We start from the raw sequence: 1,153,433 nt of genomic DNA on the forward strand, positions 1-1,153,433 counted from the left end.
TCCTAGAGCCTGATCCCAATGCCTGGTCTACCCAAAGCTTTTCATGACTATACCATCCATTGTCATTGCTTCAGGTTGGGAAAGCTTATTAACATACACAATTAGCACCATGTCACCACTGGACTCTCATGGATTCTCTCAGATGAAAAGATGAGGAATTTCTTTTATTTCTCCAAACACAAAGGTCTTTAACAATATCTAAACCTAGAGATAAATACAGATTAGGTATCACACAGATACACAGAAAAGGAGTTTATGTTGAAACTTTGAACTTTTCCCTGTTCTTTACACCTTGCTCATGAAAGATGCAGCTTCTCCATCCTGCCCACCACCCTGTGCTTTTCTTCCCATAGGAGAGTTTGTGCTACTCATATGCTACAAATATCAAAAAATACATATATTTGTATGTATATTTATTTGTTTTTAATTTTAAGTAGTCCATTTGTTAGAACTAAAATTACATATAGATATGGACCCAGCTGCACTTATTTTGTGAAAATACATCATTTTTGTACATTTTTGTTATGTATAATTTATTTATAAATTAAAAAATACTTAATTGGAAAGTGAACTTACCTATAATGAACAAATTAAGAACTATACCTCAAGCATAGGTAAATAGAAATTATCAAGTTTACCTAAATTTTTTTTTGCAGCAAATTAACCAACAGGACCAAAAAATACTTAACTGAAACAGAGTGTCATAATAAAATTGAGAGAATTGTATAGATATTATCAAATAATTAGGACACCAATAGAGTTTTACAAAGATTTATTGAAGCAGAGACGCATTGGTCAAATACTTGTTGGAAAAAAGCAGTTTTAATGGTATTCAAAAATACTTTTTAAAAAGTATTCTAGCACAAGTTTTCTTCGTAAACTAGATTACGTTGTAAACTTTTTTCTAAATCTTGGGAGTGTTGGTTCTTAAGAACTAGAGCTTATTTCTATTCCAAATCTATCTTGCGCTCCTGAAAAACTGCAGAAAGGCACTTGAGAGCTGTTTCTTTAAGATATGGATTTCTTTTTTATTCTTGCTGGTAATATATTGCTGCACCAAGTGCGTGCAACTTTTATTCCAGATCATCATGATGCTGAGAAGTTTCATTGATGACCTGTTAAAAAAGAGGAAACTCAAATCAATTATAATACTACAACGCTAAAGATTAAATTACCCCGTTAAGCATGACAAAGAAAAACCCTACCAATTATATGTAATTTATGGGGTAAGTTGGAAGGTTATGTTGGTTCTGCACGACAAGGGTTACAACTGGGAAGGGGGGGGCAGATAATATGAAAGATGCTCTTCACTTTTAAGCAAAGTAAGCATCTAACGGAAAAAAGAACACTTCAAAAATAAAAACAAAACTATGAGAAAGAATGATAGAATAACTCTATGCAATCAAGTTTAAAAGCAATAAAACATTTTGTGTGCAAGGGAAGATTGCAATGAGGATCACAATAAATTTCTACCATTTCTTTCCTGACATAGCCAGGTAACAAACTACTTAATCATATGTCATGTACTTGTATTATGTAACAAGGCCTATGAGTGTTGAGGGACAGTGATATGTCCAGGATCAAGACATTAGTAGTCTAATGAAATAGTTCATAAAGTTAGTTTAGAAAATAACTTAAGGAAGCTGTACTTCCCTTTTCAATTAAGGACCATAGAGAAATCACTAACTTGGGACTGTTCGAGGCCTGCTCTCTCATCTTCGCATCTAGGAGCAGCCCTACTTAGCTGGCTCTGTGCAGTGCTCGAAGAAGAGGCCTATTCTCTTTCTAGTCGGCCCGAGAGAAACGAAACCTCCCAAATTAGCTGGCTGTATCTGAGCTAGACTTAATGACTGAAAAGGCTATCAGTGTCTATCTGAGATTACACCAGTTCTGATTTAAAGATACCAACCTGTCCGTCTCTAGTTTCAACTGTCTTAATCAGAAGTGTCCTTTTTGAGTGGGTGTCAATCAGAGGGAGTGAATCCAGATTGGTTTCTAAACAAGGAAAAAAGACCCAAGATGAATACAAATGGAATTTTAAAAAGAAAATAACCATTTTGTCCAAAGAATTATGACTTTTGTTCACAACTGTTTAAAGCACTACTCCCAAAATATTCTGAAGACTATTCTCTATTTTATTTTATTTTATTTATTATTTTTAGGTGAGAGGAGGGGAGATAGTGAGGCAGACTCCTGCATGCGCTCCACCCAGTATCCACACCGGAGTACTGAGCTATTTTTAGTGCCTGAGGCTGATGCACTTCAACAGAGCTATCTATAGTACCCAGGCTGTTGCTGGAACCAACTGAGCCACTGGCTGCAGGAGGAGAAGAGGGAGAGAAGGGAGAGAGAAGCAGATGAAAGCTTCTCATGGGTGACCTGACCAGGGATTGAACCTGGACATCCATACACCGGGCCGATGCTCTATCCACTGAGCCACTGGCCAGGGCCAACTATTATCTATTTTAAAATCCAGCGTGACACCACTGCAGGTAAACATGACATAAACCACTGCAGTGAGCGCTCCAGCAGGAGGAAGGCAAAGGGAGTTTGCAAAGGTCAGACAATAGTTGGGTTTGAAAAGTATGGATGTTTAATAGAACTTCCTCTTATATGACATTTTTCAAGTATCATTTTTAAAATGAGTGCATTATAAACAGAATGGTTTTAAAATTTTTTCATAAATGTCAATCAAATGCTTACCCCTCAGGTTCAGGGAAGAAAAGTTGGGAAGAGGCAGAGAAATCCTACAAATGATAAAAGAAAAACAGTAAAATGTTTAAAAAATAACTCAAATGACAAGGAACAAATTTATACACTTCTAGTTTTTATCAAATATGAAAATTTACTCTTGCATTTCTATAAGTGAGGGATTTACTTAAGGAGCATTTACTTCTGACTGATCACATTAGTACATTTAAACACTGTTTTGCTCCAAGCATTTTCTCCACAGGGGCATGGCAGGGGCGGGGGCGGCTGATAGAACGGGAAGAGCGTTGCCTTTCACAGAATCATAGATTCAAATTCCAGCTCTGCTATTAGCTGACTAGGGCAGGTTCCTCAATCTCTCTGAACCTAAGTTTCCTTATTTATAAAAAGTGGTAAGCAGCTACCTCTAAGAAATGCTCTAAAGATGAAATGAGATACAATAGTAAAGTGAGTGGCCTGATACAGAGCCTAATTTGTGCACAGAAGTTGTTCCATACCTGCTCTCCTCGCCTTCCAGCAGCTTCCTGTAGGTGGCAATCTCAATGTCAAGAGCCATCTTAACATTCAGCAGGTCTTGGTATTCACGAAGGTGGCGAGCCATCTCTTCCTTCATGTTCTGGATCTCGTCCTGCAGGCGGCCAATAGTGTCTTGGTAGTTAGCAGCTTCGACAGCAAAGTTCTCTTCCATTTCACGCATTTGGCGTTCCAGAGACTCATTCTGCAGGAGGTGAGAAAGGCTTCCAATGTTATATTTTCCCAGAAAAACCCAGCTATTCCCAGAACCATTTACAGACCATTTCCCTTAGTGGCAAATGGTAAACACCCCAGTTTTAGGTGAAGAATACAGACACCAAGTCCCTTCTTTATGGGAGCAATAGTTTAAGCTAAATCCATTTGATCACAAGTGCTTTTTTTGAATCTGTCTTGACTTTTTTTGGATAAAAATAGACATTTTTCTTCATTTGTTTTGTTCAGATGTTGCCATGAGCTTGGGCAACTGAAGGAATGCAAATAGGTTATTTCCCCTCTTTTATTGCTGCTGATACTCACGGTTCCTTTAAGGGCATCCACTTCGCAGGTGAGAGACTGCACCTGTCTCCGGTACTCGTTGGACTCCTGCTTGGCCTGGCGCAGGGCGTCATTGTTCCGGTTAGCAGCCTCAGAGAGGTCAGCAAACTGGCAGAAAGAAATCAGAAACAGAGGTCACCCAAGCAACTTGATTCTATCTAAGACTCTACCTGAGCAAATGAGAAAGCCTAAAGATCACAAAGGCATGAAAGAAACCAAATTTTATACTTTAAGTTCAAATCTCAGTGTCCGCCAAATTGTGTCTAAATTTTTGTTTTGAGAATCAGAGAAAAAGGAGTGGAATGCTGACACTGATAGTTTCAAGTAGAAATTCATCCTATTACATTCATTTTAAAAGGGTGGAGGTCAAGGGCATGGTGTTAGGGTTTATTCTGAAGTAGAATCAAGGAAGAGTAATGGGGAGGGAGTCTGCTGAGAGTGGTGGGGAGGCTGCAGCAACATATAAAACTTGAAGTTAAAGCCAGCTTTCTGACTGGAGCTAACAGGTATTTAGGAATCGCAGACCAGTACACTGTTTGCAGAACAAAATGTCATTTCTTTTGTTCTAGCCACACTGACTTGTTTCATACCTTGGACTTGTACCATTCCTCAGCCTCCTGAAGGTTCTTGGCAGCCACACTTTCATACTGCTGACGTACGTCACGCAGGGCAGCTGTGAGGTCAGGCTTGGAGACATCCACATCGATTTGGACATGCTGCTCCTGAATCTGGGCATGCAGCTCCTGGATTTCCTAAAAATAAAACAAAACAAAACAAAAAACTAGACAGGTGAGCCATGTTGAGTATGGGTACAGCTTCACCTCATTCATTTACTGAAAGCAACCCACTTACTTCATCATGGAGTTTCTTCAAAAAGGCAATTTCTTCTTGCAAGGATTCCACTTTACGCTCAAGGTCAAGACGTGCCAAAGAAGCATTGTCAACATCCTATTATGGAAAGAGAAAAGACGGAGCTGAAGGATGCTGAAGTTTGTAGCTTATTTCATTTTAAATTAACCATATGAGCTTATTGTCTTAAATCAGGGGTCTCAAACTCGCGGCCCGCTGAACAATTTTGTGCGGCCCGCAGACTAATCCACGAAGTTCAAAATATTTTGGATAAAATTAAGTAAGCCCGTGGATTAGTCTGCGGGCCGCACAAAATTTTTCAGAAGGCCGCATATGCGGCCCGCGAGTTTGAGACCCCTGTCTTAAATGATAAAAAGGGTATTGACAAATTTATGACCTTTGAATAAGTTAATAAATCACCCACTGCTCAATATAGTATGTTTTCTTCTCTTACTTAATAAATTTGAATGTGACCCAATGTTGTACTCAAGGTTGCTAGTAGAAAATTTTAAAAAATAAATAATCTAACAGAGTAAAATGCACTCAATGAATTATTACTGAATCTACATTATACCAGCAAAGCTTTATTTTTATTTTTCTGAAGTGAGAAGGGGGGGCAGACAACAGACTGCCACTTGTGCCACACCGGGATCCACCCTGCGTGCCCACCAGGGGGCAATGCTCAGCCCCTCTGGGGTGTTGTTCTGCTGCATTCTGAGCCATTCTAGCACCTGAGGCGGAGGCCATGGAGCGTCCTCAGTGCCCAAGCCAACTTTGCTCCAGTGGAGCCTTGGCTGCTGAAGGGAAAGAGAGAGATAGAGAGGAAGGAGAGGGGGAAGGGTGGAGAAGCAGATGGGCGCTTGTCCTGTGCGCCCTGGCCAGGAATTGAACCCAGGACTTCCACACGCCAGACCGATGCTCTACTGCTGAGCCAACCGGCCAGGGCTGCGAAGCTTTATTTTTAATCTAGAAAATTAATGCCATAGCATTTTAAGATTTTTTTTTTTTGTAATGTCAGAGAATACCGTGGTGATAGCAGTTGACCAGATCTCATAACTTCATAAATACATGAGTCCATGTAGAACAGAAACTTCTGTTTCAAAAGTTTCAGTGTATACCTAAGCTCTTTGTTTCTCTATTCAGATCATCTGAAACGTATCCTTATGATCCAAAGCAAACATGTTGTCATCCAACATTCAGGTTGCAAGGCTAGGTTTACACTCCAATTTAGGATGAGCACTGGCAGCAATTCAGGTCAGACAAATCAGGAAAAGAAACATAACTCTAAGTTGTATTTCCTTTGCTTTCTCTGGTGGATGTTTTCCCCCTGAAACTTCTGTCTCATCCTACAAGGGTGTGTCCTTCCTTTTCACTTAGCACTGTCTCTGTCAATTCAGTTGCTTACCTTGGTTTAGAATGACTAGTTAAAACGCTTACATATAAGGAAACTACCGTGTATGCAGAATTCTTGCTGCTTTGGCTCTCCTGCATTTCCACCATTTGTAAACTGCTACATTCCAAATCAGAATGTGTAATTTGGCAAACTCAGATTTTACTTCCCCTCAAAGGAATGTCATGAGGATTTTGATACTTCTTGTCTTATAAGCAACTATATCTGCTGTACAGGTTATAGCTTTAAAGTCTTAAAACAGTGACACACTTCCACCACCTTCTGGAAAAGTGAATGAGGAATGCATAATGATAAAAAAATAAGGATTAAAAAAATAAAGATAATTTACTAGCCTCTATAAAAAAAAGTTCAGTGTGATAGTCTACTTCACTAAAAATAATATGAAGAATATTACCTAATCCTTAAACAGACCTTCTTTTTACTAACATTGTTTTATATTACGCGCTATTTTGCAGAAGACATTACAGATATGATTATAAATGCTCAGTTACTAAAATGAACCACACATTGCTGTTTTTAAATTAATCTGGCAAATGTATTTCTGCTTCAAATGTTATTCTAGACTTTTCATGTGAGAGTGCTTTTATGGCCAATCCCACTAAATGTTCAGGAGAGTAAGATTATGCTGGAAACTCTTCTGCTTTTGGATTCCAATTTTAAATGAAAAGATCCTTTAAGTCCATCTAACTTCTGGAGAAAAAAGAAAACCCTTTAATTAAAATTCCATTCTTCAGCCTTAGGGTTATTCTTTATTCATAGAAAGGATATTAAATAATTCAAGGATCCAATAAAGGACTTTCCAAATGTGAGGTGTGACTGTAGCTTTAAGAACTTTTCACATCACATAATTCACAAGTCTCAGCCAGATATTAGATAAGGGATGTTAGCAAATACTTGTGTCCAATTAGAACTGTGCTTGCATCATTACATATTCAATAAAAATGTAGCCTGTTGCAAAGCTTCTCGAGGAACACAAAGACTCCTATTATTTCTGACCAGAGCCACCAAACTGGCCAGAATGTCTGTATCTACATTCCATAGTGAAGCCCAGAGAAACCATTAATACCTTTCAGCCAGAGGACAGATGGCTCCTTCTCACCCTTACAAGATCACAAAATAGTTTGTGCATAGCGATATTACCATCTAACTTTAGTGCCATAATGGAACTTGCCTAGAAGAAAAGATTTGCTGGCTTAATGCCAGTTAAACTAAGTTTCTTATGCTCCAACATGGTTTACTAACTACAGGGCAGAATTGCTCTTTTTGCAGCCTTGTAAAAGTTTGCTAACTTAGCAAACCGCAATCTAACTCAAGACTGTAATTGTTCTAAATCAGAATATCAATGTGTTGCAAAACTAAAATGAAAAAAAAAATAATTTGGAAGAAATCTGGAAACAAAGCAAAAAATTAAATTCTATGTCCTAAGGGGCGGTTTAAATCATCCAAAGGTTTTTCCTCGGAGAAGCCCCAGTGTGGGGCCTTTCTGCCACTAGGGGGCCTTGCGCACAGACCTGTAGTTTGGCACTATTTAGACTTGGGGTAACGGAGAACTTTTAGAATTGCCCCGTGGCAGTGAGTTGAATGGGTGGGTGGGGTCCGGTGGTTGCAGGTGGGAGTGGAGTTACAAACCTGTCTGAAGGACTGCAGGGTGCTCTCGGCTTCCTCTCTCTGAAGCATCTCTTCCTGCAACCTGAAACAGTTGCACGCACATTAACCAAGGGGGAACCGGGAAACCGCAAGAGGCGGAGCAGCCACACCCAACTACCACGTAGCCGTCGCTGCTCCTCGAGACAAAAGTTGGTGCGCCTCCTCTGCAGGCAGCCAGCTAGCGACTGCGGCTTTCGTAACTGTCGGCAGGTTTTATAGGTATTTGGGCCGCAGCGTGGAAAAGCCACCACGGTCGCGGCTCGGACCCGCAAAGAGAACGCCGCCAACCCCGCCTCCGAGAAGCCTGGCAATCCTTTGTCTCTCGGGCTGCACAGCCATCCTTTCCTCCCTCCTCCGCTCCAGGGCTGGCAGCCCGCCAGAAACAGCCAAGGAAACTTCTAAAACTTTGGAGAGCCATTCTCAAAGTTTGCAAGGGCCTTCTTTCTACTACAAAGTTGTAGTTTCAAGAAATCTGTAACTTTAAACGGGTGTTCTTGGGCAACAAGTGGGAGGAGAGGGGAAACGCTAACTGCAACTTCTGAGTTCCGGGCGGGGCTGCACCACTTCAGCCACAGCCCGACTCCCCCGCTTCCCTCCCCGCCCGCCGCAGCGACAGCCGACTGCATCCCCCAGGGCGTGGCAGCTCCTCCCGAGGTGGGGGGCGTCCCCTCCCCCTCCCTCCCTCCCTCCCCCCCCCCACGGCCCGCGCGCGTGCCGCCTTACTTCTCCCGAAGCCGCATTACGTCCTCCGCCAGGTTGTCGCGCTCCACCTCGACGCGGGCCTTGTCGTTGGTGAGCTGGTCCACCTGCCGGCGCAGCTCCCGCATCTCCTCCTCATAGAGGTCCCCGAGGCGCGACTTGCCCTGGCCCTTGAGCTGCTCGAGCTCGGCCAGCAAGATCTTGTTCTGCTGCTCTAGGAAGCGCACCTTGTCGATGTAGTTGGCGAAGCGGTCATTCAGCTCCTGCAGCTCCACCTTCTCATTGGTGCGGGTGTTTTTGAACTCGGTGTTGATGGCGTCGGCCAGCGAGAAGTCTACGGAGTCCTGCAGCAGCCGCACTCCAGGAACACTGCTCCGCAGGCGCACCGCCGAGGAGCGGGTGGCGTACACGCCGCCCGGGGACGAGGAGTAGACGCTGCGACTGACGCTGGGCCGCAGCGCGCTGCCCAGACTGTAGCTGCGGGTGGACGAAGTCACGTAGCTGCGGCTGGAACTCGGCCGGCTGGCTGTGCCGGGGCCGCCGAACATCCTGCGGTAGGAGGACGAGGACACAGACCTGGTGGACATGGCTGCGGAGGGTGGCGGTGGGCTGGGCGGCTGCGGCGGCGCGAACTGGCTCCCGGCGGAGAGGCGAGCAAGGGTGCGGTGGGTGTGGTCGGCGGGAGCGCTGCTGCGTCTCTGGCGCGGGAACTCCGGAGCAAGAGCGGCAGAGGACCAGACCCCGCGGAGGGCGCAGTTTTTATAACCTGTACTCTCCCTCCCACTACTATCTCAGCCAATGGGGACTCGGCGAGTAACGAGAAGGGTGGGCGGGGGGTTGGGGTAGGGGCGCCCTGGAGCTTTTCTCATCCCGACTTCTCGGCTCCTCGAGTCTGGGCACCATTCCCGTTACTTCTTGGCTGTACTGGGACTTTCGGGAGCTTTCCTTTTGATAGCCAAAGCTCTGCTCACCCCTGGGTGCTGGAAAGGGCGGGGTCGTACGGTGGTGGGGCAATGCGCCCAGCACTGGATCAAAGGGTCTTGAGCACCGTGCCAAAGAGGCGTGGGAGAAGGCCGCGGGTTTGTGGAGGGGGGCGCAACAGGGCTGTGGGTGGCCCGCGGGGAGCGAGTAGGTTGGAAGACCCGCGGGCAGAGGCGCAGGATGAGTGGGAGTAAGGTATCAAGCAGGTTCGAAGGCACCGAGAAAGAAACAAAGAGTGTCTGAGATTGGAGCGGGAGGTGGAGGGCGCACACCCGGGACGCAGGGCTCGGCCCCGTGCCTCACAGCGCGCTTGGAAAGGGGTTCCGCTTGTGGCCGCACTTATTTCACCCTCTTGTCTTGGGGTTCATGTTCAGGAACCTAACGGGCATGATTTGTCTTTGGAATTCTTGAGCTGCTGGGCAGCGGCCGAGGAAAGCCCGTGGGGATCGGGGTGGGGTCGCTGAGTCACTGGCGTGAGTCATCGTGCCCTCTGCCCGCTGAGATTGAGGGCTCCTAGCGGTTCTCGGGAACCGTTAGACGAGATTGACTGTTCTCCCTGGGCCCCGCCCGTAGTTTGTTCCAAGTTCTACCGAAGTTTAAGTTGGGCCTCCGCTTTCTTGTGTACGTTCGCCTATAAGAGAGACTACAGCGCCTTGAAGTCCTTAAGAATTCTCCAAAGCCTGATTTTATTCCAACAAGCAGAATTCTCCGCAGCAAAAAGCTTCTGCAGACCCTCAATGGGCGTCCCCGATGGGTTTTTCTTGCCAAGTTCCCTCCCATCCTTCCCTTCGGTCTCCTCTCATTCTACCTCCACCCCCACACCCCCTCCCGCGCGCGCGCGCGCGCGCACACACACACACACACACACACACAACACCCCATGAAACCACACCCGACTTTGAACACCATATGAAAGTTGTGGGTAAAAGAGGAAACTCAGAGTACGTAGTTTCAAAATCAAATTTAGTGATCACTGGTTTTTGTGCTACAGTGGAAGTCGTTAGTTATAATCTCCCAACTATGGAATTAATTAGGTGTTCCTTTAAAACTCCAGTTTAATTAATGAAAAGTAATTATATAACTCCAATATCAGAATGTTTTGGGGAAATATATTTATGTGTTTATTTTAGTTCAGTACACAATTTAGGATTCTGGTAACTTGATTGGCAAACATCACAGGTCATTTGGGCCTGTTCTTCAGAAATCGTGCAGGTAAAACTGCAGAGCAAAAAACTTTTGGTCCACCACACCAAGGCAGTGTTCTGATTCCACAAATCCCCGACCAAAACCTGTCCAGATAAATTATGCAAGGGCTATTGCAGTGTTAGAACTTTCAGAATAGAATAGTTATCTTTAAAGAGAAATGAAGACAGCAAAGGCAAGGCGATCTTTTTGTTATGTAAGTAGTAATTTAAAAATCACAGCCTTTTTTTTTTTTTTTTTTTTAATATTTAGAGGACTTAGGGAATACTGAAAAGATGAACTCCAAACTCTGTAAAGATAGAACCATTTTGATTCTACAGTGAATAAGTAGGGGAGAAAAGTAATTTCCTTTGGGTTTTTTTTTGGGGGGGGGCTACTGAAGGTTACCTGGCATTTAAGAAAAATAGTTCAGAATTAAATGGAGGGTTTATGCTAGCTTCTTTGTACAATCCTCTTTTAGGCACTATTTTGTTTACCTTATATCAGTTAGCTCTGGCCAGTGTGGCTGGCAGGGTCCGGCTGCAGGATCCTTTGCTTCACAGCTCTCTTGCCGTGGGATGTTTTGGGCTTTTTTGTTCACTCCATCACTGCAGACTGTGGGTCCCTCCCAAGGAGCCTTCGTGGGCTCTGTGCCCTGGCAGACTAGCTATGCTCCATGTTAACATCTTGCTCTCTGAAAACCCTTTATTCAAGCCATTGCTCAGCAAATGTCACCATTGTGAGTTTGCCTGGAACCTTTAGGATGAGAAAAAGCCATCTCAGTATGAAGACTTTACTCCCACCTAAAATGCTGATCCCGGGGCAACGCTATGAGGGGACGCCTGCTGACTGACTCACTGAGGAAAATGAAGGCAAGGCTCTGGTGTGGTGTGGCAGTGTGCCCTGTTGGTGACCACAGCAAATTCCTCAGGGCTCTGGTGACTTCCTCTGGGTTGACTCAGGCCCGCTTCATCATCTGGGGCGGGGGTGGGGGCCCCTTCTCCTTTCTAAACCGTCCCAATCTGTGTTTTCAAGACTGTGATATGTTCACTTGCTGTTGTAGCGCAGGCTGCTCTAACAAAATGCCCCAGACTGGGCGGCTTACACAGACATCCATATCTCACAGTCTGGAGGCAGGAAGTCCAAGATCAAGGTGCAGGCAGATTTGGTGTTTAATGAGAACCTGTTTCCTGGTTTGCAGACAGCTGCATTCTTGCTGTGTCCCCACATGGAGGTGAGAGCAAGCTCTGAGGGCACTAATGCCATCATGGGGCTCTGTTCTCCACATCCCCTCTAAACTTGATTAACTCTTAAGGGCCCCACCTCCAAATACCATCACAGTGGAGATTAGGCATTCAACATATGAATTTGGAAGGAGGAGGAGAGACACAAGCATTCAATCCATAGCACTTGCCACATAGTGCATGTGCGCACACACACCCCACCCCCACCCCGCGCCATGCACACAGATACACAGTGTTGGATGTATCTTTGCTATTAGAAATTGCCAAAGTTTGTGGTGGACTGTAGAGTGCAGAAAAGTGAAGGTTTCAAAAGTACTTTTACTCATTTGTGTAGAATGTATGAGGCTTTGGGAAAAAGTTAATTTCATTCTGGGGTAGATTATATAGTGCCTCAGCTGATGGCTGCTGTCATCACTGAGGGAAATCACTGTGTCTGAACTAATATCCCTAAGTATCGTAACTCATCCTGCTATGTATGCAGCCCAGGTCCTTCCCTTTTGGAAGTAAACAACATGTAGACATAGCCTTCTCGGTTTTCATAATTACTTTTATATTTCTGTGAAAACCTGTCTCCAGAGTATTTTTAAATGCTGGACTGTGGAGCTGCTTCAAACATTGTATGCTGCAAGTTATGTGTAAATAAGGACACAGTGGTACAATTTGTAAGCCAGACGTCAACATTACCAGGTCTAAAGTACTAACAGTGATTTTGGAATTTGCAAGCTGGGGTGATGTCAGTTGAATTGGGTGATTTGAGCTGACGGACCAGCCAGCCGTGCAGAGAGGAGCTTAGTGGCCTGTGGGAGCTTTTGTAGAGCTGGCTGGCAGGTGGCTACTCCAAGAGGACAGCTTCTAGTGGGACATCCTGGATGGAATGTAACAAATGAGAAGATGGCTTAAATGAGGTGGTGAAAGGCATGGCAAAACCTAAAAGGCATGGTAATAAAGATAATACTATGATAAATAAATGCTTTCATTTTTGTGCCTACTGGGCGATAGGAACTTTGCATACATTTAATTTAACTTACTTGCTCTCGAATCATACTGCATGATAGATCTGATCATTCATTTTACAGATGAGGAGTCTAAGATGCAGGCTAACAATTAGCTCATGGTCTTATAGATAGTAGGGCAGGGAGGAAGCAGGCAAGATTTTGAACTGAGGCTTTTCTGACTCCAAACACACTTTTCTCTTTGCCTTGATGATGGAATTTTGCTTACTAGCAACCAACTCAATTCGCAAATATAATTTAGGGCCCTACTGTATTCTAGGAACAAAAGACAGGATAATTGTCAGATTCTGTTGCAAAGGAGCAGATCCCTAGAGGAGTTTGGAAGCTACTTAGAATATCACGTTTTATATTATTCAGATCCTGTAACAGTGATAAGAAGGGAGTTTGAATAATGCTGCGATGAATGTGGGGCTGCATTTGTCTTCAATGTTTTTGAATTTCTGGGGTATTTATGGAAACAACCAAAGTATCCCTCAATAGAGGATTGGATAAAGAAGATGTAATATGTATATATAATGGAATACTACTCAGCCATAAGAAATGATGACAAAGTATCATTTATGACAACATGGATGAACTTTGATAACATTATTCTGAGTAAAATAAGTAAATCAGAAAAAGCTAAAAACTATATGATTTCACACTTAAGTAGGATACAAAATTGAGACTTATGGACATAGATAAGAGTATAGTGGTTACCGGAGAAGGGGGAGTAGGGGGTTGGGGGAAGGGTATAAAGAAGGACAAATATAAGGTGACAGAGGATGATTTGACTTTGGGTGATGGGTATATAACATAATCGACTGTTCAAATGATGTGGAGATGTTTATCTAAAAATCTATGTATTTTTGTTGATCAATGTCACCCTGTTAAATTTAATTTTCTAAATAAAATTTTTTTTAAAAGAAGGAAGGTTGGTGGGAATGTAAAGTAGTACAACCATTATGGAAGAAAGTATGGTGGTTCCTCAAAAAATTAAGAAGAGAACTACCATATGACCCAACAATCCCTCTACTGGGTATATACCCCCAAAGGTACATAAAGACACATGCAGCCCCATGTTCATTGCAGCATTGTTCACAGTGGCCAAGATGTGGAAACAACCAAAAAGCCCTTCAATAGAGGATTGGATAAAGAAGATGTGGTACATATATACTATGGAATACTACTCAGCCATAAGAAATGATGGTATCGGATCATTTACGACAAATGGATGGGGCTTACTAATATTATACTGAATGAAATAAATAAATCAGAAAAAACTAAGAACTATATGATTCCATACATAGGTGGGACATAAAATTGAGACTCATGGACATAGATAAAAGGGCAGTGGTTACCAGGAGAAGGGAGGAGAGGGAAGGGGTGGGGGGAAGGGGAGGGGCATAAGAAAACCAAATAAAAGGTGACGGAGGACAATTTGACTTTCGGTGATGGGTATACAACATAATCAAATGTCAAAATGATCTGGAGAGGTTTTCTCTGAATCTATGTACTCTAATTGATCAGTGTCACCCTGTTAAAATTAATTGTTTAAATAAAAAATTTTTAATTAAAAAAAAGGAAGTTTGGGCTTCACCTGCACTCAAAGCCTTAACTTCTAGAGTTAAACATTTTTATCTAGATTCCTTTCCATGTTTTCAGAGGTATCATATTCAAAATAGGGCAGAGCTCATCCCACACCCTAAAACCTACCAACCACAGCAACTTCCCTTCCTAACTTTCCTGTTTATTCAGGGCAACAAAGCAAACTAACAAGAGTGGAAACTTTCATCATCATTGCCACTTCCTTACTTGAATCACACAGATCCAATGGGTGTCCTATCCCATTGTTTCCTGTATCCAGTCCTGTTGTGTTGCAGTCAGTCACTCATCCCTGCAATACTATAACTGGCTTCCCTCCCTCCAGGCTCTCTTTACCCCCAACAATGTGTCTATCTTCAAGCCACAACCCCCCCCCTTTTTTTTTTTTTTTGTATTTTTCTGAAGTTGGAAACGGGGAGGCAGTCAGACAGACTCCCGCATGCGCCCAACCGGGATCCACCCGGCATGCCCACCAGGGGGCGATGCTTTGCCCATCTGGGGCCTTGCTCTGTTGCAACCAGAGCCATTCTAGCGCCTAGGGCAGAGGCCATAGAGTCATCCTCAGCGCCTGGGCCAACTTTGCTCCAATGGAGCCTCGGCTGTGGGAGGGGAAGAGAGAGACAGAGAGGAAGGAGAGGGGAAGGGGTGGAGAAGCAGATGGGCGCTTCTCCTGTGTGCCCTGGCTGAGAATCGAACCCAGGACTCCTGCACACCAAGCTGACGCTCTACCACTGAGCCAACCGGCCAGGGCCAACCCCTTTTTCTTAATAACTGAATTTGTACTACTCCGTGAAGATCCAAAGTGAACCAGTCATTCCCTCATCAGAATGGGAGCTCCATGAGGGCAGGGGTTTTTCTCTCAGTGCCTAAAGAGAAGCCTGATACATTTATTGAATGTATGAACTGATGCAGGAGTAGTTCAGAGAGGAAGGGAGGGAGGAAAAGAAGAAGGGAAGGAGGGAGTTGGCTAATATTTTCTAGTGCTTATTATGTTCAAGCCAGTTACTTTACATGTGACTGCATTTAATCTTTACAAGATACTATGATCCACAGATTTTATTTTTGAATTTGAAACATATTTATTAAATATTTACCATGTGCCAGGCACTGTGCTTGATACTGGGGAAAGTCAATGAGGCAGGTTTAATACACGCACTTGAGTCTGTGTGTGCATATGTGTGACTTGGAGAGACAATATTCAAGAAAAATAACAAAATACTTCCAATTTATAATAAATATGATGAAAGAACCAGATATTTTGCTGCAGAGGAGGTTGAAAAGCATAGCTCAACTGTGGCCTTTGAAAGCCATGCTAAATATGCACATCCATCCTCATTTCTCTGCTCCCCACCAGAAAGTAATTTCAGCGGGGCCGTAAGCTTCTCTCTGTTCCATGAATGTGCCACATTTTCCCCACACTCAGGTCCTTCCTCATATTCTATTTAACAGGTAGGTGTTACTCATTTTCTACACTGCCTGCAATGCTTCTTAGTACATTCAGGTAAGAAATTTTTCATGCCTCTAGGGAGCTCCTAGCCTTGGAATGATGAGGAACCTAATGAAGAGCTGTAACACACAGCAGAAATTGGTGATTGATCTGATGGAGACATGAATGAAATACTGTATGGTTTCAGTGGAGAAGCGATCATATTCATGTGAGGGAGATCAGAAAACGTAGTTAGGAAAGGTGATACTTAGGAATGGGTTTGATTTTTACAGCTTACCGTGGTATAGGATGGGTGTTTAAAACTGGTGAGACAGCCTGACCAGGCAGTGGCGCCGTGGATAGAGCATTGGACTGGGATGCAGAGGACCCAGGTTCAAGACCTCGAGGTCGCCAGATTGAGTGCGGGCTTATCTGGTTTGAGCAAAAAAAAAAAGCCCACCAACTTGAACCCAAGGTTGCTGGCTCCAGCAAGGGGTTACTCGGTCTGCTGAAGGCCCGCGGTTGAGGCACATATGAGAAAGCAATCAATGAACAACTAAGGTGTTGCAACGCGCAATGAAAAACTAATGATTGATGCTTCTCATCTCTCTCCGTTCCTGTCTGTCTGTCCCTGTCTATCCCTCTCTCTCTGAAAAAAAAAAAACAAAACAAAAAAACTGGTAAGACAGTATAAGCAAAGATTGCATAGATCAGGGGTTGGGAAGCTTTTTGGCTGAGAGAGCCATGAACGCCACATATTTTAAAATGTAATTCTGTGAGAGCCATACAATGACCCGTGTACGTTATGCATTCTCCAATAAAAATTTGGTGTTGTCCTGGAGGACAGCTGTGATTGGCTCCAGCCACCCGCAACCATGTACATGAGCGATAGGAAATGAATGAATTGTAATACATGAGAATGTTTTCTATTTTTAACGTTATTTTTATTAAAGATTTGTCTGTGAGCCAGATGCAGCCATCAAAAGAGCCACATCTGGCTCGTGAGCCGTAGGTTCTCGACCCCTGGCATAGATGATAGGGTTCTGGGAAGACTTAGGGAATTTCAAGACTCCCAGGCTGGCTGGATTATGGAGCAGTTGTCAGGGAGAAAGGATTGAAAGCTAACATGGGAACATGCATTGGAGGATGAAATGCCAGAGAGGAGTTTATAATTAATGTGGTGGGCAGTGGGAATTCACTACATTTTGTGACAAGAAGAAAGGCATTCTTGTAGCTGCAATTTCAGAAGATCATTCTGGAATGCTGTGGAGGATGAAGTGGGGAGACTAACTTGAGGGCTGTTGGCAGTAGATCAGGTGAATGGAAAAGGAGTCTGACATCGGGGGATACAGCGATGATCAAGGAGGGTGACTGTTAGATGCTGTGACATTAGAGGGAGGACAGGCAAGGCACAGGACCCAGCCTTCTAGACAGACTAACTGAGAGTGGATGTGTTAGATACAGAAAAAAATCTAGGTGAAAAATTAATTTGAAGATAACTCATTGAAATGTCTTTACCTGGAAGTGTCTTCCCTTCTGTAGTCCATGTAGGGTCAAACTTATGGGAAAGGTGGGGTATAAGCTGAATGGTCTCGTTTTACCTTTTACAGCAGCAGTTCTAGTCTGTTTGCATAAGTTCACATTGATTGCCTGACATGGTTCCTTATCCAATGTGAGTGTGTTGGTCTGGTCTCCACATTGGGTGAAAAATCAGAGACTTTGGTTTCCCCTAGAAGTTTTTTTAAAATTTATAGAAAAAGCAGCTTAAAGACAAACTCCTAGAAATCTCTTTGAACATTTTTTGGGGGGAAAGCAGATTATGGTTTTCTATAGAACTATGTGCAACTTATAATTTCATCAAAGTCTAAAGCACAGTTTATGACTAAGAAAAGAAAAGGTGGTAGATACATAGAAGGGACAAACGATGTTAAGTAGTAAATTCAGGGAAAACATAGTGCCAAAAAAAGAAAAAAAATCCACATCAATGTTAGACAAAGATATGAAGCTACATTGTCAGTCTTGGTTCACCTGATCCAAAACCCAAAACAAAACCAACCCAGCATAAAAATCAGACCCTATTTGAAGAAACCTAAACAATCCCATTACAGTTCAGTGAAACTACCACACAAAACAAAAACAATCATGCAGGTATCTGACCCTGGCCTACAGTGTTGTTTTGACCATTTTTCAGGGTGGAGAAGAAGGTCCTGTCACTGCAAGAAAGTTTGCCAAGTGTTTTGGTGTCCTAGAAACTTACTTTGAGGTCATCGAGTTCCCAAGTTTTGGAAGTTTTTTTCAGGATATATTTAGGTAATGGGTCTAATGATAGAAACTGTTTCTTTTATTTATTCATTTTTAGAGAGGAGAGAGAGGAGAGAGAGGAAGAGAGAGAGAGAAGGGAGGGAGGAGCTGGAAGCATCAACTCCCATATGTGCCTTGACCAGGCAAGCCCAGGGTTTTGAACCGGCAACCTCAGTGTTTCCAGGTTGACGCCTTATCCATTGAACCACCACAGGTCAGGCTAGTAACTGTTTCTTTTAAACTGTGTGATAGCACAGTTTCCTTTAAAGAACTGAAAAAATTTTAAAAAATAATTTCTAATTTATATTTATGGTAACTGTGAAGTTGGAAAGGAAATATTGTTTTTCTATAGCCAACATCTCTTTCCTTCATATTTGGGAAGAATGAAAGAAGTCTGTCCTACTTGTGTCAAAACTGATTAATGAGTTCACTGATCTTTTCAAAAATTTGGAGATGCTTTAGTTCTGGCATACTACATTCAGTTAGCCAGTGAAAAGACACTCTTCAGAATCTCAAATACTCAATTTGCTTTTGAATATGTTTGATAAAGTCACAGTTTAAAATATACTTCATCAAACTGTGGTCTCTATGTATGCTGACAGAGATCATTAAGATTTCTAGGTTATAAGTAACAAAAGACCAAATATACTGCTCACAAAACTTAGGGGATATTTTATAGCTTCATATTCATTTTGAAATATCCCCTAATTTTTTGAGCAGTATGTTAGTAAAATAAGCATGCCATGGCTGGATAGCTTGGTTGGTTAGAGCATCACTTCGATGTTCAGAGGTTGCTGGCTTGATCCTGGGTCAGGGCACATACAGAAACAGATTGATGCTTCTGTCTCTCCCTTTTTCCCTTCCTCTCTCTCTAAAATCAATAAATTAAAATAAAAATAAAAACAATAAACATATAAAGTAACACTCCATGATGTCATGTGGAAAATGGGAAGCCCATGGTAATGACAAAGTAAAGCTTTAAGTGTGAGTTTTCTAGATGTTGGATCTTTAATCTTTTCCTCATAGGCAGCCTTTTTTCTTTTCTTTTTTTGTTTTTGTTTTTTAAAGCGACCAACTTATATCACTTGAGACTAATTTATGTTATGGTTTTGGGAGGCAAAATGTGTTTAAAAATTCTGTTCACCTGAAGTTAAGAAAGTGTTCACTCTTAGCAGCTGTCAGATGCCCCAGGAGTCCCACACGTACTTACATAAACTGGTCTCAAGACAAATAAAATATGCACTGTTTGAATTATTATTTTTTTTGCATTGCTGGCATAACTTTTTAAATGTGAAAATTCAGATGCAGACATATGTGTACAAATATATACAATTCTGAGCTCATGCCCAGAAGGTCCCTGATGGCCTTGCGATAGTTTTGGAGGTAGGGACCTACATATAACTGGTACAGGGACTTGTAATTGGAATGTTAGTCTCCTGTGCTGGTGTGCTTATCTTGGTGGGTCCCAGATACTATTGCGATAATTATATAAGACGATAGAACTGTGCAAGGCAAAGTATAATTAAAATTTATTAAACTTACACGAAACAAGTTAAGAAAGACCATTCTGAGTAAACTGTAGGGAATAAAGCGATTGACAACCCTCTTCATAATCCTGTTGCAGTGGTTTCTAAAATATTCTGTAAGCTTTTGTATTTCTAATTAGCTAAGTACTGGACATATGCCCTCTAATGTGACTCTTATAGATATGTGGAATAACTGCAAAAACTATAATGGAAATTGACCTTAACAAAGATTCAACACATTTTCTTTATAGCATAAATTATGAAAATTTGTTCTGATACAATATTGTAATTTATTCATCTGTCATTTCTAGAACTGTAGGAGGTTGGATACGTGTGACCAGAATACAGTGCAGAGATATTTTTGTGTCTAGATAAGGGGTTTTCTTTTGCTATGTCTGGGTTGGTTTTCATAGTCCATGGTAACTATGCACACTGTTATTTCATTACTAGGATCAGAGTCTGGCCCAGATAAGCAAGCTAATGGTAATCATGATAGCTTGCATATACTGAGTTCCTATTGTATGCCAAGTGATACCTTATTTTCCATGTGTTAACTTTTTAAGTCTTCATAACAGCCCTATTAGACATATAAAGAAAATAAGTAACAGTCAGTTTATTTCTCTGAAGCACAGAAATGTTGATAGTAAGTAACTGACTTAAGCTCACATAGCTAGGAAGTGGCACACCTAGGATTTGAACCTAGGACTTCTGATTCTAAGCTCCTCACTAAACCATTCTAGGGTACCTCGCATGCCATGGTGTTTTTGTACTACTATTGATGACATCCTCAGACATCTTTGGCATTCTTATGGTGTCCGTCTGTCTCTTTGGAAATCTTTTTTTCTTTTTTTGTTTGTTGCAGCAATAGGATCCCTTGTGAATCATCAAGACATTTATGGAGTTTTAGGGGTTTTCTATGGAGATCTCATTTCTTAATTCTGACTCAACCCACAAGAATGATTAAATACATATGGCATATGACTCCTGCATACAATTAAATCAATAAAAAACCTTAACCACATTTGCTAGTGGAAAAGAAATAAATTGGTCACATTTTGGAACACATAACCCTAACTAACCCTTACTCTTTATTGGTGTGCATTTCAGAGAGATTTATTAACATCTGGGGTGCTGGTATTGTACAGTCCAAGAATCATGAGAGAGTTGTGTTAAATGAGGGGTTCGGTGAGTTACAGGACACTAAGATTCTCAAGGTCAAACTAAAGCAGCATTACTGAGAACACATGAGCTTACTACCAGATTTTAAAATGTCTTGCATCATTCTAGTCTTATTGCCATTGCGTATTAAGATTTTTTTCCAGGTAATGCTCATCAACACCAGCTCTATTTAAAATTAAAACATCTTTAGAGTAATTCACATGTGTACAAGGGCAAGAGCAACAAATATGACCATCCTTTGTAGAAGTCAGGGTAAAAGAATATGTGAAGGTGTTAAACAGCCCAATGAAATTTAACTTGGTAATGGTGCAATTACTTACCAGAGTGGATTATTCTGAAGAGAACCAGTGGCCACCTTCAGTCGATGCATTTTGAGTCCTACTGTACACCAGCCTCTCTGCTGAGTGCTAAAGACCCAGAAATGAATCTAGCACCTTCCTTGTGCTCAGGGACCATCTGTCTACTTCTCTCTTGTGTGTTAAATCATTTTGTCTCCAAGTCTTCCATGATCATTCTGCCATAGGGAGACCTAGTTTAACATAATTGGTCCCCTTTAAAGTGCAATAACCTTGACTTTTACTCTGAAATCCATGCAAATGTAAGGTTTCCTGTTTTGTTGTCCTTGATAAAATATAGCATAATAACTAGTTGCTGGGTTACTACATAAAACACAGGCCCCAAACTGCAGGGAGGAAGAACAGTTAGCAATTAAATAACGGAAATGACTAGTGGATTTGAAACTTAGCACAGGGCCAAGCACTTCTAAGCATCGTCAGACATCTTGGTTACTTAGGCAACTGTTATCACTAAGGAAGTAGTTTGGGTGACTCAGGCTCACTCAGAATGACTTCTTTAAAAATTGGTGTGTCGGTGACCTTACCATTATTCGTCTGTTTTCTTTTTCTTTGGAGTGGAAGAGAAAAAGTATATTTGGATGGCATAGGCTTATTACTTAGTAGCATATTATTTACTGGCTGGCCCATATTTTGAAATTTAATGGACTCATGATGATCAGAGTAAAAGGTCAGTAGTTTCTGCAAAATATTGCTCTATTAAATAAAAGTAGAATTAACAGTTTATTTTCTAAGCAGAAATGTTATATCTTATAATAATATTTGTCAGTTTCATTTTGTTATTTAAAGTAAGTGTTATTTAAAATATTAGTCACATTTTGATGAACCAGAATACTGAAGTACTTATATCATTACATAAGTGCCTTATTTTTTCAAAGAGATGAAAAATGGAATTAAAGTCTCCCCTGAGAGTTGTCTAGAGGTAGTAATTATAAAGACAAAGGAACTTGAAGGGAATTCCTTTGCCAGCTTCTGTCTTCAGATTTTCTCTCTACCTGCTCCGGGTCCCAACAATTAATTTTTTTTTTCTGTGTTAAACAATAGTAGAGAAGTTGTGGAAGAAGTTAGCTAGCCCAAAGAGTTATAGGTTGATGGCGTGTTTGGAGAACTCCATGGAAGAAGCTATTGTTGACAGTTAAAGAAAACAGGGAGCCAAGTGTCTGGCTGGCTTCTGGGGTTCGGGCCGGAGCTCTGGGTTTCCCGTCAGCCACGGTGGTACCAGCTTAGTGGGCTCAGCCTGTGGTGTATCTGAATTATTATTATTATTTCTTTGTCCCATCTCCAGAAGTCATAATTCTCTAAATGTATGCTGTAAATATGTCCTAAGTCTCTAAATTTATGCTGCAAATCTCAAAATTTAGACAGTGTTACATTAGCTGTTTTCATTTTGCCTTCAGTGTAGCCCTTGTCTGGTTTTAATTTTGTGGCTGGCAAGGCTTGAAAAGAGAGTGAGTCATGACAACCATTTCTTTTTCCTCCAGATAGAAGCCTTCAATGTGAGGCCAACGCACTGAGCACCATTCGTGCGATTCGTGAGCTTTAGCGGCTGAATGCTTTTCTGTGGGGACCCTTGAAGGGCACATGTGGGGGAAGTACTAGCCCCGTGGTGCCCCAGGCGTGGTACCCAGACTAGCAGCTTCAGCATCACCTGGAAATTTGTTAGAAATACCAACTCTTCTTCCCCACTCCAGACTGACTGAATCAGAGACTCTGGGGGTGGTGCCCAGCAATCTGTGCTTTAACAAGACTTCCAGATGATTCTGAGCAGTGCTGAAGTCTGAGAACCATTGAGCTAGTGAACTGTTAGTACTTATGGCCATGGAGAGTACAAAAAATACAGAGGTTGGAGAGTGGGCACATTGATGGCCTTGCTTATGAGGAAATGAAGAATAGATAGAAAAAGTATTTTATTTTTTGGAGTTCCAAAATGAAAAAAAGAAAAAGCCTGGAACTTGCTTGGCCTCTGGTGGTGCAATGGATAAAATGTCAGCCTGCAATGCTGGGGTCGCCCATTCAGGGCCCTGGGCTTGCCCAGTCAGGGCACATACCGGAAGCAGCTACGAGTTGATATTTCCCGCTTCTCTCCCACGCATTTCTCCCTTCCTCCCTCTCTCTCTCTCTCTCTCTCCCCACACACACACGCATTTCTCTCTCTTGCTTTCTCTCTCCCCTCTATCTAAAATCAACAAATAAAACCTTTTAAAAAAATCCTGGAACTTAGCAGAACTAATTGCTTGCATGAACCTTTGCTTTCTCAGAGAAAGGCAATCCAGATGATTAGGTAACTGTGAAATGTACTGGCATGGTTCTCAAATTCTAGAATAATATCTCTAGTGACAAAAGGCACGTCTTTCCATATTAAAACATACATTTGACTCAGGTTTTTAAAAGTCTTTAAGATTCTTGTATTCCATTGACTGGGCCAACTTGTTTGCTTCTCGAAGTCCCAGCCTCTACATCTAGAAGCCATATGCATTATTTATTACTCTCCATGGATTATCTCATTGGAATGAAGTGAGGGAGTCAGTATGTGTTAGAGGGTTTGTGAGGCATTTTGAGCATGGAAACATGCAAAGCATAGGGATCAAGAATGATTAAATATTGATGATAAAGAGGGGTTTAGAAATTTGATATAAAACTGGGCTGATGTTTCAACTTCCCTTTGACATCTGCCCTTTTTAGTTCTGACTCGTTCATGTATCAGTTGTTGATATTCAGTAAAACACAGTTTTAAAAAACCTTAATCTTATTTTTCTCTTCAAAAACATAGTACTGATAATACCCACTCAGAGGATTGTTGTGAGAATAAAATCAGATTAAAACATGAAAATGCTGTTTTTAAAGGTCAGACATTACAAATGTTAGATATTATTGTTATTTGATGTCTGGATCGAGGAGGCTTTGTGGTTATTGACATAGTGGCATCATCCAGGATGATGAGTTTGGAATAAGTGTGTATGTCAGCAGATTATGTGATTACGAAAAATAGCTATGTTTACTCTTCTACTAATTCTCCTTTGGTGGAATGTTTTCATTTTCTTATGAAATGGGGGAGATCTGCATATCTTTTATTAAAGAAAGCAAGCCTGATAGTTCTTATCCTTTGAACTAAGAGTCTACACTTCCCTCATTCTTTCATGGAAAGATGACAGACTCTGGAATCAGGCTACTTGGGTAAATTCCCAGATCCTCTACTTACTAATGGTGCAACCCTGGGTAAGCCTCAGTTCCATCATATGTAAAATGAGGACAGTAATATTGCAGAGTTGCATGAAGATGAATGAGAAATGTATATAAAATGTACGTAATAAAGTGCCCAGCACAGAGTAAGTACTCAGTAATGTGGGTTGTTGTTATTATTAAAATCTATCATGAAGAGAAGGCTAAAAATCTGTATCTGAAATTCAAGGACAGGGGAAGAAAAAAAGAAGAGGGAAGCTGATAAAATGGTCTGATCATTTTGCAAATGAAAATTCAAGGAGTTCCCATGACTTTTCTGGTCATTCTAACTAAAATCAAGCAATTCTCTGAGTACTTCTAGTTGAGAAAATTAACCACATGATTTATAAATCTGCATGTTCATGTGATAATAAAAAAATTAATCTTGCATTAAAGTTACATGTCTCCCCCCCCCCCCCCAGCTAGAGGGCTAGAAGCAAGGAACCATAGAAAATAGGAGTACTAGATTTCCCCTCCCCTCCTTCCCTCCTTCCCTCTCCCTTTCTCCCTCTATCCTCCTTCCCCATCTTGCTAACTAAGGGTTAGAGCTCATAGACAGAAGAGGTGGGGGAAATAAAAGTTCTTACTGTTGATGATCTAGTGTTTGTCTACACCTCTATTTCAGCGTGCATTTAAAATGGGCCCATTGGCCCTGGCCGGTTGGCTGAGCGGTAGAGCTTCGGCCTAGCGTGCGGAGGACCGGGGTTCGATTCCGGCCAGGGCACACAGGAGAAGTGCCCATTTGCTTCTCCACCCCTGTGCTGCACCTTCCTCTCTGTCTCTCTCTTCCCCTCCCACAGCCAAGGCTCCATTGGAGCAAAGATGGCCCGGGCGCTGGGGATGGCTCTGTGGCCTCTGCCCCAGGCGCTAGAGTAGCTCTGGTCGCAACATGGCGACGCCCAGGATGGGCAGAGCATCGGCCCCTGGTGGGCAGAGCGTCGCCCCCTGGTGGGCGTGCCGGGTGGATCCCAGTCAGGCGCATGCGGGAGTCTGTCTGACTGTCTCTCTGTTTCCAGCTTCAGGAAAAAAATAAAAATAAAAAAAATAAAATAAAATGGGCCCATTCTCTATCAGGTGCTTCTTGGAGACTTCTCATTATTGGGATGTCTCTCCCAAATCTTCCTTGAAATGCAGAAGTGCATTTTTATTTCGGCTTCCATAGTACCTAGGAGTTTTCTCCTGCTTCTTTTGCTCTGGTATCTTCTTTCCAGCAGGTGATATTTGAACAGCGTGTAAGACAGCTAGCTCTCTCTTCATGGTTTAGATCTGGTCCAAAGGAAATGCTTTACTTTCTAAAACTCAGAGGGTACACTATAAAGGGTATTATGCTAAGTGAAATAAGTCAGATAAAGAAAAGACAAATACCATATGATTTCACTTATATGCAAAATCTAAAGAACAATATAAACAAAACAAATACTCATAGATACAGAGAACAAACTGAGGGTTGCCAGATGAAAGGGGTGCTGGGGCATAGGTGAAAAAGATGAAGGGATTAAGAAGTACAAATTGTAGCCACAAAATAGTCATGGAGATGTAAAGTACAGCATAGGGAATATGCTGTAGTAACTATGTGTGGTGCCAGGTGGGTACTAGAATGATCGAGGACAGGGCTCACTTCATAATTCATATAGGTGTCTAACCACCATGCTGTACACCTGAAACTGATATAAAATAGTGTTGAATGCCAACTGTAATTGAAGAATAAAAGAAAAACCCTCTAGAGAGTAATATGGAAAAAAATCTTAAACTCCCGGGTGGTCCTCTCAAGCGCTTAGCCTGTGCTTGAGGTGAGTAGCAAAGGACCCCATAGAACTTCTGGGGAGAAGCATGCTGGCAACTTTCTCCAAAAACCTTCATCTTCAATAATCTCCAACTCTTTTCGCCTTCCACATGGGTAAACGATAGCAAGAGTTATGGAACTTTTTCTGAATCTTCCTTTTGAAATGTTGCATTATATTGTTGTATTTCACTTTGGAATTCATGTATAATGTTTGGTAATTTTAGTCAAAATTTGCACTTCAACTCCTATTAAGAGTAAAAAGTGAGAGGATCGCTTTGGAAATGCTCTATCGTCCCAGAGTGTCACCATCACCCTCACCTCCCAGCTGGGAACTGCGGGGGAGATGGTCACACAGGCCAGTGCAGTGATTGAGCCTCTCCCGAGTGTCCATGCTCATCACAAAGAAAAACTTTAAATGTGACGGGGGGGGGTATTATTTTTTTAATTTAATACTTTTAGCGAGAGAGAGAGACACACACAGAGAGAGAGAGACAGAGAGAGGGACAGACAGGGACAGACAGGCAGGAAGGGAGAGAGATGAGAAGCATCAGTTCTTTGTTGTGGCACCTTAGTTGTTCATTGATTGCTTTCTTATATGTGCCTTGACTGGAGCTACAGCAGAGCGAGTGGCCCCTTGCTCAAGCCAGTGACCTTGGGCTTCAAACCAGCGACCTTTGGGCTCAAGCCAGCAACCATGGGGTCATGTCTATGATCCCAGGCCCAAGCCAGCAACCCCACGCTCAAGCCGAATGAGCCCATGAGATTTTGGGTCCTCTGCATCCCAGGCCAATGCTCTATCCACTGCTCCACTGCCTGGTCAGGCTGAGGGAGGTTTTAGATGTTGATATTTAATGTTTTCTTCAAAGGTCACTTTTTTTTTTCTTGGAGACTGATACGTATATCACTTGAGACTAGGAGTTAATATCACTTGCTTTAGGAGTTAAAATGCATTTAAAAATTGTGTTCACATGAAGTTAAAAAAAACTGTTAACTTTTATCAGTTGTAAGATGATCCTATATTCTAACATGTATTCAACTAAACTCGTCTTGAAACAAATAAAACAAAACTTATTTTGTATTGTGCTTAAATTATTATTTTTTGCATTGTAGGCATACCTTTTTTTAATGTGAAAATTCAGATACAGAGATATGTGTACAGATATATGTAACTCTGAGCTTTTGAGAGTTTTGGAGGTGGGGACCTATGTATAATTTGTATGTGGACTTGTAATTGGAATGTCATGTAAGTCTCCTGCCTTGGTGTGCTTGTCCTTGTGGATAGATTCCAGATACTATCGTGACAATTACATTTCACAATTTCCTGGGAATTTGATAATTTTATATATTAGGTACATTTCTCGAATGATTCTTAATATCAATTTGGTTATTTTTTGAAATGTGCTTGGCCCCAGCTGGTTAGCTTGTCAAGCATCATCCTGTAATGACAAGGTTGCGGGTTCACTCCCTGGGCGGGCACATACAGGAAGTAACCAAAGAATACACGACTGACTGGAACAACAAATAAATGCTCCCCTTCCCCCTCCCCTCTCTCTCCCTTGCTCTCTCTGTCTCACTAAAAATAAAAAAAAAGGGAGAACAAAGAAACCCTGGTTGGATGCTCAGTTGGTGAGAGCGTCATCCTGGAGTGCAGAGGTTGCTGGTTTGATTCCTCTGCCAGGGCACATACAGAAACAGCTCGATGTTCCTGTCTCTCTTTCACTCAAAAAAAAAAGAGTGCTTGATTAGCATGACGGATTTAGGATAGTAAAACCCTTAGATAACAACTAAATATTTCTTATGCATCCATCCACCTAAGGGGCTTCTGAAATATTAGTACTTACTACTAAAATTGCCTATAATAAAAAATAAATGATAACCATAATAAAACATTGGCACTTTGAATTAACAAATATAGCAAAGTCTGTATTTTTGTTACTAATTATGAAAAACAAGGAAAAGGTTTAATTTGTATATATTGAAATACTTTCATTTTTATTACCTTGAATATTAATATGCAAAAAATGTTTGTTATACTATTCATGTAGTGAAAATCTTAAACCTCTTAAATGTTCATTACTGAGAGAATAGAACAACAAATTATGGTGGTTTATGTACTACAGAAACAAAGCAAGAAAAATATTCAGTAAACTGTTAAAAGTGGCTGCTTTGTAGAAGTAAGGATGGAATCAAATCCTTTTATAGAAGGATGTGCTTTTATCTTTTTTAATACTTTTGTAGTTTGTCTTACCCCTCTAAATTAGCATGTATTATTTCTAAAATTCAGGAGAAAATCAAGATAACACCTAAGAACTGTATACCTCTTTGCTATATTGATTGAAATTCAGAACTGCTAATGATAAAATATCAGGTGAAAAAAAGTCAGGGTAGAAAATATATATGCAAGAAGATTATGATTTTGGTAAAATATAGTTATAATTAGTGCAAAGACCAGAGGAAGGAACATCAAAATGTTAGCCATAGTTCTCTCTGTGGTTGTTAAATTTTCTTTTTTATGTAGTTATTTTCCAAATGATTAGAAAATAGAAAAAGAATGGGCAAAAGAGTCTTACAGTTAGTTGGGTTGGGCTTTCAGTATGCTGGCCATTTCTGATGTGTGTTTATTAAATTTTCACTTTTGGTAATAATCAAAAATCTTTTGTTCAGCCCTGGCTGGGTGGCTCAGTGGATAGAGCTTTATTCCAGCATGCCGAGGCTGTGGGTTCTATCACCAGTCAGGACACATAGGAGAGGCAATCAGTGAGTAGGAAACGAAACGAAACAACTGAGTAGAATGATGAGTTGCTGCTTTTCTCTCTCTTCCTCTTTTATTCTCTCTTAAATCAATAGAAAAAATTTAAAATCTGTTTTTCAAATAGTAATGTCCCATCTTTGTAGGGAACAAGTCATATAATGAAACTACCACCTGAAGCTTTTGGAATAGAAAATTGTGAACTCTACAGGATATATAAAGAATGGTCCTTGTTGCATTCTATTCCCACCCTCTTTGAGGATTTAGTCCTAAAATGAGGAGTAAAACAAGATAGACATGCAGATTCCTGACATTCTTTCCTAACCCAAATGATTTTTAACTCTTTGTGTGATATTTCCCCCTCAAAATATATACTTTCTTCTTTTATTTACTATTTGATACTTTCCAGACATAAAACAAAAAAAACCTGAATGCTTTCTTCCAATTTCTCTTTTTCAAAATGTGATTCTATGATTTGTAAATCTGTTAACCTGGAGAATATTGATTTATGTGATATTGAGCAAATCACATGTAGTTCTTTTTCCCCTCCTTTTTATTCTTTGTAAAAAACAATAATAGAAAAGTAATGCTGATAGATTTAAAATGAATAAGCATTTTAAACATTAATGAAGTTCCTTGAAACTTAGAGACCTAAATTATGATTTATTATTGATATTATTCAGTTATTAAAAATACTTTTGCCATCTTCTGAAACATAGTCAATTTTAGTCATTTTGTATTCTCTGAATGACCAAACATAGAACAAATCCCTTTGGGATTTGTACTATATTTTAACTTTGCTTCATTACCTTAGATGGAAATGAAAGACTGATAGTCTTGTGTTGCAGAAGTAAGTTTAACTCGGTTATTGGCCTCTGGTGCATTCCAAGTATGAAGTTGTACTGTGTATTATAATGTTTATATGAGCGACTTTGAAAGCTGATAAGGTACTTTTTAAATAATTTTAAGTGCATAACAAAATTGGTTTATTTTTTTTCTTACGTGGTAAATAAGTACAGTAAGGGCAGTACTATAGGAATGTTATTACATATCAATTAGTTTTATAACTATTGGATCAAATGGGAAAGATGCTAACTGATATTGTTGTGTATCTAAACTAGAACCTAACTAGCAGGGTGAAATGGAAATCGCTTACAGATTATTTTTCTCTGGATTTTGATTCGCCAGAACTGACAATTATAACAATTAATAAGAAAGACTATAAAGAAGAGTATGGGCTTTATGGAGTGTGTGTGTGTGTGTGTGTGTGTGTGTGTTTTCCTTTTTCTGGTCTTGCTGGATCTGGTTTATGGGATTTGGTTACCTCGAACAATTCTGAATGTTCCGATAAATTATTAGAGAAAAGGAGCAAAGTAATAACAGCTCTTGAGTTCATTACATTTTAATCTCCTCCATTTCCATCATGGGGCTTGTTTTTCCACCTGAAATAATGAAGGCTAGAATAGAAAACAATAAGGAAATCCATCTTGTTAGATAATATGCAAATCAGTCTCTTGGTAGTACACACTTTTTGAAAACATACTAAGAAAACAATTTTCTCTATGAAATTGTTAGAAGAAAATCATTATAACTTATATTAAGACAAAGTTGTTAAGAAAGTGGAAGGAAGCCAGTGTATTCAGTTAATAATTGAATACAGACAACCGCCTTGTTAACAAATACTACTTCTGTTTCGTAGATGAAGACAGTATCAGAAGCAGGATTCATTAATCCATCTGTTTTAAGAACTGTGTTTCCTGCACTGTTTTCTTTGCAGGAGTGACTGGGCAGAAACTCTATTGTAAATGTTTAGTATTGGGTTGGGGAATAAGTTCGTAGCATTTTTATATTTTCTTTTACAATGATTTGTTTGCTTTTTGGCAAAGGGTAAGTATTCATTCGATAAAACTCTTTCTGCTCTACAAAACTATGTTAATTGTATTTTTGAGTTATTTAATTTTTTATTAGTTTTGAGGCTTAGAAATGGAATACCCAGGAGGCAAAAATCAACATTTTCGACACCTGCTCTTCTTTGCTTTTCATCGAGGTCAAAAAGCTGCCGAAGCAGCCCGGGACATTTGCGACGTGTATGGAGAAGGTGTCATAGGCGAGTCTACAGCACGGAAATGGTTTGCAAAGTTCAAAAATGGCGACTTTGACGTCGATGACACGTGCCGCAGCGGAAGGCCTTCTGAATTCGATGAAGAACTGAGAAATGCTCGAAAAGAATGCCACGGTCAACAAGGAGCTCTACATTGCCCAGCTACACCGCGTGAATGAGGCTATTTGACTGAAAAGACCTGATCGACATGGTCAAACCATACTCCTTCACGACAACGCCAGGCCCCATGTTGCACAAGTCGTCAAAGCCGCACTCCAAGAGCTCAAATGGGAGGTCCTTCAGCATCCGCCGTATTCTCCGGACCTTGCACCACCGATTACCATCTTTTCCGCTCCCTGTCAAACCATATGAAGGGCGTTACCTTCGATAACAAAGAGGTCCTTAAAAACTGGCTCAACAACTTCTTTGACACCAGACCAGGCGATTTTTGGCGGACGGCATCAACAAATTGGTCGAGAGGTGGGAAGAGGTTGTAAACAGCAACGGCGAATATATAATTGATTAACTTATTGATATAATTATTGTTTTTTGTTTAAATAAAAGTCTTCAGTAAAAACGCTACGAACTTATTCCCCAACCCAATAATTAGTCTTTGAGGTTGTTCCTTTTTTGTGAAGCAGAGTGAACCTTTTTTGTCTGATCTGTGTAACATGCATTGCATTACCATGTCACTCCAGGTTTCCTCCGCTGAGCTCACAAGTGGCCTTCATTTCTCAGGGCAATCTGTTTGCTCTCAGGAAGCAATGTATTCTGCGAACTGGGACTGCTTTAGTTTGAACCGTTGGCTGGAACTCAGGACACAGCAGGCATGTATTCAGTGATAGTATTCTGGAAAGACCTTTGGAAGAAACCAGAGTTGGAATTCCCTTTTCTCCACCTACTTGTGTGCTGGGACACTTTACCTAACTAACCCTTCTGTATTTCCACACCTTCATTTCTAAAACTGAAGTTGATGAAATCAATGGTTTATATCCATGTCTCACAGGGTCACTTGGAGGCAGCTATGGGAGTCGATAGAGATAGATGATCTGGCACTGCCCTGGGCCCCTACATTCTGCGCTTCAACAACACACAGCTCTGTGTGCGCGTGTGGGTGTGCACCTGTGCTCACACTACCTCTCTGTGTCTGCCCTGATTCTAGCGGACATTTTGTTTGAACAAAGGGTTTTGTATCTAAAAATAGTTAGAAAAAACCACTAGAACCAATCCTTCTAGCTGGGGCTAAGGAAATAGGTTCCTTCCAGCTTTGATTTTCCATGAGCATATGAAAGCAGTTATAAAGATCTTTAATGAACTAAAATGTAATGTTTAAAATTTGCTGCACACAAGGTTTAAATCATATTTTTCAGAAATAACCTCAAAGGGAAAAATCAATGTCAGAATCTTTGAATACTTTGAAATGTCAAACTATAGGACAAACTTCATGCTGTTTCTGTTTTGCAGAAGAATATAATTATATTCCCCTTCATTCCAATTTTGAAAACATTTATCCTTTCTCTTCTTTAGAGGTAAGTGTGAGATTGTATTTCAAGCAAAAGTCACTAGACTACACATCACTTCAGAAAAGTCCTGCTTCTTTAAGACACCAAGAGTTCATCATTTTCCATCTGTTTCTTTTCTCTGGGAAGTTTATCATATCATTGAGAGAACATACCTGCTGTTTCCTGTTTCTTTTCCTTTGTGACAGTCTATGAATAAGGTGTCTAGACACCAGAGGAAGAAGATGAATGTTTGGCTATGAGGTCTGCTTTAATTTGAATTTCTTTCACTCTATATTTTTGGGACACTATTTTATGTTATTTTATTTTATTTTACTTTACTTTATTTACTTTCTTTTATTTTTTTCTTAGATGAGAAGAGGAGAGATAAAGAGGCAGGCTCCTGCATGCACCCTGACCAGAATCCACTTGGCAACCCCATCTGGGGAAGATGCTCAAGTACCAAGCTATTTTTAGTGCCTAGGGCTGATGCTTAGACAAACTGAGCTATCCTCAGTGCTGGAGCCACCACGCTTGCACCAATCAAGCCACTGGCTGTGGGACAGAAAGAGGGAGAGAAGGGGGAGAAGGAAGGAGAGAGAAGCAGATGGTCAATTCTCCTGTGTGTCCTCACCAGGAATTGAACCTGGGAAGTCCATACTCTGGTCTGAAGCTCTATGCACTGAGCCACCGGTACATTTATTTTAAATTAGGGTTCAATATGCAATGATTAAACAATTACTGCACCTTTCAACATAGTTTATGTAATGATGGACTACTCAGAAAGGCCATAACTTCACTAGCCTGTCACTCTAGCAGGTCTGTGCAGCAGAACTTTCCTGTGCATTGAACACTTGAAAGGTGCCACTGTAACTGATGAGCTAAATTTTGGGATTTAATTAAGTTAATTAAATTCAAATCACCAAATGTGACTATTGGCTACCCTACTGGACAGTATAGCTCTAGAAAATCACTGATATTTTTATTTATTTTTGTTTAAAAAAATTTTTAATAGTGCTATGGTTTTGGAGTAGAAGGTATTAAAGAGTTTATTATTGACTTCTTTATGGTCAGACATATACATTTTTATACTTTTAAAGTTGTTTTGATTAAAAATTTCTTCAGTGCCTGTCACATTAAAAAAGTCAATAAAATAATTGGATGGTATTAATAGGTTCTCCCTCATCTCCTCCCCAGGCCATACCAATTCATACATCCTGCTTTTAAAGTCACCTTAACAATTTTGCCCTAAGACCACCAGATCTGTAGAACCACCTTTCACAACTCTTCTGGTCCTTCTGGGAGTTAAGAGCTCAGTTGTGTCTCTCATACTATGTAGCTGTGGCTTCCAGACTTCCAGCCTTTCCTTCACTCTGCTCCAAGCTCTGGCTCCTCCTCCCACAGGCTCACCTTGGGCCTTCGACATCTGTAGCCACTGGGTCACTCTGTACCATGCCAATCTGACCTTGTTTAGGGCTCAGTGTTTGGTTATGGCTCCTAAAATGGGCACCAGCAAACCACAGTGTGATTGATTCCAAGGATGAGTCATGCCACATGATACATCTGAAGGGATTGCAAACACATCACTTAGAGAGTATTATTATATAGATACTATTTATAAAACATGCATGTACTGTATATTGTGCTAGGCACTGGGCCAAATACTTTTAATTCTCATTTAATCCCCGTGTCCTGTTTTTACAAAGTTCAGATGTTTCCTAGGCTCAGAGAGGTTAAGTGACTTTCCCAAAGTCACAAAATTAGGAAGCAGCAGTTCTCTGATTCCTATTTACACTCTTTGGTTCTGAAGCTGGCAGTCCTAACTAGGACATAATTCATTACAGAACACGGAGAGTTCTTTAAAATCTGTGCAGAGGGAAAATCTCAAAGAAACTGGATTTTAGGTGACTATAAAAAAAGGTTTTCTAATAATACAAGCTCTTTACCACCACCTCACTCTGACGTATGCTGTGCCTCTCATTATCATCTCTCAAACCAAGGCCTAATGCTGGCTGATCAGAAACACTGTAAAAGGCATTCTAGAGTAAGTGGCACTTACAAGGGGTAGATGAGCTTTCTGGGCCTTTCCAACTCAAGTTTCTTCTGAATATAATCTCCTCTCTTGAGGACATTTATTACAAATTTACTCCAATATGGCTACTTTTTTATTTTCTGTGCAATTCATAAAGATCATTCTTTTTCTTTGTACAACCAGGATGTAATTTATTCATTATTCAAATTGGCATAAGCAGGGTTTGCTCTTTCTGTAGGCCAGTCCATATAGGACTCTACCTCACATCTCACAGGGGAATACAGAACTGCCTGGGACATAGAGCCTCCAAGGTGATTACAAAAAGTATTTTAAGCATTTGGAAGACTTTGTTTAATTTTGTTAGATATTAATAATCAGAGAAATAACAGGCAGGAGTGGAAGAATAGATTACAAGTTATATAATTAGATTACAAGTTATATAATGACCCCTGTATGCTATTATCATTTTAATAAAATTCTTAGTTATATTGTGCCCTTAATTATTTCTGATATGCTTCACATGTGCTAGGTGGTAAGTAGCATTTTATTTTGCAAGTGTATTTTCTCTGTTTTGAGGGAAAAAATGCACTGAATATCCCAAAGTTCAAGTTTTAATATTTGTATTTTCAAAAAGTGTGCTGAGTTTCTCTGATGAGAATACAAGCTCTATTGGATATATCACTGAGGAAAATTTTATGGGAAACTATAACATTAGATATCTTTTGTTGGAGTACAAAATGTTTTTTATCTTGTGAGAACATTTGGAATTTCCTTTAAGAAGGAATAATCAAAATATATTTTCTTTTTAAAATTTATCTGCCACCCTACATTCCTCCTCAACTACTCCCGATGTGGTGCCCCTCCCACTCCCAACTCACCCAAAGCATGCCAGGGATTGGACGAGAATACACACAAAACCGAACAGGGCCTAACCTTTACAAATACTTCCACGGAGATAGTTGTAAATTATGATTCTGGAGAAAGTTTATATTCTTGAAATGATCATCAAATGCAATAGACTTTAAAGAAGAAATATTATGGAAGAAGAATGTGGCATATAGGAAGTCAGAACTGGGCTAGAGAGAAGTTGAAAGGAGTTAGTGATAGGAGCAGGTGAAATCTATAGCTCAGAGAGCTGTGATAGGGGTGAATCAATTAAGGAATTGAAATAAGCTGGGATATCTAGCCTGAGAGTCTGGAAGAAAGGTTTCACTTGAAGTATGAATCTTCTTCATCCAGGCAGGGTGAAGAATATAAGCAGGAAATGCTGCTTGGGGGGTGTTGAGCAGTCCGGTTTGCAGCCGAGTTCAAGAAGGGGGGCGGTGAGAAAGCAAAGTTAAATAAAGGTTTTATTGTGAGGACCCGTATGTATCAGAGTCAATAGTTGATAGTCAGCCTGTGTGGGAAGGGGATTCTACCTCTATACTCCCAGGAGTTTGGTATTTTTCATGAACTCGTCCACATAGTTCTGTACTGTCTCTCCCTTACAGGGTGAGATCCTTGCTCCTATTTATTTTGACTTATAGCACAAAAATGCTAAACAGATTCTAGGTTTAATTAATATATTGATTAATTTAATGGCCTGACGATATCTATCCTGCTAATATTATATAATACAGATTAGAAAAGTTTGCTTCATGCATTATATGTTAGTGTGTATATGATTTTTGTGAGTTGGATTAAGAGTACATTTACTTAAAGCAGATTTTTTAAATGTCTCCTTTCTAGATATAATTAACGTGTGGCCAAATCAGGACCTCTTTTTCAAGTACTCAGTCAGTCACAGAACCTTGGAACTACATGGCCCTCAGCAATAATTTCCCTTTCCTCCCCTTTATTTAACTGATGAGAAAACCAGGCTCAGTGCAAAGTCACATATAATCAGTTATTAGCAATATCAGGGCTAAACTAGGTTCTCTGCTATCTTTCTACCTCATGACCCTTCTTATGTGAAATAAATGACCAATAAATGCAAAACATTTAAGGGCTAATACACATTTACAATTTAAATAATGATAGGACACGTCAAAATAGATCAGCCCTGTAATTCAGATAACAGACTGTAGTCATCCTTTTATTTGTTTTATTAGCACACTTGCAAAGTTCCTGACAAATCAGTTAACTTATTAAAAGTAGTCCTCCTGATTTTTTTCCTAACAAGACCTGTGGCTTTAATGGGAACAATGGAAGGACACTTTACAGAGAGAACATTTCCTCTCCAGCATATGGCCATTTTTCTTTTTTTCTCGGTTTGTAATCTAAGAATTTAGTTATTGGACCATTTTGGAGAAGGAAGGCCTTAGTACTTGGAGGTCCATAAATATATAGTTCTGCATTATATTGACAACAGATCCTATATTGGGAAACTATATATTCCAAGCTAAAATATAATTAACCCAATTAAAAATTCAGTAATAACCAGGACTCTGCTGCACTTGTGCTTTTTCCAGGCTTGTAACCCTGAGACCTTCTCTGGGGAAGAGGCTGGTCTGATTTATCTCCATAACCCCAAGCACGTGTTAAGTGCTCAAGGCTAATGTAAGAAAGGTTAAGCAACTCAGGTAGGTGTTCGAAGGACTTTTGACAAAGCAGCACACCTGAAAAGTGAGTTTTCTGGCTTCTAATCTGTGTTAATTTGTTAAGGCAAAGGCAGAATCTGCCCCAATACTGAGCTCTGGAGAGCTGCTATTCACCTGGGAGTTCTCACTGGTATATGCCCTTTGTCCCGCTGCTGACCCCAGCCAGGACCCAGGACCCAGGCAGCCAAGTGAAGCTCTGAGCCGAAGGGGCGGAACTGAAAAGCTGCGGAACCCAAGCCCAGGGAGCGGCGCGGGCGGAGGGAGGAGAAGCTGGGGACCGGCAGGCCTAGTTGAGGAGCGGCAGCGGTGGCGGGATGGAATGCCTGCGGGTTCTGGAACTCTACAGCGGCATAGGGGGCATGCACCATTCGCTAAGAGGTGAGCGTGCACAGAAACCCCTTCCCCCTCCCCGCATTGGCGCAGGTCCTAGATGAAGCTCCAGGGAGGGGCGGAGCCGCGAAATGCTGGGGCGGACATGTGGGGGCGGAGCGGTGGGGAGAGAACTCCGTTGTCGTGGAAACCGCCCCAGCGGCCTCCCCCCGCCGCCTCCGCTGCTCCCAAGGGCCGTTGGGGCACTTTAGGGCTCAGTGTGTGAGTCCTAATCTGCAAGGCTAGCGTATAAAGTCAAACTAAAATGGCACCCACAGAGTGGGAGGGGTGAGCACCCCGCCTGGTGCCCACCCCCAATTCCAGCTGTGGCAGTTACCGACCTTGCCCCGGGAATCTCGGTGGGGGAGGGGAGGTCGCTGGGCAGGTCTGGTGACTCCTGGCTCTTCAGAGGGATAAGTGAGATTCAAGGTGGGAGTTAGTGAACTAACTATAGGGGAAGCATAAAGGAACTATCGGGTCGCTTCTTATCACTGAAAAAACATCCATGTCTTGGTACATCCTATCTAGACACTTTTAGGCTTGAGAAGAGTTGAGTTCACACTTAGTTGCAGTGTGACCTTGGGGCTCCTTAACATTTTTTAACCTGTTTCCTGGTTTTGAAGTGTGAATAGTAATTCTTTCAGAAATTTCTGAAAGGATTCTTATGAAATCCTTCAGAAATTCAGAAAGGATTATTATGAGGCGTGAAGACAAGGTGCTAGTGTTTAATAATACCTGATAAGTATAGCCACTCAAAATATTATACATTACTATTACCACTATTACTTTCATGCACCCCTTCCATTTTGACGTTTTAAATTTCTTTGGTGCTAAATTGGAATTGAAAAGTTGATTTTTGGTGATATTCACTCAGAAAGATGCATTGAGTGAGATCCTGTTTGAGCCAGGTACTGTGCTAGGCACTGGAGATAAAGTGGGACAGATAGACTTTAAATGTGCATGTTTATACTTAAGTTACTAAGACAACCACAAACCTGAAACTTCCTTGTTTCCTTTTTTAGTACCAATGGTAACAAGAGACTGATACTGTAAGATACAATGTGTGATGAATTGAGCATGTTAGTTTTCTGAGAATATACATTGAGTTTTGATTCTAGACTAGATTAGTTGTTAAATATTTATTACCAATTATTAGCTAGCTCTCTGTGTTCAGTTCTCATATCAAAACTTACCAGCATGAAAACAAAACTCTGGTACTATTTGCTTCTCAGTTGATTTTATAAGATTGTATAATATCAGCATTTTCCTATATCTTGAAATATGCTTTAAAATGTTGCTTAGTACTTTACCATGAGCTATAATTCAGCCGCTCCTTAAGTGTTGAATATTAGATAAGTCCCGTTTTTTGGTTTGTTTTGTTTTTAAAATATAAATGTGCTACAGTTACATCCTTGTGCATAAATCCTAATTTTCTCTTTAAGCGTGTTTTCTAAAAATTGTATAACTTATTCAACAATTAAAGACTACTGTGTGCTAGTTACTAAGTCAAAAATTACGAGAATTTTAAAAGGCTTTTGATAACATAGCAAATTGCTTTTCAGAGGTTTATGAGTGCCTCCCTCAACTGCATAGTCATTGAAATTTGTATTACCCATTTTTAATTTTTGCTAATTCAATAGGGGCAATTTTATAATATTAATTAAAATTTTTGGTTAATTAAACAGTTAAATATTTTCTCTTCTGTTAGCCAGTGCAAACTGTATTTGTAAGCATTTATTTCTAGTACTATTGCCACCATCCTGGATCTAAGCTATCTTTATTTAAATATTAAAACAGTTTCCTATTGCTCCCCTGCTTTCACTCTGCTTTCACACTCCATCCTTTTCTCCACACAACAGCAGAATTATCTTTTTGTGCAGTAAAGTAAACTGAATCATGTCACTTCCTTGCTAATTGGCTTCCATTTGAGGTTAGAATTACAGTCCCATCTTTTTTACTAGGCCTGTGAGAGCTGGCTTCTGTCTGACTCTTCAACCTTATACCCACTCTCCCCCTGGTTCTTTGCAGGCTAACTGGTGGTCTTCTTTCTCTGTATTCTTCAAACCCTCCATGTTCCTGCTGGCCTTTGCTATAGTCTCAACCCAGAGTGTTCTAACTCCAGACTTTTCCAAAGCAGATTCATTGCATTTTTCATTCATTGGTTCATATGTGACCCCTTCAGAGTAGCTTTCCTTGGCTCACCCTGTGATCCACAGAGACTTTCTACTGCCTCTCTACTGACTTAGAGTTATATAATATGAAGTTATTCAGTATGTACTTTTCATTGTCCATGAGGACAATATATTCTCATAGGGAAAATCCAAATAGGGGGTTGACTTTTATTCTAGTTGTCTTATATTTGGGCACATATATACTGTGTGTGTGTGTGTGTGTGTGTGTGTGTATCTGTAGGTAGATGAGTTTGGACTTAGAAAAAGGTTGAGAAGGATGCACAGTGTCCTGTTATCATTATTAGCTTGTGGGAAGTGGATTAGGGATGATGGTCTCCTTGCTACCTGTAAATGCATCCCTGCTTGTTTCAGGGCCATTGCACTGCTGTTCCCTCTGTCTGGAATGCTGTCCCCTAGATAGCCACATGACTATTCCCTTGTCTTTAATGTCATCTTCTTAGGGCTTTCCTGACCACCGTCAAAAATTGCAGCCTCTGCTCATTCTTTCTATTCCCCTTACTGTTTTATTTTCCTCTCAGCAGTTATTGCTGCCTGTCATACTATATATCAATATTTTACTTGTTTATGTTTTTAATTGACTGCCTCCCCTTCTAAAATATAAGCTTCATAAGGGTGAACATATTTTTGTATGGAATTTTCATTTGCTTTGTGTGGGGATTTGTTTCTTTTCTATTTTGTTCACTGCTGTATTCTTGGCACCTAGAACAGTGCTTGTTGCATAGTGGGTACTCAAATAATATTGGTGAATGAGTGAATAAGTTATAGAACATGAACACTTTAAAAGTTGATATTCTCAACTTACATTTTAAAAGGGTATATCCAATAAACTGTGACCATAAGTGTGCTAATACATTATTCAAAACTACATAATTTACTAGGTGAACATATTTTAATTTTTTTATTTCTGGTGAAGTTGAATATTTTAAAAAATACCATGTTATGTTTATATTCTTTTTGTTTTTAACTATGTGATACAGTTGTCTTAAGAATTGGGAAATATTGAAAACATGCATTTTTATTCATCCAGCACATAGTTACTGAGTGGTTTCTGGGTCAGTTACTGTGCTGTGTGATGGGGATACAGCACGAACAGGACAACCATGCTCTTTCCCTTCAGAGATTATGGTCTATGGGAAAATACTTGAGCTACACTGATGAAGAAGGAATTTAAAACTAAAAGTCATACATGATGCTCATGCGAGAAAGAAAAACATTTTAAATCTTTATTCTACACGTATCCATGAGTATTAAACTAAATTATACCTTTCTATTTTCATTTATATCTTGAATTTTTTTCTTGCCATTAAATATATTTCTAAACTTGGTTTTTTAATGGTGCTGTGATATTACATTTTGTGGAAGTTTCATACTTGTTCAAAGCAGTTACCTATTTTTGGACCTTTATTGCTTATAACTTTTCACTATGATAAATAAGATAGTATTTATCCTTAATATAGCCATTTTTCTCCACATCTCTATGATTGCTATATATATTAGTTTCCTATTGCTGCTGCAATGAATTACCACAAAATTAATGGCTTCTTAAAGCAACGCAAATGTATTATTTTACGGTTCTGGAGGTGATACCCGGGCCGTGTTACCTGTGGAGGGGGTGGAGAAATCTGTTTCCTTGACGTTCCTAGTTTCTAGAGGTAACCTGCATTTCTTAGCACGTGGCTCCTTCCTCCATATTCAAAGCCCTAAGTGTAGATCTGCCAGTCTTTCTGACCTCTCCTTCCTTCATTACATCTACTTCTCTGACTTTAACCCTCCTCTATTATTCTTGAGATTATAGTGTGCCGATCTGCGTAACCCAGGATAATCTCCTCTTTTTAACATAACATTTTCACAGGTTTCAGGAATTAGAATGTGGACATCTTTGAGGAGTGGTCATTATTCTGCCTACCACACTTTAGGATATGTGCCCAAACATAAAATTGATGTCCAAAAAATGCATTACTTTAATCTTCTCACAATTACCTCAGAATTACAACTAAAATACAGAACAGCCATTATTCAGAACCCTCTGAAATCCAATTGAATGGAAGTCGCACAACTAAGGACATAAAGAAGAAGCCACATCAAAACTGGTAGGAGAGGTAGAGACTCTGAACGAGCTGGTCCCTCACCCACATTCGGTGGATACAAATTGGGAGGAATATCTTGCCTGTGGAGGTTCCCCCAGCTGAGGTTTCCAGTACCAGGAAGAGAAGTCTCCATAACTTCTGACTGTAAAAACCAGCAAGAATTGTGACTGATTGACAGAGAGAAGGCAGCTGGAGTTCCAGGCAGTTCTTAAAGGGCCTGCAAACAGTTACTTGGACTCACTCCCTCTGAGCTCCAGTGCTGGGACAGCACCTTGGAAAGCATCAGGGTATACAGTGAGAAACTGAATTGTCTGGCATCAGGATGAAAGTTGGGGAAGGGGCAGCTTTCTACCCGACAAAAGTGCTGGCAAAGGCCATTGTTCCTTTAAAAAGACACCCCCCCACCCCACCCCCGCAAAGAGCTGGCAGGTGGGCACCATATCTGAACTCCATTAACTTGGTTCATACTGTTTGTCCTGCCCTGGTGATTCCCTGAGTTTCTGCCCCACTCAACTTGCAGACGTGCCCCAGCTTTTTCCAGTGGCTTTTCCACATGAATGGTCTGTCTTGGCTCATGATTTAGACGTTCCTAAAATCTCTGAAATAAGCAGCAGATGGCCTCAGCATGCCCTGTACCCCTTGATAAATGGTGCCAGACCAAGCACTAGTGGCAGTTGGCCTGGGTACCTCCAAGCCCTGCACAAGTAGCAAGTATGTGCAGATTGCTTGGTAGCTCATGTTGGGAGGCCCTGGGCAAAATACAGAAGTAGCTGACCTTGGCCTGTACCTCCCAGGAGGCCCCAGAGCCAGAACACCCAGTGGACAGCTTCAGACTATGTTGAAGCACCACCCAACCACCTTCGCAGGTAACATACTCAAGGAGTAGACTCAGAGGGCGTGAGAACCCTCCTGAAGTGAGTCCTGCTCTGTGGAGTGGGCCCCTGCACAGCTAATTCTCCATGGTGGTTGCTGGTCCCAGCCAGTCTTTAAAGCTGATCAACCTGTGGGTAAATCCCTCCCATTGAGGTTTCAACAGCAATCAAGGCTCAACTATAACAGGAGAGGGTACACAGCCTACACAGAATGGGGATCACATCTGGAGTACCCAGCTTGGGTGATTAGGGAAGCTGTCCCACTGGACCCTGTGGAACACCTGTAAGGTATTTTTCCCCGCCGAGAAGGAAGGAAGGGGCATAGCCACCAAGTGTGGAATAGAAGGCTTTATTCAGTACAGAGCGTTTCTCGGATGAGATTCACTGGCCCAGAAGAAGGAGGTCAGGAAAATCGCACATGGAGAGACCGCGTGGGCAAATTTAAAGGGGCCCTCTAGGGAAGTTGGGCTAATATGATGTAGTGAAATCTCACTGGCTGAAAGTCAGTTGCTTTTTCCCAAGGACTCCTGGGAAGTTTCTTTTGGTGCGCTTGGTTGTGGGTGGTACTAGCCAAAGTTCGCGGGTCTGGGTTCCCCACACGACCATCCCCCCATTATCCACCGACCTTACATTCCGATCTTTTTGTGTTAATAAGGGGCGCCGCTTATTTGTCTGGCTTCTTCCTGCTGAATAGGGGCATCATGGGGAGGGGGAGTTTGGAAGGTGGTGGTTTTGAGGGGTGTCAGGAGGAACATCTGTTTGGCCATGAATTGAGAAACTTCATTGGTGCGGTTCTGATGATTGAGGGTGATAGGGTATGTGGAGCTTCCAGGTGCTGTTGAGAGAGGTGGCAACCTGCTGGACTATTTGGGCAGTGAAGGCCGGGCCGTTGTCTGACTGGATGGTAGTCGGCAGTCCAAACTGCAGGGTGATGTTTTCAACGAGAATGGAGGCAACGGTGTCTGCTGTTTCTCGAGAAGTGGGAAAGGCTTCTATTCACCCTGAAAAGGTGTCAACAAAAGTTAAGAGATAACGGAGTTTTTTGTGAGGGGGCATATGAGTGAAGTCAATCTGCCAATCCTGGCCTGAGACGTGCCCCCTCAGCTGATGATTAGGGAAGGGGGTCGGAGTCCCCCTTGTGTGGAGGCTTTGGAACAGACAGCACATGCTGCGTGCACCTTTTCAATAGTCTGCTGGAGGCCTGGGAAGGAAAAGAGTGGTTGTAAGAACTGATAGAGAGCTTTTGGCCCTATATGTAAGGAACAGTGGATATCAGAAAGGAGAGTTTCAGCCTGTCTTTTTGGTAAGGCAATCCTATCTCCGAGAAATATCCATCCCTGGTTGCACACGTCTCCACCCTTTTTGAGAAGGGTCTGTTCTTCCTCAGGAGTGTAGGGAGGTTTCAAGGAGGTGGAGAGAAACATGAGAGGAGAAGGGGAGGCTCCCAGGGTGAGGTTTCGAGCCTTCTCTTCGGCCCGAGCATTTCCCAAGGCCACCGGGTCCTGAGAGGTTTAATGGCCCTTACAATGTACCACAGCCATCTCGCCATCTCAGCGGGAAGCTGTAATGCCTGCAAAAGTTTAGAAATGAGGGTAGCATTGATTATGGGGGAGCCCTTGGTAGTGAGGAAGCCCCTTTCCTTCCAGAGGGCAGAGTGGCTGTAGGTGATAAGAAATGCATATTTAGAGTCAGTTTATATAGTTACGCATTTTCCCTGGGTCAGAGTAGTGCCCGCGTGAGGGCAATCAGCTCTGCTTTCTGGGAGGTGGTGCCTCTGGCAGCAGCTAAGCTTCTAGGGTGGAGGAGGTGGTGACCACCGCGTAGGCTGCCTGTCGTCGTCCATTGGGTCCCTGTACAGAGCTCCCATCTACAAAGAGTATTAGATCTGGATCTTTTAAAGGAGAATCTGATAATCTATCTCGAGGCCTGTTGAGGAAATCTATTAGCTCTGTACAAGAGTGGGTGGGTTCTGGAAGTGTCATTGGAGCTGGCAGTAGAGTGGCTGGGTTGAGTCGGGGAGAGGGTAAAAGAGTGACTGAAGGGTTTTCGATGAACAGGAGGTGAAATTCTTGTAGGCGGGAAGGACTTAACAGAGAAAGAGATTTGTGTGAAAGGAAGTCGGTGAGCCTGTGGGAGGAGAAGACAGTGATGGGTGGGGAAAGGGTGAGCTTAGTAGCCTCGTTGGTGAGTTCAGCTGCTGCGCCCAGTGCTTGGAGGCAGGGCTGCCAACTTTTGATGGTGGTGTCCAATTGTTTAGAGAGATATGCCACTGGGCAGTATGTAGACCTCACTGGTTGAGTCAGTACTCCAATTGCATTACTGTGCTTTTCATCAGTGAAAAGGTGGAAGGGGTATTTGGAGTCAGGTAAAGCGAGAGGGGGAGAGGAGATGAGGGCATCTCAAAGGGTACAGAAAACCCTTTTGATGGTGTTGGGGGATGTGAGATTCTTGGAGGAAAGAACTGAGGCGGGGGGAGGCTGGAGGTGGGGAACTTACTGCACCGTGCGCCGAAGTGGGTGGAAAGTCAGAGATCCTGGTTCTTTCTCGGAGGGGATGGGGAGAGGAGCGGTCCTTGTAGACTTCAAACTCTTCCCGGGTTTCGGCACCAAAATGTAAGGTATTTTTCTCTGCCTAGAGGGAAGGAAGGGTCGTAGCCACCAAGTATGGAATAGTAAAGGCTTTATTCAGTACAGAGCGTTTCTCAGATGAGATTCACTGGTCCAGAAGATGGCGGTCACGAAAATCACACATGGAGAGACCGTGTGGGCAAATTTAAAGGGGTCCTCTGGGGAAGTCTGGCTGATATGACATAGCAAAATCTCACTGGCTGACAGTCAGTTGCTTTTTTCCCAAAGACTCCTGGGAAGTTTCTTTTGGCGCGCTTGGTTGTGGGTGGTCCTAGCCAAAGTTTACGGGTCTGGGTTCCCCATGTGACCATCCCCCATTATCCACCGACCTTACAACACCTACAGAAGACCACTCTACAGAGCCCAAGAATCACAGCAGCTCTACGTAATACATAGAAACAAACACAAGCCGCCAAAATGAGGGAACAAACAGGTCTCAAATGATAGGGCAGAACAAAACTCCAAAAAGAGAACTGAACAGAATGGAGACAGTCTATTAAATGAAGAGTTCCAAACTCTGGTTATAAGGATGCACAGTAAACTTATTGAGGACTTGAACAGCATAAAAATTACCAGTCAAAATGAAGGATACACTAACTGAAATGAGTAACTTACAGGGAATCAACAGTAGCATAGATGAAGCTGAGAGTCAAATCAGTGATGTAGAATATAAGAAAGCAAAAACCACCCACTTAAAACAGCAAAAAGAAAAAAGAATCCAAAAAAGTGAAGCTAGTGTAAGGAGCCTCTAGGACAATTTCAAGAATGCTAACATTTGCATCATGGGGGTGCCAGAAAGAGACAGGGAGCAAGAAATTGAAATCTTATTTGAAAAAATAATGACAGAATATTTCCCTAATCTGGTGAAGGAAATAGACATACTAGTCCAGGAATTGCAGAGTCCCAAACAGGATGAACCCAAAGAGCCCACAACAAGACACGTCACTATTAAAATGAAAATGTTTAAAGACAGAGAATATTAAAAGCAGCCAGAGGAAAGCAGGTAGTTACCTACAAGGGAGCTCCCATAAGACTGTCAGCTGATTTCTCAACAGAAACTTTGCAGGCCGAAGGGAGTGGCAAGAAATACTCAAAGTGATGAAAAACAAGGATCTACAGCTTAGATTACTCTACCCAGCAAAGTTATCATTTAGAATCTTAGGATATACAGAGCTTCCAAGACAAAAAGCTGAAGGAGTTGATGACCCCCCCCCCCCAAACCAGTATTACACGGAATGTTCAAGTGTCTTCTTGAAGAAGGAGGGAGAAGAAAAAAATATGAACAATAAAATGGCAATAAATAAATATCAACAATTGAATATAAAAATCAAAATATATGAACAAGGAGAACAGAAACAGATTCATAAGTACAGAGAACATTTTGATGTTTGCCTTTTGGGGGGATTAAGAAGTATAAATTGGTTGTTACAGAATAGTCATGGGGATATAATGTAAAGTACAACATAGGGAATATACACTGCTCACAAAAATTAGGGGATCAGGGAACGTGCAGATACTCCAGTACTTTCAGCCTTTTGTATAGTGCATTTTCACCAATGAAATAAAAATTGGTTTTGCATCTTATTTGCATAATCAAACAACTTTCTTTGACTTGTTTGCTTTTCTGATGTTCTTGTTTAATAAAAAAAATCAAATACTTCTTTTTATCACTTCATATTTATTTTGAAATATCTCCTAATTTTTGTGAGCAGTGTAGTTAATATTCTAATAAATATGTATGGTATCAGATGGATATAAGATTTATTGGGATGATCATTTAGTAAATTACATAATGTCTAATCACTGGGGTGTACACCTGAAACTAATATTATGTTGCATGTCAACTATATATGAAAAATTAAAAAAAAAAACATTAAAATTGATATGTCCAAAGTGATTTTTAAGGCTTAAGGTGCATCTTGCAAAACTACTCTATAAAACACTGTATCCTCAATTGATGTTCATGTCTATCTGCAATGAGAGTTTGCATCATACCTGGCATTTTCCTGGGCAACTAGGAAGATAGATGCTTGATCTTTCTTACTGAGTTTAACCTTGGGAGGATATAAATTCAGAGGCTACTACAGCCATCTTGATGCAACACAAAAAAGAGTGTATATAAAAATGCACTTGGCCTGACCTGTGGTGGCGCAGTGGATAAAGCATCAACCTGGAAACGCTGAGGTTGCCGGTTCAAAACCCTGGGCTTGCCTGGTCAAGGCACATATGGGAGTTGATGCTTCCTGCTCCTCCCCCCCTCCTCTCTCTCTCTCCCCTCTCTATAATGAATAAAAAAAAAATGCACTTAATCCCAAAGGAACAAGGCTAAGATGTATAGAGAAAGAAACAGTTTTCTGGTGACCTGAGTTGAGCCCTTTCTTAAAGCTCTTCCCCAAACCAAGCTTACATTTGGGTTTCATCATTAAATGAGTATTTACAACTTTTATGTTGAGCTTTCTGTAACTTGAAAATAATGGTTCTAATAAGCATTCAAAAGAACACACATTTAAATATCATTTGTCACTATGAGGAAATGCATTTCACATACAAATTTGGCAAGCAGAGTAATGTGAATGCTAAAAGCATTCTGAATGAGTAATTAACTCTATATCTACAAAACAGAAGCACTTTCTTTAAATGTCCTAAATTACAGCAATAGTAGGAGTACCAATTTGGGTAACCAGGACTTCATTATGGGGCCACCCAATTACCTAATCCCATATATGTGTTCTAAATAAAACAAATATGTAGAGAGGCAGTTGTAACCCGCTACCTCCAATGTCTTTAAAGGAGCTCATAATAGTTTCAGTTGTACAGTTTTATCCATTCTTATAAAATTTATGTTCTGAAAGTAAAAACAAAGTGGATCCTTAAATTACAGAGAACTCAAAAATAAAGAATTTTAAATTATTATTTTGTCTAATCTATAGTATTCCAGTTAGAATTCAGGCAGTATTTAGGAATTTTAATAATTATTGAGCATCTACTATATAGTAACTGTTTTACATATTTTGTTCATTTATTTTTTATAGCATCCCTTTGTGAGAACTACTTTATTTGTCCCTCTTTACTCCCCTCCCTGCCCTCTTCCCCCTGGTAACCACTTTACTTTTATTTATGTCCGTGAATCTCAGGGTTTTTTTTGTTTGTTTCCGCAGTTAGAAGTTGGAGGCAGTCAGATAGACTCCCACATGCACCCTACTGGGATCCACTTGGCATGCCCACCAGGGGGTGATGCTCTGCCCATCTGGGTTGCTGCTCTGTTGTGGCAGGAGCCATACTAGCACCTGAGGTGGAGGCCATGGAGCCATCCTCAGTGCCCGGGGCCAACTTTGCTCCAATGGAGCCTTGGCTACAGAAGGGGAAGAGAGAGAGAGGAAGGAGAGAGGGAAGGGTAGAGAAGCAGATGGGCACTTCTCCTGTGTGCCAGAAATCAAACCCAGGACTTCCACAGGCCAGGCTGATACTCTACCACTGAGCCACCTATGTGTAAAATCATATAGATCTAGCTTTTTCTGATTTACCATAGTTCCCATGTATAAAACAAACATTTTCAAAAAATTTGGGGTCTAAAAACTGGGTGTGTCTTATACAGTGGTTATAGATTTTTTTACTTGTATTTCCCACTTTTTTGCATTTGTTTTTATGCTCATTATGGAAGACACTGATTAGTCATCAGACACAGATGAGGACAAGCTAATGGATGGGAGTTTTGACAGTGATGAGGAGTTGTATGAATTATATAATGAATAAAACTTGAGTTCAATAATTTTATATAATAGATATTTTTTTTCCAAATTTTGGGCCCCAAAATTAAGGTGCATCTTATACATGGGATCATTTTATATATGGGGAAATATACAGTACTTATATCACTGAATATAAAAACATTAATTTTGCATCTCACTTCCCCAGCTCTGGTCTGTACACATATACCTCAAACAGTTCCATCCTCTTTCTGATTGATGGGCTCTTGTATTTAGTCAGATCTTAGTACAGTGGTACCTTGAGATACAAATTTAATTTGTTCTGTAACTGAGTCGTAAGTCAGTCAACTGTATATTAAACTGCTGATACTGGACCCGTGCGCCAACGGGCCAACTAGCGGCAGCTTCTTGAATCACAACTCATATCTCGGAATTTTGCTCGGATCTATAACAAAAATACGGACCAAGTCGCAGCTCGTATCTTAAAAAAGTTCGTATATTGGTCTGTTTGTATCTCAAGGTACCACTGTTCAATGATCTAAAGTATGTGTTAACCCAAAGTAAATTGCTAAATTAGTTTTGGTTAACTACTAACCAAATTTCTAAGGATTAAAGTCTTCTTTTTCAAACTTATTATTTTATTTAACAGAAATAATTTATTTGTAAATTTTGAAATGCAACAATCTTCTAAATGAAACAAGAAATATACTCTGCTAATAGTGATAAAATATTTGATAATTTTAAATTTACAGTCCTTGCAGGTCTATTTTGCTTAGTACTTTTATTCTTAATTAAGCTGTAATCACTTTAATTTTTTTTTTTTTTTTGTATTTCTCTGAAGCTGGAAACGGGGAGAGACAGTCAGACAGACTCCCGCATGCTCCCGACTGGGATCCACCCGGTACGCCCACCAGGGGGCGACGCTCTGCCCACCAGGGGGCGATGCTCTGCCCCTCCGGGGCATTGCTCTGTCACGACCAGAGCCACTCTAGCGCCTGGGGCAGAGGCCAAGGAGCCATCCCCAGCGCCTGGGCCATCTTTTCTCCAGTGGAGCCTCGGCTGCGGGAGGGGGAGAGAGAGACAGAGAGGAAGGAGAGGGGGAGGGGTGGAGAAGCAGATGGGCGCTTCTCCTGTGTGCCCTGGCCGGGAATCGAACCTGGGACTTCTGCACGCCAGGCCGACGCTCTACCACTGAGCCAACCGGCCAGGGCTGTAATCACTTTAAAGGAAAGGAAATAGACATTGGATGTAGTCAACTGATCTTCCATTTCACAACTAGATGTCAGTGTTAACATACCTGATTAGATGTCTCAGGTGTGATTTTAAGGAAGTAATTTAAATAACTACTCACCTGTATGAGAGTAGATGAGAAAATAAATGATAAAGAAGGAAAAGAAGAAATGTACCCTTTAACTACTACCGACCAGAGGCTCTTTCCCACAGCTTTTCTAGAAAGTGTGATAAGGAAAAGAACAAACAGTATTGGCATTCAAATGATATGTGTGTGTGTTTGGATGTTTGTGTGTTTGTATGGGTGATCCTTGCCTACTTTAATAAGAAACACATTTGAGAGCAGGAATTATGCATGTATTGTCAGTGACACTTCTGGCATCTCACCTAGGAGCCTCTCTTAATATAACTGAATCTGCTTTTTTTAGTTCAGTCCTCATAGAAGTGGGAGCATGATACTCCTAATCCTTTCCTTGCAGATCCAATCTGACAACTTTTTAAAAATCATTTATATTGCATATCTCTAACTAGAGTGTCTCATCTTTTATACGTGCTTCCTGCCAATAGGTACACAATCTGGAATAATAACTGAAATATACAATAAAATCCAAGTATAGCTATACATCAAAATGCTTTTCAGTATTCCCCTCATTCTACCTTCACCAAAAGATCCTGATGAGTCAGTCCCTTTCCGCCAGTTCTCTCTCCCGTTTGTGAATGACTACCTCTGGATCACCTAAGTGATGGCTCTTCCTTAGGCAAACTTCTATTGAATTGTTTTATTCACTTTGATGTGTTTAGTTAAACATTTTAAAATATGTGTTTGCAGTATAATAAAGATTTTTAGAGGCTACAAATTTAAATACAGTAGGAAATGTCGAGACAGTTGTTCTTTGGAGCTCAAGTTAATATTTTGACAGAATTGACAGTGTTTTTCTGTAAAATTGTTATTTAACATTTTCCTTAGCAACATACCCGTACACCCAAACAATTATGTTTTGAAAAGGCAGGTTAAGTTACTGTCAGTAATATCTTAGTACATCCATTTCTCATCATGGAAATACCTTTTTGGTTATGCAGTAGACACTAATTTTATAACAGTCAAAAACATGTGCATTGGTCAGTGCAAACAGTGCATTTGTTTATGGATGTTAAAAATCCATTGTTTCCTGAGAAAGAATTTTCAGTTCATCAGTTTTTGGATCACCACATAAAACAATCATTTGGCTATTGCTTTTTGTCAGTTTTTATGTCTTCTAGGCACAGAATAGAAGAACATAAAATCAATTATTGATTATAGTACAGATCTAGCACATCACTGGATTTTCAATCATCCTGAGAAAAAGAGAAGTCATATTAAGTAACTCCTAGCACCCTTAGTTTCCTACATATAATGTGGAAATGCAAGCAGGTTGCATCTTGCAAGTTACAATATATTTTATTTAGCAAAACAAATAGGTTGGTGAAGTTTACTTAATTTTGAGCTCTTACAATGGTTAGTACTAGTTTAGTCCTTGACCTGAATAGTAACAGGTTTGTGATGTGCAAAGTGATCTTTATATACTAATATTTTTTTCTTTAAAAGCTTTCTTGATTTATGTTTCAAGATCTTTCTGATGCTTTTAACAAAGATATAGCTTATAAGTCAAATTTATTTTATATCACGGCAAGTAACTAGTTACTAAATTTACACTCAGTTGGATGCAGCTAGCTATGATATTAGTAACTGGATCCCAGTGTTTCCAGTGACCTATACACAAGGCAGCTGGGTACCTAGGAGTACCTAGCCAAATACTTGGAACCTACTTGACATTTAGTAAATGTTTACTTAGAGACATACGAGCCCCTATTCTTCCTCTAGCATCATCTCACAGGCCTCAGTGTATGGTTGTGATTTCTGACTGTGTGTGAGCCTTCCCCCTAGCCCCATCTTTTGAGATCTGATTTTATAATCAAATGCCTGCTTCATGAATCCTAGATCCTCATATCCTGTTTCTTTTTATTTAAAAAATATTTGGGCTAGGTAAGCTACTATTAATAGCAAATGGATATTAAAGAAATAGCTATTTGGAGCTATTATGTACTTTTGTAATATTTTCTCTGATGGTTTTTCTAAAAAGTCTCAAATGCATTTATTTTTAAAAATTTCATTTTCTCTTGATTTGGGACAGGGTATACACATAGTTGGTTTTATGTGTATTTAGCAGCAGCTACGCGCTTACATAGTTCAAAGTTTGCTACATAGTTCAGATTTTCTGAATCTGAAAGAATTTTGAATGTGCTTTTCTTTGTTTTGTTTTGTTTTTTTAATTTTTCCATTGATTGGAGAGAGAGAGAAAAAGGGATGTGGAGAGAGAGGAGAGAGAGAGAGAAGCGTGGTGTCGTTGTTCCATTTAGTTGTGCACTCTGGTTGCTTTTCATATGTGCACTGACTGGGGATTGGACCCTTGACCTCTGTGCACTGAGATGATGCTCTATCCATTTAGGCCGGGGACTAAAAATGATTTTCTTTAGTAGCAAGACAGTGAAGGCATGCCCTTATAATTATTTTTCTTATTCTTTTCATAGTCTTTCCTGTTCTGTCTAGGTTTTTAATATCTAGTCTATGAAATTTTTACATTTGGACATCAATTAAATGTTCATCTCATTTAAAAACTTACTTAAACTGTAAACAGGTGAATTTTGTATTATGTGAGTGATATCTCAATCAGGCTGTTATTTAAAAAAAACCTTACCTAAAAGTATTTTCACTGGTATTGGAAAACAGCTTTGTATTAATGTTAGAAGGTGAGGAACAAATAGTAGTTACTTACCTAAGGTTCCAAGTCATATGGCTTTTAAGAATATACAGTACTTCTCTTTCTTATTTTTGGTTTAACTTAGGAAAACTTTCTATTTAACTCATAAGTGTATATCTTAATGGAGGGTGGTAAACAAATAAAAGAGATAATGACTAAGACATTTAAATCTTGGTTTTAGCATTGGAATGCAGTTAGAGAGATGAACCAGAAGTACTAAATATTCCACTTCGTGTCTGGCCTGGTCATCAATTGACAGTCTGAGATCCAACTGGGTCAGCAATTTTCAGTCTTTCCATCTCATGGCACACATAAACTAATCACTAAAATTCTGTGGCACACTGAAAAGTATATTTTTTGCTGATCTGACAAAAAAAATAGGTATAATTTTGATTCATTTACAGTAGATGGCTATTGTTGTGTGGGCTGTTGTCATTTTTTTATTTGACAATCTAAAGGAAAAGAGGTCAGTGACCCCTAACTAAATAGGCATTGCCTGTTTTAAAAATTCTTGTGGCACACTGGTTAAAAATACTGAACTAGATAATTGAGGAAGTGAGGAAATGTACTATGAAATTTGTTAGTTGACTTTTCTCTATAATGAATAAATCGATGATAGGATTTTACGTTTTAAGATACTCCTTTTCTCATTACAGAAAGCTGTATACCTGCACAGGTGGTGGCTGCCATTGATGTAAACAATGTTGCTAACCAAGTATACAAGTATAATTTTCCTCACACACTGTTACTGGCCAAGACAATTGAAGTGAGTAACTAGTATTATTGTTTTAATAAGTATATAGCAAGAAAAACATGATTGAAAAACACTGAAAGATACTAGTATCTTAATTCAAGGATAAGTCATATATAAATGGAAAAGTTTAGGAGAAGGGAATTAATGTTTTATAGTCTATCAAAAGATAACATGCTATTTTTTTTTGCCTTATTATTTTTTAAATTTTCAGCTTGTGAGAGAGAGACCAGTATTTTGGTTTCTAAAAAAAGAGATTGAAATGTAAGAAGATGCTTGACTTCTAAATGCTTGGTTCTGTAATTATATTAAACTTTGCTTGATTCTTTACTTTTAAATAATACTCTTGTGCCTGACCAGGCGGTGGTGCAGTGGATAGAGCATCGAACTGGGATGCGGAGGACCCAGGTTCGAGACCCCAAGGTCGCCAGCTTGAGCGCGGGCTCATCTGGTTTGAGCAAAAAGCTCACCAGCTTGAGCCCAAGGTCGCTAGCTCAAGCAGGGGGTTGCTCGGTCTGCTGTAGCCTCCGGTCAAGGCACATATGAGAGAGCAATCAATGAACAACTCAGGTGTTACAATGCGCAATGAAAAACTAATGATTGATGCTTCTCATCTCTTCATTCCTGTCTGTCTGTCCCTGTCTATCCCTCTCTCTGACTCTCTCTCTCTCTGTAAAAAAAAAAAAAAAAATAAATAAATAAATAATACTCTTGTACTATGTATATGTATAGTATAGCAGGAATGAAAATAAGAGAGGTAGTCACTGGTGTTTTTGAAAGGAAAAGCAGGGAGGACATCCAAAATTTACAGATAATATCATGGAAAATTACAGTGGTTTCTCAATAGATCAAACATTCACGAACGAGACATGATTAGCTTAACAGTGAGAAAGCCTCTGATGTAGTCTCTAACAATATCCAATGCACAGTATCAACAGGTACTATTATTGAGTTCACTCACAATTCCAGAAAGAAAGGCACCACTTGGCAAAAAGATTTTTGCTGTTACTTATTTTAGCAAGCCTGTCGAAATTAAAGGTACTACAGTATTCAGGTATGATAAGCTCAGCGGAAGTATTTAACACTGAAGTACTTTGTTATTTTTAATTTTTCTTTTAAGTGAGAGGAGGGAAGATAGACAGACTCCTGCTCCCCCCACCCCAGGATCTACCAGGCAACCCCCGTCTGAGGCTGATGTTCAGAACAACTAAACTATCTTCAGCACCTGAGGTCGATGCTTGGACCAACCAAGCTATCCTCAGGGCCTAGGGCCAACTCTTGAATCATTCAAGCCATTGGCTGTGAGAGCAAGAAGGGGGAGAGGAAGAGGAAGAGGAAGAGAAGCAGATGGTTGCTTCTCATGTGTGCCCTGATCGAGGATCGAACCCGGGACATCTGCATGCCAGGCTGATGCTCTATCCATTGAGCAGAACAGAACAGGCATTCAGCTTTTCAAGGGATGTCAGATATAACTTAGATACAGCCTTTGCCTTTAAGAACTTACTATTTAATGCAGAAGTTGGACTTGTAAACCATTTTCTTTGGGATTATGATTAAATGTGTCATAAAAAATATATTCTCCAAAACTTTATTCCTTTTCCTAATAGAAATAAGAAAAGGAGAGAAAAGAGGAGATGGAAATCATTATTAATTAAAATAGGATTTAGCCATAAGCCAAAACAAAAAACTATGAAAAATACTGTCAATGCAATGGAATTGGGAAAAATTGAATGAGGTTGGCAAACTTCTACATATTTTGTGCAGAATTAAAAATGAAAGAGTGGCAAGGCAGAAGACACTATACTCAGCAATTGTTTGTTCAAAGTCAGGAGAAGAGACATTTAAAAACTTAAATCACTAGGCTGAAAGAGTCTTTGCAACCTCTATAGGCTTTCTGCTTGCCCTGAATGTGAGAACGTGTCTTAAGGGCTGAGGAATGCTCTTAGGTTAGAGCACACTGTGAGTTCTTCCTAGGAACAGTGTGGTCACAAGTACCTGAATAGAGCTGCCATAGTTTCACCTTGTCTTTTACCAAACTCCTGTGGTTATGTAGCCTTCATTTAAAAATGAAATTAAAAAATGGTTATAAAAATTAATAATTGGAAAGGAACAAGCTTGAGGCTATATTAAGATAGTATTTTTTAAAAGAGGTAAGGAACATAAAAGCAGAATATACAGCAAAAATTATTAAAAAGCAAAAAATAATTTCAAGCACGTTTCTAGCAGCTTGAAGCATTAAAGTAAAACATGGTATCTTCAAAATAAGAACTAAAATAAATATAATGGCTCAAAAAGCAATAAGACAATAGTAGGGCTTGAAAAGTATCAGCCGTCTGGGAAAAATAACAAGAGAAAAATGAAATGATTATAGAAATAAAAGTCATATCAGAGTAACAAAAAATAAAATGGCTAGTGTCGCAAATAGGGTCATGAAAGATTGAGCTTGAGAAAAATGAAGCAAAAAAAAATGGAAAAGAATACAGATTAGAATGTTGCAGAATAAATAAGTGTTCCATAATAAACTAATCAGTGCCTCTGAAGAAAATGATAAAACAAATAGAATGAAAATATTAACAGAAATAGGTGAAAAAATTCCTAAAATAAAAACCTACAGCCACTCATGAATCACAGTTACAACCCTTTATTGAAAAAATTAATGACAATCAATCTAACTAAACAAGAGATGAATCAAAGTAGAAAACCCAGGAATGAAGTTGCCTTGTTAGGAAGGAAATTATGGTTAGAAAACGGGGTGAATATATAAACCTTTGCAGTGTTGAAATAATAATGTAACTGGAGTAGGAGAAGAAAAGGAGACTCAGAAAGTACGTTCATTCTTTGAAAGGTAAATGCAGCTATTGATTTTTAGGACAGTATTGTTATTGTAAGGAGCTCAGCAGAGTAGGGAAAGATCACTGAGCTGTCAGAGGTCAGAGTAGCTGGTTAAAAGAACAAGGCAAATGAAGAAGAGAAGCCTGTCACGTACGTACTGTGATGATAAAAGCAAGTCTATAAAGCAGAGAAAATGCAGACACCCTCTGTTTAATTTCCCCATGAGATAGCACACTGGTGGAGAGTTGGAGGATAGGCACAGATGTGGGGGTCAGCTCACTGGTAAGAGGCCGTTGGTGTTAAGGGAAAGTTGTGGGGGGCAAGGCTAGGTGTGGAAAGTGCTGTTAGTCAAAGGGGACAAAAGAATCTACAAGGTTTCTCGCTCCTCATGTAAAGAGCCCACGGCAGAAACAGATGATGCCTGAAGAGGACCTCTGGCCAAGTCCTCAGATAAAGAGACCTAGGGATGAGTGCACATATGTGAAGAGCATGACTAATCGCAGGACCTAAGACTTGGACTGCAGCTGCCCTCAGAGACTGAGATGCACTGGCCATGCGTGAGTTTTGCCTCCCCAGTGGAGCTTTTCCCTGCTGGCGGAGCCTTAGTAATTGCCTATAATCAGGCCTGAAGCATCACATGCAGGCTTTTAACCAGGAGCAAGACTCTTGAGTAATAAAGATAACTAACTAGTAATAAAACTAAAATCTGTAATGTATTTAGGTAGAAAATGAGAAATTACTAAGTTACTACTAAATATATAAACTTCTGTGAGTAGAAACCTTGCCTCTTTGTTAATTTTTGTATTCCCAGACCTAGCACAATGCCGGGCATAGAGTAGATACTGTGAAATATTAGTGGCAAATTAGTAAATTAATTTATGAACATTGTTCAATGAACAACATATTATATCTTAAAAAATGGGCAAATATCAAGCAAATGGCAACAGAGGATAGCAGGCATTTCAGAATTAATATTAGAAATATGGACTTAAAGGCAAAAAGCATTTGAGTCATAGAAAGTTACTTTATAATGATGGTTAGTGCAATCCTTAAAAGAGTTAATTCTCGTGAGTATTCATGTACAAAATAGCATCAGTGTTCATAGGGAAGCAACTAGTAAGAAATACCTATTCAGTGAGCTTTATTGAGTACCTACTATATGCCACAAGAGAGGCAAAACATTTTCTTATGAATATAAGCTTAGTAATTCTGAGTAAAATATGATTAAATAGATCAGAAGCACATTAAAAGAATAATATAGCATAAGCAAAATGGATTTTGTTTGGGAATACAAAAGTAGTTTTAGTACTTAGAAGTTCTATTCATATTGAACATGTTAATAACTGGAAAGAGCAAAGCTATATGTTAGAAACCATTTGACAAAATGAAATGTCTTTCTGATCATTTTTAATCTCTTAGTAAAATTAGAACAAATGACTATTATAACAAGATATATATGACACTTACTAGTTTTATGTATGTACATGCACATGTGTTTATATTTGTGTTTAAATACACATACATATCTCCAACTCCAGCAACATGTTAAATGGTATGTCTTTAAAAAAACATTCTCATTAAAATAATAACTAAGACAAGGGTGTGCACTATTTAATATTGTTGTGAAAATTAGCTAATGCACTTACACAAGAGAAATAGGAAGGTTATAAAATTAATTGCATATGCCTAGAAGACACAAAACATATTGTGCTAAAAATAGTATTAAGGACTTAGTATATTTAATAGTTGACTAAAAACAGTATGAAGAATAACTGGTACATTTGGTAAGGAGACTGGTTACAAAGATATGATTGATAGCCAGGAGCTTACTATATGCAAACAAAACACATTAGAAAATATAATGGAAGAAAATTCCTATTTATAAAATAAAAGTTATAAACAAAATAAAAATTATAAACACCAAGAAATAAACTTTACAAGAAATTTGCATGACCCACATGGTAGTAAACGAGATTTGAAAAATGGAAACAGAGAGTGACGTCACGGAAATGGCGCCGTGAGCAGCACGTCCGACAGCTCTCCCCTAAATCACAACAAATTTATCAACTAGAAACAGAAATATTTATCCTCGGAGCATTCCGGAGTTCCACACAAACTGATAGCGAAAGGACTGTTATCACTTGAATCTGAGAGACGAGGGTGTGGAGAAATCTACCACAGGGACGTTCTTTCAAACCGCAAGGAAGTGCGCCTGTGGTGAGTCAGCCCATATACTTGGGAACCGCGAGCCGCCGTGAGCAGCCACCGCGAGCCGCCACCGCGAGCCGCCGCAAGCCCCCGCGAGCCGCCGCCGCGAAGCGCCACCTCGGCCGCTCCGCGAGCCGCCGCGAGCAACCGCGCACGCGCCCGGCCCGGTTGAGCACCGCTGACGTTCCCAGCGGCCCGCACACTGCGAGTGGGGGTCGCCGGCCACCGGTGCCCGGAGCGCCCCATTCGCGCGCGTGCCTTGGGCATTCCACGCGCCCAGGGCATCCTGCTGGCCCGCACACACAGGGGGCTCCATTATCCTGTGCCTGGTGCGGTCCAGCCGCCAGCGGCAGGGCGAGCGGGAGAGGCTTGGGAGATTCTCTCCGTGGGCGGGGCACCTCACCCAGCCATTCAAGCTAACAATCAAGCATTGGGGGAGGGGCGCGCGCAGGCAGCCTAAAATACCTTCGGAAGCACAGCTGCGTCCCAATCACTGAAATTAGCTTAACCCATGAAATCTGCGCACCCTCAGTTCTATTTGATAAGATCTCTCTCAGTTCAGCGATCCAAGACAAGAGGCGTGATATTTTTTAGTGCCTCTCGCTAAAGGGGCGGGGGCAACTTCTGATTGATAGAGCCTCCATATTCAGGGATAAATGCTAACAAGAAGGACTTGGCAGATAATAAGGTCTATACTACACTAGTCGTAAGCAGAGACTAGTGCCTCTTCTTCCCTGCAAAAACAGGCTACAAAGTGTGGAAAGCCTGGGTTGAGAGGTCCAACTAAATGATAGGCGCTGAACAGTCTCCTTGACAACAATTGACTCCCACCCCCGCCTGATTACACTGGAGGCCCTGACTGTCAGAGCCTTTCCCAAAGCTTTGCACTGAGTGGGGATAGAGTGGGGATTTCCCAGCTCTTTGAGCCTCTTACTCCCCAGGCAGAAGCAGTTGCAGCCTTATAGCTGGATCACCAGGCTGCTAATTCAGAAAGGGGGGACTAGGAGAGAGAATCCAGGAAAGCAAACTCTCTCATCGTTGGATCCTGCAAACGCCAACAAGCCTTTACTTCCAGCAAGACTAAAGCCAATTATATGACATTGCCATAGAATCCCATCAACTGCAAATCCCTACCTAAAAGTGACACAGGGGCAGAGCCTGGGGTACAGAGTCACCGACCAGGAAGAGGGAGAGAAAAGAAAAAGGAAGAAGTGAACCTCTCAAAATCAAGAAAAACCCACAGACTTTACAACTTGATCCACTAATTTTTTGTTGTTGTTGTTGTTTGTTTCTTCTATCTTTTTGCCTTTATATCCTCCACCTCGGTCCTTCTATTCTCTGCCCATCTCATGCTTCCCCTTTCTTGAACTACACTAACCATGAGTGTTGCATTTTATTTTTCTTCTTCATCCTCACCCTCCTTTAAGGTTATACTCCAAAACACTTAACTCTCACTCTCTCCTCTTTTGTTTTTTTTTTTGTCTTGCTTTATTTTGTTTTTTTTTCTCTTCCTATTTTATTTCTTCCTTCGTTGTTCTCTTTTTCTTATTTTTTCCTTTCTATTCGTTTTTTCTTTTCTCATTTTACTTTCATCCCATATAATCCTCAATCACGAACAAATAAGTTAATTTGGGACTCAAGGCTTTTTTTTGGCTTTATTTCTCTTTTTTCCTTTTGTTTTTATTTTTTTTATTTTTTCTTGTTTGTTTATTTTTGTGGCATTTTGGGTCCTCCCAACCTAAGGTCTCCATTGTATTTAGTCTTCGCTCCACTTAATACAACAGATTTTTACTTATTATTTTTATTTTTTCTTCTTTATTATTCTTTTTTGGTCCTTTTTTCTGGTTCCCTCTTATCCCTCTCATTATATCTCTTAGTTGACTATCACTTACAAGCAAATCATCTTATGCTTGTCTAAGATTTTCTTCCTTTTTTTTTTTTTTGTTTTTTTTTTGTTTTTTTTTTGGATTTAGTAGGCCCCTACTTCCTTTTTTTTGCCCCTTGAACTCTTCACCACAAATCAAGCCCTCCATTATAGGCACGATATTTCCCTGAGGAGGGGAGAGGAGGGAGAGAGAAGAGAGAAAAAAAGGGGGAAATAATAAATTATTACTGGTTTTTTTTTGTGGGGTGTTTTACCTTTTTTTTTTTTTTTTTTTACTTTTTACTCTTTATTAAGTCTAATTAGTGCTATCAATAAGACCACCCTCAGATGCCGATAAGAAAGAGGAAATCGAATATTATGGATACAAAAGAAGGAGAGGTAACACAAATAGATGTGGAAAAACCTATGGAGAAAAGACTTAACATAATGGAAGCCTTGGAGCTAAATGACAGAGAATTTAAAATAGAAATCTTAAAAATACTCAGAGAGATACAAGAAAACACAGAAAGGCAATATAGGGAGATCAGAAAACAACTCAATGAACACAAAGAATATATTACCAAGGAAATTGAAACTATAAAAACAAATCAAACAGAAATGAAAAACTCAATTCACGAGCTGAAAAACGAGGTAACAAGCTTAGCTAACAGAACAGCCCAGATTGAAGATAGGATTAGTGAAATAGAAGACAAACAACTTGAGGCACAACAGAGAGAAGAAGAAAGAGACTCAAAAATAATAAAAAATGAGAAAGCCCTACAGGAATTGTCTGACTCCATCAGAAAGAATAACATAAGAATAATAGGTATATCAGAGGGAGAAGAGAAAGAAACTGGAATGGAGAATATACTCAAACAAATAATAGACGAGAACTTCCCAAGCCTGTGGAAGGAACTAAAGCCTCAAATTCAAGAAGCAAACAGAACACCAAGTTTTCTTAACCCCAACAAACCCACTCCAAGGCACATCATAATAAAGATGACACAAACCAATGACAAAGAAAAAATTCTCAAGGCAGCCAGGGAAAAGAAGAGTACAACATATAAAGGAAGGCCTATTAGATTATCATCAGATTTCTCAGCAGAAACCCTACAAGCTAGAAGAGAGTGGACCCCAATATTTAAAGCCCTTAAAGAGAGGAACTTTCAGCCAAGAATACTATACCCATCAAAGCTATCCTTCAAGTATGAAGGAGATATAAAAACATTCACAAATACAGAAAAGATGAGAGAATTTATCAACAGAAAGCCCCCACTCCAGGAAATACTAAAGGGGGTTTTCCAACCAGATTCAAAGAACAAAAGAAAACAACACCACAAGTAACAGCTCCACCAAGAACACAATAAAACCAAACTTAAACTGTGACAACAAAGGAAAAAAAAAGGGGGAGAGGATGGAGAATAACAGTAGCAAAGGATGATGAAGTGCAGAAATACTTATAAAATAGGGTACTACAATGAATATGGTAGGTACCCTTTTCATTACTTAATGGTAACCACCCTTAAAAAAACCACCACAAAAACACTTGACTTAAAAAAGGTAGCAACAGAGGAAAGAAGTATGGAACACAAACAAACAAAAACAAATGATAGAAAAACAAAAGAGAAGAATCAAACTAGATACAAAACTAACAGAAAGCAATTTATAAAATGGCAGTAGGGAACCCACAAGTGTCAATAATTACACTAAATGTAAATGGATTAAACTTACCAATAAAAAGACACAGAGTAGCAGAATGGATTAAAAAAGAAAATCCAACTATATGCTGCCTACAAGAAACACATCTAAGCAACAAGGATAAAAACAAATTCAAAGTGAAAGGCTGGAAAACAATACTCCAAGCAAACAACACCCAAAAAAAAGCAGGCGTAGCAATACTCATATCTAATAATGCTGACTACAAGACAGAAAAAGTACTCAGAGACAAAAATGGTCATTTCATAATGATTAAGGGGAAGTTGAATCAAGAAGACATAACAATCCTTAATATATATGCACCAAACCAAGGAGCACCAAAATATATAAGACAGCTACTTATTGACCTTAAAACAAAAACTAACAAAAATACAATCATACTTGGAGACCTCAATACACCGCTGACGGCTCTAGATCGGTCATCCAAACAGAGAATCAATAAAGATATAGTGGCCTTAAACGAAATACTAGAACACCTGGATATGATAGACATCTACAGGACACTTCATCCCAAAGCGACAGAGTATACATTTTTCTCTAGTGCACATGGAACATTCTCAAGAATTGACCATATGTTGGGCCACAAAGACAATATCAGCAAATTTAGAAAAATTGAAATTGTACCAAGCATATTTTCTGATCATAAAGCCTTGAAACTAGAATTCAACTGCAAAAAAGAGGGGGAAAAACCCACAAAAATGTGGAAACTAAACAACATATTGTACTTTTAAAAAATGAATGGGTCAAAGAAGAAATAAGCGCAGAAATCAAAAGATATATACAGACAAATGAAAATGAAAATACGACATATCAGAATCTCTGGGATGCAGCAAAAGCAGTAATAAGAGGAAAGTTCATATCACTTCAGGCCTATATGAACAAACAAGAGAGAGCCGAAGTAAACCACTTAACTTCATACCTTAAGGAACTAGAAAAAGAAGAACAAAGACAACCCAAAACCAGCCGAAGAAAGGAGATAATAAAAATCAGAGCAGAAATAAATGAAATAGAGAACAGAAAAACTATAGAAAAAATCAATAAAACAAGGAGCTGGTTCTTTGAAAAGATCAACAAAATTGACAAACCCTTGGCAAGACTCACCAAGGAAAAAAGACACAGGACTCAAATAAATAAAATCCAAAATGAAAGAGGAGAGATCACCACAGACATCATAGATATACAAAGAATTATTGTAGAGTACTATGAAAAATTATATACCACCAAATACAACAATCTAGAAGAAATGGATAAATTCCTAGAACAATACAACCTTCCTAGACTGAGTCATGAAGAAGCAGAAAGCCTAAACAGACCAATCAGCAGGGAGGAAATAGAAAAAACTATTAAAAATCTCCCCAAAAATAAAAGTCCAGGCCCAGACGGTTATACTAGTGAATTCTATCAAACATTCAAAGAAGACTTGGTTCCTATTCTACTCAAAGTCTTCCAAAAAATTGAAGAAGAAGCAATACTTCCAAACACATTTTATGAGGCCAACATAACCCTCATACCAAAACCAGGCAAGGATGGCACAAAGAAAGAAAACTACAGACCAATATCTCTAATGAATACAGATGCTAAAATACTAAACAAAATACTGGCAAACCGAATACAACACCATATTAAAAAAATAATACATCATGATCAAGTGGGATTCATCCCAGAATCTCAAGGATGGTTCAACATACGCAAAACAGTTAACGTAATACACCATATCAACAAAACAAAGAACAAAAACCACATGATCTTATCAATAGATGCAGAAAAGGCTTTTGATAAAATACAACACAATTTTATGTTTAAGACTCTCAACAAAATGGGTATAGAAGGAAAATATCTCAACATGATAAAGACCATATATGATAAACCATCAGCCAACATCCTATTAAACGGCATAAAACTGAGGACTTTCTACCTTAAATCAGGAACAAGACAGGGTTGTCCACTCTCTCCACTGTTATTCAACGTGGTGCTAGAAGTTCTGGCCAGAGCAATCAGACAAGACAAAGAAATAAAAGGCATCCATATCGGAAAAGAAGAAGTAAAGCTATCACTTTTTGCTGATGATATGATCCTATACATCGAAAATCCGAAGGACTCCACAAAAAGATTATTAGAAACAATAAACCAATACAGTAAGGTCGCAGGATACAAAATTAACATACAAAAGTCCATAGCCTTTCTATATGCCAACAATGAAATATTAGAAAACGAACTCAAAAAAATAATCCCCTTCACGATTGCAACAAAAAAAATAAAATACCTAGGAATAAACATAACAAAGAACGTAAAGGACCTATATAATGAAAATTACAAAGCATTGTTAAGGGAAATCGAAAAAGATACAATGAGATGGAAAAATATTCCTTGTTCTTGGATAGGAAGAATAAATATAATCAAAATGGCCATATTACCCAAAGCAATATACAAATTTAATGCAATTCCCATCAAAATCCCTATGAGATTTTTTAAAGAAATGGAACAAAAAATCATCAGATTTATATGGAACTATAAAAAACCCCGAATAGCTAAAACAATCCTAAGGAAAAAGAATGAAGCTGGGGGCATTACAATACCTGACTTTAAACTCTATTATAGGGCCACGATAATCAAAACAGCATGGTATTGGCAGAAAAATAGACACTCAGACCAATGGAACAGAATAGAAAGCCCAGAAATAAAACCACATATATATGGTCAAATAATCTTTGATAAAGGGGCCAACAACACACAATGGAGAAAAGAAAGCCTCTTCAACAAATGGTGTTGGGAAAACTGGAAAGCCACATGCAAAAGAATGAAACTCGACTACAGCCTGTCCCCGTGTACTAAAATTAATTCAAAATGGATCAAAGACCTAAATATAAGACCTGAAACAATAAAGTACATAGAAGAAGACATAGGTACTAAAATCATGGACCTGGGTTTTAAAGAACATTTTATGAACTTGACTCCAATGGCAAGAGAAGTGAAGGCAAAGATAAATGAATGGGACTACATCAGAATTAAAAGTTTTTGCTCAGCAAGAGAAACTGGTATCAAAATAAACAGACAGCCAACTATATGGGAACTGATATTTTCAAACAACAGCTCAGATAAGGGACTAATATCCAAAATTTACAAAGAACTCATAAAACTCAACAACAAACAAACAAACAATCCAATAAAAAAATGGGAAGGGGACATGAACAGACACTTCTCCCAGGAAGAGATACAAATGGCCAACAGATATATGAAAAGATGCTCAGCTTCATTAGTTATTAGAGAAATGCAAATCAAAACTACAATGAGATACCACCTCACTCCTGTTAGATTAGCTATTATCAACAAGACGGGTAATAGCAAATGTTGGAGAGGCTGTGGAGAAAAAGGAACCCTCATTCACTGTTGGTGGGACTGTAAAGTAGTACAACCATTATGGAGGAAAGTATGGTGGTTCCTCAAAAAACTGCAAATAGAACTACCTTATGACCCAGCAATCCCTCTACTGGGTATATACCCCAAAACCTCAGAAACATTGAGACGTGAAGACACATGTATCCCCATGTTCATTGCAGCACTGTTCACAGTGGCCAAGACATGGAAACAACCAAAAAGCCCTTCAATAGAAGACTGGATAAAGAAGATGTGGCACATATACACTATGGAATACTACTCAGCCATAAGAAATGATGACATCAGATCATTTACAGCAAAATGGTGGGATCTTGATAACATTATAAGGAGTGAAATAAGCAAATCAGAAAAAACCAAGAACTACATGATTCCATACATTGGTGGAACATAAAAATGAGACTAAGAGACATGGACAAGAGTGTGGTGGTTACCAAGGGTGGGGGGGGGGAGGGAGGACATGGGAGGGAGGGAGGGAGAGAGTTAGGGGGAGGGGAAGGGGCACAGAGAACTAGATAGAGGGTGACGGAGGACAATCTGACTTTGGGCGAGGGGTGTGCAACATAATTTGATGACAAAATAACCTAGACATGTTTTCTTTGAATATATGTACCCTGATTTATTAATGTCATCCCATTACCATTAATAAAAATTTATTAAAAAAAAAAAAAAAAAGGAAACAGTGGTATTGGACAGGATGACACTACTGTACAAATTTTAGTTCTCTTTTACATTCGCCAAAATTGTCAGTTGTTTTCTAATCTACAAAGTTCTTCCTAAAGTATAGATAAAAATTAAAGATTTTTAATTATTTAATTAATTATTAAAGATTTGTCTGCGAGCCAGATACAGCCATCAAAAGAGCCACATCTGGCTCGCGAGCCATAGGTTCCCAACCCCTGCCCTATGGTATTCCAGAGAAATATGTGCCTGTTGGGGACCAAAAATCCAACAGGGCTTTTGGGGTTTAGATTTTAGGGGGACAGAGGTGTGGGGAATTGGCTGTAAGCTGACAGTCTGCCCAACCCCCTACATCACTTGCCTGATTAGGTTGCGAAAAGCTGTTAAGCTGTGGTGCTGGATTGTTTACACTACCCCCATGTTCCCCGGAAAGACTGTAGACAAGTTTCTTCTATCCTTTGTTTGGTGTAGAGTTAAGATGATATATATGGTGGGGGTTTTCTGCACTCAACATGATTAAGAGTAAAAAGAGAGGAATTCTTCAGTGTATTGATGAGGAAATGAGAGTTTGCCTTTCAAATACATGCCCAAACATTGAAGAAATAGCTAGGCTCATGTTTCTCATAAATACAAGAATGAAAAAACACATTCATACCAGGACCTGCCGGATTTACTAAATCTTACTGAGAATGTATCTATATATATAGAAAGAAAACATTTTTGTTGTTTTTTTATTTTTTAACCCCTCTTTTTTACAAATTCTAAAAAGCATAACTCAAAAAATGTAACACAAAAATCTTTTCTAATGTCAGAATAAATTTAATTTTGTTGTACTTATTTAATTACTATAAAAGCACACTTGGACTTTGTAATTTTTTTCTTTAATATTTGACTTAATTATTATAACATATTTCTCAGAAATTTGTATATAGTGTGCCTACAATTATTTGTAGGATTTTAAATGCACCCCGACTTCAAAAATTTGAGAACCGCAGCTCTAGACTTTCCAGCCAAAAACAGGGTGGGGGAAAAACCCCTTCTCCAGCAAACAACAACAAACAACTGCCCCTCCCAAGCAAGAAGGCAACCATAATTTGCAATATGCTGCCCTGGGGGCAAGCACCCACAGCCTTTTACAGACCACAGTCTCATCGCTGCCCCTAAGTGCAAAATACAAGTGAGCAACCTAACTCACTCGTTTCACACTTGAAACACAGTGGTTTGCCCAACACCATGCTATGGAAAAAGAATAGATTTCCACTAGCTTTAAAATGTCAAATTACACTTCACTCTTGAACAACATGGAGTCAAGGCACTGACCCCCGTGCATCAAACATCCACATACAACTTTTATTTTTCTCCTGTAGTGACCCATTGAATCTTGGCTGCCACATTCAGACAGACAGAAAGCACAAGGGCCCTGTTTTCCTTGCATCTGCACTAGAATTGTAGCAGCAGACAGTAATGGCTCCAGTTCTGTCAAATTGATGCATCATATACAACTTTTTTTTTTTTTTCAGACACAGAGAGAGAGAGATATAGATAGGGACAGACAGACAGGAATGGAGAGAGATGAGAAGCATCAATCATCAGTTTTTTGTTGCAACACCTTAGTTGTTTATTGATTACTTTCTCATATGTGCCTTGACCATGGGCCTTCAGCAGACCGAGTGACCCCTTGCTCAAGCCAGCGACCTTGGGTCCAAGCTGGTGAGCCTTGCTCAAACCAGATGAGCCTGCGCTCAAGCTGGAGACCTCGGGGTCTCGAACCTGGGTTCTCCGCATCCCAGTCCAACGCTGTATCCACTGCACCACCGCCTGGTCAGGCCATATACAACTCATGACTCTCCACAAACTTAAGTTGACCTTCAGTATCTGTGATTAGTTCCAGGACCCTGCTATATATATCAAAATTTTCAGATTGTTGTAAGGTACCAAAAAGCTGAAAAATTAATATTGATATTCTAGGACGAAAGGTCAGGCTTTCCTGTCCCGTCCTTCCTTTGGGGAGGGGAGGGAGAAGAATGTAGAAGTTTCTAGCTTGCAAGAAACAATGGGTCATTTAGTTTTAAATCTAAAATAAAGGTTAACCGAGAAACTTCTCTTTCAATGGGAGACAGAATTTACATACCACCTTGCATTGATTGTAGTTCCTCCCCCTTCCTGGAATCTTGAGAGTAAAATACCTCTAGGCTAGTGAGGAAAGATGAACCCTAAAAGATTTGTAAACATCTTTGATTGTGTTACCTTGAAAGTCTTAATGTTTCTGTATATCCCCTAAACAAATGTTGTCAGCTTGTGCCATGATGTCATACTCTCCCCTACCCATGTGTGATCAAGGGTATATAAGCAGCCGCTGAACTATTTTTGGGACACACGATTTGGGTCTGCTGCAGGTATAAGCCATATGTGGCCAGCATATTTAATAAATCTCCTCCTTTAATAAAACTCTTCAAAATTCATCTGGATTGGGTGTCTCTACGTAAACCCTATGGAGTGAGGTACGGTGCCTTTCAGAATCTGGCGTATGGTACTTTATAACAAGATGTTCAAGTGATCTGTGCCCTAGGTAAAATGGCATAGATCAGCAATATTCAATAGGTATGCTGCAAGAATTTTTAAGACATACAATACCAGACAGGTCAGGGGCACTGATCTCTTTTCCCTTAGCTTGTCAAATACAAAAATGACAACAGCCAACACGATAGCCTTCCAGTGTGAATGATTCAAAATGATAACCGTTTTTTTATTAGTTCAGCAAAAAATATATTTTTTGGTGTGCCACAGAATTTTAGTAATTAATTTATGGGTGCCATGAGATGAAAACGGTTGAAAATTGCTGGTGTAAATCGCTGTGTATGGTCAGCCCTCTGCATCTGTGGACTGCCAACTGCAGTTTGAAAACAGTATAGGTATTTGTTTGTTTTGTTTTTTAAATTTAATTTTTTATTTTTTTTTTTTTACAGAGACAGAGAAAGAGAGAGTCAGAGAGAGGGATAGACAGGGACAGACAGACAGGAACAGAGAGAGATGAGAAGCATCAATCATTAGTTTTTTGCTGCACGTTGCAACACCTTAGTTGTTCATTGATTGTTTTCTCATATGTGCCTTGTCCGTGGGCCTTCAGCAGACCGAGTAACCCCTTGCTCGAGCCAGCGACCTTGGGCTCAAGCTGGTGAGCTTTTGCTCAAACCAGATGAGCCTGCATTCAAGCTGGCAACCTCGGGGTCTTGAACCTGGGTCTTCTGCATCCCAGGCCGATGCTCTATCCACTGCTGCGCCACCGCCTGGTCAGGCAGGTTTTTGTTTTAAAGAGATCTGTGGATAAGTGGACCGGTGCAGTTCATACCCATGTTATTCAAGGGTCAACTGTATTAAAGATAATTTGTGTATCTCTATAACTTGAACCCCAACACATTATTGACCTAGAATGCCAGGTTAATAAAATGCTGTGAATAGTGTGTGTGATTATTTTTTGCATAACTGCTCCATCATTTGGATTGCTCTATAAAAAAGTTACTATTTTCGAGAATCCTGGCCCTGGCCAGCTGGGTCAGTTGGTTAGAGCATCATTCCCATAAGCCAAGGTTGCAGGTCCAATCCCCCGGTCAGGGCACATACAAGAAACAACCAAATGAATAGATAAATAAATGAAACTGCTTTTCTTTCAAATCAGTGCTTGTCTCTGTGTCATTCACTCTTCTTCCCTTCCTCTCTCTTTCTAAAAATCAATAAATTTAAAAAATATTATAGAATTTTTTTAAATTGTAATTTTTCATATCTTAGCTGTATTAGAGACATTAACTCTATTCTAGACATAGGAAGCTGCTGATGTAAAAGAGTGTTGTTTTATTTTTACTTCAGTTTTAGGAATTGAACTTTAATCTACATTTCAGTTACAAAATCAATAAGTTGTTTATCACATGGCCCTGTGCTGACAGGCTATTTTACTGGAGTCTGATGTGCCTCATGTTTTCTGACAGACTGTTTGTTGTATGATTTTCAAATTGTTTTCTTTAGAACCCAAAGTTCAGAGATGCTTTGAGAACTTTTCAATATTTAATTATGATTTCATTTTACATATACATCTTGAATTACTTAAAAGCCTATGAGTTAAAAATGATAGTCATGTACATTTAAACTTTATAAAGTAGAGACAACTAATGTGTTCCCCAGGTTATCTCAGTCTCTACAAAACTCAGAATAAAGCTTTTCCAGCTTTGTTTATGTACTTAAATTTAGAAATGTGTCATAATCAGGAACACTGTGATTCTGGACTTGTTGCTTTAAATTTCTGTAAACTTAACAGCGTGCACGTGAAGAGTGCTTCCTGAGAACTGGCAAACCCAACTTGTGTTTGCCAGTATGTATTTTCTGATATATAAAACAGGAGCAAAATGGCACATTTCCCGACTGCTTAGCCCAGTGGGAATTATTTTGATTAATTTTATCTACACTCTTTTAAAGGTCTGACTGCACACAACTATACAATGGTATAATAATTGTGCAAACTGAGAAACAGGACTTTTTCTCATTTGGTGGCACATTAATAGAGACATACATGAAAGGGATGGTGACTGGTCAGTATATTACATTCCTAAATAAAATAATATATATTGATAGAGAGGTATTTAAAATTTTCTTAGACCCTAGGTTTAAAATCATTAGTTATAAAGTTCTCCATATTTGACTCTGGAAGACACAGCAGTGTTAGAATGAGGTACCATGGAAGCAAGAAATACTCAGGAACCCAGAACGGAGTGTTACAGCTCTGCTTTGCCTGGTTCTGGTACTTGGGGGAAGTCACTTAATTTTTTATAACTGTTTACACACAAGATTACTTTGGAAAGTTAGTTTAACTGAAATTGTTTTGAAAAGTATTGTGTTATATAAACTTTGAGATATTGTAAATAGAACTATTAACTGGTATAATTTCTGATATATTTAGATATATTAGTATTTTTACTCTTTTTTCATTCTATACCATGTTTTTACATTTTTCCTTTCAAATGTTTATTCCTTAGGGCATTACACTAGAAGAGTTTGACAGATTATCTTTCAATATGATTTTAATGAGCCCTCCCTGTCAGCCATTCACAAGGTATGTATAATAAATATTTCTTTGTTGAAAAAGAATACTTTTGAAGGACTCATTATATTAAATCATACCATAGTTTTGAGCATGGACACTTTGAAGTCCATCAGCTGCATTTTCATAGTTTTGAAATTTTTTATGAATAATCACTTTTATCTATTCATATTTATAATTCAGTGTTATAACACTGCTCTGAAATAATGATATAAAGTATAGTGCAGTAAGTACAGAAAGCATTATCATTATCAAGCATTCTGTACTGTGCTTTCATAGGTCTGGCAGTGCCGTAGGTTTGTTTATGTCAGTATCACCACAAACACGAATAATGCATCGCTGATGGCTACAGTGTCACTAGGCAATAGGGATTTCTCAGCTCCATTATATAGTCTGATGCTGATGGCAACAGAAACTAACTCTGTAGTGCTGCTACCTAGGGGTCTTCAAACTTTTATAAAAACCGCCCACTTTTGCAGTGCTGGTAAACCTGGTCCCTACCGTGCAACCAAACAGCGCTGCGATTGGCCCACCATGACACATGATATTAAGTAATTTATTTAAGACTATGAAGCTAGTCAGTCTCTGTTTCTACTTCTGGGGCCCAAGTCCAAGTCTTCCTTTCTGCTTGATAATTTGAATCTTTTGGAAAAAAAATTTTCAATTACAGTTTACATTCAATATTATTTTATATTAGTTTCAGGTATAGGTATACAGCATAGTGGTCAGACAGTTAATTATATTAAATCTTATTTATAAGAAATAACTGCTAGTCCAAACACTGCCTGTTTATGTGACCTGTTTTGACTTAATTAGTGTAATCAAGTCGCAACTGCTGCTTATAGAATTAAGCCTTCGGTTTAAGTCTCTCCTTTTTACATTGAACAAGATTATCTTAGTCTTACCTACTCCTCTGATCTACTTAGATGGTGATAAGTCATCAGTGCCATCAACTCCACATTGTCACCCTCCCCAACCAGCTCATTCACTGAACTTTTGTTGTCTCATCTGAGGCAGAGCAAATGGTGCCATCAGCAGTTCTGTGCGTGCGCGTTTGTGTGTTTATCTGTCTTTCCTAATCCAAGTAATGTTATTCTTTGTTGACTTCTTGTTTATCTTTGCCTTAATGTAAGTTTTTTAGCATATGGTATTGTAAAAATAAATTTTAAATGTGTTTATTAGATAGGTAGGGCTTTAAAAAAATGAATAATGCATTTTAGCAACAAAGATGATCATATTTTTTGTGAAGATCAACTAATTTAATTCATTCAGTTTTTAAAAGTGATTTGCTGTCTTGAGAAGATTCTTGATAAACTTATTTGTGCCCTTTCATTCCCCTTAGAATTGGTCTTCAAGGTGATGTGACTGATCCAAGAACGAGTAGCTTCTTACATATTCTAGATATCCTCCCAAGGTAAAACCTTAGATTCCTGTACAAGCTTACCTTAAAGTTAAACCTTTGCATCTGAAAAACAAACAAACAAACAAACAAACAAACAAAAAACTGTGCATCTGGAAGAATGTGATGTTGGTCATTTTATAGAGATTAGTGGATTACACATGCTGCCTGCAGATATTGTGCCTTTTATCTTCTGCCATGACCAACAGAATAACTGCAAATGTTTGCTGATTCCACAGTTGCCACTGCAGTTAGTGACAGCAAATTACAGCCTAAAAGCTAAATTCCATCACCTCTGCTCATAGTATTAATGCAGATGAAGCTTATGTGAGTGAATGCTGTTGCCCATGGCCTGGGATCGTGTGCTAACCCTTGGAGTCACCATTCTGTGCAAGTGCAGCCCTTTGAGTTGCAGTTCAGAGGCTCTGTGTGAACCCATGTTTTGAGATAAACTCAATGGAAATTAACATTACAAATGTTAACTTTATCAGGTATGCCATGAATATGGAGAAAAGTGAATAAAATATGAGTTGTCTTCATCCCTTATAAAATTCTTTTATTAAAAAAATAGAAGTTCAGAAAGTTTCTTGCCTCTTATTTCCCACAAGTAAGGATTTTCTTTATTTCTTCTTAGCAATGAGATTTTTGGAATTCCATTTGTTTTTGTTTTTGTATTTTTTTTTAGGTTACAAAAATTACCGAAGTATATTCTTTTAGAAAATGTTAAAGGTTTTGAAGTATCTTCTACAAGGTAAAAAATATATTTGTCCTGTGTTCTTCTTAGACATAGTATATTTTATAGTAGGAGCTATTGTGAAATAAATATCTTAAAAATGAACATGTACATCCTGACATTTTACATGTTATATATGTTATACATTATTATTGATTTTGACTAATAAATAATGTAAAGCAACACAAGGTTAACTGATTCTCTTCCACTCTGATGTTTGATTTTTCCAGAATGAGCACTCATTTTATTGAGAAGGATATTTCTCAATTTTAGCTTCTTATTATATTGGTGTCTGTTTCTTTAGAAGTAGAATTGTTTTTAGTAAGAATTGATCCTTCAGATCCATCCATGTTGTCACAAATGGCAGTATTTTATCTTTCCTTATGGCTGAGTAATGTCTGTTGTATATATGCACCACAGCTTTATCCAATCATCTATTGAAGAATCTTGAGAATATCATGCTAAACAAAATAAGTCAGACAGAAAAAGTTAAGAACCATATGATTTCACTTATATGTAGGATAAAAAACTGAAAGCAATAAATAAACAAACAAAAACTCATAGGCACAAACAACAGTCTGGTGGTTACCAGAAAGAAAGGGGAATATGGGGAGGTAGTAAAGGTAAAGGTGGTCAAATATATGGTGATGGAAGGAGATTTGCCCTTGGGTGGTGGGCTCACAATGCAGTCTGTGGATCCTGTATCATAGAAGTGTACACTTGAAGACTATATAATTTTATTAACCAATGTTGCTCCAATAAATTTTTTTTTAATTTAGTGAGAGGAAGGGAGGCAGAGATAGACTCCCGCATGCGCCCCTACCAGGATCCACCGGCAAACCCACTAGGGTGTGATGCTCTTCTCCAGTGGGGCCCTTTGCTCCTTTGCAGTTGGAGCCATTTTTTAGCGCCTGAGGCAGAGGCCATGGAAACATCCTCATTGCCTGGGGCCATCTCACCCTAATGGAGCCTTGGTTTCAGGGCGGGAGGAAAAGAGAGAGAGAGAGAGAGAGAGAGAGAGATGCGAGATGGGGAGGGGTGGAGTAGCAGATGGGGGGCCTCTCCTATGTGCCCTGACTGGGAATTGAACCTGAAGACATCCACACCCCTGGGCCGATGCTCTACCACTGAGCCAACTGGCTAGAGCCTCCAATAAATTTGATTAAAAAATAAACGTTGGTCCTGTGGACAGGCATTTTCTGTCACACAGTTAGATGAAAGAAGTAAGTCCTGTGTCAGGGCACTTTCAGATGGTAGCCCCACTGGAGAGAAAGCATCCAAGCTTTTGATTTAGCTGCTGCCTCCACCAGTGTTCCCCCATCTGATTTGCTACAGATAGTTCCCATTCCCATAGGAAATTTATCATCAATCAATTAGCAATTCTCTTACCATTTTGGATAAATTATCTGATAGCTATATTTATTTATAATAGAAATTATCTCTGTCTTTTTTGGAAAAATGTAATTTCTTACATACTGGATTTAATAAAGACCTAGGATTACTCTCTTTCTCAGCAACTTGAGTGGAGATACAGTTTCACTTAAAATTAAGTTTTATATATAATATTCTATATAAGAACCCCATTTCCAACTACAGGGTGAAAGCTTTTCTTTTCTTTATGTCTTTTCAGAGACCTGTTAATAAAAGCAATAGAAAATTGTGGCTTTCAATACCAAGAATTTCTATTATCACCAACCTCTGTAGGTACCACAGTTATAAACTCTTATATAAATTTTATCAAAGGGGCTTTGAATCAGTAAGAAGAATGAATCTATTTGGATAATGTTATAGGTAAATCTTAAAATTACTTCAGACATGGGTTTTAGTTTCTAAAGGACCTGGTACAGGCATATAGAGTCATTTATGCATATTTTATGAAAAAAGTATATAAGTTGAGGTTCATAGAGAATATATTTTTCTACACAGAAAAAAAGTGCATTTAAAAAATATATGATATATGGTATTTTTAAACTAAGTATGCTATAGTTTAGTAATGCTTAAAAATAATCCAAAATAGCCTAGCCTGTGGTGACGCAGTGGATAAAGTGTCAACCTGGAAATGCTGAGGTCGCCGGTTCGAAACCCTGGGCTTGCCTGGTCAGGGCACATATGGGAGTTGATGCTTCTAGCTCCTCCCCCCCCCCCCCCCCCCCGTCTCTCTCTCCTCTCTCTCTCTCTCTCTCTCTCTCTCTCTCCTCTCTAAAATGAATAAATAAAATAAAAATTAAAAAAAAAGATTTGAAAATAAAAAATAATCCAAAATAGAAAACAAAATAAACATATGATAATTTTCTGATTCCTTTTTTCTTGGAACATACCATTAAAATGCAAACATTAGGCAGTTACTGAGGACCTTGGAAGAGCAATGCAGGAGCAGGAGCGTCTCCTCCCCCCTTCTTTCCTCCTCCCCTCTCCCCTCCTTCCCCTCCCCTCTCCTATGCCTGTGTGCTGGGCTCCTGGAGCACTGTGGGGGGGCTGTGTGTCACCCACTCCTCCCAGGGATCCTGGGCCCTTGGTTCTGAGGACGCTGGGCGCTGGGAAGGGCTGAGAGGGCCGGTGGGCTGTGAGGGACCCCACAGGAGGGGGGTGGGCGACAAGTGTAAAGGGGGTGCTCCTGGAGGGAGGGGGCTGAGAGGGAGCAGGTAGGGAGGTGGAAGTGCAGGGAAGATCAGGCCACATGTTTGAGGCACTGTGACCTGTCCTGTGGGCGGATAGTGAAGCCCCCCAGAGCACGTGGGAGGCCTGGCACTGTAAACAGCTGTGCGACCCTTGTGATAAGGTGTGATAAGATGCTGAAGAATTGCAAAATATTGTTAACATTAGTATTTTAAAAGAAAGAGTCAGGCCCCTTTACCCCTCCTTTCTGAAAAGAAAATAACCCAGAGAAAGAGATTAAAGGGGCAAAAGTTAGTATCTGAAAACTTCCTCTTCCTGTTCAGTAAGATCCTTTAGGAGACAATGTTTACATATCCTACACTGATTCTAACTCTTCCCCCCCACAAAAAAAAGAAAAAATAAATAAAATGCAAACATTGCTACTATTTCATGGGTAAGAAATTAGGATAAAAACTTGGTGGATCTTTGATTTCATAAGTATCACTATTTTTTCTCTTTCTTTGTATTTGTTAGCCTATTAGAATCTTTCATCTATTTTATAATTCTTTGCCCTGAATTAAAAGGAAACCCATTTCAAAAATTAGATGTTCATATTTTTGTTTTCATTTTTGTTGTTTTTATTGAACTTAATTAAATGTATCCTAAGACTGCAAAGCAAGTACATTAAAAACAAAAAACAAATAAAAAAAAACCTTATTATCATTCACAATGAGTTCTCTATAGGATCAGAATTGTCTCACTTCTTATAGTCAACCCAATTTGCAGGGGGGAAGAATGCATTCTGTGTGTAATAACGTTTGTAACCTCCATCCATCTTCCTCTTTGCAGTCTGTTCCTTTACTCAACAAATCTTTATTGGATGAACACTTACTTCGCACATGGAACTGTCTTCAGTGGACTAAATATAAGCTAATGCTATACTTTAAACCTAAAAATAAATTAACACCAATAAAAAAATATAGATGTCCAGCTGTGGAATTGACAATATATCTGAGTGCCAATTTTATTTTGTATTTATTGCCTTTTAACTTTAAAGTTTAGGGAATCCTTTTTTAATAAAATGAGGCAATATACAGCCATGAATAGCTATATTTTATTATTGTTACTATATTATCAATAATCAATATAAAAATGTCTATATAACTTCTTACCTGGGAAATATAAAATGGTAGTGACTCATAGACATGATTTATCAGATTCATCCATATTTCTTTCAAAAGAAAGGTACAAAACAGTAAAATGTTTAGGAATTTGTGCAAAGAAGTCTTCCACAACTCAGTAACAAAGTATTTTTTTTAAGTGAGAGGAGGGGAAGTAGAGAGACAAACTCCCACATGTGCCCTGACTGGGATCCACCCGGCAACCCCCACCTGAGGCCCACGCTCAAATCTACCAAGCTATCCTCAGCACCCAGGGCCAACACTTAAACCAGTCGAGCCATTGGCTGCGAGAGCGGAAGAGGAAAAGAAGGGAGAGAGGGAGGGAGAGAGAAACAGATGCTTGAATCTCATGTGCAGGCCCTGTCCGGGAATTGAACCTGGGACATCCGCATGGCAGGTGACACTCTGTCCACTAAGCCAACCAGCCAGGACTGTAATAGACTTTTCTATGGCAGAGATTAAATGTTAACCTGTATGAGTTTCTTTACTAGGTACTAACAGTTGATACAAATCTCTTTAATTTCTAGCTTGGCATTCCGAATTCAAGGCTACGGTATTTCCTTATTGCAAAGCTTCAGTCAGAGCCGTTACCTTTTCAAGCCCCTGGTCAGGTATTATTATTGTTGTTATTATTATTATTATTTACCTATTATAGATATATTTCACTCTGCTAATTTATTTCAAGAACTCCTTTGTGGAGGTTTCTGTGTAGCTTACTGAGCCTGTAATATAAACCACATCCTAGGCCCATCCCTAGGTCATTTCCTCTCCTGATGCCTCTTTTATTGCTTTAAATAAAACAAAAACTTTTCTTTCATCATTTGAAAAAAATTGAGTAGAAAGTTAAAAAAATTTTAATTAGTGCCTGACCTGTGGTGGCGCAGTAGATAAAGCGTCAACCTGGGAACACTGAGGTTGCCGGTTCAAAACCCTGGGCTTGCCTGGTCAAGGCGCATATGGGAGTTGATGCTTCCTGCTCCTCCCCCTTCTCTCTCTCTCTCTCTCTCTCCTCTCTATAATGAATAAATAAAATCTAAAAAAAAAAAAAAAAATTGTAATTAGTGGTGTTACCCTCCTTTTCCCCAGATAATTTACCTTCTGACCATTGACTATTTTGCATTTATATTTCCCCCAACAAAATCCACTATTTTTGATAAAATTCAATTATACTATTAAAAAATAGCTTAAGAGTATTTTAACCCATTGATTGCATTTTTGTTGAAGTCAATGCTACTTGATTAAAATGTAATAATGATGACTACAAGTAGAAAAAAAATGCTCAGTTCCTATAGATAGGATATCTAATTCTGCAAGCAGTGGTACATGCTTCTAGCAGCAATTGGTCTCAGGTGTCGGGAACATATGGCTCGCAAGCCAGATGTGGCTCTTTTGATAGCTGCATCTGGCTCGCAAACAAATCTTTAATAAAAAAAGTAATAACGTTAAAAATATAAAATGTTCTCATGTATTACAGTCCATTTCCTACCGCTCATGTTCATGGTTGCGGGTGGCTGGAGCCAATCACAGCTGTCCTCCGGGACAACACCAAATTTTTACTGGATAATGCGTAACGTACACAGATCATTGTGTGACTCTCACGGAATTGCATTTTAAAATATGTGGTGTTCATGGCTTTTTCAGCCAAAAAGTTTCCCAAGCCCTGGTCTAAATAATAGAGTTTCTGTTATAGCTCTCTATAACCATCACTGGAAAGAATTTAAAAGTCATGTCCACTAGCAGGGTCAATAGTGTCATTTGAATCCGCGTAATATAAGATTGATACATCTCCCTTTCTGTAGTGGGCAGTTCCAAAAAGAATATATAAAGTACATTAACAAAGACTTCATCATTAAAGCTTTCTGGAACTTGTTTTCTTTCGTTTTACAAAGTAAGACTTTATACAGTGTTTTTCAACCATTGGCTAAAAATATATATGGTTACATGTTTTGCAGGAATAAGTTTTTCCTATGGAACTCAGGAATACAAATAAATTTTAAGGGTGAAAAGTGTTTTTGTTTTTTAATTACTAGTTTTTCTTGAGATCATGGGTATGTACCAGTTTTTCTTCTTTGATAAAGAGGTAAAGGCAAACTTTGATTCAAGGCACATTTTCTAGAAATGTTAGTGTAGCTCTCTAAACTTTTTTTCACAGATACAATGCTTTGTTTATTCAGCATACTCTGGTTACTTTGTTGAATGTGTTTATTAATAAATACAGAAAGCAATAACTCCATGAAATAAATCATCTGCAGCCTGATGACACTATGGTTGTATGAAGAATAACTTGTAATGTGAATGAATACAAGTAAACCACAGTTTTTATCTTTTTAATGAAAAATTCATAAAGGTTAAAAGATTTTTTGCATATTGTTGACTGTATGTTATTAATTTTACTTTTAATAAAGCTTTGCACAATTTCTGTATTTTTGCTTAATGCCAGGTACTGATGGAATTTCCCCAAATTGAATTTGAACATTCTCAAAAACATGCAGTAGATGCAGAAAATAAAAGTGAAGGAAAGAAAATTGAACCAAATGTTTGCTTTGATAGCAGCAGACAATGTTCTGGAAAAGAAGCCATTCTTTATAAGCTTGAAACTGCAGAAGAAATTGACCGGAAACATCAACAGGACAGTGATCTCTCTGTGCAAATGCTAAAAGATTTTCTTGAAGATGATATTGACATGAATCAGTACTTTTTACCACCAAAGTCATTGCTGCGATATGCTCTTTTGTTAGACATTGTTAAGCCCACTTGCAGAAGATCCATGTGTTTTACAAAAGGGTAGGTTTTAAAGAGACTCTATTCGTGGTATATCCAAATAACCAGGTTTTTATACTTAGTGTTTCTTTTAGTTTTCTCAAAACAAGGAGCATTTTATAAAATGTTTCTGCTAGAATGATTTTTTGGGGACCTTTAAGTCCCGGCTTGCATGTTCCAATAGAATGCATGAGTGAAAATTCCTTCTGGCGGAACACTATGCACAGCCCACGAAAGTGCTCATGAAAGATGGTGCCATTTGTTTGGTGACTCAAAGAGCTTAATTACCTGTGGTGGAAGCACGGTTTCTAGAGATGGTGAATTGCTAATTTTTTAGCACCTTTCTTTTTATGGCACATCACACCTCAAAAATTTACGTTCACTCTCATAGATCAATATACAGTGTGTCCATAAAGTCATGGTGCACTTTCGACCAGTCACAGGAAAGCAACAAAAGATGATAGAAATGTGAAATCTGCACCAAATAAAAGGAAAACCCTCCCAGTTTCTGTAGGATGATGTGGCAGCATGTGCGCATGCGCAGATGACGTAACACTGTGTATACAGCGGAGCAGCCCACGGCCATGCCAGTCGAGATGTGGACGGTACAGAGGAAAGTTCAGTGTGTTCTGTGGCTCGCTAAATTTGAATCCGTGACCAACGTGCAACATGAATATCGGCGCATTTATAACGAAGCGCCACCACATAGGAATAACATTACTCGGTGGGATAAGCAGTTGAAGGAAACCAGCAGTTTGGTGGAGAAATTCCGTTCTGGTAGCCATCAGTCAGTGACAGGTCTGTAGAGGCTATACGGGATAGCTACCTAAGGAGCCCTAAAAAATCTGTGCTTGAGCCCACATCGAACTACACTGAATAGGTATGAAACTGGGAGAGTTTTCCTTTTATTTAGTGCAGATTTCACATTTCTATCATCTTTTGTTGCTTTCCTGTGACTGGTCGAAAGTGCACCATGACTTTACGGACACACTGTATAAGAAGAAATTAAATTTCAGTACCAAAATATACAATTGAATCATCTGACACATGTTGGAGAACATTTTAAGTTTTACCCAGTTGTTTAAATAAGTAATATATTTTATGGTTGAAAACGCAAATGGTCCTACTATTATAAGACTCCATCCACTCTGTCTCTTGACCATTCAGTTTCCCTCTGTACAGCCAGCCAGTGATTTCAGTGTACTGTCTGATCTTTACAGAGGTATTATGTGTGACAGTGTATTTAAATATATATGTATATTTTTACTCTTCCTTTAAGTGGTGATACATTGTAGCCATTATTATGTATCTTTCTTATTTCACAATATAAATTAGGTATCATTGTATATAAGTACATAGAGAACTTTTCTATTCTTATGGTATGGGTATATTAGTTTCTTTTACCGGTTACTTTTGGGTTATTTCTTGAATGTTAATATATTTTTCATCAATTTTTTAAAACCTAGAAATAAGGGGGAAATTAGATCTTTACAGAAAGTTTTGTAAAAGATCTTTGACTTTGCTTTGTTCATGTCATTTGACTTCATTTGATAAGTTGTTGTATGGTTTGCAACTTCAAGCCTTCTCTTTTTACCTACTAGCTAGCTGGCTGTCTTGCATAAGACCCGATGCTCCTGATGTAATCATACCAGATTTATTCTGATTTTATCAAGCTTTGCCCCTGTACTTCCAGGATAACGGATTTATTGCTTTTCATTACCTTAAATGACTTCACTCAGCTGTTGTCTGTTTCCAAGTCCAATAGATTTGTTTGTATTTCAATAAAATAAGACATCAATTTTGTAATAAAAAAACAGTCTTGAAATGTTTTTGTAATTATAAAGATGATATAAAAGAAGCCTTACTGTAAAAGTCTATTTTAGTGTAGATAATATATATATACATGTATAATGACATAAGAGAAAACAATTTAAAAACAGTATTTCCCCAGTATGACTTTCTTTCTTTAATTTATATTTTAAATTGATCTATTAAGAAAAATAATAATAATAATATGTTGAATAACCAGCTTGGCAATGATCTAAAGGGAAGAAATATCATTAATACCTTGCAGTGGTCTCACTATTGTATGGAAAGAATAAAAATGTACTATGCTATAGTCACAGGCAAATGTATCAGTGGGCCCGTGTTTGTCATGGTACTGAAGAACAGGGTCTTGTGTTCATGAGAAGAAATGATGATTCTGGCGTTTTTAAAATAAGAGCAGCAATTTATATTCACCTACCTGGTTTAAAGTAGAAGGGATGCAAATATTGAATACTATTTGGGTATAAAGTTGTACCAAGTGCATACTTACTAGTGATGAACTTTTAAAAAGTGACAATATAAAGAAATGACAATTGATAATACATAATTCAAAATGGTATCTACACAACTCAAAAAATGACCCCAAGTTTAGTGTCTGAGAAGTTTAAATAAAATGATTTAATATTCGTCACCCAGTAATTTTTCAGTTACCAAGAATATTTATGTGATGCTATTCAGAATATTCAGAAGGATATAATTATGTAGATTGATCAATTTATTCAGGAACTACATGTATTTAAGACATTTTGCATTAGCAAATACATCAGATGCTATGTTTGTGTTAATTTTTCAGCTATGGAAGGTACATCGAAGGGACAGGATCTGTTTTACAGACTGCAGAGGATGTGCAGGTACTATGTATGCTTTACAACTAAATTACGTTTAATGCTTAAAATTTGAGAATGTCAAAATGATTTTACCTGTTCCATTGGGAATGAATATAGGAATTCTTTACTATAGAAAATTTTCTTGTTGCATAAGTTTATGTACAAAGAATATTTTATGTTTTTATTTCCTTTTAATTCTTTTGTATTTTTATTCCACAAATAGTAAATTGACATGCACTGTACAATTGTTAATTTCTCTAAAATTATGCACCAAATATCTTAATATTGGAGACTTCCTTTGGAGCACATGCTATAAAATTGATTTTTAGGGAAAGAAATCTATGTTTTAGCAACATTTTATTAATACTTCAATTATAAATTCTTTATGGTATCATAGTTGAATATAAGTTTGCTATATTGCAAGTTTTATAATTTGAATAAGTTTGAAATGAAGTCACATTATCTTCTTTTATACTGATTTTTTTTTTTTTTTTTTTTTTTTTGAGAGGAGAAGAGACAGTGAGACAAACTCTCACATGTGCACCGACTGGGATCCACCCAGCAACTCTCATCTGAGGCTGATGATTGAGTCAACCGAGCTTTTTTTTTTAGCACCTGAGGGCGATGCCCTGGGACCAACCCAGCCATCCTCAGTGCCTGGGCTGCTGCCCGACAATTGAGCCACTGGTGCGGGAGGGGAAGAGGAAGAGAAGAGGGAGAGAACGGGAACAGGAAGGGAGAGAGAAGCAGATGGTCACTTCTCCTGTGTGCTCTGACTGGGATTCAAACCCAGGACATCATATGCTGGGCCGATGCTCTATCTATTGAGATATCTGGCCAGGGCCTTTTATACTGATTTGAATTCTTACTATTAATAAAATTTACCCATGGTAAAAATCCTATCAGAGGCAAATGAAGGTCTGTATTTGAGTAATCATATTTACTAAATATATTTTATCATTTTAAGAAAAACATTTGATAAAATTGGTCATAAACAGTAAACATTTTAATGATATACTTGTTAAGCATTGTAAAATTTACTGTATTGCTAGATCATTTCTCTTGTATCTTTCCTTGTACTTCTTTTATGTTATATTGTCATTTATTGTTTATATTTTTATGATTTAATTTCTGAGGGATCAGAAAATGACAGATACACTGCAAGTATCCTGATCTATTGAATATTAAGCTTTTGTTCATTCTCAAACTACATCGCCACCAATGAGACAATTATATCGTTTATTGAAGAGACATTTGCCCTGTGTGGCCGTGTGACACAGCAGACTGTGCATTGGTTTTGAACTGTCTCATAATAGATGATCTGATCTTAAATCTAATTACATTCTACTTGATCAGTTACCTTGGATTTTTTTTTTTACAGATTGAGGATATCTACAAATCTCTTACCAATTTGTCACAAGAAGAAAAGATAACAAAATTGTTAATGCTTAAACTTCGATATTTCACACCTAAAGAAATAGCAAATCTCCTCGGATTTCCTCCAGAGTTTGGTATGTGGGATAAACACAGACCTCAGCTTTCACTTAGAAGGTCCCAAAATCCATTAGGGATTCATATGTGTATTTTATGAAGAAATCCTTGCTCAGACGGACGTAAGAAACGTTTTTTCTTTCCTAATTATACAATTATTGACATTTTTCTTCTGTTATTTTTTCACATGTATTTATAACCTGCCTCAGTCCAGTCCCTTCAGACATAATTCTCCCTCCCTTTACTGCAGAAGTGGTCCTGTGCGTTGTTCAGGGACAGAGGGCCAAAGCAGCACGTGCTCACCTCTCCCCACCGATGGATGTTAACAGAAAAGCTTTTCCCAGCTTATTTTGCTTCCAGAGATCCTGTTCTAATAACCCAACACTAGATTGTGTGGGTTGAATTGTCTTTTTTATGAAAAAACTTACCCATGCAAGTCCTAACTTTACTTGCAATTCAGGAATTCCAGGGGTGGTTGCTATTAGGAGATGGAACACATTGCCTGTGTTTCTTAGAGCAACCCTGCCCATTTCCTGATCCCACTTCCTTGGCTCCTGGGCTCTCCCCTGCGTGAATGATGCTCTGTGTTAAGCTGGGATAGGTGTGTTCCTAGTACCTGGCTTGTGAGAGGGGGAAGACACATCTCCTTAACATGCTTCCAGGGCTACACAAGGAGGGATGCGTTTTTGCTAACTGACTGGGGTTTGAAAGCAGAAAAGCCAAACTGCTAAATCCAATGTTGTTGTAATGGTAATACAGTACTGTTCTTGAAGCTCATAATGGACTAAATGGATCGTGTTTTAAATTCGAAATAATGGACTTACAGATAAAGTTTTAGACTACATCCTTTTTTACAGTGCGAACTGTTAATATAATTTAACTGTTGAGTAATTGGTCTCTGAGTGTGGTCATGGCAACCAAGTTTATTTTGTACTCTGTCTTTTTTCTTGGTGATCTTATTTGGTGAGAGATATCCTGGAGAGTGTTATTTAAGAAAAACACAGACTTTCCTTGTCTTAGTTTATGTCACAAAGTGAATGAGAACATCATAAAACAAACAAAGAACTGAGAATTAAACTCAAGAATTTAATTCCCAGTATGCTTTCCATATTGGGTTTTTTGTTTCTTTTCTTTAGAATGAGCAATTAGGTACTTTCAGTAGTACTAAAGAGAGAAAAGAGATTCACTATCTAATAACAACTAATTCCTAAGTTTTATTTGAGTGCTTTTTCAAATAGTAGTCATCACTTTCACAGTATTGAAACTTAGCATAGCACGGACCCTGGAGTCAGGTGGACTTGAGTTTGAATCCCAGCTCTACCTTACCCACTCTCTGTCTTAGTTTACACTTCTGTACAATGGGGATAATTGCAGCACCAAATTCATATGGTTGTGTGACAGTTAAGTAATTTAGTATATGTAGAATGTTTATATATCACGCTGACACGTAATATAAAATTTAAATGCCAGCTTTTATTTTGTAAACCGTAAATATGTCTTTGTTTTTATAGCCTTCATAATACCCTTTCTCATCTAAAATTTTCAGATGGGTAGAATAGGATTTTTTTATAGCTCTCTGAAAATATGTATAATACATATAAGAAAGCCTTTTTCATTGCTTCTTCTTCTTTTTTTTTTTTTAAACATCAACCTTTTTTTATATAGTTTTTTTTTTATTTTTATTTATTCATTTTAGAGAGGAGAGGGAGAGACAGAGAGAGAGAGAGAGGAGAGACAGAGAGAGAGAAGGGGGGAGGAGCTGGAAGCATCAACTCCCATATGTGCCTTGACCAGGCAAACCCAGGGTTTTGAACCGGCGACCTCAGCATTTCCAGGTCGACGCTTTATCCACTGCGCCACCACAGGTCAGGCGCTTATTCTTCTTTTAAAATATGTGACCTATTTGTATAGATCTTGCCCCAATGTCACTACTGAGCAGCGCTCTGACAGAATTGTCCTTCATGTATGCTTTTGACATTATTGACTCTAGGTCCAAATGGGTATTGTTTGGGCCTGTCCGCTGGCAATGATGGATGTGCATTGATTTTTCCGTCCATTTGTCCTGCTCCCTTTGCGACTAGTGGTGTGTGTTTGTGAGAGAGCAGGCTTTGGAAGAGAGGAGCACTAACCTATACCTAGTAAATGAAAGCTGCCATTTTACCTCATGAATTCTATGTATCTTTTTATGAGGATTATTATTATTTTTTGAAATGTACATAAGTTTTTTAAAAAGTCACCTTTAAAAAAATTATGTAATTTTTTCATAAGCTAGTTTAGATTTTAACATCCATGTTTACATATAAAATACACACATATATAATTTTGACATATTTCACTTATTTTCAAATGTTTTTTTCCTTCTGATATAATTTTAATATTGCAAAAGATCATCCTTACAATATTTTAGAAGTCTGTTTGTAGATATATTTATACCTGTGGCTACTTTGAACTTACTAATTTTTGAGATGACTAATATACTTGCTTAAGACATATTATCTTTATAATAGCAATTTTATGATTATGCTCAATTGCAGATATAGGTTTATTATGGCAATCACTTATTTTATTGTGGTAATTATAATGCCATGTGTCGATAAAGCAACTTTATCCTAAAATTTGCTATTCTTAATGATCTTAATTTCTTCATTTTATTATCTAACTTGTTTTTTTTTATATGATTGCTATACCAAAGGATACAAATGTGCATTTGTAACCTTGTAACTAACATTATGCTGTATACCCTGAGGCATGGACAGTCTTTTCTATTGATACTCACAGGCTTTGTTCCAGAATGTAGTATCTGTGGGACATTTTGTTTCATAAAAGAATGTAGCAAATAGAAGTCCACCATGTGAAAGTCAATTTGAGGAAGCAAAGTATAAAAAAATAAGTATGAGGAACTTGTATTCAGAATATATAAAGGACTCTTACAACTCAACAATAAAAGTAATCAAATTTAAAAGTGGGCAAAGGCACCTGACCCTTGGATAGAGCATCTACCTGGGACACTGAGGTCTCCAGGTTGAGCACAGGTTCTCCAGTTTGAGTGCAGGGTCACCAGCTTGAGCATGAGTTCAAACAATCACTGCTTTGAACCCAAGGTCACTGGCCTAAGCAAGGGGTCACTGGTTTGGCTAGAGCCCCCAGTCAAGGCATGTATGAGAAGCAATCATTGAACAACTAAAGTGAAGCAACTCAAGTTAATGCTTCTCATCTCTCTCCCTCTTTCTCAAAAAAAAAAAAAAATGTGTAAAGGATTTGAATAGATATTTTCCTGAAAAAAATAGACAAATGGCCAAAAAGCACATGAAAAGATGTTCAACATCATTAATTATGAGGAAAGTGTAAATCAAAACCACAATAGATACCATTTCACAAAAAGACAACAACAGTGTTGGAAAGATGAGAAATCAGAAGAAATCAGACCCCTTGTATATACTGCTTGTGGGAATATCAAATGGTACAGGTGCTTTGGAAATCAGTCTGGAAATTTCTCAGATGTTAGGCATAAAGTTTTTGTTGACCCAGCAGTTTCACCCCTAGGTGTATATTCAAGAGAATTAAATTCAAATGTCCATGCAAAAACTTATACATAATGTTCATAACATCATTATTCATAATACTCAAAAAATAGAAACAACCTAAACTATCAATGCATGAACGGAATAGAATATTATTTGGCCATAAAGAAGAATGAAGTGCCTGACCAGGTGGTGGCGCAGTGAATAGAGCGTCGGACTGGGATGCGGAAGGACCCAGGTTCGAGACCCCGAGGTCGCCAGCTTGAGCGCAGACTCATCTGGCTTGAGCAAAGAGCTCACCAGCTTGGACCCAAGGTCGCTGGCTCCAGCAGGGGGTTACTCGGTCTGCTGAAGGCCCACGGTCAAGGCACATGTGAGAAAGCAATCAATGAACAACTAAGTTGCAACGTGCAACGAGAAACTGATGATTGATGCTTCTCATCTCTCTCCATTCCTGTCTGTCTGTCCCTGTCTATCTCTGCCTCTGTAAAAAAAAAAAAAAAAAAAAAAAAAAAAGATTAAAAAAAAATTGTTTTAAGAAGAATGAAGTATTGGTACATTCTCTAACATAAATGAACCTTGAAAACATTATGCCAAGTGAAAGATGCCAGAAACAAAAGCAGCATATTGTATGGCTCCATTTATAAGAAATGTTCAGAATTAGATAATCCAGAGACAGAAAGTAGATTACTGGCTGAGGAACAGGGAGGGGAAATGGTGAGTGACTACTAATGGGTACTGGATTTTTAAAATTATTTATTGAATTTATTGGGCTGACAATACAGGTTTCAGGTACACAGTTCTACAATACATCATCTGTATTTTGTGTTGTGTGCTCACCACCCCAAGTCCAGTCTCCCTCCATCACCATCTATCTCTCTCTACCCTCCACCACCTCTCCCCACCCTCTTTCCCTACTGCCTTCTAAGGAAGTGAAGTGTAATTCAATGTTTTTCAACACCGAGTGTGCGGCCCCTCTGCCAGAAATCTAGTGCCGATCTGTGAAAGATTTTCCACCCTGATGTATGAAGATTTTAGACCCAGTGATCTTAGTCAAATATGCTTTTATGCTCAGGATGATTTCTGCCTTAGCAGAACCTGGAATAATTCTCCTATTTTCACTGGTCCCAAGTATAAAAAGGTTGAAAACTACTGGTATAATTGGCATATAATACTGTATCAGTTTCAGGTGTACAATAATGATTAGATAATGAAATGGTTACCACAATAAGTCTAGTTAATATCTGTCACCATACATAGTTACAGTCTTTTATTTCTGGTGATGAGGACATTTAAGATCTACCCTCTTAGCAACTTTCAAATATGGAGTACAGTATTGTTAACTATAATCATCATGTATAGTCATTACATCTTTTTTTTTTTTTTTTTTTTTTTTTTTTGTAACAGAGACAGAGAGAGGGACAGACAGATAGGAAGGGAGAGAGATGAGAAGCATCAGTTCTTCATTGTGGCACCTTAGTTGCTCATTGATTGCTTTCTCATATGTGCCTTGACTGAGGAGCTACAGCAGAGCGAGTGACCCTTGCTTAAGCCAGTCACATTGGGTTCAAGCTGGTAAACTGCTCAAACCACATAAGCCTGTGCTCAAGCCGGCAACCTCACGGTTTTGAACCTGGGTCCTCTGTGTCCCAATCCAGCGCTCTATCCACTGTGGCACCGCCTGGTCAGGCTCTATATTACATCTTCATAACTTATTTTATACCTGGAATTTTGTACCTTTTGACCACCTTCACCCATTTTGTCCCCCCGCCCCGTCATCTCCCCCCACACACCACCAATACCAGTCTGTTCTCTGTAGTTATGAGCTTTTTTTGTTTGTTTCTTGCTTGGTTTTTTTTTTTTAGATTCCAAGTAAGAGTAAGATGACATGGTATTTGTCTTTCTCTGTCTACTCAGTTCATCCCTCCCTCTCCATCCATGTTGTTGTAAATGGAAGAATTTCATTCTTTTTATGGTTCAGTATTATTCCATTGTATATACTGTATATATGACATTTTCTTTTTCATTCATTTATTGATGGACATGGGTTATTTCCATATCTTGGCTACCATAAAAATGCTTCAATAAACATATATGGCAGTGCATGTATCTTTTCTAATTAGTGTCTTTGTTTTTATAGGATAAACGCCCGGAAGTAAAGTTACTGGATCATATTGGTAGTTCTGTAATATATTTTAAGTTTTTTACTCTTTCCACAGTAGCTTAACCACTTTGCAATTCCATCAGCAGTGGACAAGAGTTCCCTTTTCAGCATCCTCACCAACACTTTCTGGTTTCCTTTTGATAGTAGCCATTCTAACAGGTGTGATATAATATCTCACTGTTGTGTTGATTTGTGTTTCCCTGATGCTTAGTGATGATGCTTGTTTTCATGAGCCTGTTAGCCATCTGTATGTCTTCTTTGGAAAGATGTTGATTCAGATTCTCTGCCAATTTTTTAATTGAATTTTTTTTTTTTTTTTTTGCTGTTGAGTTATATGAATTCTTTACATATTTTGGATAGTAATACTTCATCAGTTATCTGATTTATTTATTTATTTAATTTTTCTTTACAGGGACAGAGAGTCAGAGAGAGGGATAGATAGGGACAGACAGGAACGGAGAGAGATGAGAAGCATCAATCATCAGTTTTTCGTTGCAACACCTTAGTTGTTCATTGATTGCTTTCTCATATGTGCCTTGACCGTGGGCCCTCAGCAGACCGAGTAACCCCTTGCTCGAGCCAGCAACCTTGGGTCCAAGCTGGTGAGCATTTTTTAATTTTTTTATTTTGCTCAAGCCAGATGAGCCCGCGCTCAAGCTGGCAACCTCGGGGTCTCGAACCTGGGTCCTTGGCATCCCATTCCGACGCTCTATCCACTGCGCCACCACCTGGTCAGGCATCAGTTATCTGATTTAAAAATACTTTCTCCCATTCAGTAGGTTGTCTTTTTGTTTTGTTGATAATTTCCTTTGTTGTGCAGAGCTTTTTAGTTGTAGTCTTACTTGTTTATTTTTGCTTTTATTGCCTTTGCTTTTGGAGTCATATATAAAAAAATCATCTGCAAGACTGATGTCAGGGGGCTTACCACCTATGTTTTCTTCTAGGAGTTTTATGGTTTCAGGTCTTACGTTCAAGTCTTTAATCCATTTTCAGTTAGTTTTTGTGTACAATGTAAGATAATCTAATTTTATTCTTTTGCCTGTGGCTGTTTGGTTTTTCCAACAGCAGTAATTGAAAAAAAATCCTTTCCCTATTTTATATTCTTTTCTCCTTTGTCAAAAATTAATTGATTATATATGCATGGATTTATTTCTGGGTGCTCTGTTCTGTTCTGTTGGTTAACTAGTCTGTTTTTATACTGATACCATATGGTTTTCATTACTATAGGTTCCTAATATAGTTTGATATAAAGGAGCATGATGCTTCCAGTTTTGTTCTTCTTTCTTAAAATTGGTTTTGCTATTTGAGTCTTTTGTGGTTTCAAATGAATTTTAGGATTGTATGTTCTATTTCTCTGAAAATAGCAAGGGGAATTTCATTAGGTTTAGATTGCTTTGAGTAGTATGGTCATTTTAACAATATTCTTTCAATTTATGAGCAAAGAATATTTTTACATTTATTTCTGTCTTCAATTTCTTTCATCAATGTCTCATAATTTTTAATGTACAGATCTTTCACCTCCTTGGTTGAACTTCTAATATTTTATTCTTTTTGATGTAGTTGTAAATTGCATTTTTTTTTATTTTCATCTTTGATAGTTCATTATTAGTGTATAGAAACACAATAGAGTTGTGTATGTTGATTTTAAAACTGCAACTTTACTGAATTTGTTTATTCTAACCGTTTTTTGGTCAAGTAGTTAGGGTTTTATATATAGTATCACATCATTTACAGATAGTGGTAGCATTATTTCTTTTTTTCCAATTTGGGTGTCTTTTATTTCTTTTTCCTGCTTAATTGTTCTGGTGAGGACTTCTAATCCTATGTTGAATAAAAGTGGCCAGAAGCTCGTCTGGTTCCTGATCTTTTCAGCTTTTCACCCTTGGGTATGATGATAGCTAGCTGTGGGCTGGCTTTCTTTTTCAGGTGATTAAAATGTTTTGGAATTAAATTCTGGAGATATTTGCAAAACTTGTGACTATACCCAAACTACTGAATTGTACACTTTAAAAAGGGTGAATTTTATAAAATATTAATTGTATCTTCATAAACCTGTTACTAAATACAACAACTGTGAAATAACAGTAGCCACTGATTTTCTTAAAGTTCACTAATATACAGGTTTCCAGAAATTCTGTGGCTGTTATGTGTGTGTGTGTATATATATGCACTGCACATAATATGATATGTCATGTGATGTGACAGTACCCACTGTGTAGGCAACATACTGTTACATAATATTTTGACTCTAAATTCTTACTTGTTAAGTGAACTTCTTGGAGACCTTAGGGACTTATTTATGTAAAAGACCACTGTGCTCTTTCTAAAGGACATATCCTTTTATCTTTGGAAGTTATTATTACAAATGATTGTATTATAAATTTTTCTTTCTCTTTTCTAGGGTTTCCTGAGAATATAACAGTCAAACAACGTTATCGTCTACTTGGAAATAGTCTGAATGTGCAAGTAGTAGCTAAGCTAATCAAATTTCTAGTTGAATAATTTAAAAATGACTCTGAAAGATGGTCACAGCATTTCTTCATATCCAGGCGGTAATTCTGATATTCTAGTTTGAATTAATTTTGATGAAATTCAACTAAATTATCTTAGTCTCTCTTTAATAAGAAATTTGAATTTATCACAAAAATGCCAATTTTTTTTTTTTTTTGCACATTAAAACAACTTTTTTTATTGATTCATCTTTGAGAGACAGAGAGAGTAGAGAGAGGGAAGCATTCATTTGTTGTTCCACTTAGTTGTGCCCTCCCAATATGTGTGCTGACCGGGGATCAAACGTGCAACCTTGGTGTTTCCAGATGACAGTCTGACTGAGCCAGCTGGCCAGGGAGCAGATTTTAGTACATTTTATGATACCATTTTTTAAAAAGCCACCAGTGATCCCATCAGGAAAATCTCAAGTATTGAGAAAGCTGTCATAATATGACAGAAATAATTTTTCCAGAAACCTAATATGTGCTTGGAAACTTGAATTTTATCACCAACAACAAACATGTAGGTATTTTATTTAAAGCAGCAGAATTACTTTTTTGTTTTTGAGAAAATCTCTACCAAATACCCAACTTTGTTTTCCTTTTTTTTTTTTTTTTAAGATTTTATTTATTGATTTTACAAGGAGAGACTAGGGGAGAGTGGTATGTATAGTTGCTTCACTTGACTTGTTCATTGCTTGCTTGTTGCTTGTCGTATGTGCCTTGACTGGGCAAGCCCAGGGTTTCCAACCAGCGACCTCAGTGTTCCAGGTCAGTGTTCTATCCAATGTGCCACCACAGGCCACGCCCAACTTTCAGTATTCAGTTTGCCTTTTAGTTTTTATTTTATATAAGAATGACATTTGGGGGTGGGGTTCTGCTGGGTCAGCTTGTAAATCAAACTGTCAGCACAATTTCTTTGGGACAGCCCTCATGTAGTTCAGTGTACAGCCAGGGTTCTTATGTGAACTTCCTGTTTTGTCATATAGACTAGGAAAAAGAAATGTATGCAAGAGCCTGGATGTCATACAGATGTTCTTTTTCACATTTCATCAAGAAGATTCTTATGTGAAACTGATTTATTTTTATTGAGCTCAGAGTGGTGAGGCCGACAGTCATTGCCTGTACAGTTGGCACCACTTGTGTCACACAAAGGTGCCAGCAACTTCACACACCCTCGTTTATATAGCACTAGTCAAATGTTAGCACAGTGAAAATCACCAGTAAACTTTCAGCATGACTGTAAACATAGTTTTGATGTTGTGGGTGTCCTGAGAGTTCCTGGAGGAGCCCAGGTTCCATGGTTCTCTGTGAGACAGCTGGCTTCCAGCATCTCTCACCAGTGCAGTTGAGGGCTGGCTCACACTCCTGTCTCCCCTGAGGCTGCTGAACCAGATCTAACTTCTTCACCTACTTACTCCTAAAGCTATCTTCTTAGAAGCAGGAACTTGGTGTTTCTGCTATTGGCAACCTCATCAGCACTGAGATGTAGAAAGTCAGCTTGCGGTGGTACAGCAGTACAGGCTTGACTAAAGGGGCTGGTTTGGATAATTTTCTCAGCACATCGCCAACTCTCTCTCACCTATCCTCTGCTGCTTCAGTCAGTGACATCTGGAAGGCCCTCACGATCCCCAGCTGCACGTTCTGGTGGCCTTAAGTCAATGAGTACTGGCTCCAAGCTGCTGGAAGTGCTCCCTCTCCCAGACTGTTAAAAGTAGAAGCTCACTGCACTGTTGCACTGGACTCACTCAAAGTCTTCCTCCTCCACCTTTTCAGAAAACGAAATGGCATCCTTTTTCTCATATTGGGGTCCTTCAGGCTCTCATCATCCCAAGTGGAACTTCTGGAGCCAGAACTGCTACTCAGACTATTCCAGCTGCTCTCACGGGTCAGGTGATGACCACGAGCCTGCAGGTGGATGACCAGTCAAAGTCTATAACCATATAATTTTGGTTCTGGTGGATTATTGGTGTCCCCACAGAAACATTGGGCAATAACTTTATTTCAAATCCTAAAAAGTTTCTTTAAAAAATGGGTTGTCTCTTTGGCCTCCTCATTGACATCGTTGCTGAATGCTGAGATCTTAGAAACTTCATGGTGTTGATCAGAAGTCACCCAGCACTGGACTGCCAATTTGTTTCCTTAAATTTATGTTACTGTGTTTTGTAAAGTGAAATTATTGTTATGCATTGAGTGATTATATTTTCATATGAATTTGTTACATATATATGTGAAATATCTTTAAAAACAATATAAACAGATTTAGGGACATTACAATTTTAATGTCAACATCAATATTTTATAAAATGTCATAATAGGCATATTGTAATGAACCTGAGTTGTATATTTTTATGTCAATTAAAGAAGTTTCTTTAATCTTGTCTTTTTACTCTTTGGTTAGATGATTATTCCTAATTCTTTTTTTTTTTTATTGGTTTGATCAACAGAAATTTATTTTCTCAGATTTCCGGAGGCCTGAAGTCAAAAATGAAGGTGATGGCCGGGTTGTAGATGACTTGAATTGTAGATGACTGTGTTTTCCCCTTGGTCTTCACATGGTGTGTGTGTGTGTGTGTGTGTGTGTGTGTGTATCCTAATCGCTCCTTTTCTTTTTTCTTTTCTTAAAATTTCTTTTTTTATTAATTTTAACTGTGTGACATTGATAAATCAGGGTATATATGTTCAGAGAAAATATTGCCAAGTTATTTTGACATTTAATTATGTTGCATACCCATCACCCAAAATCAAATTGTCTTCCGTCACCTTCTATCTGGTTTTCTTTGTGCCTCTCCCTTCCCCCGCCCCCCCCACCTGTAGCCTCCACACTCTTGTCCATGTCTCTCAGTCTCATTTTTATGTCCCATCTATGTATGGAATCATATAGTTCTTAGTTTTCTCTGATTTACTTATTCCACTCAGTATAATGTTTTAAAGGTCCATTCATGTTGTTGTAAATGATCCGATATCATCATTTCTTATGACTGAGTAGTATTCCATAGTATATATGTACCAAAGCTTTTTAATCCACTCGTCCACTGACAGACATTTGGGCTGTTTCTAGATCTTCCCTATTGTGAACAATGCTGCCATAAACATGAGGGTGCATTTCTCCTTTTGGACCAGTGCTATGGTGTTCTTGGGGTATATTTCTAAAAGTGGGATAACTAGGTCTAAAGGCAGTTCGATTTTTAATTTTTATAGGAATCTCCATACTCTTTTCCACAGACGCTGCCCAAGACTGCATTCCACCAGCAGTGCAGGAGGGTTCTTTTTTCTTCACATCCTCACCAGAACTTATTCTGTGTTGTTTTGTTGATGAGCACCATTCTGACTGGTGTGCGGTGATATCTCATTGTGGTTTTAATTTGCATTTCTCAAATTAGTGATGTTGAGCATTTATTTCATATGCCTATTGGCCATCTGTATGTCCTCTGTGGAGAAGTGACTATTCATTTCTTTTGCCCATTTTTTGATTGGATTTTTTGTTTTCCTGGTGTTGAGTTTTACAAGTTCTTTATAAATTTGGTTATTAACCCCTTATTAGATGTATTGTCAAATATGTTCTCCAATCATATAGTTTGTCTTTTTATTCTGTTCTTACTGTCTTTAGCTGTGCAAAAGCTTTTTAGTTTGATATAGTCCCATTTGTTTATCCTGTCCTTTATTTCCTTTCGCATGGAGATAAATCGGCAAATATGTTGCTGCAGGAGATGTTGGAGAGCTTACTGCCTATGTTTTCTTCTAAGATGCTTATGGTTTCACAGCTTACATTTAAGTCTTTTATCTATTTTGAATTTATTTTTGTGAATGGTGTAAGTTGGTGGTCTCGTTTCATTTTTTTGCAGGTAGATGTCCAATTTTCCCAACACCATTTGTTAAAGAGGCTGTCTTTACTCCATACAGTGCTCTTACCTCCTTTGTCAAATATCAGTTGTCCATATAGGTGTGGGTTTACTTCCGTATTCTCTATTCTGTTCCATTGATCTGTATGCCTGTTCTTATGCCAGTACCAGACTGTTTTGAGTACAATGGCCTTGTACTATAACTTGATATCAGGAAGTGTGATACCTCCCGCTTTATTCTTCCTTTTCAAGATTGCTGTGACTATTCGTGTTCTCTTTTGGTTCCATATAAATTTTTGGAATACGTGTTCTATATCTTTAAAGTATGGCATTGGTATTTTAATTGGTATTGCATTGAATTTATAAATTGCTTTGGGTAATATAAACATTTTAATGATGTTTATTCTTTCTAACCGTGAGCATGGTATATGCTTCCACTTGTTTGTATCTTCCTTGGTTTCTTCTCTCAATGTTTTATAATTTTCCGAATACAAGCCTTTAATCTCCCTGGTTAAATTTACTCCTAGGTACTTTATTTTTTTTAGTTACAATAGTGAAGGGGATTGTTTCCTTAATTTCTCTTTCTGACACTTCATTGTTGGTGTATAAAAATTTCTCTGATTTCTGAATATTAATTATATATCCTGCCACCTTACTGAATTCATTTATCAGGTCCAGTAGTTTTTTGACTGAGACTTTAGGGTTTTCTATATACAATATCATATCATCTGCAAATAATGATAGTTTTACTTCTTCTTTTCCTATTTGGATGCCTTTTATTTTTTCTTGTCTGATTGCTGTGGCTAGGTCTCCCAGAACTATGATGAATAAGAGTGGTGAAAGAGGGCAACCTTGCCTTGTTCCTGATCTTAAGGGGATTGCTTTTAATTTTTGCCCATTGAGTATGATGTTGGCTGTGGATTTGTCATAGATGGCCTTTGTCATGTTGAGGTTTGTTCCCTGTATTCCCACCTTGCTGAGAGTTTTACTCATGAATGGGTGCTGAATTTTATCAAATGCTTTTTCTGCATCTATTGAAATTATCATGTGGTTTTTCTCCCTTTTTTTGTTTATGTGATGAATCACATTGATTGATTTGCAAATATTGTACCAGCCTTGCCTCCCAAGAATAAATCCCACTTGATCATGGTGTATGATTTTTTTCATATATTGCTGGATCCAGTTTGCTAATATTTTGTTGAGGATTTTTGTATCTAAATTCATCAGGGATATTGGCCTATAATTTTCTTTCTTTGTGTTGTCTTTGCCTGGTTTTGGAATCAGAATTATACTCATCTCATAAAAGGAGCTTGGAAGTCCTTCTTCTTTTTGAATTTTTTGAAATGGCTTGAGGAGGATAGGAGTTAGTTCTTCTTTGAATATTTGGTAGAATTCACTTGTGAAGCCATCAGGCCCAGGACTTTTCTTTTTTGGGAGTTTTTTGATAACTTTCAATCTCATTTGTTGTAATCGGTCTGTTTAGGTTTTCTGATTCTTTCAGATTGATTTTTGGAAGATTGTATGTTTCAAGGAATTTGTCCATTTCATCTAGGTTGTCTAGTTTTTTGGCATACAGTTCTTCATAGTATTTTCTTACAATATTTTGTATTTCTGTTGTGTCAGTTGTTATTTCTCCACTCTCATTTCTAATTTAATTTATTTGAGTCCTCTCTCTTTTTTTCTTGGTGAGACTAGTTAAAGGTTCATCAGTCTTGTTAACCTTTTCAAGGAATCAGTTCCTGGTTTCATTGATCCTCTGTATTGTTTCTTTAGCCTCTATGTCATTTATTTCTGCTCTGGTCTTTATTATTTCCTTCCTTCTACTACCTCTGGGCTTTACTTGCTGTTCTTTTTCTAGTTCTTTTAGATGCAGGGTCAAGTTGTTTATTTGAACTTTTTCTAGCTTCTTAAGTTATGCCTGTAATGCTATGAACTTCCCTCTCAGGACTGCTTTTGCTGTGTCCCATAAATTTTGAGTTGATGTATATTCATTATCATTCATTTCTAGGAATTTTTTTATTTCTTCTTTGATCTCATTGTTAAACCATTTATTATTTAATAACATGCTATTTAGTTTCCATGTGTTTGAATATTTTTGAGTTTTTCTGTTGTGGTTGATTTCTAGTTTCATGTCATTGTGATCAGAGAAAATGCTTGATATGATCTCAATCTTCTTAAATTTGTTGAGACTCCTTTTCTGCCCTAACATGTGGTACATCCTACAGAATGTACCATGAGCACTTGAAAAGAATGTATATTTTTCTGCTTTAGGGTGAAAGGTTCTGAAAATATCTATTAAATTGAGTTGATCTAGTGTGTCCTTTAAGTCTGCTCTTTCTTTGTTAATTTTCTTTTTTGAGGGTCTATCTAGTGATGTTAGTGGGGTATTGAAATTCCCTACTATTATAATATTGCTGTTAATCTCACCCTTTATATCCATCAAAGTCTGCTTTATATATTTAGGGGCTCTATATCAGGTGTGTAGATATTTATAACGGTTATATCTTCCTGTTGCATTGCTCCCTTTATCATTATGTAGTGACCTTCTTTATAGCCTTTGTTTTAAAGTCCATTTTGTCTGATATAAGTATTGCTACTCTAGCTTTTTTTTCATTTCCATTTGCATGAAATATTTTTTCCATCCTTTTACCTTCAGTCTATGTGCATCTTTTGTTTTAAGGTGTGTCTCTTGTAGACAGCATATGTATGGGTCCTGTTTTCTTATCCACGCAGCTACCCTGTTTTTGATCGGATCATTTAATTCAATTACATTTAAGGTTATTATTGATATGTAGGTATTTATTGCCATTTTATTCTTTAAAGCTGTATTCCTCTTTTGCTATATTCTTTTCCCCCTTTGATCTGTTTATAGCAGGCCCCTTAGCATTTCTTGCAGCATTGGTTTGGTTGTAGTGAATTCCTTGAGGTTTTTTTTTTGTCTGGGAAGCTTTTTATTTCCCCTTTGATGTTAAATGATAGCCTTGCTGGATAAAGTAGTCTTGGTTGTAGGTTCTTGTTCTGCATTACTTTAAATATTTCTTGCCATTCCCTTCTGGTCTCAAGTGTTTCTGTTGAGAATTCGGATGTCATCTTTATGGGGATTCCTTTGTAGATGATAGCATTTTTTTCTCTTGCAGCTTTTAGTATTTTCTCTTTATCATTTAGCTTTGGTACTTTAATTATTATGTGTCTTGGTGTAGATTTCTTTGGGGTTTTTTTAATGGAGTTCTCTGTGCCTCTTGAATGTGTGAGACGTTTTCCTGCCTCAATTTAGGGAAGTTTTCAGCTATAATTTGATTGAACAAAGTTTCTATCCCTTGTTCTTTCTCTTCTTCTTCAGGAACCCCTATGATGCAAATCTTATTTCTCTTCATGTTGTCACAGAACTCTCTTAGAGTTTCCTCAGACTTTTTGAGTCTCTTTTCTTTTTTCTGTTCTGCTCCCATGCCTTCATTTATCTTGTCCTCTAACTCGCTGATTCGATCCTTTGCTTCATCTCTCCTGCTTTTAATTCCTTCCATTGTGGTCTTCAATTCTGATATTGTGTTATTATTTCAATTTCCTTTTTTATATTTGCTATCTATTTAGGTTTTTGTATGACCATCTATTGTTATTCTAAGCTCTTTGAAAATCTTAGCAATCATTATTTTAAATTCTACATTCAGTAATTTGGTTATATCTGACTCGTTCAGGTCCTTCTCTGGGGATTTCTCTTCATTCATTTGGGTTGCATTTTTCTGCCTGCCCATTTTGTCTGTGTAAAAGAAAGGTTTGGCCACTGGATTCCAATGGGTGTTGCCTCTGTGTTCCCTAGGTGTGGTCTGTCTGCAGGCCCACCACCCCCTCTGCCAATGCCTAGGGCGTTCTGGCATGGGTGTTGCCAACACTGGTCTGCTGAGGCTGTTGCTGCGGTTTCCACCTCTCCTCCACAAGAGGGGCTGTGTTCATATACCCGGCTCTACAAGCCTCAGCTAGTCTCGGCCTTCGCCCCACCTCCGCGGTTGGAGTTGTGTGCTGCGCATGGGCCACAAGCCTCGGCACCAGGGGCAGGGGTGAGCACCTTTGCTCAGGTGCAGGTCTCTGCCTGTTCCTGGGCTTCTGCCCCAACTCCACAGTCAGAGCCAGCTTGCTTGTGGGGCCGCAAGCCTTGGCTCTGTAGGGCTGGGGGGGCTGTGGGCATGCGCTCAGCTGCAGATCTCTGCCTTTTCCCGTGCTTTTGCCCCGCCCCTACGAGTGGATTTGGCTTGCGCATAGGGCTGCAAACCTTGGCTCTGCAGGTCAGGTGAGGCTGCGCACCCTTGCTCAGTGGCGGATCTCTGCCCCTTCCAGGGCTCCCACCCTTCCCTTGCAGGTGGGGTTGCAGGCAAGCTTGCAGCCAGGCTGGACCGCTTTTACATGTCTGTTCACCCTCGCTGGGCTATACTGAGCTCACGCCCAGCCTCAGGAGTGGCCAGCCAGCTTCCGCCCCCGCTGATGGAACCATGCTTCCATGTCCCACCACCTCCCACCCTCTGGTGAGCCCTGAGCAGTGTAGGTGGGGACGCTGTAGTTCAGACTCTAACATTCAATATTGTAGTCCAAAAGCTCCCTCCTTCTAAGTGACTCTGCTCTGAGTGCCGTGGGAGAGCTTGTTTGGCTGGTGTCCTGCTTCCCTTTGCTGGTATTGCTGGTTCCAGGGGAAATATTTACTTCAGATTTGGGGAGTGACTCAGCCCAGGGATTAGGGTGGCTGTCCTTCAAAGTGTTTCTTTCTGTTTCTCCTAGCTTACACTCTCTTCCTGCTACTCTGGTCCTCTCCTCTCTTCCTGTCTCCCGGAGCCCTGGGTGGGTGGTTGCGAAAGAGGTTTTCTGTGTGGTCCTTTTAAGAAGAATCCTGGGGGCCCTGGCCAGTTGGCTCAGCGGTAGAGCATTGGCCTGGCGTGCGGGGGACCTGGGTTCAATTCCCGGCCAGGGCACATAGGAGAAGCACCCATTTGCTTCTCCACCCCCCCTTCCTTTCTGTCTCTCTCTTCCCCTCCCGCAGCCAAGGCTCCATTGGAGCAAAGATGGCCCGAGCGCTGGGGATGGCTCCTTGGCCTCTGCCCCAGGCGCTAGAGTGGCTCTGGTTGCAGCACAGCAATGCCCCGGAGGGGCAGAGCATTGCCCCCTGGTGGGCAGAGCGTCATCCCTGGTGGGCGTGCCAGGTGGATCCCGGTCGGGCACATGCGGGAGTCTGTCTGACTGTCTCTCCCCATGTCCAACTTCAGAAAAAAAAAAGAAGAAGAAGAATCCTGGGTCTGAGAAAACTGTCTCTGATAGATACATGAATTTACCAGGAATTCCAAACTGCCCTCTTCATGTTCCGCTTACCTGCCTGACCCCACTGTTAATTACAGGACAACCCCCCTGGGACAGAAGGGTTCCAGGAAGCTGGTCGATAGCCCTAAGGAAGAATATTCCAGAAAGCTGAACATACCAGCACACCCTTGCTTGAGGCTATTTCCAACCCTATAAAATTTTGCCTCAGTCTGTTTTTGGGAACCTTCTTTAAGAGAAGTGCCCCGGCAGGTCTTTCTCCTCTAATAAAGCCTGCACACCTGGAGTTCGAGTGCTGTCTCTTTCTCACAAACAGTATCCTGACTTGTTTCCAGCTAAATACTGCCCTTACGCCTCTTCTGGGCTCTGGGGCTGCAGGCTGGGGCTTTGTTCCTGGGATTCAGGACCCTCCCCTCTCCGCTAAACTCTCTTCCTGCCATGTGAGTCTCTCCAGGCGGCCGTTTGCTCCGGGGAGCTGGGCAGCCCTCTCCAGTTTCCGCTTTTTCTACCAGTCTCAGTGTGGCTTCTTCAGTGTTTCTTGGTTAAATAGTCCTCTTAGTTTAGTGCAAAGTTGGTTTCTCCAGATAATAGTTCTTAAAATTAAGTTGTAATCCACTTTGGTTCTGGGAGGTGGAAGTTGGTATGTCTGCCTACTCCATTGCCATCTTGCCACCTATTCCTAATTCTAAAATAATTCTAATTCTACCCTGTTTCAAATATTGAATGTTTTACTTAATTTTAATTCCTTAAATATTCCTTTATCTTACTTAAATGATTATAATATTTTTATTTTAATTTTTCACCTTATACAACAGTCTAAAAATTTCCGAAAAAAATGATTCTAAATTTTTTATTACTGCTTTGTCAGGAAGCCACAGACTCTGTAGGTGAATGTTATTTTTAATTCCAACTCCATCTGAAAGCCAAAACTTGTTCCTTCTTCATTTGTGCATATTTCCCTTTAGTATGCTGTTATCAGAGCTTGCTCTATCTTCTCAGTTTTTTAATTTTTATTTTATTTTAATTTTTTTTATTGAGACATGGGGAGGCAGAGACAGACTCCCACATGTGTCCCAACTGGGATCCATCCAGCAAGCTCCTAGCAGGTGATGCTCAGCCCAGCTGGGCCGTAGCTCCATTGCTCATCAACCAAGCTATTATAGCGCCTGATGCCGAGGCCATGGAGCCATCGTCAGGGCCCAGGGCTAACTTCGCTCAAACCGTTTGAGCCATGGCTGCACGAATAGAAGAGAGAGAGGTGGGTGGAGGGGTAGAGAAGCAGGTGGGTGCTTCTCCTGTGTGCCCTGAGCAGGAATTGAACCTGGGACATCCACACACTGGGCCGACACTCTACCACTGAGCCAACTGGCAGAGCCTTTTCTCAGCTTCTTGTTGTAAGCTGAATTTGCAATCATATTCTAAGGAATATAGTGTGACACTAAGATTTTAGGGAGGAAACTCTTCCCCCATTCCTCATGATTATTCTGTGAATAAACCTTTATAACTTTTTCTCTGTCTTTTTCAGACTTCTTGGCATTAGGGTTTCTAATCAGACTAAGTCTTGCATTAGAAATCCTGTGGTCTTGATTTCCATAGTTAAACCAAGTAACACACGGAAGATAAAATGAGATGTGAACAGAAATTGTATCACAAAATTTTAATTCATATTTTTATTCTTAAAACAGTAATTTGTTGTGGAGAAATTGGAATCCTGTGCATTGCTGGTGGGAATGTAAAATAGCACAGCCACTGTAGAGAATAAATAATGATTTCTTTATTAAAAAAATTAGAATTACAATATGGTCCAGCAATTTTCCTTCTGGTTTACCCAAAATGATTGAAAGTGGGGACTTGAACAGATATTTGTACAACGATATTCATAACAGCATTATTCACAATAACCAGAAGTGAAAACAACGAAAGTACCCATTGGCAGATGAATGGATAAAACATGGTATATGCCTATAATAGAATATTAGTCATGAATAGGAAATTCTGACACATGCTACAACATAGATAAAACCTGAAGACATTTTGCTCAGTGAAATAATCCAGACACAAAAGGACAAATTTTGTATGATTCAATTTAAATGAAATATGTAAATCAGTTCATAAAATAGAAAGTAGATTAGTCAGTATCAGGCTGTGGGGGACCTTGGGAATGGGTGTTGGCGTTTCATGGCGGCGGAGTTTCTGTTTGGTTTGTGAAAAAGGTGTGGAGATGGGTGATGGTGATAGTTGCACAACAATGTAAATATAATTAATGCCACTGAACTATGTACTTAAAAATCATTAAAATGGCACCAGTATTTTCAGAAGAACTCATAGAAAAATTATAGATGTAGGGCAACCATGGGCAAAGGTTGGTTTACAGTGTGAGTACACAAAACAGTGTATGCTTGTATTATAATACAGCTATTATAAGAATTACAATCTGCATATCTTTTTCCATATGAGCAACTATAAACCTACTTGTGCCCTGTATGTATCAACTATCACTGTCTACACTGTGTATATGTGTTTATAAGATATAACCTTATTACAAGTTTCATAAATTTTAGTATACAACAATCTGAAAGGTTCTCTTCGCTTCTGGAAGATTTTTACCAATAAAAAAGTTCAGAGTTTTACTAAGATTATGCTATAATTATAGGTTCCTGTGCTCCCTTGAGCAATGTTACACAAAGTAAGTGCTGAATTATAGTGCACTAACTATAAATACATGAAAGCTCTATAGAAACATTCATTCACATACAAGAAGAGAATATAATTTTGTGAGATATTTTAAATTATTGAAGTATATTCATGGGCAGATGGTGATTCTTGTTCTTAGTTCATAATTGAAAATATACAGTAGTGTAAGGCCAGGAGCCATGGCCAGAGCCACTATCACAGCAGCCCGGCCTATGCAGGTTCGCATTGGATTCGGACAGTCGGTAAAGAAACAACGGAGCCACAAACTGGTGGGCCATAGTCTTTAATTCTAGCTTTCACCCAGCGGGCAAGTAAAAACATACACTGGGCTCCAAAACCCAATCACATTCAGTGCTCACAAAGCCACTGACTTATCCGAGTTTCCTAGAATCAAAGGTTTCTAGCTCACCAGCCTTATTCTCCTCAGTGCCCCATCTCCTTCCTTATCCCAGATACAAACTCTACACAAACTGGCATCTCACTCAGCACTCCGCCATCTTGGCTGCTTCTCCTGGCCTCCTCCATGTGGCCTTTCTCTGCTCTCCTCTGCTCTCTCTTCTAATGATAATCTCAGGAACCAAGCGCCAGCTCCCGTTCCGTCCCCATTTTATAGTGTAGAAATCCAAACTCTTAATCCAATATACAAAATAGGGAAGTCTCTAATACAAAGTCACTTCTCTGAGGCATGTTTGGATTGTACCACCCCACATCAAAAAGGGTAGGAAAGGCTTAATCCCAAAACCAAGCCCCAGGCTACAAGGATTCTGCTAAAGAGCCCACCCCAACACACATTAATATCACCTGGGCGAGGGCCTCCTTGTGTTATCTTTAACAAAGTGAGCATAATACATTTTATCTGCCCAACAAGTAGCAAGCATAAAATTCACACCTTGATTTATATATATGCATAATTAATTTAGAAAAATCATTTTATTGAATGCCCACTATTTGCTATTGGTAATATAAACAAAATTTGCCCAGGAAATTTCTGATATTTGGATTCATTAAATATTTATTCAATATTTGAAAAATAAAGCCTCTTTTAAAAAGAATATGTAATTAAATCTATGTTATTTCTAACACGATTTTCATTCTCTTATTTGCATTACTTGTCTTCTTTTAAATGGCTTGCAAAATAAGTTTTAAGTTATTTATTAACCTGCCTTATTTTTAGCAGGTTTTTCAGACCCAAAAATAATGAATAAGAGTGTTGGGCAGATAAAATGTATTATGCTCACTTTGTTAAAAACGGCGCTGCCCACGTGAGGCCGTTGCCCAGGTGATATTAATGTGTGTTGAGAATCCTTGTAGCCTGGGGCTTGGTTTTGGGATTAAGCCTTTCCCACCCTTTTTGATGTGGGGTGGTACAATCCAATCATGCCTCAGAGAGGTGACTTTGTGTTAGGGACTTCCCTACTTTGTATATTGGATTAGAGGTTGTGAAGCTACAGTATAAAGTGGGGGCAAAACGGCAGTTTGCGGCTCTTGGCTCCTGAGATTATCATTAGAGGAGAGAGCAGAGAGGAGAGCAGAGAAAGGCCACGTGGAGGAGGCCAGGAGAGGCAGCCAAGATGGCAGAGTGCTGAGTGAGAAGCCAGTTAGTGCAGAGTTTGTGCAAGGAGAAGGAAGGAGATGGAGAACAGAGGTGAGTAAGGCTGGTGAGCTAGAAACCTTTGATTCTAGGAAACTCGGATAAATCAGTAGCTTTGTGAGCACTGAATGTGATTGGGTTTTGGAGCCCAGTGTGTATTATTTCTTGCCCGCCGGGTGCAAGCTAGGATTAAATATAATGGCCCACCAGTTTGTGGCTCTGTTGTTTCTTTACCGACTGTCCGAATCCAATGCGAACCTGCACGGGCCAGGCTGCTGTGATGGCGGCCCTGGCCTTGCCTCCTGGCTTTACAAAGAAATAATCAAATGAATTAATACAAACAAAATGAATCATATTAGAAAAAGATTTTGAAGAGGAGATTAGATAGTCATCACAGGAGGAAGAGCCAGAGTTTGATGATCTTTTATGAGGGGGTCTTATAGTATATATGTTTTTATTAATTTGTTTTGGGTCAGTATACTTTTACCTTTTCAGGAAACTTACATTATTGTTTCTTTCCCCTCCCTTTAAATATTCACACTCACCATCTCAATCATTCCTAGCATTTACTCTGTTCAAATCCTCCCATATTAAAAACAATGACAATAGGTAGAACCCTCCCTAGATCCTGTATTCATTTTATCTCTTCTCTCTCACAGCCAAATCTCTTAGCTTATCTATGCTTTATCTCTACTTCTGCATCTCTCCTCTGACTCTTCCACTGCTCCAACAGAACTTTGGCCTTCCTCAAACTACCAAAGAGCATTTACTGTCATGGTCGAAGATCTCTGAGTGCCTGAGGTTTTCGGTCCTTATCTTTCCTGACTTAACAGTCAGAACTCCCTTTCATGATACAGTTTCTTCCTTTGTCCTCAAAGCGTTGCACTTAAATATATATATATATATATATATATATATATATATATATATATATATATAGTTAAATATATATATATGTAGTTCACATTCAATATTATATCAGTTTTAAGTGTACAACATAGTGATTCAACATTTATATACCACATACTCACTTTGGCAGCACATATGCTAAAACATTTATATACCTTAATCCTTACTTTGGTAATAGAGCTGAACAACAGAGGGGAGGGTGGAAGTCACCCAGAGAGAGAGAGTTGTCTGCCTTCAGAGGATCCTGACCATTGTATTCTGGCTAACAGATCTGCACAGTGGGCACTGCCCATGCCTTAAAGAGAAAATATCTCTGTCAGTCAACTAACTTCCCTTCACAAAATAGAGCCTTTAAAAAAACAAAAGTAGTACTGACATTGTGAAAGTTGAGAGAGACTACCCAGCACTTAAAAAATAACAATAATGAGGGTAGTGAGTAGAATTCCTTAACAAAAATTACAGTCTGTCTTTTGCTCTAATTTCAATCTAATGCAGGTCAGAAGTTATTAAATTGGAGGTTTCTGAAGATAGAGAAATGAAGCTAAAGACAAGTGAAAGTGGTTTAATTCTAGCTATAACAGTACAGAATAGAGAACAGACTGACAGCTGTCAGAGGAGAGTGGGTGTTGGGCAGATAAAATGTATTATGCTCACTTTGTTAAAGAGGCCATTGCCCAGGTGATATTAATGTGTGTTGAGAATCGTTGTAGCCTGAGGTTTGGTTTTGGGATTAAGCCTTTCCCACCCTTTTTGCTGTGGGGCGGTACAATCCAATCATGCCTCAGAGAAGTGACTTTGTATTAGAGACTTCCCTATTTTGTATATTGGATTAGAGGTTGTGAAGCTACACTATAAAATAGGGGCAGACAGGAGGTTGTGGGCTCTTGGTTCCTGAGATTATCAGAGGAGAGAGCAGAGCAGAGAGCAGAAGGAGGCCACGTGGAGTAGGCCAGGAAAAGCAGCCAAGATGGCAGAGTGCTGAGTGAGATGCCAGTTTGTGTAGAGTTTGTATCTGGGATGAGGAAGGAGATGGGGAACTGAGGAGAATAAGGCTGGTGAGCTAGAAACCTTTGATTCTAGGAAACTCGGATAAGTCAGTGGCTTTGTGAGCACTGAATGTGATTGGGTTTTGGAGCCCAGTGTATGTTTTTACTTGCCCGCTGGGTGCAAGCTAGGATTAAAGACTATGGCCCACCAATTTGTGGCTCCGTTGTTTCTCTACCGACTGTCCGAATCCAATGCGAACCTGCAAGGGCTGGGCTGCTCTGATGGTGGCCCTGGCCCTGCCTGCTGGCTTTACAGTGGGGTTGGGGGGTTGTTAGTCAAATAAGTTTGTAAATATGATGTATATGTTTGCTCACTTAGAGTTTGCATTGGGTGTGGGAGACAGGCTGTATACTGGCAAGGTCCTTATAGCCTAAGCCTTTCCCACCCTTTTAATACTAAGATCTTTTCAACATCTTTCTAATACTAAGATCTTCTTAAAACTAAGCTTTTCTCCACACCCTTGACTATTGCATGATGTGGGGTAGTGTACTCTTATGAGGAATCCCATTTATGACTCAGATAAGTGGCTTTGAATCAGAGACTTCCTTATTTGTATATTGGCTTAAAAGCTTTAATTTCTACACTATAAAATAAGGCAGACGGGAGGGGGGGTACTCTCACTGAGATCCTGCCATCAGCCAATCGTGTACTGTTTGGTTGCTCCACCACCGCCCACCATGAAAGCTGGAATGCCCACTAGTGGGCGGGAGGGACCAGGTTGACTAGTACTGAAAAAGTGGGAAGTTTTTATAAAAAGGTTCGCCATCACGGCCCTAGGTAGTTCTCATTTCTCTGTTTGTACACTATGGTTTCATTGTTTACTTTAAGCATTTGCTCAGTATTTTATTTTGTTTGTATTTTTATATCTATTCATATCAGGGCAGATTTAAATTATAAGAGAGTAAATAGGGAACATGTTTATTTATTCAAGTCAGCTCTATAATCAGATGAGATCACAATCTAAATAGAAGAGAAAGAGAAGATTGCAGAGGTTTGGAGCTGAACTCTTTAACTATTTCTGAAGATTCAGTCCTCATGACTGCCCTCTCATTGTCCAGGCCATTTTTCTCAGAGATCTCACTCCTTCCTACCACTGCTACCATTTTGTCCATGACACCTAGATGAGTCCTGATCTGATATTTTTCCTAATTCCTGTTCTAAGTTATCTTTCATTATAAAATCAGTTCCACTTAGGACTAACTTTAATTTTTCTCTTTATGATACTGCTTTTCACCCAGTCTCCCGAGTTTAAGTCCCACCAGACAAGATCATCTTCACCTTCTTTCTCCTCTCATTCCATTTATAAGCTTCTGTTAATAATGTAGCTTTCCCAAGAAAACCTTTCCTGAATGATGATTTATTTTAGGAAAACAGAAAAATTCATTTACAAATCTCAAAACATACCTGTATTTTTGCGGTTAGATTTGTATTGATATAACTGGCTAAACATGTGACCATTTAATAGATTTCAGCTTTCTGGATTTAATTTAGCATGGATATCATTTTTACTAAATTAGTTATCTTGCTCACTTAGCTAGTTCCTTACACAAATACAGTAAGTAACACACACACACACACACACACACACACATAATTGAGAATACCTATTGGATTGTGATATTTCATGTATAGTAGACATAAGCTGACCGGGCTATCTGAGAGCTCATCCTATGGATGAATAGACAATAGCTGGATAGTTGCTATGAATCGAATTGGCTTTAAATAAAAAATATTTCCTGTTTTAGAGAAGGTGAACTTCCAGTAGGGCAGGGATTGAAATTACTTTTCAGTGCTGCTCTCCCAATGATTACAACAGTACCTGGCTCATAGTCAACACTCAGTAAGTATTTGTTAAATGAGTGAATATAGTTACCAGATGGATTGAAATAGAAGCTGCATAAAGTCATAAAATCACACTGTGGAGTTTAAACAGTGTCTTTAAATCACTCTTATGAGAATGATTGAATTTGTGTTACTGCCATTTTCTCCATACACAGAGGAATAGCCAAATTTGCTCAAGTTTGAAATGTGATTTTAAAAATAATCCTGGGATAGTACTTGAACTTTGACGTTAGGGAAAACTGTGCTGATTGAAAAAAATTTAGATATTGTATTCTGACTTCTTGTCTGGACAGGAGGACAGATGTATTTTGCCTTGTCCCTCTCTGATAAGTATAATTGCATCAGGCAGTTAGACATGAGCAGCGTAGGAACCATAGGCCAGGTGCAGTGTGCCACCAGGGCAGAGAGCATCGGGTACCTAGCCAACAGGAAAAACTACAAGCACTTGCAGGACCACTTCCTTAAGCATTAATTCCTGTAGAAAACATCTAGTCCTCAGCTGTGTTTCAGCTCCAGGCTCAGTGAAATCAGAGAGAGGGACACCATGGCTGACATCAGGCCCAGCATTGACTAATGACACCCTGGTGCCACCAATTAGTGAAGACCATGACCCTAAGGGGCACACCTGGAAAGCGATGAATATTCTGTTGATATCCTCTTCTGAGACCTCTAGATAAAAGCCCTTCTCTCTCTTTTTCTGGAGCACACCTGCTTTTCCTTCCTCTTTCATTTCTCAAGGATCTCTCTCTCTCTCTCTCTCTCTCTCTCTCTCTCTCTCTCTCTCTCTCCCCCCCCCCCCCCAAGCTCAAACGGCCCTTTTTTTGCTTCTGTAACTCATTTCCTGAGCCCATTTCTTCTCTGACTCACTTCTACCCCTGTGACTTTCTAAATAAACTTTCTCTTAGAGTTTGAAGCTTGGTTCTAAATTCTCTTATCCAGAACTCAAGTATGGAGGCTGCTGAACCGAGGTCTAACAGTTGAAACCATTTCACTAGCAACATAATGGCCAATTCTGGATAAGTATGACTATAAAATAATGCCAGAGGCATCAGAAAGGGAACACTAAAAGGTGGGACAAGAAAAACAACTAGCTAAGTCTCCCAAGACTCAAGAGGGAACATAGTTACAGGATGTCTTATGACCTCTCACCCAACAAAAGAAGGTAACCCAGCCTTGGTGTTTTCCAATCCCTAACCAGCAACATAAGGGAGCCCAGAATGGCTCATCTTTCTACCCCAGATGGAACTGATGTGCTGTTGACAAAACCAGGTGATCTGATGTCACCAGCAAGGGCAGTGTATAGGAATCCCCACTGACAAATTTCAAGAGGAAACATTCTACTTCTCTGCTGGGCCTGAGACTCCTCTTACTTGCTGAGAGAAACGGGCAGCCAGAGGGCACCAGCAAAGAGGATTCCACCACAAAAGTGCCTGATCCAGCAAGCCTTTTCATCACCATGGGCAGGAGGCTTCCTTACCCCAACCAAGAGGCACCAGGTGAATGGGCCTGGGGAAAACTTCCCCTAGAGAAGCACCATCAAGGACCATTGGGAGCCCAAGCAGCATCACGTAAACCAAGAAGACCAAAATAACATTGTAAAGGCTCTGAAAACTAACTGTTATTGGAATTACAGACCAGAAAGTAGACCTGAAACAGCATGCTAAACATAAATGCAGAGACTGCTGCTCAAATAAAAGATTAAAAGAGGACCTAGAGGCTTCTAATAGGCAAAATATCTAGGATACGATCCTAAAATCACCTGTCATAACAAGAACCAAAAAAATCACAACTCAGTTCTGGCTGGTTGGCTCAGTGTATAGAGCGTTGGCCTGGTGTGCAGATGTCCCAGGTTTGATCCCTGGTCAGGGCACACAGGAGAAGTGACCATCTGCTTCTCGCCTGCTCCTTCTCCCTCTCTGCCTTCTCTTCCTCTTCTCCTCCCACACCAATAGCTCAATTGGTTCTGTCGTCAGCCCTGGGCGCTGAGGATAGTTCGGTTGGTCCAAGCATCAGCCTAAGATGGGGGGGGGTGTGCTAGGTGGATCCCGGTCGGGTCAGGGGGCATGTGGGAGTTTGTCTCACTATCTCCCCTCCTCTTATTTAGAAAAAAGAAATCATAGCTCAAATAAGGAAAACGGTCAACTAATGACACTACCATGATGAATCAGATGTTAGAATTATCTGGCAAGGATTTAAAAGCAGTCATCATAAAAATGTCTAAACAAGCATTTATAAAATTTCTTGAAACAAAAAAATAGAAAGGCTCAACAAGAAATAGTTAACAATGGCCCTGGCCGGTTGGCTCAGTGGTAGAGCGTCGGCCTGGCGTGCGGAAGTCCCCGGTTCGATTCCCGGCCAGGGCACACAGGAGAAGCGCCCATCTGCTTTTCCACCCCTCCCCCTCTCCTTCCTCTCTGTCTCTTCCCCTCCCGCAGCTGAGGCTCCACTGGAGCAAAGATGGCCCGGGCGCTGGGGATGGCTCCTCGGCCTCTGCCCCAGGCGCTAGAGTGGCTCTGATTGCAACAGAGCGACGCCCCGGAGGGGCAGAGCATCGCCCCCTGGTGGGCGTGTCCGGTGGATCCCGGTCGGGCGCATGCGGGAGTCTCTCTGTCTCTCCCCGTTTCCAGCTTCAGAAAAATACAGGAAAAAAAAAAAAGAAAAAAAAAAAGAAATAGTTAACAAGTGCTTTTTAAAAAAGCTAAAAGGATCACCATGACACCATGATGGTATGTGCATTATATTCCATTATAAATAATGGCAATCATATAACTGAAAAATATAGTAACCAAAATACAAACTTGTTGTATAGGTCCAATACAGTAGAAATGACAGAGCTAGAATCAGTGAGCATAAACATAAATGAATAGATTGTATCCAATCTGGATCAGAAAGAGAAGAAAGACTGGAGAAAAAAGACACCCCAGTAACATGTGGGACAGTAACAAAGAAGCCAACACCCATAGGGTTCCAGTCTTAGAAGTAGAGCAGAAAAAAGAATCGAGCTGAAAGACCATGCAAAGAAATAATGGATAAGCATCTGAAATTTAGCAAAAGATATAAATGTGCAGGTTCAAGAAGCTGAGTGGACCCCAGCCAGGATAAACTGAAAGAAATCCATGCTAAGACACATCACAATTAACCATGTGAAAACGGAAAACAATGTGGGGAGGTTGGGGGTGGGGGGAGCAGCCAGAAAGAAGTGACACATTAGGAATACAGTTTGAAAGGCAGAAGATTTCTCAGCAGAAAACCTGGGGGCCAGAAGCAGGTGACACAACATTTTTCAAATGCTGAAGGAAGAGGAGTGTTAACCATAAATTTTGTATTAGTCCAAACTATCCTTCAGGAATAAAGAGGAAATAACAATACTTTCAAATGAAGCAAAACTGGAAGTCTTTGTTGTTAGCAACCCCGTCCACAAAGAATGGCTAATGGGAGTTCTTCAAACAGACACGAAATGATAAAAGAAAGCATCTTGGAGCATCAAGAAGGAAGAAAAAAAATAATGGAAAGAATATAAATATGGATATATACAATAAACGATGCTTCTTATGAATTTACTAGGTCATGTCTGGTGATTTAAACAAAAATTATATTATCTGATGCTCAAGACAATAATATTTAAAAATGGGGAAGGTAAGAGGACTTAAATGGCAGTGAGACTTCATTTTACTTGAAGTGGTAAAATGCTGAGACCAGGAGACTGAAATATAATGTATGTATACTGTGAAACTCAGAATAACCACTGCAAAAAATTTGCAAAGAAATGCACACAAACCACTACAAATAAATAAAAATGGAATCCTAACAGTGTTCACACTACCAATAAAAAGGCAAGAAAAGGGGAACAGAAGAATAAGAACAAAGGAAACAAACAGAAAACAAATGATTAGGTGGCACACAAGTTCTACCATATCAACAATTATCTTAGATATGATTGGTCAAAATACACTGATTAAAATACAGAGATTAGCAGAGTGAATTAAAAAATGACAATTATACATTATTTACAAGAAATTTCAAATAAAACGATATAGGTAGGTTGAAAGTAAAAGGATGGTAAAAGATAAGAAGTACAAAGGGAATCTGCCTTAATAATGTAACTAAAGATGACAAAAAGTTATAAAAATAAAGATAAAAACTGTAAGTAAATTAAATGTCCTACAATAAGACAATGGTGAAACCAATCAATAAGACATTATGCAATGATACAGTCACTTTGAAAAAACAGTTTGGCAGTTCTTCAAAAAGGTAAGTCACCATACTACCCAACAATTCTACTCCTGGGTACATCTACACACAAACTTGTACACAGATGTTCACAGCAACATTATTCATAATAGCCAAAATGTGGAAATGACTATTATGTTTATCAACTCATGAATACATAAACAAAATATGTACTACATCCATACAATGAATTCATCATAAAAAGGAAGGAAGCACTGATACCTGCTACAATGGGTGAACTTTGAATGCTAAATGAGAGAAGCCAGATACAAAAGAAAACATAATTTTATTTTCTATGAAATGTCCACAATAGGCAAGACAGATTAGTGATTTGCAGGGAGAAGGAAAGAGGGAAACTCAGAAAGCTACACAGGGAACATGCAGGAGCAGACTGGTATTCTTTTCTCTTCCCCTCTCTCCCTTCTTCCTCTAAAGTAAACATTTTTTAATAATACGGTAAAATAAAATAAACAGTTTTAAAAAATTCTGTCAAAAGGAAGGCACAGGATTTCTTTTTAGAGTGATAAAAAATATTCTGTAATTAGATTGTGGTGATGGTGGCACAACTCTGAATATACTAAGAAAACATTTAATTGTATATTTAAATAAGGTGAGCTTTATGGTATATAAATTGTATTGCTCTGCCTTTGTCTCTCTGTGTATCTTTCTCTTCATATATATAAATCCTTGTTCAACTATTCACAGTTATTGTTGGGGAGACCAGGTAGTGACATTGAATTAAGTTCATGTGAAATAAAGATAAGAGGAAGGGACACAATTTTATACATGTATGTTTTATTACTATAACTGTGAAATTACTCACCTGAAAAAATTTGGAATAAAATAATAGGTAAGAGTTATGTTAGCCTGACCAGGTGGTGGTGCAGTAGATAGAGCGTCGGACTGAGATGCGGAGGACCCAGGTTCGAGACCCCGAGGTCGCCAGTTTGAGTGCGGGCTCATCTGGTTTGAGCAAAGCTCACCAGCTTGGACTCAAGGTCACTGGCTTGAACAAGGGGTTACTCGGTCTGCTGAAGGCCCATGGTCAAGACAAGGCACATATGAGAAAGCAATCAATGAACAACTAAGGTGTCACAATGAAGAACTAATGATCGGTGCTTCTCATCTCTCTTCGTTCCTGTCTGTCTGTCCCTATCTATCCCTCTCTCTGACTCTCTCTCTGTCTCTGTAAAAAAAAAAAAAAGTTATGCTAGAGTAATTGAATTCTAAATTTTCCTGTTTATATTTTGAAAATTGAGTGTAATATATTGCTTTTATTACTTTTATAATAAAAACATTTTTTCATTCAAAACCAATACTCTACTCCAAGTCTCTACTGCAGAGTCTGGTCATTGTAAACTAGCTTTCAAGTTACTACTTCACATGCATTCTGATGGCTTGTAATACAGTCTCCTTCCCAGATGTTTTCCTCCAGGACAGAGACTATTTTACCCAGTTCTGTCTCGTCAGCACCTCCCTCAGATGATGACAAATGTGGGTATCTAATATATAATTGTCCACTTAATCTGGTTTGAATATATGAATTCTGAGTATTATAACAGAATCATTATGGTATTTCATGACTTGTTAGAATAATTCTATCAGTCAACCTAAGTGAGAATTGCACATTAGATGTTATAAGAAAAGTATTTAATATTAGAATTGTGTGTAACTCCTAGGGGATTGTTTATTTCTGCTCTAAACATAGCCTAGGAATTGTTGACAAAGCCTGATTTAGCAGTACTTGCATAATAAATATAGCCCAAGACACATACTATAAAAGAAAATTTACAAAGGGACAAAAGCTTTGGTTTTTGTAGATCTTAGAATAATAGCACTGAAAAGCTGAGAGGTGAGGTCATTGCATCCTTCTTCCTGCCCTTGATGACACCACCTTATATCTGCCTACAGATCTGTATGGCACTTCAATTAACAAATCCCCTGGGAGTGATGGCCCTTTGTAAAGCATCAGCCTTGTTAAAACACTCCTCCCATCATAAATCACATCAGTGAAGCAAAGCCTCCCATCACCAGATAAATTCACCTCTGTACTACATCCATTTATATCTTTCCAATTAGAAGTACAAGAGGCAGAGTTCTGTGGTGTGCCAAGTATCCCTAAACTCTTCTTCCTTCCTTCTCCCCCAGTACTGACACACTCACCCCACTTGCTCTCTTCCTCTCATCAAACACAAAACATTGTTATAAAAATTCTTTTCTCCCTTCTCAAAAGATCTGATTCAATGTAAATTGCAATTGTTTACTACCTGCGATTCTATAGTCACTCACTTTGAAATGTTAGTGCAATTGGCATTTTCCTTTTATTATGGGGCGAATGGTGTCTAAATCTTTCACTTTATTGCTTTGTTCAGGGAATTTTAGGAGTCACCAAGTAGAACACGTATTTTGTTCTTTTTAGGTTATCTTGGAAAGGGATGCCAGAAGCATTTACCCATGGTAAACTCAAGCTCGATTAATCCAGTGGAAGTGCTAAAATTCTAGTGACTAGAGTTGTTGGAGATAAAACGAGCTGTGTTTGTCTCCTCACTGGCTATTGGAGCCATTAATTCTAGCAATTTGTTTTCTCCACTATGTGCCCTAACCTTAGCCAGTCCTTGTCTCACAACACAAAACCTCACAGTACATATTTTATGTCTTCTAGAACTTGAGCACTGTTGGGCAGATAAAATATATTATGCTCACTTTGTTAAAGATGGCGCTGCCCACGTGGAAGCCTGTCACCCAGGTGATGATATTAGTTGCCCTTATGCTTGGAATGGCATAATTATATTAATGTGTATTGGGGGTGGGCTGCAGGCAGGCAGGATCCTTGTAGCCTGGGCCTTGGTTTTAGGACTAAGCCTTTCCCACTCTTTTTGATGGGGGTGGTGCACTCTCTTGAAATCCCATTATGCCTCAGATATATGACTTTGTATCAGAGACTTGCTTATTTGTATATTGGATTAAAGGTTTTGATTTCTACACTATAAAGTGGGGCAGACCGGGAGCTTGCTCTCTCGGTTCCTGAGATTAGCATTATAGGGGAGAGCAGAGAAAGGCCACATGGAGGAGGCCAGGAGAAGCAGCCAAGATGGTTGAGTGCTGAGGGAAAAGCCAGTTTGTGCAGAGTTTGTGCAGGGAGAAGGAAAGAGATGGGGAACAGAGGTGAATAAGTCTGGTGAGCTAGAAACCTTTGATTCTAGGAAACTCGGATAAGTCAATAACTTTATGAGCACTGAATGAGTGGGTTTTGGAGCTCAGAGTGTGTTTTTACTTGCCCACCAGATGCAAGCTAGGATTAAAGAGGATGGCCCACTAGTTCTTGGTTCCATTGTTTCATTACCGTCTGTTCGAATCTAATGCAAACCTGCATAGGCCAGGCGGCTGTGATGGTGGCCATGGATACTGGCTTTACAAGCACATATGCAGATTGTGTGTATGCATGTGTAACGTGCCATTAGCACGCCTGTGGTCGCTATCTAAAGACCTATTCCCCATTACATTTCTTCCTCTGGATATAAATTTTCTGATTATATTCTGTTTATTATTGTAATTCAGAAAAAAAAAGCAACAAAAAGGCAGAAAAGTCCTACAAATTCTCAATAATGTGTAACAATCTACCTTCTCAGGAAAATCTCTGCCAAAACTGAATCATTCAAATGGTAATGATGAACTCATAATTCTTTTTCATAATTCTCAAGGATAATTGCAATTATTGCAGTAATGAGCTTGGAGAACAAATGCCCAGATTGTTCTCAGACCACACTGCCTTAAAAAATATCAGTTCATCACAGTAGTGGATATGGTCATATGCTAGGAGGTAATGCATTTCCCAAGAAATGAGGAAATAAATAGTTTTGAGCTGACATGAATTCCCGTAATTATTTTATGTAATGCTCTATGGAAAATGAATAGAAAACCAGAGCGATATTGTATTGTCCAGAAATTTTATAGAAAAAACAAAACTGGCATATGTAAATTATAGTTTAAACAATGATATATCCCTAAAATAGAGAATGAGTTAAGTATCATAAAGGTTAAAAGAGAGTATTATATTCACAAATGTTTTTATTGACTAAAAACACAGATTAATTCTATAATGTTATGTTTCAAACTCATATGGGAATGATAAGAGACTAAAGAAAGCAGCAAAGCCAGACTGAAGCTGTGTATCAGTGGGAGCTGGATTAGAGGCTGTGAGATCTTGTCGTTCTTCCTCCAAAACATCTGTCCATTTCATCTCTCTCCTCATTCTCACAACTGTCACACTGACCCAGTCCCCCAGAGAAGTTCAGCTAGCCTACCAGAAATATCACATAAGGATTACTTCATTCTAGATATATGAGCAGCTCTCTATTGAATAAAAAAGATATAATAAAAATTCATCAACCTGCCACTTAAGGCCCGTAATAAATGCCCCCTACTTTACCAAATCATCTTTCTCCAAAACGACTTCCTGGATTTACAGAGACACTGTGTCTATAGACTGCCCAGACTGGGTTTAGTGTCTCATCTTCAGTTTGATACATGCTGTTTTCCTAAGAGCCTACTGTATGTATTGTATATTGTTTATCTAATACTGTCACATCGAGCTTTATAATACTGCTATATTAGAGCCTTCTAGATTTATATTGATGTCTTTTCAAAGAGACAGAGAATGTCATGACTTTTACTTCTTTTGCATTTCCCTTATTGTTGTGGATGTCATGTCTTCAAAAAAAATGCTTACTAGCACTATGAAATAAGCCTAACCTGCAGTGACGCAGTGGATAAAGTGTTGACTTGGAATGCTGAATTTGCCTGGTCAAGGCATACAAGAAGCAACTACTACGAGTAGATGTTTCCTGTCCCTCCCCTGCCTTTCTCTCTTTCTATTCTCTCTCTACAATAAATCAATATATTTTTTAAAGATGGAAACAATGGAATTTGGATGGATCTGGTAGGAATAAAAAACAAACTTTGGTATACATCGTAATAGTTACAGGAATTATATTCATGTAGTATTTGAGGTACTCTAAGAATGCAGAGAAAAGATGAAAAACAAAATGCTAAATAAATTTTACACACCTAGCAATAAAATTTTGAGCAAACTTTCCTCATCCAGATAGAAAACTGGAGGATTTTTATTTCTGAACAAAATGAATGTCCCGAGGGAAGAAAACACCTTCAAAAATTGACATTTGGGGTTCCCCAATGATATTGCCTGCTTGTCATTCAATCCCCCAATGATAAAGTCTACTAGTTATGAACATCATCCATGCACACAGAGCTTATTAACCATTCCTTAGTGTCTTATTCTTAAATGTAAATAGGCTCATAAGATTAAAAGGCATATGAGGAAAGCCTCCAACATGGAATAAAAAGACCTAAACAAGCAAAAAGGAAAAAAAAAACTTAGAAAAATCAGACACTGTGCTACAAACTGCAGAAAACTTTAAAAAGCAACTATAATATTTTTAGAGTAATAGGAAAAGATGTTACAATCATGAAAGAGAAAAAAAATGTTTTTAAAATTAAAAGTAAGAAAAGTTTTAAAAACTCAATATAAATTATAAATGATAAATACAAAGAATTTCTCAGAAAGTAGAACAAAAGAAGATAAAGATGTAGAAAACTGGATCTGGCTAGTTTGCTCAGTGGATAGAGCATCATCCCTGCATGTGGATGTCCCCAGTTTGATTCTCAGTCAAGGCACACCGGAGAAGTGACCATCTGCTTCTCTCCCCCTTTTCTCTCTCTTTCCCTCTCACAGACAGTGACTAGTTTGGTTCTAGAGTCAACCCTGGGTACTGAGGATGGCTTGGTTGACTTGAGCATCGGTCCCAGACTGGGTTGCTAGGTGGATCACAGTAGGGGCGCATGAGGAGTCTGTCTCACTATCTCCTGTTCTCTCACTTTTAAAAAGGAGAAAGAGGCCCTGGCCGGTTGGCTCAGTGGTAGAGAGTCGGCCTGGCGTGCAAGGGGTCCCGGGTTCGATTCCCGGCCAGGGCACACAGGAGAAGCACCCATCTGCTTCTCCACCCCTCCCCCTCTCCTTCCTCTCTGTCTCTCTCTTCCCCTCCCGCAGCCAAGGCTCCATTGGAGCAAAGATGGCCCGGGCGCTGGGGATGGCTCCTTGGCCTCTGCCCCAGGCGCTAGAGTGGCTCTGGTCGCAACAGAGCGACGCCCTGGTGGGCAGAGCATCGCCCCCTGGTGGGCGTGCCGGGTGGATCCCCGTCGGGCGCATGCGGAAGTCTGTCTGTCTCTCCCCGTTTCCAGCTTCGGAAAAATACAAAAAAATAAAAATAAAAAAATAAAAAATAAATAAAAAGGACAAAGAAAAAATAAATAAATAAAAGGTAAATAATCTCCCTTCTCTCCTCCCCCAAGGGAAACATTCTCTAGATCTGAAACCCTGTCCCTGATTAACTTTCTAAACCCTATTTCCTCTTCCCATTTTTTTATTGGATTGTTTGTTTGTTTGTTGTTGAGTTTTATGAGTTCTTTGTAAATTTTGGATATTAGGCCCTTATCTGAGCTGTCGTTTGAAAATATCAGTTCCCATATAGTTGGCTGTCTGTTTATTTTGATATCAGTTTCTCTTGCTGAGCAAAAACTTTTAATTCTGATGTAGTCCCATTCATTTATCTTTGCCTTCACTTCTCTTGCCATTGGAGTCAAGTTCATAAAATGTTCTTTAAAACCCAGGTCCATGATTTTAGTACCTATGTCTTCTTCTATGTACTTTATTGTTTCAGGTCTTATATTTAGGTCTTTGATCCATTTTGAATTAATTTTAGTACACGGGGACAGGCTGTAGTCGAGTTTCATTCTTTTGCATGTGGCTTTCCAGTTTTCCCAACACCATTTGTTGAAGAGGCTTTCTTTTCTCCATTGTGTGTTGTTGGCCCCTTTATCAAAGATTATTTGACCATATATATGTGGTTTTATTTCTGGGCTTTCTATTCTGTTCCATTGGTCTGAGTGTCTATTTTTTTGCCAATACCATGCTGTTTTGATTATCGTGGCCCTATAATATAGTTTAAAGTCAGGTATTGTAATGCCCCCAGCTTCATTCTTTTTCCCCAGGAAGAGATACAAATGGCCAACAGATATATGAAAAGATGCTCAGCTTCATTAGTTATTAGAGAAATGCAAATCAAAACTACAATGAGATACCACCTCACTCCTGTTAGATTAGCTATTATCAACAAGACGGGTAATAGCAAATGTTGGAGAGGCTGTGGAGAAAAAGGAACCCTCATTCACTGTTGGTGGGACTGTAAAGTAGTACAACCATTATGGAGGAAAGTATGGTGGTTCCTCAAAAAACTGCAAATAGAACTACCTTATGACCCAGCAATCCCTCTCCTGGGTATATACCCCAAAACCTCAGAAACATTGAGACGTGAAGACACATGTAGCCCCATGTTCATTGCAGCACTGTTCACAGTGGCCAAGACATGGAAACAACCAAAAAGCCCTTCAATAGAAGACTGGATAAAGAAGATGTGGCACATATACACTATGGAATACTACTCAGCCATAAGAAATGATGACATCAGATCATTTACAGCAAAATGGTGGGATCTTGATAACATTATAAGGAGTGAAATAAGCAAATCAGAAAAAAACAAGAACTACATGATTCCATACATTGGTGGAACATAAAAATGAGACTAAGAGACATGGACAAGAGTGTGGTGGTTACCAAGGGTGGGGGGGGGAGGGAGGACATGGGAGGGAGGGAGGGAGAGAGTTAGGGGGAGGGGGAGGGGCACAGAGAACTAGATAGAGGGTGACGGAGGACAATCTGACTTTGGGCGAGGGGTGTGCAACATAATTTGATGACAAAATAACCTAGACATGTTTTCTTTGAATATATGTACCCTGATTTATTAATGTCATCCCATTACCATTAATAAAAATTTATTTAAAAAAAAAACAAAAAAACAAAAACCCTATTTCCTCCCTAATCTAGAATGCATTCTACAAATATTCTGTATGTGTCCTCTATGTATTAGATATGCTACAAAATGACAGGAATACAAAGTGGAATACATTACCGATGTTTCCCACTAAAGTTATGTCTAGTTGAAGGGGTAAGATCTCGGGCTCTGCAGTTCATTCATCTGGTTCATCAGCTCCCTTCCTTTCTGACTGCGTGAGCCTGTTTCTCCACCAGCAGAGCGACTGTAACAGCACTGAAGGTGTACAAAATGTTGGAAAAGGTAAAAGAAGAAGAAGGAAGTTAAGTCTGATTTTTATAATTGCATTCTGATGGCTTTGTAAGAAGGGGAGGAGGGAGAGAAGGGAGCTGAGACTTTTATAAGAAGAGCTGTGGAACCAGGAGGAAGAGACGTAGAAAGGTAAGAGCGTGAGACAGGATTAGAGGCAGTTAATAGGTCATGAATTACTGATTAGCAATACACTGAACATACAAATGGAGAAACAGATAAAACTCTGATTCTAGACAACATGTGTAATATCTGCAACAAAGCAAAACACATTTGTATGCACCTTGTTGAAGACGCGAAGAGAGGAAAGGCTGGTCAGTAGAAATCAAGAGTACAACAGAACCCATTAAAAGCATAAGATGTATAAATGTCATTGATAATTTAGTATTCTGAATTAATAATTTTATTTTAAATGAATGCAAAAGTAAACAGTGTAGAAAAGCTTTCTTAGGCACCCTTTTACACTTGGTCCCCTCCCCCAATACTCACTAAAAGTTTGCTTGGTGCAGGGATTTAAAAAAAAAAAATCCTGAACATGGCTATGTTCAGAGATTAGAGAGTTAGAATTGCCCTGTGTTGGAAGATTCTAACCCATTCTCTTTTATCCTAAAGTTGACAAATAATTCACAATGTCAAGCTTTCCTCCCATGTCTAACCCAGGTTGTTAATCTTTTAAACAATCCTTTGATCAATACAACTTTAAAAAAGTATTTAACTTGAAATTCCATTTATTGTTGCCACACCCATTTCTTAAAACAATTGAGTAACAAAAAATTCATCACTTCACCCCAGTATCACCTCATATAAACAACAACTAGCCAGCTATTTTTGCTATTTTTGTGTTGAGGCTATTTTGTTGTTGAGAACAGGTGTAAAACAGTGTATATTTTTCTATAGTATTAAATTGTACCACCTTATTTAAAGGATTAATTTTATATAGATATTATCTAAAATTTTACATAGCACTTCAAAAATTTTCACAGGCTATTTTTTTAAAAATTTAAAACTAATGAGTCTACATGTAAAAGCATCCTTTTATTTCTTAAGAGAGTTTCTATAGTAACCAATTCCCATCCCCTATTCCTAACTTTATTTTCAATTTGTTAAAAATTATAACATAAATAATATAAAATTTTCCATTTTAATAATTTTTAAAATTTAGTGGCATTACATACATTCAGTGTTGTATAACCATTATCACTATCCATCTCTAGAACTTGCTTTTAACTTTCCAAAGTGAAATTCTGAACCCATTGCACAGTAACTCCCTGTTGTTCCTTCCCCAGCCATAGAAATCACCATTCTATTTTCTGTCTCAATGATTTTGACTAATTTAGGTTGTTCATATTAGTAGAATCATAGACTATTTGTCCCTTTGTATCTGGCTTATTTCATTTAGCAAAGTATCATCCATTTTCTAGCATGTTTCAGAATTTCCTTCCGTTTTAAGGCTGAATAATATTCCATTGTATGTATGTCACACATTTTGTTTACCCATTCATTACCTGTCAGTGGACACTTGGTTTGCTTCTACCTTTTGGCTGTGGTGAATAATGTTGCTGTGAACATGATTCTACAAAATATGTCTCTGAGTCTCTGTTTTCAATTCTTTTAGGTAGATGCCCCAAACTTGCTAGACTATATAGTGATTCTATGTTTAATTTTTTGAGGCACTGCCATACTGTTTTATCGTGGCTGCACCATTTTACATTCTCAGCAACAGAACACAAGTGCTCCAGTTTACATCCTCACTAACAACTGGTTCTTTTCTGTTTTTATTTGTTTGTTTGTTTGACAATGCCCATCCTAATTGGTATGAAATGGTATCTCATTGTGGTATTGATTTATATTTCTGTAATGATTAATGATGTTGAGCATTTTTAATATGTTTTTTGGACATTTGTATATCTTCATTGGATAAATGTCTATTTCCTTTGCCAATTTCTTAATTGGGTTATTTGTATTTGTTGTAGTTATTGTTTAGTTATAGGAGTTCTCTATATATTCTGAATATTAACATCTTATCATTTATATGATTTGCAAATATTTCCCATTCTCTGAGTTGCTTTTATACTCTGTTGATATACAAAAGTTGTTCATGTTGTAATAGTTCAATTTCTCTGTTTTTTGGTTGTTGCCTGTGTTTCTGGTGTCACATCTAAGAAATCTTTGTGAAAGCCAATGTCATACAACTTAGCCCTTATATTTTCTTCTAAGAGTGTTATAGTTTTAGCTTCTATATTTAGATATTTAATCCATTTTGAGTTCATCTTTATGTATGGTGTAATGTAAGGGTCCGACATTAATTTTGGGATGTGAATATCATGCAAAAGTTTTCCCAGCACCATTTGTTGAAAGTTAGCTACTTCTTAAGCAAGGATTGTTTTAGTGGGTGTTCCCAAGGCAGTCATTTCAAAGGTCAAACAGATAATGATTAAGTTCTACATCACTTAAAGGTTGAAGAGTACGGAAGATCTAAGATCATTTACATCCCTCAGGAAGAAAAAATATCTTAGCTTTCTGGGGCAAAGAAGAAAGATCTGAAAAGTTGCAGGACATTCCACAGGTCAAAGTACATCTGCCTGGTTTGCTCTCTCCAAACTCCCATACTCACTTGGAGTGGCCTCCCTCTTACCTGACAGCCTAGGAGAGTTGGTGAGGAACATGTCCTCACCTTTTATTTGGAGTGTGGTTATTTTATTGACATTTGCTGAATCAGATGGTGAAGATGGAAGACTTAGGTTGCAGAGACAGAAAAGGAGTACTGACCTCCAACAGTAAGTAGACACAGGGATTATATCTGCTGAGAAACTCTGGGGTAATTCCTCATCCATTTTCATAAATAGCCAGATAGGCAAAGGTGCAATATTTCTTGAAGAAAATAATGGTGTTAAAAAAAATAAGAAAAAACATTTGGACTGATGTGTGTAATTATCTTTTTATACACAAATCATTTATTTATCATTTTGCAAATAAGGCAAGCGTGCAAATACTAGGAGATATCTCCAGGAAATTTTCAGAGAAAGAAATGATAGATGAACAGGGAGAATTTGGTTGAGTTGATCACAAGTGAAGATGCATGTAGTATGTAGTTATTCAGTGAGAAACTTCATCCTTTGCATTTGAAAATTATATGTGTTAATTACTGATGCATTCTCTGATTTGAATTATATAGGCCTCGAATGACTACAGAGAGAGGAAATTTAGTGTTTCTTACTGGGTCTGCTCAAAACATTGAATTTAAAACTGGATCCCTGGGGAAAATTAAATTAAATGATGAAGACCTTGGTGAATGTATACATCAGGTAATACATGGGAAATATATTGAAATAATTTTGTACATTCACATATGGTCACTTAATTGAACAGGTCTATAATAATCTGTACCTTGACTTTTTAGCACAGGGAATATAACTGGAGGAGACACAGGTCCATCAAAAGAACAATGCCCTAGGGTTAATGTTGGGTAGAAAGCGTAATGCTAGTAATGAGCAGGCTTAGGTCTTCTGGTCCAGAGAAGGCACAGAGGGTAGTCTGAGCACTCCTTCACAGGGGGAGCAAGGAAGGATGAGGGGCCGGAGAAATGAGTAGAAGTGACTAGTTCACTTTCACCACAGAGCAGAATTGGCTGATTATTTTCTGCCTTATTAAGTGTTCTCTGTGTTCATTATGTGCTACATCATGCTGGTGTATCAGCCAAAGTGTAGAAGTTGGCATTAGAGCTCACTGTGGGCTATCCACTGCGCTCAGCACTTTCTGTGCATGATCTCATCTCACCCTCACAGCTACCCCATGAAGTTGGCTTGATTTTTACCCTTTTTATAGGGGAGGTGAAGGAACCTGCAGCAGCCCCGTCACATGTGCAAGGGCACACAAAAAATGGCTGAGTCAAGATTTAAAACCTGAACAGTATGATACTAAGCCAGGCCTTTTAGGAAGCACTCTAAACTCTTATTATGGGGGTGGGGAGAAAGCAAATGGAAATTACCTTGATAGATTGTTGCTGAAAAAGGTAAATGGAATTATGCCAGAGCTATTTTAATCTGATGTTTATTGTACATGGCACTGTTTTGGTTTTTATAACAATGGGCAAGATCTTAGTGCTTAAAATAAAATGGTACTCAAATTTTAAAAGTTTATTCCTGTATCACATTCATAAAAATTTTACTAACATTCTCTTCTTTTTCCTCTTCCCACTCCTCTCCTCCTCTGCCTTTTTCTTCTTTCTATTAAAAAAAAATAGATACAGAAAAACAAAGATGATATTACAGATTTAAAAAGGGGTGCAGTTGGTCTGCCTCAAAATATTTCTAGTCAAATCCATCAGCTTAATTCCAAGGTAAGTCTGACATCTATACCATTCAAGCAAATGGGCTGTCTTTCATTCAACTTCATAAGTAACCAATTTGTTGGAGATATACCATTTTGTGTCCTCTGTAGAAATTTAACATTGTAATTATAGACTTTCCGGTTAAATGTCACAGCTCTATAGAGGATGTGGATGTGGTGATGGGCAGAGTGTTGGAAATACTGTGGCAAGAATGTGTTGCATAAATAACCTTGCTCATATTCTGATAACAACCTTCTTATTGGAGAAATGGATGAGTGTCTGTCATTTATAAAAACTTCCAAAGTCACTGTGTGCTGATAAGCAATTAATCAACTTTAGCAGTGGGTTGTAGTTCTTTTTAAATATGTTTTGGAAAAATCTACATGGTGTAAGAGTACAGGAAAGAAGGGAAACTTGGAGGGGAGAGGAATAAGAAGGAGTATGGCAATAAAAGAAGTAAGAAACAGATAAAGTAAGTCCCCAAAAGAGTGTATTAAGAAAGTATGTCAAGGGGATAACATTTTATATAAAATGCCTTTAAACCAGCTAACTGATGTTCTTTCCTCCCCACTTCCAGTTTGTGGATCTTGAGAGGAAATTTCAAAGCTTACAGCAGGTGAGTCCTATAACTGCTATATATCTAACATCTTTTACTTAAAATACACTAGAATCATTTATGGATCTAGTTTTCTTAAGATAGATGGATGATTAATATCAAAGAATTTGATTTTTTTTCTCTAACTTAATTCTCATCAAAGTTTATGTTTCCCAGGATATAGATGAGGAACCTGAGTCTCAGAGAGATGAAGTGACCAACCCATGGTCACTGGGCATGTGAGCATGTGAGACCTTGTGACTCTGTGTCCAGCAGTCTGCATGCTCTTCCTCTTAAGCTGACACCCTTTAGGGTGTTATGGCAGGCTTCTGTGTGCTGTGTCTGGTCATCAGTGACCATCCAGCTTGCTGATTCTGGCATCAAGGACCAAGTTATGAAAGGCCACATGTCCTCCCTAACATTAAATTCAGAAGTCTGGAGTATATCACAAAAATATTCCAAATTTCCTTTAAAGTACATTTGCTGGTAATTACATTTGAACAATTTCTGAGATTATACCTTCCATTACTTTACTACATGCTTGTAAACTAGTCCTTGTAATTTTAGACTGTTTACCCCTTTTTCTAACTAAGTAGCTGACATTTTAAAAAAATTTTATTTAGAAAATTAAATTTAATGAGGTGACATTGATCAATAACAACAGTACATAGGTTTCAGGCAAACATTTCTCTAGCATTTGAACTATTGATTTTGTTGTGTGCCCATCACCCCAAATCAAATCATTTTCTGTCACTGTATATTTGCTCCTCTTTACTAACCCCCCACCCAGACTATTATGGAAACCATAACCTTCTACCCAAGGAAATGCACAAAATGTCCTATCTTTAAAATTTTAAATAAAAGTCAGAGGATTCCAAGTGAACAATCTCTGTCCTAATGTTCTTGACCTATTTTAGTTATGTGTCAAATGTTGTCTTCTACTTTGGTGTTTTAAATTTGACAAACAAATTCATGTATTTATTTTCCCGACTTTGATAATAAATTGCACTTAGCCTTGATCTTTTAAGGGAAAAGTTGAGTGGATGAAAATGAGCAAGGAATCACACCTGCAGAGCAAAATACAGAATCAGAGTTTTCAGTCTACTGGGGTGCTTTCTTATTCCTACCAAATGTTGAGAACCAGAGGCCATGATCAAAATTAGCTCAGAGTGTCCTTCTCTGCATCCTCCAGGACGATTTTTAATGATGTTTGAATGTAAGTGCCTTTACGCACTTTATGCCTTTACGTCTGCACAGGGCAGCCGCTCTTTGGGCACTAGTCTCCACTGTTCCCCATTGTCTTCCTCCTGACTGCTTACTGATCCCGTTTCCTGTTGGGCTCCCAGAGGCTTTTGTGTTTCCGTTCTTCAGACAAAGCTGCTTTTGTACACCAGAAGTACTTCTAATACAATTGTGGTTAACTCTCTAAATAGTGCCCTTTGATGAACAGGGTGATTGTGGTATTGGCACAAAGATAGACAGATAGAATAATGGATGAAAGCATAGTCCAGAAAGACACCCTCATGTACATGGTCACCAGACTTATGACAAAGGTGGAGAGAGAATGGGCTTTGCCATGAATGATGCAGAGACATTTAGTTGGCTACCCTCCGGCTCCCTGTTTCTTGTGTAGAATGAAAGGCACAGAATAGATTTTCTTTGTGAGTTGCTGAATATCTTTAAAAATGTGAATAATTTGCTCCTAGTTTAATTTTTAAAACATAGAATTAGACTGTGATTAGGTGAAATAAATAGAATAGCTTTTCTTGCTTAATCACTTATCCTCTCTAAAGAAGTTTTCTCTGCCTCCAAAACCATTACCAATCTTATGAAATTGGAACTGGGAGCAGACATATTCCCTGGCTATGTAAACAAAGGCGGTCTGTTTGTGACCCTAGACTGAAAGTAGTCATGTGAGCATGAGAGTGGAGAGTATATCCAAGCTGGTCACATTTCAAACAAAGGAACTTGGATAAAAAGAATCCAGTCATCTTAACCTTTGGAGGACAGGTGACAACAAAAGGTGATCATATTTCAAATGCTTATCTGTAGGTAACAAAGATAGCAATAACAGCAAAAGAATCAGAATTTCCATTTTATTTTCTTAGCACAATAGGAATGAACTCTATGATCCCCACACCTGAAATTGTTAAATTTGTCTACCAACATTTATTTCTCTGGTGAACAATGCTTTTCCAAAGAATAGAGTCAGAACCTTCTCACCTCATGCTTCATCCCATCCATGGATAACTGCATGTAAATAGTGGAGAAAGATGCCTAGGACCTATATGAAATATTGATTTGAAGAAGAATTTAAGTAACTGATTTAAAACCTGGAGGAGGACCCTCAGTGACTGGAGTAAGCTGCAGTGTTACATATTCACGTGCCCTGAAACACACCTTCTATCGCTGCCTACCGCGAGTACAGCTGTCCTGCTGACCGCCCTGTCTTTGTTTCAGGCAGTTGACAAAAAGGTTTGCAGCAGCAATCCCTGCCAGAACGGTGGGACCTGCCTCAATCTGCATGACTCCTTCTTCTGTATCTGCCCTTCACAGTGGAAGGTGAGTCACTTGATCTTTGGTAAAAAGTGATGGTGAGTCAGCATCTGCGGTTTCCTTGGAATCACTCAGACATATTTAATTTTCAAAGTTTCTAGGATTCTGTGGTTTTCTGAACTATGTATGTCATGATCCACACAATGGCAAACATGAATGTATAACCCACTAAATACTAAGCCATCTTAAGGAGAGGCTCAGCTGAGTGGATAACTGCAGGGACAGCATGATATTTCGGCCAACATTAATGTAATTGTGTAGCATCCAACGTACTGAGCAAACCTGACACAGCCATGTAAATTTTCTTGCTTTTTTCTATTAATGGTGAAAATGCTCCTGACGTGTGCATTAAAATATAATTGGTGAGTGTTCCCAGGTATCACACCATAGTGAAATGAGAATTCGTTTGTCAAGGATTCTTTCTTGTCTGACTGGTGTTTTTTCATAAGGAGCTCTTTGGCTCTGTTAGGTGAAGTCTGATTTCCAGAGGAAGGCTAACCAGAGATGAACATTGGTATTAGTATTCTTGTATTTGGCTTGACTGAGGAATTCTTTACTGTCTGTGTGTAAATCCTTAAACATCCCGTTTGAACATTGACCCCAGGTGCCTTTTAACCTATGGCTCCTGACTTTATTCTTTTCACTAACACAGGGTCCTCTGTGCTCAGTTGATGTTAATGAATGTGAGAGTTACTCAGGAACACCCTTCAGCTGCCAGAATGGAGCCACGTGTATAAATACAGCAGGGAGTTACAGGTAAGTTCTCCGTGTTTTCCTTTTGAAACAACAAGCACTTATTTTTCATTCTCGTGGGTCCGTGGACTGGCTACAGTGGCTCTGCTTCAGTTTAAGTGCGGTCTGCTCATCTCAGGCTTGGCCTGGGGCCTGAGGAACAGCAGCTCCCTGTGGAACGTCCTTCTCACGGCTGAGTTCTACAGCCCCAAGGCGTCTGAGCAGAAATATGTAATGTCTCTTAAAGGTTTGGTAAAAACTATCACTTTTGCCTATTTAAAAATATATATTAGGGAATGTGTTTGGAGGACTAAAACATCCTGTAGTTAAGAGCATCCGAGGTTAACCATCTGTGTTAGCAGCAAAACTAGGGACTCCATGGGGAAATCTGTAGGTCTTAATTAAAGTGCATGTGACTATTTACCAGAGGAGGAAAAGCTGTGCATCCTCAGCTCTCACCCCACAAAGAAATGCTTTCTCTAGAGACCCTGGGGAACCAGAAGAGGCTGCTGTGGCTGGGACAGAGAATAAGCAGGGCAGGTGCACGATGGGGCTGAGGGTTAGGAAGACTCAGCAATCAAAGGGACAGATGTTCCACAGCTTTAAATAGGAGAGGGTGTGGGTAAAAAGGGGTTCTAGGGGAAGTAACCTCTCAGGGTGATCTGATCATCAATTCCTAACTGGGCAGGTCATGGTGGGTATTCAGGCCTGTAACTTTTTTAGTGTAAGACTTACCTTTGCCCCAAGCAAGCCCTGTCCATTGTTTCTGTGCATCTTGGCTAACACACCTTTGAAGTGCCCCCGTTACGACCCCCCCTCCTAAAGGCTGACCACCCTCAAAACGGCACGTCACTCTAACTGACCTGCAATCTGGTTCTGGCCTTCCTTTCTCCCACCTTCATGTAATCTTCCTCATGTTCTCTCCTCAATCTCAAGTGCATAAGAGAAACTACAAACTGTTATTCTTACGAGCCCTTTTCTCACTCTGTTGAGATATTGCTTTCAGGCACTCCTGGGTTTGACTCAAATCGTTATAAAAGTTCTCCACAGGTTTGAACATTCTTACATCAATAGTCTACTCCACCTTCGCAGGGAGCCACTGCTGTGTTCATGCAGTGGAGTTAGTAAGGACATCGTCATTCAAGTGCTAAGTAAAACGTTGATGATAACAAGATCAGAGATTAACCTGAGGGTTTTTTTTTTCCCCCGCTAAGGGATTCTAATTCCTACTTTGAAAGATAAAGTATTATGCACATGCTAATTAATTGAAAGCCCCATTTCTTAAGAGATTTTCTGGTTAAAATTATTTTTTAGAGTAATGGAAGCAGAGCAAAGGAGACCATGGTCTGCTTCTACCTAGGAGGTCTGGTGACTCCAGGGCTGCCCTCCATTGCCTCAGTCAGCTCACAGATAGTGTTTTGCCACTTCCTTGGTGCTGATGTTACCTCTTTGTTCTGAAGAACTGATTTTTATTCTGCTTTCTTTGGGTTAAGACCACCCTGAGGTCCAAATCTGCCATGCATGGGTGTTGTATACTATATACTTCAGGCTTAGATTGAGAAGGCTTTGTAGGAAAAGAAATTTAATTTGTTGTTTGTTTGTTCTTACCCCAGGAACACAAGGGTGATTCGCATGTTTTATTTTATTTGTTTCCATTCTTATCACTGGTGGATTTTAAAACATGGAGAGCTTAAATCATGAAGATGGTCTGGGTTTAGCTCAGATGGTAGTTAGGTATTAAACTTATTACTTCTTTGAGTTAGTCAGCTATATTAATATTGAACCATGAACTCTAAAGCAAGTTAAACTATGACTAGGAAAGTATATTTGACCTCTTCCCATTGCCACATTCACTCACAGTGTTTTTGAACACTGAAAAACCTAGTTTTGTCTGGCTGGAACCAAATCAGCAACAGGTCATTAAGGTGACTTCTGCAGGGAGGTATAGAATTCATTACTCTTTTTCTTGAAAAGTCATTTCCAGATATGATGATAATATATTTTACATATATAAAGCCAGTAGCCAGGGCCACCATCACAGCTGCCCGGCCCATGCAGGTTCGCATTGGATTTGGACAGTCAGTAAAGAAACAACAGAGCCAAGAACTGATGGGCTGTCATCTTTAATCCTAGCTTGCACCCGGGGGGCAAGTAAAAACACACACTGGGCTCCAAAACCCACTCATTCAGTGCTCATAAAGTTATTGACTTATCCGAGTTTCCTAGAATCAAAGGTTTCTAGCTCACCAGACTTATTCACCTCTGTTCCCCATCTCCTTCCTTCTCCCTGCACAAACTCTGCACAAATGGCTTCTCACTCAGCACTCCGCCCTCTTGGCTGCTTCTCCTGGCCTCCTCCATGTGGCCTTTCTCTGCTTTCCTCTCTAATGCTAATCTCAGGAACCAAGAGAGCAAGCTCCTGGTCTGCCCCCATTTTATAGTGTAGAAATCAAAACTTTTAATCCAATATACAAATAAGGAAGTCTCTGATACAAAGTCACTTATCTGAGGCATAATGGGATTCCTCATGAGAGTGCACCACCCCACATCAAAAAGGGTGGGAAAGGCTTAGTCCTAAAACCAAGGCCCAGGCTACAAGGATCCTGCCTGCCCACAGCCCGCCCCAACACACATTAATATAATCGCACCCATTCCAAGCAAGAAGGGCAACTAATATCACCTGGGCGACGGGCTTCCATGTGGACAGCGCCATCTTTAACAAAGTGAGCATAATATATTTTATCTTCCCAACAACATATATACACTGTTATGTTAAAAGTAAAAAGACATAAAAAGGGATAGTCTTCAACTAACTTGACTTTTCTGAATGTGAGAATGTGACCTAGAAAAAACAACAGTGCAGTAGTAACAGACATAAATTTTAATTCATCTTTTGCAAATGAATTCTGTGACCTTGGGCAATGTGAGCTTTGCCAGTAAAATGGGTTAATACTGCTTGTCTTTGAGGATCACAGCAAGGAAGCTGATGTTGTACCTGGCTTCTTGCTTCCCACCTTTTTCTTCTTATCACATTATCTAATAAGCTTAAATGAAAGAAGTATACTTTGTAGCTATTTAGATAAGAGTATGGGATTAAAATGAATTCACCTCCAAGTGACAATAGCAAAAGAGAAGGAAGAGAGAGATAATGAAAAGGATTTAACTACAAGTCCATGAATGAGAACCTCCTCTCAAATCTTAAGTCATTTTCCAATAAAGCATTTAGTGATAAAATAAACACAATTTCCTGAGCACTCCTGGCAGGAAAATGCCTTTAGATTCCATGGTTAAAATACTGCTTATTATTGGAACTATTATTTTATAAGAAACAGAGGCAGAGGGAGTTTTTACATTGTCTGAGATGAACAGCTAATAGGTATGGTCAGAGTTTAAACCTGGCCAGGCGTGTGCAGAAGTCCAGAACACTCAGATCTCTCATGCATGATAGACTCAGAAAGCTAGCAATAGTCGGTTAAAGATTTAAAAAGTATTTTTGGCAGGTGGAGGTGGTGATGAACTTTCAGCAAGGGGGTCACATGAATGAAATGCTCAAATATGTGTATGAAATAGTCTGAAGTTCTCTAATCTCTAAGAATCTAACCACATTCTCTGAAAGAACAGTCTTTGTAAGGTGGGGCAGCACAGAGGAAAGGGAAGAGAATATGAGAGGGAGAGTGTGGAAAAGAGAGGAAAGGAAAGTAAGTAAGTAACTTTTGGTAGGGAGTAAAGAATTAAATTTCTAAGTTTACTTACCTATTGTTATTAACTATTACCTAATCTTAATGAGAAAGGCAACCTTGGAATGCTCCGAAATGTAATTATTTATTGGAACAGCTTTTATACAATTATATATTGGTATTGCAAGAGGTGTATATGTACCCAAAACGTATTCATTTATCTGAAATTCAAATTTTACTGGGCGTCCTGTAACTTTATTTGCTAGGGCTGGCAGTGCTTCCTGTGAGTGCCTGAATGCTGCTCACCCTATCTCTACTCTCCACCTCTGGCCACCTCCATTGGTATCTTCTTCCATAGAACCCACCCAAAGATACCACCCCAACAATTGTTTCTGGGCTCCTCCATGGGTACACCAAGTTCTGCACCCAGAATGTGACTTCTGAAACAGCCAAACCCGTTTCCCACACTGTCAGTCACGGTTTGTTTTCATCCATGGACATCAGCTGAACTCTTTGTTCCTCAATCAATGTGTGTTGTTTAAAGAGCTTCTTTACCTCGTAGTGTGACTCCTTTTCCAGAATACTCAGAAACAAGTTTGTGGTTCATGGCCATGCAACTCCTCCCAGTTCCTCACCTTTGACCCCAGCCCATGTGGTCAGTTTCCTCCATGAGGCCCAACATTCAGGTTAGGCAAACAGTGAGCTCTGGGCCTGGCTCTCTACTCCATTTACTATGCTCAGATATGTGAAAATAAGACTTGCTTGGTGACTTTTCTACCCTTCTGTGCCCCCAAATGCCTTTCTTATGCAGTGCGGGTATAAAACTATCTCAGTAATTTTTGAGAATTACACAGAGCTTAAAGAGAACTTAAAACAACTTGCTCATTAGGTTTTTTGTTTTTTTTTACAATTTTTTTTTATTTATTCATTTTAGAGAGGAGAGAGAGAGAGAGAGAAAGGAGAGAGAGACAGGGGGGAGGAGCTGGAAGCATCAACTTCCATATGTGCCTTGACCAGGCAAGCCCAGGGTTTTGAACCGGCGACCTCAGCATTTTGGGGTCAACGCTTTATCCACTGCGCCACCACAGGTCAGGCAGTTATTGTTGAGCTGAAACCTTCTTGTAACACAGCACCTATTGGTAGCTTAAGCTATTATGTAATGATTACATTTTGTGAGTTAAAATATGACCCTGAAAGAAGTGTTACTGTGTCAACTACATCTCATGGATATTAGAAGTACTGCCCTTTGTAATATATACTGCTCACAAAAATTAGGGAATATTTCAAAATGAATATGAAGCAATAAAAAAAAGAATCATTTTGATTTTTTTTATTAAAAACATCAGGAAAGCAAACAAGTCAAAGAAAATTGATTGATTTTGCAAATGAGGAGCAAAACCAACTTTTATTTCATTGGTATAAATGCACTGTACAAAAGGCTGTAAGACCTAGAGAATCTGCATGTTCCCTGATCCCCTAATTTTTGTGAGCAGTGTAATAATAATCATTGATGTGGAGATCACATTGCTTGCAGGGTTGTTCATTGCTAGAGAGCATGCAGGAATTTATCAGTTCAGTCAAGGTCATCTGTGCTTACCAGTGGGTCCATTTGAACAGACAATGAATGGACTTGTTGATCTCTCCCTTGATCATCTTGAACAAACTCTTACATTTATAGATGTCTGACCTTTGAAAGATTGAATGACATGATACCAGAAAAATTTATAGTGGCAATCTTTCCTAGATGGTAAGCCGTGCTACTCTCACACTGTATTTGATAAGATAACACGTTTACTCAATGCACTGTTTGAAGCAAAGCAGAGTGACTTGCTTCCAAGACTTCAGCCAGTGAATTTGGTGTTCTCGTTTATGATTCCATGTGAATGTCATTGACCTGCCATTGGAATTATTATTATTATTTTTATTGATGCTAAGGAACAGGCACTCACCCTGACACAAGCCCTGACATTGTGCTCTTGTGTAACCGACAGTTGTCACTGCTCACCTGAGACACATGGCCGCCAGTGTGCATCCAAATACGACGACTGTGAAGGAGGCTCCAAGGCGCTCTGTGTCCACGGCATCTGTGAGGATCTAGTTCGTGTACAGGTTGGACAGGTGGGTCCTTTCTGGACCGTGACTCTTTGCAGGGAGTCAGGTTATTGGTTGTCATCCTGTGAGACTGTATACAAGCACGGCTCTGGGAGGCTGCGAAGAGGAAGTCACTTCCTGCCCGTAAACAGGGCACAGTTGAGGAAGGGCTGAGAGTTGTCAGTAAATAAGCAGAAAACTGGACCCAGAAGTTAAGATTTCATTATATAAATTACTAACATTTTTATTATTCCTTCATGAATCTCTGTGAGGTATGACTTTCTCTAGGCCTTGTGAGTTTTAACAGTGACAAGATGTGGAAACACAAAAGGCACAAGGCACGCTCTTGTCAGCGACATGCAGTTTTAGGGAGGCTGGATTGTTTCTGGCCTGAGCATCCCTATTCTCTGGGTCCTGACAAACCTGACTCCTGACCCTCAAGGTTGCTCAGTCCCTGCCTCTCAGCCTTGCAGTGACCTTCAGGTCTTTATTTTTAGTTCTATTTTTTTTTTCTTTCTACTTACGTGATGGAAAATGGTTCCTGTCCAGTGATGGTGGATGGGAAGGAAAGGGGAGACTTACAAGAAAAAAAAAAAAAAAAAAAAAAAAACAGAATTGATTTTCCAAAGTCAGTGCCTACATGGGTGTTTTTTCCTCTAAAAACATAGCAGGCGGAGTTGATTGACTTTAATTATATTGACTCATAGTTCTTGATTGTTGCTGCTCTTTCCCTGGCATCTTTGGGGCAAATTACAGGTTTCCTTGACTCTGAAGTAAAGATGTTTCTCTTTTTGTGTGGTCTGGTCTAAATGCTTAATCATATGAGATGGAAAAGAGAAGCCACTCCACTGGCCTAATGGGAATGAACGTTAGGGGAGAAGCCGTGGGGGCTTGCTGAGACTTTCCAAGCTTTGTGTGCTCATTCCCTGATTGTCTCTATTCGCACTCTGTCGCCCTGGCAGCCCAAGTACAGCTGCATCTGTGAAGCGGGGTGGACGTCGCCACAGAACAGCTCCGCCTGCACGCTGGACAGAGACGAGTGCAGCGTCTGGCCTGCGCCCTGTTCAGCACTCGTGCAGTGTATCAATACTCCAGGCTCTTTCTATTGTGGGGCCTGTCCCACAGGTACGTGGCCATGTCGACGCCCAGACAGACGCACCATGCCGTGTTCTGCCTGCCAGCCTGGCAAGGTGCCGGGACCAATTTCTTTCCGCTGCCGAAGGTTGGACAGATCATGCGTCAGAGGCTTTCCAATCCAGTTTCATGTCCTACGTCACTGTCGCCCACTGCAGATCATTCTCCTGCTATAACAATTCAACAATAGAATTGGGAGGTTTGTTCCCAACACACTGTGCTAAGGTCGAACACAGGGGGCAGGGGTAGCCGTAGTTTGTGAAATCAAACATTCTATGTTGCCATCAACTGACTAGACTTGAGATCGAAAGATCCATGCTCTAGTTCCATCTTTTATACTAGCCAGATGTCTGTAAACTTGGGCCAGTTATTTGCCTCTTAGTGGCTCCACTAGAGTCCAGCAGTTCTCACCTGAGTGTGTCTTTAGAAGATCCTGTGGCCATGCTGTAAATGGGGATGCCTAGCTCCATCACAGACGTGCAGGGACCAAATCTCCAGGGGAAGTCAAATGTGGAGTCGTCAAAAACGTGGACTCTGGACTTAGAGACTGCCAGGGTTTGAGTCCAAGCTTCATCCTCTATTATATGGGATCGTTATCTTCCATTTAATGCATATTCATAGTTCACCTACTCTGAGCAAAGCACTGTGCTGGGTGCATTGGTAACAATTAACCAGACCTCAGAGAGTTTACAAGGCTCCTCTGCACTCCCTGGGAGATCTTAGATGGGGAGCACAAGAGAATATAACACTTGTAGCTATTCTTTTAGGGAAATGTTGTTAAGGGACTGTGCTAGGTAATTTTTATGTTTTCAACTATAACAAAACCAAGAAATGGTAGCAATTAGTATTATTTTAAAACATAGAAACTTGAGACTTAGAACAGGTAAACAACTGTGATTACATACATAGCTTGTAAGCAGCCAGCATTCAAACTCAGGTCTGCCTGGCTCTGGATCTGAGCTGTGCTGCTGCAGACTGTTCTTCTGATTCACCAAAGAACCCCACCCAACTTTTCCTTTATTAGTGACTTTTGGTTTAGTGATTTCATGTTATACATTTAGATTTTTTTTTAAATTGAGACATGGGGAGATAGTGAAACAGACTCCCGCATGTACACTGACCGGGATCCACCAGCAACCTGCGTCTGGGGCCGATGCTTGAACCAATCAAGCCACTGACTGCAGGAGGGGAGGAGAGAGAGAAGGGGGTGAGGGGGAGAAGCAGATGGTTGCTTGTCCTGCATGCCCTGACTGGGATGAAACTCTGGACATCCATATGCTAGCTGACACTTGATCCACTGTGCCAACTGGCTAGGTCCTATTTAGATTTTGTACAACTAGAAAGACATTGGAAAAAAAACATGTAAAAATTTTTTCCCCCTCTTAGTTCTCAGGGGCTAGCCAAATTTGCAAATGGTCACATTCTTGAAGATAATTTGGCAGTGACTGTGAGGTTGGTTGGCAATGGGGGAAGGTCACGTGAGGAACCAGACCCACGAACTTTGGCTAGAACCACCCACACCCATATGCGCCAAAAAAAACTTCCCAGGAGTCCTTTGGAAAAGAGCGACCATCTGTCAGCCAATGAAATTTTGCCACATCCTATTAGCTCCACCACCCTAAGGATGACCCTTTAGATTTCCCCCACACGGTTTCCTCCAGGAGACTTCTCTGGCCCCTGTCCCCTGGACCAGAGAACATCTTCCGGGAAGCTCTGTACTAGATAAAGCTTTTGTAATTCCACTCTTCGTGGCTACACCCTTCCTTCTTCCTCTGTGGGGAAAAATACCTTACAGTGACAATAATTAAAAATCAAAGATTAGAAAAATAAATTATTTAAATTATAAGATGGGCAGTGTGTTCTTACATTTCTTTTTTATTGTTGGAGAGAAAAAAGAGAAACAAAAACTTTTTGTTTTCCAATTAATCACCTTTTTTTTTTCCTAACTATCAAAGCGATATATGCTGCTTATAAAATATAAACTACAAAAATATGTGGAAAAACAGAATAAAAATACCCATAGTCTTATCCTTCAGAAAACACCATTAACATTTGGCAATATTTCCTTTCAGCTTTTTTCCTGTGCATTCATTTCTTCACCCACAAATATGATAATTTCTTAGGCGGATTTTTGGAAGGGCGCTCTGCTTATTGTAAAGAAAATAGATTTTTAAAAGATTTAAAAGGTTTGGAAAATTCTTATAGTTTTGATCATTTGACTTATAAGTAATGAAACTTGTAACACCTGAGTAAAACAACTGTTTAATGTAAAATGATATTCTGTCTTTTCAGTTTCAGTTTCCTTCTAATGAGACTACTGTTAGCTGTTTGTTCTTGCTCCTCTGCCAACTTTTCCTTAACTCATACAAACACATGGACACACATACAGGTTCAAAAAAATTCTTTTCCCAAATTGGGCTCACACTCTGCATATTATCCTAAAGCTTTATTTCTTTCTCTATATGTGTGCCAGTTATTAAAAATAGTTTGCGGTATTCAGTGGTACAGATGAGCATTATATAATCAACTATGCCGCTATTGACTATTGAAAGTTTCCCCCCAACTAAAACGATACTTCCGTAGACATCTGCTTGCCTATATCTTTATATACTGACAGTTTTATCCCCATAGAATAAATTTTAAGAAGAGGAGTTGGTAGTCAAAAGGTATGTATTTTAAGAAGTTTAACAAATACCGCTAGCTCTCTATCCAAATAGGTTTTATTAGTTTAACTTCTGACCACCAACATATAGGACTACTCCATTTGCCGACCTCTTTGCTGGAATTTGGTTCTAAAAATTTTAAACAATTTTTGCCAATCTGATTGGTAGATGGTATCTCATTTTAATCTATAGTTCTTTGTAGTTAAGCATGTTTTCTGACTGTTTTCTTTTTTGTTGACTCATTTATAGAGTTAAATTTTTCTTTCTTTTAAGCGAGAGGAGGGGAGATAGACTCCTGCATGTGCCCCAACTGGGATCCACCTGAAAACCCCTGTCTGGTGCTGGTAGCTTGAATCAACTGAGCTATTTTTAGCACTTGGGCTGAAGTGCTCAGACCAACCGAGCTATCCTCAGTGCCCCGGGGCCAACTCTTGAACCAGTTGAGCCACTGGCTGTGGGAGGGCAAGTTGGAAAGAAGGAGGAAGAGAGGGGAAGAGAAGCAGAGGGTCACTTCTCCTGTGTGCCCTGACTGGGAATCAAACCCAGGACATCTGTACACCAGGCTGGTGCTCTACCCACTGAGCAAACTGGCCAGGGCTAGAGATAACTTTTTAAACCTTCTTATTTTTCTAGGCTGGCAAGGAAATGGATATGATTGCCAAGATATCAATGAATGTGAGATAAATAATGGCGGTTGTTCTGTGGTTCCACCTGTTGAGTGTGTGAATACACCTGGATCTTACCACTGTCAGGCCTGTCCACCAGGTACTACACTAAATTTCCTGATTCCATCACAGGCAAATCATACATTTATAACAGGACCTTTTCCTTCATTTTAAATATGACTTCTGTCTAAGGAGATAAACTGAATGGTCTGGAAAGCTTTACTTCACTTATGGATTCAGAACACGTTAGCATAGTTGTAGCATAAGAAAGGAATTGAAAACTTTTGAATATTAAAACAAAACAACAAGCCTTTAAAAACTGAAGTAACCTACTGAGATAATGCAGAATTTGAAAAATTTTCTTCGTGAATCACAGACCTACAGCTCCATTGTTCCCACAAATAACTTATTAATATAATTTATATGTCAGGTGTTTTACATATAATGTTTACTAAATAACAAGCACAATAGTAAGCATGTAATACATATTTGTTCTCCCTCTGTTCTAGAAAGAAGTCTTTACTGCTATTCTCTAATCTAAATTGAGGAAGTTCAAGGAGTTCTAAGGGACTAACTGAAACACTATATGTTTCATTACCACAAAACAACAGTACTTTGGACTTCTGCAATAATTTAGCTCTAATATCATCAAGTCACTGTAATTAAAAAATGTCAACATTTTTAGTGTCAGCATTTTCTAAGTCTACCAGCAGTTTCATATATCCTTTTATTTTTACTGGTTATTTTTTGTAATTAGGAACAACTGAGAACACTGTTTCTGAAAGCAGGTTCCTAATTCTAGTTGTCCTTTTTCTTAATCATGAAATTTTGTTTATGACACTTTAAATTTACATTTTCTGTTTGATGATAGAGGATCTCTGATTAGTCCGGATCATAGTATCCGATTCTCAGATTTGGATTCTTCTTCCTGAATATCTTTAACGTTGTTTGTCACACCCCTGCTTCTGCCGTGATCAGGGTACCAGGGCGATGGAAGAGTGTGCACACTCATAGACGTCTGCTCGGTCAGCAACGGAGGCTGCCACCCACACGCGTCCTGCTCCCCGGGTCTAGGTAATGACTCATCTCTTCCTCTGATTTGGGGTATTTCAATATGACCTTATGAAACTAATCAACATTTTTAAACTAAAATTCTCTATCCTAAAAATTTTTATTTTGATCTTTAAGCCAAAAGTTAATCCATGTTAAAAATCTATACATTAAGATTGTTAAAAATGCAATAGACTATGCTCTTTTATGATCTGTTCTAAGATAGCAATTATTTTCCAAAGTAATTAAGTCTGCTAATTAATTCATACTTGTATTTCAGCAAGCAGGAAGGAGAAAAAGAGGAAGGTAGACATGTCCACTGCCTGTAAAGATACTTTATTTCTATGTCATTGGCCAGGACTAAGTCTGCTGGCTGACTTTGGCTATAAGGGAGGCTGGAATATGTAGTCTTTATTTCAGGAGCCCATATCTCCAATTAAAATAAAGAACAAGGAATGGAAAAATAGAGGTAGGCAGATAACCAACAGTATCTGCAATGCTGTGTAAAATGATCTCCAACTCCTATAATTTCTTTTTTTTTTTTTTTTTTGTATTTTTCTGAAGCTGGAAACAGGGAGAGACAGTCAGACAGACTCCCGCATGCACTCGACCGGGATCCACCCGGCATGCCCACCAGGGGGCGACGCTGTACCCACTAGGGGGCAATGCTCTGCCCCTCCAGGGCGTCACTCTGTTGTGACCAGAGCCACTCTAGCGCCTGGGGCAGAGGCCAAGGAGCCATCCCCAGCACCCGGGCCATCTTTGCTCCAATGGAGCCTTGGCTGCGGGAGGGGAAGAGAGAGACAGAGAGGAAGGAGAGGGGAAGGGGTGGAGAAGCAGATGGGCACTTCTCCTGTGTGCCCTGGCCGGGAATCAAACCCGGGACTTCTGCATGCCAGGCTGACGCTCTACCACTGAGCCAACCGGCCAGGGCCTCCAACTCCTATAATTTTTAATATATTGCTCAACTTTCTTTCAGAAATGTATCAATTTATAAATTCACCAACAAATATATGTTTACTCCACCCTTGACAATAATGAATACTAATGTTAGTTTTCATTTTAGTCAATCTTAAAGGCAAAATTTGCCTTCCTATTATTTTAATTTTGATTAAGTCAAAATTAAGTTTTTGATAATTAATGATTTTCATATATTTACTGGCCATTTTTTCCATTTGTTCATGTCCTCTGTTCATCTCCTTTCATATTAATTTGTAAAATTTCATTATGCATTGAGGGCATTATTTTATTATCTGTCTTATGTTTAAACATATTTTTCCTTATGTTTTTTTAAAGATTTTTTTAAATTGAATTTTAGAGAGAGAGAGAAAGGCAGAGGAGAGGAGTGGAAGCAACTCGCAGTTGTTTCTTCCATGCGCCTTGACCAAGACTTTAAACATGAAGATCTTGGATCTCTTTAGGATTTATTTTTATCTCTAGCATCAAATCAAGATCTAGCTTGATATTTTCATCCAAATGGCTGGCTGTCCCTAACTCCATTTATTTATTAATGTATTATATCTTTTACTAGTTTAAAATACTACTCTTATTTTTACTAACATGTCATATATATGCACACGCACACACACACATATAAGCATACTTGTGATTATTTAAATATTTATTTAATGCTAAAGTGGTTAGGGACATGAATCTGGAAAAAGACTTACTGGGATTTTGATTTTTCTCTTGGTTCCACCATTTAAATGTTGTCTTTATCTGTAAATGGGGATAATAATATTACCTCCTTGAGAGGATTAAGTTAGTCAATATATGTATGGTGCATGCAACAGATACGGTCATCATAAGAATACTGTTTTCTGCTGTGAGCCCCCCATGATGAGAACCCCCCTTTCCCTTACTGTACCTCACATTTGTGCATAACTCAGGATCATGACACACAGGTCAGTGTCAGTTCATGTATTAAATATTGCAGACATGTAATGCTTTTCTTATTTTTAAGGTAAAAATAGAAAAATAAAGATTCTAGTATATTCTCCTTATACCTTGTCTTGCCTGCCCCTAGGGATATACAGACTTGACTTGGACAATTTCTTGTCTAGAAAAGAGGCTGAGTTTTGTCACTGGATCTGAATTGAGGAGCCCTGTATTTACACTTTCACTTTTATTTCTGAACAGGTTCCTTACCACTCTGTACGTGTCTCCCGGGATATACTGGAAATGGTTTTGGCCCAAATGGATGTGTACAACTCAGTGATCTTTGCCTGAGTCGCCCCTGTTTAAATGGACAATGCATTGTGAGTCCTTTATTCTGCCTGAAGAGATAGAGTACTTGAGAATCAATTTTAGTTTCACATCTATGCAATATGTGTTCTATGATATATTAATTTTAAGGTAATGATTAAGCTTAAGATAAAGAACTGTCAATAACTTTCAGATAAAAGTTAGTGGTACATTTAATTTCCAGGTAAAACAAATGAATTCATTTTTTCTTTTAGTGATTTACAAAATAGTAAAACAAAGCCTACAGTTTGATTTAAATAGATCTAACTTATTATACTCAGCGATCATCATTTAAACATATTAATACAAATTAGACCACTGGAAGCTGCTTGTGACTCAACACGTGCTGCATACATCACATACTATCACTATTCTTTATTATTTAGGTTGATTGGAGTTTGTTGTCTATCTGTTTGTTTCATGGCATTGTTTTTTTCTTTCCTTAGGAAACAGTCTCTGGTTATCTTTGTAAGTGTGAGTCAGGTTGGGCTGGTATCAACTGCACAGAAAACATCAATGAGTGTCTGAGCAACCCCTGTTTGAACGGGGGGACATGTGTTGATGGCATTAATTCTTTCAGTTGTGAGTGCACACATTTCTGGACTGGATTTCTCTGTCAGATTCCACAGCAAGGTATGCTCAGCATTTCTTATACCACAGATGCTCACAGCTTAAGAAACTTATTATCATTTAATGATAATACATTCTACTACAGATTTTCTACTGAATCTACGTTCTTGTCTAGTTGCTCAAATGCTTACAACTAAGTATTCCCTTACATAAAGTATATAGAAGTCATGAGGTAAATGTATATATTCAATTTGAGCTAGAAGTACCTTTTCCTCAAAGAAAAAAAATTGTTTTCTTTTTTACCATTATTTATTTATTTACTTTTAAAATTCATTTTAGAGAGGAGAGGGAAAGACAGAGGGAGATAGAGGAGAGACAGAGAGAGAGAAGGGAGGAGGAGCTGGAAGCATCAACTCCCATATGTGCCTTGACCAGGCAAGCCCAGGGTTTCAAACCGGCGACCTCAGCATTTCCAGGTCGATGCTTTATCCACTGTGCCACCACAGGTCAGGCCTATTTATCGGGTTTTAGAAAGAGATGAAGGGAGCGAGAGAGAGAGAGATATTAATTTGTTGTTTCACTTCTTTATGCATTCATTGGTTGATTCTCGTATGTGCCCTGGATGGAGATTGAACCTGCAACTTTGGTATGTAGGGACAAAGCTCTAATCAACTGATATGCCCAGCCAGGGCTGCTGTTTTCATTACGTTCATTCTGAAAAGAAAATGTGCTAAGGTATTGTAATTTTCTAAGGGTGAGTTTCCTTTAGAGCAGCCATTTCTTCAGAACATTCCACTTAATCATGTTATTCTTCTGCTCTAGAATACACTGGGTTCCCCAGTGCCTGTTAAATAAAGACTGGGACAGTTTTCCAATTATCCTCTATAACCACACCTCATCTAATCCATCTAGGCTTATTTTATTAGTTCTTTAAAAAGACTCCCTTTCAAGCCAAACATCTTTCCTTTCTACCAGACCTCATGTACCACCATGAATATTCCTACTTGTTCTTTTATTCCGAGTAGTCTCCCCTCAAACCTCTCCAAATTTTTTCTTTGCTTCCCATCCACATGTATCTGTCCCTCATGTATATGTCACATTCAGCCTCTACCATAGAGCCTCTTATAACTTCTCCACCCCTCACTTATTGCCCCTAATTCTGAATCAGCACATTACTGAGACTTCACTATGTGTTCAGGGCTGTGATAGACCCTGTGGAGTAACACAAAAGTGTAAAATACTGTCTCCATATACTATCTGCTCATCTCTTGGGGAGACAAGACTAATACCAAATGGCAGAGAAGAGACAAGAACTAATGATAAGAACTAAACTGGCCTGACCAGGCGGTGGCGCAGTGGATAGAGCTTCAGAGTGAGATGCCGAGGACCCAGGTTCAAGACCCCGAGGTTGCCAGCTTGAGCGTGGGCTCATCTGGTTTGAGCAAAAAAAAAGCTCACCAGCTTGGACCTGAGGTCTCTGGCTCAAGCAAGGGATTACTCGGTCTGCTGGAGGCCCGCGGTCAGGGCACATATGAGAAAGCAATCAATGAACAACTAAGGTGTCGCAAGGAAAAACTGATGATTGATGCTTCTCATCTCTCTCCGTTCCTGTCTGTCTGTCCCTATCTATCCCTCTCTCTGACTCTCTTTCTGTGTAAAAAAAAAAAAAAAAGAACTCAACTATGTGGGGACAAGAATCACAGAGGTAGAGAGAATGGGAGGCAGAGACAACACGAAGAGGCAGGGAAGTTCATGGTGGGGATGGAGAGACATGAAGTTTGAACAAGAAGTGGGATTTGGGTGGATGATCAAGGAAAAGGGGGATGGGGAGACAAAAGAATGGCAGGACTTCTGTCTCTAGTGTTAATTACTTAGACTTCTTTAAGCAGTTCATTGGCAGGGTTGGAGCTGCCTTGCCTCTTCCTCTAGGAGCCTCTGAAAAACACAGTTGATTTTCTGTTCCTTCGCAGTTTGTGGAGGGTCCCTCTCAGGGGTGAATGGAAGCTTCAGCTATATGAGCCCTGATGTTGGTTATGTTCATGATGTTAACTGCTTCTGGGTTGTCCAAACTGAAGAGAGAAAGGTAACTATAGTGTCTCCCATCCAATGTAGGTTTCACTTATATATGCGACTATGTGACATGCATATGTATTATATAAAATACATATAGTGATAATTCATCTATCATACACTGAGGATTTACTAAATGTCAAGCTTTAGGCTAGGCAATTTAATACCTTTCTCTAACCTTACAGGAACTCTTTGAAATAAGGAATAGTGTTCTCATTTTATAGATGAGATAATGGAAACTAAGAGAAACTAACTATTTAAAAACACCCCTTAGCTAGTAATTGGACTAGTAGGATTTCAGTCAAGTTTGTTTCCAAAGTCCAAGCTTGGTCCAGTATGGACGATTCTCCACATGGAATGGCTAACTGCAAGTCAGTGATTTGTAAAGGCATGTTCTTACTGAGATAGTAGTGTTTGTAGATGATCACTCAAGAATGTTGATTACTGTGCAAAAATGAGAACCCTTATTCAGATGATTTTCTTACCAGTTTGCCTTCTCTGGGCTATCGCACGTGCCAATGTTCTATGCAAATTGTTCCATAGATTATGTCATTGTATTTTAACTCTCACAACCCTGAAAGATAGGAGTTATCTATGTGGGCTAATTTTATGTATAAGGAGATGAAACCTGGAGCAGCTGAGAAATTTGTGCAGGAACACATGGCATGCAGTCTCTCAAACCCAGGCAGTTCAACAACAGTGACTCTGAACCTCCATTGCTGCATGCACTGTCTTCAAATTACGATCTGAGCCTGAGGCTTTTAGTGCTTTTATCTCCAATATATATTATTCAACTTTTCCAAATATTTATTTTTCAACCTGCTCTTAAGCTCATTGAAATAAAGTTGTACTTATGAAAAGGTAAGGTTTCCCCTTGAAATCCTATTAACTATTTCCAGCGATATTACAGAGGTCATTGTACAAGGTCAGAAAACTTTTATATTTTTCCTCTTGAGGAGGAGGAAAGGCTCGTTGGGACCTGGTAGCCCACAATAGAATAAACTCCAAAACAAATTTCCCAGTGAGAACGTTATGTGAATTTCCTTCCTTCCATTTAGTTTTCATAAATTTTATTTCCTGACACTGAAAACAATTTTCTTTTAAAACAGTTTGTGAAAAAATTTGAAATTTTTATTATCAATTTATAAGAAAATATATGTTGTTTTCTTGATTGTTGTGATTCTATGTCTTTTTATCCCCAACACAATTTATATAACATTGTGGAAATTATATAAATCAAGATAGTTCAATCTATGAACTTTTATTTTATTTTTAATAAAATTGCTTCAAGGGCAAACATAATGTAATCTTGGGTAACAAATTTTAAAAATTCCCTAGCATAGAATTTCAAAAATATCCTGATATCTTTTTTCACTAGTTAAATGCTGTTGTGGTTTTAGGTCACAATTGAAATTAAATTGAACAGTCTTCTTTTGTTTGACTATTTTAAATAAGGATGTCAGTACAAAACCTTTTATATGTAATTAACTATTGTCCTATATTTTTCTATATATTCTTAACATGTCAACTTGGAGACAATTTGTGTTTGCTCTCTCCTCCTTGTCTGCTCAAATCTCTTCATATTACCTTCGCCTGTTCTCTCATTCCTCATCTCTTATGATACGCAACCACTGAAAACTTGCAGACTTTGTGCATGCCTACACCTGCCTACTCAGTCTGTACTCAATATGAGTTGAGCATCAGTACCTTGAAAGTTTCAGAGGTCCATAAAGAATCAGTATCTCTGGGGTCAGTGATGAACATCTGTGTGTGAGCAACAGGCTATTCAGGTGATCGAGGTATAAATTCTTGTGAATTGTAATATTAGTAAATTTTAATTCAAGGTAGATTTTCAAATGTCTATTGTATTTTACTGATTTGGAAGCATTTGTTTAGTGGACTTAACAGTTTAATGAAATCTAGGTAAATCTATTTTATTAATCTACTAAATAGCAATTCAAAGACTATAAAGTTTCAGTTATGCTAGATCAGGGGTAGTCAACCTTTTTATACCTACTGCCCACTTTAGTATCTCTGTTAGTAGTAAAATTTTCTTTTTTTTTTTTTACTTTTCTTTTTTATTTATTTTTATTTTTTATTTTATTTTTTTGTATTTTTCTGAAGCTGGAAACGGGGAGAGATAGTCAGACAGACTCCCGCATGCGCCCGACCCGGCACGCCTGCCAGGGGCGACGATCTGCCCACCAGGGGGCGATGCTCTGCCCCTCTGGGGTGTCGCTTTGCTGCAACCAGAGCCACTCTAGCGCCTGGGGCAGAGGCCAAGGAGCCATCCCCAGTGCCCGGGCCATCTTTGCTCCAATGGAGCCTCGGCTGCGGGAGGGGAAGAGAGAGACAGAGAGGAAGGAGGGGGTGGGGGTGGAGAAGCAAATGGGCGCTTCTCCTATGTGCCCTGGCCGGGAATCGAACCTGGGTCCCCTGCACGCCAGGCCGACGCTCTACCGCTGAGCCAACCGGCCAGGGCGTAAAATTTTCTAATCGCCCACCAGTTCCACAGTAATGGTGATTTATAAAGTAGGGAAGTAACTTTACTTTATAAAATTTATAAAGCAGAGTTACAGCAAGTTAAAGCATATAATAATAATTACTTACCAAGTACTTTATGTCAGATTTTTGCTAAGTTTGGCAGAATAAATCTTTATAAAACAACACTATAGTTAAATCTATCTTTTTATTTATACTTTGGTTGCTCCGCTACTGCCCACCATGAAAGCTGGAACACCCACGAGTGGGTGGTAGGGACCAGGTTGACTCCCACTGTGCTAGATGAACAAATACTAGAGATCTGCTATACAACATAGTGCCTACAGTTAACAATATGGTATTTTGTACTTTAAAACTTATTAAGAGGGTAGATTATATTCTTACTATATGAAGTTGATAGAGGGAGGGAGAGAGAGAGAAAGGAAAATAGAGAGGGAGAGAAGGAAACTCTGGGAGGTGTTGGACATGTCTATTACATTGATTGTTGTGATGTCATCACAGGTGTTTGCATATGTCCAAACTCATGAAATTTACACATTAAATATGTGCAGTTCTTTGTGTATTAATTATACCTTAATAAAGCTGTAAAATTTATTTAATTAACATATTTTTGGCAGAATTGGTTATGTATCTGAGAGAAAAATAGATGGAATCCTACCTTACATATTAGCTTTTTGTTTGTTTGTTTTCTACAGAGACAGACAGAGAGTCAGAGAGAGGGATAGATAGGGACAGACAGACAGGAACAGAGAGAGATGAGAAGCATCAATCATTAGTTTTTTGTTGCAACACCTTAGTTGTTTATTGATTGCTTTCTCATATGTGCCTTGACCGTAGGGCTACAGCAGATCAAGTAACCCCTTGCTCGAGCCAGAGACCTTGGGTTCAAGCTGGTGGGCTTTGCTCAAACCAGATGAGCCCATGCTCAAGCTGGCAACCTGGGGGTTTTGCACCTGGGTCCTCCGCATCCCAGTCTGACTCTCTATCCACTGTGCCACCACCTGGTCAGGCTAAGCTGTTTTTTAACACAAGACGTTGAACACGTAGAATTTCCATATGTATTTGTGGATAATTTGGAAATTTTAGATATAACTCTTAAAAGTGACTCACTGTAAATGCTTCCTAGTTATGTAGCAGGAATCAAGGGGGACAGGGACGCCGAGACAACTTGATGAAGGAAGTAGAATTTTAATAGCCAGTGGAGCAGCGTCATCCCAAAAGAGGCAATAAACCACGAGCTCTTCGAAGTTAGATATTTTATATTGTATATATCTTTTACAGAATACATATGTCCATGCAAGGGGCTTGTGATCCCTTTGTCTGGAATCATGCCTGTAGACAAAGGGATCACTCTTATGACTTCAGGAAGGGAGGGTAAGTTTTGATGGGGGAAAGGGTTTCTGAACCACTGGTCTCAGCTAGGTACCAGTCCTGTTCTTCTTGCTTTGTATTACAACCAGCTCCAGGCAACCTTTCAGAGAACTGAAATTAATCTTTAACTGGCTGACTCAGTTACCCCTCCATGTTCCTTTCCCTTGCATTCCTTTTTTTTCTTCCTTCTCAGGGAAGAGGGGGGCTGCCCCTCCTTCCTCAGTTAGTGGGAGACGTACTTCAGAATTAACATGGAAATGAGAACTAATACCTTGTGACCTTTATATTTTCAGGTGCTGCGTATCACTTTCACGTTTTTCCAGTTAGAATCGGTGGGCAGTTGCCCACACGAGTTTCTTCAGATTCATGATGGAGACTCCTCCGCAGCATTTCAGCTTGGAAGGTTCTGTGGCTCCAGCCCCCCTCCTGCACTCCTCAGTAGTGACAGTGCTCTCTATTTTCATTTCTATTCTGAACACTTAAGAAAGGAGAGGGGCTTCACAGTAAGATGGGAAACACGGCAACCAGGTAAGTATAAACACAGAAGAAAAAAAAAAAGCAAAATCTTGAGGTTATTACATTTTTTTATCAATATTAAACTTTTGGATATATTAGATGTTTAGGGATCCAGTGTTACATAATATTTTTATAATCATTTTTTTATCAAATAAATCTACAATGAGTTTGTATTTGATTTTGTGTTCAGAAATAATAAAATGTGAATGAAATGTCAGAAATTAAAAAACACAAGTCTTAAGGGTCCTTTATGAAATTACTGAACAGCATTTTCATAAGCTCAACTAGTAAATTACTGAAGTGATGTTGTTGAGGACACTGACCACTTCCTCCTGTAGTATTCCTTACCTTAATGACTATTTCATAATTTATTTTTGTTGTATTTTTCTGAAATGAGAAGCGGGGAGGCAGAGAGACAGACTCCCGCATGCGCCCAATAGGGATCCACCTGACAAGCTACTAGGGGGCGATGCTCTGCCCATCTAGGGCGTTGCTCTGTTGCAACCGGAGCTGTTCTAGCGCCTGAGGTGGAGGACATGGAGCCATGCTCAGCACCTGGGCCAACTTTGCTCCAGTGGAGCCTTGGCTGCAGGAGGAGAGGAGAAAGAGAGAAAGAGAGAGAGAGAGAAAGGAGAGGCGGAAGGGTGGAGAAGCAGACGGGCGCTTCTCCTGTGTGCCCTGGCCAGGAATCAAACCTGGGACTTCCACACGCCGGGCCAATGCTCTACCACTGAGCCAACAGGCCAGGGCTTGTATTTTTTGTTTTTGTTCATCTTTTTTTTTTCTTTTTTAATTTTACTATGAGATTGTTAAACATATATAAAATTGAAAACAGGCCCTGGCCAGTTGGCTCAGTGGTAGAGCATTGGCCTGGTGTGCAGGAGTCCTGGGTTCGATTCCCAGCCAGGGCACACAGGAGAAGTGCCCATCTGCTTCTCCACCCCTCCCCCTCTCCTTCCTCTCTGTCTCTCTCTTCCCCTCCTGCAGCCAAGGCTCCACTGGAGCGAAGTTGGCCCAGGTGCTGAGGATGGCTCCATGGCCTCTGCCCAGGTGCTAGAATGGCCCTGGTTGCAACAGAGCAATGCCCCAGATGGGCAGAGCATCGCCCCCTGGTGGGCATGCCAGGTGGATCCTGGTCGGGCACATGTGGGAGTCTGATTGCCTCCGCATTTCTAACTTCAGAAAAATACAAAAAAAAAAAAAATGAAAACAACAATAACAACAAGAACAAAACAGTATACCAGAACTGTAATTTATTTATCAATAATCTGTGCAACTATTTCTGGAATTTCTCATTTTTTTTTTTTTTACATTTTAAAAAATTATTTTTAATGGGGTGACATTGATAAATCAGGGTACATATGTTCAGAGAAAACATCTCCAGATTATTTTGACAATTGATTATGTTGCATACCCCTCACTCAAAGTCAAATTGTCTTCTGTCACCTTCCATCTGGTTTTCTTTGTGCCCCTCCCCTCCTCCCCTCCTCCAACCTCCCTCCCTAATTACCATCACATTCTTCTCCAGAATTTCTCATCTTTATATTGGTCTATTTATTCTCATGCCACTTTGGCTTGATTATAGAAGCTTGAATCTGGTTATGTAAATACTATAACTTCATTCTTTTAAAACATGTGGGTTCTTTACATTTCCATATAAATGTTAAACTCAATTTGTTAATTACCCACAATAATCTGCTGTGTTTTTCTTAGCATTGCATGCAATCTATAATCAACTTGGAAAAAAATTACTTCTTAAAAATTTTGACCCTATCAATTCATGAACTTGGACTATTTCTATATTTATTTAGGTCTTTTAAAATTTATCTTAGTAATGCTTTATGATTTCAGGGTTTATTTATTTCTTATCTTTTGTTATTTTTTTCTAGATAGTTGATATTTTATGTTATGATAAATGACATTTTTCTAAGATTTTATTCTCCATTTGTTGTTAATATATTTGTATTTTCCTTATTATAAAGTTGAGCATCTTTTCATATGTATTTTAAAAAGCATTAAATTTTTTCAGTGAACTCTTTATATCTCTCTTTTTGCAGAAGCTCTTCATATATTGGGAAATTAATTCTTTGTATTATGTATTGCATTGTTCTAAGTCTTACTAATGTAAGTCTTACCAATGTCTAAGTCTTACTAATTTGCTCAGGATATTTTCATTTTTTTACCATATGATAATTTTTTAAGTACAAAGTTTTGAAAAAGTGTCTTCCCCTGAGCAACTGAGATGTTTTCTCATTATAAACAGTGGGAATTACATTACTAATTTGTTTCATTTTCTTTTTACCTTGGCAACAAAATTTTTGTCCAAATAACCTGCATAACTATGTAAATCTCATATCTTGCCTATTGAAATGTCATCTTATTTTATTTATTTTTCTAATTTATATTTATGGCAGTCTAGATTTCTATTTAGTGTTTTATTTTTTTATTTGGCAGTAGCACTTCTCATGAGCCACCACAGATTTCCTGTTAAATAAATGTGGGTATTAATAAAGAAAAGAATCTTCCAGTCATTGATAAACAACTGATAGAGTGCAGTGGGGATGTTAGTGAAGTAGGTGTCAGAAAGCCTGGCCCAGTCCGTTAGTTACTCCCTCCCTGGGCAAGTGACTCAACCACTACAGACATTTGAATTCCTTCACTTGTAAAATCAATGCTTTGACTGTATCAGAAAGTGTTAAGAAATCTCAAATGAAAATTGTGTAGCACTTAACTATTCTAATGCATATAATGATCTGGTTTGTAGAAAGACATAGGGACTGACAGAATTTCTAGGATTTTTAAAGAGTTAATGTACAGAATGAACCTCAAAATGCAAAAACTGTATCTGTCTTCCTGTTATTCATTGCTCAGATGATTCAGCACTATGTTTTAACCTTACAACCATAGGATGGCTGACAAGTATAAAGCTTAACACATGGGTGATTCACTTATTTATCAATTGATTCTTCTAGATTTATAACTTTATCAAACTGAAAAACTGAAAGTCTCATTTAATTTATGAGGTTATCAAGACTACACGTAGTTATTTAAATGAAGCTGGGCTTCTCACAGAAATGGCTATGATAATGCTACATGAATTATAACTTGTACACAGATGTAAAGTTATTTTTTCTTCTTATTTTAGAGTGTGGAGGAATACTGACTGGTCCTTACGGTTCTATTAAGTCTCCGGGATATCCTGGGAACTATCCCTCAGGAAGAGATTGTGTCTGGAGAGTTTTAACCAGTCCTGGCCTTCTGATAACATTTACTTTTGGGACCTTGAGTCTGGAACATCATGATGACTGCAGCAAAGATTATCTTGAGGTAAACAACTGTATTTAGATAGAATTTATCATCATATGATTAGAACTCTGGTAATCATGGTTTGGTGATGCCCATGGATGACCACAATTTTTATTAGTAACAGTTGGATATATTCTTCAATAAGAAGCCAATGTCTAAGTCTTACTAATTCCTTATTCTTAATCATGCCAGATTGTTACTTCTGTTTCATTTGAATCTGAAAAAAAGATTGCCTTACTTGCTCCTGTCATTTCCTGGAAGCTCAGAGTCCACAGGAATAGCAGAATTACTGGGATAATCACTATAAAGGGTATCTTCTCCAATGCAGATTCAAATCTTCAGTTGTTTGGGGTAAACTACTAAGGTATTTCACAAATTGACCATAGTGTTCCATGAAGAAAAATAATAGCAATTGCACAGAAATGAATTCACAAAGGATGAGTTTTGCCAGACTATATTGAATAACTGCCATTAGGAGAAGCAGAGTCAGCCAGTGTCCCTTTTGCTTACTATTAGTAAAAGATTAAAATATGGAAAAAGAAAAGGCTGTCATATTCAGATACCATATGAATAGAGGTATATAAAAACATGTGCTCTCCACTGTAGACCAAAAGATCATCGAGAAGATTGAGTTCTTTACTTGTTTCTGTCTTATCACCATAAATCTCAGTATCCCCTGCAGTGGTGATAAAGGACAATATGCTTTTCCAAGACCATTAGAGGAGAATGTAATGCTACAAAATTATTCATAAAGGATAGGAGGGTGTGTCAAACCATGGTCTCCACAAGTTAAAATGACTAGTAATTTAGCAGCTGTAATAAATTCAAAACCTTTGGGAATGACTGGAAAATCTACCTCTCTCTGGAAATTTTCATCAAGATAATCTTCTGAATTTTGACATTAATGTGAAATTTCTTGAAATTAATTTTCAATAAATTCCATCAAATTAAAATCAGAAGCATTTTTTTTACTTCTACATATTAATTTGGATGCACATATAACAGAAAGTATCAATCACTCTGACAATATTTAAATGCCTCTCATTTCTCAACAAGCTATATTTCAAGGAATGAGTTAAATACAGGAATTAAGTAATGCTGCCTCATAACTTTGCAGACAATAGCAAAAGTAACTTGAATGGACAAAACTGGCCACATTAAAATATTTAGTCCTTTGCTGTCTTGGTGTTCTATGCAGTATCAAAATTTGTGATCACAACACAACTATAGAGGTTATTAACATGATTACTTAATAGATAAAAAAATCCACAATTAAAAAAGGTTTTGATTTCTAAGGGCACATCATTGTTGTGGTACTTTATTACAATTAAAGTTGCACTTTTTAAATTCCAGTCATCCTCTTTCTGTTGTGTCTAATCCGACTTTACTTCCTTTCCACCTCTGGTCCTTCCGGACACCTAGACCAAGCTGTCAATCAATGGACATTGCCGCCATTCCTTCTCCTACTGTTTTTGCATAAATTAATTTTCTTCTTCTAGATTACCAGGGACTTATAATCTCATAATTTCAAAACAAATAGCTGGGGAGAGAGCCTAGAAAAGAAAACATTGAGTTTAGAGATATCATGAGAAAAATTCCAGTGTATGTCCCTCCTCTGAACTGAAATTCAAACAGAAGATAAGATATGAGGTATGGGAAAGGAGATTGCCCTTTACGGAGCCCCAACCGAGTCTTAGATAGACACATGAATGAAAAACCTGCCAGAGGCCCTGGTTGGTTGGCTCAGTGTAGACCATTGATCTGTTGTGTGTATGTCCCGAGTTCAATTCCTGGTCAGGGCACACAGGAGAAGTGACCATCTGCTTCTTCACTCCCTCCCCTCCCCCTTCTCTCTCCCCCTCTCTCAATTCCTCTTCCTCAGCCAAGGCTCGATTGGTTCAAGCGCATCAGCCTGGGCACCAAGGATGGCTCTGTGGAGCCTCCACCTAAGGTACTAAAAATAGCTCAATTGAGAGGATGGCTCCAGATCAGCAGATCATCGGCCCCAGGTGGGGTGGCTGGGTGGATCCGGTCAGGGCACATAGAGGAGTTTGTTTATCTCCCTTCCGCTCACTTGGAAAAGAAGAAAAAAATCCTCAAAAAAACAAAACAAACAAACAAAAACACTGCCAGAGCCATTACTTTTAACTGATGAGTTTTCTGAAATAAATGTACAAAATCATTTGGTTTGTTAAAACCTGACCATTAGAGCTTACTGATTCATTTTTTGTTGTTGTTTTTGTTTTAGATTCGAGACGGTCCTTTGAATCAGGATCCTGTTCTTGGGAAATTCTGCAGCACTCTGTCTGTCCCTCCACTCCAGACAACAGGTCCCTTTGCCAGACTTCATTTTCATTCTGATAACCAGATTACTGACCAAGGCTTCCATATCACCTATTTAACATCGCCTTGTAAGTAACCTGACATTGGGAGTTTATTCTGAACGTGCAGGACAGTGCTAGGTGTGTAGCTGGTTTATTTTTTAGTGTGGTACTGCAAATGACTTACTTTCTGACTAACAACATGCATTTATAAAGATTTCCCTTACAGTTCCAGGTTTTTTCTTTATCTTTTCAATGTTCTATTATTAATGTTACAATATTCCTCTATTTTTAAATTGTGGGATCCATATTATGGTAACTATATGTGATGCACCTAAAGTGAAATGAGTTACGCTTCAGTTCCTTAGCTATTATTCAGTGTTTTTTGTGAGAGACATGGTTCATGAGAGAAATGCAGTCTATTTTGAAATATGTTAGGTTTTATAGCTAGCATGCTTTCATTTGCACTGACACCTTAAAACAGACCAACAAGCCAACACAAGACAAAGAAATGCTCTATGATATTTCCTTTAGGGCTGTAAAAGATTTTGTTCTTAACTTACATCATCATGCCTTGATGGGAACTCAAAGGAAAACATAACTTAGGTCACAGTATCAGGAAATTAATAATGAATTAATAATTTTTACTGGTGCCCTTCCTCTATTTCCCTTGGCTTCAGGCTGAATCTGCTGCTGACCTGTCACTTCGGTAGTCCACACCTGTGTTCTTTCCCCTGACCACTTCTGTCTATCTTGTATTCATTATTCCTTTAATCTGATTCATTTTTCTGGCTATATATTTTATGTTGTCACATGTATTTTATAAACTGCCTCAGATCTTTTTGGAATAAAGGAGAGTATAAATATATTTTTAAAAACAATTTATAGAAGACGGTGTTAGATGGGAATTTAGATTGCCCATCTCTACATCTGTTTCTTTAGGCACTAGATCAGTGGTAGTCAACCTGGTCCCTACCGCCCACTAGTGGGCATTCCAGCTTTCATGGTGGGTGGTAGTGGAGCAACCAAAGTATAAATAAAAAGAAAGATTTAACTATAGTAAGTTGTTTTATATTTATTCTGCCAAACTTAGCAAAAGTCCGACATAAAGTACTTGGTAAGTAATTATTATTATATGCTTTACGTTGCTGTAACTCTGCTTTATACATTTTATAAAGTAAAGAGTTACTTCCCTACTTTATAAATCACCATTACTGTGGAACCGGTGGGCGGTTAGGAAATTTTACTACTAACAGAGATACAAAAGTGGGCGGTAAGTATAAAAAGGTGGTTGTGTATCCCTGCACTAGATGGTTGTCTCACAAGCACATGTCCGACTGGAAATCTTATAATTAGACAAAGAATATAAATATATAAACCTGCCCAGGGTGAACGAAGGGGGTATATGACTGCTTGTGTATGTGTATACATTTTTGAAAATGTATCTAATGCCAGTGAACCAGAGGAATGGTCACCCACACAACCTTATCCTTCTTTGCCTTCTCTTTAGCGGACCCACTTTGTGGAGGGAACTACACAGATGCAGAGGGTCTCCTCTCTTCCGACTTGTCTGGACCTTTCACTCATGACACACAATGCATCTATATCATACAGCAGCCCTCGGGAGAACAAATACAAGTCAACTTCACCCACGTAGAGCTAGAAGGCCAGAGTGGCTGTTCTCAGAGCTACATTGAGGTAACTTTTACTACAAGTGTCCCTTCCATGATGCTTTTCAATGTTTTTATGTTCTGTAGAGCAGTAGTCTTCAAATGGCCATTGGGCCAACAGCATCTAGATCACCTGGATTACCTAAAAGTTAGAAAGAAATTCTATACCCTAGTTCAGACGGACTAGATCAGAACCTCTAGGGGTAGGCCAGTCATCTCTCTTTTAACAGACCCTCCAGGTAATTCTGATGCAGGCTAGAATGTGAAAACAACTGTTCTAGAGAATGTGAAAGAATTTGCCAAAAACAGATCTATGGATGGAGAAACAGGAGATCTGTGATGGAATGGCAAGGGACAAAAATGAAACCTGAGACTAGAAATTCATAAAAATGCTAAATTATAAGCTATACTGGAAGGGTCTCATCGGCTGTCTCTGAACTGGTAAGTTCAAGGCAAAAGTTGGAAATTTGGCCTGGGAAAACCCTGCATTTTTAAAGGTTCTTTTATCATTCATTTCCTTGATTTATCCTCTCAAAGCTCAGAAGAAAAGGTAGGACATCTTATAGAAGCAAGATCGGCAGCTTTCAGGTGAGGAGCTGTCCAAAGTTATAGATTATACAGTTGTCAAATGACTGAACCAAAATGAGAACATAGATGAATTAGCTCTAATCCCTTTATGGCAACAAAATACTCTTGTCAATATCTTTTACAAAGTTTAATATTTCATGTATTTTTTTTTTGGTCTGATAACTCTTCATAACAATTAAGAGTTCATGTAGCTCTTTAATGAAATTCAATTAAAGTGTAGTCATGAAGGATATATCATTTCAGATGCTTTGATGACTCCTTAAAGCCAGTAGAACCACCATAAAATACAGGTACTCGGATTTCCCTGAAAATTAAATTTTTTCCTGTCTGAGAAAAGCACTGTTCCTAGTCTCATGTTATAGTCTTGTGACCAGGGAGCCAGTTATGAAACTGGGAAATTCACAACGGCTTCATCCACAGGGAAGGTGAGCCACCTCCCACAGTCACAGCTACACTATTGCAGTCCTGTTCTTATCAGAGACAGCATAACCAGAACTGTTCCAAGAAATTCCAATTTTCAGGCCCACCATCCCAGACATGGAACCGTGAGCAAGTAACAACTTCTCTGAGCCTTCATTTCCTGTGATCAAATTTGGAATAATGGTTGTTGTGAGGATTTAATAAATAAATTCACATATATATGAATTAATAATAATATAAATTATATATAATATAAAATATATAATATATTATGTATATAATATATAATATGATATAATATATATCATACATTATATATTGCATGTATAATATATAATATATTATATATATTATGTATCTGTGTGAATATATATATAAGGTCTACTGGAAAGTTCTGTCTGTTTCTATCACAACAAGTTTTGACACGTAAGCACATGTTTATTTGGCGCATGTGTGCCTCTCTATTTTTATCACTTAATGTATACATACTGACGTAGCAAGTTAACTAAAACAAAGTTGATTCACGTTAGTCTTATGTGTGAAGCGATAGTGTACCATGGCTACTGATAAAATTCATTTACGCCACTGTATTTTTACAAATTTCAACAAGGAAGAAATGCTGCAGAAGCATGTAGAAATTTATTGAAAGTGTTTGGTGAAGGTACAGTTTCTGATAGGACATGCAGAAGATGGTTTGAAAAATTTGAAACAGGTGATTTCAACCTTTCTGATAAGCCACGTTCTGGGCGACCATCTTTGATCGATGACGATGTTGTTAAGACCATGTTGGAGCAAGATCCTTTTCTGACAACACCGGAGATTGCAGAAAGGCTTAATTCAGCTCAGCAAACCATTTTGGACCATATTCGGAAGATAGGATTGGTGTGGAAATATATTATTTAATAAAGTTTATTGACGGTAAGAAAAATTTGTATTTTGTTTTATTCCAAAAATGGACAGAACTTTCCGGTAGACCTTATATATATACATACATACACACACATGGATTAATTAATTCATTGGGCCCTGGCCAGTTGGCTCAGAGGATTAAAAAATATCATTCATTTATCTATTTATTCTCTAAATATTTGCCTAACAACTTAGCTACCAAGCACTGTGTTAGGGGGTAGCTGTGTAAAATAAACATATTAAACATGTAAACACACCTTTATGTAAAACTTAGCAAGTATTCTTGATTATAAAAAAAAAGTTTTAAAACAGATGGTAAAAAATAAGGCTATTGACAGAGGTGTTAGAAGGGGCACTGTTTCACAAGGCATAAAAAGCTTTATAATTTTAACTATGAAATCATGAAGCCCAATAAGAACAAGGAAGGACAATAACCTCAGGAAATCATTTTGGGTCCTTGTGTAGACTCTCATCTCTTCTCTCTACCTCTATTCTCTCAGTTCCAGTCGACCTACATTCCTTTGCCTGAGCGCCCGCATTAACCCAAGGCTAGTCTCCAGGCCATCTTCATTTTATCTAAGGAGCATTTCAATCTGAAGCTCCCTTCACAAGAAGTCCCAGGTAGACATTTCTGTATGGTAGAGTTCTGTCTTCAGCTCTTGGTTGGGTGAAGCCCAAGTATCAGCATATTTGGCGTTCTTTGAATGAAAACTTAATACTAAAGTAGATTTTTGAAATTGTTACGTTAAAAACAAATCTGGGTACACAGCAGATAAAAACAAGTGGACATATGCATTAAGATGTGGCTTTGGGACCTGATTCATTACAGATGTTAACACATACTACTAACTGGGTTCTAGATTTTACTTTGAAAATTTCAGATAAACTGTGGGTTTTGGCCCAGTGAATTTTAGCTCTTGCTACAGGCTAAAAATTGTGAGTTACAGGTTATATATTGGGTCCTTGGGCCTGAAACAATCAATGCTGCTGGATGAATAAGGCAGTCAATGAGAAATCTGGATCTGGTTCGCAGAATGCTAGAAAATTTAGTTGGTTCTTGTCATTTCTTTGTTATGTGATCACTCTAAAGCAGGCATCCCCAAACTACGGCTGGCGGGCCACAATGCGGCCCCCTGAGGCCATTTATCCAGCCCCCACTGCACTTTTGGAAGGGGCACCTCTTTCATTGGTGGTCAGTGAGAGGACCACTGTATTTGGCAGCCCTCTAATGGTCTGAGGGACAGTGAACTGGCCCCCTGTGTAAAAAGTTTGGAGACCCCTGCAGAGTCTAAAGAATGAATTTGGTGTGACACTTGCAAGTGACTATGGCATGGTTTCATCTGACTTCTTAAGAAAAACCATGTTCAAATATGATCATCTTTCTCCAGATTATGCTGCAATAACAAGTAGTCAATAACAATGCAACAAATCAAAAACAGTAACAAACAAAAAACTTCTGTGGCATACAGCAATGTACACTTATTCTTTGGTCATGTTAACATGTTGGTTTGGGGTCAGCAGCAGCTCTGTTTATCTGTTCCCTATCCCATGAGTCACTGGGACTCAGGCTCAGGCTCTTGGTCTTGTGAGAAGGGCAAGTAAGAGATTGTTGAATAATGCAATGATCTGCAAAGCTTCTACTCAGAAATTGCATATCACTTCTGCTCACACTCTGTTGAGCAAAGCAAGCCCTATGGCCAAACCCTCAGTCAGTGGGAAGAAGTCCTTATTCTCCATGGGGAGGCATTGCTAGTCGCATGGCAGTAAGCACAGGGAAATAATAACAGTCTATTCCAGTGTATAAGCACAAAGAAAAGGGATTTGGGGGGAGGAGGGTAGGGAAGACAAGGGGTCACAAATTCATAAATCCTAGAATATTGGATGCAAGATGTACTACAAAAGTGTTTGAGGTCACTTTAGAACATTTAGTCAATTGTTTTTGAATGTCTTTTTCAAAGAGGTTGTGGTTTAAGGTATTGCTATGTCTGGGGTCCAGAGAGAATACAGGCTTTCAGAATTAATGAGGTTTCATTTTCACACACAGAGAGAAACACAGCCAAAATCAATTGTGCCTCTAGGTTTAGGACCCTCGAGCCCTCTAAGTTCTTCTGCTAACATTTGGACTGCAGCTGCCTTTCTCCTTGCTAACGCCCTTGAATTTCATTAGCGAGGCCCAGGGGAATGGCCCACTTTAGCTGGCTCTGATGCTGTTGGGCTGTTTTTCTTCCTATTTCTCATCTTCTAATGGGCAGAAGAGAAAAGAGAGACCACAATTTCAGCAGAAGCAAATGGACCCCGGGAGAATTAGAAAGCAGGAAGGTATCTTACTCTGTGTTTCATGCTTTCTGGTTTCGAAGAATTGTCATATGTCTGCCTCTCTAACAAAATCGAACCATCATACTCTGCCTTAAAATTAATAAATCAACAAGTATTTGTTAGACACCTGTTTATAAAGTCCTGTGTTTAGGTGCTAAAGGAGATACAGAAATTTTGCTTCTTTCAGAAATTTTCTGTTTGATTAGAGAGGTATTTAGCATAATTTTATGACCCTAGGCAAAAATTTTGTGTTACAGCTCATAGGAAGGAACTGGTGTTGTGAGTCAGTGGAGAGGCATGTTGTTTTTAAGACTCTATCCTATGGTTGTATCATAATCTACTTAATTACCCTCCTATTATCAAGACGTAGAATATTTTCAATTCTCGTGATTATAGAACATACTTTGGTGTGAATCCCTGTGTGTCTTTCCTGCATTTTGGATGATTTCCTTATGGTAGTGTGTTAGAGTTCCAAAACGAGGAACATTTTGAAGACTCTTGATACATACTGTCAAATTATTTTCCAGAAATGTGGACCTCCATCAGTTACAGATGAGAATAACTGTGTTACCAGATCCCTACCAGCTTTGAGTATCATCCTTTCAAAATCTTCCCCTTAGTGCCTGTTCCCCAGGTCTGGATAATCCTCTAAATCTCCGTCTAAAGGTTATTTCCACAGAGAAGTATTCCATAATCCCTTGTTTGAGTTCAGTTTTTGGTTAAGTCAAGGTTCCCTATACTTTAAGACCTTTTTATATCAGTCTTTCACCATTCTGAAATGAAATCCATAGATGATATAACCTCAATATTCTCACTAATACAAAAAATTTAAAGTTATAAATATAAAATTCAGGAGAAATAAGTTAAAAATACACTTATTTTATAATAAGTTAGAAGCCTGGGCAAGGTGCACCTGAAGACAAAGTAAAAGTAGTAAAATGTTTGCCCCCTGAGTCGCTATGAACGCCATAGTACAAACACAGACTGACATGGCCAGACCAGGTAAATTGGTGGCAAATTTTCTGAAGTGGTTACTAAACTCTTGGCAGATGGCCAGGAAGGAAAAAAAAAGAACCTCTTTCAATTTACACAGGATTTATAATCCTGGAAAATTCAGTATGTATTACAATTGGGCAAAAATACATTGTGTTTAATATGTAAGATACAGCTAAATTTTATACTTAGTAACAGAACTGTCACTTATATGAATGTCACACAAGACCTAGGAGAATTCTTGTGTGTGGGAGTGTCTCTCACATTTCAGGGTATTTAGTATCTTTGATCTCCAGGAACTAAATGCCAATAGTGCTCACTACTCTTGTGTTAATAACTAAAACAAAACCGGCAGATACTTTCAAAGATTTCCAAAATGCCTAACCAAGAACCATTGTGAGGTAATACTGTAGCACCCTGCACTTTTCCAAACATGACATTCATACTTTAAAAAAAATGGGCTTGCTTGTCTTACGTTCCTTAGGGACACTCTTCACAGTGGTATCCCCGGAAGCAGGCACTGGTGTTTATTGATGCCTTGATCATCCTTTTTGAGGGAATAAGTTAACATTTAGATGGCTAGATCTTTTACAATAATTCTATATGGAGTATCATGTATATTTATGGAATAAGTTTTTTCTTGTTTTTTTTTTCTGAAGTTGGAAATGGGGAGGCAGTCAGACAGACTCCCACATGTGCCCGACCGGGATCCACCCAGCATGTCCACCAGGGGGCGATGCTATACCCCTCTGAAGCGTTGCTCTGTTGAGACCAGAGCCATTCTAGCACCTGAGGCAGAGGCTATGGAGCCATCCTTAGTGCCCAGGCCAACTTTGTTCCAATGGAGCCTTGGCTGCGGGAGGGGAAGAGAGAGACAGAGAGGAAGTGGGGGGTGGAGAAGCAGATGGGCACTTATCCTGTATGCCCTGGCCGGGAATCGAACCTGGGACTCCTGCATGCCAGGCCGACACTCTAACATTGAGCCAATAGTCCAGGGCCTGGAATAAGTTTTGATTTATAATAGTCCACATTTTCTATTAGTAGGAATTTTACTGTTGAATTTACATTTTGTTTTATCTATTTGCTTCAACAACTCCTTGATCTAAGCTTAGACTTGGTAACTTCTTCAAAGTTATTAAATGAGGAGTTTTATGACAGGGGTGGGACTTAACCCAGGCCTCCATGGATGGTGCACATGGCCACTACACTATAAGATATTGATTATTGATAAAAACAATTGGTCTTTATTATATGCAACATTTTTTCTTTTGCTCCTAATTTTCTGAAAATTTTGTTTCTAAGAAATAAGAATGTTAACATTTCTTGACATCTGTGTAGATATATGATTTATCTTTGAAACTGTTGATGAGCTTAATTTATAATTTGTCATTGCAGACAATCTTGCATTACATTTATTCTTACATTTGATTTGGTATGTAAGCCTAACAATGGAGTGAACTCCTTTTTTCTAAAACTGGGTTTAGGATTTTTATGTCTATGTTAATAGGTGAGATCAACCCATAGTTTTCATTTGTATTTATGGTGAGATTTAGGAAGATGGTTCTGAGAAAATTAGTGGGAAATTGTTCCATATTTGAGGGTGTTTTAGAATAAATTATATATGGAAATTATCTGTTCCTTAAAAGTTTAAAATAATTTAACAAGTAAGGCATCTTCTGTGATAGTGTTTGAAATTTTATCTATGGCTTGCTGTCTATTCCAATTTTATTTTCCTTCTCCTTGAGATAATTTTAGTTATTTATATTTTTTCTGGAAATAACCATTTTAAATATTCAACAACATATTGTAGAATTATACATAGATTATCTTACTAAACAAATTCTTCAGTTGTCTGTGCATTTATATCACCTTTGTCATTTTAAATTTTGTGTATTTGTGCTTATTTTCTTTACTTTCTTTTATTTTTATTGCCAAATATATGTCTTTTATATTCTCATATCTGAACCTTTTTTGAAAAACAGTTCTTGAATATATTCAGGAAATATTTTTTCTTTTGTATTTTATTTATTAGATTTTGATTTAAAATTTACTTTATTATTTCTCATTTCAATACTTTTTTAAATTTTTAAGTGGACTCCTTAGAGTCTCCTTCTCTTGTCTCATGTAATTCTCTGTTTTTCTTTCAGAAATGAAAGCAGTTTAATCTATAACTGACTTGATTACAGATGTGGCTAAAACTTACATATTTTGATATGCTGTGTCCTCATATTTTGTTGTTTTCTAAATAGTCCAAAGTTATACATTTGTTTTCTCTTTGATATTGTGAAAATTATTAGGAAAACATTTTTGCTTTTGAATATTTTTGGCTTAAGATTTTGTCATTAATTTTAGTGTTAATCTATTGTGCTGAAAAAAAAATTATCCACTACTTTCAAATATAAATATGTAACCCAAATTAGATTATAACTCATTTTAAATCTGCTATTTTCTCATCTCCAATGAATACCACCCTAGCCAAGGTAATTTTGCTGATTAGAATTATAGATCTATTTTATTTTTCTGTTTAGGTTTTAGATAATGATATGTTACTTGGAAAAGTCTGTGGCAATGAAACCCTCTCTCACATTAAATCCATTACCAACAGTATCTGGGTCAGGTTTATAGTGGATGCTTCTGTTGTAAGAGCTGCCTTCAGAGCAGTTTATCAAGTAGGTAAGAAAACTTATACCTTAATTTTTAAATGTATAATTTCCCTGATTGTAACATTTTAATTTCTTGAAATAATTTTGTCATTTTATGTCCTCAAGCGGCAAGAGAAAAAAAATCTAATAGTAATGTCACATCCCACTATATCCTTGCACTTAATTAGAATTTGCAATAAAATTGAGGGCAAGGATCATTTCTCTCTGGGCAAACACTACTCTCATTTGTATATTTACAGCTTGCGGAGGTGAATTAACTGGAGAAGGAGTCATTCGCTCGCCCTTCTATCCTAACGTGTATCCAGGAGAAAGGATCTGCAGGTGGGCTGTCCACCAGCCCCAGGGCCAAGTCGTTCTTCTCAGCTTCACTGGGTTTGAAATCGGAAGTTCTGCCCACTGTGATACAGATTATATTGAAGTAAGAGTAAAACATCTTTGAATATTTATATTTGATTGGATAGTGTTAAAATATTATGTTATTTTACCTTCAAATCAATTACATGAAACAAAACTAGTTTGTACAGACTGCTATTTCTTGTGAATATAGATGTAAAAATCCTCAGCAAAATACTAGCTAACTGAATCCAGCAGGATATAAAAGGATTATATGCCATGGCCAAGTGGGGTTTATCTCAAAAATGTAAAATGGGTATACATCCAAAAATCATTAATAGTAAAATGAAATAAACACATACCACACACACAGTTACCTCAACAGATGCTAAGAAGGGACTTGACAATTCAATACTTTTTCATGATAAAAACACTCAACAAATTAGGAATAGCAAGAGACTTCCTTAATCTGATAAAGGACATCTGTAAAAACAAACAAACAAACAAACAAATAAATACAAAACCCCCCACAGCTAACCTCATGTTTAATGATGGAACACCAAATGCTTTGCCCCTATAGCTAGTAAAAAGACAAAAGTTTCTTATTCTCACAACTTCTATTCAACATTATACTGAAAATTCTAGTGAGGGCCATTAAGCAAGGAAAGGAAATAAAATGCACCTAGAATAAAAAAGAAAGATTAAACTACCTCTATTCACAAATAACATAATCTTGTATATAGAAAAATCATAAGGAGTATATACACATACACAAGCTATCAGAACTAATAAATAAATTCAGCAAGTTGCAGCATATGGGGATCAAACTGAGAAAATAATTTACACTAACAATGAACACTTGGAAAATAAAATCAAAGAAACAATTCTATTTATAATAGCATAAAAAGAATAAACATTAAAGAATACATTTTTTTTTGTATTTTTTCTAAGTGAGAAGCGGAGTCAGGGGGTGTGGAGACAGACAGACTCTTGCATGCGCTCTACCAAGATCCAGCCAGCATGCTTACCTGGGGGGAGACGCTCGGCCCCTCTGGGGTGTTGCTCCACTGTAATTGGAGGCATTCTAGCGCATGAGGTGGAGGCCATGGAGTCATCCTCAGCGCCCGGGCTAACTTTGCTCTAATGGAGCCTTGGCTGCAGAAGAGGAAGAGAGAGAGAGAGAAAAAAGAGAGGGGAAGGGGTGGAGAAGCAGGTGGGCGCTTCTCCTGTATGCCCTGGCCGGGAATCGAACCTGGGACTTCCACACGCCAGGCCAACACTCTACTGCTGAGCAAACTGGCCAGGGCCTTGAAGAATACGTCTTTTAAAAGATGTGTAATACTTGTATTCTAAAAACTATAAACCATCATTGAAGAATATTAAAGACCTAAGTAAATGCAAAAACATTTCAATAAATGGAAAAACATCTCATTTTCATGGAATAGAAGACTTAAATGTTGTTAAGATGCCAATACCTCCCAAATTTCTCTAAAGATTCAATTCAATTCCTATCAAAATCCCAGCTGGCTCTTTTGCAAAAATTCACAAGCTGATTGCTGAATTCATAGGGAATGCAAGGGAACCAGAATAACCACAGCATTCTCGAAAAAGAACAAAGTTGGAAGACACACTTGCTGACTTCAAAACTTAGAGCAGAGCTACGGTAATCAAAATGTATATTGCTCGAGTAAGGATAAAAATACCAAAAAACAAAACAGAACTGAACATCCCAAAATAAATTTATACCTTCCTGGTCAATTGATTTTTGAAAAAAGTGCCAAAGCATTTTAATGAGAAAAAAATTTTTTTTTACACAAATGGTGCTGGATATCTACACACAAAGTTATAAAACTGAACCCCTTTCTACACTATTCACAAAAATTAACTCTAAATTAATCATAGAACTAAATATGTGAGCTAAAACCCTGAACTCCTAGAAGAAAACATAGAAGTAAGTATTTGTGACCTTGGGTTAGACAAAGCCTTCTTAGATATGATACAAAAAATACAAACAAAAGAAAAATGTAAAAAAGTCAGACTTCATTAAAATTAAAAATAATCTAATTTTTAAAATATGTAACAAATAAGAATAAATATTTCTTCAGAGAAAATATACAAATGGCTAATAAGTATATGAAAAGATGCTCAACATCACTGATCATAAGGGAAATGCAAGGCAAACCACAGTGAGGGAGTGCTTCACACCCACTGGGGTGGCTGTAATCAAGGAGTCAGATGACCACAAATGCTGACAGGACTTGGAGAAAGTGAAACACTTTTATACTTGTACACTGCTGGTGAGCATTTAAATGGTACAGCCCCTTTGGAAAAAGTTAGCAGTTCCTCAAAAAGTTAAACATAAAGTTATTTGATGGAGCAATTTCACTTCTAGGTATATACTCAAAGAAAATAAAATACGTATCTACACAAAAATTTGTGTAAGAGTGACTACAATAATTATTTATAGTAGCAAAATAGTATGATGATCTAATTGTTCATCAACTAATGAATGAATTAATGAAATATGCTTTATCTACACAATGGCATATTATATAGAATTAAAAATAATGAAGTGCCCTTGCTGGTTGGCTCAGTGGTAGAGTATAGGCCCAGTATGTGGATGTCCCAGGTTCAATTCCCAGTCAGGGCACACAGGAGAAGTGCACATGTGCTTCTCCACTCCTCCCCCTCTCACTTCTCTCTTTTTTCCTCCCTTCCTGCAGCCAAGGCTTGATTAGAGCAAGTTGGCCTCAGGCACTGAGGATAGCTCCATGGCCTCCACCTCAGGTGCAGGGGAAAAATGGCTCTGTTTGCAACAGAGCAAGAGCCCCAGATAGGACAGAGCATCGCCCCCTAGTGGGCTTGCTTGGTGGATCCCAGTCGGGCACATGCGGAGTCTGTCTCTACTTCCTCTTCCCTCACTCACTCACTCAAAAAAAAAAAAGGGAATGAAATAATGACATATAACTTTGAAAACATGCTAAGTGAAATAAGCTAGTCACAAAAGGCTATATAGTGTATAATTCCATTTATTTGAAATGAAGAATAGACAATTTGTAGAGATAGAAAATAAATTAGTGGCTGCCTAAAGCTGGGGTTTGAGGAGAATGATTGCTAATGGGCGTAAAGTTACTCAAGGGAGAAAAAATATTCTGAAATTGACTTTTACTATACTAATACAGGGGATCCTCGGGTTATGGACAGTCTCAACATACAGCGTTTTGAGTTTAGGATGCTCACTCCCTAAAAACTTTAAAAAATTGAAACGTGAGTGTTTCTGCGTAAGTTGTTAGCATCGTACTTATGGACCACATGGGCAAACTAGTTAGGTTGCATGCAGAGGAAAAATACGCAGTAATGTGGCATATGAGTGAGGGAGCTGGCATCCCCCAGTATGCTTACTTATCCCATTTTGGACTGTTAAAAGTGCAAGTGTTCCGTCTGTGTCAGGCTAGGGTGTGTTTCGACTTACACCAAAATTCGGATTACGTTACTGTCGTAGGAAAGGAACTGTGCCATAACCCAAGGACCCCCTGTAAAAACGTTTCAGAAATACTTATTCTTAAAGCAGTTTTTAAAAATAAGTATCTTATAATAAATTTGAATATATCTTTTTAATCTTAGATTGGTAGCAATTCCATTTTGGGATCTACTGAAAATAAAAAATATTGTGGCACAGACATACCTTCATTTATAACATCCGTGTACAATTTTCTTTATGTCATATTTGTGAAAAGTTCTTCTACTGAAAATCATGGTTTCATGGCTAAGTTCAGTACTGCAAACTTGGGTAAGTGATAGATTCTTCTGCTTTGCCTCTTGGACTTGATTCAGAATAAGTAAACAATGGAAATAAATTATTATAAAATTTTATCTATACTGTAGATGCCTACTCATCTATGCTGTAAAACTTTAAGCACACTCAAAGGCAAAATATGTATTTCTTAATCAGTGCATATCAATAGTTAATTGATATCTATTAATTAGAGAAAAACCAAGTTATCTGAAGTGGCAGATAAGAAAAACATTTTTTTTTTTTTTTTTTTTTTTTTTTTAGCTTTTAAGAGGTGATCATCAGATTATTTTATTTTGAATTTCAGGTAACTTGTTGGTTACTTGTTCCAACAATTATTTTTATTTCAACAGCATGTGGAAAAGTTCTTACAGAGCCAACAGGAATTATTCAAAGTCCTGGTCACCCAAATATCTACCCCCATGGTATCAACTGTACCTGGCATATATTAGTCCAACCTGGCTACCTGATCAATTTGATATTCAGGAGGTTTAATCTGGAGTTTCATTACAATTGCACAAATGACTATCTGGATGTTTATGACACAGGCTCTGGGACATCTCTTGGGAGGTGAGATTATTTCATTTTGTTTTGTTTTCACACAAAAATTTTCTTGCTTCAGTGAAGAATTAAAAATCCACCATGTTGTGTTATGAAAATGAGATGAGATTAACATGCTTCTCAACGACCATTTCTACATCACTACTCTGTAACCTTGGTCTTTCATAATTAAGTTCTGATATATGCGTATACCCATAAAGGCATCACTACATCAAGATACTGCGCATATCCATTATCCTCAGGCCCTTTTTCCTCCTTATCCCCAGGAGACCACTAGCCTGCTTTCTATCATTGTTTCAGTTTGCATATTCTGGAGTTGGAATCACACTGTATAACCTATTTTTTTAAACTGGCTTTTCCTAGTCAGCATAATGCTTTAATTGAGCTTCTCGGATCTGAGGGCTTATAATTTTATCAAATGTGAAACACTTTTGTTCATTAGCTCTTGAAATACTTGAAATTCTGTCTCCCTTTTCTTTTGAAGACTTGGATTACTTGTACTTTAGTCCATTTGATATTGTCCCACAACTTACTGATACTCTGTTTTTTTAAATTTTGCATCATTCTCTGTGTTTCATTTTGAAAAGTTTCTATTGTTATGTATTCAAGTGTTCTAATCTGTTCTTCTATAATGTCTGTTCTGCTGTTAACCCTACCATGTGTATTTTTCATGTTAGGTATTGTAGTTTTCATCTCTAGACCTTTAGTTTGGGCCATCTTTCGTTATCTTTCATGTTTCTACTTTGCACATTAATTTTTTCCTCTAGCTTCCTAAATTTGTGGGATTCAGTTATAACTATTTTAATGTGTGTGACTGCTAATTTAGTCATCTGTGCCATTTCTTACATGTTTTGGTTGGTCAGTCTTTCTTCCTGTTATGGGTTATACTTTCCTCTTTCTTTTAATGTCTGGCAATATTTAGTAGGATGCCAGACATTTTCAATTTTGTGTTTTTGTGCACTGGACATTAATGTATTCCTATAAGTATTCTTATGCTTTGTCTTGGGATGTAGCTAAGTTACTTGGAGACAATTTGATCACGTCCAGTTTTGCTTTTAAAGTCATTTGTTTACCTTTGCTGCTTGATATTTAGTGTCTTGAAAGCCATTGTTCTATATATTTTAATTGTTTCAGGTGGAAGTTTACATCCAGCCTGTTATTACATCTTTTAGAAATGGAAATCTCCTGATATTTTTTAAAATTACTTTTCTTGCATTTCATTTTTTCATCTATTTTTAAACATTTTCCTCTTATCCATTATTTTCCTTTTTCTTTTTTTTTTTTTTTAAATTTTAAGTGCAAGGAGGAGAAATAGAGTGATAGACTCCCACATGCGCCCCAGCTAGGATCTGCCTGGTAACTGGCTGATGCTCTGCCCATCTGGGGCCATGCTCGCAACCAAGCTATTTTTAGCATCTGAGGTGGAGGCTCCATGGAGCCATTCAGTGCCCAGGGCCAATGTACTCAAATCAATCAAGCCATGGCTGTGGCAGGAGAAGGGGGGAGAAGCCAACGGTTGCCTTTCCTGTGTGCTCTGACCAGGAATCGAACCCAGGACAGGACTCCCACATGTCAGGCTGACATTTTACCACTGAGTGAACTGGCCAGGCCCATTCCTTTCTTAAAGAAATGTATTTTCCCCCCTTTTAGTCTTCCTCTTTACCTTTTGCTCTTATTTCTCTTAATCTTTTATTTTTGAAACCATTTCTTTTTTTTTTTATGGTACTTGACTCTGTCATTGAAAAATATGTAGTTGTGAGTGCCATAAACTACTGTAATGACCTTGCCCAATTTGGCAGACATGGCATACAGAGACATTTAAAATATTAATTTTTCTGCCTTTATTTTGATTAAGATGTCAAATTGATTTAAATGCTGATTTGTGTTATACACCATTTTTTTCCTCCCTCAGAAATTAATTAATTCACTTCCCATATCCAACATTTTCTATTATTTTTGGTTTCTGTTGTTTTCCTCTGTCATTGCATTTGGTTAATTTTACCAAGTATACTTCGATTTGAGATTTCTATTTTCTAGTCACTTTTCCTTACTGGTGTTTCTTTAGAAAAATGCTTGTGGCATGTCATTTATCACACTCTACTTTTAGAATCATTAAAATAAATTTTCTGAATAAAGTTGCTTTTATTCAGCAAAAAAGTTAACATGGTTTAGTGATCAAAGTCTTACCTCTGCATAGACCAGCTATTTAAAGATTCTACCTGTATAGGGTTACTATTCCAGGCACTGTTCTAAGTCCTTTATATACAGTATATTAACTCATAAAATTCTCAAAACAGCTCTATGGAATAGGTACTATTCTCATCCCCAGTTCATAGATGGGATAACTGAGGCATAGAGATTGTGTGATCTGCTCAAAGTCACAGTGGCTCTAAATGATAGAGCTGACTCAAGTCTATGCTCCGTGCATTTATAATATATGGTTTCCCTTTGTTGTGAAAGTTTATTATATTTCTATAAATAAGTTCAATAATATGCTATATGGCAACCTAGCTATACGGCTTGTAATTTCTATTTTATTAAACTTGTACATGACAAGTCATAAAGGTAGGTACATATATAAAAGTGTTTCAGGGAAGTAATCATGAGTAAAAAGGTCTTTGCAATTTAGTAAATGTTTGTGCCTAAAAGGTATTTGTATTTTTAAGGGTAATAGGGGACATTATTTATTTTTTTACATGTCCTAGTTTTGGTATGTCATTTCAAATGTACTAAAAGATTTGAAGCCTGTTTTCTTTCTTGGTATCAAATAGATATTGTGGAAAATCGGTCCCACCCTCTCTTACCAGCAGTACCAATTCATTAAAGCTTGTGTTTGTGGCTGATTCTGACCTTGCATATGAAGGCTTTTTAATAAACTACGAAACAACGAATGCATCAGCAGGTAATAAGCAATATTTGCCTACTTGGTTTCCTTTACTCCATTACAAAATAGTACTATAAGAATACTTAATCCCCAAACTCTGTGGCACACGGTGAATGCTATATTTAGAACAAAGTGTTTGACTTTAGCGTCTTCCCTTTTGAAAAAAGAGTAATGATTACACAGTGTATTGCACCAACGTCAAATTTTCTATTTTTCATAATTGGCAGGTGGCTTTGTAAGAGAATGTTTTTGTTCTTGGGAACACTGATGTTTTCAGAGGTAAAGACATGCAGTGTCTTCAGACTGCTACAAGTGGTTCAGAGAAGAAGGGAGTGAGCAAGTCAAAGGAGGACAGAGAGAGTGAGGGAGGGGGAGAGGGAAAGCAATGGGGCAACGTGCAAAGACGTGGTGAATCTGGATAAAGGAATTCAGGAGCTATTTCTTAAATTTTTCCATGAATTTAAAATTTTACCAAAATTAAATTCTATCTCTTATACCAAAGAAACCAAATATGTATTTTAAAAGAGAGAGGCAGGAAGGGGGAAGGAGGGAGAAGCAGATGGTGCCTTCTCTTGTGTTCCCTGGCTATAAATCAAACCCAGGACATCCATACGCTAGTACAGGCCTGTGATGTGAGTCTCGGCTTTCCTTTTGTGTCATATTTAGAAAGAGATTTAATAGTCCAAAATGCTATCCAGTGTGTATCTACAGTAAATGCTGACGGAGCTTCCCCAGCACTTCCCAGCCCTCGAGTGGCCCCAGAGGCCTGGCACGACTAGCTGATCTCCCTTCAAGGAGCACTGGGAGCTCTTCCTGTGCTGGGCTGTGCTTCCTCTGACATAGGCATGCATCCAGATTTCCAGGTGCTTATCTTTTAAAACCTTCACCCCCATAAATAAATAAACAAATAAACAAATAAACAAATATTCTCCCACTCAGAATCCCTACCCAACTTTTCACCCATTTCTCCTCAGATGGCTAACCCGTTTTTATTTCAGGCAATACTACTGTTCTCAACAGTAATTCAAGTTCTCTGTTTTGGTAACATGGCTTTAGATCTCTTCAGAATGCTGACTGCGTGAGACTCATCATACACATTTCCCTCCTGTAGAAACCTGTCTAGGAAACAATTCATTATCCAGCTCAAGCACATTGGAAATTGAATCCCCCCATCCCCCGCGATTTAAACAGGTCGTGTTATACGATTGATATATTTGCCGGACTTCTTTTCTCCCGTGTTTAACACCCAATGACCAAAATTGACTTTTCAAGTAATTATAGTATGCACACAATTTCCCATACTTCTATAGTTTTTCTGCCTCATATATTTGACCCCAACTACACTGACTATTAGACTAAGACTTGGAACAAGTCACTTGAATTCTCTGGACCACATTTTCTCATCTGTAAAATTAAGGAATTGGAATTGATGATCTTTGAGACGTCTTCTGGCTTTAATTAACTACATGAACACAAGTTTAAGTTGCTGCATGACTAAACTAGCTGTATCTTAGATAACATATGATGCAGGCAGGGCCTCCTGCAAATGGACGGAAGTTTTTGTAACAATATGCAAAGTAAGACGTGTCTCGGTAATGACTAAAACAGCTCTGATAACAGCAGCCTGGCTGTCGGGCAAAGTCGAATGCAGTGAGAACCAAGAGCACTCGCCCTAGTCTGGCAGGGAGGGTAGGGAGGCTAAATCCCAATTAAATAACTTTTTTTTTTAGAAAGCTAAGATACAAGTAAAATAAAAGTAAGTCGAGAAAAAGGGAAGGAGCAAGCTTGGACACAGAAAAGGGAAGGTAAAGGAAAGGAACACAAGAAAGGATGAGTGATGAAAGGAGAGAGGGGCCGAGGCGGTGAGCTGGAGGGGCTCCCCAGCCAGCCTCCCACTCAGTCCAGACAGGGCTGAAAGCACAAACCAGGGAGTGTTCGCTCTCCACCCCCTGGCTGAGCCCGCCTGGTCACTGGGCAGCTGCTTTTCTGCTCAGGGAAAGACTGAACTGGGCTCAGGCATCTGCCTTGGAGGTTGGGCTGGTGACAGCCAGGCTGAGGGGGGCCCTCCTGGTAGCCTGAGTCCAAGTGAGTTCCCACCCGGAAACCAGGAGGTATTAGGACACTTTCTTTTCATCTTATTTTTTTGACTTGCTGCAGAATAAAACAACATCACAGAAAAACATTAGTGGAAGTTCAGTCTTTGACTCTCATTCTATTTCATTGGTCCAGCAGAAGTCATTTTCTGAGGGATGATGGCAGTTTTTGGCTCTTGATTTCTAGTTCCTCTGCACAACAGGTGTGAATTTCTCTGCTAAAGTCTTTCCTTGTCTTTATCTGATAAAGATGAAATTTCCTGACTTGAATCTAGTTACTTTTCCATCTGTAGTGCAGGCCATGGGCGATGATGTCAGCCCCTAAGTATGTGCTTGGGAGGAGAGAGACTGGCTTCTGGTCAGCCCCCTCTCTCCCGCCCTCCTCACTGGGTCTGCCCCGTCCAGATGTGTCTGGGAAAGTAGAAACAAAAAGCTAACAAGCAAACTGTTTGTGGGTTGTCTGTATTATGAAACTGATTATAAAACTAGGTTTAAGTGTTTGCTAATTGAAAATACGGAAAACTTGAATTCTGAGAGATTACTTAATTTACACATTTAATTTGTAAGTAATGTAGTATTCCCAAACTTGACTGTTCATAAGAAACTTGGGGTGGAATTTTCTTGTTACAAATGTAATAGACTAGTTCATTTCACTCATTTAATCTGTAATTTTATATTCTATTGGCATCTACTGCATATATTGTACATTAGTATCATATAATCCTACCAAGAGAGAATTTTTAAAAGTATAAGAAAGAATTGAGAAATGTGCCTGGTGCATTTTCTAATTTAAAATTCGATGAAAACCTATATAACATCTAATGTTTTCCAAACATTAAGACATTCATGACTCATTTGTAGGCCATGAAATTAACTTATGAGGTTACTACCTACATTTGTTAAAAGTATGGAACAGAATAGAAAGTATCAGAGTTTATCTTACCAAATTAGGTGTTGTTTCATGAAACTTGTTTGCAGTATCTGTGTGTGTGTGTGTGTGTGATTGATGTAAATGTATTTTTCTGAAGTGTCAGAAAGTTTGAGACACTAATCTAGCCTTTATTTTTTAAATGAGAAAATTTGAAGTCCAGACTGAATGTATCTTTTCAAGAACACACAGTTGGTTGGTTCAGAAGCCAACCCCAAACAATCCAGTCCCAACAGCCAATCTGTTTGCTTTACCAAGTCTAGATCAGCTTTTAGAAGTGCTCTATGAACTGCACGTTGTGTGACTGGTAACATTCAATTCACAGTGATGGTAGAACTGTGGTAGATTTTCCTATTTTTATGCAAAAAAGTGCTTTATAATTGTCTGGGGAAATGGCCAAATGGTCTGGGGAAGTATCAGAACCACATCGATATAGGATTGAAAGTGGGCCTTAGTGGTATTCCTAATTTCTTATTCCCAGCTAAGAGTTCTCAACAGCTCCCTCCCACCCACCCTGCCTCACCCTGTGCTTAGTGCTGTTTCTCATCAGTCATCTTGGAATGAGCCTCCAAGAGGCATCTAAGAGTTGGAAGTTAAGAAATGATTATCATAAGGGCAAAAAAATGTTTCTTTAAAGAAATGGATACACAAAGTTTTGATTCTGTTTTAAAAATTAAATCCAACAGAACACTATTTCCATACTCTATAAGAACCTTAGGGTAGGACTTTCTTGTCACAAGTTTAGGTGGCAGGGTCCCACCCAGAAATTCTAATTCAAATAAGCCATGCAATTCAAATGATTCTAATGGAACTGCAGTTGCTCAGACACTGTCAAGTCTTATCACATCAATTGCTACACAATGACAACTGAGATGTAATTGTGGCCTGCAATGCAACTGCTAATGACAGAAAGTACTTTGCATGCTAAAGTGAAAGAAGGTTGAAGTCAAGTCAGGAGTCTTGGTTCTAGTTCCAGTTTTGATACTAACTTGGAATGCGTTGGGCCAGTCAGAAGTCTCTCTAGTCCAGGAGTCCCCAAACTACGGCCCCGCAGGCCACATGCAGCCCCCTTATGCCAGTTATCTGGCCCCCGCTGCACTTCTGGAAGGGGCACCTCTTTCATTGGTGGTCAATGAAATGGTCATATGAGTGACGCAAAGCGCAGCATCACTCACGTACAGTACTACTTCCGGTGACGCGGGATGCACGCGTCACGGCTCCGGAAGCATGTCATATCACTTGTTATGGCTAGCAGTGACAAATATGGAACCGGACATTAACCATCTCATTAGCCAAAAGCAGGCCCATAGTTCCCATTGAAATACTGGTCAGTTTGTTGATTTAAATTTACTTGTTCTTTATTTTAAATATTGTATTTGTTCCCGTTTTGTTTTTTTACTTTAAAATAAGATATGTGCAGTATACATAGGGATTTGTTCATAGTTTTTTTTATAGTCCAGCCCTCCAACGGTCGGAGGGACAGTGAACTGGCCCCCTGTGTAAAAAGTTTGAGGACCCCTGCTCTAGTCCTTTCTATCCACCTCGAGTTCTGTCTTTTCTGCTATAAGATATTTAGATACTTTTCTCTCTGGAAAGGGTTTTTAAGTAAGTCTATTGTTACTTTTTGATTGGTCAGTATTTTCTCATACTTGGTATATATGGGTATCCCAGCACTTCCCAGTTCAGACTTATTTATTATTTAATTTCTTTAGTCTTTAGAATAGAAATGCTAAAGAAAACATCTAATTTCCTAGTGATGTTCCTAGTCTGCTACTCTCTCTCATTTCTGAATTGACATTTCCTGCACAGAGAAACCAGGGGTCATTCAAGAACACTGGGTTTGGAAAGGGAGGACTTGGGGTCACATTTTTTTCTTTGGCATGTCAGACAGAACTAAGTGATTTTAGAACTGAATCTCCAGGAGTCTCAGATCTTTTATCCATACCACTCTAAAAAGTGAAAGTTATGACGACTGGCTGTTTCTCATAGTTGGGAAGATAAAATGAGACATTCTATATGGGAATTATACAATGCCTGTATAACACGATGACTATGCCAGGTTTAAAAGAAAATGACTAACATCCAAGTACAATTTTACAATAGCTGCTTTAGTGAGGTAGCTCATATTCATATTCATTTGACTTGGTAATGTTAGAGGAAAAATAAAGAGCCATTTCTGTGACCACTGAGCAGTGAATTGTAGAGCAAAATGTCAGATTTTAGTTAGGGAAGCTTCTTATTTCCTAATGGAGAAATTGAACCTGTAATTTTGTCTTAAGGCTTCATTTTGAAGAATGTTAAACCAAACAGTATGCCAATAGAAGCTGATGATAGTTCCTGGTTTGACTATTATTCAATGTGTATCTAGAAACTCTGAGGTCATATGGATTTATGCTGATATAAAATGTCTCATAAATTATTTCAGAGAGCACCTCTTATGTAGATTAATCCCTAAGGCAGTGGCATAATTATGCTGTTGCATAAGGCAAAGAAGGGAGGTAGCCGAACAGTTATCCATGATCTAGGGTCTCCCGGAGCTACACAGTCTCAAACCTACAGGACCACTTTATCCTATTCCTTTACCCAAATCATATGAGACTGATATCCTCATTGCTTTGCAGGTTGGAGGGATTATCTGTGTTTTGGATTTTCCCCTTTCATAGTGAGTTGAATGCTGTTAATAAAACTTACTTGAAAATGTATAGAAGAGACAAAGATACATTGTGATTTTTTAAAAAGTATATATAGCTTTGTGATTTTTGTAACCATCCACAGAGGCAATTTGTGCATTTTCTTTTCATTCTTAAAGTTTTTTTTTTTTTTAGGTTGGTGAGAAATAAAGATGTGCAAGGCCTTTCAATAGTTGTCTTTGATCTCCAGAGCCGTGGTTTTCCATTAGCTAGCTCAGCTGAATAGAGTGGATGGAAAATATATATACTTTTCTTTTTCATCTCTGAGTAAATGTTGTTCAACTATTATACTTTTATGATACTTTTATCGAACTGCCACTGGATATGAGTTTTCCTTTGGTGATATGAGTTATGAACAAAAAGCATTTTTATATTTGCATTTTGTGTTGCTGTCATAAGAATTACGCCAGCACATGATTATGGGAATATATTCAATTTTAATTATTTGTGCTTATTGCAAAGCTTAAGAGGAAACCAAAACCTAACATTCATATTTCTCTGTATTAGTATTATTCTAAAAAGAGCCATTTATTCTGTCAAAGGAAGAAAACTGTATACAATGAACATTGTATACAGACTTCAGTGTTAGATAGGAGGAGTTACTAACCTTTCAAGAAATAGACCCATTAAATTCAGAGAACCATTGTTTTTCTCTGTATAAAATTAGATATGTGAAACTCATAAAAATACAATAAAATTTTTAATATTTAGTATCTATATTTAATATATATATTTTTATCTTTTATTCATTTTTAGAGAGACAGGAGAGAGAGGGAGGGAGGGAGGAAGGGAGAGAGGGAGGGAGGGAGGGAGAGAAAAGAGGGAGGAGCAGGAAGCATCAACTCCCATATGTGCCCTGACCAGGCAAGCCCAGGGTTTTGAACTGGCTACCTCAGCATTCCAGGTCAACGCTTTAGCCAGTGCACCACCAAAGGTGAGGCATATATTCAATATTTATATCAGCTGTAACCTTAAAAATATTTTGTATAGTTTTATTCATTATTTATTGGATATTTGAAGTATTTATTGGATTTTTTTTTGAGAGCTCAACCTGTTTTTGCACAAAACATTCAAACTTTAAACATAACAGATTTTTTTGTTGTTGTTGTTTTTTTACAGACACAGAGAGAGTCAAAGAGAGGGATAGATAGGGACAGACAGACAGGAACGAAGAGAGATGAGAAGCATCAATCATCAGTTTTTTGTTGTGACACCTTAGTTGTTCATTGATTGCTTTCTCATATGTGCCCTGACCGGGAGGCTACAGCAGACTGAGTAACCCCTTGCTCAAGCCAGCGACCTTGGGTCCTAGCTGGTGAGCTTTGCTCAAACCAGATGAGCCCACGCTCAAGCTGGTGACCTCGGGGTCTCGAACCTGGGTCCTCTGCATCCCAGTCCGATGTTCTATCCACTGCGCCACTGCCTGGTCAGGCCATAACAGATTTTTATTTTGTAATTTTATTAGGTAAAATTCAGCTGTAGTTTTAACAAATGTGTATATCCATGTAATCACTACTCCATTCAAAATATGTAACACTTTTATCATCCTAGAAAATATCTTAGTGCCTCCCTGGGAGTTCCCTCTCCGTGTTCCATCTCAACAACTGCAGACCCGATTGTTACACTAGTGATTAGTTCTGCCTGTTCCCAAAACAGATTATCAGTAGGAGCGCACAGTATGCACCCCTTTTATGTTTGACTTCTTCCATTTAACCTAATTCTTCTACAATTTATGTGGTTCTATTTATAAGTAGCTTTTTTTCTTCTTACTAATCAATAGCCTTTGATTGTATGGATATATCATAGCATGATTATTCAGATAGTTGGATTGTCTCCAGTTTTTAGTTATTATGAAACAAGCTACTATGAACATTTATATATCTTATGTTATCTTTTATCTTGGGGAAATCAACACCTAAGAGTAAAATTTCTGGGTCACATGCTACTGTTATGTTTAATTTTATGAGAACCTACGGGACAATTTTTTCCACAGTGTTTCTATCATTCTGCATTCATTTTCACCTGCAGTGAATGAGAATCCTCCTTTCTCCACATCTTTGCCAACCCTTGGTCTTGTCAGTCTTTTCATTGATAGGCTCTAGTAATTGTGTAGCAGCGTCCCAGTGTTTTAATTGGCATGTCTCTGGTGACTAATAGTGCTAAGTACCCTTTCACATGCTTATCGACCATGCGTATATCTTGTTTTTGTGAGGTGCACATTGAAATCGTTTTGTTCACTTTTGTTTGTGTTATTTGACCTGTCATTTTCATATATTATATATTCTGGATATAAGTATGTCTTTTGTCAGATAAATATATTGCAGGTATTTTCCCCCAGTGTGTAAAACTGACATAATTTTTCTTAGTGGTATCATTTGAACAGCAGAAGTCTAATGTCCTTTTTAGTTTTGGGTTTTTTTTTACATTTATGTTTATGACCCATTTTGAGTTAATGTTTCCACATTGTGTGAGTTATATATCCAAGTTCATTTGTTTGCTTCATAAATGGTGTTTAATTGTTGAAGCACTGTTTTTTTTTAAAGATTCTTATCTTGTTTCTTGTTAAACTCAGCTATTAGTTCTAGTATATTTTTAGTCGATCTCTAATGTATTCTACAGTTGATCACATCTGTGAATAAACAGAGTTTTATTTTTTTCTTTCCAGTATCTCTCTGTTTGTCTGTCTCTTTGTGCTTTATTGCAGTGACTAGTTCTTTCTGTACAATGTTGAATACAAAGGATGAGATTGGACATATTGGCCTTGTTCTTAATCTTGAGAGGAAAGTATTTAGTCCTTCACTATTGAAGGATGATGCTAAGTTTGGGTTTTCGTAGATGTCCTTCTTCATCTTTTGTTAGTGCTTTCCTGTCTTATTTTTGGAATTCCATTCCATGTCCTTCATTGGCTTTTTAATGATACCTCATTTTATTGTGTGTATTTGCTCAAAGGTTAACAATATACATTCTTAACCCATCAGTAAGTCTGCTTAGAGTTAATATGCTACTACTTCACACTTTACACTTTCTATTTCATACCTGATACTATATTTCATACAGTACTCTTCCCATTTCTCCAATATATAAAAAATAAAGAGAAAAAGAGCACATTGTATACAAGAAACCATGAGATAAATGACAGCTAGATTCGAATTAGAAACAATGGAGGTAAAAAAGAAAATGAAATGCATTATGAAAAGGTTGAGAGAAAAAACATTTAAATACCAGCAAAAAATATTTTCACAATGAAAGTGCAAAAAGGACATTTTTTAGACAAACAGAACCTGAGAAAATTTATTAGTAGAATACTTATACTTCATGAAATACTAACACTGTCCATAATTCCAAAGGGAAATGATACTAAAGAGAAATATACATCTACAAGAAGGAATGATTAATACCAGAATTGGTAAATAACTGGATATAGATAAAGATTGTCTTTTATTCCCATTATTTCTTTAAAAAATAGCTAATAATTCAAAACAAAAATGATAGGGTTTATAATATAAATAGAATTAAGTGATATAAATAAAATTATATAAAGAAGAGGGCAGCCGGATAGAATTACATTATTGTCACAGTTGCTGTGGAGAGGGACTAGTCTAGTGGCAGTTGTCATGGCTGGAAGCAGACATGTCTATAATTTAGAATTAATAGACATTACAAAATATTAAAGAATCCCATCCTACATGGGAGAGAGAATAGAAAGGAGAGGCAAAATGAGGTGAGAGAAATGGAGGGGTCATAGGGTAGGAGGAAAGTAGATAGTTGTCCCACCACCCTTAGTTTTTAATACATTATGTAATATCATTTTAATGAATATTTACTAGATGTGATCTGGGCCAGTAGTATAATAAGGAAAAGTTAATAATGGTCAATAAGGTTCTGTTCATATTTGAAGGCCTAGTAGAGGAAACATATTCACAAAAAACAATTGCGATGAAATATTTTTGGGACTCAGTTGCTATTAAAGTTTTATTGAGCAAAAGGAAATGAATTCTACTGTATTTGGTTAAGAAAGGCTTCACAGAGGAAGAGATATTTGAATTTGACCTTAATGACAGGTAACAGTTTCTTTGTTAGGGGTGTGCTGAGGCAGAGGTAGCACAACGGAAAATTATTTGGATGCACTGGGGCTGGGTTTACCTTGGTGCCAACAGCAGGGAAGATTGGTATGCAAATCAAATCAGCAGAGATTAACAAACAACCCCCATTTCACAGCAATACCTTGCATCTGGACAAGGTACAAGAAAGTTACTCATTATTCTCAAAAATAACATAAAATTAACTTTCTTTACATGGGAACTTGATTATACATCCCATCCCCCTGCAGACTTACTGCTCTAACATTAGAAATATTCAATACAATTGTCTTTCCCTTCTGGAAGTAGAGTGGGTAAGTGAGGAACATTCTCTAAGTCTCAATGACTTGGACAGATAATTATCTCTAGATATTTGATTTACTGGCTAAAGCTATCTGAATAGCTTTTGGGATGGTCAATGAGTTTCAGTTCTGCCAGCTCACAGAGACTTGGTCATAGCCTTCATTTAATATTCATGTGATCCATGAATTTTTATCTTAGTAATACTTATTACTGGGTCTGAAATACTTAATCTACCACCTCTAAGCCCACATTTCTCTCTCTGTACCTCTCGCTCCCTCCCCTGCCTTATCTCTGTCTTTCCCTCCCTCCCTCCCTCCCTCCCTCCCTCCCTCCCTCCCTCCCTCCCTTCCTCTCTCCCTTCCTTCCTTCCTTCCTTCCTTCCTTCCTTCCTTCCTTCCTTCCTTCCTTCCTTCTTTCCTCCTCCCCTTTAAAAAAGTATTATATCTAGCGTGCGGAGGACCCGGGTTCGATTCCGGCCAGGGCACACAGGAGAAGCGCCCATTTGCTTCTCCACCCCTCTGCCGCGCTTTCCTCTCTGTCTCTCTCCTCCCCTCCCGCAGCCGAGGCTCCATTGGAGCAAAGATGGCCCGGGCGCTGGGGATGGCTCTGTGGCCTCTGCCTCAGGCGCTAGAGTGGCTCTGGTCGCAACATGGCGACGCCCAGGATGGGCAGAGCATCGCCCCCTGGTGGGCAGAGCGTCGCCCCTGGTGGGCGTGCCGGGTGGATCCCGGTCGGGCGCATGCGGGAGTCTGTCTGACTGTCTCTCCCTGTTTCCAGCTTCAGAAAAATGAAAAAAAAAAAAAAAAAAGTATTATATCTTGGCAGACTATACAAAAAGAAAAGTATATGACATTCATCTTTGAGGTTAAATATCACTGTTGATTCCTTTAAAACAGTAAAGCCTTGCTTTCTTCTTGCTTAAAATAGAGTACACCAAATATTTGGTGAATGCCTGTTACTCTGAGACCTATATGTATGTAGTAGAACCTGTAATATTTTCTGTATATCTGTGCTCTCAATACCAGCGGTTCCTCTGTTCTTTTCTGTATGTGCTTACACAACAGCAACATGGGAGATGATAGCATACCTAAACCTCCTCATTTCCTTTATATAGTCATGATTAAGTAAAATAGCTTATTCTCCCTCAAAACCTTTCAACAGGAGATCTGTGTCTACTCTTGCAACCTAGATTTACATTACTACTGGGTTGAATTTAATGTGCATTAAAAATGCTCTGAAACCATTTTCTTTGGAAAATATCTCAGATTTGGAGAGCATAAGAGATTGAGTGGGTTGGTTAGTAAATGTGAAGTCTGAAGGACTGAATAGGTAAAGTTAAAATTCTTAAAGTAGAACAGTTAATATATATTTATTTAGGACATAAAATTGTCCAAGTACTAAGTGTTTTATGTGATCTAATTTATTCCTCATAATTTATGCTTTTTTTTTCTTTACATTTATCTGGTCTATCTTGAAACCTAATGATGATTACTACCATTTACTGAGTATATATCATGTGCCAATGTCTTTATTTGCATTGTCTCTAAGCCTTGCATGAATATTCTAAGATAGCACCATATCCATTTTATTTTATTTTTTTAATTTTTTTAAAAATTTTTTAATTTATTTACTTTTTTAGATTTTTTTATTTATTCATTTTTATTAGAGAGAGAGGAGAGAGATAGAGAGAGAACAGGGGGAGGAGCAGGAAGCATCAACTCCCATATGTGCCTTGACCAGGCAAGCCCAGGGTTTTGAACCAGCAACCTCAGCATTCCAGGTCGACGCTTTATCCACTGTGCCACCACAGGTCAGGCAACCATATCCATTTTAGACCTGAGGCTCAGAGAGGTGAAGAAACTTGTCCAAGTTTGCATAGCCTGTGAATGTTTGAGCTGCGCATTGATTCATAGTCACTCTGACCCTGAGTTTCATGTGCTGTTCTTCATTTCATGATTGAGATACTGGCTTTGCCATTCCTCATATATGCATGCCTTGGTGAAAACCATTTGAAAGTAAGCTTATAAGAAGCACTACAGAACTAATTATTTCCAGGCCCTTTTGTGATCTCTTTAGTCGAGCTTCATCTTTAATGTTCATGGTAATTTGCATGAATTAGAAAAAGTATAACATTTCCAAGAATATAAAAATTTTTTCACTTACAGCATATATGACAAATTTCTACTACTTAGCTTAGGTTTATTATTATTATTTTTATTATTTTTTTACAGAGACAGAGAGAGAGAGAGTCCGAGAGAGGGATAGATAGGGACAGACAGACAAGAATGGAGAGAGATGAGAAGCATCAATCATTAGTTTTTCGTTGCAACACCGTAGTTGTTCATTGATTGCTTTCTCATATGTGCCTTGACTGTGGGCCTTCAGCAGACCGAGTAACCCCTTGCTCAAGCCAGTGACCTTGGGTCCAAGCTGGTGAGCTTTGCTCAAACCAGATGAGCCCACGCTCAAGCTGACAACCTCAGGGTCTCAAACCTGGGTCGTCCACATCCCAGACTTGACACTCTATCCACTGCACCACCACCTGGTCAGGCAGCTTAGGTTTATTATTAAAAATTGTTTTTGTCCTTGAGATTTCAAAGACTTAATTTTGAAATGAAATTATTCTTTGAACATTCCAGGTGGCCTATTAAAAATCAAGTACCCAAAATTAAGTTTATATTACTGAATGTCTTACAAATATCGCATAATATTTTTTATTTTTCTCTCTTTCTTTTCTTTTTTTTTTTAAGTTTAAAATTAAGTTTTTAATTAATTTATTTAGTGAATAGAAATGTAAGAGCTGCAACAGAGATTGAAATCTATTTTGTTTTGTGATTCTCATTTCACGTTATGTTGGTTGCTAGAAGTTCTTATTCAGTAAGACTCTTTTGGAACCCAGAAATCTCTATTTGAAACATGATAGAACAGATTCTTTATAAAATTCTGACATAGCAAGTCTGTGTAATTGCTGTTCAAGAATGTCTTCCATTTTACATACAAGAAAGTGATATCCACCCCCAAAAATAAGAGATCTAAGTTTGAAAAATCTATTTTTAATTTTGTCCTGTTTCTTAAACATTTAGACCATGAGGTAATATTGAATACCAGTTACTTCCACATGCATGGCAGAGCACATTTCTAGTATTTTTTTTAAGTATGCTATATCTTTTCTTTATAATTTTGTGGCCTACTTCTCTTCTTTAATGTTAGTGCTATATTTATTATATATTTTTTTTATTGTATTTATTTTTAATGGGGTGACATCAGTAAATCAAGATACATATATTCAAAGATAATATGTCCAGGTTATCTTAAAGTTCAATTATGTTGCATACCCATCACCCAAAGTCAGATTGTCCTGTCACCCTCTATCTAGTTCTCTTTGTGCCCCTCCCCCTCCCCCTTCCCTCTCCCTCTCCCCCCTCCCCCAGTAACCACCACACTCTTATCAATGTCTCTTGGTCTCACTTTTATGTCCCATCTACGTATGGAAAAATGCAGTTCCTGGTATTTTCTGATTTACTTATTTTACTCCGTATAATGTTGTCAAGATCCCACCATTTTGCTATAAATGATCCGATGTCATCATTTCTTATGGCTGAGTAGTATTCCATAGTGTATATGTGCCACATCTTCTTTATCCAGTCATCTATTGATGGGCTTTGTGGTTGTTTCCATGTCCTGGCCACTGTGAACAATGCTGCAATGAACATGGGGCTGCATGTGTCTTTACAAGTCAATGTTTCTGAGTTTTTGGGGTATATATTCTGTAGAGGGATTGCTGGGTCATAAGGTAGTTCTATTTTCAGTTTTTTGAGGAACCACCATACTTTCTTCCATAATGGTTTTACTACTTTACAGTCCCACCAACAGTGGATGAGGGTTCCTTTTTCTCCATAACCTCTCCAACATTTGCTATTACCTGTCTTGTTAATAAAAGCTAGTCTAACAGGTGTGAGGTGATATCTCATTGCAGTTTTGATTGGCATTTTTCTAATAACTAAAGAAGATGAGCATCTTTTCATATATCTGTTGGCCATTTGTATTTCTTCCTGGGAGAAGTGTCTGTTCATATCCTCTTCCCATTTTTTTATTTGATTGTTTGTTTGTTTGTCATTGAGTTTTATGAGTTCTTTGTATATTTTGGATATTAGGCCCTTATCTGAGCAGGTGTTTAAAAATATCATTTCCCAATTAGTTGGCTGTCTGTTTATCTTGTTATCAATTTCTCTTGCTGAACAAAAACTTCTTAGTCTGATGTAGTCCCATTCATTAATTTTTGCTTTCACTTCTCTTGCCTGTGGAGTCAAATTCATAAAATGCTCTTTAAAGCCCAGGTCCATGAGTTTGGTACCTATGTCTTCTTCTATGTACTTTATTGTTTCAGGTCTTATGTTTAGATCTTTGATCCATTTTGAGTTAATTTTAGTACAGGGGGACAAACTGTAGTCCAGCTTCATTCTTTTGCATGTGGCTTTCCAGTTTTCCCAGCACCATTTGTTGAAGAGGCTTTCTTTTCTCCATTGAGTGTTGTTGGCCCCTTTATCAAAAATTATTTGACTATATATATGTGGTTTTATTTCTGGGCTTTCTATTCTGTTCCATTGGTCTGAGTGTCTATTTTTCTGCCAATACCATGTTGTTTTGATTGTCGTGGCCCTATAATAGAGTTTGAAATCAGGTATTGTAATGCCCCCAGCTTCATTCCTTTTCTTTAGGATTACTTTGGCTATTTGGGGCTTTTTATAGTTCCATATAAATCTGATTATTTTTTGCTCCATTTCTTTAAAAATTGTCATTGGAATTTTGATGGGAATTGCATTAAATTTGTATATAGCTTTGGGTAATATGGCCATCTTGATTATATTTATTCTACCTAACCAAGAACAAGGTATATTCTTCCATCTCATAATGTCTTTTTTGATTTCCCTTAACAATGGTTTATAGTTTTCATTGTATAAGTCCTTTACATTCTTTGTTATGTTTATTCCTAGGTATTTTATTTTTTTTGTTGCAATCGTGAAGGGGATTATTCTTTTGAGTTCCTTCTCAGTTGTTTCATTGTTGGCATATAGAAAGGCTATTGACTTCTGTATGTTAATTTTGTATCCTGTGACCTTACTGTATTGGCTTATTTTTTCTAGAAGTCTTTTTGTGGATTCTTTGGGGTTTTCGATGTATAGGATCATATCATCTGCAAAAAGTGATACCTTTACTTCTTCTTTTCCGATATGGATGCCTTTTATTTCTTTGTCTTGTCTGATTGCTGTGGCAAGAACCTCTAGTACCACATTAAATAAGAGTGGAGAGAGTGGACAACCCTGTCTTGTTCCTGATTTAAGGGGGAAAGCCTTCAGTTTTGTGCCATTTAGTATGATGTTAGCTGATGGTTTATCATATATGGCCTTTATCATGTTGAGATATTTTCCTTCTATACCCATTTTGTTGAGAGTCTTAAACATAAAATTGTGTTGTATTTTATCAAAAGCCTTTTCTGCATCTATTGATAAGATCATGTGGTTTTTGTTCTTTGTTTTGTTGATATGGTGTATTACGTTAACCGTTTTACGTATGTTGAACCATCCTTGAGATTCTGGGATTAATCCCACTTGATCATGATGTATTATTTTTTTAATATGTTGTTGTATTAGATTTGCTAGTATTTTGTTTAGTATTTTAGCATCTGTATTCATTAGAGATATTGGTCTGTAGTTTTCTTTTTTTGTGCCATCCTTGCCTGGTTTTGGTATAAGGGTTATGTTTGCCTCATAAAATGTGTTTGGAAGTATTGCTTCTTCTTCAATTTTTTGGAAGACTTTCTGTAGAATAGGAACCAATTCTTCTTTGAAGGTTTGATAAAATTCGCTGGTATAGCCATCTGGGCCTGGACTTTTATTTTTGGGGAGGTTTTTAATGTTTTTTTTCTATTTCTTTTCTACTAATAGGTCTGTTTAGGCTTTCTGCTTCTTCTTGACTCAGTCTAGGAAGGTTGTATTGTTCTAGGAATTTATCCATTTCTTCTAGGTTGTTGAATTTAGTGGCATAAAGTTTTTCATAGTATTCTACAATAATTCTTTGTATATCTACGATGTCCATGGTGATTTCTCCTCTTTCATTTTGGATTTTGTTTATATGAGTTCTTTCTCTTTTTTCCTTGGTAAGTCTTGCCAAGGGTTTGTCAATTTTGTTGATTTTTTCAAAGAACCAGCTCCTTGTTCTATTAATTTTTTCTATAGTTTTTCTGTTCTCTATTTCATTTATTTCTGCTCTGATTTTTATTATCTCCTTTCTTCGCCTGGTTTTGGGTTGTCTTTGTTATTCATTTTCTAGTTCCTTAAGGTGTGAAGTTAAGTGGTTCACTTGGGCTCTCTCTTGTTTGTTCATATATGCCTGAAGTGATATGAACTTCCCTCTTATCACTGCTTTTGCTGCATCCCATAGATTCTGATATGTCATATTATCATTTTCATTTGTCTGTATATATCTTTTGATCTCTGCACTTAATTCTTCTTTGACCCATTCATTCTTTAAAAGTATGTTGTTTAGTTTCCACATTTTTGTGGGATTTTTTCCCTCTTTTTTGCTGTTGAATTCTAGTTTCAAGGCTTTATGATCAGAAAATATGCTTGGTACAACTTCAGTTTTTCTGAATTTGCTGATGTTGTTTTTGTGGCCCAGCATATGGTCAATTCTTGAGAATGATCCATGTACACTGGAGAAAAATGTATACTCAGTCACTTTGGGATGAAATGTCCTGTAGATGTCTATCATATCCTGGTGCTCTAGTGTTTTGTTTAAGGCCACTATGTCTTTGTTGATTCTCTGTTTGGATGACCGATCTAGAGCTGTCAGCGGTGTATTGAGGTCTCCAAGTATGATTGTATTTTTGTCAGTTTTTGTTTTAAGGTCAATAAGTAGCTGTCTTATATATTTTGGTGCTCCTTGGTTTGGTGCATATATATTAAGAATTGTTATGTCTTCTTGATTCAGTGTCCCCTTAGCCATTATGAAATGGCCATTTTTGTCTCTGAGTACTTTTGCTGTCTTGTAGTCAGCATTATCCGATATGAGTATTGCTACACCTGCTTTTTTTTGGATGTTATTTGCTTGGAGTATTGTTTTCCAGCCTTTCACTTTGAATTTGTTTTTATCCTTATTACTTAGATGAGTTTCTTGTAGGCAGCATACAGTTGGATTTTCTTTTTTGATCCATTTGGCTACTCTGTGCCTTTTTATTGGTGAGTTTAATCCGTTTACATTTAGTGTAATTATTAACACTTGTGAGTTCCTCATTGCCATTTTATAGATTGCTTTCTGTTAGTTTTGTGCCTTGTTTGATTCTTCTCTTAAGTTTTTCTATCTTTTGTTTTTATTTGGTTGTGTTCCATACATCTTTCCTCTGTTGCTATCTTTTTTAAATCATGTGCTTCTGTGGTGGTTTTTTCAATGGTGGTTACCATTAAGTAATGAAAAGGATTCCTACCCTGTTCATTGTAGTGCACTATTTTGTGAGTACTTTTGCCCTCCATCGCCCTTTGCTACTGTTAATCTTCATCCTCTCCCCCCCTTTCTTATTGTTGTCACAGTTTAAAGTTGGTTTTGTTATGTTCTTCTTGGAGCTTTTACTTGTGGCTTTGTTGTTGTTGTTGTTTTGTTCTTTGTATCTGATTGGAGAACCCCCTTTAGTATTTCCTGGAGTGGGGGTTTTCTGGTGATAAATTCTCTCATCTTTTCTGTATCTGTGAATGTTTTTATTTCTCCTTCATATTTGAAGGTTAGCTTTTTTTTTTTTTTTTACAGAGGCAGAGATAGACAGGGACAGACAGACAGGAACAGAGAGAGAGATGAGAAGCATCAATCATCAGTTTCTTGTTGCGTGTTGCGATTTCTTAGTTGTTCATTGATTGCTTTCTCACATGTGCCTTGACTGTGGGCCTTCAGCAGACCGAGTAACCCCCTGCTGGAGCCAGCGACCTTGGGTCCAAGCTGGTGAGCTCTTTGCTCAAGCCAGATGAGCCCGCGCTCAAGCTGGCGACCTCGGGGTCTCGAACCTGGGTCCTTCCGCATCCCAGTCCGACGCTCTATCCACTGTGCCACCACCTGGTCAGGCAATATTTGAAGGTTAGCTTTGATGGGTATAGTATTCGTGGCTGAAAGTTCCTCTCTTTCAAGACTTTAAATATTGGGGTCTACTCTCTTCTAGCTTGTAGAGTTTCTGTTGAGAAATCTGATGATAATCTAATGGGCCTTCCTTTATATGTTGTATTCTTCTTTTCCCTGGCTGCCTTGAGAATTTTTTCTTTGCAGTTGGTTTGTGCCAATTTTATTATGATGTACCTTGAAGTAGGTTTGTTGGGGTTAAGAAAACTTGGAGTTCTGTTTGCTTCTAGAATTTGAGGTTTTAGTTCTTTCCAGAGGCTTGGGAAGTTCTCATCTATTATTTGTTTGAGTATGTTCTCCATTCCATTTTCTCTCTCTTCTCCCTCTGATATACCTATTATTCTTATGTTATTCTTTTTGATGGAGTCAGATAATTCCTGTAGGGCTATTTCATTTTTTTTTAAATTTTTGAATCTCTTTCTTCTTCTCTTTGTTGAGCCTCAAGTTGCTTGTCTTCTATTTCGCTGATCCTCTCTTCCATCTGGCCTGTTCTATTAGCTAAGCTTGTTACCTCATTTTTCAGCTCATGAATTGAGTTTTTCATCTCTGTTTGATTTGTTTTTATAGTTTCAATTTCCTTGGATATATACTCTTTGTGTTCATCGAGTTGTTTTCTGAGCTCCCTAAATTGCCTTTCTGTGTTTTCTTGTATATCTCTGAGTATTTTTAGAATTTCCATTTTAAATTCTCTGTCGTTTAACTCCAAGGTTTCCAATATCTTAAATTTTTTCTCCATATATTTTTCCTCATCTCTCTGTGTTACCTCTCTTTCTTTTGTATCCATGATATTCGATTTTCTCTTCTTTAATGGCATCTGAGGGTGGTTTTCTTGATAGTATTAATGAGATTTTATAAGGAATAAAAGGATAAAAAATAAAAAAAATTGCGTGTTTTTTTAAAATTAATCATTAAATAAAGAAAAATAAAATAAGATAAAAATTTGAGGAAAAAAAGGGAATAATTCCTTCCCTTTTTTTTCCCTCTCCTCTCCTCTCCCCTCTTTTTTGAGAAAATCTTGTGATGAACTGTGAATTATATTGTACTAAATAGAACAAACAATACCTGTAGTGGAGGGTCTGAATTGGGGAGAAGTAATATAGGGGTAAAGGAAAAAGAAAAAAAAGAGAAAAAAAATAAAAGACAAAAATATTTATATAGAAAAAAGGGGGGAGCAGTATAGACCCACAAAAAGCAAATTAGGAAAAAATTTGGGTCAAGAATAAAATCTTTTGCTTTTAGGTGTTGGCTGACTCAGAGTTATGATGAGAGGAATAAGAGGGAAACAGGAAAAAGGGGTGGAAAATTAAAAAATTACTATTGTATTTAGTGGAACAAGAAGTAGATAAAATGGAGAGCCAGGGATGGGAGCACTGCTAATGTGTTAAAAAGGTGAAGTAAAAACCCTCCAAAATGCCACAAACTTAAGTTTGAGTCCCAGATAAGATAATTTGTTCGTTATTGAAGTTTGAATGAGAGAAGACGTAAAGGAGAGAGGAAGAGACTAATATAGAGGGAGAAAAGAGAGAGAGAGAGAGAGAAAAGATGGAACCACTTAAAGAAGAAAAAAGAAAAAGGAGGAGAGAGAAAGAGAGAGTTAGGGGTTTTGGATTGCAACCCTCAAAGAGAGAAAGGAGGAGGAAAGAAAAGATAATGGGAGATGTAACACTTATGGGTAGTGTAGTTCAAAGAGAGGCGAGAGTAAGACTGAGAGAGAATTAAATGACCAAATTGGAGTAGAAAAAAAAATCAAGAATGAAGAAAAGAGACACAGACGAACAAATATAATAAAATGGGATAGGTTATAAAATCTGCAGATTATTCTTGATTTTGAGAGGTTGTCGTCTTGCTTTTTCTTTTCTGTCTTTCTGGTCGGTGACTTTGTACCCCGGGTTCTGCCCCTGTGGCACGCTCTGGAAGAGGTTTGCAGTTGATAATTCTCTATGGCAATGTCATGTATTGGGCTTCAGTCTCGTTAGCAGTCGAGGTTCATTAGTGTTTATAGCCTCCAACAGTGAGAGTATCTCTCACTGTGAGAGTGTTCCTGGAGCCTCTCTCCTAGTCTTTCCTTCCACAATTAGAAGCCTGATAATCTAGCTATGGGGTTGCTGCTGCCTCTGCCTGGATAGTAAGAGTCTCAAAGAGCTGGCAACTCCCCACTCTATTCCCACTCAGCACAGGGCTCTGAGTAAGGCTCAGTCAGTCAGACCTGCCAGCATAATCAGGCGTGGCTTCCTCTCACTCAAAGACCTCTGGCTCTGCCCCTCTGTGGGATAACTCGAGTGCCCACTCCTGAGGCGTTCGGAGGAATCTCTAGCCCACTCTCCGTGCGCACCCACCAGGATGTCAGACCAGACAGGTCACACTTCGAGTGAAATCCCTACCCACACGGAAAAGATCGAGCTTTGGAATTGGCTTTCGCTCTATCCTCCTGCGGCTTTCCCAAGGGGCTAGGGCTGCCTGAGATTCCGCTCCTGGCCTGCTCACAGACCTGCTCCTCTGTGGGAAAAACACGGGCGCCCACCTCTGAGGAGTTCGGAGGAATCTCCTGTCCACTCTTCCTGCGTGTGCACTGACCAGATTATGAGGCTCAGGCGGGACGCCTCTCACTCCAAGAAAGCCCTCTGCCCACACGGAAAAGTTACTGGGTTGGAATTGGCTTTCGCTCTGTCCCCGTGCTGCTTTCCCAGGGCGCTGGGGCTTCTGCTCCTGGCCCACTCACAGGCCTCTGACTCTGCTCCTCTGAGGGAAAACACGGGTGCCCACCCCTGAGGAGTTCGGAGGAATCTCCTGCCCACTCTGCATGCGTGTGCAAATACCAGATTATGAGGCTCAGGCGGGACGCCTCTCGCTCCGTGAAAGCCCTCCTCCCGCACAGAAAAGTTCCGCCGTTGGAGTTGGCTCCAGCTCCCTCCCCGTGCCCGGTCCCCTCAGGGTGCTGGGGCTCCTAGGAGATGCTGCTTTTTGCCCACACAGAGGCCTCTGACTTTGCTTCTCTGTGGGTTAGCACGGGCGGCGTCCACCCCTGAAGTGTTCGTAGGAATCTCTTGCCCACTAACCACGCCAACCAGGAGATGTGGAAAATGGCTGCCCCACTTGTCTTTCTTTGTCTGGGTTTGGCGCGCGCGTGTTAGCTTGAATTGCCCAGGTTTTTCCACGGCTTGGATCTCCGTGCCACAGCCTGGTTTGGCTGTTTGTACCGCAGCCTGGAACTATTCACTCCCTATGCCCGCCTTAATTTCTATATTCTCAGTTCTCAGTGAAAGCCATCCTGTTTGGATTAGAGAGGAAGGCGGAGCATTTCTTACTCCTTATTTCCCCCGGAGTTTGACCATATATTTAGCTAATCTTTTGCTCGATCCTACCTTTGAGTGTGTTGTGAAGCATCTGAAGACTCCAAGGATAGGTTTTTCTGTTTCTGGTTGAAGAACTTGTTGAGTTTATGGGGAGATTTTCGGTATCGCTTCCTACCGCGCCATCACTGTGACGTCATCCCTATTATCCTCTCTTTCTTTTCACAGTATGCTTGGAAGACTACACGGATGAATCTGGTACGTTCACTTCTCCAAACTTCCCCAATAATTACCCCAACAACTGGAAATGTGTTTATAGGATCACAGTGGCAACCAACCAACAGATTGCACTTCACTTCACGAACTTCTCCTTGGAGGAAGCCATTGGTGGAGAATGTATAGCAGACTTTGTGGAAATCAAGTAAGCACCTTTATTTTATAAGGACGTTTTTCACTATTTTCATTTGTGATCTTTCTTGGAAATGTTAAGGAAGAATTATAGAACTCCTTTCTAAAACTACTTGTAGTTCTCTTTCTTGTAAGACATAAAGTTTGTCATTTGAAGCCTGACTTACCAGAAGAAAAACAGAAAATTGCATACAATTCTGTGGTTATTTTGAAGTGATTCTTTTATTGCAAATATTTAAAAATAAACTCCAGATATTATTTGGGCAGAGTAAACAAATATACTACCACTCTGAAACCAGATACTTGCTATTGTTGAATATGTACTATATGTAAAGTCAGTTTAAATTTTAGGCTATTCATATCCATTTAGTCTAATAATACCAAAAAATAATGCCAAAATAGCAGCCTTATCTCAAGATTTTCACAAAGTATTTTTCTGTTTAAATAATAAAAGTTGAGGTTTGTCAATTTCAGTGCAAGACTTTTTAAAAAAAATTCTTTGCTACTTTAAAAGAATGTTAGAAATTTATATTTTCAATAAAGGTAAGTTAGCTTATATCTATTGATATCTCTTCAGATCATTAAATTGAGGTCCCAGAAAAAAAAGACAGCCATCTCTGAACCAGTAAGCAGTTCTTCACCAAAACCCAAATCTGCAGATGCCTCCATCTTAGACTTTCCAATATCCAGAGCTATGAGAAATAACTGCTTATTGTTTAGATCCCTCCAGACAGAGGACATGTTACATAAGTAGTATTCTGTAAAGTCTTAGTAGAAAAAAAACATAACAAAACAAAACTGGTGATGCATCCAGATAATGACTGATGTCTGGGAAGCTGAGGCCTAGAGTAGAAGATTCCAAGTCAGGAAATAGCTGACGTTGGAAGAAATGGTTTTTGTTCGGTTGAAGGCCTGCCTCTCAAAGACCCAACAATGATCTTGTCGACATAACCCTGTGGACCAAAGTAATTCCTTTATTGCCCCAAGTCAGTTCCTGTGGCTCCTGGAGATGTCACTTAGCATATCTGGATTCTGTAAATATAAATGATCTGGTCCTTGGATGGGGAACTACATCTTGGAAGAGGCTGCCAAAAACTGCTCCTCTTGCCAATGCTTGATCAGGTCAACCAGGCTAGACCAGGTACAGCGTATGGCAGCAGCAGCAGCCTCATCAGAAGACCCCCAAGAGCTCGCCCAGAAATCATGGGCCTTGAGACAGACCTGGACATCAGTTCAAGTGGGAAGCTGGCCCACCATCAAGAAGCCATCTCCATGCTTACCTAACTTTTATTATTGACTGTGCTCATGGAAAACAGTTCTCACTGCAGCACCCCTGGTGCTACCCCACACCCCCAGTTCCAACCTGGGACCCATCACCCTTCCAATAAAGACTTACATCTTGTTCTGTGGGTAGAACCAGCCCCATCTGACTCAGGAGCCCCCCCGGGGTAGGGGGTACCTTGCTCAGGCAGGGGCACCTGCCACCCTGCAGAGAAACTGTGGCCCCAACTTCCTCCCCAGTCAGCCTACTCTGCCTCCAGGAGGCTTCTGAAGACATGAGGAGCCCCTTGAAAGTGTGCCCAGTTGTAGTACTCCAGCCCGCTGGGAACTACCAGTGTCATGTGGAAAAAATCTACTCAAGACACAAACTGATGTCAAGAGGAAGAGGGGGAGGCCTGCCAAGGGAGCCAAAGAAGATCCCCTGAATTTCCTTCATTCTTAGCTTTTATTGATCAGGAGCAGAACAGAGGTAACAGGATTACAAGGAAGGAAGGCCAGATGATGAGGGGAAAGAATGACTAATGGCCATTTGCTGACATAGAGAAAGGGTTAATTTGGGTCAGTACATTCTTTTTCTTTTGCTGATTAACAAACACAAAGGAAGGGGCAATCCAGGACCTCTAGGCTAATTCTCTAAAGCCCCTTCACATGCATTCCTTTGTGTCTGCACATAGGTCACTCACTCACACAGCTTCTTGGTGTTTGCATCCAAGAGACTTTCACTCAGGGCTTTTAAAATTCCCCAATCCAAGTCATAGAGGGTTCCAGGTTAGATGGGTGATTCCCTATACCTGGTACTCACATGGTCTTCAGCTTGGGGAAGAGTCATGAGCTTGCTCAAACTTATCTCCTCCTGTGTCTGTGGGCAGGCGGGTTAACTGGAAGAGCCTGACAATAATAGGAGTGGGTTGGCGTGTCAGGCTCAAGTGTCCAGAGCCTCTTTGCCAGGATCTGCAAAATAACCCGGAAAGCACCCCAACTTTCTTGGAGCTTATATTCTTGGAGTTAGGGAAAGAAAGGTGAATCAACCAAATGAAGATGATTTTGGATAGTGAAAATAAAATTGAGTTAAATTTGGTTAATCAATTTGGTATGCATCTGTGCTAAATATTTTATTTGGCATTTCAAAATGCTAGAAACTTATGCTATTTTATAATAAGTTTTATTCTGTGATATAAAGTAAGATACCAAAAAAATAAGTCACAATTGTACCATATCATGCTAAAATAACACAATTGTCTTAATTTACAGGATTTAATTATTGGAATTTAATGTTGAGTGAATCCTTTTTTTTAAAAGCTACAGATTATAAACTAAAATTAAGACCTCAAAAGTTCTTGAGAAAAGAATTATTTAAAAAATTTTGCTATATGAGTCAAATATGCTATATTAAATTTTGAAAATATTCTTAGAAGAGAAGATTTTTTTTTTTTTTACAGAGACAGAGAGAGGGATAGATAAGGACAGACAGACAGGAACGGAGAGAGATGAGGTGCATCAATCATCAGTTTTTCGTTGCGACACCTTAGTTGTTCATTGATTGCTTTCTCATATGTGCCTTGACTGGGGGGCTACAGCAGACCAAGTAACCCCTTGCTCAAGCCAGTGGCCTTGGGTCCAAGCTGGTGAGCCTTGCTCAAACCAGATGATCCTGCGCTCAAGCTGGCTACCTTGAGGTCTTGAACCTGGGTCCTCCGCATCCCAGTCTGATGCTCTATCCACTAAGCCACCACCTGGTTAGGCAGAAGGAAAACTTTTTAGAAGAAAAACATTTAAGTTTTCTCTGTAAAATTAAGTAACATTTGTTTATACTGTTAATAATTATGGTTTCTTTATCTGGTGTTCTATGACAATTGCCAGACACTTTATTTGAGAAGGAGAGACTAAATACTTTGTCTCTGTTTGCAGATGGTTATATAAAATGCTATGCCAACAATAAGTGATGGTTATTCTTCATTAAATACTCAAGTACTGTGTAATAAATTGAAAACAAAATGATATTTAAAAATTTTTTTGAGGGACATTGATTGATATAAACTGATCTTTTTGCCATCTCAAAGTTCAAATAATGTTAAAGAGCTATACAGTAATATTTTCAATAACCTAATGAATGTTCACATCTGTATTGCGTTACAGAGATGGAGGCTATGAAACTTCACCACCCCTGGGAAAATATTGTGGCTCAAATCCACCTCCAAGAATCATCTCTCACAGTAACAAATTATGGTTACAATTTAAGAGTGATGTCTTTGAATCATGGTCTGGATTTTCTGCTTACTGGGATGGATCATTAACAGGTAAATAGCCAAGAGCTGTCTTTTGTTTTTGGTGAGTCCAATTGGGTTGGTTTCTTGGTTCTTGTATTGCCATACTTTTATCCATATTTTTCCATCTGTGTTTTGTGATTATTTGTCATAAACTTCAACATGGAAAATTTTTCTGCATTAACAGCAGCCTTTTGTTTCTGAAAGACAAAGTGAGGGAAAATGTTCTAGTTCCCTGGTATAGTTCATCAAGCTGGCCATCTTGGTTAAGAAAAAGGAAGTACATTGACGTGAATTAAAATTCTAAGCTAGCTACTCTTTGGTGATGTAGTTGCTGTGAAGCTTGATTTAAAGGGAGAGTACAGTAGCACCAGTTTGATCTACATAAGAAGATCCAATTGTACCAGAAAGAACAGCTATACACCACGCTCTCTTTCTCCTCTAGGTTGCGGAGGCAATCTCACCACGCCCACTGGCACATTCACATCTCCCAACTACCCAATGCCCTATTACCACAGCTCCGAATGCTACTGGCTGTTGAAATCAAGTCAAGGCAGTCCGTTTGAACTGGAATTTGAAGAGTTTCACTTGGAGCATCATCCAAACTGCACTTTGGATTATCTGGCTGTAGGTGTCAAGTTTCAGTTGTACTGTTCTCTGCTTTCTCCTTGCCCAACACCCATAAATGCATTTATCTTTATTTTTGAGATTTGAGAAAGGGAAACAAAGAACAAAGAAAACATTCACATAAACATTTTAAACAAAATAAAAAATTAAGCCTTGGCTGGATTGCTTAGAGTATCGTCTTGAAGAACAGAGGTTACCAATTTGATCCCCAGTCCGGGCACATACATTCCTGTCTCTCTAAAATCAATAAAATAAACATTAAAAAAATAAAAAGAAAAGAAAATTTGATGAAAATAACTTGCTTTGTAAGTATGGCATATGTTACTGAATGACTTGCTATTTATATACATAAGTATTAAAACTAATTGAGAATTATTAAGATATGATTAAAAACCTACTGAAAGGGGTTTTGAGATTTATCATAATTATTATCTATGTACTCTCTACATATGCAGTATGAAATAATTCAGAGGACTAACAAGTGGATTAGAGAAGATAAAGCCATCCAATTACATTTTACAGTACAAGCAATTCTACCATTTCCATTAAAAAACAATCTAAATCAAAAAAGTATTAAAGTATCATAAATTATAAACTATAAAAACAAGGAGGACTACTGATAACAGCTATGGTCTCAAAAATATGTATTAGTTTTTTATTTTCAATCTTCAGATTACAATCTGGGTTCATACCCTTACAGCCATGGCTAAAAGGCCCAAGTTCATGGCTCAAAATTATAGATGTTTAAATATAATTTTTAAAGCTATTAATCAAAATAGAACTATTCTTATGTCACATATGTGCTTCTTCCCCAGTCCTTAAGGATGATAGAGGTCTTTATGTAATATTTATAGCTATATTATCTGCCATTTAAAATGTTTTATTAAAGGTATATGATGGCCCAAGTACCAGCTCTCATTTGCTAACTCAGCTTTGTGGGAATGAGAAACCGCCTCCCATTCGTTCTAGTGGAGACAGCATGCTTTTAAAACTGAGAACAGATGAAGGTCAGCAAGGAGGTGGCTTTTTGGCCAAATACCAGCAGAGTAAGTATGTATACTGGCTGCTTGATGCCTGTATTGGGTCTTCAATCTTTTGATGAATGGAAAAAAAAAACTGAATTAAGTATAAGCCATTAGTTTGAGACATTAAAACAAATCTTCTTTTCTTTTTTTTTTAAATCTTATTTTCTTATTGAGAAAATATTAATTCTATTTGAGGGAGAAATGCTTATGCATTAAATTTATCATGTAATAAAAACCTGTAATGAAAAACTTAGAAGAGTATTTAATATGCTGAAATGCTGCAATTCAGCTCAAGATCAGTGTAACAGGTTAACTGCTGATGGGTTTTCATTTGTATTAAATATTGCAATCTTCTAATTAGACATTATTCTATTGTACAGAGTATCTCCCACATAATTTGTACATAGTATATCCCACATAATTTTCTTTGTCTCATATTGCAAAAGGTACCTTAATTTTATTAAGGGAAACTATGGTCCTTGTGAGACACAAATGGAGTAAGCACATTCTTTACTGTGGAATAACTTGGTCTTCGTAGAGGTACCATTTTAAAATCTGCTTTCCTGTGAGGCAATCTCTTGGAATTAAAGGAGTGTTGAACAGCAAGTCCAGGGGCCCAGGGGTTTGCCCTGCTGGAGAGTTCACTTTTTTTCTCTGGGATTCCATGCTTTCTTTCCTCTTAAAAAAGGAGATTAAATTAAGCAATTGTAAAAGCTTCTTCTAGTTATAGATTTAAATACTTTTTAAATTTAGCTTTAAAAGGAACATTTATAAAACAAGGTTTCCTTGAATTTATGTTATTTAATAAACACTTTGTGGTTTTAAAAGTACAGTACTGAATCTAAGTTTATCCATAATTTTGACACAATTCTCTAAAAATGGAATTGAAAGTCACAGAATCAGAATCTGTATACACAATATCTCTTTGGAGCAGTTGAGAGTAATAATGTTTTACTTAGTGTGTGAATTTGAAGACTAAATTTCAGTTACATGTGGGGATTAGGCTGAATTCTAGATAGTTTTGAATGCTGAGTTTTTATGATATATAGTTTTGTTCTTCAGTAATTCATCATTAGTGCATGAAAAGCCCTCCCAAATTCTAACAGAAACATATGTGCGATTTAGCATATAATCATCTCTTTAATTTTATTAATGCTGTGCTAATTTTCTTCTCAGTTACTTTTTATTTCTATGATATTTTATTTCCTTTCATAATTTCACAACACTAAAGGAGTAATTTAGTGCACATAGGTTCTTAAAGGTAAAAATGAGAAGTGACCGATGAGATCTTCTGTATAATTTGCCACTTGTAATTAGAGGTTTACAGATAATAATTTTTTTCTTATCAGATAGTATAATTTTTGAACACTGAGCCCATGTGGTTTAATGAGTATATTTCCCTCTGCTGAGTTTTTTTCATCACTGAGGCACATAATACCTGTCCACCTGATAGGTGTCACTTCTTGCAGACATCTAAAACCACAAAAGCATTCTGTAGAAATCCTGTGTGCACAAAAATGTGACCTGAAAATATTCAAAGAGACCTATTTGAGTATTCTTCTGCTCTAGAAAAGGAAGATAGTTGAAGAGCCACAGTGTATACTTTGTTCAAACCGAAGTTTATAAATGGTGTTCCAGCCATCGGCTGGGAAGCTGTGTTGTGGTAGAAGTGCATATACAGGGTGTCCTCGGGTTACAACAGTCTTGACATACAATGTTTTGAGTTTACGATGCTCACTTTCATATAAACTTAAAAAAATTGAGACATGGGTGTTTCTGCTTATGCCATTAGCATTGTACTTATGAACTATGTGGGCAAACTATATAGTTTGGTTGAGCATGGCAGAAGAATACGCAGTCATACCGTTTGTGAGTGAGGGGAGTGGCGTCCCCTGGTATGCTTCCCTAGGTCACTTTATTGTTAAAAGTGCAAGTGTTCCATTTGTGTTGCTTTGTTTGGTAATTTTTTGGCCCTTATCATGGCTTCTATCTTCATGTCCTTTTCTTTTTCTGTGGCTTTAGTTGTGTTTTTATGTACTATATTATGATTTTACAACCATGTTAGGATAGGTAAGAGACTTAGGCTAGGGTGTGTGTTTCATTTTACACCAAAATCCACATGATATCACTGTCATAGGGACAGAACTGTGTCGTAACCCAAGGACCTCCTGTATATACCACATTCTTCAGAGACAACTTTTTTTTTTTTTTTTTTTCTTATTTTTTTTTTTTTTTTTTTATAATTTTATTTTTTTAATGGGTTGACATCAATAAATCAGGATACATATATTCAAAGATAACAAGTCCAGGTTATCTTGTCGTTCAATTATGTTGCATACCCACCACCCAAAGTCAGATTATCCTCTGTCACCTTCTATCTTGTTTTCTTTGTGCCCCTCCCACCCCCTATCCCTCTCCCATTCCCCCCTCCCCCCCGTAACCACCACACTCTTATCAATGTCTCTTAGTTTCACTATTATCTCCCACCTACGTATGGAATAATACAGTTCCTGTTTTTTTCTGATTTACTTATTTCGCTTCGTATCATGTTATCAAGATCCCACCATTTTGCTGTAAATGTTCCGAAGTCATCATTTCTTATGGCTGAGTAGTATTCCATAGTGTATATGTGCCACATCTTCTTTATGCAGTCATCTATTGATGGGCTTTTTGGTTGTTTCCATGTCCTGGCCACTGTGAACAATGCTGCAATAAACATGGGGCTGCATGTGTCTTTACGTATCAATGTTTCTGAGTTTTGGGGATATATACCCAGTAGAGGGATTGCTGGGTCATAAGGTAGTTCTATTTTCAGTTTTTTGAGGAACCACCATACTTTCTTCCATAATGGTTGTACTACTTTACATTCCCACCAACAGTGTATGAGGGTTCCTTTTTCTCCACAGCCTCTCCAACATTTGCTATTACCTGACTTGCTAATAACAGCTAATCGAACAGGTGTGAGGTGGTATCTCATTGCCGTTTTGATTTGCATTTCAGAGACAACTTTTTCAATCTGATATTTATTTTCCCATTCACTCTTATTGCATGCCATACAGTCAATATAAAACAAACTTGAGAAAAGGCCACATATACCTTTAAGTCATCAAGTCTGGCTGAATTTGGCAGACTCTCAGGACAAGCCATACCTAGTCTGGAAGTACTAGTAGAGTTTTGTTGAAAACTAAGCTGAAGAAAATGCCAGCATTGGATTGAAGACTTTTAAAACTTTTTAAAAAGATTTTCATTTTTCTTCAAATCCTGTACATTCCCTTTATTTGTTTGGTACTTCCCGATGACTCACCAGAGGGAAAACGGAGCCCTTATTGTGAATTTCCTGCTGACTTTTGAAATCAACAAAGCCATGTTGTTATTCATTTTTAGCATTCAAACAGAACTTGATGTTATTAAACTGTTGAATTCAAAGGTCAAGATTTCTGTCCCTCCCAAATGTTAAAGTAGAAAAACAGAAGCATAGAACATTCAATATATTTCTTTGAAAAAACAAGTCTCTAAGCAGTAGTGCTTCAATTCCAATTAATAGCTAATTCATAGGAATTGGATGCCCATTCGGACATAGGCAATTTTCATGACACTTTACAGTTGGTGAATTTACTTCAGCATTATTTTACATTTGTTTTAAATGGAGGCTCTTTTACTAAAAGTGCCATATCATGTATATATACTTTTTAAATATAGGTATTTTTAAAGCAACTCTCACACACATTTTGGGATATTTTGACATATTTGATGATTGTTCTTAAGGATCATGGTTATATTTTCCAGCGTGTAAGAACGTGATGATTGTGAATCGCACCTATGGCATCTTAGAGAGTATACATTATCCAAATCCTTATTCTGCCAATCAGCGTTGCAACTGGACCATCCGAGCAACAACCGGCAACACTGTGAATTACACATTTTTAGGTTTTGATGTGGAATATCACATAAACTGCTCCACAGACTATTTAGAGGTATGTATTCTGAATGTAAGTAAATCACTGTTTTTTCAGATCAAATTAGGCAAGCCAAACTAGAAGTCATCATGCTTTGAAAAAGCAAATCCGTAAGCCTGCCCTACACAATTACAATATGCCAAATAGCCATGGTGTTTGAATAGAAATATTTCATGTCTCTTTCTCTGAATCACTTTAAAATTAAGTATATTTAATCTCTTAAGTTATATACAGGAAAAACTATCTAGTTTTTAGGTTTCATTATAACTTCAGGACTGATCTACGTCATGTTATTTAAATAATGCAAAGGTAGAAGAATCACTTCTATTTTTTTGTTGGTTGTTTTTACATATGTTCTCTATAAACAAAATATGAGATAATCTTCTAGTTTTATGATATTTTATTTACAAAATCTTTTTTGCTAACTTTTTAATTCAATTTTTTAAAGCTATAGATTGTGAAGGTAGCTATTTATTTTACTTATTAATGTAATTATGCATTTATAGATAAAATTATGTATTTTATAAATTATTATATTAATTTAGAAACATTGCTGTCCACTGTCATACTTCATAAAGCAATTTTCCTCCATTTACATATATTTTGACATCCAGTTTTCATCATTAGTAAAATCGCTTTTGAGTCATAACACACCACTTTTGTATCTATCTACATTGTTATTATGTAATAGTTTTGGATCCACATGTGGTACTTGCACTTGAAATCTTTCCTGGAATGACAAGTACGAACTCTGATAATATTCAGGCATTCCCTGCCACACCAACTATCCACAATACAATGATTTAGTGTATTTGTTCTTAAAGTGGTCAGTAATTTTCAGAAATTTTGCTTGTAAAGACTTCTAACATCTAACACTTGTAATTTTGAGGACATATTCTCAGGAAAAGATTTTATCCTCTTTTTACCAATTCTTTTAAAAAACTATTGATTGGTTTGAGGTTAACATATCTTTCCCAAAAAGCACTTTTCTTTTTCAAAACAAATAAGAGAAATTTCCTGTACTTTGAGAGGCTTTCTGAGATCTTGAATATATGAATTGCCTTGTTTTTATGAAGAATAACTCTATGTGTTAAAGAAAACTTTATATTTATAAAAGTTCAATATTTTAGAAATAGTAGCCATAGTGTTTACCCATTAGAAAGTTTAATTTATTCGTATTCAAAGAAAATGTAATACAACATAAAACAAACTTATAAGCATGAACCTGACAATGGTTTTAAAATTTACTTTCCTTGATCTAGTGTTTAGATCAGTGGTTTTCAACCTGTGGGTCACAACCCCTGTGGGGGTCGAACGACCAAAACACAGGGGTCGCCTAAAGCCATCGAAAGTACATATTTTATTTAAAATGTATTGTATAATAAATATGTATTTTCCGATGGCTTTAGGCGACCCCTGTGTTTTGGTCATTCCACCCCAGCCGGGGTCGCGACCCACAGGTTGAGAACCGCTGGTTTAGATGGTGTCCACAAGCTTAATAATGATATGCTAGTCTTGTTTCATTTACCTGGAGTAGCCATATTTTTTTCTTTTCTTCACATGGCAAGGTCTTTAGAAAAAAATGGAAAAGTTGCTTTCAAAAACCTTTATTCATACCACAAACATAGCAGTTTATCATATGGTATTTTTACCAGTTGTGATTGTGCCCACATGCCCTACTGGACTCTGAGCTTTGTGCAGATGGGAGCTGTCTTCTACTAACTTTGTAACCCAGGCACTGATTATAGAGATAGAATCTTATAGGTGTTCAGTAAGTTCAGGTTAAATTGATTATCAGCCATATGTATTTCGGCATCAGCTCAATGATAGCTATTAATTAATGAGAAAGAACTGAATTCCAAACTGGCCTCGTGTGTAAGTCCTACACACTCATTGCAATTCTATCACTTTCAATGCAAACCAAAATAGAACTCATGGCCTGGCAGAGCGTTGCATGTCTTACAGAATGCCAGGCACCACATAGTGATTTGTTAAAGCACAATGGAGAGAGCTGCAGAGAGGAGGAAGCTTTTGAACTGGGCTTTGAAGGAGGCCTTGGCAGGAAGAGTGGTGAGGAAATGAGATGAAACCTTCCCAGGGACTGGACTCCATCTCTCTGGACTTATTTGAGGAGGGAATTGTAAAAAGGCCTATCAGATAACTTTTGGAGGTGTTTGAAAACTGTCAAATAAAAAAATACTTGTTCCAATAATTGCAGAGCAGCTCATGAGAGGCCCTTCATAGAGGCTGTTACAGGCATGCCATCTATCTTGTGCAACACTGATGGTGAAAGCGGCAAAAATACAGAATGAGATCCAGAAGTTCAGCAAAGGCTTCCAAAGAATGGTACTGCTGCCAAAGGGAGGAGATGTTTTCCATTTCTTTACGCCAAGGGGCAAGACCAGAGCACTCTCTACAATGGCTGGTCTATGATGGAAAATTTAAAAGCACAAATAACCATTTAAGGAGAGCAAAGCTACAAACATAAAATCTAGTTTTCATTATTTTAATAACTTGTAGTTAAAGTTTTGTTTTTTTTTTTCAAGTGACTTAGCCAAGTCTCAATTGAGTGACTGTTACTGTAGCCAGAATTGAGTTATTTTGCATTAATAAAACCAAAACTATGAAAGGACTTGATTAGGCACTGGTCAGACATTGTGCCTAACTTTGCTGAGAGGTGTGTATTGGTGAAGAGCCCGCTGAGAATCTAATCTATCCTTCATTATTTCATTTTCTGGGAAAAACAAAATAACTGAGACTTGGAAATAAAATATTTTACGGGAGGAAGGGTCATTTGCTTAAAGGTGTAACAGCGTACTGCTCACAGAGTTATGGGACTTTAAGAATTCTTCCTGTATTTTACAACAGATTTCACTTTTTCATTTTTTACTTTAAGTCTGAGTCTCCAGGTAGAAGAGGAGATTTTTATAGGTGATTAAAAATACAAACCAAAGTTATGGATTTGGGAAAGGCAGAACAGATATATATATGAAGGCCAGAGCACATGCGTACAGTGAGAAAAGGAAGGAGGAGAACTAATAAGTTACTATGTTATGGAAGCTGAGTGAAGAGTGTGTAATAAGAAGTGACAGTGATCAATAAGGTAAGATTCTCCCAAGGGTCAAGAAAGGTCAGGGTTGAGCAGTGTCCCTTGCAGATCAGTGTGACTCTGGGCAGAGCAGTGTTTGAGCAGTGTTGGGAGCAGGAACTACACTGTCATGTGAGGAAGCGAGAAAGGAAGGAAGTGAATGTAGAAATCTGAGTCCATGAATTCAGTGTTTAAGTTCTCTTGTGCAAATCATCATTAAGTCTTGGCATCTTTTCTCCAATCTTCATCCTTCATTTCTCTAAACTGGTCGTCAAGAGCAAATTCTCATGGGACACCCTCCTTTGAGTGCGCGTGCTCTTATATGTCAGTGCCTCTTAAAATGTGAACAAGGATTGGATGCAACACTCCAATTAACACATCCAAGACCAAGTATGCTGGGACTAAATCATCTGGTTCATATACTTCTGGTATTGTAGGCTGAGGTTGAATGCATTTATTGTTAGTCAAGTCATAATGTTGGACTATATTAAGACCTACATATAATCTCCAAGTCACTGTTACATGGATTATAATAGCTTCATAGCCATCCCCAGGATATTATTCTTAATAAGTTATACTTTACTGTTTTGCCTGAGAATTTCATCATTTCATGATTCCTCTAAATCTCGATTCTCTTGTGTGTAGAGCATTATTCATTTGCACATAGACTCTTTGGCCATCGGCCCACTACTTCTTCAGAAATAATTTATAAAAATGTCAAACAAGATGGTGCCTGTTTCAAATACTCTGAAATGATAAGTGTCTTTGGTTAGAGTTATTATCAGGCACATTAACAACAGCACCATTCAAACAAAAACTTGGTAATAATAATAGCTGATCTTTATCGAGCACTTATTATTTTTTAGGTAATTCTGACTGCAACCTATCAAATGAGTATAATATTTTCCACAATCACAAAGAGTGTAGGTGGCAAAGCCAGGCTTTCTCCCAGGCTCTGTGGCTCTATCCACACATTCTCTATCTATACATTCTTTCACAGCTTTTTGTCCCCCTTAGAGGTGTCATGAAGGAGTGTCCATGAAGCTTTTGGAACTACCACTCTAGTGACACTGTCACAAAGAGAAATTTCTGTTATTTTAGCATGGCTTCTTCATGGATAAACAGTGGTCATTTATTATAATCACCTCTTTCTTTGCTAATTGCAGACAAATTATTTTCAGCATCCAATTTAGAATTTTTCAAAGAATTACTGTCAATCTTACTCATCTGTGAGATTCCAAAAGAAACCTTTCCCACACTTCGTGTGGACAAGGCCCACCGGGGGTGAGGACGATGGAGACGCAGAGACCCAACTCCGGAGACCAGGTTCAGTGATGCACATCCAATTTATTCAGGAAGTAAGCTAGCTTATATACACACGTTCAGCCTATAGGGTGTTACAGTGTGTCCTTCACAGCCAGTGACTGAAAAGGTAATAATAATAGCCTGGTTGGTGCTGAGTTACTTCCTTACAACAGGCGAGCTCCCTCCTGGGTGTGCCTGGGAGGGTTTTGGGAGCTGGAGTATTCTCACAGCATTGCATCAGCCACAGCTGCTAGGAATGTGCTCTGCACTCTACCTACATTCCCCCTTCTCTTTTAATTAGGGCTAGTTGGACTTGATGAATGACAGCTTGCTGTTGTCTCTACGGGCAGGATAATGCCAGGGTGGGGAAAAGCAGCCCAGACGTGGGGATCCGCCTGCGTCTGGGAGTCAGCGGTTACTATAGCACACATAAGCAGGAACAGAGTACCAGGGCCAAGGGGCCCGTCAGGGGCCATTCTCTGGTCTTGCTCCGCTAAAGCTTTCATATCCCCCCAGGTGATGGGGTGCGCACATTAGCCGCGAAGTCTTCTTCTGGAGATTCGCCATCTCCTGGGTTGAGGGGTTTGTGGGAGGGGTCATTTTGGGACACCAGGACTGGCCTTATGTTTTGTCCTGGGATCCAAACTGGCTGAGAGCTGTTTTCTAGAAAGACACAAGCATAACCTCTCCCTTGTGATAGAAGGGGGTGTGGACCCTGCCACTGTGCCGTGGCTGGGTCCTTCCAGCATACCAACAGTAAAGGGGTTCAGGAGTGGCAACTTCTGCTTCTTCGGCTGGTGGAGCCCATGGTGCAGTTAGCAATTTGGTTGGTTTCATTTCTGCGCGCTCAACTGCGACTGTGTTAAACTCGGAGGCTAAGCCACTTTCCTCCTCAGTGGAGGGGAGCGAGGGGCTCCTCAGGGAGAGGGGTAGCCTGTAATATTTTTGGAATGGGGGAGGGTCTTCAGCGGGAGATGGCTAGTAGGGCAGGAGAGAGACTGAGAGGAAAGGTTTGTCCTTCATGTACTTCCACTGAACGGACGCACCAGAGAGCTCAGACCTAAGTATCAGGGTCCCAAAGAGGCGCATCCCGAAGCCAAGGGTTGAAACCTGAGAGGATTTCCTAGTAGGTACAAAGATCCTTTTCACTAACTTTAACTCGCCTTCTCTGCCATAGGGCATGAAGGGCTTGAGCTTGAGGGGCTCAGGAGTGAGGGAGAAGGTTTCCCGTTGCAGAGGGTCACTCACTCGTCCCTTGGATGCCAATTAGGTCCCTGTTCGGGCACCAGTTGTGGTCAAGGCCCCCCGGGGGGGGTGAGGATGACAGAGACACAAAGACCCAACTCTGGAGACCAGGTTCAGTGATGCAGATTGAATTTATTCAGGAAGTAAGCTAGCTTATATACACAAGTTCAGCCTATAGGGTGTTACAGCGTGTCCTTCACAGCCAATGGCTGAAAGGTCAGGGCGCTGCCTGGTTGGTGCTGAGTCACTTCCTTACAGTGGGCGAGCTCCCTCCTGGGTGTGCCTAGGAGGGTTTCAGGTGCTGGAGTGTTCTCACAGCATTGCATCAGCCACAGCTGCTAGGAATGTGCTCTGTGCTCTACCTACAATTTCAGAAGTTGCATCATTTTTCCTTCAGACCTCTGGCAATCCTTTCCCCATTGTTCTGCTTTATATTCTTGGTTGCAGTAGCACACTGAAACTAAACCATACAGAAAAAAAGAGTGTTTGTGACCGGAAAGTAAGAAACGTCATGACATACAGAATAAACTAAAAAGCTGGGAGAGGGCAGAAACATGGGCAGCTCTAAGGACCCCCTCTGTCTCCCCATTTTGCTGCTTCTCCTTGCATTGTAAACACCATTGCCATTGCTCTCTCTAAAAATATTCTCTGAGTTTCTGCAACCTCACAATTTTAGTTTCAATATGGCCACCTCAACCATGACTTGACATCTTTACATGACCATTTACCTCAAGCACTTACAGCCAATAAGACTTTCCCTGTTGACAAATTGCCAGCACAAGTGACTCGTCTTTTTGAGCCTGTCAGCAAAGGCCTGGATCTAGCTGATAATGGTGGGTGCCCTCAGATCCCTGACCTGTCTCTGCTCACAGGTAATGTGTGTGGGCAGAGGCACACTCTATTAGCAAGGGCATGGATTCTGCTATCATACTAAAATATTTCTTATACACATTCAGTGAGATTATAAAATTGGCTTTATAGTGACTACCTTTCAGTATTGCTGGAAGTAATTCATTTAAACCTAAAAAAAAAAAAATCATTCTTTTTATTTATTTATTTTTCTTAAGTGAGAAGCGAGGAGGCAGAGAGACAGACTCCCACATGTGCCCTAACTGGGATTCACCCAGCAAGCCCCCTATTGGGGGGATGCTCTGCCCATCTGGGGCTGGTTGCTCTGCTGCCTGGGCAAGGCCATAGAGCCATCCTCAGCACCCAGGGCCACCTTGCTCCAACCAAGCCATGGCCACGGAAGGGGAAGAGAGAGATAAAGAGAGGGAGAGGGGAGAGGGGGATGCTTCTCCTTTGTGCCCTGACCAGGAATTGAACCTGGGACAGCCACACACTGGGCCAATGCTCTACCACTAAGCCAATCAGCCAGGGCTGAAAAAACACTTCATTTAAAGGATTGTCTTATTTCCTAAATTGAATTTTTATGTCTCTCCTTTCAGTTTCCAAATCACATGACACAAGTTTCTACTTCTCCTTCATCATGTTTTCCTATCTTCTGCAAGTGTTGGCTCAGTCCCCATTTTTATCTTCCTTTTGCCCTGATGACAGCTTTAAAATACAGACTTTTTTTCCTAACTGCGCTGATTCCCAAGGTTTAGCTAACATGTACGTGTGCTCATAAAATTGTCAGGAATATTCTATGTGGCCCCATAGGTTTCTTCTTAATTATTTTTTCAGAGGTTTCCCCTTTTATAGTTGTAAAATTATTCCTGACTTTGTGGACAGAATTTAAGTTTTTACGGAAAAAACTTTTTTTAAAAGAATTTGTCATTAAAAAAAATTATTTCTTTTTTCTATCGCTTCTCTCTTTTTTTCATTGTGCATTTGTTTGGGCCATGTGCTCATATCTCCTTTTGAAGTCTGGCTCTCTGAGACCCAGCACCTCTGACTGACGTTGCAGCCATCATGGATCTAAGGAAATCAACCCCACTTTCCTCGTTTTAGCCACTACCACATGAACAACCATGTCTTTGCCAGTCAGAATAGTCCAGGGTGGCACTTTTATTCACTATTTACTTTCTGAGAATGGAGAGCATATAAAGAATTGATCAGGTGTTATGTTTCTCCCAGAAAAATACATCTGAGAGATGTCTAGATAGTTGAAATTGTCTCCCCATGGTTACCCTTGTTTATCTCTTTTTGCTTCAGTTTTTCCTTTGTAAAAAAATTGTAGTCTCTACTGAAGAAGAAGCTAATACTAGAGGATAAAGCCCCTACAGTGAGCTGCTAAATCTCCTGCACTCCCAAATCTCCGGGGATCCTGGTAGAAAAACATATTCCTAGACTGCACCCCGGCCCTACTCAATCAGAATCTCTGGAGGTTTCAGTATGGGAGCCCCACAAACCCCTAGTCTAGCACTTGAGTTCACTGTCTGCACCCACTTCTACCGTGACAGCACATTTTATCCTCTCTTCAAAGCTCTCTCCCAGCAAGTTATAAGAAATTTTTTAAAAATTATTATTATTATTATTTATTATTATTATTATTGTTGTTATTAGTGAGAGAGAAAGAGAGAGGGACAGACAGATAGAGACAGGAAGAGAGAGAGATGAGAAGTATCAATTCTTCATTGTGGCAACTTATTTTCATTGATTGCTTTCTCATATGTGCTTTGACCTGGGTCGGGGGTGGGGGGGCTACAGCCGAGCCAGAGATCCCTTTCTCAAGCCAGTGACCTTTGGGCTCAAGCCAATGACCATAGGGTCATGTCTATGATCCCACACTCAAGCCAGTGACCCCGCACTCAAGCGAATGAGCCCTTGCTCAAGTCGGCGACCTCTGGGTTTTAAACCTGGGTCCTCTGAGTCCCAGGCTGACACTCTGTCCACTGCGTCACCATCTGGTGAGGCATATAAATATTTTAATGTGTTTCCTCTTAACATATATATACCTTTGAATGCTACTAAATTTTCCCTTTTCAACAGGACTTACTTTCTCATTGCTATTAGCTGAACTATATGCTTTGTCTCATCAAGGCCTGGTGATACTGTTATTATGTTTATCTCATCATATAAAAATGCCAGATGCACTTTAAGATTCTGAATTCTGATTCTAACATTCTCCCACCATTCCTTGTTTGGCACCTTTGCCACTAATGTTGTCCATTGCATCCTTTCATACCTTTCTATGCCTTTTCCTTTACCTCTTATTCAGTTTCAGGTCCTCTTGATTATGTCAGTGACTTCTGTCAAATGCATTTCCCACTAGTCTTTATATGATTCATTTCATCTCTTGCCAAATCCTCTTGCTGATGTCATTGTGTTCACCACATGTTTATATCATTGTTTATTACAGTCATGTCTTCCTTTCAATGACAAAATAATGCATTTTAAATGAAAGAGTGGATGAAAATATCAATATCCTCAAATCTTTCAGCCCTATACCCATGTTTTCTAAGTCCACATCCTAAGCAACATTTTCAAACTGTGACTGCGAAACTTCAGGCCCCTCTGGTACTGTCTGCCAGTTAAGGTAATATAAGCTGCTATTGCAGAGAACTGGTAAGTTCTCAGACACTTAATACAGGTTTATTTCTCAGTCACATCAGAGTCCAGTGCAGGTGTTCCTTGCTTTCCACATGGTGATTCCGTGGACCTAGAAAACACAGATGTCGGACTAAGATTCAGGGATTTGATGACATTTTTATCTACTCTTTCAGTTAAACCCAGACAAAAGGGAAGCCATAGCTCTTTCTGTGACATATGTTAATAGATGTTTTACAAGTAGAGACCTAAATTCTAAAATAATCTGGGAAAAATAATTAAACACAAATAAGGCTTGTTCTTTTGTCCCTTCTTTGCTGTGGTATTTCCCCAAGCTGTTAGCATCATAAATAAATACGCACTGCTCATTTATTTATCTATTCATTCAGTTACTCAAATATATTTTAGACGCATAGGCTATGGAAATTAACTGTTTAAGCATTAGTTTTTCTTGTTTTCATGGAGAAGGCAGATGTTAATCAATTTATCACAGTGCACAAATTTAATTATAAGCTGTGTTAAGTGCTATGAGGCAATATTACTGTCTGCTCCTGAAGACATGAATCAGGCGAACCAAACTCATCGGTGGGTCAGGGGAGTTGTCCTGAGGAAGAAGATGTGCAGGAAACTGGAGCTTTTACTCAGGGAAGTTGTGTTTGAAGAACTGTCAAGGATAAGGCCAGATGCTAATTTACAGTGGTAAGGACAGATTTCTATCAGTAATGTAGTACTGCAATAGGGAAGAGGGTCCAGTATGAACTGACCTCAACTTCAATTTGTGTAGATATGCCTGGGTATTTTAAGGGGAGGAGAAAGGAGTTGGGAGAGTACTGGGGCTCTAGCGGAGTCTGGGAAGTGAAATATTACGAAGGCTTGAGCAGTGTGAGTGAGTAGGCCAGCTGAGTCTGTTGGAAGTTAGACAGTGATGGAAGTTAGGATTCTTCTTTCCACAGAGCCTGGGAGACAGGGGCCCGAAAGATGACATTTCAAAGGATGGTTTTCAGATCCTTGAGATAGAGTCCTGAATTGTAAGAGATACACGTACATCTCAAAGGGACAGAGGAAGACTCACAGTGTTAAAGCCTTTTTAGTAAGTTCTCCAAGAAAACATGGTCAGGGGCCCGTCCTCAGGTGTTGGCTGGTGCAGCAGCCTTGACTTTCTCAGGCAGGCAGTTTAAGGGGTCTACGGTCATTCTAGGGATGTGGCCTCGAGCTGTTAGAAACTACATGAGCATTTAAGGGTTTTTTTTGTTTTGTTTTGTATTTTTCTGAAGCTGGAAACAGGGAGAGACAGTCAGACAGACTCCCGCATGCACCCGACCGGGATCCACCTGGCACGCCCACCAGGGGCGACGCTCTGCCGCGACCAGAGCCACTCTAGCGCCTGGGGCAGAGGCCAAGGAGCCATCCCCAGCGCCTGGGCCATCTTTGCTCCAATGGAGCCTTGGCTGAGCGTGGGGAAGAGAGAGACAGAGAAGAAGGAGGGGGCGGGGGTGGAGAAGCAAATGGGCACTTCTCCTATGTGCCCTGGCCGGGAATCGAACCTGGGTCCCCCGCACGCCAGGCTGATGCTCCACCGCTGAGCCAACTGGCCAGGGCCGCATTTAAGTTTTTTCATGTAGGGGAATGATTGAATAAAATCGTTTGCACTGAGAGCCTATAGTTTTTATAGCCAGGTTTGAGGTCTAGTAGAGAAGATGGTTCAGAGGGGCCTGAATAGAGTTGGGTCAAAGAGAGAATCTTTATCAGAACTGAAAGAAGAAGACTAGTGTGGCGAGGCTGAGCGTGAGCATCAGGTGGACAGGGACCTGTAGGTGGAGAGCATGTGGCATGTGTAGTTTCAGTGACCTCCCAAAGAGCAGAAAGAGACCCTTCAAGAGTGAAATAGATTGCTCAGATTGACACTTTAAAAAACTCTGGATTCCAGGATAACTCTGGATTCCAGGATAAAAAACTCTGGATTCCAGGATAAATTGAAAGGAAGGAAGGGTAACTGTGGAGATATAGGTAGGACAGATGACAGAGTTCCTCACATTGTGTAAAGAAGAATGTAAGAGACCAGTGGTTGTCAAAGTGTGCTCCAGGGTGCACTGGTGTGCCCTAGATTTCCAGGTGTGCCCTATGGTATTCCAGAGAAATATTGCCTGACCTGTGGTGGCGCAGTGAATAAAGCGTCCACCTGGAAATGCTGAGGTCGCCAGTTCAAAACCCTGGGCTTGCCTGGTCAAGGCACATATGGGAGTTGATGCTTCCAGCTCCTCCCCCCCTTCTCTCTCTCTTTCTCTCCTCTCTCTCTCTCTTTCTGTCTCTCCCTCTCCTCTCTAAAAAGAATAATAATAATAATAATAAAAAGACTTGAGAAATATGTGCCTGTTGGGGACCAAAAAACCAACAGGGTTTTTAGAGTTTAGATTTCTGGGGGACAGAGGTGTGGGGAATTGGCTATAAGCTGACAGTCTGCCTAACCCCCCACCTCACTTGCCTGATTAGGTTGCAAAAGGCTGTTAAGCTGTGGTGCTGGATTGTTTACACTACCTCCCATGTTCCCTGGAAAGACTGGAGGCAAGTTTCTTATATCCTTTGTTTGGTGTCAAGTTAAAGTGATATGTATGGTGGGGATTTTCTGCACTCAACACAATTAAGAGTAAAAAGAGAGGAATTCTTCAATGTATTGATGAGGAAGTGAGAGTTTGCCTTTCAAATATATGCTCAAACACTGAAGAAATTGTTAGGACACATCAGGCTCATGTTTCTCATAAACACAAGAATGAAAAAACTTAACACATTCATGCCGGGACCTGCCGAATTTACTAAATCTTACTAAGAATGTATGTCTATATATAAGAAGATAACTTTTTTGTGGTTTTTAAAATTTTTTAAGCCCTCTTTTTTATGAATTCTAAAAAGCATAACTGAAAAAATGTAACATAAAATGTTTTTTAATGTCAGAATAAATTTAATTTTGCCATATTTGTTTTGTTTAATTACTATAAAAACATGCTTGCACTTTATATTTTTTCTTTAATATTTGACTGAATTATTATAACATATTTCTCAGAAATTTGTATATAGTGCACCTACAATTATTTGTAGGATTTTAAATGTGCCCCAATTTCAGAAAGTTTGAGAACCACTGTAATAGAGGATTGAAGAGCCTGAGGAGCTAAAATCTGCAGAATTGGATGAACGATTGGATGGAACTGGGTACTTCAGTGAAGGAAAGGAAGCGGTCAGGATGCAGCCTTATAGAACTGCGTACAAGGGAAACAACAGGGGAGGTGTGCAGCTCCCCTGAAGGGGGAGACCCCCAGGGGACAGCAAAGGCAGCGTTCCGGGAGCTGAGGGTAACAACAGGGGAGGTGTGCAGCCCCCCTGAAGGGGGAGACCCCAGGGGACAGCAAAGGCAGCGTTCCGGGAGTTGAGGGTAACAACAGGGGAGGTGTGCAGCCCCCCTGAAGGGGGAGACCCCCAGGGGACAGAAAAGGCAGCGTTCCGGGAGTTGAGGGTAACAACAGGGGAGGTGTGCAGCCCCCCTGAAGGGGGAGACCCCCAGGGGACAGCAAAGGCAGCGTTCCCGGGAGCTGAGGGTAACAATAGGGGAGGTGTGCAGCCCCTCTGAAGGGGGAGACCCCCAGGGGACAGAAAAGGCAGCTTCCTGGGAGCTGAGGGTAACAACAGGGGAGGTGTGCAGCCCCCCTGAAGGGGGAGACCCCCAGGGGACAGCAAAGGCAGCGTTCCGGGAGCTGAGGGTAACAACAGGGGAGGTGTGCAGCCCCCCTGAAGGGGGAGACCCCAGGGGACAGCAAAGGCAGCGTTCCGGGAGTTGAGGGTAACAACAGGGGAGGTGTGCAGCTCCCCTGAAGGGGGAGACCCCCAGGGGACAGCAAAGGCAGCGTTCCAGGAGCTGAGGGTAACAACAGGGGAGGTGTGCAGCTCCCCTGAAGGGGGAGACCCCCAGGGGACAGCAAAGGCAGCGTTCCGGGAGCTGAGGGTAACAACAGGGGAGGTGTGCAGCTCCCCTGAAGGGGGAGACCCCAGGGGACAGCAAAGGCAGCGTTCCCTGGAGCTGAGGGTAACAACAGGGGAGGTGTGCAGCTCCCCTGAAGGGGGAGAGCCCCAGGGGACAGCAAAGGCAGCGTTCCGGGAGTTGAGGGTAACAACAGGGGAGGTGTGCAGCTCCCCTGAAGGGGGAGACCCCCAGGGGACAGCAAAGGCAGCGTTCCGGGAGTTGAGGGTAACAACAGGGGAGGTGTGCAGCCCCCCTGAAGGGGGAGACCCCCAGGGGACAGCAAAGGCAGCGTTCCCAGGAGCTGAGGGTAACAATAGGGGAGATGTGCAGCCCCTCTGAAGGGGGAGACCCCCAGGGGACAGAAAAGGCAGCTTCCTGGGAGCTGAGGGTAACAACAGGGGAGGTGTGCAGCCCCCCTGAAGGGGGAGACCCCCAGGGGACAGCAAAGGCAGCGTTCCGGGAGTTGAGGGTAACAACAGGGGAGATGTGCAGCTCCCCTGAAGGGGGAGACCCCCAGGGGACAGCAAAGGCAGTGTTCCCGGGAGCTGAGGGTAACAACAGGGGAGGTGTGCAGCCCCCCTGAAGGGGGAGACCCCCAGGGGACAGAAAAGGCAGCTTCCTGGGAGCTGAGGGTAACAACAGGGGAGGTGTGCAGCCCCCCCCCTGAAGGGGGAGACCCCCAGGGGACAGCAAAGGCAGCGTTCCGGGAGCTAAGGGTAACAACAGGGGAGGTGTGCAGCCCCCCTGAAGGGGGAGACCCCCAGGGGACAGAAAAGGCAGCTTCCTGGGAGCTGAGGGTAACAACAGGGGAGGTGTGCAGCCCCCCCCTGAAGGGGGAGACCCCCAGGGGACAGCAAAGGCAGCGTTCCGGGAGTTGAGGGAAACAACAGGGGAGGTGTGCAGCCCCCCTGAAGGGGGAGACCCCCAGGGGACAGCAAAGGCAGCGTTCCGGGAGTTGAGGGAAACAACAGGGGAGGTGTGCAGCTCCCCTGAAGGGGGAGACCCCCAGGGGACAGCAAAGGCAGCGTTCCCTGGAGCTGAGGGTAACAACAGGGGAGGTGTGCAGCTCCCCTGAAGGGGGAGACCCCAGGGGACAGCAAAGGCAGCGTTCCCTGGAGCTGAGGGTAACAACAGGGGAGGTGTGCAGCTCCCCTGAAGGGGGAGACCCCCAGGTGACAGCAAAGGCAGCTTCCCGGGAGCTGAGGGTAACAACAGGGGAGGTGTGCAGCCCCCCTGAAGGGGGAGACCCCCAGGGGACAGCAAAGGCAGCGTTCCGGGAGTTGAGGGTAACAACAGGGGAGGTGTGCAGCCCCCCTGAAGGGGGAGACCCCCAGGGGACAGCAAAGGCAGCGTTCCCGGGAGCTGAGGGTAACAATAGGGGAGGTGTGCAGCCCCTCTGAAGGGGGAGACCCCCAGGGGACAGAAAAGGCAGCTTCCTGGGAGCTGAGGGTAACAACAGGGGAGGTGTGCAGCCCCCCCCCGAAGGGGGAGACCCCCAGGGGACAGCAAAGGCAGCGTTCCGGGAGCTGAGGGTAACAATAGGGGAGGTGTGCAGCCCCCCTGAAGGGGGAGACCCCCAGGGGACAGCAAAGGCAGCGTTCCGGGAGCTGAGGGTAACAACAGGGGAGGTGTGCAGCCCCCCTGAAGGGGGAGACCCCCAGGGGACAGCAAAGGCAGCGTTCGGGGAGTTGAGGGTAACAACAGGGGAGGTGTGCAGCCCCCCTGAAGGGGAGACCCCCAGGGGACAGCAAAGGCAGCGTTCGGGGAGTTGAGGGTAACAACAGGGGAGGTGTGCAGCCCCCCTGAAGGGGGAGACCCCCAGCGGACAGCAAAGGCAGCGTTCCTGGGAGCAGAGTCTTTGCCTAGAATTCTAACTTATTAACATCTATTGGACACTAATGTTCCACAGAATATTCTTAGGAAAACATTATTCTAGAGATGTTTTCTAAATTTTCCTCATTTTTATTCTCATACAAATAAATGAAACCTTTATGTTCATGAGACATTAGAAGGTTCTTTATATCTCAAGTGTTTACTTTGAGAATGACAATAAGACATGTCTACTCTGTGCTAGGCACTATTATAGACACTTTGATAGACATTATTACTTATCTTCATGAGAGACTAGTGATTGGATGTTTTTACACTCATTTAACAAACAGCAGAACTGGGACTGAAATAAGTAACAATATTCAAGTCAGGTTATGGAGCCCAGTTTACACTCGGGACTCTCTAAGTGAAGTGAAGGTTCTGGATCTCACCTAGGTTCATAGTTTGAATGTCCTAGTAGAGTCCGAGCTCTACGTTGATCAGGCATCCCCAATTTGACTTCCTTGTGCAGTGGGACACTCCTGCTTAACAGCAGGGCTGGCAGCCTTTTCGAGACTACTCTTGAGGCTGCTATGAGGATTCTACTTATTGGTACTGAGACCAATCGCCACAGGAGGAAAGACATGACTGACACACAAGTTAGTTGCAAGAATCACAAAAGCAGTTTATTACTAACAAGTCCTACGGCGTGCCTCGGTATAGCTTAAGGGAACCCTGTCAGCGTACTCCTCTTGGCTGTCCTTGGTCAGAGTGGCATGTAGATGGTTCACGTTTAACATGGGAGTCTGGACAACTAACTGCAGCTGGGGGCCCCTTGGCTTAAGTACCCTTTCTGGCATACACCTTCTAACAGGTATTAATCTACGAGACTATCACAGCAAGCCACTTTTTGGAAGTTCCTCGCAGGGAGCTCTTTTTATCTATATATAATTTCATACACACACCAGCTGGGCCCTGTGCAGATGGTATGGTCTACCTATCATATCTCTATACATTAGATTAACTCCCACCCAGAGGGTATAGTCTTATTCACTTGCCTTAATGGCTTTTAATATTATATCCTAATGTATTTCTATATATCTTTCATATTTTTCTATATTTCTATATATTTAATTACTATAACATTATATTACTGTAACATTGGATTTTCCACACTACCAGTGTCCTTGGGCACAGAATTTCTCCTCTGGTTGCCTCAGTTTCTTTATGTGTAAAATAGAGGGAAAATGACACCTACTCATAAAGTTGTTACAAGATAGTCTACACACCTGGTAAATATTTGGTACTTAAGAAATGCTTACCATTATTCCCCTATGCTCTCTGGAGAGAGCACAACTTCATCATGACTATTTAGATTCTGCCCACAAGCATTCAAGACATTGTTTCTTACCCTTATAATAGCCTCCCTTTCTTGGAAATACCATCTCCATTCCTTCTGACTTGTCACTTATGAATGGCTGCTCCTCCCTCATGAGGTCTGACTTCCTGTCCCAGGCAAAGCCTCAGTCTGGACTATTTAGTAGCTCTGACACTTCAGAGTTTGTTCTCTTTCTCTTCCAAGTTATCTTACTCCACGTACACAACATTGATAGGACTTTGATTTCTTTTATCCCTTAAAGACTTTGCATCCTCTCTAATAAGTGAAATGTAAACAGATTGTGTTTGTGGCACTCATCACTATTGGTCACATGATTCTGTACTGGTCTCAGAAACAAATACCTCAGTTTCCAAATTTTTTGGTTTAAAGATAAACCAAAGTTGGAAGCAACTCCAGACACTACTCTTTTCTGTTATTGTAGATTCTTCTGTCTCTTTCTAAGGGATTCCCTAGAATTAGAACTGCTTAAATCAGCTCTCTTATATCTGCTGACTACTGCAGGATGCTAATAGTAAGCAAATATTTAGTAATTCATCTATTGCTCTCATAAGAGATGTCTTATAGGTGCTTAAGCTACATAATAGAATGTACTTTCTTGCTCAGTATTCTCCGTACTTGTTAAGTCTAGCATAGTGCTTACGACCAAAGACTCTGGAACCAGATAACCTGGGTTTAAACTCAGACATCATCACTTAATAGCCAGGCAACTTAAGCAAGTCACTTAGTTTATAGATGCCTCACTTTCCCCATCTATAAAATGGCATAATCACTGTCAACGAATTTATACATTGGTAGATAGATAGATAGACAGATAGATAGAATAAAGCTTGGTACATAGTAAACACTTAACATAAACTTTCACTGTCATTATTAGTACCAATCCTAATGTAAGAGCAGCACCCTGTTAGGTATGTAGAGAAATTCAGAAATAAAGAGCATTCAATTTTTTAGGTTGAGATATGATTAGTGTTTCATTTCTTAAGACATTTAAGTTTTCCTTTGCTTTCTGTCTATAGCCTGCTTCACTGATATGTTTTGACAGTTTTCACAAAGGATACGTGATAAAAAGCTAACATTTTAGTCCACTTATTGTACTAAAAGCTCTGTTAAGAAACATAATGAGGGATATGTTGATTCCATTCACTAACAGTTTTTTTATATTATCAGTGTGACTTAAAACAATGTTTTTGTTATTCTCTATTACTACAAAGAATAAGGATTTCATTATATTCTTGAATTTAATATTTCTTAATTTTTTAAAAAAATTGCTAATGAAGGAAATAAGAAAATGTTCTTGATGAGTTTCCTCCTTTTAAAATGCTGAATTACAAAACTTTTATATAACTCAGTTTTCAGAACTCTGAAATGAGGATAACAATATTACCTACGTTATAGAGCTGCTAAGAGTTTGAAATTAGGCAACACAAATGAAAGGCTTATAATAATACTCAGCTAATAAATATTATTATTATGTGCTAATAAATATTGTTTATTATTTCAACATAAACAAAATTTTCTTTCTTTCTTTCTTTCTTTCTTTCTTTCTTTCTTTCTTTCTTTCTTTCTTTCTTTCTTTCTTTCTTTCTTTCTTTCTTTTTTTTCATTTTTCCGAAGCTGGAAATGGGGAGGCAGTCAGACAGACTCCCACATGTGCCCGACCGGGATCCACCCGGCATGCCCACCAAGGGGCGATGCTTTGCCCCTCTGGGGCGTCACTCTGTTGCATCCAGAGCCATTCTAGCGCCTGAGGCAGAGGCCACAGAGCCATCCCCAGCACCCGGGCCATCTTTGCTCCAATGGAGCCTCGCTGCGGGAGAGAAAGAGAGAGACAGAGAGGAAGGAGAGGGGGAGGGGTGGAGAAACAAATGGGCGCTTCTCCTGTGTGCCCTGGCTGGGAATCGAACCCGGGACTCCTGCACACCAGGCCGACGCTCTACCGCTGAGCCAACCGGCCAGGGCAACAAAATTTTCTAAATGAATATTTGTTCTCTGAAACATTTTGCAGTTTATGGAGAGCTATTTTCAAAACAGCCTTCCCTATTGTGATTAGCATAGACCAGGGGTCCCCAAACTACGGCCTGCGGGCCGCACTTCCAGAAGGGGTACCTCTTTTATTGGTGGTCAGTGAGAGGAGCATAGTTCCCATTGAAATACTAGTCAGTTTGTTGATTTAAATTTGTTGTTCTTTATTTTAAATATTGTATTTGTTCCCGTTTTGTTTTTTTACTTTAAAATAAGATATGTGCAGTGTGTATAGGGATTTGTTCATAGTTTTTTTTAATAGTCTGGCCCTCCAACGGTTTGAGGGACAGTGAACTGGCCCCCTGTGTAAAAAGTTTGGGGACCCCTGGCATAGACTGACCCCATGCGTCGAAGGCTTCTGTGCCCTTGCCTCTCAGTTTTCCTACAAAAGTGACAGGAATTCTATATCGGAATTTAAGAAGTGTGGTAGTTAAAGTCCCATTTGCCAGTTAGCGAAATGCAGAGGAGCAGATGAGATTTGATATCTTAGCAGCAATGGGTCTGAGCCAACTTTCATCATCATGGTATCTCCCTAAACACTTCCTGAGCAGATGAGTCATGCTTCCTGGAACAGTCTGGCAGAGAAAGTGTGCTTCTAGACAGAGACAGATTAAAGTTGGTTGAGGCCCCAGGCACAGAAGAAAATATTGGGCCCCTTACATTAGAAAAAAAGTGTGAAGTTGGGGTTTTGTGGGGCCCTTCAGCAGTCCGAGCCCAGGGCATGCACCCAACATGCCCGCTGTTAAATCTGCCTCTACTTCTAGTTTGCTCAACATTTTGCTTAGAATTCAGAGCTAAGTTATTTCAATTCTGAATACAACTGCTATACAAAAATATGCATAAAAAGTGACAACAGTATGTCAAACAAGTCAATTTACGTCTCTATACCCGATATAAATCAGCATTGTACAAAGATGATCTGGATTCAAAAGGAGTTTAGAATGAAGTGTATTTATTGGTTAATTAAGCCAAATACTTTGTAAAGTCATTATGTGTAACAAGAAGCATTTTATAGGAAATTTAAGGCATTAAAGTTGCCTGAGTAAAATGGCATTTAATTATAAAAAGTTAAAAGGAGATATATTTCAGTGTGATTAAGATCCTTTTTCTCAAAAGGAAATGCTGATGTTTCCTGACCATCCCCACAATGTAGAATTTCCACACCATTGCATTAATTTGCTGCAGTTAATGAGGCAAACACACCAGCCTTCAAAAAAGAGCCTTTGCTCTTGGATTCAAAAGAAACTTTGTTTCCCCCCAGAATTCTCTCAAACATGAAGAACAGAATCAGGATGAATAACAGATCTCCCAATAATTTTTACACTACCCAAAGCCACTAAAAATTACATCAGATGCTCAGAACCCGAAATTGCTCTAGCCACATCACTTCCCTGGTGCTCCTCACCGGGTTCTGCTCAGCTGGGCCACCAGAGGCCAGTGAGTTGGAAGGTCTCTCCTACCATTGAATAGGTACATAGCATGGATAAGAACACACAGATCACAGTGTTAAATTTTAAAATTAGGAACCATGGGTTTCAGTGAATTATACTGATTGTCTACTTTTTAAAATAGGAAAGATTTTTGCCCTAGCTGGTTGGCTCAGTGGTAGAGTGTCAGCCCGGTGTGTAGATGTCCTGAGTTCGATTCCCAAACAGGGCATACAGGAGAAGCACCTATCTGCTTCTCCACCCTTCCCCTTCTCCTTTCTTTCTACCTTTCTTCCCCTCCTGCAGGCAAGGCTCCATTGAAGTAAAGTTGGCCTGGGCGCTGAGGATGGCTCTGTGGCCTCTGCCTCAGGAGCTAGAATGGCTCTGGTTGCAACAGAGCAACGCCCTAGATGGGCAGAGCATCGCCCCCTAGTGGGCGTGCTGGGTGGATCCCAGTCGGGCGCATGCGGGAGTCTGTCTCTCTGCCTCTCTGCTTTTCACTTCCGAAAAATACAATAATAATAATAATAAATAGATAAATAAATAAATAAATAAAATAGGAAAGTTTTTCATTGTAATTTTTTGTTGTTTTAATTTTTATCCTTCAGTTCTTGCATTTGCTGTTGACTAGGCTTGCCTTTCCCTCTTGGCCTGAGTTGGGAAAGAGTCTGCATAGTGATGCTCTCAGCCCTTCCAGCTTGATGTTCTGTGACTTCACATCGTTCTATGAACCAGAGTCCTCCCTAATTCTTAGTCCATCTGTAGCAGATGGTAAGGCTTTTGGGAGGCAGAATCATTTTTTTTAAATGTTTAGTGTTTTACTATAGCTATCCATGTGATAGAGGGAAGGCTGTGGTTCATGGAATTAGATGTTTAGATACACACGGGAGAGTGTGCTTGGCTTTCAAAGCGTTTCATTTACCTCTAGGGAGGAATTTAGACAGTACTCCATCAGTGTTTATCATAACTTACGTTTGTTAGAAGTCTTTTGCCCCTGAACATCTGAAGAAATTCTTTTTGATAAAGAATTAGTCTAATTAATAATGAAAAATTAATTATTATAAAAAAGGAAGCATAAGGGACAAAATATGGTTTTAAATTAATGCTGGGGAAGATTATATTGTAATACTTTAATGGACTAATTTTTATGTATAATCTTGAGCTACATATAAAAGACTATGGATATAGAGAGTATAATATTTTTATTAGACCAGCTGGGTATTGGGAATCTAAAAGAGTATCAAATTTTGAGATTGGATAAACATTACCAGTGCATATCACATTACTATATCAATTGGGCCCCACAGATAATGCTTTAAAAATAAGCTTTATTGTTTTATTGCTCACATAGGAATATACATATAGTCAGTGCAGGAAATTTAGAAAATATAGAAAGGCCTAGATAAAATAAAAATAACCTAATTTACATCACTACTAATATTATTTGTATTTATTTCCTTTAGTCTCTCTGTATATATTTACTTTATGTTAATATTCAGAGGGGATCATCCTGTACATACCATCCGTATAATGACTTTTTTCCAAGTAACAACAGCTTGTGATTGTTTCTCCTTATCATTTACAATACCACATCATTTACAACATCTCATCTTCCAGCATCATGATGCAGCCACCAATTCTTGTTGTAGAGCATTTAGAATCTTTTCAAATATCTATTGTTATAAGAAGTGTTGAGATAAACATCTTTGTTGTTAAATCTTTGCATACAATCGTGATTAGACAATGATTAAAAAAAACACCCAAATTAGTATCTGTGGCTTCTAAAATGAGTAATATGGAGAAAGCAGAAATAAAAAATGTAAATGCACTATTAAGAGCAGACAACAGTCAGCTGCTGCCTCCAAAGGAGACACATGCTCTGTGTCTGAGACAGACCTCTAATTCTGAGTGACACAAAGTAACTAAGAATGGGGTCTTTCCATGAGTTTCACGTTGTCATGCAATGCCCAGAATTATGCGTGATTGTTTAATTTTAGATGGGTATTTCACATTTTCTGCCCCACCCTGTCAGCACATTGCCGCATGGCTTTTCCTGTGCCTGGGGGAGATGAGTGCCTCTGCATCTGAGTGCACTGTGAGGGGCCACGAATTTAATTGTTGGCAGCGAAATGGCACCCGTTGTTACCAGCGATTAGATCTTGGTTCAGCAACCTTGGTCCTTGAGTTCAGCTAAGAGAAGAATTCAGAGCCAACGAACTCACTCAACTTGTAGCAAAAGTTTATTTAGAGAGTTGCAGAAGTAGGAAAAGTGAACCAGCTGGGTGTGGACTCAGGAACCAAGTTACAGAGGCAAAAGAGTCTTGAAGCTTAGGGAAAAGCAAGCAAAGTAAAGAAGATTGAGTGTGCGGGCTCTAGAGAGTTAGAGCACCCTTGGTTTCTTGTGAGGAGGATTTTAAAGGTGATAATTTTAGGGGAGGTCTCCAGGAAGTATCTTAGTAGAATATTTATCAGCTTTCCAGGTGTATCCTTTCAGGGTTGTGGTCTCCACTGATTGGTTGGCAGCAAGGCAGAGGGGTCATTATTCGCAGCAGCTGGTCCTCATGTCAGCCATGGTGTTGCCCCACCTGTCCTTGGCTGCTTTTCTGGGCCTGGAGCTGAAACACAACTGAGGCCTGGATGTTATCTCTAATACAGGGGTCCCCCAACTTTTTACACAGGGGGCCAGTTCACTGTCCCTCAGACCGTTGGAGGGCTGGACTATAAAAAAAACTATGAACAAATTCCTATGCACACTGCACATACCTTATTTTAAAGTAAAAAAACAAAACGGCAACAAATACAATATTTAAAATAAAGAACAAGTAAATTTAAATAAACAAACTGACCAGTATTTCAATGGGAATTATGCTCCTCTCACTGACCACCAATGAAAGAGGTGCCCCTTCTGGAAGTGCGGCTGGGGCCGGATAAATGCGGCCCGCAGGCCATAGTTTGGGGACCCCTGCTCTAATATGACCAAAACTCTGTGATCAACAGACTCAAGTCTCTGCTTTCCAAGATTATTTGATATGGGTCAGAACCTCAATGTCCTACGGGCTTAATATTTAAGGGACTGGTCCTACAAAGGCTTGTATGGTAGTTATATGAGGCTATTCTCTGGCCACCTGTTCTTCCTCTAAGGGGTTTATTGCATGACCAGCGACATGTCAGGAGAGGAAATGTTAGTGGCGGGTCCAAACCACATGACCAGCGATTTGAAAAGTCAGTGGGTCAAAACCACAAGACTATCAACATGCTAGGGGAAAATATCTCACCTTAGGGGCCAGGTTATTGTTTACCCAGTTTTGCCCATTGCTAGGCACCCATGGCTTTCCATCCTGGTGACCTTCGAACCTGGCCTGTCCAACTTGCTTGCTCCTGTCTGTCTAACTGCCTTATATGACGGAGAAGACTTCTCTTCCTGAGGCCATGATGGAGTCAACTAGAGTCCACCATGTTCCGCATATTAGCTCTCCTCTGACGTTTGTCTAATTTATGTTCCACAATTGGTTTCGTTTTTAACCCCTGTCTTTTCTCACCCACAACGAAAACCTTTACTCTAGTCTGTGGTGCTTGCTTGGCAATGTCTGCTGTTACAGGAACCGTTCAAAGCCCTTCAAATTTAAAGTAAACTCTAAAGTTTCAAGTTTATCCAGGACATTTATGAGTTGTTTTTCAGGGTGAGGAAATCTGAAGAAATACTCCAAGATTTCACCAATCTCTACCCCTTTGGAGGTTCAGTATCTAAACAGCTAAAGCTGTAGGCTGGCCAGACAGAAAGGGAAGATGAGTCTGAAACAGGAAGAAACATATGTGGAACCACTTCCCTTACCAGTTGTCTCTCTCCTCTCCACCTCACCTGGGCCAGCCCAATAGATTTGCTAATGTTTTCTTCACTACCATCTCCTGTTGTGACCCACCATCCCCTCCACCCTGACACAAACATTGTGTTTATATTTTCCTCCACAGTATGATTTGTGTTGGGCTGTGCACCCCATAAACCAGGAACAGCCTTAGTCTCCACACATCACTAGGTTGCCTTAGCAACATGCAACATGTAATGACCATCCATCTCCTCACAAGTGATTCAGTGATTTGTTGTTTCCATTTCTGGTCAGTCAGAGATGATTTCTGTGAAACGTCTATAATTCAGCTCAAGTTCTCCACAGCCATCATATTTTTTTTTCTCTCAAAACTATTTCTGGAGTAGTTTCTTTGGAAAAAATGTTGGGTCCCTTTGCCTCTTACCACAAGCTAAAATAGCATTTTGAAAATATTCTACATGTCAGGCCTCATGGTTAACCTGTTATATGATTTGTTTCACTTGCTGTTTAAAACAACCTTATGAGATAAGGTTTGGCACCATCCTGATACCAAATTTGTGAAGAACTTTTAATTCAAGGACTTAAGTAATTTTCACAATATGATGTTCTAAACGAATTTTAGAGCAGGACTGGACTGTCAGTGTAAACCCTGCCACTGACCTCATTGAATATACCCTACTGTGTTCTTACAATAAAATTTCTTTCCTGCTTCCAGTTGAATTCTAATCTTTTATTAGTGACAGTGACTTCAAAAAAAACCCTTTTATGAACTCACCGAGTATAGTTCTCAGATACTTAATGATCTTCCTTATATTGACTAGAATTTTTATTCTCTACAATTGTTAAGGGAATCACTACTATACCTAGCGTTCTCCCTCATGGCTGACAAATTATTTCAATTACATAGTAATCTCTGTAGGATAAAGTTTCTGGAGTTTTTAAAGTTTGTTATAGAAAATGGACCAAAAATTTTTCCAAAAAGTTTCTCCTTATTTTAATGACATCATCCCAAAGAAACTCTTGATTTAATTTATCTACCTGGACTACATTTAATTAAGTCTTAAAATTAATCACTATAAAAAAGAATTTTCTTCCAGAAACTTTCAAGTAAACAAGAAACAATAGTTTTAAAAATATCAGTTAGATGCCAATCTAAAGTAGAAAGGGCTGAGTTTTAGTTGGTACTGTGTTTCTAAAATGAGTTTAGAAGTCTACCTATAAATCCCAAGCTTATACATATGAGACAGTTGTCATGTTATTCATTCCAGTAACAAAGTTTCAAAAGCAAAAACAATTTAGCAAGAAAGAGGCACTTGAAAAGTACTTTTCTGCTCTGATCCCTGGAGTTCATGCACTTGATTCCCAGTGAGAGAACAGGTTGAGATGCACACTAGCTGAGTCTAGGTTCCTCCATACTTGAATTCCAGTGACTCCCAAAGTACCTACAAAACCCTTATTCTTACAAAAATTGTAAGATTTGTGTTCTGTCAGTGATGTGCTTTTGATCCTATATCTTCCACCTTAATACACAGTAGGAATCCACAAATCATTTCGTATTGCAACTGGAGTCTGAAGTCACTAATGGTCTGATGACCATATGCATGTGTCATATTAACTAACCCATGCAAGGGAAGTAGGCCGAAATTGGTAAATGTGGCTAGGCAAGAGATTTCCTTCCTCTTCGAATGTCCTAAGAGTGGTTGAAATATTTCAGGGCGGAGGAGGGACCTAAACCACAGAAATTCTAAGTGAATTGTCTCCTCAAGGGGAATAACTGAAAGCATTCTATCAAAGAGGTTTTGTATAAATGCAAACTCACATCTGAAGATATATTTAATGGCTAACCTGAAAATATAATCATCGTTTCAGGTATTTAAAAAAATACCTCCAAACATACATAGTTATACAAATTAGGTTTGCATATTCAAAGTGAGAATCTTACTCTTTTTCTTCTTGATTTCTACTGGTTGCCTTTATATGAATTTAATTTCAACCTCAAATATTTGTCTGGACCTAGGAGATCTTTAGGCTTTCCAGAAGCAGAGAATTCATGCCCTTAGCAGTATTTGCCAGCAGTTGCAATGAGTCACAGCTGGAATGTCCTGTGGTTAATGTTTTGCTGTAAAAACAGAATCAGAGGGCTCTAACTGGTTGCCATGGTAACCAGTATTTGTATACTTTGAAAAATGACCGTTCCTGTTTTGTGTGGTAAATTTATACAGGAATGAATTGCAGAGGTGACGTTAGCCATCTGTGTGAATACAAATAAAAAGCCTAATTTAATTAAGTGTAAACTTTAGAAGGACATAAAATTAGTTGGGAGTTTTGTTTTTTTGTTTTTTTTTTTTTTGTATAGGGGTGTTATTGTTTTGTACTACTTAATTTATTAATTTATTTGACATTATAGAAGTATTTTTATCAGTGTCTAATTTGATGTTTATTTTGATGTAGTCATTCTCTCCTTTCCGAAGGCAAAAAGAAACTAATTGTCATTCATCAGTGTTCCCCCCACCCCACTCCCTTTATCCCTGCCCCCATCCCTGCACAATGTGTTTGTTATTTAAGAACAACTGGGATTCAGGGGCTCTCCCTCAATGAAGTAATCCCATCCGGAAGGAAGAAGAAAAATCTCCTCAAAGTCATGTGAAAAGGTCAGGTTTCTTAACCTTGCTGAGTTGGGAGACAAAAATACTACACTGCTTATGACCTTGAATAGAAGCTAAAATATGGTTCCTCTGAATGTAACTGGCTAGTATTTCAGAAAATCCATCAAGCTTAGAGCAATTATGGTTATGGGGAAGTCTTACCTTATGGTTTGTTGTCGAAAAATGAAATAACTAAAGGCTTGGTCACAGAACTGCAATTCAAAGTGAAGAGTGAGCCCTTTGGAGTGGAAAACAGTAGTGTTTTCCTGCTTTTTATGACTCTGCTTGGGAACAGTGTGTTTATTTTTGTATTAATTAGTTTGGAATTGAAATTCATACACTGAATTGAATAAAAGTGAAGCTGAGATAAATACCCTACAGTGAAGCAGTAATTTTGCAGTAAACAGATTGCACCTTGGACCTCTCCCCACCTCCACCTCCTGCATTAGACGGTGGAACCTGAGGTCCCAGGCCAAGGGCTTGGTGATGCTTACCTGTTTTTTTACGTTGCTTTATTCTTTCTCTTATTTTTGCTTCCTTATTGTGGCTTCTGTCAAATGTCTAGGATATTAGAAACTTGATAATAAACATACATGTTTGAAGCAGCAGTATTAAAAAAAATAAAATGGAAGCTGAGGTAATAAGCCTGAAAGATAAATCTCATCTTTATTCTTTTGCTTAAAGTATATATAATATATATATATACTTAGATTTAGTATTTAAGAGTGAGTGCTCTAATGAATTTCCTAGTTTCTTTTTAAATGTCTGCTGACCTCTCCCCAAATTTCACAAGCCTGTATGTCAATTGAACAGCCAGTTTTGAGAACTCAGAATAAGACAAGCCAAGATTTATAAATCTGAGATTTATTATGACCTTGAACAGGCCCTGCCTGGTCCTGGTTTCACAGAATGGCCACAAAAATTCCAGACCTTTTGCTGCCTAAAAGAAGCATGCTGAAATTTAGGACTGTAAGACCCTAATAAGTAATCTAACCCCACAGGGTTCAAGTACTAATGCAGATTAAGTCTCATTAAAATCAATGCAGTTTTGGGGAAATCACTGTGTTCATGCGCTGTGGATGTAGTGCTGGGTACTGAGGGGGATGCAGAAGCCATCAGGGCTCGAAGGAAACTCCCAGTTCGTAGGGGAGATAAAACAACATGTGCCTGTAACTAGAATGTAACAGAATGTGACCATTCTCACACAGAAGCACAAGGAAAGAGCTGAGGCATTTCAGAGAAAAGCTCATGACTGGCCTTAAGGATCAGGGAAGGCACCATGGAGATGCTTTGTAGAACTTGATTATAAAGTTTTTCATACTCAAATCAGTATGTTTCATACAGTATTTTATATAATAACATTTTAGTAAATAAAAATAATTTTGTCTCTTTGGAATTTGTTGAATCCAGATTATTATTTTGCTCACAGACACATGCAAATACATACACTCCCACTTACTCCTGCATATGCGTACTCTCTGAGAGACTAGTCAAGGAGCCCACAGTCTGTGCTCAGATGCCTTCCGTTGTTGTCACAGGCCATGCATCCCAAGTGTGGACAGTGGACGTTAGCGGATTAAAAGAAAATATAATGGCCTGAGTGAGGAGGGAGCCAGCGTTTTTGCATTATCTTTCCTGATTGAAGAGATATGGCAGAAAGATGAATTTTTTTTAGTTAAAAGGTGTGTATCTGATGAATGTATTAAAAGAGGCAGGTAAAGAGTGCACAGCAGGATGTATAAATGCCTCAGCTGGAAAATGAGCAAAGACCTTAGCAGAAACGTTCCAAGAGAAGAAATGTAAATGGCCAGTAAACATAAAAAACTTCAACCTCAAAGTAACACAAATTAAGACAATTATAAAACACATACTCACATTTTTGTGAATATGGTGAATTGGTGTAAACTATCTGGTAAGAAGTTAAATAATATACATGAAGAGCCAAAAAAAATACTATTTGATTTATTTCCCTTATAAGAATCTTTCCTGGTGAAAATTAAAACTATTAGACAAATATTTAAATTGGCAGAAATATTGGAAATATTGTAAGTGAACAACATAATTATAATGTAAATAATGTATTAGTAACATCTTATACTATCACTAAAAAAAGTTGACATAGATGATTTAATGACATGTTTGGTATAAAATAGGGAACACAATGAAATGTGTAGCCCAAATTTATACACACATGTACACCTGCATGCACACACACATACACATATACAAATGGAAACTACGTTGGTGGGCTAAATTTCTGGCATTAACAAAATATCAGCAGTAATTATCTTCAGTGGGATTAATTTTTTTAATTTTCATTTTTATAACTTTCTGAAATGTCTGATTTTTTAAAACTAATATTTATTTAAAATTTTATATCTTACAATTATAATTCTGCTATTTATTGAGCATCTCTTGCGTGTTGGTATGTGAACACATCTCATTTGGCCTACTATTTTCTTATTCTGTGTCTGGATTATACTTTGGAGGGAATTTGATAGGCTGACATAAAACCAAACAATATTTGGATTTCCAAATTATTTAGCTTAGAAAGCATCCTAGGCCATGGCCAGCTGGCTCAGTGGTAGAATATTGACATCCAGTGTGTGGATGTCAAGAGTTCAATTCCCTGTCAGGGCACACTGGAGAAGCGCCCATCTGCTTTTCCATGCCTCCCCTTCTAGCTTCTCTCTCTCTTTGTCAGTCTCTGTCTTCCCCTCCTGCAGCCATGACTCAATTGGAGCAAATTGGCCCCATGACTACAGCTCCATACTGTAGATGGCTCCATGGCCTCTCCTCAGGCACTGAGAAGAGCTCAGTTGCTGAGCAACGGAGCAACTGTAGGGCAGAGAATCACTCCCTAGTGGGCTTGTGGTGTGGATCCCAGTCCAGTGCATGTGTCTCTCTGACTCCCCTCCTCTCATTGACTAAAAAATAAATTGAATTCTTATGTTAAGCACCCTGTACTCAACCCCCCTGAGTGGATTTAGCCTTCACTTCTGAACCAAGGTACAGCTTTCACTCCGAGTAGACTTAGCTTTTCCTATCTGGCAAACCATGTGGAGGGTTTTACATTGGGAAGTTTCTCTTTTTTTCAGCTCTATGACGGCTCACGGAGGCTGGGCCGCTACTGTGGAGTCCATCTGCCGCCTCCAGGGAGTACTACAAGCTCCACTTTTCAAGTGCTGTTCCACTCTGATGGAGTTGGTCACCACGAGAAAGGATTCCAGATGCAGTGGTTCATTCACGGTAAGCCAGCCGAGCGCAGTCATTGCTCTTTGACCAAGCATTGTCCTGTTCCAATTCTATATTTGAAAACAATACCATGAACACTAATTAAACTTGGATAGTAACTGGTGCTAGGCCTCAGATATTGGTGGCTCTTGGAGAGTTCAATCCTGTTAGGGCTAAGAGAGGAAGTGACGTCAAAGCGGACAGGATTTGGATAACTGCTTAAGAAGGTGCTTCAATAAATTGCTCAAGAGAAGGGAGTGAGCAGAATGAAGTTTTTAAGGGTGAAGCTGGGGTGGGAAGCCAATTGCAAAGTAGGATGGGGACCTCTCAGGGAGAGCAAAATAGAATGAGATTTAAGGCTTACTCCGACATTCACGAAATAAAAAATGATGGGGCAGGTGGGGAAGTATGAGAGTCGATCAGAGAGAAAGGGAAGGGCAGGTATTGCACAGGGCAGAAAGCAGAAGCAGAGGCTGAGCTGGGGCTGCACTATCTGGAAGTGTGTGCTCCGTCTATAGGTAGGTGCGGTCACAGCCCACCTAGAACTGGTGGATCAGAAAGCAGGTAGAATGGTCATTTCTCTGAAGATGAAATTTATTTTTAACAGAAGTTCTGAAACTTCTAGGCTGACCTCATATGTCTCAGTCTAAAGAGAAAGGGCCCCAGATCAGTGGCTCCCTAAATGTGCTCCCCCAAAGCAGCAGCAGAATCACCTGGGACTTGTTAGAAATGCAAATTCTCGAGCCCCATCCCAGACCTATGAAATCACAAACTCCTAAAGAAGGTCCTGTAATCTGTGTCTTAACTGGTTTCACTGGTGATTAATGTTTGAGAGCCGCTCTCCTAGAGTGATCCAGACTTGAAAATTATAGTCCTTGTAAAAATTATAGTAGCAATTCTCAACCAAGGTTTTAGTGCACACTGGTCTGTTTCAATCAATTTGAAAGAGGCAATGCTCTACCCGGAACCACACACAGGCATCTAGGCATGGCATTATTGTCAGATCAGGAGTGAGCACAAGGTGAGGGCATGACCGGGTTTAGTGGTTGACTCTTGAAGGTTGTTAACATCATAGCAGATTTATTATATGAATCTCAATGCTATATATAACTGAATGGCTCTATTATATATTTAAGAGTGTTAGACATTCTGAGAATATGAACTGGAGACTCACTATATTTCTGTTAAAAAGTAAGAACAGGATTTTCAGTGTTTAAAACTATTTAGTGGTTATCCACAGAGCCACTTACAGTTTGAAATACAGATTATAAATTCGCAGAGTAAATGAACTATCATGATTAAGCTTGTAGCAGTTCTTGGCCATCCTTTTCATCAAGTAGGTAGATTTAATGGAATGTCAATTTATTAATCTACTAAATGAAGGGACTGGAATTATTCATCTCTATAACACGGTTCATCTCTAGTATTCTGTGATTTAGGAATGGTGAGATTTTAAGGACACGAGACAGTGTGAAAGACCTAGAAAAAGCAGGAAAATCTCGGGAAATGACCCAGATTGTCAGGAGCTAGGGGTATTTTCCAGAGCAGTGTTTCTCAGGCTTCCCTGTGCATACGAATCACTTGTTAAAACACAGGGGAGCTGAGGTAAGGCCCATGAATCTGCATTTCTAAAAAGCTCTCAAGTGGTGCTGATGCGCTACTCTGTAGAACACACTCTGAGGAGCAAGTCAAGAGCAGATGTTAAGTCTGAAGAAATAAATAAATTGATGGAAAGACAGCACCCATTGAATTTACAGAAAGCTTTGAGGTGCTCCCAGGGCTCACTGTTACAACAGCAGAATACTATCTTCCATATTTTGATGTCCATGGGATAAGAGTGGGGACCTCTGGAAGAAAAAGAACCCTACTGCTTAAGAGATCCAACGATGAGAGAGCTTTTGCCTGAGACGGAAGATGGACAGTGAGACATGCTGACCAGGAGACCGAGGCTCAGGGCCTAAGGGAGTGGTTCTCAGCCCTAGATACACACTGGATTTGCCTGGTGGTATTTAAAGAGTACCATGCCTGGGTGCCAGGCTCCAGGGATAGGATTTAATTGGTCTACAGTGGGACCTTGATTATTGATAATTAAAAAATAAAAAATAAAACTCCCTAAGTAATTAAGATGGAGAGTTTTAGGATCAGTGACTTTGCTGGTTTTACCTTTCTCCTCCCTGGGTGGCTTTCCTGCACTCCAGGCTGTTCTAGCCACACTAGCCCAAGGTCACCCTACAGAGTATGATATAATGGTCATTATTAACTACACCTATTCCTATATCACTGTTTTTTTTCCAGCCTACATCCTAGACATGGCAGACTCCTCTGCTGAGAGTTCTGAATTTTTGTTGGGAAATCATTTTTTTCTATCAGTTTCATTTGAAATCTGTCTTTGCAGGGGGAGTCAAAGACACCCTCTGTCTATTGTCTTTCCTGTTTACTATTTCAAAACCTTTTCCCAATTGCTGAAAACTTGCTAAGCTTGGACCCAGAATTACGCAACAAAATTTTGCCAGCTGGTACCAGAACTGAAAAAAAAATTAACTCTGTTTTACCCACTGTATATAAATTATATATGGGAAAAACCTTCTGGAAGGGGATAGTTAATCTGTGAAAAATTAACTGATTTTCATATAGCATAGTTATGCAGTGCCACAAGTACACAGAGCTTATACTCTGCATCTGAACTAAGGCTTTGTCTTGAGATGATGGCCTGAGAGGAGGGGCCAGCAGAATACAGACAAGGGTCAGGCGAGGGGTTTTGGTGGACACATTCCCCATTTCTCACCCACTGGAAGTAAACTGAAGACAAATCTGATTTCTCAGTTATCCATGTGTTCCTTCCGCAGACGTTAAGGAACTGTTTTGGGCCATGTACTCTGTAGGAGCTGGGGTCAGTGTGTGACTCCGGCCAGCAGGCCTGGTTCCTGCTCTCCTAGAGCTTACAGGTGGTTGGAAAATGTAGCCATCAAGCGAAAAGCTCACCAATAAATAGAAGTGAAAAGTGTCAGGAAGCACACAAGACATGATTTGACATTGACAGTTGGTCAGAGAAGTTCTGCATGAAAATAGGTCCCTTGAACTGAAATTTAAGAGTAAGCAGGAGTTAATAGACACAAAAGGATTCTGAGTAAAAAAAAAAATCCCATGGATGGAGAATGGGGTGAGTGTAAGGGACCCCGAAGTCCAGAGTCAAAGGGAGCAGTGCTGAACTAAACAGTGGCCAGAAAGTTTGGGTCACACATGATTAGGGACCTGAGCAGGGAGACAGTCCCCACCCTCTCTTTTATGTAAAAGGATCAGATTTCAAAGAATTGAGTTTTGAGTAGGCTCCTGAAGGACTGAGTGATATGGCATGTTGTGAGACTCAGAATATAAAATAAAATACAAAATGAAAATAAATAAATATGAAGCAAATGTAAAAATTTGTCCCAGTTTTCAAGTTTAATAGTAATACTCTTTTTTTTTTTAACTGAACAATGAAAGTAATGATATAGTTTTGAAGTGACTGGACTTTTATAATAAGTACATGTTACTTTTATAATCAGAAAACAAGAAACAAGATTTCAGTTTAAAAACTGTAATAGTAGTACTCCTGAATGTGTGTTTATGTGTGCACATGAACGCGAGTATGTGTATTAATTCAAAATGATTGCCTCTGCACAACCTTTCTAAATCTCAATCTCAGAATCAGGTTCAAGTACCAGAGCCCAGCATACCCAGCCTGACAATTCATTTTCTCAACATTGCCGCTGAGGAAGAGTCCCCACATACTTCATTTTGCCAATTAATAAATAAACTCATTTGCAAAATATGCTTCTTTGTTGGCTGCACAATTCTACCCTTTGCTTTGAGAAAATGGACCGGCAATCAGGCTTTATTCGTGGGCTCATTTTTAAAGTGGCTCTGTAGACATGAGATTAAAAAGCACACTGCCTCGCCTTTATGCGAGCTATCAAAAGAAGTCCCACCCTGGAAAGAAAGAAATGGCCACAGTTGCCCTGCCTGGCTAAACTGTTCACTGTATTCAGCGTTGACAGCATTGTCCAGAGGCTGGATTCCGTCTCGGGGGCCTCCGCCTGAATTGATGAAGGGGATACAGACCTTTCTGCAAACTGTGTGAACAGGGGGCCTCCTGGCCAGCTGCGCACACCACTGGTCTTCTGCTCCCCTATCCCAGAGGCCTGCTTTCACTTGGCAGTGGAATCCCACATACTAACAAGGTCAAGGAGCTTTGTGAGTGAATGAGTGACATTTGCAAAGGAAGAGAACCCCTCAGCTGGGAATAGCAGGGGAAAGGCTAAGTGGCATGTGATCAGGAGGTGATGTCACCCTGGATATTCACAAAGAAAAGTGTAGTCTTTTCTTTGGGGAGATAGATGACATCAGCTTCTTGAATGGAGGCTGGTTTCATTTTATCTTCTTTTTAGCTATTAATGACATTTCTCAAGCCTTGTGGGTTTTCAGAAATTAGCTTGGGGAGAACATTTTAAAAACTTTTTCAAGGTTCTCCATGGCTAGTTTGGTTTGAACACGAGCCAGTGCTTTCTTGACTACCTGGGGACATGCGGCATTGTATCAAAGAGCTTTAATATATATATTATATATTGCACAGGGCAGATATATATAAAATATATATAAAATATATATATTTTAGAGCCCTGGCAGAGAACCTCCATGAGATCAGCAATGTTTCTCCCAAACCTTCCCCCAGTTCTCTTTCCCTCACTCAGACTTTTCAATAGTCTTTATTTATTGTCCTTTCAGGGGAAATCCTTCTAACTTTTCATTTTTATTCCTTTTGGGACTCAGAGTATGTGTGCAGGGATGGGGAGTGCATTCTGGGAGGACAAATGTTTTATCCTGTGCAATTTCATTATCCGTTTGCCTTTTATTGGAATGCTCGGTAGTCAAAGGCTGTGAGGCTGAATAACCTGGGCTCTCTCTGGAGATCTGCTGGCCTACCCTCCAAAGGACAGACCTTTTGCTATCGCTAACCATGTTATAGTGATTACACACACCCTCCATAGGCAAGTATTTATTGAGAACATGTTTTCATTCAGTCATTCCTTCAACCAACCAACTAGCCAACATATAATGATTTGTACGGATTCTGGGCTTGGTATTTAGAATATAGAGAGTGTATTTGTGAGCTCAGGATGTCATTACAAAAAACCAGATTGGGTGGATAAAAAGCAGAAATTTCTTTCTCACTTTTCTGGAGGCTGGAAGTCTAAGATTAAGGCACGGCAGGTTTGGTTTCCCCTGAGGTCTCAGGTTGGCTGGCAGATGGCGGACTTCCTACTGAGTCTCCCCACATCCTTTGCTCTGAGTGCACATCCTCCTGTCTCTTCCTGCGTCCAGACTTCCTCTTCACGGAAGGGCACCAATCCGATTAGATTAAGCCTCACCCTAGGGGGCCTTATTTAGACTTAATCACCTCTGTAATATCCTTATGTCTAAGTACAGTCACCTTTTGAGGTACTGGGAAATGAGGTTTTAATATATGAATTTTGAGGGGACACAATTTAGTTTATGGCAAAGAAGAAGGAGTAGCATCTTTGACTTCAGGTAGATAGTCATTTAGTGAGGAAAACAGAAGTAAATCCATAATCCATGACGTGCTGGGGGCATGGAGGACACTGGGGAGAGCCAAGGGAAACTCAGGAGGCCCTCCAGGCAGCCTGAATACAGGAATCGTCCCCTCAGAAAAATATCCAACCTCAGAGAGGAAGACATTTCTAAGTAGGAGCAGGTGGCTTAAGATAACACCAAAGTTTTACACCTGGCAAGGATTTCAGCTAGTGTACATATTCTCAACATCACCCCCAAGTGGGTGAAAACTGGTTCAGAAGGGTAAAAAAATATATACTTTGTGTATAAAGTACAGATATATATAATCCATAACCGATATATAGTATATCTGTGAAATTAAAATTTCATGGGGGAGAGTTTGGGGAAAAATATCTAAGAAGGCTCCTTAGAAGAGCAATAATGAACAAAAATGGTTGAGAAATACTGAGCTAAAGGGAATGAAAGAGGTAGAGGTAGTAAAGGTTGTCGGAGACCAACTGATAAGACCCATTGCAAGAACTTGGATTTTATTTCTTGTCTGTCCTGAGCCTTGCTTCTGCACAGTGTGGACATTCACAATTGGGAGGTCTAATGTTACAAAGAGAGTGAGTTTATGAATTGTGGTTTGCTGAGATTCCAGGGCACAATCACGAGGATTGGGTGTGAATCACACCGCCGGGTCCTGATCGCAGGCAGAGACTTTTCTCTCAGCTGGTGACGAGTCACTCTCAAAGTGTCACTTCCTGCTAGGTGGTGATATATTATAATGCCACAGAGATAAAAGTGGTAAAACACCTATCCCAGTCTGCCTCCAAAGTAGCCCTATTTATGATCAAGAATGTCTTTTTGCTCAGTGAGTCTGTAAGCAGTTTCTTATTATAGACTAACACAGACTCCTGGGATTGTTTTATTATATGGTGTGACATAAGATTTAAAAAAATCCGGTTCATTTTAGGCAGAAGTTAAATACAATAGACATTTTTAAGAAACAGTTCTGTTTAAGTTAAAACTTAGTTCCCTAAATGCTGACTGAGCTTCTTTCACATTCACACATGCTCTGTCCTGTCCGGCTTATTTTAGCTAATTTCATCCATTTGATATTTCAAACTTTTGTCTTTGGGATACTCTTAGGAAAAATTTTTAATGTAGAGACTCCAAATGAATACAGTCTTAGTATAGCACTGGAGTAAAGATTTCTGCATTATGGTATTGTGTCTGGTTTTTATTTTTGGAAAAGTCTCACTTATGTCTTTGTTTTTGCAAAGAAGTTCTTAATGGATATGGCTAATTTTTTAAAAATCTGTCTATAAAGTAATTCACATTTGTAGAACTGGTATACAAATTTACCAATTAAGAAAAAATCTTGCAGCTCTTTCCTGCCTTGGCTTCAGAACTTTTCCAGCCAGGTCCTAGTCATCAGAGACGACATTAAACAAATGCAGACATTTCAGAATGAGTGGAAAAGCTAAATTCTAACATTATTTGCCTCCTTGACAACAGCAGAAGGTACACATACACACAGTTGACCTTCATTCAGTGTTGGCTCTGAGTTGTGTAACCAGTGAGGACCTTTTAGGAGTCTTGAATCTCAATTCCCATGCCACTACTGTTAGAAAAACTTGGGAGTTCAATTTCCATTGCTACTTTGTGAAACAGTTATAAAAAGAAAAAAAAAATAACCCTCAAACAACCATGACCTTCCCAAGTCACATATTACACAATTTGTAATTATCCTTGAGATTTGGGCCAAAGAAAGGGTTTTGGAATCTTCTGTTTGTGTTCTGGTTCCTTAGCAACAACATCTCTGATAGATACTGCACATACTTTCTAGGGGATTCAACACTTTTTTGTACAACATGGAAAAAGAAGCCACTTTTTTTTTTTCACAGTTTCAAATTTTGTAGCAGCCAAAAATGACTAAACCCACAGAAAACAAACAGGAGGTTCAGTGTAGAACATTACTTACTTTTTGTCCCCAGCGGTTTCTTTTCTTGAACATTTACTTAAATATTACCATATTTGTCTCTAACATTACGTATCCAAGGACTTGTTTGACATGTATGCCACTGTGTACTCAGAAAAGCTTATGCCAGCCTTCAGTGGCACTGACTCACAAAATAAAGAATGAATCTCTGGTATAAGATAGTAATTATATTCTAGATGGTTAATAAAATTTTATATTCTTTAATAAGGAATACTATTAACTTACTTTGTTCCTGTTTTTTTTTTCTCTTTACAGTCATACTTACATACTACTCACAGACTAAATAATATTGATGTTTTACCTAAAATGTAATTTAAACTCTATTTTAAGACATTACTTACAATAAAAATAAACCATGTTGGCCTATACAGAGTAAATAAAAATATGATTTAATTGCTTAGTTCATTGATTTGATTGTCATCACATTTATTATTACTGGGCCAAGCAATTAATTTTGAAATGTTGATGTTATTATTTAAAAATGATGTTATCACTTAAAAATGTTGATGTCGTCATTTTAAAAAATGACACAATGTTATCATTGTAAAAATAATACCATGTGCTAGGTCAGGGGTCGGAAACCTATGGCTCACGAGCCAGATATGGTTCTTTTGATGGCTGCATCTGGCTCGCAGACAAATCTTTAATAAAAAAAATTAATAACGTTAAAAACATAAAACATTCTCATGAATTACAATCCATTCATTTCCTACCGCTCATGTTCATGGTTGTGGGTGGCTGGAGCCAATCACAGCTGTCCTCCAGGACAACACCAAATTTTTATTGGATAATATGTAACGTACACAGGTCATTGTATGGCTCTCACAGAATTACATTTTAAAATATGTGGCGTTCATGGCTCTCTCAGCCAAAAAGTTTCCCGACCTCTGTGCTAGGCCCTTTGGTTAGAGTTTTAAAAATATTATCTCATGTCTCCTCCCAATAATTCTCTGAAATAAACATTACCATCCCCATATTCTAGATAAGAACACTAAGGAAATAGTTGTAGAGAAGTTAAGTAACTTCCCCAAACTTACAAATCCAGTAAGTGATAAAATCAGGGCAGAAAACCAAGTGTGTGCTGTCCAATTCCAAAGCCTGAGCTGCACTCTACCTAGAAGCAAAAATTTTTCCCTGCAACTTTTCATTGCAGAAAAGATGAAACAATACTATAATGCAGTGAAGGTTAGAGCTTATAGTAGGTAAGTGTGTCACGAAATTCCCATTGAGGAAAATGAGTGTTTTTAAATGAATGTATGCTCTTTTCCAAGTTAAAAATATTCTGGTTTCAAGGTCTTTCCAAGGGGATGCACAATTCATTCTTTCTTCAGGTTCAAGTAGCAATACTTCAGGGAAGCACATTACTTAGCAAATGATGAGTTCAAAAGAGCAGACATTTGTCAGCTCTTCAACACAATATCTGCTTTATTAGTTATTTAAAAGTACTCTTCTTTTGGAGTTGATACATATGGTTGATGGAATCATACCCTTCTGAGCTGATATAGACCACAGAGATTATTTACTTGGTTACTACTGTTTAGTTACACAAACTAGTTTATAAGAGGAGTTATAATAAGTGAAAAGTGAAAAAATAGCTGCCCCCAAAACAGACTGTTTTGGTTAAGAGGTAAACGAAGAGGGATGAAATGAAGCACTTGAGAAGTTGGTTAATTTAGGAGCCCAGTCTGAGAGACTTAGACTTATGCCTCCTCTAAGCTAAAAACCTTGGCTGGCTGATGGCTGCAGCATTTGCCCTGTGAGGGACCCTTAACCCTGGCATTGCAGTCACAGAAACAATTTCATGGTTCAGGCTTGAACAGAGCTTCTTCTTTTTTTTTCCCATTTTTCTGAAGCTGGAAACAGGGGGAGACAGACAGACTCCCGCATGCGCCCGACCAGGATCCACCCGACAAGCCCACCAGGGGCGACGCTCTGCCCACCAGGGGGCGATGCTCTGCCCATCCTGGGCGCCGCCATGTTGCAACCAGAGCCACTCTAGCGCCTGGGGCAGAAGCCAAGGAGCCATCCCCAGCGCCCGGGCCATCTTTGCTCCAATGGAGCCTTGGCTGCGGGAGGGGAAGAGAGAGACAGAGAGGAAAGCGCGCCGGAGGGGTGGAGAAGCAAATGGGCGCTTCTCCTGTGTGCCCTGGCCGGGAATTGAACCCGGGTCCTCCGCACGCTAGGCCGACGCTCTACCGCTGAGCCAACTGGCCAGGGCGAACAGAGCTTCTTGGAACAACCATTGTCATGGTGCTGCCCATGTCTGTTCATTTGTTGATATAGTTTGACTTCCATGTGGAATAAAAGGTTGGGAGTTAGGGAAAGGTAAGAGAAGGAATTTTGTGGGAAGGTGATGCACAGCCCTGGGAGGGGGCAGTAAGCATGTGAGCATTTTCCTTCAAGAGCACTATGTACCAAAATAATTAACTTGAGAGAACACAGGATTAGGATGAATACTTTTATATAGAATTATGAAGGCTGAACTTGGAAATTGCATAAAGAGAACAAATTTCCTCTGTCTTTGCCTGTTTGGGAATTTTATAAAGTAGCCTTAGGCATGACTACATTTTTTAGGGAGAATTATTCCAGTTATCTTGGTCTCATTTAATTTCCTTGGAAGATATTTTTATATTTTTTAAAAATAAATTTTGTTCAGAAATCTTTAGTAATTTAAAAAATGTCTAAGAGAGACTGATTTCTCCTGAATTGTCAGCAAAGAATTTCTGCTGGGAAACCATTCTTTAATTGATTGGAATAAGAAGATTAGAAGGAAAAGGTATAGTTAATCAAAATGAAAAAATGACGAGATTGGCTATACTTCTCTGGGTAAAAATGAAACATTTTTATTCTTTAATATATAGAAAAAATCAAATTTATATTTTGTGAAAAGCCCTAAGATATGGCTCATTTGGTTTGATGTATTAAGGTGGAACACTTTAATATTAAGATTTAGGACATCTCAGAACATCAGAAGGCTATGCTAATGTTAAGTTTAAATATTTATATAACATCTTATATAGTAATTTAAAAGTCATTTTAAAACTATGTTGAGTATTGATATTTGAGCTTCCTGTGTCTATTTTAAGTTATTAACTTCAAGTTATGGCTTTATTCTTCCATTTTTCTGTTTTTTAATTTGTCCCTGCCATTGAAGACAGATAATTCTACTCTATATCCATGGCCATATGGGAATCAGTCAAACAAAATCATTATCACAACATCTGGGGCTGGGATGAAGTCCTTACAGAAGATGGAACTTTCTAAACCCTTACTGACTCCTCAATGCTACAAATCATTACTTAGTTCTTGAGTTTTCTTGTTTCCTCCTAATGTGTTACCTAGCCCTAAGTTTGTTTCTAGTTTTCTCAGCAGTAGACTTTGCTGAGTCTGAATGTTTGTGTCCCCTGAAAATTCATGGCTGAGCCTTCATGATTGGGATTAATACCCTTATAAAAGAGGTTTCAAAGAGTTCCCTTACTCCATTTTACCATATGAGACCTGTAACCCAGAGGAGGGTCCTCACCTGACCATAAGTAAATCAATCAATCAATCAATCAATCAATCAACCAACCAACCAGCCAATCAATCAATTTCTGTTGTTTATAAGCTACTCAGTCATTGGTATTTTATCACAGCAGCAAAAATGGACCAAAACACACTATCTTGTAACCTTATCCTTGATCAACCATGATCTAAACCTCAGTGTGATAACTGGGAAGTAATTAATATGAGAGGGTCTAAGGCAGGGGTCCCCAAACTACCGCCCACGGGCTGCATGCCACCTCCTGAGGCCATTTATCTGGCTCCCGCCGCACTTCCAGAAGGGGCACCTCTTTCATTGGTGGTCAGTGAGAGAAGCATAGTTCCCATTGAAATACTGGTCAGTTTGTTGATTTAAATTTACTTGTTCTTTATTTTAAATATTGTATTTGTTCCCATTTTGTTTTTTTACTTTAAAATAAGATATATGCAATGTGTATAGGGATTTGTTCATAGTTATTTTATAGTCTGGCCCTCCAACGGTCTGAGGGACAATGAACTGGCCCCCTGTGTAAAAAGTTTGGGGGCCCCTGGTCTGAGAGCTCACAAACCCACACTCCTTCAGATGTTACATTCATAGTTATCATTTTTTGCCTGTTTTCCAGTTGTCCACCTTGTGTTTACCAGGAAAAGAATGGGGTTATATTAGCTTCCTGGGGCTGCAATAACATGATACCACAAACTGGATGACTTAGAACAACAGAAATTGATTCTTTCAAAGTTCTGGAGGCCAGAAGTCCAAAATCAAGGTGTCAGCAGGGCCATCCCTTTTGTCGCTCTAGGACAGAGTCCTACCTTACCTCTTCTAACTTCTAGTGGTTGCTGGCAGGACTCGGCTTTCCTTGATTTATAGATGTGTAACTCCAACCTCTGTCTCCACTTCCATGTGGACTTCTTCCTTCTGTCTCTCTGTTTCCAATTTTTTCTCTTCTAAGGACACTAACGGTATTGAATTTCAGTCCTGCTCTAATTCAGTATGACCTCATGTTAACTTGATAGCATCTGCAAAGACCCTATTTCCAAATGAGGTCACATCTACAGGTTCCATGTGGACATGATTTGTGGGCTACACTATATAACCCAATACAGCAGGTTCCAGAGCGAATAACTCTCATTTCTTGGAGTCACCATGCTTTGTCTTCTTCTTCCTTTTTTTCTCAGAAAAAAGGATTTCACATTCCTTATCTTTGTATTATTTGTTTTACTTCTCTGACTTCATTACATAATTGTTCCAGCTTGTGACTCTGTCTTCATGGAACAATTGCTAATCTGCAAAATCCCTCAGAAAATTAATCTGCAAATCTTGGTCAGACGAATTCTCGGGCTCCCCCCTTGGCTCTGTCTGCAGAGAGGACTAGGGTTCTGATTTCAGTCTTCTTGCTTCATAGACTAGATACCTATCATTTGCCTTTGTCAGGAGAGTAACATATTCTTTTATATTATTGGGGGATTGACTGGTAAAATCAAACCAGGAATGCTGACTTTTTATGGTTCTCATACATGCCACAGTCACTTTCAGACACCCTTGATCATTTTAAGGAGCTTACATTCTTTTTCATCCCCAAACTCCACCCCAACCCAAAAGTTTCTGTTCAAAATCACCTTAATTACATCATTTGCAGGTCTCATTGTATCAAAAGTGAGGCTTGTTTACTCTAGAAAATAGTTCAGCGTTGCCTTAGGTGGCTCTTTCCCAAATTCTAAGCCTTTAGCTGCCACTTCACATCGTGCCTGCCCCACCAGAGAGTCCTGATGGCTAACTTCCCCTGTGAGCCCCCCTCATGCTCCCCTATACCTTTCAGAGGGAGAATGGACTAGCCAGTGAGGCATCTTTCAGGGTACTGAAGAAGAGAAAGTTCTTATTTTTAAATGATAGCAAAACTACCAAAATATAAATCAGTCATTTTAATGAAGCATGTGAGCATTGTAACTTAAGAGTGTTTAAAATGTATGCTTTTGCTATACTTAAGCTTTTCAAATCCTCTTTAACACTGACCACTAATTTCTCAGGCGTTTTCCTCAAAAACAAGAGGATAAGGATGTGCAGATGTCTTCTTTGGGGCCATTGTCTGTTCCTCCTCTCCCGCCTCGGTGGCCAGGCGGTTCTGGCTGGCAGCCTCCAGTGCTGGGGGTTTATGGAACATGGTTTCAGGAAAATGCTCAGTGTAAAGAGATGACTGCGTTTGGGCAATTGTAAGAAAACGTGGAATGTACTTTTGAAACTCTGCGTCCGATGCCATTTAGCGGTCTCAGTGCTGGTTTGCTTTCATTAAAGCTTTTCCCCTTGCCCTGGCCAGTTGGCTCAGCGGTAGAGCGTCGGCCTAGCGTGCAGGGGACCCGGGTTCAATTCCCGGCCAGGGCACATAGGAGAAGCACCCATTTGCTTCTCCACCCTGCCCCCCTCCTTCCTCTCTGTCTCTCTCTTCCCCTCCCGCAGCCAAGGCTCCATTGGAGCAAAGATGGCCCGGGCGCTGGGGATGGCTCCTTGGCCTCTGCCCCAGGCGCTAGAGTGGCTCTGGTCGCGGCAGAGCGGCGCCCTGGAGGGGCAGAGCGTGGCCCCTGGTGGGCGTGCCGGGTGGATCCTGGTCGGGCGCATGCGGGAATCTGTCTGACTGTCTCTCCCCCTTTCCAGCTTCAGAAAAAAAAAAGAAAAGAAAAGAAAGAAAAAAAAAGCTTTTCCCCTTAAAAACAACAGCAACCCAAACCTTAAAAATAGAACATACATAGGTTATACTCATTTAAAAACATTATAACTCATTGCTTGCAAAGTCTTTTTATGAAAATATTTAAGTTATCTTCATAAGTAAGCAGGTATAGCAACAACTTTGAACTCTTCCTTGGTATGAGTTCAACAGATCTGCTTCCTGCTGATAAGGTAAGCGCTTCCTCTCAGCTCACAACTGGAAGTTAGAGGGAAATAGAATCAAATAGATTATCAGCCACCAGTACTGAAAGTTTTGTAAAGATTAACTACTACACCAAAAACATATGATTCTCTTCAAGAAATTCTTTTTTTCCAGGTCAGCTGATGTCTAACAATGTTAATATGGTAGATTTTTGTCAGGTTTACCTTAAATTAAATAAAAAAGATTTTTGAAGTGCTTATTTTTTTTCAGATTGCTACAGTAATGTTTTCCTCAGTAGATGGACAGAACATTAACGAGGCAGGCAGTGGTCAACACTGCCGTTCCAGTACCTTAAAGCTCTAATGCCCAATAAGCCATCATAGGCAGACCACGTCTCCCAGGTCTGTGGTCTCTCCACTATGGGGGGTAGGAAGGTGAGCGAAGTTGCAGGGGTGCCGCCATCTTCCCTTCACTATGTGAGCTGCAAATTCAGTAGTCTTCTTGAGCCTCATTTCGCTTGTCTCTAAAATGAGCCTGCCTTATAACCTTGCTCATATCTAAACTGGGCCCTCCTCACAGAGTGGCCCAGATAATGTACTTGTCAAAAGCCTTTTGAAAAACTGATTTACATTGCAAAGATGAACTACCTTTATTAAAGGTTAATAAATAATTGATTTCTTACATCTCAGCTATTCATGATGGCTCTTCGACTGGGATAGTAATTCCTTTTTTAGCTCTCCAAGTATTTCCCCTAATATCATTCCATATCTGGATAAACTCCTATTAAATTACTATATATCTTATATAGAAGGATCATATGCAAGACACAGCTAAAGACCTTACTTTGATTTTCTCATTTAATTTATACAACAACCCTATTAGGTTAAATACTAATTCTGTTACAAAAGAAGGGATTGAGGAATTTCTTTTATATTTTATTATTCATTCAACCAGACAGCATGATGATTGAGAGGATATTTGGAGCCTAACATCACCTCCTATTTTATTTCCTGATAGCTATTGGCTGATGTAATCTCTTTCATCTACAGCCTGTCTCTCTTTCTTACCCTTCTAACCCCCTAACAACCTACCCAAAGTCACTGACATGACTGACAATGACATGATTTTTTTTTTAATTTCTGCTTAGCCTGCTAAACTGTGTTTTCTCAGCAGTGGCATTTGTTTTAATATTTGCAGATATGTTTGTACCATTATTTTTACTATAAATGAAATGTAGACACCTGAGATTTTCCCATCTCCAAAATGGGCAGATGGATTTAGAAATAGATTTTCTTCTGTGACTCATTCAGGAGAAACTGCATTTTAATAAAAGATTGTCAAATCCTAAACTCTACAGAAACGGGAATAGCACAGTGAACCAAACACTTTACCCCTTTCTTGGCCCCAAATCATTTTAAATTTTATTTTTTAATCTTTCCATTGATTTGAGACAGAAAGAGAGGAAAGGAGAGAGGAAGAGGAAAGGAAGGGAAAGGTGGGTAGGAAGAGAGAGAAACATCAACTCGTTGGTCTACTTAGCTGTTCCATTTACTTGTGTACTCATTGACTGCTTCTCCCACATGTGCTGATTGAGGATGGCACCTGCGACCACTGCATGCCAGGATGACATGCTACCCACTGAGCCACCCAGTCAGGGCCCCAAGTAAATATGAATTTAAAAGAAAATTAAAACCAGGATACCTGTTTATGTAGAAAGTTTTTAGTATTAGATGTTTGCAATACTGATAGCAATTACATAAGTAAAGCAGATTACCAAATAATTTTTTTGGATTTATTAAAAATAAATCTTATCTCTACCGTAGGAAGTAGAGAAATAGTAAATCAAATAAAGAAACAAGAAATTGTTGTTGAGACAGAATTGAGTCATTTAGCTTTTGATTCATTTCAACATTTAAAAGATGTTTCTCTTCAGAATTATACACAATAGGATTTTTAAGGTATCGCAGTATGGTATTTCTTTTGTTGACAATGGGATAGAATGTATTGATACAAGTTCTAACTCTTATTTCTATATTGTAACTGACTCCCTTTTCTGCAACTAATGAAGTGGAAAGCAATGCATAAATAAATTCTAAAGATTCACATTATATATTAATAACCTCTACTATCTGTAGTGAATTATAATTGTTATTTGCTTTCATTTATAATTTAAAAGGTTCAACTCTTGGTATGAACTTACTTACAATTTTAAATTTTTATCCATAATTATACAATTCCAAATTCATGATCTAATATTTCACTGTTAGCCTAATGATAGTTTGAATTTATGAAGAAACTAAGTATCAAATAATTCATTATATGTATATTGCTATTTTTGGTTTAGAGAAATTTTCCTATTTTTGTTGTGAATATGTTTTCCTTTGTTACTAAAAAAAGGCATAGGAAAAACAACATTGTTTATTTTTTCAGTTCTTAAAACATATATTTTGTCATATTTTCTTTTGCCTAATACCAAGTACACATTTGTCAAAGTATTCCAAAACCTAGGAAAAAGTGATGATACCCAAGAGAATGGTCATCACTGGCTGCATGCTGATCAGTCTCTCATCTGTGCACTGGAAATTATTATCAAAGGAGAATCATGTTAACTTTGCACTACTGAAACTAACAAATTGAAAAATACCTTTTAGCACCTCAAAACAATTTATTTATTCTTATTTTTAGCTTATTGCCAAATAACATGTGAAGAATAAAATATAATTCACGGTTTTTTAAAATCAAAACTTATTGCAATTAGTACTCTGAAAACAAAAAGTAAGCAAAAAAGAGTTTAACAATTTATAGAAAGGCATGTGGTAATAGAAGTTTTATGTCTATAACTAGATTTTTTAAAAATAGACATTAACTACACCTGGCTTCTACAGCATAACTTGCACTATGGCATATATTTAATAAATATTTATTGAATAAATTGAGAATTGGAAATTTATTTTTACCTCCTCCAAGATTTAACTAATCAAAGAGAATTTCTACCGTAATTATCAGAATAAACTATTTTCCAGTACTTTATAGTTTTTACCATATAATATCACTAAATTAATTTATACTCTTTTGCACTCAATGTGAACTTTTAAACTGAAGTTGCTACCTTCTGATATGCTAAACCTCAGAGGTAGTGACAGCATGAAGGAGAAATGGAAAGCTTCAGAGAGTTCTCAGCTCCAACCACCAAAGTTTTTCTCTTCTCACAACCACACAATATTTTTCACCAATTAGGTATCATTTTTTTTTTTTTTTTTGCATTTTTCTGAAGCTGGAAACAGGGAGAGACAGTCAGACAGACTCCCGCATGTGCCCGACCGGGATCCACCCGGCACGCCCATCATGGGAGCTACCCTCTGCCCACCAGGGGGCGATGCTCTGCCCAACCTGGGCATCGCCATGTTGCGACCAGAGCCACTCTAGCGCCTGAGGCAGAGGCCACAGAGCCATCCCTAGCGCCCGGGCCATCTTTGCTCCAATGGAGCCTTGGCTGTGAGAGGGGAAGAGAGAGACAGAGAGGAAGGCGCGGCGGAGGGGTGGAGAAGCAAATGGGCGCTTCTCCTGTGTGCCCTGGCCGGGAATCGAACCCGGGTCCTCCGCATGCTAGGCCGACGCTCTACTGCTGAGCCAACCAGCCAGGTCAGGTATCATTTTTAATAGTATTGCAATTTCTCTTTAAAAGACATGCACATAAGCACCATTGATGAGAAGAGAACATGACAAGCCTAAAAGTAAATTTTTGTTATGTTTTTATAAGCCTTATTTATGTTTGTTTAAAATCTTAGGCAAAGTACACCGTGAGTCTTAAGAGCTGTAAGTGGGTAAATAAAATAAGTACTGTAATTTTTCAAAGCATTACTGAATGCCAAGAATCTGATACTATCGTCCCAGTTTACAGTGACTAGTTCAAAGGTATTGGCATCCTGTTAGTTGCAAAGGAATTTACAAGGAAGCCTGAAACAATTGAAAAAGGCAATGGAAAAATGTTGTACAGATTTTTAGATGAATCAACTATGATTTAAAACACTTGTCTGGTGAACTGAAGCTAAGTATGAATGCTGAGGTGAGATACCCTAGCTTCCATTTCCTTCTTTTTCTTTATATTATTTGGCCACAGAGTTATTTTTCTCCAAAGATTTTTCCACTGAATTAATTAACTTGATACAACTAATTTGAAGAACTATAGGAGCTGAAATGTATGTTAAAAAATATTGGAATAACAGATTGGCTTTGCTTACCTATAATGTATTTTAGTAAAAGGTATTACATGTTAAGATGATTTATATGGGCCACTGCATTGGACAACCTTAGAGTGTATCATCTGGTGAAATATTCTGTAACTGGTATCCTCTAGGATTGTGCAGTGGTAATGAGGATATATACAATCTGCTGATTTTGCCTTCAGAGATTCTTCCCATATGTTGTTGTAGCAGGAAAACTATTTCCTAATCTTTCATAACATTTCTGGGGTTTTTTTTGTTGTTTGTTTGTTTTTTAACGTTCACCACAGTCTATAAACAATGTCAGCAGGTCTAATTCTAAACAGCTATTTCTTGCAGGACTTTAAGCAGAAATCAAAGTAGGAACTATATAGGCCATAGAAAAGATACTGCTCTGTGCAACAAATTTAAAGTCTGAAAACAGAGAGGTTTTCAAATGGAAACAGAAAAGGAGCAACTCACAAAGATGATAACATCTTGAGCTGGAGTCAGATTTCTTTACTGTATTAAGGTTTTTCTTAGAATTCCTCTCAGTTCTTTTCGGTTAAGTGGAGATTCTGTATAGAGAACATATTTTTTGAATTCTATAAAAACTTTTTTCTAACTTACTATATAGAATGAATTTGCATAGGATGGATAGTAGACACGACTTCAGCTTTAGTGTGTTATATTTTTTGTCATGATAACTTTATTTCATTCATATGAGAATACATGTACATTCATAATGGAATGAGGAGGCACCACTATATATTTTTTGTTTTGTATTTTTCAGAAGTGAGAAGCGGGGAGGCAGAGAGACAGACTCCCACATGTGCCTGATCAGGATCCAGCATGCCCACTAGGGAGCGATGCTCTGCCCATCTGGGCCATTGCTCTGTTGCAACTGGAACTATTCTAGTGCCTGAGGTGGAGACCATGGAACCAACCTCAGCGCCTGAGCCAACTTTGCTCCAATGGAGCCTTGGCTGCAGGAGAGGAAGGGAGAGACAGAGAGGAAAGAGAGGGGGAAGGGTGGGGGAACAGATGGGCGCCTCTCCTGTGTGTTCCTGGCAGGGAATTTAACCCAGGACACCCACACACCAGGCCAATGCTCTACCACTGAGCCAACCGGCTAGGGTATGAGGCACTATTTTTTTAAACATGAAAAAGTCTTGATGAAGAATAAGCAAAGATACTTGGAAGAACTCACCAACCAATAAAGAATAATCTGAAAAATAGAAAAGGAGGCCCAAATATGTTAACAGAGCAAACAATGTTTTTTTAACCACCAAAACTTCTATTAGAAAATAATATAATCTCTCTTATTTCCAATTTTATCTTTAATTATTTTCTAATATTGTCCCTAAAATTTGAGCCTTCCTCAAATTTTATTTCTTTGATAAAGTTTTCTCTTCCTCTTCATTTTGAAATCTCTGTCTGAATTCCTACAAACTATGTGAGTCTATAGAATGTAGGACTGAAGTACTCTGGCATGACCAAATTGCCTGCATCTGTGTCCTGGCTCCACCACTTACAAGCCAGATGACCCTGGGCAAGCCACTTGACCTCTGTGTGCATTGTTTCGCTCATTTGAGAAGTGCAGAAACTATTTGTATTTGCTTTATGCGGTCATTATGAGAATTAAAATAGGAAGTACTTGTAAAATGCATCTGAACACTCAGTAAGTGGTGAGAATTGTTTTTACTGTGTACCACATTGTAGCATTTGATTATTTGTTGTAATGTCTTGCCTTCATCACTTTCTATAGTATGACCTATAAACATTCATAAAACATATGCTGCCATCTTTTTTCATGCCTGTGTTTTTTGTATCGGTTTTTGTTTATTCCTTTGGTTTTTAGATATAAGTTGCCTGGGTCAGGATCTATGCCATTTGTTTTTAATAAAATTAAGTTTTTAGAAGAGTTTTAGGTTCATTGCAAAATTGAGTGCGAGGTAAGATTCCCAGATCTGCCTGTCTGCACACACGCACCCTTCCCCTTGTCAGTGTTCCCCACCAGGCTGGGACATTTGTTACACTTGATGAACCTACATTGACACATCCTCGTCTCCCAGAGTCCATAGGGTTAAATCCATAGGGTTCACTTTCAGTGTTGTACATTCTATAGGGTTTGTCACATATTTATAAACATAACTTGTTAGACTGGTTTCTTCTTATTATTAATATACACCTACAATTGTAAAGCTTAGGTCTGAAAAGAACTTGGAAATAATGTAGTAAATACAAGGAAACCGAAGGCTGGGACACATGGTGTTCACTGTTGCATTGCACATGTAGTTCATTGTATTTCTTTCTTTCTTTTTCTCTTTTAATTTTTATTGATTTTAACTCATTGTGTTAGCACAAATTTAAGTGTCTTACTGAATATAATTCTTTCACTCCTGACACTCGTGTCCCCAATTATACTCCCTAACTCCCTCCCCCCTTCCTTCTGGTATTTGCTGTCATGTTATATCTGTGTTATGTATATATAATTTCACTAATCCCTTCACCTTCTCCGATTCCATCCCCTCATCGCCCTTCCCTCTGACTACTGTCCCTCTGCTCCCTGTGACCCCACCTCTGCCTCAATTCCATTCCTCAGTTCACTTTGTTCATTAGATTCCACATATAAGTGAGGTCATATGATATTTGTCTTTCTCTCCCTGGCTTATTTCACTTAGCATAATAATCTCCAGGTCCATCCATGCTATCACAAAAGGTAACATTTTCTTCTTTTTCACAGCTGCATAGTATTCCATTGTGTATATATAATGTACCACTACTTTTTAATCCACTTATCCACTGACAGACACTTGAGCTGTTTCCAGATCTTGGCTATTGTAAACAATGCTGCAATAAACATGGGGGTACATTTCTTCTTTTGAATCAGTGAATTGGTATTCTTAGAATATATTCCTAAAAGTAGGATAGCTGGGTCAAAAGGCAGTTCCATTTTTAATTTTTTGAGGAAACACCATACTGTTTTCCACAGTGGTTGCACAAGTCTGCATTCCCACCAGCAGTGTAGGAGGGTTCTCTTTTTTCTACACTCTCACCAGCACTTACTGTGTATTGATTTGTTAATGAGCACCATTCTGACAGGTGTGAGGTAATATCTCACTGTGGTTTTAATTTGCATTTCTCTGATGATTAATGATGTTGAACATTTTTTCATATGCCTATTGGCCATCTATCTGTATGTCCTCTTTGGTGAAGTATCTATTCAATTATTTTGCCCATTTTTAAAATGGATTGTTTACCTTCCAGATGTTGAGTTTTAGAAGTTCTTTATAAATTTGGGTTATTAACCCCTTATCAGACATATTGTCGAATATGTTCTCCCATTGCGTGAGTTGTCTTTTTATTTTGTTAATGGTGTCTTTTGCTGTGAAAAAGCTTTTTAGTTTGACATAGTCCCATTTGTTTAACTTTTCCTTTATTTCACTTGCCCATGAAGACAAATCGGCAAAAATATTGCTGTGAGAGATATCAGAGAATTTACTGCCTATGTTTTTTTTCCAAAACGTTTATGGTTTTGCCACTTACATTTAAGTCTTTTATCCATTTTGAGTTTCTTTTTGTGAATGGTGTAAGTTGGTGGTCTAGTTTCATTTTTTTGCATGTACCGGTTCAATTTTCCCAACATTGTTTATTTTTTTATTTATGGCAGAGACAGCGAGAGAGAAAGAGAGAGGGACAGATAGAGACAGACAGACAGGAAGGGAGAGAGATGAGAAACATTAATTCTTTGTTGCGGCTCCTTAGTCTCCTTGGTTGTTCATTGATTACTTTCTCATATGTGCCTTAACTGTGGGGCTACAGCAGAGTGAGTGACCCCTTGCTCAAGCTAGCAAACTTGGGCTTCAAGCCAGCAACCTTAGGGCTCAAGCCAGCAACCATGCACTCAAGCTGGTGAGCCTACACTCAAGACAGGTGAGCCCGCACTCAAGGTGGTGACCTCAGGGTTTCCAACCTGGGTCCTCAGCATCCCAATCTGATGCTCTATCCACTATGCCACCACTTTGTCAGGCCCCAACACCATTTACAGTGTGTCTGTAAAGTTATGGTGCACTTTTGACCCATCACAGGAAAGCAACAAAAGATGATAGAAATGTGAAATCTACACCAAATAAAAGGAAAACCCTCCCAGTTTCTGCAGGATGATGTGGCAGCATGTGCGCATGCACAGATGATGACGTTACACTGTGTATACAGCGGAGCAGCCCACAGCCATGCCAGTCGAGATATGGACGGTACAGAGGAAAGTTCAGTGTGTTCCATGGCTCGCTAAATTCTAATCTGTGACCAAAGTGCAACATGAATATCGGCATGTTTATAATGAAGTGCCACCACATAGGAATAACATTACTCGGTGGGATAAGCAGTTGAAGGAAACCGGCAGTTTGGTGGAGAAACCCCGTTCTGGTAGGCCATCAGTCAGTGAAGAGTCTGTAGAGGTCTTGAGACCACATCAAACTGCACTGAATAGGTATGAAACCGGGAGAGTTTTCCTTTTATTTGGTGCAGATATCACATTTCTATCATCTTTTGTTGCTTTCCTGTGACCGATCAAAAGTGAACCATTACTTTATGAACACACAATGTATTAAAGAGACTGTTTTTATTCAATTGTATGCTCTTACCTCCTTTGTCAAATATCAATTGACTATAAAGGTGTGGGTTTATTTCTGGGTTCTCTGTTCTGTTCCATTGATCTGTATGCCCATTCTTATGCCAGTAACAAGTTATATTGATTACAATGGCCTTATGGTATAACCTGATATCAGGAAGTGTGATACTTCCCACTTTATTCTTCATTTTCAAGATTGCTGAGACTATTCGTGTTCTTTTTTGGTTTCATATAAATTTTTGGAATATTTGTTCTATATCTTTGAAGTATACCATTGGTATTTTAATAGGAACTGCATTGCATCTATAGATTGCTTTGGGTAATATAGACATTTTAATGATGTGTATTCTTCCTATTCATGAACACAGTATATGCTTCCACCTGTTCATATCTTCCTTGATTTCTATTTTCAATGTCTTATAATTTTTATAGTACAAGTCTTACTTTCTTGGTTAAGTTTACTCCTAGGTACTTTACATTTTTGTTGCAATAGTGGAGGAATTATTTCCTTAATTTCTTTCTCAGACAGTTTATTGTTGGTGTATAAAAATGCCAATGATTTCTGAATATTTATTTTATACCTTGCTGAATTCATTTATCAGGTCCAGTAGTTTTTTGACTGAGACTTTAGGTTTTCTATGTTCTGTATCATGTCATCAGCAAATAATGATAGTTTTACTTCTTCTTTTCTAATTTGGATGCCTTCTATTTCTTCTTCTTGTCTGATTGCTGTGGCTAGGATTTATTTCCTAAACTATCTTGAATAAGAGTGGTGAAAAGGAGCACCCCTGCCTTGTTCTGATCTTAAGGGGATTGCTCTTAATTTTTGCCCATTGAGCATGATGTTGGCTGTCAGTTTGTCATAGATGATCTATGATTTTTAAAAGCGTTGCTGGATTCAGTTTGCTAATATTTTGTTGAGAATTTTAGCATCTATGTTTATCAAGGATATTGGCCTATAATTTTCTTTCTTTGTAGTGTCCTTACCTGGTTTTGGAATGAGGACAATGCTTGCCTCATAAAAGGAGTTTGGAAGTCTTCCCTCCTCTAGAATTTTTTGCAATAGCTTGAGAAGGATAGGAGTTAGTTCTTCTTTGAATGTTTGTTAGAATTTGCCTGTGAAGCCATCTGGTCCAGGACTTTTGTTTGCTGGGAGGTTTTTGATAACTGTTTCAATATCATTTGTTATAATTATCATATTTCTTACTGTGAAATTCTTACCTGAAATAATGGGAAAATGTAAAAATTAGAATGACATTTTGAAAATATTGCCAAAGGTTTGATTTGGTGTGAATAAGGACTGAAAATGATTGCCCAAGTCATAAAATCAATGTTCTCTAAAAAGAATAAATTTAATGAATTGTAGCCATGATTTTCTCCTCATTGTTTTATAACTGATTAATTATAACTTTATGGTTTTCTCCTAAATTATGTGCATTTCTAATTATCTTTTGGTTACTGGTGCTCACTTTCAACTGACTGAACCTTGCTGTTTTAACAGGTTGTGGTGCAGAGTTGTCAGGGGCTGCAGGATCCTTCAGCAGCCCGGGGTATCCTAACACGTATCCCCCCAACAAGGAGTGTATATGGTACATTCACAGCGCCCCTGGGAGTAGCATTCAGCTCACCATCCATGACTTTGATGTGGAGTATCATGAAAGCTGCAAGTTTGACACCCTGGAGGTAGGAATTTTAGATTGCTTTTCAGCACATTCCAAAGTTTGGTGTAGAACTGGAAGTCACTACAAAAATTTCTTTTCCTTTTTTTTTTAAGTTAGAGTAGGGGAGATAAAGAAGCAGACTCCTGCATGTGCCCCAAATGGGATCCACCTGGCAACCCCTGTCTGAGGCCGATGCTTTGTCCATCTGGGGCTGCTGGCAACGAAGCTATTTCTTGCACCTGAGGCAAAGGCTCCTCAGAGCCGTCCTCAGCACCTGGGGCTGACATGCTTGAATTAATCTAGCTGTGGAAGAGGGAGAGGAAGAGGGAGAAGGGGGAGGAGATAAGGGGAGAAGCAGATAGTCACCTCTTCTGTGTGCCCTGACTGGGAATTGAACCTGGGACTTCCATATGCTAGTTGATGCTTTACTGCTGAGCCAACTGGCCAGGGCCTGCAAAATTTTCTAAATTTTTTCCAGATCCTGCAAAAATTTCTAATTTTTTTCCAGAGTTCAGAGCAGTGTTCTGTTCTTTGAAATTTTGAAAGAGTATCAGCCCTTTGTGAATGACATCTTCAGACAAGTGGGACTAACATTTCAGTTTAGGACTTGGTAGCCTGCGGCTTAGTGATGCCAAGGAAGCAGGAGTGAAGGGGGCAGCCTGAGGGAGGGTGCAGGAGAGAGAGCCGATGAAGGTGCCCCCTGTAGGCAAGTCGGGCTCAATCCTGCTGGGACCCTCTGAGCCCCTATGAAGACTGCTCTTCAGTATCATCGCTTTAAGGACACCAGGCTGAAGCATTGGTCCCTGAATGCCCGTCCCAATGCTGGAGGAATGCACTGGACATTGTTAAGGCCCCACACTTCCAATCTGAAGAAACTCCCTAGGGAAAGTGGGCAGCAGAGTGCAGAGAAGAGGCAGCAGGCGGGCACTGGGGGTGGGAGGCATGGCAGCTGCAGGTGCAGCCCGAGGGGAGTCTGCATGGGGCAGGGGGCACAACGCGTGGGCAGGGGGCTTTTAGCAAGATGGTCACCTAGATGGTTTGAGGCATTTGAAGTTAAGAACTTTTCCAACACCACTGCAAAGGGTTTATCTCAGATAATTATGATGGCCTTTGAGAATCTACTGTAATCGGCTTCTTATTGCAGGGATCTAGTCATCAGAAGATTATACATATAGTATATATCTTGGACTGTAACCTATCTGCAACATTTAAAGCTTCGAAGCACACACAAAACTCCTATCTCAATAAGCAAAGGGACTGCTATAGCACATCAGGGCTGGAGGGGTTTCTTTTGTTTGTTTGTTTTTATTTTTGTTTTTACTTTTGTTTTGTTTCACCACTTACCCCTCGGGCCACAAAGTACTAGGCAAATAGTAAACACTATATGTATTTGTCCAATGAATGAAAACATCCAAATGTTTCTATGACTGACACACCAGAATAACACACATTTATGGTGATATACAGAAGGATTTTGACATCCATTTTTCTTTTTGAATGTTCAGTTATCCTGTGAAGTAAGGGGGAAATTTTGTCCCCATTTTACCATTGTCAGAAGAGAGACTCAAAAAGATTGATGGGTTTTTTTCATGACCACAAGGATGATGAGTGGAAGAGCTATGAACTGAATTCATCTACCACTCAACTCCCCACGTAAACTGGTATAAGATGATACAGATGGGCAGTGCCTGAGATATTGAAACGAGTGGCATGTACTTTATGGAAACTTTAACACTTAAAAACTTTATTTGATTGCAAAACAAATTCTTTCCTTGAAAAACAAGAGGTTCTCAAATCATGCCGTCACTGAGTGGTTGCAATCACTAAGAACTGCATTTAGCAGCTCCAGTGTCTCTAGTGGAGGATAATGCTGCATACGGGAATCAGAGATAGAGCCAGTACGTCCTTGGCTTAACGCACATACCCACATCTTCACGGAAGCACTGTTGCCAAGTCATGACTCCATCTCAGAGGAGGAACTGTTTTATAAGAGGAGAGAACAAGATGGCAACTGAAGTTCACACTCACAGTGTGAAGTAGGACTAACACTCAAATGTGGAATCTTCAAATGGTCTCTCCTGCTAGGAAGGATATTTCTCAGTTGCATAAAACCCCCTGACACTTAAAAGGCTGGCAGCAGACTTCTCTGCAGCAATGTGAAATGTTCCTAACTCTTCATTTTCATGTTCCAAAGCATGAGATTGTTGCCCACTTGGCAAATGTAAATGGTTCATTGTGCTTTGGGTTTTGTCACACCCATTATGTGAGAAAGTGAAGGGTTGTTCCCTGCACGCAGCTTGGGGACAGAATGACGGAGCAGGGTCCCAGGCAGCCCCGCTCGGGCAGGGTACTGAGCCTGCACAGAACGGGCTGTGCGAAGAGGCTCCTGTCTGCTCAGGGCTTATCTTTATTAGGACAAGGAAGTCTAGTGTTCCATCAAAATCAGGGTTTGGAGGAATATTCTGAGGCCCTTAAATATTTGGGCAGTTTTTTTCTTAAGGCTGAAATGAGTAACTTCTTTATTTTTTTTTATTCAAAAACCTTGTTTAACCTCTTTGCAAAGGTTCCAGTCAGGTGGAAAATGCTGTAATATATTTGCGCTAATAATGACTGTTGATGTAAGAAATGTTCAAACCTGTAGAGAATTTTGATGAGTTTATTGGAGCCAAAATGATGACGATTGCTGGTAAGCAAAATCTCAACAAATGCGCTGGAGAACGGCAGTTTGGCAGCTTATTTTGTACCTTAGAATCAAAGGAGGAGAATGAGGAGGGTTACATGAAATTTATTGGTGTAGGAGGAGGGGGCAGGAGAAAGCAAGGTGGGGAATCTCTGGGACTGGATAAAGAGTAAAGCAAGAGAGAGGCATACTTCTTTTACATTGGTGGACACGGGATAGTCAATAATTAACATTTACAGCACATAGAGATGGCATTTGGTGAACAAGAAAACAAGGGGTTCTTTGGTCTCCCTCTCTGGAGTGGTGGGTTGCCCTGAGGGGGTTGAAAAGGGGATTACTCTGATTTCATAGGTATGTTATTTTAGAAACAAAAAGATGATAAATATGCTCAGTTAAGGTCAAGATTGACCCGAGTCAGGACTAGGATGTGACTAGTCACTATGACCCGCTCTTAGGCAGGAAGTTTTGTATGGTTACCATCCATCTCTGAGTTTGTAAGGCTGCCATGCAGACCTCCCCTGAGCTTATCAGGTTTTGTGGCCCCTTCTTTGTCTACACAATAGAATAATTTTTATGTCCCTCATATGATAGATGCTGATAACATGTTAGCAAGAGATTTCAAAAGTTGTTACCCTTGGTGGGCACATGCTTAAAAACAGTGCTTTCTTCACCTGTCTGTTCTTAACCTGCACATATCCTTTTCCGTTCTGCTGAGCAGAACTAAGTAGGACCTCACTGTCCCAGCTGTTGGGCTTACTTGGGTTTCACCAAATGTAAGCAGGAGTCAATATTTTTCTCCCTCACAAATCCGTGTCCAGAAAGTGACCAATTGCATTAATCAACAGCCGTTTGGTTACTCATAACCCTGGAACGCTGATTTGATTTTAACAATAAATGGAGCAAACAGAGCAGAAGAAATGTTCAAAACAGATTAAAACCATAGGCTTTGAAATGTTCTATATTCTAAGAATTTGCCAAAAACACATTTCTAAATCTCTAATCATCAGACCAATTCTCTTTCTCCTAAAGTTTAGTCAGATGCTGTAGCTGAATGAACCACGCCTTGAAATTCTTTCCAATTTTTTTTCCTTTTTTGAAGAGTCATATGCTCTCGGTTTTATTTGTAGAAGCCCAAATTGCCTTTCTATTGTTTGGATCATGGAAATAACTCTGGCTGATTTCTCTTTGGTCTCTGAGAAAGGAGCCTGAGCCGGCACAAAGCAGAAAAGGAAGTCCACTCCCAGGTTATTGGTGCAATAAACCTGGACAATTGCTTGGTGTGGCAGTTAGGTCCCTCTGGTCTCTCTGTGGTGGTCTTGTGAGCCCAGCCTTGTAAGAAGGGAAGCAGAAGTGGTAGTGTTTATTCTTCAGGAGACTTCTAGGCCTGGCCAACACATACCCGTTATGTTTGTGTTCTCAAGGGAACCCATGAACAGGAAAAACAAAGAATATTTTGCCGACGTGCAAGTTCTCTTTGTTAGCAATAAACCCTTGTGCCCCATGTGCTTTCCAAATCTGTGCTGCTTATTGGGCTTGGATGATTAGGAGCACATGCTGTCAGCTTCAGGCTCTGAGGACTGCGCCCCAGGCGAGGGCAGAGGGAAATCTTCAAAATGGGAAAGGACACTCTAAACAAGAAGCACTCTTGTTTCTTGCATTTGCATATGTGTACGTGTAAAGGACCACATAGGGCTCTTCCTGAAATCCTGCTCTGGATGGGAATGAGGGGGTCACACAAACATAGCTCCTTTAATGAAAACAATCATGAAGCAGGCAGCCTGCTTCATTCCTTTGCAATTACAGTCCTTGTACTCAGCCCTCTATGGAACAGCAGCTTCATTCATTTTGGCCTTTCCCGCATGGCTAGGGGAATTAATCAGACAAAGAAATCATTATATATTCAAATCACACACTCCCCCAAAGGAGGCTTGTTGATCTCAATCTCCCCAGAAAACACTTAAGTGTTTCCCTATCAGTGAACAGCTTCGCTGAGGGTGGGCAAGGGCTGGGAGCCTGAGGAGTGGGGAGAAGACCTGGAGGTGGGAGATAGCACAGATGACAGGGCAGGCGCTGCACACAGACCTCACTGAGAGCAGCTTTGCTGAGGGTGGGCAAGGGCTGGGAGCCTGAGGAGTGGGGGAGAAGACCTGGAGGTGGGAGACAGCACAGATGACAGGGCAGGCGCTGCACACAGACCTCACTGAGAGCAGCTTTCCTGGTCCCCATCCTGAGTATAGAATTATGAGCATACAGGTGAGGCAGAGGGAAGGACCCAGCTCCCAATATGCCTGAAAACTGTCACCCAAAATGATCCTTCTTCCACAGATTTAAGTTTGGCAAGAGCTGAAGGTAGGGGGTCAATATCTTCTCTCTCTCTTTTTGAATTTAATTAATTTATTTTTTTAAGTTGAAAATGCTACCATTTATTTCATTAGGAAAACATATTAATGCAAAAATATGATAAATATAAAAAATAAAATCATATGATAAGCTCAGAAATAGTCTCTGATTCTGAACCTGTCAGTTTTCTTACAAGATGTTTTACCTGTCCCTCTGAAAGTAAGGGAGATTGCCTTATTTTCTTTTTTGTTGTTCAAAATCCAGAGCATTCTGTTCAGTGATGTTTTACATACATATTTGTCAATTTTTTATTTTCAGCAATTATTTCTTTATAGATATGTACTTATTGCCATTTTAATATTCATATTACTGATCCTTTTTTTCTCCTTCTTCTTCTTAAAAAAGACTCTTTAATATTTTATGTAATAGTGGTTTGATGGTGATAAACTCCTTTAGCTTTTTTTTTTTTGGTCTGGGAATCTCTTTATCTGTCCTTTGATTCTAAATAATAACTTTGCTGCGTTTGGTAATCTTGGTCGTAGGTCTTTGCTTTTCATCATTTTGAATATTTTCTGCCAATTCCTTCTGGCCTAAAAAGTTTCTGTGGAGAAATCAGCTGACAGTTTTATGGGTGTTCTCTTGTAGGTACTAACTGCTTTTCTCCTGCTGCTTTAAGATTCTCTCTTAGTCTTTAACCTTTTGCATTTTAATTATGATGTATCTTGGTGTGGGCCTCTTTGGGTTCATCTTGTTTGGGACTCTATATACTTCCTGTTCTTGTATGTCTATTTCCTTAACCAGGCTAAGGAAGTTTTCTGTCATTATTTTTTCAAAATAGGTTTTAATTTCTTACTTTCTCTCTTCTCCTTCCAGCACCCCCATGATGCAAATGTTGGTACACTTGAAGTTGTCCCAGGTGCTCCTGATATTATCCTCACCTTTTTGGATATTTTTTCTTTTTGCTGTTCTGATTGGGTGTTTTTTGCTTCCTTATCTTCTAAATTGCTGATTTGATTCTTGGCTTCATCTACTCTACTGTTGATTCCCTACAAATTATTTTTTATTTTAGTCAGTGTATCCTTAGTTTTTTTTTTTTTACAGAGACAGAGAGAGTCAGAGAGAAGGATAGACAGGGACAGACAGACAGGAATGGAGAGAGATGAGAAGCATCAATCATTAGTTTTTCGTTGTGCATTGCAACACCTTAGTTATTCATTGATTGCTTTCTCATATGTGCCTTGACCGCGGGCCTTCAGCAGACCGAGTAACCCCTTGCTCAAGCCAGTGACCTTGGGTCCAAGCTGGTGATCCTTGCTCAAACCAGATGAGCCTGCACTCAAGCTGGCGACCTCGGGGTCTCAAACCTGGGTTCTTCTGCATCCCAGTCCGATGCTCTATCCACTGCGCCACTGCCTCGTCAGGCCTTAATTTGTTTTTTTATTATGATTTTCATGTCCTCTTTTATGCAGTTGAAGTTCTAAATTCCTTGACTATCCTTAAAACCTCTATTTAGAACTCTGTACCTGTTAGTTTGCTTTTGCTTGTTTCCATTTTAATTCTTTTTCTGTTCTTGTTCTTTCACTTGGGACCTCTTTTTTGTCTCCTCGTTTTGGCTGCTTCTCTGTCTTTGTTTCTCTGTATTAGGTAGAGCTTCTCTGTCTTCCAGGCTTACTAATGTAGTAAGTGTCCTGTAGGGTCCAGTGTCACAGCCTCCCTATTCACCTGAGCTGGGTACTCCATGTGTGCCCCCAGTGAGGGTTGTGTACACCCTCCTGTTTTACTTGAGCCTTCATTGCTGTTGACACCTCAGCAGGAGAGATTTACCCCAGGCTTACCTACTGTGAGGACTGGCTCACACTACCATAGAGTATCAGCTGTGCTGGGTGCTACTCTTTTGAGATTTTAAAAAAGTCTGAAGCATGAGCCAAGACAAGCCATTTGTATGGAAAAGCCACTGGAAATAGCTTGTGTGAACCTGCAAGTTTGTAAAGTAGAGTTTCAGGGAATCATCAGAGCAAGGCTAATAGCCTTAGCCAGGTTGATGGAGGCTCAGATATGGCACCTGCCTTCCAGCTCTGTGGGGTAAGGCTTAGAAAAAGAAGAATAGCCTTTGCGAGCACTTCTGTCTGGGTGAAAGCTGCCCCTCTAGCTCTCGCCTTGGTGGCAGACCATTCAGTTTCTGCCTGCATGTCCCTGGTTCCTTTCAAGCTGCTGCCCTAGCACTGGAGCTCAGAGGAAGTGAGTCTGAGTAAGTCTGTGTATGGGCCCTTTCAGAGGAACACCTGGGACTCCAGCCACCCTCTCATTCAGACACAACCCCCACTGGTTTTTACAGCCAGAAGTTATGGGCTCTTCTCTTTCCAGCACTGGAACTAAGATGGGGAGCCTAGTGTGCAGCTAGGACCCCTTGCTCCTCAGGTGAGACCTCTGCAGCTGAGAAGTCCCTCCTTATTTTTATCTCCCATACACGGGTATGGGACCAGCTCATTCAGAGTCTCCAGTTTTGATGTGGCTTCTTCTTTAAATCCCTGGTCTTAAGACTTCCATTCCGCTAGACATCAAGAGGTCCTGAATGATGGTTGTTCTGATGTTTCATTGTAATTTCGGTGTGGTTGTGGGAGAACATGAGTACTGCATTTATCTATGCCCCCATCTTGACCAGAAGCTTAATTTTATTTTTCAATATCTTCTGTTGATTTCTATCTTCCCCACATTCTCCAACCCCCTCCCTGAAATATACACGTGTAAGCGGGGCTTACTGGCGATGGAGAAATCTGTCCATGAGGTATACTGAAGGCCTGGGCTGGGTTGGGCCAGACTTGCTTGCAAGATGAGACCAAGGGGCACTTGAGGGAAGAATGTGCTCCAGGGGTGTTTAGGGCCTAGTCAGATAGATAATTTTAAATTGAAGGAGCTTAGGTCTGAAGACAACTGAGATGACTTTAGGGGAAACCATCCAAATACTGAAGCAGAATGCATGGGGCAATTCCTGAGCAAAAGTTGGACACCCTTGGTCATGTTCCTGCAAGTGGGCATGCTGGGAGTCAGAACAGAGAAGAATTCCTTTCCTGAGGATACCACAGAACACACCAAGAGAGGTTATATTTTTACCTGCCCTGAAGAAGCAAAAATATTAATTAAATGGCTGATCTTACAAAATACTGAGATTACAAGTGGAAAACCCTAAAAGTATGACTGAGAGATCAATAGCTTTTAATGCACTTAATTTTCACAAACAAAAGGGCTTCATACTAACCCTGTTCTAATGGGCCCAGAAAAAAAAAAATCTGACTTCATACTGCATTATCTGCAATGCGTCTGCCAAAGAAAGCAGGAAGTCCTACAGAGATATGAAAAAGAGGAAGAGCGGAGATAGGAAGATTCTGGAATCATCTACTCAGTTCAGCTCTACAATTATGGCTTATAAAACAAGCAGGCATTTTGTGGGTGGCTGACCTTGTGTGTTCCCAGGGCACAGGGAGTGCCTTTGACAGTCTAGCTCAAGTTTATAGTTCATCCCCACCCAGGGAGGCTGAAATTCCAATTTCTAATGATAATAAAGTCCAAGAGCTGGTGGTAAAAGTGAGTCAGCAGAGGGCTGTAACTACTTAAATATATCTCTTAATTTGAGAACCTTTTTCTACATCTTATTCTAGATTTATGGAGGCCCTGACTTCCACTCTCCCAGAATAGCCCAGTTATGTGCCCGAAGATCATCTGAGAATCCCATGCGCGTCTCCAGCACAGGAAATGAGCTAGCAATCCGATTTAAAACTGACAGCTCCATAAATGGGAGAGGCTTCAATGTCTCATGGCAAGCAGTGCCTGGAGGTGAGTGAATCAAAGAGAAATCTCAAACTACTTACGTGAAGCCCTTATTAATCTCATAAAATTATTGGAGAGAGGTACGAAGGCTACACCCTGACAACTCTGTGTCTTCTCAAATCGCTGCTTTGGCATATACATTTTCATAAAACATGGGATAGAATTTAATTTCTGAAGAGTCACAGTGTATGTGAGAACAAGGACCATAAACGAATCTATGTTGAGAGCAGAAGTGGGTTATTGGTTAAACTCACTCCCTCTCTAAAGAGTTGTGTCTGTTCACCAGCCTTAAACTAAGGCATCATCAAAGAGGTAAATTACTTTGTGCCACAGTTTCTAAATTCTTTTTTGAATTCTTGGGAAATGCCAAAGCTGTAAATGTTAAATTTGTGAATTCCAAGGACTTGCCAGGTGTTAGATAGTGACACTCTGCCCAAGAACTTAGGCAGTCTGAGTAAATTATCTGTTGCAGATTGTTAAAATAAAAAACAAAAAAATTGATGCACAAATTATCTTAGCAGATGTTAACCTGAACAACTACTCATAATAGCCACATTTATTGAATGCTTACTATGTGCCAGGAACTTTTCTAACTATTCTATAAGAATCATCTCATTTCATCTCACAATCAGGGAAGTTCCCTCACAGTGAGGGAAGTTCATTTCATATACTCATCATCATAAAGAGGAAATCAAAGCTCAGAAAAGTTAGTGACTTCTGGAAAATGCCAAAGCAAAAGATACCTTATGGCCCCACTTTTGCAATGAAAAAATACTATAAAAAGTATATCACATCTTTTCTGAAGTCAATAATGTAATAATTTAATAAGAATTATAAATATGTATTAATTAGATTACCCCATAATGATTTATAGTTATTAGAAAATAATACTAAATTTTTCTATTTATATCATCATCAATCCAAGAAATGATGGGTCAGAGAGGTAGACATTGATAGGTACTAGATAATGTCATAGGAATAAAAAAAACCTGAATAACTGTACCAGGTCCATAATATTAAGTTTTAAAAGGCAGATATTAAGTTATTTATAAAAACATACACTACTGAATTAATCAAAATTCTGGGAAAGAGATGTGTTAATCTTAAAGTTTTTAAATTTTTAGAGAACCATGATGAGACATTTCATTGCTTTATGAGAACAAGATTCCAAAAAACAAACAAAAAAACAAAACAAGATTTCATTTGCACTTACTTTCCAGTCTTTTTAAAATAACACTTGGCATCAGCATTTAAAGTATTTGAAATATTTTCTCAGTTGTCCTTTTTTGTTTTGTTGGGATGAATGAATTAATGGTAGATATTCATATCTTCAAAATGTTTAGCATAGACTACATAAAAGTGGTAGTCAGACAAAGTAACGTATTGTCTAACTCTAAGGTATCAGGCTATGAAGTAATGTTTTATGCATCATAGATTTCTCTCATTATTGGACTGTGTTTTCTATCTGCAGGTTGTGGTGGTATTTTTCAGGCTCCCAGTGGAGAGATTCATTCTCCAAATTATCCCAGTCCTTATAGGAGCAACACTGACTGTTCCTGGATCATTCAAGTGGAAAGAAATCACCGTGTTCTCTTGAACTTCACTGACTATGACCTGGAACCTCAGGACTCTTGTATTATAGTAAGTGACACAAATGTCAAGCATTTGCTAGAGTCAATCCTGGGTCACAACATTGCCATATGAACATATTTGGCAAATATCAGTATATATTAGTTATGGGTATTTTCAACATCAAATCATAGGAAACCTACCAAATGGCAACTTACAATATGATGACATTTATTTTTTACCTATATACAAATCAGGAGATAAACTCAGGGTTGTTTAGAAATTCAGTTTCTTTTCTACCATTCTTACTTACTGTGTAGACTTTTTGTTTTATATTTGTTACTCTATGGTCAAAAAATTGCTGCAGTAGCTCCAAATATTTTGTATGAATTAAAATCTTGGGAAAGAGAAGAGAAATAGTGTTCATTGTTTCTATTTTGTATTTTTTTAATCAAGAAAGAAAAAATTTTATAGAAGCCCCTTACATACCATTATCCAGAATTGGGGGCAATAGAGATGAGGAAAATACAGTGGAATGGAGGAATAGATCGATTATAACCATTTTAAATCAGTTATTTTTAAACTTCTGGAAGTTCTCATAAGGCTTTACTTTTCTTGATATCACAATATCTTGATCTGCTATTTGAGCAACCTTCTAACAAGACAAACTATATTGGGAAATGGGGGTGGAAGAGAAGGAATATGGTTATTAATTGGTTAGATGACAAAAAGGTCCTATTACTATGAACAACTTTAATACAGTCTCACTTAAAACTAATGCTATATGTGTAGTGTATGCATAAATAAGGTTATATTTTGAGATTTTCTTTTTTGTTTTAATTTATTTTTTTTTATTTTTTATTTTTTTTAATAAATTTTTATTAATGTTAATGGGATGACATTAATAAATCAGGGTACATATATTCAAAGAAAACATGTCTAGGTTATCTTCTCATTAAATTATGTTGCATACCCCTCACCCAGAGTCAGATTGTCCTCTGTCACCCTCTATCTAGTTTTCTCTGTGCCCCTCCCCCTCCCCCTAAATCTCTCCCTCCCTCCCTCCTGCATCCTCCCTCCCCCCACCCCTGGTAACCACCACACTCTTGTCCATGTCTCTTAGTCTCGTTTTTATGTTCCACCAATGTATGGAATCATGTAGTTCTTGTTTTTTTCTGATTTACTTATTTCACTCCGTATAATGTTATCAAGATCCCACCATTTTGCTATAAATGATCCAATGTCATCATTTCTTATGGCTGAGTAGTATTCCATAGTGTATATGTGCCACATCTTCTTTATCCAATCTTCTATTGAAGGGCTTTTTGGTTGTTTCCATGTCTTGGCCACTGTGAACAGTGCTGCAATGAACATGGGGCTACATGTTTCTTTACGTATCAATGATTCTGAGGTTTTGGGGTATATACCCAGTAGAGGGATTGCTGGGTCATAACTTAGTTCTATTTGCAGTTTTTTGAGGAACCACCATACTTTCCTCCATAGTGGTTGTACTACTTTACATTCCCACCAACAGTGTATGAGGGTTCCTTTTTCTCCACAGCCTCTCCAACATTTGTTATTACCCGTCTTGTTGATAATAGCTAATCTAACAGGGGTGAGGTGGTATCTCATTGTAGTCTTGATCTGCATTTCTCTAATAACTAATGAAGCTGAGCATCTTTTCATATATCTGTTGGCCATTTGTATTTCTTCCTGGGAGAAGTGTCTGTTCATGTCCTCTTCCCATTTTTTTATTGGATTGTTTGTTTGTTTGTTGTTGAGTTTTATGAGTTCTTTGTAAATTTTGGATATTAGGCCCTTATCTGAGCTGTCGTTTGAAAATATCAGTTCCCATTTAGTTGGCTGTCTGTTTATTTTGATATCAGTTTCTCTTGCTGAGCAAAAACTTTTAATTCTGATGTAGTCCCATTTATTTATCTTTGCCTTCACTTCTCTTGCCATTGGAGTCAAGTTCATAAAATGTTCTTTAAAACCCAGATCCATGAGTTTAGTACCTATGTCTTCTTCTATGTACTTTATTGTTTCAGATCTTATATTTAGGTCTTTGATCCATTTTGAATTAATTTTAGTACACGGGGACAGGCTGTAGTCGAGTTTCATTCTTTTGCATGTGGATTTCCAGTTTTCCCAACACCATTTGTTAAAGAGGCTTTCTTTTCTCCATTTTGTGTTGTTGGCCCCTTTATCAAAGATTATTTGACCACATATATGTGGTTTTATTTCTGGGCTTTCTATTCTGTTCCATTGGTCTGAGTGTCTATTTTTCTGCCAATACCATGCAGTTTTGATTATTGTGGCCCTATAATATAGTTTGAAGTCAGGTATTGTAATGCCCCCAGCTTCATTCTTTTTCCTTAGGATTGCTTTGGTTATTCGGGGTTTTTTATAGTTCCATATAAATCTGATGATTTTTTGTTCCATTTCTTTAAAAAATGTCATAGGAATTTTGATGGGAATTGCATTAAATTTATATATTACTTTGGGTAATATGGCCATTTTAATTATATTTATTCTTCCTATCCAAGAACAAGGAATATTTTTCCATCTCATTGTGTCTTTTTCTATTTCTCTTAGCAATGCCTTGTAGTTTTCTTTATATAGGTCCTTTACATTCTTTGTTATGTTTATTCCTAGGTATTTTGGGTTTTTTTTGTTGCAATTGTGAAGGGGATTATTTTTTGAGTTCATTTTCTAATATTTCATTGTTGGCATATAGAAAGGCTATGGACTTCTGTATGTTAATTTTGTATCCTGCGACCTTACTGTATTGGTTTATTGTTTCTAGTAACCTTTTTGTGGAGTCCTTTGGGTTTTCGATGTATAGGATCATATCATCAGCAAAAAGTGATACCTTTACTTCTTCTTTTCCGATATGGATGCCTTTTATTTCTTTGTCTTGTCTGATTGCTCTGGCCAGAACTTCTAGCACCACGTTAAATAAGAGTGGAGAGAGTGGACACCCCTGTCGTGTTCCTGATTTAAGGTGGAAAGTCCTCAGTTTTACGCCATTTAATATGATGTTGGCTGATGGTTTATCATATATGGCCTTTATTATGTTGAGATATTTTCCTTCTATACCCATTTTGTTGAGAGTCTTAAACATAAAATTGTGTTGTATTTTATCGAAAGCCTTTTCTGCATCTATTGATAAGATCATGTGGTTTTTGTTCTTTGTTTTGTTGATATGGTGTATTACGTTAACTGTTTTACGTATGTTGAACCATCCTTGAGATTCTGGGATGAATCCCACTTGATCATGATGTATTATTTTTTTAATATGTTGTTGTATTCGATTTGCCAGTATTTTGTTTAGTATTTTAGCATCTGTATTCATTAGAGATATTGGTCTGTAGTTTTCTTTCTTTGTGCCATCCTTGCCAGGTTTTGGTATGAGGGTTATGTTGGCCTCATAAAATGTGTTTGGAAGTATTGCTTCTTCTTCAATTTTTTGGAAGACTTTGAGTAGAATAGGAACCAAGTCTTCTTTGAATGTTTGATAGAATTCACTAGTATAACTGTCTGGGCCTGGACTTTTATTTTTGGGGAGGTTTTTAATAGTTTTTTCTATTTCCTCCCTGCTGATTGGTCTGTTTAGGCTTTCTGCTTCTTCATGACTCAGTCTAGGAAGGTTGTATTGTTCTAGGAATTTATCCATTTCTTCTAGATTATTGTATTTGGTGGCATATAGTTTTTCATAGTATTCTACAATAATTCTTTGTATATCTATGATGTCTGTGGTGATCTCTCCTCTTTCATTTTGGATTTTATTTATTTGAGTCCTGTGCCTTTTTTCCTTGGTGAGTCTTGCCAAGGGTTTGTCGATTTTGTTGATCTTTTCAAAGAACCAGCTCCTTGTTTTATTGATTTTTTCTATAGTTTTTCTGTTCTCTATTTCGTTTATTTCTGCTCTGATTTTTATTATCTCCTTTCTTTGGCTGGTTTTGGGTTGTCTTTGTTCTTCTTTTTCTAGTTCCTTAAGGTGTGAAGTTAAGTGGTTTACTTCGGCTCTCTCTTGCTTGTTCATATAGGCCTGAAGTGATATGAACTTTCCTCTTATTACTGCTTTTGCTGCATCCCAGAGATTCTGATATGTCGTATTTTCATTTTCATTTGTCTGTATATATCTTTTGATCTCTGCGCTTATTTCTTCTTTGACCCATTCATTTTTTAGAATTATGTTGTTTAGTTTCCACAATTTTGTGGGTTTTTCCCCCTTTTTTTTACAGTTGAATTCTAGTTTCAAGGCTTTATGATCAGAGAATATGCTTGGCACAATTTCAATTTTTTTAAATTTGCTGATATTGTCTTTGTGGCCCAACATATGGTCAATTCTTGAGAATGTTCCATGTACACTAGAGAAAAATGTATACTCTGTTGCTTTGGGATGAAGTGTCCTGTAGATGTCTATCATATCCAGTTGTTCTAGTATTTCATTTAAGGCCACTATATCTTTATTGATTCTCTGTTTGGATGACCGATCTAGAGCCATCAGCGGTGTATTGAGGTCTCCAAGTATGATTGTATTTTTGTCAGTTTTTGTTTTAAGGTCAATAAGTAGCTGTCTTATATATTTTGGTGCTCCTTGGTTTGGTGCATATATATTAAAGATTGTTATATCTTCTTGATTCAGTGTCCCCTTAATCATTATGAAATGGCCATTTTTATCTCTGAGTACTTTTTCTGTCTTGTAGTCAGCATTATTAGATATGAGTATTGCTACACCTGCTTTTTTTGGGGGTGTTGTTTGCTTGGAGTATTGTTTTCCAGCCTTTCACTTTGAATTTGTTTTTATCCTTGTTGCTTAGATGTGTTTTTTGTAGGCAGCATATAGTTGGATTTTCTTTTTTAATCCATTCTGCTACTATGTGTCTTTTTATTGGTAAGTTTAATCCATTTACATTTAGTGTAATTATTGACACTTGTGGGTTCCCTATTGCCATTTTATAAATTGCTTTCTGTTAGTTTTGTATCTTGTTTGATTCTTCTCTTTTGTTTTTCTATCATTTGTTTTTGTTTGTTTGTATTCCATACTTCTTTCCTCTGTTGCTACCTTTTTTAAGTCAAGTGTTTTTGTGGTGGTTTTATCAAGGGTGGTTACCATTAAGTAATGAAAAGGGTACCTACCATATTCATTGTAGTACCCTTTCTTGTGAGTATTTCTGCGCTTCATCGTCCTTTGCTACTGTTAATCTTCATCCTTTCTCCCCCTTTTTTTTTCTTTTGTTGTCACAGTTTAAGTTTGGTTTTATTGTTTTCTTGGTGGAGCTGTTACTTGTGGTTATGTTTTCTTTTGTTCTTTGAATCTGGTTGGAAAACCCCCTTTAGTATTTCCTGGAGTGGGGGCTTTCTGATGATAAATTCTCTCATCTTTTCTGTATTTGTGAATATTTTTATATCTCCTTCGTACTTGAAGGATAGCTTTGATGGGTATAGTATTCTTGGCTGAAAATTCCTCTCTTTCAGGGCTTTAAATATTGGGGTCCACTCTCTTCTAGCTTGTAGAGTTTCTGCTGAGAAATCTGATGATAATCTAATAGGCCTTCCTTTATATGTTGTATTCTTCTTTTCCCTGGCTGCCTTGAGAATTTTTTCTTTGTCATTGGTTTGTGTCATCTTCATTATGATGTGCCTTGGAGTGGGTTTGTTGTGGTTAAGAAAATTTGGTGTTCTGTTTGCTTCTTGAATTTGAGGCTTTAATTCTTTCCACAGGCTTGGGAAGTTCTCATCTATTATTTGTTTGAGTATATTCTCCATTCCATTTTCTTTCTCTTCTCCCTCTGATATACCTATTATTCTTATGTTATTCTTTCTGATGGAGTCAGACAATTCCTGTAGGGCTTTCTCGTTTTTTATTATGTTTGAGTCTGTTTCTTCTTCTCTCTGTTGTGCCTCAAGTTGCTTGTCTTCTATTTCACTGATCCTGTCTTCTATCTGGGCTGTTCTATTAGCTAAGCTTGTTACCTCATTTTTCAGCTCTTGAATTGAGTTTTTCATTTCTGTTTGATTTGTTTTTATAGTTTCAATTTCCTTGGTAATATATTCTTTGTGATCGTTGAGTTGTTTTCTGATTTCCCTAAATTGCTTTTCTGTGTTTTCTTGTATATCTCTGAGTATTTTTAAGATTTCTATTTTAAATTCTCTGTCATTTGGCTCCAAGGCTTCCAATATGTTAAATCTTTTCTCCATACATTTTTCCACATCTATTTGTGTTACCTCTCTGTCTTTTGTATCCATAATGTTCGATTTCCTTTTTCTTATTGGCATCTGAAGGTGATCTTGATGATAGTGTTAATTGGAATTAATAAAAAATAAAAAGGAAAAAAAAGAAAAAAGAAAAAAGGAAAATACTCCACACAAAAAAGTAATAATTTATTATTTCCCCCTTTTTTCTTTCTTCTCTTCCCCTCCTCTCACCTCCTTAGGGAAATATCGTGGTGACCTGTGAATTATATTATGCTAAATGGAACAAAAACTGCCTATAATGGAGGGCCTAATTTGGGGTGAAGAGTTCAAGGGGCAAAAAAGGGAGTAGGGACCTACTAAATACAAAAAAAAAAGGGGGGGGGGGAGAAAATCTTAGACAAGCATAAAATGATTTGCTTGTAAGTGATGGTCGACTAAGAGATATAATGAGAGGGATAAGAGGGAAACAGAAAAAAGAGAGAAAAAACAATAATTAAAAAATAAAAAAATAAAAATAATAAGTAAAAATCTGTTGTATTAAGTGGAGCGAAGACTAAATTCAATGGAGACTTTGGGTTGGGAGGAATGCTAGTGAGTTAAAAAGCAATGTAAAAAGTGCCCAAAATGCCACAAAAACAAATAGAGGAAAACCAAGAACAAAAGCAGAAGAAGAAAAAAAAAGAACAACAACAACAAAAAAAACCCCACACAAACTTGAGTCCCAAATTAAATAATTTTTTCTTGATTGAGGCTTAAATGGGAGGAAAAGTAAAAGGAGAAAAGAAGAAATGAATAGAAAGGAAAAAATAAGAGTAAGAGAGAAACGAAGGAAGAAAAAAAGGAAAGGAAAAAAAAAAGAAAAGGGGAGAGAGTGAGAGTTAAGGGTTTTGGAGTGTAACCCTAAAGGAGAGTTAGGATGAAGAAAAGAAATAAAATGTAACACTCATGGGTAGTGTAGTTCAAGAAAAGGGTAGCATAAGATGGGCAGAGAGTAAAAGGACTGAGGTGGAAGAAATAGAAATAATAATAAAGGCAATAAGATAGAAGAAAGAAACAACAACAACAAAGAATTAGTGGAACAAGTTATAAAGTCTGTGGATTTTTCTTGATTTTGAGAGGTTAACTTCTTCCTTTTTTCTTTTCTCCCCCTCTTCCTGGTCGGTGACTCTGTACCCCAGGTTCTGCCCCTGTGTCACTCTTAGGTAGGAATTTGCAGTTGATGGTATTCTATGACAATGTCATATAATTGGCTTTAGTCTCGCTGGTAGTCAAGGCTTGTTGGCGTTTGCAAAGTCCAACAATGAGAGAGTTTGCTTTTCTGGAGTCTCTTTCCTAGTCTCCCCTTCCTGAATTAGCAGCCTGGTGATCCAGCTATGAGGCTGCCACTGCTTCTGTCTGGGGAGTAAGAGGCTCAAAGAGCTGGGAAATCCCCACTCTATCCTCACTCAGCGCAAGGCTCTGGGTAAGGCTCTGGCAGTCAGAGCCTCCAGTGTAATCAGGTGGGGCTGGGAGTCAATTGTTGTCAAGGTGACTGTTGAGCGCCTATCATTCAGTTGGACCACTCAACCCGGGCTTTCCACACTTGGTAGCCTGTTTTGGCTGGGAAGAAGAAGCACTAGTCTCTGTTTGCTTTATGGATCTTAATATCTGCCAAGTCCCTCTTGTTAGGTATATCCCTGAATATGGAGGCTCTGTCAATCAGAAGTTGCCCCCGCCCCTTTAGCGAAAGGCATTGAAAAATATCACGCCTCTTGTCTTGGATCGCTGAACTGGGAGAGATCTTATCAATTAGAGCCCTGTGGGTGCGTAGATTTCGTGGGTTAAGCTAATTTCAGTGATTGGATCCACAGCTGTGCTCCAGAAAGTATTTCAGGCTGTCTGCGCGCCCCTTCCCCCAGCGCTTGATTGTTAACTTGAATGGCTGGGTGAGGTGCCCCGCCCACGGAGAGAATCTCCTGACTAGGAAAGACAGCCTTGGCGCCCCTCCCGGACCGCGGCTGGGGGGGGGCGCGCGCACGCGGGCGGTTTCTTGGCACGCCAGTGGACGGGGACCAAGGCACGGGGCCCGCGCGGGGTTTCTCCGCACGCCTGTGTCCGGGGACCGCGGCACGGGGCGCGAGCGCGGTTTCTCAGGGTATGCTGGGGCGGCCGCCAGCGCCCAGGCTGCCGTCCCCGAGTGTGGGCAGGCAGCTGCACGTGTGGGTTGACTCACCACAGGTGTACTCTCTCCTCAGCAACAGTCCTTTTGCTTTCAGTGTGTGTGGAACTCCGGAATGCTCCGAGGATAAATTTCTCTGTTTCTAGTTGATAAATTTGTTGAGATTTTGGGGAGATCTGTCGGACGCGCTGCTCACGGCGCCATTTCCGTGACGTCACTCCCTGTTTTAATTTATTTTTTAACAAAAGCTTTTCCATCCATTTTTTCAGTTATTAATTTATTCTTACCTTTCCTTTTCTTTATTCTTTTTTTAAATTTTATTTTAATTTATTGGGTGTACATAGATTCTAGTGTCCCCCTGAATACCTCCCCCCTCCCCACCCATTGTTCCCCATCCCCCTTGCCCTCCCCCCGATTTTGCTTTTCTGCTCCCATCCTATCTTCCCCTTTCCCTCTGTCCGCTTTCCCTCTAGACCCTTTGTTTTCCATCTTTTATTTGCATTTTTAATACTTTATTCAAATACCAAACAGATTCTCCTAGCTAATTTATATTTCTTTTTTAGTTTCTTGGGACTGCTTTTGCCTACAGGGCATTTGCTCATCCTGAAGGAGTTAGAAACACTTCTGAGAGCCTCTCAGGGCAAACAGGATCAAAGTTTCAGTCCAGGGCCTGAATAGTGTGGAGGTCCCAGCACACCATCCTGAATCCTAGGTAAAAGAAAGTAGAACAGCCTCATAGAGACTGCATCTTAGCTTTAAGTCACCTTAGTGGTCTCCAAAATCTCAAGCCATAGAATAGTATAAAACCCTGCATCTAGGCATTGGACATGCAGTAAAAGGAATTTAAAGTCTTTGAAGGGAGATAGAAATCATCCTATACCTCATTTCTACCAATAATTTTTCATATACAATAGCCAGTATACTATCAAAGATATTCATGTATATGAGATGACAATGACAATATAACATAAATAAGATGCAAGATTAATAACAGACAATGGAAACAAATACACTGATATACCAGATACTAAAATTATCAGGCCCAAATTGGTAAATAGCTATTGGTTACTAAGCTTAAGAAGGTAAAAGTCAAACTCTAAACATTTAGGAAGGACTGCAAACTATAAAAAGTTACATTGCAAAAAAGAAAAAGAACTAACTGAAAATTTATAACTGGATAACTGCAATAGTTGAAATTAAATTTTCTGTGGAAGTTTTCTTTTCTTTTTCTCTTCATTTTTTTTTTGGACATATTAGACAAATTGGATAAAGATGAAGAGAGAAAAGTGAACTGAAAGATCAAAGGAAACTATCTGGCAAAAACATGAATAAGCGAAAAGATAAAAAATAAAGAGGAGCGATTAAGACACACAGAGGACAGATATAAAAATATATACTTAATTGTAATCCCAGGTGCAAAAGAGCAGAAAAGGGAATAGAAGCGATATTTGAAAACCTAACGATTAATTAAGACTTTTCTTTTTTTCTTTTTATTTTTTTTATTTTTTTATTTTTTTATTTTTTTTTTTTCATTTTTCTGAAGCTGGAAACAGGGAGAGACAGTCTGACAGACTCCCGCATGCGCCCGACCGGGATCCACCCGGCACGCCCACCAGGGGCGACGCTCTGCCCACCAGGGGGCGATGCTCTGCCCATCCTGGGTGTCGCCATGTTGCAACCAGAGCCACTCTAGTGCCTGAGGCAGAGGCCACAGAGCCATCCCCAGCGCCCAGGCCATCTTTGCTCCAATGGAGCCTTGGCTGCGGGAGGGGAAGAGAGAGACAGAGAGGAAAGCATGGCGGAGGGGTGGAGAAGCAAATGGGCGCTTCTCCTGTGTGCCCTGGCCGGGAATTGAACCCGGGTCCTCTGCACGCTAGGCCGACACTCTACCGCTGAGCCAACCGGCCAGGGCCTAATTAAGACTTTTCTAAAACTGATGAAAGACATCCATTTACAGTGAAATAGAAGATTCCAAGGAACCCAAACAGCCACGCAGAATAAATAGAGAGACAAAAAACATACTTATCTAAGAAATATAGATAGACAAATAAATAAATAAGTAAATAAATAGAAAAAATGTTACATTCAGTCAGGGGAGTTGGTACATGGCAAACAGATTACCTTTTAAGAAGTGACAGACTGAATGCTGATTTTTCAATAGTGATAATTGGAAGCAAAAAGAACAATGAGATGGTGGTTTCAGTTTTAAGAAAGAAAATAACTGCCAATCAGGAATTCTTTATCCTCCTAAAGAGCCTTTAAAGATGAAGGCAAAATAAAACATTGAAGCAGAAGAGGGACCTTCAAGAGAAGTTTGAATGGTCCAGAGACCAACTGTCTACCTCACAGTTTTTTGCCTGCAGTGGGCATTTCTCTATCACTTGTTCCCCCACCTCCTCTTGTATGGTGCTAGGTAAGGTTTCTTATCTTTGATAAAGCCCATAAGCCATAGAATTCAGCATACAATGGAGTGTGAACCAAAGAAAACCTCGGTCAAAAGTACTCCCAATATGGATGCATTATTTCCCTCCTATGGCCCTGAGTAAGATTTTCCACCTACCTGAGATGAAAATACAGGGCCAAGCTTTCTATTAACTGCTTCCATCTCTCAGGATGCAGCTGGGCTTGACTTAGCTGTAGCAAGAGGGAACAGACTGGAGAAAGTGAAACCTCAGATCTGATCTGGTCAGAGGCATGGACACAGGAACATAAACCCAAGACAGATGCTGGGAGGAGTCCAGTCTGGCAGATATGTGTATATATGTGTGTGTGTAAACAGTGGCCTGTGAACACACACACACACACACACATACACACACACACACTAAAAGTAATAGTCCAAACTAGTTGTTAGAATCAGAGAGTTCTGTATGAAGTAGTTGAAGTATCCCACCAGCTTGCAGCTGGGTCCTTCAGAAGCTAATGCCACTAAGCACTTGAGTAACACATTGATATACAAGGTGAACCACACCAGAAGGTGTGACACCATAGTACCATGGTTAAGAAATCTAGCTCTATGATGGAGCGGACCTGGAATTGAGTCCGGATTTTGCCATTTTCTAGTTGTGTTGCCTGGGAGAAAGTTAATCATTCCATCCTGGTTTCCTTAACTATGAAATGGGGATAGTAAGAGTATCTGTGTCAGACTAGATTTGTTGTCAGAGTGTTTGAGATTATGCAAGTGACCTGCCTATCACATAGAAAGTTCTCAATTCATCCTAGCCATAATCATAATGATGTTAATTATGAGTGCCCTCAGAGCCATGTTCAGTTAGCACTGACCAGAGGAAAATGGTGTGACCTACCCGTAGGGGCAATGGCCTCAGGAACCAGGATTTCTCACTTCTCATCCTGAGCCTTAAGGTCTTCAGTAAAAGAAGAACCTATGTATGAATCTCTGTCATAGGATAGAGTTTAGCATTTAGTGTCCCTGGGACTCAATAAATTGTAATAATAATCAGGAGAAGACAAGAGTGATTCATTTAGGCCTGGAAACCAGAGAAGATTTCAGACTAAAGATGACATTTAAGTGACAGATTTTCACTGGCAGAAACGTGGTAGTGAGGCCAGGAGAGGATGCTTTAGGGGAAGAATGAGGGAAATTATGCACAGGAGTATGAACGTGGACAGACATTCGAAAATAAGAAAGGAGAGTGTTGTGCCTGGAGTGTAGCTATATGCTGGAGAGCACATGGAGACCAAGGGTCAAATAAAGGTCAAAAAAGGACCGATAGTTTGTCCCAATTGAACAAACTATTTTATGCACTATGAAGAATTTGAAATAATCCTATAAATAGTGTTGGGTTGGTGAAAGTTTTCTGTAAGACAGAGGAGTAATATGTTAAAACCGTGTTTTACAATGATAACAAGCAGTTGTTACAACGTGCTTGGCAGAGAGAGAAAAACATAGTACGAAGGCTGTTTGGGATGCACTGGGGAAACTTGCTCAGTGGCCTTGGACACGGAGAGAAAGGCCATATTGGAAAACTCTTAGAGAGATGTGGTCACCAAAACTTAGGGGCTAATTACATGGTGAAGGGTGAACTGAGCAATAGAGATAGAGGAGTTGAGACCAGTTTTGTGAGAACAGGTGAGTGGCAATGCCATTAACTGAGTGAGTAAAGGGGTAGACTGCTGAGTTGGGAAACTTGAAGTTAAAGGTCTATTCCATGTCCTTTATAGAGTTCAACACATGAATTCAATGCTCCAGATGGGGTGTGAGTTAGACATAGCCGTATGAGGATAATTTCTGTATATCTGGATGGTTGTTAACACCACAGAAGTAGGTATGGTCATCTATAAGAGTATTTTGTAAAGACAAAAGGACCAAGTAAGCTCTTTGACAAACACTGATATTTTAAGGGCAGATGAAGGAACAGAGGAAAAGGAGACTGAGGAGGATACTCAGAGAGGCAGGTGGAGAACTGGAAGAGAGTAGTAGCATAGATTGAAATAAAGACACTGGATTTGGTCTTTGATGATGACCTTGCAAGGACCAGGGTGGTGTGCATAGTAGTGGGAGACTTTGGATCACAATGGGTTAGGAGTTGCAGGAGCTTCTTAGCTTTATCCCACAATTATGGAAGTGAATAATATAAAGGGAAGATGAGATCAATGGAAAGCTTTTTATTATTTTAATGATGAAGAAGCTTACGTATGTCTAAAGAACAAAGTGCTCGTGGAAAAAGCAACTGAATGTGAGAGGTAAATGGAATAACTGATACAGGCATGTTATTAAGGCAGAGACCTAAAGAAGAGACAGATAGGTCCTATAAGTTTCATACTTTCAGAATGAGAAACTGGAACACATGCCTAACAATAAGATATTTTTTACTTAAAAATATATTGAAAATTGCACAAATCATATATAAACCAAATCATTTTTTGTTTTTATAATTTATAAATCATCCTTAAAAAAAGATAAAGAAATGTAAAAAAGGACTGTTCAGGTAAATCAGGGTAGAGATCTATTGTGTATGGTTGCCAAGTGCACTCAGTTATGAAGGTGAGAAGTCAGTAGAACTTTGGATCCAGGTGGGCAATGTCCTGGCAAGGCTGGACGCTTGGCTCCAAGTTATATTTAGTCATCCAGGGATTCATGAAGGCAGGTATTGAGGCACCAGTCATCTATCCTTTATAGCTAGATGGACACTGGATGGGAAACGTACCTTAAAGTCCAATATCTTACACTATATCTCTGCAGTTTCAAGTCATACAAAGCCAATCATTCATTCTGGAGACCTGAAAGTTAATTTCATGGTCCTGCTGCTTAGCAGAGCCATTAGCAAAGAGAAAAATATTCAGCTGCCAATGATGTTGCCAGATAATGTTTGTGTTCATGGAATTTTTAATAGACCTCCAGTGTACTATTTCATACTGAGGTAAATTGTGCTTGGATGAGACCAGCCATCATGTTTTTTTTAAACTCCCATAACAATTTGGGTTGTCAGAAGTGGAAATATTTTTTAATGTTTATTTTTATTAATTTTAGAGAGGGGTGAGTGAGGGAAACATTGATCTGTCCCTATATGTGCCTTGACCAGGGATTGAACCGATAACCTTTGGGGCGATGCTCTAGCCAACCAAGTTTTCCAGCCAAGGCAGATGTGAAAGTATTAATTTGAATAGTCATTAGGGTTAATAATCACAAACACAAAGATACATAGACTCTTATGCTGGAAGAAGAGAGATTGGAGATGTTACACTGTCATCTCCTTATTTTAGAAATAAGAAAATAGATGTCCAGATGGGTTAGCACCAACACCAGGTAAAAATTAATAGCAGGATCAGCACTAAAATGCAAGCAAGCCTAAATTAATAGCAGGATCAGCACTAAAATGCAAGCGAGCCTAAATTAATAGCAGGATCAGCACTAAAATGCAAGCAAGAATAAATATTTTAGTAAAATATAAAAATTATAGCCTATGTGCATGGAACTAACTGGCAAAATAAAGAACAACTGAGAAAATAGGGAGTGAAAATAAAATTAGGTTTACTTTGCAACCATGGTGAATTCTCTTTCAGATAAAGCCAGTACAGTATAAGGAAAAGTGCTAGGATTTCCCATTTGAAAGGGGCAGTGTCTCTGCTCCGAAGTAGGATGATCTGCTCCCATTGGTCTGTTCACTCTTCCCTGTCAGCTAAGTGCTAGGCACTGCCAGGCACTGGATTCTGGGCGTGGCACCACCAGTCACTCTCCTCATGGCCTGAAGACCTTCGAGTCTTAATTTATAAACTCGAGTACCTGTGGAACCCAAGCAGAGAGAAACTAATGAAGAGGATTCTGTTGAGAGCTATATTTATGGGTAGAAAGAGAACAAAGTGGGAGTTGAAGAAACGGACACTGAGGTTCGGGCAGTGTCAATGGCGGGTTCATTCCAGAGGTTACAGTCAAGACTCACACACACTAAACTTCAGGATACCCTCTGGGGCACAAGTCCATCAAGCACTGGATAGAAACATAACTTTATATTCCACTTACATACAGAACAGAGCTCTTCCTGTGGTTGGCCTAGATCCCAGTGGCCCCGAGTGGAGGCAGGATAACCCCCAGGCAGCCCAAGCCATCACTCTTGGTTTTGTGAAACTAAAGGCAAAATTCAGCAAACAAAAGAAATGATGAAAATTTAAAAATGGAACAGTAATACACAATCTTCTTCTCCTCTCATATAACCCACAAGGGCAGTCTTTGTATTTCCAAGGCACAAATCTGTTTGATGCAGGAATTACTAGTAAATGCATGGCTAAATAAAGGAATAAATGAATTTTTTGCTGTCTCTATGCCTGCAATGATCAGTGGAAAATTGCAGGGGATGCATTTGGGAATGTGTTGTGCAGAGTTCACTCCCTGGCACAATTACTGATAGACAATCTCACTATTTTAGCCACTTGAGAACTTAGATAACATCGCTGAAGTGCGTTTTCTAGAATTACATGCTGCTATAATGAAAAAGAGAGAAACTGAATTTTCAGACTTCTATTGAAATGGTGGTGACATCACGGGAACAAGCTAGACTTGCACTCAAGTTTCAACTAGTTTGTTAATAGATTTGCTCCATCCCTTTAGAGTGGCCAGTTTAATTAACCTCAGCAGCTCGTGAATGATACATACACATTGTAATTCTTGTTAAGGCTGCAGTGGGACCCACTGGTTAGGTGTGATTCTGTATGGTCAACACGAAAATGGCTCCATTATGTTTCCTTTTAGGAAGGCTGAGTTTTAAAGTGACCTCCGACTGACAGTTTAATTGCTTAATTAGTCTCTCTTCTAAGCCTGAAATTCATGTAGCCCTACAAGCTCTTATTGATCTCTGGGAAATGCTGCTTATAGCTCAGTGTGAGAGCAGGGAGCAAAGTAGTTCAGCAGCCCCCACCCCCCACCCCACCCCTAGGACTCCGACCTCTGGTTCCAGCATCCTCTTTGCTCAGCACAATGGAATGTCTGCCTTGTGAGAACCAGTGAGAAGCAGATAAAAGCAAGCAAACCACAGTCCCTCTCATTCGGAGGAAACATATGCTAGGGATCACCAGGCCTAGTACAAAGAAAGGGCACGTGATGAGTAGCCGTTTTCTTTTCTGAAGCTTTTTGTACTGATTTAAAAGAAAGAAGAAAGAAAGAAAGAAAGAAAGAAAGAAAGAAAGAAAGAAAGAAAGAAAGAAAGAAAGAAAGAAAGAAAGAAAGAAAGAAAGAAAGAAAGAAAGAAAGCAGAGTGTCTGGTTTGAGCTGAAGAAAACCAGACACCCTCACCCCACCCCAAAGCTGCAGTGTCTGTTGTTAGGAACAGTGTTTGACAATAAGGTCCAGGGTGGAATGGGGCAAACACAGAGAGCAGTTTCCACATTTTGCTTTATTGTTTTAAGACACTACCCATGACGTGTTTCCTTTTCAAACACCGATCATTTCCAAAACAGAGCAAATAGGAATAGTAGACCTCAGTGTTCCGAAGACATGATGGAAACAATTCTTCCTTAAATATTTGTTGTTTTACAAATAAATCCAAGACAGAAATCAATCTCTCCATCCTCATTTTTTTCCCTCTCTCTTTCACTCTTCACCACAGAAAACTTAATTTTATTTGATATTTGAGGATGATCTCAGATGACCTGTTTCATATGTTTAATTTGTGATTTACTTTTGATAACCCATTTTGCATCCCAGCACCAAATTAGCCACCAGAAGCCGTGCCAACCCTTCACACCCCCGAAGCCAACCTCAGGGGGCTGAAGTCGCAGCTCTCTCTCTGCAGGCACAGGTTTTGCTTTGTTTTGTTTACATGTCAGCTCAGAATCTCCTTTCCTTGTTTGTGTATTTGTGAATAAAATGAGCTTTTTAGCTTTCTTTTTATATTAACTTTGGAGTCACTGCTTGGAACAATTGCAAATTATTAGACTTTATCATCCCCTATAAAATTTGAAAACTGAGTATGGTAATGTAGAACAAAGGAATAAGAGTGACAGCATCCATGAGATGCGTGACTGGATTTTACTTGGCATTCAATTTCAGAGGACCATAGCTGGAAAATACCACTGCCCAAGGAAACTGATGCTTCCTACTTTCCCACCCCAAGGAAAAGCTGCCAGAATGAGTAATATTTTCATTTCCGCCCTCATATTTATGACTTCAACAGCTTGGATAATTTCCGGAGGGATTCCCCTCCCTATCAGTTGATATTTCCTCTGTCTTAGAGCAGTTCTTATTCCAAAATGGGAATTCCCTCAGCAGCTACACTACCATATGTAACGTAGGAAAATATTTCATGGACTCATCCTCAGAATTGACTTTGCATCCTCATGGAATGATCTTCTGTACCCTAAATATTTTATTCTTCACCACATCCCCCCCCCCCCCGTAAGCCTCAAGACGATCTAAAAGAGTACACATGTGTGCAAGAAGGAGTTAAAAATGAAGTAAAGAGTAAAAATCAGGTTGAAAGCCAAACTGCACCAGGGGCCAAGGTGAGAAAAGAGGCCATGCTGAATCAAACACTGAAGCTGTAGATTCAAGAATAGAACTGAGTTGAAGAATCAGGGATATAAATATAGGTTTATTTAGCGGTCCTCAACACTGTGCCCTTTGTTACAGAGTCTGCTAAGTTCGCTGTGCCGGGAATCCCATGCATGTTCAGTGGGATGGATGGAATGCATGACAGGTGCCAACCACTCTGAAATCAAGGGAGCCCCAAATAAGAATTTCTAAAGCGCCACTATGGATGCTTTGCTGTGGGCCTGGATAAGTAGGAGGAGACTTCCATTCTGCTTACAGAGCTCCCACAACCATCTTTTCAGTAGGCCATGGGCATCTCGCTTAGTTTTGTGGTCTCATGGTCTCTCAATATCCCATTCTCAATGAATGAATGATACTTGATTTTGTCTTCTCAATTGGTTTAACGATAATTGATCCAAATGTTGGATGAATGGGATCAGATGGATACTGGCTCTCCACTACTCAGTGTGACTGCGAGCAAGTTACCTAATTATATGTTTTCTGAGCCTCAATCTTACCAACTGAAAAATAAAAATTGTAAGAAGGATTGAATTTTTAAAAATGTATTTAAAGCAATTATCACAGTATCTGGTACAGATGAGTGTTAGCTGCTCCTCCTGATTTTTTTGTTACTACTACTAAAACTATGTTAAAGGCCTTCACTTATCAAAAATTGCGAACCTTGAGCACATAGAACTACAGAATTAAATTCATAATCCTCAGTTTACTAATAACTATCATCATTAGTTTATTAATAGATTTATTTTGTTTTATTTTACTTTTTAAAATCTTAAGATATATATTTTTTTCACACATTCTTTAATATATCATCTCAGTGAATTTTGTCACTTCGTAAGGGTGTTATTTTGATACCCTCCACAAGATCCACAAATGACTTAAGAAAAAAAAACATAATAGTGCATAAAATGAAAATAGAAGCATAGTCATGTACATTTATAATTTCTTTGCATGAAAAGCTAACGCTGTTCCTGGCCAGATAGCTCAGTTGGTTGGAGCATCCTCCAGAAATGCAGAGGTGGCCAGTTCGACTCCAGATCAAGGCACATACAGGAACAGCTCGATATTCCTGTCTCTCTCTCTCTCTCTCGCCCCCCCCCCCCCACTAAAATGAGTAAATAAAACTTAAAAGAAAAGCTTGTGCTGAAGCGTTGTCACACTTTGGGGATTGCAAAATGTGCTGTGTTTTGCTTTTGAATTAAACATAGTTTCTGGCCCTGGCTGGTTGGCTCAGTGGTAGAGCGTCAGCCTGGCATGCAGGGGACCCGGGTTCGATTCCCGGCCAGGGCACACAGGAGAAGCGCCCATTTGCTTCTCCACCCCCTCCCCCTTCCTCTCTGTCTCTCTCTTCCCCTCCCGCAGCCAAGGCTCCTTTGGAGCAAAGATGGCCCGGGCGCTGGGGATGGCTCCTTGGCCTCTGGCCTAGGCACTAGAGTGGCTCTGGTTGTGGCAGAGCATCGCCCCCTGGTGGGCGTGCCGGGTGGATCCGGTCGGGCACATGCGGGAGTCTGTCTGACTGTCTCTCCCCGTTTCCAGCTTCAGAAAAATACAAAAAAATAAAATAAAATAAAATAAAAATAAACATAGTTTCTTCTTCTTACTCCAGGTTGTAATAATTTCCGCCCACACATTTAGTTGGTTAATTTTCTCCATAAGCCAGATGAAGGTTAGAAAAATGAGAAGATAGGAGATTCCATAGGAATATTTTCCCCACCTACTCTCCAACAACATTTGGGGATATATTCCACATTACTGCAGAAGCCAATGTTCCTTTTTGCTGCCCCTCAGCCATGTGTTTCGGGCTGTAAGTAATGAGCTGCGGGAAGGAGTCACCAGCCTCTCAGTCAGCCAGGGTTTGAACGGGAGGAGGGGGCTGTGGCTGAAGCGCTGTGCACTGCAGCCTTGTCAGTCACTTGCTCTTTATTTTTCAAATGGAACGTCAGTGATTGTGTGTCTTTATATACTGAGAATTTTTAAAGTATTGGGATGCTCAGCTTTCCTTTTTTATCACATTCTACATTTTTTGAAAGAATGCATAGCGCAGTGTCAATTATTTGGAGACTGAATTGAAGAGGGTACAAATTTAGGCAGGGAGAATTTCAGGCGTCCTGGGTGCCTTAGGAAAGATGTGATGAGGTCCCACACCAAGACACCAAGAAGAGGCCCTGTGGAGCAGGTGGTGGGAAGGCGTCCAGGAGATATACATCAGGGGAGGACTGACAGAACGCAGGCTCCACTGGGTAGGGGTGGGGGTGGGGGTAATTACGGCAGAAATCCAAACTGGCTTAGCAGTTGGAGACATGCTTTGAGGCAAGAAATGATGGTGAAAGAATTAGGGGGAAAGGGAGATGACTTCAGCTTGAGATGTTCACTTTCAAGATTTATGGGACCATACAAGCCATAGAGGTCTGGAATGCCATTGGAGATATGAGCCTAGGGCAGGGAGAGAGGTCTATTACAGTTGTAAATATTAGTCAACTAACAAATATCAAGGAGATCTTAAAACAGAAGCATATCCATTTGACTTGATACATTCCTGTCAGACAACAGAAGGTTGGATGGAGTGGCAATAATCTCTATCCTGGCCGAGATACTGCAGTGCTGTTATATGAATAGCATATCGTTCTGTCTTTGTATGTGATCATTTACATGTCTGATTGACTAAACACTTAAAACATTTAAAATATTTATATTATTTAAAAATTGTACATGCTCTTCATGTTACATTTTTAAAATACAGAAAAGAAAAAATACAAAATTAATGAAATACATAATATTGCAATATAGAGACAAGTATTAAAAGTTTGGTTTATTTCTTATACAAGCATAAACATAAACCATGTACATGTGCACTTATATATACAAAAACATAGGTAGTTGAGGTAATACTGCACATCATTTTGTATCCTGCCTTTTTTTTACTTGACATTATTTAATACATTTCTTTATAAAGTATTATCTTTGGCTACAATCAATTATATGGATGTACCAGAATTTAGTTAGCCATTAGCTTGTTATTTACCACTTAGAAAACATTAAGTCTTCTTACTATTATTATAGAAATGCTATGAAGAGCATATCTATATGTGAATCTTAGTCTACATCTCTGTAATTTTCTTTATATAAATTCTCTTTTCTTTATTGAAAATTTCATTATGCAACTTTCAAGTATATAGAAAAGTACCGCCTACACAATGCATATAAAGTATATAATGACCAAAATACTCTACTGGCCAGAATTGCCAAATATTAATATTTTACCATATTTGCTTCAAGTTTTTTTCCCCCCAAAAGAAATAAATTGCTAAAAAGATAGTAAAGTTCCATGTGTAGCCCACAAAACAACTAGATTTTAATTTCATATTTTAATCCCACTCTGGTAGTTGGTCAGTTAATGCATCTATTCTTCTTAATTGATACCTTGCATTGGACAAAATAAGATTTTCAAATCTTTACTCTAGAATCTGGCTGTCTGGCTCATGACATGCTCCCTCTCAGAAACTGTGGGCTTGGCCACATTAGATTCTTCATGTATCTGTTGTTCTATTGTTAAATATAGAGGGATTCTTGGGAGGAGAAAATGGGATAATGTATGTGAAGGGCTGAATTCAGTTCCTGGCACATAGTAAGCTCTTAATGAGCAGTTGCTACTATTATTATCACCCAAAGAAAAGAACTCATTTACCCTGGTTTACATGTAGGGGCATTAAAAATTTCACATCAGACACGCAGTTCCAAAGGAATGAGCAAGCTTCAATTTCACTAACCAATATAGTAATTTTGGGTGCATATAATGTAGTAATTTGGGGTGCATATAATGTAAACTCTATTCCATTGGTAAGTATGGGAGGTGACCTAGTCCCAACATAGTACTGAGCAGACACAGAACCCAATATATTTTCTTAATTTTTCAGGTAATTTTCTAACTCAAACTCACATCATTGTATTGTTTGAATGAATTCTGCCATTTCTCTTCATTCTTGACCATGACCCTATGAAGAACATAAAAGTGCTAATGAATAGTTACTCATCATTATTTCTCCTCAATTTGCTCCTGTATCCATTCTTGCATCAAACATTTTCAGTACATGTTGTGGGTATGGCCTATGATGTGACTGCACTGGAGTCAGCGGAGGAAGTAGGTCTGTAAAAGTGATGGTATTCATAAAGACATCCGGAGATCTATTACTGGTCCTGACAGAGACGCTTCTACTGAAATCCCCATCGTGCCCCTAGACATGGCCAAAGACTCACACATTCCCATGGAACTGTGTGACATGACAACAGAATAAAGCACCCAATCCAGAAAATGTGTTGTTTTCTGCTCTCACCAATGTGCAGATAGTCCATGGAACAAGGACCTTAGAGATGTGAGTATGAAGTTTTGAACCATCATTTTCTCTGTTGTCTTTCTTTGTAGGCATATGATGGTCTAAGCTCCGCAACTAGCCGCCTTACCCGTGTGTGTGGAAGACAGCAGCTGACCAACCCTGTCACCTCCTCAGGAAACAGCCTATTTGTGAGGTTTCAGTCTGGCCCTTCTAGACAGAGCAGGGGCTTCCGAGCTCGTTTCAGACAAGGTAGGTACCTGGGTTTCTCCAAAGTACAGGCTATCACCCTTAAGTGCCCTTCTTGGTGCTGCAATAAAATGAGACTGATTTTTGGAAACTGGTCCCAGTTTTCTACTTAATATGCAACAACTTAAATAAAACCAAGAAACTATGATTTGCAATTATTTTAATTGTTGATCTTTTCAGTTTACTATTATCTAACTTGCTGCTAACTTCCTTTAGATCTCTGTAACTCTCAAACAAGTTTTCAGAATAATACTTAAAAGTATACACACACACACACACATATACTTAATACTACAGATATATGTCTACCCAAATTCATTTATTCATGGATAAATTACATAACATATTTAAGGTTTTACGACAAAGGAGACAGACCACTATACATTACAAGACTTGCTTTTGATGTAGTCAGATTCTAACCCTTAAGGCAATGGGTGCCCACATTTCTGAATCCTGCCATTGTTCATCTGCTACTATTGTTTTCCATTGTTTTTGTTACTACACCTTTTTTTTTTTTTTTTTTTTTTTACAGAGACAGAAAGAGAGAGTCAGAGAGAGGAATAGACAGGGACAGACAACAGGAACGGAGAGAGATGAGAAGCATCAATTATTAGTTTTTCGTTGCGCATTGCAACACCCTAGTTGTTCATTGATTGCTTTCTCATAAATGCCTTGACCGTGGGGCCTTCAGCAGACCAAGTAACCCCTTGCTTGAGCCAGTGACCTTGGGTCCAAACTGGTGAGCTTTTGCTCAAACCAGATGAGCCTTCACTCAAGCTGGAGACCTTGGGGTCTTGAACCTGAGACTTCCACATCCCAGTCCAACTCTCTATCCACTGTGCCACTGCCTGGTCAGGCATGTTTTTGTTACTACACCTTTTTATCCCTTGTCTTTTATCTAGTAATTCTTAGAGGCTAATCCTTTATCCCACTGTCAGAGATGGAATCCAGAACAATAAGGATTGCTGGTTTGCTTCTATAGGACTCAATTTTTTATTCCGATGATCTGTGTCATTTAAAATAAGTTTAGCTGGCTTTGTGATTTGTATGTCTTGGTGCCCTTGCTTGCATTCTGTAATAAGAAGCCCTGGCGAGGGGTAGTTTCTAGATTGAGGTCTATAAAATGTATACTGTAGACTCTGGAGCAAGTCAGACTGCATAAATCAATCATTCTCTGTGCTTTTTTAAAAAAGGACAGTTTCTTACCACAGATTTTCTCTTTCAATTAATTGCTTATGCTTTGCTTCAGAGTAAAAAACCAAAACAAAACAGAACAAAACAAAACAAAAAAACAACCCCTGATAGGTCTTCTCTTGGACTATTAAAACAGCCTCCAGGTGAGGGCAAAATGGATAGAGCATCAGTCTGGGATACAGAGGACCCAAGTTCAAAACCTCGAAGTTGCCAGCTCGAGCATGGGCTCATCTGGCTTGAACTCAGGGTTGCTGGCTTGAGCGTGGGATCATACGCATGACTCCATGGTCGCTGGCTTGAGCCCAAATGTCATCTTGAAGCCCAACGTCACTGGCTTGAGCAACGAATCACTCACTCTGCTGAAGCCCCCTGGTCAAGGCACATATGAGAAAGTAATCAATGAACAACTAAGAACTGATGCTTCTCATCTCTCTCCCTTCCTGCCTGTCTGTCCCTATCTTTTCCTCTCTCTGTCTCTCTCACAAAAACAAAACAAAACAGAACAAAAAATAGCCTCCTCAATCTCAACTCGCAAAAGCCTCATTCTGATCATGCTTTTGAAAGTGGCAATATCTGTCCTGGAACTGCACTGCCTAGGGATTGGAGCCTGACCTCCTCCAGACATTACCCAAGGGCCTGGAACCAGTGTCACCTCCAATGCCCCCAAGTGCCTCCCATGCTTCGGCCAAGATGGTGTAGGTGCAGTCTTATCTGTCCTCTGTGTTTTTGCTCAGACTTCCCTCCCTCTGAACTACTCTTCCTCACCCTGTTTCCTCCTTTAGCCACTATCTCCTCCATGAGAACCTCAAACACGCTCACTGGCAACAGGCTCCCCATCTCTTGCACTCCCACTGGGTTTTGCGCTTCTCTGACAACCCACAGCCATTCTTGTGAAGTCTTGTTCAATTGCATGTTGATTTTCCTAGAGAAAGCTGTTCATTAAGACATTATTTCTATACCTATCATTTATGAGCAGGAAGAGTAAGTGAATCAATGCCAGAGGTTTGTTTGAGTGACTCAGTCAATTCATAGTCATTTAATCCATTGTCCTATATCACTTCCTGCTTCCTGTCATGGAAGAATATTGTTATACATGTACAATGCATTCCCATTTTCTCATGGTTTATGTGCAGCTTCCTTGACAGATTACTTCCTTGGCCTGAATTCGGAAATAAGGAAAAAAATCAATTATGCTTTTATTCATCAAATGATTGTTGTGTATAGTAAGTGGACATCAAAAGTATATGACATATGTGTGTGCTTTTGTGTCCCTCAGTCTGTGGAGGCTATATCCTCACCAACTCATTTGATACGATATCCTCTCCATTGTTTCCTGCCAACTATCCGGACAATCAGAACTGCAGCTGGACAATTCAAGCTTTACCTCCATGTAAGTAACAAAAAATAAAGAAGGAAAGGAGTCCAGGCTGGATGGTGTCTGTGGGAAAGTCAACCTACGACTAATGTTCGTATCTCCTCCGAGGTAACAATTGATGGCCTTCCTCTCTTTTTTTCCCGGAAGTCCCAATTCCTGCTGTGCCCAAAACAAGCATTTCCTAATTCGAAAGGGAAGTTATTTTACTTTTTATTCTTAACTTAAAATGTGTTTTAAGTTTCAAGGCCTAGCAAAGAAAAAAAACAAACTCTGTAACCTTGCTGTATGACACGCATGTGAGATTTGTGGGTAAGCGAAAATAATCAGTAAACAAATGGTTTTGACTCATGTGTCTCGAGCCTAGTAGACACACAAAAACAGTTGCTAAAGGAATAAATAAATAAGAACCATAGGCTGGAAAATTAATAACTCCTGGCTTGACAATGCAATGGCGTATGTGTATTGATCTTTAATCAAAGTAGAATTTAATTATATAAACTGGTCTCTCCTGCAGTGCATATATTAAAAAAAAAGAAAGAAAATCCCAGCACAGGCCTGGAAAAAGCACTTAACGAGTCCATTATTTTGTGTTTGGAATCTAGAATCTTACTTTCTGACCTCGAAATAATCTGGTAGAATTGATTACTGTCCACATTTTACAGACAAAATGAGGAGACCCTTAAGGACTCAAGCAAAGTGACTGCAAAAAGGGTGATCCTGGGGACATTATGAGTCTTGTGTCAGATGAGCCTTGCCCTTCCTTTTCAGGAAAAATTTATGATTTCAGAGGTAATGTGAGAAAGGCAGTAAATTCTGGACTCTATTCTGTAATTAATGACCTGTGTAATGATAGGGAAGTCACTTAAGCAAATGAGACCCCAGTAGCTAATCTAAAAAATGGTGAGTTTGGCTTAAATATCCTCTAGCCCTGTTCCTAGGTAAGAGTTAACAAATGGCTATCTTTACTGACATGTGTATGATCTGGAGATTGCTGATGTACTCCTTCCCAGCTGCAGCCAGAAAGGAGCTTGGAACCCCAAAGCAAGTTGCCAACCTGCCAGAAGCAGAGCCTTAGGTAGAGGCCCCCTGCCTTGAGCAGAGCAGTTCTCACCTAAGGATAGTGTATAATGAGTTGTAAAGCATTTAGATGAGAGATCTCATTGGTTCAAAGCCAGCAACAAGGAAAGATCCTATTCAGAAGACAAGGGACCCTGGCAGAACAAACAAAAGGAAAAGTACTCAGGCACTTGCTGTTCTGCAAGTAATTCAACGCTTTCTTTTTAAATGGCTCTGGACCTCCAGGGACCTGGCTTTAAAGTGAAACTGACAGTGCTAGATGGGATATGTGTGCCAGGAAGCAGAGAGTGTCCTATTTACAGGCACACATAAAGAGCCCGTATTTAAGGAACTATTCTACTGAGAAAAAGACTTAGGAGAAGAACATAGCTATGGCTGATATAAACATGTGTAAAGACGATATATTCCAGCAAACTATTTCCAGTAGTCCATGGAGTAAACCTACCCAGGAGTCCTCTTTTTTACTAGCATGTCAGAGTCTATGGGAATTTTCAAAACCATGGATTCTGTTACTCCTCAAAGGTAACCTCTCAGCAGAGCAGTTGTGACTTTTCCTCTCCATCCCTTCAACCCCTGTGCCGATCTGCCCAATTCTTAGCTGCTCTCTGGAGAACCCAGTATGAAATCATCAGAGGTAGAATTTCTCTCCCTGTATGCTTTGTTTGCCAGTACTTTATTAAACAACCTTTCTTTTTTATTACAGTCAATCATATAACCCTCTCCTTCACCCACTTTGGACTCCAGAGCAGCACCACGTGTACAGGAGACTTTATAGAGATTTTGGACGGCAACTATGATGATGCGCCCCTCCGAGGTACTGTGGCTAGAGCTCTCTCGTTTCCATCTCTGGCCTTGGCTGGGTTTTGTTTATATTCTTGCATATGTGCTGTCATTCAAGGTTAGAATGTTTGCAATAGACATGAAGAGCAGTATAAGCCAAGTAAAGATAATTAGGGGGTAAGAAACCAGGATTCAGTGTGGGATTCAAGAAACTCAGCTTGTTCATGTGCAAGAATATGAATAGTTTATGTATTCTTCTTAAATTTAAAAGTTGCAAACAGTTTAGATAGCAGCGAGATGCAGTCTATCCTAGGACTGAATAGCATTCTGTGAGCAATTCTTATTAATATTTGATCACAGTTCTTATATGCAAATTGAGCATGGTTTTTTTTCTGGTTTTGTCCTCAGTGGAAATAAACAAACAAAAATAATAAATAAATAAATAAGCTGGAATTTGGTTGGTCAGACAACTGAATAAAACTAAACATCCCTACTGTTTAGTTTCTGAAAGGTCCTCAGCAAAATAATCTCAGTTTATTGAAACTTCTTCCATGAGTTAGTCATATGTGAGTGTCTCATGCTGCACTAGCAGACCAGCTACTTCAGAGAAGGGAATTTGTCTGGCTCATTACTTGATTCCAGTGCCCAGAACAGTGCCTGAGATAATAATGGGCATTCAATGAATGTTCTCTGTTCTGTGCAAACTTCTGATTGTATTACTTTTTATCTACAAACATTTGACCAAGAATGAGCATATATTATTTAACAAACACATATAGAACTCATCTTGTGCTGAGTACTAGTCTAAGAACTTGATAAATAATAACTCAATCCTCATGCCTTCTGCTATAGGTATCATTATTTATCACTATTCTCTTTTCTCAAGTAGGGAAGTTGAGGCACACAGAACTTACATAAATTGCCCAGGTCATGTAGCTGGTAAATGGCAGAGCTAGGAGTTCAGTCCAGGTGTGCTCATTCTAGCATCCACATTTTCTCCGGCTGTAATATTTTGCTTTAAAATATTAGTGCATTTATTTGTGCAGGTTCCTACTGTACTAGAGATTTTACAATTAGCTACATTTGGAGTCTGGCCGCCTACATTGTTCTTATCTTTCCCTAATGTCCTTGATCATGTTTACAAATCATCGCTCCCATGCTTTTATATATATATATATAGTTTATTTATTTATTTATTTATTTTATTTTTATTTTTTGTATTTTTCTGAAGCTGGAACCGAAGAGGCAGTCAGACGGATTCCCACATGCGCCCAACCGGGATCCACCTGGCATGCCCACCAGGGGGCAATGTTCTGCCCATCTGGGGCGTCACTCTGTTGCAACCAGAGCCATTCTAGTGCCTGAGGCAGAGGCCATAGAGCCATCCTCTGTACTCGGGCCAACTTTGCTCCAATGGAGCCTTGGCTGCGGGAGGGGAAGAGAGAGACAGAGAGGAAGGAGAGGGGGAGGGGTGGAGAAGCAGATGGGCGCTTCTCCTGTGTGCCCTGGCCAGGAATCGAACCCGGGACTCCTGCACACCAGGCCAACGCTCTACCACTGAGCCAACCGGCCAGGGCCTATAGTTTATTTTTTAATTCTCAGGCATTGTGTCAAACACTGATCCTAATTTAAATGGTTCTGTTAATAGTGATTTCTTCTGTTTCCTCTGGTTTCTTGTAAATTCGCATTTACGAGAAATAATGACCTATGCCATATGTTCATTCTCCTTGTCATTGTTCTCATTATTTAGGCCGCTATTGTGGCACCTCCATGCCCCATCCCATCACTTCTTTCAGCAATGCTCTGACCCTGAGGTTCACTTCTGATTCTAACGTGAATTCTGATGGTTTCCATGCTACCTATACTGCATCATCATCGGGTAAGTCATGTTAATGAATGGCACTGCTAAGTTAAGAGGAATGTGGTTGAATTCTTAGGTTTGTTATTTGGGACTCTTTTACAGACTTTAGAGTTGGAAGCTAGTTTCCTGAGATCACCTCTGCTCCTAACCTTACAACCTTCCAAATTAGATTAATATACCGGTACTTGTAAATTCTAGCAGTCCTGAACTCTGTACGACAACTCCTTTATCCATCCATTCACCAACAGACACTTAGGGTGTCCATACTTTGGCAACTGTGACTAATGTTGCTAAGAGTGAACTCTGGAATTGAGGAGAATTGGCTTAAATGATCTTGGATGGCTTGCTTGTTGGTGTGTTGGTGTTCTCCTCCATGACAAGTTAAGGCAGCCTCTAATTTAAAGTGTCAAATGACATCTCTTATGAATAGACAACTGCTCTGTCGTCTCCCTGGCCTTGCAGCTGGGCTCAGGCAGGATCTGGTCTTGTCACTGCTGCCTTGATAGATGGTGGCACGTGGAGAGGAAAGGGGAGCCCCCTAGTGCTGGGTCTCTTAGTCAGTGCTGTTTCTCAGCTGCCCTCTTCCATGTTATTAGCATTTCAAAGCCTTGGAACACCTAGGAGGTTTGTGTGTGTGTTTCAGTCTTCTGTGAGGAAAAAGCTGGAATATTGCCTTGTGCTCTAGGCTAGGGTGGGAAACCATCCTGGTCAGAAATACTGAGTGGTTGTAGGGTTAACACCAGTCTTCTATTACAGCAAGGTATAGTACACAGGGAAAAAAAGCTTTTAGAAAAAAAACTGCAGAGATTTCTGCTGAGCTACCACCCTCTGTGGCCTTCAGTTTTCAGTATTGTTTCCTTAGTTTATATGACATGGATTTTTTTTAATGTGAGATGGATGCCGTTAACAACTCCTCTAGTGCTATTTCTCCTTTATCTGGTGGTGTCTCATATTTGATCTTTGCTCCGACACTCATTTTTTTTCTCTTTTCTTCTAGCCTGTGGTGGAGACTTCCACATGACTGAAGGCTTCTTCAATAGCCCTGGCTACCCGGAAGTTTATCCCTCTAATGTGGAATGTGTCTGGAACATTGTCAGTTCCCCTGGCAACCGGCTCCAGCTGTCTTTTATGTAAATCCTTTTTTACGGTGTATTGTTTCAGGACTCTGCAGGAAGGAAGCACTGTTACTAATAGGATGGACAACTAAGAGCATATGTGTCCAAGCAACTGTTAGAGAATATGCTGGGAACGTTAGGAAGTCTGTTTTCACATTTCCTCTGTTTTAGTCATAGTTTGGGTTATAAATAGTATTGAGATTCTCTTGAGATTGTTTCTGCCTAGCATTACCAGAAATACATGCCTGAGTGTTCATTTTCAGAGAACAGTAATTTTATCTTTTTTAAAAATTAGAAACATTTAAATTCTTCCAGAAAATCACTAACACCCTTTCTTTTAGCAGAAACCCTATTTCAATAGCCTTCTCAGCCATATACACTAGGTCCCTCCACCAGCCCGCCTTTCCTTCTGCTTCTACAAAGAATGATTTGGTAAATTTTTTAGAACTTGGTGGTTTATTTGTAAAATCATTCTCATGTTCCTCAGTGAACTGTAAGACTTTATGAATATGGGCTATGGATCTGGAGTAACCATAGAATCCTACCATTATCTGAGTGATCTTAAATTAAATTAAGCAACAATAATGTATTTTCTAGAAGCAGGTAGTGAAAAGCACATGCTAAGTGCAATGAGACTTTTTAATGATCAATAGAGGCTCTGGCCGAGTAGCTTAGTCAGTTATAGCATTGTCTCACATGCCAAGGTTGTAGGTTCGATCCCTAGGCAGGGCACATATAAAAATCAACATAAATAAGTAGAACAACAAATAGATCTTTCTTTGTCTCTCTCTTTTTCTCTCTCATTGTCTGTCTCTGTCTTTGTCTCTTTCCTTCCCTCTAAAAAAAAATCAATTAATTAATGGAGATGCCACACTAGAAATAAATGCTTAACAAATACTGAATGACAAAACTTTGATATCTAAATTCACATTTTAAATTAACAATTATTTATTATATAGTAGTACATATTGTTGGACTTTGGTTAGGATTGTTTATTCTATTTTTGAAGATAATGTAATAAGTTTGTATTGAGAGAAGAGGATTGTTTTGAAGACACTTAACCTATTTATTAAAAAAAAAAATCCTGCTCCTTTTCCTAGACATGCCATTCTGTGTATCAAGAATTGATTTTAAAAATGAGAAAACAGTCTTATTTGTAGACCATGTTCAAACATCTCAAGTTGCTTTCTTTCAGTCCGCACAGACGGTGCCTCTTCAGGGTACCAGTGGCATTGTGTTAAAACAAAGACACCTTCTGAGGGCCTGAAAGGCAAGGAAGTTTAAATTGCCACATGGGAAAGAGGTTTTGTTTTTTTGTATCTTCACTTAAGTCAGAAAGTTCTGTATAGGAAGAAATGTGTACAATTTTTACCTGATATATATGCATTCCTTTATTCAATATATTTATTAAGCCCCCACTATGCACATGCTACATGCTTTAAATATAATAACAAATAAAACATTATCATTATCCTTACGATGAAGGCCAGAGTCCTTCACATGGCTTATTAGGCCTCAAAATTGCCAAATAAAAGGGCTTCTTTTTTTTATCTTCTTCCTCTCGGTTTCTACCATATTTACATATTGACCATCGGACATTTGGTAGTTGCCAAGAACTGGGCCAGACCCTGAAAATGTTTAAAACCAATAAGATTTTTTTTCTTGATAATTTACTAACAAATTAATGTCAGCAAGCTATTTATTTAAAACCTAAAGAGATTCATTTCATCTATAGCAGATAAATATTCACATAGGGCCACTGTTGAGATTAAAGATGTCAAATTTAAAATATATATAGCACAAGGCTGATGCATACCAGATGTTCAGTGAATGTTAAATTCTCTCACTTTGCCACTTCCAAAGTATCTTGTATGGTAGTTCACAGTTAAATTAAATTGGGCAACACTGGGCTTTCCTAGAAGATGGGAGATACACATAAAAAGCAAGCTTCATCCATTTTACTGTTTAAGCAGCACAAAAATGCTCATTTTAGCATAGACAAATCTTGATGACTCAGCTTTTTCCTTTCTTGTCCATAAGAAGTTAATTTTTACTGGTTCCTGTTACTTGCTTGAGTTTTATTTTTAAAATAAATGTTGTAGAATGCAAGATGTCCCTTTTTAAGTAGAGGATAATGAGAAAGGCTTGCAAGTTACTTCTGCCCTGGTGTAAACTATATCCAGATGAGGGCTTGGAAACACTCCTGTGAGGTGCAAGAGAAGCATACAAGAAGCATATGGAATAGGTCAAGTTCTAAAACATGAGGTTTGGATCATGGACACTGTGGTGAAATTGAGTAGGGAGAAAAAGTGAAGAAATTATGGTTGAATTTGCAACAAAAGGGTGGGGGAGAAATAAAAATCGAAGAGGAGGGTTTTTTTTCATAAAGTAATTAATGGAAAATATATCTTATGCTTGCAGAGTGCTTTTTAGAAAGTGATTGATCTGGGTTCAAGAATCAAAATGAGATAATGAGAAACAGTGATTGTACTATTTTTGTTCCACATCATATTTTTACTAACAGAGCCTAGCCTAAGTGTTTGGAAAGAAGAAAGATTTGCTTCTAAAATGTACCAACCGATGTTTAATTTGATTCTTGTATCATCTTACCAACATTTCTAATAATAAAAATGTCTTTTCTGCAGTTTAGCCCTGAACCGTACCAGTCTGGTACTAAAGCAGGAAAGACCTGCACTTAGGAATCTTCTAGACCTATTAACCTAGCTTGAATGTGCATACTGATCGCCTGAGACCTTGCTACCCTCACAGCCCGATTCGGTTTGTTGGCGGGCCCTGCCTCCTCATTTCACTCCGGCTCCCCGGGTGATACTGAGGCTGCTGGACCTCACACTGCACTTTGAGTAGAGGTTTTAGAAGCAATTTCACATAAATCACCCGCTGAGGAAAATGATCTCCTTTTCTCGTTTATCTCTGAGAAGCAAAAGAAAACAATTTTAGCATATTTTACAGATGTTGATACTATCATATGTAGCAAAACTGAGCACCAAACTTGGCAATTGTCCTAAAGATGGATTCGGAACAATTCCTTGCCAAAAATGATTGCAGGCATAAATTTTTAAGGAAGACAATGAGGGTAAAGACTAAATAAAGTATAGCTTGCTTAGCCGAATGTGGGTATGTCTGATTTCTTCTGCTCCTCAGTTATCAGTCGCATCTGGCTTGCCAGAACTATGTCCAAAGCGTAGATCCAGAAGATCTATACTGCAGTAATGCACCTTGACTGGACTGTGAAAGCCACCGACTCCCTGTTCCTCTGGCTAGAGACCTACTGATGCTAGTGTCTGGCTGAGAAGCTGTTGGGAGAACAGAGCTGACCAGTTTGCCCCAGTGCTCTCTGGCTGGCAGTGAACGCTCAGAGGTGTGCTGCGTACCTAGATTCCATAGTGGTGCTTGTGGTGGCCAGAGAGCCTCCAGGCTGGCTGTCTCTACTTCTCAACCTTAACAGCATCCTAATCCATTAGCTGAGATAGAGCCCCAGGAAAGCGCTATAATTACCACCATGTGAAATCTCGCCACACATACTGTTCAGTATCAACTGAAAGATACATGCAGTACTGAACTTCATTTTCTCTTCTGAGACATTTTTTTCTCTTCTCAACGTTTTTATGGTCTTCCTAAGTCATTCTTTCTTCTCTTTATTTTGTGCTTTCTCTTCTCAGCAAAAACTCTCTCAAGTTACTCCTGAGAAAAAAGTAGTTTGCACTCACTTCCTTTACTTTTTTTAACCATTATGTTACATTCTTTTAAAAAATTTATTTTAGATAGATAAAATGTCACAGGACTGCAAAAGTTTCCCATCAACATATTTTTTACTTATTGTCACATAGGTAGCCTCTGTTTTGAATTCTGTGTCACTTCCATGTGTGTTTTTATACTTTTACTACTATATATACATACATATATATGTATAGTGTACATATATATATTCATGTACACTATGTAGTACATCTTTCTGTTTTACATTTTGCATAAATAGAATCATATTTATTGCATTGAATTTATAGATCGATTTAGGGAGAATATCGACTCATATTCTTTAACTTGAAATGTCTTCATTTATTTGGCTTAATATCCACTAAAATTTTATGTTTTCCCTAAAAGTCTTATTGATAATTTGTTATATTTGTTCTTGGTACCTTATTTTTGTTGCTATTAAAAAATGACAAACACTTAAGAACTAGAAATGTAACTAGTCTACCTTACCTAAAACAATCTCCCTTAATTACTCATTTTTTCACTAGAATTTATCACTGCCTCACTATATAACTATTTATTTCTTATCTTAAGGGAGAAACATCATCTATTCTCTTCATTGTTCTATCCCTCCCCCCCACATGGCAGTGTCTGTCAATATAGTAGAGTCAAATATATGTTTAATGAATGTTGACTAACAGTTTCTACATTTTTGTTTGCTGATATAAGGAAACCCTGTTAATTTTTATATATTTTATTATCCAGCATCCATTCTATTCTTTATAATGCTGAAAATGTTTTATCCTGTGTACTGTGCCTCAAAGAGAATCTAACATATGAGCTGCTCAGTAAATATTTAGGAATGACTGAGTTCTCTTGAATATCCATTTATAGCTTTTATTTTCCAATTTTGTTTTTGTTGTTGTTCTTCTCCAATTCCTACAACCTTCCCCTCCTTTTCCTATCTTATTGAGCAGGAAAACCTTTCAGCAGAATGTGGAACAAAGTAGAGCAGGCTTCCTTGTGTTGTTTCTGATTTAAAGGACATGTTTTATAATGTTACCTCTAAGTATATTTGCTCCTCATAGGTTTTGGCAGGCATTTATCAGCCAATTAAGAAAATTTTCTTTTTTTTAAATTTTCTATTGGACCTAGACTTTTTCTTTTTTTGACCTTCCTTGACTGATTTTGCTCTCAAAGTTATACTAACCTCATTTAATAAATTAGAGAGTATCCTCTCTTTTCTACTCTTTATTACAATTTGTATGAGATTGGGATTGGGGTATTAATGTATTAAAGCTTTGGTAGAGTTTGCTAGAAAATACTCTGGACTTAGAAATTGGTTTTGTGTAAACAAAACAAACTGTCTAAAAGTCACATTGATTAAATGGTCTTAGGTTTTTTCTTTTTTCTTCAACTAGTTATATTGTATTTTTGTAACAAAAATCTAATAGTTCAAATTTATTGGCATAAGATTGTTAATAGTTTTTTTTATAATTTTAAGAATTTCTAGTGTCTGTAATTATATCCTTTTGTTATGAGTAATATTTCTCATTTAAGCTTACTTTTTATTCTTCATCAGTCTTATTAGAAGTTCATACTATATTAGTCTTACTAAAATATAGCTTTTTATTTTGGTCTTTCACAATATTTTCTTGATTTCTATTTTATTAATTTCAGATGTTGTCTTATTTCTTCTACCTCCTTTGTGGGTTTTTTATTTTCTCCTTTGTTTTTATAACTTTGGGGATTAGGCACTTCGTATGTGTTCTTTTCTACTATAAGCACTTAAGGCTACAAATTTTCTCTAAATATTGCTTTGCCTTCACCCTATACTTTTTTTTTAATTTAGAAAAGTCAATTTAATGAGGTCACATTGATTAATAATAGTACAAAGGTTTCAGGTAAACATTTCTATAGCATTTGAACTGTTGATTGTGTTGTGTGCCCATCACCCAAAGTCAAATCATTTTCTGTCACCTTATATTTGTCCCTCTTTACTTCCCTCTCCACACCTCCCTCCCTGGTAACCATGTCACTTTTATCTACATCCATTTGTTTCATTTTTATATCCCACCTGTATGTGAAATTATATAGTTCTTAGCTTTTTCTGATTTACTTATTTCACTTAATATAATATTCTCAAGCTTCATTCATGTATGTTGTAAATGGAAACCCTGTAAGTTTTAATCCTAATGTTTTCTCTTTCATTCCTCTCTAAATATATTTTTTATTATTATTTTTGCTCAACACATGGTTTATATGAAAAAAATGATTTATGTTACCAAATTGTAAGATATTTTATTCTTTGTTAATGTCTTCTAATTTTATTCTCTAGTGGTTAGAGAATGTGGTTTTTTAATAGTTTTAGTATTTCCTGACACTTGATTTGTTCTCCATTTTATATATGTTAATGGACATCTGAAAAGAATAACCATAATAAATATGTGGATTTTATTGTTAGATGTTATAAAAATCTTAATTGTTCTGCTGCTGTTTTTATTGTCATTTGGCATCTTGTAGAAATCACTAATTTACTCCTTAATATATTTCAAAAAGAATTCTATAGTTGACTTTTATAAAATGCTTTTTAAAAAGTTACTAGTTTATTTTGAGTAATCAAATCCTATAGCTTGTTCATAGTCTCAGATCTTTGCATCATTTGACATTCCTTATCACTCTCCATCTAACTATCTCTTGGCTGCTGTAATAAGACATTGAATTTGTTTATATCCTACTTCTTAGACCACTATTGTGTTGATTTTTTTTTTCTTTCACTGTACTCAAAATATGAGTGTTCCTTAAGCTGCCGCTCTCATCCTTTATCTCTATTTATTCTTCCCAGCCTTTCATTTCTAAACCCCCAATCTACCCATGCTGTTAGCTGTTATCACATATGCAGAGGTGATTTCCAAGTGCAGTTCCAGAGCCTCTTCTGAAGTTCATACCTGCATATTAGCTATAATAGATAGCTCTGCTTGGGTGATACACCATTCTGTTAGATCCAATATAGCAAATAACAACAATATATCTTTCTGCTGCTCACAGTCATTACTAGTATATATTACTGCAACAAAATATTCTCAACCAGAGCTCTGATTAACTAATTCTACCACTCAGAACTCTTCAATGTTTTTTAATGTGGTAAAATATACATAACGTTAAAATTAGCATTTTACCTATTTTTCTGTGTATAATTTAGTGGCATTTACACGTATTCATAATTTTCTGCAACTATCACTTCTATCCATTTTCAGTACTTTTTCATCATACTAAACAGACACTTTGTACTCATTAGATAACAACTCCCCATTTCCTCTGCTCCCAGCTCCTGACAACTGCTATTTTACTTTCTGTCTTTATGAATTTCCCAATTCCATATTTCTCATATAAGTAGAATCATACAGTACATGTCCTTTTGTGTCTAGCTTATTTCAGTTAGCATGTTTTCAAGTCTCATCTATTTATGTTGTAGCATATTTCAGAATTTCCTTCTTTTCTAAGGTTGTATAATATTCTAGCATATATATATAAAATGTATTATATACAGTTTTTTGTGTATTTATATATTGTTTTATTTATCAAAGAAGTTATATAACTACATATACACTTTTGTTTATATTTATTTGTTTATATATTCTATATATAGTTATATAACTTTATATTAGTTTTAATATATCCTTTAGTTGTATGTAGTTTTATATATCTTTGGGTGTATACCTAGAAATACAGTTACTAGATCTTATAATAATTCTATGTTTAAGTTTTTGAGGAACTTCCAAATTGTCTTCTACAGTGATGTACCATTTTATATTTTCACCAACAATGAACAAGAGTTCCAATTTCTTCACATCTTAATCAATTTTTGCTGTTGTTCAGTTTTTAAATAATAGCCATCCTAAAGGATATGAAGTGCTATCTCACTGTGTTCTTGATTTTCATTTCCCTGATAAGTAATGATGATGAGTATCTTCCCATGTTCTTTTTTTTAATAAATTTTTAATGTTAATGGGGTGACATCAATAAATCAGGGTACATATATTCAAAGACAACACGTCCAGATTATCTTGTCATTCACTTATGTTGCATACCCATCACCCAAAGTCAGATTGTCCTCCGTCACCTTTTAACTAGTTTTCTTTGTGCCCCTCCCCCCCCTCCCCCTCTCCTCCTTCCCTCCCACGCCCCCCCTCCCTCAACCCCCGGTAACCACCACATTCTTGTCCATGTCTCTTGGTCTCGTTTTTATGTCCCACCAATGTATGGAATCATGTAGTTCTTGGTTTTTTCTGATTTACTAATTTCACTCCATATAATGTTATCAAGATCCTACCATTTTCTTGTAAATGATCCGATGTCATCATTTCTTATGGCTGAGTAGTATTACATAGTGTATATGTGCCACATCTTCTTTATCCAGTCTTCTATTGAAGGGCTTTTTGGTTGTTTCCATGTTTTGGCCACTGTGAACAATGCTGCAATGAACATGGGGCTACATGTGTCTTTACATATCAATGTTTCTGAGTTTTGGGGGTATATACCCAGTAGAGGGGTTGCTGGGTCATAACGTAGTTCTATTTTTAGTTTTTTGAGGAACCACCATACTTTCTTCCATAATGGTTGCACTACTTTACAGTCCCACCAACAGTGAATGAGGGTTCCTTTTTCTCCACAGCCTCTCCAGCATTTGCTATTACCTGTCTTGTTGATAATAGCTAATCTAACAGGTGTGAGGTGGTATCGCATTGTAGTTTTGATTTGCATTTCTCTAATAACTAATGAAGATGAGCATCTCTTCATATATCTGTTGGCCATTTGTATTTCTTCCTGGGAGAAGTGTCTGTTCATGTCCTCTTCCCATTTTTTTATTGGATTGTTTGTTTGTTTGTTGTTGAGTTTTATGAGTTCTTTGTAAATTTTGGATATTAGGCCCTTATCTGAGCTGTTGTTTGAAAATATCATTTCCCATTTAGTTGGCTGTCTGTTTATTTTGTTATCAGTTTCTCTTGCTGAGCAAAAACACTTTAGTCTGATGTAGTCCCATTCATTTATCTTTGCCTTCACTTCTCTTGCCTTTGGAGTCAAATTCATAAATGCTCTTTAAAACCCAGGTCCATGAGTTTAGTACCTATGTCTTCTTCTATGTACTTTATTGTTTCAGGTCTTATATTTAGGTCTTTGATCCATTTTGAATTAATTTTCGTACAAGGGGACAAGCTGTAGTCGAGTTTCATTCTTTTGCATGTGGCTTTCCAGTTTTCCCAGCACCATTTGTTGAAGAGGCTTTCTTTTCTCCATTGTGTGTTGTTGGCCCCTTTATCAAAAATTATTTGACCATATATATGTGGTTTTATTTCTGGACTTTCTATTCTGTTCCATTGGTCTGAGTGTCTATTTTTCTGTCCATACCATGCTGTTTTGATTATCGTGGCCCTATAATATAGTTTGAAGTCAGGTATTGTAATGCCTCCAGCTTCATTCTTTTTCCTTAGGATTGCTTTGGCTAATCGGGGTTTTTTATAGTTCCATATAAATCTGATGATTTTTTGTTCCATTTCTTTAAAGAATGTCATAGGAATTTTGATGGGAATTGCATTAAATTTATATATTGCTTTGGGTAATATGGCCATTTTGATTATATTTATTCTTCCTACCCACGAACAAGGAATATTTTTCCATCTCATTGTATCTTTTTCGATTTTTCTTAACAATGCTTTGTAGTTTTCGTTATATAGGTCCTTTACATTCTTTGTTAAGTTTATTCCTAGGTATTTTATTTTTTTTGTTGCAATCGTGAAGGGGATTATTTTTTTTAGTTCATTTTCTAATATTTCATTGTTGGCATAGAGAAAGGCTATGGACTTTTGTATGTTAATTTTGTATCCTGCGACCTTACTGTATTGGTTTATTGTTTCTAGTAATCTTTTTCTGGAGTCTTTCGGGTTTTCGATGTATAGGATTATATCATCTGCAAAAAGTGATACCTTTACTTCTTCTTTTCCGATATGGATGCCTTTTATTTCTTTCTCTTGTCTGATTGCTCTGGCCAGAACTTCTAGCACCACATTAAATAAGAGTGGAGAGAGTGGACAACCCTGTCTTGTTCCTGATTTAAGGTGGAAAGTCCTCAGTTTTATGCCATTTAATATGATGTTGACTGATGGTTTATCATATATGGCCTTTATTATGTTGAGATATTTTCCTTCTATACCCATTTTGTTGAGTGTCTTAAACATAAAGTTGTGTTGTATTTTATCGGATGCCTTTTCTGCATCTATTGATAAGATCATGTGGTTTTTCTTCTTTGTTTTGTTGATGTGGTGTATTACGTTAACCATTTTACGTATGTGGAACCATCCTTGAGATTCTGAGATGAATCCCACTTGATCATGATGTATTATTTTTTAATATGTTGTTGTATTCGATTTGCCAGTATTTTGTTTAGTATTTTAGCATCTGTATTCATTAGAGATATTGGTCTGTGGTTTTCTTTTTTTGTGCCATCCTTGCCAGGTTTCAGTATGAGGATTATGTTGGCCTCATAAAATGTGTTTGGAAGTATTGCTTCTCTTCAATTTTTTGGAAGACCTTCTGTAGAATAGGGACCAAGTCTTCTTTGAATGTTTGATAGAATTCACTAGTATAACCGTCAGGGCCTGGACTTTTATTTTTGGGGAGGTTTTTAATGGTTTTTTCTATTTCTTCTCTACTAATAGGTCTGTTTAGGCTTTCTGCTTCTTCATGACTCAGTCTAGGAAGGTTGTATTGTTCTATGAATTTATCCATTTCTTCTAGGTTGTTGAATTTAGTGGCATAAAGTTTTTCATAGTAATCTGCAATAATCCTTTGTATATCTACGGTGTCCGTGGTGATTTCTCCTCTTTCATTTTGGATTTTGTTTATATGAGTTCTTTCTCTTTTTTCCTTGGTAAGTCTTGTCAAGGGTTTGTCAATTTTGTTGATCTTTTCAAAGAACCAGCCGCTTGTTCTATTAATTTTTTCTATAGTTTTTCTGTTCTCTATTTCATTTATTTCTGCTCTGATTTTTATTATCTCCTTTCTTCGGCTGGTTTTGGGTTGGTTTTGTTCTTCCTTTTCCAGTTCCTTAAGGTGTGAAGCTAAGTGGTTCACTTGGGCTCTCTCTTGTTTGTTCATATATGCCTGAAGTGATACGAACTTCCCTCTTATCACTGCTTTAGCTGCATCTCAGAGATTCTGATATGTCATATTGTCATTTTCATTATTCTGTATATATCTTTTGATCTCTGTGCTTATTTATTCTTTGACCCATTCATTTTTTAGAAGTATGTTGTTTAGTTTCCACATTTTTGTGGGGTTTTTTCCTCTTTTTTGCAGTTGAATTCTAGTTTCAAGGCTTTATGATCAGAAAATATGCTTGGTACAATTTTAATTTTTCTGAATTTGCTGATATTATTTTTATGGCCCAACATATGATCAATTCTTGAGAATGTTCCATGTACACTAGAGAAAAATGTATACTCTGTCACTTTGGGATGAAGTGTCCTGTAGATGTCTATCATATCCAGGTGCTCTAGTGTTTCGTTTAAGGCCAGTATATCTTTATTGATTTTCTGTTTGGATGCCCGATCTAGAGCCATCAGCGGTGTATTGAGGTCTTCAAGTATGATTGTATTTTTGTCAGTTTTTGTTTTTAGGTCAATAAGTAGCTGTCTTATATATTTTGGTGCTCCTTGGTTTGGTGCATATATATTAAGGATTGTTATGTCTTCTTGATTCAGCATCCCTTTAATCATTATGAAATGACCATTTTTGTCTCTGAGTACTTTTGCTGTCTTGTAGTCAGCATTATTAGATATGAATATTGCTACGCCTGCTTTTTTTTGGATGTCATTTGCTTGGAGTATTGTTTTCCAGCCTTTCACTTTGAATTTGTTTTTATCCTTGTTGCTTAGATGTGTTTCTTGTAGGCAGCATACAGTTGGATTTTCTGTTTTAATCCATTCTGCTACTCTGAGTCTTTTTATTGGTGAGTTTAATCCATTTACGTTTAGTGTAATTATTGACACTTGTGAATTCCCTATTGCCATTTTATAAATTGCTTTCTGTTAGTTTTATATTTGTTTGATTCTTCTCTTTTGTTTTTCTATCATTTGTTTTTGTTTGTTTGTATTCCATACTTCTTTCCTCTGTTGATACCTTTTTTAAATCATGTGCTTTTGTGGTGTTTTTTTCAAGGGTGGTTACCATTAAATAATGAATACTACCATATCCATTGTAGTACCCTATCTTGCGAGTGTTTCTTCACTTCTTCATCTTTTGCTACTCTTAATCTCTGTCGTCTCCCCTTTTTTTTTTTTTGCTTTTGGTGTCCCAGTTTAAATTTGGTTTTATTGTGTTCTTGGTGGAGCTTTTACTTGTGGTTTTGTTTTGTTTTGTTTTGTTCTTTGGATCTGGTTGGAAAACCCCCTTTAGTATTTCCTGGAGTGGGGGTTTTCTGATGATAAATTCCCTCATCTTTTCTGTTTTTGTGAATGTTTTTATTTCTCCTTCGTACTTGAAGGATAACTTTGATGGGTATAGTATTCTTGGCTGAAAGTTCCTCTCTTTCAGGACTTTAAATATTGGGGTCCACTCTCTTCTAGCTTGTAGAGTTTCTGCTGAAAATCTGATGATATTCTAATAGGCCTTCTTTTATATGTTGTATTCTTCTTTTCTCTGGCTGCCTTGAGAATTTTTTCTTTGTTGTTGGTTTGTGCCATTTTCATTATGATGTGCCTTGGAGTAGATTTGTTGTTGTTAAGAAAACTCGGTGTTCTGTTTGCTTCTTGAATTTGAGGCTTTAGTTCTTTCCACAGGCTTGGGAAGTTCTTGTCTATTATTTGTTTGAATATATTCTCCATTCCATTTTCTCTCTTTCTCCCTCTGATATACCTATTATTCTTATGCTATTCTTTTTGATGGAGTCAGATAATTCCTGTAGGGCTTTCTCATTTTTTTTTAATTTTTGAATCTCTCTCTTTTTCTCTCTGTTGTGCTTCAAGTTGCTTGTCTTCTATGTCACTAATCCTATCTTCTATCTGGCCTGTTCTATTAGCTAAGCTTGTTACCTCGTTTTTCAGTTCATGAATTGAGTTTTTCATTTCTGTTTGATTTGTTTTTATAGTTTTAATTTTCTTGCTAATATATTCTTTGTGTTCGTTGAGTTGTTTTCTGAGCTCCCTAAATTGCCTTTCTGTGTTTTCTTGTATATCTCTGAGTATTTTTAGGATTTCTATTTTAAATTCTCTGTCATATAGCTCCAAGGTTTCCAATATATTAAATTTTTTCTCCATAGATTTTCCCACATCTATCTGTGCTACTTCTCTTTCTTTTGTATCCATGATATTTGATTTCCTTTTTCTTAATGGCATCTGAGGGTGGTCTTGTTGATAGCACTTCGCCTTCAGGGTGTGAAACTCTCGAATGCTCCAAGAATTGGTTTTTCTGTCTCTGGTTATTGAACTTGTTGAAATTTTGGGGAGATTTTTCGGTCCGTGTCCTCACAGCGCCATTTTTATGACGTCCTCTTCCCATGTTCTTAAAGGACACTCATGTATCTTCCTTGGAGAAATGTCAATTCATTCCCTGTGCCATTTTCTTTCTTTTGTTTTTTAACTTTTTTCATTTCTTATGCCATTTTAAATTGAATTATTTGTCTTTTCATTTTTGAATTGCAAGAATTCTGTTACATTCAGAATACTAACATGGTCCTGTGTTTTTATTTTTTGGGGGTAATAATCTAGGAGTGAAATTTCTGGGGCATTAATTATGTTTTATAAGAAACTGCCAAATATTCAAAGTGGTTGTATTAATATACATTTTTACCAGAAATATACAAGGTTTCCAGTCACTCTGCATGCTTAGCAACATTTGATCTTGTCAATCTCTTGTATTTTAGTCATTCAAATGAATGTGTAATGATATCTTATTGTGATATTTAATTACATTGCTCCGATGACTGATGACACGATGTATTTTTCACGTACTCATTGGCCATTCACTCATCATCTTTTTTTAACTGCATTTTCAAGTGCTTTGTGCATTTTTAATTTGGCTATTTGGTTTTTTATTATTATTATTATTTGTAGGAATTCCTTTTATATTCCAGATCTGAATCTTTTGTTAGATATAGATATATGTTTGACAATGATCATTCCTTCCATCTTCTCCAAACTCTGTGACTTGCCTATTCATTTTTTAATTTATGTCTTTTATTTTTTTATAAAGTCAAATTTATTGATTTTAAAAATATTATATTTAGTGCCTTTTGCATTCCATGAAAATTAGCCTATCCCAAAGTTACAAAGATAGTATCTGTTTTCTTCTAGGAGCTTTATGGTTTTATGTTTATATCTATGAGACAAAGTAAATTAGTTTCTGTGTTTGAAGAAAGACAGTCATCTAGTTATTTCAGTAGCACTTTTTTGTGACAGAGACAGAGGGAGACAGAGAGAGGGATAGACAGAGACATACAGACAGAAAAGGAGAGAGATAAGAAGCATCAATTCTTCGTTATAGCACCTTAGTTGTTCATTGATTACTTTCTCATATGTGCCTTGATGGGGGGGGGCTACAGCAGATCAAGTAACCCCTTGCTCAAACCAGCAACCTTGGGGTCAAGCTGGTGAGCCTTGCTCAAACCAAACGAGCCAGCGCTCAAGCTGGTGACCTCGGGGTTTCAATCCTGGGTCCTCCACATCCCAGTCCAACACTCTACCCACTGTGCCACCACCTGGTCAGGCTCAGCAGCACTTCTTAAAACAACATTTTCCCCCATTAAATTGTCTTGACAACTGTGGATTGAGTTGTATTGGTTCTATATTTGTGGATTTTTCTCTGGACTTTCTCTTTGTCATTCATTTGCCTACCCTTGCACCAATATCACACTATCTTGATCATATCCAAGTATTTATGGCATTAAAACTGAATTTTAAAAGCATTCATTTAGTACCTTTTTGTTCCAGACCCTTTTTATTTGTTACTAATGACCATTATATGAGGTAGATATTATTTCCTACCCTCCATTTCTCCATGTCATCATAATTTCAGAATATAATACAAGTTGAATAGGACATGTTTCAACTCTAAGCTGTTAGTACAAATGCCATATTTTCTCTTGTCTTTTTAGAAATTAAGTGCAGATGTCTTTGATTCACATTTAAGCTCTGTCAAATTAGCCAACCACACTGTGCCAGCCATGCCTTTTAATTTTTTCTTAAATGTACTCAAAAATCTAACCAAACAAGACCTCTCATAGATTTCTAAATATGCCCCATCTTTTTTCCCATATCTGGCATGCATTCTCTGCCCAACATTTCTGCACCTAAATTCAGCTAATATTTACATTTCAATCTCAAAGAAAAAAATCTTCTTATTAAGCTATTACTGAGCCCAGTAATCAGAGGTAATACCTCTGCCTCAAAGTTCTAATACCACTGTATATCTCTGATGGCACTTATGATATCCTGCTTAACAATATACATTTTTTTCTGTATTCTTGACCAATTTTTCTCCCTAGAGAGAAAACTCCTTGAAGGCAGTGTATTAACTATCTTTATATCTCTTGATTAGTCATTTCAACACATTTGAGTGAATGAAAGTTTTTGCAGCAAAAACTGCTGTGATTGAAGTTAAAGAACGTTTTAAAAAGTGAGCATGTTAACCCAGCATGTGGTTCAGGATAATCTGCTAATTCTGTCCATTGAATCCTTCTATTTCTTTTTCTTTTCAAACCAGAACTTTCCAGTTGGAGGATTCTCAGGACTGTAGCAGAGATTTTGTGGAGGTCCGAGAAGGAAATGCCACTGGTCACTTGGTGGGAAGATACTGTGGAAACGTCCTTCCTCTCAATTATTCTTCCATTGTTGCACATACTCTATGGATTAGATTTGTCTCAGATGGCTCAGGCAGTGGGATAGGCTTCCAGGCCACATTTGTTAAAAGTAAGTTCTATTTTACCGATGGCTTCCAGAATGAATTTGACAAACTAGAAAGGGTAACACTATTTTTTAGGAATGCACTAAGAACAGTTCTGAACTCTATACTATTGTCCTATACTTATTGTCTTTGTAGAATTACTTTATTATATAATATGAAAATTAAATTATACATGACTGACTCATTAAGATTCAGAATGCTCAAGAGTTCCAATATTTTTCTTAAGCATTAGTTCTACCTAATTGTTAAATTAAAATTTATCTCTGATACTGCGTTAGTCTTTAAAGGTATTATAGTTCAGGTCTGATATATTTATATCAAGTGTGTTTCATTGCATGCCATAAACTCTGTATTCTTTAAAAACAGTATTCTTCTAATAGCATAAAATGTTAAATACTTTTATTTTCTAACTCAACTTTTCCATAATTAGCTATTAAAATACATAGATATATATAATCACATGTATGTATAATTATATATATAACCACACACACACACATATGTATATACAGTTCCCAAATGTCAGTTTCTCTTATATAATTTTTTGGGGGATATTTTTTCAAAGTGACAAGTGGGGGACAGCAGACTCCCACATGCGCCCAACTGGATCCACCTGGCATGCATATCAGGGGCAATGCTCAGCCCCTCTGGAGCGTTGATCCACTGCAACCAGAGCCATTCTAGCATCTGAGGCAGTGGCCATAGAGCCATCCTCAGTGCCCCAGCCAACTTTGCTCCCATGGACCCTTGGCTGCAGGAAGGGAAGAGAGAGATAGCTAGAAAGGAGAGGGGGAAGGGTGGAGAAGCAGATGGGAGCTTCTCCTGTGTGCACTGGCCAGGAATTGAACCTGGGACTTCCACACAGCAGGCTGACGCTCTACTGCTGAGCCAACCAGCCAGGGCCTTATCTTATATAATTTAAAAAAACATATTTTATTCCTTTGTAAGACAAAGTAAAATAAGTAAGCCAAAACTAGAGAATGGGGCTGATATCCTCCCCCTTTTCCATGGTCCCAAATTCTCTGGGGTTTGAGCATCCCTTTTTGAATGGGATGTTATCCTTTGTATTCACAACATGCAACCTTCTAAGGAGATGGAATTCTATTTACAAAATCACCCTTCTTCAGGAATTAATAGGTAGCACAGAAACCAAAGTGATAGCAGTATTTCTTTCAATGTTCAGAAAAGAAGTCACAGCCAATTATAAGTTATCCTTTTCAATACCTCTTGCCCTTTGTTTTCTTTCATTTGATTAAAGAGCTGTTCTAAGTAGAACTGATTTACTACTTCATTTTCCTCCTAGTATTTGGCAACGATAATATTGTGGGAACTTACGGGAGAATTTCCTCTCCATTATGGCCTGGAAATTACCCCCACAACTCTGATTTCCAATGGACTGTAAATGTGAATGCCTCTCAAGTTGTCCATGGTAGAATCTTGGAGATGGACATTGAATCAACATACAACTGCTATTTTGACAAATTAAGGGTGAGTTTCCAAGTGCAATTGATGTTTATAACTTTGGTGAATTGTGTTTGCCAAAAATAAATCCAAGTTAATGTCTATTCAAGCATTGCAAGAATGGTCTGTCTGATTTAGATAATAATTACCCCCCTCTGGATTACCTGTACAAAGTTCATTCTAGTATGAGATCTTTCTATATTTTTATTATTATCATATTTTGCCTCAAGCTTTATCTAAGTATATGTGAACATCTTAATTATTTATTCAATCTTATATTCCATTATCCTTATATTTTTGAGAGAGAACAGACAGACAGGAAGGGAGAGAGATGGGAAACATCGGCTTATAGTTGTGCAGCACCTTAGTTATTCATTGATTGCTTTCTCATATGTGCCTTGACTGGGGAGCTCCAGCTGAGCCAATGACCCCTTGCTCAAGCCAATGACCTTGGACTCAAGCCAGAGTCCATGGGGTCATGTCTATGATCCCACGCTCAAGCCAGCAACCTCACGCTCAAGCCGGTGAGCTGGCGCTCAAGCCGGCACCCTCAGGGTTTGCATCCTGGGTCCTCAGCGTCCCAGGTTGCTGCTCTCACCACAGCACCACAGCCTGGTCAGGCATTCTATTTATTCTTATGTTAGAGTATTAAATTTGAAGAACCCTGTTAAAATAAATAAATAAAAATACAAAAATTGTGATCATTGCCATCCAGAAATTGACTATTGCATCAATTTTCAAAACAACGAGACTTTCCCCCAGCTTTATTTAAGTATATTTGACAGACAAATATTGTATATAATGACGATAGACAAATGAAAAATATGTATTGAGTGGGTTGAAGGTGTGTTGAGCTGTTGCAAGTTACAATTCTTCTGTTGTCATTAATTCTGCTTTGCTTCTGTGGAGACAGGAGCTCCTTTAGGATGCCTGTCCACTTTTTCTCATTAAACCTTTCCTCTTTCATGTTTTTTTCTCCTTCTTTCTAATTCCCTTTGAGGCCCAAAGCACATTTAATAAGTGTTTTTGTACAACTATCCTGGTTTCTACTTTTCCACCAAATTTTGCTGTAAGTCATACAGTGAGTTCTATCACACAGAATATGTTTATTAATATACAATAATTCAGCGGTTAAGAGATAATTTTAAAGCATGTTAAGTTATTAAAATCATATACATTTAATGACATTTTTATTTTAAAACAGATATTTACTTATTTTTTAATTTTTTTCATTATGATAAATTTATAGTAACATACAGCATTCTTTTAGTTTTATTTAATGAAAAAAGAGATAATTGCCTTAATTCAATGCTCTATTATCTGTTTTTTACATGCAGATTTATGATGGTATTAGCATTCATTCCCGCGTGACTGGAACTTACTGTGGCTCCCAGATCGAATCCTTTAGCTCCACAGGAAATTCATTGACATTTCAGTTTTCTTCTGACTCTTCAGTCTCTGGGAAAGGATTCCTTCTGGAGTGGTTTGCAATGAATGCCTCTGTTGGACCCTTACCTACCATCGCACCAGGTGTGTTTGGTAATGAACGTGATTCTTTTTAGGGGCTGATATGTATAGGCCAGTATTTCAAAGAGTCCTACAGATTAATAGGGGCCAAAGACACAATTGAGTAAGAAGAATAAATACAGCCCCCAAACCCTCCTCCATATGTTCAGGTGTTATTTTAATTTCATAGATATGTAAAAAATGTATGTTTGTTTCTAAAAATGCTAGTTTCCCATTATATTTTTATGTTAATTAGGGGTTTAATATCCATAAGATATTCTACTTACAATATCTAGGGATCACCTTAGAGAGCTCTGAAATTTGATGTGCAGTTACCATATACACACACACACACACACACACACACACACACACACACACGGTAGTTAAGGATCCAATAACAGGCAGAGGTAACTGTTCCTCTCTTTATTTCATTTTAAATTTGCTTTCGGAAATGCTCCACTTTCCCCTTAGCTGGTTGTATACCTTCATATTTCAAGGTAAAATTGGCCTAAATTTTAAGCTTCTATATTACTGTTTTTAAAACATTCTTAGTTCCCTCAGTGAGCAGTGTCTTAGGACAGTGGTCCCCAAACCCCAGGATGCGGACCGTTACCGGTCCATGGGCCATTTGGTACCGGTCCGCAGAGAAAGAATAAATAACTTACATTATTTCCGTTTTATTTATATTTAAGTCTGAACAATGTTTTTTTTTAAAAAATGACCAGATTCTCTCTATTACATCCGTCTAAGACTCACTCTTGACACTTGTCTCAGTCACGTGATACATTTATCTGTCCCACCCTAAAGGCCAGTCTGTGATATTTTCTGACATTAAACCAGTCCATGGCCCAAAAAGGTTGGGGATCACTATTTTAGAAGACTACATTTTCCTTGGAATTTGTTTAAGCAACTTTGAATGGCTTTTATGAATTTAAGGATTGACAGAAGAAATTCAGCATATTTCTTGGAGGATATTTTTTGTTCTTGAAATATTGATTGGGGAAAATTATCATAGGTTTTTATTGAAGAATATTCAAACTGTGAACTTATTGTAGGAGCAAACAGACCTTAAAAGATTAGTCTTATGTGCTTCTAACTTTTCTAACTTCTTGAGAGTTTGTTTCAACAAAGATCACTGAAGGTAAAACTCATACGTATTTTTGGCCCTGGCCGGTTGGCTCAGTGGTAGAGCATTGGCCTGGCGTGCAGAAGTCCCGGGTTCGATTCCCGGCCAGGGCACACAGGAGAAGTGCCCATCTGCTTCTCCACCCCTCCCCCTCTCCTTCCTCTCTGTCTCTCTCTTCCCCTCCTGCAGTGAGGCTCCATTGGAGCAAAGATGGCCCGGGCACTGGGGATGGCTCCTTGGCCTCTGCCCCAGGCGCTGGAGTGGCTCTGGTTGCAACAGAGTGACGCCCCAGAGGGGCAGAGCATCACCCCCTGGTGGGCAGAGTGTCGCCCCCTGGTGGGCATGCCGGGTGGATCCTGGTCGGGCGCATGTGGGAGTATGCCTGACTGTCTCTCCCTGTTTCCAGCTTCAGAAAAATACAAAAAAAAAAAAAAGAAAGAAAAACAACAACAACAACAAAAAAAACTCATATGTATTTTTAATTAATGTCCCTTAGTATTCTGGTCTGAGATATTATTTTCACCTCCTTTATAAGTTACTTTCACAACATTGAATATAAATCTCTTACTTAGAATATTAATTTATTTATCCTAGAGCAAAGAACCATCAGCAAAATTGCCAAATGTAATTTGAAGCTATTCATTTAAGTTTGGATAGCTCTTGTAAGTAAACTTGTTTTAAGCTTTTTTGTACCACAAATCTCAAGTTAGAAAAGAAATTGCTCACTCATGCAAAGCATTATATCAGCAAATACAATTTAGTACTCAAAAGGTTCTTCTCATACATGTATTCTATAGTTATATAATTTATGAGTATATAAATATAATATCGTAAATCACATTTTTCTTAATCAAGAACAAGGAAAGGAGAAAACAATAAGGTAAGAAATTTTTATAATTTCCTGGTTGTCTGAATAGTGTAAATGATTATCTTGTGATGATATCACATTCTGAGAGTTGTATTGAAATAAAAAAAACCTTAACATTTAAAACATATAAATATATGAACATTATATGTATATTATCAGCATTTCTTAGGTACATGTATACTTAATTTAATTGAACAGATATTTATTGAAAATTTATTATACACTGAGGTGAGTGTACACAGACTAAGAAAGAAGCCAAGATACACTCTCTGTTTTCTAAGAGCTTAGTGGTATTTGGGAAAGATAAAGCGTTCGTTATGTCAGTTAAATAACAATATAGTAGTTAAATGATTACATGACAAATTAGGCGGTACAGGTAGCAGAAATGCAATAAAAGGAAAATAAACCTAATGTAGACTAGGGTCATCTGAAGGAAATTAAATATGTCAGGTAAAAACCCTTGTGCATTGCTGCTGAGATTTTAAAACTGTGTAGCACTTTGGAAAACAGTTTAGCAGTCCTCAAAAATTGAAATACAGGCCCTGGCCGGTTGGCTCAGTGGTAGAGCGTCGGCCTGGCGTGCGGAGGTCCCTGGTTCGATTCCCGGCCAGGGCACACAGGAGAAGCGCCCATCTGCTTCTCCACCCCTCCCCCTCTCCTTCCTCTCTGTCTCTCTCTTCCCCTCCCACAGCCTAGGCTCCATTGGAGCAGAGATGGCCCCGGGCGCTGGGGATGGCTCCTTGGCCTCTGTCCCAGGCTCTAGAGTGGCTCTGGTCGTGACAGAGCGACGCCCCGGAGGGGCAGAGCATCGCCCCCTGGTGGGCGAGCTGGGTGGGTCCCGGTCGGGCGCATGCGGGAGTCTGTCTGTCTCTCCCCGTTTCCAGCTTCAGAAAAATACCAAAAAAAAATAAAAAATAAAAAAAATTGAAATCTAGTGTTATCACCAAATGATCCAACAGTTCCCTCCTAGTTATACACAAAAGGTCATTGAAAGTGTATATCCACACAACATCTTATAATGGATGTTTATAGAAACATTATTCATAATAATATAAAAGAGGAAGCCACCCAAATGTCAAACAAGTGATGAATGGAAAAGCTAAAGGTGGCAATATTCATACAATGTAATACTATTCAGTCTTAGAATGAAGGAAGTACTGATACAGGCTAAAATATTGATGAACCTTAAAACATTATATTAAGTAAATGGAACCAGCCACAAAAGGCCACATTCTGTATGATTATATTTATGTGAAATATCCTGAATAGGCAAATCCATAGAGATAGAAAGTAGATTAGTGATTACCATGGACTGGTGGAGTGGAGAACAGAGAATTAAGGTTAATGGGTATGGAGTTTCTTTATGGAGTGATAAAATGTTCTAAAATTAGATACCAGCAATGGTTGCAGAACTTTGTGAGTATACTAAAAACCACTGAACTATACACTTTAAATGGTAAAATTTATGGTATGTGAATAAATAGCTCAATAAAACTTTTTTTAAAAAAAAGTGAATAAAAGTAATGAAGGCTGTTGTTATTATAAGCTTATATGCATTTTTAATATTTCAGTTTACCAAATTGAAAATTGTTTCAAAATTGTCTAGATATAAGTTATATAATGAATAGCCACACTGAAACAGTAAAGATTAAAGTACATAAGAAGCAGAATTCTACCTAGATAATAATAGGATCTTCTACATGGACTTACTTCATGCTTAACTAACAATCAGCACTCATTAATGAATGGGTTGCGTGGCAAAATTAAGGTGAAAAAGTAGAGTGCAATTTGTTTTTCTTCACAAAAAATAAATTATGTTCATCATAGCTGTTTGAATCAGTGGGTTTAATAAAATATTTATAGAATTCTTTGAGAAAATTGTTTTAATTGGCTGTTTCATTTCAGCATAAGACTGACACTTTATTTTTTATTTTTATTTTTTTACTGAATTAATAGAATTATACAGGTTTCAGTTTCACAATTCTACAACACATCAACTGTATATTGTATTGTGTGCTCACCTCACAAGTCAGCGTCCCTCTATCACCATCTATCCCCCTGTACTCTCTTCTACCTCCTCCACCCCCCTTTCGCTCCTGTAGTCAATACACTGTTGTCTCTAAGTATAAGGGTTGTTTTTTGTTGTTGTTTTGCTTAATCCCTTCACCTTTTTTTAATAGACCTGCTGCCCCCACCCCCTCTGACAGCTGAGGACTCACACTTGAAATGAGAGTGCCAGTCTCTTCAACAGAGCTCCTTCAAAGATGTTGCTCTTTCGCTCTCCAGGAGCTTGTGGCGGGTTCCTGAGGACACGAGAGGCGCCAGGCTTTCTCTTCTCACCAGGCTGGCCTGACAGCTATGATAACAACGCTGACTGTACGTGGCTTATCCAGGCTCCTGATTCCACCGTGGAACTCAACATCCTCACCCTGGACATTGAATCCCATGGGACGTGCATCTATGATAAACTTGTGATACGAGATGGTGAGAAACATTAAAAATAATAATAAAATAAAACAAAAATCTACCAAGTTTCCACCCAGACACATATTTAGTTTCATTCAATGATAATCATACTTGTTTACTACCTTCCTCCATTAGCATGGGATTTCCCATATAGTTTGGTCATTGAAGGCATCAAATACTAGAATTGGCTACAGTTTCTGAAGAACATAAGGAAACTATGAAATTGCCTCTGGCAAAATCATCCACATACTATGTCATGAACAGCATTACAGTCCAAAGAAGAAATACTACCTTTGATTTAAGTAGGAAATAATCGTGTGAGTTTCCCGTTTAGTGTTGCTGTCTCGTTGAAAGATTTTGGAAATAAATCTTGATTTTTTTTTTTTATGACTTTAAGATCCAAATATGAAAAGTATTTATAATTAGAATGTATTCAATTCTCCTTGTCTACTGAATCTCTGGGTAGAATGGACAGAATTAAGGGCTAATGTTTTTTTTATCTTTTCCATTGGTGTGGTATTGCTATGCATTGATTGGGGGATATGAATAATGCTAATATGCAACATATACAAACTGTACTTCATAATTTGCATGGGACCAAAAAGAATGAGGAGGCCATTATTCTCTGACCAGTGTTTCTCACAGTGTGGTCCCTAGACCAGCAGCATCCACATGACCTGGGAATTTGTTAGAAATGCAAATTTTAAGCCACACACCACCTACTAAACTAGAAACCCTCAGGATATGTCTCATATCTCTGACTTAGAAAACCCTAGGCAGGGCCAACATTAAGATGAGGAGAGTAAGGCAGCGTCAGGCAAAGTGCAGAGTCAGATCTTGCCTTTCTTCAAAATTTTAGTGTTTTGTTCATTTTACATTAAAGTCAATTTAAAAAATATTGCGCTAATATATTGTTTATCATGGTTTCTGAGGTATTTGGCACTTCCTTAAATTTTGCCCCTGATTCAAGGTGCCTGACTTGCCTAACCCTAGTCCCTGCCTCCAGGTGATGCTGATGGTCTCTAGTGGAAACTGCTTCTCTATATGACAGATGTCACACTCCAAATGCCTACCTAGAAAACAGGCAGCATAACTTGTGAAGTGTTAAACTGGAGAGCAGAATTAAAGAGGTAGCTATTAGGAATTCAGGCTCAATGTTTGGATCTTATTTTTTAGGAGATGTGAGAAATACAGAATTTTTCATGAGTAAAAAAAACTAATGAAAAATGCTCCAGAGCATTTTTATTTATTTATTTTATTTTATTATGTTTTTATTTTTTATTTTTATTTCTTTTATTAGTTGAGAGGCAGTGAGGCAGGCAGACAGAATCTTGCCTGCGCCCCGGCCAGGATCCACCTAGCAAGCCCCCTACAGGACGATTCTCTGCCTATCTGGGGCATTGCTCCGTTGCTCAGCAACCATGCTATTTTAGCGCCCTAGGTGAGGCCATGGAGCTATCTTCAGTGCCCAGGGCCAACTTGCTCAAACCATCCGAGCCATGGCTGTGGGAGGCTAAGAGAGAGAGAGAAAGAGAGAGATGGCGATAGAGAAGGGGAGGGCGATGGGTGGAGAAGCAGATGGTCTCTTCTCCTGTGTGCCCTTACTGGGAATCGAACCCAGGACTTCCACATGCCAGGCCAACACTCTAATGCTGAGCCAACCTGCCAGGGCCAGAGCATTTTTTAAAAATCAAATGAATATGTGCTTGATTTTGGTTCATAGGTTGCTAGTACACAGCAATTGGTTTCCGTATCCCCTCAACCCTAGAGACACTAAGTACAATGAGGATAACCTAATGGCAAAGGTGCTTTATTGCTTTTCTGTGGAGGCTGGACCCTCAGTAAAGACCCAAATCAATCATCCAGACAAGATGAGATAATGATTCATCACTGCCCCCCCTTTCCTCTTAACAATCAGCTATCAGCAGATTGCTTAGAAGAACTATCATCTTTCCTCATCTCAAGGCATTCCTTTGGATATTAAAATTTTTAATTTCGCATGCATTAAAACTTATATGTCCTCACTGAATGTTCAGAACCCAGTGGAAACTTAAAAAGTATCTTCAGTAGGTAACTGTGTCAATGGGTAAATTATGGTTGCTTTCCTTTTTAATCATTTTTATTGATTTTGTTCCACCAATAATATTTCTTGGAAGCCTCAAACCTAGGTGTCTGTCCTTTTCTTCTTCTGTGAGACACTGCCCAAGTTCCTAAGTAGCTCCAAGTCCACTTCATTGTCTATGGAAGAGAGACTAATGTTGACCACATAAGGTGGTGTAAGGGTCAGGGAAAGTAATGAATGCAAAATTCTCTAGCAAAAGCCCTGGTTTTTGGTACATGGAGAATTTGAATAGTTTAATTTAGATTTCAATTTACTTTGACCAGGCAAGCCCAGGGATTTGAACCAGCAACCTCAGCATTCCAGGTCAACGCTTTACCCACTGCTCCACCACAGGTCATGTTTACTTTGATATAAATATTTTGAAAAGAGGTTTCATCATATTCTCTTTGTAGAACAAAAGTGTTCTTGCTGAGACACAGGGCTACGTGAGAGAACTCAGTAAATTGAAATGCATGCCAAAACAATGACAATATTTTTAATTGGTTGTGTGACCTATTCATATAGATCTCTTTTTGTTCACTAACAATGTGATTAGACAGCCAATATGTTCATTCTTTTCTTATCTGTTTATTTACTCATTCAAGAAATAGTTCTTGAGAGCCTACTATGTGTTAATTGCTGGATTTTTTTTGTTTCTTTTGCAGTGGTAATATATTTTTCAAATTAAATTTTAAGTCCTATTTCAATTATTTGTTCTTTGTCCAGTCATATTTTTGCTTCTGTGTAGCAAGGTCATAGAATTTTTTGAAGCAAATATCTAGAATGCATTGACCACAAGCAATGATACTTGGCCATTCCTTGTAGCCTCTTGGCCCTATGGTGGCTGTGGACATTGCTATGGCTTTTCTGGGAGAGTTGAGTCACTCTCCCACCTGCTTAGTTATTTTTCAGAGTTGTCATGTTTCAAAATTGAATCAGCCTTTTCCAGACCATGCACCAACACATTTTGCATACCAAAGATTTCCACAAACTGAGATTCCATGACACTACATTGGGCCTTTAAAAAGTTAAGAAAAGAAGGAAAAAAGGGAGGGAGAGAGAGAGGAAGAAGAAGAAAGAAAAAAATAAAAGAAAAAGAGAAAAAATTGAATTATAAATAAATCATTAATAGCATAGTTTGGTCATCTGGAGTTAATTGGCAAAGGTTTCAAACCCTTGTTGACCTCTATGCTCTATCCAGTGGTCGGCAAACTCATTAGTCAGCAGACTAAATAACAGTACAACGATTGAAATTTCTTTTGAGAGCCAAATTTTTTAAACTTAAACTACAGTGTGTCCATAAAGTCATGGTGCACTTTTGACCGGTCACAGGAAAGCAACAAAAGATGATAGAAATTTGAAATCTGCACCAAATAAAAGGAAAACTCTCCCAGTTTCATACCTGTTTAGTGCAGTTCCATGTGGGCTCACGCACAGATTTTTTAGGGCTCCTTAGGTAGCTATCCCGTATAGCCTCTACAGACTCGTCACTGACTGATGGCCTACCAGAACGGGGTTTCTCCACCAAACTGCCGGTTTCCTTCAACTGCTTATCCCACCGAGTAATGTTATTCCTATGTGGTGGCACTTCGTTATAAACGCGCCGATATTCATGTTGCACTTTGGTCAAAGATTCGAATTTAGCAAACCACAGAACACACTGAACTTTCCTCTGTGCCGTCCACATCTTGACTGGCATGGCCGTGGGCTGCTCCGCTGTATACATGGTGTTTCATCATCATCTGCGCATGCGCACATGCTGCCACATCATCCTACAGAAACTGGGAGGGTTTTCTTTTTATTTGGTGCAGATTTCACATTTCTATCGTCTTTTGTTGCTTTCCTGTGACCAGTCAAAAGTGCACCATGACTTTACGGACACACTGTATATAGGTAGGTAAATTCCTTATCGAGGTAGCACCTACACATGGTATTTTGTGAAAGAGCCAAACTCAGGGGCCAAAGAGCTGCATGTGGCTTGTGAGCCGCAGTTTGCGAACAAGGCATGCCATTAGGCAGATTATTCAGAGGTGGGCAAAGGTAAGTTTACAATTGTACTACAAGTAAACCATACAATAATAAATAAATAATAATACAAGAATTAACTGTATGTTTTGTGTACTCACAACTTTAAACCTCCTTTTGCCCTTCCTTGTATATTTTTTCTAAGACTGCTTCCTGTCTACAAAATGAGGATAGTAGAATACCTACCTAATAGTGCTACTGTGAAGATAAAACCAGGCACTGCATGTAAAGCACTAAAAAAAGAAATACTAATTGCTCAATAATGTCAACTACTAATATTTCCACTCTTCTCAAAGGTTGCTGGACTAGAGAATGCATCACCAAATGACCTAGTCCCAGTCCTTTTCTTTTTTCTGACTTGCCCCTGTCTTAAAGATCGAGTTCATTCTTGCTGAAATCCACTATGTTGAGGTTGTGGACAGCTCTAGAAATACTGCAGTATTTATTATGAATACTGGGGGAGGGGAAAACCATCTTGTGGTTTTAGGATTATCTACCAAATCAGTTAGTTAATCAATAAGTAATTATTTAGAAGTAAGCAGTATTTCATCAGTCTGGGTGAAGTTTAGGAAAGAAATTCCTAGTCTCACTGAGAGGTAAAATATACGCATATGAAATAAATACTAATATATAATAATTTCAAAATTTGGCTATACACATGATTAGCAAATATGTCAACAAAACATAGTTTTGGGTGAAATGTATAGCAAAATTACATAGTAAAGATAAATGCAAAAAAAGAGATAAAATTTTAAACTGTAGCCCTGGCTAGATAACTTGGTTGGCTGGAGCATTGTCCAGAAGTGCAGAGGTTTCCAGTTCAATCTCTGGTCAGGGCACATACAAGAACGGATTGATGTTCTTGTCTCTCTCTCTTTCCCCCTTCCTGTCTCTCTCAACTCAATAATATATAAAAAAAAAAATTAAACTGTAAAAAAATACAGAAGTTTCTAGAAGTCAGAAACCCTCCAAAGGATGCCTTTTCAAACATCCTCTATTTTTAGCTATGCTATTATATTTGTAATTACAGAAAATAACTTGTTTACTAAAGTAATTAATAATAAGTGAGTTTTAGATAGTAGTCAGTGTCAAAAGGATTCATTTTGCTGGTTGTGTGAAAGGGCAAATTTCTTCATGTCTTGTATTCTATTTCTGGTTTTTTTAAGCTTGAAATTCATTAATTCTCTGCCTTCAGGAAAGAACAAAAACACAATGTGTTTTGCTGCCCAAGAAACCCAAGGTTATTCTAATTTCCTTTGCTTCATTCCAGCTTTGACTGTCACAGTTGCTTTGACTGAGACTTATCTAAGATAAGCTAAAGGAGAAAGGGCCATCAGGTGACCCAGCTTTTCTTTGTGTCTCTGGAGGACCTCACTTGCGGAGTTTATTTTTTCTCGTCCTCCACACATAGATATAAGTATGTCCTTTTAACACCAAAACAAACTAATGAAGGGTAAAAACAAGAAAAACGAGAACACCTCTGGAGCAGAAGGCACACATCTCAGCAAATGACCTTGTAACATTAGTATAGGATCGGAGGCCAAAGAATCAACCTTTTTTCTTTTCGACACCTGACCTTAAGCAATCAAAATAATTTATATCGGTGTCTAAGACACCCATCAGCATTGGTCCACAATCACTCCCAATCTCATGTGCTCTGACTTTGGAGTTTTGTGCCAGCAAGAACTGTCAGCTGGTTTTTAGAAAGGCAGTGGAAACTGTCAAAGAAGTCTTCATCAGAAAAGGTAAAGAAAAAGGCAGGTGGCTTCCTTAAAACTGGAGCCACAGCGATGTTGTCCCTGGAGTGTCCTTGCACTTGCTACGATGGTGATGTTAGAAAAATGTGTGAGCTGCTTTGGGTTGGGTGGCAATGATGGGGAAGGGGACTCTGAAGACATATTTTCATGCTGGTGTTTCCCTTCTTTGTCCCTAGGAGACAATGACAGGGCCCCGCAGCTAGCAGTCCTCTGTGGCAGAAGGACCCCTGGGCCCATCTGGTCCACTGGAGAGAACATGTGGCTGCGGTTCACCTCGGACTTCAGTATCACCGGAGCGGGCTTTAACGCATCCTTCCAGAAGAGTAATGTGTCCTGAGCAGTTTCTTGCCTCAGCTCATTTCATCTCAACTATCTCTTGCTCTCTCCCTAATATACTCTGCTCATTTTTCCATGCCAGTTCATGGGTTTATTGTACGTCAGAGCCCAGCCTCTGGGTGGCGATCCTTGTGTCAGATCCCAATGCAAGAAACTGGCCAAGAAGTACCAAGGATTTCCTGACTTCAGGTCTGGGTGGGGTATCTTCCCTCCACCCAGAATAGGCACAAGAGAAAGATCTTTAAAACAAAGTTTCAGCCTAGCTGTGGCTGGAACTACGAGACAGCACAAAGCCATAATGTATCAATGGGGCAATAAGCTACAGCTATCATCAGTCTAAGAAACAACCAGTGAGAGCAATACAGAAGATATCTTCATAAATCCCTTGGTCGAAATAATTCTTTTGAAGAGTAATGGAAAAAGTCTGTAAGTCTTGAAATAGGGACTTGCTGAATCAGAGAATGTGAACGGTATATAACAGTCAATCATGTGTAGTGTGATTGAGATTTCCATAACTTGACAAATGTGAAGCCCAATAATAACTCTCAATCCAAACTACATTAAAGTTCAAGAGACAGTTCATGAAATATGGAAAATCAAAAGACTCTCATGTTTTTAACTGAAAAACATAATTTTAGGGTAGATTCTCAATCTAGACCTTAAAAATTAACATTCTGTCCACTATTAGTTGTACCTTTCATAGAGTAGACAACAGGTGCAGATAAACTGCCTCACTCACACTCAAGGGTGGCAGGCTTGCATAGTGGTTTAACAGAATGGGCTTTGGAATCAGACAGACCTAAGATAAATGTCCACCTCTGCAACCTAACCCTATAGTTGTATGAACTCTCTGCTCTCTGATGAGCCAATCAGTCCCTGACAACTGGCAAATTACTGTCTGCTCTGCCTACTCTCTTTTCTTAACTCCCAGCCTCTCATTCTTTCTCAGGTATCACATGTATGTGTGTGTGACAGCACATGATACAAAAAGTTGCCATGTGGAAAAAGGAACTCTTGACTCTCACCATTTCCTACACCTCCCCAAGCTTTATGAAAGGGAAGTGTCTCTGTTGCTAATTTCCCTTTCCCAGCTCTGGCAGAAACACCAAAACAAGTACCTTATAGTGTGCACTCGAGAAATACTTGTGCTAATCATTTTCTACATTTTGGCTTCAGTTTCAGTTGCCTAAGTCTGAAAATCCTCAAGGAACACAGAAATGCCTAAAAATATAGTTGTAAATGTTATTTAAATAATTTTAAAAAATTTTTCAATTCAAAAATTATTATATTTTTGTTTCTTCTTGGGAAGGTTGTGGTGGATATTTGCATGCAAGCAGAGGAATTATCATGTCACCCAACTATCCAGAGACCTACCCTCCGCACCTCAACTGCTCGTGGCACGTCCTGGTTCCAAGTGGTCTGACCGTTGCTGTCCATTTTGAACAGCCCTTCCAGATTCCAAACAGGGACTCTTCTTGTAACCAGGGGGACTACTTGGTGGTAGGTCTTGTTTGCTGCTTTTCCTAATTACTTTCTCTGCAGACCTCATTAAGAAAACAAAATGGTGATTTTTTTTTCTCTCCTGGAACATAAACCAATAGAACTTTTGCATTTCTTATTTATTACTATAAAGGAATCCATACAATTTTAATTTGTGTTTCCAGCTAAAAAATGGACCTGATATTGATTCTCCGCCCTTGGGACCCCATGGAGGAAATGGTCATTTTTGTGGAAGTCATCCTTCGTCCACCCTCTTCACCTCAGATAATCAAATGTTTGTTCATTTCATTTCTGGTAATAGCAATGGAGGGCAAGGATTTAAGATCAGATATGAAGCAAAGAGTTTAGGTAAGTCTTTTTACTGAAATTAATGTCTATACTCTTCCTGCAGCTGTTTGGTCTTCCTTGTTTAAATAAACTCAAGAAAAAATATGTAAAATTTTCTTTTCTGGAATAAGAGTAACTTTATGCTAAATCTCATCATGACTTCTTTTTAAGGAAGTTGTCATTGTTCTCTTTCTATAGATAAGTAAAATGAGGCTTATATTGTATTTTTTCCAAGACCACATAACAAGAGAATGAACAAAGGAAATTTCTTCATGAGTATAAATTAAGCTGATCTTAATGATCCTCTGAAATTCTTTAGACTTCTCATTATAAAATGTCTAATTATAAGTTACATTTACTTGTAGAAACATTGTAAGAATGATAATTACATTGTTTTGTAATTGCTTGTATGTTTCCTTTTAAATGAACACATAATCTTCTGATTTTATTACCCTTTTAATTGTATGTTACAGTAGTGATCTTTATTTAATTACCTTTACTTATTTATACTTGATTATAATTATATTTATATATTGTGATACTTGTTTTTACATAATGTTTAATAGAATAAATAAGTAAATAAGCATAACTTCAAACAAGGGCGTAGTATCAGTAGAGAGTACGTCTTTGCTTCAAACTTAGATAATATGGATTTCCAGATAAGCTTATGATCTCAATCTCAGATTCCTGAATATATTTCAAAATACATATTAATCTATGACTTTATATGTTTTATTAGACATTATTCAAAATATGAGAATTTAAAATGTCAGCATAATATCTTCACTTCGGGACAGGGAAAAAAATGTCTCCTCCAATGGATTCAGAAGATCATCCCTATGTCCACAAGGAATGTCCCTCTGTCACTTCTCAGCACACTTGGCTCTGGTACTTGAAAGGAGCCTTTAAACAGCTCTATGACACAAGCACCATAACATTTCAGGCCAGGGGTTTGTGGTCCCTCCCTGTCTCCACGGGGAATTTGGCTATTGAGTCATGACTGGGCAAGACTTCACCTGGTCCTGACTTTGTAGAGTTACAATGTCTGTGTCCAGTGAGAAGACTTCAGCCCACTGCACAGAATTTTAATTCCATCTTCACCCATGCTAAACTCAGTCTTGAATTATAGTTTTAAAATCAACATTTAGTAAAAATTCAGCTATACTAAAGGACTATTGCAAACACTGTGACTCTTTCGTTATCCCTTTGTGGACCCTCTATTCCTGCAAGACTGGTGTGACTATTCCCTCCTCACCATTTCTCTGACCTTATTATTGGTCTTATCTGTCTTTTCATTTCAAAACCTATTGTTAGGCAGCTCCAACAATTTGATCACTCTCATTTCTCTTAACTCCAATTCAACAATTTTCCCTAAGGATACAGTCAGCCTTAGACTTAGTGAGTGGAAGGGAGGCAGAGAGACATACTCTCACATGTGCGCGACCAGGATCCACCTGGCAAGCCCACTAGGGGTTGATGCTCTGCCTATCTGAGGCCGCTACTCCATTGCTCAGGAATGGAGCCATATTTTTAGTGCCCGAGGCAGAGTCCTTAGAGCCATCCTCAGCCAGGAAGCCAACTTTGCTTGAACCAATTAAGCCATGGCTGCAGGAGAGGAAGAGTCAGACAGAGAGAGAAAATGAAAGAGAGAAAGGGGAGGGGTGGAGAAGCAGATGATCACTTCTCCTGTGTGCCCTGACTGGGAATTGAACCTGGGACATCCACACGCCAGGCCAATGCTCTACCACTGAGCCAACCAGCCAGGGCAGGAAATGACTTCTGACACCAGATTTTCCTAGTTCTATATCAGGGGTCAGGAACCTATGGCTTGCGAGCCCAATGTGGCTCTATTGATGGCTGCATCTGGCTCGCAGACAAATCTTTAATAAAAAAAAATAATAATGTTAAAAATATAAAACATTCTCATGTATTACAATCCATTCATTTCCTACCACTCATGTTCATGGTTGCAGGTGGCTGGAGCCAATCACAGCTGTCCTCCGGGACAACACCAGATGTTTATTGGATAATGTATAATGTACATGGGGCGTTGTATGGCTCTCATGGAGTTACATTTTTAAATATGTGGCTTTCATGGCTCTCTCAGCCAAAAAGCTTCCCAACCCCTGCTCTATACCATCTTCCCCCAGAGGCGCTCCTTCAATATATTTGGTTGAGATTTCCATGTTCCCGTTCTCAATTTTCTTCATTTTCATCAATTAATTCAGTTGTTAATTAATTAATCAATCAAGTATTTACCAAGTGCTTTACACCTTGCAAACTACCAAATTTTGTCCAGGAGTTCACAGTGCAAGGGAGGAGACAGAAGAGCAGAAGTACACATAGAACGTGGCATTGTAAGTGCTAGATAGAGGAATGCGTCAGGAGCTATGCAAACGCCGAAGAGAAACAGCCTCGCCTACAGGATCAGAGAAGGCTGCAGAGGAAGGAGACGAATAGAGTGACACCAGTCAGTGAGGAAAAGACACGACAACATATAAAGTCTCAATAGTTATGCAATAAGGCATAGTCACAGCTTGGAAAGAACTCACTACTGCTGAAGAACAGAGTCAGAGGAGGTAAATACAACAGTGATAAGGTAGGCAGGAATAATGATGCTAAGGGCCATAGCTGCCACTGTAAGGAGTTATGATTTTAACTGAAAGGCAGTAGGGAGCCCTTAAAAATATTTAATCCAAATCATGAGTAGCATGTTCAGACTAGAAACATCAGTGTGGCTGCAGCACTGCACACACATCACAAGGGGAAAGGCCAAGGCAGGAGACCAGATGAAAGAGTAATTCAAGAGACTATTATTAGGCCATGTTAGCAAGAATTTAGAAGAGAAGGCATGTTGAAGGATGTTATAAATATGGAATTGAGTTGGATGTGGGAGAGAAGGAAGGAATGGGAGGCACCATGGATGGCCAGTAGGATTCTGGCTGGGTGGGCATGTTTATTTTACATACATTTATTAAGAACTTGCTATGTGATAGACACTATACTAGGTCCTGGAAATACAGCAGTAAACAAGTAAAATCCATGTCCTCATGGAGCTTAATTTGTGTTAAACTCAGATAATATATAAGATATACAGTATGTCATATGATAAAAAGTATTAAGGAGAAAAATGAGATAGTGAAGATGGATAGGGAGTCAGTAAAAAGGGAAGATGATATGTGGACCTCTAGATGGTGAGTAGATAATAAGGTCAGTTTGGGATGTGGTCAGTTTAAAATCTCTTAATTATATCCATTGGAGATATCTCATAAGCTGTTTGAATAGGAGTCTAATGGTCAGAACATGAACTGGACTGAATCTAAAAATATGTGAATCAGCAGCAGAATAGTTGAAGTTTGTCACGAGGATAAATGTCATTAATCAGAAAATTATTTAAAATTATTTCAATTGAGAAGATGAAGGGCTGACAAAGGGACCCCTCAGGACCTCCAGCAATGCCAGGAAAGTCTCAGGAAGAGGCACTCAGAGACCAAAGGAGGAATGGGGCGAGGGCTAAAACGGGGAGAGGAGAGTTTAATGTCCAAGAAGCTAAGGGACAAAATGTAAAGAAGAAATGTCTAGTAACCATGTTAAATGCTATGGAGATAGACTAAAGATTAAGTCCTTTAGGTATGCAGCTGTGAGGGCAGACCTGGACAAGATTGCCTTTGTAGAGTTACAAAGTAAAGGGAGGATGAAGAAGATAAAAAAACGAGGGTGGCGAGGAAGTAAAGACACTGGCTGTAAATGACTTGAACTTGTGATATATGAGAAGCTCAATAGAGCAAGGAGGAGTGGGGGTGGGGTAGGGAGAGAGATAAAAAGCACAGTGGAGAGATTAAATAGGGCAAGGCCCCTGAGGACAAGAGTGGAATGGGAGCCCGACCCAAAGATACAGGAAGACAATGTAAGAGGGAAGATAAAGGAGGGCATAGAAACAAATTACTTTATGAAGGACGGTAAAAAAGAAGGGGTCACAAATTGAAGGACGTCTCATCTGACTTCTACTTTTTTTCTAAAGGAGAATTCTAAGTTCAGTGCTGAGAGTAGGAAGGAAATGGTGAAAATGAAGGGTTTAGTGCATATAGTCAAGTATTAAATAGCTGTTGTAACTTATATGAAAAGAAATCGAGGAATTGCTTGGCAGTGCTGAGATTGAAGAACATGTATTTGTAGTGGCAGAAATGTCAATGAATGATTTGAATTGACTACAACCATGAATTTGAAATTTTGCAAGAATTCTAAAGGAAAGACCAAGAGTGAGAAAGTTAAAGGCAATCAAAGAAATTTGTATTTTAAGGTTTCAGAGATGAAGGACTTCTGGGTAATGACAAAACTCAGGAAATGACCATAAACAGCTGAATGACCGTGGAGATAAATGGCAATGAAATATAGCAGATCCAGTATCTGTGAGATAAGGCAGTGGTTCTCAAAGTGTGTGCCAGGGCACACTGATGTGCCCTAGAAGATTTCCAGGTGCACCCTATGGTATTCCAGAGAAATATGTGACTGTTGGGGACCAAAAAACCAACAGGGGTTTTGGAGTTTAGATTTTGGGGGGACAGAGGTGTGGAAATTGGTTGTAAGCTGACAGTCTGCCCAACCCCCCACCTCACTTGCCTGATTAGGTTGCAAAAGGCTGTTAAGCTGTGGTGCTGGATTGTTTACACTACCCCCATGTTCCCCAGAAAGACTAGAGGCAAATTTCTTCTATCTTTTGTTTGGTGTAGTTAAGATGATATATATGGTGGGGTTTTCTGCACTCAACACAATTAAGAGTAAAAAGAGAAGAATTCTTCAATGTATTGATGAGGAAATGAGAGTTTGCCTTTCAAATATGTGCCCAAACATTGAAGAAATAGCTAGGACACATCAGGCTCATGTTTCTCATAAACACAAGAATGAAAAAACTTAACACATTTACAACTGGGACCTGCTGAATTTACTAAATCTTACTGAGAATGTATCTACATATATAAAAAGATAACTTTTTTGTCGTTTTTTAAATTTTTTAAGCCCTCTTTTTTATGATATTCTAAAAAACATAACAAAAAATATAACATAAAAATGTTTTAATGTCAGAATAAATTTAATTTTGTCATATTTATTTTGTTTAATTACCATAAAAGCACACTTGAACTTTATATATATATTTTTTTTTTTTGAAATCTTTTTTTTTTTTAATTGTTTTCTAGGTTTTTTTTTTAATTTTTTTTTTACTTTTATTAATTTTTTTAGAGAGGAGAGAGAATGAGAGAGAGAGAGAGAGAGAGAGAGAGAGAAGGGGAGGGAGGAGCAGGAAGCATCAACTCCCATATGTGCCTTGACCAGGCAAGCCCAGGGTTTTGAACCGGCAACCTCAGCATTCCAGGTCGACGCTTTATCCACTGTGCCACCACAGGTCAGGCATGAACTTTATATTTTTTTCTTTAATATTTACTTAATTAGCCTGACCAGGCAGTGGCGCAGTGGGTAGAGCATCGGACTGGGATATGGAAGACCCAGGTTCGAGACCCCGAGGTCGCCAGCTTGAGCATGGGCTCATCTGGTTTAAGCAGGGCTCACCAGCTTGAGCCCAAGGTCACAGACTCGAGCAAGGGGTCACTCAGTCTGCTGTAGCCACTGGTCAAGGCACATATGAGAAATCAATAAATGAACAACTAAGGAATTGCAACAAAGAATTGATGTTTCTCATCTTTCTCCCTTCCTATCTGTTCCTATCTGTCCCTCTCTCTGACTCTCTCTGTCTCTGCCACACAAAAAAATATTTGACTTAATAATTATAACATATTTCTCAGAAATTTGTACATAGTGCACCTACAATTATTTATAGGATTTTAAATGCACCCCAACTTCAAAAAGTTTGAGAACCACTGGACTAAGATACTGGAAAAGTTAATTTCATTGGCATTGTAATACCCGAGTTAGCCAGGTTATTGCTTGGTTTGTTGGAGATTGCTAACAGTTTGTTGATAAAATCAAAGTATTTTTTACATAATACTTTGGTCTTTTAGAAATGTATAAAAAGCTAATTTTCTTCTTACAAAAAAACTGGCTAATAAATTCTCTCCTGCCATTCATCTCTTGCTCTTCAAATGCATCTAGATCCCAAAGAAATGTAATGAGTGAATGCCCACAGAGTCATGCAAGTGTGATCTGCTGTCCTTTAAGCACATTATGACTATAGCTCTGCAGCATTCTACTGAACTGAGCAGTCAGCAGGCAGTTCTAAGTACTAGTGCGCTGACATGCTTGTTTAAGTGGTGGGTATATAGTGGTGCTTCTGTGATGTTCTACTCCATGCACTGTGCACAGTAGTCATTTTGTCATCTTTAAGGAAAAGTGAAACTTCCAAAAGACTATATAGTTTGGCAAATTAAAAAGTGAAACATTTGGTAGCTCCCTTGATAGCAAATTCAGAATTTATTTGCCAAAAGTAAATAAATGCAATTTTAGAGGAAAGGAAATTGAGATTGGAAATACAGACAAAGAAAGTTTTAAAAGTTATCATGGCAGTTGATTGCGTCATTTCTCCAGACTGCAGATTGATTTAACTGTGTTTCCTGACAGCCTGTGGAGGCAATATCTACATTCATGATGCGGACTCTGTTGGATACTTGACCTCCCCCAACCACCCAGACGATTATCCGCAGCATGCTGACTGCATTTGGCTCATAGCTGCTCCTCCTGGAAAGCTCATAAGGCTACAGTTTGAAGATCAATTCAATATTGAAGTAACACCTAAGTAGGTCACCTTCATTTAATTTTTCTCCTAGCCAGAGTTAGTATATTTTTTAGCTGTCATGTCTCAGAACAATTTCCTTCTTTATTTCTTAGCAATGTATACTGCATAGGAAATCTAGGGATGGAAAAGGGAACTGCTTAATGTCTCCAGCCTGAAAATGTTGCCTGCTAGCCTCTCTCCTGTCAGCTGAGCAGATTACGGACACAGATATTGTCCCTCATGACCCTGTGCACATCCTTCAAGAGACCCTGAGGGTGGCTGTTTGAGATTTATGTGATCGGCGCTTCCTCTCACAGGAAAAATATAGTGTCTCTGGTAGATGAGTATTTATTTGCCTGGCCTCATACTGAGTGTCACAAATGATAAAATATCTGTTTAACAAATGGAAATTTGTGTTATATGACTCCAGGGGCCACCAATGTCAGACACAGGACTAAAGCAAGTATAGTACAATTTCTAATCTCTATTTAAGAAGAATTCTGAGAGATAACATACCAAAAAGTATGTATGTATTATTATTTTGAACACAAAAGAAATAGCTACATAAACAAAATAATCTGGTGGGGTTTTTTTTTCATTTCACAAAAGTGTGCATGTATTTGCAGGAATATTTGTGTGGTATAGAACTTAGATACAAGAGCTTTTGTTTACTATTTCTGGACATCTTAAACAATGCCACTCTCCCACTCAGTGCGCATTAACTAATTGGCTGAGTGACTTTCTCAAGAAATATTGGGTAAATACTTGTCCTCATATATGGACATAGACAATTCTAGCTGAGAATTTTCATCAGCTCAAGTCCCAGAACAGTCAAGAGGGAGTCCATCTTTGTGAAATGTGTTGAATCAGCGTGTAAAACAAAATACTTATTTTTTTAAAAAATACCCAGGGGGGTAATTTGAGAATGACTTTTAAATTTGTAAAATGAATATAGGATATGGAAGGCAAGTGAATATTCTTCAGTGTGGTCCATGTACAACCTGTCATTTCAAGCTACTCACTAAAGGGTCTGTTATGATTAGCAAAACTATTATACAGTATTCTGAAGTGACATGCCACTTAAAGTGACTCTGTCACAGTGTCTTCTGTTCCAGAAAAGATCATTTAATAATGCCCTTGGAAAAAAGTGAGTGAAATCTTTTTTTAGCAAAATATGTTAAAGCAATTGTCTTTATATGTTAAACACAATTTTCTTTCACTTTAGCTGTGTGTCCAATTATCTTGAGTTGCGAGATGGATCTGATTCAAATGCACCAATAATTTCCAAGTTCTGTGGGACATCTTTGCCCAGCAGTCAGTTGTCCTCAGGAGAGGTTATATATTTGAGATTCCGGTCCGGCAACAGCTCCACTCATACGGGATTCAAGGTCAAGTATTCCATAGGTAACAACAATTTTTATATTCAAAAAGAAAGTAATGATAAAATAAAAATATCAAAACTTAAAAAAAATTTTAATAGTAGTTTTTCTATCTGCTTAATTTTAATACTTATTTAAATTATGTTGACATAAGTAAGGCATACAAATGTTTAAATTTGCAAGTCCATTATTAATTTTAATGTTTACTTTGATTTTCATTTTAAACTACTTTTATTTAATAAACTTGAATATTTTTTCTCCAAACTTTGTGAAAACACATTTAGTTAAATCATATTTTTGTTTCTTTCTATTATTGTGAAATATAGATTACTTCAAATCCTTTAGTAAATAATAATATTTAAAACAGTGATTTTGAACTCCTTGTAATTAATAGATAATTGAGATGTTTTTCCCATAAGCATCTATGCCAAATGAGGCTCTACACCAGGGGTAGTCAACCTTTTTATACCTACCGCCCACTTTTGTATCTCTGTTAGTAGTAAAATATTCTAACCGCCCACCGGTTCCACAGTAATGGTGATTTATAAAGTAGGGAAGTAACTTTATAAAATTTATAAAGCAGAGTTACAGCAAGTTAAAGCATATAATAATAATTACTTACAAAGTACTTTATTTTATATTTTCACTAAGTTTGGCAGAATAAATCTTTATAAAACAACATACTATAGTTAAATCTATCTTTTTATTTATACTTTGGTTGCTCCGCTACCGCCCACCATGAAAGCGGGAACGCCCACTAGTGGGCGGTAAGGACCAGGTTGACTACCACTGCTCTAGACAAAAAGCAAGTATCTCTTCAGTACTTTGACTCCCTTACTTAAAAATTAAGCATCTGGTTGCATACTGAAAATTCACTATAATATGGTCACAATTACATAGAATTGAAGGTGAGTCTGGACACTAACCAAACATGTTTTGATACATCCAACACCTGGAAAGCCTCATCAAAACAACATTTAACCTACACCATAGGTTGTTTAATAGCCTGATACAAGCTGTATGTAATCCAATCTATCACATCCAGCTAATGAAAAATAATTGAATAGTAATTTTTCAGGACTCTGAGATACCAGTTACTGCAGTAAAGTGTGTATTTGACAGTTAAACTAGAAATAGTAGGCATCACAAATGAACCACAGCACCCTTTCCGAGGTTGAATTTGGATTCAGTGTTCAGACTCACCAACATAGGCTACTAGGCAGGCCCTATCAATCTATCTGTAGGTTCTTCAAATAAACCATAATTGCAACTAATAGCTTTTACATGCTTTACCAAGAGCATTAAAGAGATGTTACAGAGCATGCCCTTCAACAGTCTTCCAGTCTTTCATTCCCCATTACTGGATTCAACTTATGCTAAAATTTCTCTTTTTAATAGTAGATTTCCAACAATGAGGGAAGCACTAACCAAACATTTTCATATTTCAATTCATGATTGTTTGGCACCTAAAAGTTTCCAAATGTGCTGGTGGAATTTTTAAAAACTAATGGAACATTGCTCTCCTTTTGCAGCTCGGTGTGGGGGAAGAGTGACGGGGCAGAGTGGTGTCATTCAAAGCATTGGCTATCCAGCACTTCCATACACGGATGATCTACTCTGTGAGTGGCATCTCCAGGGCACCGCAGGACACTACCTCACCATCCATTTTGAAGACTTTAACCTCCAGAATTCCTCTGGCTGTGAAAAAGACTTTGTTGAGATCTGGGAAAACCATACCTCTGGTCAGTAAAATACACCTGCTGTCTTTTGGGAGCGTTTAGTTCACAGGTACTTCATTCAGCCTCTGAAGTTTCCTCACTTGCAAGAAAGGCAAAACTATGTCTATTCTTGGCAAAGAAGTGCAGATCAATCAGATATGGGAAGTGCCAGCTCTCTCTCCCTCAGTGTACCCATAAACAATGGGTGTCCTGAGCCTCAGGCATCATTCTGTGGCTTCCCCTGGACACCACACTGAGGGAACACAATATTGGGAAGGCATCTACATCCTGCTGAGACAGTCCAGTGCCATATGCAATTATTTGAGGGACATCCTGTTTGGTAAGGAGAAGGAAGGTTAACATAACCTGGGAATAATAGGAGACGGACACATGTCACTATTTTTTCAGACCATTTCTTTAACCAAATGAGTTAGCCTTCCTCATTGTGCTGAAATACCCTTGCCCTAAATGGTCGCCATTTTTGTTACTCCTCATATATTTGAATATAATGATTTTTATTCATGTTTGTTCTGCTTCTCTTGACAGAGATTATCATTTCTTCATGTACAGGGTCTTATCTTTGTCATTTTCTTCATATGTGTAAAATACCTCCAGTAGAGGTTAAATTAATCAATTGCTTGGGCATACCCATACTTACTATTTGACTCTTACAGGAAATTTATTGGGCAGATACTGTGGCAACATCGTTCCTGACAGCATAGATACTTCTAGCAATGTCGCTTTCGTCAGATTTGTCACAGATGGGTCTCTTACTGCCTCGGGCTTCAGATTACAGTTTGAATCCAGTCTGGAAGGTAAGTTCATATATTTATTTAAATTTATGTATCATTGAGCATCCATAATAGCTAGGCATGATGTTATAAACAGTTGGACCACAAAAAGGCCCTTGTCTTCTTGGACCTTACATCTTAGTGTTGAGGCAGACGTAAGTGAAAAACCACAACTGATCAATGCTTCAGAGGAAAGGGGCCAGCACTGGAGAGGTGGAAGGGATTGGCTGCTGTACTACATTATTCCTCTTAAGGAAGCCAGCCTATTAGTCCCACTCAGAATTTGCATTCCAAATTCCCTGACAAACTCAAGTAAAATAAAGATCTTGTCTGAAAAACCAAACAAACAAAAAAACAAGTGGATAGCACTGTGATTTTCCTGACTCTATTAGTACCACATTTATTGGTCTCTCATATTTCTTAGGCCATGATGATAAAAATGCTGCAAACTATCATCCATGGAAACAAAGATTAAATATTAATATAAGATATAGGCAGTGAGTACAAATGTTGTGTATAAGTCCTTGCCTACATATAGTTATAAATTATAGATGTGAACTGATGGTCCTTAGCACCAATTCAATGGCAACAGGAATCCCCAGTTTGGAGTGAGGGAAATAGGAAACTATTCAGTACAGAACAACTCCATTGTGGTCCAGCATAGCTGTGTAAGCAGCACGGCTATGAGATGAATCTGGGGCTACGCAGCCCTGGGGCCAGGCCCCGTTCTGTCTACACAGCTCTGCCTTTCACTGGTCTGCTCTCCTTTGCTCTACTGAGACATCTTCCACGTTTCAGCTCCAGGCAGGTAAACTTAGTCTTAGATGGAAAGGGAAACTGTGGTTTGAAAGCCAAAGGGAACCTGACTTATATAGACAGAAATCCATGCTCCTGGTCTCTGATTGGTCTGTTCTTATACAATGAGGACTCCAGATTTTCACTGTTTGATTGGTCCACAAGGCACTGTCCTGATTGGCTAGAATGGAGTTGCTCAGAGTGGTAGGTGAAGAAGCTGATGGGGATATATAGCTGCACAGCTCTGATTGGATGGGGAAAGCCTCAGTCTGTGGGTTGAAATAGGATTCCAGGAACTTCTTCATAAGGGCTGGCTCAGATGACAGAAACAGTGTGAGCGACAATTCAGTGCAAGCAGTACAAGCTTTTACCAGAAGTACAGTTTGTTTGAGAAGCCCCTGTGTAGAAATAGCTGTTGGGCTTTGTTTTTTAAAGTTGAGCGTGGTTAGCCTCTGAGAGCCCTTCTTTGTAGGTCTCTTCTTTCTCAGGGCCCACATAATTAAGAGCAATGCTTTTGTCTAGTGCAACAGTTTTGAGAACATTCTTTATAGAAGGGGTTGATTTGGTTTCATTGGAAGTTTTCTTGTTCCCCCCCCCTTTTCAGAATGTGGTGGGGATCTACAGGGTGCTACTGGAACATTTACTTCTCCCAACTACCCGAACCCAAACCCTCATGGTCGGATCTGTGAGTGGAGAATCACTGTGCAGGAGGGAAAGCAGGTCACTCTAACTTTTCACAATCTGAGGCTAGAAGCTCATCCGTCCTGCAACAGGGAGCATGTGACAGTAAGTGTTCTGTGCCATCAAGAATGGTTAAGGATTTTATTGACTCATAAATCATAGTCAGAAAACTAGGTCAGGAACATCCCATTGTGCAACTGTAGGTCAGACGAATTCTAAGTATTGTAGGTAGGACAAAATCACAATAAACTGCCACAATGTTTGTAAAAGCTGTTTAAAGAGGCTATTAGTTGTTGCAGCACACATCAGGGTCACAGAGAGCATAAATTTCACTATACGTGGCAAAATGTAGTAAACAGAGAAATTAAGCCTATGGGTAGCATGAGGCTGAACGGGGCCAGAGTCACAGAAAACCCATCACCAAAAGTTTTAAGCTTGTGAATGGTCCCGCATAATACCATTCTGTGACCGAGGCACTGCGTGACTCCTGTGAGAGACCAGGGCTGCTTGCCCTCCATGTTGCCAAGAGCCAATGCTTTAAAATACTCCCTCAATATTTTTACCTTCCCTTAGCAAAAGACAAAAGTGAGATCCGTGAGTGTGAAAGGAGATTGTTAATTGTTAATACTGTGTTGATTGTAGAGTAATGTTAGTTTATTTTCCCACTGACTTGTCCTTTCTTTGGGCTTTGTTATCTCAGTAAATAATAATGTCAAACTCCTGATTGCTCAGGTCACAAAGCTTGATGTCTGTTTTGGAATCCTTTCTATCACACCATATATTATATCCATAAGCCAAGTCCCCTTGGTTTTATCTTTTTGAAAGATCCAGAATCTAACTACTTTTCACCATACCCACTATTACCACCATCACTACTCACTGGAATTTATTTTAGTAACTTCCGCATTTGTTCCCTCAACACAGCAGCCAGTGTGATGGGTTTAAATGTAAACCAGATCATTTTGATCTCATTGAAAACCCACTACCAGCCTCTCATCTTACTCAGAGGAAAATCCCAAATCACTACGATGGCCCGCTGGCCCTACCTTATTTTCTGCCCCTTCTTTTTCCTACATCTGCATCTGATTTCACACTCCCTTCCTCTTTTGCTCACCAGGATCCAGCCACACTGACCCTTTCCAGTTCACTGGATATGCTAAGATTTCCCACACCTCACTTCACATGCACTGTTGCCTTTGCCTAGATGGCTGCCTGGTTTATTCTCTCACTTCAGTGAGATCTCTGCTCAAATGACTTGATCCACGAGGCCTTCCCCAAGGACCACACACTAAATAACCCTCATCTTGGACTCTACCTTTCCCCACATGACAGTTTTCACAGCACTTTAGACCAGATGACATTCCACATATTATTTGTTTGCCTGTTGATTGTCTGCTCCCAACTAGGATGTGAGTCTTCCTTCAGTGCTGAATCCTCAGGCCTGGCACACAAGAGGACAAAAACTGTTGAATGAATAAATAAAAGTTACTATCATTATTCTTTTTAAAAACTAGACACTTTTGTTTTCCATTTAATTATCTCCTTTTGGGAAGTGAATTTCAAAAATATAAAACATTTTTGTATGCTACTACCACTTTTTATTAACCTAAAATAATCATATTCCAGCTTAAAATTTTGCTAAGTTCTAATATAAGTAAGTTCTCACACTATACCACATTTTGATGCACTTTCCTTTCTTGGCAATGGAATAGACCATGCAGTTGTAACCATGTGACAAAATTCATTTTTATACTAATTTTAATCTATTTTTATGATTATAAGTGCAATGGATGCATATTTATCAAATTTAAGAGAGGTCAGAGAAATAAAAACCGTAAAAATACTTGAAATTTCTATACACTGATTGTTAAAATTTTGATGTATATGCTGTTTTTTCCCCTTTGAAATGGTTTCTATAGATGAGATCATATTGAATATAATGATCACTAAGAATTTTACCAGCAGAATATTCACTGCCCTGCAGAAAAGAAAATATGAACAATCATAGTTTTAGAACTCAAGCAATTAAAATAAAATTTACAGGGATAACCACAAATTCTGAATTACATCTTGTCATTTCTTCATGTCTGAATTATGATGCCAAAGGCATCCAGTTTCAATTCTTTTAGCTACTGCTTCAGGAATTTCTCTTATTATTTTCAAATAATATTCCTATTCTGCTACTTTTTTACTTTTGGATCTTAGACATTATCTGTCTACTTCCAACTATGACAATGATAGTATAGCTCTCTTTACAAAACAGCTGCCACCACCACGAAAAATGCACACTTCACATACTCCCCTAAAACTTCCCAACTTCTTCCATAAACACTTATGTCACAGATTTTGTCTAAATTGTTTTTTAATGTTTACATTACTATGATTATATAAACCCCATTTACAATTAAGCCAGGTAGTGTTCTATGATAACATTTGCTTTTGTTTTTTCATGTAATATTAATAATAGTGTTCTTTTTACATTTTCTTGGTTTTTTAATGCATCTATCACTAATTCTTCCACACACATTTCACTCCAAGCATACATCCCCACTTTATAAAAATAAGCACTTCTAGCCCGGTTGGCTCAGTGGAAGAGCATTGGCCCAGCATGTGGAAGTCCCGGGTTTGATTCCCGGCCAGGGCACACAGGAGAAGTACTTATCTGCTTCTCTACCCTTCCCCCTTCTCCTTGCTCTATCTCTCTCTTCCCCTCCCGCAGCCAAGGCTCCATTGGAGCAGAGTTGGCCTGGGCACTGAGGATGGCTCTGTGGCCTCACCTCAGGTGCTAGAATGGTTCCAGTTGCAACATAGCAATGCCCCAGATGGGCAGAGCATCAACCCTTAGAGGGCTTGCTGGATGGACTGTAGTCAGGTACATGTGGGAGTCTGTCTGTCTGTCTCTCTGCTTCCCTGTTTCTCACTTCAGAAAAATACAAAAATAAAATAAAATAAGTGCTTCTATTATTTTCATTCATTTTCCTTAGCAATATCTTTCCTTGAGCCTTTGTTTATCAGCTGTAAGCTTGATGCCAGCTGTCATATTGGGCTCTTCTTTCAGCAAATTTCCAAGTCCCCTTATTCCTCTCCTGGGCTAGATACCTGGCTTTATAATATGAGCCTTTCCCTTTCTTGGTGAAGGTCCTTTTTTGGTGAGGCATATGCTTCTGTAGCTTCTTAAGGGAGTGGAGATGAGTGATAAAATTTTGAGAATGTATAAACTAGACTTGTACTTATTTTGCCCTTATTCTTGAATATATTATTTTAAAATGTCACATATATTCAATATATTTGCATACATATATGAATATATTAATCATAATTTTGAAGTATTTTGCTTTTTTGTGGTCAATTTCCTTTAAGTTCCTGTTTCCTATTTACATATATTTATCTCTGCCTTTGGCATTAGCTGTTTCCCTAAACATCTGATAACCCTTGGCCATTCATTTATAGTTAAGAATGAGGTACTAACAGGCAATTGGAAGCTCTGTGTACATGACTGGGGCTGTCACCTTGGGAGCTGCATGGCAGGTGATAAGGAGGGAGACTTGATATTTAATTAGCAGGAACTACAATTGTCATATCTACAGGTCTTTTCAACTTGGGAGGTTAATACTCTAACAAGAAACACTTTCAGAATTAATTTTTGATTTTTTAATATGATGTCCGCATTCCTTTTCTTTGCAACATTTTTATAAGTTCAAAGTTTGTTATGTTTGTTCTTCACTCTATCACAAACAAGAGGATGTGGTAGCCCTTTGCTCACCCTTTACTTATTTGAGAAATTATCAAGAATAAAGGAAGGAAGAAAGGGAAGGGGAGAGGGAGAAAGGGAGGAAGAGAGGAAGGGAGGAAGGGAGGAAGGAAGGGAGGGAGGGAAGAAAGGCTAAATTTAATGATTATAGTAAATAAAAAAGCTTATATCTTTTGTGATGGAGTACATTCTCTTTCTCCATAAATTTTAGTGTCATACCTTAATCACTATTTCTCATTGTAAGCCATTCAAATCATTTTTAAAAAAGGAATATCAAACAACCACTCATTCAGTTACTCTTTAGTTACTTCTAGATGTTTCTCTAACTGTGAAAACCAGGCATACTAAAACATTCACTTTGTTTTGTACAGAAGTGAAATGATATTTTGCCAATTATTATAATTATGTACATAACTAGAGTAATTGTTTTATATTTTGGAGTCAATCATACTTCAATTTACTTTTTAAAATTCAAATTAGTAAGAGAATTGAAGCTTGAATCCATTAGTAATTAGGAAAGAACTATTTATTTAATTTTAATTACTTTTCAAGGACTTTTGAAAATATTTGATTATATAACTTCACATCACTAGAGACTAAAATTTATGCCTTTAGCCCTGACTGGATAACTCAGCTGGTTAGAGCATCACCCTGATACACAAAGGTTGTGGATTCAATCATGAGTCAGGGCACATATAAGAACAGACAGATGTTTCTGTCTCTTTTCTTCCCTTCTTCACTCACTAAAATCAATCAATAAATTTTTTAAAATAAAATTTAAATTGTCCTTTTAAATAGCCAGGGTCCTGATGCATTGTGAAAAAAACTGCCCATCAGTGAACGCTGAGAACTAAGGTGTAAGCGTGTTGGCCCATCTACTTTCTGCCTAGAGCATGATTTCCTGTTGCTGAGAGTGGAGCAGTTTTTCATTTGTCACCCCATGGCAAGAGGGCATTACTGCTGTTTTCATTTAGTGAAATGACCTGAGGCCACAAAATGAGCTCCAGGTAACAGTGGTTTGTGGCACTGGGCTAGAAGCCTGTTGTTAAGTAATTTATTTTAGCACAGGGTTTTCTTAGAAAGAAGTACGTCTGGGCTGGGAATATAACTTCCTAGGAAACAGTCAGTAAGATGGACTGTCTATCTAAAGGTTAAATTGTTTTTTTAATAGGTATTCAATGGCATTAGAAGTAACTCACCCAAGCTCGAGAAGCTGTGTAGCAGTGTGAACATAAGTGGAGAGATCAAATCTTCAGGCAATACAATGAGAGTCATTTATTTCACTGATGGATCCAGGCCATATGGAGGCTTTGCTGCTTCCTACACATCCAGTGAAGATGCAGGTAATATAGAATGTAATAAGTACATATGCATTGCAGATGTCCCCACAGCTATTCCCAACAGCGGCAGAGTCTTCTATTTTCACCTTAGTGTTTAGAGTTACACTTAAGATGCTCCATGTAAGACAGACATGCATAACCAGATAGAAAATCCATACTGGATAAAAGTTTTAAAAATTAAAAGTACCTTTGGTTTTGGAAAGAAAATTGCCATTGTGGAATAAGACTTAAAAAAAATGCTATTAGAGTCCTGGCCAGGTAGTTCAGGTGGTTAGAGTATTGCCCCCATATGCCAAGATTGTGGGTTTGATACCCAGTCACAACACATACAAGATCAACCAAGGAAGGAAAGAAGGAAGGGAGGGAGGGAGGGAGGGAGGGAGGGAGGGAGGGAGGGAGGGAGGGAAGGAAGAAGGAAGGGAAAATAAGGAAGCTCCTTATTTTTGCACATATTTTGTTCTAAACCCACAGAAACTTACTCCATAGTTTGCATGTATGAGCCAGTCCTTTATCCACAACCTTGACTTCACCTAGAAAAACAAGTGAAAACATTAAAATATTATTTTAGTTATTGTTTCTATATTGTTTGTATCTTGTTATGGCATGAGTTTTATTACTAATTTCTCTGTTGCCTTGTTTTTTTTAGTGTGTGGTGGGTCCCTTATAAATTCACCTGAAGGAAACTTTACTTCTCCTGGCTATAATGGAGTCAGTAATTACTCAAGAAACCTAAACTGTGAATGGACTCTCAGCAATCCAAAACAGGGAAATTCATCCATTTACATTCATTTTGAGGATTTTTATCTAGAAAGTCACCAAGATTGTCAATTTGATGTCTTAGAATTTCGAGTGGGTGAGTTCAATCAAGATCCATGTTCTCCCATTTATCCACAGTATTCTTCTTATGCCTGGAGACCACCAATGATAAAAGGAGTCAGATGGTTATAATACACTGCTCACAAAAATTGGGGGATATTTCAAGATCAATATGAAGAGATTAAAATAAAGCATTTGATTTTTTTTATTAAGCAAGAATATCAGAAAAGCAAATGATAAGTCAAAGAAAGTTGTTCAGTCATGCAAATGAGATGCAAAACCAACTTTTATTTCATTGGTGAAAATGCACTATACAGCAGGCTGAAAGTACTGGAGTATCTGCATGTTCCCTGATCCCCTATTTTTTGTGAGCAGTATATATGTGCATATGATCCAAAAGGAGGTTGGTCAGACAAAGCAATAATTCTGTGTGAGCCCAGCTGAGGAAAACATGTCCTATGAACCGTGAAAGAGATGGGTCTGTGTTTACACCAGACCGTATGTCTCAATTGATGTGAGTGAGATTTACCCAGGAGAGATTCTAGTTTGTCTTTGCTCTCTTAATGAGTTTAAGTGATCTCTTCAACTGTAATCTAGTACTCAAGACTCCTTTCCTCAGAGACGGGGACATACCAATAAAATGCTCAGAATGTCAATAGTTTACTGAACTTACAGGATTCACAGAAGCAGCTGTGGAATTCTACTTAGGCCTTAGAAGTCAAAAGAAGTTTTGAATTGTACCAGATGGAGAAGCACATGGAAGCTGTTTGAGGAATCATCCTCTGAGCAGTCAAGTTTGTCTCTGATTTCATGTTGTTATTGAGCTATACTTGATAAACCATTAATTCTCTTAAGAATGTTTAAATATCGAGTGACGTCACGGAAATGGCACCGTGAGCAGCGCATCCGACAGCTCTCCCCTAAATCACAACAAATTTATCAACTAGAAACAGAAAAATTTATCCTCGGAGCATTCGGGAGTTCCACACAAACTGATAGCGAAAGGACTGTTATCACTTGAATCTGAGAGACGAGGGTGTGGAGAAATCTACCACAGGGACGTTCTTTCAAACCGCAAGGAAGTGCACCTGTGGTGAGTCAGCCCATATACTTGGGAACCGCGAGCCGCCGCAAGCCGCCGTGAGCCCCTGCGAGCCGCCGCCGGGAGCGGCCGCCGCGAACCGCCGCCGCGAGCGGCCGCCACGAGCCGCTGCCGCGAGCCGCCGCGAGCAACCGCGCACGCGCCCGGTCCGGTTGAGCACCGCTGATGTTCCCAGCGGCCCGCACACTGCGAGTGGGGGTCGCCGGCCACCGGTGCCCGGAGCGCCCCATTCGCGCGCGTGCCTTGGGCATTCCACGCGCCCAGGGCGCCCTGCTGGCCCACACACCCAGGGGGCTCCATTATCCTGCGCCTGGTGCGGTCCAGCCGCCAGCGGTGGGGTGAGTGGGAGAGGCTTGGGAGATTCTTTCCGTGGGCGGGGCACCTCACCCAGCCATTCAAGCTAACAATCAAGCGTTGGGGGAGGGGCGCGCGCAGGCAGCCTAAAATACCTTCGGAAACACAGCTGCGACCCAATCACTGAAATTAGCTTAACCCATGAAATCTGCGCACCCTCGGTTCTAATTGATAAGATCTCAGTTCAGCGATCCAAGACAAGAGGCGTGATATTTTTTAGTGCCTCTCGCTAAAGGGGCGGGGGCAACTTCTGATTGATAGAGCCTCCATATTCAGGGATAAATGCTAACAAGAAGGACTTGGCAGATAATAAGGTCTATACTACACTAGTCGTAAGCAGAGACTAGTGCCTCTTCTACCCTGCAAAAACAGGCTACAAAGTGTGGAAAGCCTGGGTTGAGAGGTCCAACTAAATGATAGGCGCTGATCAGTCACCTTGACAACAATTGACTCCCACCCCCGCCTGATTACACTGGAGGCCCTGACTGTCAGAGCCTTTCCCAAAGCCTTGCACTGAGTGGGGATAGAGTGGGGATTTCCCAGCTCTTTGAGCCTCTTACTCCCCAGGCAGAAGCAGTTGCAGCCTTATAGCTGGATCACCAGGCTGCTAATTCAGAAAGGGGGGACTAGGAGAGAGAATCCAGGAAAGCAAACTCTCTCATCGTTGAACCTTGCAAATGCCAACAAGCCTTTACTTCCAGCAAGACTAAAGCCAATTATATGACATTGCCATAGAATCCCATCAACTGCAAATCCCTACCTAAGAGTGACACAGGGGCAGAGCCTGGGGTACAGAGTCACTGACCAGGAAGAGGGAGAGAAAAGAAAAAGGAAGAAGTTAACCTCTCAAAATCAAGAAAAACCCACAGACTTTACAACTTGATCCACTAATTTTTTGTTGTTGTTGTTGTTGTTTGTTTCTTCTATCTTTTTGCCTTTATTTCCTCCACCTCGGTCCTTCTATTCTCTGCCCATCTTATACTTCCCCTTTCTTGAACTACACTACTCATGAGTGTTGCATTTTATTTTTCTTCTTCATCCTCACCCTCCTTTAAGGTTATACTCCAAAACACTTAACTCTCACTCTCTCCTCTTTTTTTTTTTTTTGTCTTGCTTTATTTTGTTTTTTTCTCTTCCTATTTTATTTCTTCCTTCGTTTTTCTCTTCTTCTTATTTTTTCCTTTCTATTCGTTTTTTCTTTTCTCATTTTACTTTCCTCCCATATAATCCTCAATCACGAACAAATTAGTTAATTTGGGACTCAAGGCTTTTTTTTGGCTTTATTTCTCTTTTTTGCTTTTGTTTTTATTTTTTTTTTCTTGTTTGTTTATTTTTGTGGCATTTTGGGTCCTCCCAACCCAAGGTCTCCATTGTATTTAGTCTTCACTCCACTTAATACAACAGATTTTTACTTATTATTTTTATTTTTTCTTCTTTATTATTCTTTTTTGGTCCTTTTTTCTGGTTCCCTCTTATCCCTCTCATTATATCTCTTAGTTGACCATCACTTACAAGCAAATCATCTTATGCTTGTCTAAGATTTTCTTCCTTTTTTTTTTTTTTTTTTTTTTTGCATTTAGTAGGTCCCTACTCCCTTTTTTTTTGCCCCTTGAACTCTTCACCCCAAATCAGGCCCTCCATTATAGGCACGATATTTCCCTGAGGAGGGGAGAGGAGGGAAAGAGAAGAGAGAAAAAAAGGGGGAAATAATAAATTATTACTGTTTTTTTTTGTGGGGTGTTTTACCCTTTTTTTTTTTTTTTTTTTTTTACTTTTTACTCTTTATTAATTCTAATTAGTGCTATCATTAAGACCACCCTCAGATGCCGATAAGAAAGAGGAAATCGAATATTATGGATACAAAAGAAAGAGAGGTAACACAAATAGATGTGGAAAAATCTATGGAGAAAAGACTTAACATATTGGAAGCCTTGGAGCTAAATGACAGAGAATTTAAAATAGAAATCTTAAAAATACTCAGATATACAAGAAAACACAGAAAGGCAATATAGGGAGATCAGAAAACAACTCAATGAACACAAAGAATATATTACCAAGGAAATTGAAACTATAAAAACAAATCAAACAGAAATGAAAAACTCAATTCACGAGCTGAAAAACGAGGTAACAAGCTTAGCTAACAGAACAGCCCAGATTGAAGATAGGATTAGTGAAATAGAAGACAAACAACTTGAGACACAACAGAGAGAAGAAGAAAGAGACTCAAAAATAATAAAAAATGAGAAAGCCCTACAGGAATTGTCTGACTCCATCAGAAAGAATAACATAAGAATAATAGGTATATCAGAGGGAGAAGAGAAAGAAAATGGAATGGAGAATATACTCAAACAAATAATAGACGAGAACTTCCCAAGCCTGTGGAAGGAACTAAAGCCTCAAATTCAAGAAGCAAACAGAACACCAAGTTTTCTTAACCCCAACAAACCCACTCCAAGGCACATCATAATAAAGATGACACAAACCAATGACAAAGAAAAAATTCTCAAGGCAGCCAGGGAAAAGAAGAGTACAACATATAAAGGAAGGCCTATTAGATTATCATCAGATTTCTCAGCAGAAACTCTACAAGCTAGAAGAGAGTGGACCCCAATATTTAAAGCCCTGAAAGAGAGGAACTTTCAGCCAAGAATACTATACCCATCAAAGCTATCCTTCAAGTATGAAGGAGATATAAAAACATTCACAAATACAGAAAAGATGAGAGAATTTATCAACAGAAAGCCCCCACTCCAGGAAATACTAAAGGGGGTTTTCCAACCAGATTCAAAGAACAAAAGAAAACAACACCACAAGTAATAGCTCCACCAAGAACACAATAAAACCAAACTTAAACTGTGACAACAAAAAAAAAGGGGGGAGAGGATGGAGATTAACAGTAGCAAAGGATGATGAAGTGCAGAAATACTTATAAGATAGATACTACAATGAATATGGTAGGTACCCTTTTCATTACTTAATGGTAACCACCCTTAAAAAAACCACCACAAAAACACTTGACTTAAAAAAGGTAGCAACAGAGGAAAGAAGTATGGAACACAAACAAACAAAAACAAATGATAGAAAAACAAAAGAGAAGAATCAAACTAGATACAAAACTAACAGAAAGCAATTTATAAAATGGCAGTAGGGAACCCACAAGTGTCAATAATTACACTAAATGTAAATGGATTAAACTTACCAATAAAAAGACATAGAGTAGCAGAATGGATTAAAAAAGAAAATCCAACTATATGCTGCCTACAAGAAACACATCTAAGCAACAAGGATAAAAACAAATTCAAAGTGAAAGGCTGGAAAACAATACTCCAAGCAAACAACACCCAAAAAAAAGCAGGCGTAGCAATACTCATATCTAATAATGCTGACTACAAGACAGAAAAAGTACTCAGAGACAAAAATGATCATTTCATAATGATTAAGGGGAAGTTGAATCAAGAAGACATAACAATCCTTAATATATATGCACCAAACCAAGGAGCACCAAAATATATAAGACAGCTACTTATTGACCTTAAAACAAAAACTAACAAAAATACAATCATACTTGGAGACCTCAATACACCGCTGACGGCTCTAGATCGGTCATCCAAACAGAGAATCAATAAAGATATAGTGGCCTTAAACGAAATACTAGAACACCTGGATATGATAGACATCTACAGGACACTTCATCCCAAAGCGACAGAGTATACATTTTTCTCTAGTGTACATGGAACATTCTCAAGAATTGACCATATGTTGGGCCACAAAGACAATATCAGCAAATTTAGAAAAATTGAAATTGTACCAAGCATATTTTCTGATCATAAAACCTTGAAACTAGAATTCAACTGCAAAAAAGAGGGGGAAAAACCCACAAAAATGTGGAAACTAAACAACATACTTCTAAAAAATGAATGGGTCAAAGAAGAAATAAGCACAGAGATCAAAAGATATATACAGACAAATGAAAATGAAAATACGACATATCAGAAACTCTGGGATGCAGCAAAAGCAGTAATAAGAGGAAAGTTCATATCACTTCAGGCCTATATGAACAAACAAGAGAGAGCCGAAGTAAACCACTTAACTTCACACCTTAAGGAACTAGAAAAAGAAGAACAAAGACAACCCAAAACCAGCCGAAGAAAGGAGATAATAAAAATCAGAGCAGAAATAAATGAAATAGAGAACAGAAAAACTATAGAAAAAATCAATAAAACAAGGAGCTGGTTCTTTGAAAAGATCAACAAAATTGACAAACCCTTGGCAAGACTCACCAAGGAAAAAAGACACAGGACTCAAATAAATAAAATCCAAAATGAAAGAGGAGAGATCACCACAGACATCATTGATATACAAAGAATTATTGTAGAATACTATGAAAAATTATATGCCACCAAATACAACAATCTAGAAGAAATGGATAAATTCCTAGAACAATACAACCTTCCTAGACTGAGTCATGAAGAAGCAGAAAGCCTAAACAGACCAATCAGCAGGGAGGAAATAGAAAAACCTATTAAAAATCTCCCCAAAAATAAAAGTCCAGGCCCAGACGGTTATACTAGTGAATTCTATCAAACATTCAAAGAAGACTTGGTTCCTATTCTACTCAAAATCTTCCAAAAAATTGAAGAAGAAGCAATACTTCCAAACACATTTTATGAGGCCAACATAACCCTCATACCAAAACCAGGCAAGGATGGCACAAAGAAAGAAAACTACAGACCAATATCTCTAATGAATACAGATGCTAAAATACTAAACAAAATACTGGCAAACCGAATACAACAACATATTAAAAAAATAATACATCATGATCAAGTGGGATTCATCCCAGAATCTCAACGATGGTTCAACATACGCAAAACGGTTAATGTAATACACCATATCAACAAAGCAAAGAACAAAAACCACACGATCTTATCAATAGATGCAGAAAAGGCTTTTGATAAAATACAACACAATTTTATGTTTAAGACTCTCAACAAAATGGGTATAGAAGGAAAATATCTCAACATGATAAAGGCCATATATGATAAACCATCAGCCAACATCCTATTAAACGGCATAAAACTGAGGACTTTCTACCTTAAATCAGGAACAATACAGGGTTGTCCACTCTCTCCACTCTTATTCAATGTGGTGCTAGAAGTTCTGGCCAGAGCAATCAGACAAGAGAAAGAAATAAAAGGCATCCATATCGGAAAAGAAGAAGTAAAGCTATCACTTTTTGCTGATGATATGATCCTATACATCAAAAATCCGAAGGACTCCACAAAAAGATTATTAGAAACAATAAACCAATACAGTAAGGTCGCAGGATACAAAATTAACATACAAAAGTCCATAGCCTTTCTATACGCCAACAATGAAATATTAGAAAACGAACTCAAAAAAATAATCCCCTTCACGATTGCAACAAAAAAAATAAAATACCTAGGAATAAACATAACAAAGAACGTAAAGGACCTATATAATGAAAATTACAAAGCATTGTTAAGGGAAATCGAAAAAGATACAATGAGATGGAAAAATATTCCTTGTTCTTGGATAGGAAGAATAAATATAATCAAAATGGCCATATTACCCAAAGCAATATACAAATTTAATGCAATTCCCATCAAAATCCCTATGAGATTTTTTAAAGAAATGGAACAAAAAATCATCAGATTTATATGGAACTATAAAAAACCCTGAATAGCCAAAACAATCCTAAGGAAAAAGAATGAAGCTGGGGGCATTACAATACCTGACTTTAAACTATATTATAGGGCCATGATAATCAAAACAGCATGGTATTGGCAGAAAAATAGACACTCAGACCAATGGAACAGAATAGAAAGCCCAGAAATAAAACCACATATATATGGTCAAATAATCTTTGATAAAGGGGCCAACAACACACAATGGAGAAAAGAAAGCCTCTTCAACAAATGGTGTTGGGAAAACTGGAAAGCCACATGCAAAAGAATGAAACTCGACTACAGCCTGTCCCCGTGTACTAAAATTAATTCAAAATGGATCAAAGACCTAAATATAAGACCTGAAACAATAAAGTACATAGAAGAAGACATAGGTACTAAAATCATGGACCTGGGTTTTAAAGAACATTTTATGAACTTGACTCCAATGGCAAGAGAAGTGAAGGCAAAGATAAATGAATGGGACTACATCAGAATTAAAAGTTTTTGCTCAGCAAGAGAAACTGATATCAAAATAAACAGACAGCCAACTATATGGGAACTGATATTTTCAAACGACAGCTCAGATAAGGGCCTAATATCCAAAATTTACAAAGAACTCATAAAACTCAACAACAAACAAACAAACAATCCAATAAAAAAATGGGAAGAGGACATGAACAGACACTTCTCCCAGGAAGAGATACAAATGGCCAACAGATATATGAAAAGATGCTCAGCTTCATTAGTTATTAGAGAAATGCAAATCAAAACTACAACGAGATACCACCTCACTCCTGTTAGATTAGCTATTATCAACAAGACGGGTAATAGCAAATGTTGGAGAGGCTGTGGAGAAAAAGGAACCCTCATTCACTGTTGGTGGGACTGTAAAGTAGTACAACCATTATGGAGGAAAGTATGGTGGTTCCTCAAAAAACTGCAAATAGAACTACCTTATGACCCAGCAATCCCTCTACTGGGTATATACCCCAAAACTTCAGAAACATTGATACGTGAAGACACATGTAGCCCCATGTTCATTGCAGCACTGTTCACAGTGGCCAAGACATGGAAACAACCAAAAAGCCCTTCAATAGAAGACTGGATAAAGAAGATGTGGCACATATACACTATGGAATACTATTCAGCCATAAGAAATGATGACATCAGATCATTTACAGCAAAATGGTGGGATCTTGATAACATTATAAGGAGTGAAATAAGTAAATCAGAAAAAACCAAGAACTACATGATTCCATACATTGGTGGAACATAAAAATGAGACTAAGAGACATGGACAAGAGTGTGGTGGTTACCAAGGGTGGGGGGGGAGGGAGGACATGGGAGGGAGAGAGGGAGAGAGTTAGGGGGAGGGGGAGGGGCACAGAGAACTAGATAGAGGGTGACGGAGGACAATCTGACTTTGGGCGAGGGGTTTGCAACATAATTTGATGACAAAATAACCTAGACATGTTTTCTTTTCTTTGAATATATGTACCCTGATTTATTAATGTCATCCCATTACCATTAATAAACATTTATTAAAAAAAAAAAAGAATGTTTAAATATCTTAATTCGTGAAAGATGAATGTTCTCTTATCATCATGGCATAGATTATCCATTAAATTGCTCCCATCAATAATACATTAACACTATTTTTCAGTTAAAAAAAATTAGTAAAGAAGGAAAGTAACATTGTAGATCGCCTATGCTGTCCAAGTTTCACCAAGTTCCTTGTTACTGCAAAAAAGAAAAGGAAGCTGAATGCAACAAAGGCTAATGTAATCTTTTGGAGGCAATGTTTTGGAGCAACTTAAAGCATCAATGATAGGTTAGAGAACATGGAGGACAGAAATTTCTGGGATAATTAGATAAAGGCTATGGTCATAGACCAATTACCTCAGCAGGAGAATAATCTGGGCTCTCTGAGGTAGATATCTCTAAGGTTTATAAAACGAATGGAAGTTATAGTTTCAGAATGTTCGTGATATGATTCTGGTAAACCCTCACCACCACCACCTGGCTCAAAATGACTGGCTTATGGTATCAAATAAAGCATCTGTATATCAGCTTAATGCAATCTTCTCTCTATTCCCTCATTTAGAGACAGTTACATACTAGATTTATATGATCAGTGATCTTGTTTGATTGAAAAAATAAAAACAGAAAGCAGAAGTATGAGCTCTGCAGATGTTCTGTAAATGTTAATCAAGCTTGTGTAAAAAGTAATCTTCACAAAAAATATTCAGCTCCAAATATGATTGTTCTTAGTCTGAGTACTAAATATACTATTTATTTTAGTTGATTAAATACAGTGAAGAAATCATTAAAATATGAGGTACTTACCACTTTTATCTTGATAATATATTTAGTCACTTTTGGTAATATATATATCTTTTTTTAAGTGAGAGGCGGGGAGGCAGAGACAGACTCTTGCATGTGCCTCAGCCAGGATCCACTCAGCAAGCTCCCTGCAGGGTGATGCTCTGCCCATCTGTGGCTTGCTTCATTGTTCAGCAACTGAGCCATTTCAGCACTTGAAGCGAGGCCATGGAGCCATCCTCAGTGCCCAGAGCCAACTTGCTCAACCCATTTGAGCCTTGCCTGCAGGGAGAGGGGAGCAAGAAAGAAAGAGGAGGGGGAAAGAAGTAGATGGTCACTTCTCCTGTGTGCCCTGGCCAGGAATCAAACCAGGGACTTTCAAATGCCGGGTGGCCTGGTAATATATTTCTTACTTTCTAAAAAAAGGCACAATCAAAGGTTATTTTAAAAATAAAATTAGTTTCATAAAATAATTATGAAAACATAAATTGGAAGAAAATGGAAGCAGCATTTGAGAAAGAGGCCCATACCAAAAAAGCATTTTTCCCCCACATCGGAGGGACTCTTTTGCAGTTAACAAAGATGGAGAGGAAAATTTTTTAAATGGCCTCTGTTAAAGAAGAGTTTAAACATGTCAACAAATACTTTGAAAGTTTTTTGTTATTGATTTCTACTGAATTCACTGACTATATTTCTTAAATGTTATATAAATAATGGCACTTGATGTGCTGTTTTGTTCTACAGGTAATGCTGATGGGCCTCTGATAGGGCGACTTTGTGGACCATCAGCACCTACAGTGCCATTGGTTATACCTTATCCTCAGGTATGGATACACTTCGTCACCAATGAGCACATAGAACATGTCGGGTTCCATGCAGAGTATTTCTTTACAGGTAAGACTATGATGAAGCTCTGAGACTCTGCCAATAAAATAATTTATAACATCTTTATAACACAAAGATCTCATATATGTTCTTTTAGATTCATTTTTAGGTTGCTATTGGTTTTGTTGTTCATGTCAGTATGACATTCCAAATTGCATTTTCTTTTTTGCTTGTTTTTGATATCTAGGAATTAAAATTTTTTACATTGATATTTAGCCCAGAGATCTTGCTATACTTTCATTAGGTTTAGCATTTTGTCTATAATTATCTTTGGTTTTTCTGTGTAAATAATTATATCTTCTGCAAATGATAGTGTTTTTCTTTTTCAGTCCCAATATTTCATTTCTTTTTATAGTATTATTCACTAGCTAAGGCATCATTGTAATTCTGAATGGGAAAGATGATAGCATCTTGTTTTGACCTTAAGGTCAATGCCTATGACATTTCAATGTTAAAATATATTGGTTGTTCTTAGGTTTTTAATAAATATTACTTTTCAGAATAGTCCTTTAAATTCTTAGTGTACAAAATGTGTTTTTATTGTTTGTTTTTTACTGTGAATGGATATTTTATTAAATAATTTTTCTGCATCTATTGAGATGATCCTAGTTTTCTCTTTTAATATATTAACATGATAAATTATATTGAAAGAGTTTTCTCTTTGTTAAATCATTATTTGATTTCCAGGATAAATCTTGCCTGGTCAGGATGTATGTTTTGAACATATTATTGGATATTATTCGTTAATGTTTTGTGTTGAACTTGCATCTGTGATATTCAGTTTGCACCTGAAAGTTCCACCTATGACAGGCAGCAATACTCCTGCCTGCTTCTTTGGGCCATTAAAGCTTTTCTAGTTATTTCTGCTAACATGCCTGTCCTTTATGATTCACAATTTTATGTAAAACTTTCAACTTCAGTCCTGGGTTTCCTTGAGGTCGAAGGCCATATGTTCTCTTTCTGCCTGGTCATCAAAATCTTAGACCCCACTGGGGCCACATGTTGGTTCTGTATCCTCTCAGACTGATGCACTTTTGGTGTGAGTTTACACCTCAGAATGTGGATGCACCTATTGTTTGTTGATTTTTGAAATCTGATTTCTTCCCATTAAATTTGGAAATCAATCAAAATATGTTTTGGTTATAGTTTAATCTAACACCTTTTGTGTTATAATCAAATTGTTGATTGGGAGAAAGAGTGAGATTATTCACTCAGTCAACCATCTTGCCAATTTATTTTTCTCTAATTAGATTGAAAAAAAGGAGTCAGATGGCAGGAAGCATTATTTGTGTGAAACATCACACTATATTATGCTTTATAAATGTATCTGTTTTTCAACTCGCTATGCTAATGTACCCTTTGATAGCTGACTATAGACATTTGTGCTTATTATCAAATGACAAAATCTTTGATTATGCTACTGATCATATTCTACCAGCTTGTCTTTATTTTCACTGGCCCAGTTTTTTTTTAAGGAAGGCAATGTTATTTACTTTGTCTCTAGTATATTTACTCTCAGTTATACACGTTTCATTATTCTTGATTTATTGTACAAATTATTTTCTTTTTGCTTTGTACTACACTCAGGGCTGTTTTCACTATGTGATTCTGTGCATGGGGCATGGGGTTCTGTTTTATTTCTAATCTTGCACCCAGTTTTACTTTGCTTTATCCAATTTCATCTATTTATTCATTTAATTTTTCATCATAAGATATGATAGCTTTAAGTACTACTTACCTTGGCTTTGCAGGGTTGTATTTTTTCTTATTTAGAAGATTACAATTCTAATTTCAGACTGTGGTGGAATACAAATAGGTGAGAGTGGAGTGATTGCAAGTCCCAACTATCCAGCCTCTTATGACAACTTGAACCACTGTTCTTGGTTATTGGAAGCCCCACAAGGCCACACGATCACTGTGAGTTCTGATGACTGAGTAAATTACTTCTGAGAGTATAGAACAGGGGTAGTCAACCTTTTTATACCTACCACTCACTTTTGTATCTCTGTTAGTAGTAAAATTTTATAACCACCCACCGGTTCCACAGTAATCGTGATTTATAAAGTAGGGATGCAACTTTACTTTTTAAAATTTATAAAGCAGAGTTACAGCAAGTTAAAGCATATAATAATAATTACTTACCAAGTACTTTATGTCTGATTTTTGCTATGTTTGGCAGAATAAATCTTTATAAAACAACTTACTATAGTTAAATCTATCTTTTTATTTATACTTTGGTTGCTCCACTACCGCCCACCATGAAAGCTGGAACACCCACTAGTGGGCGGTAGGGACCAGGTTGACTACCACTGCTATAGAACTACAATATTATGTCCTGTGTGGGAACAGAGTTCTTTTAATAAGCAAATACTAAGCTTTGACCTTGCAGTTAGATCATTTTCTCCCTAAAATTCTCTCATTAGCATATGTACATGGACTTCTATAAATTTACAATTAATGAAGAATGAGCTCCCTTTTTCAAGCATTGGAGACAATTGGAAGACCGTTCTGCATTCAGGAGAGAGGTGTATTCATGTTCTTGATATGACTTGCCATCCCAGCCCAGAGGACTGAAGAGTTCCCCCTAATCACTCCAATTTGGAGAGAAATATCCCTTTTACAATTCCCAAGAGAAATTTTAATAAGGAAAAGAAGGTATTGGTCAGGAGAGAATCAAAGAAGAAATATAAATACAAAATTGCATAAATTAAAACAAAATAAAAGGATTTGTGGGGATCTTATCTAACTCTAGGTAGATAAACTCACAACTCACTTATAAAATAATAAACAGTGCCTCATTATTGCTTTTTTTCTTTCCTGCAGCTTACATTTAGTGACTTTGACATTGAAAACCATGCAACCTGTGCTTGGGACTCTGTGACTGTCATGAATGGTGGTTCACCTGGATCACCCATAATAGGACAATACTGTGGAAGTTCAAATCCCAGGCCAATCCAATCTGGTTCTAACCAGCTGGTGGTAATTTTTAACTCAGACCATTCAGTGCAAAATGGTGGATTTTATGCTACGTGGAGCACACATACATTAGGTAAAAGAAACATTCTCTGCACTTACTATCTTTTTTCATTAGGATATTTTTTAAATTTAATAACTAATTCCACAAGTGTGTATTTTGTACCTACTCTCTGTAAGACTCAATTCTAAATGTGCCATCTCATGTAGTAACCCTGTAAGGAAGACACAATACCAGTACATATTTCTTCCAGTATGCATAGGCAGAAATTTAGGATACATGGGTTAATAATTTGCCTAGGTCATGTAGCTAATAATTTGTAGAGTTGGGATTTGAATAAAGACAGTGGAGTACAGAAACTTTGGTCTTAACACTTCACTCTTCTGCCTCCATAGGCAAAAGAGCAAGGCACAGCCAAAGAATCACAAGTAATAGAAAAGGTGTGTTGGAATTACAAGTATTAGGTCTACTGGAATGTTCTGTCTGTTTTTGGAATAAAACAAACACAAATTCTTCTGACTTAATTCATGTGGCACCCATCTTGAATATTTCCACACCAATCCTATCTTCCGAATATGGTCCAAAATGGTTTGCTGAGCTGAATTAAGCCTTTCTGCGATCTCCGATGTTGTCAGAAAAGGATCTTGCTCCAACATGGTCTTAACAACATTGTCCTCAATCAAAGATGGTCGCCCAGAACGTGGCTTATCAGAAAGGTCAAAATCACCTGTTTCGAATTTTTTGAACCATCTTCTGCATATCCTATCAGAAACTGTACCTTCACCAAACACTTTCAATAAATTTCTACATGCTTCTGTAGCATTTCTTCCTTGTTGAAATTCGTATACAATACAGTGGCATAAATGAACTTTATCAGTAGCCATGGGTACACTATCACTTCACACATAAGACTAACATGAATCAACTTTGTTTTAGTTAATTTGCTACGTCAGTATATATACATTAAGTGATAAAAATAGAGAGGCACACATGCGCCAAATAAACATGTGCTTACGTGTAGAAACTTGTTGTAATAGAAACGGACAGAACTTTCTGGTAGACCTAATAATTTAACATAATCAGAGCCTGGAGAAGGACTAATGAGTGGTGAGCTGAAGGCAGGAAGATAAGCAGTGCGTCGTGAAGAACGGTGGCTTCCATATTATCCTTTGAGTAGTGTGGGAAGCCATTAAAGAGCACTGAGCAACAAAATAACAAAATAAGATTTGTGATTCTAAGATGAATGCTCTTAAAAAAAATGAATGCTCTGCTTGTAGTATATGGCAAATAATCATACATTTGATTTCTAAGGATATAACTTTTATGCATATAAAGTATGAACTTCATGGAAGTTCCCAGAAAATATAAGAACTTGCATCAGATACTTTAGTCAAGACTTCTTTACAAGGTCACACAGAAAGGGTAGTTCTTTCCAGGAGAGTCAGAGTTATTATGGGGATTTTTATGAAATGAGTCATATTTCTCCACTGGTTGCTGTTGAAGTCAGAGGATTTTTTAAAAATAAACCACTGGTTTTCCAAGGGTTTAGAAGGGTTAAATACAGGTCCTGGCCTGTTGGCTTAGTGGGAAAGCATTGGCTTGGCATGTGAATGCTCTGAGTTCGATCCCCAGCCAAGGCACACAGAAGCACCCATCTGCTTCTCCACTCTTCCCCTACTCCTCTCACTTCTGTCTCTCTCTTCTCCTCCCCTCTTACAGCCAAGGCTCGATTAGAGTGAGTTGGCCCTGGACATTGAGGATGGCTCCATGGCCTCCACCTAAGGTGCTAAAAAATGGCTTTCGTTGCAACAAAGCAATGCCCCATATGGGCAGAGCATTGCCCCCTAGTGGGCTTGCTGGGTGGATCCTGGTCAGGGCACATGTGGGAGTCTCTCTTTGCCTCCCCTCCTCTCACTAAAATAAAAAAAAAAATTAAAAAGAAAAAGAGAAGGGTTAAATACATTTTTCAGTAGTATAAAGCAATTCTAGATTTTTCTTTATGTCAATCCATGTGATTTATTTTCATTCATCAGTGTTTTGACATAAATGAATCAGGGCCTTAATAGGAGAAAATTCCCCTTCTCAAAATTATTTGCTCTCAAGCCTGTGTGTTAAATTACAAATGAGTATAGACTTGTATTCTGATGTGTTAGTGGTAATAAAATAAAGAATTTGGGATTTTGGGGCCACAAATATTACATAGCCCCAAGGAGAATATAACATATTGGTATAATTTGAAGGCAGGATTGAAGTCCATCCTCTTTATCACAAGGATTAGGGTTCTCAGTTGAGTTCATAGAGCTGTGACAGAACAGTAACAGCCAAAGCTTCCTATGGATTCAGAGCACCGTACATTTATTGAGTGTTCTTGTTGTATACCTTCTCTGAAAGCCAGGGACTCATACATAAAGAAAGAACCGAAATCTCGCAATTAGAAATGTGTCTTCTCTACAAGTCTTGGGTTATCAAAATTGTGTTACTGCTTTTTTCTGGAAATTAATGACTTTTTTTCATGACAATTTTTAAGGTTGTGGTGGGATACTTCATTCAGATAATGGTACAATCAGATCCCCTCACTGGCCTCAGAATTTTCCTGAGAACAGCAGGTGTTCCTGGACAGTCATTACTCATGAAAGTAATCACTTGGAGATCAGCTTTGACAACAACTTCCTAATCCCCAGCAGCGATGGACAGTGTCAGAACAGCTTTGTGAAGGTTAGTGGGCTTGTTTATGTAATGGGAACAGAACGGTTTGGTGAACATAAACATTTAGAGTAGAAATGACTCATTGCCTCTTAAAGTAAGAAAAGAATAATTTTGCTGCTTGGATTTCTTGAATTAAATAGTGAGAACTTTCAACAATTAGGAGTTAAACTTTGAACCACAACACACGTTACCCTGTGACTTTTCACTTGCTAATACACAGGCAAAGTAACTTAAGGAGATGGTTTTCTGGCCTAATTAAATTCTCGTGAGCATTGGTGCGTCTTTCTTTCTGTAGAAAGGAAGAGAGAAGGCCAGATTTTGTTTGGTTGTTTCTTTTTCTTTCTTTTTTTTTTTTTTTTTTTCATTTTTCTGAAGCTGGAAACAGGGAGAGACAGTCAGACAGACTCCCGCATGCGCCCGACCGGGATCCACCCGGCACGCCCACCAGGGGCCGTGCTCTGCCCCCCAGGGGGCGATGCTCTGCCCATCCTGGGCGTCGCCATATTGCGACCAGAGCCACTCTAGCGCCTGAGGCAGAGGCCACAGAGCCATGCCCAGCGCCCGGGCCATCTTTGCTCCAATGGAGCCTTGGCTGCGGGAGGGGAAGAGAGAGACAGAGAGGAAAGCATGGCGGAGGGGTGGAGAAGCAAATGGGCGCTTCTCCTATGTGCCCTGGCCGGGAATCGAACCCGGGTCCTCCTCACGCTAGGCCGACGCTCTACCGCTGAGCCAACCGGCCAGGGCCTCTTTTTCTTTCTTATTCTCTCTCCCTCTCTCTTTTCCTCATAGATCCTCTGGGACAAATGAATGTAAGGCACCATTACAGGCAACTTTTAAACTTTTAAATCCTATAAAAATTATAGAAGGCTAGAGAACTAATTAGTGCAGCCTTCACCTTGGCGTGAAGACCTCCCAAAATGAAGAGACCATGAGAGAAACCCATGTGAACTAATGAGTGGGGCAGTCAGAAAGGCGTCTTACAAATACTGCGCATGTGGCACTGACCTCACTTTCCATTGACTTTTATGACCATGAACACTGTATTATACATTCATTCCATCTGTGCTCTTTTGCATCTTATATGTTTTATCTCTAATAGGCTATGCTTTTTAGTAAAGAACATCTGCCTTAAGTTCACATTAGCCTGAACTTTATTCATATTTCTTGCATTTACCACCTGCATGTTCCCCTGTGAGCTAACTAAACATTTGAATTTTAAATTACTCAACCATAAAGTAAAGAGAACAATCCCTACTTTAGTAGGATTGTTTTAAGCATTAGGGGTAATGTTACATAATAACAGTGTTCAGTACTTGAAATATAGAATCACCTACTGAATAAAAGTGGCTTTTATTATAATATTATTATTACATCACCTCAAATTATGTTTTGTATCTAATTGATCTATGCTTACCGTTTAAGTAAAACTCCCATGCTTATATAAAATGCTTGTATAATAAAACATTTAATATACACTTTTTCTAATTATTTTTCATGAAACAAATGAACTCTCCCTCATGGACTGAGTCAATGTCTAATGTATAGATGTAAGACTTGAAAGTTCTTTACTTATAAAAATGAATCTGGCCCTGGCTAGTTGGCTTAGTGGGTAGAGCGTTGGCTTGGTATGCAGACACCCGGGTTTGATTCCCAGTCAGGACACACATGAGAAGCGACCATCTGCTTCTCCCTCTCCCCATTTTCTCTTTCTCTTCTTCTCTCGCAGCCAGTGGTTCAGTTGGTTCCAGTGTTGACCCAGGGCACTGAGGATAGCTTGGATGATTGGAGCATCAGCCCCAGATGGGGGTTGCCGGGTAGATTCCAGTCAGGGCGTATGTGAGAGTTTATCTCTCTGTCTCGCCTCCTCTTACTTTAAAAAAATGGACTGAATAATAACTTTTGCCCATTTTTCCTCTGATGGAATGGGAATCTCTCTGACATCAGGCCAAGCCAACACCACTAGTTGTTGGTTCAAGTCAGAGCCCTACCCAAACTAAGTGGCCTGGGGAAGCATTCTTTTTCCCTACTGACCTACAACTTCTATTTCTGAGAAGAGATGCAAATGTTGGTGGGCAGAAGCTGCAAGAAGAACCCACTATGACCAGCAAAACTAAACCTCACACCTCATGCAAAAATTAACTCAAAATAGACACAGACTGAAATATAAAATATGATACCTAGCTCTACACTTTCAGGGGGAAAAATAGCAGAAGATATTCAAGACTTAGAGATAGGTGAAAAGTTCCTAGATTAAACATAAGAATGACCCACATAAAGAAAAATTAATAAATTTTATCTCATTAAAATTAATTTTTTTTTGTTTTGTGAATGTCTCTGTGAAGAGGATAAAAAGGCAAGGTATAGACTGGAAATAAAGATTACAAACCATGTATCTGACAACAGACTACTATTTAGAATATCTACAGAACTCTCAAACCCAGCAGTAAAAGTACTAAATTTCATCAGAGAAAATAAACAGATGGTAAATAAACATATGAAGGGATGTTCAACATCACTAGCTGCTAGGGAAAATGCAAACTAAAACCATGATCAGATAGTGCTACACACCTCTCAGAATGGCTACGGTTAATCACAGTGATAAACACCGAGACCTGGCAAGGACACGGAGAGCTGCGTCACTGATCCACTGCTGGTGGGACTATGGAACGGTCCAGCCACTCTGAAAAACAGTTCGGTAGTTTCTTACACAACTAAACATACACTTACCATTATATCTAACAATTTTGCTTTGGGCATTCATGCCAGAGTAATAATGCAAACTAGGTCTACACAAAACCTTGTGTATCAATGTTCATAGCAGCTCTATTTATAATAGCCCCAAGCTGGAATCAGTGAAAATGTCCTTCAGCAGTTGAATGATTAACCAAACTGTAGTATATACAAATCATGGATTATATCTCTTCAATAAAAACAAACTATTGACAGACTAACAATTTAGACAATTCACCAGGGAGTTTTGCCAAGTAAAAAAGCCAACCTCAAATTGTTACATAATCTGCCTGACCAGATGGTGGCACAGTGGATAGAGCATTCACCTGGGATGCTGAGGACCCAGGCTCAAAACCCCGGGATTGCCGGCATGAGAGAGGGCTCATCTGGCTTGAGCAAGGGTTCACCAGCTTGAGTGCAGGGTCACTAGCTTGAGCCTGGGATCATAGATCCTTTGGACGCTGGCTTGAGCAATGAGTCACTGGCTTACCTGAAACTCCCCAGTTAAGATACATATAAGAAAGCAATCAATGAACAACTAAAGCAACAACTACTAGTTGATGCTTCTCACTCATCTCTCTCCTTTCCTGTCTCTGTCTCTCACACCAAAAAAAAAAAAAAAAAAAAGAACTTATCATAACGTATTTTTCCATTTATATAATGTTCTGGAAATGGCAATATTTTAGGAATCAAGGACAGACACCAGAGGTAAAGAGCCAGGGGTGTGGAAGTTAATAATTATCAAGAGTCTCAAATTTATAAAATGGCAACTCTAGGGATCCTCACAGTGTTGAAACTATCAAATGTGGTTGGTGGTATAGGACTTGTATGTAACTAAATATTTACACACAAGTGTAAATACAAGTTAAACTGACTGGGAAACTAAGCAAAATTGTTGGATTGTCATGATGTCAATATTGTTATAATATGCTATAGTTTTGCAGTATATTAATTTGGGGAACACTGTAAAATGTGTATGGGACTTCTCTTCTTTATATCTTACAAGGACATATGAATCTGGACTTATCTCATGAAACATTAATTTTTTTCAAAAGTTACTTGAATGATAAAATATCACTTGCAGTTAGGCTGAGTTATCGAAAACCTTAAGTAGGTCAAAAAGTTTTTGACCAGATGACAATTTCATAACATTTTGTAGGCCCAGTATATAGTTTGATGAATCCTGGGTCATCTCCCCACTGACATAAATTCTTGACTGACAGGGCAACAATAAATACTTAGTAACTCTTTAAGAGTATTATCATGACAACATTTGTGGTCTTGGGCCAAAAGTTAGAGCTGTCAAATCCATAATTAATGACTTCAGAAAGGTATAGCACTGAGTAGTCTTAAAATTCTATACTATAGAACTTGAGATTCTTTATTAAGTATTAACTCCTATCACTTTGCCTGGTAGTAATGTTTGTAAAAATAGTATATGTAGATATTAGTAAATTATGTTTATAATTTTACAAAATGTAGATAGAAAACTTCTGTATGTTATTTCCCTGGATAGTTAAGGGGGGAAATAAAAATAACTTAAATGGAGTGTAGGCAAAATTGATAGTATGCATTTTTTTCCTGACACTTAAAATTTTTTTAAAAATTACACTTTGCATTCAATATTATTTTGTATTAGTTGTGTACAGCATAATGATTAGACAATCATATACTTTACAAAATGGTCTTCCCAATACTTCTAGGACTGAGTATTATTGACTACCTTCCCTGTGCTATCCTTTACATCCCCAAGACTATTTTGTAACTTTCAACTTTTACTTCTCCATCCCTTCACCTTTTTTACCCAGTCCCCCAAGTCCCCTGCCCTCTGGAAACCATTAGTCTGTTCTCTGTCTCTATGAGGCTGTTTCAGTTTTGTTTGTTCATTAGATTCCACATATAAGTGAAATTATACGGTATTTGTCTTTCTCTGACTCACTTTACTTAGCATAATACCTTCCAGGTACATCCATGCTGTTGCAGATAGTAAGATTTCTTTTTCATATATATATATTTTTCTGAAGCTGGAAACGGAGAGAGACAGTCAGACAGACTCCCGCATGCACCCGACCGGGATCCACCTGGCACGCCCACCAGGGGGCGACGCTCTGCCCACCAGGGGGCGTCGCTCTGTTGCGACCAGAGCCACTCTAGCGCCTGGGGCAGAGGCCAAGGAGCCATCCCCAGTGCCCGGGCCATCTTTGCTCCAATGGAGCCTCGCTTCGGGAGGGGGAGAGACAGAGAGGAAGGAGAGGGGGAGGGGTGGAGAAGCAGATGGGCGCTTCTCCTGTGTGCCCTGGCTGGGAATCGAACCCGGGACTTCTGCACACCAGGCCAACACTCTACCACTGAGCCAACCAGCCAGGGCCTCATTCTTGTTTAAGGTTGAGTAATATTCCATTTTATATCCTATGCACCACCACGTTTTTATTCACGTGTCTGTTGATGGGCACTTAGGCTGCTGCCATATCTTGGCTATTGTCAATAACACTGCATATTCTTTCAAAGTACTGTTTTGGTTTTCTTCAGATATACACCCAGAAGTATAATCCCTGGGTCATAAGGTAGTTCCATATTTAATTTTTTGAGGACCATTAATACTGTTTTCCATAATGCTACACCAATCTGCATTCCCACCAACATGCATAAGGGTTCCCATTTCTCCACATCCTCTCCAACACTTGCTGTTTGTTGATTTATTGATGAGTGTCATTCTGACAGGTGTGAAGTGATATTGTATGTGGTTTTAATTTGCATTTCTCTGATGATTAGTGATACTAAGCATCTTTTCATATGTCTACTGGCCATCTGTATGTTCTCTTTGGAGAAGTGTCTGTTTAGGTCCTCTACCCATTTTTAACTTGAATTGTTTGTTTTTGGGTTGAGTTGTATCCTGACACATTTTTTTATCTTAGATATTTGACAGAATATCTGTGCTTTTGTTCTCAGTAGCTCCAATGCCAGGCTCCTCCCACAGCTAATAAATGGGAATATAATTTGACTTTAATAAGATAACTTTAATGAATGCTAGTGTTTAAAAATAAATTGAAATGATGTCACTCTAAAAAACAGAAAAATATTAAAATGATGTTATGAATTATGCTTATACCTTTTTCTGTGGACTGATTTGCCAATAGAAATGTTTTTAATGGCTTAATGTTTTATTGCTTTGTTGAGAAATATTCTTGAGAGTGGTATGTTCACATGAGTAATTTTGTATAATTTGATATAAAAAAGTCAAATAGTCAAGGAAGATATCCAAATCCGATTACTTTCTTGTCTTCTTGGGTTAGATAATTATCAGTTGTGGGGGGGCTGTCTTGTCCTGTGCATCCCTGGCCCCCACTTACAACATGCCACCCCACACCAAGTGTAACACAGATGCCTCCAGACATTGCTAAGTAGTCCCTGGGGAGGGCAAGGTCGCTCCCAGTTGAGAGCAATATACTTTATTTAATAGTATTTTTCCCCAATAATATGCATTCATTACTTAATATCAATATTTTTCCTGAGTGACTCAACATTTTAGTACCATGAAGTAGCCTGAACTACTGTAAAACCCTCCTGGCTGGTCTCCCAGCATCCCCTCTTTTCCTTCTATCCTCTATATTGTAATGTTTTCCAAAAATTAAGTGTCATTGGGCCTTAAGCTTTCCAGAGGTTCTGTGCCTTGTGCAGGACAGTGGGTCAGATCACTAACAGGCCACAAGGCCTGCATGAACTTTGTATTCTTCCCTCACACCTTCCTCAGTTTCTCTCTATTCTTTGAACTGGATATGCCTTTTCCTGTCATGGGCTTCTTCAGGCAGGCTCACTGCTGCCCATATCAGGTGTGGCTCCTCATTATATACTCTCAACAGCTCCATTAGAACCTCTTTCAAAGTTGGAATGCTGTATTTAAATTTGTAAATTTTTATGATTAATGTCTTTCACCAGGCTGGTTAGGATCAGCTTGAGTTGAAACTTTGATGCCTGTGATTTACTCCTCAGCAACTAGTTTTCAAATTAACATATCAGTTATTGCTTTTAAAGTGGCCAAGCTAATTAAATGACAGACTAGATCTACCTGGGAGTTATCAACCTAGCCTTAGTGAATAACAGCACATAGTGACTGAATCTCATCCTTTCTCAACATGAACCTTAAAATTCAACCCTGGCAGGAAGTCTGCTATAATTTATTCCAATATATGCTTGGAATACATGTCTACTTTCTTCATGCTACACAAAAATAGCAACTTAAACAGGATTCTTGCCTTATAACCCACAATTTTCCATCTACCCATGTCAAATGGTAAGCCCCACAGTAGCATGCATTTCTCTCTCTCTCTTTCTCTCTCTCATACCCAGCAAGCTCAGCTACCTGGATCAGGTAGGTCAACTAGAGAACATAAGAGGAAACTAGGTAGTGATTAGTGTTTTTAAAGACTACTGCCTAGCTACCCAACAATAGATACAATCTTCTTAAAAGAGTCAAAAATGGGATATGCTATTGAAATGCTGCTTAAAAATATCATTCACTTAAAACTATTATTCTCAAAAGAAAATATTGCAAATTTGCATGTGTTTTACTATTATGTGTAGGCCTATACAGTGATCTCTCATCTGTTGCAGGGGGCTAGGTTCCAGAACCCCCGCGATAAGCAAAAATCCACAAAGTAGCAACCTTATATTTGTTTTATTATTTATATTCATTTTAAGGCTTTATAAACCCTCCCCACACTCTTATAAACCTTTCCCACAGTGCTATTAACCTTTCCCACACTCTTATAAACACTTCCTATGCTTATTTTACCACAAAAATAATTAAAATAATAAATATATAAAAATACCTATATACTGCAAAATCTCACGATATAGTGAAAAATCCACAATACAAAATTAGATATATATATATATATATATAATTTAACAATCTGCGATACAGTGAGACGGCGAAAAGTGAAGCACAATATGGTGAAGGATGACTGTATACCCCTTAGTACCATTATTTTCCAGTGTAGGCACATGAAAATTTTGACAGAAAACCTTGAGCATTAAGTTATGTTTGTGGCTCTGCCAGGTATGGGCAGGAACTGAGGAGGCTGACACAGCCCTATTAGCCACGCGCTGTGGGAACGTGGTTCCTGGTGCCATCATCACACCAAGAAATGCATTCGTGGCCATGTTCCAGTCTCAGGAGACACCTGCTCAGGGCTTCTCTGCCTCCTTTGTAAGCCGTAAGTAGCACAGAAAAGCAAACTGATTGGTTCTTAAAAGGGTATGCTGCCACAGGCAGGCTTGGGGAAGTGTGGGGGGTTGCACCAGGGTTGGCTGGAACTGGGGGCTCATAGAAAGAGTGTGGCTGGTCACCTAATCCAAGAGTATGCCATCCTTCAAAAATCAGTGAGAATGGCACTGAATTCAGTGATAAATCCACTGAGAAATGATGTATAAGGCCTGAGTCCCACTAAGACTTCTAAAAATAACCCTAAAATCCGAGTGGGCCAGAACTGGGCAGGCATCCAGGAGCCCGTCAGTTAGCAGACAACCAGGTACCTGGCATGTGGCACATTGCCAGCCTGCACTGAAAGCACTGGGGCTTCAGAAAAATGCTGATTCTTGGGCCTCACCTGACCCACCTGGATTCGGAGTCTTCCTGCTGGGGACTGGCACGTGTTCACTCACACAGATGATTCTCATGGCCAGTGAACCTTAGGAGCCACTTTCTTCCAAATTTTCCCTCCCTTTTCTTATTGTGATTCACAAATTAGGTTAGCGGGAAATGTGGCCATTTGTAAGCCTGAGAACCAGTGGTGTGTGCCTACTGGTTGAGTTGAACCAAGTAGCTACTAATTGCAAATTGCTGATTATGAAAAAGTTTGATGAAAGGAATTAGAAGAAATAATGCAGTGAAAGGATATTTCAGACACAAATAAAAGAATGAGGGTGGCATAGGAAGAATGAAGTGTCACCCAGGCCCAGCCTTGGGTCCGCACTTGTTTCTTGTATCTGTGTATATATGCAACTGTGCATGTTTTAATGTCAGTTTAAAAGGATACTGATGTGTTCGAGTGTGATAGACCCACTAGTGACGTGGATTAACTAATTAGTGGTTACATGGAGACAAATGTCATTTTGTTGGTAAAAAGTTCTATTTCTGATTACCAGGGATTCATGTGAGAATTTGATAAGAATTAGAATTAGCATGTTCAAACATTTTTTTTAAAGCAGGTATTTTTAGTGGTCAGATTACAATGGTAATGAGATAAAACAGTTTTCTAGTGATATAAGATATTTTAAGGGCATTTGATGTACCAATCAGGTACAAATCACTTTTCATCAGTCTTATTTCTTCATATGAACCCTATTAAATCTTTGCTAAGTTATTCTATCTTTACCATTTTAAAATTAAGTGATTTGCAGTAGATTTGTAGGTAATTTCTACTACTTAGCCAAAAACCCTGCAGCATTTTCTAAAAAATGTAATGTTCTCCTTTAGTATTTTGTTTTAAACAAGAACTCCATTCTCTTAGTTATTGGTTCTTCCATTTGGAATATCCCAGGGAATATGTCTCTATAGAACTTAGGAAATTTTTGTCTTTTCCTCATTTGTTTGTGAAAACAAATGTTCTGATAATGCCTTTTTCTTCCTACGTAGGATGTGGAAGTAATTTCACTAAACCTTCAGGTTACATTATTTCCCCAAACTACCCAAAGCAATATGACAACAACATGAACTGCACCTATTTCATAGGGATGAATCCTATGTCTGTGGTCATCCTGACTTTTGTATCTTTCCATCTGGAAGGTAAGCTTATTCTTATGTAAATTAAATTGATTCTTAATAAAAGAATGAGGGGTGAGTAGAGACAAAGATAGTCTGAAAGTACTATTTGAAGAAAATATTTAAAATATTACACAGTACATTTGATATAAACGACTAAAATTTCATCTAGAGTACACGTACCTGCTATATATCAAGACGTGAAAAGAGCAATACAAGAGCTTTGAGAACACAGGTGTCACTCAAGTAGCTTAAGGAAAATAAGTCTGAAATGTATTGCATTTTAATAATAGTTTTTAATGTATTCATTTGCATTTATACTTTATACACATACATGTGTATATATACTGCTCACAAAAGTTAGGGGATATTTCAAAATGAATATGAAGTGCTAAAAAAAAAAAGAAGCATTTGAGTTTGTTTATTAAACAAGAACATCAGAAAAGCAATGACAAGTCAAAGAAAGTTGTTCAATTATGCAAATGAGATGCAAAACCAACTTTTATTTCATTGGTGAAAATGTATTGTACAGAAGGCTGAAAGTACTGGAGTATCTGCATGTTCCCTGATCCCCTGATTTTTGTGAGCAGTGTACATGCCCACAAGCATGCCCACATTATAAACCAACTAGCGAGAGAAACTATCAAAGTAAAATTAATAAATATCTGAACTTTTCTTTTATTAAGTATTATCACTGGGCACCCTTTCATCTCCTTTTTTTTAATCTTAATCAGTCTTGTAGGGACTATGAATCCCTAACCACAACTGCCCCTTTGGGTTCATTACAGTTATAGGGAATGGGCTGTTGGCTAAGGGAACGGCGTAGCTTCTGGTGTGGGCTGAGCGGTGGCCACAGTGGAAACCACTTGCTTTGGCGCTGTGGAAGAAAGATCCCTTCAAGTCAACGAGTGTTTTCAATCACTCAGTCATACTGATGCTATAACAATGGAATATGGAGTGAAATATCATCTTTTCAGCATTTGCTAGCACCAAATCCCAGTACTATAAAAAGATGTTGATGATATAGATAATATTAGTGGAAAGTAAAGCAGTTTATGTAAAATGATCCAGTTTTCTCTCTGAAATAACAGATGTGAATAAAATCTGTAAGGCTCTTAAGCCATACTTGAACAGTTGTTATCACTGCACCATAGATTGTGATACTTAAGATTGTGATACTTATTTTCTTCTTTATACCTTTCCTATTATTTTTATATTCACAGGAAAGTTGTTTTAGTAATAGGAATGCATGTGGTTTGGATTGTGCATTTGTATGGGCATTTGTTCTCATTAAATTACATAAACAGAAGAATGTTGTATGCCAATATTATTTAGAGTGAAAAGGAGACACCGGTAGATATATATACTATGTTATATAGCCATTAAAAACACTGCCAATACCAGTGGGATAGGTGTTATCCTGAAGAGTAGCTCCCTGAGCCTAGCTGACTCGATGGGAAGAAGGGACAGCACGTTCTGAGTAGCTGGCATGGGTGTGGTCAGGGAGAGCATTTTAGGATGGGTCCCAATGCCAGGTCGACCACATAACTGGTCACCTGACTTTGCACAAATTACTTAATCTTTTTGATAATCACTTTCATTTTTTAAAATATAAAATAGTAGTTATAAAAGTCAGTTAGTGCTTAGTTTATAGAAACATATTTTGTGAACTGTAATTCATCTGAGTGGTCATTGTTTCATTATTTTGCCAGTCAAATCTCCAGATACACCCTTACACAAGCTGTCCGAGTATTTGGTTTTGCAGATTAAATGATTTCTACTTCTACTAATGGGTTTGTTAATCGTCACCCAAGTGAAAGATTGCTTTTTAAAAATAAAATAATATCCTTATAATAATGCTTTGTGACATTTCTAGTGCTACAAGGATTCAGTATTTTCAAACTGCCATGAGTAATTTCTGGCTACAGATTAATTAAATTATAATGATACCTAGAAAGGGCAATGTTAATCAAATTTATAAATAGATTCTTATCACTAATCATATTAATGCTGATGTTCATTGAATAACCTCAAGAAAGTAGAGATTCGTTAGCTACAGTAAAAATAACCTTCTACCTCTTCTAAATGAGCCCTAATAATTCATGTGTCATATGTTGTGATAAAGCTGAAAATTACTCTCAAGAAAAACCACAGCTTTTTTGTCCCCAGGAGCATTGGCCTTTCAAGCTGCTATAGTCCACAGGAAGTGCTTCTGAGGATCTATGTCCGAGTGACTAAGCCTTTCTAAGCCTAACATACCAGCAGAGCCATCATTGACCTAGGTGGAGACAAGGGTTCTAGATCAGCTCTTTTGGTGGGCTATCCCAGGCCATAAAATTCTACAAACATGTTTGTGCATTGTGTTTACTACACACTGTCAACTAGATAGGAAAGGTTTACTCTTTAGGCTAATATACCGATTATTCAACTGCACATTGGTACTTTCTTTATGGAGAGATTACAAAGGTTCAGTGAACTACTGTCTTTTTTTTTTTTAACTAGTTTCCACTAAAGTTGGTCTAAAAGTATATTATATTAGTATATGTTGGCCTAAATTTCTCTACCTTTCTCATCATTATTACATTTCTGATACTAGTCATTCTTGAATTTTATTCTCTATAATCACTACTTTAGAATAAAACCTCAGTAAAATCAGTTAAAAAGTCATGGGAGACATTTTCTTTTATTTTTTAATCAAGTGAGAGGCAGGGAGGTGGAGAGACAGACTCCCACATGCACCCTGACCAGGATCCATCCACCCAGCAACACCCATTTGGGGCTGCTGCTCTGCTGCTAGAACACTGAGCTATTTTAGTGCCTGAGGCAAGAGTATGGGCCAACTTGTTCATTTGAGCCATGGCAGTAGGAGGAGAAGAGAGAGAGAGAGAGAGAGAAGGAGGGACAGATGGGGATTCAGATGGTTGCTTCTCCTGTGTGCCCTGACTGGGAATTGAACCTGGGTCTTTCACACTCTGGGCTGATGCTCTACCACTGAGCCAACGGGCCAGGGCCAGAAATTTTCATTTGACCATTTATAATATTTATAAGACATGTTTGTTTGTTTTTCTGAATGTAAACTTAATACTAACATGGCTCTTGGAATTTTAAACAGTGTCTTTAAAAGTTGTAAAATAAAATTGGAAATTAACAAATTCAAACTGTTTCTTTTGGTCAAAAAATGAAACCAGAAACAGACAAAAGCTAACAACAAAGGATGAGAGAGAAACTTTCAATGTTTGTACTTACTTTGTAATCAGAAATCATTAAATAAGTACTTAATTTATTTTTCCAAATATTGAATAGTTTAAAAGTGTATTTTTGTGTTTTTATTATTCATGTGGCCAAATTGATGCCTCCAAGTTGCTGGGAAAATAATAGGCCTTTTCATTTTTAATTTTTTACTTTATAGATAAAGCTGTGAGTAGATGTAGTAACCCAAGGCGAGTGAATACCTTGATTTTTCCATCATTAAAATTAGATAATAACGTTAATTCACCTAGTTGATAATGAGGGGTTTAGAAATTCTCAATGAAAACATTTCTGTATCAAGGCAAATTCTAAACTCAGTTTATCTCTGATCCAGAGTATCTCTTGATAGTAACTGGATAAAAGAGTAGCACCTCAGAGCAGAAAATGGAGCAAACTCGAAGGACAAATACTTCTGCTCACTGTCATCTAGGGATGGCCTCGAAGGCTCCAAGAGAAATAGGGCTGGATTTCCAAATAGCCAGATAGAAAGTCCTATAAAATACCTGCTTGAATTCTCTTTTATTAACTTAGAAGTCCTGGTTTACAGGCTACACCTAATATAAAGCTGAAAGGAAAAAAGGAAAGAAAATTTAATTTTAGATTTTTCCTTTTGCTCTCTTTACCACTAAAAAGCACAAAACTTGAGTTTTGTCAGTTGTCTTAATTCACATTCCCTGACTCTGCCCCCATTTAATCTAAGTTTTAATAAAATTAAAAAAGTGGCATTACTCAACTACTTACTATTTTTTGCTTTTTGCTTTCTCAATAGTTTCTCAAGAAATCAGAATGTGGGCACATTTCACAATTTATTACCTTAGAAAACATTGGGCAATGGTTTTTTTGAAATAGTTCTTATTGATATTTTATTCAGATTGGTTGAGCACTAGAGGAAATACTTTAGTTCTGTGAGATTCTTTACTTGCCTGTATTTTAAAACTTTGGCCTGCACACTCTGTGGAGCTTAGTTTTATACAGTACATGCTTTCCCTCCCACTGAATCATGCCCGCCGTTGAGGTTACCAGCTACTTGGAGCAAAGTTAATTAGACAGACAATAGACCTCATTCACTGCTGCCCCTAATTCACCTGCCTTTCCCTAGAATGCTTTGCAACTTTACTGAAGAAAATTTTATCTTATCTACAATATTAAAAGATTTCAACCAAGATAATTTTTTCCTTTCTCTACTCCTCTTAGGCATCTCTGCCTTTCTACGACTCTCAGGAAAAAAAAAAATGCTGTCTGAATCTAAATTCCACAAGTTTATACAATTTGCTGAATTACTCATCTTTGGTTTCCTTTCTATTCTTTCCAAGTTCTTGGAATCAGAATGGAATTCAAAGTTGAGCATTGCTCTATAACACAGCCCAGTATAATTTTTTTAAAAATTGTATTTCAGGATGTTGAATAGAGCTCTCCTTAATTGAAACAATAAATGTGTTTTAAAAGTTTTTAGAAGAATGGAAAATAGTCATAAAAACAAATCATGGAGGGTCATCCTACACCTCAGAGATGTCAGTAGTAAATATAAATCAAATTGTTTACTGAAGATAAAATTAAGAATAAATGTATAGGGCCCTGGCTGGTTGACTCAGTAGATAGAGTGTTGGCCCAGCGTATGAACATCTCAGGTTCGATTCCCAGTCAGGGCACACATGAGAAGCGACCATCTGCCTCCCTTCCCCCTCCCGCTTTCCCTTTTCTTTCTCTCTTTCCCTCTCACAGCCAGTAGTTCAATTGATCCGAGCATTGGCCTCAGGTATAGCTTGGTAGATTAGAGTACTGGCCCCAAACAGGGGTTGCTGGGTAGATGCTGTTTGGGTCATATGTGGAAGTCTGTCTCACTATCTCCCCTCCTCACTTAAAAATAAATAAGTAAATAAATAAATAAATAAATAAATGTAGCTCCTTGTTGTATGACATGGGCTCTAGTCCAAGAATAAAGTATTATTCAGTTGCAGGGTGCTTCTCTTCCTGACAAGTTCTTAAACATTTGATTAAATGCTACCTCTTGGTCATAAATTCAACTTTGATATTTATCTTGCTCCTTGAAGAACTATTTCCAGACTTTGACTAATTTCCTTTTTCCTCCTAAAAGGCAATCATCCTGGTTGCAATTAACGATACCTATTCCACTTGAGAATTTTGTGTGTTTTGGTTATATATTCAATTGGTTCCCCCATGATTATGGAAAAGTGTTTAATATCATTATTTTCTGATGCCTTTCGTCTTTGTGACCAAGTATCTTCTCATTGAAGAATCAGGTTGATATCTTTGATCTAATATGGTAATGGGTTATGTGGGGCTTGAGGAAAAGATGTTTATGTATAAATTTCTTGATTCCTAATGGCATCTTTATACATCACTCTTTTGGATATTACCTAGTTTATAAATAATCCTTGAAATGTTCATATACTTTAGGTAACTTTATAATATCTGATATTATATAATGTTTGATTTCTTGTGGAGAAATATTTGGAAGGACACCAAAAGAAATGACTACTGGAAAGGAAACAAGAATGTTTTAATCCATCAAGCAACTTGCCAAATCTCATAACTCTCACAATTTATTGAGTCAGGCTTGGGAATGGGCATATTATCTTTAATCATTTTGATGAGTTATTTGCTGCTCTGTTGCTATCTACAAAATATTAAAATTCCCTCTCAATCTCCTCTGCTTCTCCCCTTAACAACTTCCTTATTGTTGAATTCAGGATTTTTATAAACAGTTAATGAATTTTGATTATGTCTCAATAGAGATTTACCACTGCTATATCTTACGACCTTTATATAATTAAGCTAGTTCTTTAAATTAATTATTTGAAAGAATAATCAAGCATATGACACATTTTACCTTATTTTTCGATGTTTTTATAATTTTGTAAGACAGTTATCATCACTATGATAGTCTTTATCAGTAGGCCCACAACTTAAAAACCAGTACTTAGAGGCCTGCATATGATCAATATGAGGCCAAGATTTTAATCTTGCTAAGTAAAAGCAGCCAGTCACAAGTGGCCACATATTATATGATTCTTTTTATGTGAAATGTCCAAAATATACAAATCCATAGAGACTGAAAGTAAGTTAGTAGTTGGTTGCCTAGAGGTGAGAGAGCAGTAAGAGAGAGGGGTAAATGGGGAGTTATTTTTAATGGGTACAAGGTTTCTCTACAGTGATGAAAATGTAATCTGGGGAAAATGTCAGCTATCTAAAGTGCTATGAGACTATGAGTTGGCAACACCTTTCCAAAGGCCATTTGAGAAACCGAAAAGGGAATCTTACCTTTGTACCAGTAACACAACTTCTAAGAATTTATTCCAATAAAATAATGAAAAATTTTCACGAATATTTATGTACAAAATGTTTGATTCAACAGTATTTTTAATTAGATAAAGTGAAAAATATAGAATTATCAAGCATAGGGTGTTAATTGAACATGGTATGGTATATCTATATGACAGATTTTACTATATGGATTAAATTTGATGTTTTAAAAGAATATATAATCATAAAAATGCTCACGTTATGTTATTTTATGTTACTAAAAATTAGGTTACAAAAGAACATATTCAGTATGATTTCAATTAATGTTTTAGTATAATTCACATAAAAATGGCTGTATAAGTATAATAAAAGGCTTTATAATTTTTGTTTATTCTGTTTTTTTATTCCTCTTTAGTATGGGTTGGAATATATATTTATTTATAAAGAATACAAAACTATGATATATATTTTACAATCAGAAAGTCAAGCTAATATTGTTTGTATGAATGTTTATAGCTGTTGTTCAAAAAACGTTAAGGAATTTCTAGTGCTCTCTCCATGGTAGGAATTCTTTTCCTGTACATAGCTCCAGTGAAATTAAAGTAGGGTTGTTATTTTTTTAAGAGAGAGACAGAAAAAGAGAGAGAAGGTGAAAAGCATCAACTTGTAGTTGCTTTCACTTTAGTTGTAACTTGAGCTTCTCCTACATGCCTTGATCAGGCCATGCCAGTGACCCCTTGCTCAAGCCAGCAACCTTGGGCTTTTCATGCCATTGACCTTTGTACTCAAGCTGGTGAGCTTTGGGATTGTGTGGACGATTCCCCCACTCAAGCCAGTGATCCCTGTGCTGGCAAGCCTGCACTCAGAACCAGCGACTTCAGGGTTTTGAACTGATGACCTCAGTGTTTTGGGTGGACATTTTATCCACTGCATCACCACCAGTCAGGCAAAGCAGGCTTTTTAAATAGCACTGTGAACTACTAGGGCCAGGCAACTTTTGCTGTGGCTGGAGGGCAGGGGGTGTGGGGACCCCTGAGCACAGCAGCCTAGTCAGCAGCCTCCCTGGGCTCTACCACTTTATGCCAGTGGCAGACCCCACCCAGTGTGACAGCAAAAAAATGTCTTCTGATATTACCGAATGTCCCTGGAAGGCAAAATTGTCCCCATTTATAATCACTGAATTAAAGAACCATTTGATAAAGGAAGAAAATTCTGGGTTATTTCAAAGTGGATCTGTTATTTATCTGTTTTGAGGTTCTGCCTGTTTCCTCGTAGCTATGCTTGTTTGGAAACTAGGGGAAACTTCGCTTCATCAGGAAACCAAATTAAATAGTGACTTACCAAAATAGTTCTCGATTCTCATTTTCATTTCTATGTAAATTGAATGAATCTTCATTACATTTTTGTTTGAATGTTTACAGCATTGATTGTTTATGTTGCTTCTGACTAAAGTGCTGGTGTTGCATGTCTCATACAGCTCGCTCAGCCGTAACGGGAAGCTGTGACAGTGACGGTGTGCACATTATCCGGGGTGACAGCCTACTTTCCACACCTTTTGCTACCGTGTGTGGTGATGAGACCCTGTCTCCTGTAACCATTGCTGGTCCAGTGCTGCTTAACTTCTACTCTAATTCACACACCACCGACTTTGGATTCAAGTTTTCCTATCGGATAACCTGTGAGTAGTCGTAATGATGTGTGAAGTTTTATTTTCTTCTTGAGTAATTTTCATAAGGAGTTTTTACTGTGATTCATAAATCACCAGCTTGAAGATTCAAAGCCTTTGAGGGTAAAAATAATCAGTCAGGTTCATGGTCCAAAAAATAATTCTTAGACATTTTTCTTTTTTAAGAAATGGGGAGGTTCTTTTTTATGAACTTTGGCTAGAACTACTCTTTAAAAATCAAATGGAAGGTTGAGATTTATTCCGATCGTTTAAGTTAAAATGAACATTCCAGCTATCTTTAGTTGTTCGTATATTTACACTGACGTGACTTTTTGGCCTCACCTTTCCAGATGCCTATTTCATTTTCCAAAGTCACTATGCTAATGTGAAAAGCAATATTGTATAATTTAGGGAAAAAACCCTAAGAGAATACCTTTATGATCTTTTGGTAGGATTTAAAAAAAATATACAAAAAGCACAAGTCTTAAGGGAAAAGAAAAAAATTGATGTATTTATGTTATAATTTGCAGCTTCTGTATGTCAAAGTCAAAGTGAAAAGACAAATCACAGGATGCAATCGGGCAACACTAGAATCTATGTAAACACGATAAATTAAATTAAATAAAAAGACAAATCACAGACTGGGGCTACCAGGACCTTTTTATTCTTTAAAGGCCATTTAATCTAAATTTACTTGAAAATCATGAAACATATTACCTTATTTTAATTAGCTTTTTTCTCTCCTGCAGTAACTGGGTTTGTTAGTTTGCTGACAGTGTTTTTTCTACTTCATTCATCCCAACATCAGTGAAAGGGGCACAGAAATCTTGTAAAACCTTTGTCTTGTTTTGTCTTTATTTGGCCAAACTCAGTGCTAAAAGTAGAAAGTTAAATAATTATCTTACAAATAAGTTACTATTCCCATCCACAGAGAACACTGATGATGCTTACTTGTGATAAAAGGCCTTCATAATTCACTCATTATGAGCTGCTACCTGAATCCTGGTCCCCATTTTTAAAGTATTATGGTCTGTGGCTTCATGGGTCTGTTGGCACAAGCAGAATAGAACTGAGCAATGAACATCCCCCCAGTTGTCTTGTTGAATAAAAAACAAGATTGATTTGTTTTATTCTTTTTGTACAACTGGTGTTTTGAAGAGTTACATCATTATCTTTAATCCCTCATTTTCCTAAAACAATGTGTGCAAAGTTCCACATATTCACTATGAGAATCTCATTTAAAGAGTGTTGCTGATAAGATTTCAAATCCTGATAATGTACAAATTTAGGAGTTACTGTATTTTTTGCTCCATAAGATGCACTTTTTTTCCCCAAAAAAGTATAGGAGAAAATACCCATGTGTCTTATGGAGCAAAAAATATGGTATTTTATTAAATATTTTAAACATCATTTGATTCAGAATTTTTTTCTTATTTTCCTCCTTAAAACCCTAGGTGTGTCTTACAGTCAGGCACATCTTATGGAGTGAAAAATATAGTACTTAGGCTTCAATAAGCTTTCAGAGGCTATATATTGAATAATTGTGCACAAGATTAAATGGAGTAATGGCTACATGGATCTGACATTTAATTCACTATCGATGTCCACAGGGGTCTGAGCACATGAATACTTATGGGCAAATAGAGAATAGCTTCCCCTCAAAGTAGGCTCAGCTGAGGGGAAATATATCAATAAGTAAATAGCCTTAAATGGCAGCACAATTTGTTTCTCATTTCTCATTGGTAATTTATAAACCACTGAGATAACATCAAAATATACTAACCTCATTCTAATTTTTGGATCACAAAATAAAATAAATATAAACCTTTCTTACCGCCACATGAATATGTCATTTTCTATCATTAAGTGGCACAATCTGATCCTCCTTATATGAAGTCCAAACAAAAATAATAGTGATTTTTATCTTTTTATAATAGGTTTATTATATTTTTATGGCTGTTGTTTTATTGACTAATGGGAGGGAGTAACTAAGGGATCAGGGCAGTTGATCACTGGTGTCAATGTGGGGAGTGGGCCTCCTCTCCTCACACTTATCGAGTGCCAGTAATACAAATTTGGTCAAGCATAGTTCTTACCAGTCTCACAGCTAAACGAAAGTACAGAGGACCCAAGAGTCATGCATTTGAGTCCACAGAGGAAACTAAGCTCAAACATTCCAAAAGTGATTTCCAACACCTCACTTTCTTTGACAGAGGAAACTTGAATCTATATTATTGAATATGTCTAGCTAGCAGGCCTTTCTGGGTTCACATGTTCACAATGTGCCTTGGATTGTGCACACCTTTTCGAAAGTTGCAGTGATCATGGGAATCCCTCTGAATCTGTAAATTCAGGAGAGAGGCACATGAAATATTTTATCTCATTGTTTTCACTCTGGCCATTAATCTGGCTCAGTCTTATTCTATTCTAAGGTGTACCTTAAAAAACCCTTCCCTTAAAAAAGCTTCTAGTCCTTTACTATCTCCTCCTTCTATGTTGGTGGGAAAAGTCAGAATTAATTGTAAACACAAAGAAAGGAGCTTTAATTTGCTTTAAGAAAATAATAATTATTATCTTTCTTGAGGGAAAAGTTACAATAGTAAAGAATATCTTAAAATAAATTTTCCATTGTATGAGTACTAACTGTTCTCAGCATCTCCCCTACCTTGTGTTTGCAGCCTGTGGTGGTGTGTTCAACTTCTCCACTGGACTCATCTATAGCCCTGCCTATTCATATTCAGACTACCCTAACAATATGTACTGTTTGTACAACATCACTGTTAGCAATGACAAAGTGATTCTGCTCAGGTATGTAAGACAAATTTACCTTCTTAAGAAAATCATTTTAGCTCTAGTTACAGCAAGATACTTCTTAATAATGAAGAGCATTGATTCTCATCAGACTTACAGAAAGGAATATAGGGAAAGGGGAGTGAAGTCCTTGTGTAAACCTGGGAAATGGGACTCCTACCCTCCACACAAGCCAATAGTGCTTGGTTAAGGAGGACAACAGGCACTCCACCTGTTAAAATGACTGTTATAATTTTCCAACAGTTTCAAAGGAGCTTCATTTAATAATGGGAGTAAAGTTATAAGCCTATCTTGAAATCACAAGGTTTGGGGCGGGTAAGAGAAAACAGATCCCATTTGTGAGACACTTATAATACACACACACACACACTAACACATACACACACTAACACTTTCCATTATTCTGTTATTTAATTCTTAAAACAGTTATATGAGAAAACTGAGGCAGCAGAAGGGTGAAATAACTTGCCCCAAATGATACACTATTAAGTGAAGAGTCACTATCTGAATCCATATTAGATTTCTCCCCAAAGCCATGTCTCTAATGTTTCCCTATTCTATCTCTGAAAGGGTTAATTTTCTAGCTACTTAAGACATTTATTTCTGTGTATAAGAACACCTCTATACTGGTGCTATATGAGATATGTTACATCAGTAAAATTCTCCACTAATCCTACTTACTCCCAAGTCTGATAAAGGGAATACAAGCTCCAGTTGCCCAGAGTGATCAAGTTCCACACTGCTTTTATCAAAATTGATATATTTCTAGCTCCTGTGTTTTAGTGATATACAACATGTGGTGGAAAACTGAGATTTGGCAGAGTTCAGAGCAACACAGATTTTTTTTACAGAAGCTTGATGAGCTGGGACCACTCCTACCTACCTCCCCCCTAAAAATTATTAAGTCTCTGCAGCTAACCTTCAGGGCCTCGTATATCATATGGATCCATGGACTGTAAGACAGGTCTCATGGCGTTTGATTTGGTTCCTCTATCAGACAGTAAGTGGTCTATAGACACAACCTTGAAGGAAACTGCAGTTCTCACCTGGGACTACTGGTAAGGAAGCTCTGCCCCAGAGCCAAAAAATCTTTTAATTTCTGGGAACAGAAAAATAAACAAAAATTGCCAAATGATCAGTAGCAGGAGGCCTTTGAAGGGACCATTTGGCCAGAATCATAACATAAGGGATGGTTCTTGTCATTTGCCATTACAGCACAATATTTGTTTCTTGCGTAGGATTATAGTTGGTATGTGCATTTTCTTTTCTTATTGTTTCTTACTTGAGCTCTGGGGCTCACACTATGTCAAAGTTCACATCAGCATGTTTGGAAAATTATTTATTATGCTATTTCTAAAAGCCTACATTCCATGAAACAGATGCTGTTCTGGGTGCTGCAGAAGTTGTAGACATTAGTAAAACATGAGTCCTTCTAGTAAGGCTCTCACAATGTGCCAGCCAATGAGGTTTTCCGTCAGTGGGATTTTCCAGATAGCTCTGTGCTCTCCCAGGAAAATGATGTGAAATAAAAAAGTCAAAATAGCTTTGACTCCTCTTGAACACTCAATTTTTTATTTTTCTTTGTAGATTTATGTTGTGGAAAAGAAATGTGTTGTCTACAGAGAATAAAAATGAATGTAATGTTTCTGGAAATCATCATTGTTCTTCCCTCATCTTCTTTTACAAGAACATCCAATGTTACATGTAGTTAAATTATCTTATTCTTCACCAGTAAATTGAAATAATTTGGCCAATCAAACCATTTTGAAAAAAAAATTAACTGATATTTTTTCCTGAAGCTCTTTTTTTATTATTATTTAGAAAATTAAATTTAACAGGGTGACGTTGATCAACAAGAGAATATAGATTTTGGGTAAACATCTCCACATCATTTGAACAGTCGATTATGTTGTATACCCATCACCCAAAGTCAAATCATCTTGTCACCTTACATTTGTCCCTTTTTACACCCTCCCCTACTCCCCTCTCCCCTGGTAACCACTGCACTCTTATCTCTGCCCATGAGTCTCGGTTTTGTGTCCCACCTATGTGTGGAATTACACAGTGTTTAGCTTTTTCTGATTTACTTATTTCGCTGAGTATAATGCTATCAAGGTCCATCCATGTTGTCGTAAATGATACTATGTCATTGTTTCTTGAAGCTCTTCAAAGGAAGTATTTTAATTGTTAAATATTTTCAAGTCATTCTGTGTTATGTTACTTATTACAGCTGCTAGTAAAACAAACAAACAAGACTATACTTTCAGGGATCATTTCTATAGTTTGTAAAACAAACAAACAAACAAAAAAAACCCCAAAAACTAAGAAAGCATGTAAAAATGAGGACAGGATAAGCAAGTGATTTAAACAAGATTTTTTTCAAAGTAAGCCACGGTAAACACACCATAACATCCTGAAGAAAAGCCATGTAGGAAGGCCTTGCTTGTGTGGGAGCTCTGGGAATAGTTACTTGAATGACAAAGCATATGCCTAGATTAGATATATCTGAAACCTATGTGTTCCTATGTCACCCCATTAAATTTAATTTCTAAATAAAAAATTAAAAAATAAAAAATAAAATACTGTTAGGCCATAAAAGAAAATGTAGGGATGTATCTGCCAGGATAGGTTGTAAGTGGTAGCAACCAAACCAAAGAAACAGTAGCTTAGCTCACCTGAGTAGTAATTTCATAAAATGGTATCAAAAAGTAGTAGCTACCTCTCCTAAGACTTGCTCTGGCCAATGGAAATCCGAATCTTAAAGCCATGTCAAACCCCAAAGTGTACACAGAAGGGCAATCCTAGCAAACATCAGAAGGCAGAGAGCTGGGAATGTGGCAAAGTTCCAAGACCACCACCATCACCTTACATGTGAATTTCTGGTTGTGGCAATCAAATAAGGTTCAAGAGAATTTAGTTCATTCTTTCTACTATTAATGGTTTTAAATTTTAAAATGTATTGTATGAGAAATAACTTATTTCATATTTCTGATTTTCAAAATGATAAAAATGATTGCTTGTTTTGTCGTTTTTAGAAAATATCTGTGATATGTCAGACACCATAGTTTGGTTTTTGCATATTGTTTCAGTTAACTTTAATATAAACTCCATTTTAAAGGAGGGAAACATTGACCCTGGCCAGTTGGCTCAGTGGTAGAGCATCAGCCTGGCATATGGATGTCCCAGGTTTGATTCTGGTCAAGTCACACAGAAACAACCATCTGCTTCTCCACCCCTCACTCTTCCCCTTCTTTCTCTTTCTCTCTTTTCTGCTCCCACAGCCATGGCTCGATTGGTTCAAGCACATCAGCCTCGAGTGCTGAGGATGGCTCCGTGGAGCCTCCACCTCACGTGCTAAAAATAGCTCAGTTGCCAGCATGGCCCCACATAGGCAGAGCATTGGTCCCAGATGGGGGTTGCTGGGTGGGTCCTGGTTAGGGCACATGCAAGAGTCTGTCTCTCTATCTTCCTTCCTCTCACTTGGGGGGGGGGGGAAGGAGGGAAACATTGACTGTTGAGAGTAAGAATGAAAGTGGAGCTCTGATTCTAAAGCCAGTGTTTATTCCAATCCATTAGCATCTTCCCATAAGTAAAGAATAAGATGATAGTACGTACCACTTGATGGCACAAGAGAACAGAGTAAATGCTATACTTTTAATGAGACTGAAACAATACAGTGTTGCTAAAATAATAGATATCAGTTAACTTATCAAAACTTAATCTCCGATAGACTGAATATGAACACATGAATTCAAATAGACTGAATAGGAATAATCTCAAAGAGACTTGACTGTGAACTCTTAGAAGTCCAGATACGTATCTCACACATTTTTATATCCCTAGTGCTTATCATACTTTTTGAACTGATTAATAAAATAGTGTAATATTTTTAATATTTCTTATTAAGGAAAGCCTCGGTATTGTGCTTTTAGCCTTTGTTTTGTCAAAGGCCAGAAAACCTTTTTAGACAAGAGCTACAGGTACTATTTAATGGACATCTAGATGGAGAGCATCGGTATTAACGAGGTTCATTTCACAGGTTCATTGAGTTTGATGTGGCTCCCTCCCCCCTCTGCTCCAATGACTACTTGGCCATTTATGATGGTTATAACATCAGTGATCCTCTTCTTGGAAAATTCTGTGGCTCCAAGCTTCCACCAATTGTTAAAAGCAGCAATAATAGTATGATCCTGGTATTCAAGACAGATTCCTTTCAAACAGCAAGAGGTTGGAAGTTATCTTTCCGGCAGACATTAGGTAAGCATTTTGGACATGTAAATCTATTTTTCATGCTTGTTACTTTTTGTTTTATTTTTTTTTCACCTGACTGAGGCTGCTTTTCATTTTTAGAGGAATATGTCACATAAAGTTTTTAAAAATTTTTTTATGTTATTGATTTCAGCTAGTGAGTAAGGGAGAGAGCTTACTCACTCACAGGAACAACATCTGTTCTTGTATGTGTGCTGACCGGGGACAGAACTGGCAATCTCTGCCACTTCAGGATGATGTTCTAATCAAACAAGTTATCCAGCCAGGGCTAAAGTTTTGGTTTTTAAAATTACATATAATAATATATTCTGATTTTTGAAAAATCACTCAACAAATGTACCTCTCTAGCATACTAAAGAAAAGTCTGTCTATGCAATTATCCCAAATGATACCTGAACCTTATGCTATCATCCATGGAAATGGTGGAAATTGAACCTATAGGCAGGCCAGAGTCAGATCAAGAAAGAAGCCCCATCACCTGTGTTGACTTTATCCTTAAAATGGTTGAGATTCTTGAAGAACTGAAGTAGAAGAAGAATGGCCAGATGACTTTTGGAGAGATCACAGTGGTACCAGCGTGGAGAAGGTATAGGGACCCTGTGGCCTGAAGGAAAAAGGTTATCATATAACTCCAGATGGGAAAAGTCAAAGGTTCAGACTAGCACAGCAGGAATGGAAATAGAAGAAAGTGTAGAAATTGCAGAGGTATTCAGAAGGTAGAATGCATGGGAAATACAGCATTTGGAACTTGGTCTATTCTGTGAGGACATGCATTATCAATGACTTCTTATGAGTAACTTGTTGGGTAGTGGTGCCATAGGAGACTAAGATTAAGGGAAAAAATACTATGTTTAGTTTAGAGCACCTATGAGATATCTAAGTAAAGAAATATAGGAGAAAGTTGAAGCGTGAAAAACAATTTGAACTGGAAATAATGATCTGGGCCCTAACTCGCAGTAAAAGGAAAAAAGCTAAATGTAAGAATAAATAAAAAATATCATTCCAGTTTATTCCCACAGCATGTGAGAAATAATTATCTATATAAAATTAACAAAGACCTTTCAACTATATAAGATAGTGCTCAATCCTCTGTTCATCTACACTCACAGCATCAGTAGCACAACCTAAAATAATTTATATTTGACTCTGGAAAACGTTAAGATTCTTCCATTTGAAAAGAGATGTGATTAGTGTTCTAAACATGAAGAGCTCACCAAGCAAATCTCATATTCTGTGAAGTCTCAGAGGAAGCTGGGAAATTTTCTTTAATCAGAGTCTTAACTTACTGTTCAAACTCTTTCCTTCTCGTTTACCCCGTGCTGTGGATAACCTTCATCCTTCATCCCTCCGCTTCAAAGCAGCGCTTACCATAAACTTCTCTGCACTTGGCATGATTTGTGTCTGTGTGTGTGTGTGTATTTCTTGAGAAAAGCAATTAGACATATGTTTTGAAGGCTTCACAATAAGCCACAGACATCATGACAAATTTTATCAGAAAATCACTTTACTACCTACCCTACTTAGCTTTATCTACAATAATGCGAAAGCAAGTCTCAGGGGCAGACACAGTGTTGCCTTAATGGCATTGCCTAAGTGCAGTGGTGTACAAAACAGGAGGCTCTTTTCAAAGAAAAATTAATTTTCCCTTGGAAATTATTTTTGTGCAAAAGAACTCATATGCTCTAGCCTTTAGCACAGAGTTTAGAGTCGAATGATACATGTTTGCATTTGCTCTGGTTACCTACTTCTGAGCTGTTTTCCTTTTTCCTCATATTTTCTCACATGACCATTGAAGTAGTCTTAAAGTGTCCACACAGTTGTCATTGGCTACTGGGAATTAGCCAGTGTTGTCCAGCCTCTTTAAATCACTATGTTTTTCTGGACTGCAAAGAAGACACTTTTTTCTCATTATGATTTTTACTGCACTGAAGTGGTACAGGAAGAAAATTCTTACACCGTCAGAGGCACTGTTCATCGATGAGCATTGGCCACCTTCAGCTAATCTCTTTTTTCCTGTGGTCACAGTTAGAGAAAAGGTGCAAGTGTAGAGCGCAGGCCGGGGGTTTCCTTCCTCAGCCACACAGTGCTAGATGCATTTTGTGATGATGGCTTTTACCTCTTCTTCATCTTTACACACCATCAGCCACTTGAAAATACTTAGGTAATTCGATGTTGTTTTCAGTGATATTTTTACTGAAAACCTAAGTGTTATAATTTCAAATTTGTGTGGTGTCACAAAACTTTCAAGACCACATATATGAATTTTTTTATTTTTTTTATTTTTTACAGAGACAGAATGAGAGTCAGAGAGAGGGATAGACAGGGACAGACAGATAGAAATGGAGAGATATGAGAAGCATCAATCATCAGTTTTTCGTTGAGGCACTTTAGTTGTTCATTGATTGCTTTCTCATACATGCCTTAACCGTGGGGCTACCGCAGACCAAGTAACCCCTTGCTCAAGCCAGCGACCTTGGGTTCAAGCTGGTGAGCCCTGCTCAAACCAGATGAACCCACGCTCAAGCTGGTGACCTCAGGGTCTTGAACCTGGGTCCTTTGCATCCCAGTCCGATGCTCTATTCACTGTGCCACCACCTGGTCAGGTCATTCTGCATAACTTTAATCTTATTTTGTTTGTGGTAAAGAAAGAGAAGGAAAAATGAGAAGAGATTGAATTCTATCTATCTTTTATAATCTTTTGGTTACAGATCTGGATAAAAACTTATATATGACTAATAGGGTGCACATCCATCTCATCCATTTAAACTCCCCCGTGTTTCCTATAAAGAGAAGAAAGTCACTCAGTGGCCTAAACAGTGGACTTTTGTTTCCAATGCTGTCAGTCCAGCCTGGAAAACAATATCTCCACAGAGTAAATAATTAATGTGCAGAAGGGCTCATTTTAGTCTGCAACATCTCAGCTCAGTTTATCTTGATTAAAACACTAGTTTTACTATTTAGATTACACATTTGGCTATACTTTATACACATCCGCTATAATTTTTAAGAAATCAGTAAAGAGCCAGCTCACATAATTATGTAATTATTAGGTAAACATCTCCTTGTGCATGTGTTATGTTTGTATCGTTCATGGGCCTGCACACATTTTGGGGAAATACCCCCTAGTTTGTTGTTAATTACTAGATAGTGGTAAAAGTGGGTCTCGGTCTTTCATGGAACTGCAGCTGTTAAGGGCCCCCATGGTCGGATACCAGGGCAGGAAAACAAAGCAGACACTTCACAGAAGCTGATTTCTAGCTAATGGAAATCTGCCTTCCCCTTTCCCCCTGCACTTTACACAACATGAATAATTGATCCTGAATGACTGATCACCGGTAAAGTGATCATACTGAGCCTCGGGGTTCTATGAAACCCTGGGATTATCTGCAAATCTGAGCATTTGCCTCCAGAGAGTGCATAGCTGTCATCTGATTGCCAACAGTGTCTGTCATCCCGTAATGTTTCAAAGGCATCAATTCTGTGGATTTGACTGAAGTGGGCGTGTGCCACAGTTGCAGAATCAGCACTTAAAATACCCTTTATTTTATTAACTTCTGCTAGTTGAGTTTCTGCCCTCCTTTACCACCAGGATATGCTTTGGCCATGACCTTGCTCGCCTCCATCACCCGTGTAGCACTTCAGACTTGTGAATGTGTCTTTATGTGTCTTTAAACCAGCACAGCCCCGCATCCTCTTACTGTACTAGTATCATGGCAGAGTGCTGCTCGGTCAGTCCATTCATAACATGCTCATCACATTAGACACTGAGCTTGTAGACATTTATTTACTCTGTAGTACAAAAGTCATTTCATTTGTTTCTAAAGTAATGTATTATATAACACTTTGACAAAATGTCAGGGTCAAAACTGAACTTGGCCCAATTGAGTTATGAAGCTCACAGGCATTTAGGACAGTGGGTTGCCAAGGAGAATGTGAAGCAAGACCCCTTCAAGATGACATGTCTTAGAAGGACAAGGCATTGCTCTGGAGTAGATGGCAATATTAGGGACAAAGGGACATCAGTGACCAGAGATTCTTGTCACCTAAGACTGTAAATCCTGGACATGTGACTGACATTCCTGGCCCCCTGTAGCCCATAACCCAATGCTGAGGATGAGAGTCACAGTCTATTGTCCTTCATCCAGAGTGTTTGTCCTAGAGAATGAGTCACGTGGCACTAAGTCAGACTCACAGACCTTTGCTATAGAAGAAATGCAAAAATACCTAAGTGCATGTTTAACAAGGACAAAAAATGAGTCACAGATGAGAACATGCCTGAATGGGAAGAGCTGTAGACCAGAAAGAAGATGGCCAAGACCCAATGGCTTCATTATATACTGCTTGCAAAAATTAGGGATATTTCATTGCTTCATATTCACTTTGAAATATCCCCTAATTTTTGTGAGCATTATATTATTGCTTGATGAGATGCTTTAGAAAAGTCCTATAATAGTTCCTAGCTCAATTTTATTCACTATAAAAAATCATTTGGAAGTATTACCACATTTTATCATTACAGAATGTGATGGAGATGAAGTAGGCAATTTCTGTGAAGTACTGTAAATGTCAAAGAGAAAAACTGTTTGTATTAGAAAGTAATATTGAAGCCCTGGCTTTCTGAAGGGCTCCACGACCCACCCCACCTTATCTCTACAGTTGGGGAGGGAGTGACGAGTCATTATTATCAACAGGACCACTTCAGGGTACAGTGATTTCTGATTCTTACTCATTTTGCAATGACATCTAACTGGCAAACTCTAAAGTATATTTTAGAACTGAAATTTGAAATCAAAAGCTAAATACCAATTAAATTCTAAGGCCTTGCAGAGGCCTAATCTATAACTGTCACTCCAACAATATTGGCTGTATGAACAAATTAAAGAACAAGTGAATAAATTATGCCTACTATATAATTACATTATATTATACATAATACATTCAAAATATTATACATTATACCTAGATTTGCTTCGTTCTCAAAATGCAATTATGATTCATATAGTTCAGCTATCACTTGAGAAGGTAAATTGGATCACTTTCATTCTTAGAGATTTAGGAATATAGGATTAGACTCAATATTTGGGTCACACATATCTGATCTCTGGATTTTTATTTGCTACCTTAACATCTGGGAAATGTTTCTCAAACATGCTAAAGGAAAACAGGTGTTGTGGAGGGATGAAGTTGAGGGAGTTAACAAGAGTTTACTTGTCAGAGGGAATAGGACAAGACAGAAAGCGAAACAGAGAAGACTGATGAGAAGACTTTGGCCTCAGTGATGGAAAGTATGGTCACGAGAAATAGAGAAAAATATAAAAACATGTCAAATTCCCTCTGGCTTCTAGTTATATTTAAGGTTCACAATTTTTGGTGTTAACTCAGACCTTAAGAGGCATTCTACCTGACCAGGCGTGGCGCAGTGGATAGAGCATTGGACTGGAATGCCAAGGACTCAGGTTCGAGACTCCGAGGTCGCCAGCTTGAGCACGGGCTCATCTGGTTTGAGCAAAAGCTCACCAGCTTGGACCCAAGGTCACTGGCTCGAGCAAGGGGTTACTTGGTCTGCTGAAGGCCCATGGTCAAGGCACATATGAGAAACCAATCAGTGAACAACTAAGTTGTCGTAATGTGCAACGAAAAACTAATGATTGATACTTCTCATCTCTCCATTACTGTCTGTCTGTCCCTGTCTATTCCTCTCTCTGATTCCTCTCTCTGACTTTCTCTCTGTCTCTGTAAAAAAAAAAAAGAGGCATTTCAAAAATTCTGTAGCAAAATAATAAAAGAATACACTTAAAACTAAATATCAATGTATTTATCTGTATGTGCTTCTTAGCAGCCTGATATAAACTTCCAAACTATATCACTTTTAAAAGCACAAGTGCAATAAGATAGTTGAATTATAGCTTGAGTAATTTTATAAGTCACTGCTCAAATAGCTCTGAGTTTAGCAGTAATGGGGGTATTACTCGAAAGCAATGTCATTTGTCTCTTCTCTTAATGTCATTTGCTCCCTCTGGTAAAGTCTGAGAATGAGATGAGCTGAAATTGTAAACCCATTTGCGGAAAACTAGACTAAGCTCATTTCCGCCCTTTTTAAGTCTTGTACCTTTCACTGGTGACTGGACTTCTCTTGGGAGCTGATGCCAAAGACAAGGTTATCTGCAGTTGATCCTTTGTGTGTTTTACTGAAAAGGGTTTTTGCTGAGCTGAGAATGTGGAAATACAATAAAGAAACTAACAAATGCTTAGTTCACCAAAACCTTACAAAAGCAAGTAGGCAGGAGTAAAATTCCAGATCAGCAAAAAGAAAGGAAAGGTTTTTATTGAAATATATTCTACTGTTGGAATCTGTGCCCACCCTTTCCTCAAATGACAAGATCTTGAAGAGGAGACTGTTGTTAGAAAATGAAACCCGATGGTATTGTGCAGAACAAGCTAAGTGATAAAAGTGAGCTAATGGTAAATTATAAGATAACACTTTTAAAAATATTCAGGTAAACAAGAGCTGGAAAACAATTATTCTTTATAACTTCAGCCATACCAGGCCTCCCATAATGTGACCCAGCTTTGTTTCTGATAATTGAATGTGTTGGGTTAAATTTTTTTGTAACCATAGATTCCCTATTCTTACTCAGAGTGGCTTGGGTTTGGCATAGTATTCCCAGGAGCATACAAGCAAATTATTAAAAAAATAGTTTAGCAATAAGCATTTAAAAAATTATTTAGCTGTAAATCAATTGTTTAGAAACAAAACATTATTAGGGCTATGGAGCTGTATTTTTCTCTTCATCCTGATATATGAAAACATCTGTTAACTGTGTAGTAACTTTATGTTCTACTCACTCCCAAGAATAGACTGACACAAAATCCCAGGACATAATGATAATGGCCCCCTGTCCCCGAGCATCTCACACGAGGCGCTTTACCTAGATTATCTCATTTAACCCTCACAACTACCCACAAGACAGGGACTATCCCATTTTACAAAAGAGAAAATAAAAAGTAAGAGGATTAAATAATTTATCTGCTGTCCAAGGGTTCCTAAGAGGTAAAGCCAAGCTTTAAACTCAGTAATACTGTCTTCCAAATTCATCTGTTTCCTAATCAGCCCAAATTATCTCTGTGGCCATCGGTAATTTACCCAGAGATAAAGGGAGGTTCGGGGGGAGTTTTCTGAGAGGCAAGTCATTTCTTTTCTTACTCTTTTGGGTAGATAGAGCTCCTTTTCTCTATTTTTATCTTCTCATTTGACACTGCCTGCTTTCTAGTAGCAGTGTTCTAATTTGTACCGAGTTCCAAATCGGGATTTAGCAATACCTGTTATATCTAATTATTACACATAACTCTAGCAGCCACTCCTTCCTGCTTCCCACAAGGAAAGATATAATATGTATTCCACTAAAATATACTATTTATAACTATAATGCAGTGTAATTATATTTGTAATTTTACAGTCTATACTATAATTTTATATTATAGTTATATATTATAATGTTTACATTATATAAATTAATTATATAATATAATTTATATGTTAATTATAGTTATAATACAGTATAAATCTTACATGATATACTTACATAAAATAAAATATTTTATAATATAGAGGATATTTAAATATAGTATTTATATTATGAATGTTTATATTTACAAATAGTATTATATTTATATATGTAATTATGCATGTATATTATATACATATAATGTATGAATAATATATGGTTTATGATATATATTATATATATAGTAAAGGCCAATTATCTTTCTGACTGACAAACAAATGTCTTGTATGTCTTATCAGCTTTACAAAGAATTAATACAATTATGTAAATTATAGTAGAATTTGAATATAAAAATAATGAATCTCTGTATAAAAGAACTTTTGTACCAAATTATGGCCTCCAACCACAGAATACTAACAAAATGAAGGAATTTAGTAATTTATTTTTATGATGTAACTTTGATTAGTATTCTTATCATATATAGTTTAATTTGCAAATTGGGAAATTAAGTCACAAACAAATTAAGTGACTTACTGAGGCTCCTTTGCAAGTCTCGAGTAGAACTGAGAAAGTAATCCCTGTGTCAACTAAATAATACTTTCACCAGAGTAGTGTAAGTTAAAATGTCCATAGTACCGTGCACAATCTAATACAGCAACAAGAACAATAAAATAAGTCCTGGTTTACTTATTTATGCATTCATTAGTTGACTCTTGTATGTGCCCTGACTGGGAATCAAACCCACAACCTTCATATATTCAGACGACGCTCTAATGTCTAACCAACTACCCAATCAGGTCCCTCCTTGTTTTAATTATTATTAGAAAGCTATTGGATGCTTGGTCTGATTTTGTGAATTTCACATCCTTTTTATTGTGACCAATTATATGACTACTAAGTAGCACATTGCTATTTATCCTGATTTCTTTAAACAGAACATTTTCAAATTTCTAATGACTTTTGATTTTATAATTGGCAATGTTGAGTAAATAGTTTTATTTTATTTTATTATTATTATTATTATTATTTTTTTGTATTTTTCTGAAGCTGGAAACAGGGAGAGACAGTCAGACTCCCACATGCGCCCGACCGGGATCCACCCGGCACGCCCACCAGGGGCAACGCTCTGCCCACCAGGGGGCGATGCTCTGCCCCTCCGGGGCGTCGCTCTGCTGCGACCAGAGCCACTCTAGCGCCTGAGGCAGAGGCCACAGAGCCATCCCCAGCGCCCGGGCCAACTTTGCTCCAATGGAGCTTCGGCTGTGGGAGGGGAAGAGAGAGACAGAGAGGAAGGAGAGGGGGAGGGGTGGAGAAGCAGATGGGCGCTTCTCCTGTGTGCTCTGGCCGGGAATCGAACCCGGGACTTCTGCACGCCAGGCCGATGCTCTACCACTGAGCCAACTGGCCAGGGCCAATAGTTTTACTTTTTAAAATAGTATTGCTGCACATTATGTCCTGAATTTCACAAATTATTAAATGTGCTCTGCCTGCTAAAACCTCATACTCAGAGATTAAATTGTTTTAAGTAAAAAACCTAACACCATTTATCATTGCAAAATTTTAGCTGGAGAAGCATTTTTTCTACTAAAAACCTACCTCTTAGACAGTATTTTAAATCTTTTAGTGGCATTTTTATTGTTGTCCTGCTAATTGTTTTTTCACAATCAAATATGCCACTGAAGTCAACTAAATTAGCTTTAAAAACAGGTTAATACATTGAACCAAAAAGTTGTTTGTTTAAAAAATATATATATATATAAATATGTACATATATATATATACTCACATTCATACACATGCACACACACACAATGTTTAGAATATAATAACAACTTTGTATGTCAAGAAACATATTTCACTGAAAAAATTCCCCTTATAAAAGTAGACTAGAAACAAAGAGCCTTCTAATAAGAACTAGTATTTATATTTTCTATTTATTTCTTCATTGTTTGTTCAATAATATTCACCAGCTACTTATTATGCAAGCAATAAACTCTTCCCTAGTCTTGAGAAATTTACTTAAGTAGAAGCATCAGAAAATAATTTAAATTCATTATGGTGAAGGCTTTTTGACAAAAGTAGGTGCAAAGGACAATGGATGCAGAAAAGAAAGGATCTGCGATACTTTGGTACATAGTGAAGAGGACACAGGATTGTTACAGAAAGAACCCCAAATTATAGTGTAATTATTAGGAATGTAATACTCGAAAGGGCGAGAAGGCATCCACTGGGCAACAGATACTCTATGGGGAAAACAAGGCAGGTACAAAGTCACAGATACATGCAGTTCAGAGGCTACAGACTGACCTGCACATTGTTTGGCAATGCTTTGTGGTATAACATAGTAACAACAGAAGCTAAAACAGGAGAGATAAATGGGCTCTATGTGGAAGGCTGTCTCATATGCAAAGGGGAATCAGTGATTGCTTTGAGCTGAAGAGTTCCATGACCTAATTTGATTTGTTTTAGAAAGTACATTTTTGTATGTTTGAGGATGATGTTTTGAAGGGGCAGCAATGTTAGGCAGGAAAAAATTAGTTAAGTATTGCAGTAGTTAAAACAGGGGCTGATGAGGTCAGTGGCAGTGTGGAAGTGAAGGGGGTTGAAAGGAGAAATATTTAAGATGTAGAATCAACAGGACACAATAGCATTTGACTAACTAGTGAGGAAACAGGAAAAAATGATGATCCTAAGGTTTCTGGATAATATTTTGTGCTGACATTACCAAAAATAAAATTACTAGAAGAGGACTAGGTTTTGTAAGAGAAATAAAATTTTTTGTTTGGATATAGAGAATTTAGTGCCTTTAAGGTACCCAGCTAATGTTCAGTAGGTAGTAAGATATGAGAATTAGAAGTTCAGGAGTAAGGTTGGGGCTAGACTTTGGTCCTGTTTAACATGGCACATTCATTTAAAAGTATTAGATGTTCTCAGTGAATTGACTTGTATCATTTTGCAGTATCCTTTTTTTAATGCTTCCTACCTGAGCACTTTCTCTGATGTAGTATAGCTTCTCTAGCTTTCTCTCCGTTCATGTTTACATTGGAATATAGTTTAAACCTCTTCACTTTCAACCTTTCACTGTCTAAAAGAATGTATTTGGGTTTTGTTTTGCATTATCTTTGAAATAGAAAATTTAATGTGTTTATATTGAATAAAATTACAAACATTATTGGATTTAAACAGACCATTGTATTATTTGGATTCTTTTTTCCCCACCTGTTTTACATATTTTTTTAGCCATGCTTTCTTGCCTTTTTAAATTGATCAGTTTTTATTACTCTTTCTAAAAAAATTATTACTTATTTTCTTTTTTTCTTTTTTTTTCAGGGACAGAGAGGGAGTCAGAGAGAGGGACAGATAGGAACAGACAGAAACAGAGAGAGATGAGAAGCATCAATCATCAGTTTTTCGTTGGGACACCTTAGTTGTTCATTGATTGCTTTCTTATATGTGCCTTGACCGTGGGGCCACAACAGACCGAGTAACCCCTTGCTTGAGCCAGCGACCTTGGGTCCAAGCTGGTGAGCTTTTGCTCAAGCCAGATGAGCCCGCGCTCAAGCTGGCGACCTCAGGGTCTCGAACCTGGGTCCTCCGCATCCCAGTCCGACACTCTATCCACTGTGCCACCACCTGGTCAGGCTTGTCTTTCTTTTTTTAAGTGAGAGGAGGGGAGATAAGTGAGACAGACTCCTGCATAGGTCCTGACCAGGATTCACCTGGCAATTCCCATCTGGGGCCAATGCTCATATCAATCAAGCTATTTTTAGTGCCTGAGGCTGATGCACTCTGACCAACAAAGCCACTGGCGGTGAGAGGGGAAGAGGAAGAGAAAGAGGAGAGAAAAGGGGTGAGAAGCAGATGATCGCTTCTCCTGTGTGCTCTGACTGGGAATTGAACCCAGGACATCCATACCCAGGAGGACACTCTATCCACTGAGCCACAATATTTACTCTTCACTCATTAGAATCTAACTAAAAGTAGTCCCTTTACTATTATATTTCATGTTAAGAACAGGGCTTAAAACCTTTTAAATTAATTTGCCACTTCCTGTCTTTGTGCTATTAATGTTAGTTATACATATATTTTAAGCAATAAATCATTTTCATTGTTTTATGCAATAAGTAATTGTATAACTTACCACTGTTTTCTCCTTCTGAATTTCTATACTTCCATATGGGATCAATTTCTTTCTTTTAGAAGAACTCCATTTGGTGATTTTTGATTTATTGCAAAACTTCTGGTAAAAACTATCCTTGGTTTTATTTATTCTGAAAAAGAGTTTATTTTGTCTTAAATGTTATAGGACATATTTTTCTAATATAAAATTATAATTTGGCATTTATTTTACTCAGCACTTGAAGATACTATTCCATTGTCATCTGGATTCTATCATTTTGGTTAAAAAGTCACTGAAGAGTACTTTCTGTGCTATCTGTACTTTAGGGCCCCCAACCCTCATCATCCCATTGTAAAGTGCATCATCCCATTGTATTCCACAATGAACTATCACTCTGTGCACGTGTGTGTGACTGCTTTAGCCAGGATTACCAGATGATAATGTCATTTTATTGTGTGTGTGACAGAGACAGTGAGAGACAGAGAGAGGGACAGATAAGGACAGACAGGAAGGGAGAGAGAAGAGAAGCATCAATTCTTCATTGTGGTACCTTAGTTGTTCATTGATTGCTTTCTCATATGTCCCTTAATGGGGGGGAGGAGCTACAGCAGACCGAGTGACCCCTTGCTCAAGCCAGTGACCTTGGACTCAAGCAGGTGAGCCTTGCTCAAACCAGATGAGCCAGTGCTCAAGCTGGTGATCACGGGGTTTTGAACCTGGGTCCTCTGCATCCCAGTCCAACACTATCCACTGTATCACCACCTGGTCAGGTGATAATGTGGTTTTAATTTGCAATTTCTTAATGGTTCTTAAGAACAATTTTCATGTGCATTTTTGTCATATGTAAATCATCTTTGTTGAAATATCTGTTCACATCTTTTGCCATATTTGTGTGTGTGTGGGGGGGGTGCTATGTCTTTGTGGATGATAGGGTGCGTGTATATGTGTGTCTGTGTGTTTCTTAAACCAGGATTCAGGATGTACTAATAAAATCACCTCGGCCCTAGCCGGTTGGCTCAGCGATAGAGCGTCGGCCTGGCGTGCGGGGGACCCTGGTTCGATTCCCGGCCAGGGCACATAGGAGAAGCGCCCATTTGCTTCTCCACCTCCCCCCCTTCCTCTCTGTCTCTCTCTTCCCCTCCTGCAGCCAAGGCTCCATTGGAGCAGGGATGGCCCAGGCGCTGGGGATGGCTCCTTGGCCTCTGCCCCAGGCGCTAGAGTGGCTCTGGTCGCAGCAGAGCGACGCCCCGGAGGGGCAGAGCGTCGCCCCCTGGTGGGCAGAGCGTTGCCCCTGGTGGGCGTGCCGGGTGGATCCCGGTCGGATGGGCAGAGCGTCGCCCCCTGGTGGGCAGAGCGTTGCCCCTGGTGGGCGTGCCCCCGTCGGGTGCATGCGGGAGTCTGTCTGACTGTCTCTCCCCGTTTCCGGCTTCAGAAAATTAAAAAAAAAAAAAGGAAAAAAAAATCACCTCAAAATGATCTGAAAGTTATCAAAATAAAAATAAAATTTTTATTTATTTATTTATTTTTCCTTTTTATTAAATTTATTGGAGTGACACTGTTTAACAAAATTATACAGGTTTCAGGTGCACAATTCTACAACACATCATCTGTACACTGTATTGTGTGCTCACTGCTCCAAGTCAAGTCTCCGTCCATCACCCTCTGACCCTAGTCCACCCCCCCACACCAGACCTCCTGCGCAGTCACCACACTGCTGTCCATATCTATGAGATATTTTTTCTCTCTCTCTGGTCTGTGTGTGTGTGTGTGTGTGTGTGTGTGTGTGTGTGTGTGTGCCTATTTCTAACTGGACTATTTGTTTTTCACTATTACGTTTGAGAATTCTTTATATATTCTGAAATAGTAGTCCTATATGGTTTACAAATATTTTCTCCCAATCCATAGTTTATCTTAATAGGGCCTTTCTTAGCACAAAAGTTTTCAATTTTGATAAAGCCCAATTTATCAATTTTTTCTTTTATATGTTACGCTTTTGGTGTCAATGCTAAGAACTCTGCCTATCTTGAGGTATGAAAGATGGTCTGCTCTGATTTTGTATAAAAGTTTCATTGTTTCCTATTTTCGGTTCATGTCTATGGTCTATGCTGAAGTAATTTGTTTAATGTCTGAAGTTTAGGTTGAAGCTAACTTTTTTGCCTCTGGAATCAATAGAGTGATTCCTCCTCCTTTATTCTTCATTGTCAAAATTGTTTTAGCTATTCAATGACCTTTGCCTTTCCATGTAAACTTTATATAAACTTTTTATGTGGACAGAAAATTTTTGCTGGATTTTTGATAGGAGTTGTGTTAAAACTATGTATCAATTTGAGAATAATTATCATCCTAATATACTAAGTCTTTCAATCTGTGAACATATATGTCTCTGCATTTATTTAGATCTTCTTTGATTTCTTTTATCATTTTGTAATTTTTAGCACACAGATTCTATGTGTTTCATTGTATATACCTAAGTATGACATTTTCTACGGAGTAATTGAGTTTTTAATTTTTATTTCCACGTTTATTGGTAGTGTGTGTGTGTGTGTGTGTGTGTATGTGTGATTAATCTTCCTGTATCTTTCTTATACCCAGAATTTTGGCTGAACTCACAATAAGTGTTCTAGGGATTTTTGTCCAGATTCCTTGGGATTCTTACATCTGCAATAGTAGCAATTTCACTTTTTCCTTTCCAATGTTGATATTGTTTTCCTTGCCTTTTACATTGACAAGAATTTCCAATACTATGTTAACTAAGAGTGGTGAGAAAAAAATATTCTTGCTTTGTTTCTAATCTTGAAAGAAGAGCATTTAGTTTTTCACCAGTATCATGTCAGCTGTGGAATTTTTGTAGATATTCTTTATCAAGTTTGGAAAATTCCCGTTTATTCCTGGTTTGCTGAGTGTTTTTATCATGAATGTGTGTTGGATCTAATCAAATTCTTTTCTGTATCAATTGATATGATAGTATCATTTTGCTTAGTACATCATTTTTGAAATTTCAAAGTTGGCAAGAATGATTCTAATGAAATGCCCTGTGACTTATGATACATAACTATAGTGTTTTCAATAATACCTAAGTAATGCAAAATAATTAAAAGATAAAAAATTATCATTATCTGAAGTTCTTTATGTATTGTACTGCTCTTTTTCTAGTGGCTTTAGATGCTGATTAGCTGCTGAAATTATTTTTCTTTAGTAAATTACCTATCTTTTAGTATTTTAGTTTCATGCTTCCCAATTATTACCAGAGTAAATATGCATTCTGAGCAAAATTAGACTGGGTTTCAAATTAGGATATCTGAAATAAGTCAAATCGAGTGACATTAAGTAAAAACAAGCAAGTAGGAAAATAACCCCTACAACCTGTGTTATAAAAGCCATTAAGATTATATATATATTTATGCTATGCAATAATATATATATAATATATATATATTATATATATATAATAAATTCAACTTACTTTTAGAGAAAAAGACAAAATAGATTCCTTTGGAACCTAGTTGAATTTTAAAAATAAGTCCACTGCTTTAAGGCCATTTTATACTGCAGCTTTGAAAATTACAAGCCCTCTTGGTTCACCCCATTTCCCTAACTCAACAGCTTTAAATGCTTTTATGTCCTGCTTCCTGTGCATCACCCAGCTTCCTTCAATCAACTACAGCCTAGAGCTGCAGCTGGCTCCCTCGGGAACTGGGAAACGCCTGGAGTCAAGCCGGACTTTATCCTAAGTGTGCCAGCCATCCACCGTTTGTCCACGTAGCAGTAGTCTGGTGATGGATAGAGACATCCAGAAGACCTCAATAAAATAACAACCACATGTAGTGTCAGCCACAAAAATGTTAATTCTCAAGATAACTATTTAGAAATGTATCTAACTCCACAAAGTCTTCAAGATGATTTGCTTTGATAATAGAGCTCTTTCTTACTTTATCAGATATGTCCTGGCTTGAGCTTCAAGCTGAAGTTTAATAAATGGAGGGAAGTAATTTAGGATTCAGTTACTGATTTTTTAATTAAATAAATCATAACCGAGATCTCACTGCTTACTCTGGGTTTATATTTGTGATATTTCTGTAGCCAAGCATTTTCTTTCTCCAAAAAAATAGTTCTTTTGTCGGGAATGTTTCCAATCTGGGGAGGAGGGTTAGAGTGACATCACTAAGTGCTACTGGCGCAGCTGAGTGATGAAGGAGGTGCTGATGGGTAAGAGTTTGCTAGATGGTAGAAAATGTGTAGAAACAAGAAGATAATGGATTCGTGATGCTAAACTGCATGTCAAGGTTAAGGTCTTATACTAGCTTTAAAAAATATTTTTAAGTATAAATACAGTAAATAAATATTGTTATCTTATGTATGAAACTGTTTCATAGTCAGAGTCCTTCCCATCTATTCAGCTATTGTTAATTGTAGAAAGTGTGATGTGGCAATAATACTTTTTGGTGAATAACCTTTCTTTTGTTACTGTTCATCTTTATATTTCCCCCAGACACATGCTTATATTGACATTTTTCATCAGAGGAGCAAAATCACAGACTATTTCTACTGTGTTTAAATATAAACATGGGGAAACATACAGAATAATATTGAATGTAAACTGTAATAATAGAGTTGGGAAATCAGAGCAATTATAACAATTTCCTGTACCCCACAAACACCAAAATGTGTTTCCTCGTTTGTTACTCATACATTTACTTGAATCATCTGACTATTCACTAATAAAATATTATAGTTAGTCAGATTCATATATTAATATGAATTATATAATTTACTCATACAATGTTTTCTTTTCTTAATTATTTGACTATTTTGGAAAAGATTATCTGTGATAATGTTAGTTTTTCATTTTCTTTATTTTGTGTGTATATTTTAAGAATTAAGCATGTGCTTTGTTACAGTTTGATAAATCGAACAAGCTATTTATTAGTCAGCTCTTGCCACAATAAGGGCGTATAACAAACCATCTAAATTTCAGTGGTTTATACTTAGAGCACTTATGTTTATTACTCACAGGTCTACAGTCTGGTTTGCCTGCCTCTGTTCCAGGCTGCAGGTTAACTGTGCTTGGCCCTGGACTCCAGGCAAGGTTCAGATGTGTTCCATGTCCACTTTCTCTTTCACCAGCAGCTACCCGGGGCACAAGCTCTGGGTGAATCAGAAAAGTACAAAAGGCCAAGCAAAAAACACATGCCCATTTAAAGCCTCTTTCCATTTCATGACCACTGATATCCCAACGTCTAAAGCGAGTCATATGGCCAAGCCTGGCATCAAGTCAACAGAAAAATTATCCTCTATCCATTCTAGGACACTGCCAAGAGAGGCACTGAAGAATTAAGAATCTTCTGATTTACCACTCAGTCTATGCCTAAACATGCCAACAGTTTATGGATTCTTGGTCTGGGCTTCCCTGGAGGAAGGGTGTTTTGTCTCACGATATTAATAGTAATAGTAGTAGTCATTGTAGAATGGTAATATAAGTGTGTTTAATGGCACTTACTGTGCCCAGATACAGTTATCATTCTGTCCTTATTAACTTATTAGTAATAATTAACAAACAAATAGTGATAAAAAATATAGCTTGAATTTTTAAAAATAGCAGTTAGTTTCCTGAGAGGATGTATTAATAGAATAAAACCAAGCAGTACCATTTTCCTGGATCTGATCAAAAAGCTTTCAAGTGGACCCTACTGTCCACAGAATAAAGCCTAAAGGTCAAATCCTATACTCGGACATTTGAGGTCCCCTATAGAACAGCGCATCCTGTTTTCCAATCTTCTCATTGTTCTCTGTTGTACTCTATTGTACTGTCCTCATGGTCTCTGTTGTTTTCACAAACAGGATTATGCTTTCCTACATATATAACATAATTTCTTGAGGTTCTGCTGTCCCAGAATTGCCAGTACCAACCCCCTCTCCACATGGTCTTGTCCTATTTATCCTTCAAGATCCAGATCAAGTGTCATCTCTTCCTTGAACATTTTAGATCCTTATAGCCTGAAAAATATTTCCTTCTTCTTGTAAAACTCACAAGACTTTCCTGCCTCTTTTTGAATACCCATCAGTTTCTAAATTGTACTCTCATTATTTATCTGTCTTATCATTGCTATGCGACTACTATTCATCTTCTTCCCACCTCAATACTTAATATATTTCCTTGAAGATTAAATATATTAAATATTTATTGAATAAATAAATTTATCAATTCATGAATACCCTTAGTCATTGTGTTATGCATGCCAATAAGCTTAAGTGGTTTATTTAAGTAACAATCAACTGATACCGAACTAAAAGCTATGCAAACCTCAATTAATTTTTTAGTTTGCAAGCCTGTTCAATATGAGAAGAATTAATAGAGTTATATGGTGTAGCACTGTTCATTGCTTTAGTTGCAGAATAATTTTGTCCTTGATACCATATATGGAAATATCAGATGCTGGAGCTTTGGAAGCATTTCAGCTTCAGGAAATGTCTGTGCAAATAATCTACAGTTTGACCTGACTTAGAAGCTATGGACAAGGCAGTATCACCTGCTAAATAATGCATTTATCCTGAAAAACACTGCACATGGATTCCCTTTACAACTAGAGAGGGCTGCCATTGTGCATATTTCCTGCCAAGCTCCAAGTCCAAAGGCTTAGCGCCCCCTCATGTAGAAAGCAACCTTTCAACTGTTCACAGCTAAATAAATAGAATGAGAAACATAGGTGAAAGCCAATGTCAGTGAAATTTAACTTTGAAAGTAGTAATGATCTATATGCGAAGAATGCAACTTATGGACATTGCTTGGAGCACCTATTTAATCCCTTGTCCTCTTAAAGGCTGTTTTGAGCTTAATTCATTTTCACCCTTTGCTTTTGAAATTGTCCAGTTTCTCTTCCCTTTATGCCCTTACATCGTTTCTAAGGTCTTGGCTTAGGCTATGGAGTGGATGAAACTAAACCCAATGTTCTGAGGATTTTCCATATTTTATTTCATGGTAGACCATTTAATCATCTCTAGGGTATTTTTTATCGCTCTTTTAATTCTGAATTTCAAAGTAGATTTGTTTTTCAATAAAGGTCTTCTTTGTTAGCTTTCCTATCTTTTTTAGAAAACATAGTGTGGTATAATAGAGTGTGCTGTAGTGTTCAATGCTTCTCAGCCTCTCTTTAACAGATTATTTAAATAAATGGTTTGTTGGGAGTTTATTTCTTTGGCATGTTGGGTAAATTCTTCACGAATTCTGTTTTCAATTGTATTGTGTCCATAAAAACAGAACGTAAAAGTGAAACAGTTTCACATTTTCCCAGTTTTAGTATACAAAACACTCTTTTCTATAAAATTGGATGTTTCAATGCTAGAAAAAGCTTTGATGCATCACATCATCAGGTCTAAAAATGCACATAGAACCGAATCTGGCTCCCCGCTTACCTAAGTGACTACAGGAGAATGAGAAGAAAGGGACTGGGGGGGTGAGAGGAGTGCAGAGGAAATAGGTAGTGAAGTTAAGGCAGGTAGCAACAACACCTGCATAAGCCACTGAAGCTCAGTGAACAACCTGGTAGTGTTTACAAAAGTGTCAGAGAAAATAACAGCATGAGTGGCTCAGTGGAAAGAGTGTTGACCCGGAATGTTGAGCTTGCTGGTTCCAAACCCCGAGCTTGGTCAGTCAAGGCACATCTGAGAAGCAGGTACGAGGTGATGCTCCCATTCCTTCCACCACCACTTACCTTTCTCTCTCTTTCTTTCTTCTCTCTAAAATCAATAAATAAAATATTTTTAAAATAAAGATATAAATAAACCACATGAGTTTTAAAGACCACCATGTAGAATTGGAGATAATCTGTTACCTTTGGACTGCTTAGTGATGTCTTTGTTTTAACACAGGGCCTCGACAAGGATGTGGTGGCTATCTGACAGGCTCAAATCACACCTTTGTCTCTCCTGATTCCGATTCAAATGGAAGATATGACAAGAATTTAAACTGCATATGGTTCATAACTGCACCTGTAAACAAACAAATTAAACTCACCTTCAATACATTTGCTCTGGAGTCAGCATCCACTTTGCAAAGATGCATTTATGATTACGTAAAGGTAAGGCTCTTATATATCTTAGCAGAGTATTCTAACCCAACTGTTCATATGCTGTATTCCACTTTACTCCATACAAGAATTTTGAAAATTGTACCACTAATTTTTAAAATGACCTCTTCAATAATATAATGTATAATATTACAGATGCTCTATCTTCATATCAAATTAATTTTTAATATGGATGACTCAAAGTTAGTGTTGTTCTTTTTTTCTTTGTTTTTTAGAAAATTAAATTTAACGGGGTGACATTGATTGATAAGAGTACATAGGTTTCACTTAAACATTTATAGAGTATTTGAACTGTAGTTCATGTTATATACCTATCACCCAAAGTCAAATCATTTTCTGTCACCATATATTTGTCCCTTTTTACTCTCTTCCCCCCACAACCTCCCCCACATCCTCCTCTCCATATTTCACTTTTATCAATGTTCATAGGTCTCAGTTTTATATCCCATGTATGTATGAAATCATATAGTTCTTAGCTTTTTCTGATTTACTTATTTCACTCAGTATAATGTTCTCAAGGTCCATCCATGTTGTCAAAAATGGCAGTATATCATCATTTCTTCTGGCTGAGCAGTATTCCATTGTATATATGTACCATATCTTCTGTATCCAATCCTCTATTGAGGGACACTTTTGTTGTTTCTGTGTCTTTGTCACAGTGAATTATGCTGTGATGAACATGGGGTGTCATGTGTCTATGTGTACCAATGTTTTCAAGTTTTTCAGGTAGATACCCAGTAGAAGGATTGCTGGATCACATGATAATTCTCTATTCTTAATTTTTTGAGGAATCACCATACTTTCTTCCATACTGGTTGTACTAACTTACATTCCCACCAGCAGTGAATGAGGGTTCCTTTTTCTCCACAGCCTCTCCAACACTTGTTATTACCTGTCATGTTGATAATATCCAATCTAACAGGCGTGAGGTAATATCTCATTGTACTTTTGATTTGCATTTCTCGAATAGCTAGTGAAGATGAGCATCTTTCATATACCTGTTGGCCATTTGTATATCTTTTTGGGAGAAGTGTCTGTGTGGTCCTTTCCCCATTTTTTAATTGGATTGCTTGCTTGTTTGTTGCTGAGCTTTGTGAGTTCTTTATATATTTTGGATATTAACTCCTTATCAGAGCTGTTGTTTGAAAATATTATCTCCCATTTGGTTGGCTATCTATTTGTTTTATCAGTTTCTTTTGCCATGCAGAAGCTTTTTAGTTTGATATAGCCCCATTCATTCATTTTGCCTTTACTTCCCTTACCTTTGGGGTCAAATTCATAAATTGTTTCTATGGCCAAAGTGCATAGTTTAGTACCTGTGTTTTTTTCTGTGTAATTTATTATTTCAGATTTTAGTTTTAGGTCTTTAATCCATTTTGAATTAATTTTTGTGCAGGGAGACAAACTGTAGTCAACTTTCATTTTTTTACATGTGGCTTTCCAATTTTCTCAGCACCATTTATTGAAGAGGCTTTCTTTTCTCCATTGTGTGTTTTTGGCTCCTTTGTCAAAGATTATTTATCCATATATATGTGATTTTATTTCTGGGCTCTCAATTCTGTTCCATTGGTATGCATGTCTGTTTTTCTGCCAATACCATGCTGTTTTGATTACCATGGCTCTGTAGTATTATTTATTTATTTATTTATTTATTTATTTATTTTACAGAGATAGAGAGTGAGTCAGAGAGAGGGATAGATAGGGACAGACAGACAGGAATGGAGAGAGATGAGAAGCTTCAATCATTAGTTTTTCATTGCGCGTTGCAACACCTTAGTTGTTCATTGATTGCTTTCTCATATGTGCCTTGACCGCGGGCCTTCAGCAGACCGAGTAACCCCTTGCTGGAGCCAGTGACCTTGGGTTCAAACTGGTGGGCTCCTGCTCAAACCAGATGAGCTCAAGCTGGCGACCTCAGGGTCTCAAACCTGGGTCCCCTGCATCTCAGTCCGACACTCCATTCACTGCACCACCGCCAGGTCAGGCTTTATAGTATAATTTGAAAGGTAGTGTAACAACTTCGGTTCCATTCTTTTTTCTCAGGACTTCCTTGGCTCTTCGGGGTCTTTTGTGGATCTCTATAAACCTGGTGATTTTTTTGCTCTATTTCTTTAAAAAACGACATTGGGATTTTGATGGGAATTGTATTAAATTTGTATATTGCTTTGGGTAATATGGCCATTTTAACTGTGTTAATTATTCTATCCATTAACACAGAATATTTTTCCATTTTATTATGTCTTTTTCAATTTCTTTCAATAATGCTTTATAGTTTTCAGTATATAGGTCCTTCACATCCTTTGTTAAGTTTATTCCTATGTACTTTATTTTGTTGTTGCAATTGTAAAAAAATTTGTTTTTCTAAATTCACTTTCTGAAGTTTCATCATTGGCATATAGGAAAGCAATAGACTTTTGTACATTGATTTTGTATCCTGTGACTTCACTGTATTGGTTTATTGTTTTTAATAGTTTTTCAGTGGAAATAATATGTAATTTGATGTTCTGGGATGAAATGTCCTATAAATGTCTATTATGTCCATTTGATCTAGTGTGACATTTAAGACTATTTCTTTATTGATTTTCTGTTTGGATGATCTATCTAAATCCGTTAATGGTGTGTTGAAATCTCTAAGTATGACTGTGTTTCTGTCTGCTTCTATTTTTAGTTCAGTTATTAGATGCCATATATTTTGGTGCTCACTGGTTTGGTACATATATATTAAGAAGTGTTATGTCTTTATCATTATGAAATGTCCATCTTTGTCTCTTAGTACCATTGTTGTCTTGAAGTCAGCTTTGTCAGATATAAAAATGGCTACACTTGCTTTTCTTTGGGTATTATTTGCTTAGAGAAATGTTTTCCAACCTTTGATTTTGAGTCTACTTTTGTCCTTGCAGCTTAGATGCACTTCTTGAAGGCAGTATATGGTAGGTTTTTCTTTTAGATTTAATCTGCAACTTTGTGCCTCTTTATTGGTGAATTCAGTCCATTTACATTTAGGGTAATTATAGCTGCTTGAGGATTTCCTATAGCCATTTTATGTTTTGTTTTCTGGTAGCTCTTTGTCTCCTTTAGTTCTCTTTTGTGTCTGTCAGTTGTTTTTGTTTGGTGGTATTCCATACTCTTTCCTCTGTTTCTTCATTTTTTAAGCTGTGTGTTTCAGTAGTGACTTTTTTGTGGGTGGTTACCATTAGGTTATTAAGAGAAAAATTGTCATATGTTCAAGAGTCCTTTGTCTAATGGTTGCTTCTGCATTCCATCCTTCTTTACTACTGGTGATCTTGATCATCTCTCCTTTTGTGTTATTTTTATAACATATTATCCTTGTTTTTATTGTGACCTTGTTGGAGCTTTTTACTTGTAGTTTTTATTTGTTTTGTTCTTTGTATCTGGTCAAATAACCCCCTTGAGTATTTCCTGCAGTGGGCATTTTCTGGTGATAAATTTCCTCAGCTTCTGTATGTCTGAAAAAGTTTTCATTTCTTTTTCATATTTGAAAGATAACTTTGATGGATATAATATTCTTGGCTGGGAATTCCTCTCTTTCAGTACTTTTTTTTTTTTTTTTGTATTTTTCTGAAGCTGGAAACGGGGAAGCAGTCAGACAGACTCCCGCATGCGTCCGACCGAGATCTACCCGGCATGCCCACCAGGGGGCGATGCTCTGCCCATCCGGGGCATCACTCTGTCATGACCAGAGCCATTCTAGCACCTGGGGCAGAGGCAAGGAGCCATCCCCAGTGCCCAGGCCATCTTTTGCTCCAATGGAGCCTCAGCTGTGGGAGGGGAAGAGAGAGACAGAGAGGAAGGAGAGGGGGAGGGGTGGAGAAGCAGATGGGTGCCTCTCCTGTGTGCCCTGGCTGGGAATCGAACCTGGGACTTCCACACACCAGGCCGATGCTCTACCACTGAGCCAACCAGCCAGGGCCTCTTTCAGTACTTCTGAGTGTTTGGGTCCACTCTCTTCTGGCTTGTAGAGTTTCTGATGAGATGTCTGGTGATAACCTAATGGGTCATCCTTTATATGTTACATTCTTCTTTTTCCTAGCTGCCTTGAAGATGCTTTTTTGTCATTGACTTTTGACAGTTTTATTTCTATGTGCCTTGGAGACGGTCTGTTTGGGTTGAGGTAACTCGGTATTGTTTGCTTCTTAAGATTTGAAGCTCTAACTCTTTCTAACAGCTTGGGAAGTTCTCATCAGTTATTTCTTTGAATAGGCTCTCCATTCCCTTCTCCCTCTCTTCTTCTGATATACCCATTATTTCTATATTGCTCTTTCTGATATAGTCAGACAATTCTTGTAGAACTCTCTCTCTCTCTCTCTCTCTTTTTAAATTCATGAATCTCTCTCTTCTTCTCTCTCTGTAGTCATCCTGTCTTTGATGTCACTGATTCTTTCCTCTCTCTGGCCTATTCTATTAGCTAAACTTGCTACCTCAATTTTTTATTCATGTATTGAGTTCTTCATCTCTGTTTTTAAAGTTTCAATCTCCTTGGTGAGATAGTCATTTTGTTTTCTGAGCTTTGTAAGTTGCCTATTGGTGTTTCCCAAATCTCACTGAATATTTTCAGAACTTCAACTTTGAGTTCTCTATTGTTTAACTCCAAGGTTTCCATGTGATTAAGATTGTTTTCTGGAAATTTTTAATATTCTTTCTGAACTACATCTCTACCTTGTAAAGCTATGGTATTCAATTTCTTCTTTCTTGATAGCATTTGAGTGTGGTAGTATTAAGAACTTTATCAAAAAACAACTTTAAAAATGAAAAATAAAAATTGAGAAAATACCCAAAACATGTTTAAAAAGACAAGTAAAAAAGAAAAACCATAAAAATTAAGAGTGAAAATCAAAAAAATATAATCAAAAACAAACAGAACACCCCCAAAATAAGAATAAACAATATAAAATTTAAAGAAAATAATAGTCAAAGGATAAAAAGAGAAAAAAAGGGAAAAAAGGAAAAAATATTTTAGTTTGAGAGGGGTGCCGTTTTCTTCCAGTAGACATTCCTGTATGATAAATTTTAGCTCTGTGAAATTCCTGAATTGTCCTCTGCTGGGGTATTGTTGTAATGATGTAGCTGGGGCCACAGTCATGTTGGTGGGTGGGGTGCATTTTAAGGGCTTTATGGCAATAGTAAATTCAACACTTCCGGCATTCCTCCCCACGTCTCAACAGACCAAGGGACCAGACAAGCAGCACCTCTGTTCTTCAGGGGACAGAAAGGCCTGGAGAGTTAACTATGGAGTCTGTCTCTGCCACTCTCTGTAACCTTGAGGTGAGGGATGTGGGATCTGGGAAGCTGGGGGCCACACTTTGTTTTCTTTCTGTCTCTGTACCAGGTATGAGCTGTGGGTTGATTGTAGGAACACTGACCATGACCTCTTGTTCTGATGCCGCTTTGGTCTAGTATCTCCCCCTTCTGCCCCTAAATCTCTCTGCTCCTCCTGGCAGAAGGAAGCCCAGTCACTCTAGGCTTCTCCTTTCAACAGTGCCTGGCAGACAAAACTCAGTCACTCTGGTCTGTTTTCATTTCCAGGATCCTGGCAGAGAGGAAAAAAACCACAGTCACTCCAGGCTTCTTTTCGGAGCCAACCATGAGTGCATTTTATCTTCCACACCCCTTTTCACCCTGTTCCACCTTTAGTCCATTCAGTGTGTGGATTTTTCAGGTGCACCTGCAAGCCCAGCTAGGGTTTCTTCACTGCATTATAGCTGTTCAACTTGTTGAAATTTTGAGGGGAGAGATCAAGAGTATCTCTCACACCACCATTACTCCACTATCTCCCTGTGTTGTTTCTAACATTAGCTCTAAGTGTTGTTGTTTATCCATGCCTCATTAGGAGATGATCTGTGGAATAAACTTGTGCAGAAAGAGACACTCAAAGGATCTTTGGCAAATCTTTCATATAAATAATCACCCCTTAATATACCTATTTTTAAAGTTAATATATTCACTTATTATATTAATTTTAGATGTCAAAAATATCTTAGTTCTAAGTTCTCATGAAAAATGAATCTAAAGACTTCTTAGTGTTTAATGGCTCTTCAATATTAAATTATTGTATCTCTCAGGCTATATGAATCTAAATGAAAAGTTCTAAGTAGTGTCAACCAGTATTACTACATTCAGAAAAAGAATGAGCATGGCAATGTTTTTGATTATGAGATTAAACCTGATTACCAAATGAAGGGATAGCACAGCAAATCAATAATATGAAATCAGGGTAGTCAATATTTAAGTGCTAACTCATGCATTGGATACAGGACTGAAGCAATGTGCAAGTTTAAGAGGAAGGAATGTTCATGAGAGTCTGGTGTGAACAAGAAAGATTTCTTAGAATGAAGAAAAACTTACTCAAGTCAGGAGAGAAGGCATTCTAGGCAAAGTGAACATTAAAGAAGGCATAGAAATTGTAATGTATGTTCTTGAAATAAAAATGGCTTTATTAGATCAGCATAGTCCTAAAGAGTAGCAAGAAACAAGATTGTGTAAGGGGAGAAATAGATAAAAAGTATCTTCAATATCAAACCAATGAATTTATGTAGTTAAAAATAAAGCTATTGAAAGTTTTCCACTAAGTGATATGTTGAGAGCAGAATTAAGAAGTCTAATGTGGAATCAGGATTCAGGGTGAATTGTCACAGGCAGTCTGGATTCAAGGACCCAAGAAGAGGTTACTGTTGCATCAGGAGGGTGCGGAGGTGGTAGAGATGACAAGCCTGGTGCAAGAGAAACTTTTGAGTTCAAAATCATGTTGAATTTTACAGAAATTGTTCTCTTTAAAACGGGAAGGAAAAGTCATGAGTGGAATACCCACCTGAACACTGATAGACTGTTTCATCTTTTCACTGTGACAAGCACCAAGCCTGCGAGAGTAGAAGAATGCTAGTGCTGTTAGGAAGAGACCATGCTTTCGTAAGGGACTGGTTCGGGTTGGATCATAGCAGGCAGGCCAATGGCAGGCATTGCCTGTGGTAGAGAATGGAATAGAGCTCCAGCAAGCAAACAGGCCAGAGAGGACATAGCAAAAGAGCACTTCTGAAACCAGGTGGAACGGCGCTTTCTTTTAGGGAGACTGCCTGGAGCTAGAAAGCCAAGGTCCCACTCAATTTTAGAAAAGGTTCACAGTGAGGCAGCTGGAGATCAATGGGCCAAAAACACAAGCTATGGAAAAAAGAAAAACCAAACAAAAAATAGCGACCAAGAATAGTGTAGTAGCACTGAAGTCACGAGGAGAGTCTTTTACCAAGGATAAGTGGTCAGTACTTTTAGATTGTAAATTAGAGGCCAGGAAAAGATAAGATGAAGGAAAAATTTACTAGATTGGATGACAGCCATTTAAACAAAGAAGCAGGATCAGAGGGAGTTCATGAAACACTAGAGATAACATGAAATGTCAGTGCAGGTTGAATTCTTTCTTTCTAAACTGAGAGCAGAATGGCTGGGAGCAGCAATGAAGCTGTCGGTCAAGAGTTCAAGAGTAACCTGATTTTACAGAAAGGTACTAAGTGTTGGAGACAAATAGGATGGACTCAAACCCAGGTTTGCCACCCGACAAATTTTGTGTCTTCCTGATTCTTATCACTGTATCTATTAAAAAACAAATTAAAAAGTCACATTATCATACCTGCTTTACAAGGCTGTTTTGAGGATAAAGATCCTGTATACTAGATTATACAGCACTGTGCCTGACATATAATTTGTTAACAGATTTATTTCATTATTTTTTCCTTTGTAAAATTACAGATGAGCATGAGGCTGCACAATCTCCTTTTTTCAAAATATTAAAAACAATTGATTTGCATAGACATTACTTTAAATCTGATATAAAACACTCATATAGAGTGTTTTGCATTTGGTCCTGCTAGGAAGACAGATAGGATTTATTCTCAAGATCTGTTTCTATGTAGGAGACTGTGATTTGATGATGTCATTAAAACAACTAGTAATTTTAGGACAAAAATAGCACTATTGGCAACAAGTTATTTTCTAACTTCAAGATACAATTTTTTATTGAAAAAGAAATTTTTTTCAGATTGACTCTTCTTTCCTTTCTTGGAAAAACATTTTCCTCACTTGGGAACGTTTACAGCCTACACTAAATGGGTAGATCAAAGAACAGTCCTTGGCACGTGAAGCCTGGAGGCATCTTTATTAAAGAGATTCTCTGTGATAAATGGGACATTTGATTCCTCTTAGATTGCTTTTTAGATATTATAACAAATCACTTTTCAGAAAAGCTAACTTATTTCAATTCTGTAGGTAGATATACAAGTGAAAACTTGCCAATTTCATTATTCATTGTAATTGTATCACTATTTTTTTAAAGGGTTGATTTGGAAAGTTATTAAGTTGCATAATGAATTATATATTTCACTGAGTGGGTGCTGTTAAAAACATCACATCATTCTGGAGTCATGTGGCATCATTATGTGCTGACATTGTCCCCTGCACTGGATATGGAAAGTTAAAAATGTAGTTTCTCTCAAGGTGCTGTAGAGTGAGGAAAATGACATATAAGCACATAAATTATTACACAGAATAACAAAATAATAAATATGAACAACATAGAAAAGTAGATCAGAAGAATGATTGATGTCATTTTGGGGTCAGGAAAGTGTTCCTACTGAGCTGGGCTTGGAGGAACATCGCAAAAGCATTCTTCCTGTGGGAGGCTGGCTACCAAAGAGAAAGAAGGATGGAGGGGCTGTGAGCTACACAGAGAATGCCCAACTTCTTGACACCAGTTTGCCAACTGCTTAAGTCTTTCCTATGTGATGAACAGCAAGTGAAATGGCAGAGAGGGCTCAGAACTGGGACCCTAGCTGATGTGTCTCTGCCAGGAAATATGGAACTAGTGTGAAGACGGCTTCTTCCTAACTTTTCCCACCAATATTTTGTAATACTTCCTTGACAATCTAAAGTGACAGTCATCTATGCTATAGCCTGCCCACATATATGTTTTCAAAAAAATCAATGTGGGCCCTGGCCGGTTGGCTCAGCGGTAGAGCATCGGCCTGGCGTGCAGGGGACCCGGGTTCGATTCCCGGCCAGGGCACATAGGAGAAGTGCCCATTTGCTTCTCCACCCCCCCTCCTTCCTCTCTGTCTCTCTCTTCCCCTCCCGCAGCCAAGGCTCCATTGGAGCAAAGATGGCCCGGGCGCTGGGGATGGCTCCTTGGCCTCTGCCCCAGGCGCTAGAGTGGCTCTGGTCGCGGCAGAGCGACGCCCTGGATGGGCAGAGCATCGCCCCCTGGTGGGCAGAACATTGCCCCCTGGTGGGCGTGCCGGGTGGATCCCGGTCGGGCGCATGCGGGAGTCTGTCTGACTGTCTCTCCCCGTTTCCAGCTTCAGAAAAATACAAAAAAAAAAAAAAAATCAATGTGATGTACTAATTGCAGTGAAAAGGAGAAATAAAAGAAAAGTCTGTAAAATAGTGCAGATTTCAGTATATCAATTCTCTTACACACGTACTCTAAGTCAGGTGATAAGGTAGTCAGATTCACTATGTGGATGCATGACAAATGTAAAAATATAAATTTAAATTAATATGGATGGGCTGCACTTGTAACACATGCCTATAGCAGCATCACCATCTGCAATATAAATTTCTAAAATAGTAGGAAGCCTAAAATAAAACAGTTCTAAAGAAAACTACAAATAGTCTTCCTTCGACAATTTCATTCTTAGAATTTGGTAAGTATTAAAGTTGTGCAAAAATATTTTTATGTTTATATATTGAATAAGTTTAGGTTCTGGGATCAAATAATTACAAACAGTTCTTTATACTCAAATGTCTGGCAGGACATACCTAAAACACACTTACACCTTTGCAAACACTCCCTAGGGCACAGTACTGTCCCCATTGAGAACATTTATCTTAACCCACTTGGTTTAACCATTCAGTCTGGTCAGCCACTTAAGAGGGGATGTCCATCTCTGGGGCAGGGAGAGATCAGCAACCTATCAAGGCATCAAGTTCCTATCCTTATGAGGCAGTACCTACTATTTATTCATTCACTCATTCATCCAATAAATGTTTGAGTACTCATTATGTCCCATACGCTATTCCAAGTACTGGAAAAGAACATTGAGATAAAATAATAATCATAGTAGTCTAAAAAATTCCTGCATTTGTAGAGATGATTCCAATCATTGCTTCTTGTGTCTCTTCCTGAGACCATTGGGACTAGTATAACATTTTTCTCAGAAGGTTCTGAAATAGACCAGGGTTCAGCCCTAAACCTTAAGAATCATTGTGCCCTTTTCCCATTCCAAATTAATGCCCAGGCATGTTGTCTAGCAGACTTTAACAGAGGCACCTCAATACAATCAAAGAATTTGTGAAGATACACTAAGATGCATTGTAGAAATGCACCAAATAAGAATATAAAAATCTTCTTATCAACTTTCCGGGAAAATATTAAAAAATAAACTCCTAAGAAAATTCATGGCTACCAGAGGAAGGGTTGGGGAAGGGGAGTAAAAAGGGCTAAATATACATTGATTGGAAATGATTTGACTTTGGGTGATGGACACACAACACAATGAACAGTTCAAATGCTGTAGAGATATTTACCTGAAACCTATGTGTTCTTAAGGACCAATGTCACCCCATTACATTTATTTCTAAATAAATAATTTAAAAAATAAAATTAGTGTCTGAAATAAAGTTAAATTGGAAAGAGTTAAAATCCAATATCAAAGTCTATTGCCTTTTTGCACTCAAAGGTCATAGAAATGAAAATTCAAATATTTGCTTTCCTACTTTCTCCTATTGCTCAGATTAATGGCTGGGTGAAGTGTAGGATCTTGTAGTAGTTGTAGTCAGAGTCTGTCTTCCACTAAATTATTTGTACAATTCCTTCAGAGTCTTAAGTAGATATTAATGTGCTCTACTATCAAAGAGTTTAAAAACTGAGAAAACACAAAATTCTTCTCAGAACTTATATATATCCATAATACTGAGAACACAATTTAAGTTATAGGTCTGAAGCACTTACGACAGCCCACATATCTACCCACTCTATAATAAGTAGCAGTAAGTGACTGTGCAGGTGTTAAGGGCGCCATGGGTATCCTAGTTCTTGTGACTCCCAACTCCAGCACTGTGTAGAACACCTCTTGTTACAAACTCTGAGCTACCCAGTACAAGTCCATAGTGGAGATTTAGCATCATCAGGAAATGAGAGGACAGATGGAGAAAATCTTGGCTTTGTTTATAAGGAGTTGGAGAGCCCATGTCAGTTTTCCAGAGGCCACAACCTGTCTATTTTAACTCAACCAACAGAAATCTTTTTGTGTCTGTAAATGAACTAGTGCAAACACCGTCTTGAAGCTGGACATTATGCAATTCCCTTCCATCACTTTTACCAGCTATGTATGTATTCACAATCTAAATTAGATCTTCTAACCTCTATAGGAGAAGGTGCAGACTTTTTTGCATGAAATATACGAGCCTTCTGTCTTGTCCCAGTGTACTCTCTCCGTCCCGATTCTGTCCCCCTTACCCTCATCTCCAGACACATCAGAAGGTGGCGAGCTGTTGAGATGGGCCGTCCCTTTTACAGTTGGGATGTACTTCCTCTTCTGTAGGGCTACAGGTCTCTACTGGCTTTCAAAAAACAGTTCAACTGTCTGTGTGAGTTTTTTCCTGACTCCATCATCAGGGTCCCCTATTACATTTAATTCCTTTATGAGAGCACTGACTTTTCTATATTTTGTATATAATTCATATACATACAGATATACATGCATATTTAATGTATGAATCTCTTTCTCCAACTAATCTGTGAGTATCGAATTAGTATCTTGAATGTACGGAAAGTGCCTATATGTCCTTGTATATATAGGACCCAGCACAGAGGTCTGGCACATGATACATAAGATAAAAATGCTTGCTGATATGAATGTGTTCATGAAGGCAGAGAGGATTATAATAAAGGTGTCACTTCTTTATCAGAAAAAGCACATTAGGTAAAACTTGGCCAAACTGCTCTTTAATAAAATGAGTGGATAGATGATTCAACTCTTGAACCTCTCTGGCTCTAAAGTTACTAAATCCTGTTTAAGCAGGTGAGACAGTGCCATCTAGTGGTAAATGTTTTCTTCTATTTATTATGAAATTAATCTTGATCATTTCCATTTTATATACGCCTGGCATGTTATAATGTCAGTGTTCATGGCTGTTCTTACGTTCATAACACGCCATAGTTTAATAAATTTAATATTTATATCTATGCACATAATGATTTTAGAAATATCATGAAAAGATGACTCAGCTGGAGAAAACTATTTTCTTTTTTTTTTTTTTTTTATAATTTTATTTTTTTAATGGGGTGACATCAATAAATCAGGATACATATATTCAAAGATAACAAGTCCAGGTTATCTTGTCGTTCAATTATGTTGCATACCCACCACCCAAAGTCAGATTGTCCTCTGTCACCTTCTATCTTGTTTTCTTTGTGCCCCTCCCCACCCCCTATCCCTCTCCCATTCCCCCCTCCCCCCCGTAACCACCACACTCTTGTCAATGTCTCTTAGTTTCAGTATTATGTCCCACCTACGTATGGAATAATACAGTTCCTGTTTTTTTCTGATTTACTTATTTCGCTTCGTATCATGTTATCAAGATCCCACCATTTTGCTGTAAATGTTCCGATGTCATCATTTCTTATGGCTGAGTAGTATTCCATAGTGTATATGTGCCACATCTTCTTTATCCAGTCATCTATTGATGGGCTTTTTGGTTGTTTCCATGTCCTGGCCACTGTGAACAATGCTGCAATAAACATGGGGCTGCATGTGTCTTTACGTATCAATGTTTCTGAGTTTTTGGGATATATACCCAGTAGAGGGATTGCTGGGTCATAAGGTAGTTCTATTTGCAGTTTTTTGAGGAACCACCATACTTTCTTCCATAATGGTTGTACTACTTTACATTCCCACCAACAGTGTATGAGGGTTCCTTTTTCTCCACAGCCTCTCCAACATTTGCTATTACCTGACTTGCTAATAACAGCTAATCGAACAGGTGTGAGGTGGTATCTCATTGCCGTTTTGATTTGCATTTCTCTAATAGCTAAAGAAGATGAGCATCTTTTCATATATCTGTTGGCCATTTGTATTTCTTCCTGGGAGAAGTGTCTATTCATATCCTCTTCCCATTTTTTTATTGGATTGTTTGTTTGTTTGTTGTTGAGTTTTATGAGTTCTTTGTATATTTTGGATATTAGGCCCTTATCTGAGCTGTTGTTTGAAAATATCATTTCCCATTTAGTTGGCTTTCTGTTTATTTTGTTATCAGTTTCTCTTGCTGAGCAAAAACTTCTTAGTCTGATGTAGTCCCATTCATTAATTTTTGCCTTCACTTCTCTTGCCATTGGAGTCAAATTCATAAAATGCTCTTTAAAACCCAGGTCCATGAGTTGAGTACCTATGTCTTCTTCTATGTACTTAATTGTTTCAGGTCTTATGTTTAGATCTTTGATCCATTTTGAGTTAATTTTTGTACAGGGAGAGAGACTGTAGTCCAGTTTCATTCTTTTGCATGTGGCTTTCCAGTTTTCCCAGCACCATTTATTGAAGAGGCTTTCTTTTCTCCATTGTGTGTTGTTGGCCCCTTTATCAAAAATTATTTGACTATATATATGTGGTTTTATTTCTGGACTTTCTATTCTGTTCCATTGGTCTGAGTGTCTATTTTTCTGCCAATACCATGCTGTTTTGATTGTCGTGGCCCTATAATAGACTTTGAAGTCAGGTATTGTTATGCCCCCAGCTTCATTCTTTTTCTTTAGGATTGCTTTGGCTATTCGGGGTTTTTTATAGTTCCATATAAATCTGATGATTTTTTGCTCTATTTCTTTAAAAAACGTCATTGGAAGTTTGATGGGAATTGCATTAAATTTGTATATTGCTTTGGGTAATATAGCCATCTTGATTATATTTATTCTTCCTAGCCAAGAACAAGGTATATTCTTCCATCTCATTATATCTTTTTCGATTTCCCTTAACAATGGTTTATAGTTTTCATTATATAAGTCCTTTACATTCTTTGTTATGTTTATTCCTAAGTATTTTATTTTTTTTGTTGCAATCGTGAAGGGGATTATTCTTTTGAGTTCCTTCTCAGTTGTTTCATTGTTGGCATATAGAAAGGCTATTGACTTCTGTATGTTAATTTTGTATCCTGCGACCTTACTGTATTGGCTTATTGTTTCTAGTAGTCTTTTTGTGGATTCTTTGGGGTTTTCGATGTATAGGATCATATCATCTGCAAAAAGTGATACCTTTACTTCTTCTTTTCCGATATGGATGCCTTTTATTTCTTTGTCTTGTCTGATTGCTGTGGCGAGAACCTCTAGCACCACATTAAATAAGAGTGGAGAGAGTGGACAACCCTGTCTTGTTCCTGATTTAAGGGGGAAAGCCTTCAGTTTAGTGCCATTTAATATGATGTTAGCTGATGGTTTATCATATATGGCCTTTATCATGTTGAGATATTTTCCTTCTATACCCATTTTGTTGAGAGTCTTAAACATAAAATTGTGTTGTATTTTATCAAAAGCCTTTTCTGCATCTATTGATAAGATCATGTGGTTTTTGTTCTTTATTTTGTTGATATGGTGTATTACGTTAACCGTTTTACGTATGTTGAACCATCCTTGAGATTCTGGGATGAATCCCACTTGATCATGATGTATTATTTTTTTAATATGTTGTTGTATTCGATTTGCTAGTATTTTGTTTAGTATTTTAGCATCTGTATTCATTAGAGATATTGGTCTGTAGTTTTCTTTTTTTGTGCCATCCTTGCCTGGTTTTGGGATGAGGGTTATGTTGGCCTCATAAAATGTGTTTGGAAGTATTGCTTCTTCTTCAATTTTTTGGAAGACTTTGAGTAGAATAGGAACCAAGTCTTCTTTGAATGTTTGATAAAATTCGCTGGTATAGCCGTCAGGGCCTGGACTTTTATTTTTGGGGAGGTTTTTAATGGTTTTTTCTATTTCTTCTCTACTGATAGGTCTGTTTAGGCTTTCTGCTTCTTCTTGACTCAGTCTAGGAAGGTTGTATTTTTCTAGGAATTTATCCATTTCTTCTAGGTTGTTGAATTTAGTGGCATAAAGTTTTTCATAGTATTCTACAATAATTCTTTGTATATCTACAGTGTCCGTGGTGATTTCTCCTCTTTCATTTTGGATTTTGTTTATATGAGTTCTTTCTCTTTTTTCCTTGGTAAGTCTTGCCAAGGGTTTGTCAATTTTGTTGATCTTTTCAAAGAACCAGCTCCTTGTTCTATTAATTTTTTCTATAGTTTTTCTGTTCTCTAATTCATTTATTTCTGCTCTGATTTTTATTATTTCCTTTCTTCGGCTGGTTTTGGGTTGTCTTTGTTCTTCTTTTTCTAGTTCCTTAAGGTGGGAAGTTAAGTGGTTCACTTGGGCTCTCTCTTGTTTGTTCATATATGCCTGAAGCGATATGAACTTCCCTCTTATCACTGCTTTTGCTGCATCCCATAGATTCTGATATGTCGTATTGTCATTTTCATTAGTCTGTATATATCTTTTGATCTCTGCACTTATTTCTTCTTTGACCCATTCATTTTTTAAAAGTATGTTGTTTAGTTTCCACATTTTTGTGGGATTTTTTTCCTCTTTTTTGCAGTTGAATTCTAGTTTCAAGGCTTTATGATCAGAAAATATGCTTGGTACAACTTCAATTTTTCTGAATTTGCTGATGTTGTTTTTGTGGCCCAACATATGGTCAATTCTTGAGAATGATCCATGTACACTGGAGAAAAATGTATACTCAGTCACTTTGGGATGAAATGTCCTGTAGATGTCTATCATATCCAGGTGCTCTAGTGTTTTGTTTAAGGCCACTATGTCTTTGTCGATTCTCTGTTTGGATGACCGATCTAGAGCCGTCAGCGGTGTATTGAGGTCTCCAAGTATGATTGTATTTTTGTCAGTTTTTGTTTTAAGATCAATAAGTAGCTGTCTTATATATTTTGGTGCTCCTTGGTTTGGTGCATATATATTAAGAATTGTTATGTCTTCTTGATTCAGTGTCCCCTTAGCCATTATGAAATGGCCATTTTTGTCTCTGAGTACTTTTCCTGTCTTGTAGTCAGCATTATCCGATATGAGTATTGCTACACCTGCTTTTTTTTGGATGTTATTTGCTTGGAGTATTGTTTTCCAGCCTTTCACTTTGAATTTGTTTTTATCCTTGTTACTTAGATGAGTTTCCTGTAGGCAGCATACAGTTGGATTTTCTTTTTTAATCCATTCTGCTACTCTGTGCCTTTTTATTGGTGAGTTTAATCCGTTTACATTTAGAGTAATTATTGATACTTGTGAGTTCCCTATTGCCATTTTATATCTTGCTTTCTGTTAGTTTCGTGTCTTGTTTGATCCTTCTCTTTCGTTTTTCTATCTTTTGTTTTTATTTGGTTGTATTCCATACATCTTTCCTCTGTTGCTATCTTTTTTATCTCATGTGCTTCTGTGGTGGTTTTTTCAATGGTGGTTACCTTTGAGTAATGAAAAGGGTCCCTACCCTGTTCATTGTAGCGAACTATTTTGTGAGTACTTTTGTACTCCATCGTCCTTTGCTACTGTTAATCTCCGTCTTCTCCCCCTCTTTCTTTTTGTTGTTGTCACAGTTTAAATTTGGTTTTATTGTGTTCTTCTTGGAGCTTTTACTTGTGGCCCTGTTTTTTTTTGTTCTTTGTATCTGATTGGAGAACCCCCTTTAGTATTTCCTGGAGTGGGGGTTTTCTCATGATAAATTCCCTCATCTTTTCTGTATCTGTGAATGTTTTTATTTCTCCTTCGTATTTGAAGGATAGCTTTGATGGGTATAGTATTCGTGGCTGAAAGTTCCTCTCTTTCAGGACTTTAAATATTGGGGTCCACTCTCTTCTAGCTTGTAGAGTTTCTGCTGAGAAATCTGATGATAATCTAATGGGCCTTCCTTTATATGTTGTATTCTTCTTTTCCCTGGCTGCCTTGAGAATTTTTTCTTTGCTGTTGGTTTGTGTCAATTTCATTATGATATGCCTTGGAGTAGGTTTGTTGGGGTTAAGAAAACTTGGAGTTCTGTTTGCTTCTTGAACTTGAGGCTTTAGTTCTTTCCACAGGCTTGGGAAGTTCTCATCTATTATTTGTTTGAGTATGTTGTCCATTCCATTTTCTCTCTCTTCTCCCTCTGATATACCTATTATTCTTATGTTATTCTTTTTGATGGAGTCAGATAATTCTTGTAGGGCTATCTCATTTTTTTTAATTTTTGAGTCTCTTTCTTCTTCTCTCTGTTGTGCCTCAAGTTGCTTGTCTTCTATTTCACTAATCCTCTCTTCTATCTGACCTGTTCTATTAGCTAAGCTTGTTACTTCGTTTTTCAGCTCGTGAATTGAGTTTTTCATCTCTGTTTGATTTGTTTTTATAGTTTCAATTTCCTTGGACATATATTCTTTGTGTTCATTGAGTTGTTTTCTGAGCTCCCTATATTGCCTTTCTGTGTTTTCTTGTATATCTCGGAGGATTTTTAGGATTTCTATCTTGAATTCTCTGTCATTTAGCTCCAAGGTTTCCAATATATTAAATTTTTTCTCCATAGATTTTTCCTCATCTAGCTGTTACCTCTCTTTCTTTTGTATCCATGATATTCGATTTTCTCTTCTTTAATGGCATCTGAGGGTGGTTTTGTTGATAGTATTAATGAGATTTAATAAAGAATAAAAAGTTAAAAAAAATAAATAAAAAATCGAAAAGAGTTGTTTTTTTTAAAAAAAATTAATAATGAAATAAAGAAAAATAAAATAAAATAAAAAATTTTAAAAAAAGGAAATTATTCCCCCCCTCCTTTTTTCCTCTCCTCTCCTCTCCCCTCTTTCTTGAGAAAATCTTGTGGTGGACTGTGAGTTATAACAAACAATGCCTGTGATGGAGGGCCTGAATTGGGGAAAAGTAATAAAGGGGCAAAAAAGAAAAAAAGAAAAAAAAAATAAAAAAGGAAAAAAAAAAAGAAAAAAAAAAGAGCATATGGACCCACAAAAAGCAAATAAGGAAAAAATTTGGGTCAAGAATAAAATGATTTGCTTTTAGGTGTTGGTTGTCTAAGAGTTATGATGAGAGGAATAAGAGGAAAACGGAAAAATGGGGGGACAAATTAAAAACTTACTATTGTATTTAGTGGAACAAGAACTAGATAATATGGAGAGCCAGGGATGGGAGCACTGCTAGTGAGTTAAAAAGGTGAAGTAAAAACCCCTCAAAATGCCACAAACATAGGTTTGAGTCCCAGATAAGATAATTTGTTTGTTATTGAGGTTTGAATGAGAGGAGATGTAAAGGAGAAAGGAAGAAACTAATATAGAGGGAGAAAAGAAAGAGAGAGAGAGAAAAAAAAGAGGGAACCACTAAAAGAAGAAAAAAGAAAGGAGAGAGAGAGAGAGTTAAGGGTTTTGGAGTGCAACCCTCATAGAGAGAAAGGAAGAGAAGAGAAAAGATAATGGGAGATGTAACACTTATGGGTAGTGTAGTTCAAGGAGAGGAGAGAGTAAGACCAGTAGAGAGTTAATCGGCCAAATTGGAGGAAGAAAAAAAAAGTATCAAGAATGAAGATAAGAGAAACAAACGAACAAATATAATAAAATGGGATAGGTTATAAAGTCTGCAGATTATTCTTGATTTTGAGAGGTTATCTTCTTGCTTTTTCTTTTCTCTCCCTCTTCCTGGTCGGTGACTCTGTACCCCGGGTTCTGCCCCTTTGGCACGCTCAGGTAGAGGCTTGCAGTTGATAAGTCTCTATGGCAATGTCATGTATTGTGCTTTAGTCTCGTGGGAGTCGAGGCTCATTAGCATTTATAGGCTCCGACAGTGAGAGAGTCCGTGTTCCTGGAGCCTTTCTCCTAGTCTTTCCTTCCTCAATTAGTAGCCTGATAATCCAGCTATGGGGTTGCTGCTGCCTCTGCCTGGATAGTAAGAGGCTCAAAGAGCTGGCAACTCCCCACTCTATTTCCACTCAGCACAGGGCTCTGGGTAAAGCTCAGTCAGTCAGAGCTGCTAGCATAATCAGGCGGGCTTTCCGCCCACTCAAAGACCACTGGCTCTGCCACTCTGTCCGGTAACACAAGCGGGCGCCCACTTCTGGGGGGCGCTTGGAGGAAACTCTCACTCACTGTCTGCGACCAGGATATCCAGCCAGCAGTCTCACGCTCTGAGTGAAACCCCCAACCGCAGGGAAAAGTTGCAGCGTTGGAATTGAGTCTCGCTCCGTCCCCGTGCGCGGCTTTTGCAAGGCGCTGGGGCGGCTCGAGATTCCGCTTTGGCCCACACAAAGGCCCCTGACTCTGCCCCTCTCTGCGATAACACGGGCGCGCACTGCGGAGGCACTCAGAGGAATCGCTCACTCCTTATCTGCGCGTGCAAACCAGGATATGAGGCCGGCCGCGGTTCCCTCTGAGTGAAACCCTCACCAGCACGGAAAATCTCCACCGTTGGAAGTAGTTCTCACTCCCTCCCGTGCGTGGCTTTCCCAGGGCGCTGGGGCTGCCCAGAGACTCTGTCCTCGGCCCACAGAAAGGCCTCTGACCCTGCCTCTCCATGGGGCAACACGGGCACCCACTCTCGGGGCCTAGGAAGAAATTCTCGCCCACTAACTGCGCACCGACCAGGAGACCGGGTAAAATGGCCGCTCCGCTTGTCTTTCTTTGTTTGGGTTTGGCGCGAGTGTTAGCTTGTATTGCCCGGGTTGCCACAGGATCAGATTTTCCTCGGCTTGGATCTGTGTGCCACAGCCTGGTTCGGCCGTTTGTGCCGCGGCGGCCTGGATCTATTCACCCCCTTTGCCCGCCTCAGTTTCTATATTCACAGTTACCAGAGAAAGCCACCCTGTTTAGGTTAGTGAGGAAGGCGGAGCCTTTCTTACTCCCTTTTTCCTTCGGGGTTTGGTTATATATTTAGCCAATTTTTCACTCAATCATACCTTTGGGTGTATTGCGAAGCATCTGGAAGCTCCAAGTATAGGTTTTTCTGTTTCTGGTTGAAGATCTTGTTGAGTTTTAGGGGAGATTTATCGGTATCGCTTCCTACCCCGCCATTACTCTGACGTCATCTCGAAAACTATTTTCTAATAATTAACAGAAATCCAAGTACTCGATATTTCAACAGGTGTCTGTCAAAGGCTATTATTGCTATGACTTGTTCTGTGTGCTGGTGATACCACAGTGAATAATCAGTCTTTCCACCAGTAGCATTTACTTGTTGAGACAGAGACCAGAAAAAGCAAATAAGCACCAAATATAATGATTTTTATTAGAATAAGAAAATAGATTATCCAGCTCTAAAATCTTATAAATTATATAATAAAATTATTATTAGAAAAAGAAAAAAAATAGAACTGGAAGATATTTGGGGAGGGCCACATTAGAAAAGGTTGGCTTCTCTCAAGAAATGACTTTTGGGCCCTGGCCAGTTGGCTCAGCGATAGAGCGTCGGCCTAGCGTGCGGAGGACCCGGGTTTGATTCCCAGCCAGGGCACACAGGAGAAGCGCCCATTTGCTTCTCCACCCCTCCGCCGCACCTTCCTCTCTGTCTCTCTCTTCCCCTCCCACAGCCAAGGCTCCATTGGAGCAAAGATGGCCCGGGCGCTGGGGATGGCTCTGTGGCCTCTGCCTCAGGTGCTAGAGTGGCTCTGGTCGCAACATGGTGACGCCCAGGATGGGCAGAGCATCGCCCCCTGGTGGGCAGAGCGTCGTCCCTGGTGGGCGTGCCGGGTGGATCCCGGTCGGGCGCATGCGGGAGTCTGTCTGACTGTCTCTCCCTGTTTCCAGCTTCAGAAAAATGCAAAAAAAAAAAAAAAAAATGACTTTTGGCCCTGGCCGGTTGGCTCAATGATAGAATGTCAGCCCTATGGGTGAAAATCTGGGGTTCTATTCCCAGCCAGGGCACACAGGAGAAGCACCCATCTGCTTCTCCATCCCTCCCCCTCTCCTTCCTCTCTGTCTCTCTCTTCCCCTCCTGCAGCCAAGGCTCCATTGGAGCAAAGTTGGCCCGGGCACTGAGGATGGTTCCATGGTCTCTGCCTCAGGCGCTAGAATGGCTCTAGTTCCAATGAAGCAATGCCCCAGATGGGCAGAGCATCGCCCTCTGATAGGCATGCTGGGTGGATCCCAGTCAGGCACATGTGGGAGCCAGTCTCTCTGCCACCCCGCTTCTGACTTCAAAAAAATACAAAAAAAAAAAAAAAAAAGAAGTGACATTCCGGCTGAGATCATGTGAGTGTGGTCTGTCCAGGAGCTGCAAATGCTCTGACAGAACAGTGAGTGCAGAGGCCAGGGGCCTTGGGCAGGACTCCTCCTGGAATGGAGGAGTGACACAGGAAATAGGGAGGGGGGCTGCCAGCAGGCCCAGGCCAGACCAGGTAGGAACTTGCAAGCCCCCATGAAAAGTTTGGGTTTTTACATTAAGTGCAATGGGAATCAACTGGAATACTTTAGGCGGAGTAAGAACCTGATCTGTCTTAAGTTTGCAAACACTCAGCTCTGTGGAGAATACTGTGGCTGCTCTGTGGAAACACATCTGTCAGGAAGATGTTTCGGAATGAAGGTGAAGGATGGTGGTAGCAGTGGGGAGGGAGCCCTCTGGGGTAGATTTTGAAAGGAGAGTGGGATAGATGTCAGGTAAAGAGACAGGAATCGAAGATGACTGAAGTTTTAGGCTAGGGAGTTTACTAATGATATAAAGAAGACTGGGAGAGAACAGGTTGTGGGTGGTGGGTGTTGGAAGAGAGGAATCAAAGCCCTTATTCACTTATTAGTTATTTATTGAGTGCCCCTCCTGTGTCAGACACTCTTCTAAACATGGACATGCGATGCACAGAGCAAACATCTGTCTGTGCCTTCACGGGCCTGCACTTCCTTTGGAACAGAAGACAATAACAGAAGTGCAATACACAGAGGTAACGCAGGCACTAAAGAAAGCATACAGCAGGAAAGAAGAGAGTGATGGGAAAGTTTGCATTTTAAATAGTCTGGTCAGAGATGGTCTTACGGGATCAGTGACATTTGAGTGAAGACCTGAAGGAGTGAAAGGGAACAAACCACGTGGTTATTCTGTAGGGAGAAGAGTGTTCCAGGCAAAGGGAACAACAAACACAACAGCCATGAAGGAGCACTCTGCCTGACCTGCTCACGGAACAGAGAAAAATAATGGAGAGAGAGAGATATCAGATTGAAAAAATCAGGGGTGGAGTCCAGTGGACAAAATGAACTAAATAAGCAAAATAGATACAGCCTCATAGATAGAAAGCAGTCTGGCAACTGTTAATGCCTGGGCGGGGGTGGGAGCGAGGCAGCTAGGGAGAGTGGAGAGTTGAGCAAAAAAGACAAAAAGAAGAGAAAAACTCATGGACATGCACAACAGTGTGGTGATTGCCATGGAGAGGGGTGGTAAGAGTAAGTGGAAGAGGGTATGGTACAGAAGGATAAATACTGATGGAAGAATCTCAACTTGATGGGGGTGAACACCCAATACGGTGTACGGAAGATGTGTTGTAGAATTGTGCACCTGAAACTTGTATAATTTTGCTAACCAGTGTCACCCCCAATAAATACAATAAAAAGGAAAACAAAACAAAACTAAAAGGCTGAGGGGGCAGTGGAGAGCAGATTTTATTAAGCATTTGAGGCCACAGTAATGGCTTGGTTTTTATATTGAGTGGATGGAAAGCAGTGAGGAGGGTGCTTAGCAGAATGGTGACCTGGCCCAACTTACATTTTAACTGTATCCGATGGTTAACATGTTGAAGACAAGCTAAAGGGGGACACGAGTGGAAGCTGGGAGGCTGCAGTGAGCACCCAGGCAAGGGTCAGACCAGCACGGCAGTGAGAATGATGTGAGGATAAAGATGGGTTTGCCAACTGTGATGACACATTATTTTTTTACCTCATATGTTCCTTTCATAATAGAAAACATTTTACAAATTGATTTTAGAGAGAGAGGAAAGAAGGGGGGACATTGATTTGTTGCTCGAACCATCCATACATTTATTGGTTCATTCTTATATGTGCCCTGGCTGGGGATCCATCCCGCAACCTTGGCATACTGAAATGACACTCTTACCCACTGAGCTACCCAGCAAAGGCTAGATAAAATTTTTAGGCATGTTTTTACTGAAACTCATTATGTTATAATCAATTTACTAGCTATCTATTCCTAAACTATAACTAGCTCTAAGAACATCAATGTAAGATTCTTAATCATGACCTACTGGGACTTCATGTCCATTTTAGTGTGAAATGTGCAACTTCTTTGTGAATAATGAAGAACTAATGGACTATTTTCCTTTCAGTTATATGACGGGGACAGTGAAAATGCCAAGTTGGCTGGAACATTTTGTGGTTCCATTGTACCTGCTCCCTTTGTCTCTTCTGGTAACTTCCTGACAGTTCAATTTGTCAGTGACTTAACTGTAGAAAGGGAAGGATTTAATGCTACATATACCTTCATCAACAGTGAGTAAATTGAGAGATTTTTATATATCAATATTATGAAAAACATATACTTATATACTATAAATAATGTCACATTTATATCTAAACTCAATGTAAATTACTAAACTCAATGTTAATTATCATCTAAGGCAGTGGTCCCCAACCCCTGGGCCGCAGACCGGTACCAGTCCATGGGCCACTTGGTACCGGTCTGCAGAGAAAGAATAAATAACTTACATTATTTCCGTTTTATTTATATTTAAGTCTGAACGATGTTTTATTTTTAAAAAATAACCAAATTCCCTCTGTTACATCCGTCTAAGACAGGGGTCCCCAAGCTTTTTACACAGGGGGCCAGTTCACTGTCCCTCAGACCATTGGAGGGCCGGACTATAAAAAAAACTATGAACAAATCCCTATGCACACTGCACATATCTTATTTTAAAGTAAAAAAACAAAACAGGAACAAATCTAATATTTAAAATAAAGAACAAGTAAATTTAAATCAACAAACTGACCAATATTTCAATGAGAACTATGCTCCTCTCACTGACCACCAATGAAAGAGGTGCCCCTTCCAGAAGTGCGGCGGGGGCCGGATAAATGGCCTCAGGGGGCCGCATGCGGCCCGCAGGCCATAGTTTGGGGACCCCTGGTCTAAGACTCACTCTTGATGCTTGTCTCGGTCACGTGATACATTTATCCATCCCACCCTAAAGGCCAGTCCGTGAAAATATTTTCTGACATTAAACTGGTCCGTGGCCCAAAATGGTTGGGGACCACTGATCTAAGGTCAATGTCAATTATTAAATACCATGTTATTTACTCTGTGTTTTTTGATACCATTTTTAGTCAAGAATATATATTCTAAATTCTTCATAGAGTGATGTAAATATAGGTCCTTTGGACTAGAAAGGTAGAGAAGGCAGAATTTTAAATATTGTATGTGTGAAAAGATGTGAGTAAAATATGTCTTAAAAGTTGTTCTTTTTTCCCATTTCAGTCACTTGTGGAGGCACATATAATGCAACCTGGACCCCACAAAATATTTCATCACCGAGTTCATCAAATGCAGATGACGTCCCATTTTCCACCTGTACATGGGTCTTTGCCTCCCCTCTGCGTCAGCAGGTCAAGATAGCTGTGTGGACACTACGGCTGCACTCACAGGACTGCCACCAGAATTACTTAGAGTTTCAGGATGCACTCGAGGTAATAATTATACTTTGAATGACAATCACATCTAGTGACCCTTTTTTTTTTTTTACCAGTAGTTGCAAAACACTTGAAGAAATGAGGGCATAATGAAATAAATAAATTCTAGCTTAATATATTTTTCAGCCATATACAAACCCTTTTTTTTAGGTGTTAAGAAATTTGAACTTGGTCCTTAGGTCAGAAGCTCTCAAACTTTCATGTGCCTAAAAAACATCTGGGTGTCTTGATACAAGTGCATACTCGTGGGCCCCTCCCTCAGAGGCTGGTTCCCTCACATAAAACCCATTCCTTTGATTTTTTATTTTTTTTATTTTTTTCTGAACTGAGAAGCAGGGAGGCAGAGAGACAGACTCCTGCATGCACCCAACCAAGATCCACCCAGCATACCCACTAGGGGGTGATGCTCTACCCATCTGTAGCATTGCTCCGTTGCAACCAGAGCCATTCTAGCACCTGAGGCAAAGGCCATGGAGCCATCCTCAGCACCCGGGCCAACTTGTTCCAGTGGAGCTCTGGCTGCAGGTGGGGAAGAGAGAGACAGAGAGAAAGGAGAGAGGGAAGGGTGGAGAAGCAGATGGGCGCTTCTCCTGTGTGCCCTGACCGGGAATCAAACCTGGGATATCCACATGCCAGGCCAACACTCTAGCACTGAGCTAACCGGCCAAGGCCTACTTTGAATTTTTTATGCATATCTCTGGTGTTCTGCTTCTGGTGCTCCATAAGCCATACTTGGAGAAACACTTGTATAGTTAGTGGTATCTGTACAGAGCTGAAGGGGTCAATGTAGAACACAGAGAAATCACTTGAAAGGAAATTAGGCCACAGTCCAGTGGAACTATATATTTATGGTAGTATAAGAGAGAAAGAGAATGGGAAAAAGATTTTTGGTTTAAAAAAAATGATGAGTCTGAATTGTGCATGGAATAAGACATTAAGGAGACAGTTGGACATGAAAGTGTAGCAGTAATAGAAGGCCTGAAGATTTGGTTATAGTCATCATGTGAGTCAGTAGTTAGAATAATGGGAGTAATGAGATTATCCAGGGAGCATATGTAAAGTGAGGAGTCATGGACCGAGGCTGGCTGCCTGGGGGAACACATGGGAGTAACTGAATCTTCTCTGTGGTTTGAGGAGGTCAGTTAATCTACCCAAGTCATTTTAGGAGTCTCATCTTCAAACCCCATGTGTTGGCTGGAAATTGTAGAAAATCTAGTCTACCACTTTCTGAGTTTTCAAGTCCTCCTCTTCCTATATCTGGGGCCCCTGTATAGCACATGTATCTTGGTGGAGGTAGAAAAATACAGTTTGACTGACTCCAATGAGGAGAGAGGTTTGAGAAGTGGTTGCAGAGTAGACATCAGACTTGCTGAATTATTACAAAGCAGAGACACTGAGGTACATCCTATGCTCTTACAGTGGTCAAGATGCTGGATTGTCATCACTCCATTGGCTTTCAGAATACTATTTACATACCCCAATGGTACCCCCCTGGAAGGACTTAGAGCCAAGTGAAACAGAATCCTTTGGTTAAAGCTCTTTCAGTTTTCCACAGCTTCACGAATCCATCTCGGGCAGAACTGATACTTACAGGCCCCAGACAACTCTGTACCACTGTGGCAGCTAGACTGGCCTCAGATAAGACCTAATATTTGTCATGAATGAATAATGTCCTTCAAATGAATGAATAAATGAAAGAACAGAGGGTTTCAGCCTGAGTAGGGAGGGAGAAAAGAAAAGAAATTGATAACTGAGAGAAACTGGAATTGTCAAAGTGTCCAAGAGTAGGAAGAAAAAATATAATTGGAAGATCATGAATGAACCGTGTGGTGGAGGCATTGCAGGCAGTAGGAAGATCTGACTGGATCACTGGCTCTGGGGGAAGCCTGAAAGCAGAGATGAAAGTCACTGGTATTAAGGAATGCAAATGAGGATGTTAATGTGTTCTGTGTAAGAGCACCAAAACCTCCAAGGGCTCATAAATTACTCTGAGTTAAGCACCACAAGTCTTTAATTAAGGAAAGAGAGTAATTGGAGAAAAAAGTAAGTGAGAATGATGAGAAAGGCCAGAGAGTGCCTTTGGCCAGATGTTGAGACCCTCAAAGGAGAACGAGCTTCAATGCAAGAACATATGCTGCAGGGAGCAACCTTGGAATCCCTGTCTTTCCTCGTCCCGTTCCCACTCAATGAACTGTGAGGTGCAGGGAAAGAATGGCTTCCACCATCAGGCTGCTGGAGACCCAGGTTTCACTGACGGCCACAAAGTGGAAAGGCTAAGGATGTATACAGGGGTGGACAATGCAGTTAAAGTTCAGAGAATAGAACAGGAAAGGACCAACAGCAGGAGAGTGCATGGCGTAGAAGCACAGGTCAGTAATAGGAATTCACAGCAAGAGTGGAAGTGGGCTTTTCTGCAGATGCCTGTGAACTACAAGTATTAGAAGCATACCTGTGTGAGACGCAGCAGCTGTCCCGACTTGGACACAAGTTGTCTTTATGCAAGGATTGATGAGTGTTAGACTGCATTTATTCTATCCTCTTGGGAGGCGATGAGGGCTGCCAAGTGATACAAAGGGGAAACAACGATCTCATTGCAGGCCCCGGTAGCTCTGTGGGGTTCATAGCAACACAAAAGATTTGCTAAAGGGTAGCAAGGGCTAGGAGCAGTGCTGGATTAGTCTTAGCAAGTTCCAGACTATAAAAAACAACAACCAGTAGAAGAACTGTAGTGAGTTTGGACACCAACGTGTTCATAGCAAGGGCACAGGTCTTAGCTCTGAAGAGAGGGGAAGGGTCTTGTTTTCAGGAGGCTAGTCTCTGTCTGCTGGTTTCAGCATGAACATGACCTGCCACTTCCTGCCCCTCGAGAATGTGAGACGATTGTGGATTTCAAGGCCAATGTCAGCCCTACTGCCAGTGCTTCAAACACTATGACTAGTTTCCATGGCTGAATCTTTGAGCATACTTTTTACATGCACTTAATTTCTGCTCTGGCTTACTCTCTTTTGAAGCAAAATCTAATGTGATTTGGCTTCTACTTCATTTCAGAGTAATGGAAATCCAAGTATTCACTTCTGCGGCAGAAATACTTCAGCTGTACCTACGTTTTATTCTTCTACGAGCACCGCAGTTGTCGTTTTCAAATCCGAAGTTTTTAACGAGAACTCCAGAGTGGGTTTTACCTATCAGATTGCAGGTGAGCCCTGGATTTTTTTTTTTTAACCGAGAATCTACCAGCATCACAATTATCACTAGAATGGACTTTTGTGAGCAAATTAGAGTTTTTTAATGTAAGCCACACCATATGAGGTAAGACTCTTCTCTAGATACAAGCCCAGTTTAGCAAATTATTGAAGCTGGTTTCCGAAGAGGTATAGTGAATATAACACTAATTAAACTCTTTGAATAGTACAAACACTCATGTACGTCCTCATGCCTGCCCACCATCCAGGGTACAATCGATTTATTTTAAAACTGTGTGAGGCAACATTGAAAAAAAGGCAAATGTATGTTCTTGTTTCCATAAATTGGTTATCAAACAAGCATGATTTTAAGTTAATAAAACTGGAACTGGAACTAATTTCATTTTTTGAAAAATAACACTCCTGGCGGTCAGCGAGCATAAAAAAAACTCACTACTCAAAGGGTTAAAATGTTTAGAATACCCTCATATTTGTCAAAGTTTATGTAGTTACATAATTTAAAATTATACCAGTTATTTTATTAATTATCCACTTGAACATATATAGAAGACACTGTATCTTAAGGGATTATTTTGTCAAAACCAAGAAACTTTGAAAAGAATGACTCCTAAAACTGAGAAGTTAATTTCCAGAGAACACTTTATTTAATGTTCATTTTGAGCTTGATTAAAACTGCCTGACCAGGCGGTGGCACAGTGGATGGAGCGTCAGACTGGGATGCGGAGGACCCAGGTTCAAGACCCGGAGGTTGCTGACTTGAGCGCGCGCTCATCTGGTTTGAGCAAAGCTCATGAGCTTGGACTCAAGGTCGCTGGCTCAAGCAAAGAGTTACTCAGTCTGCTGAAGGCCCCATGGTCAGGGCACATATGAGAGGGCAATCAGTGAACAACTAAGGTGTCACCACAAAAAACTGATGATTGGTGCTTCTCATCTCTCTCCATTCCTGTCTGTCCCTATCTATCCCTCTCTCTGACTCTCTCTCTGTCTCTGTCAAAAATAAATAAATAAATAAACCTAACACTGCCTTTGATTAAAGCAAACAAATAAAAATACCCTCATGTTTTTACCAAAAATGGTCGAGAAAAACAATTTGCCAGTTTTATCAGAACAAATAATTCATCAAAGGGTTTATTTAAAAGGAAATCTTTACACAACACTCTGTCTTGAAGGTACAAACTTTGTTTGTGAAAAGTCTAAATGTCAGCCAATTCCACCTCAATGTGATCAGAAAAAGCAAAACTCTAGAATATTCACCTTCAAAGGCAAATGCTCAGATGGCACACTTCCCATGGGGGTGTTTCCTGCTAACAAGTCACTGCCCTCACGGTGTTTTATTTTTCCATGTGCCTTTAACCTCACTTCCAGGGACCTCAGTCAACTCAAAGGTACATGCAGAGGCTAGGTTAGCTTTTTTCTAATGTGTTTAAATTTCATCACTTTCCAATTACTTATTCCTGTCAGGTTGAAAGAACACTAACTGTCGGGTACATACATTAATTTTTAATTCTTTTTTTCCCTCTAAGACTGTAACAGAAACTATAACAAGGCATTTGGCAACCTGAAGAGTCCCGGCTGGCCTGACAATTATGATGATAACATGGATTGTGTTGTTACTCTCAGGGCCCCACAGAACCACACTATTTCCCTCTTCTTTCATTCATTCAGCCTCGAGGACTCAAGCGAATGCGGACATGATTTCTTGGAGGTAACATACGTTTGGATTTCATATAAATGAATTATTTAAAATATGATTGACTACTTCAGACTTTCCACCTTTTTCTCTGCTACTGCTAGAAGTATAGTATATCCCTTACTCATTTTATTAATGTATTCATTATTATTTCAATCCATAAGTACTTACCAAGCATCTTCTATGGCCAGGCACCAGAAATCCAATAGGGATCAAGATATATCCATGGCTGCCGGGACGCTCAAAGTCTAGTGGTATGGACAGAGAGGAAATAGTCAACTCCCACACAATATGGAAAGGACTAACAGAGTCCTTTCAGGGACAGAGAAGGCTTCTTGAAGAAGGTGATGTGTGAGTTCAGACTGCAAGGACCCAGAGGGATATGCAGATGCAAAGGGCTAATTTTGGAGACGGACCGTGGTACTGCCTTTAAGAGGGGCTCTTTGTGTGGAGATAAGAATAAAACCAAATGATACTAAATAGTTAGCCTAATTTCCCTGACAGTGAGCCCAACGTCTTCAGTATTCCACAAGGAGAATTATTCTTTGGCAGAGGCAGGTGGCATGTGCTGCTCCTCTCTCCTCAACCACCACTGGAGATCTCTAATTGGACAAAGAAGCAACTTTGCAGTTCGCCGTCCTCCTCCCCAAACACACACGGGGCGTGGAGCAAGCAGAGCCATGCTGCTGGAGCTCCTGCACCTTTGTGATTCCTGCACCCCCAGGGAGCGCCCTGCGCATCCTTTCTGTGCCACTCACCTGCATCATGTACGCGAGAAGGACTCCGTTATGTGCTGTTAGTGGAAAGACGTTCTGAATGAGCCCATAACTGACATAGACTGTCAGTTATTTGTTCTGAGGAAAGAAACCTGTATACACGAGGACGCTGGATTCTTTGTGGATTGAGTTTGAATTTGAACCTCACTGAAGCTCTCTTTGTTCCATGTATGCGAGAGTCTTTGGTGAAGTTTCCTAAAAGTTTGTTCGCTCCTATACACCTGTTACAGAGTTTTAGTTTTCTGGAAAGCTCTCCCCTATGGGATGCATCTGAGTCCTTTATAGTGTGACAAGTCCTGGGAGGAAGCTCATGCCTTTTTCCTGAGGAATACTTCTCATGGCAGGAAACTGGAGGAGATGAAGAGGGAAATACAGTATTGTTTGTGTCTATCAGTGTGTTAAACTCAGAACTATGTACCTCACCCACCACGGAGTCTAAACAGAAACGAGGGGAGGAGTGTGGTATGGAGAAAGGACAGAATTACTCTGTCATTTTGGAATCCTGCTGCAGCTCCTTCCCACACACCTCAAGACTGAGTTGACCATCATTGTCTGGAGTTAATGTTTGCCCTTTGCCTCTATCCACTAGGAAGGAATGGTCAGCTCTGGAGCACTGAAGGGTGCGAACTTCTCCCAGCTGTCCTTCTTTATCCCATAGAAATGGGCCTGAAACTTCCTGTTCAATAAGCAAAGTCAGGAAGCTGCCATTGGGCCTGTCAAGTGCAACTGCCTTTGGTTCTTGGTGCAAAGACAGTGGCATAGGTCACCTGGCAGTCTTCCCAGCAAGCCTCCCCATTCTGTCCGCATAGACAATGATGGGAACAGAAACTTCTGACGGAGAAGTCTAATTGTATTATTACCATGTGAAAGCCAAGCCCTAAATCACATTTGAAATTTGTATTTGTCATCAGAACTGTCACCTCTCCTTCCAGGGTCCTCTAATGTGCTAGATATGTCTACTGCTCTCACAGTTCCTGTGGAGAGAAAATGAATAGCACAAGTTATTAACATGTTCAGTAGGAATTAAAATCTCACTCTTCCTCTCAGAGCATCAGCTTTTTAAATGGTAATCAACAGGAAAAGTCCCAAAGCCAGGAGCATAGCGGTGGCAGGTCAATCCTGCAGCATTCCTGGATATGGCAACCTGTTTCTGTCTCTTAGTAGGTAACTGGCTACTTTCTCCATGGCAAGGCACTGTGTTTAAACACTTAGCAGAATACTCCAAGAAACACTAGAAAGGCGTGTTCTCTCTCACTGACTACTACACAAGCCTAAAAGGACCCTCTGAAGATCAACACAACCCAGAGAGATTAGCCACTTGCCTCTGAAGAAACTCTATGACTTAAGATAGTCAGATGGTGGCCAAATGTTCAATTATGAAATTATAAAGGATTGGAGAAACTTCCAAGGTTTTGAGTACAGATATCAATAAAATCATGATTTGGCCCCGGCTGGATGTCTCAGTGGATAAAGTGTCAGCCTGGTATGCCAGAGGTTAACAGTTCAACCCCAAGTCAGGGAACCTAAGAGAAGCAATCAATGAGTACACAACCAAATGGAACAACTAAGTAGAACAACATGTTGAGGCTTTTCACTTTCTCTCTCAAATCAATGGAAAACACTTAAAAATAATACATAAATAAAACCATCGTTCAAACATGTTGAGGTGGTCCCACCTCTGCACTGCCTGGAGTCCTCCTCGGAGCCGGGCTGGCTGTGAGTGTGCTGTAGGAGCCAGGCTTGAGGACAGAACATGGCTGAGTTCGTAGTATGTACGTGGTTATACGCACACTGGCTCATTTTCTGTTTTTATATGTGTCTGCTCCATGCAGTAAATTAAAAAAAAAATCTATTCAGTTGCAGAATATCTTTTTAAAATATATCTTAATAGTTAAAATTTTTGTAAATGTATTGTTGTCTCCATTTTCCATAAAAAAATTCCTTTTGTTTGAACGTTATTAAATTTTATTATATGTAGCCTGACCTGTGGTGGTGCAGTGGATAAAAGCATTGACCCGGAATGCTGAGGCCGCCAGTGTGAAACCCTGGGCTTGCCTGGTCAAGGCACATATATGGGAGTTGATGCTTCCTGCTATTCCCCCCTTCACATTCCCTCTCTCTCTCTCTCTCCTCTCTAAAATGAATTTTAAAAATCTAAAAAATTTATTATATGTTCATGTATAGCATGATAAATCAAAGACTGGCCAGGTAGCTCAGTGGATTGGAGCATCATCCCCCTATGCCAAGGTTACAGGTTATATCCCTGGTCAGAGCACATACAAGAACCAGCAAATGAATGCATACATTTTGGAGCAATAAGTCAATATTTCTCTCACTCTCTCTTCTCCTCTCTCTCTAAAATAAATCAATTTTTTTAAACTGAAGAAGAAAGTATAACATGCTTAAAGATAATATTTCATGACTCGTTTTTAAAAGGTAAAAAATGGAAGTGATAGCAGTTCACCGTTACTTGGCATGTACTGTGGAACTCTGTTGCCGAATCCTATCTTCTCTGAAAATAATGAACTGTACCTGCGATTTAAGAGTAACGGTGCAATTACTAGTCATGGCTATGAAATTATCTGGACCTCATCAGCCTCTGGTAAGACGTTTACACTTTGTACAGTAAAGTAATGAAGGCAAGAAAAACATTATGTGTTTAATAGAAAAAAGCCATTAAAAATGACCTTATCTTTTTAGCTATCTATATACTTGACTATTTTCTGATGAAAATAGAGATTTTTAACCATGAAAGTACAAAGAGTCTTTTTAATTTTACTTTTACTCATTTCTGTATGTTTCTCTATATAAAAGAATATATTCACATATAAAACAGATAAAGTATAAAGATTTTTTAAATTCCTTTATAAATTTGATTGTGTCATATTTTTAACTTTTGGTTTGATCATCAAGGTAGTTCTCTGAGAATTTAAGAAAAAACATTTGCCAAAAAGGCACATTATTAACTGTGTGCATCTATAAGCAGCCATGCCCCTTACAGTTCCTTTCATTTCCTGGCAGTGCTGGAAGTTAATTGCTTTTTCAGGGCAATAAGGACTTTTCTGCATTTTTGACTAGTTTATCAAATATTTGAAGGAAATTTACTGTGAGTCATGTCAATCTTTAACTCAAGAGAGGAAGAATACTTTGTGAAATGTTCTCAAAATACCTAAAAACCTTCAAAATAAAAATGTAAAAATGACTCATTTAAAATATACTGAGTGAGGAACAAAAAAAGGGTTCTATCAAGATGATCATCCATAATGAAATGTTGGCACCTGAAGGTACTTAAAGATGGTCTTCAGTGCCCTCATTGTGCAGATGAGGGAATACAACTCCAAACTAGTGAGCTGTCCCAAATGCACAGCTGGACTGTGGCTGAGGCAGGACTAGAGTCCAGTGATCAGAACCCAGCCCAGTTTAGGTTGTCATGCCATGTCCTTCCTTCCTGTGCAGTACCATCTCTGGTTCCCAGGGCTGTCTGGTCTAAATAATGATAGTTTTCAGGTACAAATTAATAATTAAACAAATTGACACCAATACATACAAGGTTTTGGCTCTAAGTATGTCAATCTTGGAGCAGTCATAAGCCTGGTAAAGTCACTTTTATGATAATTTCTACCCAAGGATCCAATAACATATTCTTTTTTGTTCAGTCCTAGAATTTCACTTTTAATTTACTCCACCTACATCGTTATTAAGAACCCACCACTGTGGAGAGCTCTACACCATCAAAAGTACACAACTTTAATTACTCTCCCCTACAGTTCTTTGATCTAGTTCTTGGTTTTTCCATTGTGTTTTCAATCTACTATTTTCAAAAAACAGACCTGGAGGAAGTTGTCTCTAAGATAATATAGAAGAAAAGGTATATATGGTGGAGAAAGGTAGGGGGTGGTGGGAGGAGGCCAGATTGTGAGGGGCGGGGAAGGATTTGGCCCAAAGGAGAAACAGGAAGAGGGTTTCAGCCTCCACTATACTTGCAGAAGGTCTCAGCACCTGAAGGAAACGACAGCCCCATCTTAATTGCCTTACAAGTTCACTAGAAGACTCCAGATAGTTTCTGCTTTGTTAAATCTAAGTTTCTGCATTTATTCTTTGCAGGCTGTGGTGGAACTCTTTATGGAGACAGTGGCTCCTTCACCAGCCCTGGGTATCCGGGAACTTACCCAAACAACACTCACTGTGAATGGGCCATCCTTGTTCCTGCTGGAAGACTTGTCACCATCAGCTTTTACTTTGTCAACATTGATGATCCTGGAGACTGTGTCCAGAACTATCTTAAACTCTATGATGGACCAGATATTAATTCTCCATATTCTGGACCGTATTGCGGCTCAGTGAGTAAAGCAAGACTTTCAAATTCCCATTTATTATTATGTTTAAATAATGAGACAAACTTAGAATCACTTTTAAATTCAGGCACATGTGAAGTACAAAGCATAATGTACTTTCATTAATGTGGTACAGTTTTCTTCTCTTTTTTATTAATTGATTTATTAGGATGACATTGGTTCACAAAACCACACAGGTTTCAAGTGTATAACTCAATATAATACCATCTGTATACCACATGTGCACCCTCTGCCCTGAGTCATCTTTCTTCATCCCTATTTCTCACCTCCACCTCCTCTATCCCCCTTTCTCTCTGGCTATTGCCCATGTTGTCTGTGTGTTAGTATATGTATTTTGGCCAATCCCTTCACCTTATTTCATCCAGTCTCCTCATCCCTGTCCCCTGTGACAGCTGTCCATCTGTTCCATGTACCCATGCCTCTATTTCTATTTTATTCAGTTTACTGTGTTCATTAGAAGTCTAGTGGTGCAGTTTTCTGACTTTTCTATTTTGGGGAGCATGAGTGCCACCTAGTGGGCATTATATTAAATTACTAATAATACGGTTACAAACTGTGTGTGGGAATAAGCAGTTATTTACAGTTTTTGCATAGGAATCATCAATGCAGTTACAGTTATTATATTGCAGACTTTCAGCACTCACACCCACCAAATCATAGTTTCTGGGAGAGGAGCCATGGCACATTGTTTTTTAAAAGCTCCATTTCAGTGCACCACTCACTCAAGGTTGAAGACCCATGTGTTTCTGCATGATTAGAACCTTGATAACATTATACGGAGTGAAATAAGTAAATCAGAAAAAAACAAGAACTACATGATTCCATACATTGGTGGAACATAAAAACGAGACTAAGAGACATGGACAAGAGTGTGGTGGTTACCAGGGGTGGGGGGAGGGAGGACACAGGAGGGAGGGAGGGAGAGATTTAGGGGGAGGGGGAGGGGCACAGAGAAAACTAGATAGAGGGTGACAGAGGACAATCTGACTCTGGGCGAGGGGTATGCAACATAATTTAATGAGAAGATAACCTAGACATGTTTTCTTTAAATATATGTACCCTGAATTATTAATGTCATCCCATTAACATTAATAAAAATTTATTAAAAAAAAAAAAAAAGAACCTTAGGAAATTTGAACGCCTGCTCCCATTTCATCTACTTCTTGTTGAAAATTGTGTGAATTTTTAAAAGGAATACACAGATATTAAATATTGTTCCAGTGACTAGTAGATTGATTGTGTTTGTCAAGTTCTGATGACCTAGATCTTCCCTCTAGGTGGAGTTAGATTCCTGACGTTCACTCAGCTCTGCTTGCATGTGCCCTCTTTGCCCTCTTGTTTCACCAAAGGTAGAAACTTACAGAGTTTCAAGTAAGGGAGATGAAATGTGACTGGTGGTATCTACTTCTCACTACTCTACTCTTTAACCGTTCAGGCTTTCTAATCAAACCTGACAAAGAATTACATCATCTGGAAATCTAGATAGTTTATATATATCACAATTTGTAAAATTTATTTCAGAATTACTAGAAAATAAAGCTTACCAAAGCCCTGAGAATTCTCCCATGAATCTTCAGAAACACCCTTCTTGAATATATTTACATAAGCACACATATTTTGCACTGTTTGATGGTATGGTCTTTTCACTTACCAAAATATCATAATCATTTTACCATACCGATAAAAACACTGTTGTATCCTATTTAATTGTCAGACGGCATTCTGCTGCATGGGTATAGCCTAAGTTATTTAATGAAACCTCTGTGGTTTATAGACAATACTTTGAAAAACTCTGTGGTAGCTCTGTTCTTACAGACAGAGCTAATTGCCTGGGAAGCCATGTCAGTCACCTGGCCAGTAGATACTGAATCCCCGTTATTCACAGAAAAGAGAAGCCAGTCTATGTGTCACATTTCAGATTCAGAAGCTGACTAGGTCTCGTGCACTTAGTTGAAATTTGTAAACATTTCAAAAGGGAGGGAAAATGGAAATTTTAACAACACAAGAATATTTTAAGAATTTTAAGAACAAGAATAACATGCACGTTGCAGATAAAGAAAACTGAGACACTGAGAGGAGAACTTGACTGTTATAAATCAATGTCATATTAAGTCAAAGTCTGTAACTAGAAGTCAGTTTTTAAAACTAAGTGCTTACAATTTGTTGCCAGTTTTACATTTTCTTTGATAAATGTGAACATCACTTGAAGTGTAATTGTTTTCTTTTTTTAAAAGTAAAGATATGACTTTTTTAAAGTAAAGATATTACTGATTCCTTTAGCATTTCTTCTTTTGTTATTTGAATTTTATACGAAGTTTCTTTACGCATCTGTGAACAGATGGGCCGCGGCCCCCGTGGCATCAGCTCCCTTTAGCATTTCACATCCAACAAAATCCATTCGCTTCCAGAGTGATGGGAAAAGTCACCCTTTGGACTATTAATCATATGATGATTTGAAGATGTTTTCTTTTATGATAAAATAGATGTAATTGTTCAAGGAAAAATCCTCCAGCACTTTCAGTTACAAAATCTAAACATTAAAGAATAACAGGAGAAATGAAGGCAATCAAAGGAGAGTTTAAAACTTTGGTTTTAAACTATTTTAACTATTTATACTAGTTTGTCAATGTAAAATAATAATTGGAAATTTGGTAGCAGATTAAAATGGAAAGAAAAAAATTTATGCATGTGGAACTATACATTATTGTATATGCCTTGATTAATTTCTTTGGAAAAATTCTCTGTGCTGCACTTACTTGAATAATCTACTGTCTTGAACTGTCTCTTCTGCTGACTCTCAGGACTGACACGGGGCACAGCAGTGCGAAGGAGCAGGCCCCAAACTGCAAACTCAAGGACAATCTCAACCTACTGTAGAGATTACTGACTTATTTGGTGCATAATTTGCCTCCTCCCATTAGAATGTTGCTTCTTGAGAGCAAGGCCTTTTGTGTGTTTGGCTCATTTTTGACATTCCCAGTCCTAAGAATAATGCCTGTAGCATAGAAGTCTCTTGATAAATATTTGTTAAATGAATGATTAGAAAATGAGAGAAAGCTGAGATCCATTTACTACTCCCCCCACCCCTGAACACACATTGTTCCACAGAAAAGATATGAAAATAAATCCCCAAAGAGCCTGACCAGAGGTGGCACAGTGGATAGAGCATCAACCCGGGACACTGAGGTCTTAGGTTCAAAACTCCGACGTCGCCCGCTTGAGTGCAGGCTCACCAGCCTGAGCACGGGGGTGCTGACTTGAGCATGAGATCACAGACTTTACCCCGTGGTTGCTGGCTTGAGCCCAGAGGTTGCTAACTTGAGCCCAAGGTCACTGGCTTGAGCAAGGGGTCACTCACTCAGCTGAAGCCCCTGCCCCCTTGAAGGCATGTATGAGAAGCAATCAATTAACGACTAAAGTGCCACCTAGGAACTTGAATTAGAAATCAAATTTTTAATAACAATTTTACTGAAATATAAGTCATGTATTATACAATTCATCTACTTGAAATGTAGAATTCAATAGATTTTAGTAGATTGAAAATTTTGTAGTTATCATTCAATTTTAAAACCTTACTCCCCATCCCCAGTAATGGAAACTCAATATCCAAAGGACCACATTTCCCTTCAATCCCTAACTACAACAATATTCTTTCATAATGCATGTACATTGATTTTGAGCAAGATTACTTCTAGACATACGTGACAGTTTACTGTAAATTCTTTACTGCTTTATGTAGTACTTTTTTTTTTTCTACAGAGACTCAGAGAGAGGGATAGACAGGGACAGACAGACAGGAATGGAGAGATGAGAAGCATTAACCATTAGTTTTTCCTTGCGCATTGCAACACCTTAATTGTTCATTGATTAGCCCCTCATATGTGCCTTGACTGCGGGCCTTCAGCAGACCGAGTAACCCCTTGCTCGAGACAGCAACCTTGGGCTCAAGCTGGTGGGCTTTTTGCTCAAACCAAATGAGCCCTCGCTCAAGCTGGTGACCTCGGGGTCTCGAACCTGGGTCTTCTATATCCCAGTCCAACACTCTATCCACTGCGCCACTGCCCTGTCAGGCAATGTAGTACTTTTTTACTATGCTAACATCTTTCAAAGACTGTACAACTTTTGTGAAAAATATAATTTGTTAATTCTTTTTCTTTTTCAATTTTAGGACACTAACATAGCTCCCTTTGTGGCCTCCTCAAATCGGGTCTTCATAGAATTTCATGCAGAGTATGCAGTGCGCCCATCAGCAATCCAATTAACTTGGGACAGCTAAATACACAATGCTCTTTGGCTCCTCTTCAGGGGCCATTGGACATCAGCCAAGACAGAGTTCTGCCATCCTGATCCGTGATCCAAGCCTGTGCCACTGAAATAACTGTAACATCTATGGTTTTCACCAGAGTATGTGTGGAATCAATATTTGTACATTTTTTAAATGTGGATTGTAGCTTCGTCATCCTTAATCCTAATATTTGTACTGAAATTTTCTAAAATTCCCTAAAGAATTGGAAATGATGGCATATGTGCTGTATATTTTCAAAAGTGAATGATAAAATAAAGGTATGATTTTCACTGTGAATGTCAAAGAAGATATAATAAACAAGATGCTGTATTAATTTTTAAAATTTAGTCTTTCACTTATAAGATACATGTTTTCAAGTTGAATTTTTACATTTTGATGAAGTATATAAATCCTTCAGGGACAGAACCTCAGAGCCAAGCTGCTGCATTTGGATTTAGTTCTGCTAATTAAGAACTTCTCTCTGCTTTAGTTTCTATAAGTACCACCATTGTCTATTGCTAGTGTAACGATACAATATGTAAAATTAAAAATAGTTGAATGGCACTTCTATAAACTTTTCTGCTGCCTTTCACAAAGCAAGAGACTTTGTTAAATATGCAGAGTTAGGGCCTGTTAAGAACATGGGACCAAGGGAATGAAAGAAGCCACGGGAATGCCTTACTTTCTTGTACTCTTATACTCAAACGCCATGGAAATTATTTCTGCACAGAGCAGGGATCCCCATAAATAAGATATTTTTACCTTAAAAACTCCTGCTTCCTTTGACTCTGCATTATGGATAGATATATCAACTTTATAGATGACATGCTATTGGAAAAAAATAAAACACTGACTGCAATGAAGAGCACCATCAAAGCCGGAGGAACAGTGCACTAAAACTATCGGGATGAAATTTGATAGGGGTTGATATACTATCTAGCTCTTCTATCTAAAAATGAATCACAAAGCTACAGAATATGAAGAAAGTTTAACAATAATAACCTATGAAATGATGTAGGAGTTTTATCTGAAAGCAAAATTAATATATGCAGCTGTCAAACAATAAAGGATGATTTAATCTTAGATGACATCATTAGAGTCACAGTACCTAACAAGAACCATTTTCAGTCAGACGTGCTTTCCCAGGAGGCACATTAGAATATTTGGGAGGTGCATATACCAAGTTGAAGAATGTACTGTATTGTCAATATTATTACACAATTTCAAAATTGATAACTGAAAAAAAGGAATATTTCTCCCATTGTGTAAGTTGTCTTTTCACTTTATTGGTGGTTTCTTTTGCAGTGCTCTTTGGTTTAATGTTGTACTACTTGTTTATTTTAGTTTTTGTTGCCTGAGCTTTTGGTGACTTATTCAAGAATTCATTATCAAGACTGATATCAAGGGTCTTTTTCCTACGTTTTATTCTAGGAGTTTCATGGGTTCAGGTCTTACATTTAAATCTTTGATCCATAGTGAGCTAATTTTTGTAAGTAGAATAAGATAGAGGTCCAGTGTCTTCTGCATGTGGTTGTCCAGTTTTCCTACCACCATTTATTGCAGAAATTGTTCTTTCCCCATTATATGTTCTTGCCACCCTTGTCAAAACTTACTTGACCATGTATGTGGGGGCCTGTGTCTGGGCCACCTATTCGGTATCACTGATCTATGTGCCTGTTTTTAATGCCAGTATCATACTGTTTGATTACTCTAGTGTTGCAAGATAGCTTGAAATTAAAGTATGATGCTTCTAGCTTTGTTGTTCTTTTATTTTTAATCACAATTCATATTTAATGTTATTTTGTATTAGCTTACTGGATAGACAATCATATACTTTACAAAGTGCACCCCCTGATATTTCCAGTACCCATTGGCACCATACATAGTTATTGCAATATCATTGACTACATTCCCTATGCTGTGCTTTACACCTCATGACTATTTTGTAACTATCAATTTGTACTTCTCAATCCCTTCACCTTTTTCACCCAGCCCACTAACCCACCTCTCCTCTGGCAACATCAGTCTGATCAATGAGTCTGTTTCAGTTTTGTCTGTTTCTTCCATTCTTTAGATTCCACATGTAAGTGAAATCATATGGTATTTGCCTTTCTCTGATTTATTTCATTTTGCATAATACTCTCTACATCCATACATGCTATCACAGTGCTAAGGTTTCTTTCTTTTTCTTTCTTTTTTTTTGTGGATAAATATTTCATTATGTATAAGGACCATTGTTTTTTTATCAATTCGTCTATTGATGCACAGTTGGGCTCTTTCCAAATCTTGGCTATTGTAACTAATTCTGCAGTGAACAGGTGCATATATTCTTTCAGATTATACCCAGAAGTAGAATCACTGGGTCATACAGCATTTTAATTTTTTGAGAACCCTTCAGAGTTTTTTCTACAGTGGTGGCATCAATTTGCATTCCCAACAACAGTGCACAAAAGTTCCCTTTCTTTCACATCCTCTCCAACACTTGTGTGTTGGTATATCAATGATAGCCTTTCTGACACATGTGAAGTTATATCTCAGTGTGGTTTTAATTCACATTTCTCTGATAATTAATGATGTTGAGCATCTTCTCATGTGTCTATTGGCCATTTAGAGAAATATTTATTCAGGTTCTCTGCACATTTTTTGATGGGATTGTTTGGAGTTTTTTGGTGTTGAGCAGTACAAATTTTGCATCATTGGCACATGTTCTCCCATTCAGGGCATAGTCTTTTCATTTTGCTGATGGTTTCCTTTGCTGTACAAAAAATTTTTTAGTTTGATTTAATTCCATTAATTTTTTCTTTTGTTTCCCTTGCCCAAGGAGATACATCAGAAAAAATATTGCTATGAGAATGTCCAAGATTTTTACTGCCTATATTTTCTTCTAGGTTTTTAATGGTTTTGAGTCTTACATGTAAGTATTTATTTATTTATTTATTATTATTATTATTTTGTGAGAGGAGGAGAGGCAGAGAGACAGACTCCTGCATATGCCCTGACCATGATCCACCTGACAAAACCACTAAGGGCTGATGCTTTGCCCATCTGGGGCTGTTGCTCTGTTGCTTAGCAACCGAGCCACTTCTTTTTTATTAGCGCCTAAAGTGGAGGCCAAGGCACCATCCTCAGCACCCAAGGCCAGCTCAAACCAATCAAGCCCTGGCTGCTGGAGGGGTAGAGAGAGAAAGAGAGAGAAAGGGAGGGGTAAGGGTGGAAAAGCAGATGGTTGCTTCTCCCGTGTACCCTGGCTGGGAATTGAACCCGGGACATCCACACACCAGGCTGACGCTCTACTACTAAGCCAACCGGCCAGGGCCACATTTAATTCTTTAATTCACTTTGAGTTTATTCTTTTTAAAAATCTTCTACTATGATTGTATTACTTTCAATCTCTTCCTTTATGTCTATCTTTGCTTTATATATTTAGGTGCTCCTATGTTGTACCCATAAATGTTAATCAGGATTATAGCCTCTTTTTGGATTAATCTCTTTGTTTTTTTTAGCTACCTCATGTCTTTTGATTGGAACATTTAGTCCACTTATATTTAAAATGATTATTGATAGGTATGTGCTATTGCTATTTTATTATTTATAATTATATTCCTCTTTTTTCTTTTCCTTTCTTCTTAAAGAAGTCTCTTTACCATTCTTTGTAATACTGGTTTGATGGTAATGGACTCCTCTACCTTTTTTTTTTTTTATCCAGGAAGCTCTTTATTTCTCCATTTTTTTTTTTTATACAGGGACAGAGATAGAGTCAGAGAGAGGAATAGATAGGGACAGACAGACAGGAATGGAGAGAGATGAGAAGCATCAATCATCAGTTTTTGTTTTGACACCTTAGTTGTTCATTGATTGCTTTCTCATATGTGCCTTGACCGCAGGCCTTCAGCAGACCCAGTAACCCCTTGCTCGAGCCAGCAACCTTGGGTCCAAGCTGGTGAGCTTTTTGCTCAAGCCAGATGAGCCTGCACTCAAGCTGGTGACCTCGGGGTCTCAAACCTGGGTCCTCTGCATCCCAATCTGATGCTCTATCCACTGCGCCACAGCCTGGTCCAATTTTTAATGATATCCTTGCTAGATAGAGTAGTCTTGATTTATGTTTTTGCTTTTTTTATTTTTAAATTTCTCCATTGATTTGAAAGAGAAGAAGGGGGGGTGAAGGTAGAAAGACACAAGCATCAACTCGTTTCACTTGATTGTTCCATTTAGTTGTGTATTCATTGATTGCTTCTTGTATGTGCCCTGACTGGGGATCAAACCCATGACTTCTGGTACACCAGGCTGACACTTTATCCACTAAGCCACCTGGCTAGGGCAATGTTCTTGTTTCTCATCACTTTAATATTTCATGTCAATCACTCTGATCTGAAATGTTTCTTTTGCAGAATTTTATGGGAGTTCCTGTGTATATAACTAATTGCTTTCTTTTACTACTTTTAAGATTCTTTGTCTTTAATTTTTGTCATTTTAATTATGATGTGTCTTGGTGTGGGACTCTTTGGGTTCACTTTGTTTGGAACTCTGCATTTCTTAGACTTGTATGTCTATTTCCTGAACCAGGTTAGAGAAAATTTTGGTCATTGTATCTTCAGATAATTTTCAATTTGTTGCTCTCTCTCTTCTGTTTCTGGTACTCCTGTAATGTGGATGTTGTTATGCTTGATGTTGTCCTAGAGGTCCCTTAGGCTGTCCTCACTGGTATTTTTTTGTTTGTTTGCTTGTTTGTTTATTTAGTAAAAGAGAGAGAAAGAGACAGAGAGACAGACAAGAAGGGAGAGAGATGAAAAGAATCAACTCATAGTTGCATCACTTTAGTTGCTCATTGATTGTTTCTCATATGTGCCTTGACAGGTGGCTCCAGCTGAGCCAGTGACTCCTTCCTCAAAGAAGTGACCTTGGACTTTAAGCCAGTGACCTTTGGGCTGAAGCCAGTGACCATAGGATCATGTCTGTGATCCTACACTCAAACTGGCAAGTCTGTTCTCAAGCTGGATAAGCCTATGATCAAGCTGTCAACCTCAGGGGTTCAAACTTGGGTCCTCAGTGTCCCAGGTTGATGTTCCAGTCACTGTGCCACCACTGGTCAAGCATAAGCTGTTCTCATTTCTTAAAATTCTTTTTCTTTTTGGTGCTTTGATTGGGTGTTTTCTGCTATTTTGTCTTACATATCACTGATTTGATACTCTGTTTCACCTAACCTGCAGTTCATTCCTTCTACTGTATTCTTCATTTCAGATTGCATATTCTTCATTTCTGACTGGCTGTTTCTTTGTATTTTCTTATGCTTACTATCTCTTTGTTTAACTTGTCACTGAATTCATCCATTATTTCCCTAAATCATTGAGCAGCCTTACAATCATTGTTTTGAATTCTAGATCTGGTAGTTTGCTTGCTTCCATTTTATTTAGTTGTTGTTGTTTTTTCCTGGAGATTTCTCCTCTTCCTTTCTTTGGGTCATTGTTGGGCAGATAAGATATATTATGCTCATTTTGTTAAAGATGGCACTGCCCACGTGGATGGCCATTGCTTAGGTGATAATATTATTGCTCTTCTTGCTTGGGATGGGTGTGGTTGTGTTAATGTGTGTTGAGGGAGGGCTTTAGTGCCAAAAGGTTTTAAAAGGAGGAACTAGGAGGCCATTTGGGGGAGAGACCACATTATTCTTGGGGAGAGTGATTACCTTTTAGGAAGAGTCCATGGAGGCAGGGCAGGGAAGCCACGTGGAAGAGGCAGCCAAAATGGTGGATTAGGGGAAGGAGAAGTTAGTTTGTGTAGGAGAAGAAGATGGAGAACAGAAGTGAATAAGATGGGCAAAGAGTTAGCCTATGATTCTAGGAAAACTCAGGCGAGTCAGTGGCTTTGGGAGCCCTGAATGGAAAGGGAAGTGTTTCCCACTGTGTGTATATTCTCGTCACCAGGTATGAGCTAGGATTAAAGAAAAATGGATCACCAGTTTTCAGCTCTGTTGATTTCCTACTGTCTGCCCAAATCAAAACTGAACCTGCACTGGCCAGGCGGCTGTGATGGTGCCTGCTGTTACTGACCATATAGTCATACTTCTTTGTCTCCTCATTTTGGCTACTTCTGTGTATGTGTTTCTGTGTATTAGATCCACTATGTCTCTCAGCCTTAGTATGGTGGCCTTATATAGTAGGTGTCTGATGGGGTTCAGTGGCACAGTCTTTCTGATCACCTGAGCTGGATGCTTCAGAAATGTCCCTTGTGTGGGTTATGTGGGCCCTCTGTTGTAGTTGTGTCTGGATTTCTGTTGGCCCCTTAAGGGTGGGGTCAACCCTCAGACTGGCTGACTATGAGGATTGACCCCAACCGTACTGTATGAGCTGCTGAGCAGGAGCTGAAGCTACAAAGCAAAATTCACCCAGCAACGTCTGTTACTTGCCAAGATCTCCCATTGAGAGTGCTGCTCCTGAAGCTAATGAGGTCATGCTCTGTTGTGGTCTGAAGCCAGCCACTGGGCATGTTAATTCTGGGAAGTCATGGGAGGGACTCCAGCATCGGTCAATGTTAGGCACTGCCTGTGACCAGACCTAAGTTACTTATCTGGAGTTACAAAAAGATCCATAGTTTGTGGCTTCCTCTGTTGGGCCTGGGTGCATGTAGAAAGGGCCAAGCTCTGGATCAATTATCCTTCCACCAGCACTGAGCCTAGAGGCAGTTCAGTAAAAGGTCCAAGGCACTCCAAGATTTTCTTTACCTGCTGACCACTCTGCCATCCCCTGAGTCTGCATGAGCCCCCTTGAAAGTCTTCCAGGAAAACCTGTAGAGTGGACCCAGGCTGTCTGTGGCCAGTAATCTCCTCTGAAGGGTGTTGGTTTGTAGAAATAAGCAACTGAGATTTGGGTTTGGCTAGTGATCTTCTGTGTTAGGGCAACTCTAGCCAGAGCGTGGAAGGAAAATCGGCCTTTGCTCAAGAACCACATAGCTCAGTCTCTCCCCATACCCATTTTCAACATCTTGAGTCCACCCAAACCTCCTCAAGGACTTTCCCAGGGTGTCTGTACTGCAGGCCCAAACAGGCCACAGCCAGCAGACTCCTCCACAGGGTGAGAGCTCAGCAGGGTGGAATCACAAGGAGTCAGGAAGATGGGGTAGGGCATTCCTCATGCTGGTGCTCTACGGAAGGGAGTGCTCAACCCAGGAAGATGGCGTCTGTGTACAGTGTGGGTGAGGGACTCAGCACAGGGACCTTATTGGCTGTCCCTTCAACTCTCTCCTTGAGAACACACATGTAATCCTTCTCTATGTGATGCCAGTATGCTCTAAACTGCCTTATGGCCAAAAATAAGACGTGCATTTGCCCTTTAAGAGGACACTTGGGTTTGTAGCAGACGCCCATCTTATCCTGGTGAACAGAATTGCACCTATTTTCACAACCAATGTTATATGGGCTTTCCCCCATGGCTATGATGCTCTAGGCTGGGTAACCTGGAATGAGGTTGAGATCCCATGCTCCTCAGGGGGCCCTTTGCAGCTGAGATATCCTTCCATATTCTCTACCTCCTTACATAGGTGCATGGCAAGCCCTTTCCATGTCTCTGCTCTTCCTACCAGTCTCTATGTGGCTTCTTTTGTAAATCCTCGGTTATACGACTTCTGTTAATCCAGTCTTCAGTTGGTTATTCAGGCTGATTATTCTATAATTTAGTTGTAATTCCAGTTTGGTCATGGGACGAGGTGAGTATAACTTCTACCTACTCTGTTGTTACCTTCAGAAGAATCGAGCTTTATCATATCTCAGGATTTCTTTGGCCATGTTGGATCTTTTGTGGTTTCATACACATTTTGTGACTGTTTATGCTATTTCTGTGAAAAAATGTTACTGGAATTTTTATTTGGATTGCATCATTGACTCTATAGAGTGCTTTGGTTTGTATGGACATTTTTCACAATATTAATTCTTCCAACTCAGTAACAGAGAGTATCTTTCTATTTATTTGTGTCTTGAATCTCTGACATCAGTATCTTATAGCAGTGTTTTTCGACTACTCTGCTGCGGTACACTAGTGTGCCGTGAGACATGGTCAGGTGTGCCGTGGTGAAATTAAACATGGGTCCCCAAACTATGGACTGTGTGCTGGATACGGCCCGTGGAGGCTATTTATCCGGCCCGCCGCCAGCTGCCTCCATCCGAACATAAACATTCCCCTCACAATCCCTCCAACTATCAGCGACAGGAAGAGTGGAGGCACAGGGAACACTCACTGACCAATCACCTTCTAGGATTCATTCTGACCACTAGCGATGAACCAATAGTAGGCTGCCTCTCATCCACACCCAGGAAGGTACCCGCTTGGGCTGCCACGCACTTGTCATTGTGTGGCCGCAGCGAGTAGTTGAAGCTGCTACTCCTCCCCATGGTCCCGATTTCTAATCCTGGACAGGACTGGAGATAAATGTTGCCACGACTAGATGAAGCCTCAGCCTCAGCTGGTTATGTCTATGATGGTGTATATAGATATTTGACCTTTCTCTTTTTAAAAGAGGCCCCCGCAGAGGGTGATATACAATGCATCACAATGTTATCTAACTTTAAAGCTAAAGTTTGCTGATCTTCTTTTGGACAGTTTTTGGTTATCTGTTGCCAAGGAGTTCCCCATTCTGGCCAACAAAACTATTTTGACATTGCTCCCGTTTTCAACCACATATCTATGTGAGCTGAGCTTCTCAAGCTTGACTGCGATAAAAACTAAAAACAGAGAGAGACTGAGAACTGTTGAGGAAGAGCTTCGTGTGTGTCTTTCTATCATTCCTGCCAGGATATCCCTTTTGTGTTCATTGAAACAGGCCCAGGTTTCACACTAAATACATTTAGAAACTATATTATTAACTATATGTATAATATGTACTGTGTTAGAGTGTTATTTTATGTCATTTTGGTAGGTGGTGTGCCCCAGGATTTTGTAAATGTAAAAACTGTGCCGCGGCTCAAAAAAGGTTGAAAATCACTGTCTTATAGTTTCCAGTGAACAAGTCTTTTACCTCCTTGGTTAAATTTATTGCCAAGTATTTTATTGTTTTTGATGCAGTTATAAATAGAATTACTTTCTTGATTTTTCTTTCAGATAGTTTATTGTTAGTGTATAGAAATATAACTGATTTCCATCTGTTGATTTTGTATCTTACTACTTTACTGAATTGATTTATTAGTTCTAACAGTCTTTTTAGTGGAGTCTTTAAAGTGTTTTTATATATAAAAGCTTATGTAATCTCTCGTTAGTAAGTCTCATCTCATTTCTTCTGGTTCTGACTTAGTTAACTCATGCATTTATAAGTGTTTGTTGAACATTTACTGTGTGACAAGTACTAGGCATACTGAGGATAAATTGGTGAACAAAACAACCATACAACTTCATAAATTGTCTTTATGTTTCAAAAAGCCTACTTCCTAGCTCTATCATGCCTGATTTCATGAGCCAGTCCTGAGGAAAAATCCTCAATTTCCTTATCTGGTGAAATTTTACATTAAGCCAGCTTCCTAGATGTAGTGGCTAAGTAATAACTTTCTTGTTCCTAAATTGCACCACTATGAAACTCCACTATTAGCATTCAGACTCCTGGACAGAACTAACAATCAATTAGTTCACAGTGGTATAGGCAGTCTGGTTGTTAAAATGTTGAGATATACCAAAATGCTGCTTTCAAGCTATGCTGGAATCCTCAAAGCAATAATGCAAAACACATGGGCTTTCTTTTCATTTTTTTAATTAATTTTAATGGGGTCACATTGATAAATCAGGGCACATACGTTCAGAGCAAAATACATGGGTTTGAGGGGGTGGGAAAGGAAGGTCTTAGTCTGAAGTAAATGGAAACTAATATTCCATGCGGGACTAAAGGAATCAAAACAACCACAAATTTAAAGAAAAAGAAATGTCTACTGTCTGCAATTGATCATGCAATGAACTAAGAAACTCTCATGGTCAGCTTCTAACCCCATCCCTCTGCAGGTAAGAATGGAACTTTAGATACCCTGTTTGAGAAGGTGCAAGGCAGGTGACAATAGCCAAACCCTGACAACACCTCCTCCACCAGCCTCCTCATGATCCAGCCACCAAAGGACTAATGCCAATATAGAGGGGGCTTTAGGACCCTGTTTCAGCATTACCTGGTGGCCATTCTGATACAATTCTCCTGGCAATACCCACCTCTCCACGCTCTTAGAACCCAGAGTTGGCAGTGTATGTGTGGTGGGGGTAAGCCAGGCTTCCATCTACCATTTGATCTCCCCCCTACTTTGATTTTCTCTCTTCTGATACAACTGTACCTAAGCACAAAAAGCAGAGCTCATGCCTTTGGTTTTTAAGGTTAAGTCTATCCATGTCTGATCCAAGTAGCCCTTATCTGGCCTTCAGGGAACTGGCTGGAATAGCTCAGCAAGAGACCAACACAGTTTCTCTTTGGCCCAGTGGCATCTCCTGGCACTTCAGGTACTCTTGTGAAGAATGGCCCAGGGGATGGGTGGGGCTGATGATAGTTTGGGGCTAAGAGATGCCTAAGATATGAGTTCTACTTGTCATAATTTCCTATTAAATTTCAACTCCACTTAATGGAAGGACTTTGATAAACATCAGCCAACCATTTACCAAAGGAACACTAACACGATTAATTTTATTAAGAAAAATGGGAACTAATATCTAGGTATTTTCTCTATGCCTGGCATCATTCTCATATACCACTCACTGAAATAAAATACTAAGAACCATCACCCACATTTTACGGATGAGAAAAATGAGGAATGGAAAAGTTATATAAAACTTGAGTGACAGAGCTATAATTCTTATCTCAGCAACTTCCTGAGAGCCTCCCATCAGACCTGAAGGATTAGGTGTGAAGTAATTAAATGTTGACAGTCAAAGACAAAATGTGTTCATTGATCTATTGAAATTATTTAAAAAGGTGACACTGTTATATGACCTAGAAAAATTTTAATGTAATTAACAGTTTAGTTTTGTAAAACTAAGAGATATAGCTTTAAAATAGTGTTAATAGAAGAAAACACATTATTTTTTAACTTACTGACACCACAAGTCATCCCATGACTATCATTTAATAGGGTAAATTATTGAAAGAAAAATAATTGTATATTTGATTTAAAAAATTGCTTTTTTCTTTTTGGTGACAGAAACAGAGAGAGACAGAGAGAGGGACAGATAGGGACAGACAGGAAGGGAGAGAGATGAGAAGCATCAGTTCTTTGTTGCGGCACTTTAGTTGTTCATTGATTGCTTTCTCATATGTTCCTTGACCGGGGGGCTACAGCAGAGCGAGTGAACCCTTGCTCAAGCCAGTGAGCTTGGGCTGCAAGCCAGCCAGCAGCCTTTGGGCTCAAACCAGCAACCTTGAACTCAAGCTAGTGAGCTTTGCTCAAACCAGATGAACCCGTGCTCAAGCCGGAGACCTCAGGGTTTCAAGCCTGGGTCCTCCTCGTCCCAGTCTGATGCTCTATCCACTACACCACAGGCTAAAAATTTTGCTTTTAAAGTTTTAAGTTGGCAACTTTACATATATCACTTAAGTAGTTTATTATAATACAGTTTAGAGTATTAAAAAAAGGCATTTTGAAAATTAAAGATTTACATAGCAATTTATGTGAATTTAGCAGTTGCCATAATCTAGTTTGCCTTATGTAGACCAATCATCTTCCATACTCTATCTGTGATTGGCCCAGGGGTGGGGGTAGTACATCTCTCCTAAGGAGATATACTGAAGCATAGACTATATGTAAGCAGAACTCTTGGCAATGATGTTGCAGAAGTGATTTAAACTCTGGTAAATACATTTTCATGCAGGACTGGCTATATAATATGCAAGGCTCAGTGCAAAAGGAAATGTTTTAAAAATTATTAAACATTTCAAGATGGTGACAGCAGAGCATTAAACCAAGTGTGGGGTCCATCTAGGAATGGAGCTTTGGGTTACTGCACAGGTGACATACCCATGAAGTTGGCTCAGTCTCCATATTATAAAAATCTGGAACTTAGGGACACATTTCATAAAGAACTGCACTGGTAAAGTGAAGAGAATAAGAGAATTACAAGGGAGTGAGTGAAAACAATTTCTAGAGAATAGGGTGTGAATGGAAGCTTGCTGACAAATGAAAGAAAGAAATTACAGCCCAAAATAATTTCAAGAGAGAAATGCAGAATTGGGAATCAATTTTCCAGGTGTTTTCTGGATGTGTGGTTGGTAGGTGCAGTGTAAGAAAGTGAGATCAGAAGTAATACAACAATATTAGCTGGTGCTCACAATTCACCATTTCCCTCCAACAGCAAAGGCAGTCTTGTGATTACAAGCAGAAATAACAGCAGGTTGTCACCTCTAAAGAATTTAACAAATAGCCTAGGGAAAATTAATGCTGTCCTAGGAGTGAGACAAATAGACATCAGCAACAGAAAATCGATGATACGAGCTATCTAGAAAAATCTGCTTAGACCTTCATGCTTGAATACAGTGGAATATTAAAGCACAACCAAGAACCATCAGGTAGAGAAAGAATTACGGCAGCAAGAATGGGAAAGAACTAGATAAACACACATAAAAAGGAATACTTGAGGGCAGTGGTCCCCAACCTTTTTTGGGCCACGGACTGGTTTAATGTCAGAAAATATTTTCAAGGACCGGCCTTTAGGGTGGGATGGATAAATGTATCATGTGACCGAGATAAGCGTCAAGAGTGAGTCTTAGACGGATGTAACAGAGGGAATCTGGTCATTAAAAAAAAATAAGACATCGTTCAGACTTAAATATAAATAAAACGGAAATAATGTAAGTTATTTATTCTTTCTCTGCGGACCGGTACCAAATGGCCCACGGACCGGTACCGGTCTGCGGCCCGGGGGTTGGGGATCACTGCTTGAGGGAACATAATTTAGTAAACAGAGGTAATCCAGGAAAATGTGTACAGAGATGTTGGTCGAAAGCTAGGAACCCAGTGAAATCAGATAACCACTTAGCTGGAAGGACAGGACGAATCAGTTACCGTGGTAAGTTAGTGGGTTCCTAGTCTTCAAGATGATTCATTGGATTTGGGCAATGGAGAGGAATGTAAAACTGCCAGGTAAAGTTACAAGAAAAAGAAATGCACTTAAAACTGCTAGTAAAAAATATGAAAATTGTATAATGAAAATCGTCATTCAATAGAAGGCAAAATAAAACATGAAACAATTTTAAGTGTAATATTAGAAAACAGAAGTCATATATGTATTTTGGTGTTTTTCTCTTCATGTGAGACAAAGGTCCATGGCCGGGACATACAAACCACCATGTAGTTCTTGTCTTTTTTTTTTTTTTTTTTTAATTGGTCTTTAGAAAGAGAGGGAAACAGAGACAGAGAGAGAGAGAGAGAGAGAGAGAGAGAGAGAGAGAGAAAGAGAGGGAGAGACATCATTATCGTTGTTCCACCTATTCATGCCGTCACTGGTTGATTCTTGTGTGTGTCCTAACCGGAATTCAACAGGAACGTCCGCATATCGTGAGGATGCTCTAATCAACTGAACAACCCCGCCAGTGTCATGCAGTTCTTGCCTTCGAGGAGTTCATGATACAGCGGAAGACACAATAATGAATAAGAGACTCACGGCTATACAGACGGGACACAGAAAAATTTACTTTTGCCTCCCCGGCTAAAACCTAGCCCCTCCTAAAACCCCTAATTTCAGTCACTTCCTAGGCTTCTCCACTTCCGCCCACAGCACTCTGAGCTTCTACCTAAGAACTGAGCCTGCGCTAACCCTAGTGCGCTCGCGCAAACTCCAGTCCAATCGAAATCCCAAAACCGGATTCCAGGTGAATGGACTAATCTCCGGGTGGGGCGGGGTCTCGAAGCCTAAAGACGGACGTGATTGGCCGGATGAGGGATACACGTTCTTATATAGGCGGAGCCTCGGCCCCGGGCAATGCCTAGTAAACTGTTCTCCTAATTTGGGAAGGGTGCGGCTCAGGCGGGACGGGGTGCTGCGCGTGGCTCCGAGTGCGCCTGCGCCGAGCGACGGGACAGGGCGTGTTCCCTGTTCGAGTTCCCGTTTAGCTCGGGCGGAGTGTATCTCACTGCAGAGTCCGCCCTGCCGCAGCCAGTTGTTTCCACGCCCAACCTGCTAGGTGCAGTTCTCCGCGGTGAGTGTCTGTGGCATTGCACGTGACTTTGCTTGTCTCTGCTTGGCCGGAGGGTTTCTGGACCCTTCTAACTCCCCTGCCGCGCCCCATCCTCCGTGCACCCGGACCCTGCCCGCTGATGCCCACTTTCCAGGTCCAGGGGAAAACTGAGAGTGCCAGACGGTGCTCTCTCCATTCTGTCCCTGCACCCTCCTGCATTCACCCACGTGCTCTGTTGTTGTCGTTTGGTACAGATCATGTCCAAGTCTCTGAAAAAGTTGGTGGAGGAGAGTCGGGAGAAGAACCAGCCGGAAGTGGACATGAGTGACCGCGGCATCTCCAACATGCTGGATGTCAACGGCCTGTGTGAGTTTTCTCTCGGTCAGGGCCTTCCCCCTGGAGGAGCTGGAAGGACTTATAGATTTTCCAAGTAACTGCTGGTCATGATGTTGGAGGTTGTAATGGTTTATATTCCGCCTTCTGCTTGTAAACACCACTTGTTAAGATCTTAGCTCAGAAAGGGTGCAGTCAGGATTTGTTCTGTTTTGTCTGGGAAACGAGCATGCGAACCAGGACAAAAATCGCTCAGACGGTACCGGCTGTACTTCAGCAGTTGTCTATGCTGATTTATGGCATTCAGGTGGCTTGTTCACATAGTTTACTTAATAGCCACTTAATTTGTTTATTGAAAATAACTTTTGAATCATTTTTCTTTTCTCCTAATATATAGTCTTTGGCCGGTGAACAAATTCCATACAAATGTTATGTGTTAAGTGTCCTTGTGCCCAAGTCCATTCAACACCTCTGCACTCATTACTGTTTTCTGGGTCTGTGTTCTGTTTAGTTCAGGCTTTTGTTATTCCCAGCTTGTGCTGTTACAGATGTTTTCCTAACTCTCCTCTTGCCTCCAGGTTTACTGCCCCTGTGGTTTAGTCACAGCTTTCTGTCTTTTCTGTAACAAAAGCCTCTGTGTTATTCCGTCCTTTAAACTGGGATGTACAAGTTCAAAGGCCTGTGAGGACCAGGTGAGGATGGTCATGAACCTCTTAAGTACAGTATCCCATCTGCTACCCAGATCCAAACAGTTGTTACCAACTGGGGACATTGGCTCAGTGTTGTTGGATTTTATTTTTAAGAAACGAAGTATCCAGGCCCTGGCCGGTTGGCTCAGTGGTAGAGCGTCGGCCTGGCGTGCAGAAGTCCCGGGTTCGATTCCCGGCCAGGGCACACAGGAGAAGCGCCCATTTGCTTCTCCACCCCTCCCCCTCTCCATCCTCTCTGTCTCTCTCTTCCCCTCCCGCAGCCGAGGCTCCACTGGAGCAAAAGATGGCCCAGGCGCTGGGGATGGCTCCTTGGCCTCTGCCCCAGGCACTAGAGTGGCTCTGGTTGCAACAGAGCGACGCCCCCTGGTGGGCAGAGCGTCGCCCCCTGGTGGGCAGAGCGTCGCCCCCTGGTGGGGGTGCTGAGTGGATCCCGGTCGGGCGCATGCAGGAGTCTGACTGTCTCTCCCCGTTTCCAGCTTCAGAAAAAGAAAAAAAAAAAAAGAAACGAAGTATCCAGGTGAAATGTACTAATTTTTAGAAGCTGGCAACTAATTTCAGTATTTGAAAAATACTTTATAAAGGTGAAACAAAACACTCTTCAGGCTAAATGTGTCTTCAGTCCGGACCTTCTCCCATAAACACTTCCTGGTCGTTCATTACCAACAGTAATGCTCCAGTTTCCTTGGCGTGATATGCAAGGCCTTCCTGAGTCTGACCACAGCCTACCTTAGCTCCCATCCCTTCCTTACATTTGGCATCCCAGTCATTGTACCTCATCGCCCTCCTGAACCAGGGCACACACCTTCAGGTTTGTATGCCTTTTACAAGTTTCGTTGCTCCCTCTCTACTCTTCTTCACCCAAAATATTTTTATTAAGAGTTAGCTCAGACCTTACAGCCTAGGTAAAGCCTGTCTGTATCAGCTGACATAGTTTACCCTCACTTCTATAAAGTTAGACATCCCTTGCTTCATGACTCTTGTTACACAGGACTATAATGTGTTTTTAATCTAGATGTCTCTCGGCCCCACAGGGAGACTGGAGGGGCTAAAGCTATGCAATGTTCATATTTGCCTTCTTTCTAATATTGCCTGGAACACAGTAGGTGCTCAAAAATGTTTGATGATTGAAGGAAAGAAGGATGGATGAGGCCTGTGAGTTTATGAGAGCCAGGCCAGGATGTGACACTGGAGAAGAGTGGAAGAGGTTCAAGAGACCCTCAAAGGTGATGGATTGGTCGTTAGGTATGGAGAGAGCAGAGTCATATTTACTGTGACTCCATGGCTGTGCCTGGGACAGAGATTGGGGTTGATGCCATTAGTACGTCTCCAAAAATAAGATGAAAAATTGTAGGTGTTTTGCATTTGGTGACTGTTAGGGAGGTACCTGCCATTAAGCTTAGCTTTTGTACTAATTAGCATCTCAGCCTCCTGGTACGTATTGGTATCTCTCAGTGGTGATGGCTTCTGGGTGGCAGCAGCAGAACAGATGTCTCTGGTTCTGAATTGGCACCTGTGGATCTGAATGTGTCCTGAGCTGCCCCTGCCTGGCTCTGCTGTGGTCCTCATGATCATTGCAATAGAGGGAGGCGATGGTGAGCGGCCAGAAGGAGGCCTCGCTCTGCTGTATTCTTGGCCCCATGGCTTTCTGCCCCTGGGCACCCTTTTATTCATGGGCTTGAAGAAGGAGATTGCTTTCAGCAAAAAAAAACAAAAACGTTATACTTGTCAGCTCTGAAGAGGATTTTTTTCTGTAATTATAAGAAGAGAGAGTGGTGTAGCTATTTTGGTTCAGTTGCAGTATCTCTTTGAGGCATTGCCTTCTATTGAAGACGAAAAGATATCCACTGGCTTCCTGAAAAAGATGTTTCCTGTGTAATATGAAGTGGCAAAAAGTAAGATCATTCTTAAAATTTCCTAGAGAAGTAACTTAAGGAAGAATCTATTTCCTGGGGAGTTCAGTGGAAGTGAATTTGGCCTCTGCAGTGTGTGGATCCAAGGAGTGGCTGCTTTCTGCTCTGCCTCCCTTACTTCTGGACTCTAGAGCCCGGAGGTTTCCAGAATGCGTTCAGGAGCCCATTCATCAGCTGGAATTTATCAGTAGTGCACATAATGCTTACTCCATGTATTTTGATATTTTATATATTAAAATACTGGATGTGGTTATATTAATTTAGTATAAGAAGTCCCATATTCCTTTACTTAAAACAGTTTAACTATCATTATAAGGTCTTTATGGATTAGTGTTGATACTAAAAACAGGGAATGGTTCATTTGCATGGACAGAGAATGGTAATTGTCTTGTACTTTCTCTTCATTGTCCTTACGTTTTCAGTTTCTCAAAAGATAAGTGAGAATTAAGTTCTGAAGATAAGAATGAAGGTTTTGTACTTAGTATCATGGTATGAAATGTCCATCTTTCTGCTTGAGAGATTGTCTTATAAGCACAGCGCTTCCTCTGAGACAGTAAATTCCTTTTAAAAAATGTTTTCAGGAGCCCAGACACCAAAAGATCTCTGACGGAGAAAACTTCCCAGAGCCAGCAGACAGGTTTTAGAGTTTTCTGCTAGGTTCTGTATATGGTCAGATCCTGTCTTGAAATGCAGAAGAGTACATACAGTTCTTATAAGTGGGGCCTGGGAGTTGAATAGGGTGGTTTCAAATTCTCTGTCTTCTACTTACTGCTGTGAAACTTGAGAGAAGCTACTTAAACTTTCTGAGCCTCAGTTTCCTCATTGTCTAATGGAGACATGAATACCCTTTTGGTAGCATTGGTTTAGTGCTAAACGCACTGATATATGTCAGCTGCTGAGTACTATGCCTGCTACTGAGTGTGTGCACATGAGATGCTAACTTTTTTTTTTTTTTTAAAGGGAGAGACAGAGAGAGAGAGGAGAGACAGAGAGAGAGAAGGGGGGAGGAGCTGGAAGCATCAACTCCCATATGTGCCTTGACCAGGCAAGCCCAGGGTTTCGAACCAGCGACCTCAGCATTTCCAGGTCGACACTTTATCCACTGCGCCACCACAGGTCAGGCCGAGATGCTAACTATTAATAGGAACTTCCAGGTGGAGCCTGTAAGCCGCGGATGTTACCACTTCCACCATAGAGGCCTGAACCAAGAATAGCCTGGTTAATTAGACTGAACGAGATATTTGTGTCCTATGTTGATGCTTTTCTGTGGTTTATTAGGACCTTTAGGGTTTGGCATTTTGCCTAGGGTTTTTAGAGATTTAGATTGCTATTTTTTTTAATTATCCCTCATTTTTTCTTTTTTCCCCCCTATATGACATGTAATCTGCACAGCTTAAGGCTTCCAAGAGTGATGACATCAGTTCTTTTTATTAAAGGCATTTCACTGCAGAAACTGCCACGCAGCAGCTGTCTTCACCTGGGTGATAAAGTCACGTTTGAAGGGTCTTGTAATCAGCTTCCGGGAGCCCAGAATCCCGTCAGTAGCCTGGAAGACTTTTCTTATTTCTAAGTCTTTTTTGATGGTTTAATCTCTTCAAGTTGATTGCTTTCTGTGTGGTCATGCCTTTACTAATTTTCTTCAGGTTAGACTAAAATATCTTTCAGATCAATCTTAAAGAAGGAAAATAACCTGCCTTGGAGGAAGTGGCCTTTCTAAAGGACCCTAAAATAATCCACAAAAGTATTCATAGGTTATCTGGGATGGCAGTTTCAAAAGCCGAGTTAAACCTGGAAGTAATCACCTGTGTTGGGAATTACTAGTTACAGACATACATTTAACTGTCTTTATAAAGTTTTTATGGAGTAGAGTTGAGATTAAACATGGGGAATAGTTCATTTGCACAGACAGAGAATGATTATTGTCTCTACTTGACATACCTCATTTTATTGTGCTTCACAGCTGTATATTTTTACAGATTGAAAGCAAGGACCCTCTAGCAGCAAAAAAATGATGACTTGCTTTATTGTGGTACAGGCTCCACAGTGGTGGTCTGGGACCAGAGGCACGGTGTCTCTGAGATGTGCCTGTGGGTTGTCTTTGGGGGAAAGATGGAAGAGCTGGGAAGACCATGTCCTTAGCTGTGATCTTCATTAAGACCGTTTTTATTTTTACTCCTGTTGCCTGTATGTGTCCACCTTTGTGATCTGAAACCTGCAGCGTCTTGGCCTGGGAAGCCCTTTTCTCTCTCCAGTTAATTCCTCCCTCCCTCCCTCATCTCTTACCGCTTATAAAGGAAAGAACGGCTCATCTATCCACGTGACTCCATTCTTGTGTCACCTCCTCTGAGGGCCTCTCACCATTCCGTCCTGCCTGGTGTAAGTGATTCTTCTGGGCCCAGTTCTGTTATCTCGGTGCTTGGCATTGTGCTTGGGGCAAGTTGACTGAGGAAGGATGGTGTCGCTTTAGTTAAGAGTTCAGGGGAGTTAGGAGGGAAAGATATCACAGGTGAGGGGACACGTAGCCCATGTCCCTGCCACAGACTTCTCAACTTCCAGAGGAAGAAGAGTTCACAACCTTCAAGAACACAATAGAACTGTTCAGTGTTCAACCTTTGATTTTGGGACCTTGTAAAAACTGATACTGTTTCATCCAGGTAGGAAATTAAAATAAAGAAAAATTGTGACCCCTTTCATGTAAGTAAACTAATAATATACGACCTTTTACAGTTTTTTAATTATTTGACATACTGGTTCAATGGCATCTTTTTTTTTGTAAGCAGCTTTTTTTGTTATTAGCAGTCTAACCTTGGGCAAGTCACTTAACTTCTCTGCCTCAGGTTTCTCCTCTGTGAAATGGAAATAGTAAGAGTAGTTACCTCAGAATGCTGGGAGTCATGACCTGTAATGTGCCTCGTATACTGTCTCACATGTTTCAGTTCATTTGTTCGGGCTGCTGTGACAGAGTACCATAGTGTGGGTGGCTTATAAGTGACAGAAATTTATTCCTCATGGTTCTGGAAGCTGGAAGTCTAAGGTTAAGGAATGGGCAAATTCGGTGTCTGATGTGGGTCCACTTCTTGTTTCATAGATAGCTGTCTCATTGTGTCCACATGATAATAAGGACAAGAGATCTCTTTGGTGTCTCTTCATAAGGTAACTAATCTCTAATTCACCCTCATGACCTCATCACCACCTAAAGGTCCCTCTCCTAATACCATTACACAGTGGGGGTTAGGTTTCAGTATATGATTTTAGGGCAAAACACAAACATTTGGTCTATATCATGGTAAATATTAGTCCTTATATTCACTATTGTTAATATTTTAAACTCTTACATGATTGTATAAAATATGCAAAACAATGTTTCTTCAGTTTTTGGCACTTGGTTGTGACACTCCTCCCTTGGTCTTCACCTGCTGGTTTCACTGTTCCATCGTGTCTGGGCACCTGGAGCCTCTTGTCTCACCTGGTTGAGATTTCCTGGGAGAAGGCAGGTGGGCGAGTCAGCGTGATGGGGTCAGGAGGAAGAACAGTGGCTCCCCATGGCCACTGTTCAGAGCCGCGGCCAGTGGGAGGGGCAGAGGACAGCAGGGTGTTTCACAGGATAGTGCTTGTGGTGTGCTTGTGTCTGTTCAGGATGATGGACAACATAAAACCTTGCAACTTTTAAACTAATAATTAAGATACTGTATGTCATCTAATAGCTATTTATTGATTTTTTTTTCCTGTGATGGGCATGATCTAAACTGAGTCTTTGGGAGTTTATTTCTGTTGAATCTTTAAATTACCCAGTGATAAATCAGTATTTGCTATGTTAAGAAAACTGTAAGCTATTTAATGGGTCAGGAGTAGTTATATTTTAATCATAAGAAACCATAGCATCCATTGCTTTGCCATTAGAGCCAGCTTTTAATTGTGGTCATCAGTGCTAGAGTTGATACGGATAATAATTGAAAACCCGATCCTGGATCTTCTTTTCATAAATTTACATGATCCTGATTTAAAGAAATTCAGTCTAGATATATGAGATCACCATTACAAAGCAGAAACTAGAATCGATTTCTTTACATTATATAAAGGTCTGTTGCTTCATTGAATAGCAGGTTTGTGCAGGTTGATTTATTTTTTTATTAAGGCAAAAGAGAAGTGTATTTGGAGACAGGACCAAATTAAATGACATTATTAAAAATGTCAGGGAACAGTCCATGTAGATTAAGTACCTGACCAGCAGGGGTCAGTGTTGAGCCTCTGGTTTCTCAGGCTTCCTCAGCCCACAGGCCCCCTCATTCACTCCTGCCTGGGCAGTTTGCTCTCGCCTGGTCATGCCTCTTTCTTCCGGTAAAGAGAAATCCTCCTTTATGTTACTTTATCTAAGAAGCTCATAGCAGCCTTTAATATTAGGGTATTTCATAACTGCAGTGCAGGCCTGAAGCCTCTGCTTGAGGCACAGGAGCTTCTGAATAGAGAGGGGCTGATTAGTCAGTGCATTTTCCAGCTCTCTTTGGGGCATGTTTCATCAGTGTGTGAGGTCTACCACTGTGAAAGAGTATTTTGGATTTGAGATGTTGGTAAAGACAGAGAGACAATTGATAATATAATATTGGTTTGCTAGGGCTGCCAAACACAATACCACAGGCTGGAGGGCTTAAACAATAGACATTTGCTTCTCACGGTTTGAAAGGCTAGAAGTCCAAGATCAAGGTGTAGGCAGGGCGGGTTTTTCCTGTGGCCTCTCTCCTTGGCTTGTAGATGGTTGCCTTCTCGCTGTTTCCTCACATGGTCTTCCCTCTGTGTGAGTGTCTCTGGTGTCTCTCTGTGTGTCCTCTTTCCCTGACTCATAAGAATACCAGTCAGTTTGAGTCATGGCTCACCTTACTGCCTCATTTTAACTTGATCACTTGTTTAAAGGTCCTGTCTCCAAATACACTGACATTCTGAGATACTGGGGGTTAGTGCTTCAACAAAGGAATCTTAAGAAGCCACAATTCAGCCCATCATATCTACATTTGAGATTCTGACTGGTTCATGCTTGATTGCTTACACTGGGGTTAAGTGCCTCTCACACTTAGTAACATCACGCTTTGGTGCAGCATTTTAAGGATAAGCAAGTAGGCTATCTAGAGTCTGTAAGTCCCAGCATCACACAGTGGAAGAATCAGAGTTCACACTCAAGTGTATCTGACTCCCTTGTTCTGTAATAACTGCAATGTTGTTTCCCACCCCTGAAGTATCCCGGGAGCCTGGCTCAGGTGAAGGAGTGGGGTTTCCGGGACTGCTTGGGGCAGCAGGCCTTACCTCCAGGCATTCTCTTTTCTAATTCTTGAAAACACTGGACAAATAAAATGCATCATTTGGCTAGTTCACAGCCTGGAAAACAGGTTTATCGTGTTGTTGTAGAGCTTTTACTGGAGGAAAACACTAGAAGCAACTTATGCTCTGTCTGGTCAGTATTAACTGTGAACTCCACCCTTCCCCTTGTGATCTTCTAAAAACTATTAATCTGAAATGAGTTTAGTGATCAGATGCGAGGTGTCTTTACACAGTATATTAATTCATGTTTTTCTATCTTCAAACTTAGAACCTTAGCTCAGAAACGCTATGAAGTGTGCTGGAGAAGATTGTGTTTGGGGAGTATCGGTTCAACAGACTAAACCTGAATTACATGAAATGGCACTGTTAGTTGTAATTTACCTGCACTTCATAAAAAACCTTTTCATTTAATATGTTTTTCTGCACATCTGTTCATTATTTCTCTGGACTGAAGAGTAGGTCATGATTTTAAGGGTAAACTGGCCCAAATGAAGACACACATCACACCACATAGTTAATTGGAAGGGCTCTTGGCCTCTTGGTTTTTTTAAGGCATATTGTAGACCAGGGATTGGTAACATGGTTTGTAACCTCAGTATACAAAAAGTTGTTTTGCAAATGTTCGTATGTAGGATTGTTTTATAGACCTGTAAATATTTAAGTCCTCAGGCTGTGTGAAAAATAACTATTTAACCTGTTATATGTTTGTGTTCTTTAAGTTGTGCATTCTTTATTAGAAGGGTAAAAACCAGATAATATCATTAAAATGCCATATATAATGAGTATATTGATACACGCACTCAAACACACATGCTTGCCATTAGCCAGACATAGTCCTAAACCCTCCTTATGGATTATTTATTTTAAACCTCACAATTTTATTATGATTGTTATTCTCCTCCTTGTCTTCTAGGTTCTATCTGAGGAAACAGAATTCTAGAATTTAAGTAACTTACTCCAAGTCACAGTTTGTAAGCAGTGTAGCCAGGGTTGGAACCCAGGTAGTCAGACATCAGAAGCTATGTTCTTAGCGTATGCTGTCTTGCCTTATTTATGTCACTAACGCATTTGACAAGCACATGCACATATAAAGATAAAACAGCTAATTCAGCAAGTGTATACTGAGTGCCCAGGGGCAAGCCGGCCTAGAAGACATGGCACCTGTTTGTGTGAGCTAATGATTTTGTATTGGATAGGATTGGCTGAGGACACAGGAACCCCTCTTTTTTCCAAAACACTTATGTATACTCTTAAAAATATACATACTCACTTAAAAATAAACGACTTTGTTGAGGTCTTCATAGAGATAAGTGCATTTATAACAGTATAGCTTGATGTATTTTCAGACCAAGAAGTGGAACATGATCAGCACTCCAGAACCCCTGCCCCTCCCAGTCACTGTCTCCTTAGTGACAGTCCCAATTCTGAAAGTATAGATTTGTTTTGCCTGTTTTTATGCATCATTTTTTAAAGAAAGGATTATGCAGTGTGCACTCTTTTTTTTTTTTTTTTTTTTTTTGTATTTTTCTGAAGTTGGAAACGGGGATGCAGTCAGACAGACTCCTGCATGCGCCCTACCGGGATTCACCTGGCATGCCCACCAGGGGGTGATGCTCTGCCCATCTGGGGCATTGCTCTGTTGCAACCAGAGCCATTCTAGCGCCTGAGGCAGAGGCCATAGAGCCATCCTCAGCGCCTGGGCCAACTTTGCTCCAATGGAGCCTTGGCTGTAGGAGGGGAAGAGAGAGATAGAGGAAGGAGAAGGGGAGGGGTGGAGAAGCAGATGGGCACTTCTCCTGTGTGCCCTGGCCAGGAATCAAACCCGGGACTCCTGCACGCCAGGCCGACGCTCTACCACTGAGCCAACTGGCCAAGGCCGCAGTGTGCACTCTTGAGTATGTGATTCTCTTGCTCAGCATCATGTTCACGAGCTTCATTCATGCTGTGAGGTTGGTTGTAGATCCAGTGAGTGGCTCCATCAGTTTATTCATCTGTCTGCTGTTGATGGATCTGTGGGTGATTTCTGGGCCAGGGCTGTTACCAATAGTGCTGCTATGAACAGAAGTGCAGATGTCTTTTTAGTGAACACATATTCATTGCTGTTGGTTGTAGACCTAGGATTGGAATTGTTTGTCGTGGAGTACAGTTTTACTTACTTTTTAAAAAGGAAGAGTCACCAAAACTGGGGAAATGCTTGAAACTTAACAGTTGTCTCTGTCTATCTTTGATTTTATGTGCCGTGGTTTCAATTACCTGTGGTCATCCTTGGTTCAAAAATATTAAATGAAAAATTCTAGAAATAAACAATTTTTGTTTTGAATTGTACCCTGTTCTGAGTTTTGTGATGAAATATCCTGCTATCTCACTTAATCCAGCCTGGACCTACATCATCTCTGTGTCTTTGGGCTCCGTGCTATAGGCAATCCCTGCCTGTTAGTCACTGAGTAGCCGTGGTTATCATAGCTGCTGTTGGGGTATCGCTGTTAGTTTACTTAGTAATGGTGGCCCCTGAGCACATGTGAAGATGCAGGCAATTCGGATATGCCAGAGAGAAGCCCTAAAGGGCTTCCTTTAAGTGAAAAGGTGAGTACAGTCGATAAGTTATTTCGAGGGAGACACACACACGTTTATGTAGCTTTTATTACAGTGTAATGTTATAGTCTGTTTTATTATTGTTGTTGTTAATCTCTTACTTTGCCTAATTTATAAATTAAACTTTATCATAAGTATGTATGTATAGGGAAAAATAGTATATATAGGGTTCTTCTCTACTGTCTATGGTTTTAGACATCCACTGGGGGTCTTCGAATACATCCTTGTGAATAAGGGGACTACTGTAATAAGGGAGGCAATAAAACACTGTGGTACATTATAGAATATGAGTGCCACAAAGGAGGTAAGCTGATTTTAAACTCCCATTAAAAGGGAAATGCTTAAAGCTTTTTTCAGGGTTAGTAAAATCTTCAAGATCCAGAGTCAGTTTTATTCCACACCTACCTTTCTACCTCACCCCTCCCTTTCCCTGTCCTTCTTCAGGTTGTCTGTAGTGACTAATTTTTCATGCATAAACAGTTGTATTTGTGTAACATAAAATAGGTGTACTTTTAGAATCAGTAAATAGAACCATAGAATTCAAAACGTTAAGCTCTTTATTTACAGGTAAGGGGACTGTGGCCCCAAGAGGTACAATGATTTTTCTCAGGTTTCACAGGTACCAGAGTCAGAACTGAGACTGCAGCCAATGGTTCGGGATTCCATTGCTTCCGCTTCTTTCCAAAATGGGAAAAGAATATTCATACCTGGACGGAGTGCTCTTTTCAAGGTTGTGGCAATTCCTGCCATACCAGAGCGAGTATAAACCGGAATGAGAAGATTCCTTTCTATTTTAAATGAAATATGACAATTATATAAAAGTGCCGCAAAGCAAAGCAAAGCAAGAAGATGCTGTTCCAAGCAGCCTGAGACCCAGATGGTAATCCCATGAGACACCCTGATGAAAATCACTGCGTTTCTCTAGAGCACAGGTTCCTCATTTTGAAAATGAAAGTCTGAGTTCATTTGTTTCTGTGAAATGAGTTATAAAAGAGATAAGAACGAACTTTCATGTGGTGCCTGCTACATCAGTGTGCCATGCTGGGCACTGTAGAGCCACTCACTAAAATGAAAAATGTAAAAATAAATAACATTATAGCTAATGTTTACTAAATTCTTAGAACATACTTGGCACAGTTGTTAGACTTTAGTTTCCTTTTTTATTCCTCACAATACCTTACATGATATAGTACTATTATTAACCATTTCTCTTGCAATTTTAAATGAGAAAAATGAGGCACAGAGAGGTTGAGTAACCAAGTGAGCAGAGAATCCTTTAAAAGCTGTTTCAAACAAAAACTCCGACCCTGTTTTTAGTGGTCCAAACAAAAACAGCAAACAAATCCACAACTGGCCCAATTGTCTGGCATTTTAAGGGATCCAGAAGATAAAAAGGAATCTTTGTCCTTAAGTTCATTTTTTGCACCAGATGAGGACATGGGCAGTGTTCAGTGTGCTTGCTTTCCTTTTCAGACAGTATTGGGCATCCTCAACTTCCATGTCTCTGGAGATGATGAAGCAGCTGGCAGGGCAGGGGCACTTTTTGCTTCCCGGGGTCTGATGGTCGATGTGTGTCTCTGGTTTCTGATGTCTCTCTGTGAGCAGCCTCCACTTCCGCCTCTGTCCATACTCTTACCTCAACCCAAGACCCTGAAAAGGCACATCCCCTGCAGAAGCGGGAAGAGTGGAATCGTAGACCTGCTGCCTCGGAAGAGGTGGTTCTCAGAGTCAGAGAGCCGGAAATCCAACAGCCACTGAATGTCGAGAACCTCGGTGCCCCCTGGTCTCATCCACACCCATAGTTTGGTCTCATGGGCAGCTCATGGTTGTTCCCCTTGGCCTTCATCTTCTCTCTCCATGTTATTCCTTACCCTGACCGCCAGTGCTTCCTTCTCCAGTCTCAGATAACTAGCCTCCTGGACTGACACTCATCAGCTGTCCCAGTTCACTGCTGGGATGTTTTTTCTGAGCAGCTGCAGGTCTCCCTCTATCTCCTGGTGATGCCTCTCCCCACAGGCCTGCCCAGCCTCATTTGCCCGTCCCTCTCCTCCTTACATACACGGATCCGGCAGATGGGTGTGTCCCAGATGGCACCCACAAACCCTATCTGCACGCCTCACTCCGAAGACCATTAGACTCTTCACCCCAGTCTCCTGCCCCACTGGAGCTCCCACAATGAGATCATCACAACAGCCTGAACGTCAGCTGAACAAATGCAGAATTTCCTAATTACTGATCATAACCATCGTTTTTTGAGTACATACTCTATACCAGATACTACTAACATCATCCTTTATTTCAGGACCAGCATATTTTTCCATTGGAAAAATCATGTATTAAGAATGATTTCTTAATCATTCTTTGCTTGTCATACACACTTGTCCCCCCTTATCTGCAAAGGATACGGTCTAAGACCCCCCAAGTGCTTGCCTGAAGCCACAGATAGTACTGACCTTATGTATACATGTATACCATGTTTTTTATTAAATATATGTACCTATGATAAAGTTTAATAACTTGGCACAGTAAGGGGTTAACAATAACTAGTAATAACAGCAATCATAACAATAACTGCAATAAAAGTTTTGTGACTGTGATCTGTCTCAATAAATACTTTATTGTACTGTACTCACCTTTTCACTTAAAGGAAGCACTTTATAGCTTCTTTTTGGTATGTCCGAACTGCAGTATCATTACTCTGGTGCTTTATGGCCCTCATTAACTCAAAGAGGGTGACTTGAACACAAGCACTGTGATACTGCGACAGTTATCAGATAACAGAGATGGTTACTAAGTGACTAAAGGACAGGAGTGTCCACAGCATGGAAACGCTGGACAAAGGGATGATTCAGCTCCCAGGAGGGACGGAACAGGACTACCAAGATTTCATGCAGCTTAGAAAGAGTGGTGTGCAATTTAAAACTTACTGTTTATTTCTGGGACTTTCCAGTTAATAGTCCAGGCCATGGTTGACCGTGGGTAACTGAAACTGGAGAGTGAAGCCGCGGATGGGGGGCCCTGCTGTATTCCAGGGTGAGCACTGGTATTCTGTCCCTCTCATACCAAGTAATTTACTGAGTGTTGTTAACACTGCCCTACATTAACCTGCCATATTCCAGGGTGAGCACTGATACTCTGTCCCTCTCAGACCAAGTAGTTTACTGAGTGTTAACACTGCCCTACATTAACCTGCCGTATTCCAGGGTAAGCACTGATACTCTGTCCCTCTCAGACCAAGTAGTTTACTGAGTGTTGTTAACACTGCCCTACATAAACCTGCCGTATTCCAGGGTGAGCACTGGTATTCTGTCCCTCTCAGACCAAGTAGTTTACTGAGTGTTATTAACACTGCCCTACATAAACCTGCTGTATTCCAGGGTAAGCACTGATACTCTGTCCCTCTCAGACCAAGTAGTTTACTGAGTGTTGTTAACACTGCCCTACATAAACCTGCTGTATTCCAGGGTGAGCACTGGTATTCTGTCCCTCTCATACCAAGTAATTTACTGAGTGTTGTTAACACTGCCCTACAAAACCTCATGAGCAATTCAAAGTGTGCATCTTGGGTAGTTTACTGTGTTTTTCGCTTTAATTCTCCCAGGCAACTTCAGAAATATAATTCGTCTTTGTTTACTGAAGAAGAGGCTATAAAGTGATCTGTTGGTTGGGAATGACATAGGTTCTACATTGCTAATAAGACAGTACCTCGAGTCTACTGTCTTTTGACTTAATGTCCTAATTGATGCACCAACCTCCCTTCCCCCGTCAATGACCAGCTCATGGGAGGGTTGCGCTTGTCAATTCTCTGCTCTTATGTATAGAAGGAGGATCACTTTATTTTCAATGGTCGCCTATGATAAATTGCTTTCTGTTGAGTGAAAGAGCAATTAATTATGGTTGATAGACCCTTTATCCGTAAATAGAATTCAGTCAAATAATCAGTTTGGAAAACTTGCTACTAAAGTGTTTCCAACTTTACAAAATAATTAGTTCTGAAATAAAGGAATGCTTTCATACCATGGTGATTTATTTTTTTTAAGTTTTAAATTATGAAGGAAATTCAAAAGAAATGTTTTTTAGGATTCTGAGCATGTTGATGAATATAATATTTGTATTATATCTTGGTACCAAACACTTTATTGTCTGTCTTCACTTTAATATATTGTTAGAAGCTGCATATTTAAGAAGACCTGAATCTATATTCTAGTACCAAGGGTGAAATAACTTCAGCCATGTGACATGGGCAGGCATTTTAATCATGCATTGTGGAGACGCAAAACCCAAAATGGTCAGCATCACTTCCTGCTGCTGACATCTGGCTGGCTCCCACATCCCCGTGGAGTCTGAATCAGGGTTATTTAGAGCTGTTGCTATGTGTAGTCTACTGGAGAGCCAAAATGGACCATCCTTCTTTTTAGTTCAAGTTAATTGTTTTTGTTCTATAACTTTGGGAGGAAATGAATTAACATAGGATATTATTTGCATTGTCATTCAAGAGGTAGCACAGTACTTGAATGGTGCCCCCTGGAGTTTTCAAACTAGGTGACTCTCTTTGGATATCCCAGGAGATCTGGTGGTTCTTCTAGTATGGCAATATTTGATACCATAGAAGCTATAAAAAGAGATAAACCATTTGCCTTCTGGTAATAGCAGTGTTTTTCTGATTGCTTTGTCAATGTAAAAATCTTCCAAACCTGTAAGACTTTTTTATGAGTTTATTTGAGCCAAACTGGACCATTGCCAGGAAGCAAAGTCTCAACAGATTGAGAAAGTGCTCCGGAAAATGGTGGTTTCACCACTTATTTTATACACCAGAATCAAAGGGGACGGCGTAAGGGGGAGGGGGTTTACATGAAATTGATTGGTGGTAGATTAGGGAGATGAGAGAAAGCAAAGCAGGGAAAATCAGTGGGATTGGATCAAAGGTAAAAATGTATGTGCTGAACTTCTTTTACCGAGGCAGGAACAAGTCAGTTAACAGTTAACTATTCACCTGATAACAGTAACAATGAGGGGGTTTGTTGGTTTCTGCTCTGGTGGGATGCCTGCCCGGAGGGGCAGGAAAAGATGATCCTTACATTTTAAAGACATGTTATCAGATAAATTATTGTAGAATCAAGACCACCAGGCTAGATTAAGGTAAGCATTGACCTTTGTTAGAGAAAAATAAATACCTCCCTTAGAACATGACTACCCATTATGAACTGCTTGTAGTTAGACAGTTTTAATTTGAGACCATCCTGTGTGGCTACTCGAGGTCTCTGAGGCTGCAGGGCCACCACGCAGGCTTTCCCTGGGCTTGTCAGGTTCAGCATGCAGCGCCTTATTGCCCACAGCTTCATTTCAGAACAGTCTGTGCAGTAAACTGGTGATTGCAGACCAGCATTTGTTGTTGTAAAGTAGCTAAATCCACAAATCCATGGGGGTTTGTAGAGTCACATAGTCCAAATAAGTTTTTGAAAAGTTTTATTAAAGGAGGAAATTTATTAAATATGCCAGCAGCATATGGCTGACACAGGGTAACAGACCCAACTTGTGCAGCTCCCATAAACAGTTCAGGGGCTGTTTATATACTCCTAATTATACATGGGAGGGGAGAAAACCTGACATCACCGCATAAGTTTATACCTTTTGTTTAGAGATACATACATTAACCACATACTTTCAGGAGGGGAGGTGTGGTTTCCATGGGAACAAATGCCTGCAAATGGTCCATTAGCCCAAGAAAAGATTTAATTCCTTTCTCCCTACACCTGGCTAGCCATTGACCCCTCCCCCATAGGTATGGGGGAAGGTCAGGGAATCCAAGTCTCCTTCCTCTTTCTGCATTTACAACACAATGCCATCTTGGTCTTATGCTAATCACAAAATCTTTCTGCACGCCTAGCCCAAATTAATAAAATGTTCTTTAAATTTCCTAAAATATTAATATTAATTCTGTAGCTTTTGGCACTTTACAACATTGTGACTAGTGTTACAGAACCTTTCATTTGCAACAAAAGGAAGGCCAATTCCGACCTGTGACAAGATTGAAGAAACTTTCAAGCCTCCTTTGCTTTGTGTGTTTCTAGTCTCATTCCCCTAGTGCCTTCCTGACCATGTTTTTCCTCTGGATGTAAATGCCATGCTGTAAAGCTAGAACTTTCTACCCTTTCTAAAGTGCTACCAAAGGAATACTTTGCCAAAATGAAACTGTAGAGACAGTTTCCACTGTGCCACATCTTTGTGATATGTTGGGTTGTTTTGAAAGCAAGTCTATAATTTCATTTTAGTGGGCTGTGGACTTCATCATGCTTATTTTTCTCTTCTTATGCTCCCTTATGCTGAAGAAGAAGAAAAAAACCTATTTAAATAATGTCTACTTCCATGTGTTATCTAGAAAAGATGATTCTTTTCCTAGAAGTGTTTTTAGTCTTTTGATTTTTTCTGAATTTATTTTATTAAAATATTGATTGCATCTCCAATCCTGGACCGTCCCTGTTTCCATGTGTTGCCTCCACTAAGGAAGCTGGGATTGCTTCCATAACCTTCAGTTTCCATGTGTCTTTCAAGTCCAGCTTCAGTGCCTGGTGTATCTCTGCCCTGTAGCATTTTTGGATGTGTTCCCTCACAATAAGTACTGTTTCCTTCGGAACTGCCATTATCTTTGCAGATATATTTCTATGTCTCTTTTGTCAATGGTCCTATTATACCTGGCATTTTAGGATTTTGTTGAATGTTTTATGTTCCCCAGATCGAGTGCCTGTGTAATTTGTTGTCCTAACCATGATAGATTTGAAGGGAATAGCAGGCATAATCCAAGACTGTCCCGGGCTAGCCACGATGTATGGCTGACATTACTCCCACAAGGATCTCAAAGGTGGAGACTTGACACTCTCATTGTGCTCAGTAATTACCCAGTCAGAGAGTCCTTGATTGTCTGTCCTGTGAAATTTTTAGCCAACCAGGTCCTCTTTGAGCATCTTCCTGCTGATGCCCTTTTTGGCTAGACAACAAATGATCATAAATCACGTATACGGTGCCAGCAGCCTCACCCCTCCACTCCTTTCCTTACAGACGCATCCCTCCCAAGGATTTTGTTTCCCACTGTCATTTTGGGCTGATTCAGTGCTCACCCTAATCCCATTTCTAAAGGCTAGAGACAGAATGATGGCAAGGCACTGTTACACTTAACTGTCTGTCACCATACTTTTTAGTCAGTTGACTTTTGAAATATATTCTGCTTTCAACTACATTTCTTAGTTATTTAGTTGAGCTTTGAAATATACTTGAAACATGACTGGGTAAAGCATAGTCTAATTTTGCTCTAGGAATTTTCATAACAGTTCTCACTGTTCTGGCGGAGCTCATTCTTGCTAGTGTACACCTAGAGGGACCATTAGATTGTATTCACACAGTGGAAGGTCTCCCAGTGTGTGGATCAGGTAAGGAAGGCAGGTCAGTGGGTACAGCCTGTTTCCATTTCCCAAACATGTTTGACCAGAGCCGCTTTTGTACTTTTAAATAATCTATACTATCTTTGTAGACCTTTACTGCCCCCCTCACACTTTTTTTTAAAGAACTTTTATAAGTTTATTTGAACCAAACTGATGACAGTTGTCAGGAAGCAAAATCTCAGTGGATTGAGAAAATGATGCTTTCTTCTTTTTTTAACAGTGCATTTTCCATAAAAGACTCACAGTGAAGTCACCATTGCCAAGTGGGAGGGAGTGGCTGCTTATATGAATACACCTTTGGCTACTTGGTCTTTCCTGTACCAGACTTTGCCATTGAGTCTGTTATTTTGACTCTCTCCAACCTTACTGCTCTGACCCAGCCCAGAGTTCTTAGCTGTCCTAAATATTTCCTCTAAGATCTTCTATGAACCTATTCTCTTTTGCTCTAATTTTTCTCCTCCTTACCTACTTTAGCATGTAGCCCTGTAAGAAAAAAATACTTTCTAGTGATGTGATCGCTGTAGCAAAAACTAGATTTCTGTTCTCTATTAAAAAAGAAACTTACACATTCTACTATTTTCTTGGTAAATGCTTGTTGAAATAACACAATGAAATGGTTGGAAAAAAACAGCTTTCCCTAATTAAATCTTTCATGGCGAATGTTAGCTGGGAGAAGAGCAGAATATCCTTCTTTTTGGTTAGCCATGATATTTTAGGGAAAATAAAAGCAGGAGGAGGTAGGGTATTCAGTTTTCTTTTTGAGTAATCTCAATTGATTTCTGTGACACTTAAATGGACTACAAAGTCTGTTAGTGTGAGAGGTTGCTACCTGTCTGCTGGTTTCAGTTTGCCCTTTTTTGGTAATAAAACCCCTAATTTTAGCTGTCACATGGTCACCTGAAATACAGCCTGCATTTCCCTGCTTCCCATGTATTACAAAATTTTGATTAATTGTTCATGATTGGAAGTGCCAGTGCAACTTCTTGGAAGTTTCCTAAAGGAGAAAGCCCCTCCCCCCTTTCTGTTTTCCTGAAAGGAATACAGACATGATGGCTAAGCCCAGGTGGCTGCCGTGGCCCGCGAGGTAGGATCCATGCATTGGGGATGGTTGAGCAACAAGGTACCAGGAACCTCTGGACTGCCTGTGTGTAAATGAGAGAGAAACTCCTGTGTTGTATAACCTTTGCTATTTCTGGTTTGTTCTCTCATGAAGCTGATCATAGTCTCTATTGGTAGATTTATGAGTCCATTTCATCTTGTTTAGTAGGAGGGAAACTTTTGAGAGTTTTAAAAAATATCAGACTATATTGTAAGGTATTTTTCCCCACCGAGGAAGAAGGAAGGGCATAGCCACAAAGTGTGGAATAATAAAAGGCTTTATTGAGTACAGCTCAATCTGCCTCACGAGGTTCCCTGGTCCCAGGGACAGAGGCCAGGGAAGACACATAAGGTGATCCGTGTGGAGGGTATTTAAAGGGTCTCATCTAGGGTGGTCGAGTTGATATGACATGGTGAAATCTCACTGGCTGACGGACGGTCGCTCTTTTCCCAAAGACTCCTGGGAAGTTTCTTTTGGCACACATGAATGTGGGCGGTTCCAGCCAAGTTCCCGGGTCTGGGTTCCTCACGTGACCTTCCCCCATTGCTGACCACCTTGCATTCTGATCTTTTGTGTTAATTAGGGGCGCTGCTTATTCGTCTGGCTACTTCCTGCTGATTAGGGGCATTGTGGGGAGGGGGAGGTCAGCAGGTGGTAGCTCTGAGGGGTGTCAGGAGGAACATTTGTTTGGCCGTGAGTTGAGAAACTTTGTGGATGTGGTACTGGAAGGATTTTTTTTTAAAAAAGAGGAGTTATAGGGGTATCTGCAGGTTCCAGCCTTTTGGTGAGCCGGAGATGGGTAGGGGCAGCAAACTTGAGGCAAAACTATATGCCAGGAGTGGCGTAAGAAGCGGAAAGGAAGGGGTCCCATCCACTCCCATAACCGAGACCTGTGAGAGAACTAGAGGTCCAGAGTGTGATGGCAAAACAGAGAAGGCAGCCCCCATGTCCACAAGAAATGAGATGGACTTACCCATTCCTGCAGCATTACCTTGGGGTTTCGTGAGGATAATGGGGGTCTTTGAGTCCAGGCTGTGTCAGCCATCCATGATGTCTAGGAGTTCGAGTGGTGGGCCCACCTGGCTGGCTTGTTCTTCACGTAGAGGCACTGAGGAAAAGCCTGTTGCCCAAAGGGGTAATTGCTTCACCAGCGACCGGGCTGCTTGCAGTCAGGGCAGGGCTCAGGGCACAGCCGCAGGCAAGGGCCCTGCCGGGACCAGTGACCTTAATTGCCACACTTAAAGCGAACTGCTGGTGGGATTTTCTTTGCTGCCCAGACCTGGATCAGGCACTTCCTGTGCCTTGCTCCTATTGCTCTGCTGGCCTCAGGGCTGCCACAAGAGTCTGGGTTTGGAGTGTTACCTTCTGCTGCATGAGGGCCTGGTGAACAGCCTCGGCCTTTTTCTACCAGTTGAGACCATTAAAAACTTTAAATTCTGTATTCACAGGTCCTGGATAGGGGTTTGGGGTTGAGAATAAAAGGAGGGGGGCTCCTTGGGAACCTGGTACCCAGATCCTGCCAGAAACGCTGGAGCCAGAGGCAGGACAGGGCCAGGCCTTCCTGTAAGAAGATTAGAGTTGTGTGTCCTGCAAACCGGTGTAAGAGCCAATGGCAGGCTGAGAATGGCCTGACGGAGAAGGGGCTTAAGAACACTGGAGAAAGGAGGGGCCCCTGGCCAGCAGAGGAGGAGCAAGAGAGACTGGTATTTGCAGATGAATGAGAAACAGGATTCTGTGAAGGGAGGGGAGGAGGTTCTTGGAGGGAAGAGACCCGAGTGAAAGAGGTCCATAGAGGGACCAGAGAGGGGTCCCGAGAGAGGGGCACCCCTGGGGGTCAGGCAGGAGGGGGAGGAGTTGAAGGTAGTGTGAAGGAGGAAAGATTAGGAGTGGAGGGTTTAGGTGAGGTTTCTCTGGCCCAAAGGGCCTGTGCTGTTAGCAGGTGGCACAGAGATTAGGATGGGAGCACGAATAACTAGAAGCCCTGAATGTAAGAGATCTCCAACCATTTCCCAGTTCTTTTGGCAATAGTTAAATTGGTGAGGGTGTTAAAACTGAAAGTCCCTTCAGGAGGCTACCTTGTTCGATTATCCAGTGGGTTCTGTGGCCTGGCCACAGTGGAGAAGAAGAACAGTTTCTTCTTCTTTAGGGAGGGAGAGATTTCGGATAAGGCACTCCAGGAGTATTTTTGGATTAGGTTTAGATTCCTGTGCCCCCACAGCCACCCTCAGTCCTTGGAGTGGTCAGAGGTGAGAATTGGCATCCCACAACTCAAGTTCTGGCCACCAGACGGATAAGTAAAATGGATGTGCTCGGGATGTCTCCACGGGCACACACGCACTCGGAACAGAAAGAGGTCCCTGACGCAGCTGCGGTTTCGGACAGGGAGTCTCGGTGGAAAGAACTGAGAGGAGGCTAGAGGCAGGGGACTTACCTCACTGAGCGCTGAAGTGGGTAAAAGGTCGGAGGTTCTGGTTCTTTCTCGGAGGGGAAGGAGAGAAGAGCGGTCCTTGCGGACTTCTGACTCCTAGGTTTCAGCACCAAATGTCAGGTGTTTTTCCCCGCCGAGGAAGAAGGAAGGGCATAACCATGAAGTGTGGAATAATAAAAGCTTTATTGAGTACAGCGCATCCCACCAGACGAGGTTTCCTGGTCCCGAGAACAGAGGCCAGAGAAGTCGTAGGGGGTGATCCGTGTGGGGAATATTTAAAGGGTCTTGTCTAGGGTGGTCGAGTTGGTAGGATGTGGTGAAATCTCACTGGCTGATGGATGGTCGCTCTTTTTCCCAAGGACTCCTGGGAAGTTTCTTTTGGCACACATGAATGTGGGCGGCTCCAGCCAAGTTCCCGAGTCTGGGTTCTTCATGTGACCTTCCCCCATTGCTGACCACCTTACATATATAACACAGATAAAGAAATGCTTTATTTGGTGGACAAGAAAATCTTAACTTTTGTAAGTGAAAATGTATGAGATGTTCTGCAGTCTCTAAAATCTTAAATGCTACATGAGATGCCACCACTGTGACCCTTAAAAACCACCAAGATGCTCTTGTTCTTCTGCTTTGCCTTGCTCTTCCCCTTCTGTAGTTGTTTAGTCCCAAAGCCAGTAAGTGGGGCAGGAAAAGAGAGGTGTTCGGGGGGGGGCTGCTGGCCTCTAGAGCAGTGTGTGGGAACCCGAGTTGGGTGAGGAGGTGGGCGGGGTGGTCAGTGTGCTTGGGAGGCACTAGGTCAGGCAGGGTGAGGGGGGTGGGCGAGGAGTGGAGGGGAGATCAGTTATTCTGCATTGCTACACTGGAGAGTGGAAAGCACTTGGAAGGGTCTGCAGAACCTACTCACATATTGTTTAGAAGAAGTAAGAAAACACAGGTGAGCCTTGTGGGCTCAAGAGGCTGACTGGTGATTCCCTAGGGTGGTTTCTTGCTACTTAGAACGTATTTTGTCCTCAGATATGAACTATCAAGCAATGTGGAAGAATCGGAGTTTCAGGAAGGCCCACCCAAAAATGTCCAGCAGTGTCTTTTATGCCCGACTGCCCATGTCCTTGTAGCCAGATGTAAGCCCCTAAACAGATACATGCTCCTGAACAGGTAAACAGTCTAGCCCTGGGGAACTTGCAACTTTATACAAAACATTGCGTATCTCTAGCTGACCTACTCATCCTGATCTTGACCAAGACTCAGTACCAGACTTCTGGGTTTTTCTGCAGACAAGCATAGAGCTGTAAGATAACTCGATGCAGTTATATATAGAAGTATTGATGAAATAAGTAGGTTAAAAGTAATGGAAACCAGAGTTCTTGCTATGAGAAGGGAAGTACAAATGTGGAAAGGAAGAAAACTTGAATGAACTGTGTCATGCTGTATTGGAGTTAGGTGTGTGTGTGTGCATGCGTGCGTGTGTGTGTATATGTATGTATGTTCATGTGTTTTCAGTTTAGTCTGCTGAGAGGGGCTGAGAATACTGAGCCTCTAGATGACAATAAGCACATCTAGTATCCAGGTTTGGGCTTATAATACATTTTCCACAAAAAGGGACCAGAGCTCATTGCAGAAGTGGCATATTTCGGGGTTGTGGCAGAAAAAGGACAAGATGGGCTAAATATTTTCTGTCAGAAAACAACGAAGGGCTCAGAACGAGGGAATATGACACGGGCTTAGCAGCCAGGTTAGACTGCCTCCTGCTGGTCATCTAGGACAGTTTGAACAGCACCATACATATTTATGATGGATTATAACCCACTGACTAAGGTAGGAAACTACAAAGCCATACGAAGGTAAATAATCGCAATTCTCAACAGCAACTCTTTGGACATCTTAGACTGGATGCGTCTGTTGTGGGGTTGCACTGTAGGATCCTATCCAATAGAAATGTAATACAAGGTACACAGGAAAGTTTGTATTTCCTAGCAGCCAGAGTTGTCAGAATCAAAAATGTTTCTAGACATTGCCAAATGTCCCATGAGAGTCAAAATTGCCCCGGGTGGGGACCAGGAAATACATGTGGGACAGGATATTTATATAGATTTAAAGCCTCCCCCCAGTGCTAATTACAAAGTGAAAAAGAATAAAGTGACAGTGAAGAAGAGGCCTGGCAGACATAAGTGATCAAGGTAAGGTCATCAGTGATAAGGACAAGCGGAAATTGTGTGCCACCTGATATGATGTAATGAGAATACAGCATTTCTTCCACATTCCTATAAAAGGTGCTTTACATAAACCTAAGCAAGAAACAAATGACAAATCCACATGAATGGTGTAATATAAATAATGCCTGGCAGCTTCACAATTGCCAAGGTATTAAAATGGCTGTGTCATGGTATTGTAGGAGAGTGTCTCTGTAAGAATGTCGCAATGTCTGTGGGGTATATGGCCAGCAGCTTTAACTGAGTTGTTCAGGGCAGAAAAATAGGTCTGTGTACTACTGTATTTTCAAGTTTTATATTGCTTTCTGGTGGTCAAAACCCCCCCACAAAACAATAGTTGTGGTCAGGAGTGACTCAGTTTCTTCTAGCCTGGGGTCCAACACTGTGATTTCTTTTTTTAAGTGAGAGTAGGGGAGATAGACTCTTTTATGCGCCCAGACTGGGATCTACCCAGCAATCCTTGCCTGGGGCCTACGCTTGAACCACCTGAGCCACTGGCTGCAAGAGGGGAAGAGAGAGAGAAGGGGGAGAGAGCGGAGAAGAGAAGCAGTTGGTTGCTTCTCACGTGTGCCCTGACTGGGGATTGGACCTGGGACATCTGTCCCGTGCTGGGCTGACACTATCCACTGGGAAAACTGGCTAGGGCCATCTGTGATCCTTTTTGAGAAGAATTTTTGCCTTCTTATTTCCTAAAGGAAAAAATGACTGCATTTTTTTGGCTGTGTTGATGTAGTTAGTGTGTGTGTGTGTGTGTGTGTGTATCATGCTGACCATTCAGTGAAGTTTTAGAACCCAAAAGAAAACATAGGAAGGTATGTACCTTCTTTGTCGGTCCTTTTTATTTTGGCGGGTTTGTATATGTTTATATTTGGAAAAACCATTTGGTTAAACAAATCTAACCTTGTTCAGCAGATTAAACCTCCATGATAATGGTTGAAAACTGGTGCAGTCTGTAGGTGCATTAAAATATCAGCCCAACTTATTTTTAGAGGAAATTTTTTAAAATTCTGATCATCTGATAATACATAGAAGAATTTCTGGGTTAACAGTGGCCATTGAAATAAGGTGCTGACGGTCTTCTGTTACATGATCTTTTGTCTTGATGTGACGGTGTGTTAGCTCAAGTGAGGGCTTTGTGCCTCTCCACACTCTTGGCTTGGGCTCTGAAAGGACAGTTTATCGAGATGGATCACTGGGGCTGGGCCAGCAGAAACCAGGTCTCCCAGCAAAGCTAAACGGCCCTTGTAATGTCTGATCCTGCGACATTAATCTCATTAGCTCTAACTTGCTGTGCTGATTGCACTGCTAATTGCATTACTTTTCTTAATTTGGTTTAATATTTAACAGACAGTGTTATATGGATCCTTGAATCTATTTTTGGGAGTGGTAACATTTCAACCTGTGAAAATAATTTAGCACTTTACCTTGTAGCTATAATTTGGGTACATTATCTAACTGATTTTTTTTTTTTCTTTTACAGTTTCCTTATCCCACATCACACAACTTGTCCTTAGCCACAACAAGCTAACAAGTGAGTTGATTTTATCATTTGCTTCTCAGTTTTTGACTTGTGGGCAATGCGGTGATACTGCTGACTCTTGTTTCCTTTAAGGACACAATGACAACTGTTTATTTGGGGAAACCTAAAATGTATTGTGTGACACCAAGCTAACATGAGCATCTTGTCTTCCTGTATTCTGTACTTGGCTCAGTTTTGAGGATCCTTTCCTGCTGTGTGTGTAACCTGAAGAAAGAAAATGACATTCTTTCTCTGGAAACGGTCCTGTTCAGGGATGATAAATGCTGCAGTAACTTGAACCGTAGGGCCAGTCATCAGTGTTTCATGAAAAAAAATAAAAATAAAATAAATAGTTACAAAAAGAGTTCTTGGCTTTTCATCTACACTTCCTCGTCAAAGGGAAAAATTTACCTGTTGATATACTTCCCTTTCCTGTGTAGCAGGGAAAAAAAGCCCCTCAAAGTTGCATACATTATATAAATTTGAGTTGTATATTTAAAAAATTTTTTATTCTGGTTTCTATTGGGCATTGCTAGTGTCATGATATAGTTACCATGTAGTAGATATAATACCTGTGTTATAAGAATATCATCGTGAATGATATGGGCCATTTTGGCCATTTTATTATTACAGTTGTGGCTTTAAAGATTTTAATGACTGGGCTGCATTCTTCTTTCTCATTCCTAATTGACTGTCACTTCTTTGCGCTTGCCATATTTCCTGCAGACTTGAATGATTTTCCAATCGTGTGGCAGAAATTTGTTTGGGAGCTTTCCGAGTCCGGTGAAATTGAGCAGAATGTCATCTTGAGGGATTTGTATCGCGAATTTATGTGCATTATATACAGCTTGAAGCAATGTCACAGAGCTGTTGATTATTAAGAATTAAGTGTGGCAGGGCCCCTCGTGTGCAGGAGATAGGCGAATCGTTCATTTTAAGCAAAAAACTCATGTTTATAAAAAAGCAAAAGCAGAGTGGCACAATTGTCACTTTTGAGTAGTGGGGACCACAGTAGCTGAAAGTGAGGGCTGCAAGTCCCATGTGATCATTTTTGTAACAGGTAACATGCTGCTGTTTTTATTGTTTTTGTTGCAAATGGTCCTGCTCTCCACTGAGAACCTATCGCCGTCGGAGGGGATTTGCTATTTGTTTTGAAGGTTGGGCATCATGATTTCTAAATTCCCCAAGATTTTGTGACCAGAAATTCCTGAAGCTCTATACCCCATAGTTATAAAAAGGGTTCTTAGTTCCCAAACTTACATGTTAGATCTGTATCATCATTAGAGGGAGAAACTTTGCATTTAATCTAGAAGGCAAAACCTGCTTTATTCCTATTATATCATTAATTGACCTGTTCTTTAAAATATCTTTCAGATAGTTGTAGTTTATTTCTTTTTACATGTTCACAAAGATAGGAATCTCAGGTATCAAAAGGTCAGCTTCTTCCTCCAGTCATACGATTACAGATTACCTTGGAGATGTGTAAATATGGAATTGAATTGTGTCTCTAAAGAGACTGACTGAATGGATCCAAACTTCGTATTTTTCCTTCCCCATTTTGTTTTCCTCTCTTCCCAACTTGAGACTCTAACCCAGTAAACTCTAATTAATCGTCTGGGTAAGTTCTGTTTCATGCCACTGTGAGCAGTGTCAGTGACTCCTGGTCTGTTCCACTAAGGTCAAATTAGCATCTTTTACTATTTTTCTGGCATTTAAATGAATGACTTTGCAATGGTTTTTCAAGTGTTTATAGTAAATATGTCTGTTTGATGGCAGTATAAATATGCATTATGTGTAAGTGGCTGAGTACACCCTCTTGCCACTTATTTTTGTAATCAGTGTCTTTCACTTTCTGTGGTTTTTAAAAGGGACTGGCTGTCAACACTACTTTAAAACCACTGCGACTCAAAAGATAAGCCCCCTTAGCACTGCTTTTATTTGAAAAAGTATTTGTGTTTTTCTCTTAGTATGCCGATTACACTCTTCTCTGACATTTCCACTGTGGGCTTATGGATAGGCTTACTCAAACTGGGGTTTTGATTTGGGGACACCAATTGACTCCATGTTAGTATCTGTGGGGCCACTTGATCACTGTGACACTTAGTAACTTTCTTTCCCTGCTGGTGGTTTTGACATTGATAGGTCCACTCAGTGCAGCACAAAGTGAGGCCACAAGGAAGGTGAGAGTGGGCATCTGATGATTCTTAAATCCCCTAAAATTTTATGAGTATAAGTTCTAAATGATAGTTCATAAAAAATATTTCAAAATTGTCAAGCTGATTCCCATTAGAGGTTTGTCATTATTACAGTGAAACTACTGAAATGTAGACCTGAGGGATTGGGGCAGTATTGGTGGGTTTTTGAAACTGGGAAGTCAGTGGGAAATTGCCTTGTCTGCAACCACTTTCCTAGAGATGTGTGTATCCAGAACGTGTTTAAGGAGTGGGAGGCTGAGTTAGTAATGAACCTTTTCCTTCTGCTGTGACTAGGCATGTATAATCTGGGAGCCCAGTAGGGGTTCTTTCTGGCGCAGTGCAAATGGTTTCAGAGTAAAGATGAGGTTCCTTGGGCAGGCTGTCCCTTCGGAAACACCACGTTCCCTGCAATACTGCACATACCCAGTAGAAGGTGCTGTTTGTCTACCTTTTTAAGCCATTTTTGGACCAGGCGGTGGCGCAGTGGATAGAGCGTTGGTCTGGGATGTGGAGGACTCAGTTTCGAAACCCCGAGGTCACCAGGTTGAGCGCGGGCTCATCTGGTTTGATCAAAAAGCTCACCAGATTGAACCCAAGGTCCCTGGCTCGAGCAAGGGGTCACTCGGTCTGCTGTAGCCCCCTGGTCAAGGCACATATGAGAAAGCAATCAATGAACAACTAAGGTGCTGCAACGAAGAATTAATGCTTCTCATCTTTCTCCCTTCCTGTCTGCCCCCCATCTCTGTCACAAAAAAATAAAAATAAACCATTTCTGCTCTGCCCCACATCCTTCAGGCAGCCTTTCCTCCCCATGCCTGGCCCGCTCTGCTCCAGGCCACCTTGCTCCTTCCTTCTACTCTGCAGTGGCCTCCCCACCTGTCCTGGCCAAATGGAAGTCTTTCTTCCTCAAACCCCTATTGTTCATCGACTCTTCATAGCAGTGTTTACTTCCTTGTCCTGCTGTTGCCGTTTCTTCTCCCTCTCCAGTCTTATTGACAGTGGGACCTTGTCCTATTCTTGCTGAGTTTCCTAGTAGTTCTCTACATAGAGCAGCTGATGGAAGGCAGCAGTCGATGGCGGTGGAAGGCTGGCCTGAGGTGAAATGGCTGGTATAGGAACTGGACGATTTCTTCAGGTGTACCCAGTGTAGGGACTTGAGTAGATGTGGCCACCAGAAACTTCTGTTTTAACTCAAGGCTCATTTCAGACGTGCTGGACTGTGAAAAACGCTAAAGAAACATTACCGTATGTTCTGGAAATCGGTATGACATCATCTTTGCAGTTGTTGGGCCCCTGTCAGACTTGAGGAACGGTGTGCTGGGACGTTGCTCGCCACGCACGCCTGAGGACCTGCGCTCGGCGCCTGGTGCCGCGAGGAGTCGCAGATGCTGCTTCTGCCCAGCGACCTCCTGGGCCGCCTTTTACACACTCCAGGGTTCATAGCTTTTAGGCTTGTTACTCTTTCACTTGAAGTTAGTTTTATATATGTACTTAAGGTCCCACATTATTACTAATTTCTTCATATAATTAACTCTATTTTACGTGCTTCCTGAGGTGAGGGGCCCTGTTTGATGCTATTTTGTATCCTACCCCCACAACAATGCTCAAAGCATGGTGAATGTGAAATAGGTACTTGGATACCGGTGACTTAATGGATTGGTAGGTGATGAGTTGTGCCAAATCCAGCAGGCCAAGATGATACAATACCCAAGGGCTGGCGTTGTGTTTCCAAAGAAGGGAACGTTGCAGTTATTCCCAAGTCGGTCTGTCTCTGTCTCTGCCCTGCTCCTCCACCCCATCTTTGTCATTATCCTCCCTGTATGCCAGTGTTAGCCAGGTCTTTTCAGTCTCAACTCTTTAATCTGACCCCTGCTCCTTCCAGTGTTTGCACGTGTTAGTTTTGTAAATGTTTTCCCACTCCTTTTCAATCTTAAAGACAAATATTGTTTGGATTCAGTCATTTTAGCATGTGTCCACCAGAGGTCACTATTGAGATGGGTATTTGCTCCCCCTCAGGTCTTGTGTGTAACTGAAGATTAAAAATTAAAATTGTATCAAATGAATATTTTGCAAGCTCTTCTGCTCCCTTCAGCAGGGCCTGTTGCTCTTTCTAGTTACACAATGCATTTTACCATAATTAAAGTAGACCGTTCTATAAGGAGCTGTTATTTTTGTTTTGCTCCTAAAATTGTACATTTATTTTCACATATATTTTTAGTGTTAATTATGGCTGCTTTCTCAAGTTAGAAACTTTTCTTATGATATCTTTAAATTGGGAGGATTGTATTGCTTTTTGTAGTATTTTGTATTGAGTATATGTGATATATATTTTCCTTGTGGCAGAAAATTTAAAATATGTGTGTATATAACCAGATTGTAATTAAAAAATAACCATGTAAAACTCAGGAAAATGTACATTTTGTGCATATTTATACTGATTTTTCTACCAAATACTATTGTGTAGGAAAGAACATTGTACATTATGAAATTAATTACATTCTGCATCAGTAATACATCTTCTGGGAATTAATTTTTTAATGTGAAGCTTTTAATATTAAAAATAATTTTATTCTTAAAAGCAAAACCCATATATAGGTATTGCTAGAACCTTAAATATAATAACAATATTTTTCATTTTGTGGACTCATGCATATTGTGGCTTGAGCACTTATCATTATCAAAAAATACAAAGGTATTTTTTGTTCTGTGCAAACATTGAGCAGCCTCTATGTGAACCTTTTATAAGCGTGAGTCTCTGAATATAATTTTTTAATTTTATACTTTGAACTTTTAACTGTCATGTAAAACCTTGAGGTATTAGCAGTTTTGCCTGCAGTGTCAGGCTTTAATGTGATCATACCTTGTCATTTTATATATCGGAAATGACTAGGCAGGCAGTAAACTTTACTTTTATGGCAAAACATGTCTTGTTTTTTTTTTAAAGCAGATTATTTCCTGTTACTCAGCTGGTGTATAAATTTGAAATTATAGTGACCAAGAAATGCTAGATGTTTTTTGTGTATGTGTGTGATTTCAATAATTTTTTTATTAAAGATACTGTGCTAAATACATAGACGTTAACATGTTTTAAATTTTATGGAGATGTATATAGTGATGGGGTGTCTACCAGAAGTGTTACTATAAATGAATTAAGTACCATAATCTACATAAAAAATTCATTCTCCTAATATGCAGATCTAATTATAATGAAGAAAATTAAGCAGTTTTTTAAGCATAATAAATTGAAACACTTTCATACAGACATAACAGATTGTTGAGATGAATGAGAAAACTTAACTCTCCCAATTCCTGAGAATGACCTTCACCAGCTTCTAATAGCTTCCTGTTCCGAAGTCTCTAGTTATTTCCTTTTCCATAGATTATTTGTCATGCCTTATGCAGAAGTTCTTGTGCATAGCTTGTGTGAAATTAAACTATGAGGGGGAATATGCAAAATAAATCATCTCTGTGTCATGAATTTATCTTGTGACAATGTCAAAACAGCCTGCTGTTTGCATTTTAACAAAGTGTAAATGTATTTATAATACAAAGGCTTTGATCAATAGCTTATTTTTTTAATTAGTGTACATTTATCAGTTTGTTACTGGTCCATCATTTGAAAGATTGGATTTGAACGAATATATCCCTAGCATTTTTTAGTCTAGTGGCTGTGAATTACACAATAACTATTAGATGGCACCAGCGGTTCGGTTATTATGAAATATTACCTGCAGTTGACATTTTGGTATTATTTTTGGTTTTAGTAAGTAAGCATGCAAGATCTTCCCAGGAAAAAATCTGTTGGTCCTCCAGTCCAGAACCAGCATTGTCCAAGGCCCAGGGGCGAAGTTGGAGACACTGGTTCTCCATGGTATTGTGTCCTCAGCTCAGAGACTGTGCTCTTTTGATCCTCTTCTGGCCAGCCCCACCAGCCACAATGGACCTCTTCTAGAATCTCTTTTCCTGGAGTCCAGCTTTGCGCTGAGAGAAAGCTAACTAAGTGTGGTATATTACTCCTTCCACAGTATATTTCTAAGTGGAAAATTTCAGTTATGAGAATTACAGAATGCTGGTAGGCTTTGGAGAAAACAATGTGGGTGCTATTTGAACCTGTCTCTTTCCAAATCATAACTAGGTCATTTGGGGGAGCTGATGTGGAGAAGGGTTTCTCTTATTATTTACAACAGAACTCTCAAACAGAATTGATTTAATAGCAAAAATTTATATCTAAATCATCTGTTGACAGTCTGTCCTAGATAACGTGTGTACGTGTACACAAGTATAGAGGGTGGAAGAGGATATTCTGAGAGGTGCTTTACTTGCCTGTATACAGCCTTCTCTTAGAGCTGCTCTTAACATTTCATAACTCACCGACCTTTTTAAGAATAGGCTGAGAGTTGTGTCCATGAGCCCTAGGAATGTGCACATAATGGTTACAGTTTCAACAAGTTTGTGGATCCTGTTCAAATCCATGAATTCTCTAGCGGGGTGCACGTAGGTCAGATTTAGAAACCCTAGAATAGGGGAAAGATAACATTAGTATATAGGGTGGGCAAAAGTAGATTTGCAGTTACGAATACACAAAACACATTTATTCTTGTAGTGTTATTTATTATTGTATTATTTTCCATATGAACAACTGTAAACCTACTTTTGCCCCATTCTATGTCTGCAGTGTGGATACACTGATGCTAGTTCTTAAAGGAGTTGTTTCCTGGAAATTTGTACAAAACTTTAAAAAGATAATATTTAATGCACTGTGAAGTTCACTCATGATAATTTTTAAAAAATGTTCATAAAGTTCACTTAATTTATCTGATCAAATTAAACTTTTTAAATTTAAATAAGAATTTATAACCTTGAGGGAAATCTTGAGAATCTCTTTCCCATTTCAGTTTTTCTTTCTCTTTGTCACTTAACTTAATAGGGCAATACACCCATATTGATATCGATACAATTGACCACTAGTGAAACGCATAGGCTTTATTTTTTTTAAAGCTATTTTCAATGAACCCTCTTTGTCTAGTTTTTTACTTTTTTAGCCCTTTTTTCCTGCCTGCCTACATATTTTCTGTTCTGATTACCAGATTCTTCTCTGATTAGAAGTGCCTGCCCTTTCTCCATATGTTCCGCTTCCTTCAAAACACTGAGGTGCATTCTCACCTTTCTCCATGAAGCCTCCAGCACCAGCGCTGCGGAGAGTCAAGTTAAGGTACCCCACAGCTTATGGACTCTGAGGACCACACTCTACATATACCATGACTCCACAGAAAGGATGGGGAGAAGAGAACTAGTGTCTGTAGACACCCCCCTCCGTATCTGGTGTGAGCAAAAAGCTTCAAGTGGTGAAGGAAGGAGAGCTGGAGGGTGTGTGCGTGTGCAGCGGGGGCGGGGGTGGTCGCGGTCATGGCTTCCAGGCTCTGTCTGCCGTCCCCTGCTGCCCCTGCCAGTGGTGCTGTGTGCAGTCTCAGTGGGCACTGAGGTAGATCGAGGAGCTCTGTGGGGGAAGCCCTGGCCCTGGGTCTTTACTTGTTCAAGTACAAAAGCAGGGGGAATCCCTAAGGTTCAAAGTTATAATTATCATTGGAGAGAGTTAACAGAGCTACTATGTCGATTTTTCTAGCACTGAGCGTCTTCCTCCACTGCTATCCTTCCTCCTTCCCTCTCTCTTGTAATTACTTCCTTTCTCAGCATCAGAACATAAGGCGAGAAGAAAGTGAAGCAACCCAGTATGGCCTTTTGCTGAAATAATCCTTAGCTGTAGAAGAAAGCAGGGATTATTGGCAGAAGGTGTGGGTGTGTGTGAGAATTGGACTTTTTTACTGTCTCCCTCTTAATGTTAATAATCAAGAATTGAGAGTATATAGGTCCAAAAAATATAATTATGTTTGTATAAGAGCCTAGAGCACTCTTTTTATAACACTGAGCTGGCCCCCCTATTGATGAGGTGATGTTTGTCACTTTTCTCATTTTTCTTCTCACTCTTTCCAATGTTTCAGAACTTCTTAGGCCTTTTTCCTAGAGGAGGCTCTGTCCATTTTTGGGCTGTCACGGGATCCGCTTCCTTCCAGGCCGTCGAGTGCCAGAGCCTCTCCTTGTGCCCGCTGCTGCTCCGAGCCTGCCCCCTGTGAGAGCTGTCTGTTGATGCACTGCCTTCCTGCAGGGTGGTGCCTTCGCCTGGGCAGCAGCTTTAGTGTGTGTTCCTAAACAAGCTGGGGTTTGGAAGTCCTCCTGAAGGTGGTGTGGACCAGTTTTTGATTCTTTCTTGAAAGTTAAATTGAGATTCAGACAGTAACTAATATTTGCTGCTCAGAGGAGTCAAAATCCACGCTTGTCAGCTTTTTAGATTTGTTTGACTCTGTCTGCACACTTTATTTTTTTTAGCCCAGGGACATTTATTTTTACGTGTTTGACTTTATGCTATAAGATCTTCCTACTCCTTGCTTATAACATTTTCCCCTAATTTTTGTATAATTGATTATTCTTATTGTTGCTGAAAGTGTAGGGCCTTTTTTTGTATGTGAATTAAGTCAGGAATATTTTTGGTTATGTTGTAGGGAAAGCAAGGAGACCGCAGTTCTTACTTACCATTTTGTGAGAAAGAATTCAATCAAGAGGCAAAATGCAGCGGCTAAAGGAAGAGTTTATTGACCAGGCAGGAAGAAAGTTAGAGAAAAGGGGACATTGGAGATGGGGTCAGGGGGTTAGCTCAGGATGAGCTGCCGCTGCCCACTGCTCCCCTGGTTGCAAGTCCTGTGGGATCCTTCAGAGCTTAGAAAAAAGAGGGGGGCAAGGAACATGCCTGGGGGGGGAAGAGAAGGAGGAGCAGGAAGAGAAAGGCACAGGCTGGTATACTGCTGAAGGGGCTACGGGGACCTCTGTCCTAAGGGATTTTAAGGGTGGGGACTTTAGGGGAGGTCCCAAAGGAGGATTTTAATAAAATATTCAGTAGTTCTCCAGCTGTGTTCTTTTTTTTTTTTTTTTTTTTTTTCATTTTTCTGAAGCTGGAAACAGGGAGAGACAGTCAGACAGACTCCCGCATGCGCCCGACCAGGATCCACCCGGCACGCCCACCAGGGGCGACGCTCTGCCCACCAGGGGGCGATGCTCTGCCCATCCTGGGCGTCGCCATGTTGCGACCAGAGCCACTCTAGCGCCTGGGGCAGAGGCCACAGAGCCATCCCCAGCGCCCGGGCCATCTTTGCTCCAATGGAGCCTTGGCTGCGGGAGGGGACGAGAGAGACAGAGAGGAAAGCGCGGCGGAGGGGTGGAGAAGCAAATGGGCGCTTCTCCTGTGTGCCCTGGCCAGGAATCGAACCCGGGTCCTCCGCACGCTAGGCCGACGCTCTACCGCTGAGCCAACCGGCCAGGGCTCCAGCTGTGTTCTTTCAGGGTGTGTTCCACTGATTGGACGGTGCCAAGGCAGGTGGTCATTAGTCAATGCAGATGGTCCGGAGAAGGTCAGCAGTGGCTTTTCCTTGTCTGTTTTGCTGCTTTTCTGGGCCTGAAGCTGAAGCACAACTAAGGCCTAGATGTTATCTCTAGGGGTTAATGCTTAAGTGCGGTTCTGTGGCTTTCTTGCTTGTTCCTCCTCTAAAGGGGGAGGAGGAACCACATGTCTTGTGATATAGGGAGGTGGTATCAGGGGAGGGTCTGAATTCCATGGCCAGAGACCGGAAATTCAGGATTGTAAACTGCATGACCAGCTAAAGGAGGAAGGGTCACGCTGGGGGAGCGAGGTCCTTGTTTCCCAGTTTTGCCCGTTATGAGGCACCTGAGGCTTTTGGCCCTGAAGGCCTTCTGTGCCTAGCCTGCAGTCCTAGCTCTGCTCGTCCGTCTAACTGCCTGATGCAGTTAAAATTACGTAAGGTGCAGAATCTTAAGAGACTCTTGATGGGATACAGTTAAATATGTACTTGTAGGTGTAGCTGGTCACTAAATACTGCTGAGTAACTGAAAGTAGCATTACTGTTGTCATTTATAAAGCTAATAAATAATTGGGAGGTGCTGGCCCTTATGGCGTAGATGTTTAGATATTTTGGTAATTTAATTTTACCTCGAGGACCAAGCAGATCATTTTAAATGAGATTTTGCTTTACTGTTTCATAAACTTTATGTTTTTAAATAACCCGTAACTACTGCAATTCTCTGTTTTAATACCTGCTTTGGAGCAAGTCCCAAAAAATCTGCAGTTACTTATCATTAGTATACTTTTGAACTTCAAATTCTTATGCTAAGATATAATTACTTCACTATTTACCTTGTGATTTTTGACCAGAAACCAAAAATCATTAATCACTGTTAGTTCAAATAAACTTTTTTTTTTGCATATGAGATTCTGAAAAGTATAATTATTTTTATGAGACAATAAAGAGGTTTTTCTTTTACATGTAATCATTAAAATGGAATTCAAGACTGTGATTCCTAATTGGATGAAAGAATTGGCATTCGTATAATTAGTCTAGACAGCACCTCTGTGATGTGAATAAACTAATGTCTTCTAGCTACTGTAGCTAGGGATTAAAAGGACTGTCCTTTCACTCTGGACAATAATGTCTCAAGTTATATTTTATATAATTTCATTCATTTGGCCTCTTCCTACCTTGCCTCATTCCAGGCACTCGGGCATGGTTGTTACCCATTGTCCTGTTCATCAGATACTGGCGCAAAGCAATGTTTGCTCGCACCATTTTCTCATCTGGTCTTTCTCCCTCCATTGTATGTATAATGAATAGTCTCACTCATTTTCCTGTATTCTTGTTGTTTTGTAATTTTTCTAATCACTTTGTTGTTAGCAGTGTAACTTAGGAATCTAAACACCCAACCTCATCTTAATTTCCTCTATCATCCCTCCCTGTAACTTTACTGTTCTCTTTTAAAGACATTTTTTAAAGGAAACATATTAAAGCATTTTAAATTAAAAAAAATAATTTTTAAAGCAACAAACATAAACATCTGACGGGACTTATTTATTTGTTATAACAGATAAAAATCTATTTTTAATGTAAATATGTCAGATTTGGGGCAGCTATGCTGTTCCCTACATTTTGCTTAACCTTATCCCATCTATGATATCTTTGAGCCTTGTTTGGCCTGTGGGTCTGTGGCACTTCGTTGTCACTGGAACTAGGCACAAGATGGCCATGTTCCGCCTACAGCACAGGGAACGGTGGGGTTGTGTCCTCCTCTCAGCCTTTGGTTCCCATTAAGCATTCCTCTTCCGACGCAGGGTGCTTTGCAGTCTCCTTGGTTTCCCGTGAAGGAGGCAGTGGCTGAACCATGAATTCAGGTTTTTAAAGAGCCACATGGGCAGGGTTCCCTGGTTTTCATGCCCCAGCCTAACACCTCTCCTTTGTAGGAATCACTGGAGCTAAAGATAGTCTGGGTGCTTCTGCAGAAGTAGTTAGGCAAAGGCAGAGCTTACTTCTAACAACTCAGAAGTTTGCTGGAGGCAGTAGACAGAGTTCACCTCCAGATTTCATGCCCGAGCTCATGACGGAAGCTTGCTTGTGTTCTGAGCAGCTTCCGGCTTCCCAGAAGCGTGGGTGGTAACGTGGTACCCAGTTTATTACCATCCTTTTGTAGCTGGAGAGGACCTGGCTGCCAGTGCTGAGCATATGGCTCTGAAGACCCATGCATGCCCTAGCAGCCCCTCTGTGGGCTGCATGCAGGCGAGCTTCTGTCCTTATGTTTTGCGTGATGCCGGCTGCTCCCAGAGAGCCTGTCACTCTTCACAGTTTTGTTTCTTTGCCTCAGGGGCCACAAGATGCTTTTGCTCATAAAGTCCCCAGATTGGCTGCACCCCAGCTGCTCTCCCTGGGCTGTTGCTGCTACCCACCTTTCTATAGCGATGCTGGCGTGTTTCAAAGGCTAGAAGTATAGCAAGTGGCACCCGAGCATGTGACCACACTTGGGCCTGGTGGAGTTGCTACAGAGTGACTTAATTCAGTAGATTGGGAATTTAGTGCTTTTATTTTCTCTTTGAATGTTGTCCATACTGCTTCATTTGCTTCACCGTAAAGCTGTGGGTAGGTAAGTGGAGTCCACCAGAAACAGTTTAACGGCAGCCTCTGGGTTAGCTGCATTGGTCACCTGCAGTATCTTTTGTTTAGTCTGGGTGATGTCCATCCATCTGCAGGCTCAGCAGCTCATTGAAGTGACAGAGGAGTCCTCATTTGGATGAGATTATTATAATCTTATTTAGCATTATTGTAGGGGGTTTGGGAAACGCGTTATTAGGGTAATGATTTTGGTGTCCCTAATGAGTTCAAAGTTTTCTGAACCAAAATATTGTCCCCAGACCAGCAGTATCAGCATCCTCTGGGGACTTGGAAATGCAGATTCTCTCGCCTGGCCCAAACCCAGTAATTCAGAAACTGTGTGGTACCCCCTATCTTCGTGTGTGTTCTAAGAAGCCCTCTGTAATTGTGACATGCCTGATGGTCTGTGCACTGCTTAGAACAATGCCATCTAGTAGGAAGTTCTGTAGTGACGGCCGAGCTTTGGAGCCATGCTGCCTGAAACAGTCGCCATTAGCCATGTGTGGCTGCCAAGCTTTTGAAATGTGTGGCCAAGCAATTGAATTTTTAGTTTTATTTAATTTTAGCTAATTTAGATTTAAATTTATTTACGTATCTATATATTTATGTTTGTTTATTTATATTTTTCTGAAGTGAGAAGCAGGGAGGCAGAGAGACAGACTCCAGCATGTGCCCAACCAGGATCCACCTGGCATGCCCACTAGGGGCGATGCTCTGCCCATCTGGGGCGTTGCTTCATTGCAACCAGAACCATTCTAGCACCTGAGGCGGAGGCCATGGAGCCATCCTCAGCGCCCGGGCAAACTTTGCTCCAGTGGAGCCTTGGCTGCGGGAGGGGAAGAGAGAGATAGAAAGGAGAAGGGGAAGGATGAAGAAGCAGATGGGTGCTTCTCCTTTGTGCCCTGGCCAGGAATTGAACCCATGACTTCTACATGCTGGGCCAATGCTCTACCACTAAGCCAACCAGCCAGGGCCATAGATTTAAATATATTATTTTTTTGTTTCTTTTTTTTAAATACCTTCATACAATCCCTTCTCCCCCTTCCACCCAAGCCCTACCTCTGGTCATGTCCACAGATCTAATCTCTTTTTTTTTTTTAATTTGATATTTTTTTCTTCTTTTATTTTCAGTGCCAGAGAGAGAAGGAGAAAAAGATAGTGAGAGTGGGACAGACAGGAACAGACAGAGAGGAAGGGAGAGAGATGAGAAGCATCAACCCATAGTTGTATCATTTCAGTTTATTAATTGCTTTCTCATATGTTCCTTGACCAGGGGGATCTAGCCAAGCCAGTGACTTTGGGCTCAAGCCAGTGACCATGGGGTCATGTCTGTGATGCCACGCTCAAGCTGGTGAGCCTGCACTCAAGTCGGATGAACTTAAACTCAAGCCAGTGACCTTGGATTTTGAACCTGGGTCCTCATCCCAGCCCGATGGTCTATTCTCTGTGCCACTTTCTGGTCAGGCTCTCTTTCTTTTTCTGTTTTTTATTGCACATATAAATGAGATCATATGGTATCTGTCTTACTGTCTGGTTTATTTTACTTGGCATAATGCCCTCAAAGTTTATCCATGTCACAAATGGTGGAATTTTCTTTTTTTTCATCATTTCCTCCTCCTCTTCCTTCTCCTCTGCTTCCTCCTCCTCCTCCTCCTCCTCCTCCTCCTCCTCCTTCTTTTCTTCTCTTCTTCTCTTCCTCCTCTCCTTCCCCTTCCTTTTCCCTCTCCCTTTCCCTCTCCCTCTTTTTCCCCCTCTCCCCCTCCCTCTTTCTCTCCCTCTCCCCTTCTTCTCCTCCTCTCCTCCTTCCCCTCCTCTCCCCCTCCCCCTCCCTCTCCCTCTTTTCCCTTCTCCCTCTCCTTCTCCTTCTTCTTCTCCTTCTCCCTCTCCCTCTCCCTTCCCCCTTCTCCCTTCTCCTTTCTCCCTTCTCCCTTTTCCTCCTTCCTCCTTCCTCCTTCTTCCTTCTTCTTCTTGTCTTTTATGGCTAAACAATAATATTCTATCATGTATATCATTTTTTTAATCCATCTCTCAATGGACACTTAGGTTGCTTAGCTAAATCCTCAGAAGTGAATTTCCTGGATCGTATGGTAGTTCTGTTTTTAACTTCTTGAGGAACTTCCATACTATTTTTTATGGTGACTATTGCCAATTTACATTCCCAGTCTAGATTTAATTTTAAATTTAAGTAGTGGCTGCGTGAACAGCCCAGCCCCAGAGCATTCCTTGGTATTTATTATTGTGTAGCTAAACTCTTAAAAGGCTTACAAATAAATTGCCAGTTGTGGAATTATTTTCTCTTTCAGAGAACATTCCCCTAAAGAGACTCTCCAATTGCTATAACCATGGTTTATTTAGGTTCTCCGGTTGGGGGAGATGAGCCGTCTGGCAGTGGGGCAGTGGGTTCCTGAGTGCACACCGATGCTGTGCCTGTGCCTCGGCTGTGCCGCGCCCGGCGCTGGGTCTCTTGTAAGTGCTCTGGTGAGGACGGATCAGTGTCCTTCTCGAGGTCAGGAGTTGCTCAGCATTGTCAAGCTGGGTCAGTGGCTTCTTACAGTTGGAGCTCTCGTCTATCCACTGTCCCGCGAGTGCTTTCTGGGGCTTCCTGTCGCAGGAAGAAGCTTTTTAAAGAGACTTTAATGTAGTAGTTTAGGTCAGTCCCCTTGTCCCCCCATCACGCCCCCACCACCACCACCACCGTTTCTGAGCCCTGCTAGGCACTTTGGGTTTCTTGTGGAACCATCCAGAAATCTTTTGGGGGCTGATTACAGAGTCTGGGCCTACACAAGGTTTTCAGATACACGGAACTCTAGCTTGAACAGCGTTCAGATTCAGATTCTTAGATTTCAGAAGTACTCCGAGACCAGTCTCGGTATAGTTTTGGGGGTGACATCACATCTTTGTCACCTTTTTAAAACGTTAGAAGCTCTGGGCTAAGAATGTCTCCAGTAGTCACCTCATCCTGTGACCAGAGCACAATGTGGCATTAGGAACCAGGGAACACCTGAGAGTACTTAGGGACTTTTCTCCTATATCAAGCAACTGAAGTCTCAGAATTAAAGCAGCCATTGTTGCTAGACAGAAAATGATACTAAAAGAATTTCTTTGTCATTAGCAAAGTTCTACACGACTGAGCTTCCTAATTGAGGGCTCTGTTTTTTGCATTATTTAAATTTATATAATTGATTTTCATAATCCAGCTCTTCTTAGAATTGTAGAATGTCAAAGCCAGGCGGTAGAGGATTTAGAACGGGTCGTCATCCAGCCCTCTCGTTTTAGACTGGAGGAAGCGGAGGTCCAGGGAGGCTGAGTTGAGTAAGGACAGGAAGTATAAGGGCTGATCAGGTGAGGCTAAAGCCAGCCTGGGGTGACCAGGCTAGGACTCCTGTGTCCCTGCCTTACACTGCTCTCTTCCTGATGGGCCCAGCCCTTGTTGTCTGGAGGCTGTGTGTACTGTGGGGGTCACAGTCAGACTCTGGACAGATGGATGAAAAAGGAACATTTTAAACACATGGTACGAAATATCTTGATACTTACTGTTATATTTTAAAATACTTCTTGCTAATGTGTTGGATACATATCTTGAAAATGCTGCCAGAATATCCTAACCGTGACTTACTGCTGCCACCTTTCCATAATAACGTTTTATAAATTGTTCCTGCCGTGCATGGGTATGGTTTAGTCATTGCACGACTTATTATGTTAGCTGGTTATTTTTTATGGACAGTTTTGTTGGAGTTAGTTTGTTTTCTAAGCACTGAGTCTGTTTCTATTTATTGTCCCTGCTACCCCTTCTTTTGTAGATTACTTTCTTTAAATAGCATGCCTCTCTTACTTTATCCCCAAAGTGTTGAAATGCTAGGTGCTAAAAGTAAGGTGCTGTGTACATAATAAGCATTCACTAAATCTTGTCTGAAAGAGTGAAGGTTACCCCATCCAGACAGGTCTGAACACTAATTTCTTTTGCTTTTTACAATATGGCTGTGGGAAAAATTCTATAGTTCAGGGAGAATATTAACTGCAGTTTTCCCCCCTCATTTAGCTTGAATGGAGTCTTAAACACAAACTTCACATGCACACCAAAAGGCTGGGAGAGCTTTAGTAAATTGAATGTAGTGTTATTGTTTGTGTCCACAAAACAAAGCCCTAAATCACATTTCGCATAATTTGTGGTTTTAAATTGGACTGATTTAGCAAAGAGAGTGAAATAATCTCTCATTCTGTCAAAAAGGCGATACCTTCAGACTAGCGTTTAATTGCATTGGCAAAGTAACTTTGGGAAGGCCGCAGTAATTCTGGCTGCATTATTCTTGGTTTGTGGCTAAATTGAGGTCATCATTTTCTCCTGGTTGCACTAGGTTTCTTTATTGCTCTTCAAACTAATTAGATAAATGCAGGGAGAGAAACTGTGGTAGCTGGAGGGGGAACAGGGAGAGTAGGTGGGGGTCTGTGAGCAATGTTGTCATATGTGGAGCTCACACACTTCATGGTCCAGGATCAGAACAGGTAAACTGACAGCTGGAGGCTCAGTAGGCACAACCTGATTTTCTTCATGATCATTTATGCAAAGTGAGTACCATTCATTTGCACAAGAGTGTGTTACTGACTACACATCTAAAACTGTACGTTTGCATCAGGGCTTATGAGCATTCGTATAGGTGTCCAAGAGCATGGTTACTAGGGGGCAATTCCCAGCTACCTGGATCAGCCCATTAAATCTGCCCTTTGGTCTCCATCCCTACCACCAGCCACTTCAGTAACAAATCCAGGTCTTGCTCATTTTCCATCTGGATCACTGCCTCTTCCCAAGTGCTTTAGAGTAGAGTGATTTGTATTCTTCACAATCCCTCCAATGAAAGCATTTCCCTTACCTTTTACCAAGCCTTCTTCTCTCTAAAAGAAATCAGGTATCCAATTAAAAAAATGACAAAGAACCTTAATGATCACTTCTCCAAAAAAGACATACAAATGGCCAATAAATGTATGTAAGGATGCTCAATGTCACTAATCATCAGAGAAATGCAAATTAAAACCACAATGAGATATCATCTTACACCTGTCAGAAATGCTGTCATCAGTAAATCCACAAAGGATGTGAAGAAAGGGGAACCCTCATGCACTGTTGGTGGGAATGCAGACTGGTGCAGCCACTGTGGAAAGCTATGTGGAGTTACCTCAAGAAAATAAAAAAGTAGACTGCTGTACAACCCAGCAGTTCTACTTCTGGGAATTTATCCAAAGAAACTTGAAACACTGATTTGAAAGAATATGTGTACCACTCTGTTTATTGCAGTGTTATTTACAATAGCTAAGGTTTGGAAGCAGCCCAAGTGCCCATCAGTAGATAAATGAATAAAAAAAGCTGTGGTTCATTTACACAATGGAATACTACTCAGCCATAAAATGAATGAAATCTTACCCTTTGCAACAGCATGGATGGACCTGGAGAACATTATGCTAAGTGAAATAAGCCAGGCAGAGAAAGACAAGTGTGGTATGATTTCAGTCACATGTGGAATCTAATGAGCAAGCACAAGAGAGACAGACTCGTATAAAGAGCAGGCTGACAGCTGCTGAGGACAGGGTGTGTGTGGATGGGACAGAGGGATTGAGCAAACAAGAGAGAAGTCTAGAGACTTCTAATGGGCACAGCCAGCAGTGGTGATTGCCAGGGTGGAGGAGGGGAGGTGGAGGAAGGTATAGAGGGCAAATGGTGTTGGAAGGAGACTTGACTTGGTGTGGTGAACTCACAAAGCAGTGTACAGATGATATGTTGTAGAATTGTGCACTTGAAACCTGTATAATTTTGTTAGCCAGTATCATCACTGTAAATTCAATAAAAAGAAAAAGAAATCAGGTCACCAATACCTTAGACATTTTATAAAGTTGAAAATGATGACCCAAAGCTGATTGAACAGTGTGCCTACACTCTTTACTTACTTCCCTGGGAGTTATACAGTGGAGCCCTTGGATGGCTCTCTGAATATTTTAGATGTCTGCTGGAATTTTACACACACCTTTGTAGTGGTTGCTCGGAGAAGTGCTCCCAGGTTCTCTCAGCTCCCTGGAACATTCCCTGGAGAGAACTGGTGGGATGGGAAGTAAGTACTGACACGAGTGTATGGCTAGCAGTCGTGGCCGTCGTGGCCATGCACATGCACGTTCTCATTGGGTTTGGGCAGACGGTAAAGAAACAGTGGAGCCAAAAACGGTGGGCCACTCCTTTATTCACGTCTTGCACCGGCCAACTAGCAAACACACAGGGCTCCCAAAGCCACTAACACATTCTCCAGTTCCACAACCAGGAGAATCTTCTCCAGTTCCTCCTAGAATCAAAGCCCTCGCCAGTCTCAGCGGAACTCACAAAGCCCCTCAGCCCTGGTTCCCCATCTGCGCACCTCTTTCCCTGCCAACGTGGCTTCTTTCTCAGCACTTTGCATTCTCTCCTCTCCTTCTGCTCCTCTCTGCAAACATGTTTTCTTTCTTCTTCTCCTCTTTCTCTTCAAACCTTTCTGGTGAGAAAACCTCTCCTCCAGCAAACATTAGCAAAAAATGGCCCTTCCCAAGCAGGAAGGTAATTTGTAATCTCACAGACCACATATACCTGGCGCTTCCCAGCCCCCAATGCAAACTTTAGGTGAGCAAACATAAAAATCATATTTTACAAACTTATTTGACCAACACACGAGACAAAACACTTTCTTGTGTTGTACCCAAGGCCCAGGCCATAGTCTTGGTATTGGTGTTTGTGTGAACTATGGCCAACAAGCTCATGGCCAATAAAATGTTTATAGAAGGCTTGAATCAGCAAATGGATACATGGAGTATAATCTATGGGAAGTATTTCTGCGACCACTTGAGAGTTAATACTTTTGAGGTAAAAATGTCTTTGCTTTTATTTTTTTTTATTATTTTTAAATTTTATTTAGAAAATTAAATTTAACATGGTGACGGAGATGAATAAGGGTACCGATACATAGGTTTCGGGCAACCATTTCTATAGCATTTGAACTGTTGATTATGTTGTATACCCATCACGCAAAGTCAAATCATTTTCCATGACCTTATATTTGTCCCTCTTTACACCTTTCCCACTATCCCCTCCCCCCTTGCCCCTCCCTCACATGCCCCTCCCCCACACCTCCTTCCCTTGGTAACCATTTCACTTTTATCTATGTCCATGAGTCTCAGTTTTATATCTCACCTAGGGGTGAAATCATATAGCTCTTAGCTTTTTCTGATTTACTTATTTCACTCACTATAATGTTCTCAGGGTCTATCCCTGTTGTCTGTCGTAAATGTCATTATGTCATTTTTCATGTGGCTGAGTAGTATTCCATTGTCTATATGTGCCACATCCTCTTGATCCAATCCTCTATTTAGGGACACTTTGGTTGTTTCTATGTCTTATGCCTTTGCTTTAAATTAGTATTTGCAGGTATATACTCTATGAAGAGTCTCTTAGGTCCCTACTGTTTTATGTTAACCTTTACGCTACACACTAGTATTCCATGTCATGGTACTGAGTTGGCTTATCATATTTCTGTATAGTAACAGTGCATTGATCTGTTGCTAACCAGATATAACTTGTGTGTGTACTGATCACGGTGCAAAGATTGGAGTCTAAAATCAGAGAATGGGTGAGTTGACTATTTCATCATTTAAGGTCAAACTTAAATTGTTGTGATTTAGTGCAATATGAAGAGAACAGCTGTTCAGATATCAGATTATTGAAATAGTCACTGAAGAAGAGGTTTGGAATTTGCTGCAAGGAAACCAAAAGGAAGGAAACAGTAGCATTTATTAGACATTATATGACAATTATACAAGAATATATGCTTTGTAATACTCACCTAAAGGCTGTTTATCACACATAAACTCTTTTTTTGCCCTTTGAAGAAACATTTCCCTTTCTACTCAGTGGTGAGTTACAATCTAAGAAAAACCAACAAAAAATAAGTATATGTGAATTAGATGGTTATGTTGGATGGCCCTCTCTATTTCCTGTGAAGAAAAATAAATTGCGTTGCAGGCCTTCCTCATAGGGAGTGAAGTTTCTGTGTTCACAGTTGGCATTTTTGTTTCCGTAGCTGTGCCACCAAACATAGCAGAACTGAAGAACTTGGAAGTGCTTAACTTTTTTAATAACCAGATTGAGGAGCTGCCCACACAGATCAGCAGCCTCCAGAAGCTGAAGCACCTGAACCTGGGGTGAGTATCCGTGAGGGAAGCGGAGGAGCTGGAGGGAGTGCCGCTGTGGGCGGCAGGCCAGTGACATTCCGCACAGGAGAAGCTGATTTTAATTTCTTTTTATGTTTTAGATTTTTTTAAAAACCTTTATTGTTTTAATATATCCTTGCAGTGGTCTGTGTTAGTGCATATTTGAGAGCTAATTGAGAAGCTAATTGTTGGTGCAATAAGAGATTTTTGTTTTTTTTACTGTGTTTTGTTTTCAATAAAATTTTATTTCCATGATGTTAACAGAGAAGGGACTTATTTGCATAGCTTTACCCATTCAGACAGTAATGTGGTTGGTTTTCTCTCTGTATCAGGTAGAGATAGTCTACAAAGCACCTTCCTTATGTGGAAGGGAGGATACATTTCTTAACATGGATTAATTGATTCTTGCAATCCTGTTTTACAGTCAAGAGGGTCTGATCCTATGTCTGTCTTTATACAAAGATGAAGAGAGGAATTCTGATTCAGTTCAGGTTGCAGAAGCAGGTAGCAGTGGATAATAATAATACCTTGTATCTGTATATAGTTTTTAAAGTCCTCAGCCAGCATTTGACCCTCAAACATTACAAGGCAGGGCAGGCAGGCATTACTGCTTTTTTTTCCAGGAGAGTAAGCCAAGCCATTCCCAAGAGGTGAAGTGTTGCCCCTGCTTGCCCCTGAGGTCTGTGGTTGAGCTAGGCAGGGAACCCCTTCCCACCAGACATCATTGGTGCCGCCCAGATCGTGGGCTTCTGAACTCATGCTTCACTGCTATAGCTGTGAGCGAAAACTGCCCACTCACGCTTTATTCATTGTGCAAAGTAATATATTCATGAAATTATAGCCATTAAATGCTCTAGTAAGTTAGTGATTTATGTGGAGTGGTAATAGAAGCTGGCCAGGTATTTATCAATTTAATAAGGGACAGTCATGGGGGAAAAATCTCATTCATGGAATGAGTTTTAGTTTAGTTTGTTGCTTCTATGGGGAGTTGGGTTATAGCCACTCTTGTTTTGATGTTCATTTTAGTTGAGAGATGATGTTTTGAGATTTATGAGCATTCTTTTTCCTAATGTTGGAGGGGAAGTAGCACTTAAAGGAGGGGAAATATCACCTTCAATCAGACAGCTTTTCCCCCTATAAATATGGAGACTGAATACCCCTAAGAAAAGAAGGGATTTTCCATTTATATTTTTGTATTAAAAATTATTGTCATACTACTTAATTTGCATGTAAAAAGAAGCTGAAACTACATATATATACTAGATATATAACCCTAGATCTGTTCTTACGGGTAATTTTTCCCTTTATTAAATAACCATCGTCTTTGTTTTGTTTATTAATTCATTTATTTTGTGAGTATAAGTGCCTATTTTGCGTCAGGATTCTTGCCAGTGTTGGGGGCCAATGGTGAAAATCACAGATGCTGGCCTTAAGTATGGGGGCAGAGCTGGCTGTCCATGAACAGTGACAGTATACAGGGGTCACTGCCTGATGGCAGGTTCTAGACATGCCGTGGAAGAGGGGCCAGGAGCTAGTGGTCTGCAGGTGAGATTCTCAGGGGAAGAGTTCCTACAGGGTTAGTATTTGAACTGAGACTTGATGCACCAGAAGGAATTTCTCATACTGCTAAGCAGAGGGAAGACATCTCAGACTGTGAGAATGACGTGTTTAAGAGCTCAGAGCACTGCATGGTCTGGAATTGCATGTTGTCTGGTGTTGCTGAGTGTGAAGTGTGAGGTAGAGAGTGGTGAGGTAAGAGGTGAGAAGAGAAGCATCAATCAATGTCTGCTCTTCATTCAATGAGCATCTCTTGAGCTTCCAACTTGCACCAGGCTGTATCGTAGGTGGTATTTCCAGCCCTTATGAGGCATACATCCCAGTTGGAGAAATGGACTGTAAATATGTAAATAAATCATTGGCCAGGAGTCAGTGTGCTAACGAAGAGCCTTGTGTGTCAGATAAAGGAGCTCCAGTTTTATGCTGCTGAGCGTGGAGGAGTTTGCACACAGTGCAGTAGCGAGTATGAGATAAAGTCATGTTTTCATACGGAGGATTGTGGGAGGAGAGGCTGCAGGGAAGCATGGCCGGAGGTCAGGAGCCCCATGAGAAGGCTAGATTAACGTTCCTGGTGGACTTGGGCAGTGACAGTGGAGGCAGGGGAGGGGTTGTATGTGAAACATACAGAGGAGGGAAAACTGGCAAGACAGGAATGGATGGGGTGTGGTGATGCCTAGGTATTTGCTGTGGGCAGCTAAGATAGAAATGCAGGTGGAGGCAGGTTTCAGAAGATCATGAGCTCAGGATTTGTTTGGCTAGGTTCCAGATGCTTTAGGACAGAGTTGTAAACTTGCTTTTTTATTGAATGCATCGTAGTCACTTCCTTGTTGTCCTGGGAGCTGCTGCATATTTTTGGCTCTTGGTGCTTTATTGATTATGTGAAGTTTTCTGTATTTAATTATTTAGCTACACAGATGTGGTTGTCAGAGTTTGAACAAAAGTCTTAGTTCTCTGGAAAGGAATAAAGATGGGTTGCAAGAAAGGATACTTCTGTTCTCAGTGGCATAAAGAATTATACCTGCACAGTTCTGTTTAAGGCCAGATATATAGAGCACACTCCTTAGAATAAGCAGCCACAATAAAAATACACACACTGTGGGCCCTACAGAGGAGCCATTAGGCCATGTGTATGCATAATCCAAATAGCTCACTCAACCAAAAGTTGCTTTTCAAGTTTTCATAGTATTTGCTGTTTATTCTGGTGATTGCAAGACCGGAAGGGATTTTTAGACCATCTGAATAAATAAAAAAAAGTTGAATTTTTTTCTTAATTCTTCAAATGTGGCTTGTTTTATAGAGTTATTTTCCAAAAAATGAAAAGCCACATAGGTTACATGTTGGTAATTACATCGGGGATAATGTCACGATTATTCAAGAGAACCGTGGCCAACTGTCCTGGAGTAACTTTCCGCTAGTAAAATGCTGGGGCTAGTCTAGTGTGTAGTTAGACATTCTCACTAGCTTTCCGCTGGTAAAATGCTGGGGCTAGTCTAGTGTGTAGTTAGACGTTCTCACTAGCTTTCTGCGAGTAAAATGCTGGGGCCAGTCTAGTGTGTAGTTAGACGTTCTCACTAGCTTTCCGCTGGTAAAATGCTGGGGCCAGTCTAGTGTGTAGTTAGACGTTCTCACTAGCTTTCCACTATTAAAATGCTGGGGCCAGTCTAGTGTGTAGTTAGACATTCTCACTAAGCACAGTGCTGAGTTGTCATGGGTTTGTCTGTTTTAATTTTCTGCTAAGTGTGTGAGCAGGTCACAGTGGAGTTGAGAAAAATTCTTGCCTTTAGTAGGAACGTTTTACTGAAAAAGGGGAGCCCAACAGTACCTCTGGAGATCCCGATGTTCAAAAGGAAGGCATTGATACGGGCCTTCCTGTGGCCTTTGAGGAATAGAAAGGAAAAAGATGCTGAGCAGCCTTTGACTATCTGGTTTTGTAAGTTTCTCCATTATATGCAGCATTTCCCATGCCCAGTATGCATTTGGAAAATGTCCACATGCAAACCAGGACTGTATGCCCCTTGGCATGGTAGAGCCACAGCCTGGAGTGACTTGGAGGTAAGCTCGTTTGGTGCAAATGGAAAAACCACCCTTGAGAGTTGCGGCTTCCACCATGATCTTTTAAGGTGAGCTTGCCTCTTTGGGGCCGAGTAAAAATTTCTCTCAAACCTCGTGAAAACTAATTGTGATTTTTAGCTTTCATTTCTTTAGAACCCATTTGTGAGCCACAAATTATATTAGGTGCTTCACGTGTTTTCTCTCTCATCCTCCTGGATGAAGAGGAATTGGGTCTCAGAGCAGCTGAGTAACTTCCCCAGGGTCACCCAGCTAGCAGATGCTAGAGCTAGACTTCAACCTAGATCTGTTCTTCCACTGTTTCCACTATATAACCTCCCAGGACACCTTGAAGTGCCAGCACTCTTGGACGGGGCCCTGAGGATAAAATACATCTCACGCATGTAGATAGTGGTGGATATTAGCACCCACTGTGGTGGAAGCCAGCGCATACCACCACATTCTGCAGAGAGGGAGACTTTTGGTTGTTACACGAGTGCTGGTGTCAAGAGAAACAGCCAGTGGCCCTCACTGCTTCTTGCATTGTTTGTAGCTGGGCCTGTTGTCAGCACTGCTTCTGAACCTTCTGAAGCATTTCAGTTAGGGCTTCGTTTCTGCCGAGGTTAGTGGCCCTACTACTGCCACTTACTGCTGTGTTCCTAACACGTGAGGGGTACTGGTTTATCGCTCAAAGAGAGAGAACACCTGCACCTCATTAGATTCAGGCTTGCTCTGTGCTGGAGCCAGGATGGGAAGGAACTCTTGTCAGTGAGACGCCTCCTGCCTCTAAGACAATGATTTTCAACCGTGTGCCGCTAGAACATGCAACATCTGACTAATTGGTCAGGTCAGGGGCACTGATCTCTTTCCCTTTAGATTGTCAAAAAAAAATAAAAATAAAAAAATAAATGACAACAGTCAACACAACAATAGTGTCCGGTGTAATTGAATCAAAATTATACCTAATTTTTTATTTTTGTCAGATCAACAAAAGATATAATGTATTTCTTTTGTGTGCCATGGAACTTTAGTAGTTTCTGTGTGCCATGAGATGAAAAAGGTTGAAAATCACCGCTAAGGAAGTCTGATCATGGATTCCCTGCTCTTTATGTTTCAAAGTGTACTGCTGTGTTTGGGGAGAAAGACTTTAGTGGTGATATTTAAAAATGGGTAAGAGCAATGTTTAAAGAAAGAAGCAGCTAAGGTGTGCTTCTGTGCATTTTCCATTATCTCTGACTTTTCCTTCAGTTCACTCCACTCCTTGCACTGGAGTCTAAGGGGTAGGAGAGTCTTGGCCTCCACGAGGCACTGGTGTTCATAGACACCTGTCACCCTCATCAGTTAACAGTTCTTGCTACCTAACCACTCTCAACCTGTTTCTTTGTGTCAACGTCACAGTGATGATTATAAGTACCATCTTGCCTATATTACATGATAGTTTTGGTGATTCAGGTGAAACCCTTGATGTAAATGTTCTTCACCAGTTGTGAATTCATAGAAAATAAGTTATCATTACAACAAATTATCATAGAGGTTATTTGGTTAAGTGTAAAGTTAACCAAGGACTTTCTATCCATCCAGAAGTGGAGAGCACTCTTTCTGGGAGGCCTGGTGGGGGGTGTGGATGGGACTGTGGCTCCTGTGAGAACTGATGTCTAGAACTATTTGTAGTCCCAGCCCCTCCCACATTTCAACACCGGTCAGCTTGTATTAGATTTTTTTAAAAATTATGTAAAAATCAACTTCTAAATATACTTAAAGGGAACCATGTTAGGAATATTAGGGTCTTGAGGAAAATGATAAAGGAAAATAATAGAAAAATAATTTTTCTTACATTTCCTTGGAGATGTGTATTATTTTCAGTTGTGGTAAAAAAAAAAAGCCATGTAACATAAAATTGACCATTTTAACCATTTAAAGAATATGATTTAGTTGTATTAAATGTATTCACATTGTTGTGCAGCCAGTCTTAATTTTCTCATTGTGTAAAATGGAAACCCTTCACCTTTGAAACAACCACTCCCCATTGCCTCTGCCTCTGCCTCTTGTAACCACCATTCTAATGGAAGATCATTTTGAATGTTAGAAGTTGCAGAACAAAAAAGTGATTTCCCCTCCTCCCTTCAGCAGAAAGAAATAAGTAAAATAAAGTCAACTCTCAAAACTACAAAGCTTACTATGTGTCTTTTGAGGTGCTATTTTTGCTATAATCATAAGGAAATTTTTCCCCAGAAGGACAGATTTTTGTTGTGATGATTTAATGTTCTGTGTAAAACAATGAGCATCACCATTGGAGAAGATGGCAACTAAGACATTTGCAACTGTTTCATGGCTGGATAGGTTCATGGACTAAAATTTCTAGGATGGGTAAAATAACATAAAGTGACTATGGAATTACGGCCTCTTTTAAGCTTCATCCTCTCACACGTGCTCCGGGGTCTGTGTGACAGAGGCCATCGAGTGTTCTGTCTAACGTAGGTTTTGTGTGTGACGTCTTGGGCTTTTTTCTACCGACAGCATGAATCGACTGAACACTTTGCCTCGAGGATTTGGCTCTCTCCCAGCTCTTGAAGTCCTTGATTTGACTTACAACAACTTGAGTGAAAATTCCCTTCCTGGAAACTTCTTCTACCTGAGTAAGAAACTTTTAATTCTAGAAATTTCCTTAAAATGGTACTTTGTATTCTAAAAGTGAAATTTATTGGCCAGGACCCAAACTCTAAGAGAAATTATTGGAGAAAGAGATATATATATATATATATATATATATATATATACACACACACACACACACACACACACACACACACATACACACATATACATACATACACACATGTGTGTGTATATATATGTATATATTACAGATACCTTTTGAATATTCCTTCATAGCTAGGTAGTATGTATATTTGATATATGGTTATCTGACACCATTGTGCTGAAGTGGATTTAGTAATGTCATATTAACTTTCTGATGGAGATTATGTGTCTAAATAGGATTGTCTCACATTTAGCTAAGGAGGTTGAATTTCTTTTTTAAAGAGCATGTAAAAAATGTAATGTATATGCCCTTCCATGTTACAGTTAATTTTTTGTAGAATATTTGCCCAAAGATACTCCAATCAATTAGATATAAAAATATCTATCAATAAACAACTGACAGAATTTTTAAAATCTCTAGCTATAATTCTTGTTCTCAGCCTCTCAAAAGTGCTGTGATTGATGTGGTCTAGTTTGATAGCATACAATTGAACACATTTTATCTTTTCATATGCAAATAAAGTCTTATTGCAGATACTTGTAAAAATGAAAAAAAACCTGAAATTTTTTAAGAACTTAAGAATTATTTAGGAAGAGCTGCTTTCCTTCAATGCGTGTTCTGTTGCTCCCAATAGTGACATATATGGCATCCAGGAATACTCAGTTTTCTGAGCTGGGCTTTAAAATTACGTTTTTTAAACCTTTATCTACCCTCTCTCAAACTTAAACATGTGAAAGCAACTCTAAAATATTTTCTTGGGCTGTGGAAGAAATTTTTTTTTGTTATGTAAATTAACATACAACTCTGTCAAATTTGAAAACATTAAAGTGTAATTGAATACATGTAAACAAAAATAAAGTACATCTGATTTTACTCCTTTTTGTTGAGGTTAAATAGACTTTAGGGTTTTTGCCCTTAGTGGTTTGGATCATGTTATCATTGTGTAATTAATTCTGTGAAGAAATTTCCGATTACGGACATTCTGCCTAAGTTGGGGTTTTCTCCACTTGAACTTCATCTTATTATTTTAGCCCCTTTGTCTTTATTACTTTTGTTACTAAGGCTACAGAAACAAGTAATAATATAGTTGACTTTTGAACAGCATGAATTTGAACTGCATAAATCCACTTATACATGGATTTTTTTCAATAAATACAGGAAATATATTTTCCCTTATGGTTTTCTTAATAACACTTTTTTTTTTCTAGCTTACTTTATTGTAAGAATACAATCTATCATATACATAGCAAGTATGTGTGAATCGACTATTTGTTTTCGGAAAGGCTTCTGGTCAACGGTAGGTTATTTGTAGTTAAGTTTTGGGGGAATCAAAAGTTATGGGTGGATTTTTTACTGTGCAGGGGGTCATTGCCTCTAACCTCATTGTTCAGGGATCAACTGTAATTAGTCTAATTATGGAAATTATGTGATTTTGGTCTCCAACCACTGGAAAACCTTCTAGTTGCTTACTTTTTAGGTCTCTTTATATGAAAGAGCCCTTTTGCCCCAAGTATTGATATAAATGACACTGGTTTTCTTTGTTTCACTTTGGATGCAAATAGAGTAAGAAAAGTGAATCGGAAGTAATAGAAGAAAAATAGCTCTCTTTTCTGAAAGCATACTAAAACTTTATGCCCGAAACTGCAGGTGCCCACACTTGTTAATTGTGTCAGTCCTCTCAGATATAGATATTTTCCTGAACACACCAACCCCACAATAAGCCAGTAAATCTAAGTATGACCTGCTTGTTATTATTGTGAGCCCTAAGTGTGTCACAGGCTTTCACCACGCCAGGGTTATTAATCAAAGCTGACTCCCTTGTATTGATCAGACCTCAAACAGTTGAGTCCTGTGCCACCCTGTTTATATATTGCTGTTTAATTTGCAGCCACCCTGCGTGCACTCTATCTCAGTGACAACGATTTTGAAATCCTGCCGCCAGATATTGGGAAGCTCACAAAGTTGCAGATAGTAAGTAATTTATCTAAATTCTGAGAAAATCAATTCACTTCTGCAGCCCCTGTAGGAGTAGAATCAAGTCAATTTGAACAGAAGTAGGGTTTGTTTTGCTGGAATAAACCGCTAGCCTCAGTACTGTTTCTTGTTCGTCTTCAGACACTTGTATATAAATTGAAAGGAGTGAGGCTTAAAGAGAGGGCTTGGAAGAGGACAAGAGTTTATGTTGAGTGCCTCTTTATGGGGATTTCTATGAAATTGTTTTTGGTAACTCCTTGTTTTCTTATACTTAGCTCAGTCTTAGGGATAACGACCTGATCTCGCTGCCTAAGGAAATCGGGGAGCTTACTCAGCTTAAGGAGCTCCACATTCAAGGGAACCGCCTGACCGTTCTGCCTCCAGAGCTAGGTAAGGCCGCTGATGAATGAGCTTAGTTCTGGAGTTAATTAATACTGATGATCCAAATGCAACAATTCTGAACAATCTTCTCTCCTCTTCTTGGCAAGTACACTCCAGCGAGGCACCCAGTTCTGGTTATTTCTACTAGCATTTGTCATCGACCAGAGTTCTGCTGTTTCACCTGCCCTGACGCTGTGGTCAGTAGCTGCAGTGCCCAGGGTCCCGGACACTGCTGCTGGGAGATGACCCAGCTCAGCTGCCTGCATGCTGGAGTGACATGCACCTGAGACTGGTGCTGGTTGTCTACCTATGGCTCTTCCTTTGCTAGATGGGGATGTGTCTTTTTCAAAATCAAACCACCACTTTTTTTTATTCCCACACTTTTTTGTTTTAGTCTCTTGAAAACCAAATAGTTAGTGTTTATTATAGCTTCTTGAAAGTAGCTTGTCCAGTCATGAATTTGGTTCGCTCCTGATTCTACCTCTAGTGCAAATATTTAAATATGTTCTAGCTGGGAATTCCTTGGTCCTATCCCATTGGCAGCTGAATCTTACTCCTCTGCCTGGCCACTCTGGTGGCCCAAGGTGGGCTTATAACTTCCCTCGGAAATCACGTCCAGACCTGTTGTTCTGTTACTGAGGTTGTGCTGCCCTCTGGAGAAGGCTCATGGGTTCACTTTGCTCATGCACACTCTTGGTACCCCTGATTTTTCTTATACATTGAACTGCATTGCTTCTCAAACTGTGACTATATAACAATTTGCTTTTCTGCTCCAAAATTCCATCATTTTAAAAGACACTTTTTTTTCTTTGACAGAGACAGAGAGAGAGTGGGACAGATAGACAGGAAGGGAGAGAGATGAGAAGCATCAATTCTTTGTTGCGGCATAGTAGTTGTTCATTGATTGCTTTTTCATATATACCTTGACGGGGGGGGGGGGCAATAGCATGACGAGTGACCCCTTGCTCAAGCCAGTGACCTTTGGGCTCAAGCTGGCGACCAAGGGGGCATGTCTGTGATTCCATGCTTCCATGCTCAAGCCAGCGACCCTGCACTCAAGCTAGTGAGCCTGTGCTCAAGCCGGATGAGCCCACGCCAGCAACCTTGGGGTTTCGAACTTGTGTCTTCTGTGTCCCACTCTGATGCTCTATCCACTGGGCTACCACCTGGACAGGACACTTTTTTTTTAAGTGAGAAGGGGAGATAGTGAAACAGACTTATGCATGTGCCCCAGCCGGGATCCACCCAGCAACCCCTGTCTGAGGCTGATGCTGAAATTAACAGAGCTATTTTTAGTGCCTGAGACTGATGCTTGGACCTGCTGAGCCATCCTCAGCGCCTGGGCCCACCGCTTGAACCAGTCAAGCGAATGGCTTTTGGAGGGGAAGAGGTAAAGAAGGGGGAGAGAGAAGCAGATGGTCACTTCTTTTGTGTGCCCTGGCGGGGAATCAAACTGGAAATATACGTACTCTGGGCCGACACTCTATCCACTGAGCCAACTGGCCAGGGCCAAATGCTTTTAACCCAAAGTTCTTTGAGGAGATACCTCAATGAGTCTGGTGATTTTAAAGAGGCTAGTTATTATAAGTTAGAATGTAAGCTCATTGAGAACCAGGGTAGTTCTATATTTGTTCCTCCATGACAGCTATGTACATGGGGTATGTGTTCAAGGAATATGTCCTGAATGAATTAGTGCAGTGAGACCGTCAGATAGCATACCAAGGTTTTAGGAGGGTTATGAGCAGGTGGGGTCTGACCTCCATTCAGAGCTGTTCTGTTCACAGTGGAAGCCTCGAGCCACATTTCAAGAGCTCAGTAGTCAGGTGTGGAAGACACAGGGAAAGAATGTGCCGTCAGCACAGAAAGTTCTGCTGCTCAGCATTGGTCTAAAGGAAAAGCCCTCCCATGATTTCATGGAACAAACGTAAACTATTACCCCTGCTTTTCTCATCTCCTTTGATCCTTTGTTACTGTAAAAGGTCTAGAGAAGTCGTACTGATTTTAAGGGCAGGGGAATAACTCAGCACCTTCCCTTTCAATGAATTACAAGCATCAAGTCTCACTTTAGGAACAGGCCATGTATCAAGAAAACAACTTGTCACAAAAAGATTTTGTATAATGATTGTTCACCGTAGGTGTTAACATTAGTAAAACCAGGTGAATTTTTGCAGGATACAAACACCTGCTCCCTCCCAACCTGCTGAATCCAAGTTTTTATGCAGGAGACTAATTCTTGTCTAATTGGTACTGCCCTCTCGGTGAGTCTGGTGTGCATCCTTGGTTAGTGTGATTAGGAGAAAGGGGAAAATAAAGTATATTTAGTTTTATTTCATTTTCAAGTAGTGAGGCAATGCAGAGCATTATATTAACCAGTGATTTCTATCAGATAATAATTTGTTAGAAAAAGTCTACTTGAGCCTATGTAAATCAACACACATCTTAAAGTCATACTTATTGCTTGTCCTGTTTACCTACAGCATGTTATTATATTTGTCTCACATTTCTGTTCAGTTCTCAGATAACAACTTGCATGTTTTTTATTCAGCAATAGAATTAAGGAGAAAGTCTTTAAATAACTTTATTTCTGTGAGCCACATCTAGAAAAGTTTAATCTGAACATCTGCCTAATGGCAGCCTTCCTTAATTGCAGGTAAACACTTACCAGAAATAATGATAAACCCCCAGGAGTTTCTGTTATAGATCTAAACTTAAGGTGAAGACAGATGTACTATTTATTTTTAAACAGGGATTTTTTTTTAAGTCAAGTGTAATAGTGATATATTAATAGCCGGCGTGTGTTAAAGCAGTGTGTGCCAAGGCACAACTATATGTGCTTCCCCTGTATTCTCTCCTGTAATTGTCATAAACATAGTAAGCTGACTCTTTAGCCATGAGGAAACTGAGGCTTGGAGAGAGTAAGTGACATGTTAGTGAGTCATAGAAGTGTCATATGAACCCTGTCCTTCGGGTCCACATTCCTAACCATCGTGGTGTACTCCTTCCCCTTTGTGCCTGCAGAAGGATTCATAGAAAGCAATTTCCAAGTGTGAGCAAGATGCAGTACTGGCCCATTTCCCCAAATGGTGGCAGGAGGACAGATGACACAGAACGGCCAGCTGCATGGCTGACTGGGCTGGTGTGTGAACAGCAGGGCCAGGGTAACACTGCAAAATGTAGATGAGATTGCCTCTGGAAAACAAATTGCTGTTCCCGGTCCATTCCAAGCCAGTTGTGTTGCCCCATGCTTCTTCCCCCCCAGTACATACCCAGCCGAAGGAGGGTACAAAATATCTTTTGTCTGCATACTGGACATTCGGGGAGCTCCTGTGGAGCTGGGGAGGCACCAGTATGAGGGGCCAATGTACTTGAAGCTGATTACATCTGTCCCGCCAGCACCCCCTGGCTGCAGCTTTGCTCTGGGTGCGTTTTAAACTGTGGATAATAATCTCTCCCCTGTATATTTTTTACATCTGTGAATAAGCTTTTGAGATTTCTGTAAAATTTCCTTTAAAAATAAGTTTGGAGTTTATTAACTAGATACCTTGTTGGTGAGAGTATTTGTGCCAAGCAAGAGAATCCAGTTGAGCCTGACCAGGTGGTGGCACAGTGGATAGAGCGTCGGACTGGAATGCAGAAGACCCAGATTCAAGACTCCAAGGTCGCCAGCTTGAGCATGGGCTCATCTGGTTTGAGCAAAGCTCACCAGCTTGGACCCAAGGTCGCTGGCTCGAGCAAGGGGTTACTCGGTCTGCTGAAGGCCCACAGTCAAGGCACATATGAGAAAGCAATCAATGAACAACTAAGGTGTCACAACGAAAAATTGATGATTGATGCTTCTCATCTCTTTCCGTTCCTGTCAGTCTGTTCCTATCTGTCCCTCTCTCTGACTCTCTCTCTGTCTCTGTAAAAAAATAAAATAAAAAGACTTTCTCTTTAAAAAAAAAAAAAAAAAAGAATCCAGTTGAGTTCTGACCTGTCAGATGTGAGAACATGCAGGGATACTGCAAAATAAAGTCAGGGGTTTGAATAGAATCCCTAAGTTATTTTAACCATTATTTCTGATTCCTACACAATAACTTAACTTTATTTGATGTTAGTCCAATTCAGCCATAGAAATTAAATATAAATTGGGTCTATTATTTACCCATCTATTCATTCATTCATTTGTTCATTCATTCAAACATTTACCGAGTTCCTACTTTAGACCAGGTCTTGTCTCCAAGGAGCTTTATCGAGCCCCAGCTTCATGTTTTATCTCCTGGAGCTATAAGAGATTACACACTCCTTATGACATCCTATTGGGGGAGGAGGGATGGATGGATGGATTGATAGCATATTAGTTGGTGGTAAGTGCTCTACGAAGGAAAATGAGCATGGAAGGGGATGTGCAAATTGGGGGCGGGGGCATTGCTCTATTATAGAGTCAGCAGAGATAGCCTCACTAATAAGGTGGTGTCTTTTAAGCAGAGCCCTAAAGGAGGGAGGGAGCTTCTCTGGCAGAGGGAACAGCAAGGGCCAAGGACTGAGATGGGCTGTGTGTTGAGGAATAACAGCAAGACTAGCGTAGCTGGAACAGAGCGAGTAAGGTGAGAGTTGGAGGCAGTGAGCTTAGAAGAAGTGGGGACTGCATTGCATGGGAACTCATGGGCATTGTGAGGACTTTGGCTTTCACTAGGAGTGACATGGTGTAGGAGCGTAAATAATGGCCCCCCCAAAATGCCCCCATCCTAATCACCAAAATCCAGGAATACGTTACCTTGCATGGCAAAAGGACCTTGTAGCTGTGATTTAGAATTTTGAGATGGGGAGATTATTCTGCATTACCCAGGGAAGCTCAGTATACTCATACAGATCCTTAGAAGTGGGAAGCAGGAGGGTCAGAGAAAGTAGTATATGTGATGACAGAATCTCGAGTTTGGCGTCATGCATGGAAGGGATCATGTGCCAAGGAATGCTGGTGGCCTTCAGAAGCTGAAAAAGTTAAGAGAATGGATTTTTTCCTGAAGCTACCAGAGGAATACTGCCCCTCTGCATTCATCCCAGCTGGTGGTCATGATCTCATTCTGGGTCTGTCTCAAAGGCAGAACTAACAGGAATTGTGACAGTTTAGATGAGGGGTATAAGATGAGGACTGACTGAGGCGTTGGACCCGGCAAACTAAAGGGCTGGGGAAGATAACAGGAGATTAGGTAGGACAGTGGTTCTAAAAGTATGCGCCAGGGCGCACTGGTGGGCCCTAGAAGATTTCCAAGTGAGCTCTATGGTATTCCAGAGAAATATGTGCCTGTTGGGGACCAAAAAACCCACAGGGTTCTCGGAGTTTATATTTTGGGGGGACAGAAGTATGGGGAATTGGCTGTAAGCTGACAGTCTGCCCAATCCCTCACCTCACTTGCCTGATTAGGTTGCAAAAGGCTGTTAAGCTGTGGTGCTGGATTGTTTACACTACCACCCATATTTGCCAGAAAGACTGGAGGCAAGTTTCTTCTATCTTTTGTTTGGTGTAAAGTTATGATATGTATGGTGGGGGTTTTCTGCACTCAGCACAATTAAGAGTAAAAAGAGAGAAATTCTTCAATATATTGATGATGAAATAATAGTTTACCTTTCAAATATATGCACAAACATTGAAGAAATAGCCAGGACACATCAGGCTCATGTTTCTCATAAACACAAGAATAAAAAAAATCACAGTCGCGCCAGGACCTGCTGAATTTACTAAATCTTACTAAGAATGTATCTATATATATAAAAAGATAACTTTTTTGTCATTTTTAACCCCTTTTTTACAAATTCTAAAAAGCATAACTCAAAAAAATGTAACATAAAAATGTTATATAATGTCAGAATAAATTTAATTTTGTCATATTTATTTTGCTTAATTACCATAAAAGCAGACTAGGACTTTATATTTTTTCTTTAATATTTGACTTAATTATTATAACATATATCTCAGAGATTTGTATATAGTGCACCTACAATTATTTGTAGGATTTTAAATGTGCCCTGACTTCAAAAAGTTTGAAAACCACTGGGGAGCTAGTCATGAGCAGAGGATGGGTGTCTTAAATTTGAGGTGCCTTTTGGGTTTTTAATCTAGAAGGCGATTGGAAGTTAGAGTCTGGAGGTTAGAGGAGCAGTCTGGGCTATAGAGATAGGGCATTATCAACATAAATATAATGCCACAGATTGCATGAAATTTTTTTGATGTGATTGTAGCGGGTGGAAGATTGATTCGTAAAGCTCTCTGCTTCCTTAACAGTGCAGCCAGAAGGATTGGGCACCTTTATGGGTCAGGCTGGCTCATAGGCAAACATCTGTGACCAATTCAGGGACTGGCTTTCCCCATGATGGCTTCAGTGCTAGCACAGTGGGGTGCTTGTGCTTCATAGGAAAACTGTGTTTCCTAATGCATAGTTAACTGTGCCAGCGAAGGAGTGAACTAGACACAACTGACATCTCCTGAGCCTGCCTGAATACAGTGTCTCTTTTGGGCCAGTATTTTCAGCTCACAGCCAATCTCTTCCTCTATAAAAAGCAACAACATGCTTTTAACTGAAGTTTCACCCACTTTTAGTTAGTGGATGGAATGGAGAAAAGGCCCACATTGGTAAGGGAGGAAAGAAAGGCAGATACTCGACCTAGCCTCAGAATAGATTAAGCCCCAGAATAAAGAGCCTAAAGTTGATTTCAGAGCTGGTAGCTCTGAGCAGCTCTCTGTTCCACTTACACATTTTCTTACACATGACACAGTTGTCGAGCTGAAGATGGGAAATGTATGTTTTTGTCTAGTCTTCCTTACGTTCTCCAGAATTCAGTTACTTGTTCTGTTTAGAATCATTACTGGCTTCTACACAGTTATTGGATCTCCTCATTTGCAGATATTTATCTTTGGAGAAGGCAATTGGCTAGGTTGGCTAGGCATGCAATGAACAAAGTGTTTTAAATGTCAGAACCTCTACACCAGTTGAAACAATCTATGGGAGGGATGTATGCAATGCTACGTACACCTGGGGCCAGGGGGCTTTGGGCTTAGTGTCCTGCTCCTTGTGCCAGTAGTCTGTGGCAGCTTTTATTTCAGTAATATGAGACACATGTGTATTCTTTCTAGTGTGCTTTGAGGAGTAAAAACAACTATTAATCACATTCAGAGAGTAAGTGATGTCATGAATTAAGAATTTCCCTCCAATTCCGCAGAATGAACAGAATTAAGAAAGTAGTTACGTATACCAGTCTGTACTCCTTCCTATTTTACTACTTAATTCTTTTCTTTCTGATTGTTGAGCAGCTAAAGAAAAACATTTTCTCTTTGTAGGCAAGCAAGAAGGAAATGCAGTATTCTTGTTTTGGTCATCAAGATTCTGATTTTAAATGTCTTACCATTTTGTATTATTACCACTTGGTCATTTGATCCCAGTTATCTTATCCAGATGTTTAAACACATTTTAATATATACAGTAAACTGTAGAAGTTTGACTCCTTATCACAAGCTCGGGTTTAGATGTTACTACTTCTGCTCTGTAACTCTGGATAAATTATTTTACCTCTATGCCTCATGTAGAATGAGGGTTATCATATCCACTTCTTGTAGTATTTTGGTAGGATTAATAGAATAATCTATATAAAGAGCTTTGCCTCATGCCAGAATTAAGTAAAAATGCTCAGTATATATGAGGTAAATGAGCGTGCACACAGATGTGTGTGTGTGTACACACACAGGATTTTTATACTATTAGACTGGATTTAGAGGCTGATTTTCTGAAACTCCTGGGCTTTTCTAAAAACAGTAAGCTTTTTGACAGTAAGAAATGCACTTAGTGGTTGAGCACCTGGTAAGAAAGAATGACCTAGAAGGTCCAGAGGCCAAAGTCTCTGTCACACACACTGTGATTGATCGGTTTATCACATTGATAAAAGAGAAGCTGTGAATTAGCTTCCTGTGTGAAAGCTGAGAAGCCCTGGAGGTGCCGGAAGGGACACACAGGGGAAGAGAGGGGTCCAGAGGGAGTGAGTCAGGTGGGGAGAGGCTCCACATGGTGAATGCATAGGGCAGGCCGAGGTCATGTGAGAAGGGTGTCACTGCCAACCTTTCAATCCCATCATCATCATTTTAATAATTTCTTTGTTTCACAAATGACTTTCCATGTCTATGCTTTTTTTGTGAGTTTTATATTGAGCCTGGGAGCAAGTCACTGCTTCTTCTGCCTAGAAAATTCTGTGGCTACTTTTTTTTTTTTTTTTTCATTTTTCCGAAGCTGGAAACTGGGAGGCAGTCAGACAGACTCCCGCATGCGCCCAAACGGGATCCACCCGGCGATATGCTGCCCCTCTGGGGCATCGCTCTGTTGCATCCAGAGCCATTCTAGCGCCTGAGGCAGAGGCCACAGAGCCATCCTCAGCGCCCAGGCCATCTTTGCTCCAATGAAGCCTTGGCTGCGGGAGGGGAAGAGAGAGACAGAGAGGGAGGAGAGGGGGAGGGGTGGAGAAGCAGATGGGCGCTTCTCCTGTGTGCCCTGGCCAGGAATCGAACCCGGGACTCCTGCACGCCAGGCCGACGCTCTACCGCTGAGCCAACCGGCCAGGGCCTGTGGCTACTTTTTGATTGGACCATTGGTTGCTTGGTTGCTTGCTTCATTGATTTGTTCATTAGTTCATTTAGTGATTCACTTTACTTTTTGGCATCCTTTGTGTGCCTCTGAACTTGTCCCTAAGTATTGAATACCTTGCACTAACAAATTAGACTCACTTGTTAATCTCATGTTGAGATCTCTGCAGATGCCAGCTTTGTTTTCCAGTTGTTTCATTTGTCACTGTCTTATATTATCTTTTCTGATAGTGCTAATTTCATTGATGATTGTTTTTTTCTCCAAGAATGATTTCTCATGATAATCACTATTCTGTACTAATTGTTTTCATTTTTTAATATTAATGATGTGTGCACACACTGTAGTCCATTGTCACTTGTCTACATATCAGTAATTGTTCCACGTAGAAAGCACACTATATGAATGTATTTTCTAAACCCTTCTTATTTTGTTATAAATTAAAATCATTAAAGATTCAGAGTGTGAAGTCTGACTGTTCTGGAGTTAGGCAAACTAGTTTAGCTACCATCTGAAATCTCTTGTCTTAAGAAAAAGATGCAATGGCTGTTATAAACCATCTCCAGAATATCAGGCACCAAGCGCGTAAGAAGTTAAAAAGGTTTTTTTAGTCTAGATTCTCCAAACATTTTACTTTTCAATTACAGTTTATATTCAGTATTATTTTTGCGTTAGTCTCAGGTATGCAGCACCAGGGCATCTTTATACTGTTATCAGAATAGGTTTTCTCGGCCTGAATCTGAAGGTGGAGCTGGCTCATGGTCTGTCCAGTGAGGCTGAGAAGTAGCACTACTGACTCTGCCATCTCTTCTGCTTCTTTTCTTGGTTTTGTTGATGTGTCCATTTTAGACTTGTGAATGAAGTCAAGATGTGGGCAGCATAGTTGAATACAGAATGTGTCATTAGCTAGCCTAGGTGACCATCCTTTCTCCATGTATTTGCAAGATGGATGAGCAAGTCACTTACCCACAGGTTAATCCTTGGCTATAGCTGATAGCGGCTGATAGCGGCTGGCCTTCTCCCAACTGGACTACAATTTCTAGGTCACCAGAAGCTCACTTGAGCTGCTTTGATTGTTTGATTCCTGGTAAAATATAAATGAAGAAATTACAGAACAGGGCTATATTATGTATATTTTGTTTTTACTTAAAAATAAATTTTTGATATATAAAAATATGGCATGATATCCTCTTACTGGACAATTAAAGGATTTATAAAATCCATTTTGGGGTGCTGCTGGTGAAGTGTAAATGGTGGTGCACAAGTTTAAAGTTATCTGAGTCTCATTTCAAACTCTCTTCTAGCAAATGTCAAGAGTGTCCTCCTGAGGCTTCTTTGAAAGTGCTGTTGGTCCAGTCCCCTCCCTCACATTGCTGTTTATTTTGCTCTGCTTATTGCATTAATTTCACTGGCCCCTGTCTACACTTGAGTTCACAAACCCTGATTTTCTTTCCGGACCTGGTCTTCCAATGCGCGAATCGCCGGCCGGGAGGAGTCCAGTAACGGGCTGGTAGGGAGCATTGGTGCGTGCTCATTCTGTAATAGCATTACTCTTTTAGTCTCTGTCTCTGCCCTTTGGAAGTAGGGACTGATTGTGGCTGCATCGTGCCTACTGGAGCGTCCTGGGAAAGCTGCCTTCGGGCCTGGGTGTGGTTGAGGCATGTGGCAGAGCGCATGTGATCAGCAGGGAGAAGTGGGTGCAGGTCACCCTAGGAGACCAGGGAGGAGAGATGAGGCAGGAGGTTTCTGCAGTGGGAGCCAGGAAGTGGCAGCGCACCTATTTGTATGTTTACATTTTTTTATGATTTTGTTTTTATGTGTTGATTTGAAGAAGCCTAAAGGATGTAAGGGGAAAGTACTTACTGAGTACGTAAATTGTCCCATTAGGCATTTTATTTGTATCTTCTCATTTAAATCTCAACAGCTATGGGAGGTTGGGGGTTCTCTCCCGCTTTTTATGGGGGGAGGATGTGAGGCTCTAAGAGGTTCAGTAAGCTGCTGAGGACCTACAGCTAGTTAGACTAGAACCTGGAATGTAAGACTTGCAGCACGAACTGTGATAACTGTACCAGGTGAACCAAGATTAGGGTGTATGGCCAGTAGCCATGGCCACCATCACAGCCACCTGGCCAATGCAGGTTCACATTAGATTCGGACAGATGGTAATGAAACAACAGAGCCAAGAACTGATGGGCCATTAGCTTTAATCCTAGCTCACACCTAGCGAGCGAGAAATACACACAGTGGGAAAACACTTCCCTTTCCATTCAGGGCTCCCAAAGCCACTGACTCATCCGAGTTTCCTAGAATCAAAGGTTCCTGCTTCACCAGCCTTATTCACCTCTGTTCCCCATCTCCTTCTCTCTACACAAACTCTGTACAAACTGGCTTCTCCTTCAGCACTCTGCCATCTTGGCTGCCTCTTCTTTCCTCCATGTGGCCTTTCTCTGCTCTCCTTATAGTGTAGAAATCAAAACCTGTAATCTAAAATACAAACAAGAAAGTCTCTGATACAAAGTCACTTATCTGAGGCATAATGGGATTCCTTATGAGAGTGCACCACCCCACATCATGCAACAGTCAAGGGTGGGAAAGGCTTAGTCTTAAAACTAAGCATTAGGTTATAACAACTCTGCCTGCTTACAGCCTGTCTCCCACACCCAATGCAAACTATAAGTGAGCAAACATATATATCATATTTACAAACTTATTTGACCAACATAGGGCCATTTGCTGCTTTTGCTTTATGCTAGGACAAAGTAAAATATAAATTAGTCTATATAAAGAAATAGCATTTCATAGGGGGAAAAAGGCCCTGGATTAGTTATTAATGAAGATACATATTTGTAAAGCCAGTAACAACAGCCACCATCACAGCCGCCTGGCCCATGCAGGTTCGCATTTGATTCAACAGATGGTAATGAAACATCGGAGCCAAGAGCTGGTGCGCCATTACCTTTTTAATCCTAGCTTGCACCTGGCGGGCAAGAAATACACACAGTGGGAAAACACTTCCCTTTCCATTCAGGGCTCCCCAAACCACTGACTTATCTGAGTTTCCTAGAATCAAAGATTTCTACCTCACCAGCCTTATTCACCTCTGTTCCCATCTCCTTCTCTCTGCACAAACTGGCTTCTCCTTCACTCCGCCATCTTGGCTGCTTCTCCTCTCCTCCATGTGGCCTTTCTCTGCTCTCCTCTAGCATGGGCTCCTCTGCCCCATTGTATAGTGTAGAAATCAAAACCTTTAATCCAATATATTCAATACAAACAAGGAAGTCTGTGATACAAAGTCATTTATCTGAGGCATAATGGGAGTCCTCATGAGAGTGCACCACCCCACATCATGCAACAGTCAAGGGTGGGAAAGGCTTAATCTTAAAACTAAGCCTTAGGCTATAACGACCCTGCCTGCTTACAGCCTGTCCCCCACACCGAATGCAAACTATAAGCGAGCAAACATATCATATTTACAAACTTATTTGACCAACAATATTCCAAAAACATAATTGTGAGTCTATGAAATGGTTGTCAAGTGCCATGATATGTTAGGTTAAGAGAGCAGTAAGTGGTAAAAAAAAACTTCCTTTATGGTATTATAAACTCTACTACTTGTATAGAATTTTGTCAATTGATCACAAATATTTTTGAAGTTACTTTTAAGCTAGATTTAATTATGAATGCCTTGGTTTGTACACAAATCATTTATTTATTTTTTTAATTTAAGTGAGAGGAGGGGAGAGAGACAGGCTCCTGCATGCCCTCCTTCCAGGATCTACCTGGCACCCCCCACCCACCCCCGTCTGGGGCTGATGCTCTGACCATCTGGGGCCATGCTCGCAACTGAGCTATTTTTAGCACCTGAGCCTAAGGCTCCATGGAGCCATCCTCAGCCACCACGGCCAACACTTAACTAATCTAACGGAGACACTGGTTGGGAGAGAAAGAGAGCAAGAAGAGGGAGAAGGAGGGAGGAGAAGCAGATGGTCGCTTCTCCTGTGTTCCCTGAGCAGGAATTGAACCTGGGATTTCCACATGCTGGGGTCGATGGCTCTACCAATGAACTAACAAGCCAGGGCCAAAAAATGTTAATTTACAAAATAATGTTATAGTCTTTATCTCAATTCTGTTAATATAGGGAAGGAGAGTTCTTTGGCCACTCTTTAAAGATGGTGAAGCTGAAGTGTTTAGGGGAGATTGTGACTTGCCCCAAACAACAGTATTGACATGGCTTGTTATTGACAGAATCAAATTTTTATTTCAGATCTTTTGATTTCAAAAATAATTATTCCTCCCAATAGGGTATCCACAGATGTATCAATACGGAGCCAATGGAAAGTCACCATTTATCTTTGATGACAGGCTGCAGTAATTTCAAACATAGGCCTTGATTTTTTTCTCTGAGAAACAAAAAAAATGTGAGGAATAGAAAGTCTTTAGCCATCTTTAAATTTTGACTCAAATTATATGACATGCTGTTACATTTTATTTCTGTGTTAATATTCCATTTGCTATACTACACAAAAGATTATGTATCATATTCTTTGATTTCCATGTTCTTAGTTGATAATCAAAAAATGACTCCCGGCCCTGGCCGGTTGGCTCAGTGGTAGAGCGTCGGCCTGGCGTGCAGGAGTCCCGGGTTCGATTCCTGGCCAGGGCACACAGGAGAAGCTCCCATCTGCTTCTCCGCCACTCCCCCTCTCCTTCCTCGCTGTCTCTCTCTTTCCCTCCCGCAGCCAAGGCTCCATTGGAGCAAAGTTTGCCTGGGCGCTGAGGATGGCTCTGAGGCCTCTGTCTTAGGTGCTAGAATGGCTCTGATTGCAGCAGAGTGACGCCCCAGGTGGGCAGAGCATCACCCCCTGGTGGGCGTGCCGAGTGGATCCCGTTCAGGCGCATGCGGGAGTCTGTCTGACTGCCTCCCCATTTCCAACCTCAGAAAAATTAAAAAACAAAACAAAACAAAACAAAAAAAATGACTCCCATCAGGTCTCCTGCATGATCTTTTTTTAACAAGTTTCATTTTCTATATATTCCATTTCGATGAATTTTTAGCCCCAGAAAATACTTTAAGTGTGGATTTTTAAAATGCTAAGTGAATTATATTTCTACCTAGTGAGTTACTGCCTTAAAAGGGGTGGGAAGATGCAGCATATAAAACGTTTCCATTCTGTATGATAGATATCAGGAAGCCCAGTGTCAGGTTAAGTGTGATTGAATGTGTGCATTAATCTGTGTTAATACTGGCTGGTAAAGCATGGCACTGTTTGCACTGGACCATCCTTTGATTTAATAGGACACTAAATGTATTCTTGCCCTGGGAGAAATGCTGGCAGTATGAGATTCCAGATTTAATTATTTTTATTCCAGAGGTGTATCTGTAAATACAGTTTCTATCATCTGCATACATATATAATGTCTTAACGTTTATGTAGCATCTCCCTCAAAGCATCTCCTATATATTATATTATGCTTATATAAAAAATAAGCAATATTGTATTGAGCTGGACTCGAATGGTATTGCTTGTGTGAGTGTGGGTTTCTTTTAGGGGACCGGGGAAGGGATGGAATGGAGGATGATGTATTTCATGTTGTGAACATTAGAACTTGGTGAGAGACTCATGATAGTTATGCCTTATCATAACTCATTGTGGATGAGTTCTTATTCATGTTTATTTAGATCTATCTTTCCAGAATCATTTATGTTTTCAACTGAGTACTAAGCATCTAATGGTGCTATTAGTACTTCTTTTTTATTTTTTTTCTTTTTCTAATTGAGAGGAAGGGAGACAGAGAGACATACTCCCACATGCACCCAACCAGGATCCATCTGACACCCCCCCAACTGGGGCCGATATTCTGCCCATCTGGGGCTATGCTGGCAACTGAGTTATTTTTAGTGCCTGAGGCTTTACGGAGCAATCCTCAGCCTTGGAGCTAATGTGATTGAACCAATTGAGTCATGGCTGTGCAAGGGGAAGAGAGAGAAAGAGAGAGAGAGAGAGAGAGAGAGAAGGGGGAGGAGGAGGGATGGAGAAGCAAATAGTTGCTTCTCCTGTCTGCCCTGACAGGATTCGAACTTGGGACTTCCACACGCCAGGCCTACGCTCCACCATTGAGCCAACTGGCCAGGGGCGCCATTTGTACTTCTGTCAAGTTTTAGGCAATAGCCACACACCCATGATTATTCTCAGCATATTTTAATGATTTTAATGGGCCTCAGTACTGTTACCTTTTATATTTGCTCTTAAAAAGAATGACCTTAGACATCCCCTGTCTGACTTAGCATGTGTGATTCTGACCTTTGGTCCCATGTACAGAATATTCCTGTAATCTGCTGGGTTTGAGGCAGAGAGGTAAATGAAATATACCTAATCCTTGCCATCATAAAGAGAATCTTTGAAAGAAACAACTAAACAAAGAGTTGAAAATGACAAAATGAAAATCGCTACTAATACCCAGATCTACTAGAGAGTCAGCTCCGGTGTAACCCTTTAGTATCCATCCTAAACAGAGAAGAGTGTGCCACCCTCTTCTCTCAGCCAGGTGGCTGTAAGAGCCCATAACTGATGTCCCTGCTATGGACCCAGCTTCTTCCAGTCCATTCTTCACACATCCAGCAACGTGATTATAGCAAATCAAATTGGATGATGTCACTTCTGTGATTAGAATTTTTTAATGTACTCTTGAGCTGTAAGGTCGCTTATGACCAGGCCTTCATGGTTTTTATGCTACTCTTCTTCCTCCTCGCTCTCTCACTCACTCACTTGCTTGCTTGCTCACTCATTTGCTCACTCACTCACGGGCAACTCTCAGTGGCCTCAGTTCTTTGTGATCTTTGTTCTCTGCTTAGCATCCTCATCTCCTGAATATTTACAGAGCTGGCCAGGAACTAACTCACATGATTTTTTTCCCTAGTGAGCCCTTTCCTTACCATTTTCAACAGTCTCTTCCTGTTATCTTCTATTATGGCATCTTTTTATTTTTATGCATAGCTCTTTCATTCAACAAATATCTGTCCAGTACTAAATATGAAAACAATCTGTGTCACCCACTGCGGTAAGTCTCTTGGGAGATATCAGTGTGTATGGTGGGAAGGGAAGAAAAAATTTCTGCCCTCATGGAGGTTTAGGTCTAGGATCAGATCAAATTAAATTTTGTGTAAGATATGAGATCACTTGTTTCCATATAATAATTATTGCTCCAGTGCTATTTAGAGAAAATAATTTCTTTTTTCTGTGGAGTTCCTTTAGTGCTTAGCCAGAAACCAATTTACTGTATAAGTGTGGGTATAAAAACCAGTTTCTCTATGTGTGGGTATATTTCTAGACTGTGTTCCATTGTTAAACCTTTATGACAGGACCACATTGTCTTGATAACTGTAGCTTCATGAGCAGTCTTGAAATCACATAGTGTAAGTCTCCTAACTTTTTCAAAATTATTTTGGCTATTCTGTGTCCTTTGGACATGCATATAAATTTTAGCATCAGCCTGCTGGGATTTTGATTGGATTTGACTAATTGACAGCCTTGAGGAATCTTGCCCTGGACATTGAAGTTATTATTCAGCCAAAGACTCAGGAGAACTCCTGTGCACTTTTCTGAGTGTCTTGCTTTCTTGCAACTTTTTTCCTATGCCCCTGCTCCACAGATACCCACCCTCCCAGCAGCCTCAAACTGATCTCTCTTCTTACAGCTCAGTGACGCCACTGTACTGTTTGAGCGCCCACTCCCTGCCTGGCTGTATGGAAGGTCTTCCAGAAGAAAAGGAGGGTGATTGTGGGGTTTCACTTATTTATTTCCCTTCTCTCAGGGGTCATCATCCTAGGCTGCCTGTTGCCCAGTGTCTAGAAGCAGTTCTATCATTTATTTTGTCAAGTTACTTCATTATTGCTAGAAGCAGGAGTCTGGATTAATTTTTGGTAACTTTCAGTGTGGGCAGGGAAAATACAGTTATTTTTCTGCCTCTTTCTTGCCCATTTATGCAGCCTCACGAAGTTGTTTTCACTCAGCTTATCCCTCAAATTCAAACCCAGTGGTGGGTACTATTGCAGGCATGGAAGTATTATCATGTGTGTCATCCTCTGTGTCATCTTACAAATGGTCATTAAGACCATTTCTACTTTCATTCTTGGTATTTTCATTTTTTAACCCTTAGAATAATCTCTTGGTCTTTATTATTACTTTTTGAATTATCTCTCAATCCGTTGCTATAGCCTAAGACCAACTATATTAGTTTGCTAGGCCGGTATAACAGAGTACCTCAGACTGGGTGGTTTTAACAACCGAAGCTTCTTTTCTTACAGTTGTGGAGGCAGCAAATCCCCAATCCTGGTATCAAATCAGTGGAACTGGCTCTTTCTCAGAACTCTGAGGAAAGGGTCTCTTCTTCTTGGCTTGTTGATGGCCATCTTCTCTCTTTATCTTCACGTTATCTTCCTTCTGTGGCTGTCTGTGTCCAAATTTTCCTTCTTATAAGGACACTAGTCATATTGGAATAGTGTCTACCCTAATAACCTAATTTTGACTAAATCCCCTTTATAAAGAACCTACCTCCAAATATAGTCACATGAGGTTAGAACTTCAATGTGAATATTTTGTGAAAGGACATAGTTCAGCCCATAATACCAACCATTTCTCTCACCTCTCATTTTTTGTTTATAAAAAGCTTGAAAAGCTTGATGTTTCTTGATATTTCATTGTTTAGATGAGTGGTCCCCAACCCCCAGGCCACTGACTGCTACCAGTCCGTGGGCCATTTGGTACTGGTCCACAGAGAAAGAATAAATAACTTACATTATTTCCGTTTTTATATTTAAGTCTGAACGATGTTTTATTTTTTTAAAAAATGACCAGATTCCCTCTGTTACATCCGTCTAAGACTCACTTTTGATGCTTGTCTCGGTCACGTGATACATTTATCCGTCCCACCCTAAAGGCCGGTCCGTGAAAATATTTTCTGACATTAAACCAGTCCGTGGCCCAAGAAAGGTTGGGGACCACTGGTTTAGATGCAATTTGTGCCTATAATCCCTTTTATTTTGCAACAATAGGTCATATTCCTTTGAGCCATTAGTTTTTATCTTTTAAGAATTACTGATCCCTTTGAGAAATCAGTAAAACCTGTAGAGCTACTCCACCAAAATGTTTATTTTCACATATAAAGTTTTATATATGATTTCAGGAATTTTTTTTCCTTTTTTCCCAAGTGAGAGGAGGAGAGATAAAGAGACTTTTGCATGCGCCCTGACTAGAATCCACCTGGCAACCCCTGTCTGGGGCCAATGCTTTGCCCATCAGGGCCATGCTCAACCGACCTATTTTTAGCACCTGAGGCAGAGGCTCCACAGAGCCATCCTCAGCACCCGGGGCCAGTGCACTCGAACCAATTGAGCTATGGCCATGGGAGGAGAAGAGAGAGAGAGAGTGAGAGAGAAGGGGGATGAGAAAGGGTGGAAAAGCAGATGGTCACTTCTCTTGTGTGCCCTACAGGGATTCGAACCTGGGACATCACATACTGGTCCGACTCTCTATCAGTGAGCCAACTGGCTCTCTTAAATTTGGAGAATTTAAAAATACCCCCAAGTCCATCCATGAATTCTTCAAAACAGAATTCCCACTGCAAGTATTCTTAGTTTTAATCTTTTGTTGTAGGTTTTTGTGATTTTTTTTTTTTATAGAGACAGAGAGAGAGTCAGAGAGAGGGATAAACAGGGACAGACAGACAGAAACGGAAAGATGAGAAGCATCAATCATTAGTTTTTCGTTGCGCAATGCAACACCATAGTTGTTCATTGATTGCTTTCTCATATGTGCCTTGACCACAGGCCTTCAGCAGACCGAGTAACCCCTTGCTCGAGCCAGCAAACTTGGGTCCAAGCTGGTGAGAGCTTTCGCTCAAACCAGATGAGCCCACGCTCAAGCTGGTGATCTCGGGGTCTCGAACCTGGGTCCTCGGCATTCCAGTCCTACGCTCTGTATACTGCGCCACCACCTGATCAGGCTGTTGTAGGTTTTTATTAGCTATCATGGACATCATTTACGTGTACCTCTCAAATTATTATTGTAATTATTAGTATTATTAATAATTGATTTATTTTTAAAATAGATGCCCTTATTTAATTCTGGCATCTGCAGAGCACATCTACACAGGCATAGGCTTTAAGTGATACCTAGTTGAGCCCCAGCTCAAGGTAGGCAGACGATCTGAAATGAGCCACATGGAACTGCAGAGCTGAAATTACATTTGAAGGAGAGACCTTTTCTGTTTCCTCTGTGCTGAATAGGAAGCATATGACTCATGATAATGAGGGGACAATCTTAGGATGAAGTTAAAGCCATGATGGCAAAGGGGAGAGAGTAAAAGGAACAAGATCCCTGACTTAAAAGGAACAAGATTCATGACTGAATGCCAAGCCCTTGAACCTTGAAAGCAGCCCCACCTCAGAGCTTCGAGCCCTGAGACAGGACACATGCCTTCATTACGTGCAAGCCATCTCCACGGGGATTGTCACTTGGAGTGCTCATGTGTCTAGTGGGAGTCAGGCAGCGATGTTGGAGACTGGGCTTTATCCTTGCCAAGGTGCTCTCTTACTGTGCCAGGATCCACACTTGGCAGCTCGAGTCCACCAAGAAGGTCCAACTTGAGAAAGCTTCCTTGGGAAAGTCCTTTGGCATGGGGAGGCAGCCACGACACTGGTCTTTCCCCTCCTGTCACTCAGGTGGTCGCAGCTGCTCAGGAGAGGGGAGCTTCCCTTGAAGGCTAACATCTGGAGCGAGAGTTCTCAAAAGAAGCTCTGTGGGTAGAATCTAGGAGGCCTGTGAAACTTGGATGAGGGGAAATTATCTTTATTTCCATTCAGTTAATCTCTAATTAAAATCTAGCATTTTCTTCATCTATGAATAGGGACAACAAAACATCTATAACTTTTTAAACAATAGCAATTACATTACTATAGATATCGTAGAGCATTGGTTATTAAAGTTATTCTACCTATTGCTAAGGCTAATAGATTCCTGGTGAGGACTCCTACTTTGTTACTTGATGTGTTAATAAAGAAGCATATATGTTACTAAGTCACATTTTAAGTGCCTTGGTACTGTTTCAGTAAACTTGGTTTCCTTTCAAATTCTTTTCTTATTTTTCAAAATTATTTTATTTAGAAAATTAAATTTAATGGGGTGACATTGATTAGTAAGAGTACATAGGTTTCAGGTGAACATTTCCACAGCATTTGAACTGATGATTATGTTCTGTACCCATCACCCACAGTCAAATCATTTTCCATCACTGTATATTTATCCCTCTTTACTCCCCTCCCATCCTCTCCTTTTTCCCATCCCCCTCCCTCTGGTAACTACCTCACTCTTGCAGATAAATAGTGAGCCCTGGGTACAGGAAGGGATTGTGTATTAAGTTATAGCTACCTAAAGAGAAATCCATCACTCATGTGATTGGTTCTCTTTTGAATCTAGTTCATAGTATATAGTGGTAGATGGTCATATATAAACTTTAAAGAGGTGTTGGCTTTTTTCCCCCTTGCATTTAAAAGGTTATATGCTACAGTGTGAGACAAATAAATCATGATTCAGTACAACAACAGTGTTGCATTCAGCTATATAAATTGCCAGTGAAACACTAAATCTGTCACTTGTGTGTGTTCTGACCATTTAACAATTGGAATAGGGTTGGAAAGGAAGGCTGACTGGAAACAAAAGAAGCAAATATAGTGGCAGATGCAATTAGCAAGATCAATGGTTGGTGTTAAAGGTTCATTGTTTGGTCATTTGGGTGACCCAAGTGAAAGCAATTGCTGTCCAAAAGACTTCTCTACCTAAAATTTGCTGTAAAACGATGGAGGAAAGTGAGTTGCTCAACTTTACAACATCTTGGGGAAAGTTATTTCTCAGCCTACTGTGTTGCTAGGACAGTGACCAAAAGATCAGCCTTGCTCTTTTCATTCATGCTTTTAATTGATATTCTATAACTGCCTACTCAGTATACATTTGTTTTAACTTTAACTGTTCATATAGTTCTTTAACAAAAACCTTGTGGTCTGTGTTTGCATCCTTCATAACAGTTCCTGCGCCTCAATTTCACACAGCTTTTTTTCTCTTCAGGCTGGCAGAGTTGGCACTGTCAGATCAGAACCTCAGGATGACTAATGAACTAGCACACACCACTTTGAATAACATTGAATTTTCTGTGTTAATAAGATTTATTATAACTTTGCATTTCATTGTCTTGATCAGCTTTATAAAGGTGTACATTTGAAAATGTCAATAATAATGATACCTAACTACTACTTATGAGTATCTATCTCTTCTAAATAAGATATTTATTCATAAATGAGGTATACCTGCGAAGGGGTGTTACTGTTTACCCGTCTTAGGGACGAGGGAAGTGAAGCTTAGAGGAAGTAACTTGCAAAAGTGACACAGGTAGTCTTTATCTGTCAGACTTCAAGCTTTTAACTATTACTTATGTTTGTGACAGTGGTTAGGAGCCTATTAAATATTTATAAAATGAATATTAGCTAATATCTTTTCAAGCCTCTGAAAGACACAAAGTTCTCTCATAACAGAGCTATTAACCAAATGAAACCTAAAGAACAGTCAGGGAACTGTTAAGTTGGGACAGCAGATGTAATTGCAGTAGGGACTGCAGGCTGAGCAAAAATTATCACGGCTTTAGATAGTCTGGAAAGACTTCAGTTTGGGCTGTGTTAAGAGAAATGCCACAGACTGGGTGGCTTACATAACAGACATTTATTTCCCACAATTCTGAAGGCTGTGAAATCCAGGATCAAGATGCCTGTTGATTAGGTTCCTGGTGAGGACCCTCTTCCGAGTTTGTAAGCAGATGCCTTCTTTTTTTTTTCTTTCTTTTTTTTTTTTTTTTCTTAACTGAAAAGCAGGGAGGCAGAAAGATAGACTCCCGCATGCATCCCGACTGGGATCCATCTGGCAAGCCCGCTATGGGGCGATGCCCTGCCCATCTGGGGCTGTTGCTTTGTTGCTCGGCCACCGAGCTATTTTAGTGCCTAAGGCAAGACCATGGAATCATTTTCAGAGCCCAGGGCCAACCTGCTCCAACTGAGCCATAGCTGCGGGAAGGGAAGAGAGAGAGAGAGAGAGAGAGAGAGAGAGAGAGAGAGAGAGAGAGAAGGGAGAAGGGGAGGGATGGAGAAGCAGATGTTTGCTTTTTCTGTCTGACCTGACTGGGAATTTAACCCAGGACATCCACACACCGGCCTGATGCTCTATAGCTGAACCAACTGGCCCCGGCCAGCAGATGCCTTTTTGCTATGTCTTTATGTGGAAGAGATAGAAGTCATTTCTCTCCAGTCTATTCTTATAAGCCACTCATGAGGGCTCCACCCCAAACAATCACCTTCTAAAATCCCCACCTTTTTTTGAGACCAGACAGGATTGGGCACGTTTTAGGTTGTATGGCCATTGACAAGGCCCCTCCTTCTAATACCAGAACATTGGTGGTTAGGGCTTCAATTTTAATAGGACAAACAGTTAATTCATAGCAAGTAGACATGAGACTTTGGCCTTTAGCAGAATCAACAGCCAGAAAAAGAAAAGGGAAAGCAGTGGGGGATATATTAAATTTCATGAATTTAATACAATTTATTTACTATGCCATCGTCCCCATTTTCTCATATACCTTCTTTCAACACTTATCAAAAACTGTCTTTCAATCAGTTAAGTGTTCTGTGACTGATTGTCCAGTTTTGAGTGTCTCCATGGAGAAACCTGCTAATACTCTTCTTCCTCTTTTAGCCCAGTTGGTTCTCAATGTTTGTGAGATTATGGACTACTTAAGGAAACTGATAAAAGCTATGGATTCTGTCTCGAAAAAATATGTATATACATGATCTTTGGACCTGAGGTTAAAAATTTCTTCCTTGGGTCCCCAATATTAGATTACCTTAACTGCCCTTCAAGGTTGTTGGCAGAGCTACTTGACATACTTCAGTATGAAAAAAGTAGCAAGAACAGGTGTTCTCCAAGAGAAAATTGATGGCCAAGCATATGAAAAACTGGTCAACCATGTTTTTTAATTTTTTTAAACTTATTTTTTCATTTTAGTGAGACAGGAGAGAAAGAGAGAGAGAGAGAGAGAGAGAGAGAGAGAGAAAGAGAGAGAGAGAGAAAAGAAGGAAGAGGAGGAGGAAGGGGAGGAAGGAGGAAGGAGGAAGGAAGCCTCAACTCCCATATGTACTTTGACCAGACAAGCGCAGGGTTTTGAACTGGTGACCTCAGTGTTCCAGGTTGACGCTTTATCCACTGAGCCACCACAGCTCAGGCTGGTCAACCTTATTAGTAATGAGACAAGTGCAAATGAAAACAAGTTGCCAATTTTTAGTGTATCAGTTAACAAAAATTTAATTATACAAAGTGGTGTGAGAGTTTGGTGAAATGAACATTTTTTGTGTGTGTGTGAGAGGGACAGATATAGGGACAGACAGACAGGAAGGGAGAGAGATGAGAAACATCAATTTTTCGTTGTGGCACCTTAGTTGTTCATTGATTGCTTTCTCATATGTGCCCTGACCAGGGGGCTACAGCAGACCGAGTGACCCCTTGCTCAAGCCAGCCACTTTGGGTTCAAATTCAAGCTGGTGAGCTTTGCTCAAACCAGATGAGCCTGCACTCAAGCTGGCAACCTCGGGGTATCGAACCTGGGTCCTCTGCCTCCCAGTCTGACGCTCTATCCACTGTGCCACCACCTGGTCAGGCTGAAATGGACATTTTTATACAGTGCTGTTGGATTGGAAATTATTAAGGTTGTCCTAGACTGTATTTGAACCATAAATACCTGGCACTGTTGAAGTTTTTCACCTTTTGTGACAGTATGTTTCTTTCTGGGAATCTGTTGTCAAGAATCAAGGAAATTTAAAGCCACCTTAAAATCCAATGATATAAGAATGGTTAAATAAACTATGGTAAATTATGGAATATAAAATGACATGGAAATTCTTAGCATGTTATAAGGTTAAATTTATGGTGTGATTCTAATTATAAGAATGTTTAACTACATAAAATGAATTAATTAAAAAGTTATTGGTTCATGTTTTTTGTGTGTTGGGATTACAAGTCATTTTTTTTCCTACTTGTTTTTTTTTTTTAATTTTTAAAGATTTTATTTATTGACTGTAGAGCAAGGAGAGAGAGAGAAAGAGAGAAAGGAGGGGGGCGTAGGAAGCATCAGCTCATCGTAGTTGCTTCTCATCTGTGCCTTGCTTGACTGGGCAAGCCAGGGTTTTGAACTGGGGAACTCAGCATTCCAGGTTGATACTTTATCCACTGCGCCACCATAAGTCAGGCTCTAATTTTTTTTTTCTTCCCAAAATTTCAATGATGTCTTTTTTGTTATAAAGTATATCAAGCTAACACCTAGTAGATTAAAACAAAATACATTATTTTATTTGCTCACAATTCTGTTGGTCAGAATTGCCTCAGCTGAAACTTACTGACTTTCTTATGGGTCTGGAGTCAGCTGGTGTTTGCTGGTACTGGATGATCTAGGATGGTTTCGTTCATATCACTCACATGTCTGGTGGCTATCAGGCTATCGACCAAGGCTCAGCAGTACCCTTCCATGTGGCTTCCATCACCTTTAAGGCTAGTTTGGGTTCATTCACGTGGTATGAGCTCAGGTACACAAGCATTTTTTAAGGCTCTGCCTGGGTCATATTTGCTAAGGTCCCATTGGCTAACACAAGTCACTTGACTGAGCCCAGAGTCCATGTGCAGGGGGCTAAGTCTGTGGTTACGGGGAGAAGGGAGTATGGCAGCTTCTTTGCAAGCAATCTTTGGCATAAATATTGAAATAAATTTTGTCAAAAGATTAAAAAGAAACCTCAAATTAACTTGAAGTCTTGACTTTCCAACCTTTGAGCACCTTTATGATACGTAGGCATTGACTGTCTCCTCATCATTTCTTTCTTGTGGTTGTGATGAGTAGAGAACAGAGTAGTGAGCAAGTGACTGACATACAGTTAATTTTCCTCTGGCTTTCTTGCCTTCATTCTTCCTACCACTCCATTCCCCAGCCTGGGGAGCCAGGAGCTTGGGCTTATCCATTCATCTTTATTTCTCTTGAACTGAAACTTTCTACCATGCCCAATAGAAAGAATGACATGGAGGTTAATGGAAATTTAACAGAAGAATGCCCATTTTATGGGTCTGACATAGAAGTATATTTTTGTTTTTGTAACGTTGCTAATAATGTTTTATAAACTTCTCTGAGGGGAAAAAATGTATTTGCAAATTTTTTGTGTTAAGATAAAAATGTATCATGTTAGTCTCACTTTATGTAACAGGAGGCAACAACTTTGGTAGACATTAATGAATAGCTCATTGAGCACTTGAAGAGTTTCCTATGTTGAAGAAGGTGACCTTGTGAATAGCTGACAGAGCAAATGTAGTTAAGCACCCAGAATGCTTTTGCTTAGTGTAGTAGTTTCTCATTGCCGCTGTAACAGCTTACTACAGCTTAGTAGCTTAAAACAGCACCAGTTTGTTCTCTTACCAAATGTTCTGGAGGTCAGAAGTCACTGAATTAAAATCAAGGTATTGGCAGGGTTGGCTCCTCCAGGAGACTCCAGGTAAGAATCTGCTCCCTTGCATTTTTTCCAGCCCTAGTGATTGTCTGCATACCTTGGCCTCGGTTCTCCAGCCTCTGTTTCCGGCATCCTGTCATCCCCTTGCCCTCCCACACTGGCTCCGCCCCCATTCCTCTAGGTCTGCTGCAGTGAGATCAAGTCCACCTGGATAGCCTCCCATCTTAGGATCCTTAATCACATTTACAAAGTTTCTTTTGTCATATCAGCTGACATTCACAGATTCCAGAGATTGGGATGGGGGCATTATTTAGCCTATCACTCATAGTAATGCACCCATGAGCTATATGATGCAGTCACATTTGTGAAAATAATTTCTTTTCCCCACTTCTTGGTACACCTGCTTCTTATACTGCAGAACCATGTAAGCTGGCTGATTTTGTGGTGCTTCTTGACTTTGGAACCTAATTCCACTGGGGCTTGGGTCTGGATTTGATGAACAGTGTAGGTGTATGTATGACTGATTTTCATTATTCATATTGGGAGAAATGCAGTTTATATTGCCTGCTTCCTTCGTTCTATATATTGATATTATGATTAATAGTTTTTGACAAAAAACTGTTTTGAAATAGGAGTCTTTTTGACGTATTTTGACAGCAGCAGTGTCATGCTTTTAGCGGATCTAACAAGAGTGAGTTATGGGGACTCCTGGCTTAATAGTCCATACCTGAGTAATCAACCAAAAATGGATGGCCAGAAATATCACTAAAATGTCAAGCACAAAACCTCTAAAATAATCTCTCATTCAAAGGACTTGAATCTTCTTTACTTGCAGTTATAAAATATCAAATGTGTTAAAGACAGAGAGCCCTAAGTTATGTCTTTCTATTTCAGAGATGCCAGATGGATGTTGAATTAAGTCCAGTTTTTAGTTTTTCTTCAGACTTTTCGAAGTGTGTTGTGGTGTTTTGGATCATTATCAATATATCGAGTGCGCTCTTCCTCCTCCAGCCCGCCACGGCTCCTGCAGCCTAGCGTCAGCGTGGTTGCCTTGGTACCGGCTCCTGAAGGATGTCTGCAGTGAAATTTGCTTGTTGAAATAGCACAACTTGTCAGCTAAAAGTAGAAGTCATTAGCACGGTATCGTTTGGCTAGTGGTGTCTTGGATGCTGTTTTCAGTTTTTTCATATTTTATCACTTTACTCTTACTGTTTACTCATCTCTCCACTGGAAATGTCAAGGCCCAGTCCACAGTGTAGATCGGCAGTGAAAAAGGTTCTCCTTAAGAGCATCCCAAAATTTTTGCTGAAGCAGTGGCCCATGTTAGATGTTTTGTGTATTTTGAGAGAGTTGAATTTTGAAATTTCAGCTCCATTTATACCCTGCACGATCAGTAATACTTAGATGTTTGTCCCTGTAATCCACAATTGAACAGCCTCTGCTGCTTAAAAATGAATTCTAAAATTCTTGCTAACTTCTGTTTGAACTTTAATTGGCCTTCATTGTGATTATGAATTTGCCAGAAACACATCTCTGTCAGAAAAGGTAACACTTGTTTTTGTTTAATATAAAAATTGAATTTAGTGTTTTGGGATGACTTGTCTCAATTCTAGTTATCTACTCCACATAATTATTAAAAAGATGCAGCCAGCTGGAACACCTGTACTCTTCCCACCCAAGTGAGTCAACTTGGAGTCTGCGGCTCCTGTCACTCAGGTGAGAGGGTAGCAGCCTGCTCCTTCGCAGGGGAAACCCGCAATGGCAGACTGTGTTGGAAGGGATATGCTTTCAGTAGTTGCTTGAAAGTCTTCCCTCATTAATTCCAGGTAAATTATTAGAGAAGATATTTTTGAGGTGAGAGTGTTGGACTTGACAAAAGGAAAACAAGTTTAGTCATCAGAGTATGTCATCTTGTTTGTAAAACAGTCAACTCATATATAGTTTCTTTCCTTGTGGGCATCAGTTTTATCATTAGGGTACAGATCTTTCTTGAATCTTGGTGCTCACATCATGCAGGGGTCCCCAAACTTTTTACACAGGGGGCCAGTTCACTGTCCCTGAGACCGTTGGAGGGCCACCACATACAGTGCTCCTCTCACTGACCACCAATGAAAGAGGTGCCCCTTTCGAAAGTGTGGCCAGGGGCTGGATAAATGGCCTCAGGGAGCCGCATGTGGCCCGCGGGCCGTAGTTTGGGGATGCCTGATCTAGTGGGTACAGATTATAGAGAACAAGGTCTGTTTTAGGTGCATTAAATTTCGTGGGGGGTTTTTTGTGGGGTAGGGAGGGATGGAGGATGTTGGGTAAAGGAGAGGGGACACCACATTTTGGCATCAGCTAATTCAGTTTGGGAATAATATTGTATTGCTGTTATACAATAATTTATGTTCATTAGTTTAAAGAACTAATGCATTCATAAAGCTCAGAAACTTCAAAATCTCACCAGCTTGAAATGACAATGTATTTGAAAAACTACATTTTAAAAAATAGTTTGGTAGCTTTTTGATTTGTTTATTTGGCTGGATTTCATTGTCAAGTAGTTGTTTTTCAAACTGTATTTTATGTTCTGAGTTCTTGCATACTTGAGAATCTGTGCCCTAATTTGATGGATAACTTGTCTGAGTATAAAAATCATGAACCAACATTTCTTTTCCTAGAAATTTGTAGATGTTGCCTTTTGACATTGAGTGTTGTTAGGGGGACTTCAGAGGTCAGCCAAGTTTTGTACTTGCTGGGAGACTTGCTTTCCCTACTAGGATGCCTATAGGATAACTTAATTTATTTTCTACCTCTCCTTTCCCTCTCTTATCCCATTCTATTTATTAAAGCATAACATACATACATAAAATGTCATGCAGCATAAGCTTATAGCTCAGTGAGTTATCAGCCCTCAAACACAAGCAACAACTACACAGGTCAAGAAATAGAATACCACTAGTCCTAGGGCTACTGCCAGTCAATTGTTAGGTCTTTCTTTCTGCCCCAAAGTTACTTCTCTTAACGTCTGGTATGATCACTTAGTTTTGCTGTTTTTGAATTTTATATAAATGGAACCATTTACTTTTATTCTGGCTTCTTTCTCTTGACATTATGTTTTGTGATTTATCTATAGTGTTTCATATAGCTCTATTTTTTATTTAGAAATTAATTTTTTTAAATTTTATTTAGAAAATTAAATTTAATGGGGTAATATTAATCAGAGTACATAAGTTTCAAGTAAACATCATAGTATTTGAACTGTTGATTATGTTGTGTGCCCTTCACCCAAAGTCAAATCATTTTCCATCCCCGTCACCATATATTTGTCCCTCTCTCCCTCCTACTCCCTTTCTCACCCCTCTTCTCTCTCTCATTCCTCCTCCCTCTCCCCCCCATGACCACTTGACTCTTATGTATTGTCATTGCTTCCATGATGTGACTTATTTGACATCAGCCCCATTTCTCATTTGAGCTATGTACTTGCTTAAGCATCATCCCTCTCACTGTTTAGCCCTTCCTCATCTGGGGCTAGCAGTGGAATTTCTGCTCTCAGGGTGTTGGTGCGGCCTCCTGTCAGTTCCCTTCTCAAGACAGTACAGCTGCTGTTGGTGGTGGCCCACCCTGCAGCTCCTCTTGTATTGTTTGCAGTGGAACAGGGTTTGTCTGGGGATAGTCACTGCTCCTTTTTCCTTCTAGCTAGCCTGTGCCCTTAGCTGTTTGTGCTTTAATCAAGGACTACTCATTTGATGGGGTTTTTCTTCTTCTTTTTTTTTTTTTTTTTGTATTCTTTTGAAGCTGGAAACCGGGAGAGACAGACAGACTCCCGCATGCGCCTGACTGTGATCCACCCGGCATGCCCAACAGGGGCGATGCTCTGCCCACCAGGGGGCGCGACCAGAGCCACTCTAGCGCCTGAGGCAGAGGCCAAGGAGCCATCCCCAGCTCCTGGGCCATCTTTGCTCCAATGGAGCCTCTGCTGCGGGAGGGGAAGAGAGAGACAGAGAGGAAGGAGGAGGGGGGTGGAGAAGCAAATGGGCGCTTCTCCTATGTGCCCTGGCTGGGAATTGAACCCTGGTCCCCCGCACGCCAGGCTGACGCTCTACTGCTGAGCCAACCGGCCAGGGCCTCTTCTTTTTTTTAATTGAAGTTTAATTGACACATAACATTAGTTTCAGATGCACGGCATAATGATTTGATATATGAATAGATTGTGAAATAAGTGTAGTTAACAGTCATTACTACACTTAGTTAAAAAATTTTTTCTTGTGATGTGGAAATTTAAGATTTATTCTTAGCAACTTTCAAATATGCAATACAGTATTATTAAGTAGTTTCCATGCTGTACATTACATTCCCAGGACTTACTGTCGTTGTCTTTGGAATATAACCTCTCTTTTTCTTTTCTTTTCTCTTTTTCTTTTCTTATTTTATTTTATTTTATTTTTTTCAGAGAGAAAGAAAGAGAGGGACAGACAGGAAGGGAGATGAGAGCATCAGTTTTTTGCTGCAGCACTTTAGTTATTCATTGACTGCTTTCTCATATGGGTCTTGAGCGGAGGGCTACAGCTGATTTAGTGACCCCTTGCTCAAGGCAGCGACCTTGGGCTGCAAACCAGTGACCATAGTGTCATGTCTGTGATCCCATGCTCAAGCTGGAGGCCTTGGGGTTTCAAACCAGGGTCCTCAGCGTCCCAGGCCAATGCTCTATCCACTGCACCACCACCTGGTTAGGCTTGAATATAGCCTTTCTGACAGGTGTGAGTTGATACCTCATTGTGTTTTTGAGTTGCATTTGCCTGATGATGATGGATTCTTTAGGACTGTTATAAAAATCTACGGTGTGTCTGAATTCTGAGGAGCTATATTTATGCCATCTACAAATGTTCTCCCTTTTTTTGGTCTAAATATCTCTGAATTCAGCTACTGTTCATCATAGTTGTGATATGAAGTGGTGACTTTTTACTTGTTTCATTTAAGAAATTATTCTCTTCCTTCTCCTAGTGGATTTTAAGGAAGGGGGATATAGACAAATGTTATTATTCCATTCTATTTAACTGTGTGTCTCATAGGTTACCTTAGGAATAATTATTTTTAAAATCTAACATTGATAGTACAGATTGACCAATATGGAAGAATGGTGTAATATCGTTCTGGTTCCTCTTGGAGCAGTCTCGATCTGCATTCCTCCCCCCTTACTCCAGCATTGTACCTGCAGCCTTTGTATCCATCTCTATACAGGCCCGTCTCTCTCCTGTCCTGCGTTAGCCCTGACACCTGACACCCTATCGGAAGCTTCCCATTCTTCTTTGAGGCTGGTGATCTCGGAGGCGTGCTTTAACCAAAGGGGGTAAATAATAGATTGAGTCTAGCTTTATGTTCCTTTATAGGTTTTTAATATCAGGGAATGGAGAATTATTGTATGCTGCCTTCGAGTAGGAGCTTAATATTATCATTCATCATCTGCAAGCATCTGAAAGCTGCCATCGGAGCTCCAGTGCCCTTGCTTCCTTGGATTGTATGGAGGTGTTTTTGTTCTGTTGTGTGCAATTTGGTGCCAGTGTGGCAGCCCCTGAAGATGGAGCTGTAACTTTTACAAAGGAGAAATACTTCTATCTAGAATATGCACAGTTTAAAGATTTAAAGTGACAGCAACATTTTTGAGGAAATATTTTTTCTAAAGGATGAAAGAATACTGGCTATTGCATAATTAAAGAGAAATTTAACCTGTATATCTGATTGTATCCTTCTCTTTCTGATCCACCAAAATAGTAGCCAAAATTGAAAATGCCAATGAAAACAATGGAGTCAGATTGCCATGCCCCTTACTCCTCTGCTCCAGTTGTGGCAATTAATATAATAAATTGTACATTTTTATATAAATATGTTGTAGTTTGAGTTACATACAAATTGTGGGCTCTTTGGAATTATTGATTTTCTCTAATATCTATTGTCTAGGATGTTGCCTGTTTGGCCCACCTGTAAATGGTATATGGGCCCATTTCTTGAAGATGCTTAACTTTAAAACAATTTTGAATTGTTTTACTCATGAGTTTTAACTCCATATCCTCAACCCAGCTACTTTTCTTGATTGACATCCTGGACTGTTTACCTCACTGCCTGGCGGCTATTCCCACAGGTACATCACATTGAGCATGCCTGAGATTGTGCTCTCTGCTGTTCTCCCTGAATTCTGTGTTTCAGTTGGTGACACAACCATTTGTACATTTGCCAAATAAAAGCCCTGGTATCAGTTCTTATATTTTTTCAAATAAGTTTTCTAGATCAGAAGTTTCTCCTCTTTATCTTGTTTGTTGTAAGAGTAGAGGAGTGTAGCAGTCACCGTGGTAGTGATAAAAATGTTTTTGTTGTTCTTGCTGTGTGCCGAGCATTGTTCTAAAAGTCCTGCATTTATTAAGCATGTTAATCCCTCAGCAGCACTGTGAGGTAAACATAGTCGCCGTCTTGCAGATGAAGCATCTGACACACGGGGAGGATACATGACTTGTAAAAAGTCTTAGAGTTAGTGAATGTTGCATCTGGGATTTGAATGGCGATGAATAGAAATGGATAAGGAACACCAGAACATTCTTTCCACGTTGCAATTATTGGCACACTAGCTGTTTTCCACCCATTTCTCACTCCAGAGTATGAGCACGTTGACATTAAAGAGTTAGTCTTGGATCTAGCCTGATTTATAAAGAATGTTTTATAAATCATTCAGCTATCATTAAGAACAGATTGCTTGGGAAGCAGCTCGAGGCCACATACATACCAGTGTGCCTGTGTAGCCAAGACTGCCCTTCTATACGGAATGACTCTGACTTCCAGGCTTTAACCCTTCCCTTGTTGCACAGCTAGTGCAGGTAAAGCCCAGGCTCCTTGGCAGGGCTGACAGTCTAGCCCCTGTAGAACAATCTAGGCTCACATCCCACTCTTCCCTGTTCTCAGTGTAGTGTTTGCTCTTTGCCTGCAGAGATTTTCCTCTCTTTCTGGAGACTCCAGTTAGGAACTGGTTAAGTATCACCTCCCCTTGGGAGTGATTTCTGACCTCTGCTGCCATCTCCATTTTGGATCAAGTGCCTCTTGCATTCTGATTATTTGTCCTGTGTACCCGTCTGAACCACTAGACCATGAGCACCTTAGGGACAGTTTCTTCTTTATCTTTCTGACACAAACTGTACTAAACAAATGTTTATGAATGGATAAGTACCTCGATTAATTAGAATCAGATATGTAGGTCAGACTTCTTGCCACTCTAGTTACTCAGCTGTTAAGACAATAAAAAAGAGTGGCTGCTCTGGGCTGAATAGGGTCCTTCCACAAATTCATGTGTTAAAGCTTAACTCCCAGCTCCTTAGAATAGGGCTGTATTTAAAGAGGTGATTGAGCTAAACTGAGGCCCTTAGGGTGGATCTTGATTCAGTTTGACTGGTGTCCTTATAAGAAGAGCAGATCTGCTGCATCGGGAGACACCAGGGCTGTGCTCTCACGGGAAAGCATGTGGGACACAATGAGAACGCCATCTGCAAACCAGGGAGCCCGTCCTCAGGAGAAACCGGATCTGGTGCCTTGGTTTTAGACTTCTAGCCTCCAGAACTGTGAGGTGATACATTTCTGTTGTTTAAGCCACCTAGTCTGTGACATTTATTATAGCAGTCCTAGCAGACTAACATGGGGGCATAGAAGACAACTTCTAAAAACCAGTGTGATATTTGGAGGTGTGTGTGCACAGGGACACATGTGAAAGAGAGTTGCAGTCCTTGGAATAACTTATTTTCTATCTCGTAGACTTATTAATATGAGGAATTCCAGTACGTGAGACAGTGTTTAGCAAGAATAGAAAGGAAATAATGAATTCTTTCGGAACCTCATTTTTCCTTAACTGTAAAGCACCCTTCAGTTTGCGGGGTCCTTTGAAAAGGCCTGACATTATATACATAAAGTATTCTAGGCTTGTCTTTGGGACATAAATTCAAAAAAATAATTTTTACCATTTTCAAATGATTACATTATCACTTAAGCCAAAAAAAAGTTTGTTTCCTTTTTATGTTTTGGTGAAGTTGAGTAGCCTGTAAATCAGCACTAGCAGACTTCCGGTCTGACATACTTCAGCGTCCTGTGACAGTGCCCTCAGCTTCTCTTCCGTGTCCTTCTATGCCTACCTCACTCGCATTTCTCTGTCATCACTCAGTTGAGGCAGCAAAAGGGGCACATCAGAATTTGTGGTAGGGGCTCCGCGAGTGTAGATAAACTAGCCTTGAGTTGTTTTTAAAACCCTTTCTCTTTAGATCATGGAAAGACACCTTTAAGGGATCGAATTTCATCCCAGTTGAGAAGTACATCCCTATCATGTGCAAGACACCAGGGAAAAAAGAATAAGACAGAGTGCCCCTCCGGTTTAATGAGCTGAAGTGGAAACAGCTGGGTTGTAATTCCAGCTTGGTTGTGTAGTGGGCGGATACTCACAGGGAGTGCTGCAGGAGGCGCTCGGAGGACAGCAGAGAAGGGCTGTCTGGAGTGCTGCTCAGCACCACACAGAGGGCGAATGTCATGGCTTCTGTGTCCTTGGAGCTTACAATGAAGTTAGAGAAACAAACCAAAGAAATCCAACAAAATAATTATAAAATGTATTAAATACTACAAACAAGTGCTATGGTGGGCAAATTGTAGGGAAGTTTTCTCTGAAGAGCTTACACAGAATGAGGTTACCTTTCATCCAGACTCACAGGGGAGAGGTCATTTGGATAAATTCATAGTGAGTTTGGGTAATCACAAGTAAGCCACACGTTGTCTGATGGAAGTTGAGTCTGGATGTTCTGTGCATGGTACAGTTTTTGAAGTATAGTTGTTTAAAAATTGAAGCCATGATTCTGACCACTGTGAAGAGCCTAGGTTTTTTGTTTTATTTTTTTAATCCTACACTTCATACATTATTTTAAATTTGCATCATTGACTAAGGGGACCTGGTTCTTGAGAAATCATAGGACATCATTTGTTTATATTTGTTTTTTATAATTTTAAATTTTAATTTACTGTGTTAACATGGTTTCAAGTGTCCTACACAATATAACACCTTCAACCCCCGGCACTGTGCCCCCCTGTGCCCCATGCAAAATCTCTTTCCATTTCCATTTCATCCCCTTTGCTCACTCCCCCTACCTCCATCCCCCCTTTCCCTCTGGGGAAAGATATAGATACCCTGTTATCTATATCTGTGTGTTATATATACCCTATTTCCCCATATAAAAGATGCTCCTGTGTATAAGACACACCTTAATTTGGGGGCCCAAAATTTGAAAAAAAAAAAGTATTACATAAAGTTATTGAACTCATTTTATTCATTATAAAATTCATACTTATCATCACTGTCAAAAAAGCAGGAAATGCAAGTAAAAAATCTACAACCACTATATAGACGTATTCAGTTTTTAGACCCCAAATTTTTCGGAAAAGGGTGTATCTTATACATGGGGAAATATGATATGTGATTGGGCTAATCCCTTCACCTTCTTTGTTCCTGTCCCATCTTCCCCCTTCCTTCTGACAGCAGTCCATTTTCCTGTTACCCTACTTCTGTTTCTATTTTATTCCTCAGTTTATTATGTTCATTAGATTCTACATATAAGTGAGATCGTGTGGTATTTGTCTTTCTCTGTCTGGCTTATTTCACTGAGCATAATATTCTTCATGTCCATCCGTGCTGTCACAAAAAGTAAGCTTTCCTTTTTCATGGATGCACAGTATTCCATTGTATAAGTATACCACAGCTTTTTTATCAACTCTTTCACTGATGGACACTTAGGCTGTTTCCAGATCTTGGCTATTGTAACCAATGCAGCTTGATATCAGATTGCTCTCCCAAAGTTTTCCCTTGTGAACATCTGTGTAGTTCCCTAGATCAGTGGTCAGCAAACTCATTAGTTAACAGAGCCAAATATCAACAGTACAACGATTGAAATTTCTTTTGAGAGCCACATTTTTTAAACTTTCAGTATATAGGTAGGTACATTCCTTAACAAGGTAGCGCCCGCACATGGTATTTTGTGGTAGAGCCATACTCAAGGGGCCAAAGAGCTGCATGTGGCTCACGAGCCACAGTTTGCTGACCAAGGCCCTAGATTATGAAAATTAAATAAAATGACAAATGTGACTAACGTATAAAATGACATGTAAATAATTTATTTACTAAAGGTTGTTATTTTGTGTTTCAAACATTTGCCATTAAAAATACATTATTTTTAATAACAATGTTTATGATGATATTGTGGCTATCAGGATAGTCTGAAATTTGGGGATTGACAGTAGCAACTTGGAGTTTTGGGACTGACAACACTGTGTAAACCAGCGGCAGTGAGAAGAGTTGTTTAGCAATACCAGTCGGTGCCTGGAGTCAAGCCAGGGCTTGGCTAATTTGAGCTCTATTTTTTTGGGTAAATAAATTGAGCTTTAAAATACCTTCACACATTGAAAACAATTTTGTATTTATGGATTGTTTTTTCCTTCAGTAGAGTATCATAGTACTCTCCTTTTTTATTGTTAACTGTGACAATATTTTGTATTTTTAACCCAAGATAGTTGGCTTTCCAAAAATACTGTAAATAAATCCATGATGTAATCAACCTCACCCAAATCCCAAATTGTGGTAAATCTTCATTTTATACTCTGTTATTTATAGGTAATGCTTTGTCATATGTTAGGACTGGCAAGCTATCTAAATTGGGAAATGGGGTAGACTTTTTTTTTACCTTGAGTCATTGTGTTTTTCCCTTGAGTAATTTTGTTTTGATTTTTCTCCAGCCTTATTGTTAAAGTTTTAAAACATATTAGTTTATGTCTTTGGTCTGTTTCTTAACTCTGGCTTAGCACTAGATAATAAGATACTCTTTTGTTTCTATTAGTTTGGAGTAGTTATTTACCTTTTATCACTTATATGGAAAAAGTACATGGGTTTCTATGAAAGTAGAACTATCAACTTTTTTTCTACTTTTTCCCCTACTACATTCTTTCTGGTATAATACATAGTTTTTGCTTTTGTTGTATTTCTGAAGTAGGGTGTGTGTATACAGGTGTGTATGGATACATTTACACACATGGAAATACTGCGTTCAGATAGTTTTCTTTTCATTATCTCTTACTTCTGAACGTATACAGTTAATCTTGAGAATAAGTGAAGGCCCTGGCTGGTTTGCTCAGTGGTAGAGCATCAGCCCAGCGTGTGGAAGTCCTGAGTTCGATTACCAGCCAGGGCACACAGGAGATGCGCCTATCTGCCTCTTCACCCTTCCCCCTCTCCTTTCTTTCTATCTCTCTCTCTCTTCCCCCCCTGCAGCCAAGGATCCACTGGAGCAAAGTTGGCCCGGGCGCTGAGGATGGCATCATGGCCTCCACCTCAGGCGCTAGAATGGCTCCAGTTGGAACAGAACAATGGCCCAGATGGGCAGAGCATTGCCCTCTAGTGGGCTTGCCAGGTGGATCCCGGTCGGTCACATGCGGGAGTCTGTCTCTCTGCCTCCCTGCTTCTTACTTCAGAAAAATTAAAAAAAAAATAAGTGAAAATAAGTTTTATCAAAACATATTAAAATAGATTGTTAATTTAAGTCTAAAAACAGTCAGCATTATTTTTTTTTTTTTTTTTTTTTTTTTACAGGGACAGAGAGAGAGTCAGAGAACAGGGACAGATAGGGACAGACAGGAACAGAGAGAGATGAGAAGCATCAATCATCAGTTTTTTGTTGCGACACCTTAGTTGTTCATTGATTGCTCTCTCCTATGTGCCTTGACCATGGGCCTTCAGCAGACCAAGTAACCCCTTGCTTGAGCCAGTGACCTTTGGATCCAAGCTGATGAGCTTTTTGCTCAAGCCAGATGAGCCCATGCTCAAACTGGCAACCTCGGGGTCTCGAACCCAGGTCCTCAGCATCCCAGTTCGATGCTCTATCCACTGTGCCACCACCTGGTCAGGCCAGTCAACATTATTTTAATGTAAAAATTTTGAATTCACTGGAAATTAAGTTACAATTATTGCAGTTTTTCATGGAGACACCATTTGTGTCATTCAGAATTTTTAATTATCTTAGTACATTTTTTATGTGACATAATATCCGCCCTCCATCTACAGCCTCTTCAGAGAGCGTAACACATGGCACCAAAGTAATAAAAGTGTAAGCTCAAGAGTGAGGCACAAAGCTGAAACAAGCCATTTTTACATAGAACTGAAGTGTAGGTTCTGTGTAGTAACTTGATCCCTTACTTAACCTTTAATAAAATTGGATTCAAGGGTATTTACCATCTATATAAATAAAAAATAAAGTTAATTTTGTTTCATACTTCTATATGAGCAAGTGCCTAGTAATGTATTACAATGACATTTAAACTTTAGTATTATTCCTATTGGTTGAAAAATGGGCATACTTTTTTAGGAAGATAGGCTTTAACAAGGTAATTTGTTATCATTTGGGAAGGTTATTAAGATGATCATTAAGTTTATGTACTTACACTGATTGAATCAGTCTGTGTTTGTCTGGTATTTTATCTGCTATGAAGTTATTTAAGAAGTCATTTTCTTTTCTTTTTTTTACATAATTTGTAAATTAAAATTTGATAGAAATCTTAGTCTCCCCTAAGCTCTCACACCCAAGATTTTGCTGAATGTGCTCTCAAGTTGTACATGTGTCTGGATTATGGTTCAATTCCTTCTTTAGGAAATAAATGTTCCAGTTAGAATAGCAGTTTTCCCCATTAGCTGAAAGTAGAATATGTCTGTGCAAACTTTTATAAACCTAAATGGCCTAAAGTAAAGAAACAGTAACCATTAATTTATATGGAAAAATTATTGAGTGTTCCCAGACCCCAAAAGCAACCTACCAAATCCACTTAACTGTCTAGTTTTACGCTAAGCTCAGCATCCTTATGAGCTGCCTTGGACTTTCTGGATACATTAGGACCCATCCTGCTAACGGACGCATGGAAGCAATAGAAGTGAAGCGCATGCTCACAGGCATTGTTCAAAGCCCTGGTGTCTGATGTGGAGACGTTGAGTGGAGTTTTCAGGGAAGGCACTTGGCCAGGCCACTTTTGCTGCTCGGTTTACATATTGCCTCCATACAAATCACGTGCAGAATGCGATTTTCACTCTTTCGTAAAAGCAAAAATTCTCTTTGGGTTTCATTCATTTATCAAAATCAGGTGTTAATATAGGTCTTTCCTAAAAGCAAAGTGATATAAAGTGAACATTCAGAAGCAAGAGATACCTGAATTTGTGCATGTGGAATCTCAAAGTGTAGACTCAGGTGAAAAGGGAGGAGTCTGAAATCTGCTTGGTTAGACACATCTAACCATTGGGAAGTGACAGGAGATGAGAGTGAAGGGGGAACAATCCCATTGCTTTCCACTTCTAGCTTCCCCAAAAAGCAGCATTTGAAACTGTCAGGGACAGGTGAGACCTCTCAGAAGTGTTTATAATCAGCTACAGAGCTTGAAACATGAATTATGGTTGTTTCTCTGCAACAGTATAGAAGTTTTTCATTTTAAAAAAACATAGATTAAAATATGCCACTACTACCCCCAATATTCCATAGCCTGGCTCACACCATTTTTAACCTGGTCCTGCCAGCTTGTCTGTGATGTCCTACCCAGACTCAATCCTATTCTGCCTTTTCTTATGCTCAAAATTTCCCCTGGGTAATTTCAGCTCTCATAGTCTTGTAGTTGTCCTAAAAAATTCTGACCTAATACAGTTTTTTTTGTGTGTGACAGAGATAGACAGAGAGAGGGACAGATAGGACAGACAGACAGGAAGGGAGAGAGATGAGAAGCATCAGTTCTTTGTTGCAGCACCTTAGTTGTTCATTGATTGTTTTCTCATATGTCCCTTGATTGGGGATTGCTGTAGACCGAGTGACCCCTTGCTCGAGCCAGCGACCTTGGGCTCAAGCTGGTGAGCCTTGCTCAAACCAGATGAGCCCACACTCAAGGTGTGGCAATCTCGGGGTTTTGAACCTGAGTCCTCTGCATCCCAGCCCGATGCTCTATCCACTGTGCCACCACCTGGTCAGGCCCTAAAAAAGTTTTATTTTAAAAATAATGATTTGTTCATTGTACAATTACATGAGATTCTCTTCTTCTAAGAAACTATAAAAAATAATATATATTGTTTTAAATTTAATTTTAAACAAGAAAGTCCTTGCCTTAGTGTCTTGACTCGAGTAAAGAAGTGCATGTATATATTAATGCCTTTTAAAAATATTCACTCTGTCACATTAATGAAAGTGTTATTCTAATTTGCTTTTCTGAAAGGGTATTTAAAAAGAAAGTTCCTGGAGGCAACAAGGCTTTCAGCCCTAAGAAAATGGTTCTGATGATAGAATTTCTGGCATCTCTTGAGTGGGGCCGGAGGTGGGGAGTGCTCCGATAGTACTCCTTAAATGATGTCATATTTTTTACTATTTCAACAATATCTCAGTACCTTTTTGCATGAGCAAGAACTTGTGTGTCATATACTAGAAAGATGCAAGGCTTTGGATGAGCCAGATAAATTGTCCTTTGAATCTCAGCTTTGCCATGTACTACTTATATGACCTTGCGTGTGGGTCTGATGCCCCTATTATTTGTTTTATTTTTAATTTTCTTTTTTTATTAAGTAGGAGGCAGGGAGGCAGAGATACAGACTCCCGCATGCACCCCGACAGGGATTCACCCAGCCAGCCCCCTACCAGGGGATGCTCTGGCCATCTGGGGCTACTGCTCCATTGTTTGGCAATTGAGCTATATTTTAGCGCCTGAGGAGAGGCCATGGAGCTATCCTATTGCCATCCCCCCCACCAGGACAACTTTGCTTGAACCAGTCGAGCCATGGCTGCAGGAGGGGAAGAGAGAATTGGGGGGGGGGGCGAGGGGTATAGAAGCAGATGGTCACTTATTCCTGAGTGCCCTGACCAGGAATTGAACCTGGGACATTGACACATTGGGTCAACACTCTACCACCGAGCCAACCTGCCAGGGCGTATTTGTTTTATTTTTAATCGAGCTGATAATACTTCCCATGCATGATGTGGTTTTTTGGAATAATGTATGCAAAGTTCCGGAAGCAACAGCTGTACAAAATACATGTTCAATAAATGATAGCAATGATGATGATGAAGATGATGATGATGATGTTGGTAAGCATTCATTGGTTTGTGGGTTTATTTTTGATACCTTTAATAGAAACTTCTAATAACTTCTAAAAATTCAGATTTCTCTTTCAATACTCTAAATGGATTTAATGTTTTTTGCTATATTATTTTCAAATTCTAAAAATTTTTGATTTTTCAAATATTTTTAATTTTATTGAGGAGTAATTAACAAATATAATTTTATGTATTTAAAGTGTACAATGGGACAATTTGGTATATTCATGGCAGAGTGATTACTAAGATTATTATTACAAATATATAGTTACTTGCTAAGTGTGGTCCCTGGAACAGAAACATCACCAGAACTTGTTAGAAATGTAAACTCTTGAATCTCAATTACTACAAAACTGAAAACTCTAGAGGTTTTAACAAAGAACCCAGGAAATTATGATGCACACTCAGGAACACTGATTAGGAAATCTGAGAATTACATTAAAGGGTAATTTTCATAATCCTGCCATCCAGAAATAACCAGTTAAAATTATGATTATATTTTCTTTTTTTCTCTATTCATATGTGTATAACTCATATTTTTAAGTTATGATCTTATTAGATGAGTCTTAGAGCCTACTGTTCAACTTAATATTATGATTATTACCCATTATTAAATTTTATTTAAAACCATTTTTAATCATACGGCTATATAATGTGCCATCCTGTATCTTATAATTTATTCACCAATTCCTTAGACATCTGAGTAACTTCCAGATGTTTAAGAGGAACATGGCAACACTGAGCTGAAAATTTGTATTCATAAATTGTTATAAACATCTATGATTATTTTCTTAGCATAAATTTATTACTCGGATAGAATTACTGACTTAAATGGTATCAAAATTTTTATAGCTCTTGATATGAATTGTCAAGTTACCTATAAGAAAAGAGGTGGCAATTTGTACTGTAACCAGCAGTGTAGACGAAGTGTCCATTCCTGGAGCCCTGGCCAACCCCAGGACTTTGAGTTCTTTTGAACACACGTCAGTTTGTTAGGAATCTGTTCTTCTTAGTTTTTGCATTGGCCTACACTTTTGTACTCACAAACATAAATGATAGATGCTGTCTTGAATCTTGTCTCTTAATTATACTAAAGGTTGTTAGTTTCTAAAGTTGACTCTGCTTGCCCAGTACTACTACTGCTTGCCCCTCGTCTCACAAAGACGACACGTTCTGTTGAAAGGCTGTTGTAGCTTATAAAGGTGTGCTCTGGAACAGGAGTAACTACACAGCATGATGTGATGGTGAGCGTAGGTGCCTCAGGCTTTAGGGACTGAGGACTAGAGGGCCTTCTAGAGAGAGAAAAACATGAGTTTTGTCTGTGGTATTTCAAGTCAATTAAGTATTACATATTAATACTAAATATCAGTATTACTTAAGGCGAGCATTGTTGAAGGGATCTGAGATAGAATGTTACGTAAATGCTAAACTAGCAGAAAACATTGTAAGGTGGCCATCATATACAGGCGTACCTCAGAGATATTGTGGGTTCACTTCCAGACCACCACAATAAAGTGAGTATTGACATAAAGCAAGTCATAATCTTTTTGATGATGGAATGTCTTGCCTTCAGTTTGTAAAAAATGCAGCGTCTATGAAGTGCAGTAAAATGAGGTGTGCCTGAATGAACTTAAACATCTATGGTGAAGGCTGCTTTGTGATACCTTTATTGATCCTATAAAAAGCTGTGATCACTAAGACTTATTCTTCAAACATATATTTATTTTAGTTTGTGTTGCATTCATCAGTGACTTCTCCTTGAGGTCTCCAGGATAACGGGGCTCCCTTGGTGCTGATGTTTCCAGCATCGCAGGTGGCCAGAGGCTGTCGTCCTGAATTCAGTTCCTGTGAACTGGGGGATTTGAGTGGAGTGGGGGTCAGAGTGAAGAAATACTTGCTGGGGGCCAGCCTTAGGGGATGCTCTGTCCATAAATCTTTCAGTCTTCTAGGAAATGAAATTAGTATACATAAATTTTATCTTGATTTTGACCATGCACCTTTGAGAAGCTTATGAACAGGGCACTTTCCCCAGAAGAGTGTCACCATGCAAATTATTGTGAATTCAGTTTCAGGAGGTTGTGAATTTCTTGAATAAACCATTTTAGGCACTTATTTTCAAATATATATTTTTCTCTCCTTTGCAGATTTACCTTCAAATAATAATAACGTAAAGAGTATATAGACACATCTTTGTAGGTGTATATGTGTGTGTATGCATATATATGTATATATACACATATATATACATATGTATATGAGTATGTGTGTGTGTGAGTGAGTGTGTGTGTGTGTGTGTGTGTGTGTGTGTAGTCAGTGATTTCCAGGTTACAGAACCAGCATATATGCTTTTTGGCTCCTGTCCACAATCCTGTCAGTCGTACTATAATCTTTACTTTGGCAGATGAAGAAACTGAAGCTCAGAAAAGCATAGGCATTTACTCAGTCTCTTGGTCACAGAGTCCATGAATGTACTTGGGATCAGGGACCACGTCCCTGGCCAGAGCCACTGGGGATTTGTCTCCACTTGATAGCATTATGTGAACACAGGAAATCCTGCAAGCAAAAATAAGATGACCTCCCACATTTAGAAAAATGGTTGGGAAATTCTACATGAATACCAGGTTCAAAACAGATTATTTACTATCCACAGAACGGGACTTGCAAGGTAAAGTAACTGGAGGTATGTGTTGGGGTGCCCACTGACCCGTTGCTGGGTAATCATATTTATTGTAATTGATTGAGAGCCCCTTCTAGTCCACCTCACCCTGGAACACAGACAACAAATGACCAAGAAGAGCATCACAGGGAAACTATGTAAAATGCTGTTTTTCTTCATTGGTAGGTGGGCTTCTGGACCCATTCACTCTAACATACACATTAAATCAAAAGCCATTTTTGTTGGAGCCATTTGGCAGAGTGGTTTGGGGTTTTTTGTTTTGGTTTTCAGTCTTTTCTACTTAACTTGTACTCTCCCTGCCCTAATCAGAAGAGTAACATTTAAGTATGTTTCTTAAAGTAGCAATACATTATAATTGTTAAATGAACAAAACGCCTCTTTTAAAAATGTGATGCCAGGAAGGCGAAGCACACAATTGCCAGAATGTAACAATGTGGCCTCAAGTTCTGCACGGAATAAATTTGAGAGCTGTCATGAGACATACAGCCCACTGTGATGCATCATCATTGCACACGCAGAAGCAGCCTCAGACCTAGATTTCCAGGCCAAGCAGGGCTTCATGGATCTTCATCTGCAAAGCATGGTTTTCACTGCAGTAGGATGATGCTGTTTTAAATAGCATGCAGTCTTTTGTACAAATTGAATTGATGATTGCGTGTACTTTGAATTTGTTTTTGATGATTTCCTTTCAGTACACTTTATTCCTTTTTAATTATAAAAATAACTTATACTTGTAGTCACATGGAATTTTCAAAAGAGAAAATTAATAGTTTACCCCTCATTCTGCTGGTTCAAATTCCTATCCCATCTTAATTTCCCCTCTTTGAGGAAACAACATTTCCAATTAGATATGTATCTGTCTCTTGTTTGTCTTTCCTCCATACACATATATGGGATTTCTTTACTTTTTTCAAAAATGAAATAATAACAAACAGCATAATCCTTGTGTGTGTTTTTTAAGTGTAGACCTCTTTCTAAGCCTGTACAGACAAATATATTTCATTTTAATTACTGATTAACATTTTATTGTAAGGCGGTAGCATATATTATTCAGCTTCTCACCTGTTGTTGAACATTCTGGTTGTTTCCACTGTTTTATTATTGCAAACATTTACTATTATAAGAATCATTTCGTAAGTCTTATGGTCATTTTACACTCAATAAAGTGTGTTGCTAAAGAAATAGTCAAGAAGGAACCTTGCATCTCCAGCTGTTACTATAATCATGCACTTCTATAATTAATTGCCTGTTACCTAGTAATAAGAATTATAGAGATTTATGTGTAGAATATCTCTTTATACCTGGAGTGGATGCAAACGTAGCTTTTATTTTGTGCTGGAGCAAAAAATGTTTTATTTTATTGTGGTTAGCTTCCGTGTGTGGCCTCACTGCGGAGCAGAGGTAATCTTTCAGCTGTCATAACATCTCATCGGGACCACTTCAAGGGTGAAGAGTAACCTGGGTGTGGGCAAATCTAGTAATCTAATGATAGACTACCCAGTCAGCCAGGTTTTGCTAGTTTTATCTCCTTTGACCATTGCCTTAGATACGTATGAGAGAGAGAGCCTACCTTTTACAGTGCATTAATTTAAAAAGTGCTCTGTGGTGTTTTGAAATCAGGAAAGGAGGAAATCCTGCTTCCATGAGGTGACAAATTTGCCCAGACCCCCTCAGTTGCTTAATATGTGATCAGTAATATTATTGGCCATATGTTTCAGGATTTTGAATACTAAGGAAGAATTTTTAACTGTGTGATTATGAAAACAACCAATTTCCATAAGTGAAAATGAGCATACTTATTAATGGAGGTGCAGTTGCCTAATTCAGGCACATTTATAACTCGCAAGAAGAATGATTGTTTTGCACAATTCAGTGTTTACAAAATTGCAATCACACAGCAAAGCTTACTATATATATGAAGCATATGTGGTACTTCTGCAGGTAATAAAATGGAAAATCCAATTTGCAATTGCAGAATAAGCTTCTGAGTAATATATGATTTTAATAGCAGCATCAGTCAGAGGGTCATTGCTAATCACGGCACAGGCTGGCTTCCCCTGTGGCCTGGCCCATCCCACTGAAGAGTGAGCATGGGGAATCTCTCTGTGTGGGAGCCAGCCAGCGTGTCTGTAGACGCACCACTTTCTAGCTTATTAGATCCTCTTTGTCACAGTGCTTAATCCTGCTGCCTGATCCTTGTTAGAACAGCACCAGAGCAGTGCTCAGGCTTCTAATAAAGGAGATGGGTGAGGGCTCCTAACTAGATGCACTGAAGCGTGCAGCAGTTAGGGCGATTGCCGCCTGACTGACAGCGGGCGAGATGCTTCCTGCATGTTATTACTTGAAAGGGAAGCCACCTCCGACAGCTGACAGATGAGCTGTGCTGAGGCAAGGGTAACTTGTTGCTAGGCCAGTACGAGACGGGTGTCATCTTTTCACACAGTATAATGGCCTAGCTTTACTCTAATTATATTAACCCTCTTCTGAAACGGCCACATTCCAGGTTGGTGCCGAGTGAGGTAAGAGAGCCAGAGACAAATAGCTGGTTGGGAGAGTTGCAGCTACACAGAAGCCGGCATTGTGTTCTCCGCTAGTAACATTAAGTTGAAAAACAAAATAAGCACACCCTATTCTGCCAAGCCCGGTGATAACTCTGAAGAGGCAGTGCTCGGCTGGCCCGAATGGTCTCCATCTCTGTCATCTGTAATAGTCGCCTGCTCTAAGGGTTGCTGTGGACATTAAAAACGGTTTTCATGGTTCTTTGTTAAAAAGAAAACACAGCGTCACCGGCAAGACTATTGTTTAGGGGTTTTTTTCTTCCCCCAGTGAACCTGAATCATTCTTTTCTATTAGGCTCCCTGTTTCTGGTAGCTGTATGAAACCCCTATGGATGTGATTGTGTAGCATGTTTGAGACTAAAATGAATAGCTGGAATGTACGGATGAGTTTGAAGTGATGTCAATGAAAATGCTCATGAAGAGCCCATGGGCCCTTCTGTGTATCCTGACTTTGTAGACATCCGTGTAAGACTCCTTTTCCCTGAAGGGAGTGTGTCCACCTCGCATCCCGCATTTTCTGCCTGTTCCAGTTAGCAGACGTCGTTAGCAATTCCCGACACCTCCTCTGTCTCCATTGACAGCACTCTAATAGAGACGTTGTGTGGGATTGACAGGTCTCTGGGGGTTAGATGCTTCAGAGAACATGGCTGACCTTTCTTGGCATTATTCCCTTAGGTCTGTTTTCCATGTGTTACAATCAGAGAGTGTAGAATTTAGTGCATCATTTTCAGAGGATTATTACTCAAAAGGCTGCATGCAGGCTTAGTAAGAGGTTGTTAATAAGTTAACAAGAGGCTGTGTACATTCCAAAGTAGGTATGTAGGTAGATGGCAATAGAATGCACATTCTTCTTTTCCCTATAAATATGCACCTGTAACTTAATTTCAAAGATAATTAAAACCTGCATTGCTCATAACATAGCTGTCTTTGTGGATTGTTGGACCTAACTGGAAAGGAGCTTGTGATACAGCCTGGGCAAGAAGCCTCTCCTTTCTCTTAACTGCGCCATGGAAGTCATCCCTGGACTAATTTGGAGTAGCTGAGGCTTGTCTGTGGGGTCCTTCCTAGAGCCTTTCCCTGGTCCACATTGCTCCCACATGGATCTATGGCTCTGAATCTACAGCATGCTGAGAAATGCTCCAAATATAGGCTTCCTCTTCCTGCCTCTCTTCTTCCTCAGAGTGAAAAAAATCATATTCCCTTGATCCGCATCTGAATCAGATGTGGAGAGGAAAGCAATTCATTTGAGTTAATTCATGGTAATGTGCGAATGAATGATGGGGAGTCCTGGATGCATGTTCAACAGATCAAATTCTACCCATTAGAAATTTAGACCATATTTCTCATTAGGATGGCTGACTTTGGGGGATGAGGAGGAAAGGTATTTAGGGCACAAGCAGCTGCTAGCAGGGAGATCCTCTTTGCTTAGAAATTGGTTCATTTCTTGCGCAATTTATGCTTTTCATGACTTCTTTTTTTCTTTTTCTTATTCCCTTTAAATTGTGTATACTTTCCCAAAGGTCTTAGTAATCTTTTCCATAGTTGATTCTGTGGTGATGTCTGTGGGCATATTTACAGACAGAATAATAACATGTAAGCATAAGCTGTTAAGGAGGTGAATGTTTTGAGAGAGATGTACTCGCCTCCAGCGCCTCCACCCCTGACTTATTAGTGAATTGCTGCAGCACGGTTCCTGTCTCCTGATATAGACACCCTTCTCTCGAGGACCAAGCTTGCGGAGAAGAATGGGGAACATATACACTGTGCATCTAAAACAGGACACTTTAGAAATAGACTTGTTTTGAATGGAAGACTCTTCCAGAAATTTCTAGTAGTATTCATTTTTAGGAAAAGTGAAAATATAAATAAAAAGAAGTAATAAAAAAATGAATGGTATGGAAGAGAGGACATAGTAGAGTATAGCAAAGAGGTCCTAAGGAAAAATAAGAATTACAGAGAAATTTGAACAGATCAGTTTCCTTCTTGGGAAGCTACAACCCCCCTCCCCAAGTAAAGATAAAAACAAAAAAAGATAAAAGGTAGCCCATTGCCGGCAAGGTCATGCCCAGGTAAGTACCCAGCTAACATACTAAGTGCAACTCTTGGATTTTTATTTGCCCTAGGCAGTTTTCTGAATCAAGCCCATTAATTTCCCAAATGATTTAATATCTGACTTTTGATGTTTAACCATTAAGATGAGAAAATTGATATTGTTGATACTCTTAGAAATATGTCTGCTTATTTTTGTCCTTAACATCAACAGAATCTAAGTAGCTTTGGAAAGATCATGACATGTTATTCCCTTTTGATATTTGGTGACATCTGTTTTTTTCCAAAAGCATTTTAGACAATTATAATCACTTTTATATTGGTCTTTTCTCCATTCTTTTAGATTGTTTCAAGTTTAACAAAAAGAATTTGGATTCAAAATATTAATTTTTTTGTTTTAAGAAGAAATATATATAGTCATAGTAAAAAATATTAACTTTTCATCTTTTGAAGGTCAGATCAGCTAGGAAATTTTGTGCTTTATGTTATATTTGCAGCCCAGATTGAGTTTTCATTATCTCAGCTATTAGTTATGACAAATTTGGCAATAGAGCCCCAGAATAGGACAAATATGTTACTTTGGTTGTGGCCGGGAAGAATAATTGCTTTTGTCTGTGTTTAAAAGCCGTGAACCAGGAGTCTGAGAAGGAATTCCTCTGTAGGACTTTTAGGGAGAGACCTTCGGCGAGTCTGGTGTCGAGTGAAGTCACATATATCTCTGCTGCTTGGCTTCTCTGTCCTTGTCCCTTTTATAAGCAAGTTACAGGAAGCTTTTTACACACTGCTTTTTCATGTTTGAATATAACCAACAAACAAACAAAAAGCCGACTGATCAACAGGGTGGCACTTTCTGGCTCTTTTATGCTACCTTTATTAAGTGATCCTTGGTTGATCTAGACTAACAGGTATATAGACAGACATTATAGAAAAAATATGAGATTTGGAGTCAGAAGCTTTTGGTTCTCAACCCCACTGTGACAGTTTTCTAGTCTTGTTACTTAATTTCCCCTCATTTCTATTTATTTACCTATAAAGTGATGTTATAACTGACCTTGGGAATTGCTGGAGAATCAAATGCTTTGAATAGATAATTTGTAAACTGATGAGGACAATACAAATGTGAATTTCTATCACATATAACCATGTTAATGAGATTGATTTGGTGGTGCTGCTGGGATGTTCTTTCTTATGGTACCTGAGTAACTCAATGGTAATTTTACTTAGGAATTATTTTTCTCTCTTCATTCATATTGTTCTTTGGCTAATTTAAAAAGGTGGTGTTGATCCATTAGAGTCTAGACCAGATTAGACAAGCAGAGATTCACATTGTCAAGGCAGAATTTTAAGAGGGTCTAATAACACTTCATGCAGTTTTGGACAGCATCATTTTAGGTTCTGTAGCAAATACCTAGGAAAAATAAAGCACATATTACCTTTGTAAGAATACCTTCCAAGTTTGCTTTCTATCTACCTCCTTCTCTCCACGACCTCTTTCCCTCTTTCTTTGACTTTTATTTCTTGCACTAGAGTACTAACTGCTTGTGCACCAGTAATGACTTGGGGTAAGAAATGTTTAAAGATTTGGATCAAATGAACCAATATGTGCTTATGATTGTGCTGTGGTTATTGGGTAGGACTTCTTAGTCCTGATCTGTGTTAGATGAAAGGACCTTCATCTTTTTTTATTCTTCATATTTTCAGGAAACTTGGATCTGACTGGTCAGAAGCAGGTATTCAAAGCAGAAAACAATCCTTGGGTTACCCCGATCGCTGACCAGTTCCAGCTTGGCGTGTCCCACGTTTTTGAATATATTCGTTCTGAGACATATAAGTAGTAAGTAGACTAGTTTTTCAAAGTAGTACACTGTGGTTTTATTGCAGGGGTCGGGAACCTACAGCTCACGAGCCAGATGTGGCTCTTTTGATGGCTGCATCTGGCTCAAAGACAAATCTTTAATAAATAAAATAATAACGTTAAAAATATAAAACATTCTCATGTATTACAATCCATTCATTTCCTACCACTCATGTTCATGGTTGCGGGTGGCTGGAGCCAATCATAGCTGTCCTCTGGGACAACACCAAATTTTTACTGGATAATGCGTAACGTACACAGGTCGTTGTATGGCTCTCACAGAATTACATTTTAAAATATGTGGCGTTTATGGCTCTCTCAGCCAAAAAGATTCCCAACCCCTGTTTTATTGCATTTGTAATTATGCCATTTTAACATCTATTGTGTGACATTATCGTCATGGTGGCAGACAGCACATAGCATTTTTACATGTTTTATTAATAATCACATGTAGTAATTGTTTCATATTGATTATTTTAATTGACACTATCAAAGGGAATTTATACAGAGTTTATAGAAAAATTTTAAGGTATTGTATTAGTTGAATATTCATGACACTAAGAAAATTCGCCAGACACGTTAAGATCAGAACATACCTTTTGTCCAAGAATAGCAGCTGTTATGAACAAAATTGTTAAGCAGTTTGTTTATTAAGTGAGTAGGGAATACTAGGAACACATCATTCTATTCTGTAGAAGCTTTTACTCTAGTGAGAGGATAATATCTCTAAGAGAGTAAGGAACGGCAGGTAGGGAGGAGGAACCAGCTAGCTTAGGTCGCAGCATCAGAGTCCCTCTGTCCTCCGCCTCAGCCAGAGGGCACTGTGGGACCCCCCTCCCCCCGCCCTAACACTGAGCTGGCCCCATCTGCTCCATGATATCCTCTGTCATTATCTTCCCCTCTTCCCATCCCACCTCCATATTGAGGTGATCATTTATCTTATGCTTCAGTGGCCCCCTAATGCTGAAATCTAGTCACCTCTAGTTTTAAGCAAATGCAAACAACTTGTAAAAATCCACAATTAAATTTAGTCTCTTTTTTGTATCTGTTACCAACATTTGAGAATTTAATATCCCAACTATTAGAGAAAAATTAGAGGATTATTGAAGGTCACGTTCAGGTAGGACTCCCTCTCTCCTTTTTTTTTTTTTTGTTATCAGAAAAATGCCCCACACTTAATGTGGCCCTTGCCAAACTTGTGCTGGGCAATGGGGCAGCACAGACTGACAGGGCAGGATCACTACTTATTAATGGCCAGCTGTGGTCCTGTAGCCTCTTCTCCAGATGCACTGTTCCTGGTCACACATGCTAGCGCTTGGGATGCACATATGTCCTGTCTGACACAATCACAGGCAGATGAGCTCTGAAGAATGATGACATTAAAAGTAAACGGACTAAATGGTAATGCCAAAATGTTAGTATATCTTCATATATAAAAGCAGCTTAAATTGTGGTTTAGATTTTATTTTAATATAATACCATGGATGACAATATGTTGTAAGTCTTACCTTAAGAGTAGAATGAGGGAAGTATAGGATATGTGTGTATTGTTTCACAAGCCACAAGTCATATGCAACACACAGATATGAATATAGCTCAGCCTTGGAAATTGGCTTAGTTAATTACGAAAATGTGTGAAAATGTAATTGCAAATTATTGTTCATTTTGTTCCTCTTAAGTTGTTAATCATTGCTATCATCAGTTTGAGATATAGGTTTAATTTTTTGTCACTACATGGGAGGCTATTTAGAGGTTGGTCTGTGAGAAATCGTTTTAGAAAATCGTGTCTGCTTTAACATGGAGTGAAGTACACAAATGAGCTACTGTTAATTCATAATTGGGGTAGATACTAGTAGTTTATTATTCTGGTTAACCATTATTTTGTTTTACTATACATTAATTTATAATTTACAGAAAATTGAAATATATTACATATGAAAGTGCTTCTAATTTTAACTTCATTTTAAAAAATTAAGTTGTGAATGTGTTACTTTGCATTACCTCAGTAGTCATCAGGCAGTCAGTCACCGTTCTACCCACAGCAGGATTTTAGTTGATTTGATGGTGGTCAGGATTCTGAATGAATAAAGGCTGTGTTGCTTTGAAAGCCAAAATCAAACTGATACGTTATTTGAAAGGAAATATATATAACATAACAGTTTAATCAGTAACCTATTTGATGTAGATATTCCTATCTCTATTATTGGCATCCTATATTTGGGGATTGAAGAAATCTAAGCAATTTGCTTACTGGCATACCTTTTTGTATTTGATTTCCTCCTGGAGAATTATATATATTATTTTTTATACAGTTAAATCAATGTTAAAATGCTTAAGTGAGTACAGGAGAGTCATTGTCCCCTTTCTAGGGGGACACACTGCTTTCAGAGGCTTCTCTGAGCTGCTGCTGAGAGAACACTTGATGTGAACTGCTCAAGGGTGGGGACCTTTTGGAAGTCAACTAGAGGTCTCCTCTTCTCCTTGAGAAGGAGAGTGTTGACCACGTCCTAATTTTAGCCTTTCTGTCCTTCATCATTCTTCCGTAGTTACCTTCACTCCTTTATCAGACATACCAGCCGAAAACATGAACTGTTGACTGAATAGAGACTAAATCAATCTTAATCTTTAAAAAAATATATTTGTGTAAAAAATACCACTATTATGTTTTACTGATTTTTAAATTTTAAGGTCCTCTTTTATATGAATATAGTATATGTACACTTATTAATGCAATTAATTATATTGATTTTTAAAATTCAAGTTTCTTCTTTACATAAATAAAATATATCTTAATGTAACTGAATCCAACTGAATGTTTTTATGTTCTTAAGCAGCTACTTCATAATTAGAGAACTTTCTGTCTCCTTTACAACTATCTAAAAAATATTTAATTAGCAGATACTTGTCTACTTTTTAAAATTGTACCTGTAGTGATCTTTAAGAAGGCAGTGTATCATTAAGCTAATATTTTTTAAAAGCAAATTTGACATTCAGTACCTTAGTCATAATTCTCTAGTCTAAAGCCTGTAGTTTCCAATCTTCACTTCTTTGTCTTTTTATATAAACCACAAACACCCCCATCCAATAAAAAAATTCTTTATATGTAGATCTTTAAACTGTCATGATAGCATATTTTAAATTTTGTTTTGGCACTGAAAAAACCAGTGAATCTCCTTCCTTTTATTTTATTTATATTTTTTTAAGGGTTTTTTTTTCCCTTTTTTTTTTTTTAAATTTTTTTTTTTATTCTTTTTTTTTAGAGAGGAGAGGGAGAGACACAGAGAGAGAGAGGAGAGACAGAGAGAGAAGAGACAGAGAGAAGGGGGGGAGGAGCTGGAAGCATCAACTCCCATCTGTGCCTTGACCAGGCAAGCCCGGGGTTTTGAACCGGCGACCTCAGCATTTCCAGGTCGACGCTTTTATCCCCTGTGCCACCACAGGTCAGGCTCTCCTTCCTTTTAAAAAAAATATTTTCTAACCAGTTGACCCATTAGGTAAATGAAAGTAGTAAAAAGCTTACCAGTATGTTTCATTTCATTCATGTCTGTGGTAAACGTTCACAGTAACCTTCATGTTCTAAGCACATCCTCAGAAGTCTTCTGAGTCTAGAGCAGTGGCAAACAGCCATGATAGATCATATGATTTCCAGGCTGTGATGGAGTCCAAGAGGAGTCATGGACATTTGAAACAAAACAGTAGAGTTAGTGTTTAGTAAAAATTAAAGTACTGTAAGATTGTTGAACTTGATGAAGAGATGAGCTTGTGCAGTTAAGACAGAGGAACTGTGTTCTTTAGTAGATGATTCTTTTGAGTACACATTGGGCATTCATCATGTCTTCGTCAACACTTCTCAAATGGAGATTACTCTTTGTTCATTTATCATCCTATCAGCAAAGGGAACATCCTGGCTGGATCATAGCATTCATTGCCCTTTCAGTATGAGTTACTCCAGTGCTTAAAGTAAAATAATTAGCTTGGAGGATCAACTCTACAAGCACATTACTGTTTTCCGGATGTTGTTGAATTATACAGTCACCTTTTAACTAATTATTTGATGGTCCCCGTTTATTTGTATGACCTCTTTTATTGCTGTGAAGCAAAATTATGATACAATAGTCACCACTTGTTAAGCTTTCAGAAGGTAGATTTTTTTTCCCCCAGGAGGAGAAGTCAGATTGGAGTCAGGATCCTTGACAAGATTCTTTGTGAAAGGGAGTAACTTGTACTTTTCACATTTCCATCAAGAAAGGTGGATAGAAACTGTAAGCCATTTTAAAAGCTGACAAGTTAACTCTTAACAAAAGGCGAGGTTTGACAAATGCTAGGCTGAAAACGTGTCGGTTGAAAGAGGCATTTAGAAAACAGGCATCCTCATGAAGGCTGCAATTTGTGAAGCATGGCAGTCCTATTTCCAGGGTGGCATAGCTCAATGGAAGCCTCTCTGTCATTCTCCTGTCTTGTGACTTCCTTTTCTCTCTAGAGAGGTGCCACACTCCCTTGTTTTTTGTTTTGTTTTATTTTGATTTTTAGTCTTAAATGAAGACTGGCCATACTATTGTATTACTCATGTTAGTTAATGGGAACATTTAACAAAGCAATGCTTGGTGCATAGTGAGCAATGATGAAGAAAATGCTGGCAGTTTCTCTTCACTAGAAATCTAGCAGAATAAATCATCCTGTTTGATTTGTAAGGAAGGCTACTTGTATCTACTGGTTATTGTTTTCAAGTTGTTTTACTTGTAGAACTAAAACTAAGTAATGTTTGTTTTTTCCATATTGTGTGCAAACATATTAGAGGTTATTATGGACATAAATGAGCTTTATTAAACAACTACTCTGTCCTCTAATGGCTTCTGAGTCAGTGGTCTAAAACAGGGGTCCCCAATCTCCGGGCTGCAGACCAGTACCGGTCCGTGGGCCATTTGATACCGGTTCACAGAGAAAAAATAAATAATTTACATTATTTTCGTTTTATTTATATTTAAGTTTGAACGATGTTTTATTTTTTTTAAATGACCAGATTCCCTCTGTTACATCCAAGACTCACTCTTGATACTTGTCTCGTAAGTTCGACAATTATATATCAAAATACCACAGTTTTTACGCTGGTCACATAATTTTTTTTGTGCATTTATCCGTCCCACCCTAAAGGCCGGTTCGTGAAAATATTTTCTGACCTTAAACCTGTCTGTGGCCCAAAAAAGGTTGGGGACCACTGGTCTAAAAGATCCTTAAAATAACAGATTTACATGGTCTACCAAAAGGCTAGAGCATTTCAACCTTATTGGTGATCCATTCATTTTTTGACAGCCTTTTGCAAAAGGAATTTTGTCTAACAAATCTGTATAAACTGTATTATTTTCTGGTGAAATATAAGTGGTTACACAGAACTAGCAGATGGCTTTAGAAATATCACAGAAGGATAGAGGAGAGGGTTAAATTGCCAGGACCTTTCTGTCAGTGAGTGAATTTTACATAGTGACAATCTGTATGCTGAACAGTGTAGACTTTTCTTTGTCTTTACTATATTTGAAAATAGCTCAGATTAATCCAGATTTATTAGTAGACATGAAAATGAAAAGCTACTTTTTTGTTTGTTTTTTTACAGAGAGAGAGGGATAGGTAGGGACAGACAGATAGGAACGGAGAGAGATGAGAAGCATCAATCATCAGTTTTTCGTTGCGACACCTTAGTTGTTCATTGATTGCTTTCTCATATGTGTCTTGACCGTGGGCCTTCAGCAAACCAAGTAACCCCCTGCTTGAGCCAGCAACCTTGGGTCCAAGCTGGTGAGCTTTGCTCAAACCAGATGAGCCCATGCTCAAGCTGGGGACCTCGGGGTCTCCAACCTGGGTCCTTCCACATCCCAGTCTGACGCTTTATCCACTCACTACGCCACCACCTGGTCAGGCCACTTATTTTTTAATAAAGCTTTTGACATAGCCTGACCAGGTGGTGGTACAGTGGCTAGAGCAGGCGTCGCCAACAGTTTTTGCCCCTGGGCCAGATTAGAAAGAAAACTTTTTTCACGGACTGGATGAAATATTAAAATTTAAAAATGTTAAATACAAAAATGATTTGGCAGTCAGGTTCCATAGTGTAATGGTTAGCACTCTGGACTCTGAATCCAACAAAAATGATTCATTTAAGTAAACAAAATTTTATTATGTAATTTGTTTATTAATAAATGTGAGTGGAAAAATTTTAATATACAATATTATTTTAATAAAAATATAATTACATACTGTATAAATATCCAAACTGTATCACAATCAATTGAAACAATATTTAATTAATAGAATGAGCTTGAAGGGGTTATATCGCAAATAAAACAATTATTTCATTTTACAAACAGCCTGAACACATTTTCAGTTATCAGCTGCAGCTATTGTCTATGCTACAAGCCTACTTGATTCAGCACACTTGACCACAAAAATAACGAATATTTGACCTTGGGTGCGCACTGGCAAACTCCGCCTAAAAGAATGGGTTTCACATCGCCGCTAAACGTCAAACCGTTCATATTGAGTATAGACGAATAAAAAAGTTGTAAATCTTTATAATGCAGTTTTAAAAAAAATAAGTATCATGAATCCATTCTACCAATTATTGGAAGTTAACCCTAGATTAGTCACATGCAGAATTTTCTGCGTATTACTCACCATCTTCTTAAATATCTCGATTTCCAACGCTTCCGCTTCTGAGTAGCAGAGATTTTAAAGTAGCGGAGAATATTAAAAATTTAATCGCGGGCCACATAAACTCATTACGCAGGCTGGATTCGGCTTATGGGCCATATGTTGACCATGCCTGGGCTAGAGTGTTGGCCTGGGACGCTGAGGACCCAGATTTGAAAACCCAAGGCCGCTGGGCTGAGCTCAGGCTCATCTGGCTTAAGTGCAGGCTCATCTGACTTGAGCGTGGGCTCACCAGCTGGTGCACTAGTCGCCAGCTTGAGCGTGGGATCATGGACATGATTCCATGGTCACTGGCTTGAAGCCCAAGGTCGCTGGCTTGAGCAAGGGGTCACTTTCTTGGCTGGAAACCCGGAAGACACATTTGAGAAAGCAATCAATGAACAACTAAGGTGCCACAATTCTGAGTTGATGCTTCTCATTACTCTCCCTTCCTATCTGTCTCTTGCTTAAAAAACAAACAAACAAACAAAAAAAAAACTTTTGATAGAGATTTTTTTATTTTTAAAAGTTGACTATGTATTATGTTCCCAGCAGTTTATATAGTTTGTATTGATATTTCCTTTATAGATACTACACATGTATATTTTGGTTCCTTTTTTTAAGGTTATAAATGTTTTATCATATTTCCTCCATAATACAAGATATGATTCAAACTTTTGACATATCTGGACCTATTTTTATGCGAATATGTTCCATATAACTAACATCGCTAAAAAATATCTAAGAGAAAAGGTAAAACCATAAAATGTTATCTTTTGAGTAGTATTGTGTCATATATCTTATTTCATTTCACTTCAGATGGTAAAATTACATATCATCCCTTTTTCCTCAGATAGTATATTGCTGGGCATAGAGTAGAAGAATGTTTATTTCTCTGTCGAATAAATGTAAGTCAGGAAAGCAACTGTTGATCTTTGACATGGTCACTCAACTGTTCCTCAGTATGGCATGAGCTGTTAATTGCTCAGGTAAATTAATACCTTCCTTGTTAAGGTAACAGAAAGAAAACAGACTATTCGAGGAAGAGTACATAACAGCTTTCTACCTTTTTCAAGTTATTTTACATTTAAAAGCATTTTTTATAACAACTTTTTACCTTTTTCAAGTTATTTTACATTTAAAAGCATTTTTGCTTTTTAAATTGGTAAGCACTATTATTCAGATAAACTTCAGGTAATTAGTATTGTGTATGCGTTTTCACAATTTTTTGATAATTTTTTTCAAGTCTTTGAAGCTTTATTTTTCTATAATTGTAAAGATCATGCAAAATGCTTTAGTTTTTAAAATGGGAGGTGCTTCCCTTTTGAAATTTCCAATGCCCTCGGATTCTGGGAGAGTTACAGTAGGGAACCTGCACCCACCCTTCCCACCTAACCTCACGCCTAACCTGTGAAGATCAGAGGTGAACCCTGTTAGGCATTTAAAGACCAGTGTCTTCTGGCTAGCTTTTATTCCTGAAGGAATCTAAGAAACCGCACCCTGTATATATTCTGGAATGTTTTTCACTGTGATGTGCGGTGAAACATACAAATCCAGACTTGGAGAAGTTTCCCTCGTATCCGTATCCGTGTGCATCCTCTGACTCTCCAATGGGGTCACGCCTGCGACACACTGCTGGCTGTGAGCTCTGCAGAGGCCTGGAAGGATCAGCCTGGACCAATGGGCAAGATCTGTGTCAGTCGTTCTGCATTTTACTTCACTGACCAGTACACGTATCTGAAAGAGTTCTGGATAGATTAGGAAGGGCCGAAGGAAAACAAACAGGCTGCTACAGCAGAGGTGGAAGAGATGTTTATTCTGAACCTTGTGCTACAAAAGGCTTTTACTTGGGACTCTCCCTCTGTCTTAATCCCCTCCTCACTTGTGTGTTGACTATCAAGCTTGCGTTCAGTATATTTTGTACAGCCTCTAAGGTACAGATAAAACATTACAGTATTGATTTAGGGTGAGTAGAATATAATTTCTCCCACTTAACACAAGGTAGATAAACAAAGGTTAGACTCAGTTCACATTTCAGAAAGGAAAAGTGTCAGGTTACTTCCTGTTACAGAGAAGCTATGTTAGTTCCATTTTTTGATGCTAGTCATTTGATATAATCATATCGAACTATTGAATATTGACCTACTCAATGAGATAAATTTGGCCAGCTCTGCATATTGATAACCTTTATTAACTCCCAGTAATCTTAAAAAATTCAATGCTTGTTGCTTTCTATCCAGCTAAGATGAGTTATTGTCAGCATTTGCTGTTTTTATTTGAGAGATAAATTAACAACTGGCGCTTTTATAATCAAACAAAACTGTCTGTGATTGCTATTCTCTACACAGTAATATCTTGTTTTATTACATACTGACTTTTTATTGAGCTCTGCTCTCTTATTCTGGTGGGGCATTGTTGGAGGGTAGTTTTTTTTGTTTTCTGTTTTTGTTTTGTTTTGGATTTTATATTGGCAGTTAAGATTCTTATCTGTTGTCAGATATTTTGGTTTAGAATACATACTATTTTGAAAGACGTTTTAATCAGCTTTATGAGATAAAAACCTGGAAAGTGAGTTCTGTTCAGAAGCATTTACTGATGCCCCAGTTTATACATCAAACATTAAAGTAATTACTTCACATGTTTTATTTTATTGTGCTGTTTATTATTTTATATGTGGTTTTAAGACTCGTGGTATAAAAAGTTTGTGGTGGTGAAAACATTGTTTTCCACTATAAAACATAGTTAATATTTAAAGTCTCACTTGAAACATATGTATTACTTTCAAAATATGTGGACTTTTTTTTTTTTTAAAGCGAGACTAAGAGGCATGAACAGGAGTGCGGTGGCTATGGGGGGTGGGAGGAGGGAAGGAGGGAGAGGGGGATGGGGAGGGGGAGGGGTACAGAGAGAACTGGATGGAGGGTGGCGGAGGACGATCTCTCTTCAGGTGATGGGTATGCAACATAACTAAATGACAAGATAACCTGGAAATGTTTTCTTTGAATGTATGTACCCTGATTTATTGATGTCACCTCATTAAAATAAAAATTTATAAAAAAAAATATGTGGACTTTTTATTCTGTATCTAATTAGATAATGTTTGCTTAGTAAGTAAATACATTATTGTTGAGTTTTGCTTATTTGACATGGCAAGTGTACTGAAGAAGCACTGGACCTTGATTTCCCCTTCTGATACCTAACTTTGGGTTAGCCACTCAGCAGAAATGTACTGCCTCACGGTTCTAGGGGGCTGGAGGTCTGAGTCCAGAGGTCCACAGCATTGTGAATTTCTGAGGGCTATGAAGGAAGTGTCTGTTCCAGGCCTCTCTCCTTGGCCTGCAGATGACATCATCTCCCTGTGTCTTCACACAGTCTTCCCTCTACATGTGTCCATCTCTGTATCCAAATCTCCCTTTTTATAAGGACTCTAGTCATACTGGATTAGGGCCTACCCTAATGACTTCTTTTTAACTTGGTAATTACCCCTGTAAAGACCCTTTCTCCAAGTATCGTCACATTCTGAGGTACTGGTGGTTAGGACTTAAAGATGAATGTTGGGGACAGGGGTGGATAAAATGCTAACCTACAACACTACTGTTCCTCACATTCCTAGGAGTAGCCTTCGGTTCTGTATCAGGTTGTCCCACCACTTCTCCGTACTCCCTTCCATAGTCCCCACAACTCCTGAGTAGGCCAATTCTGTTTGTTAGTGAATGTGTTTAACTGTTTTCAGGCTTGACCCACCCCCCCGCCCCCAGTGCTTGGCTTTCGGAGTTGTATATTCCTCCAACACGTGCAGCTCACCACTGTTTCGTTTCAGGAACACACTGTTTCTGATAGGCTCTTGATCTTGGGGGAGGGGTCAATAATGTTATTTTAGGTCTTCTATTTAGCATGGAAATGTTAAAACAGAAGCTGGTTAGAATTTGAAGATCCCTTGGGAATGGAAGCAGCTAACAAAATCCCCAACACCGTCCTATTTGGCTAGAGAATTCTGGAAGAGAGGGCCATGTGGAGCACCAACCGTGGACCCTGTGTGGTTTCCTTCACAAGAATGTTACGGAGGGAAGAAGCAGTGTGGAGGGCCTTTGTGGCTGCTCCTTGTGACGGGATCCCCACTGGTAGGCATGGGCTGTCCCTCTGACCTAGCTGTCCTAAGTGGTAGCTGCTGGCATCTTGCCCTGTGAGATGTGGAGTCAGGGGGTTTTCTGTCTCACCTTGGAGTTCCAGTGGCCACACCTGGAGCCCTTCTATCTTTGTTTTATTTTCCTGCCTTGTCTCAGGAGAGCTCGGGAGTCTTAATGGGCAAGATCAAGACTGCTAAAACCAGGGCACAGAATTCTCTGCTCATGTAATTAAAGTGAGTTTGCTTCTCCAGAGGACATAGGGATGTAAGAGATGGATGCATCGTTTCATACGCTGCATCGCAGCGTAAATATGCAGGGTGGACTCTGCTCTTAAGCTGTGAGGGAAAGGACGGACAGGGAGGTCTCTCTTCGGGTTGTCTTAGTGACAGCTCCAGTCTTGGCCCGTCAGCGGCAAGGGACCGCAGCACGCCCACGTCGGCTTCTTTGTTTCGAAAGCGAGGGATATAAACTAGATCATCTCTGAGAGTCGTCCCAGCAATGATTTCTAATTCTGAGTTCTTTATTTTTCTGGGGAAATATCTTTATGGTATATATCAATTCATTATTTTTAAAATTTAGTTTAATTGTTGAATTTGTCCCCAATTGGGTTTACTAGGGAATGGAAGATGATGATGACCCTGAATATAAATTGTTACAGGAAAATAGATACAAGATAAAATTATCAGATCAACCTTTTTATTCTATATTTTATGGAATACCTAATATATATTTGGCAGTAACTTATTCGTACACATGAATTCCTGACACTTTCGATTCTTCAGACTTATTAATCAGTGTAGTCAGCACCAGAGCAATTTTATGAGACTTACCAGTCATCAAAAATTTATTACCAGATAAATCAAAGAAACAACGAGAATCTTAATAGGGTAGAGAAAGTGGCATGTAAAGGATCATTTAGGACTGTGCTTTTTGTCCGTTGTGTGTTATATTTACAACCAGTAGCAGAGAACTTACTCATAATTTCATGCAGAGTCAGCAGGGTGATAGTTAGCTTCTTGTGTAAAGTCTTCTCCAGGAGAACATTGCATTGGTCTCACTGTAAGGCTGAGAATGCTAAATATACAGATGGGAGGAAACATCGTGTTCTAATGTTAAGCTCATTGCGTTTATTTTAAAACAGTATCTAAATTTTCTTCAGCATTTTATTATAGTTGTCATCCAAAGTTAAGAATTATCAAATTCAGCCCTTTCCTTTGGGACAAGATTGCTAAAGTTGAACTCTTTGATACGGCTTCGGGAAATAGCAGTATGCAAATTGCCTTTCTTGTGGATGCATTCCATGTGTATCTTCTGACAAATGGGAGGCACAGGCTTATGTCTACCGTCTTCCTGACGCAGTTTTGACAGCTTTTCTGAAGGCAAAATAAAAGACCTAGATCTTCATTGTGTAAGATAAGTCCCTTGGAGGGAGGTTTTCCATGATGCTAGTCCTGTCCTGATAGGACTGGAATCTCACTGTCTTCCAGGACAGAAGAATAATGGCAGTGGGCCAAGCGGGAGCTGGGCTGCTCTGTGTGCCTGTATACAAACCCACTGGGAGTGGACCCAGCCAGGGAAGGCTGGGTTACTTCCCATAAAAGATACAACCTATTTTGCACCTAAGTTCTCCATAAGTGTTACATTTTCTGTCTGGTATGTTCCTCCCTCGCATACTTACCTATTGAATGTCCAGTTATTCTTCAGGTATCAAGTTAAATGTTGCATCCTCATAGACCTTCCTCCTGAGCGTTTCCTTACTGCCAATCCACTCTAGCTCCCTTTTATCATTTTTCTTCAGAGCCTTTACTTTTCCTTAGTAGCAATTTTAATAATAATAATGTTTGTTGGTTATTTAGTATTTACCATATGACAGACATTGTGATAAACTCACATGTGCTATTCATCAGTTTGAAACTCACATTTATTTCTGTGAGTACTACTTATATATGGATGGGTGTTTATATACCTGTTTTCTTTTCCTTAAGGGACTAGAATCTTTTTGAAAGTAAGACTCATGGTTCTGTTGTGACTGGGCTTTGTGTGGGGCATGCCCTCCTATCTTACATAAATGACCTGTCATTTATGCAGTGGAGGCTCTGACAGGTTGCCCTGATTTCTGAAAGGAAAACATTCTGACATTGAGAAGGGACCACAGTATAGTAACTCTGTTTTTTGCTGTTACATAATAAGCAATACTTGAAACAGTAAAAGGTGGTCTCAGTATATCATATTAACCCTTTGAGTAGTGCGAACGTTCATGTATGTCCTCGTGCCTCCTGACCATCCAGAGTATGATTGTACACAATTTTTTTTTAAATGTGTAAGGCAACATTAAAAAAATGCAAATGTATGTTCTTGTTTCCATAAATTGGTTATCAAACAAGCGTGCTTTTAAGTTAATAAAACTGGAATTGGAACTAATTTCATTTAAAAAAAAACAACTCACTCCTGGCAGTCAGCGAGCATGAAATAAACTCACTACTCAAAGGGTTAAGTGAAGATTATGTTTTCACAATAGTCTTTTATGGTTTATACACATCTCTGTTTACCATGCTGCTCTTATATTGGAAGTGAAACAGTTCCTAAACTTTGTAAGTAAATGAATCATGTTTGAAAGCAAGATGTTTTTTCTATAAATCTGCCCACTCTGTGGCCATTTTGTGTGCCTCTCCTTGTCCACCAAGGCACTGTTTCATGAGGTGTGTGGCATGTGTGATTGTTTGTAATGTTTGGAATATTCTGACGGAGACATCATAAGCTAGTACTGTTAGTTATGTCTAGGGAAGGAAATTGGATGGCTAGAGGCATGGAGGTGAGGGTACATTGTCTTTTATCCTTTGGATCTCTTTACTGTTCTATTTTCTACGTGTGTTCTCTAAGACAGTGGTCCCCAACCTTTTTTGTGCCACGGACCGCTTTAATGTCAGAAAATATGTTCATGGACTGACCTTTAGGGTGGGACAGATAAATGTATCACGTGACCGAGACAAGCGTCAAGAGTGAGTCTTAGACGGATGTAACAGGGAATCTGGTCATTTTAAAAAAATAAAACATCATTCAGACTTAAATATAAGTAAAACAGAACTAATGTAAGTTATTTATTCTTTCTCTGCGGACCGGTACCAAATGGCCCACGGACCGGTACTGGTCCGAGGCCCGGGGGTTGGGGCTCTAAGAGATTATTTAAAATGAAAAACCAACTAGTAACCAGTAGGACCCATGAAGTTAAAAGGGAGGAAACCACAAATAATGTAGCAATATAATTGGTTTTGTCTTCTGTTTTTTCCCCTTCCCGTTCGTTTGCCCAGTGGAATCCATTCTTACCAGTCTTCCTTTAACCAGGCACACCAAACACCTTTCAGGTGATGATGCCTCTTAAAATGTGTCCTGAGTTTTGGAAAAGAATTGTCTGAATGAGCTTATGAGACGGTTTCTCACTGAACGCATGGATCTTTCCTACTCTTGGCTTAAGCATTATGAAATCTTACATTGTTTATAATACCTCTCGGGCTTTCCTGTATCCTTAGGTAAATCTGTAGTGATTGTTTTTCCTTCAGAATCCAACATGAAATAGGAAAAGGTAGTCATTCACAAAGACCTAACAAAAGAGAACAAGGAAAAATAAACAAAAAAACAACAAAACATATTTCTTCATTGAGTTTCTTTATAATAAAGGGGTGTTTTTTTCACCTAGGATTTCAAGTGATTGTGAGGTAAACTTTTCTGTATTTGGAAGGTCGTGACCGTTTGAAATAAGGAAGAAGGAAGCTTGGAAGAATTATTAGGAGGATGAGATTGGGCTTCAGGTTTCCATTTATGAGACATTGATTTTTTGTTGTTTTAATTCTTTTTTCTTGTTTATTTAGCTACTTATTTTGGCTGTACGTTAAGATGTTGTGTATGTTTCGGACTGTTTCTGTGAGATTATGAGCAGTTTTAGTCTGGTTTTTGTGCATTCTCATAGATACTGCATGAGTGGAGATCTTTTAATAGGATGTGTCTTCTAACTAGCAAATTTATTTTGGTACTATATTCTAGATAATTCCTAAGGAATATAAATTTCTCTTTGTTTTGAAATAATCTTGAAACTAGATTTTTAAAAGTTTTTTGAAAATGTCTCCTGCTTTACTATTATAAGTCTAATTAACAAGGTAGGACAATAAGAAAAATACTGATCATCAAGCTGATGGAGTAAAAATAACCTCTATTAATTTTATACTGAATCATGGCTAAGAAAAGAAATAATGGTAAATAGGGAAAATGCTCTTGCAGACCATTGGGTGACTGCTGGAGCTGTTCCTGAGAGTCTGGAGTAGCTTTTATTAGAAACTTTCAGAACAGATATGATAAAGTTGGCCCCGCCCATGCCTTCCCTCCCTTAGTTTCCTTCTGTTCCTGTCCTAACATCCAGGTACATTTGTGTGTGACGGGTTTCCTCTGTCACGCTAAGGAGAGAGAATTGGCAGGCACTGACTTCCTGCTATGGCTCCAGCCCTGATGGGTTCCTTACAGGCTTTGTCTCCCAGAGGCCTCAGGACTCCATGAAGTGTAAGTGTTCACCCAGCTTTCAGTTGAGAAACGAGAGCCGCATAGCAAGTGAAATAACCAGTGGGCTATAGCCTAGTGATGGAGCCAGAAATCAGAGTCCATCTGTCCTGCCTCTAATTTTCCTTGTTGCTGTTAGGCAGTAATTAGGAGGAAATTAAGGAATGCTGAGATAATGATGATGTCCTTAACGAGAAGTCGGTGTATGGAACTTAAGAGTACCTGTATGTGATCGTTGCACTTGTCTTATACTTCACTCGAACTCAGCCTCCTGCAAGGCACATCCTCTTCCTAGAGTTGAAGGCACAGGTAGCATTTGGGAGTCCCAAAACAATATTCCTGCTGCTAGCTTTTCAGTCCCTGCAAGGCTGTCTTCCTGCATCTACCTTAATTTCAATTTAATAGCCTCTTGTGTGGGTGGTTGTGGTCCAGCCGATATGGATCCATTTTCCTGCCCGCTACATAGACACTCTGGTTCAATAGCTGTGTATTTATCCACAGAGGGCTATATGTTTATATTGTTTTGTAGTTGGAGTTCAAGCATTTAATGATATTCAAGGATGTGACCTTTTTCTACTCTATAGTATTTATCTCTTTGGGCATCATGTGGACTCCTAGTCTTTTTCAGCTCATCTCTGAGCAGTACCAGCATCAAACTTTCTCCGTGGTCTCTCCTTTGTGTTTTTATTTTCTTACTAACTTGAAACTGAGATTATAATCATTTGCTCCAACAAAGAACTGACTCTTGGCCCTGGCCAGTTTTCTCAGTGGATAGAGTATCGGCCTGGCGTCTGGACATCCTGGATTTGATCCCCAGTCAGGACACACAGGAGAAGCAACCACCTGCTTCTCTCCCCTTCCCACTGTCCCTTTTCCCTTTTTCTCCTTTTGCCCTTTCCCCCTCCCTCAGCCAGTGGCTCAATTTGTTTGAGGATCAGCCGCGGGTGCTGAGGATAGCTCTGTTGTTCCAAGCATTGGCCTTAGACGGGTTGCCAGGTATATCCCAGTTGGGGTACATGCGGGAGTCTGTCTCTCTCTCTCCCCACTAAAACAATAGCAACGACAAAAACTGACTCTTCTCCAAGGAGCCTTGCTTCTTTTAAACAGAAATAGCATTAGAATCCAAAGTCTGAGGTCTAGAAGAGCATGTCTCCCAAATGAGCATCAAGGGTAGAGTAGAATGACAAGCAGTTTGCCCACCCCTTCAGGGACAAAACAGAAAAATTGCCTGTATCTGAAGGAGTATGCATGCATGTTGATGCTTCCTGTTTCTTTATATCTTTGTTAAGTTTGGCCCTTACTCTATTACTGCAATTTATTAATCCAGTTTCCCCTTTGCCAAGCTGTACATACTGGTAATATAATGGTGTAGATCAGCTGGTATCTATAGAATCCTATTAGTTCAGAAACAGTAACAGTGAAGCAGGAAAACATACCAATGCAACCTTTGGAAGTTTTGTGTATTTTGTCTTTATTTTCTTGGGCACTAGAGTTTGTCTTTTAACACCAATAGTTTTACCCTAACGATTTTTTTTTTGGTTGGTTGGTTGGTTGGTTCTTTCATCTTATTCAAGTTTCTTGCTCAGGTGTCATCTTCAAAAACATTTCCATATCACTCGGTCACTACCCATCCCCCCCAACTTTATTGTTCATCTGTACTCCTCTGCCTTTCCAGGATAGCGGTTCCCCTAAAGCAATGGTCGGCAAACTCACTAGTCAGCAGAGCCAAATATCAACAATACAACGATTGAAATTTCTTCTGAGAGCCAAATTTTTAAACTTAAACTGTATAGGTAGGTACATTCCTTATCGAGGTAGTGCCCGCACATGGTATTTTGTGGAAGAGCCACACTCAGGGGGCCAAAGAGCGCATGTGGCTAGCGAGCCGCAGTTTGCCAACCAGGGACTAGGGCCTCAGACATTGCCTGGTACTAGTGGGCTCCCAGAATACCCGATGAGTAATAGTTGTTCTTTCAACTGTACACTTAGCCCAGAGTTCATTTCCGCTAGAGGAAATTTTTTAAAAAACATTTTCCATCATGCATTCGTTACACAATTTTAGTGTTTCCCTTTTCTTCTCGTGTCTTCAGTTGCTAAGACTTCGTGATATTATTAGTGCTGCTTCCATCACCATGAACATTTCTGTGATGTTTCCAAGGTTTAGCCTTAGCCAGCCAGCTATTTCCCGTTAAATCTAGTAGCTTCTTTTAGCTAGGATTTGAAAGAAACTCTACGTGTGGAATTTTAGAGGGTAATATGAAAAAAAAAAAATAACAGAGCCGTAGGAGAGTGTTTGACTGGGACCCAACCCAATAGCCTGTTTGGGGTTTTGATTTTGAATCAACCGGGCCTCCCTCCTCTAATTGGTACCTCTGTGTGCAGAGCCTTGATCTCGGCTGCTGAGCATCTCAGGGTGCAGGTGTAGCTTTTGTCCTCCATCACAGCAGTGTGGAAGAGTCTGCAAAAGGTAATTGGCAGGCTTTGAACTAGAGTAATTGCTTAGCAGTAAACAGAAAAAGGGGAGTGAGGAGAGGAGGTAGTTCTTTCTCCCAACCCTCAAAATATGTTTTGTTGACAAATCAGAAAAATTGTTTAGTGCCTGATCTCTCAACCAGAGCTAGATGTGAAAGGGGGTAGGGTATCCCTCGGTGCTCACTCAGTCCTGGGGAACCCGATCAGCTGCCCTAAGAAGCCTTAACCTGCAGGAGGTTGAATGTCATTACTTATCTCCTTCAACTATGCCATTTGAAGTGCTGTCTGACCTGTTGAACTCAGCAGACTCCCAACAAAGGTGAGGAGTGATGGTGTGCTTAAAGAAATATTTGACTGGCCCTGGCCGGTTGGCTCAGTGGTAGAGCGTTGGCCTGGTGTGCGGGAGTCCCGGGTTCGATTCCTGGCCAGGGCACACAGGAGAGGCGCCCATCTGCTTCTCCACCCCTCCCCCTCTCCTTCCTCTCTGTCTCTCTCTTCCCCTCCCATAGCCGAGGCTCCATTGGAGCAAAGTTGGCCCGGGCACTGAGCATGGCTCTGTGGCCTCTGCCTCAGGCGCTAGAATGGCTCTGATTGCGGCAGAGCAATGCCCCAGATGGGCAGAGCATCGCCCTCTGGTGGGCGTGCCAGGTGGATCCTGGTCGGGTGCATGCGGGAGTCTGTCTGACTGTCTCCCCGTTTCCAACTTCAGAAAAAAAATAAATAAATATTTGACTTATCTACACACAGAAAGATCCTTTCAGTAACCCTGCTTTCAAACTTGATACTCAAGTTTTTCACAGGTTGCATTGTTTTTATATTTAAAACAAAATTCTCCTAGTCACATTTTCATTATTAACTGTGTTAATAATGATCCACCCGGCACGCCCACCAGGGGGCGATGCTCTGCCCATCTGGGGCATTGCTCTGCCGCAATCAGAGCCATTCTAGCACCTGAGGCAGAGGCCACAGAGCCATGCTCAGCGCCCGGGCCAACTTTGCTCCAATGGAGCCTCGGCTATGGGAGGGGAAGAGAGAGACAGATACATAAAGATAGCATTTTATATATTTTTCCTAAGACATGGAAATATTGTGAATTTGTTTTAATTATGTGTATGTACCACAAAAACAAAAGGAGCAGGAGAAATGTAGCTGCTTTGTTAACGTTATATCAGAATTCTTCTTTTGCAAATGAGTGTAGCTGCCTCCTTTACAAAGAAGAACCAGAGACAATAGTGGCCAGCATCACCCAGCTTTGGGCCTTAGTCTTGCCAGCGCTTGGAGGGCAGACTTCTGCCAAAAAGCCTTGGGGACCCTGGAGAGGCATTTCCATGGTGCCAAAGGACCTCTGACTACCCCACGGAAGTGTAAACAAATGTGTAATGTCTCCAGAGGAGAAGGAACACTGGAGGAGGAGGACTGGGCCTTGGACAGTAAACTAACTACAGCAGGCGTGCGGGAATCTCCTCCATAATTTAGACCAGTGGACGTTCATTGATCTGCCTGAGTTTGAACCTGATTCTTACCTTTTGCTAGCTTTGTCACATAGGTTCAATTCGTTTTTTGTTTTTTTAATTTAACATCTTCATTGAAGAGCTGATATATGATAAGCTTCATATTTAAGGTAAACAGTTTGATATATTCTGACATACGTATACACTTGTAAAAGAGTTACTGTGGGTGGGTAACAGCTTTGTTAGCCTTGCTCCCTGGTTTCCTGTCTGTAAGCACTTTGTAGGTTAGTATGTGAGCACGTAGCAGAAAGCCACCTGCGTGTCCTTCTGAAAAGCCACGGTGCTCTCCCTCAGCGACGATTCTCCCAAATCGCTCTCCTGCCACTGCGAGATGAGGTTCCCTGGTCCCTCAGCCGCCACCGTGAGGGACGGTGCTCCTGATTTCCTGCCTTCCACTATGAAAAGCGGTTTTCCTTTGTTTATTCACTCACCTATCTCTGCAAACCTCCAATACACAGAAATGGCCCATCGCTTTCCCGCTCCGCAGTTCCTCTACCGTCTGCCTGAATCCAACATGAACCTGCCTGGCCTCGGCCACCAGCATTACAGTTACCGTAATCAAGATAGTGAATCTGTTTGTCATCCCCAAAAGCTTTCTTGTGCCCAGATATAAGCCATAATCCTTCATGCTCTGCCCCTCTTTTTTCTCCCCTGTCCCCAAGCAACCATGGACCTACTTCCTATGTGTATGTTAGTTTGCATTTTGTAGAGTGTTTTATACACACACACATATACTATATATATATATATTTTTTAAGAATATATATATTCTTAAAAAATTAGGATCCTTTCATTCAGCATAATTATTTTGAGAGTCCTTGTTACATATTATCAGTAGTCCATTGAGTAGATAAACCACAGTTCGATTATCTAATTGCCAGTTGATGGACATTTGGATTAGTTGATTGCAGTTTGGAGCTATTATAAATAAATGATCTATGAGTTTTTGTGTGAAGTCCTTGAACATGTACTGTCACTAAATATATGTTGGAATGGAATGGTGGATCATATAAGAGGTATTGTTCCTCCACATTCTTAGTTTTATTAACCCCTTGAGAAGTGAGGTTTTTTCATGCCCGCTGACCGCTGAGAGTTTTTTTTTTTTTAAAAATGAAATTAGTTCCAGTTACAATTTTATTAACTTAAAATCATGTGTGTTTGATAGCCAGTTTATGGAAACAAAAAGAACATATGTTTCCCTTTTTTTTTTTTCTGAAGCTAGAAACGGGGAGAGACAGTCAGACTCCCGCATGCGCCCGACTGGGATCCACCCGGCACGCCCACCAGGGGGCGACGCTCTGCCCACCAGGGGGCGTCGCTCCGTTGCGACCAGAGTCACTCCAGCACCTGGGGCAGAGGCCAAGGAGCCATCCCCAGCGCCTGGGCCATCTTTGCTCCAATAGAGCCTTGGCTGTGGGAGGGGAAGAGAGAGACAGAGAGGAAGGAGAGGGGGAGGGGTGGAGAAGCAGATGGATGCCTCTCCTGTGTGCCCTGGCCAGGAATCGAACCCAGGACTTCTGCACGCCAGGCCGACGCTCCACTACTGAGCCAACCGGCCAGGGCCTATGTTTCCCTTTTTTTTTTTTTTTTTCATTTTTTCTGAAGCTGGAAATGGGGAGAGACAGTCAGACAGACTCCTGCATGCGCCCGACCGGGATCCACCCGGCACGCCCACCAGGGGCGACGCTCTGCCCACAAGGGGGCGATAATCTGCCCATCCTGGGCGTCGCCATGTTGCGACCAGAGCCACTCTAGCGCCTGGGGCAGAGGCCACAGAGCCATCCCCAGCGCCCGGGCCATCTTTGCTCCAATGGAGCCTTGGCTGCGGGAGGGGAAGAGAGAGACAGAGAGGAAAGCGCGGCGGAGGGGTGGAGAAGCAAATGGGCGCTTCTCCTGTGTGCCCTGGCCGGGAATCGAACCCGGGTCCTCCGCACGCTAGGCCGACGCTCTACCGCTGAGCCAACCGGCCAGGGCCTGTTTCCCTTTTTTTAATGTTGCCTTATACATTTTTAAAATAAAAATTTTTGTTATCTCATACAATTCTCACGTATCTCTCATCTGTAAATAAAGAAGTATTGTTATTAGCAGAATCTCAAATATGTACTCTCATATGATGATATTCTTAGGACAATTTATAGGTATTTTTATTCCTTGCATTTAAAAATTTTTCAAACTGGTATTCCTCAAAACATGGATGCAGGCAAAGTGGTTTGTTACTTTCAATGTACACCACCCTTGTGTCCCCGTTCATGCTCCCTTCTTGTAGCGTGCTGACATATGGAGCATTTTCTTTGTGGCTTATCCTTTGAGGCTGTTGCAGGGACTGGCTTTGGGAAGTGATGCCCTGAAAGATGAAGGCTGTCTCCTACTGACAATGGTCGGCCTCCTCTGGGTGATTTCCTCTCTTTCACAAACTCCTCCAGCTCAGAGTTTAAAGACGTACATGAACAACTGTACTCTGCATAGTCAGGAGGCACAAGGACGTACATGAACGTTCGTACTACTCAAAGGATTAATGTGATTAGTGATATGGGTAGGTTTGAATCTATCCCTTCACTGTTTCTTTTCTTTGTGTTCCATCTGTTCTTTTCCTTTGCTTCTTTTGTATCTTTTAGATTATGTATTACTTAGGACATCATTTTGTCTCCTTTTTGGTCTTTTATTCTCTAATTTTAGTGCATGCTTTGGGGTTTGTTGTTTACATCTTTAATATTTTACAGTGATATACCATTTCACATATAGTATAGGAACCTTAAAATGATGTATTTTTGTCATCTCCAGGATTTCATGCTTTTGTTGTCATACATTTAGTTCTACTAGATTTATAGACTTTACATTACATTTTATTATTTTTACTTTCAAAATTAAATATTTCTACTAGAAATATGAAAAAACAAAGCATCTTATATATTTTATGTATGTACCACTTTTAGTGATCGTCATTTCTTTGTGAAGATCCATATTTCTCTTTAGTATAATTTTTCTTTTAGTAGAAGGGCTTCCTTTAACTTTTCTTGTCGTGTAGCTGTGCTATGTATGAATTCTTTCTGAATTTACAAATATGCACAAAACTCTTCACCCTACCCTCTCTTTTTAAAAGACATTTTCACTGGATATAGAATCTTGGAGAGACAGTTTATCTTTCTACACTTCAAAGATTTTTTTCCCACCATTTTCTCATTTGCATAGTTTCTGACAAGGATCTGCTCTATCTCTGTCTTTGTTCCTCTGTCTGCCACCCTCTTCCCACCATGGTTTCTTTAGAGGGCTTCTCTTTCTCCCAGGATTTCAGCATTTGATTTAATGTGCCTTAGTGCAGTTTTCCTCATTGTGTGTGTGTGTGCGCGTGCGCCCATGCACCCACGCACATTGGGGTTTTGTTAAGCTCTGTGGGCTTTAATTTTTTATTAAATTTGAAAATTTTCAGACATTCCTCCAGATATTTTTGCTAATCTCCCCACACCCCATTTCCCACCTCTCTTTTGGGGACTTTATTTATGTCTGTTAGCCTCTCATAGTTCCCACAGCTCACTTATATTCTGTTTATCTGTTCCTGATTTTTCTTTTAAATCATTTCTGTACTCTTAAAATTCACTGATCTTTTTAGTTCGTATATTTTTGTCTCATAATTATTTTGGGTCTCTTGTATTATCTAGAAGTCAGGTTACTGATGAACTCTATAGGAAAGGGAGACAATTTGAGGAAGAGGGGCTCCAACCTCTAATTTTTTAGTGTTATAGGTGAAGATTATATGGTCATTTATTTTAAAATTATTGTTAAATGAAAAAAAAAATTCTTGTTAAATGAAAAAATTCTTGTTAAATGAATACACACACACACATGTAAATGCACTTTTGGTAATAGTTGTATTTTCATAGTTTAAAAATGTTTTAAGTGACTTGAAAATACAGAGATTTGGTTGTATAGTCTATTCGATTAAACTCTAGTGATGAAAGAATGGTAAAAAATAACTGTTTTTAGATATATATTAGTAATAACATTTTTATTGTTTTTGAAATAATTGCATTTGTATTGTAATATAAATCAAGTAAGTAATTAGATCAATATCACGGACTAAGATTTTCAGCAAAAGAGAAAGGAAATAAAAATTAGAAAAGGTAATTAAATCTTAAAATCTTAAATTTGAATTTGAAAAGCAGTAAAACTTTATGATATGCTTTTTTTCTTTAAAAAATATTTTTTTTTTCTGCACCAAAGAGGTCTAGAAAAAAATAACCCAACACAGCAGCCCTGGATCATTTTTGTAAATGCCATTTCCCACTAAGAGAACATTTGAGATCTTTAGGAAAATGACCAATTGCAGGTCTCTATCGGGAGCCGGAATATCTTGTCAGTTCAGAAAGCAGGGAAGCTATCAAAGACTGTGTCTGAAGAACTCAGGGTGCCAACCCTAACGAGGTTCCATTGGCCACAGATGGAACAGGTTGGTGGTTATCAGTAAGAATAATAATTAAAATACTAAAACATTTTAAAAACACTTCCAGTGTGCTTTTAGAAAGTCTCATTCAAGTAAAGTATAAAATTTTTTTCCCAAATAATCAGGAAATTTGAATGCTGGATATTTGAATACTTAAGGAATTATTAGTTTTTTTTATGTGTGATAATATTTTGTGGCTATATCCTAAAATGTTTATGGAAGAACTAATACACTTTCTGGGATTTAGCTTCAGAACAATCTAGTGGAGCTGGAGATGGTGGGTAGAAGTGAAAATTAATGAAACAAGACTTGCCTTGAATAGATAGTTTTTGGAGCTGATGAAGGGTACATGAGATACTATATTGTTCTTTTGACTTGTGTATGGGTGAAATTTTCCCAAATAAAGTTTAAAAATATTTTAAATAGGATGAAGACGAATAGCATGTCAGCTGTGGAATTGTGTGTCTATAAAGTCCTCACATTACTTCACCTTCAAAAAGAAAATAAAAGTAGCTTAGATCCCATGCACTCCACCTCAGCCACCTCCCACCTTCCCAGACTGAAAGATTCTTTCATTCAGTCCAGTGTGGGGCTGAAAGTCCCTGCAGAGCTGACCATGGTGCTGACCGCTGTTGACCAAGGACAGTGTAGAAGGGGGAGAAGGCAGAGCAGGGAGGCATGAAAGATAAGTTTGGTCTTATATGCACTGAATTTGAGGTTTCCGAATATCCCTAGATGGAGAGATATCTAGTAGAGAAGAGATTTTTTATAAGCCTAGGATTCAGGAAGCCCATTTAGGCTGAAGATGGAATCTTTTAGCTAAGTTCTCCCAGGCCTTAGATTAGTCACCAGCTTGTCAGCCTCTTACTCTCTTGCAGCCCAAGATAGGCAGCAACAGAATATTCTTCTGCTGGGCTTTTGGCTTTGAGTAAGATGATATCAGCTTATCCGTTCATGTCTATACATGTGCATCGCTGGCTGAGTTGAGGAAGTTGTTTCTCAGAGATTAAGTGCCTATATTTTGGATCTTATCAGTGAATAATATGGATTCCTATTTTGCATCAAGCATAGGGAACATTGGGCAGACTCTATTTCTTCTCCTTTTAGGTACCAAGCCAAATCTACTAGTCCCTGTGCTTGCTTCTTTAATTTAAAATATATTGTAACTAACCTACTCATTTGGTCTCTAGCATAAGTAATGGGAAGCAGACATTCACATGGTCAGCTTTAGAAAACAATATACTGGTTTGTGTTTCACAGGCCTGAAGAGAAACTACTTTGTCTACATCTTGGTTTTATAATTTAAGATTTTGACCTAGAAACTATTGTGATTGGGCTGTGCTTTTAGGGGACCTTTTGCAGTCAGTCTGCAAGGTAATACATGTCAGCTGCTATTACACATCAACTCTTTTGCTTTGTTTTGATGGCTGGTATATAAGCAAGAATGAAGAAGACAAGATGAAGAAATATGTATGGATTCAATGTCATCTTTAGGTAAAGGTTTTCTCTTTAATGAACTGGGAGAAAGACGGTGGCTTTCCCTAAGTGGGTAAAGTAGCAAAACAGTGGAAGATCAGCAGCTTGTGGAAATCCCAAAATGGAAGTTCATGAGAAATGGTTAAACAGCTATGTAGTACTTGGCAGGGAGGGAGAGGGAAGAAAAGGTGAATTTCAAGAAGACACCATAAGGGAACTTACAGCCCTGTTCCAGAGCGAGGCAGGCCTGGGTTTGAATCACAGCTCCACTGTCTAGGTGGTGGCATTACTAATTGCTCTGAATCTGTTTGCCCTTCTGTAACATTTGAAAGACTGCAGTACTATGGGTCACGCTCTGAATAACCTTGGTCTAACACTTGGTTATTGAAAATAAGCTCTCACAGACCAACACCTCACAATTCTGAATTTATGTCAAAGTTTCCCTTAAACAATAAAAATTTCCAAGTAACTGAATCGACCAAGGCCCTGGTTGGCAAACCGCAGCTCATGAGCCACATGTGGCTCTTTGGCCCCTTGAGTGTGGCTCTTTCACAAAACACCACATGCGGGCGCTAACTCAATGAGGAATGTACCTTCCTATGTAGTTTAAGTTTAAAAAATTTGGCTCTCAAAAGAAATTTCAATCGTTGTACTACTGATATTTGGCTCTGTTGACTAATGAGTTTGCTGACCACTGGACTAGAGGTTGAAGTAGGGAGTCTTGAACTCCCACAGAAAGCAATACACCACCATGTGGAAGAAAAAGCACATGCCTCTCAGTGAGTTGGCAATATCTTACCACTGTAAATGTATGAAATGTTACATCAGCAGTTTGCTTAAGTTAAACATGTATCCATTCATCTTTGACAGGACCTAGCCTGGAATCATGTTGATGGACGTTGGACAGTACTCCTGAAACAGAAGATTGACATTACAGTTGTAGAATTGTAAACCACTTTCAAAGGCAGAAAATGAGGGCACTGCAGTGTGACTGTTTTATTTACAGATGTAGGGAAGTAAATAATGAGGAAGATCAGAGTAAGGGGAATAGAAAGGAGATAAAATGAGAATGTTCTTAAATTTTACCTCTAAGGATCTTTTTTGGTTGCATTTGGAACCGGGGAAAGGAGTAAAACATTCATTGAAAGTCTATTTTAAGTATTTTGCTTTATTGTGTTCAAATTTTATAGAATTAAGAACATCATAGCCAGACCAGGTGGTGCACAGTGGATAGAGCTCCAGACTGGGATGCAGAGGACCCAGGTTCAAAATCTGAGGTCACTGGCTTTTGAGTGCAGGCTCATCTGGCTTGAGCATGGAATCACCGCTTGATTGCAGGGTCACTGGCTTGAGTGTGGGATCATAGACATGACCTCATTCATGATCACTAACTTGAGTCCAAGGTTGCTGGCTTGAGCAAGGGGTCACTCATCTGCTGTAGCCCCCTGGTCAAGGTCCATATGAGAAAGCAATCAATGAACAACGAAGGTGCTGTAATGAAGAATTGATGCTTCTTATTTTTCTCCCTTCCTGTCTGTTTATCCCTGTCTGTCTCTCTCTCTTTCTGTCTCTGTCACAAAAAAAGAACATCATAAAATCATAAAAATAATCTAAGTTCCCTCCAATTTTTTCAGATGATGTAGTTGAATCCCCAAATGGTTAAGTGATCTAAGATAACCTAGTTGGTTAACATCAGATTGTGCTGACAGAACCTTTTCAGATTCTTTTCCATTGTCTGTAGTATTTGTCCTAATAAGCAAGCAACATCTGTACTCCCTCATTCTTGGTCACTTTCTCTAAGGAGTCTTCCCTCCCTGACAACTGCCTCCACCCCTCGTCAAGGCCTAATAATAACACAAATCAGCCACAATTGTGTATTCAACACGTATTTAATCAACTCTGAGGGAGAAGCTATTATATCTGCGTTGTATAGGAGAAACTGAGACACAAGGGTGTTAAATAACTTGCTCAGGGTTTCAGTTCATATGTGGTAGAACCAGGTTTCAAACCCAGGCATTTTTGCTGCAAAATCTGAGCTCAACTCAGCATACTATTTATTCTGCCACTTATCTGTTATCAGGATACCTTGTACCTCTCTTAGCACTTACTGCTCTTAATATTGTATTTACTTTTGTAATAGTGTATACTTCTTCCTACTAGATTGTAACCTTCAGGAGGATTCAGATCATGAATCATTTTGCTCACAAAAATTAGGGGATCAGGGAACGTGCAGATACTGCAGTACTTTCAGCCTTTTTTATAGTGCATTTTCACCAATGAAATAAAAGTTGGTTTTGCATCTCATTTGCATAATTGAACAACTTTCTTTGACTTGTCATTTGCTTTTCTGATGTTCTTGTTTAGTAAAAAAAATCAAATGCTTCTGTTTTTAGTTGCTTCATATTCATTTTGAAATATTCCTTAATTTTTGTGAGCAGTATATTTTTGCTTACCTCTCAAGTGCCTAACGTCTAGCAGGCTCACATTTTCATGTATAAAATGGAGATAATAATAGAAAGTTTTAGCCCTGCCCAGTTAGCTTGGTTGGTTAGAGTATCATCCCGAAACGCAGATGTAGGTTCAGTCCCCAGTCAGGACACATACAGGAGCAGATCAATGTTTCCAGCTCTCTCTCTCTCCCTACCTCTCTCTCTGAAATCAGTAAAAATAATAATAGTACATTTTATGGTGTTATTGGTTCTAATAGCATTGTACTGTAGTACCACTGCATAGAGTAGTACAGTACAATTGCACTGTTATGCAAACTGAGAAAATGCACACAAAGTGCTCACTAGTTCAGGTCACCTGTTAAGTGCTCAGTCACTGCAGGGCTAGAATTATAATAAACGGACTTAGCAGTAACTCAAGACCACTAGACAGAATCTCTGTTCAAATATTTAGTGCTCTTAACTTTTATTCTCTATTTCTTTTTATACCTATAATGAACATAGTTAGAAAAGTGAATCTTAGAAAATATATTTCTTTCCAGAGCTGATTTTTTAACTAGATAGGCAAATAAAGTACAGGTTTCACCTTTGGCAAATAGTGGTTTCGTCCTTGAGCCCAAGTCAGATCCAGAGTCTTTATGATCTAGTGGTGATAAATAGGGACCTTTCTGAACCAGCCTCCTGAACATGGACCATTAGGAAAGGCTAAAGTAAGTTTATTCAAATCAACACATTATTTCAGAGTATTTATTATGTCCTCATTAAATTGCAGCAGATAAGTGCTTGCTTCTTGAGCCTTTCTTGGGTCTTTCAGATACGTTTGTCTTTACATATATTCCATGTCTTCTTGTATATAGTTTGTGTAGTGTGAATGGGATTTATTATTTCAAATCATATCATTGCAGTTAATTCAGCAGTGTTATTGTTAGGGTATAGAGATGCCTTTGGAAGTGATTGGCAATGCATTCTAGTATATAGAACCTAGCTGCAGAATAAAAATTGAGTTATTCAATTAATCTATATAGTTGTCACAGATAAATGGTGAAGAGATCAAAATTAATCTTAAAGCACAAGATAAAATGCAGCTATCTTAGAATAAAAAATACTAGTATTCATGAAAGTGACTATTAATTATTTAATTCCAAGGACAGACACATTGTAGTCTAAAAATATATTTCAGGTTCACAACTGACTGTATTTTATGTGGCCAAATACCAGCTTTGCATATTTATTAAAATTATTCATAACTGCATGGCTGCCCAGATGAATCTGTTGAGTTCTTCTTATTCCTTGATCCAATATATAATCTTGTCCATTTTATCATGGCATTGTAATAGAAATTTGTCTAAATTTTAGAGCGATCCATGGAATATTTTCAGTATCAGCATCTCCTAACTATATATTTTATCATTTCTATTTTGCCTAATATGATATTTTACATACGTTTATAAGAACTCATCTATATAGAAAAATTACAGTTGTTCTTTTTAGGGAGTAAATTTTAGACAAAATCTTTATTCATTATGTTATTATAAACCATTAATACTTAGGGATCAAAAATACTCCTGTTACGTAAAAATTTGGACAAGATATGAATTCTCTGGAATAGTAGAAAAGTAGTAGAAGTTGGTCTTCATCTTCATATATATTTAATGAAGAACTGTGTTTGGTTTTGGTATTATTCGCTGAGTCTTTAACATGTTGCTGTGGTCTGTTGTTGGGATGATGAGTTCTAGAGCTAGACTGCCTTTAGTTCCTACCTTAAGTTCACTTGTTACTGATTTTATTTAACTTTTGAGCATCAATAATCTCATCTGCAAAATTAAATGATCATGTTTTCTTTGGAGGGCTGTTAGGGAAGATTCTAAAATATAGGGCATATGGAGTACTTAAAACTGGGTCAAGAACATACAGTGTGTCCGTAAAGTCATAGTGCACTTTTGACCGGTCACAGGAAAGCAACAAAAGACGATAGAAATGTGAAATCTGCACCAAATAAAAGGAAAGCTCTCCCAGTTTCATACCTATTTAGTGCAGTTCGATATGGGCTCACGCACAGATTTTTTAGGGCTCCTTAGGTAGCTATCCCGTATAGCCTCTACACAGGCTCGTCACTGACTGATGGCCTACCAGAACGGGGTTTCTCCACCAAACTTCCAGTTTTCTTCAACTGCTTATCCCACTGAGTAATGTTATTCTTATGTGGTGGCGCTTCGTTATAAACACACCGATATTCACATTGCACTTTGGTCATGGATTTGAATTTAGCAAGCCACAGAACACACTGAACTTTCCTCTGTACCATCCACATCTCTACTGGCATGGCCGTGGGCTGCGCTGCTGTATACACGGTGTTATGTCATTATCTGCACATGTGCACATGCTGCCACATCATCCTACAGAAACTGGGAGGGTTTTCCTTTTATTTGGTGCAGATTTCACATTTCTATCGTCTTTTGTTGCTTCCCTGTGACCGGTCAAAAGTGCACCATGACTTTATGGAAACAGTGTAGTAAGCGCTAAATGAATATCAGGTGCTGAATATGTTAAACATATTATATCTTGAAATGTTACAGGCCCTAGCCAGTTGGCTCAATGGTAGAGTGTCAGCCCAGTATGTGGAAATCCCGGGTTTGATTCCCGGCCAGGGCATACAGGAGAAGTGCCCATCTGCTTCTCCTCCCTTCTCCCTCTCCTTTCTCTGTCTTCTTTTCCCCTCCCATAGCCAACGCTCCATTGGAGCAAAGTTGGTCCGGGTGCTGAGGATGGCCCCATGGCCTCCACCTCAGGTGCTAGAATGGCTCCAGTTGCAAAGGAGCAACACTGTAGTTGGGCAGAGCATTGTTCTCTAGTGGGCATACCCGTGGATCCCAGTCAGATCAGGCGCATGCGGGAGTCTGTCTCTCTGCCTCCCCACTTCTCATTTCAGAAAGAAAGAGAGAGAGAGAGAGGGAGGGAGGGAGGGAGGGAGGGAGGGAGGAAGGAAGGAAGGAAGGGCTACAGGAAGTGTGGGCTGGGGTTTTAGCAAGAATATATAAGGTAAAGAGCTGTTTATCTTCAGTAACATGTCTCTAAACTGGTGAAAATTAGGTGATGTTAGAAAAGAAGAACATGTACAAGCTTTTAATATAGAATATTATAATTACTAGAATTCAAAGAAATCTTGGGTAATCTAGATTAATGTCTCTCTTTGTATGGGTGGAAAGTGCATCTGTAGAATATCTAAGTGCATTCCCAGGATTACCAAGCCACAATAGACTAACTAATGTCTCTGGGCTCAACGTCTAGTTCTCTATTTTAAAGTATTGCCTTACCAACAGGAAACACTTATTGAACGCCTCCCAGATGTGATCACTGTTTTAGGAACTAAGCATATGACATCTTATTCAGTATACAGTATAACACTTACTCTCTTGGTTTGGCATTGTAGTGATTATTAATCCTCCAGAAGTATTGTTTCATGAAGAAAATGATTAATTCAGTGAGTAGAAGCAGCTCTATCTGAATGCCACAGTGAGACTACAGCTGCAGCTCTGGGCAAGATACAGAAAAGGGAACATTTCTCGAAGCTGTGTAGATTTTCCCTTGAGATGTCATAAACTTCTGAAATTAAAATGAAGCCTTCCTTCTTTAAAAAAATAGATTCATATGTTCAAGGAGATGCAGTAGATGCTTCTGAGCTATATTTTAGTGGGTTCTGTAAAATACTCAATAAAGGTCAGTATTTGTACCATAAACAGTTTTCATGGGTGCATATTTAACCCCCATCTTTCTGTGAGTTCCAGAGTGTATAGTAACTTTGGTATTCTTTGAAAGTGACCCATGACCCACATCACCTTCTCAAAATGACTCCACTGCCACCTGGGTGCTCTCTTTCCCAGAAGTACTAACCTACTGTCTCTGGGGCCAGCCCTTTACCAAAGGGGAAAAAGAAAACAGATGATTTCATCGTGTTACCAGCATGGGCTTAGGAACCTCCTTTAGGCTGGGCTGGAGTTTTATGGGTGGTTGAAGTGATAAGATTGTCATCAAAACAATTTGTAGGGTGTGCTGAGTGAACCCCTTCTCTGTTTTCATGGAGACCAAGTGTGAAAGGAAGAAAGATTATTGGGTGACCTTTGCATGCAGACCACGTGGCGGTTCTGCTCCGCATGTGGCGGTGTCTGTAACCTCTCTGGTTGTCACTACAGCCTTTCAGCCTGCCAGCCTCCAGCCCTCGCAATGGCAGAGCTAATGGTCCCGGCTTGTTCCATGGAGCAGTGTTGAGGCTTAATTGGAGAATATTTTTAACCCATTATCAAGAGCATTAGGAGGAAATGTTCAAGAGTCTCGATGCAGCTCTGTCCATTTAAGAAAGTAGATACATCCAAACAAGAAAATTATAACCTTAAAAAAGGAATCCATCTTTATTTCAATTTCTCCATGTTTCCAAGGTAAAGAGTCTCCTCTCTGATGCATGAAAAGGAGCAGAACAAACTAGAATGTTACAAATTACTCTCCTTCCTGGTGTACCTTAATGCGTAGCGCCCGGTGTTTAAAACACAATGACTTTGAATGGACCATCCTGAATAAGTCTTTCAGAACAGTAGTAAACGTGTCTGACAAGCTGGCCATGACATTGATCTGGCTGGCAGATATTTAAATGTGCACATGTCACATGAAGTGAAAGCAACGGTCTAAAGAACATGAATGGGCTTAAAAATTTTTTTTCACTTAATTGACTTTAGAGAGAGAGGAAAGGCATTCGAGGGACAGAGAAAAGCATGGACCTGTTTCCCACTTACTTACGCGTTCATTGGTCCACAAGGCACTGGTATGTGGACGATGCGCTACCCGGCCAGGGCTGAAGGGGATTTTCTTTTTTTTTTTTTAAGATTTTATTTATTCATTATAGAGAGGGAAGAGAGAGAGAGAGAGAGAGAGAAGGGGGGAGGAGCAGGAAGCATCAACTCCCATATGTGCCTTGACCAGGCAAGCCCAGGGTTTCGAACCGGCAACCTCAGCGTTTCCAGGTTGACGCTTTATCCACTGCGCCACCACAGGTCAGGCCGAAGGGGATTTTCTATACATCATTATTTTTGTCTCCTTTATGTTTTTATACTGAACAAATATGCTTTCATCCTTTCAAACTTATGGGGTTTTTTTGAGCGGTTGCTGAGAGATGTCCCCAAAATTATTGCCATTACCACAGTCATGGATTATAGTCAAATTTAATTTTATCTTGAACTTCAAAGAAAAGTTATCTTTTGCTTGAGTTCTTTGATTATTTTGTCTTACAGTTATAAAATGGCAGAAAAAGAATTGTTTCCAATTATTTTCTTTAATTAAAATAAATCCTTATGAGTAGTTTATGAACTATCAGATAAGGTTTAACTAATTGAAATTTGGAAGCTCCTTTGATCTAAATACACAGAATTTTAACAGCATTTTCATTTATTGATTTCTATATTGTAGGATTTGTTAAAAAGTATATTTTATGTCACCAAAAATATACTTCTCAAGCTGTGACTAAAATTTGCCACGATTAAGGCAGCCAAATTGTCTATTAGGATTTAAGGTGGGTTAGATTTTGCACATGAAGGACAGTAAAAAAGTGACAGTATAATTTTGTTAGAAAAGTGAACATAGAGACATCCTTGTAGGATCAATAAGAAGCTACATTGTATATTTAACAAAAATATAAGGTAACTTTTCCTTCAAGTATGTAGTTGGAGTTTTTGATGTCTCAAATAAATACTGGAACATGAAAATTTCTAGTATTTTTCATCAGAAATTCATTTAAAAACTTCTCTGATATTTCTCAAGAGAAGTGTTACAGATACCATGGGCACATTGGGTAAAATGGTCAGTGCAAATGTTTTGTCCTAAACTTGTGAAAGTAGGAATGTCAGTGTGATAAATGTATTAGATTATACCAGCTGCATGGCTCTTGCATAATGCTTTTTCTCTAAATTTTGTAGTTTAAAGAAAAGGTATTATTTCAAAGTCTTTCCTGTCTGCTTGTATGGTTAACTAATTTTAACCATCTCTAAAGGATCTTGTAAGAAGAAAAAGATACTCACTGTGGGGAATGTGTATGGACAAAAAAACAACGTAGAAATGATGACTTCTGGAAACAAGATATTCATAAAGCTTTCTCAACATGAAAGACTAGATGTGGAGTAAATCCGAGAAACATACCTATTAGAAATATTGAACTTGTAAGAGAGGAAGGGGAATCCCCAAGGGACAAATTATATACAATAATTTAAAAGCAGAGGGATGTGGTAAAGAGTGCAGGATGGTCCTAGTGCCAATACCTGTGTAAGGAACTCGGAGTGTCACTGCATGACTAGCCCTGGGTCTGGAGAAGGTAGAGGGCCAAACATGAAATACTCTCACAAAGTTAGAACGTTCAAAGAGGCTGCGCCCTCAGTGAAAGTCTGCGATGAAAAATATTAGCTCACCAAGACAAAGAGCTGATGAGCAAGTCTGTTTTTGCTATTGCTCTAAGGGGAAAAATAGTAATCATCTCTTCTAAGAATTAGTTGCTGTAAGCTTGTTTTTGGATGAATGTTTGGTATAAATTTATAATTCTTTCTGGGTCATGTAAACCTTAGTCTAAAAAATTTAAATACCATGGTTCCAGATCAGTGGAACCCTCTATCACTTGGTAGAGAGAGAAGCACGAACCATCTCCGAAGGAACACACTAGCATTCAGTTCCCTCAGATTCCTTCAGATTCAGCTTATGTGAGGTTACCATAAAAGAACATTGAACACTTGCCTGCCCAGGCGGTGGCACAGTGGATAGAGCATCGGACTGGGATGCAGAGGACCCAGGTTCGAGACACCAAGGTCGCCAGCTTGAGCGTGGGCTCATCTGGTTTAAGCAAAGCTCACCAGCTTGGACCCAAGGTCGCTGGCTCGAGCAAGGGGTTACTCGTTCTGCTGAAGGCCCACGGTCAAGGCACATATGAGAAGCAATCAATGAACAACTAAGGTGTCACAACGAAAAACTGATGATTGATGCTTCTCATCTCTCTTTGTTCCTGTCGGTCTGTCCCTATCTATCCCTCTCTCTGACTCTCTCTCTGTTTCTGTTAAAAAAAAACAAAAACAAAAAACAAAAAAAAAAACATTGAACACTTAACAAAGACAGTTACCAAACAGAAAATAACAAAACCCAAAATTTACAAGCATTAGTAGGAACAAACAGATTTATCAATAGATACCCTGTGCCTGGGACACTGGAATGGTCAGGACAAATGCAGGTAAAATATATAAAGAAAAGAATTGAGCAAGGAATAAGAGACCATGAAAGTGATCAAAAAGAGTTGAGAAAGAACCAAACAAAATTATAAGAAATGAGAAATATAATCATCACAATTAAAAATTCGATAGGTTAAACAGAGGTTTAGAGAGGGCTGAAGAGAGAATTAATGGACTTAAAGGTCAAGAAACACCCAAAATGAGACACACAGAGACAAAGGAGGTGGAAAATAGTAAAGACAGAGTAGGACGTGGGGATGAGTAAATGAAAAATATCTAACAAATGTCTATTTGGAATTAAAGAATGCTAAAATATTGAAAATGGGGGGGTGTCAAGAGCTGTGAAGAGACTGAAATATCACTACATTACACACTTATTAATACATTTTATAAATAAAAATAATTAAAAAAATTTTTTTTTGATAAATTAGCTTGTTACAATTTCATGGATGCTGTTTGAAGACATGGGGCTCCTGGGTCAGACACGAAGGACGTGATTACTCAGCACAAGAAGCAGCATGAGCTGTATGTTCAAGCCAGTTTGTCCCGATCCCCAAGTCCCATGGGAGAAATGCAGAGTGGCCCTAGTGGTTGCTGAGTATGCACTCTCAGTCACACCAAAAGACCTGAGCTTAGGCCAACATAATCTTTTAGAATGGGCTGTAAACAGATATGCTGTTTGCCTTGGAGTGAGACATCATCTTTACTCCCTAGAACAGTGAACAAATCTGTCCTCTGCTCCACAGGGACTCCGCCTCTGTCTTCTAAGGCTGTTCCCTGTACAGATCCTTGAATACTTATCCCAGAACTAAAGCTGTCAATGCTTCTGCTCACAAAATATGCAGAAGTATGAGAGTCCTGTGGGAAATCATGTATCAGTAGTGCTGAGGCAATTTGTTTAATGTATAAAGACAGAATTTTCTAGAAATGTTGAAAGATTAGCATCTTCTAGAGAAAGAATACACTGTATACCAAGCAGCGTGAACAAATGCATATTTAGACATACTGTGATAGGACTATAGGGTATGTATCCAAAGCAAAAGAGGAGACATTAAAAGCAACCACAGAGCCTGACCAGGTGGTGGCGCAGTGGATAGAGCGTCGGACTGGGATGCGGAAGGACCCAGGTTCGAGACCCCGAGGTCGCCAGCTTGAGCGCGGGCTCATCTGGCTTGAGCAAAGAGCTCACCAGCTTGGACCCAAGGTTGCTGGCTCCAGCAGGGGGTTACTCGGTCTGCTGAAGGCCCACGGTCAAGGCACATGTGAGAAAGCAATCAATGAACAACTAAGAAGTCGCAACGCGCAACGAGAAACTGATGATTGATGCTTCTCATCTCTCTTCGTTCCTGTCTGTCTGTCCCTGTCTATCTCTACCTCTGTAAAAAAAAAAAAAAAAAAAAAAAAAAAAAAAAAAAAAAAGCAACCACAGAGCCTGAGCAGGCAGTGGTGCAGTGGATGGAGCATTGGCCTGGGATGCTTAGGACCCAGGTTTGAAACTCCAGAGTTGCTGACTTGAGCACGGGCTCATCCGGCTTGAGCGCGGGGTGGCCGGCTTAAGCATGGAATCATAGACATGACTGCCTCGGTTGCTGGCTTGAGCAAGGGGTCATTGGCTTGGCTGTACCCCATTCAAGGCACATATGAGAAAGCAGTCAGTGAACAACTAAGGTGCCACAACGATGATTTCAAGTTTTTCATCTCCCTGCTTTCCTGTCTGTCCCTGTCTGTCTCTTTCTGTGTTTCACTAACTAACTAACTAACTAACTTAATAAATCAAAGCAGCCACAGAGAACAAACAGTTCAAATTGACAAGCTAGTTCTACAATTGTTTGGAAAAATGAAAGATCAAAATATAACCAGACATTGCTAGGAAGAACCAGAGCAGGAAAGAAGAGTGTCTCTTGTGTTATAAAGACCTACATCTGCCATAAACCTATAGTAATTAAGACAGTGTGGTATTAGTGTGTTAGTGTAGGTATAGGCAGAAGAGCCCAATGGAACAGGATTGAGAGCTCAAACATAATCCCATGCCTATATGCAAACTTGATTTAGGACATGATGAGTGTTGCAAATCAATGGGAGGGTAATAAACGATTCAGTAAACAATGCGGTTATAAGATTATACCTGTGGAGAAAATATGCGCTCAATTATGACATACAGGCGCCTCCAGCTTACAAATGAGATAGGTTCTGTAGATTTGTTCTTAAGTTGAGTTTGTATGTAAGTTAGAACAACCTAATAAGTGCATCTTAGACGTGTGTCTTAACATAGTATTTATTTTTACCTTTCTGTGCATATAAATACTTAAACATTTTTAAACCCAACATTAATCTTAGAAGATGCAGAAAATGGTGGACTTGTTGGAGAGGAGGGGACTGGTGTTAGAGACACAGAGTTTGGTTCTGCTGCTGGAGTCAGTTTCTCGAAGTAGCATCAAGGGGGGTTTGTGCAGAGCTTTTCTTTTTCTCATCGTAAATGGCCCTGTAACATCTCAGGCCTTCAGTAACTGTACGGTAAACTTTGGTGAACCTCTCTGTATCAGGATCTTGCTCTTCTGACTTTGCCATTCCTGCTTTATTGAGACGAAAAGCACCAGCCAACTCTTGTAGAAAACATTTTTTGTCCTGGAGTTTCTAGGTCCCTGTTTTCTTCTCTAAATGCTGTCATCTGCTGCTCTGGTTTCATAAGGTCTTCATTGGTTAGTTCTTTGCTGCGGGAGTCAGGTAACTCTAGGATATCATTTTCACTGATGTCCAACTGCAGCTGATTACCAGTAGCCCTTAAAGTGCTCTCTGTTCATAAGTACGAGTTGTACATAAGTTGGATGTTTGTAACTTGGGCACTTACTGTATACAAAAAAATTGTGTCTGGGTAGATTAAATATTTGAATATTTAAAACAAAAGAATGTTTTAAAAAGACAGAAAAATTATAGAACTTTCAATGAACAAAGAGAGGAAAGAAAGAAAAATAAGATAATATTTTTTTTTTTGTATTTTTCTGAAGCTGGAAACGGGGAGAGACAGTCAGACAGACTCCTGCATGCGCCCAACCGGGATCCACCCGGCATGCCCACCAGGGCGACGCTCTGCCCACCAGGGGGCGATGCTCTTCCCCTCCGGGGCGTCGCTCTGCCGCGACCAGAGCCACTCTAGCGCCTGGGGCAGAGGCCAAGGAGCCATCCCCAGCGCCCGGGCCATCTTTGCTCCAATGGAGCCTTGGCTGCGGGAGGGGAAGAGAGAGACAGAGAGGAAGGAGGGGGGGGGTGGAGAAGCAAATGGGCACTTCTCCTATGTGCCCTGGCCGGGAATCGAACCCCGGTCCCCCGCACGCCAGGCCGACGCTCTACCGCTGAGCCAACCGGCCAGGGCCAAGATAATATTTTTATGACCCAAGCTGTTCGGGAGCTTGAGGAGGAACTGGCTATAAATGTTGCTGAATGGTCTCCAGCTGTACGTATGGATCCAGGTTTGTCAAACTGTACCCCACCCATTGTGACAAGCCAGGGCGTGGAGAATCTCTGGAAGCAATTTTTTTACCAGACAGTGACCTACTGAAGAGCTGTGACACTGGTGGCTGTAGAGCACCAGACGTGGGCACGGAGCCATTCCTGTGCTCTGGCGCGGAAACATGCAAACACGAAGCCGTTTGAAGATTCCTGAAATTTGAAGGCCAAGGACAGTAGTCATGTTTTTGTAAATGAGACCAAAAGGCTTTTTCAGTTAGACTTTGTACTCAGCTTAGTTTAATGTAGATTTGAAATGAGCTTTTTTATAAAATAAATGCAAAACAGAATGTAAAAATAAAATAAAATGGGGGAAAGATTTCTTACCCCAAGCAAAAAAACACAGTAAAGGAGAAAAATTGATAAATTCAACTACATTCAAATATATTTTCGATTTATCAAAGAATTAACAAAAAGACAAGCCATGAATGGGAGGAACTACCTTCAACACATATGTCTGACAACAAATTAGTATTTAAAATAAAGAAATTATATGAGTAAAATAAAAATAGGTAAAAGGGGCCCTGGCCGGTTGGCTCAGTGGTAGAGTGTCGGCCTGGCGTGCAGAAGTCCCGGGTTCGATTCCCGGCCAGGGCACACAGGAGAGGCGCCCATCTGCTTCTCCACCCCTCCCCCTCTCCTTCCTCTCTGTCTCTCTCTTCCCCTCCCGCAGCAAGGCTCCATTGGAGCAAAGATGGCCCGGGCGCTGGGGATGGCTCCTTGGCCTCTGCCCCAGGTGCTAGAGTGGCTCGGATCACAACAGAGCTACACCCCGGAGGGGCAGAGCATCGCCCCCTGGTGGGCAGAGCGTGGCCCCTGGTGGGCGTGCCAGGTGGAGCCCAGTCGGGCGCATGCGGGAGTCTGTCTGACTGTCTCTCCCCGTTTCCAGCTTCAGAAAAATATAAAAAAAAAAAAATAGGTAAAAGGTTATGAACAAACATTTCAAAGAAAATAAAACATTAATGGTTTTTATTCATGAAAGATTATCAAACTCATTATTAATTAGAGATTATAAATTAGAACCACAATAATGCCATTTTACAATTAACAGATTGGTAAAATTTGGAACACTACTATTTGTGGGCGAGGGTGTGGGGCTGCCGGAATTCTCATGTTCTCGCAGTCTTATTCATTCAAAACCCAGATAGACAAATAGAATCTACCTTATCTTTAATTGTGTCATATATAATGAGAAAAATAATTCAACAAAGTGCTATTTTGTTTTTATAGCACTTGCACTAACTTAAACTTTGAAGCCAGAATATTCTCTGGTCAAACTTGAACCTTCAGACAAACTTGATTTGTATTTCAAGAAAGATCCACAACAGACCAGACAACAGCAGTTTGTTTTTTATCTTAAACCCCAAGGTTAGGTAATTCAAAAGAATAGTCAAAACGTATTGGGCTTTTATTCTTGTGATTAAAGTTGTCAAGTTGGCATACAGAATGAAAAATGAAAACACAAGCTACACAATGATTATACTGAAGGAAATGGCACTAAATATCCTTGTTTTTTAGATGAAGAGAAATTGTGCCACAAAGCCCAGTTATTTACCAGAAGAATCCAGTAGAAAATCAAGTTGGATCTAATCCTGAGTAATGAGGAAGGGGTACAGAACCTGATCACCATGGGTGCAAGAACTGTCTGTAGGATGACCTTTGGGGCACCTGAAGACTTATGGAGAGGAGAAATGAGAATTTTCTGAACTCTGTTTATGCGAACACAAAATTTTAATATACAAGAATGAAATCTAACCTGGAATTGTTCTTTTTGTTGGACATGATAAAGATTTTATGGTAATATTTAAAAATTACCCCAAATGGCCTGACCAGGAAGTGGCACAGTGGAGAGAGCATCAGACTGGACGTAGAGGACTCAGGTTCAAAACCCCGATGTCACTGGCTTGAGCGCAGGCTCATCAGCTTGAGCACGGAGGCACTGACTTGAGCGTGGGATCATAGACATGACCCCATGGTTGCTGGCTTGAGCCCAAAGGTCACTGGCTTGAAGCCCAAGGTTGCTGGCTTGAGCCCAGGGTTGCTGGCTTGAGCCCAAGGTTGCTGGCTTGAGCAAGGGGTCACTCATTCTGCTGTAGCCCCCAGTTAAGGCATATATGAAAAAGCAATCAATGAGCAACTAAGGAGCAGCAGCGAAGAATTGATGCTTCTCATCTCTCCCTTCCTGTCTGTCCCTTTCTGTCCCTCTCTCTGTCTCTGTCACAAAAATAAATAACCCCAAATGCCCCACAAAGCTAAAAACCTAACCTAGAATTATGACATTTATAGTGTTGCCCAATTCTCCAAATTCTTAGTTTTCAGAGAACTTTTGGCATCTGGTAAGGTATATATATATATATGTGTGTGTGTGTGTGTGTATATATATATATACACACACACACACACACACACATATATACATACACACACATATACATACACACACATATACATACACACATACCTTTATTATTTAACAGCCTGTTTATTAAAAGTTCTTAATGTTTGAATTAAACTAGATAATCAAGTTAGTTACCTGATTAGCCAGATAAGCTATGAGAAGTACTAGAAGTTACCATCATGGGGGAAATTTCCCAGCACGGATGTGAATATTTGTCAAACTCTGGTGGTAGACTAGGACTGAATCAATATTTCTGCCTAGAAGTCACATAACCTTGATGAGAGATTAATATGGTTACTGTTGAATTCTGTGTTCTTCATCAGCTAAGTGTATGCACCTGTCATTCATATTTTGCTTTTAGCTTGTTACACTGACAGAAAAATCTCTTCAGAATAAAGAACCAGTTTTCTGAGCATATGAAGCTATATTGTATTTGCATATTTCCAGGATTTAAAGGGAAGAATGTTTTTTCTTGAAACATTAATCTGCTTCTTCTGTTTATATTGCACTGAAAAACATTATTGACAGTTACTAATACATCTGCCTCTCACTTTGTTTCTGGTGATTATGAATTATGTTGAGTAAATAGTACAAGAAATAAAGGTATTTTTTTTTATTTGACGTCCAAAAAAAATTCAGTAACATTTCTGGCTTGTTAAAACCCCGTTTCTCTTTGTGTTTATAGAAGTATATTTATTGTATCCACTTGGTTGGTCAAGGATGCGTCCATGAGTCTCAGTTTTATATCCACCTATGTGTGAAATCAAATAGTTCTTAGCTTTTTTTGATTTACTTATTTCACTCAGTATAATGTTCTTAAGGCCAATCCATGTTGTCATAAATGGCAGTATATCATCATTTCTTATGGCTGAGTAGTATTCCATTGTATATATATGTACCACATCTTCTGTATCCAGTCCTCTATTGAGGGACACTTGGGTTGGTTCTTGGTCACAGTGAATTATGCTGTGATGAACATGAGGTTGCATGTGTCTATGTGTACCAGTGTTTTCACGTTTTTCGAGTAGATGCCCAGTAGAGGGATTGCCCAGCTATAGTCTAGAGCTATCTAAGACTGGTAGCTCTAGTCTTAGATTTTTGAGAAACCGCCAAACTTTCTTTCATAATGGCTATACCAGTTTACATTCCCACCAGCAATGAGGAGGGCTCCTTTTCCTCCACAGCCTCTCCAACACTTATTACCCGTTTTGTTGATAATAGCCAATCTAACAGGTGTGAGGTGGAATCTCATTGTAGTTTTGATTTGCATTTCTTGAATAGCTAGCAAAGATGAGCATCTTTTCTTATATGTGTTGGCCTTTTGCATGTTTTCTTGGGAGAAGTGTCTGTTCAGGTCCTCTCTATATTTTTAATTGAATTGTTTGGTGTTGAGTTGTATGAGTTCTTTCTGTATTGAATATTAACCTCTTATTAGAGCTGTTGTTTGTGAATATCATCTCCCAATTGGTTGGCTCCCTTTCTGTTTGGTTTTTGGTTTCTTTTGCTGTATAGAAGCTGTTTACTTTGATGTAGTCTCATTCATTTATTTTTGCCTTAACTTCCCTTGCCTTTGGGTTCAAATTCATAAAATGTTCTCTACGAAAAAGGTTCGTAGTTTTATTACCTATGGTTTCTTCTTATGTAACTTGTTTCTGATCTTATATTTAGGTCTTTGATTCATTTTAAGTTAATTTTTGTCCATGGAAACAAGGTGTAATCAAGTTTTATTCTTTTGGATGTGGCTTTTTAATTTTCCCAGCACCACTTATTGAAGAGGCTTTCTTTTCTCCATTTTGTGTTTTTGGCCCCTTCGTCAAAGATTATTTCTTTGTATATATATGGTTTTATTTCTGGGCTTTTGATTCTGTGTCTGCTTTTCTGCCAGTACCATGATATTATGATTATTGTGTCTCTTTAGTATAATTTGAAGTCAGTTAATGTGATACCTCTAGTTTTACTCCTTTTTCTTAGGATAGAAAAATTGCTTTGCCTATTTAGGGTCTTTAATGGTTCCATACAAATCTGGTGATTTTTTTGTTCTATTTCTTTAAAAAATGACATTGAGATTTTGATGGGGATTATAATAAATTTGTATATTGCTTTGGGTAATATGGCCATTTTAACTATGTTGATTCTATCCATGAACATAGAATATTTTCCATTTAATTGTGTTTTTTTTTCAATTTCTTTTAGTAATGTTTTGTAGTTTTCAGTACATAGGTACTTCATATCCTATATTGTTTATTCCTAGGTATATTATTTTTAGTGTGCAATTGTAAAAGGAATTGCTTTTCAGTTTAATTTCTGAAGTTTCAATGTTGGCATATAGTAAAGCAGTAGACTTTTGCATATTGATTTTATATCCTGTAACTTGACTGTATTTGCTTATTGTTTCTAATAGTTTTTGGTGGAGTCTTTGGGGTTTTCTCTCTTTTTTTTTTTTCAGAGTCAGAGAGAGGGATAGATAGGAACAGACAGGAACGAAGAGAGATGGGAAGCATCAATCATTAGTTTTTTGTTGCGACACCTTAGTTGTTCATTGATTGCTTTCTCATATGTGCCTTGACCTTGGGCATTCAGCAGACCAAGTAACCCCTTGCTCGAGCCAGTGACTTGGGTCCAAGCTGGTGAGCTTTTGCTCCAACCAGATGAGCCCATACTCAAGCTGGCAACCTCAGGGTCTCGAACCTGGGTCCTCCACATCCCATTCCAATGTTCTATCACTGTGCCACCGCCTGGTCAGGCTTTGGGATTTTCTATATACAGAATTATGTCATCTGCAAAAAGTGATATCTTTACTTTTTTCCCAATTTGGATGCCTTTTATTTCTTTCTCTTGCCTGATTGCTCTGGCTAAAACTTACAGAACTATGTTGAGTAAAAGTGGAGAGAGTGGGCAGCCTTGTCTCGTTCCTGATTTTAGAGGAAAAGCTTTTCATTTTTCACCTTTAGTATGATATTACCTGATAATTTGTCATATATGCTGAGGTATGTTGAGGTAGTTTCCTTCTATATCCATTTATTTGAGTGTTTTAAACATAAATGGATGTTGTATCTTATCAGATGTCTTTTCTGCATCTATTGATAGCATCATATGAAATTTGTTCTTTGTTTTGTTGATATGGTGTATCATATTGATTGATTTGCTATGTTGAGCCATCCTTTGTTCCTGGAATGAATCCCACTTGATCATGATATATTATTTTTGTAATATGTTTTTTTATTTGATTTGATTTGATATATTTTGTTTAGGATTTTTGCACATGTATTTATTAGATATATTATTCTGTAGTTTTTTTTATTTGTGGTGTCCTTACCTGGCTTTGGAAAAGGGTTATGTTGGCCTCATAAATTGTGTTAGGGAGTATTGCTTCTTTGATTTTTTGGAAGACTTTGAGAAGGATAGGTAATAAATATTATTGGAATGGTTGGGAGAATTCACTAGTGTAGCCATCTGGTTCTGGCTTATTTTGGGGGAAGTTTTTGATGGGTATTTCTATTTCCTCCTTGCTTATAGGTCTATTTAGTTTTTTTTACTTCTTCATGACTCAGTCTAGAAAGATTGTATAGTTCCTGGAAACTTATCGATTTCTTCTAGATTATTGAATTTGTTGGCATATAATCTTTCATAGTATTTTAGTATGATCCTTTGTATATCTATGATGTCTGTGGTAATTTCTCTTCTTTCATTTTGGATTTTGTTTATATGAATACTTTTTCTTTTTTCCTTAGTGAGTCTAGCCCGAGGTGTGTCAATTTTATTGATCATTTCAAAAAACCAGCTCTTTGTTATTCTAAATCATTTCTATAGTTTTTTTCTTTGTTGTTGTTTTGTATTTCAGTTACTTTTGCTCTAGTTTTTAGTATTTCCTTTCTTCTGCTGACTTTGATTGCATTTGTTCTTCTGGTTCTTTCAGTTGTGATGTTAGGTTGTTTACTTGGGATCTCTCTTGTTTCTTGATATATAAGTCTGTAACGATATAATCTTCCCTTTTATTTCTGCTTTCACTGCATCCCAGAAGTTTTGATATGTTGTGTTGTCATTCTCATTTGTCTATATATATCTTTTGATCTTGCTTGCTTTGTATTTTGATATATCTGTCCAAAGTGCTGGCTGCCAGCAGGCCCCAGGTACACTGGCTATGACCTCTTGCTCTGCCACTGCTTTGGTTCACTAGCCTCAAGTGCCCCCCGCTCCCCAGTCTCTCCACTCCTCCTGTCAGAAGAAGACCCAGATACTTTGGGTTTCCCTCCTCTGTGGAGCCCAGGCAGACGAAACCAGACAGTCTGGGCCTCGCTCTTATCTGGAGTCCTGACCCCTAGTGCTTCCCCACCTACTCCTACCGTTTTTACCCTTCCCACCATTAGTCAATTCCATGCACATATCTTTTCAGGTAAGCTACAAGCCCAGCTGGGGTTTCTTTTCTGAGTTACAGCTGTTCAATTTGTTGAAATTTCAAAGAGGTGGATCAAGAGTCTTTCATGTAGCTATTACTGTGATATCATCCCACATTTTATTGAATAATACAAAATACATACTTTTTTTGAAGTGCCAGCTTTTTATTTATTTCGAAAACTTTAAATTTAAGTATAGTTGGTCAAATGCATTTTTCTATTGAGGAAAAACAAGGTCCACATGAGTTGTGATGATGATTATTAAATACACACTAACAGATTCCGTTTATTAAAGGTATGTGTGTTTTAAATTAGGAGTAAGCACAGTGAGCCAAATATGCCAAGCATTTGTGCTTCAAGGTCACACTGACCCTCTTAGGCTTCACAGGTGGAGGTTCTGGAGGCTGTATGGAAAGAGGAACATACTGATGCAGAATCCTACATCTGTGTTTAGGAATCCGAACTGTCTAATAAGAACATGACTTCTGGGAGCAGCCCTGGTGCCCATTAGTTCTGGTGTCACATTTGGACCTCAGTGAAATTCCTTTGGGAATACCATTTCCCCCCACTTTTTGTAACACTTTCAAAAAGCACATCTTAGTAATTAATTCATTGAAAATGCAGTCTTGTGCTATTATCTTCTTCCTGCTCTTCTGACATCAATTACAGTTAATTTCAATCAAATAGTAGAAGTTGTACTGAAATAATAAAATTATGCTGAATACTTTTAGTCAAAGAACCCTTTGGGCTGTAAGTATTTAGCTGATAGATATTTGAATACCCAAGTATAATGTGTGGCGGATTTTAAACCAATGAGTGGATGAATATCTCAGACAAAGAAATTCTTAATTGTTTTAGTTCTGCACTCAGTTTCCAAAACACTGACACTCACCAGTCTCATGTAGAAAGGAGGCAGGGAAGCTCCATCACCACTATGTGAAGCTAATAGTTGTTTTTATTTTACACATCACACACAAAATATGCACACAGTGTTGTTTTGTGAGAATAATTACAAGTAGAAGATCTCTTTGCGTCCTGGCCTTTTCCTAATTGTGTATCCTCATGCACATCACTGAACTATACTCCATGTTTCATCAACTTTAAAATGGGAATACCCTAAATAGCCTACTAGAACGCAAAAACTTGCTTATAAAAAGTAGATAGCATAGTCAGAGTTGTACAGATATGAGGTACTATTCCTTTCCATTTCTCACTTGCTCAGATGAGCACTAAATATGTAAACCTTTGGAGGCATTTTTTTTTTTCCCAAAGGTGACTCAAAGTTTAATGATTTATCTCTGCTCTACTCCTGCTTTTCCCCCCTAGATGTGCTGTGCTCTCCCTTTTAAAATTTTCTATTCTTTTTTTTTTTTTTTTTTTGTATTTTTCTGAAGTTGGAAACGGGGAGGCAATCAGACAGACTCCCACATGCGCCTGACCGGGATCCACCTGGCACGCCCACCAGGGGGCGATGCTCTGCCCACCAGGGGGCGATGCTCTGCCCATCTGGGGTGTCGCTCTGTTGCTCTGTTGCAACCTGAGGCAGAGGCCATGGAGCCATCCTCAGTGACTGGGCCAACTTTGCTCCAGTGGAGCCTTGGCTGCGGGAGGGGAAGAGAGAAACAGAAAGGAAGGAGAGAGGGAGGGGTGAGAAGTAGATGGGTGCTTCTCCTGTGTGCCCTGGCCGGGAATCGAACCCAGTTCTGCACGCCAGGCCGATGTTCTACCACTGAGCCAACCGGCCAGGGCAAATTTTCTATTCTTTTAAGAAAGCTTGATAAAAAATTGTTAACAGAGATTCTTAATTTTCCTTCTAAAGCATTAAAATCAACACATTTTTGAGTTTCTAAAAATTTATATTGAATGTATTGGGGTGGCATTGGTTAATAAAATTAATTATACAGGTTTCAGGTGTACAGTTCCATAGCACATCATGTGTATCACCAACCCAAGTCACGTCCCTCTCCATCACCATCTCTTCCCCCTCCGCCACTCCCCTCCACCCTTTTTTCCTTCAGTCCCCACACTGTTGTCTGTGACTATGTTTTTTTCTTTGCTTAATTCCTTCACCTTTTTCATCCAGCCCCTCAAAATCTGAAATATAATTACATACATGTAACGTACAGACCATATGTGTATAGTTCCTTGAGTTTTAACAAGTATATTCATAAGCAATACCCCAGTCAAGGTACAGTAGGTCCTCTGCTATCCTCAGTTTCGCTTTCCATGGCTTCATCTTCCACGGTTTCAGTTCCCTGTAGTCAACTACGGGTCTGCAAAGATTAAATGGAAAATTCTAGAAATAAACAACGTATACATTTTTAATCATATGCAGTTCTGAGTAACGTGATCAAACTTGCTCTGTTTCACTCCATCCCGCCCGTGCATAAATGAATCATCTCTCTGTCCAGCGCCCCCACGATGTCGATGCCCCTCATTTGCACCTAGTAGTAGTTATCATTCCAACTGTTGCAGTTTCACAGTGCTTGTGTTCAAGTAACCCTTATTTATGGCCTCAGAGCACAAGAGTTGCGAAGCTGCCAATTCAGATAACGCCAAGGAAAAGCTGTAAACTGTTGCCTTTAAGTGACAAGGTATGTGTTTATAGGAAAACAGCATAGTAGGGTTCGATACTATCTAAGGTTTCAGACATTTATGGGGGTCTTAGAACGCATCTCCTGCAGATAAAGGGTAAAACCCTATAGAACCCTTTCATCATCCTCAAAAGTTTATCTGTGTTTGAATGTGGTTCATTTCTCCAGGTTCTGACTTGATTTTCTGGCCTTGGGGCTGGTGAATCGCCTACCTCTTCACTTGTTGGTCCCCCCCCCCCCTGCTTCCCAATAGACTTTTCTCAGCCCCTTTTGCTGATGACACATGCCTTTTGAATGGGAGAGAGTCTGCTTGCTTTTTCTGTGTGAATTTCTTTGTCTTTTTGCCTGTCTCTCTTCCCATTTCTAACTTCTGCTTGTAATATAGTTTAAGGGTTAGGACCACGGAATGTCAGCCTCCAAAGAGCGTCACCAGAGAGTCATCAAGTCGATTCCATATAAGATATATTTTAATGTTGTCTCTGAAATTTACCTTACATTATTTTACTCCTGCCATCACTCAAAATTTATATATTTGGAGGAATATAAATGCTTTTTCCCCTCAAAAAATTTTGGTAACATGTAGTAAAAGTTGGGGTTACTGTAAATTTTTTTTTTTTTTTTTTCATTTTTCTGAAGCTGGAAACAGGGAGAGACAGTCAGACTCCCGCATGCGCCCGACCGGGATCCACCCGGCACGCCCACCAGGGGCGACGCTCTGCCCACCAGGGGGCGATGCTCTGCCCATCCTGGGCGTCGCCATATTGCGACCAGAGCCACTCTAGCGCCTGAGGCAGAGGCCACAGAGCCATCCCCAGCGCCCGGGCCATCTTTGCTCCAATGGAGCCTCGGCTGCGGGAGGGGAAGAGAGAGACAGAGAGGAAAGCGCGGCGGAGGGGTGGAGAAGCAAATGGGCGCTTCTCCTATGTGCCCTGGCTGGGAATCGAACCCGGGTCCTCCGCACGCTAGGCCGACGCTCTACCGCTGAGCCAACCGGCCAGGGCGGGTTACTGTAAATTTTAGGAAATTTAACTCAACAGCAAACTAGCCATTCCTGTGAAGTGGAAATAAATATTTAGTTTATTGGCTTAATTTTTTTTCTTTCTTGACTAGTTTTGAACTCTTCATCTTGTGTTTTAAATAAGTTATTTATGATTTTTAAAATCACCTTCCTTAGATGAAAACGATATCCATAAGTAAAGTTTTTAAAGTACTATTAAAAGTTGCCCGTTACCATTCTATTATTATTCTTTGAGTTAAAAGCTGACCTAATTAGAGTAGTATTTGAAACGAGCATTGCTTACTGGAACTTCAAGTGAGGTGTGTTTGTCTCACCTTTCCTGTGTATTTATACCTTTTCGATTCTGCTTTATGAGCAGCAAAAGCAAACTTGTCACTATTTGTTGTAAATTGAAGCTTTTAATAACTGTGTCTGTTCTACAACATTTGTCAGCTTTGGATGTTGTGTCAGTAGAATATAAAAATAGCAGGGAAACTCAGCAGCAGTGACACTGAGAATTTATCTGCTTATGCTGAAGGAAAGTAAAAAAATACATAATCTTGAAGGGTGAGCATTTGGCATTTTCCCTTCAAATAATGTAAATTAGAACTGGCTCTTCATCAAATAAATTTTGGATGAAGAGTTAGCAAAATATATGAATAAGTGTCATCATTAAACACCACTTTTTAACCTGGAAAACAAACAGAACATCTTTTAACAGAAAGAAGGAAATAAAGGTATTTCCAAGCATTCATTCAATCACATATGCCTTGTTTTTGACACAAGCCTGAAAAACAGCTTTTATAAATACACGAAAAGAAACATGATAGCTCAGTAGTAAAAATGTTGACACAGATAGCATTTAAAATTTTAAACTATTTTGTACTAAAAATTCATGTGCAGAGAATGATCTTGGGTATGTAATAATAAAAATTAATTTAATAAAGATGATTTGAGTAAATCAAATCTAAATCTCCACAGTCTATATTTTTGTTCATAAATTCCATGTGTCAGTTATAAATATTAAAATCATGAATGAAATATATATTGTGAAAAGTCTACTGCTTTCTCTCTTTAGATAAAAACAAAAAGTTTTTTATGACTCCCTATTGTTGCTGATTTTCAGTTTGTTAAAGTCCTTGATAATTATGCTTTTTTCTTTTCTCTACCTATTTACCTATAAAAGAGCCTCTTCCCAAATGATACCTTTTTATTATCTTTATCAATAATAACATTTATGCAGCACCTACTATGCGCCATGTTTGACAGGCATTGACAGTAGGTCAACAGTATTTTGAGTAGGAAGACAAGTGTTAAAATTGTGCCTACCTGCGTTACTGTACAGTCTTCATTTAAACCTCTGTTGTATGAAAAGGTGATTAATAAAACTGTATAACCTGCTTATTCCTGTCAACTTTGTGATGTGCCTGTAAATACAGGAAATTTAAAAAATAACCTCAAAGACATAAAGAGGTGGTCTCTGCTTTTACAGAGAGGACATGCCTGCATGTTTTAATTTAGTTTTGTATTAGCGTTGTTTCATTATTACAGATTGAACCTGAGGGAAAGAACAAGTTAGTTATTGTCAAAATTAATGAGATAATTGCACACATGTAATTTAGCCAGACGTTCCACAAGTGTGTTTCTTCCTGATGAGAAATGCCTAGCCCTGATTCGTTTTTTGGAGGGAGTGGAGTTGGAAAAGAATTTAAAAGGTAGGATATGTTTTTGGTAGGTTTTTTTGAACAAAAATCTTAAAGTAGAGTTAAATACTATAAAAGTTTTTGACAATGGGAAGTTATATATCATTGTGTTTGGGTTTGTTCAGCTTTCCAATGAACATCCTTGCATCTCATAAAATTTCATTTCAACCAAGATTAAGGAGTGATTTTTAGTAAAATTGGAACGTGAGTCAAACGTAACTGATTTGTAAAGATACTTGCTTGTATTCTTCCCTGCAGAGGATTTTTATACTGAATTCAGTGAAGAATTCAGTCGTGTTGTCTTTCCCCCTATAAAAATCGCTTGCCTATAAAGAACTTAAGAGAGAAGACAGGAAACTATAATCTTTGTTATTGTCTCTACCCTGATTTTCAAGAACTGATAACAAAGACTTTGATTTAGTTTTCTTTCTTTTTGTGCCTCTCCTGTATAGGAAAGTTAAATTTTTTGTTTCTTTTGTCTCCTTTATTAGCTTTGATTTTAAATACCTCTTAGGATTTACAAAGCTGTGTCTTGGATTCTTTCTTGTACAATATATATATATTTTTAATTCTGATAAGATTCTTCTCTCCTTTGAATGTGCTTTTTCTTTTTAATTTTGTTAATTGATTTAGATGAATAAATTATTTCAGTTGTTTGGATATTGAAGAAGTAAGATCCATATCTCCTGAAAGGAGAGTAATTTAATCCCGAGTTCTCACAGATGCTGAATATTGTGTCTTGGTGATTCACAAGGTCCACATCTAATCTGCATTTTGTTACATTTGCTTATGAATAAATGTAAACCTTTTGAAGCTAAAGTTTGCATTGATGGATCAAAAAGCAAATTAAACATGAAGATGAAGTTGTTTTAAATCTTTGAACAAGTTTATAAGGTTCTATGGCATATTTAAAAAATATATTTAAATGAATTTCCCTTAACTGTTTAGAAGTCTCAGAATACATCCTCATTTTAAAGGAGAACTAGTAGAAAGAGAAAGGTGGGTATACTATCGAAGTCTTTTTTTATGTAAATAAATGAAATCTAAAAGTCATCTGCCTTAACTAATGCTTGTGACTTGAGCAGATTTAACATGTGTTGTCCCACTGTTTCCTATTTGTAATAATTATGTAATTTATAAAATGGTAACTTACTTTTCAACAGCAATTACAGAAACTTGTTCTAAATCTTTTGCATGTATTCCAGGTACATTTAATTTTCTGTGAGCCATTGCTTTTATGTGTAAGATGAATTTCCTATTTAATTCCATGGAAAATGAATAATTGTAGTTTTAGCCATTCCAGCCCTCCCTCCCTCACTATTGTCTTCCTCCTGCTTCCTCAAGCAGGTGATACACTTGACTAATGGATACTGCAGCTTCTTCTCCTGGAAGTATCTGCAGTTCAGGCCCTCCTAACAAGCTCTGACAAATCTTCACAGGCAGTATGAGGGAGAAAACCAATGAGCAGTATAGCTAGAGTCAGCAGATTAGCATCAGAGAAATCAGATTAGCTGACCCTGATAGTTTGAACTGTCTTTGAACTGCTTTAGTTTCCCCAAAATGATCAGTCCAAGAGAGACTGTAGAAAAAAGTAATTCAGGGAGACTTCATTCTGAAGTAAGTACTTAGTTGAGTGACCGTCCCAGTTTCTGCTCATGTGCCAATCAAAGAATAGTCAAATGCCAAAGAGCTTAGGTGCTGTTGGTTTTTTAATGGTTTTATTAAGATACAATCCTCAAACCATGTAGTCCATCCAGAGTGTACTATTTAGTGACTTGTCATATATGCATCCAGTTGGGATCCATCATCACAGTCGATTATAGAACATTTTTATTAACCCCCAAAGAAGATCCACCCACCTAGCATCTGCCTCAACCCTTTCTCCAGCCCCTGGTAACCACTAATCTACTTTCTGTCTCCAGACAGTTACCTATTATGGATATTTTATATAAATTAAATCATATGATGTGGTCCTTTACAAATGGCTCCTTTCACTTCAGCATAATTTTGTCAGGTTCATCCATGTGTCAAGTGTTTCATTCATTTTCATGGCCAAAGAATGTCCCATTGTATGTCATACCACCTTTCTTTTATCTACTCATTGGTTGATAGGTATTTAGATTGTTTCCACTTTTTTTTTTTTTTTTTTGGGGGGGGGGGCTTTTGTACATAATGTTGCTGTGGACATTTTTGTACAATGTTTTGAATGGACCTCTGTTTTCATTTCTCTTAGGTATATACCTAGGAGTCAAATTTCTGGGTCTTAATGGCAACTCTGCCTTTAACCAATTGAGGAACTTCCAGAACATTGTCCAAAGAGTGTGTGAGAGGGTTCCGATATTCCCACCTCCCAGCCAGTACACATCGTTATTTGTCTTTTTGGCTGTGGCCATCCTAGTAGATATGAAGCCGTATCTTATTGTGGTTTTAATTTACTTTTCTCTAATGGCTATAATAATTGAGCATCTTTTCATGTGTGTATTCATATTTCAATATTGTCAGTGAAGTATGTTACACACTGCTGCTTATTGCCATTGTATCTGGTGAAACCACTTCTCAGAAGTATCTGTAAGCATGTGCTGTGTCTGTTCTAACCCCTGACACGCAGGGTGGAAGGAAGGAAGGAAAAAACATGCTAACTAATGTGTGGAAGTCTTTGGGGAGCTATGATGGAAGGAGGTATGGTCAGAGAACAATGGGAACACAAGGTGGACAAGTTTAATTCTGCTGGAGAAAAAGAAGGGGATTGATCAAGATAAAAATGTCACAGAGATGATACTGGTTTATGTGTGAACTTCACAATTACCTCTAACGCATTGAACCAAGAGGGGATATAAGAATGAAAAGAGGCCCTGGCCGGTTGGCTCAGCGGTAGAGCGTCGGCCTAGCGTGTGGAGGACCCGGGTTCGATTCCCGGCCAGGGCACACAGGAGAAGCGCCCATTTGCTTCTCCACCCCTCCGCCGCGCTTTCCTCTCTGTCTCTCTCCTCCCCTCCCGCAGCCGAGGCTCCATTGGAGCAAAGATGGCCCGGGCGCTGGGGATGGCTCTGTGGCCTCTGCCCCAGGCGCTAGAGTGGCTCTAGTCGCAACATGGCGACGCCCAGGATGGGCAGAGCATCGCCCCCTGGTGGGCAGAGCGTCGCCCCTGGTGGGCGTGCCGGGTGGATCCCGGTCGGGTGCATGCGGGAGTCTGTCTGACTGTCTCTCCCCGTTTCCAGCTTCAGAAAAAAAATGAAAAAAAAAAAAAAAAAAAAAAAGAATGAAAAGACACAGCTCCTGACTGTATTAAGAGCCATCGGTGGCCATTGTGGGTCTGGATTTTTCACCATCAGTATGTCTTAGAGCACATATAACAGCACTTACAACCTGGTGTGTTTCTACTTTCCCTTCCCTTTCTTATATCAGGTAAGAACCAGGCAAGAGAGCTCAAGCAGCTAAATAAGAAGTGCTGTGGTCTGGAAACTGCTTTTGTTGTTGTTTTTGACTACACATGAGACTTCTTTTTAGTGCCCAGTTGACACCTGGAAAGCAAATTCTTTAGAAAAAATGTAGGCCCTGGCCAGGTACTCAGTTTCTTAGAGTGTTGTCCTGATACACCAAGGTAGATTTGATCCCTGGTCAGGGCACATACAAGAATCAACAAATGGATGCATAAATAAGTGGAATAACAAATAGATGTCTCACTCTCTTTAAAAGTCAATCAATAAACCAATCAAAAATAAATTAGAAAATATGTGATTTGTAACCTTCAGTTGATAAAATTGGAAATGAGTTCCCTAGGTCTTTTGCATAATGAATTTTTTCCTTGTGTTTTTATTCTTTCTCTTTCTGATTGCTGTGATGGTTTTAGAGAAAAAGATCAGCTGTTGTGAAGCATGTAGATAAAACAACTTAATGTACTAAATCTCACCTAGATACTTCTCTTCTTAAATATTCTACAAAATGGTCTTTAACAGATATACTAGGATGCTTCCCACTTCTCCCCCCTTCTCTCTCATTACTCTCTCCCTCTGTCTCCTCTCAAAAAAAAAAAAAAAAAAGGGAGATATAGAAGTGACTTACAGTATTCTTGACTAGCTGAAATCCTTATTTATGTTGACTAAATTTGCAACTCTGATGTGATATTTTAGAAAGCCATATAAAATGATTTTACCCATTGGTGACAACATTTGATAGCTTAAGGAAAAACTGACTTGTATCTTGAAACTTCTGGAACCTTTCTAATAACATGTCTTCCTCCCCCCTAAAAGGGGACTCTGAGTAAGCAGAGCTATTAAATACACAAAATTTCTTTGATTTTATTTTTCTGTAGATGAAATTAGATGAGGAACAAGGGTTCAAAGGGTTTTTGGATGCTTTCACAAAAAAATAGGCTATTGCAGAAATGCCAAGAAATAATTAGAATTCAATCATTTGTACTAGTGTTTTCTTATACTAATTTAACATATATAATTTGTTTAAAAATTGCTTTTATTAATAGCAATGTGACTTTTATTCGTAATCCCTTTGCTCTGAATGTTACTCTAGTTCATCAATATTCTTTTTCTTGTCTCTGCAGACCCGAACTTTAGCACACAAAGTCAGAACTCTGCACTTGGCATTGATAGCTAGTTCCATAGGTCTTGGAGACTCACAGGGTCTGGTAGATTCTAGCGTCACCACTATTTAGTTGCATGACCTTGAGCTAGTCCTTTAACTTCTATTATGTCTCAGTCTTCTCCCTTGTAACGTGGGAAATCAATAATTGTACACATCCGCAGGCTGTTGTGAGAATCAATAAAATAGCGCATGAAAAGCACAGGGCAGAGCACCTGGTACTTGGAACACACCCACCATCTATCTGTAGCTGCTGTCATGCTGAAGTCTGCTCAGAGGAAAGGAGAATGTTTAAATTTGATCTCTTAGACGCAAGAAACACTTTTGTGGTGGTTATAAGTGACTGTGAAAACATGAACTTCTTATATAATTTGTAGGTCATCTCCATCTGGGTATTTAGTGGATAAGTTTTTGATAATAACCACCACAACTTAGATTTATTGAGGGCTGGGTTGTGCCAGGCACAACTTGGGAGTGCAGGGGTGGGGTATGGAGAACTATGCTTGTATAATATTTTCTAATTGAGCTAAACAGTGACCCTGTTAGGCAGGTGTTATTATCTCCGTTGTAGGATATGGTAACTGAGGCACAGAGACTTAAACTTATCTCCGTTGTGTGATAGGTAACTTTCACAAAGACACACGTATACTACAGATGACACCAGATTGATAACTATACAGTTCATTTTACATATTGATTATTTTTATTTTATGTGAGTGGGAATGAATTATGATACAGGAATTATTTGTTATTTTAATTCTCCAAAGGAGACAGTAAGGGAACAAGAGTTTACCATATATTGTTTCTAACATAATTTCTTATATAATAAATAATTCATATAATATTTATGTAGTTCATTCATTGTGATAAGTGAAACGTTGCTTCATAAAGTGCTAAACTAATGATCTAATGAATTCTTTAATGTACGAGCACTATTCACATACTGAAAATAATTGTATCTTTAAGTGTCCACTAGAAATCCACTCTGAAGTAAAGGGGTAATCATCATTTTTAAGGCATTTATAGTATATGTCTTCTCAGTAACGGAAGACATCTGTTTTCATGTTCTATAAATCATTGTTATGTGCTTGACGTTGCCCAGAAAAATCTGTACGGTCCACATGGCCAGGTGTTATTAGATTGACTTCTCTTATTATATCCTGTACAGTCTTAACTGTCCTTCCTCACAGTATCTCTGAAAGCCATCTTGTTTTGTAAATCCCTTTGTTATGAAAATTTTGTTTACTTTTTATTTTGTCTCCTTAGTAAATTAAGCAATAAACCTGTCATGAACTGATCAAAAATGGCTTTTTACCTTTTACCTCTTAAGATTGTTAATTTTAAAGCATTGGTAATTTTTTGTTCTGTCTTGTTATTTAAAGGATAAGCATGAGATTTCACTGTACATTAATGATATCCCAGGAAACCTAACTTTTAAAAAATAAAGCGTAAACATTTGAAATCTTGAGACTAGCAGCAAAGAATCATATATAAATTCAAAACAGAAAATTCATGAAGATTTTGTTCTATATCGTGGTTAGTCTTTGGAAATAAATTTAAGTCTAATGCTTTTACAAAATAAATTATTTCAGGGCCATTTAGAGAATATCTATATGAATAGAAAAGAATGTTATAGATAGGGTTTTACATAACACTGATATTCCTCCAAAGCCAAGAATCATGTTTCTTTGTTTACTTACCATATGATAACATGTCATCTTGAATATAATTAATGGCCAGAAAATTTTAGACAAAAGAAAGTGGCTCTTCCCAGTGCTTAGCAGACAGTCTGTGAAAAATCACTGATGGAAGAAATTAGACAGCAAATTCTATACAGTTGGTAGTAGGTTTTATTGCTGACCAGAGTCCAAAGCAAAGGCTGGCATTGGGGCAGTTTCTTCCTTTAGCGTGCCCTGTGTGGGTCTCTACACAGCAGCACTTTATTTCTTTCTTTCTTTTTTTTTTTTTTTTCATTTTTCTGAAGCTGGAAAAAGGGAGAGACAGTCAGACAGACTCCCACATGCGCCCGACCGGGATCCACCCGGCACGCCCACCATGGGGCGACGCTCTGCCCATCCTGGGCGTCGCCATGTTGCGACCAGAGCCACTCTAGCGCCTGAGGCAGAGGCCACAGAGCCATCCCCAGCACCCGGGCCATCTTTGCTCCAGTGGAGCCTTGGCTGCGGGAGGGGAAGAGAGAGACAGAGAGGAAAGCGCAGCGGAGGGGTGGAGAAGCTAATGGGCGCTTCTCCTGTGTGCCCTGGCCGGGAATCGAACCCGGGTCCTCCGTACGCTAGGCCGACGCTCTACCGCTGAGCCAACCGGCCAGGGAGCACTTTATTTCTTTATGTTTCTATGGCAGATCTGTTATTCTGGGTTTGGTTTTTCAGACCGTATATTGCCGTGTTCATTGTTTTTGTAGCTCCTCTCCTATCTGCCTGCCTTTGCACATTTAATTGCTTTTTTTAGTAACTTTATTAAAGAGAAAGTGAATATCACTATTCTTTTGCATCACTAGGGTCTATGTTAGGTGACAGAGGAATTCAAAACTAGACTAAAATCAGACTGGTACCCATGATCAATTTCATCCCTATTTCCATACCAATGAAAAAACCAAGAGCAGGATTTTTTTGTAAACATACAATGCCAGGTTTACAAAAGTGAGCTTGTATCTTATGCTCTCAGAGCAAAAAGGTATCACCGTTTTGTGACATGTAGAGACAGAGAGAGGGACAGATAGGGACAGACTGACAGGAAGGGAGAGAGATGAGAAGCATCTATTCTTTATTGCAGCACCTTAATTATTCATTGATTGCTTTTTCATATGTGCCTTGACTGGGGGGCTACAGCAGACCGAGTGACCCCTTGCTCAAGCCAGAGACCTTAAGCTCAAGCTGGTGAGCCTTGCTCAATACAGATGAGCCCACGCTCAAGCCAGTGACTTTGGGGTTTCGAACCTGGGTCCTCCATGTTCCATTCGGATGCTCTATGCCAGGGGTCCCCAAACTTTTTACACAGGGGGCCAGTTCACTGTCCCTCAGACCGTTGGAGGGCCGGACTATAAAAAAAACTATGAACAAATCCCTATGCACACTGCACATATCTTATTTTAAAGTAAAAAAACAAAATGGGAACAAATACAATATTGAAAATAAAGAATAAGTAAATTTAAATCAACAAACTGACCAGTATTTCAATGGGAACTATGCTCTCACTGACCACCAATGAAAGAGGTGCCTCTTCTGGAAGTGCGGCAGTGGCCAGATAAATGGCCTCAGGGGGCCGCATGCGGCCCGCGGGCCGTAGTTTGGGGACCCCTGCTCTATGCACTGCGCCACCCAGGCTCACCTGGGACACTTTAAATTGAAAGCAGCCAGCTTACGGGGTGGCCCTGTGTCAGGGTGTGGACCCTTTTCTGGCCCCACATGGAGAGCCAGGTCCATGAACAGAAAGACCCAAGTTCTTGCTCTGTGATTGTTCTAAAAGAGATTTGTTTATAACTACCACTATATATTGGAGCGTGTGCATGTGTGTGTATGTGTATAAGTAACCTTTTTAAAATTTTCTGAGGAAAAAAAATACTTGATAACATAAACAGTGAGTAGAAGGTCATCCTGTCAGGCAATTCCCTGTGTGGTTTTGCAGAGCCTATGAATTGACTGGTGGTGATGGCAGGAGTGATATTAGTCATCTTCTTGTCTAATATTAATGTGGTGTGGGGACACACTGTTCAGCTCCATTCCTTCAGTCACCTGTGTTCACGGGAGACCTTCCACTAAGGTAGTCAAGAGGTGAAGAAAGATACATCCCCAGCACATACGAGCTGTGCAGTGCAGTAGAGGAGATACACCCTAATCAAAATCTCATAAATCGGTGTGTGTTCTAAACAGCAATAACCATGGAACTAGAAAAGTACACTGTGCTGTGAGAGCTTGTATTAGGGGACTTGACAGTCAAACGGAGCTCTGAAGAGTGGCAGAAGCTAAGCAGATGAAAGGTTGAGAAAGGTGAGTGGATACCAGCATCAAGGCAGAAAGAGCGTTCCTGACAGAGAACGCTGCACAAGCAAAGTCCCTGTGGCGAGAGAGGGTGGACTCATTTGAGAACCTGACAGTATGACATCCCAAGTAAAGTCCGAGTTCTGAGCAGGAACCACCTCATGCTGGCTGGTTGCCCATGTTACGGATTTTTATCCCAGAGCAAAGGGAAATGGCAATTGTGAAAGTGTGGGATCTGCTCTTTGTATAACAGTCCACAATTTCAACTCCTTTTGGAACTGACATGGAATTCTTTTTTATTTTTAATATTTTTTTAAGAATTTTATTTATTTTAGAGAAGAGAGAGAGAGAGAGAAAGAGAGAGAGAAGGGGGAAGGAGTAGGAAGCATCAACTCCCATATGTGCCTTGACCGGACAAGTGCAAGGTTTTGAACCGGCAACCTCAGCATTCCAGGTTGACGCTTTATCCACTGCGCCACCACAGGCCAGGCTTGAGATCTGCTCTTTGAAAAGGTCACTCTAGACTACACAGACAGAACGGAGTGGAGGGGTCAGAGGATTTGTATGCCCATTGCCAGGCCACCTCGGGAGCCTAGATGAGAGATATGGTAGCTCGGCCCAGGGGGTGATGGAGAGGTTGACAGCTTTATTAAGGGTTGAGAATTTGGTAGCATTTATGCGATTATTGGATAGGAGGAAAGATGAAGTGTCAAATACTGTTTCGAGAGGTTATGTTCCCACTTCAGGCAAAATAAATGCAGGATCCAAAATTCAAAATAACCACAATCTCACAAGCCATGAGTTTTGTCCCCTCCTTTCCCTCACTCTTTCTTCCTCAGTCTCTCTCCCCTCCACCACCATTCTCTTCTTTCTCTTTTTTCTTCTTTCTCTCTCCCTTCCCCCCTCTCCTCCCTTCCCCTCCTTCTCTTTCTTTCTTCCTCTTTCTTGTCTCTCTTTCTTTTCCTCCTAATTTTCTTAAGTTTCTGGTTCAATTCAGGAAGAAAGAAGAAAGATTCCATGCTTGTAAAGAAACTTCACTCAGTAGCTTTGGAAATGCCCAATGCTTGATCAGTTTCTATTAATATGAAATGGAAGTTTGATATGAAACCATTCTAAAATATATTGTCACATTCATATTAAAAGCATACATCTTCTGAGCACTTATTTTTAAATCTCTGGTGAGATAAAAACATGAGCTGGCTAGGCGATTTCTAGGTGGTAAACTGAACGTCTGCATGAATTGCAGTGTTGCTGTAAATATTTCTGGGCACAGACAAGTAGATGCAATAGGAAAAACCCGAACAAATTCTTAAGGTGCCAATATTGTCACAGAGTCTCCATGCAGAATGAAGTTGTTTGACAAAGTGTTTCCCTAGCGATTTGGCTGCAGATGAAAATGTCTTCAGCTATAAAATTCCGTGCTTGAGCCTCTGCTCTGTGCACTCATCAGTCAGCAAATGACATATCAAGGATCTTTTTTGCAGTATTAGTTAATATGTTGGCAGAAATATGTGAAGCATTGTTATTCCCCTCAATTTCTGTGCATGGATTTTTTTTTTAACCTTTAAACATACATTAATTTACCAAAATAATTGCCAGCTATAAATCTGTGACTCATCAATAGGATTGCATTAAAACAGAGATGGGAAGTTTTTTATTAGAAGGGTTTTCTTGGCTACCAGCACTAGAAGACTTATTATAGCAACAGTCGCTGTATTGCCATCACTTGCAAATAGTTTCAGGGAGATTTAAGGGTTGGTAAGGCAATTAGGGGTGAAGCATATTTTAATTATAGTAACTGGATAAGCTGTATACAGCTTTGTGAATTAATGCATTATTGTTTAATAGGTCACAATCACGTGTGACTTTAATCACACTTCTTATTGTAGCCAGTTTCATTAGCAGTGGTGTTTTATAACTTAATTTATACATAATGAGTTCAGAAGTTGCGTTTGCATGATATCTAAGAATTAATTAACCCCATACATTACCACTCATCAACAGCAACAGAGTTTGGCAGGGTTGCAGTGCTTTTAATAATGAAGTCATTTTGCCTAATTTCTGTGGATGCCAAGTCTAGTTCCACAAAGTCATTTAAGAAACAGAAGGGAAGACTGAGCACAGTCCTTTCACACATGTTTAATAAGCATGAATTAGCCGGTGAGATAAACGTCCATTCTTTCAGTTGTGGAAACTTATGAGGGTTTTGAATTCATGAGATATTGTGGCCTTTTCTTGTCTAACACTGCCCCCTCCCCCAGTCCCGCCAGGCTTCAGGGCATGTCAGAAGCTGTTCTGTGGACTAGATTGAGCTGTCTGTATTTTAATGGCATGTGTGTCATGCTTTAGTTAGGTTTTGCAGAGCCTCCCTATATCCTCGCCTCTGGGCATCCATTGCCATCTCAGGGACAGCCCAGCACATCTTATCCAAAACTAACCTCTTTAAGAGCCCCTGTGAGAACACCTCAGGACGCTCTCCTTGTGTGGAAGCCAGGAAACACACACTCAGTGATTGACAACTTGACAACAGGCACGGGGCTAGTTGATGCCTGTCGTTTTGGAAAGATTTTATTTAAAATCATAAGCCCAATGGGTTTTTATTCTGGAAAGTCTTTTGAGTTCACAAAATTAGATTGGAGAATCTTCAGGCTGGGGCAGTCTGCATATGATGCAAAGATATGAATACGTTCTAAGCTGAAAACGTCTGTTATGTTCAAATAAGCTTGAAGAGCCACGGAGAAACTTCTGATATGTAAGTGTTCACGTTTCGTGTGAGCCAGTGCATACAGGGGGCAGTAATTTCCAAACTTTATTGACATAGAATCCTTTTTGGAAGAGTGCCTTACCCTGCTATTTTTTCCCCTCTGAAATATATATTTTTTATTTATAAAATATATACATTTTATGAATAAAATGTATAGAAAGTACACAGTTACAGTGTTTTGTCCACGACGCAAACTTTGTGTATGTTCATCAGGTTCTCAATCTGTAAAGTGCTAGAAAAATGTAACAGATTATGGTAATTTTTCTCCCTTGATCTTGTTGGAAATAGTGTCAAAAATCATGTGCCACATTGTTTAATTGTTCAGATGCCAGGGATTTGGGGACTGCTCTTTGTGCTCCCTCTGCCTCCCACCCTGCGGCCTCCACAGTGGGCTGATCATTTCTTTGTTTGAGGGTTCATATTACTGATTACAGAAATTGATCGTTAGTCTGTGGTTGATCTGAGTATTCATTTTACGTGGATTTTCTGGTTGTGTTTCCGCTGCCTTCGCTGTGTTCACTGTCAGTTCCAAATACCAGGATGGCTTTCTTTGTATTTGATGCAGCCCTGCAATCACCTGCATGTTGCCTCAGTTTCCCGCAGTCAGTGTTTCTGCCTTGGTCTAAGCTTTAAAGATGGGGCAAGGCTGTAAAGTTCACAACAGATTCCTGCTACACAGATATGTAGACAGCCTGCCCTGCAAGAAACCTCCTTCTGGCTCCAACTGCCTGATTTTTCCTCTTTAGTTTATGCCCACAGTAGCTTACTTATAAATGTTTATTGAATTAATAAGTAACTTTGCATACCATGAATGCTATTTTGATATCATGTGGAGGCAAGATGGAATTTCTTCATGGTTTGAGTCAGTGCTGTTGATTCTCTTCTAGGATTTAGAGACCGTGCAGCTTTTCAGCAGTGGTCTCAGGGAGCTAATTTGTTGATAATGTAACTTATTTATAATGCTTTGGTTGGAGGAAGTAGAAGGGACCTGTTCTACCCAATCTGAAGCATAGCATTCTTTCTGCAATTTACTTACAACTCCCATTTAAAGCACATGTTACTGGCCCTGGGTACAACAGGGAATAACATCCAACCCTTCCCCCCTCCTGAAGTGTGCATTCTAGTGGGGTAAACACTCAGTGAGCAAACGCAGGGGTATTATGGTAGATGGTGGTAAGAGGGAGGGGAAGAACTTGTCAGGGAGGCCTCAGAGACCTGAAGGATGTGCAGAAATTTTGGAGAGGAGGACTTCAGAAGTAGAGCTGGCAGGTATACCCGCCCAGGGAGAAGCAGGCCCTCATGTGGTCAAGGAGGAGACAGGAACCAGAGTTTGTTTTTTTTCTCAATGAGATAGGAAGCTATTGGTGTGTTTTGAGCAGAAGAGTGACAAGATGTGGTTATGTTTTTTAGAAGGATCACTGTTACCTGGAGGTTAAAAGGGGGGACAGAGAAAACAACGGGAGGCCGTTGCAGGGACCTAGGCAGGAGCTGATGGAGACCTGGCCCAGACGGCGCAGTGAGAATGACGAGAAGTAGTACAATACTAGTTACTTACTTCAAGGGGAAGAGGCTGACAGAATTTGCTTATGAACCAGATGTGGGATGGAAAAGAAAGGAGTCAGAATGACGTTTCCTTACAGCTGAGCAACTAGGAGAATGAAGTTGACATTACTCAAATGGGGGGAAGGGGATTCTGCAAGTGGAGTGGATCTGAGAGAGGCACAGTTTGGGGAGGTTAAGGGGAGGTGCCCTCAAACCTCCCAGGGGAGACACTCGGTTTGCAAGTGGCTCTCCGAGTCTGGAGGGAGGGGTGGGATCCTGGCTGGAGATGCAGACGTGAGGGCAGTGGTGTATAGAATGACCGGTGGTCACTAGTCTGGAGGAGATCATCTGGGCAGTGAGTATAAAGAAAAGAGAAGTCCAGAGGCCGAGCCCAAGGCCCTCCAATGTTTAAGAGTAAGGGCAGGAGGTGGGGGTCACAGGAAACTGAGTCGTGACCTGGACTGAGAGTGTTCCAGGAACCACGGGAAGTAAAGGTTCTCAAGAAGGTGGAAATGATCAACCTGCCGATTGTCATTGGTAACTGGAGTAAGATTGAGATTGAACATTGGAGTTAACATTGTGGAGGCTTCTCAAGGCTAAGAGCTTGTTTTTGTGACAAAATGGAGTTGAATAGGAAGCTTAATGAGCTTGAAATGGGTTCAACACAAATTTTTTGAGAATTTGCTCCAAATGATGGCAAGCGATGGATGGCAGCTGGAGGGGTGTGGATTCAGAGACGGTGTTTTTAAGATGGGCAGTAATACAGTGTGTTTTATGTCCAATGAGTGGCTAGCAGAGTTAGAGGAGTAGGTAATGTAGGATAAAAGGGGAGAGTTGCTGGGGCAACGTCATTGTGTGAGTAAGAGGCATTGGTATGGAGAATAGAAGTGGAGGGGTTGGTTTTGTTTAGGGATCCAGGGGATTCGTCTGGAGTGATGGAAGAGAAGGTAGAGTATATGGTACAGGCATGGGTGGGTTGGGAATGTGATGCTGGGACTGTATGGAACTTCTCTTTGGAGTGTTTCCATTTTCTCAGTAAAATAGGGAGCGGGATTATCAGCTGAGGAGGAAGATGGAGGAGAAAGTATTATAGTATCACAGATTTGAGAGAGACAAGTGAATAAAATAATTGGCTAGGAAAAAGAAAAAGAACAGCCTGAGGAAATGAGGTAGACTGGCCAGGGCCACAGAGAGCTCCTGGTGAAATCCAAGAGAATTGAATTATTTTCCTTCTTACTTTATTTAGAGAACTTGCCCAGGATATCTACAAAAGTAACCACTATTCCATTGTAGGAATATACAAGTTGTTTATCCATTTGCTTACTGCTGGACATTAATGTTGTTTCCAATTTGGGCTATTAAGAATACAGCTGCTGTGAACATTCTTATACAAGTCATTTTAAGGACATATGTTTTCATTTCCCTTGGGTAATGTCCTAGAAGCAGAACCACTGGAATGTAGAATAGATATATATATTTAACTTTGTAAGAAACTACCAGTTTTCTCAAGTGTTTCTGCAAAAGTAACCAGGCAAATGCTTCACCCTCTTCATTGTAAAATGTTACAGTGAATGGAAAGTGCACGGTGGGAGAAATTCAGTCTCAGCTTAGTCATTAGTTAATCTTAGGAAAGTCACTGAAGTTCTGTGGACTCAAATTCCCCAAAAGCTACATGGAGGAAATGAACTGGGTGATCTACTAGGTCTCTTTTAGATCTTGAACAGTGAATTTTGGTGAATTTGTCCTAAAAGGCCCTGATATATCCTTACAGTATTACATGGTAATAAATGAACAGAAAATCACATCTCTGCACATTTTTATTCTGTGGGAGTTGAGCGGCATTTAATGTACTGGACACAGGAACACAATCTTAGAACATAAGGTGCAGAGAAACAAGCTTATAGGATGCACACTGTTGCCTGTGAAAATCACATATTCTTTAAAAGAGAACATAAGCTGATGGAGTATTCAACTGAAAATGTAATAGAAAGAGTTGTTTACCTGTGAATAGCACCCACTCAGATTTCATTAGAACATATACTAAAGATGCAATTAGATGGTTCAAGCAAGTATTGTCTGCACATCCACTGTTTGGATCATTGTGGCTTGCTTTGAAACTAGAGAAACAAAACATTGGCTTCTTACTTTTGCAGAACTGGGTAAGTATTCCTTTCATCTGTGCTCCCTTCAGCCAAGAGCAAAGAAAACTTCTGTGACCTTCCAGCAACAGAAGTGACAGCCCCATTGCCATCTTGCCCTACATTTTGTCTAGAAACAGGTTTAACTGTTTGCTGTTGCAAGTCTTTGTCACTCCCTGGCCGCCTATTCCTGGGCTTCACCACTGCGTGGTAAGGGCTGGGAGTCATGGTTCACTTGGTTGAAGCCATCTGATAAATAGAGAATGCTGGAAAAGACAGATTGAACATCAGTGTGAGATCACGTACTTCTGTAATTTGTCTTTCGGGTTAATGAGAATTGGGAGTGGGGAGGGAAAAACCAGTTGGAGATAACTGTGAGCTAGGTGGGGAGTCTTGACTAAGCTGTGATTGGTTGGGGAAGATAAATGTCCAGTGGGTGTCCGTCACCGTCCTAGGTCCAGGGGTTATTAAATCCTCCCACCCAGGGCAGGATGAATGTCCTCTGCTTGTCACAGCTTTCTCAAAAGGGTCTCTGAAGAGTCCGAGCATTGAAAGGCAGACAGAGGCATGAAATACTGGATATGAATATTAGAGGTCACTTAAGCCAGACTCTTGTCACATGTGGAGTCCCTTCCAAGGTGTCTCCAGCCTGATTGTCATCGGACCCCACTGGACCTGGAACTCACTCTCTCAGCATGTTTGCTGTTGCACATGTACATCCTCTAGGACACAGTCTCGCCAGCCAGCGCCACGTGGCCTTTCCCCGTGGTGTGAGGAAAGCATACCCACAGCTCCAAGGGTGGCAGCTCTGGTGAATTTATTTCTCTTCTCAGGAGGGGATGGGTCATGGGCACCATTAGCATTTTATTTTTTTATTTATGATTTTTTGTAGTAGTCTGAAGAAACACAAATAAGCCTTTTTTTTTTTTTTTTTAACTCAGGGACCATTGTGTCCTAAAAGGCCTTACATTGATCTAGAATGACGACTCCTTTCTCACTTTGGGCTTGTATTGTTCAAAGGTCCATTTGTTTGTTGTCCTGAAGCAGTGATTCTCAACCATAGCAGTTTTGTTCACGGGGGGTGGGGGGGATATTTGGCGCTCTGGAGACTGTGGTTGCCACATCTAGTGTGGGCGATGCTACTGGCATCTAATGAATTGAGGCCAGGGATGCTGTTAAACCTCCAGACCTCGTACAGTACACAGGGTAGCTTCCCACGCACACCCCGCCCAACAAAAATTACCTGATTCAAAATGTCTTTGAACTGGAATTGAGAAACTTCAGTCTAAAGGTACCAATACCATCCAATGGCAGCCAGCATAGATGACTTTTTTTTTTTTGCTCTGGCACAAAAAAATCTAGGAGGAGTAAAGAATTTGAATTTCATAAGCAGAAGAGCTTCTGCATTTGTATTTGTCTTCGCAGTTCTTACAGAAGAGTTAGAGTAGACCCAAGCCATTTGCCATAGGAAGGACTCACTGAGAATCAGTTGTTGGGGACGTGGCTATAATGGGGTGCTAGTGGCATTGCATTTGCTTGCTTTAATTTATAACTCCCCTCATGGACTGGTGCGTACCTTTCAATTTTAAATAGGGACTTATTTGTTAAAGGCCTTCTGAGTTTTTAAAGTTAGTTGACTGCTAATAAACCCAAGGTAGGTATAGGTTGTTTGTTGTTTCCTGCCTTGAGTCATCTCGTGCTCCTGGTGACCCTGTGCAAGTGTGATGTCCTCTATGTCCTGACTCAGCTGTCCTGGACTATGTCCGGTTAAAAAAGAGAGGGCAGTCAGGACCAGAGAGTTATAAAAGGCTTTGCTTTTTCAATAGTTTATTTTTAAGCTTTCAGGAAGCACTTGTTTCCCATTGAATTCTAAGTCTGGTGTATCCTTTATTGTTGGTAGGGGTTTTGTTTCATTGGTTGTATTTGTTGAGGTGGGGAGACAAAAAGAAAAATTTTTGAAAAACATCTTGTGAGTCTTTTTTTTCCACATTGTCTTATGCCAGTTTTGATATATGATAGCATACCTTATAAGCATTGAATAATTTCCCCCACCACCCTTTTTGGGGTAGAACCCATGCTGAGAGGCTGCAGAGGAGCTTGTCAGCCAAGGCAGCAGCTAATTAGATCAGCTCCAGTGCGTCCCTGGACAGCTTTCAGACACACACCCTGTCACATTCACCACGAGTGTCAGCTCGGTTCCCTTCTGCCCCCATTCCTGGGACTCAGACCATTCCTAACTTGAAAATGAATGACATCAACATTTGTGGGGCACCCCTCTGTGTGGACTCTGCTAGGTGTGGGTATTAGAATGGAAACAGGAAACACATACTTTAGGGCTGTAAAAGTAGGGTCACGGAGGCAGCCCTGGCCCCATGAACAGTACGCCATGGAATAACACAGTGATAGTGTACCCGCAGTGTTAACAAAGGAGTGAATTGCTCCACCGGATGAGTTCCTTTTTTTTTCTGGCTTTTAAACATAATTATTGAATGACTATTTTCACTTTTAAATGAAAATGGCAAAACTAAAGTTAGTAAACTTTGTTAAGTAAGTATTGGACCAACTGGAGTTTGAACGTGTTCTAGAAATACTCCTTTGGTGGTGCTATTTATTGATGATAAAAAAAATAATGTGTCTGTATTCCCCCTTCCCCATTTTCTTTTATGGTGAGGCTCACAGAAATATGTACAGCCCGATGAGGTCCTGATGGGGGGTGCCACTGGCAGGGGTGCTCTCTGAAGAGTGACTGTGCCCTGAAGCGCCTGTGCTTCTTCGTGGCTTAAACCGTCCCACTGCTCTCAGCTCTTCCCTCCGGAGATATGCTCTGAACCTCTGAACCGCCCCCACCGGGGGGCACTGAAGCTCGTGCAAAAGCTTGTCTTCTAACCCTCTCCCACAGAACATGACAGTTTTCTCTGTGATGGCCGAATTAATTATCAGAAACGGGCTGCTGGCAGACAGTTGGATACTAATTATGATTGGAACCTTTGGGGCCCTTAAGCCCAAATCTGTTGTTTATTGTTGTTAAAAATGAAAAAGCTATAACATGAAAGAAATTTTGTTGGTTTTCTTGTTTGTTTGTTTGTTTTAAACAACTGAAAGCGATGCAGATTAGGCCCGGAAACTTTGTGCTAAACTGTGATCTGGGTTAAAGCTACTTAATCTTTAGTGGGGGAAAGGGATTGAAGAAGTAGTTAATTGTTACTTTCTGGCAAAGAAGGTATTTAGTTTGGATATTTCAATGCAAAGCAAGATAATTGGCATTGATTAAATTGAAGGCGACATTTGGGGAGATGTTCTCAGAATTTCTAAGTTTGATTATCCGATTTGACTGCATACTGTGTCCCAGGTTTGTGGACTCTTTCTAGCCAGTTCTACCTGGGAAGAATTATTTCCAGTTAAATAGATCATAACCACTGGAGAAAGAATCATGAAACGTACCTGTATTGTGAGGCCACGATGTGAACAAAACTGCTCAGCTCACAAAGGGACAGTTTGGGAGTCAGCCTGTGCTAACACTGGCATTGGATATTATTTCATTCTTCCCATCAATATTGCTAGTGAGGTGGAGAGAAAGAGGTAGGTGGGTCCTTCCTGGAGCTCTCTGACACAAAAAAGTGGATGCTTTCACTGGCTTTCATTGGGGGCAAACAAGAAGGTTGGCAGACCCTTGATCTTGGGAAGGAATCTATTGGGATGTTGTCCAAAAGGTAGGAAGAGGAACAAGTACTAATGAGAAAGTAGAAAAGTAGAGAAAATAAGAACAAGAAACTTGCTAATAAATTCACATAGGTATGTGAAGGGTTGGTTTTCTTTTGCAAGGCATATGATAGGGTACAGACAATATTCCAAGCATAAATCCAGAGAAATCTTAAGAGACTAAGTAAACAAAAGGCACCCAGACTATAAATACTTTAGGGGGATTCCATGTTGTTGTTTTTTAAATAGATTTTTTTTTCTCAGAGTTCAGTGATTTCATCATTTCTTATTATATCAGGTGGCAGAAATAAAATAAAAATATGAAAAGTAAATGTATTTAATTAATATTATGTCTCAGACATTACTTATCAGATAAGACCATGTGGTAGAAACATGGAACTACCTGTTAGTTCTTAACTTAGGGACACAGTGGTACAGGGAGTTCCTATTCATGAGCCACTCTCCATGCAGAATCATTTCTCGGGGAAAATAACAAAGGCAAAGACGTGTATAAAAATTAGCTGTGAGATTTTGAGAGTAATGATGGCTTGAGAGAGATTCTTGATCTCGCCCCTCAAAATTTCAAAGTGAACAAACAGCTATAGCTCAACAAAGGAACCCCAGCTGGGCTCACAAGCACACCAGAAAGGTCTGCACACCAAACGGACTAAAGGTGAGAAGGGCTGTGGGGGGAAGGGGGATAAGACACACACCTGGTTGGGCTGATAGGGAGATCATAAGATAAGATACACTCCTTGTGGGCTGCAGAGAGGAGAGAAACCCAGACTGCCGGGTTTCTGTCTGCCCAGGCTTTGGAAAAGGAAGAAACCCAGAGTGACTGGGTCTCCTGCCTGGAGGAGTGGAAAGATTGGGGGGAATTTGGCATTATACTGAAACAGAGCAGTGGCAGAATGAGGGGTCGTGGCCAGGGTTCCCACAATCTGCCGGTAGCCTGCACTTGGACCGAGACAAAAAAAATATGAAGTGCAGTGCTCCAACCTCACAGGTACTGCCTCCTACCCTTTACGGATACAGAGAGCGCCCCACAGCTAGTTCTACAGAGCCAGTCTCTCCCCTGAGGAACAGAGATGCTCTGTTCTCTGGTCCCCTGGTCTTTTGAGACACAGGGAGGAGTGTCCGGAGGCCTGATAGCACCATTGCTAAAGCTGTGAACCTCACAGCAGGCACCACTCTTCTTTGTGACTGCATCCCTGCCTCCGTCATGCAGACAGCAGCTTCTCAGTAGAGGACAGCCCGGAAATTTCACAAAGCTACAACTTGTAGCCCAGTGCCACCTACCAGAAAAAAAAAATTAGAAAAACTCTTTTTCCTTAGGAGTTTGGGGGTATTCTTTTTTCTTCTAACTTTTTCTTTTTTTTCCCTCATTTTTCTTTGTTGTTATTTTTTGATTATTGGTTTTTCTATTTCTATTTATTTTGTTTTTTCATTTTATATCTTCAGTATTATCTTTATTTTTTATTGTTTTTTTTGCTTGATTTCTAAACAATACCACTCTGAATTTTCCTCAAGATACATACATACATACATACATACATACATACATACATACCATGGCTGTACAAGAAAGACACGGATCAGAAGGAAAATGAAAAATCTTCAGAGAGCAGTCTCAATCACATGGAAACCTTAGAGTTAAGCAACAGAGAACTCAAAATTGAAGATCTGAAAATACTTAATGAGAGAGGAGAAAACATTTATAGTCAACTTAATGAGCTCAGAAAACAAAATGAGTACTTCACCAAGGAGATTGAAACTTTAAAAACAGATTTGAAAAACTCAATACATGAATTGAAAAATGAGCTAGCAAGTTAAGCTAATAAAACAGGCCAGACAGAGGTGAGAATCAATGACATTGAAGACAGTCAACTAGAGATGATACAAAGGGAAGAAATGAGACTCAAGAACTTTAAAAACTGAGAGAGCTGTACAAGAATTGTCTGACTCCATCAGAAAGAGCAATATAAGAATAATGTGTATTTAGAAAAAGAAGAAAGGGAGAAGGGAATGGAGAGCCTCTTCAAACAAATAATTGATGAGAACTTCCCAAGTTTGTGGAAAGAATTTGGTCCTTGAATCCAAGAAAAAAAGAAAATACCTTGTTACCTCAACCCAAACAGGCCATCTCCAAGGCACATTGTAATAAAACTATCAAAAATCAGTGACAAAGAGAGAAACCTCAAGGCAGTTAGGAAAAAGAAGAACATCACATATAAAGGAAGACCCATTAATTAGATTATCATGAAATTTCTCAGAAGAAACTCTATAAGCCAGAAGAGAATGGAACCAAACATTCAGAGTACTGAAAGAGAGAAGCTACCAGCCAAGAATACTATATCCATCAAAGTTATCCTTCAAATATTAAGAAGAAATAAAAATTTTTGCAGATACAGAGACCAAGGGAACTTGGCCCTGGCTAGTTACTCATTCAGTTAAGAGTGTCATCCTGAAACAGTAAGGCTGTGGGTTTGATCTTGGGGTAGGACATACCTGGGAAGCATCCAATGAATGCACTACTTACTGGAATAACAAATGAATGCTTCCCTTCCCTCTCCCATCTATATAAATTAAAAATTAAGCCCTGGCTGGATAGCTTGATTGGTTAGAACATAGTTTGAGAGTGTGGAGGTTGCTAGTCCGATTCCCTAGTTAGGGCATATACAGGAGCAGTTCAATCTTTCTGTCTCTAGCAAAAAAAAAGAAGAAGAAGAAGAAGAAGAAGCAGCAGCAGCAGCTGAGGGACTATATCACCAGAAAACCTCTGCTGCAGAAAATACTCAAGGGAGTTATCCTGCTGGACACAAAGAACAAAACAACCAAGACTACAGGTAAGAGCTCCAATAAGGTTACAGTATAAAAAAGGATAATCTGAGACAACAAAAACATAAAAGGGGGGAGGATAAAGTCTGAAGTAGTAAAGGAGAATGGAGTGTATTATCATTTATAAGGCAAAGGACTCTTGTATATATGAAACTTTTTTCTCAGTAACCTAAAGATAACCAACTACAATAAAAAAAGAAAGAAAACTGAAAAACATAGCTTAAGAAATAGCAGAAAGAAGCATGGAATACTACCAGAGGAAAACAACTGACATAAAAACAAAAAGAAAGAACCAAAGGAGAGAAACAAGATCTACCAGAAAACAAAACATAAAATGGCTATGGGAAATCTTAATGTATCAGTAATTATCGTAAATGTAAATTTACTGAATGCACCAACAGAGGCACAGTAACACACTGAATCAAAAAGCAAAGCCCAACAATAGACTGCCTTTAGGAGATACATGTAAGCTTCAGGGACAAAAGTGGATACAAACTGAAAGGTTGGAAAACGATTCTCCAAGCAAATAATACCCAAAGAAAACAGGTGTAGTCATACTTATATCTGACAATACTGATTTCAAGACAGCAAAGGTAACAAGAAACAAAGATGAATGAACATTTTATTGGGTTGGGGAATAAGTTCGTAGCGTTTTTATATTTTCTTTTATTTTACAACGATTTGTTTGCTGTTTGGCATAAGGTAAGTATTCATTCGATAAAACTCTTTCTGCTCTACAAAACTATGTTAATTGTATTTTTGAGTTATTTAATTTTTTATTAGTTTTGAGGCTTAGAAATGGAATACTCAGGAGGCAAAAATCAACATTTTCGACATCTTCTCTTCTTTGCTTTTCATCGAGGTCAAAAAGCTGCCGAAGCAGCCCGGGACATTTGCGACGTGTATGGAGAAGGTGTCATAGGCGAGTCTACAGCACGGAAATGGTTTGCAAAGTTCAAAAATGGCGACTTTGACGTCGATGGCACGTGCCGCAGCGGAAGTCCTTCTGAATTCGATGAAGAACCGGGAAATGCTCGAAAAGAATGCCATGGTCAACAAGGAGCTCTACATTGCTCAGCTACACCGCGTGAATGAGGCTATTCGACAGAAAAGACCTGATCGACATGGTCAAACCATACTCCTTCACGACAACGCCAGGCCCCATGTTGCACAAGTTGTCAAAGTCGCACTCCAAGAGCTCGAATGGGAGGTCCTTCAGCATCCGCCATATTTTCCAGACCTTGCACCGACCGATTACCATCTTTTCCGCTCCCTGTCAAACCATATGAAGGGCGTTACCTTCGATAACAAAGAGGTCCTTAAAAACTGGCTCAACAACTTCTTTGACACCAGACCAGGCGATTTTTGGCGGAACGGCATCAACAAATTGGTCGAGAGGTGGGAAGAGGTTGTAAACAGCAACGGCGAATATATAATTGATTAACTTACTGATATAATTATTGTTTTTGTTTAAATAAAAGTCTTCGGTAAAAACGCTATGAACTTATTCCCCAACCCAATATTATAATAAATGGGATACTATATCAAGGAGACATCACACATCTTAATATAGACATCACACTTCTTAATATGCACAGAATCAGGGAGCACCAAAATATATAAGACATCTACTAACAGAACAAAAATGAGAGATAAACAAAAACAGGATCATATTTGGAGTCTTGACACACCATTGAAAGATTTAAAGATCACCGAAACAGAAAATTAATAAAAGAAATAATCAGCCTTAAACAACATTATATACCAAATTGACATAATAGACATTTACAGAATATTTCATTCTAGAACATCAGATTATACATTCTTTTGCAGTGCATGTGAAACATTCTCAAGGATAGACCATAAGTTGGGCCATAATACTAACCTCAACAAATTCAGAGTAATATCAAGCATACACTTTGACCATAAGGCTTTGAAATTTGAATTCAACTGCAAAACGAAAGTAAAGAAACCCACAAAAATGTGAAAATTAAACAGCATACTTATAAAAAAAATTATGGGTCAAAGAAAAAATAAAAGTAGAAATCAAAATATTTAAACAGACAAGAATGACAACATAACATATCAAAACTTCTGGAATTCAGCAAAAGCAGTAATAGGAGAGAAGTTTATATCATTACACACTTATGTCAAGAAGCAAGAGAGATTCCAAGTAAACAACCTAACATTATATCAGAAAGGACTAGCAAAAGAAAAACAAAGGTAACTAAGGACATGAGAAGAAAGAAAATAGTGAAAATCAGAGTAAAACTAAGTGAAATAGAGCACAAAAGAACTATAGAAAAAATTAACAGGTTAAACAAAAAAGCACTGATTCTTTGAAAAGATCACTAAAATTGACAAACCCCTGCCTATACTTATTAAGGAGAAAAGAAAAATGACTCAAAATCAGAAATGAAAGAGGAGAAATTACCACAGATATTACAGATGTGAAAGATTATACGACAGTATTCTGAAAGATTATATGCCACCAAATTCAACAATCTAGAAGAAATAGATAAGTTCCTAGAAGTATATATATATAATCTTCCTAGCCCAAGTCACAAAGAAGTGGAAAACCTAAATAGAACCATATATATGCAGGGAGGAAATAGAAACAACTATAAAACATCTTTTCCAAAATAAAAGGCCAGGACCAGATGGCTACACTAGTGAATTTTACCAAACATTTAATGCAATCCTCATTAAAATCCCAATGTCGTTTTTTTTTTGTTTTTTTTTTTTTTTTAATAAATTTTTATTAATGGTAATGGGATGACATTAATAAATCAGGGTACATATATTCAAAGAAAACATGTCTAGGTTATTTTGTCATCAAATTATGTTGCAAACCCCTCGCCCAAAGTCAGATTGTCCTCCGTCACCCTCTATCTAGTTCTCTGTGCCCCTCCCCCTCCCCCTAACTCTCTCCTTCCCTCCCTCCCATGTCCTCCCTCCCCCCCCACCCTTGGTAACCACCACACTCTTGTCCATGTCTCTTAATCTCATTTTTATGTTCCACCAATGTATGGAATCATGTAGTTCTTGTTTTTTTCTGATTTACTTATTTCACTCCTTATAATGTTATCAAGATCCCACCATTTTGCTGTAAATGATCTGATGTCATCATTTCTTATGGCTGAGTAGTATTCCATAGTGTATATGTGCCACATCTTCTTTATCCAGTCTTCTATTGAAGGGCTTTTTGGTTGTTTCCATGTCTTGGCCACTGTGAACAGTGCTGCAATGAACATGGGGCTACATGTGTCTTCACGTATCGATGTTTCTGAGGTTTTGGGGTATATACCCAGTAGAGGGATTGCTGGGTCATAAGGTAGTTCTATTTGCAGTTTTTTGAGGAACCACCATACTTTCCTCCATAATGGTTGTACTACTTTACAGTCCCACCAACAGTGAATGAGGGTTCCTTTTTCTCCACAGCCTCTCCAACATTTGCTATTACCCGTCTTGTTGATAATAGCTAATCTAACAGGAGTGAGGTGGTATCTCATTGTAGTTTTGATTTGCATTTCTCTAATAACTAATGAAGCTGAGCATCTTTTCATATATCTGTTGGCCATTTGTATCTCTTCCTGGGAGAAGTGTCTGTTCATGTCCTCTTCCCATTTTTTTATTGGATTGTTTGTTTGTTTGTTGTTGAGTTTTATGAGTTCTTTGTAAATTTTGGATATTAGGCCCTTATCTGAGCTGTCGTTTGAAAATATCAGTTCCCATATAGTTGGCTGTCTGTTTATTTTGATATCAGTTTCTCTTGCTGAGCAAAAACTTTTAATTCTGATGTAGTCCCACTCATTTATCTTTGCCTTCACTTCTCTTGCCATTGGAGTCAAGTTCATAAAATGTTCTTTAAAACCCAGGTCCATGATTTTAGTACCTATGTCTTCTTCTATGTACTTTATTGTTTCAGGTCTTATATTTAGGTCTTCAAAATGGCCATATTACCCAAAGCAATATACAAATTTAATGCAATTCCCATCAAAATCCCTATGAGATTTTTTAAAGAAATGGAACAAAAAATCATCAGATTTATATGGAACTATAAAAAACCCCGAATAGCCAAAACAATCCTAAGGAAAAAGAATGAAGCTGGGGGCATTACAATACCTGACTTTAAACTCTATTATAGGGCCACAATAATCAAAACAGCATGGTATTGGCAAAAAAATAGACACTCAGACCAATGGAACAGAATAGAAAGCCCAGAAATAAAACCACATATATATGGTCAAATAATCTTTGATAAAGGGGCCAACAACACACAATGGAGAAAAGAAAGCCTCTTCAACAAATGGTGTTGGGAAAACTGGAAAGCCACATGCAAAAGAATGAAACTCGACTACAGCCTGTCCCCGTGTACCAATGTCGTTTTTTAAAGAAATAGAACAAAAATCACCAGATTTGTATGGAATCATAAAAGACCCCAAATATTCAAAGCAATCCTGAGAAAAAAGAGTGAGACTGGAGGTATCATACTACCTGACTTCAAATTATACAACAGAGCCATAAGAATCAAAACAACATAATATTGGCAGAAAAACAGACCTACAGAGCAATGGAACAGAACCAAGAGCCCAGAAATTAAACCACATATATATGGACAAATAGTCTTTGACAAAGAAGCGGAAACACACAATGGAGAAATCCTCTTCAATAAACAGTGCTGAGAAAATTGGAAAGCCACATGCAGAAAAAAAATGCAACTTGACTGCAATCTGTCTCCATGAACAAAAATTAATTCAAAATGGATTAAACACCTAAATATAAGATCTAGAACAATAAATTACATAGAAGAAAACATAGGTACTAAAGTTATGGACCTTGGTCGTAGAGAACATTTTATGAATTTGACCCCTAAAGCAAAAATAAATGAATGGGACTCTATTAAACTAAAAAGCTTCTGCACAGCAAAAGAAACCAACAACAAAACTAAAAGATAACCAACCAAATTGAAGATGATATTCACAAACAACAACTCCGATAAGGGATTAATATCCAAAATATATAAGGAACTCACAAAGCTCAGCAACAAACAATCCAATTTAAAAATGGGGAGAGGACCTGAACAGACACTTCTCCCAAGAAGACATACAAATGGCCAACAGATATATGAAAAAATGCTCATTTTTACTAGCCATTAGAGAAATGCAAATCAAAACTACAGTGAGATACCACCTCACACCTGTTAGATTAGCTGTTATCCACAAGACAGGTAATAACAAGTGCTGGAGAGGTTGTGGAGGAAAAGGAACCCTTATTAACTGCTGTTGGGAATTAAACTGGTATAGCCATTATGGAAGAAAGTATGGTGGTTCCTCCAAAAATTAAGAATAATTCTACCATGTGACCCAGCAACCCCTCTACAGGGTATCTACCCAAAGAACTCGAAAACATTAGTACTCAAAGATATAATGCACTCCATGTTCATCACAGTATTCATGGTGGCCAAGACATGGAAACAACCAAAGTGTCCCTCGATAGAGGACTGGATAAAGAAGATGTGGTACATATATACAATGGAATACTACTCAGCCAGAAGGATTGATGACATATTGCCTTTTATGACAACATGGATGGACCTTAAGAATATTATATTAGAAATTAGAAAAAGCTAAGAACTATATGATTTCACACATGGGTGGGATATAAGGCTCATAAACACAGATAAAAGTGAAGTGGTTACCCAGGGGAGAAGAGTGGGAGTAGGGGAGTCAGGAGGGACAAATATACAGCAACAGAAAATTATTTGACTTTGGGTGATGGGCACACAACAAGATCAACAGTTCAAATGCTATAGAGATGTTCACCTGAAACCTATGAACTCCTTTAATTTTTTTTTTTTTTTTTTTTTTGAACTCCTTTAATTTTTAAAGTGAGAGGGAGAGAGACAGACAGGAAGGGAAAGAAATAAGAAGCATCAACTCATTGTTGTAGCACTTTAGTTGTTCACTGATTGCTTTCTCATACTGGGGGGCTCAAGCTGAGCCAGTGACCCCTTGGATTAAAGCTAATGACCTTGGGTTTCAAGCCAGAGACCTGTGGGCTCAAGCCAGTGACCATGGAGTCATGTCTATGATCCCATGCTAAAGCTGTAACCCCATGTTCAAGCCAGTGAGCCCACGCTCAAGCTGGCAACCTCAGGGTTTGAAACCTAGGACCTCAGTGTCCCAGGTCGACATTCTATCCACTGCATCATCTCCTGGTCAGGCGAAACCTATGCACTCTTATTGATCAATGTCACCCCATTAAATTTAATTTCTAAATTAAAAGGTCTTCCAAAATAAAAACAATAATAATATTCAAAGATAAACTACAGTGTTCCATGTAAAGCTGGCTGTAGCTGAGGAGACAGCTCTGTTCTAGGGGCTATTTTAAAAGTTCAGAAAATTTTTCTCCAATTATACTTTGGTTAAATCTAATACTTTTTCTTGCTGCCAAGGTACATGTGCAAGGTAAGACAAATGGGAAGTTTAGAGAATTTTTCTTATTAAATCTCATTTCTTTCTTTTTTTTCCCAACTTCCCTTTGATAATTTTTATTCTTGCCATGCAGCAATTCAGTGACCTCAGTGCTCCCTGTCATGAGCCGGAGAGAAAGCCCTCTCTGTGTTTCAGGAGACTCAGCGTCTCCAATGTGCCCTGGTTCTGCTCAAAAGAAGCTGCCATGACCGAGCCCCACCTGGCACAGGAGGAGAGTGGAAGGGGTGAGAAAGGTTGGGGCCAAGCCTCCATCATGAACACCTGGATTTGTTTAGGAGTTCCACATTTATTTAGTCACACACCTGTTCACTCAATAACTGGTCCACAGTAACTTGCTGAGTGTTAATAGAGTGCCAGGCACTGTATTTTATTGTTGTGAGGAAGACATGGGCCCCACCCTCAGGGTGCAGTTCCCAGCTGGGCATGGCAGCATCTATATGGCTTTGAGACACCTCACACCAGCAACTCCCACACAGATGAACCGTAGGAACCAAGTTAATACAGGCTGAGAGCTGTGTTACCCACTGGGTGTATGAATGGACACAAGAATTACAGCTTTGCACCCCCTGATTTTCAAATATCAGAAAACTATACTATAACATCAGTGGTTTAATCAAGTGGGTCTCTGGACACCGTCAGCTTTGCCTGAAACTTCTGTGTGACTTTGGTGTAGTGATGCAGTCAATCTGAAAAGAGCCTCAGCGGGACCTCCAGCAGTTTTTGAGCATGTTTCTGCCACTGACCACCTATGTCATCTTGGCCAACTCATGTGTCCCAGACAAGCCTCAATTTCTCATTTGTAAAATAAGATGTTTAAAAAAGGTAAGTTTAGGTCCTAATTTTTAAAATACGCTTTTTTTTTTTTTTTGTATTTTTCCGAAGCCAGAAACGGGGAGGCAGTCAGACTCCCGCATGTGCCCGACCGGGATTTACTCGGCACGCCCACCAGGGGGTGATGCTCTGCCCAGCCAGGGCGTCGCTCTGTTGTGACCCAGAGCCATTCTAGCGCCTGAGGCAGAGGCCACAGAGCCATCCTCAGTGCCCGGGCCAACTTTGCTCCAATGGAGCCTTGGCTGCGGGAGGAGAAGAGAGAGACAGAGAGGAAGGAGAGGGGGAAGGGTGGAGAAGCAGACGGGTGCTTCTCCTGTGTGCCCTGGCCGGGAATCAAACCTGGGACTCCTGCACGCCAGGCTGATGCTCTACCACTGAGCCAACTGGCCAGGGCTAAAATACGCTTTTTACTTTAATGGGTGAAATCACTACCAGTGATTTTAAAGTTTATCCCAATGATTTTGTTATCATAAATAACAAAAAAAATTTGGGAGGGAAAACTGAACAAAAAAATTTTTTTCCCCTTTTAGGACAAGATGAATTTTTAAAATATCAGCTAAGCTGCCTAAAGTCAGAGGCTGCTTTAGTAATTACAGTTGTCATCTATTGAGTAATTACAATGTGTTAACCAAACAGACATGACCTCATTTAATACAACAATCTTAAGATAGAGGTTCTGTTAGTACCCTTGTACCATTGTGATGTTCATACTGTCCCCATTCTACAGATGAAGAAATCCAGACTCAGATTAAGTAACATCTCCAAGTTCACACATCAGTGACTGTTACAATGGGATTGGAGTCCAGATCTTCTATGTGACTCAAAGACCCTGTAGCCTAACACATGGAGCAGTCTGGTGCACGCATGATGGCGGGTGGAATAAAATTGAAATAATTCAATTTGATTACTACAGACACATAAGTACTCATAGAGCCCTTCTGTATATTTTTCATTATTAAATATTTTGTGTCACAACACACAGAGGATTCAGTGTTTCCAGATCATCCTTTTGCCAGTGGCTCTAGTGGCAAACCTTTGTTAATTAAAATGATGGTGAGATCCTCTGGCACTATGACCTCAAGTATAGTCTCCTGAACCAGCAGCATGGGCATTGCCTGCTAACTCCTCAGAACCACTGAATTAGAATTCACACATGCGCTGGTTCCCCAGTGCTTCCTGTGCACGTGGAGCTTTGGGGAGCTCTTCATGTCTGGCTGGTCCCCAGGACAACCCTGTGTGGCTGGACAGAGGGACACACTATAGCTTCATGATTGTACTGTTAGTAACATTGTGGCCAAGCGTGAAGGTGTGGAGAATGGGACTCCTGAGGAGTGAGAATGACCTGAACACAAAAGAAGTTGTAAAATAAAATTCTGTTTCCATGGACCTTTTTACATAGCTGAGGAAGAAACGGTCTTTATTCTTTTGGAAAGATTTATTTTAGATTGTTTAGAAATTCAAACAATGAATTCCAATTAGTAAAAAGTAATAATAAAAAGAGAAGATGAAAACTTATGAAATAGATTACTCCAAGGCTCTCATTTTAAGCTAACTGCAGATCTCCTAGCCCCTTTGTTTTCTTTTCCCCTAAAAGTCCACATTTCCTCTAAAAACAACTCCAAAGTGAAAAATCATACATGTCGTATGAAATAATTGCTCATATTTGTTAAGAAGGAATGCATGGCATCCCGCCAACAGCGTCTTTCCTGCCTGTCTGCTGCAGCTGTTTCTTAAATGCACAGAATTTTATAACATAAAGTAAAAAAACATAAAACTTCTGGCAATCAGTTTATTCTAACCAATAAGTGAAAACTGAAGCCTAGCTTATTTAGAGGGAGGTAAATTATGTATTCAGTGAACTTTTATTTTTTTTGTATTTTTCTGAAGTTGGAAACGGAGAGGCAGTCAGACAGACTCCCGCATGCGCCCGACCAGGATCCACCCGGCATGCCCACCAGGGGGCGATGCTCTGCCCATCTGGGCCGTTGCTCTGTTGCAACCAGAGCCATTCTAGCACCTGAAGCAGAGGCCACAGAGCCATCCTCAGCCAACTTTGCTCCAATGGAGCCTTGGCTGCAGAGGGGAAGAGAGAGAGAGGAAGGAGAGGGGGAGGGGTGGAGAAGCAGATGGGCGCTTCTCCTGTGTGCCCTGGCCGGGAATCGATCCTGGGACTCCTGCACGCCAGGCCAACGCTCTACCGCTGAGCCAACCGGCCAGGGCCTCAGTGAACTTTTTAAGGTTTACATTGGGAAAATAAAACTAAGAATTATATAAAACTAATAAAACATAAATGGATTGATTATAATGGAAATTAAATCTATTGTGAATTGTGAGAATGTAAGTGTGTTAATATGTGTGTGTACCTAATGTGTTCTGATTTGGAGGGAGATTACTAACTGATTTTGTAATGTGTTGATACTTTATAGGTTATAAAGCAAATAGCAATGTTGCCAGGATTTCCAGAGCTCTGCATTCTAACTTCTAGGATCATGTTCTCCAAACTGCTAATTAATGTAAAGTCGGCTTCATATATTGAGATGTTTAATCAATTGGCAGATTGCTGCCAATAAATATGTCTCCGAAGTGGTTTGTAATAGACAGGCTAATGAACTACTCTCTGTGCGTGTCAGAGCTACTGGGAAAAATCTCTCTTCCTTCTGGGCGTCCTGCCATCCGTCACTAGTCTCCCTCCAATACAGAGAAAAACGTCCTTCAGTGTTGCCCGTCTGACCTCTGAGCGGAGTACGTGGAAAACCAGAAAGTGAACTTTATTTTACATAGTGATTAGTCAAGCAACATGAAGTGGAAAAGTTGATTACTGGTGATGTGAGTGGTATTAATAGTAACTAACATTTCTTGAACGGTTACTACGTGCTCAGCTCTGTTCTCGGGATTCTGCTGTCAGTTACCTCACTCAGTCTTCACAGCAGCCCTGTGAGGATGGGCCCTGTTCCTCAGACCTCACAGATTCTGTATGGAACCAGTATTTTTGTCATGCCTCTGCAATCCGGAAACAGACTGCCTAACATCACCTGTTCCTTGTGTAATTAAAAGGAAAAGTCACTGAGATCCCCCTTTCCCAGGCCTTGAAGAAGGAAACACTCGCCAGTTCACCAGGAAGGCTCATACGCAGAGCTAGAATAAGTGCCACCTGCTTCTCACTGAGCACGCTCTGGGCACCTGCTCTCACAGGCACACTGCTGCCCCCAGTGACTGTGACCATCTTGAAAGGGACATTACCTTTTCTCTTTTGAGATTTCTTCCAGTTTAAAAATTCCACATCACACCCATCCTAAGAGCACATGAGGCCCGGACAGGTAGGCATTCAATATTGCTTCTCGGGGCATCATGAGAGTAGGCAGACAGCAGGCTTGGAGGGTTGGGACACACTGGACCCGCAGGAGACAGAAACTCTTTGCTGGGGACACCAGGAGAGAGAGCTTGCTTTCTATATCAAACCTTGTTCGTGTCCTCTGAGAAGCAAGGCAAGAGAAGGCTTCCTTCAGTGTATATGTAAAGGCAGTAGTACACTGACTAATTCTGCCTGGATTTCCCCAAGCTCCTGCACTTGTCTTTGTGTATTAATAAATACTGTGCAACTAATGTTCCCATCTGGCAGGGCACAGAAAGGGGCGTCAGAATGAAGTACTGGTAATGGCTCTTAAATACTAATGAAGGTGATACCTACTTCACATGGTAAAAAGGTGGTCTTTATTTTAGAGTTCTTAATTAAGAATTGCCAAGTGACTAATATTAATTAGGAAACCAGCTGAATCCTTTGGTTCTATGGTATATTTCTCCTTAAGAACCTCTGAAGGGAGTAAGCCTGAGCTTCTTTTAATCAATCAGCTCACAAACAATTATCTGTTAAGTATACTTTGTGTCTATGGGACCAGGCTGTGTGGACAGATTTGTAAGAGCCGGTCTCTGCCTTCAGAATCGCCACCTAATTGAGGAGTTCTTGCCAACAGAACAGGTATTCCAGGACAGCGAAGTAAAAGAAGGCTGGGTATCATATCAGCTGAGTAAGAGGAGGGTACGGTACAGTGGGAGGGAGCTTTTGCAAACTACACGGGTGCCCGCCCTCTGCCAGGGTCACAGGAGCCACCAGTTTAAGGAGGGTATCGTAGCCCCAGGTATGGGAGGGTGGAGAGAGGCTGAAGACCACCCAGCAGACTGGAAAGTTGGAATTCAAAGGAAGGAGCAGTAGGGAAATGGTGGGCATGACTAGAGTAAGCTCTAAGAAGAGGGACAAGATTTCCAATGAATAATGAGCCATGGGCAGCCTGCAAAGGTGGAAGGAGAGGGAGCAGGCCAGCTGGACCAGAAAGGGAAGAAACGGGCAGCACACTGGTACCCGCACCCCAGCTCTTCAGGGCTCAGTCCGTTCCCAGCTGCTGCGTGAGTGGTTCTGTGGGCGCTGCTCATGCTTCCACACACGCTTTTTAATACGGCAATATTTCCTAAATGCTTTTGTGCTGAGCACATGCAGTGGCCGTGTGCTAACATCCTTTTAAATTTTACCTGCATTACTACCGCCTAAGTCTAGGTATTCAACAATACCATATATCAACCCATAGTCTGTAGTGTTTTCCAGTTGCCTGCATGGCCAATTTCAAACTGCCAACATGAGGGCATTGAACATCGGGTTGGGAAAGTTGCCAGTGGTACATACATCAGTGTATTCTGTTTCTGGTACACTGATCTAGTAGCAGCAAATAACCTCAAGAGCGTAGAAAATAATAAAATGTGTAAGGATGAGAAGGTGAGAAATTTTTGTTTGTTTTATAGACAGGCTAATGTATGTGTAATTGATTCAAAAAAGACTGCATATACTTGAAATGTAATTTTTTTAAAAAAAGAAAAACACCTAAAGTGTGGCCACCTGCAGATGCTTAGTCCCCTGAGCCAGAGGGTGGGGGAGGTGACTGAAGCAGAGACTCGATGCTCTCAGTTCTTTAATACAATTAATTATTCCTAGCATGAAGCACCTCAATATCTCTGTCCACTTTCCTAAGGTCTAAGTCTCCTGACGATGTGTTAATATCCATTGAATTCTAGTTCCTTGAATCCCCAGCAATTGAAGATGGATTATATAAAGATTATGTTTTAATGTACTTTCTTTTGACTTTCCTGATGAGTGTTAATTTTCAGGGTTTTTTTTTTCAAGCTCAAATTGCAGGTCAATTTGCAATTCTGTCTTAATTTTGTACTTAAAAACTCAAATTGCTGAGTTATATCTGTGGATTGACATTCTATTAAATACCTGGCAGAATGCTGCAAGTCTCCTGCAAGGGTCCCAAACCCAGAAATCTGCAACCATCCATGCTCCTCACGACTTTCTGGGGTAGCGTCTCCTTCAGATGATCCAAGGAGAGCTCTGAGTCAGGAATCCTGAGCTGTAAACCTGAACCACGGTTATTTATAAGGCCTGTGCTCGATGGATTTAGACTCATCTCAGGGAGCTATTCAATTTACACATGTCTCCTTAAATTCTGCCACTGATCTCTTTCATCTCATATCTACTTTATGAGTGCTAATTTTATTCATTTTTTTAAAGATTTTTTTATTTCTTGATTTTAGAGAGCTGGGGTGGGGGAGTGGGAAGCATCAACTTATAGTAGAAGTTGCTTCTCATATGTGCCTTGGCCAGGCAAGCGCATGGTTTCAAACTGGCGGCCTCAGCATTCTGGGTTGACACTTTATCCACTGCACCACCACAGGTCAGGTGTACTTGGTATGTGTGTATAAACCCTCTCTAGCCTTGCTTTACCAAACAGCCTTTTTCAGTAAATCCAGACATCCAGAACAATCCTTTTTCCCCCAACTAAACTTTCCAATGAGGGCTTTCTGGAAACCTACCCGCTGCTGCTATAGACACAGTCCTGATCGGTTGCCATCCTTGGAATGCTGCCCTAATTCTGTGGCCCTAAAATACTTGAATGTTATTACACAGCTTCCTTCAGAGAAAACAAAACCTTGGAACTAGCGGACTTCTGCTTTTCTTTTTGTTTTGTGACTTGGAGAATTTTACTCACTTCATGTCATTCTCAGCCTCAAGATTGAATCTGTTCAATTGCTCCAAGAGGGGAATAAATACAGAACACTGTTCGTGAAGAGTGGCTTTGCCAACTCCAGATAACCCCTGCATTGTTACAGGATCTCATATTTTTCCTGATAGCAATTTATATCCTTAAATATATTTTTAAAAGAAACTGTGTTGCAGTATTCTAAACAATAAGTTGGCATCACTTGCAATTAAGGAAAATACATACATAGTAATTAAAATGTAAATATTGTGTCACTCACCTCCTAGAACACCTTTAAGAAACATAGCTTGAAGCAGATGTTGTACTGTGGGGGGCTGGGGTTAGGGGAGGGGAGCAGCCCCATGTATCCCTAGCTTTAATATTCAAGGTTCATTTCACTTGTGAGTTTTGTTTACACCAGGATTTTTCAACCACAGCACTATTGACCTTTGGGCCAGACAGTTCTTTGTTGTTGGAGACTGTCCTATTTGTCAGAGGATGTTTAGCAGCATCCGTGGCCTGTCACCACTAGATGCCAGTAGCACACCCAGAGTGGACAAACGTTGCCAGGTGGCCCCTGGTGGAAGGCAGAGTTGTGCCTCGTTGGGAGCCACTGTGTAATCCATAAATTATTATGTTGCCTTTTCTATTGTTGTTGTTGTTGTTGTCTTAAATTGTTACTTTGAGTGTGCATTTTTAAAATACATTGCTGATGAGATTGGATCGGTTCAGCCGGGCAAAGGGACTGGATGCACGAAGGTGAATGGGTTAGCCAAAAACATTATATACATAACACATAGACTCAGACAACAGGGTCTTCAGAGCCAGAGGGAATGGGGTGGGGGTGTGGAGGTAGGGGGCAGAGGACAAATGGAGGGGGAATTGGAACGGTGAGAGTTAGCTCAGGGCGGAGGGTGCGCTATGCAGTATGTAGGCATTGTTACATTGAATTGTACACTTGAAACCTGTATGGTTTGGTGAGCCTTGTCATCTCAATCATTTCAAAAAGAAAATAAAATACACTGCAATTTTTGAGGCCATGTTTTATAGCATTCTTGTATACTCCCCTGGTATAGGAAGATGGAAGTTGGCCTGGCCTCTCCTCAGATCTTGGGGCATACCGAGCCCTTCCTGTGTAGGGCGAGTCACTTCCTCCCACTACTTTTCAGCTCCCAAAGGACTCTCCTTGGTAAGTGGAAGACTGGCTCACCTTCCCTACCTCCTCATGGGTTTCTGACTGATATGCAGATATGTTTCATTTTAAGAAAATTCAATGTTATCTATTATTTACTATTTACATCAATGAAGGCCTACATTTTTGTGCAACAGTACTTTAAATTTATTATCTTTTTAAACTTTCACAAAAGTCTAATGATGCTGGTTAATATCATTTATCTGTGTTTAGTTTTTCCCTCATGGGAAAAACAGAAGCGATAGGTTAAATGATTTGCCCAAAGCCACAGTGCTGAAGTTGCTTTTCTATTAAAGTGGAATATTGGAAGCATCTGTCTTCAACAAAGGTTTACATTAATTATGAAGTACGCTAGGAATTCATAGGTATTTTGTCAATAATTTTGTTTATGATTATGTGGTAAATACTAAAGCTATACTTTTTAAAATTATATACCTAATTAGAAAATTATAAGTTATCATCATTACTGCTTAAAAAATACTTTGGATGTAAACTTGAAAGAAATTAACCAAGATATTAGTAAAGTTCTGTTTAAATAGAAGACATCTGGATTTATAAGTGAATTGAAGTATGTTTCTATTTCTTTAAAAAAAAAAATTGGTGGCCCTGGCAGGCTCAGTGGTAGAGCATTGGCCTGGCATGTGGATGTCCTGGATTCAATTACCGGTCAGGACACACAGGATAAGTGATCATCTGCTTCTCCACCCTTCCCCCCTCTTCCCTCCCTCAGCCATGGCTCTATTATTTTGAGCGCATTGGCCCCAGGTTGCTGAGGATGGTTCCATGGAGCCTCCATATCAGGAGCTAAAAATATCTGGGTTGCCAGCATGGCCCCAGAGAAACAGAGCATCGGCCCCAGACAGGGATTGCTGAGTGGATCCCATTTGGGGTGCATGCAGGAGTCTGTCTATCTCCCCTCCTCTCACTTGGAAAAGAAGAAAAAGTAATGAAAATGGTGCCTGGCCCATGGTGGCGCAGTGGATACAGTGTAGACCTAGGACACTGAGGTCACCAGTTTGAAACCCTGGGCTTGCCTGGTCAAGGCACATATGAAAATCAATCAATCAACAAACAACTAAAGTGAAGCAACTATAAGTTGATAGTTCTCCCTCCCTGTCCCTCTCTCTCCTCTTTTAGTAAAAATCAATAAATAAAATCTTTTTAAAAAATAAATAAAAATGAAATTGTTAAGTTAAAAAGTGAAGGAAGGTATAGTTCAAATTAATGCTAAAGTTCTCTTTATAATTCTAGCGAAGAAATGTTCATTTTCTGTACATGTACAAATGCCTGTATGTCTGGGGTCAGTGTTCTTTCAGAGTTGATTTGGTTCTGCTGTATGTTTGGGCAGAGGGCTGGGCAGCCGCGTCTTGTTGAAGGAAAGAGCACACAGTGTAGTTCCTTGAGGCACTTGGGCAAACTAATATATACTGATGGAAGCAAGCAATGGGTTTGCCTCCTCTGTCTTCAGTGGTGATTTGTTGTTTTTTAAAAAATACCGATGTGATGAGTTTAGCCTTACCTACCTGAAGAAAAGGCAAAGTTGGTTCACTCTCAGTGACAGCCATTATTCATGTTGCTGTACAGAGGGGTGATGATAGTGTCCCATGTCACTAGTGAGGCCTCCAAATGGGAACCAAATTGATAAGACTGAAGTGAACATGCTGTGCTCTGTTACATAAGCCAAATAGATGCTTCTTTGCCTGCAGGATGCATAGAACATATTTTTTAAACTACATGGGTGATATCACATGATCTTTTTATTTAAACCTTCTTGCCATAGTGTCTTGCCATTCATTTTTCATTTTTTCATAATAGATAGATGTGTTTTGACTGGAGTATTTGGGCAATAGCTGTGAACTTTGTGCACAAGATTTGCTAAGTATGTGACATTTAAGCCTTATAACCACTGTCTTAGGTGGTGGGGTGAGAATGCCCATTTTCTATCTGAGTAAGATGAGGCTCGGATAGGTTAACAGTTCCTGCCTCTGGTTCTGTATGGTGATATAGTCTGTTGTGATTCCTTTTGAATATACAATAAATCTGTTGTACCATTTTAGAGAGCTTTCTTTTTGGTGTGTATAGTTCTTGTTAAATACTGTTTCTTCACTTAATATCTGCTAAATTTTGTGATGCTTTTGCCTGTTGACTTTTCCTGTGTTACATCTAATTTCAAATTGAGATTTTGGTGAAATAACTATTCAACATGATTATGTCCCGTAAGCACAGGAGGATTGGGTTTACCGATTTTGCTCATGTTCATAATGTGAAGATGCCTATGGTTCATCTCGGCTTTAAAGGAATCGCCTTCCTTTGCCTTAGTTTAAACTCTTTGTGTTTTTTTTTCCTGGACTTAATTCTATGTGCACCCTCCCCACAACTACAAAATTCCCAAGGACTATCACCTGGTGTGAGGTTGCCTTATGTATAGTTACAAATATGTAGTCTTCCTGTCCACCAGTATGTAGTCTTCTGCACTCAGTTTCTTCTCAGCTTTTCTCTGATGTGCATCAGGAGAGAGGTACAGTAACAGAAAGCATAGCGTTACTGCAGCCTGCCTGTCAGAATGCATTTCAGTTAATCAGACTAGATTTCCCTGAAAAGGGAGCATTCCCAGCCAAGGATTCATGAAAACGACACCCAGGGTGGCAAGCCCAGATCTTCAGCATCTGCAGGTGTTGTTTCCTTATTATAATACTTTAAATTGTTCTCTGGCAACATAGCAAAAAGGACCAGACTCAGGGCCTTAATGAAAAGTAGTGATGTCCACTCTCAGATGGGGTGAGGGGATGGAAGCCCCCCCCCCCAGTAAGAGTGTGAAAGCTTGCAAATACTGGTAGCCATTATCCAGCCCACGTGGTCTCCGAGCCTTTGTGCTGGTGACCTGCAGTGTGGCAGTGACGTGGTCTCTCCCAGGACTCACAACCTACTTATAAGCCATTCCAAGCACTTGAAGCACAGAGGCATATGGAAATTTCACTCTCAGCCTTAATACTGCAACATGCAAAATGAATTTTTCACATTGGGTTTTTTTAAAAAATGAAAGAATTCAGCTTTTTGTCATTGGTATGCCTTTTGGAGTTAGTGCCCTTCGCGGCAGCCGGAGAGGGAATGGCTGTAATGTAAGCAGAGTGGCGTCTGCGAGGGAGAGCTGTGTGAGAGCTGATGACGACTTTGGAAATATTATTCTGGGTGTTGAAATGAACAGAGTCTTTTACTGAAGGGAAAAATAACCAGAAACACATTGTTAATACTCTTTCGGATTTGGGCCTGGAGAACCATACTGTGAGTTGAAGGGAAGATAAATAGAGAGAAAAATAGCAAATTAAGAGGACAGATAGCCAGGGGAAGGCAGAGTGCCTGCTGGCGTTGGCACAGGAGGACATGGAACTAGTGTCTTTTGCATTTCCTTAAGATTCAGTGTGTTTGCAAATTGCTTCGTTGTTTCTTAGCAGAATCTAATCTGAGTAACGAAGAGCTGACTAGTGAACATAGTTGGCTGAATTCCCTCAGTACTCCTGAAATATAACAGCAAGGAACAGTGTAATGAAAAATAACAGAGAGAGTAGCTAGGGGCTTAACTTATGATCAGTGTTCATTACAACGAATGACACTTTCACTGCAGAGTTACATAAAGATTATTGACTCTTATGTAATGCAGCTCCCATCTGAATAGGTTGGAGAACAGCTTAGCATGTGAATGGGAGCACTGAAGCAAGAGGAGGAGGAAGATGTACTCAATACTTACTGTTCCTCATTCATTTTTTTCAGTTAGCATGTGAGCTGCCTTTTCAGAACTCTGGGCAGAGCACAGAAATTGGCCCTCCCTCCACAAAGACTGTCCATGGTTATCTTTGGCATTGACCAGCATGTTATATGAACTTTTTTTAAATTTCATTTTCAATTACAGTTGACATGCAATATAATATTAGTTTCAGGTGTACAACATAGTGATCAGACATTTTTATGTACTTTATGAAGTGATCAGCTGATAAGGAAAGCAACTAAACTTATTGATAGTTTTATATCCAAGGTTTCCACCTTATGTTCTCTGCCATTTTTAAATGTTACTACATTTAAAAAATATCCCTATGGAAAGAAACTGTTATTTATATTTCATGCTCCTAATGACCCTATGGAGTATGTAATATTATTAACAGTCCCTTATCCAGATGAAAAAAAAAAATGCTTAGAGAGGTTAGTTCTCCAAGAGTTCCCAGCTGTGCGTTATTATAGATGAACTTACTAGTCTGCCAGATATTTTAACTTCCACATAGGTGCTGAGCATAGAGAGAGATTCATGTTTCTCCCTCTTTCTCTGTCTCTCTCTCTCTCAGCTGGGTTTTGAAATCAGACAAATTAGGACCTTTACTTTTTCATTTGAGATGAGATCCTCTAAAACTAACAAAGTGACCTAACCTCTCTTAACAGTGGTTGTAATGAAAAAGAAAGTTTATATTTAATATGGGGCTACAACAATAAGCTCTTTACATGATTTCTCACCCAGTCCTCACAGCTGTCAGCAGTGCGGGCCTGATTGTGCAGACTGGGAACAGGCTTCACCGAGCCCAGGCTGCACAGCGCTGTTCCAGTCACACCAGCCTTGGTCACTGCGCAGTTTGTAGGTCAGCTCAGGAAAATGTCCTCCATGAGGGTTCCTGTTGATATAGCCAGAGGTGAAGGTGGCAGTACTTAGTGATGTGGAGACACATCACAATAAGGGTCTCCAACAGGCTAATAATGGGTGGAGAGCTGTTTTGCAGGCAAAGAAGCAGTGGCATTTAGGGATAGCCATTTGTCAAAAGAATAAGGCATCGGCCCTGGCCGGTTGGCTCACTGGTAGAGCGTCGGCCTGGCGTGCAGAAGTCCCGGGTTCGATTCCCGGCCAGGGCACACAGGAGAGGCGCCCATCTGCCTCTCCACCCCTCCCCCTCTCCTTCCTCTCTGTCTCTCTCTTCCCCTCCCGCAGCGAGGCTCCATTGGAGCAAAGATGGCCGGGGCTCTGGGGATGGCTCCTTGGCCTCTGCCCCAGGTGCTAGAGTGGCTCTGGTCGCAACAGAGCGACGCCCCGGAGGGGCAGAGCATCACCCCCTGGTGGGCAGAGCGTCGCCCCCTGGTGGGCGTGCCGGGTGGATCCCGGTCGGGTGCATGCGAGAGTCTGACTGTCTCTCCCCGTTTCCAGCTTCAGAAAAAAAAAAAAAAGAATAAGGCATCTCTGGGAGCTCAGTAGTAGGTGAGTCTTTGGGTCTCCCCTTCTTATAGTTTTCAATTTCTGAGTTTTATTGGGGGAAAAAACTTGAGAAAAAATGTGGAATTTAAAAATACTATTACCTTAATATAGCCAGCAAGTTTCATATATGTCTCCTATTTCATCTAAGCACCTTGTTCTCTTCTTTATTAAAGCTTGATGATGATGCCCTGCTTTGTGGCCACCTATAGTGAGATTCTATAGACCTCCCTGCAGCCCCCTAGCCCCTGGTCCAGCAGTCAGAGGTGGACAGGGGACGGAGTGAGAGCAGGGCAGAGTGCCAGAGTCCGGATTTAGTATTTGCCACTTGAGAAGGAGCGCAGCAAGGTGACAGTCAGGATTGCCTGGGAATCGGTAAAACTTAATGCACACAGCCTGCGACTGCTGCGCTAGATTTGAGCCTCTTAGTGAAAGCTGCACAGGTGGTGCACTCTGGCCAACTTCAAGATGAACACTTTTTATCTTATCTTTATTAATTTTAATGCAGTGACATTGATAAATCAGGGTACATATGTTGAGAGAAAACATCTCCAGATTATTTTGACATTTGATTATGCTGCATACCCCTCACCCAAAGTCAAATTGTCTTCTGTCACCTTCTAACTGGTTTTCTTTGTGCCCCTCCCCTCCCCCAACCCCCTCCTTCTCCTTCCTCGCCCCCTCCCCACCCCTCACCCTACCCCCTGTTACCATCACATTCTTGTCCATGTCTCTGAGTTTCATTTTTATGTCCCATCTATGTATGGGTTCATATAGTTCTTAGTTTATTGATTTATTTTTAGAGAGAGGGCGAAAAGAAAGAGAGATAAACATCAGTTTGTTGTTCCACTTATTTATGCATTCATTGGTTGATTCTTGTATGTGCCCTGACTAGGGATCAAACTGCAGCCTTGGTGTATCGGGAGGACATTTTGGCCAACTGAGCTACCTGGCCAGGGCCACACTGAGCGCTTTTGGCTCTTGAAGGTGTTATGTTTTCTTGCTTTTGGGAAAGAGAAGAACTAACTATACTTTTCTCTAACCAAGTGGCGGTCATGGGCCTTAGGAGTTAGGAGTTATTTGTATTGATCTGAAGACTTTTCCAGTTCATACTCAGAACTATTATAAACAGTGAAAAATATTGGAAGGACTTTTAGTTGAGATTACTTATTTTAAAAAAATTATATGGTATATATATTTATCCTTTTCCTAAAGCACTAAAAGTAACCCTGGGCCAAGAAAGGGTCCATTGGTTTTCAAAAAGTACAAGAGGATGGCTCAATTCCTTCATATTCAGATGGTCTTTTGTGTGTGTGTATGTGTGTGTGTATGTGTGACAGAGACAGAGAGGGACATACAGGAAGAGAGAGAGATGAGAAGCATCTATTTTTTGTTGCGGCTCCTTAGTTGTTCATTGATTGCTTTCTCACATGTGCCTTGACTGGGGGGGGGGGGGGCTATAGCAGTGCAAGCCAGTGATCTTGGGCTCAAGCCGGTGAGCCTTGCTCAAACCAGATGAGCCCACACTCAAGCTGGCGACCTTGAAGTTTCAAACCTGGGTCCTCTGCATCCCAGTCCAATGCTCTATCCACTGCGCCATCACCTGGTCAGGCTCAAATGGTCTTTATCTGTGTTGTGAGTAAGGAACTGCTAAGGACCTGTGGCTCTTGGTGAATTCCACCTTATCTGATGGGGATGTGCTGGAAGAGTAAAGTACTCGCCAGATTTCAAAGACACATATATAACTCAATCATTTTTTAAGGATAAAATGATCATTAATCATTGTTTATATTGATTAGATGTTGCAGTGATCATATGTTGGGTAAACTTGGCTAAATAAAATATATTAATGTTCATCTATTTTTTTTTACTTTTTACATGTGGATACTAGAAATTTAAAGTTACATTTGTGGATCTCATATTTTGGAGGAGCTATTCTATAAATAAGTGAAAGTATGGAATATGTTTCTATAAATTGGAAGTACTAATGTGTGTTTTAAAAGAAGATTTTAAAAATAGCTTTATGAAACACAGGAGGAGGAAATTAATTAACTTTAAGTATTCAATATAGCAGACCCTACTTACTTGAGAGAGGCTTGTTTTACCGTTCTCAGAAAAATACGTTGGGCAGAAATCATCTTGGTTATTAATAGCTATTTGGGGAAAATGTTTTTCCGTAAGAACATCGGTCAGCTTGAATCAAGTATTTATAGAGCATGGTTTGTTAATATGTGAGAGAACTGTTATGCATGCATTTCCTCTGATTTTCACCCAGGTGTTTTCGTGTTGGCCACCTCGGGGCCTCATCCACTGGGCGTACTGGCAGCCATAACAGAAGAGCAGCTGGGTAGCGTCTCACAAATACCCCGGCCCTCTGGCCCCTCTGCTTCATGCTCTGACTCCACCTCACTTCCCCTCTGTCTTTAGAGTGCTGCAACACCTTCCAGGAGTGTTTTGTGGGTGAGGTTCCCAGATGCCACATTTGAGATTCCTGGATGAACAGGTCTGTTGTGGCAAGCTTTAGCTCTTCTCTCCCCATGCACAGCCACTGCTTTGCTCCCTGTCGACAAGGCCTGCGGGGGCATCCAATAACTGAGGCTTGAGTTCCCAGAGGGTGTCAGGTCCCCTCTTGATGCATTCCCAGGGTCCTGGCCCAGATTTACTGCTGATGCCCAGAATCCTGTAGCATATCATTTCTACATCAGGCATAAACCACAAACACCTTAGTTTTTATCCTTTTTGCAGCTAAAGACCATAAATTTCTGAGACTCTTAAAAATCTGATTTAAAAAAATAGGAGGACATGAATATCATATCTTTATTAATATTTGCTGAGTATATCAGGGATAAAAGTATTTTTTAAGTCCTTAATTCTTTTGGAGTATGTTTTTTCCACAAAATACAAAACCATGAATTTTGAATTAAAGGAAGGGTGGGGTCCAAAGACTCACCCACTGCTGAGCTCTCACACATCTTATCCATGATTCTTTGACAACTATTGGCTTGTTCCCAAATACTTCTTTGTTCCATTGCCCATGAAAGCCTGACTCCTCCATTCTGCCATCTCTCCTTACTGCTGGCCAGTAGTTCAGTGACTGGGATCAGGAATGGAGAGAAAGCAGGAAGCCACTTGCCCTGCCATGTTCCAGGGATGGAGTTTGGTACCTTAGAGAGAGCCCAGCTTACATGAGGAAGTTAAGCTTTGCCAGGGAGATGGCAAGGGCTCACGAATGGCACTGCACTTCTCGACATGCACCCGGGGAGAGTCCACTGGCTAGAGCACTGTGTGGATAAATCCGCCTGTGGGAAATGGATGCTTCTGGTTGTGATTACTAAGAGTATTCTTTTTTATATATTTTTGCTCTAAGTGGAATGTGAATCACCTCACAGAAAATCTGTGGACAGAGAGGAGAGACAAATGTTACCATGCTGTCTGAAATCTCAGGTATCGTGCCTTGATCTGACCAGAACACAGAAAGAACCTTAGGGATGTGAGTCCTGTAAGGATTCGGTTAATGTGATTTTGCTTAAGGCTAAATGAGCTGATGCCAGCACAGTGCTGTTCAGGTTTCACATGTAAAGTGTTCAAGTTCCTTTCAGATACCCAGTCTGACCAGGCTGAGGCCATTGCCTAGAGCTCTGTCAAAGCGGTCCAGTCTGACACTGCACAGATTCGTGTGTGAGGGCAGAGGGCAGCACGCTGGGCAGCGACCACGTGTTTCAGTCTAAGTGCCCCGCTGTCTGACTAGGAAACAGACTGTGGATTCAGTCCAAAGCCTTCTGAGTCTCATGCAGTGTTATTTGTCCTCTACTCTGGAACCTATAAGTTTGTACTTAAATTAAGGACATGTCTAGCTTTCCATTGACCCACTCATGTGTTACCTGCCATGGTCAAATCATTGAGTCGCCTGAACTGAGAGAAACTCAGAGGAAAGTATGGTCCCCGGAGCAGAGTATAAATCAGCCACAAAGGGGAAGAGGAAGAGAAGGATAGTAATACCTCTGTACTCTACCGTTTGTCCTCATCTGGAAAATGAAAAAGAGAAAAAGCAACGCCTTCCCTGTTTGGACACTGGTATTTCTATTGTTGTGACACTAACTGTGCTTAGGACATCATTATCTAGAGCAGGGGTCCCCAAACTATGGCCCCGCGGGCCGTATGCAGCCCCCTGAAGCCATTTACCCGGCCCCGCCGCACTTCCAGAAGGGGCACCTCTTTCATTGGTGGTCAGTGAGAGCAAAGCGCAGCGTCACTCACGTACAGTACTACCGGTGACGCAGGATGCACACGTCACGGCTCCGGAAGTGCGTCATATCACTTGTTACAGCTAGCAGTGACAAATATGGAACCGGACATTGACCATCTCATTAGCCAAAAGCAGGCCCATAGTTCCCATTAAAATACTGGTCAGTTTGTTGATTTAAATTTATTTGTTCTTTATTTTAAATATTGTATGTGTTCCCGTTTTGTTTTTTTACTTTAAAATATGTGCAGTGTGCATTGGGATTTGTTCATAGTTTTTTTTTTATAGTCTGGGCCTCCAATGGTCTGAGGGACAGTGAACTGGCCCCCTGTGTAAAAAGTTTGGAGACCCCTGATCTAGAGCCACAGGACAAATATGTGCCCCACAGAGTTTCTTTCATTTATATGATATTGTGTGAGGTTCAAATGAGTTAATATGTAGAAAATTCCACAGAAGCTTCAAGTGGAAATGCTAACATATAATCAGAATTACATGAGTTTTGCTGTTGTGATCACTGGCTTAATACCGTTTGAGGTTGTGAACAACCTTGAGCCATTCACGAAGGAACCATGTGTGACCAGAAAGACTCTTTTATATCCATAATAAAAATTAATTCTGATTTTTTATTTGTCTAAAGGTAAAGACCCTCTGGTTTTATGATGTTTATTTTTAAGTTAATTCTCTTTTATAAGCAGTTACTATTTTCAGCTAGTTCTTACTAATATTCAACAAAATGCCATTGTACCTTAAAGGAATTTAATGGAAACCCCTGGTCACAGTGCCGGGAAAGAGACTCTCCATGCGAGGAGGATGCTGGACCCCCAGAGGCCTCACTGAATGGTGCCATGATGTATTTACTACAGTCCCATCTCAGCCTGAGCATTCCAGACTCAGAAGCCTTACAGAAACTGAGGAAAGCATGTAAGAAACAGATATAGAAACCAGACTAGAACAGCCCTTTGGCCAGCACAGGACATATTCTTTCAGTAGACAGCTCTAACTGGGAAAGTGAAATATAATCAATTTTTGAGCCTGGACTTGAGGACATCAGGAAATGTTCTTTAAGATATTCTCTCAGTCTACCAGTAAATATTTATTGGGTGGCTAGCATGTGGCAGGGGCTGAGGAAACAAAATGATTAAGGTAGATTCTGTTTCAGAGGCACTAATGATCCAGTTGGGAAGCTACTCACATAGTTGGATACTTCCTGTACATCCTACAGTCATCCATTCAGTCAACAAATGTTAATTGCATGACCATGGCATAGCAGTCACAAAGAATACTAAACAAGAGAGAAAAATTTTCTGTTCCCTCTGGAGGCACAGACTCAGGTGGAAGCCAGTTACTGTGCCCAGAGTAAAAGCAAAGTCTGAGACTGAGTCATGTTGCGACACTAAAGTTGCAACAAGATAGCCAGGCGGGAGGCAGGAGAACGCCTACATTCCCATCAGTGCTGTGCCTATTCCCCATGTAAGATGGGAGCAGTAACCGCCCTTCTCAGGGGCACCTGGAGAAGAACATTTCAGAGGCCGTGAATAGTAAGTGCAAACCTCAGAAGTGGGCAGGGGCCTGACCCATTTGCCCATGTGTTGGGGACGGTAACTGTGCCTGTCTCAGGATGCTTGGAGTGGCAGACTCTGAAATTTAAAGTGGGTAATGTGATGAACAAAAGCAGTCATTTGTGATTATTTATAATACATCTAGCTGTCCATGTGAAAGGATCTATTAGGTAATTATTATTTAGCTTTTGAGAGCCAGATTCAAGTTAGTGAGTTTTATAGTAGTATTTTTTAGGAATCATTTTGAAGGGGGTAAATGCAAATATAAAAACAATCTTTCCTGCCTGACCAGGCGGTGGCACAGTGGATAGAGCATCAGACTGGCATGCAGGGCACCCAGGTTCGAAACCCTGAGGACACTAGCTTGAGCGTGGGTTCATCCAGCTTGAGCACGGGCTCAGTAGCTTGAGCACAGGGTTGCTGGCTTGTGCGTAGGATCATTGACATGAACTATGGTCACTGGCTTGAGCCCAAAGGTCGCTGGCTTGAGCAAGGGGTCACTCACTCTGCTGAAGGTGCCCAGTCAAGGCACATATGAGAAAGCAATCTATGAACAACTAAGGTGCCACAACAAGAATTGATGCTTCTCATCTCTTTCCCTTCTATTCTGTCTGTCCCTATCTGTCTCTCTCTGACTGTCACTAAATAAATAATCTTTCTGTCTCTCATATTTATGAATAGGTTGGTATATCTGTGCATGTATTACAAATGCATAGATATACATGCATTTGTAAGGTTGGTTATCATTTTTTAAATCTCTATAGATACAAGTACTAGATCACAAAATAATTATTTTTCGAAATAATATTCTTCAATATCCAGGTACGAAATCTATTAAGGAAAAAGCTTGTTTAGGAACTTAAAAAATCCCTTAGACTTGTTTTCTGTTGTCTTTTAGTTTATTCTGGAAATTGCAACATTTAGCACTTTGCAGTTTAATTTAAAAGGATTACCTATTTTCTTAAATGCTTAAGCAGGGAAGCAAGTTGCAGTTATTGATTTTCTCTGCATGTCTTCCGTGAAAGCTGTATTTGCTCCGTCCCCAGGGACCATACCTCTGAACTGCATGCTTGCTGGTGACAGCTCGGACCTCTGATACATAACCAAAGACCTTGCCTAATACCCTTGCAACTGTGCGGTGAATTTTTATTAAGTAAAAGTATCATTAGAGTAGACAGGATGATGAAGTTTAATGAGCATCTTTTGTGCATGAGATTGTTAGTTTTGCTCTGCCAGAATCCTTGTTTCTCCCCTCCAGTGAGGCAGATAGTCTAGAATGTATGGTGTATTTTAAAATATCTTATATTTTATATTTTGGTATAACTTAATATGTAAGCCAGCTATAGAAATTTTTGGCTATTTATAGGGGTGCCGCTGGTACCTGTGTGTTTTATACATTTCTATATTGTGTGTTGGTGAAGGGCACTGTGGGTTATAAGGGGAATGAGGAAGCCTCATTCTGCCATTACTGAATAACGTGTAACCATCTCTTAGAGGTTTGAGCTCCAAAAATCATTGTTTTTTGAATTAATGAGACTTCTCAGGAGAATATGCTGTTAATGTTAATTTTTTTTCCTTTAAGACTCAGCAATTTATTTGCTAAGTTTCTGTCACCAGCCCCTCATAGCTTCTAGATAGAAAAAATAAAGTTATTAAAAAATGTTTATTAATAATCCCGGCTTCACACGTTGTACTCAGATTTATTTGTAAAAATTTTTAATTTAGCATCTGATTTGAGATTATAAATAAATTGCTTCTCTTCATTATTGTCCCTGGCCATGTACTTAGATTTTAAAATTGGTTCTTTTCTTGGTCTGTATAAGGACTTTCCATGGGAACACCCAAAACAGCAGGAGGGAGGAAGATGACATGGGCAAATGACTGAAGAACAGCATATTGTACCTCTCATGTACCTAGCATTCTGAAACACAGTATTTACGTACCACACAATGTGCTTCTGGCAGTGCCATAGTATATAGAACACAAAAGAAGTGAAATCTGCCCACAAGGAAACGGACAGCTTATTAAAAAGACAAAGCTGAGAAATCTACCAAGATGGGAGACAGGGTAACTTGGTGAATTAAAGAATTTGATCTTTTGGAGATTGCCTGGCTTTGATCAGAGCCCCAGCTCGCTACGCCTCAGTTTCCTCTTTTGAAAAATGAAGACTAGAAAAGCCCCTACTTCATTGGACTGTTCTGACAGTGAGTGTGGAATGAATGGTAGCCGTAGTTTAATGTGCAGCCATAAAAGCACTCTACTGGTCCTTCAGAATAACATGCCAGGAGCAGGAATTGCTGTGTAGCCCATCAAGGACTTCATGGGGAAGCCTGGATAAGTCCCACAGTATTCTGTGAAGACAGAAATCAGGGGTGGGGGAGCTGGATGGGGACTGTGAAAAGCCTAAAAATATGGATGAGATCTTAATTACAGAAAGAACTCAGGCAGGCATCCCAAGCAGTAGTAACACAGATCGGCAAAAAATAGGCCCAAAGCAGTGCTGGCAGGCAGGGAAGGTTAACCGCAGGCCTCTGGTTGATGTAGCACTTTTGTATTTTTCACAACAGTTCAGTGAACTGAAGCCAGTCTGTCAGATACACCTGAGAGGCAGACAGGTGCAGATACACCCATTTCCCAGCTAAGATAATAGGTGTCCTGGAAAGAGATGTGACTCTAAGGTTACTCAGCTAATACATGGCAGAATTCACACTCAATCCACACAGCCTTCCTCCAGGCCAGCCTTTCTATACTCGGGTGTGGAAGTGAACAGAGAGATGAGGTTACATAAGCTAAGTGCAATGTGGCCTGTTCTTTGACAGCTATATGCCATGTACCAGACTGGGTACTGGATCCTGTGGGCAGTGTATGCTGTTGTCCATGCATAAACCAAGAAAAGATAATTCTGTCACTTATGTGTAGGACACACTAGAGGAGGAAATGGACCAGTATCAGGGAGACCAAGGAAGGACCCATTATGGCCCTGGCTGGTTGGCTCAGCAGTAGGGCATCAGCCCAGCATGGGGAAGTCCCGGGTTCGATTCCCAGCCGGGGCACACAGGAGAAGTGCCCATCTGCTTCTCCACCCTTCCCCCTCTTGTTTTTCTTTATCTCTCTCTTCCCCTCCCACAGCCAAGGCTCCATTGAAGCAAAGTTGGCCTGGGCCCTGAGGATGGCTCCATGGCCTCTGCATCAGGCGCTAGAATGGCTCCGGTTGCAACGCCCCAAATGGGCAGAGCATTGCCCCCTAGTGGGCATGCCCGATGGATCCCGGTCAGGAGCATGTGGGAGTCTGTCTCTCTGCCTCCCTGCTTCTCACTTCAGAAAAATACAGAAAAAAAAAAAAGGACCCATTATAATAATTCAATGGCCATGTGACAGGGGCCAGAATTAGTGCAAGAGAGAAAAAGAATGGATAAAATCATAAGATGATGAAAATAAGAACACACATTATAAGCAACTAATTAACCCATTGAGTTATGAGCCTTTTGAGAAGCTAAAGAAAACAGAATTCCCTTCCACTGAAAAATACAGCTTTGCTTAGAGTTTCAGGTGCTTCCCTGGTCCCAGGCTAAGAACATCTTTTGTAGAGCAAATGTCAGTCAAACTTGATTTATGTGGTGACCTAATAAAAGAGACAGAAGTCAAAATGACTTCAGTGACTTCAGCTTTGATCCTGAAGGTCCAGAGATGTGGACAGACTGTGGACGTTGGAATAAAGAAAGAACTGTCATGTTCTGGTTGGGTTTAAGAGCAAAATTTCCAAGTGGCAATAGGCACAGCAGGGGTTGAGGATGGCAGTGACTTGGAGGGCTGCTGCTCAGAGATGATCATCAAAGCTATAGAATTAGATGATTGTTTTAGGGAAAAGAACACAAGGAGATAAATGCAGAAACACTTGGACCAAGGAAGTATCCCATGAGAAAGTAACAACCAGGATAGTGTATTGCAACCAATTTTCAAGTAATGAGGAAGTTTTCAAGAAGGAATGGAGTGGCTCACACTGGTCTTATTGCTGCAGCCATGAGGGGGTTGAGGGTCTCTATGAGATCCTTGGATCCAACAGACACTGTAAGGCATGTGAGGTTTTTTTCCCTAAAAATGAAAATGCACATAGTAAATAAACTGTATCTATTGATAATAGAAAGCATGCATATCATCCTGCTTAATATAATATTTGTTGCAAAGTGTACTCTGATTCTAGTGGGCTAGAATTTTTTGCTATGCAGTCATAGATGTCAACAGTCAGGAGCTTCCAGTTGCGTGGAGCTTTACGTGGCCAGTGTGCAGGCTGCTTTCCCAGGACGCCTCTGAAGGGGCCCGCCTGGTGACCCCAGCAGTCACGATGGTGCCTCTATTGCTGCCCTTCAGCAGGGAGTCTCCAGGTGGCTGCTCGGGAAAAGGCCACCCACAGGGACGAGTGGAAGGTCTAGTAGTCCTGGCTCGCTCATGTCCCACAGCAGGAGTGCACTCACATCTCGCCTCCATAGTCTCTTTACCAACAGAGTCCCACTCATCAGACTCCTGGGTGTAATCGATCCTTTCTTGTCACTTTAGATTGTTCTTTGTTGTTTTTTTTCCCCTCCTTAATCATCTCCCAGTTATCATGTATAAAGCTCAGGTTTTAGGGGAGAGATTTTCTAAGGCTCTGTGCCATAGGTTTCCTTAATTTTCTGGGTTGAACCGCTTGCCCACTGGTGGTGGCTGCCCCATTGGTGACCTTCAGCCAGGCTCCCTTTGTCAGTACTCACGCCGATGTGGCCAGGTTTCCTGTCTGCCAGAGACCTCCCTGAGAAGGACCTGGTGTCAAGCAGCACCCTGCCTGTGCTCTGCGTGGAGGCCGTGTCTGAGAAGGGGTGGGGTCTGGCCACCTGAGCCCGAGTCACGGACCTTCGTGAGAGGTTCAGGTGGCGGAGCTATCCCGGAAAGACTACGAGGGACTTGAAGAGACAAGAGCTTTTCCCTGTCTGAGTTAACCTTCTCCAAGGTCTCGTAAGTAGCTGGAAATTTTTATCCCCATTTTGCAAATGGGGACATCAGACTGTGTCACGTTAGTCTTTTGCCCAAAGTCATACATCATTCAGAGCCAAATGGTGCAGGGATGAGAGGTCAGTGAGGACTGGGACTTCTCCAGGGCTCCTCTGGGCAGGCCGGGGCAGATGCCACCTGAGCAGAGGACTGAGGGGATGTGCCAGTTAGGAAAGTGCCTTGTGCCAGGATCTCAAGGATAGCTGGGATTTTCTCAGGTTGGGGAGGTAGAAGGAACAAGTCCAGCAACTGTAGTCACCAGAGCCTGAAGGGGGAAAGTACTTCATGAGAGGAAGGTATGTGGTTGTCAGGACAGAAGTCTGTCCCACACACTGTGAGCTGCATTCATTCATCATGTCTTTTGGCTTCTATATTTGTATGAGGCTTTGACATATGGGGTTCTTGTTGGCTGGGAGAGACTGCCCTCCAAGAGCTAGCTGACTCCTGAAGACACCACCACCATGCCTGCAAGTATGCCTTTCCCATCCAAACCAACCACTCTGCACCCGTACCCCCAACCACCGCCTTCATCTAAAGCATACACCAAGGCAGGGTTCCCCTCTCCTCAGCTAGCCACCATCCCTGTGGCCTAGAGGCCACTGACAAACTAACCCTACACTCTCAAACTTGCCTACTCTGCCTCGCTCTTCTCTTTCCATAGAACCACCATAAAGGCCACCTCACCCATTTCTTTCCGCAGAACCACTGTAAAGGCTGTGGGCCATGTTCTCTCCTCACTCCCTCCGCCTCCTGACCGCCCGTGGTGCTGCCTGGCGTGGCCCTGCATGGCGCAGCATGCCCCTCCCTTCACTCCCTCCGCCTCCTGACCGCCCGTGGTGCTGCCTGGCGTGGCCCTGCATGGCGCAGCATGCCCCTCCCTTCACTCCCTCCGCCTCCTGACCGCCCGTGGTGCTGCCTGGCGTGGCCCTGCATGGCGCAGCATGCTCCTCCCTTCACTCCCTCCGCCTCCTGACCGCCCGTGGTGCTGCCTGGCGTGGCCCTGCATGGTGCAGCATGCTCCTCCCTTCACTCCCTCCGCCTCCTGACCGCCCGTGGTGCTGCCTGGCGCGGTCCTGCATGGTGCAGCATGCCCCTGTCAGAAACTGCGCAGAGGAAAACTTTCAGCGATAGTGACCTCTCTGTGTCATCACTCAGTAATCCTTCATTGCCCTCTATGAATTAACCCCAGATAAAGTCAAAACATGAGCCATGAGTATTAGCTTCAGAGACTGGAAGGGGGCAGGACCGTCCAGTCTAACTGCAGTGGGGAGGGGGCAGTCTGCCAGCCTGTTCCCTTCTGCTGGTAGAAACAGTACCATGGTTCCTGTGGGCACACTTTGTGTCCTTTCTAAAACTTGGTTTTTAACTTTTCCTTCCTTTTTTCAATGAGCTGCTACCCCAGAAAATTTCTATTTTTGCTGATAAAATTAAGCAGAATCTTCCCGATTGGCTGCCCTGTGTACAGCCCAGAGAGTTTCTCTTACTGTATAAGGTGCCTATTGTGGTAACAAATGACGGCAAACTTGGTGTCTGAAAATGCAAGAATTATCTTACCATTCTGGAGGTCAGGAATCTGAAATCAAGGTTGCTTCCTCTAGAGGCTCTGGAAAGAATGCATCCCCTTGGCTTCCTGGTTTCTGGAAGCCGCCTACGTCCTTGGGTGGTAGGCCTTTCCTCCATCCTCAAAGCCAGCAGAGTCGTGGGCTCCAGTCTTTCTCTGACTCTGACCCTCCTGCCTCTATCTAATAAGGACTCTTGTGGTTACTTGGGGCCCACTTGGATAATCCAGGTTTATCATTTCAGCTCTGCAAAGTCTCTTTTGCCAATATAATATAGTCACAGGTTTCAGAGACTTGAACGTGGACATTTGGGGGAACATTTTCTGCCTACCACACTTCCCAAATGTAGCCCCCATGGCTGACTGCTGGTAGAAAAACACATCTAGGGCTGTGGGCCCAGGGACACTTGTCCTTATCGGTCTGCACAGTGACGTCTCCACGTGGGAATGGCTGCTTAGTGACGCAGCGACCTGCATCTGCCCACAAAGCTGGAGGAGCAGAAGAGTCCTGCAGAGAAAGACAGTGTCATCCAGGCTCGGTGGCGACTCGCTGGGGAAATGGGGCGTTGCGCTTAGCTCTGCCTTAGCTGCTCTTTTTAAAAGAGGATTAAAACTTTTCTTCCAGAGATGCTTGGGGATTTGGCACAATAGAAAACACCATATTATTTTTTTTCCCCTCAGAGGAAAAATCCCTTAAGAAGTAATTATGTAATTATCTGTGTTTAATCACTCTGATTATAACCCCATGTCAGTCCTGTGGCATTTGCTGTCCAATTGCAAGAGGCTTGTCGTGGTGCTGGCTTATTTAACCACCATGAGGAAAACCATGTCATTTTAAAATTACATATGGAGAAACCAAGGCATGGTGGAGGTGAGGGATGCTTGCTTGTCTTTGCCCAGAGTCAACAGCTAGGAAGTGGAAAAACTATGATTGAAACATCCAGGTCAGGAGTGCTATCCATCTGGCCCTTTGCAGGGACTTGCTATGCAGCCCTGGGAAGTTCAGGCTCACAGTGGGGTCTACGTATAAAAAGGCAGGAATGGAAACTTTGGAACATTCCAGTTCCTTCCTTACAAAAGGAGCCTAGAGGACTTCAGCACTTCCTTCTGAAATGACTGTGCTGGATGACCACCTTCGGGGCCAGTCAGCCCCCACCCCTTCCAAGAAGCCTTCCACACTTCCTAGGTCAGGACCTGGTATGTAGCCTGCCCTTATCACATCTTACTTCTCTTCTTGCTCTGACCTAATTTTTGTTAGTGCCATTTTCTTAGCACCTAAGTACTGCTGCATTTCCAAGTGCAGGGTCTTTTAACCCTTAAAGTCTGATGTTGTCTTTGAGTAATAATGTGTATATATTCTTTTCCCTTATGGGGTAAGGACTTAGAAAATAGAGGAGATACATGAAGCCATAACTGAAGATCCTGGGACTATGCGAATGGTCAGAGCAGAGCCATGTCTTTGCATTGTGTTAGTGAGAGCAGAGGGCTCCCTCCTGGCATATCACACTGAGGCCCTCAGCCCTGAGCGTGGGGCAAGGGGCATCCTAGGAGGAGCAGGAGGGCAGGCTGGTAGAAGATGTATGTTTCAGAGTGTGTGATCAAGGAATATAAACCAACAAGGCTGCTTTGGCTCAGGGTTTACTCTACCTGCTAGATGCATCTGGGAGACGTGGAGACATGCTGGAGGGCGAGAGAAAAGACAATGCAAGAGAATATTCCCATTTCAAGATCTTCAACTTAATCACCTCTGCATAATCCCTTTATCCATGAAAGGTTACAGTCGTAGGTTCTGGGGACTGGGACAGGGGCATCACTAGGGTTGAGGCAGCCACAGCCGTAGAACTGGACCGGCTGGGCTTTCCTCTTTGCCTAAACCGATGGCTCATTATCTGGGGTCCAGGGCACCTGGTGTCCGTGACATAGACTTCAGGGAAACCAGTGACCCTTTTTAAAGTCTGACGGAGAGGGACAGATGTGGGTTTAAATATCCATTTTCCTGAGTAGCAGTGTCTCTTGAAAGAGGAGTTTTTCCAGCGGAGGCTCAGGGCGCCCACTGTCGGGCAGGGTAGTCCTGGGCCTCTTCCATTGCATTAGCAAACAGTCTAAGCTACCTTAAAGAAGTTGAAAGCTAATTGCACGCTCAGATGTTACCTGTTTACAACATGTGGAACCTATTTTTTTTTTTTTTTTTTTTATAATTTTATTTTTTTAATGGGGTGACATCAATAAATCAGGATACATATATTCAAAGATAACAAGTCCAGGTTATCTTGTCGTTCAATTATGTTGCATACCCACCACCCAAAGTCAGATTGTCCTCTGTCACCTTCTATCTTGTTTTCTTTGTGCCCCTCCCACCCCCTATCCCTCTCCCATTCCCCCCTCCCCCCCGTAACCACCACACTCTTATCAATGTCTCTTAGTTTCACTATTATGTCCCACCTACGTATGGAATAATACAGTTCCTGTTTTTTTGTGATTTACTTATTTCGCTTCGTATCATGTTATCAAGATCCCACCATTTTGCTGTAAATGTTCCGATGTCATCATTTCTTATGGCTGAGTAGTATTCCATAGTGTATATGTGCCACATCTTCTTTATCCAGTCATCTATTGATGGGCTTTTTGGTTGTTTCCATGTCCTGGCCACTGTGAACAATGCTGCAATAAACATGGGGCTGCATGTGTCTTTACGTATCAATGTTTCTGAGTTTTTGGGATATATACCCAGTAGAGGGATTGCTGGGTCATAAGGTAGTTCTATTTTCAGTTTTTTGAGGAACCACCATACTTTCTTCCATAATGGTTGTACTACTTTACATTCCCACCAACAGTGTATGAGGGTTTGTGGAACCTATTTGATTCAAGAGATGGCCCTCTGCTTTCCTGGGCAGTAGTCAGCAAACTCATTAGTCAACAGAGCCAAATATCAACAATACAACAATTGAAATTTCTTTTGAGAGCCAAATTTTTTAAACTTAAACTATATAGGTAGGTACATTCCTTATCGAAGTAGCGCCCGCACATGGTATTTTGCGGAAGAGCCATACTCAAGGGGCCAAAGAGCCGCATGTGGCTCGCGGGCTGCAGTTTGCCAACCAGGGCCCTGGAGAACACCCAGCACTTGGCTGGACATACGCTCTCCAGCGTCTGGGCTGTGTGCTGCCAGCACCGGGCTGCATTCTCAGCTGCTTAGGAGCAGAGCCCTCTCTTCATGGTCACTGTCAGTGGAACCTGCTCAGACTGCTCTTAAGGAGATGCTCAGCCTCTGGAGAAGATAGAATGCAGAATCGCCTAGCAAACCCTAGTGTCCAACTTCCCCATAGCACTTGATCAGTTGACCAGCTTTATGTGTCAGGCCTGTCCCTCAGGCCATCACCACAGTGCCATCCAGAGATCAGTAAGTGCCAGGTAGGGCCACACTGTGCCCTTGGCAGAACGCGAACATCAGGAGAGGGCTCGCTTCCCTGACAACCTGAGAACAGGGAGGTCGGTCTTCGTGCAGCCCTAGTGCAGTTGGCACAGATGTCTTGCCAGAGGCAAAGTAAGGCATTGCCTTCGCTCTACAGAAACCAAGACACCCACCAGCTCTCTAGTGACACAGTTATATCATCAATAAAGGGAGTTGAGGTTGAGCTGAATTTATTTTAAGGTAGCTTTTAATTTAGTTTAATCAGAATTACTCATAAATTATCGATTAATTACTATCTGCTGTTCAGTTCAATCCTCTCAGCCACAGAGCTAGTTTTCTCTGTGATGAATGCCATCCACCGTAATTGTAGGGTACTTTGTCAACATTTAATCAGCGGTACTTATTAACACGACAGTGATGTGCAGTCGCCACCGAGCACCATCAATCAGGCACGAGCAGGCTGCGCGGCTGGACGCCGTTGCTCTCTGTCACATTATCCAGCCACCGGGTTTTCGGGCCAGGCATGGTGCTCACTTTTCACTAAATGGACACTCTGTCTCTTCAGTTCTATCCGATTTTTGTTATTGTCGACTTAAACGCTCACAGCCTTCGGAGTGTCTGTCTGGAACATCTGGGCTGGGCATTGTCAGTTATCACAGCCCTGTTTCTCTCTTGGGTGTCGTCACAGCCAGCCAGTGACTGAGAAATTCCAAGAGACTTTCAGAATTGGACCTCCTGGAGTGTGTGTGTGTGTGTGTGTGTGTGTGTGTGTGTGTGTGTAAGCATTTTTAGTTCTTAAATACAGTGTATGACCCAGAGAAAGCAGAAATGATCTTTTGGTTTTCTGATCATTTGGGTTACTGAATATTCCTGGAGATGAATCCATTGTTTACAGCTTTACCAGTAGAAGCTTATCTTGTACTAGGAAGGTCGATCTCATGGTTTCTCCTTCTCTCTTTTCAGTCTCTACGGCAGACACATGCAGGCAAATCCGGAACCACCGAAGAAAAATAATGACAAATCGAAAAAGATCAGCCGGAAACCTCTGACCACCAAGAATAAATAAGGGGTCGGGCATGGGCTGGATTTCTGCTCCCTTTTTTTACTATTATTTCTGTTCTTTCTTGCTCTGTCCCACAAATAAATACAGTTGACCCTTGAACAACAGAGATTTGAACTTATACGTGGAATTTCTTCTATAAATACTATAAATGTATTTTCTCTTCCTTGGGATTTTCTTTTCTCTAACTTTATTATAAGCATACAGCATATAAATAAAACATGTAACGTACAAAATATGTGTTAATAAACTGTTTATGTTATCAGTAAGGCTTCTGGTTAATAGTGAGCTATTAGTAATAAAGTTTTTGAGGAGTCAGAAGTTCCATGTGCATTTTCAACTTTGTGGGGATTGGCACTCCTAACCCCAGTATTGGTCAAGGGTCATCTGTACCATGTGTGTATCGTTTTTTTCACTTTTCTTCCTAGTGCTTACCATTTTATTTTTAATTTCTCTTGTATGTGGTAGATTTTTATAAGTTTTTAAAAGCATTTCAATTTCTTTCCTTAAAACCACCAAAGGCAGGAAACAAAGCTCTAATTCAGCTGCAAATTTCATGGTAGGCTCAGGTTTGAGTTTCTTGAATAGATGTTCATAGAGCTGCTTATTAGCCAGAGAAGAATTAAATCACAGTCACTTTCCTGTCATAGCTAACACTGCTCACTCTTCTCTTTATTCACATAGCTCATTCTTTTGCTTTATTAAAATTTTTTTCACCACTGAGATATTGTTAACAAATGATTTTAATAAAATCTTGAATTTGTGTCATGTGTTTCTTCTTGTATAGAAAACAATCTGATCTTGGGGTGTACACACATTTCTTTACTTTTTTACCCCCAATTTTCTTATCCCCTTTTATTGGCTATAGATAATAAACTCAAACTTTCCACGGGAAAAAAAATAATGTAAAATTAGAGCTAGTTTTGTCTCACATTGATTTGTCAGGATTTGGAGTATTTTGTGTGTGTGTGGTTTTTTTTTTCTTTGAAGACTGATACTAATTTAAGAAGAAGCAGAAAAAACAAATCTCTGGGAGATTCTGCCAAGGAAAGCAGCATTTCTTAGCTGAAGAAGCGGTAACTGCTCCCTGTGGCTGGGAGTCAAGAGCTGTGAAACAGGGAGAAAAAAAACTCAAGTATGTTTTTTGTCACTGCAGAAAATCAGCTCATATCAAAGCGTTCTTCTAAGGGGATTTAGCGATGCCAAAGAAGTTGTGTAAATGTGCTCACTCTGCTACACACCTCGTGAGGAAACTGCACACGGAGAGTCATCTAACACCGACAGTTGAACAGCTGTAATAGGCAGCTTTGTTCTTATCATCAGTAACGTGTACTTAAGTGAAAATACATCCAAGCAGAATTTTTGTGCTAAGAGGGCTGCCAACCCCAGAATGCCTGCAGACAAAAGGTGTGTGAAGCTATAACATACTCAGACGGTGGTGGAGCTACATCAGCCACCTCTCCTTTCACAGTGGAACCCCAAGGCCAGGAACACTGGAACATGTAAGAAGCCAAAATCAAAACAACAAAGTATCTTGAGTTGGTTAGAAAATGTGCGGGTCAGCCTGACCGGGCAGTGGTGCAGTGGATAGAGCAGCGGACTGGGATGCAGAGAACCCAGGTTCGAGGCCCCGAGGTCGCCAGCTTGAGCGAGGGCTCATCTGGTTTGAGCAAAAGCTCACCAGCTTGAGCCCAAGGTCGCTGACTCGAGCAAAGGGTCACTTGGTCTGCTGAAGGCCCACGGTCAAAGCACATATGAGAAAGCAATCAATGAACAACTAAGGTGTTGCAATGCGCAACGAAAAACTAATGATTGATGCTTCTCATCTCTCTGTACCTGTCTGTCTGTCTGTTTATCCCTCTCTCTGACTCTGTCTCTGTAAAAAAAAAAAAAGAAAGAAAAGAAAATGTGTAGATCAGAGAAGCTGCCAATCAAGCTCTGTACTTCTTATATCTTTTTATCAAAAGAGTTTTCTATATTTTTCCTGTCTCTGATTCAATTTTCTAGTATTAATTCCTTTTTTTATTTTCTTAAATTTATTATTATTTTTTTTTGTATTTTTCTGAAGCTGGAAACGGGGATAGACAGTCAAACAGACTCCCGCATGCGTCTGACCGGGATCCACCCAGCACGCCCACCAGGGGGCAACGCTCTGCCCACCAGGGGGCGATGCTCTGCCCCTCCCGGGTGTCGCTCTGTTGCGACCAGAGCCACTCTAGTGCCTGGGGCAGAGGCCAAGGAGCCATCCCCAATGCCCAGGCCATCTTTGCTCCAATGGAGCCTCGCTGTGGGAGGGGAAGAGAGAGACAGCGAGGAAGGAGGGGGGAGGGGTGGAGAAGCAGATGGGCACCTCTCCTGTGTTCCCTGGCCGGGAATCGAACCCGGGACTTCTGCACGCCAGGCCAACGCTCTACCACTGAGCCAACCGGCCAGGGCCTTTATTCCTTTTTTTAAATTCCCATCCCCCATCCTCGTCTCTTTGGCAACCATCAGCTTGTTCACTATATCTGTGGGCCTGTTTAGTTTTGTTATTTGTTTGTTTTGTTATATTTTTTATTTTATTGAATTTATTGGAGTGATATTGGTTATTAAAATCCTACAAATTCCAGGTGTACAATTCCATTATACATCATCTGTATTTGGCTGTTCAGCACCCCAAGTCAAGTCTCCCTCTGTCACCATCTGTCCTCTCTACCCTCCCCCACCGCTCCCCACCAGACCTCTCCTCCAGTCAGAACAGAATGACAGCTGTCAGCGGGGATGGGGGTTGGGGGCTGGGTGAAAAGGGGAGGGATTAAATAAAAAACAACAACAACACAGCTATAGACAGTGTGGGGATTTTTGTTTTGTTTTGTTTAGATTCAACATAAGTGAAATCATACAGTATTTTTCTTTCACTTAGCATACCCTTAGGCCCATCCATATTGTTGCAAATGGCAAGATTTCATTCATTTTATTCTTTTTATTGCTAAATAATATATACATATATATATATACACTATATATAAATACATATATAACATTTTTACCTACTGATCTAGGTTGTTTACATCTCCTGGCTATTGTAAGAAATGCTACAGTGAACATAGGGACACATATATCTTTTTGAATTAGTGTTTTTGTTTTTGTTAAATAAATACCCAAAAAGGTAATTGCTAGATCATATGGCAACTGTACTTTTAATTTTTTTTAGGATCCTCCATACTGCTGTCTACAGTGACTGTACCAGTTTACAGTCCCACCAACAGTGCACGAAATTCCCCTTTTCTTCACATTCACGTCCTTGCCAGCACTTTTTATTTGATATATTGATAACCATTCTGACAGGTGTGAGGTGATAGTATACTGTGCTTTTAATTTGTATTTATCTGCTAATTAGTGATGTTGAACATCTTTTCAGAAGTTTATTGGCCATATCTGTATGTTCTCTTCAAAGAAATATCTATTCAGATCCTCTGCCCATATTTAATCAGATTTTGGAGGATATTAAGCTGCATGAGTTTCTTATATATTTTGGAGACTAACCTTTTATCAGACCAATCATTTGCAAATATCTTCTTCCATTCAGTAGGTTGGTTGTCTTTCTGTTTTGTTGATGGTTTCTTTTGCTATGAAAAGTTTTGTGTGTGGGGGGGGGGGTTCAGTTTGATGTAATCCCATTTGTTTTATTTTTTTTCTTTTGTTCCTCTTGCCTGGGCATACATATCCAAAAAGATAGTACTAAGACCAATGTCAAAGAGTTTACTGCCTATTTTCTTCTAGTAGTTTTATGGTTTCAGGTCTTACATTTAAGTCTCTAATCCATTTTGAATTTATTTTTGTATATAGTGTAAGAAAGTGGCTCAATTTCATTTCCTTGCATATCTGTTTAGTTTTACCAATGCACTTTTTGAAGAGACTGTCTTTATCTCCTTTGTCATAGACTAATAGACTTTATAAATGAGGGTTTGTTTCTAGTCTCCATTTTTTTTCAGTTATCTATATTTTTATGTCAGTACTATACTTTTTTGATTACTCTAGCTTTGTAGTATAATTTGATATCAGGGCATGTGATACTTTTCACTTTGTTCTTTTTCAAGATTTCTTTGTCTATTTGGGATCTTTTGTGGTTCCATATAAATGTTAGGATTAGTTTTAATTCTGAGAAGAATGCCATTGATATTTTAATAGAGATTGCATTGAATTTGTGTATTACTTTGAGTATAGACATTTTACCTGTATTAATTCTTTCCACCCGTGAGCAAGTTATAGCCTTTTGTTTATTTGTGTCTTGTTCAGTTTCTTCAATGTCTTACAGTTTTTAGAGTACAGATCCAACACCTTTTGTTTAAATTTATTTACGTATTCTTTTTGATGCAGTTGTAAATGAGATTGGTTTTTAAATTTCTTCTTCTGTTTGTTATTGGTGTGTAGAAAAGCAACAGATTTCTGTATATTGATTCTGTAGTCTGCAACTTTACTGAAGTCATATTAGTCCTAACGGTGTTTTGGTGGAGTTTTTAAGGTTTTCTGTCATGTCACCTGCAAATAATGAAAATTTTACTTCTTTTTTCCCAGTTTGTATCCTTTTATTTCTTGGTCTTGTATGATTGCTGTGGCTAGAACTTCCAATACTATTGAGTAGAAGTGAGGATAGTAGGCATTCTTGTCTTGTAAAATAAGCAGCAAAACTTTAGAAATTCTATTTCTAGGAATTTATCCTGAGGAAATAATCAGAGATGCACACACAGAACTATGTTTGAAAATTGCCCTGATAGCAGTGTAGATACTGATGGAAACATGGAGAAAAGCCAATGCTCACCAGTGGAGGAAGGTTTCATTGTGCTATATCCACATGGTAAGCTTTTATGAAGACGCTGAAAATCATTGAACAATATCTAAGGGCAAAGGGGAATAGTTATATCATCCAGTTAGGTAAAACAAAATTTTTAAAATGAACTATATAAGAACCATTCTATTTGTGTAAAAAAGAAATTGTGTTTGTAATATGTATGTGCAGAAAAATTAAATGGAGAGGGACTGGGATTTTATAGCTGATAAATTATTTTTGATACTTAAGGACTTTTTAAAATTTATTTTTATACTTATTTCTTTAAATTTTCTATAATGAATATGTATGTTTTTGTAATAAGAAAATAATAAATGCATATTTTAAGAATGAAATTAGTGTATTATGCAATCTAGAAAATATATTTAAATTTAAGGCATGATATAAAATCTTAGGATAGTTTTTTTTTTGTCACTAAAGTGGGTTCTCACATATTTTTGTGCATTTTTTTTATTACTTGATACCTGGATTAAGAAAAGATCCATAGTTTAAAACGTAACACCCCCCCCCCCAGTCTTACTGAGAAAAAATTGACATACACAGTGTAAATTTAAGGTGTTCATTATAGTTTGTGTGTGTGTGTGTATACACACACACACAAATATAGATATATATCATATATAGTAATGTGATTATTACAATAAGTTTAATGTGTTACATCATGTAGATACAAAAAAAGAAAAAATGTTTTTTCCTTTTGATGAGAACTCTTACAATCTACTCTAACTTTTAAGTATACTGAACAGCACTGTTAGCTGTAGTCATCATGTTGTACATGATATCCCTAGTATTTATTTATAGCTGGTAGTTGGACCTTTTGATCACCATCATCTCCCACTTCCCACTCCCTGCTTCTGGTAACCATATCTTACCTCTCTTTGTTTGAGTTTGTGTTTTAGGGGATTTTTTTATATTCTACAAATAAGTGAGATTATTCTGTGTTTGTCCTCCATCTGACTTGTTTCCCTTAGCATAATGACCTCGGTACATCCACACTATGCTGTCACAATGGTAGGATTTTCTCTTTTTTTGTGACTGAATAATACTTCATTGTATATATGTACCACAGCTTCTTTATGCATTTATCTGCCAATGGACACAGGTTGTTCCCATATCTTGGTTACTGTGAATAGTGCTGCTGTGAACATAGGAGGGCAGACATCCCTTCAACATAGTGTTTTCTTTTTCTTCAGATGTACTTCTAGAAATGGAATTGCTGGATCATGTGGTAATTCTATCTTTGACTTTTTGGGAAACCTCTATATTGTTTTCCATATGGGCTTTGCATTCCCACCAACAGTTGACAAGGGTTCCCTTTTCTTCACATCCTCACCAGCATTTCTTGTATCCCTTGGGTTTGTTTATTTGTTTGTTTGTTTGTTTGTTTTGGGTGATCACCATTCTAACAGGCATGAGGAGATTATCTCATTGTAGTTTTGATGCACATTTCCCTGATGATTAGTGATGTTGAGCACTTTTTCAGGTATCTGTCGGCCACTCATATCTTTGGGAAAACATCCATTCAGGTGTTTTGCCATTTTTAAAAAAATGGATTGTTTTATTGATGTTAGGTTCTAATGATTTTATATATTTTGGCTTAACTCCTTATCAGATAGATAGTTTGCAAGTCTTTTTTCCCATTCCATATGTTGTCTTTTCTTTTTTTTTTTTATCATTCCTTATGCTGTGCAGAAGCTTTTCAGCTTGATGCCGTCCCACTTGTTTATTCTATTTTGTTGCTTGTGCTTTAGGTGTTGTATCAAAAACTCGTGGCCAAGAACCATGTCAAGGAGCTTTTTTCCTGTTTCTTCTGGGAGTTTCATGGTTTCTGGTCTTACATTGAAGTCTTCAAGTTAATTTTTGTGAATGTAAGATAGGTGTTTAGTTTTATTTTACATATGAATATATCCAATTTTCCCAACATCATTTATTGAAGACACTGTCTTTTTTTCATTAAGTATTCTTGGCTTCCTTGTCAGATATTAGTTGAATATCCATATATGCTTGAGTTTAATTCTGGGTTCTTGATTCTGTTCCATTGGTCTACATGTCTTTTTTATGTCACTACTATACCATTTTGATTATCAAATCTTTATTATATGCTGCCCACTTGGTTCTTTCTTGAGATAGCTTTGTTTATTCAGGGTCCTTTGTGGCTGAATAAAATGTTTAGGATTGTTTTTCTCTACTTCTGTTAAAAATGCCATTGAAATCTTGATATGGATTGCATTGAATCTATATATATGGCTTCAGGTAACATGAACATTTTAACAATATTACTTCTTCTAATGCATGGATACCTTTTCATTTATTTGTGTCTATCTCAATTTCTTTCATAAGTGTCTTGTAGTTTTTGGTGTATGGATTATTCCACTTTTTTTGGTTATGTTTATGCTTAAATATATTATTGTTTTTGATGCTATTGTAAATGAGATTTTTATCTTTGTTTTTCAGATAATTCATTATTACTACAAAGAAAGGGTACTGATTTTTACATGTTGATTTTGTATCCTGCAGCTTTACTGAATTTATAGATTAGCTCTAACAGGTTTTGGTGGAGTCTTTACAATTTTTATATATAAAATCATGTCAACTACAGCCCTGGCTGGTTGGCTCAGTGGTAGAGCGTCGGCCTGGCGTGCGGGGGACCCGGGTTCAATTCCCGGCCAGGGCACATAAGAGAAGCGCCCATCTGCTTCTCCACCCCTTCCCCTCTCCTTCCTCTCTGTCTCTCTCTTCCCCTCCTGCAGCAAAGGCTCCACTGGAGCAAGGATGGCCCGGGCGCTGGGGACGGCTCCTTGGCCTCTGCCCCAGGTGCTAGAGTGGCTCTGGTTGTGGCAGAGCAACGTCCTGGAGGGGCAGAGCATCGCCCCCTGGTGGGCAGAGCATCGCCCCTGGTGGGCGTGCCGGGTGGATCCCGGTCGGGCGCATGCGGGAGTCTGTCTGACTGTCTCTCCCCATTTCCAGCTTCAGAAAATTAAAAAAAAAAAAAATCATGTCAACTACAAATAGAGACAGTTTTACTTCTTTCTCTCTGATTCTGATACCTTATTTCTTTCTCTTGCCTATTGAACTTGCTAGGACTTCCAGTAGTATTTTGACTAGGAATGATGAGAGTGAGCGCCCTTGTCTTCCTGATCATAGAGAAAAAGCTCTCAACTTTTCTAAGTATGTTGGCCGTGGGCTTGTTATCATGTTGACTTATATTTTTTCTAGACCTGAGTTAAGTGGTTTAGTCATGAATGGATGGTGAGTTTTGTCAAATGCATTTTCTGCATTTACTGAGGTGATCATATGTTGTTGTTTTTTTGTTCTCAAAGTTATATGTCACATTTTTTATTTCTATGTGTCGAACCATCTTTGTATCCAGGGATGAGTGACACTTGATCACAGTGAAGATCCTTTCAGTGTGCTGCTGAATTTGATTTGTTAGTATTTTACTGAGAATTGTTGCATTTGTCATTTGTCAGGGATATTGCCCTGTAGTTTACTTGTAGTATCTTCTTCAGGCTTTGGTACCAGGGTAATGATGGTCTCAATACATGAATTTGGTAATGTTCCCTCCTCTTTGATTTTTTGGGAGAGTTTGTGAAGGATTGGTGTTCACACCTATTTGTTTGGTTAAAATTTATCAGAGAAGCCTCTGGTCCTGAGCTTTTCTTTGTTGGGATATTTGTTTTTTATTAAGTGATTCAATCTCCTTACTAGTAATTGGTCTGTTCACATTTCCCATTTCTTTCTCATTCATTCTTGGTAGGTTGTTTGTCTCTGAGAATGTTTCCATGTCTTCTAAGTTGCCCAGCTTTTTTTCTATATAGTTGTTCATACTAACTTCTTATGATTCTTTGTATTTCTGTTGTTTCAATTGCGATGTCTCTTCTTTATAATTTATAATTGTGTTGATTTGGGCTCTTCTTTTTCTTTGGTTAGTATAACTAAAACTTTACTGATTTTGTTTATCTTTTCAAAAAACCAACCCCTTAATTTGCTTAACCTTTCCTGCTTTTTTCCTGTTCTCCATTTCTTCATCCTTTTCTCTAATCTTCACTATTTCTTATCTTCTATGAGCTTTGGGTCCATTTTGTTCTTTTTTCTAGTTCCTTGAGACATAGAGTCAGGTTGTTTATTTGAGATTGTTCTTGTTTTTTAATGTAGGTATTTATTGCAATGACCCACCTTCTTCAACTCTTGCATAAGTTGTGGTATATTGTGTTTCCATTTTCATTTGTCTTGAGATACTTTTTTATTTCTTTAATTTCTTATCCGATCCATTAGAGTGTTGTATAATTCCCATGTATTTGTAAGATTTTCAGTATTCCTCCTATTGTTGGTTTCTAGTGTCATACCATTGCGGTCAGAGAAAATAATTGACATACTTTTAATCTTGAATCTGCTATGACTTGTTTTGTAACCTAACATATGAGCTAGCCTAGAGAATCTTCTGTGTGCACTTAATGTGTATTCTGCTATTGTCAGATAGAATGTTCTGTATGTCTTTTAAATCTATTTGACCTATAGTGTTCAAATCCACTGTTTTCTTATTCTCTGCCTGTATGACCTACTAAGAGTGGCATATTAAAGTCACCTACTGTTGGGGTCCTGGCCGGTTGGCTCAGTGGTAGAGCATCAGCCTGGCGTGCAGGAGTCCCGGGTTTGATTCCCGGCCAGGGCACACAGGAGAGGCACCCATCTGCTTCTCCACCCCTCCCCCTCTCCTTCCTCTCTGTCTCTCTCTTCCCCTCCCACAGCCAAGGCACCATTGGAGCAAAGTTTGCCCAGGCGCTGAGGATGGCTCTGTGGCCGCTGCCTCAGGCACTAGAATGGCTCTGATTGCGGCAGAGCCACGCCCTAGATGGGCAGAGCATCCCCCAGATGGGCAGAGCATCGCCCCTGGTGGGCATGCCGGGTGGATCCCGGTCGGGCGCATGCGGGAGTCTTGTCTGACTGCCTTCCTGTTTCCAGCTTCGGAAAAATACAAAAAAAAAAAAAAAAAATTAAGTCACCTACTGTTATTATATTGCTGTTTATTTCTCTTTTGAGCTCTATTAATTTTTTTCTTCATATATTTAGATGCTCCAGTGTTGGGTGCATAAATATTTACAATTGCTATATCTTCTTGATGGAATGACCCCTTTATCATTATATGATATAATGATCTCCTTTGTCTCTTTTTTAACATTTTTAAAGTCTATTTTGTTTGATATAAATATAGATCTCTAGCCTTTTTTTGGAATCATTTACCTGAAATGTTCTTTTCTATGCCTTCACTTTTAGTCTATATGTGTCATTTAGGGCTAAAGTGAGTCTCTTGTGCACAGCGTATTGTTGGATCATACTTTTTTAATAGAGAATTTATTCATTTTACTTTTAAAGTAATTATAAGTTGGATGTTTTGGCGTTTTGGCATTTTGTTAATTGGTGCTTGTTTTGTAGATTTGTTTCTTGCTTTTCCTGCTGTCATTGTGTTTTGGTATCTTTTGATATCAGTATTCTTTGTCTCCTTTATCTTTGTCTCCTATATCTTCCATTGGGGTTTCCTTTCACTCAGAGTGGTCTGCTTGATCACATGTGATCTGCTTTCCTGGCCCTGCTCCTTCTGCTCCTGCTCACTCTACACTAGCTGTCCTGGCTCTAGCATCTTCCCACTTCCTGGCTTTTGTGCCTTCAATCCTTTTACTGGAATGTTCTTCCAACTGTAACTCCCTCACCAACCTCAAGTCTTTGTTAGAAGATCACTTTCTCAGAAAGTCCTACCCTGATCACCCTGTTTTTAACTTGCAGTTTATTTTGTTTATTGCCTGTCTCCTACCCCTCAAATGTGGGTGCTCTCATCCCTAGAGGGTCAGTTCTATGAGGAAGAGAGTCGGCAAAGTGGCCCAAGGCCAAATTCAGCCCATGATTGTTTTCGTGAAATCTTTCTGGAACCCAGCCGTTCCCATTGTTTACATATTGTCTCTGGCCCCTGCATAACCTTCAGACTCCTACTTGACATTTTAGTTTCTCTTATAAAAACTTGTTACATAATTAGTTAACAACCTTTTGTAGCAGCTTGAACTGGAAGGTCCCCAGACCCCAATTTATTTATTAAGAGTCCAGAGGAAGGACTCGAAAGCAAAATCCAAAGTGCTCTGGTCAGTGTGAGTCAACTGCAAAAGAACCTGTGCGTCTTCACCAAAATACACTCTGAGAAATGATGTTTAAAGATAGCAGCCAAAGTATTATTGGGTTCTGTTCTACACAGATACATTGTGACCTCAAATTAGGCATTAGTCATTCATGTTTATTGCTGTCCACCTACAATATGGTTGTAAGATCTTACTACATATATGTGTTATATATACATATAAATATATGTTAATTATGCAATCTTGTGTGTGTGTGTGTGTGTGTATGAGTGTGTAATCTTCCTATTTATAACCTTAGGAATCCTCCATACACTTTAGACATAAGTCAGGTTTCTTTTAATATTGCATATAAATGTTTTGTGGTATTACCTCTTACATCATGTTTCATACATAATAGAATTTGATAGTTTACCATTGCTTAATTTTCTCCTTTTTTTAAAAAAAATGTTATCAGTAGGACTTATTTATTAAGAGACTTCCATATATGTATATTTTTCTTTATTCTTACTCAGTGGTCTCCTCATTTTAAAGGACATTTAACCTCAGAGAGATTAAGGGACCAGAGCCGGCTGGTGGCAGCACGGATGAAACGGGAGGTTTTCCACCCTGGAGCGATGTCCTTCTCCGCAGCCCCACCCTGTCACCCTGCTGGCACGCAGACCTCCCTCTGTCTCTCCAAAGGCAGCCGTTTCCCTTCCCACCATCTCTCACATTGGAGTTTCTGCTTTTGATCCCTTGAAATGTTCATTTATTAACACATTTAAGGCAGTGCATGATGACAGCCAGGTTAGTGAAGCATTATTCCATCTCTACTTGCTGGCCCTCTGATTCCTGTGGCCTCTTCCTGGTGCTCGATGAGGTGACAGCGTCTCTCTGATGGCCAGTGATGTACTGGCTGGAGCAGGTACACTTCACTCCTGAGAATAGCTTCACCCTTTTCCTGTCTTGTCTGGAATGCAGCTCTTCACACACTGTCCCATCAAGGAAAGATTTCATTCCAAACGAGGTTCTCTCACATGGCCCAGCCGAAGAGCATTCTCTCCTGAAAGAGGTGACAAATGGCTTTTGGGTTTATTTTCAAGCAACTTTGTCCTGGCATTATCAGGGCCTGTGACTCTGTTTTTAGTAGTACAAATGATCTTGCCCAGCTGTCCTCATTCCTGGCAGAGTTCATAGAGCATGTTAGGCAATAATGCTGGATGGATGGATGCTATTTCACTGGATAATTCTGATGTCTTATGCTATCTTAAATAAACACTGATACTTGTTTTATACATGGAGAGTCCATGTCTCATTGGAGATATGAGGAGACTTTCTGAAGAATGTGACAGTACATGTAATACCATAGTTTTCACTCCATAAGACACACCTGACCATAAGACATACCTAAGGTTTTAAGGAGGAAAATAACAAAAGATTTTCTGAACCAAATGGTGTGTTAAAATATTTAATAAAATACCGTATTTTTTGCTCCATAAGACACATGGGCATTTTCCCCTCCACTTTGGGGGAAAAAAGTACATCTTATGGAGTGAAAAATACAGTAATTTTGCAGGCTCAGGAATCAGGAGGAGTAAACTATGTAAAAAGGATTGAGTATGAATATAGTCTTACAGAAAAGCTCTCTAGTTATGAAAATTGCTCATCACCTGCTACTTACTAATGCACCAGCTCCTCATGCAAGAACTGAACAAGCTATTGGTTCCACTGCTGACAGTCACACTGCTCCCTGAGGTCAAGACCTCTGCCATCCCACCCCAGCAAGCATCCCAGTTTCCACATTCACAGAACCAACTTCATTCGGCTCTGGAGGCACCGTGTTTTGGATGCTTGTACTGCCCAGCACGCTGGGAAGTTGGCTTATCCTGTGTCCAGGTGTTTGCAGTACCGCTGGCTGATTCCTGCCCCAGGAGGAAAGCAGCTTCCGCTGGTGAGCAGCTGAAGTCAGGAAAGCAGCTCGATCCATTCAGAACTCTCCCGAAGCACCACCCAAAATACCCTGCCATGCCAGGCGCACCGTCTTGCTGCCTGCGTGGGCTGTTGTATTTCTCACTGTGCAACCAGGATGGTAACAAGGCGCCACCTCTTCAATCGCAGCGCAGCCGTGAGACCGAGGTTTTCACTAGGAAGGCCCTGCCTGGAGACGCTGTCTGAGCTTGAGATTGTCTCACCTAAAATACTGTGTGGCTGGGGCTTTGTTGTTGCTGTGTCGTTAGCATCGGCGATGGAAAGTGTATCGGTGAAAGGCATAATAAACCACTCTAATTCTAAAAATAAAGGGTAGGAGAGAGCTGTGGTTTAAGTGCAGGGGTGTGGAGCACGCGGAGACGCCTGGGCTCCCGAGGGCAGAGCAGCAGCTGCAGTCAGTCGGAGGGAGCCGTGTTTGCAGAGGCGCTGCCTTAGGCTTGCTTTGGCTGCAAGTCCCCTGCCTTGGGTACTAGACAGCTTGAATAGTGTCCCCCCCCCCCCCAATTCATTTCCCTCGGAACTTTAGAATGTGACCTTATTTGGAAATAGAGTCTTTGCAGATGTAATTAGTTAAGTGAAAATGGAAGTTGTACTGAATCAAGTCGGCCCTGAGTTCAACGATGTTGTCCCTATGAGGCCATGTGATGACACGGGGTGGGAGGCATACGTGGGGAAGACCAGGTGACAGTGGAGGCCCAGGTCAGAGTGATGCAGCTGCAAGGATTGCCGGCAACATCAAAGCTGGAAACTGCAAGAAGGGTCCTTCCCAGTGCCCTCAGAGGGAGAACGGCCCTGCCCCCACCTTGACTTCTGACTTCTCGCCTCGGGAACTGGGAGAGAATACATTTCTGTTGGTGTAAGCCACTAGGTTTATGGACCTGTGTCACAGCACACCTAGGAAAAGAACACAGGCATCTCAAACCAGCTCAGAACAAACTTGGGCCACTTCCCTGGGGGAGGCCAGCTTTGAGGCCAGCTGTGACTGCCCCTGATCTGAACAGCGCAGAGCAGAACTGTCTGTGGATGTTGGTTCTGTTGTAGGCTGACCCAGAATGAGGTGCAGTCAGCATCCGAGTGTCCACCTTGACTGTGAGTCCCAGGACGGCTTTAGAGAGATGCCTCATCCCGTTCTGGGCTGTGCATCCAGTCCCCCAGGGAAGAACCTGAGTGATTCCTGTTCCTTCAGGTAGCTCCTTTGTCTGCAAAAATGGCTAAAAGTGGAAGTATGTCTTTTGAGGAAAAAGTACTTTTTGGTTACTTCATTAAAGAAATTTTATTTCTTTATAGGTGTTAGTGTCATTTTGTATTCATGCATATTTGCTGATCCAGAGCTATGAACAAGGACAAAATGAATCAATATGAAAAGGTTTTTTTGTTCTGCACTGCCAAATTGTATTATTTTTTTCCCTTGTTCCCTAGGTAAGGCTTACTTTATATAGTTTTATGCACAGAATGAAAAGCTTTCATTCTGCTGCCCCCTGGAAAACTTCACAGTGGTTTTCTGATCATAGAAATGATGCATCTCCTCATTCAGGAAAGAACCTGTGCTGCGTGCCGTGGACACGTGCCCCTTCTCTCAGACGGTCTCTGGCAGGGTGCACCCGCAGTGGCAGCGCCTGCTCCAGAGGCAGAAACTGAAGAGCTGTTTGTCACTATCTTCCCTTTTTTAGGAAGTATATACATGTGTTCTATATTTAGAATAAAAAAATAAGTATTTAATTTTAGTATGCCAGCCAATGGTTTCTCTAAAATAATCTTTGAGGCCCTGGCCCAGGAGCTCAGTTTGTTAGAGCATCATGCTGATGATACACCAAGGTTGCAGGTTCGATTCCCAGTCAGGGCACATACAAGAATCAACCAATGAATACATAAATAAGTGCAACAGCAACAAATTGATCTCTCTCTCTATATATATACACCATCCTTTTCTTTTCCTAAAATCAATAAACTTTGGAAATATAAGAAAATATTTATTGAGCATGCATTACATATAGACACTGCACTAATTATAGAGTATGCAGTTGTAAACAAAGCAGACATATTCCCTGCCTCCATGAAATTTAGTAGTCTAGTCCAGCAATTTTCAACCTTTTTCATCTCATGGCACACACAAACTAATTACTAAAGTTCCATGGTACACCAAAAGAATTTATATATTTTTGATCTAACAAAAAAATAGGTATAATTTTGATTAATTCACACTGGACGTCTATTGTATTAGCTGTTGTCAATTTTTTATTTGACAGTCTAAGGGAAAAGAGGTCAGTACCCCTGACTAAATACTCAGGTGTTGCATGTTTTAAAAATTCTTGCAGCACACCAGTTGAAAATCGCTGGTCTAATCTAATGGGAGAAACCATCTATTTATTAATAGCCACACAAATAATTACATAATTACAAATTTTCTAGTACTCTGAAAGAGAAGAACTGGATACTAGAAGAATGAATCATCTGATGGACAAGATAAAATGAGAGCATCTCTGAAAACCTAGGAATGATGTTTCATGTGAAGGAAGGCGGAAGTCACCAGACAAGAAGGGAGAAGGAGAGTCCAGGCTGAAGCCTGGAGAGGAACAGGCACTTGGGACAGTTCTCAACCTGGAAGAAGGCCAGAGTGGCTGGAGGTGAGGAAAGAGAAGTAGGAGAGGTAAGCAAGGACCAGCTCAGATGGAATTTTAATCCATTCAACAAGTAAGTTGTGCCTGGTTCTGTTGCAGAACTAGAACCACAGCAGTAAACAGACACGGGCTTTCTAAGCCATCTGGTGGAGATTGGGTTTCAGGAAAAACTAAAGGGAATCCACTGAAGGATTCAAAATAGAGAATTGATATGATCTGATGTAGTCATTTAGAAGACCACTTTGGAGCAGTGAAGAACAGACCTACCAGTCTGCCTTGGCACAGTGGAACTGCAGCTGGGTGTTGAGCTTTGTTGGGCTACTTTGCTGGGGACACCAAAGTTATAACCAATGTTTATTTTACTAGCTTTAGAAAAATCATGTTTATTTTATCCTATAATCATGATGTGTCTATTCTGAGTAAGTTTCTCTAGGAAACAAAAACTAAGAAGGTAGTATTTGATCTAGTTGTTTTGACCACTGACTTTTACAGAACGTTATAAAATTCATTTCACCATGAAGATCAATTAGCACAAATTCCCCATTGCCCATCATTTAACAGCCTGTCATAAACTCGGAGCTCTATAATGACACTAGAATAAGATAAGGCACCAAATCATTGCACAAAATCAATTAATCATATTTCTGTTATAACTTTTATTTTGTTATTTTACTCTTGTAGCAGCTCATTTTTTTCTTTATGATTTCTGACTGCAAGAGATCAGAGGTCACCAACTTTAAAAAGTAGAGATCATATGTATGCATTATAAAAGTTCTTAGCATATTTATAATTTTTTAAAAAATAATTTTATTTTTTTAATGGGGCGACATCAATAAATCAGGATACATATATTCAAAGATAACAAGTCCAGGTTATCTTGTCGTTCAATTATGTTGCATACCCATCACCCAAAGTCAGATTGTCCTCTGTCACCTTCTATCTAGTTTTCTTTGTGCTCCTCCCCCTCCCCCTTTTCCCTCCCCCCTCCCCCTGTAAACACCAAACTCTTATCAATGTCTCTTAGTTTCACTTTTATGTCCCACCTACGTATGGAATAATGCAGTTCCTGGTTTTTTCTGATTTACTTATTTCACTTCGTATCATGTTATCAAGATCCTACCATTTTGCTGTAGATGATCCAATGTCATCATTTCTTATGACTGAGTAGTATTCCATAGTGTATATGTGCCACATCTTCTTTATCCAGTCATCTATTGACGGGCTTTTTGGTTGTTTCCATGTCCTGGCCACTGTGAACAATGCTGCAATAAACATGGGGCTGCATGTGTCTTTACGTATCAATGTTTCTGAGTTTTGGGGATATATACCCAGTAGAGGGATTGCTGGGTCATAAGGTAGTTCTATTTTCAGTTTTTTGAGGAACCACCATACTTTCTTCCATAATGGTTGTACTACTTTACATTCCCACCAACAGTGTATGAGGGTTCCTTTTTCTCCACAGCCTCTCCAACATTTGTTATTACCTGTCTTGTTAATAATAGCTAATCTAACAGGTGTGAGGTGGTATCTCATTGCAATTTTGATTTGCATTTCTCTAATAAATAGAGAAGATGAGCATCTTTTCATATATCTGTTGGCCATTTGTATTTCTTCCTGGGAGAAGTGTCTGTTCATGTCCTCTTCCCATTTTTTTATTGGATTGTTTGTTTGTTTGTTGTTGAGTTTTATGAGTTCTTTGTATATTTTAGATATTAGGCCCTTATCTGAGCTGTTGTTTGAAAATATCATTTCCCATTTAGTTGGCTTTCTGTTTATTTTGTTATCAGTTTCTCTTGCTGAGCAAAAACTTCTTAGTCTGATGTAGTCCCATTCATTAATTTTTGCGTTCACTTCTCTTGCCTTTGGAGTCAAATTCATAAAATGCTCTTTAAAACCCAGGTCCATGAGTTTAGGACCTATGTCTTTTTCTATGTACTTAATTGTTTCAGGTCTTATGTTTAGATCTTTGATCCATTTTGAGTTAATTTTAGTACAGGGGGACAAACTGTAGTCCAGTTTCATTCTTTTGCATGTGGCTTTCCAGTTTTCCCAGCACGATTTATTGAAAAGGCTTTCTTTTCTCCATTGTGTGTTCTTGGCCCCTTTATCAAAAATTATTTGACTATATATATGTGGTTTTATTTCTGGACTTTCTATTCTGTTCCATTGGTCTGAGTGTCTATTTTTCTGCCAACACCATGCTGTTTTGATTGTCGTGGCCCTATAATATAGTTTGAAGTCAGGTATTGTAATGCCCCCAGCTTCATTCTTTTTCTTTAGGATTGCTTTGGCTATTCGGGGTTTTTTATAGTTCCATATAAATCTGATGGTTTTTTGCTCCATTTTTTAAAAAAATGTCATTGGAATTTTGATGGGAATTGCATTAAATTTGTATATTGCTTTGGGTAATGTGGCCATCTTGATTATATTTATTCTTCCTAACCAAGAACAGGTATATTCTTCCATCTCATTATATCTTTGTCAATTTCATTTAACAATGGTTTATAGTTTTCATTATATAAGTCCTTTACATTCTTTGTTATGTTTATTCCTAAATATTTTATTTTTTTTGTTGCAATCGTGAAGGGGATTATTCTTTTGAGTTCGTTCTCAATTGTTTCATTGTTGGCATATAGAAAGGCTATTGACTTCTGTATGTTAATTTTGTATCCTGCGACCTTACTGTATTGGCTTATTGTTTCTAGTAGTCTTTTTGTGGATTCTTTGGGGTTTTCGATGTATAGGATCGTATCATCTGCAAAAAGTGATACCTTTACTTCTTCTTTTCCAATATGGATGCCTTTTCTTTCTTTGTCTTGTCTGATTGCTCTGGCTAGAACCTCTAGTACCACATTAAATAAGAGTGGACAGAGTGGACAACCCTGTCTTGTTCCTGATTTCAGGGGGAAAGCCTTCAGTTTAGTGCCATTTAATATGATGTTAGCTGATGGTTTATCATATATGGCCTTTATCATGTTGAGATATTTTCCTTCTATACCCATTTTGTTGAGAGTCTTAAACATAAAATTGTGTTGTATTTTATTGAAAGCCTTTTCTGCGTCTATTGATAAGATCATGTGGTTTTTGTTCTTTGTTTGTTGATATGGTGTATTATGTTAACCGTTTTACGTATGTTGAACCATCCTTGAGATTCTGGGATGAATCCCACTTGATCATGATGTATTATTTTTTAAATATGTTGTTGTATTCAATTTGCTAGTATTTTGTTTAGTATTTTAGCATCTGTATTCATTAGAGATATTGGTCTGTAGTTTTCTTTTTTTGTGAGGGTTATGTTGGCCTCATAAAATATGATTGGAAGTATTGCTTCTTCTCCAATTTTTTGGAAGACTTTGAGTAGAATAGGAACCAAGTCTTCTTTGAATGTTTGATAAAATTCGCTGGTATAGCCGTCAGGGCCTTGACTTTTATTTTTGGGGAAGTTTTAATGGTTTTTTCTATTTCTTCTCTATTAACAGGTCTGTTTAGGCTTTCTGCTTCTTCTTGACTCAGTTTAGGAAGGTTGTACTGTTCTAGGAATTTATCCATTTCTTCTATGTTGTTGAATTTAGTGGCATAAAGTTTTTCATAGTATTCTACAATAATTCTTTGTATATCTACGGTGTCTGTGGTGATTTCTCCTCTTTCATTTTGGATTTTGTTTAAATGAGTTCTTTCTCTTTTTTCCTTGGTAAGTCTTGCCAACGGTTTGTCAATTTTGTTGATCTTTTCAAAGAACCAGCTCCTTGTTCTATTAATTTTTTCTATAGTTTTTCTGTTCTCTATTTCATTTATTTCTGCTCTGATCTTTATTATCTCCTTTCTTCGGCTGGTATTGGGTTGTCTTTGTTCTTCTTCTTCTAGTTCCTTAAGGTGTGAAGTTAAGTGGTTCACTTGGGCTCTCTCTTGTTTGCTCATATATGCCTGAAGTGATATGAACTTCTCTCTTATCACTGCTTTTGCTGCATCCCATAGATTCTGATATGTCGTATTGTCATTTTCATTTGTCTGTATATATCTTTTGATCTCTGCACTTTTTTCTTCTTTGACCCATTCATTTTTTAAAAGTATGTTGTTTAGTTTCCACATTTTTGTGGGATATTTTTCCTTTTTTTTGCAGTTGAATTCTAGTTTCCAGGCTTTATGATCAGAAAATATGCTTGGTACAACTTCTATTTTTCTGAATTTGCTGATGTTATTTTTGTGGCCCAACATATGGTCAATTCTTGAGAATGATCCATGTACACTGGAGAAAAAAGTATACTCAGTCACTTTGGGATGAAATGTCCTGTAGATGTCTATCATATCCAGGTGCTCTAGTGTTTTGTTTAAGGCCACTATATCTTTGTTGATTCTCTGTTTGGATGACCGACCTAGAGCCATCAGCGGTGTATTGAGGTCTCCAAGTATGATTGTATTTTTGTCAGTTTTTGTTTTAAGGTCAATAAGTAGGTGTCTTATATATTTTGGTGCTCCTTGGTTTGGTGCATATATATTAAGAATTGTTATGTCTTCTTGATTCAGTGTCCCCTTAGCCATTATGAAATGGCCATTTTTGTCTCTGAGTACTTTTGCTGTCTTGTAGTCAGCATGATCAGATATGAGTATTGCTACACCTGCTTTTTCTTGGATATTATTTGCTTGGATTATTGTTTTCCAGCCTTTCACTTTGAATTTGTTTTTATCCTTGTTAGTTAGATGAGTTTCCTGTAGGCAGCATACAGTTGGATTTTCTTTTTTAATCCATTCTGCTACTCTGTGCCTTTCTATTGGTGAGTTTAATCCATTTACATTTATTGTAATTATTGACACTTGTGAGTTCCCTATTGCCATTTTATAGATTGCTTTCTGTTAGTTTTGTGTCTTGTTGGATCCTTCTCTTTCGTTTTTCTATCATTTGTTTTTATTTGGTTGTATTCCATACATCTTTCCTCTGTTGCTATCTTTTTTATCTCATGTGCTTCTGTGGTGGTCTTTTCAATGGTGGTTACCATTAAGTAATGAAAAGGGTTCCTACCTGTTCATTGTAGCGCACTATTTTGTGAGTACTTCTACACTCCATCGTCCTTTGCTACTGTTAATCTCCATCCTCTCCCCCCCTTTCTTTTTGTTGTTGTCACAGTTTAAATTTGGTTTTATTGTGTTCTTCTTGGAGCTTTTACTTGTGGCTTTGTTTTTTTTTTTGTTCTTTGTATCTGATTGGAGAACCCCCTTTAGTAATTCCTGGAGTGGGGGTTTTCTGATGATAAATTCCCTCATCTTTTCTGTATCTGTGAATGTTTTTATTTCTCCTTCATATTTGAAGGATAGCTTTGATGGGTATAGTATTTGTGGCTGAAAGTTCCTCTCTTTCAGGACTTTAAATATTGGGGTCCACTCTCTTCTAGCTTGTAGAGTTTCTGCTGAGAAATCTGATGATAATCTAATGGGCCTTCCTTTATATGTTGTATTCTTCTTTTCCCTGGCTGCCTTGAGAATTTTTTCTTTGCCATTGGTTTGTGCAAATTTCATTATGATGGGCCTTGGAGTAGGTTTGTTGGGCTTAAGAAAACTCGGAGTTCTGTTTGCTTCTTGAATTTGAGGCTTTAGTTCTTTCCACAGGCTTGGGAAGTTCTCATCTATTATTTGTTTGAGTATGTTCTCCATTCCATTTTCTCTCTCTTCTCCCTCTGATATACCTATTATTCTTATGTTATTCTTTTTGATGGATTCAGATAATTCTTGTAGGGCTATCTCATTTTTTTAAATTTTTGAGTCTCTTTCTTCTTCTCTCTGTTGTGCCTCAAGTTGCTTGTCTTCTATTTCACTAATCCTCTCTTCTATCTGGCCTGTTCTATTAGCTAAGCTTGTTACCTTGTTTTCAGCTCGTGAATTGAGTTTTTCATCTCTGTTTGATTTGTTTTTATAGTTTCAATTTCCTTGGAAATATATTCTTTGTGTTCATTGAGTTGTTTTCTGAGCTCCCTAAATTGCCTTTCTGTGTTTTCTTGTATATCTCGGAGGATTTTTAGGATTTCTATCTTGAATTCTCTGTCATTTAGCCCTAAGGTTTCCAATATATTAAACTTTTTCTCCATAGATTTTTCCTCGTCTAGCTGTGTTACCTCTCTTTATTTTGTATCCATGATATTTGATTTTCTCTTCCTTAATGGCATCTGAGGGTGGTTTTGTTGATAGTATTGAGATTTAATAAAGAATAAAAAGTTAAAAAATAAAAAATAAGAGTTGTTTTTTAAAAAAATTAATAATGAAATAAAGAAAAATAAAATAAAATAAAAATTTTTTAAAAAGGAAATTATTCCCCCCCTCCTTTTTCCTCTCTTCTCCTCTCCCCTCTTTCTTGAGAAAATCTTGTGGTGAACTGTGAATTATAACAAACAATGCCTGTAATGGAGGGCCTGAATTGGGGAAAAGTAATAAAGGGGCAAGAAAAAAAAAAGAAAGAAAAAAGAAGGGGGTATGGACCCACAAAAAGCAAATAAGGAAAAAATTTGGGTCAAGAATAAAATGATTTGCATTTAGGTGTTGGTTGACTAAGAGTTATGATGAGAGGAATAAGAGGGAAACAGGAAAATGGGGCGACAAATTAAAAAATTACTATTGTATTTAGTGGAACAAGAACTAGATAAAATGAAGAGCCAGGGATGGGAGCATTGCTAGTGAGTTTAAAAAGTGAACTAAAAACCCCCCAAAATGCCACAAACATATGTTTGAGTCCCAGATAAGATAATTTGTTTGTTATTGAGGTTTGAATGAGAGAAGATATAAAGGAGAAAGAAAGAAACTAATATAGAGGGATAAAAGAAAGAGAGAGAGAGAGAGAGAGAGAGAGAAAAGGAACCACTAAAAGAAGAAAAAAGAAACAAGAGGAGAGAGAGAGAGAGAGAGAGAGAGAGAGAGTTAAGGTTTTGGAGTGCAACCCTCATAGAGAGAATGGAAGAGGAAAGAAAAGATAATGGGAGATGTAACACTTATGGGTAGTGTAGTTCAAGGAGAGGAGAGAGTAAGACTGGCAGAGAGTTAAACGACCAAATTGGAGGAGGAAAAAAAAGATCAATAATGAAGATAAGAGAAAGAAACAAACAAATATAATAAAATGGGATAGGTTATAAAGTCTGCGGATTATTCTTGATTTTGAGAGGTTATCTTCTTGCTTTTCCTTTTCTCTCCCTCTTTCTGGTCGGTGACTCTGTACCAGGGTTCTGCCCCTTTGGCACACTCAGATAGAGGTTTGCAGTTGATAAGTCTCTATGGCGATGTCATGTATTGTGCTTTAGTCTCGTTGGCAGTCGAGGCTCATTAGCATGTATAGGCTCTGACAGTGAAAGTCTGTGTTCCTGGAGCCTTTCTTCTAGTCTTTCCTTCCTCAATTAGTAGCCTGATAATCCAGCTATGGGGTTGCTGCTGCCTCTGCCTGGATAGCAAGAGGCTCAAAGAGCTGGCAACTCCCCACTCTATTTCCACTCAGCACAGGGTTCTGGGTAAGGCTCAGTCAGTCAGAGCTGCTATCATAATCAGGCGGGGCTTCCGCCCACTCAAAGACCTCTGGCTCTGCCACTCTGTCCGGTAACACGGGCGGGCGCCTACTCCCGGGGTGCTTGGAGGAAACTCTCGCTCACTATCTGTGCACGCAGACCAGGATATCAGGCCGGCAGTCTCACACTCTGAGTGAAACCCCCACCCGCATGGAAAAGTTCCAGCATCGGAATTGGCTCTCGCTCTGTCCGCATGCGCGGCTTTTGCAAGGTGCTGGGGCTGCCAGAGATTCTGCTTTTGGCCCACACAAAGGCCCCTGACTCTGCCCCTCTGTGGGATAACACGGGCGCACACTGCTGAGGCCCTCGGAGGAATCTCTCGCTCACTATCTGCGCACGCAGACCAGGATATCAGGCCAACCGCCTCACCCTCTGAGTGAAACCCCCACCAGCACGGAAAAGTTCCAGCATTGGAATTAGTTTTCGCTCCCTCCCCGTGCGCGGCTTTCCCAGGGCGCTGGGGCGGCCCGGAGATTCCGCTTTCAGCCCACACAAAGGCCTCTGACTCTGCCTCTCTGTGGGATAACATGGGCGCCCACTCCCGGGGCTTTGGAAGGAATCTCTTGCCCACTATCTGCACGCGCCGACCAGGAGATTGGGGAAAATGGCTGTCCCACTTGTCTTTCTTTGTCTGGGTTTGGCACGAGTGTTAGCTTGTATTGCCCGGGTTGCCACAGGAACAGTTTTTCCTCGGCTTGGATCTCCGTGCCACAGCCTGGTTCGGCCATTTGTGCCGTGGCCTGGATCTATTCACCCCCTTTGCCTGCCTCAGTTTCTATATTCTCAGTTCCCAGTGAAAGCCACCCTGTTTAGGTTAGTGAGGAAGGCAGAGCATTTCTTACTCCCTATTTCCTTCGGGGTTTGATTATATATTTAGCCAATTTTTCGCTCAACCATACCTTCGGGTGTATTGAGAAACATCTGGAGGCTCCAAGGATAGGTTTTTCTGTTTCTGGTTGAAGATCTTGTTGAGTTTTGGAGGAGATTTATCGGAATCGCTTCCTACCCTGCCATTACTCTGACGTCATCTCTCCATATTTATAATTTTTATATTTTTCCCAAGAAATGTTTTCTTACATATAGTTAATAACTTATGCCTTTATGTATGGAGACCAGAGTAGGGAGATATCACTTTCCTACTTAGCCAATTCAGTTGAATCAAAGCTTTGTGAAATAAAATATTGCAATCTTATTTTGTGTGACAGAGAGAAAGAGACAGAAAGAGGGACAGACAGGAAGGGAGAGAGATGAGAAGCATCAGTTCTTTGTTGCAGCACCTTAGTTGTTCATTGACTGCTTTCTCATATGTGCCTTGACCAGGGGCTACAGTAGAGTGACCCCTTGCTCAAACTAGCAACCTTGGGTTCAAGCCAGTGACCTTGGGGTCATGTCTGTGATCCCACGCTCAAGCCAGCAACCCCATGCTCAAGCTGGTGAGCCGTATTCAAGCCAGCGACCTTGGAGTTTCAAACCTGGGTCTTCTGTGTCCCAATCCAGTACTCTATCCACTGCACTATCGCCTGGTCAGGCTAAAATATTACAATCTTATCCACTCCCCCCCCCCAAATATCACAGTATGAAAACAGAATGTCACAGAACCTTGGCGGATTTATTCAAGTAAAGTTTTTGGAAACCATCCCATCCAGCCTCTGTACTGAATAGATGAGAACATTGATGCCCAGAGAAGTCAGTTGACCCCAGGAATTCAAGAATCAGGATGTCCAGACATAATTCAGGAATCATTTAATAAAACACTAAAGGGGAAGAATAGAAACAAACCAACAAAAGCTATGCTAACGTGGTCTGTCCTTGGAACGTGCGTAATCAGCACATGTAAGTGCAGCCCCTTCCCTCACCTGAGAAGTGAGAATGACAACATCTACTTTTTCTCACTTCTCTGAGGAGTTGAGTGACTCAGGAGACCTAATGTTCCAGGTGTGCTTGGAGTTGCCAAACATCGAGAGCGTGGGTACCATTATTTTGCCATGGCACAGAACCCTCAGACCCACCACCACTGGTAGAGCCAAACCTCCTGGATCCGTTCAGATCTAATCACAGCTGACTTGAAGGCTGCATGGCAAAGCCTCCACACCTGAAATGGAATGTAACAGGATATTTATATATAAAATCCCAGAGATTTATTGTAGGCGCGGGAAAACACAACCCCAGCAAGCAAAAACAAACCCTCTTCATTAGTTCCCTGAGCAAAATGGAGCAGCACTCTTTCAAAGATAAGCATTAATTGTTGGAAAACCTCAAGAACGATCCAAGTACAGTCAGGGAAGGTCTAGTGACATGGAACTGGTGGTTTCATACACATTTTGAAGACTGCCTAAAGTGGAAAACTCAATTTGACTAAAAATTCATCAAACCTATCTTAACAAAGACATATATTGTCCACAGACCTGTTTGGATTAATCTGTTCAAGTCAGGACTAGATTTCCCTCCCAAAGTAACAAAGAGGTAGAAGGCAAAGAAAGAGGACTATCTCTCATTTAATCTGGCCCCTAATATGTGCCTAGATGTGTGTAGGTTATTTCATAAATTTCAAAAATCCCAGCATCTGGCTGGTTGGTTCAGTGGTAGAGTGTCGGCCTGGCGTGCGGGAGTCCCAGGTTCAATTCCCAGCCAGGGCACACAGGAGAAGCGCCCATCTGCTTCTCCACCCCTCCCCCTCTCCTTCCTCTCTGTCTCTCTCTTCCCCTCCTGCAGCCAAGGCTCCATTGGAGCAAAGTTGGCCCGGGCACTGGGGATGGCTCTGTGGCCTCTGCCTCAGGCGCTAGAATGGCTCTGATTGCAGCAGAGCAATGCCTCAGATGGGCAGAGCATCGCCCCCTGGTGGGCATGCCGGGTGGATCCCTGTCGGGTGCATGCGGGAATCTGTCTGACTGCCTCCCGTTTCCAACTTCAGAAAAATACACACAAAAAAAATCCCAGCATCATACATTAGTGCTAAATATTAGCTTTGCATATCTTCATTCATTGCTGTTTATTTTTTTTTATTGTTTCAGGATGGCTTAAACATTAAACCTGGCTGGGAAATGCAAAGAAGCATCTTATTGTAGTTTTGCCTCCCTGCTCTCTCTTCCAGCCCTCTGCCCCTCTGTCTCTTACAGAAGAAGGTTACAAGCACTAAGCAGCTTTCCCTAAGTAAGGGGGAGCTTGAATAAACGAAAAATCAGTACTGACCAGAATAAATGAGCATCTAGAAGGGTGTTTGAGTGAAAGCCCTTGAGTAGGCTGGTTTGTGGACTTCAAAACCTAGAACTACTAGAGTAGCATCAAAGAGAAACAGTAGCCTAACAAAGAGATGGTCCTGAAGAATGTGCATATTAATAAAGTAATTCAAATCATTAACAACCGGAATGATGAGATTCATATTCTTATTCAGTATTATTGAGATGAACAGTAAATAACAACTAAGTTTCCTTCATCACACCTCTATTTTCAACATGCTAATACGCTAAAACATTTTTGCTTTCCAGCCTTATCAACTGGAATCCTCTGGATAAGGGACACAAAGCTCTTTACAAGTGTGGTGTTAATCCTCTTTCAGGAATATATCGCAAAGCGGTGTACTCCCACCCTCCTTTCCACAGAAAAGTTTAAAATGGTAAACATTTATAGAACGACATTGTCAACCATAATCTTAGATCTGTGTGTGGGACAAGCAGTTGTTAAGCATCAGCAAAGGCTGTAGTTGAAGTGCACTGTTTGAAAAGGTGCCTCACGGCTGGGATCTGAAGCACATGGAGTCACAGAAGGGTTCCACCCTGTGGAGGCTGCGTGTTACAGGAGAGTCTGTGATAAATGTGAATCTATCGCTGTATTTCAAAGGGTGTGTTTCTTGAAACACTTTAATGTCCTCCTTCAGCCTGAAGCATCTATGTCCAAAATAACAAATGGTCCCATACTTCCCCCTCTGTACCTCAGGAGGCTCGCTGTTTTGAAGTATAGATGGAAATCGGTGTGGAAATCATGAGGGAGGCCCAGGGCAGGCTTAAACCAGCCATTCACAGCTGCCAGCAACCCCTGAACCCCCCTCTAAATTATTATTTCCATGTCACAGAGTTTTGTGGGTTTTCTTTTTCATTTCAAAACATTCTGAGATATTTCCATGGTGTTGTGGCTAACCATTTTTAGTCAGTTAAAAAAATGCCTTTATCACCTCCCACCAGGAAACTCATGGAACACACTGTTGGAAATGCTAAAACTTTTCTCGTTTCCTCTTAGAAAATATTAATGGTGAGCATTAAAAAAGAAAGGAAAAGTATTTAATTTGGTTTTATGACAGCTAAGTTTGAAATTAAAAATTGTACATCTAACTGTGAATAAAGCCTCTGCAAGTAACCGCAATTAACAAACCTGATCATTTTATTTGTCAAGACAAGTGCCGGGTTCTCCATCCCAGCGAGTGGCTGCAGAGCATGCGCCAGGTGCCCTGGTAGAATGGCTGTGGGTTAGATGTTCAAATGTACAAAATTTAAAAACCCTGGTTCCCAACAACTAGTAGGACTGGTGGGAAGGAATGATGAAGGAAGAGGGAGCTGGACAGGGGCTGAGACCAGGCTGCTGCTCAGCTTGGCATGATGAAGAAGCCTGCTGTCCTGCTGAGGAGCAGGAGGGAGAGCCCTGTGAGTTCCCTCTCATCTTCTATCTCTTTCCAGAAATGAGACTCAGGGCCCTAGGTAAGAGAAGGACAGACGGTGCAGATGGCCTTGATGTTCCCCTCAAGCAGCTGAGAGCCCTCACTCCCCGTTTAATAGCTTAAAAACTCTCTCTACACCTGGGAGAATGTGTAAGCTGGTAAAAAAGTATCATGCTTTGTTCTACTCTGTGGTCAACATAAACCATGGCAGGATTCCAGGCCCAGCCTCTAACAGTAGAAAGGATGGCAACAAACAACACTCTCACCAACTCTTGGCCATTGGTTTTCTCCCCCATGTTGGGAAGAAATGCAAATGATTGTATTGGGATTTTCTTTTCTTTTTTTTTTTAATTTAATTTTTTTTTTTTCATTTTTTTTTTTTTTTTTCATTTTTCTGAAGCTGGAAACAGGGAGAGACAGTCAGACAGACTCCCGCATGCACCCGACCAGGATCCACCCGGCACGCCCACCAGGGGCGACGCTCTGCTCACCAGGGGGCGATGCTCTGCCCATCCTGGGCGTCGCCATGTTGCGACCAGAGCCACTCTAGCGCCTGGGGCAGAGGCCACAGAGCCATCCCCAGCGCCCGGGCCATCTTTGCTCCAATGGAGCCTTGGCTGCGGGAGGGGAAGAGAGAGACAGAGAGGAAAGCGCGGCGGAGGGGTGGAGAAGCAAATGGGCGCTTCTCCTGTGTGCCCTGGCCGGGAATCGAACCCAGGTCCTCCGCACGCTAGGCCGACGCTCTACCACTGAGCCAACCGGCCAGGGCCTATTTTCTTTTCTTTCCTTAAAAAGAACAAGCAAATAAGTGAGGTGCTGTTGGAGGTGAACAGAGTGAAGGAAATAAAACCAAAAGAAGACAAAATAATTCTTTTTTTTTGGTATTTTTTTGAAGTGAGAAGCAGGGAGGCAGAGAGACAGACTCCTGCATGCACCTGACCAGGATCCACCTGGCATGCCCACTAGGGGGTGATGTTCTGCCCATCTGGGGCATTGCTCCACTGCAACTGGATCTATTCTAGTGCCTGAGGTGGAGGCCATGGAGCCATCCCCAGCGCCCGGGCCAACTTTGCTCCAGTGGAGCCTTGGCTGCAGGAGGGGAAGAGAGAGACAGAGAAAAAGGAGAGGGGGAAAGGTAGAGAAGCAGATGGGAGCTTCTCCTGTGTGCCCTGGCTGAAAATCAAACCCAGGACTTTCACACGCTGAGCCAATGCCCTACTGCTGAGCCAACAGGCCAGGGCCCCAAAAATAATTCTTTATAAAAAGAAATGAGTATATGTAAAATTTCCCACAGTGGCTTTAACCTCCAAGTGGATTGTAAATTTACCTTCCGTCAGAGAAAAGGAGTTTGCTACCTAGAAGGGAGAGCTAGTCCACTGAACACATGGCCAACCTCTTACTTATTTTCTTTCTCTTAAAAGGAAAAATACTTTTAGAAGTATAGGTAAATAAAGACACCTTAACTAAAGCAAATTGATGAGCCATTTGATGGGTTGAATTTTGTCCCTCTCCCCACCCAAATTCATATGTTGAAGTCCTAACCTCTTCCAGAACTCCAAATGTAAACTTATTTGGTCATAGATCTATTGCAGATGTAATTCGTTAAAATGAGTTTATACTGAACTAGGATGAACCCCTCATCCCATTTGGCCAGTGTCTTTATAAATAAAATGCCACTGAAGAGAAAGACACACAAAGAGAGAGGACAATGTGAAGAGACACAGGGACAAGATAGACATCTACAAGCCAAGGATGGAGATTAGAACCGATTCTTTCTTCACAAGGGACCAATTCTACTAACACATTACTTTCAAACGTCTATCCTCCAGAGCTGTGGTACAGCACATTTCCATGTGTGTAAGCCGTCCCATCTGGGACACTTTGTTATGGCAGCAGTTAATATAGCAGTTTCTCTGGAGCAAAATACTATCCCATAATATCAAAAATAATAAAAGCTAACATCCTTTGAGCAATTTCTATATGCCAGGATCTATACTTGATATATGCATTGCTTAGTCCTCAAAGTTTCAATCTCAGTTGCCTGAAGATATGATGGCTGGAGCTGTGGCAGCCATTTTTGTACATGAACAGGGATAAACCTAAAGACTGAAGCCAACATTCGGAGGATGTCAGAGTAGAAAGACAGAAAATGCCTGGGTTCTTCATGATGACATTTGAATTAACTGAGTCTGGAAGCCAGGGACCACCACATCTGTGCTATTATCTTTGTGCAACACCTGGTAAAGCTCAAGCTTAATTTGGTAATAAATAAATCCTCCTAGGTAATGAAGATATCTGAAAACATGAAATGAACCCCTCAGAGGCATAACCTTCCATTCTCAGCTTATGTCCTGTATGCTCTTTATGAGGGAATGACTAAGTGAGATAGTAATAGGATTGGAAACTATTCTGTACCTGTGATCTGGGCCATGCATCACTATGTCTTTTGTTGTTGTTGTTAAGTTTGTGCGTTAGTTTGTTTGTACAAGCTGTAATTATATAGAAGAGGTGTGCAAATCCACAAGCTATCCACAAAACTGGTCTCACTGTTTTGAGGTCATATCTCCACATTTGGAACTGTTAAAGGTGGAATGATTTCTTTCCCAGGGCCTAGATGTCACTTCTATTTGGATGTATTACTAAGACCTCAGATTTATAAAGAAGTTCATGATCACCTGTGAACAAAAATTGGCTGCAAAAAAAAAAAAAAAAAATTGGCTGCCTTTCTTGACTTTCTCATTCCTATTACTTTTATCCTCATGCCTGTGGTCACCCAGAATCAAACACCCAACTTTGAGTCATTCCCCCCTTTACCTTCCCTATCAAGCCATATCCTGCTTATGTTTCCTGTAAAAGGTGTCTAATCTCTTGCCCTCCTTTCTGTTCCCATTGCCCCCACCCCATTTCACATCCTTAGCTGCCAAAAATACTGTTATTTCTTCCCAATTTTTTACCTGGATCCGGTCTGTCTGCCATAAAATTATTGCATGCAGCCCTATCTACCTTGAACATTATTTCATCATGATATTTCCCTATTCAAACTTCTCAGTGTCCTGAGCAGGCTGACAGCTCTGAGGGGTGGCTGGATGAGGGAGGTGGATGGATAGAGCAAGAAAGAATAACAACAACAAAAATCTTATGGCTCTGGCCAGCTCCGTGGATAAAACACCACCCAGGGACACCAAGGTCATGAGTTTGATCCCCAGTCAGGTCATGTAGGACAGTGGTCCCCACCCCCCGGGCCACAGACCGGTACTGTCCGTGGACCATTTGGTACTGGTCTGCAGAGAAAGAATAAATAACTTACATTATTTCCGTTTTATTTATATTTAAGTCTGAACGATGTTTTATTTTTAAAAAATGACCAGATTCCTTCTGTTACATTCGTCTAAGACTCACTCTTGATGCTTGTCTTGGTCACGTGATATATTTATCCGTCCCATCCTAAAGGCCGCTCCGTGAAAATATTTTCTGACATTAAACCAGTCCGTGGCCCAAAAAAGGTTGGGGACCACTGATATAGGATAAGCAATCAATGAGTACACAACTAAATGGAGCAACTAAGTGGAACAGCAAATTGATGCTTCTCTCTTTACCTCTGCCTCCTCCTCAAACCAATAGAAAAAAAATATTTTAAATGTCACGAACACAGATAACAGTGTGGTGATTGCTGGGTGGGGTTGTGGAGGAGGGTATGGGACAGAAGTAATGGTCTAACCATCATCACTGACTTGCAGGGTGGGAGGAGAGGTGACCACAGAATACCATGTACAGAGATGTGTTGTAGAATTGGGCGCCTGAAACCTGTATAATTATGTTAACTAGTGTCATTCTAGTAAATTCAGTAAACCTGAAACCTGTGTACTCTTATTGATCACTGGCACCCCATTGAATTTAATTTAAAAATACAAATAAATATGTAAATAAACAAATTAACTCCGTGTCCTCATATTTTCTTTTATATCTAAGTACATCTGTTTTTTCAGAGACTTTCCTGTTTTGCTTATGTAACAATACTTTCCACTATTCACTAATATATATTGATTCCCTCAGACTGATTTTCTGCCTATCCCCCTAAAATGATTGCATTATTTTACCTTCTCATTCCCTGTCTTAATTACTCTCTCTTTCTTTGTAATCTATCAAAAATCAGCCTGGACTAGTTCTCAGCTGGGGGTGATTTTTGGCAATGACATTTTTGCTTATTGCACCTAGACTAGGGGGTATTACTGGCCTGTCCTCTGCAATGCACAGGACAGCCTCTCACAACAAAGAATTATCTGGCCCCAAATTCAAGATTGGCAAGATTAAGAAAACCTTAAGTGTTCAAGAAGCGGGTCAGTCTGAGCTCTGCTGAGTAGCATCAGTTAGCTCCCTAAGGCTGAGGCGTCTCCTCCTGTGTCAAATGAGGCAAGTGGGCGACATTGCCATGAGCCCTGTCTACCCTTTGAATCTCTTCTGACTCTTCCGGATGTCTGGGTGCTTGTTAATCTGTATTCCACATACAAAACCTTCAGCAGTTGTGTTGGATTGTGTCTGCTATTCCTTGTGTACGTATTTCCCTGCTCCACTAGCTGCTGGCCTTCTCCCTGAAGATGAGTTCCATGTCCTTTTATTGTATTCTCTAACTGCACTTGCCTACCGAGCAAAACAAGTGCATAATAAATTTGTGTTGATTGATCATTTCCCCAAACAAATATCCTCAAGCCGTCAGAGATGTAAGAATGTGCCTATAGATATTCAGAAAACCAAACACTGTTTTTCATATGGTTAGGCCAAATGTGGAGAGTGTGTTGTTTTGTCTAATGTGCTAAAGGACACCCTTCCGCTTCAGGCTAGCGCATTCGGCATGACTGGTAGAGCCACATTCCAGAGAGAGGATGTTTTTCTAAGGTCTCACATAATCTATTATGATCATAAAATTAACACATATTCTAATACATATTCATTAATGAAAATTAAAGTATGAAAATATATATAGCACAAAATTAAAAATGATCCTTAGTCCCACTTCCCAGACATCCATGACCATTGTTATCGTTTTGATCTATTCATTTAGGTTTTTAAGTTGAGATATAAATATATTATAAAAATTAATAAAGAATTAAATTCAGGTGCTTTGTTTTTATTTAAGCAAACACACGCACATTCTCATTGCGAACATCCAGGAGTACCTAAGATAACAAAAATCCCACTTCCTTCTTATAGCATCAATATTTTCCCACAGAGGTACCCACTGTTAACGAATAGCATGTATCCTCTCAGATTTCTATACTCACATACAAATATATATTTTTTATTTTAACAAAAGTGGTATACATAATGTTATGTAATATATGTTCCCAGCCAATATATTTTGGATAACTTCCTACATCATGTAAATCTACCTCTTTTTTTTTTAAACCTACATAGTAATGTCATTCAATAAATGTATCAAAACTTTTCTTTTTATTTCTTTTATAACTCCTACCTAGCTTTCTTTTTTAACAATTTTTATTTAGAAAATTAAATTTAACAGGGTGACAATGATCAATAAGAGTATATAGATTTCAGGTGAATGTTTCTATAGCATTTGAACTGTTGATTATGTTGTATACCCATTGCACACAAATCATTTTCTGTTATTATATATTTGTCCCTCTTTACTCCCTTCCCTAGCCCCTCCCTCATACCCCTCCCCCTGGTAACCACTTCACTTTTATCTGTGTCCATGAGTCTTATATCCCACCTATTATTGCTCCCCAGTGATGGCTCCTTGGATTCTTTCAGTTTTTTGCTCCTATAAGCACCTTTGTAAAAAAAAATGTTTTTTGTATATATCTATATATTTAGATGATAGATAGATGATAGGTAGATGATCAATACCTGTGCAAGTTTAACTGTAAGACAGATTCTAGACGTGGAAACACTAAGTAAAAAATTATACAATCTAAATTTGTTTAGATGCTGCCAGTCTACCCTCCAAAATGTTTCCTCATTAGCTGTTAAGAAATGAATTTATTTGAATCAACCTTATTGAAAATTAGTAGTATTAGTAGTGGATGAACATATATAACTACTATTCCTATTTTAATATTTTTGCAGTATATTGCAAGGTTAAGATTATACCCTAGTTTATAATTTTGGTATGAGTCATGGAATATTCTCTGCAAAATCTCTCTTCTTTGAATTCCAAATATTTAGGTGTCAATTTTCCAATAAGAAAAGTGACATGCCTTGGTGACTTTGGGGGCAGACAGATTACATTTGACTCCTACCTCTTCTAATTATTAGCTGTGTGTCCTTGGGGTTATTATATAACCACTCTGAGTCTGTTTTATTTTATGAAACAATTTTAAAAAGTAGAGAGATTCAGAGGATTAAATTAAAACTCTTTCTACAGCACCTCGTGAACAATAGACGCTTGCTGGTTTATTTTAGGGAAGCGATGGTTGTGGCCCAAACAAGAATGAAGATTGTAACTGAATACGGTCCAGCAGATTTACTGGACCAACAAACCTGTCTTCCACATCAGGCAGGGTGTTGGTATTGGCTAATTCTAGAAGACTCTCAAGTCAACCCTATCATTCTGTTTCCCTAATTGCTGCAAATGGAAACGAGGGGCAAGTGAAAAACCTGTATCTTGCACTGCAACCTGTTGGCTCTTGAGACCAGAGGGGACCTTTCTACCACATGTTGGTTGACAGGGGTATAATTGGAGCCACACAAGGAGCACTCGCAAGGAAATGTCACCTTTAGGAGCAACTAAAGTCTGTTGTTTTGCTGCAACCATCACTCTGCAGTAGCACAATTTTTGAACTCTGTGAACACCCCAGAGCTCAAACTTGGAATGGAAAAGTAATGGCAAGAAATTTCACAAAGGAATGGGTGACAGTAATTAGAAATAATTTGAGTAGAAAAGATATGAAAAAGTAGCTTTTTATTATTAATTCTCTCTTTATAATATAAATGATCATTTTTAATACATTGATTTTTCACGGTAGTCCAAGACCTTAAAAATACTCCCAGCGATCAGTTTTAAACTGTGATAATCAATTTCTCTGAAGATTAAACTGATTAAGGAAACTCCTCATCTACTCTATTTTTTATCTCAGATATTTTTCAAATGTCACTTAAGTCTCTTAAATGTAAAAAACCTTGCTATTGGCCAGTATGGACAGTAAATGTGCAACCTGTGGCACAAATATTATGAATAGTACTTCTTAGGACAAAATTTGATTTGTTTGAAGGCACATGACATTATAAGGGATAATCAAGATGTCAGGTGAAGGAGTTGGTATGCGACTTGATTTACTTAGCATCTTTGTCACTTTATAGATTGAGATATGATTGATGGTAACATTAATATAGAAAGTATGTTAATATTAGAACAAGCTTTAAGATCCCCTACCTAGAAAATTCTCCCTGTCCTCAAACTGATATAATTTGGAACAAAGTACCCTAAGGATACAATGCTTCTTATACTGAAAGGTTTTGATATAAGGATTCTTTCCTTTTTTAAGTTAACTCAATTTTATTGAGGTATATGTTATATACAATAAAACGTACCTATTTTAAGCATGCAATTCAATACTTTTTGACAGATTTATACACAAATGTAACCACCACCACAATCGAGGTGTATAGGACATTTTCATTACCCCAAAAGTTATCCTTTTTATTTTCTCTCTTCTTAGTCCACTTCCTCTTCTCCTCAACCATAGGCACCTGCTAAACTATTTTCTGTCACTATTGATTGGATTAGTCTTTTCTAGAGTTTTATATAAATTGAATCTTACAGAATGTGGTATATTGTGTCTACTTTTACTCAGCATAGTATTTTAGAAATTCATTTAGATTGTTACATGTATCAATAGTTTATTCCTTTTTTTTTGGCTTGTTAGTATTCCATTATATGAAGGTAGTGTATGTGTTTATCCATTCACTTGATGATGGGACTATTTAGATTTTTAGCTATCATAAATGAAGCTGCTTTATACATTCATGAATAAATCTTTCTGTGAACATATGTATTTATTTCTCTTGGGTAAATATGCATTATTAGCATGGTAGGGCACAAGGTATGTGTATATTTATAAGAAACTGTTGAAGTGTTTTTGAAAAAGGTTGAACAGTTTAATATCCTCACCACCAGCTATTCCATATATTTGTCAACACTTGCTATTGTCTCATCTTTGTAATTTCAGACATTCTAATGGGTTTGTAATGATAGCCAAGTGTGGGTGATGACAACTGATGTTGAGCATCATTTCATGTGCTTATCAGATATGCATAGATCTCCCCTAGTAAAGTGTACATTCGTATCTTTATCTTATTTTAAACAATTGGGTTGTTCAACTTATTGTGGAGTTGTGAAAGTTATTCATATTTTCTAGATATAGTCCTTTGTCAGGTAGGTAGGTAGATAGATAGATTCTTATTGCCTTGTGATATCATAGCTGTATAACATCATAGCTGATTACTCACCCATGTGTGGTGATGCTGGTTTAAACAAACCTGTGCTGCCAGCTGTGAAAGTGTAGCACATACAATTATGTACAGTAGAAGATACTTGGTAATGATACTATGTATAGGACATAATACTTGAGTATGATAATGACAGATGATATTAATGGTTTATGTAGTTACTGTACTGTACTTTTTATTGTTAAAGTATATCTTTTCTGCTTATAAAATTAAGTTTGCTCTAACATAGTATGCTGTAGCAACAGCAGCCTCAAAGATCTCACACTGACCACATCTCTTGATAGCATTTTGTATGGTAACACGCTGTACAGTCCTTTAGCCTAGGAGCAGTAAGTCATACCATACAGCCTACGTATGTAGTAGGCTGTACCATCTAGGGTTCTGTAAGTCACTCTATGATACTCACAACAAAAATCTCCTAATGATGCATTTCTTAGACTGTATGTATCTGCATTGTTAAGTGGTGCGTGACTGTGTGTGTGTCTGTGTGTGTAGTCAGTCCTTTCTTAACATTGTTGATAGGTTTTGTGACTTTAAGTGAATCAGCACATAAAAAAACCCAATTTTACCATAAGATAATTGATATAAACAAGAGTTAAATTCCTGCAGCATCTCATCAATGTTATAACAAAATTATGTAGAATAAAATGACGTTATTCTAGGACCTGCTGTATTTTCTCTAATCAGGTTCTTGCCTTTTCATTTTCTTGTAATTTGAATACCAGAAGTTGTGAGTTTTAATAAAACAACTCTTTCTAATATCTACTTCTCGTCTCCTCCACAGCTTTGAACTTAGAATAGAGCTTTTGAACACAAAAGTAGACCCTTAGTCTATCTTTGTTTATTGGCAAACTGGGAAAAGCAAAAACATTAGCTCTGAATTGACAGTTCTGTTTTAAATGTAGACATTCTAGCTTCCTTCAAGAAAATTATGCAGATTTTAAAAAGGTTTTATTTATTGATTTTACAGGGCATGGTGTGGGGGGGATGAGAAGTAGTTGCTTCACTCTAGTTGCTCATTGGTTGCTTGTTGTACGTGCCCTGACCCGGCAAGCCCAGGGTTTCCACCTGGCAACTTCTGTGTTTCAGGTTGGCGCTCTATCCACTGCGCCACCACAGACCAGGCTGAAAATTTTTTTTAAGCAGTCTCATGAGGTAGGAAAAAATATCTATGGCTCCATTTCATAGGAAAATCGTCTCAGGGTGATAAACTAAACATCTGAAGTACAGGACCCAAGGTGATGAGAAGTGGCTGAGATGAGCAGAGAATGCAGTGAAACTGATTAGTCCCAGTGATGGTTCTAATCCAGCCCTTTAGGGTCCATCACTTGGTGCCCTAACCCATGAAGCTAAATAATTAGGCCAAGGCCTGAAGTTACCAACCCACGTCTACTGGTATTGTTTTCATTTTATTTTGTTTCTTTTCTTTTTCTACCCTCCCCGCCTTCCTCCTCTCTCATTTCTGCCCTCAGCACCATTGTGTACCTCATTCAACTATGCTCAGCTTTGCAATCCCCTCTGTTTCCCTTTCTTTCTTCCTTGCTTCTTCTCCTTTTCTCCCTGCCCTTCTCTGCCTGTCTTAAATGAGGATCTCACTTTTCATAACTGATCAAACCCTGGTGCAAGAAAACATGCATCTGTCTATATAAAGCCCTGCTGGTGGTAGAACCCAAAGCAAAGACGAGAGTCCCCTCCAGTGCCACAGTGTGGCTCCCGCAGACGTGCTGACTGCATTGCTGAGTCAAGTAGGACTGGAAAAATTCACCTCATTTCACAAGAAAGCCCTGAGATGTCCCTCCCTCCCTCCCTCCCTCCCTCCCTTCTTCTCTCCCTCCCTCCCTCCCCCCTTCCCTTCCCTTCCCTCCCCTTCCCCTTCCCCTTCCTTCCTTCCTTCTTTCCTTCCTTCCTTCCTTCCTTCCTTCCTTCCTTCCTTCCTTCCTTCCTTCCTTCCTTCCTTCCTTTTAAATTAGATTTTCTAGAAATGATTGTTTTTGGCCCCTATTACGAAGCCTCTGTAAACAGCAGCAATCTAGGCAGACTTTAAAAGGAGTGATCTTTTTATTATACACACAGCTCATCGTATTTTCCTGTTTCAAATTTGGATGAAGTCCTCAATCCTTAAAGCAGCCTGCAGGGTCCTACATAATTAGGATCTCACTTTCTGTCCTCACCTTACCTATGGGAACAGCCTCATATTCCTGTGTGTGTGTGTGTGTGTGTGTGTGTGTGTGTGCTTATTGGTTTGCTTGGTTGTACGTTTATCTGTTTTCACAGTAAACCCCTCCTACTGCATGCTGTTCCCTACAGTCCTCTCATTGCATCAAATGTTCTTCCTCCTGTCCCATGACCCTCCTTTTATACCTCTCCTCACCCTCCTTTTCTTCATAATTACATAATAACTATGTTTATTTATGAAAAAATGCATGCTTGATATAACCCAACCAATACAGAGAACTTCAAAATATAGTTTTTAAAAATTATGCCACTACTAAGAAATAACTATCATTTATGTTTAATATTTGTAATCTTATATATATTATATAACCAATATGTGTGTATATATAACTATACATATATATAAACCATTTATATGTATGTATGTATATTACACACAGGTATATATAGAAATAAAAGTTACTTTGTGTATATTTTTACAAAAATGACAAGGATAATTTTTTTAAAAAAAGGATTGCATTATACATAGATTTTAAGTTAAAATATTATGTTTATTTGAACTTATAAAATAATAAAAAGAAATTAAGGGGAAATTGAAAAACAAAGTTTTCTTCACCACAAGTAATATTACTTTCTAAAAAACCTCTCTAAAGTTAATAAAAACACAAGTTATCACTAGAACCATTCTCCTTTATAAAGCTCTATTAAGATATACTTAGCATCCAATAAATAATTGGCATGCAATAAATTACACATAAAATGTACCATTGTACATAAAATATACAAGTTAAACAATTAAAATATGCTAAGTTTTGCATGTGTATACACCCCTGAAATTATGACCACACTCAGGAGAATGGACATACCTTCATCCTCGAGTTTCTTACCGCCCCACGCAAACCTCTTCCTCTCACCCCTGCGTGCCACCCTGCCCCATCACAGGGATGTGCTTTCTATTGTGTAGATTAGTTTGAATTTTCTAGAGTTACATATAAATGAAGTCATATAGTATGCGCGCTTTGTTGCCTGGCTTTTTTCGCTCAGCATAATTATTTTGTGATTCCTCTATAGTGTTCCTCAGTAGTGTTTTTTTATTGCTACATAATATTTCATTTTATGTATATAAAACAGTTTGTCACTGCCAGTTGATGGGCATTTGGGTTGTTCATAACTTGAGGCTATTACAGTGTTAAATTAGACTTCTGAAAATATGAAACTTCTGTTCTTCAAAAGAAATTGTTGAAAGCATGAAAAGATGAGCCACAAACTAGGACTAGATATTTACAAAGCACATATCTGAGAAAGGATTTGTGTCCAGGATATAGGCAGACTTCTCAAAACTCAAGAAAACAAACAACTCATTATACATTTTCTAACTACATACTTCGAGTTTAACAGAATCTCCTAACTCCTTGCAACAAAGGATGAGGAAATTAGCCCTTACATTTTCTCCAATGTCTCCCATCTCTTCCTATTTTTGTGGTTATCTTACTGTTATTTATATTGTCAAGGTTTATATTATTTTCACTGTGTTCCGTAACCATAATTGCCATTATATTGATCTTTAGTCTTTATCTAAATAGATTTAATGCTTACAGCTTGTTCTGCACCGTATCTGCTTTATTCCTAAAGGTTTTATTTTTATTAATTTATGATGGGCTGGGTCTTGTCAGCAAGCAGCTTTGTTATAGAAGAGTTACTGTACTCCAACATGCTCACGTGCTTGGTGACGACTTTGTGTTGCTATTGTTCTCAATCTCAGCCTAAACAGTGTTTTCCATGACTTTAAAATTAAGTTAATACCCCTGTAATTTTTTTTCCAACTGAACAAAATTATAATTAATTAGTTGCTTAATTTTTGTTTCATGGCTTTCCTAGACAATATAAATTTTAAAGATAAAAATCATGTCTGAATTAGGATAGTGATAACATATTCCTAGCATTATATATGGCTCAAAATAGGTGCTTGATATATTTGTTCATTGATTTCATAGTATTGTTCAAGGAGCTAAAGGTATAACAGTAAATAAAAGAGACCAAAAGAAATCCCTACCCTCATGGAGCTTACATTTTGGGGTGGGAGGGGGAGGAAGAGGAGGCATAAAATGAACAAATAAACATATAGTATTTAGAATATTTTAGAAAAAAATATAAATTTTATGTAAATAATTTATATATAAAATATATATATAATATGGAGAGAATTTGAGAGAAAAATTTTTAAAAGGATAGAGATTATAATGATTTGAGAGAATGCATATGGTGGCCAAGGAAGGACATACCAGCAAAGTGATAGTTAAGGAGAGACCTAAAGAAGGCAGAATTCACTTGGGATCAAAATGGAGATAGTGGAGGGGAATGAAAAACTGTAACTGGCACAAATATGAGGAGGAAAAAGGCAAGTTTAGAATGGATTAGTGATCCCTTTCTCATCACCCAAATCCATGCTTTACTAGGAATTTATACCAAACTCTAAACAGCAGAAATGTAACTTGGATTTTCTGATTCATGTTTTCCTTCAGCTCTTCTGTTCTTGACCGAGGAAGGGAAACGTATTGGAAGGCACCCTTAGGCCTTTGTTGGTATTGTTAGACCTAAATCACAAATCAGGAAAAAAAAGGAACAAAAAACTCAAAAACAAGGAATTTTAATAGAATAATTCCCAAAAGGTTAGGGATGTCCGTTTTTTCTTTATTTTCAAATAGAGAAGATAGAGAGGACTTAATTCATCCTTTAAATAAATAATCTTTTGAGAACCTACTAAGTGTTGTAAACAGTACGAACTCCTGGGGATGCAGCGTAAGCCCTCTGTGAGCTTCCAGCTTAGCAGTTAACACTTGAGGGTTACATTAAGATTTACAGCAGAGCAATTGACAAGCTCTACACATTTGAGGTTTTTTATTGACTCTCTGAACTTAAGTTTGAAGGGGCAGCTTTGGAGAAAACACTATGTGACTTGGACTGTGGGTGGACAGGGAAACCCCTTTATCTCTCAATTTCTTCATCTCTCAAGTGAGAATAATAGTACTATCAAGTTCATAAGGTCATTATGAAGATTCGATGTTTTAATGTCTATAAAAGCCTTGGAATACTTTCTGGTTTATAATAACTACTCAGTAAATGTTAGTTACTATTTAAAAAGATGAAGTGATAGGGCAAATGTTAACCATGCAGATGAAATTTAAAATTCTGTTGTATTTGTAGCTAATATATTGTGACCCACACACACAAAAAAATGAGGCAGTTTTCTAGTACTCAAAATTATTACCTGATTCAGCAGAGAAATCAATCTTGTCATCAATAAATGAATGAAATTCCAACATATGTCTTCTCTGTTGTTTCACTTTCCTCTCACTCATTAACATAAATTAAAATATCAGCCACATTCATGTCAGGACTAAGCTCATTTACCATTTGCAGCCATAGCTTTCCTACAGACATAAGAAGTCAACAAAAGGCCCTGACTGGTTGGCTCAGTGGTAGAGCGTCAGCCTGGCGTGTGGGAGTCCTGGGTTCGATTCCCAGCCAGAACACACAGGAGAAGCGCCCATCTTCTTCTCTACCCCTCCCCCTCTCCTTCCTCTCTGTCTCTCTCTTCCCCTCCCGCAGCCAAGGCTCCATTGGAGCAAAGTTTGCCCGGGCGCTGAGGATGGCTCTGTGGCCTCTGCCTTAGGCACTAGAATGGCTCTGGTTGCAACAGAGCAATGCCCCAGATGGGCAGAGCATCGCCCCCTGGTGGGCATGCCGGGTGGATCCCGGTCGGGCACATGCAGGAGTCTGTCTGACTGCCTCCACGTTTCCAACTTCAGAAAAATACAAAAAAAAAAAAAAAGTCAACAAAAAACATACTGTAGAATCAATCGACTTATGTTTGAATTCATTGTTCTCATTTTTTTGTGGGTTTTTTCTGCTCATAACACTACTGTGAGTTCAGAATCACAGAGGGCAGATGCTTTGTATTGCTTGCTGATTTGCAACAAAACATCTTCTCTTGTGGGCAACTCTCTCATGATGCAGGGTGGGTAATGGCAGAAGTGAACTGCCACAGCAGTGTTACTGATTCTCCCTGGCAACACTGGGTACGCTGGCCAGTGTAAAAGAAAACTTTCATATGAAGAGTTGGCTGTACTGATCCTCTGCTATGAGTTGATCACAAGGAATCATCCTTTCCTTCTGTCTGCCTAATACTATCATCAAGCTACTGATGGGTGGGACATCTGGTAGGTCTAGTGATTGGGTCAGCATTCACAAAACAGCTTTACCTCTGTGAGACACTGAGAGCTGTAGGGACACTCATCCATAGTCCAGGCCACTGACTTGCCTTTAATGCATAACAAATGTTAAATAGAGAAGTGGTACAGCAGTGTCACTTTTGTTGGGTTACTACTGACACTTTGCATCTGAGTTTCCCTTCCTGTTAACATTTTCTTTTTCTACATCTAAGCCACATATAGTATGCAATAAAAGGGGCAAGAAATGTGAAATTTTATACCAGTCTAAGAAGTGTGTCTTAGGAACTTTGAGGAAGTGTGTCTACCTTCATAAGATAATTTGCCAGCATGTTCAAATTAGTAGTTTTCTTAAATGTCTTATTCTACTATGGATAAAATATGTTGTTGAATAGCCAGGATACCTTGGGATGGGTAACTTTGCTTCTGATACTTGCTCATTCTGGGCTTTGTTGATTTAGGCCAGTGATATAAGTCAATACTAAAGTCATGAGAGAATTATGGGGAAGGAGGAAGAGGTAGAATTATCCTCAGATTCCCTGGAACTGGCTCAGCTTCTAGTTTAGAAGACTAAAGATACCCAAAGATTGTTGATTACACAGGTCAGATGGCAAGGCTAGACATGGGATTGCCAATTAGATCAAAGATATGTCTATGAAAGCCTTCAAGATGTTTTACTAAATGAACACAACTGTATTCTTTTAGAAGTTTATTACCAACCTGAGAGCATTCTGGAAGTGGTGGTGATCCACTGAATCTGCTTTGGTTCATTATTTTACTAAAAACTTTCATATATATACATATATCTACATGCAAATAGATAGATAAACAAACAGATGGATATGCACGACTCATAGATGTTCTATCAGTCAGGGTCTAACCAGGAATCAGAAATCATTTGAGTTTTTAGAAAAGAGGGTTTTTAATGGGAGTAGGTTACCCAAGTTTGGAACAAATGAGAAGCTAAACATAGGACAGTGAGGTGAGCCTAAAATTGGCAACATCAAGGAGCAAGGACAGTGAGAAGAGGTGGGATTACTGAAGCCTGCAGGCAGGGAGACATGTGCTAAGCATCTTCTCTGTTTCCACCTCCCTTATTTGCTTCCTTTCTCCGTCTTGCTTGTCGTGGTGTTCAATGTCCTTAACCAGTAGAAGCGGGCTTGAGGGGAGGCAGTGGGAAGGTAGTTCTTACCTCATGGCAGCTGGAACTACCATGGGAACACAGTGACTATCCCCAAGGCCATCTGCAGCAGAGAGGCAGGGAAATCACCTCCATCTCTCTGCAGTACTTCTTATGAGCCCAGCTAGAGCCCAGCTAACACAGGAACCTGGAAAAGCAGCCTCCAGAATTAACTCTCCTATATTAGTTTTATATACCTATTTAACTAAGTGTCACAAACTTAGAGGCTTAAAGCAACATATTTTTTTTTCTTTTTTTTTCTTTTTTTATTAATAATTTTATTTTTTTAATGGGGTGACATCAATAAATCAGGATACATATATTCAAAGATAACAAGTCCAGGTTATCTTGTCATTCAATTATGTTGCATACCCACCACCCAAAGTCAGATTGTCCTCTGTCACCTTCTATCTTGTTTTCTTTGTGCCCCTCCCCACCCCCTATCCCTCTCCCATTCCCCCTTCACCCCGAAACCACCACACTCTTATCAATGTCTCTTAGTTTCACTATTATGTCCCACCTACGTATGGAATAATACAGTTCCTGTTTTTTTCTGATTTACTTATTTTGCTTCGTATCATGTTATCAAGATCCCACCATTTTGCTGTAAATGTTCCGATGTCATCATTTCTTATGGCTGAGTAGTATTCCATAGTGTATATGTGCCACATCTTCTTTATCCAGTCATCTATTGATGGGCTTTTTGGTTGTTTCCATGTCCTGGCCACTGTGAACAATGCTGCAATAAACATGGGGCTGCATGTGTCTTTACGTATCAATGTTTCTGAGTTTTTGGGATATATACCCAGTAGAGGGATTGCTGGGTCATAAGGTAGTTCTATTTTCAGTTTTTTGAGGAACCACCATACTTTCTTCCATAATGGTTGTACTACTTTACATTCCCACCAACAGTGTATGAGGGTTCCTTTTTCTCCACAGCCTCTCCAACATTTGCTATTACCTGACTTGCTAATAACAGCTAATCGAACAGGTGTGAGGTGGTATCTTATTGCCGTTTTGATTTGCATTTCTCTAATAGCTAAAGAAGATGAGCATCTTTTCATATATCTATTGGCCATTTGAAAGCAACATATTTTTATTCTTTCATACTTTCCCTGGGTCGGAATGTGGGCATGGGTGAGGAGGGTCTTTTACTCAGGGTCACACACATTAAAATCAAAGTGTGATCTGGGGTTGTGCTCTTTCATGAGGCTCTGCTCATCCTCCACACTCTTTTAAGCTATAGACAAAATTAAACTCATTGTAGTTGTAGGACTGAGTTTCTTTGCTGGCTATGAACTCTAGAGAGGCTCTTAGAGGTCGCGCTCATGTCCTAGCCAGCAAGCTCTCACACAACATGGCAGTTTTCTTCTTTTAAGCCAGCAGGAGATTCCTCCTCTTCAGACTGCTGAGGGTTTTAGGCAGCATGTCTAATCAAGTCTTAGACAACATGACCTAATCAAGGGGTAATTCTCCCCATGAGTATATATACCAGCAGTGGGAGATTTGGAAGCCATTTCAGAATTCAGCTACCACACAGCTAAGGTACTGAAGACAGGGAGGAGAGCAAAAGATGGGTTTTGGGGCAGCTACATTCAGGACCAAGGACAAATGCAAAATCAAAGCAACTTTATTTCTTTTTTGCTGAAGTTAGGGTTAGTGAGGCTCCCTAGATGCTTATGTTTGATGAAGATATTGGCAGACCGCATGACTTCTCTGATCATTCTTAGGTCATAACACAGAGTCAGGTTAGTGATGAGAATGTCCAGTTGCATGGAAGACTCACTACTTTAAAGATGATCAAAGTTGATGCTTTTCCTCTTTCCATCTGGAGTCCAGATGCTGTTGTCTGGGAAGGTAGGGTGGTTATTTTCTGCTCTGTTTCCTTACTTTGATCTTCTTTCCTCCTCCTCCCCCCTGTTGCTAAGGGGAGGTTCTGACACCCCCACCATGGGAGCAGAGAGCAGGGCGGGGCTTCATAGTGAGGGTGGAAGGTGGGCAGGAAAGCTCTTATTTGACTGGGACTTTTAAAGTTCGGTTTCATGCTTTCTAGCCTGACAGATGTTGACCATTTTCTTTTGTGGATGCTTCTTTGGGCTGTCTGGCAATATCTTCAGGGCTGTCTGACCTACAATTCCCTGAATACAAGAGAATCAGTCTTATTTCCCTGTGGTTTCTAATGGCTGTTTCCTCCAGTTCTGTGAATGTACGTTTACCTCCACCCTCTTCCCATTGAAGGCTCTCCTCTGCTGTGAGGCTGTCTTGGACTGAGTTAACACTATCACTGTTCAGCTCTCTCACACATGACCCATTTCAGGTCTGTAAGCAACACTAGTGGATCCCTTGGCTCTGACAGCCTCTCACAGGCCATTCTTCCTTGGGCTAGCCAGTACCAGTCAACTGAGCCTGGAGTGTCATTCTAACTGTGGGGGTCCTGACAGGCCCCTCTATGTTGGAAGTTCAGAGTACAGTCTCTCCACCTGCTCCCTTGGGTGGGTGTGAGGAAGTGGGGCTCAATGTACACTTTTACACCCGTTTTTTCATTAGATGTGGATAGGGTCATTAGAATCATATAATACCTTTAGATTGTCTCTTTTGAGAAAACTTGCACCTTGGCCTAGCACCTGACTTAGGAATAATATTTAATTATCTTGATGTTTCAGTTGAAACTTTATTTTTTCCAGATAGAGAATCTTAAAATCAAGGGACTGCCCTGATTGCATACAGGGGACATACCCTTGTTTCAAGGGAAATCGATTTATCATTCCGCCCCATCCCAGCGAGAGGCTCACACTGCCATGAGACGCTGTCCTGCATTTACTCCCGGGAAGATCATTTGATTTTAGAGACTGGAATCCAACACAATATTCAACCGCTTTCAGACCTATGCAGTCATTCTAATAATCTTAATAGCTTGGACATGTGTCTGTGAACATTATAAATCATGTTTCATCAGCAAGCTGTCATGGGCAACTTGAGTTGACTTACAGCCCAGGAAAAAGAATGGAATCCGCGCTGTCTCCCTGCAGCATTCTTGTAATGCCGCCGGTGTCTCAAAGATTTCTCATGTCACAGCATCCAAACATCCATCTTGGCTAATGGCAAAATTGCACCCACGGGGTTTCACAAAAGACAAAAATTTGTCCTCATCTTCATCTGAGCGTCTCTTATACTGTTGCAGTCCAGTGTCTCTGGAATACCATGTTCCTCTGGCCACGTTTATGCCTATGTAAATGCTAGAACCTCCATGATTTCTCTTCTTCCTGTTTTGCTGATAAAATGGCGTATGAAAGACATTTCCTATGCTACAGATTAGAGGAAAATATCCAGGTTGTATCAGGGGTGAAAAACAAGTTGTTCACACAGGAAAACAAAAAGCCCACCAAATATACACAGTAAACTGCATTCTGAAAGCAGACATTCCATAGTAAATTATTTGTTAACATAGGTACAAACCTTATATTCCACACTTGTTTTCTGCCATTGTCTTATACATTTCTTGTCATTCGCAATTTCACGTTTTTCCAGATAACCCATTTTGTGTCAGATGTCCCAATTCTCAAAGCTCTTTCTTTCTGCTCGGGATGTCATTGTCTTTCTTTGTTGCCTGATAGCCAAGGCACAACTCAAGCATCTGCCTCTCACCTGTATGCAGAGCTGGTGCTCATTGCTTGTAATGTCCAACACAGAGCACAGTAGTTATCCAGCTACAGTCCTGTTGGTTAAATATAGCCCATTAATGCCTGGCTAGGCAGTGGTGCAGTGGTGAATGTGTCAGACTGGGACGTGGAGGACCGGGGTTCGAAACCCCGAGGTCGCCAGCTTGAGCAGTGGCTCATCCGGCTTGAGCTTGGGCTCACCAGTTAAGCAAGAGGTCACTGGCTTGAGTGTAGGATCATAGACATGACCCCATGGTCACTGGCTTGAGCCCAAAGGTTGCTGGCTTAAAACCCAAGATCACTGGCTTGAGCAACAGGTCACTTGCTCTGCTCTAGCCCCCTGGTTAAGGCACATATGAGAAAGCAATCTCTGAAAAACTAAGGAGCTGCAACGAATAACTGATGCCTCAAATCTCTCTCCCTTCCTGCTGTCTGTCCCTCTCTCTGACTCTCTCTCTGTCTCTGTCAAAATAATAAATAAATAAATATAGCCCATTACTTGTTTGAATTAATAAAGTTCTATTGGAACAACCACCTCCTTTGTTTGCATATTGTCTATAGCTTTTTTTCTTGCTACTGTGGTGGAGTTGAGTAGTTGCCACAGGGACGCTATGACCCACAAAGCCTAAATATTAATTATCTGGCCCTTGATGGAAAAACTTTGCTGATCCCTCCCGGCAAAATGTGTATATGTATATAGGGCCTTTGACATCTTGGGCTGAAATTGTTTGCTTAATTATCATTTTTCCCACCCACACCATCATAGTCTTAGTTCTTTGAGGTACAGACCATGAAGAACAGGGGTTCTGGAGGTAGACCTGGTTTCAAGGTTTACCTCTGCCATGTATGAGTTATGTGACCTTGAGAAAACTACTTCATCTGTCTGGGTCTCAGGTGTCTAATTGGGAAAACAGGTGATAATAATAACCTCACAGGGTCGCTTTGAGGCTTAAATGAGATATTACAAAAGTGCCACAAATAATGTCTGGAACAAAAAAAAATGTTAGCTATAAAGCACATGCCAATCAATGTGCCCCACACTGAAAGAATGCCTGAAACCTGTGGTACATTCTCCATAAATGTCCGTTGCATTTGTGGAAAGAATGATGAGAGAAAGATATAACTATTCCTGAAAGATTGAAATGATGGAAAAACACCCAAAGTTGTAGACTAATTCTATACACAAAGCAGAGGTTTGACTCAACATAAGGCAAAGGGAGGGGCAACAGAGCAAGGACATGGAGGCTTCATAGAAGGAGAAAAGGAGATCTCGCTTTCGTGACATAACAGCAAGTCTCCTTCCGTTACATAGTTACTTTTTAAAAGAGAAGAAGAGAGCAATGTTATCTGAAAGCTTGCTCTCCATTGCCCTCCCATGCTCCTTTGAGTTTGAAAGGGCGGGAGCTATGATACCAACATCACCTTCATCTGCAGTGTAAGCTGAGGGAGGAACATCTGTAAACTCTTATTACTATGACTGCTAAATTAACCAAATATGTACCTACAAGAAATACCTTCACTTTGGCCCCAAATGAGACTAGATCCGTTTCCATCTTGTGTCTATCCAGGGCTTCAGCTGGTCATCTCTTTCCTGAGCCAGTCCTTCCCGGGCTCTTTTAACCCTGCAGCCTTGTAGCAGAGGCCAAAGCCTCAGCACTCCACCTCTCACTGCGAAGGGGACCGGTGCTAATCTGCCATGATTAGAAGAGCTTTGAAGGTGTTTGCCAGTTTTTATCAAAGCATAAAATGCAATTATTACAATTAATGCAATCTACCATGTGTTACTCTTCCAGAAAAGCTATTTCAGGGGATGTCTGCCATCTGTCCCTTTCAGAGTGATAAACCTCATCATTTAACTCTGTCCAGGATCCCAGCTTTTGCATGTGAAACCGCAAAGAGTATCCTCAGAGGGGTCCAGTCCAGCATTTTGCCTGCTGGGCTATCTGAGGTCTCAGGTTTATTGACTCTCTTTACCTCCATTGTGAAAAAGGCTTTCTTGGCTGGACAGGAGGGCCGAAGAATCAGCCTCTAAGTATTCGTACATTTCTTTCTGCAGAGGTAGCCCACAGCCGGCAGAGGGAGCTTACTTTTTGCTGTTGACAACCCTTTTCCTCAACACAACCGTGATGCTTGAAGACATGCTCTACCAACATCGCTCTTGACAATCAGAGATATGGGAGAAACACCCTGCTTGGCATACGTTGTCACCCAAGACAAGGGGAATAGAGAAATGCTTGCTGGAGGGATTAGGCTGAACAAGAAAGAAAGGAGGTGGCAGAAATGTGACTCCTATTTGACACCAGGTACGTTTTTAAAAACTGAAAATTGACATCTAAGTTCAAAATTTAGCTATCAAAGACCCAGTTAAGATGTGAAACAAAGAGTAATGGCGGAGTAGGAAGCGATACCGATAAATCTCCCCCAAAACTCAACAAGATCTTCAACCAGAAACAGAAAAACCTATACTTGGAGCCTCCAGATGCTTCACAATACACCCGAAGGTATGGTCGAGTGAAAAATTGGCTAAATATATAACCAAATCCTGAAGGAAATAGGGAGTAAGAAATGCTCCGCCTTCCTTACTAACCTAAACAGGGCGGCTTTCTCTGGTAACTGTGAATATAGAAACTGAGGCGGGCAAAGGGGGTGAATACATCCAGGCCGCGCACAAAAGGCCGAACCAGGCTGTGGCACGGAGATCCTAGCGGAGGAAAAACTGTTCCTGTGGCAAGCCGGGCAATACAAGCTAACACTCGCGCCAAACCCAAACAAAGAAAGACAAGCGGGGCAGCCATTTTACCCGGTCTCCTGGTTGGTGCGCAGTTAGTGGGCGAGAGATCTCTTCCTAAACCCCAGAAGTGGGTGTCCGTGTTGCCCCACAGAGAGGCAGGGTCAGAGGCCTTTCTGTGGGCCGAAAGCAGAATCTCTGGGCAGCCCCAGCGCCCTGGGAAAGCCGCGCACGGGAGGGAGCGAGAACTAATTCCAACGGTGGAAATTTTCCGTGCTGGTGAGGGTTTCACTCAGGGAAACGCGGCCGGCCTCATATCCTGGTGTGCACGCGCAGATAGGAAGTGAGCGATTCCTCCGAGTGCCTCGGCAGTGCGCGCCCGTGTTATCGCACAGAGGGGCAGAGTCAGGGGCCTTTGTGTGGGCAAAAGCGGAATCTCGGGCCGCCCCAGCGCCTTGCAAAAGCCGTGCACGGGGACGGAGCGAGAGCGAATTCCAGCGCTGCAAATTTCCATGCGGTTGGGGGTTTCACTCAGAACATGAGACTACTGGCCGGATATCCTGGTCTGCGCATGCAGATAGTGAATGACAGTCTCCTCCAAGCACCCTGGAAGTGGGTGCCCGCCTGTGTTACCGGACAGAGTGGCAGAGCCAGAGGTCTTTGAGTGGGCGGAAAGCCCGCCTGATTATGCTAGCAGCTCTGACTGACTGAGCCTTACCCAGAGCCCTGTGCTGAGTGGGAATAGAGTGGGGAGTTGCCAGCTCTTTGAACCTCTTACTATCCAGGCAGAGGCAGCAACAACCCCATAGCTGGATTCTCAGGCTACTAATTGAGGAAGGAAAGACTAGGAGAAAGGCTCCAGGAACACGGACTCTCTCACTGTCGGAGCCTATGAATGCTAATGAGCCTTGACTCCCAACGAGACTAAAGCACAATACACGACATTGCCATAGAGACTTATCAACTGCAAACCTCTACCTGAGCGTGCCAAAGGGGCAGAACCTGGGGTACAGAGTCACCGACCAGGAAGAGGGAGAGAAAAGAAAAAACAAGAAGATAACCTCTCAAAATCAAGAATAATCTGCAGACTTTATAACCTATCCCATTTTATTATATTTGTTCGTTTGTTTCTCTTATCTTCATTCTTGATACTTTTTTTCCTCCTCCAATTTGGCCGATTAACTCTCTGCCGGTCTTACTCTCTCCTCTTCTTGAACTACACTACCCATAAGTGTTACATCTCCCATTATCTTTTTTCTCCTCTTCCTTTCTCTCTATGAGGGTTGCACTCCAAAACCCTTAACTCTCTCTCTCTCCTTTCTTTTTTCTTCTTTTACTGGTTCCCTCTTTTTTTCTCTCTCTCTCTTTCTTTTCTCCCTCTATATTAGTTTCTTCCTTTCTCCTTTACATCTCCTCTCATTCAAACATCAATAACAAACAAATTATCTTATCTGGGACTCAAACTTATGTTTGTGGCATTTTGGGGGTTTTTACTTCACCTTTTTAACTCACTAGCAGTGCTCCCATCCCTGGCTCTCCATTTTATCTAGTTCTTGTTCCACTAAATACAATAGTATTTTTTTAATTTGTCCCCCATTTTTCTGTTCTCCTCTTATTCCTCTCATCATAACTCTTAGACAACCAACACCTAAAAGCAAATCATTTTATTCTTGACCCAAATTTTTTCCTTATTTGCTTTTTGTGGGTCCATACCGCCCCCCTTTTTCTTTTTTTTTTTTTTGCCCCTTTATTACTTTTCCCCAATTCAGGACCTCCATCACAGGCATTATTTGTTATAATTCACAGTTCACCACAAGATTTTCTCAAGAAAAAGGGGAGAGGAGAGGAAAAAAGGAGGGGGGGAATAATTTCCTTTTTTAAAAAATTATTATTTTATTTTTCTTTATTTCATTATTAATTTTTTAAAAAAAACAACTCTTTTTGATTTTTTATTTTTTTTAACTTTTTATTCTTTATTAAATCTCATTAATACTATCAACAAAACCACCCTCAGATGCCATTAAGGAAGAGAAAATCGAATATCATGGATACAAAAGAAAGAGAGGTAACACAGCTAGATGAGGAAAAATCTATGGAGAAAAAATTTAATATATTGGAAACCTTGGAGCTAAATGACAGAGAATTCAAGATAGAAATCCTAAAAATCCTCCGAGATATACAAGAAAACACAGAAAGGCAATTTAGGGAGCTCAGAAAACAACTCAATGAACACAAAGAATATATGTCCAAAGAAATTGAAACTATAAAAACAAATCAAACAGAGATGAAAAACTCAATTCACGAGCTGAAAAACGAAGTAACAAGCTTAGCTAATAGAACAGGTCAGATAGAAGAGAGGATTAGTGAAATAGAAGACAAGCAACTTGAGGCACAACAGAGAGAAGAAGAAAGAGACTCAAAAATTAAAAAAAATGAGATAGCCCTACAAGAATTATCTGACTCCATCAAAAAGAATAACATAAGAATAATAGGTATATCAGAGGGAGAAGAGAGAGAAAATGGAATGGAGAACATACTCAAACAAATAATAGATGAGAACTTCCCAAGCCTGTGGAAAGAACTAAAGCCTCAAATTCAAGAAGCAAACAGAACACCGAGTTTTCTTAACCCCAACAAACCTACTCCAAGGCATATCATAATGAAATTGACACAAACCAACAGCAAAGAAAAAATTCTCAAGGCAGCCAGGGAAAAGAAGAATACAACATATAAAGGAAGGCCCATTAGATTATCATCAGATTTCTCAGCAGAAACTCTACAAGCTAGAAGAGAGTGGACCCCAATATTTAAAGTCCTGAAAGAGAGAAACTTTCAGCCACGAATACTATACCCATCAAAGCTATCCTTCAAATATGAAGGAGAAATAAAAACATTCACAGATACAGAAAAGATGAGGGAATTTATCATCAGAAAACCCCCACTCCAGGAATTACTAAAGGGGGTTCTCCAATCAGATACAAAGAACAAAAAAAAAAAACAGAGCCACAAGTAAAAGCTCCAAGAAGAACACAATAAACCCAAATTTAAACTGTGACAACAACAAAAAGAAAGAGGGGGAGAAGATGGAGATTAACAGTAGCAAAGGACGATGGAGTGCAAAAGTACTCACAAAATAGTTTGCTACAATGAACAGGGTAGGGACCCTTTTCATTACTCAAAGGTAACCACCATTGAAAAAACCACCACAGAAGCACATGAGATAAAAAAGATAGCAACAGAGGAAAGATGTATGGAATACAACCAAATAAAAACAAAAGATAGAAAAATGAAAGAGAAGGATCAAACAAGACACAAAACTAACAGAAAGCAAGATATAAAATGGCAATAGGGAACTCACAAGTATCAATAATTACACTAAATGTAAACGAATTAAACTCACCAATAAAAAGGCACAGAGTAGCAGAATGGATTAAAAAAGAAAATCCAACTATATGCTGCCTACAGGAAACTCATCTAAGTAACAAGGATAAAAACAAATTCAAAGTGAAAGGCTGGAAAACAATAATCCAAGCAAATAACATCCAAAAAAAAGCAGGTGTAGCAATACTCATATCGGATAATGCTGACTACAAGACAGCAAAAGTACTCAGAGACAAAAATGGCCATTTCATAATGTCTAAGGGGACACTGAATCAAGAAGACATAACAATTCTTAATATATATGCACCAAACCAAGGAGCACCAAAATATATAAGACAGCTACTTATTGACCTTAAAACAAAAACTGACAAAAATACAATCATACTTGGAGACCTCAATACACCGCTGACGGCTCTAGATCGGTCATCCAAACAGAGAATCAACAAAGACATAGTGGCCTTAAACAAAACACTAGAGCACCTGGATATGATAGACATCTACAGAACATTTCATCCCAAAGTGACTGAGTATACATTTTTCTCCAGTGTACATGGATCATTCTCAAGAATTGACCATATGCTGGGCCACAAAAACAACATCAGCAAATTCAGAAAAATTGAAGTTGTACCAAGCATATTTTCTGATCATAAAGCCTGGAAACTAGAATTCAACTGCAAAAAAGAGGAAAAAAATCCCACAAAAATGTGGAAACTAAACAACATACTTTTAAAAAATGAATGGGTCAAAGAAGAAATAAGTGCAGAGATCAAAAGATTTATACAGACTAATGAAAATGACAATACGACATATCAGAATCTATGGGATGCAGCAAAAGCAGTGATAAGAGAGAAGTTCATATCACTTCAGGCATATATGAACAAACAAGAGAGAGCCCAAGTGAACCACTTAACTTCCCACCTTAAGGAACTAGAAAAAGAAGAACAAAGACAACCCAAAAGCAGCCGAAGAAAGGAGATAATAAAAATCAGAGCAGAAATAAATGAATTAGAGAACAGAAAAACTATAGAAAAAATTAATAGAACAAGGAGCTGGTTCTTTGAAAAGATCAATAAAATTGACAAACCCTTGGCAAGACTTACCAAGGAAAAAAGAGAAAGAACTCATATAAACAAAATCCAAAATGAAAGAGGAGAAATCACCACGGACACCGTAGATATACAAAGAATTATTGTAGAATACTATGAAAAACTTTATGCCACTAAATTCAACTACCTAGAAGAAATGGATAAATTCCTAGAAAAATACAACCTTCCTAGACTGAGTCAAGAAGAAGCAGAAAGCCTAAAAAGACCTATCAGTAGAGAAGAAATAGAAAAAACCATTAAAAACCTCCCCAAAAATAAAAGTCCAGGCCCTGACGGCTATACCAGCGAATTTTATCAAACATTCAAAGAAGACTTGGTTCCTATTCTACTGAAAGTATTCCAAAAAATTGAAGAAGAAGCAATACTTCCAAACACATTTTATGAGGCCAACATAACCCTCATACCAAAACCAGGCAAGGATGGCACAAAAAAAGAAAACTACAGACCAATATCTCTAATGAATACAGATGCTAAAATACTAAACAAAATACTAGCAAATCGAATACAACAACATATTAAAAAAATAATACATCATGATCAAGTGGGATTCATCCCAGAATCTCAAGGATGGTTCAACATACGTAAAACAGTTAACGTAATACACCATATCAACAAAACAAAGAACAAAAACCACATGATCTTATCAATAGATGCAGAAAAGGCTTTCGATAAAATACAACACAATTTTATGTTTAAGACTCTCAACAAAATGGGTATAGAAGGAAAATATCTCAACATGATAAAGGCCATATATGATAAACCATCAGCTAACATCATGTTAAATGGCACTAAACTGAAGGCTTTCCCCCTTAAATCAGGAACAAGACAGGGTTGTCCACTCTCTCCACTCTTATTTAATGTGGTACTAGAGGTTCTCGCCACAGCAATCAGACAAGACAAAGAAATAAAAGGCATCCATATCGGAAAAGAAGAAGTAAAGGTATCACTTTTTGCAGATGATATGATCCTATCCATCGAAAACCCCAAAGAATCCACAAAAAGACTACTAGAAACAATAAGCCAATACAGTAAGGTCGCAGGATACAAAATTAACATTCAGAAGTCAATAGCCTTTCTATATGCCAACAATGAAACAACTGAGAAGGAACTCAAAAGAATAATCCCCTTCACGATTGCAACAAAAAAAATAAAATACTTAGGAATAAACATAACAAAGAATGTAAAGGACTTATATAATGAAAACTATAAACCATTGTTAAGGGAAATTGAAAAAGATATAATGAGATGGAAGAATATACCTTGTTCTTGGCTAGGAAGAATAAATATAATCAAGATGGCTATATTACCCAAAGCAATATACAAATTCAATGCAATTCCCATCAAACTTCCAATGACGTTTTTTAAAGAAATAGAGCAAAAAATCATCAGATTTATATGGAACTATAAAAAACCCTGAATAGCCAAAGCAATCCTAAAGAAAAAGAATGAAGCTGGGGGCATTACAATACCTGACTTCAAACTCTATTATAGGGCCACGACAATCAAAACAGCATGGTATTGGCAGAAAAATAGACACTCAGACCAATGGAACAGAATAGAAAGTCCAGAAATAAAACCACATATATATAGTCAAATAATTTTTGATAAAGGGGCCAAGAACACACAATGGAGAAAAGAAAGCCTCTTCAATAAATGGTGCTGGGAAAACTGGAAAGCCACATGCAAAAGAATGAAACTGGACTACAGTCTCTCCCCCTGTACAAAAATTAACTCAAAATGGATCAAAGATCTAAACATAAGACCTGAAACAATTAAGTACATAGAAGAAGACATAGGTACTCAACTCATGGACCTGGGTTTTAATGAGCATTTTATGAATTTGACTCCAATGGCAAGAGAAGTGAAGGCAAAAATTAATGAATGGGACTACATCAGACTAAGAAGTTTTTGCTCAGCAAGGGAAACTGATAACAAAATAAACAGAAAGCCAACTAAATGGGAAATGATATTTTCAAACAACAACTCAGATAAGGGCCTAATATCCAAAATATACAAAGAACTCATAAAACTCAACAACAAACAAACAAACAATCCCATAAAAAAATGGGAAGAGGATATGAACAGACACTTCTCCCAGGAAGAAATACAAATGGCCAACAGAAGTATGAAAAGATGCTCATCTTCTTTAGCTATTAGAGAAATGCAAATCAAAACAGCAATGAGATACCACCTCACACCTGTTCGATTAGCTATTATTAATAAGACAGGTAATAGCAAATGTTGGAGAGGCTGTGGAGAAAAAGGAACCCTCATACACTGTTGGTGGGAATGTAAAGTAGTACAACCATTATGGAAGAAAGTATGGTGGTTCCTCAAAAAACTGAAAATAGAACTACCTTATGACCCAGCAATCCCTCTACTGGGTATATACCCCCAAAACTCAGAAACATTGATACGTAAAGACACATGCAGCCCCATGTTTATTGCAGCATTGTTCACAGTGGCCAGGACATGGAAACAACCAAAAAGCCCGTCAATAGATGACTGGATAAAGAAGATGTAGCACATATACACTATGGAATACTACTCAGCCATAAGAAATGATGACATCGGAACATTTAGAGCAAAATGGTGGGATCTTGATAACATGATACGAAGTGAAATAAGTAAATCAGAAAAAACCAGGAACTGCATTATTCCATGCGTAGGTGGGACATAAAAGTGAAACTAAGAGACATTGATAAGAGTGTGGTGGTTACGGGGGGGAGGGGGGAATGGGGGAGGGAAAGGGGGAGGGGGAGGAGCACAAAGAAAACAAGATAGAAGGTGACAGAGGACAATCTGACTTTGGGTGACGGGTATGCATCATAATTGAACGACAAGATACCCTGGACTTGTTATCTTTGAATATATGTATCCTGATTTATTGATGTCACCCCATTAAAAAAAATAAAATTATTTAAAAAAAAAAAAAAAAGACAACAGGAGAAAATAAGATTCATAATACAAGGATGTGCTTTCCAGACAATTTATCTAGGAATCCATTAATGGCTAGAGCAAATTTAATCAAAGTCCCTTTATACCACTCATAGAAGCATGGTTCTTTCTGGTACTTCCTAGTACTGATAACAGATCTTATCATGTTGACATGAGTAACATCAGTGGGGCATTTTTAGGAAGGTAAGTGGATTGAGTCTTAAGCTGTGTGGTTAGATCTTTGTCTGGACTATGTTTTCATAAGCTCTCCTGGAGGATTTTCTATTGAGTGCTGGGTTGCTGATAAAGGTGAAGGACTCTCAAGCCATTCTGTACACCAAACATGAGTAAATATTAGTAGGGATTTGGTGTAGGGGTAAAGGCATGTACCTAGTCAGTTTCAGAATCACATATGACATTGGAGAGGATTTGGAGATTTATTCCATTACTGAAAGGGGGCTAAGTTACTGAGCCTTTGATTTGCCTGATGAAATAATTTACTCTTAGAGCTCAATTGAAAAGAAAACCAACTTCTGCTTTCTTATTTGAAGTTGGGGTAACATAATAATATTATTTTCCAAATAAATGACATGCAGTTAGAAGACTTTCTGGAACAGAATAACAGAGTAAGTGCTAAAGAAGATTTCGCGTTATTATTGTTATATTATTTGTCCTCTGCCAACTAAACTCAATGTGAAGTACAGAGGTAGCCATAGCTTGTCACTTCCAGCAGGATTCTGTGCAGGCCTGGGGCTGGCATGAGTTCCATGTGAAAGCTCACAAAAGCTAGTGCCCCTCTCTTAGGACCAAGCCTGATATTCCTCTATGGATCTGGGAAATGAAGCTAGATTCCCAGGCTACACATGCCCCTCTGGTGGGGGAAGAGAATAAGCATAGATAGAACAAAGAGAGCATAATAATGTTTCTTTAATTCTTCTCCAAGAATTAGAGCCAGAATTGCTCAGAGAGTTGTCATAACAACTACACAATGAAAGCATGGGGTTGTTCTACTGCCTGGCCTTCGAGTTAAACTTCAAATGCATTGAATTGCTTCTCATACGTGCTTTGACTGGAGGGGCTCCAGGCATGTCAGTGACCCCCTTGCTCAAGCCAGCGACCTTGGGCTCAAGGCAGCGACATAAGATCATGTCTATGATCTCATGCTGAAGCCAGCAACTGGTGCTTAAGCCAGATAAGCCCGTGCTCAAACCTGCAACCTTGATATTTCCAACCTAGGTCCTCAGTGTCCTAGGTCTCTATCCACCACACCACCACAAAAAAAAAAAAAAAAAAGATGTGAAACAACTACTTGTTATTGTTATCCTTTTTGGAAAAAAAAATAAAGCATTTGGTGTCTGACTTTCTCTTCCTCCCTTTTTCAGTAGATGATGGGAGGTCTCAGGAACTTTGAAGTGATATAACTCATTTTTGAAAGCACGGTGCCAACCAAATGGCTGGAAAGTTCCTACTTTGCTTCTTACCAGTCTCTTCATTCCTCTGCAGAGCTGCCAGGTGCATGGTGAAACGAGAAACAGGACAGCCTTATCCCAGGAACAACAGGATCTAGAAAGACAGTGAGAAACAAATCGGCTTTGCTGCCCGTTCACGCATTTGGTAGGAGCTGCCATTTCTCAGATGTGGCGCCTCTTTCCTTTCCAATCATCAAGAATATTTTATGTAAGATATATATCAATAAAGTACTATCTATATGTGTTTCTAGTGACTAAATGTTCCTACAGAGTTTTAATCCCAATGCTTTGGATTGTATAACAATGACTATCTTTTTTGACTGAGATCTGTATAGCCCTTGAGTTTACGAGTGGCTGCTGGAAAATAAATTAGGTTCTTTGAGATTATCTTTGGAACCTTCAGAATTTTTCAGGAGACAGACTCTTTCCTCCTTGCCTCTTTCAGATGAAGCCAAGGGACAGGAAACAGGCGTAATAAAGGGCATTGGTCTGCTGTATAACAACAGCGTGTCCTTCAGTCCAAAGAATTTGGAGGGGCAGAGAGTTACACTCACTGTTGCTGGAAACTTCCCATTTTCTTCAAATAAAACAAGCCAATATCCTGCTCCCACTTATGCGACAAGGGACAAGCAGACCTCACTTTTCCTTGTTATCTTCTTAAAACATCATTTGTCTGACACTGTTTAAGCCATGTATTTACTGTCACATTTAATATTTGCTATGAGGCTTTTGTTTACCGATGAAGATAAATGCTTAAAATTACAATAAAACTGTTGCATTCAACTTAAGATATAAAGTTTTTATACAAGACTGGGTTTTGCATATACTAGCTTATGTAGAAATGAAATATAATTTGCAAAGTAAATTAAATCAAGTTAATTGATATGAAAATAACCAATACAGAGATCATCATTGTCATCTTAAGCTTACTTCCAAACCTTATATACCATTTCAGACTGTGAGCCGTAAAGTAGAACTTAGGTGCTACTGAGATTCAAATGAACGGGATGCAAAAACAAGGTGTCCCAGATATGCCTGGATGTCACAAACACTCCAACTATTCCTTCTGAAAGTGTGGACTCTAACTGGACCAGTGGTATGCACATGGCCACAGGCAGCCCCGGAATCACTGTGCACAGCCTGTTGAGCCTGTGAGATGGCCCTGGGAAGCCAGGACATGTCTGTCCAATGACCATAGATAATCTTATACAAAGGACTCTTCCCAAAGTTACTATATTAATAAACTAAGCAAAGAAGACAAGGACCAGGCCCTGGCCAGTTGGCTCAGTGGTAGAGCGTCGGCCTGGCGTGCAGGAGTCCCGGGTTTGATTCCCGGCCAGGGCACACAGGAGAGGCGCCCATCTGCTTCTCCACCCCTCCCCCTCTCCTTCCTCTCTGTCTCTCTCTTCCCCTCCCGCAGCCAAGGCTCCATTGGAGCAAAGTTGGCCCAGGCGCTGAGGATGGCTCTGTGGCCTCTGCCTCAGGCGCTAGAATTGCTCTGGATGCAACAGAGCGACACCCCAGAGGGGCAGAGCATCGCCCCCTGGTGGGTATGCCGGGTGGATCTCAGTCGGGCGCATGTGGGAGTCTGTCTGACTGCCTCCCCATTTCCAGCTTCGGAAAAATGAAAGAAAAAAAAAAAAAGAAGACAAGGACCCTTCAGAATCTGTGAACACATAAAGGAATAATCAATTAGGACCTAGGGGACAGCATTGCCCACACACAGGAAAAGTCAAGAGAGCAAGAAAGAATGCTTAAGAGAGAATATAGACACTAGGAAATTAGTCAGTTCTTGAAGACATCTTACTTCCTGAAAGAATTTGCTCGAATTGTGTGTGTGTGTTTTAATTTTATTTAGAAAATTTACTTTAACAGGGTGACATTGATGAATAAGAGTACATAGGTTTCAGATGAATGTTTCTATAGCATTTGAACTGTTGATTATGTTGTGTACCCATCACCCACAGTCAAATCATTTTCTGTCACTGTATATTTATCCCTCTTTACACTATTCCCCCACCCCTCCCCCACATCCCCTTCCCCTACAACTTCCTCCCCCTGGTAATCACTTCACTTTTATCTATGTCCATGTGTCTCAGTTTTATATCCCACCTATGTGTAAAGTCATACAGTTTTTAATTTTTTCTGATTTAGTTATTTTACTCAGCATAATGTTCTCAAGGTCCATCCATGTTTTCACAAATGGCAGTATGTCCTAATTTCTTATGGCTGAGTAGTATTCCATTGTATATATGTACCACATCTTCTTTATCCAGTCCACTATTGAAGGTCACTTTTGTTGTTTCCATGTCTTGGCCACTGTGAATAATGCTGCATGTGTCTTTACATACCAATGTTTTAGTTTTTAGGGTAGACACCCAGTACAGGGATTGCTGGGTCATATGGTAGTTCTGTTAGTTTTTTGACAAACCACCATATTTTCTTCCATATTGGTTGTACCAGTTTGTATTCCCACCAGTAGTAAATGAAGATTCCTTTTTCTCCACAGCCTCTTCAACACTTGTTATTACCTGTCTCATTGATAATAGCCAATCTAATAGGTGTGGGGTTATATCTCACTGTTGTTTTCATTTGCATTTCTCAAATAGCTAGTGAAGATGAGCATCTTTTCATATATCTGTTGGTCATTTGTTCTCTTAGGAGATGAATCTGTTCAAGTCTTCTCCCCATTTTTTAATTGGATTGTTTGCTTGTTTGTTGCTGACCTTTGTAAGTTCTTTATATATTTTGAATATTAACCCCTTAGCGGAACTGTTGTTTGCAAATATCATCTCCCATTTAGTTGACAGCCTATTTGTTTTGTTGTCATTTTCTTTTGCTGTGGAGAAGTTTTTAGTTTGATATCATTCCATTCATTTACTTCCCTTTACTTTGGGGTCAAATTCATAAATTTTTTTCTACAGCCAAGGTCCATGAGTTTAGCACTTACATTTTCTTCTATGTAATTTATTGTTTCAGATCTTATATTTAGGTCTTTGATCCATTTTGAATTAATTCTTGTGCATGAGACAAATTCTAGTCAAGTTTCATTCTTTTGCATGTGGCTTTCTAATTTTCCCAGCACCATTTGTTGAAGAGGCTTTCTTTTCTCCATTGTGTGTTTTTGGCTTTTTTGTCAAAGATTATTTGTTCATATATATGTGGTTTTATTCCTGGGCTCTTGATTCTGTTCCACTGGTCTGTATATCTATTTTTTTGTCAATACCATGCTGTTTTGATTATTGTGGCTCTATGGTATAATTTGAAGTCCTATAGTTTGATACTTCCAGCTTCATTCTTTTTTTTTTTTTTTACAGAGACAGAGAGAGAGAGTCAGAGAGAGGGATAGACAGGGACAGACAGACAAGAATGGAGAGATGAGAAGCATCAATTATTAGTTTTTCGTTGCGTATTGCGACACCTTAGTTGTCCATTGATTGCTTTCTCATAAATGCCTTGACCGCGGGCCTTCAGAAGACCGAGTAACCCTTTGCTCAAGCCAGCGAACTTGGGCTCAAGCTGGTGAGCTTTTGCTCAAACCAGATGAGCCCTCACTCAAGCTGGCGACCTCGGGGCCTCAAACCTGGGTTCTGTGCATCCCAGTCCGACGCTCTATCCACTGTGCCACCACCCGGTCAGGCCCAGCTTCATACTTTTTCCTCAGGATTGCTTTGGCTATTCAGGGTTTTTTATGGTTCCATACAAACCTGGTAATTTTTTGTTCTATTTCTTTAAAAGATTACATTGGAATTTTAATGAGGTTTGCATTTAATTTGAATATTGCTTCGGATAATATGGCCATTTTAACTATGTTGATTCTTCCAATCCATGAACATGGAGTATTTTTCTATTTCATTGTGTCTTTTTCAATTTCTTTAAATAATATTTTATAGTTTTTAGTGTATAGGTCCTTCACATTATTTGTTAAGTTTATTCCTAGGTATTTTATTATCTTTTTGTTGTTGTTGCAATTTTAAAAGGAATTGTTTTTTTTAGTTCATTTTCTGAATTTTCATTATTAGTGTATAGGAAAATAATAGATTTTGTATATTGATATAGTATCCTGTGACTTTAGTGTTTTGATTTATTGTCTAAATAGTTTTTTGGTGAAGTCTTTGGGGTTTTCTACATACAAGATTATGTCATCTGCAAAAAGTGATACCTTTACTTCTTTCACAATACGATGCCTTTTATTTCTTTCTCTTGCTTAATTGCTCTAGCTAAAACTTCCAGAACTATGTTAAATAAGAGTGGAGAGAGTGGGCAATCTTGTCTTGTTCCTGATTTTAGAGGAAAAAACCTTCATTATTTCACCATTAAATATGATATTAGCTAATGATTTATCATATATGGCCTTTCTAATGTTGAGGTACTTTCCTTCTATGTATTTTGATTTTATTGAGTGTTTTAAACATAAAGCAGTGTTGTATCTTACTGAATGCCTTTTCTGCATCTACTGATAGAACCATATGATTATTGTTCTTTGTTTTGTTGATGTGGTGTATTATGTTGATCGATTTCTATATGTTGCACCATTCTTGTGCTCCTGAATTGAATCCCATTTGATCATGATGTATTATTTTTTTAAAGTGTTGTTGTATTCAATTTGCTAGTATTTTGTTTAGGATTTTTGCATCTGTATTCATTAAGGATATTGGTCTGTAGTTTTCTTTTTTTGGGTTGCCCTTGCCAGGTTTTGGTATGATGGTTATACTGCCGTCATAAAATGTGTTAGGGAGTATTGCTTCTTCTTCAATTTTTGGAAGACGTTGAGACCAAAATTCTTTGAATATTTGGTAGAATTCACTAGTGTAGCCATCTGGTCCTGGACTTCTGATTTTTGGGGAGGTTTTTGATAGTTTTTTCTATTTCCTTCTTGTTTACAAATAGGTCTAGTTAGGTTTTCCACTTTTTGTGACTCAGTCTAGGAAGATTGTATAGTTCTAGGAGTTTATTCATTTCCTCTAGGTTATTGAATTGGGTGGCATATAATCTTTGTATAGTTATGATGTCTGTGGTAATTTCTTCTCTTTCATTTTAAATTTTTTTATATGAATCCTCCTTTTTTGTGAGTTTAGTCAGTGGTTTGTCAATTTTATTGATATTTTCACAGAATCGGCTCTTTATTGTATATTTTTTCTCTTTTTTATTTAGTTCTGCTCTAATTTTTACTGTTTCCTTTCTTCTGCTGACTTTGAGTTGCTTTGTTCTTCTTTTTCTAGTTCCTTAAGATGTGATCTTAGGTGTTTACTTGGGATCTTTCTTGTTTCTTGATATAAGCCTGTAATGATATAAACTTCCATCTTATTACTGCTTTCACTACATTCCAGAAATTTTGATATGTTGTGTTGTCATTTTCATTGGTCTGTATATATCTTTTGACTTCTGCTTTTATTTCTTCTTTGACCCAGTTACTTTTTAGAAGTGTATTGTTCAGTTTTCATATTTTTGTTCATTTTTTAATTTTCTTTTGTCAGTTAAATTCTAATTTCAAAGGTTTATGGTCAGAAAATATGCTTGGTACAATTTCAATCTTCCTGAATTTGTTGATGTTAGTTTTTTGGCCCACCATTTTTGGTCTATGCTGAGAATGTTTCATGCACATTGGAGAAGAATGTATAATCTGATGTTTTGGGATGAAATGTCCTATAAATGTCTATTATGTCCATTTGGTCCAGTGTGCTGTTTAAGGCTGATATTTCTTTATTGATTTTCTGTTTGGTTGATCCATCTAAAGCCGTCAATAGTGTATTGAGATCTCCAAGTATGATTGTGTTTTTGTCAGGTTCTATTTTTAGATCAGTTAGTAGATGTCATATATTTTGGTGTTCCTGGTTCAGTGCATATATATATTAAAAAGTGTGATGTCTTCTTGATACAATGCCCTCTTTTTCATTATGAAATATCCATCTTTGTCTATGGTAACATTTGTTTCTTGAAGTCAGTGTTGTCAGATATGAGTATGGCTACAACAGCTTTTCTTTGGATATTATTTTTTTGGAGAATCATTTTGCAACCTTTCACTTTGAGTCTGCTTTTGTCCTTTTAGCTTAGATGTGTCTCTTGAATACAGCATATGGTTGGGTGTTGCTTCTTGATCCAATCTGCTACTCTTTGCCTTTTTATTGGTGAGTTTAATCCATTTACATTTAGAGTAATTATTGACACAAGGATTTCCTATAGCCATTTTATGTTTTGTTTTCTGGTAGCTCTGTGTCTTGCTTGGTTCTTCTCTTTTGTGTTTCTGTCAACTGTTTTTGTTTCACAGTATTCCATGTTTCTTTCCTCTATTCTATTTTTTAACTATGTATTTCAGCTTTGGTTTTTTCATTGATGGTTACCATTAGGTTATTAAGAGAAATTGTTTATTTATACAAGAGTCCTTTGTCTTATGAGTGCTTCTGCACCCCATCCTCCTTTGTTACAGTAGATCTTTATCCCCTCCCCTTTTATGTTATTGTTGTCATATATTGTCCTTAATTTTATTGTGACCTTGTTGGAGCTTTTAATTTTAGTTTTGGTTTTTTATTTTCTTTGTATCTGGTTGGATAACCCCCTTGAGTATTTCCTGCAGTGGGGGTTTTCTAGTGATAAACTCCCTCAGCTTCTGTATGTTTGCAAAAGTTTCCTTCATATTTGAAGGATAGCTTTGATGGATATAGTAATCTTGACTGGTAATTCCTCTCTTTAAGTACTTTGAATGTTTGAGTCACTCTCTTCTGGCTTGTAGAGTTTCTGCTGAGAAGTCTGATGACAACATTACCTTTATAGGTTATGTTCTTCTTTTGCCTAGTTGCCTTGAGGATTCTTTCTCTGTCATTGATTTTTGACAATTTTATTTCGATGTGCCTTGGAGTAGGTCTGTTTGGGTTGAGGTAACTTAGTGTTTTGTTTGCTCCTTGGACTTGAGGCTCTAACTCTTTCCATAGGCTTGGAAAATTCTCATCCATTATTTGTTTAAATAGGCTCTCCATTCTTTTTTTCCTCTCTTCTTCTGATATACCTATTATTCTTTTTTTATTGATTTTATTTTGTTTACATAGAATCTAGTGTTGTCCCAAATCCATCCCCCTCCCCTGTATTCCCCTCAACATCTCCCTTGCACCCTCCTCATAGTGCCCTCCCCCCTTCCCTTCAGGTTTATCCCATCCTATCATCCTCTTTCCCTCTGTCCTCTTTTCCTCTGGTCCCTTTGATTTCTTCTCTGTCTCAATTCTGTTTTTCAGTTTACATTGTTCATTGGATTCCTCAAATGAGTGAGGTCATATGATATTTTTCTTTTTCTGCCTGGCTTATTTCACTTAACGTAATAGTTTCCATGTCCATTCATGTTGTTGCAAAAGGTAAGATTTTCTTATTTTTCATGGCCCCATAGTATTCCATTGTATATATGTACCTCTGCTTTTTAATTCACTCATCCACTGACAGACACTTGGGCTGTTTCCAGATCTTTGCTATTGTGAACAATGCTACCATAAACATGGGGTACATTTCTCCTTTTGAAACAGTACTGTAGTGTTCTTGGGGTATATTCCTAAAAGTGCGATTGCTAGGTCAAAAGGCAGTTTGATTTTTAATTTTTTGAGGAATCTCCATACTGTTTTCCACAAAGGCTGTACCAGTCTGCATTCCCACCAGCAGTGCAGGAGGGTTCCCTTTTTTCCACATCCTCACCAACACTTATTCTGTGTTGTTTTGTTGATGAGCGCCATTCTGACTGGTGTGAGGTGATATCTCATTGTGGTTTTAATTTGCATTTCTCTAATGATTAGTGATGTTGAGCATTTTTTCATATGCCTATTGGCCATCTGTATGTCCTCTTTGGAGAAGTGTCTATTCATTTCTTTTGCCTATTTTTTGATTGGATTGTTTGTCTTCTTGGTGTTGAGTTTTACAAGTTCTTTATAAATTTTAGTAATTAACACCTTATCAGATGTATTGTCAAATATGTTCTCCCATTGTGTAGTTTGTCTTTTTATTCTGTTCTTACTGTCTTTAGCTATGCAAAAGCTTTTTGTTTGATATAGTCCCATTTGTTTATCCCATCTTTCATTTCCCTTGCCCGTGGAGATAAATTGGCAAATATATTGCTGTGAGAGATGTTGGAGAGCTTACTGCCTATGTTTTCTTCTAAGATGCTTATGGTTTCACAGCTTACATTTAAGTCTTTTATACATTTTGAGTTTATTTTTGTGAATGGTGTAAGGTGGTGGTCTAATTTCATTCTTTTGCAGGTAGCTGTCCAATTTTCCCAACACCGTTTGTTGAAGAGGCTATCTTTACTCCATTATATGCTCTTACCTCCTTTGTCAAATATCAGTGGTCCATAAAGGTATGGGTTTATTTCTGGGTTCTCTGTTCTGTTCCATTGATCTATATGCTTGTTCTTATGCCAGTACCAAGCTGTTTTGAGTACAATGGCCTTGTAGCATAACTTGATATCAGGAAGTGTGATACCTCCCACTATTATACTTATATTGCTCTTTCTGATGGAGTCAGACAATTCTAGTAGAGCTCTCTCAGTTTTTTTAAATTTGTGAGTCTCTCTCCTCTCTTTAGCACATCTAGTTGCTTGTCTTCAATGTCACTGAAATTTTTCTCTATCTGGCTTGTTCTATTAGCTAAACTTGCAACTTCATTTTTCCTTCATGTATGAAGCTCTTCACATCTGTTTTTAAAGTTTCAATCTCCTTGGTGAGGTATTCGTTTTGTTCATTAATTTGTTTTCTGAGCTCATTAAGTTGCTTATTGGTGGTTTCTTGCATCTCATTGAGTATTTTCAGAACTTCAATTTTGAATTGTCTATCATTTAACTTCAAGGTTTCCATATGATTGAAATTGTTTTCTGGAGATTTTTCATTTTCTATCTGAACTACATCTCTGTCTTGTGTAGCCATGGTATTTGATTTCTTTTTCCTTGATGGCATTTGAGAAGGGAATTGTTGAGAACCCTCACACACACACAAAAAACAAACAACTAAAAAAATGAAAAATTTAAAAAACTATAGTAAAAAATATACATATTTTAAATTTTTTGACAAGTTAAAAAGAAAAGCCACAAAAAAGTTAAAAAAAAAACCAGACAAAAAGTAAAAAACAAACAAAACACCCACAAAACAAAGAAATAGAAAATATAAAAATTAAAGAAAATGAAAATCAAAAAAGAAAAATAGTTAAAAAGAAGAAAGAAAGGAAAAAGAAAAATTGGGGAAAAAAAAGAAAAATAAATTTTGGTTTTGAGAGATTTCTTCCAATATGTGTCTCTGTATTAAAAGTTTTAGATCTGTGAAATTCCTGGGATGTCCTCCACTGAGATATTGCTATTGCAATGATGTAGGCAGGGCCACAGTCACGTTGGTGGGTAGGGTATGTTTGAGGGCTTTACAACTTTGGCTTTATCACTTTACAGATCTAGCAGTGGTGTCCTCAGGCTTCCTGATGCTCCTCCCCACGTTTCAACAGACCAGGGGACTGACTAGACACAGAGCACCTCTGTTCTTCAGGAGAGAGAGTGGCTCTGGAGAGCTAGATGTGGGGTTTGTCTCTGCCTCTCTCCATACCCTGAGGTGAGGGAAGTGGGATCTGGGTGGTGGTGGAGCTGCACTTTAGCTTTCTCTGTCTCTGCCAAGTGCAGGCTGCAGGCAGATTGTGGGAACACTGACTGTGATACAGCACTCTGGCCACTTTAGTTTATCTCCCCCTCTGCCCCTTTATATCACCACTCCTCCCAGCCAAAGGAGACCCAGTCACTCTGGGTTCCCCTCTCTGTACCCCTCAGACAAAATCCAGAGAGCCCAAGCTTCCCTCTTCCCTGTAGTTCAGCAGAGAAGAAAAACCAGTCACTCTGGTTTTGTCTGCTCTCCTGAGCTCACTGTGAATGTGTTTTATCTTCCACACCCCTTTTCACCCCATTCCACCTTTAGTCTATTCAGTGTGTGGATCTTTCAGGTGTACCTATAAGCCCAGCTGAGGTTCCTTTGAGGCATTATAGCTCTTCAATTTGTTGAAATTTCAAGGAGAGAGATCAGGAGTATCTCTCATACTGCCATTACTCTGATCTCATCCTGAATACTGTTATACTTAACTATCTATTCTTATTATTCTTAATTGTCTCATAAATGTACTCTTAAGCCTATGTAAAACATAGATGACCACTTTTCTTCTTCACTTGGTGCCATGTGGACTTGACTTCTAGGAATGGAGTGTTTCTGCCATATGCTTGCTCTCTAGGTGATTAAACAGTTCAACAGAGAATGTGGTTACTTGGCACACAACACCTAGAGAACCAGGATCCCTGGAGACTTTCCTGGTTAGAATGATAAGAAAAGCTGACTTAACTTTATTATGGCTGTTCTTTTTGTTTAGGTGTGTATATATATCATATATATCATTTGCAAAAGTAGAAATAGAAATATTATAAAGGTTAGAGGAAAAGGAAACATGTGGCATTTTTCAGAACTGAGGAAGATCCAGGCATGAATACAGAACAGGTTTAGGATGGTGTTGACTGCCATTCCCTGTGACTTCTTTATGAAGGGAGAGCTGCGAGGTAATTATCACCTTTAACTAAGGTCAATTGGTACTGAGACTTGTAAAGAGAACCTAGAGTAAGAACATTGATAGATATATGTACATGCAATGGCATGAAGCCACATGTGTAGTTCCTTTAATCAGCAAATATTGAACTCCAAGCATGAATTCAGGGACTGAGGATATAGCAGTGATGAGAACAAAGTCCCCTCCCTCCTGGAACTGATGTTTTAGTTCAGGGCATCTCAAAGGGTGATCTATAGAATGCTAGCCTGTGGAGGCTCAGTAGTAGCAAAAAAAGAGGGAGCCCTCTAATTTTAAATCTTGGAAAATACTTGGTTGAATGAAATGAAATGGTCTTTCTCATAGCAGATCTTCAGAGCCTTATTAGTTTGCTAGGGCTGCCATAACAAAGTGCCATAGACTGGGAGGCTTAAACAATCGACATTTATTGTCTGGAGGCTAGAACTCTATGGTCAAGGTGTTGGCAGGGCTAGTTCTTCTGAGGCCTCTGTCCTTGGCTTGTGGGTGACTGTCTTCTCCCATGTCCTTACTCGGTCCTCCCTTTGTGCATGTCTGTGTCTTAATGTCTTTTTATAAGAATGCTAGTTATATCAGATTGCAGCCCATGCCAAAAGTCCTCATTTTACCTTAATTATCTTTGTAAAGATCCTAACTCCAAAGTCAGTCACATTCTGAGGTACCGGGGCTTAAGATTTTGACATATAAATTTTGGGGGGTGGGAGAAACAATTCAATACCAACAGCTTTGTGAACATGAATCTTCCATAACTATCAGTCAGACTATATCCATTTATTCCCCTGACTGTCCTAAGACCCCTTTAATGAAAGAGTGAATCCTAATATAAATTCTGGATTTTAGTGATAATGTATCAATATTGGTTCATCTTTTGTAACAAATATACCACACTAATACAAAGACATTGATAATGGGGAAAACTGTTTTTTTTATATACCAAAAACTGCTCTAAAAAATAGTTCATTGATTTTTTTAAAGGACAAAGCCTATATAAACAGGAAAGAAATGTCCCTTGAGTTACCAGAGACCTTGAGAAGCTGTCGCTTTTCTGCCCCCTGACCTCTTCTCCCCACGCTTCGCTCTGTTCTAGCCCCCCGGCCTTCCGTCCAGTTCCGCAGCGTGTCAGTCCTGTTCAGACCCTTGGCTCTTTTGCTAATTGTTTCCTCGGCCTAGATTCTTTTTTCCTCTCCAGAGTTTCCAGGTCTCAGCTCACATATCACCTCCTCAGAGAAGTCTTCCCTGCTTACTTAACCCAAGGAAGCCCACAGGGCACTGTCCCATCACCTGCTTTTATTTTCTTTCCAGAATTCCTCATTACTCGCTATGTTTTGTTTTTGTGCCTCTGATCGACTCCCTTTTCTGTCCGTGGTTCTTGTGTTCACTGAGCCATCGCTGACCACTTATCACCATTTCCTCTGAGACCTCCTGGTCCACGCTGCCGTCTGCCCTGATCTATGGCTGTGGCCTCCTAACTGGTTATCAATAAGATACAAATGAAGATGGGTGGGAGTCCTTGAAGATGATTCCAACAATTTGTTTCTTTCAGGCCAATTTGGATTTGATTTTATACACAAGGATTTCCCCCCCACCTTTTTCTCTTGAACAGTGTTGCTGTAAGTAAACACAAGGATAAAATGAACGCCCTTCTTCCCATAAAGATCTTTGTTTAGCATTTCAGATTTAACATCTTGGAACTGTTAGGGTGACCACCTGAGTTCATCTCAGCTGGTATAGCTGAGAAAGGTGAGCCTAGAACAGCAAAAATTTATGAGGCAATTTAGAAAAAGTTAGATTTAAAAACATTGAGTGTTCCTGGTAGATTTGGGAGCACAGGTGTACTTTCTTCTGTTTGGAAAGAATTGCAAAGAGATGCTGTCCAACGCTGACGTTAGCAGAGGCATGCCCATGGCTCCTCGGTTACCTCGCAGGAGATCGTCTTCCGGTGTGGTTTGAGAGGTAGCAGAGCGGGTCGGGATTTTTATGCTTCATTTTCAGAAGAGAATGGCCCTTATTTCTCAAAAATTATCACAGGGTGAGTGAGTTAATGGTTTTGTTTTATTTTTGTCTTTTTTAAATCTTAGTGTATATATTTTACTTTGTTTTTGCAAACAACAGAAACAAACTCAAACCGACTGAAGCAAAGAAGGGGGGCTTGACGGCAGGGACGCAGGGTGTCCTGGGGAAATGATGGGCGGAAATAGAATTGGTTGCAGGAAGCCCCTGGGGTGCTGTCAGGGCTTCTGTCACTGCTGTCCTCTGCCTGCTACATGCTCCTTCTCTTTCTCTGTGACCTGCCTGGCCGTGTCTGTGCCATAGGGCATCCATTGCCCTCTTTCCGTTGTCTGAGAATATAAAAATTAAGTCTTGCAGCCAGAAGAGGACATCAGGAACCTCTTGGTCTCAATCCAGGTTCCTTGGAAAAGTCATCTTACTGGCAGAGTGTCCATCTCTGGTCCAGTGTCTGTGGCCAAGGGGAAGAGGACAGAGACTCAAGTACAACTCACCTGTTCCACCTCCATGCTCTACAGGCGGAGGAGATCTGAGGCGTAGGGACATAAGAAAATTCTCAGAGAAGGGGCCTTGTTGAGAGCTGGACTAATATTCCTCTCGTACTTCACCGTGTGCATATACTGGTCATTTAGACATTAAAAATTTAATTAGCTGCTACAACAAAAGGCAGGAAGGCAGGCATTGAGGACAATCTCTGCCTTCTAGAAGCTGGGAATCAAGATCTACATGTGTGGAAATTGTCAGGAAATATGCAAATAGAACATTTTTGGACAAAATATTCATTGAATCTCTGCCATTTGCAAGATACCGCAGACTGTTAGGGAGCAAGGACACTAATAATCAGCACTCTTCTCCTCACTCAAGTTCTAAACCAAGAGACATAATATAAAGCAAACAGACACAGGAGTACTACCTTTATTACCAATGAAGGCTAGGCGGGGGATGTAGTTTTATCTGCATGCAAATGGGCTTCCTTTGCTAAACCCCAGAATTAGGCAGAAGTAGCTGAGACCAGGCATGTAGAATGGTAGGTATCTCAGTCTCCATTTATTGAACCCCAAGTATCATACCAAGCACTTCTCTAGATACGCAGATGTAGAGGTGAGCAAAATTAAGTTTCATTATGAACTTGACTTTCTAGTTGTGGTAAAGAGACAAAAAAAAGATTAGGTAGTGATTGATACACACACACACACACACACACACACACACACACACACTGATATCAGCTTGCTAGAGCTGCTGTTGTGACACTATGGGCTAGCTGGCCTCAGCGACAGACATGAATTAGTTCACAGTTCTAGAGGTCGGAAGTCTGAGATCAAGCTGTCAGGAGGACATTTGGGTCTGAGGCCCTGAGGGAGAACGTGTGCCAGGCCTCTCTCCTGGGCTCGTACATAGCCGTCTTCTCTGTGTGTGTCTGCGTCCTCATCTCCTCCCAGTCATGCTGGGTTAGGAGCCACCCTCATGACTTCACTTTAACTTATATCTCAAAAGCCCCAATCTTCAAATAGGAGGAAATGTAACCCATAACAGCACCACAAAGACCATAAATAGAAACAAAAGCATGGTTACAGTATTTCAGTGGAGGATAGAACACTATTTTAGATGGAATGGGCAGGGAAGACATTTCTGAGGAAGAAAGTTTTCTTGTAAGGACTAGTTAGTTCTTAAAGCACTGGAGCCTGTGAAGATATTCCAGATGGGGTAACATAAGCAAGGACTTGGTCCTGGAAACACATGTGAGATACACAAATGGATGGTGAGGAAGGAGATATGGGTGGACTCAGAGGACCTTTTTTGGTAGTAATAGAAATTAAGGTCACAAGCAAGGTGTAAGGAGGTGGTAAAGAGGGTCAGAATTTGGGATTTATCTTGCGACAACTAGGCTGAGAGTTCTTTGACAACTCCAGGAAATGGGAGAAATTGTGAACATGGTCTCTTGTAAAGAAAAATGAATGAGAATGAATGTAGAATCAATGAGAACTGGGACAGGCTGGATGGAGGCCAAGAGGTCACGAAGGAAGCTATTATGAGGGTCCTGGCATGTGGTCATAATGACCTACTGTAAATAACAATTTCAGGAAGAAAAATTCAAAATTAGAGATAATTTTAAAGGAAGAATGAACTGTCAAAATTGGCATTTAAATCTCTTAGTTATATGAAGTAAATCAGACTCATTAAACTCCTTGGAAATGGTTACACAGAGTAGAACTATGGCTACATCTGTAGTTTTTCTGTTGCTTCATTTAAAATGGAGCCAAACTTGAGTTGCAAATACTCAATCTCAGGAGGTGGCAGGTCCTAGCTATGCTAAATGTTTGAATGGTCATTGTTCTTCTGTTCTCGGTCATGTCCACATCAAGACCATTAGATTTGGGCTGAATGATGTCCCCCTCTCCCAATTCATATGTTGAAGTCCTAACCCCCAGTTCCTCAGAATGTGACTGTATTTGGAAATAAGGCCATTACAAAGGTAATTAAGATAAAATGAAGCCAAATGGATGGCCCTAATCCAAAGTGACTGGTGTCCTTATAAGAGGAGATAAGACATCAACACACACAGAGGGAAGACCCTGAGATGACACAGGGACAGGAAAGCCATGCATAAGCCAACGAGAGAGGCCTCAGAAGAACCAACACTGCTAACACCTTGATCTTGGATTTTCAGCTTCCAGAGTTTTTGTTGTTTAAGTCAGTGTTTTTCAACCAGTATGCCGTGAGACATGGTCAGGTGTGCCGTGGGGAAATTAAACATGGGTCCCCAAACTATGACCTGTGTGCCGGATACAGCCCGCGGAGGCTATTTATCCGGCCCACTGCCAGCCGCCTCCATGCGAACATAAACATTTCCCTCACAATCCCTCCAGCTATCAGTGACAGGAAGAGTGGAGGCACAGGGAATGCTCACTGACCAATCACCTTCTAGGATTCATCCTGACCACTAACGATGAACCAATAGTAGGCCGCCTCTCATCCACACCCAGGAAGGTCCCTGCTCGGGCTGCCGTGCACTTGTCATTGTGTGGCTGCGGGGAGTAGTTGAAGCTGCTATTCCTCCCCATGGTCCTGATTTCTAATCCTGGTCAGGACTGAAGGTAAATGTTGCCACCACTAGATTAAGCCTCAGCCTCAGCTGGTTATGTCTATGATGGTGTATATAGATATTTGACCTTTTTCTTTTTGAAAGAGGCCCCCGCAGAGGGTGATATACAATGCATCACAATGTTATCTAACTTTAAAGCTAAAGTTTGCTGATCTTCTTTTGGACAGTTTTTGGTTATCTGTTGCCAAGGAGTTCCCCATTCTGGCCAGCAAAGCTATTTTGACATTGCTCCCATTTTCAACCACATATCTATGTGAGCTGAGCTTCTCAAGCTTGACTGCGATAAAAACTAAAAACAGAGAGAGACTGAGAACTGTTGAGGAAGAGCTTCGTGTGTGTCTTTTTACCATTCCTGCCAGGATATCCCTTTTGTGTTCATCGAAACAGGCCCAGGTTTCACACTAAGTGAGTATAAATACATTTAGAAACTATATTATTAACTATATGTATAATATGTACTGTATTAGAGAGTGTCATTTGGTGTCATTTTGGTAGGTGGTGTGCCCCAGGATTTTGTAAATGTAAAAAATGTGCCGCAGCTCAAAAAAGGTTGAAAAATCACTGGTTTAAGTCACCAGTCTGTGGTACTTAATTATGGCAGCCTAGGAAACTACTATACCCTTCTATTCTGATGGTTACTTCTGAGCATGCCAGAGAGTTCCAGAAAACTTCCTCAGTCATTTTTTCCCCAGGTTTTGCTCACAGCTAGTGTATAGCCTAATCACTTCAATTTAAGTTCATCCTATTGTTCTGTCCTTTCATAAAGAAAAATAACTCTGGTCATCCTCATCATACTGCCTTGTCTAATACATAAATACATAGCCCCTAGTCACTTGTAGTTATTTAAATTTAACTTGATTAAAATTCAACAACATTAAAGATTCAATTTCTCTATTGTACTTGCCACATTTCAAGTGCTCAGTACTACATGTGACTTGTGACTGCCTTATTGGGTAGTCCATATTGGATAGGACATCTCCATCATCACAGAAAATTCCCTTGGACAGGCCTGGTATAGAAGAGAGCTTAACCCTTCTTAAAGCTCCAACCTGGCTGTATTTGTTAAGGTTCTCTCAATGGTCAGCAACATAAACTCACTCTAGGTAGAATAAGTTACAAAAAACATGGGGTTATATGGTAAGGTAAAGGTGGGCCTTCTGGGGGGATTTAAAATACCCTGGAAGTATTAGAAATACAGTTGAAAAACCATAGCCAGCTACAAGGACTTTGGCAGGAGGTTTTTCTGGGCCTTCCCTCAGTGGAGCTGTGAATTTCCACATCTTTCTATTTCACGTATCCAAGATCAAGAAAAAGCATCTGAATGGCCCATTTTGAGACAAAGGTCTCGAATGTGGCTGGTAAATAGATGGCAGAAGGGTTCACAAGGACAAAATCGCCACAGAATGTCTCTCCAGTCTTCCCAATGATCCCAGATAACAGGGTCCGCTGCTCTGGATTGATAACCCTATCTCTTCAGTGGTTAATCCAGAACCTTCCATTGCATATTAAACATTGCATATGCTTTGATCTTTACTTTTAGTAATGCAGAAGCAGCAAATATGATGGTCTTTACCTACTTTGATGAACATTAATTGAGGACTTACTTGGTACTCAAGTGCTGGTATGGATACTATGGAGACATAAAAAAAAAAGGAATAAGGTATGTTTTGTTGAAAATATATCTAGTCCCTTAATAGAAACTTGTTCTATACAAACATGAGTCATTTGAGAACTGACAAGAGGCTGGTTTCATTGGCCTTTTTACCCTTTAATCTCATGATGTTAATAAATACTTTGATTCTTTTGCTGCTTGGTTACTATGAAAAATTACACAAAACAAACAAATAAATAGCTCTCAAACTTAAGGTTCTTCCTTCCAAAGCAACAATCTCATTTACTTCAGTTCTTATTGCCAAGATCAGCTATAATGACATCTTGATGAAGCCCATAATTTTATGTCAGTGAGAAAAATCCTATAATTTTCCATTTTTATGAAAAGTTCCCCAAAAGAGTTTTTCAACTTCAATTTTGCACATTTTATCTAAGTCAGTATACAAAAAATCCAACCATCCCATAACACTGAGCTCTATGATTGTAGCTAAATTCCACACAAGACTTTAATGCCCTTTAAAATATGCTGTCTATCATAAAAAGGCCACTTCATGGCAGTGAACTCAGTTCACATGTAACTCTCTCCCACTTTAAATTAAAAAATGGTACGCAAGTAGATCATTAAAATAATTGCATCTGTCATTTAAAAAATTAAATCTCTAATGCTCCTAAAATTAATAACCAGGAAACAATACAAGAGGGAGTGTACTGAGTGCATGACAGCAAAAATGAATCTCCTGGCCAGCAAAACAGTTCAGATTTTAATTTGGAATTGCCCGGCTCCCAGCTATCCATTCACAAAAACATTCGTCAAGTTCTGATGACTATGGAGGACCACTGTTCATCATGCCACCAGAGGGCTGACTAAGGTTATCAGTAGATTCTGAGTTGGTCAAAGGAAATGGCCAGCACCTGCATGGTGAATCTTACTTCGTCTCATTCCTCCCTATTTCTGATTTCCATTGGCACGGGTAAATACTGTCATTGCCGTCGCAAAGGGATTCCAATTGTTTCAATATGCTCACATTGCTTAAAATCTTTCTGGGACCTTGATGAAATTTAAACGCCAAGATTCGATGTGCTGCCATAATCAGAACTTGAGTTATTCTAAGAAAGCTGGAGTGGAAGAGTCCTCAAAGAAAGAAAGGCACCAAGTCACATTTATCTCATTCGGACTCTCCTTTGCTAGTTAAAACCACCTATATTTATTCTTGCATTTTTATCTCCCTGGCTCCATTCCACTTTGTGTCCTGAAGAAGTATTTATTTTTCCTTTTTTTTGTATTATGTCCTGTTGATCACTTTGTAAGAGCAGTTTACCTTTTGTTTCTTTGCTGGTGGGAAACTGTTACCTTTTAAATGCGTTCTGGTCCTGGATATGAATGTACCCATCATAGGGATGACATTATCATGCACTGAACATATTTTAACTTCATTTGCATCACACAATACTCTGCTATATTGGTGTATGGATCTAAGAAGAGCTGAAAAATCATTAAAATTTGTCCTACACTGAATGCTTAAAAATCTTCAGAAAATTCATTGGCTGCCTCAGGAATACTGGATGCTTTCACTATGCATATATCTATCTATATTTTAGAGATTGTGAGTAAATATCCAATGACCTACTATAGGCTAAATTAAGGAGTTACTGGAGTTGAAATACTCTTTTTTTTTAATTTTGAAGAGTTTTATTAAAGGAGATTTATTAATATGCCGGCCGCATATGGCTGACACGGGGCATCAGGCCCAAATCGTGCAGCTGAAATAAATACTCTTAATCATAAGTAACCACTGAAATGTGAAAGAAGAAAAGTTGTTTTTATATTTATATTTACAGTAAGTAGATCAGTGCTTGCAATCCACAGGGGTATAGATAATTGTTAATTTTTTATAAAAGTAGTTTCTGGTGTTTATGAATATTGTTATTAAATAGTATATGCAAAAACTTTCTGTTTTCAAAATTGGAGATTTAGGTGTGAACTTAGTTAACCTTTCTATTTGTTCAAGGTTGCGATTTTATAATACAAGCATATCTGTAGTAACTCAGTGGTCAAAATATTGTAGGCATAACTTGGAAACAAATCTGCCAAATGGTTTTACTTTTTTTGTCTGCAGTTAGTTAAATCTGACTGAAAGTTACACTCTAAAAGGCAATAGATATGTGGAATTTATTTGCATTTGTTTTCAGTGATACATTTGACTGCGTTTCTGATTTTTATTTGAAAGTGAGTTGTCATCTCCTGTGGTTTACTCTCTGCTTTTATCTCATTCATTTTGTTCTTGCTAATTGTGTATTTTCTGGGAGTGGTATTTGCTTCTTATTCAACGTGTCTGCTTTCTTTGAATTTCAAAACATACTAGGATTGGTAAACTGAATTAAGTTTGGGCTACTTTAGTTCCTCATTAGTGACACTTTAATTTTCTGTAAAGCTGCCTTTAACTGTTAGCTATGAAATCATTTAATACTCCTTACATGATAAGCTCTTCTTGGAATTCCTTGGTAGGAGAAAGACAGTCTTTCTTTCTTTCTTTCTTTCTTTCTTTCTTTCTTTCTTTCTTTCTTTCCCTTTTTATCTCTATCACTCTCTCACTTAGGAAATTCCAATGGTTTTAGGAATTCTGTGCCAGAAGCCTAGATGCTGATGTCTCTCTTCTTAAGTCATGTGATAAAGGTAATTCACAGTGTTTGCCTTTTTGCTGTGGCTGTTGAGGAACACAAAAGTACTTTATTTTCTGTGTGACAGCTCCCATCCTTGATGTCATATTTCTGCTGTAATTCTTTCTCCTTTGTCCCTAGCCTTTCTTCCAGTCACATATCTCCTGTTCTTTAATATTATTTTAAAGGAACTATTTTGTATGTCCTTTTTTTTTTCTTTTGGAAACAGAAGAAGATTAAAATAATTAACATGATTGTTCTGTATTTTAGGAAAAAATGTAATGTTTCTGTTTCTTGAGAGCAAGTAAGGTACAGGCAGAATACTTTACCTCAAATCTTAAAGACATGGGGGAAGAATCGCAGGGGGCATGCGTATGGAGTAGGTGGTTCAAATGGCTGTCCTCTCCAGCACAAATCGCTGGAAAACTCGTGTTTCTCTTCAGTAATCACAGGCAACTTTCTGCTCCCCCCCCCCCATGCACATGGCATAGGGCATTTGAAAATGCAATGGTTAAACAAATCTAATGGTATTTTCAAACTATTGGAACTGGTCTCACACATCGAGTCACCAAGCATCGTTTCCTGCATAGTAAACACAAACCAGGTGTGCCATCTAAGTCCCTAACACATTTTGAACTCCATCTTCTGTACAGGTTATTGCTTTGTTCTCATCTTATTTCGTGAAGAATTGATCCTAATACAGTCTTAATCTAACTTTTTTAATCGTTTACAGAATTTTCAGTCATTGGAAATATCTAACTTCCCATCCGGGCTTGCTCCCTACATCTGAATATCTTACATCTTAAAAAGTTCTATTGGAAATGATGCTGTTTATTCCCAATTTAACAGTTCAAATCAAGTAAACATGTCTCCATGCCTGTGAGCGGGAGTGAAGGTGGGCTGGAAAGCCGAAGCTGGAAAGACCAGCTGTCCCTTTCAGGAGTAGCAGAGAGGACCCGGGCCTCTGACAAAGCAGAGGGAAGGGAGGGCTGTGGGAGAAGTGGACACAGAGAAGAGGCTCTGGGAAGGGGCGTGGGCACAGGCGGCAGGGGCTGTGGGCTGGAAGGATGAAGAATGGAGCCGTGGACCTGTGCCTTGAATGAGGGGTGAGTATGGAGACTAGGAGAGAGGAGAGGAAGGAAGTAGTTTGAAAGGGCAGAGGGAAGGTGTGAGGCAGCTGTGTTAGGCTTGCTCGTGGGGTTACCAGCTGCAAGCTCTTTGCCTGATTGGTGCGTGGGTGCATGGCTGCACCACGTGGTGTGGCCTATGTAAGGCTATGGGTGCTTGCGCTCAGGGAGATTACAGATGGCAGATTGCCTGGCCACTGTGAGGGGCCATTCTTGCTGTTTCTTTGCCTGAGAGGCAGTTTCCCTTGCCTGTGTGCTTGTCTGCCACTGTGAGACTGTATTAAACAGAATGGCCCAACACTTTCCAGCTTCACAGTTTCTCTACCGTCTGCCCGAATCCAGTGTGAACCTGCCTGGCCTCAGCCACCGGCATTACATCTGGTGTAGTGGGCAGGGTTCAGAGTAGATCAGTGTGGAGCAGCTGACACCCTTGAAAGGTGGAATAGAGGAGTGGCTGTTCCTGGTGGCTTTCCTGTTGGGGACCGTGTGCTGGGTGTTTTTGTATAATCCTGTGAGAAGAAACCAAGAGCTCTATACATGAGGCTGTACGAGGTCAAAAGCTCCAGGGTGAACTGGAGACTGAGCACCAGAAATGGCATGAACTGGAAGCTAAACATTGGCACCAGCAGTTGTTCGAGAAACAGCTGCAGGTTTGGAAACTCAAGTTTCAGCTTCAGGCCAAGAGCCGGCAGCTACAGGAGCTGAAGCGTTCGTGCTGGCAGAGTGGTACTGAGTTGGCTGGTGCAGGTGTTTCCAACTTCTCTTCTGAGGGGGAGGCTCGGGCTTAAGCTGCCACCTGTACACTCAAAACTTGGCCAGTGGTCTACCAGAGGGTAAAAACCCAGCAGCCAAGAGTCCCTCGGGGGCAGGCACAGCCTCCTCCACAGATAGTGGAGCAGTCTGTGGTCCGGCCCTGCACCCAGGCAGAGCTGATGGAGTTGGGGGTGAAATTCAGGCAGAAACCTACTGAGCCCTAGGCAGCCTGCTTGCTGCAGTTGCAGGACACAGGGGTGGCTGGCGTCATGCTCTCCAGAACAGAGATGGACCATGAGGCTGTGAAGGCTGCCCGTGCTGCCCCTCACCCCAACAACTAGCAAGAGAAACGGGCCTGTGGAAATTATCCAAACACAGATGTGGGTAGATCTGATTGCAGCCAGGGCAGATAGAGAGAAATTAGATGGCAAACCTAATAAAGTCTTTTTGGAGCTTTGGCAGCAGCTTGAGTCACAACAGAGGTTCTAGCCACTGAAAAAGTGGGGGAAGTGAGTAAGTAGCCTTAGTATCTGCCAGAAAAATGGCTGGCATTCACATTGCAAGATCCCCAAGACCCAATGTCCTAGTTTGACTAGGGGGAAGGTGAGGGACTCGTCCAACAAAGACAGGAAAGGGTCTGGAGAGCCCATGTGAAATTCGCAATCCACTTTTAACGTGCAGAGCTTGGTGATTTACACAGACAGCTGGGCTGTCTATCATGGACTGATCATTAAGTGGTATAATGTACTCTTGGACTGCGACCAGAGGGGAGCACCAGCTCCCTTGATGGATGGACACGTTGCTCGTGGACAGTACTATGAGAGACCTTGATGGAGGCCCTCCTGCATCACAAAGCTGCTCTCATCCAGTTGCAGAGATGCACCAAGGACATTTTCTTCATGCTTCAAGGACATGGCCCTGGACTGTACAGGCCCCCACCTATGATGGGTGGCCTTGTTGGCACCATGGGGTAAGGAGTTGGAGGTGGGCCTCTAACTCCCTGGGTGGAGTACTCAGGAAGACACTGTGAAGGACACCTTTGTAATTGTCATTTTTGGTATGTATGTAATGTACCTATTGTGAAGTAAGCAACCCTAAAGGGGTGGAATGTGGGGCAGCTGTGTTAGGCTTGCTCGCTGGTTTACCGGCTACAAGCACTTTGCCTAATTGGTGCGTGGGTGCGTAGCAGCGCCACATGTGTATGGCCTATATAAGGCTATGCGTGCTGGTGCTCAGGGAGATTACAGATGGTGGATTGCCTGCTCACCACTGTGAGGGGCCATTCTTGCTGTTTGTTTGCCTGAGAGGCGATCTCCCTGCCTGTGTGCTTGTTTGCCATTGTCAGACTTTATTAAATGGAATGGTCCAATGCTTTTCAGTTCCACAATTTCTTTACTGTCTGCCTGAATTCAGTGTGAACCTACCTGGCCTCAGCCACAAGCATTACAGAAAGCAAGGACAAAATGGGACAGACAGTGCAGTTTCAGGCATGATTAATTGATTACAGGACAATGGACTAAATAGGGGATCATTTATGAAAATTAAGTCTGGGACGTTAACGAGGACTTGTGGCAATTTATGCAGACCCTGGCATTCCGTGCTTAAGTAATCATACTTTCCGGTCATGTGGACAATGAGGAAGTTATTGTTTCTGGGTGGAAGGTGACACAGTCCGAGCAGGGGCTGAAAGATGATTCAGATGCAGTGGATGTGATCACTTGGAGGTGGGAGGGGGTGGAGGAAGAGGAAATGGACAGCAAACCCAGTTCTCTTCTTGCGTGCTTTAAATTAAATGAAATTGAATTAGATTGAACACATTAATGAGAAGATAACAGAAGCGACTTATCCAGAGAATTCATTCTAACTAGTTTAGTCAAACAGCAGATAAAACAGTAGATTAGGGCCTTCTCAGCTTGTTCTGAATTTTTGAAAGAAAAGTTAATTATGCAGTTTAAACCTAAGGCATGATTTTTCTGGGAGAACTACTTCTCCTAAAATTTCTTTTAATTGGCTCCTATTTTTTTTTAAAATCTTTTCTGTTCAAGGCCATAAAAAAACAAACAAAAAACGACCATATAGATGCCACCCTCAGTCCTAGGTAAAAAAGGCAAAGAGGGCCAATTGGTGGTCTGTGTAGTTCTAAAACAAATGTTCATATGCTCTGGGATGTTCAAATCATGTTCTGGGGCTTTGACAACGAGAAACCATCATGGTAGTCCAGGTCTGCCTCTCATTATCTGGCTCTTAGACCTTCTTCCCACCCACAAAAACAAACACATCCTTATGAGGAAATGTAAAAGAAATCTCAGAGACAGAAAGAGAGAGAGAAAAGAGAGAGAAGAAAGAAAAGAGAGAGAGAGAAGAAAGAAAGAAAAAGAGAAAAAGAAAGGAAGGAAGGAAGGAAGGAAGGAAGGAAGGAAGGAAGGAAGGAAGGAAGGAAGGAAGGAAGGAAGAAGGAGATCTAGAATGACATTTGTGAATAGATATATATTTGGAAATATATACCCAAACAAATACATGATGGGAGCTTTTGGATAATAGCAAGATGTTGGAAAAACAGCTGTGTTAGGCTTGCTCACTGGTACTTTGCCCGATTGGTGCATGAGCACGTGGCAGTGCCACATGTGTATAGTCTATGTAAGGCTACAGGTGCTTGCCCTCAGGGCGGATTGTGGATTGCCTGCTCAACAGCCATTGTGAGGGGCAGTTTGGTGTTTGTTTACTTGCTGCCATGAGAATTGGTTTCCCCTGCGGGTTTACTTACCTGCCATTGGAAGACTCTAATAAACGGGAATGGCCCAATGCTTTCCAGCTCCACAATTCCTCTACTGTCTGCCCGAATCCAATGTGGACCTGCCTGGCCTCGGTCACTGGCATTACAAAAGTTCACCCTCTAACTTAGCCAATAGTTTTACATTTTCTTTCATGAAAATTTACCAAAAATTCACAAACATGGCCTTTGGTAATAAAAGAAACCATTTGGCTTTTATTCCTGCCCCTGTGAAGTTCCTGGCTTGCTGGAATGGTCCAAACAAGGTAGCAGCAGGCAATAAAAGATGAAACCCCAGAAGGATTCCCATCTGTGGAGTGGCTCCCACTTGGAATCTTCCTGTCCGCTGATGAGTACTAGAAGGGCCTGAGTGAAAACACAGAAACTTGGTGGGTATTGACAAGTGAAAGGGTGACCACTTGTATCGGGAGCTATACCGGAAAAAGAAAAACACCCTGATGTATGTGGAAACAACTTTACTGACCTTTTTATTTTCCAGAACCAAAAATAAAGTAATTAAATTATGAATTTTTATGACTACTTTTAATAGGAAACATGAACATATATAATTATTTGTATTGAACATACAACAACTTACACCTGGTAAATTGTTCCCTACCACGGCCACCTTACTACAAATCTAAACTACCTCCACAGTTTATTTTTAAGGTTAGGGTTTCAAATTCCATCTAAGTTCACATAATTTAAGACTATTCCTGAGAGATGACTCGCATTAGGGAAAAACTGATGTATCTGTTCATATACAAAAACCCCAGGGACACAGAATTTACTTACAGGACATACTGTTCATATTTGAAGGTGAGTTGCTCTGGGGTAACAGTTACGCAGGGTTGGAGTGAAGTGCACTTTGACTTGATGTTCGTTCACGCCTCCTCCAGCCTCATTATTCTTAAAGCCAGAGTCTGAAATATCAGCTGATCTTGGCAGGGCCTGGCTTTGTTGGTGGCTTTCTGTAACATCTTCTCTCAGATGCATGATGATTTAGATGTTTAAGACAAAACAAATCAGGCAAAACAGTAAGATACCACAGTCCTTATCACTGCCGGCCGGTTGATTCGTCTGTGCACAACTCCTCAGCTGTGTTCCCATGATATGGTTTCCCCTTGGAGGTTCCCTGTAGTCTGATGGCAGCTGCTCTTAGCTTCTTGCATTCACCCATCTACCTTGTATAACTGAGTTATCGTGACTATACAGTCATCCCTCCGGTTCCCCGCAGGGATACATTCCCAGACCCCCAGTTGATGCCTGAAACCACAGAAAGCACCGAACACCATGTTTTCTCCTGTACATACATACCTATGATAAAGTTTATATATTAGGCACAGGAAATGATTAGCCACAAAAACTAATAAAAAACAATAATTGTAATAAAAGTTATATAAATGTGTTCTCTCTGAAAATATCTTACTATACTGTACTCACCCTTCCTCTTGTGATGATGCGAGATGAAACAGTACTTAGGTGAGGAGTTGGAGTGAGGCGAACGAAGCAGGCATCGTGATGGGCAGCATTAGGCTTCTCCAAGGGTGGCTTGAACACCAGCACTGCGAGACCACGGCTGTCAAGCTGGTAGCTGAGATGGCTACTAAGTGACCAATGGGCGGGTACTGTGTACAGCATAGCGATTTTGAACAAATAGATGATTCATGTCCTAGGTGGGTCAGAGCTGGTCAGTGTGAGATTTAATGATGCTATCCAGAGGGCGTGCAATTTAAAACTTAATAGGTTGTTTATTTCTGATATTTTCCATCTAATATTTCTCTTTCTTTTTTTGCTAGGAGGGGAGATAGACTCCTGCATGCACCCCCACCGGGATCCACCTGGCAACTCCCCTTCTGGGGCCAGTGCTCCAGTGAACCCAGCTGTTTTTAGCACCTGAAGCTGATGCCCTCTGACAGCACCTTCTCAGTGCCCAGGCTGTCACTCAAACCAATCTAGATACTGGCTGTGGAAGGGGAAGAGGAAGAGAAGAGGGAGGAGCAGGAAGCAGTTGATAGTGTCTCTTGTGTGCCCTGATGGGGAATCAAACCTGGGATGTCCAAATGCTGGGCTGGTACTCTATCCAGTGAGGCAACCAGCCAGGGCCCCATTTAATATTTTCAGACTGTGGTTGACTTCAGGTAAGTGAAACTGCAGAAATCTTGGGTGAGGGGGAACTACTGTAGCTTGGAAGACTTGCAGAGCTCTTAGATCTCATTCTTTGTAACTTTCCCCTTGGTTCTACATTAAATAGGGTCAAAGGGCCAAACATTCAACCTGTGGCAAGCAAATATTATCATATCCACTCTAGAGATTTCATCCATCTGTTGATTCATATAGTAAGAATTTAAGACCAACTTGAAGCCATATAGTGTTACCAAGTCTTATGTAATGTACTGGTTACCATCTCCATCTGGCTAGTTGATAATTCTTTGACAATAGACAACTCACTATTTTTTATGAAGAGTGCTGTGTTGAAAATCTCCCAGTGAGTGTGGTTGTGACTTAGTTTTCCTTCAGAGTGACTGTCCTGTAGCTGACTGTACAAAGAGTCCCCTCTGATATGTTTGCTGTTGAAAGTCAGCACCCACAGAAACAGTCTTTCAGTGATTTTTAAATACGCTAGCAACTTGTAGATTTGGGGAACTTTCCAGAGAACAAAAGCAAGACCTGATGCTTCCTATTTGGTTGTGAATAAAAAACTGTGCCTGTCAAACTGCAGAGAATTGAAACAACCTTGCTATGAAACTATTTTCTTACTTGTAAGGATGGTGATGTGATCTTTGTGAGTTTTATCTGGCTTTGTTATGTTATGGAAGAGTACACATAGGCAGCACTCCTGGAGAACTTCTGTATTCTTACTTGTTTTGTCTAAGTCTGTAATATTTCTTGTCCATTTGATGCCCTTTGTCTTAAGTCTGACCTGTTAGCTTTAGCTTCCTTTAATAGGCCTTGTGTTCTACCATCCAAATCATAAACATATGCATTACCCAGTAGTTCTACAATATGCTAAGATGAATGTTGACATTTTTTGAGCTCTCATATGCAGTCATTGTAATGAAATGCATTAACTCACTTAATTGCCATAACAACCTTATGATTTAGGTATCATTGTTATTCTCATTTTATACAAAAGGGAGTTACCATATTTCCCCATGTATAAGACACACACTTTTTCTAAAAATTTGGGGTCTAAAAACGGGGTGCGTCTTATACAGTATAGATTTTTACTTGCATTTCCTGCTTTTTTGTGCTTGTTTTTGTGCTCATTGTTGAATAGAGTGATTTGTCATCAGACACAGATGAGGACAAGCTAATGGATGGGAGTTTTGACAGTGATGAGGAGTTGTATGAATTTTATGATGCATAAAACTTGAGTTCAATATTTTTATGTAATACATTTTTTTTTCAAATTTCAGGCCCCAAAATTAAGGTGCGTCTTATACATGAGAGCATCTTATACATGGGGAAATACGGTAAATTTTAGGAAGATTAAGTAACTTTCAGAACAACTAAACAAGGGAAGTAGGATTCGGATTAAGACCCCTCTGATTCCAGAGGTTCCTGTTATAATTCCATAACTCCAAGCAAACCCCTTTCTGGCTGGAACTTAACAATTCTTCAGTCAAAGGGAGTGTTTGTTCTGAAATACTATTTGGAGACCCAGAAATTAAAGAGAATTAGCTAATCCAGTCCCATCTTTATATATTTTTGTCTTTTTCTCTAAATAGGCCTTGAGTTTGTTCATCTTTTTTTTTTTCTTCCCCTGTGACATGCTATTTCTGTTTAAGTGCTGCTGGATTTGGAAATAATTCTCATGACTAAATATTTGTTTGCTTAGGAAGGGCCGGTGTAGAGCTGTGCTGCAAGTGGGAGCTCGGTGAAGATGAATGGATGCCCGTGCATGTCTGTGTGGGAGTCCTGTGGCCAGGGTCTGCTCTGTTCTCCTAAAGGCAAAAGTGATGTAGGGAAGGCGAAAAGAGAGGGATGTCACTGAACCCAGATCCTTGGTTTTTGTGTTGGACTTTATCATTTAAGAGTCCCAAAGGCCTGGGTCCAGAAGCAATGGTGAGCATGGGACTGGTGTTTTCTTGGGAAATAATTGGGAAGTGTGAAGAAAATTAGATTCCAAGATCTACTTCCAGAATTAATATAAAATATGAGCAAGAACTTGGTTCTCTGAAGAGGACTGAAGAAAATCAAATAGTTTTTCAACCGACACTTTCTATTATTATATACATATAAAGATGATGAGTAATAGACCATATCAGATGGTTTATTCAAACTGTCAGAATCAGGGCTGAAGTGTGAGTAACTTTCCAGAGAAACTTCTGAGAAATTCAAGCACTGGAAAGTGGCAGTACCCAGCCATAAATTTATTACCATAAATCTACTACCCAATCATCCCTGAAATTCTCAGAGGGGCAAAAATTTCCTCCCAAAGTACATGGTGGGACATTTCTAGAGAAAAGGAAGGAGAACAATCATTTAAACTTCACTAAAAAAAAAAAACCCAGTGTCCATGCACTGCCTGGGGTTGTGTGTTCAGTTGAAAAACTGGGGTCAGCCTTATTACCTGGGAGATGACATCTTCACTGGGACTGATGACTATCTTCACTGGGATTGATGACTGCTGAGCACCGTTCCAAATCACAGCAGAGTTTTGAGATGTTAGGGTCCTTACTTGCAAAATCAAGCTTTGCTTTGGCATTAGAGAAAATGGAAAGAAAGCCTCAATTCCTGGGTCCAGTGCCATAGGTCTTGGGCTGGGCTGGGATGTGTCGATATCAGAGGAAAGTACATAGGCATAACCTTGGAAATACCGGCATTTGATTCCAGACCATCACAATGAAGTGAATATCATAATAAAGTGAGTCACATGAATGTCTTGGTTTCCTTGTGCATATAAAAGTTATGTTTACACTATATTGTGGTCTATCGATCATTGTGTCTAAACAAAAAACAACAAACAACACAATGTACATACCTTAATTCAAAATACTTTGTTGCTAAAGTATGCTAACCATTATCTGAGCCTTCAGCACATCATAATATTTTCTCTGGTGGTTGCCATAAACCTTCAGTTGTACAAAATGCAGTATCTGTAATGCACAATAAAACGAGGTGTGCTGTACTGGTGTTGGGTGGTCCTGATTCTGCTCTGAGCTCTGTGTCTCAGTCTCACCATTTCATTTGCAAAGTGAGCAGTTGCAGACTGGCTTTCTAGGGTACATTCCAACTCTACTATTTGATGTTATCCTTGACAGGTTTCTCTATAAGATGAGCATTCTTCAAAGAGAAAACTTCATGTGTCTTGAGGTTTTTAGTGAGAATTTATTTATATGATTTTACCTTTAGAAAACTCCCAATTTTATCCTCCACTGGACTCGCTTTCGCAGAAAAGAAGTCTTATGAAGTTTATAATTTGGTGTTATTAGAGAAGAGTTTATTTCATTAGCTCACTACTCTCCATTGCTGACTACCCTCTTTACCTCCCAAAGAAGGGTGACTTTTGAGAAGCAACCCAGAAGATGTGTTAGGAAAATAGGCATTGTGTCCAGGACAGAATTTAACTTATGTGTCTGCTTCTTAAACATATGAAAATAAAATAACTCATGTGAATAGGAATATTCTGAAATATATGTATAATTATGTCAAGATATAGACACATATTTGTAACTAATAGAAGGGAAAGGTTTGAGAAGTGGGAAGAGTATTTCCCAGTAGCAGGAGTCTCCTAGCAGCGAGGCTGAGAGATGCCACGAAGACCTGGGTCAGGCTTAGCCCCACTGCCCGACACGCAGTGCTGATTCTCCCAGAAAAAAACCTGAAGGAGCCGTTGACATTTCCCTTAAAATAATCAATGGATCTATTTTTTCTTCTGCTTGCTCATTTGACCTTACTTAATTCTGAAAGAAGGAAAGAAAGGATGAAACCAATAAGGGTGAGGTCAGGGTAGGCAGAAGGAACAGAGAAGGTGTGTCCGTGCTGTGGAGCCCACAGACAAGATTGTCACTGGGGTGTTGCTGCTTTGTTTGCTTGCTGTGGTCTTATTTGTTCCTGCTTCTCATTTTACATTCTTGCCCTGATGTAATAAGTCTCGTCTTCCCAGCCATCATCCCTGTATTGACAAGCAAATGTCACCCACATTTGATTGACATCCGTTGTTCTTGAATGCAAAATTATGATTTACGAATCAGTTCTACTTGTTTATTTCAAGCCGTTCTTGTGTGTCTTATTGTATGTGTTAGTGGGATAACTTGCCTAATGTCTACTCTGGGGGCTTTCCATTTATATTATAAATCCGGACTGTTCCTTCTCCTGTTCTCCCAAGGCAAATAGGGCTCATCTTTCTCCTATTTTTTCTATTTTTCCCATCCCCCAATGGACAGGCAGGAAATGTGCTACGGAGCTTTAAAGGCCTCCTTTCATATCTTATGAAAAGATCTTGCCCAGTACTTGGGTAAATGCTGCTTGCTTTATCTTAAGACTTTCTGAAGGCATTTTGACAGTGATAATTTCTCTTGCATGTAGCACCCTTAAGTAAATGCAGCTTCAGGTCCAATGGTTGTATCTCCTGACAGGTTGCCAGAACTGTAAGCCTGCAAGTAAAGTATATATGTAGACATTCACCATCTGCAACATTTGTAAAAAGGAACAACCTCTCCCCCTTTATGTGGTGGGCATGTTCACTTAAAATCATTCAGAATTGTCCTTTGGCTTTTCAGCGCACCTTACTGTTCTCTGGGTGACGTAGTACTTCATTTTAGAGGTTGGCAAGGAAAACCATAAGGTTATAAAAAGACACATCTACCATGTGGAAAATTCTAAAGGGCCCTTCTTATATTAAAAGTAGCATTTTGAAAAACACCTGAAGCACTGATTGTGGGTGAGCCTGTAAAGAAATATTGTCAGCCAAGCCACACTCCTTTCAACCTTCTCCTCCACCCTCCACCTGGGCCTGCTGGCAGTGGTGACACAAGGGGCTTAGGTGTGACCCCTGAGTTCTGAAAGCTATTGCACGTCTGTCTCCCTCCGCCCACGTATGCCCAGCGAGAGCGCTGCCATCGTCTGGGTTCAACAACAGAGTATTCAGGATCTCACTGTTCATCCATGTGCGGAGAGGGGAGGAGGGGAGAGGCCGAAAAAAAAATCCCACATTGTCAGAGTAATGCCAAACTCTCCCTGAGTGGGATGAGCAGAGCAGATGCTGCAATGAGATGCCAAAGCGGCTCCCCTTCCTCTGAGCCTTGGGTGCCTATAAATTGCTCCGGCGCGCGTTTCCAGCCTCCTCTTCTGCTGGCAGGTGGTGCCCAGGCAGAAGTCTACGTTCAGCCTCTCCGTCGCTCGGCTCCCGGCCGGGAGGCACTCGCCGCGGCTTCTCTTTAGCTCCTCGGCTCCAGCCCCGAGGCTCGCTGAGCGACGCGCCCGCTCTTCCGCGCACCCCGGGAGGCGCGCCCTGCGCGGGTCTTTGGGGATGCGCGTCTATTAGAGTTGTGGTGGTTGCAAAGGAAGAAGAAGAAAAAAAAGGCAGGGGAAGAGCGAACAGAGCGAGTGAAAAAAGAGAAGGAGGCAGAAAAAAAGGCAACTTCAGAGGGAAAGTTGGTGCGAACTGGCGCAGTCTGCAAAAGTCGATCGCAAGCAGTGGCATAAAAGTGTGAGCGGTCCCGGCTAGAGCAAGAGGCAGCGCCGGCTCCGCCCGCCAGTGGCAGGTGGCCGGCCGGAGCGTCGCAGCCACAGGTGCGAAGGGGCTCGAGGGCGGCGAGAGGGCGCGCCGCGCACCCCTCCCCCACCCACCCCCCAGCTCGGGACCTCGGCTCAAGTCCACGGGCGTCCGAGCTCCCTCCCCGGCCGCAGCCTCAGCGGGGGGCGCGGGAGCAGCCTCGGAGCGGCCGGCGCCCGCCCGCCCAGGGGAGTTGGGGTTCGCAGGGGGTTGTTTTCGGCTCTGAAGAGGTCCCCGCCCAACCTTCAAAATTTTGTCCAAAAGCAGACAAGAGGATCGCCCCGCGCTGAGCCGGCTGGTGGGCAGCAGGAGGCGCCTGATCGCCGCCGGGGCGCTGGGGGTGGTGATGGTGCTGCTGCTGGTCATCCTCATCCCGGTGCTGGTGAGCTCGGCCGGCACGTCGGCGCACTACGAGATGCTGGGCACCTGCCGCATGGTCTGCGACCCCTACGGGGGCACCAAGGCGCCCAGCACGGCCGCCACGCCCGACCGCGGCCTCATGCAGTCCCTGCCCACCTTCATCCAGGGCCCCAAAGGCGAGGCCGGCAGGCCCGGGAAGGCGGGCCCGCGTGGGCCCCCGGGCGAGCCTGGGCCACCGGGCCCTGTGGGCCCGCCCGGAGAGAAGGGCGAGCCGGGCCGCCAAGGCCTGCCGGGGCCGCCCGGGGCCCCCGGTCTGAACGCGGCCGGGGCCATCAGCGCGGCCACCTACAGCACGGTGCCCAAGATTGCCTTCTACGCCGGCCTCAAGCGGCAGCACGAAGGCTACGAGGTGCTCAAGTTCGACGACGTAGTCACCAACCTCGGTAACCACTACGACCCCACTACCGGCAAGTTCACCTGCTCTATTCCGGGAATCTATTTCTTCACCTACCACGTCCTGATGCGCGGAGGGGACGGCACCAGCATGTGGGCTGATCTCTGCAAAAACAACCAGGTGAGCGCGGGCCGGCAGCGGGGAGGGCGGGGAAGGAGCGCGGGAAGGTGCGGGCGAGAGGAAGGAGACCCCGGGGACGGGTGGGAGTCCGCGGGGGAACGGCGCCGCACCTCCGGGTTCCGGGGGGCAACACGAGGGAGTGCGCTCTTCCATTCTGGGGATTGGGGGGGGGGTGTCGTAAGCCAAAGGGGCTCCCAGTGGCCCTGAGAGGGTCGTTCCGCGCTAGGACTTGCAGTCGGTGCTTACGCACAGGAGCGCGACCCTCGAGGGGCGGGAAGCACAGCTGTGAGCTGGGGAGTCCCGGAGCAACAGTGAGCGACCCCGGGCTCTGGGATTCTCAGCACCACAAGGTCGTTGCTCTCAGGCTTTGGCGGGAATAGGAGGGTTAGGGGAGTCCAGAATGGGCATGCCAGGGCGACAAACCCAAACCCGGGGAAGAAGGACGAGGGCCGAGGGAGAAAGAAGGGTCCCGACCGAGCGAGTTAAAACGGGCCCCTGAGATCCGCGGTTGCGTCCCAGACGGGGAAACTCGCTTATAGTTAAATTCAATACACAAAATCTAGTTTAGTTGTCAGCCAAGGAGAAGGAGAAAAGGTAATGAATGCTGATAACAGAAGGAAAAGTTGAGACTCGCGGGTTTACACCATAAAACAGGCTCACCAACACAGAATCCAGATTCCACTTCCTGGGAGTTGGTCCCAGGACGAACAGGCAGATGGTACTAAGGACAAGAGCGGAGCAGCCCCAAGGCACCTGCCTGAAGGTCGTTCCAGACCCAGTCTTCGAACTCACATGGGCAGCGGCCTTGGCCTTGACTGTGCAATAGCCTCAGATTAGCCATGGCAAGCAGGACTTGCTCTCCTGAGCTGGTTGGCGCTGCCACAAGGACCACATGGCTGCAGTTTTCTACTGGGGCAACTTTCCCAGTTGCTTCAGAAATTCGCGGTCATTGCAAAACCAAAGTGTATCTTATCTTTTAGTCAGAAGAGAAAAATAATATTTATAACTGCCTGAAAGTGTAAACAGACCCTCTGCACATGCTGAACCTGAGCTTGCTGGGGGTGAGGCCTTGCAGCCAGCAGTCTAGAAAGAGTTCTTGTGCTGTAACTTGGTTTGGTTGGCACAGTGAATGGCCCATGAACCTGACATGGTCAATTTTGATTTAGCAAGGTCTATGGAGCTTGGTCACCCGCTCCTTGAAACCAGACCTTTTAATCTATAATCCAGGTGTTTCTATTAAGCAACATTGAAGCTGGATTTCTTACAAAAACTTAATTCAGTGTCAGAATTGTTTCAGAAAGGAAAGATAAGTATCCTAAATGTGTAAGAAACAGGACAAAAAAGTCCTATTCTTCCCACTGCCTACCAACCCTCACCTCTGAGGGAATTTAGATGTGAACAGTTTAAAGGGCCCTCAGGACTCTGAACTCCGTTGAACAAAAAGAGAAATAATGGCCACCAGGAGGCACTGATAGGGTTGTAAATTATCATTATTATGCATGAAAATAATATTAAGGTAAATAAAAATTATTTGCAGAACCGTGGGATAGTTATAGGTAAATGGCTAAAAAGGTTATGACTCACTGCACGTAGAGCTATTGTGTCACCCTTACAAAAGGAGTCCTGAGCAGCCCCTCAGCAGGCAGAGAGGAGGCACCCATTTATTTGCAAATTGGCTATCTTCTGACTCAAGGGGTGAGTCTGGGAAATATTATCATGCTAAAGAGATTGTTTTTAGAGGTATTCAGTACAAAGGAATAAGATTCAAGTTTAATCAGCCAGAGTATAAAAGTGCTCACATCTTTAAATATCTGGAAATTGCAATTGCATGAAAAACCAGGAAACAATATAGTTAAATTACTTTAAATATTGATATTTAAACTGGTGAGCCCAGGTATGTTACACTGATTCCAAGAAAACCATTCTACAAAGTATTTTATTGTTTGGCATATAGAATGCTTCTTTGTATTATCACCCTACCATGTACATTCTTTGCTGGTTTGATGGGTCTTGAAAAAAGAACAAGGTGAAACAGGTGACCTTAAGTGTATAATGCTTTCCATTGGCATTATTAAGCTCCTTTTCTGCAAAGGTGTGCAACAAGTAATTCAGAAAAATATATGAAGTAGTGAACAATTTATTTTTGAGTTCACCATGGGCTATTCTGGAAAATGGTTATTGCAATATTACTGTTAAGTAATTTTATTTCCAGAATAAAAGTATTTTGCAAAGTCTGGTCTATACAGAGTTGTAGATGAGAAATCCTATAACATCTTTATTAATATTGAATAGTTTATCCTTGATTTTCAATTATGCCCTTGTCTGATCACTTCTTAGAATGGCAGTTTCCCCTCTGAGCTGATCTAATTTGTTTTCATAAAACAGAAACTCAGAGATCCACATCAGTGTAATGTTCTGTGGATTAAGTGGATTAGAAATAAACAAAAATTGCACTAAAAATATAGTTCATTCTAGAATAGAGGAATGTCTCTAGACCATTACCATATGAGAAACATTTTATTTACGCTTTGTGTTAATGCAGGATCACAGATGGAAACATCAAAGGCCAGTAAATTAACCTGATGCGCCACTTAACCTTTTGTTTATGAATCCACAAAAGTACAATGAAAATGAAATTATGAGAACATCAGTAGCAATTAATTAAATTAGCAAATGTTACCATAAATATTGTCTCTAATGATAAACCCTCCCTAATATGATAATGCTAAAACTACAAAACCTATTACATTCTCACAAACATGCCACTAAAAGCACTACGAATCTTATATTCCCCATGAAACCATCAACCTAAATTTAATCTTACCATTTGTTGAGAGCCCCATGACAGTGCATATTAAAGGTAAAAATTGAACTCAAATAGCTTTATAAAGAAGCAGGAAATGCTTTAATATGCTTCTATACTTTTAGCAGAAAACCTGAATAAAAAATATTGCTGTTTAAAGGGAATCACTATAATACGACGGTAGTAAGACACATAATAAAAATTGAGGCTCAAGATTAGAACAATAAAATAATTAGAGGCCATTTTTACTCTAAGAATTTATTAGTTATGGCACCAGTGATATATTGGGAATAGTGAATAGTTTGTCAATTGATGTTCATTTATGACCAAGATTAGTAAAATGTCAAATTAATTATATTTTTAGGAGTCATAAAACATGCACTAAAGATCAAGCAGAATATAAATACTTAATTTATAATATAAAAAGATTTTAGAGTACATTTAGATAGAAATAGGTATATTGAGCTAAGGAAAGGATGTATCATATTCCCAGAGAAAATGCTAAAATCATTGCACATTTAGGTCCCTGAAAGTATCCTCCAGGCTAGATGCATTACCTTCCTCAATAGTTTGATGGCTTAAATTAAGAATTGTCTGAAGTCACTGAGTTAGAGACTAGAGCTTGAAATTTTAGGTGCCATTATACCTTTAAAGTGGGATCAGGTGAGAAGGAATACTAAAATCATGCAATACACTGGAGTATGGCAGTTATTTAATTGGGAAAGTCTTACAGTATAGTAGACATTAAAGTCTTAGAGAATCACTTTCATTAAAAAGCAATCACACTGGCTTTTTTTTTTTTCCTACAATGGAAGCTAAAAACCACGAGGGTAACTTCCAGTCTGTGTGATCACACTACTGTCTTTACAGGTTTTTGGTTTTTGTGGTTACCTCTACTGAATAAAAATGGTAATATTTACATGGGTTTGTGGTTATACCCTATAGAATAAAAACTGAATTATACATATTTCTAATATTATTGTCTCTGAATCAAGTGATTTTAATGGGTCCTGGTTTCCAAATGCCTTCATATAGAAAACAGAGTTAAAGCACAATACCCATAGAACATAGAGTAAATGCTTAAAGCAGTAAATACAATGTGTCTGGTTATAATAACAGCTGAGAGGTATATTATGGATTGTTAATTAATTAATATATTACTAATATGGCTAGTTAGTATTTTATATTTTAATTTTTCTCACCCATTAAAAAATTCACACATAAAAAAGATCAGGTCATAATAGCATTATTCTCCTTGTGGATTTTTCTTTTTCCTGGGAATTAATGACTAGATGAAATTAATAAATCAAAGCATTCAAGTCCTAAAAACTTATAATTAATTCCTAGAAAATATTATGACATTAAGTTGTATTGTTACTTAATGGTCAAAACAGAGCACCTCACTAAATTGGTCACTAATTCAGTCAGTGCTTCTGAGCATAATTGCATGGTATACTGTTATTACTATATTACTGTCAGTTAGCTCAGTGTTAAGAAATTTTAAATCCTGTAAACCGTTTCTTCTTTTGCTATATGAATACAGAAAGAAAATTTAAAAATATTCCCCAGGTAGCTTTACAAGTTTAGTAGTGTAAAAGAGCCTTCTCTCCCCCCCCCTTTTTTTTAACATTACAGCATTAATGTGAGAGTATACCACAAGAAAATTTCATTTGAAAACCTATCATTTACATTTTGAAAGAAATGCATGGAAATTCTTGACTTATGTTTCATTTCCCTCATTTTGCCAAGTGATAAATTCTGGCATATTGTACCCCAAGTCATGCATTATTACATAGTGCAGGTTTACAAAACCACTAAATCACTTGCTATGTTATTCAGAGAAATATCATTATACTGGAATAGAAACAAGCCACAAAGTAGATGTTTTACGGAAATAAATCAAATACAAGCCTGCCTACTGAAAGTTTTTTTCCAAGGCAGAATCCAAATCTAGCTAAATGGACATGAAGCCTAATTTGAGTTGAGTCTGTGACAGAATGTCCATGTTAGTTGATATGATAGGCAATCTGACTGTTTGCAAATGTCTATCAACGCACTAATGAGATCACAGGCTCAACAGGAGTGGATTTATAAGCAAGCTCCATCTTCAGCGCAAACCACACATTTAGAATCACCGAAATGAAGTCATTCAAAAATTTCTAGAAATTTGAGAGACTTCATATCATGAAAATTTTCTATAATTTTAGATATGCTGAAATCACATAATTTCTATAATTGCACAGGTCACAATTAAGTGATGAAAAGGCACAAATAGAAAAAAAAACCCTGAAAAGTTGGGTGATAGAGCCAAAGATGCTTAAATGAGTTAAGCTCCTGGTAAAAAAGGTTTGACTTGAATTAGATTTTGAAAGCCTCATATAAAATATATGGTAGAGTTAAAGTAGTGGTATTTCTCTGAGTATCTACTATGGATCTCACTGTTCTACAAATAGTGAGAATCAGCTGATGTTTGAATTGAAATTATGTACTCATCAAACAGCTAGTTAAACTATTGCTATTTGGATAAATTAAAATGTAAGAAACTACTATTATCTCCACTTCAAGAATTAATTGGGTAGAGAGATGCTGAGAATTAGAAAAAGTAATTTAGGAAGAGACTACACTGGCATGCACTGTTTACAGCATATAGTAAGGAAAGACTGTTGAAAGGACCCTCACAAAAGCGCTGTTTTCTGCTTTCTCATAACGCAGCTGAAACAATTACAAAGATATCCTCATAAAGCTCCAAGGCCCAGGTGGACATTTCTGTGTCAGTTCTGTGCTATGGCATCCCGTTGGCTTATGACACTGTCTGGACAGCCTAAAAGAAAAGTTGAAGATTCTCTTTGACAAATTCTAATTCTTGTCTGTTTCACATAGGTGCGCGCTAGTGCGATTGCCCAAGACGCTGATCAGAATTACGACTATGCCAGCAACAGTGTAGTTCTTCATTTGGAGCCAGGAGACGAAGTATACATCAAATTAGATGGTGGGAAAGCTCATGGAGGAAACAACAACAAATACAGCACATTTTCTGGATTTATCATTTATGCTGACTGATAATACAGAAACTAAGCTTATTATTCTGAGATTGGACACTGGATTTGTATGGCTAACATCAATGAATCAAGGATCCCAGGGGAATGCCAGTTGTGGGGCACCTCAGTTGTGTATATGTGGGGAATTCAAATGCTACCTGACTCACATCTGTATTCTCAGAAACATTGTGTAAAAAAAAATATTAAAAGCAAGATAAGCAGATGTGTGATCCACTACCGCCAAAGCAAATACTCCTTATTGTTAGTGTCTATGTGAATGAAGTCCTATATAGATCACAAATTTTTATAGAAAAATCTAAGACACTGAATTATTTCTTCAATATATATGATACTTTGGTGTACCGTGATCCTGCTGCTCTTATCCATGTCAGCTTTGGTTCTCGTGAGTGTACCTGCTTATTATGATACTTGGAGTCCATTCATAGTGTGGGGAGGAATGATTTTACCCTGCAGGAGAAGGTCTAATTGAAATAATGCTGCTTGTCCCCAAAGAAATTGTTTGCCTTGTACTCTTGTGAACTTTAGAGCTAGACCTGGGAATGATTCAACTTCAAGCCTTAACCTGGAATTTTCTGGATTTGAGGGAATTCCCAAGCCTATGGTTGTTTTCCCATTTTTTTTAATGAATTTTCTCTTCCCTCCTTTTCTGGTAATAGTCTTTTAAAAAAGAGATTGACATTGTATCATAGGATTACCCTGTAAGTGTGAAAATGTGTAATATGTATGGTATTTAGAAAATCCCCTCTGTGTCCATTTTGTCAATAGAATGTGTTAAGATTTACCTGGAAAGTCAGAGACATTTACTCTTTGGTGTTAAATCAGACTGAGGCTTTTGCCTTCTTTGGAACAAAAGATTATCCATAACTCAATGCACAGAGGTTTAATTTGGGCTACTGCATGCATCACTGTGGGGACACTAAGTAAGGCTTTCAAATAGTTACTTACCATAGTCATGGCCTGAGGTTATTTCAAAATGAATAATTTCACATATATCCAGTATGACAACAAAGTGTATATATTTTATAGAAATACCTGCTATATGTGTGTGTGTGTGTGTGTCACACACACACACACACACATATATATTAGATGAAATATTATATATATATATATATATATATGGCTTCAGACCATAGGCACAGTGGCCAGTATAGCCTCAAAAATTTAATTGAAAAAATATATGTGTATGCACACACACACACAAACACATAAATTATTTGACTTATTTTGGATTAAAATATATTTTGGATGACAAAGATATATGGAATAGCAAAATAATTTAAAATAATTTCTCTTTTAAGAGTTATCCAGGAAATTAAACTGTATTAGGTTAAAATGCCCTATGCATCACATGTCTGTAAATTAAACCTATGGCTCCTCTATTACCCTCTGCCAGTCAATACTTTTCACTGCATTTTGTGGTAGACTGTTCACATTAGGATGGCTGCAACAAAGGGGGTCTCCTTGGTGATGTTTATGAATTATAGGCACTTGAATTATCAGTTTTTCTTTTTTCCTAAGGTGGATTGAAGCCAACAGTAAAGTAGATTTTTGAGAGGAGTGCAAATCCTTTCTCTCTGTTTAAAATACACTGCCAAAAGCCATCTCTTTAAAACTAAGAAAAAGATTAAAAATGCATGTTGACAGATTCTATCAGACAACATTCACTATTACAATGAGAAATCTGTCCCCTCTCAGCTGCCCTCGAAGACTCTCTGACATGTAGATTTCAAAAAACAGAAATTTAAAAATCTGCTTGTTTTACTGGTGAAGGATATTTGCATTTTAATTTAAAGGAATTAGTTGTTCTAGCTCATTCTGCTTGGGTACTTTCTGTTCTAACACACAGAAAGCTTGATCATCTTTGATACACAGAAATATCTTTAATTTAGCAAACCTCACCTTTCCAAAAGTTATGCACGGTGTTCCCATCTGAAGGGGTTGTTTGCTTGGTTTAAATGCCTTAGTTTGAGTAACTGTCATGATTATATGATTAAAAACATAGCCCATTCACCAAGAATAATGACTAATTCTATCTGGCCTTTTTAATATATAAGATTACTCATAAAGGAGTTGCAATAGATTTTATTTTTATTTAACAATATACACTTATCAAAGAGGAAGTGGCAACAGGGTTCGGAGAAATTTTATTTATTTTTTAGATAGAATACTGAGGATTCAACCAAAAGATGAATTTATAAACAGCAGTTCCCATCAAGTAAGAGTTTTAACTAAGAGTTTTTAAAAAGGCTTTATTTACATAAAACATCAAGGCTGAGTACCTTTTAAAGTGTAGGCTGTAGAATCAGACTGTCATTTCTAATAGATCTGACCTTTCCTTCAGATAAATAAGCATTATTTTCTCTATTTAGGCCCAAGGAAAAACAAAAAAAAAGGCAAAGGAAATAAAGGGAATATATATATATGGCAAACATTTCTTTTTTTTGTTGCATTATACATTATTAATTAATTAAATTGTGGCCTTTGTTATAAATGTAATGATTCATTAAACTATATTATGTAATATATTCTGACTTTTATGATTGAATTTTTATAATTCAGTATTATGTTATGTGTTCATGCCCCCTTATACGATTTTTTTCAAAATACAACAAAATTTACAGCAAAAATTGATTCCAGAAAGCCACAGGAAACAGTTTAGTTTAAGTATAGCTGCGGGCCAGCATATAATTCACCTTCCACAATATTGTTATCATTTTAAATTGGTAATTGTCTTTACAGTATCCACTGAAAAAAATATCAAAATGTAACTTCTCTACCAAAGAAGCTATCATAAAGTGTCATTTTATTCATTAAGCATTAATTAATGAACAGCAGAGAAATTAGTAGGATCATCAATATTACAAGAAACATTGCATTCTTCTAGAAGAGGGTAATTTAACTAAAAACACTTTAAATTCTCAAGTAGGGGAACTGGTAGGTTAAGAAAACAAAACAAAGACCTTCATTCAAGGGATTTAGACTGTAAATCATTGTTTGGATGTAATTACTTCTGAATTTATTTTGTTAAGGCAAAACAATAGGGGCTCAACAAAGTTTGGTGACCCCCTGCAGGTGCAGATGTTAACAGCCAGCTTTGAAGAAGGCAAAATGCTTCTAATTCTCATAAGAAATAAGTGATCCCTCATTAGCCCTATGTAGCTCTGATTAATTAATATCTTCCAGTGGGTTTGAATCACTAAATGTTCTCTCTGAGCTTTACATTAAAGGTGGTGGGTATATAACTATCTTATTTGAAAGTTAGCCAATGCTGAGGGTTCTTTATTAGTATCTTGTCAAGTGCACTCTCAGTGATACCTCTGAGCACCATTTTAGGGACAATGTTGGTGAGTATATGAGAATAGCCGTGACCTCCATATTTCATCAGCCGGTGTTTTGTGTGTATGTCATGGGCCATCAGAATTCGATCTTCATAGCCCTCATCCACCAGAAGACGCACCCTGTGAAACAATGTTAACTCATTACATGGCATCTGTCTCACACAGTTTTCACTTAGAAACCTCTTGCACTTGTCGTAGAGATCCCACCTTCCCCTGTGGTATGTGTACCAGGAGACCTTTAATAAATATTGTGTGGTGATGATAAAAAATATTGCTGCATTGTGGTAGAGACATGATCCTTATTCCATAACCCAGACATTTCTAGCCTGTGATATTTATGACAATGCCTGGCAATACTGCATTAAAGACAGCGTCTGATAGGAGGTGCCAGATTGAATGAACAGCCACTTTCGTATTTCACTAAAGAACTTTGTCCTGTGTGTGTAGCTGGTTCTCCGCTCTAAAATGCCTCTCTTCGTGGGCCTGTTTGTCAGATCTCAATCTCTCTCCTTTTTTTCTTGCAAATTACATTAATGAGTATTCGTGATTAAAATAGGGAAACAAAAGAAATCTTCATATAAGTGAAACATTCTGAGAGTATTATCAGTTGGTTTGGAAGTGAAGGGCATTTTTAAAAGGTCAGCAACAGTACTTCTGTGTTTCAGCATTTGTCCCATTGAAGTCTATGGAATTTTGACTTTGTCTTAGAGTACTGGCTTAAATTGACCAATATAAATTTACTCTATCTTCTTTTCATTTCAACAAGAATGCTCCTACGTAATGAGCTATTCCTTTAAATGTTATAGTCAGTTGACTATAGAAAGAATTCCTGGCTATTGTCTAAACACTTAATTCTCTCTGCTTTGTTAAATGCTGTAATCTGCAGTGTGAGTCACCTCCTGACAGCCACCATCTGTACGTGTCTGGATTCTGGGCAGTGTCTGTCATGACTTCCATGGGTCTCTGATGGCAGAGGATGCAACTTGGAGAGTGGCTCTTCTCTGGCATTTGCTAGATAGGCTTGTCAGTCTCTAGATTCCCAAATGAATTTAGGTATTCTCTCTGTTTTAATCACATTTCTTCACATGATAGTGCATGAGTCATATTTAACATCTACTACAGTAAGCAAAATATAGGGCACTACACTAAACACTCAAGCACAAAGCCCTGCACTCTAAGAAAATACATTTTTAAAATAAATTACAGTTGAAGATTAAATCTTGTGTTCACAGGTCAAAGGGATACACAGGCTGGAGAAGAAGGGGATTCAACCTGGTCATTTTGTCTAGAACTTGGCATTCATGTCACATGTACCCCATGCATGTCCTATAAGTACATGAAATGCAAATGGTGACTCCTCAGTTCTTTGCCTCTTTAATATTTATGTCTTGTCCTAAAGTTCTGATGTTACTTTTGGAATAAACTCTCTTCAAGGAAATCATCTAAGAGAATTATACCTCAGTTGTGAAAAAGAGAAAGAGTTGACACACATAATACACAATGCTGAAACTTGGTGTGACAACCTTTGATCTGTAGCTGAAGAAAGAATATCACATTGCAGGAAATTTTAGGGTATTCTTTCCTCATATTTTCTGAGCATGTCCCTAAGTTTTTGTCTCTTTTCTTTGAGGGGAAAAAAGTGGTATCTTATTACTACAGAGGTATATTGTATGAATAAACACATTCCTATAGGTCGGAGGACTTGTGTTGGACTCTGCAACGCAAACTCGCTGAATTGTAAGTATTGAGGGAAGAATGTAATGGATAAGATACTCGTTTGAGAATAGGAAGCCTAAGAATTCATTAAGTCAAGAATCTGGAGACTAGTTATCCCATGAGAAAGATAATGTTATGGCTCTAGAACATAATTATATTCCATCAAGAGAACTGCCTGGTCATTCCTGAAATGAGGTCATCTCTCCTGCTGTGCCATAGTGTGGAAGAACGGTAGTTCTAGAGACGCCACCAGAAGGAATGAACCACTACAGACGAAAAGACAAAAATTCACACTAATTATAGAAATACAAATGAGTTAGTGTTTTGCAAACAAATATTAGAGAGAGACTACAATGTGTGGAAAGACAGAGATATAATAAGATTTGAGAAATGGAGCATAAAATTGAAAACAGGTGTTAGAATTTCCGGTGCTGAAAACTAGAGGTAGGCAGAAGCGTGCTTCTCTGTTCTTGCATTTCAGATCTTTACAAGTACTAAGGCTCAGAATAATGATGCAAATAAATGATGAAAATTAAGTGCCCAAGAGGTAGGGGACAAGGGTACTGGGCACATACAATCCTAAAGTTCATTTAGTAATTACCATGGGCTGTACTTGAGTCAGTGACCTAACGTGTGGTTGTAATTTAAGGAAGATTAAGTATACATACACACATGCATCTATAAAGATACATAAACACACACACACCGACATATAATTTTTGATGTATTTTCATACATCCAAAATGTTTACATTTGACACAATGAAAGCTGACCAAAGAAAGTTCTTATTCTCTATTTAATAGCCAAAAGGAGCTAAGATGGCACCCTGGGAGAGCTGTTGGTCATCCTTTCCCCCATCTCCATCCTGGGCCCCTCTGCAGCTCTCTGCCTCTTATTCCAGAAGGTCTATGAGCCTCCTGGAAGGCAGAGGGCTGCAAAAGGAAGCAGGTCCTAAGACTGACTTCCTACTCCAAAGATGAACTGTAAAGATGTGTTGAGCACATTCATCAGAAAGTCATGGTTTTGAGATCATGAAAGATGATGAAAACCTACCACATCACCCCATTTTCAATTCCAGGTAATATTCACCTCTGAGTATGGCACAAGCTAGTAGGGCCCTCAGGAAACCTGTTTGCCAATATTGAATGATGCTCTTGGGCCAGTAAATTAAAAACATAAAACAAAATAGACAAAAATGAAACAATAAATCTCTTTAAAAAAAGAATAAACTTAGCTCCATTGGTCAGGACAGTCAAAGCAGTACGCTTATGTAGAACTGAGCCCCTTCATGTTTACCTAACCAGTGTAACATTGATCAACTAGCTCTCTTCAATGACACTACCCTTGAAGCATATGTTACTATAAATGAGGCCATTGAGGAGGAATCTGCAGGGGCAGAAGAGAGGCACACAGATATAAAGGCGAACTGCCCTGGGGAAGGATCCTAAGGCTGCTCAACTGTGGCCACAGGTTCAAGATCTTTCTCCTCAGCCCCAGTGTGCATATGGTTAACTATTGCTACTGGAATCTCACAGTTACTGGTCATCACATCGCTACTCCAATTTTGCTTACTTCCATTCCAACCAGTTTTCTACGCTTGTAACCATGTTCTGGTCCTTGTAATCATGGAGAACTACTTCCTCTCTGGAATCTCAATCTTTAGTTTCCTACTCTGGACACCAGTCACTCTTTCTAGTTTCTCACTCATCTTCTTCTTCCACATATATTCACCTATTTCATTAAAAGCCTCCAGTTACTTGCCCTTACTCTGTATCACCCTTTCCTCTCTGTGCTTTATTATCTCCAGCTTGGACCACCTGATCCTCATCTCAACCCCTCTCTTGTTCCCTTAGCTATCAACCACATTTTTTTTTGACAAAACTATAATCCTCAATCTATTAACTATATATAAACTATTAACTTTTTTTTTATTGTTGTTGTTTCTACTCACAAAGCTTCTTTGGTTGGTCCTACTACCAAACTACAAAACATTTTTGGGAAAATAATCACAAAATCGTGTGTGCATTGGGGCCAGTGTGCAGTCATACAGTCACGATCACCAGCCTCAACTGGGTCTTGCGCCATCATGTCGTATCTCTCTCACCCACTTGACATCCATCCCCACCCTACAGCCTCTTCTACAAGGTCCGGCCCTCAATCCACTGCTTCTTTCTCAGGAGATGAATGTCACAGTCACCTAGGAAACATACGGGGCCGTTGGCTTTCAGTCTCCTGTTTCTTCCACCAGGACGGCTATCTGTGTTCACCCCATTACTTGTTCACTTTCCCTCATTTCAATGAAGAAAATATAAATCCTTTCAAACAACTTTTTAGTTCTCTCCCAAATTCCATCTATTTGTCTCCTTAGGAATCTTGCCCTGTGTCTCCTATCTCTCCAGATTTTTTAAAGTTAACATTAATTGACCAGTTTTATATTCTGCCCATTTAGCTGAAAACCTTGCATACTTTACTTCACACAAATTCTATAACGTACCTGTGGCACAAGCACTACTTCCTTCCTGGATGCATTCTCTGTCTCTGTCTCCGCTCCTGCTCTCAGCTGTGCAAACACTGCTTAATCCCAGTGAAACCTCCCCTCCGTCCTATCTTGTTTTCTAGCTTTCTCCCGAGCCTCCTGCCTCCCTTTACTGCCCAGCTTCTTGAAAGAATAACCTCCCATTCACACTTTCCCTCACCTCCTACTCACTCCTCAAGCCTCTTCTATAAAGACTGCACTTACTGTGAAATGAGAACCTCCTGACTGAAAGCCAATGGATACTTCAGTCTTTATCTCACTTTATATCTGCGACCTATCGCAAGGGTTCATGTCCTTCTGCTTCAGCATTGTTCTCCACTAACTTCCATAAGAACATATTTTCCTCACATTCTCATCACTTTGAAAACTTCCCAACCCATCCTTGAGTGACTGTCCCTTTGCCCCTTAAACGTGTGTTTTCCCTAGGGCTCTGTCCTCATTCTCTTCTCTGAGTGATCTTATTTCTCCTCATGCTTTCCACCATCACATACAAACCAATGGTGTCTACACTTCCATCTCAGATCAAATTTCTAGCCTGAACTTCACGCTCTCCTCCAACAGCCTCAATGGATAGCAGCACTTAGATGTTTCCAAACAGAAATCATAGCATTGACTGGCTTGCACAGCTGTTTGCTTTCCTGCATATTAGACAATTTTGAAAGGTTAGATTTTATATGACGTTTGGTCATTAGACATTATACTTATAGAATTAAGTTGCAGATAATTCTTTAGTGAGTATTTTTAATGAAGCATTTCAAAAATACTATAAATTGTATGAAGTTATGACTTGAGCAAGGTCAACCTGGGAAAGAAATATCTTACTTCATGAGAGACAAGAAGAGGAAAACATGCTTTGTTCTTCTACTGTCATGGTAGGCCTTGAGTGTTACCTGTGTTTTTTGTCAGCTACCCCTCTGCATCGAACTTCTAAGGCTCTCCTAAGCTTTTGCCTATTTGGGATGACTCATCCTCTTCTTGCAATAATATACAGAGATTTGCTCCCTGAAACAGCATTGATATATCTGCAAGTCTCTGCTTCTGTGTGCTTCTGTTTTCCAAACCTTTGCTAATACCCACCCAGATATGAAAATCAAGAGGGCTGATAAAAGGGAATGCTATGAGAGATTTAATCATATTTACCTTCTAATTCTTTTATTATCATCGGGCATGTCAATTTCCGGGTTGAATTGGTAATGAAGGACTTCAGTACCAAAGAGATCATATTCCAAGTAGCAGCCAAGTTGAGCAAACTCCAGCAGTTCCTTCTTATCAAGTATAGTCCTACAGACAATAAGACAGACATATTGTTATGACCGAGAGCCTATTTTCCACATGTACAGATTAAAAGTTTTAAGTACATTATGTACTGAAAAAGGTTTAGGTAAGAGAACTTTTGAATTGGCTCTTTTGATGTGACTTTAAAATAGTAAGTTTACTTTGTTACCAGAAATAAGAGAACTTACCCATCCAAAAGGGACTTTTCTCTTTTAAGGTAGTTGGAAACTATGGACATTATAATTATGTTACCAATACTCAAAAACAACTGCATAGTTTTCCTACCGAATTGTCTTCAGACTATGGTCCATATATGTTTGGAAATCCTTAGTGAGACTGCTGTGAACTGTGGACACTATTAAAGGAAATTTGGCATCAAGCGCCATAAAGCAGGCGAGTAATGATAATCTGGGTAAAACCTGAAGCCAAGGTAAAATAATAGGATCAGTTTCTTGTGAAGATCATGACATGGCTCTAAAATTAATATCAAAGCTTATGTGGATATCATGAAACTTCTTAACAAGGGGCAATGCTCCCATAGATATTTATGTTCCGGAGTGCTTATTTTTAAAATACAATTTATTATGCTATGCTGAGTTTTGTGGATATCTTCTCATTCAGTAGAGATCATAGTAACACTATCACTACTTTGTGTTGCAAGACTATGAAAATGAATGGGAAAGGAGAAAATGTAAAATAAGTGCAGTAAACAGATGAGCAGAGTCTGAAGCAAGAGTACCTGACTCAATGAATTTGGGTTATAGCAAGTAAAATACCATGGGAGAAATTCAAGCACATAGAGGAATAAGAAAGAAATAAAGACAAATTCTACCAAAAGACAATGAATATTAAAAAAAACATGTGAGGGAAAAATATACCCCATTAGACATTGTGTAAAGGTAATTAAGGACACAAAAAACTGATGAGTGGTCAGGATCCAAGACCAGCCTGGAGAAGAATTGAAATGTCAGACAATGAAAGTCTTATTAGGCTTTGATCTACTCTAATACACTATTACTTTGGCAACTCCCAGATGCAAGGATTAAAGCACTATTATATGTCTATAAATCTCCTTCTAAGAGGTCAGAAGTATTTTCAAAGCCTTTCTTCCAAACCATAGGAGGACCAATTAAACCTCGGTGTCACGAGTGCAGGAGGTTTCTGCTGTGCTGAGATGCTCTCAGGGAGTTAGTTCACTATTGACTTTCGCTCTGAGCAATCACATCGGAGTCGGCTCCTCTTTATCCTAGTCACCAATTAGCATAACGTAGAGTTCACAGTGTTGTTTTAGGCAGAGAGGTTAAAATAGCCTTTCTTCACACTATAAAATGTGCATTATTAGTTCTGTGCTATCTCCTATTAATACTACTCCTATTCCATCTTTTTTCCATAGAGACCATCTTTTGCTTCCAAAATTACTAGCCTAAAACAATATGGGTTTTTCCATAGAAAACATATTCTGTTTTCCCCCAAAGAACCACACTTAAAAACAAAACACACAGAACTAAAATAACTTAAGGAGGTAGGGGGAAGTTTAGTATTTTTCCTTTAGAGTCAATGCATTTAGTTTGTTAATTACCAACATGGGCAAGTACTAGGGTGGTTGGGGGAGAGGCAGGCTGGAGTCAAGGAGAACAGAAGTGCCAATACCAGGCTGGATCAGACTCTGATTTCTACTCCTAACATCTTTCTCCTTCTGTTGGCGTAATGCCTTGAGAGTAACTTTTGTAAATTTTAAGTGATAAATTGAGAAATATATTCAATGAAAAGTCTAGAGTAAATAAAAAGCCATAGAGAAATCTTTAGATTTAGATGCAATGGAAAACAAAAAGTAAAGTTGCTTATCATCATCATCATAGCTAAGAATTGTAAGAACTTACTGTGTGTAGCATTGTGCTAACTGCTTTATATTTATTATCTCATTCAATATTCTCCACAATCCTATCAGTCTCAATTTTACAGATGAGAGGACTGGGACTTGAGATATTAGATATTCAAGGTGATATACTGAAGTATAAATCAATTTCAAGGCTATAATCTACCCTCTTAATTATTATACTTACTGTGTGACTTCTCTGGCTAAACATTCTGTACTCAAAAGACATTTTCCAAAGTTGTACTGACTGTGCACACCATGTGTTTTAATTTATTTGAATTTTAATCCCTCCCCAAAGTACCCTCAAACTGCTCTTGAAATGTGGGGAATTTACTATCAAAGGGGGTGATAAACCCCAAAAGTAAGAAAGGATTGCTTATGGAGGTATTTAATTGCTAGTTCAGAGAGTAACAGTACATATAATAGACAGGATTTGACCATTGAAATTACTTCGGACAATTTGAATGACATGGTCAAAGATGAAGAAGGAGCAATATTAATCATGATCATTGCTTACTTTCTTAGTAGGAATAAGCCCCTTACAAATAATAAGGGGCACATATTAAGGGTTAGTCTTTCTCCTGAAGTTAGACTCTTGTGTGTCTAATTGCCTGCGTGTCTTATCCATTTGGATGTCTAATGGACAGCTTAAGTTTAATATGTCTTGAACTAAAACCCTCATCTACCTCCCTAAACTAGCTGTTCTACCACCCTTTCCCCACTCAGTGGATGGCAACTCCATCCATCCAGGTGCTCAGGACAAAAACTTTGTGATTATCCTTGACTGTTTTGTTTCTTTTATACTCTGCATTTAGCTCATTGTGGTAGACTTTTGGCTCAACCTTCAAAGTATGACCGGTATCCAGACAGGTCACCACATTCCTATTACCCTTCTGGTTCAAATCACTGTTATCTCTTGCTGGATCTCTGTGATAGATTCTCAACTGCTCTCATTTCTATCTTTGCTCTACTGTCTACTCAAATACAGCAACCCAAGTCTATCTCCACACCTAGATCAGATCAGGTGGGCTCAGAACCCACCAATGTTTGCCATTTCCCTCAGAGAAAAAGCCCTGGCCTTCCAGTGGCCCATGAAGCCCTGAATGATCTCCTTGGGTGTGCTCTTACAATAGCTTTATTTAAGAGAGGAATGGGGAATGTAGATAATCCAGATTTCCGATGGCAAATACAGTGTGCCCGTAAAGTCATGGTGCACTTTTGACTGGTCACAGGAATGCAACAAAAGATGATAGAAATGTGAAATCTGCACCAAATAAAAGGAAAACCCTCCCAGTTTCTGTAGGATGATGTGGCAGCATGTGCGCATGCGCAGATGATGACGTAACACCGTGTATACAGCGGAGCAGCCCATGGCCATGCCAGTTGAGATGTGGATGGTACAGAGGAAAGTTCAGTGTGTTCTGTGGCTTGCTAAATTAGAATCCGTGACCAAAGTGCAACGTGAATATTGGCGCATTTATAACAAAGCGCCACCACATAGGAATAACATTACTTGGTGGGATAAGCAGTTGAAGGAAACTGGCAGTTTGGTGGAGAAACCCCATTCTGCTAGGCCATCAGTCAGTGATGAGTCTGTAAAGGCTATACGGGATAGCTACCTAAGGAGCCCTAAAAAATCTGTGTGTGAGCCCACATCGAACTGCACTGAATAGGTATGAAACTGGGAGAGTTTTTCTTTTATTTGGTGCAGATTTCACATTTCTATCGTCTTTTGTTGCTTTCCTGTGACCGGTCAAAAGTGCACCATGACTTTACGGACACACTGTATATGTAAATGCTACTTATATCATCAATGTTACCTGAAGAGTATCCCCACAGGTAGAGACACCTTTCTAGAGAAAGACTAACATTTTCAATAAGATTCATCTACACATGTAAGTTTCAAGACTAACCCCTGGGAATTCTTATGCTGTAGAACAGTGTATAGAAAGAAGTGGTATTCTGAGGGGGAATGGTCCCTTGTGAAACACTTAAAACTTTTATAGCCATGCTTAGGGGAGAATAGTTCCTCAGGAGACAAGCAAATAAGGTGATGTTTTGAACATTAGAAAAATGCAGTTAAAAAGGAGGCAGACAAATTTGCTGTCATTAAAAATCCGGGGTCTATAAGTACACATATATATACACAAATCTGTAAATTATTTTTTACTGTCATAATGATATGATACCATTTGGATAACTGAATATTAGTGTGTAGAAATTCAGAAATGAATTCATTTAAATTCTCCTTACTAAAGTGCAAAATCCCATGGGGGGAAAAGTGTGAGCGATCATGCATATTTTTCATTGGAAAGCCCCGAAGAAATAGAATTTGGTATTAGATGTTAATGAGGGGTAAGATAAGATAAGTAGGTGAAACAAGGATAATAAACACTGCTGTCTGTCTGTCTCTTTCTTTCTCTAAAAAAAAGGAAAAATAGCCTGACCAGGCAGTGGCACAGTAGATAGAGTATCGGCTTGGGATAGGGAGGACCCAGGTTCGAAATTCTGAGGTCGCCAGCTTGAGCACGGGCTTACCAGCTTGAGCATGGAGTTGCTGGCTTGAATGAGGGATCATAGACATGACCTCATGGTTGCTAGCTTGAGCCCAATGTCACTGGCTTGAGCAAGGAGTCACTCACTCTGCTGGAGCCCCCCAGTCAGGGCACATATGAGAAATCTATCAATGAACAACTAAGGTGCTGCAACGAAGAATTGATGCTTCTCATCTCTTGCCCTTCCTGTCTGTCCCTATCTGTCCTTCTCTCTTTATCTCTCACAAAAACAAAACAAAACAAACAAACAAAAAGGAATAATAAACACCTAATAATCATCAGGTATTTAAAGCAGCCCTATTTCATTTAATCTTTTAAACAGTATATGAGGAAGGTATGGTTGTCCTCATTTTATAGATGAGGAGGCTAAGTCTCAGAAAAGTTGAGGAGTTGTGAAAAACACCAGATTGCATGTGTGTTTGGAAGCCATGCTCTTAGACCATGCTGCACTCTCTGTGAGGACAGTGTCTGCCCGCCATAGCAGCTCCCTTCCTTCTCACCAGCACTCATCTAAGGAGAAACACACCCCATCACAAAGATATCTTGGAGCATCTGCACCATGAGTGTCCAACAAGGGGACTTAACCACATTGTAATGACACTCAGATGACTTCCAGGGACTGTCAAGGTGCTACTGAAGTTGCATTTATGCAAGTGACTTTTTTTTTCACTTGAAGGAAAGATGACCCCAAATGTCAGAATAGTGTCATGGGAAGATCCACTCTGCTTGACGTCTTTCAGATAAAGATTAAACAGACAGCCTGCCCTTCCCAGGCATCAGTGATCTCGAAGCTCTAGTGAAGAAGTGATCTTCTCATACTAGTGAAGGTATCAACCTCAGCCAGTCTGCTCATTGCATATTCTCTATCCATGAATTACTGTATTCTTTCTTATTCCAATATTCTCCAGCCTTTAAGGTAAGAATTTTTCACCTTTTGACCTAAATAGTCAGTAGGGTGCTTGTGGGATGCAGCAGAGTACTGTATTTTACACTGGACAAAGTCCCTTCTTCAAGGTGCATGAATTTCCTGAGGTTTTCCATGAGGAAGATAAGATTTTTATACAAAGAATTTGTTCTTGTCATTCACATACTATTTTTTCGGTTGCATGTTTTTCACTTTTGTTCTTCAACTAATAAATTCTGTCTATATAAGAAACAGGCATAAATATATAATAAACATATTGCCATTAGTGATCGTGGCTGGTTTGCTCAGTGAACACAGTGTTGGCTGGGCATATGGATATCCTGGGTTCAATTCCTGGTCAGGGCACACAGGAGAAGTGACCATCTGGTTATCTCCCCTTCCCTTTCTCCCTTCTCTCTCTCTCTTCCTCTCCTGCAGCCAGTGGCTTGATTGGTTGGCCCTGGGTATGAGAATAGGTTGGTTGGTCCCAGTCTGTCTGCCTCAGGCACTAAAAATAGCTCAGTTGATTTGAGCATTGGCCCCAGATGTGGGTTGCCATGTGGATCTCATTTGGGGCTCATGCAGGAGTCTGTCTCACTATCTTCCCCCTTCTCGCTAAAAAACAACAACAAAAAACAAAAGCATATTGCTATTAGCTAAGAAAATGGTATCAAAAGTGACCTGGCTATCTTTGTTTTCAAAATAAGGTTATCAGCTCTGGCCGGTTGGCTCAGTGGTAGAGCGTCAGCCTGGTGCGCAGGAGTCCTGGGTTTGAATCCCGGCCAGGGCACACAGGAAAAGTGCCCATCTGCTTCTCCACCCCTCCCCCTCTCCTTCCTCTCTCTCTCTCTCTTCCCCTCCCGCGCAGCCAAGGCTTCATTGGAGCAAAGTTGGCCCGGGCGCTGAGGATGGCTCCATGGCCTCTGCCTCAGGCGCTAGAGTGGCTCTGGTTGCAACAGAGCGATGCCCCAGATGGGCAGAACATTGCCCCCTGGTGGGCGTGCTGGATGGATCACGGTTGGGCACATGCAGGAATCTGTCTGACTGCCTCCCCGTTTCCAACTTCAGAAAAATACAAAAAAAAAAAATAAGGTTATCATTTATGAGTGTTTTAAAGGTACTAAAATGCAGGACAGTTGATTTTCTTTTTCTTACCTCTATATATTCAGATCTTATCCAAGTGCTGAGGTATGTAGTTTGTCAAAATGCACTCTGAGTGGGAGTAAGGAAGCCTGTGTGAAGTGATCTTAGACAAGGGTCTGTGGGCTATCTAGGTAGAAAGAACTAAGGAGCAGAGATGAGGATGTGATCTGTAGATGTGATAAAGATGATAATGCCTAACATTTGTCTTGGGCTTTACAGTTTCAAAGAATTCTCAAATATTTTATTTCACTTAATACATTCAAGGACACCTTCAAGAATTAATTTACCAAACATCTACTGCCATGTACTACCACCTACCTTGTGCTAGCCTCTGTCCTGGAAATACAGATATTAAGAAATTCAAGCTTTTTCTCAAGGAACTTAAAAGTCTAAGGAAGGAGACAGATATTTACACTAATAATTACAATTAAATGTGTCAAGAGCTTTTTATAGTACAAATAAATACCAAGAATTATTATTTAATTATAAAGAATCATTAAAGGAGTGACTTATTTGAATTGAGTCTTGAAGAAGACTATTCAGATAAAAGTTGGTGGAGTTCAGCTTTTGGGAGAAGGATGGACACGATACAGAAGAAAACTGTTGAGAGGCAAAAAAAAAAAAAAAAGAAAAAAAAAGAAAAAAAAGAAAGTTTATTATTCCTGAAGATAAGGATATAATTATCAGAGCTAATATGCATGAGGGAAGAAACATCCATCCATTCACCCATCTGATAAGAATTTGTTGATTATCTACTTACTATGAGATATGAGCTTGGAAAACAAAGCCAGATGCTATACAGCCCCGTCTTTCAAGAAGCCCAGTGTCTATTAGGGAAAAAAGACATGAAAACAAGTAACTGCTTTACAGACCATAATGAGTATAAGAATGGAAGTACTCTGAGGAATGGGTTGCACAAAGAAGGAGATAGCAGACACTGCCTGGCTTGTTCAGAAGCTTTGTAGAGAAGAAAACCTCTGATGAGCTGCACTTTGAAGTAAGACTGCCAAGTAGATAGGGAGAATGATGTATTCAGAGCCGAGGTACTAGCTTGTGTGAGAAGTTTGTAAGAACAATCAGGACTGGGCACTCAAAGTCATGGTCAGTGTGGCATTAGCACAGATTCTATGTATGTACTACAGATAACGGGAGATGAGATAGAGGGATGGATGGGGTCAGATTACTAAGGTGTTTGGATATTGTGCTGGAGATGAAGGGAATGATTAAAGAGTTGTTAAGTCAGAGTGGAGGAAAGTAATAAGATTTGCATTTGGACAGAACAGAAGGGTGGCAGTGTGGAGCCTAGATCATGAAGCAAGGCAAAGGGAGTGATTTGTTTGGAGACCATTAAAATAGTTGAGAGACAAACAAGGGCCTGAATTAAGTTAACACCAAAGGATGGATAGGAGGGGCTATATTCTGAGATCTTAGTGAGGAAGACTGATCTCATCACATGGGCGGGCAGGGGAGGGAGGACTCTAAGCCGACATCTAGGTGCATAATGTCATTACATAGAACAGGGGTCCCCAAACTACGGCCCCCTGAGGCCATTTATCCGACCTCTGCCGCGCTTCCGGAAGGGGCACCTCTTTCATTGGTGGTCAGTGAGAGGAGCATAGTTCCCATTGAAATACTGGTCAGTTTGTTGATTTAAATTTACTTGTTCTTTATTTTAAATATTGTATTTGTTCCCGTTTTGTTTTTTTACTTTAAAATAGGATATGTGCAGTGTGCATAGGGATTTGTTCATAGTTTTTTTATAGTCCGGCCCTCCAACGGTCTGAGGGACAGTGAACTGGCTCCCTGTGTAAAAAGTTTGGAGACCCCTGACATAGAACACAGAACATGGCAAGTAAGAAGAAGAGGAAGTGACCCTTTGTGAAAGCGCTGGAGAAGGAGAATGAAGAATGAAGGGCCTGCTTTGGACAGTTGATTAGACATTGGCGTCCTTAAATGGTACCAAAAATACGAGAGGAGCAAGTTCTGACTCATAGTGAACTGGTGAAATAATTCTGCCACATAGTAACGTTATTGCATAAATGAAGAAACTAAAGCTTGAATCTTTTAAGGGATCAGGAACCCAGGTTCCTGCTCTGATCTAGTGCGCTTTCCATTATACTGTGCTGTAACCTCCTTGGGATTCGTCTGCCACACCCCTCTGTGAATTCCCGGGCTGCAAGGCAGCAGCCGGAAGGAGGCTCTATTCGAGACCAGAGTAGCTCAGGGCTTCACACAGGCAGAAGCACAGAATACATTTAATGCTAAAACTTATAAACTCAACCAAATAATTTTTAAAATTGGCATACAAATGCAACAGCAAGTGGATGCTTATAGACAACTGCTTTCTTAAAAGCAGTGTTGAATTTCAATGACTTATTATTATAAAGAACTATTTACTACCTCTTCCCCTTAAATTCTTCAATTTAAAACCCGGATAGTTGTACTGATACTGTTATGTGGGAACCTTTGTTATTTTATGAGTTTTTCAACAAACACTCAAAAGCATTACTAAACTCACCTAGAACTATTCATGTAATGAACTAAAATGAATTTTAAAGAATTTATAATGCACCTGACCTATGGTGGCTCAGTGGATAAAGCGTCAACCTGGAAAGCTGAGGTCACTGGGTTCAAAACCCTGGGCTTGCCTGGTCAAGGCACATAGGGGTGATGATGCTTCCTGCTCCTCCCCCTCTTCTCTCGCTCTCTTTCTCTCTCCTTTCCCTAAAAATAAATAAATAAAATCTAAAAAAAAGAAAAATATTTATAATGCAGTATCTAAAAAAATTAATAAATAAATTACTATAATCATATATACTACTCATATATATTCTTATACTGCTAATGGCAGTTTTATCTTTATTATAAAATATGAAAGATTCTTAGTTGATAAATTTTAGTTAACTTATTTTAATGTCAACATAGGAACTACTAAATAGAATGATCTATGTTTTTAATGATGGCCTAAACACTGTCCATGGTTAGAAAGTATAATTTGTGACTTCATTTATATACTAGTCCACCCCATTAATGTAGGTATTTTAGAGATTCATTTATCTTTTTTATGGGGTTCCTTTTGTGTCGATATTACTTTTATAAAACAGTCTTTTTAATATTAGAGAACAACTGGGAATGAAAAATATTAGAAAACTAATTCAGATTTCCATGCATTTATTTTCCTTTATCTATATTTGAACAAGCATGTCCCCCCCCCCCCACATTATTCAGCCTTTGAACTGCTTGGGTCCATTCTATACAAAGCTGTTTAATGACATCACAGGAAGGAATGATGTCATCATTTCAATATTATGACTTAAGTGCAGGCTTATGCAAAAGGAACAGATGGCTGCAAGAGAGAGAAACCCTTGCTTGAATTAGACTAAAACTAGAAGTTGGCTCTGAATTATGAAATGTAATTAAAACTTTATTTTAAAATACATTCCATGGTTTATACCCCCTAGGAAGAGCTCTTTACCATATGAACTTTCCATCTGCCACCTAGCACAAAGGAGGCTGCGTTTTTCATGTAGGGCGATACACAGTTCAAGGAATGATGGTATTGAGGCGACTGAAGATAAATCTCATAGACACGGCAATCCTATTTGTTAAAATGTCACATTTCATGGGAATGGTGTCAGAGTCATGAAAAATTGCTTTAGAACAAAGAAATTACTAGGGGAGTGTATGGTGGGCACAGTGTACTGGAGAGAATACAGGACAATGCGGTGCCGGCCCTGACACTGGCTGGTCTGCCCAAGTGTCTGCTGAAGAGTGCAGTTTGGGATATTCGACAAAGAACAATTACAAGCATAACTTAGTTGCATTTTATTGGGCACTTTTATATATATTGCAAAGCTTTGCTACATTTAAATTTGTCAAACATTTGTCTGGATTTTCTTTTTAAATAAGTCCTGCCTTGAAGTGAAGTGCAAGATAAACAATAACGGGGTGGGGGCACAAAGGGTTAAAAATAATTGTTCTTAACCCCTTTTGACAGATGAGCAAAAGACTGGAGGGATTCAGTGACCTGCTCAAGGTCACACAGCAAGTAAGAACTCGAATTAGGCATCATGACCCCCACACGCCCTATTTCTCATTGTCCCATGCAGACACAGTCAGTGCACTAATGAGAGCGTAGGTGCTGCCAATGTCATCACATGGTTTTAGCCTGAAATGTATAAAGGTTTGTGTTTCCATGTCAGTGAGTACTCTGCAAACCATGTAGATTTTTATGTCAAATTTAGCCATAGTTATACCCAAGTACAAATACAAGCACCCGTGATGACATGTTTAAAAGCCCTGGTCAAATGGCCCAAATGGGAACATTGTCCCAGCGTGCCACAGTCATGGGATTGATCCCTGATCAGGGTACATGTGATAAGCAACTAATGAGTGCACAATTACATGGAACAACTAAATGGAACAAGTTGATGCTTCTCTCTCTCCCCAAATCTATGAAAACATTTTTTAAAAATAAAAATAAATTAAGAAATTTTACTTGCTTTGGCCCTGGCTGGTTGCTCAGTGGCAGAGCGTCAACCTGGCATGTTGATGTTCCAGGTTCAATTCCCAGTCAGGACACACAGGAGAAGCAACCATCTGCTTCTCCACTCATCCCCCTACCCTTCTCTCTCTTTCTCTCTCTCTTTTTCCCTACTACCTCCCAGTGTCTGGTTTATGGTAATTAGGCATTCAATAAATATTTGTAGAGAAAGGAAGGAAAGAAGGAAGGAAGGAAGGGAGGGAGGGAGGGAGGGCGGGAGGGAGGAAGGAAAGAAGGAATAGTTTAATCAATTCATCTAATTAAAATCATGAAAAAATGTATTAAAATTGTATCCTTTAAAGACTTGGGTGGATTTGGTATGGATAATCAGGGGTAAGGATAATAAAATGTGTGTTGGCCCATCATCTGTGTCTTCTCTTCTCCTCTGTCAATAACCCTTGGGTTAAATTCTTCAACCTTCAGTACAGAGCAATTTTCAAAAACAGAAGATGCGGTATTTTCCTGAACTTAGTTATCACTGTGTCCTTCCTCAAATGCTAGGTCCTGGATTCCCATCAAAGCCTGCTGGTTTGTTAACTAGATAACCAAGTAGATAACAGATTGAGGCATACTGTCTGGTGCCTTCCCTGGGGTTCAAAATAGAGTTAGTAAATAGTTAGTATCCACATACCCTCCAGTCATATTGTTTTACCCAACTTTCCTTGAAATGAAAGAATAGTGCTGTGATAAAAATACCTACAGCTACTCTGTAGCACATTAAGGATAAAACTTTCTTGGAAATGAGTCACATAAAGACTATAGCCTGTATTAGACCGGAAACAGAGGCAGTGCTGTGGAGAGAGTTTTAACGGGTAGTGAAATTATAATAAATTATTAAAAGGCATAAAGACTTTGTGATTAAAAGCTCACATAGGAATAGAAATGCTGGTGTTATTTTCTAATAAATGTTGACTTTGGGTGGCTGTAACTGTCAAGGTCAGCCCCCTGTGAGGTTCCCTAGGGTTAAATTCACAGTGGTCCACGGGCACTTACTTCCACAGGTCCATATTTCTTAAAAAGAACAGGTGGTCAGGGGGAGGGCCTCAACACAGAGGCAGATTTATCTTGTCAGGCTGTTATCTCCAGGTGAATGACCTTAAGCAGGTCACAGTTGGTCACATGATAGCAGTGTGGTTCAGAGGTGTCCTAAAGTGATGACCACTCATTAACTCCTCCTTCTCAAGTTCCCAAATGCTCCTTTTGGACAAGCATACAACAGTTGTTGTTGTTGCTCTTTGTGTGTGTATGTGTGTGTACATGTATTTTAAGGTAAAATGCCTTATGCATGAATGCAAATGAAGATTGTATATATTTTCAACAACATTTAATCGTGTCAATGTGATGTGGACTTCCTGAAATATTTTATTTCATATTCTCAAATGATAGAAATCCTACCTTTAAGGGAGCAAATGAACAGTTTCCCCGGCAGTCAAGGCTGAGCGCCAGCCCTGCAGGGAAACCCAGTGTTCCAAGGGGGCTGCGCGGCAGAGCCGTGCCTCACCTGGTCCCTCACAATCACAGCAGCTTGTGGGCTCAGAGCCTTCTCCTTTATGCCTGAAAAAACATGGTGGGCGAAACAAAATGATTTTCTGTGTTTTTTGTTTGTTTGTTGGTTGGTTTGTTTGTTTTTTCTAGAGGCTTTGTTTTCAAGATGCTTTTCTTTTTGTGTGTCATCTGTGCATTTTGTTGCAATGAAATACATGCCCTTTTGTGATTTGTCCCCATTATAACAGCTGAAGTCCTTGCCCTTTCAGTAAAGATAAGCTTGTGTGTGCAGCCCAGCAGACCTCAGAGAGGCTGTGAAAGGCTGACCTAGTCAAACCTCAGCCTAGCAACTGTCTCGCTGTGAGCAGTCACATCAAAAAGCAAAAGCTGCCTTTATCTGTCTCCCTGATTATTTTTTTTCTGATACTTTATTCAATTTGTTTTCCCAAATGTGCTACTTTTCTAAAACCATTTTCCCCAGTTGCCTCTCCACTGAAATGATCATACTTCTATATATTTCTTTGCAAGGGAATGGAACCCTGAAAAATCCCTAATAGATACCCAGGGTGGGTGGCCATCCTAGAAATGGCATCAGGATTTTCTAGGATGCTCAGAGTTTGTCTGATATCAGTTCATTTTTTCTATTCCATCCTGAGCCATTCTGGAGGGAGGTTTCGAAATGGCAGCCCGTGAATATGGCAGCAGTCTTACTGTTTAGAAGAAAATATGTATACGTGTGTATATACATGTATATGTTGTTTGATTTTTATGAGCAAGGAAGGAAAATGTTTCAGTTTTCAGCTGAACCTTGTTTTCTATTAGTGCCAAGCATAATTTTCTAACTTACCTATATATCTAACTCTAAACAGATAGGGCTGGAAAGAATCTTCCTTAGGAATCATTGTGAACCAGACTCAGGCAGTGTGGCAGATGGAGCATTCACAGCAAACCTTCCCAGGATAGTATAAGTAAAATACTGAATACAATGAATGAAAGGAAGAGAAAACATAGTTTAAAATGCTTGATTCAGCTGATGGCAAAGTAAACCACTTGTTCAGGCGACAGAAACAAGAGAGCAGACCAAGTGAGGAGTGAAGAGGAACCCAGAGCTGCCATTGCCCTGGGGGTGGGGGTTAAGGGGCCCAGTAACAGAGAGCCAGGACTGGAATAGGGCAGAAGACACACTGGAGGTCCAGCCTCAGCCAGCACATAAAGGGAGTATTCCTCCCCTCCAATAACAACACCCATGTGGATGGACTGGTTAAAAACTGACCCACAGAGGGAGTCTTTGATGACGATGTCTTTCCTAGTCTTGTCTTGTGGTGAAAGGGAGGCAGGTTGCGGAAAATATATCCTCTCGGAATCTATAACCACAAGCCTGTACTCATGGAGTTTGGGAGCCAGAATTCACAACATCTGCAGGGTTCGAGACCCTTCAGGTCAAAAGTTTATTTTTAAAAGTCACGAAAAGATAAGTACTGTATCGTTCTCCTGTATAAGGTGTGTAAAGCAGTCAAATTCATACAGAGAGACAGTAGAATGGCGGTTGCCACAGGCCCAGGGAGGCGGGAATAGGGAGTTGGTGTATAATGCATATAGAGCTTCAGTTCTGTGAGACAAGAAGAGTTGTGGGGATTGGTTGCACAACAATGTAAATGGACTTAACACTTCTGAATTGTATGCTTCAAAATGGTTAAGATGGTCAATTTTATGTTATGTGTATTTTACCACAATTTATACAATTTTTAAAGGATTTAGTTTAAGGTAATACTAGGTTAGTAGTGCCCCTTATTTACCTATAAGAAACAAAAAAAATGAACAAACAAAAATATAATGAAAAAAAGCTCAATCCAAGACTCATAATAATTTCCAAGGAATCGAAGATCATAGATTTTTAAAAAAACATACTAAAAAAATAAAGTCACATCAATAAGAGCCAGAAGAATCAACAAACTAGTGAGAGTAAAAGGGACAATAGAAATTAGATTTATTAATTTTAAGGCAAACATTTTATGCACGATATTTTTAACATTTTGTGTTGAAAACATGTTGAAGGGGAAAAAATGTCAGAATTAATTTGAGAAGTAACAACTAGAGTTTATAGAAATAAAGAAAAAACTATAGTTCTTAGTATTATCAACTGTGGGAAAATGGCTGGGAATTCGATTGTGCTCCTGAGACAAGTCTTTTGTATGGACTTTGGAACACCGGGTCCTGTGGGGGCAGAATACTGCCCTTGCCAGCACTGGAAAGATTGTTTAAAGGAAAAGAGTTGATCCCTATGGCCTTTTCTTTACCCTAAAAGACATTAGTTAAATACCCTTCTATGCACCTGAACCCAGGCTCTGTTAATTTACCTAATGAGCAAAGAGACCAATAAATTCGATAAAGCTGCAGTGATCTGGGCTCTCAGTCCTAGAGGCTGGGAGTCCCCTGTACCCATCTTTCTCTGTATGTTGTGTCTTGTGTATGTTTTTTCTTAAATCCTGCAGTGCCTTCCTTTCGTGCACGCCCACGGCTGAGCTGGTCTTGGCAATCAACCATATTTATAGTCGAAGTAACAGGCTGCTTTCACCGGAGAGAGAAGTAGTAAATAGGAAGGCAGAATTGAAGAAATTACAGTTAAAAGATGAAAATGGATGGAAATATGAAGATGTTAAGAGACATGGAGGACAGGTAATTAGATCTTACATACATCAAGTTGGCATTTATGATGCAAATATAAAGAAAATATGAATGATGCAATATTTGAAGAGACAAGGGCTGAGGTTATACCAAAACAATGAAAGATACATCCTCATATCCAGGAATCCCAAATTTAAAAGTAACTGTAATGTATTATTAGTCACACTGTTACTGTGTTAATTCCTTAATCTATTCAATCTAAAGGCTAATGCAGGGGTCCCCAAACTTTTTACACAGGGGGCCAGTTCACTGTCTCTCAGACCGTTGGAGGGCCGGACTATAAAAAAAACTATGAACAAATTCCTGTGCACACTGCACATATCTTATTTTAAAGTAAAAAAACAAAACGGGAACAAATACAATATTTAAAATAAAGAACAAGTAAATTTAAATCAACAAACTGACCAATATTTCAATGGGAACTATGCTCCTCTCACTGACCACCAATGAAAGAGGTACCCTTCCAGAAGCGAGGCGGGGGCCGGATAAATGGCCTCAGGGGGCCGCATGTGGCTCGCGGGCTGTAGTTTGGGGACCCCTGGACTAATGTGTAGTCTTTGCAACACTGTTAGGCTTATTCATAAGATTAGCTCCAGCCAACATCTGTTTATATAGTCCGCTGTTTTGCTGTCTCCTACATCTATCATCCAGGATTATCTCGTGGTTTGCACTAATTTGTAAATAATCTGCTTACCTATCAAGGTGCGACATAACTGTTTTGGAGATGTCTATACCCACTTCTTGCAATATTCGGATGATCTGAAAGGGTGCACTTGGATTCCTTCCAGGATGAATGATAACAGGACAGCCGAGCTGGGCCTGGGCATGAGCTGCTGCCTGAAGAACCTTTCTTTCACTGTCTGTCAGAGGCCAGGAGCAACCCAGTTCTCCGATGACGCCACACTTGATACTGGTCCCATCAGCTCCATGGAGAATTTCATTAACGAGGACATCAGTGAGCTAAGGAAGGGTCGGAGTGAAAACGTTATAGATTATGGAATTTCTCAATATAGGTCACCCAGTATGTTAATACACTTATGCATGTAGCCATTCATTCTTCAAAAGTGTATTCATCATTCATTAAATTAATATTGGACAAGGAGAAAGGCATTTTCCTGGCCAAATCTCAAATTCAACAAATTATTCTGAATCAGAGATTCAGTGATTACTGTGACTACTTAATAAGAAATTTATGGCTTTAGGAAGTTATAGGGGAAAAACATGACTTAGTGAAAGTACATTCAGGTGAAGGAAAAAAATCTATAACTTAAGGAGCAATGAGATATAAAAAGACTGCCCTTGAGTCTACATCAACTGTATCAAGTCATTTTTAATTGCTCCTTTTTTATGCATTTCTTTATCTTACATAGCATAGAAAATTCATAGCAAACAACACTAATATTAAATTTTTTGGGTCAGATATATAGTTACTGCTAAGAATAATTGGAAGACAATGTAATAGTTGACATTGTGATAGTCCTCAAATAATGTAAATATAAAAAAAGGCTTGATTGGAAAATAATGCAGAAAATGTTTTGAAATACAAAGTATTTTAAAGATGAACTGGTTCTTTGCAAAAAGAATGCAGCTGACATGCTATGTCATTCAATCAAGCAACGGAAGATACAAATGAATATGTACATATATGTATAAACATGTACAAACACATATATGTATGTCTGAAAAGAGCACATACGCATGTCCTAAAGTTTCGCTGCTTATTTGGTCTTTTGTCTGAGAGACTTACTTCCTTTTATCCATGTTTGCTTGAGATCTGAGGACAAAAACCGGGGAGTGCATTTTTTTGCTTCCCCGTTTTGTAAAAGGGGAAGGAAACATAGGCAGGTGTGCCAAGTCTCTCTCTGCCAAATTTCACCTGACAGGGAATTTTTAAAAAACTGATTTTAGAGAGAAAAGAAGGGAGAGAGTGAGAAACATCAGTTTGTTGTTCCATATATTTCTGCATGCACTGGTTGATTCTTGATGTGTCCTGACTGAGGATCCAACCCACAACCTTACTATGGGGATGATGCTCTAAACAACTGAGCTAGCAAGCCAGGGACACCCTGCACTGACTGTTTTTGGCTGGTTATTATAAGATCCAGTGATAAAATTGAGGCTGCATAACTGAAGCTTATCATATAAAGCTGAGGTTTACAAACAGACCGGGAAACCACTACTGAGCAGGAGACTGTATATATGAGCCTAAGTCTAAACACAGTGGACTTTGCAGTGACCAGTGCATAGAGATCTCCTTTCTTACTGCTCTTTCTTTATGAAAGGAAATGGACCTAATTTGGGTTTCAACTGGAAGATGTCTTCGCTATCTAGTAAATTTCTGTAGAATGCTCAGCTATCTGTGAAACAATGACATTTCCAATTATAGATGACATGTGGGGAAAACCCAACATCTGGATTCTGGCTATTCGGAATGTCCATCCAGACATTGTCAGAGAACTTGGGGCTTTTTACCTGCTCCACTGACATGGCTCTGGTCTCTGAGGAGTGAGTTGCATCCACATAAAACCCAGCTCCGGATATGATATGGACCCCAGTCTCTTCTGCGAGCCACTTCAGGGTCTGCACATTCCGGCCAATCCCGGTGGTCGTATTCTCCACCACAGCTCCGCCACCCCTGGCTTTAAAATACAACAACTCTTCTCTGATTGCTTCTGTCTCCTGATTCAACTGAAGATTCTCTTGATGGGAATAAGGGTTTTTCTGAATCCAAAACAGATTTTTCATCATAATAGGTTCCTTAGAGGTAGCTTCATGAGATGGAGGTGGTGGATAGTAAGAGCAGTCAAAGGTCATTGTCAAATGTTCATGAGTCAGGGTGCGGCCCAATCTGCTTGGCTCCAGGAAGCCCAAAACAGTTTGGACTTTGCCACTTAAGGAAGACATTTCTGAGGGCACCGGGAGATGCTCTGAAAAGTTTTCTGGGGGAAAAAAAGAACACCATAATCAGAAAATTTAACACATACATAAATTCTTCCTATAGGGGACGGGAGGCTATGAATGCATAACTGTGTAAGAAAGAATCCGTGAACCTAGAAATATGATCTCACTTATCATCCTGCCAAAGTCAGGGTCTGTTCCTTGTAAATTGTGCAAGTTCACTGCAGCTCCAAGTGACATGTGTGGTGTTAAATGTCCCCTGACCACTTCCACAGGGACTCTTGTGCCTGATTAAATCCCAACCTCATCTACTGGAAATATTTCTTGATATTCAATTCACATTTTTCTTTTGTTTAATTTTATCTTATTAGTTATACCTCTACTTCCTTGGATAATTCAACAATAATCGCCATTAAAGAAAACTTCATAATCAATAACTTATATCAAAACCAGCCATCATGTATCAGAACTGTTTCTTTTGTCATTTTTCAACTAAATTAAATATACTGGGACTACTGATCATTCCATTATTCACTCACTGTCCAACAGAACAAACTTTAGTTGAAGGTCCACCATTGTCAGAAATTGCAGATAGATAGAGAAATAAGACAAAATCTCTGACCTTAATGATTTTACAGATTATTCCCCAAAAGACAACTGGCCAGGAGCACAACTAGGTTCCATAATGAAGTAAACAAAAGCAAAAACAAATAAAGCTCTTCACACTTGATGTTTTATTTTGTCTGTGGCACACAGAAACATACTTCAAAAATAAAACTAAACTCCTTAGTCATAATGAAAGCGACTATGATTTATTGCAACTGAAATCTGCTCTCTCTAAAATGAGTAAATACCTTTCCATTTATCCTCTATTTAACTTGTAACACAAATGAAGTTTTTACCGAGTTTCCGTCGGTGACAGTAAGAATCCCAGTCCCAACACTTTCATTTGAAAGTACCTTTACTAAACAAAAGGATTTTTCTTGAAAAGAAAAAGGTGCTACTGAACGTGGCAGCCAAAAGTAAAACCACTGCAGGGAACAGTGTTCCTTCCACATGGAACGCCCACCAGACACAGTCAACAACAGCGAGAAAAACTGTCTGGGGCTGGGGGCAAAGAAAGGGCCTTTGGAAGCTCTCAAATCATTCATGTAAAAGACATCCTGAAATCCCTCTTCAACATATCCTTCTAAAGGCCTTCTCTGACTTCCTCAGGATCAGTTTTCTTATCTGTAACTCAGAATAACAATGCACATATATGAGGCTTTCATAAGAATTAAATTAGATACCACAGATAGAAAGACCTTTGAAAGTGTCACATAGCACACGTTTGACAAACAGTAGCTTTATTATGCTAGTTCTAGGGATGATTATGTATCTTCTAGGACCTAGGTTATTTCTTTGCAGAGGAAGTGGCTGGTTTGTGAGGGGATCACTTGAGGTACAGGACAAACCTGCAATGGGGACCGTGCAGACACAGGCAAGGTGAAATCAAGTGAGGGGTGGGGAAGAGGGAGTTAAGGGCCAATTTACATCAAGCTACAGCAATGATCTGAAACCGAGGTGTTTGATACATACTGACTAACAATGTGTAAATGATTAATTTAGACCATTTGACAGAGAACTTTCGAACTTGTGGCTAGCACGGCCATTTGTTTTTGGTTGACAGTGGTCTTTAGTAAGCCAAGCTTATAATATCTAAATAATTCTCGTGGTGACCATGAGAGAAGATGGCATCTGTTTAGAGAATCACTGCGCAGTTGCCAGTCAGTATACAGGGCAATATTTTTCATTGATGGTGTCTGGGAACTCACTGTTCAATAATGCCTTATTCCCTGTTACTGAGAGCAAGGACTAGTAGCTAGTTCCTTCAGTGGATGAAACCACGGTATCATTAATAATCAGTTCCATCTTCCATGGGGTTTCCTTGCTTTTTCTTTCCTGCTGGCTGTTGGTCTTACAAATGTGCACCCAGAGAATCACTGGGGGTCAGAAACTTGGACAAATTTAAACGCCATTGCTTTCACTAGATGAGTAACAAACTGCATATTTAATTGACATAAATTTAAAAAGCTATGTTGGTAAGTTTTAAAGTCACAAACTGTAAGTCTTTGTGAAAAAAAAAATCTCTAAGAAATGTCATCTCTTCTGGGAAATTCCTCCATACACTTTCAAGGCAGAACCAGTTGGTGCTCTATGATAGGACAAATGAACCCACACTTAAAGGGTAAGAAAAGATTGCAGAGCAAACCGTCGGCACCACGGCTCTCAGCTGGAATATGTGTTTTCAGCGGGATGAGCAATGTTGGTAGAACTCATGGTTTCTGTGCAGCTCGGGAGCATTCTTCAGACCACAGCCAGCCTGGAAGTGGTGGTCTTCTCGGTGGACAGGCCAGGGGCTGTTAATGGCCTTCCTCCAGAGAGGTGAGAGTTCACAAAAAAAGGACAGTAATGAGGGCTGCAATGCACAACTCTTCAGACAGGAGTGACCCCAGCAAAAAAGCAGGCTTCAGGCATTTTGCAGAAAATCTACGGGAAGCTTCATTCAGCACCAGCACCCAGAGGAGGCAGTGGAAAGGGGCTGGAGCTATACACACGTTGCCACCGCTTTGTTGTACTTCAAATGCAAAATCTGAGCAGACAGAGAGACTGAGGATAGCTGCAATTCCTATTACAGCCTGATCAGACGATACAGCCCTTCTAATTCCAGTGGGTGGAGAATCAAAAAAGAATATAGAACTTTAAGGGAAAAACAGAGAATTAGGAAAGAGTACAGCAGTAACCTAATTGGAAACCAGAGACAATATGTAAGATGTTACTTTCTGAAAATACATGTAGGAATTCATGTAGAAAATACACAACAAATTTACCAAATTATTGGAGATCTGCTGGTGGGTGGGTACTCTGGGGCCACTTTAGTTTCATTGAGCTTTAATCCTGGCCATTACGCTTCAGATTTTTATATCTACTTGGGTTGAATGTCTATTTCAATTACATTTCACATTTAGAAGGTTAGACTTCCCAAGTTGATGTTTGGTGAATTGGTTGTGTTATTAGACTTAAGGGGTCCAGTTTCCTAAGTACATCAAAGCTCAATAAGACATGAACAGGAGGTAGCAACAAAGCAAGGGTTTATTTTTATGAAGTGGCCTGTGGCCAGAGGCAGAGGTGAATTAATGCTCAAAGAGTTGGCTCTACCCCATGGCTTCCTGGGGCTGGGTTATGTAAGGGAAAAGTCATTAATCAAGGTGACTAGAGAGTTAGGGTGAGGCCAGGGTCATGGTTTCTACTGATTGGTCAGTGCTGGGGTAGAGGAAATTGATAAGTGCACCTGTGCTGATATCATTCATAGATTGTTTGGCTCCCCCACTTTTCTGGGCCTGGAGCTGAAACACAACTGAGGGCTAGAAGGTACCTCCAGTTAGACCACAACTGTTTCTGGAGTCAGCGGACCAGAGGCTTTGTTCTTAAGATCATTTGATGTGGATTGGAACTTCATTGTCCTGAGGGCTTAATAACGCAAGGGAAAAGGAGGCAGGTGAGTCAGGGTGCTGAGGCCAGCTTGAAATCAAAAGGAAAGAAAGGTGAAAGTTCACACTAAAGAAATGAAGTTCCTATGCAGTGACAGTTTTCACTTCCTTAACAACTGTGCCAGCTCTAATTCCCACAAGTCCCTCAGTCCATTTCACTTGCTGCTGTTTTTCTTTCCTGATCAAACCCTAACTGATTAAAAGGGGAGGCATTTCAGAGTTCTATGCAGGAGAAGGTATCAACTAAATAACCTGGCTGCTGAGCAGAGAATGGGCGGAAGAGGAATCGTGGGTGTTGCGAGAATGGGAGTCAGGCAGTGGACTGCGCTGAGATGATACCAGTGCAGATGGTGAGAAAGCAGATGCAGTCAGAGGTACAGCAGATGGAAGGTTCCCACTGGATTCGCTGGTGCTATAAAAGTGCCCCCAAATAAGTGGACTCCTACAAGAAAAGGGCCGGCTGGTGCAAATGTGTGGGCACTTCTCTTTCTTTAGGGGTGCCATCATACAGAGTGGCAGTATGCTGGGAACACTGCACTTAAACCTGACTTTTGATTTGTCAAAAAAAATTTTTTAAAACTGCATACTATATATTTTTAATGCTTGTATGAATATGTGACATGCAGGTTCAAACCTGTGACTTGCTTTTCTCAAACGGCATTGGTCGGTGGCTGCACCATGGTGACACGAGGATTTCCTCCTCATGCACACCACCTCATGTCCACTTGCCCAGGTACTTATGGTAAATGGCTGCATTAAGATCTGTAACTTTTCATGTTAACCACTGCCAAAACAAACAAACAAACAAACTATGCTTGAACAAAGAGAAAGCAAACCAATTGCTTGAGTACCCAGACCAGTAACGGGACCCAGAAAGTTCTAACTGAGCTATAAATAAAACAGAACCATGGAGAAGTACAAAGGAGCAGCTCCTAACCTGTACTCAGAGGAAAGTGGTGGGCTGCATTCCCAAGCTTCCATTGTTTTTCTACTTGACTAAGGAAGTAGAAGAGAAAACCTAGCCATATTTCCAATTCCAGATAACAGATATGAAGATGGCGGCAGAGATGTACCTAGGAAGTGACTGTCCTGGAAAAAAGCATTCACAGGACCTCTGTCCTGCACTCCACGATGTGAATAGTCACTGGGGATTATTAATGTCAGAAATCACATCTGGCTGCTCAACAGAAGGTATCGGTCTTGTGGATTAATTGACTTTTTTAGTTAGAAGCATGCCAACTGGCCAGATCTTTAAGTCACACACATTTTGACTTTGGTAAATAGTACTACAGTCATGTGCTGCATAATGATGTTTTAGTCAATGGTGAACCGCATATACCATGGTGGTCCCATGATTATGGTGGAGCTGAATGATTACAGATGCCTAATGACCACATAGAGGTGTATCACACTCACGTGTCTGTGGAGATGCTGGTGCAAACAAAGCTACTGCACTACAATTGTATAAAAGTATAGCACCTACAATTACGTACAGTACATAATAGTTGACAATGATGATAAATGACTATGCTACTGGTTTATATATTTGCTATACTATACTTTTAATCATTAGTTTAGAGTCTACTATGTATTTCTACTTATAGGAAAAAGGTTTGCTGTAACACAGTATGCCATTATACTGGCAGTAGCCTCATACATCTTGTGTTTCCGTGTTTCCTGATGGCATCATTTTCTCTTGTGCTTGATTTAATCTCCTAATATTTTGTACAGTAACACACTGCACAGGCTTGTAGCCCAGGAGCAATAGACTATATACCACATAGGCTGGCTGTGTAGTAGGTTTTACCATCTAGGGTTCTGTAAGTGTACTAAATAATGTTCCCATGACAAAATCACCTAACGACACATTTCTCAGAATGTATCTTTGCCATTAAATGGTAAACAACTATACTAGCTTCTTGAATTTGCTATCTGTTTAGTCAACTAACTGATGAAAATATTTCCTCTTTAATAAAAGCAATGAATTCCTTCACTTGAGGCCTCTGATTGTTAAAAGCAGATTGAGTGTTGCGATTGACATCAGAACTCATTAGGCTTTGGGACATGATCCACCAAAGTGATGAAAGCTATAGGAGGTCCTCATTATCCATGAATAATTGGTACTAGAAATACCTTTTTAAATAAATGTACTTAATACAGTGTGTTAGTTGGTCTTCATGGATGGCTTTTGGTGAGCCCTACCTTCTAATATTCAAATCCTTGGGGAGCCCCCTTCTACGCTAAACCTGAGCTGGCCTGTGACTCACTTTAACCAACAGAATGTGGCAGAAGTGATGCTCTATGTTGGTTTGGGACCCAAATTTTTGAAGTAACATTTGCTTTTGTATTTTGGGGAACTTTGAGATGCAATGTAGGAAGCTTGGCTACTGTTCCACATGGAAAAGAAGAGACCCTGAGACCACATGGAAAGAAAGTCCCCAGTCACCCCAGGATCCTCCCTGAGCTCAGCCTGTGGCTGGCCCTGTGAAGGTATCAGAAAAGTGAGTGAACTATCTTGAACTTCTAACCCAGCAAAATTTGACATGGCTTTAGGCTAAACTACAGCCAACCTGGGAGAGTCTGGCCAACCCATAGAATTAGGGGAGCTAATAAAATAGTTGTTTGAAACTAGTGTTTTGAGGATGGTTTGTTATACAGCAAAAGATAACTAAAATATATGGAGACATTGAATAATCAGTCATATTTAAAGGGCTTAAGATTTCAAATGAGAAAAAATAAGATAAATATGATAAGAATAAGTCATAATTATAAATGTCCTGATTATTAGAACAAAGAATTAATTGAATGTTGGATGTGGGGATGGGGATTATATGATATGACATTCTTTTTTTTTTTTTTTGATATGACATTCTTTATCTGACTTTTACACCTCAGTGATCAAAAGATTATTGAAAAAACATTTCTGAAGTCTTCATTGGGTTTTTTATGTGACAGAGACAGAGAGAGGGATAGATAGGGACAGATAAACAGGAAGGGAGAGAGATGAGAAACATCAATTCTTTGTTGTGGCACCTTAGTTGTTCATTGACTGCTTTCTCATATGTGCCTTGACCAGCGGGCTACAGCAGATCTAGTGACCCCTTGCTCAAGCCAGCGACCCTGGGTCCAAACTGGTGAGCCTTGCTCAAATCAGATGAGCCTGCGCTCAAGCTGGCAACCTTGAGGTTTCGAACCTGGGTCCTCTGTGTCCCAGCCCGACACTCTATCCACTTCTTCATTGCCTGGTCAGACTACTTTACTGATTTTTACCGAGGTTCTCTATAAACCAGTTGTTATGCAACTTACTCTCTTTGGAAGCACATATCCTGATACTTCCCCTGCCAGTGTCTCACCTCCTGGGCTATAAGGGTCTAACTCTGTCACATCCTCATTGGGCTTTCTATGTGGTTTAGCATTTCTCTAATATCACTTTCATCTACTTCATGACAAACTATCTTTTTAAAAAAGTTTTCAGTTTTACTTTGTAATCTATTTGCATCCTATTGCTTGGTATTTATGAATATTTACAGCAGTGAGCCAGAGCTGAAGAACAAAACGCTGAGATGCCAGGCGGGAACAGAGATTAAGACTAAGAAAATAAGAATGCTTGAATGGGAATTCACTTTTGAGCGGTTAGTTTATTAGAGCATAGGTTTGGTTAATCTAAATAGCCTGTTAACTGGGGTGGGGTGCACTCATATTGAAGAAATCATATACAATGGGATGTAACAGTATATCATAGCACATGTGATATGATGCCTGATTGATCTATTAAGGGATTTGTCTGTGTTGACTATGTGCTCCATGTGTTTGTGTAGAAAGGGATTGGGTGTCTTTTATCCCCTATACTTATATATATAGTATCTGGTATTTGGTTTGCATCTGTGAAACTGAACTAAACTGAGTAGAGAGACAGTATAGTTGACCCTTAAACAATGTGGGTGTTAGGGATACAGACAGTTAAAAATCCACATATAACTTTTGACTCCCCAAAACTTAGTGACAGTGGTCCCCAGGTATCAGACGGTGATTGGTTCCATGACCCCCGCAGATACCAAAATTCCCAGTGCTCAAGTCCTTCATATAATATGAGGTAGAACAACATACATAGTCAGCCCTCTACACCCTCGGACTCAACCAACTGGGAGTGAAAACAGTATTTTGGATCCACAGCTGGGAACCTGAGGATGCAAAGCTGTGGATACGGAGGGCCAATTGTTTATTTATTGAAAACAAATCCATGTATAAGTAGATCCACACATTTCAAACCTGTGCTGTTCAGGAGTCAACTGTAATTAGCATATGCCTTAATTAAAGAATGAGTCAAAGAGCCTAAAATTTTGTTCTAAAATGAATAAAGTAAAATTTATTATAAATCTGAAATTCCAATAAGATTAAAAATTTTTCTTATTCTTGTTTTTGTTGAAGTTTGCAAGGGATGGGCATGTAATATGAATAACCAGACTCTAAATCCCACTGAATTAAAATATCCTACAAATAATTACTTTTTCTTTTATATAAAAACAAATTCACAGTCCAATTGAAATTATACATGCTTAGTGATAAATAAAGGGAACAGTGGCCACCCACATAAAGTTCTCATGCCTACAAACTAAACCTGAAACATAATCTATTTTTAAAAAATAATTTCCAGAGGACACAACATAATGGAATACTGTTCAAATGCCCAAGTATCAAGTAACTAAGGTACAGTATTTATTTGGAATTACTGCTCTCAGATAAACTCTAAATATGGAGGAGGAGGAGACACTTCATTTCAGTTTGGTGTAACAGGGCTAGGCAGTAAAAACATTTAAAATGTTTAACACATTTAAGTTTATATTTGCAACACAGGAAACATCAATTAACCATTTGAAAATTTTCATGAATACAAATCTAGCTTCACTGTTCAGGAAAAAAACAACAACACTATCCATTTAAATGACTACTTAGTCCTAAAAGCAAATGTGGTCACACTCTGGGTGTCCAACAGAAAGCATCACTTGGGAGACATGTAAAATTAATATAATATTCTCAGTTAGCCTAACCAGGCGGTGGCGTAGTGAATAGAGTGTCGGACTGGGATGTGGAGCACTCAGGTTTGAGCCCCAATGTCGCCAGCTTGAGCGCAGGCTCATCTGGTTTGAGCAAAGCTCACCAGCTTGGACCCAAGGTCGCTGGCTTGAGCAAGGGGTTACTCAGTCTGCTGAAGGCCTGCAGTCAAGACACATATGAGAAAGCAATCAATGAACAATTAAGGTGTCACAACGAAAAACTGATGATTGATGTTTCTCATCTCTCTCCGTTCCTGTCTCTCTGTCCCTATCTATCCCTTTCTCTGACTCTCTCTCTGTCTCTGTAAAAAAAAAAAAAAGTCAGTTATACCTTTGGAAAAAAAAAACAACCCAGCTGGCTCACTAACAGGCTTGTGAGACATAAGCAAGACCACAGGGTGTGATGATATAATGGCCCTACTATGCACAATACTGCCCAACTTTTCTGAAAAGCAGTTTAACAATATTCATCTAAAGTCCTGAAATGTTACTTTGCCACTGGGAATCTGTCTTAAGAAAATATTTAGACACATGTAAAAATCATTTATGCACATAGATTTCATTATGACATTATTTAGGAGACCAAGATATTCTATAATATGGGCTATTTATATATATGATAGAATGCTATGCAACCATTCAAGTTATATTTTCAAAGACTATTTAATGATGGAGGAACATACCCTTACTATAATATATGAAAAATCAGAAGACAAACCTTTTTTTTTTTTTTTTTGTATTTTTCTGAAGCTGGAAACGGGGAGAGACAGTCAGACAGACACCTGCATGCGCCCGACAGGGATCCACCCGGCACGCTCACCAGGGGCGACGCTCTGCCCACCAGGGGGCGATGCTCTGCCCCTCCGGGGCATTGCTCTGCCGTGACCAGAGCCACTCTAGTGCCTGGGGCAGAGGCCAAGGAGCCATCCCCAGCGTCCGGGCCATCTTTGCTCCTATGGAGCCTTGGCTGCAGGAGGGGAAGAGAGAGACAGAGAGGAAGGAGGGGGGGAGGGTGGAGAAGCAAATGGGCACTTCTCCTATGTGCCCTGGCCGGGAATCGAGCCCGGGTCCCCCGCACGCCAGGCCGACGCTCTACCGCTGAGCCAACCGGCCAGGGCAGAAGACAAAACTATTTAAAGCATTATGTTTACAGAGAGTGCATGTATGTTACTTATATCTTTGGGTGGTAGGAGGAGCAGAGATAGATACTTTATTCTTCATTACAATTTAATGTATTCTCCAGTTTTTACATTTATTTATTCTATAATTCGTAAAAGGGAATGAAATGGGCTAAGATGGATGTTACCAGTGTAAACCTATCTGATGCTTATACTAATGTCACATGTAAAATAATAGAACATAGATTTTGAATCCTCCAAATAAAATACACAGGCAGGCAAAGATATATGAACTCGAGAGCTATTTCAAATTCTTTATTAGCACAGAATTGCTGATTTGCCAGTCATAACCAAGGTTTTATATTGTTCATGTGCAAATATTTCCGATGAAATTACATGCCTTTGCAGTGACTGTGCTTCACTTTGATTAAATTCAAGCCGTCTGCCCGAGTCTTTCAGCGACTGATCCAGTCTCTGGTGGGAATCCTAGAGCCCAGTGAGAATTCTGACAAAGGTGCGGTCACTTTTTAGCACAGTCAAGCCACACAAGGATCAAGGTCTCCCTATGGTAGTGTCCCGTGTAGGGTGGGTAGGCAGGCAGATGGGGATTGTCAAGGAGATGTTTCAGAGGAAAGTGTCAGAAGTGTAAAGTATGGGTCATCATTTATTTATAAATGAAAGAAGAAGGATCAAACACAATAACATTTAAGTAAAGATAAACCACATAAGGACAAAACATAAAAAGAATATTTTTTTAAAGGAAGGTTAAAGGTCTTTGACAGGTTAGCAGAAAAACAATAAGAAAGATGAAATAAAAACAGTTATCCCAGACTCAATAAATATTTATTGGACATCCCTAAAGAATAAGACCCAGGTCTAGGCAGGTAGAGTCTGTGGGCGACGCAGAGATAAATAGGAAAGGGGAGAAGTGACAGTGCCTTTTATTCATTTACTAAGCCACCATGCAATGAGCTCCAACTCTGTAGCAAGTGCTACATACGAAAGCACTTTATATTTCTTATCTCGAATTCTCACTAAAACTGGGTGGATGTGTTATGAGGAAATTGAGGCCATGAAAAGTGAAGAAACTTGTCTAGAGTCACAGAGCTGGAAGGTAGCAACTGGAACCTGGGTCTGTGTGGAGAATGCCAAATACTGATTATAATCAGCACTGCATAGAGAGTTCTGTTAGGATTAATCAGACTGGTTTAGCCTATGATTACAACAACAATAAAAACCTTATTGGATAATTACTTCATGCCTAACACAGCATGTGGCGATTTACATGAGCCACCATATTTAGTCCTCAGACAGAATTTAGATATCTGCATTCTCTATCTCTGACCCTACCTCAATCCAGTTCACATGTGAAAAACAAATCACTCAAATTTCAACAGATTCCTGCCTCCCTCACAAGAACTTGATTTCTGACTGGCCTAAATCCCACTGCTTTCACAGGCATCTCCTCAATTCACCGTTTCCTCGTCATCCTCACAGGCCACCACCTTAGTTGGAACCACTATCCTCTTGCACATGGATCACAGGAAGGGCTTCTAAACTCGTCCCCTGCCTTTCTACAGAGAGTTCTTTCTAAAACACAGACCTGGATGTGTCTCTTCTATAGTGCTGCCAACATTGAGAAATAATTCAAACCTGGCTTGTGGGTGCCCTGGTGCTCAGTCTGGGCTCCGGCCTGTCCTCTGGATTCAACATGTCTGCAACAGTCTCGTGTTTGAATGTGTTTGTTCCCCCTTTTTTCTTTCTTTCTTTTTCTTTTTTTATTTAGTGAGAGAGAATGAAAGAGAGAAAGGGACAGACAGACAGGAAGGGAGAGAGATGAGAAGCATCAACTCATAGTTGTGGCACCTTAGTTTCATTGATTACTTGCTCACATGCTACTTGACAGGGGGGCTTCAACTGAGTAGTGACCCCTTGCTCAAGCCCGCAAACTTTAGGCTCAAGCCCAAGACCATGGGTCATATCTATGATCCCATGCTCAAGCCAGTGACCCCATGCTCAACCTGGTGAGCCTGTGCTCAAGCCAGGGACCTGGGTCCTCTGCATCCTAGGCCGACACTCTATCCACTGTGCCACCGCTTGGTCAGGCTCCCCTTTTATTCTTCACTTTACAAACCCAACCCACTCCCATTCTGCCTCTGCAACCCTTTTCCCTCCCTGGCTGACATCTGCCAGAACTTCAGGGTGGGGCTTTGGTGCCATTTCTAATTAGCATCTTTTCCTGGTACTCTTCCTTATTATTCCAGCAATCTGGACAAGATGCTGACTCTAGGTTCTCTCCTAGCTCTCCAAGTTTAATCTGCAAACTCACCTCTTATGTGAATGTCTCTTCCCACCAGATTTTGAGGCCCTTGAGGGCAGAGTCCATGTCCCCTCCCTCAGTCCTCAGCCCTTACCTTGCCTGGCAGTCGTCAGCACTAAACTACCACTTATATTCTCGCTTGTTTTAATCCAACCTATTCCACAAAGGACTTGAGGTAACCCGCACAACAGATACATACAGTAAAGGAAACAGATCTTAAAGCAGGAAATCATAAATGGAAGTAGAATCAGGACCAAAAAGGGAAAACCGGTTCGCAGTTCTAAGCACAGGGCTAAAAATTGTCCTAGAATACTTATTCATTCAGTATATTTCTAACAATAGATAATTCTGAAATCATGGCACGCCCCAAAATCTAAACAGCTGAAAATTGTTAACATGGACAGTGTTTTCCCAAAATTTTTTGGGCTTTGAATATTGAAGCCACGTTTGTTTTTTACAACTGCCCTGTACCTTTGCACTCCAAGCTCTCAGATGACAGCAGACATACCATATAGATTATTATTCTGCACCCAACACAATACAACATAGATACACCTAGGATTTTAATTTCTTTTAACTTTCCTTTCAATAAAAGCAAGACTCCTGAGCATAGAAAAACAACAGCAAGTGACTATCTTCAAGGTGATTTCCTTTCTGAATTGGTGAAGCCAATTATAAATCAGAAAACTAAGAATACGTAGGACAATTACTGCAGGTGATTTGTGTCAGGAGTCATTTCTTCATGAGTAACACTGGATAATGGCTCTCAGGTTAATTTTTTTTAAGTGTAGAGACCACCCACACTAATTTCTTTTATGGCAGTTTCATTTTCAAACCATGTTCCTTGAATCACAGAGAGCATTTCAGTTGCGTGGATAACTATCCATCTAAAAGGTATTTCCCACAAACCATCTCAGGGTCCTTAGTTTGAAGGTCACATAGTAGAATTTCTGAAAAGTCTCGACTTTCACTTCCTGTTAACTAATTCAGAGTTAAAGAGAAACAGTGCCACGTCCATGCTTTTGAATTGTCAGGCCTACCCTCTTTGGTGTAAAAAGTGGCAATCACATAGAGAGACAGCTGTGAGTCACTGAGAGGAGATCCCTTCCAACCTGATTCTAGCCCTCCTTGTCGTTTTCTTGTGACTTCCAAGTATGACTGCTGCCTCCCTGGACACCTGAATGAGAAATGCCATCCATGCCGATGCAAGGGAAGGTCGCACGTATAACTAGCTTTTGTTCTGAGAGCCACTTTAATTCCATTCCACACGCGGAGAAATAAGAGCAAACTCTGAGCTCTGTTACCAATTGGCAAGGAAGCACATGTTCAACTAGTGTCTGTTCAACCAAGAAACAATTTTTGTTCTGTCCACCCTTTAGTTCCACACTGATGAAACATACTTCCAGCCAAACCTGACCTGATGTTTTCATGAGTGTCATGGCCTCTTTATAGGCTCATGATCAGTTATAATTATTCTCCTTGAAAAGCTGCTCTGATTTACAGGTTTGAGGGGATAGCATGAGCCTTAAAGTCTCAGAACATAGTAAGGCAACAAAAAAAAATCTGCTTTCCAGCCTGGCCTGTGGTGGCTCAGTGAATAAAGCACTAACCTGGAATGCTGAGATTGCTGGTTTGAAGCCTTAGGCTTGCCTGGTCAAGGCACACATGGGAAGCAACTATGACTTGGTGCTTCCCATAACTCCCTCCTCCATTTTTCTAAAATGAGTAAATAAAATCTTTAAAAAAAAAGAAAAAGAAAAAAATCTGTTTTTCAGGTGCCCACATGTTTTACTTAAATACATTTCAATTCAATGTGGCAGATGTTTGCAGAGGATCTGCTATGTGCAAAGAAAGATTCTATGGGAAACAAAGATGAAAAGTAAAGTCTTGCCATAAGAAGCAGAAGAGCCCCCAACACAGTGCTAGGCACATTCAGTGCAGGACTGATATCTTTTATATGTTAGTGAGACACTTATGATATAAATCAGAGTACAGTAAATGTTAAAAAAGAGGTATAAAGCAATTGCTCTGGGATGGCATCTGGACAACATTCACCAATACTGGAGGGACTGGGAAGGCTTCCTGGAGGAGATGGTGTTTAGGCTCGGCCATGGAATATGAAGATTTCCATAAGGAGGCATTCTGATGGCATGAACAATGAAGAGCATGTTTCAGAATCTAAGCAGTTTGTGGAGGCTCATATACAGATTGTCCTGTATGTCTAGAGTGGGAAATACTGATGCATGGGCTGGCCCTGGAGGATGCGCTCTGGATTAGGATGATAGTAATCCAATGGGCAGTATGAGTGCAGGCTGAATGCTGGAGACGGGAGGCCAGGAGATGAGTTAGGAAACTGAAGTACTTTTCATTGTCTTCAGGGACCTTAAGAGTAAGAACACATTTCAGGGCAAAGGAAGTCTGAAAGAGACCGCTCTCTTTTTTCTGCTGGAAATTACAAAAGTATTACAACGATAGCTCTACAAAAGTACTTTCCATAATCATAGTTTGAAAATGAAATTGAGAAGTCTTAAAAGTTGACTAAAATCATCATTACTTGAAGATCTATTGATCTCTTGAATGTGTTATTTATTGATGGGAAAATTAAATAAAAATATTTACAACAATTAAGGAAGTTCACAGTAATTGAACTCTGAACTCTCAAACTCCTGGTGATGCCCGTTATTAATACAGCACGGTGTGATCGTGTCCTCATAAGACGCTAACTGTATCGAAGCCCCAGCTTCCTGTATTGCTGGTTTCATTACCTTCAAGCGATTATGGAATTTAAAAGTATTATCTGCAATAAGAATGCTGTGAGTTTCTCTGAAGAGCTTAAGACATCCTACACACTTTAATTAAATTTTCTAATGTCCTTGTGAAGTAAGCAAGGGATCAGCAGAAGGTGAGTCACTGAAAAGTATCCAAGTAGAAGACAGGACCAGAGCACATAGGATGAAGCCCACTTTTATTATTATTGTTCCCCTTTCACCAACGAGAAATGGTGTTATTATTCAGACAGTGATGATGGACTATCTTCTATTTTCATTGAAGGCAGAAAACACTGCTGTAAGCTATGTAAGCATCCTTTTGGGAGACCTTAAAAAATAGTATAAAATCCATAATCTCTGAGGTTTCTCTGTTGAGAGTTGACCAACTCTTATTAATGGACACCTAAAATGTACAACAAAGAATATAAATATCAACCTTTTCTTGCAAAAGAACACAGAACCCCAATTTGTCCCGATGCAAAATCTCTGATTGACTGGTTCCTTGGGGGCATGGCTGACCTCTCTCCACAGCTCCCTTCACTCTATCCCCATGCTCCCCTCAGCTCAGAGCATGAATGGGCACCGGTCTTAAGGAGGCCGTACTGAGTAGAGTTGGTTATGCTGAAGACAGTACAAATTGCAGGACCAGACAAAATGAAAAAGAGTAGAAAACTGAACCAGTTCTACCCTTAGAATAGTGGTACAGATTCTAAATTCAGCCTCTGAAAAACAAACATATGTGCAGTTACACATATGATCTAGTTGATAAACCAACTCTACTTCTTATAAAGGGAATGAAAGGGCCCATACTACTTAACTGGACTATGACACCACTCTCTCAATCTGACCATCTCCTGATATTTTGAAAAATGCACTCATGGCTCCCAGGGAAACAGAGATCCCAGTGTGAAAAAAATCTATAAAAAAGATAAATACTGGTCCTGGCCAGCTGGCTCAGTGGAGAGAGCGTCAGCCCAGCGTATGGATATCCCAGGTTCAATTCCTGGTCAGGGCACACATGAGAAGCGACCATCTGCTTCTCTCCCTCTTCCCCTCTCGCAGCCAGTGGCTCAAATGGTTGGAGCATCAGCCCTGAGCACTGAGGATAGCTCGGCTGATTCGGGCATCAACCCCACATGGGGGTTGCCAGGTGGACCCCAGTCGGGGTGCAGGCAGGAGTCTGTCTCACTGTCTCCCCTCCTCTCACTTAAAAAAAAAAGATAAACTGTTATTTTAAGCAATAATTTCATATCACAAGTCTGAAAAACAAATGAAGATTCAAATAATAATACCCTATGGCAATATTTGGTTGTCAGGTGGTTATAGTGATTCAAAATATGCTTTAAATTATTTAATCATAAAAATGAAAATACAAAATCAAAAATTTTGTTGAGACTTTGTGTATCCTCAGGTTTGAGAAAATTTGTTTTAAGATCATTTTTATTACTGGGTCTAGAAAAGAAGGCAAGATAATAAACTTTGCCTCGTCCTAAAAGTAAAGTAACAAACAGCTTATTTTCACTCCTGAAAACTGATTTACTACAATGGGATCAAGAGCAAATTTGTAATAACATGTGGCGTAGAGTGATCACCACTCTTTCCCTATCTGAAATATAGGGAAATATATGGAGAATAATAATAATGATGTTAATAATAATAATAATGTGCTAATGGAATTCTAAACTCTCTAGGTTAAAAAGTCTTACAAATTGGAGAAATTCCCTACAACAAAATAAATTTTTAGTTAATACCTTGTCACATATATGTATTTAAATATAAAGGAGATGTGATTGCTTATATATTCCCTGATGAAAAATAAGGTTCCCAAAATGAGTTAGAAAGACTTGTCTGGCACTATAAATTGGTATCCTAATCATTGCTCCTAAGAATTCACAGTAAGCACATATTTTAAATATTATTCAACAAAACTGTTGATCTGTATACTTGTACATTATGCAAAAGTTACCTCTCATTGTAGTTCTAACTGTATTTTAACAATATCGTAGGTACACCAAAAGAGTATAATTTCAATCTCTTCTTTGGATTAGACTTACAGCTGCAACTTTAATAATTCAAACAAATTTCCTAAATTAAAAAAAGGACATTTAAAAATTAAATTACAAGCCCTGGCTGGTTGGCTCAGTGGTAGAGTGTCGGCCTGGCGTACAGGAGTCCCAGGTTTGATTCCCGGCCAGGGCACACAGGAGAAGCACCCATCTGCTTCTCCACCCCTCCCCTTCCCCTTCCTCTCTGTCTCTCTCTTCCCTTCCTGCAGCCAAGGCTCCATTGGAGCAAAGTTTGCCTGGGCGCTGAGGATGGCTCTGTGGCCTCTGCCCCAGGCGCTAGAATGGCTCTGCTTGCAGCAGAGCAATGCCCTAGATGGGCAGAGCATCGCCCCCTGGTGGGCATGCTGGGTGGATCCCCGTCGGGCGCATGCGGGAGTCTGTCTGACTGACTCCCTGTTTCCAACTTCAGAAAAATACAAAAAATAAAAAATAAATAAAAAAAAATTAAATTACAAATCTGCTAAAACACATCAAATTATTAAATGCATCTAAATAAGGTATGGTTTTGAATTTAGATAGTGTTAAAGTAGGTGAAATAAATATATTTATTAGATATGAAAATGAATAATACCTGTGTCATTAAAACACGTAAGTTTCAATTTTTGTTAAATGTTATTTAAGCTCAGAATTTTTGAGCTGAAATGGACTATGGAGGTAGATCATTTAATTCAATGACTTCATTTTTATATGTGAACACTGAGTCCTTGATCTTGTGAAGGTCACGTAGCCCAGACTAGCACCCAGATTCCCAATTTGTCAGGCAAGTGTTTCTTTTATTTAACCATGGAGATATTGATTATGAACATCACATAAGTTATCCTGCTCTCTACCAATGTTGAGGTACTATTCAGAGGTAGCATCACTCTGGTCTGAAGAAGCTGTGATTCTCTAGGACCCCACTGTTGAATAGGCAACATGAAGCAAGCCATTTAATTGCACTGTGCTTTTCCTAATTACAAAAATAAGGACTCAAGTCATTTAGACTTCCCTACTTAAATTGGTTGTTGCAAGAAGAGGTTTATAATAAAAATAACTCTAAAGCATACAGCACATCTAAGTAAGAACTACATACTTAATAATAAAACAACCGATCTTCACTATATTTAAAACAAGGACTAGAGTGACGTCACGGAAATGGCGCCGTGAGCAGCGCGTCCGACAGCTCTCCCCTAAATCACAACAAATTTATCAACTAGAAACAGAAAAATTTATCCTCGGAGCATTCCGGAGTTCCACACAAACTGATAGCGAAAGGACTGTTATCACTTGAATCTGAGAGACGAGGGTGTGGAGGAATCTACCACAGGGACGTTCTTTCAAACCGCAAGGAAGTGCGCCTGCGGTGAGTCAGCCCATATACTTGGGAACCGCGAGCCACCGCGAGCGGCCGACGCGAGCCGCCACCACGAGCCGCCGCGAGCGGCCGACGCGAGCCGCCACCCCGAGCCCCTGCGAGCCGCCGCCGCGAGTGGCCTCGAGCTGCCACCACGAGCCCCCGCGAGCCGCCGCGAGCAGCCGCGCGCGCACCCGGTCCGGTTGAGCACCGCTGACGTTCCCAGCGGCCCGCACACTGCGAGTGGGGGTCGTCGGCCACCGGTGCCCGGAGCGCCCCATTCGCGCGCGTGCCTTGGGCATTCCACGCGCCCAGGGCGCCCTGCTGGCCCGCACACCCAGGGGGCTCCATTATCCTGCGCCTGGTGCGGTCCAGCCGCCAGCGGTGGGGTGAGTGGGAGAGGCTTGGGAGATTCTTTCCGTGGGCGGGGCACCTCACCCAGCCATTCAAGCTAACAATCAAGCATTGGGGGAGGGGCGCGCGCAGGCAGCCTAAAATACCTTTGGAAGCACAGCTGCGGCCCAATCACTGAAATTAGCTTAACCCATGAAATCTGCGCACCCTCGGTTCTAATTGATAAGATCTCTCTCAGTTCAGCGATCCAAGACAAGAGGCGTGATATTTTTTAGTGCCTCTCGCTAAAGGGGCGGGGGCAACTTCTGATTGATAGAGCCTCCATATTCAGGGATAAACGCTAACAAGAAGGACTTGGCAGATAATAAGGTCTATACTACACTAGTCGTAAGCAGAGACTAGTGCCTCTTCTTCCCTGCAAAAACAGGCTACAAAAGAAAGCCTGGGTTGAGAGGTCCAACTAAGTGATAGGCGCTGAACAGTCACCTTGACAACAATTGACTCCCACCCACGCTTGATTACACTGGAGACCCTGACTGTCAGAGCCTTTCCCAAAGCCTTGCACTGAGTGGGGATAGAGTGGGGATTTCCCAGCTCTTTGAGCCTCTTACTCCCCAGGCAGAAGCAGTTGCAGCCTTATAGCTGGATCACCAGGCTGCTAATTCAGAAAGGGGGGACTAGGAGAGAGAATCCAGGAAAGCAAACTCTCTCATCATTGGACCCTGCAAACGCCAACAAGCCTTTACTTCCAGCAAGACTAAAGCCAATTATATGACATTGCCATAGAATCCCATCAACTGCAAATCCCTACCTAAGAGTGACACAGGGGCAGAGCCTGGGGTACAGAGTCACCGACCAGGAAGAGGGAGAGAAAAGAAAAAGGAAGAAGTTAACCTCTCAAAATCAAGAAAAACCCACAGACTTTACAACTTGATCCACTAATTTTTTTTTGTTGTTGTTGTTGTTTGTTTCTTCTATCTTTTTGCCTTTATTTCCTCCACCTCGGTCCTTCTATTCTCTGCCCATCTTATGCTTCCCCTTTCTTGAACTACACTACCCATGAGTGTTGCATTTTATTTTTCTTCTTCATCCTCACCCTCCTTTAAGGTTATACTCCAAAACACTTAACTCTCACTCTCTCCTCTTTTGTTTTTTGTTTTTTATTGTCTTGCTTTATTTTGTTTTTTTCTCTTCCTATTTTATTTCTTCCTTCGTTTTTCTCTTTTTCTTATTTTTTCCTTTCTATTCGTTTTTTCTTTTCTCATTTTACTTTCCTCCCATATAATCCTCAATCACGAACAAATTAGTTAATTTGGGACTCAAGGCTTTTTTTTGGCTTTATTTCTCTTTTTTGCTTTTTTTTTTTTTTTTCTTGTTTGTTTATTTTTGTGGCATTTTGGGTCCTCGCAACCCAAGGTCTCCATTGTATTTAGTCTTCGCTCCACTTAATACAATAGATTTTTACTTATTATTTTTATTTTTTCTTCTTTATTATTCTTTTTTGGTCCTTTTTTCTGGTTCCCTCTTATCCCTCTCATTATATCTCTTAGTTGACCATCACTTACAAGCAAATCATCTTATGCTTGTCTAAGATTTTCTTCCTTTTTTTCTTTTTTTTTTTGCATTTAGTAGGTCCCTACTCCCTTTTTTTGCCCCTTGAACTCTTCACCCCAAATCAGGCCCTCCATTATAGGCACGATATTTCCCTGAGGAGGGGAGAGGAGGGAAAGAGAAGAGAGAAAAAAAGGGGGAAATAATAAATTATTACTGTTTTTTTTTGTGGGGTGTTTTACCTTTTTTTTTTTTTTTTTTTTACTTTTTCCTCTTTATTAATTCTAATTAGTGCTATCAATAAGACCACCCTCAGATGCCGATAAGAAAGAGGAAATCGAATATTATGGATACAAAAGAAAGAGAGGTAACACAAATAGATGTGGAAAAATCTATGGAGAAAAGACTTAACATATTGGAAGCCTTGGAGCTAAATGACAGAGAATTTAAAATAGAAATCTTAAAAATACTCAGAGATATACAAGAAAACACAGAAAGGCAATATAGGGAGATCAGAAAACAACTCAATGAACACAAAGAATATATTACCAAGGAAATTGAAACTATAAAAACAAATCAAACAGAAATGAAAAACTCAATTCACGAGCTGAAAAACGAGGTAACAAGCTTAGCTAACAGAACAGCCCAGATTGAAGATAGGATTAGTGAAATAGAAGACAAACAACTTGAGGCACAACAGAGAGAAGAAGAAAGAGACTCAAAAATAATAAAAAACGAGAAAGCCCTACAGGAATTATCTGACTCCATCAGAAAGAATAACATAAGAATAATAGGTATATCAGAGGGAGAAGAGAAAGAAAATGGAATGGAGAATATACTCAAACAAATAATAGACGAGAACTTCCCAAGCCTGTGGAAAGAACTAAAGCCTCAAATTCAAGAAGCAAACAGAACACCAAGTTTTCTTAACCCCAACAAACCCAATCCAAGGCACATCATAATAAAGATGACACAAACCAATGACAAAGAAAAAATTCTCAAGGCAGCCAGGGAAAAGAAGAGTACAACATATAAAGGAAGGCCTATTAGATTATCATCAGATTTCTCAGCAGAAACTCTACAAGCTAGAAGAGAGTGGACCCCAATATTTAAAGCCCTGAAAGAGAGGAACTTCCAGCCAAGAATACTATACCCATCAAAGCTATCCTTCAAGTATGAAGGAGATATAAAAACATTCACAAATACAGAAAAGATGAGAGAATTTATCAACAGAAAGCCCCCACTCCAGGAAATACTAAAGGGGGTTTTCCAACCAGATTCAAAGAACAAAAGAAAACAACACCACAAGTAACAGCTCCACCAAGAACACAATAAAACCAAACTTAAACTGTGACAACAAAGGAAAAAAAGGGGGGAGAGGATGGAGATTAACAGTAGCAAAGGATGATGAAGTGCAGAAATACTTATAAGATAGGGTACTACAATGAATATGGTAGGTACCCTTTTCATTACTTAATGGTAACCACCCTTAAAAAACCACCACAAAAACACTTGACTTAAAAAAGGTAGCAACAGAGGAAAGAAGTATGGAACACAAACAAACAAAAACAAATGATAGAAAAACAAAAGAGAAGAATCAAACTAGATACAAAACTAACAGAAAGCAATTTATAAAATGGCAGTAGGAAACACACAAGTGTCAATAATTACACTAAATGTAAATGGATTAAACTTACCAATAAAAAGACACAGAGTAGCAGAATGGATTAAAAAAGAAAATCCAACTATATGCTGCCTACAAGAAACACATCTAAGCAACAAGGATAAAAACAAATTCAAAGTGAAAGGCTGGAAAACAATACTCCAAGCAAACAACACCCAAAAAAAAGCAGGCGTAGCAATACTCATATCTAATAATGCTCACTACAAGACAGAAAAAGTACTCAGAGACAAAAATGGTCATTTCATAATGATTAAGGGGAAGTTGAATCAAGAAGACATAACAATCCTTAATATATATGCACCAAACCAAGGAGCACCAAAATGTATAAGACAGCTACTTATTGACCTTAAAACAAAAACTAACAAAAATACAATCATACTTGGAGACCTCAATACACCGCTGACGGCTCTAGATCGGTCATCCAAACAGAGAATCAATAAAGATATAGTGGCCTAAACGAAATACTAGAACACCTGGATATGATAGACATCTACAGGACACTTCATCCCAAAGCGACAGAGTATACATTTTTCTCTAGTGTACATGGAACATTCTCAAGAATTGACCATATGTTGGGCCACAAAGACAATATCAGCAAATTTAGAAAAATTGAAATTGTACCAAGCATATTTTCTGATCATAAAGCCTTGAAACTAGAATTCAACTGCAAAAAAGAGGGGGAAAAACCCACAAAAATGTGGAAACTAAACAACATACTTCTAAAAAATGAATGGGTCAAAGAAGAAATAAGCGCAGAAATCAAAAGATATATACAGACAAATGAAAATGAAAATACGACATATCAGAATCTCTGGGATGCAGCAAAAGCAGTAATAAGAGGAAAGTTCATATCACTTCAGGCCTATATGAACAAACAAGAGAGAGCCAAAGTAAACCACTTAACTTCACACCTTAAGGAACTAGAAAAAGAAGAACAAAGACAACCCAAAAGCAGCCGAAGAAAGGAGATAATAAAAATCAGAGCAGAAATAAATGAAATAGAGAACAGAAAAACTATAGAAAAAATCAATAAAACAAGGAGCTGGTTCTTTGAAAAGATCAACAAAATTGACAAACCCTTGGCAAGACTCACCAAGGAAAAAAGACACAGGACTCAAATAAATAAAATCCAAAATGAAAGAGGAGAGATCACCACAGACATCATAGATATACAAAGAATTATTGTAGAATACTATGAAAAATTATATGCCACCAAATACAACAATCTAGAAGAAATGGATAAATTCCTAGAACAATACAACCTTCCTAGACTGAGTCATGAAGAAGCAGAAAGCCTAAACAGACCAATCAGCAGGGAGGAAATAGAAAAAACTATTAAAAATCTCCCCAAAAATAAAAGTCCAGGCCCAGACGGTTATACTAGCGAATTCTATCAAACATTCAAAGAAGACTTGGTTCCTATTCTACTCAAAGTCTTCCAAAAAATTGAAGAAGAAGCAATACTTCCAAACACATTTTATGAGGCCAACATAACCCTCATACCAAAACCTGGCAAAAATGGCACAAAGAAAGAAAACTACAGACCAATATCTCTAATGAATACAGATGCTAAAATACTAAACAAAATACTGGCAAACCGAATACAACAACATATTAAAAAAATAATACATCATGATCAAGTGGGATTCATCCCAGAATCTCAAGGATGGTTCAACATACGCAAAAGCGGTTAACGTAATACACTATATCAACAAAACAAAGAACAAAAACCACATGATCTTATCAATAGATGCAGAAAAGGCTTTTGATAAAATACAACACAATTTTATGTTTAAGACTCTCAACAAAATGGGTATAGAAGGAAAATATCTCAACATGATAAAGGCCATATATGATAAACCATCAGCCAACATCCTATTAAACGGCATAAAACTGAGGACTTTCTACCTTAAATCAGGAACAAGACAGGGTTGTCCACTCTCTCCACTCTTATTCAACGTGGTGCTAGAAGTTCTGGCCAGAGCAATCAGACAAGACAAAGAAATAAAAGGCATCCATATCGGAAAAGAAGAAGTAAAGCTATCACTTTTTGCTGATGATATGATCCTATACATCGAAAACCCGAAGGACTCCACAAAAAGATTATTAGAAACAATAAACCAATACAGTAAGGTCGCAGGATACAAAATTAACATACAAAAGTCCATAGCCTTTCTATATGCCAACAATGAAATATTAGAAAACGAACTCAAAAAAATAATCCCCTTCACGATTGCAACAAAAAAAATAAAATACCTAGGAATAAACATAACAAAGAACGTAAAGGACCTATATAATGAAAATTACAAAGCATTGTTAAGGGAAATCGAAAAAGATACAATGAGATGGAAAAATATTCCTTGTTCTTGGATAGGAAGAATAAATATAATCAAAATGGCCATACTACCCAAAGCAATATACAAATTTAATGCAATTCCCATCAAAATCCCTATGAGATTTTTTAAAGAAATGGAACAAAAAATTATCAGATTTATATGGAACTATAAAAAACCCCGAATAGCCAAAACAATCCTAAGGAAAAAGAATGAAGCTGGGGGCATTACAATACCTGACTTTAAACTATATTATAGTGCCACGATAATCAAAAAATAGACATGGTATTGGCAAAAAAATAGACACTCAGACCAATGGAACAGAATAGAAAGCCCAGAAATAAAACCACATATATATGGTCAAATAATCTTTGATAAAGGGGCCAACAACACACAATGGAGAAAAGAAAGCCTCTTCAACAAATGGTGATGGGAAAACTGGAAAGCCACATGCAAAAGAATGAAACTCGACTACAGCCTGTCCCCGTGTACTAAAATTAATTCAAAATGGATCAAAGACCTAAATATAAGACCTGAAACAATAAAGTACATAGAAGAAGACATAGGCACTAAAATCATGGACCTGGGTTTTAAAGAACATTTTATGAACTTGACTCCAATGGCAAGAGAAGTGAAGGCAAAGATAAATGAATGGAACTACATCAGAATTAAAAGTTTTTGCTCAGCAAGAGAAACTGATATCAAAATAAACAGACAGCCAACTAAACGGGAAATGATATTTTCAAACGACAGCTCAGATAAGGGCCTAATATCCAAAATTTACAAAGAACTCATAAAACTCAACAACAAACAAACAAACAATCCAATAAAAAAATGGGAAGAGGACATGAACAGACACTTCTCCCAGGAAGAGATACAAATGGCCAACAGATATATGAAAAGATGCTCAGCTTCATTAGTTATTAGAGAAATGCAAATCAAAACTACAATGAGATACCACCTCACTCCTGTTAGATTAGCTATTATCAATAAGACGGGTATTAGCAAATGTTGGAGAGGCTGTGGAGAAAAAGGAACCCTCATTCACTGTTGGTGGGACTGTAAAGTAGTACAACCATTATGGAGGAAAGTATGGTGGTTCCTCAAAAAACTGCAAATAGAACTACCTTATGACCCAGCAATCCCTCTACTGGGTATATACCCCAAAACCTCAGAAACATTGATACGTGAAGACACATGTAGCCCCATGTTCATTGCAGCACTGTTCACAGTGGCCAAGACATGGAAACAACCAAAAAGCCCTTCAATAGAAGACTGGATAAAGAAGATGTGGCACATATACACTATGGAATACTACTCAGCCATAAGAAATGATGACATCAGATCATTTACAGCAAAATGGTGGGATCTTGATAACATTATAAGGAGTGAAATAAGTAAATCAGAAAAAAACAAGAACTACATGATTCCATACATTGGTGGAACATAAAAATGAGACTAAGAGACATGGACAAGAGTGTGGTGGTTACCAAGGGTGGGGGGGGAGGGAGGACATGGGAGGGAGGGAGGGAGAGAGTTAGAGGGAGGGGGAGGGGCACAGAGAACTAGATAGAGGGTGACGGAGGACAATCTGACTTTGGGCGAGGGGTTTGCAACATAATTTGATGACAAAATAACCTAGACATGTTTTCTTTGAATATATGTACCCTGATTTATTAATGTCATCCCATTACCATTAATAAAAATTTATTAAAAACAAAACAAAACAAAAAAAAAACAAGGACTAAAAACTACCCTTAGTCATAATTAGGAGGAAGTTTCTATTAGCTATTGTGCATCCTTATAACATCTGAGCAAGCTAATTAATGCAGGAGTATACTTAACAAGTATAGTCACTCTTAAATTTTCCTAGTTTTTCATAACATGTCTTTATGTTGACCTAGCCATATAGTAATCAACAGTATCAGTTGAGAACAAACTGGAACTGTATAATTTCGCAAATCCACCATTTATTCTTAAACAGAAAGTATGGTTTTTCTAACAGAATCTGAAATGGATAATATGACAGAAACTGTGAAATACTATTTATTCCCTAGTAGAAAAACATAGTGTCCTGGGAGACATGTAAAACCTTCCAGTTTCAGCTGACCCTTAAAAACCAAACAAAGGCCCTGGCCGGTTGGCTCAGCGGTAGAGCGTCGGCCTAGCGTGCGGAGGACCCGGGTTCGATTCCCGGCCAGGGCACATAGGAGAAGCACCCATTTGCTTCTCCACCCCTCTGCCGCGCCTTCCTCTCTGTCTCTCTCTTCCCCTCCCGCAGCCAAGGCTCCATTGGAGCAAAAGATGGCCCGGGCGCTGGGGATGGCTCTGTGGCCTCTGCCCCAGGCGCTAGAGTGGCTCTGGTCGCAATATGGCGACACCCAGGAGGGTTGCAACATGGCGACGCCCAGGATGGGCAGAGCATTGCCCCCTGGTGGGCAGAGCGTCGCCCCCTGGTGGGCGTGCCGGGTGGATCCCGGTCGGGCGCATGCGGGCGTCTGTCTGACTGTCTCTCCCTGTTTCCAGCTTCAGAAAAATGAGAAAAAAAAAAAAAAAAAAACAAAAAAAACAAAACCAAACAAAAACGTAGCAACTGGTTCACTTGAGTAAGAGATTTATTTTGCAACTGGGAGGGATTAGTAAATTTTAAAAGTATTCTATAGGCCCTGGCCGGTTGGCTCAGTGGTAGAGTATCGGTCTGGCGTGCAGGGGTCCCGGGTTCGATTCCCGGCCAGGGCACACAGGAGAAGCGCCCATCTGCTTCTCCACCCCTCCCCCTCTCTTTCCTCTCTGTCTCTCTCTTCCTCTCCCGCAGCGAGGCTCCATTGGAGCAAAGATGGCCCGGGCGCTGGGGATGGCTCCTTGGCCTCTGCCCCAGGCGCTAGAGTGGCTCTGGTCGCGACAGAGCATCGCCCCCGGTGGGCATGCCGGGTGGATCCCGGTCGGGCGCATGCGGGAGTCTGTCTCTCCCCGTTTCCAGCTTCAGAAAAATACAAAACAAAACAAAACAAAAAAGTACTCTATAATACAAAATTTTGAAGAAAAATAATAATACTATACATAGAGAAGAGTCTGAAAGAAATACCCAGAGTTGCTTGCTCACACAAGTCATTTCTAAAGCGTAAATTCTATTTCTTTTTTTAGGTTTTTTTTCTCCTTTGTGATTCTATTTTCTCTGACTTGGAATATGGATTGATTTTGTTATATTTTTTGAAAAGTTTACTTTTCAGGGGAAAAATAATTTGCTTTAGGTTTGTGGGACGCAAGATTCAATCATGCCCACTTTGACCATGGAACAAGGAGACTCGAACTGCTAAGAGGTGGCAGGGCTGGAGATGGGGCTGGGTCCGAGGACCTAGTGTCCTGCTGCTGGTCTTGGCTGCTGGACCCGCAGAGAGGGACAAAGCCCGGGGAGACCACCGCGACTGAGCTTCATAGAAAGAGAGGGCAGAGTTGTAAATGGTTCCTCCCCAATCCGAGCTTACATTTGGCTTGCGTTATTCCCCCATAGCTTTCATTGCTGGATTGCATGTCTCTGTCTTACATTTAAACAAGTATTGCTTTCGGTGTTTAATTACAATTTAATGGTAATACTACTTGCATTCCAATTAGCTTTTAGTTTTCACATCACAAAAGTGTATCCAAGTTATTGTGTCATTATATTCTCATGTTATAATGGTTTCATAATGCAGGTCCCTGCAGAGTTGAATTAGTAGTTTCCTATGGTAATCGCCCATCACCATAATACCATAATCACAGCACAGGCCCCATATGCTTCCACTGCAATCATTTTGACATGGTAAGAGCATTTTAATAGTATTAGCATAGATTCTCCAGAGAAATCATCTCATTGCTCATTGTCACTGCACTACCATACATGATTAATTATGATGGAGCCACGTTGTTATGATATGAAAGCTAAAAAAAAAGTGGTACTCAACAATAAAGTATCTGACTTCTCAAAAGGTCGGTGCATTTTGTCAGCAGGTTCACCACATAGCCCTTAATTGAATAGATGCCCTATAAAAGAGGTTAATTTCTTGTTTTGGTTGGTTTTCTTTTTTATTTATTGGTTTACAACTCACAGCAAGGTAATAAATTAGGGCAGGACCACTCTGTGTTACTGAAAGAAAAAGCAGACATAGCCCTGTCTGCAAGGAGTTTATAATTTAATCTAGTTTACAACAAATGGTACAGGTAGAGCATATACATAAATGCAATTAAGACTCTTAGGATAAACAATGTAACATTATGCAGATGTAAGAGAAATGGATCAAACTTTTCCTGAAGACAGAATGTTGATAAATGACTAAAGGGTTAAACATATTAAACATAAAGACTGAGGGGCAGAAATGGAGCATGTGCTATCAGGGTTTACATCAGCATTCACTCACTAACTCTGGGAAGAAGGAAGGCCACCAAAGACATTGGTAGTGGACACCACCCCAACTCCACCCCAAGGAGAAAGCAAGATGATAGGTTATGGGCAGGAAATCTCCCTGCAGGATCTCCACCATTTTCAGTGCAGGGAGTGGAAGCTGGACTTATTTTTTACTGCTTGGAGAATAATGGGCAGAGATGTTCTCTGAAAGCATCAGATGCAGGGCCAGAGAAAACTCCAGGTCAGAAAAGCACTCCCCAGCTCCAAAGACTCTCTCTGGTTTGACTCCCCAGTGCAAAATGACTACGTTGAGTCTGTGACAAAAGACACACACTGCAGAGACTGACACGGTATCGTGTTTACTTGAGGGGCCTCCAGAGAGGGCTGTTTCTCTTTGGAGACACCACAAGAGAATGGCAAAGGGATTATCCTAACCCTCAAGGTATGCACAGCAGAGGAATTAACAATGGGCAATGTCTCTGGAATTATTAAAGACATGCTTGCCTTCTTGGTTATGGCAAATCAGTGCACTCTGAGGGGTAATGGCTGCTAATTTCCCCCTTCTCAACTTGTGTGTGCCTGGAGATCTCAGAACTGTGCCATGGCTCAGTTTCCTAAAAAAAGTAATAATATGCTTTATATTGTAATACAATGAGGATAGAGATATGCTCTCTAAGTTCTCAAAGCTTTTACCAACAAGCTATAGAGCAACATAAACTTAATTACAAAAACAAAATGAGCTGTCTTTCTTTTAGAAGTTATTTTTAATTTCACAGGTAATGTCTGCAGCACTTGCTACCTTCTTCTTCCTTGAATTCCAGTTTAGATATTCCAGGAAATTAAATTGAGGATGATACAAATAAGTGGAAACATATACTGTCTTCATGGATTAGAAGAATTAACATCATTTAATTGTTTGTACTGACAAAAGACAGCTGTAAATTCAATGCAATTCCTATTAAATGATCAGTAGCATATTTCACAGATCTACAACAAATACTCTAAACGTTTATAAGGAACCAAGAAAGACCTCAAAACTCCTCAGTAGCCTTGAGAAAGAAGAACAAAGTAGGAGGTATCACACTTCCTGATATCAAATTATACTACAAGGACATTGTAATCAAAGTAGCAGCCTGGTACTGGTATAAAAACAGGCACACAGATCAATGGAACAGAACAGAGAACCCAGAAATAAACCCACGCCTTTATGGTCAATTGATATTTGACAAAGGAGGCAAGAGTATACAATGGAGTAAAGACAGACTCTTTAATAAATGGTATTGGGAAAACTGGACAGATATATACCAAAAAATTGAATCTAGACCACCAACATACACCATATACAAGAATGAACTCAAAATGGATAAAGACTTAAACGTAAGTCATGAAACCATAAAGATTCTAGAAGAAAACATAAGTGGAAAAATCTCAGACATCTCTTGTAACAATATTTTTGCCAATATATCTTTTTGGGCAAGTGAAACAAAGAAAAAAGTAAACAAATGGGACTACATAAAACTAAGAAGAAGCTTTTGCATAACAAAACAAACCAAAAAACAAAAACCCATTAACAAAATAAAAAACAACCCAATGAATGAGAGAATATATTTGCTGATACAGCTGATATGGGGTTAATATCTAAAATTCATAAAGAACTGATAAAACTCAACACCAGGAAGTCAAACAATCCAATTAAAAAACAGGCAAAGGACCTGAATAGACACTTCTCCAAAGAGGATATACAGATGGTCAACAGACATATGAAAAAATGTTCAATATCACTAATCATCAGAGAGATGCAAATTAAAACCACAATGAGATATCACCTCACACCTGTCAGAATGGCTTTCATCAACAAATCAACAAACAACAAGTGCTGACAAGGATGTAGAGAAATGGGAATTCTTGTGCACTGCTGATGGGAATGCAGACTTGTGCAGTTACTGTAAAAAACAATATGGCATTTCCTCAAAAATTAAAAATGGATCTGCCTTTTGACCCAGTGATCCTACTTTTGGGAATATATTCAAGGAATTGTGAAACACTAATTCAAAAGACTATATGCACACCCATGTTCATTGCAGCATTATTTACAATAGCCAAGATCTGGAAACAGTCCAAGTGCTCATCAGTGGATGAGTGAATAAAAAAACTGGTACTTTTACACAATGGAACACTATGAGGCCATACAATAGAAGGAAATGTTACTTTCGCCACACCGTGGATGGACCAGGAGTGAAATACTTTTTTATACTAAGTGAAATAAGCCAGTCAGAGAAAGACAAATACTATATAATCTCACATATATGTGGAATCTAATGAACACAATAAATGGATGAAAAAATAGAAACAGAGGCAGGACCACAGAAAACAGATGGACAGTAGTCAGAGGGGGAAAGTGAAAGAACTGGGTTAAAGAAGGTGAAGAAATTAACCAAGGGTTACAGGGTGGTGGAGGGAGAGGGAGGGGGTTGGTAGAGGGAAGGGGCACAAAGAAAACCAGTTAGAAGGTGACAGAAGACAATTTTATCAATGTCACCCCATTAAAATAAATAATAATAAAAAAATTTTGTCTCACGGCTAATACAGGCAGTTAGAAGAATAGTATAAGGATGCTAATTCTGCTTCTCAGGCCACATCCTGCAAAAGGGGCCCCAAGCAAATTGGTGATTTGGCTCCTCTGATTTTGCCAAATGGATTTTAAAAAATAGGTCAGGAATGCCCTGAAATGGAACTAACAATACATGGGCATAAATTTAAAGGACTTTTAGATACTGAAGCTGATGTATCTGTTATTGCTAAGCTACATTGGTCTCCTTCCTGGCCCACTCATGCAGCAGCCACAGAATTATAAGGTATAGGGCAGAGTAAATCCCCTCAACAAAGTTCTAGTTTTCTACATTGGGAAGATTAAGAAGGTCATTCTGGATTTTTTAACCTTATGTGCTCCCTGGATGGACAGTTAATTTGTGGGGTAGAGATGTTTTGAAAAATATGGGAGCGTTGGTTGTCAGTCCTAATGGTTTAGTCAGTACTCAGATGCTTGATCAGGGATTTCAAAGACTTGTAGGTCAACATAGAGCTCCATGTTTTAAAGGACATACTCAAGCTCACTCCATGCTCCCTGGAGCTTTAGCACAAGGGAATGCCCTTGTTGATCAAGCTACCCAAAAGAAAATTATTTGGAGCAACCATGACAGATCGAGCAATTCAGTCTCATACTATTCATCACCAGAATGCTGCAGCCCTGTGTAAACAGTTTCAACTTTCTCAGGAAGCAGCATGGCAGATTGGGAAATCCTGTCCAAGGGGTCCTATACTACAATCTGTCCCTTAATTTGGAGTTAACCTGCAAGGACCCCTACTAGGACAACTTTGGCAAATGGATATTACTCATATACCTTCATTTGGCAAACAGTCCTATGTCCATGTTACAGTGGATACCTATTCTGGATTTATAGTAACCTCTGTCAGAACAGGAGAGGCTGCTAAGCATGTTATAGCTCATTGTCTGTATGCATTTTTCTATTATTGGATTCCCTAAACTGCTTAAACTGACAATGCTCCTGCATATGTAGCAAAAGCATTTACTATATTTTGTCAAATCTTTTGAATTATGTGTATTTCTTACAATCTTTAAAGTCAAGGTATTATTAAAGTGTACCCAGAAAATATTTTAAGGTCAATTTAAAAAAAAATTAAAAGGGAGGAGTCATATCCTGGAACTCCTACAGGTCTACCATATCATGCTTTTTACTTAAAAAAATTTAAATTTCTTTTGATTGCTGATGAACAGGATATGCCAAATCCTTTTCTCCTACAAACTTCTACCTTCTTTTATTTGATCCAGCTAATAACACTGTTTTGTCTTTTTCCAAACAGCTCCAGATATATGGAAAAGCTTTATATAGGCAGATGGGGATTCTCAAACCCTTCAGCGAGATCTTCTGAGCATGACTTTTAAGATACCAAGAGGCAGAAAAAGCCCAATAGAGATCAGGGGAACTACCAGCTTTTAGGATACGCCCTTAAAGGCTCCAACGCCCCAAAAGGGTCTCATAGAATGCCATCTGGGTCCTGCTTCAATAGTGGAAAGGAAGGTCATTGAGCTAAAGCCTGCCAGACTTACATGCCTTTGCTGTGAGGAAACAGGAACACTGGAAGGTAGGCTTCCCCCTCGCACCTCTACAGGAGAGTTCAGTCTCTTCCAGCCCTGCTCCAGCCACCTATGACCTAACCTTGCCCAGAATGCTGAGGTTTGCCACTGAAGGCTGAAGGTGCCCAGGGTCATCGGCCCCATCTATGACACTGTGGATGAGCCTAGGGTATTTATTCCAAGAAGCAGGTAAACTGATCTCATTTGCATAAGGGTCTTGCCTGAATAGTCAGGGTTTTTTTCTTCCCTCGAAGATCTCTGTTGTGGGTGTTGATAGTCCTATTTTCTGCTTCTTTGTTTAATATATAATGTTTTCTTTATTCCTCCTACCTCAATGCCCCACTCATATTTCAGGCTGGGACCTACTCCTACTTTAGAGCTCTCTTTCCCCCTTTTGCTAACTTCTATTATGAATCTACCTTTGCCACCCAGCTTAGTGTATCCCAAGGTTCTCTTTACCATGCCACAGTCACAGAGCTCTGGGGAAAAGCAACCTGGTCTCATCACTCCAGGGAGAGGAGAACAGAAGCTCCATCTCCACACATGCTGCAGATGTCTTTTCCAGTCTACCTGAATCATTACCAGCTAGAAACAGCGGTCATTGGGACTTGGACGTGAGCTGCAAAGTGTAGAATTGTGACAACAATTCCAGTGCCATGTGGACTTTTCCTGGATGTGGACTTTTCCTGGACTCCTGCTCCTTGTGACAGCTCCTAATGGACTGAACTGGGGTTGGGTTGCATTTGCAGGGATTTGGAATGGTGTTGGTGCCAACTTGGACTTGGTGAACATGTTAAGGACACTACTCTTTTATGGATTGTAGTTGTATTGGCCAAGAGTTTGCTTAAAGGCTTTAATCATTGTAAAAAAACATAGAAGACTGATAAAGAAAATGTGGCACATATACACTAGGGTATGCTACTCAGCCATAAGAAATGATGACATCGGATCATTTACAACAAAATGGTGGGATCTTGATAACATTGTATGGAGTGAGGTGGATGGGTCAGGAAAAACCGGGACTGCAGGATTCCATACATTGGTGGGACATAAGGACGAGACTAAGAGACATGGATGGGAGTGTGGTGGTTACCAGGGGGGGGGGGAGGGAGAGGGGGAGGGGGAGGGGCACAAAGAAAACTAGATAGTAGGTGATGGAGGACAATCTGACTTTGGGGGATGGGTATGCAACATAATTGAATGAGAAGATAACCTGGATATGTTTTCTTTGAATATATGTACCCTGATTTATTGATGTTACCCCATTAAAATTAATAAAAATTTATTTATAAAAAAATTGGAAAACATTCACCTTAAAAAAAAAAGAAATTAACCAAAAAAATATACTCATAACACATAGACACAGACAGTGTGGCAACAGCCAGGGGGAAAGAGGAGTGGGTGTAAGGTGGAGGAGGGCAAAGCGGGAAATGAGGACAAAAAGAAACTTGCTTGGGATGGAAGGTGCACCATGCAGTATGCAGATGGTGTTTTATGAGTTGTACATTTGAAAACTATGGTTTTGTGGACTAATGCCATCTCAATAAATTCAATTAGTAATAATAAAAAAATATTTCATGCCTGACCAGTAGTGGCACAGTGGATAGAGTGTCGACCTGGGATGCTCGGGTTCCAGGTTAGAAACCCCAAGGTCACTGGCTTGAGCACAGGCTGACTAGCTGGAGCACAAGGTCACTGGCTTAAGTGACATGATCCCATGGTCACTGGCTTGAAGCCCAAGGTTGCTGGCTTGAGCAAGGGGTCACTAGCTCAGCTGGAGCCCCCTGGTCAAGGCACATATGAGATTCAGTCAATGAACAACTAAAGTTATGCAACTATGAGTTGATGTTTCTCATCTCTCTCTCTTCCTGTCTAAGCTGTTTGTCTCTCTCTCTTGCTAAAAATAATAATAATAATTCTCACTTCTTAGTCTATTCTTCACAGTAAATCATTTCATAAATTTTTATTATGCATTCATATTAAAACTTACTTTTAATATATTTGATTATTATTTGTTCTGTTATTAGACATACTCACAAATTAAAAATAAAAAATTGGCCATAAAAATGAGATTCAGAGACATGCACAAGAGGGTGGTGGTTATGGGGGGGGGGAGGAAGAGCACAAAGAAAACCAGATAGAAGGTGACAGAAGACAATTGGACTTTGGGTGATGGATATGCAATATAACCAAATGTCAAAATAACCTGGAGATGTTTTCTCTGAACATACGTACCTTGATTTATCAATGTCACCCCATTAAAATTAATAATAATAAAATTTTTTTTAAAAAGAAGCAAAAAAGTAACAAAAATTAAAAATTAGGATGTTTGAATCCAAGTGTACTAACTATATAAACAGAAATTTTATTTATTATGTAAAATATATCTTGACACTATTTTAAAAAATTTCAGTTTTCCTCTTTTATTCAAATATATTAAAGGCAACAAATATCATTACTAATAATATTCAATAGGTTAATTTTTTATTTGCTAAAAACAATAGTCAGAAACTAAAACATCTTGAGTGCCACCAAAAATTAGTGTTAACTTACTATATTTTAAAAATAGATGAATGTACACATATGGGACAACATAATGCTCTTATGAACATATTATTTGCATAAGAGGAGGAAAAGCTAGAACTTTAACTATACACACACACACACACAAAAAGTTGATTTGCTAAAAGTGTATCTTTGGGCAAATTACCTATTCTGTGGGTCTGTTTTCCCACTAATAAAAAAAGGAGTTAAACAAGGTGAATTCTAAAGTTACTTCTAGATGCAAGTTCTATGGCTCCACATGAAGAGGCATTAAATGACCTCGGAACCACCTTGGCAGCAGCTCGTCCATTAGCGCACCTTGTTTAGATGTTAACTGAATGGGGACATACGTGTCATAGAAAATCACACAGAATGTTTCTCTACAAGGATTGTGAAGTCTATAGATATCTTTCTCTATGTGAATTGTTATTCTGATCTTCCATCAGGGCAAGCAAAACTCTAACAAACCATATTACAGTATTTACTCTAAACCTCCACTTATTAAAAACAAATGAATGAAATAAAAATAACCAGGAGCTCCAGATTTCTACTTATTTAGTATCAATTTTTAGACTACTTGTGAATAAGAGTAAAATAGTATAAAATAAAGGTGGCTTGATTAGCTCTCAAATAAATGATGTTGACTGTGTAAGGAACTGAAAACTCTTGGCTATTTCTCAAATAACAGCTAGAACACTCCATTATTTATCTATGTAGATGTGTGTTTGTGTGTGTGTACATATATACACACATATACAGTTTTAACAGCTCTTAATTATTGCAATGCAAGTACAGAAACCATTCTGAAAATTGTTTTGGGCCAACTTTACAGTCAAGGATTATTTGGTTCTTTCATGGATGGTGTGAGATACAAAAACCAAAATCTGCTTGGTTTTTGCGTGTTTCTAGTAAGTGTGATTGATACTTATTTTATGTGATATATAGGCATTTAAAAATGTTTTCAACAAGTATTTATTTATTTTCATATATTTTAGGAAAAAAGCAATAAATGTTATAAGCCTGTGATTTCATGAATATTATTACTTAGGGTGAGGCTGAGGTAAAACAATGGGTAGGTTTGAAGAAAAGTATTAAGTAATTAGTAATAAAGGGAGTGCCTAGGTATAGCAAACACTCTCGAAGATGATATGAGAGTGAATCAAATTTGACAAGTTTGATGAATATTAATAACAAATTCTATCATTCTGATGAATATTGTATTGAGTTTGTGAAAATTAAATGGCATTTAACATGTCTAAGATGTTCTGAAACACATCTATTTTTTTCTGGCCTATTAAAGATGTAACTCCTCTTCTGAGGGCAATATCCCCATCATTCATCAGAAAGATAATCTTGACTTCTAATTAGGCAGAGAAAACTATTATTCAATTTTTATTTCAGATCTTTTTTTTAAATCTCAGACATTTTTATTGATCCTGTCATTGATGCAGATTTTAAAACTTAAATATACCATTGTAGGCAGTAAGGAACATGGATAGAGGCATTAAGTTCAAATATAGTTCAGCCACTTAGTTAGCTTTCTAGTGTTAAAATAATAAAACTCTAAAGTCTAATACATGATTCTTTGTATAGAAACAATACATAAAGAAACTCTCCTTTAATGCTAATGTTGTAAAATCACTACATTATACACAATTAATTACTTAAGACATATTTTAGTCAAGGTATTATTAATACAAAAATAAAAATGAAGAAGTGGAAACAGGTTCACAAAAATACTGCAAATTCCCTATATAATGTACTATTAAAGTTCCTCATAGCAAATGTTTTATAATCCTGATTTGGTCTATCAAAAAGCAAGGAAATTTAAAAATTAATCCTTTTTACCTCACTAGCAAGAATAAGTAGCAGCAAAAGTCCACGAAGCATCCTGACTGCTAGAAACTATCTATCAATATATTCTTTTATGTATTTTAAATCTTATAGTTAAGTGAAATTCACTAGACAAGAATATATAGAACCAAAGTGAATCTTCATGAAGATCATTTTATTTTATAAAAATTTTTATTTATTGATTTTAGAGTATGAGAGAGAGAAAGAGGAACATCAATTTGTTGTTGCACTTATTTATGCATGCAGTAGTTGGTTCTTTTATGTACTCAGATCTGGGATTGAACCCTCAACCTTGGTGTATCAGGACAATGCTCTAACGAACTAAGCTACTTGGCCAGGGTCATGGAGAGTATTTTAACTTTGGATCTCTTAGCTTGAAATATTATGATCTTTATACACTGACAAAAAAATTAAAAGACGGTACCTGGGACTAATGAAGAAGGTCAGAAAGGGGCACTGCAACTTGATTTTCAAGAACTTTCCCCCTCTCCAGGTGAAATATGGCTATAAAATACAAGTATCAGTAATGTCAACTTAAAAGGGCAGATTATTGATTACTTATATACAGAGCTACTCTAAAATATTTAGTTACAAGGGAGAAAGAGGACCAACTTCAAGATGTTCTTTTCTGAATGATACTGGGGCAAGTTCAAAGCAGCACAGTCACAAGGGAACGGATGTCAGGCCTTAGACTTATTAAGGAAAGTGAGTGAAACTCACAGGTGAGGCTCAGGATAGTTCCACAGCCTACCTGCGGAAGCGGGGAGAACTCGGATAGGCACAGGCAGTGCCATGCAGGGACAGGGCTTTGGAGCAACGTACTATTATATACACCGAGCCATTTTTCTTGCCTAGTGTCCTCTTATAAAGATCTTTCTGAAACAATGGAGGATATTGTCTAAAAAGTATGCCGCAGAAGGCATAAGCCAGGCATGGTGGTTTGGAAGCAAGTGGCCTGTTGAATTCCTGTGTTCAAGGGATTTGCACAGTGACACATGGAAAGTTTCTGAAGTAAAACACTGAACAGGGAGACAATGCAGCCTGGAGAACTCAGTAAGTGGTAGAAAGTCACGGACTCATGATGTGATAGACATACCATATGCCACGGAGTGATAGAACATGTCAAATCATCTAGGTCAAAACTAGCAAAGATGCTCTTACAGCATTTTCCACAATACTTTTCTATGGAGTGATTGATAGTAAAAACCACATTCTACTTACATGTGCCTTATGCATAAAAGGAGAATAAATATTTCATTCTCCTTTTTTTCAAGATTTTATTTATTGATTTTACAGAGATGAGAGGGAGGGAGAAAAGGGCAGGGGGGAGGAAGAGCGGAAAGCATCAACTTGTAGTTGCTTCTCGTGTGCGCCCTGACCAGGCAAGCCGGGGGTTTCAAACAGGGGACCCCAGTATTCCAGCTCAAATGCTCTCTCCACTGTGCAATCACAAGTCAGGCATATTTCTTTCTTAAAAAAATTTATTTTACTAAACTTTTTAGTATGGATATTTTCAAAAGTTCACAAACTAGAGCAGGGGTCGGGAACCTTTTTGGCTGAGAGCCATGAATGCCACATATTTTAAAATGTAATTTTGTGAGAGCCATACAACGACCCATGTACATTAGGCATTATCCAATAAAAATTTGGAGTTGTCCTGGAGGACAGCTGTGATTGGCTCCAGCCACCTGCAACCATGAACATGAGCGGTAGGAAATGAATGGATTGTAATACATGAGAATGTTTTATATTTTTAACGTTATTACTTTTTTATTAAAGATTTGTCTGTGAGCCAGATGCAGCCATCAAAAGAGCCACGTTTGGCTCGCGAGCCATAGGTTCCCAACCCCTGAACTAGAGGAGGTTGTATAATGAATGTCTCCATCACCCAGCTTCAACAATACAGCTCAATTTTCTGTTTCTCTCTGCCCATTCAAAGCTCACAGAAGTTAATAAATTAAAAAATAAAATGGTACTTTCCAGAGACCATTATTATTAAGAGCTGAATTGTGAACCCTCCAAAATTCATATAATGAACCCCTAACCTCCAGAACCTCAGACTATGACTATTCAGAGATAGAATCTTTAAAGAGATTATTGCATTAAAATGGCGTTGTTAGGGTAGGTCCTAATCCAACATGAATTTCTGTGTAGTTACAGTAAGGGACTACTAGAACATAGAGAGAAGATCATGTGAGGACACAGGGAGGAGGAGGCCATCTGCAAGCCAAAAAGAGGGGCTTCATAAGAAATCAAATCTACCAACACCTTGATCTTGGACTTCTAGCCTCCAGAATTATGAAAAAATTAATTTCTGTTGTTTAAGTCCCCAGCTTATGGTATCTTTTTACAGCAGCCCAAACAAAGTAATAAAATCAGTAATAGAACTTGTCCAATTCAAGCTACAGAGTGGCCTTTAATTATACCTGGAGGCTCTGTGTTCATAAGGTGAGTAGAAAATTTATCAAAAGGGCTGGCTGGGCACATGCATTATGATGTAACCCTTTTTGACAAATTTTGATGACAATGAGGTGATAGCTCAGTGTGTGGGTGCAGAGTAAATAAATCACTATTGCTGTTATTTGTCAGGGCCTAATAGAAAAGCTGGCTGAAAAGTTCAGCAGACTCCACAAAGCACATCTGCAGAAGCTGTGTAGTGTGAGAGACTCCTGAGCTGGGGCTCCCACTTTGTATTTCCTCCAAAGTTTTAGAGCCTAAGACTGATAACATTTAACTTTTCAGATATATAAGAAAGGTAGTAGGTGAGACATAGAAATGTAACACTATAAATATGATGACCTTAAAAGTTTATAAAAATATTTTAAATATTTCAGGAATCAATACATATATAATTTTGAAAATAATAACCTATATTAAGAAAGAAATCATTGTAGGCACAGTAATACTAAGAATTTTGTGATTGCAGTGGACTTTCAATTGCACAAAGGAACATTAAATTAACAACAGTATTTACCAGTATTCTCTCCAAAATGCCTTTCAAACACTAAATAATTACCCAATTAAGCTACTGCAAGATAAACTGTTATTACTCTGGATTTAGTGAAAAGGACTAATAATGACTATTTTAACAGTTTCTATGAAGAAAGATTCAGTGTTTACTGATCACCACTGTGAAAACACCCCACCATTTTAGTGAATAGGGAATAGAAACAAAACCCAAAAGGTTGTTTAGCTAAGTGAGTTAAAGGGAACACAGGGGATGATTAAGAACTAAGAACCACAATGGGTAAAAACAGAATTTACTATGCACAGCGGAGACTACAATTGGCAGAAGGCTATTTATGAATACTGCCAATATTCAGGTTTGCAGACTGACAATGGAGCATCTCTGGCCATGCCCTGAACAACATAATTCATCATACTAGTGCTTGGGGCAGTCATATCCAAGCAATTTATCATCATCATATCACTCGTGTGAGTGAGAGAGGGGGAGAACTTTGATTCTTAACCTCTAGGGAGAGTGGATTTATAGCCAACATCCCTTGGAAGGCAGCATGGCTCTGCCCACAGCACAATGCTCCCTGCTTCACTTCTGTTTAAGTCAGACTGAAAGAGTGAATGCATCGCCTCTGGGACACTGGGAGCAAAACCTGGATCTGATACTCTTAAGTCCAAACTCAGGGAGCCAGGGAACAACATTTAAAATACTTTCTGAGCTCTTTTAAAAAAATTAATTGATGATTACTATGGATAATTCATTCAAATGTCTTTTGGTGACAAAACAATTTCTGAAATGCGTCCATTGATAACTACATCTGAGAAGAATTGTCTCTTAACAATGAGCATGTGAATATTCCTCTATATAGGAAAGCTTGGAGAGATGCTGAAAATATTATGCATATATAGATAGATATAGATATAGATAGATAATAACTATATTTATCTATGTCTGTCTATAGCTATATCTATATAATCTATATCTACATATAGATATCCATAGTGTTTTTCAAAATAAAAATCAGAGCCTTAGTTCCTATCCTATCCCTTCTGGGCACTCAACTTTTAAATAGTTTCCCTTTAATACTAAGTGCCCTTATAGAATATAATTAAACATATAAATGTCATTTTTTGCTACCTTTGATTGAAATCATGAAGCTAATTTAAGCATTATAGAAACAAGTGTACCTGCTAACTCACTAACAGCAAGAGGGGCATTCATCATATGAGCAAGCCTTTCTACCACCAGCCCTCTTAGCTTCCCAAGGTGTTTGGCAAACTGGAGACCAGTAATTTTCACAGGCATGTGTCTCAGACCTCACCTGAGTACATTAGTTAGGATATGCTAGGGTATGCTGCATTAACAAGCAAATCTCCAAATCTCAAGGATTAAATACAAAATTTATTTTCAGCTCACATTATGTGTCTTACAAAAAGTGGCTGGAGAACTCTGCTCACTGTCTTCGTCCCATGACCCAAGCTGACAGAACAGCCATAATCTAGAAAATTGGTGGTTACTTTAGAGGAAAGAGTGTGTGACAAACCTCTACTGATGCTTCCACCTGTAGCACATGTCACTCTATGTATATTTGATTAACCAAAGCAAGTCACACAGCCATGCCCAGTTGGGAGGGAACAGAGAAATAGTTAACATTCATGACTCCCAGGCTGAGCAGGCAGAGGCATTTTTACTCAAGCCTATACTGTTTTCATGAAACAGAACTGTGAAGAGCCAGTTTGTGCCAGGTGGCCAGATGGAAATAGGTATTTTATTTTTCTTCTTCCCTTTTTTTTTTTTAATGTTTAAGTGAGGGTGGGATGTCTAAGAAAGAGATGTGTTTCTTTTGGTTGCTGTTGTTGTTTGTTTGGGTTTGCTTTTAAATAGGTCTTTAGAAAAATTGGGACTATTGAAAATACATTTTAAAGAGCAACTAAAGAAAGCAGAGGAAGGCGGCCACACTTGGGATATGAAAACATATTCAAGAACCATCTCAGGTCTTCTTACTAACAGTGAAATTAATCAGGAATTCTCAGCAGTGTTACTGTATGGTTACTGGTGCATTTAAGATATTTGAAGAGAAAAACTCTTCACATTACTATGTTTTAGGTAACAAATGCTTTAAGTAAGTCATTTTCAAACTTTATTTACACTTGGATACCGGTGAAAAGAGAAAGAATCATTTCAGGGACCGCTAAGGCAGAAATCACCCTGAGCATAAGCAAATTCAACTAGGATCATTGGGTCTATAATCCTGATACAACATTACGGTGGTTAACTCTTTTGTGTACCAGCATGAAATTTCTGACAGACTGGTCTGTAGAACGGCGGTTGAAAAACATTGCAAAAATATATGGAAGCAAAGTTGTATATTTTCCAGGGTCAGTAGCTTCTCCCATGCTATACAGTTCATTATTTTGTTCTTCCAGCTTAATTTTTAAGAGCAACCTCTAAAAGCCCTACAAGGTATTTTCACCTACTACTACAATCCCAGGGAGTTTCTGGCCAAGCCTCAGGCCAGGGGGCACTAAGTACTTATTCTTTGCTCCTCTCTGGATCAAAATGTAACTATTCACAATCAAGTTATATTAAATTGTAGTTTTTACAGAAAAATCTTTTCACTTTAGCCAGTTTCAAAGTATTTCCTGCCCTTCATTTGGAAGATAAACTTATTTGGTGGAAACTGCTTTTGAATTAAGTCACCCTCAGAATACACACTGTCCTGGTCACCCCACCCTCTCCTCACAGGCCGTCTTCCATGGCTGGCTCCTTCTCTACTGACCTCTAAACATTGGGCTCTCCTGGACTGGTCCAGGGTCCTCCTTCCCTCTCTATCTATTTATCTCCCTGGGTCTTCTTGTACATTTCCAACATAACTATTTCAACATATATCATGATAAATGACTTCCAAATAATTATCTGCAGCCCAGATCTCTGGGATAGCTACCGTAAAATATACCCAACAGACTAGGTGACATTTCCCTTTGGACATCTCCTATACCTTGTGGTAAGGTACCTCAACAATGGCCTCAACAATTCCACCCCTCTCAGAATTCACACCCTCCCACATTGCATCGGGGTGGTCTGTGCGACCATACAGCATAAGTGATAATATACCCTATCTGGAGATTAGGTTCTAAAAAAATGGTGGCTTCCTCCTTGGGTTCTCTTTCCTTCCTAGATCATTCACTCTGGGGGAGGCAGCCCTGTGGTGACACCCTTATAGCAGGGAACTGAAGTGTCTGGTCAACAGTCATCTGGTCTATCATTAGCCATGTGAAAAAGCCAAAATCAGGCTGGCCTTACAGCCCCAGTCAAGCCTTGAGATCACTGCAGCCTTAGATGACAGCCTGACTGTAACCTCATGAGACACCCTGAGCCAGAACCAGCTGCAGAAACTGAGTTAACACACTTGTTCTAAGCTGCTAAATCATAGGGTAATGGTTTTATTTATTTATTTATTTTTTTTTAAATTTTTTTTTCATTTTTCTGAAGCTGGAAACAGGGAGAGACAGTCAGACAGACTCCCGCATGCGCCCGACTGGGATCCACCCGGCACGCCCACCATGGGGCGACGCTCTGCCCACCAGGGGGCGATGCTCTGCCCATCCTGGGCGTCGCCATGTTGCGACCAGAGCCACTCTAGCGCCTGGGGCAGAGGCCACAGAGCCATCCCCAGCGCACAGGCCATCTTTGCTCCAATGGAGCCTTGGCTGCGGGAGGGGAAGAGAGAGACAGAGAGGAAAGCGCGGCGGAGGGGTGGAGAAGCAAATGGGCGCTTCTCCTGTGTGCCCTGGCCGGGAATCGAACCCGGGTCCTCCGCACGCTAGGCCGACGCTCTACCGCTGAGCCAACCGGCCAGGGCCTCATAGGGTAATGGTTTTAATGTAGTAATAGTGTGTACTATACACCACAGCTTTATATGTACCAAATAGAACTTTCGATCTCTCCTACCTAGGTCCCCAACTTGTTCTTTTCCTAGCTTTCCTCTTCTTAATTGACAGCAATATCTACCTAGTTTCTAAGCCAGCATATTGACAATAATCCTTGATTTCTCCTTTTCTTTGACTATGACATCACGTTCTACGAAATACAAACTCAAACCATATATTAAATCCATTCAGGAAATAAAATGTATTAAGACCCACATCAGGTGCCAGAGAAACAACAGTACATAAAACATGAAAACCCTGCTCTCCTGTAGTTGAATTCCCACAGGAGAGAGTAAGTAACAATTTACAAACATCACATACTATGTCACATGGAAAAAGTAGATGAAAAGGAAAGCTAAAGCGAGTGGGAGAACAAGGAATACCAGGCTATTAAGGATGACAGAAAGTCATCATAAATAGGGTTGTCAGGAAGGCCCCACTATGAAGTGACACTTAAAAGCTCCACCTTCTGTCTCCACTGCCACTACCCTAACCTGAGCCACTATCACCTTTCATGTGGCCCTCATTGCAGCCACCTTAATGTCACTCCCCTGACTACCACCCTTCAGAGCTTCCCATTGCTATTAGATGAAAATCCGGGAGTTTTACCAGGCTACAAATAGCCCTGCATGATATGGTCCTACCTTGTGTCTCACACTTTGTCTGGAACAAATTACACAAGATCTACCCACAAAGACCTTCTGGCAATTTCTAGACCACACCCCATTCTTTCCTGCCTCTTTTGCCCTTGTAGGCCTCAGTGCAGGAATAAACATCACTAGATCTGTCTCATCCTTCTAATAAGAAAGTCTTGGTTGAAACCAAGAGCTCATTCTTTGAAAAGGTAAACAAGATTAATGAACCTTTAATCAAATTCATCAAGAAGAAAAGAGAGAGGACTCAAATAGATAAAATTAGAAATGAGAGTGGAGAAGTAACAACTGACACTGCAGAAATATAAAGAATTGTAAGAAAATACTATGAAGATCTATATGCCAAAAAATTGGACAACCTAGGTGAAATGGATAAATTCCTAGAAACATACAATCTTCCAAAACTCAATCTAGAAGAATCAGAAAACCTAAACAGACCAATTACAACAAATGAAATTGAAACAGTTATCAAAAACTCCCAGCAAACAAAAGTCCTGGACCAGATGGCTTCACAGGCAAATTTTACCAAACATTCAAAGAAGAACTAACACCTATCCTTCACAAGCTATTTCAAAAAATTCAAGAGGAGGGAAGACTTCCAAGCTCCTTTTATGACATAAGCATTATCCTCATTCCAAAACCAAGTAAAGACACTACAAAGAAAGAAAAGAAAGAAAACTATAGGCCAATATCCCTGATAAACATAGATGCTAAAATTCTCAACAAAATATTAGCAAACCAGATCCAGCAATACATGAAAAAAATCATACATCATGATCAAGTGGGATTTATTCTGAGGAGGCAAGGCTGGTACAATATTTGCAAATCAATCAATGTGATCATCAAATAAACAAAAGGAAGGAGAAAAATCACATGATTATATCAATAGATGCAGAAAAAGCATTTGATAAAATCCAGCACCCATTTATGATCAAATCTCTCAGCAAAGTGGGAATACAGGAAACATACCTCAACATAATAAATGTCATCTATGACAAACACAGCCCACATCATACTCAATTGGCAAAAATTAAAAGCAATCCCTTTAAGAACAGGAACAAGGAAGGGGTGGCCTCTTTCACCACTCTTATTCAACATAGTTCTGGAAGTCCTAGCCACAGCAATCAGACAAGAAAAAGAAATAAAAGGCATCCAAATTGGAAAACAAGAAGTAAAACTATCATTATTTGCTGATGATATGATACTGTACATAGAAAACCCTAAAGTTGCAGTCAAAAAACTACAAAACCTGATAAATGAATTCGGCAAGATGGCAGGATATAAAATTAATATTCAGAAATCAGTGGCATTTTTTTTTACAGAGATAGAGAGAAAATCAGAGAGAGGGACAGATAGGAACAGACAGACAGGAAAGGATAGAGATGAGAAGCATCAATTCTTTGTTGTGGCACCTTAATTGTTCATTGGTTGTTTTCTCATATGTGCCTTGATGGGAGGGAGCTAGAGCAGAGCGAGTGACTCCTTGCTTAAGCCAGTGACTTTGGGCTTCAAGCCAGTGAACTTTGGGCTCAAGCCAGAGACTATTGGGTCATGTCTATAATCCCACACTCAAGCCAGCAACTTCAAGCTCAAGCTGGTGAGCCTGTGCTCAAGCTGGCGATCTTGGGGTTTTGAACCTGGGTCCTCTGCATCCAAGTCCGATAGTCTATCCACTACGCCACTGCCTGGTCAGGCTCAGTGACATTTTTATAAACCAACAATAAACTGTCTGAAAGAGAAATTAAGAAAACAATCCCCTTTACTATTGCAACAACAAAAAAATAAAGTATCTAGGAGTAAATTTAACCAAGGAGGTAAAAGACTTGTACTCAAAAAATAATAAGACATTGAAAAAAAATCACAGAAAATACAAACAAGTGGAACCATATACTGTGTTAATGGATAGGAAGAATAAACATCATTAAAATATCTATATTACCCAAAGCAATCTATAAATTCAATACAACTCCTATTAAAATACCAATGGCATATTTCAAAGATATAGAATATATATTCCAAAAATTTATATGGAACCAAAAAAGAACATAAATAGCCTCAGCAATCTTAAAAATAAAGAATAAAGTGGGAGGTATCACACTTCCTGTTATTAAGTTATACAACAAAGCCATAATAATCAAAGCAGCTTGGTGCTGGCATTGGGAACAGAACAGAGAATCCAGAAATAAACCCATGCCTTTGTGGTCAATTGATGTTTGACAAAGGAGGTAAGAGCATACAATGGAGTAAAGATAGCCTCTTTATTAAGTGCTGTTGGGAAAACTGGACAGCTACCTGCAAAAAAATAAAACTAGACCACCAACTTATACCATTCACAAAAATACACTCAAAATGGATAAAAGACAAGTGTAAGTCACAAAACCATAAACACCTTAGAAGAAAACATAGGCAGTAAACTCTCCACTATCTCCCGTAGCAATATTTTTGCCAATTTATCTCCGTGGGCAAGTGAAATAAAGGACAAGATAAATAAATGGAACTATATCAAACTAGAAAGCTTTTGCACAGCAAAAGACACCATTAAAAAAAATAAAAATAAAACCCACACAATGGGAAAACGTATTTGCCGATACATCTGATAAGGGGTTAATAACCAAAATTTATAAAGAACTTCTAAAACTCCACACCAGGAAGGTAAACAATGCAATTAAAAAATGGGCAAAAGAACTGAATAGACACTTCCCCAAGAGGACATACAGATGACCATAGGCATATGAAAAAATGTTCAATGTCACTGATCATCAGAGAAATGTAAATTAAAACCACAATAAGGTATCACCTCACATCTGTCAGAATGGCGCTTATTAACAAATCAACACACAATAAGTGCTGGCGAGGGTGTGGAGAAAAGGGAACCCTCCTGCACTGCTGGTGGGAATGCAGACTGGTGTAGCCACTGTGGAAAACAATATGGTGTTTTCTCAAAGAATTAAAAATGGAACTGCCTTTTGATCCAGCTATCCCACTTTTAGAAATACATCTCAAGAATACCAAATCACTGATTCAAAAGAAGATAACCTCTCCCATATTTATTGCAGCATTGTTTACAATAGACAAGATCTGGAAACAGCCCAAGTGTCTGTCAGTGGACAAGTGAATTAAAAAGCAGTGGTACATATATACTATGGAATACTACACAGCCATGAAAAAGAAGGAAATCTTATCTTTTGCGACAGCATACATGGACCTGGAGATCATTATGCTAAGTGAAATAAGCCAGACAGAGAAAGAGAAATACCATATGATCTTACTTATATGTAGAATCTAATGAACAAAGTGAACTGAGGAACAGAATACAGGCAGAGGCAGGGTCACACGAGCAGAGGGACAGCTGTCAGAGGGAAAGGGGGATGAGGGGATAGGGTCAGAGAAGGTGAAGGGATTAGTGAAATTACATATACATAACACAGAGATATAGATAACAGGACAACAAATCCCAGAGGGAAGGGGGGAAGCAGTTAGGGTGAGGGGGCAAAGGGGGTATAATGGGGAACACAGGAGTGGGGGTGAGGGTGTTATATTAAGTGGGACACTTGAATCCATGTTAACACAATAACTTAAAATTAATAAAAATTTAAAAAGAAAAAAAAAGTCTTGGTGAGGCCTCCTTTTTACCACCATAACCAATGTGCTCCCCTACCCCATTTTTGTTTATCACACACCTGTTAACAATTTGCAGCTGTTTGTCAATTAACTTGTTTGGTTTTTTTTCTTTGTTTTCTCAGGGCCCTCTGCCTCCTTCCAGAATGTAAACTCCAAGGGGCCCTCTCACCTGTCCTATTCTCTGTGGGAGCCCCAGTGCTACCCAGGGACACAATGCACATCAACTGAATGAATCAACTGACCCTTCCTGCCCACACTGCAATTTCCACACCATATATGACCAACAATATCATTCATCAGTAAACGCAGAATCTTATTTGCACAAATCTGTAGATTTTTAGATCTGGGAGATACGTAGAGATCAACGACCTTTCTGTGCCTAGAAAAGATAAACAACTTGTACAAAGTCAGGAGCTGGAACCGGAACTAGGGTTAGGCTGCACACATGGGTCCAGAGTTCTTTAAACCAGCGAACTTCCTCACTGCCCTACTACTTGTGAAAAACAAAGTACAAGTGACTAAGGGGTAAGGGCACAGGTTTCAGAGTTAGAAAGACAGATGTTTTTCTCTAAACTCTCCAGCAGTGTGGCCTCACTTCTCTGTGCTTTACCTCACTCCTCTAAACTGCGAATATCTCTTGGAGCTATGGTGCGGATTAAATAAGAGCACACAGAGCTCAGAGATGAACCCTGGTGATTAGCTTTTACTAACTCAAAAAATATAGGATTGGGTAGTCCTATTATGATTATAAGATCAAGGAATGGCTGGCCCTGACCAATTGGCTCAGTGGATGGAAGGTTGGCCATCATATGAACTTCTGGGGTTTGAGTCCTTGCCAGGGCACACAGGAGAAGTAACCATCTGCTTCTCTTCCTCTCCCTCTCCCCCTTTTCTCTCTCCTCCCCTCTGCAGCCAGTGATCTGAGCATTGGTCCCAGACAGGGGTTGCCGGGTAGAATGGCAATAAAATGTATTCTGCATTTTATTCCAAATATCTATATTACACATATCTTAGTAAAGTTTGTAGCAATAAAGCAACCTCTAGCCTCCACAAATTAAAACATAATTTCATAAAGTAGCATCTTTTGATAAAGTTCCAATTATCCTTTTTAAATTAAGTTACTACCTTGCTATCAACAACAAGCTGTCTGATTTTTGCAGTGTGCACTTGAAGGAGGCTGGTTATTTCTGGACTTACATCAGGCCTACGGAGAACTGCTGCAGACCTCTCCTGTCTATGTAAAATAAAATGTACCTGGACAAGTAGGTGTCACTAATTTGAAGGTTCTTTTCTTACTGCCGTTTTTCCTGCACAATGAATGCCATTACCCTTTAGGATAGGAGTATATGCTTGTCAGCTTCCTCTGCTGCAGCGGTGAGTTAAGGACAAGTGGACTTTTGTTTCTACGCAGGGCAGAAGTGTTTATCTGGAAACGCTCGGAGGTGTCACTGCACCTGAGGTGTCTTTCCAAATATCCCAGAACAACAGCTGTAAATGCCATACTCGTATCAGTAGGGAAGGCGCACCTAAGTGTGTTTGCAATACTTTATGATCCAAGAACCAGGAGACGGTTAAGTACAGTGCGAGGCCGGGACCCCAGGCTTCCAGGCATGATCTCAAAGCCTATTAAAGGAGAACGAGCACAGAAGAGAGCCCTTGCCCCAGCACAGCTGCTCGAGGACCGCAGGGAGCGTCTGTGGAGCAACTCTGAACGCTCAAAAGGCCGGGCCCTCGGGCCTCGCTCCGCACCGGACTTTCGGCCTTGGGTCCGGCTTCGGGACCTTAGACGCCTCCAAGCCCAGGGTCGGCCTCCTAGGCCTCGCTCAGCCTCACGACCCCCCGCTCTACAGCTCCCGGGGGCGCTGGGGTTAGGGCAGCAGCGCGCCCGGGAGAGGCCTGCTTTTAGACGCCTCCCGCGGGGCGGACCTCTGCCGGGCTCCCTGCAGGGATTAACGCCCAGAGCTGGGCTGCCACCCTTCCTACCCGGCCCGCAGCTCCCGCGCCCGTTCTGGCTCCCGGGACTTCCCTCTTCTACACGAGCGCCGCCTTCTCCACCGGGACCCTCGGCAGGACCAGCCTCCAGCACCTCGAGCGTCTCCCCTCTCCCCACTCCCCGTTCCCCCCTCCCACTCCGTTAACTATAGTTAGTCTGTTCCCGCCCCCAGATCCCCGGGCTGTGTCCTCAGTCTCTGCCACGCCTTGCGGCCCCGGTCACGCCCACCCTGGCCCTAGGCCACGCCCAGGGAGCCGCTGCCACACCCGACCCGTCGGCAGGCCAAGTCTGGGCTAGCACGCCAGCGGCCTGTCCTACCTGGCTGCCAGATCCTGAGTGGCTGCGCTGGGAAGCCACTTCCTTTGCGCACGAGTCGGGTGTAGGTAGTCACCAAGTATCCTGGAAGGAGAGGTTTCTTACCTCTGCCTAGTTTGGCTGAGTTGATTGGATTAGCGGGCTAGATCCCCAAGGTGAGAGGAGGTAGCTGCATTTCCCACAGATCCCAGTCCTCTGTAGAAAAGCCTGGAACATGGAGGCTTTAGTAGTTTCAAAAACCCTTTGTGTTTACTTCAAGGATAACAAATCCGAGAGGCTGCCCTGGCAATTTGGTGTCACGATGTCGCGAACAGGATTTGGATCAACATCCTGAATACAGACAGTTTTGGGTTTATTAGTGCATTGTCTCTTGTTCCTGGGCTGAGGTTTCTCATGTTTAATAATAGAGCCTGGGCCCTGGCCTGGTGGCTCAGTGGATAAAGCGTTGCCCTGGCCTGCGGAGGTCATGTGTTCTATCCCTGGTCAGGGCACTAGCGAGAAGCAATCAATGAATACGCAATTAAAAATGGAACAACTAAGTGGAACAACCAATTGATGCTCTCTCTCTCCCTTTCAAATAGATGGAAAAATTAAAAAAAAATAGAGTCTATAGCAGAGCACTTGAATATTTCATGCAAATGAGGTAGGCTTAGTGAATATTTGGTGAATCTATTTACAACACACAGTGCTAGAATCAGTTGCCAAAATAGAGTAATACTTTTAAGTGTGACAGTGTATTCAATTGATTTTATCCTGAATTCTGAGAAAAAGGGGATGAGTACACACATGGGAAGAACCTCTAATTGTGTCATTTGAAAGGGTGATGGAAATAATAATAATGATGATAATAATAATAGATGGTGTTTCCTGATGCCAGCTCTGCCAGGCTTTATAACAGATCCATGTTAGGGTATTATTTTTAAATTGTGGAACCACCTGCATGTGATAGGATCTCTCTTTCCTCCAATTGCAGTTAAGAAACGGACTTAGAGAGAGAAGTGGCTATGCAAGGCCAGGACGAGAACCCATTTTAGTTGATGTCACCCCATCATACTTTCTTAGTAGAGAGAGGGCACTTTGATAGGAGGCTAGGAGATAAATTAATATAGTTAAGTCAGAAAAAGGGAAAAAAATACATAAAGGTTTTATTTTGTGTTTGCTTTCTTTTTTTCATTTTTTAAGGAAAGTAAAAGTATGAGAAGTTATGGGGAAGCTGGTTGGTAAGGGCTTGGCAGGGAGGGAATATTGAGGGAGAACAATCATCCTAAAGGTTGGTAGCTGTTTAAATCTTAGGAACAAGGAAGGGGATAAAAACAGGGCCCAGAGGTGGGGGGAGACAAGAAAAAGTGTACAGGTTAAGAACTCCAGAAGGATAGGTACTGAGAGAGTCTATTACTAGGAATGGCTCATAGTGAGATTGTGTAATGAATAGTTGGATTGAGGGAGCCTTCTCGAGCGATTTCAGAGCTGGCTACCACTTAGATTACAAGAACTGCAGCCGCAAAGCCAGATGAATGCATACCTGACAATCGTTGTTAAGGAGAGACCTAAAGGACCATTATTTATAATGTAGTGTATTTTACTTGTCCTTGCTGCCAGACATGAAATTATACACAAAATCTGTGTTAAAAAATGACTTCAGTTTTTCTTTATGGAAGTTACTAAATTCTTCACTACCATCAATGCACCCATCGTGCAAGCAGAAGTGGATTTAACGGCAGGCATGCTGGGCATGCGCCCTGGGTCCCGACTTCTGAAGGGCCCCGCAAAACCCCAACTATACACTTTTTTCTAATGACATCAAGTTTGGTTTTATATGTGCAATTTTAATATTAATAGTACATATTTTTTATTTATTTAAAAGTATGGTTAACATGGCCCTGGCCGGTTGGCTCAGTGGTAGAGTGTCGACCTGGTGTGCAGGAGTCCCAGGTTCGATTTCCGGCCAGGGCACACAGGGAGAGGGCCCTCCCCCTCTCCTTCCTCTCTGTCTCTCTCTTCCCCTCCCACAGCCAAGGCTCCATTGGAGCAAAGTTGGCCCGGGCACTGAGGATGGCTCTATGGCCTCTGCCTCAGGCACTAGAATGGCTCTGGTTGCAACAGAGCAACGCCCCAGATGGGCAGAGCATCGCCCCCTGGTGGGCATGCCGGGTGGATCCCAGTCGGGCGCATGCGGGAGTCTGTCTGACTGCCTCCCCATTTCCAGCTTCAGAAAAATACAAAAAAAAAAAAAAGGGTAAACAAAAAGTATGGTTAACATGTAGTTTTATATTCCCTGTCTCCCTCTTTTTTTTAAGGCGCCCAATATTTTCTTCTGTGCCCCGGCCTTTAACCGACCTTAATCTGCCTCTGTGTGCAAGATTTGTGATGGGTTTGTCATTCGGGCTTTTGTTTCTATGGCTTTACTACTTAAAAACACAGTGCTAGAGAGGAACTGGTTTAGATTTCATTCCTCTTTGACAGAAGTAGCTTCAAAGAAACATCAAATTAATATGTAGGAGTTTTATTTCAGGAACTGTATCAAACTATTGTGAACACATGTTTTCAAACAAGGGGTGAGAAAACACAAATCCAAAGTACATCAGTGAGAAAATTTGGTAGCACATAGCATTTGAGTGTACACTGTAATTCCATTTCACATCATAAGTGACTTAAGCACTACTGTTAGCTAGGCATCAGATGTTACCCTTATAACAAATATTTAAAAAATAAACATCCTTTTGTATTGGCCCCTAAATCTACTAGCCCTAAGGATGGGCAGATGAGAACAGGCAGAATAGATCTTTTCTGATGTTTTGCTGTCAGAAATGATAATCTGCCATCAAGTCTTGTGCCCAGCTTCATTTTTCAGCCTTTTTTCCTGAAAAGCTTAACTTGGAGATATTTTTTTGAACCCTTAGAATACCAACGTGTGTGATGAAATAGCCAAATTAAAATTACATTATTAAGGAACCAAAGGTTTCTAAATGAATCTCTCAGTTAAGGGTTCGGTTCAAATGCACTCCCTTTGCCACAGTGCTTGCTTTTCATTTCCATCCTGTCTTTGAACTTTGACAGTATCTGTACTCAGAAACACTAAATGGGCAGAGAGAATGAAAGCAAAACCGAACATCCAAAACCCCTCACTGTTTGGGTTAAACTTCTGGAAAGCACTCAGGTTTTCGTCACCTAGTTAGTTGTTTTAAATATCTACACAAAAAGGGTCTTTACTAACAATCCAGAGAGAACAAGACATAAAGTAATCCAGATAATTTGTCAGGTGAGTGGCAGAACAGTTTCCCCGCAGTGAAGTCATACTGCTGTCAAGTTTTAATTGTTAACTGGAAGCTACAGTTTACAGCACTGCAGAGAGTTTCCTGCTTTACTTTTTAATCATGATGTGATAAACTATTTTCATCATTGCTAGGAAATTGACTAGATACCAATGTTACAAGAGGGCTAGGACAGGGCTTTCAACCCATAGTTCTTCTGTCAAATTCCTATGCTTTATACCACCCAGAGAATACAACTAACTGCTCAATGTGTCTTATTACTGCACTTAGAGGCAAAAGAGAAATGAAATTAAAAATTATTCTAGTTATTAAAGAGTAATACTAAAAACACATAAGCCCCGCAATTCAAAGAACCTTTTAAGGGGGACTATACTGTTACGGCTGAGTCTCTACAACCTTTAGTAGAAGCCTATTAAAAGTTTGTCTTTAAAACTATTATGACTTTACAGTTGCTGTGAGAAATAGTAGAGCAGTTCCTCAAAAAATTGAACATAGAATTACCAAATGTACCAGGAACCTACTTCTGAGTATATAGCCAAAAGAAGTGAAAGCAGGGGCTGAAAAAGATATTTGTCCCTCCTTGTTCATAGCAGCATTATTCACAACAGCCAAAATGTGGAAATAGCCCAAATGTCCACTGATGGATGAATGGATAAACCAGTGTGGTAGATCCATACAATGGAATACTATTTAGCCTTAAAAAGGAATAAAACTCTGATAATGTTACAAGTTAAATGAACTTTGAGAGTATTACACTAAGTGAAATAAGCCAAACACAAAAGACAAATACTGCATTATTTCACTTATATGAATTGTCTAGAGTAGTCCAATTTATTGATACAGAAAACAGAGCAGTGGCTACTAGGAGCTGGAGGGAAGGGGAAGGAGGAGTTAGTGTTTACTGGGTACAGGTTTTCAATTTGGGAAGATGAAAAATTTATGAAAATGGATGGTGGTGACACTTGTCCAACAATGTGAATGTGCTTAGTGCCACTGAACTGTAGGCTTAAAAATGGTTCAAATGGTAAATATTTATGTTATGATTATTTTACTACAATAAAAATATTGTGACTTTAGACAGCTGTTTTCAAATAACTTGTAAAGTGTTGACAAATTTAGGATACCTAGTTCACTAGATTTGCTAGTATAAATAATATGTCTTAATTGTAAACTGGCTTATATTATCACTGTCTGACTAGTGGTGGTGCAATAGATAGAGCATCAACCTAGGATGCTTAAAACTCCCAGGTCACTGGCTTGAGTGCAGGCTCACCAACTTGAGCCCAAATGTCACTAGCTTGAAGCCCCACATTGCTGACTTAAAGCCCAAGGTCGCTGGTTTGAGCCCAAGGTCACTGGCTTGGCTTGACCCCCCTGGTCAAGGTACTTATAAGAAGCAGTCAATGAACAATTATTGATGCTATTCATCTGTCTCCTTTCCTGTCTCTGTCTGCCCATCTGTCCCTCTCACTAAAAAAGAAACAAAAAAACTATATATTTAATTTTAAAACTTTTAAATTATGTCAGTATTATTTTTAAATACTTTTAAATTATATTGACTTTTTTCTTGACTGAGCAATTTCTTTTGGTATTTGAGGCAAACTCAGGTGTTTGGTAGCTAGATGCTCACTTAAACCCATTTTCTCATCTTCCTGGGCACGTAACTACACTGCAGTTCCCTGCCTCCCTTGCAGTAAGGTGTGATCCTGCAAGTGCCAATCATTCGGTTTTGGTAGAAGTGACATATACCTTTCAGAATTGGCCCATTAAAAAACCTCCCACCCACCCCCATCCTCCACTCTTTCTCTGATCATGAGCGGGAGAGGGAGAGGGAGAGGGAGAGGGAGAGGGAGAGGGAGAGGGAGAGAATTACTAGAGCCTGGAGACTAGACTACAGGAGAGAAGGGGGCTGTCTCTGAGTGGCCATGTAGAGCAGAGCTCTCCTACCTATCCTAACCATGAGAGTGAATGGAAAAAGTGCTTTTATTGCCTTAAGCCACTAAAATGTCTGAACTATTTGTTACAGCAGATAGCTTACCCTGATTAATACACTATTTGTCCTGGTAAGAGAACTGAGTGGTTCCCTATGTAAATTGAGAACTACCATCCTTTAGACAGCCAGTCATTGGCAACTATTATTAAATGGCTTCCATGGTGGCTTCCAAATACTTGAAAGAATTATTGAAATGTTAGAGGCCTCTACTAGCACATAATACTTTGTTTATTGATCTCTAATAAAAATGGTGTTGAGAGCTAAGTTAAACAGAATAAAATGAAACTCAAAAAAGTCAGCAGAGCCGCTATTCATTAGCTGTAAGTCCAAGCATGGGTGTCTGTGAAGAATAACAAATGGTAGTTTTTCTCAGTGAGAAAAACAAAACAATGTAGACTTGAAGCAAACATTAAAAGGATGGCTTGATTTTAGAATTCAAATACCTTGATTTTTTTTCTTTATGTAATATGGATAATTTCTTTGTTTTCATTTCAAGATCTTTAAAAATTGTATGTATAAGGGGATGAGGTTTGCCATGGAATTAGTTTAAAATTCTATTCAGAAACCTTGTTTGCATATTGGTGGGAAGCCCCAGGCCGGTTAGCTCAGTTGGTTAAGAGCATCATCCTGGAAACGACAAGGTTGCAGTTCTATCCCCAGTTAGAGCACACACGGAAAGAGCCCAGTGAATGCACGACTGAGTAGAACAACAAACAAATGCTTCCCTTCTCCTTCCTCTCTCTCTTCCTTTCTCTCTGTGTCTCAGTCAACAAATAAAAAGAAAAATAAATTAAGCCCTGGCCAGATAGCTCGGTTGGTTGGAGCATTTTGCTGGAGCGCGGAGGTTGCTGGTTTGATTTCCCGGTCAGGGCACATACAGGAGCAGCTCCATGTTCTTGTCTCTCTATCTCTCTCTCCCTGCCTCTTTAAAAAAAATGGTGTAAAATATTTTTTTAAGTTTTTAGTTTACTAATCCTTTCATGAAAAATCTGCACAATCACCTGAGGTAAATTCACTGAAAAATCTATACTGCTCCTGTTGTCTAATCTCCAGTTCACGTTTTGGCAGCACCAACACTGGCTTTTGCAGTCCTCCCGACTTTCTTCATTCTGTTCTACATTCTTTTTTCTGTTTCTTGAGGTCGTCTTCTCATACAAGCCATGTCTTTCAAGTCTATGTTTGTTTCATTTTTCTTTGCGCAATCCAAGCAATCATCAATCATGCCAAAGTCAGTTGTTTTGCCATCACCAAAATGGGTTCTGAATCCAAACACAAAGATGACATCTGGTGTGGTCATATATATTTTGGCTAGTTTTTCTGGAATTTTTGTCTTGGGTACTGTTGCTTTCCCAGAGTGAAGGACATCAGTGACCATTTGTTTCCATGGAAATAGTATATTGGTCATGAACTTCCTAGTCCAAAGTGTTAAACTGTGTTGTTTGTTATGGTGGCCAATCTAAAATATTTTGTATCTATGTAAGGAACACATCCTTTGCAACCAGAGTTGCTAAAGAATTCTCCTGTGTGAGTTGTTGGCAAAACTGTATCACTTACCCAATAAATATTGCTGAGAGAAATAACAATATACTAGCGTATATGAAAAAATACCACAGCATATAAAAATTATGTTATAGCTAAAATAACTAAAGAGAGGAGCTTGCTTCGATCTTAGCTAGAATAGGAGGAAAACCAGGACCTTCTATTATAACAAATCTAACAGAAGCAGCTACATTCTCAGCAAACACAGGGGAATCAAGCACTACAGATCAGGACCTTCAGAAGTAGCCCCAGAATCTGATAGACCCGATGTCAATTCTTGGCTCCTCTACTTTATTGCTGAGGGACCTGTTGATTTCCCTCGAGTCACGGTATCCTCATAGAAAAGGCAATAAATACTATTATCTTACTCTGGCAGCTTGCTGGCTGTCTTTCATATCCCTCCTCCTTTTCTTTCACAATAATAATTTAGCAGGGTTCATGGTCACCCCATTAAAGATTACACTCTGCAGCCTCTCTTGCAGCTAGGCATGGCCATGTGACTTAGCAGAGTTGATACGTGCCCTATCTTTGTGGGAGATCATGAAAATTGAAAACACCTCCTTGGAGTTTACATATCAAGGATGCCAGAGACCCTGTACCTTCGTAGGGTTTGTATGGGTAGTAAGTGGCATGCTATGTGAAAGTGTCTTATCTAGAGTTTCTGGAGCAATACTGGGAAGCTGGCTAGGCAGGAGGGGTAATTAATGTTTAAGAATAGAGAAGTCAGAAACAGCAAACAGAATGAGGTACATAGTGTGTTTTCAGACAACAGGGTAGGTGAGCTCAGGGTGCAGTACTCTAAAAGACTGCCCATGTGAGGAGCATCAGACAGAAAAACCCAGGACCCAGAGGTCAGGAAATAGAATTTGACACCCAAGCTGAGGCAGCAAAATCAAGCATGAGAGTCTTAGGTAGGAGCATAGGAGTAAAGATTTGTGAATATTGGTCAATGTAGTGGCACTGGGAATAATGCCAGTAATAATAACAAAAGTAATGATCATTTAGTAACAGTCTGTATGCCTGTTCCTATTCTAATAGCCCCTTGTAAACATTTTTAAGATATTTATACTTCCACAATCCCCATTTAACAAATGTAGAAACAGGCTCAGACATGTGAAGCTCTTTTAGGCTCAAGGTCTCATAGCTAATAAAGAGGTAAGATGAGATTCAAATCTAAGACTAGCTGACTCCAAAACCCAAATGCTAAGAACTACAGACATTAATTGCTACTATCTAGATAAGGGAATGAGTGTCTGGCACAGATCAGCAAAAGCAAGATTAAAGCTACACTAGCGGCTCTGTGAAGCCAGTGTGTGTGTGTGTGTGTGTGTGTGTGTGTGTGTGTGTGTGTGTGTACGCATGCACGCAGAACACTGGGAAAGCAGAAGGACATGGGGGAGGGTGCTCTACTAGTGAGTAAGGAAACTTAACTACTTAACTGGCACTGGAGAGTAAAGAAGTGAGAAGTCTGGGAGCAGAGTCAAACTTTCTTCTTTTTCTTCAATTGTTTGAAGAAGGAACTGGATGCTTTGAGAACAGGGAAGCTGGAAAGACAAGCTACTACTTCCTTTAATTGTCACAGAATCAGAGACTTTTACAACCTGAAAAAGATATGAAAAGCAATCTAATACCTAACCCTCTTCTCTTGGAAGGTGTTCAAGGACACACACAGGGATTTTTTAAAAATCACCCACTACTGTGAAATAAACAAATTCAAAAGGGCTTTTAACTCAAAGAATCTGATGTCCCAGAGAAAGGTTTGAACTCTAGAAGCCGAGTGGGTCAGAAAGCACTCCGTCGTCATGGCTCATGTGTGAGATTAAGGGCAGAATATGTATTAATAGTAACAGGGACAATAGGAAAACTTTTTCATAAGATTTCTTAAAATGGTCCATTTCATTCTTCTGATGTTTAGATGGTAATAGTATGTGAGGATGGTGGAGCCATTTTAATAAAAAAACTATTTCTTTTTTTTTTTTAACAGAAGGAGCATAACATGTGCAAGCTTTAACAGATGGTATTATTTGAGCATCAGGCACACAGTATTTTAATTGATACAGAAGCATTTATTCAGAAAACAGTATGGAAAATATAAAGCCTAGTAATAAAATAAACACCTGTGAACTCACCACCCAACATTACCAATGTCATAGATGCCCCGTGCACCCCTCTCTAGTCGCATTACCTCTCCACTCATCCAACCCTCCGGGCCCCATGCAGGGAAGCCGCTCTCCTGAACTTTATATTAATTATTTCCTTGCAATTCTTAAGAGACACCTGTATTTCAGACACTTCCACCACAGCCATCTCCTAGATGTCAGTCCAGAAGAGGCAATGCTATCAAATAACTTGTTTTATTATTTTGATTGGAGCAGTATTGTGACATCAGTGGTTTGAAAGGTAACGTTGGTTGTGTCTTATTTTGCAGCAAATTTTGGTATATTTTGATGAGGCTTAGGTCGTGTGCCCTGGAAATGGTGTTCCGACTTTGCCAGTGGTTAACATGCTCCTGCTCTGAGACAATGGTTTATGTTGTGCTTTGTTTCTAAGAAGCCATGAGCCAATGAGAACGTGCCATAAATTCCTCTACCTCAGGGGTCGGGAAACTTTTTGGCTGACAGAGCCATGAATGCCACATATTTTAAAATGTAATTCCGTGAGAGCCATACAATGACCCAGGTACGTTAGGCATTATCCAATAAAAATTTGGTGTCCTGGAGGACAGCTGTGATCGGCTCCAGCCACCCGCAACCATGAACATGAGCTGTAGGAAATGAATGGATTGTAATACATGAGAATGTTTTATATTTTTAACATTTTTTTTAAATTAAAGATTTGTCTGCGAGCCAGATGCAGCCATCAAAAGAGCCACATCTGGTTTGTGAGCCATAGGTTCCCGACCCCTGCTCTACCTGATCCACAGATTGGATAGTAATCCCTTTGTCTTTGTTGGAAGTCATTTCTTGCCCATAAATTGCATGAAAACCTAGGCTGGTTCTTCATGGCTCATAGCTGGCCTTGCAAATGCACCTGCCCTTGAACGATTTCTATGGTTCTGCTCAGATTCATGACTTGAAGATGACTTTCTAATTGATGGGGGACAAACAGAAAGGCAAAGAGGAAAAAAAATGGAAAGGCAAAATTTGCAATTAATCAGGGACCTATTTAAAAAAAAAAAGCTACTCTTTCATCATTGATATAGTGGAAGAAAACAACATAATTTTAAAACTGTTGACAAATTCAGTAATTTTAAACAAATCACATAGGATTAAGACATCACTTAAATCTCTCAAAGATGGGATTCTTACTTTCCTTCTGGCATAGGTGAAACCATACACATTTGTTTAAGAGCAACTTTTTTGCTTGCCTTCTTTCCTCTTTCAGTAACAGGACAGCCTGACTTATCAGCATCACAAACATTTCTGTCAGCATCCAAAGAACCTGGAGGAAGTGTTAAAAGAGTGGTTATGTCAGCGTGCACTTTTAACCCAAGCCTAGACACCAAGAGCTGCTCTCAATTGAAAAAAATAAAATGCTGCAGGCTGTCATGCTAAGTAACGATTGATAGGACACAAATATTTTAGCATACCACAGAACAGGCAGATTATGCCTTTTGACAGGCTGTAGAAACATCACATGAACACGACTTTAGGTTGGAAGAAAGAAAGAAAAAAGGAATTCTTGCTATGGCAGAACACATTTTTCCTTCAGTCAGGGAAGGACGCAGTTCAAAGTAACAGTCCACACGTGTCCTGCCTTCACTGAGTGATGGTATTGACACGATATGCTCATCTCCCAAAATAAGACCTCTGGCACCACTTTCTTTTGAACAGTATTTAGTTATAATGAGAAACAATATACAAAATTTGCTTTCAAGTTCAAGTGAATCCCTCATCATTTAAAGTATTTGAATCTGACCTGTGGTGGTGCAGTGGATATAGCATTGACCTGGAATGCTGAGGTTGCCAGTTCGAAACCCCAGACTCAAACAGTGAAGGCACATATGTGAAGCAATTACTGGGAGTTGATGCTTCCTGCTTCTCTCTCCCTTTTCTCTCTCTCTCCTCTAAAAATCAATAAATAAAATCTTAAAAAATATTTAAGAACATTGATTTTAAAACTAGAGTGGTGTTTACATGTTAGTAGACTAAAACTTCACTTCACAGTAGAAATTAATATCCCACAGGGAACTATTACAGGTACTTTCCCTAGAAGGTGACTCTTAAACCCTCATCATAAGAATAAATTCAGCCTGACCAGGTGGTGGCGCAGTGGATAGAGCGTCAAACTGGGATGCCAAGGACCCAGGTTCAAGACCCCAAGGTCTCCAGCTTGAGCGCGGGCTCATCTGGTTTGAGCAAAGTTCACCAGCTTGGACCCAAGATGGCTGGCTTGAGCAAGGGGTTACTCGGTCTGCTGAAGGCCCACGGTCAAGGCATATATGAGAAAGCAATCAATGTACACCTAAGGTGTCGCAATAATCAACAAAAAACTAATGATTGATGCTTCTCTTCTCTCCCTTCCTGTCTGTCTGTCCCTGCCTATCCCTCTCTCTGACTAAAAAAAAAAAAAAAAGATAAAAAGGAATAAATTCAAAATCCAGAAGTAGAATTTGTGTGGTTCCGAGTATCTGAGTACTCGAATAATGTTTCTTCAGTGTTCTGTTATAACATTAATGAGAAAAATCAATTCTTAGCTGAGCCTCTGTCAGTGCAAAGTAGGCACATTTTTTCTCTGTCTATGAGGGTTTTCTAGGGGACTCCAGTTTCCTCCTTCATCCCAAAGATGTGCCCGGAGCCCACTGGCACACCGCCACTGCCCAGTCTGAGGGTGGGGGCTGGTGTGTACAGCCCTGCAGCGGAGGGACGGCCTGCCTAGGACGGTGCTGCCTTCTGCCTGGTCACCCAGGACCCTGATTTGGAATAAGCAAGTTAAAAAAATCATTCTTACTTGTTTTTATTAATCTTTAAATGTGTGAGTAGCACATCGTTATTTCAATGTTTAATATTGGAAGTGTTTTGGGGTCTTTATTTAGAAGTTTGGTGTTGTTTTTGCGACAAGAAATATGCTCTGGGAACTTAACTCTTGTTTTTATCAATTAGCCTAGGGCAAAACTGGTTCTGTTATATGTTGTTTCGAGTCAAGTTGCAGTTTCCAAGAACCTATGGACAATGTTAAGTAAAATTTACTCTAATGGATTTGAAATAGTGCAATTAACCCATTTTTCGTAGAAATGATAAGCTCAAATATGATTCTGGACAAAAAAAGGGCCACATGCTGAACCGGACAAGCTCAGGGGAGACCTGCATGGTGGCCTGACAGACACAGAGACCTAAAGTGACCACACAGGATGGTCTGAAATTAAATCTTTCTAACTAAAGGCAGATCATGGTGGGTAGCTTTTTGTTAAATAAGTTTGTAAAATAGGGCTTTTATGTTTGCTCACTTATAGTTGGCATTGGGGGCTGGGCAGCACCAGGTACAGTATAGGTCTGTGAAAATGCAAATTACCTTCCTGCTTGGGAAGGGCCATTGTCTTGCTAATGTTTGCTGGAGGAGAGGTTTTCGTGCCAGAAAGTTTTGAGAAGAGAAGGAGAAGGAGGAGAGGCAGAGAAAGAAGTCATGTTTGCAGAGTGAGAACAGAGAGAATGAAGGTGTGCAGATGGGGAACCAGAGGCGAGGGGCTTTTGTGAGCTCCGCTGGGACTGGTGAGGCCTTTGATTCTAGGAGAAACCAGAGAAGATTTTCCTGGTTGTGGAACCAAATACTGTGTCAGTGGCTTTGGGAGCCCTGTGTGTTTGCTTGTCGGCTGGTGTGAGACTTGAATAAAGTAATGGCCTGCCATTTTTTGGCTTCACTGTTTCTTGACCATCTGTCTGAATCTAATGGGAACCTGCATGTAAATGGTCATGGTGGCCATGACTACTGGCCATACAGTAGTCATGTCCTAGGGAGGTATTTTTCCCTAACAAAGGTCAATGCTTACCTTAAACAAACCTGTATGTTGTCTTTTACATCTACAGTTATGTACCTGATAACTCAGTATAGGGAAAACAGCTGTGTTAGGCTCACTGGCTTGCACTTTGCATGATCAGGGGATGAGCATATGGCAGCATCACATGTGTATAGACTATGTAAGATGACGGGTGCTTTCTCTTGGCAAGGATTGCCTGTCTGTCACTGCGAGGAGCCATTTGACAGATCACTTGCCTGTTGGAATCCATGGGAGTCCGAAAAGACCAGAGTAAAAGGCTTTTATTGAAAAGAAGAAAAGAACCCAGCCGGGCACTTCTCCAGGGAGAAGGGCACCGGTTACAGACTATGAGGTGAATTTTATAGGGCTTGGGAGAGCCTGAGGGGACACTGAGTCAAAAGTTCTGGTATGTTCCCTTTTACGGTTTTAGGATTTCAGCTTTCTGGAATGCTTCTGCCTCGATTGTCTAGTAAGTAAGGGTGAGGTCAGGCAGCCAGGTGAAACAACAAAAGGGCAGTTGGAATTTCATATATTTATCATTTCCCAACTCTGTGGTATGATAAAAAAGGAAAAGAGGTGGGGGCAAGGAGAGGGTGTGGGGTTCAGGAAGGAGGTTTGTCTTGGACCTGCCACCTTCTGGAGATACTTCCTGCTGTTATCCCTATAGGGGGACTCCTTCGTGAACCCCCCCTTGGGGTAGTTGTAATAGGGTTGTAAAAGCATTTGATTGTAGGTAATCCTGGAGAGTTCTTTCATTTGAGCCTGCAGGAACTTGATAAAGAAAGAGGCAAGCATTAAAATTAGGTACAAAATTAGGATTGGTCCTATAATTGGTGCTAGCATTGAGAATAAGGGTTTTTTTCCCCACCATTGTTTGGAGTAGTGATTTTTTTTTTAGGATTCCAGATTTTTCTGTTTCGTGAGGGCAGGTTTCAGGGTTGACGTGTAGGGTTAGGTAGATTTTTTTCCAATTTTCTGATTGGCGAAGTTCTGCATGCAGTTCTGTAAGAAACTAGTGAACAAACTTAAGAGGCATGGTCCAAAAGTTAGAAAAATAAATAGGAGAGTGAGTGGACTAATGAAAGGCAATAGTCAAGACACCCAGTTTGTGTGAAACCACTGATTCCATGTTTAAAAATTCGCTGGGCTTCAGAGAAAGAGAGAGAGAGAGAGAGAGAGAATAAGACAGAGCAGTGGCCAGTCCCCCTGCCCCTAGACCTATTTTTATAGAAATTCTTAAAGCAACAAGAAGAGGGATTACCTGCACAGCTTGTTTGGTCCTTAGATTGACAGGTAGTGTACTAGGAATCGAAAGAGGCTCATGAGGTGGGATTAGGTTGATATTTTGGGTGAGATAGACTAGGGTACAGCTTTCTGTCTAATTAGTAGGGAGACACATATAGGTGTTGTGCCATTTTTCTACTTTAGCAGCAGTGGGAGATGTCAGGATCACGGTGTGTGGACCTATCCACGTGAAAGTCAGTGCTTGGGTGATGTAATGCTGGAAGTGCCTCTTGGATAATTTTTAAACAGTTTGATGAGTGACCTGTAAATCCTGCAAATACTTAGGGAAAGGGTAGTTACATTTCTACACTTTGCAGTTAGAGTTTAAGTCCTAGTGACCACTGCTTCTAGCTGGAATTGGCAGCAGGTCCCAGCCTATAACAGGCATGAGGCATTGAGACAAGAGGAATAAAGGTGATATTATACATTAAACAAAGCAACAAAATTAGACTGTCAATACCCACAGTAGAGATCTTCAAGGGATAAATAAAACTTAAATATTCAGGCAAGGCATATAGTAGATGGCCCTTGTGTTTACAAGAAACGAGATCAGTTTATCTGCTACTTAGAAGAAATACCTTAGGCTCGTGAATGATGTCCTTGGGCCTTCAGTGGCAATTCCCAGCACGCTGGGCAAGGTCAGGTCACAGGTAGCTGGAGCAGGGCTAGAAAAGACTGAACCCTCCCTCCATGGAGCAAGGGGGCAGCTTACCTTCTCATGTCCCTTTTCCACAGCACAGACGTGTAAACCGGTGGGGCCAGGAAGCCTGGAAGGCTTCAGTTCAATGACTTTCTTTCTACTCTGGAGCAGGGTCCTGATGGAATCCTATGAAGCCCGTTAGGGCTCTGGAGCCTTTAAGAGTGTATGCCAAAAGCTGGTATTTCCTGACTTCTTTTGTGCCTTATTTGCCTTTTCTGTTACTTCCTTGGCCATTACAGACCTTAAAAGCCATGCTCAGAAGATCTCACTGAGGGGCTTGACTAAGAGAGCAAAATTGGGAATTCAGTGTCTAAAGAAGCCTATTAGACCAAGGAAAAAAAGGATTTGATCTGTGGTGTTAGGTGGTTGGAGACTGTGGAGGGTCTGAGTTTGATCTAGGGTGAGATTTCAGGTGGTGGGGGTTAAGGTGATGCCAAGATAGACTATGGACTGAGAGTGAAGTTGAGCCTTAGCAGAGAAGACACAATGTCACTTCATAGAGAGGAAGTTAAGAAGGGTGGAGGTGTGTCTCCTTGACGCAGGCAGGGAGGGGCTACAGAGGAGTAGGTTATTTACATATTGTAAGAGAGTACTAGTTCTGAGATTGCATGCTGCTAAATCCTGAGCTAGTGCCTGCCCAAACAGATGTGGGCTGTTTCTGAACCCCTGGGGTAAGATAGTCCATGTAAGTTGCTGGACTGCATTAATGTCCAGGTCAGTCCAGGTGAATGCAAACAGAAAGTAAGAGTCAGGGTGTAGAGGAATGGTAAAGAAGGCATTCTTGAGGTCAAGGACCGTGAAGTGAGTGGTGTTTGAGGGAATGTGTGACAGTAACTTGTAAAGATTAGGAACTACTGGATGGAGGGGAATTACTGTCTCATTGATTAGGTGTAAGGCTTGTATGAGGTGATAAGCCATTGAAGTTTTCAAACAGGAAGGATTGGGGTATTGCAGGGAGAGTCCGTGGGGATGAGTAAACCTGGTTTAAGAGGTGGGTAATTATTGGTTTAAGGCCTTAGAAACAGACACAGTTACACATTAAACAAAGACTTCACATACAAATTATAAATTAAGAAATTTAAATGAGTGTGCTTTACTTGTTTCAATTCAAATTATACTGGAGATATTTTCTGACAAACAAAGAGATAAAACAGATTACTCACTCACACAGCTCAATAGACAACTCTGCTTTTTTAAGCTTTTCGAGATGGCAGGGAGTTGTCAGCATAGAGCAGAGGAAGAGAGAAAGCAGATGGATGGACAATGTGAACAGCTGGATGGAAAGAAGGAGGGTCAGAATCTGCAGGAGGAAAGGAGGAGATTAAGTGCTGGTGGTGGTGCCACATGGTCAGAGCAGTCAAAAAGATTTGGAGCTCTGAAGAGAGGGGAGAGGACGAGGGGTAATGGAAGGCACCATCAGTCTCTGAAGAGGGGGAAGGATGGGTCAAAGAAGAAAAATATACAGAGCTGCCCATCTGTATGGAGGGAGAAGGGATTTAAGAACACAGTGGAGAAGGGAGGGGCCCCTGGCCAGCAGGGGAGGAGAAAGAGAGAATGGTATTTGCAAGTGAATAATAAACAGGATTTAGCGAAGAGAGGAGAGGGGCTCTTGGAGGGAAGAGACTGAAGTGGAAGAGATTTGCAGAGGGTCCAGAGAGAAGTCCTGAGAGAGGGTGTGCCCGGGGTCAGGCAGGAGGGGGAGAGAGTTGGGAGTCTGCGGAGAAGGAAAGATTAGAAGCGAAGGTTTTAGGTGAGGTTTTTCTGGCCAAAAATGGTCTGCGTGTAGAACAAGTGGTATAGAAATTAAGGACAGGAGCGATGGGAGAAGACAGCCTGCACATAAGGAATTTCAGAAGCCTTTCCTATCTGGTGGTAAAGATTATCTAGATCTCTCAGTATGTTGAAATCAAAGGTCCCGTTTTCAGGCCAATGGGGGTCATTGTCAAGCCTATATTGAGGCCAGGCATTTTTGCAAAGGAAAATGAGTTTCTTTGGCTTGAGGTCAGAGAGACCTAATTTAGTAAGATTTTTTAGAAGACAACCCAACAGGGTTTGGTCAGAGAGGGTGTCCCCGCCTCCAATCACAATCTCAAAGAAGAAAGCTCTCCTGGGAATGTGGAGTCGTCCTACTTAGGGGTTGTCGCCACCCAAGAAGGAGTTCAAAGAGAATATGGAGTGATTTGGCTAAGCGCTTAGACTTTTGGAATGTGCTGTCTCCTGAGAGAGAAAAATGGAAAACCCCTCAAAATGTGAGGCTGACTGGAGAAAGCCGTCTGATGATGGATTAGGGACTTATGGGTCGAATTAAAGCCAACCAGGAAAGAGAAGGGAGAAACTCCTTACCTTTCTGGTCCAGCAGGGGTTCAGGAAAGGGACAGATTGCTGGCCAATCAAACTACAATTACAAGTCCAAACAGATTCAGGAAGTAAGCCCAGGACGAGCTGCAGCTGCCCATTGCTTCCCTGGTTGTAAGTTTGGACGGCAAAGAGGGATCGTCCAGGCAGTTAGTAACCTGTCCCAGGTTTTGGCACCAAATGTTGGAATCCATGGGAGTCTGAAAAGACCAGAGTAACAGGCTTTTATTGAAAGAAGAAAAGAACCCTGCTGGGCACTTCTCCAGGGAGAAGGGCACCGGTTAGAGACTATGAGGTGAATTTTATAGTGTTTGGGAGAGCCTGAGGGGGTACTGAGTCAAAAGTTCTGGTATGTTCCCTTTTACGGTTTTAGGATTTCAGCTTTCTGGAATGCTTCTGCCTTAGGGGTGATTGTCCAGTAAGTAAGGGTGAGGTCAGGCAGCCAGGTGGGACAACAAAAGGGCAGTTGAAATTTTATATATCTATCATTGCCCACCACCATGAGGGGTCATTTTCCTGTTTGTTCGCCTGCTGCTGTGAGAAGTGGTCTTCCCCTGCCTGTTTGCTCCCCCCACTGTTGGAAGAGTCTAAAACAGTGTTTCCTAACCTTTTTTGTGCCATGCCTCACCTTAACCTTTCTAAAATTTTTATGCCCCCCTATGTAACATACATAATTTTTAACATTAAAAAATTGATTTGTTCACTTAATAAACATAAATGATAGGTTCTAGGAAGAAATCACTATGAAATTGTTAACAAAACAGAGTAAGTAAAATTTCAAAACATATAATGAAAAACAGAAATTTAAATTCCAAATAATTTTAATACAGATTTTTCTATATTAATTTATTATTTTAATTTAGTGTGATTCTTGCGCTTGATGCTTGCTGCACAGAGATTTTATATTAGGTTCCAATTTGGTTAGCTTTAGTCTCAAGTCTCCACGTTGTGTTATATCTGGCCGATTTCTTTTTTTTTACCAGTAAATCATTTATAGCACTAAATCCACATTCAGCTAAAAATGAAGATGGAAATGGTAGCAATAGTTTTCTTGCACATTTGGTTGAATTTGGGTATTTGATTTCTGTTTCCTCACAAAGCCATGTCATCGCTCCTTTGATATTAAATAAAGCTTTAACTGACTCATTATTTTGCAATTCTGCGAGTTCTTCTTGATACTGCATATTTGATATATCAGACAAATCCACTAACATTGGCTGCATCATCCATGTTGGGAAATCAATTTGTTTTAAATCAGAAAATTTTTCTTTTAAATCAGCCGATAGAATATTCAAATGATTGACAATAACAAGTAAAGCGGTATCAGTTACTTCACATTTTTGGAGCCAATGAAACTGTTTAAAGTTTTTGTTGTTAATATGTTTCTGACATAACTCAATATTGGTAATGAAACCAAATATCTTTGCTTTTGCATCAACAAGAGTTTTATTTGTTCCTTGAAGTTGCTTATTTAATATATTTAGTTTTTCAAAGATATCGGCTAAATAACTCACAAATGCTTTACCATCTATTGTTAACAGATACTTCATTTCAGGTTTGTTGCTTAAAACATCACTAAGAGTATCAAACAGTTCCATAAATCTTTTCAAACAGTTTCCTTTAGATAGCCATCTTACTACAGTATGAAGTAAAAGTCTCACATGGTCTTCATTTTGTTCTTCACAAAATAGCTTGAAAAGACGCTCACATTTGGCACTAGCTTTAATAGCATTAACACACTTTATTACTGTATGTAATACTTCATTCAGAACAGGCGAGATGTTTTTAGCTACCAAGTTTTCCCTATGAATAACACAATGCACAAGAATCATTTCTGGATTCGCATCTTTCATCAATTTTAAGCAGCCATTTTTCTTGCCCATCATATTGGGAGCACCATCTGCAGCACAAGATATTATATTTTTCATTGGTATATCATTGACATCTAAGTAATTTTTTAGCTTATTATATATATCTTTGGAGGTAGTGGTGCTTTCTAATCTTTTACAGAACAACATTTCTTCAGCAAAATGTCCTTTATCAATATATCTTACGTAAGTTATCAATACTGCCTCACTGTCTCTCAAAGTTAATTTATCCATTTGCAAGGAGAATTTTCTTGTTTTCAGCTTTTCAATAAGTTGTTTTTCAATATCCTCACTCATTTTGTCTATTCTTCTGCTAACAGAATTGTTACTGAGTGGCATAGCTTTTACATCTTTGTCATCTTTTTCAGGAACCGTTTTAAGAAATGCTGATATTGACGGTTTTATTAAATTCTCTCCTATAGTGTGATTTTCTCCAGTTTTAGCAATGAATAAAGAAATTTGATAACTAGCCTCAAGAACACGATTATTAGTTGAAGTATGAGCAGTAAATAGAGACTTTAATGTTCTTTTTTCAAAATTTTTCTTTAAAGTTTTAAAGTAATTCAAATCTGAATTAATATGAGCACTATATTTTGCCTTCAAATGCGCCTCAAGACAACCTCGTTTCATTGATTCGTTGGTCAAGCATTGCTGGCATAAAAGACAGAAAGGAATCCGCTCATCGTGAACAGCGGGTATGAACCCAAAATTTAAATATTCCTCCGAATATTGACGAGTTTTTTTCTTGCTTGCACCACTCATTTTACTATGGGCTATAAGAAATAAAAATAAGATCAATTAAAAACTAATATTAAAATATGTGTTAAAATATATTCAATGTGACATAGAGTAAACGTATACTAAAAATTCATATTTATTTAAATGTATATAACACATTTACTACACTACCACCACAAATCAAAAGGTATCTATATTTTTTCCACTTGACAAAATTTTCTGGAAAGTTATGCTTCTAAAATTAAAATTGTCATGCATGCACTATTATAGCCCCAATAATATTTATAAAATATTATTGCTTTCTAGCCCCTATTCAAGAAGTACTTAATAAAGAGTTTAATATCGATAAAAATAAAATCAAATACTTACCAATTATATCTATGCAATATATACATGTATATTTATTAAATCAATGAGCTTTTACAACAGTTTTGACTGACACTTATTTCAAATTAACACCAACTGAATGATGTGAAACACTACAGAAGTTGCGACGGGTCAATTAGGTGAGAATAACTGTGTTGTTTAGCGAGTTTTTAAAACGTCCGGGGTTCCCCGTGGCAGACGGCATGCTCTGCGGTGAACCCAGGACGAAGTTTACTTGATGACGCCAATCACCCAGTTGATATTTTGGTCTTGTCAAACGAAATTATACTTAATAATTATTTACCGCAATTATTTAAGAATTGCATTTTTTGTTAAATTTGGCACAGATATCTAGCATTGCATTTAAATGGCCCGGGGCAAAATAGTTAAAGTCGTGTTGAGTCCATTTTCAAATTGCCCCCCTTAATTATCGAATTGCCCCCCTGTGGGGCGTGGGCCCCACGTTGGGAAACACTGGTCTAAAATGAGAATGACCCACCACTTCCCAGCTTCGCAGTTCCTCTACTGTCTGCCCTAATCCACTGTGACCCTGCCTGGCCTCAGCCATCTGCATCACACACACATACATTTGACATGTAGGTGTACTCTTCTTTCCCTGCCCCCTCAGGGAGCAGCTGCCCCACCAGGGCAGACACCATAAAACCCTCATTGTTATTTTTATTATGTTATTGCTAACTGTTAACTATCATATGCCTGTCTATGCAAAAGAAGTTTGAGTATATACATTTTTACTTTTTATCCAGTTCCAAAGATTTCTTGCTTTGCTTTCTCCCAATCAATTTCATGTAACCCCCTTATTTCTTCCCCTTTGATTCTGATGTATAAAAGAAGTGGTAAAACTGCCATTTTTTCAAAGCATTTCCTCAATCTGTTGAGACTTTGTTTCCCCGCAATTGTCAACAGTTTGGTTCAAATAAACTCATAAAAATTCTTATTTTTAGGTTTGGACGTTTCTTATATTGATAGATTGATGTTAAACTTCGGAGCATTGGAGAGTCACAGTATATTGAATGTTAGGCATTAATATTGTATTCCTGAAGGTCTCCACTATTTTGCACACTGCCTCTGAAAATATGAAATAGCGATTTTTTCCCCAGTAAGGTTAGACTTAGGCAAAAATTACCATGCTCAAAAATTGCCTGTAATGCCTCCCACCATTTTTCCTATTCACTTCCATGTTAGTCTGGTGACTGGCAGTCATGCTCTCTGGACTCCCCATTATGTCCTCTGTCCTGGTCCTGGGGTCTGTAGTAGTGTTGCACCTGAGATGACCTTCCAGCATCCTCCTCACCCCCCCCCCCCCCCACACCACCAGCATCCTGTAGGCATCACCCATTGTCTTTCAATCACCTAAAGGTATATGTCCTTGTCCCTGTGAGTTTCTCTTTTTCTGAAGCTAATTATTTTGATGGAAAAGAAATCCATGCTCAAGTAATTATGAATGGTAATGGGCTCATGAGTTGTCCATTTAGTTAGAACATTTGCATGCTATTAAGGGTCTTCTGGGAAGGATGCATTTTCTAATTTGAGAAAAAACAGTCTAATAGGGTACATTATAAAAACAGAAAAGTGTCCTATGGTAAATCACATTTTTAAATTACTGCCTTTTTGTATCTATTATTGAAGATTCATAACACTTTATAATTTTTCCAAACACGGTAAGTTCTACAATGAAGACAACTATTTGTTTAAACTTGAGATTTCCCCTAATTTATGGATAATAATGAACGTATCTGTATGCATGTTCCCCCCCCCTGAATATAACACCTATTAATGCTCCATGGAGAACACACTTAGAAATATATTTTCTTAATCTAAAGTAGTGATTTGTCTAATGATGTGAACTTCAGATATCATGGTGGCACTTTGGCTAAGCATTTTGGACTTAGAAAGTCTTTGAGTTCTTCTAAAGTCACACTGTGTAAATAGCTGTCTTCTTAATCTATGAGTAGTTGATTTTCTTATCCAATCTACTTTAATAGATGCTCGATTCTAGTCTTACAATAGCCAATACAGGGAAACAACCTAAGTGTCCACTGAGGAATGAATGGATAAAAAATGATATAGTATATATATAAAATGGCATTTTATTCAGCCATAAAGAAAAAAGGAAATCTTGCTATTTGCCACAACATGGATGGAACTTGAGGGCACTATTCTAAGTGAAATGAGAAAGATAAATACTGTGTGATCTCCTATGTGGAATCTAAAAACAAAACAAAACACCCACAAAGCCCAAGCTCATATATACAGAGAAAAGATTAATGGTTGCCAGATGTGTGGGGGAGGGGTGGACAAAATGGATGAAGGGTCAAAAGGTACAAATTTTTAGTTACAAAATAAATAAGTCTTGGGAATATAATACACAGCATATTTACTACAGTTAACAATATTGCATATTTAACAGTTACTAAGAGTAGATGTTAAAAGTTCTATAAGAAAAAACATTTTGTAACTGTGATGATGAATGTGAACTAGACTTATTGTGGTGAACATTTCTCAGTATACAAATATTGAATCAATGCATTATATAACTAACATACGGTTTTATGTCTATTAGATCTCAATAAGCAAGAAAATAATAGTTTTCACACTGTTGCTATTCTCTACTTCATCATTCATTTGCTAAAATTAAGTTTGTAATTGCTCCCACTTTTCTCTTTTTTGCTTCTCTTTTTAAAAAATTGTATTCATGAGAACCAATAATATTCTTGGTATCTTGTTTTCCAATACAATGTACAAGCTTATTTCCTTTATGTATGTTTCTCAAGGAGGTTACTGGGTGATTGTGTCAACTGTCTGGAGCTTGTTAAGGGTAAAGATTACTGGACTCTTCCATAATCCTTCTCTCTCTGAGTGCTTCTAAGAATCTGACCGCAGCACTGAATTTACAGGAAATCTTGTGCATACTGAAGTTTGAGATACTTAATTTTTTAAAACATACTTTTCTCACTAGTTTCTTATGTTGTAAATGGGAAAAGAAAGCTTTGAAACACACAAAGAGTCTATTTCTTAGATGACAGACAGCGAAACAAGTAGTCATACCCCCTTGTCATGGGATACATTCCAAAACCCCAGTGGATGCCTGAAACCACGAAGAGTGCCGAACTCTATGCATACTATGCTTTTTTCTATACATAATACCTCTGTTCCTCTGTTAATTTATAAATTAGTGGCAGTAAGAAATTAATAACAGTGAATAATATAATGGAATAATTATGACAATATTCTCTCTCTCTCTCACACACACACACATCACCAAGATGGTTACTCAATGACTAATAGACAGGGAATGTCTACAGTGTGTAGTGTGGAATGAGTGGTGATTCAAGTCCCAGTTGGGTCAGAGCAGAATAGCTCAAGATTTTATCATACTACTCAGAAAGAGGCACAATTTAAAATGTATAAATTGTTTATTTCTGAAATTTTTCATTTAATATTTTCAGACTGTGGTTGACCATGGGTTACTGAAACCAGGAAAAGAGAAACCAGGTAAGAGGGCACTATAATTGTTAAAAGTATGAATAGGCTGTGGACAGTTGGCTCAGTGGATAGAACACCAGTCTAGAGTGTGGACGTCCTGGGTTTGATCCCCAGTCAGGGCACACACGAGAAGTGACCATCTGCTTTTCTTTTCTTCCCTCTCCTCCTTCTCTCTCTCCTCCCCTCTTGCAACCAGTGGCTTGATTGGTTCACGTGTTGGCCCTGGGCGCTGAGGATAGCTCGGCTGACTTGAGCATCAGCCCCAGATGGGGGTAGGGGGAGGGGTTGCCGGGTGGATCCTGGTTGGGGCGCATGCGGGAGTTTGTATCTCTATCTCCCCTCCTCTCACTCAAAAAAAAAAAGTATAAATAAGCATTACACAATCAAGTCCTTGCATTTTTTAAAAAAAAATCAGAACATCTGGCTGCTTTGCAGTGAATTTAGTCACAGCTTCTCTTTTAATATCTTAATTAATTATTCCTGAAGAAAAGAGAAGATACAAGAGAATGGCAGAATATATGTTGTTGTTTTTTTGTTTTTTGGAGGAGGAGGTGCAAAATGTAGGCAAGGGCTATATACCCCAAGACATGACTAGTCGTGTAAGCTTATCCCTTCATTTATCTGAGTTTCAAGTACCTCATACATGAGGTGAAATAACTGAGCAAAATAATCTAAATTCCCTTTGAGCACTAATAATAATATATCATTCTTCTTTTATAGGGGAGCATAAAGCTGAGCCAGAGGCTCAATGAAAATGAAGATAGAAGTTCTCTTAGACAAAAATTACTGAAGATGTATGCCAGTGATTTTCAACAGGTATGCCTCTGCAAGAACTTTTTTTAAAATTTTTTGTATTTTTTGTATTTTTCTGAAGTTGGAAACGGGAGACAGTCAGACAGATTCCCACATGCAGCCGACCCAGATCCACCCGGCATGCCCACCAGGGGACGATGCTCTGCCCATCTGGGTCGTTGCTCTGTTGCAACCAGAGCCATTCTAGCACCTGAGGCAGAGGCCACAGAACCATCCTCAGCCTCAGCGCCTGGGCCATCTTTGCTCCAATGGAGCCTTGGCTGCGGGAGGGGGAGAGAGAGACAGAGAGGAAGGAGAGGGGGAGGGGTGGAGAAGCAGATGCGTGCTTCTCCTGTGTGCCCTGGCCGGGAATCGAACCCAGGACTCCCGCATGCCAGGCCGACGCTCTACCACTGAGCCAACTGGCCAGGGCCTGCAAGAACTTTTAAAACATGCAATGCCTGACTACTTATTCAGGGGCACTAATTTCTTTTCCCATAAATTGTCGAATAAGAAAAAAATGACAATAGCCAACACAGCAATAGTCGTTCAGTGCAAATGACTCAAAATTAAACCTATTTTTTTGTCAGGTCAGCAAAAAATATATATTTTGGTGTGCCGCAGAATTTTAGTAATTAGTTTAGTGTGCCATGAGATGAAAAAGTTTGAAAAACATTGATGTATAACATTTTACAGTCAAGTCTCCTTTTTATTTTTTAAAAAGATAATGAAATAATATTGTACAGCAGTGGAAAAGAATAAAATATAGCTACACACATCAAATTGGATGCATATCAGAAAACAATATTGAATGAAAAAAATCAAGTTGCAGAATTCATACACTGGTTTTTTCAAAATCAATCAAAACGTTTACAACTACATTACAGATTAAGGATATCAACTTACCTGACAAACTACAAGGAAAAGCAAGGGAATAATAACCCAAATTTTAGGGTAGTGGGGCCCTCCAGGAAGGAGCAGTATGACATCTTGGGGTGACACAAAGGAGCCCTAATGGATGCCACAACTAGTCTATTTCTTTTCTTTTCTTTTTTTTTACAGAGACAGAGAGAGAGAGAGAGAGAGAGAGAGAGAGTCAGAGAGGGACAGACAGAAACAGAGAGAGATGAGAAGCATCAATCATCTGTTTTTTCATTGTGACACCTTAGTTATTCATTGATTGCTTCTCATATGTGCCTTGACCGTGGGCCTTCAGCAGACTGAGTAACCAGCGACCTTGGGTCCAAGCTGGTGAGCTTTTGCTCACACCAGATGAGCCCATGCTCAAGCTGGCGAGCTCAGGGTCTCGAACCTGAGTCCTTCCGCATCCCAGTTCAACGCTCCATCTACTGCACCACTACCTGGTCAGGCCTAGTCTATTTCTTATCCTGGGTAGTGGGCATGTGGTTTTCAACATTTTGTAATTCATCATACCTTATACTTGTTATAATTATTCTTTTGTATTCATTCAGTTTTTAATTTAAAAAGAAACCTAAAAATAAGTGGAGAACATTCATACCTTGATGTATAGTAGATTTTTCTACTGTATTGTGTGTTTCCCTACTCTTTCTCTATTTATTTTTACAGATTTCTCTATTTTTTACAGTTTTTTTTACATGTTTACATAAATAGATATTTTATGAAAAACATGAAACAGAACTTGGTACTTTGCTCGTTCTCCATATTAAAACAAAACGGCATCAACAACACAAGGTAAGAGAAGATCAACAAATATGTAACAGGTACCTTTGCTGAAGTAAACCAGAACTGTATAAACACAGACTGTCTGAGCTGGGAGCTCTGAAACAGAGAAACATGGTGCCAGGTTTCCAAAGCATCATCCGCCAGAGCCAGTATTAGCTCCTTACCTTTGCATAACACAAATTCTTTTTAGTCACAACTGTTAAAAATTAGGGCATACTCTTCCCTGTCTCCTTGATCACAGAGGCAATTACTCATTTTTAAATATAATTATCCAGGCACCAACTATTCTTCAAAAGAACACCAGGTTGTGTGACTATTCAGTCTATTTCCTGGCCACACTTTGAACCCAGGAGTCTCCCACTAATGAGAGACTTTTGAGCCTTTAGAAAATGTTAAATGAGTCATTGTGCCCCGTTACTGAAGTTGGCCAGGCTTCTCAGCTCATAGGAGATAAAAGGTCTAGTGAGTCAGGGAAAGCAACAGTGAGGTCTAAGATTTTAGAACTTGTGAATTTCCCCCTAAATTTAAAGATCACCAACAATGGCCAGCATGTTCCCCAACATACAAACACACTCCCCTTCATTTCCTTCTTCACCAAATCCCAGCCATATTGAGATCCTGAAAGTCATGTGCGTGTGTGTGTGTGTGTGTGTGTGTGTGTGTGACAGTGAGAGAGACAGAGACAGAGAGAGCAGCTTCCTTAAGCACATATCTACATATATAACTTCTCTATCTCCTAGATTCCAGTCTATAAAAAGAAAATAGTCTTATATTTTATGTGAGTACCTAGTATAGGAATTTTACTTCCCTAAAATTCAGTATAGAATGCTGGTCATAGTTAAAAATATAGCTAGAAAATAGAAATAATTTACTCAGTTGGTTTTGAGGCATGTACAATAAATTTAGGGGCCAGTCCTATCTGTGTATGTTGCAAGAATTCATTTAAAGGGAAACCCCCCCCCCCAAAACAAAAATAGTTCATAGCTGTTTATCCTAGAAAATACAAGAGAAAGCCATATTCTTTCTTACATCTTGTTGCTATGGAAAGTTTCACAGTCTGATATGAACCCTAAACTGTTATCAAAAATGAAACAGACAATGCAATAAAAGTGAAATCACCATTATTTTAACATTTAAAATAGAGGTAGCACTTGATCATAAAATTTATAAGGTTTCTCTTCTATTAAGATAGAAAATAAGGTGTCTCTATTTGTAATTTTTATAGATGCAGGATCTCTTTGGTTGTCTGAAAATAAAGTGATAAAAGAGGTTATAACAGAGATAACATTCATGGCACCTAAAAATGGAGACGGGGAGATCCACACATAGCAGCTAAAGACAATGGCTGAAAGTGTGTACAGAATACTGGCTTGAGGAACCTCACAATTTGTTGGGTTATTACTATGCGCATTTATTTCAACTTCGATGAAAGCAGAGAAACATTTAAGTGTGTAGTGAAACAAGATATTATCTTGTAGGAGCCCAACCTTCTGTACAATTCAAATTAAAGGCCCCCGTGATGAGTTTGATCAAAAGCAGCTGGCATTTCTAACAGAAATAAGATCTGAACATTTTGCTGGAACTGCCTATCCTGCTCGCTCTTCAGAGTCCCGGAGAAAGACCCTATTAAGTCAAACTAAATTGTACCAAGTGCCTTAAAGAGGTGCCTGTCTGCTTTAATTTTGTTGACACTCCTCACTGAGACTTGGTCTAATGGTGATTGTTTAGAGTTATTAGAAATGCATCTGATAGAAAAACCCATTTCAGCTACTGCTCTATTATTTTGATGCTGTACAGTAATTTCTCTCATGACTGTTGTTACATAAAAGAATGTATTGGCCTACCAGCTCAAGCCTCTAATTAGGCAACAGTGTAATTTTATATTAATATTGGATTTAAAGAGAAAATTATAAATGCATTTATCTTAAACCTTACCTAATTATTGTTGGTGTACTATTCTAGACATAAATCTACTTTACAAATGGATTTAACAATGCACTGTACTTTTCTGACATCTTAATTTTCTAAACTTGTTGGGTCTTTAATATTTACCTTCCCTTAACAAATGTAGACTAGATGTTTTCAGGCACTTTTTTTTCTTTGCATTGTTACAAAAATAGGTGCTGTAGAAGTGTTACATTTCATTACGATATTTAATGTTGAAGGGATGAACCAATCAGAGAAACTATAAGCAGGGTCAAAATTAATCTTAGGAAAATAGAGAGTTCTTTTACAAACAGGTGACCACTTCCAAATTAGCTAGAAAATCAATGAGATGAAAATAGTTGGCTTGTGAAATACAAGAAACCAAAAAAAAAAAAAAAAAAAAAAAGAATCACAATTATATCCCTTCATTCATTTGTGTCTATTTTAGTCACACACAGGGTTTTCTCTCAACACCAGCTATTTTTATTTCCATCTTTGTTCACCGTATTTGATATTTTCTGTCCTGGATCATCACAACCCGTCACTGGCCTGCAAATGCCCAGGTGACCGGCACCCAACTGTACTCCTGCCTATTTTCCCTGACCATGCTGTCATTCCCAACACTGCTGATTTTGATTCTTGTTCTAGCTGATCAACTACTACTTCAGTACCACTGTCCTGTTATTACCCTCTTCTCTAAGCAGTAGGTTTCCAATTTTATAAGTTATCATAAAATAAGTATCCCCAGAGGCTGGTAGGGTTTTATCTATAAATCATTTAATCAGAAACATTGCTATAGGGTAGATCGAATTGTTCTCTTTTTTTCTTCCACATAAAAAGTAAACATCCAGAAAAAAATGGCTTGCCTAAATGTCTCACCGCTTCTAAGTGTCATAGACAGGATTTGAACCTTGGGTTTAGCTACTTTGCAACAAATATTCTTTAGAGGCCTTAAAGCAATTTAGTGAGTTGTCAGCCTGGAGACTAACAAAGCAAAATGGTGTGTAAAGGGATCATCTAAGAAGGAATAAAGGGTGAGTCTATGAGGAGAGGATGAATTAGCACATTTGAGGTGAGGCCTGAGATATTTTGAGATGTTGGTGTTGATGTCAGATGAATCTTCCTGAGTGGACAGCAGGCTATGACAGATCAATGAAAAGTAAGACGGGGTTTAGGGCAGTGGTTCTCAACTGGAAGTGATTTTGCATTCCCTCACCTCCTCCCTCCCGGGAACATTTGACAAGGTCTAGAGACATTTTCAATTGTCACAACTTTAGGGGATGGGGGTTGGTGCTACTGGCATCCAGTGGTTAGAGGCCAAAGATGATGAAAAATATTCTATAATGTACAGGATAGCCCCCACCACAAAGAATTATCTGGTCCAAAATCTCAATAGTGAGAAATCCTGGGCTGGGGTGATTTGGAGGTATCAGAATGGGAAAACATTGCTCAATATGGTCTATTTCACTCCACTGATTTTTCTTTGTGGGGCCAAGTATTTTTACTTATTTATTAAGTAAGTATTTTACTTAATTATTTCCAGTGAATTATATTTAAATTATTTAAAAATGCATGAAGCATTTTCAGCTGTTCATTTCTGACAGGTTGATAGCAGATTCCCTGTTACACTGTAGATGCAAAGTCCTTAGTAATCTATCTTCTCTGAATGTACTTTGACCCTAGTGACTTCGAAGTTACTACTAACTTAAAAATAGCACTTCACTTTGTGATGGAAGGTACATCCTCACTCTTTCCATTGTTTCTAAACCAGGGGTAATAATAATAATAATAATAATAATAATAATAAAAGTGCCTGTACTGCAACCCCCTCTTCTGTTTGTGCCAAATCCTATAGATATCTGGGATGCTATTATGACTGGTGACAGAAAACAACTTCTCAGAATGTGATATCACATCTCCAGTCTTTAAGTAGAGCTACTTCTTCTTCATTCTCTGTAGGTTTCCTTTCAAAACAACATAATGAAATCATTCTTTTCCCCTCCAAGATGGAATCTTAGATATAGCAGTGTATCAGCGGCTCATATATTCATCAGGCATTTTTTTGAAGATAAGGTTTCTTCTGTGTCAAATATGAAAAGGCATTTAAGTGCTATCTCTCTGACTTATTCTCCTGTGCTTTTTCCTGTACTTGCCCACATTATTCACAGCAATACCTGCACTTCTTTCTTTCTCAACAGTGTGGCTTTTCAGCTGGGCAGCCCCTGGTGGAAATGATCAGGGAGGATTTCATAAAAAGATTGCTTCTCCAGCACAGCTTTCGTTCTCTCTCCTAACAGATTGAATGGGAGCAGTGTATACAGCAAGGAGAATGTTTACAGTCTTCTTTATCAAAATCTCCTCCTCTGGAGATCTTGAAAAATGAATCACAAATAAAGTTTTGGGTTTTTTTTCTCCATTTCAGCCATTGATATGCCATTCAGTGCTAAAGGATATTGATTATCATCTCGTGTAGAGAATAGAGCACAAAGATAGGGAGGAGCAGTTGCCGCCTTGCTCACTTTCCTCTGACAAGATGATGCCTTCACAAAGCAGTCACTCAGAGACGTGTCCCTGGGGGCCTCACCGTGTCCTCATTTGCTGGAAATGATGTGAGCCACCCCTCTGGCCTTCCCCATCCCTAGACAAGGTACCTGATGCTCCACGGATGATGGAGGGGAATGATCAGGAAGATCAGCTATTCAACAATTATTCACAAAGTGCTCACTTCTAACCAAGATATAATGAGGATTGTGCCCAGTGGTCTGCTCCAGACCTACAGCCATTGTAACTGGCATCATAATAAAATGCAAAAGGCCAGAAACCAGAGACAGTATTTTAAGGATCAAAGGTCAAGAAGTACACTGCACTTGAGTTAAAAACTTCTCATTTCCAGGTAACCCCATGAGCTGAGTCTATAAGAGAGGGGCAGCGTCTGCTGGTGAGGTGTGCCTCATTTGTGCTTCTGTAAGTCATCTCTCTCTGCTTCTACCTCCTCCCCACCTCCTCAAAAGATTTTCTCTAATACAAACAGGTGCTCTTTCTCCATATAACGTTTTCCTTTTGCTTGACATGTTTTTAGCAGTTTTACCTTTGTTCTTCTATTTATTAGGCACTAATTGCATGCTAGGCTTAGGCATTCTGACATTTCTGGGAAGTGGATACTATTATTAACTCTCATTTCAGAGGTAAGAGACTATGATTTGGATAGTTAGCAACTTTCCCAGAGTTAGACAGAGGAAGTAAGTGGTGGCATTAAACTTTGAACCTCTGTGGTTTAACTTCGGACTCAGTTATGTCTACACTATCTGACAGACTGGCTTATTCTACCCAACTAGAGGAATGAAGTAGTATTTGATGGACATTTTGCTCTCTTAACCACCCTGGTCATTATTGCTACAGGAACTAAGAAATGGTATGAGCCATATCCCCACCCTCATGATTATTGAACTCATGATTGATTACTTACCATAGAGAATGGATAGTTCTTAATTTTTTAGTGAAAAGAACTGAGCCCTGACTCAGAGTAAGTAGTTGAGAAACTGGAATCAAATAAAAATTTGGGGGAAGGTTTATTTCTTCAAAAACAAAGTGTGTCATAAATAAATCAAGGGTAATTTTATTTATTTACAACCTCATACTTAGCATTAGATAAAAGAAAGTCTCAAAGACTCCTCCTGCCTGGCTTTTGCTATTATTATACCTAACAGAGAGGTATAAAGCATAAGATAGCTTTCTTCTCCACTTCTTGAGATCACTTTCCAGTGGTAGCAACATTTTATCTTCTGGGAATGTTTGGGGCAGGTGGGCTCTGGATCGCTGTCTGTTGCTCCTTAGACATGTTTGTTTTCCCATGTTGCATAAATGAAGTGACTTTTCTTTCTTCTTTGTTTCCTGAAGAAACCTTCATTTTGCTAAGAGAAAATTTAAGGCCTCCTGTTGCTAAGAGTAAAAGAGATTAATGGATATTTAAATATATTGAATAAAAATTATACTTGGCTGAATGTGAGAATGGCAAACATAAAAAGGACCATTATAATATATTCCACTTCTCTTAATTTGACACTAAGCTGCTTGCTTCCTTAATACATAGTCAACATCAGCTCACCAGAAGGCTGGTTGTTAAGAAACTAGCTATTAAATATTAAAGCTCTATCTACGTAATTGAATGTTTTTGCTATGGCTGTATTCTAAATATATGCTATTCAGATACTGTCCTACAAAAATATTTAATTACTGACATCTAATCATGTTACTTCTGTTTCTTTAACCAAACAAAAACATGAAGTGCTAGAAAGAAAACAGTTTCATTTTAAACAGCAATGTTTTGTTAATCTTAGCAATAAAATCAAACTCGAGTCTCCAAATGAAATCATCCCATTTTTAAAGATGGGACTTCTTGGTTTGGTAATCCTTGTGTAATGCTGAGAAAGATGGCTATGCTTAATGTGTTAAGACATCCCCACAAATAATGCATGCACTAAAAGTTAATTATGCCCATTTATTATGTCAAAATTAAATCTACACTATGAAATCCCAAGGAGAATTTCATAGTCAACTACAGAGTCTTTATATAAATGTTTATGACCATAACATTTTTAATATCATAGACAATTTGGGAAGACACTAAAGGCAATAGTCAAATAGTATCTTTTACTTGTAGAGCATTTGTACAGATTCACGAACATTACCTCATTTTATCATAATAGCAGTGCTATGTAGTAGGCTAGCAGCATGTTGTTCTAGTTTTACATGTGGGGAAAGTGAGGCCACAAAAATTTATATGACTTGTAGTTCACACAAATTAAATGGCAAAACTGGAATTATAACCCATGGCTCTTAATTTTAATTTCTGAATATTAGAAACTAGATTAAATGTTAGTAGTTTTATAATAGTGGTTTCAGATGTTGAATTGTACTTTATTATAATTAAAGAGATATTGTTTAAAGTCATATGGCAAAAGTGAGTTGACCAATAAATATTTTTTTCTCAGACCTAAATGGTGAAATTTTTAATTTCATGCAAATACTGAAAATAGAAACTTGGTTAAAAAAACCCAAAAAACAACAACAACAAAAACTACACAGCCATCTTTGTTAAAGGATAATATTTTAGAAAATAAAATTTATTTCCTGACTTTTGTTCTTATCCTCATTTTGTTTCCTCTTACAAATAGGTTAATATCTATCAAAGATAATTAAGTGAATTCTCTCTAGTGTCTGTGAATATCTTCAGAAAGAAGTGGAAATGATGTATATTGAATTCTGGAATAATTTTCTAAGGGTACCACTCTTGAGCACTGATGAAATGATTCAGTCTACATTTAAAAGGACGGAGTTAGGAAATTTGACGTTTGATCATTTCCTAAGAAATTATATGTAACCTTATATTATCTTAGCTCTCATTAAGACACTCAAAATAAATCCAATAACCAGTTTTATAATTTCATGACTGGATTAGAATATCAGTCTATTAATCTAATAGGTCAGAGAAAACCCAGCTAAATAGGTAGGTGTTTAACTGTCATGAATATGTGAATTCAACTTTCAGAGAAATTTAATTCTATCTGGCTGGATCAAAATTCTGATGTAATTTTTCTCATTTTCTAGACCAGGAGTCAGCAAACATTCTATGTAACAAGTCAAATAGTAAATAGTTTATGCTTATAGGGCATATTTTTTTTTTTTTTTTTAAATTTTTTTTTTTTTTTTTTTATTATTCATTTTAGAGAGGAGAGGGAGAGACAGAGGGAGAGAGAGAGGAGAGACAGAGAGAGAGAAGGGGGGGGGGAGGAGCTGGAAGCATCAACTCCCATATGTGCCTTGACCAGGCAAGCCCAGGGTTTTGAACCGGCGACCTCAGCATTTCCAGGTCGACGCTTTATCCACTGTGCCACCACAGGTCAGGCAACTTATAGGGCATATTGTCTTTGTTGCAAGAACTCAGCTTTGCTATTGACACACAAAAGCATTAAAATAAAAAAATGGAAAAAAAAGAAAACAAATGAATAAAACTGTGTTCTAATAAAATTTTATTTAAAAAAACAGATGGTCACAGGCTGTGGTATGCTGATTCTTGACCTAGACCTGGTTTCATTTTTCTGTGAACATTATGGCAACATGCTGAATTTGATTGCATTTTTCCAACTTTTTGTTTTGATGTCCATAAAATAAAAATCCATTTATTCTATTTTATAGTTGTAACAGGGAATAAATGTGCTGTATAACTGATGTTAGTCTGACTAGTCATAGAATAGAGCTAAAAAGGAATATACTAACAAATCAAGTTTGTTACTTTTACTGGTGGGCCTGCTCTCGTTAAATCTCATCACCTCTTTTCAATTTCTTCGTTCTTTTATTCTAGCTTTGCAACTGGCTGGCGAGTAAAAACAAACACACCAGTCACCAAAACCCACTCTCATGTTCTGTGGTTCCACAACCAGGAGACTCTCAGATTTTTCCTAGAACCAAAGGCCCACACCAATGCAGCAAAGCTCACAAAGCCCCTCACCTCTGTTCCCCTTCAGCACCCGGCCCTCTTGGCTGCCTCCCTCCTCTGCAACAACGTGGTCTCTGCCAAAATGGCCTCCTACCTACCTCCTCCTGCCTTCTTCTTAAAACCTTTTGGTGTGAACCCCCTCCTCCAGCACACATTAGCGTAACCAAGCCCCTTCCCAAGCATGAAGGTAATTAACTGTATCAGCTAGGCAATGCAATCACATGGTCAGCAGCCATGTTTAACAGTAGAAGAGAGCGAAACCAAATAACACAAATTTTACAGACTTATTTGCCCCACACCAGCCCTCATCCTCACTTCCACCACACTAAGACTTGCAGTTCTGATTCTCGCTCCAGGCCAAGAGTTCACTGACTGCAAGAATGTGTGGACACTTGTTAGAGAAAACAGTAACTATAGTTTACAAGTTACTTGCTATATTCAGTTGTGGTAACAACCAAAGAAGGACACTCTGACCTTCAGATATGCCAGCTCTGAGACATCTGCTGACCTTCAATCAGCTATCTGAACACACTGGGCTGGTTGTCATGTAGACCCACTCAGCAAAGAACTCTTAACACCTCTTTTTGATTCCTTTGTTCTATTTTTTGTTTGTTTGTTTATTTCCCCTCATTCCCCCTCCATATAAAAACCCCTGCCTATGCCAAAAAAGGAAGCTGGGTTTTTGAGGACAGGAGTCCTCCCCATCTTCTCAGATGGCTGGTACTTGAATAAACCTCTTTTCTTCTCATCAGCACTTGTCTTATGACTTTGACTTTTCATAGTGAAAGGCAGCCCTACCTATGGGCTATTTTTCCAGTTTCATAGTCAAATAATAGTGTTAAAGTTAAATAGTCCTTACTATTTTTTTAAGATTTTATTTATTGATTTTACAGAGAAAGGAGGGGTGAGGGAACAAGAAGTATGACCTCATAGTTGCTTCAGTTTAGTTGTTCATTGATTGCTTGTTGTATGTGCCTTGATTTGGCAAGCCTAGGATTTTGAACTAGTGTGCTCAGCATTCCAGGTCTATGCTCGGTCCACTATGCCACTTCAGGTTAGTCCAGTCCTTACTATTTTTTATAACTTTGTTTTCTGCAAACATTTAGTTAGATTTATTGCACATCTGTTAAATAAGTAGCAAAACTGGGCACTAGAGAAATAATTTAAAGACTCAAGGTAACTCCTTCTAGGAGAAAATAGCCTGTTAGGGTGACTTTTATTAACAAAATGTATCTGAGTGTTATGCAACTAACATGGACATGTGAAACAGGAGACTGGGGTTTTGAAAAAGAGGTGTGGTAGACAAAACAATGGTCCCTGATGAGGTATGTGTCCTCATCACCAGATCCTGCAAATTGTTGCTTTACTTGCAAAATGAACTTTGGAGGTTAATTGAATGATTTTGAGATAGGAAAGAGTAGCTTGGATTATCCAGGTGAGCCAAATGTAATGTGAACAGTCCTAAAAATGGAGAGAGGAAGGCAGAGCAGGTGGTGATGGGGAGAGATGTGAGGGTGCACAGATCGGAGTGCTCTGGGGTGGGGAGGGTGGACACGCACCAGGAAATGCATACTGCTTCTGGAAAATGGGAATGCAAGGAATTGGATTCTTCTCAACCACCTTCGGAAGGAACGAAACCCTGCTGGCAGAACTTTAGGGCTTCTGACCTCTGGAACTATAAGATAACAAGTTTGTGTTGTTACAGCTGCAATAGGAAACCAACTGGAAAAGCATTCATTCCTCTGGGGTGGAGTAGGACTAGAAAGAATCATGGGAAGTGGTCTCTGGACTGCATTTGACAGGCAAGTTAGTGTTCCGGAGGCGGGAGAGGGGTGGGGGAGAAAGGCAGTATAAGAACATTCCAGGCAGTATGAGAACAAACTTGGAGATGCCCAAGTGCTCGGTGTGTTTGGGCAATTTTGAGAAATTTGGTAATTCACTGGCTAATTTAACACTGAAGTTCTGTTCCTGCTGGGCCACACAGAGAGCGGGTGGACATGAAGGAGGAAGTGATACGTCTGTCAGCCATTGAGGCGGCAAAGTGCTCCTTTCTTTTCTTTTGTGCCCCTAAACCCTCTGTGTTATGTCTGGAAGAAAGGGGACCAACCAGCACCTCTGCTCGCTGTCACTGAAATTTGGTTGCTGTAGGCTGCTGCTGTGTCTCCCCATCTCGGCTGTCGGTCAAGTGCAGCTCACAGCAGCAGGGATGGGGGAAACGTGGCAAAAAGTGTGTTTTGGCATTGCTGTTCCTTTACTGAGTCAACTCATTTGGACCAGAAAAAACTCTGGGAGCCTACCCTAAAAGAAAAGATAGCCAGGTGGCAGGAGAGAGCATACACAGCTCAACAACTACTGCTCTGCTCAAAGCAGCTCACTGCCCCTTAGCCGGCAAAGGCAAAAAGGTGTCGGCGCTTTTAAGCAGGTACATTAGTGATTACACAGGCATCCTTCCTTAGCTTTGCTTTATTGTGTTTACAAGTGTTGCATGTTTTACACGTTAAAGGCAACCCTCCACTAGCAAAAAAATTATGACTCACTTTTATTGTAAAACTAGCTTTATCGTGATGGTCTGGAACCAAACCAGCTATATCTTTGAGGTATGCCTGTACTAAACATAACTATATTTCTTACACTCTGCTCAGGTATGAAAAATACTCTGTCAAAAAATAAATAAATAAATAAATAAATAAAAAAGAAAAAGAAAGAAAGAAAGAAGGCCAATCTGGAGTTTTGGCCATGTGCATAAGGATTTGTTTATTTTCAGAGAGATCTGCTTCTCTGACCATTGGTTATTTCTGCCTCTCTCATAAGAGATGAGTTAAAGTCTAACTGATCATTTGAGAAATGACTTTTCTCTGATTATTACTACTAAAATGAAAGAGGATTTGAATTTTTATGTTTCAAATCAGTAGCCTAGTTCCAAGAAGACATTTTCAAGTGGGACCAGCTTGATTTAGGCTGATACCATCAAAATAGAAGAATCAAGAAAAACATAACTTAGTTGTGTTTAGCTCAGACATATGGTCACTTTTTCTTTATGAAGCTGAGATTACGCTTTCCCAAGTTTTGTCCAGGGTGCTGAATTTCAGGGTAAGTTACTTGAGGGTGAGAATCATATCTATTCTTTATTGTTGCATCTTCCACAATTTCTAATGCAGGATCTTATACACTCTAGGTGTTGAAAACTGTAAATGAATGAATGAAAAAATGAATTATTATAAATAAAGGAATGTATGGTGTTCACTGGTTTCAGCTGGTAGGGTTGGGATAGAGAAAAGAATGGAAGCAACAAGAGCACTGTAACCCTGTTGCTTATTTCCTTATTTTATCTTTTCAAAATTAGCTTGTTAAATTGGATGCCTTTTTCCACTTGCCTTTTTCCTTTGTTAGAATCCTAGAACTCTCTTTTCTAGGGACTGGTGAAAGAATGCCATGAAGTTCATCCCAGGTTCATAGGGCTTTAAACAAAAATTCAATCCAACCCTAGCAAACTCTTGGAATTCAAATCTCTTTGCCCATCCATGCCTGTGCTGCATGGGAAGGTATCATATTGCTGAATTTGTAATAAGAGTCAGTCATTCTGATAAATATAAATTATTTATCACTTATGTCCCATTTTATGGCCTTGATGGTATTTAGAATTATATTACCCTGCATCATCATGCTCCCTTTTCCACTTCCCACAGGATTGAGACCCTCTGCTAAAGGGACTAGTTGGCAAATGCAGCATAAGAGTGACAGGCTTTCGAATAGATAGATGACAAGATTGTATAATTTAATCCCAGCCACTTACTGCATAGAAGCCTTTATGAAGGAGAGAATTGCATTAGCTATTTTTCCCTTTCCAGAATAGAAGCAAAAGGACATTCATCTTCTATGATTGAGATATTGGACTGATTGGTGGGCCAGAAAGCAGCACCCTTTAGCAAGAGTGGTATACCTAGCATGAGCTATGTGGGTTGTTAGTCTTCTATAACAGCTTGGTGAGGAGCCCTCAGATAGTTTAAATCAGGGACTGTCTGGGAAAAGGTCTCCTGGCAGAAAGCTGAGCATCTAATTCCAGGGGGAGAAATATGAGTGTACTAGGAGTCTAGAGATCAATGTAGAATGGCTTGCTGGAGTTATTAACTCAAACACCCTCACAGTTGACCTTCAGAGCACAGCAACTTGATTTCTGGAGATGAACAGAATTGCACAGAAACCAGAAAGAAAAGCAGAGAGAAAGTAGGGGGTTTATATGATTACTTAAGACTCTTAGAGCTAGAGCCATGCACTACCAAAGGCGACTGTGGGCAATGAAGAGACAATCTACCTTAGAAAATATAAAAGTAAATTGAAACAATACTGGAATTGGGATTTGGCAAGGTGTTCAAAGTTCTCCTAAAGCAAGGTAAACAGGCCTGACCTGTGGTGGCGCAGTGGATAAAGCATCGACCTGGAAATGCTGAGGTTGCCGGTTTGAAACCCTGGGCTTGCCTGGTCAAGGCACATATGGGAGTTGATGCTTCCTTCTCTCCTCCCCCTCTCCTTTCTAAAATAAAAAATTAAATTTTTTTTTTTTAAAAATTTAAAGCAAGGTAAACAGAGCCAGGGTTTAAGAATATCATTAACAGGAAACAGCAGCTGCAAGAGTTAGACAGCTGTGTATGTGATTCAGGTGGACAATATTGGGAACATTAAAGATGTACACACGGGTAGAACCAAGAATACATTAATTAGGGAGGAGGTTCTGGGAAAAAGACAAGAAAAATGAAATAATCAATATGTCAAGGGGGTCTTATTTGCGGTGATGGATGTAACATCTGGCAGGTGGTGACCTCTTGTAAAGAAGTCAATATTGATAGAGTCAGATAGTCATTTGGGAATGTTCAAAAAGGGGGTGTATCCAGAAAAATCTTCCCTCTATAAAGGAATAGACTGCAGCACTTTGGAGAAGCCACTGAAATCTTAACACCAAATAGATTTCATTGATATGCAATTTGGGATTTACTTAGACTGAAAAATATTGATTCAAATAAGTCTTCCTTGGCACAATTATGCTTCCCTTTTACTTCCCATATTATTTTCACTGCATTCTCATAGCAGGATGAAATGACCAAACTGCCTGATATAATTGCCTTTTAGTAGAATATAAGCTCTACGAAGGGTGGGATTGGGTTGAATTTGTTTTCTTGCTGTATCTCCAGTGCCTAGAATAGGATCTGTACTTACTACATGTCTCATACTTATTTACTGGATGTCTATATCCGCTCCCCTTTTCCCTTTCCCTTCCTAGTTGCTTTCTGTTCATTGTCCCTCTTCAACTTGCTGTCAAAACAAATCATAGAATGCAAAGCACCTCAGATTTATCCTCTCCCCTCTCCAAATAATATCAAAATATTTCCAGATAATGTATATATAATATACATTAGTTTCTAGACTCCTCATCACCTTAGCAGTCCTCTTTTTGGCTTCATGGTAATTTGAGGCTGTCTCCTCTTAAACTGAAATTGTTTCAAAATTCAGAAATGAATCAGTTCCAAAAAAATATAGTTTGAGCAGCAAAGAATAGAATAGAACTATTCTCTCCTAAGAACTGAAAACACATACATGTGTATGAGCAGCAGTAGCAATATTACCAGTATTTTACTGTTGCCTCAAACAAAACTCACACCCCTGATATTCTCCTGGGACAGAACTGGCTTTCTTTTCACTCATGCTAACATCAGTTCCATGATCTGACTTGTTTTTGGTTCTTATCCCAGCCCATTGAAATTACTTTGTAACTTGATCACTGTCTTTTTCTGGACATTAATTATTCCATATTTTACATCATCTGCACTTTAGTAAGTATTCTTCCCAGGTCTTTATCCAAATTACAGACAACAAGGTTGAATGTATCAGAACCAGAGAGCAACCATTTTAACTCTACACTAGAAACCTTGTTTCAAGTCTCTGTGGCTGGTAATCCACTTTCTTCAGGAGAATTGTATCCCTGTGTTCAGCAGATCCACATTTCATAACTGTTAAACTGTCTTATGCATAGTAGATAAAAGAGATGCCTGAGCTTGCTGAAATTGTGATACATGTATAAATGGTATGCTCTTTACAATTGTAGTAGACTTTTCAAGAAAGAAAATGTGCAAACCAGACACTTCCCTCTTACTGTGGAAGAGAAGGGTTATACTATATATTCTGTCAGTAGAAAATTGGTCATATTCTGAGCTAGGCAGGAACATATACAGAGTGGGGCAAAAGTTGGTTTACAGTTGTGAGTACATGAAACACAGAATTTATTCTTGTATTATTATTTATTAATTATTATATTATTTTCCATATGAACAACTATAAATAAACTTTTGCCTCACCCTTTATGGAACCCTGAAAAATATCTTATCCGTTGTTTATTTTGGGTTCAAGCTGTAGGCAGGGTTTTTTCAACTAACTGGAATTAAGACTCACCTGGGTGGGGTACCTTGTCCACAAGCCTGGACCCTGCCTCCAGAGGTCCTGATTTAGTAAGCTAGGGTCAGAGGAGCTTGTGTTTTCTTTGAGGTTCTTTGGGTGGTTTGATGTGGGTGAATGACAGGATACATGTAGACAAACAGTGTCACGCTGAGTCCATGGAGAGCGTTAGTCTTGGCTCTTCTTCACTAACTCCCCACTCCCTCCATGAGGAGGTCTCCCCCTCAGACACTTGCAAATGGCATACTGGTTCTGGACTTCTTCTTTTTTTTTTTTTAAATTTCAGATGTTTTTATTCAAAGGTTCTCAAAAGAAATAAAACAGAAAAAGCTAACAATCTGATCAGATGTACAGTTCAAAAATGTCTCTTGGAGTTTAACAACGAGTCAAGGAAAGAAAACTAGAGTTAACTTGAACCGGACAAATAAGTTACCACTGGCAAGTTTGTGGCACTAGTAAAACAAAATAAAAAATTAACTCTCTTGATCATATAGATATCTCTATGAAAATCTTTTTTTTTCAATCTGTACAAAAGGTCTTTCTTCATAAATTAATTTTTTATAATTTAATGGCTGTCTACTATGTGATGTTTAACTGATTTTTTTTTCTTATGTACAGAGGTTATGTCTCCCAAATCCTACTCAGACGAGTATGGCACTTAGGTCAGACATTTCTAGCAGCAGATTTGCCCTCCCCTCTAACCGAACTACCAAATTTCTGTCTTAACTAATGCAAACATATCAAGTAGTGAGAGACCCAGGTGTAGAAATGTACTAGGTACAAGGAGGGTGCTGCGTTCAGTCTGGACTTTCACAAAGCAGGAATATTCCAGGGAGCATAGAACCAATAATACCACAACTTTAAAAAAGGAAACAAAAAACAAAAACAAAAACACATTTCTCTTATGACTACGTAATTCTCAATAGAATCTACACTTCTCAGAGCAGCAAGGACTTTTGAAACTATGAAATGTCACTGACATCTATAATCAAATACAAGCATAAAATTTAAGAACTAAAAAATACTCGAAAGAAATAACTGCTCAACCGTAGCTCCCGAGCTAGGAGGATTTGGTCTGTGGAAACAGGGAGGGCCAGCAACCTGTCCCAGCACAAAGGAAAATAGACTCTGAGGTAGATAACTGATCACACACAGTTGACCAGACAAGTACACAGTTTTGGAAGACAACTTAATTTACCACTGCTTTTCAAACATATGCAATTACCTTAATAAAAGAGCTTTAAGTATAGTGAATCATCTTATATGTACTAAAATAGAAATAACTGTGTATATTTATGAATCAGGAATTTCATAGTTTCAAAATTGGTTTTTCCAACAGATATATGAAAAGATGCTCATCTTCTTTAGCTATTAGAGAAGTGCAAATCAAAATGGCAATGAGATACCACCTCACACCTGTTCGATTAGCTGTTATTAGCAAGTCAGGTAATAGCAAATGTTGGAGAGGCTGTGGAGAAAAAGGAACCCTCATACACTGTTGGTGGGAATGTAAAGTAGTACAACCATTATGGAAGAAAGTATGGTGGTTCCTCAAAAAACTGAAGATAGAACTACCTTATGACCCAGCAATTCCTCTACTGGGTATATATCCCCAAAACTCAGAAACATTGATACGTAAAGACACATGCAGCCCCATGTTTATTGCAGCATTGTTCACAGTGGCCAGGACATGGAAACAACCAAAAAGCCCATCAATAGATGACTGGATAAAGAAGATGTGGCACATATACACTATGGAATACTACTCAGCCATAAGAAATGATGACATCGGATCATTTACAGCAAAATGGTGGGATCTTGATAACATGATACGAAGCGAAATAAGTAAATCAGAAAAAAACAGGAACTGTATTATTCCATACGTAGGTGGGACATAATAGTGAAACTAAGAGACATTGATAAGAGTATGGTGGTTACGGGGGGTAGGGGGGAATGGGAGAGGGATAGGGGGTGGGGAGGGACACAAAGAAAACAAGATAGAAGGTGACAGAGGACAATCTGACTTTGGGTGGTGGGTATGCAACATAATTGAACGACAAGATAACCTGGACTTGTTATCTTTGAATATATGTATCCTGATTTATTGATGTCACCCCATTAAAAAAATAAAATTATAAACAAACAAACAAACAAACAAAAAACAAAATTGGTTTTTCAATTTACACTGAACACTTGTAGTGATGATGTAAAGTGTGGCACTGCTTGGATCCAAATCTTCCTTCATGCTTTTTTTTGTTTGTTTGTATGTGTCCATACATCAATTAAAATTATAAAACCTAAATGCAAAGGTACAAAAAAGGCACATTCTCCTAACCGCAAACTGGTCCGGCAAAAATAAAGAGCACAGAAGATGTGATGCTGAGACAAGTTGGAGCTACTGGTTACTGGCTCTTCGGTCTTTGGTGAAGTTACCTTTAAAAGTGCCAAGTAATTTTTATTTCTCAAATTTTTGTAATAGAGAGAGAGAGAGAGAGAGAGAGAGCTAGTAGCCAATCGTTTTGCTTCTATCCATATCTCAGCTTATGTTTGAAGACAAATCCTTACTTTTAGCTTTTGCCATTTAGTTGCGACAGCAACATGCTTTGGTTTGCCAGATCTTGGGCACAGTTCTCACACTAAAGCACTATCATTAGTATAAAGGAAGGACAAGACATTCGGGGACACCCCCCGCCCCACACCCCCAGTCCCAACACTAGCTACACTAAATCTAGAACATCAAGTTAGGTTTTTTTTTTCTCCTGAAAAAAGGCAAAAAAGACTTTACATTGCATCATACAGCAGATATCCTAAATCAATCAAACTATCAGAGGAAACTGTTGGCATACAGCCTTACAAACAATTTACCCTATTAAAAGTTCCCCAGTCAGAAAATGTGTTTCACACAAAATGGTTTTCCCTTCTTGCATTTCACTACCTTACACGTTATGTGAAAAATCATTAAAAACACCTACTACATATTTAAAAAAGTCAAAATTTCAGCAACTTTTATTGACTACCTTTAAAAAACCCTATGCTGCTGTTTTACAAGGCATAATAGACCAGCTCATTTGGTCGAAGCATTCTACATCATTAGTTTGAACTAACTTCTACTGAAACAGCTACAGCATCAAAAGAGTTAAGGCAAATTGGAATTCATAGAAAAGGATAAGACACTTCACACTACGTTGAAAAAAAAACAAAAACAAAAATGAAGAGCGAAGAAAAGAGACACTGACGGCAACACTGAATTACAGCAACACTCGCACTGAAAGCACAGAACACCGTGGGTGAAGTCGGACTAGTTCAACGTCAGAAAGCCCATTTCATACAGCGGAAAAAACACAAATTAAACACAAAATGAACAAAACCACAAAAATCCGGTCATGCACTTGGATAAGTCTTCATGGTCTTTGTGCATACCCAGAAAATTGAAGTTTTATTTTTTTTTCTTTTTTCTTTTTTTCTTTTTTTGTATTGTAACCATTTGATAAAAATCTTTTGTTTTTTTAAATTTTTTTTTGTTTTTTTTTTTACTAAAATAAACCTGTTCAAGGGAACAACTACTAGATGAATTTAAGGGTTTTATGCACCTTATAGAACTTATAGCAAAAATAGTTTTAGTTGATTTCATTATAAATAACGTTTTCAAGAACTTGTGCAAAACTGTCAATAATTTCCTAAAGCACAATTGATCAGAAAAATCCATGATTGTTCAGCCTTCACACCCTTCTTCATGTAAGAACACCCTTCTGTACATCTCACAGTTACTTATTGGGTTGAAAGGTATATGGAGAATGGTCATTAGACGTCTCTACAGCCACCTGCTGCTGACCACTGGCCTCCTCAACAGGAACCACTGTCGTCTGCATGTGTGTGTACTGTGACAAATAGGCTCCTTGCATAGCTGATGTTGCAGGCATGTATGTTCCGGTGTTGCCTATTGACAGATGACTCATTTGCTGGGCCAGAGGGTTGATCATCGATGCAGGCTGTAGTGACATGGTGTGCTCCATTGAGGGAGTTAACACGGCACCAGGGTGCTGTAGGATATATGGTTGAGGTTGCATCCAAGAAGGACTTTGCACCTGGTAGGCAGATACAGAATATGCAATATAAGGTGTAATAGAAGTTTGAGTGATCATTCGGTTTGTAGCAATACTGGTGTTGGGTAAAATCCATTCTGTAGAGCAGCTGTAGTTGGGTCGTAAGTAAGTGCCATTCCAGCAAGTCTCACCTCTCCTTCTCTATGCCACGGTCTTCCATTGGGGATGTATTTGTTAGGATTCTGTCTCTTCTTCTGTCCTCCATCCGCAAACTTACACAATAAAGGTTCTGTAGGAGCAGAAACTCCAGGTGGTGTCTTAATGAATTTCCCATTAAAATGACCAATGACGGCTTCACACTTTTCTGTTGATTTCATCCTAGCAAAGCCAACACCACGACTTGTACCACTGGAATCACGCAGTATCCTTGTAGAAATAACTTGTCCAAATGGTTTCAGCATATTTTCAAGTTCTTGCTCCTCCATGGACAGTGGTAAATTAGAAATATACAGGTTGGTAAAATCTTGTTCTTGTTGCTTTGCCATTTGGGCTTGAACCCCACTCGCCTTCAGGGCAGACACAGCTTTCTGAGCAGCGGCAGGACTGTCAAAATCGACAAAACCATAACCTTTGCATTTGTTTGTTGTCTTATCCAAAATCGCCTTGGTGGAGACGATTTTCCCGTATGGCTGACACAGCTTCACCAGGTCCTGGTCTATGGTGTTGGGAGGCAGTCCTCGGATATAGAGATTCGTTTTGCTTAGCTGATCCCATCCTGAGTTGCTACTGCTGCTACTGTTGTTATTACTGCTGGTGGTGCTGGGGCTGGGAGGGGCCATGGGGTGGGCTGGGACCAGAGACTTCAAGATGCCAGTACCAAAGGATGAAAAGCATTTAAGGCCATTGATCTGTTAAGACTTCCAGAAGCCTGGAACAGTGTAATCCTTCTATGTTAATTATTAGATGCGACACAAATGTATTCTATTGAAGGGACACAGAAACTGAGTTTCCTAGAATCAAAGGTTTCTAGCTCACTAGCCTCATTCTCCTTTGTTCCCCATCTCCTTCCTTCTCCCTGCACAAACTGGCTTCTCCTTCAGCACTCCACCATCTTGGCTGCCTCTCCTCTCCTCCACGTGGCTTTACTCTGCTCTCCAACCTGCTCTCTGCTCTAATGCTAATCTCAGGAACCGAGAGCCTGGTTCTGGACTTCTACATTTATGTTGACTCATTCTGTAATTTAGTCATTTGCAGCCTGACACCCTAATATACCCAAGTATAGTTACTTATTGGTTATTGAGGCTGAAACCAAGTAGGTTCTGGAGGCTGCGTCACACATTTCAGCAGGGTTTGGTATAGCTTATTTTGAGATGGGTTAAGCTTTGTATAATCCATCAGCAATACCATATGTGGGATAGACTGCATTTACTTAATGCCAGGCTCAAGATAAGATCCGTGAGTCTGGTGACAATAATACCATTTAGTTGACAATTGGTATGGCCAGGCATCTTATATGTATTATCTTGTTTAACTGTCATATAGTAGTAGATCCATGATTTGTGGGGATTGGATTTTATTCAAGGTGGGAATCTTGGTTTACAAAAAGGAATACAAAGCACAAATCCAGGGCTTGGAAGAGACCCAGGTAAGTGAGCAGTCCTGGGGAGTAAGCTTCATTAGCTCCACTGAGAACACACCTGGGTCCTGGATAATTCTAGGAGATAGGTGTGGATAGCTTATGACCCAGTTGACAAAACTGAGACTTAGCAAGTTTGAACACCTTGCTGGGGATCACACAGCCAAATATGGGAGAAGTGGGATTTTTTTTTTTGTATTTTTCTGAAGCTGGAAACGGGGAGAGACAGTCAGACAGACTCCCGCATGCGCCCGACCGGGATCTACCCGGCACGCCCACCAGGGGGGACGCTCTGCCCACCAGGGGGCGATGCTCTGCCCCTCCGGGGCGTCGCTCTGCTGCTGCGACCAGAGCCACTCTAGCGCCTGGGGCAGAGGCCACAGAGCCATCCCCAGCGCCCGGGCCATCTTTGCTCCAATGGAGCCTTTGCTGTGGGAGGGGAAGAGAGAGACAGAGAGGAAGGGGGGGGGTGGAAAAGCAAATGGGCGCTTCTCCTATGTGCCCTGGCCGGGAATCAAACCTGGGTCCCCCACACGCCAGGCCGATGCTCTACCGCTGAGCCAACCAACCAGGGCCGAGAAGTAGGATTTGAAACCAGATGTGCCTCACACCAGTGGTTATATGTCCCCAAGTCCGAATGTACCTCTTCAAATAAAATGTGCCCATGGCTCCCAGCTGCTCTTGGTTTTGAGGCATCTTGTTTTAGGATGTCGCCATTCACCCTGAATCAAAGATGAGGAGGAATGAAGAAATCTGAAGTGAGAAAGGATATTTAGTTGACTTGGGAGAGAGAGATATTGCTGATGAGGTTCATAAATAGTTGTTTTCTGCCTCCGTCTTTCTAATCAATTTCCCAAAGACTCACTGAATTATGGGTCCAGAGGATTTAAAAACATTTTTTTGCATTTTATTTTCATGAAATAACAAATAAAAATAAGATAGAATCATATTATTTATGAATATTTAACATAAAGTCTTGACAGAAAGATTGTTAGTGAATGAGAGATAGGTAACTCATATTTTTTGAGAAACTATGACATGCCAAGCATGTAATCCTCATAGCAAACCCATGGGATAGAGGCACAGACCTCAATTTCTTCAATAATCCAAAATACTGAGACTCAGAGATTAAGTAAATAGGACAAATCTATACTAGCATCCCAGCAAAGAAGAGGCTGTTATTTATTTTAAATGGTGGAATTTAAAAATAAAAAGAATTTCTGCAAAACACCATGTTAAATATGCATTTATTTTAACACAAGATAGTGGTTTTCTGAAAAGAATAAAAACAAGATGAATTTTATTTTCACAGATATGAAATATGATTTATCTATATGGAAAAATACCATTGAAGTTCTTTAATTGCAGTCTACTTAAGGGGATAGTTTAAAAGAGTCTGAAGGACCTATTAACACCATTGCAAAACAAATGTGACAGAACAGTAAAAGGACAGTCCAACTTCTAATTGTGAAATGATTCTGTGTTTGGGTTCAGTGTGACATTGAGCGAGTTCATGCAAGTCTGTGAGGCACCACCTCTCTACTCATAACTGATTGCGTGCAGCCAAGAAGCAGCCAGGCTGCTGTCATCATGCGGCTGCTTGTCAGCCTCCCACCTTACAGTGGTGGGAACTTCCCATGAGGATTTAGGAACTCTTCCTACACTGGTCTCAGCACTGAAAGAAAGTACTGGCTGTGAACGCATGGTTTGGAGCCTTTGAAGGCACAGAGTAAAAAAGTATGTGTGTGTCTGACAACAGATAATAATGACAAGGCAAACATTAACCTCTGCCTGGGGCAACTTGATCCCAGCTCTGTGCACTGCAAACAGGCCAGCTTCTCACAGAGTGGGAAACTAGGTTTTTGGTCTTGTCTGACCCACTGAGCATTTAAGTTGTACTATAGAGGCTATACAGTTTTCTTCTTTATTTCTCCCTCATCCATATTTTAATTATTCTCTCCGAAGATATCTCAAACAAAAGTCACAAATCTATTTTGGGGCCATGTAGCAGGAAAATATTTACATAGAGTCTATTATTTAGTAGTTATAGTCTGTATGAAAGTATTATAAAATATAATAGTTTATAATTATATTAGCATTTCTGGTTAGGCTCATATTACCTTCTCTAAATAATTTCAAAGGATCACATTTCTTGGATTTTCCACTTACAGTATTGCTAGCAAAGTGGTTTACTTATTTCAATTCAGATTTTTTTTTTTTCTGCAAGGATATGTCAGTGCCATTTTCTGGGGCTGAGTAGGTCTTATTTGCAGAGCACTGACCCCAACTGCCTGAGCAGAGGCAGCTGGCCCGAGTCAGAAGTTGGCATGTTTTCTCCTTTCTGTTTCCAACCATATGCCTCATTTCACATTCTGCCACAGGAGCCGTATGTGTGTGTGTGTGCGCGCACATGCACGCACGTGTGTCCTAATGGCAATAGCAGTCTGCTCCAAGGAGACAGCCCTTTGGAGATAATCAGATAAGCTTCTTCCACAGTGCTGTGAATTTTACCTTGCCCCTATATAGGGTAAGAGGCTCTGATTATTGCCATGGTGATCAATTTGTCCCCCGGGAACCAGCCAGAGACCATTAAACTGATTCTATGCAGCCTATTAGGTAATGCTGAGAATCTTGGGGAGAATTGCATTTTTGTATGAAGGGAATCCCTGCGGACGGCCAGTGCTAGGTTTAATTGGACTGTATAGTTAATGCTGACTTAGAGGGGACAAAGGGGCTTCAGAAATAGTCACAGAAGCGACCTGACTGATGGGTTAGTCATATTCTGTTCCATTGTCCTTTTCCTCCCTTTTAAGACATTTAGCAGGAAGGAGGTATAGCTCAGTGTTTTAGGGCCAAAAGCTATAAGCTTATTGCAAGTAATGGGTTTGCAGATAACAAATAGTTGGGAGTGCAGCATGTATTTAGGTCTTCATTGACAGGACACCTGAAAAGTAATTGTTGCTGCTTTGAGACCAATTACTAGACATCAGCCTGGCTGGAGACCACTATTGCTTCCCTGCTCAGGTCTGGCTGAGCTCCTGCCATAGAGAACTCACCATCTATGAGCACCATTCGGGACCTTAAGAACCTCACCCCTATCTTTGCAAATGTTACCTAATCAACCCTGTTCTGATACCAGAAATTCCACGGTGGGTTTGAGTGCCACTACCTTCTGTGAGCTCCTACTACAGTCTTCAAACAAACAGATTGTATGGTGAATACTTAGGCTGTTAATGAGATTTTAGGTGGGTTCATAGGCCTGATGAATTGATTATTTTATCTATCATTTGGTGTATGCTGTTCTATGCAGTGTCTATAGGCCCTGAAGGAAAAGACATCAGTGTCTTGCCTTGAGTGGTCAGGCTGAGGCAGGTTAGTAAGGAACTAAGAAAAATTCCACAGCAAATAGAATGAAGAAACTTAAACAAATGACTACACAAATGACCAGAAGGGCTGAGCAACCAACAGCAAGTTAATAAATCATAACATTCTACTGTCCCTAACTGAAGTGGCCTAAGAACAGATGGTTTAAATCACCATAGTCAGGGAGGTAGAAAAAAGAAACTAGTTAGAATGAGACTAATCAAAGATGGAGGTGGCACTGACCAGAGAGTGACTCTGAGCTCCATTGTATGCTCATTTTGATATATCAACTTACTAAACTACAGACCCTATGCTGCCATGACCAGAAGTGGAAGATCCAAAAAAGGTCTGAAAGGCCACAAGATGACTGAAAGAGCACTTCTGAGAAATCTGCACCCCTTTCTTAGAAATCTAATAAATATTATGTTAAGATCCTCCCTTAGGACCTCCCCTAAAAACCCTGCCTATAGAAAAATAGAAATAAACTCTCAGGACAAAGAACACTAGTGCAAACTCTTCTTTGAGCACACCCATACCCCTTTCTCAGGCATGGATCTTTGCTTGCTCTATTCTAAACTCTAGGGGTTCCAATGAGACTTGTAACCAAGGGAGTGGTGGGCAGCAGAAGCTTGTCTGGGGTTTACCCTCTGATCCTGTCTCCCAAGGTCCTTCCTTTGCCTCACTGTTAATAAACTCCTCAGTGTTAATAAACTCACCTTTACCTTCACCTGGACTCATTCTTTAATTATTTCCTGCACGAGTCAAGAATCTGGTCACCCAGACTGTGCCAGGGCAGCACTCACCTCGGCTTGAACCCTGTACCGTGACAATACAGCCAATCAGAGAATGGAGTAAGACTTATATAAAAGTTTTTTGCCTTAATTCAGGTGCACATGATGGCCACAGTATTGCCTTGCACTGGTTGCTGTTCTTTTCTGTTGAAATTTTCCAACTTCAATGTGGAGTGAACTAGACTTCCACAATTCCAACTATGCTGACTCCTATATTCAAACATTTTTTAACCCATTGGGATTTCGACATACAAGAAAAATAAAATTGTCACCCAGAAAGAGCATCACATTCTGGAATATTCTAACCCACAGTGCCAAAGACCCACCCCCAATGTGGACTTTTGTAGTCATCTTACTTCCATCTTCCCTGATATCTTTCTGTACCTCAGCCATGGCTTCCCTTTATCTCTGGCACATACACAGAGTGTCAGACATTCATGCCTACTTACGCTGACAGTCGAGGCCCTGCCTAGAGCCCTCTTCTCTTCCAGGACACTGAACTGTTTCTCTGTCACCTATCATTAGAAATGCTCTTCAATTTCCTCCTCCTGTCGTCCCAGAGATGATAATAGAGCTCACCATTTTCCCTCACAGTAAGCATGTTAAATTCAGTGGCTACTTTCCTTGATGCCATCTTGATGTATTCATTTGAATAGCTACCCAGGGACATATTCTGGACCATGTCTGATCATTTTTTCTCAGGCTATATTCCTACACAGGATAATGTTTGTCAGCCTAACAAAATAACTAGCAAACTATTGTGTACTTAATGAGTACCAAAATGATATACCTAGGAAAAAATTAAGAATACAAAATTTTCTTGCAAAATAAAAAAAGCAACCAGGAATTTCCCAATTGTGCACAATTGACACATATACTAGATGCTCTGAAAGGTGATGGTGATGATTTATGACATTTGATTAGCAAATCACATCTGCTCAAATGTGCTTGAAAAATTACCTAATTTTATTTGATAGCCTTAATACTCTTTAAACTGTGGATTCTATTGTTATTACTTATTCTGTGCTAGAGAAACTTCTCTCATTTTGTTTAATATCTGTAGAGTTTTATTCTTTCTTCTAAAGTTCCAGCTTTCTTAAGTTTTTCTTTTTTTCTGTTAGTTTTTTTCCTTTATAAGATTTAATTTGTTTCATATTTATTTTCCTATAGCTTCAGTACTTTCTGCAAAATACTTTTGTCATCACCAGCAATATCCTTTCGTCAGTTCTTTGTAAGAATTCTGGTTGCATAGCATTCTCTGTTGGTGCAGACTATAAGTATCAGAGGAGAAAAAAATCAAACAAATTTGTCACTCATTATTTGCTCAGTTTCCAAGTCAAATGAGCTCATAGAGGTTAATCATGAAGCCGATGTCCATACATACAAAAAAATGTTCATGGTCACCAATGAGTCATTTCTAAATCATAAACTTCTGTAGATGATTAATTACTTTTCAAGTAAAGGTCAACCATTCAGTCTGGGTTAAACCTTTGGTTGAGTCAAGTTGCAGAAAGTCATGGGCAGGTCAAAAAATGGGTCAGCAATGTAGTAAAAAACAGTTTACAGTAGTCCTGGACCTTTGTGCTCCTCAGTAAGTTTTTTTCTTTCAATACACCTTTCTTTCCCTTTGTTAAAGGATTGTTTGGACTAAGAGTAGTTTCAGATAGCTCTAACATTTCACTTCTAAAAATTCATTAAACCACATTTAAGTTTGTTTTATACTTTATGAGACTCGCCACTTTATGAAAATTTCATCACTTTTAAAAGTTAATTCCATTAATCTTCCAAGTCAATTGTAACACAGGAGGTGCAGGCCCAGAAAATGGATCTGATGTTGTTGTGAGATCCCAAAGAAACTATAAGCAGAACCAGAAGGACTGGACATAACTTTTATTACTTACATACAGGGGTAGCACTAACAGTGGCTGGTTGGTGAAAATGCGGTGCCCTACTGGCTGGGGTTTCAGTTTAAATAGCTAAGCCCTGGGTGGTTACTCAAGCAAAACTTTTTGTCTATGTGCAAGGAAGTCAGTGAGCAAGGTTGAGGGGAAAGCATTCTATATTGTCCCTCCTTGATACATATCTGGTGACTGAGTTCCATTAATAATACCTCAGTTATGGTTTTACTGCCCATTATCTCATGGCCCAGGGTCAGGATCGATGACCAGGGTGCCATGTGGATAGGGAGGAGCAAGGGCCATGTCCAGCATCGACCCCACCTCATTCTGAGATCTTCTTAGGAGATATAAACTATTGTTATAAACTCTTTTCTATAGAGAAATACATTTATATCTTTGCTTAAATTCCTTGATAATTACTATTGAAATATGCTTGAAGTGTTAGGATATAGAAAATAGTTTATCATCCTTGTTTTTAAAGTAATCTATATCAGACATGAGGCCATATTAGTTTTAATAAATAGGCTTGAATACTGTACTCAAATTTAAATTTACAAAAAGAATAACTTGAATGAGTAGAGTTGAAATAGAGTGAAGTTAATGGAGGGTAGTTCTCTGAGTTCATTTTCAACACTAAATACTTCTTCCTACTCTTAAAGTTGCATATATGTAGATCTAGGTGTGTAGGGCATGATATCAATTCCTTACAGTGGTAATTATTTTCTTCTTCTTTTTTTTTTTTACAGAGACAGAGAGAGAGAGTCAGAGAGAGGGACAGACAGACAGGAACAGAGAGATGAGAAGCATCAATCATTAGTTTTTTGTTGCACATTGTGACACCTAAGTTGTTCATTGATTGCTTTCTCATATGTGCCTTGACCATGGGCCTTCAGCAAACCAAGTAACCCCTTGCTTGCCAGCGACCTTGGGTCCAAGCTGGTGAGCTTTGCTCAAACCAGATGAGCCCGCGCTAACTCTGGCGACCTCGGGGTCTCAAACCTGGGTCCTTGGCATCCCAGTCCGAGGCTCTATCCCCTGTGACACTGCCTGGTCAGGCCTTACAGTGGTAATTAAATAAACATTGAACCCTAAATTATGAATAGTTTTATTTTAAGATATATTTAATGAGATTTGATTGAATTATCCAAAAAAGTTCAAACAATTTTGCTTAAAAACTTTAAATTGATCAAATTAAAAATTTTGCTATACATTAAATGCAATTAGCATTTTTTCTTTATTTTAGTTAGTATCTTAGAAGTAAAAAGCATATGAAAATGTGTTGGTCAAATAAGTTTGTAAATATCATATATAGGTTTGCTCACTTGTAGTTTGCATTGGGTGTGGGGACAGGCTGTAAGCAGGCAGGGTCCTTATAGCCTAAGGCTTAATTTTAAGACTAAACCTTTCCCAACCAAAGTGACTTTGTATCAGAGACTTCCTTGTTTGTATATTGGATTAAAGGTTTTGATTTCTACACTATAAAATGGGGCAGACTGAGAGCTTGCTCTCTCTTGGTTCCTGAGATTAGCATTAGAGAAAAGAGCAAAGAAAGGCCATGTGGAGGAAAGGAGAAGCAGACAAGATGGTGGAGTGCTGAAGGAGAAGCCAGTTTGTGCATTTTGAGCAGAGAGAGGAGATGGGGAACAGAGGTGAATAAAGCTGATGAGGTAGAAATCTTTGATTCTAGGAAACTCAGATGAGTCAGTGGCTTTGGGAGCCCTGAATGAAAAGGAAAGTGTTTTCCCACTGTGTGTATTTTTTGCCCACTGGGTACAAGCTAGGATTAAAGCTAATGGTCCACCAGTTCTTGGCTTCATTGGTTCATTACCTTCTGTCCGAATCAAATGTGTACCTGCATGGGCCAGGCGGCTGTGATGGTGGCCGTGGCTACTGGCTTTACAAAATGGTTTTAGATTCTCTATATTTACATAATTTACACTTTGTATAAAGTATATTCAAATTTTGTCACTTAAAATCATTACAGTAAACAAATCTTTATGTGATTACTGATATTTGAACAAAAATTATGTGCATATCTTTATTATAGCAACATCATTATTGATGTTGTAGAAAGAAAAATAAGAAAACTAACTTTATGGAATTACTTCTGTTTGAATTATATGTCTTCATCTTATTATTCACTGGTACATGACCAAAATATCCCAACATATACAAAAATAACTAAATTTAGTCATTTGTTTCTTATTGATTTTCAGTGTTACAGAAGTCATAGCTTTCATACATTTTCCATTTTGTTGTGAAGGTATATTTATTAAGGTAGAAGAACATAGTTTTAGCCTGGTTGCTAATGTGTAAATAATTAGATAAATGTGATACTTCATGTCTGCATTTGTCATCTTAGCCACTTAGGCCTCGAAGGTTAAGGGCAGGTTTGGACCAAAACAGAATGGAGCATACACAGGAACACAACTACTTTCATTCCCTTTCTGAGTTCTAGAGATGACTTTATAGAAAAGTTCTTTATGGCCATATGACAGAAATCGCTTCCTGCATATTGACCTCTTAGAAGCTGACCCATGCATCTCTCTCTGTCAGTTAATTGTGGTTCTACATGTAGATTCCTTGATCTCAAAAATTTCTGGAACGCCCTCTTTATCTCACAGCTCTTGTCTAAGAAATACATCCTTTTTTTAGTAGACTGTGTCAAATACTGACCTAGAGAACAAAAAGGAATTAGAGAGTAGAATTAATAATACCTACTATTAAAAAAAAAGTGGAGTTGATGTCATATTGTGGGAAAAGTTAGAAACAATTAAAACATGTCATTTTACCTAAAATCGTGCTTACACTTTATGTCATTTTTGGAACGAACATATTTATATTCTATTGCTTTACAAAAATGTGATGCACTTACTGTGGTATTTAAATGAAAAAAGGGAGCACTGTGGATGTGTTAGTAACCATCTACTCATATGAGGTATGCATCATAATGCTATTACATAAATTCAAGATAAAAATACTTTCAAAGTGCATTCTTCAGAAAATCCATATTATAATTTCATTTCTATTTCTTTTTCCTTTTAAGTACTTTAAAAGTAAAAACAGGACTTTTTGTACTACAGAAACAGTACATCTGTGGAAATGTGTTGTATCTGTGCTGATGTTGAAGGTTGTTGAAATTTTCTCACCTTATACCTTGCTCTCTGTGTTCTCAGTGAAATTAATCCAGAGAGTTTTAAGGGCAGATCATATGACTTGCCCTGAGGAAATGTCTTGACTTTTTCTGCCTAGCACCTGAAACAAGTTGCCTTTCTCTCTTCATTTGCTTTCCTCATTCTATGAAGGTACTCAGAATGAAGAAGATAGTCACTGAAAAACTCTGGGAAGTAAGGTGATGCCTCTTAGTTATTTCTAGACCCTCTCTCTTTCCCTTGCAAAAAAAGAATAAGAGATGACCCTGAAAAAAACTAATCCTTTAAACACAGCAGCTGCTGCCTTTATGGGAAGATGGCTCTGCCCCAATTATCTGATGACTTATCTCTTGAATAGTTGAGTAGCTTGACATTGCTGATTTCCCTCATTTCTTATAAACTTTAGGTCTGCTATTCAGGAAGTTTCAAGGATAAAGACCTATCTCCTTAACTCCTAGAGAGAAAGGAGTCTATTCCATCTTTCTCAGTGTCCCAGTTGCAGTACTTTAATTTTCTAGTAGTCACTGAAGTGTCTTTTGTGTGTATAATGGCTCCTTCATACTCCAGAAAGCACATATTGCAAATATCCAATGCTTATTTACATCCTTAGACACATGTAACCTACAAATAAGAAGTAAGTATAATTAGGGGTAGAATCTCATGAACTTTGTGTCTGTGTGTTCATATTATAAATTTTATATGTTGATGATCAATGCAGAGAGGTAGTTCTGTGTAGCGATCCAAGCATTTACTGGTTATCACAATCACCTGTATAACTTTTAAATATTTAAATTGCTTGGCCCACTGTTGACCTACCAAATAAAAATGGGGGGGGGCGGAGTGGGAAGGATTTGGGAGAGTTGGAAGTTATGCTATATGTATTCCACTTACCTGTTGACACCCATGCTTTAGTCTTTTCCATTGTAATTTTGTAACCAAGTGGCTGATCTGTACTGACAATATTACTGATTATCCTTGCCACCTGGAGACCCTAGCAAAATATAGGAGGGAGGGAGAAGGCTGAGTCTGGGTCTTTATCCTCCTTACGCTCAACCCTCCCTATAGGTTGTTTTTAGCTGGTGACATCCCTCTTGAAGGTCCTGTCAAGGGAAACCTGTCCATTCTCTTTTATGTTACAATAATCACTTCCTTCTTGTCCCTTTGGTTCTAAGATGATAACCCACTCAGTTACTTCATTTTTTCTTATGGTTTTATAAGTCATCTGCCCATAGCTTTTCAAGAAATTATTTTATTTAATAAAAAAAATCACTTATTAAGTTCTCTTCAGTTTATTTGAGTATGTCATCATTTTTGTTGTTGTTGTTGATGTTAGATTCCTGGTGTGAAGTTTAAAATATTCATCTAAAACTGTTAGAATCTCATTATTCCTGGAGATGATACATGGCTATATGCCTTATGAATACATTGAGTTCTTTAGAATGAATTCTCATTCTGTATATGCCTGTACCTAGTGATTTTTAAAAATAATTTTGACTTTTGAAATAAAATGCATTGCACCCATTTAAATATATAGTTTGAGTTTTGAATAATGTATATGCCTGTGTAATCACTCTAACAATCAAGTTAAAGAACATTTTAGTTGCACCAAGTAACATATAATAGGTGGAATCTAATGAACAAAGTAAACTAACAAACAAAATAGAAACGGACTTATAGGTACAGAGAATAGACTGACAGCTGTAAGAGACAAGGGATTTGGAGGGCTGGGTTAGAAAGGTGAAGGAATTATCCAAAACGATACCAAAATAATAAAGATGGTTACAAGGGGGAGAGGGGATGGAAGAGAGGTAGAAGAGTGTAAAGAGGGGATAAATGGTGATGGAAGGAGACTTGACTTGGGATGGTGAGCACACAATCCAATATACAGATGATGTGTTATAGAATTATATACCTGAAAACTATATAATTTTATTAACCAGTGTACTTTAGTAAATTAAAAAAAGAAACATTAAAAGAATAATATCTGCTATAATTAAGCTGTACTAAGCATTTATTCTATAACAATATACAAGATAATATTTCAAAAGCCCTAGAAACTAGCATCCATAACTTGAATTTTAATACAATTCTCCAGTAAAACTATGGTTCCTGGGAGAAGTGGTTGGTTTCAGGCCCAGGGCACATAGAAAATGAGGCTATAGACCTAGAAAGCAAGTACTCAAAAAGCAACCCCGTATTGGTGAGGGGACGTCAATGGGACCTAAGAGTCAGCCAAAAGAATGCCCAGTGGCCAAAGCAGGAGTCATATGACCAACAAAAAACTTAAAATGATATGGAATTATAACAATAAATATCTGTGAGCCCAATGTAAATTATTAAATAAATGGAGAGAATAGGTAAATTCTTATTAATTAAAAATAATTTATATAGATACCTTACCCTTAACAGGGAAATTATAACTCTTTATCTTTAAGTATGGGCTATACACTGTGACTTCCTTCCAAAACCACAGTATGGAAAGGGAAGGGGGAAATGAATACCTTTACATGGAGGAGCCTAGCAAACACTTCCTCCGCCAAGAGATCAACATCAATAACGGTGATAAGTCATGCGGATAGCATGTGCTTATGATGTGATGAGAATGACATTTTATGTCTGTGTACTTTCTACTAAAAATATATAACCCCAATCTAATAATGGGAAACAACAACAAATTCCAGTTGAGGAAAACTCTGAAATACCTGACTAGTCCTCCCCAGAACTTTCAAGGTTATCAAAAGCAAGGGAGGTCTGAGAAGTTGCCACAACCAAAAGCAGTCTATGTAGATATGATGACTAAATGCAGAGTTGTCTTTTTTTTTTTTAAGAGAGAAAGAGAGGGAGAGAGATGAGAAGCATCAACTTGTAGTTGTGTCACTTTAGTTTTTCATTGATTGCTTCTCATATGTGCTCTGACTGGGGGGCTCCAGCTGAGCCAATGACCTCTTGCTTAAGCCAGTGATCTTGCACTCAAGCCATTGGGCTCAAGTAAGCCACCTTGGGCTTCAAGCCAGCAACCTCGAGGTTTAGAACCTGGGACCTCAGAGTCCCAGGTTGATGTTCTATCTACTGTGCTGCCACCAGTCCAGCTGCACTGTGTTGTTTTGACAGGGATCCTAGAACAGAACAAGGACATTGTGGAAAAGATGAGAAAATCTGAATGAAGTTTAGACTTTAGTTCATAATAATGTATTAATATTGGTTCACTAATTGTGATATATGTACCATACTCTGTAAAACCTTGTATGGCATACACAAAACCTCTTTGTACTACCTTCATAATGATTTTGTAAATCTAATACTGTTCTAAAATTAAAAGTGTATTAAACAAACAAACAAAAAAGAAGATATGTTACTAAATGCAAATATTTGAAACTGTGTTAATCTATCTTTCTTGATAATGTTTTGATTTTGTTTCTATAGTTCCCTACCAGTTTCAACTATGCTCTGATAGAAAGAGAAGAAATTTGGAGATAGAAGGCTCATTTTGAGTTTCAGTTCTGCCACTTTGCAACTCTCTGTGTAATTGTGGGTTAGGTCACTTAACAAATCTCCAGCTCAGTGTCCTATTCCATTCAATAAAAAAATAAAGAAAGAAATTGTGTATCTTGAAGTTTAAAGGCAGAACAAATTAGATAGTACTCTGTCACCTTATATATTCCTTTTGCATTTTGTGCTAAAGAGCTCTAGTCATTTTCACGTTTCCCTTAGCTATTCACAAACCAAATTTCATAGACTGACTTTAAAAAATATTTGATTGCACTGTTTTAGAAGCAGGGTGAAGTGGCTGATTCTAAAGACTTCTGAATAAATTAATTAGTCTCACATAGACTTGACTTTCCCTAAAATAGATAGAAATGAACAGGCAACGGCTACTTCAATAGAACACCTACTTGAACCCTATAAAGAGCTTGCTCTTTCCTTATGATTAGCCTTATACTTAGTTTAAAAGGAAAAAGTATGTCTTTACCTGAAGACCAAATGGATTCTCCAAGTTGATATTCTTACCATTCAGTCATGCATTTTGCACCCAAACCCAAATGTTTATATAAACAAGGAGAAAAATGAAATAATACAAGTTAGTGAGCTACCAATTTCCAGAAAAATACCCTCTAAAATTTCCCTGCTGAAGATTGCATAATGTCTCCTCTTTAATCTTTTCTTGGTCACGTAGATGCAGTGATGGTTCTTTTCCAACAGGACTTCCATGGTCTGCTTTCTCCTGCTGTGGCACAAATGATCAATTCATAAGTAGTGGCTGTTTGGGGCTGAATTTTGATTTTCCATGAGCTAAGCTAAATATTTTTCCTGTGGCTCATTCTTAATAAAGACATTGAGCATGGAGGCTGTAACTGGGCTCAGAAGGTGAAGTATGAAGGGAAAATCCACCTGGAATTGACTAGTGGCGAGTAGTCAGTCTGTGACCTTTGTCATCCAGTGTGAGTGAGAAATGTGTTACCATCTCCCAAAAAACTCCACTTTGTGGCATTTTCTCCATTTCTTTGTCCCTGAAATGACATGATATGATTTCCTCTTGTATGCAAGTTAGTTAATGGCTGAAATTCAGTCAAAATCAATTTGTGATTAAGTAAATACCTCATAATAAATAACACTTTCAAAGTGCATGTTTTCTGGATTGATCTAACGTCATCCAATAAGATATGTCAATATCATTTTATGTTAACTTCTGTCATGCTGAAATGCTTTCATAGGCTAATAGGGCTGTTTGTAATTTTGTTATACCTATGCTAGTCCTCAGATAGATGGCACATAACAGATAAATAAGATGTTTGTAAAGGTATTTGTATTGAATGTTCACTGTGAGCTTCATCCTGACTGCCCTCACACACAGACGCTACCCGGGGAAATGAATGTGCCAGGATAAGTTATCTGAGACTCATAAAATCTTTTTCAGAAGATTGAAATAAAGTCAGTGCTTGCAGCAGACAAATCAATTGTGACATTTCTGAATAGAGTGCGATGCATTTAATTAGCACAAGACATACTGGCAAATGCTGAATTACCCAATAAATCACTGGATGCTGGAACCCGTACAGAGCAAGGGAGTCAGCTGTCTTGTGAGATGTACAGCAAGTGATAATAGGGAGATCTGGCCACTTGTATTGTCACCGTGCCCCATTTTCTGCTAATTTTTTCCCCTGCTTTGACATTTGCACATGGAACTTCTTTAATTATTCTAAACTGTCTACAAACTCTGTCCCCACGTACTCTGAGAATATTTTGCAAATATTTGCAATTGCAAAGAACATTCACTACTGTTGATGTGATATGGCAGACATTGTATAGAAAGCCCTCTGTAAAGGGGGAGTAAGTGCAGATAAGAATCTTCAGCACAGACATTATGAAAAAGCAACTAATGGGGTCATTGTATTGCAGTTCATTGAAAATATTGAAGGTGTTACTTCACTCATTTTTAAGTGTCACAAAAATATCTATCAGTTTAGGTAGAAAAATGGCTTGCTTGAATATTTGACACCTTTGGTTTAAAAAAAATTTTAACCTTTAACTGAGATTCTACTTCAGTCTGTTTTTGCAGACTATAGCTCAAGGACATTGAAGTTTAAATCCAATATTTTGGCTATTGAAAATCTGGGGGAAAAAATGAAAATGAAATCTAAATGAGTCTTGCTGGCTGGAAGACAAGACAGAACATTCCCTTCAATTGAGGGAGATTTTATACAGAAATTGGTGGTTCTAATTGCAAGCCTTTACCTGATACCTCTCTCTGATACAAGTATTAAGGTTTGTTACCAAATAAACACTAGATCATGTGAAAGACCCCTCTCCACACCCACTTCACATTGCTCCTCTGACTCTGAGACCATGTTAATTGGTGACATTTTAACTGCTGGATGGCAGACAGAGGTAATTATGTTACTGCCTAAGAAAATATGAGGGATGCAGTGTAAGAAAACAAACAGGATGCTGTTTATAAAGCATCTCTGGTTTGCAAAACTGGAGTCTGATCTTCCTGGAGAGTGGAAGCTGTAGAAGTGCTAGCACCCCTAGTCTGAAGCCCTGGAAATCGGCTTGTATTGCTATGATCACAGTGCAGAGCAGAAAAGGAGTCTCAGAACCACCTGGCAGAGGATTGCCTTCCCTCCCTCCGGCCTCCTCAAATGTAGGTGGGGAAGAGACCCTTTACCCCAAGGAATCTATAAGGGAGGAGAGACAAGCATCAACTAAAAAATATAAAACCCACAAGAGTCCAGCTATGTCTACTGCACAGATACTTCCCACATCCATCAGCACCCCGGTCCTTTCTTCTGTGCTGAGGAGGATGACTTCCCAGCCCCAGGGGCTGAACCTTGATTAGGTTAAGCCTTTCAGATCAATCACATTTCTTTGTCAATGATGAGTTAATGAAAGGGCATGTCCTAGCATTCTGACCAATGGGACATGAGGGAAATCTGTTGGACAGGTTCCAGGACAGTTGATTGGCCCTTATATAGAGCAACAGAAAGAGAAAAACCATTTTCTGTCTCTGAATGCATTGAAATGAGAACTAGAGGTGATATAATCATGTTTAACCACAAGAGTATAAGCTGAGAACTAAAGGTAATGTTCTAAGGATGGAAGTGTAATAGTGTAACCAACCATCCTGGTTTGTCTGGGACCATAGCACTTTCCAGAACTTTGAACTTTAAGCACTAAAATCAGAAAGTCCGGGGCAAACTAGGACAAATTGGTCATCCCAGAAAAGAAACTCTGGGTCTTTGGCAGTATCATTAAGCCGCTGAGTTAACTAGCTCTGCAAAAGGCCTACCTTTGGAACTGAATCACTGTGATAAATGTCCTTATTGTTTGGGCCATTTTGAGTTTTGTTATGTTTTGTGATGCTGAAAGTGCCCTAAATGACCAATATGCAAGGAATTTTATTCTAAATAAGACCCTACAGAAATGAGTGCTGCTATAGTAATAGGAAGATAGGGCCTTTTAAATGTGCTTTTCTTAATCCTAAATCTTTCACTTATAGTCATTAACTAATTCATGGGCACTTATTAAAATTCATTTAATAAAAATGAATAATCAGTTCATAACCAGTCACATAATTTTTTAATAATCACATTATTATTATTATTTGTGACAGAGACAGAGAGAGACACAGAGAGGGGGACAGATAGGGACAGACAGACAGGAAGGGAGAGAGATGAGAAGCATCAACTCTTCGCTGCAGCACCTTAGTTGTTCATTGATTATTTTCTCATATGTGCCTTGACTAGGGGGGCTACAGCAGACCAAGTGAACTCCTTGCTCAAGCCAGCGACCTTGGGCTCAAGCTGATGAGCCTTGCTCAAACCAGATGAGCTTGTGCTCAAGCGGTGACCTCTGGATTTCAAACGTGGGTCCTCCGCATCCCAGTCCGATGCTCTATCCACTGCACCACCACCTGGTCAGGCTTTAATAATCACTGTAACAGGCCACTCTTTGCTCTATAGTATAGTAAATTCTAATAAATATAAATAACCATAAATCAGACCAGGCATGTACTATTGTTCAAACATCACTTATATCAACAATAGTAAATGTCAAATGAGCAGGAAAGAATTCAGAAAGTGAAATAAAAGTCTTGGTTATCTATTCAAATGACCAAAACTATAATATAACAAGTACTGATATAAAGGTGCCTCAAAATGGTCTTTTAAAAGTAATGTTTTAGTTTTAGATAACTGTAGAGTCACTGGCTATTGTCTTTTGATTGTCTGGAGGTGCATTTCTCATTTTGTGCTTCCAGGGAGAAGGGTTGCATTAAAGTCTGTTTCAAAGTCTGAGCAAAGCATTAGATCAACAGAGACTAGTACTTTTCAACTTGCTCCTCACCTTACTTCATCCTAAATGCGAATACTTGTGAGTGATTGTTGAGTGCTGATCTTAAACATGACCTAAGGCAATCAATTTGGTCATCTCTTTAAATGCAAGAAGAATGATAGAACTCCATGCCAATAGAATAGCTTAATCACCTAAGTACATGGCAGTAGCAACTCTGAAGAGAGTGCCAGAGATAATTATAACATTTGGCAATGGCAATTCTGGTTTAGTGGCCTTTATCTCAGTGAGTGCTTTGGGGATCTGTCTCCAGCCATCACACCTGTAAAATGTGCCATAATACCCCTCAAGAAATGAGATGTTGCTGGTAATGGACTCATCAGCTCACTGACTGTTCTCAGCTATTTATCTCTTTTTGTCAGAGCTAGATGGGGGCAGATGTCAACCTCTGGTCAATCAAGGCACTGAATCAGTGAACTGGCAGGACTTGTGATCGAAAATAAGTGATGATAACCATTTGGGGGAAATCCTTACCTGACTTAAGGAGACTTCACACTCAATGGAAGGCCATACAATTACATTTAGTAATTTGTACAACTTTAACAAATTCTTCCTTTGAAAAAGATAAGGATTTTTAAAGAAGTGCAAACTAAGCCCTTCTTCTAGCTCTGTATTTTACTGTTTCAGGCCAAATAAGAAAATCTACTAGCAAGAATATCTGATTTTCAAAATCATGTTTTCAACAATTGCTGCTTTATAACTAGCTGAGTTTGAATTAATGTTCGTTCTTGCTGTCAAATATTGTAGTTTTTTTTTCCTTGCAAGGACTTTCTTTTACTGATGAAAGATACGGATACAAATGCTTGATTTTTATCAGTTTGTCATTACTCATTTAACTTTCCCAAAGAAGCTTCACTCTGCCTCTCATTATCCTTAAGAATGAACCCATCAAGCACTCTGGGTATTTCCCTTAATAATTAAAGTTTCTATTTCTTTTTTTTTTTAAATTTCTGAAGTGAGAAGCGGGGAGGCAAACAGACAGACTCCTGCATGCGCCCAACCGAGATCCACCTGGCACGCCCACCAGGCAGCCATGCTCTGCCCATCTGGGCCATTGCTCCTATGTGACAGGAGCCATTCTAGCACTTGAGGTGGAGGCCATAAAGCCATCCTCAGCTCCTGGGCCAACTTTGCTCCAGTGGAGCCTTGGCTGCAGGAGGGGAAAAGAGAGACAAAGGAGAGGGGGAAGGGTGGAGAAGCAGATAGGTGTTTCTCCTGTGTGCCCTGACCGGGAATCAAACCTGGGACTTCCACGCGCCTGGCCAATGCTCCACTGCTGAGCCAACTGGCCAGGGCCTACGTTTCTATTTCTATAAGAGAATTAGAAGTTGAAAAGCAAACATTAGGTTAAATATCATTTCAGAAAAGATTCAAGGAAATCCTACAAATAATTTTAATATTTGGAGAAATCTTACATTTCTATCTAAACTGATAGGTCAGTGCTTTTTTTTCTCCCTTGAAATGAAATAGTGGAACATAAAAACTTGAACTTAGAGCAGAGATCTCAACCTATAAACCTAAATTTAAAGTGTTGTTTTGCCCCTTCTCTGTGTGATGCATGAAGGTAAATTTACAGAGCGTCAATTTTTCTCTTTCAAATATTAGCATAATCCCTACTGCATAGAGTTGTTTCAAATTAGATGATGTAAAGCAATTAGAGTGCTGAATAGTTCTCAATAAATAGTATCGTTGTAATCAGTAATAATCTGGAATTGTGTTATTCTAACTACATGTACAATTTCTTCATTTGACAGTTTTGTTGTCTTTTCAAGCTTGACACATTCTTTAGCCAGCTAATCTCATTGTCATTCTCCTTGACCTAATATTTTGGAACATTTTCGTATTGTCACCATTTTCTTATTCAACCAAAGCAATTTAGAGTCACCTTTAACTCTCTATTGTTTATTTTTGTTTTTACAGGTAGAAATTTGATTATACTTTATTGATACATAAGATAAGTAAATATAAAAACAACCCAAAAGTCCTTTACTCAACTACAAATCATTATAAGTATCAGAGAGAGAAAGAAAAAGAAAACAAAACCAGAATTTTTTTTTTGCTTTTCTTCCAGTGGGTTGTTTTATTAACTACTCTATTAGTTTCTGCCTCAACTGATTATAGTAAACGGTGGACATATAATAACAGAGATTTATTTTATTACAGTTCTACAGCCTAGAATTCCAAAAATCAAGGTGTTGGCAGGGTTGGTTTCTTCTGGGGGCTCTGAGTGAGAATTTTACACTGTTAAGTAGGCATAGAATAATGTAAATAATAACCACTGAACAAAATATGAAAATAAAGAGTTAAAAAAAGGAAAATTTTAAAAAATAAAATATTTGTTTAATCAAAAAAAGACAGAGTAGTGTGAACAAAGGAACAAAGAACAGAAGGGACAAGAAGAGAAATAAATAGTAAAGTGGTGGACTTAAGACAACCATATTAGTAATTACCTTAAGTGTGAAAGGAATCAGTACCCCACTGTCAGATTTTATTAGAATAACAAAACAGGATCCAACTGAGGGGACTGTTTGTTTGTAAGAGACATACCCTAAATATAAGGATGCTGGTAAGTTGAAAGTAAAAGGTTTTAAAAAAAATTATACTATGCAAACACCTATTACATAAAGCTGATGTGGCCATATTAATACCAGACAATAGATTTTAAGATAAGAGAAAACCAGAAATAAAAGACTTTTCAAAATAAAATGGTGATTTTATTACAAACCCAATAACAACCTTCAATATGTTTGTATCTAATAACAACTTCCATATCTTATATCTGTAGCCTGAATTTCTTCTCTAATTCTAGACTTGAGTATCCAAATGCCTATCCAGGTCACCACTCAGTTATCATATAGTCATCGTAAAATCAACTTGGCTCTGATTAGTCATCTTCTGCTTCAACCTTTCTATGTTAACTAAAGGCAATTATATTCTTCCAGTTGCTACGCCCCAAATCCTTAGAATTATTGTTGTTTCATTTCTCTCTTTCATGCCTCAAATCCTGGCCCTAGGGAATTCCTGTTGGAATTCCAGGTCCTTCTTACTATGTCCATTGCCAGCATGCTGGTATAATAAACCATAAGCTGAACACTGTGAATATACTAAATGGCATTGAGTGAAGTGGCTTCCACAGTAGGGTTCTAAATGAAGTAAACACTTACACTCACTAGACACAATTGTTTTCAATATAGTATCCAGAATCATCCTTTTCTCCCCAATAATAAAAAATACTTACATATTTATTTATTTATAATATATATTTTTAAATAGGATAAAAATAACATAACATAAAACTCACCATTTTGATGTGTGAAACTCAATGCCATTTAGTATATTCACAGTGTTCAGCAACTGTCACCCTTATTAAGTTGCAAGACTTTTTTTTTTTTTTTTAATAAATTTTTATTAATGGTAATGGGATGACATTAATAAATCAGGGTACATATATTCAAAGAAAACATGTCTAGGCTATTTTGTCATCAAATTATGTTGCAAACCCCTCGCCCAAAGTCAGATTGTCCTCCGTCACCCTCTATCTAGTTCTCTGTGCCCCTCCCCCTCCCCCTAACTCTCTCCCTCCCTCCCTCCCATGTCCTCCCTCCCCCCCCACCCTTGGTAACCACCACACTCTTGTCCATGTCTCTTAGTCTCATTTTTATGTTCCACCAATGTATGGAATCATGTAGTTCTTGTTTTTTTCTGATTTGCTTATTTCACTCCTTATAATGTTATCAAGATCCCACCATTTTGCTGTAAATGATCTGATGTCATCATTTCTTATGGCTGAGTAGTATTCCATAGTGTATATGTGCCACATCTTCTTTATCCAGTCTTCTATTGAAGGGCTTTTTGGTTGTTTCCATGTCTTGGCCACTGTGAACAGTGCTGCAATGAACATGGGGCTACATGTGTCTTCACATATCAATGTTTCTGAGGTTTTGGGGTATATACCCAGTAGAGGGATTGCTGGGTCATAAGGTAGTTCTATTTGCAGTTTTTTGAGGAACCACCATACTTTCCTCCATAATGGTTGTACTACTTTACAGTCCCACCAACAGTGAATGAGGGTTCCTTTTTCTCCACAGCCTCTCCAACATTTGCTATTACCCGTCTTGTTGATAATAGCTAATCTAACAGGAGTGAGGTGGTATCTCATTGTAGTTTTGATTTGCATTTCTCTAATAACTAATGAAGCTGAGCATCTTTTCATATATCTGTTGGCCATTTGTATCTCTTCCTGGGAGAAGTGGCAAGACTTTTTTTCTTTAATTTAGTGAGAGGACGAGAGGCAGAGAGACAGGCTCCCTCATGCACCCCAACGAGGATCCACCCAGCAAGCCCACTAGGGGGCAGTTCTCTGCCCATCTGGGCATTGCTCCATTGCTCAGCAACTGAGCTCTTCTTAGCCACTGAAATGGAGGCCATGGAGCCATCTTCAGCACCTAGGGCCAACTAGCTCCAATTGAGCCATGGCTGCAAGAAGGGGGTGGTGGGGAGGGGGAGTGCAGGGGGAGAAGTGAAGAAGTGAGAAGAGGAGGGGTGGAGAGGCTGATGGGTGCTTCTTTTGTGTTCCCTGACCTGGAATTGAACCCAGGACATCACACGCTGGGCCAATGCTGTACCACTGGGCCAACTGGCCAGGGCTGTTTGAAGACAATTTTATCACCCCAAAGAAAACCCAATACCTGTTAAGAATTGACTCTACATTCCCTGTTCCCTCCACCCCCTGGGAAACCCCAGTTGCTTTTGTCCCTGAAGATTTACCTATTCTGGATATTTCACAGAAGTGGAATCATCCTTTTGTGACTGTTTCTTTCACTTCTCGTAATGTTTACAAGGTTCACCCATTTTGTAGTATGTACCAGTACTTTACTTCTGTTGATGGCTGAGTAACATCTCATTGTTTGTATATACCATGTTTTATTTACCAGTTTATCCACTGATGGGCATTTGGCTTGTTTTTAGCTTTTACCTATTGTGAATAGTTTCTGTTAACATTTGTGTACAAGTTTTTGTTTGAGCCTGTTTTTAATTCTTATGTTTAATAATTTAAAAATTTTGAAAATATTACAAACTTACAGAAAAGTTCAAGAACAGTACAAAGAACAATTTATTTCCTTGAATCACTTGAGAATATGCTGTCCTTATGTCTCAACTTTCCTCCATACCTGAGTGTGTATTTCCAACAAACAAGGACACTTTCCTAGGTAATCATAACATAGCCACTAGAATCAATATGCAAGGTAAAGTGAAAGTCAGTATGGAAAATAATACAATAGTTAATAAATAATAATACAAGAAAAAAACTCTGCTTCACATACTCATAACTGTAATCCTACTTTGCCTCAGCCTGCATTACTGTTATCGAGCCCTCAGACCACGCTCAAGTTTTGCCAATTGTTCCAATAATGTTTTTTATACTTGACAGAGTCACTGCAGAATCTCGTTGCAATTACTTATCACGTATTTTTAAGGTTCCTTCAGTTTAAAAGAGTTCATTTTCTTTTTGTCATATAACATTGACCCTTTTAAAGATTGTATGCAGATTTCCTAGAATATCCCCAACTTGAAACATCTGATGCTTCTTCCTCGTTAGGTTTAGATTATATATCTTGGTCAAAGATATCATGGTGTTGTGTTCTGTCAAAGGCACATCGTGTCAATGGCTGGTAGTGTACATTCTTTTTCTAGTTGTAATTAACAAGAGTTCTGCAGGGAGGGGGTACTTTGAAACTGTAAATATCTTGTTTATCATCAAACTATTTATTACTTACATCTGTATGGACTTATAATTTTCTATTTTATTCAATGAGTTGGTTCCTATTATTTATGGTGGTGCCTAAATTTTTTTGTATTTGTCCAGTGTGAACCCCTTCAAGTTAGCTTCTGTGTCCTTTTACACATCATTCTTCTAACACTTTTGTGATTTCTAGTATAAGATGTTTCAGACTCACCTTATACAATTCTTACACTCACTTTGGATTCAGCCATTTCCTCAAGGAACCCTTGAAATATATAGTGAAATACAGTATTTGAAGCCATGATGTGTTAGAAGTGTTCATTGTTTTGGAAGTGTCATTGTTCCCTGCACTCTTAGTGGGTAGAATTAGGGAATATGTGTATATGTGTATATCTATATATCTATATATCTATCTATACACATACATCGACATCTAGATTATTTTTCTAACTATATATATTGAAAACCAAGCACTTTTCTTTCCCTAATTACCTTCCAATACCATAAAATGTATTCTAATTTTCTCCCTTTTATATTTATAACTCCATTCTGTAACCATGAGAAACTTGGCTCCCATTATCTCTAATATATTTTACTATTTGTAACCACTTTTCCATCTGTGCCACCACTCGCTCTCTTGCATAGATACCCTGCACACCCAATTTAGGATCTGACAGCACTTTCCAATTGCACCCCACACCTCCCACACACAGATGCTCTCTTCACCCAGCTGGAGTTCTGATCCCCAACACAGGACCACCCCTCTGTAGAGGTGTCTTCTACAGACCCTCAGTCTCTAATTCCCCATACTGGGCCATGCACAGGGTGGTCCCCTCCTCCTGCTCAGGCTCCAATACTCCCCATCAGACCAGCACTCTGCATCAGTACCCTCCTCACTCTGCTTGGTCTCTGACACCCTGTGCTGGGCAGGTTCCCTCTTCACCTCACTTGGGCTCTGATACCCATTCTGGGTCACCATGGCTCCATCCTTCTATTCTGTTGTCATAAATGCCACCTTGCTATGTGCTACTTGATAGCTTTTGGACTGAATTATTCAGGTAGAAAGGGAAAGAAGGAGATGACACAGAATAATTCTTTTGATTCCTAAATTGCATTAAAATGGTTGTAACAATTTGCACTGCCATCATCAGTTGATAAAATATCTCATTCCTCCATAGCCTCCTGAAACGGTTTCCTACCTCTTCCAGAACAAAATCCAAGGTCCTGATAATATTGTAAGCCCTATTTGAATGACACCTGTTACTCTGTTTCCTCAGCTCTTACATAGTAACCCTCCCCCCCTTCTTTCATTCTCTGACTGTCCTTTAGACGCTTGGCTTTTTTGCTGCCCCTCAAAATGTCTTGCAAGCTCTGGACTGAGGGTTCTTTGTTGTAGCTGTTTTCACTGCTTCAAACTTTCTTCCTTCAGACTCTCCTTCCTATGCCAATCTCATCTTCGTAGTGAGGCCTAACCTAATGCATTAGCTTGCTTAGGCTGCCATAGCAAAATAAAACAGACTGGGTAGTTTCAATAACATACATTTATTTCTCACAGTTCTTGAGGCCAGAAGTCCAGGATCAAGATGTCAGCAAGTTTTGTTCCTTCTTGGTTTGAGGATAGCCACCTTCTTGTGTGTCCTCACATAGACTCTTCTCTATGTGTGTACCTCCCTGGGGTCCTGTGTCCATGATGTCTCTTTATGTACATCTTCTAGTGTCCTGATCTTCTCTTCTCAAAGGACAATAGTCAGAATAGTTTCATTTTAACTTACCTCTTTGATGGTCCTGTCTCCAAATATAGTCATATTCTGAGATACTGGGGGTTAAGATCTCAGCATATAAAACTTAGGGGGATACAATTAAGTTTATAACATCTAACCACCAGAAATTTGTACCAACAGGGCATTTCCAATCACTGTTACATTCTTCTACACTCATTTCCATAGTTCTGATCAACTACCATAGTATAAAACTTGACATGTATGTGTATTTCTGCTCCATGGTCCTCTCCCTCCACTGGAATATACAGGAGGGATGTTGTACAAGGGTCAAGAGCAGTGCTTAGTACATGATGAACACTCCATTCATTGTGTTAAATCAATTAAATTAATTTAGCCATTTCCTGTAGATGAGTTATTTCCAATCTGATGATGTTATGAAGAATGTGTTATGAATATTATTTTAAATGTATCCTGGTATACATGTGTATCAGTTTACTCTGTAAAGTTTCCCCAAGAAGTAGAATTGCTGGCCATAGGGTACATATATTATATTAATTTTTTTTTTTTGGCTGGGACCCGTACTGCAGGCAGGAAGGAAAGTGGGTGACAGGGTTAGAGACACCGGAGAGACCTGGCAGGGAGACAGCAAGAGGAATAGATGCTCAGAGACCGAGGCTGAAAGACACTGAGCAGAGCGAGATGCCGGCAGAGACACGTGGAGATGGGGAAGGGACCTAAAGGAGAGAGAGAAGGAAGCCGCGGGCGGGCCAAGGAAGGAGCAGATCTATATTAATTTTTTAGGGCTTTCATAATAAGAAACCACAAACTGGCTGACTTAAAACAACAGAAATTAATCTTTTATGGTCTGAAGACTTGAAATATGAAATAAGCCTGGCTAGATAGCTTGATTGGTTAGAGCATTGTTCCGAATCAGAGAGGTTGCTGGTTTGATCCCCGGTCAGGGCACATACAGATCGGTCTCTCTCTCTTCTCCCTCTCTTCCCCTCTCTCTAAAATCAATAAGATAAACATTAAAAAACCCTGAAATAAAAATGTAAGCAAGGCCATGGTCCCTCTGAAGATAGTGGAGAAGCATCTTTCCTCAGCGATACCTAGCTTCTGATGTTTCCTGGAAATCTGTTCCAGTTTCTGCCTCTGTCTTCTCATGGACTTCAACCCCATGTGTCAGTGTCTCTGCATCTCTCTCCATATCTCTCCTCTCCTTTCTTTTATAAAGATACCAGTCACTGGGTAGGGCCTACTCTAATCCTGTATGGCTAGCCTCATTTTAATTTGATTACATCTGCAAAGACCCTATTTTTAACTAAGATCATATTCACAGAGACCTAAGGTTAGGGGTTGAACATATTTTGTTTCTTCCAGGACATCATTCAACTCACAATACATCCTCATCTAGCATTAATAGAAAGTGTCAAAATGTTTTCTCAAATGGCTGTGCCAATTAACCTGCCATCATTCCTCCATGCCCTCTCCAATACTTATTATTGTTAGACATTTTACTTTAAGCTAATCTGGCAATTGTGGTGGTATCTCATTGAAGGTTTAATTTTAGAGTGAGCTTGTCAAGTTTCATAAAATAACTGCTGTATCCTGACCAGGTGGTGGCACAGTGGATAGAGCATCGGACTGGGATGCGGAAGACCCAGGTTCAAGACCCCGAGGTCACCAGCTTGAGCGCGGGCTCATCTGGTTTGAGCAAAAGCACACCAGCTTGAACCCAAGGTCGCTGGCTCCAGCAAGGGGTTACTCAGTCTGCTGAAGGCCCGAGGTCAAGGCACATATGAGAAAGCAATCAATGAACAACTAAGGTGTTGCAACGCGCAATGAAAAACTAATGATTGATGCGTCTCATCTCTCTCCATTCCTGTCTGTCTATCCCTGTCTATCCCTCTCTCTGACTCACTCTCATCTCTGTAAAATAAATAAATAAATAAATAAATAAATAAATAAATAAAAACGGCTGTATTTGGATTTTCATTTCATTTTTATTCACATTGTATAAACTGGTTTGTAGACCAGTTGGGCAACAACTAATATTTTTTTTTTATTAATGGTAATGGGATGACATTAATAAATCAGGGTACATATATTCAAAGAAAACATGTCTAGGTTATTTTGTCATTAAATTATGTTGCGTACCCCTCGCCCAAAGTCAGATTGTCCTCCGCCACCCTCTATCTAGTTCTCTGTGCCCCTCCCCCTCCCCCTAACTCTCTCCCTCCCTCCCTCCCATGTCCTCCCTCCCCCCACCCCTGGTAACCACCACACTCTTGTCCATGTCTCTTAGTCTCATTTTTATGTTCCACCAATGTATGGAATCATGTAGTTCTTGTTTTTTTCTGATTTACTTATTTCACTCCTTATAATGTTATCAAGATCCCACCATTTTGCTGTAAATGATCTGATGTCATCATTTCTTATGGCTGAGTAGTATTCCATAGTGTATATGTGCCACATCTTCTTTATCCAGTCATCTATTGAAGGACTTTTTGGTTGTTTCCATGTCTTGGCTACTGTGAACAGTGCTGCAATGAACATGGGGCTACATGTGTCTTCACGTATCAATGTTTCTGAGGTTTTGGGGTATATACCCAGTAGAGGGATTGCTGGGTCATAAGGTAGTTCTATTTGCAGTTTTTTGAGGAACCACCATACTTTCCTCCATAATGGTTGTACTACTTTACATTCCCACCAACAGTGTATGAGGGTTCCTTTTTCTCCACAGCCTCTCCAACATTTGCTATTACCCGTCTTGTTGATAATAGCTAATCTAACAGGAGTGAGGTGGTATCTCATTGTAGTTTTGATTTGCATTTCTCTAATAACTAATGAAGCTGAGCATCTTTTTGTATATCTGTTGGCCATTTGTATCTCTTCCTGGGAGAAGTGTCTGTTCATGTCCTCTTCCCATTTTTTTATGGGATTGTTTGTTTGTTTGAACAACTAATATTTTTATGCTATTGCTTTCTAATATCCATGGATATGGACTGTATGTCATTTATTTAGTCTTCTTTAATGTCACTTAATAAAGTTTCTGTTTCCCTATTAAAAAATAATTGAGGTTCATATACTTTAGTTTGGGTTCTGACAGTTAAGTATGGACTGAGCAGCCCTGAGTAAACCTGGAGTGCAGTCATAGCAAATTAAGCAAGGTGGCATATCAGACAGGGGGAGGATCTGAGGTTTGGAGTTCTCATGCCTTTTCATAGCTTTTCCATAGCATTCTCGATTCCTACCTTGCTGAACCTTGATGGGTAAGCCATGGCCTGCTACGGGCCGACCAAGACAGGGAGAAGGGACTGGGCAGCGGAGGTTAGGGCAGATCACTAGGCAGGCAGATTGGTCGGTGGTGACACTGACATTCAGAAGTCTGCAGCCATTCAGAGATGATGCTAAGTCAGTCTGGCATGTGTTCTGGGTTTCGAGCAGGCTTAAAGAGGTCAGATCACGAGGCCCATGAGAAACAAATGTTAGCTCCAAATTTCGCTGGTCAAGTGACAAACAGAAAGTAGAAGACTCTGGCACTGAGACCAGTAAGTGCAACCTGTGCCCACCCAAGGACCAACACAAAACCCTTGCCCTGCTCCCCGGTGCCATGCGGACACACAGGTCACCTTCCTGTCTTCTTACAGCTCAGCATCATAGCAAAGCAGAGAAGGGAGGGACTGTCTCAAAGACTGTACAAGAAATACTGAGCAACAGCTACATGAACAGTTTAGATGATTGGATGGGATGAAGTTTAGATCAGATTAGTCGTTTAATTTTTCTTTTCTTCACTAACCTGTGGGTGCAGAAGAAAGGCCAAATTAAGAAAGACCAAATTTAGAAGTACATTTTCTCTGCATAAATGAGTTAGGATGTAAGTTAAAAAATGATATAGCTCTACTACTAAATCTTACCACTTTCTGCCTCTTCTGCTACTACCCCATTCTGCGTATTAAATAGTTCTTACAATACTTGATAATACTTTTGCTCCACTCAAGTGACTAAGGTGACTCCCTTTTCCTAATAAATGGTGTATCAAAGGCAGGTAAACTCTTCATGACATTGCTTTAGCCCACGCAACTAAGTGTCACCTCCGCAACCTTACAATAGCAACTTCAATCTGCTTAGTCAGACTCCCCCGCCTCAATGTCCCAAAATATCCCATGTTGGTGCTTCTCTCCAAGTTAATGGTCATAATGTTCTTTTTGCTAGAAATACTTCTTCTCTTGTTAAAATGCTTTGATTCCATTTGGGGCCAACTTTAAAACTGAAAGGCCTTTCCAACTACTATAATTTTTCTCAAATCTTAGCCACATTATTGTGGGTACCATTTTTTCTAATAGTTTGTGTATTACCCATCTCTTTTTGGAAAACTCTCTTATATCATTTGAGATTTCCCTATTACAGTTAGCCCAACATCAGGATATAGTATAGACATTAATTATGTAGATGATAGTGAACTAACCTATTTGAAAAGTGAGAACAAAAAGGAAACCTACTTCCAATTATTAGCTGGTTTTAATCTTTCCATTGTGGCTGACTTTAACATGTGATGATAAAGCATATAATTCTTTCTCTCACTAAGAAACACCTATAGGTACAGAAGTAGATTAAGGTTGGTTGAGGCCCCAGGCCCAGAAGAGAATATTGGGCCCCTTACATTAGAAACAAGTGTAAAGTTGGAGTTTTGTGGGGCCCTGCTCTCGATTCTCCTGCTGTTAAATCTGCCTCTGTGTAGGTACATGTGCCCAGGTAATAAGAAGAGTATCTTTGGTTTACCCTTCATTATTCCAACAGTATTTAGATCATTTGTACCTGTGTCTCTTAGCTAAGAGATATTAATATTACATCATTATTTACTGGGTAATCACTATACTCCTATGGGGTATTAGCAGCTTCACTGAACAAATGAGGAAACTAAAGTTTCCATTGGTCATGTGTCTAAACTTACATAGCAAATATGTGATGAGAAATAAAATTTTGAATATGGGTTGGTTAGCTTCAAAACTGAGGCTACAAAGCCCCTTGTATATAAACTGAAATCGAGAGCTGAAGCATTAGAAGTGTGTGGGATGGGTGAGGTGGGATGGTCACGCAGTTGTGCGGCTTGATTGGTTGGGGTGGGATGGTCATGCAGTCGTGCGGCTTGATTGGCTGGGGTGGGATGGTCATGCAGTTGTGCGGCTTGATTGGCTGGGGTGGGATGGTCACGCAGTCGTGCGGCTTGATTGGCTGGGCTGTCCTTTCAGAGGCACGAAGCGGCCCTTGGAGAAACGTGTCCTTGAGGCTCCATTGTAGGCCTTCCTAGAATCCCTCTAACCCTCGTGAAGTAAGTAGAAATAATCTTATTTCCATTTGAGAAGTAATGAAACCGAGATATAAAGGGGTCCAATGATTGTATGATATATTTCATGGTGACAGTAAAAGGAGGAATTAAGAACAGAACAAGATCTTCCTCTTTACCACTCCGAGTCTGAGAAACCACACCCCCCATGCTGAAGCTAAGGGTCCCTAACAGTTTTCACTACAAACAAATGGGAAGTTAGAATTTCTTTATTTACTGATTAAGTTTAAAATCTTTTCCTAAATAAAAGCTGTGCATATTTATGAAGTAACTATGCAGTTTCTGCCAATGAAGTTACAAAAAAAGAGAAGCCATTTATAGCAATAATTGGATCTCTATGGCACTAGAGAATGGGAGAAACGGAATGTCTGGGATTAGAGAAAGGTTTTTACTGTGCTAGGATTCACATTAATTATTGTTTGTTCAATACAAGAAGTAAAGACTAGGAAGAATGGGAAGCAAAGATGTTGCTGTTAAAATAGTAGCGACTTGAATTTTGTTTTGAAGAGGAGCCTTGGGTTTCCTTCTTTGGTTTGTGCAGCTCTAGGGATTCCATGGTGCCTGCCCATTCAATCTCCCTGACTTCAACATCCATGCAATTGATGCCTCTTGGGCTTCTAGAGTTACAAATCAAGCAAGAGTGGGAATGGAACTGCCTGCTTACAGGCCGATCTCTCACTTGGGAAGCAGGCAATGCTCAGTAACTCATTGGTCTTTAAGAGCCCATGGGACACCTGGAGGCTTGGCTGTGGATAACAAATAGACATAAGATACTAATTGTTTGTATTGACGAGATTTTAGCTTATTTGTGTTCAATCAGATATATGTGTATTTACATATGTTATAATATTGTGATTTTATATTAAGGACTACACATATAGTTTATTACACTAAGACCTAATATTATTTAAAAAACCAAAAAACTTTACCAAATGCTGATATGATCAAGAGTTGATCCCTGCCAGGACTCCCATCCAGAAACAGATTTCAGGCCCATCACAGAATGGCAAACTCAGGACACAATTTCAGAAAATAGGAATCTAAATTGGTTAGGAAACTTCAAGACGCAGGAAATAGAAGTTATTTTCTCACTGGCATACCCAGGCAGGAGGGTGAAGAAGGATACACACCAACTCATTCATTCATTCATTCATTCATTCATTCAGGCAGGCAGGCAGTATATAAATGCTGAGCACCAACTCTGCTCCAGAGAGTGACATTACAGAGGTAAGGTGGATGACCTATCCCTGCTTCCATGGCATTTATGGTCCAGTGGGGCAGTCATTACAGTGCAGCAAATAACCAATTGAAAGATGTGCATGATTTATTCATAGGCACATTGAATAGGCACTGTGGTTATACCCAAAACAGAGGATTGATGATACATAAACAGAACTGTAAATATCCAATTCAAGTATCCCACTGCCTTTCACAAGCAAAAGAAAGGATTTCTTGCTAACTCTACCCCATACAAGAGTTCACAATTTTGGGTTTAAAAGTTCTCTTTTATACTGTGTGGTTATTTTAGAAGTTTGGGCAAAACTCAGAGCCAATGTTCACTTTGATGTGTTTTGATTTCTGTACTTTGGCAAAGCAAGGGATTTTTGTGGGTGATTATTCTTTTGAATATATTATTTTTGGATTCAACATGTCACCTACACTGTCCTTTCATAATCATTATACTCTGCTATTAATTTTTATTTTGAAGTTCTTAACATATATGGATATATTTTCTTTATTTAGTTATGGACCTACTTATATACTTCATTATTTATAATAGTGTTATATAATATATTCATAGATTAAAAATACTCTTTCCTTTCAAATGTTATTTAAATTTGCTAGAATAAATATTTTGGCATACAGAAAGCATTTTTAACAAGCGGTGGCATTTAAACTATTTTATTGGGATGGTATAAGCCCAGAAAGCTTGTTGGAATTTACAAATATAATTTGAATTATATTTTACTTTGTAAGCCAGGGCCAGGAGAACTACTAATTAGAACCATGACTCAAAGCTACAAGGAGTGCTTACTGATTCAGATCATGAAAAGGCTGCAATGATCCAAAGCAAACATCTATCTCCCTCTTCATCCAGAGTTTAGGGGTTTAAGTGCTATTTGTCTCAAATCATTGGCATTAATCCCATCTTGTAATGAAGAAGACAATTAACATCTCTATCCATCCACTGTTAAGATGTAGTATACTAATTAGCAAGATCACTCAATTAATATTACTAGGTAAAATAAACCACTATGTCTCACCATTCCCTATTAATAAGAACACATAGCAATTGTCACCTGGAAGAAAATGTCTAAAACCCTTAAAATGCATACTTATTTATGTTTCAACTGCACTAAAAATAAGTGTCCTGGTATTTAAAACAATAGCTGGCCTAGTGTGCATATATAGAGATAATCTATATTGACATGATCTATTTATTATTTTCAGCTTTATTTAATTACATCATCCAATGATAAACATATAGTACTCATAAATATGCACCCATAGAAATGTTCTCTTCTGGCCCTAGCCATTTGGCCCAGCACTAGAGCATTGGCCTGGTGTGTGGACATCCCAGGTCAATTCCTAATCAGGGCACACAGGAGAAGTGACCATCTGTTTCTCCTCTCTCTCTCTCTCTCTCTCTCTCTCTCTCTCTCTCTCTCTCTCTCCCTCCTACAGCCATGGCTCAAATGGTGGGAGCAAGTTGGCCATGGGCACTGAGGATGGCTCCATGACCTAGCCTCAGGCACTAAAATAGTAGCTCAGTTGCCTAGCAATGGAGCAGTGGCCCCAAATGGGCAGAGTATCACCTGGTAGGTGGCTTGCCACGTGGATCCTGGTCAGGGTGCATGCGGGAGTCTGTCTCTGCCTCCCTGAATCTCACTTTATAGTAAAAAAAAATTTTCTCTTCTTTTATATATTCTGAAGCTCAGAGTTAAGTAACTCCTAAGGACATCCAGATGTAGTTTGTAGTAAATCTTGGCTTTTAACTAAGGATGGGGTGTCTTCAGAATCTGGATTTTTTTTTTTTTTACCACTAGATGGTTTGTTAGAAATGCAAAAATATCATAGAATAATCAGCAATATTGTTAAATATTTGTGTACAAGGTTAGCCAGCTTAGCATTATTTCAAATATGTAATGAAGGTTAGTGAAACAGTGTAAATGTTCAACAGTTGAAAAATGGTAAATAATTTATGGTGTAACAAAATATTATTCCTCCATTAAACATCATGTTTTCAAAAAATGGAGCCATTTGAGGATACTTATAATGCAAAGCAAAGAACTAAAAGCCAATTGGAAAAATATGATTATTTTTGTAAAGAAAATATATACACATAAAAAATGTATAGAAAAAAACAAGTCTGGAAATAAAACAAAACATTTTCAGATATCATTTCTATTTTTTGATTTGGGATAATAAGTGATTTAAATTTTTTTCTGTATGCTTAACTTGATTTTTTAATTGTCTACAATGATCACATATATTTTATTACTAGAAGATGGCAAATTTTAGTTTCTGAAAGAAATGTACATGTGAAACTCTTTAGCTTACTGAAGTCTTTTCTTCTAAGCTTCAGCAAATATTTATTGAAAATCAACCATTTTCATTGACTAAGAATTGAAATAGGATACAAAGTTGTGGGACATGGGCTCCTTCAGGGAGCAGCCCATCTAGTTAAGAACAGAGAATGGCATACATATTGAATACATAAATGTACTAAATACATATTCAGGCTCCTTTGTTCTAGATTTTATGTTAAACACATTCTCTTTTCGTAGGAACCGCAGTTGTGTGAGGTTGAGGTTCTTATACTCACTTTACTTAGGAACTGGGCACAGAGAAAGCTGGTCTTCAGAGTCCTGGCCACTGGCTCCAAGATGTCTGCTATTTTGACTGCTCTTCTGGCTTCTCAGGATGAGAAACTGAAGCCTAGAGAGATTTATCTTCTGGTGAAACTGGAATAGCAGTTTAAATGGAGAGATGGATCAACTTTGACAAGTTTGATAAACTAATTCCCTTATCAGCCCAACCCCTACAGGATGGACTTAGTTGACAGGTTATTTTATTGTCACCTAAAAGCCAGAGCTAGAGAGAGAGCAAGTGAGTGTATGTCCTCTATGGCATCTGTAGAATGACCATGGGTCATATTTAATCATTTGCTTGCTTATTTATTCATTGACTATATATGTTCAATTTTGTAGGTAGCAACAACTGGGTTTGGCTCTGGGGAGAAAATATATATAAAATGGAATTGGAACCCTCTACATGCTGGTCACCAGAGGCGATCTTTTGAAAAATTGGTTATAAAATGTGTGTGAGAAGTGCCACAGCAGAGGGGTACAAATGGGCCGAGACCCCACCAAGAAGGAGGCCGCTAACATTTTTTGGGGGAACCAATGAGACTGTAAGCTTATTGAGGGTAGTAGCTCAGTTTATTTATTTTCTCATCCTACTTTTGAAACTACAGTTTTATATTCACAACAGAAGCTCAATTTGTATGTGCTAAACTGCTGCAGTTGAGGAAGTCAAGAGTAAGAAAGGGCATCACTTTATATTTACATAATTAATCCAAGCATTTTCCACTTGGTTTTCTACTCAGAACAGTTCTCATTTCCCTCCACTACCACATCTTCTGAAGACAAGGCCACTCCTAGGAACAGTGTCAGGAAATTCAGAAGAATGATGACTTCTCCCCTCTTCATTTCAGGTCACAGAAGCAGGGTACATGTAAATACTGGGCATCTACTTCACTCTGTTTGAACTGGTTCCACGGATGTCAGGACTGTCTCTGTGTTCTATAAGCCAGTGTTACCTACGTTACTCCTTTCCTCAATTAAAGAATGCTTTCTTCACTCCAGCTTACGCAGTGTGGTTCTGCTGCATGCATGCCAACGGGGTTCCTACTCCCTTTGCTCAGGTCATTTTTGCCACCAGTGCTCTCCTCTTTCCTTTCTCCCAGTCTTTTCCAAACACACACTTTACTATCAAACTTAAAATTGTCCATGGTATTTGAACCACTGCCAGGAATTTACCTTGCAGATTTAATTCCAGAAGTTTGTCAAGATACTTAATGGGGGTATTACAAAAGCCTTGTCTGTAAATTAAAAATATATGGAAATAGCTGAAGTACCAGCCATTGAAGATTACTTTTTTACTTTATTTTTACTTTTTGAGAGAGGCTCAGAGAGAGAGAGAGAGAGAGAGAGAGAAACACTGAGCTGCTCCTGTATGTGTCCTGACCAGGGATTCAAACCAACACCCTCTGTGCTCTGGAATGACGCTCCAACCAACTGAGCTATCCAGTTTGGGCTCAATTTTTATTGATTATTTAGAGAGACAGAGAGAGGAAGGGAGAGAGAAGGGAGGAGAAAGGGAAACATTCATTTGTTCCACTCAGTTGTACATTCATTAGTTGCTTCTCGTGTGTGCCCTGACTGGGGATTGAACCCCCAACTTTGTCCTTTTGGGATGATGTTCTTAACCGACTGAGCGAACCGGCCAGGACCTGAAGAATCTTTTCTGTTTTTTGTAATTTTTAAATTTTATTTAGAAAATTAACTTTAACAGGATGACATTGATCAATAAGAGGACATAGGTTTCAGGTAAACATTTCTCTATCATTTGACTTGTTGGTTATGTTGTATACCCATCACCCAAAGTCAGATCATTTTCTGTCACCTTATATTTGTCCCTCTTTACTCCTTTCCCTCACCCCTTCCTCCATCCCTTTCCTCCACCCCTCCCTCCCCCTGGTTACTACTTCACTTTTATCTATATCCAGAAGACTCTTAAAATAAATTAGGGAACACTGACATGATAAATACCATGTAGCCATCAAGGATTGCCATTTCCCTCCAGTTGCATTATCCTTTTTGACTTTGAATATGTCGATTCCATCCCCCATGAGACCTTCGTGCTGGCACTGTTTCTCCCCACAGCTCTCCATGGCTGAGTCTTTCTTGCCATCCAGTTCCAGTTGAGCATCTCCTCCACAGAAAGTCCTGTCCTGGCCACCTAAGTCAAGGGCCTTCAAGCTTTTCTGGCAAAAGGCCAGATAGTCAGGAATTTAGACTTTGTAGGCTAAGAGTCAGTGTCTTTAACACTTTAAGCACATTTTCTCATGAAAAGCTAAGGACCTTTCTTCTACATTTAAAAATGAAGAAAACATTTTTAGCTCACAGGCATATAAAAACAAGATGGTAGGCAGGGTTTGGCACAGATCATAATTTGCCTAATCTCTGATTTAATTAAAAAAAATTCTCTGGTCATTTTGATTACAATGACCCACTACATTTTTAGCATAACAATTATCACTACCAACTATTTTTGTTTGTTTGTTTATTATTTTCCTGCAGTAAAGCAGAGGAATTGCCTATCTTTTCACAGCTACATGCAGAGTGCCTGTGAGCGTGGTTAGCACATAGCAGTGGCTCAGCAAACACTTGTTGAATGTATAGTTAAATTCTAAGGCAGACTATCTGCTCCTTGGGGACAGAGACCATGAAAGAATAATCTCTGCATGATTTCTAGTACCTAGAAAATTATCTTGAATTTTTGTTCAGTAAATGAAAGAGCTCCTCAAATTTATCCCGTGCTAATACATTTTCATGTTTGCTCACTTCAAATAAATTGCTCTATTTTCAAAGGAAAGAAGAGTAGAAATTTTATCTTCATGAATTTAACAGTTGTGGTTATCTCTTTGCTAATGACGCAAAAATTCCTCACATGAGATTATTTGTGTGTATTCAGGAGTGCAGTGGGGCTTAACTTATGATTTTTGTGTATGAAATTTTTTTCCGCCAGAAAATAGGTGAATGATACCTGAAATGAAGACAACTTCTAGAATTATGTGGTGAGTGAAGAAGACTAAAAAAGAATTAGTTCTTAGCCAGAAAATAGACCTTTTGGATAAAGAGTGAAATGTTGAATTTATAAGGCCACCTTGTTTATATCTATGATAAACAAGCCAACCATATGTTCTTTATGAAAATTAGTGAAAGCAAAATTTGTGAAATGAATTTAATAAGTGTATCAGCCAGGTCAGAAGCAACTCATCAAGTAAGAGCAGGAGCATTTACATATAATTTTACAGTGATATGAAACTACATGGCAAAGGAAAATGATATATTGGAATGGCCTTTATGGAATTTAAGGGTTTCAAGAATTCTCCTTTATAAGTTAAAAATATATTGTTATTTAATGAGCTCACAGAGATTTGGCATCTTCACAAACAAGAGATGGAGAGCAACCTATAAAAAAGAATTAATTTAGCTATGATATTAACAGTGGCAGAATTCATTGTTTTGGATGGGGGGGAGAGAGAGACAGGAACATCGAGTGGCTCCGCCTGTGCTCTGACCAGGGAATGGAGCCAGCGACGTCTCTGCTCTGGGATGGCACTCCAACCAGCCGGCAATCTGCTATCTGGTCAGGGCTTCATTATTTTATTTTTATTTTTATTTTATTTTTTTAGACACAGAGAAGAAGGCAGAGAGAGGGGATGGGAAAGGGAGAGAGAGGGCGGGGTAAGGGAAGCATTCATTTGTGGTTCCACTCAATCATACATTCATCGGTTGCTTCACATGTGTACCCTGACCAGGGATCGAACCCACAACCCTGTTGTTTCCAGATGATGCTCTTGAATGATTGAGTTAACCATCCAGGGCCAACAGTGGCAGAATTGAAAGGGAGAGGACATCCTGTACTATTACTGACGTACCCATTTCTCTTCTCTTTTCTCAAAAAACCTCCTTCACATTTCATTCTCAACACTGTGTACTATTGCTTCTTTCTCTTCAATTCTCCTGCCAGCCATTTCCCCCGGACATGTTCTATCATTAACAGTGCCTCACTGTTTAATGTCCTCTCTGAAAGTTCAGAAAATGATGGACAATGTCTAATTACCAGCTTGTGCAGTATGACCTGTGTCAACATTGTTCTAGTTTGCATAATTTTACGGACATAATGTGTTTTAATTAAATACCATCAGACTAATTTACTCTGGATCAATGGGCAAACTGATAACAATGATAAGATGATTGTGTAGAAGCCCTATTCAAGGGGCAAATTTGTTTCACCTAAAAAATAAAAAAGTAGCAGCATAATATTTGATGTATTAACTGGTGTGTTTCATTTCTGACATTCCCTAGCACCGCCTGCCTTTCTCTGGTTCAGTTAGTGCTCTGCCATTGGTTAATAAGTCAAAATATTGTCTGTCACACTTGGCTCAGTTGATCTAAACTCAGAGAATAAGAGTACAGTTTTTAACATAGGTGTCTTCAAAGCATAAGATTTTTTTATTTGGTAGAAGATACAGTTAGGCAGTTTTTCTTATTCCTGGAAATAGTTAAGATTGTCTGAACTGAGCAATGGGAAAGGATCATTGGAATGCAAGCGTGAGGACAGAGATGTGTCTCTGAGACAGGGCCACTACTCTAACCCTCGGACAGAGATGTGTCTCTGAGACAGGGCCACTACTCTAACCCTCGGACAGAGATGTGTCTCTGAGATAGGGCCACTACTCTAACCCTCGGACAGAGATGTGTCTCTGAGATAGGGCCACTACTCTAACCCTCGGACAGAGATGTGTCTCTGAGACAGGGCCACTACTCTAACCCTCGGACAGAGATGTGTGTCTCTAAGATAGGGCCATTACTCTAACCCTCTGCCAGACCGAACATCCCTGGCTGGGATGTAATACGATGAAAGAACTTTAGAGAGTGTTAGGGAATCTGAAAGAGAGAAACTTGCCCTGTGCTTCTTGGGTAGAACCCAAGAAAGCAGCAAGACCTTGAGTTACCTGACCTGTGGGGATTGTATTTAGTCACCTATTTACTCATGTGTCTGCTCAGCAGGTATTTTCTGCCTACCTAAGGTTAGGCACTGTGTTTGGCAGTGGGGATGCCAATGTGTATAAACATTGGCCTAGGAGCAAAAAGTGTTTGTTCAACAAACCTCTTTGCCCACAGTCTAGCTGATGGTAACTACATCACTCTAGTGTTCAAGGCCAAACATTGGCATCATCTTCAACTCATCTTTCTCTTATACCCTGTATTCAATCCAATAAGAGAGTCTTTGGCTCTACCTTCAAAACATGTCCAGAGTCCAAATAATTCTCTCCACCTCCACTGCTACTAAAATAGCTCCCAATGAGGAGTTCCTTACTCTGATTTACCTTTTTTTTTTTTTTTTTGTATTTTTCTGAAGCTAGAAATGGGGAGAGACAGTCAGACAGACTCCTGCATGCGCCCGACAGGGTACCACTGAGCCAACCGGCCAGGGCTGATTTACCTTTAAGAGAATGTTTTCAATATAACAACCAGAGCAATCCTTTTACAATCTAAGTCACAGTATAACATCACTCCGTTCAAAACTTTCCACAAATTTCCCATTTCACTTGGAAGAAAAGCCTAAGCCAACCTTTCCTTCCCCACTGCCTTTCTCAAGGCATCTTTTGCTTTTTTCACCCATGCTAACTCTACACTTTCTTAGTGGGTTTCTGCTGTTCCTTAAGCAGGCTCATTCCTTTTCTCAGTCCTTTGCGCATGCTGTTCCCTGTGCCTGGAATATCCTTCTACCAACTACCTACTTGACACACTCTTTCATCTCTTTCAAGTCTTTGCTCAAATATTATCTTCTCAATGAGCTCTATTAGGACAAGCTTATTTAAAATTTCAACCCACCATCTTTAGCATGTACTCTTAATTCTCTGCTCTACTTTAGTCCATAGCACTTATCAACTTCTAACATACTATATAATTAAGCTTATTTTTATGCTTATTTTTTTATTATTTATTTCCTCATCCCAGAATACATGCTTCGTGAAGCCAGGATTCCTGTTGGTTTTGTTCACTGAGGTTTCTCAAGAGACTAGGACAGAGCCTGGAGTATAATAGGTATGCTAACGATATTTGTTGGTCAAATTTGCTGAGTGAATTGCTTCGTAGTATAGTGTAGGAAGCAGTGCAATGATTCCACAAACACTTAAAAGAGCAAAATTGTAGTAGAAAGTCTTAGTTCCATGGGGTTTCCTGACCAGGGTAAGCATGGCAGCAGATTCAGAAAAGTCTGGGAAAAAATTCATCCAGAAAGATTGTGAGATCAGGACAAGGGGTGCTACAGCAGCAAACACTGTGGATGGATGATTGGGACCTGAAGAAAGAGGGTCATTTGGTAACTGAGTGTAGAGCAGGATGACAGTTGGCCACTAACAATCAGACAACCCATACCAGACCAGAACTCTGTAAGACCCCAGTTATTCAGATGCAACTTTGGGTAAAAGGAAAATTAATTTTTTTTCTCCTTGCAGAATATGGGTTACAAATAAAAAGTAATATAACATGTAGAAGTCAAAACAACTTGCCGAAACTCTTTGATTCCTCAGTGGACTTGATCCAGTTAACTACATCATAGCAAACTTATGAAAGGTAGTACTAAAGATTGAATGAATGAAGCAGAGATTAAAAATGGCTGCCATATACCATTTTCTTTGTGCAAAAGTCAGTTTTTTTTGTGTGTCACATATTATGTTAAGTCTTCTTATTCAGATTTTCAGATTGTGGTGTAATTTTTCAGAATTCTGAAGGGATATTATTGGATGATATTTATCCCACTATCCTGCCATTGTGTATTTTAACAGACACAGCATACTTACTTTACAAACAATAAAATGGGAAGTTTGCTTCTGTTTATGCATTTCAAAAACTTGACTAAATACCTACTATATATGAGACATTCTCTACAAATGAAACACAGTCTGAGTTGCCAAAAGCTTCATGAATTTCTTCATCTGTGTGCCAGTGGGACATCAAGAATAACATGTCTAAGTAGAACTATCCTCAACTACTGAACGCACTTCTTCATTCCTTGATTTGGCCAAAGTCATCATCTATCTAGTCATCCAAGCCAGAAATAAAAGCTGGGGAACCAAACAGAATCCATACCAAGGTACTACCTGGAGTCTCCAGAAGAGAAGGGAGAGTGCACACTCCACCTACACTGAGGTCTGGATGCCTTGTTGATGCTCCAGTAGTCTTTGCTTCCACATGTCCATATGCTGAGTTTCTCACTTTGGGATGCTTTATGTCTAGAACTCAAATTTGTTCTGCTCTTATCTCCTCTTACCTTCTTCCTATAGTTTTTCTTTAGTTGTAGGCTTATATATTTATTAGTTGTTCACTCACTGTATTGTAGTCACTTATTTATTACCATATTTCCCTGCTCTGCTAGACTGTGAACTTCCAGAGTACAAGACTAAACCTTATTATCTTCGTATCCTCAGTACCTAGCACAATTCATTGGCATGCAACTGGCATCTGAGCAAATATTTGTGGAATTAATTAAGTGAGTACACAAGCTTTTATTTAGGACATTCAGTAGACTTAGAACATCCTTTCTGCTTGTCCTTTAGTTTGCCTTTAGTTTGCTGCATAATTCGTTGGAAGATCTTGGGCAATGTCACACCAAGACAGTGATCTTTTGACCTCAAGTTTCCAATTAGCACTTGGCAGGGGAAATAGAATCTACAACTGTACACAACACCATTGACCTGTTCTGAGAAAATAAGTCCAGGACGAGATTCATATGAGAAATTGAATTGTCTAGATTATGAATGAATCTAGTCCAGAGGTCAGCAAACTTTTTCTAAAATAGTCCAGATAATAAATGTTTTAGGATGTGTGGGCCATACAGTCTCTGGTGCAGCTACTCAACTCTGCATTTGTATTGTAATAGAAACCATAGACAATTCATAAATGAATGAGTACAGTAGTGTTTCAATAAATCTGTATTTATAAAAACAGGCAATGGTCTGATTTGGCCTGTGGGCTATAATTTGTCTACCTGTTATCTAGTCAGTGCTTCTAATACTTCTCCTTCAGAAGGTATCAGATAAGAACAAGAGAATAGACACCGATGGTTATCACATACCCTGAAATAGTACTTGAAATGAGTTATTTCATTTATTCCTCACAACAGTCTGCAAAATATAGAGTATTATCCCACTTTATGGATGAGAAATGAAAATTGTTCAAACTGTCAATGTGGCTTTTTAAGATCACATAAGCAATAAGTGATATCTGAACCCTCGAATGTCAACCAGATCAAGGTGACTACAAAACTCATGCTTTCTTCCCTAAAGTGCACTGTCTCTACTTTACTCTAAACTGATCATTTGTTGTAAGAGATGTAAATTGTGACAAGTTGAAAGTTGTCTTTTTATACATCACAAGAGGATTGGCTCTTCTGTGGTAAAAGCCCAGTTATCTCAAGCACATTAAGTGCCAATGTAGGCGTATGATATACAGCACTTCAGTGGAAGGGTGTTCAGAGCTTAGGGTCATGTGGGTTATTTATGTGATTCTGGAAAGGGTTTAGTCATTTCCCATAGGGAGCAGAGAGGGAAAGTAGGCTGAGTGCAGATAGGGTGATTCTCAGTCATTCTACATGTTCATCTCAGATCGACAGGGGCCCTGTTTCATATCGTCCTCACTTGGAGACTCAGACTGAGAAGGATCCCAATTGCTTGAATCTCACTGATACCTATGACAGGGGGATGGAAATAAAGCAGATTATGCATCTATTTTATAAGTTTTGCCCAGAATTTATACACATTAGTTCTATTCACTCTTCATTGGCTAAAGTAAATGAGATGGCTTTATTTGACTTCAAGGGGACATATAGCCTGCCAAATACCCAGAATGAAGACAGCTGTAAATACAAGTGAATAGCACTAATGAAAATCAAGACTTTAGTAGAAAATAAGAGTTTTATTAAGCAGATTAAATGTTAAAGGTTTTTTATATCTGAAATTATGCCAATATGTGTGTGGGAGAAAGCCAAGGTCCATAAACGCCTTCAGAACATATTAATGTTAATATTACTTTATGTGTTAATTGCCAAACATTCTTTTCTGGCTCATTCATTCCATTATATATTTGGTTAGTGAGTCCCTTCTCCAAACATTTTGACAATGGGAAATGAAGGCATTCTACAAAATATTGGGTACTATTTAACATCTCATGGAACTGTCAAATCAAGATTTAAAAAGAATTTAATGTGGTTAAAAGTAGCACTCATATGAATCATCAATATTGTTGGTTCTTTCTTTTTTCTACATGGAAGACAACATGTAAATTATGTAGCCAATATGGAAATGAATGGTAACTAGGAAATAAATATGGGTGAAGTTGGCTTTTTGCATATAGTTGATACAAAGCTAAATCCTGTCCTCAGTGACCCTTATACAATTTTACCACCAGAACTGGGTCCTTTGGTACTATTTGTAAATGCACCTGATGCTATACATCCTTCCAACCTCAAGGACATGAGCACTTGATAGAAGCCTAGAGAATAATCTGCAAAGACTTTGAACCTATGATCCCTTTTTAATGACTGAAATCTACAAGGCCTGTTCACACATTATGAGACATGGCTTCAGTCATCATCATGGCCATTGGATGACTAAAGTCTTCCAAGAATTCAGGGGTCATGCTGCCCTTGATGCTGCTTCTCACAGGTGTGTGTTAATATGTAGAAGGGGATGAGTGGGGAAATTGAGGCAGCAGAACTTCTTCCCTCCGTCCTGCAGCTGAAAACGAAAGGACTGTGTTTCATGTTTCAGCATGATGGTGCTGTGCACACTGATTTCACATTCCCATCCTTTGAGCTTCTCTTTGTATGGGTCAGGAATGCTAGCAGAACCCAGTATCCCAATGGGAGTAAATGTCCAGATGATCCCAATGTTAGTCCTCTCCCTCCTTACACTGTGGCACAATGTATACTAAGTTGGATGTGGACCCAGAACTGCTGGTCAGAAGTTGTGGATTCTCTTTAGATCAATGGTACTTTTGACTAAAATGTTGCCTAAATTAATTTTTTTTAAGAAGGGTAAATGCCTTCTAGTCAGTTTAAGACTCCTAGTAAGTGAATTAAACTTACTGCCTTGATTTATTTTTGGTCCTTAGGCAATTTTATAATTTTTTATTTCCTGTACATGTAAGAAGAAAAAAATCCATGAAACTGTCTTATTGTAACATCAGAAGGCCAAATGAACAAATTTTAGGAAATTTTCTGTTATTTCTTGGCCAAAAAAATCATAATCTCATAAATCATAACACCATTAGAACTGCCATGCTTGGCTGGACCAATGGAGCATCCAGCCAGCATCTTGTCCTTGGCTGTGATACTAACCAACAATTTTGAGGATAGTGTAGGGTAACCGTGCCCCTTTAGAAGCCAATCTCAAAGGTGCCAACATGTTTTAACTTTCGGGAGTTTTATTACCACCTACTTTTTCTGAAATCATTTTTATGGATTCATAAAAGCAGAAAGAGCTTTATCTCTAAATTTTCCTGAAATATTTTTTCATTTACCACCATATATTATCTTTCCACTATATAAGGTAACAAGCAAGTCAGTTTGATGTGTAGTACTATGGGGAAAGGGAAGAAAGATGTATTGAGTTGGAAAGTGGGTGTTGTATTTTCTCTTTGGTTTTCTAGTTACATGCCTCCCTCTTCTGCCCCTGGTCTGTGCTCAGGGAGGCTGACCTTTGCAGACTACATCAACCATGCTGCTTGCTCTCTGTAATGCCAGTGGCCAAGGCCAGGCAGGTTCCTATAATTCAGGCAGAAGGTAGAGGAACTGTGGGGCAGGAAAGCGTTGGGCCATACCCGTTCACTGGAGGTTTGCAAAGATAGGTGAGCAAATTGAAGGGCAAGGGAGCTGGGAAAACTGTACCTCTCTTTGGCAGGAGAGCAATCTGGGGGAATTGCTACTGAGGGAAAGCACCAGCAGCCTTCCATTGACCACATACACATGATGCTGCCACATGCCCACACACCAGTCAGGCAAAGTGCTTGCAGCCAGTAAACCCGTGAGCAAGCCTAACACAGCAATTTCCCCCACACTCTCTGACTTTCATTAGGTCTCAGCCAATGGGAGGAAGTGGCAGGAAATCAGAGTGCAGGGAGAAAGAAAGCTCAGGGTATTTATTCCCCTGACTCCTTCTCTCCACTGACTGAGGTAGCAGCGGCTCTACTTCTCTGTCAAAGACTATAGCTCCTCATGGACAGCCCTCTCTACAGCGTCAGCATTCACTGGATTCCAGGAACAGCTCTCAGGTTTTACCTCTTTAGTCCTAGGATCAATTTTTCTCTGTTGCTTGTCCCTGAGATGCCATCAGCCTTTTTTTTTGTCACTCCTAATCCTGCCTTCGTTTTTGCACACAATCACTTTGGTAGGCTCTCTTCCACTGACTTCTTTGAATGAATCCTCTCTTCCTGTGGGCCACTGACTGATACAAGTGGGTTTGGAACTCTTGTCTGGTGCTATGCTGCTAAGGTGGATGCAGAGACACTGAACGGCTGGGATGTAGTTAGATAGGACCTGTGTCCTAAAGACTGATTCTGTTGAGCTTCACAGATAATTTGCTGGTGGGAATAATTGTTGGGGGATTTCTTTCTTCTGTGACTACTAGAAGGAAGTATATTTAATGCCTTCCTACATCCAAAAGAATAAATTGAACTGAATGTAGCCTAGTGACATCAAATTTATTATTTTACAGTTCTGGAGGTCAAAAATCCAAAATGCATCTCACCGGACTAAAATTATTGTGGCATCATGACTGAAATCCTTTGGGGAATCTAGAGGAAAAACCATTTCCCAGGCTGTTCCAGCCTTAGAAGTGACTGTGCTTCCTGGTTAATGCCCCCCTTACATCTTCAAAGCCAGCAATAGTGGGCTGAGTCTTTCTCACATGGCATCATTCTTACTCTAATTCTCCTGCCTCCTTCTTCACCTACAAGGATACTTGTGATGACATTGGGTTCACCTGGATAATCCAGGATAATCTTCTGGTCTCAAGGTCTGCTGATTAGCAACCTTAATTCCATCTGTACCCTTCATTTGCCTTTGCCATGCAATATAACGGATTTATAGGTTCTGGGGACTATGGCCCTAATATCTTTTGTCAGGGGACATTATTCTGCCTACCAGATAGAGTTTGACTCTAGAAGAGCATGCAGCTCTATAACACCAGCAATTATGCTTCTATCACTACACAAACCCAGAGGCAGGGGGGAGAGGATCACTGAGGAGGTTAGGACTTTAAATTGGAGAGAGCACATGAATATCAAGAGCTGCTCTGCCACCAACTAGTCATGAGACCTCGAGAAAGCAAGGGTAATACCAGGGAAACTAGTATGTGATTGCTTAATATGTAAGGGAAACATTTTAAACTGTAGTACTTTAAAAGAATTTCCATTACTTAAATATGATTTCAGTAGAAAAAAATTCAAAATGTATGACCAATGTCTATCAAATTTCAATGCTACCTCTGCCACACATTCAAGCCAAGTTACAGCGATCTATTTGTTGGGCCAGAAATAATGGTGAAGTTGACAATGACCAGTGAATCCTACCTACTAACCTATATTGACTTTGCTAGAAACTTGGTCTGTAATTATTCAGTGAGCTTATTCTTTCTGCTTAAAACCAGAACATGGCATTAAAGTAGGAATTGACAGATTTGTACTCTGTGATAAAATATTTTCCTAAGCCCTGGCCAGTTGGCTCAGCAGTAGAGCGTCAGCCCAGCATGTGAAAGTCCCAGATTCAATTTCTGGTCAGGGCACACAGGAGAAGTGACCATCTACTTCTCTACCCCTCCTCCTTCTCTCCATCTCTCTCTCTCTCTCTCTCCTCCCACAGCCATGGCTTAAATGGTTTGAGCAAGTTGTCCCTGGGCTCTGAAAATGGCTCCATGGCTTTGTCTCAGGCACTAAAATAGCTTGGTTGCTGAGCAATGGAGCAGTGACCCGAGAAGAGTAGAGCATTGCCCAGTAGGGGACTTACCAGGTGGATCCAAGTTGGGGTGCATGTGGGAGTCTGTTTCTCTGCCTCCCACCTCTCACTTAATAATAATAATAATAATAATAATAATAAAGGATTTTCCTGAGTTTTATGAATCAGTTCTCCCCTGCAGCCTCCCCAATAGTAACTGAAGAACAATGTGAAAGTGTGAAAATAATGAAACAGTAACAACCCTAGAGCATCCCAAGAAGAAATAAAAAGTATTTTCCAATTCTCTAAACCCGTGACATTTAGATAGGATGACATGCATTAAAGGCTCCTGATATACAGAGAGCTCAGGCCCTTGTTCTAAACGCACTAGAATTCAGAGCCATATTTCTGTGCTGACATAGCTGCTAGAAGCTTGTAACACATATATTTTTTTGAAAAAATGATATCAGACCTATTTCTCCAACCAGTTATTTTTTCCTTCCAAAAACCATGGTAATAAGCTCTCCTAACAACATAAAAACTGCATCCATGCCAAAAATTTGCAACAGCGTATGGTAATTCAGTTCTGTAGTAACGTCACGACTTGATATTGCCTTAAAAATGAAGTAGCCCCTGAAATAGGGTTTGAATTTGCCCTGTTTAGCAAATTCTAACAGGGAAAGATCAGTGGCCCTGCCTGTGCCAAAGCTCAGAACTCCATCTCCTGGTCAAGGATGAACAATATCCCTTGGAGGTGTCTTGTCAATCTCAAGAGAAAGAAGAAACCACAAAGAACATAGATGATGTGAATAGGCACACATTACATCTATAATATGAATATATTCTGGTATTAGCACACAAACATGCCATGGCTGGTAACTAAATCCTTTGGGATTGGAGGTAGCTGTATGATTCAAGTCATAGTACCCCAATACATGTAATATGACCTTAAGGATGTTATAGAGCCATGATGGCAAACCTTTTTATAAAAACCGCCCACTTTTGCAGTGCCGGTCAACCTGGTCTCTCCCGCCCACTAGTGGGCATTCCAGCTTTCATGGTAGGCCAATCACGCACTGTTTGGTTGCTCCCCTACCAGCCCACCATGGGAGGGACCAGGTTGACCAGCACTGCAAAAGTCGGCAGTTTTTATAAAAAGGTTTGCCATCACAGTTATAGAGTATCCTTCCTGGATCTCAGAAAGCAGAAAAAATTCTCTCCTTCAAGTATTTTTTAATCTAGGCTAGTCCTGAACACACAATGGAGAAAAGAAAGCCTCTTCAATAAATGGTGCTGGGAAAACTGGAAAGCCACATGCAAAAGAATGAAACTGGACTACAGTTTGTCCCCCTGTACTAAAATTAACTCAAAATGGATCAAAGATCTAAACATAAGACCTGAAACAATAAAGTACATTGAAGAAGACATAGGTACTAAACTCATGGACCTGGGTTTTAAAGAGCATTTTATGAATTTGACTCCACAGGCAAGAGAAGTGAAGGCAAAAATTAATGAATGGGACTACATCAGACTAAGAAGTTTTTGCTCAGCCAGAGAAACTGATAACAAAATAAACAGAAAGCCAACTAAATGGGAAATGATATTTTCAAACAACAGCTCAGATAAGGGCCTAATATCCAAAATATACAAAGAACTCATAAAACTCAACAACAAACAAACAAACAATCCAATAAAAAAATGGGAAGAGGACATGAACAGACACTTCTCCAAGGAGGAAGTACAAATGGCCAACAGATATATGAAAAGATGCTCATCTTCTTTAGCTATTAGAGAAATGCAAATCAAAACTGCAATGAGATACCACCTCACACCTGTTAGATTAGCTATTATTAACAAGACAGGTAATAGCAAATGTTGGAGAGGCTGTGGAGAAAAAGGAACCCTCATACACTGTTGATGGGAATGTAAAGTAGTACAACCATTATGGAAGAAAGTATGGTGGTTCCTCAAAAAACTGCAAATAGAACTACCTTAGGACCCAGCAATCCCTCTACTGGGTATATACCCCCAAAACTCAGAAACATTGATACGTAAAGACACATGCAGCCCCATGTTCATTGCAGCATTGTTCACAGCAGCCAGGACATGGAAACAACCAAAAAGCCTGTCAATAGATGACTGGATAAAGAAGATGTGGCACATATACACTATGGAATACTACTCAGCCATAAGAAATGATGACATCGGAACATTTACAGCAAAATGGTGGGATCTTGATAACATTATACGAAGTGAAATAAGTAAATCAGAAAAAAACAGGAACTGCATTATTCCATACGTAGGTGGGATATAAAAGTGAAACTAAGAGACATTGATAAGAGTGTGGTGGTTACGTGGGGAGGGGGGAAAGGGGAGGGAAAGGGGGAGGGGCACAAAGAAAACTAGATAGAAGATGACAGAGGACAATCTGACTTTGGGTGATGGGTATGCAACATAAGTGAAAGACAAGATAACCTGGACTTGTTGATCTTTGAATATATGTATCCTGATTTATTGATGTCGCCCCATTAAAAAAATAAAATTATTAAAAAAAAAATCTAGGCTAGTCCAATGTGGACTTCAAATTTCCTTACTTGATACATGTACTGCCCTGTGTGTGATGTGACCTGGGAGTCACAGACAAGAGTCCTGCATTGTCTCTGTGGCTTTCAAGGAGATGGAAAGATGTGAGCATGAATAAATAACAAACAACACAGGTAATACTTAATAAGCATCTGTTGAGACCAAAAGATCTTGTTTTTCTAAGTTTTATTCTGTGCTATTTATTGAAAGAGTACCATCCTTTAAAGCCCATCCTCTAAGAAGCCTTCTTGAATCCTGCTGAGAAGTGATCTTTTCCCTTTTCATAGCTTCATGGCACTTTTTACTACTTTTATAGAATTAAAATACTTATTTTTGTGTATATCTTAATTTCCTTACTCAGTGGTAACACTTCTGGAGGGTAGCAAGTAATTTTAGGAATCCTGTTACTTCCTGGTGTCTATTTCATGCTTTACCTATAGTAGGAGGTCTAATAACTATTTATTATATGAAAAAGTAAATCCAATAATTCTTTTTTTTAAGTGAAAGGAGGGAAGATAGACAGACTCCCACATGTGCTCTGTCCGGGGCCCATTCAGCAACCCCTTTCTGGGGTCAATGCTCAGACCAACCGAGCTATCCTCAGTGCCAGGGCTGCTACTCGAAAATCAAGCCACTGGCTGTGGGAGGGGAAGAGGGAAAGAAACGAGAGAGGGAGAGAAGCAGATGATCATTTCTCTTGTGTGCCCTGACCAGGGTTCGAACCTGGGATGTGCATACACTAGGCTGATGCTCTATTCACTGAGCCAACTGGCCAGGGCAAGAATTCTTACAAAACAAATAAGTGAGAGTTGTAATTAGAACTTAAGAGTATAAAGTGATTGCTTCTTCTTGGAATGATAAGAAAAACTTTTACAGAAGAAGTAGTATTTGGTTTCCTTTTGAGATTATTATAAGAGTAGAATCCTTGCTAATGCGTCAAATTCATGACATAGAAAAGTACAAGATTTATACATCTCTGAGGAGACATCCATAGACACTATCACATTACCTCTCTCTGTTCTCTCACTTGCCTCCCCACCTCCCACACACAGAGCAAGGATTTCTGATCTACAGGATTTAGTCCAGTGCCTGGAACTGAAGATAGTATAAGTTAAGTAAATGTTTGAAATACTTTGATGAAAAAATTAATCTGAAATATACACTGCTAGTCAACGATTCATGAATTTAATAAAACTAAGATTTATTAAGACCTCTGTTACAGAAAATTTCACATATATTTTCTAATTTCAATCCTTGCAGCAATGTTCTGAGGCTGATATTATTCCTATCATGTTTATAGATAAAATCTTCAGCTCAGTGAAATTGAGCAACTTGCCAAGGTCACATAATAAGTAAAAAGAGTGGTGATTTAAATCTAAGTCTCATGATCTTTCTATTATACAGATGTAGGTAAAGCAGATGACTTAGGTATCTCTCTTTGTCCAGTTGGGTCATATATAAACCAGCATCATTGCTCTCTGCCATAAAGTAGAAGTCTCGTAGTCATACTTTAAGAAGCTATGGTGGCTCTCTTTTTGAAGGCAGGAAATCTCCTATCTCTCCCTAAACCCTGGGTTTAGAGACATATTCATGCAATCTTGTCATCTTTCCCCTTGTGTTATTTCAAACCTTATTTCATTTTCACATTAACACACCCTCTGGTATTATATATATATATATATATAAATGAAATAAACTAAATTCAGTGCCTCTTGTGCATCCTGATTGGCCAGACCAGATGGAGTGATTTCTGAACTAGAAATTAAAATCAAAACACAAGTTCTTTTTAAAGAGGTGGAAGTTTGAAAACAACTGTTCATGGCAGACTTAGCTTTACTGCTAAGTGAGTTTGGGTTTGTTTTCAAACGTGTTTGATGACGGAATATTGGAATCTTTACCCTTGAGCTATATATATGTGCAGCCCACCTACATTATCCTTGGCAAGGAGGGAGCAGAGCTAGAGCAGAGCTGGAGTTTTGCAGGGCAATGTGGCCGTAATTATTAGTCACATTAGAAGTGACAGTTGGTTTTGCTTTTAATTTGTAAAAACCTGTATACAGAAACTAAGTGATGAAAAGTCCCTATGTTGAACAGGTTCTGGAAGCCCCAGAAGAGCAAATACTGAAGAGTAAGTAATTCATGCTAATTTCTGAGTACTTTCTATGAGCTAGACTGTTATGCCAGCTCTCTCATTTACTCCTCAGGATTGTCCATGGAATCAGCATTATAATTCCTCTTTTAAGAGGATAGTAGGAGCCTAAGGGTCATACAACTAGTGTAGAGAAGGGCTAATTAAAAATAAAACAAAAAAGAAAAACCTTAATTCATTGCAATAACAGTTCTGAACTCACAACCAGAAGTTAAGATGGATCAGAAGACAGGTTTCCTCTGTCACAGGACCTAGAATACATCTCTGAGTGAGGAGGATATTCAATGCTTGTTTGTACTTTCCATCAAGACCTGACAAAGGATGTCTTATGATGAGACAGTGTAATAATGATGAAAAACATATGCGAAGCATACGGCATAATAACTTATACTGTATATAGGATTTTGATCCAGAAAGTTTTAGATATTGACTTCTTTTTTTTCTAGCTATATTACCTTAAGCAAATTATTTACCCTGTTTACCTCTGCTTCTTCATTTACAAATGAGGGTATTATAGTCAATCCTCATTATTTGTGGTTTCTGAATTTCCAAATTCATTTACTCTCTAATGTATTTATTTTTTAAGCCACTTGGAGGTGTGATTAATATATAAAAAGCTATACATATGTACTGTATATATCTAGATAAGTTTGGGGATTAGTATACACCTGGGAAACCATTACCACCATGACCATAAACATGTGTATCACCTAGAGCAGGGGTCAGGAAACTTTTTGGCTTAGAGAGCCATGAACGCCACATATTTTAAAATGTAATTCTGCGAGAGCCATACAACGACCCGTGTACGTTAAGCATTATTGAATAAAAATTTGGTGTTGTCCTGGAGGACAGCTGTGATTGGCTCCAGCCACCCACTAGCATGAACATGAGCGGTAGGAAATGAATGGATTGTAATACATGAGAATGTTTTATATTTTTAATGTTATTATTTTTTTCTTATTAAAGATTTATCTGCGAGCCGGATGCAGCCATCAGAAGAGCCACATCTGGCTCACAAGCCATAGGTTCCCGACTCCTGACCTAAAGTATACTTCTCTCCATTGTCCTTATTTTTCCATAAGAACACTTAACGTAAGATCTACCATCTATATGATTGGGAGGTGATGAAGGCATTGAGGAGTGACAGGTAAAGCATATGGGATTTCTTTTGGGGATTATAAAAATATTCTAAAACTGATTGTGGTGATGGTTGCACAACTGTATGAATACATGAAAAACCATTGAAATGTGTACTTTAGTGGATAAATTGTACAGTGTGTTAATTATATCTCAATAAAGCTTTTACAAAAAGAAAATCTACACTCTTAGCAATTTTAAGTATATAATACAGTATCACTAGCTCTATGCACTGTGCTGCATAGATCTCCAAAACTTATTTCTCATGCATAAATGAAATCTTCTGCTCTTCAACCATCACCTGCTCTTTTTTCATCTCCCCAGCCCCTGGCAACCACCATTTGACTCTCTGCTTTAAGAGTGTCTACTTTAGGGTCTGTATATAAGTGAGACTATAAAATATTTGTCTTTCTGACTAGATTATTTCACTTAATATAATACCTTCAGGTTATCCATATTGTTATAAATGGCAGGATTTTCTTCTTTTTAAGGCTGAATGATATGCCATTTTATGTATATAACACAATTCCTTATTCATTCATCTGTCAGTGGACATTTAGGTTGTTTTCATATGTTGGCTATTCTGATAATGCTGCAATAAATATAGGAGTGCAGATATCTCTTTAAGATTCTGATTTCAATCCTTTTTGATATATATACCCAGAAGTAAAATTGCTGCATCATATAATAGTTCAATTTTTTGAGAAAACTTCATACTATTTTCCATAATGGATATACTAATTTACATTCTAACCAACAGTGTCTAAGAGGTTTCTATACTCCATCTCCTTTTCAACATTTTGTTATCTGTTCTTTTGTTTTTAATAATGGTCATTTTAACAGATGTGAGGTGATATCTCATTGTGGTTTTGATTTACTTTCCCTGATGATTACTGATATTGAGCATCTTTTAATATCCTTGTTGGCCTTTGTATATCTTCTTTAGAGAAATATCTATCCAGATTCTTTTTCCCAATTTTACTTGGATTATTTATTTTGTTGCTACTGAGTTGTATGAGTTCCTTGTATATTTCATATATTAAACCCTTATCAGATATGTGCTTTGCAAATATTTTCTCCTATTCTGTAGGTTGCCTTTTTATTTTGTTGGTCATTTCCATTGATTTGCAGGAACTTTTTAGTTTGATATAGTTCTGCTTGTTTATTTTCATGTTGTTTTCCAGTGCCTTCCGTGAAATATCTAAAAAATCATTGTCGCCCTGGCCAGTTGGCTCAGCGGTAGAGCGTCGGCCTGGCATGTGGGGGACCTGGGTTCGATTCCCAGCCAGGGCACATAGGAGAAGCGCCCATTTGCTTCTCCACCCCACCCCCTCCTTCCTCTCTGTCTCTCTCTTCCCCTCCTGCAGCCAAGGCTCCATTGGAGCAAAGATGGCCTGGGCGCTGGGGATGGCTCCTTGGCCTCTGCCCCAGGCGCTAGAGTGGCTCTGGTCGCGGCAGAGCTTTGCCCCGGAGGGGCAGAGCATCGTCCTCTGGTGGGCAGAGCGTCGCCCCTGGTGGGCGTGCAGGTGGATCCCGGTCGGGCGCATGCGGGAGTCTGTCTGACTGTCTCTCCCCATTTCCAGCTTCAGAAAAATACAAAAAAAAAAATCATTGTCTAGCCCAGGGGTTGGTAACCTATGGCTTGCAAGCCAGATGTGGCTCCTTTGATGGCTGCATCCGGCTCGCAGACAAATCTTTAATAAAAAAAAACTAATAACGTTAAAACTATAAAACATTCTCATGTATTACAATCCATTCATTTCCTACTGTTCATGTTCATGGTTGCAGGTGGCTGGAGCCAATCACAGCTGTCCTCCGGGACAACACCAAATTTTTATTGGATGATGCATAACGTACATGGCTCGTTGTATGGCTCATGAAATTACATTTTAAGATATGTGGTGTTCATGGCTCTCTTAGCCTAAAAGGTTCCCAACCCCTGGTGTAGCCCATTGTCAGTAGGCTTTTTCCTTATGTCTTCTTTTAGGAATTTTATGGTTTCATCCCTTAGGTTCAAATCTTTGATTCATTTTGAGTTCATATTTGTGTATAGTATAAGATAAGTGTCAATTTTATTTATTTTGCATGTGGATATCTAGCTTTACTAGCACCATTTGTTGAGGAGACTAACCTTTTTCTATTGTGGATTCTTGATACCCTTGTCAAAAATTACCTGATCATGTATGCAAAGGTTTATTTCCTGTTTATATGTCTGTTTGCATGCCAGGGCCATACTGTTTTGATTACTATAGCCTTGTAATATAATCTGACTATAACTTTTGCTATTGTTCAAGATTGCTTTAGGATTGTTTTTTCTATTTCTGTGAAAAATGTCATTGGAATATTGATAGGAATTGAATTAAATCTGTAGATCACTCTGGGTAGTATGAACATTTTAATAATATTAAGTATTTTAATTTATGAACATGGGGTGTCTTTTCATATATTTGTGACTGCTTTAATTTCTTCATTAATGTTTTATAGTTTTCAGTGAACAAATCTTTCACCTTCTTGATTAAATTTATGCCTAAATATTTTATTATTTTTTACACATTACTGCAAAATTAATGCTTGTGGAATTTTTAAGCAACAAAGTTGCAAATAATGTGAATTGTGTGATGTGCACATTCCTTCCCAGCTGAGATTGGACAAGACTATACTTGACCTTTTTATTTTAGCTCTCAAGCTGTAAACAGTGTCCTTTCTGTGATCTATTTAGTGACAAGTTTTTCCATATATTTTGATTTTGGGGGGTGACTTTGCTCTTTAAAAAGGCCCCTAAGCATAATGCTGAAATGCTATCTAGTGTTCCTAAGAATAAGGAATCTGTGATGTACTTTACAAGAAAAAATGTTTGTTAGATAAGGTTTGTTCAGGCATGAGTTAAAATGTGTTGGCTGTGAGTTCAGCGTTAATGAATTAACAATACAGTACGTCCAGCAAAAGGAAGATGAAATTTCCTATTTGTATGTAAGACCACTCTGAAAAGTACTAAGGTGTGTGATAAAGCTTGGAAAAGATGGAAATGTGGATCAATTTGTGGATTCATGAAATGAGTTTTAAAAAGTTTAATCTGGAGAGTCTCGGAGATGACGTCAGAGTAATGGCGGAGTAGGAAGCGATACCGATAAATCTCCCCCAAAACTCAACAAGATCTTCAACCAGAAACAGAAAAACCTATACTTGGAGCTTTCAGATTCTTCGCAATACACCCAAAGGTATGATTGAGTGAAAAATTGGCTAAATATATAACCAAACCCTGAAGGAAATAGGGAGTAAGAAATGCTCCGCCTTCCTCACTAACCTAAACAGGGCGGCTTTTTCTGGTAACTGTGAATATAGAAACTGAGGCGGGCAAAGGGGGTGAATAGATCCAGGCCGCCGCAGCAAAAACGGCCGAACCAGGCTGTGGCTCAGAGATCCAAGCCGAGGAAAATCTGATCCTGTGGCAACCCGGGCAATACAAGCTAACACTCGCGCCAAACCCAAACAAAGAAAGACAAGCGGAGCGGACATTTTACCCGGTCTCCTGGTCGGTGCGCAGTTAGTGGAAGAGAGATTTCTTCCTAAGCCGCGGAAGTGGGTACCCGTGTTGCCCCACGGAGAGGCAGGGTCAGAGGCCTTTCTGTGGGCTGAGGGCAGAGTCTCTGGGCAGCCCCAGCGCCCTGGGAAAGCCACGCACGGGAGGGAGTGAGAACTAATCCCAACGGTGGAGATTTTCCGTGCTGGAGGCTGTTTCACTCAGAGGGAAACGCGGCCGGCCTCATATCCTGGTTTGCGCGCGCAGATAAGGAGTGAGCGATTCCTCCGAGTGCCTCGGCAGTGCGCGCCCGTGTTATCGCAGAGAGGGGCAGAGTCAGGGGCCTTTGTGTGGGCCAAAGCGGAATCTCGGGCCGCCCCAGCGCCTTGCAAAAGCCGCACACGGGGACGGAGCGAGACTCAATTCCAACGCTGCAACTTTTCCCTGCGGTTGGGGGTTTCACTCAGAGCGTGAGACTGCTGGCCGGATATCCTGGTTGCAGACAGTGAGTGAGAGTTTCCTCCAAGCGCCCCGGAAGTGGGCGCCCGCTTGTGTTACCGGATAGAGTGGCAGAGCCAGAGGTCTTCGAGTGGGCGGAAAGCCCTCCTGATTATGCTAGCAGCTCTGACTGACTGAGCCTTACCCAGAGCCCTGTGCTGAGTGGAAATAGAGTGGGGAGTTGCCAGCAATTTGAGCCTCTTACTATCCAGGCAGAGGCAGCAGCAACCCCATACCTGGACTATCAGGCTACTAATTGAGGAAGGAAAGACTAGGAGAAAGGCTCCAGGAACACGGACTCTCTCACTGTCGGAGCCTATAAATGCTAATGAGCCTTGACTCCCAACGAGAATAAAGCACAATACATGACATTGCCATAGAGACTTATCAACTGCAAACCTCTACCTGAGCGTGCCAAAGGGGCAGAACCCGGGGTACAGAGTCACCGACCAGGAAGAGGGAGAGAAAAGAAAAAGCAAGAAGATAACCTCTCAAAATCAAGAATAATCTGCAGACTTTATAACCTATCCCATTTTATTATATTTGTTCGTTTGTTTCTCTTATCTTCATTCTTGAGACTTTTTTTTCCTCCTCCAATTTGGCCGATTAACTCTCTACCGGTCTTACTCTCTCCTCTCCCTGAACTACACTACCCATAAGTGTTACATCTCCCATTATAATTTCTCTTCTCTTCCTTTCTCTCTATGAGGGTTGCACTCCAAAACCCTTAACTCTCTCTCTCTCTCTCCTTTCTTTTTTCTTCTTTTAGTGGTTCCCTCTTTTTTTCTCTCTCTCTCTTTCTTTCCTCCCTCTATATTAGTTTCTTCCTTTCTCCTTTACATCTCCTCTCATTCAAACCTCAATAACAAACAAATTCTCTTATCTGGGACTCAAACCTATGTTTGTGGCATTTTGGGGGGTTTTTACTTCACCTTTTTAACTCACTAGCAGTGCTCCCATCCCTGGCTCTCCATATTATCTAGTTCTTGTTCCACTAAATACAATAGTAAGTTTTTAATTTGTCCCCCCATTTTTCCATTTTCCTCTTATTCCTCTCATCATAACTCTTAGAAAACCAACACCTAAAAGCAAATCATTTTATTCTTGACCCAAATTTTTTCCTTATTTGCTTTTTGTGGGTCCATACGCTCTTTTTTTTTTTTTTTTTTTTTTTTTCTTTCTCTCTTTTTTGCCCCTTTATTACTTTTCCCCAATTCAGGCCCTCCATCACAGGCATTGTTTGTTATAACTCACAGTCCACCACAAGATTTTCTCAAGAAAGAGGGGAGAGGAGAGGAGAGGAAAAAAAGAGGGGGGGAATAATTTCCTTTTTTAAAAAATTTTTATTTTATTTTATTTTTCTTTATTTCATTATTAATTTTTTTTAAAAAAAAACAACTCTTTTCGATTTGTTATTTTTTTATTTTTTTTTAACTTTTTATTCTTTATTAAATCTCCTTAATACTATCAACAAAACCACCCTCAGATGCCATTAAGGAAGAGAAAATCGAATATCATGGATACAAAAGAAAGAGAGGTAACACAGCTAGATGAGGAAAAATCTATGGAGAAAAAATTTAATATATTGGAAACCTTGGAGCTAAATGACAGAGAATTCAAGATAGAAATCCTAAAAATCCTCCGAGATATACAAGAAAACACAGAAAGGCAATATAGGGAGCTCAGAAAACAACTCCATGAACACAAAGAATATATGTCCAAGGAAATTGAAACTATAAAAACAAATCAAACAGAGATGAAAAACTCAATTCACGAGCTGAAAAACGAAGTAACAAGCTTAGCTAATAGAACAGGTCAGATAGAAGAGAGGATTAGTGAAATAGAAGACAAGCAACTTGAGGCACAACAGAGAGAAGAAGAAAGAGACTCAAAAATTAAAAAAAATGAGATAGCCCTACAAGAATTATCTGACTCCATCAAAAAGAATAACATAAGAATAATAGGTATATCAGAGGGAGAAGAGAGAGAAAATGGAATGGAGAACATACTTAAACAAATAATTGATGAGAACTTCCCAAGCCTGTGGAAAGAACTAAAGCCTCAAGTTCAAGAAGCAAACAGAACTCCAAGTTTTCTTAACCCCAACAAACCTACTCCAAGGCATATCATAATGAAATTGACACAAACCAACAGCAAAGAAAAAATTCTCAAGGCAGCCAGGGAAAAGAAGAATACAACATATAAAGGAAGGCCCATTAGATTATCATCAGATTTCTCAGCAGAAACTCTACAAGCTAGAAGAGAGTGGACCCCAATATTTAAAGTCCTGAAAGAGAGGAACTTTCAGCCACGAATACTATACCCATCAAAGCTATCCTTCAAATACGAAGGAGAAATAAAAACATTCACAGATACAGAAAAGATGAGGGAATTTATCATCAGAAAACCCCCACTCCAGGAATTACTAAAGGGGGTTCTCCAATCAGATACAAAGAACAAAAAAAAACAGAGCCACAAGTAAAAGCTCCAAGAAGAACACAATAAACCCAAATTTAAACTGTGACAACAACAAAAAGAAAGAGGGGGAGAAGATGGAGATTAACAGTAGCAAAGGACGATGGAGTGCAAAAGTACTCACAAAATAGTTCGCTACAATGAACAGGGTAGGGACCCTTTTCATTACTCAAAGGTAATCACCATTGAAAAAACCACCACAGAAGCACATGAGATAAAAAAGATAGCAACAGAGGAAAGATGTATGGAATACAACCAAATAAAAACAAAAGATAGAAAAACGAAAGAGAAGGATCAAACAAGACACAAAACTAACAGAAAGCAAGATATAAAATGGCAATAGGGAACTCACAAGTATCAATAATTACACTAAATGTAAATGGATTAAACTCACCAATAGAAAGGCACAGAGTAGCAGAATGGATTAAAAAAGAAAATCCAACTGTATGCTGCCTACAGGAAACTCATCTAAGTAACAAGGATAAAAACAAATTCAAAGTGAAAGGCTGGAAAACAATACTCCAAGCAAATAACATCCAAAAAAAAGCAGGTGTAGCAATACTCATATTGGATAATGCTGACTACAAGACAGCAAAAGTACTCAGAGACAAAAATGGCCATTTCATAATGGCTAAGGGGACACTGAATCAAGAAGACATAACAATTCTTAATATATATGCACCAAACCAAGGAGCACCAAAATATATAAGACAGCTACTTATCGATCTTAAAACAAAAGCTGACAAAAATACAATCATACTTGGAGACCTCAATACACCGCTGACGGCTCTAGATCGGTCATCCAAACAGAGAATCAACAAAGACATAGTGGCCTTAAACAAAACACTAGAGCACCTGGATATGATAGACATCTACAGGACATTTCATCCCAAAGTGACTGAGTATACATTTTTCTCCAGTGTACATGGATCATTCTCAAGAATTGACCATATGTTGGGCCACAAAAACAATATCAGCAAATTCAGAAAAATTGAAGTTGTACCAAGCATATTTTCTGATCATAAAGCCCTGAAACTAGAATTCAACTGCAAAAAAGAGGAAAAAAATCCCACAAAAATGTGGAAACTAAACAACATACTTTTAAAAAATGAATGGGTCAAAGAAGAAATAAGTGCAGAGATCAAAAGATATATACAGACTAATGAAAATGACAATACGACATATCAGAATCTATGGGATGCAGCAAAAGCAGTGATAAGAGGGAAGTTCATATCGCTTCAGGCATATATGAACAAACAAGAGAGAGCCCAAGTGAACCACTTAACTTCCCACCTTAAGGAACTAGAAAAAGAAGAACAAAGACAACCCAAAACCAGCCGAAGAAAGGAGATAATAAAAATCAGAGCAGAAATAAATGAATTAGAGAACAGAAAAACTATAGAAAAAATTAATAGAACAAGGAGCTGGTTCTTTGAAAAGATCAACAAAATTGACAAACCCTTGGCAAGACTTACCAAGGAAAAAAGAGAAAGAACTCATATAAACAAAATCCAAAATGAAAGAGGAGAAATCACCACGGACACCGTAGATATACAAAGAATTATTGTAGAATACTATGAAAAACTTTATGCCACTAAATTCAACAACCTAGAAGAAATGGATAAATTTCTAGAAAAATACAACCTTCCTAGACTGAGTCAAGAAGAAGCAGAAAGCCTAAACAGACCTATCAGTAGAGAAGAAATAGAAAAAACCATTAAAAACCTCCCCAAAAATAAAAGTCCAGGCCCTGACGGCTATACCAGTGAATTTTATCAAACATTCAAAGAAGACTTGGTTCCTATTCTACTCAAAGTATTCCAAAAAATTGAAGAAGAAGCAATACTTCCAAACACATTTTATGAGGCCAACATAACCCTCATACCAAAACCAGGCAAGGATGGCACAAAAAAAGAAAACTACAGACCAATATCTCTAATGAATACAGATGCTAAAATACTAAACAAAATACTAGCAAATCGAATACAACAACATATTAAAAAAATAATACATCATGATCAAGTAGGATTCATCCCAGAATCTCAAGGATGGTTCAACATACGTAAAACGGTTAATGTAATACACCATATCAACAAAACAAAGAACAAAAACCACATGATCTTATCAATAGACGCAGAAAAGGCTTTCGATAAAATACAACACAATTTTATGTTTAAGACTCTCAACAAAATGGGTATAGAAGGAAAATATCTCAACATGATAAAGGCCATATATGATAAACCATCAGCTAACATCATATTAAATGGCACTAAACTGAAGGCTTTCCCCCTTAAATCAGGAACAAGACAGGGTTGTCCACTCTCTCCACTCTTATTTAATGTGGTACTAGAGGTTCTAGCCAGAGCAATCAGACAAGACAAAGAAATAAAAGGCATCCATATCGGAAAAGAAGAAGTAAAGGTATCACTTTTTGCAGATGATATGATCCTATACATCGAAAACCCCAAAGAATCCACAAAAAGACTACTAGAAACAATAAACCAATACAGTAAGGTCGCAGGATACAAAATTAACATACAGAAGTCAATAGCCTTTCTATATGCCAACAATGAAACAACTGAGAAGGAACTCAAAAGAATAATCCCCTTCACGATTGCAACAAAAAAAATAAAATACTTAGGAATAAACATAACAAAGAATGTAAAGGACTTATATAATGAAAACTATAAACCATTGTTAAGGGAAATCAAAAAAGATATAATGAGATGGAAGAATATACCTTGTTCTTGGCTAGGAAGAATAAATATAATCAAGATGGCTATATTACCCAAAGCAATATACAAATTTAATGCAATTCCCATCAAAATTCCAATGACATTTTTTAAAGAAATAGAGCAAAAAATCATCAGATTTATATGGAACTATAAAAAACCCCGAATAGCCAAAGCAATCCTAAAGAAAAAGAATGAAGCTGGGGGCATAAAAATACCTGACTTCAAACTCTATTATAGGGCCACGACAATCAAAACAGCATGGTATTGGCAGAAAAATAGACACTCAGACCAATGGAACAGAATAGAAAGTCCAGAAATAAAACCACATATATATAGTCAAATAATTTTTGATAAAGGGGCCAAGAACACACAATGGAGAAAAGAAAGCCTCTTCAATAAATGGTGCTGGGAAAACTGGAAAGCCACATGCAAAAGAATGAAACTGGACTACAGTCTCTCCCCCTGTACAAAAATTAACTCAAAATGGATCAAAGATCTAAACATAAGACCTGAAACAATTAAGTACATAGAAGAAGACATAGGTACTCAACTCATGGACCTGGGTTTTAAAGAGCATTTTATGAATTTGACTCCAATGGCAAGAGAAGTGAAGGCAAAAATTAATGAATGGGACTACATCAGACTAAGAAGTTTTTGCTCAGCAAGGGAAACTGATAACAAAATAAACAGAAAGCCAACTAAATGGGAAATGATATTTTCAAACAACAGCTCAGATAAGGGCCTAATATCCAAAATATACAAAGAACTCATAAAACTCAACAACAAACAAACAATCCAATAAAAAAATGGGAAGAGGATATGAATAGACACTTCTCCCAGGAAGAAATACAAATGGCCAACAGATATATGAAAAGATGCTCATCTTCTTTAGCTATTAGAGAAATGCAAATCAAAACTGCAATGAGATACCACCTCACACCTGTTCGATTAGCTGTTATTAGCAAGTCAGGTAATAGCAAATGTTGGAGAGGCTGTGGAGAAAAAGGAACCCTCATACACTGTTGGTGGGAATGTAAAGTAGTACAACCATTATGGAAGAAAGTATGGTGGTTCCTCAAAAAACTGAAAATAGAACTACCTTATGACCCAGCAATCCCTCTACTGGGTATATACCCCCAAAACTCAGAAACATTGATACGTAAAGACACATGCAGCCCCATGTTTATTGCAGCATTGTTCTCAGTGGCCAGGACATGGAAACAACCAAAAAGCCCATCAATAGATGACTGGATAAAGAAGATGTGGCACATATACACTATGGAATACTACTCAGCCATAAGAAATGATGACATCGGAACATTTACAGCAAAATGGTGGGATCTTGATAACATGATACGAAGCGAAATAAGTAAATCAGAAAAAAACAGGAACTGTATTATTCCATACGTAGGTGGGACATAATAGTGAAACTAAGAGACATTGCTAAGAGTGTGGTGGTTACGGGGGGGAGGGGGGAATGGGAGAGGGATAGGGGGTGGGAGGGGCACAAAGGAAACAAGATAGAAGGTGACAGAGGACAATCTGACTTTGGGTGGTGGGTATGCAACATAATTGAACGACAAGATAACCTGGACTTGTTATCTTTGAATATATGTATCCTGATTTATTGATGTCACCCCATTAAAAAAATAAAATTATAAAAAAAAAAAAAAAAAAAAAAAAAAAAATTTAAAATATATGGCCCTGGCCAGTTGGCTCAGCGGTAGAGCATCGGCCTGGCGTGCGGGGGACCTGGGTTCGATTCCCAGCCAGGGCACATAGGAGAAGCACCCATTTGCTTCTCCAGCCCCTCTCCTTCCTCTCTGTCTGTCTCTTCCCCTCCCACAGCGGAGGCTCCATTGGAGCAAAGATGGCCCAGGCGCTGGGGATGGCTCCTTGGCCTCAGGTGCTAGAGTGGCTCTGGTCGCAGCAGAGCGATGCCCTGGAGGGGCAGAGCATCGCCCCCTGGTGGGTAGAGCGTCGCCCCTGGTGGGCATGCTGGGTGGATCCCGGTCGGGCGCATGCGGGAGTCTGTCTGACTGTCTCTCCCCGTTCTAGCTTCAGAAAAAGTAAAAAAATAAAAAATAAAAATAAATAAATAAATAAAATAAAATAAAAAGCTTAATCCAAATATTTTTATCAATGGTCAAATAATGCTTCCCCCCCCCCCATCGTTAAAATTAATCTTTCAGATTATACTGTGTTCTCATAAAGAATTTATAAGTCACTAAAGCAGGTGAATTTATCAGACTAGTTATTCAATATCAGGGAGAGAATAGTCTTTGTGGAATAGATTATAGGAGAGGTGGAGTTTAGTAAATACGTAGGTCACTGTTCCAGAGTGGACTATATTGTTCATGTGGTGGTGATACATTTGAGACTGTAGCTGAGGAAGTCCTGACACCCAGAAAGGGCAGGAAAGTTGTGAGTTCTTATTATGGATTGGAGGGCACAGTTCAGGAGGTGAGGAGAGAACATATTAGTGGGTAAGAAGAGTCTGAAAGGACAAATTTACTTGCTTTCTTTATTTTACAAGTTTCCATAGAGTACTGTTGAGGTTTACAAGAAATTATTTTATTGACATACTTCATACAATGACAATTCAGTCTATTTGGCCCAAAACCACAGTCGTGATTATTTAGAATTTGTGCTAAATGCTATTTGTGTTTCATCAAACTGCTTTGTAGTCATTAATGAAATAATTACTCACATTAAAAATGTGTCTCCTAGGAGAATGTTAAAAAAAATAATCATAAAGAACATAATCCTCATTAAGAACTATTAGTCCAAGTGTGACAAGCTTCATTTTGTCCTGGAAAAAACAGAAATGTGATTTGGTGTTTAGTCAAAATAAATGGGTTAAGACACATTCTGCCCTTTAAATGTTCCAAGGCGGGTAGGATGAAAGGGGGAGATCTGCAGATGGTATGCTGAGCAAAGGCATCTAAATGAACCCAGCGTTGCCACGTAGCAACAGCATTAGCATTTCATTTATTCGAATGAATTATTTGAGTTTTTCACTTTTTCAAAGGGTTCATGCACTAATCTTTATGCAACGGTGTAACTAATGATTAAAAACGAACAAAGCCTTGAAATATAGGACTTATTAACAAAGGTCACAAGACCTGAAATGATTATTAAATCAGAGAAGGCTGATGGAATTATTTAGTCAGGATTTTTCAGTGCCTGAATGAGGACTGTCTAGAAGATAGTAAATAGCTCTTCTTTCTCTCTAGGGAATATAGTAATAGATTTCAAAGGATGCCAACCTGAACTACAATAAAAGTTATTGAGGTGAGTTCTGAGAAGGAAATTCCTACCTATTTGGTAGGAAAGACTAAAATAATTTAGCAAAGAGGATGCACAATCTCATTCCCCTAAGAGCTTTTCCAGTTTCTCCTTCCAAATTAGAATTGTAGAGGACTGAGAGGTATAGAAACAGTCTTATCTGAAGCTAGGAGGCCAAATGATGTTTTCATGTCTCTGTTTTCAATAAGATTGGTTGTTGCAGTCAATGTAATGTGCTCAATGCTATATAAGCTTCCTACTATTATAAGACTGTATAGCTTTATTCTTTTTATAAGAAAAATCTCGAATTAGAGATTGCAAATGTAAAAATAACAATTTCCTTAGCCCTGAGGAATTCTTAAAGCATATCCATTTTCCTTGCTTCCTATAACTACAAGTTCATTATTAGCCAAAGCAATTTTATTTGTATTTCCTCATTGGCTTCCTCCTCCTGTGTCCCCCTCCTTTTCCCTGTCTCCCTTAATCTAACCCATGCAGAGCAGTTACTTGAGGGAATGGTTTTATGAATAAAGACCACATCTTTTACTCAAGGGCCTCAGTGTGTGATTATAGATTAAAGCTTTCATTTTGAAAGTCAGAGCAATATACTGCCATAAAAGTAGCAGTAGCAGCATTATTTTAATCACCACATGTAGAAGCATAAGAAAGATTCAAGACAAATAAAGCACTGTAACTTGTAGGCTTCAAAGGCTGCACTGTGACTAATTGTCCTGATATTCACACCGGAGCCAAATGACCACCTCTTGAAGACAGTCTCAGAGGTCATTTCTGTGCCTGATATTGGGTTCACTGATTCTGTGCTTCTCATTGTTCTTAAATCCTGTCATTTTGGCTTTGCTTTAGATTCCATACTTACTCACTTCCCCACCACATATGGGCATGATTACCTTCTGATCCTCACTACAGGAATTTACTATGTGCTTCTCTCCTGCTGTTACCAGGGGTCTAACATATATATGGCCATGCAACATTTGGGAGATAACTACACTAACAGTTACTTGTTTATCTGAAATTTAAATTTAACTTGGCATCTCTTCTGTATTTTTATTTGCTAAGTCTGGCAGCCCTACTTCTACACTGTATTTTTATTAATTTAAAGGTGCTAAATGTGATGATTTCAAATGGATGCTGTCTATTGCAATCCTTTAGGAGTGAATATTGAAATTCCTCAAACAGCAATATGGGCACTCAAACTTTGACTTAGAGGGAGTTAATAATTTGAGGGTGAACAGAATACCTTAGAGTAAAAAAGTACAATAACCTTGGGTTTTTTGTTGGTTTTTTTTTTTTGGCTAACCAAATTAGTGGACCAGAGAATAAAAGATGGGTGGACTGATATATAATTTTGTTCTGGACCACAAACTTTTCTCAGCAGACTAGAAACTTAGTGTTTGTATTTGTTTTTACCTATGAAACTAAAATGAAAACAAGATGTCAGTCAGAAGGCAAGTGGTTCTCTGTGAGCCAGATTGGGGAGCATAACATGTTGATCATTAAATGCTGTTGGCAGAGTGATATAAGTAAGATGCATATTCAATTTTAGTAAATGTTCTGTGTGTACTCTCTGAGAAGGTGTATTCTTCTGTTTTTGCATAGACAATTCTCTAAATGTCAGTTAGGTCAAGTTAGTTAAAAGTGTTTAAGTCTACTATATTCTTCTTCAATATAGCACTTGTTCTAACAATTACTAAGATAGAGAGATATTGCTGTATCTGATTATACTGTGGATTTCTCTGTTTCTTCTTGCAGTTCTATTAATAATGTTTTGCTCATGAATTTTGAAGCTATGTGATTAATGGTCTAAACATTTTGGATTGCTGTGGCTGCTCCTTGATACACTGATCTCTTACCATTTACTCTTCATTAAATGAACTTCTTTATTTTGCAAACTAATCTTTATTATGGTGGAATCTACTTTGATGCTAATGTAGCCACTCCAGCTGTTTTTTTTTTTCCATTAGTCTTCAGATTATATCTTTTGCTTTTACTCTGTTTAAAATGTGTTTCTTGTAGGTAGCCCATTGTTCCCATTGTTGGGTCTTATACAATATGAGTCTCTGCCTGTTGTGTGTGTGTGTGACAGAGGCACAGAGAAAGACAGAGAGAGGGACAGATAGAGACAGACAGTCAGGAAGGGAAAGAGATGAGAGCATCAGTTCTTCGCTGTGGTTCCATTGATTGCTTTCTCATATGTGCCTTGACTGGGGGACTACAGCAGAGCAAGTGACCACTTGCTCGAGCCAGTGACCTTGAGCTCAAGCCAGTGATCATGGGGTCATGTCTGTGATCCCATGCTTAAGCCCACAACCCCCACACTCAAGCTGGTGACCTTGAGGTTTTGGACCTGAGTCCTCTGTGTCCCAGTCCAATGCTTGATCTACTGCACCACCACCTGGCCGGGCAGTCTCTGCCTTTTAATTGGTTGTTTAGACCATTTCTATTTGACATGATCATTGACATGATTATGTTTGAGCTTGTCATCTTGTTATTTGTTTTCTCTTTGTGCCATTTGTTGTTTCCCTTTTTTCCTATTCTGAATTTTTTGGGATTTAAGTATATTTTTTATTTCATTTAATCTTCTCTGTTGGCTTATTAACTATAATTCTTTGTCTTGTTATTTTGGTGGTTGCTTTAGGCATATATTAAATTTAACTGAAGTCTCCTTGATGTTGCCCAGACCCACTACCTATAAAATGTCTTCTCATGCAGCTATCTGCATGGCTTCTTCCCCATTTCTTTGGTCTCGGCTCAAATACCACATTATCAGAGAGGATTTTTCTGACCTCCTAGTCTAAGGTAGCTTTCTAAACCCGGTCTGTCACTTTTTACCTTTTAAGCTAGCTCAATGTTCTTCCTGGCCCTTATCATCACATGATGTAAATTTATTTGTTAATTGTATCTTTCTCTCCAGTAAGCATGTAAGCTTCATTAAAGGAAGAATTTCTTTTATTCACTGCTGAATTTCCCATATGTAGAAAAGTACCTAACATATTAAGCCGTTAATAACTATTTTTTGAGTGAATAGATGAAAGATTTATAGTTGGAGAGAGAACTAATATCTAGGTTACTGTTTAGTTTGATCTCCTGTAGTATCTTATTACCAGAATGCATTTGGCTGAACTAACTGGAAAGGTGGGTGCCACTCCCTCTCAGACACTGCTTTGACAGCAGCCTTTAGAGAGTTGTACAATGCCTAGGAGACAGTAATCTCTCTGGTGAGCTGAGGAATGCCCACTAGTGAGGGAAACAGAAGGGAAGGGTTTTCAGGGCATTTCTGTGCTCCTTTCCAGCCTCTGCCCTCTGTGGCTCCCAACGCACCTGCTTTTCTTTCAGATTTGCATTTCGATTAACTAGATTCCTTTACTGTAAACACAGTAAAGGAAACCATCAACAAAATGGAAAGACAACCCACTGAATGAGAGAACATATTTGCCAATGATATATCTAATAAGGGGTTAATACCCAAAATTTATAGAGAGCTAATAAAACTCAAGACCAATAAAAACAAACTATCCAATTAAAAAAGTGGACAAAGGACCTGAATAGACACTTCTTCAAAGAGGACATACAGATGACCAATAGACATATGAAAAGGTGCTCAACATCACTAATTATCAGAGAAATGAAAATTAAAGCCACAGTGAGATATCACCTTACACCTGTCAGAATGGCACTCATCAATAAACCACAAGTGCTGGCAAGGATGTGGAGAAAAAGAAACCCTTGTGCACTGCTGGTGGGAATGCAGATTGGTGCAGCCACTGTGGAAAGCAGTATGGAGATTCCTCAAAAAATTAAAAATGGAACTGCCCTACGACCCAGTGATTCCACCTCTTGTAATATATCTGAAGAAACCTGAAACACTAATTTGAAAGAATATATGCACCTCCGTGTCCATGGCAGTGTTATTCACAAGAGCCAAGATTTGGAAGCAGCCCAAGTGCCCATGAGCGGATAAAAAAGCTATGATACTATAGAATACTACTTAGCTGTAGAAAGAAGAAATTTTACCTTTTGTAATAGCATGGCTAGACCTGGAGAGTATTATGCTCAGTGAAATAAGCCAGTCAGAGAAAGACAAATACCATGTGATTTCATTTATATGTGGAATCTAATAAACAAAATAAACTAACAAACAAAATAGAAACAGACTCATAGATAAAGAAAACAGACTGACAGCTGTTAGAGGGATGGGGCAAGTTGGGAGGCATGACAAAAAAGTTAAGAGATAAAGAAAAAAGAACCTCATAGGCACAGCAATAGTATAGTGATTACCAGAGGGAAAGGGGGTGGGGGAATGTAGAAGGTAAAGGGGAGATTAATGTTGATGGAAGGAGACTTGACTTGGGGTGGTGAACACACAATACAATATACAGGTGATGCATTACAGAAGTGTACACCTGAAACATAATATTCTTAAACAATATCTCCCAAATAAAGTTAATGAAATTTACAGAAGAAACAAAATAGCAAGTAATTTCAGGTATCCTTACTTCTACCTTTTCCTTTAATCCTTATAGCCAATAGGGTCTCCAGTCCTGCTGCTTCTAGTTTGTCATCTGACTTTGAACCATTGCCTCATTTCATTTCCTTCAGGTTGCACCCCATGTACCGTTTCCACTGCTCTCCTGTCCTTACCTAAAACCTTGCAACAGTCTCTGGAACAGGCCTCCTGAGGCAGTCACTCCTGGCTGCTGTCCATCCTACATATGGCTGCTTGCATGCTTGGCCTGAAATACAGATCTAATCATATCACTCAAAACCTGTGCTGTCTCCTTTTTGTCTACAGAAAAAAGGGCCAGCCCTTGGCTTAGGGCTTGTTAGGTCTACACAATTAGCCTCAAACACTGTACTCAGACGTATCCTCACCCTGCCCTTCTGTGTCCATCTGATTTGATTCTCTGCCATTCCAAGAACATAATCACACTTCCTGTTCTCTTGTTGAGTATCTTTTCATATGTCTATTGGTCATCCATACGTCCTCTTTGAAGAAGTATCTATTCAGGTTCTTTGCCAATTTTTTAATTGGATAGTTTGGCTTCTTTTGGTCTTGAGTTTTGTAAGTTCTCTATAAATTTTGGGCATTAACCCTTTGTTGTCCATTTCCATTGAAGGACTTCTTCAAATTTTACCTCCTTTGAAGAATTTGTCTCTAGACGTTCCGCAGTCCATAGAAATTTTCTTCTGAGGATTGTGAGTCTATAGTAACAGTGGTGTGATACCTTTGGTTAGGGAATTTACATTCCTGGATTCACCTCTAGGCTGTGAAGACTTGGACAAAATGAAAGTTGTCTTATTCATCTCCATCTCCCCAAATTAAAAACACCTCTATATCCTTATGTATAAAACTAATAACTCTTTGCTAGATTGAACAGATTTAATTTTAAATCTCATTATTACCACCCTAGTGGCTATTTCCATAGAGCCCTTGTCCATCAAACTGTTTCATTTGATTCATACTCATTTTTTCTATAACTTCCAGAAGACCTAATCAGCTAAATCATCCTTTATCATATTCTGATTAGCAAAGGCATAGAAATGACCCAGTATTTTAACCTCTTCAAGAACACTGTGTGGTGGTATAAGTTGGTGAGCAATTAGGTTCAGAATAGTTCAGAAAGTTTCTTTCTCTGTTGAAATTATGTTTTTCTTTTTTGTTAAATTTATTCATTTTAGAGAGGAGAGAGAGAGGGAGAAAGAGAGAGAGGAGGGGGAAAGAGAGAGAAAAAGAAGGGGGAGGAGCAGAAAGCATCAATTCCCATATGTGCCTTGACTGGGCAAGCCCAGGGTTTCAAACCGGCAACCTCAGAGTTCTAGGTTAACTCTTTATCCACTCCATCACTACAGGTCAGGCTGAAATCATGGTTTTCTTTTATCCTTAAATTGAGATGCTTATAAATATTTCTTTCTTCAAAGCCCACTATAAAATATTTTCACAAGCGCCTTTTCTACAGGGCCTCTGATATACACCCTGCATAGTCAGGGATGGGCTAAATTCAAAGTCAAAGAAAAACCTTTTATAAAATGTTTCTTTGTTGATTAATTATTTTAATATAATATATTTTTGTCACAGATTAAAGTCACCAGAATTAAATGTCAGAATATGTCTTTTTTAAAGTGTAAAAAGGAAAGATATACAGTGATTTTTAATATCTTGTCATCAATTTTATTGGCTGTGAAGATTTTCTTTTCCCTGAAATATTACTGGGTGATATTAATTTAGAGATTCAAAGCAATATAACATAGAATAATTGCTGACATTTGTGCTGTCTACTTAAGAGCACCAGTATTTCAAGGATGAAGTATTCTAGAATGTTCTTTTATAAGCAAATGTATGTGACTTGATTTTATGAGTTCTTCCCTTATGTAAATACAAGGTAGGATTTCCTTCATCTCTTCCTTTAATCTGATTTATGATCTATTAAAATGGCTTTTGTGAATTGAAAAATTATAGTACTTTAAAATCCATTGATATATTTAGTAAAGGTCCATTTGTTTTTATTCTTCCTTCTTAAGTTTATTACTTTCTCTTGAGATTAGAGGTATTTGTCTAACACATTTATTAGTTGGACATTAAATTCCATGGAAAATCCATTTTTATTGTATTTATTTTAATTTACCTCAAGAGCTCCAAGACTTATTTTTCCTCAGTTTCTTTTTTTGACATCTAATTTAATTTTCAAACTATTTAGGACCAACTTAATTTGATCTTTCTTTTGGATTTGTCAAGGATAAGTAGCTCATGGGACTTTTTAATTTCTCAGAAAGCCTGACCTTATTTGGTCCTCTGGGTTTTTGAAAGATCCCAGAAGTCTTTGTAACTAGTTTCCACAACATGCTCTTGATCATATTTCTGAGTGTGCAGCTCTGTTTACTGCAGCGATTTCTCTCCTTACAGGAGAGGTCAGCATACTTCCATAGATAGGGCCAAACACTGACCAAAGAGCAGCAGAGGTCTTTTGTTCAAGCCTCTGGGTCCTGAGACAGACCAGCATGGGCAGAACATAAACACCTGACACGTACCTGCTGCTGCCAGAGTTATTGGATTCTGAGAGTCTAGGAGACTTTTCTGCTTTCTGAGTCCTTGAATTGAACAGAGATATATCAAGGACTCATTCTGGGTTTAAGACACACATCACATCTAATATACCTAAAATAACTACTCTCCAGAACTTCCTTCTGATTACTTTGTTATTACTCCCTTATAATTACTTTGTTGCTTCCTCTCCATCCCCTACTCCTCTTTCCTCCTCCAGCGTGCTTTGAACCATTTTTGGAGGAGCTTGAGTAATTTGGTAGCTACTTCATAGCAATGATAGGAAAGGGCTTCATACATATTCAGACTACTTCAGTTCTTGTCTGCTTGCCCTTACAGGATCACGTTCTGCCAGTGACCTTTAACTCATTCTCACCCTGCTACTTATGCTATGGTAATAATTGATTTCTGCAAATGATCTAACTGTATATTTTAATAGTAATATATTTATTTGCTGGTATAAAAATTTTCAAGTTATTGCTTTATATCCCAGAAATTGTGTGGGAACATTCATATTAAATATTATGTATGTGTATTATATATAAAGATATATATTAGATATATAAATATAATATATGTATCTTATATATATATATGCCATAATGTTCAAACAGCACTTTCTACTCTGATTCTTTCACAGACTTTGCTCATTACAAAGCAGTCTAATTATTCCTGTGTATTCCTTCCACTGTGGGCTTATTAGTACTTGCATAGGATTGGCAACCAACATTTCAGCATTCCCTACACTCTAATATGTAAACTTTTAAGCCAGTTTGACTTCTAAGAATAGCTTGCCCCAGGCACAAATCCTGACTCTAAATTCTGAGCCTAGTTATTCCCTAGTGAAAGCTAAACCTTTTCACCAAGGAACTGTAGCAAAGACTGCCTCCTGACTATTTGTAATTATGACAGCAATACCATTTTTCCACTCTCAGATTTCAGTCATCTTTTTAATTCTCTCTCTTCCCAGACTCCATATCCAACTATTGACTGAGCCTGACTTCAAATGTGTAGCTGAAAAAGCACCAGGATAGAAATTGGGGATGCAGGCTCTGATCAGGTCACTGTTTCTAACTGACTGGGTACTTCTGCTGTGTCTATGTTTATCTTCATGCTATCTTCCAGACATGGAGCATGTGTGGAAGGTAGTATGATTCAAGCTATACACATGCAGACCTTTCCTCCCAAACTCTGCCCTATCCCACTGGCCACCTATGCCTCCTGCTACATTAGCACACTGCTTGCTTCAAGCGCACAGAGAAACATTATTCAAGTGTGGGCAAGTTCCCAGATAGACACTATTGTAGGTCACAAGTACAATTTCACTTTATTCAGTTCTAATTCTGAGATATTATATAGTAAAACACAGATTCTAATGGGAGAAATAGAGATTATCTTTGTTCCATTTTTAGAAAGAAAAGTATTACTATCTTCTGTGCTTTAGATGAGTGGACTATAATTTTACTTAAAATGAATACAAAGTTTTGGACTTAATAAGCAACATTTTAATTAACTGCTGGGTTATGACTTTTCCATGTTGAATTACTATATGTATATTTTTCCAGTCCACTTTTATAACTTTATTCAACAATCAGTAGTTAGTTCTTATCCACATTAACTGTTTGTAGATTTTTGAAAGGTATGTAGGTGACCAACGTATAGAGCTTGCTTGGTGAATTTTCATCCTCATTACATTTTCTGGACAACCACACCTGGATAGGTGTGGTTGCTGTTAACTGAAAAGTTTCCTCAACAAGCCATCAACTATATGATCTTATGGAAGGGACATCCCTTATTCCTTTGGTCCAGACAGCTTTGTTGAGCCTGGTGTCAATGCACCCATCTGGAGTTCCCATCCCCTTCATGGCAGATTTCCAGATATCTTTGAGTGCCTGAGGGGCATGCTTCCTGAAACCCATTCCATGGATGCGCTTATGAATGTTGATGGTGTACTCTCTGGTCACTTCATGGTTGATGGTAGAATGGCCCTTGTTCTTCTTGCTTCTTGGCAGGAGCCATTATGCCAGGCCCAAGTTGGAAAGAAACTGCAGAGGTATTGTGGGAGTAATATGACCTTGAAAATGAGTGTGTAAATGGATTTGTTTAAAATACACAAAGGAGGCCCTGGCCAGTTGGCTCAGCGATAAAGCATTGGCCTAGAGTGTGGAAGTCCTTGGTTCAATTCCCAGTCAGGGCACACAGGGGAAGCGCCCATCTGCTTCTCCACTCTTCCCCCTCTCTTTCCTCTCTATCTCTCTCTTACCCTCCCAAAGCCAGGGCTCCATTGGAGCAAAGTTGACCCGGGCACTGAGGACTGCTTCATGGCCTCCACTTCAGGTGCTAGAATGGCTCTGGCAGCACTGGAGCAATGCCCCAGATGGGCAGAATATCGCCCCCTGGTGGGCATCCGGGTGGGTCCTGTAGGGCTCATGTGGGCATCTGACTTCCTCCCCGCTTCTAACTTCGGAAAAAAAATACACAAAGGACTGCTGGTGGGAGTGTATATTGGTAAGCCATTTGTAAATATCTGGTAAAGTTGCATTGTATGTCTTACACTCCATCACTTCCTTTTAAAGCCACACAGTGGTGTTCTTCCAAATGTGCACTATCAAGTAGGTAAGGAACTACTATTAAAATTTAACAAATATTAAACACTGCTATTTTCCCCAGGTATTTTGCATCCAGAATTATATTTAATTATTGCAACTTACCACTTTACAAAACTCTTGCATTATAGTAAGTTTGAGTTGCTTTTCTTGAAGGTAGAATTCCAAGAATCTGCTCCTCATTAGAAATTTGTTTTATTTTAAATATTTATACTTAACTGCTTTTTAGATCTCAGTTTTTTGGATGACATTTGTAAAACAATGTTCACTGTAAAGTTGATGAGGTCATCTGGACATTAACATGAATAGCCCTAGTGTTTTACCTTTAAGGGACTGTAGCTTTAGGGTCCTTCATGAAAAGTAAATAACTACAGCACACAGAAATAAATCTAGTAAAAATGTATCATGTCTACATGAAAAAAAGGTATGCAATTTAGTCAATGGACAGAAAATAAAACTGAAGTGGAAACACATACTGGGTTGACTCTATGTAAGTAAAAATATAAGCTCTCTTGAAATCAATATGTATTTTGTTCACATAAATTGCAGTGGTGTTTTTATTTGCTCAACCTTAAAAGTTTTATCAAAAAGGAGAAAGTATAAAATATTTTAAGTATTTAAAATAAAGAATATTGAAAGATGAATAACAACCAAATATTGAAGCTTGTTCTAAAATTATAATAATTAAAAGTGGGATACTGATTATCATAGAGTTCAATGTTCTTTCTTGCTGCATTCTGGGCTAGTGACTCAAGCTTGTCCTTCACATCACATTTTTTTTTCTTGTTTCATTCTGCTTCTTTTTTATTCTACTGGCTTCACAATCACTTTTCCTTCCCCCCTTCCCATTACTATTATTTTATCATTGCATATGTTATCTCTTATTTTATAGTCATGGCTCTTTTTTTTGTGAAGGAGACATCTCAAATGCTGTTTGCTTCCACTTTCCTTCATAAATATTTTAAATGTATTTTTTCTTTTCATCTCATTGCAATCTTCTAACTTTTTGATATTGCAGATTCTTTTCATAGATTTCATTTTATTTCAATTTTCTCAATGGCAATGGGAGAATATAGAATAGTATTTCTCACAAATTCCTTTTTATTGTGTGAATCTTCCTATAAGATCATATGATTGATGACTTGTTGAGGAAACTTTTCAGTTAACAGCACCAAAAACAAATGAAAGAGATCCGGAGCCATGGAAATTCTGGGAAATAAAATTTTCTCTATAGGGTTAGCTCTGTGTTTCACTAGAAAGCTTCTATTATAGGTATTTTCAGTTTTGTTTGGCCTCCATGTCAGGCAGGCAGTGTAACAATTCTCCACCAAATGAGTCCTAATAAGAATCCTTTGAAGCACAAAGTAGTTCTATCCCATGAAGAATTTGTCTTTTACTTTATCTACGTTAAAATCAGTACTACATAAACACCAGAGGGGAAAATGCCAATTAACAATTATTGACCACAACTCACTGATTAATCCTTATAATATTTAATGCATAAACAACTTATAATAAGTATCATACCCCCATTTCACGGATAAGCAAAATTAGTTTTCAAGAAGATAAGAGAGTAAGTATATACCATACTAACTTTCCTAGATTTATTCTGTATAAGCAGAAACACTAAATTTTCAATGAAAAGAATATAATTCTACAAATTCCAAAAGAATTCATTTAATTTAACCTCTTAGTCAAGGTCTGAATTTCTTCTCCAGTATCCCAGCCATGCAATCAGTTCACGTGGACCTGGAACCTTCCTGGCAGGGAGTGTTTTGTCTTCCAAGGCGCCCTATTCCTCTGAGGACAGATCAGTAAGTGCTGTCATTCATATGAATGGGGTTCTGCCTCCATGAACTTTGGATATCAAGTTTCGACTCTTTTAAGTGACTACCCTGATTTTATTTACTTTAAAAATGATGTTACTTTATTCTCCAGAAATGTGTTCACTAATGAAATGAAATCTCAGTTTCTATGTGGGTTGCAGTCGTGTAGAAAGGAGGGGAAATACAGTGGTAATTACTGGTAGTTCTGATAGGCCACAGTGGCCCCCTGGAAGCTAATCACAGCCGACACATTTTTCTCCTTGGTACAGCCTCTGAAGACACGGGAGGGAAGGCACTGCAGAGGTGTGACCAGCTGCTTTGGTTTCAGCAGATAGGGTTGTTCAAAGCCTCTTCACCTGTAATCACCAAGCCTCCCATTTTGTCCTAAATTAGTACATCCTGGGTAAGTTGTTCTATCTTCTACAACTCTCAGGTATGGCTTAAGATTTAGTTTTATTTTTTCCTAAAAGCTACATTATTTCTCCATAGCATCTGACCTGGGTACATTTCACTTTATGGCTTTTCAGTCTGCAGTGATTTCACATAGGGGTCCGTAACATATTTGCATCTTTAATAAAAACTCCCATTTGCCCAGAGAAGTCCCCTTTGTCTTAAATATTTTCACATTTGTAACTTATTAGACAGAAATTTCAGACCTCTTGGCTGGGGAGCTCCCCAATTTCTGACATTTTAGAGCAATCACATGTAGTTTGTGATTTTATGATTTCTAAAGAAATAGAGAGTTCCTTGAGGGTAGGTGTCAAGTCTGATAATTCTCTTCCCTGAAGCTGGAGCTAGCTCAGTGCTATTCTCAGCACATACTTGCTAAATGAAGCAGTAGGTTCTAGTCAATTCTGTGTCTTGATGTTTGAATTGTGGGTTTTGGGAGGGGAGGGGGTTGTTTCCACTGAAGTGGTAAATAAACAGTCTGTTCTTATAAACACGACTGGAATGATCCCCTGACAGGAGAAAGAGATGAGAATTGGTAGGGGTATATGGGATTAGGTTAGAGGGCAGAAGGAGATAGGAGAGTTAATTTGGAGAATTGGAGTAAGAATGAAGGACTTACATGTTCAAGGTTAAGATAGCAAATAGAACTGTGTAACAAAGGGAATAGCAAAAAGGAACATGGAGATTTTGGCAGCATATCTGTGTATGTGTGTGTTTGTGTATGATTATATGTGTGAGTGTGTGTCTGAGAGAGAGAGAAATAATTAATGAAGGTCAAAGAGTAACATCAGCCAAGGGATACTGAAAAGGAAAAAACAGAATAGGCCCAAATGAGATTAAAACTCCATGAGTGAAGCAGTGTGGCACAGAAGAAGGACAGAGGAGATGGGGCTGACCCTGAAAGTCAGTGGGATAGGCAGCAGTACAAACCTCCCCAAACTGAGTGATGAAAGCCAGGAAAAGGCGAATGTTTCAGGTGAATGACAAAGTAAGAAACAGAATGAGCTGATGCTCGATTAAGGAAATCTCAGAGAGAAATATTCAGGACAGAAAATGAACACATCAAAAAGGAAATTGGAAATAAAGCTAGAAATAAAGATGACATAGAAATTCAATGAAGTCTAGCAAAATGGACCAGAGGCTAACACCTTAATTAAAAGAGTAGATGTGAACTTCCATTATTCATTCACTTTGGGATGAGTGGCTCAGTAAAAATGAACATCTCAGAAATGAGGGTAGGTAGCTCTGTAAAACCAGCAGTGTGTGTGTGTGTGTGTGTGTGTGTGTGTGTGTGTGTGTGTGTGTATATATATATATATATACTGTGATATATATATGTATTAAGACAAAAAGGTGAACATTGTTTTCACTATTTTCCTGTAACAAGAATAAAAATCAAGGTAACCTAGGTCAGTATATATGTTTATAAAAATTAAAATTGAAAATGGCAAAATTGTGAAATAGCAGTGTGTTGGGAAAACAGCTGTGTTAGGCTTGCTTGCTGGTTTCCTGGCTGCGTGCACTTTGCAAGATTAGTGGGTGAGCGAATATGTGGCAGAAAGCCACATGCGTGTCTCTATGAAAAGCTACGGGTGCTTTCCCTCAGTTGTGATTCTCCTAGATTGGTCTCTCACCACCGCGAGGTCAGTCCCCTGATTCCCTCAACCGCCACCATAATGGGCAGTGTTCCTGATCCCTTGCTCTCCACTGTAAGAAGAGGTTTTCCTTTGCTTATTTGCTCACCCCTCTCTATAAACCTCCAATAAATGGGAATGGCCCAATTCTTTCCAGCTCTGCAGTTGCTCTACTGTCTTCCTAAATTTAATGTGAACCTGTCTGGCCTCTGTCACCAGCATTATATCTGGTGCTGTGAGCAGAATTTGGATCAGATTTGTATGGAGCTACCAACACCCTTGAAGGGTGGGATAGAGGAGTGGCCATTGTTCTTTAGCATATGGTTCCTTGTGGCTAATCTGTTGGGGGATGTGGGCTGGGTGTTTTTTTACAGTCCTGTAGAAGAAACTGAAAGCTCTGTGCAAGAGGCTGTGTGAGGTCAAAAGCTCCAGGATGAGCTGAAGACTAAGTGCCAACAATGGCATGAGCTGGGACAGTCACTGGAGAAAGAGTTGCAAATTCGAGAACTCCAGTTCAGGCTATAGGCTGAGAATCAATGATGGCTTGAACTGGAACTATTGCTGGAGAAAGAGGCCAAATGCTTTCAAGAGCTTCAGTTTGAAATGCAGGCTGAACACCAACAGCGCCTGAATTAGAGTGGCCACTTGAGAAGAAATTGTGGTGCCTGACCAGGTAGTGGCACAGTGGATGGAGTATTAGCCTGGGACACTGAAGACTAGGTTTAAAACTCCAAGGTCACCAGCTTGAGTGCAGGTTCATCTGGCTTGAGTGGTAGGCTCACCAGATTGAGTGCAGGGTTGCTGACTTGAGCATGGGATTGTGGACATGAACCTATGATCACTGCCTTGAGCCCAAAGGTCACAGGCTTGAAGCCCAAAGTCACTGGCTTGAGCTCAAGGTCACTGGGTTGAGCAAGAAGTCACTGGCTTGGCTAAAGTCCCCCAGTCAAGGCACAGAAGAAAAAGCAGTTAATAAACAACTAAGGTGCTATAATAAAAAATTGATGCTTCTCATCTCTCTCCCTTCCTGTCTGTTTGTCCTTGTCTGTTTCTCTCTCTCTCTCTCTCTCTCTCTCTTGAGAGTGAAGGAATTGCAGGTTCAACAGATGCAGTTTGCCCTAGAAACTGAATGCTGAAAGTGGCAGTCGTTGGAGAAACAGCTGTGGGCTACAGTTAAGGTGTGGAACTTGCCTGTATCCTATGCAGAGGTACTTGCAGCCTGTGAGCAATAAACGGGAATGGCCCAACACTTTCTGGCTCCACAGTTCCTCTACTACCTGCTGGAATCCAATGTTAACCTGCCTGGCCCCTGCCACCGGCATTACACAGTGCCCCTCCTCAAACATCTGTATCTTCTTCTGTGGCACAGCCAGGTCCTCCTGAGATGACAGGTCAGGGTCTTTGATGGATTTAGTGACAGCTGGTCCACTCTGGGGACTTTAGGGACAATCTGAAGTATTGGTTTATTTATTTATTTTTTTACATTTAAAATTACCTGGACAAAATATGAAATAAAATAACCCTTACTTTTGGAGTTTGTTCAGTTGCCAATGTCCCCTACTCTAAAGTGTAAATCTGTAACTTTATCTCTCATACATCTTTGGTTTTTTTGTTGTTGTTTTTTTTTTGTTTTGTATTTTTCTGAAGCTAGAAACGGGGAGAAACAGTCAGACTCCCGCATGCCCCGACTGGGATCCACCCGGCACGCCCACCAGGGGGCGTCGCTCTGTTGCGACCAGAGCCACTCTAGTGCCTGGGGCAGAGGCCAGGGAGCCATCCCCAGCACCCGGGCCATCTTTGCTCCAATGGAGCCTCGCTGCAGGAGGGGAAGAGAGAGACAGAGAGGAAGGAGAGGGGGAGGGGTGGAGAAGCAGATGGGCGCTTCTCCTGTGTGCCCTGGCCGGGAATCGAACCCGGGACTTCTGCACGCCAGGCCGACGCTCTACCACTGAGCCAACTGGCCAGGGCCTCATACATCTTTGTTTTATGCTCACTTTTTCTCTTTTGCTTCATTCATTCCAAGTTTTAGGTAGAACTTCCTTAAGCCTCTTTGCCAATACGTGATATTCTTCCCTGCTCCAAACATTCAAAGATAATCCTGCTCTGTGAAATCTTTTCAAACACCACCCAAGTCTAATAACCTTAAGCACTTGAGCAGTTCCTCTATCCCTTAGTATCCTTCCCAGTGTACCTTGCACTCCAATCATGCACATATATGACACTTTAAGAACCGTATTTTATCCTTAATATCTGCCCTTGACATTTGAGTTCTCTAGAAGTTAGAGAAATTAATGAATCATTTATAAAATCCTAGAATGTTGAATCTGGGAGGGAATTTTAGCAATCATTTAACCCAGGGGTATGGAACCTATGGCTCGCGAGCCAGATGTGGCTCTTTTGATGGCTGCATCTGGCTCGCAGACAAATCTTTAATTAAAAAAATAATAACGTTAAAAATATAAAACATTCTCATGTATTACAATCCATTCATTTCCTACCACTCATGTTCATGGTTGTGGGTGGCTGGAGCCAATCACAGCTGTCCTCTGGGACAACACCAAATTTTTATTGGATAATGCTACATGGGTCGTTGTATGGCTCTCACGGAATTACATTTTAAAATATGTGGCGTTCATGGCTCTCTCAGCCAAAAAGGTTCCTGACCCCTGATCTAACCCAACCTGTTAATGAATCATTTGTTAATAGCTCCAAGGGACTCATTCACAACAAGGAATATAAATAATTAGGGCCTCTTTAAAAGTTCTGGAGTAAGAAGAATTACAGGATTCCCCCAAGGAAGGAAATGAAGCTAAGCGCGCTAATTCGGACAGATGCTTGAACAGCATCTCCAACACATGCAGGCACAAATGCAGGGCTATGTTGTTTCAATATAGTAGATGAGTCTTCAAATCAAACAGACATTTATTAAGCATAGCATCATGATTAAGCTATGCCCAAGGTATTGAAGAACTAAAACTGTATTCCATAAATATGAAAGATGCAGAGTCCAGCTTGTAGAGAAAAACCAGTGTTCATGTGGATAGTCAGTCATGTTTCTTCTTCTAAATCTGTAGCCTGATATGCTTGGTGCTCACACTGTTACTGGAAAACTCTATCTCTGAATAGGTTTGTAAGGAGACTTTTAAAAAACAACAGCCGGTGTGTATCTTATACGCTTCTAATATCCTCGTGCAGATCTGGTGTAAGAATCTGACTTCCCTAGTTCCTGCTGAGGCTGTTAAAAATTATTTGAATCAACAATTACGTTTTACACACAGAGATCTGACAACAGCCTGGAGTCTTGTCTCATATTCTAACACTGATCCATAAGGTTGGGTGTGGAGGAGGGCTGTCTGAACTTTTTCCTGCAGTTGCTCTTTGGGTGAGTACTTATCAGTTGGTAAACCCCACTTCACATTCTGCCTTCACTGTGCGGCCTGTGCTGACCTCTGAAGCCCAGACTGGGCAAGGTCGAATTGAAGTCTCTCTTCCTGGACTCTCCTAGCTTTGTCCCGAGGACCAGTAAGACAGTGGTTCCCTGCCCTCTCCACGTTTTGAAAATTTGTGAGAAGTTTTTGTTTGTTGATTGATAGAATAGGTTAGAACAAGTTCTATATAATCAAAAGTATTCTGTGACCAGTATTTTCACACAATTTTAATTAGAGTGACTTTTCCAAGCTTCAACTACTATGTAAATGGAGAGAAGACTGTATATGGTTTTATTTGCAATGTTACCTTGGAAGAGTCAATGGCAGCACTGCTTGTTGTATTTTGGCCACCATTACCTGTATCCTCTGTCATTCTGCATTTGTAGTTTACACAGTCATGGAGAATCTGTGCATGGGGACATGTTTCTGTTTCATTGTCTTCTGCTGTAGTTGCATCTGAGCATTTATGCATGTACTATTTTCTAAGTTATTTCTAAGAAATCTTTTACTTCTTTCTTTTACAATCAGGACACTGCATTGATTTTTTTTCAACTGATATATGCAAATACATATTCTCTGTGAATTTCATTACAGGGCAATAAAAGAGATATTGAAATATTTATTATAGAAAAAGAACATTGGGTCTGATAGGAATAGGGTAAAAAAAGCATGAGCTTTGAGGTCATATCTGGTTCTAGATTGGTCTCTGCCACTTACCAGTTCTTTGAATTTAGGGAAGTTACTTCTATATGTTACATTTTCCTCATCTGTAAAATAGGGATAATAGCAATGCCTTTATGTAATTTGTGATTTATGTAAATTCCTGCTACGTAGCAATATTTTCTACTTCCCCTTCCTTTCTAGTTGTTAAAAATATATTGATATGTAATGGTATAATTATGGTTGTCTTTATGTATTTTCTAAAGAAATTTTTCACAATACATTTTAATAAAATAATTGTATTCTTTTTTGTATGATAGATTTCTTTTTTAATATATGCTCAGTTTTAAAATGTATATTACAAGTTTAGTTTATATATAATACCTAATACTATATTCTTTCTACATATTCAATTATAATTAATAATTCATAATTTTCTATTTTAAGAGGTTATATAGTTTTGTCTATTTTAATAAATTTCTGTTAGTTCTAGCATACTATTGATATATTAATACATCTAAATTATTATGATTGACTAGCATTTTTAAAGTCCTTTGTCTTAGAATTCATGTTAAAATCTTATTTTGTGCTCAGCATATTGATTCTTTCATATGAATTAACATACTCATCTGATTCTTCTCTGCATAATACCATCAAACTTATCCTTCAAGAAATAGCTCACCTATTACTTCTGTCATAACTTTAACATTGATGCATTCACTTATTTAATAATTCAACAAAATTTATCCATCAGCTATTATGTTACATGCATAGTTTTAATTGCTAGTGATATAATAATGAATAAAAACAAGCAAGCTCTGTTTCTGGGGAAGAGAGATATTAACATAGTAATCACACTTTATATAGTCTATAACTTCAAGCTGAGAAAGGAGCTCAGAAGAATAGAAACAGGGCTCTATAAGAAAGTTTCTGAGGAAACATGACTTGGACCAGCCCAAGATCTCAGGTTAGGAACAGCACACCAAGCCAATAGCCTGACAATTAAAGCCAACACACTTCTGATAGACTGCTTGCAAGACGGGTGCAATAACTCCTCCCATTTCTGTGCCTAAGCCTTTTTGCTTGGTGACTATGCTACTCTTCCCAGGAAGGGCGCAGTCTGTTTATGCTCTCCTTGAATCTTGGCTGGCCTTTGACTTGCTTTGACCAACAGAATACGGTAGTGACAACATTAGGAGAGTTCCAGTACTGGTATTTCAGGAGCTTCTGTAGCTCTCAATCTCTTGGAACACTGTCTTGTCATTACCATGTAAGGAAGTCTGGTCTGGGCTACTGGAAGAAAATGGCCACACAGAAGAGAAGGTAGCTCCCAGCCAACAGTCAATGCCAATTATCAGACACATTAATGAGGTTCTTTAATCTAGCCCCATCTAGTTATATGCTGCCAGGTAAGTGCAGGTGTATGAGTGACTTCAGATGACACTAGTAGATAAAGCATCCAGATAACCCTAATCTAAATAGCTAAACTGGCCCTAGTCAGATGGTTAGAGCATTGTCCGGAAGCACAGAGACTGCCAGTTTGATCCCCAGCCAGGGCACATACAGGAACAGATCTATGTTCCTGTCTCTTTCTCTCTCTCTTCCTCTCTGGCTCACATTAAATACATAAAGAAATAAGTGGATAAACTGTAGAGTTGTGAGCAAATCAACGATTTGTTTTAAGCCAGAAATATTGGAGTGATTCTTACCTCACAACAGGTAATGTAAACAATAGCATTGTGCACTTCACAGTGCTTTTTAAAAATTTTTAAATTAAATTTATTGCGATGACATTGATTAATAAAAATTATATGGGTTTCAAGTGTACAATTCTATGATACATCATCTCTATATTGAATTGTGTTCCCATCACCCAACGTCGGGTCTTTCCATCACCATATATTTGATCCCCTTTACCCTTTACTACCTCCTATACCTGCTTCCCTCTGGCAACCACCCTACTGTTGTCTGTGTCTATGAGTTTTTATTTGGTTTTCTTGTTTGTTCCTCTGTTGCATTTAGTTTTATATCTCACATTAAGTGAAATCATATGGTTCTTGACTTTTTCTCTCTGATTATTTCACTTAACCTAATATTCTCAAGGTCCTTCCATGTTGTCACAAATCACAGTTTTTCATCTTTTCTTACAGCTGACTAGTACTCCATTGCATATATGGACCACATCTTCTTTATCCAATCATCCATTGAAGGACAGTTCAGTTGTTTCCATGCCCTCATCACTGGAGCCAAAATCACACAATGGAGAAAAGAAAGCCTCTTTAATAAATGTGCTCAGAAAATTGGAAAGCCACATGCAAAATAATAAAACTAGACTACTGTAGTCCCCATAGACAAAAATTCACTCAAAGTGGATCAGAGACCTAAATGTAAGACCTGAAACAATAAACTACATAGAAGAAAACATAGGTACTAAACTTATAAGCCTTGGTCTTAGAATTTTATGAATTTGACCCCAAAGGCAAGGGAAATAAAACCAAAGATAAATAAATGGGACTATGTCAAACCAAAATCTTCTCCACAGTGAAAAAAACTGATAACAAAACAGAAAGGCAACCAGCTGAATGAGAGAAGATATTTGTAAACAACAGCTCAGACAAGGATTAATACTCAAAATTTATAAAGAACTCATACAACTCAACAACAACAATAAACAATCCAATTAAAAAATAGGCATACGACCTGAACAGACACTTCTCCTGTAAAGGTTCTCCGGTCTGTGGGTGGTTGTCAAAATCAATGTTTTTGCTAGAAGATGAGAGCTGAAAACCACTATTCCACCATCTTGCTGAAGTCACTCCTAAAGAATTTAGTTTTCTAAGTTACTGTTTATCAAACTACATTTCTAAGGGTGTGCTGCTTTCTTGTGGAACTTAGGTAAAAATCTCCTCCCTGTAATCGTAGGTGTGCATCTTAATCACGTTTGAGTCTGGTATAGGGCACTGGTGTATGGTTACACGTATGTATATCATATCTCCTTCACTAGATCATTTATTCCTAACTATAGGGAGATCAGAGGAAAATCATGAACAAGAGGAAGTTTGAGCTAACCTGAAAATGCCTGGATGGTGTGGTAAGTACAAGGCGGCCATTTTGCTGGAGTCTCTTTATTTTCCCAAGAGTCCTAACTATCATGACTTCTTACTTCTAATTGCCACTTCCCTAAAACTTCTTGTAGCTAGGCTTTCCTGAAGGAAACCTAAAACATCCTAATAATTTCGGTGAAGAAGTACTTTTCTTTCTTTTTTTTTAATTTTTAAGACTTGATTCATTTTAGAGAGAAGAAGAGGAGAGAGGGAAGAGGGGGGAGCAGGAAGAATCAACTCCAACATGTGTCTTGACCAGGCAATCCCAAGGTTTCCAACGAGCGACCTCAGCATTCCAGGTCGATGCTTTATCCACTGTGCCACCACAGGTCAGGGGAGAAGTACTTTTTCATAATAATCTCAACACTGTTCAATCTGATTGAGGCCTGTGTTGTCTGCTGCCCTAAAAGCAAGTGGGGTTGATCCTTAACTGACAACTAACTGCAGAATGAAAATAGTTAAGTGAGATAGTCCAGAGCAAAATAACTAGAAGCTCCTCTAGCTTCTGAGCTGCCAGTGGTCCAGAAAGCTGAGATCTAGACCCGGAGCACCCTGTTCTAATGCATATGCTTGAATTGACAGCTTTCTAGAGGTTTTTTTTTTTTTATGGAATACATGTCCCTTGAAATTTTGAGTGTGCATGCACACACACAAAGTTCTGTCATCAAATATCCCCTCTTAGTTAAAAAACCAATTGGAAAAAAGCCTAAAAATCTGTTGTAAGCAAAAAATTTAACTTTTTAGAGAGAGAGAGAGAAGTGAGGGAGAGGAGCAGGAAACAACTTGTAGTTGCTTCTCACATATGCCTTGACTGGGCAAGTGCAGGGCCTCAAACCAGCAACCTCAGCATTCCAGGTGAATGCTTTATCCACTGTGCCACCTCAGGGCTGGTGAAAAATTTTAACTTTATGTAGTACATCATTCCATGGATTCATTTGACCATGGTTCTTGCAAGACTTACTATTGAAACGTGGCACTTTGGGAACTGCGGCATTACATCATGTGTTACACCTGTATGTACCTGTTTCATTGTTTGTCTGTAACAAAAAGGTTCATGGAATAGACGTCACCCTTCTCTTCTTCTTTCTCCCTCTGGCAGGTCACATCATACTCCCATAGAGTGAAGCCCAAGTAGATTGCTTTGATATTTTACTATTCTTCAAATATTCTTCAATGTGAGCAACTCTATGTCTTCAATTAGATCATGCCTTCATCCAGGACAGTGCCAATGCGCTGCTAGTGGCAGGGACTTAACAAATGCTTGATAGTTAGAAGAGCTTATTTGTATATTAAACAAATCTTAACTATGTGACTACTGTTAGACACTCTTTCTTAAAATTAATTTTAATGGGGTGACATTGATAAATCAGGGTACATTTGTTCAGAGAAAACATCTCTAGATTATTTTGACATTTGATTATGCTGTATTCCCATCACCCAAAGTCCAATTGTCTTCTGTCACTTTCTAACTGGTTTCTTTGTGCCCCTCCCCTCCCCCAACCCCCTCCCTCTCCAACCCCCCCCACCCTGTAACCCCACACTCTTGTCCATGTCTCCGAGTCTCATTTTTATGTCCCACCAATGTATGGAATCATATAGTTCTTAGTTTTTTATGATTTACTTATTTCGCTCAGTATAATGTTATAAGGTCCATCCATGTTGTAAATAATCTGATGTCATTATTTCTTATGGCTGAGTAGTATTCCACAGTATATATATACCAAAGCTTTTTAATCCACTCGTCCACTGACGGACACTTGGGCTGTTTTCAGATCTTTGCTATTGTGAACAATGCTGCCATGAACATGGGGGTGCATTTCTTCTTCTCAAACAGTGCTATGGTGTTCTTAGGTTATATTCCTAAAAGTGGTATCAAAGGGCTGGGTCAAAAGGCAGTTTGATTTTTAATTTCTTGAGGAATCTCCATACTGTTTTTCCACAGTGGCTGCACCAGTCTGCATTCCTACCAGCAGTGCAGGAGGGTTCCCTTTTCTCCACGTCCTCGCCAGCACTTATTCTGTGTTGTTTTGTTGATGAGCGCCTTCTGAGTGGTGTGAGATGATATCTCATTGTGGTTTTAATTTGCATTTCTCTAATGATTAGCGATGTTCAGCATTTTTTCATATGCCTTATGGCCATCTGTGTGTCCTCTTTTTTTTTCTATTGTCTTTCTTCCTTTTATTTTATTTTATTTTATTATTAAATTCAATGCAGTGACATTGATAAATCAGGGTACATATGTTGAGAGAAAACATCTCCAGATTATTTTGACATTTGATTATGCTGTATACCCCTCACCCAAAGTCAAATTGTCTTCTGTCACCTTCTATCTGGTTTTCTTTGTGCCCCTCCCCTCCCCCACCCCCTCTCTCCTTACTGGCCCCACCCCCTCCCCCTCCCCCCTCCCCCCATTGCCATCACATTCTTGTTCATGTCTCTGAGTCTCATTTTTATATCCCATTTATATATGGATTCATATAGTTCTTAGTTTTTTCTGATTTACTTATTTTACTCTGTATAATGTTATCAAGGTCCATCCATGTTGTAAATAATCTGATGTCATCATTTCTTATGGCTGAGTAGTATTCCATAGTATGTATGTACCAAGGCTTTTTAATCCCATGACGAACACTTGGGCTGTTTCCAGATCTTTGCTATTGTGAACAATGCTGCCACAAACATGGGGTGCATTTCTCCTTTTGGAGGCATTCTATGGTGTTCTTGGGGTATATTCCTAAAAGTGGGATAGCTGGGTCAAAAGGCTGTTCAATTTTCAGGTTTTTGAGGAATCTCCGTACTGTTTCTGCAGTGGCTGCACCAGTCTGCATTCCCACCAGCAGTGAAGGAGGGTTCCCTTTTCTCCATATCCTCGCCAGCACTTATTCTGTGTTGTTTTGTTGATGAGCGCCATTCTGGCTGGTGTGAGATGATATCTCATTGCAGTTTTAATTTGCATTTCTCTAATGATTAGTGATGTTGAGCATTTTTTTCATATGCCTATTGGCCATCTGTTTGTCCTCTTTGGAAAAGTGTCTATTCATTTCTTTTTCCCATTTTTTGATTGGATTGTTTGTCTTCCTGGTGTTGAGATTTACAAGTTCTTTATAAATTTTGGTTATTAACCCCTTATCAGACATATTGTCAAATATGTTCTCCCATTGTGTAGTTTGTCTTTTTATTCTGTTTTTATTGTCTTTTGCTGTGCAAAAGCTTTTTAATTTGATATAGTCCCATTTGTTTATCCTGTCTTTTATTTCACTTCCCTGTGGAGATAAATCAGCAAATATATTGCTCCGAGAAATGTCGGAGAGCTTACTGCCTATGTTTTCTTCTAAGATGCTTATGGTTTCACGGCCTACATTTAAGTCTTTTATCCATTTTGAGTTTATTTTTGTGAGTGGTGTAAGTAGGTGGTCTAGTTTCATTTTTTTTGCAGGTAGCTGTCCAATTTTCCCAACACCATTTGTTAAAGAAGCTATCTTTACTCCATTGTATTTCCTTACCTCCTTTGTCAAATATCAGTTGTCCATAGAGCTGTGGGTTTATTTCTGGGTTCTCTGTTCTGTTCCTTTGATCTATATGCCTGTTCTTATGCCAGTACCAGGCTGTTTTGAGTACAATGGCCTTGTAGTATAACTTGATATCAGGAAGTGTGATACCTCCCACTTTATTCTTCTTTTTTAAGATTGCTGAGGCTTTCTATTCGTGTTCTCTTTTGGTTCCATATAAATTTTTGTAATATGTGATCTATATCTTTGAAGTATGTCATTGGTATTTTAATTGGTATTGCATTGAATTTATACATTGCTTTGGGCAATACAGACATTTTAATGATGTTTATTCTTCCTAACCATGAGCACGGTATATGCTTCCACTTGTTTGTATCTTCCTTGATTTCTTTTATCAATGCTTTGTAATTTTCCCAGTACAGGTCTTTAGTTTCCTTGGTTATGTTTACTCCTAGATACTTTATTTTTTTGGTTGTAATAATGAAGGGGATTGTTTCCTTAATTTCTCTTTCTGACTGTTCATTGTTGGCGTATCAAAATGCCTCTGATTTCTGAGTATTAATTTTATATCCTGCCACTTTGCTGAATTCATTTATCAGGTCCAGGAGTTTTTTGACTGAGATTTTAGGGTTTTCTATATACAATATCATATCATCTGCAAATAATGATAGTTTTACTTCTTCTTTTCCAACTTGAATGCCTTTTATTTCTTCTTCTTGTCTGATTGCTGTGGCTAGGACTTCCAGGACTATGTTAAATAAGAGTGGTGAAAGGGGGTGCACCTGCCTTGTTCCTGATCTTAAAGGGATTGCTTTTAATTTTTGCCCATTGAGTATGATGCTGGCTGTGGGTTTCTCATAGATGGCTTTTATCATGTTGAGGTTTGTTCCCTGTACTCCCACTTTGCTGAGAGTTTTGATCATGAATGGGTGCTGGATTTTATCAAATGCTTTTTCTGCATCTATTGAAATTATCATGTGGTTTTTCTCCTTCCTTTTGTTTATGTGATGAATCACATTGATTGATTTGCAAATATCGTACCAGCCTTGCCTCCCCAGAATAAATCCCACTTGATTATGGTGTATGACTTTTTTCATATATTGCTGGATCCAGTTTGCTAATATTTTGTTGAGGATTTTAGCATCTAAATTCATCAGGGATATTGGCCTATAATTTTCTTCCTTTGTGTTGTCTTTGCCTGGTTTTGGAATCAGAATTATGCTTGCCTCATAAAAGGAGCTTGGAAGTCTTCCTTCGTCTTGAATTTTTTGAAATAGCTTGAGAAGGATAGGAGTTAGTTCTTCTTTGAATATCTGGTAGAATTCACTTGTAAAGCTATCAGGCCCAGGACTTTTCTTTTTTGGGAGTTTTTTGATAACTGTTTCAATCTCATTTGTTGTAATCAGTCTCTTTAGGTTTTCTGATTCTTCCAGATTAATTTTTGGAAGATTATATGTTTCAAGGAATTTGTCCACTTTATCTAGGTTGTCTAGGTTTTTGACATACAGTTCTTCATAGTAATTTCTTAGAATACTTTGTATTTCTGTTGTGTCAGTTGTTATTTCTCCACTCTCATTTCTAATTTTATTTATTTGAGTCCTCTCTCTCTCTTTTTTTTTTTTTTTTTGGTGAGTCTGCTTAAAAGTTCATCGATCTTGTTTACCTTTTCAAAGAACCAGTTTCTGGTTTCATTTGTCCTCTGTATTTTTTCTTTAGCATCTATGTCATTTATTTCTGCTCTAATCTTTATTATTTTCTTCCTTCTACTACCTCTGGGCTTTAATTGCTGTTCTTTTTCTTGTTCTTTTAGATGTAGGGTCAACTTGTTTATTTGAGCTTTTTCTAGCTTCTCAAGGTATGCCTGTAATGCTATGAAATTTCCCTCTCAGAAATACTTTTGCTGTGTCCCATAAATTTTGAGTTGATGTATGCTCATTATCATTCATTTCTAGGATTTTTTTATTTCTTCTTTGATCTCATTGTTAACCCCTTTGTTATTTAATAACATGCTATTTAGTTTCCAAGTGTTTGAGTATTTTTCAGTTTTTCTATTGTGGTTGATTTCTAGTTTCATCCCATTGTGATCAGAGAAAGTGCTCGATATGATTTCAATCTTCTTAAATTTGTTGATACCACTTTTGGGCCCTAACATGTGGTCTGTCCTAGAGAATGTACCATGAGCACTTGAAAAGAATGTATATTTGCTGCTTTAGGGTGAAAGCTTCTGAAGATATCTATTAAATCAAGTTGATCTAGTATGTCCTTTAAGTCTGCTGCTTCTTTGTTAATTTTCTTTCTTGAGGATCTATCTAGTGATGTTAGTGGGGTATTGAAATCCCCTACTATTATAGTATTGCTAATGATCTCACCCTTTAAATCCATCAAAATCTGCTTTACATATTTAGGTGTTCCTATATTAGGTGTGTAGGTATTTATAACAGTGATATCTTCCTGTAGGATTGCTCCCTTTATCATTATGTAGTGACCTTCCTTATCTCTTAATGTATCCTTTGTTTTAAAGTCCAATTTGTCTGATATAAGTATTGCTACCCCAGCTTTTTTTTCATTTCCATTTGCATGAAATATTTTTTTCCATGCTTTTACCTTCAACCTATGTGCATTTTTTGTTTTAAGGTGTGTCTCTTGTAGACAGCATATGTATGGGTCCTGTTTTCTTATCCACGCAGCTATGCTATGTCTTTTGATCGGACCATTTCATCCATTTTTATTTACGGTTATTATTGACATGTAGTTGTTTATTGCCATTTTACTCTTTAAAACTCTATTCCTCTTTTGCTATATTCTTTTTCTCCTTTGATCTATTTACAACAGGCCCCTTAGCATTTTTTGCAGTATTGATTTAGTTGTAGTGAATTCTTTGAGGTTTTTTTTTTTTGTCTGAAAGCTTTTTATTTCTCCTTTAATTTTAAATGATAGCCTTGCTGGATAAAGTAGTCTTTGTTGTAGGTTCTTGTTCTGCATTACTTTGAATATTTCTTGCCATTCCCTTCTGGCCTCAAGTGTTTCTGTTGAGAAGTTGGAAGTCATCCTTATTGGGGCTCCTTTGTAGGTGATAGTCTTTTTTTCTCTAGCAGCTTTTAATATTTTCTCTTTATCACTTAGCTTTGGTATTTTAATTATGATTTGTCTTGGTGTAGATTTCTTTGGGTTTCTCTCTTTTTTTTTTTTTTTTTTTACAGAGACAGAGCTAGACAGGGACAGACAGGAACGGAGAGAGATGAGAAGCATCAATCATCAGTTTCTCTTTGCACATTGCGACTTCTTAGTTGTTCATTGATTGCTTTCTCACATGTGCCTTGACCGTGGGCCTTCAGCAGACCGAGTAACCCCCTGCTGGAGCCAGCGACCTTGGATCCAAGCTAGTGAGCTCTTTGCTCAAGCCAGATGAGCCCGCGCTCAAGCTGGCGACCTCGGGGTCTCGAACCTGGGTCCTTCCGCATCCCAGTCCGACGCTCTATCCACTGCGCCACCACCTGGTCAGGCTCTTTGGGTTTCTCTTTAATGGAGTTCTCTGTGCTTCTTGAACTTGTGAGATGTTTTCTTGCCTTTGTTGGGGGTAGTTTTCAGCTATGATATGTTTGAACAAAGTCTCTATCCCTTGTTCTTTCTCTTCTTCTTCAGGAACCCCTATGATGCGGATGTTATTTCTCTTCATGTTGTCACAGAGCTCTCTTAGAGTTTCCTCAGACTTTTTGAGTCTCTTTTCTGCTCTGTTTCCATGCCTTTATTTATCTTGTCTTCTAACTCGCTGATTTGATTCTCAGCTTCATCCATCCTGCTTTTAATTCCTTCCATTGTGTTCTTAATTTCTGATATTGTATTTGTCATTTCTGACTGATTCTTTTTTATTATTTCAATGTCCTTTTTATATTTGCTATCTCTTTATTTAGGTGTTCGTAATGACCATCTATTGTTGTTTTAGTATCTTTGAGCATCCTAACAATTGTTATTTTAAACTCTGCATCTGGCAATTTGGTTATATCTGACTCATTTAGGTCCTTTTCTAGGAATTTCTCTTGATTCATTTGTGTTGCATTTCTCTACCTACTCATTTTGTCTCTGTAAAAGAAGGTTTTGGCCACTGGAGACCACTGGGTGTGGCCTCTGTGTTCCCTAGGTGTGGTCTGTCTGCAGGCCCACCACTCCCTCTGCTGTTGCTGCCTAGGGTGTTCGGGTATGGACGTTGCCAGTGCCTGCCAACTGGGGCTGTTGCTGTGGTTTCCACCTCTCCTTCGTGGGAGTGGCTGTGATCACATGCTCGGGTGCACAAGCCTCTGCGGCCTTGGCCTTTGCCCTGCCCCCACGGGTGGCATTATGCTCAGCCCTGAGGGCAGGGGTGAGCACCTTTGCTCAGCTGCAGGTCTCTGCCTGATTCCAGGCTTTTGACCCGCCCCTGCAATAGGAGCCTGCTTGTGGGATGTCTGCAAGCCTTGGCTCTACAGGCTTGGGGGACTGTGTACCTATGCTCAGTAGTGGGACTTCGCCTGTTCTGGGCTTTTGGCTCCATCCCTATGGGAGGAGCCAGCTCCCAAGTCAGGCCACAAGCCTTGGTTCTGCAGGTAGGGCAAGGCTGTGCTCCTGCACCCTTGCTCAAGGGCAGATCTCCACCCCTTCTGGGGCTCCTGCCCTTCCCCAGTGGGCTGGATTGCAGGCTACCCGCAGCTGGGCTTGACCACTTTTGCATGTCCCCGCCTCCCCAGCTGGGCAAGACTGAGCTTACACCTGGGCCTCAGTGGTCACCAGCCTGCTTCCGCCCTTGCCGACCAAACTGTGCTTCCGTGTCCTGCCACTGCCCGCCCTCGGGTGACCCCTCAGTTATGTGGGTAGGGGTGCTGCAGCTCAGACCCTAAGACTCACTACTGTAGTCCCGAAAGTTCCCTCCTTCTATGTGACTCTGCTCTGAGTGCCGTGGGAAAGCTTGTTTGGCTGGTGTCCTGCTTCACTTTGCTGATATTGCTGTTTCCTAGGGACATATTCACTTCAGGTTTGGGGAGTGACTCATCCCAGGGGTTATGGGTGGCTGTCTCTCAAAATGTTTCTCCCTGTGCCTCCTAGATTACACTCTCTTCCCACTGCTCTGGTCCTTTCCTCTCTCCTCATCCCCCGGAGCCCCAGGTGAGTGGTTGTGAGAGAGGTTTTCTGCACAGTCCCTTTAAGAAGAATCCTGGATCTGAGAAATCAGTCTCTTTCTCACAAACAGTATCCTGTCTTGTTTCCAGCTAAATACTGTCCATAAGCCTCTTCTAGGCTCTGGGGCTGCAGGCTGGGGCTTTGTTCCTGGGACTCAGGACCCTCCCCTCTCTGCTAAACTCACTTCCACCACATAAGTCTTTCCCAGCTGCCATTCACTCCAGGGAGCTAGGCAGCCCTCTCCGCATTTCCGCTTTTCCTACCAGTCTCAGTGTGGCTTCTTCAGTGTTCCTTGGTTGAAGAGTCCTCTTAGTTTGGTCTGAAGTTGGTTTTTCCAGATGATGGTTCTTAAAATTAGTTTATAATCCACTTTGGTTCTGGGAGGTGGAAGTTGGTATGTCCGCCTACTCCAGCACTATCTTGTCTTTTCCCCTAGACACTCTCATTAGTACTTATATCATTGAAAAAAGTATACGAAGATCCCTACCCTTTTGTAGTCTATTTCTAGTAGTGGAGCCAAATAAGAAATACTGGGTATTATAGTCAAATTAATAATAACTTTTTTACATGCAGTTTATTGAGATATAATTATATCTAATACTATATAAGTTTAAGGTATAAATTGTATTGATTTGATACATTTATATATTGTAATATGGTTACCTCTGTAGCTTTAGCTCATAACTCTCTGATGACACATAATTGTCATTTTTTTTTGTGGTGAAAACATTTAATATCTAGTACCTTGGAAATTATGGTTTTATTTCCCATAGAAGGCATTCAAATGGCCAACAGATACATGAAAATGTCTCAACATTACTAATCATTAGAGAAATGCAAATCAAAATCATGAGATGTTACTTCACCCCTGTTAGAATGACTATTATCAAGAATATCAAGAAGACAAGAGTGAAAAAGTGAGTGAATTAGGAAGTACAAATTTGTATTTTCAAAATACAGTGTGTCCATAAAGTCATGGTGCACTTTTGACCGGTCACAAGAAAGCAACAAAAGATGATAGAAATGTGAAATCTGCACCAAATAAAAGGAAAACCCTCCCAGTTTCTGTAGGATGATGTGGCAGCATGTGCGCATGCGCAGATGATGACATAACACCATGTATACAGAGGAGCAGCCCACAGCCATGCCAGTCGAGATGTGGATGATACAGAGGAAAGTTCAGTGTGTTCTGTGGCTCACTAAATTTGAACCCGTGACCAAAGTGCAACGTGAATATTGGCACATTTATAACGAAGCGCCACCATATAGGAATAACATTACTCGGTGGGATAAGCAGTTGAAGGAAACTGGCAGTTTGGTGGAGAAACCCCATTCCGGTAGGCCATTAGTCAGTGACAAGTCTGTAGAGGTTATAGGGGATAGCTACCTAAGGAGCCCTAAAAAATCTGTGCATGAGCCCACATTGAACTGCACTGAATAGGTATGAAACCGGGAGAGTTTTCCTTTTATTTGGTGCAGATTTCACATTTCTATCGTCTTTTGTTGCTTTCCTGTGACCGGTCAAAAGTGAACCATGACTTTACGGACACACTGTAGTCCCAGGGATGTAAAGTATAGCATAAGGAATCTAGTCAATAATATTGTAGCACCTGTGTATGGTGTCGGGGGTGAGGGTACTAAACTTATTGGGAGGGATCACTTCATAAGCTATGTAAATGTCCAACCACTATGCTAGACATGTGAAACTAATATAATATTAAATGTCAAGTATAATTGAAGAACTTCTAAAAATAAAAAAAGGAAGATAAGAGAAAACTAGTGTTGCCAAGGATGTAGAGAAAAGGGAAACCCTAGTTCAGTATTGCTAGGGAGGTATATTGGTTCAGCCACTATGGAAAACAGTATGGAGTTTCCTAAAAAATAAAACCTATAACTGCCATGTGATCCAGCAATCCTAATCCTGCTATATATCCAAAGAAAATTAAAATGGGATGTCAAAGATATCTGCACACCCATGTAATTACAGCATTATTCACAATAGCTGAGATATGGAAACAATCTAAATGCCTGTCAACAAATGAATGGATAAAGGTGTAGTATTTATATGCAGTGGAATATTCTTCAGCCAGGTGAAAGGAGGAAATTGATGTTTGCAACAAAGTAGAAAAACCTTGAGTGCATTATGCTCAGTGAGATAAGTCAGACAGAGACAGACAAATATTACTTATATGTGGAATCAAAAATGAGAAGCAAAGTGATTGGGAGGGTGGGGGGATTGGAGAGTTGTTGTTAAATGCAACTAGAAGACAAGTAATTCTGGAGACCTAATGCACAGCACGTGTTATTCCTTATGAACACTCTCTGTTTCCCACCTGCTCCCATTTCATGGCTTGCCCCCTTGTTCATGATCTCATAGTAGAACAAAACCTGCCTTTTGCCATTTGAGCACTTCTCTTTATGGTTTTAGATTTAAGAGTGTGACTTGTACATGGAAACAGAAAGATTCAATGGCTTTTTTTTTTACAGAGACAAAGAAAGTGTCAGAGAGAAGGACAGATAGGGACAAACAGGAAGGGAGAGAGATGAGAAGCATCAATTCTTTGTTGCAGCTCCTTAGTTATTCAGTGATTGCTTTCTCATCTGTGCCTTGCCTGGGGGGCTACAGTAGAGCCAGTGACCCCTTGCTCAAGCTAGCGACCATGGGGTCATGTCTATGATCCCACGCTCAAGCCAGTGACCCTGTGCTCAAGCTGAATGAGCCCGTACTCAAGTTGATGACCTTGGGGTTTCAAACCTGGATCCTCTGCATCCCAGTCTGATGCTCTATCCATTGCACCACCACCTGGTCAGGCTCAATGGCTTTGATTATCATATTACCAGACTTAGTGCTGTCCTTGAATATAATAGATGTTAACATTTTTTTTTTGTTAAATAACTACAAAGAATAAATACAAGTAAATTTATTAAGAAAAAAGTAACAGGACTTCCCTAGAGGTTGGATGTAGCTGACTAGATTGTAAACTCTTCGTTGCAAGGAAAGTCCTCAAATAGCCAGTTGTAAAAATAATCATAGGGATGTAAAGTACAGCAAAAGAAATACAGTGTGTCCGTAAAGTCATGGTGCACTTTGGTCACAGGAAAGCAACAAAGGACAATAGAAATGTGAAATCTGTACCAAATAAAAGGAAAACTCTCCCAGTTTCATACCTATTCAGTGCAGTTCAATGTGGGCTCATGCATAGATTTTTTTAGGGCTTCTTAGGTAACTATCCCGTATAGCCTCTACAGACTCGTCACTGACTGATAGCCTACCAGAACGGGGTTTCTCCACCAAACTGCCGGTTTTCTTCAACTGCTTATCTTACTGAGTAATGTTATTCCTATGTGGTGGTGCTTTGTTACAAATGCACCGATATTCATGTTGCACTTTGGTCACAGATTTGAATTTAGTGAGCCACAGAACACACTGAACTTTCCTCTGTACCGTCCACATCTTGACTGGCATGGCTGTGGGCTGCTCCACTGTATACACGGTGTTACATCATTATCTGCGCATGCGCACATGCTGCCACATCATCCTACAGAAACTGGGAGGGTTTTCCTTTTATTTGGTGCAGATTTCACATTTCTATCGTCTTTTGTTGCTTTCCTGTGACCGGTCAAAAGTGCACCATGACTTTATGGACACACTGTATAGTCAGTAACATTGTAATAGTTATGCATGGTGTCAGATGGCTGCTAGACTTATTGGAGTTATCACTTTATAAGTTATATAAATATGTAACCACTATATTGTATAACTGAAATTAATATGTTAGTTATAATTTAAAAACTTTTTAAAATTTAAAAATAAATAAAAAGAAAACATTACCCATACTGCAACATTTGACTCAACAATTAGTTTTACATCTAATTTTAAAAAGTATGCTAAGCAGCTATGGGCTACACTGACTGAAAGTTCCAGTATTTGCTTTTCTGAAATAAGGTAATATGTTTAAAGTGTTGAACCAGTTGACTGTGCCTACCTCGGTAAATTAGTTCAGAATTTCACTTTAGAATTACATTTTCACATTTTGATTTTCAGAAAGTGAAGGAGAAAAAGAAATAGGAAAGAATATTTGATGAAATCGTCACTCAATATTGTTCAGGCAAAGGGAAAGCACGGGAGTGTGGGCGAGGGCATGGCGGTGGGATCCAGAGTGCCGAAAGGAGCAGGTCCTGAGAGAAAATAAGCTCAGGACAGTGGGTGCAGGTAAGAGTCTGGAGAGAAAAACCACAGAGGTAAGAAAAGTAGGCGCAGATGCAAAGAGACTCTCATTGAATAGGAAATGCTTAATAGAGTTCTCTCGAAGGAGAGAATGGATTTCTTGCTTTATGCCTGCTTATAGGAATCTTTTCAGTGAAAAGTCCTAAAGGAATTAAAAAATGACATTTGTAAAAAGCATCCTGAGCTTTTTTATTTTCTTTCTGAAAAATACTGCCAGATAAATCTAAAATGCTCTTAGAGATCACACCGACACACTTTACAGAATAGATCAAATGCTCGAGGACCTAGACACGTGCACAGAAGCAGCTTCTTTGCAGCCTAAGGATAACCACGAATTCAGCTGCATTTCCAAACTGTCACCATCACTTTGCCAGCAGAAAGTGTAGCTGAAAGGTTAGATGAGCAGGATCATTCTGTCATAGGACAAGTATAAGCTAAGTCTGTGGAAATGTTCCCTTTGTTCACCCTTATGTTTTATAGACTCTGTGTCCGGTTTTAATTGTTTTGTTTAAAAAAGGGAAATTTTTTACTTTTCATTGTAGTTTTCTGGCTTCAAATTAAGAAGCAACTGTTAGCCTGGAAATAGCAGAGTGTGCGAAGCCTTTAAACTTCTGGAGTTAAAAATTAAATAAAGTGAACAGATGCTTGAGTTATAAATCTGATAACGTTGGATAAAAAGTCCCCAAGAGGACCAGCTTCTGGCTGGGGAGAAGGCAGCAACAGCACATGGCCCTAAGGACCTGGGTCCAGGGTCTGAGGTACCAGGAGCTCTTTACTGGGGTTGGGGCTGGGGGGCTAGGGCCTCATGACTGACCACTCCGCTGAGCAGTCAGGGGCTTGCAGATCAAGGGCACTCAGGCTTCTCACTACGTCTATGGTTCCCACACTCCCCTCTATGATCTCTTTACATCCTCCCACACTGCTCAGCTGCTTCTGCAACAACACAGCATGTGTGTGCTCTTTCTCAAAGCCCAGAGCTTTCCTTCACCATCCTCTCTGCCAACCTAGTACACTGCACGCTCTCTAGACTCCCTCTTCAGCAGTACTTGACACTAGATTTCCCCATCTCTCACCTGTGTTCAACTCAGGGATCAAGTCTGCAAAGTTTGCCTTTTTACATCTGTAATACCGATGGCCAAGGCCAGGCAGGTCCACATTGGATTTGGGCAGACGGTAAAGAAACTGCGGAGCCAGGAAACATTAAGGCCATTCCATTTCACAGTCTCACAAAGGCGGACAAGCACACAGGCAGGGGAAAACCTCTTCTCCGGCACACAAACAGCAAGCAAGGCTCTTCACAGTGGCGGGCAGGCAATCTGCCATCCACAATCCCCCATCTCTCTTGAGTGCAAGCACCCATAGCTATGCACATATGCCTCTGCGAGGTAATTATGCACTAATCAAGAAAGTGGTACGCCAGCGAACAAGCTTAACACAGCTGCTCCACAACATCCTTAAATGAAGGCTTTGGGCCATGAGGCCACTCAATCTGTCTGTAGGAGAAGAAGGCTGGTGGGTCAGTTGTCTATGTAGCTCCAGCATATCCTGACATTCACACTTCTCTGCTTGCAGCCACTGCCTCAGGGAATGTGATACTGAACACCAGGGTTAAGGAAGTCTGGATTGTCCTCTAAATTGGCTATAACCTGGCTTTGTGAGCACTGAGGAGTCACTAAGTTTATCTCCTATCTCTTTCCACAAGAAAATTCTTCAATTCCTAGTTCCCTCAGATCTAAGCTCTCCATTTTTCACTCCCATGGCGGTACCTCGGTCCTTGAGTGGACTTGTCTGGGAATGGGGACCTGCCCATGTATGTGGCTGCCAGTCTGCTAGCGGTTTAGTATCTCCCCGAAGTCACTAGGTGGACTCCTTTCTCTTTCCATTCTCATATCCCCAGATCCTTCAGTCAGTCTTTTTTGAGTGCTAACAGTATGCTAAATCTAATTTCTAGAATTAATTAATAATCAAAATGTTGTATTTTCTTTCCTTAACAGAGTTCATAGTCCAGTGTGAGAGACATAAAATAAACAAGAAAAATATTTAACAATATAGAAAATACGTAAGTTCTATGAATGAATTCAACACCTTAGAAATCTTTCATTATTTCCATATCCTTTCTGCAGTGCGACCTGCAGACCTTGCCACTTAATGTAAATTGGCCTTGAGTTTGAGACCCAGAATCTACATTTACACAGCTATGACCTTTGAAAGACTGCTCACGATCGAAAATTTATGAGAGGGCTGAGCTGGATAGCAGACATCTCTCAAGGTTTTTGAATGCACAAAACATATTAAGTAAGAGATACTGTTTGCAAATAGGTACAGGCCTGTAATTCTCTTTTTTTTTCCCCTCTCATACTTTAAAATGCATTATCAATAACATACGTGTCCCATTAATTTTGTCTCAGTACATTAAGGTTTCCAGTTTCTGAAACCTCCAAGAAGTAAATTATACGCTGGCACCTTACGAGGCCCCATTAACTCCCAGTTGAGGAGCAGAAAGGAGCAAGCAGAGAGAAGACAGGAGAACGGCTGGAACCAATGAGTGAGAGTAACAGCAGCCTGGGCCATTTAGGGTTTGCAAGCTCTTTGAGTAGCTGTTTCTCACAGCACTTTTACATTATCCCTGGGTGTCTTCAATTCTTGGTGAGAGGACTAGCTTGTTCTCTGTTCCGCTGTTGGGTCATTGGAGGCCAGCAGCCTACCGTGTAGGGTGGTAAGTTGCAAGGTAGTTGCATCAAGAGATAGGGAAATGGAAGAGTGGTGAGTGGCTGGTTCCTGTGCACAGGGGAGGGAGATGCTCCAGAGAGTTCTGGGGCCTCATTGAGGTGGGCACATTTCTGGAAGTTAGTTCTAACCTTGTTTTGTTGTCACAGGATGGTGAGGCTGGAGACTTTTAGTATATCTATAATTTCCTTGTTTCTCCCCCAATCCCTCTGCAGTATGTCTGGGAAAGTTTAACTCCCCCTAGCATTTCTGAATACGGTTTTATAATTTCCCCAAGGCCACAGTGCAGACCAGACAAGCAAGCCTTCTTGTTCCAGGTGCACGTGCCACACAATCACTCCAGCAACTTTGGTAAGTTCTTCCTAATAATCAAAAGGATGTTGGGAAGGTGGACAAGTCCTATGTCATTAGAGCTATAACAAGTTTTTCCAAGTCCTCCCACAGTGTTTTGCTACCAAATCTAACTGCTGTTTATCTGGAGACGAAGAATGCAGTGTTCTGGGAGACAGGGTTCTCAGTCCTGTTCCCTCTCCATGGATCACAAATAGCACAGCTGATGTTAATGGTTACTTATCACCCTGCAGCTTCTGAATATCCTGCATAGTTGGCAGGAGAGCTCTTGGGCATGAAAGCCTAGGTTCTGTGTTAGGTTGTACTAAAGCTCAAAGAGTGTCTCCGGGGGTAGTTCCAGCTTCCTTTGGATAGCTGAGCTTCTGAAAGTTTTAGGGTGAGGGGCTCTCTATGAGTTCTGCCACGGGGATTGGGAACAAAATTCAAACAGTATAACACGTATGTTCTACAAAGTCATAGTCCAAGTGTCCATGAAGATACACAAACCATCTGGTCAGTTTCCAGGTTTTTTTTTTTTTTTTTTTTTAAATATTTTATTTATTGATTTTTTAGAGAGAGAGCAGTGAGAGAGAGAAACAGAGAGAGAAAAAGGGGAGGAGCAGGAATCATCAACTCCCATATGTGCCTTGACCAGGCAAGCCCAAGGTTTCGAACTGACGACCTCAGTGTTCCAGGTCGACGCTTTATCCCACTGCGCCACCACAGGTCAGGCCCAGTTTCCAGGTTTTTAATTAATGTTTATTCACTGCTTATTTATTAATTTAATTCTTGTTATGACCTGTTGTGAGACTGATGGCCATAGGCACCAAACACTGAAGAAAATTTATGGAAGAAAAGCTTCAATGAGAGGTTTCTACTCACAAACTTGTTATATTTTTTCCTCTGTGTATCAAGTGGAGACCATCAAACCTTGATTTTCTTGAAAAAACAGAATAACCACAATAGAGCTCTTAGAAGATGTATTTTGGAGTCATTGCTATTAAGTCAATTATAATTAAATATGATCTTAGAGGAAGGTCACATTGAACTGTTTCTTGATTTTTTTTTTTTTTTTTTTTTTTTTTAGGATTTAAGTGGTTTGCTAAAGATCACAATGGGTTGTTAATTGTGTGGGGAAACTTAGGTTTGCTCATGGGTTTACCAGCCACAAACACTGTGCCTGATTGTTGCGTGGGCACGTGGCAGCACCACACGTGTGTGGTCCATGTTAGGCTGCAGGTGCTTCCCCTGGTGGTGATTCTCCCAGACTGCTCTCCTACCACTGTGAGATGTGGTTTTCCCTGCTCCCTTGCCCTTACTGCAAAAAGCAGATTATTCTTTGTTTATTAGATCTTTCTTTTTGTTGTTTATTCACTCGCCTGTCTTTGTGAGCTTCTAATAAGCGGGTATGGCCGGATGCTTTCCGGCTCCGCAGTTCCTCTGCCGTCTGCCTGAATCCAGTGAGAACCTGCCTGGCCTCACCACCGGCATTACTTGTGTTAATAGAAAAAGAGAACAAAGTTTTTAATTTGCTTCAGATCTCAATTTTCCAAGCATATTGGATACAGTTTGATGTGTCATATTTAAGCTGTTTACCCAAATGTCTTATATGTTGATTGCCAGTTGCTGAAAAAGCACTGATTATTGAAAAATGTTTTTCAAAGATGTACTCAACTCCACTGTCTTCTTCCCTTATCGTCTTTCTTTTCCCCATCTAGCTCTGTCTTTTGAAGAAGGATTATTCAACCCCCAGGGCTTCTCAGAGGGCAGTTTGAAAACTAATAGTTTTTAAAATTTTAACACTTACATTTTTGTCTTTAAAATGTGATTTATATTCATGTAATAACCAATTGATCTATTAACTGGAAAACATTGCCGACTGTCCATTCAAATCTGTACCAGTTGTTAGACTGTAACTCTGAGTATAGGAGTGTAGGGAAAACAGCTGTGTTAGGCTTGCTCACTTGCACTTTGCATGATTATTGTGTAAGCATGTGGCAGAGCCATGTGTGTATAGCCTATGTAAGACTACAGGTGTTTTCTCTGGGGACAGATTGCTTGCCTGCCACTGTGAGAAGCGGTTTCCCCTGTCTTATTTGCTCTCTCATCTCTCTAAGCTTCCAATAAATGGGGAATGGCCCACTGCTTTCCGGCTCCGCAGTTCCTCTGTCTGCCTGAAATCAATGTGAACCTGCCTGGCCTCGGCCACTGGTATTACAAGGAGTCATGGTAATTTTGCTCCCTGTGGTATTACTTGTATTTCACAGACACCAGTAGTAGCATTACTGCAGCATGATTAGTAACAACAGTGATAATAACAACTAAGACTTACATACATTGTTACATTTTAGACACTTGACACACATTAACACTTAATTTTCAACAACCATTAAAGCCAGTACTATTATTATCCCTATTTATAAATGAGAAAACCTAGGCACTGTGAGGTTGAGTGACTTTTTGAAGATCATTAAGGGGAAGAACAAGATTCAAGACCAGGCAGCCTGGCTTCTGGACCTGTGCCTTTAACTGTCACAAGATACTGCTTCCCGGTGCATGGAAATAAAATGGCACACCTTACTGGAAAATTTTATTTGCTCTTAGCTCTTCCCCTGTAGCAACCCTATTTGCGTGACACTTTTATACCTTTCCTAAAACTTCTGCATATTTTACCTTAAAATCAAGTTTTCAGATGGCCAGGTTTTAAATCACTACAAACCTTCCTATTTTTTTTTTTTGAGAGCCATGCTCTGCACTACCCTAAGTCAGACCCTGCTTCTACTTATCCAATTTGGATGATGTTAGCAGTTGACAGGCTGAAGGCTTCATAGACCAGTCTACTCAGGCTGATGACAACCCCAGTTGTAGATTTTTGGCTGGGTTGTTCTCCACTCTTTAAAGTTTAATGGGCATAAAAGAAGTAATAGCTTTAATAAGCAATTTGTATAGCTACTCATAGCCTTTCTTTACTTAATGTTGTAACTTTGGACTCTGAAGCTATTATGGATGATGTTATGTGAAAACAAAAACACACAATACTAGAATCTGAAATCCTAAAAAAGTGAAAACTCATGATTACTCCTCTGTCACTGTTGGGACTTCCTCTCCCAGTGTTTGAATGCAAAGTGTTTGAATAGCTCAAGAATGTGTAGTGAGGTCACAAATTTACACATTCTGTAATTGGAATGTGTTAAGATAAGGTATCTTCTTTATTTCTCTATAGTTCATCTGTTCTTTCTAGTCAAGTATTTACCTATGGGGTAGAGGAGTGAAACAAAACAGCTTATCCTTGTCTAATATAAAAAAAAGTGAGACAAAACAAGTTTATGTTTCACTTGAGGCTTAACTTGCTGCTTTGAACAACTGTTGAGTGTTTCAGATTCCCTTGTGTTCTCCTTTCCCTTTTTCAAAACGGCAAGAGTATGAGACCCTGACCACAAGACTTTGTAGAATTGGGAGTGATAAATGATATGAACTTAGCTCCACCATGGTTTGGCTCAGTCAGTTCTGATCCTAGTAATCTGTTAATTTCTGTTACTGATACCTTTGGTAGATGAACTCTTAGTACATACAGTATATGGTTTTTCGGGGTCTTGAGACTTGAGAAAACCCTCTCTGATGACTCAGCCTCCCTTGTCTTCCATAGGTTTGGAAGACTATTTTGAGTCACTGTCACATTTATCATTGGGTCCCTCGCTCATACTGATGACCCTAATGCCTCCGCTGTGGAGTTACCTTGCTGACCCTGGTGGGATACATAAGAAGACCCCTGCCTTTCACCCTAATACCTATACCACACAGGAAGCAAACACCATTAACAAATTTGATGTGTTTTTCCTGGCCAAGCCCACTTGACTATGTTGGGGCCATCTAAAAAGAGCTTGGGGCCCTCTAATGAGGCGTTCCCCAAACAAGAAACTGGAAAAGAGCCCCTCTGCTCACCACACTCCCTTCCACCTGTGTAACTGACCTCCTCATGCCAGTGTTTCCAACCCGCACTTTAGATTTCCATGCATGCATTTCACTGCCTCCCACTCTTAACTATGTCACTCTTTTACTCCCCATACTGGGCGGTGGGGGAGGGCAGGGAGGGGACAGACCGTTTTAGCTCTTCTTTTGTCCTGTGTGGGATAGTCCCACAAATCATATCCTCCCTCTTCCAAGAGTACATCTTATCTTCCTCCATCCCTAAAACTAAACTGATGAGCTTATGGGGAGGGAGAAACCTGCTGACTGAAAAGGAAACATCAGGAGGGAGAGAGTTAATGTAATGCCCCAGTTACAAATATGTTTTAGCTAATAGGGCATTTAATAAGGCGACCAACTTTTTTACAATGAAAAGGAGGACAAAAATAAATAGAAGAAAACAATATTGTAAATGAAGAAAACATATTCATTGCAACAATAATACACTGTAATATGATAAATGCATAATAAAAACATTTGTAATATTTTATATTGTAATTACGCTTACATGCCTATTAATTTTTAATAATAAATGTAAGAAAAAAGTATTCATTTAGATAATATTATCTAAATGAGTACTTTTCCATTGAATGAATATTTTTTTGTCAATGTATCATCTTGTAACAGTATCTTGGAAATATCTGAACAAGAAATATCCTTGATATTGAATTTTACAGCAAGTACGGCAGCTAGAGTATCAACATTCAATCTTGATTTCTCACTTGTCCAAAAATCATTAGCAATTGAAAAAACTCTTTCAACTGCTGCATTAGTTCCAAGACAGCGCAATGTAAATTAAACAAGTATAAATAGATTTTTACTTGGAATATGTTCATTTTTGAAATGGCTGAATATTTCTTTTTTTTTTTTTAATAATTTTATTTTTTTAATGGGGTAACATCAATAAATCAGGATACATATATTCAAAGATAACAAGTCCAGGTTATCTTGTCGTTCAATTATGTTGCATACCCACCACCCAAAGTCAGATTGTCCTCTGTCACCTTCTATCTTGTTTTCTTTGTGCCCCTCCCCACCCCCTTTCCCTCTCCCATTCCCCCCTCCCCCCCATAACCACCACATTCTTATCAATGTCTCTTAGTTTCACTATTATGTCCCACCTACGTATGGAATAATACAGTTCCTGGTTTTTTCTGATTTACTTATTTCGCTTCGTATCATGTTATCAAGATCCCACCGAAATGGCTGAATATTTCTACCCTTCTTTTATTAATTTTGATGTGTTCATTTTCCCATTGTATTAATTTTTCAAAATTTAAATATACATTCAGTCTTCTAATTTCTTCAAAGAGACAATTGTCTATTTTGATGTCTGGCATTTCTTTAGATAAAACTCAAGACAAGATTCAATATCTGTCTAATATACTGGTGATGAAGTAAAAAAAACACCATCGAAAACTCTTATTTCCCGTGATGTTTATTTCAGACCATCCTTCAATATATTGAAAACATGTCTTCTGGTAAAAATTCTGCACTTCTTTGATGAACTTTTCTGTTATGCCGGGATTTGATTCCTCTAAGCCTGACAATTTTCTTTTTATAATTAAAGGAAGAAGTTTTTCTTTAAAATGAGATTTATATTGAAGGATAAAGTTATTCAAAATAAGATCAACTTCCATAGCTGAAATATGTTCACCTTCAATCTTTTGAATCGTTTTGTGAAAAATAGATGCTTGATTATGTACAAAATACATTAACATCTTAGATATTTTATTATTAAAAAAAAACAATTCCAGGATTTGAGGATATTTGTCTAAACTTAAAAAATATGAACGGAGAGGCTCAAATAATTGTAGTACATGCTCTATAGCAGGTGTTAGAGCAAGCCATCTGACTACTGAATACACTAAGAGTTTTTTTGTATTTCACATTTGCTTCTTCACAAAATTGTTTTAAAATAGCAACATGAACAGTAAAATGACTAAAATGCAAATAAATTGTAGTTATTATTACTTCTACATCAATTGCCATGGCACATGATGCTGTGTTGATTGTTTTTGACAAAATATGTGCATTACAACCTATTCCTAGTATTTTCTTTTGGAATAACCCTTGTAATTTTACATACACATTATTCACACCCCCTGCATCTTTTCCCACCAAACCTTGTATTTATATTATCAGTTGTCTTTGGATTTCAAATTGTTTCCATTTATTACTCTGTATAGATGGTTTGAAAAAATTTCAGAAATTTCACCCTCAATGGATTCTAAATTCAAAAATTTTACTTGAATGCCCTGGGTAACATTAAAATATCTTACTATTTTGGATACAATTTAATTTCATTATGATTTGTTGCATCAGATAAAATCATTACTAATGCTATAAAATCGTTACTAATGCTGCAGTTTTCAAGTCCTCTGTAAATATTTTGTCACAGTAATTTTTCAGTAGTGATTTCAAAATAGCCTCACATTTTTGTCCTGGCACATGAAAATTTGGCATTGTAAAACTTTTTCAATACTTTAGTTGTACAATCTATACTATGAAAACTTTGTGAATTATGGTATGAAATGCAAATGTCAGATGACATCAGAGTAATGGCGGGGTAGGAAGCGATACGGATAAATCTCCCCCAAAACTCAACAAGATCTTCAACCAGAAACAGAAAAACCTATACTTGGAGCTTCCAGATGCTTCGCAATACACCCAAAGGTATGATTGAGTGAAAAATTGGCTAAATATATAACCAAACCCCGAAGGAAATAGGGAGTAAGAAATGCTCCGCCTTCCTCACTAACCTAAACAGGGCGGCTTTCTCTGGTAACTGTGAATATAGAAACTGAGGCGGGCAAAGGGGGTGAATAGATCCAGGCCGCGACACAAACAGCTGAACCAGGCTGTGGCACGGAGATCCAAGTCGAGGAAAATCTGATCCTGTGGCAACCCGGGCAATACAAGCTAACACTCACGCCAAACCCAAACAAAGAAAGACAAGCGGAGCGGCCATTTTACCCGGTCTCCTGGTTGGTGCGCAGTTAGTGGGCGAGAATTTCTTCCTAGGCCCCGAGAGTGGGTGCCCATGTTGCCCCACGGAGAGGCAGGGTCAGAGGCCTTTCTGTGGGCCGAGGGCAGAGTCTCTGGGCAGCCCCAGCGCCCTGGGAAAGCCACGCACGGGAGGGAGTGAGAACTAATTCCAACGGTGGAGATTTTCCGTGCTGGAGGGTGTTTCACTCAGAGGGAAACGCGGCCGGCCTCATATCCTGGTTTGCGCGCGCAGATAAGGAGTGAGCGATTCCTCCGAGTGCCTCGGCAGTGCGCGCCTGTGTTATCGCACAGAGGGGCAGAGTCAGGGGCCTTTGTGTGGGCCAAAGCGGAATCTCAGGCCGCCCCAGCGCCTTGCAAAAGCCGCGCACGAGGACGGAGCGAGACTCAATTCCAACGCTGCAACTTTTCCCTGCGGTTGGGGGTTTCACTCAGAGCGTGAGACTGCTGGCCGGATATCCTGGTTGCAGACAGTGAGTGAGAGTTTCCTCCAAGCGCCCCAGAAGTGGGCGCCCGCTTGTGTTACCGGACAGAGTGGCAGAGCCAGAGGTCTTTGAGTGGGCGGAAAGCCCGCCTGATTATGCTAGCAGCTCTGACTGACTGAGCCTTACCCAGAGCCCTGTGCTGAGTGGAAATAGAGTGGGGAGTTGCCAGCTCTTTGAGCCTCTTACTATCCAGGCAGAGGTAGCAGCAACCCCATAGCTGGATTATCAGGCTACTAATTGAGGAAGGAAAGACTAGGAGAAAGGCTCCAGGAACACGGACTCTCTCACTGTCGGAGCCTATAAATGCTAATGAGCTTCGACTGCCAATGAGACTAAAGCACAATACATGACATTGCCATAGAGACTTATCAACTGCAAACCTCTACCTGAGCGTGCCAAAGGGGCAGAACCCGGGGTACAGAGTCACCGACCAGGAAGAGGGAGAGAAAAGAAAAAGCAAGAAGATAACCTCTCAAAATCAAGAATAATCTGCAGACTTTATAACCTATCCCATTTTATTATATTTGTTTGTTTGTTTCTCTTATCTTCATTCTTGATACTTTTTTTTCCTCCTCCAATTTGGCCGATTAACTCTCTACCGGTCTTACTCTCTCCTCTCCTTGAACTACACTACCCATAAGTGTTACATCTCCCATTATCTTTTCTCTTCTCTTCCTTTCTCTCTATGAGGGTTGCACTCTAAAACCCTTAACTCTCTCTCTCTCTCTCTCCTTTCTTTTTTCTTCTTTTAGTGGTTCCCTCTTTTTTTCTCTCTCTCTCTTTCTTTTCTCCCTCTATATTAGTTTCTTCCTTTCTCCTTTACATCTCCTCTCATTCAAACCTCAATAACAAACAAATTATCTTATCTAGGACTCAAACTTATGTTTGTGGCATTTTGGGGGTTTTTTACTTCACCCTTTTTAACTCACTAGCAGTGCTCCCATCCCTGGCTCTCCATATTATCTAGTTCTTGTTCCACTAAATACAACAGTAATTTTTTAATTTGTCCCCCCATTTTTCCATTTTCCTCTTATTCCTCTCATCATAACTCTTAGACAACCAACACCTAAAAGCAAATCATTTTATTCTTGACCCAAATTTTTTCCTTATTTGCTTTTTGTGGGTCCATACACTCTTTTTTTTTCTTTTTTTTTTTTATTTTTTTTTTGCCTCTTTATTACCTTTCCCCAATTCAGGCCCTCCATCACAGGCATTGTTTGTTATAATTCACAGTCCACCACAAGATTTTCTCAAGAAAGAGGGGAGAGGAGAGGAGAGGAAAAAAGGAGGGGGGGGAATAATTTCCTTTTTTTAAAAATTTTTATTTTATTTTATTTTTCTTTATTTCATTATTAATTTTTTTTAAAAACAACTCTTCGATTTTTAATTTTTTTTATTATTTTTTAAACTTTTTATTCTTTATTAAATCTCATTAATACTATCAACAAAACCACCCTCAGATGCCATTAAGGAAGAGAAAATCAAATATCATGGATACAAAAGAAAGAGAGGTAACACAGCTAGATGAGGAAAAATCTATGGAGAAAAAATTTAATATATTGGAAACCGTGGAGCTAAATGACAGAGAATTCAAGATAGAAATCCTAAAAATCCTCCGAGATATACAAGAAAACACAGAAAGGCAATTTAGGGAGCTCAGAAAACAACTCAATGAACACAAAGAATATATGTCCAAGGAAATTGAAACTATAAAAACAAATCAAACAGAGATGAAAAACTCAATTCACGAGCTGAAAAACGAAGTAACAAGCTTAGCTAATAGAACAGGTCAGATAGAAGAGAGGATTAGTGAAATAGAAGACAAGCAACTTGAGGCACAACAGAGAGAAGAAGAAAGAGACTCAAAAATTAAAAAAAATGAGATAGCCCTACAAGAATTATCTGACTCCATCAAAAAGAATAACATAAGAATAATAGGTATATCAGAGGGAGAAGAGAGAGAAAATGGAATGGACAACATACTCAAACAAATAATAGATGAGAACTTCCCAAGCCTGTGGAAAGAACTAAAGCCTCAAGTTCAAGAAGCAAACAGAACTCCAAGTTTTCTTAACCCCAACAAACCTACTCCAAGGCATATCATAATGAAATTGACACAAACCAACAGCAAAGAAAAAATTCTCAAGGCAGCCAGGGAAAAGAAGAATACAACATATAAAGGAAGGCCCATTAGATTATCATCAGATTTCTCAGCAGAAACTCTACAAGCTAGAAGAGAGTGGACCCCAATATTTAAAGTCCTGAAAGAGAGGAACTTTCAGCCACGAATACTATACCCATCAAAGCTGTCCTTCAAATACGAAGGAGAAATAAAAACATTCACAGATACAGAAAAGATGAGGGAATTTATCATCAGAAAACCCCCACTCCAGGAATTACTAAAGGGGGTTCTCCAATCAGATACAAAGAACAAAAAAAAAAACAGAGCCACAAGTAAAAGCTCCAAGAAGAACACAATAAACCCAAATTTAAACTGTGACAACAACAAAAAGAAAGGGGGGGAGAAGATGGAGATTAACAGTAGCAAAGGACGATGGAGTGCAAAAGTACTCACAAAATAGTTCGCTACAATGAACAGGGTAGGGACCCTTTTCATTACTCAAAGGTAATCACCATTGAAAAAACCACCACAGAAGCACATGAGATAAAAAAGATAGCAACAGAGGAAAGATGTATGGAATACAACCAAATAAAAACAAAAGATAGAAAAACGAAAGAGAAGGATCAAACAAGACACAAAACTAACAGAAAGCAAGATATAAAATGGCAATAGGGAACTCACAAGTATCAATAATTACACTAAATGTAAACGGATTAAACTCACCAATAAAAAGGCACAGAGTAGCAGAATGGATTAAAAAAGAAAATCCAACTGTATGCTGCCTACAGGAAACTCATCTAAGTAACAAGGATAAAAACAAATTCAAAGTGAAAGGCTGGAAAACAATACTCCAAGCAAATAACATCCAAAAAAAAGCAGGTGTAGCAATACTCATATCGGATAATGCTGACTACAAGACAGCAAAAGTACTCAGAGACAAAAATGGCCATTTCATAATGGCTAAGGGGACACTGAATCAAGAAGACATAACAATTCTTAATATATATGCACCAAACCAAGGAGCACCAAAATATATAAGACAGCTACTTATCGATCTTAAAACAAAAGCTGACAAAAATACAATCATACTTGGAGACCTCAATACACCGCTGACGGCTCTAGATCGGTCATCCAAACAGAGAATCAACAAAGACATAGTGGCCTTAAACAAAACACTAGAGCACCTGGATATGATAGACATCTACAGGACATTTCATCCCAAAGTGACTGAGTATACATTTTTCTCCAGTGTACATGGATCATTCTCAAGAATTGACCATATGTTGGGCCACTAAAACAACATCAGCAAATTCAGAAAAATTGAAGTTGTACCAAGCATATTTTCTGATCATAAAGCCTTGAAACTAGAATTCAACTGCAAAAAAGAGGAAAAAAATCCCACAAAAATGTGGAAACTAAACAACATACTTTTAAAAAATGAATGGGTCAAAGAAGAAATAAGTGCAGAGATCAAAAGATATATACAGACTAATGAAAATGACAATACGACATATCAGAATCTATGGGATGCAGCAAAAGCAGTGATAAGAGGGAAGTTCATATCACTTCAGGCATATATGAACAAACAAGAGAGAGCCCAAGTGAACCACTTAACTTCCCACCTTAAGGAACTAGAGAAAGAAGAACAAAGACAACCCAAAACCAGCCGAAGAAAGGAGATAATAAAAATCAGAGCAGAAATAAATGAATTAGAGAACAGAAAAACTATAGAAAAAATTAATAGGACAAGGAGCTGGTTCTTTGAAAAGATCAACAAAATTGACAAACCCTTGGCAAGACTTATCAAGGAAAAAAGAGAAAGAACTCATATAAACAAAATCCAAAATGAAAGAGGAGAAATCACCACGGACACCGTAGATATACAAAGAATTATTGTAGAATACTATGAAAAACTTTATGCCACTAAATTCAACAACCTAGAAGAAATGGATAAATTCCTAGAACAATACAACCTTCCTAGACTGAATCAAGAAGAAGTAGAAAGCCTAAACAGACCTATCAGTAGAGAAGAAATAGAAAAAACCATTAATAACCTCCCCAAAAATAAAAGTCCAGGCCCTGACGGCTATACCAGCGAATTTTATCAAACATTCAAAGAAGACTTGGTTCCTATTCTACTCAAAGTCTTCCAAAAAATTGAAGAAGAAGCAATACTTCCAAACACATTTTATGAGGCCAACATAACCCTCATACCAAAACCAGGCAAGGATGGCACAAAAAAAGAAAACTACAGACCAATATCTCTAATGAATACAGATGCTAAAGTACTAAACAAAATACTAGCAAATCGAATACAACAACATATTAAAAAAATAATACATCATGATCAAGTGGGATTCATCCCAGAATCTCAAGGATGGTTCAACATACGTAAAACGGTTAATGTAATACACCATATCAACAAAACAGAACAAAAACCACATGATCTTATCAATAGACGCAGAAAAGGCTTTCGATAAAATACAACACAATTTTATGTTTAAGACTCTCAACAAAATGGGTATAGAAGGAAAATATCTCAACATGATAAAGGCCATATATGATAAACCATCAGCTAACATCATATTAAATGGCACTAAACTGAAGGCTTTCCCCCTTAAATCAGGAACAAGACAGGGTTGTCCACTCTCTCCACTCTTATTTAATGTGGTACTAGAGGTTCTAGCCAGAGCAATCAGACAAGACAAAGAAATAAAAGGCATCCATATCGGAAAAGAAGAAGTAAAGGTATCACTTTTTGCAGATGATATGATCCTATCCATCGAAAACCCCAAAGAATCCACAAAAAGACTACTAGAAACAATAAGCCAATACAGTAAGGTCGCAGGATACAAAATTAACATACAGAAGTCAATAGCCTTTCTATATGCCAACAATGAAACAACTGAGAAGGAACTCAAAAGAATAATCCCCTTCACGATTGCAACAAAAAAAATAAAATACTTAGGAATAAACATAACAAAGAATGTAAAGGACTTATATAATGAAAACTATAAACCATTGTTAAGGGAAATCGAAAAAGATATAATGAGATGGAAGAATATACCTTGTTCTTGGCTAGGAAGAATAAATATAATCAAGATGGCTATATTACCCAAAGCAATATACAAATTTAATGCAATTCCCATCAAACTTCCAATGACATTTTTTAAAGAAATAGAGCAAAAAATCATCAGATTTATATGGAACTATAAAAAACCCCGAATAGCCAAAGCAATCCTAAAGAAAAAGAATGAAGCTGGGGGCATTACAATACCTGACTTTAAACTCTATTATAGGGCCACGACAATCAAAACAGCATGGTATTGGCAGAAAAATAGACACTCAGACCAATGGAACAGAATAGAAAGTCCAGAAATAAAACCACATATATATAGTCAAATAATTTTTGATAAAGGGGCCAAGAACACACAATGGAGAAAAGAAAGCCTCTTCAATAAATGGTGCTGGGAAAACTGGAAAGCCACATGCAAAAGAATGAAACTGGTCTACAGTCTCTCCCCCTGTACAAAAATTAACTCAAAATGGATCAAAGATCTAAACATAAGACCTGAAACAATTAAGTACATAGAAGAAGACATAGGTACTCAACTCATGGACCTGGGTTTTAAAGAGCATTTTATGAATTTGACTCCACAGGCAAGAGAAGTGAAGGCAAAAATTAATGAATGGGACTACATCAGACTAAGAAGTTTTTGCTCAGCAAGAGAAACTGATAACAAAATAAACAGAAAGCCAACTAAATGGGAAATGATATTTTCCAACAACAGCTCAGATAAGGGCCTAATATCCAAAATATACAAAGAACTCATAAAACTCAACAACAAACAAACAATCCAATAAAAAAATGGGAAGAGGATATGAATAGACACTTCTCCCAGGAAGAAATACAAATGGCCAACAGATATATGAAAAGATGCTCATCTTCTTTAGCTATTAGAGAAATGCAAATCAAAACTGCAATGAGATACCACCTCACACCTGTTCGATTAGCTGTTATTAGCAAGTCAGGTAATAGCAAATGTTGGAGAGGCTGTGGAGAAAAAGGAACCCTCATACACTGTTGGTGGGAATGTAAAGTAGTACAACCATTATGGAAGAAAGTATGGTGGTTCCTCAAAAAACTGCAAATAGAACTACCTTATGACCCAGCAATCCCTCTACTGGGTATATATCCCCAAAACTCAGAAACATTGATACGTAAAGACACATGCAGCCCCATGTTTATTGCAGCATTGTTCACAGCAGCCAGGACATGGAAACAACCAAAAAGCCCATCAATAGATGACTGGATAAAGAAGATGTGGCACATATACACTATGGAATACTACTCAGCCATAAGAAATGATGACATCGGAACATTTACAGCAAAATGGTGGGATCTTGATAACATGATACGAAGCGAAATAAGTAAATCAGAAAAAAACAGGAACTGTATTATTCCATACGTAGGTGGGACATAATAGTGAAACTAAGAGACATTGCTAAGAGTGTGGTGGTTACGGGGGGGAGGGGGGAATGGGAGAGGGATAGGGGGTGGGGAGGGGCACAAAGAAAACAAGATAGAAGGTGACAGAGGACAATCTGACTTTGGGTGGTGGGTATGCAACATAATTGAACGGCAAGATAACCTGGACTTGTTATCTTTGAATATATGTATCCTGATTTATTGATGTCACCCCATTAAAAAAATAAAATTATTAAAAGTGAAAAAAAAAAGAAATGCAAATGTTCCCTCTATTGCAGCCAAATCTTTTTCATCTTCAGAATATTTTTGAAGTTTAAAAATACTTGTTACTTTACAACTGGAAACTGATGCAGCTAATGATTGCTTATGTTTGTTGGTGGTCAAGTGTTTCGTTATTGCTGCTCTATCCCCAACTGCACTACAAAATTCTATGCAGCAAATCTTGCAGAAAACAATGATACCTTTCTTTGATATGAGGAATGGAAATTCCTTTTTTAATTTATCATTGAAATGGCATTTTTTCTTTTTTGATTTTTCCATTCCCTGAATGAAATTAAAAATTAAAAATTAAAAATTAAATATAGAGCTACATGAGTGATGCAAGCACATTAGGAACTAAAAATGTTTCATCATGGTAGGCAAATTTTTCAGAAGCTAAATTAATAAAACTAAATATCAAACAAAACCACTAATTTGAAGTCATTCAGGTGTATTTATCATTTTCTAATTAAAAAACATCTGTTTTATGCAACTTTTTAATCAAAATGTATTATTAGTAGATATGGGTTGAGGTTAGATTTCCACTTTAAAACTCAAATTTTGGGAAAATACTTGTAAATAAAATAATATGTATTTGGAAATTATTAAATAGATAATGAATTAATAAAACATAAATTGTACCTACCTGTCTATGATTGAACATTCACTGAGAAAGAAATAATCATGAGTCTACAATGTTGTATGTGCTGTGTTGTGTTTCAGTAAGAAGTACACAAAGCCATTTGCATGCTCAGTATATCTCACACTCTCTCAAGATCTCCTGTGCGGAGCACATGCATTTCATAATTGCATCTTGCTGCACTGTACTGATCCTTGACGAATCGTCATGTCAAATACAAATATGTTATCACATGCAATGGATCTACTCTGCATTGATCAAATATGGACATTTCCAGATTAGTCTTCCAATATCTAAAAGGATGACATGTAGGAGGACACTTTTTGAGGGAGGATGGAACTTACAAAAGAAGAAGGACTGTCCTCCCTAAAGGAGGACGATTGGTCATCATAGCATTTAAATATCTTTCATGGGGGATCCAGGATGTGCCATGGGGGGCACAATGCATTGTGTAGTGGGTGTTATGTTGAGTGGGACACTCGAAACCATGTCAACACAATTAATTTAAAATTTAAAGAAATAAATATTTTTCATGGTTATTTGCAATCAAAACTATACTGATTCTGAAAATATATGGCAACTGGTAAAAATGATCATTTAAATTAGAAAATAATATGGTTTTGTAATTTTAATGAAGAAATTATAAAGTTGTCATGATTTATTTCTGTACCCTTAAATCATAAAATGTTAAAACCTTAATAGGAAATATTTATTAAATATCTATTATGCTCTGAGTACCTTCAGTAAATTTATATTATCTCATTTAATCCTTGTACAAAACTTACTGACTTTTAGAACATTAGCATCTATAAAATTATTAAATAAGTCTATAATGAAGCAACCAGCAAGAAGACAAAAGGGCAGGCTCAAAGAATGTTTTAAGAATAGGAGTCTGTAGAGAGAAAAGAAATGTATAATTGCTAAATTAGATATCCAATTAGTTAACTTTCTACACTTTATAAATTTCAGGGTTAACCTCTAATCTGGATTGGAATCAACCTGTGTTTTTATTAGTTGTGGATTATTAATGCAACATATGGTAACCACAAGATTACATTTCAGCAGGGCTATCAGAAAATGCTCCAACTTAATATGAAAAGTTAAGTACTCATCATTTTGCCTGTTTTTGAGTTTAACATAATATTTTATTTCAGACTATTCTATGAGTTAATGTAATGATCTGCCCATTTTATTGATAAGGAAATAAATCCAATAAAAACTGATAACCTGACCAGGAACACAAGGTTAGCCACTATTGGGACACCATTCTTTATGGATCTGTAGCATGTCTATATGTCTTGTAGGCAGAGTCTTTTGTTCTGGGCCATCTTTTCAGAGATATCTGTACAGTGAACTACCTTGGGAGATAGAGATAATCCCTACTTCCAGTGCAAAGGTTGGGTAGTTTGTTCCCTATTAGAAAACACCAGGTTTTCCCAGGCTCAGGGTTCCTTGCCTGCATCTCAACCCACTACACAGGCAGGTATCACTTGGCCCTTTCTGTGTTGCTCTATAGAAATTGGGAGTCAGGGAACTGAGGAAACTGATGATGATAGTGTCCTTTGTCTCTGATCTAGGACATGTCTTGTATCTTATGCCAGCATCCTTGAGACTGTATAGGTTAACTTGTTTTCTTGCAATTAAGGTAAAATCTCAGAGCCTTCACAATTCTTGACATCCCCTGGTAGTCAGTGCTAGAACTCAGCGTTCCAAACTCTCATGCCTATATTCTTTTTTTTTTTTTTTTTTTTCATTTTTCTGAAGCTGGAAACAGGGAGAGACAGTCAGACAGACTCCCGCATGCGCCCGACCGGGATCCACCCGGCACGCCCACCATGGGGTGATGCTCTGCCCATCCTGAGCGTCGCCATGTCGCGACCAGAGCCACTCTAGCGCCTGGGGCAGAGGCCAAGGAGCCATCCCCAGCGCACGGGCCATCTTTGCTCCAATGGAGCCTTGGCTGCGGGAGGGGACGAGAGAGACAGAGAGGAAGGCGTGGCGGAGGGGTGGAGAAGCAAATGGGCGCTTCTCCTGTGTGCCCTGGCCGGGAATCGAACCCGGGTCCTCTGCACGCTAGGCCGACGCTCTACCGCTGAGCCAACAGGCCAGGGCTCATGCCTATATTCTTTCTGCTTTACCATGAGCAACCTCAGTTTCCTGCCTATGTACCTTCGGTCACAGTCTAAAACTTCCAGAAATTCTGGAGCACCTGTCTTCTCCTGACCACACAAGACTTATCATTCACTTAGGTGGGCTACTCAACACTGAGTCTGTGAAAATTGTCCCTCTCATTGAGCTCCCTAGCTTCTCTTTACTCTAAAGGGAAAGTATTATAACAAACAAAAATAAGCAGGCTGATAATTCTTCTTATTACATTTTGGTGAGTTTAGTCATTTTTAACCAAGAATGCATTAAGATGATGCTTTCATTTAATTGGAATATACAAAAGAGAGAATGAAAAAGAAGCCATTCCTTTACTTCTGTAGCTCTCCTTAAATTTTGTAATTAATATTGCATAGGTGTCAGAATAAAAATAGTCTATTATTGGCCTCTATTCCTTACCCTTCCACAGCCCCAGTGATCTTCCTAACACAGCCAATACTTTACATGATTAAAACTTTTTGATGGCTCCTTAACACCTCAGGATGAACTCCAAATTTATTTGTGTGATGGATGAGGCCCTTTGTGATCTGCTGTCTTCTCCATGCAACTTCTGCTTTTTTCACCGATTCACAGCTGGCCTCATCATGCTGATCCACATCCTGTTCCCCAAACCTGCTGAGCCCCTTGACATCTCTGTGCCTTTATGTGGAAGCTCCTTCCTCTTCTTCTACTATTTCCTACTTATCTTTCAGTAGAACTCTTCTTGGAAAGTTTCACTGAGTGTGGGTCCTTTCTCTCTGTCCCTATTGAGCTTAGTGCTCCCTTCTACGATAGCTCTTGCTTTGTCATCAAGTTGCTGAATTGCAACATTTCCCGACTTGAGTTTTCCCAAGGCACTGAAGGCACCTTACAAGGTTAGAGAATAATGGTCTCCATTCAGCAATAAAATAATTAAGTTGTCAAGCAGTAAAATAATTTTCTTCCCTTTTAAACATTGGAAAATTTTCATGTGTGAATTGATAATCATAAGAGGCAGTTCTCGAATATCAGTAAACATGACCTGAAGTCAATAATTCAGATGTTTTATTTTTTGACCAAACCCTACTACCTATGTTATAGTCACCATTACATAGCTCTGAAATGTGTATTGTTATTATAGGCCATATATTATTTAGTTTAAATCCATAATAGGCTTGATAAATTATATGCAATACAGGAAAATCTTGTTTTGAAATTTAATAAAGTAATAGGGAGATACAAATACTAAGTCTACAAAGTCAGGGGAACTTGAACTTCTTAAAAGCCATTAATCACATTTATGTGATCAGATATCTCATGTTGAACGTGAACATAAAACCAATACTTCAAAACCCACTGTTTAAAAAGAGAAGGCATACTGATGATTATTTCTAGTTTGATTTTTTACTTATTGGGAGTTAAGACTATCCCCACTCACAATATGTTATTTACAGAAATGTACTTGCAAATGGGAATCTAAAACTTGATTGTTTTAAAAGCACAAAATGCAAAAATACTGAGTATCAGATGCTGAAAACCATTTTTGCCTTTTTAAATGTTTAAAATGTAGTTGAATTATATGTTACATCTTAATATATATTTAATTCTCAAACCAAACATGTCATAATTAAGTTTGTGTGTTGACAGTTTGTGCTTTTTCTTATGAAATTTAAAATAAAATGAGACACTTGTGGCATGAGTGGAATGGAAAACCCATCAAAATAAAATCTGTATTAAGTCTGAATATTATTAATGCTCTTCCTCCAGCGAGCTGCAGGATTCATGGAGTGATTCATTTCAGGTCTTTACCCCAAAGTCACATTTGCAGTGAGAAACTTCCTGGCCTCTCATTTTTTTAAACATTGAATTTATTGGGGTGACATTGGTTAATAAAATTTATAGGTTTTAGGGGTACAATTCTATAATACATCTTCTGTGTATTGTATTGTGCATTCACCACCCGAAGTCAAGTCTTTTTATCACCTTGTATCCCTCCTTTATCCTGTTCTACATAACCCAACCCCTCTGCCCTCTGGTAATCACCATACCTTGGCCTTTCAATTTTAAACTAGAAGACATCTCCTATCTTTCCTCGATGGTCTCATTTCTCCTTATCATTTTTCACTCTTAACTATTATAGGTTTTGCTTTTCTTTGTTTAATGCTTATTTTTTCGATTTTAGATAGAGAGAGAGAGAGAGATAGGAACATTGATCTGTTCCTGTATGTGCCTTGACTGGGGATCGAACTGGCAACCTCTGCACTTTGGGATGATGCTCCAACCAATGGAATGCTCTGGTCAGAGTGAGTTTACTTTTCAAATAAATTATATTTATTATCTATCTCCTTCAATAAGCTCCAGGAGGGCACGGATCTTGTCTGTGATATGCACTGTTCTATCTGTGGTGCCTAGAACAGTGCTTGTCACTTAGCAGGTGCTCAGTGAATATTTTTGAAAAAAGAATTGTAAGATAACCTTATAATAAAATTTTTCAAATGTACCAGTCTAGAAGGAAACATTTTCTATTCAACATCATATATATATATATATTTGCCATTTTTAATAATTTTATATTTTGACATTTTTACAGGGGGATTGTAATGTTATATATTACTTTCCAATTGTGTCAAATGGGAAAAATTCTGAGGAGAGTACTATATTGTAATGTTTGATTTTCTTCAACTAGACTGTTTGTTTTTGTGGTCAACGATGTTTGTTTATTTATTACTTTCTTTTTTGTTCTCCTTAGTGCTGCTAGACTTAGCTCACAGCTGGTGCTCAAAAGTAGTTATTGAAAAAATAAATGAGAAGTTTGATGAATTCCCATGACACACAGACATGAGACCATGCTATAATCACTTTGCTGTCAACCTAAAGTCCTGTGAGTATCTGTCACTGTATCTAAAGGCCATTTATTAGTCCCTTTCTCAGTCTCCTGTTTCCTCTGCCAAGTTCATTTCAACACAACAGTCCCGATGTTGGTTAGAGCAGTGGTCCCCAAACTTTTTTGGGCCACAGACCAGTTTAATGTCAGAAAATATTTTCACGGACTGGCCTTTAGGGTGGGACAGATAAATGCACAAAATAAAATTATGCGACCGGCGTAAAAACTGTGGTATTTTAAAATATAATTGTTGGACTTACGAGACAAGCGTCAAGAGTGAGTCTTAGATGGATGTAACAGAGGGAATCTGGTCATTTAAAAAAAATTAAACATCGTTCAGACTTAAATATAAATAAAATAGAAATAATGTAAGTTATTTATTCTTTCTCTGCAGACTGGTACCAAATGGCCCACGGACCGGTACTGGTCTGCGGCCTGGGGTTGGGGATCACTGGGTTAGAGAGATGATAATGGGAAGATCTTTCCATTGTTGAGGGTGGAAGTTATTGGAGTGTTAGGTGGTGGGGGTGGTTAGTGGAGGTATAAGGGCAACTAGAGTAAAGGTGAACAAGTAAAATGGAAAATGAACAGAAATTGAATGGAAAGTGAGCAGAAGTGAAATGGTTCTTTTTTTTTTTTTTTTGATTGGAAAAGTATGTAACTTGTAGCCATCTCAGAGTGAAGGAAGAAAAATGATTATAATTGTCTGAGTCATCGTAGTTACACTGATGAGATAAGTCATGAGTCACCCGTTTTTCCATCTGTTTTTAGCTGCTTAAGACACAGCTTATATTGTTCTTAAAGAAAGGAGCAGGCATTGAGGCTCTCAAAGCTTTCCGAGAACACACATGTTGGAAAGATGAAGATCGCAGTTACAACATAGGTCACTGGTCTAGGTTTGAGAGAAGAAAGTAATCTGAGGGGAGGGTGTCAGGACTGTGTCATCAGTAGGTGTTGGGCAGGTCATACTCCTGCGTCTCAGAGCTGCTTCCATACCTCTAACCTCTTCCTACATCCCCATAGCAGAACTGTGGTACAGGTTATACTCTAATTTAAAGAATAGAATTTTGAGATTCCAGCACATCAGTAGTGGACTATAGACTATAAACATACTGTTTATTTCATAAGCAAATTTCTGTTTTCTTTTTTTCCACAAGATTTTCCCCTTAGCGTTTCCCCCACATTTGTTTCCACTCCCAACTGGACATGCTAGAATTACAAGGACAGTCATCCTGATTTTTAAACAAGTCCTCAGCAGTGGCCACCTTCTTTGTATAAATAATTCCCATGCATAGTGCTCTTCTTCCAAATTCTCAAGGAGCAATGTGAGGGGTAATTAAAGCAGTCTGTTTCTCCAGCACGTTCTGTCTGTTTTTTCTTTTCATTATTAGAAGTGGTGACACATTTGCCTGTGTGGCTTCCCACAGATGGCATGAAAATTTTTTATCAAATGGTAAGAGTACACCAACTGTTGTCTCAGATCACAGCTTTCCATGTTGCTCCCTATGTGGAGGAATTGCATTTTAATAAAATGCTGGCTTCTTTTAAAGTGGTATTACCTGGGATGCAGAAGACTTTACAATAACATATAACTTTGAAAAGGCACCTAAAAATGTAAATGACTAGCTAGTTTTATGCCCTTTGTTTTGACCCTGATGCAAAATGACTTAAAATAATCTCTTCACAGAAAAGTTAATGATTAAAAACAATTTAACATTTCATTATTTTGTTTACAATAGAGGCAGCAATAATGAAGAATTTAGATTTTTCTTGAGACTATGTGAATCGATAAAGAAATTCTATAATCTATATTTATAGCCTTTATGTTTGGTCCTAAATTTATTTATATCATTCATAAGCACAGACTCTTAAGCAAAACTTATTTTATGTCCACCAAAAGCTGAACTTAAAGAGAGAGAGAGAGAGAGAGACTCCAGAATACAAAAAAAACTTTTGTTTAAAGTAGAAGTTTTAGCATTTACTGAGTAAAGCTTAACAATTAGCTTTTCTTCAGAGCTAATGTCAGGGAGAAGCTACGAGCATAAAATTGAGGACATAAGAAGTATGAGGGTAACTCAGTGTGCCACCTTTGATGGGCTGTGGCCAAAGGGGCAGGTGAAATAGAAGAGGCCAAACATCTATTTAGCATGCAAGCCACAGAAATAGGTTGGTTTGGAATGGTAATTTGGTATAAAAGCTGCCTCTCTCAGTGGTGCAGAAGGTCAGATACGATCATGCAAAGAGGTGCTGGGGTCAGCAAGTGTTCATGTCAGTGTCTATGGTAGCTGCTCTGAAGTAAGAAAAGTTCAAGAGAAAGTATAGCCTGAAAGATTTTAGATTTTAAAGCATGTGACTCAGAATTATGCTAAACAGTAATTGATAGCACGATATTGCAGTGGAATCAGTGATTGAAACAACTGTGATATTTGAAATCTATACTTGGATTCACCAGTGATTAAGAAGCTTTTGGGTTCTTGAACAGTCATTTAATTCCTCTGAGTCTCAGTTCCTCCAAGTATAAAATCAAGAGCTAGATTAAATGGCCTAGCTAGTCTAGATCAGAAGTTCTGTACATCATTATCTAACCCAGATTTTATTTTTACCTATTTTAATCTTCCTAGCTAATATACTATAAGAAATAATTATGATGACTAAGAAAAATTTGCTATGATGATTGGGTTAAAATAACAATATGCATTTATTTTTAACTATTATGTGAGGTTTCAACCCTTTGGTTGAATAATGTTGGAACTCTTGGAAAGCTAGATTAAAAAAAAAAGTTTAGTATTATCAATTCTTTCAAATTTAGATTAATCCAGGGTCATCCACTAACTACTTTATAATGGGGAGAAACTATTTAACTGCCCTTACCTTCCCTGTATCTCTTATAAATTGAATTATTTATTTTAACCTGAGGTTATTCTAAGGCTTGAATGCAGCAATACAGGTAGAGTGTTTGGTTTACAATAAATGCTAGCTACTTTGATTCTTGGAGTATAATATCCTCTTGAATTTGTACTGTTCCCTATCTATTTGAACTTTGATTTTATATTTGTTTTAATATTTCTGCCTAATTTACTATAAGCACTGATTTAATAATGACTAAGAGCAATTGGCTATGATGACTAGGTAGAAATACCTTACAGGCTGGAAAGAGTTCATTATCTTCAGATCTTGAATCCTAGATGTAGCCCTTACTGATTCTGTTGTTTCTTCCTCCTTCTCCTCCTCCTCTTCCTTCTTATTCTTATTCTTCTTATTTCTCCTCTTCCTCCTCTTCCTCTTCCTTCTTATTCTTATTCTTCTTATTTCTCCTCCTCCTCCTCCTCCTTCTCCTTCTTCCCCTTCATATTTTTCTGAAGTGAGAAGAAGGGAGGCAGAGAGACAGACTCCCACAGGCACCTGACCGAGATCCACCCAGCATACACCAGGAAGCAGATGCTCTGCCCATCTGGGCCATTGCTATATTGCAACCGGAGCCATTCTAGCACCTGAGGCAGAGGCCACGGAGCCATACTCAGGGCCCAGGCCAACTTTGCTCCAATGGAGCCTTGACTGAGGGAGGGAAAGATAGAGATAGAGAGAGGAAGGAGAGGGGGAAAGGTGGAGAAGCAGATCAGTGTTTCTCCTGTGTGCCCTGGCCAGGAATTGAATCCGGGACTTCCACACGCCAGGCCGATGCTCTACCACTGAGCCAACCGGCCAGAGCCTGAGTCTGTTTCTTGTCTTAGTTCACTGTTTTTAATATATTAGCAGTCAGTTAACATTTCCAAGTCATTTATTGCTCTATAAAGTAGGTTTTGTGACATTCTGGCTTTGTGTGTATAGTTTTTTATTTAAAATACTTAACTCCATGAACTACAATTTCTGTGAAAGACATACATTTTAATAATCACTAACTATGGCATAAGAATAGACATATAGATCAATGGAATGGAACTGAGTCAGAAAATAAACTCTCATGTTTACAATCAATTCATTTTTAAGGAGAGTGCCAAGATAAATTCAATGCAAGGAAGAATAGTCTTTTCAAAAAATGGTGTTGGTATAACTGAGTATTCATAAAATTTTAGAAGGAAATATAGGCATATATTTTCATGACCTTGGATCAGGCTGTAATCTTTTCTTTTTTTTCTTTTCTTTTCTATTTGTACATTACATCCACATGATTTATTTATCTTATAACTAGAAGTTTATACCTCTTAATTCCCTTCGCCTATTTCAGCTGTTCCACCTCCCCCCTTTGGAAATCACCAATCTGTTCCCTGTAGCTATAGTTTTGGCTTCTAGATTCCATATATAAGTTAAAATTTATGGTATTTGTCTTTGACTTATTTCACTTATCATAATACCCTCAAGGTCTATTCATGTTGTCACAAATAAGTTTATTTTTTATGGCAGAATAGTATTCCATTGTGTGTGTGTGTGTGTTTGTGTGTGTGTGTGTATAGTATATTTTCTTTATCCATTGATGGACATGTAAATTGTTTTCATAGCTTGGCTATTATAAATAATGTTGCAATGAACATAGGGATACATATATCTTTTCATATTGGTGTTTTTGTTTTCTTCAGATAAAGATGCAAAAGTATAATTGTGACCCTGCCAGTTGGTTCAGTGGTAAAGCATCAGCTTGGCGTGTGGAAGTCCTGGGTTCGATTCCAGGTAAGGGAACACAGGAGAAGCGCCCATCTGCTTCTTGACCTTTCTCCCTCTCCTTTCTCTTTATCTCTCTCTTCCCCTCCTGCAGCCAAAGTTGGCCCAGGCGCTGAGGATGGCTCCGTGGCTTCCATTGCAGGGGCTAGAATGGCACCCGCCAAAAAGGAACTATGTCCCAGATGGGCAGAGCATCGCCCCCTGGTGGGCATGCTGCGTGGGTCCCGGTTGGGCACACGCAGGAGTCTGTCTGACTGCCTCCCCACTTCTCACTTCAGAAAAATTCCAAAAAAAAAAAAAAAAAAGGTGGAATTTCTGGGCTAGATGGTAGTTCCATTTTTTATTTTTTTTGAGGCACCTCCACACTGTTTTCCATAGTGGCTGCAGTGCACCAGGTTCCCTTTCCTCCAAAGCAAATATACACATACACACAAGGAGGAAAATATGAGGCAGTGTAGCAGAAATATTTTTAAAATTCAAAGTATTTTTTTTAATTCTTGAAACATACTATTTTTGTAGCAAAACAAAATAAAGTTAAGAAAGGAGGAAATCCAGATAATTTAGACAGATCAAAGAAAAATTTTGTTTTGTTTTTATTAACTGTCTCAGGATGTCATTTTACTTTGTGCATATGCCTATGTAGTTTTTTTTTCGCTCTAAATATGTGCTAAAAAGCTTTTCCATAGCAAAGAATTATCAAAAATATCTTTTGAAAAATCATTCACTGATATTTTTATTATTTATTGATTAACTTTAGAGAGACAAAAGAAAAAGGGGGAGGGAGAGAGAGAGAGAGAGAGGGAGAAGCATTCAATTGTTGTTTCATTTACTTGGACATCCACTGGTTGCTTACCGTATGTGCTCTGACCAGGGATAAAACCTGCAACCTTGTTGTTTCAAGACAATGCCCTAACCTACTAGGCTAACTGGTCAGGGCTTTCACATGATTTTTAAAGCCGTATCTGTCAAGAGATACTGTCCATCTCAAAGAGTCTGAATTATTCATCTGGATATATGGGCTGAATTAATGATAAAATTCATTAAGAATTTTACTAGTTGGAAGATAACCATACTCAACCATGATGCACAAGTGTGAGACATTTTGCAAGAAAAGTCAATGTACCAGGTTTAGTCTTTACGTGTTTTACCCCATGGCCATTAAATTCACCTCTATCTCTAGTAAACAACATATAGATGTGAAAATAGGGATTTAGTGTGGTGAATTATTACAACTCCATCTTACTAATAAAGAATTGCTCAGTGAAAAGAGCACAGTGAAATAATTTTAGTGGAAGAACTATGGCATATTGTGCTTCCTGTATTCTGCAATTTATAATGAAACAAGACACAGCCAAATAGGCAATGGCTCAAAAGACAATAAAAAATGTTTAATTGAGTTGGAACATAGAACCTAAGAAGAAATACTTTAAAAACATACAATTTCCTAGATAGACTATAGAAGAACTGTATTTAACTTCCAAAGTAGTGAGCAACCTGGTTCATGTGACTTGAAAGAAATGCGTAGGAACAACACCACTACCAAGACATTTTTGGAAGCAAAAGTGAACTGTTATGTATTAAGACTGGGTTAGTTACAATTCAGTCAAGTCCTACATGCTAACATGCTAAATTACCTTATTCTCAATGTTGAAGGTTTGATGAACATAAGAGATCTTTCTTTTTTTTCTTTTTTTTTTTTTTTTTTTTTTTGGAGAGGCTATCCTGTTACTTCAGCAAGGCTATAAAAGGATGAACCCTACTATGGACACAATCTAGACTTCTCAGGGCTGAGCAAGTCTTGGAGCTTTTTCAGCTGATATACTGAAGGATTTTTTCTTGATCTCAACTCCAGTATAAGCCCAAAGTAAAATGACTTTAAAGTGGGGTGACTGGATGTGACATCATTCCAGTCTTTTCTCTACAGAATGGCTTCAGCCATGTTTAATTTCACTAGTAAGGGATCTGTACCAGGAAGATGAATCCTGGTTTGCAGAGTTGGCTGCTTGTGTTTCTACCCAGCAACCCCCATCCAGGGCCAATGTTTGAATTAACCAAGCTATCCTCGGCACCTGAGGCCAATGCTCAGAACAACCGAGCTATCCTTAGCACTTAGATTCTAGGGCTAACACTCAAGCCAATCAAGCCACAGGCTGTGAGAGGTCAAGAGAGAGAGAAGGGGGAGAGGGAGGGAGGGAGAAGATAATGATCGCTTCTTATGTGTGCAATGACCAGGTATTAAACTCAGGATGTCCTCATGCCAGACTGATGCTGTATCTACTGAGTCAACCAGCCAAAGCCAAAAGGGCTGCAATTTTTTAGTAATAATTTTTAAAATGAGAAAACATCAACTTATTTTTTAAACCCTCACTGGTTTAAACTTTGTACACAATACATTTTACCTAAAGCAGACCGCAATTTGTGCTGAACTGAATGTCTTACAGTGACTCTCAATAAAGAGAATTTTACTGTGTAGTATTCCAACATTATTTTTTTTATTTTCTTTTTTATGTGACATCTTTTTTTAAAAAAAACTTTTTATTAATTTTAATATACTGTGTTAACATGGTTTCAACTGTCCCACTCAATATAACACCCTCACCCCACCCCTGTGTCCCCCATTACATCCCCTTTGCTCCCCTCCCCTTAACTCTCTCCCCCCCTTTTCCCCCTGAAATTTCCTGTCCTGTTGTCTGTATCTGTGTGTTATGTATATATAATTTCACTAATCCCTTCACCTTCTCTGATCTCAACCCCTTATCCCCTTTCCCTCTGACAGCTGTCCCTCTGCTCCCTGTACACCCACCTCTGCCTCTATCCATCCCTCAGTTTACTTTGTTAGATTATACATATAAGTGAGATCATATGATATTATTCTTTCTCTGCCTGGTTTATTTCACTTGCATAAAAATTTCCAGGTCCATCCATGCTGTCACAAAAGGTAAGATTTCCTTCTTTATCATGGCTGCGTAGCATTCCATTGTGTATATGTACCACAGCTTTTTAATCCACTTGTACACTGAAGGACACTTGGGCTGTTTCCAGATATTGGCTATTATAAAGAATGCTGCAATAAACATGGGGGTGCATAACTTTTTTTGAATCAGTGTTTTGGAATTCTTATGATATATTCCTAAAAGTGAGATAGCTGGGTCAAAAGGCAGTTCTATTTTTAATTTTTTGAGGAATCTCCATACTGTTTTCCATAGTGGCTGCACAAGTCTGCATTCCCACCAGCAATTCAGGAGGGTCCCCTTTTCTCCACACCCTCACCAGGACTTATTTATTGTTTTGTTAATGAGCGCCATTCTGACAGGTGTGAGGTGGTATCTCATTGTGGTTTTAATTTGAATTTCTCTGATGAGTAGTGGTGTTGAACTTTTTTTTTTATCTGCCCATTGGCCATTTGTATGTCCTTTTTGGAGAAGTGTCTATTTAGTTCCTTTGCCCATTTTTAATTGGATTGTTTACCTTCCTGGTGTTGAGTTTTAGAAGTTCTCTATAAATTTTATTAACTTTTATCAGATGTATTGACAAATATATGTTCTCCCATTGTGTGTTGTTTTTTTTATTTTGTTCATAGTGTCCTTTGCTGTGCAAAAGCTTTTCAGATTGATATTATCTGATTGGTTTACTTTGTCCTTTATTTCACTTCCCCATGGAGATAAATCATCAAAAATATTGCTTAAAGAAATATCAGAGTTTATTGCCTATGTTTTCTTCCAAGATGTTTATAGTTTTGTGACTTACATTTAAATCTTTTATCCAATTTGAGTTTATTTTTGTGACTAGTGTAAGTTAGTGGTCTAGTTTCATTTTTTTGCATGTACCTGTCCAATTTCCCAACACCATTTATTAAAGAGACTATCTTTACTCCAATGTATGCTCTTACCTCCTTTGTCAAATATCATTTGACTATAAAGGCATGGGTTTATTTCTGGATTCCCTGTTCTGTTCTTTTGATCTGTATGCCTGTTCTTATGCCAGTACAAAGCTCTTTTGATTACTATGGCTTTGTAGTACAACTTGATATCAGGAAATGTGATACCTCCCAATTTATTCTTCATTTTCAAGATTGCTAAGGCTATTCTTTTTGGTTCCATATACATTTTTGGAATATTTGTTCTATATCTTTGAAGTATGCCATTGGTATTTTAATAGGAATTGCATTGACTTTATAGATTATGTTGGGTAGTATAGACATTTTAATGATGTTTATTCTTCCTATTCATGAACATGGTATATGTTTCCACTTGTTTGTATCTTTCTTGGTTTCTTTTTTTCAATGTTGTATAATTTTCCAAGTACAAGTCTCTTACCTCATTGGTTAAATTTATTCTTAGGGACTTTATTATTATTATTTTTTGCAATAGTGAAGAAGATTGTTTCCTTAATTTCTTTTTCAAACAGTGTATTGTTGGTGTATAAAATGCCATTGAGCCCTGGCCGGTTGGCTCAGCGGTAGAGCATCAGCCTGGCATGCGGGGGACCCGGGGTTCAATTCCTGGCCAGGGCACATAGGAGAGGCACCCATTTGCTTCTCCACCCCCCCCTCCTTCCTCTCTGTTTCTCTCTTCCCCTCCCACAGCCAAGGCTCCATTGGAGCAAAGATGGCCCGGGCGCTGGGGATGGCTTCTTGGCCTCTGCCCTAGGCGCTAGAGTGGCTCTGGTTGCGGCAGAGTGATGCCCCAGAGGGGCAGAGCATTGCCCCCTGGCAGGCAGAGCATCGCCCCTGGTGGGCGTGCTGGGTGGATCCCGGTCAGGCGCATGCGGGAGTCTGTCTGACTGTCTCTCCCCGTTTCCAGCTTCAGAAAAATACAAAAAAAAATGCCATTGATTTCTAAGTATTATTTTTATATCCTGCCACCATGCCAAATTCATTTATCAGGTTTTGTAGTTTTTTGACAGAGACTTTAGAGTTTTCTATGTATAGTATCATGTCATCAGCAAATAATGACAGTTTTACTTCTTTTCCAATTTGGATGCCTTTTATTTCTTCTTCTTGTCTGATGGCTGTGGCTAGGATTTCCAGAACTATGTTGAATAAGAGTGGTGAAAGAGGGCACCCCTGCCTTGTTCCTGATCTTATGGGGATTTCTTTTAATTTTTGCCCATTGAGTATGATGTTGGCTATAGGTTTGTCATAGATGGGCTTTATTATGTTGAGGTATGTTCCCTGTATTCCCACTTTGCTGACAGCTTTGATCATAAGTGGGTGCTGGATTTTATCAAATGTTTTCTCTGCATCGTTTGAAATTATCATGTGGTTTTTCTCCTTCCTATTGTTTATGTGATGAATCACATTGATTGATTTGTGAATATTGGACCAGCCTTGCCTCCCCAGAATAAATCCCACTTGATCATGATGTTCGATTTTTTTCATATATTGCTGGATCTGGTTTGCTAATATTTTGTTGAGGATTTTAGCATTTAATTCATCAGGGATATTGGCCTATAATTTTCTTTTTTTGTATTATCTTTGCCTGGTTTTTGAATCAGAATTATGCTTACCTCATAAAAGGAGCTTGGAAGTCTTCCTTCCTCTTGAATTTTTTGAAATAGCTTGAGAAGGATAAGAGTTAGTTCTTCTTTGAATATTTGGTAGAATTCACCTGTGAAGCCATATGGCCCAGGGCTTTTGTTTGTTGGGAGTTTTTTGATAACTGTTTCAATCTCATTTGTTGTAATCAGTCTGTTTAGGTTTTCTGATTCTTCCAGATTCATTTTTGAAAGATTATATATTTCTAGGGTTAGGGTTAGGGTTAGGGTTAAAAAAAAAAAAGAAAAAAAAAAGAAAGATTATATGTTTCAAGGAATTTGTCCGTTTCACCTAGGTTGTCTAATTTTTTTTTTTATTTTTTTTTATTCATTTTAGAGAGGAGAGGGAGAGACAGAGAGAGAGAGAGAGAGAGAGAGAGAGAGAGAGAGAGAGAGATGAGGGGAGGAGCTGGAAGCATCAACTCCCATATGTGCCTTGACCAGGCAAGCCCAGGGTTTCGAACCGGCAACCTCAGCATTTCCAAGTGGATGCTTTATCCACTGCGCCACCACAGGTCAGGTGGTTGTCTAATTTTTTTAGCACACAGTTCTTCATAGTATTTTCTTACAATATTTTGTATTTCTGTTGTGTCAGTCGTTATTTCTCCACTTTCATTTCTAATTTTATTTGAGTCCTCTTCCCCTTTTTCTGGGTGAGTCTGGTTAAAGGTTCATTGATCTTGTTTACCTTTTCAAAGAAGCCACTCTTGGTTTCATAGATCCTCTGCATTGTTTTTTTAGCCTCTGTGTCATTTATTTCTAGTCTGATCTTTATTATTTTCTTCCTTCTATTACCACTGGGCTTTACTTGCTGGTTTTTGGGGTTTTTTAGTTTTTTAGATGCTGGGTTGTTTATTTGAGCTTTTTCTAGCTTCTTTTTTTTTTTTTAAATTTTTTTTGCATTTTTCTGAAGCTGGAAACAGGGAGAGACAGTCAGACAGACTCCCGCATGCGCCCGACCGGGATCCACCCGGCACGCCCACCAGGGGGCGATGCTCTGCCCATCCTGGGCGTCGCCATGTTGCGACCCTCCTGGGTGTCACCATGTTGCGACCAGAGCCACTCTAGCGCCTGGGGCAGAGGCCACAGAGCCATCCCCAGCGCCCGGGCCATCTTTGCTCCAATGGAGCCTTGGCTGTGGGAAGGGAAGAGAGAGACAGAGAGGAAGGCGCGGTGGAGGGGTGGAGAAGCAAATGTGCGCTTCTCCTGTGTGCCCTGGCCGGGAATCGAACCCAGGTCCTCCGCACGCTAGGCCGACGCTCTACCGCTGAGCCAACCGGCCAGGGCTTTTTCTAGCTTCTAACGGTATGCCTGTAATGCTAGGACCTTCTCTCTTAGTACTACTTTTGCTATGTTTCATATATTTTGAGTTGTTGTATGCTCATTATCATTCGTTTCTAGGAATTTTTAAATTTCTTCTTTGATCTCACTGTTAACCCATTTGTTATTTAATAACATGCTATTTAGTTTCCAAGTATTTGAGTACTTTTCAGTTTTTCTGTTGTGGTTGATTTCTAGTTTCATGCCATTGTGAACAGAGAAAATGTTTGATATGATTTCAATCTTTTTAAATTTGTTGAGATCCCTTTAGTGCTCTAACATGTGGTCTATCCTAGAGAATGTACCGTGAGCACTTGAAAAGAATGTATATTCTGCTGCTTTATGGTAAAAGATTCTGAAGATATCTATTAAATCCAGTTGATCTAGTTTGTTTTTTAAGTCTGCTGTTTCTTTGTTAATGTTCTTTCTTGAAGATCTATCTAATCATATTAATTGGGTATTGAAATCCCCTAGTATTACAGTATTGCTGTGGATCTCGCCCTTTATATTTATCAAAGTCTGCTTTATCTATTTAGGTGCTCCTATATTAGGTGCATAGATATTTATAATGGTTATATCTTCCTGTTGGATTGCTCCCTTTATCATTATGTAGTGACCTTCTTTATCTCTTACTTTGTTTTAAAGTCTATTTTGTCAGATATAAGTATTGCTACCCCAGATTATTTTTTCATTTCCATTTGCATGAAATATTTTTTCTCCCAATCTTTTACTTTCAGTCTATGTGTATCTTGTGTTTTGAAATGTGTCTCTTGTAGACAGCATATGTATGGGTCCTGTTTTCTTATCCATGCAGCTACCTTATGTCTTTGATTGGAGCATTTTATCCATTACATTTAAGGTTATTATTGATATGTAGTTGTTTATTGACCCTTAACATTTCTTGCAGCATTGGTTTGGTTGTAATGAATTCCTTGAAGGTTTTTTGTTTGTTTTTTTGTTCTGGGAAACTTTTTATTTCTCCTTCAATTTTAAACAATAGCCTTGCTGGATAAAGAGATCTTGGTTGTAGGCTCTTGTTTTGCATTACTTTGAATATTTCTTGCCATTCCCTCTGGCCTCAAGTGTTTCTTTGGAGAAGTTGGATGTCATCCTTATGGGGGCCCCTTTGTAGGTGATTGACTTTCTTTCTCTAGCAGCTTTTATATTTTTTCTTTATCTCTTAGCTTTGGTATTTTAATTATAATGTGCCTTGGTATAGATTTCTTTGGGCTTCTTTTTAATCGAATTCTCTGTGCTTCTTGAACTTGTGTGATTTTTTTCTTGCGTCAATTTAGGAAAGTTTTCAGCTATGATTTCTTTGAACAAGATCTCTATCCCTTGTTCTTTCTCTTTTTCTTCAGTAATCCTTATGCTGCAGATGTTGTTTCTCTTTAGGTTGTCACAGTGTTCTCTTAGAGTTTCCTCAGACTTTTTGAGCCTGTTTTTTTTTCTGCTTTGCTTCCATGTTTTTGTTTATCACTGATTTGATTCTCCACTTCATCCATCCTGCTTTTAATTGCTTCTGGTGTAGTCTTCATTTCTGATATTGTATTTGTCATTTTTGACTGGTTCTTCTTTATTATTTCAATGTCCTTTTTGATGCTTGTTATCTCTTTATTTATGTGCTCATTGTGTCTATCCATTGTTGCTCTATGATCTTTAAGCATTCTTATAATCATTATTTTAAACTCTGCATCTGCTAGTTTATTTCCATCTCATTCAGTTCATTTTCTGGGGGTTTCCCTTGTTGATTCATTTGGAGTGCACATCTCTGTCTTCCCATTTTGTCTGTGTATACACTCCTCATTTGGGTGTGTTGTTTGTGGAGCTAGCTAAGTCTAGGGTTGGTATTGTCTGCCTCCAATTTTCAGTTGTGTTATTTCTAGGTCTTTTGGGGTTGGCATAAGCTGTTGTTTGTAATCCACTGTGGGCCACTTATTTGCTATCACTGTTTTCTTTGCTGTTTGTGTCAAAGTTTTCTATGTCTTAGCTGGGTCAAGTGTGAAGAGCCCTTCATTAAGCTTCCACTCTAACAAGGGTTTTTAGGTCCTGAACTGGTGCTTTCTGTATCTGGACACTGAATGTGCCTGCCCTGGATCTTCCTGACTGGGGCCTGGTGCAGATCAGTGGGGGTCACTGCCTATGACTGGCTCTTATCAACCTTTTGGGAGCTACAGGATGTCTAGATCTTGTGGCTGCCTCTGCTGGGTCCAAGTGCCATTGTAAATATCAGCTGCACTCCTAGGCTTGCTTTTATCTACTCTTGGCCTGAGGGAAGTTCCTTTAAAAGTTCAAGTTCCCCTAAGATCCTCTTTCTCTTGCCTCTGATGCCTGGCTATTTGTTGGGCTCAGTACTGTAATTCAGTGATTAGGTACAGCATTGGATGTTGCCTACTCCTTAGCCTCAGGTGTCATTCTAAAACTTTTTATTTATTTTATTTTATTTTTTCTTCTTTTTCAGCACTTAATAGAGTGCAGCCACAGGGGTCCAGTGGGTGTGGCCCCTGTGCTTCCATTGTGTGGCCTGTCCACCAAGCTACCACCAGTGTTGCTGCTTGAGGCATTTGGGCTCAGGTGCTGCTGGTGTCAGCCCACCTCCACAGCTGCCGCTTCCCTGGGCTGGCTTGCATGTGCCTGTGTGTACCTGTTTGGACTGTTTCTGTGGCCGCCTCAGCCTCTGCTGCCGTTGAGGGCCGGCCTGCACCACGAGCACTTTTGCTCACAGGCTTGGGCCTCTGCAGCATCTGCCCTGGCTTTCAGCCCCATGGGTGGGCCAGCACATGCCCGTTCGGACCACTTCCAGGGCTGCCTCGGCCTCCGCTCCTGCGGAGGGCTGGTCTGCATTGCCAGGGTCTATGCGTCAGCTCAGACCTCAGCAGCCGCTGTGTGGGGACCGGTGTGCACCCGCTCGGATAACCCCCGAGGTCGCCCAGCTTCCAGTGCTGCTGAGGGCACACCTGCACCACGGGCAGGTTTGTGTGCCAGCCTGGATCTCCACAGCAACCACCTCGCGACTTCCGCCCTTGCTGACGGACTTGCATGTGCCCCCACGTACCCCCTCTGCTGTCACTTGGGCCTCCACCCCTGCCAAGGGTGGGCCCCGGAAGCAAGCAGGACTGTTTGTGAGCCTGGACCTCTGCAGTGGCAGCAGTGGTTCCTGCCTCCATGAGCCGGCCTGTGTGCACTTGCTCAAACTGCCCACTTCCACAGCCACACCCTGCCACCTCCGGCCCACCAGCCTCTGGCGAGCACTCAGCAGTGCGGGGGGGGGGTGCTGTAGCTTAGAGCTCTGCACTCCCTATTTGTGTCTCTAACGTGCTGCCTAGCTCTAAGTGCCTTTGTTCTAACTGGGGCAGGTGAGCCTCTGGTTGACGGGGTAATTTCTTCCCTTTGCTGGTGATGCTGTTCCCAGGAAAAATGTTCACTTTAGATTTGGGGAGTGACTCAGCCCAGGGATTAGGGTGTCCATCCCTCAAAGTGTCTCCTCCTATTCAAACTGGGATAACGGGTCTTAGGGATCCTGTAACCTGAAAGCCAGTCATTTTCCTGGCAGATGCGGGGGCCACCAGCTTCCCCTGCTTTTTCAGCAGCTGGAACCTCTGTTCTGACTCAAGCTGCCCCCAAAGCTCTAACATGACTCTATTAGAGGCCCTGACCAGTTGGCTCAGTGGTAGAGCATCAGTCCAGTGTGTGAAAGTCCCAGGTTCAATTCCCAGCCAGGGCACACAGGACAAGCGTCCATCTGCTTCTCTACCCTTTCCCCTGTCCTTTCTCTCTATCTCTCTCTTCCCTTCCTGCAGCCAAGACTCCATTGGAGCAAAGTTGGCCCGGGCACTGAAAATGGCCCATGGTCTCTGCCTCAGGAGCTAGAATAGCTCCAATTGCAGTGGAGCAACACTCCAGAGGGGCCAAGCATCACCCCCTAGTGGGTATGCTGGGTGGATCCCAGTCAGGTGCATGTTGAAGTCTATCTGCTTCTCACTTTGGAAAAATACAAAAAAAAAAAAAAAGACTTTATTAGGCTTGCCATCTAATTTCTCTCTATTTGCTCTGGCTGCAATCAAATCTACCCACATCTGTGTTTGGATAACTTTTGCAGTCCCGTTTCTCTTGTTAGTCAAGGGGGCAGCATGGGCAGCAGCCCTCACAGCCTTACAGTCCATCTCTGTTGTGAAGACCATGATGCCATCCAGCCTATGTCCTGCAGCTGCATGGAGCAGGCTGACAGGGGGCTCAGTGGCTTTCTGCATGAATATCACTCCAATTCTATCAGCTCTGCCCGGGTGCAGGGCCAGACCACAGAGTGCTCCACTACCTGGGGAGGAGGCTGTGGCTGCCCCTGAGAGACTCTTGGCTGCTGGGTTTTTACTGTCTTGGTGACTACCAGCCAGGTTCTGAGTCTGTGGATGGCAGTTGCAGCCCAAGCCTCCCACTTAGAAGCGGAGGAGTCAGAAACGCCTGCTCCTGCTGACTCAGAGCACTCTGCTGGCATGAATGCAGCTCCATCTTCTGTGCCCACTTTGGCTCCTGTGGCTGCTGGCTCTCAAATGGAAGCTGTCTCTTGAGCTCCTGAACCCGCAGTTGTTTCTCTAACAGTCTGCACTGTCAATGTTCAGCTTCCAGGGCAAACTGCAGCTCGTGAACATGTAACTCTTTGTCCAGAGACTGCTCCAGTTCCAGGCACCATTGGCACTCAGCCTGTACCTCAAGCTGCAGCTTTCAGACCAAATCAGCCTCCTCTCCAGTGCTGGCTTCAGTTCACGTTGTCATTGCCACTCAGTATGCAGCTCATCCTGGAATTTTTCAATCTTGCTCAGCTTCTCGCACAGAGCTCTTGGTTTCTTCTTGAAGGATTGCAGAAAACACCCAGCCCATGGTCCCCACCAGGAGAGCCCCTAGGAACAGCCACTCATCTATTCCACCTTTCAAGGGTGTCAGCGGCTCCATGCCAATCTGCTCCAAACCCACAATGCCAGATGCAATGCTGGTGGCCGAGGTCCAGGAGGTTCACCTTGGATTCAGGCAGATGGTAGAAAAACTATGGAGCTGGAAAGCACTGGGTCATTCTGTTTAATAAAGTCTCACAATAGAGGACAAGTACACAGATAGGGGAAAATGCCTCTCAGGCAAAGAAACTGTAAAATGGCCCCTCACAGAGGTTGGCAGACAGTCCACGCATCTGCAATCCCCTTGAGCTCAAGCGCCCATAGCCTTATACAGGCCATACATACATGGTGCTGCCACCTGCTCACGTACAAATCAGGCGAAGTGTTTGCAGCTGGTAAACCAGCAAGTAAGCCAAACACAGCTGCCTCACATCCTTTAGGACAAAGCCTACAGCTCTGAGAGCTCTGTCTCTTTCTCGCAGACAGAAACCCCAGCTCTTTTCACTGGTAAATGCTGTTTGGGTGCCTCTTCTAGGCTCTGGGACTGTAGGCTGGGGCTCTGGGGCTGGGACTTAGGACCCACACCTCTCAGGGAAACCCACCACACAGTGAGATTCCCTTTGGACCCTCTGCCACCACTCACTCCTGGGAGCGGGGTAGCCCTTTTCCACCCTTTCTACCAGTCTAAGTGTGCTTCTTTTGTGATCCTTGGTTATAGACTTCATTTAGTCCAAAGTTGGTTTTTCAAGATGATTATTCTTGAATTATTTGTAATCCAATTTGGTCCTGCAAGGTGTTAGTGGAACATCTGCCTACTTTGTCACCATCTTGGACCCTTCAACATCTTTTTTATTTTTCCCTTTTCTCAAGTTTTGTTCATATATAGTTGCTCAAATTATTCCCCCACCCTTTTTATTGTTAAGGAAATAACAAAAAGACTGTACTTGATATTCCAGTTTTAAACATTTAGTTTTTCTTCCCTTTGATGGAATGGTATATTCAGAAGTAAGTCCTGGGTTTGTACAGTTTATACATGGCAAGAAATTATGTGTCATGCTTACATAGTGACATAAAAAAAACAGTCCTCTACTTAAGGCAGTTTGATTAAGCATTAAGTTTCCATAGACTCAGATAGACAAAAAGGACTTGATTGAATGAAAGTTTCTAAACGAATTGTTGGTTTAAAACTTATTATGTTTTATACTACTTTCCACTTTGCCTCACAATAGTAAACACAAATATCTCATAAAAAAAAGCAAACAGTACCCCTTGGATTAGTAGTTCTTTCTTATCTATTTCAAAGCTGTTGATGGTGGGCAGGGGAGATATTGTTTGGCCATGGCCCCCTAATTTATAAGAAGTGAGGTTCCTTTTTTAATTTTATATATAAAATTAAATTTAATGGGGTGACATTGATTGATAAGAGTACACAGGTTTCAGGTAAACATTTCTATAGCATTTGAATTATGTTGTATGCCCAACACCCAAATCAAATCATTTTCCATCTTCGTATATTTGTCCCTCATTATTCCCCTCTTAACTTCCCCACACAACCCCCTGTAATCACTTTACTTTTATGTACATCCATGAGTCTCAATTTTATATCCCACCTATGTGTGTAATCATATAGTTCTTAGCTTTTCCTGATTTACTTACTTTACTCAGTATAATGAATGTTCTCAAGATCCATCTATGTTATAGTAGTAAATGGTACTATGTCATCATTTCTTATATCTGAGTAGTATTCCATTGTATATATGTACCACATCTTCTTTATCCAATCCTCTATCAAAGGGCACTTTGGTTGTTTCCATGTCTTGGCCACTGTGAATAATGCTTCAATGAACATGGAAGTGCATGTGTCTTAGGTACCAATGTTTTCGAGTTTTGGGGGTAGATACCCAAGAGAAGGATTGCCGGGTGATATGATAGTTCTAGTCTTAATTTTTTGAGGAACCGCCATACTTTCTTCCTTGATGGCTGTACCAATTTACATTCCCACCACCAGTGAATGAGGGTTCCTTTTTCTCCACAGCCTCTCCAATACTTGTTATTACCTGTCTTGTTGATCATAGCCAACCTAACAGGTGTGAGGTGGTATCTCATTGTAGTTTTAATTTGCATTTCTCTAATAGCTAGTGAAGATGAGTATCTTTTCATATGTCTGTTGGCCATTTGTATGTTTTCATGGGAGAAGTGTCTGTTCAGGACCTCTATTTTTTTTTTTTTTGTATTTTTCCCAAGTTAGAAGCGGGAAGCAGTCAGACAGACTCCGCATGTGCCCGACCAGGATCCACCCAGCATGCCCACCAGGGGGTGATGCTCTGCCCATCTGGGGTGTTGCTCTGTTGTGGCCGGAGCCATTCTAGCACCTGAGGCAGAGGCCATAGAGCCACCCTCAGCTCCTGGGCCAACTTTTGCTCCAATGGAGCCTTGATTGTGGGAGGAGAAGAGAGAGACAGAGAGGAAAGAGAGGGGGAGGGGTGGAGAAGCAGATGGGCACTTCTCCTGTGTGCCCTGGCTGGAAATTGAACCCAGGACTTCCACATGCCAGGCCAATGCTCTACCACTGAGCCAACTGGCTAGGACCCCTCTTTCTATTTTTTAATAGATTATTTATTTGCTTCTTTGTGTGGAGCTTTGTGAGTTCTTTATATATTTTAGATATTAACCCCTATCGAAGCTGTTGTTTGCAAATATCATCTTCTATTTGGTGGACCACCTTTTTGTTTTATTGTCAGTTGCTTTTGCTATACATAAGCATTTTAGATTGAAAAAGTATTTAGTTTTGCCTTTACTTTCCTTTTATTTGGGGTCAAATTCGTAAATTGCTCTCTATGGCCAAGGTGCATGCATTTAGTACCTGTGTTTTCTTCTATGTAATTTATTGTTTCATATCCTATATTTAGGTTTTTGATTAGTTTTGAGTTAATTTTTGTGCAGGGGGACAAACTGTTGTCAAGTTTCATTCTTTTGCATATGGCTTTCCAATTTTCCCAGCACCATTTATTGAAGAGGCTTTCTTTTCTCCTTTGTGTGTTTTTGGCTTCTGTTTTGAAAATTATTTGTCCATATATATGTGGTTTTATTTCTGGGTTCTCAGTCCTGTTTCATTGGTCTGTATGTCTGTCTTTCTGCCAATACCATACTGTTTTGATTACCATGGCTCTGTAGTATAATTTGAAGTCAGGTAGTCTAATAACTCTGGCCCCATTCTTTTTTCTCAGGGCTTCCTTGGCTATTTGGGATCTTATAATTTCCTACAAACCTGGTGATTTTTTTTGTTCGATTTCTTTAAAAAATGAGAATGGGATTTTGATGGAGATTACATTAGCTTTGGGTAATATGGCCATTTTAACTATATTGATTCTTCCAATCCATGAATATGGAATATTTCTCTATTTTATTGTGTATTTTTCAATTTCTTTCAATAATGCTTTGTAGTTTTCAGTATATATGTCCTTCACATCCTTTGTTAAATTTGTTCCTAGGTATTTTATTTTTTCCTAGCAATTGTAAAAGGAATTATTTTTTGAGTCATTTTCTGTAGTTTCATTATTGACATATAGAAGTACTGTAGACTTTTATATATTGATTTTGTATCTTGAGACTTTATTGTACTGGTTTATTGCTTCCAGTAGTATTTTTGGTAAAGTCTTTGTGGTTTTCTATATACAGGATTGTGTCATATGCAAAAGCTGATACCTTTACTTTTTTCTTCCTGATATGGATACTTTTTATTCCTCCCCCCCCCCCGATTTCTCTGGCTAAGACTTCCACAACTATATTGAATAAGAGGTAAGAGAGTGGGCAACCTTGTCTTATCTTTTATTTTAGAGGAAAAGCCTTCAGTTTTTCACCATTTAGTATAATATTGGCTGGTGGTCTGTCATATATAGCCTTTATTATGTTGAGGTACTTCCTTCTATATCCATTTTATTGAGTGTTTTAAACGTAAATGAATATTGTGTCTTATTGAAAGCCTTTTCTACATCTATTGATAGGATCATATGATTTTTGTCCTCTGTTTTGTTGATGTTGTGTATTACATTGATCAATTTGAATATACTGAACCATCCTTGTACTTGTGGAATGAATCCCACTTGATTGTGGTGTATTATTTTTTAAATTTATTGTTGTATTGGATTTGCTAATATTTTGTTTAGGATTTTTGCATTTTGGTTTTCTCTCTGTGTGCCAAGTGCAGGCTGCTGGCAGACCTCCAGAACACTGGCTGTGATCCTTTGTCCTGCCACCGATTTGTTTTAGTATCTTTCCCACAGCCCCTCAATCTCACCACTCCTCCCAGCAGAAGAAGACCCAGTTACTCCTGGTTCCTCCTCCTTTTGGAGCCTTGGTGGACAAAACCCAGCCAGTCTGGGTTTCTCTTCTCTCCAGAACAGACTGCAAGTGTGTCTTATCTTCCACCCCTTTTCTCAATTCTTCTCACATTTAGTTCATTCAGGTACACAGATCTTTAGGCAATCTGGCAAGGCTAGCTGGGGTTACTTTGCCATATTATAGCTGTTCAATAACTTGAAATTTCAAAGGGAGAATTCAAGGGTATCTCTGATGTCATCAGCACACTATATCGAGAAGTGAGGTTCTTAATGTAGTCTTCTGTAATTCTAGTTTCTGGTTTTACTACTGAGATATAATGATTACTTGAACATACTGTCAAATAAATTTTGGCCCTCACTTTCATCTGCTTTAAAATGTTAGGATTGACTAGATTAAAGTGTACACAGCAATCTATAAATTGAGGATGATCTTGGTTTACATATATTTGTTATTTAATATGCAAAAATTTTTTAATTAAAAATTTCTTTAAAGTATTCACTTCACAGATTTTGGTTGCTTCCATGATCACTGTGTACATTTGAGATCTGGCTCCAGGATTGACTGATTCTTAATGTCTGGTTTTTAATTCAACAGTTCTCTATGCATGTGACATGCTTATCTTTTCAGTAAACTAACTTTTGTATTACCTAGACATGGCCTAGCATATAATAACTGGTAATCTCTTTGGGAGTTCCTATTATAAATTATAGAAGTGGACACAAAATCCATCCTTAATGCCTTTCTGAGGAAGCATGAAAGATGCCATGTGCCACTCTCTGCCATGCATTCTTAAGAACAGACCACACAAAAGTTGTGCAATATATTTCTTTTCTAAATGAGAGGAGCGGAAATAGACTGCTCCCAACCAGTATCACCCAGCAAACCTGGTCTAGGGCTGATGCTCTAATCAACCAAGCTATTTTCAGCACCTGAGGATGACACTCGGACCAATTGAGCCATCCTCAGTGCCTGCAGCCAACTCTTGAACCATTTGAGCCACTGGCTGTGGGAGCAGAAGAGGGAGAAAAGGGCAAGAAAAGCAGATGGTTGCTTCTCTTGCATGCCCTGACTGAGAATCAAATCCAGGACATCCATACCCTGGTGATGCTCTATTCACTGAGACAACTGGCTAGGGTTGGCTAAGTTATACAGTATCTTAACAGAGTCAATAAATCAAAGTGACAACATTTTAGAAGACAGAGATATGCCATGTCATGTTTTATAAGAATATTTTTATTTTCATATAGGTTGTGAGTGAATGGCATGCATAATCTAAAAAATGAAAGTGGTTATTAATTTTCTAATTGATGCTTCTCTTATTGGCTATAAAAGGCTATTAATAAAGATGTTTGTGGAAAAATGTGATGGGAATTGTCTCTATAAAATATTTCATAATTCTGAAAATATCCCTTGTAGTATTAATTTGACTGTGATGGCCATTATTTTAAGGTGGCAAACTACCATCTATAGCCATGCATTCATGTGTATGCATGTGTGTGTGTGTGTGTGTGTATTTTCATTAATAAGAGGTAAGCAAAATTAAACACACACAAAAAAATCACACCATGCCAAAGCATATGACCATTGACACAATGGTCTTGTTTCCATCATAGACAGAAACAAACAGCTTGTTTTAATAATAAAATACATTTCCTAAGGGTCTTGTTAAATTGCTAAATGTAAATTGCAATTGGAATTGACTATTAAAGATCTTGGTAGAGTAGGTTAAACATCTGTTCAGTTTATTACAATTTTATTTGTACTTCAGCTGTAACTGGGGCAATTAAGCCAATCAGAGCAAGCAAATCAAATCTAATTTACACTCTAATGGGATAAAAGTGAATGAATAAACACTGCATTACTAGATCTGAATGATTAAACATGCCTCTCAGGATACTTTTTGTCTATTCCAGTATACAAAATTATGGTGTTTGTATATAATTAGCCACTTAAGAATAATGTAAACAAATTTGCACATCTCTGTTTTTTCACAATTTTTATAAAATAGCTGAATATTATTCAATAATAAACAAATGAATCTTTTTAAAGTTAGATTTACTTATAAAATCATTCACTAATTCAACCATTCATGTTTATGGTTTACCTGAAAGCTAGCATTTAAATGGAACATATTGCACTCATTTTTTAAACCTGTGGTTTTCTAGATTCACATTTTTTTTTTGCCTTAGCTGTAGATTGCAATGAGAAAGATAAATAATGGATTTAGTATTGTGTGTTTAGACACTATTGATCTTCGTAGGGTTCCTACACTTTAGAAACAACACTTGACAATAAAGAAATGTAATGTTCAGCATAGCCTGTAGGTATTGCAAGCTAACATTCATCTTATTAGGAGCTCAGGGTCAAGAAAGCTGCCTGTGTGTGAAGAAACTATGCACAGGAGCACGCATCCAAAATACCCAGTGAGTGATGTGAAGTGGACAGTGTGTTTGAATGGAGATCCAGGCTGACCTTACATTAATGTTCTGGGAGCTAGTGTCATTTACAATCAGAAAATATGAAACAAAATACCATTATGTCAACATAAGAAATGTCCAATCCTGTAGAAAATTTTATGAGTTTATTTGAGCCAAATTGATGACATGGAAAGAAGCAAGGTCTTAAATTGAAACTGTCGAAGAATGACAGTTTTATAAGCTTTTTTTTTTTACACATCTTAAAATTAAAGTGCAGGTATAGGAAGATTATAATTATAATCATAATTATGAAGGTGAGAGAAATCAGAGTACAGTATAGTTAACAATATTATGTCCTCCCTTGAGGGAAATTATACCTCCCAGGGGTCTGTAAAAGGGGATTGTTCTGGCATTTTTAAGGTGTGTTAGCCTAGATGCATAAGAACAACGGACACGGCTTGCTTAAGAAAAAGATACACCTGTTTATAGGCCTGAGAATGACTACCCACCATGACCTTCCTAGTGAAGAATTTATGATTTTATCACTTCACAGGGTTAAACGTTCAGTCAGATTTATTACAGAGCCCTTTTATTATCCACAATTATAAAACATGAACCAGACTGAATACTGATTAAATAATTATCACGTAATAATATACTAGGCAATGAATTAGGCTCTTTAAAATATAACTTATCTTATTTAGTGAGCTAAAATTTTCTCTATATGGGCCCTGGCCCAGTAGCTCCACTGGTTAAAACATTGCCCTGAGACACTAAGGGTGTGGGTTCAATCCCCGGTCAAAGCATACAAAAGAAACAACCAAAGAATGCATAATAAATGGAACAACATATCAATGTCTTTCTCTCTCTCCTCCTAAAGTAAAAAAATAAAAATTTTCTTACTTGGGAAAATAACAATAGTGTAAATATCATATTTTGTCTAATTTTTAGAAGGTATACCTTTTAACACTCTCAAACTGTCTCCTCAAGTGAGCTCACTCATAGCATTTGAATGATTTAATTGGGGATCTGAGGACTTGGCAGAGTCCATGTAGTTCCTCCTTTTGTTTCCAATGTCTGATGAAAGCAAGATCAGCAAAATCTATCTCTTCAAAGGAAAGGTCTTCCAACTTTGAAGACCTCTTCCAATTGTCTTAGAACACATTCACTCTGGCTCATCTATACTAAACTCCACCAAATCAAGAAAAGCCACATTCAGCCCAGACCTCCACTGATGCACTTCAGAGGTGCATCTCTTCTTTTAGATATGCCCTTTTCTGTACACAAGAAGCCATTTCTTACTATACTCACCACTTTCCTCTGTCAATAAATCTTTGCTAACTCCTTTTAAGCAATAATTATTTATGAAGAAGAACTACAAACAGAGGCATGGTTTCCCTTCCTGCCTGTCTGTCCCTATCTGTCTCTCTCTCTGTCACAGATCAAACAAAAAACAACAACAAACAAACAGAGGCATGGGCTGGATCCCATCCATTCAGAGAATATATTATATATATTATGTCTGGTGATTTTCTTCTCCCACACCTTCTGTTTCTACCCTCCCTCCCTCTATCACATGTCCCTCTTGACCCTCTCTCCTTCCTTCCTTCATTTCCTTCCTTCCTTCCTTCCTTCCTTCCTTCCTTCCTTCCTTCCTTCCTTCCATTTTCTTCCTTCCCTCCTTCCTTCCCTCCCTCCCTCCCTCTCCCTTCCTCCCTCCCTCCCTCTCTCCCTTCCTTCCTTCCTTCCCTCCCTCCTTCCCTCCCTCCTTTCCTTCCTTCCTTCCTTCCTTCCTTCCTTCCTTCCTTCCTTCCTTCCTTCCTTCCTTCTTTCCTTCCTTCCTTCCTTCTTTCTTCTCTACTTTCTCAAATATTTTGAGGTACTACTAAGTACCATGTGCTAGGAAGACCCTAAGAATATAATTCTAAACACAAAAGACATGTTCTCTGACCTTATGAAGCTAGTGAGGATGAAAGAAGGAAGCATTGATCAAATATGGATGCGATAATATAAAACCTTGATAACAATTAGACAGGTGAGGTCAGTATACAAAGAAAACATAGAATGTAATAAAAGATTTTGCCTTGTTAGGTTAGGGAGGGCTCTGATGAAGTATCTATTGAGCTGAGATTTTAAGGTTGAATCAGAGTTAAATAAGTGAAGAGAGGAAAAAAGAGGATTTCGGATAGAAGAGATAGGCGTGTACAAAAATCTTGAAACTGGGTAGAGTATGATACTTGAGAGCCTGAGAAAAGACAGGGCTGAGAAAGACTGTGACAGAGGTAGTTGCTGAAGCTTCTCAGAGAGGCAGGGAAAGGCTGAAATTTATAGAGCTAGTAAGCTGTGTTAAGAAAGGTTGCCTTAGTATATATGTACCAAAGCTCTTTAATCCACTCAAGTGAAATAAGGAAATCAGAAAAACCTAAGAACTATATGAATCCATACATAGATGGACATAAAAATAAGACTCAGAGACATGGACAAGAATGTGATGGTAACGGAGAGGGGGAGAAGAAGAAGAGAAAAGGGGTGGGGGAGGGGAGGGGCACGGCACAAAGAAAACCAGATAGAAGGTGACAGAAGACAATTTGACTTTGGGTGATGGGTATGCAACATAATCAAATGTCAAAATAATCTGGGGTTGATGAAACAACTATGGGACAGTGAGAGGAAGAAGGGTGAGGACTTGAACGTTTTTGGAACATGACCAAGATAACTTTACCTTTATGGAGTCCTGATGAAATTCTGGCTATTATAAATCCTAATTGAGTCTCATGATGTTTTCCAAGCAAATGGGACCACTTTGTAAAAAGCAAAAGCATCTTCTCACCAGGAAAAGGGCCATGTGTAAGAGGAGGAGGTGTAAATGGACAGGAGCCACCAGCCCTTCAGAAAGCTACATGATGTAACAGCCTTGCTACACTGCCTCATTTGTGCTGGAAAATTTTAAATAGAAACAATCCTGTCCTATTAACATAGCAACAAGTATGTTCTCAGCATAATAAACCTGGTTCCTGGGTGGCATTGGGCTCCATTTTGCATGCCCTTCTGTCTCACCTTTCATTGCCAATGCCGTTGAAGTCCTAACGAAAAGACAGCCGTTGAAAGAACCCTGCTGGCTTCTTGGCTGCCTGTTGGCAACAGAGGAGACAAGGAGGATGGAAATACATACTTGTAAAGTTCCACTTGCTTATCTTACTTAAGGACAGCATTTTATCCTTTATGCTCCTCTCCTAGCCACTTAATTAGGTTTTCCAGAAACAGTCTTGCAGTTATCTTGACTCACAATAGCATTTTTTTTTTTTTTTTTTTCTGAAGCCGGAAACGGGGAGAGACAGTCAGACAGACTCCCGCATGCGCCCGACCGGGATCCACCCGGCACGCCCACCAGGGGCCACGCTCTGCCCACCAGGGGGCGATGCTGTGCCCCTCCGGGGGGTCGCTCTGCAGCGACCAGAGCCGAGTTCTAGCGCCTGGGGCAGAGGCCAAGGAGCCATCCCCAGCGCCCGGGCCATCTTTGCTCCAATGGAGCCTTGGCTGCGGGAGGGGAAGAGAGAGACAGAGAGGAAGGAGGGGGGGCGGGGTGGAGAAGCAAATGGGCGCTTCTCCTATGTGCCCTGGCCGGGAATCGAACCCAGGTCCCCCGCACACCAGGCCGACGCTCTACCGCTGAGCCAACCGGCCAGGGCCCCACAATAGCATTTTGATAAGCTTGGACACTTACCAGTTCATTCATCTGGCAAGACATTGCAGCAGACTCAAAGATTTCACTGTATCTTGGTAGATACCATTAGTTCCAAGAAGGGAAATAGAAATATTTTTTATAACAATAAGCAAAGACATTATTCAAGAGTAGGATTATGGTGTCAAAACTTTTGTCTTCAATCCTACAACAAATCTTGTGTTCAGTCATTTACTTACGGAGGCATGCATGAGAAGAGTTCTTTCATTGGTGAGCAGGCAAGGGAAAAGATAATCAGAAAGCGGGAGTATGATGAAGATAGGTGAATAGACTAAGGGAATGGAGAAGAAAGACCAGAGCACAACCAATGTCTTGAGTTGTAAGTGTCCAAGGGTCAAGTTTTTAGTATGCAGCTCTTTTACAATGTGATGGGTTATATGGTCTAGCTGATATTGTGACTATTATGAGCTCATCCCAATTGAGATCAGTGGTTTTGCTGTCAGATCAAAAGTTTCTGTATCAAGGTCTTCTATAATGAGGGAACCCTGAATTTAACAGCACCAGAATGGTCTGCAGCCAGGTCATCAGGGGCCTTTTTCCATTAGGTGGAGTAAAGATGTTTAACAGGGCTTCCAGTAATAATGAATGTTCCATTCTCTGTTCTCAAAGCACTTGAAATGTAGTTAGTATAACTGAAGAATAGATTTCTTTTTTAATTTTTAAATTTTAATTAAATGACATGAGGCTGGTGTCTACCATGTTGGACAATGCAGTGGAGGGTTGTGATTATTTACTATAGATGTTTGTATAACATCATATCCTAAGAGAGAAAAAATATTACCACGTCTCCCCAACCCAAGATGAGAGGAAGATGATTTTGAAGTAATGAACTCAACCCTCTAAAAGGAGCCTCAGACACTCAAGTGGGAGAGAAATGCATCTGAAGGACAGACCAGTGGCTAAAGCCATGCCCCTTACTCTTTAGATCTTTACGGCATTTCTTTTTCTAAATCTGGTCATTGAAAATATTTCTAACATCACTGCAGAAGGGAATAATTTCTGCTCTGTGATTTGGAGGACTGAGCCTCTAGTTCAAGATGCTTACTAAATAGATTCAATGTATATTCTAAAAGAGAGTCTTCAAATTTTCTCAAATTATGACTATATCTATCTATCTATCTATATCTATCTATCTATCATTTATCTATCTTTCATTTATTTATTAGCGAGAGAAGAAGAAGACAGGGACAGACTAGAAGGGAGAGAGATGAGAAGCATCAATTCTTTAGTTGTGGCACCTTAGTTGTTCATTGATTGCTTTCTCATATGTGCTTTGGCCAGGGGACTCCAGCAGACTGAGTGACCCCTTGCTCAGGCCAGTGACATTGGGCTCAAGCCAGTGACTATGGGATCATGTCTATGAGCCTGCTCTCAAGCCAGCGACCTTACTGTTTCTAGCCTGGGTCCTCTCCCTCCCAGGCCAATGCTCTATTCACTGAGCCCCTGCCTAGTCAGGCAAATTAGGATTACTTTTATTATGAGATATGATTCCTATGCTGAGAGCAGAGAAAAAAACATCTTCCCCCTTTAGTTGTAATTGTGTGATTGCTTTTAATAACCCTTTTGCTTGTAAGTAAGATCATTCGTTTAAGCCATAAGCAGGGTTATATATGGTTGGTCTTCAGAAAACTTTTGATTGACTTTTACTGTTGTCATTGACTCATTGAGGCATTAATGAATAGATATTCTGAGCAGTTTTTGCCCCTCTCCCCAGTACTCATGCTCTGCCTGTGTATATCAGTAAAAGTGGCATGTAGGCAAAAAAGGGAGGCAGCATTTGGCCCAGTAATTCCACTACAGCTGCTAAAACAGAGATGCCAAGGCAAAGCGAACACTAATTGGAAATGGAATAAGTGAAAGAAATCTTGGTTCAAGTGGCAGCTATATTTTTTAAAGAGAAGATTTCAGTTGAAATGCCAGAGGAGAGAGTTAGCCAAAACATTTGTCTATGGAAATTTCTCTTCTCAATTTTCTTCAGATTTACAGCTGGGTGCTAAGTGAAGCATTCCTTGAGAACACATGTCATAGATAAACCAAGATGTTTATTTTCCTAAGGAGCAGATCAGATTGAACTCACAACAAATAGTCCAATTAGCATAATGGCTAATAGGCTGATTAATGCAGGCTACAATAAATGAAACAGGGTTTGTTGGAACTGAGCTCCTAGGAAGGCCATATCAACAGCAAGGTCATTAGCTGAGTGAGTCAGCTGCGGTAGGTTGTCAGTTTTTATGGAACATTAGGGTGAGAAAGTGTCAGATCAAGAACGTGTCTGCATGTTCTGTAAAACTGCTACTTAATACACTGTGCATGATATTGTTTCATGGCTCTTATACAAAGACTTGTGAGCTAAGTTCTACACTCTGAATTTAGTTTCCAGAGAATGCTTGGTCCTCCTGGTAAGCTTATACAATTTCTTATATGGGGCAAGAAACTACAATTCTCATTTTTGTATCCCTTTTGCCTTGGATTTCTGACAACTCAGAGTTGAATTCAGTTACATTATTGACCTTGATTCCCATACCCCCCACCATCCTGGTGAAGAGGAAGCGCTGAAGGTATTGGTAGTCAGCAGGAACTCTAGCTATCTCCTTTCTGAGTGATCCTGAACAAATCTTTTCTTTCTGTATAATGGGGTAATAATTCTTATTTTTATAGGTGTTTTGCTATAGTAATGGTTCATAAGCAAACACTCAAAAATGCTAATTACTGAATTTTAAATCATTCTTTTGGTCTATACCTTATCTTAATTATTAATCATGTTTGAAAGCAAGTATGACATTAATAAGACAATAAACATATGGCTTTAATGTAATTATTTCAAAGGCTGAACCTAAATGGGTACATTGACATGGATTTCTCTTTTTCTTTTATTTTTTTATGGTTTCTTCTAAAGGTAATATCTACACACAGTAAAATGTACAAATCATAAGTGAATTTTGATAAATGTATATACTTATGTAACCCTTATTAAGACAGAGAATATTTTTATCACCCAAGAAATTTTCCATGAGCCAATCAACCCATCCTCACTCACAAAACTTTTCTGAATCATTTCACTATAGAATCCTTTTGTCTGTTTTAAAACTCTATATAAATGAAATTCTATAGGGCACACTGTTTTGTGTCTGGCTTCTTTCATTCAACGCATATGTTGAGGTTCATTCATGTTGAGTATATAAATTGTTTACTTCCTTTTAATGCTAAATATCTCCTGTTTTATGAAGATGCCACATGTTTATTTTCCTATCTATGGACATTTGACTCTTTTAAACTTTTTTTTTTTTTTGTGGGAGAGACAGAGAGAGTCAGAGAGAGGGACAGATAGGGACAGACAGACAGGAAGGGAGAGAGATGAGAACCATCAATTATTCATTGCAGTTCCTTAGTTGTTCATTGATTGATTTCTCGTATGTGCCTTGACCGGGGGGCTACAGCATACCGAGTGACCCCTTGCTTGAGCCAGCAACTTTGGGCTCAAGCTGGTGAGCCTTGCTCAAATCGGATGAGCTTGCGCTCAAGCTGGTGACCTCAGGGACTCGAACTTGGGTCCTTCACATCCCAGCCTGACTCTCTATCCACTGCGCCACCACCTGATCAGGCTCTTTTCAACTTTTGACTTTTATAAATAATAGTTGCTATGAATATTCTTGTACAGGCATTTTTGGAGTTATATGTTTTCATCACTTCTAGAAAAAATACATGAGTGGAATCACTGGATCAAGTACCATATTTCATTTTTACCAGCGAGGTAAATGCTGGTCTAAGAGAATATATTAAGAAGTGTTCCCCCTGCTTCTATTTTCTGAAAAATATTGTGCAGAATTAGTATACTTTCTATTATAAATACTTGGTAGAATTCACCAGTGTATTTGGGCCCAGTCCTTCTTTTTTTAAAGGTTAAAATGTATTGATTTTGGCAAGAGAAGTGAAGGCAAAAATTAATGAATGGGACTACATCAGACTAAGAAGTTTTTGCTCAGCAAGAGAAACTGATAACAAAATAAACAGAAAGCCAACTAAATGGGAAATGATATTTTCCAACAACAGCTCAGATAAGGGCCTAATATCCAAAATATACAAAGAACTCATAAAACTCAACAACAAACAAACAATCCAATAAAAAAATGGGAAGAGGATATGAATAGACACTTCTCCCAGGAAGAAATACAAATGGCCAACAGATATATGAAAAGATGCTCATCTTCTTTAGCTATTAGAGAAATGCAAATCAAAACTGCAATGAGATACCACCTCACACCTGTTCGATTAGCTGTTATTAGCAAGTCAGGTAATAGCAAATGTTGGAGAGGCTGTGGAGAAAAAGGAACCCTCATACACTGTTGGTGGGAATGTAAAGTAGTACAACCATTATGGAAGAAAGTATGGTGGTTCCTCAAAAAACTGCAAATAGAACTACCTTATGACCCAGCAATCCCTCTACTGGGTATATATCCCCAAAACTCAGAAACATTGATACGTAAAGACACATGCAGCCCCATGTTTATTGCAGCATTGTTCACAGCAGCCAGGACATGGAAACAACCAAAAAGCCCATCAATAGATGACTGGATAAAGAAGATGTGGCACATATACACTATGGAATACTACTCAGCCATAAGAAATGATGACATCGGAACATTTACAGCAAAATGGTGGGATCTTGATAACATGATACGAAGCGAAATAAGTAAATCAGAAAAAAACAGGAACTGTATTATTCCATACGTAGGTGGGACATAATAGTGAAACTAAGAGACATTGCTAAGAGTGTGGTGGTTACGGGGGGGAGGGGGGAATGGGAGAGGGATAGGGGGTGGGGAGGGGCACAAAGAAAACAAGATAGAAGGTGACAGAGGACAATCTGACTTTGGGTGGTGGGTATGCAACATAATTGAACGACAAGATAACCTGGACTTGTTATCTTTGAATATATGTATCCTGATTTATTGATGTCACCCCATTAAAAAAATAAAATTATAAAAAAAAAAAAGTATTGATTTAATTTCCTTAGATATTCATGTTATTTCTTTCTCCTTATGTGCTTTTGTAATTTGCATGGGTCACAGAATTGGTCCATTTCATCTAAATTATCAAGTTTGTGGTCATAATTTTCTGTGGTAAAAATTTAGTTTATTGATTTTATTTATTTATTTTTACTTTTTTAGCTTATTGATTTTAGATAGTTCTTTTCTAATAAACGTTTTTAATGTTATACATTTCTTCTAAGCACTGGTTTTTTGTAGAAAATAGCATCCCACAAATTTAGTAATTTGCATTTATTTCAAAATATTTTAAAATTGCATTTGAGCCTTAAGTCCATGTCTTATTTTAAAGTATATTCTTTAATTTCCAAATATTTGGAAAATTTTCAGCTATCTTTCTGTTATTGGTTGACAGTTTAATTACATTGTGATCTAAAAACATATTGTACCACTCTAGCTTTTAAATTTGTGAAGATGTTTTCTATGGCCCAGAATGTGGTCTGTCTAGGTGATTGGTCCATGAGAACTTAAGAAGAAATGTTGATTCTGCCCCCCGCCTCCACATTTTTGGAGTTTGCTTACTCTTTATTATTTATTTATTTTATTGAGATATATTTGACACACATTATTAGTTTCAGGTATACAAAAAAATGATTTGATATATATATATCAAATAAGTCTAGTTGCTTTTACTGAAAAGAGAATTTTAACTTGTCAGTTTAAATTGATTGATAGTTTTATTCAGGTTAACTATAACTTCATTTGGTTTTCTCCCTTTTTAGTCTATCAGTTACTGAGAGGAGATGTTGAAGTCTCCCACTATAGTGAATATGTCTTTTTCCTCTTTCAGTTCTATTAGTTTTTGTTCATTTATTTTGATGTTCTATTGTTATGTGTATGTACATTAGGATTGTCACATTTTCTTTGTGTGAAATTAATATAGTTACTCCAGCTTTCTTTTCATTACTGATAACATGATATATCTTTCTCTTTCTCTGTGTTTTTAACCTGTCTATATTTAAAGTTGATTTATTAAAAAAAATACCATAGAGTTATGCCTTGTCCTTATTTTTTTAATTAAACAACCCTGACAATCTTTTTTATTTAGTCTATTTATACTATTCATATTTAAAATGATTATTGATACATTGAATTAAAAGCAATCATGTTTGTAATTATTTTGTATTCATTGCCAGAGGATTCTTTTGCTGTCTTTTCTGGTTTTATATGAGCTTTTTATATGGTATTAATTATGGCATCATTTTATCTACTCTTTGAGCATACCAATCACATTAACAATGTTTCAATCATTTCCCTAGTGTTTAAGATATTTAATTTGATCTAATGTGAGATCTCCCTCAAATGATACTGTTCTGCTGCTTCAAGTAGGTACCTTATAAGAGAGCATTCCTAATTCCTCTCTTCTGTTTCTTGTGACATTTCTGTCATTTATTTTACTTAGCAATATAATATAATAACATAACACATCATTACTTTTATTGCTTTATACAGTTACAGTAGTCAGCCCTTATTATCACTTTCACTTTCTACAGTTTGTTACGTATAGCCATTGACAGTCCAAAAAATATTAAATTGAAAATTTGAGAAATAAATGATTCCTAAGTTTTCAATTGCACTCTGTTCTGCATCGTGAATGTCTTTACTATCTGTGGGAATTCCTGAAGTAAAAGCTCAGGAAATGTGGTTGTTTCTCTTAGACTGCCCCTCCCAGGAGTTTCTCACACTTAAGCTAGTCAAACTTCACCTTCAGCAATTCATCCCAATGTCATTTAAGTGTTCCTACCAGTTTAAAGCTTCATTGGTTTCATTTCCAATTAAGACTTAGTATCTCAGTTATGCATATGTTACATCTTTTGAAACATCTTCTGATTCTGAATTCACCCGTCTTTTCAGATTTGTATGTATCAGTTTGCCCTGCAAACTCAGTTCTCTGATGAATCAAAGAAAAGTCACTAAATTTTAGTTTCTCCAAATTTTTCTTGTAAGGATGGGAATAATGAACTTCTAAAATCTTTATATATTGGAGTTGAAACCAGGAGTCCTAGTTGTATTTTAACTCACTTCATCTACTGAGAATTAAAAATTAAATTAAAAACTACAACCATTTTTATGTTGATGGGCATTTAGGGAGTTTTCCATTGCTCACAAATATGAATAATGTTGTAATTAATATTATTCACAAGTCTTCTGGTACACAGTTGTTAGAGCTTTTTAGGTTTTGTACCAAGAAAAAGCGTTCCTTATAATAGACATGGTAACCTTCAACAGCAATAATGTTAAGGAGCTAGTCCTTACACAGTTCTTAATATGTGCTAGACACTATTCTATACACTTAACTTATACAAACTCATCTAACCTCTCAGAATAACTCTATAAAGCATATACTGTTTATTATTCACATTTTAGAATGAAGAAAAAAAGAAAGCCACGTCTAGGTTTTTCTTTTAATTCTAGGGATATTTGAGAACAAAACAATACAACTTTAAATAATTGTTGTCAAACTTTATTCAACATACTGGTATTTTTCAGTTATATATCTTATCAGAAGATTTAAACAATTAAATGGTCAGGAATGACTGTCTTGTCTTACCAATTTTTATGTATTTAAACTATTTTTTTAATAAATAAATTTTTATTAATTTTAATGGGGTGATATCAATAAATCAGGATACATATATTCAAAGAAAACATGTCTAGGTTATCTTGTCATTCAATTCTGTTGCATACCCATCACTCAAAGTCAGATTGTCCTCCGTCACCTTCTATCTAGTTTTCTTTGTGCCCCTCTCCCTCCTTCCTCCCCCCCTCCCCCGTAACCACCGCACTCTTGTCCCTGACTCTTAGTCTCGTTTTTATGTCCCACCAATGTATAGAATCATGCAGTTCTTGTTTTTTTCTGATTTACTTAGTTCACTCCGTATAATGTTATCAATATTCCACCATTTTGTTGTAAGTGATCCAATGTCATTATTTCATATGGCTGAATAGTATACCATGATGTATATGTGCCACATCTTCTTTACCCAGTCTTCTATTTTTTTTTACAGTGATTAAAGCCTTTAAGCAAACTCTTGGCCAATACAGCAAGAATCCATAAAAGAGTAGTGTCCTTAACATGTTCACCAAGTCCAAGTTGGCCCCAACACCATGCCAAATCCCTGAAAAATGCAACCCAACCCCAGTTCAGTCTGTTAGAAGCTGTCACAAGGAGCAGGAGTCCAGGAAAAGTCCACATCCAAGAAAAGTCCACATGGCACTGGAATTGTTGTCACAATTCTATACTTTGCAGCTCACGTCCAAGTCCCAATGACTGCTGCTTCTAGCTGGTAATGATTCAGGTAGACTGGAAAAGCCATCTGCAGCATGTGTGGAGATGGAGCTTCTGTTCTCCTCTGCCTGGAGAGATGAGACCAGGGTGCTTTTCCCTGGAGCTCTGCAACTGTGGCATGGTAAAGAGAACCTTGGGATACACTAAGCTGGGTGGCAAAGGTAAATTCATAATAGAAGTTGGCAAAAGGGGGAAAGAGAGCTCTAAATTAGGAGTAGGTCCCAGCCTGAAATATGAGTGGGGCATTGAGGTAAGAGGAATAAAGGAAACACTATATATTAAACAAAGCAGCAGAAAATAGGACTATCAACACCCACAACAGAGATCTTCGAGGGAAGAATTAAAAAACCTGACTATTCAGGCAAGACATAGTTAAGTGGCCCTTGTGCAAATGAGATCAGTTACCTGCTTCTTGGAATTAATACCCTAGGCTCGTCCACAGTGTGGTAGATGGGGCCGATGGCCCTTGAATTTAAACTTTTAGCCGTGGTTCTTTTTTTTCTCCAAAGGTATGTTTTTTAAAAATTTATTTTAGAGAAGAATGAGAGAGAGAGAGAAACATGAATTTGTTGTTTCACTTATCTATACATTCATTGGTTAACTCTTGTATGTGCCTTGATCAGGGATTGACCCACAACCTTGGTGTTTCAGGGCGATGCTCTAACAACTGAGTTACCCAACCAAGTCTTAGCTGTGATATTCTTTTAGGTGTATCTATTTAGGACAGAAGATCACTTTTGCTTTTAAATCTCTCCTGAGAATCTCTGTCTTTAGGCAGATTTATTTAATCTATTTATATTATTGTTGTTACCAATGCGTGTATGTTGGCACAATAAAGTGGGTCAAAAGAATGGATGTTCTCCATCTTGAGTGGTATATATTTGTCTGCCTTTATACTTCAGGAGTTGAACTCCCACCTTCCATTTCCTGCTGCTAACCTGGAACCTACTTACCACTTATTACTTCCATTCCATTTGGTGTTAATTTAAATATTTTTAGGGTTTTTTTAATAAATAAATTTTTATTAATTTTAATGGGGTGACATCAATAAATCAGGGTACATATATTCAAAAAAACCATGTCATTCTTGTCATTCAATTATGTTGCATACCCATCACCCAAAGTCAGATTGTCCTCCATCACCTTCTATCTAGTTTTCTTTGTGCCCCTCCCCCTCCCCCTCTCCCTTCTTCCCTCCCCCCACCCCCCATAACCACCACACTCTTGTCCATGTTTCTTAGTCTTGCTTTTATGTCCCACCAATGTATGGAATCATGCAGTTCTTGTTTTTTTCTGATTTACTTAGTTCACTCCGTATAATGTTATCAAGATCTCACCATTTTGTTGTAAGTGATCCGATGTCATTATTTTTTATGGCTGAATAGTATACCATGATGTATATGTGCCACATCTTCTTTACCCAGTCTTCTATTTTTTTTACAGTGATTAAAACCTTTAAGCAAACTCTTGGCCAATACAGCAAGAATCCATAAAAGAGTAGTGTCCTTAACATGTTCACCAAGTCCAAGTTGGCCCCAACACCATGCCAAATCCCTGAAAAATGCAAACCAACCCCAGTTCAGTCTGTTAGAAGCTGTCACAAGGAGCAGGAGTCCAGGAAAAGTCCACATCCAAGAAAAGTCTGGATGGCACTGGAATTGTTGTCACAATTCTATACTTTGCAGCTCACGTCCAAGTCCCAATGACTGCTGCTTCTAGCTGGTAATGATTCAGGTAGACTGGAAAAGCCATCTGCAGCATGTGTGGAGATGGAGCTTCTGTTCTCCTCTCCCTGGAGAGATGAGATCAGGTTGCTTTTCCCTGGAGCTCTGTGACTGTGGCTTGGTAAAGAGAACTTGGGATACACTAAGCTGGGTGGCAAAGGTAAATTCATAATAGAAGTTGGCAAAAGGGGGAAAGAGAGCTCTAAATTAGGAGTAGGTCCCAGCCTGAAATATGAGTGGGGCATTGAGGTAGGAGGAATAAAGGAAACACTATATATTAAACAAAGCAGCAGAAAATAGGACTATCAACACCCACAACAGAGATCTTCGAGGGAAAAATAAAAAACCTGACTTTTCAGGCAAGACATAGTTAAGTGGCCCTTATGAAAATGAGATCAGTTTACCTGCTTCTTGGAATAAATACCCTAGGCTCGTCCACAGTGTCGTAGATGGGGCCGATGGCCCTGGGCACCTTCAGCCTTAACTGACAAACCCCAGCATTCTGGGCAAGGTTAGGACATAGGTGGCTGGAGCAGGGCTGGAAGAGACTGAACCCTCCCTTAAAGGAGCAAAGGGGAAGCCTACCTTTCAGTGTCCCTGTTTCCTCACAGCAGAGGCATGTAAGTCTGGCAGGCTTTAGCTCAATGACCTTTCTTTCCACTATTGAAGGAGGGCCCAGATGGCATCTTATGAGACCCCTTTGGGGTGTTGGAGCCTTTAAGGGCATATCCTAAAAACTGGTAGTTCCCCTGATCTCTATTGGGCTTTTTCTGCCTCTTGGTATCTTAAAAGCCATGCTCAGAAGATCTCGCTGAGGGGTTTGACGATCCTCATTTGCCTATATAAATCTTTTCCATTTATCTGGAGCTATTTGGAAAAAGACAAGACAGTGTTATTAGCTGGATCAAAGAAAGAAGGTAGTAGTTCACAGGAGAAAGAGATTTGGCATCTCCTGTTCATCAGCATTCAAAAGAAATTTAAAAATTTTTAAGTAAAAAGCATGATATGGTAGACCCGTAGGAGTTCCAGGATATGACTCCCCCCTTTTAAATTTTTTTAAATTGACCTTAAAATATTTGCTGGGTACACTTTAATAATATCTTGACTTTTAAGATTGTAAGAAATGCACATAATTCAAAAGGTTTGACAAAATACCATAAATGCTTTTGCTCCATATGCAGGAGCATTGTCAGTTTAACCAGTTTAGGAAATCCAATAATAGAACAATGCATAAGACCGTGAGCTAAAACATGCTTAGCAGCCTCTCCTGTTCTGACAGAGGTTACTATAAATCCAGAATAGGTATCCACTGTAACGTGGACATAGGACTGTTTGCCAAATGAAGGTATATGAGTAACATCCATTTGCCAAAGATGTCCTGATAGGGGTCCTTGAGGGTTAACTCCAAATGAAGGGACAGATTGTAGTATAGGACCCCTTGGACAGGATTTCCCAATCTGCTGTGCTGCTTCCTGAGAAAGTTGAAACTGTTTACACAGGGCTGCAGCATTCTGGTGATGAATAATATGAGACTGAATTGCTCGATCTGTCATGGTTGCTCCAAATAATTTTCTTTTGATTAGCTTGATCAACAAGGGCATTCCCTTGTGCTAAAGCTCCAGGGAGCGTGGAGTGAGCTCGAGTATTTCCTATAAAACATGAAGCTCTATGTTGACATACAAGTCTTTGAAGAAGGAGGAACTGCTGAAATAGTTCATCAGTATTTGTCCCTAAGACAGCAGTCTTTATAGTGGAAACACCATAAGTAAATATTTGCTGTCTGTATATAGATTAAAGGGGGAATATGGCAAATGCTGAGAAGCCATGCTAATGGCATATAATTCTGGTCTTTGAGCTGATTTTGAGTTGATAGTTTCATTATAAAGTTGTCCATTGATTTGCAAAAGCAATTTGCCATTTAGTGGAAGTTTCCCAGAGCCATTGTTGTTGATCCTTTGAAAAAAGGAACAACAATAATTTTGAGGCTCAAAACCTATGAGCTGTAAGGGTCACCTATTCCCCTTGATAATCCAGGAGGCAACAAGATCAAAATATGGACGTGTATTCCATGGGCTATTAGATGGTCCAATGTGCCCAAGCTGTAGCTGCTCTTGTACCAGTTGAGCAGCTGCCCTAAGTTTCTCCTGAGAAAGGGGCCATTGGTCTACCCATACAGGATTATCTGATTTCCAAGTAATTGGGTCTGCACAATGCATTATTGAGGTAGCAGGAGCTACCAAGGCCCCTATGCTAAATTTTGATATCCTAATCCACACCTTCTGGTATTGGGTGCCACCTCTATGGGGGTGAGAATTCCTCGCTGTTTTTTCCCTAGTCCTTTGTTGGGCAAAAATCCCCGATCAAGCATCTGAGTACTGACTAAACCATTAGGACTGACAAGCAACGCTCCCATATTTTTCAAAACATCTCTACCCCACAAATTAACTGGCCGTCCAGGGAGCACATAAGGTTAAAAAATCCAGAATGACCTTCTTAATCTTCCCAATGTAGAAAACTAGAACTTTATTGAGGGGATTTACTCTGCCCTATACCTTGTAATTCTGTGGCTGCTGCATGAGTGGGCCAGGAAGGAGGCCAATGTAGCTTAGCAATAACAGATACATCAGCTCCAGTATCTAAAAGTCCTTTAAATTCATGCTCATGTATTGTTAGTTCCATTTCAGGGCGTTCCTGACCTATTTTTTTTTAATCCAATTGGCAAAATCAGAGGAGCCAAATCACCAATTTGCTTGAGGCCCCTTTTGCAGGATGTGGCCTGAGAAGCAGAATTAGCATCCTTATACTATTTTTCTAACTGCCTGAATTAGCCGTGAGACAAATTATTATTTTTTTGATTGATTGATTGATTTTAATGGGGTGACATTGATAAAATTGTGTTGGCACAATAAAATGGGTCAAAAGAATGGATGTTCTCCATCTTGAGTGCAATATATTTGTCTGCCTTTATACTTTAGGAGTTGAACACTCACCTTCCACTTCCTGCTTCTAACCTGGAACCTACTTACCACTTAGTACTTCAATTCCATTTGGTGTTATTTTAGATATTTTTAGGTTTTTGTTTCTATTTTTTTTTGTTTTCTCTTTTTTATTATTTCTTAATTTTCTCTTTATTTACTATTGGTGTTTGGAAATAGAGTGCACTTAACATAAAGTTACTGTGCAATATTAATCAGAAATTAAATTTTTATTTTATAAACTCTTTGATAAGTTTTTTCCCCCTATTTCTTATTTCTCTTCATTGGAATGGTTAGTGTATGGTAGATTTGGATTTATATCATATTTTATCATAATTATTTAAATACACTCATCATTTACCTATGTTTATCCTTTTCCTCTGGCTTCTAAAAGTATTTTATCACTTTTTATCTAATTCACAACTCTGCTTTACTAGTATTCAGTCTATTGTTTTCTGCTTTTTCTTTATTTTTCTTTATTTTTTGTGACAGACAGAGACAGAGAGAAGGACAGACAGACAAGAAGGAGAGAAATGAGAAGCATCAATTCTTCACTGTGGTTCCTTAGTCTCCTTAGTTGTTCATTGACTGCTTTCTCATATGTGTCTTGAGCAGGGGGCTGCAGCAGAGTGAGCGATCCCTTGCTCAAGCCAGCTTCCTTGGGCTCAAGCCAGAGACCATAGGGTCATGTCTATGATCTCACGCTCAACCCAGTGACTCCTCACTCAAGCCTGTGAGCCTGCTCTCAAGCTGGTGACCTTGGAGCCTCAAACCTGGGTCCTCTGTATCTCAGTCCGATGCTCTATCCATTGCACCACCACTTGGTCAGGCTTCTTTATTTTTTAAATATAGCTATAATGTATTTTTTGTCTCCTGTTGTCTTTACTGATTTAAGATTGCGCATTATTTATGATTGTCTGCTCTAGTTTCCTAATGATTATTTTATTGCATAATTAATATGTACTACATATATTTTCCAGTGCAAATGTGATTCATTTCATTTAAAATGCACAATAACTCTATTAAGCAAATACTATATCATTCCATTTTACAAATGGAAAAAGCAAGATAGTTTTAGTAATTGACCAATGATCATGAGTAGTTCATAAGTAGCAAAACTATGGTTTGAACTTGTCAAAGCCCAGAGTCATAACCACTCCTCTGCATTGCCTGGCAATAGGTGAAAAGTTCTCCTGGCCTGTCTTGAGAAAGTTAATTAGAAAATATGTAAATTGTTCTCCTGGTCTCTCCACTAATGATTTCATAGAAGATATTTCTATGAATTCCTCAGCATGTTCCTTGCCTTCAAACATAAGTCCCTTTTCACATACCCTACGATCTCCTCCTCTCTTTAATCCTCATTGGAGAAACACATATCTGTGACAGATTGCCAACCAACATGGTTTATCTGAGATCTGTTTCCGAGTACTCTATACTCGGTAGACTACAACAGAGAGGAGCTATGGGTTCACTGGTATGTTGTTTTAGGGTTAAGATATCCAGCAACTTGTAGAGAAAAGTGTGGAGTGAGAACAAATTTGAAACCAAGATCTCCTTTCTCATCCCGAAGTTTTCTTTTCTATATTTGATGTGGTAGCTGACAGTCTTTATCTACTTTCCTCTTTCAGAAACCATATAGCTTTCTCGTAGGAACCTCCACTGCTGACAAAATTGAGTAGCTATCACTTGGGTTTCCTCTTATGTATGCCTGCTGGTACCTGTTGCATTCCCAGGCCTGGTGAGACTGAGAGGAACTTCCAAGCTCACCTGTAGCCCACACCCACATGCAGTCTTTGCTTGTTTAACTTAAGGAGTATGAGTGGAATGCTACCACAGGGCCTCTCAGGCAAGTTGCTGCTTCTCATGCAGGTAGTAAATGGTCAGGATAGTCCCATCTTTGATTCAATTCCATTTGCAGAAATTTCTCAAAGCTCCTGAAGTGGATCTGGAGTATCTAGTATTTAACAAAGAATAGTTTTGTTCTCTTCTTAAAAATTTCATTTAAAAAGGAATTCAGAAAAGGGACTTAAAGAAGATTTAGACACATTCAAATTTGCTTTTATACCCAGAATCCTAAGTAGTTTTCATTAGGTCACAGTATAAACTAGACTAGAACCATTATAATTTTCCAGTGTCCTCAACTTTTCATTTACTAGTTACCTGCATGCGATAAGAACAGATTTTGAATTTTGGCAAGGCCCTTGCAAAAGCTGTTTATATAAACACTGTGAATTCAGCAGTAGATATTGTTAGGAGGATTTATCCCTGACAGAGATGGAGGCCGGAGACTTAGCAGAAGTACAGGATGGAGAAGCTAACTTAAATTGTCTGTAAACTTGCTTCCTTGGAAAGGTTGTGCTGAGATGTGCAATTCTATTTAGGATGGTTGCTGTTCAACTTTCTACCACCTGACGGCGACATGAAAATGTAGAGGTGGCTTTTGAAGGAACATTCTGCTTTACCAACTCGTAGTGCTTCTGACCTCCAATATTATTCTCCGTGAATCCAAAAGTCAAAGAAATAATCATCCTGAAATTGTATAACGTGATGACCTGGAGAAAGTTGAGCAACTGACATTCACGAAAGAGGAACCCCAAAATCAAAGCATAATATAAATTGGAATTTCTACTTCCTCTGTTGACTTTCATATAGTTTCCTTCCTCATTGCTAAATAGCAAAGACATTTATGCTTAAACAAATTTTGTCTCCCTCTCAGTGTGTCCTCTTCTTCTGGCGGGGAAGACATCATGTGGAATTGGTGACACTTTCCATGGCAACAGACTGTGATGTCAGAAATGCGATGCCAAGCCATTAGATTTGGAGGTGTCACACTTGGGAATCTGAAGCTCTGAGGACGATGAGATAGAGCATTTGTTGTAAAAAAATAAAATAAGAAAAGAATTTCAGGAAAGACCATGTGTCTCATGTGTGCTCTCAGAGGTCTGTTGTTGAAAAAGGGTGACAGGAAATGAAGCCAGGTGAGGAGAAAGGCATGCAGTGTTTACGACAAGATTTCAAAGGAGAAGTGTGTGATGAAGACAACTTGCAAAAGGCATCTCCAGATGGCTGGCACACTGCCACATTCCGTGGCTTTGATGCTTCACAGGTGTTCTCTAAGCTATAGAAGGAAGCTCCAGAGACCCACTGTATCTCAAAAAAAGAGACAAAGGAGTCACGGCAGAGAGAAAGAGCAAACTGTGCTTCCTTGTCTCATAACGCAGAGGTGTGGCAACTTCACTGTTTTGTTGCTTTCAAGAGAAGAGCATCTTGACATCAAGACCTTTTGAGACTTGAACACTGAAGATGCTGCAGGGAGAAAGATACCCTAAGAGGGTGTTAAGTTTCAGTGAAACCTCCCAAAAGGAGACGATGGATGGTGGCTGTTAATGCTACTGAAAAAAACAGGCTGGGAATATTCTGAAATAGACTCTTAAAATCTTTGCTTGTTTTTGCAGGCCCTATATTGAATATGCAAAGGATGAAACTAATACCTGTAAAAAAATCATAGATGAAGTTTTAAAATACACACTTCAGTAATACAGTATGGATAAATTTGGACTGCATATGGCTTCTTATGTAAAGAAAAATGTCTTCTCCTTTTAGTAACACATTGTCTGCTGCCTGTGCTTAGCACCTTCTGCCATATGCCTTCAACAAGCTGCTGCAATTCAAGAACTAGTCTTGGTAATTAAGATCAAATGAGCCAGATGAAGAAAATGAGCTGGGTGAACCACATGCCCATGGAGCTTAGCCTTTTTATATTTAAAAACAAAAAAGGTAAAGAAAAACTACTTACCAATGGACAACTCAGAGGATTTATAGGCAATCTACTCAGGTTTCGTGTTAACATTTATGCATATATTTTGGGTAATTCTTGGCTTGATTGATTAGCTTCATGGAAATGTTTGCTGTTGGGTCCTGGGGCATCCCTATGGAATGCAAATAATGGTACTAGAGGCTCAACCAAATGCAATTTATTTTATAAAAATATACAATATAACCTGGGTACTATACAATAGTTTGAGATTAAGCCTTTAAAAGCCTTGGAGATAGAACCTCTCATCCTTATATCATAAATAGAGAAGTTGAAGCCCTGAGAGAGTGAAAAAACTCCCGTCTGGCCACTGAGCTGGCTAGCGACAGATCTTAGATTAGAATGTGGGGTTTCTGACTCATCTACCAGTTCGGCAGCTCTCAAACTGGAGGATGCATCAGAAATTCCTGGAGGGCTTGTTAAGATACAGAGTGCTGGGCACCACCCCCAGAGTTTCTTTCTCACTTAGTAAGTCCCATTGGGGCTCCAAATTTTTCTTCCCAAACAAGTTACCATGTGAGGCTGACCTAGGGCTCTACTCACCATACTTAGACAAACTGGTTCAGTTCTTTCTCACTCACTCTTTTTCTTTCTTTCTTTCTTTTTAACGATGAGATTTCTCATTGTATGGTGGGACCTATATCAGAATCACCTGGGAGAGGAGTTGCATATTAGAAATCTAGATTATCTGGCACATCTTAGAGTTACTGAATCTGAATATCTGGAGGTATGATATTGGTGTCTCCATTGTACACAGTTACCCCAGTAATGTATATACACATCAAAGTTTGATAACTATGGTATCTGACCACATTGCTTTCCTTCAAAAAAAATCAAAGACTAATATTCTCAGTGAGGTGATAAAATTCACAGTTGTCTGGCTTCTACTCCATTCTCTCAAATCTCCAAGTAAATGACCAAAGGAGTGAAGAATTAAAAACCTGCATCCAAGATGGGAAAACAAGGAAAGTGTAATTTTTGTGCCAAAAATTCCCAGCATCTAGAGGGAAAGCAGTACAATGTTAGGGTAAAGAGGAAAAATAATACCCACTGACATTGGGACAAGCTGATATTAGAGAGTATAAGGTATGAAACCCCATTTATCACTTTGGATAAGTTGCATTCTATTGTACCCATGTGGAGAATCCTGGTTTCCATGGTGATGGCCCACGGAAAGTCAGTTGTACATGAGGACATCATGACATAGGTAGACAAAGCACCATGTTAATGAAGGTAGGGGAGTAACAGCATGGAGATCCAGGAAAAAACCTAAGCATCAGCCCAACACCTTTCCTTGGTAACAATCATGGAGGGAAAACTGCTCAGAGATGATTTCTCTGATTGGGCTTCCCATACTATCTATAGGCTTTATCCATCATTACACAGGCTGAATGATGATGAAAATGAAAATTACATTAATCACCTAGGCAGTTTAAGCCTTGAAGGAAGATTATAACTGCAAATAGATGTATTGTGAGGGAATTCAGGGACCAAACTTTTGCCTGACAAGTGGGAAGGCCCAAGTATAGATGAATTGTTCTAGCTTCACTGTGGAACCTAAAAATTATATGCCAAGTCAACTGTCAATCATGTATGAGAAAAATAGAAAGATGGCTCTGGTCCAGTAGCTCAGTGGGTTAGTGTGTTGTCCCAATTCACCAAGGTTGCAGGTTTGATCCCCAGTCGGGACACATGCATAATTCAACCAATGAATATATAAATAAGTGGAACAATAGGTCGAAGTTTCTCTCTCCCTCTCTCCCTTCCTCTTGCATTAAAATCAATAAATAAAAACAAAAAAATTATAAAGATGTTATAAGGCATATAAATGTTCATAATGAAATACCTATGCAACCTTCTAGAAAATATGACATTTATAGACAACAAAATAATGAGCTTGGCAAAGAATATTCCAATTTAAAAAATGGGCAAAGGATAAATGGGCAATTTACAGAAGAAATAAAAGTAAGCCTATAAAAATTTCTTTGTATCACTAAAAACAATGTAAATTAAAACAACAAAATGTTAAAACATTGAAAAGGATATGACAAAGCATGCATTTATATTCTTTTAGAGGGATTTTAGGCAATTTGTAATACAATTTTAGAAGACAATTTCACAATATGTATCAGAAATAAAAAATATGTGCCTTTGAATTGTGTTATTTATAATAATTCTAAATTAATTATAAAAGATATAAAATATTTACATATAAGAATGTGTATCATGACATTATTTTATGAGTGAGTAGTTTGGGACAACTTAAATATCCAAATATGATATGGTTAAATACATTTTTCTTTTTAGTGAAAGAGACAGAGAGAGGCAGAAAGAGGGACAGATAGGGACAGATATGAACAGACAGAAAGGGAGATGAAAAGCATCAATTTTTTGTTGCAGCTCCTTTGTTGTTCATTGATTGCTTTCTCATATGTGCCTTGACTGGGTCTCCAGCTGAGCCAGAGACCCCTTGCTCAAGCCAGTGACCTTGGGTTCAAGCCAGCAACCCAGCGCTCAAGCTGGTGAGTCCTTGCTAAAACCAGTGACCTCGGGGCTTTGAATCTGGTTCCTCTGTGTCCCAGACCAATGCTCTATTCACTGTACCACCACCTGGTCAGGCTGAAAACATTTTTATATATACCTAAAATGCACTACTATATAGTCATAGTAGTTACTGAAAAATATTTAGACATAAATTATGTTTACTATTTTAAAAAGTAGTTTAGTTTACTAAATCATACAAATTTACATAGAAATTCAACATATATGAAAAAAATAAGAGCTACAAACATATACGCCATGTTTTATTTTTTCCACATTTAGTTCAAAATAAACATTGCTTTGTTTAAAAATGTTGTTGGCAATAGTCCATGTCAGGTTATATAAATTATTTTGAGTTATTACATTGGCATATTATGCAGCCATTAAAAAGACAAAAACTATTCATAGTTATTGTAATGAAATTTACAAGATTAATTGTTGCACGAAAAAGGTAAGGCACAAGACAGTGTGTGACTATGTTAAGAAATAAGAATTTAAGAACAAGTCATATTTTGCTTACAATTGACTCTTCTCACTCCAAACACATAGAAATGGTAAATAAAATATATTAACCATAATTGCTTTCTACACATGCTAAGCTCAAAAAAGGAAAGAAAAGGAAAAAAGCCCACATAATAGAAATAAAGAAGATGTGAAAATCAAGTTACTAGGCTCACAAACTAAGAAAGGTACCATGACCCTAGAGAGTACTAGACATGAAAATAGTCTTTAAAGACCCAGGTCTGAGATTTTGTTATTTATTTATTTATTTATTTTGTATTTTTCTGAAGTTGGAAATGGGGAGGCAGTCAGACAGACTCCCACATGCACCCAACCGGGATCCACCCGGCACGGCCATCAGGGGCGATGCTCTGCCCATCTAGGGCGTCGCTCTGTTGCAACCAGAGCCATTCTAGCACCCGAGGCAGAGGCCACAGAGCCATCCTCAGCACCCAGGCCAACTTTGCTCCAGTGGAGCCTTGGCTGCAGGAGGGGAAGAGAGACACAGAGAAGAAGGAGAAGTGGAGGGGTGGAGAAGCAGATAGGTGCCTCTCCTGTATGCCCTGGCCGGGAATTGAACCCAGGGCTCCTGCACGTCAGGCCGATGCTCTACCACTGAGCCAACCAGTCAGAGCCCAGGTCTGAGATTTTAATGACAATGGTTTAAGTTCACTAGGGCAATGAGCTGGACTGGATATTTTTTTAATAATCTTAAAATTGGTGCCACTTTCTAGATAGGATATAGATGTAATATAAAATAATATAAAATATTGCCCTGGCTGGCTTGCTCAGTGGATAGAGCCTCGGCCAGACATATGAACATATTAGGTTTGATTTCCAGTCAGGGCACACAAGAGAAGTGACGATCTGCTTCTCTCCCCCTCTCTAGGATTCCCCCTCTCTCAGTCAGTGGTTTGATTGGTTCCAGCATTGACTCCTGGTGCTGAGGATAGCTGGGTTGGTCCCAGCATTAGCCTCAGGCACTAAAAATAGTTCAACTTGAGCATCAGCCCCAGACTGGGGTTGCTGGATGGATTCCAGTTGGGGCACATGCAGGAGTCTGTCTCACTATTTCCCAGCCTCTGAAAAAAAAATACATAATATCAATACAAAACTTTATAATATATAAAATATAAAAACTATATATGAGGAAATCAAAATTTGTGCCTTTACTTAAAGTTATGAATTAAAAATATAACATTGCCCTCGGAGTTAAAACCACATGTGCAGGTGTAAAGTTTGAATTTAAGGTGACTCACAGATCAGGATTTCAAGCTGAGAAATCCAGCTGTAAGGGTTCTTAGGTCAGTGAACTTCCCTGAGGCAGCTGACAGAAGCATTGGTAAAATCATGTGTTGGAACATCTCTGTAACCCTGAGAACCAGGCATTCCCTTAGACATAGCCACCTTAAAGACAAACAAAAGTATTACCATTTTGAGAACTTGAGAAAGGACTGGAGAAGAGAATGATCTGAAAGAAATGACAGGATTTTCAACTGCCCAGGACATTAAGAAAATAAAGTCACAATGATAGACAAGGATGCTATGACAAACAAGAATTGCTCACAAGAACATATAGAGTGCTAGATGTTAACAGGGTCATAGAAGAAGAAAAGTTTATTAAAAGTAGATGAGATACAGTTCTAAAACTGGTGAATTATAATAAATATATTGGAGGGTATTACACAGAATAAAGTCCCAAAAAATGATTAAGAGTCATGGAGGACAGTGTGAGAAGTTCCAACATGAGTCTGAGAGTAGTTTTCCAAAGACAGAACAGAGCAATGGGGCAAACAGAAAATGGTTGTTTTTGTGAATTGGGGGGTGACATAAGCTTCACATTGATGAGTATGATAAATAAAAATAAATTTACATCTAGATTCATCATTGTGAAGTTGCAGCTCACCCAAGGCAGACAGAAAACATGATCATTACCATGTCAAATGAACGGAATAAAGAGACATGATAAATAGGAAACAAAAAAATTGAATTCATTATATCAGTAATTACAATTAGAACAAAAGTCCTGAGTAATACTCTGCTACCCAAAGGGGTTTTGTGGTTTTCAGTCTTATTAAAACCTATGGCATTAATAGCCTCCTAGGTGGTTCTTTAGCTATTCACAAGAAGTAAAGCCTTTCCAGTTATTTTCAGGTACATTGGTTTTTTTCTTTTCAATTACTGAGATCACAAAGGGCCTTGATAATGAAAAGTGCGTTCTGATGACTCCATCACCCCCAACCAAAGTTGTAAACATGGGAGGAAATAATGCATATTGTTGGGCTGTACCTCACACATAATATGTATGTAATTAGTGTTTGTTTTTACAAAGCTGCTGAGAGATAGCTTGCCCTCTGATGATGTGATGGATAAAGTGTCAACCTGGAATGCTGAAGTCACCAGTTCAAAACCCTGGGCTTGCCCAGTCAAGGCACATGTGAGAAGCAACTACTATGAGTTGATGCTTCCTGTTCCCCCTCCCCCCTTTTCTATCTCATTCCTCTCTCTCTAAAAACAATAAATAAAATCTTGTTGTTGTATTTTTTTATAAAGCTGCTGAGAAATAACATGAAGTGTCAACTTTTTTGTTCATTCAACTTTAAGGGAAAGAGACTTGCAGCTTAATTTAAAATGAGGAACAACTTACCCTTGAATAGGCCTTACTTTATCTTCAAATCCTGGTGGCTGTCCAGAGCGAGGTAAGACCATACTTACTCCATGTTACCTTCACTTGTGCTGTAGATTTCACTCTGTCAGTAACACAGGCTCAGGAAAGAATGTGCAGAAACTCACGTTCTTAACTGAGTACAATGACATTGTTTTTGCGTAACCTCTGGGTGAAGAGGGAAGATAGCCTTTTGTCTTTCATGGATGTATTTGAAAGCTGCCTGGTTTGTTAGAGGGAAAGGTAAGTAGAGGAGATTGAAAGGCACCAACAGGCTGAAGAGTGTAGTTGCTCTAATGCTGTTTTAGCTATGAAACTGTATACATATTTATATTCATATTTGTGTTTACATTTCACATTAGACTGTAGCCTAGGACTAGAGAGCAGAATAATTTAAGGCAATTATTGAATTTCAAATACAAGGCCTCACTTATACATTTGTGAGGAGGCCACCTATATTTAAAGAGCAGAACAGATATCAATAAAATAGAAAACAGAAGCACAATAGAAAAATAATCAATGAAACCAAAAGATCACTCTTTAATGAGGTCAATAATATTATTAAGCTATTTTATTAGGAGTATCTGAGTAAATTGTAAAGGTGTTCAAGGCTGTTGCACCTAAATATCTTTTGCAATCATACAAACTACAAACTACTCATCTCATTAAGATATGAGATCTTCTATTGAAATTGGGAAATAAGGTTTTCAAAGAATAAATATAAAATAATTTTCAGCTATTACTATCTTAGGGTTATTTATTATATTACTAGATTTGTTGGAGTCAGAGAGATGGAACAAGGAATAGGTAAGTTTTGACAGGGCTAAGTTTTGGGAGGTTCAAAGGATGCATAATATTCATTCTTGCTGAAGGCAGGCCTAAAGCTATAGGAAGAATTGTACCTTATGTTGAAAAATGACATTGGTTGCATTTCCAGAATATTTTTCCCTCTTTGGACATTTGGGTAAATATGTGTAGATTGAAGTTCAACTTCTGGTAAGCCTTATTAATTCTTTCATTTTTATCCTTAGTGTACAATAAGATGCAAAGGGCTCTATCTCTCCATAGTTAGAAAGCAGACTATAAAAACAATAGAGAAGTAAGACTATTACTAGAAGCAGATGGAAATTAGTATATGACAGGTATGGGGGTATGGGATCACACATGCATCTATATCTACAGGCATGTGCACATGATAACTATCCAAACAACTCTCTGTGACATTTCTTTGATGTTGGGCAAATGAGATAGTGACCAAAAAAGTGAATCTCTTTAGGTCATTGAAAACCTTCAAAGTTTTGCTCCCCACAAGGGGATCCGAGAGGTAAATATGTCTGGGTCTAGAGTTACGTGTATGAGTCTCAGTCTACCCTGGAGATTGTGTGCTAGGCTGGAAGACCAGCCTCAGGGGACTCAGGTGTAAAGCACAGGTTTCTGCTTGTAAGTTTCCTGGATGGTGGCATGGTTCATACTGCATAAGACTCTTAACCCTGGCTCTTAGTTTCTTCCCATCTACTCGAAATTTTTTTTATGGTCATGTATCGAATTTGTAACAGTTTTCTTTGTCTAGAATTTGGGCTGAAATGGTCTGATGGCCTACATAAGAACTAGTCTGATTGAACTAGGAAAGTATGAAATGGTTTAAATTTTACTTTTGACACAACGAACTGTAAGCTAGTACCTAAAGCGGAGTGACAGCTCTGCATCTAGAAGTGATAGAGTTCTGTGTGTGTGTGTGTGCGCACATTTGTACATCTTCCTTAACAAAAGCATTGCTTTACAACAACAACAAAAAGGTCATGATTGAAATTCCTAGTCTGTACCCAAAATGAAGACAAACTGAACATGAGGAATAATGAATGAATTAGTGGGTAGAAAGGATGAGGAGTGTGAACATCATAAAAATAAAAATATTGACTGACTTTTCTTGGAATATTAATAATAAGAATAAATGAACAAGTTATCTCTTTTCTGTACCTCCTTGATTTATTCCAAAAGAAACAAGATAGGAATACTGTCATGTGTAAGAGAATCTTTTTCAGGCTTATCATAATTTTGATAATTTAGTAATATCTGTGATTCCTCTTTCTGAACCTGATATATGCTTGAAATATGTAGTTCCTACTTGCCCTGAAGACGCTGCTTACCCTTGAAGGCATGAAGGACTATTGCTCATATGTGGCTCTGTAATGTCTTCTATTAGGAAAAGCCAGGAAAATTGTTCGGAGAAGATATCCTATGTTTAAAAATCCTAACATATCTTAAGTTTTCTGTCTGACATATATTTACATATCATTAACACACTATATTTTAAATGGAAATCACAAACTTTCTCTATCCATGCACAGTTCTATTTTTCTACTTTCTTATAAATTTAATTTCCCACAATCCTACAAATCACCACCCTTGAAACTAGCAATTATTCTTAGTTTTTACCTTTTATTCCCCCCCACACCAATCAATCAGTCCCCAACACTTGATGATTCTCCTTCCAGCCTTCCTTAAGTTGATCATCCCACATTGTCATTTGAATCTCTTATCCATCATTTCATTTGACAACTATTGCAAAAACCCCAAAGTGGTATTTCTGTCTGCAGGTTCAAATCCACAAACCTGTCCACCTTAATATAATGAGAACAAATTAATTTTCTTTATTATCTTTATACATAACTTCTCAATTAAAAATCCTTAAAAATCTTCCAATATTTTTTATCTTGTCATTCAAGGTCCTTCATACTTAGGTCTCTTCTGAACAGGCAATAAAGAAGACATGCATTCTTTTTGAAAGACCTAGTTCTGGGATAAAGTATTATTTTACGAAAATTAAAATTGTCTCAGTTTGCAAGTACATTTCAATATAGAGATAAGTGGGAGACAGGGGTGCTTGCGTGGTTGTCTATAGCAATAACCCAGGCATGGGCAACCAATTTTTGAACTCTAGTGGAAGCCATGTGACTGGATTGATATGGGCAGAGAGATAAATGGAGATGCACAGATATCTGAGGTGTTGGATAACCTGTGCACCTAGCAACTGATAAAAAATACTGATAGAAATATAGACATAGGAAGATGAGCCAGTTAAGGACTAAGGGAAGAAAATGAATTCTAATTGAGACATTCTGAGTTTGAGGTCAAGGGGTGCAACTAAGTGAAAATGACCAGTAGATCATCTGGGACTGGAACTCAGGAGATAGCTTGACTACAGATACAGACTTTAAATCATCCTCATGGTTTAATTGATATGAGTGAATTTTAATGTAGGGACAAAGTATAGACAAAAGAGAACAGAATTAATGAAAGCTAATTTTGTGAATAACCATAGTTATGGAAATTTAAAAAAAAGAAATTTTCAAAGGGGAAACAATGAATGGAACACTGCATTATTGTGTCATGGAAACCAACCAAGAGATGAGTTTCAAAGGAAGCTTGCACTGACAATGTCAAGACAAAGATAATAAGCAGTCGAGATGTCATGAAATTGATGATGAGGCCATCGGTGACTTCTGCAGAAGCATTGCCAATCTAGTTATGGAGAGAGAAGCCAGATTTCAGGATACTAATAATGGGTGGTGAGGAATAGAAACTGGCAATGAACACACAGAGAATAAGATGGTAGCCTGAAAGTTCACAATCATCATGCTATTGGGTTTCTGTTTTTATTTTTGTTTTCCCAAGCCAGGGGAGACTTGAGCTTATTTCAAAGCAGAAAAGAAAGGAGAGAGGAATGCTATATATGCCCCCAAAGGAATGGGAGCTCATAACAGAAAGAGTGAATCAAAAGGGATTCACTTAGAATGTAAGGAACCTCTGTCCTGGAAAGAAGCATAAAAGCATAGATCCAGAGGGGAAAAATGAGTGTAAGGTAAATAGCAGGTAATGCCAGTTGTTAGAATGAGAGTGATAATGGAGTATGTGAAGAATGGTTTGAAAAACTACTTGCTCTGTGTACACAGTTTAAAAATAATCCAATAAAAAAAGTAAGAGCGATAAAAAAAAAGCCTGGTTGAACTCAATGACATGGCTTTTGGATGATAAATATTCAAAGAAACCACATAATTGTTCACAAACATTTACTGATATAGCATAACTTACTACTTGCTAATTCACAAGATTGATAAAGATTAAATAGGGATAGTTATATACCAGAAAATTTTATTTCCTGATCCTACGCTCTCACTCCACATGAGCCATAGCCCTGGTTGTCAATGGTTACACAATGTGATTCAGAAGAAAGCTGTTTCACATTAGTAAATTAGATAAAAAACACATTGTTGCTTTCAACATTAGCAAAAACCACATGGTATGTTGCAACAAAGCAGAAGATTAGGGAGCATAAAATCTTTCCAAACTAAGTAAGTCAGTAGGAATGCTAAGTACTTAGTCACTTGCACCTTAAGGCTGTAAGAGTTGTTTTTACTTAGAAAGTAGAATTAATTCTGATGAAAGAGAAGAAAGGTACTGTTCATTAGAAAGACCAGAAAATGATACAGGTGAAATAGGGATAGAGCTATATGAGAGAATCATGAAGGAAATGTGGTAAAAGTAATAATATGCTGAGAAATAAAAGAAAAACAATTAGGAAGTAGGAAGATCATGGCTGCTGTGATTTATGGGCTGAGAGGCAAATAATAAAGAAAAAAACCACAAGAACTAAAAATCTACCTAATAATGTAAATTGAAAGTAGAACCACTTTCCAACATGCATTTTTCTCTTTATTAAGTAGAAATTGAATTTATAAATTTGAATGTAGATTCCCAGAATAAATCTGGAACGTATTCAACCTTGTTATCCTATTTACAAGGTCAACGAACTAATATTTCAACAGTACACATTTGCCTTTTACTTTGGATTATTTTAAGCTTAGTCATTATAGAAGAGATTCTTTCTGCATTCTTAATCCCTTAACATAGCCCATCCCAGAGGGAACATGTGCCTGGACATTTGTAGACAAAGAATATAACCTGAATCCATTGTGCTTTAAGCTTAATGCCATATATGATATATGTAGCCTTTGGTTATGATAAAAAATGATCACCAGTGTCTAACCTTTCAACCACAGGTTGAACAACAGGTAAGACACAAGAAACAATTTTTCCTAAAAAATTAAAGTAATGTCACAGAAGTCAACACAGTATATCCTAAGAAAACATTATCAATATTCTTTGGGGTCTAGAGACAATACTTGAGAAGCTGAAAACACATCACATGGAATCCACTTAACACTAATAACCAGTGTGTTGTGAAAGCAGCTGTACCAAAAGCTCAGCATTTGAGCAGTGACTACACCAAGTCATGAATCAAGAAAGTCACTGTGATTTCACTTTGACATATGGTAGGTAACAGCATTAGGAAAGAGACCAGATGTTACTCCATCATAAACCTGGAGTAGATGACACATTATAAAGACACCTCAAGAGTGAGAATTTACAGATAACCAAGGAGAGAAGGCTGGAATGATCCATGTGCTAATTGATTGGAGTTAGACACATGAGTATGAACTCATGGTTATCTTAATATTAATACATTGGAATGTTCATAGATATATGTATACACATGTGTTAGAATATACACATGTATTTCCTTTCTCTGTCATCCGAGGCACATGTATAGTATTTCCTTGCTCTGTAATCTCAGGCACTAGGAGCAATGAGCACACCTTCATCTCCAAATCTTTGTTTCTTTAATAAAAGGAACCAGGGATCCTTGGAGAAATGGTGGGTGCTCGGACTTGGGCATGGAATATGCAAGATGAGCCTGGAGTGTCTTATAGCATCAGAAAATACAAAAATACTAAAAGAAAATAAAACATGAAATGATGAGACATAGGAGCCAACTGAAAGCATTCCCAATGGCCAAAGCTGAAATATTTTGAGATAGAAAAAGAAACAGAAAAAAAAGAGAGAAGAAAGAAAGGAAAGAAGGAAGGAAGGGAGGGAAGGAGGGAGGGAGGAAGAAAGAAAGAAAGAAAGAAAGAAAGAAAGAAAGAAAGAAAGAAAGAAAGAAAGAAAGAAAGAGGGAGGGAAGAAGGAAGAATGGAAGGAAGGAAGGAAGGAAGGAAGGAAGGAAGGAAGGAAGGAAGGAAGGAAGGAAGGAAGGAAGGAAGGAAGGAAAACTGGAATTTAACCAAAGGTGTAAAATAAATATCCATGTGTTCATATTGATATAAATAAATGAGATGAAGACAACCCTCCCATGCAGAAGAATTCCAAATAATTTATGTAGATGCATGATCCTCAAGTAGAGGACTTGAGGACTCTCCACTTCTTAAATGTAGCCTAGGCATGGTGACTTTCTTCCAAGAACTACAGCATAGAGTAGAAGGAGTAACTTTACACTGGGAAATCCTGACAAATACTACCTCAGCCAGATAATCACTTGAGAAACTAGGTGAGTCTAGTAGAAATAGGCTGTGCTTCAATGCTATAGTCAACAAAAACAATGTGATACTGACAAAAAGATAGACATATACACCAGTGTAATAGAACTGAAAGCTCAGAAATACCCTACAGAAAATACAGTCTTTTCAACTAATGGTGCTGGGAAAACTACATATGCACAGCAAAAGAATAAATCCAACCCCTTACCTAAGACTATATATAAAAATTAACTAAAAATGGGTCAACACTTAAACCTAAGAGCTAAAGCTATAAAACTCTTAGAAGAAAACATAAGAGAAGACTTCATGACATTGGATTTCATTATGATTTCATAGATATGACACCCAATTGACAGGCAATAAAAGAAAAAACAAATTAAACTTCTTAAGAATTTAAAACTTTAGTTCACAAAATCAACCATATCAACAGTTAAAAGAAAGAGGACAATAGAATGGGATTTTTTTTTTTGTAAACCATATATCTAATAAGAAATTAATATTCAGTATATGTAGAGAACTCAAACTCAAAACAAAAAACAACCCAATTTTAAAATGGACAAAGCAGTTGAAATAAACATTTCTCCAAAAAAAGAAAAGTATACAATAGCTAATAAGAATTATGATAAGATGCTCAACAAAATTTGTCATTATGGAAATACAAATCAATACTATAATGAGATATCACTCCCTACCCTTTAGAATGGCTGTTTGGAAAAATAAAATTATTTATATATATATATATATATATATATATATATATATAATTATATATATATATATATATATTAATACCTTCCTCTAAAATGCAATATGGTTATCACTAGCCACATATGTCTATTTAAAATTAAATTTATGTCCCTTCTATGTATGGATTCATCTCAGCGGGGGGTTGGGGGAGGGGGGAGGGGGTGAAGAAGGAGAGAGGGGTTAGGGGAGGGGAGGGGCACAAAGAAAACCAGATAGAAGGTGACAGAAGACAATCTAACTTTGCGGGAGGGGTATACAGCCCAATCAAATGTCAAAATAATCTAGAGATATTTTCTCTCAACATATGTACCCTGATTTATCAATGTCACTGCATTAAATTTAATAAAAAAAAATTAAATTTAAATTAAAGTTCAATCTACCGAAATTTGAAGTATTCAATAGTTACATGTAGCTGTGGCTAACATTTTGAACAGATATAGAACATCTACATCATTGCAGAAAATTCTTTGGAAAAGACTGTCCTAAGTCCAATCACCACTTTATAGGAAGCACAGGGTTTAGGAAAACAAGTTATATGGAACTATAAAGAGGCAATTATAAAAATTCAGCATGTGAAAAAGTCTGCAGAACAAATGACTCATTACTTATTCTTTACAATAAATAAATGTCATAGAGAAAAATAAAGAAGAGTGCATTATTATATATTAAAGAGTCCTGGGAGACAAATCAACAAGAGGCAATTTGGGAGATATAAAAAAACCCATTTAACATGGACTGTATTTTAGTTTATATTAATGGATTATAATGTATTAATTATGTATTAATTTTGGTAGGGTGACAGTGGGATTGTGCTTAAGTTTTTAAAAAATCTCAATTCTTAGAGCTATGCTCTTAAATATTTACAGGTAAATTAACAAGGTATCTGAAATTTGTTTTCAAACATGCTGATGCTTACTACTGCCCACCCAATGTTAGTGGAGGAATAGATGAAATAATATTGACAAAATGTTGATGATTGTTAAAGCTCAGATGAGAATCAAAAACTCTTGTGATATATTGTTAAGTGAAAATAACAAGTTATATACAATAATTATACACAATGTGATCTCAATTTGTATATGTGAGTAGAAACAAAGGCTTGAGGGTGGTACATCAAAGCATTAACATGACCATTTTAGAGTGATATAGAATTATTAAGTTTTTTAAGTTAAAAAATATTTCATATTTCCAAAATGAGCATTATCACTTTTTAAATTAAAAAAATTTAAAAGCAATTAAATTGCCAGATGTTGTTTACAAAGTATGGTATTACATTGGATATAAGAAGCATTTATGATTAGCACCAGAGTTCCTTGACTGATAGCACCTTTGTACAGTATATAGGAATATATGAATATTAATCTAAAAGTTATAACTTAAAAGAAAAAGAAGCTATAAGTTTAATTGTATATTTTTACTAGGTATTGTGTTTTACATTCTTTCTTTTTTTTGATTAACTGTATGATTTGAGAGGAGAGAAAATATGAGGCATCAAAATAGAAGCAATGTGAGAGACAACTAAGAACTATAGTTTGTATTTGGTCTATGTTCTTGTAAGCAACATATTTTGTTTTTCCAGCAAAGACTAGTTTTTACCTCAGATATTTCAAGGTAGAGGAAAGTGATAAATAGCAAATCTATTGGGCCTGACCTGTGGTGGCGCAGTGGATAAAGCATCGACCTAGAACACTGAGGTCACAGGTTTGAAATCCTGCACTTGTCAGGTCAAGGCACATATGGGAGATGATGCTTCCTCCTCCTCCCCCTTTCTCTCTCTCTCTCTTACTCTCTCTCCTCTCTAAAATGAATGAATGAATAAATAAATAAATAAATAGCAAAACTATGTTTTAAAGTAGTATTTTCCTCATAAAAAAAGGAAGCCTGGACAGACATTATAATCTACATTTCTACATGGGGACATGTGGAATCAGTCATAAATTGGTAACAATACTAAGATCATAGATATGATCCCTGACTACATGTCTATTCTTTTGACTCTCACTCTACTATATCACTCAATAGTGATGTAACTCCTTTGCCAATACTAAGGAAACCACTAAAATATATATGCTAATAATAGTAAGCTGAAATGTATAAAAATGTAGAAAAAACTGTGTTCTGTGAGAAGTAGGGTTAGTGTGAAAAAGAAAATATTTGTAGAGTCTTTGCTGTTTGATTGTGTACTATTAAGGACAATGAAGGGGAAATACATGGGAAATTTTTAGAACACCAAAATATTTGTCACCATGTCATTTGTTTTCTAACTGTGGCTTTCATTTCTTTAAAATTGGTTTGTAACTAATGAAACACCACCAAGGACAGAAGCAACTTATTTATCAAGAACATCTGTGTTTATAGAAGTTTTCAGCATGTAGACTCCATTAAAGTCCAACTTTATAGCCCAAGCAAAGCAAAGAGTTATTTGCCTAGACAAGCAATAATTTAATTCTAAAGAAAAGTAAACTGGAGCTGATGTGTTCACACTTGTTCCTATACATGTAGATGCATTACATTCTCTGCATGTACTCTACTTGTACAAAGTAAACTGCATAGATTATCTTGCTATTTTATAATTATTTTAATTCTGATATTTCTCAAATATTTTTCTTACTATATTTGAATCAAAATTCTTTTAGCTCTTTAAGATATAGTTGAAAGCTTTATGATATCATCACAAGGCATGTTATTTGAGAGCCTAAAAACCTAGTTCAATTATTCAAAATATTTTAATAGATAAAATCTTACTTGTTGGTAATTTGATATTCTGAAATGAAAATTATTTTAACATTTCTCCTGAGTCTCAAGTGTTATGATGTCAGGTGCACCATTCAGGCGTTTTATGATTAAATCAGTGGGTCAGAAATGTTTTTAAAATTCACTCTTTTGGCCCTGGCCGGTTGGCTCAGTGGTAGAGCATAGGCCTGGCGTGTGGAAGTCCCAGGTTCGACTCCCGGCCAGGGCACACAGGAGAGGCGCCCATCTGCTTCTCCATTCCTCCCCCTCTTTTTCCTCTCTGTCTCTCTCTTCCCCTCCCACAGCCAAGGCTCCATTGGAACAAAAGATGGCCCGGGCACTGGGGATGGCTCCTTGGCCTCTGCCTCAGGTGCCAGAGTGGCTCTGGTCATGACAGAGTGCCGCCCTGGATGGGCAGAGCGTAGCCCCTGGTGGGCGTGCCGGGTGGATCCCGGTCGAGCGCATGCGGGAGTTTGTCTGACTGCCTCCCCGTTTCCAGCTTTAGAAAAATACAAAAAAAAAAAAAATTCACTCTTTTTAAGAATAATCTGTCATGCCAATTTATTCAGTGGTAGAGTGTCAGCCTGGCACGTGGATGTCCCAGGTTCGATTCTCGGTCAGGGGCACAGGAGAAACAACCATCTGCTTCTCCACCTCAACCCAACCCTTCCCCTCTTTTTCTCTCTCTTTCCCTCCTGCAGCCGTGGCTCAATTGGTTCAAGCTCATTGATCCAGGTGCAGAGGATGGCTCAGTAGAGCCTCTGCCTGAGGCCCTTAAAATAGTTTGGTTTAAGTGCTGGTGAGAGTGTGGAGAAAAGGGAACCCTCCTGCACTTCTGGTGGGAATGCAGACTGGTGCAGCCACTGTGGAAAACAGTATGGAGAGTCCTCAAAAAATTAAAAATAGAACTGCCTTGTGACCCAGCTATACCACTGTTAGAAATATATCCTAAGAATACCAAATCACTGATTCAAAAGAATACATGCATTCCCATGTTTATTGCAGCATTGTTTACAATAGCCAAGATCTGGAAACAGCCCAGTGTCTATCAGTGGACGAGTGGATTAAAAAGCTTTGGTACATATATACTATGGAATACTATGCAGTGGTGAAAAAGAAGGAAATCTTACCTTTTGCAATGGCATGGATGGACCTGGAAATCATTATGCTAAGTGAGATAAGCCACGCAGAGAAAGACAAATTTCATATGATCTCACTTATATGTGGAATCTAATGAACAAAGTGAACTGATGAACAGAATAGAGGCAGAGGTGGGGTCACAGGGACCAGAGGGACAGCTGTCAGAGGGAAGGGGGATGAGGGGATGGGATCAGAGAAGGTGAAGGGGTTAGTGGAATTTATATACATAACACATAGATAAAGAAAACAGGACAGCAAATCCCAAAGGAAAGGGGGGAGGGAGTTAAGGGGAGGTGGGCAAAGGGAGAATAATATGGGACATGGGGTGGGGAGGGTGAGAGAGAGAGGGAGAGTCCAGTGTCCATGTCCATAGCACAGAGAGAGCAGAGGGAGACTGCAGGGGGCTTGGGAGCCCTGCTGAGGCTAGTGGGGGCCTGTATGTCTGGCACAGCCAGAGGGGGTCGGGGCTTTGGGGGCCCTGAGTGAGAGGAAAGTGGTCTTCCCTGCCTATTTGTTCATCTGCCATTATGAGACTTTAATAAACAGAATGGCCCACCATCTTCTGGCTCCACAGTTTCTCTACTGTCTGCCCAAATCCAATGAGAACCTACATGGCTATGGCAGCAGCCACTGGCTTTACAGCAGGGGTCCCCAAACTACAGCCCGCGGGCCATATGCGGCCCCCTGAGGCCATTTATCCGCCCCCGCCGCACTTCTGGAAGGGCACTTCTTTCATTGGTGGTCAGTGAGAGGAGCATAGTTCCTATTGAAATATTGGTCAGTTTGTTGATTTAAATTTACTTGTTCTTTATTTTAAATATTGTATTTGTTCCCATTTTGTTTTTTTACTTTAAAATAAGATATGTGCAGTGTACATAGGAATTTGTTCATAGTTTTTTTTATAGTCCAGCCCTCAAACAGTCTGAGGGACAGTGAACTGGCCCCCTGTGTAAAAAGTTTGGGGACCCCTGCTTTACAGCATTCTAGACAAAAAGTAAGATTCCCAAAAGTATCAAGATAATATCTTGAAGATTTCCTTTTTCAAACATAACTGCATAAAGTATTGAAAACCCTTCTTGTACCATGGTACCATTGCATATAGGAGCAACTAGATGTCAACATTAGACTGGAGTCGAATCTCCCTTTGAGTGATGTGTAGACACCAATGAGGACAAAAGCTGTCTACATTTTGCCCAGAGTTGAGCCTGGAGTTTCCTGGGGAAAGACATAACTAAAATTATACTTCCAGAGTGAATGTGCTTTATTATAACATGTTTTTATTTATTTTTTAACAACTTCTTGAAGGTTAAATTAAGCCACTAGTACAGCTTACCTCACAGATCAATTGCTTTTCTTAGTTTAAATTTTGAATGGGATTTCAAAAATAAGTTTACAGTTGAGGTTGTATTACTTTTTTTTATTGAAAGGTTTAATTTCACAAAAATTCTGTAATCTAATTGCACGGTAAAAAGAAATTGCATAATAATTATCCTTTGCTCAGTCATGCTAACTGAGGCCCACCTTTATCAGTCCTTTGATTTATGATGCTTTCTATGAAATCAAACAGTTCCTTCTCTTTTTAGTCAGGACCTTAAAAAGTTAAGTGATACTTACATATCTAGCCACTTTTAACATTCAAAATATATATTTATGACTAATAAGATAAATACTTATAAAAGGAGGAAATTCACTAAGCATGCATTTATTATGATTAAAATACAATTTTTTATTGTTATTGATAACCTAGCCTTAAAAATTATGTAATAACATTCCTTTCAATTGCTTATTGATTGTAGTCACTAGACAAAGCTACTGGCCATGCAATACTAAGTTTGCTAGACTTCCTGTAGTAAGAAAGAATACCACTTGGACAGGTGGATGGGTGGATGTTTGGGTGAATGGATGAATGGATGAATGTGTCTCAGAAGTATATCAGATATAAGAAGTCAGGAGAAGATACACAGTTGGGAAGTTTGGGCTCAAGCAGATTAAGGCAGGTCTTCTAAGGCAGGAAAAATGGGATTGGACAAATGTATGACATAAGATCTGCAGATACAGCAAAATAAGGGTTTTGTTGCAAGACTTGGTAAGTAAACAGTTTACTGCACGGTGAACTGTTTGCTCAAGGGAGAAACCTGTTGTCCCAGTAGGAAAGCTATTTGCCCACAGAAGCAAACTTTAGCCTAAAAAAATTGGTTTGTAAGAATTTCTTGAAGCAAACAGTAAAGTAATATGTTGTTTTAAGGTTTTTTCTTCATGGAAAAAAAACTGTCAAGTCATGTTGACACAGGTGGCCCCAATTATTAATCTCAAAAGAGAAACTATGTTGATACAGGTTATATCAATAGTTGCCTGAATGTGTAATTCCTTTTATCAGGCTGTTCTCCATAATGCTATCTTTAATAGTCCCTAGATTTAAGAAGTGATGAATATGTAATAATGTTGAGGTATAAGTCTTAATTAATATTACTCCATTCAGTAAATTTTCTCCACAAAAGAACAGAAAAACTAATGATACATTGGAACTGGGAGGCTGCTGATTGTCTGCTTAGGCCAGCTGTCAAGCTACTATTTACTTAACAAGAAGTTAAGCAGGATATATATTTTATATCATATAACATCACAGCCTGCACAGAGCATGAAAATACCTGGGCAGATGTTAAGCCTCATAAGGAACAACTTTCAGTATACCAGCTGAAGTGAAATGAGTTCAATTACTCTGTTCTAATGATTCTAGAGAAAACAGGAAAACGAATGGGGAAGGCAGAGGGAATGGTGGGGGCTGGACACCCATGGCTTGAAGAATAGAAAGTTGAAAAACAGAAAATGAAAGTTTTCTCCATTCATGAAATAATAAGGCTGAAAGGAATCCTTACAAGTAAAGGTGAAATTATAATGGAAAGTATGAACTGTTAGGATGAATCCTGCTGGTTCTGCTACTAAAATGAATATTCCCAAACAGAAAAACCATTCTTCTTGAATACCATACCGAACTGTAGAAAGATGACATGGAGTACACTTGGAAGCGAAGACTGGGAGAAGGAAAATTGGGTGGGAATAGATCATAGGAAATCATTAAAGGATTACAAGAGAGATGAGAGAATGGATTATTCCATTTCTATTGTCAGGCTTTTTAATGGCATGGCACTTTACCCTGGTCCCCAATTCCCCAAAGCTCTTATATCCAAAGGTTACATTTTTTCTCCACCAGAAGAAGAGTTGCTCACCTGCTATTTCTAAAACTACTATTAATAGAGCCCCAAAGTACTCCTGTCTGCTGAACAAGTCACAGAAGTAGTAGCACGCTGCAATCTGCTATGGAAACTTGTCAATTAAAATAATGGATCTTTAGTCACAAGTCGTTATCACAGTGTGGCTTTAAAGTGAAAGGATGAAGTATGGTAAGGGTAACGGAAGGGCATTGACAAAGGAAAACATACTCAATGATTCTGGAATTGACTGGTTTTTGTAGAGGCCTGGGGAGGGATGTAGGGAAAAAAATGCAGGTTACTCTGGTTGAGTGAGTATTGGCTCTTAGACTGGGAGACCTAGATATACTAAAACTTCTTAGTATTGTTTCTTTTAATAAAATTAGTTCATTGAAGTACAAGAAACACGTATATATGTTATGTATAAGTATACTAATAAATGCAAGTTCACAGAACAAACATCAATATAACCAGCGCCTAGATAATATAACAGAATAGCAACCAGAAACCCCCAATTTTCTCCCCTTTAGTCCCAGCAACCCCAAATGTAACTATTTTTTTTGTCTCTAGTTCCATTGATCATATTCCCTGCTTTTCTGCTTTCTGTAAGTGGAATCATATCATATTTACTCTTTGGTGCCTTGTTTCTTATACTCAGTATTACACCTGTGACTTGTCCATATTGTTGCCTGTACTTGTAGTTCATTCATTCTCATTGCTGTGTTGTACTGCATTTTGTGAATATACCACAAGCTATCCATTCAGCCATTGATGAACATTTGGGTGGTTTATAGTTTTTGGCTGTTACATATTATGCTGCTACAAAAATTCTAATGTGTGTCTTTTGTTGAGTATATTAAGCATTATGTTCTTTAGGTTAAGAATTTTTCTAGAAGTAGAAATGGTAGCTCATCGGGCATATATGCACATTCAGGTCTGGTAGATTCTGCCAGTCAGTCTTCCCAACTGGTCATATTAGTTTGCATTCCTACTAATAGAACATGAAGCTTCATGTCTTTGCAAACAATTGGTGTTTTTCTATCCTTTTTTCATATCCTCTTGATGTTACCTACCATCTATCCAGTCATGTCCAAAATTTTAGCCTTCCCTTCATCATGCATAGTTAGGATTCACACTCCCTGAAGAAAACAGTATGGTCAAGAGGCTCTGAGTCAAAATGTGGGAACCCAGATATAGTGGTGGGACAGTGTCAAAATTCTATAGGGTAAAAGTATGCTAATTTCAGGAGATTAAGCCTATTTTTTTGTCATGAAACTGATTATACTTCTCACAGAACTCTGGTCATGAAGCATGTGCAAAAATTACTATCTTAAATTATACACAGAGGCCAAATGTCAATGACTTTTTCCTTTAAACTCAAATGCATGTACATCTACGATGTTTTACATAAGGCTATATCGCTTATTTATTGTAGGATTTGTGTATACACCTTTAAATGGTAATATATCTTAGATTAGCTGTTTAGTATTTCTTTTATTCCACAAATTTGTTCATCTTTATATCTTCTTTTTATTTATTCATTAATTTATTTAATTCTTTATTATCTGAGTTCCTTACTAGCATACTTTTTTCTTTTTCATTTTTCCGAAGCTGGAAATGGGGAGGCAGTCAGACAGACTCCCGTATGCACCCGACCGGGATCCACCCGGCATGCCCACCAGGGGGCGATGCTCTGCCCCTCTGGGGCATCACTCTGTTGCATCCAGAGCCATTCTAGCGCCTGAGGCAGAGGCCACAGAGCCATCCTCAGCACCCAGGTCATCTTTGCTCCAATGGAGCCTCGGCTGCGGGAGAGGAAGAGAGAGACAGAGAGGAAGGAGAGGGGGAGGGGTGAAGAAGCAGATGGGCGCCTTTCCTGTGTGCCCTGGCCGGGAATCGAACCCGGGACTCCTGCACGCCAGGCCGATGTTCTACCGCTGAGCCAACCGGCCAGGGCCACTAGCATACATTTTATAAGGGGATATACTGTGTCTGACTTGTTCACTTTTCTGTATCTAGTACTTGGGTATATCTCTTGCACAGAGTATGTACTCAATAAACATGTTGGTGGGCATAAACAAAAGAATGAATGGATGTCCCTGAAAGGAGTTTTCTGAGCACATAGAAGGATAAAGAGTGATATAATTTTAAAATTATTAAAATAAAACTATTTTTTAATTTAAAGGAATTTAATCTAATGATAACTAGTTTACATATAACAATTAAAGACTATTCTCATCAGTGAGAGATTTTTGTGAGCTCACATTTAAAACAAATTTGTAGACAGCCTCAACAGAGCTAGGAAAGCTGGCATCTCAGGGCAGAGGAGATGCAAATTCTCAGGGTCCTTTCCTATCCTATACATAGTGATAATGTTTGCTATTAGTTTCTTGTTTCCATAAGTATTTTTTAAAGGTTCTCACACTGTCTTCTAGTGATAGGCAAAGCTAGTATTTTGATCCACAAAACGGCTGCTACCTTTTGTCATTATTTTTAGTTCTGATGAGTACTAAGCTTAGATACAAAGTGCTGAAGCATTATTGCTTGCATTCATCATTTACAATTATATGACTACAAGTCTTTAAAAAAGTCATTTAATTTATTCCTTTCTCTCCAGATATTTAACTGTTTCAGACATATTGCTCCCTACCAAAAAGTTCAGGTCCCATGAAATGAAACCAAATGGCATTACCTCTTTTGGTATGACACCGAAGCCTTTATCTCCCTCAGCTTTAGCACCTCCTTTAAGTTTTATTCTTACTTGTGATATGATTTCAGTTTATTCTTAGCTCATAGAAGTACTTTCCCTGAGTTTTAAAAACCAAATAGCCATGCCTTTCCTTGCTGCCCTCTGACCTACAGGCACACGGTTCTGTCTCATGTACAATTATACTGTTTGCATCTCCCTGTGCTCCCTAATTTGCATGGTAACTAATGTAAAGGTGGATGCTGTTATTTGCAGCCACAGAAATAGCAAATGCAGAGGTGTTGGAAATACTGTCATAGTTGTCAGAGGAAGTCTCTGTCAGCATTTTTCAGAAGAAGGAAACAGCAGGAGCTTTTTATAATGTAACTTTAATTACAATGGCCAAGCACCCTGGCATAGGCTGAGGATCTGTTTATGATACACCTGCCAAGAATAATTTGAAATGCCTGAAGACATGTGTTTCATAAGTGTTATCACCCCCTACAGGGTAGCTAGCACTTCTTTTTTTTCTTCCCCTGTTCCTGGTCTCTCTTTCATTGTTGATCTGGCTTTGCAAATACATAGCAACTAAAAAGAAAATTAAGAGCCATAATCATTGATATGAGATTAACAAGCCACTTAGTAACCATAACTTTGTCACCATAACTGTGACACAGCTAATTACTTCCAATATTCAAGCTTTGATCTGGAACTCTAAATTAATGAAATACAAATGAAGTGGGTCATTTCTCATGTACTAATAGTAAGTTTGTTTGTGGAAATTTACATTTTGAACATGCCCTTCAAAGAGACAGATCATGAAATCTCAGAAAACCAACCAGCAGATGGCAATATATGGACTTCCCTGAGGCTCCGTGTCCATTCAATATATATACAAAAGACTGTTAAATTTGGTTGTAATTTATTTTGGCCAGAGAAGTTCAGGGGTAAAACAATATTTAAACCAAATAAAGGAGAGTCAGAAAATTCCATCTATTCCTGTTTCCAATATATATATATATATATATATATATATATATATATATATATATATATATATATATATATATATATATATTTTTTTTTGCAGGTAGTTTTACATTTTCTGTAATCCATGGGGATTATATATTAAATAATAATCACTGGGATTTTCAGTTCCCTATTGTTAGCATAACTCCTTGAAATGCAGTTGACTAGATAGTTAAACTGGGGAATCTTCTAACACTTTGTACAGATGAACATGTTTAGGATTTTATTAACAATAGCAAACATGCAGGACAATAATGTTAAGCTTTCTGATAAATTATATCATACATACTCTGATGTTTATATAATGTACTTGTTTGCAAAATACTTCCAAAAACCTTTCCAGATTTACATTTTTTAAATTTTAGGATATTTCAGAATTTTATAGCAAGATTTTAGTAGAGGCATATATGGTAGTCTGTTGCAAGAGCTGTGTTATTTCAACAAAGGCATTAATAAAGCAAATGCCTAGGCTTCCTGGTCACTGAGAAGCTAAAACTGCTCTCTCTTCAAGCTCACTCTGTAATTGCAAAAGCTAGAAGAATTATAGTGTCTCCTCTTCTTTTCCTCACTGGCCACTGAAAGGCTACCCTTAATTGGGTGGAGGGTGAGGAAACTGACAGACTAAATGATCATAAATTCATAAGTCTGATACTAGTCTACCTCAGATGATAAAATGGAAGGCATTGAACCCAATAATGGATATTGTTCCACTCTTTCTCTAATGGAAGTATACATATATAACCTGCTAATATTAATTACCAGGAACTCTAATATAAAGCATTATTATAGTGTTGTTTTTCTCCTTATATGTTCTGCTAACTCATGCACACCAGGGACGTAAGGGGATAATGGAATCTGTAGCTGATGAATGATGGACGAATCATAAATTGGATTGTGTGTTGGTTTATTTAATTAGTTTATTAGTGGTTTCTCGAAACATCTAGGCACTGTGCAGAATTAATATATACAAGAATATTTAACTGTCCAATTAGGAAAACATAATTAATCATACCATCTATACTGTAAAAACCACAACTGCCAAAAGAAATTAAACAAATGAAAGGCTAATAAAAATAAATGTTGTGCATGTAGGCAGTGAAGTAGCCTGAGTTTTTAACAAGGCAAATTATTCCAAATGAGCTTGGTCTGTTTATTTACTTATGTATTTATTGATTGTTCAATGTGTGAGGTAGTCTTTCCAATAGCAGAATTTATGACATTCTTGATTTTCTTTAATACCTAAGATTATATCATAAAATTAGGACAACTATAAGAACATACCCCTTTTTTATACTTAAATTTTTGAAAAGCTAAAAATTCTACATGGTTTAATTATCCGTTTTGTTCCTATCTACCTTTAAGACAACAAACCATTGGTTCTTCATGGCTCATCCTTGTATTGTGCAGTAACTGCCGTTTAAAAATAATTAATCCAGTCTGACCAGGCGGTGGCACAGTGGATAGAGCGTCGGACTGGGATGTGGAAGGACCCAGTTTCGAGACCCCGAGGTCGCCAGCTTGAGCGCAGGCTCATCTGGCTTGAGCAAAAAAATAAAAAAAGCTCACCAGCTTGGACCCAAGGTCGCTGGCTGAAGCAAGGGGTTACTCGGTTGGCTGAAGGCCCACGGTCAAGACACATATGAGAAAGCAATCAATGAACAACTAAGGTGTTGCAACACGCAATGAAAAACTAATGATTGATGCTTCTCATCTCTCTCTGTTCCTGTCTGTCTGTCCCTCTCTATCCCTCTCTCTGACTTTCTCTCTGTCCCTATAAAAAATAATAATAATAATAATTAATCCACACCAGTATTTACCTTATGAGCTGTATAAATCCTGAAAATGCTTTTCCCATCCAACAAACTTCTTTTAGCCCTTTCACTTTAACTAGAAATTATTGACTATTTAAAATGCATAATGTGTTTCTTAAAATTTATTTTTAATTAGAGTTGACAGGGTTTAACTTTTTAAAATGTAAAAGTTTGTGATAATTATCAGAATATTAAAAATGAGATGATTATTCCTTAGTAGAAAAAAGCTTGGATTTGGAAACAATCTTTGTTTCCAATGCTCTCTGAAGCTCAAATAACTAATTGTGAATTCTCATTCACAGTTCTAGGATCATATGATTTTCAGTCTTGGAAACATGTCACTGGCCATACCACCTGGTAGATAGAACTTGAGCATAAAGCAGAACAGGTGCTGCCCATTCAAAACTAGATTAACTCACTGCAAGTTTCTGGCAAAGGAACAAAGAGAAACCAGCGAGTTAAGTGAAAATATTGTCAGGCATTTTGAGCCTTTGGAAAATGTTTGCACACACACATACACACATCTTGGAGTGACTGAAACACATGAGCTATTCTGGTAATCAATGACAATATTGAGGTCAAAATTTAACCCTGTGGACAGCTCAAGATAATCTTATCTAGATTCCTATCAACCCACGTAATGCATGTAACAAAACCAGTAGTAGATGTCTTTATTTTAATTTACCTAAGTGTTTACCAATGTTTTTGCTTACTTTCCTGTGAATAACTTTTTGCACCTCAGAGCTTGCCTCTGGGATTTTTTAGGTAAATACTGTGGAAATGATATTAATTAAGGTCTATTGATTGTGAAACTGTTTTTGTCTGCCTACAATACCTTTATTCAACATTGTTCTGGATTGACAGGTCAGCTGGAACAGAATTCTTTTCTTTTTTTACTTGATACATTTATATTACAATATGATAGTCATGATAGCATCAACTGATATCTCTATTGCATCATCATTTATTGTAGTATAATACAGTTTTGTTGCCTGCAGTACCTGTTCTATGCATTAAATCTCCAGGATTTATTTATCTACTAGTTGCAAGTACGTACCCGCTCCTATTCTCCCAACCCCAAATAACAACCATTCCACCATTTTCTGTTTTTGTTTTTTTTAAGATTCTACATATAAGGAATAACATACAATATTTTTCTTCTTTTCTGACTTATTTCAACATAATGTCCTCAAGGTCTTTCCATGTTGTTGCATATGTCAGGATTTATTTTATTTTCATGAATAAGTAGTATTCCATTGTATATATATCACATCTTCTTTACTCATTCATCCATTGATCAACAGGTTGTCAATCTTGGCTATTGTGGATAGTGCTACAATAACCATGGAGTGCATATCTCTTCAATAACCTGTTTTCATTTCCTTCATGCACATACCCAGAAATGGGATCACTGTATCTTATGGTAGTACAATTTTTTATTTCTGAAGGAAATGCTATACTGCCTTTCAATAATTGGATCAGTTTATAATCCCATCAACAGCGCACAAAGCCTTTTTTTTTTTTTTTTTCTGAAGCTGGAAATGGGGAGAGACAGTCATACAGACTCCCGCATGCGCCCGAACGGGATCCACCCGGCACGCCCACCAGGGGCCACGCTCTACCCACCAGGGGGCGATGCTCTGCCCCTCCGGGGCATCGCTCTGCCGAGACCAGAGCCACTCTAGCGCCTGGGACAGAGGCCTAGGAGCCATCCCCAGCGCCCGGGCCATCTTTGCTCCAATGGAGCCTTGCTGCAGGAGGGGAAGAGAGAGACAGAGAGGAAGGAGAGGGGGAGGGGTGGAGAAGCAGATGGGCGCTTCTCCTGTGTGCCCTGGCCGGGAATCGAACCCGGGACCCCTGCACGCCAGGCCGACGCTCTACTACTGAGCCAACTGGTCAGGGCCTACAAAGCCTTTTTTCTGCAAACCTCATCAACATTTATCTGTTGTTACCTCTTGTCTTCTTGATGATAGGTGTGAGGTGCTCTCATTTTGGTTTTAATTTTCATTTTCTTGATAATTAGTGATGTTGCCTACCTTTCTCTGTAACTCTTGGCTATTTGGATTTCTTCTTTGAATACTGTATGCTTGGTTTCTCTGCTCATTCTTTTATTTAATTATTTTTATTTATTTATTCATTTTAGAGAAGAGAGAGAGAGAAGGGGGGAGGAGCAGGAAGCATCAACTCCCATATGTGCCTTGACTGGGCAAGCCCAGGATTTTGAACCAGCGACCTCAGCATTCCAGGCCAACACTTGATCCAGTGAGCCACCACAGGTCAGGCTCTGCTCATCCTTAAATCAGATTATTTTTTGTTATTAAACTGTATGAATTTTTAAAAATAAATTTTGAATATTAACTCTTTATCCAATATAGTGTTTACAAATATTTTCTCCCATATCACAGGTTGCCTTTTAATGATTACTTTAAATAGTACATATATTGTTCTTCACAGATGATATGATTTTATATATTGAAAATCCCCAAACCCAACTAAAAACTCTTGGATATAATCAATGAATTTACTTTGCTGTATAGAAGCTTTTGTTTGATGTAATTCTACTTGTTAACTTTTTCTTTTGTTTTTGCTTTTGGATTTATATCCAAAAACAAACAAACAAACAAAAACATTGCCAAGATTAATGTCAAGGAGCTTCTTATCTAAGTTTTCTCCTCAGAGTTTTATGGTACTGTGCGTTATGTTTATATCTTTGATTCATTTACAGTTGATTTTTATGCATGGTATAAGATAGTAGTCCAATTTTATTCTTCCACACGTGGTTATCTCATATGCCCAGCACCATTTTTTTTTAAAAGGATTGTCTTTTATCATTGGATATTCTTGGCTCTCTATTATTGGTCAATATATGTGGGGCTTTATTTCTGATACTCTCTTCTATTCCACTGGTCTATGTATCTATTTTTATGCCAGTACTACACTGTTTTAATTATCATAGCTTTGTAGGATAGTTTGAAATTGGGGCATATGATTCCTCCAATTTTTTTCTTCTCAGAATCGGTTTGGCTATTCAGAATCTTTTGTGGTTCTATACAAATTATAGAATAGTTTTTTTCTATTTATGTGAAAAATGCCATTGGGATTTTCATAGGGATTGCATTGAATCTATAGACAACTTTGCAGAGTGTAGACATTTTAGCAATATTAATTATTTTAGTCCACCAACACAAGATATCCTCCCTTTTGTTTGTCTTCTTTGATATTGTTCAATAATGTCTTGTTGTTTCCATCATCTAGATCTTTTATTTCTTTGGGTAAATTTATTCTCAGGCATGTTATTATTTTTGAGGTTATTGTGAATGAGATAGTTATTTTTATTTGTGTTTGAGTGTATAGAAATGCAACCAATTTCTGTGTATTGATTTTATATTCTACAACTTTATTGAATTCATTGATTAGATCCAACAGTTTGTATTTGAGTCCTTGGAGTTTATAGTAAATAAATCATATCATCTTCAAAGAACAATAAATGTATTTTTTAGAAATTTTGGGTGCGTTTTATTTCTTTTATTTATTTTTTTCTTATTTGATCTAGCTAGGACTTCCAGTACTATGTTGAATAAGAGTGGTTAGAGTGAGCACCCTTGTTTTGTTACTAACCTTGAAATCTTTCAATTTTTCTACATTGAATATAATTTTAGCTATATATTTGTCATGTATTTCTTTTATCATGTAAAGGTATATTTTATACTTAATCTGGAGAAGGTTTGTTTTTTTTTATCATGAAAAGATGTTATATTTAATCCAATGATTTTCTGCATCTATTGAGATGATCATATAATTTTATCTTTTATTCTATTAATGTTATCTATCCCACTTATTGATTTGTTATATTGAACTATCCCTGCATCCCAGGGATAAATCCTATTTGGCTATGATGTATAATCCTTTTAATTAGTTCTCGAATCTTGTTTGCTAATATTTTGTTGAGAATTTTTGTATTTCAGAAAGATTGGTCTATAGTTTCCTTTTCTTGTGGCATTCTTACCTGACTTTGATATCCAGGTAGTACGGCCTTATAGAATGAGTTTGGAAGCATGTTCTCTTCATTTTTATAAAGAGTTTGAGAAGAATTGGCATTAAATCTTTTTTAAATGTTTAGTAGAACTCACCAGTGAAGCCACCTAGTCCTGGGTTTTCTGTGTTGGAATGTTTTTGATTATGATTTCGTCTCTTTACTGGTTATTAATCTCTTTATACTTGCTATTCCTTCCTGGCTCAGTCTTGGTAGGTTCTATGATTCTAGAAACTTTATCTAATTTATTGTTGTGTAGTAGTTCATAATAGTCTCTTATGATACTATGTATTTCTGTAGTATCAGTTATAAATTTTCCTTTTTATTTCTGATTTATTTGAGTATTCTCTCTTTTTTTCCTTAGTCTCACTGAAAGTTTGTCAATTTTGTTTAGTTTTATTGATCTTTTCTCTTGTTTTTCTGGTTTCTACTTCATTTATTTTCACTCTGGTTTTTCTTATTTCCTTCCTTCTGTTAACTCTGGCTTAATTTGTTCTTCCTCTAGTTCCTTGAGATGTAAAGTTAGATAATTTGTGATCTTTCTAGTTCCATTACATATGCATTTGTGGCTATAAACTTCCTTCTCAGGGCTACTTTTGGATCATCCCATAGGCTTTAGTATATTGGGTTTCGATTTTTATTTGTTTTGACATATTCTTTGGATACTTTCTTGATTTCTTCTTTGACCCACTGATTATTCAAGAGTGTGTTTACTTTCTACATATCTGTAGATTTTTTAGCTCTTCTCATGCTGTTGATTTGTAGTTTCATACCACCATAGTCTGAAAAGATACTTGGTATGATTTCAATTTTAAATTTGCTGACTTATTTTATACTCTGTTATATGACTTATCCTTGAATTATGAAACAGAATTCTCAATTTGAAGTTGTTTTCATGCAGTATTTTAATAACATTAGTCCACTACTTTGGTCCCTAATGGTTGATGTTAAGACAACTGCTCTTAACATAAAAGGCAATGTCTTGTCTCTGTTCTATTTTAAGTCCTTTTTTGAAATAATTGTGCTTCTAAATCTCATCAATTTTTGAAAAATATTAGCCACTAAATAGTATTTTCTATTCCTCATTCCTTTTCTTCCATTTGAACTCCAATTTACATGTATAATACATCTACTTCTTTTCATCTTTCGTGTCCCTTAACTTTCCTCTCTTTCTGTGTCTTTCTCTTTCATGCTATATTTATTAGCTTTTCCCCCATAAATATCTTTCAGTTAATAAATATTTTCTTCAGGTATATTGATTCAGCTATTAAAATGATCAGTTAAGTATTTTTTTAAATTTATGATATATATATCTCATTTATAAAAGCTCAGTTTATTTTTCTTTAAGATTTTTTAAATTTATAAATTTTAGAAAGCAAGGAAGGGAGAGAGAGAGAGAGAGAGAGAGAGAGAGAGAGAGAGACATCATTCTGTTTTTTAATGTGCCGTGACTGGGCATCGAATCTGCAACCTGTGTGTATGGAGACACTGCTCCAACCAACCAAGCTATCTGGCCAGGATTGTTTCTTTCTTAAATCTACTGGTCACTTTTTGTAGTCTTTGAGTCTTATGTTTCTTTTGGATTGGCTCTTGTTTCTTTAAAGTTGTAATCATTAATTTTATTTCTGTGCCTGGAAATTTCAATACCTGACATATTTGAGTCTCTAGTTTAGCCCTGGAATTTTTTCTGGGGAATTTTGGTCAATGTTTTTTAACTTTTTTTAGTATTTGGCCATTTTATATTAGGGGGTTAAATTTGGCTTATCTCAAACTGTGGACATACTGAAAGACCTGCCTTCTGGATGCTTTCTTCTTGAGAGGTTATGTTTGTTTTTTTGCCTCTGGGCACCATAATAAAAAATGAACTATTTTGGCTTTACCTATTCCAGGCCCCACCGTAATGCCAGTAAACAGGTATTTTATAGTCCCTTCTTTCACTGGAAATGTTGCTTTTGATGTCTCAAGCTTTCTGTAAAGATCTTATTTCCAACTACCCAAGGTTTTGTCTCTTGCTCCTTCTCAATCACTAAAATCTTAGTAAGATGATATCTTTAGGGTGCCACTGACTTTTTTTCTTTTACAGGGATATAATTCACATATCATGGAATCTATCCTTTTTTATTATTTTTTTGTATTTTTCTGAATTGAGAAGCAAGCAGGCGGCAGACAGACAGACTCCTGCATGCACCCTACCAGGATCCACCCGGCATGCCCACCAGAGGGCAATGCTTGGCCCATCTGGGGCATTGCTCCACTGTGGCCAGAGCCATTCTAGCAACTGAGGAGGAGGCCATGGAGCCATCCTCAGTGGCCAGGCCAACTTTGCTTCAGTGGAGCCTTGGCTATGGGAGGGGAAGAGAGAGACAGAGAGAAAGGAGAAGGGAAGGGTGAAGAAGCAGATGGGTGCTTCTCCTTTGTGCCCTGGCTGGGAATCGAACCTGGGACTTCCACATGCTGAGCCAATACTCTACCATTGAGCCAACCAGCCAGGGCTGAACTTATCCTTTTAAAGTACAAAAATTCAGTAGGTTTTCCTATATTCACAAGGTTATGTAACCATCACTGTTATAGGATTTCAGGATATTTTCCTTACCCTACCAGGGACCCCCAAACTTTTTACACAGGGGCCAGTTCACTGTCCCTCAGACTGCTGGAGGGCTGCCACATCCTGTGCTTCTCTCACTGAACACCAATGAAAGAGATGCCAATGAAAGAGATGCCCCTTCCAGAAGTGTGGCAGGGGGTCAGATAAATGGCCTCAGGGGGCTGCATGCGGCCTGCGGGGCCATAGTTTGGGGACGCCTGCCAGAAACCCATGCTCATGAGCAGTCTCATTCTTTTCTCCCCTAGCTCTGGCAACAACTAATATACTTTCTGTCTCTGGATTTGCCATTTCTGGACATATCATATAAAATGTATTATACAGTCAGAGCTTTTTATGTCTGGCTTCTTTCAGTTATCATAATGTTTTCAAGGTTTATTCCTGTTGTAGCATGTATCAGTACCTCATTCCTTTTCTATGGATGAATAATATTCCAATTGTGGATATACCACATATTGTTTTCATTCATTAATTCATGGATCTATGGGTTTTTTTATCTTTTGCGCTATTATGAGTAATGTTGCTACATATAAGTTTTTATGTGGACATTATTTTTCCATTTTTCTTGAGATGATATCTAGAATTATAACTGCTGTGTCATAATATAATTCTACCTTTAACATTTTGAGAAATCACCAAACATTTTTACAAAGCAGCTGCACCATTTTACATTTCTACTAGCAAGGTATGAAATCCTTGCCTATACTTGTTATTTGTCTTTTTTATTATAGCCATCATAGAGAATATGAAAAGAATCTCATTGTGGTTTTTATTTGTATTTTCCAATAGCTAATGATAGCAAACATCTTTTTATATGCTAATTAGCCATTTGTACACCATCTTTGGAAAAGCGTCTATTCAATTTTTTGCCTATTTTTTTATTACATTGTCTTTTTTGGTGACAGATACTGAGAGAGGGACAGACATGGACAGACAGACAAGAAGGGAGAGAGATGAGAAGCATCAATTTTTTTTGTGAAAGAGATGAGAAGCATCAATTCTTCATTGCAGCTTCTTAGTTGTTCATTGATTGCTTTCTCATATGTGCCTTGACCAGGGGGCTACAGCAGAGCGAGTGACCCCTTGCTCAAGCCAGTGACTTTGAGCTCAAGCATGCAACCATGGGATTATGTCTATAATCCTATGCTCAAGCCAGCAACCCCGTGCTCATGCTGGTGAGCCCACGGTCAAGCCGGTGACCTTGGGGTCTCAAACCTGGGTTTTCTGCATCCCAGTCCAACACTCTATCCACTGTGCCACCACCTGGTCAGGCTAAACTGTCTTTTATTTTTATTTATTTTTTGTATTTTTCTGAAGCTGGAAACGGGGAGAGACAGTCAGACAGACTCCCGCATGTGCCCGAACGGGATCCACCCGGCACGCCCACCAGGGGCAACGCTCTGCCCACCAGGGGGCGATGCTCTGCCCCTCTGGGGCGTCACTCTGCCAAGACCAGAGCCACTCTAGCGCCTGGGGCAGAGGCCAAGGAGCCATCCCCAGCGTCCGGGCCATCTTTGCTCCAATGGAGCCTTGGCTGCGGGAGGGGAAGAGAGAGACAGAGAAGAAGGAGGGGGTGGGGGTGGAGAAGCAAATGGGCGCTTCTTCTGTGTGCCCTGGCCGGGAATCGAATCCGAGTCCCCCACACGCCAGGCCAACGCTCTACCGCTGAGCCAACCGGCCAGGGCCCTAAACTGTCTTTTAATATTGAGTTTTAAGATAAGCCCTCATTAGGTATATAATTTGCAATTATATTCTCCAATTCTAGAAATTGTCTTTTCACTGTCTTGATAGTGTCCTTTGACACAAGAAAGTTTTAATTTTGATAGAGTACAATTTCTTTGGTTACTTGCTCTTTTTTTAAATTAAATTCAATGCAGTGACATTGATAAATCAGGGTACATATGTTGAGAGAAAACATCTCCAGATTATTTTGACATTTGATTGTGCTGTACACCCCTCCCCAAAGTCAAATTGTCTTCTGTCACTGCCTATCTGGTTTTCTTTGTGCCCTCCCCTCCCCTACCCCCTATCTCCTTCCTTGCCCCATCTCCCCTCCCCACACCCCCCCACCCCCATTGCCATCACATTCTTGTCCATGTCTCTGAGTCTCATTTTTATGTCCCATCTATATATGGATTCATATAGGTCTTAGTTTTTTCTGATTTACTTATTTCACTCTGTATAATGTTATCAAGATCCATCCATGTTATTGTAAATAATCCAATGTCATCATTTCTTATGGCTGAGTAGTATTCCATAGTATATATGTACCAAAGCTTTTAAATCCACTCATTCAATGACAGACACTTGGGCTGTTTCCAGATCTTTGCTATTGTGAACAATGCTGCCACAAACATGGGGGTGCATTTCTCCTTTTGAAGCCGTTCTATGGAGTTCTTGGGGTATATTTCTAAAAGTGGGATAGCTGGGTCAAAAGGCAGTTTGATTTTCAGTTTTTTGAGGAATCTCCATACTGTTTTCCACCAGTCTGCATTCCCACCAGCAGTGTAGGAGGGTTCCTTTTTCTCCACATCCTCGCCAGCACTTAGTCTGTGTTGTTTTGTTGATGAGCGCCATTCTGGCTGGTGTGAGGTGATATCTCATTGTGGTTTTAATTTGCATTTCTCTAATGATTAGTGACATTGAGCATTTTTCATATGCCTATTGGCCATCTGTATGTCCTCTTTGGAAAAGTGTCTATTCATTTCTTTTTCCCATTTTTTGATTGGATTGTTTGTCTTTCTGGTGTTGAGATTTACAAGTTCTTTATAAATTTTGGTTATAAACCCCTTATCAGACATATTGTCAAATATGTTCTCCAATTGTGTAGTTTGTCTTTTTATTCTCTTCTTATTGTCTTTAACTGTGCAAAAGCTTTTTAGTTTGATATAGTCCCATTTGTTTATCCTGTTTTTTATTTCACTTCCTCGTGGAGATAAATCAGCAAATATATTGCTCTGAGAGATGTTGGAGAGCTTACTGCAATGTTTTCTTCTAAGATGCTTATGGTTTCACGGCCTACATTTAAGTCTTTTATCCATTTTGAGTTTATTTTTGTGAGTGCTATAAGCTGGTGATCTAGTTTCATTTTTCTGCAGGTAGCTGTCCAATTTTCCCAACACCATTTGTTAAAGAGGCTGTCTTTACTCCATTGTATTTCCTTACCTCCTTTGTCAAATATGAGTTGTCCATAGAGCTGTGGGTTTATTTCTGGGTTCTCTGTTCTGTTCCATTGATCTATATGGCTGTTCTTATGCCAGTACCAGGCTGTTTTGAGTACAATGGCCTTGTAGTATAATTTGATATGAGGAAGTGTGATACCTCCCACTTTATTCTTCTTTTTTAAGATTGCTGAGGCTATTCATGTTCTTTTTTGGTTCCAAATAAATTTTTGTAATATGTGATCTATATCTTTGAAGTATGTCATTGGTATTGCATTGAATTTATAGATTGCTTTGGGTAATATAGACATTTTAATGATGTTTATTCTTCCTAACCATAAGCACAGTATATGCTTCCACTTGTTTGTATCTTCCTTGATTTCTTTTATCAATGCTTTGTAATTTTCTGAGTACAAGTCTTTAGTCTCCTTGGTTAAGTTTACTCCTAGGTACTTTATTTTTTTGGTTGTAATAGTGAAGGGGATTGTTTCCTTAATTTCTCTTTCTGACTGTTCATTGTTGGCATATAAAAATGCTTCTGATTTCTGAGTATTGATTTTATATCCTGCCACTTTGCTGAATTCATTTATCAGGTCCAGTAGTTTTTTGACTGAGACTTTAGGGTTTTCTATATACAATATCATATCATCTGTAAGTAATGATAAATTTAGTTCTTCTTTTTCAACTTGAATGCCTTTTATTTCTTCTTGTCTGATTTCTGTGGCTAGGACTTCCAGGACTATGTTAAATAAGAATGGTGAAAGGGGGCACCCCTGCCTTGTTCCTGATCTTAAGAAGATTGCTTTTAATTTTTGCCCATTGAGTATGATACTGGCTGTGGGTTTCTCATAGATGGCTTTTATCATGTTGAGGTATGTTCTCTGTATTCCCACTTTGCTGAGAGTTTTGATCATGAATGGGTGCTGGATTTTATCAAATGCTTTTTCTGCATCTATTGAAATTATCATGTGGTTTTTCTCCTTTTTGTTTATGTGATGAATCACATTGATTGATTTGCAAATATTGTACCAGCCTTGCCTCCCCAGAATAAATCCCACTTGATCATGGTGTATGATTTTTTCCATATATTGTTGGATCCAGTTTGCTAATATTTTGTTGAGGATTTTAGCATCTATATTCATCAGAGATATTGGCCTATAATTTTCTTTCTTTGTGTTGTCTTTGCCTGGTTTTGGAATCAGAATTATGCTCGCCACATAAAAGGAGCTTGGAAGTCTTCCTTCCTCTTGAATTTTTTGAAATAGTTTGAGAATGATAGGAGTTAGTTCTTCTTTGAATATTTGGTAGAATTTAGTTGTGAAGCCATCAGGCCCTGGACTTTTCTTTGTTGGGAGTTTTTTGATAACTGTTTTGATCTCATTTGGTGTAATCGGTCTGTTTAGGTTTTCTGATTCTTCCAGATTGATTTTTGGAAGATTGTATGTTTCAAGGAATTTGTCCATTTCATCTAGGTTGTCTAGTTTTTTGGCATACAGTTCTTCATAGTATTTTCTTACAATATTTTGTATTTCTGTGTGTGTCAGTTGTTATTTCTCCACTCTCATTTCTAATTTTATTTATTTGAGTCCTCTCTCTCTTTTTCCTGGTGAGTCTAGTTAAAGGTTCATCAATCTTGTTTACCTTTTCAAAGAACCAGCTCCTAGTTTCATTGATCCTTTGAATTGTTTCTTTAGCCTCTATGTCATTTATTTCTGCTCTGATCTTTATTATTTCCTTCCTTCTACTACATTTGGGCTTTACTTGCTGTTCTTTTTCTAGTTGTTTTAGATGCAGGGTTAGGTTGTTTATTTGAGCTTTTTCTAGCTTCTGAAAGTGTGCCTGTAGTGCTATGAACTTCCCTCTCAGTACTGCTGTTGCTGTGTCCCATAAATTTTGAGTTGATGTATGCTCATTATCATTCGTTTCTAGGAATTTTTTTATTTCTTCTTTAATCTCATTCTTAATCCATTCGTTATTTAACAACCTGCTATTTAGTTTCCATGTGTTTGAGAATTTTGGAGCTTTTCTGTTGGGGTTCATTTTTAGTTTTATGCCGTTGTGATCGGAGAAAGTGCTTGATACAATTTCAATCTTCTTAAATTTGTTGAGACCACTTTTGTGCCCTATCATGTGGTCTATCCTAGAGAATGTACCAGGAGCACTTGAAAAGAATGTATATTCTGATGCTTTAGGGTGAAAGGTTCTAAAGATATCTATTAAATTGAGTTGATCTAGTGTGTCCAATAAGTCTGCTATTTCTTTGTTAATTTTCTTTCTTGAGGATCTATTTAGTTATGTTAGTGAGGTATTGAAATCCCCTACTATTATAGTATTGCTGTTGATCTTGCCCTTTAAATCCATCAAAGTCTGCTTTATATATTTAGGTGCTCCTATAATAGGAGCATAGATATTTATAATAGTTATATCTTCCTGTTGAATTACTCCTTTTATCATTATGTAGTGGCCTTCTTTATCTCTTACTATATCCTTTGTTTTAAAGTCCAATTTGTCTGATATAAGTATTGCTACCCCAGCTTTTTTTTTCATTTTCATTTGCATGAAATGTATTTTTCCATCCTTTTACCTTCAATCTATGTGTATCTTTTGTTCTAAGGTGTGTCTCTGTAGACAGCATATGTACGGGTCCTGTTTTCTTATCCACGCAGCTACCCTATGTCTTTTGATTGGGTCATTTAATCTATTTACATTTAAGGTTATTATTGATATGTAGTTGTTTATTGCCATTTTATTCTTTAAAGCTGTATTCCTTTTTTGCCATATATTTTCCCACTTTGATTTGTTTACAACAGGCCCCTTAACATTTCCTGCAGCATTGGTTTGGTTGTAATGAATTCCTTGAGTTGTTTTTTGTCTGGGAAGCTTTTTATTTCTCCTTCAATTTTAAATGATAGCCTTGCTGGATAAAGTAGTCTTGGTTGTAGGTTCTTGTTCTGCATTACTTTGAATATTTCTTGCCATTCCCTTTTGGCCTCAAGTGTTTCTGTTGAGAAGTTGGATGTCATCCTTATGGGGCTCCTTTGTAGGTGATAGCTTTTTTTTTTCTCTAGCAGCTTTTAATATTTTCTTTTTATCACTTAGCTTTGATATTTTAATTATGATGTATGTGTTTTGGTGTAGGTTTTTTTGGGTTTCTCTTTAACGGAGTCCTCTGTGCTTCTTGAACTTGTGAGAGTTTTTCCTGCATTAATTTAGGGAAGTTTTCAGCTATGATATGATTGAACAAAGTCTCTATCCCTTGTTCTTTTTCTTCTTCTTCAGGAGCCCCTATGATACAGATGATATTTCTCTTCATGTTGTCACAGAGCTCTCTAAGAGTTTCCTCAGACTTTTTGAGTCTCTTTTCTTTTTCTTCTCTGCTTTCATGCCTTCATTCCAGTTTTCCTCCAACTCGCTGATTCAATCCTCAGCTCTATATATCCTGTTTTTAATTCCTCCCATTGTGGTCTTTATTTCTGATATTGTATTTGTCATCTTTGACTGATTCTTTTTTATACTTGCTATTTCTTTATTTAGGTGTTCATAATGACCATCCATTGTTGTTCTAAGATCCCTAAACATCCTTACAATCATTATTTTGAACTCCACATCTGGAAGTTTTATTATTTCCATATCACTCAGTTCATCTCCTGAAGGTTTCATTTGGATTGCACTTTTTTGTCTTCTCATTGTCTGTGTTTTGTTTGTAAAGTTGGTTGAGTCTAGGCTTGGTGTTGTCTGCCTCCAGTTTTCAGTTGTGTTATTTCTAGGTCTTCTTGGGTTGGTATCAGCTATTTTTTGCAGTCCAATTTTGGATTTGGGCAGCTTTGAAGTCTTGATTTGTTTGTTTTCTTAACAGGTGGTAGTCTTGTTTACTGATCTCAGCAGGGGGCTTCCTTGAAACTGTATCCAGGAATGTGGTGGGTGTAATCTGAGACTCTGAAGGCCTCTTCCACCAGATAATCTCTCTGGGGGCAGGGTGTTTTCTCAGCTTCAGTAGGGGGAGGTGTATCTCAGATCTCCATGGAGACCTGAGTTACTGCTCCTCCTCCCCACCTCTTGTTTTCAGCTGTGTCTTGTTGCACTGATTGGAGCTGGAGAGATGTCTGGAGATCTCTGATCTGGAAGCAATTCAGTTCTGTTTTGTGGGGAAGGGTCAGTCCCTCCCCCAGCTATGGCCGCCTCCAGCACAGATGAGTCAGCTTTTTTTTTTTTTAGATCATCTCCTGCATTTCTTAGCCCCTCACAGTCTGTCCCTCTCTCTTTCCTTTCCACTTGGGAAATAAGCTGGTCTTTTCAACACACTTTGCTCCCTGGTCACCAGGCACGTGGCTGTGAGCAGTATTTTCTGCTCTTTTTCCTGGAGTGAGATCCCCTCTGGGCTCTTAGCCTCACCCCCCCTCCGTTCCTGTAAGCAGGGGAGATTCTGGCGCTCCCTACCAGGTTTGTTGTGGCTTCTTCTTTGCTCCTTGGATTTTTAGAGGTGTTCTTGTAGTCCAGAATTGGTTTTTCACGCCAATTTTTTCTAAATTGATTTGTATTCCAGTTTGGTAGTGAGAGCTGGGTGTCTGTGTGTCCACCTACTCCGCTGCCATTTTCAGATCTCTCTGGTTACTTGCTCTTTAAGTGTCATATCTAAGAAACTATTGGAATGCTTCTTCACTTGCCAATTATTATTATTTTTTAATTTGGATTGTTTATTACTTTTTATAATTGGCAGGAGTGAAAATCACTAGAAACTGTAGTTTTGTTCTTTACAAATGATCTGCAATATAGTCATATTTTTAAAAATAATTAATAAGCCCTGGACGGATAGCTCAGTTGGTTAGAGCATCATCCCAAATCACAGAGGTTGCTGGTTTGATTGCCAATAAGGGCACATATAGGAACTGTTCTGTGTTCCTGTCTCTTCCTCTCTCTCCCTTCTTCTCTATGTAAAAAAATAATTAATAAAAAATTTAAAAAAATAATTAATAAAGGGGATAAAATTCAGTGAGAGGAATTATCAGAATATCTAGTGTATCTTATTATCAGAAATGGATATCATCATTTCTATCTCTTTTTTTTAGATTTTATTTATTCATTTTTATAGAGAGGAGAGAGAGAGAGAAAGAAAGAAAGAGAGTGGAGAGGGGAGGAGCAGGAAGTATCAACTCCCATATGTGCCTTGACCAGGCAAGCCCAGGGTTTTGAACTGGTGACCTCAGCATTCCAGGTCAATGCTTTATACACTGTGCCACCACAGGTCATGCTCATTTCTACTATCTTGAGGTATGGAATAAGTAAAGAAAATATTTGCTAAAGAACACTTTCTTTGGGACTGAAGAGACCTACATTCAGACTGTTTCTAGTACTTGATAACTATATGACTTTAAGCATGTTATTTAATTTCTCAGTCTGAATAGTTTCATGTTAAAATGAAGCTAATAATAATAATATTTAATTAATATAATGGGTATGAAGGTAAAATAAGATAATACATGTGTCTGGAATATCCTAAAACTCACTAAATGTTGCATTACTATATAATTATAATTATTAATAATGAAGTTCTTTTCAAAATGTCTTTAGAAACTGTGTGTGTCAACTATTTAGTCACTTTTTTTTATATTAACAAGCATGTCAACTTTATTGATAATACTTAATGGGCCTCCAATGGGACATTTCATTAAAAATTTGATTGTATTTCAAGAAGTCAGAAATAAACTTACCAATCCTAAATAAAACCAATGCAAACTACAAAACACCAGAGATTCCAATAGCACTAGAGTCTACTATTTTAAGAAAACTTCAGCTGCTATAAACATTCTGAAATAAGTCCTTATTTTTAAGTAAGAGTAAAATAATTTGACAATGCTACATTTATTATTAAGCACTACTATATTAATTTGTTTTACATTGAAGCTAAGGGAGACATTTTAGGCTGAAAAAGTTTACAAAATCAGTAAATAGTAGAACTCAGATTTGAACCCAACTTGTTTGACTTTGAGATACATATTCATTTTCACTAACTCCAAAATCTCTTCAACCTAATTTCTTATTCTATGTATGTATTCTTTAGTAACTTTATTCTCCTCAAGTCAGATCTCATTGTGTGAGAAGTTTTTCTCTCTAGACCTGTTCAACATTGTAGTCACTAACAATAAGAAGCTATTTAAATGCAAATGAATTAAAATTGAATGACATTGAAAATTGAATTTCTTAGTTGCACTAGCCACATTACAAATGCTTCTAGTCATATGTGTCTAAGCTGTTGTACTGAATATCACAGATATAGAGCAATTTCATCATGACAGAAAGTTCCACTGGATTACTCTAGGTTTTGAGGGAACTACATCTGGGACAGTATCATAGCTTTTGTTTGTGTCATCATTGCCCTTCAATATTACATCAGACATTTTTGCTCACTGCAAATGCATTTGACTATATCACTAATTGCAAACTGGAGAAAGACTCCAATTTGACTGGCATTTGTACTTTGATCACCCTATACTTTGGATGAGTGAATGAGGTGCTGTTTTCCTAGCCTAAGCTGGAGTTTGGCAACCATCAGTTTCTGGGGCATGCAACGTTTCAAATCAAAATGACTCACTGTCTAAAAATAAGCTCAAGCTCAACTGAAATGAAAGTATATAATAATTATATTCTAAGTGTGAGCCTTATATAAGCACTTATTTCTATTAGACAAATTCTAGTGTTTATAAACATTTACTGAATCTTATATACTATAAATCTAAGAAAGATTTAAAAGAAGAAAGAGTTTTATATCAATAAGGGAATGGGGGATGGCTGTGGGGGAGACAAAGGAAGTGCAATTGTAAAGAGACTTTGCATGGGACATGGAGGGCACAATACAGGGGTTACTTGTGTTATATTGAGTGGGATACTTCAAACCATGTGTACACAATAAATTAAAATTTAAAATAAGAAAAAAGAAGTATGGGACAGTTAGAAAAGAGGACTACCAGAAGAATATTTTAAAATCCAGAAGAAACACTTGAAGTACAGTAATAATGCTGATAGTTTCCCAAAATTAATGACAGACATCACCAAACCAAAGACAGAGTAAGCTAAGAAATCACCAGGTAGGAAAACCCAATCCCCACTTTGTTGTATCATATTCAAACTTCAAATAATCAAAGTCAAAGAGAAAAAGTTAAATTAAGCTGGAGTAGTGGTGGGAAACCTTAACTATAGAGGAATAAGGAATAGATTTATATACATCAGTCTTTTCTTTAGAAACCTAGCAAGTAAGAAATAATTGTGTTAAATATTAAGTTGTTGGGGGGAAACATCCACTAGCCTGGAATTTTATATCTAGATGGAAAAAGATATACAATGTTAACACTAATAAAAAGAAAAGTAGGGTAGCTATATTTACTTCAGACAAAGCAGGCTTTGCAGCAAGGAAAATTGTTAGAAATAAAGAGGGGCATTACATAATGGTAAAAGACTTTGTTCTTCCACATTCTAATAACAAAGAATTAAAATAAATGAGGCAAAAATTTATAGAGCTGCAAAGAAAATAGGCAAATACACTATTGTAATTAAGATTTCAATAGCCTGCTATCAGTAATTAACAAATCCAGGAAGCAGAAAATCTGTAAGGATACAGTTGAATTGAAAGGCATCATCAATCAATTGGATCCAACTGACATTTAAAGATTTCTTTATTTAACAAAAACAGAATATACATTCTCCCCAAGCTAACTTGAACATTCAACAAGTAAGATCACAGTTTGGGCTATAACACACACCTTAACAAAACTGAAAGAATAAAAATCATACAAAGTATACTCTCAGACCATAATGAATTATACTAAAAATTAATAGTAGAAACATAGGCCCTGGCGGGTTGGCTCAGTGGTAGAGTGTTGGCCTAGCATGCAGGAGTCCCGGTTTGATTCCCGGCCAGGGCACACAGGAGAAGCGCCCATCTGCTTCTCCACCCCTCCCCCTCTCCTTCCTGTCTGTCTCTCTCTTCCCCTCCTGCAGCCAAGGCTCCATTGGAGCAAAGTTGGCCTGGGCACTGAGGATGGCTCTATGGCCTCTGCCTCAGGCGCTAGAATGGCCCTGGTTGCAACAGAGCAACACCCCAGATGGGCAGAGCATTGCCCCCTGGTGGGCATGCCAGGTGGATCCCGGTCAGGCGCATGTGGGAGTCTGTCTGACTGCCTCCCCTTTTCCAACCTCAGAAAACTACCAAAAAAAAAAAAAAAAAAAAAGGAGAAACATAGCTGAAAAATCCCCAAACATTTGGAGATTAAACAACACACTTGTAAATGACACATGGATCAAAGAAATCTCAATATAACTTAAAATATATTTTGAATGAAATGAAATATGAATATAATTTATCAAAATTTATAAGATGAAGGAAAACAGTGCTTTTAGGGTAATGTACAGTATTAAAAGAATAGATTAGAAAAGAAAAAATAACTAAACTCAAGAATCTTAGTTTCTATCTTAGAAAAAGATGATAAATTAAATCCAATGTTAGTGGAAGAAAAAAAAAGTGTGCAAATCAATGAAATTAAAAACAGGAAATAATTAATAGAGAAAACCAGTGATACCAAAAGCTGGTCAGCAAACTTGATCAACCTCTAACCAAGAAAATCAAGAATAATAAAAAAAATACTGAAGCAACAAATTACTAATATAAAAACTGAAAGAGGACTATTATAACTGATTTCTTGGACATTAAAATAATTTTTAAAATTATGAAAAACTCCATGCCTATGAATTAGATCAGTGATCGGCAAACTCATTAGTCAACAGAGCCAAATAGCAACAGTACAAAGATTGAAATTTCTTTTTTTTTTTTTTCCTGAAGCTGGAAACGGGGAGAGACAGTCAGACATACTCCCGCATGCTCCCGACTGGGATCCACCCAGCACGCCTACCAGGGGCAATGCTCTGCCCACCAGGGGGCGATGCTCTGCCCCTCTGGGGCGTCACTCCATCGCGACCAGAGCCACTCTAGTGCCTGGGGAGAGGCCAAGGAGCCATCCCCAGTGCCCGGGTCATCTTTGCTCCAATGGAGCCTCGGCTGCAGGAGGGGAAGAGAGAGACAGAGAGGAAGGAAAAGGGGAGGGGTGGAGAAGCAGATAGGCACTTCTCCTGTGTGCCCTGGTCGGGAATTGAACCCAGGACTTCTGCACGCCAGGCCGACGCTCTACCACTGAGCCAACCGGCCAGGACGAAATTTCTTTTGAGATCCAAAGTTTTTAAACTTAAACTATATAGGTAGGTACATTGTTATTACCTTAATTAGGATACTCCTAAACTGGCCTTTGTGCCTGCATGTGGTATTTTGTGGAAGAGCCGCACTCAAGGGGCCAAAGAGCCACATGTGGCTCGTGAGTTATGGTTTGCTGACCACTGACTTAGATGAATTGAACCAATTACTTGAGAGACATAATCAACCAACACTTACACAATTGAAATAGATGAACAAATATGTCTATATGTATTAAAGAAGTTGAATTAATAATGAATAAACTTTCAAGCAGAAAGCACCAGGCCAATATGGTTTTACTTGTGACTTCTACCATACATTTAAGGAAGAAATGATAGCAATTCTCTACAATCTCTTCCAGAAAATAGATGCTGAAAGAATATTTACTAACTCATTTTATGATAACAGCATTACTCTAATACCCAAACCAAGAAAAGACATTAGTAGAAAAGAAAATGATAAACCAGTTTTTCTCATAAACCTAGACACAAAATTCCTCAAGAAAAATATTAGCAAATCAAATTCAGTAATGTAGAAATAAATTTATATACTATGACCAAGTGTGATTTATTTCAGATATGTAAGACCAGTACATTTAAAAATCAGTTAATGTAATCCATTCATCAGAAGGCTAAGAAAGAAGGATTATATGATTAAACCAAAGATGCAGAAAAAGTTTTAACAACTCTAACATACACTCATGATAAAAACTTTAAACAAACTACAAATAGAGGAGAATCTCCTTAACATGACAAAGAATATCCACAAAAAACCTACAGCTACCACAATCCCTAATATTGAGAAACTAGACGCTCTCCTCAAGATTGGGCACAAGACAAGGATATCTCTCTCACTGATGCTATTCAATGTAATATTGGAATTCTTAGATGATCCAATATAGCATGAAAATAAAAGGTATATGCCACGGACCAGTGCAGCCAGTAATTGTCCAGGTCCAGAATAAGAATGGTATGGAATGAAGAAATAAACTCAAGAAAGAGAAAGGATGGGATCAGAAGGTCTCTGCAATGCTGATAGCTTGCAAGAATGAGTCTCCACCCCCAAACAGCTTTATTTATAGGGCAGAGCAATTATTAGCAAATCAAAGATATCTCTGATACAAAGTCACATTTCCAAGGAAACCCAAGAATTCTCCCAAGTGCAGAAAACCCCGCCATACATAACACCTTAACTTCACAAAACAAAGGATAAAAAGAAAACTACCTCCAGTCTCTCCAAGAGACAAGGGGGATAGGAAGAATAGAAACAATCCAACATCACAGTTAACATGGAGGTGTGGAGAAAAACTTAGCCTTTAGCAACTTAAGCAGTGAGGTAGGGGGTTGGGCAGACTGTCAGTTTATTGCCAGTCCCCCACACCTCTTTCCCCCCAAAATCTAAACCACAAGGACCCTGTCAGCTTGCAGTCTCCAACAGGTATACAAATTGAGAAGGAAAAAAATGAAAGTTTCCTCATTTGTAGATGACATGATTATCTATGTAAAAAAACCAACAAATCAATAACAAAAGACCCTGAAAAGATTAAGTAATTATGTCAAATTTTCAGAATACAAAGTTAATGTTCAAAAGTCAATTCAATTGCTTTGAATATGAGCAATGTATAATTGGAATATGAGCAATGTACAATTGGAATTTGAAATTGAAAACAAAACACCATTTTTTTTAAGTGAGAAAAAGAGAGAGAATGAGACAGACTCCTGCATGCACCCTGACCAACATCCACCTGGCAACCCCCATCTGGGGCCTATGCTCCAATCAACTGAACTATTTTTAGCACATTGAGGCTGACTTGCTGGGACCAACTAAGCTATCCTCATTGCCTGGGGCTAACACTCAAACCAGTCAAGCCATTTTCTTCAGGAGAAAAAGAGGGAGAGAAGAGGGAGAGGGTGGAGGAGAGAAGCAGACAGTTGCTTCTCTTGTGTGCCCTGACCCAGAATCAAATCAGGGATATCCATATACCGGCCAACACTCTATCCACTGAGCCAACCAGCCATGCCACACCATATTTATTAGTACATAAAATAAATACTTAAGTACAAATTAAATAAACTATATATACCATCAAAGTGAGGAACATTACAAAAAACATCCAAAAAATCTAAATAAATGCAGAGAAATTTTGCAGTGAGTACGAGGATTCAATATTATTAATGGTCAGTTCTTTCCAATTTGATCTATAGAGTTAATGCAATTCCAATCAAAATTCCAGAAAGTTATTTTGTGGATGACAAGCTGATCCTCAAGTATATATAAAATCAAGGCAAAGGTAACAGAAGAGCCACTATAACTGACACCACTCAATTTGAAAACTTCATGTAAAGCTACAGTGAGCAAGACTGTATGGTGTTGGTGAAGGAATAGACAGATTGCTCAGTGGAACAGAGCAGAGAGCCTAGAAATACACCCAAACAAAAAATATCAACTTCTCAGACTATATCAATATTTGATAAATCTGAAATAAAAATATATAGCTAAAGGATTGCAGTTGAAATAGAAAATCCTGAGATATTATCTAACTGAAATTAATTTTATTATAAAATATTTGGTATTAGCACTTTATTAAGGGTGATATATCTCTAAATATTAGATAGCAGAGTTGGGAACAAGAAAAAATATCTTAGTCTATGGATGATAAAATAGTAAAATATTTTAAAGTTCACTCAAAGTGGATTTTTAGAGATATACATTATCAAATACTCATTTGCATCATTGAAGTCTGTATTAGGGGAATTTGAGTTCCACCTGCTGATGAACAAGTCATAGACAGGGACTGACATAATTCCTAAAAGTTAGCAGTCAAAAATCAGTGTCCCTCTTAACACTACAGTGTGTCCATAAAGTCATGGTGCACTTTTGACCCGTCACAGGAAAGCAACAAAAGACGATAGAAATGTGAAATCTGCACCAAATAAAAGGAAAACCCTCCCAGTTTCTGTAGGATGATGTGGCAGCATGTGTGCATGTGCAGATGATGACGTAATACCGTGTATACAGTGGAGCAGCCCACAGCCATGCCAGTCGAGATGTGGACGGTACAAAGGAAAGTTCAGTGTGTTCTGTGGCTCACTAAATTCAAATCTGTGACCAAAGTGCAACATGAATATCGGCACGTTTATAACGAAGCACCACCACATAGGAATAACATTACTTGGTGGAATAAGCAGTTGAAGAAAACCGGCAGTTTGGTGGAGAAACCCCGTTCTGGTAGACATCAGTCAGTGACAAGTCTGTAGAGGCTATACGGGATAGCTACCTAAGGAGCCCTAAAAAATCTGTGCGTGAACCCACATTGAACTACACTGAATAGGCATGAAACTGGGAGAGTTTTCCTTTTATTTAGTGCAGATTTCACATTTCTATTGTCTTCTGTTGCTTTCCTGTGACCGGTCAAAAGTGCACCATGACTGTACGGACACACTGTATTTCTGATAAAGCTCATGGACATTTAAGCGGTGGAAGTGTGAAGAGACCATTGCTCAATCATCAGCAAATATGGACATTGGTTCAACCACATCTATCTTTAATTAGCCACACAGCCTTGAACATGGATTTGGACTTCTGAAACTCAATATATTCATTTCTAAAGTAGGAATAATTATACTTATTGTGATTATATAATGAAATCCTTAGTGGAATATGAGTTATTGCTATTAAACATCTTTAAGAATGCATGACAATGAATTTTTATATTCTATTAATGAGCACAGATGAAAATTTTGGTTTGGTTGGTAGTTTTCTTAAGAATAAGTAATTTCAGGGGGAGAGAAAAGGAAGGGAGTGGTGATGAGGTGGAGTACAGAGGATTTTTAGCACAATGGACTACGTATTTTGTTTGATCCTATAATGGTGGATACATGACATTTGTCAAAACCCATAAAATTATAAACATAAAGATTTAAACTAACATAAACAATGGTCTTTAGTTATTAATTATGTATCAATATTGGTATATAAATTATAACAAATGTACCACACTAAAGCAAAATATTAATAATAAGAGAAACTGCATGGTATATGAGGGAGGAATTTATGGGGACTCTCTGTTCCTTCCTTCTGTAAATCTAAAATGGAGCAAAGAGGCCAGGTAGGAAAAGTAGGGTTAAAGAAGGAGGCAAGCAGGGTGTGCAGCTGGATGAAAAGACTTTCAAACCAAAGAAATGAACAGTGGGACAATTAGAAAACAAAGAAGGGAGAGTGAAAGAGATGAAGGAGGAGACTGTGGAAGAAAAAAACAAATTAGAGAGAGGCAAGGAGAAAGAAAGAGACAGAGACATATGTATTATCAATTAAATGGTATGCTCAGGTATAGCATGTGACTTTATGGTCTAAAGCCCCATTCTATCTATTATAAAGTAAAAGAATTCAAACTAGGGTATACCTGCCTCTCATGTATTCATGGACTTTCCAAGGAATTCACTGGAAATGAATGAATGAAATGAAATGATTGAAAATGTACTGGTTTCCAGGTCTTCAGCAGCCATTTATATTCCTGACTAGCATCACATAGGTTCTCTTCTTCTATATTCTCTTGTATCAGTCCTTCTTGGTCTATAAAAGAAAGATTTCCTCCTTTCCCCCTCCCAAATCTTCCAATGATGAATTTCCTGGGGATGTTAAAAACAACAAACCAGGGAGCCAAATATAAAGAAAATACTATAATGTTTTGAAGAATTCACTTTAATGGTCAATCGGTCACTATAAAATCATAGCCTCTTGCTTCTCACTTAATTCTGTTAAAAATATTAGAAATGGCAAAAAAAATATTAGAAACAGAATACTTTGTCCTTGGGATCTTCTAAAACTAAATATTTTGTGGTATGAGAGCAGTGGGAATGATAGCAATTTTTGTTTAATGATATCACTTCTTCCATCCTGCAACTATTGGATATGGATGCACTGCTCTTTGAACAGGGGTCATCCAAATTTGAGAGCTAAAAGTTTATAAATTTTGGGGAGCCTTTGTTGTTAAAAATATAAAAAAAATTATGTATAAAAGTGACTATTTAAGATGATAAACAAAAGACCCAACAAATTTACCTTTGTTTCAAATTTGAAAATGCTGAAAAATACCACAAATATCACTAACTTCAGAAAAATGACATTTCCTTAACTACACAAATGAAAAAAAATCCCTAATTATTTTCCTTTTTTTTTTTTGCCTGCATATGTTTTGAACAGTGATTTTCAACTTTTTTGAGCCGCGGCACATTTTTTACATTTACAAAATCCTGGGGCACACCACCTACCAAAATGACACAAAATGACACTCTAACACAGTACATATTATACATATAGTTAATAATATAGTTTCTAAATGTACTCACACCTGACCATGTCTCATGGCACACTAGTGTGCCACGGCACACTGGTTGAAAAACACTGGTTTTGAGCATTTTTTTCATTTAATAGTTTGGTAACATCATTTTCTACAGACAGAGTAGAAAGATAATCACTTTTTTTTTTTGGCATGAGTAATGGAAATATTTTCTTAGTATTGATAACATAGAACACTTTCTGTCAGCTTTAGAATCATTATTAGTATTACAGGTAACTGTTTAGGATTATTGTCAAATGTGGGATAACCTCTATAAAGTTTCTTTCTTATATGTGCTGTCAAATTTGTAAGAATTTTCCCAGACTAGCTTCTTGTTTTTCCTATGCTACTCACAAATTTCCAGTAGCAAACCTAATGAACAAATTCATATCTTGGCACTCTAACTCACGTTATGTCACAATGTGAGGTAGATTTCTGAAAGACATTCTATATTAGGACAGCTAAAGAAATAAGTATGTATGGTCGTGACTACCTGGCAGCAAATCATAAAAATATTCCATTAAATCCAAAGTAGATACATCTGCAACTCCCCCCGCCCTTTTTTTAGTCATGTCTTCTAAAAAGCCTGAGGCCACACTAGCATAAAGGGGAAAACTAAAGGAAGGGAAGTCAAAGGGAAAAGAGGGAGCTGATAGGGCTCCACCATCTTATCATTACAAATTTTACAGAATATCATGACCATATGAACACAATATTTGGGCCCCTCCTAGACCTGACCTTGGAATAGCTTTGAGCAAATGATGAGTTCTGATGTTTCAGCTTTCTTGATTTTTCTTCCCTCCCTCCCTCCCTCCCTCCCTCCTTCCTTCCTTCCTTCCTTCTCCCTCCCTCCCTCCTTCCTTCCTTCCTTCCTTCCTTCCTTCCTTCCTTCCTTCCTTCCTTCCTTCCTCTTCCTCCCTCTCTTCCTTCTTCCTTTCTTTCTTTTTAATTTTTTTTAACCGTCACAGGATATTTGGTTATTTGTTTCTTTCACTAAAGAAGACACAAATGCCAAGGAAAAAAAGAGTCACCTGTAAAAAATAATAAACACTGAACTAAGAATGACTTGTTTCTCTTGTATTTAAATATTAGTAAAATTTAAATGCTATTTTCAATTCCCATTTTCAGGTCTTAATAATAGCAGGAGAGAAAAGACCTTTACATATCTGAAGAAGCTTAGTGAGACAGATTCACTTAAAAGTTATTTGAGGCCCTGGCTGGTTGGCTCAGTGCTAGAGCATCGGCCAGCATGTGGATGTCCCAGGTTTGACTCCTGGTCAGGGCACACAGGAGAAGCAACCGTCTACTTCTCCACCTCTCCCACTCTCCCCTTCTCTCTCTCTCTCTCTCTCTCTCTCTCTCTCTCTCTCCATGTTCTTCTCTTTCCCTCTTAGCCAGTGGCTCAATTGGTTCAAGCACGTTGGCCCAGGCACTGAGAAGACTCTATGTAGCCTCTACCTCAGGCACTAAAAATAGCTTAGTTGGGAGCATGGCCCCAGATGGGCTGAGAGAGCATCAGCTCCAGACTGGGGTTGCTTGGTGGATCCTACAATAGTTAGGGCATATACAGGAGTCTGTCTTTTTAGTTCCCCTCTTCTCACTTAGAAAGGAAGAAAAAAAAGTTAGTTGAATATTTTCTGAGACTATGGAAAGTTTTCAAGATAACTTAATCAAACTTATAGATAAAACTTTACCTCTTTTTTAGAACCTATGTATGTTATTCCAAAAGGAATTCAAAACCTGATTTGATAAAATCAGATAAAAAATTGTACAATACTGAAACAATATATAAAAAGAATCACCTATACAAAAAATTGTACTATAGTACAATTATCCTACATACATTCGGGGAAACATTTCATTTTGCAAACAGTTTAATATAATCCACTTAATTACAAAAATACAATTACATATTAACAACCAATTATTTTAGCAATATTTTTTATTTTTTATTAAATATATACAAAGTACAATTATGATATTATTTTTTTATATATTTTTATTTTAATGGGGTGACATCAATAAATCAGGGTACATACATTCAAAGAACACATTTCCAGGTTATCTTGTCATTTAGTTCTGTTGCATACCCATCACCCGAAGAGAGATCGTCCTCTGCCATCCTCCATCCAGTTCTCTCTGTACCCCTCCCCCTCCCCCTCTCCCTCCTTCCTTCCCCCCACCCCCGTAACCACCACACTCCTGTCCATGCCTCTTAGTCTCGCTTTTATGTCCCACCAATGTATGGAATCCTGCAGTTCCTGTTTTTTTCTGATTCGCTTATTTCACCCCGCACAATGCTACCAAGACTCCACCATTTCGCTGTAAGTGATCCGATGTCATCATTTCTCCTAGCTGAATAGTATACCATGGTGTATATGTGCCCCATCTTCTTCATCCAGTCCTCTATTTTTTTTTTACAGTGATTAAAAGCCTTTAAGCAAACTCTTGGCCAATACAGCAAGAATCCATAAAAGAGTAGTGTCCTTAACATGTTCACCAAGTCCAAGTTAGCCCCATCACCATACCAAATCCCTGAAAAATGCAACCCAACCCCAGTTCAGTCTGTTAGGAGCTGTCACAGGGAGCAGGAGTCCAGGAAATTTCCCCACAGGAAAAGTCCGCATGGCACTGGAATTGTTGTCACCATTCTATACTTTGCAGCTCATGTCCAAGTCCCAATGATATTACAGTTATCTCAGAACTTTATAATGTGATTTTTATTTATTCTCACATGTTAAGCATACAAGCTAAGTAAAATTTACTGAAGACATACCATGTTACTTCCAAATACTGTAAATTATAATCTTAACTAGACAATATATTGGATTATAATAGTTTAAGAAATAAGAACTAAATTTTCTTATTTTTATAAATTAATATGATGCAGAAAAGTAAAGAATTTACTTTTAGAGAATTTTAATTTTTTACTGCCTTTCATCCTCATTCCTTGGTATAAATTTTAAGATATTTCTCTGAATTGAAAAATAAACTCAGACTTTTTCTAAAAGTTGGATAGGACTGATTCTTGAGAGAAAACTCATTTTGTTTATTTTATTGTATCTAGACTATTTTTTTACAAATTGAAGGAGCTAAATCCCCAGCTCCGATATTTGAACTGAAAAAAGTATTTAACCAAATGATACAAAAAGCATTTCATAAAAAATTATAGCAATGTGTATAAAAATAATCAAGGTTTCAATTTTTCCAGGTCTTTCTTAATCCATTGGATTATGTTAAGTGCCTCAAGCAGGCGTAATTAATAGATATTTTATAAATCTTAATGAAGCCTGTTGGTATAGTTCCCAAAAGTTGAGAAATTAAAAGATTCTATTGACTGAGTAACAAATGCTTTTGCAAATCAGGTCATTTTCAATTCTTTCAATTCAAAAGAGTTGAAGGTGAGCCTTATTCAAATGGTCAGCTCAGACATCATTAAAAATAATTTTTATAATACATCATCATGCAATATTTGGCATATACTTTAGGAAACGTTTGAAGAATCAAGTAACATCACTGTAAAAATACTTAAACTCATCCATTCCCATGCTTTTGTCTGTGTCTATGAGTTTTGTTTCATTTGTTTTTTTGCTTAAATTCTTGAGTTTTTTTATGCAGACCCCAACACATCTCCCCATTAACAGTTGCAAGTATGTTCTCTGTTATGGGGTAGGGTTATATAGAATTAGGTAAAGGAATAAATGGTGATGAGAGGAGACATGATTTAGGATGGTGAGCACACAATACAATACACAGATGATGTATTACAGAATTGTACACTTGAAACGTATGTAAATTTATAAATCCATGTCACCTGAATAAATTCATTAAAAAATTCTTTCATTTCTACTTATTTAGATCAGCAAGGTCTCTTAGACCTCACAATAAAAAAGAAAACTGCCTGTCCAAGCGGTGGCACAGTGGATAGAGAATCGGACTGGGACGCGGAGGACCCAGGTTTGAGACCCCGCGGTCTCCGGCTTGAGTGCCAGCTCATCTGGTTTGAGCACAGATCACCAGCTTGAAACCAAGGTTACTGGCTTGAGCAAGGGGTCATTTGGTCTGCTGTAGCCCCCAGGTCAAGGCACATATGAGAAAGCAATCAATGAACAACTAAGGTGCCGCAACGAAGAATTAATGCTTTTCATCTCTTTTTCTTCCTATCTTTCTGTCCCTATCTGTCCCTTTCTCTGTCTCTGTCACAAAACAAACAAACAAAAACAGTGATTTAAAGAAAACTGGTGTTCTACCCATCTCATTCTAGCAATAAATAATACTCATCCAATAATATATGAACTTATTGAAGTAAGAAATGACTCTAGTTATCTTATTATGAGATTCATTTCCAATTAAACTTCAATCTGTTTAAATTGTTTTTTAAGTTTGTAATATATTTATTATACTAATTGTATTCTATTAATATATGACTAATAATTCTAGTAATAACAATGTAAAAAAAGCAAATTTTTTAATATTTAGAGCCTTGTGGCCAGAAAGAATTTAACAAATATAAAATTTTAATTTATATACATATTTCTGTGACTGATAGATCTTATAAAATTAATTAAAAAACTCAAGAATAAACACATATTGCAAGAGAATAAAACTGTAGGAAAATAAAGTAGAATAAAATGTCAAGGAGAAAATGGAATATGTTGAAGTTTTTCTAATAAAGAAGCCATGAATTTTTAAAACTCAAAATGTGGGTATTAAATTACTATGGCATTTGAAGTCCATTGGCTACATAAGTTTTTATTTTCTTGTGATAAAAACACTTGATGTGTAATCCCCTTAATAAGTTTTGTGTATACAACACAGTCTTGTTCACTGCAGTCACAATTTTTGTGTGGCAGATCTTGAGAACTTATTCATCTTGTGTAACTGACACTTCATTGATTAGCAGCTCCCAATTCTCCTCTCCCTTAGCCCTGGCAATCACTAGTTTCTTTACTACTTTTGAGTTTGACTTTTTTAGGTTCTACACACAAAAGAGATCTTACAATATTTGTTTTTGTATGTGTAGTTTATTTCACTTAGTCTGATGTCCTCCAGTTTCATCCATATTATCACAAATGGCAGTATTTCCTTCTTTAATAAGGCTGAATAATATCTCATTGTACAGATAAATAAATATATATACCATTATATCACAGTTTATTTATCCATCAACAGATCATTACTTTGTTTACGTATCTTGGCTATTGCAAGTAGTACTATAATGGTCATGAGTAAAGATATGTTTGATATCCTTATTTCAGTACTTTTTGCAATATATCCAGAAGTGGGATTGCTGAATCAGATGGTAGGTCTATTTTTAATATTTTGAGAAACCTCCATACTTTGATGTGTGCAAGTACAAAACAATTTTAATATAAACTCAACTTGATATGGCACTGGGAGATTTCAGGAAGAGTAAACTAACATGCCCCTAATATAAGGGTGGAAAAGTATACAAATATCAAGAATGCAGCAAAGGAAAATAGCATCATTATATTTCTATCACTTTGGGATGCACATTTCTTTCCCATTAAACATATTTGAAACTGTCTTAAATCTTAGAATAGATGGCAATGCTTTTTTTCATAATTTCATAGAAAGTCATAATGCTTCTTATAATGGTTTTTCCCATTTTATGGAATATGGTATTTTTAAAAGCACAAAGTGACTTCTTTCCCCAAGCTTTTTGGCCCTGATGATGGTTTTCTTCTTGAAGTTCTCACATACTATTTGTTAAATAGTTCTACAGTTTTGTAGGAGTCCAGTGTTATTCTTTCTGATTTATGGTTTCTGAATTGCTTCCCTACCTTTTACCAGGATTATGATAACCTTCTAATGTTCTGTTGAACCTTTTCTCAGAAAACATTATGACATTTTCTGCATTTTAAGCACTGAGAAGTGATTCTGAGATCACATTTATAGACACATTGGTGTGTTGGCATTTGAGTTTATGGCCATTAAAACTCCCTTAGAGAATTACAGCTCTCTCCCGCATTAGTTTCAAATTCCCCATTAATACTATTTGTTACTTTTCCCAGTTTTAATGTGTTGCTTCAGGTATACCACATCTTCTCATTATCCCTTAAGAGCACCAACTCTGACACCATGAAAATAAATCCATGGCTTTCTGGATCTTTCTAGAGAAACTTGAAGCTGAAACTAGAACCTTACCTCTACTTTACAGGACACTCCAAAAGTATTTTTTGTGTAAATTCTATTGCATATTTTTATGCTTGTAATGTTTTGTGTGGCTCTGGAGTTGCAACTTTTCACCTCACCTTGAGTTTGGCTTGAAAATATTTTAAGTTCTTCTCTCCCTTCCATTCTCTATCTCTCTAAAACTAAAATCAGTAAATAAATTAAGCCCTGGCCAGATAGCTAGGATGGATGGAGTGTAATTCTTGAGCATTAAGGTTGCCAGTTCAACTCCCCGGTCAGGGCACATACAGGAACACATGAAGTTCAGTAGAAATGAAACATGTAGCTTATTGGAGGAGAGGTTATACTTTTGATTTCTTTTGGTATTTGATATGACATCAATATACAAAAAGAGAAGAAATATCACCTCATACCAGTATTGAATAAAGATGATTTTGCCAATCAAACTGAAGGACTTTCTATTATTGATTAGACAATATATTTAGCTAGATATTTCTATTAACAAACTACCCCCAAATTTGAGATTCTTGTCTAAAATACCCTCACTCATGACAGATTCAATCTGTATAATTTCTACTTTCCAGGTTATTTCAGATTATTTTAACCAAAATTGTGCTGCTATATAATAGATCAGCATTTTCTTATGTTCCTATTTTTCTTACTACTCATCTAGTCTTTTTTTTTAAATTATTTTTATTTATTTATTCATTTTAGAGGAGAGGGAGAGAGAGAGAGAGAGAGAGAGAGAGAGAGAAGGGGGGAGGAGCAGGAAGCTTCAACTCTCATATGTGCCTTGACCGGGCAAGCCCAGGGTTTTGAACTGGCAACCTCAGCATTTCAGGTCGATGCTTTATTCACTATGCCACCACAGGTCAGGCCTCATCTAGTCTTTTATAACAGTTTCTTCATTCCCCCCACTGCACACACCTAAGCCTATGCCACATATTTTAGGTTTATATTTTTCAGAAGGAACCCAATTAAGGATACTGATACCCATATTACTTAATCACCACTGCTTAAGGAAAAAACCTTTTAACACTTAATGGCATGTAATTATAATTTATTTAATTCTTAAGGGTGTTTGGGTCAGTTAGGGTTTTGTTGATCAAGGGTAGGCTTGTCTGGCTTGGCTCCAAAATGCAGGTTAAGCCTGTTTTCTACACATGTCTTTCATCCTCTTTGACCAACATGTTTTTCTTATCCCAGTGGCTGAAACATGAGAAGACAAGCCCCTTGGGTATAAACATGTTTCAAAACTTTACTTATATCATGTCTGTTAATGTCCAATTGCCAAAGCAAGCTCAATGGGCAGGGAAGTATATCCTATCCATAGGAGTGAGAGCCAGGGATATATATTTGCTTAACAATAATTCACCTGTCCTAGGGGTTAACCAGAGAGTAAACAGAAGTTTCAAACAAAAATTTCATGGTAATTGATCTTTCAAAGTGTCTGTTGTTAAATAAATGCTAGTTACCATTATGTGCACAGTTCAAAGACAGGCTTTGCTTGTAGTAATTTTAGCAAGAGTCATTATTTGTGACACATTCATTTATGACCTGTTTTTTGTTCCATTTCCTTAAAAAATGTCATTGGAATTTAGATGGGAATTGCATGAAATTTGTATATTGCTTTGGGCAATATGGTCATTTTGATGATATTTATTCTTCCTGTCCAAGAACAAGGAATATTTTCCATTTCATTATATCTTTTTTTATTTTCCTTAACAATGCTTTGTAGTTTTCATTATATAGGTCCTTTACATTCTTTGTTATGTTTATTCTTAGGTATTTTATTATTTTTTTTGTTGCAACCATGAAAGGGATTATTTTTTTGAGTTCGTTTACTAATGTTTTGTTGTTGGCATATAGAAAGGCTATGGACTTTTGTATATTAATTTTATATCCTGCGATCCTACTGTATTGGTTTATTGTTTCTAGTAATCTTTTTGTGGAGTCTTTGGGGTTTTCGATGTATAGGATCATATCATCTGCAAAAAGTGAAACCTTTACTTCTTATTTTTCTATATGAATGCCTTTTATTTCTTTATCTTGTCTGATTGCTCTGGCTAGAACTTCTAGCACCATGTTAAATAAGAGTGGAGAGAGTGGACAACTCTGTCTTGTTCCTGATTTAAGGAGGAAAGTCCTCAGTTTTATGCCATTTAATATGATGTTGGCTGATGGGTTATCATAAATGGCCTTTATCATGTTGAGATATTTTTCTTCTATACCCATTTTGTTGAGTGTTTTAAACATAAAATTGTGTTGTATTTTATCAAATGCCTTTTTTGCATCTATTGATAAGATCATGTGGTTTTTGTTCTTTGTTTTGTTGATATGGTGTATTACCTTAACCATTTAAGTATGTTTAACCATCCTTGAAAATCTGTAATGAATCCCACTTGATCATGATGTATTATTTTTTAATATGTTTTTGTATTTGATTTGGTAGTATTTTGATAGTATATATATTAGCATCTGTATTCATTAGAGATATTGATCTGTAGTTTTCTATTTTTGTGCCATCCTTGCCAGGTTTCAGTGTGAGGGTTATGTTGGCCTTATAAAATGTGTTTGGCAGTATTGCTTCTTTTTCAGTTTTTTGGAAGATTTTGAGTAGAATAGGAACCAAGTCTATTTTGAATGTCTGATAGAATTCACTAGTATAACCATCTGGCCCTGGACTTTTATTTTTGGGGAGGTTTTTAATAGTTTTTTTCTATTTCCTCCCTGCTTATGGGTCTGTTTATGCTTTCTGCTTCTTCATGACTCAGTCTAGGAAGATTGTATTATTCTACGAATTTATCCATTTGGTGGCATATAGTTTTTCATAATATTCTACAATAATTCTTTGTATATCTATGACATCTCTGGTGATTTCTCCTCTTTCAATTTGGATTTTGTTTATATGAGTTTTTTCTTTTTCTTCCTTGGTGAGTGTTGCCAAGAGTTTGTCAATTTTATTGGTCTTTTTAAAGAATCAGCTCCTTGTTAACTTTTTCTATACTTTTTCTATTCTCTATTTCATTTATTTCTGCTCTGATTTTTATTATTTCCTTTCTTCGGCTGGTTTTGGGTTGTCTTTGTTCTTCTTTTTCTAGTTCCTTAAGGTGTGAAGTTAAGTGGTTTACTTGGGCTCTCTCTTGTTTGTTCATATGGGCCTGAAGTGATATAAACTCCCCTCTTATTACTGCTTTTGCTGCATCCCAGAGATTCTGCTATGTCGTATTGTTTTTTTGTTTTTTTTTTCTTTTTCTTTTTCTGAAGCTGGAAACGGGGAGAGACAGTCAGACAGACTCCCGCATGCGCCCGACCGGGATCTACCCGGCACGCCCACCAGGGGCGACACTCTGCCTACCAGGGGGCGATGCTCTGCCCCTCTGGGGCATCACTCTGCCGTGACCAGAGCCACTCCAGCGCCTGGGGCAGAGGCCAAGGAGCCATCCCCAGCACCCGGGCCATCTTTGCTCCAATGGAGCCTCGGCTGCGGGAGGGGAAGAGAGAGACAGAGAGGAAGGAGGGGGGCGTGGAGAAGCAAATGGGCGCTTCTCCTATGTGCCCTGGCCAGGAATCGAACCCAGGTCCCCCGCACACCAGGCCGACGCTCTACCGCTGAGCCAACCGGCCAGGGCCTTGTATTGTTTTTTTATTTGTCTGTATGTACCTTTTGATCTCTGCGCTTATTTCTTCTTTGACCCACTCATTTTTTAAAAGTATTTTGTTTCGTTTCCACATTTTTGTGGGTTTGTTTACCTCATTTTTCAGTTTGAATTCTAGTTTCAAGGCTTTATGATCAGAAAATATGCCTGGTACAATTTCAATTTTTCTGAATTTGCTGATGTTATTTTTGTGGCCCAACATATGGTCAATTCTTGAGAATGTTCCATGTGCACTAGGGAAAAAAAGTGTACTCTGTCACTTTGGGATGAAATGTCCTGTAGATGTTTATCATATCCAATTGCTCTAGTGTTTCGTTTAAGGCAGGGGTCTCAAACTCAAATCAGCATGTGGGCTGCAGAGCAAGATCACAGGCATTCGGCGGGCCGCACTAGGTCTACAAAAGGCAACTGTTACGCAACACTTTTCAACTACAGTTGAAAACAAAAAAAAAATCAGTACAACAAGCACAATCGTACATGCAGTTTACTCAGTGTCACAAAACGACCAGAAACTGTAGTTCGTATCACAACTGCTGTTAACTAAGCTAATATCTAGCTAGGATGCTAGAGAAATGAAAAATACAAGTAGGCCCCTAGGCTTACTTAATTTTATCCAAAATATTTTGAACTTCGTGGATTAGTCTGCGGGCCGCACAAAATTGTTCGGCGGGCTGCATGCGGCCCGCGGGCTGCAAGTTTGAGACCCATGGTTTAAGGCCAATATTTCTTTATTGATTTTCTGTTTGGATGAACAATCTAGAGCTCTCAGTAGTGTACTGAGGTCTCCAAGTATGATTGTATTTTTGTCAGTTTTTGTTTTTAGGTCAGTCAGTAGCTGTCTTATATATTTTGGTGCTCCTTGGTTTGGTGCATATATATTAAGAATTGTTATGTCTTCTTGATTCAGTGTCCCCTTAGTCATTATAAAATGACCATTTTTGTCTTTGATTACTTTGCTGTCTTGTAGTTAGCATTGTTAGATATGAGTATTGCTATACCTGCTTATTTTTTGGATATTATTTTCTTGGAGTATTGTTTTCCAGCCTTTCACTTTGAATTTGTTTTTATCCTTGTTGCTTAGATGAGTTTCTTGTAGGCAGCATACAGTTGGATTTTCTTTTTTAATCCATTCTGCTACTCTGTGTCTTTTTATTGGTGAGTTCAATCCGTTTACATTTAGTGTAATTATTGACACTTGAAGGTTTTCTATTGCTACTTTATGTATTGCTTTCTGTTAGTTTTGTATCTTGTTTGATTCTTCTCTTTTGTTTTTCTATCATTTGTTTTTGTTTGGTTGTAATCCATACCTTTTTTCCTCTGTTACTTCCTTTTTCAAGTCATGTGCTTCTGTGGTGGTTTTTTTAGGGGTGGTTACCATTAAGTAATGAAAAGGGTACCTACCATGTTCATTGTAGTACACTATCTTATAAGTGCTTCTGCATTTCATTCTCCTTTGCTACTTACTATTAATTTTCGTCCTCTCCCCCACTTTTTTTTTGTCATAGTTTAAATTTGGTTTTATTGTGTTCTTGGTGGAGCTTTTACTTGTGGCTTTGTTTTGTTTTGTTCTTTGTATCTGGTTGGAAAACCCCCTTTAGAATTTCCTTGAGTTAGGGTTTTCTGATGATAAATTCCCTCATCTTTTCTGTATCTGTGAATGTTTTTATTTCTCCTTCATATTTGAAGGTTATCTTTGATGGGTATAGTATTCTTGGCTGAAAGTTCCTCTCTTTTAGAACTTTAGATATTGAGGTCTACTCTCTTCTTACTTGTAGAGTTTCTGCTGAGAAATCTGATGATAATCTAATAGGCCTTCCTTTATATGTTGTATTCTTCTTTTTCTGGCTGCCTTGAGAATTTTTTCTTTGTCGTTGGTTTGTGTCAATTTCATTATAATGTGCCTTGGAGTAGGTTTGTTGGAGTTAAGATAACTCGGTGTTCCTTAAATACGAGACTTTAGTTCTTTCCACAAGTTTTGGAAGTTCTTGTCTATTATTTGTTTGAATATGTTCTCCATTCCATTTTCTCTCTCTTTTCCTTCTGATATGCCTATTATTCTTATGTTACTCTTTTTGATGGAGTCAGACAATTCCTGTAGAGCTTTCTCATTTTTTCTTAATTTGTAAGTCTCTCTCTTTTTTCTCTGTTGTGCCTCAAGTTGCCTGTCTTCTATGTCACTAATCCTCAATTCTATCTGGCTAGTTCTATTAGCTAAGCTTGTTACCTCATTTTTCAGTTCATGAATTGAGTTTTTCATCTCTGATTGATTTGTTTTCATAGTTTCAATTTCCTTGGTGATATATTCTTAGTTTTGTTGAGTTGTTTTTTGAGCTCCCTAAATTGTCTTTCTGTGTTTTCTTGTATATCTGTGAGTATTTTTAGGATTTCTATTTTAAATTCTCTGTCATTTAACTCCAAGGTTTCCAAACTATTAAAATTTTTTCTATAGATTTTTTCTCATCTATCTGTACTACATCTCTGTCTTTTGTATCCATGATATTTGATTTCTTTTTCCTTAATGGCATCTGAGGGTGGTTTTGTTAATAACACTAATAAGAATTAATAAAGATTAAAAAGTAAAAAATAGACAATAAAAATAATAATTAAGAAAAATTATTTCTTCTTTTTCTTTGAGAAAATACCATGAAAAACTGAGAATTATATTATGCTAAATGGAACAAAAACTACCTATAACATAGGTCCTGAGTTGGGGAGAAGTGACAAAGGGGCAAAAAACGAGGTAGGGGCCCACAATATGCAAAAAAAAAATTTGATGAAGAATAAAATAATTTGCTTGTAAATGATGGTCTAATGAGAGATAATATAAAAGAGACAGGAAGGAAACAAGAAAAAGAAAAAAAATACTACTGTATTAAGTGGAACAAAAACTTCATAGAATGGAGAGCCAGGGTTGGGGGGAATGCTAATGAGTCAAAAAGTGAAGTAAGAAGCACACAAAATGCCACAAGGAAAAAATTGAATCCAAAATAAAATAATTTGTTTGTGAGTGAGGATTGAATGAGAGGAAAAGTAAAAGAGAAAAGAAGAAACTAAGAGAGAAGGGGAAAAAAGAAAAAGAAAAAAAGAAGAAAAGGAGAGAGTTAAGGGTTTTGGAGTGTAATCCTCATAGAGAGATAGAAAAATGAAAAGAAAAAAAATGGGAAATGTAACACTTATGAGTATTGTGGTTCAAGATGAAGAGAAAAGAATAAGATGAGCAGAGGATAAAAGGACCAAGATGGAAGAAGAAGAAAAAAAAAGATAAGAAAATTAAAGAAACAAAAAAAAGTAAAAAAAGTTATAAAGACTATGGATTATTCTTGATTTTGAGAGGTTATCATCTTCCTTTTTCTTTCTTCTCCCTCTTCCTGGTTTGTGGCACTGTACCCCAGTCTCTACCCCTGTGTCATGCTTTGGTAAAGATTTGCAGTTGATGTGTCACTATGGCAATGTCATATACTAGGCCTCAGTCTTGTTGGTAGTTGGGGCTTGTTAGCATTTGCAGGCTCCAACAATGGGAGAGTCCATTTTTCTGGAGCCTCTCTCCTAGTCTCTCCTTCCTGAATTAGCAGCCTGGTGATCCAGTTATGAGATTGCCCCTGCCACTGCCTGGAGAGTAAGAGGCTCAAAGAGCTGGCAAATTTCCACTCTATCCCCACTCAGTGCAGGGCTCTGGGTAAGATTCTTTCAGTCAGAGCTGTCAGCGTAATCAGTCAGGGCTGGGAGCCAATTGTTCTCAAGGTGTCTTTCTGTGAGCCTTCAGGCATGTCTAGTATGCCTCAGCACTCTGTGGGACCACTCTCCCCAGGCTTTTTGCACTTTGTAACCTGTATTGGCTGGAAAGAAGATGTCCTAGTTGCTGCCTGAAAGAACAGGGGGTCTTAAAAGCTGCCAAGTTCCTCTTTTTAGTGCACAGCCCTAAGTATCAAAGCTCTGCCAATCTGAGCCACCAGCTTACGCAGGTAGGGGGGGCATGTTGACTTCTGTTCAGGCTCCTTTCTAAGGTACCCCAAGTATAGCTAGTTAAATTTGCCTTAGCGTTCTGTGGGATTGCTCTCTGCTGGCTTCTCCCTTGTTAAAAAGCCTACAGCCTAGCCTGCCCAACTTCTGCAGTGTTCTCTGAGATCTGTTCCATAAGAATGTGTTTTTCACCCTGTATCGGCTTGCAAGAAGTTGCCCCTGCCACTATTTGCAGAGCAAGAGGCACTAAAAAATATCACGTCTCTTGTCTTAGATCACTGACCAGAGAAAGAATACCTTGTCAGCCAGAGCCACGTAAGCCAGTTGGGCAGTGAGCAGACTGTGGGTTAAGCTAATTTCAGCGATTGGATCTGCGGATCTGCTCTAGAGACTGTCTGCAAGCTGCCTGCGCACCCCTCTCCCTAGCACTTCCATATTTTTTCTTCCCTGGGAATGTTCTTTGTTAGGCTTGGGAGAGGTGCCCCACCCACCCAGAGAGGTCCAGGAGTAGGGAAGTTTGCTTTCACACACTTCCTGTGTACTGTTGTTCAGGGAGCAGGGATTATACTGAGACTCTGGTTACAGCCCACGCAGAAGTCTCTGACCCTGCCCCTCTGTCCAGAAATGCAGGTGCCCACACCTGGGGCGCTAGGAGGAACCACTCACATACTGTCCACGCTCACCAATCAGGATATTGGGGGTAATGGAGGCTGCTGCTCACCCGTCTTTGCTGGGGTTCGGTGCAGGCATTAGTTCATGTGGGCTGAGTCACCGCAGGCACACTCTTTCCTTGGCTTGAACGTCTGTGCCCCAGCCCAGCTCTTTCCACACTCCCAGTGTTCACTTTCTCTCAGTTCCAATTGAAAGCAGCCCTTGATCAGATTAGTGAGAAAGGCAGAGTGTTCCATTCTTCGTCTTATTTCCTTCAGGGTTGATTATATATTTAGCCACCTTTTTGCCCAATCATACCTTTTTGTTCAATGTGTGAGACTTATGGACGCTCCTGGGATCATTTTTTCTGTCTCTAGTTGAAGAACTTGTTGAAATTTTGGGGAGAGGTATCGGGAGTGCTCCTCATGGCACCATTTCTCTGACATCACTCTCCACCACCATTCTTAATACCTGAATTGCCCCAGACTCTAGACTCTACAAGAGGTTTTATTTGAGCATCTGAGTCCAACTAGCAACCAGCAGACAGAGGCAACAGAAGGCAGTTCTCAGGGAATCCTGGGACTTTTGCTGACTTTTCCTCCAGGCCCAGTGTAAATAAAATCCAGCCTAGGTCTGCAGCGTAGTATTTACATGTGCACCTGGGCTTAGCAGAAGCAACCACAAACTTGATTTGCTTGTAACCCCAAGAAGCTTGCTGAGGACCAGTCATGCACAGGGTCCTAAACTGGTTAGCACTGGATTCCCTCCAGGGAGCCCCAGAGCCAGTACATTCAGTGGCCAGCTGCAGAGAGCATTGGTTCAAGACCTAACACACCTTGCTGGTGGTGTGTCTAAAGGGAGGAATTGTCAGACATTGGGCCCAGCTGAGGAGAGCTCCACTTTCTGTGGTCAGTGCCTGAACAGCAGCTTGTGCACACATTGGACAGCATGGAACTTCACAGTCAGCCAGCTCCAGTTCAGGATATCCTGCCTCAGTCCTGTATATTCAGCGCTGCTGGGCTAGGTTACACAGGAGGAAAAGAGTCTTGAAGCATGGTTATTCAAGGTGTGGGTTCCCTCAAGCATATTGTCAGGCCCAGTCAAGAGGCTTAGCTACAGTCAGCCCCAGGAGAGGTCTCTCTTGATCTTCCTTCTTGAGAACAGGAGATGCCCAGCTGGAAGAACTGCATAGGAGACTGTCAGCACCAACCAGTCTAAACCTGTTGCTCACCTCACTGGGGAGAAATAGAATTGGAGTATCCAGCAGTATCTGAGGAATTAGGCTCTGGAGTACAGGCCACTTTCCCCATACTGAGCTCCAGACCAAGAGACCTCCCACTACTGTTGTATCCCCAACCTCAGTAGCCCTAATCCACCAAGCTTGCAACCTTCAGAGGGGTTGGTGGGGTGAGGCCAGTCTGAGCCCACACTATAGTCTTACTACAGAAGATTCTGTGGAAAGACCAGGCAGTTGGAAGAGCTGGTGAAGGAACTAAAAAGTGGAGGCAAATCTTACAGACATGGGTCCCTTTATGGAGCTGCTGTCAGCTGTAAGCAAGAGGAAGCTGATTCTTATATATAGATTGGCCCTCCCACATTACCCAGGCACAGAAAAAGCATACACAAACAGCTCTGGATTTAATTGATATATTCGGAAACTTTCATCCCAAAGCAGCAGAATATACATTCTTTTCAAGTGCTCATGGTACATGTTCTAGGATAGACCACATGTTAGGACACAAAACAAATCTCAATAAATTTAATAAGATTGAAATCATATCAAGCATCCACTGTGGAAAACAGTATGGAGATTACTCAAAAATCTGAAAATCAAACTGCCTTTTGACCCAGCTATCCCACTTTTAGGAATATACCCCAAGGACACCATAGAATGGCTCGAAAAGGAGAAATGCACCCGCATGTTTGTGGCAGCATTGTTCACAATAGCGAAGATCTGGAAACAGCCCAAGTGTCTGTCAGAGGACGAGTGGATTAAAAAGCTTTGGTACATATATACTATGGAATACTACTCAGCCATAAGAAATGATGACATCGGATCATTTACAATAACATGGATGGACCTTGACAACATTATACGAAGTGAAATAAGTAAATCAGAAAAAAAAAAACTAAGATGAATCCATACATAGAAGGGACATAAAAATGAGACTCAGAGACATGAACAAGAATGTGATGGCAACAGGGGCGGGAGGTTGGGGGAGGGGGGAGGGGGTGAAGAAGGAGAGAGGGGTTAGGGGAGGGGAGGGGCACAAAGAAAAACAGATAGAAGATGACAGAAGACAATTTAACTTTGGGGGAGGGGTATACAGCACAATCAAATGTCAAAATAATCTAGAGATATTTTCTCTCAACATATGTACCCTGATTTATCAATGTCACTGCATTAAATTTAATAAAAAAAAAATAAGCATCTTCTCTGACCACAATGTCATAAAACTAGAATGCAACTATTATAGGAAAATTGAAACACATTCAAAGACTTGGAGACTAAATAGCATGTTATTAAATAACAAATGGGTTAACAATGAGACTAAGGAAGAAATAAATAATTTTCTTGAAACAAATGGAAATGAACATTCAAAAACAACACAAAATCTACAGCTACAGCATCTTTAGAGGAAAGTTTATAGCATTACAGGCATACCCTAAGAAGCAAGAAAAAGCTCAAATAAACAATGTAACCTTTCATGTAAAAGAACTAGAAAAAGAACAACAAATTAAGCCCAGAAGAAATAGAAGGAAGGAAATCAGAGCATAAATAAATGGCATAGAGGCTAACAGAAGATCACTGAAACCAAATACAGGTTCTTTGAAAAGTTAAACAAATTAGCAAGCCTTTAACCAAACTCATCAAGAAAACAAGAGAGAGGACTCTAATAAAATCAGAAAATAAAAGAGGAGGAGTAAGAACTGACTTCACAGAAATACAAAGGATTGTAAGAAAATACTATGAAGACCTAAATGCCAAAGAATTGGAAAACCTAGGTGAAATGAATAAATTCCTAGAAACATACAATCTTCCAAAACTGAATCTGGAAGAATCAGAAAACCTAAGCAGAACAATTAAAACAAATGAAATTGAAAGTTATTAAAAAACTCGCAACAAACAAAAGTCTGGGACCAGATGGCTTCACAGGCGAATTTTACTAAACATTCAAAGGAGAACTAATACCTATCCTTCCAAGCTCATTTTATGAGAAAAGTATTATCTTAATTCCAAAACCAGTTAAAAGCACTACAAAGAAAAAAAAAACAAAACAACTATAGGACAATATACCTGATAAACATAAATGCTGCAATTCTCAACAAGATCCAGCCATACATTAAAAAGATCATATATCATGATCAAGTGGGATTAATCCCAGGGAGGCAAGGTTGGTACAATATTCACAAATTAATAAACATGATTCATCACATAAACAAAATGGATAAAATTCACATGATCTTATAAATAGATGCAGAAAAACCATTTGGTAATATCCGGCAGTGATTTATGATCAAAACTCTCAGCAAAGTGGTAATACAAGGAGCATACCTCAACAAAATAAAGGCCATATATGCAGACTGACAGCTAATATCTTACTCAATGAGCAAAAATTAAAAGCAATCCCCTTGAGATCAGTAACAAGGCAGGGTGCCCCCTTTCACCGCTCTTATTCAACACAGTTGAATCTCACCTTTTATCACTGTCAGTTGCTCTGTGGGCACCTCAATTTGTCTCTGGTATCTAGGCTGGGGCTTAGTACTCTCAGCTCTCAAGGCAAACATCCCTGCAGTGAGAGTCCCTCCAGACTCTCAGCTGCTGCTCTCTTCTGGGAGCAGGGCAGCTCTTTTTGCATCTCTACACTTCCTCCCAGTCTCAATGTGGCTTCTTCTGTAATGCTTGGTGATAGACTCCTCTTCATTTTGTCCAAAGCTGGTTTTCCAAGGTGATTTTTATGATTTCATGACTTACATTTAAATCTTTCATCCATTGAGTTTATTTTTGTGAATGGTATAAGTTGGTATTCTAGTTTCATTTTTTTTACACATACCTGTTCAATTTTTCCAACATCATTTATTAAAGAGGCTGTCTTTACTCTATTGTATACTTTTGCCTTCTTTGTCAAATAGTAATTGACAAAAGTGTGAGTTTATTTCTGGTTTCTCTGTTCTGTTCCATTGATCTATATGCTTGTTCTTATGCCAGTACCAAGCTGTTTTGAGTACAATGGCCTTGTAGTATAACTTGATATCAGGCAGTGTGAATGCTCACTTTGTTCTTCATTTTCAAGATTACTGAGGCTTTTGGGGTTCTTTTTTGGTTCCACATAAATTTTGAGAATATCTGTTCTACGTCTGTGAAGTATGCCATTAGTATTTTAATAGGAATTGCATTGAATATATAAATTACTCTGGGTAGTATGGACATTTTAATGATGTTAATTCTTCCTATCCATGAACACAGTATATGCTTCCACTTGTTTGTATGTTCCTTGATTTCTTTTTTCAATGTCTTATAATTTTCCGAGTACAAGTCTTTTACTTCCATGGTTAAATTTATTCCTAGGTACTTTATTATTTTTGTTACAGTAGAGAAGGAGATAGTGAAGGAGCTTGTTTCCTTAATTTCTATTTCTGACAGTTTATTGCTGGTGTATAAAAATGCCACTGAGTTCTGAATATTAATTTTATATCCTGCCAGTTTGCCAAATTTATTTATCAGGTCTAGTAGTTTTCTGGCTGAGACTTTAGGGTTTCTATGTACAGAATCATGTTGTTTGCAAATAATGACAGTTTCACTTCCTGTAAAGAAGTTCTAAAACTCAACACCAGGAAGATAAACCATCCAATTAAAAAATGGGCAAAAGATCTGAATAGACACTTCTCCAAAGAGGACATACTGATGGGCAATAGGTTTTGAAAAAATGTTTAACATCACTAATTATCAGAGAAATGCAACTTAAAACTACAATGAGATACTACTTCACACTTGTTAGAATGGCTCTCATAAACAAATCAACAGACAACAAATGCAGTTGAAAGTATGGAGAAAAGGGGATCCTCCTGCACTGCTGCTGGGAATGCAGATTCCTGCAGCCACTGTGGAAAACAGTGTGGCGTTTCCTCAAAAATTAAAAATGGAACTGCCGTATGACCCAACTATTCCACTTTTGGGAATATATCCTAAGAATCCTAAAACACTATTTTAAAAGAAGATATGCACCCCCATGTTTATTACAGCATTCTTTACAATAAGCAAGATCTGGATACAGCCCAAGTATCCAACAATGGACAAGTAGATAAAAAAGTGGTGGTATATATATACAGTGGAATATACTACACAGCCATGAAAAAGAAGGAAATCTTACCTTTTGCTATGGCATTGATGGACCTAGAGATTATTATGTTAAGTGAAATAAGCCAGGCAGAGAAAGACAAATATTATATGACCTCACTTATATGTGGAATCTAACAAACAGAGTGGACTGAGGAACAAAAATAGAAACAGATGCAGGGCTATAAGGAATAGAAGGACAGCTGTCAGAGGGAAGGGGGATGAAGGGATAGGATGAAGAAAGGTGAAGAGATTGGCCAAATTATATATACTTAAAAATAGATACAGATAACAGAGCAACAAATCCCAGAGGGAAAGAGGGGAAGGTGGTAGGGGGAAGGAGGACAAATAGGGTGAAGTGAATGGTACATTGTGGTAGTTGAGGAAGTTCAGTTGAGTGGGATACTTGAAACCATGTTAACACAATAAAATTTTTTCCTTTTTTTAATCAAGTGAGAGGTAGGGAGGCAGAGAGACAGACTCCTACATGTGCCCCAACTGAGATCCTCCTGAAAACCCTCTGGGGCTGATGTTCTGCCCATCTAGGACTGTGGCTCTGTTCCTTGACAGCCAAGCTATTTTAGAGCCTGAGGTGAGCCCATAGGGCTAACCTTCTCATTCAAACCATGGCTTCAGGAGGGGAAGAGGGGAAAAAGGGGTAGAGAAGCAGGTGGTCACTTCTCATGTGTGCCCTGACTGGAAATCAGACCTGGGACTTCCACATGCTGGGCCAACACTCTACTACTGAGCTCATTGGCCAGGGCCAATAAATTAAAATTTTTAATTAAAAAAATAAAAAGTAATGGACTGAATTGCATTCCTCTCAAAATTCATTTATTGAAGCCCTAACTCCTAATGTGACTGCATTTGGAGATAGGGCTTTGAGGGAGGTTTTATTGTTAAATAATATCATAAGAGTGGCATTCTAAGCTGATGAAACTTATGTTCTTATAAGAAAAGGAAGAGAAACCATGGGGCTCTTTCTCTGCAAAAGCACAGAGGAAAGGCTATGTGAGGACCTAGTGAAGAGGCGGTCATCTACAAGTAAGAAGAGAGCTCTTACTAGGAACCAATTTTGTCACACCTTGGTCACATAATTCTAGATTTCAGAATGTGAGAGTGAGTATAAATGTCTGCTTTTAAACCACCCAGTCTGTACTACTTTAGGGCAATCCGAGCAGACAAACAGAGAAATAATGCTCAAGAAGGGTAATGACTGGCTGGTGTGTATTACTTAAAAATTTCATCGAAGACCATAAATTGAGCATGGATCAATATTGCAGCAATACTGTTAGATATTGATGACAGACTCTGGAAGAAGGCACTTAACAGAAATATGATCTAAGAAACTAGAGAGAGGTGAACCTTACAGGATTAGAAGTGTGCATGCTCTACTAAAATGCATTAAAATACAACGGAAACATAAAAAAGTGGTGAACCTAAAAATAAATCAGTTTGAATTCAGATTGCCCTCTGACAGTTTGCACCTAGGATTCTAGACTACTCTCCTATTAGAATTCTTCTATAATAAAACAATTTCGGCCCTGGCCAGTTGGCTTAGTGGTAGAGCATCAGCCCTCACATGGATGTCCCGTGTTTGATTCTCAGTCAGGTCACACAGGAGAAGTGATCATCTGCTTCTCCACCCCTACCCCTCTTTATTCTCTCTGTCTCTATCTCTCTCTTCCACTCCTGCAGCCATGGCTTGGTTGGAGCAGATTGTCCCGGGACACTGGGGATGGCTCCATGGCCTCACCTCAGGAGCTAAAGTAGATTAGTTGCCAAGCAATGGAGCAATAGCTCCAGATGGGCAGAGCATCCCCATAGGGGGCTTGCCAGTTGGATCCCAGTCAGGGCACATGAGGGAGTCTGTCTCTCTGCCTCTGTGCTTATCACTTAAAAAAAAAAGAAAAGTAAAGATAAAAAAAATGATTGAATCCTTAAGGTCACTTTAAGGATGATCCTTTTTAGCCCTATTCTGACCCATTTTAAAGCAGATTTTTATTCCATTTTATGACTAGGTGAAGAGATGGAGTTTCAAAGAAAAATTAGAAAAATGGTTGGAAGTCAGTCTTGTAAATGTAAGACAAAAACAAAATTATTTAGTACATTAAAGTGGAAATGTTATCCTGCAGAATCATGGACTTGACGATAGATCAGTTAGAATTATGATCTACAACTAGGCCTACCGCTACAGAGATTGAAACTGTAAGAAACCCATAGAGATATTAATTTGAAAAGAATAATTAAGAAATAGCTCTCATGACCTGCTGAAACCTCTTCTAGCTTTATGTCAGCAAAGGATAGAAAATTAAGAACTGTTTCTAGTCAAATGTGACCCCAATAAAGGAAGCACAGTGAGCCTTAAAGTAATAAAAGTTGAAGATATTAAAAGGAAAAACACTAAATGAAAAAATTTTCCTCTTTTCCCATAAAATATACTTATAGTATTTATTTATTTATGGATACACATGAATGCATGCAACACAAATATGCATGTCCTTTCTGATCTTTAGAAACAGAACTTTCTTGATGTAGAAATTATGCTCAGAGAGAAACCAGAGCAATCTCCTCCTACTTTGAGCTGTGCCTGTCATTAGTTTAAATCAGATGCCTTTGCTTTTGATGGCCTCATGACAAATTGGCTCCAAAATATAAAGCAGGTTAAGAAAAAAAGTTAGTCAATGAGAACACCACAAAATGCACAGCCAGTTGCAAGTTAGTGAAACCCTCTGTCAGGTAGGCTAACATCTTTGTACCAACAAGAATATATTTGTTTTCCTTTTTAAGTGCAGGTGTTTCAGGCCTCTGTACTCCCAATTAATTCTGTGAGTTTTGCCTGTCTCTCTGCTATTCTTTCTCCAGGTGATCCCTCGTTGCTATTACTGTACATCACTTATCCCAGAGACACTTACTTTGATATTAAAGGGGAAAATGAAGCAGTTTTCCTTGGTAAAATAATTCTAGAATATATAAGCATCCCATCCTAAAGTTCTCTGTGTACCAAAGTATTTTATCACCTTTCTTTCCCACAAGGTGCCGGGGCTGTGGTTACATAAGAGGTGGTAACTTTGAATTCTCCCTTCGGGCCCCAAAAGAGAAGAGATCTTGAGTGTCATTTGGAAATGTTTCTAAACTGATTTCCACATTGTGATAAATAATGTCAACGAATTCTCAAATCCAAATAAAATATAATGCTAAAACTTATTGCTCTGCCAAAAGGTTGTCTCAAAATTGCAACATTCAGGAGAGCATTCTGCTCCTGTATCTGATCTACAAATATAAATATATTCAGGGGACTGATTTACTCAGGGACAGAGAACAGTCCAGGATAGACATGCTGTATCTGGCTTTTCTAGTTGAAGCATTTCATTGTGGTCCTCCTGAGTAAGAGAGCATGAGAGGGGAGAGTGATAGTGATAAAAAGTAAAAGTAAAAAGGGGACCAGTCTACATGAAAAAACAGTGAGATTCTTTCTTTTTCCATATATGCATGAATTATAAACTACTTGAATGGGACTCCATCCCATGAGATCTATTCTATGAAACATGTAGAATAGCCTGGCCTCCCATTAGCCTGGTATGAATGAGTCTTCTGTAATAGTAATGAAGCTCAAAGAGGGAGGCCTTTGCTACCTAATCCATAAGGTATATTCTCTTGATGGACCTATAATTCCCACCATAACTAATGGGTATTCTAAATTGATATAAAAAAAGCTTTCTGTCCTATTGTGTGAAAAGGGAAAGTCTCACTTTGCAAGCCTCATTATCATTCAAACTGATGTTTTGCAAAGGATGGGTTTCTCTCTTGTGCTTGCAAGGAAGTGCCTTGGAAATGCACATCTGGTAAATAGAACAGATTTCAATGCAGTTTATGGTTCTTAGTTAATTTCTCTTGGATACCAATGAAAAGGTTTTAAACTTAGAAAAGACATTATTTTTCAATGAAATGGGTTCACATTTACTCAAAGAGTGTATGTTCTGCAAATATGACATAGCAAAGGTTATTCTGAAACCATAAAAATTTATGAATTCTGTAGTTCTAATGAATGGAATAAGACAAGCTATTTAGATCTCTCTGCATATTGTAGTCCTCTTCTTTTATCTCCCTATGTAGAATTTTTTAAAGCTATTAGAATGGAAGTAGGAAATAGGAAGCAAAACTAATATGAAAAACACTCTTTCAAAGGCATTATTTCCAGCATTTTCAATTTTGGGCTGTAGCATTTTTTTCTGACACTTTGTGAAGTGCCATCTTGCATTGTTGAATGGGCCATTTCATCTCTTTTCAAATGACATCCTCCTCTTAAACATGGGCTATGTATACTATGTATTTTGCATTTTCCATAATACCTTCACACAATGTTCAGTAAACTATATGGGCTTATATGACTGTAGTGGTTTATATTGTATCCACAGGGGTAAGCTGGACAGCAATGGCCAGAATCCTCTTTGCTGTATGTTTTTGAGTTAGTGGTTCAAATGAGACATGCACGTGAAATTTGGAAAGTACATAGAAGGAGAGCATCCGTCACCAGGTTCTACAAGTCAGCATGCTAGCAGGCAGACTGATAGACTGACAGGCAGAGCTGCTGGTGCACTCCAGCTTGTTCTCACTCTCTCCCTGAATACCCAGTGATACCATGTCCTCCACCAGACGCAGAAACAGAGGTAGCATCCTTCCCCTGTGTGAGAAGTGGACCTCTTTACCAGCCTCCTTCATGGTCCCACCCAAAATCTTGCCCATCTTCCAGGATTCCCTAACAAACTCCCATTTGCTTACTTGTACCAGTATCTCAGAGTAAATTGCATAGTGATCCTACTATTCTCCCAGCTTCCCCACAATTGTGTCTTTTCTTACATGGTGAGTCTATTATCAATAATATTCTAGATCTTGGCTTCCCTTCTGAAACCCTGACACATATGACTTGTATATGTTAGTATAAAATGGGAGACTTTGGATACTCTTTTAGAAAATAAAATATGTGGTTCTGATGCATCCTAATATTTTTATCTTATTTTTATTAATTTTAATGCAGTGACATTGATAAATCAGGGTACATATGTTCAGAGAAAACACCTTCAGATTATTTTGACATTTGATTATGTTGCATACCCCTCACTCAAAGTCAAATTGTCTTCCATCACTTTCTATCTGGTTTTCTTTATGCCCCTCCACTATCCCCACCCACTCTCTCTCCTTCCTCACCCCCTCCCCACCCCCCATCCCACCCCCTATTACCATCACATTCTTCTCTATGTCTCTGAGTCTCATTTTTATGTCCCATCTATGTATGAATTCATATAGTTCTTAGTTTTTTCTGATTTACTTATTTCACTCCGTATAATGTTATCAAGGTCCATCCATGTTATTGTAAATGATCCGATGTCATCATTTCTTATGGCTGAGTAGTGTTCCATAGTATATATGTACCAAAGTTTTTTAATCTACTTGTCCACTGACGGACACTTGGGCTGTTTCCAGATCTTCGCTATTGTGAACAATGCTGCCATAAACATGGGGGTGCATTTCTCCTTTAGGAACAGTTCTATGGTGTTCTTAGGGCATATTCCTAAAAGTGGGATAGCTGGGTCAAAAGGCAGTTTGATTTTTAATTTTTTGAGGAATCTCCATACTGTTTTCCACCAGTCTGCATTCCCACCAGCAGTGTAGGAGGGTTCCCTTTTCTCCACATCCTCGCCAGCTTTTGCACAGCCAAAGACAATAAGAACAGAATAAAAAGACAAACTATACAATAGGAGAACATATTGGACAATACATCTGATAAGGGGTTAATAACCAAAATTTGTAAAGAACTTGTAAATCTCAACACCAGGAAGACAAACAATCCAATCAAAAAATGGGCAAAAAAATGAATAGACACTTCTCCAAAGAGGACATACAGATGGCCAATAGGCATATGAAAAAATGCTCAACATCGCTAATCATTAGAGAAATGCAAATTAAAACCACAATGAGATATCACCTCACACTAGTCAGAATGGCATCCTAATTTTTAAGTACAGCGAAACTTGACTGACTATGGAAATAATGCTCATTCATTCCTTTGAAGTTGAGGTAACTGAACTGGGCACATCAAACAAATTTATAGTAAAACAAGATCTTAAGGGCAATCATTTTCTACGTGGGAGGAAACATTATTTTCTCCATTTATATTATTTATAATATCTAGAAAAATCAGTAATTTGAAAAATGCATAATTTCATCTTAACATTACCTACTTCAATAATTCAACTTATAACAAATACTTAAAAGTGATATAACATGGCCCTGGCCAGTTGGCTCAGCAGATAGAGCATTGGCCAGGCATGCAGATACCCCAGGTTTGATTCCCGGTCAGGGCACACAAGAGGAGTGACCACTTGCTTCCCTTCCTTTCCCTTTCCTCCCTCTCTCCCTTCTCCTTCCATAGCCAGTGGCTCAATTGGTTTGCATGTGCGCCCTGGGCTCTGAGGTTAGCTCATCACCTAGCTTTGTTGGTCTTTCCCATATTTCAACTAGTGAATACATATCATATATTTCATTTGGTCAAAAAGGGAATAATAAGAAAAAGTATTCTGGCTATTGTGTAGTGTTCTGCCAAGGCTGCATTTTATTTTTATTTTTGTAACTCAAAGTATACATTATAACATATCCTTTGTTTCATAAGAAGAGTAAAATGCTTTGAGAAAAACGTAAGTTGCAGTGTGGAACAGAAACCTAATTTAGGTTCTAATAGTATTTTTAGATTCATTTAAATAGCATTGGGTATATTTCACATGTTTAAGGCATTTTGTTCTAATTCTCAGATAACTATTTGGCTCATAATAATAAAGCATATAATTTTATAGTCATAAATTGGTTCTAAATACTTGGTCTCAAACTTCTTAGCTTGAATTTGGCAAATTTTACAGGCCACTTTATTCTTATATCGGAGAATATCCCACGTTTTTATACTAATACTAGCAGATTTTCATTTATTCTGTTTTACCTATGAAAAAATTGAATAACCATATTTCTGTTTCACCTTTGGCCATAAGGAAAACATGTATAGGAATACATAAGTGTTTTACCATGTGTCCTAAGCCATCCACAACTCATATAAAAGCTTTATGTTCTCTACATGATTCTTTCATTCTTGAATATTTCAACAAACTGCAAAGTAACATTTTAAGTCTGGAATTATAGTAGATTCGCAGAGAGTGCTATCTGATTCTGAGAACAGGTGGGGTAGGTATAAATTATTGCAAGTTGAATTCCACAAGAGAAACATTTCTTAGCCTCAACTGTAGTGCATATGGTGCTAGTGCTAAAGGTTCAAGTCAAAGAAGAGTGTCCAAATGGATTGTCAGCACACAGATATCTGAAGAAAAAAGTCAGAAGCTAAGAGCTAGAATGACAACTAAGAGATAGGAGAGCTTAGGAGGTCTTAAGTATTTGCTAGTGGCAATGGAAAAATGGGGAGGAAAATAGAAGAATCCCAGAAACAAGTAGTTGTCCCTGATGCTGAACTTTTATACTCTCTTTAACAGGATTTGTGTGAGGCAGGTGAATGCATCTGAAGTACCCAGAGTGAGCTCGGACAGTAAAACTAAAATAAAGACAGGCATAGCTTTTTATCATCCCCTGAAGTCCTATTTCTGTCAGTGAATTAGGGGTCACTGATTTACAAGAGCTTTCTCCAGCAAAGTTTTTTTAATTCTTTTTTTGTATCCCCAATCTTTAATAATTGAGCACACTTGTTCTAATTCTTGGTGCCAAATGAACTAAGGATGAACTTGACCTAGCTATCATGGTTCTTGACTTTGCCTATGAGTTTTCTGGCCCTTAGCTCAAGCTGTAAGGTCCAGAATTCTCTCTCCTTGCTTTGGAATCAGGCCTCACTGAAGCCACAGCAGATAAGGATTACCACCCCTAACAATGGCCTTGAATCTGTTTCTAGTTCCTTAGTCTGGTTATCCTGATATGCAGCACCCTGGCTGGGAATTTTAAAAGGCTAGACAATGTGCTCTTTAGTCTCAGTAAATTTGACTCTAATGTTCTGTTTAACGATGTAGTTCAGCTGTATTTTGAAAATAGAATATTTTCTCCACACAGGAATAAGTAGTTTTCAGCTGACTAGCTGAATGCTCATCACAGAATGAGGGCGTGTGTTCTCCATACACCTCCTGAGTCGAATGATGACAGCAGTGTTATGAGGTGCGGGCACACAGCTGGCATCAACAATACAAAGGATGGAAACATGGAAAGAAGGTGTTGGAAAGTAAAATGAGGAAGCAGGAGTTAAATGGAGATCATATTTAACAAAGAGAATGGGAAAACCCAGAGGAAATACATTCTCTCTGCTCAGAAAGACATTTACACTAAAAATCTGGTCCTGATTAAGTGATTTTTCAATGTTGACAGTCAAACTATGTAACTGAGGCCAAAAGTAGAAAATCTCACCCCTGATTGTTGTTAACCAGTTTTTGCCTGAATTAAGTAGACCTTTACTTTTCCTGTCCACTCAATCTTCCATGGCATGTACTTTGAGCAAAAAAGCAATAGACAGCCCTGGCTGGATGGCTCAATAGATAAATCATTTTCCTGGGTCACCGAGGTTGCAGGTTCTATCCTCAGTCAGAGCATGTATGAGAGGCAGTCACTGAATACACAAATAAATGGAACAACTAAGTGGAACAGCAAGTTGATGTTTCTCTCTCTCAAATTAATGAAAAAACTTAAAAAATTAAAATCCAAGATAGACAAAGCAACTATTCCATGGGGATTTCTTGGGTAGATAGAGGAAAGACAGGGGCAAAATGAAAGAGAGAATGAGAAGAAAATAGTGCAGCAAACTTATGCAATGAACATATACACACAAAAATCATTTCATACTCTCAGTAGAGAAAATCTTGGGAACTTACTTGTGGGCGTTTTTTAATAGGAGACCAGTAAAGAAGAAAAATGATACTCATCTGCTGTAAAAAGTGCTTTTTTATGTTAACTAAAATTTAACAAAGTCGGTAAACCCAAGAAAAGTAAAATTTCTTGATGAGATCTTGGAGCAAATTCTTGGACTAACTGGGGCTGCAGCAAGAGACACCCAGAACATCTCTGAGCTCAGTGTGAGGGAAAGGTGAGAAAAAGATATAGCACCCAATCTATTATTAATGACAGGTCTGTGTGCATGATGTAATTTCTGTAAAATTTTTACAGGTCAGAGGAAAATGTTTGGCAATATCAAAAAAGAGCAAGGAAATATTGTCTGTGATCTAAATATCGAAGTCCGTGTATTTTCTAGTTTGGCATAGCAATCATATGCCCACTATGACCCCAGTAAGGATCCAGAATGCTGCAGACATTATCTGAGTGTAAATAGATGGGGCAGAGTCATGGGAAAATTGGGTAATGGAGTTGAAAACCTTTAATTATTTGCAATTTCTATTGATGTGCAGCAGCTGTATTTGATATACATAGGCACACTTAACATAATAATCCAACAATAATTGTAGTGGATGCATACATTGTCTGTTTATTCTTTGTTGATACTTTCTTTGTGCATAATGTTTTCACTGACTTTTGTTTTGAACCTGTGAGAAGAACCAAATTATGCTTATTAGAAATATGTGTATTTCTGGAGGGATGTGCATTCCTATAACCTTGATTATGATACTCTTAATTAACCAATATGCCTCATAACAAAGTATCTAGCTGTCACCAAAATCAACACTTTTCAGTTATTAATAGATTAAGAAAGGAATGTTAATTTCTTCAAGCTCCATTTCATTTGGTCTCATTACTTCAGGAGCCAGATGGTTACAGGGCTGGACCTGTCAACAGTTACTGTGAGGAAGAATACATTCAGAAACAGCAAACCAAAGTATGAATAATAGCTGAAAAAATGAATTCTGAGGTAGCTCTGCACAATGCATAAGGCAGGGCAGGAAGTCATTCTGCCGAAAAATTGAGAAAATTATGAATCAGGCACATTTTAATTGATGTTTCTTTTCCTGAACACCCTCTCCTTTCTTCCCCCCATCCCACTAAATCCGCCCCCTCTAATGACAGCAGTGCAGCTCCAGCTGTGCTGTGAAGCAGTTCTCCATTTTTCAGGTGTCTGACTATTTCTCTTGTCCCTCATGCTGCTGGAATTTGACAGCTCTCCTACACTGTTGGTTGATTGATGATGTCAACTGGCATAAGACAGTACCACCAGCAGCCAATTTTTTCAAGATGTTTTCTTCTTTGATTTAAAAATTCCTCCTGAATGCTTCCAAAGGAAGTCACCCTGAAGGGCATCTCCAGCTTGGTTCCTCAGCCTGCTCTGTGGCTGACAGAGTTGGGGATATAGACAGATAAGTTAGTTCCTCATTCTATCTTACCTGTAGGGTGAAACAACCTCTAGGTTTCCCAATATCTTTCAGGTTACATTATTCTGTAACTCAGTCAAGTGATGGTCAATGTACAAAACTAAGAGACAGGATGTTAAAATCGTAGACCATAGTTTTTGTGAAATTTCTGTGCTTTCAGCAAGTCATTTGCTCAGAATACACCACAGTCTCTGTTTGTTTGTGCTTTGTTGTTTTGCCAAATAGAGTCAATATTCTCTCCTTGTAAGGCATTTTGTGATGCTCAGTGTGATGTGTTGCACAACTTGCATTTCTGTGCCATAGTAACTCATACAGTAATTGTTTTGTATTGCTATTCATTCTTAACCACAGATGAGCCTATATTTGCCCCCTAGTGGACCTGAGGCCATTTGCAACTTTTTTTTTTTTTTAGGGAGTATTTGCTATTTTTTGGTCATTAGTACCTATAAACCTAGCAAAGGAAGATTTTAGCCTTACAGAGCTTAATGAAACCTTAGATTAGAATCTCAGTGTTTTCTTGTCCAAAACTTGCACTTTACAAATAAGAAAACTATAAAACACAAGAATTTGAAAGACTTGTATAAGATCTCAGATGTTATTTAACTCGTTTCAGATTGAAAAGTAGAGAAACAACAGAATCCAGAGCTGACCTAAGGCTGTGAATCTTACTAAATTAAAACAACTGCATCTCTTTATAAATCCTGAAGTTCATTCAATTATCCAAGCATTCATTTTGTTATTTTGTTGAAAATGTACAAGGTTCTAGGCACTGTTACAGGCATTGGGGATACCTGGTTGACAAGCATATCATCCAGTGATTATTTTCAATGGTCTTTTCAGCTTCTATAGAAAATTAACTTGCCCTCAAGTCATTGTTTTATTCTTAATAACTAAAAAAGTGCTTAATTAAAGATAAAAGTATATTTCTTTCAGGATACATTTTTCTTCATACAAAGAGACAAATCCCATTCTGTGATTCTTTCATCCAGGCTAGTGATCTCTACTTCAAAAAAGATAAATTGCCTTTGTGTTGCCCATTCACTTTTGGAAACTAGTGAATGTGGTGTCAAAAAAGGCATAAACTAAACGCTTTGCAGCCCTTTCCCTGCCTTTGAGTTTGATATCTTTGGTGTAGGAGCTGTGTGAGTGACAGTTAAAAAAAAAGGGTGAGAATCCAGTTCAACTGTCTAAGGAAAGAGATTCAAGTAAGTCTGAAGAAGTACATTTACTGATTTACTGTCCGTGAGCTTCTTAACACTTCTCTCGGGAAGGCTCAAGGCTCTTCACTTAGTTCTTCAAGGTTTCTCTCCATCCCCAAATTGATTAGAACTAATCTTCTAAGAAAATACGGCAAAAGTTTTGCACAAAGACAACTTTCAGAAGAAGACAACTTTTAATAGGATGCCATTTTTTTTCTTCCAAATTCAAAATAATAATGGATGTATTGAGTAACGTGGAAAAACAATGTGTATCCTTCCAAGTAAAATTACCTACCTAACTGAATAGAATTTTACCAACATAAACATATTTACTGAATTTGGGTCACTAAAATTAACTACATAGTCAACAATAGTGGCAAAAGAGGATTTTTCCTATTCTCCAGCCAGGCTGACTGTATTTATCCTAAGCCTCCTGTGACTCTGCTGGTGTAGACAGAGTACCACTGGCAATTAGACTTGTCTAAATACACAAGGAAGACCTGTGGGTCAGGCCCTACAAATATTTCCTTTGTATGAGCAACTGAGCATCCTCTTGGGAAAGAGCCCACCTTAAGGAAGGAGTGAAACTTGCATATTCACATTGGTTCTGTAAAGTGTATTAGCCATTAAAGGGCTGGGTACATTGTCACTCATATTTTCTCAAATGAACTCACCCACCTACATGTCCTTGAGTCCTAGAAAGGGGAGAATTATTAGAATAAACTGAATAAACTGTTTTTTCACAAGCTCACTGGAGACATTGGAAATCTAAAGTGTCTTGGATTGCATCAAAACTGAGACATTGTGTACCATTGGGTGTTGCGTATGTCAACACCTGTGGCCCCATCCAGCACATCATTTCCACCATGACTCCATTTTCAGTGAAAGCTGGAGTCTGCAGTTTTATTCTTGACATTATCCATCATCCTGAGCTTCAGCAACAGCCAGAGGTGGAGCCAGCCGAGCCTGGAGGTGCCAGGCACTGGAACAAAGAATGACAATGACTCAGACTTTTCTTCATAGGGACCTCCAGCAAGAACATGAACAATCACCCAGCTAACAGATTGCCAAAGATAGTCAGAGCAAGAGGGGAGGAAAGTGGGATTTGCCTATTTGAAGTTCAAAGGATTTGTTTGTGAGTACCCAATAACAGATCCCCAGGGGGGCCTAGAAATAGCTGTTGTAAGGAGATGGAGACTTTGAAGGGAACAAAAGGAGTTTCAGAGTTTCCACAGTTAAATTAATTAAGTATTGGAAATACTGTTCACTGGCCTCATTTTACCCTTAGAATGATGTGACTTGGGAATAGAAAATTTTAAAGACCTTCACAAGGTAGTAGAGTAGTCTTTTATAGAACATGAAAGGGAGCCCCAACTTCTATATTTAGTTTTTGTTATACCACTAAACACCAGACACTGAAGGGCCACTCTGCTTTTGAATCCACCATGTTAGAATGTTAGAAGTGGGCATTAGTCTGCTCTTTTGGGAACTGTATTTAAAAGTTCCTCAGACTATTTATTCTCTACTGACTAAAAGGGCCATAACATTGCTCTCAGCTTGACTAGATTTTGGACAGGCTTATTCCTGACAGTAAGCACTGGCCTCCTTTTTCTGAGAGCATTTACTTTAAAAAAATTTTAATTGTAAATTCTTTCTCTGTCCCTTTGAATATTAAACCTTCTCCCAGCTTCTTGACAGTTTTATAATCCAGGGATGTCTTTCTGCAGGATGTGGGAGCCATCTCCTTTGATCTATCTATCTATCTATCATCTATCTATCTATCTATCATCTATCTATCTATCTATCTATCTATCTATCTATCTATCTATCTATCATCTAGCTATCATTTATTTTTCTGAAGTGAGAAGCTGGGAGACAGAGACAGACTCCCGCATGTGCCTGACAGGGATCTACCCGACAAGGATCCACCCGGCATGCCCCCTAGGGAGCAATGCTCTGCCCATCTGGGGCGTTGCTCTGTTGCAGCCAGAGCCATTCCAGCACCTGAGGCGGAGGCCACAAAGCCATTCTCAGTGCCCAGGCCAACTTTGCTCCAATGGAGCCTTGGCTGCGGGAGGGGAAGAGAGAGACAGAGAGGAAGGAGAGGGGGAGGGGTGGAGAAACAGATGGGCACTTCTTCTGTGTGCCCTGGCCAGGAATCAAACCCAGCACTTCCACACACCAGGCTGACGCTCTTCCACTAAGCCAACTGGCCAGGGCCTCTATCTATCTATTTTTAATTTATTTAACTTATTGAGGTGACATTGGCTAATACTATTTTACAGGTTTCATGTATATTTTCTGTATATTGTACTGTGTGCTCACCACTGCAAAGTCAAGTCTCCTTCCATCACCATTTATCCCCACTATACCCTCTTATACCTCTTCCACCCCCTTTTCCTGCTGGTAATCACTATTTAGCAGCTATCTCTCTGAAATGTAACCATCAAGAAAAATAGCACCTCTGGTTCTAGTATCTGCAGGAGGGCAGGAACCTGGTTTCCATAAGCACCAATTATCAAACACAGGTGGCCTAACCACATGGATCAACATCCCTGCTAATGTTCTTTAGTACTTTTCTCCTAGCTCATCCCAGTGCTTCCAAATCTCCCCCATTCTGTTTCAGTGGGGATGAGTTCATTCTCTCTCCTCCATTGCAGTAGTCCTGAATAAGTCTTCCATGCGTGTTTAATTCTATCCAGTGCAATTTGTTTTTTTATCTCGCTTGTTGTTTAGACCCTGTAGTTAGACTAATCCTAGCTAGAGGCAGAAGGTTGGTCACCTGACTTAAGATTCCTCTGTGGCTTATTCTGACCCTGATATAAACAAGCTTCCATCTAGTTCCTGAGCTCTAACCCAACCTTCACTTCCCTAGAAGTGTCTCCATTTTTAAAAGTAAGTGTTGACCTTGACACATATTTCTCAGTTTTCTTTCTGGGAAGCTGCATGGGTTTTGTCTTATGTCCTGACTGGTACTCTGTTCTAATGGGTATCAATTCTACGTTGTTCTCTTTCTGCCTATAGATACCACTAAACTCATTATACATCTTGGATTCCATGTCATCAGTTACCAGCCTGGCCTGAAACTGGGCATAATGATGAGACCCCTTGGCAACAATGCTTAGCATCTCAAAGGGCACAGCCCTTGGGCATTTGTATCCAGGTAACTTCTCTCTATCTCCCATCTGGACTCAATGAATAGGTCTAATTTCAGAAGCCTGCTCCTGCCCATTTGGGTCATCTTACATTCAGAACATAGATTAGAGACATTATTTATTATAATTCTCTTCACTTCCTATGAATGAGATATATTGCTATTTTCATTTTATAGATGCGAAAACTGAGACTCAGAGAAGTTATAGTTTGTCCAAAGACACATGGAGCCAATGCTCCATGATTTTAATATTTTTTAAATTGCTGTTTTTAACTGGAATCTGCCTGCTTCTCAATCTTATACTGTTTCTTCTGTACCATACTGATTCCTTCTGGTGGTAAATGGTATTTATAAAATACTCTCACCGAGTTTTCAGGGGACTAATGTAAAATTTAATACAGTGATTTGGGATATTATTTTTAGTGGAAATTTGATACAATTATGAGGCATTAATATAAAGTCACACCTAAATATATTGGGAATCAAACCCAAACTGATTTTGGTGAGTCTGTAAATATTTTAGAAATTTATACTTGTGCTTTCTCATATGTATACTTTTTGTTTTTGTTAGAGATATTTTTTTGCCCTGGCCAGTTGACTCTGCAGTAGAGTGTCAGCCTGGCGCAAGGAAGTCCTGGGTTCAATTCCCAGCCAGAGTACATAGGAGAAGTGCCCATCTGCTTCTCTACCCTTCCCCCTCTCCTTCCTCTTTATCTCTCTCTTCCCCTTCCACAACCAAGGCTCCTTTGAAGCAGGGTTGCCCTGGGCACTGAGGATGGCTCCATGGCCTCTGCCTCAGGTGCTAGAATGACTCTGGCTGAGATGGAGCAATGCCCCAGGTGGGCAGAGCATTGCTCCCTGGTGGGCATGCCAGGTGGATTCCCGTTGGGCACGTGCAGGAGTCTGTCTGCCTCCTCACTTCTAACCAGGGGTCCCCAAACTTTTTACACAGGGGGCCAGTTCACTGTCCCTCAGACTGCTGGAGGGCCGGACTATAAAAGAAACTGTGAACAAATCCCTGTGCACACTGCACATATCTTATTTTAAAGTAAAAAAAAAAGGGAACAAATACAATATTTAAAATAAAGAACAAGTAAATTTAAATCAACAAACTGACCAGTATTTCAATGGGAACTATGGGCCTGCTTTTGGCTAATGAGATGGTCAATGTCCGGTTCCATATTTGTCACTGCTAGCAGTAACAAGTGATATGACGTGCTTCAGGAGCCGTGACGCGTGCGTCCCGCGTCACCGGAAGTAGTACTGTACGTGAGCGATGCCGCACTTTGCAGTGCCACCACATACAGTACTCCAGGAGCACAGGGTGCGGATGCATCCCGTGCTCTTCTCACTAACCACCAATGAAAGAGGTGGCCCTTCTGGAAGTGCAGTGGGGGCCAGATAAATGGCCTCAGGGGGCTGCATGTGGCCCATGGGCTGTAGTTTGGAGACCCCTGCTTCTAACTTTGGAAAAATACCAAAAAAAAAGTATATTTTTCTTAGCATCTGCTTTTCTCACCCATAACATATATTCTTCCACACAGCTCGCTCATATTGCAGTATGCCTTACTATTTAATATTCTTGCTTCTTGTTGTGCTATTTTCTAGAATGTTACTGTCATATCAATCATATTCAAAATCCCACAATGATACCTACAAAGCAGTATAATGTTACTTGGTTTATGTAAATCTGAGGAGTGGAGGCCAGTTATAGAAGTAGGGTCTGGTGTTTTCTGAGTGCCTTTTAGTTTCTCATCATGATGAGCTACTTCCCCAGGACAAGCTGGCCAACTTTCACAATTGTAACCATTGGGAAGTATGTCCCAGGGTGGTGTACCCTGCTTCCTTCTGCAGCATAAAGATTAATATAGAGATTATTGCCCCCCCATTCATAGTACTCTTGGAACACTGCTTGCTCACTCAGTTTTAAGCAAGAATGACCTTGCTAGATCACCTTTATAATGCTGTATTAGTTTTCTACTGCTGCTGTAACAGATTGCCATAAATTTAGTGACTTAAAACAACACACATTTATTATTTTGTATTCCTGGAGATCAGTAAGCCAAAATAATTTTCACTGGGATAAAATCAAGATGTGAGTGGACCTGTGTCCCTTCTGAAGACTCTAGGAAAGAGTCTGTTTTCTTGTCTTTTCCAGCTTCTGCAAGCCACCTGCACTTCTTGGCTCATGGTCTTTTCTTTCATCTTCAAATGCAATAAGGTGGTCTATTCTCTCTTTTCTGACCTCTGTTTCTGTTCTTATATCTTCTCTGTCTCTGATTCCTATAATACCACCTTCTTATAATAACCCAGCTGTTATATGGGGCCCTTCAGGATAATCTCCTCATCTCAAACTCCATAATTTAATCATAGTTAACAAGTACTTTTTACCACAAAAGGCAGCATATTCATTGGTTCTGGAAATTAGGATGTGAATATCATTGGTTTCTCTTTTCTAATGTTGATAGCAAAACTAGTAGAATAAAATAACATGATTTTTCTTTTTTAAATTATCCCTTTCTTTTTTTTCTTCCTTCATTCTTCCCTCTTTTTCTCCTCCCTCCTTTCCTTCATCCCTTCCTTTCTCCCTTTTTCCTCATCTTCTCTTTCTTTCAATGTTAGAAGATGTGATCCTAATAGAAAGAGTAGGCTAGAGGGTATTGGAAAAGTGAATGGAATGAGAAACTGAAATCTTTGCCTCCCATTTGTAACTCTCCCATTGATATCAAAGAATAAGAAAGGTTACTCTCTGTTTTCCTGTTACAGATCTGAAATACACATGTGATTGGTGCATTGAAATGTACATAAATCTCATTATTACTCCTCCAGGGAAAAAATTGTGGTCTAAAATAGAAGTAATAATATGATCATGGTTTATATATTTTTTTTAATTTAAGACTAATAATTTCAATAATTTTGAAATGTATTGCTTTATAATATATCATTTAGGGAACCCCCAAAATATAACTCTCCCACAGTAAAGAAAACAGACATGAAACTGTGTTTATTAAAAACAGAATAATTTAGCCTGACCAGGCAGTGGCGCAGTGGATAGACCGTCAGACTGGGATGCAGAGGACCCAGTTTTGAGACTCCAAGGTCACCAGCTTGAGAACAGGCTCATTTAGTTTGAGCAAAGTTCACCAGCTTGGACCCAAGGTCACTGGCTCGAGCAAGGGGTTACTCGGTCTGCTGAAGGCCCATGGTCAAGGCCCATATGAGAAAGCAATCAATAAACAACTAAGGTGTCACAACAAAAAACTGATGATTGATGCTTCTCATCTCTCTTCATTTCTGTCTGTCTGTCTGTCCCTATCTGTCTCTCTCTCTGACTTTCTCTCTGTCACTAAAAAAAAATCCAGAATAATTTATTACATTGGATTATTTTCTAGATTTCTTTTTTTTTTAAATCAATTTTGGTTGGATTCCTCTAAACTCAGAAATCTTTTTGATAACTGGAAATATTTCCTAAATTTTAAGGTGACCAATCATTCTCCTTTAAGGAGGACGGTCCTTCTTTTGTAAGTTCCTTCCTCTCTCAAAAGGTATCCTTCTACATGTACTCCTTTCTGATATTGGAAGACTTTTCTGTAAATGTCCATATTAAAATTGATGCAGAGTAGATCCATTGCGTGTGATGTGACGTATTTGTATTTGACATGACGATTCATCAAGTATCAATACAGTGCGGTGAGACGAGATTATGAGATGCATGCACTCTGCACGGGAGACCTTGAGAGAGTGTGCAATATACCGAGTAAGCAAATGGCTTTGTGTACTTCTTGTTGAAACATGACACGGTACATACAACATTGTAGACTCACGATTATTTCTTTCTCAGTGAATATTCAATCATAGATAAGCACAATTCATTATCTATTTAATAATTTTCAAATATGTATAATTTTATTTACAAATATTTTCCCAAAATTCGAGTTTTAAAGTGGAAATCTAACCTCAAATCATATCTACTAATAACACATTTTGATTAAATAGTTGCATAAAACAGATGTTTTTTAATTAGATGTTTTTAAATTTAATCTCTCCAAATTAGTGGTTTTATTGTTATTTGGTTTTGTTAATTTAGCTTCCAGAAAACTTGACTACCATAATGTAACATTTTCAGTTCCTAATGTGCTTACTATTGTTTTCTGCAATATTTGCAGCAGAGAATTTTGTATTGCAGTTGGGGGCACAGCAGTGATAACAAACACTTGACCACCAACTAACATAAGCAATCATTAATTGCATCAGCTTCCAGGTATAAAATAACAAGATTTTTTTAAAACTTCAAATTATTCTGAAGGCATTCAGAGCAGAGTCGCATAGAAGGAGGGAGCTTTTGGGTCTACAGTAGTGAGTCTTAGGGTCCGAGCTGCAACGCCCCCACCCACGCAGCTGAGGGCACGCTGGAGGGCGGGTTGCAGCGGGAGACAAAAGTGCAGTTCTGCTGGCAGGGGCGGAAGCCAGCTGGCCACCACTGGGCTCAGGTGTGAGCTCAATCTTGCCTGGATGGGGAGAAGGGGGCATGCAAAAGCAGTCAAGCTCAGCTGCCGGCAGCCTGTAATCCAGCCTGCGGGAGAAGGGCGGGAACCCCGGAAAGGGTGGAGCCCAGCCCCTGAGCAAGGGCAGAGAAGCACAGCCTTGCCTCACCCTGCAACCCAGGCTTGCGGTCTGACTTGGTAGCTGGCTCCTCTTGCAGAGGTGGAGCCAAAAGGCCAGAAGAGGCGGAGTTCCACTACTGAGCTGAGTTTGGGCACGCAGTCCTGCCCGGTGGTAGAGCCAAGGCTAGCAGCTGTTCCTAAGGTGGGCTCCTCCTGCAAGGGCAGGGCAAAAGCCCAGAAACAGGTGGAGAACCGCAGCTGAGCAAAGGTACTCACCAGTGCCCTCAGGACCAAGCATAATGTCACATATGGGGGCGGGGCAAAGGCCAAGGCCACCAACGCTTGTGCACCTGAGCACGTGATCACAGTCACTCCTGTGAAGAGAAAATGTGGAGGCAGTGAAATACAACACAAATAAACCAAAAGAAATCCCCAGAAAAGGACCTAAGTGAATCAGATATAACCAAATTACAAGATGCAGAGTTTAAAATAACGATTGTTAGGATGCTCAAAGATATTAGAACAACCATAGATGGCCATTACAAAAACCTAAATAAAGAGATAGCAAATATAAAAAAGGACATTGAAATAATAAAAAAGAATCAGTCAGAAATGACAAATACAATATCTGAAATAAAGAATACAATGGAAGGAATTAAAAGCAGGATGAATGAAGCAGAGAATTGAATCAGTGAGTTAGAGGACATAATAAATAAAGGCATGGAAGCAGAGCAGAAAAAAGAAATGAGACTCAAAAAGTCTGAGGAAACTCTAAGAGAGCTCTGTGACAACATGAAGAGAAATAACATCTGCATCATAGGGGTTCCTGAAGAAGAAGACAAAGAACAAGGGATAGAGACTTTGTTCAAACATATCATAGCAGAAAACTTCCCCCAATTAAGGCAGGAAAACATTTCACATGTTCAGGAAGCACAGAGAACTCCATTAAGGAGAAACTCAAAGAAACCAGCACCAAGACACATCATAATTAAAATACCAAAGCTAAATGATAAAGAGAAAATATTAAAAGCTGCTAGAGAAAAAAAGACTATTGCCTACAAAGGAGCCCTCATAAGGATGAATTCTGACTTCTCAACAGAAACACTTGAGGCCAGAAGGGAATGGCAAGAAATATTCAAATTAATGCAGAACAAGAACCTACAACCAAGACTACTTTATCCAGCAAGGCTATCATTTAAAATTGAAGGAGAAATAAAAAGCTTTACAGACAAAAAGAAAAACAAAAACTCAAGGAATTCATTACAACCAAACTAAGGCTGCAAGAAATGCTAAGGGACCTGTTGTAAACAGAACAAAGGAAAAAAAAAAAGAACATACCAAAAGAGGAATACAGTTTTAAAGAAAAAAAATGGCAATAAACAATTACATATCAGTAATAACCTTAAATGCTAATGGATTAAATGATCTGATCAAGAGACATAGGGTAGCTGTGTGGATAAGAAAACAGGACCCATACATATGCTGTCTACAAGAGACACACCTTAAATCAAAAGATGCACACAGACTGAAGATAAAAGGATGGAAAAAATATTTCACGCAAGTGGAAATGAAAAAAAAGCTGGGGTACCAATACATTTATCAGACAAAATGGACTTTAAAACAAAGACCATAGTTAGAGATAAAGAAGGTCACTACATAATGATAAAGGGAGCAATCCAAAAGGAAGATATAAGCATTATAAATATCTTTGCACCTGATATAGGAGCACCTAAATATATAAAGCAGACTTTGATGGACTTAAAGGGTGAGATTAACAGCAATACTATAATAGTAGGGGATTTCAATACCCCATTAACATCATTAGATAGATCCTCAAGAAAGAAAATTAACAAAGAAACAGCAGACTTAAAGGACATATTAGATGGACTCGATTTAATAGATATCTTCAGAACCTTTCACCCTAAAACAACAGCATATACATTCTTTTCAAGTGCTCATGGTACATTCTCTAGAATAGACCACATGTTAGGGCACAAAAGCGGTCTCAACAAATTTAAGAAGATTGAAATCATATTGAGCACTTTCTCTGATCACAATGGCATTAAACTAGAAATCAACCACAATAGAAAAATTGAAAAACATTCAAACACTTGGAAACTAAATAGCATGTTATTAAATAACGAATAGGTTAACATTGAGATCAAAGAAGAAATTAAAAAATTCCTAGAAACAAACGATAATGAGCATACATCAACTCAAAATTTATAGGACACAGCAAAAGCAGTCCTGAGAGGGAAGTTTATAGCATTACAGGCATACTTCAAGAAGCTAGAAAAAGCTCAAATAAACAACTTAACCCTGCATCTAAAAGAACTAGAAAAAGAACAGCAAGTAAAGCCCAGAGCTAGTAGAAGGAAGGAAATAATAAAGATCAGAGCAGAAATAAATGACATAGAGGCTAAAGAAACAATACAGAGGATCAATGAAACCAGGAGCTGGTTCTTTGAAAAGGTAAACAAGATAGATGAACCTTTAAAGAGACTCACCAAGAAAAAAAGAGAGAGGACTCAAATAAAATTAGAAATGAGAGTGGAGAAATAACAACT

At 39.2% G+C, this 1,153,433-nt stretch overlaps 6 protein-coding genes, 2 non-coding genes and 2 pseudogenes across 13 annotated transcripts; 5 read left to right on the top strand and 5 right to left on the bottom strand.

Moving 5' to 3' along the window:
* Positions 1-755: 755 nt before the first annotated feature.
* On the bottom strand, positions 756-9,133 carry VIM (vimentin). Its single transcript, XM_066280849.1, has 9 exons — positions 8,408-9,133; positions 7,667-7,727; positions 4,630-4,725; positions 4,368-4,529; positions 3,760-3,885; positions 3,207-3,427; positions 2,704-2,747; positions 1,910-1,995; positions 756-1,115 (listed from the first exon to the last, which is right to left on the bottom strand). The coding sequence occupies exons 1-9, from the start codon at positions 8,968-8,970 to the stop codon at positions 1,074-1,076; spliced, it is 1,401 nt and encodes a 466-aa protein (XP_066136946.1). The 5' UTR covers positions 8,971-9,133; the 3' UTR covers positions 756-1,073.
* A 28,263-nt stretch (positions 9,134-37,396) lies between these two features.
* TRDMT1 (tRNA aspartic acid methyltransferase 1) lies at positions 37,397-94,926 on the top strand. Of its 4 annotated transcripts, XR_010731974.1 has the most exons (12): positions 37,407-37,512; positions 53,673-53,782; positions 71,486-71,562; positions 72,893-72,964; positions 73,635-73,700; positions 75,313-75,382; positions 77,986-78,069; positions 79,899-80,242; positions 82,839-82,899; positions 84,254-84,383; positions 92,450-92,600; positions 94,314-94,926. XR_010731974.1 is itself a non-coding variant. In XM_066281057.1 (11 exons), the coding sequence occupies exons 1-11, from the start codon at positions 37,449-37,451 to the stop codon at positions 92,548-92,550; spliced, it is 1,179 nt and encodes a 392-aa protein (XP_066137154.1). In that variant the 5' UTR covers positions 37,407-37,448; the 3' UTR covers positions 92,551-94,926. The 4 variants fall into 4 exon arrangements, 3 of the variants coding, with proteins under 3 accessions (XP_066137156.1, XP_066137154.1, XP_066137155.1); XM_066281057.1 differs by having other exon boundaries at positions 92,450-94,926; XM_066281058.1 differs by having other exon boundaries at positions 82,839-82,896; positions 92,450-94,926.
* Positions 94,927-124,709: 29,783 nt separating this feature from the next.
* CUBN (cubilin) lies at positions 124,710-448,942 on the top strand. The gene is made up of 67 exons (XM_066279340.1): positions 124,710-124,980; positions 125,379-125,508; positions 126,447-126,542; positions 127,111-127,149; positions 129,589-129,690; positions 130,337-130,440; positions 136,085-136,211; positions 137,147-137,309; positions 140,615-140,746; positions 141,625-141,720; positions 143,836-143,954; positions 144,387-144,573; positions 146,481-146,593; positions 150,747-150,981; positions 154,115-154,296; positions 156,524-156,686; positions 158,107-158,294; positions 166,021-166,165; positions 166,395-166,573; positions 170,113-170,278; positions 170,635-170,851; positions 173,614-173,744; positions 195,498-195,690; positions 199,095-199,255; positions 199,668-199,849; positions 200,739-200,895; positions 204,661-204,848; positions 234,194-234,344; positions 258,607-258,788; positions 267,443-267,617; positions 269,083-269,252; positions 290,964-291,123; positions 293,591-293,704; positions 295,470-295,580; positions 297,297-297,425; positions 298,405-298,537; positions 313,994-314,199; positions 315,498-315,682; positions 316,993-317,185; positions 321,445-321,642; positions 327,684-327,830; positions 329,153-329,343; positions 329,508-329,691; positions 336,241-336,415; positions 337,620-337,798; positions 339,306-339,515; positions 340,166-340,306; positions 341,682-341,863; positions 346,681-346,852; positions 347,496-347,702; positions 357,878-358,027; positions 359,814-359,935; positions 360,842-361,067; positions 363,520-363,707; positions 371,488-371,644; positions 373,066-373,215; positions 381,182-381,382; positions 384,049-384,178; positions 388,221-388,438; positions 407,942-408,150; positions 431,532-431,694; positions 432,677-432,885; positions 435,937-436,084; positions 437,615-437,796; positions 440,994-441,159; positions 442,662-442,897; positions 447,081-448,942. The coding sequence occupies exons 1-67, from the start codon at positions 124,868-124,870 to the stop codon at positions 447,186-447,188; spliced, it is 10,866 nt and encodes a 3,621-aa protein (XP_066135437.1). The 5' UTR covers positions 124,710-124,867; the 3' UTR covers positions 447,189-448,942.
* Positions 448,943-461,150: 12,208 nt separating this feature from the next.
* On the top strand, positions 461,151-674,995 carry RSU1 (Ras suppressor protein 1). Of its 2 annotated transcripts, XM_066280978.1 has the most exons (9): positions 461,156-461,333; positions 461,567-461,678; positions 486,821-486,871; positions 507,182-507,302; positions 513,435-513,553; positions 515,567-515,649; positions 515,928-516,042; positions 565,344-565,476; positions 674,140-674,992. In XM_066280978.1, exons 2-9 carry the CDS (start codon positions 461,570-461,572, stop codon positions 674,240-674,242), a joined length of 834 nt encoding a protein of 277 aa, XP_066137075.1. In that variant the 5' UTR covers positions 461,156-461,333; positions 461,567-461,569; the 3' UTR covers positions 674,243-674,992. The 2 variants fall into 2 exon arrangements, with proteins under 2 accessions (XP_066137076.1, XP_066137075.1); XM_066280979.1 differs by lacking the exon at positions 486,821-486,871 and having other exon boundaries at positions 461,151-461,333; positions 674,140-674,995.
* Positions 556,117-556,192, bottom strand: TRNAI-AAU (transfer RNA isoleucine (anticodon AAU)). The gene has a single exon. It is a non-coding gene; the product is annotated as a tRNA-Ile (tRNA).
* Positions 674,996-765,020: 90,025 nt separating the features above from the next.
* C1QL3 (complement C1q like 3) lies at positions 765,021-774,824 on the top strand. Its single transcript, XM_066280319.1, has 2 exons — positions 765,021-766,549; positions 772,233-774,824. Exons 1-2 carry the CDS (start codon positions 765,962-765,964, stop codon positions 772,410-772,412), a joined length of 768 nt encoding a protein of 255 aa, XP_066136416.1. The 5' UTR covers positions 765,021-765,961; the 3' UTR covers positions 772,413-774,824.
* Positions 774,825-775,404: 580 nt separating this feature from the next.
* On the bottom strand, positions 775,405-849,692 carry PTER (phosphotriesterase related). 2 transcript variants are annotated; one of them, XM_066280318.1, is made up of 6 exons: positions 849,560-849,675; positions 848,905-849,064; positions 798,943-799,409; positions 797,165-797,430; positions 781,145-781,285; positions 775,405-775,872 (listed from the first exon to the last, which is right to left on the bottom strand). In XM_066280318.1, the coding sequence occupies exons 3-6, from the start codon at positions 799,372-799,374 to the stop codon at positions 775,662-775,664; spliced, it is 1,050 nt and encodes a 349-aa protein (XP_066136415.1). In that variant the 5' UTR covers positions 799,375-799,409; positions 848,905-849,064; positions 849,560-849,675; the 3' UTR covers positions 775,405-775,661. The 2 variants fall into 2 exon arrangements, with proteins under 2 accessions (XP_066136415.1, XP_066136414.1); XM_066280317.1 differs by lacking the exon at positions 848,905-849,064 and having other exon boundaries at positions 849,560-849,692.
* Positions 849,693-894,258: 44,566 nt separating this feature from the next.
* Positions 894,259-895,738, bottom strand: LOC136306241 (RNA-binding motif, single-stranded-interacting protein 1 pseudogene; annotated as a pseudogene).
* A 74,477-nt stretch (positions 895,739-970,215) lies between these two features.
* Positions 970,216-970,660, bottom strand: LOC136338389 (large ribosomal subunit protein eL31-like; annotated as a pseudogene).
* Positions 970,661-1,142,929: 172,269 nt separating this feature from the next.
* LOC136307218 (small nucleolar RNA SNORA13) lies at positions 1,142,930-1,143,064 on the top strand. Its single transcript, XR_010725883.1, has one exon. It is a non-coding gene; the product is annotated as a small nucleolar RNA SNORA13 (small nucleolar RNA).
* Positions 1,143,065-1,153,433: the final 10,369 nt, after the last annotated feature.

This window comes from Saccopteryx bilineata, chromosome 5 (genome assembly GCF_036850765.1).
Source record: "Saccopteryx bilineata isolate mSacBil1 chromosome 5, mSacBil1_pri_phased_curated, whole genome shotgun sequence".
Taxonomy (NCBI): Eukaryota; Metazoa; Chordata; class Mammalia; order Chiroptera; family Emballonuridae; genus Saccopteryx; species Saccopteryx bilineata.

Coding starts and splice junctions, on each gene's coding strand:
- VIM (XM_066280849.1), bottom strand. CDS start 8,970: ATGTCCACCAGGTCTGTGTCCTCGTCCTCCTACCGCAGGATGTTCGGC. Junction 7,728..8,407: donor GTAATGCGGCTTCGGGAGAA/GTAAGGCGGCAC, acceptor CAACTGTTTCAG/GTTGCAGGAAGAGATGCTTC. Junction 4,726..7,666: donor CCCTGCAGTCCTTCAGACAG/GTTTGTAACTCC, acceptor TTTCCATAATAG/GATGTTGACAATGCTTCTTT.
- TRDMT1 (XM_066281057.1), top strand. CDS start 37,449: ATGGAATGCCTGCGGGTTCTGGAACTCTACAGCGGCATAGGGGGCATG. Junction 73,701..75,312: donor TTTGAAGTATCTTCTACAAG/GTAAAAAATATA, acceptor ATGTCTTTTCAG/AGACCTGTTAATAAAAGCAA. Junction 82,900..84,253: donor CTGCAGAGGATGTGCAGGTA/CTATGTATGCTT, acceptor TTTTTTTTACAG/ATTGAGGATATCTACAAATC.
- CUBN (XM_066279340.1), top strand. CDS start 124,868: ATGTCCTCACCTTTTATTTGGAGTGTGGTTATTTTATTGACATTTGCT. Junction 295,581..297,296: donor TGATGATGCGCCCCTCCGAG/GTACTGTGGCTA, acceptor CTCATTATTTAG/GCCGCTATTGTGGCACCTCC. Junction 317,186..321,444: donor CTTACCTACCATCGCACCAG/GTGTGTTTGGTA, acceptor TTCGCTCTCCAG/GAGCTTGTGGCGGGTTCCTG.
- RSU1 (XM_066280978.1), top strand. CDS start 461,570: ATGTCCAAGTCTCTGAAAAAGTTGGTGGAGGAGAGTCGGGAGAAGAAC. Junction 486,872..507,181: donor TAGCCACAACAAGCTAACAA/GTGAGTTGATTT, acceptor TTGTTTCCGTAG/CTGTGCCACCAAACATAGCA. Junction 513,554..515,566: donor TGGAAACTTCTTCTACCTGA/GTAAGAAACTTT, acceptor TTTAATTTGCAG/CCACCCTGCGTGCACTCTAT.
- C1QL3 (XM_066280319.1), top strand. CDS start 765,962: ATGGTGCTGCTGCTGGTCATCCTCATCCCGGTGCTGGTGAGCTCGGCC. Junction 766,550..772,232: donor ATCTCTGCAAAAACAACCAG/GTGAGCGCGGGC, acceptor TGTTTCACATAG/GTGCGCGCTAGTGCGATTGC.
- PTER (XM_066280317.1), bottom strand. CDS start 799,374: ATGTCTTCCTTAAGTGGCAAAGTCCAAACTGTTTTGGGCTTCCTGGAG. Junction 797,431..798,942: donor GAGCCATGTCAGTGGAGCAG/GTAAAAAGCCCC, acceptor ACCCTTCCTTAG/CTCACTGATGTCCTCGTTAA. Junction 781,286..797,164: donor GTTATGTCGCACCTTGATAG/GTAAGCAGATTA, acceptor TATTGTCTGTAG/GACTATACTTGATAAGAAGG.